This window comes from Siniperca chuatsi, linkage group LG5 (genome assembly GCF_020085105.1).
Source record: "Siniperca chuatsi isolate FFG_IHB_CAS linkage group LG5, ASM2008510v1, whole genome shotgun sequence".
Classification (NCBI taxonomy): domain Eukaryota; kingdom Metazoa; phylum Chordata; class Actinopteri; order Centrarchiformes; family Sinipercidae; genus Siniperca; species Siniperca chuatsi.
The window spans coordinates 18,221,175-19,261,174 of NC_058046.1; the positions used below are offsets into that span (position 1 = coordinate 18,221,175).

Consider the following 1,040,000-nt stretch of genomic DNA (forward strand, 5'->3'; position numbering starts at 1 on the left):
ATGCATAGGTGATCAGATACAAACATGTCCCTGGTTTCCACAGATGGGGTTTTCAGGCCCAAAGTAAAGACTAGGTCTAAGGTGTGGCCAATGGAATGAGTTTGGCCAGACACATGTTGTTGTAAGTTGAAAGAGTTAGTGATATTTAAAAATCAGCAGCAAGGGCATTAGAGGAGTCATCAACGTGAATATTAAAGTCACCACAAAGAACAATTCTATCATAATTTAACACAAGACTGGATAAAAACTCAGGGAGTTCCAACAAGAAGGAGCCAGCTGGTTTAGGGGGGCGATATATAATAGCAAATATGACTGGGAGGGGGCCACCAAGTTTAAACATGAGCACTTCAAAGGAGGAAAAATCATTGCAAGCTATGAGGTCACACTTAAAATGCTTCCTATAGACAGTAACAAGGCCCCCACCTCGACCACAGACCCTAGGGCAACTAAAGCAGTCATAATCATAATCATAATCATGATATGTGTGTATGTATATCCATTCACAGTTGTAAGGCAAACTATACAATAATGTGTTTGAAAAAAGATTTTAAAGTGAAGCTTTAAGTCACTACTATTCTATTTAAGTACATCTCTGCACGTTGATTTTCCTAATGTACTGTAAAGAAATGGAAACCAATAATTGCCTGGATAGGATATAGTAGACAACAAACTATGGTATGCATTGGAAAATGAAAGTAATGTAAAATATACATAAAATATGCATACATGTATATTGAAGAGGTCTGACCAGTTAACCACCCTGTGTTCTCTGCTCCATTACAGGTGGCTCTTGCTGTGAGTTTGAACCTGAGAACATATTTACGGTTGAAAGCCACCACTACTGGCAATGTTTGCATCAACCTCCCAAATATTGACACATTCTGCTGCTGGGACCTGTCTGAACTGAAGCAGTGTGTTTCTTATTCCTGTGGTAAGGGATAATGCAGCACTGTGGACCATTAGCACCTACATATGCTGCATTTTTTACTGTTGTATCTGCATCATGCATCCCATAGTCCAGTACATAGCCTACAGTACAGGGACATTTCAGTGTTGAGACATTTTGCATCATATATATGTGAATTACTACATTTTGCAGTAGTTTTCATTATATACACTATATGTATATTTTTCATACACTTATAGATCAAAGTGTACGCTGTTGGAATATTATTTTAGAGATTTTGATGGTTGTTGTATCTTGTAACTCATGTTAACAGGTAAGAGGGAGGAGGTGAAACGTCTTGATGCTGAACTTGTGAGGAGATTGCATGAATTTGTTGGTGTAACCAATGGAAACGTGGATACTTGCAACATGGCCACCATAGCCTTCCTCTACATCTACATCTCACTGTTTGGATCAGGGTGAGATAGTGCTACTATTTCTTCCCAGCATTTGTTTATTTTATTATTGCAGCCAGTTGGCTCAGACGACCACAAAAATCACATTACACATTGCAGATATTTGTATGGAAAACCAGAGACCAGGCCGAGCAAATATCGTCCAGTAGTGCCAGTTGTTTCAGTCCAATCTAGGGCACCGTTGGCAAGCAAAGTAAGTTGTAATGTAGACATGTTGATGTACTCCATCTACAGGCAATGGAAAGCAATAGCATCTGAAAATTTTACACTGCATATTTGGCATTTTTGAGTGTTGCAGCTGCAACTTTTTTTTATTTTTTATAGCTACTGATTGTATGTGTGAGAGAGTTTTAGGTGTAAAATACTACATTTTTGTCAGGTGGAGGTGGAAAGTGTGTCCTCTGCTCGTATCATCATGAGTCCTCTGCCCTCCAGGACTGTCCTCCTGTGACTGTGCTTTGGGGAGAGGAGGGGGGTCCTCACAAGATCTGAGACTCACTTGTCCCAGAAAATCTCAGAAACAACATAATGTTTTGCTACTGTAGAGGCATGGCGGTGCAATATGGCGGACTCTGTGGAAGGGGACCTGCTCCCTCTGTAGATATAAAGGGCTTTTTCTAAGGTAATGAAAGCACAACGATTCTTATTTTCAGGTGATTATACACTAATGAAAACATACTTACGCTGGGATTCCACCAGGCACGGCTCTATAACATCTGTGAGCCGGTTTTGTTCCCCAATGGGAGCGTTTCAGCAGCAGAGCAGTTTACCTACCAGACGTTGTTGACTTGTTGATTTGGTCGACTTTTGTGCTTCTACCATGGGCAAGTAGGCGATGTAATTAAATGGTTTCTTTTTTTTTTGGCTGTTTTTAGTTGTGTTTTTTGTTGATATATGATTGGGAGTCTGCACAGGGTGTTTTATTTTGAAAATTGTCTGGATTCTCTATGTCATTTCTGTGTCTTCGATCTGCTCTGTGCAGTTTAACGCGGCTTCTGTCAATTGTGTTATTGTACCGTACATACTTATCATCAACCAGTAAATCCACTTTGTACTTTACAGTTATTTTAATTTTATACTTGTATCCACTTTGTACTTAATTTATCTTACCTGTATTATAGTGTATTATATTCGATTTGCTTAGAACTTCTATCCCTGTGTCCACTGACGTGATAGTGAGCAGCTGTAACAAAAGAGTTTCCCCTCGGGGATCATTAAAGTATTTCTGATTCTGATTTGTGATTCTGATTCTGAAAAAGAGACTCGTCTCGTATTCACCGTGGAGCAGAGTGGAGAGCTGATCTTGGACGTGCTGCGGAGCATCTGTCCTCTGGAGGATTGCTTGACATAATGATGTTCCTATATGTTTCTATAAATTATTTTATTATAGCTAAAGGTGGTACGCATGTTCAATGTAAAACCTCAGAGATACACATTCAAAAAATACAGCTGTATAAAAGACAAAAAAACTTCAGCTCACTCATTGCCTGAAGGTGGCGCAGCTGTCAAAATTGCAGCAGCTATTACTTTCTGTGCCTGTAGGTGGCGCATGCAAAGTGTATAATTTATACACTGCACACTACATAATTTATAATTTGCTAATTTGCTTATTACATGTTATCCTTTCACTGTGACCATTGAAATTAAATTATACTGAATTGTTCAGCTTTTGTGTCAGCTAAATGCTGTAAATGTATCTGAAACTAGTAGAATATAACAAAGGTCCCAAGTAATGGTCTCCATCTGAAGGTTTATTACACTGATGTTTCTGCCTTACTGCCCTCATGCAGTCACACAGTTTTGAAAAAATAATAGACATTGGAAAGACCATCTCTTTTGGAAATGCTTTATTTGAAAAAATGTACTCACTGTTGATGTACAGTTGGATGTTCAGGGAGTTGAGGGCCATTTTCACTCGACTCCAGCAGCTGTGAACAGGGAAGATGCTCAGGAACATTAGAGCTGCAGGTTGCCTGGAGGTTTAATCTGCACTGACACGATGCTGCCGTGTCTGAGAGAGGTGATGGGTTCTGACAGGACGGCCGCTAATGAGAGTCTGGCACTGGTCCACACTGCAGCCTTTAACAAGTCTGGATGTGTTTTTACCTCAAGAGAAGAGCCGGACAATTAGTTTAGAGTATTCTCCCGTCTGCTCAAAAGCAACTTCCCTCACAGACAATGACAGCAATGCCAAGCAAGTTTTTGCTGCATATAGTTCTGTATATGTTTAAGTGTATGGATTACTATTTATTACACACTCCTTATAGTTACACTGTAACTGTACCAATTAATTGTTACTGTTACATTCAGCACAGTCCTCTGAAGTCAACTCCTAATAACAGTATTAAGTCATATGCACAGTATTTAAGTGTTTATATACAAACAGAAGCTCAGTTTTTATGTTTCTTTCTCAGTGAGCTGCCCAGCTTGACGGTGTCTGTGTGGTCGGAGCTGCCGACTGGAGCAGGACTGGGGTCAAGTGCTGCCTACTCTGTGTGTTTAGCTGCAGCTCTGCTTTGTGTGAGTGGAGCCATTCCCGCTCCTCTCAAAGAGTGGGATCACATTGCCAGGTAACATTATACTGAGGGAAGGTCTCTTTAATAAGCTCTGTATGCAGTTTGTGTATACTACTGTTTTGCGTAGACAGGATTATTTGGCCTGATGCTCTTAAAAGGGACCAAAGAGGGGATTTTACACTTGGTTTGACTTCCAAGAGCATTGTAGCCAAATGGCTGCATAATTATGTCACACAAAACAACACAAAATAACCTACAGAGAAATGAGAAGAATAAAGAAAAAAGGAAAGAACATAAAAACTTTCTCAGAAATGAATTAATTAAAATACTGCACTTTCCTATTTCAATCCTTTAACAGTCCATAATTTTGAAATTACATTCATTAGTCACTTGAAATAATTTAAACGTTTTTTTGGAGCTCATTTCAAGTACACAGAGCTGCCCACATGAATGCTCTTTTACTAAGTTCCGTATGAACCGTTGAAACCAACGAGAGCAGGGAGTCCTGACAGCTCTAGTATGTAAACTCTACTGTAATTTGTGAGCCCCTAGGTTGTGGTGTTTTTGTGTTGGATTGCATTATGTTGTAAGATGTTGATGGTGTTTTGTACCTACCAATTTGGATCCATTCACGACATTGTTTCTATCCTGGGTTGACAGGGGGCAGAAATTCAAATCACAACTACAAATTTCAATCAAATATCTAATGACAAAATCTTTTCAGGAAGCATCTGTATGATCATTTATTAAACATACATCCTCCCATATACCAGTGTTTGGTTAGGAGATGAAGAGGTAGTTAGAGGTTAGGGCTGAGAGGGTCTATTGGGCTGCAAAGTTCTCCTTTAGTTTATGAATAATTGCAGGTGGTGTCAGGAGGACCTGGAGCTGATCAACAGCTGGGCTTTCCAAGGGGAGATGATCATCCATGGTAATCCTTCAGGAGTGGACAACGCTGTAGGAACATGGGGTGAGGCCTGAAATGATCTGGTACAGTACATATGGTGTTATACCTCCCTCTATCTCCGTGGACACAGAACACTCTTCAATGGGATCACCGGAGTATTGTACCACCACTGTTCATTATCATTTGATAATTATCTATTTAATGATTTTGATTTCCCTGTATGCAGGTGGCATGCTGAGATTCTTGGCCGGGAAGATAATACCACTGAGCAGGTATTGGCACCGATTAACAATTTTGTAATTTGATTTCATTTAAAAAAGACTACACAGTGAATTAATAAGATCATAGTGTTTGTTTTTTTCTCAAAGAAAACAAATATTGTCTGGGTAAAATTAGTGCATCAGCAGAGCACCAGAATAATACATCTGCATGAACTCTCTGATCTGTCTGCTTTACTTCCAGGGTGCCGTTATTAAGAATCCTCCTCACTAACACCAAAGTACCGCGCAGCACCAAGGTACTTGTTGCCAGGGTGAAGGACAAGATTAACAAGGTACTAAATGGTTTCTTCCTCCCCCGTGCGTTACTTGCCGGCACTGTAATTAATATAATAGGCGGTGCTTTTGCATGGCAGATACTCCAGAGCCTGGCGTTGAGTGCCTTCATAAAATATTGAAATTAAACTCTTAGCCAGCACCCCTGTGTGCTGTTGCCTTGGTGACACCAGCAGGTGTGAAGATTTCTGCCTCAGACATATAGGCCTGGATGGTGTTGTGGCAGTGTTATGATCAGACTCGAGCACAACCAAAGTCAAACCTGCCATTTTACAATCTGTGTTTGTATACAGCCTATAAAACAGCTTTTTAAAGACACATAATCTGCAGTAATGACTTTGTGTAGAAATGCTGGGCACACATGATGTTGGGGATGTTGATTTCCTTTGTGTTTGTTTTCCTCTCCTGTAGTTTCCCTCTATCATGACCCCAGTGCTGGACTCAGTTGATGCCATTTCCTGCACTTGTGAGAAAGTCCTATCAGAGATGACCAGTGAGCCCATCACAGGAGAGCACTACAATATTCTAGAGGTACAAAATATTAGGCGTAAACCATCTTGCATCATAAACGTGTCATTGAGACGTTGCATTGCTAAAATGTAATTGTAATACTTAAAATACAATACCAAATTCCTTTTTTTAATGTAAAATGTCTTAAAGAGTCCATATTCACATCTACACGACTACTTCTCTGCCAATAGGTATTAACGACAGCTGTGTCATATCATTTGTAGGAGCTCATTGACATTAACCAGCACCATCTGAATGTGATGGGTGTGGGACACCCTGCCCTGGACACACTGTGCCGGGTCACACTGGCCAAAGGGCTCCACAGCAAGCTAACTGGCGCAGGGGGAGGAGGCTGTGGCATCACCCTTCTGAGACCAGGTACTGTAGGCCAATTGTTCTGCTGTGGTATTTTAAATGTTCGTATAAAGTCAAAAGTTTGTGGGGCTCAAAAGAAGGAAAAAAGTGACACACCATCAAAGCAAACAATGCCTGTAGAGCTTTACATTTTTATTAAAATACCATTGCTGACGTGTTTTGGCCATGGGCCTCCCTCAGCAAATCACGTATATATAAGACAATCAAGCAAATGACCTTATTCAACACAGGTGTGCAGCAGAGCACACCTGAAAGGGGTGTAAACACTCAGATAGCACCAAGAGGCAAGTGAAAGGTCAGAAACAGAGACCCAGGCTTAGTAACACAACTGCTGTGGCATGCAAAATTCAAACATTAAAAGAAAGATTTAAAAGTAAAACTGCCATTAAGGCCTGTGGGGACCATAGTGTTGTAAACCTGTCACTCCAAAACGTCTCTCTTTGGGAAAGACATTTTGGAATATCACCTCCTCTATTGAGACTTTAATTTAAATTTAAATGAATCTCTCATTTTGTCAAGGTTTCCTTCAATGGATTTGTCTTATAATGAATTCAATTTGATGAGGGAAGTTTGATGAGCCAAACTGTCAAGACTCCTGCTGACAACAAATGTTTTCCTCAAACGCTGCCTCACTCTTCCTCTCTGAAGCAACGATTTGAGTGGCAGGAAATGATGAGAAACCTTTGGTGTGTGGGTAATACTGTACAATTGGTTATAAGGAAACTTTGTATCATCCTCTCTTGAACAAAACAAACAAGCAAAGAACCTGTGAGTTCAGTCTTTGTTTATGCCTGCAGCCTGTAGCATGCTGAATTTTAACAAGTTTAAAATCCTCTAAATAGATTTCCAAATGCTCTTTATTTGTTTTCTTAGCAACCGTTTCCGTCTTAGTGAAACAGCCCTAGTATTTGTCTCCTCTAATGTTCTCAGATGTTTGGCAGGATCGCACTGATTGCAGAGTCCTTATTTTTCTACATCTATGAGATTATTGATTTAAGTGACAAGGTTTTCGTGTGGCTCCAGTGTTGTCCTTTTGCTGTTAGTGACAGAGACTTTACAGATTCACCCCTGAAAGCACCACTGTAGCCCATTTAGTCATATACACTAAATATCAGTCTTTACATTCAGCAACAGCTGTCCCATTAGATTGTACTACATTTTTATTATTTTTATGTATTATAGCCCACCTTGGCATGACTTAATTATAACTTGTTTAATTTGTAGAAACAGAGTCCTCTGTTGCCCAGGCTACAGTGCAGGACTTGAGAGACTGCGGCTTTGACTGCTGGGAAACGAGTATTGGCGGGCCGGGTATCCAGCAGCACTCTACTCTCTCTGTTAAGGAGGAAGTTCTGGAGATTTTAAACCGTTACTGACAACCACCGGTGACTGTAGCTGAACAAGAGGACAGTCTTTTTGTTGTTGTTCAACTAATGAAGTGAGCCAAGTGGACTAAGGAAGATTTCACACCGAGCAGAGCTGGACAGCTTCCTGAAGTGTTAATTATAGATTTTCCTGACTGAAAAACAATATAATCTTTTTAAAACTAACAACGAGGCAACTGTGTCTCTAACAAATTGCTGATATTCATTTTGAACTGTGAGAAAATTAAGTGGATTAAATTTTTTGGCGAAGCATCTCATGGAGTGTTTGCTCGTCAAACATATTCAAGGGTACAATTATATGTACTGAGCACTTTGTCCACTAGATGGCATCAGATTTGTACGAATGCCTTTTATGAAACAGGATTCATGGTAAGAGGCTCTGATAAATTGATTAATGTGTAAGTGAAGCACTGACATAATTAATTTATAGTTTCATCCAAATGTTTAAAGCGGTAGGGCTAACCTATCTTAATGGATTTGATGATCGTCAGTCATTAATTGCGCACTCCTGGCATTGTAACATGAAATGTTGGATAACAGCTAGACTGAAACTGTTCATTTGTAGAATTCATTTGACAGAAAATGATAACGGAGGAAAAGTTTGATAAATTAAATTGTTTTTTGTTTTGGTTCTTTAACAAAGCTCAAAGACTATTCAGTTTTTTTCCCCTTAATCTTCACAGTTCTACAAAGAGGTTTATGAAAGTGACTGTGCTTTAATATTTCTCTGCATCGTGAACAGCGTTGGTGAGAATATGTCTGAACAAGCTGAGACCAGGAAATGATAATGTCATTAATCTACTCTGAGGACCATTTGCATATAATGTAAAACTTACACTCATAAATTCTTATGATTAAGACAGATGAATGTTTCTTTGATGCTGCAATGCCCTTTTATTGTGCTCTACTTTTAACATGAAAGTGTTTTAAATGCAAAATGCTGAAACCAAAGACTTTTCTGTGATTTATTCATTTGAAATCTCTAAGAGAATAATATAAAATATCTATTACAGTTTGGCAAAGATTTTATTTCAAAATAATGCATGCCATGCATTGTTCATTTCCGCAGTTATAGGCTGTGTTGTTTTGCTAATGGAGGATGGGGAGAGGGGGACAACAGGAGTGTGTGGCCTCTCTGGAGCTTCTGGATTAGCGCCACTATAATGTGAATCAACAACATCCAGCGTCCTTCTGTGAGTCACACATTTGTGCTGACACATATGCACACACACACACACACCAGCTTTCCCAAATTCTTCACCACCTAATTGCTCATCCTCGTAAGCATTACAAAATATTCTGCGCATGCCGCAGATATAGAAGACGGATCTCTTTAGAATATCCCTGATTTGGGGAAAAGGTCATTGTGGGATTCAGTTGAGTCTGAATATCCATTTCATTTTCTGTTTTTTAAATGTCATGAAGATTGACTAGTACGAATTTGGCAGTGTACGTGAATAAACAACATTTGTCACCCTCCCTTCTTTTCCGCCTGGCCCCCTCTGTCCTCTTGAATTGTGTCATCTTTATGTCAGGGCAGCCCCCCGTCACTGCGCCGCACAGTTGCCCCTAACCCCTGCTGGAATTTAATTACCACTGCGCTTTTCAATTGAAATGGCATTGACGAGGGGGGACAAGAGGGAGACAACAGAGCCTGTTTCATTTGAAGCCCCTCTCTTTCTTTTCTGTCTCACTCCTTTTACCCCTGCAAGGCACAGATGTTTTTTTTTTTTTTTTTTATCAATGTCAGCGCCTGCTTCTTTCTGCTCTGATGAATAGAATCTAAAGAGGCCCTGAGATTATTTAAGATAACAGAGGGAGTGAGGAAAGGGGGTCAAGGATTGAGGGAGAATGTCAGAGTCGGAGAGGTACGGTGAAAACCGTTTGCTGTCCTAGCAGTGAGGAAGGAGACGTACAAATCATTTAATGTTTAGGGAGTTTTGTCTGGATGGATCAATGTGGGAGAATCAAGGATGTATAATTCATTTTGTCCAAGCAGGAGGAATGAAACGTTAAATGTGAATTTGCTGAGTGGTCATGCTCACTGTGACACATTCCCTCTGGTGCTTCAGTAGACTGGTGAAATGCTTGTCAGGAGCCATTAAGTTTGAATACAGAATTAGACCTGATTGACAAGATATCATGTTGCTGTTGGCCACTGGTTTTACTAACAGGGATTCAGTGTATGACTTCCCACAGTGAGTGTTTGCGTTTACATATAGAGGCCTCTGGATCACAACATGTTGTCAGTTGCTGTTGTGGAAAATGACGTGTGTATATTATAATTTATGTCATGACATTTATGTCGAAAGGGGATGTGCAATTGTCCACAGCAGGTAAGATTTGTGCAACCATCCTCTCCCAGCCTTCATTTTGGCACACTGACAGGGGCAACATCAACATCATGAGCTCCTCTCTGTCATGATGGACTGTATGATCCTCCTGGGGGTGTTTGCCCTTTTGGTAAGTCGGGTTGGTGGCTGACGGTGTTGTAGCAGTGGTCCAATTAAGACAGCAGGGTACAAGGGCGCTGTCAAAGAACAGGATTTAGTTTTTAGGGACAATAGTTGTGAAGAATGAATTTTCCCCCTTGTTTTATTGGATTCATTTTTAGAGGCCCGAAGTGGTAAAATTATCCAGTAATTCATATATTCATTAAAAGAAAAGTTAAAGGACTATCACAATTCATCCTGAGGAGCACATGAATGTCTGCAAAATGTCATGACAATCCATCCAATAGTCCAATAGACAGACACCTCGCGCTATAAGAAAAGCCAGGGGATCACAAAAAGTAAGTCATATCCATCCTCTGGGGACCATGAATGTCTGTACAGAATTTCCCAGTAATCCATCAAATAGTTGTTGAGATATTTCACGCTGGACCAAAGCGGTGGACTGACTGTCTGACAGACGGATTGCTAGCATTGCCACAAAAAAAGCAAATATTAGGTCTCAAAAAGTAAACCAGATTTTCTGTTGCAGACTTGTTTTTTTCTGCTTTCCTGTCCTGTTCATCATCTTGTGAGCCTTCAGTTATTTTTTTGTGACCCTTTATGGGGCTCCCGGCCTCAACCTTAGACAAAATATTTCAAATGAGGTTTCCACCTGGAGGATCTGTTTGGTCTAGAAGTGGGCTTCAGTCATGTTTATGGAATGGGCCCACAGACCTGCTTGAGCTGTATTATTGTAAACATCTGAAACGCATGACACTTAGTAAATCCCAGTCCACGTCCCATTTTCCATCATGGAATTGTATCATGTCGTTGTATCGATCCTGTAATTGATTCTGTGAAGTCGAGGGCACCTGCAACATACTCTGTCATTTCTCAGTGCCAGGAGCGCTCTTGTTTAATTGCAGGCTAAGGCGCTGGTTTTTCTTGTTGCCTTTGAAAAGCCTCATTGATTTTTATACCACCCTTCATCCTTGCTGTGCTCCGTTATAAGAGCAAATCCCTTGTGTCGAAGTTGCCCAGAATGTAAAAGTATGAAATCTGTCTGCGCTTTTCATAAGGCCACCAGGTGCAATCCAGACACATTAACACTGAAGTTAAAAAAGTCAGGCTTCTGTTTTTTTTTTATGTTTAAACAGAAGAAGGAAGAAGAGAGGCTGTGCTGCATGCTGCCAGTCTCTGTCTCATATGGGACCAATTGAATGTGAGTGTTAGAAACACCCTGATAAGACTGGGAGGGTCAAAGTTCATCACTTTAACTCTCTTTAACTCTCTCTTTTAAAATGAACTGATCTTGTGAGAAAAAAGGCATGTCCAGTATTCTGGGATAAATCAGAGGTTTAGCAGTATTTTTCTATGTTTTGGTATCCAGTTTAATGGTCTCTTTTTGTTCATGATGCGTATGCATATATGGCTCCTGCACAAGAAATACATTATACTTTGATAATACATTGAATTTATTAATCTGAAGCCACTAATCCAAACAGGAATTGTAATTTTGTCATGCTTTAAACCACAGTTTGGAAACTGGCACAGGAATATATTCAATGCATTAGGGTCTATATAGAACAAAAATATCCTAAATGAAATTTGATTTGCATTAATTTGAGAAGCAGCTTATCTTACATTCATACTTTGAACTTGCTTTGAATTAGAAATAGGTTCTCATCATTTTCCTGGGATTGCAGCCAATTTATTGGATTCAGTTTCTTTTTTTCTCAGAGGCTCGGAGAGGAGGATGATCTCAAACTGTTACCACATGACACCGTGTGATTGATGGACCATTAAAATGTCAGCCAGATGTACTTAAAACCACAGCTTTTAGGTTGATAAATCATGGCACAAATGGATACATAAAGCTGTTAGAAACAAATATTCCCATCTAGAGCTATCTGCAGTCAGATAGTAATGGATGTTCTATCTGCTGGTCTGTCTCTCTGTATGTTTCTTTCTTCATATTTTTCCCCTCTCCTAGTGTATCTCTCGACCACTGCAGTCATGTAATTACAATAGGACAGGTAGGAGTGTTCATATTTCATTTGCTGCATTCACGATAACATCTAATAATCCAAAAGCGTTGCAAAATTGGTATCTCATTGCTCATGCATTATGAATGAGTCACTGATTGCTTTTTTGCATAGATTAGCAATCATTTCACAGAAATCTTTCACATAAAAATGTGCCAGGAGGGTTCTATCTCTTTTTCTGAAGAGTTGAGGTGACACATCCCGCCGCTTTTTAAGATAAGACAGATCAGGTGATACCACTTCTCTCCCTTGCCCCACTACTCGTTCTCTCGCTCTCTGACTTATTTCTCTATGCATATCATCATGGGGGGGAGGGGGGGTAATTTCCAGCCCACTTTGCAACTGATTGCTCACTTAGTGAATATATTCAGCATCTGCAGTGTTATTGTGTTTGGAGCCAAGTGGCTAAGTACCACTGAGATTCTTTGGCATCAAAGTAAACATTTGCAGACTCCAGAAGTGCATGGAGACAAGCAAATCTTCTCCTTCAAAGCTCTGAGACTGTGCGCCCTCCATATGGATATCAGTGACCTCTGGTTGTCCTGACTTGTAGCCTCAGATTGGCATAACACACAAGCTCGTATGGTCTAGTGGTTAGGAAAATAGGCTGGTGACCAGGTCACGGTGTAAAGTCCCAGGTGAGGTTTACATACCACTTTTGTTTCCTGTCAGGCAAATAACCTGTTTCACAGTCGCAATGATCTACATCATCCAGTGACAAGTCAAATGTAATTCATAGAGCAACTATGCGTGTTTTAATGTTACTGAGAGCAGCATGTAGACTCAACATGAAACACAGTAGTTTTTAAACTCAAACGCTTTATTAGCACTTTTTATTACAGCTTTTGTTTGATGCTTTGATGTGTATGGACTCGAATTTAAGCTGTGCCTTGTTGCTGATTGAATTACGAAGGAAAAGTGTCAACAGCATGAGTGTGCATGGAATGTGTGGATGCCTGCGTTGCGTCTCCCATCGTAACCCCTGGCCTTTGCCCCCTCCCCCCAGATGGGCAGACTCTCAGCCAAGGCCCTGTGGAGGCTGGTGCCCTCTGCCTGACAGACTGTCACTGTGCTATGGTGGTGATTTTTTTTTTTCTGCAGGAGATGGTGTCTGATTGGGAGCAGTGTGTGAATAGCCCTGTCACACTCGATAAGCCAGCAAGACGACCTGTGACGGGGACATATGGCATGTTTGACAGGGAGAGAGGGTGCGAATCGCACTGAATGATAAAATGGTGTTTTTCCCCCTTTGGCAATGTCATGCTTTCAGGCAAGCGTGTGGACCATCGCTCACTCAAGCGGCTGACTCCGGCCTCCTTTTGACATCTCCTTCAAGGTCCTGGGTTTCTTTGCCTCGCACCAGGCCAATCTTGACACTGCAAGCCCTTGCTGCTCACAGCTGCTCCGTTAGCTTGTCGATGTGGGAAACATAATTGGATATCAGTTTAGTTTAGCGATGCAGACTGGGAAATTCATCTTAAGAGCCTGTTTGTCAGAGCTCCTCTTAAAGCTCTCTGGCAGTGCAGCCCTTCATCCTGTCTCTTTTCAGCCTGTCACACGCCTCACACTGTTGATTAATACACACTCACACACACACACACACAGTCTCATCAGATGACTGTAATTGATGGGTTCAGCCTCCTCAGGACCCTGATTTATTTAAAGGGCCATGAATGCTGAAGAAAGGGGAAGAAAGAGAAAGGAGGAAAGAGACAAACAGGCTTGGATTTAAGTGTGTCGGGGAAATTATTGAGTTGAACTGCACGCCTCTCATCCTTACTGTCAGCTGGGTCTTGACTTCTGGTGTTGCAGCCTCAACTCCTATCCTGTCAAGTGTCACATTGTCTGTGTTTGTGGCCGTGACAGACAGCCCAGGTGTCACACTCAGGCTTCAGTGCACCATCAGGCACCTCTGCTCCAGTCCCCAGTGGCTCACAGTCAGAGAGATAGCACAGTCCAATAACCCCTCTCAAACCCAGCATGTCTCGCTCCCCGGAGACTCCCCTGTGGAGTTTACTCTCTGTCCATTGGGCCAGAACTTAGAAACTCTGCCAACGGTCACGTCATCCTGCTTTCACTCTGAATGCTAATTATAAAACTCCAACTGCTACAGTGCTACTTCTGCCACTATTATCACCACTATTTCTGCTGCTTCTTTCTATAAGAAACAAAGAAGTAGGACATGTCTCTAAAATCAGTGATTGGTGTTGATGAGGGGGGTCAGAAGAATATTAACTACATTTCAACTTATGAGATTGGATCCTTTGCTGTAGATAAAACTACCCAACAGTTATAAATAAAGTATTTAAAATTGGTACCTCCTCAACTTTTTACATCATTGAAATGCTACCTACCTCTTGATGCATCAGAAATAATAATATAGTATAATAATATAACAGATTTTGCAGTAAAATTCACTTCAATACTTTTACCTTGTAATGGAGTACTTTTTACAATATGGTGTTGCTACTTGTACTTAAGTAAATAATATGAATACTTCGTTCACTGGCAGTGGAACATGGTTAGTAACAAAGTACATTTACTCAAGTCATTTTGTGATACTTGTCCTTTACTTAAGTATTTCTATTTTCTGAGAGTACAGTTCAAAAACTTAAAACATATTTGTGTATCAGAACTTTGTTTTTTTTTTTTCTTCTTTCCTCTCCCATTAACCATCTCACGACCCCTCAGATTTATCTTGTGGCCCTTTGGAGGGGCCCGACCCCTAGGTTGGGAACCACTGGACTACTAGCTAACTGTGTATAAAGTAGTTAGAACTAGCCCCACCTCAACCATCTACAACAGTAAAATTCTGCTCTAACATCGATGCATCAGTATTAACAATCTATTAATGCAATATACTGTATAATAATATGTCAGTCAAAGGTCATTTTACTGCAGAGCCAGTACTGTTACCTTTGATACTTTAAGTACATTTTACTGATGATTGCTGAGTATATATTTTTTTTGCTACTTTTACTTAAGAAAAGGATTTGAATACTTCCTCCACCACTGACAGTGGAACGTGGTTCATTTCATTGAATCAGTTTGATTATTATCCACATGTGATATTGCAAACATTTACCGTATTGTGGAAGGTATTTATATCAGAAAATATCTCTATTAATATTGTGGTAATGGTTTTAACTTTATTTCCCAGCCAGAGTCATCCAATAGAAAAAAAGCAAACATTGTTAGAGCTTTTTGTTGTCACTGAATTTGGGTTTGTGACTTCATAGCATAGAAATGATCGGTTATTTTAATTTTTTGTTCGATTGATTACTTATTTGATCAAAATTGTATTCCAAAGTTAAATGAGTCTGGCTTCCTGTGTGTGTTTACATATGTTTAGAGGGTGTTGTATAATTCAGTCACAGTTTGGCCTTCCGTCCTTGCATGTTCATAAATTGTGTTGACATTTTCTAATTTCTCAGAACTGCTGTCCGTGCGTGTGAGCACTTTGTGACAGCTGCTGTTCCACTGGACACAGTTTCAAGCTGAGCAGAGATAGGCCAGGACCTTCCCTCATTGACCCCGCATCAGATTTTTTTTGTTCTGGATTCCATCAATAAATCTTGAGTGGCAGGCTATCCTCTCACAGCCGCTCTGTTGAATGCTAAAGCAGACTTGGCCTTGCAGCAAGAGATGACATCAGTGCTGTGATCGTCCCGCTGCAGTGCCATCAGGAGACAAGAAGGGGTCTTTATCATCCGCTGCACATTAGTGGTGTGCTCTCTCTCTGTGTGATGATTGTTTATCAGCTGTTAGGGTCCTTGGTCGTCAGAGAAACTTACTCAAGTAGCCATTTTAAGGATTCCGTCATGTTTTATTTCATGCATTTTCCTAGAAGATTATAGGGATTGCTGGCACTACAACAATATTCATAAATATGCATTGGGCTTTGTTAAATGCTAGAAATACAAAAGTGGCCATTTTGCATGATTGCATTCACTTACAGGAGGATAATACTGTGGAGGGCGTGATTTTAAAGAATTGTGAAATAAAACGACTCTTTGATTAGCCAACAAAATCTGTGACTGAAGAAAGCACAGGGAACAAATGGAAGGAAACAAGACACTTTTTGATGCAGCAAATACAGCAGTGTAACTGAGGGAGGATGTTAATCAGTGTGGAGGATGGTTTTAATATAGTGTGTTCAGATTATAGTGTACAGATTATACACAAATAATGATGTGATTATAAAATGTTAATGACATGGTAGCAGGTAAAAAATCAGCAGGAGCTTTTCAAAATAACTGATCACCCTGTCCTTAAAGCAAGACTGCATTCTGATTGTGATCATATTAAATATCTTATTTAATTGCAATACATTATTCATTATCTTCGTATTGAATATCATATTAGATCACTTATAGGTATGTCTCAAAATGTCTTAAAATGGACTACATTTGAATGTCATATTTGCTATTTCTCTCCCTTTATTTCATTGCTATCTATTTTGCAGTCAAATTTATTAAGGAAGTGACAATGAATTCACTCTAACAGCTCAAGAGATTGTTACTGATTTCTGTTTTAAGCAGAAAATGATTCAACTCTTGCTGAACACATTTTAAAGTATCCTGTCCTTACCAATCATGTATTACATCCATATCAGGAATCCAGTGATTACTTTTCTCTGCCTGGACTGCTTTTCATGTACTTGTGATCTTTTCCATTAGATGTGTAGCAAGAAGACAGGGGGAAAAAAATCACAACCACTGAGGATGAACGCTAAAGTATTTAGTCCTCATCTGTAGTCATGAGGGCATCAGCGCTGATGAGCATGGTCAGGGTCACAGCACTTAACTCTCCAAAGGAGGACCAGTGCTTGTAATCACATAATATGCATAATCTCTCATTCAAGTGGAGCTGACATTCGGCAAATGCAAAAGGTTTCATGGTCCATGTAGCTGTGAGCTCTCTGCATGCTTGCTATGATGTACAGTATATACCCATTATGTAAAGCATGCCAAATGTAGGCTGTAATGCTCAGGTTGGAAGAATGATTGACATAATATTGACTATTATTTTTAGCACAGTGTGTGCACTTATGCTGCAGTAGATGTTCAATTTGCCTGCCTTCTGTAGTTCAGAAAGTGAACCCGAGGGGATCATGCAGGAGCTGCAGCCCCTCTCTGCGCTGTCTCTCCCCCTCTGTAATTAAGAACAACATTTTGTGTTAGATTATAGGGAGACCCATCGTGCCATTGAACTGGTCTGCCTGATTAATAAAAGGCAGCTAATTTCAGTGGAGGAAGGCAGCGCTCCAAAAATGGCTCCTAATTACACATTAGGAGTGTGAAAGGCTCCTGCCGCTCCGACCTCAATCCTCCACCCAACCCGCAACCCCTCCCCAGCTGGGGTGCATGTGCTGGCCCACCAGCACATTAACGCCGCTCCCAGGAGTGGCTAATTCCAGCCAACCCGTCGGCACAATCAGTGGCAGATGTCAGGAATCGAAGATGATGAATTATGAATATCCCGGAGATGTGGATAGGATACCAGCGTGGGGGGGGGGGATTCCTTTTTTTCTCTGTGCCATTTTGGGCAGCCAAATAAGCAGAGAGATTCAGGAGGAGTGTGCAGTGGTTGGAGTGATTGATTTCTATTTGTCATTATAAATGGGGTCTGGCTGAAATTGGATGTTTTAGTGAAGTCGTCAAGGACTTTATGAGTTGGAGGGGCTGTCTGGCAGTGTAGGGACTGTGCCTGACTGTGATAGCAGTAATGACTTCCTCTTCTCCCTCCCCTGGGTGGTCAACTCAAGGGCTCAGGCAGCTGGGAATGATGTCCCGGAGAGGGCAACATGAACCTCTCAGTGCACAGCATTTGCATGGCTACATGATTACAGCTGAAATGGAGGAGGTGTGGTGAGGGTCGGGCTGGGGGTGGAAGGTGGTGACAGTAACAGCTGCAGAGAAGAGGACAGGAAATGGAGAGCTGTTGTTTTTGTTGCCATTGAGCCACATCCACAGAGGCATGATGGAAATGTTTTGATGAAAATACAAAACTGATACCTCTGCACCAGTTTATAATAAAACTGGGCTTGATGTAATTACATTTTTCTCCTTATTAAGACTCAGACTTAATAAAGATTGAGTTGAACTGAGCTTCATTTTAGCAGATTGCTATCCAGCATAAGATCAAATGTGTTGCTTTTAAGCTGGAGGCAGGTGCAGGTGCTTAAACTATGCCTGACCTTTAAACATACCCTTTTCATATGAATGGAGGAGAAGCAGTGGACACTATCTGCTGTATCCTGGGACCTTGAGACATGCTGATGGAATCGGATTCCTTGTCAAAACAGATATCAAAATGATGCCGTGGTCTATTACTGACTGACCAGCCGACCGATGAGCTGGCTGCTGATATGTGAATGTACACCTGGACATCTGTGGGGGGTCACAACCATGCGGAGGTTCGAGCCTGGGGCAGGCTGCCAGGCCAGACTTCACCTTGCCACTTCCAATGAGCCCACAGCACATTTCCTCAGCCTTCCTGTCATTCATCACCACACCATGACAGGCAAATTCATCTGAGCAGGAAAGAGGAGCTAATCCTCTATATCTGAGACAGTGATAGACTTGCTGCTCCACAGGACCGATGAAATTAGGCTAAAACTGCTGTGGGGGTTCACAGGAAATTGGCCTTGCCAATCATTCGCAGCAATCCAGTGTTGTACCACAGGCCTCAAATTTTATGTCAATCTAGCCTGCATCTGTTCATTTACACTGCCCTATTTTCATAATGCAAATGTATCCATGTCTGACTTTGATTGCCCTCTCACTGAAAAGTTGCTACTTTCTCTAACATGATGAAGAGATTACTGCAAAAAATGTTTTGAATCCATAATTTCTGGGCATCAGAGGTAAACAGCAGCCCTATGTCCATAGTAGAGGATCAAGTATATATTATTTTAGATCTCTCCAACTCTCTATGTGGCTGTATTGATGTAATTTCAACCCATTTTCCTGATGAGTGCCTCAGTTCTGACGCCCACACAGCTTCTCATAATCGCAGCGGTCAGCATATAAGTGGGCTCTCCACCAGCAACTCAGCAATATTGAAAAGTGAAAATCTATTCATCAACATGTTTTTCTGTTAACTACATCTGAATGCAGAGTGGAAGTCCCAATAGGGTTGAGTCATTACTTTCAGTAAAATAACGCCATTAAATAAGAGCGAACACAAAGCTGTCCCCCACATGCAGCCTCTACTTTTCCCCTGAGCTGCAGTTCCTCCTGCTGTCTCCCAGAGCTCTGGGTTCAGAAACACTAATACTGTCTGCCAGTCCAGTTCTACATAGATTTGTGAGGAGACCAGGGGTGATCATTTCTTCCCCTCCCCTCAGGTGACACTCTGAAATATATTTTGTGTGCCCTTTCACTTCAGACGAGCTCAGTGTGGAGGAAGCCCAGAGGAGACTAATGAGAGAGTGCAGGGGTATGGCTCCGTCTGCCTCCATGCCTCATTTTTCTTGATTTCAGCTGCTCCAGTGTCGGCATGGGTTCCTGCTGGTCAGGTGATGGCGGTGCCAGCTGGTGCATCCAGCTCGGACGGACAGCGATTCATTTCCCCCAGCTGGTGATTTATGGCACGGCAAAGCAGAGAGAAGCTGGTGTGCATGGCACCAGGCCGCCTGAGTTAGTGCACTGTCCGGCCCCGTCATGCTTTACCACACAGCGGGCTGGACTGCCTAATTTACGCTGGCAGACAGTCACATATATCACACCCCGTCTGGCCAATGAAGATTGGTGGTGTTTGAAAGGGTCTGTATACACAGTCGATTTTACCCACATGTTACTCCCTGCCCAGCATTGCACCAAGGAATATTGTTTCTTTTCCTCTCCTTCTTTGTCTAATTGATCTTTCGTGCTTCATTTCTGCACCTCTTTTCATTCTCTCTCATCTCTATCTTTCTCTGTCGCCCCCCCCCTTCAGTGTGTGGACGTAATGTGAAGTGACTGTGTTGGAGGCCTCCCTCCTCTTTCACTGGACCGGCTCCTGAGGACTGTGCCCTTCTGTTCAGGAAAACTGGGGGAGGTCACAGTAGGTAGCTCCCTCGAGCCATGGCGTATTAATGCCTAGGCTGACCTCGGTGATAAGAAGGAAGCTTCGGGCGCATGTTTGATTCATGAGTCCATCCTCAGTGGGCCCTGGGGGGCTTTTTCCACTGCTGTCCTTTTACTGGCAGGGTGGAGGGTTGCTGCAAGGGAGATCAGTCCTGTCTGTCACAGAGAGGTTGGGGTGTGATAAAGGCACAGGGGCTGGGAGTGGGCCAGAGCACACAGATCGGCCCCTGTGTCGGGCACAAGCGATGACTTAATGGTGGGTGGTGATGCGACAGCCAAGTGTTGAGGGATATTAGAACGGATATCAGCGATGGGGCCTGACATCATGAGCACCCCACCTGCCTGGAGGAGGGTTTGTTCAGGAGTGGGATGAGAAAGTGAGTTGAAGGGCACTTGACAGCTCCACTTCTTCTCCACATTTTCTACCATTTCAAAATATTGGACGTGTCTGAGGGCTGGCAAAAAGGAGTTAGATGGCTCAGATGGGGTAGAAGACAGGGTTTTGTGGGAGTAAGCTGACACAGTTTCAGTTCCAGCACATATCTCCAAATTACATCCTCTGGAGTTTGGTTAGGGATTACTCCTGTCTAATCCTGACAAATGCTGCAGAGTGAGACACATCTCTGACAACAGAGCAACTACACAGCCTGCGATGACCATGGTGATCGGTTTAAATAAGTGCAGGGTACAGGACGTACTCCTGTGCCCTCACAAAATAAAAAGCTGCATGTGCTAGGATGAAAGTTCAGATGTCTTCATTAACAAAATAAAAATGGCCGAAAACAGAATCACAAACTTACATTTTAGACAAAATTAGAGTGTTTTTTGCTCACTAAATGGTCAGTGAAACATTAAGGTTGTGCAGAATGTGAGTATTCTGGCCATGGTTGCGTGCCTTCATAAGAAATGGTTTTCTAAAAGCCCAGATCTGGGTAATTACAGTGCACACAGAGAGAGAGGGAGGCAGATCCTTGAACAACAGTATCTTGCCAGACACTTCAGAGCTCCTAATGCCAGCTGTTTGAATGTGGCTATGTAATACATAATCCTGATTTGTGTTTCTTTCAGTCACCAAAAGATCTGTACATGCCTCAAAGAAACTTGTCAAGGCTTTTCAGCACACATTGCCTTCTCACAATCAAGTCGATGCTTGTCAACGCTACTGCTATCAAAATAGTCACAGTAGGGAGGGGCAATCCACTTTTCACATATCCCATTGCTGTCACCTCCTTCTGCCCGTCACTAATCTTTAAAAGCTATTTGCAGTTTTAATATAGATCTCAAATCCTGTTTCCCTTTCCCTCTTCCACTTGTGTACACACACACACACACACACACACACATGCACACTCTCATTGTTCTTCTTTTGTGGTTTGCTGGAGAGCTGGGTTTGTTGGGTTGATGCTAGCCTTCTCATTCCTCTATGTGTTCCCATGGTCGTGCTTTTGTTTTAGCTAAGCTGGTGCCCCCGGATTAAAGTGAAAATAATCCTTCTTTCATTGTTGTTTTTGTTTTCAAAACCTGCTGAAAAGCGATCTGTTGATTTTTCTCTCATCTTTCACAGATTAAGTTTAAATTGACCAATGAAAAGAGAATTTGCTGGTAAGCGGTAACGTTGACTTTGTTTTTTCTGGTGATTCCGTTTGAACACGGTTAAGTGAAGGAGCTCTACAACCTTTTCCAATTTTATAATCTGTAATGCACATTTGCTGTGAAATGTACTGTATGTTTAATTCATCCAATCTCTGATTCATATCCACTTGAATTATTGTCTGGCCTCGCGAGCCAAGCTACCCATTTGTGTCAGATGGTAGACTAATGGTGATATTAATGAAGTCATTGCTTCAGTCAGAAAATCAATAGTCACTCGAAATAGTCAATGCAAGCGAGAAGGCTTGAATGGTGACCTAGTTCCCATGTAATGGCAGCTCGTAACCCATTCTGTATTGTTTCATGCGCACAACATCTGCTACCATACTGCCATACCATCATATGTATGCAACAAAACAAAGTAGAATACAATGCACAGCAGCGCAGTGTATATTAGGAGAAAATTGGGGCAGCTGTAATGTCTTTGTTTGTATGAGGCAATCAACACTGCCAAGCAAAAATGAATTTGCAGATGCTTCACAAAACTAGCAATACCAGTATTATTCCACATCAATAGCTGTGAACAAATAGCTCCAAGAAACATCAACCTAGTCTTCTCTTGGCCACAGAAGGCAGGGGCCAACTGGGGCCAAGAGGTTAACCTGGGTTTGGCATTAAACAACCCGGCTGTTATTGTTGGGCCTTCTGAGTCTGTAAAAGACCCAGCAGCGTTAGCGTTGGAGTGGGGCCACGCTGAGGTCAGCAGGCCTCGTGGTCAACTAAGCAATGAGGAGAAGGTGAGGAGGGCCTGTCTACCAGCTCTGGTTCCTGCTTACAGAAGCAGCCCTGCGCCTCACTGACATCAGTCAAAACTCATGACTGTGTTATTACTGTGTTCTGTTGTGCGCTCGGAGATGAATAGGCTCTGCATTCAGTCTAACAAAAAGCCTTGGCATGCATACAGGAGCAGGAAGTGGGAATTCTAATGCTGCTTTATCATGGGCAGTAAAAGAAGACAATACGAGCTGTCCCCTCTGAACTGGTTTAGTGAACACTCAAATCCCTATCTTCTGTAGAGAGACACTCCCTGCAAGTCATTTCACAGAAAGGACATTTTTTATTCTTTTTCCAAAATGGCTTGCAATGGCATGAGTGCATACTTGTTTCAGTGCTGCCAGCTCCATTGGGAATCAGTCACCATACCTGTAGTAGTATCAAGTTTTATGTTATCCCTGAGGTTACCATACAACAGTCACACTTTTCTTAACAAGACAATTATCTCTTTACACTCACATAACAATTACTTACTTACTGTTAAATGTTGTGGTAAATGGTTCTAAATGTCAACTTTGATTTCATTATTTTTTCTTTTTCCACATATGCATAGTTTTTATGAAAGCAGTAGAAAATATATGTAGCCACTCATAAGGGCATGTCTGTCACTACCACCAATGTCAATACTCAACTTAATATATTATCAACTTATCCAAATGACAATGGATGGCGACGCTCTCTCAAACGTCAGTCCCAAATCTCCCATAGATCTGGTGACTGCAAAGGTCATAATATATAATTCACATTATTTTCACACTCATCAAACCATTCAGTGACCCCTCATGCTCTGTATGGAAGCATGCAACATGTGAAACGTGCATGGAGTCTCACACAGACTGGAGCACTTATACTGATGTGAGCCAACCCAGTGGCTCTGTGTAAACTGTATCTATTATATGTATTTAAAACAGTGGACAATGCAAAAGTATAAAAAAGGAATCTCTAACTCAACACAAAATTTGATACAAAATTAAAGTGTTTATCTGCTCTCTGTTAAAATATCTCTCTGCTGTGACCTTTTACGCCACAGCGCTGCCTTATAGTACGTTTCCTTACAAATAAACTGTATATAGTTTATCAGTGTCTCATTTCATATATATACATAAATATGGCTTATGTATATATAGCCATACTGTGTGAAATACAGTAAACATTGTTGCTCAAAACATAATTTGCACTGTAACAACACTGAGGTTAAAATGCGAAGAGCTTAATAACAATGATTGTTTGTGCACAAAGAGCCATAATCTGTGTCTGTGGGGCTAAGTGAGGAACTGCGATGCGAGTCAGCGTATCCTCAGTGGGCTGCAGAGCAGATGCAACTAAAATGCTGTTACCAGAGACAGCCTAGTCCTCGGGCTAAGCTCAAATACCCAAATGCCAACCCCCCATCCACACCCCCTCACCCCCTTCAGCAAAACTTCCACATTTTAATCCAATAGTGTGCATAGAGCTCAGGGAAATGATATTTAGGAGACAATGAGTGCCCTGCAGAGAAAAGGAAGGGAGGGGGGATTAGAGTGTGTCTCTGAAGTGGCTTTGACTCTCCTACTGATGGAGAGTAATTAAAGCAGCCTACCGTGTTGTCGATGTAGCTAAAGGGGGATAATAATGAAACATCACAGCTCATAGAGTTCAGGCCTGCAGCACCTTACTTTGGCCTAAATCCCTGATTAGGAGCACAGTCACTATGTAGGTTGTTCCTAGACTCAACACTTAAAACTTCAAGCATACACTAACATGCTACTGCTTTCAAATGTTAGGTCTTGTTAGGTAAGCTAGGTATAATTAAAAAAAAAAAAATTAAATTACTTTTTAGCAAATGTTAATGAAGTGATCACAGGCTCCTGTTCTGTCTTGTATTCTCATGAAATTTACATTTTTTATCAGATGATACATCAGTCAAAAGCGCAGACTGTCTGGGCAATTACATCTGAGCTGAGACATCAGTAAAAATGAACGTTAACTATCAGTTATCCAAGGTCACTATTTTCTCACAGGCCAGTTACACACAAAACTGTGTAAAGTCTGTGACTCATCCTCATTGCGTGACTCCTCTTATCTTCCTTTAAGATAATCTGGCAAGCCCCAAATGCCACTACCTGCATCTTGAAACATGTCAGTGAGCTCAACAAAGTGTATCTTTGATACAGCCTGGAGTAAAACGGATGACTGACTTACACATAATGTCCAGACTCCGAGCTCTGGTGTCAACCAAACACCTGTGCTCTCCTGTCTCCTCTGCAGGTTTCTGAGGGTCACATCAGCTGTGGGTCCTCCTTTGAAATTTTTACCGAAACCCATAAAAACATTACAGCCATCACACACCTGACTGAAGTGACCCTTTAGGTGAAAGTGGAATGTGTTGTTCCCTTCTTTATAAATAGGCAAATAACACAACAGATAGGAGTCCTACCTGTTGTCTATAGTAAATCATGGTTTAATTGCTGTAATTTAACTGAAGTCAGCAACATTTAATTTCATTTGAATTGAGGACAATATTACGATTCAGAGTTTGGAATCCACATAAAATGTATTCAATACATTTATTCAAATGTATTCAGCCTTAGTGGTGTTTTTTTTGTGTGTTTTGGCTGGCGTCAGAGAGAAAATCCTTTCATTCCATATTCATCAGGATCAAACACTGATCACGTCTGTACTTTTGATTCTTGGTACTGATTGTATCATATAGAGCAAACTATTGTAAAAAAAAATTAAAAAGCATTTCTTTCAAGATGAAAGCAAATATTCATAATCACAGAGTTGTCTCTAATTAGCATGTCTAATTTTGGACATTGTTTTCCATTTGTGCCATGACTACATTTTTTGTAGTGTATCATTAAGTCACATTAGTCTGATCCTTTCTCCTGTACTACACCCCCTGACTTGTTTATCATTTAGTTAGATAAAGGGTTAAATACAACATCTGAGGAGGAGGAGACTTATTTCCCATTATGTTTCCTCAGTCTGTATAAAACATCTTTAGAAGATGATACCACACTTTATTGCACATGCTTAGTTGTTCCTTAAGGCATCTACTGTACGTATATGAATGACAGATTCTAGTGGTAGAGGCAGACTCAGCCAACAGTGCAGTTCGGTGTGGAAAAGGGGATTGCAGGTAAGAGACAATGGTAGGTTTCACCTAGTCTACTTTTGTCAAGATCAACAGTTGCCTTCTCATCACGAGCGGTTTGGTTTGGAGACAGTTCAGAGTGTATTAAAGCAGAGATCGCAGCTACAGAATAAAACGGCTTGGATGGAGCTCACTCTGCCGACACATGTGGATAATGGATCATTTTCATTCCAACTCCCATGTGTTTGCGCAAGTTAGCAGGGGTGGAGGAGTCAGCAGATGTTAAATTAAGCATGGAGTGAATACATAATGAGCAATTAAGGCAGGAAAACATGTCCTAAATACGGTGGTATTTTGCACACAGATCTCAAATGGTCAAAGGACTCTATCTCAAAGCCTCACCCCCTGCGGTGGTCCTGGCAGGGGAGAGGATATGGGGAGGATGGATTTTGAGGAGGGCATTTCTGGTGCTTTTAGAATTTCATCATTTAGGTCAAACTTTACCTCAGGTCTTGCAACCATCTGTTCCTGGGATGCAGGCCAAGGCCACAGGGCAGGCTTCTGGTGGCAAGGAGGAGGCCCGGCACCATCTCAGGCTCTATAAAGAGGCCCTATAGAGCTCTGCATATCCCTGTGATGTGCCCTCTCCCTACCCTGTGTTTCAGGTGTTCTCCCTTTTTAGCTGCATCCTCCAGGGAGCCAGCTTTAAAATGGATGATTGCCTGCGACCGTCGCATTAAAAGCATTAATCCCGCTCTTATCAAGCAGGGAATGATGAATTAGGAGCGTCAGCTCTGGGCTCACCTTTGTTGTCATTTGAACAGAATCAAAGCTTTAAATCACAGGGCTGCACCTGGTAATGGGAGGGGGGGATGGCGTTCTAATACTGTGTGTGACAGAGCTGCACTGCTTCCAGCTGATTTAATAAGTCCAGAAGGAAGGGGTGGCGCTGGGCTAAATGAAAATTTTAGCAAGGTTTTAAAATATATGATTGCAGGATGAAATGGCAGTTGCCCTCATTTCTCTTTGGTTCCCTTTCCTTGCTGTGTGATACAAGTCAGCTAAATTTGAGCTATCATTCAGTCATTGTCAGGACAGTTTTGATAAGGTTTGTAACAAAGCAGCACTGTGTGTGCAAAGAGTACGATACTTGCTTTCCCTTTTCCTGCTTTGGCCGATGGGAATTCAAGTCCTCTTTGAAAGATCATACTGACTTGTTGATGTTTTTGACAAGTCTCTACCGGGGAAGGCCTTGTTATAATCAAGGTAATTTGTTTAGAGGTAGAGTATGTGTCAGTACAGGAGCAGAGAATATGCTCTACCAGACAGTCACTCCTAGTAGTGCTGAGCTGCTGCAACATTATTTGCAATTCATAACAATAGCAGGTCATACTGCTCTTATAACACAAACTACTGATCTGATACAAAATGTCCATGTGGTGTAAATTTTACTGACTACATTTTATATCAAGGAGAGTGCAGCAATTGAACATGACAAAACATAGCCTAGTTGTTTTATGTGTACATGTTTGCATATTTTAATACAATTAATTTGTTTATGAGCAACATTTAAGCAGCTAACCTCTCTTGTTTATGAAGTGCTGCCGTGTATTTATGATAAAAACACACATGGAATTAAGTAACTACTTTAATGAGAAAATACAATGTAACTCTATTATTAAAATTATTTTACCACGTTCATTTCTGTAAATTCCCACATCAAAGCAGCTCATTACATTTTGTTAATTAAACCTAGAATAATTGAACCTTACTTCAAAATGCAGGAATACGAGAGCAGATTTCTGTACTTCATTGAAATATGGATTGGACTTCAATAACCTAGTTTCCAGCAACATCTGAGGCAGCTGAAGGTGATTTTCCACATTCTAAATTATATTATTATTCCCCTGTCCCCATCTTCTATACTCTTCCTGTTTTTTCTCTTTTCTCTGGCTCTGTCATTTCTTTCCTGAACACCCACAAGGTCTGAGTAAAGCACTCAGCCAGCTCAATCCATACCCTTCAAGAAGCATGGAGACCACTCTCCTTTGAGTCTGTAAATGCTGCAGAGAAATATGTGTTACGTTGTAGTGAATATTAATGGCTCTTTGAGTGCTTGCTCCCTGGTAAACAGAAGGATTGAGTTGACATGTAGCCAAAGACATAATTTAAATCTGGGGAGGTCACAGGAAACATTAGCAAATTATCTACCCAATGCCTTCGAAGATCTCCTGGCAGATAATGGAAAAGCCAATCTATTTGGCTGATCGGTATCTTATCGGCATACGCTGAGAAAAGCTCACAGTAATTTCACTTGAAATGATAGAAGATTTCCCTTCACTTTGAGATTAGGTTTGCCTCAGGGGTCTGTGCTATAATTGTAAGCTTCTAACAAGGTGAAACATTGTTGGAATTCACAACTATATTTCATATAAAACATACAGAGAGAGGGCGGCACTGTGCATGTCGGAGTAAACATGCATGTCCTGTGGTTAATACTGAAGCAGGTCTTGGATAAAGTAGGGTGATTATTGTCAATATGTTTCATTTCATGCAATGTAACAATTCATTTTTGATACTGTCCAAGTCTAAGATTTGTAATGATGTATGCTAATTATTTTTGTAATTTTAGTGTTTACTCTTAAGATTTAGACACAACATAAAAGCTATTGTGACTTTTCCTTAGTTATGATTATATGCAGTAAATAAAATAAATATAATAATTTACCAAACATAGATTTTACATATACAGTATTGTTCAAAATAATAGCAGTACAATGTGACTAACCAGAATAATCAAGGTTTTTAGTATATTTTTTATTGCTACGTGGCAAACAAGTTACCAGTAGGTTCAGTAGATTCTCAGAAAACAAACAAGACCCAGCATTCATGATATGCACGCTCTTAAGGCTGTGCAATTGGGGTATTAGTTGAAAGGGGTGTGTTCAAAAAAATAGCAGTGTCTACCTTTGACTGTACAAACTCAAAACTATTTTGTACAAAAAAATTTTTTCTGGGATTTAGCAATCCTGTGAATCACTAAACTAATATTTAGTTGTATGACCACAGTTTTTAAAACTGCTTGACATCTGTGTGGCATGGAGTCAACCAACTTGTGGCACCTCTCAGCTGTTATTCCACTCCATGATTCTTTAACAACATTCCACAATTCATTCACATTTCTTGGTTTTGCTTCAGAAACAGCATTTTTGATATCACCCCACAAGTTCTCAATTGGATTAAGGTCTGGAGATTGGGCTGGCCACTCCATAACATTAATTTTGTTGGTTTGGAACCAAGACTTTGCCCGTTTACTAGTGTGTTTTGGGTCATTGTCTTGTTGAAACAACCATTTCAAGGGCATGTCCTCTTCAGCATAGGGCAACATGACCTCTTCAAGTATTTTAACATATGCAAACTGATCCATGATCCCTGGTATGCGATAAATAGGCCCAACACCATAGTAGGAGAAACATGCCCATATCATGATGCTTGCACCTCCATGCTTCACTGTCTTCACTGTGTACTGTGGCTTGAATTCAGAGTTTGGGGGTCGTCTCACAAACTGCCTGTGGCCCTTGGACCCAAAAAGAACTATTTTGCTCTCATCAGTCCACAAAATGTTCCTCCATTTCTCTTTAGGCCAGTTGATGTGTTCTTTGGCAAATTGTAACCTCTTCTGCACATGCCTTTTTTTAACAGAGGGACTTTATGGGGATTCTTGAAAATAGATTAGCTTCACACAGACGTCTTCTAACTGTCACAGTACTTACAGGTAACTCCAGACTGTCTTTGATCATCCTGGAGGTGATCATTGGCTGAGCCTTTGCCATTCTGGTTATTCTTCTATCCATTTTGATGGTTGTCTTCCGTTTTCTTCCACGTCTCTCTGGTTTTGCTCTCCATTTTAAGGCATTGGAGATCATTTTAGCTGAACAGCCTATCATTTTTGCACCTCTTTATAGGTTTTCCCTCTCCAATCAACTTTTTAATCAAAGTACGCTGTTCTTCTGAACAATGTCTTGAACGACCCATTTTCCTCAGCTTTCAAATGCATGTTCAACAAGTGTTGGCTTCATCCTTAAATAGGGGCCACCTGATTCACACCTGTTTCTTCACAAAATTGATGACCTCAGTGATTGAATGCCACACTGCTATTTTTTTGAACACACCCCTTTCAACTAATACCCCAATTGCACAGCCTTAAGAGCGTGCATATCATGAATGCTGGGTCTTGTTTGTTTTCTGAGAATCTACTGAACCTACTGGTAACTTGTTTGCCACGTAGCAATAAAAAATATACTAAAAACCTTGATTATTCTGGTTAGTCACATTGTACTGCTATTATTTTGAACAATACTGTACATTACAGAAACATATAGTTTACTGAAAATAAGTTTGGCTCTTATATCAGCCATAAAAAGCTGTATAAAACCATGTATAAAAAAATAATTTACAGCCATGTTAGCTTTGAGCTAAATGCTAACATAAGCATGCTAACATGCTCACAATGACAATGCTAACATGCTTATGTTTAGCAGCTATAATATTACACTGTCACCATCTTAGTTTAGCGTATTAGCATGCTAAAATGTGCTAATTAGAATTAAAATACAGCTGAGGCTGATGGGAATATCATTAGTTTTGCAAATATTTAGTCATAAACCCAAGTTATTTGGACAAATTGAAATTCTGACCTGATGATGGTGCTAGATGAAAAGTCAGGGGGTCACCAAAGTCATATGGATTCATCCTCTGGGGAACATGGATATCTGTACCAAATTTCATGGCAATCCATCCAATAGTTGTTGAGATATTTCCATCTGGACCAAAGTGATGGACCAATTGACTGACAGACTGACATTGCCATCTATAGAGCCACGCAGCTAGCGTGGCTAAAAAATTAAAATCCAAAACAGATGAATGAATAGATGGATGGATAAGAGGAGGGATGAATCATTCATTTAATCACAATGTTATCCTTAGTGTGGCCCAAATATCATACCATTCTGTATAAATTATGTTTTACTACCATTGTGGGGTCATACATGTTTGCACTTGCTGTTGGTGAAGCTTTTGTCTGTGACCTTAAAGATGTGCAAATGAGCCATCGGTGAACTTGAAGCCATCTGTTGCACATCTGCACACTGTAGATCTGTCCACTGCCAGAGGAAGAGTGGGGAAGAGAGGTAGACATAGGGGAATCTTACCTTAATCTCCTGTCTATCCAGTCAGATTCCATCAGAGTAGTTTCTGCCCCATATCGCTCTGCCCTCTAAGGTTTTGTTTTTGTTAAGCCCAGCTGAGCTACCTTCAGAAACGGTGGTCCACCTTGACGGGAATGAGCTCTGACAGCTGTGGCTATAAAGTGGAAACAGATCCAAGGCCCTCTGTATAGCCTCTGGAATTCCACAGCTCTCTGGAGCCAAATCACCTGTCCTTTACACCTATTGATCCAAGACCATTGATTCCTCTGCCGATTAAATTTGCTTTCTGGTGTCTGATTAGTAAAGATTTACAGAGCCCTTTGCCCTCCATGCAAAACCTTAAAACAATCCTCTTGATGAATCATCTATTTTTTCTGTGCCCTTTCATGTATGAACTTTAAAAATTCATAGGTTATGACCCCACCCATCAGAGAGGAGCATGTTCTACCCTCTGGTGATCAGTGGGAATTGGAGGAGCTTGTTTTCACCTCACCACAGTAAATCTAGTGGCAGAAGTCATCAGCTAAAGAGACACTCTCCTGCAAAGACAGGCTGACAGGTTTCTGCTGTTGGCCCACTAAACTACTGACAACTGCATTGGCTTAAAATGTTGGTTTATAAATATCTATATTGACTATTTCTATTAGTATATATATTAAGCATTCCTTGATAAAAGCAATCGGTAATATTATTAACTGAAAACCACTCATGGTAGATTGCTTCTAGATGATCTCTTTCTAGTTATTACTGTATGATTAGCTATGGCACTGCATTTAAATGAAAGGAGTTGCCAAAGCTTCAGTAGATATTTCATTAGAATTATATGAAAAGAAATAGTCCTAGTTCTCGTGGCAATTATTTGAATTTTGACTGGTGGTTGGTTCTTTAATGTTTTTTTTAATTCTTTAATTGGTTTAATGGTTCTTAATGGTATGAAATTACATGCACATGTTTCTAATTGAGCATTTTACCAAAAGGAGGCATAAAGATCCCTAAAAAATATGTAGCAATATTTACACATCCAGCATTCGCAGATCAACATGAGCATCCTATTGGAGCTGGTGTTTGTCACCACCTGATGAATGTTAGTCCAATATTCACTCACTGTTTAGCCTCAGGTTTGTACTCCAACTCCACCAAAAACACATCAATGAGAGCCACTCCAGTCAACAATGAGTAGTGAACTAAAATAATGAGCTAAAAGTGACTAAAAGCTGCAGAGTTGGGTGTTGATCCTCAGTGGGATCAGCAGTGCCAGCAACCCTTTCAAGGATTTATTTAATTCAGTGTTTTGTTTTATTGTATTTTTTGTCATTTATACAGCAGTCACAATGAATTGGAAAATATACATCATAATGTATATAAATACGGTGTAGAAAAAGGAAAAGAAAACTATATATACTTACAGTATGTATGGTATATACATATATTTTCTTTACACACATATGTGAGGGGAAATGTTTCTCTTAACATTCCAAAAAGCAATAACAAAAGTACATGCACATGATGTCTATGATGTTGACAAGTCCCATAATTTAAACTTTAATTGGTTTCAGTAACATTAGAGAATCATATCAGGGACAGTTCTGAAAAATGCAGAGGCTGAGAGTATCAAGAGTGAACATACAAAAATAGCCTACTTTACAGAAACCAACCCTGCATGCCATGCTCTCTACTTGGTGTAACCTCCCACCATGCGGTGCAGAAAGAGCTCTGAGGTCACAGCTGCAGCGTGCGGGGGATGTCAGGGCAGGCCGTGTGGAAACCTGGGCCTGAGAGGTTTGGTTGAAGGGAAGATTTAGAGAGTCTCTCCTGCTGTCAGGATGTAGGGCAGGAAGTGAAACTTGTACCAAAGCTTCACAGCTGGAGCCCCCCTCTCTGCCTCCCCCATCGTGGCCCAGTCACTCTGTGGTGTTTACAGCCCAGTGATAAAACATCAGAACAACTTGCATGAGCAACAAAATATTACCATGAAAATGAAGAAGCCAAAAGTTCTGCACTACTAAGAGAAGCTTTTACAGTAACCATGTAAGCATAATGGCTGACAATTCAGGAACATCTTGCAAGTATAATATTTTCAACTTGCTTTACAATACTGAACAGTGTATTTATAGGTTACTTGATAAAGAAGTCACATATTATTAGAGATTAGTAGATCCAGATAAAGAAATACAGTCATATGTCTGTGCATGTAGACTTGGAGTCAGGAGGTGGTTGGCCTAGCATGGAGATAGGGGGAAACAGCCTACCAACACTTCTCCCCGTAAGAACACAAATTCTCATTTTTGAAATTTATGTTTGTGTAAGAATTGAACAAACAAGATATGTATTAATTTGTGAGCTTTTGAGGTGCTGGCAGGCTTATTTTTTTAACTGAATAGATCCATGCTAGCTGTTTTCCCTGCTTCTGTCTTTATGCTAACTAAATATCAAACTAAAGGAATAGTTCAACAGTCTGGGAAATACGTTTATTTGATTTCTTGCTGAGAGGTAGATGAGAAGATCAACACCACCGTCATGCATGTTTAATATATCTTAGCTTAGTTTAGCATAGAGACTGGATGCAGCGGGAAACAGGCTCCGTCCAAAGGTATAAAAAAATCCACCTACCAGAGGACAACTTAAATCTCAGTTCTTTAATTCTTACAAAAACAAAGTCATGAGGACGACACAGTGCTTGTACAATACATTCCCCTGCCTGCTGGCCCTATTTTCATAGTTAATGCACCAACAGTTGTATCAATCTTCTCACCTAAGTCTTGGAAAGAAGGCAAATAAGAATATATTTACCAAAATATCAAATTATTTCTTTAACAGCCTCCAGGCCCGTATTGCAATAATTGTTTTATTGGCCACTTGTGGAAACAAGTTGTGAACACAACACTGACATATCATCACCTGCAAACTTGTTAGCAAACAGTTTCACATTTACATGTCCTGCAGTTACAGAGCAACATTATCATTCATTTGAGGTCGTGTTTGTGTCCACCTGTCTAATATTCAATCTCTTTTAGCTCTGTTTTTGGTTTCTACCAACTATTGAGTGAAATATCTGACTCTTTAGCTGCTAAATGCTCCACTATGTTCACCAGCTAGTCGCTGATTGTGTCTGTCTGTCGTTTGGTTTTGAGCAGGTAGCGTACAGAGGGGTTTTAGAGCTTTTTTACTTAAAACAGCTGCCTGTGGTGACTGAAACCGATGATATGAGAGTGGTAAGAGTGAACCAAAACAGTAAAGTAATGGGCCGGACAGATTAACAATGAGCTTAAATTCTCTGTAAAGCTCCATAAAGCAGAGGGGTGCTGCAGATTCGGGTGATAATTCTCTGTTCATCACTACAAGCGACCCCTTTCACATTGTCACGTTGTTTTCACATTGTCATTTGATACATGCAGCTTTAAAGCGCAGACATGATATTGATATCAAGATTCTCAACTCGCTAATAAGCATGTTTCCCAAAAAGTAGAGCTGTTTTCTTTAACAAACAAGGACAAGCTTGTGTCATTTCATAAATTAGCATGATGAAATCCTCATATAATGATGTACAATAACAAAATACAGATACATATTGTGCAATTTTAAAAAGGCAGAAAAGCTGATATGAGATGAGATGAGATACACTAAGAATGATCAATATAATGCACAATTTCATATGAATTGACTATAAACAGTTTTTTACAATTCATTCTTTTAATCAAATAATCTAATATTAATTATCAAACTTGCCGTACTTTACAATTACAATTACTATGCCAGCCACTTAACAAAGCCCTATCTCTAAACATCAACATCACCTTAACAGTAAACTCAATATAGTCAGATAATATTGGGTTGAGTGTCAATATTTTTTTTAAACGATACTAAGGAAAGTATTAACATTGACCTAAAAACCAAGCTGGTTTAATTTGATATTCACTGGATTGTACAAAAAAACCTGAATGTTTGAATTTTATTCATATTTATTGTAATGATATCACCAACGCAGTTTGTAAATCAGAGCTGACAGTGCTTTAACTACCAGTATGTAAGAGTCAGATTTCCATATGGAGTACTCCTGATGTGAAATAAAGGAAAGGCACGTAACCTCTGGTGTCTAAATCTGAATGTTTGCCCCGAGTCATTTGCCTGCCAACAGACATGAAGACCCGGGGGGAAATGAGGTGTGACATACGGGCCCACACACGCCAGGTTGTGGCAGTTGTTGCTTTGATGCTCCTGCGAGCTTATGGGTCTCCAGGTGAAGCGCAACTCCTTGTCCCAGACGTTGACTGTAAATATCCTACTGTTGTCTACACCACACAAGTAGGGTTTGACTTTCCCTTCATGCCCTTTCATGTTATTTCACCTTATTCACAGTCTTCCTGAGAACTTTCCTGATTTGTTGCATTACAAAGCAACAGCTCAGTAGATTATTATCTTCTGTTTGGTGCGTTATGGACTGTCTGTGTGGAACAATAGGAGGAGATCGTCTCTGATTATTTGGAGGCTGCTGATAATTGATTATGATATTTGAGCTTTGTCTGCAGCAGCCTAGTAGACTACAAGTTCGGTTGCGAAACCGGCTTCACAATAACCCCACACTTGGCCTGATGGGAGATAGAAACAAAAGGAGCCTTGATCAGCTCAAGATATCTCAGCTTACAATAATCAGAAGCACCACAGTCTAACAGTTGGGAAAAACAAACTTCTTAGAGATGAAAGCAGTCTGTGTTCGTGTATACTCAAAAATCAAAGACCACCTATGCCTCTTGGTATGTAAGATCATGTGAGGTGACATTGGTAATAATAAAACCAATTTGTTTTCAATCAGAAAGAACATCTTGTGCCGAGATTCCTGTGTGTTTTCAGAATCAGGCCTTGATTATTGTTCTGCCCTTGCCTTCAAAGTAAGCTTCAATAACACTGCCTCACTCGCAGGTGTCAAAAGTACAAGGCCTCCGAATACACACTGTCACATTCTCTCTTTCTGTCAAATGTTTCCTCTCTGTCTTTGCATTTTGTTTGCCATCAAAAAACATCAAGCAGGGGCCCGCGTGTTGTTTCCAGGCTTTCTGTTTGTGTTTGTATATGCGATTGTGTGAGTGCATGCGTTTTATGTGCACAGTGGGTGTGCACTCAAACACATAGTATGCTGATGATGGCTTGTGACGGCCCGATTGATTTCCGTCAAAAATAAAGCAAGCCGAAGATGTACTGAGACAGCAGGTGGAGATTTCTGTTAATGGCAGAGCGGCCCGGCCAGACTCCACTGGGACACCTGGAGTGAGTGTGGTGCTCTTAAGGTCAGGGAACAAGTGTGTGTATGTGTGTATTCTGCATGCTGAACACACACTAACAAACAGAATTACTAGCATAATGTTTGATACAGGATGTGTTTTTTTATTCACATTAATTGAATAAAAGATAAATGATCGTTCACTAAACTCCTCCTCTCAACAGCGATTGTCCACGCATAATCTAGAAAGCATAAATAGGCACGGCAGGTCTGTCAAGCGTCTAATTTCTCCACTTGCTGAAGCAGTGTGCATGGGCCTGTAGAAAGAGAGAGACTAAGTATATAAAGAGTTTGGACGGCGGTGTCTTTTTCCAACCTTTCCCAAACTAAAAATACAGGAGCAGAAGTGTAAGGAATGGATTAAACAGTATGTTTGTATTCGTTGACGTAAGCTGCAAATGTTAGAATGTCCAGCTAACTAGCTTACTCTGTACAGTAGTACCAAGCCTTATTTCCAATGCCAGTCATTACCTAACTGCATTTGGTGGGCTTTCAGGTTATGTTTAAAAAAAGCTCCATTCACGATATCCACTGTGTAATATTTTCCCACTATGTGGCAGCCGGTCCAGTTTAGGCTAACGCTAGTGTAGCTGCCGTCAGAGGCAACACTCATATATTGTAGTTCATAATATGCACTTTATAGTTAAAAGGACAATAAATAGTTAAAATCTTCAAAATAATCATAAGAATAAGTAAGTAATATATTTTTTGTTAACACATGTCAATTCATTTCATATTATTCAGCTAAAACTATAGAAAAAGGGGGAACCTATTTCCTTTTGTTCCGCTAGGGAATTATTTAATTGCTGCTATCAGGATATTTTGTTCCGGTGCACTACATGTAGAAGAGCACACGAGGTGCTGTACGCATGACATGTCTGCAAGCATTATGCCTATAAGAAGTGCTAAGAAGTTATATTGTCTTTTTGTTTAAAGAAGAAGAAACTGTAACCCTCCAAGTTTATTCCTCTTGAGTTAGAGAGGTCAATGAGGTATGTATTTTATCGTGTTAATTGCTTTGCCGTATGTGACCGTGTGTTAATGTATAATTAGTCAATTAAGTGTATTTTCTTATGTGTTGAATGTGCATTTTATTTATTCATTTTGTATGTATTTTTCGTTTGTTATTATGTGTAAAACACCACATTTAGAGGGTTAATTTAAGTTTTACTTATTTCCTTTCATAGTTCTGACGGCATTGTTGGGACATAAAAGGGCTGTAAGACTAACATGTACAAGACATGTTGAAGACTCGTGTCCGAATAAATGTCTGTTAAAAATCAAGAACGACCTGAGCCTTTGCTTCAACTCGAGGGGAGTAATAGCTAGCGCCTCTGTCCTACTTTTTATTGGATTTGGGAATATTTACACTCCAGCAACCCCAGCCAAAGAGGTTATCTGAGACTGTTACATTTGCCAATTGGTTAGTCTTCATCCTAAAAGCCTTTTCTCTTGTAACATTAAAATTGAAACATACTGTTTGAAAACAATAAAGCACAAGTCTAGTCTAAGTTTGTAAGAAAAGCAGCTAAACAGAATGAAATAAAAGCCTAGTCTCACATTTTCCCTTATACTTACAGTCTAATATTAGGACCAACTAGATTTACAAAGACAATGGTCTTTTCTTTATTTCCATGTCTTCTTTATTAACTGGTGAGGATGCTGACTTTTTTGCCTGGAACATGCAGCTCTAGCCTTAGCGTTTTACCACAATATCATGTATGTAGCCATTAAGTTCATAATCTAACAGGGTTCTCATTTTAAAACAAGTCTGCTAGGATATTTGGAAAAAATTAGCCAGAAACAGCGGAGAGGCCATTTTCAACTAACTTATGAAGCTAATGTTAGCGTAATTAGTGAGCTAGCTACAGCTGATAAAAGCCAGCGACAGTTATCAATTCAGCCAACAAAATCGACACCAGCTACAAATGAGAAACCTGCTTTTGTCCACCCCTGTCTGAAATCAATCAAAAATAATTTTTTAGTGGTAAATCTGCCACTGTTATCGTAGTAAACTGTATGTGCCTTGCGAAAACAGAAAGCTTGACAAGCATAGCAACAGTAACTAAGGGGGCGGTCTTAGTGAGAGGTCAATTGTCTCTAAGAAGAACCCTTTATGTCGTGTCTGGGTGCTGTGAAAGTGCTACCTGCCTCCATCCACACTTTTCTCTTCTTTTTTTCCATTTTCCTCTCCTTTGCCATGGTTGTGGTTGGGTGTCCTCTCACCTCTCCACCCCAGAGGGCCCTCTCACTTATTCAGTTCCCCCTTATCTGCTACATCAAAGGATCTCATTACGAGCTGTGACACCATCCCCACCCTGAGCCAACCTGTTCCTACCATCACATTTAAATAACATCACATTGTATTCATAATGGGTAATGTCATGCACTGCGGCCTCTGATGTCTCGCAGATCCTGCTTTCCTTTCCTTTCCTTTTCTACTTCTCTCTCCCTATTTCAACCCCACATGCCCGACAGACGCCCCTCTATAAAATTCTCTTTTATTTATAGCTTGTTTGCTTTTTATAAGGCAGCTGTGTAGACCAAAGTCGCTCGTCTTGTTTGATGTGCACATCTCTCATCTGTGATTACCAAGTGAATCTTAAAAAAAAAAAGGACAGGCTGTTAAATGAAACGACTGGAGTGGAGCCTTCTTAGTGAAGATAATTCTGCACGCATTTTATTTGCCTTTTCTCTGTCGACAGCACATAATTTGTGTCTGAAATCCTTTCTAAAGACCCCCAGCACCTTTTCCAGCAAACAGAGGGGCCTGATTTGGCTGGAAACTTCAGTATCCCAGACCCTACCTGTTAGCTCAGGAGTCCCAGAGCTGCAGCCAAGGCAGTAATTAACAGGAGTGGGGTCCCACTTTTGTCGCTTGCCGCCCTCATTTACCCATTTAATTTATTTACTAAACAGAGCATTGGCTCAGCTCCGCTCATGTTCCCGGTAACGCTTTCCACACCGGCAGGGGTGTTAAAGAACAGAGCAGAGCTTTCCTTGTGTGTCGTAAATAATCTCCGTGGCAGACTTTACTGGGGCCACTGAGCACAGCCAGAAATGAATCTGATTGTAATAGCGGATGGGGAGCTTTCGCGAGCTGCATTTATCATGACCAACGTGAAGACAATTGCATCCGGCAGGAATGATCGATCTTTAACTTTGTCTCCTCTTTGTGCTTACTAGTTTGACAGATATCATTCATTCCCCACCTACAGGCAGCCAATTAGTCAATCAGTATACAGTCTAACTTAGATGCTCTCACTTGACTGACCCAGCTACAGTACGCAGGTGTGTGCATGTACGCGGTGTGTGTAGTGTATTGGTGGGGGAGAGGGCACATGCAGAGTTTAGGTAGAGAAAGCACAACTGCAAGGACAACTTCTCCATCTCTTCCAGACATTTATCTGACACTTGAGAGTAATAGATGAAGGTTGCAGCATTTTTGGAAGGAGATGCCGGAGTTTTATTTCACAGGATGTTTTGTTTTTCCCGTAGAGGATTTATTTTGGCAGGGCTGTTACTCAGAAGTGCTGCTCTTTCCTCCCTCCTCTCTTCCTCTCTATCTATCTCTGTCCTCTCTTCATCTCCATCCTTTATTTCTCTCTGAGGCACTGTCTCTTTCTTACAGCCTCCCCTCCGTTTGATAAACTTTTGAGATTTTGTATAACAAAGCACACAAGAAACAGCAGCCACAAGAAAAAAAAGGACAATCACACTGTCAAGGTGCTTTGAAGAGCAGAGCACTGCAGCAGCAGATTAATGTCCTCATAAAGCGAGGGAGCTGATTTTGATGGAGGACTTTATAGATTTTGTAGGTGGACCACCTCCTTTGGGTGATATTTCTTTTCTCTTTTGTTCTACATACTTGAGGTAAAAGAGAGAAAGAGTGGAGAAATGTAAGAGTGGGAGCGCACACAGGGGTTGATGGTGAAAGTGACAATAACCAGATCAGCTACACAGTCAGTCATGTATATGAAAATCTCCACCTTGTGGGAGAATGACGTACTGTTTCAATGACTATTACCTCTCAGGAACAATAGACAATATGTATCCCCTTTAGCCTTGTCCTCCTAACACACACACACACACACACAGTTTTCAGACAGCTGAACACTGCTAGTGATATTGCACCATTAAGAGGCAATTGTCCAAGACACTAGTTACTATGGAAATGGAGTCAAAAAGAAAACAGCAGTGGCTATGGACGTGGGCAGGTAATGAAATGATAATACCCCGCAGATGGAACGGTTGTCAAGGAGTCGCTGACCTTGATTCCTCCCAGAGTCCCTTTCTGTTCCCTCTGCTTAGGGTTGATAAGAGCAAACAAGAAACGTGCAGCATCAAAAGATCTGTCAGATCAACACTTTTGTCTCACTTCACATTTAAAATGTAACACATATGAGAAATATTTCAGAATTTTACCTATACCAAGCAATGTGTATCTGTGTTTGATGATAAACAAAAGTGAGGGTCTATCCTCTGCTGGTGAGTAAAGACTGCTGGAGTGATAACTCAGATGGTGTTTGCTTTTTATAAAATCAAAAGCAAACAGCAGCCCTTCCTGAACATTAACTATATGTGATTGCATATTTGTCTGGAGGGCAAATGGAGAGTCTGTGGAATACAAAAGCCTTATGCTATATATCTTTCCCTTTTTGTTGCGATTTTTTGATGAAATTCAATTTGATGGCCCAAATAGCAGAAAAAAAGAGAGGCTTGATAGAGGAGAGTTGAGCCTGAGCTACGCAAGCCAGGGTAAAGAGACCTCCCTCTGGGCCTGGCAGCCCAATCCAGTTTATTGATTTTCTGTCCTCTCCTTCAACATCTGGAATGCGCCATACCCAATAGATTATGACAAACGTGCTCGCCAGAGACCAACGATCCTCTAATTGAACTTGATGGAGTACAGTTGAGGATCAAAGGTTTGGAAAATTCGGTGACATAGCAGGTTTCTCTACTCCGCCCAAAGACACTCCTTCAAAGTCTATAAAACAGACAGGGGTCTCAGGGAAAAAAGGTGTGTCTGACATCCAACAGTCTCTCCTCTCTTGCCTTCTCTGTGGCCGTGGACAGCTAGACTTTCACCGCACCACTGAGCACAATGGAGTCAGTGCTTTACAATAACAACCTCCTACCAAAAGCACAAAAAACAAGGCAGGAGAAAAGCTCAGTGCTCTATTTTGATGAAAGTAACAAGCACAGCTTGTTGTAAATAGGCTTTCTGAAGCCTGAGGCAGCTTTTCTCCCCAGGGGACATGCTTTCTGCATCTCTCCCAGGGTTGCTGTCGCCAAAGGTTCTCTCTGTAAGGGAAAAGGAGGCACAAACAAGAAGTTGCTTCAGCTCTTCTGGCAAGAGGAAGTCATCCCTCAGTTAGGCACACTATCTGGGATTTACCATCCATTCAGATTAGGAATAAGATGTTTGGGTTACAATACATGATTGTGTATGGACCTTTTTGTTAGCTGCATTGTTAGGATTACAGTCCAGGTGCACACAGAGACACATTGTTAGCTGAGTGTGTCGAGGTGTTGAGCTACTGAGGAAAGAGGTAGCGCCCTGTCTGCCTGTGAGCTCTTCCTCCTGATCCCTGATAACTCGGATGTGTGCTTATTCAAATGGGTTTTGCTCCGGGCACCCTCTTGCAAATCAGGTGCCATCCGCACTGGCATTGTCACACAAATTAGAAACGGATGTTTTGGGCAGAGCAGAGGTGCAAAGTCTGTGGACAGAGTTAGCCCTGCTTTGACGTGTTAGTGTCTCTCTCCACACCTCCACAGGAAGCTCAACCACGGGACCAAGTCTCTCTCACCTCCTTCACCCTTTAAGAGGGAAAAGGGACGTAAAAGATTATTGTCTCCAACCTGCCACCCACATTTGAGAGTATTTTTTTTCTTTTAATAAATCTCTTCAAACCTCTCTCTTCAGTTACCTTTCTCCCCAATGCCTAAGCCCCTCTGATCCTTTCCAATAATAATGGCATTGCCAGCCAATCTCTCTGAAAATGGGTTCAGTGCATACCTAATCCCATTTAATTACTTAGACACACAGGGCTCAGGACACACTCCTCAGGCGGCGGTCCCCCCTCTGTAAGCATGCCCTGTTTGCACCCCATCCACCTCTTCTCATGAATTATGGATCCCTGGCTGCAAGGCGAGGGGTGATCATTCTGCCTGCTCTGTCATAAGGCTCAGGGAGAGCCTTAGCTCAGTGTAAATATGGTGCCTGTCTGGGGTTGAGGTGCCCTATTGTGCACGGTATTAAAAGCTCACCACTCTCCCTCTCAGTCCCTCCATTGCTGCAGTGCTCGCAGCAGGGGGGCAGAGGTAATCGCACAGGCCTTCCAGCACTCTGCTCAACTGCAGCCGGGCTCACGCTGACCGGCATTATGGCTGACAGTCATCATACCTGAGAGGAGGGGAGAAATGAAAAGGAGATGGAAGCTGAAAACTGGAGAAATGGGCTGAATCAGCCCTGTTTTACTGTTGATTTGTCAGCACAAATGCCGGTTTACACAGTGAGAAAACATCAACACTTTCAGTGTGATCGAATGTCAAAGTCCGCCCGACCCTGTGCTCTGGGTGATGTAATGGTGATATGACTTGAACAGACAGTCCCTGAACGATAAGGGTTTTTGAATGCCAAGCAGTGGCTGTTTGCAGCTTTAACAGGGATATCTGTATGCTATCTGAACACTCTGAGTTGCTGCTGTTGATTCCAGTTGCTGCCACAACGTTAGCAGCTGAGTAGAGCAGAGGAGCACACTGGATAAATCATGTTGTCCACTCCTCATGTGCTCGGCTGACAGGATCAGACCTCTCCTTTCCAGCTGCTATCAGATGCTTCAACAGCACACACTTCTGGGCATGATATACCATTGTCTACCTGGTTGGAAAAACAATGACAAATTTATTGAGAAGAAATGTCGACAAGAGCCTTCATCAGGATTGTATACATTCGCAGAAACAGCTAAATAAAGAACAAGACGGCCACCTAAGGAGTCTATAATTGGCAATGTCACAGTCCTCCCCTTGCCCTAGGAAAAGAAAAGAAAGATGATGTCTGTGTCAGCTCTGAGATGGTTCGATGCTGTCTGTCAGGGCCCTGAGCACATTTCCCTGAGCTTGATACAGACAGGGCTTGTCTCGCTGCCCTCAGCAGCAGACAGACGTCTCATCTTTATCTCTCCAGATTTCTACCTAATCTTTTTCGCTCCCCTTGGCCTCTCTTCATGAATCTGTCATAAATCATTTTTGGATTCTGGCCCTGTTTGCACAGACGGTTTCATAAAGGGAGAGGAATGGGCATCAGATATCCAGACTAAATAGCGATCAAATTACATGGGATATGAAATGCTGTAGTTTGGAATCCATTATACTACTCAATAAGAGTCTTCTCACTGTAATATGTCAGCTCTGGCCCTGAAGGGACAAAAGCACAGATGGTACTGTATATGTGCAATATGCATATGACTGAACAGTCTAATAACTATGGTTGACAGCTGAGTGAACAACATACAAGCTTAGTGCACACAACTTTTTCAAAATACAAGCCTGCCTCTGTATTAGTATTACCGTATGTACATTAAAATTTGCCTGATTGAAACAAATTTTGTATATTATACAAAGAAGCTAAAAAACACAATAAAACAGTTGGGGACCTTGGAAATGAGTTTGTGGTTGCTTTCAAACTGCCCACACCAGGTGCTCTTATCCACAGATGAGGGTTCATATAATGCTTAGCCTTCTTTACTGGTTACATTGATTCTGCAAGTTAATTACAATGGGGTTTTTTGTTGCTATTTTTTTCATTTGAAGGTTCACATGAAAACAACTAACTACATTCAATAACAAACTAAAGTGATGATCGCACTAAATGGACTGGACCTATCTTCCTCCATCTGTTAAAACCTCTGCTTTTTTTTTAAAGGGCTCTTCATTTTGACAAGTATCATTGAAAAATTCCGTCGCCATGGCAACGACAACGACAGACTCATTACATTTAAACCACTAATTGCTAACTAGCTCCACAATTGGCTGTAATTGCTTTGGGGACACAGTTAACCCCTTGGTTGGTATGCAGAGCAACGCTACTTCTGCCAGCATCGGACAAAGGCCAGAAATGAAAGATGGTGCAGTGGAAACTCCGCCCATGAAATCCAACAAACCCCCCCAAAGACAAAAAAATCTGTGCACACTCCGTCCTTATCATCCAAACATTCCTAAATCTCCTAGCGTAATATTAATTAATGGGGATGGTTGCCATGGTGATTGATCACCATATTCTCTGTCAGCAGTATTTAGTCAAATGGGCCCTAATGTTTGTTTGTTAATGGAGCAGTAAACAATACTGCTGGAAGTCTTTTATTACCTCCTCAGCAGCTCTGCTAGCACCTGGGCCATTCAACAGCACTCTGTACACCCAACATCAAAAGAAAGAGAGGAAATCTACTCACTCAGATAAATAAATTCTTTTGGCTCTTATGGTTAGTGAGATTGGGAAACAGAGACTGACAGCGACCTAACATGATGATATTGTAATAGGTCCTACAATACTGAAGCTATTACAAATCCCTGCCACATGTAAAGACTTGAAAAAAGCAAGCTACATTATGAAGGACATTCAGAGACTCAAACAAAGGATTCTTTTATACGATCAGTAATCTTTCTCGTTATTTAGGTAGTATCTTTGACTGTATCTGTGTCATCGTTAAAACTAGTCACACAAACACCTATGTGATGATGAAAACATATAGGGTGACCAATGTGAAAACTGCTTTAAGGTTAGTGTGTGTGTGTGTGTGTGTGTGTGTGTGTGTGTGTGTGGTGTTAGAGTATGTTTTTGTGTGTGTGTACAGTATATGAGTCAGGGCACTGAACAAACCCAGACCCCTTTGAAGAGTGAAAGGCTCAAAGGATGGAGAGGCAATCCGAGGACTTCACAGACGCAGAGGGGAAATTGCCTTGAACCTTGAGGTGTATGAAAGTGCAATTTGTGTCCCATCTGTTCTGCTTCCCTTCCATTAGGAGGAAGGGTGCTCTAAGGCCACCGAGGAGAAAATGCCCCTGTGAGGGTCTGTGGCTACACAGAGGCTCTCATAGATTTAATTTGCCAGACTAGTCATTCCCTTTTCCTCTCTGTACTATTTTGGCTTTGAATGTTATTACCTCGGTCCTCTTTCAAATTAAAAAAAAAAAAAAATGAAAGAACAATGCATTTTGCTTTTGGAAAATTTTGAATGTACCTGACAAAATTAGCTTTTCGATTCATGTCTCTGTTTGAGCCAGTAAGCAATTTGGACTGTAAAATTTCCACGCCATACTGACCATCTTTTCCAGAAGAGATGGGAACATTGGAGAAGAGAGAATGAAAATGAGAGCGAAGCAACCCCGCAGCTCTATTGAGAGAGGAGTCTCTCCACCTTCACTGAATCCTGTCTCTGTCACACCACTCTGCAAAGTGGCTGGATCGGCTTCCTTAACTTTTTGCCCTTTCTTCAGAGGGATTTGCATGACAGAAACCAGGAGAGAAGTTAGTTACCCGGGCAACGGATTGCCTCCATTTGCAGTTGGAGCAGAGGTGGAGGAGTTGAAAACCATGGCATCAGAGATTAGATTAGAAGGATACATGTTTGTCAGAGCTAAGGTAGTAGAGTGCATTACTGGCACCAGAAAGAGCCACTATCATCGATTCACATTTTAAATATAGCTTTGGAGGAGGAAATCTTTGAAGTATTACTGGTGCATTAGGTCAACTGTTGACCATTTTAGCTTGCAGGGATCAGCATATACATTTACATTTGAATAGCTGTGTCGACACCTTTTTTTTGCAGATTATTTATGCAAAATCTGTGACATGAAATTTTAGTAAATGCAATTATTTAATACTATTAGTCTTATAAAGAAATTAAAAATGGCTGTGTCTAAATGTAGGAATGATTGTTTTAGGAATTGTATGCATAATGATCAGGTATTCCTACAAGGCCAGTTCTCTCTTTTGGTCTTGAAGTGGCCTTAATTGGCCCTTTAGTAATATTATTTATTTTCTATTTCATTTTAGTCTATTCTATGTTTTTCCTGAGCAGCTATAGCGTGACCGAGGTGGGATTGTATACTGTATATTGATTAACATGTATACCTGATAAGAAAACAAGACAAAGTTGTACTTCCTGAGTTTGGATTTATGTTTAATAATGACATGTATATACATTTTCTCTGTGAAAATTGTGAAAGTAAACCTTCATAAAGAGTAAACCAACCCTCATTATATATGGATGTGTGTATTGCCTCTGTTTTATGTATTCTATTTCTTTATTTTGTTGTTTTAATATTCTATTAAAAGCAATAAAGTAAAGTTTTTAAGAACGGTCATGTCAATTTACATCTTTCTGTACATCATCCAGAAAACGTCAGCAAGGTGTGTTCCATCCTCAGGAACCCATTTAAAAGGAGTAAGTAAGGTCGTGGGTGCAGACACCTCAACCCCTTCCTGTCTTGATATTGCGAATCCTAATGGCACCTTTCAGTGAAACGCTCGTCTCGACAAATTGATTTCCATGTGTGAAACAGAGAGTTGTCCCCGGAGACAACAGCTCCTAAAACCCTCTTCACACGTATATGCTGCTAATTTAGAGAAAAGGGCAGAAAATGAATGAGAAATGGGGTTGCATTGCGAGGGAACATTAACAGTCGAATAGGCGAGGGGGTGCGTGCAGTTGGTGATTAGAACCACAGTTTATATAGAGGAGAATGCACACGCTCCCAATCGCCAACTGTGAAACAAATGGCATCTAAATTGAATAATTCAGTCTGGGGGAGAAAGACGTGGGATTTGCACACAAAGACTGACTGACAGATAGAGTGAGAGGAGAGACAGCCAACCTTTAACAGAGCTGGAGAGAAAAGACAAGACAAGTAAATGGCAAGTTAGATTAATAGATTGGCAAGGTCTCACAGAAGATGGGATGATAATTCACCAAGCAAAAGAAAGGTGGCTTTTTTTGAGGTCAGAGTTGAGTGAAGAGGAATTATGAAGATGGAAATTTGAATATTGAATAATGCAGTCAAGATCCTTCCTTGAAACAAAAGGGGGATTAAGAGTGGCAGGAAGAGTCAAGGGTTAGAAGCAGTTGTTCAGAAAGATAGAAATGCGTCAGATGGGAGTAGAAGAAAAATCTGTGAAGGAACTAAAGTGCAGTGGAGACCGAACAGCTGGAGAAAGAAGAGTGTGCGGTGCTAGAAAGAGGTCATGGTGTTATTATAATCCACATCCAGCATCCACCATCTAGCATGAGCATCCACCTGTCTGTGCACCTTTTTAACCAGCGGCTGACATACAGACATGAAGCAGCAAACGAACATGTAAATGAACACCTGGATTTCTGAGGGCTTCTTTGGATCCAGTTTCTTAGTCAGAGTCAGAGAGTCTGAGTCATTTTAGCTGAACAAATACAAATCACTCCAAAAGTCACTGATGCCATGGTGAAATGGGAAATGTACTATGTAATTTTTACAAAGCAACCTCGAACTCCGGCTAATTGCGTGCAGCTTATTTCAGCTGGTTTCTCTTCCCATGTGAGGTGACTGCATGTTTCTATCCTGCTCTGGCTCTCTGCTCCCAGCACCTCAGTTTTAGATTTTTCTCTGATCTCATTCATTCTTTGTGCTTTGAGCTAAGATGTCCTGCTGGGATTGTTAACCAGCTTCCAAGAGAGACTTTTAACCTGCTCTCTCATTCATGGTTAGGTCAAACCCTTTTTATATTCTGCCATATATTCTTTGTCTGCTTATTTTTGTGTCTGTGAAGCAGCCCCTTAACACAATTTCACTGTGAAATCTTTAACTTTAAAGCTTTAATCAATATGTTTATATTACCAATGGATCATATGACTACTTGTATGTGAAAGGTGTCGCTTGTAGAGCTGAACCCACGTTATCACCAGACTCTGCAGTTCCTGTTAACTGTACAGGGCTTTTTTAGGATCTTTCATCTCATTGTTTTGATTTTCTGGCCCACAGCTGTATTGTTTTGGCTCACTTTCACAGTTCTCATAGCATTGTTTTCAGTGAAAAAAGCTCTAAAAAAAAAAACACTGCACGCCACTTGCCCAGCACCAAACTACAGACAGACACAGTTAGCGACTAGCTGGTGAACATAGTGGAGCATTTAGCTGCTAAAGAGCCAGATATTTCCCTCAGGAGTTGGTAGAGACCACAAACAGAGCTAAAAGAGAGTGAATGGTGGCCAGAAACACAACTCCAAATGATTACTAATGTCGTATCTGCTTTGGCTGTTTTCACTGCCAAAACATCAGATATCATCGGTTTAAAGTGAGATAATGTACAGCAGCCACTGTGGCCACAAGTGACAATATTGGGGTAATCTTAAATGCTAGATCAAACTGTAACATTAGCAGATAAGAAAGATCATAAAGTCACCCACTGACTCAGTAATGCCAGCAATATCTATCTTAAGTTTGCTAATATTAAATAACATTAGCCACCATATCTACTGGTCATACCAGACCTCTGAGTGTATCAAATTAAGCTAAACTGTGTTTCACGGCTTATAAACTCAACTTCATTTGATCATTTGTTAGAGGAAGACCATGTAATTTCTTCTCACTCAAAAGCTACATCCACACTAATATGTTTTTATTTTAAAACAGCTTTTAAAACCAAAAAGATCTCCATACACACAAGCATTTTAGCACCATTTCAGAAATAATCTCCATCCATACTAACATGCCTGAAAACGCATATCACATGACCATTCAGGTACACTGGTCATGTGCCGGTCTAAACAGGAAGCAGATTGTCTACTCTGCGGTTGGTTGCTTAGTTGCAGAAAATACTACAAACGAAGAACAACAATGGCGAAAATTAAGACCAGAGATTTCTTTGTTTGCTAAAATGCAGAATTTAACTGAACAACAGCGGCTAGCATAGACAACAAGATCAACAACGCTTGTAATTTGTTATCCATGTTGAATTAACCGTTAGTAGTTAAGGCTGATATTGTTTGTTTCCTTCCGGAAAAGGGTCATGTGATAGTATGTGACGAATCAGGGAAGGGCAGACTAAAATCCCAGAGTTTTCAAACTAAAACGGGGTCAGTATTGCTCCATTTTAGAGGTTTGAATACCGGAGTAGTGTGGACGCTAGGCGTAAACGTAGCAAAAGTTATGCGTTTTAAAACAAAAATGTTTTAGTGTTAATGTAGCCTAAGTAATAATAATGTATTTGTAGCATCTTTTCTATAATTGATTTTTCCCATGAGAAACTGTCAGGACAAAAATAAATGGCAAATGCATTCGTAAAGGCTAAAAATAACAAGCTAGCAAAGCTTAACATCGTCATGATCATTATTATCATTATTGTAATGATTGTCATTATCATCATGTTTTTGCCTCCTGTAGTTAAAACTTCTCAATTTATAGCATAAAGGTCTTTGTAATAATTTCGGCTTCACAATTCAGTCGCATCGAGGACGATTTGTATGGACTTAAGTAATTGGACCTAGAATGAGACAGTTTCAGGGTGGTGATTGCTTCCAGGAGACAGCGGTGCTCAAGTGTTGTGGAGAGGTTGTCTCTAATGTGATTAGCTGTCTGTTTCAAATTAAACACAAGCCAATAATGAAACAAGGGACAAAGTATCTCATTGTCCTTAGCATCCCTACAGATATCCTCACTTCTTTGTTTCTTTCTTTACTTTGACAGCTTTTGTTCCGCCTTTCATTTCCAGCCCTTGTCCTTTTAAGAGACAGACAGTAGAGAAGAGGTGAATGTGTGTGTGTGTGTGTATGTGTGTGTGATTGTGTACGTGTGTTTTGGGGGTGCAGGATGGGTGAAAGGAGGGAGCACTCAAATCCCAGTGGCTCTGGGGAGCTGTCAGAATTGATAGTGCTCTATCACTTGCGAACGGAGGTGCAAAATTGAGCAGAGCTGAGCACTGCGCAAAGCAGAGGATGATGGTCCCTCTGTCCACTGGAGCCTGACTGACTGATATGGAGAGACATGGAAAGTGTTCAACCAGCTGCCTCACAACTTGAAATGAACAAGCCCAAGCAATTCAAAATGCAACACAAGGAATTTTGAATACAGTAACTGGCAACTGAGATTACAAAATCCTGATGTTTCTGATGTTTTATCCATAATGCAAATGGCCGAATGCAGAAAAGGCTATTGTTTTTAAGAGACGGTGAACTCTGCTCCTTTACAGTACCTATAACATTAAAGCAATACTTCAACATTTTGTGAAATACGCTTACTCTCTTTCTTGCTGAGAGTTAGATAAGAAGATCAATACCACTCTCATATCTGTACGGTAAATACTGTATGTAGTTAGAGCTAGGAGATGGTTAGCTTAGCATAGCATTAAGACTGGAATCCAAAGGTAAAAAGAAAGTCCGCCTACCAGCACTAATAAAGTTTACTAATTAACATGTTATATTTTGTTTGTTTAAACCATACAAAAAGTGTAACCAGAAAGCGATTCCAGGAAGTTACTGCACCCGGCCAAGAAATAGTCTGGCACATAATTCCCTGTAAAAACACAAATTGTCGTTTTTACAATTTAGTGTAAACAAACAAGATACAGCGTATTAATTAGTGGGCATTAGAGGTGCTGGTAGTCAGATTTTGTTACCTTTGGATAGAGCCAGGCCAGCTGTTTTCCCGTTTCTAGTTTTTATGCTAAGCTAAACTAAACTAACCATCTCCCTGCTCCAGCTTCAAAATGAACGGACAAACATGAGAGTGTTACAGATACTCTTCTAACTCTCGTCAAGAAAGCATATAAGCGTATTTCCCAAAAGGTCAAACAATTCCTTTAAATAATTTTGTAAATGGGAATTCAGTAATCAAGACAAACTACAATAACAAACTAATACTATACAGAGTATATACTACAGCATCTACTATCTTCATAGTAGTATACTGTTTTCACAGTTTGTATAAAACACAAGAAAGTACTAACTGGAAATGATATAACACGAACATTAAACTATAACTGGAACTTAACAAAGAGGAGGCAAAATAATTTTTATAAAATGACGATAAAGAGCATGTGATAAGGTTAAAAACATTGGTAAAAGCTATTAATTGGTCTTTGAGTTGGCATTGTTTTGTCAAACTACTATTTTCAAGGTCAAGAATCAACTTTCAAAAGCGCTATGGATGAAATCTTAACAGCTACTGATCTCACGTCAGCAAATGTATCTACAAGACAACTAAGTAAACTCCATGCACGTATGAAGACCATTTAATACGATTGAAAACTCTGAAAAAGGCTAGTAAGTGGTTTTGTCAAACTATTTTCCCAAAATTTTAATATGTTTTAGTTTTTCGAGATGCTCTTGCTGCTCTCTAACGGCCATTCGCAATTTGTTTTTGTTTTTTTCCAGCTGTGACCAGCTCCTCCAGATTTGTTTTGCATTACATTGTGGGACAATAGCGTCCTTCAACACCACACTCAAAAATCAAGTAATTCAATATTTTCTGAATATACTTAATTTTGTCACTTTTCCAGAATGAACACACTACATGCTTGAAACCGGGTTAGAATAAGTACATCGTATGAAGCTGGGACACAGTGAAGTGAACTTCTATTGAAATTACAGTCACATTTTCATAAGATTAAGGTATCTAATTAGTGCAGAGATCATCACAATCCTTCTTCGCTACACAGAGGGGGAATATAAATCGAGTGCATGGGTGGAAATCTGTGATTTAAAATAGACTTTCTTTTATGTTGTATGTATGTCTTACACACAATAATTATATGTGAATGGTTGTGTTTTAGCTGTTCTCCAGGGTGCATTTCATTAAAGTAGGTCTTAACTAAAACAAAGTGCATTTAGTGGCCCCCTCACCTGTCACACACACCAGTGCTGAGCTGACTCTGCATTGTGTGGAGAGAGGGGAGATACAACATGTGAAGCTCTCAAACAACAGGCAGAATAGCTGTGTTCTTGGCAGACCTGCCTTAACCAGCTGCTGTTCGGAGGAAAAGCATCAGCGTAAATACACAATGTGTGTGTTTGTGTGTGTGTGGTCATATGATGACATCCTTGATAGACCGCAGCATCAATCAAGTTGTTAATATTTGGTACTTCAGGTTTTGTAGGATGGTGAAATTTCATATTCTGATATCACTATGCAATCACTTTAACTTGGTGTAAAATATTATTTATATGTAGCACATTTTTTATTTATTACTTAATAAATAAAAGAATATAGGCAAGTGTGTCTATGTTTTAATGGCATAAAGGTGCTGACAAACACTAGGAACAGGTGTTAAAAAAGTGTTTTATTTTCTTACAGTATAGTGACAGCTATGCTGCTTCGAAGCTTTCCAATTAATGGAACCTAACTTCCTACATTAGATGTTGCAAATTCAAATAGTTTGGGCGTCTTGAGATTTAACAGGCCCAGGTGTGACAGAGGTCGCACTGTGCCTGACCTCCCTCCACTCAAGCTCTTTTATGCTTCTGTTAAATGGAGACATATAAAGACCTGGCAATGTGAAATAAACATTTCATCTTCGATCATCTGCATGTTTTGTCTGAATTAAGTTTTATATTAGAAATGTGAAAATGAATGTTGCTGTTTCTTGTTTCCAGTTCAGTTTCTCACCCCCTTATGCTATTGCAGTAATTTGATTTGGCTGTAAATGAAATATGGGCCCTGTGAAGAGCAAGAACAGTCACCACCCAAAAGCACACTCATCCCAAACATAAAGGGCACATAACCTCATCTCAGCCTGTCGGCAAACAGTTTCCTGTGTGTATGTTGAGGCTCCGGGTGGTGTCTCATGAAGACATCTCTGACTGGTCACACACAGGAAACCAGATGCTTTTGAGGGTTGAACCAAAACAGTGTTCAAGAAAACAGCCTTCTAAGACATAAACATGTGACAATCCTTGTGTCAAATCAAGTCAGCTTCACTTAAACCGCACCTTGAATAAAAAACAAGGTTACAAAGCACTTCACAGAGAATCACTCTCAGCCAAAACTGTTAGGGAACACCTTGTCCTTTTAAAAAACACAAACAAGTGACAGACTTTATGTCAAGTCAACTACATTCGAATTATGCCTTTAACACAAAACTACTTTAGAAAACCCCCCACAAAAAATAGACCAAACTTAGAAAAGGATTTCAAAATATCACCATCTTCAAAAGGCATAGGAAAGCATGTGTCTTACTGTTTTTTTTAAATTACCAACCAAATACTTTTCTGAAGGTTGCAAGGGGCCGCAATAGCAAACATAGTTCTCCCTTTATATTCAGTGTAGCCGTGAGATTGCCAACAGCCACAGAGGAGACTGACAGAGGCGTGATGTTGTAAAAATACCAAGTTCAGGAGTAACACTTCTTCGTCTGGGTCTGTGTGGCTGCTCTGGCCTCTGATCTCTGTCCTGGCTTCCCCTCATCTCAACAACATTTGGCTGTCAGTATAAAGTCTCTGGGGAAACATTGATTTGCCAATTGCTGAGACTTAAGATATTGCAAAAGATGCTTGTCTTGTCAAGCACTTGCAACAGTGGGATTTGATATATGCTTACTCATACAGAATTATTGTAGCCAACAGCCTTTGACTTCACACTGAATCAACTGAAGTTGGCCTACTGTTGCGCTGATAACTGCTGAAATACGGGTTATATTCATTTAAGATGTTGATACTGTCAACAGGACAGCGAAGTCTTGGTTTTAACTGGTGTCTTGAGTTATGTTTTAGCTTCAGGCCTTTTTCTTTTACACTCAGCTCTCCACTTTCATGTTGATCTCTTCTCGCTTCTGTCAAAGACATTTAAGGCAACACTACAGAGACTCAACGCCACGTATTGGTGGTGTCATCCTCGCAACATTATCCCCGCTTATCAAGCCTTTCGTCTACTGCCTTTTTCTGTTTGATACTACATGCCCTTGCTCCCTCTCTAGTCTACTCTTCCTCCCCTGCCACCTCTGGCTGCCCCGATCTCATCCTCCACCTCTGTGTCCTCTAACCACTTGACACCTTTTCAGATTCATCCCCATCAGTTGGCAGACAGCGTGCATTTCACCCGCAGGGCACAATGCAGCAATCCTTGTGAATCAATGGCAGATAAATCAATGCTATCTCTTTTTTCCATGCCTCTGCTGCCATCGATTTTTTTTTCTGTTACTTTGCTGTTTGTGGAGACTTAAACTTTGCTCAATTAAACTGAGTTCACTTTCAGGAACAAATTGTAACAGCGTAAGGCTTTCAGCCCAGAGACAGACACTAATGTTAGCTCTGGATGGGGCGTACAAGAGGTTTATTTATGACATGCCCAATTCGAACAGAAGCTGCAGTGGTTTTTACTGAAGCTGAACCTGGATTTATTGGTATTGTGAACCATCTTTCAGATTAGGCATGCTAAAGGCTTCTCTTGATAGTGAGGTCTTTCATTTTGAACCATAGCTAATACCTAAAACAGAGACAAAGCAAATATCCTTTGATCATATTTACTAAGACGAGAAGGAGGTGCAATTAGCATGTGAATAACCCTTGCTTTCGTGTTTTAGTGAGACGATCATAGATCTCTTGACAGGGAGATATCTAATGTGATTTCATATCCAATCTCCAGGCTCTAGATCCTGTCATTGGGAATGATTTCTGGGAAATGCACAGACTCAGACATATTATTTTGAAAACTGCATTTAATATAGCCCACAGAAAATTATCTACTGTGATATTTCACTAGTCTCCCCCATAAATAATTCATTGTTTTTATGTGCCCTCATGCTGCCTTGGGGATTGGAACAGCTGAGTGTTTTCACAACGTATTTGTGTCCAATCTTCTGCGTATTGGGCGCACTCTAATCAAACCACAGTAAACATGCCTTGAATGTTTGTTGAGTCATCTGCTTATCAAATGGCTTATTTGCCTGCCTGCCTGCCTCAGTGGAGCACAACACAGCCCTGGTTGAATATTTTTCAATTAATTGTTCATCTGTTTGATTGACTATGCAGCCGCACGGTGTAGGTGATATGATTGAACTCCACAGGCTTTAATGTATGCTCTATAGGTCCACTGCAGAAATGAGGGGGAGATGTGAGATGTTTACTTTGTGTCATGTAGCTGTAAGACCACATAAAAGACCCCATATGTACATGCAGTATATATCTATTTTTCTGTGAAAGAACTAGCATGAAAGTGCAAGTCATAGAGAGAATTTCAAAGGCAGAAGCCAGGACAGCGACATGGAGCTGCCAGGGATTGGTGAGCAATCAGATAGGGCAGAATTGATGACCTGGCTCAGGATGGATTTCTTGGAGCGGGCTGCCAGACCGAGGTAATACTTTCAGGCTCTTATCAGCACTGGCATAAGCTGAGTGCTGCATCACCCACTTCCCAGCGTCAGCTTATTATGAGAGTCCATGATGTGTGATTGCTTGTGCTGCCTTTGTGTGTCCCGGGGTCTGTGTGCACCGGACACAGTTGGCAAGAAGAAGAAGAAGAATACTAAGGACCTCTGTCAAAGTAAACCCTCCGCTGCCTTACTGTTGTAATGACATTTTGCAAAAAATAGGTGTTTTGCAAGGTTTCCTGTGACTCATATAAGTTGGAGGTGTCAGTGAAGGAATTCTGCAAAGTTAAGTAGACAGTCCCACATACTGTTTGTCATACTTTTTAAAAGATTGTCTTGCTGAAATACTGTATATTGAGGTAATTTAACATTTTGCGACAGTCAGTGGATTTAAAGTACACACTGTTTATGCATGAGTGACCCTATGTATTCTTATAAGAGTTGTTGCAAGAAAGGATTTGTGTTCAGGAACATTATAAGTGCATGCGATGCATCCTACAGTATAGATCACTTAATAAATCTGAGCTCATAAAGGGCAGAGGTTGAGCCTGGATGATCACACAGCGGCCAAACCTTCAAACTTTTGACATTATAAACTGATTATTGCAAGGATTAGTATCTGTATGAAATATTTGTCCTGCAGGAGTTTCAAACCAATTAAGTTAAATAGCATTTTACAGTCACCAATTCATAAACAGTGGATTGATTTTGCATGCTAATCCCATTTAATTGTGTTCTGGTTGCATAATAATACTTTATTTCTCCCTGTAGACCAGCCACAGAGCAACATTCTTGCAGCTTGAAGTGATTCAGTGTCTTGCTCAAGGGCACGTCTGCAGAGCAGATGCCTGCAGATTTGAGCCCAGGTCTTCCCATTAAGGAATGGTGGCTTTAACCTTTAACTAGGCTGCTGATAAGGATAAAAGAGTGATTAAAGATCTCAGTCTGCATCCTGCCACAGCAATTTATATCAGACGCTTTATTTCTTTTTCCGCGAATAAACAACGTGGTTTCAGACGCTTGGACGCCGAGCATCTCTATGGTAACAGTCCTCAATTACCCATGATTGGCCAACCCGTGGGAATGTTTCTATTCCCTCAGTACAGTGATTGGTCGGTGGGCGGTCTGTGCAGCCTGACAGTCTGCAGCGTTCCGGGTTATTGTCAGTCTCGGCAGCTCGGCTCAAGGGTAGGACCGCATCCCGGAGCTGCCTGAAGCAGCTAGCTCTTTATTCAGACGTAACCATATCTTATTTGGTTAATACACCAAAGAGAGCATCTCGGAGCATTGCTATTGAGATTACTTCACAGTCTCAGCTGGAAATCTGAGTGTGAATCGGGAGGCAAGACATCTCAGAGAGGCTGCCGACACCACGGAGAAAGTGACGGACAGAGCAGAGCCTGATCACCGGGATTTTACATCGCATCAGTTTAGGATATTTCAGGCAGCTGCTTTGGCCCAGCCTTGATTTCTTTGAGGGTACCTTCACACAATATTGCCTAATAGATAATATTACTTACAATAAACATTTGCACGATACATTTCACCTAAGGTCGTCTATAGTGAGCAGGCGGACCACTTTAAACCCATGCGTAACAGCGGTGGATTTTGGAATACTGCGTAGCAGTTCAACCATCCAGTCTTTCGATCATCACTTCTGTTATTTGGAGATATCAACAATCGAGAAGAAGAACAACCAGGACCGCTTTACTTTGTTCCCGGAGGCTAAACATTGAAAACCCGAAGCGCACTTGGTGCGCAATCCTTCCGAGGACGCTCGTCGACCTGCGCTTTTGCTCTCGACAAAAATTGGCAGCCGAGTCGAGAAAAAGGGAAAGCTTATTAACTTTGCATGCTAGAGGCGATTGTGGAATCTAATTCGCAGGGTTACCGGTATATTTGCATACAATCGGAAGAGGAGGATAAACTTAATCAACATTTGACATCGACAAAGCGGCTGCTGGATTTTGGAGAACAGAATGAATCTTTTTTAATTTGGACCACAGAAGTATGAGGCAGATTGCTCGGTGAATCTGCATGGAGTTCTAGTCTGCACTACGGAGCAATTTATGGTAAATATATATTAAAAAATATCTATTTTCTACAAGTCTGGCAGATTCAGAATGGGTCTGGTCGTTCTTTGTAATCATTAACGTAGTTCCTGTCAGAGCCTCGCTGAACAGCAGAAAATAACGAATGTTTGTAAATGCTCCCTTTTCCCAGGATGCTGCTCACATAACGTTGTCTCACATTTAAACCCTTTGTTTCCATTCGTGACCCACAATAAAGGAAGTGTTGTAAAAATCGACTTGTTAGAGAGCCGCTCCCGAATGGCTTTAGGAACTGCTTTGATGTGTAATATTGGTCTTTTCAAGTACGGGTAGCAATTAAGTGTATTGTCGAGGGGTATTGCACCGCAGGCACCACAAGCAGGAATATGTGGCACTAGAGGAGTTGCGGCTCAGAGCAAAAGGTGCGAATTTTTCATCTGTACGCCCCCGTGCGTCAGTGCGTGCGGGGAGGGTGACTTTAGTGTCTGCTGCAATTAGTGATTTTTCACCCCGGAGTGTTAATGATATACAATCTGTTTTATAGCGTGCCTTCATATTGTGACAGGCTTAAGAACTCATAAAATTCACGGAGATGTGTGCGTAACACTGTAAAACTTTTCACTTTGTGCTCGGCGACATGGATGATGCTCTTGTGCTGCATTGAGGTCTGGAGGTAATTTGTCATTGTCCTGTGAATTCTTCAGCAAATTACTCCTGTGCAGCCCAGGCCTTGAATGCAAATAGAAAAGTCTGATTATCTTGAATGTAACTGAAGTCCATTTCATTTTAATATGAATGTTGGCTGCTAAAAGTTTAGGCTGCTCCAACTCTTTGAGCCTTATGGGTTGCTGAGGTTGCTTTGCAATATTTAGCTTCACTGCTCACACTGCACATAAATGAGCCTGCACATTATGCTGACTGTGCAGTGAAAAAGCTGCACACAGTATGTTTTATCATTAGACTACAAGCATCCTCAAAATTTATCTTCCTCACTGGCTCCAGTCATTCTCTCTCCAGCAGCCCTGCAGACAGGCAGTTCGCTGAATGTAATATGGGCCCCTACAGCAGGGCAGGCGCCCCCACAGTCAGGGCACCTGCCATAGAGCCTTCCTGGTTGTATTGAATAAAACATCCAGTGATGTATGAGGCAGGGGCTGCACCCGAGGGGGCAGAACTGCCTCATTTACTTCCTCCACTCTGCGCCTGTGACCTGCTGAGCAAATTGTGCTCATATTAGCTCTGCGGCTGCTCCTCACCTAAACAAATAGTCTTCCCAGCATAATGCTTGCCTTAACTCAACTTGATGGTTGGACAAGGCAGGGGAGAACAAAATGGCAGAAAAGCTTTAATATCTAGGTCACTGAATTACCTTTTGGAGTTTGTAGCTCTTGTTTTGCCTCTTTATTTTCTGGCTTGCTGTCAGATTTCTTTTTAAAAAATCTGTAACACTGGACCTTCAAGTGCCCTGCTGCAAAACTTTGCTCACATTTCATCTTCCTCTGGCTTTTACCATGTTTCGTGTTGCTCTCTACTTTCAACTGTCTGTTTAAACTTAAAAAATGATTAGCACTTTGTAGGTTGAAAACCAGCAATTTATTCTATTCTGCTTTACTTGCTGATGATATTATGAAAACCTGAATTACTAAAGTCAAATCTGATCTGCTATACTCATTTATGTTGGCAACAGTTGGAAGGTGGAGAACATATTTTGGCATCGTATTAATAAAAGTAAGTAAAGTAAGGTTAAGAAGCCTGGCATTTTATATCAGTTTGCAACTCAAATTGCATATCAGTTTGGTTGATTGATAGCTTTTGGGTTCCTTACTGTATTCTTTGCTTATTAAAGTGCTTGCCTGAAGTGAATAAGTGAGCTCCACTCATGAATATCGTTAAAGTCGCTGAAGTTTAATTTCCTGCACTGTGTATTAATCTTTTTTAATCCCTGCATGGTTTGATTGTCTCAACACCTACCCAGAGGCAGCAAAACTCATTTTGGCACTTAAGATGACTAAAATAGTAGATACAGATGTGTGTGTGTGAGTGAGAGAGAGGGGGGTGGGTGTGTGTGTGTGTGTGTGTGTGTGTGGGGGGGGGGGTTACTAAAGATCTACCCACCCCTGAAGTCTCTAAGCTAAGCATGTCCATTCTTGTGTGGACTGCATTAATGAAAGTGCTTCTTTTTAGTAACACAAATGAAATAGCTTTTTTTAAAACAGACTTACTGTCCACAAACTCCATTTATAGAAAAATCTATACTGTAGATGTAAATAACCATGAAAAAACATATTCCTCTCCTGTCAAAGAAAAGAAAAGACAACCGTTCCTTGATATCGTAGAGCTTCTTACTTGGAAATATCATCAGACACTTTAAGGAACATGAACGTTTTCTCTCAAAGCCATGTCAACAGCAGCTCATTAGATACCCGATCAAAGTGTTTCATTTCAGGAAAAGTCTATAACAGTCTGTGTTTTAACACTTTTCATGTGCAGGCAAACAAAAGAGACATGCCCTTTCTTGTACTTCACAATATTACATTTAATATAAACTCAATTGTCCTGGCAACGAGATTTGTCTCGCACATCAGTACTCAGGATGTGGAAAAGCAACATAAAACAAAAGCATTACACACAAATGATTGTGGAGAAACAAACACACGCTTCAGCAAGTCAGAGTGAATGAATGTGAAATGATGTGAGTGACGTTCAGTTTCCAGCACAGATGATACTGCTGATGGGACTTGACATTAAATGTACAGGCAGGATTAGCAGGGATGGTTCTGTTTGAGCATTTGCCATCAGTGTTTGTGGGTAGCACTACAAGTTCCTTATGCTTATTATATAGTTAGCTGCTATAATACATCAAACTGCACACTATATCTATTTTACTGCTGGATGATTGACCTTCAGTCTTATTAGCTGTACTGAGTAAGTCAGACGAGCAGCTTTCATTTTCTTCCCGGTCTGTTTCCACAATGTCAGGGTCAGATAATCAAACCCAGACTCTTTTACACGGTTCAGGGTCACTACTGGCAAAGGACCGGTTCTCAGTTTTCAAATCAGCTATATATGATACATCTGTAAACCAGCTGTCCCCACGTAATTGACCTTGTCCCAGTGAGTAATATATATCATGGCACTTTACATCTAATTTCATGAATGACATGACATGAGATTCTACATATAGAGTGAAATACCTAAAGATCATATCACACAAAGTAAAACGTACAAAACTGGCTACAAAACTGGCTAAAAAGTACAAAAATCTTCAGTTAATTGATGTGTCAGTATTTGTCTACAACTTTAAATACAGTGCAGGCATCTTGTTTTCATAAACAGCATCAAACAAAAACATGCTTGACTTGAAATGCTTAAGCTCCTAAGTAGCTACACAAAAAATAGACTACTGGCATGTGATTGCATACATGCACCCCTGCAGTGTTTCTGATGAGTAGTGCATGTTAGCGAGACGCTGTGTGGCTCTCTGCTCGTTACTCCACCGATAATTTCCGTTGTTTTGGCTGTAGTAAAAGGTTTATCTGACCACTGCTCTGCTCATGTGATCTGATCTGCTGTGATGGTAGATGTTGGCAGCTCTTCATCGGGGGTTATCTGCAGCCACTTAGCGCATGACGGACAGCGATGATCCTCCGACCTTCTGCCTCCCTTCCCCTCTCACCCCCTGTCAGACTGAATGGAAGTCACGTCTCACCAGGCCCCCGAGGTTAATGTATAGCCTTTAATTTGGAGAGGTTAGGGCGGTTAGTCTTTTTTTTTTTTTTGTTTGAAAATGCTCTTGGGCATGTGAATTACAGTCAACAGGAACTGTGCAGTTTATATGTGGTTAATGAGTACGCTAGTATAGAGAGGCTGAGTGCTGTGGAGTTTATAGTTTGCTTCATAACCCAGCCAGAAATGTGAGGGGAGGCATGCTCCTTCCAAAGTGTTCTTGGGGGAAGAAAGAGAATAAAGCAAATCTGACAAGCTCTCCAACAGCGAATTTGCTCTCCTTAAAAACAATGCCGCTCTTGCCTTCCTCATGGTCACATTGATTTGTTCTGGGTGACAGTGCAGGCTGCTGTGAAATCACCCCAGCGCCATTGATCTCAGGGAGAGGAGGAGGAGAGGGAATGAGAGCCTGGCGACAGTGAGCAACATGGGAAAATCCTCAGTGTGCCCTCTTCAACCTTAACTAGTAGTAAAATGAAGGCCTTGGTTACTATCAGATCAGCCCTGGTTGTACTTCTTCAGCCACTGTATTGCAGTCTAGTCAGCGCTTTGATTTGTTTTGGAGGCCCGTACATGCTGTTTGATTTGCTATTGTGCCTCGCCATGTTTCACATTATCAGCTGAACTCTTTATTGCCATTGTTTTCCATGCCAGAAGCAAGGCTGTTTTTATCTCATGCAGGCCTCTGATTAATCTCTCCCTCTATGCTGGTGTACTTGAATGGTAGATATCTGATTCTCCTCGGCTATTGAGGAAGATCAAACTTTAATGGAACAAGGAACTGCACATCATCCTAATCTCCATCTCCCTGCATTTTGGTTGACTGCTCTCCCTCGGGCTTTGTAGCTTTCTGCAGAAGCAGGAAATACATCAGACAGATAAGGTGTTTTCTCTTCATGCTTTGGTAATTTATTCCCTGTTGACAATGGCCACCACTTTACATCTCTGCTTTTTGATTACCTGGCTGAAGGAACAGTGGGTAAAAAGCAAGGGAATTGATTGACACTTACAAATGGCTATCTTGTATGACCTAAACTTGTGAAACTTTTCCAGAAGCTTTAATTGGGGTTTCTTCACAGTTCAGTCTTTCCACAGGAAACGTGCTTCCCCTCTCTCTATTTATTGACATGCAAGTGATGGGGAGAGTTACGTCATCTGTCTATAATAGCCTGGGGAGAGATACGTACAACTGCATGGATGTATTAAGGTTCAATATGTTTGATTACACTACAGCCAATCCAGGAATTACCTATTGACTGCTATGTTCTCCATTAATTTCCTCCATATCACTGAATAACGGTGCACATTATGCTGACCAGCATCCGGACTGTTACCGGCTAGATGCATATTGTTGCAAATGGTTAACACTTATGGGGTGTCACACCTCCCACAGACGGTTTGTGTCTGTGACAAAAAAGAGGCTATTACCCAATTCTAACGCGGTTGCTGTAAGGTAATGAAATTTCCACTGACTGGAGAAAACAATGTTGTCTGGTCCGGATTGTAATTGCAGAAGCCACCTAACCATTTTCCTGAGTTCAGCGTGAATGCAACACGATTTAATAAAACTCTGGAGATTTTTATCATTTATTGCCAGGCCTGGCAGCCGCATCAGGGACAGTCAGCCGAGGCTTGCACAGATAAAACTCATTCAATTTACTTGTTGAATTTTAACCAAGCCAGAGACCATTTACAAGAGAGCCGGCATGTGACCCATAGGGAAACGTTCATGTGTTTGTATAGGGCTGGTGCAGGTCAGCTGTATTGTCATAAAGCCACAATTTCCTTAATCTAAAAGGAGGAGTAGCCTGGAATTTCCGTCATTTTCTCCTATGTTATTATTTGTGTCAAGAAAGGGTTGAAAATCTGTGGGATATTAGGCCCTGAAGCCAAAGGGCTTCTGTGTGCCTGCCTCCACTCACATACAAAAACATAGGAACATTGACATGAGGACATGTATGGACACACACACACACTCTCTCACACACACACACACACTCCTAGCCCTGTTTTATTACCTCCTGCCTGCTGCTGGAATTGCTTTCCTCCCTCGAGTGAGCCAGGCAAAGCCGGCTTTATTGTGTTAACCTATTTGTGTGTCAAGAGCGATTGCAGCGTTCTTTATCTCTGTTTGTATTCGGACGGGGAGACGGCAGAGAGGGAGAGAGAACAAGGAAGAGGGAGAGAGAGTGGTGGAGGAAAAGGAGGGGGAAGGGGGGTTTGCACAGGAGCCAGGCAAGCCACCGGAGTTAGACGGATGGCCGGTCACCTCGCTCCACTCTGGAGGATAATGACTGGTTGCTTAGCAATAACCCACCCCCACCCACTTCCAGACTTGCATCCAGAGTAATCACTTTTTTCCTCTAAAAGATTTTATATATAATTATAAGCCCACTGCCAGCCTTTGAAATCTGCCTAATGGGTCTTTTCCTTTATTTAGTAGAGTGGGTTGAGGGTGCGAATTGGAATTGGAGATGCTGGTGTGGGGGGTTACTTATCAACTCCTGGTTATTGTAGGTTACAGAATTGTGTGTGTGTGTTTGTCAGCATGTGTTTATATATCTGCTTTGTGTTGAGCAGTTGGTGGAGTTTGACCAGGATTACGACTAGGCCAAAGCTATATTTCCTGGTAGATAGCTGCTGCTGTACAACCTTTGACCTATGTAATGCTGCAGTGACAGCATTGCATTCAAATAGATGCATCCACACAAGTACACACATTCACATATTCATGTTATTTGATGGCCGACCAGAGGCTATGAGTGCTTCTTCTTGTGAGCTCTTAGTTTTATTAACATTTTTATTGAGTTGAACAAATTGCTGACCTTTTGCGGCATAATGAATAGCCCAGGCTGCTTAGGAAAAATGAGAGTTTTGGCAGAAATGACTGGCGTCAATCCAAGCTGTTTAACTCATGATTTGCAGTGTGTTTATTCAGCAGGTGACAAGATTTAATACTGCTGAGTGTTTTCCAACATTTTAATTCTTTTTCAACTGCTTTTTTCAAATCTTACTCCTCAGTCAGGAGTTAATCTATAGGCTGTCGTTAATGTGCACTGTTCTCTAGCAGGTCTCAATAATTTTAAGTAAGTGTGTTTTTAAGTGGCAGGATAAAGGTATAATATCTGAACATGACCCCAATTTAAACTGTCTTTCATCACCAGCAGCCACCAATGTTGGCATAAAGTCCAGAGTTGATTTAATGCTCAGCCAATTATCCTTGAAAATAGATTTTTTTCCTCCCTTCTTTTATGAAGAAGTAAAAAAATTAATTAATTTGAAATTCCCTCTGAAGTTCATATTAAACTTTTACTTGTTTATGATGATAAAAAAATGTCACGGCTGCGCAAACAGACCTCGTAGATCAAATTAAGTGTTTTGACTTATGCCAGTGTAGCCAGTTGGTATTGCATTAGACTGTTCATTTATGGTTAGACAAATTACAATTTACAAAAAAAAATCTTTTTTTGGTATTGGAGCTTCTTCAAATAATGTCAGCCGTGTCTGATAGTTACCCATCTGTGCTTTCTCTCCTGTTAAGTGCCATCTTTCCTTATCCAGGCTCATGCACCATTGCTAAAACTGACAGCTATGCACGTCCTGGGAACTTGATACAGATAAACTAAACATACAGCACTATCCCCCACCCCCATCCCCGTGGCATGCTTCTGTGGCTGCGTCTATAGGAACAGCTGTCCAGCTGTCACCGCAGCCAGCCAGTCAGCCGTTCTCTAAGGCAACATCTGTAGAGACTGAACGCACAAGGGCAGCCTGCCGTTCTCTGCTCGTCCCCAAAGACCATGGAAGTGTGTCAAGCCTTTCGGCTGCACATTACCACTGACCACATCAACTGTATCACTGGGTTTTGAGTGAACATTATCTGCTCCTGTGCCACTTAAATAAGCTCTGTGAGGCATCAAACTATTTTATAACTATTTTTTGTCACCAGCTTACAGTGATCTGTTACTGAAGTGATTCATATTATCACAACTGTTAAAAACAAAACATGTGACTGTACAGCCAAAAAAACCCCCATCACATTATCGTATCCATTAATAGTCATCTGCCTCAGTATGGATATGTGTGTGTGTTTGCACGTGTGTGTGTGTGTGTAAACAAACTCCCAGCGAGCAAGGTGCAATGGCCTGGAACTGACGAGAACCCACTGGGAGAGTCTCTCCTTGATGTAGCCCCCCCCCCCTCCGGCAGCTGAGTGACGGGGGGCATGTGAGTGGGGAGATGAACAGAGCTGCGGTCCTTTCTGTCAGCCACAAACTAGGATCAGGGAGATCGCATGGGACTCTCTCCTAGGATGAGCAAAGGGAAGTAGGGACAAAGCAGCTGTTCTGTGTTTTTCGCTTACTTCTTCACCAGCTCACTTGTGTTTTTTTTACCCTCTCTGTCGTCTTCTCTGAGGCTGTCATTAGCTTCTGTCATGCTCTTTTTTGGCGGGCTTGTCTATAGAAGGAAACATTTTGAGTACTGCTGTAGACCTGGACGAGATGAAAGTCTGCTCTTTAAAAGTGTCATAATCATTCCTGTGCCGTTTCTCGTTGTTTTAAGGAACTTTTAAAGGACTTGATTTCTTCATCAGTTTTCTTGGTAACTGATGGCCTCTCAGGCATACTGTGCCTCTCCCCACAGACAGTTGCAGACTCATACAGGCTCTGGGCGAAGTTTGATGGATACTGTTTACTGGAGCTGAGAGAATGCCTGGGTATCTCAAATTAAGTGTCACTTAAAGCTTGTCTTTTAGTCAGCTTTCCATTTTGTTCCCCCATCTCTAGTGACAGCACTGTGCTGCCAATTGTAACAGGGATTGAGAGGAAGACATTTGGTGATTACACATTCTGTCATGATTGAGGGGTGAAGCCAGCAACTCGAGGCAAAACCAAATTCCATATGGCTGCAGTGAAATCTCTCCACCCATAGTGAGTTACACTCAAACCGCCCCTGTCCTGATGACAGGGAAATCGCCTGCTCATGACTTATCGTTTTATCATTCAAATTTACCCCATTGATGCTTGCTGCTGTGATTGACAGCTGGGCTTGAAAGCCACAGCTATCTCAATTGAGCTGCAGCAACCAGTTGGTAACCGTGACAATGGTCTCTCCTCTTTGCCTTGTTTTCACACTTTTTCTGCTGTCACAGAAACCTCAGTGATTGCTTCTCTGTCAAGACAGCATCCTATTAATCTTTTAAATAAGGGCCGCAGCCCAGCAGTATTGTTTGCAGAAAACCGAGAGGACCTCGTGAGACCACACTGAAAAGGAAAAGGGGGCAACTGGGGCTGAAGCCGTCTCATTGTGGCAGGAAAGCCGAGCCTCCTTAAAACCAACAATATTAGAAATCTAATAGCTGCTGTGGAGATAGATGGTGCCGAGGTCTGAATATAGCCAGCGCTCTCTGGCCCCACCTCATAACTCTGTGGGCTCTCTTGTCTTCTGCCTCTCTCTGCTTTGCTCTCCAGGTGCATTCTGTGCTTTCATCTGCATTGTGGGACTCTGAATGAAAGCCTCTGTGTTTATGGCCGTTTTCTTTTTTCTATGCACTTATTGATTATTTTCAGCATGGTTGGAATAGGCTCTATTTTTTCAATTCTGGGCTCAAACCGCATAACAGCGGCATATTCTGAAATGGCAAACCATTGATGTATTGTGATGTGACCTAGGGATGGAAGAATAGCAGCTCAACCCTTTGTCTCTCTGTGCTTAGCTGACAAATTGCTTGAGGGAGACACAAACATGAACGAAATAACGTTGTCCTTGCACAAACTTATGCTTCTTACAACCCAGAAAAGCCTCTATCATGAAAAGGCTTTCTGCACTCTGGTTTCATGGACTAGGCGTTAGGTGTGATCTGTGAACAATTCTCAAATGGTAGGAATTCTTTTTTTTTTGCATCTCTGTACTTTCTTGTCAAGTGGTTGTTAATGGAGAATCGCTGCAATGCTCCTGACACCTCCTGCTTTATAATGAGTGCATTCCTATGCAAAATAGCCCCATAAACCAAACCTTTCAAGTATAAGGAACATGTGGCTGCAGAATTTAGCATCTCAGTAGTTGGGATGTTTACGCCATATAAAGATACTGAAATTATGGGATCATTGTATACCTTCCTCCTGTCTTTGTCTCTGGCCATGGAAACCCAGTGAGGCAGGGCAACTTAGATGACTAATTGACTCCCGGGTCAGAGCCACATGATAGCAAGACTACTGGTCAATGGAAACTGATATACTTTCCCCTACAGGGAGCTATGACTGCTTTGTGATCATCTGTGTGATGACGCACTATGCATGCACACATGCATGAGCATTTGAGCATTTCATAGTTGTTCATCCTCTGTGGCTCAGTTGCTCCTCCACTTTGAAAACGCAGCAAATGAATCCATTAATAATGACTTCATATTTATATAGGCTTTAGTCTGGCACTTCCCTGTAATCTCACATGATGCTGCTGGGAGAATATTTGAGAATTGAAACAATGAGGAATGGGTGAAGTGAAACATTTGTTTTTTAATTATGTGCTTTTATAACTAGAAAGAATTGTGGCCTGGTTGTGTAATATTTGACACCAGTTTTAAGCGTATCCACTTCAAGTATTGCATGAAAAAATGTCCTCAGGGCACTGCAAGTGTTTCGCAGTGGTAAAGGTTTCCTCTACTCTGTGTATGTAGCCTCACTGCAGTGCTTCAACAATGAAGTTTTCTGTGCTTACGTGCAGCTTTTTGTACACAAAGATGAGCGAGTATCTGTAACAGTTGGTCCTTGAAATGTGCGTTAAACCACAAGTCTGCGTTTCCTCTGAACATGCCAATGTATGCACGCAGGGATGTCTTTTTGTTCTTGTTTGCAGGTTAAACACAAACACTGCTGTCCCAGATTCACACACAAGCCCCCTCCACCTGAGTTTGATCCCCGGCAACCAGCCCGAGCGCCTCACACATAGCCTCAAACCTCCTCCCCTCCGCCCGTCATCCAAAAAAGATTCTCTCAGCTCCTCCAGTTTCAAAGAGCTTGCATAGCTTGGCTGTGTTGAAGCATGCCCCTCCTCCCTGACCCCACCTCCTGGAGACGGCACTCTTGACCTGCTGCCCCATTGTTTCCAGTGGGGATTGATGAGGAGCTGCCTCTGCCGGCGCGATCCTTCACTCAATAGCCGCTCCATCTGTTGACTGCGTGACTCTGGGTTACAAGTGGGGATTTTGTTCCGTCTGTGCAGGGTGCGAAAGGAGTTATCTCAGGGGGCTTCCTGAATAGGATTTTAAAGCTGCAGTAGCAGGGTGTTGTGATGCCCCTCACACCCCACCCCACCCCTCTCCCCTCCACCCGTCATCAGCCCAACACAGCCGGCTGGGTGTGTGCAGGATGAGAGGCCTTCATTGTGCCTGTTCACAGGCCCCTAGGCAACAGGGTCACCTTGTCCCCAAACAAATGCTGCCCTCAGTGGGATCGTTGGCACTGTGTTTCTGTGTGTGTGTGTGTGTGTGTGTGTGTGTGTGTGTGTGTGTGTGTGTGTGCGTGTGTAAAGGGGGAGTGGGTATTTGAGTATAAGAATGCATCATCAGGAAGAGGGCAGAGGCCTTGGCTGGGAGGACATTTATCTAACATCTCTGCCTTTCACATCAAGGCCTATTCAGTGCAAAGCGTCTGCGTCAGGCTTTCAAAGGACATCACAGATAGAGAAACACTCTATGAGAGGGATGCTTTACAGGTCAAACTGCTCCCTGAGCATTTAGACCAACAAAGCTGCTGATGTTATTTTCTATTTCTCTTGTATATTCAGCTTAAAAGGAAAAAAAAACATTTTGAAAACATTAGCTGTGTTTTGTCTCTCATGAATTTGTGACCCTATCTCTTGAAACAGTGGAAGAGCGCTGCTTATGCTTTTGAGGCTGGTCGGTTCTGTGGTCCGTCCACTTTAACAGAAAGCATTTGTGAACAAAAACCAAATCTGTGGCTATTTTGACTGCTGGTTCACCTTCAGTAATTAATGTTGAAATTGCAGTCTGCCAGACATTTGTGCTGAGGTCCTCTATCTATCTGCGTGGGAGTTGTTATTTGGCAATTCTTCTTAAGTGAAAATAAGCAGGATCCTGCCCTCTGGGATCCCTTTCTTTCTCCTGAATAAAATTCCCATCAACTAAAAGAAAAACCTGTTTGGGATGATTTTGTCTTTGGAAATGCATTCTTTTATTACAATACTTATCCAAATAGTTGTACATATTTATCGTGTCTAGGCTTTTATAAACTTTTTTCTTTCTTCTATGTCTTAACTTGCCTTTGACAGTGTAAATAAATCATTTGCTGTTTAATACAGTTCTTTTTATTTCTGTCTAATGGGGTGGTCCTCTTGGTTTGTCTCTTCTTGCCAGGAGCTTAATCCTAAAGAGGCACAGCCAAGCACCCTGATCTGCCTTCCTGTTCTTTTCCTGTTCTTTTTCTTTATCGCTATCGGCCACAGCTTCACCACTCGGGCCCAGACCCCTCAGCTATCACAGGATGTCCCAAACATACCTTTACCTCAGTCAAGATGATTAAAGTAGCAGCATCTGCTCTCCTCATGTCTTTTGCACATGTGATTCACCTCCACCTTTCTCCTCAGGCTGAGAAAAGACAAAGTGAGCAACAATATCAGACAGAGAAGCAGGCAGTTGGTTCAGGCGTGGAGCCCCCTCACCAGACGAGACACAGTTAAAGGAGGAGGGGGTTGTTGAGTGGAATGAGTGGAGGTAGAAAACTGCAGTGACAGCAGAATGAATAAATTGAAAAACTCTCTCATTGTAAATTGTCTATCGCTCGTGACAAACGATCTGATAGGCGAGCGGCCCGGGTTTCCGACGCATCCGTCCCAATAGAGCTGTGAATAACTGGTCTATCTCCACACTGCTTAGCACTGGCCCCGCACTTAATAATTCATACAGTGTGAAATATTTTCCCCGGTACAGATATGCCAAAGAGCTGCCGCCAGCAGGCGGGGGCGGTGAGGGGGTGTCCCTGCGGTGCTAATTTGGGGGATGGTGACGTGCATAGATTTCTAAGGGGGCTCTAGTTTAGAGGAGATGCCTCAGACACATTTGCTCTCCTGTATGCTCTCTCTGTTTTTGGAAAGAGCTGAGATGCAGAGAATGAGAGTGAGAGAGTGCAGATGACATTTAACTCATGGCTGATCTTCCTGGAACTGGGAACAGAGAAGGGAAATATGTTTCCATTTAAACTGACTGAACACAGTTATCAGCGACTGTGGGGACAAAGGGAGGCTGTAAACCTGCTAAGTAGTTTTTGCTGTTTGCCCCAGTGAGCATTGTGGTCATGGTTGACATCAGTGGCAGCAGGTGTCTGTGGACACCTGGTTTATGTCTTCTGTTTCCATCAGGTGACTCCTCCTGCCTCAGGCTCCTGCAGGAGCTCAGCAGCCAAAAGCAGCTCTCATGGTCCCTGACCTTATTGTCCCCTTCATTCACAGTGCTGAACTCACACCACCTTATTCTCCACAGCAATGAACCCAAAGCTATAATGGCATTGCTCGCATGTGCGTGCATGAGAGTGTGCAGATGTGCTTGTCTGTGATAGTGTCATGCCATGTGTGTCATTTTTGTGCAACGATGCTGTGTGGTTTTGTCTGGCTCGTTCCGCAGCGCAGTCCTGTACAAACTGGGTTTTTATGGTTCGCATTCAGGCCCTGATACCAATTATGCAAACTATTAAAAATTTAAGGAGGACAGTCTTTTATAATTTAATCCTAAAGTAATAGATTCTATTAAAAATGCATGAGAGGAGCTTTATAGATGGAGCTAGAATTAGTGTCTATCAAAGAGTCCAGTCAAGGATGCAGGGGGAATGGGCGGCAGGAGTGGTGGTATTGCCTCATTATTCAAATAGAATATGATTACCATAGAGCAGGACTCCCTCAGAGCTGAAGCAGAGCTCGCTGGCCACTGTCACAAACAGGAGGAGTGTAGCTAGGCTTCTCAGAGGGAGCGCTCCCTTTTTCTGTTGAAATGAAACTGGTTTTAGATTTCCTGTTTTAACTTGGGATTCGAAGTGACGTGTCATTTGTTGTGGTTTCTGTCGTTGAAATGCTCTTAGTCTTCTTGGGTTTCTCCTCCCTGGTGTTATACTCGAGATTGTTTAGTCTTGTCCGTGCTGAAAGCTTGTAGAAGGTGTTCAAGCATGAAAACAGGAAGCCTGCAGTGTTGTAACTTAATGGCTCATGCAGCAAGCGAACAGCAGACCTTTTACTGGCCTCTGTACTCCCTGGTTTACCCCACAGAGCTTCCTGGACAGGTGGAAAGCAGAGTGAAGACTTCCCACAGTGTATGCACTGTTTTCCTTTTAAACTTTTCAGTCATTTTATCGTACTCTGGCAGGAGAGCGAGCTAAACAGTTTTTCTGCATCACAGGTTTTATGGAGTGCAGATAGCAGTTGAATTTCACTCTACTGTCATTGTGACTTGCTTCAATAATTACAGGTAGAGAACTGCAATGATTCAGATACCAAAACAGCCTCTGAAAAGACTTGGTGCTTATTAATGTGCTGCAAGAAGTGGATTGAAAAAGCCAATAAAAATTGGAACCCTCATGAAGCTTATATGGATTTTAAGTTCTGCCTCAGAGGTAAATTCCTTGCCTTTTTGATGTAATGGTTGCCTGTTTATGGAATAAATCCAAGGGGCTTAATCGATCATCTCCGTGAAAAGGTCAGGAGGAGAAGCTCTGGTGTTTGAAGTGCTTATCCCATGGAGGAGTGCCAGAAATGTGACACCTCCTTATGAGTGGGCGGCAGCGGGCAGATTAGTGACGGACAGGGTGGCCCAGGGGGATGATTTAGGGAGATTCAGCTCTAAATACTCGGTGTATATTGGAGAGAGAGAAAAAATTATAAGCTGCCTTCCCACAATCCCTATTTTCAACAGAAAAGCATATTAGTAGATTAAAAAGAAATTTTCCAAAAAAAAGAAGAGGAAAAAGAAAAAAAGGGTCACAGCTGGTGGTGAAAGGTGAACAAAAGTTTATTGGTTTTAACCTCCTGTCCACGCTTTCTGTTTAATGTTGCTTGAAGTTACTGGTTGGTTTCATCCCTCCGCAGTCTAATCTAATCTGGAGTGGGTGGCTGTGGGCAGCATCTGTGCTCCGAGTTGAAATAGGGCTTTCTCTCTGCCTAATCCTCTATCCAGGGATCACTCAGTAGGGTGAAGACAATTACCAGCCTGCTTTCTCATGCTAATGGAATCTCTAACTAGATCTTACAGAAAGAGGAAAAAATAGATAGAGTAAGAAGAGAAGCAGGGACAATGGCGCAGAAAGATGACCTAACTAAAATGGGTTTTTAGATTACCATTTAATTATTGATAGAGACCCAGTTGTGAGGCCTAAGGTCAGGATTTGGAGAGCATTTTCTGAGAAAGGAGATAGATTATCAGGTTATTTTGGTGTGTGTGTGTGTATGTGTGTGTGTGTGTGTGTGTGTGTGTGTGTGTGTTGGGGTGTCGTGTCAGGAAGTTGCTGAGACAGGACTGATGTCACCGACATATCAGCAGCTGTGAGCCAGGTAGTCTGCCTTTCACCTTTTTATCACCTGCCTCCAGCAAGGTGTCTGGAGTGGTTTTAAATTGCATTAATATGCAGGAATTTATAGATTGCCTCCCTTGGCATTTCTGCAGGGAGGGGAAGAGAGTATTACAGTCTCCATCTGCACTAATTACTGGGTCTTGGCAGTGTTACCTGTCTCTTGTGAAGGACAAACCAAGGCACCGAGCAGTAACACACAGAGCAGAAGGAGCTCATCTGCTGGGGAGTCTTCAAGAAGAGGGCTGTCTCCAGGGCATTTTTACTCTGATATGTTTGATGTGTTGGCAGCCTTGACTACCATAAAAATCTCTGCTAGCAACATCAATAAACTAAATGACTTCGTCCAAATTCCTTCATCTACTGTAGAGCACAGACAGAAAAGCGGGCTTTGCACCTGATTTCAGTGACAGTTGCACGTTCGCTCAAACTTTTGTAGTTAAATGTATCAGCATATATCTTCTGTTAATCCTGGTGGAAACTTAAATTGACTGTCTCCAGTGTGTCAGAATATTTAAACTCATGGCAGCTCAAGAGTAAATCTTAACAGGTGTACACCAACCGTGTTCTCCTTGAAGTGTAGTTCTGAGGCCTGAAACAGAAAGCAAGTCTTTGGTCTACCAAATAAATCACAGGAGCAACGAAATGTATCAAAAATCCTTGAGAGGGAAGAGATAATCAGTCTGCACATATGCTGTTATCTTCGTGATGACCTCGCTTCTCAATTCTCTCCGTGGCTGGTCAAACTCGCTGATAACAGGAGCCCTTATCAGGTTGCTTTTGTCATGGAAAGCATCTACCATTTTAAATCATTACAACCTGCCCACTTTTTCACTTTCCCCAATCATTGAGCAGTGACACCAAGACCTTGCCTGTGTAAACAAGAGATCGATGCTTTAACTCTTTGCACTTCAGGTAGCTCACCAGCTGCTGGGTTTCTGCATCAGATCTGCATGCAGTAATTCCTCAGCTCACTGTAGGTTTCTCAGGTTTCTGTGTTTGTCTGTCAGCCTGTCAGAAAGACTTCTTGGATGGCTGCTGCATGAACATCTTGCTGGTGTTTGTGCCATCTGTGCCTTTAGCCAGCAGGTGATTACCAACCGCAGCCTCACCTCCCACTCTGTCCAATTGGATTCTCTCTGCTGGCATGGTCAGGGCCGGCTTTCAGAGGTAGAAGGATGACAACAGCTGGATAGCACACATTTTGGAATAAAGGGGAAAGGCTGCTGAGTCTCAGCGATGGAAACTGCAATGAGGAGAAAATGTGTGGAGAAAAATGCCTGCTTCCTCTCCCATCTAGCTTAGCTGTGAGCACTTGTGTCATCCTCTCTTTTATAGTCCTTAATATCCAGCAGAGCAAAAATGGTTTTGTCACACTTCAAATATATCAAATTAGATCAATGTCAACATTTCAACGGTGCACTATTTGATTGCCTTATGGGCTTCACAACACACTAATGTTATGCATGACTGACTATTGGATCTATGACACCCTCCAGTGAAAGACGGTGGAGTTGTTTGACCCATGGGAATTGGGGTCACCTTAGGCCCTGCAGAGAGCAAAGTTTGGAGTCAGGCTTCAGCAAGTGAGAGAAGAAATCACATTGTTTGAATTTAATTATATTCCATTGATTTATTGAACAGCCATTAATAAGCATACATTTCGAGGGAGGGCCATTTTGTGTGAAGGTTTTCTCCCTCTCTCTCTCTCCCTCTTTTCTCTTGCCTGCTCACTCCATTTCATCATAAATTGACATAAGCCTTTCTTTGAAGTTCAGGAGCCAAGCTGAGGAATGACAGCACAACAAACAATGAACAAAACACAAAAAGACAATGAGCACTGTTTGAATATTCAAGTGAGCCACCGTAGGATGGGTAGAGGGAAAAAAAGAACCCTTGTTTTATTGTTGTTGTGTTAAGCTGTGAATGGACCTGTCTGGGACAATAAAGGATTGTGTCACATTGTGATAAGAAATGTTGCAATATCAACAATGCTTTACAAATGGTGTGTAATAAGGTTTACTGAGAAAAATTAAATCCTAGCATGGAAACCAAGAAAGCACTGCTCATTTTTCACATTTGGTGGAAGTTAGTTTGGAGGGTTTGTGATTTATGTTTGAAAGTTCTGCCTGGTGAGGTTGCAACTGCAGCAAAAATCTTTAAAATAATCAGTTTTTTTAGAGGCATATTTAGTTTTTAATGCAGCCAGATTTATGTTCAATTAACAGCAGTCCTCTGGTGTATCTGTGATCAACAGTTCAGTACAATCTCCACAGCTACTCTCTACATCTGTTCAAAATGTCACAACATTCATAGGGTTTCTGTGTGAAAGTGGTATTAGATGACAACTGATGCTGCTGCCTTACAAAACAATACAACAAAGGCTGAGGCAATAAGAGGAAAAGAGGATGTGTTTCCCCTGTGGTTTGTCTGACAATCTTAAGCCACGCTCTCATCGCTCAAAGTCCCTTGCTGGCATCAGCAGGAGTACAGAGGCTCAGTCATGTTGTAAGAGCACCTTGGTTGCACTGTGCTGGAAACGAACAGATTTTACTGAGGGGACTCTCCCAGCATGGGATCGCAGGCATGTGCTGGGTTTCAGACTGGTGATTACTTTTTAAAATGTATGAGTCAGTTAAGACTTGTGGATTTTGTTTGTTGCAGTTGTGTTTTACATCTCATTGCTCTTTGCTGAATTTAAATTTTGATAAACTCCAGAAAATGTTTGCTGCTTTTTAAACCTACAAATGAAAAAACATTTTTTTATCACACACTATGTATTTAGACTCTATTCTCACTGCCATTTTCCTCCTCCGTCAAGTATGTACTATAATACATAAAATGTTTGTCCATTGTTGCTATGGCCTTGAATTAGCTCTTCAAGAAAAAGCAAAAAAAGAATATATAAAATACTCAGTTTGCTACATGGTGGACTTGCATTTCCTTGCACTGCCACATAATCCATATATGCTCAGGGTACTTGTTTGTAAACTTCACATGTGATCAACTGGTCAAGGTCAAGCTAATCAGGGCTTTGCTTACTGTATGCCCCGGTTCACTTCTCACCTATAGTGTAGGTGTAAAAAGAGCAGCATGCACCGGCTCACATAACTGATCTCTTCGTAAATCTGACATAAAGCTGCACATGTAACACTCCAGAGAATTGCCGTCTCTGGTCATTTCCTAGGATCACATTGGAAGATGTCTTGTTTTCTTCTGTAGCTTGGGTAGCCATGGTAGTCGAGGTACAAGCCTGCTACAATGTTTCAATCATGTGGAGATAAAATCAAACAAGGAAGCAGAGTATGTCATGAATCCCTGGTGCATGGGCAGGTGCCAAGAGCGGACAGAACCATGTGAGCTGGACCACAATGGGGATCCTGTCTTGCTCACTAGAATTGACAGACCCTACTAAACCAAACAAAGAGCCCAATCCGCCATAACCACCTGTAGGCTAGTATCTAACAAAACTATTCGATTAGTGGACTCTCCGCACTAAATGATTCGCTGCACTAAGTAAGTATTACCTGACGGGCTTAAATTTTACGCTCAGAATGCTGCTCAGGTAGTGGCTGAAAATACACAGTTGAATTCAATATAATATCATACATTTTTCATAGGACCTTCAACACTCCTCACCCCAGTATTTGTAACACATCCTCCCAACCTGAGTTTGGTTTGCAGGTTCTACCTCAGAACTTTCTCTGTATGAATATAAATTTCATTCATCTTAATTTAGTTCAGCTCTTTGCATTTTCTATATTTTGAATGTGGTTGCCACATAATCATCATGGCTCACTGCTGTCTGAGCCCATTATTTACCATTAATGAAACCTAGCCCAGCACAAAGATGCAGCAGTTGGCTGTGAAGTCAATTAGTCCTCATTGCTATTACAGGGTTGACATTAGTCTAGGCAGGCGTGTTTTGATTAGAGATGACAGACGACTCGCTGCTATTGGATTGCCAGACATTCCTCACCCTTCGTCCCATGGGTAAAACTATTGAAGCTGACTAGAATATGGAAAGCTAACAGCTGAGTGTTTTTGCTAACATGCCCTTCATCTGCAGAGAAACCTCTCATAAATACGACTGCGTGGCATACGAGGCTGTATAATCCCCAATAACAGTGACATGCTGGATCGTATATATAAGAATCAGCTGCCAATATGTTATTCCAACACTGTATATCATGGCAATAAGGCCTAAACTGTAGGCTTTTACACACAATGGCCTTTTGTTGTGCAGGTTATTTATTGTGCTGGTGTGAGGTTGTGCAGAGCTGGTGGGTGAGTGCATCCAGGGGCTTGTATTGTTAGAGAATCAGTGGCTCTTGTTTGTGGAGCTGGGAGGGTTTGTTAACAATGCCTTTTTTATGTCCCAGAGTGCGTGCCTGTCGGCAAACGTCCCCTCAGAATTTTTGTTTGTGTGTTGTTTTGGTGTTGGTGTGTTTGTGGATCAGGGTCGGCGAACATAACCCTCATTGTGTGCCGTGTCCAAACAGACCAGTTATATCAGGCACATGTGAGCATTAGTATGTGTGTGTGTGTTTTGAATATACAGTATGAGTGCAAATTATTTAGTGCGGGTGTGTGGAAAGTGCCGAGCTGAAGGGGTTTACTGCCAGTCCTTCCTAATGGAGCCTTTCACTCTCCCTCCATTCATGTGACGGTATGGTGACGGAGAAGGGGGAGCCGGGGATTAAGCTGGTAGAGGCAGTGCCTTGTTAAAGAAAAAGAAAGGGTTTGAGTGTGGCGATTGGATTAACTTGTTTGGGCTTATTAAGAGGGGAGACACAGCAGCTTGTTAAAAGCACTGCATGGGGCGTCCCACAGTGAGACGGCAGGGTCACCATTCAATTAGGCTGAAGCCCCGCCCCCGCTCATTGTGGCGGCTGTCTGCCAGGCTCCCGGACCAAGACTGGTCCTAAATTGGGAGGGGGAGTTTCACTGGAGACACTTTAACTAAGGCAGTCAAACCTCTATAGATGCGTGATGATTGGTTTTCTATAAAAATCACTGAGGGATAATATTATCCAGGGCTGGAAATTTTGGTACTAATGCTGATACAATGAATTATACCATCTTTGATACCTTACTTTGAAAAATATTAGTATGTTTGTAGATTAGATTAGATTCAACTTTATTGTCATTATACATGTACAAGTACAAGGCAGCAAAATGCAGTTTAGGTCTAACCAAAAGTGCTATTAGCAAGTGCAGTATATAAAGTATGTGCATAAATGCAGGATAGAGCAATATTATGAGTGGTACAATGGACATTATAAATAGATGGCATTACTATAAACAGAAGTATACTGATGGATATGTACAATAATGAACTGGACTGGGCAGAACAGTAGTGCAAGACCCCGCCAGACAAGATTCTGCAGGTTGTAATGGGAGGTGAACTCCAGTTTCCTGTATTTCAGTCAGGCATGCTACATGTCCATCTACCACACCAACCTCCACACCTTAGCTTTCAGCCTTGTTACAAAGAGGGCACGCTACTTCCTGCATTAGCACTGAATGTTGGAACTGGACATAAATCATGAGGTGCAGATACGTCTAATACAGATACATAATTCCTAGGATACTAGGCTTTTCCCCCCCTACAAAACCCAATTTTCATTTGACAAAAGAAGCCAAAGTTCACAAATGTTAAATGCTGTCTAAACACAAGCAGCCATACAAGAACTTTGCCTAAATAAAATAGTGTAAAACTGGCAAAATATTGTTTTAAATCAGGAACCATCTCATCAAAGAATAAGCAAACAAGACTATGAATCTTACCAAACATTCAATGCCATCTTTTGGTACTTAAAGAGTAAGATGACTTACTGACTCATGTTTCCACCGTTGTCTTCCTTCAACAACTCACCTCTCGTGAGATTTCAGAGCGAGACTTCTACTTCAGTGAGACTTCTGTTTCTGGTTAAACAAAAATCTTACTCAATCTGAGCCTGTCAGTGGCAAAAACAAACACTTTTAGTGGAAGTAATTTTGCCTGCAAGGATTACGTTGCAGCCATTGCAGCCTGGTTTTTGTACCTATTATTCATTTAGACCCCCAAATATGTAAAAATAGGGCCCAGGTTTAAAAATACCAGAATTACCCTTTAACAGTTTTTATACTCAGACACATGTCAGCCCATACCACAAAGTATTGAGGTTCAATACCCAGCTCTAGTATCAGCTGCCTCACTCTTTCTTTCACCTGAAACGTGTAGCTCAAAACACACACATACACTCCATTTATTCACCCATGACCACCCTGTTACACCCCGCACTTGGCAGGATGCTTATCTGGGCAGACAGCTTTGGTCGTGGGGAGCCATCTCCTCTGATCTCCTCTGCAGTTTAAGAACCTTTTAACTTAGAAATAGCCCTCTGCCAAGCCCACTGCCTCTTGATTCCGGCTTATTCCCTCATCTCATGGGGCTGATCTTCCGCCCCCATTGCAAACCCTGCAGCAGCGTTAGCAGAACGGCAAAAAGCCGATAGACATCCAGCCTTTTGAGATATCCCCATACTGGTGTAATAGGAGACCTGTGAGTGGATTTGATGAGTGAGTGAAGTGCAGGTGGTTTTTCGAGTGGCGCATAGGGCAGTGTGTGTGTGCTCACACACATTCTCCAGCAACTTCACGGGGATTGACCTGGGCATGACAGGCTATTTTAGGGTAGCTGGATGATGGGTCACAGGGTTTTGGTTTGGAGATAATTTCCTGCCACTGATAGACATCTGCTAAGTAGTACAATAACCTAATAGGAGGAGATGAGGGGAAAGGAGGACATGACAAACAAGCCAAAGACTTGCTCCTTCTGCCTCGCTCTTAAAGGCAATAATAGGAGAAAATTGGTTCTTGAAATTGAATTGGAAAAAAGTGGGTCTCTTTCAGCGAAGTATAATGCCTCAGAATACATTTGGTGAGCAGCAAATAGAGAAAAATGGTGGGTAGTTACACGATTGTCTTTCATTTCAGAGAGGGGGAAAACTGTGGAGGTATCCCCCGTTAAGACTAGCTTTTAGTCTCAATCTACACCATGTGTCCCTTTCCACTCTCCCAACCACTATCTTTTAACAAATGGGCTGTGAGGATAGGCTCGTTGTGAAATTAGTATCCTCACAGAAAAGAGACAGAGAAAGGATTATGTGAATAGCCAGTAATGAGCTCAAAGTGCCAGTGTGTTTGGGCCAGGCTTGCCTGTGTGTGAGAGGAAATGGCACTGCAAGCGACCTTTTTGCTCAAGCACCTGGCGAGAAATAGAGTGGCCCCTCTCTCCCATCTGCAATGTGTGTGTTTGTGTTTAAGCGTTTGTGTGTGTGTGTGTGTGTGTGTGAGAGAGAGAGAGAGAGAGAGAGAGAGAGAGAGAGAGAGAGAGAGAGAGAGAGAGAGAGAGAGAGAGAGAGAGAGAGAGAGAGAGAGAGAGAGAGAGAGAGAGAGAGAGAGAGAGAGAGAGAGAGAGAGAGAGAGAGAGAGAGAGAGAGAGAGAGAGAGAGGGGGAGGAATTAACAAGAAATTCTGAGTCTAAAGACTTAATTTACTTGCATGTGTTAGCGAGAAGCATTTTTCATACCGTCAGGTTTGTGCTAAAAGTGTTGTTTTGTGCTGCTTCTGACAAGTTATAAAAAATACACATTTGACTTAAAGTGTGAAGTGCGTTATACAAGCCTCAGGGTCTGAGGTCAAATTTAATGTCTTGTGTAAAATGTTTTATTGAAAAATGTTTTTTATGAGAAAGATCACTGAATTCTTTGCAGGGATGATGCATTTTTTCCTGTAACCCCTGCTTCTAATCTACTATTGAAACCAGGAAAGTCATTCAACCTTAATTATAGGCAGTAAATTGTGTGTCAACCATGTAACTCTTCTTTTCAAAGCAAAGACTGTATTGTATTCAATTTCCAGAAGATTTGTTGTTCAAGGTCAGATGTTTTAGCATGGTCTGAAAAGTAGGCTGTAAATTCAATTTTATAAAATCAAAATAACAATCAACTTAAAAAGATGTGAATTCTTTGATTCTATTAAACATTTTCAGCACTAACATACTATTAAATACTTAAATACTGTATATGTTATATTTTTATGGTTCATGGTTTCACCTTGATCAAATATTGCAGAAATATTTTGTCATTTGTAAAGGTTGGTTTGACAGAATGCTTCTATTAGTGGTTTAATACTTTGATGTTTTTCACTGGTGATCTATATTTTGCTTTATTCCTTAAATGAGCAAGAACAGGAGCTGGCACTTTATGTACTGCCATTAATTTATCTCGCAATCATTGTAATTGCTTTCTTTCATATTAAAATGATAATCTATATGACTAAGTAATGGACTGATGGCAGGTGGCTAAATGTTCATTTAGTGATTCACTGAGAAAATAAATAACAGGGGACAAGCCTGTGACAGGCGCATGAGAAATCATTTTTCAATAATCTGCCACGCATCATGGCAGGAGACGCAGGCGCTGACAGCGTAGATGAAATATTTGCCTCTGTTCTTTGTTTTAATATGTGAGGAGACCGGCCCAGATAGAAATGATAGTGTTTTATATCGATGCATTTTGGACAAGAGACTCAAGAAACACATTTAGAGCTAAGATTAAGGCCACAATGGCTTCTGGGCTTCTGCAGTGTTATACTCAGTACAGTAAGAGCACATTTTTCCTGGAAGCCAAAGAATATCCGCTAAGTGACCTATAGAGGAGTGAATCTCGATCCTTATCATATAAAAACACTTTCGAACTTAAATGGTTTGCTTTTGGCTATTCTCATCTGGCACATAATCCAAGTACAAGACTTTGTAATCAGTCATCATTGTGTTATGTGACACTGGTATGTTGCTGATGAATGATACCCTCCATGCTACTTGATAGAACTCGATGGTTCTTAGTGAGGGAGCTGTGGGTTTTCTGTATACAATTTTATATATATATATATATTTTACTGTGTCCTGTGTTTCCACTGGGGCTGTGATGGGCTTTTTGAGAGGAAACTAGCAGCAACTGCCTCCCTGTTCCTGAGTGAAGGTGGCTGTGGGGAAAAGGGGGAGTGTAGAGCTGGAGATTTATGGCCTAGAGGGAGATTGATTAGTGCCGTCACTAGCCCTGATGTATGGTTGGCAGTCTCCCCCGCCCAACCCATCGCATTTGCTCACACACACAAACATGCAACCATACGGTTCAACACACAGCTACACATACATCCAGACACCGCTCAGTCCCCCAGGCCTTTTCCTGACAGTCCCCCAGAGCTGTTGCATGTTAAGTTGTAGCAGACAGACTGCTGTTTTCTCAGAATTACCATTTTTTTGCTGTCCATAGATAACGCCATCAATCACCACATACACACTGCCCTGGAAGGAATGTGCCTGAGTGTTGCTACTTTCTGTGTGTGCCTGTGTGTTTGTTTTGAGGACGGTTTCATAGACAGGAGATGCGGTTGAATGGCTGTGTGGATGTGCTGTTTGAAGCTGCAGAGTGACTGGCCTGGACTGTGCTCTGAACCTGTGTCAACCGTGCTGCCCCAGTGCAGGTGTGTGTTTATTATTCAGCACACAGAGCTGAAAGGCAGGCAGCTGTAGTCATGCTTTCCCAATTAAATCCTGGGTGAGAAATCTAGCTCAGAGCCAGCTCCTGCCAGCTTACTGGACACAGCCATAGAGCTTTGACCTCGAATCATCTTCCTTAACTCACTCAATGTTCGCTCTCTTTCTCTTTTTCTTGCTCTTTGTCTGCTCCAGGTTGGCCGCAGAACTCCCCCGGCTGTAGTACTGTGCCCACCTCGCCATGCTGGCCTGTCTGCAGAGGAGGCAAAACCCTCCACCCCAACACCCGGTGTGTGCCAGCAAGACCCTGGAGCCCCCGCAAGCCCTTGGACGGAAATGTGAGTTCACAGAGTGACAGGGAGCAATGGAGGTCAGCAGTTCAGCTCGCCCAAAGCTAAGAAATGAAAGAGGCTTGTGTTTGTCATTTGTAATTAATCTATCGGTCATGGTGAATGATGGAAACGGGTAGTTAACCCTGACTGCGAATAAGTGAAGGAAAATAGGCTTTCCGGTTTCTGTTGTTTGTCACTGTGCTCCCTCACTACTCTGAGGAATTCCTAACAGTTTCATTCACTCTGCACTTAGACCTTGGATTGCCATGTTGTTTGGCTACTCATTGTGAAGGGGGCTGTTTAGCTGTGCTGATTGTGCAGTCGTGGCAACAGGGCTGAACAGACAGTGTTTAACGTGCCTCACTGGCCCCGGGTGACCCTGAGGGTCTGTAAACATTTACAGTGTCTGGCCCTGGCTGTGCCGGCCGCCTGTAAAGCATGACAGCTGCTCTGTTTGCTCCCCGAGCACCACCCTCTGTCCACTCACAAAATGGTGTAAAGGGACAGAGATGAGCCAGGGCTGAAAACTGTTACAGAGCTGGCAAAACTAGTTCTAACCAGTTTGGGATTAGGGAGAGCTGCGACAGTCAGGCATCTGGAAGGTGAATTTCTCCCTAATTTTGCTGAAGCTTTTGGATAAGCTTTTTACAGTGATAGTCTGTTTTCTGATGAGGGCAAGGAAAGGTCTTTCCTCCTCATTGAATGCTCCTAGAGTCTTTAGTGGCCTTTGTTTACATGGCAGGCCTACGAGCTACCTCAAGCCGATTAAAAGGACTGGCGGATGGAGAGCAGGGGAGCACTAACCTACCAGTTTTTACCTCAGCTTAGAGAGGCTTAGTGGGAATAGCAGGTTCTGTGCTTCTTCATCAGTGGGACATTGTATCAGGCCTGTAACCAGTCCAGTGAAAAGGCTTTAAAGAGGCTTTGATTGGCTCTGGGCGAAGACATGAAGCACAGCCTGTGTTCTTTCTCAGCTCCTCACTGGCCAATTAGCTACTTCTCAGCTCAACATAACACTCCTACAGAGGAGAGGAGAGTCACAAAGAACAAGGTGACTGGGTGCTACCTCTGTCCTCTTTTCGCTGGTCTGTATGGATGTTTCATATGGAACTGTATAGGTGTGTGTGAAACAAATAGGGAACGAGAGCAATAAACAGAGCTCCGGGTGCGTTTGAAAGGGGCAGCTCTTCAGCTGAGTGGGGTTCAACCGGGCTCACTAATGAGGTTTCAGAGAGAGGTGAAGTGAAGGGAAGAACAAAAGAGAAACTGCACAAAATAGAATTAGAGAAAGTAAAGATGGAGAGGAAGGGAGAGAAATGGAGGGAGTCCTCAACAGTCGTCTTAATCGATTCCCTCCTTCCAATTTCGCAGGATTAGCCCACTTCCTCTCAGGGTCCTTTATTGAAGAGCAGCCAGTGGGAGTCAGGACTCAAATCAATAGAGAAAAAGAACAGTCTCCAGTCTTCTCTTTGCCCTCCCTCTTACTGACCCTCTCTGTCTGACTCTCCCTCTCCCTCTCTTTCTCCACCTGTTAAACCCTTTGATTGAAAGACTATCACAGTGACTGACTTGAGGTTCATAATGAGGATGTTTGAACATAATAGCCTCCTTTCTGTCCTTGGAGGGGGAGGGGGGAGCAAGTGTTGGATTTCCACCACTGTGCAGCTCTTGGCCTCAATAAGGCAATTGTTCGTCCAGGCCCAGAAGGGGTGCAGAAAGGCAGACAGTGGGTCTGGCTGAAGAAGTGGGCACACTCAGGTCACCATGCTGAGCAGGTCCCCATTATTGATTGTTCGTGGCCCAGTTTGTGGCAACATGGAAGGGGGTTGTGGGTAAGGTGACCTGGGCTCTCAACAGGAGGCTGAATACCAGAATACACCCCTCAAAGAGACAGAGTGAGTGAGAGCACAGGAAGGGGATTACCTGGCAGTGAGATAGAGGTGAGCTGTGTCATTTGCATCTGCTGTCCTTTACACAAAAGTAATGTGTGTGTGTGAGGACTGGGCAGAGCAGTTGGGATGAGAGGGCGAGGAGGGTTTTAGAAAAAGCTCCTGCATGCAGATGCCGAGTGGCTGCACAGTTCATTGATGCGACTCCCATTAAAAATCCCTCATACCCTCAATAAAAAAGGACTTAACTGGCTCTACCATCAGCTGGAAGCGTTCAGATCGGCTCGCCAGACAATCAATTTCCCCCAAGCGCACAGAGCTTAGCGGGAGAAACGGGAGGCGGAGAGCGGGATGTTTCCATTATCACAGCCTGCTCTGTGTCTGGACTCGGGGGGGTGGGGTGGGGGTTTGGGGAGGGGAGGTGGGGGTTGAGGTACTATAGAGCCGGGAGTGCAGAGGAGAGAAAGGAGGGAGCGGCAGAGGGAGGTGGGGAAAGACAGACAAGTGGAGAAGAGAGACAGAGAAGCAGAAAGGGAGACAGAGAAGCTGGCTTTTCAAAAAGCCATTGACCGCCTGCCCTTAAAAATATCATATTGGATTAGCCTCACAGAGACGGCCTTTTGATATTTTTTTCTTTGGCCGTAGAATTAAAAGGAGTGCAGAGCATTACTTGAATTATAAATCATAGGCACTTGCTTTCACTGCGCCCAAATTCCGCGCATATGTGGCTGCACTCTCCAGCGCCAGCGCCTGTCATTTTTAATTAAATCCCCCCTTATGGGTGACATTTGTAGCTTGCCCCCTCCTTCGTCCTCCACATCTCTCTACCACTGCCCTAGATGGAGACATGAAAGGCAGAGACGGCAGCGGAGCCAGGGCCTCTCATCGTGTTGTGCCCCAGAGAGAGGGCACCCATCTAGACAGATGAGAGAGAAAGGCCCTGCAAGGGGAGAGGGGTGAATGGATGTCACTGACCCTAGCCACCCTCGGCCAGGGGCGATCTCTCTCACTACCCATCCCTCTCCTTGATCGTTGTCCTTCACTGTGGGTCTGAAAGTCCAGAGAGCAGGGGTAAGCCTAACAGCCCTGCTCCTGGAGGGGAGAGGGAGGTGCACCTGTCCAGTGATGAGTAACACAGAGATGGCTGGACAGGAGGCCCAGCAGCCCCCACCACTACCCTGCCTCCTCCCTGGCCCAGACAGCAATTACTCTGCCACATGTCAGCTAAAGAATAACAGGTCCAGAATCCCTCAGTTGACTGGCTGATGGGATGATATTTCTGCCTGGCTATTTTCCATAATATTGTCTCAGATTTCAGCAGGTTTTCATTTGTTTATTCATTACTTAGCAGTTACATTTGTACCAGGCATGACATTTTCTAAGAATGCCATTGTCACACTGGGTGTGCACGTTTGTGATCTTTATCCAGGTCTGCTGCAGGTTCTGCCCTCGTTAACTACACAGCTCACTGCCACTCCTATATTTGTCCTGTGATTGGATCAGACTTAGGGCTAAACCTGGGTGTTCCCTCATGTGTCTAACCTCAGCAGGGCCTGGCTGCAACTCATACGCACACACACACACACACACACACACAGTGATCTAGCATACTTTTGGTCACATTGCAATGACTTATGTAACCTTAATTAAGACATAAATTATTTCACATCCTTGTGAATGCAGCTGCAGTAAAACCAAACTTTTTGTACCCAGTTGAATGTCTCCAATCAACTGGTGTGAATCTCCAAATGTGACTTGTAACAGAGACGTGCACACATATACATACACATACACATGAGCACACCTGCAGCCATAACCCTCTGTGACACCACCCAGGAGGCCTGAGGTGCCAATCAGCCAAGTGTAGATGAAAAGTTCCCAGAAGGCCAGATATCCCAGGTTCATGTCAGGCCAGGTTCAGTCCTTTTCCAGCTTGATCGACAGAGACAACCTGGTCATGCCACACACAGCCTTAGGACATGACATAGAGGTTCACCTGGGGATTGTAGTTTTCCTAATAGCCCTATGCCTCTGCAGGCAGCGCTGTCAGAGCCATTAGTTTGCTTTGCTTTTAGCAGCTTCTTACTAAGCCACATTTCCAGTGAGAAGGAATATGCTCAGGTAATGACCTCCAGCCACCTCTTCTCCACTGTTGTCTGAGGCGGTGTGAGACATAACAGGGGAATTACCTGGCCATATCAAATTGCAGCACATTACTCCAACGGCTGTTATGTGGGGAAAAAACAGTGGGAGCAGTTTTCAGTTGAATATTTAAAAGTGGTCACGAGCAGCAGCAGAAATAACAACCTTTTCCGTGATTGCCTCAGTACCCTGGAGGTGGGGGGCATAAAGTGGAACTGGGGGAAAAGGAATGGAGAAAGAGCGAAGGAGAGATAATCTGCATGCACTTGACCTTTTCCCACTGATTGAACTACCTTGTTTCTAACTCCCATTTGGAATTCCACAGAGTGCCCACAGAAACTGTCATTATTCCACAGTCTGCAGCAGGGAAGCAGAGGTCATGAGGTATTTTTTATAGTGAAAGGTGATTGACAGCTATCTATGGCTTGCCTACTTATGCAATATAATTTTGGGGATCACTGGCTTAGCGTAGCCGCATGAAATGTGTCGTTCACACTTTCATCACATTGCTATATTGCAAAATCCAGAGCATTAATAGAATTTCACTTTATTTTAGAGGGACAGCCATGTGCTATTGGTTGTACTAGTCTTACCTCACGCATACTACAGACTCTTCTGTCATGTTGGTGTCTCAGCGCTGGCACACAGAGGATCATTTCCGGCTGGTGGTGTCCCACAGAGCTATGCCTTCCCTCTGCCCTCTACCTTCTGCTGTGAACACGGGGGGCGAAGCAATCTTATTGCCTCGGGAGGTGAGCTTGAGGAAGAGGGGCTCTGCTTTAGTTTTTGTCACAGCGGGACTTGGGTTGAAAAACAGGTTCCTGGTTCCAAAGCCTCCGAGCTGGCATTTGGGCGTCCCAGGTGCAAGGCATCGACACCCTCTGTCTTCGCCTGCCAGAGAGTGGGGGTGGGTTGGGGGATGTGAACAAGGGTACAGAGAGTGTCCGCAGTCCCTTACTGTCCCACAGGAAATGGCACACAGCCTGTGCCATCTCAGAGTTGAGCCCACCACTGACTGAACATGAGAGGCATTCAGGAGGTGTTGCACGCTCCTGGCATGCTCCGTGTGTTTTTGAGTGGTCTCTTCATTACAAAACCCAAAATAAAATGTAGTTTTGGTCCAACATTTGGACTTACAAAGAGTCTAAGTAGGAGGAAAAGTTTCATTTCTTTTTAACTAGATTTCCAGCCTTTAATTACTCTATTTCTGTCTAGTCATTTTATCCAAATCATCAGGAAATTACAGGACATTTAAAAGTATGAATCAAAATTTTATTATATTTATATATCTGCTAAACAAATATTGTATAATGTTATGTTGTTTCACAAGTATACAAAAAAGTCTTTACTGTGTGGTCACACTGGGTTACTTACTCGCAAGCAGTTTTTTGTTACATAAATTACATCTACCATAGCTGTATCTGTTCATTTTCAATTTAGTAAATTGGCCCATACATTATAACCTCTCGGTCATGATTGAATTCACAGCAGGTAAATATTGATCAGTATGTTGTTGTTAAGGATTTACCTGTAAAGACTGCCATTTCACTGAGAAGTGTAATGGAATCCTAAGAAATGTTGTGTGAACAAATTAAAACTACAGAGCAGACAGTGGTAGAGTTTGGTGTTTTGGTCCGACCAGTCATGAACTTGAACCAAATTTTAATACCATCCCTGGCTGTGGTTTTTCAGTCTACTCTAATAGTGTAGATGGTTTGGCAGAGAAAGCATGTGAGTGCAAAGTGACCACAGCACAATGTTGAAATCTTCGCTCCTGTGGGACATTTTATCACTGTTTCTGTGGTTTGCTCGTCAGGCTCATTCTCATGAAGGCCATCTTCACATGCATTGATTGCATCATTATTTTAGGTTTGAGAAATGATTAATCAAATTTGCTCTGTTATAGGTTCAGGGTTCATTTCCACTGGACCTCTCGGCCTTTTAACAAATTTCCAACAACCTCTTTTCACTAACCCTAACTCTGGCCGGGCTTGTATCTGTATCATGGAGCCTCAAGTGTCTAATTTTCAAACTTGCTTTTATTTTAGTGTTGTTGCTAGGTAGTGAAAATGTTGACCTACCAGGTAACATGAAAGCAAAAGTATTACTTAATGAACCGATTAAAGCTGCCAGGTGTGACCCCACAAATTTTCTCAGTGGCAGAATCTGGAGAGCAGCTTCACACAATAAATGTTCAATTTTTATTTTTCACCACAGTCCAACAGATAGATAAAATGTAAATATATTAATTAAGAAACATTACAGATTTCAGCTTTAAGCAATACTTAAAATAAAACATATTGCTTCTGTTAAATCCCTGCCTGCACAACTCCATTGACATTAAATCTTTCAAAATCTTTTTTCATCTTACTGAAAATTTAGCCATTTATGTATCCCTTTCCCTGATCTGTTCATACCCCTCATCTCTCCTCTCCTCTTGTTGGCATGTATACTGCAGCCGAGTGCCTTGTTGTCTGTGCAGTGTTAAATATTAATTGGGAATCAGTGGAGGACTTGTCTCCTAAATGATAGAACAGAAGGGCCTAGGCTTGCCTCAGGCAGCCTGCAGGCGCCTTTCTTCTTCCATTTACCTGCAGGCCTGCGCACCAGCACTTCCTCCAGTCTGACAGGCCTGCCCAGGCGCCTCTAGCCTCCCCTCATCTCTGCTTCTCTCTCCCACTCTCTCCTGTTTTTTCTCCTTCTGTGTTCTCTGCACTGGTTCCTTTTCTTATCTCTTTATGTGCTTACAGTCTCTACCTCTGGGGTCCTTTACTCCAAACCTGTGTGTGTGTGTGTGTGTGTTGTTACTGTGTCCATTTGAGTTTGTGCATGCTGCTTGCTCTTGGCTGTACATGTAGCCCTTTGAGGAAATAGTGTCACAGCGTGGCATATTCTCTTAAAGACAGGACAGGGAGGGCACGACATAAATCTTTCAGGTCAGGATTTTAGCTTGTTGTATTTTTTTCATGGCTCTGTGTCCTGCGCTGCTCTCTGCCTCATCACTGAATGGTTTAATCTCTGTTTCTTCTTCCTAAAGTTTCCCCATAACTGGCCTCAGAGTTTCTCTTTTTTTCTTCTGTGAGCCTTCCTTTGTTCCTCTCTATCATCCTTGTCATCTGGAGAGGTGTACCAAGACAAAACAACTGGCACCGGCTGCTTCTTGGTGCTCTGGCTAGCTCTAACTTGTGGATGACCCTTCTGGACTGAGTTAATTAAGCTGCAGAGATTTGTTTTGGAAGTCAAACCAGTCTAACCTGTTCTTGTGTTTTGACTCTGTATCTGTTTGCACTGGAGCACAGCTTTCCACAAGGTTCAGTGAGGGTATATGTTGAACAGGCAGGGCTGAATGGAAAATGGAAAACCTAGAGGAGGAGGAGAGGGCAGCAGAGGGGCAGGGATATAACTGGAGGAGAGTGGGGGAAGGGTTGACTTTGATGCCATAGGAATGAGTTCACAGGCTCATGAGCAGAGGCCTAATCGCACATGACAATATCGGCTGGTGTGCCAGTCGCAACGCATAACCACCCTGCTGCTTGTGCTGACTCGGGGTATTTGCTGATAAAGCTCTGCTTTCTAGACCATGCTGTATGCACAATGAGGGTGGCCCAGGCAGGCCTGAGGGCTGGCTCATCACAGGCAGCCCCCAAACCGGGGGCTACGTCCCCCCCATCTATACAGTACCGTGCACTCCGCTAAGCCCTTTGGCCAGACTTGATTATTAGACAGAGAGCAGTTTTGTGATGAATATAGTTATTTTTTCCATTTATAATCTATTATGTTGCCCATCCAGGCCCATAAATGATTGCAAATGGAAAGAGCCTGGCGAAACTCCAAACATGGAGCGCGTTCTTTTTGTTTGGCCATTTTGTTTATGCAGTGCAGTGTGTAGTGTGAAGTAAACATGTTGCCCCAGTTTCTGTGTTTGTCTGGTGCACGGGTGTCCGACAAAAGGTCTGACATGGCTGCTGCTGGCCTGCATTCCTTTGTGGCTCAAAGAGGACATAATACCCACTGGTGTTTTTTTTTTTTTTGCTGGACAGTCAGCTATATCATCAGTAATTAACACGTGCAGTGATCTCCTTTTAATTAAAGGGGGATCCTGTGTTTAGTTCTCTTTCATGCATGCTATGATTTCTTGCATTAAACATCAAGGCCAAGACTGTAAGATGTCTGCCTAAATGTCTTTTTATCTTTTCAAATGCTATCTTCACAAAGGTTAGTGCTGATAATTATGTTTGTAATTCCTGAGAGAGGCTGTATGTCTGCTCTGGTGGTGCCAGTGGTGTTAATGGGGCAGGAATGCAGGACGAGTGCTTTCCCACGCTGTTAGTTTTCTTCTGCCAGGCGCGTTTGAGACGAGGCTCTGGGCCGGCTAGGCTCTGCTAATGCAACTGGAGTGCAGACAAATGGAAAGTGACACTTGTGTGTGTAGAATGGTATTTGTGGTGACGCTTTGACTACAGATAATAAAGTGTTCGCCCTGAGGTGATTTCGCCCGGCAAGCACCCCAGATGAAACTCACTTACTCAGAGAGGGAGACGGAAGAGACAGAGAGGGGGGGATGAAGAGAGAGAAGAGACAAAGAAAATATAGAGAGGAGGTAAAGAGGATGAAGAAGAGAGAAAGCAGCAAAAAGATCAAGAGACATTTGTAATTTCAGTGCTTTATGGGTCAGAGATTTGTCCCTTTGACTCCACCTGGTTCTAATAGTGTTATTCACCTGATTTTATAAATACAAAAATAAAAAACCTGTATGGAGCTTATTTTGATGTATAGATTATGATGATTAATGGTTATCGATGTGGTAGCTTCTAAAGAGAAAGGATGTCAGGTTCAACTGGAGGTTAAAATGTTTGGATCAGCTGTTGTTAGCAGGATCTGTGAGTGTGTCTGTCTGTCTGTCTGGCTGTCTGGCAGGCCATGTGTACAGAGGAGTCCTTCAGGATCAATCAATTCTTAGTAATTTCCCCTACAGCCTATAAAAGCCAGGTCTGTCTGGAAGGAGCATGAGGTTGCCACATCAAACCAGCTAATTAATTTTCATGGCTGATTCAGTAACATCTGGCTTTAGAGATAAATTCTAACGAGAAAATGTAAACATGACAGTGTCCTGGTGGTATAATATTTCTTTTGAGGAAACCTTTATGAAACCTAATTAGCTGTTTTTATATGACACATTGTCCACCATCACGTTATACACATATGTGAAACTGTAAAAGGATTATAATGTTAATAGACAAATGTGCAGAAAGTGAAAATGGATCTTGTTTTTCTTCTAGTCCTTCCTAGTGTTATCTGTACCTGTGGATCATATCCGTGTCTCAGTGCACTGTATTAACCGCACACGTGTACCTGTAACTAAATTACCTCATGCTGCAGTCTGTGTGAGGAGGAAACCCAAATTAGGCTCTCAATTTGGTATTTCTTCCATCTGCTTGTGCAGGAAATAGATAGATTAAATCTTAGATGAGATTGGCTGTAATGAAAGATTAGATTTGGGAGGTTTGTCCAAGTTTTTTAAAATCTCTTTTAATGATTAAATCCATTTTTGACATTGTGCCATGTCTGTGTGTCTGTGAAGGATCAGTATGCAGATTGCTTTAACATTCTCATTATCCTCTTTGCTATTTGTGAAACATGTTGGCAGGTTAAAAGCTCAATCTGTGATTGCAGTGTGGCACCCCCTGTTGAAAAATGTTGTCCAACTACAGATTTTATTTACATGGTGATTCATTCGATTAAATTATTTTCTTGTTATTTAGTATCTGACATTTGATTCAAAAGTAGCAGTATGTGACTGTGAAATATAAGGTTTGTTTACTTTGTAAAATGCAGTTTTGATATAAAAAGTTACGTTAAAAATTACAATCGATAAGTCAACTTCCTCAAAAACAAGAGAAGACAGAGAGGAGTTTGATGAAGACCACATTTTCATTTCCACTGTCTTACAATATGCATTTGTTTGATGATTATGATGACACAAGCAGCTGTGAATTCAGACAGCTCTATCCTCTGAGAAATCATTGCAGTTTGATTTTTATCTTTGCAATTATAGATAGCAAAGGCCTGACAAGTAATTGCCTTGATTTTTTTCTCTCTGTGTTGTTGCACAGAAAATCAACCTCGAGATCAACAGAGAAAGATGAGTGTTCCTAAAAATGGCTTTTCTGATATCAAGCAAGCAGCAGGGTTCCCTTTCCCCTAACGTGCACTTGAATTGATTAGTACTCTGGCTGAGGGCATATTCGACATGTCTGCCCCCTGCAAGGCTGCTCTACCCTGTTGATCACTGGCTCATACATGTGCTTCCTCTGCTCTCTCGCTCCTCAGGAAGCTCCTGTGGGGCACTGAGGCTTTGATTGACTGGCGGCTGAGTCCACAGGACGCCTCTGTTATTATCATCTCTACCTCTGCAGAGGGACTATGGGGCTATGTCCAGGGGGTCTGGCCGACAGCCCCTGCTTTGTGTGCCCGATAGTCAATTAGAGGCAGCGCATTGCCGGAGACGAGTGGGATGCAGGGTTAATTGCAGAGGACCAAACAGCTGGCTCTATCAGGGCCCATTGTGTTTGCAGCAGTTGTCACGGCAATTGAGGCCTGGCTGTAATCGCTGACTAATCAGCCCTGTGCCAGATGACACCTCCATTAGCACAAGGCAGGTATTGTTCAGGACGCGAAGCTGCCTCTGGCTTCTCCCCGCCTGCCCATCCTTTTACAGCAGACTAACAGAGGTTGGTAGAGGATGTCATAGACCCTGATCCTATCTGCTAAAAGCTAAACAATAGCCGCAGGTCAAGGGTTTCTCCATGGAACAATGCTGTTGAATCTGCCCTTTCTAGGCTGCCACACATTCAACTTTTTCCAAGCTGAAGGATTCTGACGTGAAGGACTTGAAGACTGTTTTAGCCATGAATTATTAATTTGAATAACTTCATTACAATGAGGTCAAAGTGTCTAATAGTGGTGGAATGTGGTACAAGACTGGAAAAAAAGGGGCGCTTACCACATAATTGTACATATCTGCATGTTGGTTGAAAGGACAGCAGCTAATGTCCTCTCTTGGCTCACATACATTTAACAGGGACTGTTCCTCTCAGGGGGGATGGAAATGGCTCCCAGTGAACTTGGTTGATGTTGGACCGAAGCTGACCCCATGTTCTCTTTCATCTTTCTGGTTAATCTCTGCTCCTGTTATTTGCCCTAACCTCATCACAGACAGCTCTGTTTGTTTGGCCAACGTTAATGTGTACTATGCACTCGTTGATCTGTGAAAACTTAATTGCAGTTCAACCAAACGCTGCTTTCCCTTCATTTAAACGAGCACTTTTTTTCCCCCACTGCTCACCAATGTACATGGTCAGAGGGGATCAAAGCGCGTGGTAAGTAGGGATTCAGGCTTGCAGGAGTGAGTGAGAAACCGCCAAGGGCTTTTTGATTTGTTGGAGCGTTTGCTCCACTAATAAGAAGAGACTTCTCCAACCTGCTCATAATTTTAGAACACTTGGAACACTAATAAATGGGAGCAAGGGCATTTCAGGCAGTTCTCTCAGACTTTTTCCTCTGCTTATTCATTTAAACCTCTAATTAAAATGCAAAGCATTCTCATGGTCCTCTGGATTTGGTGCTGCACTCTTGCACAGCCTCTGACTCCCTATCTCCTCTGCCTTTTTCTCAACTCCCCTGCTGCACCCCCCTACCCCCCTCTCTTTCCACCTCACCTAACTCCCTGCTCTCATACTCTCTCTGTCTGCCTTTGCTTCTTGTGATCAACACAATTTGACCTCTCACTTGGAAGAAGTGCACAGAATTTAATGGATTTTTTACAGTCTAATCTAACCAGTTCCCTCTTTATTGCTGTTTTGTACCCAGTGGACCTCATCTTTACCAGGCCCCCCTCCCCTCCACCCTTGCACAAGAAAATTAGTTCATCAGAATTCAAAATGTACTGCTGGCTAATTAAAGGAGTGTTAATTGAGTGTTCAGAATTGGGTACCCCCTTCACCAAACGCACATAGATACACATACACATACACACACACACACATGCATGCATACACACAAGCACACATGCAATCACAGTGACAGCACGGGGTACACCAAGGACGTTGCGCTTGGGGAGTTTCATGCCAATCAAAAACGGAGAGAAAGGAGAGTCCATCCTCCAAGTGAAATGGGATTTTTAGATCATATCATGGCCTACTGCAGCTCAGTCCTGCTCTGTGCTGCCATGTTATCCTATCCCAGCCTTGCTATCTCTGTCTGACCGCTGGAGAGTGTAGCACTGCACAGATAGCCTCTCTCACTGCGTGCATCGTGCTAATGAGGGGTGGCATTTAGAGATGTGCTGCTCTGACACATGGGCATTGTGTGCCAGGCACTGGGTGATTAAGGACGAAGGTCAGCCCATTAATTGCCTCCCTGCCATCTCTGCTCCCCGGCGCGTGATCTCTCAGAACTAATGCATATGTTTGCCTGAGCTTTTATCTCATCTCCAATGCAGTTCAATCATATGCTTGGTTTGTTTACATTCCTTTCATGTGAAAGTTTTTTTCTTACTTACTGTAGCTAGCTCAGGTTTCCCTGTTCATGTACTATAAGCTGTTTCATGTGCTTGTGAGTGCACATAGCCTCCTGCTCTCAGGAAGGGAAAAAGTATATTCTTCCATCCCCAGGGGAAATAATTAATCCTTACAAGGCTGTCGCATGTCGAAATGAAGCGAGTGTGAAGCATTTAGCCCAGGAGGCATTGCAGGCTGTCGCCCGCACAGGCACCTGTTGTTGTCCCTGCCCTACATTTCATGAGAGAGCGCTGAGCAGAGGATAACAACATGCTCCACTGATGGCAAATGAGACACACAACTGCAGATGCAGGTTTGTGTGTGTATGCATGTGTGACTGTATGTTTTTGCCTTTTTTTCCCCCTGTTATCATGCATTGTGTTTGCATGCACGACCACACTGGAGAGTGTGCGCAGGTGCAGGAAACCAGCTACCTTATGAGGAGGTGAGGGCTCACACAAAGGAGGCAGTGTTGGCTGCCTCAGAGGGTGTTTATCAACCAGCACCATCTGTATGCTGCTGCTCATAGCTATGATCTACTGCAGCCTAAACCAATAAGTCACAGAGTACCAGCCTAAAAAAAGACTCTCTCCTTTAACCTCCATGTCCTCACTTATAGACTTGGATCTGGAGGAGAGAGATGTGGAGACCCTGCACATCAAACACACAGTGTGTATAACAGCATGTATATGAGAGTGAAATTACACCCCTGGTCTGTGGCCGTACTTACTGTAATCAACTTTGCTATAAAATTTATACCATGGAACTTTTTAAAGAGGAAGCTGGAATCAGAAGCATCCAGATGCTCATTTGCCTCCTTCTCCTCTTCTTCCTTTATGCCTGTGGGTTCTAATAACTGGAAGCCTTTGTGGAGCTGAGATGGGTTTTGTAGGCCTGAAAGGCCTCTAATCCCTGTGGCCTGTGAAGTGTGAAACCCTTTGATGCCAGGTTGGTGTGCCAAAGGCTCTGCCTATTGACAAACAAGGGCCAAGCTGGGAAAAGACGGAGGGAGAAGGCTTTCTCGTCTCTCTCAGAAGAAATGCAGGCTCAGGCATGGAAAATATGGACTCAGTCAGTGAGAAGGAATAGAATTAGCCACCCTTTAATGAATTTCCTGGCTGTTTTTATAGTTTTTTTCCTCATGTGGCAGTAATTAGGTGGAATGATGGGCATATTGCAGCTGGGGGCTTGTAGGGGGCGGCAGGGCACAGGCCCTTGATATGCCTGAAAGCCAAGTATCTTTCCTCATTTAGACCATGTGATGATCAAAGATGGGGTTTTTTGCCCTCATGTAAAAAAGATCAGAAAAAATGCTGCCATTCCATTTGCATGTGGATCAGCAATGTGCTTTGAAATGAGCATGTTTTTCTCTTCTGAGCAAATGAAATAAGTCTTCTGTCAGTTTTCCACTGCAAGTCAGAACATCAAAGCAAATGACACTGCTGTCACCAGGGAAGCAGAGCTTTGCCTCAGTAAGGTTGGTTAGATCTTAGATAGGCCGGCCTGGCACACTCAGCCTAGCCCATCAGGATGGCACCAGATTCTCAAACTCTGATTGAAACAAAGTCATTAAAACCATGCAATTTTTTTTTTTTTTTTTTTTTTTTTTTTACAAATTCTAATTCTAATTTGAAGTATAGTGTTTTTGATTTGGCTTGGAATGTTCACAGTCTCTCCCCTCTGCTGTTAAATTCCCAGTTTATTTCTTTTATGATATGGATCTTGTAGATTTAATCATTTTCACAGTTGGAGACCCATAGGGTTGTTGAAATGAACTCCCCATGCTATCTGTAATGGGAGCAAAGAAATGAGAATTGTGACTGCTTGGCTGTGGAGTCTCTTTAAAATGATTTTGCAATCGGAAAGGAAATGGAGTGAATCCTAGTCACAGCCTGCACCCTGCAGACTCCTTAGGTCGCCAGGACATTTGCTGACGGCACAGTTATGGCAGTTAATTTTTTGTGCGTTTTGTTAGCTTTTGCATAAAAATGTCATTTTTGAAGGGGTTGCAAGTCATTTGTGGCAGCTGATACATTGCTTGTAAATTGAGTTCTTTTCCCACCACCACCCTTTTTGTTACACTGAGCTAAGTAGCCATGAAATTGCCTGAATAATGTCGTTTAAATCCAATCTCACCGCGGCCCCTCACCTCCATGCCCAGCCCCCAAACAATGACACATGGTGGGGTTTTTAGAAATTGCCATTTTCCTGTTTGCCACCTCAATTCACAATGGCCAAGCCTTGGCTCATTGAGCGAGTCTCACTCGGCGCGTTCACTGCTGAATTGAATTTTGGGATTGGATTGGTTTCATATGGCAAACAGCACAGAGCATTTACATGTACATTTATAGCTAAGTACCTGCTTTTTGTCTGTTCTGTCATGTATTATTCTGTAAATATAAAATCATCTGTCATGTATTATTCTGTAAATATAAAATAAAGACATGTAATAACAATCTATATTACATGAACACAAAAGCCATCTTTTTGCAGCTCTATGTTCATCAGAAATATTTCATAGTCACAGAAGGGCAAACCATTGGTTTGATTTATTTGATCTCATTAATGATGTGTTTCTGTCTTTAAATGCTTTTCAGCATGTGCTCATCTACAAACCAATTTTTCAGTTTTATCCTTGACCAAGTTTGCAAATCGCAGCACTCCAGCATTCTTGACTTGGCACTGGTCTGATATAGTTCACCTTAACCTGGCTAGTAATTCCCCATAGATGTTTAATTGGTTTTTGTGAGGGCCTCTTCACGTACTCCTGGACTGAATAAATGTGGAAATTCTCTGGCCAAGGGTAAGACCCAGTAAGTGATACCACTTATAAATCTCAAATGTGCCACTGCAATTAAACAAGCTTTTATCCCCTCCCCTTCGTCCCTCCTTGCCTGGTATCCAAAGCTAACCCAATTCAATACTAAAGAGAGTCCGAATTAATTTCACAATGGACTGATTTAACAGCGCCTAAGGTACCAGGCTTTGACAGAATGAGTTTTTAAAAAGATCCATTTGTCTAGGGATGAACTTCCACAGGAGGGTGTGAAAATGAGATGGAAAGAAAGCTCAAATGGAGGAGGGGAGTGATGGAACATAAATGAATGTCAGCCCTGATTTACAGTTTGCAAGCTCTGTTTGGGTTGTTCTGCTGTGTGTCTGCTGTTTGCACCTGATTTTATTCACCTGCTCTTGTAGAACAGTGACATTTTCCAGTCTGCTTTAGATGTAGTAACTGTAATTCTGCCAGTTTTTACTGTTGCCGCAGAGTAGTGGTTATTGCAATTGATTGATTGATCTGACTTTGTGGCTGCCATTGCTCTTGGCTTCTTCAATATTTCTAGTAATCACCCTTGGTCTGCTGTTCTGTTCTTCTACACATGCAGCCATCTGTGTTTTTTCTCAATCACTCATTTCACTCATACTTTTCTTCCTCTCTTTGCTTTGCAGGTGAGCTGGTGGTGCCCACACATTCCCCACGCTACCCCACCGCGGCAGAACTTGATGCCTATGCTCAGAAGACGGCCAACAGCCCTCTGTCCATCAAGATCTTCCCCACCAACATCAGGGTTCCCCAGCACAAGCACCTTAACCGGACTGTGAATGGATATGACACAACAGGGCAACGCTATAGTCCCTACCCACATCTCCACACAGGGGGATACCATGGCCTGCTTGCCATTGTCAAGGCTTCCTCCTCATCGTCATCATCATCAACATCCACCTTTGTCCCTTCAAAAGGTGTTCTCAAGAACCACGAAGGCAGACGGACTAAGCTCTCTCCAGCCCACATAGCTGTTGCCCCATACCCACCCCCTAGTAGTAGCACTTTAGCCAGTGGCCATGGCCAAATGGTATACCACACTGGGCCCTCAAAGCCTCCAGAAGGCCCTGGACTGTCAGTTCCCCCAAATGTCACTGTAGCTGGCTCAGTGATCCCTGTAACAGGGGGCCGAGGCCTGGCCCTGCCCACACAGTCCAACCTCCCCTCCATCCAGAGCATCATCTACCAGATCAACCAGCATTGCCAGGCCCAGGCTCTGCAGCAGGTGTGCCAAGGGGCTGCCACTGCACCGTCAAATTCCAGCCCCTCCAAGCAGGGCACAACTGTAATGGGGCTCTCTTCTAGCTCCTCAGGTGGAGGCTACGTGGTAGGAATGGGTCCCCAGGCTAATATGGTGTACACAGGGCCTGGCCTGCCGGCTCAAAATGCAGAGGCGATGAAGACTGGTGTGTACGCAGATGGTATGGACTATATCCTTTGGCAGAAGCAGCAACAACAACAACAACAACAACAACAACAACAACAGGCTGTGCTCCGCATGTACAGCGGAGGTAGCGGGGGAGGGGGCGCTATCAGCAAGTCCCCCGAAACTTGTGTTCCAGTGGGAGGGATTATGGCAGCCCAAGTGTCCTCCTCTTCCTCCAGACCTTACCACCTGACAGCGAGTGCCAGTGGAGGAGGCGGGATGGACAAAGTCAGCTCTTCCCCTTTGAACTGTGTGGGTATGCATGGAAATTTCTCAGTGGGTCAATACTTTGCCCCGCCATGGAACAGTGTGCTGGTGACACCTGACAGTGACTGCTACAACCCCCAGGAGCTTTTGGGCACCTCTACAGGAGGGCCAGCCACAGGGCACAGAGAGATGGGCTATCCCCACCACCATCACCTCTACCACCACCACCACCACCATCATCATCACCACCCTGCGATAGACAGCGGGGGAGGTTTGTGCTGCAGCCTACCGACCAAGAGCTTGTGCAACACGTCGGTGCTGAGCAGCAGCTTGCAGTCTCTGGAGTACCTGATCAACGACATCCACCCACCCTGCATCAAGGAGCAGATGCTTGGCAAAGGCTACGAGACTGTGTCTGTGCCACGTCTGTTAGACCACCAGCATGCACACATCCGCCTCCCTGTTTACAGATAGAGGGGGAAGAAGAGGAGGAAGAGAATCAAGATTTGTGAATTTGTGAAAAAAATCAAATTTAAAGAAGATAGATGTTTTCCTGGGTACATATTGTTGAGAGTGGCACTGCTTTAACTAGTGTGGGAGCTTAGAGAAGAGCAGTTGTTGTGCTGTGCGACCCAAGGTTTGATGGTTTCAAGGCAGGCTGTGGAAATCTCAAATATGAAAGGTGGTAGTGATTGCCAGTGGGAGAGAAAAGGGATTTCAAGATTCTCCAGATGTTCCATTGTGTGGTTTGCCAATAGGAATTTTGGAGTGATTTATTTTTTTCTTCTGTTTTTTGTTGTTTTATTTGCCTGAACTTTTTTGATGAGAATCATAGGTTGACATGAAGTGCATACGCCACTTGTATCCCCCTTCCAAATACTAAGGATGAAGCTACTGTGTAGGTTGTCACTGAAATGGTCTTAAAACGGCCAAAGTTTAGGGCTGCTCTCAAAATCCAAAACTCAGACACACATAAACACACACATCGACAAACACATACAGATACACAAATGTACTGATACATGAGGAGACTAAAATGATAGGTAGTACTCGGGTGGGTATGTACAAGGATCATAAGGTTGAATTAAAAGGATAGTACAATATTAGTTATTATTGCTGTTATAATTGATACATAAATTGCACTGCTTGAATCTTGTTGACTTTGAAGTTTGGAATTGGGTAGTTTGGATATGATATATTTAAGAAACTTGAAAAACTTGAACCTATTTTTTGTTGTTTTATATATTTGTAGGTATATTATATGCATCGGCTGCTATGGGGAAAAGTGTCTCAAATGCTTTTTTTATTTTATTTTTTTCCACTTTTGTTTTTATGATTTAATAATTCCTCCTCAAGGTGATGTGCAGTTTCTTATGTCCTGGTGTGAGGCACAGTCACTGCGTTGGTTCTGTAAGAACCTGGTCAGAGAGCTCTTTTTCCTAACCAACACTGGAATCTACAAATAATCTTGAAATACTTATTTAAAAAGAAATTGTTGCAAAAAAATACAAGAAAAAGAAATGTTACAATGAAGAATGTGATTGGGAGGTTATCTATATAACCTTACGTGTATGTTTATGCGTGTATGTGGCTGAGTGCATGCGCGTGTGTGCATTTTAGTTTGTGTTCTTCAAAATCCTCAGACTTTTTTTTTTTCAATTGTGTCATTACAAGATTTCTACCACCAAGACTGAAAAACTGATTCACCAGTTCGATAAACATCAGAGTAATGTACAGGAGATATTTTGAAAATCTTTCTCCCTTTTATTGGAGGCTTTAGATATTCTCTGGAGCTAGAGTAGAGATCAAGTTCTCACATGACTCCTGTAGTTACACTGCTACATCCCCTTACTTCTGTCCAATGTTATCATAATGACAGAACGAGGTGGAAACAAATGGAACTCCTATATTGGGGGTACTATTCACCTCTAATCCTGCAAACAAAAACAAAATGAAAACAATCATACCCTGTCCTCTGGCATCAGATGAAATGAGACGAAGCTCACTGCTTTTCCTTGTCCATTTCAGCCCCTGGTTGGGATGCATTTAGCACGGGCCAGTCTTAACTTGATGATTCAGAGCAGTGAAATATTTATTATGACTGTGAGATTCCCTTGAATGTAGTGCACTTAAATTACTGCAATGTTTTATTGCTTGTGGGCAAGTGAAAGAAAAATTGGATGAGTGCAGCAGTCCTCTGGTTTTAAATTAGCATTTCTTTTGTCCGTCAAATTTCAATAGTAAATTGAATTTAGCAACTGGAGAGAGAGAGCCGGAGCTTTGTTGTGGTGAAATACTGGCATCAGTCTAGATTTATGAAGTGCAATTATTATGACTGTATTAACATTTTTCTCTGAGCTTACACCAAAAAATGTAAACTACAGTTGTCAATACATTCCCAATGTACCACATCCCTGATCCCTATCCTTTTTTGTTTTGAGGTGTAAAATAAATTTCTTTAAGAATATATTCAGAAGCCACATTTTGGCTTTGAAGTCTGTCATTATTTTTTAACGTATGTCCTCTAGAAGTCAGTGGGAAATTGGGCCCTTGTTTCAGCAGCTCTGTGAGATCCAGAGTGGAGTGTGATGTAGATCCTTTATGGTACTGTAGCGATAACCTCTCCATTGAGAAAACCTATCATATTTAATTGATGATCTTTTAAATGTTTACACTTTGGCCATCCAAAGATAAAGGACAGAAAGTATTGTTGAAAAAATAAATGATTTATTCATGAATACTGACAACAGGAAATAATGTTTCTTTGATCATTTGCACTCCATAAATAGACCTGTTTTTCCCTTAAGATAACCCTTGCTTAATTGTAACTATGAGCCTTAAATTTTGAGCTAATGGTGTTTGTAGACACGCTACTGTCTTTGAAGGCTGACAAAGATTTCAGTCAAAAGAATACCAAGCCCCTTGGCTTAAATTTGCACAGTAAGCCTCCTTAACATTCCAGTGAAATTTTTTCATGTTGTTTCAACAGCTTAATACCCCAGCCACAGTGTGATTCCAGCATATTTTCTGTCTTGTAGAAATATTTTGACAGATTTACAGATACATCTCGTCCCTAAATCCCCTCCGTTTGGCTTCTGCATCCAAGCATTAAACCCTGTCACATGATGTTGAAGTGAAGAGGAGACACTTGAGGCAGTGGAGTTTCTCGTGTCTGGCCTTTCCCACCAGTGGAGGTCGGAGGCACCAGACCTCGCTGCTAATGGGAATATTGGGTGACGCCTGGCTGCTGGACACTGCTAGTGGAGAGTATTCATTCGCTCAAAGGGTTGAAATCAAACCCTTTTCAAATAACAAGGGATTTCCTATTAGGTACTGAGAGGAATCTGGCCATTTTGAGCCAAGTTCAACTGAGTAAAACAGGGAAAATGTCTCAAAATAAAGCAATTTTCATTTTTTTTGCAGAAATGTTTAAGTCAGTTCCCATGCTATATTAAATATAAGGTGGTATTTAGCTACTTTTACCATCTTTTTTTACTGTACAGGCTCCAAACTGTCTGTCCATGGGACCTTTACACATATAAATGAGCACCTATTGATGGGATGCATCTTACCCTTGCAAGTCTGGTCCATTCCACAATTCCTGATTTGGACAATTGACGCTTAGCCCATATTAGGATAATAGAATTAAATTTCAAATAAATTTGTGCCTGAGCTGATCCATGCATGGCTCACTCAGCTGCAGAGGTAGAGTGGCATATGGCATGTCATTATCTAAGCCCACCCTCCCCCTGTCCGGGGCCAACAGGGTTCAGCAGTGCTTAAACAAACTGAAGGTTAGGACTGGCTGGCTGGCGTTGAAGGGGAGGACAGCAGGGTTTGGGGGGGGGGGGGGTAGCTAAATCACAGCCTCACAGCGTCTCAGAGGGCCTCAGCACCACACCATGGCGCCTGGGCTCAGAGGCCTGCTTTAAAAGCTGGTCTGTGTTTGATCGAGGGGATTTGTTTTCTGTTGGATTATACATGGTTGCTCCCTGCCTGGCTGAGGGGCCCTGTGCAATGTGACAGATCTCAGCAAAAAAGACAGAAAGAGGGAGAGAGATACAGGGAGGGATTTTGGGGTCAGAGAAGCCTCGAAGCATCAGTAATCAGGATAATTGCCATGTTCCTGGTACTGGTTTCAGGCTCCCCTCTTTGGCTCTGCGGCCTCATATTCAAATTCAAGCTCTAAGGAAATCACATACCTCACTGAAAGACTTATTGTGCCTCAATTTACTAAATTCTAGTAGTAAAATCTTCATTTGTAATTGAGTTTTTAATGCTTGGAAAAAATATCAAGTTATGTTGCCCAGGAAATTATGAATTATACCATCAAAACACCATCTGAATGAGGACATTTAGATCTATAACTTATCTCTGTGGCTATAGACTATTGACTGTTAACACGTTTTCAAGGGCAATGAAACGCTCACGAGGGTGGCCTGAGGACAAAGTGGAGGAGAATTGACTTATGCTGGTTGTAAAAATCCCTTAGTAAATCCCAATAAGTCCATGAAGACCTTTACCCAGCGCAAAGGTCTAGAAGTATTTTTTGCACCTTAAATAGTGCTGAGAAGGAAGGAGAGCAGACGGACCCGTTCAAAGCAGGGTCAGCTCTTTCACTCTCACAACAGAGGGGATTGGAGAGTAGGGAGGGATAGAGAAAATAAAGGCAGCTGCTCGCTCTGTAGAGTCTTGGCGCTGCTTCTCTAACCTACAGATGACAGAGGGGGGTAGGTGGGGGGCTGACGTCCCCTCCACACCGCTTTGGTCAACCTCAGTCATGTCCCCTGGCTGCCCTTGGGCCCCTGGGGCTCTCATCTCAGAGTCCTTCCCAGCATCCTTCCTTAACATCAGCAAAAGATAAAGTCATGAGGCCAGTCCTCTCCATTTGGCTGCTACCTAGCAAGAAAATACTTCAATCAATAATACAGATGGTCCTGAGGAGGCTTGTATAGTTGACCCACCAGCCTTATAGCTGTATTGCACAATATCATAAAAAGGATTTGCTGTGTTTTCCACAGAGTTAGAGCACATTGTCATCTCTTTAGTGCTGCTGAATGAAACTGGATGGGTCGCACGTGAGCACCATACAATTTAAATGTTGTTTTAAGCATTTATTAAATACAACACAAAGGTAAAAATCAGCACAGATCATGAAGTAAATCAGGATCTTTTTCCAAAGGCACAGCCCCAGAGCCCTTTTCTAAAAGGCACCGCAGCAGGTTGTAATTCCAGGAGCTTACAGCGTTTTATTTCTTCAGCTTCACAACTATGTATGTTCAGCTGAAAAAGCTTATGGCCTCCAAATATTCATCTAGTTTATGTGGTGGGTATATTGCTGTATCCAATCCAAACACAAAAGTCTGGGGATTTTGCTTTTTTTCTTCCTGTTTCCTTTTACTGTTTGTGTGGCTCTCAGAATGTTCCTGTGGACAAACAGGGCTGTTTTTCCCGAATGATCTCAAAATGCACCAAAGCTGCCAAAGTCTGAGGGTGCCGCAACCTTGAGAAAATCATATATATGGAAATGGGAAATCTATAAAGCATCTCTCTTATTGTTCTCCCTGCAGTGTTGTATTTATGTTTAAAAAATGATTTTGTCTCCTCAGGATGAAAAAATGTAAAGAATACCTTGCTTTTTTTGAAAAAAATAATATATGAGTCTTAGATTTCGAAGTAAGAAGTCTGAATATAAAAAAAGCTGTAAAATCCTTTAGTCGTGGGGTTTTCAACTTTTGAATGTGCCTACAGCCAAGCATCCCAGTGATTGCTTACCTTCTACCCCCTCTCCAGTTCTGCAATCTCCCCCTAATCTTCCCACAACCATCATCTTCAATTTGCTGAAACTGCCACTGTCCCCCCTTCCATCCCAACGACCACAGTAGATATTTTGTCTGTTCCCTGCTTTTTGTCAATCTCAGGACTGAAATTTCTTTATTTTGATGTAGATGGTTGTTTTTCATTTGACCTCTCCTCTCTTATGTATTATTGTTTGACATAAGTAAATAAAGCAGATGACTTCTATGCCTGTCTTGTTGCTATACTCATCCGTAGTTTTTCTGTCTTCCTCTCTTGCTGTAAACATCTTCTTAAATAAGACTCTGGACGAGAGACCTCACTGTAAGGAAGGTAAGCATATTAGTCTTAGGATTCACTTTGCACATCACCGCCATATGTTGGCCTCTTACAATCCTGTTGTTCACTTGACCTTTTTCACCTTTGCAGCAGTATATTGTGGCATCACTAAGGCCTCGCAGTTTATGAAAAACGTGTCCTTTCTGCTATCATTGGAGAACAACCTCACCTTGGGTAATCAATCAATCAAAAAAGAAAGAAAAAAGGGGACAGTAGCCTTTTATACTGTGGGAATGATGACATTTTTCCTAGATAAGGACTTGGAGAAACTGCTCTTCAGCAGAGGCAAAGGCATCCTAAGTCTCTAAGTGGCCAGGACATGGTGTCCTCCTCTGAAGCCTGCACATTCAAGCCATATAATAAGGGAATATCAGCTGTCTCAAACAACCGTTTTTATGAATTGATTCATAAATTTGTTACAAATCAAAGCACAGCCACTGATTTTTGTCTCTTGTGGCAGCTCACACACCTTTGCTTCCTACGCCTCCTCCAAAAACACACCAACATGACAAACAAACTACATTAGTGCTTTAGTTCTGCATTATATTTTAATTTCATCATTGATAGTCTATATTCTAATGTCAAGCTGTCAAAAGAAATTGTATTTATGTTAAAAATTAATTATTATAATTATTTTATTAGCAGGACTTTGCCAGTACAACATGAAGATAAAGAAGACAACATGCACTCAATCTAAATGTTTAACACCACAGGTACCTTCAAGAACTCAATATTGATGCTTTTTTCCCTCCTTTCTCTCCACACTCCCAATCTCTCCACCCACCTAAAACATCAGAAGCCGCAGACTGATGAGCCAGCCGCCTCCACCAGAGCGTGTGGTACTGGGAGACTGCACACTGATTTCATACACGCTCGCTCAAACAGAAAAAGAGCTCTGTGGAGCAGATATGCTTCTCTTATTAGCAAAACTCATTCACCTGCATGCCACATTGAGTCCATGGCAATTTCACAATAAATCATGAGAGATGCCTATAGAGGCCGGGCAGCAGGCTGACGCTCTGTCGCGGCCGTGCCCTCGCCTGTCAGTTTAGACACTCTGAATCATTTCGGGTTCAGCAGCCTCATTTCATCTTAGATGAACTGAAAGGTCATCTCACATGCCACCTAACCAATATGTCTCTGGCTCCTCATCTCCCAGTGCATCCAGTGATTGCTCGTTCCATTACCACACCTTGGTGAAATATTTCACTGTGGATTATGGAAGGAATTTCAAGGAATTATTTCAAGGCAGAAAATTAGCACTGACTTAAAACTGTGAGAAACCTGCTCCTGGAGTTGTCTTTTTGGTCCTAACCTGACTTTATCTTTTAGCCTAGAGAATGGATCAGTGATAATCCGTCCTCCTCTTGTGCAATATTAGTTGGTGAAATTATTAGTGAGAGTGTGACCAATATATAGGGATGTTTCCCCCTCTTTATCAGGCTGCTGGACCTCAAGCAGACAATGAATGCTGCACTTGAAGCCATCAGACAGTCTGGAGTGTTGTTTAGTGAATAAAGAATGAGTTGGCCGAAGTCCAGTGCAGTATCCGCTTGAGACTCATCAGCCTAAACACCTTAAAGCTTAACTGGCTGGACAATAGCCGAACAGTTTGTACTGCCAATATCTAAGCTAGTTAGTTTACTTAAGACCTTTGGTTGACTCTGTCAACTTTCCCTTATGTGCAGTTACTAAATGAGGGCTGTTACAACACGATCCTGCTTGGCCGTCACTTGGTTTGTTGAGACACATTTGTGGCAGGGAGCACACACATGCTGCAAGCAAGTGAGCCATTTTGTTAACAGCTCACACTTCCTGTGCAAGTGTGCGGTTCCAGAGTTGCTGACAGTGACACTTGCAGGACCGAGCCCTGCCCTACTTAACAGGCTGCAGGAAGGAGGGCAGGCCAAGTTGTCAGCAGCGCTAGGTGCTCACTGCTTAGATAAACCTGGAGGATTAGTGGCCCAGTTAAAGTTGGGGCAAAGAGGATTAGCCTCTTCTCTGAGGTGGTGAGAGATTCCCTGTGTCCTTCAGCGCTGCCGGCCTCAAAGAGGGGAGAGAGGAGGAGGATGAGGATGGGAGGTGAGGGGTGAGGCCCTAGTTATCATGAGTGGAAATCACCACTGTAACATAAAGAGGAAAAGGAAAGGTGAGGTGTAATGATAAAAGGTGAAAGGAAATGAAGCAGTTCATAAATTGTTGCCAGCTTGTGGTTTCATTAGGAAGGCAAAAGCCCATAATTACAGGCCGGATGTTACAGCAAGGTCAACGAGACCTGAGATCCACAGGAAAAAATACTTCATAAGTGGACTGCATTCTACAAACTACAACCTATTATAGTAATAACAGTTAGCACTGACAATATTGCAATATTTACAGCTATAATTTAAAAAAATATTTGTGCCGACAGTAACTGCATGAGTAGACAGGCTAACACTTGTCTGCCTCAGCTGGGATCGCTACATGCAACACAGCAGAGGAATTTAGACCTCTGCAGCCATCAGCAGGCCAGAGAAGGAACTGCAAATTCTAATTAACACATGAAGACCAAACAGAACTCAAAATCCTTGTAATGAGTTTTGGAGAATTAGGTTTAATGTGGAGTGTAATGCACATTTTGTAAGAAATGCACTGCATGTCAAGAACATCTTTTTTACACCTGTAGTGTCATCAAAACCCTCTGGGAAAAGCTCATATAGATGGATAGCCACCAAACATTTAATTCTTGACTTTTAGTATGGTAATATAAAATTTGGGTTTTCCATGCAAAGTATGCCAGTATTGTGATAATAGTGAGATTCTATGAACATAAATGTAGATATTTAAAGATTTGTCCAACTATACTAATATCTCTTGTTAAAACATAAATGGAAACAAAATACTAAACCAGATTAAAAACCACAAAATGTTCCATATTTAACTATTCTTTCTTTCTTTCTTTTAATGGGTAATGTTTTCAGTACTTCTCCAAATGTGTTTATCATTTTACCTTCCTTCACAAATTCAAAAGGGACATTGGTGTCTATTCACAGAGCTTCAATATCTTTTTGATTAAATAATACAATTACATTAATACAAAATTAGATGATTTCTGGCTGATGCTGATTAGTAGCAAATATCCTATGATAAAAAAATCATTCAGGAACTGATTGAAAAACATATTCAGAAAAAAATGATCTCATATCTATGCAAGAAGTGGAAGACAGACTAATATATGGTTTACAAAATAAATTCAGTGTTCATTGTTCTGCAGTAATGTACAAGCAATACAAAAATGCATAGACATTGTCTCTTTATAAAGGCAATGTATATATAGTGAACAATGACCTGTGACCTTCAACAGTAATGAATTAGTTAAAATGAATTGTATGGTCTATCTGCTCTTAATCAGACCTTGTCATGAAGTATAATAACACAAATACATGCATACATACAGAGGTTGCACATAAACAAGATGCTATATAGGCCAAGGAGCCAATTGTAATGAAAACACAGTAGCAAATAGCGGGAAGCACATAATGGCAAGGCCTGAGAGTTGATTATGCAAATACCCCAGCTGCAAAGGAACAATAACTCTGGAAATTCAAAGACAAACCATAACACGGAAGGCTATTGTCTCGCATTTGCATATTTGCTTGACAACTATAACCTGCTCAACATGCCCATCTTGTTCAGAACAATGTCTTTGTGTTCATATAATAATGCACACATCAGAAATTGGCATAGCGCATTGTTTCAGTTCAAATGAAAGCTGTGCTGCCTGAGCTGGCAGTCCAGGCCTGAGACTTTCATAGTTTTAAAACTATTTGATTAATACAGGATAGAAAATGGTGAGAACATATACTTTATAAAATACATATATCCTGTTTCTACACACTGAACAACAATTAGCATATACAATATAATCTTTATGATACATCATATAGGGACCTCTTAAATATAAAACAAGCCAAAAAGCGTCTCTATTCTTTCTATTCTATAAGTCTATCAATATTTATTACAATGTTTTCTTAAGGAAATATCTCTAATTGTGATTATATCTGATGGCATTTCCATCAAAGCTTTTGTTTACACTGCTAATGCAATAATACAGTAATTATGCTTCTGCTAGCTATTAGAGAACCAATGATTCTGTAACACTATAATGAGACTGGAAATGCTAAAATATTTTGACTCTTAAATCCCTGAGTGATCAGCCACTGATAACTGAAATGCAGAGGTACATTACATTTTTATAATAAGTCTACTAATGTGACAAGTAAATAAACAAATCAACAAAGCTACTGTGTCATTCATTTTTATCCCCATGGTTAGTGTTTTTAACTCTATTTAGTGTTTTTTAGATCGGTGATTCTTAAAGACATTGTACATCCAGCGTCTCTGTGTGCTCAGTCCTCTGTCTTATTGTAATATTTACTATATTTTCTCTGAACAAAAAGCACATGAGATCTGTGCAAATTAGTACACTTATTAGCCAAATCGTCCCCTGCAGACTGATCTCACTGATGCTGATGGCTCTCTGCTGTCTCTTTATAAGAAGTCATCTGCAGGCGTCAGTGCCTGTGCGTCAGCGACTCCATCTCTATCACCAGATCACGAGGCCGCGGACCCTTACTTAACTCCACCACCCGCGGCACCACTGTGGACCAGCGGTCTGGAGGGGGATAAAAAGAAGAAGCATTTTCTTTTATCTGTATGAATAAGAGCGTGGTCCACATGAATATATACTTTTGTGTCAATGCATTTATTCATGAGAGTATAGTGAGAATCTCACCTCTCCTCAAGCCTCTTATGCTCTGCTGCAACCCAGTGGCTTGGCAGGTCTCATTCTTGCCTGGATCCTCGTTGATTATCGCCAGGTTCTGATTCCAGTGGCACCAGTTCACCTCATCCACCCTGATAAAACAAGACACCGTTGGGGCCGTTTTTTTTTAAGTGGCATTGGCGCTGGTAAGTGATTATGACTCATGCAAAATACCTGAAGCACCAGCGTCGATCAGGTGTGCCATCACAGTTCTTCCCCACAGTCACCATCTCCCCGGCTCGAAAAGACTTGCGAAGGCAGACTGGGAAAGAGCGCTCGATGTCCAAGATGGTCGTTGCCCACTGTGAGTATTCATTACGTAAACATGTTTAATTAGAGTATTTAAGCCACTCAAATAACAAAAACACATTTCCTTAGCACTGATTAAACCTCTGAAATAAAAAACGACTTTCAACAACTTCTGGATGGATTGCCATGAAATTGGCTACAGATATCCACAGTGCCTAGAGGATGAATCCTGATGACTTTGGTGATCACCTAACTTTTCCTTTAGCACCACCTTGAGGTTGACATCTGTGCTTTCACGCTAAACTGAGGTGGTTAACATGGTAAATATTAGATCTGCTAACATCAGTATGTTAGCATTGTTCTTGTGAGCAAGTTAGCATGCTGATTGTTAGCATTTAGCTCGAAGGAAGCTTCAGTACAGCCTCACAGAGCCGCTAGCTAGCTGCAGGAAAATGTAGGCCTAATTTTTCAAAATTGTAAGCGTCATAAACAAAATTTGTTTTACCTCCTATGTGTTGGGGTGGACACAGTCATCTCTGAGATGGATATCTCAAAACTGGATAAAATGTAACCAAAACTATCTGCACGGCTAGATAGAGGTAATGAGACAATATGAGTTTTCATAATTTGGGAGAACCGATCCTTTAGATCATATTTCACTGACACTGCCCACCACAAACAGTTACTTCCAGTTCACCTGAAGCTTCCAGATCTTCTTGCTCTCCTTCGACACCTGTCCCACCGTCTCCCCCATCAAAGCAATCAACATGTTCAGCAGCAGCACAAAGGTAAGGATGATGTAGGTAACCAACAGGATGAGGAAGACTGCAGGATACTGTGCACTGTGGATCATGTCCAGTTCTCCCATCCCAATTGTCAGCTTAAAGAGGTCCAGTAGGAAAGTACTGAAGGTATCTGGGTCCCTGCAATTGGGGTAGGTAGGGCAGACCCCGTCACACTCTGTGTCCGGTGGAGGACATACTGTCAGGAGGGACACCAGGGCTATGAGGTGGAAACAGAGGAGGTTAAGGTTATTTGTCTCTGAGCACTTAAAGGTAATAGTTCAACATTTTGGGAAATACGCTTATTTGCTTTTTTGCCGAAAGTTAGATGAGGAGATCAATACCACTCTCATGTCTGTTCGTTAAATATGAAGCCACAACCAAGAGACTGTTAGCTTAGCATAAATACTGGAAGCAGGTTGAAATTGTCAGGCACATAAACACCCGTAAAACCACAACTTGACAGTTTTACACTACGTTTTTTGTATGGATCAACATAAATAACATGTTAAGTAGTAAACTTTAGAGGTATTGGTAGGAAGATGTTTTTTACCTTTGGACAGAGCAAGACTAGGAGCCATGGTACAGTTAGCTTAGCATAGCATAACGACTGGAAACAGGGGAAAACACCCTGTTAGCTTTAAGTTAACAGACATTTATCTTAGCATTAAAACTGGAAATTGCTTTACTGGAAATTTAGCATTAAAACTGGAAATTGCTTTTAGCTAAGCTAAGCTAACCATCTCCTGGCTGTAGCTTTATATTTACGTTAATGGACAAATATGCTATCGATATATCTCCTAATCTAACTCTTGGCAAATGAGCAAATGAAAGTATTTCCCAAAATGTTGAATTATCCCTTTAAGTAATGCTGACATACACCTGTAAAGTTAGGTGACCATAAGCCTACCTGATGCATATCCAATCATGAAGAGCACATATACCAGCAGAAATCTGAAAAGGTCTTTGAAAAGAATCTGAGAACCAAAAATAAAAGTGTTACGACACATATATGGTGATGTTTAAGGTTCATGAATTTTCTCCATTATCTAACCTTCTGTATCATGATGCTGTATGTGCCAGTGAGCTTCAGGCCTCTGGTGAAGTAAAGAGTGTTCATCCAGCCCAGGACAAGTGCAAACACCATCACAGACACATAGGCCTCAGTGCCAGACAGGTAGAGAGCAGCGGTGACTATAATCAGTACAGAGTAGATGAAGCTAGAGAGGACAGAGAGAAAGTTTGTCAAGGAACTAGTTCCAATGCTAAAGTCTGTGATACTGAAGTGATACACGAAGGCAGGAAGACATGATTGCTGGTATTTAGCATTTTTAACAGAATGTAGACATCACATCCATGTTGCTAATAATTTAAATCAACACAGTTCAGAAAGGTGCTCGACATTCTCTGCTCTTTGTTTGTATCATGGGTCTAATTAAAGATGCAAACTATAAAAACATGCCAGGGAGGAGGTTGAGGAATTAATTAGATGACTCAATTAAGAGGATGCAAATTTTGCCTCGGGTAAGTCAGCAAGAGCTACGGCAGAGGTGAGGAAGAGCGGAGGATGGAGACTTACTACAGCAGTTGAAAGGATCCATCAATAAATAAAGACTTCACCCCGGGGCACTTCTTCAAGAAGAGGTCCTTAATCTGCAAAGAGCAGGAGAAACAGTTCCATAATGACAACAACATTACAGGTTACATGTTTGACTTTGATGCAACAGACCGGGAGACAGCAGTGGGCAGCCATTGATCAAACCATAAAGAGACGTTAGAGTGTTTTGACTCACATTGGTGAGGAAGAAGAAGATTCCTGATGCCAAGGTGACAATCTCTCCTGCCATACGCAGGTAGTCAGTGGATGTTGTGTAGGGGTACGGAGGCTGGAATAAAGGAAGACGATGACATCTAGATTCAACTCAATCTGAACTTCTTGGCAATAAAAAATAATATAAAGCCTACACAAAATACACCAAATGGAGAAATATGATAAGACCAAATTTTGGGAACTAAGCCTATTCGCTGTCTTGCCAAGATTTAGATGAGAAGATTGTTATCAATCAAATATCTGTCCATTAACAATAAAGCTAGAGCCAGCAGCTGGTTAGCTTAGCTTAAGCATGTAACCCCCCGTAAAACCACAATTTGTCGTTTTTACATTTCGGTTTGTGTGCACATTAAACCAATAATGTATAATGTGTTAATTAGAAAAAAATAGAGGTGCTAAGCTAACCAGCTGCTGGCTGTAGCTTCATATTTAGGGTACAGATTTGAGAGTGGTATCAATCTTCTCATCTACCTCTTGGCAAGAAAGCAGATACGTATATTTCCAAAAAAAAATGTAATATTCCTTAAATACAATGCACACCTAATGGTCACTTGGTGCAGAATTGGTACAAATTCAGACTACAAATTTGCTGCTCTGGTACATGATGCATTAACATTTCATGTGCATAATTAAGCTATCTAATGTACATGTGGCTTACATAAAAACACAGAATATATATACAAAATAAGCAAAAAGTTAAATACCTGCTATGGTAAACATATGTTCATGTGGTGACCTGAAAATTCAGTGCTGCATGGGCAGAGTCAACAATCTTCCATCATGAATCATTGATCAATTCCAATGCAATCTGGCCACGCTGTGAAAACGTCTACATTTTCAGTAGTTTCACACCCACCGTTCCCTGTGTTGGGTGGTAATAAGCCACTAGGGTGAAGATGATCATGGTGATGAGGTAGGAAACCACGCTGATGTAAAAGGTGACAGCAGCAAACTTCTGCCATTTGGCTCTCAACAGCTCATTGATGGGCTCCACTGCCAGCATCTCATGGCGGTTCTAACAATAGGACCAGAAACATGACATTAATATATAATGTAATAAAATAAAGACATGTTTGTACACACACAAAATCTTTTATTGCACTCAGTTTTTTGATGCAGCCATACACGTTTTATGCTATGCCTGGTGTTTTGTTGCTCTTACTGCTCTGATCTTGAGAGAAACAATATTTAATTTCAGCTGTATTTCTTATAGTGGGAATGACAAATAAACTTTGTAAACAACATTTTCATATTCACCTCATTGCGATTGTTGTAGACAAGGATCTCCAGCACAGACGGTTCCTCTCCACATGTATCCAGTGAAGACAGATCATAGAGGGAGGAGTACACTGGCCCATAAGCCCAGTCCTTAAATTTACGTGACAGATGACGAACTTCCTCATCTTTGATCTCACGTCGGATAATGTGCTGAAAAACCTGGAGGAATATGGAGAAGCTTTGACTTGGACTTATAATATTACAGCCTGTAGAAATGTGATGATGTGATTTCTTTTATTATACTGATGCTGCTTGACACACTGATATATCATTATCCCTACCCCTATCTTGCCCAGCTTGGCAGCCATCATGAGAGGGGACATGCCATCGTTGTTGAGCACTGTCTCCAGGCTGCAGTCTGGGTACAGCTTGGCACTCTTGATTAGCAGCTTGTCATACATCTTTGTGAGGAAACGTGTGTTGTCCTTGGTGTTGTCCGCGATGTGCACTAGGGCATGCAGCACCGTGTTGCCACGTGAATCCTGGCGCCGCAGGTCAGCCTTCTTGTGTGGATTCTCAGTCAGGTAGTGCACTATGTCAGGCTGGTTAGTGCATGCAGCCAGTGAGAGAGGCAGCTCACCTGGGCAAACATAGAGAGAGAGAGAGAGAGAGAGAGAGAGAGAGAGAGAGCACTCACTTCAAAATGAATTCCCAGGAGATTAAAGGAACTGTGTTTCAGATTAAAAATAAGCAAATCAACAGGAGGGTTAATTAAGAACTGTAGCTGGCGTCTGTATGTTTTTGCAAAGCACACTAAACATGGATCAAAGATTTGACTTAAATCCCTGCTATGAAAACAGCACAATTAGCAGTTGTTTTAGGGAGGGGCGCAAAGGGGCCAGAGTGCCAAAAGCAGCTGCTGAAAATGAGCCGTTGCCATGGGTGACAGATTACTTTGTCACCTCACATAGAAACGCTCCTCTTCATGGATTTGCACGGGTGCATGCAGAGTGTTAGCGTGAGTCTAAATCCCATTACCCATCAGCCCTGCCAGGTTCCTGTTCACCTCACTGCAAAGCTCCGCAACAAATTACTCACACTGTGCCTGGACACGCTGGGATTTGGGAATGACAACCGTGCTAAGTGCAAATAGAAATCATCTCCTCTGTGATGAGTGAGGAATATAACACATGAATGTAATCAAATAAACAGTTCTTAAAATTGGGTTGAGTAAAAAATAAAACAGAGTCCATAACAAGCCATTTTTACCTTTCGTTCAGTGTTTTTGGATGATAACATTAAAATCAATTATATATGCTATAATTATCATCAGAAGGACACACCTTATAAATAAAAACATAATTATTTTCTGGGTGCCATACTATGATGTAGGAGGATGGGCCTTAGCAGATGCCAGCAGAGGGCAGTGTTGAGTTTAGTTTGCAGGCTCTGATTTATTTTGTCCTCTCTTACAGGTCAGTCCGTCAGCAGAGGATGTTTACTTTTCTTGACTGCAGAACACAGATACCTTTTCACTAGACAACCTCTTGAACATATGACATAATGCTTGTCTTTTTATGTGTTTTTGGAGCACCACTAATGACGGTTTCTCGTATGATACTTCAAAAAACATCTGGGTTTAAGGTGGACTTCACCTCTGGCAGTATCCTGTCTGCGTTTGCTCACCCAAAACTTGCAACGTTAAAAAGTGAAAGGGTGGGGTCTAATATCACTTAATTTCTCCATGGCAACGGAGGTTTCTTTGCCAGGACCATGTACCATACATTAACTATTTTATCTTGGCAGCTGCTGTAGTACACATCGCAAAACTTTGATGTCAACTCTGCGTTGTAAAAGACAGAATAACTACTTGTGAGTAAAACTGAAACTCAGAGGCAGTGTGGACATTGAAGGAGTGACCAGTGAAATCATAGAAACCACAGACACACCACATCATTACCACTGTATGAGGCAGAAAATACAGTAAGTACAGACAGAGTTTTCCAGAACTCGTCTGCCTACAGTGTACTATCACCTAAGGATAGAGTATAAGGTTTGTTAAAAGCAGAAACACATAAGCACATTGAACTATATTGTTTCCAGACTAGATTTATATGCTGTCAAGGGTCATTACCAAAGTAGAAGTAGCCCCCCTCGTCTCTGGGCTGGAAGAAGCGTCCCCTCGCCTGGGCGTGAACATCAGCTCCCTGCTCCACCAGCAGCTCCACATACTGCTTGCAGCGTCGTTCTATAGCAATGTGGAGCGCCGTCTGGCCTGACAATGCAAAAAAACACAACGATACACAAATATTTTAACTATAATAAGTATTCCAAACTGTTGCTTTGTGTGCTGTGTTCAATTACAAAACCTCAGCTGAAAGGATATGTTTTCCAAGAGGTAATTACTAAAATGAGGTCTATGGAGTTAATTATGTTGACAGGCATTCTGTAAGCAAGAAAGCACAGTTACACAAGAGTGTTGACTCTACAGGATTTTTTCTTTTGAGAAACTGGCGCCCAATTATGAGCTTGAGGGTAGAGGTCATAAAAAAACGGACTGAAAGTCATGAGGGGTCGGGGTTACATTTATGTGTAGGTTGTTTCTATGGGTTCAAACCCCATAGAAACCGAGTCCTTAAACATTTTTATGTTGCCACTTAAAGTGTTTCCTGCATGAGCAAAAGTTGATGTTTTGACTACCATACATGTGAAAGGTACACAGAGCAGGTAAATAGGCAAATCAAACAATCATGAAGAAAACAATGAAGAGCAGCACTGCATTTTGTGTTACAAGGTGTTCTTGAAATCTTGTTTTTGCAAAGGTGAAAAGGCTTCCTTCACTGTTTCGTCGCAACAATATAAGGGAAGAAAACCAAACAATGAGGCCTGGATCTTCTCATTTACTGAGCTGTACATAGTCTCTGTACCCATACATACTGTAAATACAGTCCTGTTACCTATAACTGGGCCTCAACCACCAGTCAGGCAAGTTACAGTAACTCTCAAGAAAAAACTCTTTAACTCAGTGAATATGAAGAGATCAACATCTTTTATAAAACTGCAAAATTCTAATTAGACGCTTATTTCTTTAAACAACTTTTAAATCACAAATCAGCTTTATGTAACTGCATGTTATTATTATTGGGTTATTTCCATACCTCTGTAGTAGACATCCCTGAAAGGCGTATTTATGAACTCTCTGAGGTTTCCGGTCTTCTCTGCTATGTCCACCAGCAGTGGGATGGTGACGTTCTGCCCACCGTAAAGGTTCAACAGGGCTTTAGGCAGACATGTCTTACCCGTGGATGGCTCTGGTAGAAAAATGAAATTTAAACGAAGAATGTTTTTAATATAAGTACACCTATTTATTTAAGTACACCTTCATCAACACTACCAGTCATGTTCCAAATGTGTTCATTTGAATTACTTTTAAATTGGATGTTATGTAACGGTTTAACTATATAAAAAGGAGGTTGGTTACTAATTGCAGAAGCTGACATAACTTTTAGCTACTATTTCAAGTGCTTATCCGTTACATTTAACTCTAGCTAATGCTCACTGTTTTATCCATTTATGTATATGTATACGTTTAGCTATGTAACATTTACGTTTAGCTATCTATTTCAACTGTGTGTTCTGGTGTTTCAGATGACTCAGTATGAGGATATATATATATTTTTTAATCAAATCATAATTTCTGTTTGTTTTAATTAGTTGAGGTACTCCGCAATCTTTCCACATACCCCCTGGGGCAGAGGAACCCCTGGTTGGGAATCTACTGTCATATAAAATGTAACTTCCTGGTGTGTCCCTGTTTAACTCTCTGAAGGAGTTGACAGTTTGCTGTGATTTATCTCTGCTTCTTGTTATAAGCCTGAAAAAACAAAGAGAGCAACTTCACTCCACCATTGCCCTCTCACATCCTCTCAGCCAAAAACAGCAAAGAGAGAGGAGCAGGGGAATACAAAAGGTCAAAGGTAAAACCAGCACTAGATAAAGATGAGCCTTCCTTAGTCTGACTTTTCAGTGGTTGGGTTTAGACAGGCAAAAAAGCAAAATGCAGATATCTGATGTAAGTGACAGCCTTTAGTCTCACCTCTGAACTCCTCATCAGTTAACCTCTTTTCGTGACTTTGCAGGTACTCCAACAGGCCCTCGAGGGCCTCGGAGTCTGCACGTGACACACAGTCAAAGAGGAGAGAGCGGTTGAATATTTTCATCACTTTTGGTGGGTCTGAACTTTGACTGTCATCACAGGACATCTCAGTTTTACTAAGGAGACACAAAAACATGACGTGATGTCACACATTCACTGTAAGATGCAAACTGATTACAGCAAAATCTGGAATTCCTTTTGAATCCATGGTTTCTTTATACGTTTCATTGACAGAAAATCAAGAATTGAATGAGTGTTTGATGCACAAACCATCTTTTAAGCAATCATCCACACCCTCGAGTGCTCCAATAAATAGACCTCTGTGTGTACGGGACAGGTAGTGCAGCCAGGAACAGGCAGCAGCCTAAATATTACCTCAACTGCTGCAAAGGGACCAACAACATGTTCTCTGTTAGATCAGTGAATGGGCTGAATGAGGGACTGCTTGGCCTGTAGTGTGTATGCATGTGTGTTTGTGTGTGTGTGTGTGTGTGTGTGTGTGTGTACATACTCCCTCATGTGGCACACCTCTGTCTACAGAGTGGCAGTTATAGGAGGTTTTCGTTTTTATGACATTTTTCCAAACCAGCCCTTTTGTCCATGGAGAAAAATCCAGTCTAGATTCATGTAAATCTCTAAACTAAGAAGTCTAAAGGAACACACAACTATTAAATCCTAAAAACACAAGTGAATTGTAGTTTAGAGACAGTGAGGCCCCTTCTCACCCTCTTGGGAGCTTCTTCCTGCGTCTCTTCTGGTTGCTAGTGTTCCTGTAGGTACCATAGTCAAAAAGCGAGTCCATGGGTGCTTTCTTGGGGCCTGGAACCACATTTGACTCATATATGGTAGATTCCAGTAGGTCCATAGGGTTAGAAATGCCCTTCTTGAAAGCACCCTGGAACTTCATCCGCAGGTTCTGTCTGCTGTCCGCGGGTTGAACCGGCTCCAGGGCTGAATCCTGACTCGTGTCCTGAGTTGACGGGGAGCCATCCTCCTTCTCAAACAGATCTGACAGCTCGGATAGGGGGAATGCAGCATCACTCTCAGGCTGAGTGGCCCCGCCATCGCCCGAGTCCACAGAGAGAGAAGCTCCAGCTGGAACAGAGCCGAGGGTGTCGGCCTTGGACAAGACAAGGTGGCACCTTCTGAGGAGAGCAGAGCGGCCCTGGAATAAACACCATGACAAAATGTTCTGAGTGAGCTGCATGGCCTTTAGGTGGTCAGCAAAAGAAGTCTCACAGGTGCCCTGTGGAGTTTTCTTGTAAACAAACAAAAGTTATGTTTACATTCAGTGTTACTCACCAAAACACATCCAGTCTGAGGTCTGAGGTCTAACAAATGTGTGGAATGTATTTCCTTCCAACATTTACAAAGATATTTTTTAAGCATTTTAAATCCAGAATTGTTTACATTCATGTTTACTAGCGAACAGTCTTCTTCTTCCCTGTCTTTGCTGGCGCATCGCGTGATATCGCCACCTGCTGATAAGTGAAATAGTGTGTGACACCATTGGTAAGGCTGTGTAATAAAGAAAACGGGGACCTACTCATAGAAAAACAGCTCCATAGCGTTACTAGAGGTCAAAACTCCCCAGGGAAACCTTTAATGTGTTCAAATTCAATCAGACTCATCTCGTTTATATAATTTGTATACTTTCTTTCCTCAGTTGTATGTTTTTCTTGCTTATTCAAGCAGCATTAAGAGGATTCAGATGTCCTTAATGATGGTGGACATGATCAAGTTCCAGGTCACATGAGGAAGGAGGATGTACAAATAAGATAACTGAGATGCAACCGGCAGTAATCGGCAATAGGCCAAATTGCATACTGAAGGGTAGGCCCTCAGGAAAGTATGAAAAACTATGGTACCTTTTTTACTCTGATTTTAGATGAGATTTTCAAAAAGAAGTACAAGCCAAAGCAAATTGTTCAGCTGAGGTGGTAAACCACCCAGATCCTGATGCACATCGTCTCATGATCACTGTAGTTGGATGCCAGCCTTAAAAACATCAAATATATGGCTTTTGCTGTATAAAATAGTGCAAATGTATTCATTTTTAGGCTGTTAGAAGGGGTGGTCTTTGCTACAGACGAGGTCCACCTCCACTACTGCAGGAAACCCTGAAATAGCAACCGTGACATAGGTTTTTGTACGCCAGCCATTATGATAAGATCAAATTGGACAAAATAATGAAACAATTAAACTAATGAGAAAGAAAAGAGTACAATTACCAAAGGGACCCTGGAAATGCCCACTTGAAGTTTGAAGTAGATTTTAAAGTATACATTTGACATTTAACCCCTCTGTACCTCATTCATCCCTTTTATCACAATGATGTGCCAAATTCCTCTTCAGTGGAAACTGGAAATGATGCTGAAGCATGTGGGCGTCCTGTAGAAACAAAAAAGAGCAATCATCATATGAATAACGGACACAGAAGTACAGGCAAAAAAAATCTGTAGGTCCTGATTGACATCAAAAGAGCTCTGTCTGTTTGGGGTTGGGATATATGGAAAAAGGAGGAAAGGACCAATGCCAACACCAATAACATGGCTGTAAGTCCGGCCTCTCATTGGTCAGAAAGATATGTTTTCTCTAGCAAGCATAATCACACCACCTGTCTGTTTAACACAGGACACACGTAAACACTAAATCAATGCCCTACAGATTTACTCATTACAATTTGTGTATATCTTACATCTCACAGCTTCTCTGCACACACAAACACACACTTCACTGCGCAGTGTGGGAATTTGTACAACATGACATCTCACATGTCCCTCCACAGCTTCCTTTCCAATAGTACGCTTTCCTGAGTTTGTTCATGACATTGACAACCTATCTAAGCCAGACTGTGCTGCAAAGGAGCAACACAAACAGCTGGGGTCCCACTAAGGGGGAGGCATGACTCACAGCCCTGTCTGACACTCTGGATTATCATGCCTTTACACTTCAGTGGATGGTAAAAAGACGGAGGAACAAAGAGAGGCTGCCCTTGATAAACTATTATAACATGACTAAGAGTAAAGGATTACGTTGTTTAGTGGAGGTGTGTGGAGGCAGAGAGGACCCCATTGTGTATTAAACCTGTCAGAGTGATAGAACATGATCATAAAATATCAAGACCCAAAGCTCACACATTATCCACTTATTGGGTCAGAAAGTGGAAATCCACTTGGGAAAGTTTCTAAATGTGAGTGACTCTAATGTATCCTCAAAGATGCTTCCTGCTCTGTCTCTTATCCAGAGCAAGAGAGGCTGGAGGCTCTGCCTGGAGCCAAATGGCTGCTGGGGTCTAATGTTGTAAAACTAATAGATTTTAAGGTTTTAAAGGCCATATCATAGTTTTTTTTTAAACAAGCCACAAACATATAACTGGGCATAAATAAAAAGAAGCAAAAAAAATACACATACAAATAAGTAATAAGTAATAAATAATGACATTCAACACAAAATCTGTTAAAATGTTAAATTATAGCAACATGTGGAACGTGAGGAATCATTAAAAGTTAACTTTCTATCAACCAATGTCTCACAACTTATTAAACTAATAAGGTCAGTTAAATATTTGTCCCTCACACAAATTGGTTACATCTAATCAATTTATGTGACTATGCCTTCGAAGGCATCTAATGAAGAATAAGGATCAGAGTTGTTGCTTACCTTGATTTAATCTGTTGATCTTATTGTGTGTGTCTAAACTACTCCGCAGCTTTTTCCCATAGTTTTAAAGCTCCCAAACTTAATTTTTCTCGAGTGTTGAGCGCTCCTCTGCTGCCTCTTGCTGTGACTTCTGCCAGATGACACAAAATACTTTAACTAAATTACAGTATCCCTCTGATTCATGCGTCCGACCGCCGGTAAAGTCCACTAGAACAACGGATGCTTTCACATAGATTTTGGGTGGGACAAAGTGGAAGGTAGAGCCGACGCGGAAGTGTGACATGCAGTACCAGCGATGGCCGCCAGGTGTTGGCTTCATAAACGCCTCAGGCTGCATCGGCTTTTTTGAAGCCTCTCGCTTATTCCTGGAAATACAAAGACAAGTTTGTACAGTTTATATGTCATCACAAGACATTATCGTCTAAGCAGGAAGTTTCTCTTTCTTTTATGAGTGTGTTGGTAAAGTAATTTTAAAAACTGTTGCTCCATTGAATAGTTGACATGAAACTGTTCAAATATCCATTTTTTCTGAGCACTTTGAAGACTTCTCTGTTCAGCCGAGAGTGAAAGTTATCCCAGTGTGCCCTTTATAGGTGGCTTCACTGCTGAATAAACATGACTGCTGGGAGCAATATTTCACAAATACTGACCCATTTCTTAAGTATTCAATCACACAATGAAGTGGAGTACAGTTTAATAAATCTCGGGAAGGACGGTGTGGTGAGCTGCACACAAAAGAAAAATATGAACCTCTGTTCTAACAGTGACCAACTCCAGGGAGCAATTTATTTCCTTGTGTTTATTTATAACTTTTAAAGCTTTTTCATAGTAAAATATAAACTTTTTTTTTAACCTGTGTTGCAGTTGACCCCTAAGAAAGCATAAACACACAAGACCAAGTATGGAGATCACTCACTTAAGTAAAAGTATAAATACCTCTTTGTTAAAAGTCGAGCTTTCATTATTCAAGCAGAAGTACAGAAGTATTAGCAGCAGGTATCCAAAGTAAAAGTGCTCATTAGACAGCAGAATGGCCCCTCAGGGTGTTACATTATATTACTGGATTATTATTAACATGAAAAGAGCATTTTAATGTTGCAGCTGGTGGAAGTAAAGCTAATTTTAACAATTTTATATACTTTTGGGTAGTTTAATTTATTACAATGCATCATATTTTATGAGATGACCATATGATTTATATATAGAAAATGCTGATCTTCAAAGTAATAAGTAACTATAGCTGTCAAAGAATTGTAGTGTAGTAAAAGGTACAATATTTCCCAATTAATGTAATGGAGTAAAAATATACATGTAATGTGGCAAACAAATGAATGTACTCAAAATTGTACTTAAGTATAGAACTGGAGTAAATGTACTTATTTACTTTCCACCACTGCCGATTACATATTTATGATGCACAAGAAGTATTTCAAGACAGAAAGTGAAGAAGGAAAAAAAAGAAAATCACTTGAATTATTGCACATATTTTTAATGCCAATTATGGTTTACATATGCTGAAAATACAAGATTTTGTTATTTTTCACTATACACACACTGCAACATAGTTTCAGGCACAAAAGACATCAGACGAGCATTTTAGAACACAAACTCAAAAGAGTATTGATTAACTAAGGGCCACCAACATGACCTCTATTCAAGGTCAGTATGTTGCCAAAATATCACATTTGACATCTAACCTAGCTTTGCCAAGCATCTGAAATGTCCCATCTATCTATCAACTGCGTAGAAGGAAAAAGGTCTTTATGCAACACTTTATATCCCCTCAGCAATGAGGTCTAAAGAAAATACACATTCAGTTTTACGTAAGCACCTTAGAGCAGAGTGGATAGAAAAGCACTTGCTTTGGAAGAATAGTAAAGATACGTATTCAAGTCCTGCATAGCTTAGAAGTATTAAAGAAGCAGACCACACCTTCAGTAATAATTAACATTTAGCTTAATTAACCTGCCTGGTTTACACAAAGTGACAAGTATAAAAATATAAAGGACTAAAGGCAGAAAAGCTGACATGGTTACTTAATGCTCCGTGCCTCCATCTTAAGGCACAAACAGGTGTGTGCAATAGTAGAAGCTGTTTACAACAGTGTACATACATCTTCTTGTATTTCGTGAGCTTTTCAAAAATGATGCCAGCAGAATATTCTAGACATGATGCAGTGGAACAAGTCAAAGACGTGACGGTAATGGATAAACTGGTTATGTTTTGTATAACTTGTAATAAATAACTTGGGGCAATGTAATAACTTAGAAGTAAAATTGTTCATTAAAAAGTAAAAACTACACTCCAATCCCCAGAAAACATGGACAACTATAGATTATTTAAAAACATACTTTTCCAAAGTATTTGTAAATCGCGTTAATTATGTGTTTTGGATTCTGATTATTTCACTTCAAAATTTAAGCCACAGCCATACCACAGTTTTAATTGTTGCTTTGTAATTTTAAACATTTTTGTATGATTACAAATAAATGCAGCCCTTATTTTGTTCAAAACTTTAAAAAATCACTATAAAAAGGTACAAATGATTATAACAAAGACTACATGTTTGTATTACATTCAGTTTTGATAGTGATCTGGCTCACTGAATCTGTCAACATCAGACACCACTCAAAAACATTTGTTGAGTAAGTAGCACATGGTCCTTGTGACCATGCACATAAATATCTGGCAATGCTATTGCATTTAAACATAACATTTTTTCCTGTGAAGAAACATGACTCTTCATAGAGAACAGTTTACAGTTTAAATCTGCTGCTGCTTTGCCCCAGACTCAAACAACAGTGAGGAAAAGGCATACTGAGAAAGCCAGAACAGGCACACAGATGACTAAAGGTGCACAAACATTTGATGTGTAACAGCAGAGAGTATTATAAACACACTCCCACAGATGATCTGAAGGGAGCCGTGTCAAGATGTAGACTGCAGAACTGTAGACTGTTTATTGTAAATGAATATGTAAACTAAGTGAATCACCGGAGGAAAGGGGAAGGTCCTGCAGTCACACTGTGTAATCAAGATCAGCATTCATCTTATTATACATTTCATAAACGGCATCAACAGTGGCAGAGAAGTTGATGAGGAATTTTCTGATTTTTTCCAAGCATTCCTCTTCCTTGACATCCCGACCCTTGGAGAGGGACTTCAGGAAATCTGATTTATACGGAGCAGCGAAAAGAGCTGCCTAAAAGAACAAATACAAATGCCAAATTTATACACGACTATTCATTTTATATGATCAGTGGGACATTTCTTCACAAATAACACAGACAAAGTCATACATCTGCTCTCTTACGTACGTATCTCTCATAAAAGACTCTGCACTCACCTTGAAGAGCTGTTGCACCAACCAGCCATGATACCTTTTCAGGGCTATTTCATAGGCTTTGGTGATATTGACTCGAATGAGATTCGGGTTGCTGTCATCCTTTTCACCGTCCACCAGGCTCTGAAGGAAGACTTGAATAAACCGTAGACCCCTGGTTAATAAAGAAGACATGCACAGTGATTATGGGTGCAGACCTTGCTCAAATCTAACGAACACACACAACCCAACAAATCTATAAAACCTGAAATGTTTAATTTCTCAAACCTTTTTAGCCACATGAGAGCCAACGTTGCTCCGACTTTGGGCCATTGTGCCCCATGCATTTCCTTCTCTGCCTCCACAATCTGCTGGAGTGTCTTGAACCGTCCTGGGTTGGTATCATAAACTGCCTTGATTTTCTATTAGGTATAACAGTACATCTTACTGTATTATAACGTTAATGAGAAAAGTGAGAGTAGAGTGACATATTTAACTCATACTTACTGTGATGTTACCAGATATGTCAGCCTTTATGGGTGCAAAAATAGTAGATCCAAGGCAGTCTGAGGAGGAATATTCACACAGAGTATGACTGAGAATTTACACATATGACATGTAAACAGAAACTATTTAGCCTACATGAGAATATCATTCTTTAGAGCTTCTCGTGGGGACCACCAACTTCTATCAACTAACACAGAAGTTCAAAAGGTAACTGTGGAAACCAGACTTGATTGCAGGTCTGTATACATGGCTTTTTGTTGGATATTATCAGAAATTGTTTCAATTGCTTTTATAAATTTACAATCTTGACAAACTTTTTTTTAAAGCGCCACTGACTGACTATAGCTTGTCAATGTAATTGTCATGTATAAATGAACTATTATATGCAGAAAACTTCATTTCAAAAATAATCACTATTAAATTACTACCTTGACATTTCCAGCCTCACAAACTCTTTGGTAGTTTGGTCTAGTAAAAAATCTTGTTGCACCACACGCAAGTCAAAATCCCAGACATCTAAAATGTCAGGGTTAATTAAAGGGACAATATGTATAAAATGATGCATTCAAAGTTTTTCAAATTGATGAAATTCTGCAGTTATTAAATGGCGTCCTGGATCCTGCATTATGCATGATATAGCTTTAGTTAAGTGCTGGACCAATCAGATAGGAAAATACTGTATATGTAATATTGCCATACATTGTGTAAACAACATTTCACCTACATTTTAACCAACACAAGGCAAACTTTAAAGAGTAACTTGACACCAGGATGAAAAGCTGTGTTTTGCTGGCCTCTCTGGTTGAAAATTTCAGGCCTGTTTCATCACTGATGGCTGTGGTTAGTGTTGGTCAGAAATGTGCTCTGTTGTACTTGTAACCACACCCAACAGTGATGTCACAGGATCCTGGCGTACACCTGTACATCACTGCAGCGAGGTGAGAAGTTAAACTCCTGGAGTTCAGCAAAAACAAGACTTTCAGGGGGTGTTATGTGGAATACTGGGAACAAACACTATTGTGGCCTACAATAACACAATGCTGGAAGGTAAAACAAATCCACCTGGATTAGGCCTCCAGCATCTGCTGTTTTCACAGACATCATTGCAGTATTATCATTACATGTCCATTAATTAGACTACTAGAGGACTATTTGGTGATGGGATAGTGAACAATGAGACATCCACACGCAGCTGCTGGTTGACCCACTGACACAACAGACAGCTTTCAGCTCCTGAGCTGTTAGAGGAAGCTACTCATGACAAAGTCCGCTCCATTGTGCTGATATGATGCATCGCCACAACACTGATGGCAACATATCTTGTTTTGGAGAAATCCTCATCCTCTTGTATAGCTCTCTCTATATTTTACAATTCTCTTTACAAGATTGCTGTGACAAATACACAGTGCCTCTGAAAACAATAGGCAATTAAACAACTCTCTGAAAAGTGAATGTAGAATCTATCTAACAAAAACACTGAAATAAAACTAAGTCCTTGAATATTTTGTATTAACAAACAGCGTCATTTGTTTAGTTCTTGGCTCGTTAAGCATACACAGGTGTTAATTATTCTGGCTAATTAGACCTCTTCTCAGGTTGAAGTTGGACAGGGTCACATTGGGAGTTTACTGAGTTCACTTAACTACTTCAAAAGATTCATAAAAATACCTGCTAAAACAGGTGCAAACCTAACAGGAGAGTCAGGAAGTACCGTTCACACAGTCCTGAAGAAGAGGTCTAATTAGGTAAAATAATTTAAAACACTTGTGTGAATTTACTATGAGAGTGTGCAGGACTTTAATAGCTTGTAGGAAATTTGGCCAAGAAATTTCTAGGTCAGGAAAAACAATGGTGACAAGGAGGAAAGAGCTTAATATTGACATCAGACTTGGTTCCTCTCAAGGGTTTCACATGGCAAATTCAATAAGAGAACCTTTGGCATATTAATACAGAATGAAGTCAGCACAAAGATGCCCTGGTGCACCATGCCGCTGGTGAATGGGCAAGGGGAACTCAACACCGTACTAATCAATTTTCACAACTTAAAATCCAGGCCAGTGGATTAAATTATGCATGTTAAAGGATTGTGGACAGCTTGATGGAGAGAAACACGATCCAAAAAAGATTATCATTTGAAAAGAGTGAGATTGTTTCATTAGGCTTGATAGAAGAGTTGTGACAGATTTCCCTCGCAACATGTTTTGTGTTTATTAATCAAAGTTGGACAAATCCCACATGAAAAATGTATGATGGAGGAAAAAGGTCCATTGCAGGGGACTTCTGTCAGATAAAACCCTGCATTTATGTGCATGTTCAATTTAACACTCAGTAGGCTTAAATTATACAGCACTATCAATCTACATGCTTAAAGCTAATCAATATCACTTAGTCAGTGCCTTCAATCTGGCCTATACTGTAACTGTACATCTCTGATAATTCAACCATTATAATAAGCTGTATAGAGCTGTCTCTTTTCTCTGCAGCCACTAACATCTGAGAATTCGTTTTTCACATTTATTTCCACATAATTTGATATCCAGGAATGTCAGTGGTACCTACATACTTTGTCACACTGTGAAGTCCACTTACCAAAGAACGGTGGAAGGTATGACACAGCCTCCAGAAACGGTCTTGTTTCCACCTGTCTGTCAGCTGGCAGCTGTCTGAACTGGTGCTCCATTAACAGAGCCATCTCTTGTAGTCCGGACACACTCTTACCTCTGAAATAATGGCAACAGGCTGTCAACCCTCTACTGCAGATTTACTGTGACACCTGAAGAAGCTCTCTCTCTCTGTGTGTGTGTGTGTGTGTGTATGTGTGTGTACCATACCCCACCCCGAGAGAACCAACACACACAAGTCACCTACGTTGAACCCAGGTGGTAGAATATATCCAGCCGGCGGCTCCTGTGATCGACTTGTTACTGATATATCCGGGTCATCGCCACCTGTCGGGTAAAAGGGCCGATAAACAGCGCTTGGACAGAAGTGCAGAACAGACACAAGAACGGCAGCTGATGTGCACAAATCAGCTGACACTAGTCCTCCTCTGCTTTAATCACATTATGCTGCTTTACTGCCAACTAATGGAGTTTTGTGGAACATCTCAATATGTACAGTTAGATTGGTGGTAGCCTATAATCAGACTGAATTGCCATTTCGTTCCGCTTCATTATTTAATTGATTTATCAAATATTAATAATTTAATTTATTTTATCCCTGACCAAATGTAGGCGATGATTAAAAGGTCTGGAACCAGATTATATAGGTCTATTAGTGGTCTCATGTTGTGTAATTCTTAACAACAACACACAAAGAAATACTACTACTACTCCTCATAATAATAATAATAATAATAATATAATTATTAGTATAATATTTTGGTTAATAATAATATTAATAAGTAATATTACCACCGTTTATATTTTCTGCATTTAAAGAGCTGAGAGAGAAATCAGTGGATCACAAATAAAAGACCAGATACATTATAAATACTCATTATTGGTACTGTATATGGAGTGGTGGAAGAAGTACTCAGATCTTTTATTTAAGTAAAGTAGTAGTGTAAAAATACTCTGCTACAAGTAAAAGTCATGCATTGAAAATCTTATTTAAGTAAACGTACATAAGTATTAGCATCAAACTATACTTAAAGTAACCAAAAGTAAAAGTAGCCTACTCATTATGCGGAAGAGCCCATTTCAGAATAATATATATGATATCACTAGATTATTGATGCATTAATGTGTTCATCACTTTAATGTTGCAGCTGGTAAAGGTTTATAACTTGTAATTTATTAGTTGAGTTTGTATCGATATTCTGAATCTGGAAAGTAACTAGTAACGAAAGTTATCAAATAAATGTAGTGAAGTAAAAAGTACAGTATTGGATTCCAAAATGTGGTGGAGTAGAAGTATAAAGTGGCATACTCAAGTAAAGTACAAGTACCTCAAAATTGTATAGTAGCCTACTTAATTAGCCTACATTCCACCATTGTGTATATGGATATCATTACTGCTATATTTTCCTCTAGACGAGTACCTTTTGCTTTAATGTCACGGAAATAAAAGCTATATAAGCCATTGAACACGTTATTTATCATAATAGAGAATAGGATTTATGATGCTCCGTAAAATGAAACAAAACTTTTTTGTACACCGATTTTTGAAAGAAATACGCTTCGCGTTTTCACCCAGTAAGTAATTTTGACCTTTTACTTCATCCCGTAGCGTGGGAGTAACTAGGAAGTGTTTCGGTAACTAAGGAGGACTGGAGGGTTGAATACAGTGTAGAAATACAAAACGTCGACTAATTTTAACAAATATCAAGAGAAGGCAATCCATTTTACCACCGAAAGGGTAAGTACGTATTATTTATCGAGCAATAAAGGTCCTTAACTGCGGTAGTATGAAGTGTAGCTAACATTAACGCTTTGTTCATATTGTTTTGATTTCCCTCTCTTTATTGCCCTTAAATAATAAACGCTACATGGCCAGCAACACATATAATATTACCAAAGACATAAAGGTAACTGGATTATTTCTGTTTTTGTGTGAATGAGTGGCCTTTAGCGTCGACTTAACACACACAAATAGTGTTTGGTATAGACAGTTAAGTTGGCCAGGTAACTAATCAATTATAAAACAAGCAACGTTAGTTAGGATTAGGTTGAGGTAATTACTGCAGATGATGTCTGTTAATTATAATTCAGGTCTATGGCTCTACCGACCTTCTCGGCCCATGTGCCCAGTCGGTCCCGGGTGCTGGCCGGACAGCTGGCCCGGCAGCGGGAGCAGGAGGCCCGGTGGCGGCAGCAGTGGGAGCGGCATGCTCAGTACTTTAGAGAGCAGAATGTCTGCAGCCAGAGACAGGCGGTTTGGAGCTCCCGTCACTCCTACCAGCAGAGGTAACTTCATCCACCATAGCTGGACTGACTCGGTTACCACATGACTTCACCAACAACTTGAGGAACTTCCATCTTCATGTTCATAATTAATATAATTGGTAGGGGGCTTCTACACTATTTTTGTACCGTTTCTCTTTCACTGCCCTTCCTTAGATGGCTCAGTAAGTAATCATCCTTTATATACAAGGTCTCTGTATTACAATTTTAAAAGAGGCAGTGATTCACAAAGTAATGCTCCCAATAAATTATAACATATTCAGCCAACACTTCAGGCTCTCAAGGGGTCTTTGTTTAGAGCAAAAAAAATCAGTCTGTTAAATTTTTCCCTCATGCCAAACAAATCACAAAAAGGGCGACTTTCAGGTTTTTTGCCATACACAAATACTTATACAGTATACAGTATGTGGTGAGAGACACTAAATACATATAATCAGCAAAAAATTATATATTTTTAGAAATACAGTTCATGCTCAGTTCATAAGGTATGGTTTCTCAGCCTTTTAGGTATATCAATAGGGCTGCCCAATACAGCCAGTCTCTTGCTGTTACGTCTACTAACAAGAAAGAGAAAACATTCATAAGTATCGACAAAATGTACACTACATTCATTGATTATCTTCCCACTAATTCATATCTTAAATGCAGTAATAATAATAATCATAATACAGTTAATTATATACTGAAAGTAATAATAATACTAATAAACTTTATTAGCATTTTTCAAAACACAGTTACAAAGTGCTTTACAAAACAAAATAGTGTGCAAGTCACTGCCTCTTTTTCAGCATTTAGTTGCTTGTTGATTATACTGTAGGTGTGCAGAATATCAGTGTATCTTCTCTTAAATCTATGTATTGTCCATAAATGTGCGGTGATATAATGTGTGTGAAAAACGAAAAGACACCATGAAAGCATAAGCTTGTAGTACTTTGTCTCTAGTGCGTTTTCTGTTTTTCAGTTTTTTTCAGTTTCATCAGAAGACAAATAGCAGACAAAGATGCCACAGAAAGACAACCCATGATTTTTTTCCCCACTGTTTTGTCAGTATGTCAGCATATCATAAACAGAGACTGGAAGAGGAAAAGAAGGCCAGCCTAGAGCAGCGCAAGAATCGACTCAGGGCCATGCTTCAAGAGGAGCAAGACCGGCTGGAGGCAGAGCTCAGGGAAGTGGTCCCTGACAGGAGCACATTGGCAAGTCAGCTGGTGCAAAAAACTGACGAGCTTCGTACAGCGAAGGAGGAAAGAAGAAAAAAGGTTGTTGTATTGTATCGATCTACTGTATATCATTTTTGTATATAATGTTTGTTTCTGTGAGTAGCAGGAAAGGGAACTGCAGCTAAATCTCGTTTTGCACCCCTGTGTTGTACAATGTTAAATAAATCAACCTTGTAATTAGTCGGATATTTCCCTTCCAGTACGGCATCATGGTGCTCTACTGTCAGTGGTCAGTGTATAACATTTATTGTTTCTCTTTTTTTATCCCTAGCTTGCACAAGAGCTGCTGAGGGAACACTGGAAGAAAAACAACCCAGAGTTGCGAGAGGTAACTAAGTTTAAACTGTTAATGCAAAAGTGACAAGTTGCCAAACCTGTTACCTCAAAGTGACTGCTGATGAAGTGATAAATGGCCTCCGGAATCTTGTGACCATCCTGTGCGTCTGAAGAGCTATGCAAGTAGAGAAAACTGACACTTTTTGTCCAGACATCCACTTGATCTGGAAACTAATAGGGCTTGTGATGTGGATATTCCATGACTTTCTGTTAACCTGAGTCCAGTGTTGACTTAAGAGAATAAAATATTCTGGTATCCCTTCCGCTAAGGGTCAAGTATCTCTGTCTCGTCTATGTCACTACTCGCTCTTTTAATCTGTCCGCAGGTCGAGTCGGCATTACATAAAGATCATGTTGTCAGCCAATGGCAGGAGCAGATATCTAAGAGGAAACAGGTATTCATCACAGCTGTCAGACAAAACAGTTCAGTTTTCTGATCATTCAAGTGTTTTAATAACCATCTAAGGATAATAAGTGTTTTTGACCTGTAGTCCTGGTCCTTGTTGTGAGTTTGTGTACAATACTCAATTTTATTCAAACCAAATTGTGGGGAAATTGCCCTCCAGTACTTTAAAGTATCACCTCCGTTAAGCCAGGGATGACACATTGGACCCACAAGTTGTTAAACTTTGTCATTATCCTTTTACGTGACTAATTATTTATGTAACAAATTAATTTTTAATTAAACGGTGTTCATGTCATCTGTGAGCACAGTATCGAGTCTGAAATCTACTCAGGTCAATCCCTTCAGCATAGTACATAATTGAGAAAGTTTAGACACCTACTGTAAGTGACCCATCTCTCTAAACATGTAGCAAGAAGTGGCTGAACAGGAGGAGAAGAGACGCTTTGAAAATGAGTATGAGAGGACCCGAAAAGAGGCTCTGGAGAGAATGAAGCAAGCGGAGGAGAAAAAGAACACAGAGGAGCGGAAGAGAGTGGAAGAACTTCGCAAACAGATGGAAGAACTGAAGCTGAGGGAAGAGGAGGTATTTAGAACTCCCGACAAAGTATTTCTACTTTGAAAAATGATATTGCGGATGTGTTTTTTAAAGCATTTTTTCTCTCAGGCAACTCGTCTAAAGAAGGAGCAAGAGGCTCTGCTGGTCAAGCAATGGGAGCTGGAGAAGATAGAGGAGGAAAGGAGAGAGGTGGAGGAAAGGCGAAAAAAGTCTGAGATGGGGTAAGGGAAGCTCTTTCTGCAGATAACTGATTACATGAGAGAAGATAATTCACTCTGGTGAGGCATTGGGTTCACTGGATACATATGTTCCACCAGGCATTTCTTGATCCGTCAATATCGTGCTCAGCTGAAGAGGAGAGCCCAGCAAGTGCAGGAGGAACTGGTTAGTCTACTTCACCTTTTTTTGATACAGTATAGTTTTCTGCATGTGATCCAACTTGCCTGTTGGTAACACCTTACTTGAATTCCTGTGTGCCCACCAGGAGGCCGACCGTAAGATCCTGGCAGCCTTGCTGGAAGGACAGCAGGAGGACAGGAGGATGGAGACTGCACGAAGGGAAAGGGCCATCGCTGACGCTGCCTGGATGAAACGTGTGATTGAAGAGCAGCTTCAGTTGGAGCGGGAGAGGGAGGCTGAGTTTGACATCCTACACAGGTGAGCACCAAGATTCAGTAAACTCTGACCCTGCAGGAAGGGACTCCTGCTACTCCTCAAATACAAACCATTGTATCTCATTCATTTTAGAGAGGAAGCTCAACACGTGTGGGAGAAACGCGAAGCGCAGTGGGAGAAGGAGAGGAAAGCCAGAGAACGACTCATGCAAGAGGTGAATTGGTTCCAAATCAAAATTAAACTTTATTTGAGTGTAATTCAAAAGATATGACTACTAAACAACAGCGCTCCTTTCTTCTTGGAAAGGTGCTTGCTGGGAGACAACAGCAACTGGAGCTGAAGGTGCAGAAGAACCGCGAGGCTCAGGAGGAGTCCCTGAGGAGACGAGAAGAGCTGATCCAGGAGCTGGAGATGGAGAGGGAGATCAGACGACGGGAGATGGTGCAAGAAGAGGGCCGTAGGACAGCACGGATGCAAGAGATAAATGCTCAGGTTAGCACATATTGCAGTGGTGTGTGTTTTAATAGCCCTTTTTTGCCACATGCCAAAGTTACTCATTGAGAATTTAAAGAAACCCAGTTCGAGTCTCTAACAATGATGCCACAATAGCAGCTTACTTCTGTACATTTGAGACCTAAAGTTGTTTGTGTGTGTATACTGCAGGTGGAGCAGCAGCGCCAAGAGCGGTGGGAGGAGCAATGCAGGACAGAGCAGGAGGAGGAGGAGGACAGGGAGGCTCTTCGAATCCAGGAGGAAGAGCTGAGGCTGGAAATGCAGAGGATGGCCAAGAAAGGGCACCAGGAAAAGGTAAAAGATTAAAGTCAAGCTGCAGGAAACTGTACCTAAATGTTCATATTCCAAGTTCCAACAGCTCTTTAATGTTAAAATATGCTTGAAACGGTCTCTTTCAGATTCACAGCAGACCTCGAACAGCCTGGACATGAGCAATCTGCAGGACTGAAATCAAAACAGAATTGTGAGATGTATATTTTCTACATGCAATTAGCTTTAAAGGATAGTTTCACATTGTTTCAAGTGTGTCTTAAAACAACACGCACGTCTATATGTAAAGTGTAACATTTAGTGGTCACTGCAGTTGATCCCTTCCTGACATGATTGCAATGTAATAGATGGGAATTAAAATGCACCGTCCTTGTTCCATGTAACAATGTATTCTAAAGTTCAGCCAAAGCTAATATGTGGCATCAGCTGTCTTTTTTTTTTTTTTGTGCGCAAAATTGTCTATTTTGTTTTCTCTGATAGTGTTTTCTTGCAATGGAGGGACAGTAACAAAAAGAGAATTTCTTACTAAAAAGAGAAAAGTAGATACCCACTCGATTTGAATAACTCAGACTCCTGAAGCCACCTCTGAAACTATCCTTTAATGTCTTTAAAGACTGAAGCATTCATGTAGATTATATTGTGCCATCTTTGTTAATAATTTAATGCTGGTTGTTTGCATATGTAGAAAATAATTGATTTTTGCACTTGTAGAGCTGTATATTTTCTATCTTGAACTTGTAGACTGTTTTTAATAAAACTATCCCAATAAAAATCGATTCAGTATTTTGTGTTAAGGCAATGAAAAGTGAAACATGATAAATACAAAATCTGGCAAACCACAAAAGGCTATAATTATAAATTAAGTTTATTTAGAAAATAATTATTTTGCAAAGTGCAACTGAACAGCTGCATCACATACAGTACATCCCTGCACTCCATTCAGATACAGAGAGGGACATTATCTTGATCAGATTTCAAAATACGAACTCTGAAACATTTGGTGAGGATGAACGCTGGGTTGCACAATTATACAGGAGACTTCTAGAGTTCTATCCCATATGTTGCACATTAAATACAAAACTAGCAGCAACAGAACAGAGCACAAAACACATGGACATACACACAGTATGGCTATTAGCTGCAATGGCACACAAGACCGCAGAATACAATGCAGTGTGGAGCCTGTTAGAAACACACCAAATCATTTTAACTTAATACATCATCATCTTGGTGCTGGTGAAGAATATAACTTTGCCCCTGAACAAGTGTTATTTGCATTCACCGACTTCACAAATAGGCATTCGTAAATAGCTGCAATAAGTGCACTGCAGACTGGATTACACTTGGACAGGGGACAAACCATATAAATAGCTTTTTCGATGGAGAAACATTAGCATTGCAGAGCTACAAAGTGTGCATAAATGAAGTTCCCAACATTAAATTTAAGTTAACTAAATGGTCAATTTGTTTTTGAAGATTAAACTTTACAGTATGATGATGCTTGCACAGTGCAATTAATGAGAGGAAGTTACTTTAGCTATAAGCGTGTTAGCAATAGCATTCAATGACTCATTTATGGCTTTTCAGCATCCATGTCTGGCTTTGGACTGATAACATTAACCAATATCATCATGTGGATTTATTGTACTGTGCTTAATTCTTTCTCTCAATAAAAGGTATTTACATTATGGACTGATTCAAGATTATTTGTAAGTAAGAGTGAGTTTTACTCTAATTGTTAAAGAGTTATCTAGAAACCATTACCGTTCCAAGGCCTGCTAGCTAAACATGATTTGTGGTTATTATTTTACCTCAAGAGAAATTGTGCTATTACAACAGCTGGGTATCCCTAAGTAAAGCTGCTGACCTTTTCCCTTAACACTCAGATTTTGTTCAGAGTTGGCTTTAAATATTGTCAATATTTATTCATAAATTAAAAAAAACAACGCATGCATATACCACAAATACAAAAAACAACAAAATCATTAAAAATATATATAAGAACAAATCTGAGATGCCGATGGCTTTCCAGCCATGTAAGTGCTGTTAGTTGGTATTCTCCTTTGTGGTGATGGTGACAAGCTGCTTGGCTGCCTTGGCAATGTCATAAGCACATTGGATGACCTGCTGGGTGACCAGCTGCATGTCCGGTCCTGGGCAGCCCTCTGAAGGCACCGCCTTCCTGCACTCACTCTGAAGCCGGTACGCACTGGAGGTCAACAAGCGCAGAGAGCCTCTCACAGTCTCTGAGCGTGGCTTCTGCAAAGGAAGGTTAAAATATCTTAATACTAATACTCTCTTTTCTTTTAACACACTTAAGAACATGTATATTCAACACAAGAATATATACTGTACATTTAGGAGAAATTCATTGCTTTTTAATTTGAGTACAGAAAAAAGTAAAATAATACATCAGGAATTGGCACAACTGAAAATATTGCTGCATTTGGACCTTGAAACTCAGGTTTTTATGCTTGTAATATCTCCAAAATAACAAATTAAAAAAAAACTACCTGGCTGAATATATACAAACTCGCTTCCATACCTTTGGAAAGAGGGCAGCCATTTCTGTTACAGCCACATGTATTCTTTCTGAGCAGGGTATGAAGCTGTGAGGAGAAGAAATTTGATGATGAGTTCAACATATTGATGTCACATTCATACATATCTCAAAATTATAGAACAAATATTGATAAAATATCAATTAACCAAAAGCTCTTACATGCAAGTCAACTTACAGAGTATGATACTATATAGTATTCACAACACACCGTGCACTATCATCTTCGACTTCAGGTTAACATCAGAACATGCTATTTAACAGACACTTTTAGCATTGTTAAGTACAAGGCATTTTTATTCTATAACACTTTTAATTAAACAAAAATTATGGCTACAAAGCAGAAACAACATCAACCTGAAAAATGTTTTGCTGTCACCTAAATATCAAAAGCAAATCACTACATAGATGTAACTATGTGCTTGAAGAGAAAAAGATAAATGAAGTCAAGTTTCAAGCATTCAGCAGCACATCAAAGAAAAAGAGATAGCTTGTTAGCACGTGAGACAGAAGAAAAAGGGTGAGGCAGATACTGTGTGAGGGAGAGGAAAATAAAATTGTGCCTGGGAGGCAGGGACAGAGGCCAGAGTACCAGGAGGTGGGGTCAGGGGACCGGAGGCTTAGCGGCTGAAGGGGAGTGGGGGCCTTCTCGGCCCAGGGCACCAGAGTGCTGAAACATCCCAGGCTGTGCCTGAGCCGACGCACACCTTCGCGCTCACATGGTCTGCTCACAGGGGTGAGGGACGGGGACACCGCAACACCAAAACAACATCATAACAGCGGAGCAGAGTGGAAATACAATGAGGGGGAAGAATGAAGATAACAGACAAAAAGGGGAAATGACAGGAGATAAACGCAACTACACATAAAACAGAATAATGAATGTAAGAGGAACTTAGGGTTTAAAATGGAAGCAAGGAAATGAAAGCTATAAAACAGATGCTACATTGATAAAGATCCTTTTCTCTTCAAATTCTGACCTGTCATGTTTATTCTCCTGAGCAGCTCGCAACAGCTCTTGGATATTCTTGGTGATCTGCTCGGTTTTGCGGATGACGTCCTCTGTGCTGGGAAGTGCAGGGTCTGACTCCATCTCCAGATCATCCAGCTCAGGGATAGAGCTGCCCTCCCCCAGCCAGCCACTGCTCCTCAGCCTCAATCTCCTGCACAAACTGCAGAGGGAAATTCAGAAGAAAATCCCTGATTATTGCTTTTACGCTAAAGAAAAACAGCACTTTATTTTACTTGAAAACCCTTTTTAAACTGTCTTTAGGAGTCAGAAAACTGTCTTATTGTCTTTCCCACATCACTTAGTACAAACCACCAGTCTGGATGATGCTCTTACCCTGAATCATCCATATCAGAGTCATTGAATGTGTTGTCATAGTCACTTTCCGGCATGCTGCTTTGCTTCTCTAACTTCGTGGCCTAGAAGAAAGAGAGAGGGCAAAAAATGATAATGTGTCTTGTGCAAGACATCCCACGTCTCTGACAATATAAACTAGAAACAGCTGTGGTGAAGTCCCAGTTTCAATGCTACATGTCAAATTCATCGATATACAGTAAATATACCCTTTCTTGTTTGTTGTATGTCAAATTGAAATATAAACAAGTGAAAGCGATGCTGATGACTGAATGAAACAAGCCAATAAAGCTGTGAAGCAAGAGCACATAATCAATTTAAAGCATTCATTATAGGATTAGTAAAACAGATTATGAAGAGTTCAGCTAGTTTATTCACATCAGTATGACATAATCACTGATGCTGACATGCTTGAAATTGACCTGATCTTCTTGGATCAAATTGGATCATTCCAGCGACTATGATCATCATCAAATGTGACAATATGTTCATTTGTGTATGAAACCTTTAGAACTCCTGGAGTAAGGATTGAGTCATGGCTGACAATTAACAAAACAGTCAAACAAAAAGCCAATACTAATAATCAGGTGGCTAGAAACATTACATCAAAACCACGACACACAGGCTTTACTCTTTCTCCAAATCCAAAGGGAGGTAGACCCCAGAGGGTCATTGTTTGAGGATGGGAAGTCAAGGTTCAGATGAGTTCATAAATAAAACTAAATCACACGCAACACAACTAAATGTATCACACAAAATAGGAATGCCTTATCTTCACACCAGACAGGGTTCACTGTGATCTTAAGAGCTACATTTATAAACAGGAAGCAGAGACAAACAAGTGCACTCAAGCAAACACAGGACCTACCGCACAACACGTTCACGCCCTTTCAATCTATGTCCAAGAATCTAAACAAAATCCTCCTCTTGTATGCGGGACAAAATGCAACACAGCACACATAAGCTAGCCTTGGGAAATACGATTAGCCCATACATGTTTAGATAAATCTCTGTTCTGCCTTAACAGAGGATTTTATACAGTAAACAACTCCTTGATCACCACAGTGTTCTGTGTGTTACTGGAGGAAGTGAGAACATGCTGTTGGAAGCTCACTGTGCAAAATGGCCAAGCAAGAGTGTTTGAAATGAAAAACATTATGAGTTTAACAACTCAAAAAAGGTATAAAATATACATACTACTAACAAACTTTGTACTATCAAACTTTTTCAACATCATCTGCTACACAGGTTTCTGGAGCGAAGAAAGCAAGCATTAAAATAAATAAATTAGAATAATTAAAATTAAAGCAGGTGCTGCATCGCAAGGGCAACTTTCTGCTCAATGTTCAGCAGTCAGGAAGAGTTTTTGCCTTTACAAAACCACACAATTCAGTTGTTTAGCCGCGCAATGAGTATGATATTGATGAAGGCTGGTATCTGACGGTGATGGCAGCTGGTGGCGGGGTGGCTCATGCAGCAGGGAAGATAGAAAGCAGCATATGGAAGACAGAGAAAGATGAGGGAGGGGGAAGAGGTAGAAATGGTAAAAGGCTCCAAGTGGATTTGCTGCATCCCACAAGATGTGGGCCAAGTGAGGATGTACTTAACCTTTTGAACACTTTCGTCCTTCGACCAAGACAAGGTGGATGGAAATGAGGGGAGGGATGAAGAGGTGGTCACAAAAGCGCCCCTTTCCGTCTAAAGACAGGGTTCAAATCACATTTTAAGGACAGAGATTCCTTAAATTAAAAGATAAATGTTATTACAAACTAAAAGTGAGATGAATGAGATTATTATCCCAAAAGGCTCTTTAAACCAGTGGTGGGTTAATAGGATAATGTATATTGAGAATGGAGTTGATGGAAAACTGTATCTGTGCAATAACCATGACCATTAAGCTCAGGATTAGAAAATTCTATCAGCTGAGCGCAAGATAAATCAATGCTATGTAGACAACTTAAAAGAGCTTAGCTGTTTTTACAGATCATCATTTATTCCCTGAGCTCATAAACATTTCATCCATCAAGAGAAAAGTACCAGAAAACTATTATTCATAAGCTCAAATATAACTGCATAAATACTGTATTTGAATCAAAGAGAGAATCCAAACAGATGAGAAGATAAAGTGAGTTTGTGAAATTATCATGCATTACAAAAACACAGAGTATTTGTATGGTAGTTTTAATGCTTCATCAACATAAAACACAGTACAAACCTTCAAAGTATATCGTAATAACACCATCTCCTTGCATGTACAAATAAGTTTTGTCTGACAAACAAGCAGCACTTCAGTAAACAACAGATATATGCAGGATAATGGTCATAATGAATATGTATATGGACATGATGAGGTGTGATTTTCTGTGTCTAAACGCACGCCATTGTGCTTTTTGATGACTGTTTTTGATGCTGAAAAAAAACCACCCAGTGGCAAATGAGGAAGGAAAAACTTTTTTTTTTTTTTTTTTTTTTAAAGGCAGAGAGAAAGGTTTGCAGGACAGGGTGAAGACATGAGGGAAAGTGGTAGAAACAGGGCAGTGGAGAGGAAATGGCAAGGGAGAGCAGGGAACAGGTCTTACTTACATGAGGTGGGAAGGGTTGCAGGGTGGGGATACCTTCCTCTGGGTAGGGAGTTTCTCCTTTAGGGAGATAGGGCTTCAGGCCTGAGCCGGTCTCATACATAGACATGGGCCGACTGGCCCGTGCAGACTGCCGGCGTTTCAGGGCTGAGGGGCTGGAGGGGTCGGGGTAGTCTGAGCCGCTGGGGATCTGATAGATATTGGTTGTGACCTGCCGCCTGAGAGAGGTGTTCTCGCTTTGCAGAGAGTGCAGCTGGAAGAGACGGTCAGCAACATACTAAGAGGTGCTCTCAGCAAAGCAAGCTTTGTTCCCTGTTCTGATCCTCTTATCTTTACAGCATAACATTTCAGTTTTCATGCCATTGTTCCTCAAAATATTTGTATTATACTTTGACAGTCTGCTACTGCATGCTTAAAGTCATTTAACTCTGCCAAGGTTTTCATTTGGCAGAATAAAACATATCTTTGTGGGTATCATATTAAAAAAATTCTACCCTTTGAATCTTTGTTATTCCCATGATATAGAAAGTTCAGTCAATATTTTGGATACTGCTCACACAAAAATAGAAGTTTCTGATGATGTCACCAATATACAAAACCCGATGCTGCTTCAATGACAGTGACTTGCAGAGAAACTCTTGTCTCATGGTTATGAGCTTACAGAACGTTTACTAGAGATCAAGTATTAGCATGGCTGCAAACATTTTCCCATAAAAATCATCTTATGTTCTTCTTCAATATCCATCAAGTTGACCATCAATGTGATTGTTACTGAACATCCTAAAATCATAGGAATAACATGATTTTTTGCTTTGGGAGGGATTTTCTCTTGGTCTAAAAAAATGCAAAGCAAGTGATAAGCAAGCAAAAGATTGTTGCATAGATAAGCAACACAGCATCAAGCATCAAAGATATAGCCACAGTTCAGATGGATTGACTCAAGAATTATGAGAGAATAAGAGGCATCCAAGAACGAACAAAATCAAGAAGATTTTGTCAAGGATATAACAGTTTGGGTGAAAAAAAAACGGCCTTAAGTAATGCAACTACTTGCATTTAGTTAAAGAAAATGGCAGATCTTGTGTACTGGTCAGAAAAAGGAGTATAGTTCAGTTACTAACCTCTGCCATAATGACTGACTGATAATGTTTGGTAAAGGCTGTGATTCCAATTAAAGCTGAAAGAAAACTACATTCACAATATGGTGTGCACGTCCTTTGAAAGACTACTACAACATGTCATCACAAGCCACATGTCCTGTTTTCTGCTTAACATCTCTATCTGAATATGGTCTTTTTGAGAATCTGTTCAACTATAACCTTACCCAACACCAAATCACATCATCAAAAACAGTACAGTACGCTACAGTGCAGTATGTCTACTGCAGGGGAGTGTCACAATGACCTTGTGTGCAACCGAGAGTCACACAAACAGAATTAAGGGAGACAAATGATCTGCATGCTCCATCCAAACAGCCAAATTAAAGCAATTTTAATGTAAGAAAAAAAAAAAAAAATTCAACCTCACTAACAGGGGTTCATTTTAACAAAATAAGAAGCTGTAACATGCTTTGAACATCTGTGGCCAAAAATGATAATTTTCAAAAGAGTTTGGATTTAGCAAGATATACATTGCTAAGTTGAAGCACATTGCATACATTTGTGCAGACTCTCAAACTTAACAGTGTCACGTCTATAAACAGCAGTTTGATTTAAGAGGGTAACAATATTCCAGGTTTGTATGCTTTCTATGAAATGTGACCACTTAGTAAACTTGTCAAACAATAAATCCACATGTACTAAAGAAAATCATCCAAAAACAGTCTATGCAGTTAACACAGTATATGTGATGAAGCAAGGCACACACATACAATTTCAGTTAGTCACTATGTACTATGAAGGGATTAAAAACAACTGTCAATTACTACATGCTTTTTCTTGAAACATGCTGGTTAGTAACATTAAACAGCTTTAACTCTACTTTATTTATTACAAAAAGGGGAACTAAACTGTTTTTGTTATTAACTGGAGTAAGGGTGTGTGTTTGAAATCCACAAAACAAACACACACCAAAAAAAAGTCACAGTTTACATTCAAGCACTGAAATTGAACATGCTGGCCAAAACAGAGGGTGGACCAGCAGGGTGTCACAGCAGCCTTATCTTGCAACAGAGCATTCCTATTCAGATAGCCCAGCCCTCATTGCAACCCACAGGCTGGCCCTTCCACACCAGAGAGCGGTCGCACTGGGCAGGAGAAGAGCTCTGCTGACCACTGTGGCCCCCCCTCAGTCCGGCCCCCGGTGTTAGTGAGCTTATTGGTGGGTCACGGTGGATACCTTTTTCTGCATCAGCCTCAGCTCATCACTCAGGTTGTTGTTGGCTTTCATGAGGTGCTGGATCTTGGCTTCAGAGGCAGAGAGCGCATTTTTCACCTCCAAGTATTCTTGCATAGTAATGGGGCCATCTGAGACGTCAGAATCCACACTCTGTTGGAGAGAGGGGTTAAAACAAAACGGTAAAGGTAACTAGAGAGTGTCTGTCAGGGTTTTAATTTGTGAATGTGATGCCACAATACCTTGGTCCTATATCCTTTGCTCGAGAGGAGCTCTTGATCTGTATCCTCATCAGACGCCACACTGTCGTAGTCAGGCTGGTCATTGTCCTGGCTACAGTGCCTGACAGCCACACTCTTCAGTATAAACTCAACATTGTCTGGAATGGACACAAATAATTACTGTATATCTGCGCTACACTTGAGTGTCATTAAGATCTTGGAATAAAGTAACAATAAGATGCTGACCTTTGGGACTGGCTATTGAATTCCCCTGTTGTCTGCGCTTTGCATCACTTAATATGTCAATCACAAGAGTTGCAAATTCATGTGCATTAAATCTTGCGAGCTTCTGTCGTCCCTAAATAAGAAAAACAAAGTCGCATTAGCAGTATAAAATCTAACTTCAGAGGAAATACGTGCCGATGGAAACAAGAAAGCATTTGCGTGGGAGTTCTGTAAAGCTGACTCGCCTGGTTTCGTGTTGATGAATACTCTGGATTCACAGGAAGGAAAGGCACCACAGTTGTCTCTGTCACAAGGGTGCTGTGATTCTGTGTAGCCAACCACACTATAAATAATAGGATGAGAATGAGATCAATGGTGTCCGTTTAAGAGGTGTGAGTATAGCTGCTCAGTGTGAGGAGAGATGCCACTACAAATGTCTTCTCTGGACACAAGACAACACAGCTTTTACTGGATAATTTCACTTTACCTGCATCAGTCTCTCGTCTGTCCACCTCATCATACACATCCATGGCCAGCTCCTCGAATAAATGATTACTGAGCTGCATGAAAATTAGGAAATTACACTTAGTCAGAGTTAAGTAAAGGGAGAAAAGAGAGCTCAGTACAGTGAAACTCAATCACTGCAAACATACTTACAGACTGCAGTTTCTTCTTTGCTGTCTTGGCCAGTTCTGATAAATCTAAACTGCTGAAAACAGAAAATAACTTTCATAAACATATGCTGATGAATTGTTAGGTCGACACAGTGCACACTTCATTCTGAGTAATACTTACATGTTCCTTATCCATCAAAAGAGAGCAATGAAAAAGATCAAATGTATGATTTATAATGGGCACATTGATTGTCTACAGTGGCTGCTCTGCTTGTTTGGAATTAAGAGTTAGAGTTTGGAATAACATTTTAATTATTTGCAGCAATTACAGAGTTTTTGGGTATGTCAACTATTTCGCTGGGTCTGTTTCCTCTAACACAGATAACAGATGCTGCAGTGATCTCAATGACGTGTCCGAACAGGCCTCAGAGAAAAACCATAAACAACTGCCTCGCTGTACTCACTTTGTTGGCTGGATTGAAGTTAAACCCATTTGCTTAAGACACATGTTAATTTAAAGACAAATCACTTAATATCGACTTACATTATGTTGACTTACAGCTTATGTATTCTTACCTGTCGGCCATTTGTGGAACAATGAAGTGCTGGCCGTTTTTATGATCTGACAAGAAACAACAAGAATGTTTTGGATGACTGCCAACAACATCATCGATACTTATGGGAAATGTAAACACTTTCTATTAAGCATGATTTAGATATAGTACATAATCGGTATTCACAAAGCTAATTAAATAACATGAGCATTTGTTTTTATCTGCTTGAAGTGCCACATGGGTGAAATCAATACCAACTAGTGTCCTGTGTGCCAAGTCAAAACATCTTTCACTCCAACCACACATGCACATATTCTTTGACCCATTTCTTTTCAAACACATAGTCTTTTCAATAGTGGAACTCTCTCACTGCATACCTGGCTTTCTCCCACACAGGTAGAACGCCAGTCGATCCGTTAGTTCATACTGAACCTCCACCAATCTATCTGCCAGGTCATGGTAGCCAGCTTCCCTACAAAGGCACATGTTAAAAAACACTACATCATACTTCAAAGGGTGAAATTACAGGGCCATAACGTATTGTGTTTGAATTACAAAAAGATTATTGAAAATAACTAACCTTGCATAGTCAATGGGAGTTTTACCATTGCTGTCAGGGGCTCCAGGATCTGCCCCATAAACAGTTAATAGTTCAGCCTGAGATACTTGTCCTGCCTTTGCAGCTACATGCAAGGGAGTGTTTCCTTTTTCCTAGAGGAGGTTGATTACCATGACAAACCATTATGATCTAAAAATCAACAGAAAAGTAAATGCAAAGATGAAAATTCTGATTTTAAATACAGCGGGTGAATCTTACGGGGTGAAAAAAATTTGCTTGTGCTCCCAGGGATAGCAACCTCAAACAAGTCTCGAGGTTCCCGGTGCGTACACTTGAGTGAAGTTGCTGGAAAAAAACAAAACAACAACCATTACTAGGAATTGATTGATAAATCCTAGCAATAAACAAAAACATGTTTTAGTTTTCTTCTAACCACTGTGAGCAGATATTTCTCCTCACCTTGCTTAAATCCTTGGCTGTCAAGCTGTCATCCTCCCGGCAAGGCATGCGATGGACAAATGCCAGCATTTGATATTTGGCTTTTATAAACTCTGATTTGTTTGGGCTTTTGGGGCAACATGGAGGTTCAAACAGAAAGAAAGAGGCAATCATTGAGTCAGTGGCACATGTTAAACTTGGAAGTTTAACAATCACATTTTTTGTTTATTAAATTAACATCTTGTGAGCAAAAAATACACTGTAATTATTTTCAAACAATAATGACTCACTGCAGTTTGTCCTGAGGGTTGGCCTTGCGTTTTCCACTCATCACAGATGCAGGGTCCAGAAGAGAGTGCTCCCATATTGAATTTGCACCATTGCTGTATAATGTATGAACCATCTAGGGTGAAATGAAAATGAAAACCTGTAAAATGTGCCCCATTGATTTAGACTGTAGGTTGCTGACTGGCTGTTAACAGTTCCCCTCCTGAACAAACATTTTCTATATTTGGACAAAATCAATACACCTCAGTGGGATCTGATGCACAACTGTTGTCCACAGTTATCTTGAGCAAAGATACAGGCCTGCTGAATTTAAAACTGCAGTAATACAGATTGTGTGCAAAGGATAATGTGATCTCAAGGCATTTCAGGAGAGACAATTCAGCGTCTGAGCACTCAAACTACAAAAAAGAAAACAACTTCACAGCTGAAAGTATAAATATATGTAGCTTTACACAGGTGAATATAAATATAACATTTTCCTGAGTGGGGTTATTACCTGTAACTGCGTAGGAGGCCATGGTGTGTGCGTCAGGTGGCGGACTTGGGAGCTGTGTCTGCCCAGGCTTCGATGAACGCTGCAGCACTCGTCACAAATCAGCACGCCCCTGTTCACCGAGGCCCAGCGAGGTTCTGAGAGGGAAGAGAAAACCACAAAGTGAAAATCATGACACTCGCAGTGATCTAATCGATGAATCACGACTTAAAGATTACAGATGTCATTTAAAGGAGTATCTAAAAGTGCAATACTGTATCCTCCAGCTCTTATGGGTTTGCAGTGATTGCGCTAGAGATAGTTTAAGCTGAGTCAGTAACAAACGTATCACAAGTCATCTCCTCTCTTCACATTCAGCACGATATTCAAATCACTGACTGATGCTACTGTAGGTTGTAGCACGCCCCAGACAAACTCTTACTTATGGTGTCAAAACTATTACAGACAGGTACTTAAAGGATATGGCTGGTGAAACTCTACATTGTTCTTAACAAATCCCAGAAAAAGACCAAAACTAACAATTAATAGATTCTACTAACAAGTTTTGTCAGTGTAGCCAAAGCTTAATACAACTTATTGTTCTGTGCCAGCCATAGACTCTTAAAAACACATCAGTGAGCTACATTGTTGTACTAGGTGTACTATCATTAGATGAACTTGGGTAGTGGTTGTTAATTTTGAGTCAATCCCACATACACCATCCTGCTGACGGAAATACTCAGAAGAGCACCAAATGTGTATTAATGCATGGCTGAAAGTAGTCCCTAACAAATACACTATTTACTCCTGCTCCACTTTCAGACCAAATGCCAACAAACACAATCCAACTAGATGAAAGAAAGACAAGGAAAAAGCCAAACCCCAGTGGGCAGTAATAAGTAATAAGCATTTAAGGCCTTTTTGACCCTAGATTTAGGAGAAGCCATGCATTGTGTAAAAAGGAAGTGAAGACTAGCGATTGTAGGTTGAAGCACCTCAACCATATTGTTGAGCAATAGAGCAGCTTCCTCTTTCAAAACATTGTTAAAACACACACACACACACACACACACACACACACACACACACACACACAGAAATGCCAGACAAGTGTTGCATATTCTGGAAATGCATAATGTTAGAACTCGAGGCAGAGTGCACTTACAAGATACAGTAGACGTTGTGACCAAAATAAATGTGTTTATTTAACCTAGACTTATTTACCACACTTCATCTAATACAAATGTCAGAGTTATGCCGTCTGCTGTTTATACAGAGACTCTTCTGACAGCAAACATCTCGAGACCAAAAATACTGTAAATTCAAATGACACTCCGATAGCCAATAAACTGTTAAGCAGATTGAGTGTCTGGTTCTGTGACAGGACAGACAGTGAAGACTGTAAGGGTCTTAGCAGCAGCTGAGGTGAACAGCTGCAGGGGTTGCTGGTCAGATTCTGGCACCTGGTCCCCAGTTTTCAGAGTCTCCGCCTAACTTTACTCTCCACCAAGACCTGCGAGTTGGTGCTGACATGCCTCTTTTAAGGCCTCAACAAGTGTAAATTTAATACCACATCTTGAAACTCTAAAAATATGCACACCCAACAACTGGTAACAGTTGTTTGGGAGGGCAATCCAGGCCAGCAACTGTGGAGACCTGAGGGGTTTAACTAGTTTGAATGACATGATGAGAGACAAGGTACTAAAACTTGAATAACACTGAATATTTAGCATTCTTGTCATTGTTTTTCTTGATCTTTATTATGCAACAGACAAGTAAGCAGTGCACAGACTTTTTATATTGGTTAACTATTTCTAAATAAAATGCATTTCTAAAAACAATGTTCTACTCTTACAGTACATCACATTTAAAATACATTGTGGTGCCACAATAGAAAAAAAAATCTTCTGCATTAAAAGCATGCAGTCAATTCACTCAGCATCCTGTTTTGCTTCCTGTGCCTGCTGAAAAACATCACGTCATTTCTATATAAATGGGACTTCTGAAAGTACCTCAGACACAATGCAACTATTACTTGTTCAGCTTTCACAGAAATGTTTGACTGTAAAAGCTTAATACCATTATTCTCTCATGCCTAATACTATTTAGAACAAACAAATCTCTGTTAGAAGATGTTGGTATTGATCAGATGTCATATAATGGACACAAGTATTCATCTTCAGTATTTCATCAGCACTAATAAATCTGCTTCCAATCACTGCAGATACCATAGTACAGTGACTGGTTCAATCTGTCACTGTACTATGACAGACTGAACCATCTTTAGGATGTAAAAATGTATTTACTACTACTTTATTGACTTATTTACTTTTCACCCATCAATATTTTAAAAAACATACTTATTCTTTTTCCATATCACAGTTTGGATCAGTGGAGGAAAGAACCATACCATTAAGAGTCCTTTCAGTCAGTCATTCCTCATCAACACAATTGGTTGAATTAAATCACACATTGTCAACATGGGTTAGGCTTCTCTTTTACTACCAATATCCCTGTGTGGTGTACAAGAAGCATCATGACAGGAGACCACTGTGCCCACTGACTTTTTATGAATGATGCAGTCATCCTAGTTGTACTTCAGACATGACAGAGAGCTCACAGAGCAGTTTCCTGCTCATGTAGAATGAGATTTCATAATGGATGATTACATTTCAAATTTGCTGGAAACGTCTGCATGTTACAGACATTATTTAAAATATACATATTGTTTGTTGCCTGTGACAAACCTGCGTAAAACTGTGCAATTATGACACACATCAAAAATGCCTGCCTGATTATTTAAAGCAAGTAACACCGGATGGAAACAGTTAAAAAGACAGCTGCTTCAGGTCTAATGCATCCTCAGCATATAATGTTAGATACCCGTCAAGCACACTAACAACTCGCCCTGTCTCAACAGTACACTGCATATCTAACTTTACTTACTGTAAAGAAGAAAGCAGCGTGGGCCAGCACTGATAATCCGATTTAAGACAGAAGCGTGAAGTGCAAGGCTTTGGTTTATCGTTACAGAGCTTGAAGGACCAAACGTCAGTGAATAAATAAAGGCTAACAGCTAAACACTGCAGAGATGGTCTGAGTGTGCTTACCTGGACCACTGCAATCAGCGCAGAGCTCAGAGTTTCGCAGGCGTTTAGACATTCTTAACTCAGGAAGAAATGCCTTTTTAAAATGAGCAGTTATGTCCGTTACGTTGTGCTAACCATTGATTACTGTGTGTGGATGCCTTCCGCGTTAGCCACCTAGCTAATTAAAAACAATCCAAACAACGACCTGCTACTTCATTTAACTGTTGCTAGCCTTTTCGTTTTGGCTAGCGTTTGCGTTACAACCATTATAACGTTACCCCACAGGAGTAATGTACAATGCTGCTTGCCTGGAAGTTAGCTGACCTAGCACCTGATTAGCTAACTAGCCTGTTTGGTAGTTCACTCTTCAGTGTGCGGTAGACTACACGGAGCGAGAGCTCCCAGTGGCAGCTGCGCCTGTGACCTAATGTGTCTGGGGCAGTGCGCCCAGGGGTTAGACTCTCAGGAAATTCACTTCCTGCATAGAAATAATGCCTCCTTGCCTTTTTCTCTTGAATGAGCAAATCCCAATCGTGGCCGTGATTTTAATAGCTACAGTTCAGTTAACACCTAAATACAACACGATGTTTGGTTGAGTTTGCTGTGGGTTTGGAGGTACATAACCTGAGAGACCCAACTGAGGGCATTTAAATACACAGGGCTAACACTATACACAGGAGGTTAGTTTGATCTAATCACCTTCGTGACACGGTACACAAAGAGTACGTTTTTTAAAACTAATTATGGGACGACGCTTACTGGATTTCCATCCTTTGAAACATATTACAGGACTCTTCGCACATTAATATCACTACTGCAGTTTTACTTTAAATAACGAGAAAACAATAAATCAATATTATTACACAACTGAGGTCAGCCTTGAAACAGGATGATCAACAGATCCATGTTTGTGTTAAAAACTATGTATCCGCAGAACAGCAACAGGCATCACGCCCGCATACATTAGTAGAGTTAATAGAGCCACAGGTTATATAATATCACCTGTGATTAACATAGTTTAAGACTAAAAAGTGTCGTTTTGTACATCTCTTACACAGTAGTATGCTGGCGGTAAAGTTTCAGATTTTCACCCTCCCAGTCTCTCCACGAAACGTAAAAGCGCCGATCTCATTTCGACGTTGTAGGCATAACAGTCAGTTTATTGTCAGGATACAACATTTACAGTTATTCATTATTATTTTTAATTTTTTAACATATAGAATGCATACAAGTGTGACACGGAATCAGGTTTATATAGGAAATATATTTTGTTTGCATGTTTCGCACCCCCCATGCCGCTGTGTTGAATGGTTCCGTCCAACTGGAAGTGACTATCTTTTTTTTCGAAAGCGATGGTTTTATTTACCAATTATGTTTCTGTCGTGTATTGACCAAATAAAAAATGCTATTACACAAAAAATAGTTATATTTTAAAAGAGGTTTGGAAATCTGTCTTGATTAGATGGTATTAATTAGAGTGTGAGTCTATTTCTATATAGGACACCCCTGTCATTATTGGGTACTACTCCTGGCACTTCCTTGATCAAAAGTTTTATTTAGGGGAAGGCTTCGGGGAAAGTTGGACACCGGTTTGGATATTTCGACGTTGTATGTTGTCGAATACTAAGGGCATGGATCATATTTATGGTACATTTTGGCATAACTAGCGTGTAGGTATCGCATTTTCCCCATGGCTGTACTTATTAGAGGCTGGCTAACGTTGCACTGAGCGGCTCCACAAAGAGGAAGATGTCCACGGCTAACGTTAGCGAAGACATCAGAGGGAAGTTTCCCCTGCATTCCGCAGTGTGGGAGAATGATTACAGGAAACTGGAAGAACAAATAACGTTACTACAGGTTGGTAAAAAACACGGAATATGTTGCAAACCTTCACAATAAAGCTTGTTAGCTAGATGAAGCCAGGAGTGAGCTGTTCATTATATTATCCGTAGCCACCCCGTTAAAGTAGGCCAGTCGTGTTGACAGACGCTCCGTACTGTCACACACAGATAACGTTTGAGGACATAGACATTTAGGCTATTCACCGATCAACAGGTTTGGAAGTTTACTTTAGAAAAATGTATTCCGGATCGATTTCCTGTTTCCAGTTGCTAGTTTAGGCTGCTAACCCGATTCATTTGAATACTCAAACACAGAGTATAAGCTGACTAGATATGATAACATAAGAACTGCTTTGCCAAATACAGTAAATGTATATGTAATATACATTTGTAATTGTGTGTGGTGAATTGCGCACCTGGCAATTAACAGGCTACCATATTGTGCTATTATTATTCTAAAGAGTTACTTTATAGTGGTGATTATATCATCTTTATAGTGTCATTCCTGTCAAACATGCAGATGACTAATCTAACAAGTAACAACTAAGTATTACAAATGTTTCAAAAGCATCTCTAATCTCCTTGTGTTTTTCCTCACAGTAACTCATCGCAGTTAATACTGTGTATTGTTGCAATGTAATTACTATGATCCAGTCACTATGATTGTTTCTACCCAGCAATGCTGATCAATAACACATTTACCTCAGTAGCATGACTCATAGGAGCACCAGACATGATGCTCAGTCCTGTCAGTGTACTGACTACCGCAGTCCTATATCATTATCAGTGATGACCTAAATTATTCGGTGTAAAACTATGACTCTATGAGTTATAATACGAAGGCCCTCAGGTACAAGTGAAGCAATATTACAAGGCCAACTCTTTTGTTCATATAACAGTGTGTCATGTCAGTACTGCAGTATTTAGTCTAACCGGGTGCCTAGATTTTATTACACAAATAAAGGTGCAGGGGAAACGCATGTGTGGGTTTCTCCTTGATTTTCTCAGAATGACATCGAGGCTGTAGATCCCAGAGGTCGGACACCACTGCACCTCGCTGTCTCGCTCGGGCACCTGGAGTCAGTGAGAGTCCTTCTGAGACACGGTGCTGAAGTGACTAAAGAAAACAGCATGAATTGGACAGGTTAGTTATAAAACTGGATGCTATGATACCATGAATGTTTCCTTCACTTGTCTTGCAGATATGCTTTTTGAGGATTTGTGGGTTGTTTGATCTCTTAGAGCCCTTCTCACATTAACCTACACATCACATGCTGTTGACGGGGTTTCTGGTAACAATGCATATCCACTCCTCCGACTGCAGTAAAACACTTTCACTTTCCTTGGTTATTACCGTCATTGTTGAGGTTTTTTAATGGACAGTTGCTACTCCTGGGGAACAGATGCTGTTACCTTAAAAGGTTTAGTGGTTTGTTGATACGTGTCTTTCTCTGTGTAGTACTGCAGGAGGCAGTCAGCACCGGAGATCCAGAGATGGTCCAGTTAGTGCTTCAACGCAGAGACTACCTCAAAGCCTCCACTGCTCTTGGAGGAGTGCCTGAGCTGCTGTCAAAGATTCGAGAGGTTCTACTTTATTAATTTTCCCATTGTCATGTCATCCATCTGCTCATGTGCCTGGAAATATTTACTGGCAAAGGAAATAATTGCTCTGTCTATCATTTCATCCACAGTCTCCAGACTTCTATATGGAAATGAAATGGGAATTCACCAGTTGGAGTAAGTTATTGTGGTGTGTGTGTGTGCGTGTGTGTATGGATATATATCATAAAAGTAAAGTAGACTGTGTGTGCATGGTAACCTGATCATGTAGTACAGGATGGTTATCAGCAATTCAGTATGCAAAAGAAGAGGATATCTACAAGTGCTTTCTAGTACTGTGTCCTGCATTTAAATATCTACACAAAATACATCATCTTTGCCAGCTAAGAATTTTCCTCAGGTTATACAGGAAAAACTACATACCTGCCTCATGCTAGTTGCAGCATTTGTTTTGGCTTAGTAATGAGTCACATTGTTTTTCATGTGCAGATTCATTTATTTCCATTGTGGGACAATCATGTGCTGTTGCTTCACAGTCCCTCTTCTGTCCCGGGTTTGTCCAAGTGATGTTTGTCGCATTTGGAAAAGTGGCGCCAGCCTGCGAGTGGATGCCACTCTTCTAGGCTTTGAAAACATGACCTGGATCAGAGGGCGTAGAAGCTACATCTTCAGAGGAGATGGTGTGTGTGTGTGTGTGTGTGTGTTTTAACTCTCTTGCACACAAAAAAAATTCTGAGTTCTCTATGATTTGTACTGTTTCTGTAAAATGATTTTAAGTCTATCCCTGACTTTTTTTTTTACAGATTCACATGCAGAGTTGATGGAGGTGAACCATGATGATGAAGTAGTGGACACTGAACGCTTTAACATATCCCAAGAAATGGAGGATGTCACACTAGAGTCAATGCAGCCAGCTGAACAGGAAGTTGCCAAAAGGTTGACTACTCCTATTGTCAACACCTACCTGGACACCAAGGATATTGCTTTTGAGAGGCAAGAGTCACATCTTTTTCTGTTGTCCTTTTTCTCACAACATGCATAGATTTAACTGCCTTTGATCAGCCAAGAACAGACATTTCATGGCATTTTCACACTTGTTTTAATGTCATTACTCCCTGAGTGAGGTTACTCTCTAAACAGTGATTCCATTATGCTGATTAATCATCATTTTGCACTGACCTCTGGATGATATTTCCAGTATCAATCTAGCATCTAATTCTCTAAAATGCAATATTTACACTGACTTATTCATTCAAAGGTTGTCTTACCATCAATGCTCACTTTTAAGTGTGTAACCCTACAAACCAACAACCTCAAGTTACAATAGATATTAATAATGTGAGCAAATTTAACTAAGCGTTTTAGTCAATGGCATGAGGTAATATATTGTCATCATATTATCTTGCTAATCTTCGTCCGGATAACTTCCTCAAACACAGGTGACGATTCACACTTGACAGACAACTGTTGTCCTATAGTTGTCTTGGATAATGGGCCTCTCTTACAGTGGACATTACGACTTGTCAAACACAGGTGTAACTAATAACATTAATAATGGCTGCACTCCATACAGGTACTCGGTGCCGCAGCCTTGATATTCTGTATAGTGGCACACCTGAATGGAACTGAGCCATCATTAATGTTACTAATTACAGCTGTGCTTTTCTTGCTCAGGTCAAAATGTCTCACAAGATGTGGACCTGTCACCATGGCTGATGAGAGAATATCTTTCTTACTGAAGATGAGAAATAGCTAATTGAGGTTATGAGGAACATATCTAAAAACAAAACTTAACTATTGAATGCAACATTGCTAAAGCCTCTAAAATGAGAGAACAATCACAGATTAGTGCAAATAATTTGAATGCATTAACAGTCTACTTAAAATATCCCATATCTATATCTTGTATTGCATTGTCGTATTCTCTGTGTTGTGGAAGTTATTCCAAACTGAAGGATATGATGGTGGATTTTGCCTGTAAATGGTGCTTTTCTTTTCACAGGAGCAAGTCTGGGATTTGGGGCTGGAGAGCTGACAAAACTGAAGTGGTCAATGGATTTGAAGCAAAGGTACGCAGAAGTTATACATTTTCTTTATATAATAACTAAAGTGTAATGCTACTGAAATCTGTGGAGCCCATTATGATCGTATATGACATTAGATTCTGGTTGTTCTTACAGGTTTTCAGTGTGAACAATGTAAATGTGGTAATCAGGACGAGGACAGAGCATCTTACAGACGAGGAGAAAGCCCGGATAAAAAGTAGGCGGAAAGTATTCTTCATGTATTACTTTTTTGTTTTTTATATATATATAATATAACTTTTTTTTAAATTATGTAAATGGTAGATTTTGATCCAAATGAATAACAAACCTACATTTGACTGAAACTGTGTGATCAGTGAGAGTATCAGCAAGAATGAAAGGAAAGGTGTTCAAGACGGTGGCGAGACCAGCGATGTTGTACAGCTTAGAGACAGTGGCACTAAAGAAAAGACAAGAGGCAGAGCTGGAGCTAGCAGAGCTTAAGATGCTGAGGTTCTCTTTGGGAGTGACCATCAGAGGGACAGCTCATGTTAGACGTTTCGGAGATAAAGTCAGAGAGGCCAGATTGAGGTGGTTTGGACATGTTCAGAGGAGAGACTGTGAATATATTGGTAGAAGGATGCTGAGGCTGGAGCTGCCAGGAGGTCTAGAGGAAGACCAAAGAGGAGATTTATGGATGTAGTGAGAGAGGACATGAAGTTAATTGGTGTGAGTGAAGAGGATGCAGAGGGGTTAGATGGAGGCACATGATTCGCTGTGGCGAGCCCTGAAAGGGAACAGCCGAAAGTAAAAGAAGAAGAGGATTTGACTGAAACTGAGTGAGAGTACTGAAGTTAGACTTTTTTGTTCAAAGGTGAAAGGAACATCTTGGAGTCTCTGCTGGGGACTGTGGAGCAGCACATAAGTGCACAAGGGGTAAGACGTTCATTAAATAAATTACATTAAAATGATATATTTTATTCCCACCTGGCAGCTGATTTGATAAGAGTGCTCGGCTTTTTAGGACCTGACTCTTGAGTATGCAACTGCCACCAATCCCACTGCCATCACTCCAGAGGAATATTTTGATCCTGACTTTGAACTGGGGGACAGAGACATTGGACGTCCCATTGAACTGAGCATTCGAACACAGAAGTAAGAAACGCAGCTTTACGGCTATAGAAACATCCAACTTTATTCCTCAAAGCTGCGGGTTATCTATGTCAAGAAATTAAGTTGTGTGCACATCTTCTCTCGCGCAGGTTCAAAGGTACATTGTGGATGAGCGAGGAACATCCTCTGTCACTGGTGGAGCAGGTGACCCCCATTATTGATCTCATGGCTCGGACCAGTTCCCATTTTGCGCGGCTACGAGACTTTGTAACCCTGAAGTTTCCTCCTGGATTTCCTGTTAAAATAGGTATGTGACATTCCTATCAAATTTTAGAAACAAGCACATAAAGCTTTAGTCTCATTCCCCCCTCTGAAGTCTGTTTTCCTCTCTTGCAGAGATCCCCCTGTTTCATGTGCTGAATGCCAGGATTACATTTGGTAATGTCAATAAATGCAGTACTGAAGAGGAGGCGAACACAACGCCAGCAGCCACACCAACATCCTCGGGAGAAGAGGAAGAAGCTGCAGGTTGGAATGCAGCCAGTTTAACCATTAAATGTGACACTATATTAAAATAGTTGCACATCTGCAATTCCTAAACCGCTTTTCTTTTGGTCTTCCTCTATCCAGCACTGCCTCCGTTTCAAGTGTGTCCTTCAGTGTTTGAGGTGCCTGTCAGTTACCACCGTCGAGGAGGCAGCCGACACACACCCGTATCCAACAACGACGAGGAGCTTTTGCAGTACGCCATCCACCAGAGTCTCCTGGAGTCTCGCAGAGTCCCGGGCCAGGTCAGAACAATCATCACTTCATCAGCTCACCACACAAATCTGTTCCTATCATTTTCCCAATGCTCTCCTTGATTTTGCAATTCACTACATCCTTTAAATGCTCCTGATGTGTCACTGTAGGAGGGGATTTGGGATGATGCTGATGAATTCACTGATGTAATGCCCAGCAGCCAGAGTGACAGGTAGGAACACAGGTTAAGGTTGCTGGCATAGCAATTACATAATTACAAGTGGTAAAAGGAACAGTCCTTGCTGCTTGCTTGTCCTACGGGGATTTAGATGACGCTATATATCTGTTCACCTCTTGTATGTGTCAGTAAAAGCCACAGAACGGAGCTGGATCTCACTTTACCCTGTCAATGTCAATCTAGGAGTATCCCAGAGGGGGTGCTAGTGGAATATGAAGACACCCCCAGCCATGCCAGCTCCCCCTCCGCCTCTAGCCCCGACTCAGAGCTTCGACTGGCCATGGAGCTCTCTGCACGAGCTCAAGCGGAAGAGGAGAGGATGAGGAAGCAGGAGGAAGAGGAGCTGGAGAGGATACTGCAGCTGTCGCTCACTGAGAAGTAAAAGGAATAAGAGGGAATATTAATACAACTTTTCCAGATCCAGAAGCAACCACCACACCTCAATTTTCCTTCCTAAACACTGTAGTCATCTATGCAACCGCAGATTTCTTTCTGTAACAGATCATTCTTGCACAGGCAATATCAATCTCTCAGTATCCAATATTTTCCGAAAGGTATTTTTGGTAAGAACCTTTATATATTTCTATCTCCATCCTCAAGCTTAATACATGGACTCTTTGAGAAAATATCGGGTCGATTCTGCTTTTTATTTCTTTCTTTTCTTTTCCAAATCAAACTCACAGCAGCAACCCACGTGTGTTGATCGTATTGTTGTCCGGAGTGAGGTCAAATCAGTGTAATTAAGGTTCTGTGAACAAAAATACTCAAGGTGACTTCATGTAGTGCTGGCACTCAAATGTGGTACTTAAGGTCCAGAGCACTGTTGTTTTTCACTATTTTCAGTGTCTGAATTTTAGAAAGCCAGATTGAAAACAGCTTAGCACAGTAGAAAGTTTCTAGTACTGCAGAGCTAAAGGATAGATAGATTTGAGTGTTTTCACTGTGAAGTCTTCCTACAGAGTCACTTTGTTGGGGACCATGGGCTTACTGAATAACAAAAATCTCAGGGTTCCAATTTTACACATTTTCCCTTCACTTTGGAATTAGTTTGTTAATCAGTTGTAAAACTATTGGAAATTGTAGCCTGGTAAATGTTTCTTTGGTGTGAAATTATATTACTTTTGCATATTTGCCATGTCAATATTAATTCATAAAGTTGGGTTAATTGAGTCAAAAATTCATAAGTAAATGCATTTTCTTGTACTTTGTGAATGTACACTCTACAGATGGGTAAACAAAAGCATGTTGCTGTGAGAGAAACTTTAAATCAGATGCATGGCAAAGTCATATCTTGCTGCAACAAGGTTGGGGGTTAAACTTTCCTGGCCCGTTTTTTTTATTATTATTATTTTTGAACATTGTCTCAGATTTCATGGTGACAAATGACAACATATTTTTGTTAACTGTCACTGAGCAACTTCAAGCATTATCACCTCAGTTCAAAAATGCAATAGCAGAGACCAGTCTGTCTGTGGATGCATAGCTGTCATGCAGTTAAGAAGCAGTCACACAACCAGTGCTGCAGAGATTATTCAGATTCCTAAAGGCAGTCTGTTAGCCTTTTGTAGCCACGAACAACTCTAGACCTCTGAGCAGAAGAAAAGACAGCACAGACTCAAAGATCAAGCATGCCGCCATACATAGGATTAGTTTCTTCAGCATGTGCCAACGGATTGCATTGCTCTGACAGCGCTTTGTCTGGTCAAGAGGTGGTGATGATTTTATGTGGTGCCACTCAGACTAAACTTTTGAACAATTTTGTACAAATATTTGTAACTTAATAACAAGATGAAGAGGTTTCAGTTGTAGCAGGGTGATGCTGAGTAACATGCATTAACCACTATAGTTGATTTCACTGACAACCAACCACTTTTCAAAGGTCTCTCTGCGTTGCTGTGTCTGACTTTCAGGGGCTTCAGCTGAAAAACGACTAATTATAAAGATCAAATTTCCAAACTGACTGAACAGTCAACTTTAAAAAGGCTAGCTTTGGTTTATTTAATGCAGAATTTTTGTAATGTGCCGTTCCAGCTGCAAAGTTGTTGTTTTTTTTATGTTAAAATTTTAAGAAAATGTGTCTGTTTCAAAATGTTGTTTCTAAAATAAAAGCACTTTATTTCTATGAGGATTAAACGTGACATTGTTCATGTGCTTTATTTACAAAAACCCAGCTGATAACAAAGGAGACAACCTTATGTACTTTTCTATCATGTAATGAGTTTGATATGTCCATATTTAACACCAGTGGGTTTCTTTACACTGTCAGGTCAAGTGTTAACCTCTTAAAGACAACATAAGGTTTACATGCTTTACAGTATCTGCAGTGAATAGAGTTTGTTTGGCTAGCTGCTAAATATGGTCATAGTTATTCCAGTCCTAACATCTGTATTCTGGATATAGCAATTAACCAAAGTATACTGGTGGATAATTGGATTGTGCTGCATACAAAGCTACCATGTAGAAAGAGTCAGTTCTTAAAATATAAAAGATGTTATTGTTGTAATTTAGAATGTGAGTCAATTTCAAGTTTAGTCCAACTGCCTCCATCTAATTTAATTGTGTATTATTATTGTTCTTGTTTGTTCAATCAACCCAGCTCTCTGCTGGCAGTTGATTTGTAGAGCTCCTTTTTATCACAAAATCAAGTACAAAGCAGGAAATTGGCCACCTTCATCTGACTCATCAATCCCACTGTCATTTGTTTAATGCTTGCAGGACTCCATGCTTGTTAACACATTTCCTTTTTAAAAAGGTCAATAAGATAAGAACAAAATACACATACTTACAACGTTTCCTTTGGATTTTAAGTTTGTATGTGTCACACAATCAAATAAACAGTTAATTTCAGAAAATTGATGCGCAGATTTCCTCCTTTAAGATTTAGAGAAGACAATCTGAGAAAACTCTGGTTTAACTGATGTAGATTTAGGCAATGACAGCTCTCACTGTGTAATCCTATTAGTTTATTTATTGGTTATTTATTTGGTTGCAGGCCTCCAGGCTTATTGACTAAAAAGGGCTAATAAGACAAACACATGGCCTTAAAAGCAAACTAAATACACCCACTAACAGCATTTCCTTAAGATGTGAAGTCCAAATAAATAAAAACTAAATAAAAACAATCAAATACAATGTGACGCATATGTAATAGCTGAGATTATTGGGAGTAAAATTAGGAAAATAATATACAGATGGGTGACAAATTAAAGGAAAAACCAACCTAAAGTGTCTTAGTAAGGTGTGCCATCAGAACAGCTTCAGTGCACCTTGACATTGATTCTACAAGTCTCTGGATCTCTACTGGAGGGATGAACCCCATTCTTCCAAAAGATATTCCCTCATTTGGTGTTTTGATGATGGTAATACTTTGGTCCAAAATCTCCCATAGGTATTCCATTGGGTTGAGATTTAGTAACTGCGAAGGCGATATGATTCACATCATTTTCATACTCATCAAACACCAGACCGCTCATGCCTTACGGATTGGGGCATCGTCATCCTGGAAGAGACCACTCCCATCAGGATAGAAATGTTTCCTAAAAGGTGATCACTCAGAACAACTTTGTATTGATTTGCAGTGACACTTCCCTCTAATGGGACCCAAACCATGCCAGCAAAATGCCCCCCACAGCATGGCAGCGCCACCGGATCCCCTCACTGTAGGGGTCAAGCATTCAGGCCTGTACCATTCTCTTAGTGTACGCCACACATGTACTCGCCCACTTGTCGATAATATGGTATGGATAATAAGGTATCACTTTTTTTCCACATCTCTGTAGACCAGTGCCTATGGTTTTTGCGCTACTTAACTCTCAAATGTGCATTCATCTTTTTAATGAGGGGTTTATGCCCTGCAACCCTACTATAATATCCCTCTCGATGTAAATGTCGACGGACTGTTCTCGCTGACAGTCTGATCACGTCCTGCATTGACATTCTCAGTCACCTGAGGAAGAGTTGTTCTTCTGTTTATCCTTACATATCGCACTAATGCACGAGCATCACTGTCATCAAATGTGCTCTGTCGACCACAATTTCCGAGCCTATTTACTGATGTCTTTCCCATAGATCTAAATGCAGATGTCAATTTAGTCCCTGTTCCTATTAAAACATTAGCCAGTTGAGCAGTCTGTGACTGAATCTCCTGCCATCCGTGCCCCAATAATGAACCCTCTTTCAAAGTCACTTAGATCTTTTCCTCTTGCCATCTTGATACAACATCAGAATGAACTGGGCATGCTCAGTATTTTATACATGCCACAGAGCATGATTGGATGTTAATTGCTTAACTGTACCATGCAGTGCACCTGTGTGGAAGCATCTGCAGTCGTTATGTTTCTCCACTCATTTATTCAGGTTTTTCCTTTAATTTGTATATAGGCCTATATTATATCAATGTCCCTCATAGCAAATCAAGTAAAGAAATTACAGCATATCAAAATAGGTAGGTGTAACAGTCTTAATTGACCTGATTTCATGACAAATGAGACCCCAGTTAATAGGCTATATAATTGTGCATTCTGGGTGTTTTTCGTTATTGATATATAAGGGCAGACTCGGGCCTGGTCCCGTCGGGAGCTGGTTGTGGTACCGGGGCTGAGCTCCTCGGTGCAGGTGTCACTTTGCACCGGGCGGGCAGCAGGTTCGCTCTTTATTTCCTCCAAGAGACAGTTTCATCGACGAGACAGCGGTTTGTAGACACATACAGCCATGATAATCATCAGCACCAGCAGCACTGCGAGGACACTCCCGAGCGTGACTGAGGACAAAAACACGAGCCGATAGCAACACATAAACAGGCTGTCTGAAGTGATGGATTAACTGCTGTTATTGGTTTTCTATTCTCCGATTTCATTAGCAAGTAGTTGACACTGTAGAATAAAGACAAAAAGACAATATAACCTACTATAAACACCTTACAAGAGCCTGTAGGCCAATGAGACTGAGAGGCCTTATATTAGTCTCCACAGTCTAACATCAAAACTTACCTAAATTCTGCTTCTGTAAAACCACATAAGCTCTCTCGGTCAGTCTGGAGTCCTCGAGTTGCCCGTTAACTAACATACTAAAACACATTATTAGAGCGGGTGGGATGAGATGCAGCATCATAGCGGTGGAGGCTGGAGGAGGAGGAGAATGGTGGTGATGATGATGAGAGTGAACAGTTTCTTCTTCCGCTGTAGGATCTGGGTCCTAAGGCCGTTGAGTTGTTGTACGGATTCTTAGAGCTGATTTTTTGCGTCGTCAATATTTTTTAAGCAAAAGCCCCACAAAATTCCTACTTCTAAAATGTGAATATTTATTCAGCAAATAGTCATATTTGAGAAGTCAGAACCAATTAATATTTTTGACATTTTTGCTTAAGAAAAAATGTATACAATTATTCGATAATCAAAATTGTTGCAGATTATTTTTTACTTTACCTTCATCCTATATAGAACTTAAAACACAAACACTTATTGCTTTTAATTATATGCCAGAGAAGCTTAATGAGCATTAGGAAATGTCAGTCAAGGTGGCCTGAAATTAAAACTGGAGGCTTCCTGGATAAATTCACCACAGCAACATTTCATTATATTATCTGTTCCTGTTGATTCATCAATGGATTTGAACATTGTCATGACAGCAGATATAAGGGAGCATTACATAATCACAGTCATTACATCATGTCACACAAATAATTGTTGCACATTGTTTCATCTACAGCACACTGAACTCCAAGGTGTTTATTAACACAACAGTAACTGGGATGTTCAGTCAACTGAGACAAATCAGTTTTCCAAATTGCATGTAAATAATTTGAGTTCTGTGGTTGTGATGCGTTTGCAGTTTTATGACATGAAGGGAAACAGGTTTTTGTCCAAAGAAAACTGTGCATGTCTTAAGTCACCCTCCTGGAACAGATGAAGTCAGAGGTTGTCCTCTCAGAGGTGGAGAGTCCTCTGATAATTTTGTTTCCTTCCATCATGCACATTTGGTGCTCCAAGGTGTGAATATGAGCATATTCTACACTGAGTTTGTACTATATTTTGGGAGGTTGATATCAATATTTTAGAGTTTTAAAAAATCTAATAATGATATATTGGCCATGAACATGAACAAGCAATCTTGATTCAAATCCAAAGAATTGTGACCGAGATGCAATGAGCGGGATATTTTACAGTTGAAAAATCAAGTTGTCATTGCTCTCTGGTGGACAAACTATGTAATGGAAACACTGTTTCTAAATGACCTCAAACCTAGTTTTGCATTTGCAATTTCTCATTTCTTACTGGCCGACATACACCCCCATACTGATGTATCTCCAATAAGCTTATGTTGGCCGATTTATCAATCTAACTCTAGTTTGCACTAGGGGTAGGTGATATAGACAAAATCCTCTATCATGGTAGATGAAATTTTATATCACAATACAAATCAGTCAGCAGGACTGAGCAACATTTGATCTTTATATAATTTTTGCATGATTTTGACAGTTTGTCAGGTTATTTAATTTGCTGTTTTAGCCATTAGACATTATCTATAAACAGTTAGGATGGTTTAATTTTACGATATAATAATGGTCTAAGGGAGAGATGTCATGGTACAAGTTATTTTGTCTCATGGTGTAAGGTATATCATCATATGTGTGTAACAGACTAGCAACCAAAAACCACAACTGGCAACCTGTGTGCAAACTGAAGCCTGAATGTGAATAAGAGGGTTCAAGAAAAAACTATAATAAACAGGTCTTCCTGTGCATTTAGATTTTTTATCTCTGGTGTGAGTGGATTTCACAGGAGTAAATAATCATTCATATGCAGAGTATACTCTGTTGTACTTACTTATAGCTTCTGCACTATGTATTGTTGGATTAGTGAATGCACTGCAGCAGATTCAGTCATAACATATACAGTAGTAGCAGTAGCAGTAATTCTTTCCTTAATGTACTGTTCGTCAAGCTGCTTTTGTCAGGTAGAGAAGAAACCATCTATTTAGCAGTGTCTCTTTTATGTGTCTCCTGTGCTTGCCTGTTCTCTACTTCAATAGCAAGTGACACAAAAGGGCTTTGATCTGCACGTCCATCAACCAGCAGCTCAATGGGGAATCATATGTTCCAAACCACTTTCTACTGTGTGTGTGTGTGTGTGAGAGAGAGGGGGATTTGGGGAGCATTTGAAGGTAGATTCTGCTCTATTCCCTTGTATGTTGATGGATTCTGGATATTGCAAATTAGCTTGTTAATTAAAATATCTAATAGAGGTGAGCAGCAACAGCCAACAGCCATTACAGAGACATGAAGATTTACATGAGCAAATCTCTTATGTGGTCTCCTACATATTTACAATTCAGAAAAAAAACAAACACCATACCTGTTTTAATATAGAGAGTGGAATTTAACTGCCTAAAATATTTGTTCATATTCATGTTTAACCTCCAGGAATGAAAAGAAGCACAGATATTAAATATGTAATGTATACTATAATTAATTCATACACATCTGACTACTACATAAACCAGGATGAAAAGGACTGAAAATCACACAACAATCAACACCTTGCTCATCACATTTTTCTCTGAATAGAAATTAAGTATAAAGAGCTTTTAGATAAGTTTAACACATGTGGCAAAGACACAAGTCATATTATGCTGTGTGTCTGCAAAAACATTTGAACAGTCTTAAATCAGAGAGTGAAAACATTGGAGAGGCACAATATCAATACAACCTTTACAATTTTTGTACATACAGTGTAATATTTAGGCAGATTAAGGCAAAACAGGCTATCTGGAGTTAAATGAAGCCATCAGATGAAGACCAAAGCGTTCATTTTGAAATTGAAGATCCAAAGATTTGTACATACTGTACTGTATCTCCAGAAAGTACACAGGCTCCACTTTCTATAATGCCAATACTAAAACAATACATCAAATTCTAAGATTTAAAAACAATTTAAAAAGATATGTTTTCAGAAAACATAAACACTGATGTCTTTGTCTGAGTGCCTCACTTATCTCCATTACAAATACTTGTAGGGAAAAACTAAACATTTTTAGCAGATATATCCAGCAGCTGGCATGAAATCCTATACAAGCACTGTATTACAGATCTACTGATAAATATTAAATACAGCACTAGCAAAAATAAAGAAGGGACTGTAATTTACTGTCAAACTAAGTTAGGTTTGGTCCCATTTCATCTCTCTCCTCGTGGGCTGAGAGGTTAAAAAAAAGTGTTTAAACTTAAGTCCAACACAAACCACATGCAGTATCTGTTACAATTGCCACAAAAAATACAGCAGAGCTGTTAACACTTGGTGTGAAAAACATTATCTGACAAACTGTAGAGTATGTTGTCCACTGATTTAATAAACAGCCCACTAACCTAGTGGTGAAAAACTATGTTAACCTCTATGTTGCTCCAAGCACTGGTGTTTCCACTGCTGAGCATGCAGAACTGATTTCATCTAACTTTCACAAACTACAGAAAATATAGAACGTGAACGAGAGAAAACGGCCCCATGCAATAGAAATGATTTGCTGAGTGTTACATATAGAAATACATGTTTTTATTTTCCTTGGCATATTGTTCCTGTGAGATAAAGACAGCTGATTAAGGGAAAAGGCAGACCATTATATAAATATGACTCCTACAACCACAGAAATGCAACACTTGAAAATGGCAGCATGTGAAAGCTACATACTGTCCTGGTGATGCAGGTAGATCTGAATACACACAGACCATACAGTGAGGTTTGAGTATTGCTATCTCAGCTACTCTTGGAATTACAAATTTAGCAGCATTTACCATTTTACAGAGTGTACATGTGCAGTAAAAGTTGACATGTTCAACATCATAAGCAGGTAACAGTCATGATGTCAGATAATGTTCAGGTTCGGTCACAAATAACTTAAAACTGTGGTTTGAATAAAAAACTACAAGCAGGGGACAAGTGTATTTTCCATGTGTTAAGGTGCTTTTTTTTTCTATGGCACGGTAGCCATGTTGAGGCTGTCAGTGTGGATGTTTGGTATGGTCCTCTCTGGTCTAAGACACACCGCCAACCTCTGCAGAAAAATGGGACAGTCAGAGGTCAATTTAAAGGAAAATATGTAAGAAAGTTCATTTTTTCAGCATTTTGCACACCTTTTGTCTCCCTCTCTTCATCCACTGACCTGTTTGAGAGATCCAGGAGTCCACACCAGCTTGTAGACCATGTAGATGGGGATCCACATGAAGGATGAGAAGCCAATGATGTATCCCACTGTGATGCTCCAGTCAGGGTACTTATAGTCAAACAGCGTGAGGGGCGGCGCTTTCAGGAAGGAGCTCACTATAATGTACTGAGAAGAGTTGGGATACATAACATTTCCATATTTAACATTTCCATATATGTTAATGTAACTTTTATATTCTTGCATAAGACATAACATTGGGGAAGGTTAATATATCTGTCACACTTAAATAAATAAATAAATAAATAAAGGAAGCCACAGTGTAATAATGCAAAATGTCAACAGGAAGAGAACCAGAGAGATGGATACAAATAAGAGACAAGGATATTAAACTGTATGTAGGGAAACTGACATTTGCCCAAGTGTTATACATTATGTAGAAAAGGTTTTGAGGAAGATATTTCATGTAGATGAGGGTTTACTCTACAGAGACGGGGTCAGCTGTTAGGTGACTGCGGCCTTCAAAGGCCAATGGTCCAGTTGTCTTTTGATCTTACACTGAGCTTTCACTCATGTCTTAGTCTGTTACTGCCTACTGATGTCTGGATTACTTGAAATTGATGATGCTTATTTGATCTTTTTAAAGGTGTACATGTTAAAATGTTGTAAAATTGACAAAAAAGATATTGTGTTTTTTGTATAATCTAAATAACTCTTAGCATTAAAGACATTTAGATTCACTTGTTGTAAATGTAGGTCAGAATATTTCATATCTTACCGCTAGAAATGCTGGACTGATGGCAACCCAGCACACCCTCCAGAATAATCCTGGAGCTTTGCCCAGCATGGCCTGAACATCACTGCTAAATCTTTTGATACCTAAAAGCAACAAAATAAACACGAGATACCGTCACTTAATTTACATTGCAGATAAAAGAAACTGAATACCAGTCAGTCGAAAATAATCTCTTGTTTACCGTAGAACCAGGAAACCGCAATGGCTTCAAGGAAACCCACAGCAATAATGGAGCATCCTACTCCGAATTCCTCCAGCAGCTTCACCACATAGGCACCACCCTGTCAATAACATTTTACACTGACTAATAACATCATCCATCATCACGCACTTTCCTCCATGTGAGCAACAGACTTCAGTTTTTAATTCGCTACAATGTATCCAGAACTACCTAAACCTTACAGTAAATGTGATCAAAGATAACTGAACTAACGAGGGGTTGAATTTTTCTTCTCTTTGGTTAACCAATTTAAAATGTGAAAAACTTACATTTGTAAGGGTGCTTAGAGAGCCCAAAAAGCAGACGACTACCAAGCCCAGAACAAAGAGTTCACGTCTGTGAGAGAAATAATCTGGGTATTCATCCAACACAGCAGTGATGATCGCCTCCAGTCCACCAAACTGAAACACACAGAGAAAGTTGAAAATATACAGTATTATGTTGTAGCCTGTACATATTTCAATCTGCATAAGCCATTTAATTAATTTGGATGCTTTATGTTAGGTAAAAATGTACATTTCATTGATATTAACATCAGAATCAGAAATGCTTTATTGATCCCCGAGGGGAAAATATTTTTTCATCACTAAAGCACTGCATCCAGGTTTACATTTGCTTATTTGAAGTTAATGAAGAAATGAGAATAAAATGTTTGTTTTGTACAAATTAAACTGAAATGCAATAAATGCTGGAAAACAAGCAAACAGGTTTCTTTTACTGCTGAAGCTGTTAAGAGCATTACATTTGGTCATGACAGACTTTATAGTAGCCTATTTACGTAATAGTGTCTAAAGTAAACTGATATTTAACTTATAAATCTGACAATTAAAGTATCAAAAGTACAGGTATTTAAACAGATATGTTGTTTAATTGCCTTCATAATGATAAATAAAGTGATATATAAAGTGACCCTGTGGCCTTCATGTACTCAAAGTGTCCAGAGTTCACAGTTCATACCGTGCTGTCCAGTCCCAGCGTGATCATCATCACAAAAAAGATGATAGCAAAAAAGGTTGAGCCCATCATGTTTGCAATGGCTTCTGGGTACGTGATGAAGAGTAAACTCGGTCCTGAAAGCATGAAAATATTGAATATGAAGAGATCAGGGTGAATCTTTTCATGATTTTAAATGTAAAACTTGCTGACCTTTATCCCGGGCTACATCCTCAACCTCCACCTTCCTCATCTCTGCCATGTAGCCCAGCACCGTGAAGATGACGAACCCCGACACAAAGCTGGTCAGACAGTTCACCAAACTGGTCACAATGGCGTCACTTGTGAGGAAGATATGAAACCCTGTTCAAGTACATGCTGCATAATAAATGTCATTCATATTTCTTGTAATTTTTCATTACGGTTCTGAAGTATTGCTGTCTGAGGTGAAAGCAGATCCTTCTGTCCTTAGTTTAATGGGTTCCTTTATATTTTCACGTCAGCTTTGTGTCTGACACATGAGGATACTCCTTGCAACAATACTAATGAAGAATACTCTACTGAAGGATGTATGTTGTGTGTTCTGTAGAGATATAAAACCAAACTTCTATCAAATGTAAACAGTCTTGGAGTAATTACGTGTTAACTGTCAGTCAGCAGAATGCTTTTAGTAACAGAAAATCTTCTATTTCCAGGAAGGCCCCATTAATGGTTTTAAATACATAAACATCTGTGTTAAAACTCAAGCACATTCTCCCAAAGGACGTCCAACACCATCATTTGTTCCTATTTCTTCTTTTTTACATTAAGAAATATAATGTTTTGAGCCAGAACTGGCAGTTTGTCAGATACGTTACACTTGAAATGTTGTAGTTTTCTAATGTAATAAAGAAGAAAATGTAATTGTAAAAAATACATGTACTATATATTTGTTCTATCAAAAAAAATCGCTCAATAATAACTTAAAAACCAATAAGGCACGTATCTGGAGTCCCATGACTGTATTGAAAACCATCATTATCACATTGAGGAGTATGTGTTTTTGGAATATGTTTGATGGGTCTCACAGTCAGCAACAGAAAAAGGCAGCATCCAGTTTCATTCATGATGTGTGTGTTTACTACTGTTTCCTCACATGTCACTCTGCTCTACTAATAACATCAGCCGCACACACTATTAGTCATACTGGGAGTGTACAATTTAATTTGTCCTGTGTACAGCTTGGCATTTATACCCACCATGTAGTATTCACCACTCCTGCCTCTCATATCATTGTCTCGACCACACCATCTTATTTAATGCATAAGCAATAAATCACACAGCTGCTCCTAGAGTTTTGACCACATACTGTGCACTAAATTCATTAAACTCAATCCTTAAATTCAACAGGAGGTGTGATTTGCAGAATGCAAAGAGTGTACAAGGGTTTTAGCCTTTTATTTGGACCCTCTGCCTCTACTTGTAAAGCTGTGTTCAAGCCACAGATGTAGTTCAGTTTCAGTTCTTACCGATAGCAGTTATTTGTGAAAGGGTTGTAGCTGGAGAGAGCCAGGAGCACCCCGAATCCGGGCCCCAGAGAGAAGAATATCTGAGCTGCAGCATCCACCCACACCTAGAAAAGACAGGAAGAGAGACAGAAAGAGACATTACACTATCTGGGACTTAACTGTACAAGTTCTGGTATGCTATAGGTTGCTATGAGCATTTAACAACATAAAAATACACTACTTCTTATACAGATTAGAACCAATTTCCTTTCAGTGATTTAATATCCCCCCCCAATTTAGATGAACAGGATTTTCTTATTTGTGTTCTGATTCCTCAGTATTTAATTTACTGAGCAGAGAGGTGTTTTGTCACTCGTATAGAAATCTAGCTGCCGCACAGCTGTACGCAGGGAGATCTGAAGAGGAGCATGCATTCGACATTAAAAAGAAGAGGGTAGCGTTGGATATTGGTGAGTGAGACAGAAAGGGAGGCCTTTGTTAATGGGCAGAAAATCTAAACCAATTATGCATCTTATTATCCTGCTCTGTGGCTTATTTATGCATCTCATTTCATCTCATCCATATTCCCTTCCAACCAAAGCACTCACACATGTTTAGCAAACAAGCACAGTGAGCCAGAGAGGAAGACAGGGACATTTCATAGATCTAAAAGAAATATAGGCAGATTCTCAAGGGACTAGTGGGTATAAATAAATGAAGGTAAATATAAACTAATGCCTCTCATACTTGGAAGGTCCAGATGTGTTATTTCATTACAGCAGTGCAGCAAGTTAAATACAAATCAGGAACTCAACATGTGGAGAAACATATGCCCATCTTAGTCACATCCTCTGGTCTTGCCCAGAGTTAAAGTCCTTTTGGGAAATTAAGTTATACACAATGAAATAGACCATATCATTCGATTTTCATTTCGCATTACATTTGTAACCAAAAAAGTTGAGTATCTGTTAAGAATATTAAAATGAACTGTTCTGACATTAATTACTAGGACAAGACTGCAAAAAACAATCTCCACATGTCAAAATAGATAAGAATAATGGGTCAAATTCAACATATGGAAAAAAAACATCCAAACTAAGAAATATCATTTCTTTGTTGTTAGATCAACATGCAGTGATGAATTATTTCTCATTACCTGTTTATTCATATCTGTATGTGTATATGTATTTGGATAAGCTTTTTTATTATTATTATTATTTATTGTCTTTCTTCTTATTCTTTATATTCGTTTTTTTCTACACATCAGGTGGAGCACCTTTCACTCACTGAAAAACGATTCTGTAAGTAGACAATTGCTTTTAAAGTGACGATATGGATCATTTAAATTAAGAGTATGAGGTAATACCAAACATATGAGGTTCGACCATGTTTTTCTTGTTAGAAATCAGTGAACTGTATCCTTTTCTGACAAACCAGCTGACCAACCAACTTTGTACAACTCACACTGGTCTCCAGCAGCTTCCCCCACTGGGGTTTTAGGTAAAACACCACACCTCTCCAGGCTCCTGGCAGAGTGGCGCCTCGAATTAGCAGGATGAAAAGCACTATGTAGGGTAAGGTGGCGGTCACCCACACAACCTGGTGTGGAAGAAAGAAAGAAATCAGGAAGAGAAACAGGGAGATTGGGGAACTAGAGCTCATAGACGTGTGAGTGAAGTAAAGAGGAGTCACAATAATCTTCTATATTGTAATGTGTTACCTTCCCTGAAGTCTTCACGCCCTTCCAGAGGCTGAAGTAAACAATGGTGAAAATGAGAAAAAGGCAGAGCATCAACTGCCAGCGAACACCCCCGACGTTTTTCAGCCCAGACGACTTGTGGATCTCAAGAACATTCCTCCTGTAACGATAAATCATCCCATTTTCAGCACAAAAGACAACATTTCCCGTACAAAATCTATTGGTGTAGAGTTTTACTGTAAAGCTATTTATATATGTGGTTTCTGTTACTCACACTTACATGCACTTACGTATAAAATTCCTCTGCCGGAGACCTGGAGGAATTCGTCCAGGTAACATTGTCAATGCCAAAATAGTTGGTGCAGTCGGGGGTATTCCACACATTGTCGCAGTTTGTCCAAGGCAAGATGCTGGAGAAAGAGGAGTAGAAGTAGAAGAGTGCCCAGGCGATGATGGTGTTGTAGTAGAAGGACACATACAGAGCAATGATACAAATGGCATATCCTATGCCTGAAACAGAAGAGGAAGATATGTAGAAGATCAAAATGAGTAAAATCCTCTCACTGTATTGAGATGATTTTGAGTCACAGATTTCCCACAGTAACTAGATTTCATGTGAATATCTGGTACTGGGCAGCCTTACCTTTGAAAATGGGACAGATGTGTTTCCAAATGGATATGGCTCCGGTCCTGTGAAACTGTCCCAGGGCCAGCTCCATGTAAAAGAGCGGCACACCACCAAAGATGGCCATCAGAATGTAGGGAATAAGGAAAGCACCTACACAGAGATGCATGAGGGTACATCATGTTATGTATGGCTTTTACATGGAGCTCATGATGACTGCTAGTGCTGTTTCATGTGCAATGACAAAGTGAGGACATTCACAAACTCAAGAATGAGGACTGAAGAGGGTTTGAATCTGAGTGAAAATATGAAAATGAGACATCTCATCTGCCTCATTGTTAGTTAAGCTACTGTGTAAATTGTGGTTTACATTATTTTTCAGCTCAAGGGGGGATTTAGAAGAATCAAAATCTTTATTTGATAAAACCTTGACAAAAACATACCATTAGGGCTAAAAAACCGACATGCACTCACTTCTGAAACACAAAATTATAAAATGAAATGTCCTCTGTTTTTTCAGTTTTTTAATCTTCTATTTATGCTTTTTCAATACTTTTTTCAATCATGTTTTTATAATTGTCTTTTGTTTCTTTTAAATCTCGTCTTAATACCTTTTTATGTTTTATGTGCAGCACTTTGAATTGCCTTGTGTTCTACAAATGAACTTGTCTTGCCTTGTAACCCCATTGGCAGCTGTAATATAACCGACCCTTATTTGTTGATGTAAAAGTATTGCGTAAAGCACAACCTATTCCCATCAAAATAAATAATGACTTAACCAATCTATGCAGAAAAAGAAAGGTATAGATATTCACTTAAAATAAAATAAAAATCCTGTCATAAAAACGCTTGTCCTGATAGGGATTTGTCAAGCTCCTGCATTGTGAAAATTATTAGTAAAAAAGTGACCAAAGGAAAATAGATAGATGTCATAGGAAACGTGTAAAAACTTTTTAATTGACTTTTTAGTAACGTGAAGGCTAAAAATGCGCACTTCAGCACCATGGACAGTTTCTGCTGCCAGATGCGTAGCTTCAGCCTGGTTTCTGAATAATTTAAAGCCAATTCGAGCACAAATTCGGAGATTTAGTCGATTTGAAGTCTCTTAAAATATACTAAGTGTATCCAGTGGCTCCACACATGAGAGTTCAAGTTACACAAATCCAAACTTATGAAATCAAGCTGAATGGCCTGGTTTAAAATATCTAAACCACTTACCGCCACCGTTTTGATAACATATGTACGGGAATCTCCAAACATTTCCCAGGTCCACCGCAAAGCCAATGACAGACAAGAGAAAATCCATCTTTTTGCTCCATTTGTCCCTGGAGTCCGTCTGTGTGATGACCGGCACCGGGACAGCGTTGTTGGAGCTGTAGCCGGGGTTCGGGGAGCCGTGGTGGGTCAGACTGCCAGCCATGACTGCTGAGTCCTGTCGAGGCATCGGACTGTGAAAAGTCAGTCAGAGGACCAGCTCCACAGAAACGAGGATGTTTCTCCTGTAATGATGACAGGGCCGAGTGGGAGGAGTTGGTGGAGCTGCACCACACCTCGGGATACCTGTTAGTGCAGAAAGATAACACAGAGGTCGTTTGATTTTTACTGACAGCAGCTTTGAACACACTTTCAACTTAAAAAGCTCAAGCTGATTTAGAGGTCCCAGGTGTTATTGTTGATCAATAACATTGATCACTTTGATGTAGCTCTCAGTAGCATATTGAATAGTTTGACATTTTCACTACAAACCAGTGAGTTAAACAGTAGCTTAGATTCAAAGCTTTTATCTCTGCTGTTCATCATCCTTCAATAACAATGACATGAGGTGTAGAGCTCACAAAATCACAACAATGATTACAGTCGAGAAAGCAATCTCACCACAAGGTCCATTTATTAGCTGTTCTGGAGCTTTCAATCATATCACATGATTTTCATCAGCAGATGGAGTTGCCCAGTCATGGAATTGTAAATGTCTGAGCATTTTTATTTCTCTCATCCATGTTGGTTTAAAAGCTTAGGTTCATTGAAGCTCATTCTTGACGTTGAAAACAGCAGTTGAGAAAACAATCTCACCACAAGGTCCATTTAGTGGCTGTTCTGGAGCTTTTGAGCATGATCTTTTGCTGCTTCTACACGCTGCCAAAAAGTAAAATAGTTTGGGTTTTTTTAAATATTCAAGACCCTGTTCAAACCAATGAGCAGGCAGTCCATTTGAACCTCCAAAAGTTTGATACAGAAAGCTATAAATAGCACCTTGAGCCATCTTGACTTCCTGATCCTATGTTAATATAGTTTGGTGAAGACAGCAGAATAGAATCACAGCAGCTTAACTGCACTCATTAGGAAAAACCTAATAAAAAGACTTTGTAATCAAATCCACCGCTTTTAGCATTGAGCACTTTGAAAAGGCTGCTAACTGGATCTTCAGAGAGCAACGGTAACGCAGGTCTGCGAGCGGAGAGAGTGCATCAAATGGAGTTACTTTGGGAAATGGATATGACACACAGATAGGATAAGAGACATCCAGCGCCATCATAAAATTGTCACTTAAAAACCAAGTGGCAGCCAAACTGTCTGGCCTGGTGTCACATGACTTGTTGTCTGGCTGCGTCACCTGAAGCTGGGAAATGGTGAAATGTGCATCAAAAGAGATGCAAATACCTTTTAATTTTTCTTTCTGTCTCCACACAAACCTCTAGATAGATAGATAGATAGATAGATAGATAGATAGATAGATAGATAGATAGATAGATAGATAGATAGATAGATAGATAGATAGATAGATAGATAGATAGATAGATAGATAGATAGATAGATAGATAGATAGATAGATAGATAGTTGATTGTTGTTGTTGATGTTTTCACTGTTCAGATTCCTTCAGATTCAACATGTCTTCTCATTGCCAGAGTCAGGATGGAGAAGAGTAAACAATCAGCCGGTGGAAAAAGGCTGTGGTTGCTCAGCCGAGGTGGGGCGGTCCCTGAGGGCCAAAAGCCTAACAACATAACAACAAAACATATAGCAGTGGCCTTCTCTAACATACAATCCTGTCAATCTGCATTGGCACACATGGGCAGAAGAACATCAGACTGACAGGAGCCTCTATCTCATGCCCTGGTGCCTGTTAGAGCACGTCGACTCTAATCACACATGGACATGTGCATGTTGGCCCTGCCCAGAGACTCTGCTGACAGGCAAACAGACATGGTTATGACACAGCATTGTTATTTCAAAAATGTTGGTTTTGATTTTGTTTTGATGTTGACTCATTGTAAATTCTTCTCATCTCTATTGTCTCCTGATCATCATAAAAGTGAGTAACTTTCCTTTTCATTGGAGTTTGGATTTTCTGATCATCTGCTGAAATGTGACAACTTTACGTCACATAGTCATGTCCAAGTTTCTGGAGAATATCGATTTGACTCTTTACTGTGAATAAATGTTGTTGTGTGTTTGTGGTTTGTGAGTGTTGAACTGACAAATGCATACTATTAAATACAGTTGTTTTCCCATTGACAAGTAAGCAAAGGCAGGCTGGAGAGGAGCTCTGGTGTACTGTTTACTCAGGCAGAAGTCCTGGTATGGCATTTAACAAGACGTGCTATTACCTCATATTATCTAAAGCCACTGCAAGGTGTGAGTCATCCCACTGAGGGAATCCTGGGTTGAAGAGCATTTTTATGAGATAAAAAAAACAAATGGGACTAAAGCACAGTCGTATCAGTGAAGCCACTGCAGGAAGAAGGCTCCTTCCTCTCAGCCAAGGACACATAAACTGCTACTCTGTATTTTAAATTAATATTTTTAAAATTATAGTAAATCACTCTTGAATCTCTGAATAGTGTAATTATTGTTGTTTGATCTGGTATTATCATGTAAAATTGTAAGATTACAGGTCTCAACATGTGATCAGCGTTTTGGACCAGGACAAGGGACCCACATAATCTTGACATGTTCATCCACAGAAGGAACCCATGGTTTTGTTGGTTCTGAAACTATGAAGGGAGCTTGTCCAACCCTGCTCCTCTCAGTCTGTCATCCTGTGTTATCCCTCCATCCTTTCACCACCCGATCTACCTGACAGCTCAGTCCTGCAGGCAGAACTGGACTTATGGCCCAAAGGAAGCCACACTCCAGTGCACTGAAGCCCACCAACCCCCTCTGCTCGTATTCTGACTCAGATGGTGGTTTTCCTGAACATATTCTCACCCATACACATACACACTTAAATGTGGAAATTGCTGCTAGATAGTGCTGCTGCTAATTCTTATTTAAATCAGAGCTGAAAAATCTGTGAAAAATGACACAGTCGCCATCTTCTGGACAATATGCGATATAGCTTTTTTTATAACCATGATTTAGGAATAAGTGGAATTAAGCATATCATTAAAGGAATAATAATGCCTTTGTGGAATTTCTTGGTACATTCAAAGGTGTTTCTTTAACAAAGGTGTTGACTTAAAGTTACCAAGTGTCTCAACATCAACATTTATTCTATTTTAATGTATAGGAAGCATAATAACTAAAGCAATAGGCTAAATAAACTTTCTATGACTTCAAACAAAGATTAACAATGTTTTGTTTATCCTCATTGTTGAACTCCAGGTTTTTTAATGTATCCAGCAACAGGTGCTCTGCAGGTGGAGCAGGGGAGCACTTTTGCTTTAAAATGCCGTGTATCCAATATCTGGCACATCATAGATAGCTAGATTTCACGCACACTGAGCCCAGTAAGTGTTGAATGCGTTTTTAAAAGATCTGTGTGATTTGCAGATACATTATCTGGCTCATTGTAAGATTTTGTCTCCCAGTCTTTCCATAACGTGGCCACAAGATGGCGTGATGACAAAATGTTTCCATGTCAGGGAAATTTACAACAAGAACATAACTCCGAGCTCCATTTATTATGTGTCCCTGTTTGTTTTTAGTTCGGGGTTGTATTTCTTATCTATTTGCATTGAATGCCTTGATAAAATTATTTCTGTGGAAAGATAACATTACAATAAGGAGAGCACAGCACTATGTCTCATTCAGTGAAACTTATATCGAAGTTTAGTTCTATGCTAGAAAGCCGTCTTTACGTTTATTATAAGCCTGTTCTATTGATGCTTGGCCGCCCAATAGAAGCACTGCGTGTGTCTTTAAGAGGCGTGTGTGAGAGGAGGTGGAGTCGTGAGCCACATCGCAGTGTACAAGCAGCACTCAGCTGATGGGAGGGGTGCCGCTTGCAGACAGGAGACAGGATCCATGGCAACAATCATGGCAGGTGGGAGCAAAAAAAAGATAGGCCTAAATATTTCTAAATTGTATTTGTGTTCTTATGAGAATATAGAAGAAGTTCAGTTGTGGCAAACTGTACTAATGTCCTGTGTGGGACTGTTTTTGCTGTGTTTTTAGAGGCAGAGACCCGACAGAGACTGCTGCGCACCGTCAAGAAGGAGGTGGGTGTTTTCAGCTCAGCAGTTATCGAGTCGGAAAAACAAACACTTGGTTTGTATGAAGCTGTGTAGTTCACCCTGGCTTCTCAGGTGATCTCTAACAAAGCCTGGACAGACACTTCTGTGTCTGTACTTAATGTCCTGTCTTCTCCTCATGATGACACCGGGGATAGATGGCTTGGATGCTCATCTGAATCGCAACCTCTTTGAAAAAATTAGTAAACAAGCCTTTATGAAATATTAAAATACCAATAGTGGTCTTTAAAGTGTTTTCTTTCAAGTCTATATTTCTTATTCAGTGTTCGTGCCGCAGTTCAGTAATTATTCGGGTGGAGAAGCAGCACGAAGGAAACAGATTGTCTGTAGTCAGTGTTTGTGGTGTTTATGGCAGAGCACACCATCAGCCTTCTGTCAAGCCATTTGGTGGTTTCAGTTAGACACAACTGTGTGTGTGTGTGTGTGTGTGTGTGTGTGTGTGTGTGTGTGTGTGTGTGTGTGTGTGTGTGTAATGCATCTAATGAGTTATATGGGGATGAGTGGAAACAGATATGGAAGCAGCTCTGGTGGTTTGTTCAGCTGGTTTTCAACCCTTTAGTCACTCATCATCATTTGAGGTTACTGCAGTAACACAGAAGACCAGAGTTCAGCAGAGATGAAATGAAATGTCACTACCATTTAGACTGTCTGACATTCAACACTTGATCGAGGTTTCTTCTCAGAGGTCCCACACGTTGGGAAAAGGACATGGAATTAATGAATGGCATGTTATTGACTGTTTAGAAATGTCACATAAAGCCTGTCATCATTTCTTATGGAAGCAAATATCGCTGAGGCTGAGATGCAAAGCTCAAGCTGCACAAGCATCCATTTGGAGGAAGAAAAATGAGGATTTGTTAACTTCTTCTAATGTCTGTTTTTATTGGGGTTTTTTGCTCAAGATCATTAAAGTTAAAAGCAGAGACACACCAGATAAATAACTCTTTTCTGGACCTGCTTATTTTGTCTTAATATTATCACATGTTAGGGCCTGCTGTGCTTAATCTTATTCTGGTGAAACTGACCTACAGCGTTCATCTGATTTGAAGGCTTGAAGTCCAGTAGATACTTTTGGATTGTAGCTGTCAAAATTACAAACATAGCCAAGTAGGCTATTCATGAGTTTTTATTCTTGGTTTATTTACTGCATTTAGACCACAGGAATGGGTTGCACCAGCTAATAGTAAATCCATTACTTAGTTTGTGGGTCAAGTCCTTCATAAATTATTACAACTGTCTGCAAACTAGTGGTTTACTAAATCAGATTGCACCATTAAAACCTAAGAAATGCCTTAGCAATGGCTTTACAGTAATGTGTAAATGTAAATCGGTTGCTAAGAGACGTCTCTAGCGCCGTCGGAAAAAAGCAATCAATTAGGCAAACGGGAAGTCACTGTAGCATCACTAGCTGTAAGATAAACGTTTAGGAGGCCGTGAGATATATTAAACTTACCAGACAATCCTTTTGTAAATGTAGGAATGAATGTGTTTTGCTTACATAAGCATACATGTAAACATATACTGTATGTGTTAATTAGTATAGACTGATAAGGAACTATCAGCTAACCTAACCGACGTTATTTGGTGATTTTAGGCTAACGTTATTAGCATAATGTTAGCCTAAATTGTAATTTGAGGTAACGTTAGGGTTACTACATTGTGTTGTTTTTGCGAAGTGAAATTTGATTAAAGTTTACATCATTATTTAACGGCATTTTGTCAGGTCAGATATGTCGACCATACTTATTTTATTCTTCTAACGTTACCTGAACTGGCTAACTATTTTACTGTATATTAGCAAGCTAACGTTAGCTTTGTCAGTTGGTAACGTTAACGCTACCCAACAGTTACACCTGGCCCTTACTGCATGTAAATATTTAGTAATCACTTCTATGTAAGAACTAGCGTTAGTTTGTGGTGAAACCTGTTTTAATTTCGGATGCTTATCGTTAAATCTCCACTTAGTAAAGAATTTTGTCATACCTAGATTAACCTTGAATTTAGGAACAGCTGCTGTAAATGGCAGGAAACTCAAACTCTCCACTGAAACCCACAATTATAATAATAGAAACATATTCAAATATTCAGAGCAATGTGATTAAATATTTATAGCTGAACCAATTCAGCCTCAAACAAACTATCTAGAATACAGCCACTGTATGGGAGATAGATGATTTATTTATTTTTTTAATGAAAGCTGAATATAATTTTGGAAAACTGTGTGCGTCACTCCACTGTGTCTCCATTGTCCTACAGTGATGTGTACTTTGCGGTTGCTCCTGTTGAGGTTTTTGTTTCCCTGTTTGTTCAGGGAAGGTTTTCTCAAAATCACCAACACCTCACTTAACATTTACACATTTACAGTAAACACCTTTAACACTGAGAACTTCCCAACATAACCTTTACTCTTTTACTATTGTTGGTTTTGTTCGCTAAAAAAACTCAACTGAAGCAGAGGAACATTAACATTAGTTTTATTAGAGTAGATTTACCCAAGTCCACACCACCTTTTTAGCCTCCTTCTCTTAACAATTGATGGTTTTACTTAATTAGTTTCATCTCAGATTGCCTCATAAATTACAAGACTTTATTTCTGCCAAACAAAAAATCACATCCTGGATCTTGTGAAAGGAAGAATGCAGAGACTTTGGTCTTTGTTTTCCACAGAGTCCTGTTTGCAGGCTTATCAGTGGAGACCAGACCCTTCCCATGATTAAACCTGCCTCCTGTGTGCTGATACGTCCTCACTGAGATTCATTCACAGTGGCTCTTTCACTGTTTACTACAAATGCAGCCTAATGGAGTCTGTGGATTGACCAACAACACAGTATGATAGCTTACTTTAATCACAGATAGCACTTCATGAAAATAAGCATTCATCTAGATGAGTTAACAAAGAACTTAAATTTATTTGTAGGTGCTTTTCAGATATATCTGTCCCCTTAAAGGAAAGATGGATGTTGTTGTTTGTACCATTCCCCATTAGTTTATGATTATTATTACTCTGTGTGGGCTATACCATATGGTGTCTCTATGCTGTGTGTTCTCACGCTCTCCTCGTCCAGCTGGTTATGTGCCACCAGACTGCTCAAATATACCTGGATGTGGGCCATTATCCAGAGAGTGCAAGACGTCTGTGGCAGCAGAATTACCTTCTGGAACAAAATTGGTTTGAATGACATATCTTATTAGCTTTGATACAGAATCCCTCTCAGTCTGTCCTTGTCTCTATCTTGCACTGATCGTGCCTCTGAATTGTGCTTCTCCCTCTGTCTTTTTGTGTATCACACGTGCACAGAAACACAAATACACACCTGTGTTTACTAAAGGAGAGAGAGGGGGGGAGAGAGACTATTAGAAAACTGGCCATAGAGATATGCACCATTTACTTTCCTGTTTCGCTTTTTTTAAGGCTGAGTACTTACTCAGGATGAGGTTTCAGGCAGCGGAGTGTAAGATAATCCACCAGTCTTGTTCTGTGTTTTCTGCTTAATAGAGATTTTTATGATTCCTGGTAGCATGTTGATAGAACACATTCAGGATTGATTCATACTGCAGGAACAAACTGCAGGGAAATCATCAAATATTATTGTTGTCATAGATACTGATAGAGATTATTACACTACTCAGAAGTGCAGCTCTCTATACATGGATTAACATGCATAGCCAATGATGATTTTCCTTGTTTTTTTCCCGTTGTGTGCTCCCCTCATTCATCAGTGGCCACAGAGACGATGAATAATGAAGGATGGATGTTAATGGATGGGGCTTTCTCTCTGGCTCTTATTTCTTGGCTCTGCTGTCGCAGGAGTTAATTGGAATACTCTGAAGATCTTTTATCACTCTGGCGGATGCCTTCAAGCTACAGTGATTAGTTAGAGCAGATTCATCAGGCTTTGTTGCTATAACAGAGCCGTTTAATCAGTGTTGTCACGTCACGCACATTGTTATATCTGTAAATTCTAGTGAAAATATATTTTTAGGTGGCATTAGGTGGCACTACTCTAAATGGTAAATCTTGGGTAGATTTGTGCTTTATTGATGCCCAATGAACACACTAGGAATATAGGTGGCTGGATATTATGTGAAATGACGGCAGCACAGTACATTTAGATATTATTAGTTACTGTAGTTGGGGAGCTGCAGTCATTTTTGTTTACTTTAGAGATGAATGAATGCTGTTGACGCATCTTCTTAGGCGGAAATGATCAACTGTGCGACACGTGCCGTCTCCATAGAAACCTGCAAGTTGTTTGTGCTTAGACACTTCACCATATTAAATTCCTCAGAGGCCTGATCTGTAGCCCAGATGAGAGAGATGAGAAAACACGAGGAGGAGTCTGCGTCAAGTTGGCAAATCAATCAGCTTTCTGTATGTGAGGTGCACTCAGAAAGAAAACTGGTGCATATAAGTCCCATGTGTTTTATGTGTGTGTTTGTGTGTGTGCATGTAGGCTTTTATATAAGAGTGATCATGAGTGGAGCGGGTGTGCATCACATCAGACTGGCACTGTCTCTGTTGTGTTGGCAGCATGAATCATTTCTGTTGATGCTGAAGATAACAATGCTACTGATGCAAACGGCCCAAATTTGCGTAATGACTGCTGTCTAATTAGTGAAGGGTTTTTATAAATATATATATATATATATATATATATATATATATATATATATATATATATAAATGTTTTCAGGGGACAGAGTTCTGGGCGCGTTTGTTGTCCAAGTGTTTTATAAATTTCTCTAGTTTTTTCACAAGTGAGAGATTAGTCAGTTTCAGGTCCTCATCTTGCATTAACAGTCAGGGTGCAATCAGTGCTCAGTGGGCAGATTTTTCTCAGCACCATCACGGAAAAACAAGTTGTTTTGTGTCTCACACTTAAATCTGAAATCTTGGTCTTGATGGTTTTTGATGGCTCTCCCTTTATTCAGGTGTTGCTTTTTTAAACTCTTTTGAAATTAACTCCATATGGACTGATCGATGTGTATGCATTTACATATGGGTGTTTAGTCTATTAATTTTAGATTTACAAGTAGGGTTGGGCAATATGACGGTACAGTATATACTGTGAGATGATAGACATTTGTTAACTGTCAGAGATTGTTCTATACTATTTATACTGAGGTACAGTATCTACCATTTCAAAATCTTTTACAGGGTTTTAGTATCACTTTCATGAAGTTGCTTGTTTTTTGTTTTTGAGGTTTTTTAACTGGATTATTTGGACATTCACATTTGGTAATTAATGTAATAATTCAATTTTCTGAAAACGTACTACATCATGATATATCGATATCATGATATAAAGTTACCAGTGGTGGAAAGTAACTTTATACTTCCACTTCTCTACATTTCTAAGAGAAACTTTGTACTTTTTACTTTTGACAGCTATTGCTACTAATTACTTTGAGATCAAGATTTTACATACAAAACACGTGATTAGCTTGTGAAAGATGATGCAATGTCTTGCAATTAAATTAGCCGACAGTATATACAGTAAAAAAAAAAAGGTTAAATTACCTCCAACTACAACATTGAAATGCAGCATAGCAATTCATCAGTAATAATCCTCTAATTGTAACATAATAGTCTGACAGGGGCCATTTATCTAACTAATGACTTTTACATTTTAGTACATTTTACTGCTAATGCTTTCTTCTGCTTAAGTAAAATTATGAATGCTTAATGAATGACAATGGAGACAATGAAAGTGGAGATTTTTTACATTTAATTATTACTACTTTACTTACATAAAAGATCATAATACATCTTCCACCACTGAAAGTTACAGGTATTATAATCCGTCTGTGTACAGCAATTACACTAGATTAAAATTATTGGTCCACGAAATTGTGCCGTAGTGGAAAATCTAACCTGAGGATAGAACTTTATCTCCCGGGAAATTTTATGATCAAGCAGTAAATATCAAACCATGAAAACTAATATTGTAAGACAGCTGGCTGCTTCACGACCACTGAACTGCCTCTCAGAGAAAAGATTTGCTTACGCCACCAATGGATTGAATCAATGTGTAGATTGAAAAAAAAGGTTATAGAGCAGAGGAAACCTCAACCACAGGAGCGAATAGCTGTGTCTGTGTGTGTGTGTGTGTGTGTGCGTGCGTGTGTGTGTGTGTGTGTGTCAGCGAGTGTATGTCTGTTCGTGTAGAAGGTGAATTTGGCAGTGTAATGTGGTCTTTGTGGACAGACTCATTTCAACAGGAAATTACCAGCTATCAGTGTGGCTGTGTCCGGAGGCTGATATTCCCCATGCAGATTGCAGAGCGGTGCACACACAGGGTGACGTCTCCATAGCCACCGGAGGGATTGATTTATCAGTCGTCTCAACTATTGGTCTCTAGCTGTTGTCAGGTCAGCGGGGAGAAGGGCATATCGTCGTGACAACAAAATCGAACTAATGAGCGTTACCTTGTGAGCATGTGCAGTTGACCTTCTGCATCTTTCTGAAAAGAAGTTGGGTTTGCATGAATAGGATGTCATTAGCCTTTGACGCAACAGAATCAATTGTTCGCACTGAGAATTAGAAAGTGTTCAGAAAAGGGGGTCTGTGCTGGATGAACGCCCCTCCCCTCCTTTTATTCTCCCCCCACTCCCAAATGTACCGCTTCCATTTCCCAGTAGAGGTCCTTGGGATGAGAGCTGGTGACTCATCCACCAACTTAACATGCACCGTTCCCACAGTGTTTTTCTTCCTCTTAACTGTTCAACCCCAGTTCACCCCTGAGCCCTACACTCTCCTCCCATCATTTTACCCTCTTGCATTAGTTCTATAAATTCTCATAATTATTCTCTGATATATTTTTATATATCAGTCAAACTCACACCAACAAGCTCCTCATAGACGTGTTCCAGTTGTGGCATGTTAATGAATGAGTCATCCAGCATCTGCTATGTCATTGACAGGTGAAGCAGATTATGGAGGAAGCCGTTACCAGGAAATTTGTTCACGAAGACAGCAGCCATATTGTGTCCTTTTGTGGTGAGTAACCAAACATACAAATTAATCACACAGTTGAACAATTCTGCAACACTGAAAAGAGCCTGAGTGGGTTGTTTTTTTTATTGCAATCATTCCTGATGTCTGTTTTATTTTATTTAAGTTACTGTGACATTTTGCAAGCTTTATCTTTAGTTACTTGTGTCACCTTTATGTTGTAGTCTTGGAACTGTTACCATAAAATATGCCACTATTTGTAGGTTTTATCTGAGGTGAAATATTTTCTGATTCATTTTAACCTGATGATTTTCTTGACATGAATTACTTTCTTTAACTTTACATGAATTACTTTACTTTCTGTTGATCTCTTTCATTAATTTCTATCTATTTAGCCTTGGTCCGAAATGACTTTACACAAAACACACCTACCTATATCCAACTAGTCATTTATTGGTCACAGGACAAAATTAAATACATGATGAAACAAAGTAATACATACAAATGCAATTTAGCATAACAAAACTGTAATGGCACATTTAAGTTCTTTAAGTTACTTGGTTAGCACACATTAGTTAGTTTTGACACACTTGTCTTTCTTACAATTCCACTATGCAGCCATCTTAAAAATAGAAGGTTACTCACAAATTCACTTAGTGTCCTTAGATATTCTTAGCGTCCAATATAAAGTTAGAGGTTTTACTTAACTGGTTATAACTATCTCTCATAGAACAAGAATTATTCACAATTACCAACAATCAAAGTATATTCAAACAACCATTTGTCCATTACAAAGCCAGCCGACAGTTATTTACATGCAGTTATCTACGTTACGAGGCAACACCAATCTTACTTCATCAGAGAAGAAAATTGGTGGTCCTTATAATTTTATATATATATAATATTATATTATTTTTCCTATAATAAGGATATTTGTCCAACAACAAGAATATATTTGCTTTATAAAACTTTAATAGGAAGGGAAGTTAACTGCCACGTGAAGGGCCACGTCATCGACATAACTTTTGTAAGTGTATAATTAGTGTTAAATAGAAGTAAAGGACATTTAAAGTTCAATATTTCACCAAATGTTATTGTTTTTGCCTCCACATGGCACTAATAGAGTGAGAAACACACTGCCCACATGCAGGCGCTCACACTCGTCAAATGTCTGGCTCAGTCCAGAGCTGTAATCAGTAACAAGATATATTTGGAGATTTCAGTGGGAATAAAATGACTCTCAGCTTGCAGAAAATGTGATATTTTTACTATTTGGAAGCCATGTGTGCAGACAAAGACTGTTCTTTACTCACATGATGAGACTCTCGGAAAGCCATTGAAATGTAGGAAAATGTATTTATAGTATAAACAAGTGAAAAGTGACGAAACCTTCCCTTGACAGACTCTGACTACCATGTAGAAAAAGAGTGTGAATAAATATCATGTGATCTTCATTGCATCGCAGGGTAAATATGTGTGAGGAGATGCGCCAACGAAAATATGGAGAAACTGTTGGGTCCCAACATTGCTACGTCTGCTCTATATTGGTGTGAAAACGTAACTGCACACATGTGGTGGCTGTGTGCCGATGGGCAACACCACTATATTAAGTAACAAATAGTGAGAAAGGAAAGTTAAAATCTGCGTTAGTATGAGACACAGCTGTGGTCAGAACTACGTTTCAAGATAGTTACCACACACACACATACAAATATACACTACAGTCACAGTGACCCGTAACTTAATATCATCATTTCACACACATATGAGCTCAATAAAGTAAAACAAAAACAAACAAAAAAATGAGAAGGTGAAACTAAATATTGTGAAGAGGCAGAAGAAGTTCAAAGTGAGTGTCAAATTTCTTGCTGCAATCAAGGTTATGTAGAATACACAATCAATTTTGTGTGCTTCTTGGGTCCTTAGTGGTACGATCACTACCTCATGATGTCCAAGTATAGCTAACTTGGATTTCATAGTGTGAAAGGAATTTGCAGCACAGCTTGAAAACTTGTAAACCAGCATAAGCAAATTATGTTGGACATCCTTCCCACCCAGTAATCAGCTTAGTCCAAATCTCTTTTTTTATAGTTTTATTTTTCTCTTGGAGGGTTATGAAACTAATTTGTCACAGAACATAGATTTTTATTACAATGTAATGAAAAGGCTTTTTTTATATACATGTCACTGTTGTGGGCATTGTATGTGCTTTATGTGTTTTCATTAGTGCTTTCATGTCCGCATGTCATCAGTTTTCTTGACCTGCGGTGTGGACCTTATCCATTGGATCATCTCATAGCCTGTTTTAATAGCTGCTGGTCAGTCTGGTCAGTCTTTGTTCTATTACTATCATACGTCCCAGTGGACACGTAGCAGCTCAGGATGACCCTCTCACCCCCCTGTTTTGTTGTCAGCCAGATTCCTCCTCCTCCTGACTCCTCCTGTGATCCTTATAGTGGCTCCTATTACCGCACGTCCTCTTTCAGCTGTGGTCTCTTTAGAGATGAGAGTGAGCAGAGGATGGGAGCGGAGCTCGGCCAGCTCACCAGGGAGCAATCAGCTTCCATCATCATGGCTACTTTGATGAGCTGTCCAGGCAGAGTCTGAAATGTAGATGCTGCGGAGGGAATGTGTGTCAAAATACCACTGTTGACTGAGTTAGGACGCGATCAAATGTAACACAACAAAGCTAAAAACAACCACAGTTTTATTGCTAGATTAGAAGCTCTGTTTATTTCCTTTTTTTATTGTTAATCCATAGTTTACTTTTCATTTACAAATCACACTTTAATTTTTTCTCCCTCCAATACTGTGTGTTAAAGTCCTCGCTTCTTACAGTATATCAATCATGACTGGTCAAAACTATTCTTATAAATGGCGCAGTCACTCTGACTAATTCGATAGCAGTGAACAGATGTGAATCACTTCGTTTGATTCCGCCTTTACAAATGCACCCTGAAGTCACAGCAACCTTATCAAAAAGTCACCTCCACTTTTGCCTGATGGTGGCGCTAGAAGTATTGATGTAAAATTGCAAACTTGTGTATCAATTTTGCAGTTTTGATGATGGTCAGGAAAGTATGTGTCTTTTTCTGTCGCAGCTAAATGGCTTGAAGAATCAATTAACCACTGTGCCAAAAACTTTAAACTATGGTTTTCCAAAGATGCTAATATTTAAATGTGATGAAGATTTTATCAACTTTGTAGACAAAGAAAGCAAAAACATGACTAAAGTTAGATCGGCAGCCAAATCAGTTGAAATTAACCTGACTATAGTTGTAATTTAGACTAATGGTAGTAAGACAGGCAAGATAATCTTGTTACGTGTTCATAATATCTATTAAAACCAATTTATCTCCAATTTAATACCAGTTAAATAATTTTTTGTATATTCCTATTATATGAACACATACTATGAGTGTGATCACAACAAGGTGCCAACGCTCACGCGATCTATACGTCCAACATGCAGTAGCTTTTAGATTTTCTACAGTATGTACAGCTGTTTTTGACATTTCCAGAATAATCAAAGACTTTCATTCTGCTTGTCACAAAGTACAACACTGTTCCTTCAACCAAAGAGTGGAAATAACATGTTGTCTTGTACGACATGATGAAAATCAACATTTTGCTCTATTTGAATATAATAAAATCTATCTACAAAAATATTAAATAATAGAAAGTAAGATTATTGTATGTGAATGTGAATTAAGCTGGTGGTGAGGCATCATACATATTTTGGTCTGCAGCTATGGCTGTTTTTATTGTTGATTAATCGAGCTATAATTTTAGCAATAAACTGACATTCTGTATATGAAATGTCAAATAACAATAATGAACTCCACAGGCACTAGAGCCTAAAGTGATGTCCAAAAATGCCTTCTTTTGTCAGAACTACAGTCAAAACTCCCCAAAGCCATTCAGTACACAATGAAATTAAACTAAGCTCCAAAATGATAAGTTGATCAAAAACATCATAAGATTATGTTCTGTGGATCCAAGTACTGACTTATTGATTAATCATTTCAGCACTGTCCATATTATGACCTTGTGTTGGTGCCTTTGGCTGCTCTGAGTGAAGTGTTGGTCAGCTGTGTGTCCCTGTCCAAGAGCCTTTTAATGCACTCAGTTGCCACAGATACAGGATGATTAGTGCAATTTACTGTGTTAACTGTTTTTAGCAGGAGGGACTGCACAAAGGACTGATCCTACTGACATGGTGCTCATTTTCTTCATAGCACATTTAAGTTATTTAATTTTACTAAATAAGTTGACATTCTTGAATGTGAAAAAGACACATGTCGATCTCTCTGCCTTGTGTCTCATACTGAACCCTTTATGGTTTTATTTATATGTGCTCTACAGTGATAAACAAATTTCCGAAGTGTGGGATAAACAAAGTGTTGTTTGTAACACTGCCACTGATGCCGTTGTTCATTTCAGAAAAGTTTGTCGCTGCAGAGACAGTGGCACACTGGGGATTTTCTCTGTAGCTTAGTGGATAGACAGTAGCTCTCAAAAAGTGTAAAGGTTTGGGAGTTACTTTCTTTGCACTTTTGCCATCTACTAGTTAGCAGAAATGATGAGAGAGTAAGGAGGATGAACAATATTTGGAGACCTTTTAATGATATGCTTTGTTCTGACATTTAGCTTCCTGCCCTTATAATGATGTGGAGGGGAAAAAAGCAGCACAGAGAGATAAAGAGCAAAATGCAGGAAGAGAGGGAGAAGAGCTGACGATGGGGACATATTTTAATATAATATGAAAAAACAGGAAGTTGATGACATTTTTATTGCCTAGGTTTAGGTTTGTTGTTTGTAGTGTGTAGTAACAGCAGTAACAGAGAAAGTGACAGATTTACAGAGTGACAGGATGGAGGCAGGAGAGAAGCTGTGTTTGAAGGAGTGGGGATAATGAAATCAGAGATTGCGATGCTGATAAGTTGTTGCTGCCCCTCCCTCTGTTCGTCTCTCCCAGAGCTCGATCGTTCCATCAACAGGGGTTGCCATGGTAACCCCAACCTTCCCCCTGACCCCATGTGAACAGAGCCACAGGATTAATCCTGAAAGAGAAACCAAATGTCAACACAGCTCCAGGCGCTGCCACGTAGGCCTGAGAGAGTCGAGGGCTGTCTGTTTTTTTGCACAGTCGAGTGATACAAGACACATTTTCAAAATATGTAAAGAAGTGTATATGGCACCAGTTGCCACACGCTTCATTTCATATTGAAATGTACAGTGTGAAATGATATGCATGTACACATATATACACTTCATAAAACAATATTAAACACATAAATACAGTAGTGATGAAACTTTTTTTTGTTTTCCTGTTAGCAGCAAAATCCTGAGCAAAATATCTCAACAACATTTTATGACACTTTTTGTGTTTTTTGCTCACATAATACAAAAAAATTAAACTTGTATTTTGTGCCACAGAAGGCTTTTTTTGCAACAAAATGCGGCTGTTGTTTTTTCTTTATGCTTAGGCAATTCATTATTATTTGTTATTTTGATGGGTTCTCATTTTGATGGGTATTGTTATTCTGTTCTGGCACTTTAGTAGAGAGTATATTTTCTTTTTTCCAACCATGTGTTTGTATCCACACAGCTGCTGTGGAGGCATGTGTTCTGCATGGGCTGAAACGGCGAGCAGCAGGCTTTCTGCGTAGCAACAAGATAGCAGCACTCTTCATGAAGGTGGGGAAGAGCTTCGCTCCAGCTGAGGAGCTGTGTAGGAAGGCCCAGGAGCTCGAGCAGGTCATCGAGACAAAGTGAGAGACGCACACGTCACGACTCGTTCTCACACATCATAGCAGACTTCAAAGCGTACATCAAAGCCTTGTGCAAGCGAAAGCACTGAAAACAAACGGCTGTCTGCTTACTTGAAGGGCTATTTTTTATTATGAAAAGCTTCTAAATAATTCATGTGTATAAGCTTTTATGAATCATGAATCACTGATGCCATTAGCTTCATGCAGATGCAGTTTTACTTAATGGAATTTTTAAAACGTGTTTTGTTAAAATTAAAACTTGTGACTCTCTCCATCTGCAGACGAAGTCAAAGCTTGCAAAGTCAAGACAGCCTTCGCAAGATGCCCCGACTGCCCAGCCTCACCCCACAGGGAGTCAAGAACCTGTGGATCCGGACGGCTCTATTTGAGAAGGTGCTGGATAAGATTGTCCTCTACCTAGTGGAGAACAGCTGGTAAGCTGAGATGGGCCAATGTCTGTTCAACTGTTTGTTACTGTAACTCTATGTCACCTCAAACTTCCCCTTTTCACGTTTTTCCAGTAAGTACTATGAGAGAGAGGCTGTTCTAATGGACCTTGTGGACGGACCTATCCTTGCCTCTTTGTTAGGTAATTATATGTGACTTTGTAAGCATTTGTGTCTTTTAATGTAATCATCTAGTTTGTACGGAAGCCCTGAGAGACAAGTGAGTCTGATCTGAAAAAAAAAGTTTTGCCAGGTGAAAAACAAAGCTGTGCCAATGTCATTTTTCTAAGTTACTTTTTTTATCTATGAAAACAAGTGTTTGTTTTTGTTATACTCATTTCGACCACAAGAGGCTGAAGTGCACCACTTTAGATTAGCACCAATTAAAATACATTTCTAGCCAAAAGAAAAACATGACAGTAATGTTACATAACTTGCTAACACACAATATATGTACCTTGTGTTTAGAGTGCATGGAGAAGTTAAAACTCACCTGAAAGAAAACATGAATGCTTTTAGTCCTATTTAGAACATGGGGAAGTGGTACACCTTAGCCTCTCGTGGCCGAAATTAATACCCTATACAAGGACATTATGGTACCTTTTGTTTTTTCAAATTTTCTCCCAATTTGTACAAATAGCAAGTTCCCCCTGTGGTGCAGTCTGTGTTGCTGCTACCTTCAACTCTTGACCAGAGGAGGTTGTAGATTGAAGCAAATAGAGCTGACAAGCTAACCAGTAGAACCTTGTTCTGCAGCAACAGGGACATGATCCCTCACTGGCTTCTCACCAATGAACACTGACTTTTTTCAATCGGGCTGAGCCAGAAGCACTGCTGCTGGGGACTGGATTTGGGTCTCAACAGGCACTGTGCTAGTATCTGTACCTTTTAGATAAGGCTGTCTTGGTATAATTTTGTACCCTAAAGCTGTGGTTCCCAACCAAGAGAGTCACAACATAAATCTGAGGGGTCGCGAGTTGATTAACAAGACAGGAAAGCAGAAAAAACATATTTGGTGTATTAAGATAATATTGTTGTTTAAGATAATCCGATGCGGATCATTGGTTAACAGAATCATATAGCAAGTGTCTGCACTATGTAACTGTTCACCTTCATTGTGACAGTTGGACCTTGTGCTTTGGAGTACACAAAGATGAAGACAGCCGACCACTTCTGGACAGACCCGTCTGCTGACGAGTTGGTGCAAAGACATCGCATCCATGGTGGCCACTGCAGACAGGATTCCCCCACTAAGAGGCCTGCACTGTGTGTAAGTATTAAAACTGGTAATAAAGTAGATTATCATGCAGAATTAGTGCCAGGCTCCGTTTATTTTATCACATATGTCTATCGTATGTATTTATTCTGGTATGTTAGCAGGCAGTCAGTGTTTTAATAGTGTATCTGATCAGTTACATTCCCCTTTGACATGCTGTCTGTCTGATTAAAGAGGAACTGCTAAAATTACTGCATGAAGTGAAGCACAGCACATCCCAAGAGAAAGAATAGAGTGTATCTGAGACCTTCACACTTATTCAGTCTTCAAGTTATCAGTGAACCAGGTCAATTCAGCCTATTACAACACCACAATACTCTTTACTGTTGCGTGGTGCTGTGTATTTGTATGTGTATATTCCAAGCAAAAGTAGGCTGGTCTTTGGCATCACGAACAAGGGAGGATGCATTGGTGCACATGAATGAATGTTCTATTTTTCATTTTTATTCATGGCAAATGGCTATACTGTGACTGGCCAGCTGTAATTCATTCTGCATAGATAGACATCACTTTAGCGCTGGGTTACGATGTTTGTTATTTGATTTGATATTCTTTGTGTCTGTTTTGTGCAGTTCCAGAAGCGGCACTCCAGCAGCAGCATGGATGAACGCCCCTCCCCCTCACCATCAGCTCGTGACTATGTGGAGTCCCTGCATCAAAACAGCAGGGTGACCCTACTGTTTGGAAAAAACAATGTGCTTGTACAACCGGTAACTGTCTGATTCCTCTTCATCACTCATAGATATATAGCTATGAAATACTATCTCAATTTTAGACATTTAAAGTTTAAAAAGAAGATAAAAAAGATTGTTCTGCACTATTCAAAGTCTGCAGCAGAAACATTTAATTAACACACTGACAACATTTTACAGTAATGTCACAGCTAAATAAGAGGAATTATTAGAGGAAGATTTCATGGCAAACTAAAGCCCTGAACAAAATGGTAGTCTGCATATTGTGACACTGTATAACAGCCTAATATGCCCTCTGGTTAATAAGACCAAAATCCTACCAGCAACAATTGGTCCAGACAGAATATTTTCTGATCTAGAAAATTCACAAGTACGCTTCAGTAACTGTAATGTATGTCCAAAAGCCTGTAAGAGATACTTTCAGCCTTAAATAACCCAAACTTCACCTGCCAGCTATAAAATAGCAGTACAAGGATGTGTGGTGAATGCATATATCCTGAAAATCTTCTTTTTCTTTCTTCTTCTCTTTTTCACACAACAAGTTATTTCTTTGTTTATGTGTGTTATCATTTATATAAATGCACTGACAAGACTGCCTCTTCCACCAACAATAGTCTTCTTCAGGCTTATACATACAGACATATCCTTCGTTATTGCATCAAATGAAAACACCCATCCTGATGGTTGTTTCAGAGGGATGACATGGAGGCTATCCCGGGTTACCTCTCTCTGCACCAGAATGCTGACATCATGACCCTGAAGTGGACACCCAATCAGCTCATGAACGGGTCTGTTGGAGACCTGGACTATGAACGCAGGTGCAAAATTGCTATTACAGTGATTATATTTGTCTACAAAGGCTGTATTTGATAATATTAGTAATCCTTCTCCTATTAAGAATGTGTAATGTGCTTCCTTAAAGACATGTAGACACTCTGCATTATTTCTTTACTTGTTCTCTCTGCTGTTTGTGTAGTACTCGGCTGTTGAATTTGAATAATGCAGTGTGTTTGTGTGTGGCTCAGGGTCTCAGGATGAAGCTGATGAGGCTTATTTTCAGCACACCAGCAGCCAGCTGATGATGTATTGACTGAGACACTGTCAGACATCTCTCAAACTAGCAAACAGTGTTATGTTCCTGTGCATGGTTTCCCTCACCAAAATAATTGATTATTGCATTAGCCAACTCTGCTCCTGCTCTTCTGTGTGCACACTCCTGACTACTACCTTGACATTTTGTCAGATAATATGTAAACATTACCTATGGATTTGTTTTTCACTGTTAGCTGGTGAGCCACCCGGTGTGCTAAGACTAGTCTGGGTTGTTATTTTACATACTATGTATTTGATTTAATGCTTTTCAGTGTATACTGGGACTATGCCATGACGATCCCTTTAGAGGAGATAGTGTACTTGCACTGTCATCAACAAGGTGGGTCCACACAAACCTTCTTTACTGTTAAACCACACTTTTACCTCAGTGTTTGCGTTCATCAATGTCTGCAATTAAACACAACTGTCAAATAAAATGTCAAAATGAATTATTTAACAAAGAAATCATGCCCCTATGTCCCCTGTAGTTGACAGTGGGGGGACGGTGGTGCTAGTCAGTCAGGATGGGATCCAAAGACCTCCACTTCGCTTCCCCAGAGGAGGCCACTTGCTCCAGTTCCTCTCCTGCCTGGAGAATGGCCTGCTTCCCCATGGCCAGCTGGACCCTCCACTCTGGTCCCAGAGGGGAAAGGTCAGCACAGGAGGTCTTTCTTTGGGGTTGCTCCCTGGCTTCAGATCCAGAACACAAATTACACATAGCCATTCTTCTAGACAAAGAGCACCAAAATGCTAAATCAGCTTTATCTAATCAATAAATCAATAACATAGCCATTTGGATTTGGAACTAGATTAACTGCCTGGTTGTAATATTGGTTGGAGTAATACTAATGAATGTGTGGCTTAATGTTTTCTCTGCACCACCACACAGGAAGTGTCTAATGAATGGATGTTTTTGTTGGACTGTGAGTAGCATTGTATTTGCAGCTAAACTGAATAATGAAAAACACACAGCCACTATTAATAGGCTTAAGCACACAGACACTCATTATCTTTAATTCACATGAATGGTTTAGCAGGGATCTAATGGCTGAGATTTTTTTGTTGTTGGTATTAGTTTAAAAACACTTATGTTCTAATCGCAGGGAAAGGTGTTTCCTAAGCTGCGGAACAGGGTTCCTCAGGGATCTGGATTCTCAGACTTGGTCTCAGATAAGGAGGAGGACGAGGCCACAGACTATGTCTTCCGCATCCTCTTTCCAAACAGCCAGTCAGAGTTTGGTGAGATGCCCTCCAGAGAAGCAAATTAATATGAGTAGCGCCCTCAGGCCTCTCGAGATTGTTGCACTTTTGTGAGAATGTTACTTGTTGTTTGTTACAGTGACTGTAACCCATCCTCCCCATCTGACCTCCTCCCTCTCCCTTCAACTGAGTGGACAGTCCCCCTCCAAAACAGGGACTCTGGTTGTACCCAAGAGGTCCCGCAGCTGTCCTGAGGAATCCCCCTCACTCACAGGAAGAAGCTGTAACACTGTCACACCTCGGCTCGTCTGTCCGTCTGTCAGCTTGCCTTGCTTTAATTCCCAGCATCTAATATCCTCCTGGCCTGTCCCGAGCCTCTAGCAAAGTTTATTGATGTGTCCCATTATTAAAGCCCCTCCCACTCCCCGCCACCTTGTCACACCTTTTTTCACTGCATTCCAGCGCAGTAACCTTTTAACAGCTGATGGGTGGACAACTGATTTATCAAATATGGCTCCTGAACTGAGAAAGGCTCTTGCTCAATTCATCTTTCTCTCTATAATAATTTAATTAAATACGGTGGCTTCATGCTTTCAAATTGTACATCATTTCCAGATTGCATAAATGTTTGTTGTTAATATGCTTTATCTTTGCTCTAACAGGAATCAAATATAAACATATTGAGCTCTGAAGTGCTTTCAGCAGATCACAATTGATCAGCATAATTCTGCTTATGCGAAAGGTTTCCAGCTGTGTTTAAATCATCAAAGTGCAAATGTAATTGTTCTGGAAAGCCTGAGCAGCATAATGCCTCTTAAGTGACACTGATGATGTGTGTGTGCATGTTGCAGTGACTCCAGACTTGATGGATCAGGGAGCTACAATGTGGCATCCCACTCTCAGGAAGTCCTCGTGTTCCTCTTGTTCTCAGGGGAGCTTCTCTGATGGGGCGACACCCAAGGGCTGTAACCATGAGAGGTGAGAGATAAACACACTTTAAGCTAGACTGAGTTGTGTTAGATCATGACAGGGAGACTGCTGAAGGCTGCACAAACAGACACACAAACTCACCTGACATCCCTTAGTGTCAACCAGAAATCCTCAACAGTACAGACGAAACTGGGAAAGGAACAAAAATACAAGAACATAACAATTACCCAGACAATTATGTGACATTGGCATGAGAAAGTGTTGGGAAAATGAGGTGATAAGCAAGGCAGATAAAATGGTTGAAGGCTATGAAAAAAGGCAAGCCGTTGGCTAATTTATTCCATATAGGTTATCATTTAAATGATAAAAGGTTAGCGCCAACACTGTAATAATCACTACATTAGATACAGTATCTCATACACTCAGGACAATACGAATAACTTCTCATGTACTAAATGATTAGTTTAATGATAGTCTTATAGAGAACAGAATAGTTATATAATGTCTAAGTGTTTCCTCCACATAAGTGAAATGCTCTGTGCTGTATCTTCCTGCAGGGCTCCTCTGAAGCTGCTGTGCGACAACATGAAGAATCAGATCATCTCTCGGGCGTTTTATGGCTGTATGTGATTGCTTATTGTGTACACTGAAAAGCCTTAAATATTAGTATCTAGTCACATTCACTATGAAAATGTCAGGAAATAGTACATAATTTCCTAATTTTAATTATCACTAACGTCTGCAGAGGCATTAAGTAATTAACTGTATTGTCAACCAGGGTTGGCATACTGCCGTCACCTGTCCACTGTGCGTACACACCTCTCTGCTCTCGTCAATCACACCATTGTGGCGCCCGACGTGCCGCAAGATGCCTACAAAGGGCTCACCACAGACGTGTGGCAGACATTCCTCCAGGACTGCACAGTAAGCACCGCTTGTGTCATGGCACTGCAACATAAACTTGATATGCTGCATACACACACGCATGCATGTCCACTCCCAGGCTCTCTCTTTCAGTCTGTCACTCTTCTGTCTCATCCATATTCATCTTCTGCTAATCATGTGGCTCACACCATTAGTCTCACAACATGAGACTCCATGAAGCATGACTAATGGACCAGTCAGTCTCAAAGTCCACATCGACAGTTTATTTGGACATTTGTTACATTTACCTGGAGCCATGGAGAGTTGAGACCTGAACATTTAAAAAAAAAATTTTAGATGCAAATAGTTTTTCTTGAAACTGGTTTGTTTTTTGTGAATAGTATCAATATAATACTTGATTATTATTATTGGGGTAGCCGCAATTACTGAGAAAACAGTTCATTCTTGACTGTGGAAACAGCAGTTTGACCAAAATAAAAGGTCTACTTACTAGCTTTTTCCTGAACTTAGAACTGCATCCCATGATTAGCGGATAGAGTTTGAGACCTAGGGCCTAAAATATAAGTGGTTGAATTTAAAAGAATTACTTTTTTTACTTTGTTTAAACAAATTACTCTATTAATTTATTTACTTTTTGAGTTACCTTATAAAACCCATAGAAACCTTTATTAAAATGGAATATATATGGAGAGACACAAATTAACACTTGTGTTGTGTTGTGTTTAATGAAGCAATAGATTACTGGTTGAGTAACAGCTGTGGACAGATGTTTTTGATCTGTGCTTAACTTATAGATGAAGGTGATTTTTATTTATCTTCCTGTGAAGTAAATTCAAAATTATGAGCACATACATACTGTACAGTGACAGGAGATGCACCAGTGCCTGTAGTCCTCCCCATCTGCCACCCTCTTGGATGCATTAATCATTACCTGCATTGACAGAATGAAAGCTACTATGATGTCTTTGTCTACAGGCTGCCGTGTTGTTAATGCTGCTGTTATGAAGCACTACTGAAAACACACAGTGAGAGATAATTGTCATTTTAAATGAAGGGGAAAATCCAAAGATTGACCAAAAAGCAATTACTGAGTTGACTGAAGGTATGTCTGTTTTCAGGCATACGAGGAGAAGGAGCTGCTTCGTCTGGTGTACTTCGGCGGTGTGGATGCTTCGCTGCGTAAAGAGGTGTGGCCTTTCCTGCTGGGTCATTATCAGTTTGGAATGTCAGAAGCCGACAGGAAGGAGGTTTGCTGTTCCCACGATTATGGCTTTACTTCCAAAGCATCGTCCACCTGAACCACTAACCCTTGATCCCTTACCCCTCACCCCAGGTGGATGAACAGGTCCGAGTGTGCTACCAACAGACCATGCGCGAGTGGCTCGGCTGCGAGGAGATTGTCCGCCAGCGGGAGAAGGAGCAGCATGCTGCAGCATTAGCAAAGTGCTCCTCTGGAGCGAGCATGGACAGTCCCAGTCAGAAGATGATCCACCATGACTCCACCGTCAGCAATGAGGTGAAGTAGTAATACACACGTATTTAGAGTTAGACACTGTGCACACATGTAGCCTGACACTCTCAAAGAGAATCAGCTGTTTATGTTGTTATGTTGTGTCCTCAAACAATATGTTATATTTGTTATATGTATATATGTTATAACTTAATATAAAGTTATATTAAGTATATTAAGATAAATGTGGCAAATTGTATTAGTTGTGAGCAGCATTTCTCAGCTTGTTAAAACAGTTGTATAACTTATGTAGCTCTGGAGGGATCGTTCTATTTTATAATCTATATTATAAAAGACACATCTAAAGACCATGGGTATTTTCTAGGCTTAGAAGGTCTGAAGAAAAGCTACTGGTTGCATTATGGGAAATGTAGAATCCAATATTTTTAGGGCTTGACTCGTGCTAGGAACTTCAATTTTGACCTTTCTTTTTTTAAATCACCCTTTATTGTGAGCACAGCACATGAGCCTGTGTACAATAAGACTGTATATCAATAAAAAATATACTTATAATGTAATAATATAAATATACTAATAATATCTTCCAGTCCCAGTCCTCCCAGAGCTCAGACAGGCAGAGTCTGGCTCGCCTACAGAGTGATTCCAGCAGCAGCACACAGGTATCAAAAACTCAATATTCTGTAGCCTGTGTAGATGGTCTTTTAAAAATGGTCTTTCAGACAAACTAAACAGCACTTCTGTTGTAGTTTTTAAAACGCTAACATCCTGATCCTGATCCTGATTTTATGTCTCAATATATGACTAAAGTAATGGCATGTGCATGTGATCTCTACTTTTTGAACCAGTATTCCTCATCCCTGCATTCTCTCTCCTGCTAGTTCTTCACATCCTCCCATCCCTTCCCCTGGAGTAGCCTGCTTCCCTTTGGCTTGTTCTTTCAGGTGTTTGAATCCGTAGAGGAGGTGGACCAGATCGAGACGGAGCCCAAGAATGAAGAGGCCAAACAGGTGCCAAAAATGCCCAATGGAGCTCTGCAGGATGGGACGAGCTCCCCTGACTCTGGACACCCCTCCTCCCGCAACTTCTCTGTCACCTCCGGCCTGTCGGACGGCTCTCTAAGCACAGAGGACAGCGCTGCACCTGATACAGCCCCGAGATCTGTAGCTGTTCCTCAGAGCCTCGTCAAACCTGCAGGGGTAGAGAGCGAAGGTCTGACAGAGGAAATGGACAGCCAGGTGAAAGGTGAAGTGAGAGACAAAGAGGAGGACGAGGAGAAAGCAACCGATGTGACCAAAACTGCAGAAAATACCAAGACTGAGGTGACAGGTGACAACATGATCCAACCAATGGAGGAGGGGCTGGTGAAGGCCAAAATAGAGACAAGTCTGCAACCCAAAACACAAGAAACTGTTGAGTCTGGAGCAATTAAAACAGAGGGGCCCAAGTGTGAAGATAAAGACCTGGATGCACTGGCAGACATTAAAGGAATGAAATCTTTAGAGTCAGGGGAAACAGAAAAGGAAGTGTCCGATGAGGATACTATGATGACATCAGCAGCTGCTACAGAATCCAAACTCGCTGAGCAAAGTCTTAAAAAAGAAGTAGAAGTGAGTATTGAGGGAACATCAAAGCTCAAGAAAACTGCAGAAACAAATGTGGAAAAGACGAAGGAAATGGACAAATCAAAGACAAGTAAACCGCAAGAGATTTCATTGGCGGAAAGGAAAGAAAATGTATCCGTAGATCCCGTGGCTCCTGCAGTTGAAAAGAACCTTGTTTTCTCAGCGGACACCGAGGTTCAGAGAGCAAGAGAAGCCTACTCAGAAACCTCTCAGAAAGACGAGGCTCAGACAGAATCTGATGAGTCTCCCTCAGCCATAGAAATGGAGGAGATCCCCAAAGCCAAAGTTTCCATGGTGCCTTGGAGCAGGAAGGGACGTTGTGAAGCATCGTCTTTCTCTGAGGACTCAGCCCCTCACGTGGAGCTCAGGCAGGAGGAGGAGCAGGGAAAGCCCAGTCCAGAGGGCACCGAGTCCATCCTGTCTGAGGAGCCGGAGATGGAGAGCCTTTACCCTAACTTTGACTCTCTGGCCAGGTCTGAGAACACCAAGAATGAAGTGACCTCTCAAGAATCAGCTGGGAGTACCTTCTCTGTATGCACACTTTTTTTTCAAATTAATTCATCCTTAGGCAAATCAACCCTATAATGAGCTTGTTTTATTTATTTGTTTTATTTATTTATTCATTGTTTTTTTTGTTTCAGCAAGAGCTTTTGGACTTGTACACATTAAATCTGCACCGCATTGAAAAGGATGTCCAGCGCTGTGACAGAAACTATTGGTACTTCACTCCTGCCAATCTGGAGAAACTGCGCAACATCATGTGCAGGTAAACACTGACAGCATCAGGGCTGTGATAAAGAGTGTAAACGTGTTTATTTTACCCATCTTTATACATACGGAAAATGGCTTACCTACCTTTTCAAGGTTTTCAAAAGTATTATATTTACACCTTACAGAAGCCTGATTATGTAAAAATGAATCATAATTATAGATCTTTGCACTTCAAAAGTAGTTGCCTTGATAAGTGGTAAATATTGTTTTGAAAAATGTATCTTCAGCATTAAAGAAAAAGTGGAATTACCTCTAAATCTGGACAGCAGCGTGTGACTCAGATTGGCAGATGAAAACAGCTGAGTTCGGTCAAGTTCACTTCTCTTGGTTGCATATTTTCAGCTATATCTGGAGGCACCTCGACATCGGTTACGTACAGGGCATGTGTGATCTGCTGGCTCCACTTCTAGTCATTCTGGATGATGGTGAGTCAACACTTCACAACACTTCTTATTTTCCCTCTTCTCTTACATTTGGTGTATTTTTACAGTTATTGATGGAACAACAGAGGAGAGTTTGCCCACTCACTTTCTCACTCCGGCTTTCTCTCTCTTGTTTCCTCCTTTCAGAGGCCCTGGCCTTCAGCTGTTTCACTGAGCTCATGAAGAGAATGAATCAAAACTTTCCACATGGAGGAACTATGGACACTCACTTTGCCAACATGCGCTCTCTAATCCAGGTGACACAGCACCAGTAAAGTCTTTACACATACTGTAGCAGTCAGTAGCACTAAAACCATTCATTACCCACAAACGGTCCACATTTTCACACTTTTCCTCCACAACCAGTCTCATTATATGTTTTCCTGAATCTCCTCTGATTCCCTCTCTGTATAGATCCTGGATTCTGAGCTGTTTGAGCTAATGCACCAGAATGGAGACTACACCCACTTCTACTTCTGCTACCGCTGGTTTCTCCTAGACTTCAAGCGAGGTAAAGTGGTGCAAAAGAGTTTGTGCCAATTAGAGGAGTAGGAGATTCACTCGTCTTTAAGCCTTGTTTGTGGATAAAATGCCAAACCACTTGGCAGCTTGCTAACGAGACATGAAGTTATTAAGGCTTGGAAAGGATTTAGAAGTCAGTTATATTTTGGGAAACCATTCCTGGAAGTTGCTTATAAAATAATTATCATGAACTGCCGCTGCCTGGATAGGTTTTATATTTAATTACTGAAGATTCAACTATAGGCCATCTTGTTTTCTATAAACTTTCTCACTAGGGTATCTCAGTAGATCCTCTCTCTCAGCCCAGCAAACACCTGCTTCCACTCTTATCTCTCTCCACTGTTAACGCCGCTTCCTACAAACTCACCTCCCATCCGAGCCCTCAAACACTGACGTGGTTCAACTCCCGTTCCTTTATGTGCTTTGTCTTCCAGAGCTGGTGTATGATGACGTGTTTGCAGTCTGGGAAGCCATCTGGGCGGCCAAGTATGTCTCTTCTAGTCACTTTGTCCTCTTCATTGCCCTGGCGCTGGTGGAGATCTACAGGGACATCATCCTGGAGAACAACATGGACTTCACTGACATCATTAAGTTCTTCAATGGTAAAACATGCCGCTTTACAGCTGACGTTCACATACATATCCTCTCATCCCTGTTAAAGGGGCACTCCACTGATTTTACACATTAAAGATCAGTTTACTCGTCGTGGGGAGTACTATTAGGCCTGCCAAAACAGTTGCATAATGTTGTCTGTGGCTCTGAAGGAGTTTCGTCACGTCTGAGTTATACATTTATAACGGAAAAGCCTGCAATGCAAACTTGTAGCAGGGAATTTGAAAGACTATTACCATTGAAAATTTAACGTACATGTTTCTTTGTCTTTCAGAAATGGCTGAGCACCACAACATAAAGCAGATTTTGACCCTGGCCAGAGATCTGGTGTGCAAGGTGCAGATGCTGATAGAGAACAAGTGATTGTGCTGTTTGTCTTCTTTTCCTTCCAAGTAAAGTGTGAACGGCTGTAGCAGCACGAGAGTTAAATACATGAGCACACACGCTCTCACACACACTACACAAAGCCTTTACAATCAGTTTGCTGCTATGAGCCTTATTGACTGTATCCATGATGTTGTTTGTGTTGTCAACAGGTATATGAGAATATTACGCTTCATATTTGTCAGTAAGTTTAAGTGAAAACAAATGTATCTGAAAAACTATTTCTTTAATTTCTAAATATTTTTGTCAGAAATCCTTTAAGTGTCAATCTTAATCCGAGTGCACTTAATATTTTGAGATAAGGATGGGTTTTAGTTGCACATTTCAAACCAAAATGCAGAGCTGAATTCAACCAGAGACTATATTTATGAGAAAAATACATTGTGATAATAGTTTATAATAATTATTTTAATAGTCAAAGTCTTCAAGATTAAACTTGAAATATATCAGCAAGTTATCCCCGTATTCCTATCCCTTAATGAAGGAAAGAATGTCAGCAGACTTTTCATTTTCTTTAAATACACCCCAAAATCAAATTCACTGATGACTGACTCAAAACACTGGCTTGTCGTCCAAAATGTATCTCCAGTTATGTTTAATATTAAGAATAATTTAGCTTTTAGCACCATGTCCGTGATTTAGCATCCAACAGTGTTTTTAATGTCCTTGAACTGCCTTGTCTGCCAAATATTATGTCTTTACTTGTTTTGTGTGAATTGTACTGTACTGAGAGAAAAATGTGCTCAACTTTTGAGGATTATATTATGTTAACACTTGTAAAATCATAACCTAATATTTAAGTGACTCATGGATGTCTGGGCAGAGATTTATAAAAAGCAACAAGCCTGATTTGATAGTGTTTTTAAGTTATTTTTCATTATCCTGTGAACCACTGCATATTTTGTAAATTGTGCAGTTTGCTCACCTTGATTTTGGTCTTGTATTGTCTGGCGCCTGTTTGTTGAATCAAATGTTAATTTTAGCTTGAATATGATTACGAATAGGGAAGATCAGATGAGACAGATAATATTTAGATACAGTGACCAAAGGAAAAGTTTTGTGGTTCCACATGTTATTCAGATTCTTTAGTGTGAGAGTGACTTAAACAGAGATGGGAAAATGAAAGGGACAGTATGGCAACATTTTAAAATGGATTTCGAATGACCTGATTTTAATGGGGAAACTGTTTTGATGTTTTGGCAGATTTGAGGCTTGTGAGGACACACAATATATATGCTTTAAATCCCTTCAATCAATACTAATGTTGGGCTCAGTTAATAGCATTCATGCTTGTCATTCATTGCCAAAAACTTCACTCAGTTGGTCTTCAAGTGTTGTTTCATGAACGTGGTAATATGAATTGCTTTTAATATTGGTGTTTCTTTGTGAATGCTAACTGCTGTCAGAAAACCTATTTTAATTTATTGTAACATTTATTTGCCAAAGTATTTATTTATTTATTTATTCATTCATTCATTTTCTCATTCAGATGCTGCTTTGTTTGTAAAGCTGATATTTTTATTTTGTGGCCAGTTCTAAATGTGTATTGTAAAACAATACAATTCTATACTAAGAGCTCATATATATATATATATATATATATATATATATATATATATATATATATATATATATATATATATATATATATATATATATATATATATTAAATGGTATATGTTCTTATAATAAAAATAAAAATGGAATCATCATTATTTTTCCAAAACATGTTGTAATGTGCATTTTACTCAATTTAATCAAACTGAGGTGAGAGTCAGAAATATATCATAAAGGCAGAAGGTTGATAATCATCAAGAGATCAGTAGATACATTAGTTTGACAAAGGCTGCTCACTGAAAACTAGTTTAGAATAGTGCAAAGTAGCTTTATCTCATTAAGAAACACATAAATGTATGGGATGGCAACATGAGGGTGTTACAGTAATATTATGGTTATGCATTTTTCTATGAGGACAGCCAAATATCTAGCTATTGGCACCCATAACGCTGTAATAAATATTGACTGTATGTGTAAGGTTATCAACATACATTGTGACATGTACATTGTTATACATTGATAGATAACTAATATTAATATAAACAGGTAAAAACAATGCAAAACTCTACAAGTCAGTGAAGAGATGGCCTGTTAAGAAACAGTGAGCTAGCTAATACAGAGTACTACAAACTATTAAAAAAAAACCTAAATGTAACCCCTGAGTTATAGTCATTTCTTCTCTACAATAAATAAGTTTTAACTAGCTAGCTAGCTAGCTAGGGGTGGGGGAGCTAGGGATCAACCATAGGCTGTATAAACAACCTATCAGCCAGGTCAACATGTCTTTGCCAGCTCAGTAAAAATGGAAAAGCTCAACGGTGATTGGTTGCAAGAACCAATGGTCTCACCACCGTCTTGAACACAGTATGGAGGGACCTCTATTAAACGCAAAACATCTATCGCCCGAACAGGGACTTGAACCCTGGACCCTCAGATTAAAAGTCTGATGCTCTACCGACTGAGCTATCCGGGCGCTCTGAGGTCCTGGAACACCATTATCAATTATAAATTAGATATATGCTATATGAAGCATATGTTTGGGACGGTGAATGTAACGCTACACTTCGCCCCCTACTAATTTGTACAATAACCACTATCACGTATTACAAAAGTACGCCTGCGCCAACGGCAGCATTCAACACAGAAAACGCCAGTCTCACAATACTATCAGTGTCTTTCAAAAAATTTTACTAAGGAAAGGTTGACTATTTAATAGAATAATATTCCTCCACATTCAAGACGCCCTCGACGCATTTGAAATAAAACGTTTCAGTCAGGTGTCTGCCTGGGACATAAGCGAAGAAGGAAGGAAGTGGAAGTTAAACCTCTCGCTTCCCCTCGTCCTGCCTCCTTTGGGCTAGCTACGGCATGTCGTTAGCTACATCCATGTGAAGCTAGTTCCGACTTTTAACCTCGAGGAAGGAGGGGGTGAAGGGAGGGTAAAGGACACTTTACTAGATCCAAAGGTCTCTCTTTACCCAAGCTCTCATCAAGTGTTGAGAATATGTCAAATGTTACTTAATAAGTGATAGAAATATGAGAGTGGCTTGTAATTCTAACGTGTATTTTCAACTAGAATGTATCAAAGAAATAAATTATTTCTGATTATTATTGTACATTTTGATTTTTTTTTTCCTTTAGAAACAGACCAAATCCCTGAATAAAATATAATTCACACTGAATGGAATAGCCTAAGTATTGAAAGCAACAATGTAACTGTGTTCTCTGAATGCAGTTTGCAATATTGTTCTGTTGATTTAAAATAAATAAAATCTGATCATTTTATTGTTATCTGCATAGGTTTACAAAAAGTTCAGCTTGGCTTGACTCCTGTTTTTACGGATATTTATGGTAGAAATCATTCAAAATTACTGCTGTAGAAATATAGTATAAGACTCCCTCACTTCACCAACTCCACCGTACCTTAATTTTCTCACATACACTCGTAACCAGAACACACACACAAGGAAATTAATAAAGGAATGATATAAAATAAAAATGTTAAAATGTTAAAATAAATAAAGCTAGGAAACACAGCTCTACTAGTAAAACAAGTCATAAGGGGGGTTGTAAAAAAACACAACAACAAAAATCAACACATTTTGCCAGGCTCACACATGTGTCAATATACTACACCCGTTATATGGCATGCAAATTAATAATAATCACAACAATGAACCAATAGAACCAGACTGAGATATAACAAGCAGTTTTTGGTCTTTTAAAATTATTTACACTATCTACACACTAAGAGACAAACGATGGCAGAGACACGAATCTATCTTATCTGCCCTCTTCCTCCACATATCCTCCATCCACTGGTCAAATGGCATACCACCTTTCCGGGGACAGTATAAGTAGCCATAATACTGTCTGTTGAGTACAACAGGCAAAGGGGCAGAGGTAGGTGGAGGAGCCTGCTTAGGGAACAGACAGCAGAGCTGCACACTTCCTCTTGACCGCTGCCTGCCCCGCTGTACTTTGAGTACTGATGTTGGGGGCCGGGCTGTGGGGGGTGCAGCAGTGGGTCGTTCCTGTACAGGTGGAGAGGTACAGGAGTAATAGTTGTATTGTAGACTACTTTTGCATGTAATCTAGGATTTTACAGTTAAAAATATTTACCTTTTTTGTGGAGTCCATTTTTAGGAAACTGCCAAAGGTGGGCATTATTATGCTGGCTTTGATGCGGCCCAGCCCGCTCAGAATGTCACGGCTACAAACAGCCCACATCCACCTGTGAGTAGGGAGAGCGACTGGCTCAGGCGGCGCCTGGAACATGACAGGGAGCAGGCTTGGCCGGCCAGCAAAGTCCGAGACAAACATTTGAGACACAGGGTAAATAATCTCAGCATACTCACTTTTGAGTCAGCCGCCGGACCGTGGCTTTGTAAACTGACCACAACAACAAAAAGTAACCTTAAGTGGTGCCTTGTGCATTTTACCTGGCCAGGTGTTGCTGCGGGTGATGTGGAGAGGATGCTGATAAGAGTCCTGGTTGTGGTGTCACTGCAGATGACACAGGGACCCCACAGTTAAATGTCTGTGTCCCTCAAACATTTTCCCGTCAGCTGCATCGAACATTTCTCCTTCTGTAATATTGTTTGACAGTGAATCAAAAGAATGTGCCCCCTTTTAATTTGACTTAGCTTTATGTTTAATGACTGTCCACATTGTCCAGATTAACTTTCAAATACAGATCATGCCACTTTTTCAGGCGTGGTGCCGGTCTGTTTCCTGCCTCAGAGGGCCAGACCCTCAGGCAGCTGACCTACTCAGGCTGGACATCCACTCCTCATCACCTATAGCTCAGTGCTTCTTTTGTTTGACAGCCATCTGCCATTAATATAGTGGCTAGCAGGAAAAAGCAGTAGCCCTATCATATTATCACAAGGACGTTCAAATTAACGTGCTAGGTTCTCACAGCACAGTATGGAGGGACATCTTCTTCTTTTCCTTTCAGCTGTTCCCTTTCAGGGGTCGCCACAGCGAATCATGTGCCTCCATCTAACCCTGTCCTCTGCATCCTCTTCACTCACACCAATTAACTTCATGTCCTCTCTCACTACATCCACAAATCTCCTCTTTGGTCTTCCTCTAGACCTCCTGGCAGCTCCAGCCTCAGCATCCTTCTACCAATATATTCACAGTCTCTCCTCTGAACATGTCCAAACCACCTCAATCTGGCCTCTCTGACTTTATCTCCGAAAAGTCTAACATGAGCTGTCCCTCTGATGGTCACTCCCAAAGAGAACCTCAGCATCTTAAGCTCTGCTACATCCAGCTCTGCCTCTTGTCTTTTCTTCAGTGCCACTGTCTCTAAGCTGTACAACATCGCTGGTCTCACCACCGTCTTGAACACAGTATGGAGGGACCTCTATTAAACGCAAAACATCTATCGCCCGAACAGGGACTTGAACCCTGGACCCTCAGATTAAAAGTCTGATGCTCTACCGACTGAGCTATCCGGGCGCTCTGAGGTCCTGGAACACCATTATCAATTATAAATTAGATATATGCTATATGAAGCATATGTTTGGGACGGTGAATGTAACGCTACACTTCGCCCCCTACTAATTTGTACAATAACCACTATCACGTATTACAAAAGTACGCCTGCGCCAACGGCAGCATTCAACACAGAAAACGCCAGTCTCACAATACTATCAGTGTCTTTCAAAAAATTTTACTAAGGAAAGGTTGACTATTTAATAGAATAATATTCCTCCACATTCAAGACGCCCTCGACGCATTTGAAATAAAACGTTTCAGTCAGGTGTCTGCCTGGGACATAAGCGAAGAAGGAAGGAAGTGGAAGTTAAACCTCTCGCTTCCCCTCGTCCTGCCTCCTTTGGGCTAGCTACATCCATGTGAAGCTAGTTTAGAGCCCTGCTCTAAGAAAAAGTGATACTATTTTTATACAACTCGGACACAGCTGGCTCGCTAATTGTGCTGAAAATGTCAGTGTTTAGCCTCGCTGTTAAACGGACATGCCGCGGCGTATCACAGAAAATCATTCGGCCTTCATTTAATCTGTTAACAAACGATGGTTACTCAGCAACAAACATGGAGAACTTCCGCAGAAGAAGAAACAGCTGCTCGCGGAGCCACATCACAAATGTAACGCGTCTGTTGAGCTCTCAACCTCATAACCCCAAGGTAAATTCAAGGACAATGGTTATTATTTGAGTTGCAGTCGGTTTAACTTGTCAGTCTTGTTACCTGGGTTTCTCTTCTGATAGGTACCAGAGGTTGCAACATGGGAACCAGTATCAGAGGACCAACTTCCCCCGGTAATATCTTCATGACTGGGTGTGACCACAATACTTGCATGGTGTTAAGTAATGCTTGGTGACCCAATGCCTTGAAATTCATGTTAGATTGTAACAAAAGATATTAATTTGAAAGCCCTGTATTAGTATGTGAAAGCATAAATGGTGCATGTAAGTGTATGTGCAGTGAGGAGGAGTCAGCAGCCAGTGAGGTAGAGACAATCAGTGCAAATTTTCAGTCTGGAGGAAGGTGTGGGGGTCCGGGGTGGAGGGAGAAAGAATATCTGCCAAAGTTACAGTGTTTTTAGTACCAAATTCCCTCTTTGTGTTTCCACAGTGTTTCCTTGTTGAACTGCAACAGAGGATTAATAACACAAAGGGGGAATTTCTTACTAAAAAGACTTTGTTTTTTGTTTCGAAGGACATCTAGACAACACCACATAATAAAGGTCAACAATACAAAACAACAGAGATTACCAAAGAGCAAAGGTCAAAACATGAAGGGCCACGAGTCATGACAGTGTTCGGTGATTAGAAGTTATTAATGGATGTAATGACTTTATTCAATGGATACTTATTACAGTTACAAACATTCTTAAAGGTTATATTGATAACATTTTTATGTAGACGAATATTTAAAAAAAAAAAACATCCACAGAGCTTTTAGAAAGGTGCAGAATAAAAGTATAATTTTTCCTTTAAAAAAAATTATGATTGTGACTTAATCATTTTAAACATTTTGACGGGTCCAAAATGAATGTTTTGTTTATCTCTGTGTGAGATGTCTGACGTTTGGTTCCTGCTTCTAACGAGGCTTGTGAGCCAATAGTATAACCACGTTGGTATCACGTGGTATAGTTTGTCAGTTAGTGTGGGGAAAAAACGGACACTGACGTTAGAATATGTCCGAACAACAATAACCCATAAATTTACAGTTCTGCATATTTAAACAAAATAAACAACAACAGTCACAGTCCTCAAAACCTTAACTAATGTGTTGTCACCGGTTAGATTAGAAAAATTAGAAAAACAACAGCTTTAACCCCTGAGAAGCCACGTTAGCATTAGTGACGGTTGCATCCAGTTACCTAACGTTATTGTTCCCTCAAACAATGTAACGTTATAACGAAGATGCGTATCAGAGGGGATTTAGAAGTGGGCCAGGGTCCGACATAACCAATGGCCCGGGGCCAGTACAAGTTTATGCAGGGCAAGTTGATTGTGGCGGACTGGTCCGCTTATGAAAAGACGGTCGCTCTTCTTTAGGAATGGAGGGGACGTGGGATCCCAATATATTACCAATGTGTCATGTCGAAGGTAAATTAAAGTTCAGAACTATTGTAAATCTGCTCATTATAGTGTTTAGACCGAAAATGGGACTTTTATTGAGGGTGTCATCTCATATAGCAGTCTAATGTTATCCCTCATAGCCAGCTGTGTTACTCACGTTAATATAAAAATCTGAAAATACTGACAGAATCATACAGTCATCCTTTCTCCCTGTAGCCATTGTTGCTGTGTGGCGCTCAGCTGTTTGTTTTTTTATAATCCAATATGAGATTTGTTTTCAACAAGGAAACTCTTTGATTAATGTAAGGTCAACACCACGCTAACACTAATGCTAGCTAACATCAACTTTTACTGTAACGTTAGCTGTCTGTCTAATGTGGAACGCTGTGGGTTTTAATAGCATCCCTACAATGTACTGTACTGTACTCTTTGATTTGGATTAAAATGTAAATATTTACCTAATGTCTTATAGTGTAAGGATGATCGAAATGTAATTTTACTGTAAGTGTTGCACTATAGGGCCCCTGTAATTATTAAATGATGGGGAGAAAAGGGTTACCTAAAGCTAGCTAGCCAGATCCTAAGATTACCATAGATACCGTTACATGAAACAACACCTCACAAAGTAACCAAAATCTATAGATAAAATATATATTACAAAATGAATGAATGAGTCTCACTCCACTCGACCATGAAATATGCAGGTTGTGCAACAAACTGGAAACCACAGGAATGAAATGGGAGGGGGAGGGGGAGTGCGTCATCTAGTGGCTGGATGTTATCAATAGCATCTTTAAGTGACACACATGCCACACATACATTTCTAAGCAACACACCATTGATTTTACAGCCTGCCCAAATCCCTGCTGACCTGGTGGACAAACTAGAGCGACTGGCCTTGGTTGATTTCCGCACCAAACAGGGAGTGGCCTGTTTGGAGAAAGCTGTACGATTTGTAGATCAGCTTCATGTTGTTGACACGTCGGGGGTTGAACCGATGGATTCAGTTCTAGAGGACAGGTACGGTTCAGACAGGTATTATATAACAAATGGGCAACAACTGTAGCTCAATTTTAAACTCTTATTGTATGAATGTGTTTATGTGTCATCTATGCACATTCAGGGCATTAAACCTGAGGGACGATGCCGTGGTGGAGGGGGACTGTGCTGAAGAACTGCTTCAGCTCTCCAGAAACACAGTGGAAGAATACTTCGTGGCTCCACCAGGTAACAAAAAAAACTAAATTTATTTTTGTGTTTATTTTATGATTGGTTGTACATTATTGAGATGTTAAGTGAATACAATTTAAGATGGTGGGGTACCTTTTTCATTGTGAGGATCCCTAACTAATATTTATTTTCTTACCACAGGAAATATTCCTCTACCGAAGAGGGAGGAGAGGGCCGCCATGCTGAAACACTCAGAGTTCTGATGTTTATGACTTTGTCCTCTATTTATTACTAATTTTCCATTTGGGAAGTTGTGTAAAATAAAAACCTGCTTATTTTTCAGTTTCATTTGACACCTGTGGTTAAATCTTGTTTCAGTATCATTTTATTGAATTGTGATGTGTTATGAGGACATTCAGCGCAATGGCAGTACACAGTTTTCATGTGTTATTTATGATCTTCATGTGTCTAGTGTTGTTTAACTTTAAACAACCTTAATCTCTCTTTCTGTTTTGTTTCCCTAGAAGACATGTTTTTGTTTGGCTAAAATACCCTGTGACGTGTTAGCCTCATTTCTTCTGATGAAATGATTTGGCCTTTCCTTGTTAGAACTACAATGTCCTGATTTGACCTCATGCCATCCAAAAGTCCCCTGTTAATCTAAAGTTACCTGTAATTAATTTACACTAAGAGCTGTTCCTCCACTGCCCCACAGTACTCTTTATTGCATTATTACTTATTACTTATTTTATTACATTGTATTATACTGTACTATACTTATCAACTGGTAAATCCACTTTACACTTAGCTTTATAATTTATATCCACTTTTGTACTTAATTTAAATTTGCTGTATTATAGTGTATCATATTTTGATTTGCACATCTCTTATTTCTTACTAGAAATAAATGTCTCTGCGGAATTATTTTATTATTATTTCTATTTCTACTCCTGTGTGCACTGACGTGATAGTGATCAGCTGTAAGCCTCCATATACCCGAGTCATATGTTCGGAGAATAGAAATTGAAAGTTATGAAGGCAGGAACGGAAAACGAATGTGAAGTAAAGGGGGCGGCGTCGACCAGCGAGGCAGCCTGTTTATAAGCTGCGGGGAGCTGAAGCCTCTGACAGCTGCTGCTGAGCATCGCGTGTTCACCTGTCGCCGTCTGAAGACTCCAAGTTTTCCGGAGGAGTTTGCTAACGTGATCAAAAGGTAGGACGCTCTCTTTATCAACGCTGAAATCCATCGATGCTTTCTTTAAAAGAGTGTTTCCACACTAAATGTATTGAATGATCTTTCAGGCCACTTTCATCATGGATATTACCATTGTTATGCTGGATGGGACGTCCCACACCCTGACGGTGCACCCACAGGACACAGTGGGCTCTCTGAAAACACGCATCCAGGAGAAACTCGGAGTCCCCGCACAGAGGCAGAAGCTGGTGTTTGTCAACGGCCAGAGGACACCTCTCAGCGACGACCTGAAGCCTGTCAGCGGCTACGGCTTGCGGCCTGGTTCCCAGGTGTCTCTGCTGGTGACACAGCCGGCCACCATCCAGGTGCTCCTCAGAAACGAGAAGGGGCAGGTGAGCACCTATGATATCAAACCCGACGAGACTGTGAGCGACTTCAAGAGCAAGGTCCAATGCAGAGAGGGGGTCCCGGTGACCCAGCAGAGGCTCATTTACCAAGGCAGGGAGATGATGAATGGTAAACTTGCGGACTACAACGTCGAAGCGCTGAGCACCATCGACCTGACGTTCCGTCTGAGAGGAGGCTGAGGACACTTCATATATCAGAAAGTGAATAATTTGTACATAGTTTTTTTCAATATAAATGAAGTATTTCTTATTTATTTGTATTTCCATTTCTAAAAAAAAATCAGTGCATTCCTCTGTGTAATTCTGTCATGTCTTAAAACTTGTTTTGGCTTAATATATTAATTTGTTTTGACAATAAAAATATGTCATACACACAACCCAGCATGTTGTCATTTTATTTTTATTCTGTTGACTGGGCACTGCTTTAAAAATAAAAAGTAATAAAAAAAAAAATTAAGCCCCAAATGTGAAGTTGCATGTCTTTACATTTCCTGCACTATTTCTTCAGCTCAGGCGTGGAGCTGCACCCTGTGCAGACCACAACCACAAGTAATTAAAAAGACACACATTAAAATTGACATTTATTCCAGTATTTAAAAGAGACTGTCTCTGTCATGTAATTTGAGGTTTTCTATTACATCTTACCAGATTATGGCAGTGCTCTGTAGATAATGCATTTATTATGTTCGCTTATTACAAATACAGTAATGTATCCAAAATATCATAGCAGCATGTTATAATGGCTTGAACTCATTTTACAGGTTTGTTAGGAGTTAATTAGAAGAGCTACTGTATGTGAGAATTATTGCCCAGATTAGGAACAGGTATATAGTAGTAGTACAGTAAACACCCTAATGTTAAAGGGACAGTTCACCCCAAAATCAAAAATGCAGTGGCTTGCAAAAGTATTCATACCCCTTGAACTTTTCCACATTTTTCATGTTACAACCACAAACAAATGTATTTTATTGGGATTTCATGTGATAGACCAACACAAAGTGATGCATAATTGTGAAGTGGAAGGAAAATTATACATGGTTTTCAAAGTTTTTTACAAATAAAACTCTGAAAAGTGTGGCGTGCAAGAGTATTCAGCCCCCTTTACTCTGATACCCCTAAATAAAATCCAGTGCAACCAACTGCCTTCAGAAGTCACCAAATTAGTAAATAGAGTCCACTTGTGTGTAATCTAATCTCAGTCTACATACAGCTGTTGTGTGAAGGCCTCAGAGGTTTGTTAGAGAACATTAGTGAACGAACAGCACCATGAAGCTCAAGGAACACACCAGACAGGTCAGGGATGAAGTTGTGGAGAAGTTTAAAGCAGGGTTAGGTTATAAAAAATATCCCAAGCTTTGAACAACTCACGGAGAACTGTTCAATCCATTGTACGAAAACGTAAAGAGCATGGCACAACTGCAAACCTACCAAGAAATGGCCGTCCACCTAAACTTACAGGCCGGGCCAGGAGAGCATTGATCAGAGAAGCAGCCAAGAGGCCCATGGTCACTCTGGAGGAGCTGCAGAGATCCACAGCTCAGGTGGGAGAATCTGTCCACAGGACAACTATTAGGCGTGCACTCCACAAATCCGACCTTTGCCCGAGTGGCAAGAAGAAAGCCATAGTTGGGGGAAAAAAAGCCATGTGGGGACACAGCAAACATGTGGAAGAAGGTGCTGTGGTCAGATGAGACGAAAATTGAAGTTTTTGGCCTAAAAGCAAGACGCTATTTGTGGTGGAAAAATAACACTGCACATCGCCTGAACACATCATCCCCACTGTAAAACATGGGCGTGGCAGCATCATGCTGTGGGGATGCTTTTCTTCAGCAGGGACAGGGAAGCTGGTCAGAGTTGATGGGAAGATGGATGGAGCCAAATACAGGGCAATCTTGGAAGAAAACCTGTTAGAGTCAGCAAAAGACTTGAGACTGGGGCGGAGGTTCACCTTCCAGCTGGACAATGACCCTAAACATACAGCCAGAGCTAACATGGAATGGTTTAGATCAAAGCATATTCATGTGTTAGACTGGCCCAGTCAAAGTCCACACCTAAATCCCACTGAGAATCTGTGGCAAGACTTGAAAATTGCTGTTCGCAGATGCTCTCCGTCCAATCTGACTGAGCTTGAGTTATTTTGCAAAGAAGAATGGGCAAAATTTCAGTCTCTAGATGTGCAACGCTGGTAGAGACATACCCCAAAAGACTTGCAGCTGTAATTGCAGCGCAAGGTGGTTCTACAAAGTATTGACTCAGGGGGCTGAATACTTTTGCACGCCACACTTTTCAGAGCTTTATTTGTGAAAAAACTTTGAAAACCATGTATAATTTTCCTTCCACTTCACAATTATGCGCCACTTGGTGTCGGTCTATCACAGGAAATCCCAATAAAATACATCTACGTTTGTGGTTGTAACATGAAAAAATTTGGAAAAGTTCAAGGGGTATGAATACTTTTGCAAGCCACTGTACATATTTGTCCTCTTACCCATAGTGCTATTTATCCATCCTTGTTGGGAGCAGTTTCATGTTGGATTATGGGTAGAAAGAAAATAGTGCCATTTAGTTCCATTCTATTCAAGAAAGGCAGACATTTCTACTGCCAATATCTCCAAAACTCGGCAACACACTAAAACAATCGAGATGGATAAAGAGCACTACAGGTAAGAGGACAAATGTGTGCCCTCTTTCTGATTTCTTATTTTTTGCATGTTTGTCACACTTAAATATTTCAGATCAAACTAATTTAAATATTAGTCAAAGAAAACACAAGTAAACACAAAATGCAGTTTTTAAATGAAGGTTGTTATTATTAAGGGAAAACAAAATCCAAACCTACTTGGCCCTGTATGAAATAGTGATTGTCCCCTAAACCTAATAACTGGTTGGGCCACCCTTAGCAGCAACAACTGCAATCAAGCGTTTGCGATAACAAAAATGGCCTGCATGGCTGAGTTCCAAGACGATGATCTGAAACATTTAAGTGTGACAAACATGCAAAAAATAAGAAATCAGGAACACTTTTTCACACCACTGTATGTACTTTTGATTTTGGGGTGAACTGTCCCTTTAAGGCAACAAGCCACTACCTGTGGAGGGACAATATAAACTAATTCAGACTTTTCTTGAGTGTAGTTGCAATGAACAGTGGTGCCAGTTGGCCCCCAAAATGCTGTTGTGTTTACAGATTGTTTTGTGATGAATATTAGATGTTTTGTTTTTTTATTTTACAATTAGCCTACTGTATTTTCACCACTATTTTTCATGAAATTCAGATCACTGTTACTAATCTTTGTCACTATTATTTATTTAGCCTACTACTATTTGCCTATTCTAATTGCTCTGATTCATATGACATTTGTCCGTCAAAAGTGTGGTGTCATGTGCATATCAAGGTACGAGTTAGTAACAAGCTGTTCCTCCACTGCCCCACCTGTTTGATACAACTGGACTATTAGGTGGTAAACTCGTAAGCGTGCCTTGGGGCAGTGTTAGTAAAGACCAAAACATCACAAGCCCTCTCTATGACCGAGTCATATGTTCGGAGAATAGAAATTGAAAGTTATGAAGGCAGGAACGGAAAACGAATGTGAAGTAAAGGGGGCGGCGTCGACCAGCGAGGCAGCCTGTTTATAAGCTGCGGGGAGCTGAAGCCTCTGACAGCTGCTGCTGAGCATCGCGTGTTCACCTGTCGCCGTCTGAAGACTCCAAGTTTTCCGGAGGAGTTTGCTAACGTGATCAAAAGGTAGGACGCTCTCTTTATCAACGCTGAAATCCATCGATGCTTTCTTTAAAAGAGTGTTTCCACACTAAATGTATTGAATGATCTTTCAGGCCACTTTCATCATGGATATTACCATTGTTATGCTGGATGGGACGTCCCACACCCTGACGGTGCACCCACAGGACACAGTGGGCTCTCTGAAAACACGCATCCAGGAGAAACTCGGAGTCCCCGCACAGAGGCAGAAGCTGGTGTTTGTCAACGGCCAGAGGACACCTCTCAGCGACGACCTGAAGCCTGTCAGCGGCTACGGCTTGCGGCCTGGTTCCCAGGTGTCTCTGCTGGTGACACAGCCGGCCACCATCCAGGTGCTCCTCAGAAACGAGAAGGGGCAGGTGAGCACCTATGATATCAAACCCGACGAGACTGTGAGCGACTTCAAGAGCAAGGTCCAATGCAGAGAGGGGGTCCCGGTGACCCAGCAGAGGCTCATTTACCAAGGCAGGGAGATGATGAATGGTAAACTTGCGGACTACAACGTCGAAGCGCTGAGCACCATCGACCTGACGTTCCGTCTGAGAGGAGGCTGAGGACACTTCATATATCAGAAAGTGAATAATTTGTACATAGTTTTTTTCAATATAAATGAAGTATTTCTTATTTATTTGTATTTCCATTTCTAAAAAAAAATCAGTGCATTCCTCTGTGTAATTCTGTCATGTCTTAAAACTTGTTTTGGCTTAATATATTAATTTGTTTTGACAATAAAAATATGTCATACACACAACCCAGCATGTTGTCATTTTATTTTTATTCTGTTGACTGGGCACTGCTTTAAAAATAAAAAGTAATAAAAAAAAATTAAGCCCCAAATGTGAAGTTGCATGTCTTTACATTTCCTGCACTATTTCTTCAGCTCAGGCGTGGAGCTGCACCCTGTGCAGACCACAACCACAAGTAATTAAAAAGACACACATTAAAATTGACATTTATTCCAGTATTTAAAAGAGACTGTCTCTGTCATGTAATTTGAGGTTTACTATTACATCTTACCAGATTATGGCAGTGCTCTGTAGATAATGCATTTATTATGTTCGCTTATTACAAATACAGTAATGTATCCAAAATATCATAGCAGCATGTTATAATGGCTTGAACTCATTTTACAGGTTTGTTAGGAGTTAATTAGAAGAGCTACTGTATGTGAGAATTATTGCCCAGATTAGGAACAGGTATATAGTAGTAGTACAGTAAACACCCTAATGTTAAAGGGACAGTTCACCCCAAAATCAAAAATGCAGTGGCTTGCAAAAGTATTCATACCCCTTGAACTTTTCCACATTTTTCATGTTACAACCACAAACAAATGTATTTTATTGGGATTTCATGTGATAGACCAACACAAAGTGATGCATAATTGTGAAGTGGAAGGAAAATTATACATGGTTTTCAAAGTTTTTTACAAATAAAACTCTGAAAAGTGTGGCGTGCAAGAGTATTCAGCCCCCTTTACTCTGATACCCCTAAATAAAATCCAGTGCAACCAACTGCCTTCAGAAGTCACCAAATTAGTAAATAGAGTCCACTTGTGTGTAATCTAATCTCAGTCTACATACAGCTGTTGTGTGAAGGCCTCAGAGGTTTGTTAGAGAACATTAGTGAACGAACAGCACCATGAAGCTCAAGGAACACACCAGACAGGTCAGGGATGAAGTTGTGGAGAAGTTTAAAGCAGGGTTAGGTTATAAAAAAATATCCCAAGCTTTGAACAACTCACGGAGAACTGTTCAATCCATTGTACGAAAACGTAAAGAGCATGGCACAACTGCAAACCTACCAAGAAATGGCCGTCCACCTAAACTTACAGGCCGGGCCAGGAGAGCATTGATCAGAGAAGCAGCCAAGAGGCCCATGGTCACTCTGGAGGAGCTGCAGAGATCCACAGCTCAGGTGGGAGAATCTGTCCACAGGACAACTATTAGGCGTGCACTCCACAAATCCGACCTTTGCCCGAGTGGCAAGAAGAAAGCCATAGTTGGGGGGAAAAAAAGCCATGTGGGGGACACAGCAAACATGTGGAAGAAGGTGCTGTGGTCAGATGAGACGAAAATTGAAGTTTTTGGCCTAAAAGCAAGACGCTATTTGTGGTGGAAAAATAACACTGCACATCGCCCTGAACACATCATCCCCACTGTAAAACATGGGCGTGGCAGCATCATGCTGTGGGGATGCTTTTCTTCAGCAGGGACAGGGAAGCTGGTCAGAGTTGATGGGAAGATGGATGGAGCCAAATACAGGGCAATCTTGGAAGAAAACCTGTTAGAGTCAGCAAAAGACTTGAGACTGGGGCGGAGGTTCACCTTCCAGCTGGACAATGACCCTAAACATACAGCCAGAGCTAACATGGAATGGTTTAGATCAAAGCATATTCATGTGTTAGACTGGCCCAGTCAAAGTCCACACCTAAATCCCACTGAGAATCTGTGGCAAGACTTGAAAATTGCTGTTCGCAGATGCTCTCCGTCCAATCTGACTGAGCTTGAGTTATTTTGCAAAGAAGAATGGGCAAAATTTCAGTCTCTAGATGTGCAACGCTGGTAGAGACATACCCCAAAAGACTTGCAGCTGTAATTGCAGCGCAAGGTGGTTCTACAAAGTATTGACTCAGGGGGCTGAATACTTTTGCACGCCACACTTTTCAGAGCTTTATTTGTGAAAAAACTTTGAAAACCATGTATAATTTTCCTTCCACTTCACAATTATGCGCCACTTGGTGTCGGTCTATCACAGGAAATCCCAATAAAATACATCTACGTTTGTGGTTGTAACATGAAAAAATTTGGAAAAGTTCAAGGGGTATGAATACTTTTGCAAGCCACTGTACATATTTGTCCTCTTACCCATAGTGCTATTTATCCATCCTTGTTGGGAGCAGTTTCATGTTGGATTATGGGTAGAAAGAAAATAGTGCCATTTAGTTCCATTCTATTCAAGAAAGGCAGACATTTCTACTGCCAATATCTCCAAAACTCGGCAACACACTAAAACAATCGAGATGGATAAAGAGCACTACAGGTAAGAGGACAAATGTGTGCCCTCTTTCTGATTTCTTATTTTTTGCATGTTTGTCACACTTAAATATTTCAGATCAAACTAATTTAAATATTAGTCAAAGAAAACACAAGTAAACACAAAATGCAGTTTTTAAATGAAGGTTGTTATTATTAAGGGAAAACAAAATCCAAACCTACTTGGCCCTGTATGAAATAGTGATTGTCCCCTAAACCTAATAACTGGTTGGGCCACCCTTAGCAGCAACAACTGCAATCAAGCGTTTGCGATAACAAAAATGGCCTGCATGGCTGAGTTCCAAGACGATGATCTGAAACATTTAAGTGTGACAAACATGCAAAAAATAAGAAATCAGGAACACTTTTTCACACCACTGTATGTACTTTTGATTTTGGGGTGAACTGTCCCTTTAAGGCAACAAGCCACTACCTGTGGAGGGACAATATAAACTAATTCAGACTTTTCTTGAGTGTAGTTGCAATGAACAGTGGTGCCAGTTGGCCCCCAAAATGCTGTTGTGTTTACAGATTGTTTTGTGATGAATATTAGATTTTTTTTTTTTATTTTACAATTAGCCTACTGTATTTTCACCACTATTTTTCATGAAATTCAGATCACTGTTACTAATCTTTGTCACTATTATTTATTTAGCCTACTACTATTTGCCTATTCTAATTGCTCTGATTCATATGACATTTGTCCGTCAAAAGTGTGGTGTCATGTGCATATCAAGGTACGAGTTAGTAACAAGCTGTTCCTCCACTGCCCCACCTGTTTGATACAACTGGACTATTAGGTGGTAAACTCGTAAGCGTGCCTTGGGGCAGTGTTAGTAAAGACCAAAACATCACAAGCCCTCTCTATGACCGAGTCATATGTTCGGAGAATAGAAATTGAAAGTTATGAAGGCAGGAACGGAAAACGAATGTGAAGTAAAGGGGGCGGCGTCGACCAGCGAGGCAGCCTGTTTATAAGCTGCGGGAGCTGAAGCCTCTGACAGCTGCTGCTGAGCATCGCGTGTTCACCTGTCGCCGTCTGAAGACTCCAAGTTTTCCGGAGGAGTTTGCTAACGTGATCAAAAGGTAGGTCGCTCTCTTTATCAACGCTGAAATCCATCGATGCTTTCTTTAAAAGAGTGTTTCCACACTAAATGTATTGAATGATCTTTCAGGCCACTTTCATCATGGATATTACCATTGTTATGCTGGATGGGACGTCCCACACCCTGACGGTGCACCCACAGGACACAGTGGGCTCTCTGAAAACACGCATCCAGGAGAAACTCGGAGTCCCCGCACAGAGGCAGAAGCTGGTGTTTGTCAACGGCCAGAGGACACCTCTCAGCGACGACCTGAAGCCTGTCAGCGGCTACGGCTTGCGGCCTGGTTCCCAGGTGTCTCTGCTGGTGACACAGCCGGCCACCATCCAGGTGCTCCTCAGAAACGAGAAGGGGCAGGTGAGCACCTATGATATCAAACCCGACGAGACTGTGAGCGACTTCAAGAGCAAGGTCCAATGCAGAGAGGGGGTCCCGGTGACCCAGCAGAGGCTCATTTACCAAGGCAGGGAGATGATGAATGGTAAACTTGCGGACTACAACGTCGAAGCGCTGAGCACCATCGACCTGACGTTCCGTCTGAGAGGAGGCTGAGGACACTTCATATATCAGAAAGTGAATAATTTGTACATAGTTTTTTTCAATATAAATGAAGTATTTCTTATTTATTTGTATTTCCATTTCTAAAAAAAAATCAGTGCATTCCTCTGTGTAATTCTGTCATGTCTTAAAACTTGTTTTGGCTTAATATATTAATTTGTTTTGACAATAAAAATATGTCATACACACAACCCAGCATGTTGTCATTTTATTTTTATTCTGTTGACTGGGCACTGCTTTAAAAATAAAAAGTAATAAAAAAAAATTAAGCCCCAAATGTGAAGTTGCATGTCTTTACATTTCCTGCACTATTTCTTCAGCTCAGGCGTGGAGCTGCACCCTGTGCAGACCACAACCACAAGTAATTAAAAAGACACACATTAAAATTGACATTTATTCCAGTATTTAAAAGAGACTGTCTCTGTCATGTAATTTGAGGTTTTCTATTACATCTTACCAGATTATGGCAGTGCTCTGTAGATAATGCATTTATTATGTTCGCTTATTACAAATACAGTAATGTATCCAAAATATCATAGCAGCATGTTATAATGGCTTGAACTCATTTTACAGGTTTGTTAGGAGTTAATTAGAAGAGCTACTGTATGTGAGAATTATTGCCCAGATTAGGAACAGGTATATAGTAGTAGTACAGTAAACACCCTAATGTTAAAGCCACTGTGAAGAAGCCGTTTTCTGTGAGTACATTTAGGGAAGCTTCATTTCCTCACAGATGCAAGGTAGGCGTACCAAAATAAGGCGATCATGTTGGCAAACAGCACTCGGAACTGAAAGTGAAAAAACAGACACAGGAGCACGTACAAGAGAAAAACATTAGTGGTGTCAGTATGTGACTCATCATTTGTTCGTTGACAGGATGCCAGTGAAATACATACCTGAACAGGCACAAAGATGATATTGATGAACTGGAAGGGGGTCCAAACTTTCCAATTCATCTTTAAAGCAGTCCAGTAACTTCCTTTCATCTTCTTCTCAAAGTCTCCCCACCCTTTGGCCTGAAAATTGATTTGAATGACTATATATTTACATTTATTTTGCAATTTTGCACTTTCGTAGAAAAGGTTTCAATCATAGTCATCTGGACACTGTTTTCAGAATCAAGACGTTTCGGCTCCCATCCGGAAGTCATTCTCAATTGTGAAAAATGGTCTGAGAACTCAGAAATTTAAGCTACTCGGTGTTGCTTAAGCCCTGCCCTCTGGAAGGAGTCTACCTGAGTGTCTGCTATTTACCCTGCCTAGTTTCACCTGAAACTGCCCTTCTTTTGTTTCCATGATGGCCCAGTAATCAGTAATCAGGCCTATTGTTTTCTGGCTGCACCTCCCTCATCACTGTTAAGTACCTGATTAGCATATGATTGGCTTGACCAAAGTGTTAATACACTCTGGTAAACGGTTGGCAAGTTTAATCTCAGACCACCATTTCTGTTCAAACAAAACCAAAATAGCTTCCTTGACGCCCCGTTCAAACCAACTCTTCTCTCTACTTAGAATCTTCACCTCGCTGTCTTCAAATGTGTGGTTTGTAGCTTTTAGGTGCAAATGCACGGCGCTCTGTAATCCCGAGTTAGTGTGTCGTCTGTGCTGATAAAGTCTTTTGTGAAGTGGCTGTTTGGTCTCGCCTATGTACCGTTCTTTGCTGTTTTCCTCACTGCATTGAATGGAGTAGACTACATTGCTCTGTTTTTGTGTGGGCATCTTGTCCTTAGGGTGAATGAGTTTCTGTCTTAAAGTGTTGCCTGGTTTAAAGAAAACAGGAACATTGTGCTGTCTAAAGATCCTTTGTAGTTTTTCAGACAGTCCAGATACATAAGGGATGGAGACACCGTTCCTTCTTGGTTCCGTTTCCTCTTTGTTGAGAGCCCAAGTAGGATACCTACAAGCTGAAAGTGCATTCTGAACATGCCTTTCCTCTTTCTTCTTACCCTCTGAGCCGGTGGGCACTTCTTGGGCTCTATGTTGTAATGTCCGGATTACACCCAGTTTGTGCTGTAATGGATGCTGGAAACCTTTTCTACGATGGAACATTCCTGGACGAATGAGGGACTACACCGTCTTAATTTTGCACTTTATCCTTCATGTCTATATAAGAAACAACTTTATAGCATGTGTTTAATATTACATATAATACGTGAAGACAGTTGACTAAATACTATGGTAAATATCCAGGTTGAAACATTACATGAGTGGCAGTAAATCAGAATTAAAGGGGCAGCCCGCCAATTTTACACATCAAAACTAGTCATAGAGAGTACTGCTAAACCTGTAAAATACAAACCAGTGTTAAAAACTGGGGGCATGGAGTTTGAAAGACATGGGCATTTATCAGGCAGGGAGGGTCTAATGAAATATACTATCGAGTTGCATTATGGGAAGTGTAGGATCCTGCATTCCTTTAGCTTCACCCATACTTTGGGCTAAAATTCAGAATATATCTCGGCCTCTGTTGCAGAACTTTTGACCATGTTTTGTTTTTTTTAAATCTGTCCCCCAACTTTGTGCCAGTGCAATATATCTAAATCACTGGAGCGCCCCCTTAATGAGATTATTAGGAGGGAGAGTTTCTGAGATGACCCACCTCCAGGATGTTCATAACAAAGTAGAAGAGGAGCAGAAAGCCAGGGGCAAAAACAAGCCGATCCAGCAGCAGACGTTTGACTATACAGTACGGGTCTGTGCTGGGCATCCACACTTCCATCAGCTGGTAAAAGTAATGGCTCACCGGTCCTGTAATAAACAACCTGAAATAGGCAACAAAGCATAATATAACTACCAACAGAAAAATAAATAAACACACAGATGTAAGAAGGGAGTTCAATTTTAAGATACAAAGATTTTAACAGGGAACACTATGTTCTCTCTGCGGATACTTTGCTATCAGTGACAGTAATTATGTTACACTGTAGTTGACGTATTTTACACTGTGTTTTACCCTCTAGTCTAACTGGAGCACACCATTACATTCATTTTCTTGTTGTAAATAAGCCACGAAAAGCATGTCAACCCTCAGTTTTGTTTCTGTGTACAGTCTCACCCATAAATGGCATAGCGTGTAGCTCCAGCTGCGTCAATCTCATTGACCGGGACTCCATTTTTGGCCTTTTTTCTTGCCTCCACAATCTGAGACAGAAGATTCCCTAAAGCTGAGAGGATGCCACTGAAAATATGAAGGACACAAACACAACTCTATCAAAAGCAACAGGTACATTCATAATAACATACTCTGATAAAATAAAATTAGTGTCATAAGGGGAGGTTTTCCTGGCAGATTCTGATTGGCTAGTGCTGACATGAAAGGGAAGTCTGAAGTCAGTGCAAAGTGGTCTAAAAGATAGCGACACTTTGAAGTCATCAACAATCAAGAACAGCTAACCAATGCAAACAGTAACTTAACTTAAATGTAATGGTTTGACTTTGTCAGCGCTTTAGTAAATGACTGTTAAACTGAGGAAACACGGCAGAAAATAAGCACCAGGCTGCAGAACATGAACAAACCAGTCAGTGAATAACCAAAGCTTCTGACCTCGTTACAGATTTAGTGAGGATGGGGTATTTCTTCAGAAGAACCACATACTGCTGTAGTAAACGGACATGAATAGACAAATCCCGGACTGGCAGGCTCTCCACAGGCATTGTCAATTGTTTAACAGTGCAAACATTACCACTACAGAACTGACAGGGGCGAAGTTGAAAAGCAACTGTGCCAGATTCTTCCTGTCGACGTGATTTCGTCACTGGTTGAGCCACGCCTTCACGTCGTTGACGTCCAAAACAGCCAATTTTACTAGGCCTGTATCACGAGCAGTTTACAGTTCTTACATGTCGAACAGCACTAAAAAGAATAATAATAGTATTAGAGGTGGTGAAATGCACAAGACTGAATAACGCACTGCTTATTTTTTTAAACATTACTACCTTAACAGGACTATTAAAGTAACAAAATGAAGAAATGTCCTTTCAGCAGTTCAAATTGTACAATAGCCAAAAATACTGTTGGGTAAACACAAACCATAATAGTGACAGCTGCTAAACAACTTTAATATCTTATTTTAATCTGCTTGTTTAAATGCTTTTATTCAGAGGGCATAAACATGGGAGGTTATCAACTTGAGTTCCGTTTTAATCACAGTATGTGAAACGTGTTATATTTCATTAGTACCTTTCAAAACGTAACATAGCTGCTTTCCAGATTGGCACTGAAAACATCGTTTTTAGTTATATATAAAAATTAAAAGTTTTATATAAGGCACCGAACTTCCCTGCAACAAGATGATTTTATTGTAATAAGTGAATTTGAATGTGAATTTACGTTTAACTTTATCTACTTGTTTTAAGGTTTTGCAGCAAAGTTAACTTTTTTTTTTTAGTCTAGCTTTTAGATGCAGACCTGAAAGTGTGGTCACATACCAAAAGTATATTTGTATTTCTGTTCTTCAGGCCACTCCTGGTGGCGTGACACAGTGACTTATAATACAATTACGAACCTTTCTCATGGCGGACATTTTGACTTGTTATAGCCGAAAAAGAACAGGTGAAACTAACAACATTAATAATCACTTCACTTCCTTTAGGTGTGCCACTGAACCTAAATGGAATGCAGCCATTATTAATGTTACTAATCACACAAGTAAAAATGTCCATCATGAGAAAGGTTTATTGGATACAGTAATTCATATAAACACTAAAGAGGTCATCAAACAAACCAACAATAATTGTATCAGAGACACGTTTTGGAAAAAGTGCATGCATCTTGGTCAGAAGCCAAAATATTTTAAATAATAAGTAATCCTGCACATCAAAGCTTACAGTTCAATGGGAGTGATGTTTTACACCAAATAAAACATACAGTAACAAAGGATTTCTAAGGTTAGGCTCTTAAAGTCTGAAATAAAGATCAGTTACAGTAAGAGAGGATGAGAAATCAGGCAGAAAGTAACTTGTGTATAGAAACGTACTAAAAGACACCAGGCTCTGCTGGTGAAAAGGCAGGATATGTCATGTTACACAAGATCTTAAACTCACCCTTTAAGTGATAGCTTAAGTCACTGTCCTGCCTCCATAGGAAGTGAGCATATTTTAGATTAGACTGCACTTAGAAAATTTAGAGACATTAATATACAACATCCACTTTTTGGAACCACTTTAATAGAACCAATATTTCAATAAAAAGAGAAAACAAACATATTTACAATGTTGAAACTAACAAGTGCAGATGATACAATATGTATCGCAACAGTTTAAGAAAAAGGCTTTTGTGAAAATTCAGTGTTTAGCACAAAACTGTAAAGTGTAAACTGCCAACATGAAATCTTTCATACAGACACCTTTGCACATGCTATTGCTAAAACAGGAAACTGAGAAAGCTTATGGGTGTTTTGGTCTGTAGTTAACCAACATACATGTTAGAAAAGCTGCATGCATAACAACTTAAAGTGCCTTCCAGTTTATGGGAGACTTTCCAGATTTCTGTAACAGCTCGTTGGCCTTAGAGAAATGCCTGCACCCAAAAAATCCTCGATGAGCAGACAAGGGAGAAGGATGCACAGCCTGTAGGACGTGGTGGCGTTTCTACAAACCGAGAGAACACAAACTTTGATGCATTAACGTAATTAAAAGCTTTGGTTTAAAGTGCCTGTATTAAAACAACAGTGTAGACCCACCCTGTTAATAGCGGCTCCTTTCTTCTGAGCATAAGATCCCCACAGCATGAAGACGAGGCCTTCCAGGTCGTTGCTGAGCCACTGCACCACAGCGTCAGTGAAGGCCTCCCAGCCTCTGTCTTTGTGGGAGTTGGCCTGGTGCGCTCGGACGGTCAACACAGCGTTGAGCAACAACACACCTGGTGAGCGAGGTCACAGATGGAGAAGATGGCAGGTCTGTTAATGACCAACAGCTCCCTTGTTGTGTAACTGTGCGTGAGCATTAAAATAAATAAATGTGTGTGGGTTTTGTTTTGTTTTTTTTGTTTTTTTTTAAAAACCTTGTTTGGCCCATCCGGTCAGATCTCCGTGTCCAGGGTGCTGAAAGCCTTTGATGTCGGAGACCAGTTCTTTGTACATGTTCTCCAAACTGGAAATGAAAAGGATCAAAAGGTGTGAGATATATGTATATATAAAATAGATTTGAAGTAAGGAGTTTGCAGCCAAGAGTTTAAAAAAAGTAGTGAAAGACACTGAGAAGGGTTTAACCTGGGTGGAGGATGCACTGGTCTTTTGACACTGAAACACAATCCATGGGCTTGGTTAGGACCATGATATGGATCCTGGCCAAGAATCACCACTTTGACCTGGAATTAGAGACGGATCTTAAAGTGAGGCAATATTTAATGCCAGACTAAGGGACTCTTCAGATAATACACTTAACTTCCATTTTTTAAAGAAAAGTAACCACACAGCAAATAATTATTTGCACAGGGCTTTACTCAAAGAAAGAATGAATATTGAAACTGTAACAGGTTTCGCCATTTTAATGAAGTTTAATGAAAAATCTGCATGCTAATTCAGAGCAGGAAGACTTTTGTAATTGTTACTGTTTGACTCAGGAACAGCCTCCTGCAAAGTCTCCGAAAAGCCAAATCAGTGCAAATCTTAAAATGCACTTCTTGATTTTATACCTTTTTATTTTGTGGTTTGTACACCCTATTGCTCCTTGATTTTATGTAGTGTCTTCTGTTTCTTGTGTTCTTTTCCCGTAAAGCACTTTGCATATATATATATATATAACTTCGAATAGTTCAACGTGAATAAAATTAGCTTGCTTATGCCATAGCTGATCGATATTAAATGCTTTATAGTTTGGTGTCAGACATTGTCGCAGGTCAGGGAAAGTGCTAGTGCAGTTAAACTTACATCCCGGACGTCACACATCTGCGTCCAGGTGAAGACATGTTCAGCAGGTGGGTACACAGTGTGGCGTTTCCTCTCTTCAGAAACAAAATGCATCAACTGTGGCAAAGATATGCAGTTATTTAAAGTGTTCAAAACAACAGAGACAACATGTGCAGTGTGATGACTTGTCCTCTCACTTGTTTAAAATAAGGCTTTCCAAACTCTGCCGACAGTCCGTTTCTCCAGCTGTCTCCAAACCCTGGAGGTGTTTGAGCGGAAGCGAGTTTCTCCAACGCTGCTCTCTTGTTGCGGGCGATCCTGTCTAGCTGCTCCGGGGACAGAGGAGCAGGAGGAGGGCTGGACGGCTCTGGCTCCACCGCCGAGGACTTCGGCTTCTTCTGCACAATCTTAGTGTATTGAGCAAAACACAGAGCTGGTGAGGAGCGTGCAGCTGGAGGTGAAACTGGCTTTAGAAACCGTCGACAGAGTAGTACAAACATCGTGCTGTGATGGCTGTGAGCGCCACTTTGAGTAACAAACAAGAACACAGACAGTGGCGCTCGTGAACGCAGCTTGGATTATGCTGAACGTGTCGCGGGAAACGACAAATCCTTTACTGTGAAAAACTCCTACAAGTACACTGTAAGTGGTGTTTAAATATTAATAACGTTATGTTTTAACATTAGACGGTAGACATGTGGGTAATGTTAGCTGACAAACTGATGCAGAAGTGACTCTCACCGGGTCTTTAGCATCCTCCTCGGCTCCATTTAAATCCTTAGAAGTTCTCTTTTTCGAGACAGGCGTAAAAAACGAGTTAATAGTTTTCTGTCCAATCATTTTGTTGAAAAACACCTTGGCTGTAAGCTGCCGTAAACTAATTAACTGCACTTATTAACTAATGTGGGAGAAAAACAGCGGTGGGCTCCTCGGAAAACCAACTCTCTTTCAATGGGATCAAAGTAATTCGCGCCAAAACAAAGTGACGAAAGCAGAGTTATGATAATGAGCCGCGCGCTGTTCAAGACAAACTGCTGCTAAGTGTTCTCTACAGTTTGTGTAGGTAAAGCACCTGGCATTCATCTGAGAGAAATATACGTTTTCTATTACTATTTTTAATAATTAGGTGATGATTTATTATTTTATTATTTTAAAGGCATACTGTCAAGGTCGTTGCTGTTGTTTACACAGCTTTGTAGAGCTAAAATAAATCGGTCGATTAATCGAGGAGCCAGTCAATAGAAATCAAACAGTTTTGCTAATCGATAAATCATCTGAGTCATTTCTCTTCAAATTTGTTGGTTCCGTGTTCTTAAATGTGAGGATTTGCTGCGTTTCTTATGATAGTTAATTAAATATCTTTACGTTTTGAACTGTTTCTAATATATCACATTGGGCTTAGGGAAATTGTGATGGTCATTTTCACTATTCTTTAACATTTTATAGACAAAATGATTAATTGATTAATCGAGAAAATAGTTAACAGGTTAACTGATAATCAAAATAATGATTAGTTGCAGCCCAACCTTTTATTAAAAGACAAAATATCAATACACTCAACTCAAAAAGTTAAAGTATTGGGAGAAATACGGTATGATAAACCAGTCCACTCAACGCAGGCCCAAATTGATGATGCTTTTTTTCACGTTTATTGAAATCTCAGAATCAGTGTTAATGTTTCATTCTTCTTTTTATTATCCAGGTCCTAAAAAATCCTAAAATTAAGCTACTCAGAGCGCCGCAGACAACAGGTTGCTGCAATGGAAAAGTTTGTGGTTCAAGGACAAAATAAACGGTCCTGCGTCAGTGATGCAAGAAGTCCACAGAAGAAGATCAAACTGGAGAGTGATGAGAGGATGAAGCAGCAGGAGGAGGAGGATGATGAGGAAGATGAACATGCCGCTTTAGCAGAGTTCTCTCAACCTGTTCCCTGGCAAAAAATAGAGGCAGAGGGACTAGACTGTGATTACGCTCTGCTGTTCTCCAAAGAGGAAGCAGACCACCTTTTTAAACAGCTGGAGGAGGAGGTGGTGTACTCAACAGGTACAACATCAAACCCTTTTCTGCAGTTATGAGCAGAAGTTGCAGTGTAGTTGAAACGATTGTGGCTGTTTTTGTTCCAGGGGAAGAAGCAAAGGTCCGGGTGTTTGGAAAGGTGTACAATATACCAAGAAAGCAGGCCACATATGGAGACGCAAGTCTAGCCTACACTTACTCTCGGGTGACACGTTTAGCCTGCCCGTGGACTCCAACCTTGGAATATATTCGGGATGCTGTCACAAAAACAACTGGACAAATATTTAACTTTGTTTTGGTCAACAGGTGAGAAATTACTGAAGTTGTAAAGGTCACAGTTAGATATTTGTCTCCCCGCTGAAAGTGTTCTTCTCTCCATCAGGTACAAAGACGGGCAGGATCACATGGGTGAGCATCGGGATGACGAGAAGGAGCTGGACCCCCTCTGTCCCATCGCCTCTGTCTCTCTGGGAGCAGCACGAGACTTTATCTTCCGGCATAGAGATGCTCGGGGAAAACAGAGACGCCGACAGATTGAACCTGTGAAGTTGGAGCTCGCTCATGGAAGCCTGCTCCTCATGAACCCACCGACCAACACTCTCTGGTATCATAGCCTTCCTGCTCGCAAGAAGATTTTCGTACCTCGTATCAACCTCACCTTTAGACGCATCCTACTGGACAGAAAGAAATGACCAAGCTTGTATTATCAACCGGGCCAATGGGGCCAGTGCCTAAGAAACATTTGACTAAGGGGCCCCAATTTAGGTTGAATGGAGGACAAGCCCTACTTGCTGTCCTTGGAGAAAAAATAAAAATATCACAAATCTAAAATGTGTCTGTTAACGTAGCAGCTGAATCTGAGTGACTAAATGACAGCACAAGGTGAAATAGGTGATGACTGCCAACTGGGACACTGGAGAATAAGCACATTTTACAGTGAATCAAAACTCTGACTGACTCAAGTTCAAACTACCACTTCAGCTGCATTTCAAAAAGTCCTTTGAGCATCAAAGTTCATTCTTGACCATGGAAATATGTTTGACCAAAAAAAAAAAAAACCTTAACTCAAGGTCAGTTTACTAGATTTTTCCAAAGCTTTAAACCCCATCTCAAGGTCTTTATAAATTGAAATTATGTAATTTATTTATTCTTGTGAAACATGTATCTCTTATCTCTATAGAAGAGTTAGTTTAGTTTGAAACCCTTCAGTGAGAACCGCACGCTTGGTCAGCTTACAGAAAATTCTTAGATCTGGTAGAGATTCAGTGTTTTGGACACTTCAGGAAGTGGGTGCTTGATTTTAGGAATGTCTACCGGCACACAATCTCAAAAGTAGCAAATATTTATCTTGCTCTAAAAAAATAAAACTCTAAAGTGCACATATTTTTCATATTTTAATACCTGAAAACAATCACCTTTACAGATTGCACACGAATAAACACAATCTCACATGAATATACATTAGTGCAAATCGCAAACATTAACAAGGACTTTTGCACCAGGCCATTTCTTGATTTGACTTGGTTTGAGCAAAACGGCAGTTATCTGTAACACAGAATTTAAAATATTCATGATAACTTGCCCAAAAACCTGCAGTCTTACTGTGGCTTTATCAACAGAGAGCAGAACATTATTAATCTGTTAAACTGTTACGTCAATACCATGCCAAATGGCTCTGATGCATCATATTGTATGTTCACATTAGTAGCACACGTGTTTCATGTGTTAAAAATCTCGAGCATTGAAGACAACATGGCACTTTAACCTTAACTGTGCAGCTCTGCAAATCATGATTATTGGAAACATAGAAAAATATCAAATTCAACTGCTTATGAACTATGTCAATTGAAACATTATTTCCACTACAGTTGACGTACATCGCTGGGAAAGATTAGGCAGATTAGATTAGACGATAGGTAGACTTTTCCTTAACTCTGGTTCTCTATTTGACTTTTGATAAACAACAACCTCTAAGTAACATCTCCAAGAATTCCTAATCAGCTACTTCTGTCTGTGTCTGTAATGTACAGGCAGTGGACAAAATAACAGGAACACCTTAAATTATATTGCGCTCCAATTTAACACCAACAACTAGAGCATCATAAAAATGCCACAGAATTGAGTCTCTGACAGTCTCACAAGTGCACTATATTGTCAGGTGTTCCTGTTTTTTTGTCCCATAGAAGCCAACATGTAACATGACAGAAATTGTTACACCTCAAAGAAAAGTAGTTTATATGATCAAAGAAATCTGACTAAAAATCCTGCAGGTCCATAATCTTTGGGATTGAGAACCTCCAACTCTGGATCAGAGAAAGAGTCCACTCGTGGATTTAAGGTCAGAACACACAGAACGACCTTCAACGTGTTGCTGTGATCCATGATGCAAAGTTATCTCTACAATAACTCTAGGATGGCTTTCCTCTCTGGTCTCATTGTCACAAATCCACCTGTTGGTAACTGCGTTGTGACTGGCACGTACAGCTGTGACAGTTTGACTGGAAAGGCAGAAGTCAGTCAGGCTGTGAGGTTGTAAGTGTCTGGGTTACTCCTCTGATGAGTGCACAGCGAGGTTCAGTCTTCGGACTCTCTCGTAGAAGAGCATGTAAGCGTTGGAAGACAGAACCTCGTGCAGGCTGGCTTTTCGTACCGAGTCGTCTGACACCCAAAGCCACTGGGAGCTGAAGGGTGAAGGGATGCGAGGGGAGGAAGGGCTGCGGCGGTATGTGACGAAATGTCCTGAGTGCATGTCACCGTGGTGAATCAGCACAGCCGTGAGCTGGAAAAGGTACTCTGTAGAACTGTAAGGAAAGACACCATGATTAAAAGACATTTACAGATAAAAAGGAAAAACAACCAAGTTTCTAGTAAGGTGTTGGGCCAACATGAGCCAGCAGAAAAGCTTCAATACTCTTGGGTGTAGTTTATCCATGTCTCTGAACTTTACTGGAGGGATAAACACCATTTTTCCAAAAGATATGACCTAATTTGGTATTTTGATGGTGGTGGTGGTGAACACTGTCTAATACATCAGTCTAAAATCTCTGACTGTGAAGGCCACAGCATATCATTCACATCATTTTCATACTAATCAAACCATTCAGTCACCCCTCGTACCATGTGTGGAACCTTCAGCACTTTAACAGATAGATGAAGCCAGCAATGTTACGTATTCAATGTCTGAAAAAGGCTTTTGATTACCACCACTGCATTGAATAGCTTGATATGCATGAGTTATTTGTATTGTTCCACCTTGTTGATATTGAGTTTACCTGTAGTCATATGTGAGGCCGAGCTGTGGGTTCACACCAGGAGAGCGAAGAAATACAGACGAACAGGTTCCATTAGAAAAAGGGTTGTTGTTGTTGTTACGGTGCTCTGCATCTGGCAAACAAAACACAACACATGTGTGTGACAAAAAACAAACTGAATGTGAACCGGAATGATATTACAGACTTGACAAATCCAACGTACCAGTGCCATTAGTAGTGGGCTTCTCCATGGAATCATCAGAGTTTTCTGCCTTTATGGGCTTTGGAGCACATTTGACCCGCTGACTTCTCTGTGTGGAAGCATTGTGTTTGTAGCAGTCCATCGATAGATACTCTGTGAACAGCACATGCTCCTGTCTTTTGATGGGGGTTCCTTCACTGGACCACGTCAGTCTTTGTAAATGGATGCAGAGGCACTGGGGGAGCTAGCAGAGGGAGGAAAATATTAGACTGAAATTTTGTTAAAAGTACAAAAAAGTACATCAAATGTTAGAACATCTGTTATAAAGAAATAAGGGGAAGTTTTGATCTACCTAACATTTTACTGTTGTACTAACTAGTGGTTAACGTCGTAGGCTATTCATATTTAGCTAATAGTGACATGACAAATACAAATGACAGTTACCTTTCCCAGTTTTAGCTGTTTAACAAATGTTGTCCTCTGGCTTTCCAAAACTTGCCCATTTACTGTTGTCCCTTGTTGAAGCTAAGGAGAAATGATCCACAACAGAAATGAAACAAAATCAGCAAAATACGGCTTTGTAAAGAATCACGTAGGCCTTTCTAGTGTAAAATATAACGTGAATGCAAATGGAAGTACCTTGATAGTAGTTTTGTCACAAGGGTTTCCTGTCTATGGTTTTCAGTGAATCACATATTTAACAAAATGATCACCAGAATTTTGCAAGACACTGATACAGTAGTGAATGTACCTTGGTGCAGTTTTCACACTCCACTTCTTTGATGGTTTCTGAGGAGATGAAATGCTGAAGACACTGATCTAGAGAGATAGGTCGACCCTGAGGACAAAAACAGAACAACAAAAAGGTATAATTAAATAGTGATAATATAATAACTTTAAATATTTATGTGTTCCTGACATTATTGCTTACCCAGTGAGGTAAAGGGATGGACAGGGAGAGGCTCTCAAATGAGTCATACCGCACCGGACTCTAAACAGAAGCAAAGCAGATCTATAAATCACTTCGAGAAAGTAAAAATTCAAACAGCACAAACTAACTTTCTATTCACTTCTTGGCAAAAAACAAACTCACTTGTTGTTCGCAGCGCTTGCATGACATGTTGCTTGTTAAACGACCATGAAAAGGATGTTGAAACTTCCAAGGACTTGGTATTGGATGAAGAGGAGCTGCAAAACAAAAAATGAATACAGATGAAACATATTTCTTTGTGGTTTGATATTCTAGGATGCATAATTTCTTTGTCTCCTTACCTCGACTTCTGCAGGTCATAGTTTTCTCATCTTGATCAGGGAGACTCTAGTATAAAACCAACACATACACAAACAATAACTGGGAGTGCCGTGCCAGATTTGTCATTTTTGACATTTCTACAGCAGTGCCTACAGTTAAAAGGTACATGAGTTTGGGTGAGTTTGGGTTAAAATGGCGCAAAAACTTCCCTCCAGACTACGCGTGTGCTGAACTGAACTGCAGAGCATACTGGAGACATCTGCATGCTAGAAATATTTGTGTGCAGTTTTAGGGACAAGCAAGTAGGGAGATGACAACTTGCCTCGAGCGACTGCATGTCAAACAAGTGAGTGACTTTGGGTTGATGATCCCGCTCCTCCTCCAGAGAAGACGTAAGGACATGAAAAAGTTCATGTGCATCCTGAGAGGGGATGGACCAACACAAACAGACGACTGTTAAGACTTTAATAAAACACTGCACCATACATTATATATACAGAAATATATTTTTTTTAAAAACACTCAACAGCATTATTGACTAACCTGCTCTTCAAATGAACTGATGTGCCACCGGTACAGTCTGAGAACATCCAGGAGACATCCGGCATCAAGTACATCTTCGTCCCCAGGCTCCTCACTGGACAGAGCTGTCAGTGCAGAAACAGACACATCAACCATGTCAAAATATGAATGAACACTGTATGTTCACTATGCTCTAGTGACTTATACCACAGACTGGTTTTATATACCTTTGAGAAGCTGAAGCAGTGTCGTAGACAGCTGGTTGTCTTTGGCTGACTGGACTGGAGGCGAACCTGAAAACTTCTCCAGCCACCTGATGAAGGACGGACATGCTGCCAAGCCCTGAAGCAAAGAGTTCAGGAAGCAGGTGTTGCCTAAGTTCAACAGGCCAGGAACCATACCTGAAAGATACCACGAGTCATTTTAAGTTACTGCTTTACAACCCTACATATAATCTGTGTATTACACTGTCATACTGTTTCTTACCTCTCTTTCTCTTCTTTCGCTCAGTAATTGGGCCCCACAAAACGTATACTCCAGCTGCAATCGCAGCAGCTATCCCACCAATGACACCCCAGTTTTTCATCATCTTGTTTCTGAAAAGACAAAAACATGTTAATGAAGTACAATGGATGACTTTGGATGGAGGAGAGTAAAAGAGAAAAGATACAGGTAAATATATACACATTCATACATCACTTCTGTTGATGCTGATACAATAATGATACTGACGTGTTTTTGTTTATTCACCGTGTGGAACACCTGTATCTGGGCACTATAACTGACAACACATTGATTTTTGGCAGTAATACCAACATGATATGTAATAAAAAGCCAGCAGCGTCTTTTTTGTGTGAGGACGATGGCTTGACAGGTTCCTGGTGACAATGTTTTATAGATCTTTTATTGAGTTTATATTTTCTTATATCTGTTGGTATGCTTCCCTAACTGTCAAACTGAAAAAGTGTACTAAGATGGTCATGGTCTGCAGCAAAATCACTGGAGTACTTCACTAGAAGTAAATTGTACGATAAAAAGCTAAATAAAGGCTAAAGAGTCTATTCTGTGTGACATCCTATTCATCATACCTTCAGACCTTGCCTTCAAGTTCCCATTTTAGAGTCCCTTTAGCCACAACCAACACATAAAAATGCTTTCAGAGAGGTGTTGACACAACGTTATGGTCAGTTCGGAGGCGGTAGTTTGTAGTGATCATATAGTCTACGGTAGTGATGTTGAACTGTATTGTGTTATACTGAGATTGGGTCAACCCTCATGATATAAATGGTGTGGACAAAATGTAAGATAAAACCCTCAATATAATGCAATACATACAATTCAACAACACAAAACTACAGCCTCGAAAATGACCTAAAACAGTTCCAACAAAAACTGAACATTATAATCTTCGTGAAAGAAGGATTTGTTGCAGGGCTGTTGTATTAAAGACTGCATTTTAGCTTAGTGTGTACCCAACAAACTGGCAGCTATGTTGTATTTTCGCGCCTTTGTGTTCCGCATTTGTTGTTTCACTGCTGCTGACTTATTTAATCAACAGGCGAAGCAGTGTTGCACAGCCCTGTCTTTCTCAGTGAAGCATGTAGGCTAGTAGGAGGTTATAAACGGACTTGGGGCTTTTACGGAACCCTTATCATTGCGTTTTCTTCTTTTATTTACTAGAGTACTGATTTATTGTGATTGCATGCTCTCTCCCCTTAAGACACAGACAAAATAAGGCGTCAAGTAATGCAAACTAATGCATTAGTAATGTGATCCATTAACCTTTGAGCCGTTTATCTGTGGTAAAAACAAACCTGACGCAACTTCAGATCAAGCAAAGCCTCTTCCAACTTAGCCTCGACTGCTAGTGCCACAGTTAGCAAGCTGTAAAACGTTATTATGCTATTTTGCAGCCTCTGCATTATCTAGACATGATCTAGTTAGCCAGTAACGATACTAACCACCCCCACCTCAACAATGTGTCACCACGAACCAGCTCACACTGTCATTAGCATGCTCATTAGCATACGGTAGAGGGGCTAGCTTTAGCGTTCAGACTAACTTACCGACAACACCGAGGTCAGGCTGCCCTCGGCGTACTATGTCGCCTCCATAAATACACATCCAAGCTACTATTTTGAAATATAGGCAAAAATGATCATCACACGTATCTATGACAGCAAGTTTTGTAATTATAACATTAAGCCGGACTCGGTGTCTGTCTGTCGTCCTGTCTGCGCATGTTAACAGTTACACTTTGGGTCCAACGTAACGTCACGGCGGTGTCGTGACCCGCTTTCCTCCTGTCCCACTAAAAATAAGCTGTTAGTTTAGTTGTTGTTTGCCAGGGAGAGAGGTTTTACCTGACTATGGGTCCGGTGCCAAGGAACTCCCCAATAAGCTTATCAGAGCTTTCTGGTCTGCACCACAGCATCCTGCTTTCATTGCGGAACTCCTGCCTTTGGTGGTGTGTTTCAGGACGGACCCATGCAAGAGCGTACCGATGTGTTCACAGTTTACCTTCCGTCCACGAAAATGTTTGTTGCGCACATTTCTGAAGTCATGCGAGTTATCTGCTACGAGGTTTCTTCAAAGCAAACACTGCTACATTTATTCTGGTTTTGCTCTTATTCAAGGAAAGTTTGGCGAGATATTTTTAAATGTGTTAATATTGTCGTGATTTCTGTTTAAATCAACAATCCCACATAACAGTTTTTATTTTTACTGTTTAAATAATTGTCATGGACTATTGGCTTTAGATTTGTTTCTCTTAAATTTGTATTTCTGTTTTTTTTTTAACTTCTAATGCACAATTTGTTGTGGTCATGCTTTACAGACTGGTAGCAGACAACGAAACGGTAGCCCAAAACAACATGAGGATAAACAGATTTTAAAAAACAGTAATAATTTTCTGATAATTCCAATACACAATACCAAGTTCTGGTTAACAGTTTAACTTCCATCAAAAATAAACCTTATACAACATGTTAGAGTTAGTCCATTATTATTATTTAATATTTATCTCATTTTATTCTATTTCAATTGATTTATTTAATTGTGTGGTTAAATGTTGTTCTTATGCATTCCGTCACCTTATATAAAGCACTTTGAATTGCCTCTGTGTTTGAAAGGCGCTACACAACTTACCATGCAGTTTTAATAAGAAAAAAATAGCAATATAAATTGAATTGATCATCTGAAATCTGGTTATGGATAACAGACATCAAACGAACAGGACTGGATTGGTGTTCACACGGTCTCTGTGTTGATAAGTCGTGTGTAGGACCACAGTAATTAGCAGTCATGTAGTGTCAGATCCTCCTGAGCTCAGCCTATCCACTCTCCCTCTCTGTGCGTCTCGTGCTGTGACTCGCGCAGGGCGGCCTCTCATTGGCTGTCGGCGGACACCCGGAGCAGGTCGCTCTCCTCGGTGCTGAAATCGCTGCACGTCGTGATAATGTAAACGGCGATGAGGCCAAACAGAGCGTCAGTCAGTAAACACCAAAATGGACGATGATCTGTTCCAACTGAGACAGTTGCCGTGAGTAGACTACAATCTGCAAATGAACGCCTTTTGGTTTTATTCAATCTGTGTTCAACCGTGACAGCATGTTTGGCCGACGCGTCGCCCTCTGACAGCTTCGCATCGTATTTGTTTGATTAGCTCGCTGGACCACAAATAGCTTGACATTCCTTAAAAGCTGCAGTCATTTAATAACAACATGTATTCATTTATTTTACCTAGAAATGTACCTAGATTAAGGAAAATATAAAAACAATTTAGCATGTTTAGACGATGCTGGTGGTGCAGTTTGTTTACAGTCGCAGCAATTTCCTAAGAAGACTGTTTTGGTCTTATTTATTCATAGGAAGCAGGTTTGCTGTTATTTCTAAGCTGATCAGTTTCCCATCTTAACTTGTAATTGAGTTCGTCTTCATGACTCAGTACCTAACGTGATTTATTTCAATCCTGCTGTATATACATTAAGATACAGGAACATTTCTCAAAGACATACAGTAAAATAATAAAATAAATATAATTTTTAAAATGAAATATTTGTTAATCAAACGGTAAAAAACATGGATTTGGAATAAGCACTTACAAATCTATTCCAGTTAGTAAAATAAAAGAAAAGATGGCTGTTTTAAGGGGTTGCAGTATTGCTGGATGTATTCATTTATTTCTTTATAAAGAGCTTGAAAATGAAAATTATAGTGGCTGGACATCTCACGAAGTCATCTGCAGCACTGATACTTCACATTGCAATAAGGCTATGTTATGTAATTACAGTGATTAAGACATCACTGGCACTTTCCAAGTTCTCTTATAGTGTTTCATCCTTGATGAACCATCTATTATCTACATTTGGGAGAAGATTATACCTTCCATCTGTAGAAAACATGCATGTTTCTGGGTATTTAGGCTTTATAAGCTTGCCAAGCAGTAAAGAGCAGTGTGCAGAGCTGTCAGCTGGCTTGACATGGTTTGCCCATAGGAAGATATTACCACCCATTCACAAAATCACAGCCAGAAAAGGCTCATATCACCTAGGCAACTGACTCTCACTTGTACTCAGCTTTGCCCTGGCACTAGTCTTCTGAAACTCCCCCGGCCGGACATATTGCAGATGTGTTAATTCTCCTGGGCTTTTAAAAAAATAATTCACATTTTTTGTTGTAGTGTTATCCGCTTCCGTCGCACAGGTGAGAGCACACGCTCCGAGGATGATGGCGAGACTAGAGAACAGGTTGTCAAGATTGCAGAGCAGACTGATTCAGAGTCTGTGGCACTTACAGATGGAGCTCCAGTTCCTCGGGAGTTTGCCAATCCAACTGATGGTACAGTATGGCAGGGCTCCATTTTACACACAAAACTTCCTTAACTTCCCTGTCCCTACTTCCCTACACTTTCATAATACACTCATACTCCCTAAAGTAACATGATTTCAGTCAAGTAATATCAATTATATCTGTTTCCAAGGTCAAGAAAACTTTCAATCTCAAAAGTAATATCTTGTATGAAAGAACAGTTCTCCAAAAAATGACAGTGGCATATTTGTTGTTTCAAGCTTGAGGATTTACTTTAAAACTGTCATCAGAAGCACGTAGATGATGATGTCACAGGCCTAACCTGTTTGTAAGCAATAAATACATACCAACACCCAGAGCGCTCAACCTCAGTTATACAACTGCTGTTCCTTATAGAAGCTCTCAGACCACTGTTCAGAGAAGGTTTGTATCTGCTAATTTAAATATCTTCACGTTGCTTATTCCCTCAGACACATTCATGGTAGAAGATGCCGTAGAGGCCATAGGCTTCGGGACATTTCAGTGGAAACTCTCCATCCTCACTGGTCTGTCCTGGGTAAGAACTGCTCTTTACTGAAAATACACCATTCCAGATACTGTGTATGTGCGTGCATGTTTTTCAGTAAACACTAGGATATTGTGTTTCTCTGGGTTTTCTGTTTACTCAGATGGCTGATGCTATGGAGATGATGATCCTCAGCATCTTAGCCCCACAGCTCCACTGTGAATGGAGGCTGCCCAGCCTTGAGGTGGCACTGCTTACATCGGTAATGGCCCTCTAATGTCTGTAAAGTGCTCTTGCTTGCAGTGCTATATGACTGTCCTGATAGTTATTGATTCAGTGCTTAGGGATTGTTTTGAAATGAGAGCTTGTATTGAACAGTGACAACCACATGGAAAAGAGTAAAGCCCCTAATGCTTTTTAATGTCATTAGATGTGTTGCAATATTTTGATTTGAATCACTATCAAAAGCATGTTTACTTTTCTGAGTATTATATAAAACAACATGCAAACAGGGGAGCTACACTAGATTTTACTAATGCTATTGCATAAAGAGGCATGCAAACAGTGCATATTTTTAATGATGTCACGTAATTGAGTTGTAATAATACATTCACTGTTCATGAGAAGATAATCAAATTAAAATTTCACATTCAGTGACTTTTAGTGGCTCACACCAAAACAGAAAGCTACAGTACTGTCTACAGTTTGAAAATATGTATGACAGGATGTGCATAATATCAGCTTATCATTCTTTTTTTATTTCATTGATGCAGGCAGTGTTTATCGGGATGATGATCAGCTCCTCTCTTTGGGGAAACATATCTGACAGATACGGCAGAAAGACAGTAAGTTCTAATTAAAACCACTGATTGACATGGAGATTAATTATATTTCTGTTTTCTGTAAGTTTAATTTATAGGTGTTAGAAGTTTAGGTTTTCAGTTTCTGAATGAAAGAAAGTGATCGATATCAGACGCTGTACTGTATGCTCTCCTGAAGAGCCTTATTAGATCACCATAATTTATTGAGCAGCTTGTTGTGTTTTGATCGTATTCACACACAGGGTCTCAAGATGAGTGTGCTGTGGACTATGTTCTATGGCCTGATGAGTGCATTTGCACCTGTGTATGGATGGATCCTTTTCCTCCGTGCACTGGTGGGCTTTGGCATTGGAGGAGCCCCACAGTCGTGAGTAACCCTCATTTGTCTCTCTAAAAACAACACTGTTATTAATTTGAGTTAGGATTAACAGTAAAATGTTCCTCCTCATAAGGGTGACACTGTATGCTGAATTTCTGCCTATGAAGTCCAGAGCCACATGCATCTTGCTGATTGAGGTAAGGACTACCCTATACTACTATCTCACTCATCTATCATCCTTCTATTCATAGTGTTAATGACATCCAGAAATGACAAAACATGTAGCCATAACTGCACAGGATTTTATATAATTTAGATTTTGCCTTGCAGATATTTTGGGCACTGGGCACAGTGTTTGAGGTCCTCTTAGCGATCCTGGTGATGCCCACTCTGGGCTGGCGTTGGCTGCTAGGCCTCTCTACCATTCCTCTCTTTATCTTTGCCATCCTATGTTTTGTGAGTATGATGTTACAAGTCTTGTTCTACAATATGTTAGCATAACAAATGACAGCTTTATCAATTTTTGTGGGGGTGGTGGTGGGAGCAGTGGCTACCAGAGAGTGCTCGATACGACGTGCTGACAGGGAACCAGGAAAAAGCTCTGGCCACACTGAAGCGCATTGCTACAGAGAACGGAGCACCCATGCCACTGGGGAAACTTATCGCTGCCAGACAGGTAAAAGACATTGGATATTTTTCATGTATGCAACTTAAATGTTGTTATTTTTACATTCATGTTTTTTTAATGTCTGTTCTTTTAATTAGGAGGATCGTGGAAAGATTCAAGACTTATTTTCATCGCAGTTTCGCTGGACCACAGTTCTGCTGTGGTTTATTTGGTAAGTGGAGTGAATGAGAATGCCACCCAGTCATACCTCAGTCATTACTCACTGATTTTCTTTTCTTTCTTACTCTCCAAGCGCACAGACGAATTAATTTGTGCGTCTCACTTCATGTAAACCACCATTGTTTCATCCTGCGTCTCTGTCTCCTCAGGTTCGCAAATGCCTTCTCTTACTACGGACTGGTGCTGCTCACTACAGAGCTGTTTCAGGAGGGAGGTGCATGTGGAAGTGAGTCACTGCTCCAACAACTAACAGACGCCCTCACACATTCAGGGACACACACACGCATTTTAATTTGGTAGACTGATAAAAGAGACAATGTAGTTCAGTGACTTGTGTGTTGAACGCCCCAGGAGATAAATGTAGTATACATTTCAACTACAAAAACAGGGAATTAAGTTAGCAGTTTATATATTTCGAATGAATAAACATCTAATAAATCATGCTTCTGAGTGTCAGTGAAAGAATCAACCCTTTTCAAGACGCACATGGTCTTAGCAGGAAAAGCACAGGTGTAATTGATAACACCATTGTTAATGTTATTAGTTACACCTGTGCTTTTCTTACTCTGACAAGTCAAAATGTCTGCCATGAAAAAGGTCTATGTGCTTATACAGTGCGTTTTTGCAAAGGCAACACAGAGCCAGTGCTGAACTATCCTGTTGTTTTATACCGCCCTCTAGTGTCCAAAGGTAATAAGAGAGAGCCCCGGTGCAACTTGGAGTGTAAATATCTGAACTCCGACGACTACAAAGACCTGTTGTGGACCACCTTATCTGAATTCCCAGGTACACATCAGTTAAATATCTATGTCTTCACAAAGTCAGTCAATATACCATAATTACTTTATATTTACTAGAAAACTAAACATTGGTACAAAAAAAAGGTTATTACAGGTTTAGTACTCTGATATTATGTTGTGAATGGTGCATTGATTTACTGCTGTTTATGTAATTTTTAGTAATTACTTATACAAAAATGTATGTTGTATATTGTATGTTTTTTTTTTTGCAATACTCACTACAAGTTCTTTATACAAGTAATTACTGGATAATTATCTAGTAAATACTTATTAGTTGCTGCACCTATTGCTATGTTGGTATAGCTTGGTACTAAAAATGTCATCATAATAATCCTAAATGCTATGTAATTAATTAATACACCTGTTACTACATTACTTCAGGGTATTTCAGGGACAAATCAGTAAAACAGAAAGATCATTTAATAAGTTATAAATAATCATCTGAATAATAATTTCGATTGAGCTTTCTCATGGAGGACACTTTGGCAAGGTTGTAATAATTGCATTAATGATGACTGCATTCCATCATTAATGTTATTAGTTACACCTCTGATTTTCCTGCAATGACATGTCAAGAGGTCTAACATGAGAAAGATTTGTGTGCAGATAGTAATAAATAAAAGCAGAAATGAATAACTATTATATTTTACAAACATGGAATTTTGCATTTTCCATTGTTACATAGGACTGCTGGTGACACTGTGGGCTATTGATCGACTGGGAAGGAGGAAGACCATGGCATTGTGTTTCTTCATCTTCTCTATGTGCATTATTCCCCTCTATGGTTGTGTTGGCAGGTAAGGTGGATACTAGTAGTGAGAATGTTAAACATCAAATTGTGGATCCATCATTTATCCAGCATTGCTGGTTTGTCTGTTGCAGAGCATCCATGACAGTGTTGATATTCATCGCCAGAGCTTTCATCGCAGGAGGATTTCAGGCTGCCTATGTGTACACTCCAGAGGTAAGATATCCAACCAGAGTGCAGGTTTTCGCTTGCAAACAGTGATTAGTACGGCTCTGCTCAAATCAATAGCTGAGTAAAGTGAGCCAACATCAAGGCAGCCTCCTCAGTATTTTCTGATACTCTGCAGGTGTACCCAACAGCGACCAGGGCTTTAGGTCTGGGAACAAGCAGTGGGATGGCCAGAGTTGGTGCCCTTATTACACCTTTTGTTGCACAGGTAACACCCTTCTATCAGTTTTCTCCTTTAAATACATAACACAAGAAAGTGGTGATCATTTGCGTTCGTCCCTGGGCTTCATCCTGCAGGTGATGTTGGAGTCATCTGTGTACCTGGCTCTCTCCGTGTACTGCTGCTGCTGCCTCCTAGCTGCCGTCGCCTCCTGTGCACTGCCAATTGAGACAACAGGCCGGGGCCTGCAGGAGTCCAGCCACCGCGAGTGGGGGCAGGAGATGGTGGGCCGGGCCTCCTCCCACAGCCCAGAGAGAATCCCTCAGTCCAGCTCCGGCTCCCAGGGCTGAGGACCCGTCGGCTGGAGTACAACCGAGAGAGGTGACCACGGTGAGGAAAAGAGGCAAGGAGAGGCAAAAGAAGCTAGACCAGCTTTCTGTGTCCATCTCCAGTCCCATCCTATGACTCTTCAGTTTAGGCACCACAGTGGTTTCAGAGAGCCAGGCAGCACAATATTATGTATTATTATTATATAGTCTTCAGCCACCATTGCTGTCACAATTTTGCCACTGACTAACAGCACACGGGGTGACTGCAAAAGACCAAATGACCTACACGAGTGCAAGATTGAGAAAATGAAGGGTGGACGACATGTGAAACATTCTTAAAGAAGTGAGAATTCAAATACTTTGAGTAAAGTATTTGAATTCAAATACTTTGAGTAAAGTATTTGAATTCAAATACTTTGAGTAAAGTATTTGAATTCAAATACTTTGAGTAAAGTATTTGAATTCAAATACTTTGAGTAAAGTATTTGAATTCTGCTTTTCTCAAGCAAAGGAGAATAAAGAGGGTGCAACTGTTAGCTTCAAATAACCATCTTCTTTTCAAAGAGCCTTAAATCTATTCTGTTTGTGTTTAAGAGACCTACTCTTAACCCTATGAAAAAGACATAGATGCGTAGATAAGAAAGAGCATTATTTTGTGCACACAAATTGCCTGTTAAAATACACTAATTACAAACTCAGCTTTATACAAAGCGCATTGCTGGAGTGAAGAACAGTTCCACATCATCAAATAAACAGACCATTAGATTAAATAAGGTCTGTGATTACTTCATCTAAGATTCATTTCTGTCAAGGCAGTGAAAGGAAATACTGCACAGTAAGTCCCTGATTTTCTCGTATACAGTAAGCATCCTTTTAAAATCCTATGTTCTTTTTTTTCGTGTCAGTATTGTTTCACATTTTAACATGGATGATTTTCTGTTAAATACATGAGGAAAAGGCAGGTATTACTCTAGTAATAATGAAAATACCACCTCATCTCTTGATCATTATGTGATCATTTTATTTACAACAAGCTGACAAATCTGCCGAAGCCTTCATCAGAGCATAATGAGCATAATCAGTGACATCATACAGTTGACAATATTTCCTAATTATATCACAGCTGGTCCACAGATCCTAGACTGCATTTGAAGACCACATTATGTAAGTTAACGTATTGAAGTATTAGGAAATTAAAATCTGAGTATTTTCATCACCCAAAGCTGACTCAACCTAGTTAGTAAAAATCCCATGATTTTAAAAAAATGACATTAACATGAGTATATGGTGTTACGATGTATAAACCATGCTGCATCTCTTGCACACATGGACCTACACATGCAAACACAACCATTTAGCAGGATGTTACATTCTGTCTTTCTGTAAATGTATCAAAACCTGGTTTAGTTGTTGTCTTTGCTTTTGTTTGTAACAAAGGTGATGTGGAGACGGACTTTGCCCAGTCTGATTCTACGAGTAACACACTGAGCAAAGTTTTGTTAAAAAAAAACAAAAAAAAAAACGAAAAAGAGATTAACTAGTACAGGTCCAGCAAGCTGACTCTTACCTGCCAGTGTTTAAGATATAGTGCTGCATTAAGTGTCTGTGTGCACAGATTCTTGTCAATGCACTGGATGTAAATGTGTATGATACTATAGTAAATAATCTTTCAAAAAGAGCAGTGGATTCATGTTGTTATTTATTACTAAACAGTGTGATGAGTGATTTTATTAGTTATAATCTACATTTACTGAGAACATTGTCAACACTTAAAATTACCCAAACCTCATACGGATTTAAGTATGATTTTGTTACACATGAATGAGCCATCTCTTAGTGGACGAGAACAACGACATGAGTGTCTCCTCTTTCACGATACATATACATTACCTCAAACATACTGTGTATGATAATGAATATCTCTTCTCTTTAAATGTTAATCATAGTCAACAACAGTTTGTGCAGTATGGGATACAAGGCACTGACATTGAAATTTGAAAAAGGAGTGCACTAATCATTACTGCCAGACACAAATTTACAAGTGAGCTTTTGGACATTTGCCTTTTTGCTCCACAACCTGACCGAAGAGCCTCGCTGCCTCCTGGGCGCAGCCTCTGTGAATGGTGAGTCCGAAACCTCCATGGCCATAGTTGTGTATCACCTGAATGAGAGCCAGGATATTTTAGAAGTTGAATGACCAAAATTAATATCTAAAGTACTACTTAGCTGTTAACGTTTACCTCTATTGTAGCTGCGCCACACTGTATGGCCTCCCTCTCCAGTCGGACTTTGCTGCGAACAGGCCTGAGGCCGGCCCAGTCCTCTACTATCCGGGCATGCTGAGGTTAGAGAACAACAAGACATAATGTTTCTCAAACTTGAAATTTTGCGAGACTAAAGACAGCTACATCCAGATTTGGGTGTTTTGCCACCAACTTGTTACTTGTCACTAACATGTTTGAGGACTGATTTATAGAATATATTCTAAATATATCAAATGCAAAATGTTAAATACTTAGCTCTACAGAAGACTCATTGTAAATAATTCATTACAGCATACATACTTTTTATGGCCTCTTACACAAACAGCATTTTGATATAATCTCACTTTGAGACTTGGCTCAAGTTGGCAAGCATCTTCCCAGATTTTCTTATGGTCGGTGGAGTTGTTCTGTTCACTCCAGTTTCCTAACTGGAAAATCCCACCGACTGTCACGAGACGACTCCTGCAGACACAGATGTTCTGTTCGCTCATGAAAAAACAACTTTGGCTTTCTGGCTACAAAACTCTGTCCTCCCAAGTTACAAGTGCTCTGACAGAAAGCAACGCCATGGCAACTGGACAACACAGTATAACCACTGCTAAATAGCTAAATTTCATATTTAGCATATAGAAACTAAAACTGCACAGCAACATGAATTATGTGTATGATACCGTAAATCCAAAAGTATCATATGTGCTAGAACTACCCTGGAATGATGTATGGTGAATTGTAGACTCCTGTTGTAAAATTGTGGGTAAGAATCCAATGCTTCAGCCATGGAGCATCCACCTGAAAGACAAAGAAATAACAAGGTTCAGCTGCTATTTCCATGGTACTTTTATAGCTGGTTATATAAACTATTTACAGACATTTGAACCTGTTCCCTCTCACCTTCACTATCTGACCCCGGCCTGGTTTGAGCTCAGGGTCTGGCTGGAGCTCTCCTGATCTTATCCCAGTGCAGTTTATTACCACGTCTGCCCCAGTTTCTGCCAGCTAAATTCAGGGAAGCATGATAAGAGATAACAAATATGACAAGTGATAACATTTTGTGAGTCCTTCTGAGGTAAATAGGAAATTACAACATTCTGCCTGTTGAAAAGCCTTCACTAACCTCCTTGAAGGACTCTATTTTCCTGTGATAAAATTTTACACCCCTTCTTTGCAACCTATGAATGACACAAAACCAGATGTTTATTATGAGCACTAGAAATCCACTCCTGAAAAATCTACTTTTTGACTTCTACTCAAGATTAAGAACCAGTTATCCTAAACAACACCTGAGGACATCTGGTAGGCTGTGTCTGAAATTATTCACTCATTTACTATTCATACACAGCCTATAGGGAATTATGTTGAGGACAATGTAGTGTGTCAGATGGAAAACATTTCAGACACTAATCAGGTCATTCCCATCTGGCAGCTGTCTAAACGTGCCTTTTTCCCTGGCCTGCACAACGCATGGTAGCAGTTAGCTCTCAGTTAGCGACCACAGACTGTATATAATTTTTTCCTTTGCACTGTCAGATAATTTTAGTCCACTATATAGACTATATATAGCATATCTTTTTTTATTGGGTAGTAAATGATGTTGCAAACAGGTGCTACACCAGGATGAACTGCGTTCAACTCAGGACTCAGGGGGAAAAAATGCTGATACGATAAGTTAATTACTCACCAGTCCATCAGCCAAGGTAAATATGTTTTACCTTCCACCATAAGAGAAGTGTTGAACCACCCATAACTGGACATATTAGAAGAGACAGATTGTGAGAGCTGGTGACACAGAATTATCCATCCAATCATAAATATTTGTATCTTTTTTTGGGAACCACATAAAAGATAGTAAGAAAAAAACAGAAATAGGAAGTTAGTGTAAGAAGTTTCTTTCTTTCTTTCTTTCAAAGCATTTGTCACCTGAAATTTTATAGATGTATATATATTTGTATGATTTATGGGTGGTTTTTTTTTGGCTTTTTAGATATTTTATTGGAAGGCCTGCTGTAATCTTGACGTTTGATATACAGCAGTGTCTTGCAATCCCATGTGGGTCAAATGTTTGGCATGACATGGAAATAAATAACTACCTAAAAGCTGTATGTGTGATACCTTTTTAGCTTTGGATATTCATCATTGGAGATAACTACCTAACTAACTAACTAACTAACTAACTATTTGCATCTCTGCTTTATGTTCTTTCAGTGTTTTGCTTTCAGCAGGAACCTACTTGTATCCAGGGAACATCTGCAGTTCTCGCTCTGTGAGCTTTCTGAAGCCTAGGACAATATCGTTAAATGAGGGATCCTGCAATCAAAAACAAGTCACTTAGTATGAGATCACATCATTTATGTCCTAAACACATCTTGGCTGTGTTAAATTGGCGCTAATCCCTGAGTCTGAGTTTAAACCCAACCTTTGGTGAATCCTCTCTGTTATTGTTTTCCAACCACTGCAGGCACCCATCTTTGTGCGGCTGAACAAAGCTCTACTTTCAGTCAGGCTAAATACTACTGGACTACAACTGGTTATAGTTTAACTATATCTATACTTTTAATTGCACAGTTCCTTTGTTCTGGGTTGTAAAAGGCTTCCTAAAGAAGGTAAAATCTTATCTTAGAGGTCACTGTGCAGAACAACGCACTACTCACTGGGACTGGTTCAGTGCAGAGATTGTAGCCAGACTGAAGGAATACACCCATTTTTATGGACTCTGGTGAACTGAGGCAGCTCAGCAAGTAGTCAAATGTCTCTTTATTCCATTTTCTAAATGTGAGGACAAACACAGCATTACAATGGTTGCCACTTTTTTTGCAGATAAAGTGGAGACTCAAAAGAGAGAATGCACTCACGTCTCCTGGATGTTGCCCTTATCGTAGAGATATGGTTGCCAGAGGCCAGCAGCTCCATCACTAGTGGTCAGTGGAGTGAAGCGGTCTGCATACACCTCAATGGTCAGTTGACTGACAATTGAGTGATACTGCTCATAGATGCTCTGAGCTGTTGACAGGCCGCTGACTCCAGCTCCAATCACTGCCACCCGCATGTCTGGATTAACATGAGAGACAAAACACAGTTACATCTGAGACTCACTCACCCACAAAGGCATCCTATATGAAAACAGACCAACATGACAGTCTGGATCTCTACTGTATTGTATTCTAAAATAGGGGAATCAGAAAATGATTATTATATTATTATTAAACAATGTATTACTTAAAATTATGTATTAGTAGTAGTAGTTGTAGTCTTGTTAGTACTCTTATTATTATTATTATTATAGATCTATTGAGTAGAAAAAAGAATAACAAAACCACAAAAAGTCGCAAACAGTCAATCGCTGTAAAAGAAATGCAGAAGTTTGCAAAGTCTTGATGACATCTAAAATATTATCCACTGTGCAAACCTGTTGGACAGCTATCTTAGATGGATTAGTGCCTACATGGTTGGCTGAATCACGCACTACATCTAAGTAAAACATTTGCAATCTAGACAGTTTAGAATAGGACAGTAGTATATTATGTAACAGAGAGGGCAACATGTCGGATAATTATACACCTTAGTTTAGCGAGACAGCATTTCAGAGCAAATCGTTGAGGAGGAAAACTTAAGACTTATGTAAATACTGCATAATAGAGCAGATCGGATACAAATATTGTGCAGATACTCCACTCACAACTGGATCTGTATGATTTCCTAAAAGTTTTGCTTTACCTTCAGACTAGTGTTCCGCCACCACTGCAGGAGTTGTTGAAGTCTTTCACGACTGACAACCACCCACTGGTTCAGCTGTCACATGGGCGAGGGGCGGAGACAGCAGCTACTCTGCACTTGCTCAACTTTTAAACCAAGATGTGTAAATGCCTCTGGGTGGATTGTACAGGTTAAGAATTATTCTATTTTTCAAAAATGTAAATAGCTTGATGCCTAGCTGTCTCCATGGAGAAACAAATTCGGGATATTTCCCACATGCAAATTTTTATGTGTATATTATATTACTACAACTTGGTCAAACAAGGATAAACACAGTGAGTGATTTTTGCAATTATTATTAATAATAATAATAACACTGTGCTTATTATGTTAGGCAACATGGCTGCCATGAAAAAGGCCACAGTACCCATTGTAATTGTAATCCTCATAATAATCTCCAGTTATACCACTGCACCTCCTCTTTTTGTCACAGCTCATTCTCCCACATATATGAAGCCCTTACATCCCACAACCACACAGGTGTCACTGACATCATTAATGAATCCTGGATCCCATATAAATGTCCCAGGTCTGTCTAAGGTCCACGCTGGCTCCTCTCACAAGGCCCTTTTCATGTCAGCCTCTCCAAGCAGGATATATCACACAGCAGCTTTAAGGCAGCACAACAGAGATGATACTAATAACATGAATGATGCCTGTCATAATGGCCAATTAACCTCTACATGCATACTGTTACAATGCTAACATTCATAAGACTGCCTGCAATGATAGGACTATCACTGCCTTCAATACTACAAGTACAAGTACACGTTTGACTGCTACTATCACATACAGCGACCCAGGCAAACACCCAGAGTCAAAACACAGATTTCCTGGGACACACACCAAGCAGCAGCCACACTTTAGGTTTATTCAGAAATTATCTAGTACTACTACTACTAATACTACTACTACTACTACTACTACTAATAATAATAATAATAATAATTATTATTATTATATTACATATTCATATCTTGCATTGCATTATAACTGCATTTATATTTTTTATTTTTCTTCTAAAATAAAATTACTTTATCTTATTTTATTTTGTTAAATCCTACTTATATGTGTGTGTTCCCCTCTATCTTGTCCTAATGGTCTTTTAAGTCCTATATAAAGCCCTTTGAATTGCCTTATCTAAAGGTGGAATACAAATGAACTTGCACTGCCATATTATTGTTGTTGTTTAGAAATTATTGTATACATACAATCGTACTACATACGTACAGAAGGAATATGCCATCAGGATGGACGGGGCTATGAAGGCAGCACTTCCTGCTCAGACAGCCCTAATAATACTCCCTCCCTCCATCCATCCGTCCATCCATCACTTGTATGTATCGTTAGCCCAGCAGCTAGCAGCTCACCAGGCCCAGCGGCCGGCCGGTGCATCTTCAGCTTCCAGCCATGGCGTTGGTTACTCTGCAGCGGTCCCCGACACCGAGCGCCGCATCCACCGCCAGCACAGCAACCACGACTGCAGGGGAGGTCAGTTTGATCCTGGGTGAACAATAACAATGCTCCGGTGTGCTGAGGTGGTGGTTGAAGGGCTAAGGATGTGGGAGATGTTGCCGGAGAAAGGCCCGCTGATTGAAGCTATATTAGCATCGTTAGTTAACGCGTTATGCTAGCTAGGTCTTTAGCTAACGGTAGCTAGAAAACGTCTTCGTGACTGATAACCAGATATTGCCGGCCACCACATATGCCTATACGGCTGCTGGATTTGTCATTTGAAAATGTAAATGGATTTTTTTAATCTTCACACCTGCTAAATTTGGCGTTAATTTGAAAGAGCTTGACAAGTGCCTGATGGATGGTATAGTTAAGCTGTAGCTAACGTTAGCAGTTTATGATGTGACAGGCTGACATTGAAAATAATTTTTTTTTCTTGAACATGAGGAAAATGTTAGACACACATCATCAGCACAACTAACAGTGCACACAAGACGCTGCTGCAGTCAATGCACTGTTAAATTCACATTAATATACTAATATTAAATCTGAGATTTTGATGTTTTAGTCTGGTGGCTTGATTTAATTATATTCTCTTTAGCAGACAACAAATCAGAGACAGTCACTCAACTACACAGGATATTTCCATGTCAGTTTTCATTGTGCTGTCCTGTTGGTCCTTCCTGTAAGTATAGGAAAGTATGTGATTTCCAGACTGGTAAACAGCTATATGGGAAAATGACTAAACTTTAAGGTTTGCTTATAGTTCTCTATAATAGTAGAGAGTCACAGTTTGAGCTTTCTTGTTTTCTGTGAACTTACAAAAACAAAAAGGTGATTGTCTTTGCCACAAAACTACAATCATTCAAAGATAACTTCCTTTGCTATTTTCAAGTACAGACATTTTCTTCGTCTTCACTGCCAGAGGAGGGCGCTAACTACCAGCTATAAACAGGAAAAATCATCTTATTCTGCTCTGTATGACCACATCAGAGGAAACAGACTTGACATCTATAGCTGGGTTTATTTCAAAGCATGTTCGAAACCATGCAGCACTTCAAATGTCATACATAGTTGTTACTTATTTCAAATAGATTGCTCCTTTTAAGGGAATTCATTCTGCTGATTTTACTGGGTTTCGTCCCTGTACCTCAGGGTCTTGCTGGAGCGGTTGGTGTAGTCCAGCAGCGTGTTAAGGTGTGACAGATAAAGCTGGCAGGAAGCTGCTGCAGCTATGATGTCATCTACTCGTGAGGGGTGGGTGGGGTGGTGGAGTACTACAGTAGGGAAGGGAGGAAGGGAGAACAGAGGTAAACAGATTTAATGAGGCAGTTAACGTGTGAGATTATTTCACCTAATACACAATAATGGAAAATTAGTTAAGCAGTGTTACATGCACCATACCATTATAAATGAAGCATTGTGATGCTACAGACATGCCCCAGCCTACAAATCGTATTTTCCAGATGAAAGGGAACATGCTTGTTTGGTACAGACCCCCCAAAATCACATCATCATCATTTTTATATATTTTTTTCAGTGAAAATGAAATGCAAAAATTACCATGAGTGAGTTTTAGAACCATAATTAATCAGACATGGATCGGGGTCTCTCTGTAAAAATCAAGCAAAATCAGAAATCTGTACCTGCTGTATTCGGGTGCTAAACCACTAGACAAAGCAAACCTCTTAACATGCTCCTGCATTCTCCGTCGAGAGGCTGGCAATATGCCCTAAATTATATTAAACGTGGTGTGTTTTCTTCAGGCAAAAAGGCAGATCTGTGACCCAACTGAAGCAATGCTGCTGAGTCTGATTGCTGCAGTGTGTGCTGGCTGCTGGTCCGCTGAACTTGTATGTTCACACAGCCTTGTTCGTCAGCCCTCATTATACCCTTGCCATGTAATTGCTTGTCATGTAATTTGTTGCGGCCCGTGCTTTCATCTCTCTATGCTAGTTTTAGTATGCTCACTTCTTATGTTGAGGAACTTTCAAGTCATGTCTGCTCCCTCTGCATTTTGCATGCTCCTCCAGGTGGTGTGGATGCTATTAAATGCATATAACACACGCATGCATTTGTAGTGACTACACTGGTATTTGCTCACAGCACCGTATTTGACAGCAGTCTGAGAACAAAAGACAAGATAGAGTTTGACTGGAGTGTACTGCCAGACTATACTCTTCTGTGCCTACAATCCCCCTGTGATGAAACATTAGCGAGCCCATTTTCACTACATAGAGCAGTTCACTTCTGGTGAACACATGAGGGTTTATATCGCTGTCATAACACAATTATACAGCTTTCTTTTGAACACGAATACACCGTATGTTTAGCATCTCTGTTGTGGGTTACCTGGGTAGCTTCTGTTCAAGTGGCAGTCTTATAATGTTTGTTAATAATGCCAAAATGGGTTTGATGTGGTATTAATCTTTTCCCTTATCTGCTTTGCAGGATTTTGGGAGTGAAGATGAACGGCGAATAAATCAGAGGTAAGTTTACTCTAAGGTTAGTTTAGCCCCTCTGTTGCATGGTACATGGCAAAGCTGGTCAAAATTTTATGCACAGGTGTTGTTGACTGATTGGCTGCATCTGTCTTTGAGTCATTTTGTGAAATCTGGCCTGGTGGCAGACTAGCTGGCATCAACAAATTAGGACAACTAAGCGTCAGTGTAATGAATAACCCGTCTGTCTGTCTTGTTGGCAGAGTCATCAATCCTCAATAGCCAACTGTAGTCTGTCAAGTCATATGTTGACAGGTGTGTCCGCATGTTTATCAGCACTTAGATTGATGAACTTCTTCTTGAGCTGTATATTATCAGTTGAGTCACTTGGCTTTTTTGTTTAGCTTTTCCACAGAGTGCATGTACTGCACTGTATTGACAGAAAGCTGGTTATAATCTTGGTACTTGATTGTTTTAGTCATTTACTGAGTAAAAACACCAAATAGTTGCTGATTATAGCTTCAAAAGTGAAAATTTACAATTTTCTCAACTCTGTTTCCTCCAGTCAGATGAATACATTGAATATTTTGTCTCCCAACAAAAGATGAAGTGTTGCACTATGCACTATATTTAGACTTTGGTGACAGTAAGCAGAAAGACAGAGAAATTATAAAGCAGCACCAGAGTGTTCCCACTATAAACCTTTTTCACCCTGCAAGTTCTTGCAAGACAGCTATTGTTTCACTCGATATAGACATAAAATGTTCACTTTTATATCTACAAGGATAAATCAAATAAGTCACAATATTTTCTTATTCCTCTGCCAGCTGTGTATGTAGCTACCATGGCTATGCAGTCAGTGCACGACAGCCTTGATGTTCAAATCAAAGCTTTTTCAGTCAAAAGCTTTTGTTGTTGTTTTGTGTTCCTGATATTGTGACAAGACTAAGAATACATTTAAAGTAATTGATTTCAAGAAACCTCTTAGCTTCATTAACTTGGTGGTGGTTTGCACATTTGATTATGGAAATAGTCGCAGCCCTAGTATGTATGGTTTTGTTATCTTTGGATAACAGATTAGTGCTTTACAAATTGTGACTCAGTGACTCAGCCAGGTTAAAACCTGATGAAGTCAGTTTTCTGTCCAAAGCTATAGCTTTGTCCCTGGGGCAGTTTAAAAGTTACAAGATCTTTTTCAAACAGAAAGAACTGGCATTTTGTACTTTTATTACATAACTTCATGTAGTAACAGCAATATAAATGTATGTTTTGGGTAGTTCGAACTTAATATGATGGAAATATGTCTCACAGATATAGAAAAGTTGTTCACCAAGCCAAATGTTTTTTGCAAACTAAAAGGTTTTTTTTCTGGATGTTATCTTCCAATAACCATCCATAATGTATAGACTTAGATTAACCCACTGAAACTCTGGTGTGGAAAAGCACCCACAAGTGCTGCTTCTTTGTTATGCCTCTGCTCTGCTGGTGTCTGACTGTTCTTAAATATTCTGCTTTGGAAACATGCATTCCTAAAATTGATCTGAACTGTGCTGCATGAATTTGATAGCAAGCATCTTATTGTAATTGCAGTGAAGTTGTTGACTGGAGAGATTTAATTTCTGTTCAGATCAGATCAATACAGCAGCTTTTGTAATAGCCTACATGTTTTTTGGTCCCACATATAATATCGACTTGTCAAGACGGTGACAGTGATGACAGTGTAGGTCTTTATGTGTCATTCATATTGACAGAATCCTAATTTTGTTCTGATGTGAATGTGCAGTCACATTATGAATTTGTGAATTTTCACATTTTTATTGCTGAAAAGTTCACTTTGGATAATCTGTGAACTAGAGGAATGTTTGAAGAAGATTAGATTAGAGTCAACTTTATTCTCATAACACATGTACAAGTACAAGGCAACAAATGCAGTTTAGGTCAATGCATCATTGTGAGAGTTCAGTTTCTTTCCAGTTATGCAACAGCCTATGCAATGTCCCAAAGCAATGCATGTGTGTGAGAATGATCTATGCATGATGCGAGTCCTGTCTTGCCTCAAGATTGCTTCCATTTTTTTAATGGGACTGTTAAGCCACGTTATGCAATGAAATTGCCAGTAAATTCATGTTTTATAACATTGGCATATCAAGTTGTCTTTTATTTGACGGACGTATTTCTCTTTAGATCAGGGTGTTCTGATCTAGTACACTAGATAGATAGCTACATCTGTTGATGGACAGCTGTACGACTGCCAAGTGGGAGTATTTGCGCTCGCTGTTCCCAACTGAGCTTGATAACAATGACAGGCCCAAGAGGTTGATGGAGGCCAACGTAAACATCATGCAGGTGTCTGTGGCGCTGACCCAAGGAATGATTTCATCTTACCACCTTGTACACAGCAGAGTTGGGCAAGAAGCACAACTGGAGCAAAAATGTGTCTTAATACGTGTGTGTGTGTGTGTGTGTTTGTGTGCAGATATGGGGTGCAGTGTTTGGAATGGGAAGGAGGGATTCAGCACGGAGGGTAGGACGAAGGATCGGCAGATTATTAGCTCCACAGAAAAATATACGAGAATGGTAGGGATTTAAATGCCTTAATAGGTTTGCCTCTGGGTTTGATTGTAGAATATGTGTGGATAGGAGAAACATAGGTAGACAAACTGCAGCAGAAGCACCGTCTCTAGATCTTTAATATAGGTTAATCTTTCCTCAGTAACATGATGATGTCATTTGTTTCCCACTCAGGCCCTCCATGTCTTCACTGACACCTTAGGAGGTTTGTTCCTCCCTGTCATGCCCCTCCTTCTCTCTGTCTACCCCCTTTCAGTGGTGTAAATGAGGAAAATGTCAGCATTATGCAACTGGCAGCCCCAAGAGGAGGCTTTTTTTCCTCTTTTTGCTGGTGTGACCATGAATAAACCAGCCTGGTTACTGCCTCTGTGTAGTCTTTTTGTAGTGAGTCCTCGGTGTAATCCAGTGCACCTCTCTCACATACCGGCACACCTGGTGATTCAGAGCAGTGGCTTAGAGGACATGTGGTCTTGTTTGGCCCCAGGGTCCATCTGGCTACTGCTGCAGCAACAAACTATATCTTAACTCTGTAACATGCCATCATTCCTGCCTGCTGTTTCTAAAGCTTGACCTTATATGCACAGGAAGTCCCTGTATCCAATCAGGTCCCTCAACTTCTACATGCACCTGACACACTGAGCTGTCCAAGTTTCCATCAGGAACATGACTGAACCTGCGTCAGCTTGTAGAGTTCAGTATCTGCTAGCGACCGGGTGTTACAGACGTTGTCCTATTGTCGAGGAGAATAACAGGGCTATCTTGTTATCTGTCTTGCAGCTATTGTTAATGTCTTTCAGCAAATCCTCCCAGATTATCGTGCCACTTCATTGTGTATGTGTGGGGGTTTGAATGCTTAGTGAGAGAGAGAAAGTGAGGAAGAAAGTTATAGCCTATATTAGCTTTCAACCCCCAAACAGAGACTATCTGCAGGCTCAGTTTCAACTTTCTTTTGGACTGCCATTGCATGATTATTTTTCATTTCAGTTCTGTATTATACTTTCCCTCCATGCATCTAAAAAGAATATTCACTGTTGCAGATGCATTAGACATAAAGGATTTCCTTCTTAACCTATCGTTGTACTCTAATAATAATCTAACACATATTGGTTTGTGTGCGGTACATCTGAGTGAGTGACAGCCAGTGCAGGCCACTTGAAGAAGAGAGACAAGATAATCCCTCCTTTATAAGCCTGGGTGTAATGAGATTTGGGAGTTTTGGGAGCTTGCCAGTTCTCACTGCCCTTTCCACCAATGCTTGGCCCATGTGTTAAGCTCCCTGGAGGCACTACCTTGGATTCTGTTGACCCTTATGGCACCCTTATGAAATGCACAAGGAGACATCCCATTAGGAAGTTTTGGCCTTGTGGTCTTGCTTTTCCCCAGAAGACAGAGAGAGAAAACGTCGCTCTCAGTTGGTTTTGGAGAGGTAGTTTCTGTTGGACAGCAACACAAGATCCTGGAAGTGGACATGTTTTGCATTGGCTAAAGAGGAAACCTCTTGTTCACTGTACGGAGTCAGACCTGATGGATGAGGAAAGTAAAGAATCAAAAAGTTCTTGCTGAAGGAAGGGGAAATCCATCTCTTGAATTCTACTGGATTCATTGTCCTCTGTAACCTTCTGGCTCTTTGCTCATGTGTTTCTTGAAAAGCAAACGAAAGCATGTTATTGACTTTGTGTCTCTTTAGGAAAGCATGCAAGTGCTTATCATGAATGAAAGAGTGACATTTACTCTTACTTACTTTCTTACGGATGTGAATGTGTAACCTACAGTAAACTGTAAAAGAGTGTGACACGGACGTAACAGACTGAGGGCCGGATGAGACGAGCACAGTTGTCTGCGCCTGAGGGTGGAGACTGCTGTACATCCCTCCAGGCAGGAGTCTGACTCGCTCTCACATACAGAGACGCTCAGAAGAGGGAGGAGGAGGAAACCAGAGGGAGTGGCATCTGAACAGACGGCACATTTTCACTGAGCAGCACAGATGAGTGCAGACTGTCAGTCAGTCTGTCACTCAAAAGCCGTGGGCCAAGATCTGAAATCGTCATTCTTCTTCTTTTGCACTTTGCTCCTTCACTGTTTCTGGAGGCTGATGAAGAGGAGGTAGCTCGTGGCAGAGAGGCCTGGGTGTCGTACCGGTCTACAGGATGCATCTGGTTGTAGAACCCATTCAGGAGGCCGTGATGAAGATGCTACCGTATTTTGTGGAGAACGCTGTGTTGACCCAGAGTGAGATAAACCGCATGTGAGTTAAGTTTATCCTCTAAAATGGGGTTTAAACTAGTGGGAACAAGGTCCTTCACTGATGATAGTTGAGTTCAAACACTTGACTAAGGTTTGGACTTCTTGCTCTAAGCTCAGTGGTTATGTTTTTGAACAGTTTTGAAACATTTAAAATCATTTGCTGTTATATTGTTGTAACTTTTAACTTATTAGTTCAGTGTAAGAGTTTGAATGTTGGCTGGGTCATTTTGCAACAGACACTGTGGTGTCATTTCAGGCCAGTAGACTGAATCAATGTCCAGCTGATATGAGATAATTGACTGCAGTCAAAATAAGTTATCCTGCAGTGGTAGCTGAGATTCAGTGGTGCACAAAAAGCGTTCATCCGTATTACCTGATGTGTTGATGTGAAGGAGGTATAGGTACTGAAGGTTGTAATGATGTGGAATCACTGAGGCTATCTGGCGAGCTTTTCTGTCATAGTCTTTGTTTGCTTTGATACTAGATGTATTTTTAGCCCAAGAGTTTGCGGAGAAGCTGATAGCAGGGTGCCGCAGGGCAAGAGACAGTAGAGCTGAGGCTGTTTAATTAGAATGTCTGTCTGAATACAGCCTGTAAAGCAGTGGGACAGCTCTTGAGTTACACATAAGGACAAGTTTCACACATCCTCTTCCAAAGTGTACCTTTAGATGTTTGTTTGTTTTTTTCTGGGAAGTTAACAGGTATCACAGGCTAAGACCTGTGGACTTAAAGTCAGGTTACTAGTTGAAGCAGCAGGGATTTGTACACAGTCCTGAGCAGTAATGAGGCTATAGCCCTCATCTTGCTCTTGCCACTTTTTCCTCATATTATCCATCATTCCCTGACAGTAGACCCCCCTGACAACCTCATAAATCTCAAACAGAGAACAGACTGAAACAAAAATCCACCAAAGTGAGACAAAAGCTCTTGTTGAGAGGTGTCCACCCCCATGCTTTTTCACTGTGGAACTTTTTTTCTGTGGTTCTGGGGGCGGAGAGAATTTATCGTGAGGTGAACAAAACGAAGTCCATTGTTCCCACAAAATCATCTGTTTGGTCCTGGCCTGCTCTTCTGTATGGGGGTTTTGAAAGTCTGATCAGAGACAGCTGAGAGAGAGAACGGTTTCAGAGCTAGATATAAAAATGTGTTGGTGAAAGTTGTAGTCGCTGATGTAAAGACCAAAGGCATTTGGTCAATGAATTGTGTGTTTGTTGAGATGTAGGGGATGTATCCATATAAAAAGTTTGAAATTTTCCGAAGCCGATTTAGTACTAGAGTAGTAGTACAAACTGCAGATGCAAAACAGGTTAGGCTTTTTCTGACATGTCAATCTACAGGTAACATCAATCAAAATAATATTGGACTGATACCAGTATTGCTCTTTTAAGCTGACATTAGCTAATAATACTGACACTATACCAATACATTGATGTTGTTGCTGTACTTAAAGACAGGTTTGTCTTTAGTACCTGTTTTGTTTTGTTCCCATCACTCATCACTTTTGTACTTTCCTAATGATGTCCTGATTTGCCAGACTGCACCCACAGAATACACGGTGCATGTGTTCCACCCTGCTGCCAGGTAGATTTATGAATGTGCTCACATTGTTTTTCAGTCGAATGGAATGATTGAATTCAGCCTGAAGGAAACACCTCACTTCTTTTTTTATTGCAGTTCCTTACTAATGTCATCTGTTGATAGCTCCAAAGGCTAACCTAAAGAAGTCAGGATTTTTACAGGTATTGTACGTGTGAACTGGTAATTGCTGCTTTTGGGTCATTGTGAAAGCGTCACAAACAACTGCAGTTAAGTCAGTTATTCAGGTCTGTGTTGCATTAGACCAAGCCAGAAGAGACCTGACAAGTCAAATGTGAGTGGAGCCCATGCAGCAGAAAAAAGACAGATAAGCATTCAGGATCAAAGCTTGATTCATGGCTGCTGCAGACCTGAGGTCTGCTTCTGTAACGTGGCAGCTGGGCTTTTCCACTCAGCTGTTAATCACTGGCAGCAGGCAACCATGATTTATGCTCATCTCTTTGGCTGTGTCTGCTGAACTGAAGTGTCCTGTTAAAACTGAATATTTCATTTCACTTGTGTCCCACTTCTCATCCTCGCTGTCCAACGAACAAGCTGAAATGATTGTGCTGAGCTGTGGCTCTGCAGCGTGGTGTCTGATGTATAACGTCTATGTTTCAATGCTTTTAACTCCTCTGTCCCATTTGTTTTGCAGCCTGAGTGAGAGCTTCTTCATGGTGAAGGGTGCTGCTCTCTTCCTGCAGCAGGGAAGCAGTCAGCAGGGCCAGAAATCACATCCTCCCCACAAACATGCAGGTGAGAACCACAAGGCACGACACCCAAAAAGCACACGCTGTTAGCCACATCATTCACCCACACTGCTGTTTTTATTATTTGATCTCATCAATCTCCTCGTCAGACTTCTCATCCAGGTCATGTAGTGCGTTTGAGCGATGAGTTAATGTGCTGCACTCCCTAACACTGCAACAGATGTTTGTAGCTGAGGTGAGGTGGATGGAGGCTACCTCGTTGATAAGCATGTTCCAGACGTATAGCTTAGGCAGATTAGTGCTTAAATCCAACGGTCGGTAGCACTGTGAGCAAAACTTCTGTTGACAATTAAAGGAGGCCCTTATTGTTTGTTTTACCTTGTGTGTCCTCTGTTTTCCTCACTGTGCTAACTTTACTAAGTAAAGGGTACATAAGTTAAATGTAAATGACTATTTTCAGTATACCCTCTATGACTTGACATAACAACTGACATTTAGGAGTAATTTTTAAAGGAAATTGAGTTTGAGGGTGGAACAGTTTTTGGCATCATGTAAATGAATTGCACAGGAACAGGACCACATTGATATTAGGTAGTTGGCCTTACAGTTTTGTGTTTATTGTAGAGAAAGTAACAGTGGCCACATTACTCACAGTGTTCGTACTATGAGTGTCCCAGTTGATGGTTGTTCTACTGTAATGGCCAGTTGGAAGCTGATGACCACAAAAACTTTTGCTCTCCTAAATGAGGCCAACTTTAACCTGGTGACATGTAGAAAATTAATAGATGTGTAGTGGCTTGTTTATTTTATGAATAGAAGTCTGAGGGTCACATGACAAGTTGGACTGAACAATGAACCGGCCGGTGTCTTTAATCAAAGGCTGTTTTTGAAATGTCACCATTGAAAGCTGCAGTTATTGCTTTAAAGACATAAGGCTGACCTGACAGTCCACTGGCATGATGGGAAATCAGCGCCAGCCAACAGCCAAAATGCTGCCAAGCCATTTGGCAAGTCATGGCTGTGGTTGGCAGCTCTGTCCACTCTACCAGCCACTTTGTCAGGTAACCCACATATTTGCTGGGCCTGCTTTGTTCTCAAAAAACATTTGGCTGGGGAAATAGTTGTATCATTTCCCAGTAACTGTGACCTTAGTGATAGTGAGGTAACTTGTGCAAAGTGCTTGATAAAGGTGTTCCTGCTCTATTAACTGGATTCATATATCTTCTGGTTTCATCAGGCAGTTTTGTGGAAATCTACAGAGTTTAAAAAATACAAAAAACCCTGATCTGTGAAGCCATACTTCTGTGTGCTGACCAGAGCTATGACATTTTATGTTATAAACAAGGAGACTGACTTTGTGGATGTATCTGAATGTCAGTCTTCTTTTACATACAGGTGAGCTGTTTCATTGTGGGGGAATCAGCAAATTCATACTAATACAGACTTAAACTGTAGCTTATTTCTAAGCTGAAGGTCAGTGGTGTCGGTTGAGGCTGTCAGTTGAACCAGTTTAAACCTCTCACATCAACATGGACACATGATACATAATTGTCCGTAGATATATTTATGTTTCTGTGTATGACTCACGTATCTTGCAGCTGTTATTATTCAGAACAGATACCAACTTGGCTGCCGCAAAGCCATGAACTCACTTGACTTCTAAACAGTTTAATCTACTTGGATCCATCAAAACCATCAAAAACACACATAAGGCATTTTTACCAGATTTCTTTTAGCAGTTATGGACAGTGAATTTATAGTGTTCATGTCATTCATCAAATAATGGCAAAATAGGTTTTTAGCAAGCCAACATGTTCAAACAATAACTCTTGAAAATATGTAGGCTTATATAGTTTTTAAAATCTTATCTTCTTTAATTATATTTTGTTGGTTCATGTACAATGTTTGCAATTAGTAGGAAATGTTCTTTATGGCATCAGTAAGCAGGGAATGATTCATATAGATTTCAACTGTGTTAATGTCATCCTTATTGAAAGTACTGCAGTAGTTGCTTCGTGAATGGTAACACCTTGAAAACTCTGATGCAGAATCTTTTATATTTAATCTTAAAGGACAATTTTGGCACAATTTGAGTTTGTCAATATTTTTTACATTTTTCCGTTCCGTCATGACACTTTCTACATGCATGTGCCCCAATTAAAGATATCTTTTAATCAGCCAAATGTCTTGGTCTTTTTGTCAAGTTCATCTACTGTGAACATAAGGTTATACATTTTGAAGTTTTGTCAGAACAATAATCATCAGGCTGTACATTTTTAACAAAAAGTTTCAATATGAATATGCATGTTTTGGAGCAACAAACTCCATCACCTGTGCAGCAGCATTTCCTTCTTAATAAAGTTTTAATTGTATTTTCCAGTTTTTTTTCAAGTTAGTCAAGGAACATATCTAGAGCATCATTTAATGTTTTGTCAGAATAAATATGTCTGTTTTATCACTGACATTAAAATTAGCGCTTGTGCTGCAAGAATTTCGTTTTCATGTGTTTTATAAGTTTGACATAAAATTTATATACTTTCCAAACCTTTGTCCAAAAAACTAAAACAGACGCATTATGTTAAAACATTGACTCAGATATGAGACAAGTGATCAATGGTATATTGTGGAGAAACTAACATAATGTCACTTTAAACATGTTATCACTGTGATTTTACTAAAGAGACATGCGGCTGTAAATCATTAGATACAAAGAGTTCGTGACCAGGCAGAGAGTTTGGCACTTCCTGTTTCATGCCAGTAGCTGTAATTAAAACCAGTCAACAACATGATTTGTGTACCTGTTGTGACATATTTCAACATAGTTGGAATAGCTGCTACTTTGCGTTGTAGCTTCACTGACATGTCTTACCTCGGGCCTGGCACAGGGAGCACTGAGGGATGTTAAATGAACAAAGACAGGCTCTTGTATTGTGGTTTTGTAGCTGATAAATGTGCTCATGTGAAGATGGAAAATTTGTTTGTCAATTAATGACTCTTCAATGAACACGTCAGCTGATAAAAAATTGGTGAACAGGTTATATGTTGTTGTCTCCAATAGGAGAAGTTTTAGTGTTAAACACTAGGGAGCAGTGTAACTTCGCGTACCCCATCTTTAGACTAAATATATAAGCACATTATGTCCCCAGCATGCATTATTTTCTCATTAATATTCTTTATCAGTGTTGTCAAAGTGAAACAGGCTTTATCATCTTTGGATCTTCTCTTTCAAGTCAAAATGTGTCAGTATGTATGACGAGGCAGATTTATAATCACTGACACTAAACAGCTACTGCTCCTCATGGATCAGTGTTCTTTATGATCTTCTTCAACAGGCGACTTACCTCAGCACTTGCAGGTGATGATAAACATTCTTCGCTCGGAGGACAGAATCAAACTGGTGAGAGACTACAACTATAATATGCATGTATCCAAACAAAATCATGCACAAACACACACATACAGGTCAGTGACTAAAGACCTGGCATAGCAAACCCTCCAGAATGCATTTTATTGTGTACTTAAGATGCTTACTTGTTCACTGTAATTACTAGCTCATGAGAGCAGGTTTGAACACACTCAGGAGAGCATTACCAAATGTTTCCATGGTGTGTGTGTGTGTGTGTGTGTGTGTGTGTGTGTGTGTGTGTGTGTGCATTAGTGTTAAGCTGAGTTATTTCATTTTATGTCTACCAGCTCTGCGTTCTCACACATCCTGAGGACTCGGTTACCCTATAACATCAAATTTGTATTCCAGTTTTCTTCACACATCCAGCTGCAACACTTTGTTGGACACAGATTTAAGCAGAAGGGTCAGTACATTGACCATTTTAGCTTCTCTAGGGCATTTGCTCTTGTGTACAGTCACAGTGTTGTGAACCATGAAGCACAAACCTACCACACTACATTTATTTGAATAAAGTTTTGAGTTTTAAGGGTGATACTGATTGACTGATATTATCAGTTGTGTATTTAACATACATAACATAAACCCTTTTTTTTTTTTTTTTTTTTTTTTTTTGCCAAACGTAATTCAATTTCAGACAAACCTTGAATACCACATTAATTAAATGTATTTTGCTTGGCACTATTACAAAAACAGGATTTCTTACTCTTAGCCAAAAAGTTATGCCTTTGAATTTGTGGTAAATTTGTCCTGTCCAGGCAGTGCGGCTGGAGAGTGCATGGTCAGATCGTGTGCGGTACATGGTGGTGGTGTATACCAGTGGGCGACAAGACACAGAGGAGAACATCCTACTGGGAATCGACTTTACCAACAAAGACTGGTGAGAGTAAGCCCTCTTTGTGTGAGGGGTTTTGTGATCGTTGTTTGCCAGACAGACAGCCATCTGTTAGAGCTCCATGTATGGAATGATGTTTTCATTTACTTTGTCTTACAAGTAGACATGATATATGAAAAGACAAATCTATATTCATGAATGTGAACAACCCTCACCCACAGAGCTCTGCCTCAAACTGCGGCTATACAAGCACTAAATGGCACAAGGATTGTTGTTTTTGCACAGTCAGAAAATGAGCTACAGTACTGTCAACTCTAGAAAATACTCACTTGTGTCCAGTAAACATGATTTATTCCCTGCAGGGCTGGTCAAGACTGTATACTGTACCTAAAAACAATAAACATTTCTTGTTTGCCAATGAATTGATTAGATTAACAGATAGTCATTGAGTTTTCCCAGAATGTAGCAATTGTAGCTACAGAGGTTTTTAATATGGAAAATCACTTTTATGTTATCAACTTTGCACACGCGCCATTTCAAAGAAAAGTAGATATTTTTTCTATTTGCCTGGTATTCAATTTTCTCTTCTGCCAGCAAAAGCTGTTCGATCGGCATGGTGCTACCTCTGTGGAGTGACACAAAGATCCATCTGGATGGAGACGGGTGAGTTTTGTCTGTCAGTGCTGTATGGACCGGGAACCTTGTGATATTTCCCTACTGTTTACCCAGCACTGCCTCTACACCTGACACTTTGGGTTAACATGATACACACAGCTACATGGTGCTCAGGGAATGACCATCTGTTTTGTTTGCTCCTCAGGGGCTTTACTGTGAACACGGCAGGTCGGACTCATGTCTTCAAGCCTGTGTCGGTGCAGGCTATGTGGTGAGTAATAAACAACCTCTGGAGCCAGAGTGGCTGTTTAGAAAAACATGTGCCACTCTGCTGCAGTGAGGCAGTGCTGATTCATTCTGCCACCTGCTGACATGAAGATGCATGTGCAGAGATTTGCCTAGACCCTTTAACAGATTATTTTTCTATCTCAAATCAGACTTACTTTACTCATCTACAACTATGACCTTTTTCTTTCCAAACAATCACAATCTAGGTCAGCCCTGCAGGTGCTGCACAAAGTATGTGAGGTGTCACGCAGGTATAACTACTTCCCTGGAGGCATGGCTCTCACCTGGATGGGCTACTATGAGAGCTGCATTGCTTCGGAACAGAGCTGCATCAACGAGTGGAACGCCATGAAGGACTTGGAGACCACACGGCCAGACTCACCCACCATGTTTGTCGACAAGTCAGTAAACATAGATCGGGTTCCTTATGTAAAGACTGAAACCAATCACTGCTATACCTGTTGTTGAAATAGCTTGACATTTCAGGAGCGACTGCTAGTGCTGAGATTTTTACGACACTTAATCTTTGGTAGGCCTTCAGAGAGAGAGAGGACGGGGTGCCTTATTAAAGCCAAACTCAGAAGCATCATGATGTGCCAGGACCTCGAGAACGTCACCTGCAAACAGGTAAATAAACAGTAGCAAGCACACTGTGAAATAAACCACTGCTCTGCATTTCTTTCTCATGGTTTCATTTTCAGTGGCTGCATTTACATTTAATTGTCTAAAGATGGAGACAATTTAATTCTCTTACTCTTTTTCAAATTGACCTTGGAGTTGAATTTTATGGAAGTTACTCTGCGGATGTTTCTTGGATAAGATTTTATAGTTTCTAATTACAGGAATCTGATTTATGCTAGTGTATACTGTAAACGATTCTATGTCTATAATGTACTATCAACGTGTCAACATTGTTTGATAGCCACAAACAGAAACTTAAAAAAATATTACCCACCCAAACTGTTGTGTTTCAGTCTTCTTTGATATTCGGTCTTTTAACAGTTCCATAACATTGTATAGTTTTTAGGGAAAGAATTTAGAGTAAACTTATCCCAGTGATTGTGACATAGTACTTTACAACAACACAAAAAACCCTCCACGCTCAAATCAACTATACTGAATTTTTTTTTTTTTTTTTGTCAGATCCGTACAGAGTTGGAACAACACATGAACTGTAACCTGAAGGAGTACAAAGAGTTCATTGACAATGAGATGCTGCTGATCCTGGGCCAGATGGACAAAGCCACTCTCATCTTTGACCACGTCTACCTGGTGGGACAACTGATACTGTCTCTTACATTCTCCAAAACATCTGTTACATCTGTTGTTTCCTGTGAATAACTGTGAGATAAAACCTTTCCTTTCCATCCCAAAGGAAGACTGCTTCCCTGTGAAATGATTGTTTTAGGAGAAAGAACAAGCTTTGATTTGAAAATATACTGAGTCTAAACAGTATTTTCCCTCATTTGTTTGTAGGGATCCGAATGGAATGCATCTAATTTGGAGGAGCTGCAAGAGACAGGGTGATTTATTTGATATTATGGAGGAGCTAAGAGATAACCACACAAAAAAATAAAATTTTCATTATGATTTGAGCCAGAAGGAATGTTGTTGATGAGTTAACATTATCTTTCCTCCCCAGGGTGGGCTATATCCTCAACGTTACCAGGGAGATAGACAACTTCTTTCCAGGCACATTCAGTTATCACAACATACGTGTCTATGATGAAGACGCCACTGACCTGCTGGCTCACTGGAATGACACCTACAATTTCATTGTTAAAGCAAAGTGAGTCCTGAGTGGAACAGAAAACATGTAGCTCATGTATGTATCAGTTTATAAAGACATCTCGTCATCACAGGAGACTCACTTGTCAAATTATTAAACTCTCAATTCACACATTTACTTATTATGTATTTGCATTTGGGGGATCAGATTACTTTTCTACATGTAGTCATAAAGAGAATTATGATAATTTCTCTGACTGAATGAGGGCTCTATTTCCTCACATCTCATAAGTCTTTGATTTAATGCATTTTATTTGTAATATGATATAACTTTATTTATTAGACTTAATAAAGTCCAGAGAGAGATTAAAAAGGGAATAATATACCTAATAATAATATCTTGTGTTTTTATTGAGCATGAACGTTCATTCTTGACTTTGGAAGCAGTAGTTTTAAATAAAAAGTCTTAACTCGAGGCCCACTTACCAGGAGTTTTCAACCACATGCCCCCCACCACCCATGTAAAACCTCTTGTTACCACTTACTTAGGCCATTTGAAAACTGAGTTATCTCCATGACATCTGAACAAGCTTCATCAACTGAGAAAGACCATGAGATGTAGTTGGAATCTCTAGAAAAAGCTATATTTATGATTTTGTTTTAAATCCTCCCCCATAGAAAGAACCACTCCAAGTGTCTAGTTCACTGCAAGATGGGTGTCAGTCGGTCCGCCTCAACCGTCATTGCTTACGCTATGAAGGAGTTCGGCTGGTCGCTAGAGAAAGCTTACAACTTTGTCAAGCAAAAGAGGAGCATCACACGACCCAACCCAGGTTTCATGAGACAGCTGGCCGAGTATGAGGGCATCCTGGATGCTAGGTACAGCCCTTTGTGTGTGTGTGCAGTGTTGTTTTCTAGTTGTCTTTTCTCAGTGGACCTGTTTTTTGACTTCTGTATTTGTATATTTCCAGTAAACAGCGTCACAACAAGCTGTGGCATCCAGACGCAGACTGCGAGATGGCAGAGGGGCAGCAGGGGTTGGCTCAGTGTTGTGGAAGGGAGGAGGGAGGCCACCTGACTCCAGAGCCAGGGATGTCTCCCTGCTGTGAGGAGGCTCTGTCTGATAAGGGGGCTGCATGTCCCTCCCCCTGCAGGACTGTTTCACTGGAGATTGACCCCGCCTACAACAACTACTATTTCCGCCGGCTCTCTGACTCAGCGCTGGACAGTGAACCATCAACGCCCGTGCGTGGCCCTCCCCTTCTCGGCATGGAAAAAGTCTTTATAGAAATTGAGGATGTAGAGCGGGACGCTCTGCTGGATGATGAGGCCTTTGATGGGCGTGAAGGCCTGCCACTCCCCCACTTTGGGCCTTCAGCAGAGGGAACTGCTGCCCAGACATGCTCACGGGGCCCTGAGCCCCTGGAGGAGCTGCGTCTGAGGCTGGAGTTCAGCACAGTGGAGGAGGAGGATGAGGAGGAGGTGCAAAAGGAGGAGGCAGAGATGGAGGTACTCATGCAACCAGATGATGGAGGGGGTGGGGAAGGAGGCGGAGGAGAGGAAACGCAAGAAGGGGATACAGAGGGTAATGGGATGGACCTGGCAACCCTAAATGAAAACTCCAACAATAACAACCATTTGAGCACTCCACTCAATGTAAGTATGAGTTATATGATTAACCTACATTTTAGAATGAAAATGCTGTTATTCATTTCATGAATCCATTTTGAAAAAATTAACACATTCCCTCCGACATTTTTTTTCTTTCTTCTCTTTATTTAGGAAAAAGCTTCCTCCATCTCTCCAGTTTATGCTTCTACACTGTCTCGGTCAGATTCTAAGTCCAAGCAGAAAGAAGACTCTCCACCCCTGGTTTCTAAGCTTTGCCTTAACCCCAGTCCTCCTGAAGTCCCAAGTGCTTCATTCTCACTGTCCCATACCTCTTCTGAAGGCCTCACATCTTCAGTGGTACTGCTGCGCCCCTGTGGCTCTCTGTGTGACTGTGCCAACTGTGCTGCCTCCCCACCCACAGCTCCACTTGACAGAGATGAGCAACCAGGAGACTCATTGCACTTACCGGAGCTGAAGGATGATGGTGATTTATTGGAAGTGAAGACTGAGAGTCAGAAAAGTAAATCTGCAGCTTCCTCAGATGCTCTCCCCGAGCTGATGAGAATGGATTTGGAGGAAGAGAAGCCTGCAGTGGCGTGCTACATTGGCCAACAACAGGAGACCCTTTTGCAGCTGCAGAGGTCTGGGCTGGTCCGCCGGCGTGCAGAGAGACTAGAGAAACTTTCAGGTTTATCCCAGGAGAGCCTGCACTCCCTGAAGCCTTTGCATGCATGCCAAGGGTCCAAAAAGAGCCCCCTTAACGCTGAGGAGGAAGAGGAGTTCTCCGGCATCACCGGGGACTTCCCTAACTCTTCTACACCATGCCAAGTGCGGATAGAGCCACTGGTGGTGCCACTGACCAATGAAGCCTTGTTGGGGGTGGTGGGGTCTGGGTTGCTCACACCCACCTCCTCGCCTCATGGCTCTACCCTGACACGCAGCTCCAGCACTGACAGTCTGCGCAGCGTGAGGGGGAAACCTGGCCTTGTGCGTCAGAGGGCTCAAGAGATCGAGACCCGCATGCGTCTGGCAGGCCTAACCGTGCCCTCGAGGCTGAAGCGGTCCAACTCGCTGGCCAAGTTGGATAGCCTCAACTTCTCCTCGGAGGACCTGTGTTCAGCCTGCTCCTCAGATGCAGGAACACTACTGCTCCTCTCGCTGTCCCCAGACCCAGACCCTGGCCTGGAGTGGGACTCCCCTACCACGTCTGCTCTGTTCCGGCCCTGCAAGGACCTATATACTCCAAAGAGAGCACTACCAGGTGAGCCCAGGAGCTGACGCATCAAGTGGAGGTTATATACACTCCACCCATCCCCTCATCCGTCACCCTGTGGGGTTGGAGTGCTGAGTCTAACAAAACAAATGAAAACAAAAAAACAATGCCAACTGTTGTTATAAGGAGTCTCTCCTTTGCCACATTGTTTCTCAAACTGCTGTTCACAATGATGAAAGTCATATTGCTGTATCTGACAAATGTGTAAAGCCATCAGTTCACCAGTAACTTGGTTTGATTCACGGACAAACAAGTGCCTTACCTATGAGACCAGAGGCACAGAGCTGTGTGTTAGACTGCAGGATGAGACGGTACAAAACACTCTATAACCTTTTAACTCCACAGCTGTTAGTACCTGTTATGTATCAAATTATGGTATCCATTAGCACTTAGATAATTTTTACCTGTCTGGTACAAAGTGGTAGCCTACATTGATGAACTTGAGTCCCTCAATGGAGCTTTACAGAAAGCAAAGTGTTAATAAATGTAGAGTTGTTTACTGCACAGTTTATGTTTTAGATGCTAGAGGGTTGTAAAATTAATGGTTACCTCATGTTGCATTCATGGAGCTCTTTCTCAGATGAACATCAGGCTAGAGTTTAATTCAATTCATTTTGCTGATGTCGAATTAAAGTGAGGAAATCAGTTTTGAACTCATTTTAGTACAGAGGTTGTGTGTGTTAATGCACTAATGCGTAACTATGTGAATCTGAGTGAGTGAATGGGATGAAAGTGAAGAGAGAGGTTGTGACTTTGTCGGGAGCTTGCTCACTGTTCAACAAACAAAACAAAAACATTTCTGAGTTTGTTGTTCCTTTGCACTGCTTTTTTATTGAGTGAATACTGGTACACAGCAAGCTATCTTCCAAAATAACATTAGAGTAATGTTATTGACCTCATAATTCCCTACAGAGCAGAGTGAGGAGTCACGCTACATGGCTTGAAATCATAATACAAACGCCTAGTGTGACAGGAACTGAGGATTTATGGCAGTCAAATCATATAATGTGTGTGAGGGTCTTTCCCATGCTAAACTTATCTGAACATTTTTGTTGTTTTTGTTTTGATATGAAGACAAAACATTAAACATTTTACATCCAAACTTTCTTTACCTTAAATGAGCTCATCCTTTGATGGTTGCCAACATTTTAAACTCATTTGTGCTCTTTGAAATGTGAAAGACCAAAGTTCTTTGGCTGTCTCGACAAATTGGAAACGCCATTGAAGCTGTACAAAATATGTGAACCATAATGTCAATCATGTACGTATTTAAATGCTGTCACGTCTTTTTGCACCTTTTGGGAGAAACGAAAGAGACTCAGTGGAGTCATCAGGCTCAAAGCTGTTAAGCTTTTATGCTCATATCATCAATGAGTTTGAAAGCTTTTGTCACACTGACGTGACAACGATCACAATAGGTTACTTCACAGTTTTGTAACCATTTTCTTTTTATATTTAAGTATGCAGTAACTTTTGTACTGTACGTTGCTGTAGTTTGAATGCATATTGCACTTTTTATGTTGGTCAAAATAATGTACTGTATGTGTTCATTATGGAAATAAACATTTCTTTTACATAAAATACCATGGATATTGTGTTGTTTTCTTTTGAACACAGTTCATTCAAAACTAATAGTATTGGTTATTTGAAATGATTTGCTAATTGAGACTCAAACAACTAGATATAGGGAGGTTTTCAATTGGGATACACAATGAGAGCTCCTGCAAATATTTACACCTATTGTAATATTTATTTTCAGGATTATATACTGTATCACCCTAAATGTTATGGATGCTGTCTTTAAGACCTTCCTGAATGGGAAGACTATCATAGGCATAACTAAATAACTGTGCAGTGACTCAACTGTGATGGTGTGTGTCCTGACATTACATCATTGTGCCCCCATCTCTATGCTTTGGCAGGAGAGCCCTTTTCTAACAGCCAGGTTATATAACATTTGGCTTCCCGTCACTGTTTGCATGACATCAGTGAATTACTTAAGTTACATACTGTTGTTCCTCCTTTATGACTGTGTGTGTCTGTATAATGAATGGTAGGCCCTGTGTACGGTGTAGCATGTGGTGGGGCATTGAGGCGGCAAACATGTTATTTAGTGTTGTATATGTGTGAATTGACACTAGTATAAAACATTTTAACTTCTGTTTTTCCAGAAATGGAAAACTAATAGTGTGTCTGACTACTGTGAACTTGTAAACATTTAAATGACAGAGGGACTAAATAAGAAGCTTTGTAAAACTCACCATTAGTGTGCCAAGAACCCTGTGGAGTAAATTAATGATGATCTTAAATTAGAAACATATTGGCTTTTGTCTAGACAAGATTGAGAGTGACCTGTAACTCTTTTCAAACACAAAAACATAGGTTGAGAACACGAGGACCGCTAGCCTTCAGTCTATAGTCTGGGTGTGGGCCGGCACCTCTTCCCCTTCTTCTACCGGTGAATTCTTGGCTGCCGTACCTCCACTTTTGTTTTATTATCTGAGGACGTATCCTGTTTTGGACGTTACTGTAGAGACCAAGAGAAACAAAAGAAAAAGGTCTGAGCTATTTTTCAGATGATTTCCCACACTCCTGGCTACTTATCCCAGACGTAAGCACTCTTTTACCATCTCTTACTTATCTTAACTAAGTTCCTGGAGTGCAGTAGTATCTATGCAGCCCATGACAGCGGTATGCAAAGAGTGTTGGGTAAGGGAAACAGAACAAATTAGGACATTCCTTATATTCACACTTAGTGCCAGGATCTGCACTTTTCATTGACCATAACATCCAGTTTTATAACCCTGTACTCCAGTTGGATACGGGGTGAAAAGGTTATCACTTATGTATCTAAAATCTCAGCTCAGGATCAAAACACATTCTCCATGAATCTGAATCCACACAAGCAAACAAAGAGATGGAGATATTTAAGATTACTTCTCCAAGCAAAAAGTAAAGCTACAAGTCTGAGTTTCCCCCTGATTGTGTTAGTCAAATGTGCTGTGACATCACATGGATGTCATATAAGGCTCCCATTGCTTGTGCATTTGAGGGAGGACTGAACATCACCAAACAACCAACAAAGAGCACTCTGTCGGTCCTGAGAAAGAGAGAGAGAGAGAAAGAGAAAGAGAGAGAGAGCGTTCCACTCAGCTACGACGTCTAACTGGTAAGTGTCAGCCGCAACATATGATAAGAGATCAATATTATATGCATCTCATTGTAAGAGCAGTGAACTGTCATGAGCCAGGCCCGTGCCCACCTTGTTGTATTGTACTTATCAGAGCTGATAAGTTGTCTATTTTCCATATGCTGAAACTTGCGAGAGGTTCCTGGTTCTTTGGTTTTGAATTCCTGTATGTGTGAATATGTTGAGGCAGCAGAGCACATGGTGATCAAGTGATCAGCTTTGGGTGTTCAGGGAGGATAAGATAGGATAATAGAGCCGTTGTTAACAGGGATAGACTGCCTCAAGGGAAGGGGTTCCCCACTCTGACTGATAGAGTAGGTGGAGGATAATCAATGAATGCAAATTCCACTGAGCTCTACTGTGGATTTAACCTGACAAGTCCACATGAGTCCACAGGGAGGAGAAAAGGCAGTTCTGTAACTTGTACTGATGTCCTCACACTTATGTGTTATTTTGTCATGAATTTCTGCTCTCTCTCAATATCACAACATATTTTTATCTTCTCACACAGTTGTGCCACCATTGTAGGGTGATAACATTAGCTCCCTTAGCCATGCGTCTGGCCAGTGTGCAGGCCTGTCAGATGATAAGACAACAGCAGTCATATGTTGTCACACAGACGGGGGATGAGGCCATAGACAGGAAACAGACTCATGGTCCAGACCATTGTTCTTTGTGCCTCACTATTTTCTTACTGCTGCAGTTTAGTGGCTGAAAACCTATTAAACAATTTGACAATTTTATGGAAAAGTTTGTCTCTGCAACAAGATAATTTAGGTTTTACCTCATGTTCTGCTTTCTTGTTAATATCAACTACTATCATTCCACCTCCTCCTACTGCTACTACTAATAATCACATACTTGACCATTAATCATCATCAGTACCATAATCATCGACAATTATTTATGAGAGCAATAACTACAGTCAACAGCAGGGGATAATATTCCTCAGAGAAGCCTAATTAAATACAAAACATATCCAAAGTTAGATTAATACGATGCAGGGCTTTTATTTCATTCCTGAATGCAATACTTCCATTAACAGAGTTCTTGAAATGCTAACATCATGTCTTCCTCATACATGTCACATGTGGGAACACAAAAAGACTGGACTGACTAGCACCTAATCAATGAATTGGGTCACATGAAACCAAATCAGCAAAAACTTCTGATGACAAGTGTGACAAAACAAGCTGGCTCTAAAAAGGCAGAGTGGGAAAAAGATTTGCTGACAGACAGTCATCAGACTTTGTGAACCTTCAATACTAATAGAGAGGGATTAATCAGTCAGGCAGACTCAGTGCTCCTATTGTGCCTATGATGTGCTGTGATGCTGATTATCCCAAAACATTGATCACAGATTTTACATATGTTATACTAAGGATGAGGCTTTATATCTAAATTAAAATCATCCATTCAATTTGCATGAGAAAAAATACTACATTACATACAGTGTAAGAAAATAATGCTGCAGTGATATTGCTGAATCACTTAACAGTCCAAAAAAAGGATTAAAATTCACAAGTGAGATTGCTGCAAAATCTTGTGACTGTAATTTGCCTTAAAGTTGAGCTACTGTGGACATTGCAAGTGCATGAGTAACCCAACAGAGGGTATACTATAGCAGTTAAAGTCATAAGATACTCCTATTCTATTCACCACAACACGCTCCTGTGTTACTATGAGTTGTCCGCTACATGCTACATGGTCTCTTAATCCCAGGTGTCTGGTCCTCTTCTGTTTCAGCAGCTTCCAGATTTAAGTGTATTATTCAAACAGGAAATATGAGCGTAGATGCTCAGAATAACAGAGGCTTTGGTAGAGCACAGATCAGTCATGGTCAGCAGGCAAAAGAAAATACTTCTGTTCTGGCATTCCTAATACATGGCATGATTTGGGAGGATTGGTCTTTCGTTGTGAGGTTAACACCATGTCTTTCTCCACAGACCAGTATGGGACAGAACCAGGATAAACTGGAAGGGGGAGAACAGGCCCTCAGTGAGGGGTCGGAGGAGACGAGACATGTCATGGAGAGAGGAAGCTCCTGTGAGGAGGAGGCTAGTAACACCGGGGAAAATTCAGGGGAGCCAGACGCTCAGGATATGGACGGGAGCCCCGGCCAGGAGCCAACAACACCTTCTAGTGAGAAGCACATAAATTTGTGGGAAAGTCCTTTTGCTGCAAGGGAGGTGAGACAGGGAGGGGCTGCAGGAAAGGAGGGAGGAGAAGGAGGCAGGACCGTGCCGCTGGTTCCACAGGAGACGGACAAGAACCAAAAGAGCAGTGCAAGGCTTGAGGAAAGAGCCAGAGCACACAAGCTGTACAATCAAATCAAAAGAGAGGAGAAGAAGACTGAGGAGGAGCTTCACACATCCTCCAGGATCAAGATGGAGTATCAGGATGAGGGAACCGTCCCGCACGAGGAGATCCAAGATGAAAACTTCTCAGCTGAAGTTTCATATGAAAAGTATGGCCTTGCTGTTACCTCAGAGGATGCAAACTCACTTGAAAACACTGAAGAGGAGTCTGTGATGGTGAAGATGAGCAGATGTGGAGCTCATGCAGGAAATGAGTTGTTACTCTCTGTTCACCAAGATCAGAATGACACCATCATGGCTGAAGTTGCGGATGAAGATATTAAATTCTGTGCAGGAACAGTGGGCCGCTTGAGCGAGAGGAAGGGACCGCCTACAGCTCAACCCCAACATCCTTTGAAAAACAGTCTGCAGAAAGAGTCTCTATCAGACATGAGTGATACCATTCACTGTAGACCTCGAAAAGAGAGAACAGAGAATAATACAAAAGAGGAAACGCTAACATGTGAGGTGAAGCCAGTTTTGAGTGACTACTCTTCAGCTAAGCCAAAGGTCATTAAAACTGATGACCAAAGGGAGTCAGTGAGGCCTTATCTACAAATGGACACAACTGAAACAACCACAAACCAAAATATTGACTCAAATTCAGCATCAAATCCCACCTTACCGGTTGAACCCAGTTCTATTTTGGAGAAGCTACTGAAGAGAAATAGAAAGGAGACAACCCAAACTCTTTCAGAAATAAAAGACGTTGACACAAACAACAAGGACACCACAGATGTTACTGTGGGGGTTCACGCAAAGAGGATCCTTGACAGTGCAGCAACAGAGCTATCCACTGATAGAATCGATCAATCAGATGTAAAAACACCTTCGTCAGTATGTGACATGGAGGGGTTGAAAGAGAAGCCACCTAAGGAAAACCTTCAAACCAAAGATCATCACATTAAGAAGCTGGACGTGAAAAAGACAGGTACTGCTGACAGTATGACCTCAGGTGTACTTTGTTTTCAGCCCAGAGTGACTGGGAATACTATGTGTAAGAGCACACTGACAAAATCACATTATTCCAAAGCTGATTGTCAGCGTTCAGAGAAGAACATCAACTCAACACATGCTTCCATCAAGGAGGGTATGAATATAAAGCCAGATAGCTCCTCTAAAAACCTGCCCTCAGACAACTCACAATCAGCTGTTTCACATGAAAGAACGTCATGTGAAGTGAGTGTATTGATTGCTGAGGAATCTGCACTTTCCTCAATGCCTGATGCAAAGGCTCCAACTACAAACAGTGATGGGCAAATTGCAGACTCATGTCATTTACTTACTGCTGAGAAGACAGACACCAGTGCTGAAAGATCACCTCTACAAATAAAGAGTGACAGTGAGAGCAAAGCTGATCCGCAGTTATCTGGCTCTGTATGCTCAGATGCTCAATCTGTAAGAAGGAAGAAGGTGAAGGACTCTACTGAGGACACTGCTGCACCAGCTGTGGATGCTGGCTCACTTTTGGTTGCAGCCGGCACAGCCATCTCAGGGGAAAGCCACCAGGTCACAGCAGACATGAAGCAGGATCTTCATATGGCACTTAACACAGAAGATATGATGTCAGACCAACCTGATAAAAAACTTGGCAAAGAGAGAGAGGACAATGTCTCAGAGAGAGATACATCCCAAAGCACTCCCAAACCCAGGCCTGTCTCAGAACTCATAAAGGAGACCATTCAACTGCATGAAAAGCTGCAGCACCAGGACCGGCCAAAGCCAGCTGAAGTCAAGTCTGATGAGCAGGGCCAGTCTGTGAAGGTGGCACAGATGAAGGCGGCTTTCGACTCAGCTCAGAAATCCCCAGACAAGGCAATCGAGAGGAAGCCGTCAGTAAGAAAAGGTAAGGGTAAAATCTAGACTACTGCAAAATACATACTATAGTATCAAATGAGTAGAAACTGCGGATAGTGCAGAACACTCTGGGGATAACAGGTAAATTAATCACTGAGTCATTTGTTATTGAAAAGATAGTTAACCAATGAAGTCTACTTTCCTGGTCCATGAACCATGAGAACTTGGGCTGCCAGATTCACCACAAACACTTGCATCAACCCTCATCTACAAGACTGAAGGAGGGTGAAGAAAAATAAATTAGATGATGGAATACAGCTGTTTCTGCTTCTGTCAAAAGTCTGCACCACTCTGGATTTGTGAAATAATGCCATCTTGTGGTGCTGTAATACACTTGTAGTACATTGTGTTCTTCGGGAGAATTTAAATATATTTTTAATATCACAAAATTATATGTAGAACAGTAATATGCCTATCACAAACTGTATATTATAGTTTTTATTAATGGACATCAGCAGTAGCCTGCATAAAAACTCTAAGTGGATCAAGGAATTACTTTCTCACATAGAACTAGACATATACACTTGTGTTTATATCTTCATATTTAGTATCCATAAATTTAACCCCACTCACTCACAATGGCACATACACACATAAACACACTCTACCTACCCAATTATTATTGCCTCACCCTGAATGTTGTTTTTTAATATTATGGGTCTTTTTGGCTCATTTAGTTGCTCCTAAATGTTAGATAAGTAAGTAGGATGCACTTGTCTACCATTCCAAAGAAGAACTACATAAATCCTATTAATTGATCAATTCATGCTTTGCAAATGCTTTTCTAAATTATATGATTCTAATATAATAGGGAGATAATGATAAATAGATGGTAAATAGATTTAAAAACGATAAGAGGAATATCATAATAATACCACAGGAGATTTAAACGCAATAAAGCCATTACAAAAAAACAATTGATGGTGATTTTCGCTAACTGGGAACCTGAAAACCCGAGGCATGGGTTCTGTTACCTGTCAAAAAGCCACTCTGATTGGCTGTTGGAGCTGTTCGTCAAAGGCCGCTGATCCACACAGGGTTCGCCAAGCCAAATGAGGGGGCGGGACTAGCGGCCGAGAGGGGAAAGAGCACACAGAGCGAGTGGTGTCAGCACAGCAGAGGCTCCGGCTGAGGGAGGAATCAAGTGGGATACACGGCTGTGTTATATCATTCAGCTTTCCGGAATATTTTCATTTTCCTCTCAGAAGGTAGGTTACAGATTATGTGGATTGTATAGAATCTACCTGGTTGCCCCCTTAAATAGGTTTTTAACGGTCTTTCGTTTGTCCACCTACAGCCATCCAGACAGGAAAGTGCATGCGCTAGCTAAAATGAATCGGGATAGGCTGTAGGATGTGTACAGTTTTTAGCTAGCACTAGCCTTCAACGGCGGTTAACTGACAATGCCAAAAACTTTCTAACCGATAACCAAATAAATTGCTGTTTTCAAGCAAGGTTTTTGTTCCTTCGGGTGTTGAGTGGGTTTCGTGGATAATTCACGACATGAAATGTGCTATTGTGCGTTATTGAGCGGGGTGGGGTAGCTAACCATAGTGCGGCAGGAAAACTTATCTCCGAAACGATAGATCCTCATACATACACGGAGGTGCAGGCAGATCAACCGCGCCCTGGCCCCTGGCATCCTGGCTGTTAATATAGACTCTTCAAACTGAACAATGGGCTCAAAACACAAGAATATCCAAGAGTTAACTCTCATTTACAGAGACAATTTAATTTTTTGTCATATTTTCCCTCTTTGATTTAAAGCCAATATCCGCAATATTCATCCAGATGCCAGGTTCAGATTTGACCCACTAACACACTGGTATGGAAGATAAACGGAAAAGAGTCACAGCGTAGGAGCGGCCGCTTCTTCCATGCTAGCAACTACAAATGTTAACGTTACCCAAATGCATAATCACAGTGTCCTCCACCTGCTCTCTGCCTGATTGGCCATAACACGTGGAGAATCGTTAGTATAAAATTATGCAGAATCTGTGCAAGATAGGTTAACTACCTCAACCTTCTTTAATAGTTATAGTCAATGAGGGCAGACAATATGGTGTTACTGCACCTGAGTCCATCAGTATTATGGTGACAGCAGTTTTAAATTATACTCATTTTACAGCAAAACAAGGGTTTGGTTTAATTATGTTCAAGCCAAATTAACTGGGTACATTATTTACTAGTAACTGTTGCTTGTATTCAAAGGCACTTTATTGCCTTATTATTCTGATCTACCTAAATAGTTTATATAAAGTTTCCACAACTGGACCACACACTGTATGTTGTAGTTAAATTGAGTTAGCACATTAATGAATACAAGATTAAATTTCCCTTTCAAAACAATGTGTCATAAGTAGGGCTGCCACTAAAGATTGTTTTCATTATTGATTGATCTGTCCATTATTTTTTTAGATTCTGATCTGTTTGGCCATCAGCCCAAAGCCCATACATATTTAGTTAACAATTATACAGAACAAAGAAAATCATCAAATCGTCATATTTGAGCAGTTGGAACCAGAGAGAATTTGGCAGATTTGGTTGATACAATGACTGAAACAATCAATTAGTTAATTTTCTGCCCCTCAGCTAATCAATGAATTGTCTAAATAGTTTCAGCCCTGGTCACAAGTGTTATGAATTAGCCTCACCCTTAAAATTTGACTTGGTTCTGCCTTGGAGCTGTGAGTAATGTGATTCTCAAATACCTATTCCGTGCTGGGAAAGCAGTATATTGAAAATTGATCCAAAACTGAAGGTTGTAGGAAGATCATTAATGACCTGATCTGCTCACATGGCAGTCGTAAATAGTCTCTCCAGTCTAGCCCTAGTGGCTGGGTGTTGTCCCAAGTAGTCCTTTGTGTGACCCCTCTGTCTGTATGCCACCACCGGCTCATTTGCTTTCTCATGACAATAGGGCAGTTTGATTTGTAATGACCGTGGTTAGTGTGCCAAAAGGGCAGCATGATTTGCATATTTGGCCCCTGTTTTGAACTAGGTTACTCAGCTTCCATGTGTAATCAGCTTTTGAGTTGCAGGAGTTTCCCCTCACCGAGACTTGCTGTGGGATGCAGAGCAGGCGAAGGCTGACAGAGCGACCCCAGGGTTGACAGTCAACAGTACTACAGCTGTGTTTGGACTTGTTAACCATTCCAGATGCATCAAGCTCTGCTGGTTGTGCTGCAGTACAAGGTCTTTGCGTAAGGCAGGCCTTTCTAAGGCAGGGCTGAGAGAGGAAGTGGGTCAGGAAGCAGAGGGAAATTAAGCATGAGATGTGAGGGGCTATTGGTTCCTATCAACTGCAGCAAGGAATGCAGGTGTGGGCTGTAGTGAAGTCATGAGTGCATTTTTAACATTTTGAATTGGTTTCAGGGAGATTATAAAGATTTATATCTGTTATCCAACAAATCCATTACATTGATGTCATCAGTGTTGATGGAGGTCTGGCTAAGTCCAGCTGTTCCCTGCTGGCCATCTCAAGTCACTGTTCATAATGGTGCTGAAATTGTTAAGAAATAGTGGTTCAGGCTTGGGCTTTGTTTTGTAGGCTACAGAATGTGTACATTTATATAGGAAGTAGCTCAGTAGTAGTTTGATATATCTCCTGTTGGTTAGTTCTCATATCAGTCTGCAGGAAAAATCAGCATCCTGTGGAAAGAAGCTAAATATTCGGTCAACAGATTGGCCTCGGCATCTCAGTTGGACTCAAAGATTGCATTCTTTTAACATGTCTGACACATACCTCAGTTTGTGTCCAGTCCTGCCTGTGCGAGATGTTATCTCAGTCCACACTTTCAAGAGGACTTCCTGCCAGAAACTTTCCCAATGACATGCCACAACTTGAAAATTCACCAGATTTTTTTTATTTATATTATGTGCTACCAATTTATTTTTTCCAGACAAGATGTCCGGGTTTTTTTTCTTTGGACAGGTGAGAAGAAACATCTCATTAATCAACCACCTGCTTAGCATATTACTGTGTTTGTTTGTTTGGATCAGCCTTGTGATGAAGAGGATCACATGTCTAAATCTGTGCCGTTAATTGCCTACATAGTAGAACACAGACACACAGCAAACCGACAGTGGATGTTTTTCGTATGAAGATACTCAAATAAGAAAGGGGACAATAGAATTATAACTAAAATTGTTTAAGAAAACAAGCCATTACTCTTGGTTTAATAAGCCACAATTAAGTATGTTAAATATATAAATCTAAATAGTTGTCTTGTAACTAGGCTATATTATAGGGTTTTCAGAAATAAGTTTGCTTGTTTTGCTTGGAATCTCAATCAAAGATGCCCTCAGATGCCCTCTCTCCTGTTTTGACGAACCTCCTCTTCAGCAATTCCAGCAGCTGCACACAGCCTAATACTATTTCTTCCATTGGTCTTTCCCACCACAGCTGACATCTGTTGAAATGGAGCAGTGGTTTGTGCATTGCTCATTGGGGGAGGGGTAAGTAGCTGATCAGGAAGAGGAAGGCACATGCTTTGTATTCTCAGTATATTGTATAGGAGTTGACTTTTTTTTTTTACATTGAACAATAGGCAGGGGTTTTGCATTTGTCCTCTTGTTGTGTTGATCACCTGACAGCAGGTGAAAACTTAGGTTATATGTTCAGGTTGTGTTAATACAAAAGTAACCCTACACACAAACACTCATAAAAACCAGAGGTCTTCCTGTGTTTTATAGGATTTTAAAGTGGTCTCTTTTTAAATCTTGACTTTTAAGTAGGATAAGAAGTTTAGGAGTTAGTCTTTTAAGTCTCACAGCTCAGAAATTGATAGAGAGTTGGGAAGGCAGTTTGTGCTGGAGTACAGTTTAAGGCATGGTCAAAGTCGCACTAAACATACAGATATTTTTGGACACATTCATGTTTCCTATGTCTGAATCTAAGGAGTTTTCCTGTTTTGGAATGAGGAAGTTGGCAAAAACTCATTTCCTCTGGTGTTGAAATCTTTTTATCTGTAAATGTCTGACACACTTCATGCTATTGATAAATGTACATAACCTTTACCTACTTCAAGGAATTTGATTTTAATCTAGTCTATCTACAAAGTGTAAAAGAATACAATAGCATTCCTTGAAACACATCAAGTGCATCAAGTATTGTGATCCAGTAGTATTTAAGTTGAGCAGAGCACAGACTGCATGCTGACTTGGGGTTGGAGAGAGGTGAAAAAACAGCACCTTATCTCATTGTTGCCAAAAGCACTGGAATGTAGCTGGAATCTGATTACAATAGTGGTCCATGGCCTTGGTTACAGGAAGGGGATTTAGGTGGCGTCTCATGCGGTCTTGGTGACAAAAGGCAGCCAGTGTATGGGGAGCACTGAGGCGAAATCACTGGTGTGTGTGTGTGTTGGCGACAAGGGGTGGCATGGGTAGCAAAGTGTGGGAAAGAAAAGTCTGTGACCATTTAATGTCTGTTAAGTCTTAAGTTATAGTAACAATAACTTTCTAATAATAAAATACCAGTACTGTAGAATGTGTATACATTGATCACATGCTACTTCCCCCCTGTATTGTAGGTGTATTAGCCTACAGTTTTGTTGGAGGCATGTACGTTATAGTATATGCATGTCGGGTTGTGATAAACGTGTCAAATGAGAGAACAAACGGACACAGGAATACACTTCTGCTTTGCAGTCAAAAGATGTATTATTGCACATGAAGCAGCCACTATGTTTGTTTCAACACTAGTTAAATATACAGTCTGTTGATTAATTCATTAGTCAAACAATTATTCTGAAAATCAGTGGTTTCAGCCAATTACCAAAGTAAGATACCAACATTTCTTTTTACAGCCTCAAAGTTCTTTTTTGTTTTGTTTTTTACTTAATTTCTGGTGCAAAGTGTTGTTGTCTTTGGCTGCACCTTAAATCTGCGAGAGGACTAGTGAGTTTTTGCTGCCTAGTCAAGCTCAACCTGTTGCAAGAAACAGGTCTATTTTCTGTCAACATTGCAGTCAATACCTCTTCAGAGTAACAACCTCAGGAAGAACCATTTCAGAGATATTTATAGTGGGCATGTTTTAATGATTAAAGCTTCTGGAACAGTAATGGAGATAAGTTCACGCACATACAGTATACAGTATTTTTCTAAAATAACTGTGTTGTGGATACTGTTTAGGCGTTGTCATAATTCTGCTCTAATTCTGCTGCCCCTCCTTCTCTCCCACATCAGCTCATCCTGATTTGTGGCTGGGATTTTCATGTTATGTCACATCTCACTCACCATGCACACTATGAAACACAGAGCATCAGGGACAGTTTTGCACTCCAACAACAAGGTGGTGAAAAGATATAAAGGCTGTCTGAACATTGTCCACTCTCGTTTTGCATTGCCCATTGTCCAGAATAAGCCATTATCTTTTGGTTTCAAACAGCCGTATTAGGCAGTGAGTTTTAATCCTGGTTAGGCTGGTTATCTGCCATAGTGGGGATCTTATTGTCTAAGTGTTGTAGCTAAGCAGTTTGTCTGTAAACAATTTCTTTCCTACCGCTGTGTCTTTATTTTCAAGGTGGGGCAAATAATGTTAAAATTGTCTATAAACACTGTCGATGAGAAACCAGTTGGAGTACAAATAGCTGTTGACAGAATGAGGTTGCCCCGTGTTTTAATTGGAATGTGTGAACATAACTGAATGTGGCAGGGATAGGCGGCATTAAATGTCTCCTGTCTTACGCGTTTATGCCCATGCTCCAAAATCTGTAACACAGTTGCTTTCCAACGTGTGGATATCCCAGTTGTAGGGACCTGTGATGACTGAGTAGCAAAATTTAGATTTTCCTGGACGATGGTCACCTGCAAGTGTTTCATTGATCTTTACTGAGTTACTGAGATGCCTCTCGGATCAAGTGACAGAAAATGTTTGTTCTTTAAGTAATAACACATTTTATAGGAATGACATTGTGGCACACAGACCAAACATGAGCCCTCACTAAACTTTCTATTTATTTTATTTATTTAACTCGTTTCCTCTCTGTAGCTGTTTTGCAGTCTTATGTCAGAACAAAATAATTTCCCCTTGGTTTAATGGAAGGCAGCATTCTGTACTGTGACTGTGAGGTAGAGATGAGAGGAAAACCCTCCATGGCCTAACACACTGAGCTCAGCGGCAAGCATGAAGGGCCTAAATTCTTCCATTATCACCCTCCTTTTCATACCATTTCCTAACTGTGTTCCTAAAGTGTAGGATTATCTGTTATTTGATACTACATGACAAGTCTGCCATTTAGTGATATGATAGTGAGGAGAAGCACAACCACATTATTTGTGTTTGGTTATTCTGACCAAACTTTAAGACAACAATGAAAGTAAACTCAATTTTCCATAAGACCCACATTTCCTCAGCAGTATTGTCAGATGTAAATGGAGTTGAGGAATGCAGTAAAGGATGCTAAAAACTGTGTCACACTTGTCCCATTTCCTGTTGGTCATTTCCTCAGGCTGTGGGGTCCCCCTGTCTCTGCACATCAGGGTCAGCTCTGCTGGGGCTGGATCAGTGAGCTGTAAATCTCAGGAGAGTGTCACTGAGTAGCATAGCATCCCCCCAAGGTGTGTCTCTATCTCTCTCTGGCGTATGTCTGGCTGTCAGACTGGTGCCAACCCTTTACTGCCTCAGCACACCCCCCTACAGACATTGCTGCATGCAAATGTCAGCCATGACAACGTATGACGTTCATGTTTGGGAAAGGGGCTGGGTCATAAAAACAGAATAATAAATAATTGATTTACAAGATTCAGTGTTGACTCTTAAATGTAGCTCCTGCAGTTTGGAGGTCTTTCTGTTGTCTGAATATGGTTTGTCATTTTGACAAATAAAAATGTCACTTTATCATTCAGTTTTCATTTTAACTTATTCATTACTGTGTGCTCCACTGGATGAGGGAAAACAGTGTTCTATTGGTTGTTCTTTCTAGATATTTCCTTTTGTGTTGAGAATGACTGTGTTCAGTATTAGTTCCTGATCTTTCTTTGGTAGCCACAGAAGTCTAACAGGAAGTTGACCGTTTGGATAAGGCCTTTGCTAGTTTTGAGCAGAATAACCCTGCCTCTCTGGTTCCTGTGTGCTGCTCTTTAAATCCTGCCTGTTACCACAAAAAGTCAAACTAAGTGCTCCTCAACCAATCCAAAGTATGTTTAGGATAGTATAATGGTACCAAGTTTCATATTGATATTGATTATGAATAATTAAACGTAAGAGTATTATGTTTGCTAATTTGTGTTGCCTCATTTTATTGGACGGGTTATAGTCTAGAACCGCACAGAAACATGTAGATGCAAACACATTTTTTCAAACAGAAGCGACATATTTAATGCTTTGATTTTGACTGCACAATCAGATCACTTCTGCTGAGGTGATTCACTTCAGCTGTGGTAATACAGCTGTACACAAAGCTTGGTCCAGCTGCCGCTTTGCTTCACTAAAATCAAAGACAGCATTAGTTTCAGGACATCTAAGCTTGTCAAGTTTTGAGCAATTTTACGCATTACTGGCAACTAAATAGTCTACATTAACAAGTAGAAATTGGTGCTCATCCACCATAAGCAGGCCACACAAGCATTTACCTTAATTTTCTGCTGTCCCTGGGCTTACTTGTTTCAGGCTCAGCTCACCAGGTGCGGGTGAGGGATAATGATGATCTTACATAAGAGTCCCGCTGGATAAGGGAGGTTTTGGTTTGGCATTTGCCCATGGTGGGGTTAGGATCTGTCATTCCTAGTGAAGGTGGTGAGATTTGTTTGAAACCTTGGAGGAAGTTCTGCCTGGGAGGCTCAACACAAGTCCTGTCATGTGTACATCTAAGGTCTCAGGTGATTTGAGACCTGAGTGTTAAAATTATTTTTGTTGAATCTGAAGTTATCAGCATTTCAGCTTGAGTCTGATTTGAGTCCTAGTCCAGGACTTGAGCAGTATAGTAATTGGTTTATGTGCAGGTGCAATGCTCCTGACATATGGGAAATTCCCCAGCTTGTGAAAGTAAATAACTTTCCTGCAAAAATTAACTCTAATGTTATTTTTTTCTTTCTTCTATCAGCGGGAATGGCTGCTAACCAAGGTGAGCATCCAGTGACTAAGAAATGGTGATATCTTCTTGAAAAGGATTGTCAGGATACATCATTACCACACAACAAGGCTTACTCACCAAGACCCAGTGTTGCATAATCAGCTGCAACCCCACCCAGTCTGCTCTGACCTACGCTGATATAGCCCAACCCTCTCTCCATAAAGGTTTCATATGCAGTGTCTGTAATCTAGTTTATCCAAGATGACTTTTACATGTTGTACACAAGCACAGACAGTGATAAGTCAATCTGGTGAATATTGATTGAACATTAGGATTAAGTAATTTTTCTAAAATATTTTAAACTTTTGTGAAAACTGTCTTTTCTTCTGTGACTATATTATAGGTCACATTTAGGTATCATCTTGGGCATATTGGGACAGATGTAGCCCTGATTTGTTGTCTTCAGATTGGTTGTTACAACAGTAACATGATATTGAACATTTCCTGCCGTTTGTAGAGCTAAAGGAAACGTGTGCCTGGGGATCTTTGTGCAAGCCTAGACTGACCTCAAGAATGCAGTGATTGTTTTGTCTGGGCTAGTCACACTATTGTGATTTTAAAAAAACAAAACAAAAAAAAAAACACATCTTATAAAGCTGTCCTGCATAAAACAATGTACTACTCTGCTGCAAATTAACAGAGCAGCAGGATAGTTTCACTGCTCACTCTGTATTAAGAATGAGTTACGGGTGTCATCAATTGAAATCCCCTGTATATGATTGGATCAGCTTTTATCCAACAAACGGATAATTGAAAAGTGCTCTCTTTAGCGGCAGCATCATGAAACTAAACTGCACCTGACTTGATAGGTTGCTCTTGGGTTTTGCCACCATGGAAAGACATGGTGCCTGTTTGACACATTTCACTTAAATAGTCAGCCAAAATTAGTTTTACATTTCAGGTGAGAAATAGGCCGTGCAGTCATGCTTAATTTTATATTTACAATGCCTAAGTAATTCTTCACAAGGTTCAGTGGTTGAGAGGCAGCGCTTCATTGCTCAGTAAAAAATCCAAATACATCTCTGATGGTTCCCATCTTCTAAACCTCTTCCAATAGTTGCCAGAGTCCATTGTCAATGGATGTTTTCCAGACTAAAATCGCATATATATATATATATATATATATATATATATATATATATATATATATATATATATATATATATATATATATATATATATATATATATATATATATATATATATATATATATATATATATATATATATATACCTAAAGAGTTAAGGAAGTGAAATTCACAGGGGAGGTATAGACTAGTGAACACCCTCAGACACCAAAAATGAGCTGCATCTCAAGATATAGGCCACGCCCATTACTGCCCCCCCTTTTTTTTTTCCTTTGAAATATGCAAAAACCTGCTTTTTCGAACTACTCCTAGGCCGTGAGTCCAATCTGCACGAAATTTTGCACGTGGTATCTATGGACCCTCATAATCAAAAAACTCACACATTATAAAGCAAAAACATCCTGTGGTTTTGCAGTCAAAACAGGAAGTGATGTCATATCTCCACATAGCTCTGTCCGATTTACGTGAAACCAGTAGTTTCCCATCCCCACCAAGGCTCTATATGAAATTTGCCGCCAGTCGGCCACTAGGTGGCACTTTTGTTACAAAATCATAAAATATGCGTAAATTATTTTTCCACACTATTGTCTTGAACTTCCAATCTCTTTGCTGATCGCCACCTGCAACTTGCATCGCACTATTTATTTCATTTTTGCTTTGGTAAAAGTGGTACTGCAGCCTACATCGTAAGAGTTATGCAAGTGAAATTCACAGGGGAGGTATAGACTGGTGAACACACCTCAGACACCAAAAATGACACATGTCCACCAGCAGGTGGTGCTATAATCAAGGGAAATGCATTTTGGCCAGTAACTCCTCAGATGCACGCGTTCCCTGAATTGAACTGCATCTTGTGATATAGACCACGCCCATTTCCGCCTATATTTTTTTCGCAATATTGTAAAATATGCAAAACCTACTTTTTCGAACTCCTCCTAGGTCTTGAGTCCAATCGGCATGAAATTTTGCACTTGGAATCTATGGACCCTCATGATAAAAATGTATTAAAATAATTTTTATACTCCAAAAATTGTGCAATTTATAAAGGAATAACTTCCTGTATGTTGCAGTAAAACAGGAAGTGATGTCAAATCTCCACAAAGGTTTGTCTGATTAACACGAAACTTAGGCCAGTACTTTCCCACACCCCTCTGAGGCTCTGTGCAAAAGTTGGCACCAATTGACCAGTAGGTGGCACTACAAATGCAAAAAGTTTATATCTCATAATTGACTCCATGGATTCGTACAAAATTTGGTTTGCACGATCTAGGGTCATGACTCAGTTGATGCATAAAACTCGATTGATTTAAAGTGGCCGTTGCTTATTACAACACATTTCACATTCCAAACTTCAAAAAAATCAGTCCTACAGAGCAGATTTGTCTTCAGCACATCCACTGATGTATGACAAAAGTTTGCCTCGCTGCAACCTATGGTCAGTTCAGAAGTCCGTCACTATATTTTTCAAAATATGAAAAAATCATCTATTTCCACACAGATCTGTCCGAATTTAAATTAAACTTGGCTCAGTAATTTCTTATGCCCCACTGAGGCTTTGTGCAAAATTTGGTGCCAATCAGCCACTGGGTGGCACTTTTATTGCAAAATCGTGAAATATGCGAACATACTTTTTAAGAACTCCTCCTAGGCCGAGTCCGATCTACATGAAACTGTGCACATAGAATCTATGGAAGCATATGATAATAAGTTATTAAAAGAATTTTAATACTCCAAAAATGCACAAGTTATAAAGCAAAAATGTCATATCTCCATGTAGCTCTGTCCGATTAACACAAAAGTTGGGCCAGTAGTTTCCCTTGCCACACTGAGGCCCTGTGCAAAATTTGGCCCCAATCAGCCACTAGGTCGCGCTTTTGTAGCAAAATCATAAAATATGCTAAAATTATTTTTCCACGCTACTGTCTTTAAATTAAATCTTTTCCAATGATGATGTTGCTAAACATGTCTGGGAGACATATTGCAGCCAACCAAACACCCATGCAATTGCCAGTGGCATAAAGTGAATTTTTGCTCTTTTTTTTTTTTTTTTTTTTTTTTTTTTCCTTTGACACAACTGTTCGTCTCTTGTTGCTGCAGGTTTAATTTACTTTCGCCCTCACATGTTGCAGACAAGACTAAGCATAATACCCAACATAAAAAGCAGCATGCATAAGAGAGCAGTCATTAGTTATTTTCAGTGATGCAGACTGTCTGGGAGAGGAATTGTAAGGTGCTCAGCCCCCTGATGGATACCCAGAGGTTAGTGTTGAGTCACCATATTCATTATGTATACTGGCCCATTGTCACATCCTTAGTCTATCTCATCAAGTTATGTAATTCTAAATAATTGTTGAGTAACTTTGTCAGAAACACATTTTCACATCTGAGCCCAAATTCAATGTAGCTATAACATACCTGAGAGGAGAAATTATCATGACAGATTACCTTTCTTTCTTCTGCCTTCTAAATTGGCGATGAACTGGCAATGGCCTCATAAGTCAGTTATTGCTTTGCTCCCCATTTTTTCACTCCTTCCCTTTTTTAGGAAAGAGCACTCACTCCAGCCAAGAGAGCATATGGTTCCATTAGACAACCAGTATGGACTAGCTCTTATTTACCACTTGCGGTGGCCAACAATTAGCCTGTCAAACACTCAATAATCATTTAATTTAAGATATATGCCGATTTCAACTCTTCCAATCCCATGAAATATTTTTCCCCTATATCATATTTTAAAGGATTTTTATCCCGTCTTTGCTTAACTGAATCATGAAAAGAAATGAGAGATGAGGGAGGTGAGCTGAACAGTCACCCTCATGGTGCTGCAAGTCTTTGACCAGTATTTTCCAGACAGAGCATGGACCAAATAAATAATGGCGTAGTTGCTTCATAACCTTTTAAGGTAAATTTCCACTGTGTGAAATTTCTATCCCTGATTGTAACTAAAAATTTGCTCTATAACGGAAAATACAATATAGACTCAGGTAAGACCTGGAGTTTTAAACTGTTCTTACAGTGTTCCTACGGTGCATTAATTGCTCTCTGATGACCACAGAGTTACATAATTATATATTAATTGCTCTTTGACAACGCATTGTTTAAAACAATGTCAGCAGAATGAGGGAAAATGGGGGGTAATCAACCAAGTTGTTCAGCACACTGAAAGACACAAGAAGCCAAATTTGAATTCTTCTGGGTGGTGTCTAACAAGACTGTGGCAAGCTGACTCAAGTCCCAATCTGTAACTAGAGTTATACATTTGCCAGGAGAATCAATAGATTGTTCAAATAGCCTAGGGATTTTCACGACTGCATCAGTTTATACACAAGCGCATCAGCATATTGTGTAGAGGGGAATGTAAAGAGGGAAATGTCTACCTGAGGGCAGACGCACCATTACGTCTAACCTGTCTAATGTAAATGGTACACACGCTCATTTAGGATTGCTGGTACTTTCTACTGATACAGTACATACCTGACAGTCAACACTGATGCACCTATGCTGTGGAAAGCTGCCTTCTGTATGTCAATAGGACAGTTATATAAGAGGAAAGTCTTAAAAATGATTATGTACATATTGTAAATATTCACTATATTACCTGTAAATAATAGTCATGGTCAATCCACAGAGTAAAAAAACCTGGAAACCTCCAATAACAGTAAGCAGCAGTTTGTGCTCAGTGTGCAAAGTTTTGGGGAGTTTTTTGACACGGTTACTAAATCTCCCACTAGACAGGTAGCTGATTTAGGTGTCTCTTCACATGTAGTTTCTATTCCAATCAGATTGATAGATGTGACAAATCTACAGCTCACTTCTCATGACAAAGTGGTCCTTGTTGAGTGTTGCCCCACACTACCAACACATTACTATGAGAAAGAACAGCTCTTTTTTCCCCATTTTTGACATACTTGAAAAGTAATTGTTACTGATTATGTAAGGTTTAAGTATCCATTTCTTCCACTCAAAATGAATGTCTTTTTTTTTTTTAACTATAATGTATCTACCAGGATTTCTTTGTCAGTCTTTCCCATAGCAATCCAATTCATTTTCCTAGACAAATCGCTTCTGATCCAGATAAATATAGGGGAGGATTTATTGAATCTTATGTAACTCAGTGAAAACTGTAAAAGCCTCAATTTAATGAAGATTAACACTTAAAGCTAGGGTAGGTAATGTATTTCAGAAGCATTTTTTGATATATTTGTTGAAATTCTCTTTACATCCCGACAGCAATCAATAAATTACAAAAAAATGCTCTGGCGGGAAAAAAAAGAAGAAAAGAATCCAGTCATTTGATTTGGCCTGAATGAAATGATTGGTCTTTAAGTGTCATTAACTGTTTTATCTAATTTGAAAAAATATATCTTTTAGCCCACTGTCAGTTGTAAATAGTTGTAATGACTCACGTGTTTTACAGAAGAGTTGGACTGTTAGGACACTCCCACATCCCTACAGGAAGAACTTCCTGCTTGTGTTGTGATCGTTGTCCTGTCGGAAACATGCCATACAAGTGTTTCTCGCTCAAGCTCATTCTTTCCCTCTTGCTCTTGTCTCACTCTCGCTCTTTTACTTACTTACTTACACACACACACACACACACAATGGAAAACCACCTCCAAAACATATCCCACATCCTGTACTGTGATTTTATCATGTTGGTGATTCAGCCTGGAAAACTGTTACCATGTGCTGTGTCAAAAAATAAAAGATTTGAGGAGCTTCACAAAACCAAGACCACTCAAGAGTTTTTGTCTTTCTTTAGGTTGTAGGTTAGATTGGACCTTGGTTCTGGTCGTTTATCTGAAACTGGCCAGCTTTCCATTATCTTTGGAAGTGGTCTGTTATTGTAAGCACAGCACTAGCTTTTGAATGGGCTTGTTTTCCAAAGCTCTCTTGTCTGCCAGCAGATTCTTGTCTTGGTGAAGATTTTAGCTGAACCAGCTACAAAGTCTGTTTTTGTTTGGATTGGGTATGTCCTATTTTCCTTTGGAAGTGGCTCCTTCTAAGTGTGCCACATAAAGCGTGTTAGTATTTCAGATGTTTAATATTTGGCACAACTGAAGATGAAAGGAAACAAGTTTTGAAAAGAGTTTGAAGTCATGAAATATCATCAAGCATGTTTGTTTAGTTTATTATTCATATGCTGTATCTTTGTGAAATCGGAAAATGATAAACCCCTTTTGAATATTACAGTTAATGCAGTTTTGATGGTTAGTAATGAGTGAATTTGTACCACTTCTCTAGGGGATCAATATCTTGTTAGAGGTGCTCACCAGAAAATATAGTCTCATACAATAATAAATGTTGCTAGTGAACTGTGGTGTATTGCTGCTTGTAAGTTATGATTGAAGGAAGTCTAAATGCTTGCTGTGTGATCACAGGTGTGAGGAGAACCCACATTGTGGAGAGTAGATAAAAGTGAGTGATTGTTAGGGGGAGTGGCTCATTTTTGCCTTGAAATGATCTCATTCCCCTATTCTTGCCCAACAGAGGAATTAAGGTCAGCAAAACAAAATGTAGAAAGGTCTGTTTAAGAGTAGCGGGACTCCTTAATGAAACAATGAAGCTGCATCATCATATTAGACATCTTCATCCCCCTTCCAAACGTGGATGTTAAATTCATATTTGCAAGCTACAACATGTGTTGGTAATACTCTTCTTTGAAAGTGTCGGCACCATGATGCCCAGAAATTCCAGGGAGACCCTTGGAAGTAGGGAGTAGTAATGAGAGAGAGAGAGAGAGAGCTGCCTGCCAAGGGCACGTGTTGTGGAAAAAAGTAGTAGCTCTAGTAATCTATATATGTGTTGGTTCATATTGCAGTTCTCTATCCTGTATGCTTGTTACTGTGATTTTAAACCTATTCACCTAATTTTAACACTGTATGTCTTTGAATTAATTTTCTAACTAGCATATGTTAAATCTTCCTCTCTTGCGCTGTTTGCACAGATATGAGACGAGTTGTACGGCAGAGCAAATTCCGTCACGTCTTTGGCCAGGCGGTGAAGAATGACCAATGCTACGATGATATCCGGGTGTCAAGGGTCACATGGGACAGCTCCTTCTGTGCAGTCAACCCCAAGTTTGTTGCCATAATTATAGAGGCCAGTGGTGGTGGAGCTTTCCTGGTTCTCCCTCTTCACAAGGTAAGTTTATGGTTTATCATGTAGTAATTAATGCCAAAGTGGATAAACGCTGTATTGTGTGCTTGGACAGAGCACACCAGTCACTGTGCATTGGTTAGGCTAATCAATGTTTTTAGGTAGTTTTTATTACTTGCTTACTTGGTGAAATCTGCTACTTTGTTTGGCTTACATTGGTGCTTTATTGACACTTTTTTTGGTCAGAGATAGCTATATGTTCAATACATGTTCATGCCCCTTTTTTCCCCTTTTTTTCTTTTTATTGATCAGTAACAGGGCAAACTGCACATTTAACCCTAATAGTGGTAAGGCTCTAAGAAGGCCACATTTATCTGTATGGTGCCTGCTCTATCCAAAACTTTAGGTTTGTGGGGTGAAATGAACATCTATGTTGAATAACAAATTTTTGAGTTTATATTCTTCACATAAAATCTTTGTACATATTGGCCACCAGTCACACATGATTAATGGTGTCCATCTTAATGATCTTGCTTTTTGATGGTTATGTTTACCAACAGGCCGATCACCTTAAATGTTCTGATAGAAAAGCGGTTTGAGGGTAATCTGTTTCTCCCCTATTCTGAGAAAAGGGGTGCATTGAAATGGTGTAATACTTTTTTAAGGCATTGTGTGTCTTTTGAGTGTGGTTATGCATGTGATGTTTTTGTTACAGATGATTTAAGTAGATCAAATTATGTGGGGGGGGGGGATCTTTATCTGAAGGGCAGAAAAGCCATGCTCTCTGAGGGATCATAATTGGACTTAAAAGCTAGAGAGTTGAACTAAAAAGTCTTGATTCCTCTCCTTTATTTTTTTAGATTAACAGCCTATTTCCCATGTTTTGTGTACAGTAAATAAATCACACTTTACCGCTTACAAGCAGGACTGCTGACTCTTCATGTCAGTGTACTTTGGGATTAATGTTTACCAGTGGCCTGTTTCACACACCCGCATGTGTACAACTGAAACTACTCCAAAGCCCTGGAGGGGACAGTCTCCTGATCCTTGCCTCCATATAAGGAATCGCTCCACTCCAAGTAGAATTACTTTTGGGTTGGGCAAGACAGCATTTGAAGAGTGTTTAGCCATAAACAATTTAGCTGGATGAATACATCCCTCCCTTTTTGTTTTAACCCTGCAGTCATAATTGGGCTAATTAAGGTGCAATAGAGGTCAGACTGAATCCAACAGGGGGCTCTGGCATGACCCCCAGAGAGCCCTTGGGTACTATTATGGTTGATAGTGGTGAATTTCTGGCTGCTGGTGTTTGTGTTTGGCAGCTCCAAGCAATGGCCAAGTGGCAGGTCCTGACACTGTGAGTGACATAAGTACTGCAATACTGTTGACAGATCTAACCTGGGCCTGTAATTAGTGTACACAGTACACTACCATGTCATCTGAGAAGGCTCTGGTGTAGGGGACCGGATCCTTAGGCCTATCATCACACAGCTTACACCTCTCAGCACCTCATTCAATACAGAGCTTGTACTGGAGGAGGGATGCGAGCTCGACCGGTTTCACACTCCTCCTGCCCTCCTCTCTGTGTCTGTGTTTGAATGAGCTGCCCTCTGCATGCCTGTCCCAGTACTGTAATGGTGTTTCTACTGAACAAAGTCTACTTTCACTACTGCACTAAGAAGTTGTAAGAGACTGAGGTCTTTTATGTGCCGAGCAAACCTCGGGCAATTTCCTCAAGTGAGAGATTAAAAAAACTCTTGATTTTTAGGCCTTCCCACATACAAGCTGGCAGGGGTGACACTGACTAATCCTTCAGATAAAGTGTGTTCCTCAGAATAATTGTTAAGATATAGTATTTTCCTCATTTCAACAGGCCATACATTAAGACACTGGAGCTGAAAGGGGAATGCCATGTTATTTAAGCATTATAGTATTTTGTGTATGTATGTTATACATTGGACAAACCAGTTTTACAGTGGGCATTCCTCTTTTTAAAATTTATTAGTGTTTTTTCTTTTTACATCTATTTTTGGCATTCATCACCATAGTATTCTCAAATGATTTTTTTTTTTTTTTCTGACAAAGCAGGTCCATCTGGAAATCTCAGTATAGCCTCAGCTGGCAATGCAGGTCTTAAAAGTGGGGCGAGTCTGTTCTTGCAAACACTATGACTAGACTGCACTGAATCAGTAATAGACAGTTGCTCTCAGCACCTGAGCTCATTTCTAATAAACTGAATTGATAAGTATCATGTTACCTCTTATTTAAAAAATGGTTAAACTAATTTGTATGCTTTCCCATTTGTTATTGTGCCGACTGTACAAAGCGCCTGTTTTACTTTGTGCTTCTGTCAGACACAGCTCTGCTTAAAACTATGTACCTGATTGAAGAACACTTGCAGTTTGAATCACCTGGGTCTAATTTCATTTTTGTTTCAAGGGCAGACATCCCCTAAATGCCCCCACCACCACCCCATCCCCTCACGTCCCATCCCATCCCTAATGTGAGAGTGCATCTGTCCGGCTAACCCATCTGCCTATGCTGTGTTGCTCCCAGTCTCTGTGGGCAGCCAGCTGCTCAGGGCCTTTGTCCTATGCTTATTCCCAACACAGCCCTTTGTCATTACCACACTTCAGATGGGGGGAGGCTGAAGTGTGATGATGCTCCTTCCCCCTTCACAATTAAGCCATATGCAACTGTGCACCGTCTTTGTTGTAGTGAAGCAATAACGGTAGGAGAATGAATTACTGAAATTATGAGCCATCAATAAAAAGCATTGTACTCCCTCATAGTCATCATTTTATGTACCTGGCAGTGGATGGAAAACCATTGCTTGGAGTTCAGAGGTTGATGTTGTGGATCTGTGACCTGACCTGAGTCTCATTTTGAGTAGTCAACCAATGGAGCCATCTCTTTGTGTGACTCAGAAGGATGAGGCTAGTGCGGCAGGCCGCCTTGACTCAGCACAGCCATGAGTATTGTTGCTTCCTTCTGTCAGAACACAGGGATTTATAGAGAGGTCATCAGATGTCCAGCTCAACACGTTATTCCCTTGCCTCATGCTTTCAATCTCCCCCTTTCTCTTTCTTAGCAGGATGCCTGTTAATTTATTCCCTGATTTCCATATGAAGGAAGCTGTGGGAGTGAATGCAGCAGCTAGCAAGTGTTCAGTGAAAAATTCCTGATAATTCCTCTCTGTCTGCTCAGCGTAAGAGAACGGAAGTCTCAGTAAATCATTACAGTAGTTGTGATTTATATCCCTTATTTGATTATCCAAGCATGCCATTGATAAAAAAGAAATCCATGCTGTCTATCCTGTTTTAGCCATCAGCATCTTTATTTTCCATGCTTACTGTGTGTTAGTCACTTTGTCAATTGTTAGCATCTTTGCTTTCCTCTTTTGTCTTTCTTTTTAAGATTGACCTAAGCTACAGCCACAACACCACATAGTACATTGCTTAATGTAGACGGCATGTTCCACGTTAGTGCTTCAAACACTGCCTCTGTGTAGAAAGAATGATCAGATGTGGAGTGCGTGTTTGATTTGCATTCAATCCCTCAATGCACCATTCATCCAGAGCTCAACCTTTGCTGTTAGTAATCCCTGGGTGTGTGCAGTGACACATTATTTCTGTTCTGTTTCACATACACCAGTTTGGCTGCTAACTAAGCTACGCTCTGTCTACACACACAAAATACATTGGGTGTGCATAATATCCATGGTCTTTCCCCATACTTTGGTCAGTTTGTGTTCCAAGACCTCTATACTGCTCAGTTAGCTCTGCCTTTGCCGCTTCTGCTGCTCAGTCCTGCTGACTGCAGATTTTACCATATATGGTCATTCACTGCTCCCTGCCTGACAGCCTTCCAAGACCATTTCCTCTCTGCCCTGCCATTGGCTGCTTCATGCAGTGTCGGTACACATGTGAATTCTGGGATAGGCCGAAATATGAAGAGCGGCCATGAAAGAACTGGGTTGAAGTCAGATGTTGCCTCTGTCACTGAGTCGCTCACTGTATGCAAGCGCCATATTAAAATAATAATTTTAATGTGATAATCAGCATGACTGCTGGATTACTGAATAATATTTATTAATATAGAGCTGTAAGCTTTAAATAAGCTTTAAATAAATCAGTTGTTTGTTTTTTTTTGTTTGTTTTTTTTACTGCAAAGCTATCTTACTTTTCAATAAGAGATGATGTGTACCATGCCATTTTTCTGTCATTTAATGCATTAAAAGTCTGTTGCAAAAGAGCAATTAATTCACAAACTTACTACGTTTGCACATGAATGCACCTATCAGGCAGACAAAATCAGTCTTTTTGGGGTGTGCTGCCTTTCATATGTTCCAAGTTCTTTCTAAAAATATCTTTTCATTCATACGTTGTCTATTTTTCCAGTTGATCATTTTTCGGTGCACAGGTGCTGGACTGTATCACAGCATGCACTGGGGAGATAGTAGGACAATGTGTAAAGACAAATGGCCATCATTCCCAGGGAATACAATATCTACTTTGTGCAGTCCCATTAAGGAGATGACAGAACTTAATGACCCTTCGGATATTAATTAGATGTCTTGTCTTAGATGTCTTTAAAATTACTTGTGTCAACCTAATCATTACGGCTGTAGACATAATGAAACACTGATCCCCCTGCCTTTTAGACTGAGTAAATACATTTTGTGTTAAGTGGCCTGAGTGTGGCCTCTTGTGTTGCAGGAGTACTAGTGGTTCAAAATTTGAGCTGCCCCAAATACTTCCAAATTGGCAATAGAGCAACCAGTCTCAAATGTTTTCAGAAATAGTGGACTTGTCTTAGATGCTATCGGGAATAAATCTTATGACCTAGATTCACTAGCCATGTACCAGAAATATACAGTACTGCAGTAATATCTATGGTACATCTCTCTATAGGTATGTCTACTTTATCTCTTCAGCTATGTATAGCTCAGGTTTCTAGTCAGTCTGTAGTGTTCTGCACTGTATTGTTCCTGCCCTATCATACAGATGCAGAGACTTGTAAAAGTGGAAATTTCCATGGGGCTCTGAGCAGCACTGGACAGCATGCAGACCCTTTAGTGGTGTGCATGTGTGAATCACATGTTGAGCTGCAAGAAAAGGAAGTGTGCAGGCCTCTTGTGTGAATGAAAAGAATGTCCTCTCTTGCCTTGAGGGAATGTTCATCCATTTTTTTTTTTGTGTTTCAATGTTGTGCTTTGTATCTATCGCTGTGTGATTCACTCTCATTTTCTGCAGTCTTACTTGTTGCTATGCAACTGGTTGTTTTCTAGGCATCAGACATTCCTCTCCAAGGATACAAATGTCTGTAGCGTAGTTATGGACATGTTAGGTATTCGACTGCTGAGTTTAGACCATTGCTGTTGGTGTGGGTGGGTGTTTTTTATGCTGGTGCAGTTGATTTTATTTATTTATTTATTTATTTATTTATTTATTTATTTATGTGTTTCATTTTTCTTGTTCTGGACATCAGTTGAAAGTCTTGCTTAGCACACTTCCTATACCTGTAGGCTGGTTGCCTTGGAGATGATTTTCTTACTTGGTTGGTTAGGGCTCTTTTTTTTTTTTTTTTTTATTTATTATTTTTTTTTTAGCAGTGATGTGAAAGTGTGATGTCACTGACAGTCCTATGTAACTGTTCACCTACCAGCCAAGGTGTGAGAGCTTGATAGAGCTTGCAAATACCTTAGTGCTTTGATTTGTCTTCTGGAGAAGATTCCTCCAGTATTGTAATTGGACCTAATTAAAAGGAATATTTATGACAGATTAAATATGCTCAATTGGAGGTGATTTTCATGTAAACTAGATTGGTTTCTTATTTAGTCAAATAATTTGACAAGAATTGACACCAGGACTTGATCAACAGACACTTTTAAGGAGAATCAGAATTGATTGAAATCTTAATACCTGCACCCATCCCTCTTGCTGTTAGCTGGCTTCACTGTAGTTAGCTGGTTGATTGTCAGTTTTCTCTTCCTCTTAATATAACCATTGGATGTTTTCCTGCACTGTAATTAGAGGAGCCGTCAGCAGCAGCTGATTCTGCCCAGGTGTGGAACTACTTGCTGTCAAATAGCTATAGGACAAGATAACTCTAAATTTATGTTCAGACTCTTATGTTATGACCCTGCTATTCAATAGCATTAAGATATTTAAATATGTTTCTCCCTCAAATAAAACTCGTTTTATCAAGATCAAAGTAGGTGGAGTTGAGAAACAATGCTGGTGCAAATTGTCTAAATGAGTGGAAGTTGCTTCCAGACTTTCGTTGGTGAATCTATGGCCATTTGACACTAAAAGATCTTTTTATATTGGGAACTCATGACACGCTCTACTGAAAATGTACAACCTGCATTTCAATGCATATGAGACTCCTATCACAAGTCCCTGGTCATCACTTTTCAGAGTTTGAGTCTGCAAATATAGTTCCTTAAACATCACTGCTAAACCACTGAATTACATTCAACTGAATTACATAAAATACGTATTACGTTTTAGTTTATTTTGGTTTGACACCTCTCGCGTGTGCTGTTTCTTTTATTTCACAATTTTCTTTAGTCTGAATAGGTGGTTACATAAATTTTGTTTTGATATGTCCGTAACATTAAACAAGATTTCCATCCCTAATTGAAATGTCTAACAGAGCAGAGTATTGTCCAACATGTGTTTGACTCAGTGTGAAATGGGTATAAGTAGGTCTGTCAAGACTGGTTCCAACCAATTCAGTTATATGTAATACATTTTCTAGAGCTCCAAACTGGTCTTGGGTTCAGACATTAATCTGTTCACACTAAAGCAAAATTTGAGCATCATTTGTGTTATGAGCTATCTTGTGTGCAGCTTTGTTTTTTGTTTTCAGTTGAACCAACAGTTACAGTGATTTAACTCCATGCAAACTGCGTTCCAGCCTTGTGTATCATGTTATCATAATATTGTGTTTGCGCTTTGGACCCTGGAATTCCTAATCATGTATATCAGACAAAAACACCATTAACACCTCAAAGGGTGCTATATTTGACACCCTTGCTCTCATTAGTCATACCCGTGCCAGAGCTGCCTGAGGCAGAGGTGTGGAATGTGAAGAACGCCTGGCTCTCTGGTCGAACTGTCAGTCTCCTCTGCCCTGCCCGGCTTAATCAGGGGGACGAGCTCCAGAGCTTAGCTCAAGTGTAACAGGGACTTCATGGTTCATTGCTACAAGTCAACTGTCAATGCTTTGTCTTTCCTTAGTGATCAAAATGTGTTGATGGGAAAACTGAGACTAATGTAAGACGTCATGTAGGAGTCTTTTGTAGCATGTCTGAACTGGAGTTAACATGCAGGATGTTGGGCTCTGTCGACCTGGTTTCTGCCAGGACAGTCATAAAACATGAATGTATGCTTATCAGAAATGTTTTGTTTGCACAATTCCAGTTAAACCCACCCTTCGTCAGTAATAAAGTCAAACTCTTCACACACCGCATAGTTTGCGTACAGTCAGTTCTGTATTTCTGAGGCTCAGTATTATTACTGCTAACTAAAATGTACAGTAAAACTCATTTATCTAACATGCCCAGGTCACAGTCTCTACTCCCTTTTAGTCTTTATACATAAACCGGAAGATCTGTTGACATTATCCAGCACTGGTGTGTATGTCTGTTTAAAGACTAGTAGCAGACAAGTGAACATAAAACCACAGCGTTTCATTAAGTGTTTGTGCATAGTATAACATCCACCCGTCTAGATAATGTACCATAGTAGTACACAGACGCACCATAGCAGCACAGCACCAACTGATGTTGAAACACTATGGACAGTTTTACATGACAGAACTGGTTTGACAATGTTAATACTTAGAGTAATGCTTGGTTTTTGTAGCAAAATTTTGAACTAGACTCAACATGATCCATATTACTTTGGGCATGTTAATGTTGTGAAAACAGTGTGAATTAATTACTGTAAAAATGGTAGCATTATTAAAGAAAAAGTACAATGGCTGTGAATTTTGAACTTTAAATTGTTGGCTTGTCTGTTCTCCGCAATCAGTTTGTTGTTTGTCAGACTTGTTTATGCTGTTCCTATTACTACACCTGGTCGTCAGTCTGTGTCCTTCCTGCTTTACTTCTTGTTCCTGCTGTCTTCAAGTAATCATGCAGGAAAAGTTGAGTGAACTAAGCTCTAATATACATCTCTACTGTATGACATGAAGTGAATATGCACAGATATCATGTCTATCTTGTGATGTAAATATTTCGTGTTTTGTACTCAACTAAATGAAAGTGGAATTTTAAAGTAGACTCAGCTGCAGAGGGAGGTCACCGGTCTCATATTTAATAGTAATGTTAGCTGATACTGGATGGTTGCTCATAGATCCCTATTGCCAGCAGTGTCAAAGTCTGCTTTCTTTACACTCAGGGTGTGTTCAGCAGTCAGGGTGAGGTTTAGACAAGATCTTGTGATTTTCAAAAACTACACGTACACACACCCAGACAGAGTTCGTTCTCACATACACTGGACTTTGATCACTAAACTTGGAGTTGGAGTATGTGTCACAGTGTCAGGTGACTGCATGGTTACAGCCCTAATATTTTCATACCGTAGAGTCACTTACTGTGTACTTGTATAGATGTCCAGCCATTATAGTTCTGTACTGACCCAGTAAACTTATGTATCTGTTCAGTCTCTCTGAATATGAACAGACCTCTGAGATATGAATCATGTTACTGATATCAGCTACACCACTGTGGATGTGCACTATAATAGCAGCTGGCTTGAAGTTCCCTCTGTTAGGCTGCATTATCTGCTATAGCAGAGGCAGGGAAATGTCTTAAGAGCAGGAATGACTGAGCAACATGAAACTCATATTCTGGACTGGACTGCCCCTAAAAGGCCCTTACCACCATCCTCTGCTTGCCTCTAGTTTTTTGTTTCTCATTGTTTTGTACCAAAATTAAAACTTATTTGATGAAGTCATCCTGTCAGAAATGTGCATTTAACAACCACACATCATGCTAGTTTAATCCAAACTTTCTCCAATTAACACAGTTGATGTGAACAGGATCTGTTTGCTAAAAAACTGGATAAACTCTATATTTTTTGCTCTTTAGTCATAGTGCGCATTGAACAGTGAATGGCATTAAGAGACTAAAAGGCCATTATTTACTCTCCCGTATTTATCTGACAGTTCTGTCCTTTTGAAAGCTTTAAGTCGCATGAAATTCTTTGACTATAAAAGCCATAATGTACAATTTGGGGTGAGCTTGGTCTCTTTGGAACTTTGAGACTGTCACTCTACTCTCACCAGTAGCCCTGCTGTTTGTAGCCAGGGCTTGCTGACTAAAGTAACATGCAGTTCTTGGTAGTTCATCCCACCATTGTTTTACTGATGGAATTAACTTTGGCACGACTCAGAAGTACCTTTTTTTTTTTTTTTAAACCGTAATTGACTGAAAAACTGTTAAGGGTGGTGAAAAATGTTGGGTAAAAATTAAACTCATCTGGCCAGTCTGCACACACTGGAACAACTGATGTCCAATGTAGTGCTTCATTTTGGTTTAAAAAAACAAGACGTTTTTGCTTATGTGAACTTCAAATGTGTTTGTGTCATTGTAAATCCTTTGAACACTGTTTGGCTATTTAGTACATCATGCATGGTATGAGAGTTTACATCTATTGTTTGAATTAACATTAGTAATTGCTTCAAGTTATGTTCTCATGGGGTTTAAGTCTAGTTTGGGTTGTACCACTTACTCATTACTGAATATACAGTTCTTAGATTTAGTAACTCTTCAGCCATTATTGTTGCTATTCCCATTATAATGGCAGAATAGCTGTAGGCAGTCAAGGATTCTTTTCTTTTTTTGTATTAGGGAAGCCATCATGCTTTAAATAGGGCTGCAGCAGCAGGACTCTTTCCACAGTAAGTGACATCATCTCTCCGGCCCTGCGGTGGTACTTGGATTCAACACAGACTAGGGTGTGTCTCAGACACCCATCCACTACAGCATGGGTTTGCTAAGTCACCTCGCCATGTAGAGGGAGCACCTGGTTCTCCTGGCTCATAGGGTCCAGAGGTCAAATCCACCTTCAGGCTGATTTTAGGAGGATAGAGGAAGATGCAGTATAATTGAAGGTTCTTCATGTCTGTGTTTGTGTGCATCAGAATTTAATTTGTAACTTGCCATCCAGTCCATTTGTTGTATAAGTAGGTTATGTAAAAGGCACAGTTTAGTGTTTGATTCAGGTCTACCATTTTAAAGTAAGGAGATGCTGTGGAAAACTAAGCATCTGTTGGCATGCGTCTACTGTATAATGACGTAATCACTAATAACTTTCCTTAATTACTGTGGGTGGTCCAATAGGGGCTAAATCTAATCTCAGTTGGCTTCTATGTAGCACCAATAAAACCCTAGCTTCTTTTTTTGGCTGAGTGATGGAGTGACAAAACCAAGGCTGGTGATTCTCTGTTCGTTCACAGTAAGGTTTTTTCTTCTCTGTACTTATAATTTATTAATGACCTTTCTGACCCCACACAGATCTTAATCATAAAGTGCTCTCACCCAACTGTGGGATAGATGTGGGTTAAATGTGTTATGTGTTGTGTAATCAAATCCAAAAACAGCTCATGTCCAGTATAATATAATAATTTTAAACTGTTTGTACATGGGGTTTGTTCTGATTTCTTTAAATCCACAAGGTTTATCAAAGTGACTTCCCAATCCTCAAATCCAAAAATTATTTGCATATTAAATTCAATAGAAGGGTTTTGCAACATTATTTATTTTATTTTTTTATTTATTTCAATGCATTTTGATGGACTTGCAGTGAGGTCTCCCTCAGTTCTGGTTCTCTGCTCAGGCTGCGTCACTAACATGTAATTTAATTTTCACTGTAGAATGAATCCGTTAAAGCTCCTTTTCTTAGATTTTGTGTGTGTGTGTGTGTGTGTGTGAGCTTAATTTTGCAGGTGGGATTTAGGATTATACTGTAATTGTCCTGTTTCAAAACATGCTCACTCCTACAGCATGGACAATGTTCTCTAAGCAGGACCGGACTAAGACTAATCTCATTAATCTGTGTCGTTTATCTTTGTCTTTACAGACGGGACGCATTGACAAATCCTACCCCACAGTGTGTGGTCACACAGGCCCAGTGTTAGACATTGACTGGTGTCCCCACAATGATCAGGTCATTGCCAGCGGTTCTGAGGACTGCACAGTGATGGTAAGGTTTGCCTCACCCTTTACACCTGAACTCTTTAACTGGGGGGAAAAACAGCGCACATTCTTGAGCTAATAAGTGACAAGAGACTACATGCTTTTATTGCAAAAGACCGGGCTGTTATAACTCAGGGATGGGTGCTGACCTCACCCTCTGGATTAGATTAGGCTCAAATATGTGTTGTAGGAATCAGAGCTGGGGAATGATTTAGCTGTTTATTGAGCTGAGGTCACCGACTTTTTTGAGACTGTAGTTGTACTTTCCTCCATATGTCCTTATTTGGACGGTGAAAGGCTCAGATTAGTGTGCTGTCTGTTTGCTGCTACCACTTCCTCACCTGAAAGTCCTGACTTCCTGTTAAACCCACTCTGAATCACTGCCGTATTTATTTCATGTTTGCAGAAGTATAAGCCATGCTATGAAGAGAGGAACCAGCAATGGCATTTGACCTTTTTCAAGGGAAAGTTCACAGCCTAAATAGGCTCTTGGTGATGTTTAGTTTAAATTAAGTGGGAGTGGGCGGTGTAACTGGTGTATACAGCAGACTGGTAGAGATAAGTACCATGATGTGGACATGGTTACACCATGTGTTTTTTATTTATTTATTTTTTATAATAACGAATGGATTTTAATTTTCACATCACCAAAAGTGCATGACAGACATTAGCACGACTCAATGCATGTTAACCAGTGCTGCGGTTAACGTGTCACTGATTGCCTTTTTTAAAACGTGAGCATACAGTACATTTTTTTCATACGCTGAAACAACTATTAGCATGCTAAGAAAGGTAGTTAAATGAATGGAGACAAATGTTACAGAGGTAGTGCTAAACAATGAAAAAAGGATGCTTCAGTCATAATTTGGACATGGTTTGGTGTGACATCGAGCAGAAAATGTTTAGCAATAGAAAATGCAAGTGACAGTTGTTGCCAAATATTTTATCCAAAGCAAAATCCTGTTGTACAGCAGCTGTCTTGAGAACACAACACACACACAGTGTCAGCTGTTTGGGGTGTTACGCTCCTAACTTCCACCATGTGTGAGTGGTCAAGCAGACCAGACCAAGGACCAGTATTGTACTACTTATTGTGATAATTACAAACCTTGTAACCTGTATTTTGCTAAATTTGACTGTAGATCCCATCTGTCACAAAATCAGATGCTGTTTCTGACAACTGAACTCTTAGCCACTGCTGCCCCCTCTGGTTCTTTTTGGTAACTACCATTTATTGGTGTCTGTGTACAGCAGGCTTCACTGCCTGTTCTGTTCCTGACTTCTGTCCTTGTTCGTGTCCTCCACAGGTGTGGCAGATTCCTGAGAATGGCCTTGTCACTCCCATGTCTGAGCCAGTAGTGGTACTGGAGGGCCACTCCAAGCGTGTTGGCATCATCACATGGCACCCAACAGCACGCAATGTCCTTCTTAGTGCAGGTGTCCTTAAATCTACTAAACAATGCTGCTGAAATCCAGCTGTCCTCAGAGTTAGCCTTCAAAATTTGCTGAAATTCAATTTGAATACAAATATCCAAGCTGTAACACATCATCGTGGTGGCAGCTGCCTCAAAGACAAAATATTGTGTGTGTGACTTGAGTGTGCTGCTGTCCTGCTCACCTTTTACCTCACTGTCATCAGGTTGTGACAACCAGGTCATCATCTGGAACGTGGGCACAGGAGAGGCTATGATCAACCTGGAGGACATGCACCCTGATGTCATTTACAATGTGTGCTGGAACCGCAGTGGTAGCCTTATCTGCACCTCCTGCAAGGACAAGTCCATCCGTGTTATCGACCCACGCAAGGAGACGATTATTGCTGTAAGCAAAGATTTCTTTGTTGTGACATTTTCTCTTTTTATATTCCATTGTATCCGCAGCATTTGAGAGGTAGATATTAATCTAGGTGCAGTGAAATGGGGTTGCAAGTAGGGAGACTGCTTCAGCTGGAAGGCCTGGGCTCCCTTAAAATTGTCCTTGAGTGTGACACTGAATTATCACTGGATTTGGGTTCATTGCTGTGTAGCTGACTGACCTTCAGAAGGAAACAAGTGAAAAGTTTAATCTGAATAATATGCTTTGTGATGCCACTTATCTAAAAGTAGAGCTTACACTGTGATAGACAGACATCAGAACAGGAACAGTCATATATTAAGACCTCAGCACAGGAATTACAAGATACAAATTGACCAGGAGTGTAGGATTAGCAATAAGAAACGAAACAACAAAAGTAAAAGTGGACGTAATAAACTGTTCAGGAAATAGTGACTTGGGCACACAAGTGTTGTGTTGACCTGTAAACTATACTTCACAGGAGAAGGAGAAGGCACATGAGGGTGCTCGACCCATGAGGGCCATTTTCCTTTCTGATGGCAACATCCTCACCACGGGTTTCAGTCGCATGAGTGAGAGACAGCTAGCCCTCTGGAACATGGTAAGCTACTCAGTTCAGTGATTACTGGTCCTTCATTTCACACTGTTATAATATTCAAATTTATAGTTGCCTTAAGAATTTGCAATACTTGATTTCCGCCACTCTTTAGATTGTTCAGAGAGCAAGTTTTTCATTTAAGTCAACAGTATGAATGAAACCGTGCACGCATGTTAAGAATAAACATATTCACAACTTTACCTTTTCCTAGGCCCTACATTTCTGTACTCGTAGGCTCTTTAACAGAACTCATCATTTATCATTATGCTTGAATTTTTTTTTTTTTTTTTTTTTAGCAAAACATGGAGGAGCCAATGACTGTTAATGAGATGGACACCAGCAACGGAGTGCTCTTGCCCTTCTATGACCCAGACACCAGTGTTGTTTACCTCTGTGGGAAGGTAAGTTCCCTTTACTCTATAGCAAAATCAAGCATTATTATAATAGCACAAAATTGGATGTCTAAATTTGATTTCCACTTAGCTGAATACAGAAATCAAACCCTTCTTTATTTCTTGACAGGGTGACAGCAGCATCCGTTACTTTGAAATCACAGATGAGGCTCCATATGTTCACTTCCTCAGCACCTTTGCCACCAAGGAGCCCCAGAGGGGCATGGGCTACATGCCCAAGAGGGGCCTTGATGTCAATAAATGCGAAATTGCGAGGTAAGCTAAGCTCGATGGCTAATCATCATCTCTGACACCAGAATTCGTTTTGAGTTTTGATTTTAGTCAACCAGATCTAATGTGGAGTTCCTAGCTTCACCACTGGGAGGCAGTATGTAATCGTGACATAATCACTAATGTCTCTCAGGACAGTCCACAGTAAACTGTTCTAAGACACTATTGCCTTTGTTGTTGAGTAATGCATTGAATTGCAGGTAATTGGTTTGAATTTGTATGTTGCCAGGTTCTATAAACTGCATGAAAGGAAGTGTGAGCCTATCGTGATGACTGTACCTAGAAAGGTGAGTCCTCATCCAGTGGCCACTTTGCAAAGTTACTAGACCACTAATCTGCTTGTTGAATCACAGGCAGCCTAGTGAGGCCTTGTCTTATAATGTGCTGGTGTGGAGTTTTCCTCACAGCTTGTCACTCTTTCCTTCTCCTTCAGTCCGACCTGTTCCAGGACGACTTGTACCCAGACACAGCTGGACCCGACCCTGCCCTGGAGGCTGAGGAGTGGTTTGATGGCAAGAATGGAGACCCCATCCTCATTTCCCTCAAGAACGGCTACGTCCCAGGCAAGAACCGTGAATTCAAGGTGGTCAAAAAGAACATTTTGGACAACAAGGGGACCAAGAACTCAGAGAAATCAAGCCATGCCAACAAGTCTGCCTCCCCAACTCCATCAATTGTGAGTATTTGCCTTTTGTGATAAATGTGGGCCAGAATTACAATATGGGACAACAGATTTTCTGATGATATGGATCACACTATCTGTTAAGAAAATTGATGAGGAAATTTACTCTGGACTGCATTATGGCTGCAACAAAAAAAAATCTTCTTCTTCTTTCTTCTTCCTTATTCTTTCTTCTTTCTTCTTCTTCCTTCTTCTTCTTTCCTCCTCCTCCTCCTCCTCCTCCTCCTCCTCCTCTGCCAACTAACTTGAATTATCATTTGGTCTATAAAATGTCAGGAAATAATGAAAATGCCCATTACAATTTCCCCAAAGCCAAAGGTGACGTCTTGATATAGTCCGACATTCCAAAACCCAAAGATATCAGTTTACTATCGCATGAGACAAAGAAAAGCAGCAAATCCCTCCAATTGTGAAGCTGGAGCTAGGGAATGTGTGTTATTTTTGCTTGAAAAATTACTTAAACGATTAATCGATCAAATTGTTGAAGCAATTGATAATTTTTTTTGTAAAAAAAAACCAAAACTAATTGTTTCAATTCTAGACTGCATGGTATTGAGAAGTCTAAGTGAACATGTCTGTTTTTTTTCAGCTATGTTTTTAATACCTTGTAACGTTTCTTTAGATAAATATTGTCTTAAGAACAAGTTTTGTCTAACTCAATTCCTCACCTGATTAGGATGATGGGCAATAATCAGTTAATACTAATATATTTCCATGCCTTAACACTATGTAAACATCATTAGACATCAGCCTCACTACTGGCTTCATCTCTCTGGGGCTCCCAGTGTTAAGCAGACAAATTGTATGTGTTTGACGCAGGGCAGATTGCTGTCTGTCTTCATGAGGTGGTTTGTAGATGTTATTCAACCCACTCTCTGACCCACAAACTGAGGGGTCTGCTGCTGCTTTGGGCGCCTGCCGCTGGGCGTCCTGCCGCACCTCGCCCACAACACAGCCACCCGCCTGGGACCCAGCCCATGTGTGTCTCTGCAGTTCTGCTCTGTAATCACAGCCCACTGGGCTCCAGTGCTGGCGAAACATGTTAACCCCCAGAGTACCAGACCCTGCCACCTGGCATATACAGTCCAAGACTGTAGGTAGCGGCATTGAGACAGTAAAAGTCTTGTACACTATTGTGACATACCTTTAAGTTTGACGTTGGTTCAAATGTCAGTTGTAGTTGTGTGTTTCACAGTGGGGTGGTTGTAGCAGTATTGTGATAGAAATGGGTAAAAACATACCAAAAAGTCTCACTCGTCTCTTGTGTCTCCCCACAGAAATCTGAAGCCAAGCTGGAGGAGATCTTGAAAGAAGTCAAATCCCTCAAGGACCTGGTCAGCAGTCAGGAGAAGCGAATCGTCAAACTTGAAGAGCAAATGTCCAAAATTGCCATTTAGGGACCCTTTACCCAACCCGCTACAATTCAGGACGTTCTATTGGCTGGGGGGAGGGCAGGACCAGTCACTGCCTATCTCAATGACAGTGTTTTGTCTGAGGCCTGCCTAGCAATGATCCCTAGCAACATTCCAGATGAACTTTTTCTTAGCCAGCCCCCAACCCTCACTTTAACACAGGTGGAATAAGGACGTGTGGAAAATTTAGCAGAAAATACTCTTACTGCGTTTTGGTGACAAAGGACTCTATTCCTTTTATTGTGTGGCAGTCATTTTTTATTTTACATATTCCTTTGCATTTTAGAAATATGACCAAGAAAATCCCAGTGTCAAGTCCCTTTTTATCATTGCATACCCAAATATTTTTTTAAGTAGCTATCAATGTTTCATGTTACCATACCCCAAAATTACAATGTTGCCAAATTAGAAATTTTGTTTACGCCTCCTTAACAGTATTTCTTTCTCTCTTTGTGGGAAGATTCAAACAGTGACGCTCAGTGCTGTAGACTGGTTATGTAAGGAAGAATTTACTATGAAATTTAAAATTAATTTAAATAAATTGGATAGTTATGCAAGGAAGATTGACATCTCAAACTCTGTAATTAGGAGGAAATAAATTCTGATTGAAGACACATTTAGCTGCCACAGTCTACACCAAGCACACACATTTCAAAAATGACAAGTCTTGCTGTCTGTGTTGAAGCTGCACAAATTAACACCTGCTTTCTGCCATTTCTTCTCATTTCTGCTGCTTCCCATCATTCTGACTGTGGACAATAGTCCATGTAAACACACATTCCTTTCTATCTTGCTTCATTAACATGCACTGTGTGCTTATTGGAGAAAATGACAAACACATTCCACAAATCTCATTGGCAGTTCTTGATGCGGGGGAAAAAATACTTCTATAAAGTTCCTCTTTCTGTAAACACTCTCACGCTGTAGTGACTCGGTTACACTGGTTGGTTGTTATTGTGACATTTACGTGCTGCCCATGAAAAGACCAACTTTGTGGATTTTCAACCTCAGCTCTTCTTTGTTTTTGAGAGTTTCAGTGACCAACCTCAGTGTTAGGTATCCACAGGTTTTGCTCAACACACAAGTGCAGTCAAGTGTAGTGGGATTACTTTTTGTCACTGTTCCTTTGCATTGTATGCCATCTCACATATCTATTTTCTGTACAAACAAAACAGGAATAGATATGAAATGACACCAAGTAATCACACATTGACTTGACCTTTTTAAAACCATCTGGTGATAAAACTGGAGACTGCTACAGAAACTGTTCATGATAGACCTTAAAGGCCTAGATTGTGTGAATATGTGCCTCATGTCTTTGGTCTTTTGGGTACCTGTCACTATGGATGTTCCTGCTCAATTTCTTATTGGGGGTGGGGGGTTATTAAATGGACTCAAAGTAGAACCAATTTTTTTCCAAGACTTGCCTCTAACTTGGATGAATTGAATAGTTGGGTTATTGCTTCTCTGTTAATTTTAGCCTGTTTCTTGTTCCAGCTGTGCTTATATCCCTCTTAGCACTTCCACTAATTGTTTTTTTTTTTTTATGGTTATTTCTCAGATGCCCCAATTCAGTATAGTAATTACAAAATCAAGGAACCATTGACTTGTCTAGTCTGAGCTGTTTTGATCAGACAGCTATGATAAAAGCTTCCTGATGTTTCAGATTAGTTTCCCAGTGGGAAGCTGAGACGGGTGATGGTTCAGTCTGTTGTTTTCCTTCAATATTTGTTACCACTGTAAAGACCTGAAAGTGCCATAGCGGTGGCCATGGAAGTGTTTGTAGGGGACTGTTGCGTGAGTAGATTTGTGTAGTAAATGGAAGAGTTGATAGGTGCCCACATTTACAACCACTTTGAGGTGCTATACTTAGTGCAAACGCTATGTTCAAAGGACCCTGTTCCTCAAGTGCTGTATGTCAGCCCCCTGGATGACATCATGAAGTCCTGCCAATCCATCCCACAAATACACCAGGCAGCACTACTGCTCGGGGTATGTTAGAAGCATTGTGCCCCTGACATTTTGACACTTTCCACCTCGGTACGGGTATTCAAAACATCTTAAAAAATGATGTCAAACCGAGAATCTGTCGGCTGAACGCGCAGCCTTTTGAGTCATCATGGCTTCAAGATGTGTTTTGAGCAGTGAGTCGTGGAATATTAGTGACAGGAAATCTTCGGAGTGCTACAGAAATGTTGGTCTGACACAAATTATACTGCCCTATCTTGTATATCAGACTGCCACTCTATGGATTCTTTACAGCACTGTTGGCACGAGAGCTAAGTTTTGAGGAGTAGTAGTGAATAGCGATCCAAAGGGACACTGTAGGTTGGAGAATGTGAACTTGAAAGATAGATGTATGTTTGTAATTAAGGTCTAGGAAAATGAGTGAAAACTGTGTAAATAACGTGACCATATTTTCTGTATTTTTTTTATTTCATTTTTGATTTGTGGTTGTGCTGAAGAGGGTATTTTGTATGGGGGGGGGGTTTTAAATGTTTCCCCTTGTCTGTGTTCCCTGCACCTTGCCATAATGCATCATGAGAAAGGCAGAACCTCTGTTATGTTGGAGATCGTATGAATATCAAGAATGAAAATCAGACTAAAACGAACCAAGATGACACCTCATGTGGAGGTCTGCTCAGCATTTTTGTTCATTATTCTTGCTTCAAGTATCAAACATTGATTATAAGAAAAATTAATAAAGAATTTTTAAAATGGGCTCATTGTACAGTTTTGAATTAGCAAATGGACCGATTTGTTGTATCTTTTGCGTTCAGTCATTACCGTCTTTGGATGTGTTTCCTTTACTGAACGGTTTTTAACAAAGATTTGAGTCATTGAATGCAAGTTCAGAATCAGAAATACTTTATTGATCCCTGAGGGGAAAGTCTTTTGTTACAGCAGCTCACTATCACGTCAGTACACACAGGAATAGAAGTACTAAGCAAAAAAATATAATACACTTTAATACAGAAAATAAATTAAGTACTAAGTGGGTATAAGTATATAATTAAAATAAGTGTGAAGTACAAAGTGGGTTTGCCGGTGGTTGATAATAATACGGTATAAGGTAATAGTGCATGAACTGCCAAGTTAAGTGCAGCTTATTAAGATTATGAGACGGAGGATATTGCACAGCAGTAATAGAGGTATGAATAAATATCAATAAATAGGGAATTTTAAACTGAAAAGAGTATATTGCACAGGAGTATTAACACAGAATATTGCACAATTGTGTTAAGTATTGCAGAGTTAAACAGCCACAGTTTGAGTACAACAAATCTGAATTTGCACTTTGGTTTAATTCACTGAAACCAAGAGGAAGACATTACAGAGAAAAACCTCAGTCAAATTTTCAAAAGTGGCTCCGTAGTTTCCCTAAACCTGTAGTTTTTAGGAAATGTTAAAAGGAGAAAATAGTGCATTTGTTGGGGACTACTTTCAAAGTTAAAATCAATTAAAATTGTTTTCTGTAGTTTGCAGTACACAAACACAATTCATAATATAAATGTGAGCAGACATTTTATCCCCCACTCTAGTTTTCTTTAGTGCAACCTGTATCTGGAAAATTGCTACCTTGTTCACACGTCAACTCTCAGCTATGATATCAACATCTCACACCAGCTGTCAAAATAACTGAATGAAATAAGAAAGGAGGCATGAGCAGCCCTTAAATAGATGCCCTGCATATTTAGAGACGTATCCAGAGATAAGTGCCCCTAAATGACCATGAAGTTTATATGTTCGCTCTGTACATGTGTTTCGGGATGAAAGGGGTGCTTTCTCTCTGTACTGGTCTTGTATGCCCTGTAGAGACAGGCTGTAATCAACGGGGCCAAAATTAGAGAGGACTCAGTGGGAGGCAGAGGAATCTTGGGACTCGCCCCACCAAGTACAGAAATATCCATTTCCCTAAAACATGGGACTGATGTACTAACTGCAACGTCTTTGCAGTGAGTTTTAAAGCAGAAACTTTGAATGAATCAACACACATTGTGGCAAATTACACTTTTATACAAAGTGAAGACCCTCTCTAGAGACAGTTTAGCATTACTCCATGTATGAGAAAATATTATGTACAGAATCATTTCTATATGGCTATTCTCTCTACAATAATTCAGACAAAATGCACATTAAAGGAAGTTCAATCCCAAATGTACGCCCCCATAAGTGCAGGAGGATGACGGCTGGGAGGTTGAGAAAGAGGGAGGAGAAGCTGAAAATAGAGGGATGGAAATCATTTTGCAGTGAGTGGACTTTTTGGAGCTTAGTAAAAAAAAACAGTCAGTACAACTTAGCAGGGAGAGCGAATGCTCTGAAACTCTCTCACTCTTAGTTTCCTCTCGTCACTTTGTCTCCCCTTTATTTCCCTCTCTGTCTTCTGCACTGCGTTGTGCTCTTCAGAAGATAAACCCAGGATAATACATTCTGTAAGTATGCATTTATATTTGTTGTGAATTTAAAGTGGGTGTTATCAAGAAAGAAAAAAGTATAGCCAAAGATTTCAGTTATTTCAGAGCATCAGTGTGTATCCAAACTGACAACATGTTGAGTAAAGTTAAAATTTTTATGATCCATTTGGTTCATATTATTTGAAGTTTTCTAAAATGTTGCTACTAACATGTAGTGGTGGAATGTAACTAAGTACATTTACTCAAGTGCTGCACTCCCGTGCAATTTTAAGGTACTTGTACTTCACTTACTATTTCCATTCTATGCTACTTTATACTTCTACTCCACAACATTTCAGAGATTAATATTGTACTTTGTACTCCAATACATTTATTTAATAGCTACAGTTACTTTACAAATTCATTTTACACACAAAACATGTGATCAATGTATAAAATATGGTGCATTTTTACAGATTAAATTACCCAACAGTATATAAAGTAGTTAAAATTACCTTCAACTCCACAATCAAAATAATAGCAATCAAATATTAAATAATTTAACACTCACAGGGCAATTTTTCTACATAATGAGTACTTTTACTTTTAATACTTTCAATTCTTAGTTTTACTTTTTACAATTTATAATGCAGGGCTTTTACTTGTAATGTAATATTCTCACATTGTTGTATTGCTATTTTTACTTAAGTAAAAGATCTGAATGCTTCTTTCACCCCTACTGACATCAAAGTTTTTCTTTAATTCTATTATAATTATCAATGATGTAGCTGATGTTTATCCTGTGGGACTGATCTCCAGTGTTTTATTAACTCTCAATGCCAAGACCTGGAGACATTGATAATGTTTTATGTAAGAATATGCTTTGAGATGGTCTAACCTCTGCCAGTGGCACCATCTTTGCAAATTTGTGTTGTCTGGGCAAGCATTGTTAAAACTTGCTGACTTTTATTTTAATTTTATGGCCAAGACTCCACATATGTCCTAAATGATGGCCAAGACATCTAGGACATTTGTATTTGATGTAAAAGTGCAGCCTTAAAACATGGTGGCTTTGAATATTTTACACAGTACAAGCTTTACTGAACAAGCAAATATCTGATACTATCATACAGTGTGGTGAAAGCATTTTGTATTTATAATTAATATAATTTAAAGAAACTGAACGGGAAATTCAGAGGAAAATCTTGAGTTTGAGACATTAAGTACTCAAATGTGATGAAATGGATTAATTGCATATCTAGTGTCTGGTGGTCTTGAATTGCAGGTAATATGGACCCACCAGTGAAATAGGGAATGTAATTATGGCTGTAATTATGAGGATTCAGCGCTGTCCTATAGCTGCACATCCAAGGATGAAGACCCAGCCTATCTGATCCAGCAGAGTACATACTGCATGTTCGACCACACAGGGAGGGGGGTTTCACACTGTACAGTGTAAACCAGAGTAGCAGCAGGTTCACTATAGTATGATGCTGATTAGTGATTACAGTTAGCACTGTGTAATTACATCCTGTGTTAAGAGTTAAACAGGTTTTAAATGGTAACAGACTGAGCCCTGCACCACTGGTTGCAGATTTCTTTGGTAAAGTTGGACCTTGCATTGAGAAGGATGTAGAGACAATAATGGAAGAAAGGTAATACTGGGTTAGGAAGTTTATTCAGTCAGTTGTAGTGTCAGTAAATACAGGTTTTCCTGGAAGCAGAAATATCTTCATCAGGTCGTGCTGCTGTGGGCTGGTGTACAGCAGCTGCTGCCCAGTGTAAATATAGAGGCCACAGCCACAGGTCTCCCACGCCTCTGTGCTCCCTCTGGAATATAGCTTCTTCCTGGCTTTGGTGTGGTGGATGGGTGGCCTCCCTCTACTTTACAAATTATAAGGCCTTCAGCGCCAAACTCGCTGTCTCCACCCCAAATAAGTAATGGCTGCTCTGCTGCTTGCTAAAATAGATCTGGTGCAAGATGGGAAATGGCAGAAAATCTACAAAATCCAAGATGGATACTGGAGTTATATTTCAGATGGAAACAGCCCTTAAAAACATTGTTTTATTTTCTCAGTATGTGTCTGTTATGTGAAAAAATGCTCAACACTAATTAATATAGTGGTTCCCAACCCCATCAACTAGTCCACCAGCACCTTTAAAGCTGGAGTATTTTTATCACCTTGAGGTTGCGAGGTAACCAGCAGACTCCAGGAAGTCACTGCACCAGGCTGCTGGTCGCCAGGTCGCCTGGTTACTGCACGCAACTCTCCATAAAACTTTGTTGTTTGTGTGTGGATTAAAGAAACTAGATACAACGTGTTAATTTGTGAGTTTTAGAGGTGCTGGTAGATTTTGTTACCTTTGGATACAGCCAGGCTGTTTCCCTGTGTATTCAGTCTTTTGCTAAGCTAAGCTAACCCCCTCCTGGCCCTAGCTTCATAGTTCATGCACAGATATGAGAGTGGTATCCATCTTCTTTTCTAACTCTTGGCAAGAAAGTGAATAGTGAAGAAGTGTTTTTCGCACAATGTCAAACTGTTCCTTTAAGGGGTCTCAAGCCTCCGTGTTAGCGGATCCCTACAAGATTAGATTTGACAATATTTCCTCTTTTGAATTCAAGATAGCCATTGTTGTTGTTGCAGGACTCAGAAGAGAAGATGAAGTCCCGCTGGGGTTTTCTCATCACCTGTGTGACCCTGCTTTCACAGTGGTGTAATGTCTGTCACACCACTCCACTGCTCTACAACATTTCCATGGACGGCAGTGGTGATGAAGCGGAGCTGGAACTCCTTTTTCCAACCTCTTTCTCCACTCGAGCACCTGTTCTCATCACAGCTGCTACTGGAGCTCCCACCCTCACCAACACCATCACCACCACCATGATCCGCCTGAAGGACTTCGTCCTGACCCGAGTAGTGGACTTCCTGCAGGAGAATCTGCTCATCATCATCGTTGTGACCTCTCTTCTCATTGTCATGGTCTTCATCATCTGCTGTGCCTCTGCCATGAGTCATAAGCGCAAGCTGGAGGCCTACAAACCTCCTCCTAATCCACCCAGGAAGTATGCGGCTGATAAAACAGGCGGACGCAAGAATTCAAGCGAGCTCCAGGAGCGGCCGTACACTGTCGACCACGTCAAGAGGGTCCAGACTCAGAGCATGGCCTCCCCCAAGAACCTGCGCACACCCTCCAAGGCTCTGGTGGGAGAGAAGGGGAGAGACGTCAGGTCGTCGCCTCGCCAGGAGGTCAGAAAGGTCAGGGAGGCAGAGGAGGTGGAAAAGCGGAGGGAGGAGCCCAAGCACAAAGAGCAGCCCAAGCACAGGGAGGAGGTGCAGCAGAGCTCCAGCCCCAGCACCAGCTCCAGTCAGCCAACCTGCACCTGCCATCTGAAAAAGGCCCACCACTAGGGCATGTTCAAGGCTGATGTTGGCATAAGAGGTGAAATGTTGCGACCATGACATAAAAACGAGATCAGACAGGTTGGTTATGCCACACATATGGAAATAGAAATATAAATGCATTGTGATTCAAATCAGAAATACCTTTTTACAACTGCCAGCAAGAAATGTATTTGTGAGGCTCATGACCTTATATGAAAAAACATCCATCGTTTAAATACTTTAATCTAAATGAAATGAAAATATGAACTATCACCTGATGTTTTATCTAAAGTAAAAATGAAAACCAGCAGGATAGAAGCTATGTGACTAGAAATCAAAATACTCAAGTGTGGTGCTGCATAAATCATGTCTATAAATGTTGCATCTCAAAGTTTTTGATTCATACAAAGATTAAAAAGCCAACACTTGATAGGGGGGTGTGGAAAAATATATGGCTGATTTCTTTGAATGCAGCAGCCTTTCAAATTCAAAGTAGCTCAGTGGTTTGTTAGTCGTCATGTACTGCAAAGACCTTAGTCCTCCAGTGGTCAACCAGTGTGTTTCATCAGTGATTACCACCAAGTCTCAACCTCCCAATATATCACTGTGCTGTTGAAGTAACATCACTTGAAACGGTAAAATAAAAAGTTTTTCTTATGGATAAGATTTTTTTGGAGGAGAAAGACAAGAAAAAGAATGGGCAGCCTATAATTTTCCATGCTTTCCAAATAGAAATGAGAAAAATAGTAAGTATCCATGTGTTTTTGATACAGCGATGTATTACTCCCTATGCCTGCCAAGACAGAGGAATCTCTTCAGTATGTCCTGCTGTACACCATGGCATCTTTTTTAGCAGTTAAGAGCTTTAGCTGAACCAGTCTGTCATTTAGAGCAAAATCTTTGCTGCATATAAAGCAAAGATTTTGACAATAAAGCAAAGTGAGATGCCAGTAAACTTGATAAGTAACAGAACGTTCTCTTTATATTTACATTCATATTTACTTAATTTTGTTTGCTTACTGTTATTTTATGTCATTTCATATCATATTGTATTTTATTTTAAGAAACCTAATTCACAAAGCTTTACACCAAAAAGCACAATTTACAACTGTTATTTCTGGGAAGCTGAAGTAAAAACACACATATCTACTATCTGTCTACATATTTATTTGGTTGATAATTTTTTTCTGCCTTCAACTGTCTAACATTAAAAGCAGGCTTTTTTGGTATAAAAACTTTGTGAATCAGAGTTTGAGTTAAAAACAAAGTACTACTTATGTATAAGATAAATTGTTTTGTTTTAAATATAATAATTTGTAACGAGTCAAAAACTTGAGCATAGGAATAGATAGTTGGCCTGTTTTGCTGGTGTAATAGGTTTAACTGACTTATGGTGGCTAAAAAAGTACTTAAAAATCAAAAGATGAGAAGTGTATATTTGTCTTATTCATCTGATTTTATTTGATTAAAAATTCAGATTACACTGGAGCAGATCATTTGTAAAAACTCTCCAACTCACTGTCCCATTACTCAAGTTAATGACTCTGAACGACTAAACCAAGTGTGTGATGTTCAGTTTGTACGATTTATGGGCCAGAAGTTTTTCATGTTTAAATACTCTTTTCCGTTGAACCTCAGATCGTTTTCCTCAGATGTTTCCAGACAGATGCTTCCTCTGTAAGTGACTGTAAGTTATTGTTTACAAAATGACAGTTTTGTTTGGCTTATGTTTAATAAAATTGTTGATAATGATGTTTCTGTCATTATTGAAAAACTAACAGTGGAAACAGTTTCATGATGAAAGACAAATGCAGCCCTGAGGAAACCTCAGATTAGAATAGGCGAGGGTTATGTTCAACTCGGGAATCTGTAATTTTGAGCTGCGTCCACTCAAGATTGGCCTTGGTGAGGCAGCTGGCACCATCACACCCAAACACAGGACTGCAGAAGGTATTAGAGCCTGCAGATGACGAGAGGCCCCCTTTGTCCTTCACTGGCTACTGTTCAAGATTGTTTAAATATTTCAACAGCAGCAAACCAGATACATACAGAGCCCTTTGCTCCAAAACAAGAGCTCATGCATTGTCTATACAAATCTTGGTGACACTGATTTGTTCCAGTGAAGTTCAAACAAAAAGTCAAATAAATAATGTGCATATTTTAAATGAGCAATAAAATACTGCCCTCATGTGAACATAACAAGTATTGATTTATCAGTTATATAAATGTTAATGCATTTATTTTTACATTATATCTACCATCTTTGATATACATTCTGATCACATCTGAAATCTATTATTAAAATCCATTACAAATGTATTAAAATGTGATTAAATATTGCTTAAGCACAAACCATTTTTGAATAAAGTTCAAGTTCATCAAGTTCAAAAGAATCATATGTGGGTCAACTTGCCAAAGATTGAACCTCAAAGATGACAGCACAGCAGCTCAAAAGCAGGCGTAACCCTGTGGCGGCTGAAACCTGAGCCCTGACAGAGCCTCGCACCAGGGTCAGATTCCCCGCTCTTTTGTCAATGAGGTGCTAAATAATTCGAGAAAATACTACCCCTTCACTTTCACTCTTCCCACCAGGTGACGGGAAGACACACGGCCACAGGACCACCCAGCATCGCTCTCTGACCGAGGCCTGTTTGCCAGATTCACTGTCTGAGTTGTAGGAACCTCGACCTTTGGTAACCCCATAAGGGAATATTTGGGACACCTGTGTGGTTTCTTTTTTTCCTTTTCTTTTTTTACATAATGTCTATTGCTGAACTTCTTGCTCTATATATTTTGACCCTTTTCACTGTCTGCCACTGACAAACAATAGCACCTCTCAATTAATCTGAATGGTGAAGAGGATCCAGAATAGGTAATACAGCACCTTAAGGCTGTCATTAAACTTTGATGAGCATCTGCCTGGAATTCTCAACAGCAGCAACAATAGTTATCTTTAGATCATATAAGGACCATGAGGTGACAAGCCTGCCTGTCTCCTCGGAGGAGCAGATAATACACGAATAGAAAAATGGTAAGTGCATGGGCCTTTATTTCTTTCTTTATTTTTTGGTACCGCATTCTAATAAGTCACCTTTTATAAGCATTTATAAGTTGTTAATAATGGCTTTATAAATGGTTAATACATCATTTAATGATGTGAAAAATCTGTGAAATATCTTTCTAGCTGGTGAGTCACTAAAAGGCAAGTCATTGCTCGTTTCTCACTTTCTAATATGCCATTAACCCAGTTAATGGCTTATTCATTAATAAAGGCTCACAGGCTTCTCATGCCTAATAAGCCAACAGCAAAAGGTGGTAATTCATCTGTAATTATAAATGTTAAATTATCATTAATAGGTGGTTCTTATAATAACCCATCAAGTCTGAGGTTGTAAATGTTAATACGTTGTTAATATATGGATTTTCATCAAGCAGCTCTCTTTTAAAAAGGTCAGAGGTCAAACAGTCCATCAGATCAGTCTACCTGGTGAATTCAAGAGGTAAAAAGACAAATGTGTCATGCTGGAGGAGGACTAACACTCGGCAGATGTTTTTCACAACCTCTTGTTAATGTCTCATATCTGGTCCATAAAACATTATTTATTAACCATTAATAAAGCCATTAATTACAACTTACAAACCTTAAAAAGGGATGCCTTATTATAAAGTGGGCCCCCTTTTTTTGTTTAAGTAAGTGAGAATGTTTCCTGACATCGTTTACTCTGTATGTATCTGATGTGGTCGTCTCTCCTCCATTATTCCTCGCAGTGAGTCATGCTTTGGTGCAGATGTGGTGTCCTACTGGTGCTCTGCATCTGTCCTCCAGCCTGCCTCACAATGTCTCCCTGTCCTCCCGGCTGCTGCTGTTCTCGCCCAGGATTTTTGGTTTTGTGCGAGTCTCTGGGTCTCAGGTCACTTCCTCGCTCTGTCCCTCTCAGTACCTCAGCTCTATCCGTAGCCAGAAACCAGCTATGTAACGTGGACCACCTGCTCCGGCCCTTCTCTGGCCTGCAAGAGCTCAGCCTCAGTCACAATCTGCTAGCCCGCTTCCCTCGCGGCCTGCCTCCCAGCCTGGAGTCCCTACTACTGCAAGAAAACCGCATCACTTATATCACCTCAGGCGCCCTGCGGCAACTGGGGAACCTCACTCGCCTGGATCTGGAGGACAACCGCATACGTGCCATCCAACCCGGGGCACTTCAGGGTCTTAACAAGCTGCAGGTCTTGACACTGAAGGGGAACAAGCTTACAAGCCTCCCTCTGAATCTTCCTCCATCACTGACCCATTTAGACCTTTCAGCAAACTGCATCTCTGTCCTGGACCTTCCCTCGCTGTCCGCCCTCATCAACCTGCAGGTCCTGAAGATCAACAGCAACTGCCTGCGTTCAGTCCCAGAGAGAGCCTTCGACGGACTGCCACGTCTTAAATCTGTGGACCTCAACAACAACCTGTGGGTGTGCGAGTGTGACATTTTGTATCTTTACCGTTGGTTGCTGAGTGGTAGGCTGAAGATGGCCACAGACCTGGTGTGCACCGAGCCTGTCCATCTCGCTCACAGTCTGCTTCTGAACCTCTCCGTCATGGCGATCTGTCCTCATGTCCTGAAGCCACATGAGGGGACACGCCAACTGGAGCTCAACTTTGCACTGGAGAGAAAGCTGGAGACGCTGACAGTGAAGCCCATGGGACCAAACTCATTTGAGAACAAGAGGTATTTGGGAAACTTGTCAGAGCAAATATCACAAAGAAACACTGTTGGATTCCTTTCCAAAGATGCTCCCAAGACTCGTGTATTACTTGAACACTACTCTTTAGAGACGTTTACCTATGAGACGTGTTTGTCCCTAAATAAAACACAATCAGTCAGCCCACCCCATTTAGAAACCACTACTTCTCTCCCTGATAAGGAACAGAAATGCAGAGACATCACAGGTCGGTACCCTCAGATTAATGCAACCTCTGCTGAAGGGACACGATCTTTGCTTTCCACAAACAGAGATGCACCCTGGCCCACTCCCAACCCACGACCTTTCACACAACCAGATTCTGCAGTGTTCATCTCACTGCTCGCTATATTATGTGTATTAGTATCTCTCCTAATACTGGCAGTGCTACTTGTACTGAAAAAGGTACTTCTGCGCCAACAGAGGGTGGCTCCGCTTAATGTAGGATCTGGTGGATGACATCAGCAAAGACACACTGAAAATGTTTTTACTAATTTAATTGACAACAAGCACACAGTCTCATACAATAATCTGTATTATGTTTTTGTATGTATACTTTAGCTGATGACCTAACTGCATTTTCATACTGAATCCTCCGCGAGAGACCAGTGATCTTTTACAATCAAGCCAATTAAAGCCCAAATGCCAAAAAATATACAAAACAAAAACACACCTGGGCCTATAGATTCTGATTTATGACGTATCTTGTTTGTGTTCTGTGTAGAAAAGTGCTGCAGAGTAACAACAATGTTGAGCTCCCTTGTTTAAATTTAGGGATCAGTTATCTTAAATTATTCATCATGAACTTTCGACTCCAAAATCAATTAGGAAACAATTTCTGATTTTCTGATGAAAAACAAATAAACACCATAAACACCTGGCACTTGAACAATATGGGAATCTTAGCTTGAATTCAAGAGAGTGACCCCACAACCCTTGCACATGGAGATTTTTAAGGGTATAAAACTCCCAGAAGGGTGCAAAACCTGATGTAGTATTACGGTAACCAACCTTTCAAACAGCACTGCAGTGAAACATTACAGGGCCCATAATTGATAGTTAATAACAACATATTAACTGGTGGCTTGTACACATTCCTCCTTCTTGTCCTGTTGTTTTAGTCTGTAGTCTGACAGCGCTGCTTTTATGGCATCTTCTGCAAGCACTGAAAGAAAAGGAGTGAGGTTTTAGAAACACTTTGAGCATGCAATGTATCCCAGAAATAGCTTTTCCCCCTGTTTTGACCAAGAAATATACAGCCAGGTAACAAATTATAGGAAAAACCTGAAGAAATTAGTTGAGCAACGTCAAACTGAATAGTTTAAAATGTACGAAAAACACCAAATGAGGGAATATATTTTGGGATAATGGTGTTCATTCCTCCAGTTGAGATTCAGAAATTTGTAGAATTTATTTCACGGCGCATTGAAGGTGTTGTGGTGGCTCGTTGTGTCTTACTGAGACACTTTGCTTTTGGCTTTTCCTTTAATTTGTCATCCATCTTTATGTTTATTAAGTTTTTTTTTTTTTTTTTTTTTATAAATTGTATTGCTTTGAACTCACTAGAGCAATGAAGCTTGACTGGAGGAAGGCAGAGTTCTTTGGCAATGTCTGTGTTCTTGATCTTCAGAGCTTCATTAACCTACAGGATGACAGCAGATCTTCAACAAAAAAGCAGGACGTAAAACCATTGTTCTCCTGTAATTTCTTTTCATCTGTTGTTATACCAACTCACCGACTTCCCCTTCACCCACTCCGTTACTAGAGAACTGGAGGCAATGGCTGAGCCGCAGCCAAATGTCTTAAATCTTGCATCGACAATCTTGCCGTTTTCGTCCACCTGGATCTGGAAACGGCATAGAGTCAAACACCTAGTACAAAAGGAAGTTGGAAGTCGTGACAGCTGTAGTGAATCCCTGCTCTTGACCTCCAACTTACCTGAAGTTTCATTACATCACCACAGGCTGGTGCACCCACCAATCCAGTCCCCACATTCTTGTTGTTTTTGTCTAAAGAGCCCACATTTCTTGGGTTTTCGTAGTGGTCCACCACCTTGAGGAACGTCACAAAGAGAAAATGATATATCGTTGCTCTGTTGTTTTGAGTCATGTGTTAAAAAGATAGGACAAGGCTGGTAAAGTTAGCTAACTGTTACACCTACTGTCAGACAACACACACGGAGCTAAGTTATGCTAACTGTCAATGAAACTCTTGTGACATGGGTTGGTTACAATTATGAGTTAATAGTTTAAAAACACATTTAATTTGTTACCTTTTCGTGATATGAACAGAGAGCATTCAGCTGCGGGTTGAACAATCTTCTGCTAAACAACAACAGCGAGGACGCAGAGCTTCGTAAGGAAACGATCGCCATGTTCATATACCGATGATGAACGGAAATCAACGAGTGCGCACGAGTGAAAACGACCACTTATGTTGACAAGTGAACAAGGAAGGTTTCACTGATGAAGGAGCCCCCACTAGAGGCTAACAGTAGCCGTTACACGTTAGGGGATCCTCGGTGAGTTCAGTGTCAGGCTCCACCTCTCACGATACTCCTGGCTTGTTAGCTTGTTACCTTGTTACCAGGCAGACAGCATTTCCAACATGGCAGCACCAAGCAACGCAGAGCAAACGCAGTTGCAAGATATGGAGGAGGAACACGCAGGGATGGAGGAGAGGGCGATGGAATCGGACGAAGAGGAGGAGGAGGGCATGGGAGTAGAAAATTCAGAAGACGAAGTGGACGATTCGTCGGAAGATGAGAAAGAAAATGAAGCCGAAATCCAGCGGTTGGAGGAGCAGGTAATTAGCCAACAACCAAGCCAAGCTTAGTTAACTAGCGCTAGCCGACGAGCTAATGAGAATGAATGGATGGTAAACACAGTCCACTACAATAAGTCCGCAGCTTTAAATTTAAAGTTAGCTGCTCTGGTTTAATAGAAACTGAAAATATAGCTACTTATGTTAGCTGCTGCTGTCCAAAACAATTAAATGAGCGCGTATGATACGACGTCATTCACATAGCTGTCGTGATTAGCTAGCTGCCCTGCTAATGTGTGATGCTAATGGCTTGTCTCGTGTCACACGCGCCTTTTTTTTACTATCTGAGACTGAGACATGTATGACACTACAGCTTCCAGTGTAGTTAGAGAGAAAGTACATGTGCAAATATAAAGTACACACCGTCCTAACTTTGAGTGTCACCTGTAAAGTGTTAAATCAGATGGATTGATAACGTCTCATAACATTTTTCATAATTGAAAACACAATAAATGCTGTAGTCTGTGCTTCCACTATTACAGCAGAGAGAAAACAAAGTTTATAACGTTACTGCTGCATTACTTTACGTTACACTCAGTTTATCATTTTAATAGGTACACCTAGCTAAAACTAATACAACAGCCCTGCAACAAATCCCATCTTCATGACTGTTATAACGGTAAAGTTTTGTTTAAAGCTATTTTAAAGAGGTGTTGCTTCAACTTTATGATGATTTTGGAGGCTGCAGTTTGTGGTGCTGGTGAATTGCATTGCTTTATATTGTACTGAGAAGTGAAACGTAATATTTAGTCTACCCTCTCTAGGATGAATTAACAAAATATTAGAAACACCTCTCTGTAAAACCAAACTACAACCTCCAAAATGACCATAAAGTTGAATCAACACCTTTCTAACTGAACATTATAAGATTCATAAAGGTAGAATATGCTAGACTAGTCAGATTAGTATTAGCTAGGTATACCTAATAAATTAGCAACTGCATGTCTGAGTATTGTATATATTGCACCAACCCGTTTGTGTGTCATTGTGTAAATTGTTAAACATGTTAGATTGATAATGTCATGATTTAATCTGTGTGACATAAATGAGATATATGTGGTACTAAATCACTGCTAAATAAATACAGAAGTAGCACAAGTTAATTAGGATATATTTAATTGTATTGTTCAATGTCTTAGCCCGTTTCATCTTCGTGTGATTTTCCAGCTGTCAATCAATGCTTTCGACTACAACTGCCATGTGGATCTCATCAAACTACTGAAGCAGGAGGGAGAGCTTTTCCGTCTGCGAAAGGCAAGGCAGAAGATGAGTGAACTGTTCCCACTCACTGAAGGTTGGTGTATGTCTGAATACAGCTTTGGGGTCAGAAGAATCATTTGACAGCAGCTCTGCATTATTTGCAATTTAAACCACATTTTGTTGAATGCTGCAGAGATCTGGCTAGACTGGCTCAAGGATGAGATCCGTCTGAATGAGGAGGAGCCAAACCGGGAGAAAGTATATGAACTTTTTGAGAGAGCTGTAAAGGACTATATCTGTGAGTGCATCGCACAATTGTTACTGCCTTTTGATATGACATTCAGTCCTTACACGATCTTAATATATAATTCTGTGTCATTTATACCCAGGTCCAGATATCTGGCTTGAATATGCTCAGTATTCAATTGGTGGCATGGGCTCACCCGGTGGCATAGACAAGGTGAGATCCATCTTTGAGAGAGCTGTGACAGCTGTGGGGCTTCACATGATTAAGGGACAGACGGTGTGGGAGGCGTACAGAGAGTTTGAGAACGCCATTCTGTCCACAGTACAGGTTAGTGTTTCCATCACTAGGAGAGATATTATCAGTGGTCAAACACATGCTCAGTTTTTGTTGCTGTTTGATTGCATGTATATGAGAGAGAGAGAGAGAGAGATTTATTTTGAACAATGGATTTTTAAAAACAGTATTAGACAAGATAGACACTTGTTAAATTTAAAAACATTTTACTCTAGTACAGTATTTAAGTATAGTATGGTATTAATCAATGCTTTTGAATGATAATCCACTCCCTTAACTCAGAATAAATACAAATACGTTTAAATGCTGAATTGAATTCCTTTGATGTTAGACTAAATGGGCTTTTGCTAAATTTGACACCATTTTCTCTACTGCATTTCCTCTCAGCCTCCCCCTGGCAGGATTCCCAGCCGCGAGGAGCAGGAGCTGCTCAACGCTCAGCTTGAGCGAATCCATACACTGTTTCGCCGGCAGCTGGCCATCCCCTTAATGGGTAAGCAAGACGCCTTTCTTTCCAGACGTGCTGCTGTAAAATGGGCAAGATTCCTGTTGTTAGGGCTGTGTGTCATGGCCCATCTGAAAAACTGTGAAATACCCCATTTAAAAAGATAATGCTACCTTGTGGGATAAGTTGAGTGTAGCGCGGTTGTGACGTGGCTTTTGAAATGCCATTTAGATTCAGAAAGAGAGCACTCCTTTCCAGGCCATGACCATGCTTTCAGTTTATTTCAGGAGTGGACTAGAGATAGCCAGATGGTCCAGTATTGTGTTGTTGTTTTCTGGCCCAGCTGAATGGAGACCAGCAACATTTCTGAAATGTGTAAAACCCTTTCTTTCTTCAGAACTTCTCACTTGTTGTATTGCTCACTAAAGTTGTATTGCTCACTAAAGTATGCGACCGAGATTAGGCAGTATACGATAAAACGCAAATTTACATTCCTGCAACACACTAACTCAAAGACGCCATATTATGCACATTTTCAGGTTCATCATTTTATTTGGGTGGTCTACTAGAATAGCTTTACATGCCTTAATTTTCAAAAAACACATTTTTCTCATACTGTACATTGCTGCAGCACCGCTTTTCAGCCTCTGTCTGAAATATTCCGTTTTAGCTCCTCTCTCTTTAAGGCCCCCCTCCCGAAAATCCCAGTCTGCCCTGATTGGTCTGCTCCCACAGGCTTGAGCAGGCACCGCCAAACCAACCTCTGCATCTGCTCCGCTGATCACTGTAACCGAGTTTAGCTGCACTTCTACCGTGAATATCACTGCAATAACCGCTTCTAAACCAAAAACTCCACCACTGCACATGTTCGATCTGGAATCTGATCCGAAATCGGGAAGAAATGAAAAACATCAGCAATCAAGATTAAAATTTTCCGTGATGTTTTCCTCAGGTAAATACTGCTAAAGTTATTTATATCTCTGTCACATAATGTTAAGTTTGTATTTATGCCTAAACTCTCTAAACATACACTCTGTTTTACGTTTGTTTTTACAGGGACATTTGTGAGAAGTGACCTACAGAGCCCAGTGAAGTACAAAGTATTTGTTGTGAGGCTCTACGGGGTAACGTGTTAGCATATGCACGTAGCACAGTATGTAATGTAAACACTTACATTATCTGCCAGGATGTGGGGATCGAAAGTATGGTATGAAACAACAGATAATGTGAAACATTAGTCAAGCGATTATTTCTGGTAAAATGAAAACTAATAAACCCACTAAAGTAATCAATAGTGTAGTAAGTCCTGTCCCAGTGCATTATCCTGACTACACATTAGTCAGACCAGTGACACCATAATGAAGCAGCGACCTGCCTGGAATAGACTTTATCCTGTAAGTTACCATGTCAACATAACTGAAGGAATTGCTGATCTTATAAAGTAACTTGCTGCTTTAGTTGAAAAACTGCTCAGTAACCGAAGTATCTGCAGCTGCTTTGAGAACTGTACTGTGTCCATGTTTCAGAGTAACTTCCATATTTATGTTTTAAAATGTTCATCAGCTAGAGATTATGTTTGATACCTTTTTGAAATGATGTAGAGAATATTGTATAACTTGTCTTGTGATCTGTCAACACTGTAATAAAGTTTGACTGAAACAGAGAAATGTCTTGTGTTGCTTCCAGTCATTATATAATACCTGTAGTAAAGGATTACTAGCAAAACTCTTTCACGTCTTCATAGTCAGGGTGTTAAATGAACCAGGTTTTTTGACTCTCCTAAATGCAAGTTTTTCATATCACCTGTTTAAACTGTGAAATTACATAAAACCTTTGTGAAGGAACATGGTATATTTCTCTAATACCACAGGACCCTTACTACTAAATTTTAAAAATGACCAAAACTGTCCTTTGGGCTTTCTTACTTTGCAGACGTTTTATATGCACCAAAAAGCTATGTAACACACTAAAGGAAAGGGAAACCCCCAAAAAGCTTAATATGGCCTCTTTAAAATGTATACTTCTCAATGTTACACTTGTACGTTTTGTAAATACTGTATGTGGTGTATGTATCCTTATTGATAATGTTGAAAAAAGGAAAAGTGCCCTTAAACTTTAAGACAATTGTCCTCTGTTGCTTTGTAGACATGGAAGCCACCTATGCAGAGTATGAGGAGTGGTCTGAACATGGGGTGCCTGAGACGGTCATATATCAGTACAAAAAGGCTTTGGAGCAGATGGAGAAGTGCAGATCTTTTGAAGAGTCACTGGTAACTGATTTGCATCGATTTTCTAACCTCTTAAATAATGTGCATTTTTTGCAATGTATAACATCTGCATGCTGTTGCAGCTGGTAGCAGAACCTCCTAAACTGGCCGAGTATCAGGCCTACATCGACTTTGAACTAAAGGAGGGCGACCCAGCAAGGATCCAGATAACCTTCGAGCGAACTCTGGCAGAGAACTGCCTGGTACCAGACATGTGGGCAAAATGCACCACCTATCTTGTGAGTATTGGTCAGTGTTTGGCATTTTGCTGTCTTTTTAAAGGGCTCCCAGTCAGACTGTAATGTTTGCTGTGTAGAGTTAGGACTCGTTTCACATGCCATTACCTCCCAGTCTGACTGCTCTTAATCAGCGCCTAAAACTTGCCAACTCCATCGTCTGCCAGCAAGGGCTAAACAACTATGATCACAATGTTGCACTGACTTATCTTGATAAATCACAGCCAGTGAAGAGCTCCTCTTGAAATTGATTAATGGGTCTGACAATGACCATCCGGTTGATAATCATTTTACTCATCTGAAAAAGCAAAATGATTCCATTTAAAATGGTTCTTATTTTATTGTATTATTGGATTTCCTTGTTGCCACAGTATCGTTAGAATAGCCAAGTTTTTTTCAAAAAAGTGTCCAGATCCCTATTATGTTAAATAATACACTCACATTTCAATGTTAATGGTTTGGCTGGTTTCCTTAGTGTTTAGCAGCGAGTAAAAACAACCAGCGTATATTAATATACTTTATGGTAATGAAGGAAGATCTGGTGGGATGTTAGAAAAAATTGCTTATTAAAGTGACTCTTCAAATCTTCAGTAAACAAATCTTTTATATTGTTTAAGATTATTTGAATCATTTTGTTTGTTTCCTCTGGGCTCTACAGGATCGTCAGCTGAAGATCAAAGACTTGGTTCTTTCCACTCATGAACGTGCCGTCAGGAACTGCCCCTGGGCCATGGGTCTGTGGAAGAGCTACCTGCAAGCTCTGGAGAGGCATGGAGCTGACCATCAGACTGTCTCAGGTAACAGAGTGCAGTGTGAAGCTGTTGAGAGGATGACTCTTTTGCTGTTTTGACAGTTTCTGTGTTTTTATTTATTTATTTTTGAAGTTATTTATGAATTTGTGAGTCTGACTATGAAAGATGCAGAACTATGAGAATGTTGGGAAGCCATGACTATCTTGAATATGTTTTAAATACTAGTGCTCGTATGGGGAAATATCCCAGACCCTTATTTTGGTATATTGGAACTTGCTTGGCCTTATCATGTAGTTTATTTGTCTTCTTCACAGATGTTTTTGAAAAGGCGCTGAATGCAGGTTTCATTCAAGCGACAGATTATGTGGAGATTTGGCAGGCGTACCTTGACTACCTGAGGAGACGTGTGGATTTCAGCAAAGGTGAGAGCAGTTGTCTGAATTTGTCTTTGTGTTTGGAAACTATTTAATTCACTCGTTGTTCCCTTGCTAATGGTGTTTCCTTTATTGCAGAATCAAGTAAAGAGTTAGAGGAATTACGAGGAGCTTTCTCTCGGTCTCTAGACTACATGAAACAAGATGTTGAAGAAAGTAGGTGGATTTGAGTCCGACTGAGATTTATTTTTGTGGTATTCTTGGTTTTGTTTTCATATAATTCATTGTCTTGTTTAACTGTAGGGTTTGGTGAAAGTGGAGATCCGTCTTGTATGATAATGCAGATCTGGGCAAGGATAGAGGTAAGCAGTGTTACTATGACAACCATTTTCAAGAGTTGGATTTCTGTTACAGTATGTTGAATTGTGTTTAACCCTGTACTTAATCTTTTTTTGTTATTTTGACCTATAATATTTATTGTTGTCTTAATTTTGTGTTTGTTTTTTAAAGTAAAATTTCCTTATTGTGTAGCTGCTGACCTAAATATAGAATCATAGGATAAAGGCAATGATCTTGTCCATTTTAAACTTAATAATAGCTCAAGTGTGTACATCTACTTGATTTACTAACCTTGAAGCATAATGATATCACTACTAAAGGCACACTGAGATACATGGTAAAGGACTAAAAAGCTAAATTAAATTTACTTTTCCCAAAATGTGATAGTTCTAGATGAATTATACTATTAAAGATACAAATTAACTTCACAAATGAACTAATTTTTTTTTCTCCCTACCAGGCCCTCCACTGCAAGAACATACAAAAAGCCAGAGAACTGTGGGACAGTATCATGACAAAAGGGAATGCCAAATATGCCAACATGTGGCTGGAGTACTATAACCTTGAAAGGTCTGTCAATCCATGTCTGATGCCTGTGTGACTAATCATTTAGCCAAAACTTGTATATGGTGACCTTGATTCTTTACTTTATCCGTAGGTCTTATGGAGACCCTGTTCACTGTCGGAAAGCTCTCCACAGAGCAGTTCAGTGCACCTCAGACTACCCTGAACATGTGAGTGAAGTCCTGCTCACCTTCGAGAGGGTGGAAGGTGAGTCCCAATATAAAGATAATATAAAACTCAAAGTGAACATAAAAATAAAGATTTTCATGAATTACAGTGCGTCTCTGTATTTTGCATCCTCACGTACAGGTTCTCTGGAGGACTGGGATGTGGCAGTGCAGAAGACAGAGACCCGGCTGAACAGGATTAATGAGCAACGGGCAAAGGTAGGAGCACATATCAGCGTTGTACTGGACAGGTGTATCATTTAGCTGCTTTTGGCTAATGTTACCATGTTCTGCCCATCTGTTAGGTGGCTGAGAAAGAAGCCAACATGGCTCGCCAAGAGGAGGAGAGAGCTGATCAGCGGCGGAAGGCAAAGACAGACAAGAAGGCTCCGAAGAAGGGTTTCCAGAAGGGAACTCGAGCTGGGGAGAAGAGGAAAGCAGACCACAATGATTATCGGGATGAGTGGACTGAGGACGCAGGTAAATAAAAATAGTTTGTATGATAAACCTTTTAATTTTTAAGCAAAAATTACACAAATTATGCGTTTCCTAATCTTTCTTTCCCTCTGTGACTGAACAAGCTCCTAAAAGGCACAGAGGAAACGGGAACCAAACCACAGAGGAGTACATGGAGACCGAGACAGGACTCTTTGGGAGGAACGCTCCCCCTGGCTATAAGGCTGCTCCACCTGGCACTAAAAAAGCCCAGCACGGAGTTGTGGCTGCTGCCCAGAGGCAGAACGATGACAAGCCAGAGCTACGCAACGATAACAGCAGCGTTTTCATCAGCAACCTGGCATACACCCTGGAGGAGCCAGAGGCAAAGCTCAGGACGCTGTTTGAGATCTGTGGTCCCATCAAACAGGTTCGCCCTGTCTTCAGCAACAAAGGGAACTTCAAAGGCTACGGCTATGTACAGTTTGAATCCCCAGTGTCTGTCCCTGAAGCCCTGAAGCTGGACAGACGGGAGGTGGAGGGCAGGCCCATGTTTGTGTCACCCTGTGTAGACAAAAACAAAAATCCTGACTTTAAGGTAAAAATGAACACAAGTAGACATTTTAAATATATATATATATATAACCAGAGTGTCTATAGGTCTTAAAAGTCATTGAATCATTTTCTTCAAAATAGGCTTTAGAAGGTATTAAACAAATTCTTAAATATTGAACTTGTATAAATAAATCATTTTAATTGGTTAATCCATCAGTCTATTTTATGCCACTTATCCAGGTCGCATTGATTTAATTATGTCATTAGGAATTATTGTTATATACTGCTGAGAGGTACTGAAAAAATGTGATGTAATAATCAATATAAATGTAGGTCATATTGTCCCCACTGGTTTTCCATCATACTTTGGCCGGTATGACTGTAAACAGGTTTTTGTTTTTAAATTGAATTCTATGTGGTATTAAAAAGGTCTTAAAGTCTTAAATTTAACTTTGTGAACCCTGCAGGAACCCTGATAACGTGCAATACAAGTGACCACTTCACATTAATGTCCCCATAGGTGTTTAAATACAACACATCCATGGAGAAGCAAAAAATCTTCATCTCTGGGCTGCCGTTCTCCTGCACTAAAGAGCAACTGGAGGAAATGTGCAAAAGCCATGGCACCATCAAAGATGTTCGTCTGGTCACGTATCGCTCAGGAAAACCTAAGGTGAGGCATGAAGAGGAGGACAGTGTCCCGATGTTTGGCTTGAAATAGTCATCCTGATTGAGCTAATGATTGCCAACTATGACCATGTAGATGCTGAGCAAGGTCAAGGTGTATAGAGTCTGTTGTTGATGTAATAACTCGCTGTGTGGCTCTGCAGGGTCTGGCATATGTTGAGTTTGCAGATGAAGCCCAGGCTTCTCAGGCAGTTCTGAAAATGGACGGCACGGATATAGAGGGCAACAAAATCTCTGTTTCTATAAGTAACCCTCCTCGCAGAAACATGATGGATAAACCTGGTTCCAACAGGCCCACGACAGACATGATGCCTCGCCAGGCCTATGGATCGTAAGTTTATTGACTCGCTTCTCTGTCACACCAACTGAAATGTTCTGAAAGTCTGCCATTCTCAGATCTGTAACTGTACCAAAACAGCTGTTTTGTTTTTTTGTTTTTCCAGGAGAGGGAGAGGACGCACCCAGCTCTCATTACTCCCTCGTTCCCTGCACCGACAAAGTGGGTCTGCAAGTAAAGTCGAGAACGGGACTGCACCTGAGCAGGTGCCAGCAACAGCCAGTGGAGCAGTGAATGCTGCTGGAGAGACTAAACCTTTGACAAATTCAGACTTTGCCAGGATGCTTCTCAGTAAGTGAGAAGATGAGCAAACGAAGTACGACCGCCTTCACACTGAAAGCCATCTTGTGTCCTTACAGATTATAGTGTTGGTTATTTTTCTGTAATTGGTTACCTGGCTTCCCTTTAATCTCAGTCTTGTTCTCATCATCCGGTCTTTGAGAATGCCTTAATCGCCGTGCTCCTGCCCTCCATGACAAACCTTTTCAACCAAGACTTTTCACCAGTGTGACAGATTGTTTTCGTTTTGGTCTGTTTGAAGGTGGCTGTCAAGCTATTTTATAAAAAAGTGTATCATATTTGTGTGTAAATATACTGTCTCTAAAATTGTACGCCTCATGTTGCAAAGTATCTTCTTTTGTCATGTAATGTGAAAGGGATCTGAGATAAAGATATGGGAGAGTATTTTTTTAAATATTCAAAACAGCCAAACTTGTGAAAGTTGTTTTAAAAAGGTTATATGCAAAAGTTCAGATGTGGTGTAATATAGTTGGTGTGTGTGTACATAAGTTGGATGTGTTACAGTGATAAAGACATATTCTCCAGATGTTTTTAGGAAACCTAGGATTTTTGTTGTGTAACTTATTTTGACTGCTGAGGACACCGCTAACAAGGCTAGCAGTGCTTTATTCTGACTGTATAGAACTGTATATTGGCTTTATCTTGGTATGAGGGCATGTTATTACAGTATGAAAACTGCCCTAATATCATGTCACACTTCTGACGCTTGATATCAGTTATAGTATTTACAGAACTGCTCTAAGTATATGGTCATGATTTCTCTATTTTCATCACTTTCATCACTGTTAATGTGACTTGTCTGTTCAAGGTTAAAACCTCCATCATCAAATCACAGATGTTGTTTTAGATAGGAGTCTGACTTGATGTGCTGTGGACCGAAAGAGAGATTCATATTCCCTTCATCTTGTAAAATTCAAAGAGTGCACATGTAAGCAGGGTGTTGATACTGAAGAAATGTGTCTAATTGGCAGCTTGGGTGGCTGGACATCGCTGACTAATGCGTCTGTTCTTTAGTTTGGTTTATAAAAAAGTGTTTCTAACAGTTTAGAGCTGCAGCAATTAGTCAGTTGACAGAAAATTGTTTGTCACGTTTTCAAACTATTTGCTATTTCCAGCGTCTCAGACGTTAGAATTGTTTGCTTTTTCTTACATTATAAGAGAAGACATGAATTAGTTTAAGGTGTTAAAAAGAGTTAGAAGATAATAAATGCTACAAAGTACATGTGTGTACACTGTTAGTCCTGAGAAAGTTACAAAGTGAAACCTAAGTAGTTTTATAAATGTGGTTTGGACCTGGTTTTCTTTCTGTGTTGAGTAGAGTTGAATTCACCCTCTGAATGAACACAGTTAGCTGACAGCTCTTCAGTATTCTGGGTAAAGAGGCTGTTTCTGTCATCGACACATTATTTAGGTCTGCAGCTCTATCGACACACGAGAAGAGAATCTATGCAGTTTTTCCATTTCTGTTTTCCCATGTTAGGAGTTGACCATTTGTCCACTTGTCTTGTTTGGATATTAACAATTCTGTACATAATGTTCAGTATACTATTTCAAAAAGGTCACCATAGTTTGTAATAAATATAAATCTAAGTTTTCAGAACAGATGGAATACAAGCTATATGTATTACTCTCACCACAGTGGCCTAATCTTAAAAAAAAAAATCTAAATATGGTCTCTAGAAATCACCTGTTTTATGTTCAGTACTAAAAGGTGGTATGTGTGCATTGCTGTTTTGTATAATTTCTATAGTCAATGTTTTGAATTTGGTATAGAGAAATAATAAATGGCTACTTTTAGTTTTATTTGTTCAATCACTATTTATTTTCCAGCTTGTCATTATATAGCCTTGTGTTTTTGGATCCCGTAAAAAAGAAAATTCATGTCATGTATTTTTTTTCTGGACTAAAACTTGTTCTAATAAAATCATGTAAATCATCTTTGATCACAGCATGACACTCGCAGCTTTGTTCATTCTAAAAGAAGTTTAAAGATATAATGAAAGTTAATAAAACACTTTTATTTTAAAATAAAATAAATAATCAGATACATGAAAGTGCTTTACAGTGTTATGAGACATCATCTGTACCCCACTATGTAGCAAGTACAAGCACACACACGTTTGTTTCACTATCCCTGTGAGGGACAGCCAGTGACATAATGCTTTCCCTAGCCCCTTACCCTAAGCTTAACCTAATTGTAACCTGTACCTTAAGGCTAGGTCTTAACCCTCAAAAAGCAGTCTCTACCGATGGGGACCTCAATTTTTGTCCCCACAGTGACACAAGTCCCCATGGGTTAGTGTGCATTCAATTTAAAGTCCCCACCGGGATATGAGAACATGACATGACACACACACACACACACACAGAGTGGAAATCACTGAAGTATCTCAAGTCAAAAGACATGATAAGAAAGCTTTTTTTCCTCCTCACATCACCAGTAGTCAGATTTCAGATTGTATTCTGATGGGAATTAAAATGCATTAAGACTCCTATGGGAACATGGTTACAAACAAAGTGGGGAAAATGTTTCTTTTCATTGTGCAGGGAAAAGATTTATATGAAAGCAAATCTAAACACAGCAAAATCTGATTTCAAGTCAACATCCTGCAGCAGTTTCAATGAATTCAGCAGGTAAACTGAAGTAAGGGGACGATAAGGTAGGATATGGCCAAGGGACGAGGCAATTCAACACATGAAAGGAAAGGATTGTTATTAAAGAGCTTTTAAATTAATCAAAATCTCTCTGCATGCTAACGTCTCATGCTCCCTTTCTCCTCCCGTCTTCAGCTCAGTTGTGGATCGGGATGGTCTGTTTGCAGTCGAGACAGGCCTGGTCCTGGCCGGCTGCCGGCAGCCCCACAGCGTGCTCTGTTGTAGAAATCAACAACGTGTCCAATGTCATCTCTGTACATTTGGCTATAAAGCGAATGAAGGGCCGTACATCACCCTCATTGGCTGTGTCTAGAGCTCCATAATACTCTGCCCTTTGTTCTTTGCGAATAGTGATCGGTGGGTATCGCGCTTGCATGAGCACAAGGTTCATGAGCAGTCGTGATGTGCGTCCGTTGCCGTCTACAAATGGATGCACATACACCAGTTTGTAGTGGGCAAGAGCTGCATACTCCACGGGGTGCAGCTGCAGGGCCTCCTCGGAGTTGAGCCACTGAACCAGCTCCTGCATGTGTCTCTGCAGGTCTTGAGGATGGGGGGGGATGTGGTGGCCCACAAACACCTGGCTGGTGCGCAGCCTCCCTCCCTCCACAGGGTCTACATAGCCGAGCACCCGCCGGTGAATCTCCAGGATGTCACTGACAGTCATGGCTCCTGTTCTGGACAACAGCGTGGTGTTGATGTACTTCATGGCTGCATCTACGCCGATGGCCTCATTCTGCTCCAGCAGGCTCTTCCCGGGGACGGCGTAACGCGTCTCGATGATGTGACGGATCTCAGATAGAGTGAGCGTGCTGCCTTCAATGGCCACCGTGTGGTAGATGTGGTGATAGTAGGTTTCCTCCATCACTCTGCGAAGTGCAGAGTTGCCTTTAGGAATGGACATGAGCCGGCGCACTTTACTGTCAATTATGCCAAAGTAACGCTGGTCAATCTCTTCCACCAAGGGAAGAGTTCGGTCTCGGCTGACCAGAGCTCTCTCATTACATGGCGAGATGGCCAAGGCTTTGGTGTAGAGGTGGTCTGCCTGGACGACATCCTTCTCCTCCTCCAGAATGGTCCCCAGCTCCGTTAGGGCATCCACAAAGTCTGGATTCATACTGAGTGCATGCACCAGCAGCTTGTGAGCCTTCTCCCTCTTCCCCAGTTTCTTCATCTCCAGAGCCTGCAGCAGCGCTGCTTTGGCCTCCAGCTTCATCTCTGCAATCAGAACATGATGGACAATGTCAACTCCAACACAGGTGAAACAGTATAGAGGCAATAATACAACAGGTCTGTTCAACAACAGGGCTGGGCAATATTGAAAATAAATCATGATGGCCTTATTCCATTAGTGATTATTTTTACATATATCACTGACTCACAATACAAAGACATAGTAGAACTGGCATTTTCAAAAACTTCAGAAATCATTAAAAAAAAAAAAACGAATATTTAACATCCCAAAATAAGATTACCTTGACAGATGATAAATTATACAAGGGCTGCAATTTACGATTATTCTCACTATCAATTAACCTATTGCTTTTTTTTTGCGATTTACTGAAAATTCGTTTGTACTATAACATGTCAGAAAATTGTGTGAAAATGGCACCCACAATTTCCAGGAGCCCGAGGAGAAGTCTTCAAATTGCAGTCAGAAACCGTTAAATATGCAATTTACAAATTGTATGAAACAGAAAAGCAGGAAATCCTCATATTTAAGAACCTGGAAGCAGTGAGTGTTTTTCCTTTATAAATGACTAATTAAGCTAGTCTTAAGAGTGAAAACACATTGAAAATGGACATGAATCCTCACGACTGTCATGTCTTTAACATATGGTCTTGAGTTGAACTGAATTTAGTGAATCAGTACACCTTTTCTTGTTTGTACCTTTGCTCGGCTTGGCCCTCTGAGGCAGCAGATCAAGGGCAGTAAAGGGGACAGTGAGGCTGGTGGACTGCACAGCTGGAGGCGGCTGAGAGCTTCCCCACAGCTGGCAACGGAGCTGAGCGATGCCCTTCAGGGCGGCGCAGCATTGGTCCTCCACCCCCACCAGAGGCAACAGGAGGGCCACCAGAGAGCCGAGGAGGACACACAGCAGCGGGCCCCATCCTCCAAGGACACGGCCGCTGGTGTAACGCCACACCGTCACAGCAACCATGATGATCCGAGGTTAAATCCTCCATCTTCTAGTGATACGGTCCCCCATGTATATCCACCCCAGCTAGGAGAGTCGAAGGGCGGCTGACAGGAGGGAAAACACGGTCAACATGACAGCTGGGAGTCAGCAACACTGCCGAGGAAATTTAGCTCAGTAACCCAACTTTACAACTCGTACGTTAGCTAGCTAGCTAGCGCTCTGTCGCATTTATGTGACTCTAAACCGAAACTCTAAAACACCGACTAAATTCACGATTAGACTGCGGTGGACTTGTTTTCGGCGTCGGTACATTTGTACACAAAATACACATCATCGACTTTCTCGGTCCGAACGTGTGAACATCCTGGAATATAACTGGTCAGTATTATATTGAAGGGTTGCGCCGATTGGCTGAAAACGCAGCAATACGACAGATGGTTCGTAACCGTTTCTGATTGGGCACCGTTTCTGATTATGGAACATTTCCGCCCTAAGTTTCTCCTTTCAGGCAACACTTACTGCACAGTGTACAACAGCAGCAGCATAATCGGACCCTTCAGGAAAAGCATCCAAAACATCCCTAATTTTGGGTAAAATGATATGCATTACCAAGTGGTAGATATTATTAATTATATTAGTTTCCTGTTTGTAATGCAATTATAAAACGTTTAAAATTGTGTGTATATATATATATATATATATATTTTTTTTTTAAATTAACTTACTGTAATTATCTCTGTTTGTATGTAATTATCAGTTTAACATTTTTTCATTTGATTTTCATTTGTCATTTTTACTTTTTAGAAGGTTTTTTCAGCATCCCCACACTTTTGTTGCTGTTGTAATTTGCTCTGGCAATCAAATGGTTATCTTTGGGTCAAGTTGGGGTTGGGCCTGAGACTGTGTCAGTAGCCTGTCAGAAGGAGGTGAGATTTGTCCATAGTTCATTGGAAGGATTACCTGAGAGGTTACTCAGGGCAAAAAGTCTCAATTTAAGTGGCAACACAGCTGAAATATTAAAATGGACACTTTGTTGGGTTGTTCTCATGATAAACAGGCGTTTCCAATGCAATTCATTTGGCATAAACAGGTGGTGCAATACTTAAGGAGCTGGTCTGGTCTGATATGGCTAATATTTACTTTAACCCCACAGTTTTTGTAGGTTAGCCAATGGTTTTGTCAAAACCTATCATTCTGACACTTCTTGCACTGCAATTGATCATTACAGGAAGATACTCATTCCCACCTCCCATGATCACAAACAGGGAGTGATTGACTATAGAAATTAATAGATCAGTATTCAATTTGGCCTATCACAGTTTTCTTGCCATTCATTATTAAAGGAAACGAGAAAATCAACATTAGAATAGTTATTGAGCCTTGATGGCATTGTCCGCCAACGGTATTCACTTTCTGGGAGTGTGAAGTTAAAACAATAGAGCGTTTGATCTGCTTTTACATAATTTGTATTAAGGAACTGAATACAAAGTTGTTTTTGATATGATATTTGATACTTTTAATTACTGAGTTTTGTTGTTTTGTTGTTGTTGTTTTTTTTTGATTAAGCAGCTACAGGCAGCTCCAGCTTTGCTACCAGTTGTCCTTCATTTTAATGCAAATGTACTAACATACAGAAGAGGGCAGCATTGCTCTGTTATGCAAACATCACAGTCATAGTACAGGATATCAGTAGACTGCAGTAGCACTCTTGGCCTCAAAATCAGTATAATCAAGATGTATTATTCTGCTGTCAAGTTTTTGAATGCAACAAAAAGGAATCTGTATTTGTATGAAGCAAGATTAATATCTTCCTCATCATTGTGTTACCTCTTTCTATTAATATTTTGTAATCTTTCAGTTCTATTTATACGTGTCCTTCCTGTCAGTGGTAGTCAGTTTTGTTAGGTTTTATGTATTTTTGTTAAAAGCTTTTATACTTCTATATGCGTCATCTATTTATAGTAAAATTGCCTTTAGAGAAATTACCACCAGCTGGGAACAGCCTGTGGTGATGAGGATTGATTCCTGGCTGCGTGCCAAAGCCTACACTATTAGACATATCTTCAGCAGATGGCTGACTGTCAGCTCTAAATAGCTGATATTCACCCAAAAGCCTGAGACTCTGCAGCAACATGCTGTCATCACAGACAGTGCAGAGAAAGTTTTGAATGAACACCATGTAGATGATTTTGTGTGCAGAGATTTAGTAGGTCCGTCTGAAATTTGGGGTTTTGAATTTGCCAAGTTATGTTGCACAGTGTCCTCACAGTGAGCTCTGGAGCTGCACACTAACATCATTTACCACCACAGAGTCCCTCTGTGCTGCTCTGAGCCACAGCAATTTCACCTTGGAGGATAATGGAGCAGCCTGTTCGAGTGGGCTTGAGCTGCATTATTTCTTTACTCTTGTTATTCATGCACTCTATCACACACTTCTCAAAACAAAGAGGAGGCTGTGGGAAGTTATAGTGGCCAAGAGTATGTTTACATTGATTTTTCATTCTCTGAAAGGGTGACAAAAAGAAAGAAATGAAAAGAAACCTTGGGGGAAATCAAATAATAATTAATCAATAATTAATCAACATGCTGCCAATGACTAACTGTGATTGGGGGAAGGACGACTAACTGCTGTCTGTGGGATACAGGCTCTACATTTTTTGTATCTGTGGCTCAAATCACAATCAGTACTGTATAGTTTTGCCACTGCACCAAGACACTTTTATTATTACTCTTTGGCTTGGCAGCAGCTTACACTCCATAATCCATAAAACCAGGCCTGTAGCTGGTTGAAATGAGAAGAAAAAAGAAGAAAAAGCCTTAACAGGTTTGAACCAAAAGGTCTTCTAGATCTTCCACTTCCTAAAGACTATTTAAGATGCCCCTTAATGGCTCAATACCCACTGTCACTACCAAATTGCTGATTATTTTTCCACATAATAGAATGACAAATGTGCACCAAAAGTACCAATACCACAAAAGAAATAAGAATAAAAGTTAAAATAAAGGATAAAAGGTAACACTTTATGTGGATAGTCTGCCTACAGATAGTTTATAGAGCATTTATAACATTTCAACTGTTTGGCTTTGTCAGTAGATGTTTAACAGATTATCAATAGAGTATATGTGACAGTTTATGAACATACCCTAACCAAGATGTTTTTTGTGTCTAAAGCTAACCAAACCTTATTTGTGAAACAGCTCAATTGTTGAATCTCAATTAACAAGCAGTTGAAATTTTACAAATACTCAAATAAACTATCTGTAGGCAGACTATTTAAGTAATTTGTAGCCAGATAAAATGGTTCTCAGTGGGTTGAGAGAAACAACAAACTTGTAAATGGTAGCGGAACAAAACCAAATCTGTTTTTCTTAGTTCCTGAGAAGTTTATGGTTTGTGGCACAATGTGGCAGCAGTGCACAGTGTCTGGGCATCACTGAAAACAAACACATACATCTTTATAAAATATCACATTTTCAATGCAGATAACATACTCAATATGAGTATGTGTGACTACTAGAGATTTTAACGATCATGGATAAAGAAAAAAATGTAAGAAAAGTAACTAAGAAAACTAAAAAGACTAAACTAAAAGAAACCTGCCTCCCTTCAACAGTGGTGACGAAGCTGCAGAGGACATACACTGTGGATAAGTGCACAAAATAATGGTATTATCTATTAATATGAGAACATACCTCATGTCAAGAAACTAATTCAGTCCTCCTTCAGACACTGAATCCTGAGATGTCTCCAGTGAGACTATTACTCATGATGAAAGACTCCACTTCTCTGGGGCATGGAGTTATCATACACTTCAAACTCTGGTCTCCTGAAACTCACAGAAAGGGTTAGTATCGTGTATCTTAGATCAGGTATCTGGGGAGCCTACCAAGGCTTCTGGCTTCAATTTGCTGTTCAGCGTGGATGTGAGCATTAGTATCTTATTCTATAGCAGCATCATGCAGAAAATGTGTTAATTGTAATAATTCTTCACATCATTGTTTGTTGGCCTTGATCTTGTGGTCAGTAACAGTCCTGTAAGGTATTCCTCCACCACTTTACATTTGGAGCAACAGTTTCTCTTTACCGATGTACATATTTGGCCTGATTTGTCGGACTTGACATTTAAAGGCATACTCAGTTTACTCAGCATACTCAGATTTTACATGTCAAAGTCAGTTTACTCCACTACAAGGCCTGTAAAAAAGCAGTATAAACAGACATCTCGAGGTTTGTGATCAAGTATCTTGAAGACAACTTTTTTCCACCGGATATTTGAGACAAACCTTCCACAGTAATGGATTACATATGGAATGGTGAGAACATCTTTCTGAAAGAGGGATCTGATCCTTCTGATGAAAAACACATTTTTCCTACTATGGTGTCATTCAAAGTTAAAGGATAAGGAAAAAGAGGGGGTTCTTGTTACCCTTAAATAACATCAATCCACCTTTAGGAATGGCAGGGATATTATAATTGTTAAACTAATTCGGAAAAAATATAGATTTGTTTTTTAATGCTATGTCATTGTTATTCCAAATGAGATTTTATGAAGAGAAAAAACGTGCTTGAAAATAAGAGACCAAGCTAAAAACATTAGTTTGGTGGTAATTTTTCAATATTGTAGTTGGATATCAGCAAAAAAGGAAAATAGATAATATGTAATTTGGAATAAAGTTCCAAATGGATTCTGGGTTACAGAGATATAATAAGTTTTGTTTTTATTTGAGGCAGGGAGGGTCTAATGACAAGGTTTGTTGCATTGTGGGAAATGTAGGATCCAGTGTTTTTGGACTTTAGCCCATACTATGGGCCTCTTCTGCTTCTATTTTGACCATTTATTTTCAGTCTGGCTCTGGTGAATCACCTAATTTAAGGAAGTGCAAAACCATTGTTGGAGGGCTCCTTAAAAAAAGAAAAGTGGCAATTTTAGTGAGTGATGTATCAGGCTGGGACTTTTAGATTTTTATTTTATTTGCGTCATGTTTTAAAAAAGTTGTGATTTAGTTTAGCCCCCTTGGCCTCAAAACAGTAGTGAGGAGGAAATTAAGATATTTCTTCCTAAAAATGATGGTTAACTGAATAAGTGGCTGCTAAACTAGTGTGAGACATCAATTTAGCTCCTTTCTAGGACTCTGTTATCTGGCCGTCGTCCAGTTGCTTACACCGCAGATGGGCATCAAAGCGACATCTTGGCCACTTCTCCATATAAGGCTCCACAACAATTGATAGACTCTGCTTTGGTTGAAAAGCAAGGACAAATATGGAAGAATGGGCGACTGATGAAGGAGAAATGATGGCATGAAATGAATGGCCCTCAGGTCATATTGTGGACTAATTCTATGCCCATCTGGCATATGCCCACATGAGCTAAAACTCCCTCAGCTGTGGAAAAAGATAAAACCACGAGTCTGAAGTTAAAATCATTGATGAGTGCTAATTCTGTTTTCGCTGTGTCGATGCAATTAAATGCCTCATGGCACTTTGGGATTATTATCAGAATGGAACAATCTCATGAAAAGTTAGGCGTCTGTTATCTTTAATGCATTCCTACAGTATGCTTTTATCTCCTGTATCAGTGTTATGAAATGACTGTGATGCATGGAACATGAATTACAGGCTTTCTCATTCATCTGTGTGAAAAATAACTGTTGTTTCCATGCATCAGCATAATCCTCACACCGGCTGACATGTTAACTTGAAGCACACTCCAGAGATGACCTGTCACAGACTATTAAAATAACACCCTGTCTTTTCACTACTTGCTGGAACTGTGCTTCAAGAGGTAGAAAATCCATCTGCCCACCTGGAAAAAAAGCGACCTGTCAGGGCAGGAAATAAATCCCTCTGGCACAGACGCCTTGCCTCCTCCCCTACCGCCTCACGCTTCTCTCTGTGGAGCAGTCAGCCTGCTTTCCTTTCTGTCTGAGGAGAGGCTTTGTTCTGGGTGACAGAGCTGGGTGTCACAGATAGAGGATCTCGTTAGACAGTCAGAGAGAGAGGGATGGTGGCTCTCTTTTCACTCTATGTATGTATGGAGTATGGATGGCTCAGAAAGCAGGGATGAGGGGGCCGTAAAATGGATGACAAGAGTGAAGGAGAGCTGCACTGGGAACAACAACTGTCCTCATCTGTCAGCATCCAAAATACCTATCTAAATGGAGGGTTTGCTCCAAAATGCGAGATCCACACACCCATTGGCAGACTGACAAGTGCTGTTACAAGACGATTTGGGAGGTCAGGACTTGTTTTTGTTCTCTGGTGACAAGAGGACAGAGGGATGTCTTTGGCTGACCTCTGCCTGTTCAGGAGCTGCAACAAAATAGCCAGTTTACAAGCTCCAAACTTCACTGTTTGACAACAACAGTAATCTGATGTTTCCTCCATCTCCCTCCAATCCAGCAGCCTGGTGAGCCTCACAGTGCATGCTGAGACTCCCCTCTGCTGTCCCTGTTTAAAGGAGCTCAGAGTAGGTCAGAGGAAAGCAAAAAAGATGTTACTGCCTCCCCCCGGTGTCAAACAGGTAATTACTGGAGCTCTGTCCCTACAGTTTTCCTGCACCGGGAGAAGGGCCACCCTCCACGACACAGTCACGGTGGGATGCTGAAGTTTCTTCTGTTGGCTCTTGAGAAGGGAATGAAACAAATGCTGGTGCTTTTTAAAACTTAGCAGGTAATTGGTTCATTGTTTATTGTTCATGTGGATCCCCATTAGTTGTTACCATGGCTACAACTATGGTTCCAGGGGTCAATATTTAAATATTCAGTATAATCAACAAATGTTTGCCTACACTATACACAGTGAATAAAACTGTTACTGAATCACTTCTACATCAATCTAATATAATAAATCAAAACCAAAAATATGGCATACAAACATTAAGTTGAAAGATTGACAGTAAAATATAAAAATAAAAACAAATCTCACATTTTTGCACATCAATAATAAAGTTAAGTAATATCTATTTAGTAAAAAATAATCATTGTTGTTTCTTAAAACGTTTTTTACTAGATTCTTGAGATAAAAATGATGGCAGACTATTTCATTGAGATGTGGCTCCATACATACATTTAGTTTTTTTGCATTGGTTGAGGTAGTGTAATGGCTGGAGGTCCATCGCTGAAAAAATGTGACACTTCAGCATCCTGAAGCCTCATCCATATTAGGTAGAATTATGTATTTTGGGATTTTTTCTTAGTTAAGTCTTACACATATTTAAACTCTGAAAAAGAAAACACTTCATACACACTACTGTGTATATTCAGATACCTTCTACAATGGCTTATTACTTGCTTTGCTGTAATCCACAGCCTCATCCTTACATATGAAAAGACTACTGGAATGCATCCGTCTGTCCCTGATCTCTGGTGTTTAATACATCAATGTCTGCGAGGTTGTTCAGGCAGACAACTCAAGTTGGGATTGAGAGTACGCTACAGGCCACAACACACAATATATCCAACACAGCCTTTAGAGTCAGGTTGCCTATTTAAGCTGTTAGTTCTCCGCCCCAAGCCTTTTGCTCAGTTCCTTTGTGAACTCTGCTGCAAAACACTGCAAATACTTGCTGCTACCACTCATATGTCTCATCTGGCATTTCCTAAATAAGCTGTCCTTCCAACAGTCTGTCATGTCCACGAGCTTCATGAAGACTGTAGAGGAATATACCTGAGTTGGCTGACTGAACGAACATCTTACAGAGTCCATAAAATGCAGCGAGACATAAACCAGGGGGATCATGGATAATTAATTTTACTGAATGATTTTGCAGTCAATGCATCAACAGTGAGGAAGGTAGTGTGGATACTTTTTTGCCTAAAGCCTGGAGAGACTGGAGATGATTTATTTAATTCATGCTCCTATCTGTCTGTCCTCTTTCTCATTGTCACAAGCCCCTAAAGGGAGCCATTTCACATAGAAACACCCTTTATGAATGACTGAACAAAGACAATGATTCGTGTCTGTGTGTGAGGGAAATATTTGTTTTGGGGCAGTACAATAGACAGGCAGGTTTTTGTATCTGCTCTTTGGTCTTGGTGATAGGCTTGATGTGGTCAACATTGTCATATTTGCTTGTTTGTCAGTTGGAGCATATACCCTCAGATTAGACGCCGTCCCTCAGGCCCAGTCTCACGTGCTCGGTCAGATGCTTCAGGCTGGTCACCTGCTTGAGGGCCTACAGGTGAGTAAATTATCTGGTGGAAAGACAGGAGACAGAAATAATTAGGTCTCCGCTGAGGGGCAGCCATTACCAGGGACCTCCCTCAGGCGCTTCTTGATGTTTCACTTACTATCTCACTTCCACACTGGCCTGTGTCGCTCAGCGAAGTGGGTGTGCAAGCCGCCAGCTCTGTCAAATGTACCAATTCCAACACTAACAGGCATATCTTACAGCACACAGCGATGACTCAGCAACTGTGGGCAGCTCATTATTTTCTTCACCCACCAAGAGATGACTCGCTGGTTGGTTTCTTTAGTAACGTACAGGGGGGAGTACAAAATAAAATTATAGCACTTTATAACACGATTAAATACAACACAATACTAACGGGTGACGATTTTTGCTTATGATGGCTCCCCGAAACTGCTCGCCTTTAGCTGTTTTGTAACTTGTTTATGAGACTTTGCAAATGCAGGCTGATGATTTTGTGGCAGGGGAAACTAATCACAGCGTCTGAGTGGAACTGCTCTCATAGCTCCAGTTTGGATTGTTTGTTAAACACACACTTACAATATTATAATAGTCAGTCATATTGTCTGCATCAAATGCCTGCTGCCTTAAAAGTCACAAATCAATCATCATTGTGCTTTTTAGAGTGTGTACAACTTTTCTTCCAGCGCCACCAGTACTTTGTTTTATGACTAAATACCTTCAAAACTAATGATATTCCCATCAGCCTCAGCTTTACTTTATGTTCAATCGGCAAATGTTAGCATGCTAACACACTTAAAGAAGATGGTGAACATTATGCCTGCTAAACAACAGCATGTTAGCATTGTGATTGTAAGCATGTTAGCATGCTGATGTTAGCATTTAGCTCAAAGCAATGCTTTTTACAGCCTCACAGAGCAGAGTGTGAACATTTTCATTTCTCATTTGTTCGCAGCTGTGAATTTTCTTGACATTTTCAAAAAGTAAGTCCCGCGTTCACTCAGGTTTTATTGTCACTTTGAAGTGGAATTTTCACATCTTAAAGTAAGGAAAGAATTACACAAAAAAAAGATCTTTTATGAAAACCAACATGCTTCCTCACATGACAGCATGATCAGTGTATGCTGCTGGCAGGTGGTATTTGTGCTCCACAGGCATCCAACTCTAGCAACATCTGATTAATTATTGTGGGCCCATATGGTAATCATACAAGGACCCCATCTGGAGGCTGACTTCAACAAAAACAAATAGCCAGTGGCACCTTCCTTTCCATCTTTTCCCTCCAGCTTCACATTTGCAAGTCCTGCATGTCAGAATGTGGATGCCAGAGCTTCGTTATCTGCTGCATGCTTCAGAGGACAGAGGCCTCGACCCAGCTGCGAACTGAAGAAAGTTGCTAAAACCACTTGCTAAAACTTCTTCCAGATGATTATTTTAAACATAATAGCATTTAAGAGTCCTGTTATTACTCTGATTTATATGATGTCAACTGATATACAATGTGGAGTCACAACCTAATGTTGTGGCACTGTGATTACAGGCAGAAATCCCATGATCATAAGCCTGGGTCACTTTGAGAACTATAGTTGTCTGATCACTAACAGGATTTAGATGGTTAAAAGCGACACATATGATCACATAAAACCACACATCCAGGGCCATATTGGATCATAGCTGCATAATTTGACATTTCTGCTCTATCCTATTATCTTAATTTCCTTAATCTAAAAGCTAGTTTTCTAACAAATGCTTCAATGTAGAATATTTATTTTGGGGTACATGTGGTAATCTGCAGCAATACTTAAAACAGTAAATGTGGATGTGCTGCATTTTAGTAAAGGCAGAACATTTTTCTTATCCTGTCTTATTTTTTTAATATACTATATGTACTATACACATTTACAGGCAGATTTTCCAAACAGTGATATATTTTTCCACCATCAAAAAGCAAAGGGAGTGTTAATAAATTAACAAGCCACTATTACATGTTTAGTAAACAAAGAAAGGTGATATCATGCAGTCACTGTTTTCCTGATAGAGTAACAATAAAAAAAACATCCAACAAGAAAGAGGTGAAAAGAGAGATGAAAGAAAGGAAGAGAGAAAGGGAGAATGAACATTTACAGAGTTGTTTCATCAGCAATGAATACAAGGCTGGCTTCGTAAACAGATGCAAAACTGTTTTACATCTGGCTTTGTTCTAGCCGTAGGCTCTGTATTTTGCACGTTCCATCAGTGGTCACCAATACAGACTGAGCTGTCATTTGGCATCAGCTCTGCTTCAAAGTTGTATTCTTCTTTAAAAGCAAAGAGGTCAAAGGCACCAGGTCAGTGAAGCAGTCAGACTCTTTTCTAGCCTTTCAAGCTCTTAAGTTTTCTCTAAAGTGTTTTCTCCTCAGCTACTCCTGTGTCACATGACCTCCACTCCTGTAGGGGAGTTCACAGGCAGTTGACCTGTCAGTTTCTTGTACTTCATACATTTCTAGTTTGTCACAATAACAGAATAATAAGACTTGCAATATGGAAAAAACATTAAGTTCTTAATGTCAGGGATGATAATGCAGTGCAGGTCCTACTCTCTCTTGTCTGAATGAGAGGCAGATGTATCTTTGAACTCTTCTCCTCCCTCTGTGGTCTGGATGGATTAAAGCCTGTTAATTTAAAAGATGTAACATAGAGCCATGTTGGTCCATCTGTGCATATTACTGTTGGCATACAGCCAGCTCTCATCCTCCTGAGTATAGAGTGTGTATGTATGTACGCTTACATATGTCAATGCATGTGTGTGTCCTCTTCTGTCTCTTTTTCCCTCTCTTCCCTGCCTACATAAAATCACATTAAAAAGACAAATAAACTCATTCATGACTGGAGCCTCTTTTGATCTCAACTCAATTTTCTGAAAGTATATAATTTCCTCCTTCGTGACTGGATGATTGGATCCATTGTAGATATATAATACAGAAATCAAAGTATCAAGGGATTTACTGGGATTCATCACATCAATTTAAATGATACAAAAAAACAAAACAAGGTACAGCTTCTAATGGGAAATCAAGTAGCTAAACTTATTTGTTGATTACTCTTCTTCACTCTCATGCAGTGTCACTACTGCACAGTACTCAATATTATTTTACTGTATAGTAATATTTTTATAATATTAATAATTAGAGGGAGAAGAAAGTCTTCTTCTGTTTCTATAGCACAATTCATGCGTATAGTGCAAACAAGTGCTTCACACAACAGCAAATAATCATAAACATTTACTATTAAAAAGTATACATGCAGTGTAAAAGGATGAATTTGAATAAAAGAAAAGACAAGATAAAATAATTTGTAGATTTAAAACATAGTTTAGGGGCATAACAAACAAAATCTGCCTCCCCATGCCTTTTAGTTCAAGCTTGAAGAACAATCTAAAGGCTTGAAAGACCGCACAGGGACAGGTCTCTTAATTATAGTGGAGAGATAAGATGGGGTAAGGCAAATTAGTGTTTTAAAAACAAACTAAATAATCTTACCTGTCTGTTACAGACAGGCCAGACTGTCCTCACCAACGTCTATATAGCTCGTTTACACAAGCAGCTTATTACGACCCGTGTTTACGCTTATTGTAGGATGCGTGGTAATTACGACAGGCACAAACCAGGAAGTCAGGTGACGTAATATGAAGAGCTAAAAAGTCCGCTTACGGAAGTAGTGGCGTGGATGGACTGCACAATCATTTGAAGGACTTTCACCCCAAAGGTCGGCGTTCGTGTCCTGTATAAACAAAAGTCAACATTGAGCTATTTAAAGTTTTAAGTGCTTTACGTAATATACTTAATTTACGTTAGTTGCGTAATTTACGTAACGTATTTTAACTCAAACCATGATCTTTTCCTGTCCAATCAAATTTGTGACAGTTCCACGCGTGTTTAACGTCACGTGATTTACGTAAGGTATGCTTGCAGCCCGTCCTCAACTGCCGCCGGTAGGGGCGTTAATTTAGGAAACGCCCCTGTGGGTCGTATTAGAGGGTAGGAACAAACGACCTATGTGGTCGTGTGGGTTGGCGGACTTGTTGCTACAGGCTACTGGTGCAAAAGTTTTAAACTGCCAAAGCACAACAGGAAACTACCAGCCTATTTCAAAGAAGCACGGCTGCTGTCGATGACGCTCATGTCACATTTTGAGGAAATTAATAATATTGCAGTCAGTGGTGCGCTAGGATCCGGTGATTGACTTGCAGCTGTGTTGATGACAGGCTCTAATTAGCCACTGGGGCAGTCAGTGTGGCATGAGTGCAATAATATATGTATGCAAATAAATCTTGACGTTTGTTTATCCCCACTTGGTGTAACAGAAACGAAGGATCGGGGGAATTCAGATACCGTCACTACCAAAAAAAAATTACTTTAAGAAACTTTCCTGAGTCTCTAAATTCTCTGTCACTCCTTACACTTATAAGGAGGCCAAAACTAGCCATAGTATTTGTAGAAACTATTTTTACTCACACCTGTTCTTAATGTCTAACCTGTTGCTGGAGTGGCTGTTATTTGACTTATGCCATAGTCCTACTGCTGTTCAGTGGGCGTCCTGTATGAGATGAAAGCGTGATGAGGATGATCTCTCTTACATTTAATCTCTACTGTGTTCAATAGACCCTTTTCACGTCAGACATTTTGACTTGTCATAGCCAGAAAAGCACAAGTGTAACTAATAACATTAACGAAGACTCAGTTCCCTCAAGTGTCCCAGTAAGCCATGACAGTGAGCCAGCATGCACAATAACGGGAACCTGGAACTGGCTCACCTAAATGGAATTAAGTTGTTTTTAAATGTTATCAATTACACCTGTGCTTTTCCTGCTAGGATGAGCCAAAATGTCTGCTGTGAAAAAGGTCTATTATAGCCCAACTGCTTTACACATTCAAATATGCAGCTTGAATATTTGCCTCACACAAAAAGTCTGCAAAATCATTGCGGTTCTAATAATAACCGGCATATGATTTGAGATGTATGAAGTTACAACACTTCCTGAGGTTAATGCCACAGCTTTATTCCACAGATCGTTTCAACACAATTACTATCTATTTCTGATATTGTGACTCAAAAACTCAGTCTATTTTAATCCTCATTGTGGAGGTGGATTTTAGGTAAACAGATTTATGCTGTTGACTGGTGCATCTCTGCTGCACTCTAATCTATATAATGGGTTTCAGGCAGAAGACACTAATGTTGCGATAATGCTCAAGTTACTTTAGAGAACAATTCAAACGGCACACTGGCTGGCAGGAGTGGAACCTGATACAGTACGAAGGAGGTCCCTCCATCCAACTGCAGGGGAGGAGGGGGAGAGCAGTGCTGATTGCAGGAATAAATATAAGTGTTCAATTGCTTGTTGCAGGGTTTGAAAGCTTGAAAAACACAGTGGCTGATTGTTACCCAGACGTATTTCACACAGGAAAGTTTCATAAATGAGGATACATCTACATGAGGTCATTCTTGTATATGTTGTGGCTGTCATGGCCAAGCTTGAGGACAAATCATTTAAAGCATAGAACTGTATACATTCATCGGTGGAGCTGAGTAAATGAATTGGTATTAGTATTATTATAAACCATGATCATGAGGACGCCATGGAAACAGCAGATTTAAAGTCATGATGTCAGAGGTTGTAAAAATAGAAATAGTCATTTTCATTTCCTGAAAATGTTTAAAGCCAACATTCATCGTTTTATTCCTGCAATCAAAGCCCCTTAAGGCAAATTTGTGATATTGGGCTATATAAATAAAATTGACAATCAAGAAAGACTGACCTCATATTCTGTAGAAAAACAGGCCACACACCAGCACGTAGAACCACATGGAACCAGGGTTCTTAGGCAACTATTCTGCAACCCATTAGGGAAAGCTGAAAAGTGAATGATTTGGTCCCATAATAAAATATTTCACCATTATGAACCTGGCAAACAATATAGTAGGCTCCAATAAAGAGCAGTTGCATTTTCTTTCCACCTGTTTCAAGTTTAGACACCACCATTCTGCTTCATCACTGGTCTCTGACTCCTAAATGACCAGAGGACATTGTGACAGGCACGTAAAGAGCACAAAATGAACATAATCTATGAAAGATTGATAGGACTATTGATCAACTCACTTGTTTCAGTTACTTTTCATGGAAGAAAATTCTAGTTGTGGCTTACTGCAGAGAATGAACATCACCAGCTTGCTCCCACATCAGTCACATGTGTATCCTGTCAAAGTTTCAGTGAGTAAGGAAGTGGTTTCCCAAAGACAACATGACAACATCAGCGACACTCAGTGTTCAAATATCTTTTTAGAACCATGCATGTATTTCACAAAACATGAGAGGTACAGTGACTTACAAAAATGTATATTGCAATGCATTTGAATGAGTGTATATATAATATATATTTAAGCCCTAACATTTATTTTAGACATGTAACTCATTCAATTCCTGTAACACAAGTTTTGTATACAACAAAAAATGACTAGTGCAAAATCTTTAGTACCATTATTATCTGTATGGGAAAGTAGACAAATAACAATAATGATAATAAACAGTATGAAACAGTTAAGAAGATTAAAAACATGGGTGAAGGAGATTTGTACAGTATATGCTGTTAAACACTTGCTCTGTTTTACAAAATTTGCTATAAAAATACACAAAATAGGTTATAAGACAACCTAATGTTACAGTATGTTTGGATTCTCTCAAGATACACATTTGTTAGCACGTTCAACAAGACTCTGTGCTCAAGGATAAAGGAATCAAATATATATATATTTGATTCATTTATCCTTGATATATTCTTGATATATATAATCTGTATTCTGAATCTTCATCTTTTTGTACAACCCATTTAAAATCTGAAAAATCTTCCAGCACATTGTGGCCCCATGTGATACTGAATGATAACAAGTTTATGCTTATTCCAGTACCCAGCTTTGCCCCCAACTTTACACTAAAACTCTGCAGGAATACTGCAAATAATCTAATTAAAGATAATAAAGTTCTTTTTATTTTATCCTCATAGGGCAGCTACCCTCCTCTATAGAGAAGTCAGAGTGCAGCGCAGCTTGAGTTTCTCAAGGACGCTCCATCAGGATACAGAAGGTGCTTGAACTGAAGTCATCTGCTGAAGGATGGCCTCCTTCGTTTTTACTGTGCCACCCTGCTGAACCTCGGGTGTCACGGTGATGTATTAGCTTAGATACACTGGACAAAAAGCTCTTTGTGTGTATGTTATAATGCAGAATGGATGAAGGATACAGGTGAATTTAATGCCAGCATGGATTTACACTCCACTGAACCTCAAGAGTAATATTTTTGAAACCAACAGCACATGTAGTGCTAAATAATCTCTTAACTCCCTAAAAACTAAATATTTTTCGGTATTTTGAGTAGAAGCAGGAAATAAAATCACTTGCAGTTCTTTATCAAAGTGTGAAGCATCTTCTGAAATGTAAAGCATGAATCTAGATTTCCTCACTAGGGCTTTCAGTGGATTTCCCAGAGAAACACTACACCTGGTTATTCTGTGTGTTTGATTATTTATAACCACAACCTTCATGAGGAAATCTAATCTGCAGGACGCCAGCAGGTCTGTGTGTCCTCTGCAGTGAAAGTGATTTTGCTGAAATGGATCTAAATAGGTCACGTAGGCATGCTGTAAGCAATTAAAACAATAATTTACCAAAGAGCTGTGTGTGTTTTCGGGATTTTCATGCATAAACTAGTTTTCCCCAAACGAGAAATTTGCACATGAGGAAAACGCTCAAAAGAAATGTTTTCAATTTTTTTCCACTGAACATGCAAGGTGCAACAAGGGGTTTCGTTAGCTTCACAAAGAATTATATTCTCCTTTAACATGTGTTTTTGTGTGTAGAAAATCAATTTCTGTAGAATCTAATTGAAAAAACAAGTACAAGTTATATTTATACACTTCATAGAGGAGTAAAACTGTAATTAGCCTGCTAATTTCAACAAAGTAAACTGCAGTACTACAGTTGGAGATGAACTGAATTCTAAAGTCTGTATGGATGACATTGTGTGATGTTTAATCTGGTCTTGTTGGAGACACTAAATTCACTGGATATGTTAAAAATACACAGAGCATTGCTGGGAGCTGTATGTACAGTAGCAGTATTTAGTTTGTTTCTCGGGCAGCACACAAACATGAACAGTTTAGCAAATCTTATATTTATTTCAGAGAGCCAAAATAAACCTCTTGATTCTGTTTGAGTTTGTAGCTGCCACTTCCTAAATTAGATTTACAGCTTTCCTTTGTTTCAATGTTTCAAAAGACACTAATATAAGGAAAACACAAGAGGAGAACATATGAAGTTAAAATTGAATGGGAGGTGAAAGATGCCAAACTGTCCATTAAAATATGTTTTCACTGATTCCCGTTGATTAGACCTCTGCTCAGGTTGAAAGTGGGTGGCGCTATTCCGTAAATTATGAGATGTGAGATCCCCTGACTCCATCTACTAATAAGAATGATGAAAGCTGTCCCTGCCTACCAGGTGCATCAAAGCTAACAGGAGAATCCAGGAAATTTCAAGCACAGTCTGTACAGGCCTACACAGTCCTAAGAAGAGGTCTAATCAGCCAAATTCATTAAAATCACCTGTGTGCGTTTACAATGGGTGTGCAGGGCTTTTAATACAGTAGCTCTGGAGTGTGCAGGACTTTAGGCAATTTAGGATTATTAAGCAGGTAAGAGCTCAGGGTTTAGTTTCAAACACATCTCAGACTGTTGTAACATGTTTGGCAATTTCCCATCTACCATATTATTCTCTCCACACAAAGCTAATGTGGGGGATGGTGGGACATCGAATTGTCTAATTGTTTTTTTAAATGGTTATGGTTTAAAATCGTATAAACAGTAAATAGTCCAAGTAAAATTATTACAAGTAAAAGATAAAAAATATTATTATAAAGACTATAATTGTATATGATTATAGAAATACTGGTAATGTCTTTTTTGATCTCTTTCGATATCTGAGGTCTTTTTTCATGTAGATGTTTGCCATATAGAATCAAAACAAAACTAAAACCAACACATTCACCTCAAATCATACTAAAAAAGAAAGTGAAGGCTTTCTTCAATTTCACCATAAAGGTTCAAACAAATTCTTCATTTCTGGATATTTCTGTTTTTTTAAATATATTATAATTTCTGTCTCTGAGAGTGACTCTTCATCAGTTTATTATCTTCCAGAAATGTGGGAGTTTCAGATGAAATCAGGAACCCAGTGTTATGTTTGAGAACGTTACTGTCCACCTCACTCATTATAACATTTTCCAAACTGAGCAACTTTGACATCTGCGGTTCTTCTTGCTGCTGCTTTCTTGTGTTCAGGAGAAACACAGAACATTGTGGATGGATGCATCTGCCTCGATGATTATGGCTCCACGAAGCAGGACAACCATAGAGAGCTGACTCAGTCAGAAATGATGGCAGCGATGTTCTGTGGCCTGTATTTACAACAGCTGCTTTTTGTGTGTGTCATTAGAAACATCTGCATCAAAAGCTGGGGCTGAAATATCAAATTAAAATCAGTGTGTTTATTGCCTGAGAACGTCATTTCACCCAATGCTTTCTGGTTTAATTATATGCCTTCCTCCTCTGACTACTTTGAACAGTTACATCTGGCCAGTAACATGCATCTGGCAGAGGAAAGGGAAACATCAGAGCCATATCACAAAACTCTGACAGAGGGGAGTATATGTACGTGTGCTCATTAAGATACTTCTCTTTTTCACAGGCCAGAGGAAAAACATTAAGGTTAAATACTATAGTATTAATATAATTTAAAGCCTTACTTGTAACCAATAACAGTACGTACTAATACCACACTGTAAAAATACTCTGGTACAGGTAAAAGTATTACATTTAAAATGTTACTTAAGTAAAAGTATGTAAGAATAATCAGGAAAATGTACTTAGATTATTATTATTACTCATGCATTAATGCAAAATCAGGAACATATGGTTGAGGTGAAGCTAATTTTAACTATTTTGTATAGGACTGCAACTAATGATTATTTTCATCATGGATTCATCTGCTGATTATTTTCTCAATTAATCGATTGATTGGTTTGTAAAAATCAAAATAATTAAAACAATTAAAAGGAAAAGCAGTAAATCCTCACATTTGAGAAGCTGGAACCGCTAAATGTTTGGCATCTTCTGCATTAAAAGTGACTTTTGATTGACAATTATCAAAATAGTTGCCAATTAATTTTCTGTCAATCGACTAATCAACAAACTGTTTCAGCTTTACTTGTATATACTGTTGGATAGTTTAATTTATAACACAGCATCGTATTATACATGCTCTTCTTAGTTTGTAAAGTAACAAGTATCTGAAGCTGTCAAATAATTGCAATGAAGTAAAAGTACAATATTTATCTGAAATGTAGTGGAAGTAGAAGTAGAAAGTGGCATGAAAATAGTCAACTAAAGTACAAGTATCTCAAATTTAAGTACTTGAGTGAATGTTATAAAACAAATTACACAATTAGTCAGAGTCCTTTAAGACCTCAAAATGCAGTACTGAAAGTATTTAGGGAATGGAAGTGTTGAGAAACCACAGTCAGCTGATTGCTAAGCAGATGGGTTGTGGTGTTTCCAACACATTTAAATGAAACAGCACAGCTCAGTTGACACTAAGCTCTGGACACCATCAAGTCAACAGCAGTGGAAGGTCTGTGCTGCAGGTATGGCATTGTTCAATGATCTGAATATTATACAGGAGTTAATTTAGATTCAAACACATTTTCATTTACTAAGCTTTGTTGAAAAATTATGTAAAATTTGATCAAATGCTGGTCATTTTCAATGTTTTCCCTTTTTTCACAGAAATCTCTAAGACAGTTCTTCAAGGCAAAATGGATTATTCAGATGATTATCAATATATTCTAGACTATAACTACAGTTACGAAAACAATATCACTCCACATGAGGAGCTAGTTTTTCAGCACAAATCATCGTGTTTAAATGAAGCTCTGTGTGTGTGTTTGCTCGTGGTCAGCGTGGTAATTTTTCTGCTGGGCTTCTTCGGAAATGCTTTGGTCATTTGGATTTCTGGCTTCAAGATGAAGAAGACAGTCAACACCACCTGGTACCTGAGCCTTGCGATCTCTGACTTTGTCTTCTGCACCTTCCTCCCTTTCAACATCACCAACACGGCAATGGAGGAATGGATCTTTGGCGCCTTCATGTGTAAATTCGTCTCCTCAGTCATGTTCCTCAACATGTTCAGCAGCGTCTTCCTCCTGGTCGTCATCAGTGTCGATCGCTGTGTGTCAGTCGTGTTTCCGGTTTGGGCCCAGAATCATCGCACTGTCAAAAAGGCATCGATTGTTGTTTTACTGGCCTGGCTTCTCGCCATCGCACTGAGCTTTCCCTCTGTGATCTTTCGGGATGTTGGCACTCACCTGGGTAGGACCATTTGCTTCAACAATTATACGTTTAACCAACACAGTCACAAGATAGTTGCAGTGAGCCGCTTCCTTGCAGGGTTTTTTGTCCCTTTCACCACCATCATCATCTGCTACGCTATAATCATCCTCAGACTTCGAACCAACAGGATGACCAAGTCCACCAAACCCCTCAAAGTCATGACTGCACTCGTCGCTGCTTTCTTCATCTGCTGGCTGCCCTACCACGTGTTCATCCTGCTTGAGCTGGACCACCAAAACTACCATCACAACATTTTACGCATCGGACTCACAGTAGGCACTTCTTTGGCAGCAGCGAACAGCTTCCTCAACCCAGTGTTGTATGTTTTCATGGGCAATGACTTCAAGCAGAAGTTCAGGAGCTCTGTGCTCTCAAAGATGGAGAATGCGATGGCAGATGAAGGCCGCACCACCAGCCGATACCTGTCCAGGTCCAGCTCCATTGACACCAGAGTTTCTACACACATCTAGAGGTGTCACTCCAAAACTGTTTCACTCAGTGCACACACAAAAATACTTCAAATATGCAATTAATTACTGTAACACAAGATGTGAAATATATATGAATCAAGTCTGTATAGATTCACAGTACAAATGAGCCTCTTTGTTGCATTTTTCTACTTTTGGCAGCAAAGAGAAAGTTGTTGCCATTTTAGGCTCACAAACACATAATGAAGTTGAAGAATCTGCAAGCTTGAGACGTACTTAGCTCATTTTGCATTACAGGGTGGGTGACATCAATCTCATCCAGCAGAAGAGTTTTCAAAGCAATATTTGTGAAAAGTTTTGTAGGCAATTATATAACTGTAAATTTAGTTGTAAAATACGAGGACTGTAAAATATGAGGTATATTTTCTGATAATACAGTTGTAAAATACGAGGACTGTAAAATATGAGGTATATTTACTGATAATACATATATAAAAAATGTATCATCACTATATTAAGCATTGTCTGTAATTACATTAAGCAAAAGGAACACTTGAGCGGCTCCTTTCACAAGAGCAATTTTGCATGTATTTACAATCACAAATGGTGGCAGCGCCACGTTTCACAAATGTTGTGTTGAATGCAAATTGCAGATACATTTGCGAGTTTTGCAGGGCTCTTGCATGGATTGCAAGTATGGTATTTGTTCTGATTAATGAAACACGTCCAAATTTAGGAAAATAATCTTATGTGGCAAATCTCAGCTTGTATGTTGCAAATTTGTTGTTCATTTGCTGTAGAGTTGACTGTTGTAAAGATTTCATTGGCTTCCTTGACCTTCCTTGAACTAAAATGATAAGCACAAAGCCAGAGACTGGAAATACACAGAAGATAATGAAGAACAATCGGAAAAGAGCAAAGAGTTGATTACTGGCATTTCTTTTTCAGGCGCATACAACCTCAGTTGTTGCATCACCCCAAAAAGCAATGTTCTGAGGTTTCATTTACTGACATCACAGTACGCAACTATTTTTGTGTTGCAGACACAATGTGCAAATGCTTGGAGGTTTGCCGCTGAGATATGCACAGTGTAGTTAGTTCTACTGCTCTGCATACTATAATCTGTTTTGGACAGTTTATTGTGTGAGATTAATGTATCTCTGTAACAACTCAGTATAGCAATCATGATGCAGTACAAATACACACACACACAGCTGTTGTTAAAAACAACTTGTTGAATGGACCTTTATTTATGTTATTTCATGTGTGAAAGCTGTACTGTGAATGTGGTTTGTGCAGATGCTTGAATGTTTTTTTTTTCTCTTTGTTTCCATTTTCTGAAATAAAGCACTAACTATTACAATCAGCTCTTTGATGTATTAATATCTCAATATCTTGATTCATTTATAATTTATCCACGGTCATGATAGTATGATCACTTTCAGATGAGAACTTTGATATAAGTTAAAAGACTTAAGTTAGATTGGAAGAATTAGAATATTGTATCTGTAGTTCTTTGCAGTCAGAAAGTGCCAACATTCCTCGCATTTTCATATTGCAACATCTCCAGGGTAAAAATTAGTCTTCCCCTGGAGGTGTAAACAGCACAAAAAGACATGATTAATGTGTTTCTGCTATGAACAGAGAACCTCTGAACATAATATCTGTAAAGTAATTCACTTCTTCCTCAGTTACAACATATGAGGAATGATAACAAGAAGAAGAGTGTCTAGTGTTTTTTTTTATGTTGAAACAGTGGAAGGAAGGGGGAAGCCCCAGACTGCAAAGGTTACAAGGTCCAAAGTTTCATTGCCAGTGTGTCAGGAAATGAAACTTTGGACTGGTTACCTTTAAAGCTGCATTAATCAGTCTTTTTTATAGTAACAATTGGATCATCTATAAATGTTAAAGTGCCCACTTGAAGCCACAAGCCCACAGATAATCAGCTCTGCATTTCCCCTCAGCTCTACAAAGCGTTTTTCTTTGTTCTTAGCTGTGTTAGCGAAAGAGCAGCACCAAATGGCAGACAGACAAAGGTACAGTGAACACAGTGGAGCATTTGCTGGCTAAAGAGTCAGATATTTATATCAGTAGTTGGTGGAGACCAAAACAAAGCTAAAAGGAGAATGAATATTGGACTTGCATTCGCTCAGGTAGTCAGAAACACGACTCCAAATCAATACTAATCTTGCTCCGTATCTGGTGGATGTGTAAATAGGCAACTGCGTGCTAACATGTTCACTATATCAACTTTTAAGATGCTGTGTTTACAGCTTGTTTCACTGCCCTTGAATTCAAAAATCTATTAATGCTGCTTTAAGCCCACATTAGAGGTTCCGATAGTTTTTTTTTATAATTGACCATTGCATGGTTGTCATGTTTGCAGATGATCTCCCAAAAGATACCAAAAAATAGAAATCCTAAACTTCTGTAGTAACCCTACATACAATGATTTTCCTTTCAGTTTCCTTTATAGACACCTGAAACTTTATGGAGAATGTAAATAAAATACAGATTAAATTATTTTTTAAACCTGAAAAATGTAGTGTGCAGTGCCCTTTTTCAGCCCTGAGTAATGTCTGCAAAAAAAAGACCCTGCTTGCACTACTCACTGCTGCTAGTTAAGCTCATTGATCTGAGGGCATGCTAATAACTAAGGCAACTAAGATGAAAATATCACGACTTTAATCAACTCAGATCTTCTCTCATCTGGACAATCATGGCTGGACAATAAGAGAAAAATCTTCAGAGATTTTAGTAAGAAAACTAACCTGAAATATTAAAAGTGAGAGGGACAAAAATGATTATCTGGCTGCCTGGTGTTGTCTGTGTTTTACAGGAAATCTTAGTCGGGCACACTGGACCATACTGCATGTAGTTGTAATTTTACTTGTAATTGAGTATATTTACATATGTTTGGGTATATTAAGTATTATAAAAAGTATACTAAGTACTACTTTTATTCACTCTATGGCTTAATAGCCTAATGGAGGAGCCTAGCGAGACTGTAGAGAGATCCATTTACAATACATTTTGTTTGTGAAAACACATCACCTTTTTACTAGTCATCTTAATTCCAACGTTTCTTCAGAAATTTTTTGTAAAAACAGTCGACCATAGAAAATAATTTTATGTACTCATTTATTGGGCCTTATCACATTACATTCAGTCCATAGAAAATACATTCAAATGTGACACCTTTGTTTATAAAGTGTCAGCTTGTCAATGAAAGCAAGAGCCAATAAAGTTTAAAGCATGTGTTAAAAATAGAAACAACTTCTCAAGTTTGCTTGTTGAAATACAAATATTGTTGTGTGTGTCAGCACACACTATAAAAATATAGTTATATCATACTGAAAATGGAAGTCAGTTCATGTTTTCTGGCTCTGTCACCAGTGTTTTATTTATTTATATATCTATCTATGTATTTATTTATATATTTGTTTATTTTTAAGCATATGGCATAGCACATCGAGTACTGTTAGACGTGCTGCTTATAAAATCTGAGCAGAATTTTCACACTTTTGTGGAGATTTCTTTTAATTACGAAGAGCAAAATTGTCAACAGCTTTAACTGTTTACATAGTTCTTCTTACAACAATGCAATAAAAAAACCTAATGTAATGCCTAATTCCTCAGTGATCTTTGGGGCAAGCATTGCACAGCGAAGTGCTTTTTTGGATTTCTGCATCGAGTCCAGTGTTAATAAAAACATATTCACAACTAATTTAGTCAACATGTGCACACCAGAGATAAATAAATGCTGTCGAGATAAATCCTCTTCTCTCCTTGAGTCAGTGCCTTCAAGAGGAATTATTCATCTTCTTGAATATGAGCTGAGAGTTCTTTACCTTTTCATCATCGAAAACATGATTCCTCTTACATACAGTAAGTTGATTAACTTACAAAAGCTTGGAAACACACAGTATCGTCATCAGGTAGTTATAGCCTGCATATTGCATTTTTCCCTCTGACAAAGGGCTAAATGTTTTAAAGTTTTCAGTAATGTTCATGTAGAAAATATTATTGGTTTGTAACTGTGATAGCAGCAGAAGATTTATATATTTTAATATTTTGATTTCTCATAATTGTTATTTCTCTTTTGCACAAAATAAGCGCATACCACACGCTTTGCAGTATTGTATAACATCTTTTGGGTCAAATGTTTTTTTCACTGGTACCAAATCACCCAGCACAGTCAGACAAGCCTCTCTGTAGTCACAGCCATTGTACCTTCTCCGTGATAAGGCATGTGCACATGCCTACACAGCACATGTGCATAGAGCAGGATAAGAAGTGCTTTTCATTCAGACAAAGAGAAAAACAAGCCTCCCCAGGTAAAACTGCCTCTTCTATGAATGCACGAAGCTGCTGAAGTTCAACAGAAAATGAAATAAGACGAATAAAAAGTGAAAATAGGAGAATAAAAAGACTTTCTTCTTACTACAGCTTCAACCTATGTGACTTCACAGGGATAAAAAATATTTAAGTCATGTAATCCTACAAAATATGGTGCAGAGTCTGTTGACAGAACAGTCCAATTAAAGGAGGAAATAAAAGGAAACGAGGGGATCACATTTATCATCTTGGCATATATTCCTCTGGAACTCCGGACATCTTCCTTTTCTTCAAGGCAGTGTCTACTGTTCTGATCAGTTCATTGATGTTCGCTCGCATTTCAGGAGTGTAGGGGTCATATTCAAGCTTTCGTAGCCCTGATCGCTTGAAGTTTCCATCCTTCTGGCCCTCAACGCAAAGCAGGCGGTCCTCAGAAACCTTCAAATCCAGAAACTGGACCATCCCCTTCAGCTTGGAGAACAGGTCCCTCTTCAGATCCTCAAAGTGGACTACCTTGACGTTCTTCCCATAATTCAGCCAGTCCAACGTGTGGGACGCCCACCAAGGGGCATAGTTCCTCACAAACTCGGGCCACTCTACAGGACAAATGAGAGGACAGAAAATAAATGAACATGGACTTGAAGGTACCAATGTACTAGCTAAAGTCCATCATATTATGCAAACTGAAGCATGGGAGACAGAACAACCACTCAGCTCATCTTACTGAAGAAATCAGGACCCTTGTTTCTCAAACATTTAAAAATTATAAATTGCTCTAAAGAGCCAGTAAAAAGTTATTCACTAAAACTGAAGAATAAGGCACATTTATCAAGCAGCTAACTACATATTACAGTGAAGTGTAAGAGTAATGTTTAAGAGTAGCTCTCAAGTGGTCACAATTAATCACATGTATGCTCAGAGCAGGAATAGCCAATCTGACATCTACCATATTGTTTTGTGGTTGTTTTATTGTTCATTATTTTATATGTGTCAAATATTTAATATTGGCTAGCAATTAATATGTGAAATTAATAACAATCTAGTAAATTTATAATAGGGATGAAATAATAGGAAATTGGCTGAAATGTAGACAAAAAAAAATCAAAACTGGAACAGGAAAGAAATCCTGCCGCTGGCAGACACTGATAAATCAATATAAGCTTTATTCTTGTTGTCTGCACCTCTCATAAATGAAAAAAGTGATGAAACATCCTATCAAATGTGTGTTTGCACACAAGAAAGCAGCAACTGTAAAGGTGAGTATTTCGTAAGTTGTACGAAATTTGTTAAATAGCTATTATTCTTAAGTAGGAGTAAAAGTGACAGATTAATTCATTTATTATTATTATTATTATTATTTTAAAGCAGCTGCAAAATACAAAAATGACAGGAAAATAACACTTTAAAAGTCAATGTGGGTGCTGAATAAAGAGGAAGTGAGAGTCATGATATGTGCAAAACACGGATGTCATTTAGCTGAGAGGTCTGTTGCGTTTCATGGCAGGGTACAATAAGTCATTTCTAAAATGTTTGGAATATATAGTGGACATTCTTGGTTGTCAGTCAAACTGCAGGGGTACTCTTGCAAAATCCTTTGCTTGCAACTTTTACTCATTGATAATCTACTGGCCCATAAAAGCAGCGGCTGGCAGGAGCCGTGCTGCATTAGCAATGTATCTTTACTGTTAGGAGAGGTTGTCGTTAAAGTTTAAAGCCTGCTGAGTTTGGAATGCTGTCTCAGAAACCAATGAGAGAGGCAACTTTAGTACCACAGTGGACAGAATATTATATACTGCATCTAAAAACACAACCAGCTGTATAGAAACACTGAGGAACTGCATCTCTGATCACACTGGGTCTGTTCTCTTTCCTATCAGACTTTCAAAAGAAACCAGAGCTTAAAATAATTGCAGCCCTCCCCCTAAACATCCTGTTCTGCTAATGATGCTAAGATATTAATGTTCTTATTAGGAGATGTTTGAGTTCAAAAACCCAAATGAAGGGGTTTATGTAAAAGCCTTTAACTAAATCCAGCAGATAACACTGAAAAATAACAGACTGTGCTTTGTAAAATGAAATGCCCTCCAAAATAAGTTAAATTTGGCCCTGAGTTTACTTTATGGGGCCACACCGGAAGGCATCAGTGTCTGTAACATCATCTGAGCCCCACAGTCTCCCTCCCGCTGCAGAGGTGAGTGCATCACATCGTACACGTGACCCCCCCAAACACAATGTCACACTGACTCTTAAACTGGATCCTCTCTCTGTATTCAAAGTGGCAGCTGTCAGAAAGCCTTTCTCTTTACTGATGTCACTGCATCATTTCCCCCACCAACACTAGGAATAAACAGTCATTGGAAATGGCAGGCCAAATGTGCTGATGTTTTCACAAAGAGAGACAACTGCTGGGTCAGCAAGTCTCCATCCTCGGGAAAATCGATTAAACCTAGCAGACATTCAGAGAGACAATACACGGACAAGACAAAACCAGTTTCCATGGTTACCAGGACACACTTTGGTGGGTGAATGCACTGAGAAAAGCAGAATATGCATGAAATATAAGGATATCTTGGCACAGGGCATAACATTTTATAGACAAAGAGTTACTGGACCCAAAAGTTTCATTTCTTTAATCACGCCATGAACAATGACCTTTTTAATAATCCTTAATCATCAAGTGGAATTTAGCTGGACTAAATTGTGCTGATTAAATGGCTGTACAATGCAGGGTGACACACTCGATGTAAGACAAAATGTAATGGTCAAAAAGGGACAAATTAAGTCTGTAAAAGTACTCTGTCTTAATATGATATATTATCAACATATCAACAACATTATAATCTATATTATATATCAAGCAGCTAATTATTACAGAAACCGTAAGATGATTTGTTTTTACTTGAGCATAATCTTAGAGGAAGTTACTTGGATACATATATACGCTGTAACATAAAGGATTGATGCACAAGGCTTAAAAATGTTCTGTTCCTTCATGCCAACAGCTTTCTTAAAGGAATAGTTCGACATTTTGGGAAATAAGCTTATTCACTTTCTGGTGAAGAGTTAGATAAGAAGATTGATTTCCCCTCTCATGTCTGTCCATTAAATATGACGCTACAGCCAGCAGCCCATTATATTAGCTTAGCACAAAGACTGGAAACAAGGGGAAGTAGCTAGCCTAGTCCACCTACCAGCACCTCTAAAGCTAACTAATTAAAATGTTATATCTCGTTTGTTTAATTCATACAAAAACCGAGGTGTAAACACAACAACCCGTTGTTTTTTGAGGGGTTATGTGCCGGACTATTTCTTGGCTGGGGGCAGTCTCCGCTGGATGCCTAACTCAGAGCCAAATGAGATATAATGTGTTTATTAGTGAGCTTTAGAGGTGCTGACAGGTGGATTTTGTTACCTTTGGAAAAACAGGCTAGCTATTTCCCCGTTTCCAGTCTTTGTGCTAAGCTAAGCTAACTAGATGTTGGCTGTAGCTTCATATTGAACAAACAGATATGAGACTGGTATCAATCTTCTCATCTAACTCTCCCACAGAAAGCAAACAAATGTATTTCCCAAAATTTCGACCTATTGCTTTAAGTGTCTAATCATCACAACTGGGAAGAATTTCTGTGAAGAATGTACACATTTTCTATACACACAGTCCATACGTATACATTTCCTAATGAAATCTAGCACAAGTCTAAAGAACAAGCTGGTTCCACCTGATGACATAACTCACTAACCAGAGTGCCTGTGGTTGTGGTTGGTTGGCTACTTGTTTCATTTCTCTTTTCTGAAAACAGACAGATTGTTCCTGATATCACGTTTGAAATGGTTTTGAAACATCTTCAATTCACAAACTTTGTGCTGAGCCACATTGGTTTATAAGGTCAAAAGCATCCTAGGTTTATTGCTCATTTCATCCACTTCCTTACCAGCCTACGTCACCATACACCCAGTTCGTTAATTATTACTACATACTCCCAGTGACATTGATGACAAATTTTCCATTAAATTTGATTAAGCAGGAGGAAGTGTTTGAAGCAATAAATTCCTCAGTGTGTGCTGTATTGACCGAGTAAGCAGAGTTCTCCTGCTTGCTGAAGTAGCCTGTAGTTCCTCCTTGCCTCCAACTATGTCACTGTCACATCAAATGACGGCACTGGATACACAAAGAACTACTTGGCGAACTCCGCTTTTTCAATACAGCACGCACTGAGCATGTCTTCAGTTGTTTAGTTTAAAAAAAAGTTATTTCTGTTTGTTTACATTAGTATGCAGGATGCATTGTTATAAATACTGTACAATATTGTGGCTACAGCAGCTCACCTTTCCCTCTCCAATGGGCCTGGGAGGCAAATCCAATGTGGCCGCCATATTTTCTGTTAAATTCTGCCATGAGGGCTTTGTAGGGGTTTCTGATCATGAGGATGCTGGAGTCAAACGCTTCGATCTCCTTCCTGCCACTCTCATGTGTCTTAATGCAGATCGTCCTCCCACTCCGCCAGTGGTCCCGCTCCCCTTTAAATCCTGTGAAACAATGACATCCCACAGTGAATGTATTTAATCAACAGAGGTGTATTCATGAATGGATATGTTTGCGAATCACGTCAGATAAAATGTTGAAGCCTACCTTTATTGTAAAGGGAGCCATCAAAGTAATAGCTGCCGGTGTAGAAGCCAGTGGCGAGCTCTATGAGGTGGCGAGCCCAGGTGTTGCCAGCTCCGGGGAAACTGGCGAGAGCCACCAGCTGCTTGGCACGAGTGGGGAGGAAGTGCCGGTCCATGCAGCGGTTGTCTGACAAAACACCAAGACCAATAGGCTGTATTACTGATTTGTTGTATGTATAAAATTACTGTTTACTACAGTGATAAACATGGGCATGATCTGTGACAGTGCTTCCATATGTGGCGTGAAAGACAGTGGTCTATGACTTTTAAGCTTCAAATAGATACTGAAAGTTAGTTACTTCCTGATTATTTTAGCATAGTTCTGTAATAACATGGGCTAAAGAAATAAAACATTGTTATGTTTTATCATTTAACATCATTAGAGAAAATGAAAGGTCTAAATACAGGGATATAGACACATTATGAAGTTATTTTTTGTTGTGCGTGGATTAGCTTGATTCCACTTCATCAAAAATATCCTAATAGTTTCCAGTTACTGATGTTAATGTGTTGGTTAAGATGTTTGGTCAGTTAAAAAAAATTCTAGAGTAAAATAGACAATAGGTGCAGATTTCACTTTCTGCTGCAGCTTGTTTTTGTTTTGTTTTTTTGCTTCGCAGCATCCTTTTTTGTTTACTGAGCTCTGTGTTTTTGCTGATCCAAGCCACAGCTGTCCAGTGTGTTGAGGAAACACTGTCTACAACAACGCATATGCCAGAGCAGACTGATACTAGACTTTTGGGTTTGATAAAGACATTTGGGAATAATAAAAAACTTTTAATATATATTAGTCAATATCTGTTTTATATTATTTTCTTTTTTCACATAAACAAAAACAAAGTTGTTTTTTTAAAATTTGGTTATTAAAGTGTTGTGATAAAGGTATGTCTTATTATTATCAAAGATGGCAGTAACAGTAAATATTTGATGACAGTACATTTTTAAAGTGAATTTTATTGGAAACTAAATTACTGTAAGTGCTTAAAAAACAAAACAAAAGGTAAGACAGAAAAGGAATGCAGAATAAGGCATTAATAAGTGCTTTATAATGACTAATAAGAAGCCAATATGCTACTAATATGCATGCTAACAGGCAACTAGTTAATGGTGAATATGTGTACCTTAATATAAAGTGCTACCATTAATATATTATATAGATGATATACTGTATACCTGCTCTAGTACACACAGAGGTATGAAAAAAGAAACATGGGGTAGAGTCATGTATTTACTAGTTTACATGAACTCAGCAGTTGGACTTTTTCACACTCGATACATCACTGTATGACTGTGCTGTCAATATGCATGCATGTGTTTCCTGCTGTGACTTACACTTGAGTTTCCTGCCTGTCATTTGAACGTGCCCTTATTATACTGTTGTGACTGTGCTGCCAGGCGTGAGCCACCAAACTTTACCTTGAACCTGTGTCTGGTATACCACAAAGTACTCGTCGTCCCCGCAGCTCTCAAACTCTTCCCCGTGGCAGCGGTGGTGACACATGTCCTCATTCTCCAGCTCATGAAGGGAGAAGAGAGGAGTTGGGAAGCCGCAGTAACATCGATCTCCAGCTAGGACGGCCAGTGATTTCTCCTGAAATACAGCAGCCATTACACACTGAAGACACATGCAGAAATGTACAATGCATGAATACACACATCCACTCACCCTCTCTGTGCACATGTCCACACACTTGTCCACAGACATGTTTTGGATGACCGAGCTGAAAGGAAGTGCCAGAGTGATGTTTTCTGGCCTGTGGAAACACCCTTTGAAAATAGCGCTGCCATCTGAAACAGACAGAACCAAAATGTTATTCACTAATAGGAAAAAAGAACCACAATATACTCCAGTTTTATGGTTACTGAGCACAGCTTCCATTAGCTTGGCCTCTATTCACTGACCCCTAATGAAGAGATCCCACCGGAACCCTCCCTGAGTCTACTGAGGCCCTGACCTGCCAGCAGACTCAACCAATAGCAGCATTTACATCCCTGCAGTGTGTTGATGACCTTTAACCTCAAATCCTCACTCTGGTCTGATGGATAGACCATATCACAACAGCAGGGAAGAGCTGCTTCTTTTATTTCAGAGGAAGGTGTTGGTTTATCTGTAAGAAGATGCTTCTTGCTTCTGCACTTACATCTTAGCTTACTTACAGAATGATTGAACAATTATTCATTCAGCCTCAAGACTGTTTAGAATGATTAATCAAACAAAACAACCTGAAAAGGGAAAGTGGTTTTAAATCACGGTTAAACTGTTTATTGTATGCAGCCTGTGGCAGGAAGGTTGTGAGCAGCATCACTTCGTTAGAGATTGAAAACCACTGTTTTAAGTCACTGCTGAAGAAAATCTAGCCATGTGTGTGTATCTAATGTTTTATTCATTTTTGACCTTTTTCTCTCTTAAAGTTGGATTTTTAATGTCATGTCCAAGTTCTCTTTATTCCCCTGCAGTATATCTTCAGTGCGTCCTCTTTCTTTTTCTGTGGCATAGTTTTTTAGATCAAACTGAAATGCTTTTTTTGCGATCTGTTGACTCACACACATGCAGCATCCAAACATATATTACAAACAAGGTCTTGAGAAGCAAATAATAGAACATTGATGCTAACACACAGCTACGGATGGGCTGTATAACAACGAGGCAAAGGAAATAAATGCAGAATAATATCTGTGCACTGTGCAGGATTATCATAGCAGTTAACTTTTACTGTAAACACTCAATCATGTGTCTCTAAGTGGCAAAAACTGAAAAACAGCCACCTCAACACATTTCCTGCATTTCCTCTCTGATGTTCTGAGCAGGGCTCACATGATGATTGGGGTCAGAGGTGAAAACACAAATATGAAGAGCTTATTCAGCAGTCTGATATATGGCAAACAGAGGGGTAAAAAAGCAGAAACGAAAATAACAATAAACAAACTGAACTGGACCAGGAAAGTAAGATTTAGATTCAGTTGCATAAATATTCACCATAGATGTATATACTAACTCTCTCCTTTCATCAGGAGATTATTTCTAAGAAGTAGTAGGCAGATGAGAATAAAGGAAGAGCAACGGGGAAGAAAGAGAAAAGTTACCTCACCATGTGGCCGGGACTTTTTAAAATCTCAAAGCAAAAAGTACCAAAGAAAGGAACATACACTGTCTTGCAACAATTTTTTAACAAACTACCTCAACACAGATATTTTTCACTTCTGATAATCAGCCCTTCCTTCACTTCACTTCAGTTTTCCAGCAGCAGGCAGCAAGTGTTTAAGATGCAGACCACGACTGGCTGGGCTATGTAGGTAGCACAGCTCTCCAGGGAAAGAGGTAAACACAACAGAGCAGCCTGCTCCCAAATGTGGCATTAATCCAAAATAAAACAAATATTTTCCCTCAAAACAGCCAGGCTCGTTATCATTTCTGAATCAAAATAGAATCTTTGTCCCTCAGTGGATCATTTATACAGTATACTCAGGTCTGCTCATGTCTTTCTCAGCACATGGACATCACTTCCAATATTCACATTTTTTCAATATCAAATAAAAATGTTTAGGACCAAATTTCGATTAAAGTTATTGAAAGAAATTATTCAAATTTCAAACATGACAGTGCGCTGTTGTGTGTACTTGATAGCCCCGTGTGGAGTTTTTTTGTTGCTGCAGAGCATCAGACTCACAGCGGCGCGCTGACTCCTGGCTCAGCTCCAGCCTATAGATGGACAGTCGGTTGGCTCCTCCGCACTGGTTGCTCTTCTCCCCTTTGCACTCCATATTGCATTCACTCTCTGAAGCATTGGGCGCCTGGATTTTGTGCCCACAGTAGCACTCTGCTCCGAACTCCAGACCCGCGTACATGTAACCTCTGGAGGAAAGCGAAAGGAAAAAGGATTAGTATCGTTAGTAAAGGAAGACAGAGAGGTTCAAGTGATTGTTCTGAGCCTTCATTATGTGCCTTAATCCTTCACAGGCCAATACAGATTATCATTTAGAGCAACTGGATAAGCAGAACCAAACAAATGATGCACAGAGGTAAAGATGAGAACACATCCAAACATTACAACTGGAATAACATCTCTCTGGTGAAGATGAGAGAAATCACACTTGCTGTGAGGCAAAGCCAATTATAAATATACTTGAAAACTGAATCCATCACACAAGGTCTCTTCTCTCCTTTTTGTTGCTTCATGGAGGATCTGACTCCCAAGAGGCCTTTCGGATGCAATTAGATGTCTAACACACCCCTCACACAGGACAAATCCCCTGGGCTGTCAATCAAACCCAAACCTCTGTGTGCTGCTATGTGCTGTTGCCCCTCATTTGTTTGTCTGTTTTTATTAACTCGCTGCTCTGTGAGAGGAGCCGGGTAGGCTGCGAGGAGCAAGAAGCAAGAAGATGCTGAAAACAAGCATTTCTTTCTCTGCTCCTATTCTCCACTCTTTGAATCAGTGATGGGTGTAATTCAATGCATTCGATAGAGCCGTCCCCGTTATTCCTCAGGGAGAAAAAAAATAGGTGAGAGAAAGACGGTGAGGGAGCAGTCAGAGGGAGACAGGATGTGAGGAAACAGGAGACAAATGGAGGAGAGGAGCAGAGAGGTAAATGCTTTGAAAACTGGAGCATACATAACTGTTTTCCCATGTTTTAACCCCATGCAAACACCCAGAATCGACAAATACAGATATTAGATATTATTATCAGCTGATGTTTTTTTATGTACATATGCATACCTTAAATTGAATGAACAAAATTTTCATCAGGTCTCCCTCCAATTTAGTTACAAAAATTGTACAAGGGTGTTGTATGTGACCAAATGTATGCGGACACCTGGGCATTACATCCATATGTGACTGTTGAATGTGTCGTTGAAAAACCATATGCTCATATAACAACCTCAACCCTTTCTGGGAAGGCAAGACACAAGATTTTTGGAACCTGGCTGCAGGTATTTGCTCCCATTCAGCCACAAGAGCATAACTGAGGTTGAGCACTGATGTTGGGCGATAAGACCTGACTCGCAGTCGGCTCTCCAATTCATCCCAAAGGTTTTGGATGCAAGGCTGGATTATCAACCTAGCACAGCGGTTAATTACCACAGGGCCAAATAATTGTAAAAGGTGCTCTTGAATCCAGGCTTTTCAAAAGATATAATATATAATAAAAAAACAGTCGCATTTTATAGACAAATTGCCTGCACGCTGACAAAAAAAGTCAGAGGCTCCTGAGATGCAAAAATAATCAATTTATTATTCCATCTGCAAAGGTTCTTTTTGCATCTCAAGAGCCTCTTCTGCTTTTTTTGCCAGTGTGCAAGACATTTTTCTATGAAATGAAACTACCACAGGGCCCCAGAAGTCCAGGGGCCAAACTCCAGGCTCAAGGCTTACTGTGTGTTAACTGGTTTGTTCTAATTTAATCAAACATATGTTTAGGAATATGCAACACTAAAGCACAATATCACCCGACATGATATAGGTCTTAAAATGGGTCCTCCTTTATTACAGAACTCTGAGGCCCTGTCTTGAACAGAGTCTTGGACGGCGTCAATGTAGCATTAAAACCTTCATTATTTCAGTTTTGTGCTCTCATGTCGCATATTCCAACATTAATGTGTTTAATCAAGTTATGACAGAAAATCTGGGGCCAGGTAGTATTCCAGCACAGAAAAACTGGTCACGGTGCATAGACAGCGGGGGAAACTGGGGCTTAATAGTGATCTAGCAGCTAATTTTTTCTCCCTAACAGGTTGATCTGGTGGGATGGGGTTTAGGCAGGGGCTCTGCAGTCAAGTTCCTCCACACAAAATACTTCTTTATGGACCACGGGGGCATTGTCATGTCGAAACATGAATAGGGCCTTCCCCAAACTGTTGGAAACACATGTTCAAATATTATTGTATGCTGTAGCAGTAAGATTTCCCTTAATTGATACAAAGGGGACAAGCCCAAACCAAGAAAAACAGCTCCAGTCCAAAAGTACACAAGTGGCAGGGGTGTCTACATACTTTTGGCTGTTAGTATATTTTGGTTGGACAGCAATGTTATTCTTCAGTGTAGTGTTCTCAACTATGATAAAACTATGAAAAAACTATCATGAAACGGATGACTGACATAACAATCTCAGCTCAAGGTCCATTTAATAGCTGTCCTGAAGCTTTTGATCATATCACATGATCTTCATCAGCTGATGCATTCTGCCCAGTTGTCATGGTAATGTACATACATGTTCAAATAGCATTTTGTCAGGGCACTTCTAGTCAAATTTTGTCAAATGCGGTAAAAAAATTTACTTTGAAACTAGTGGATAAGTGTTTTTTGTTGTTTGCTGCTGTCATACCTTTCTGCACAGTTGTCCTGGCAGCGGAATACAGTCATTTTTTTGTAGTCAAAAAAGGAAATTCCTCTCAACGCTCTTTTCTGTGTGTCATCAATGTAGCAGCCAATATACTTTGCTGAAAAAGAAGAACAAATATTAGTTAGGTAAGCATACAGAAAGACAGACGTTTTAAAATAAATTACATAGATATATACAGTATATGATGTTTCTAGCTTAAGAATTGACTTCAGCTACTGTACAACACAGTCAAAATAATTTGTGAGTTGTTTGACCATAAAGTGAGTACTATCCACAAAAGCCTCTTCTTCATATGCCTACACAGTGTAGTAACAGAGCACATGAGGAGTCCAAACTGGGGCAGAATCTTTATTTATTTATAAAGACACACATCCCCTTCTAGTGGCCTGTAACTGTAGTGGCAGTCATCTCTCTCTACATTTTTCAGCAAGTGTGTGGGGGTTGGGCTTCAGTGAACCTCTGCAGAGGGATACAGCAACCCTTCAACAGCTTCTTCACTCCCATTAAATCACTGCTCCTGTTGCTCTACTGTACCTTTAACAAACAAGCCGCTCACCATCTGTGCTGTGCCATTACCTCTCTGAGCCTCTGTTAATAGCTAAATGGGGGAAGCATAGAGTCCTAGTCTCCTGCATTACTTTAATTGTTATGGTCTAAAGGCCTGAATTTGAGCAGCTTGTGATGTGCTGCAGGACTCAGCTGTAATCTTCCTCCTGACTATTGTTCAGCTGGAAAATAATCTGCTTTATGACGAAGGGAAACGCTTATTTAAATGAACCTGGAACCTCATTTTGGATAGTATATTCCTGCTTAGTATGATATGAGGGTAAAGGATAAAACAGCAGATCCATATTATTATTAGCTAGTCTGTTTTGTACTTTCAATATACAAATGTTGCACAATAACCTCCCTGTACCTGGTGGATCACATTAACTAATGTCAACAGCGTTTCAGCTATAATCTTTCTCAAATCTACTCCTGTTTTTCCTTCAGTACAGTATAAGTCCCCTGCACCACAGAGTGCAAATGCGTTTATATGCAGCAATCTGCATCTTATGGTGCAATATTACGTCTAAATGAAATTCAGAGCCAGTGAGAATGAGTGCATTTGCAGTGAGAGGAGAGGAAAGAAAGAAAAATGTCTCTTAACCCAAACATAACAGGTTTCTAAAGATGGTTCAGACTGCAGAGTAAAGAGTGGTGCTGGATGTATGAGAGCAAACGAACGCTTTGAAGCTACTAATTACTCTATTATCACTTTCAGCTGCAATCCTGTGAGGTTAGTGTTTCAGAGAAGGGAAGGATGGGAGGAGGAGGACTAAGCCAGACTGAGAGACCTTCATTTGATCAGCTTGAATTTACACTGTAAACATGTTTGTTTTGCTGGGCTTGAATAGGAAAAAAATAGCTCGACACTGTACTAGAAAAACATTGTTTAATATTCTACACTCTAATGCACAGCAGGGTACTGTACTGTATTGTGACTCAGAGTTTTTGTAATAGAATCACTTATTTATTTTCTCTTCAGGCTCAGAGAGGTTGGAGTCAGTCCCGGAGCAGAGTGAGTTAAAAAATCAGGACACATTTTGTCATAGCACTAACACAGACAGAGCAGCAGTCACTCACACTTATATTTCATATTTATGGGCAGTTTAGATTCCCCACCTGCCTGTACTGCACTCTGGAGGGAAACAAGAAACCCACATAACAACAATGGAGTTATTGTAAAATCCTGGAGTTATTTATGGCTATTCAGCATCTAGTTTAAGATGTTATTATGGATATGAATACATAGAAACACCCAAATAACATGTGCTGGTTTCCAGTGAAGTCGTCTCCCTGTCAGTCGAGTCGTATCTGGACCAGATGTTTGCAACTGCTGAACTGAATGTTTCTCACTGGTCACTTAACTACAATTTTGAGATACTTGTCTTTTTATGCTACTTTATATTTCTATTCTTCTACATATCAGGGAGAAGTATTGTACATTTCACTCCACAACATTTATCTCACAGCTATAGTTACTAATTACTTTGCAGATTAAAACTTTACGTACAAAACACATGATCAATTTATAATATGAGACTGCCCAATAGTATGTAAAATAGTTACAATACAATATTAAAATGCTGCTTACATGTCAATGCATCAGTAATAATAATCCAACATTATATTATATATAGTATTTTACTCTGATAGGAGCTATCCTGCATTACTTTAAGTACAATTTGATCAGGATACTTAAGTATGTTTACTTGTAACAGAGTATTTTAACAGTGTGGTGTTACTGCTTTTACTTATTTAAAGGATCTGAGCATTGTTTCCACAACTGCTGAACACAATTTTCTATTGTGTTTTCTTTATGAAGAGAGGAGTAGTGGGCTAGCACTACTATCACAGGAAGGTTTGGGCGGACAATCGGGTGTTTTCTTGAATACATGTTGGAGATGTTGGCTTGTTTTTTATAATTTGTACTTTATCCAAAAGTGTTTGACAGGGTAAGAAAAGCAGAGAGGAGGAAGAGAGAAGTGAGCCAAGTGAGTAAATGATATCCTCTAATCAGCTCATTTGATCGTGTTTCATTTGGAAAGGGATAAGTATGCAGGATATTTGTGCCATCCAAGGTCAGAGATATCGGCTCTGGACAGCCACTTCCCGTCCTCACGCCGGTGTTTTCAAAACGTTGTGTGATTTGATAGGATGTCGCATGTCAGTCAGGAGTTTATATGTAAACCTTTTCTGAGAGGATTGTGAAGTTTTATACACAGGATTGTGTATAAAAAGACATAGAGAAGATAAAAGTGTAAATCCTCTGACCATGGAATCATTTAGATGTTGCTCTGACGTGGCTGAACATGTGCCGAGCAGCACAAAGCGAAGCTGCAGCTGAAGCACTGTGGGTGAGACCCTTGAAGGATTCACTCTGAGACAAGACAGAGGACTTAATCATAATCATAATCTCTCTCCACTCTCAAGAGATTTCCTACAGGACCAATTACAACTAGAAATTCTGAGTCAATAAGATGGTGCAGTTTGTAATCAGAGACTAATTTGGATCAATTTCATATTAACATGAAGTGTTGGAGGGACAAATGCTGCCTGTGTGTTTGCCAGTGGATGTGCATTATAAATCAGCCTGTAATGAAAAATTCTTACAATTTGCTAATATTCTAATTAGCAACTATGACAAAAACAATGGGAGGTTATTATAATAATTTTTCTAATATGTTTTTATATGATATTGCTTTTACTGTTATTGTCTTGTAAAGTGCCTTTGAGTACCTTTTAAAGCGCTATTCAAATAAAATGTATTATTATTGTTAATAAAATTTTACACAAGAATCCAGTCATAGACACTGAATAGTCATAAATGTTGCAACACTGCAATTATTTTTGCAATTGTTGGCACATATTGTGATCATTCCCTCATTTAAAATTAATTTAGTCCCAATAAATGCCCTGCACAAGTGAGCACTGCACTGAATTATTGTATTTCTTTTAATGTTTTTTTATGTGGGAGAAGTCAAATAACCCAAAGTCAAATCTCATCTTTTTTAATTTACCAACACATTTTGAATTTTGGGATGTGGGAGAAGATCTGACGAGGATCGGGTGATGAATTTGGAAAACTGCCAAACTAAAAACAATATCACTGCGACAGTATGGTAAAGTATAATACTCTTGGTATAACCCACCTCTTCCATCGTCCATGTCTTTGGCATTGCGTCCTTTAAGTGCACGGTTCCAGTTTCTGGTGTTGTCTCCCGCCCTGTGCACCGTCTCCTGGCCCTCTTGTCTGGTCTTTTTCATCCACGGAGGGCCATACCTCCGTCCAGACCTGCGTGTCTCCTTAAACACTCTACTCATGATGCCAAGCCCCCGAGTGTCTGACAACGAAGTCCGGCTGCCCATCTCTGAAGCTACCACTGGGTCCCGGCCCCCTCTGGCTGCGGGGCTGCTGTCCCCGACAAAGCCAGAGTGCAGGAAGACGAGGCTCCCAGCGGTCAGGTAGAGGAGGATGAGGGAAAAAAATCGGACAGGTTTCCTGCGGAAATAGCGCTGTATCTTCAGCAGAGGCTTGGCCATGCTGGCTCGCCCTGCAGCTCAGATACACTCTCCCAGTGATGAAAACTCATAAAGCAGAAGAATCAACACCAGCTCTCCCTGTTCCCACCACACAGCCCCACTGGGCCCCGGCTAAAATGAAGAAAACGTCAGTTAGTGTCTTAATCCTGTTTGAAGGTCATCCAAACAATAGCATGACTTTTCCCTCACGTATGCCTCTTCAGTCTCATGAGGAAGATGCTTTACACATATAAACTGTGCAGCTCTGCCAATTGTGTCCACGTGAGAGTCTCTCTGCGTTCCCGCTGACAGTCCAGTCCTGAGAGCTGGCTCAGGGGCCACAGCATGAAAGGTGAGTGGCTCAGAGTGAAAGATGATCACTCAACACTGCTTTCACTCCAATTATCAGCCTACAGAGATTCCACACCAGCACAGCAGTGGCACTTTCTCCCACGCTGTGCAGAAGGAAGAGGGTTTTATTTAGCGGCTGAGCTGAGATCCTTTCTCCTTTATGCAGCCGGCTATTCACTGAGGCGATCCGGGAGAGAGAGGGCGTGACTCACCATCTGCAATAAAGACACACACAAAAAAAGGAAGAATAAGTGTACACCTGAGTAAGCTTTATCACAGGTGGAAAAGGAGAAATAACATGAACAGGTTACAAAAAAGATGCAGTTAGTGCATCACCTGAAAGGAAATGCATCTCAAACTTTTCAACATTATCTTGAATAAATTAGGGGAAGCCAAAAGGGGAAAAACAGAAACTAAGCTCTACCCTGCGGCATTTTCACTGATGTCTTTGGGAACTAATGTGTGTGAGAACTGAAGGAAATAAAAACACTATTCAAGATGATCTAAGGTGATGATTATTTGTGTGAATGTGTGACAGGAACGCAGAGGTTAAAAAACTGGTAAGTTAAGCCTGCTCATCCATTAAATCTAGAGCTTACACTGTAATGGATTTTCTTTTTCTTATCATAATTCTGTTTAAGATTTTACACTGATAACTGCATTTTTCTGGGATGGTTGAATCCCGACTTCCCAAATTCTCGGCAGCCTCTCTCAAAGGAGTCTCTGTTCTGAGACGAGCCAGGGAGGCTACAATTGGATGGTGTAACGCAACACTCCTCAGGGTCAGGGAATTTTCCAGAACATTCGAGGGGACACTCGCCCTTGTGGCTCTCTGTCTGCCCCGGGACAAATCCGCAGAATACTCGTCACCTGAAACCTCAATGGCATCGAAGACCCCCGCCCCCCTTCACTTTCCACCCATCTTACTTTCCCTTTGGTAGTCTGAGAAGAGTCTGGGACCCTCAAGGAGAAATGGATCACATTCTGCTTATGTGCATCTGGGCACAAAGACAATCCACATCCTCTCCGACTGCTCAAAACTTTGCCTCTTGTTCTGTTACTTCTAAATAACTGCATGGACAGGTTTCATAACAGATGTCTGCATGCATTTTAATTATTGAGTATTTTGTTAATTTTAAGATCAAACCTCTCTTTACCAAGTTCAATTACGTTCCAATATGACAAACACTAAACGTTCTGAGGGATAAATGAAGGGCATTGCAGCTGATCAGTCAATGTTAATATAAAACAAATGATATTAGTAGGGTTCACACTTAGGACTTAAAAGAGATAAAAGAGTCTCATTTGTCTCACAGTCTCACAGTTTCAGAAATAAATCTGTTATGGTGTCTAATTGTTGGAATAGGATACAAGCTTATAAATTACCCACTACATTTCAGAACATGCACAAATAAATCTGCTATATTTTGAAGGAACTGTTCAACATTTTGGGAAATATGAGAGTTCAATGAGAAGATTGATATCACTTTCATGTGTGTACACTAAATAGAAAGCTAAAGCCAGCAGCCAGTTAGCTAGCTTAGCACAAAGACTGGAATCAGAGGGAAACAGCTAGCCTTGCTGTGTCCTAAAAAATACCTTTGTGATTTTATAGGGTGTTATATACCTATACCCTATATTTCTTGTCAGCTTTTATGCCGAGTTAAGCTAATCAGCTGCTGGCTCTAGCTTCATATTTAGTGGACAGACACAAGAGTGGTATCGACCTTATCATCTAACTCTCTGCAACAAAGCAAATAAGCATATTTCTCAAACTTTTGTGTCTGAAACGTAATGACTTTCAGCTATCCTTTCATTCCCATGAATAGCTGTTATGCCAAAGGTATTCACATAAATGCAGTTACACAGTATAATTATTCCTCATATTCATTTCTACAGCTCAACTACTTTCTACAGCAGCATAAACAATATCGAAAATTGACTCCTACACTCTCTGTAACCATGACGATTTTTCCGTCCTGTGTCAGTATGTTGCTCCTTGTCGATGGAGAAATTATTCATATTTCAGGACGAACAAAATGCACTGACTCTCGCACAAGCCAGTCTTTGTATCAAACTGAATAATTTGTTTGCCTCGGAGAAATTTAATCATATCTAGGTTAGGTTCCCTACAGGGTTACAAAGTCTAAATAGAAAAATAAAACTGCATATTTCAACATGCCTCGTACTCCTAACTCATTGTGGAGGGAAACAGTATCCTGAAAATGTGTAGTGGTCTCTTGGTGGGATTGAAGTCCTGTAAGCAAAGATGCACAAGAGAGCATTGTGTTATAGCTGTGTGTGCACAGGCCATGTTATGGTGCCTATAGCTAAAAGTAGCAAGGCGCTTCTGTTCAGTAAACAGGTTTATGACGGTGAACAGATGGAGAGAATTGCATAAGGATACAGTGCATGTGAAACCTACCCACTCTGCCTCTCACTTATGCAACAGGGCCACACAGGTTAATTACTGGTGGTAATAATTCATATCTACAAAAATGAAATTGAACTTGTGGCTAATCTGCAGGTTCAAATGACAGTAACAAGAGCGTGGATGGATTCTTGCTGCAACTGTATATAATGTTTAACATGAGCATGCTAATATTTGTTAATTAGCATTACACAAAGTACAGCTGAGGCTGATGGGAATGTCATTAGCTTCAAGGGTATTTGGTCATAAACCAAAGTATTGGAGGAATTAAAATGTTCACTTGATGATGACACTAGATGAAAAGTTACGAGATTACCAAAATTAACCAACAGTTCATCATGTATTCATCCTGAATTTCATGGCAGGGGGGCATAGGGGATTATCAAAGTTATTTGGATTCATTGTCTGGGGACCATGAATGTTTGTACAAAATTTAATGGTAATTCATTGAATAGTTATTGAGATTTTTCAGTCTGGACCAAAGAGGTGGACAGAGTGACTGACAGACCAACATTGCCACCCCTAATGTCATGCCACTAACGTAGTCAGGTCCTTACATTACAGTTTCCCATACTGAAAGTTTGTGCTATTAAGAGCCACTGCAGGTGAACTTCTCATTTACAGCTTAAAACAGGACTAGTGGATAAAAATCAGGTGTGACACTTGTAAACAAACAGACAGAGGAAAAGGAAATGCAACAGACGCGATGGGAGGTGCCGCAGAGGTCTTTTTGCCAAATCATGGCAATTACTCAAGTGGAGCGGACATGAACCCGCTGACTGACCATTAATTCCCATTCATATTAAATGAGCCAGCAAATATTTAATCAGAGCGGATTTAGGAGAGGAAACGTCAAAGGTAATCTTTGGTGAGCAGGCCGACAGCAAGCTCAGCTTGTGCTGCAGGCAAATGGCTCCAAAAGTCAATCCATAAATATACTTCATATCTGTCCTGGGACTCATTGACCAGGGGCAGGGTTGAGCAAGACAGAGCTGTGGTCAGCTCTGTGACACCTCTCGAGTTCAGACACAACACTTAACTGTCAGCCAGCTGGTGGGTTCAACAAACAAAGAGTCACCTTACTGTAAGAACACCTTGAACACAACTGTGTTACGACAGAGATGATACCAGCATGATACCAGCAGTAAAAAGTTTCTAACAGTGATTATGCATTGTTTTGTTTTTTTGGTTTGAAGGAAAGAAACTGCCAAGAAACAGACAAACTGATAATGTGATATGGGGTAATCAAAAGGGAAAATTATGCAAGATGTAAAAGACAATAGATACATGTTTCTGATTTTTATATCCTCAAAAAAAATAATATTTGAACTCTGAAGAGGTTGGATATTTAGGAGTTGGATATTTTGTCATGATAGAAGCAGATGAAATATTCTGTTTTGTTACTTGGTTCTGCAGATGTAATCAATTTCCATTCCACTGTCTCTCGGTTGCCAAAAAGCATTCTTTTCACTCGAACGTGGGTGAGGCTTTTTAACTGCTAGAGCCGCAAAATCTTCAGTGCAAATCACCACCAGCTGAATTAAATTAGCTGTGATATCCTTGCATAGTTTCAAATGGGTTTTGCTTGCTGTGTTTTCACAGCATTAAACGTTAGAAAAATACAGGAAAACGACTGTATGGTGAAATGTCAGTGAGGTTATGTTTGGTCCACAGTAAAACCAACACTGATAGTCATTAACAGTGGGCTTCTAGAGGGAAGAAATACATTGTTGTGATAGAAACGGTCAGTATTAACAGTGGCAGGAAGAAGAGGTTATCCGGTGCACTGGCACCAGAATTAGTGGGAAAGGAAACCATTTGTGTCTTTTCTCACTGTCATTTCTAACTCCCTGTTTGTATTATGTGCACACACAGTCAACTTTAAGTCCCATCCTGTAAAAGTACTGTGCTGTAACATGTAGGATGTCTTCGGTTCTTCAGCAGCAGAAGGGTTAACAGTGTTAGCAGCAGCAGCCCTGACCCTCCCATCACCCTGGGGCCTGTCTTTCCGCTCTCCTAGTGTGTTTGGCCTGCCAGTGCGCATTAGCTGTGTATGTCAAATCAAATCAAACTAAAGATCACATTCCTCCCCCGGTGATAACACTGGTCATGCTTGCGTTCAAGTTTACAGAGATTATTCCACACCGTCCTATTTGCAAAGTTGTCTGATGCCTCATTACAGGTTCAGGAGAAAGCTCTAGACCACTAGAAAGCAGCAAGACTGTTGAGACCATCTCTGAATGAGGATTGAAGACATAACATGTCTTTAATACGTAAGCATAAAACAATCAAATGTATTCTGACACCAAATGAATGTAAATAGCGGTGCAGGTGTAGCAATAAGAAAACTTTTTTGAAGATATTTGCAGTATAGAAAAAGACTGCAGTTCACATGTAAAACTGAGAAAGCTCAAATAAACCAGTTAGATGCCAAACTTTTGCTGCTCTGCAGAACAGATTCAAGCGGCTCGCTCAGCGCAGATGGCAACTCTTAGGAGCGCATGACCCCTGAAAACTGGAGTGTGAACATGACTGCTTCCAATAACAACAGGATCACACTGCCAAGGCAGTTTTCTTTGCTTAGTGTTTGGCAAAAGTTACCACGGTATGCGCTACAGTTTTGGCATCCCATTTTTGTTTCAGCCATTTTAATTAAACCTGTCTTTGATCTCAGTGTGTGCCCGCATTAGTGATTGGCTTAATGCCCAAAACACTTAATTACTGGTGGCCACTCAAAAGGAAGCTCATCAGCAAAGATGTTTGCAACAATCTCTGTACAGTGACAGATTATATGAAGGGAAGCAGCAAGAAACCAACAAGACAACTATGAACCATTTGCTACAGACAACATCCACCTCTGCTACAGTGTTGAATGCCACTTCACATACCCTGTGATAACGTTTCTAAAAATAGTTTTCCATTATACATAGTATTGTTATTTATCAGTAGGTTATCTATTACTAGAAACTCTGTCTATAAAAGTAAAAAATCTTTGCTGTAATGATTGTAGACAAGCTGCAGATCAGTGGCAAATAAGATATCCAGTGCCCCCACTCTCCTTTCTTTAACCTCTCATTAATGGCCTGCTGAGAGGTTAATGATGCAACATATTAATGAAGTCTTACTTTTCATTTTAGATTTATTTGACATTACCTGCATGGTTTCATTTTATGGGATCCCTCTAGCTTGGCCACCAAACTGTTGACCAAAACTTATAACGTATAATTTAAATTTACATAATACAACTAAACAGTAGTTTGTATGCACATTAGCAAACAAAGTGGCAGTTGTACTGTGAAGCTCTATTTTAACTGCCTAAGTATAAATCCTGCCAGTTCTCTGGACAGAAAAGAAAGGAAAATTAGCCCTACAACCGACTGTAAAAAACAAAGCACACAGAAGCGAATGGTCTGACAGTAGACGTTTATATGTAAATTGTAAAACATGGGGTTTTTAAGACCCCAATTCCTCAAAGGCTTTCAGCACCTTTTCCACTACAGTCAAAACATTGGGTTGGTTTGTTGGTTCTACATATTTTCAATTCCTTCAGCAGCTGAGGAACCAATCATTACTTTAGGACGAGATGGGAAAGCAGAATGGATCGGAGAACTTGAATAATGTCCATAAGACGCCCACACACACTGCTGGAACACTACATATCTGCATTCATCTCTTGACGTATGTAGTAAGGGAGTACCCAGGTGGTCCTTTATATATTGACTTTAGAAAAGGTCAGCACACACCGACAGCGTTCAACACATTTTCTAAGGAACAGCAAAGTCAGGATTTGCCACTGTCGTATTTCACAGCGTCATCAACACCTCAACTCTTCAGGAAAGCAGCAATTTTATCACATTCATTCCCCAGATCAGCACATCTCAGCTACCATACCTGGAGAAAACTAGATCTCGACCAAAACATCAGTAAGGTCGATTTTATTGGTGTATTAGCACAGATATATCAGTATCAGTGTATATGTGTCAAATGAGCACTGACAAGTTTATTTTTCAACTCTAAAAAACCTGAATTGTACTTAACATGTACAGAATAGCAGAATAGAGCATGCAGCTTACATATCAACAAGAAGTAGGTGGAGTTTTTGGCCAGAAGGTCCAAATCAGCAGTGATTGTACAGTGACTGCACAGTAAACCAACCTTTTCTCAGATCCTGTCTGACAGAAATCACGAGATTTGACCCTTGTGTTGTGTGCTTGACTGGCTTTGCATTTCCTGTTTTTCGCAAATTTTGAAACAGGCACTTACTGAAGAGATTGATATAAACGGTCTATTGCTGTCATGATATGATTGCTGTGTTTAACTCTGTTGGTTACACCCTCCCAAAGCCTCGGGGGAATTAGAAATGCCAGTGCATTTGGCATTGGAGAGGTTGAACAGACCAATCACTGGAAGAGTTTTTAAGCACACCCTATGAAGCTTAAAAATTAAGCCCAGAATGGCAGGGAAAAAGCTCATTGTAATCCTGATAATACTCAATGGTCCATTAAGCTCAGTGGTGACCTTTTACTCTGAAAGAGAAGAGGTAAATTAAAGGGTCTAAAAATAATGTAATCCTCTTCTTTGACTGGTGCACAGTAACGTTAAGCTACAGCATTGTAATTGAGTGACTGATGATCATGGACATTTCCACCAGTATACCGTGATAAGCAACTGACACAGTCAAAGAGAAAATGGGAGTGAAGAAATAATGGCTCCATTGTGATTGTGGCCACAAAGCAGCAGAGTTCAATTAGGCATGAGCCAAAACCAAAAAAGGAATAAATCATTTACACAAAATCTGGATTAGCACTAATTCTTCTACTTGTAGACAAGCAGTGTGGAGCCTGTTTGTAAATCTGAAGGAATGACGCAAAGAATGGGGAGAGAAGTGCTGTAAGAAAACCTTGGATGCCAATTGGGGAGATAGTCCTGGCACTAACGATGTGTCACAAAGCTCCAAACAGAGAAAAATATCCCAGGTTCCTGGTTTCACCCAGTGGCTGCCACTCCCAGATCCCAGTTGGCCACATAGATGGACATTTGAGAAACAATCACTTGAATCGGTCCTCTCTAATGGCTTCATAAAAGAAGTAATTATTCTGCAGCAGGGAGGCGCTGTCAATGGGAGATCAAATGATGTCTTCCACTATCCAACCCTAACAAAGCTCTTCATTCAGGGCCTTACACAATATCTGCAGTTCAGCTTTTCAGTTTTTCAAAGAGGAAAAGAGCTTTCCTCTTTTTCTTCTCCCACCTTCAATAAGCACAGAAGATCTCTCTGCTTTAATTAGAAGTGAATTCTGCAGCTCAGTTCGGCTGTGAACCTCTCTGCTTGTATAGACTTAAGAGGGGATTGCAGAGGGTTTCAGCAAACGTTTAGCTGGTGAGGAGGAGGAGGAGTGATGGGAGAAATAGGAAATGCCTCTATATGGAACTTGAGGCAATTTTCAACAACACATTATTAAGTTAAACTGTGAAAGCACAACACATCTTCACAATATGCAGCAAAGAAATACAGTTATTTATTAACTGGGAAAAAGGCACTTTCTTTTTCCATGCTGAACAACGAGAAAACCTACATTTTACTAAAAAGAAGTGTTCTCAACAGCACCAAAGAGTGGGTGTTCGGCTCAGTTATATTTGGAACCACTTGCTATTAAATATTTTTAATGTTAATGTGACTCAGTATTTACTATTTGTGAGCTTTAACAACTGTTCTGTAAAACAAGAGGCCAGAAAAACATAACTTAAATTTGGGATGTCAATGTGAGACTTGATAATGTCAGTCCAAATCTAAAAATGTTAAATTATACACACAGAACCATGGACGCAACCCATCCCTATCTCCTAGAAAATATTTTTATATACTTCTAATTTGTTTTGCAAATTACGTTTTGAGGAGAAATGTAATTGCTGCCTGGATTATTATGTTCTCTGACAATGTTTCCTTTAGTATAGGAAGTGCTACATTATGTACCACTAGTCATTGGGAGTGGATGGAGAGTGTACGAAACTCAGGACATCTCCGGAGACTGGGGTTCACATCCTCAGTCATTTTTTGTAACATGTAACTTTCCCCTAAAATCATAAATGGTTGTTTTTACATTTCTGTTTTGTGGACAGATTGAACTAATGACATACAATATGTTAATTAGTAAACGTTTGATGTTTTGGTAGCATATGTATGTCTGAACTTCGGAGAGAGCCAGGCTGTTTCCCCATGCCGCCAGTCTTTATGCTAAGCTAAGTTAACCACGTCCTCACTCTAGATCTGTTCTTAACCCACAGACATGAGATTAATATCGATCTTCTCATCTCACTCCCTGAAATAACGCGAAAAAGCACATTTTCCAAAATGTTGAATTATTCCTTTAAACTGCATTAACTGATTTAAGGTAAGTGGAAACAATCATCACCTTTAAAGTTGTTATGGCAAACTTGTTAGCAAACAGTTGCTCATTTACACATCCAGCATTTATAGAGCAACATTATCATTCATTTGGAGTTGTGTTTCTGGCCAACTGGTGAATGTAAGTCCAATATTCTCTCTTTTAACTGTGTTTTCGGTCTCCACCAACTCCTGAGGAAATACTAGGCTTTTTAGCTGCTAAATGATCCACTATGTTCACCAGCTAGTCACTAACTGTGTCTGTCTGCTGTTTGGTGCTGAGCAGGTGGTGTACAGTGAGTTTTTAGAGCTTTTTCTCTGAAAACAGCTGCATGCTGTGGCTGGAAAGCAGTAATGAGAGCAGTAAGAGTGAACCAAACGGTACATTTACGGGGCATAGAACCCAAACCAAGGAGCTGATGTTAAAAAGTTTTGTTTAGCTGTTGGGAACTGCAGTCGGGTGATAATTCTCTGTAGGTTCATCACTACTAGCAACAACTCTTACATTACACAAAGACATTTGATTCATTGTTGATATAAAGTATTGATTAGAGCAGCTTTAAATCCTTATGCCACAAAAAAGGTTACTCTAGTTTTTTGGTCAACACAAAAATGAATACAGCAGTGTCCTACAGTAGTGTAGACTGTAGACTGTAGTGTTGAGGGAACTTAGTCACAGAGGAAGTTACAATTGTCCTTCTGTATCACACAGCTTCTTCTCCGTTGGACAGTGTAAGAACAGAAAAACAGCCGGGTGCTCAGCAGTGCAGTGAGAAGGGAGACAGACCTTCTACTGTAGGACACACATTAAAGCTCCTGTGTCAACAAGCACCCACTCTGCTGAAGTGTCCTTAAGCAAGAAGCTGAATCCTCCAGCACTGTTTTCTACAGCTAACCCTTTCCTCTGACCTCCTGCGGTGAGAGTGAAATAAAAAGAGAATTTTGTTTTTACTTTTAAAGCAATGTAAAGAATTACGGTTCAGGCTGAAATTACTTTTCCAAAGGTACTGACCATTACAGTAAATGTGTGCTACAGAAGCTCTGAAGACAGCTGGGGTGAAATCAGAAGGTGCCAGGTTGAGGCTGGTTGCAAGTGATCAGTATTGACAAAAACTCACTTCCCCTTTGCTGAAGTCCTCTTCTTCCTTTTAGAAAACCACAGTGAGGTCTCCCAGACTAATCCTACACAACTGAATCCATTTTCAACTAGAAAAATCATTGCATTTACACTTTGCCCTGTTGATCCATTGAGTTTTTCAGCTCACTGTCAACAAATGTAACATTTACATTTTGACCTATGTATATCCATGAGAGCCAGATAAGTCTACAAGATTCAAAGCTGGGGAAAGAGGATTAGAGAGGCTACTAAAGATGCTGTCTGGAGTAAAGGGGTGATCCTTCCCACAGCACCACATGCTGGGATCACTTCAGACAATACAAGCTGCTGCCTCAGCATGAAGCACAGTTAACAGTAGGTATTCAGTAAAACCGTCAAGTAGTTTGTATTTTCCAGGAAAACAGACAGGTAATCAAATGTATCCACTTGATACTGCCACTGTATGTGTGTGAAAAAATCTACTTTTCATGGTCTTCAAAGAGAATAAAAAGTACAGAGTCGTCCTAGTGGCCTAGTGGTTTAAGACAGCTACCATACAACTACTGATTCTAGTCAAGGTTTATGCATTATATTATATTATCATACATATCATATTATTGCATTTAAATGTTGCAGCTGGTTAATGTGGAGCTAATTTTAAACTACTTCACATTCTGTTGCGTATAATCTATAAAAATGCATAAGATGCATAAGTTAAATGTAGGGGAATAAAACAATACAATATTTCCCTCTGAAATGTAGAGGAGTAGATGTATAAAGTAGCATAAAATGGAAATATTCAAGTTAAAGTGGTCATATTATGCTAATTTTCAGATTCATAATTTTATTTTGGGGTTGTACCATAATAGGTTTACATGGTTTATTTTTTATAAAACACCATATTTTTCCCATACTGCACATTGCTGCAGCACCTCATTTCACCCTGTGTCTTGAACGCTCCGTTTTAGCTACCGAGTGACGCATCTCACTTCTTTTTGATCTTTGTTGGGAGTTGCACATGCCAGTACCTAGGTAAGGACTACTAGCCAATCAGAAGCAGAGTAAGGCGGGTCCTGACGAGCAAGGTAGTATGATCCAAAACAAAGCCGCCTCAGCCGCTTCAGCCGTACAACCCGAACCAGCTTCACATCCGAGACTGGAGCAAGACGTTTCAGAGTGGTAAGTTTTCCATTTGTAACTAATTTATCTTTCACACGTAACGTTTTAACTGTGCACAGTCTCTACATCACAGCAACAACTTTATGCCCATGACTGCCTGGAGGGTATCTAACGTTATTTGAATGTCATATTTAGGTCATATTGTGGAAACTGCTCAATTCATGCATTATGACATGTGCTACATAGTGAAGTAGATAGTTGTGGAAGTAAAGGCTGGACTACAGTGGAGCTGTTTTCAGGCAGTTCAGGAGCAGTGTTTTCTGTGGAGAGGTTAACTCCCTTTGGGGTGGACTTTGGGCTTTTTCACTTTGCAAATCTATTACATGCACAAAAAAGATATATAAACAATAAAGGAAAAGGAGAAAGTCAAAAAGCATAATATGATCACTTCAAGTGCAAGACTCTCAAAACTGTCCTAACCACTGACTATAGATCACTGTACCCAACTGGAATCCATATTTATATATTATAAACGCTTACTGCAAATGTGAAGTGGATCTTTGGTTCTTTTTTGGTTTAGTGAAGCTTGGGGATAATTGCAAAACTACAGAATTTAATAACAAACATTTTAAGCCTATTTCTTCATTTAATGATAGTTGACAGTTACGAGGAGAAATCAACCACAAAAACAGAACAGAGTATAATGCAGCCAAAACGTGTTTTGAATCGATAGAAATTTTTGCTCCACTGGAAAAACACTCTCTTGCCATTAGTATGCAGTCTATATTGCTTTCACTACCTACACATATAACCCACAGCAGAATCGAAAGTGTTTGACGCCCATGCATGTGGAGTTTGGGAAATTAACACTAATTGAAGTGAAGGAAGATGAGACAAGCTGGAGGAAAGTAGGCACAACAGACAGCATCTGAATTGAATTGAAAATCATCACAGATACTTTCTGACTTTATGTTCTTTTAATAAAAAGAGACTGAAAGGATAGCACGAGAACAGGCAGCTCATTTGTCACTCTGAGTGTTGTTGTACACAAGCTATTTATCTGTTTTTGATGAGCTGTTTAATGTGCACAGTCAGACAGGATGCAGTGGTCTGGATGCATTCATCTGAGTGTATGTGGTAGAGTGCTCTGTAAGCATGCCTTGCTAAATGTGTACTGAAGCATGGGCCTCTTCAGCATCACGCAAATCTGCCTGTAAAGGTCGAGCAACACCAGAGGCCTGCTGTCAGCATATCCTGTCCAATTAAATATGAACATCATTAGAGGCCTTGTTGCTCATACATCCTATTTTTAGTCAACTGTTGTTGTTGTTATTGATGTCATTATGTCCTTGTTGTTGGTCTCATCACCTCCATATGAAATGACAATTCAATAACTGGGTAAATTAACATGTTAAAGTCTGTACTGCTCTACTTACAACTTGAGATAGATTCTTATTTAGAAAGATGGACCTCTGTAATAATGTACTTTAAGTCTGGACAAAAACTAGGTGAGTTTAATGTATGTTTAAGCCAAATCTTGAAGTAACGAGAGTACAGCTTGATTCTCTTGGGGGAATTGAAATGTATATATATTTAAGTCTACAAATGAGGTAATGATGATGGGCTCCATCTGACAGTGTATATATGTATGTGTATATGAGTTTATAATATATGTGTATATTTGTTATGTAGGTTGTATCTATTTAAGATGATGTATTTTATTTATTTATTTTAATCAATAACATTTTATACATTCTCTTTATATTCTCACTTGATTCACTTATACTTTTGTTTATAACTTGCCATCACTTCCTTCTTCAGCCTATGTTTTTGTTTGTTTTTTAAGCCACAATGTGTCTGACTTAGGTAACGGATAAAATCAAGTATCAGTAGACATTGCGAATACTATTGTTGATAATGTACTCACAGCAGGGATTAAGAGAAATGCTTTGTTCTCTAATACGTTCTGTTTTCCAGAATCGGACCATTCAAAACTGTTGTCATCAGTTACCACATGAACCTAAAATCAAAAGGAACTTGCGAAAGGGTCACTTCTGCAATGATGGAAATGTGACATGTATATGTGTACACAGGGTAGCACTGAGATATGCGATTAAATGTGCCTACTTGTGTGTGTGTGTGTAGAAGTAGAAATGGGTAAAGTATCTGGGGATTCAGGCTTTCTGACAACTGCCTCCTTTGGGCTCACAGGAAGGAGAGAGCCTCAGTGCTGCAGCCTCTCCTAAGATGAATAAAATATGACGAGCATGCAGTAGTGTTTCACTGTTGCTCTGATGCAACATGGACAACATCTCTGAAGCAATGGTAGAAAGTGCAGGACTGTGCGTGCGTGTGTGACTGTGAGTGTTTATGACGAAATCTCTGAAACAACAGAGCCAGAACGTGAGTGAGGTGCTCGATTGTTTTCATAAAAGAACACTTGCACTTCAGTCCCAAAAACATATTTTCTCACCTCCCTCTAGTTGCATCTTGCCATGCAGATAGTTTTGGTTTTATGTGCCCAGGTTTTGAATATCTGCCTCTGAAGCTCTTTCTTCAGTAGAAGTAGTAGTAGTTCCAAAGAAAACATTTCTCAGTGAGCTCTGTGGATTTTCCTGAGTAACTGGGACATTATTTATGGAAACACGCTAATGCAGACTTTTTCAACGCTGTGAGCACCACAAACAAAATTCCCTACACCTCAATTATATTGGAGTGGAGGAAGATATCTCAAAGCACAGTAGATAAAACTGAAACTATCTATCACAGTAATTGTAAGTGGAAAAATATGTCTTTTTGTGAATTGGCTGAACTGACCGTTTAAGCTTCAGTTAACACAGAATTCACAAAAATGTTAGAGGCAATAGAAAGAGTTTAGCTCCTCTGATGATGATCTTCAGTATAGTTATTGTCATAATTAGCAGAAACCTTCCAGCTATGACACCCCTCCCAGCAACCAGTCAGATGTAACACCTGAGTATCACAAGCAAATGAGCAGAAAAGCCAAAATGAACAGCTATGGTGTGGTATGAATGCAAACTTGACAGAAAAAGCTTAATCATCATCAACTCCAGGATGTCCTTTACAGATCCACAACAGTCTCTCTGTGTTTTCTTTGTGGTGAAACATTATCAAACAACAAAGCTTCCACAAAGCCATCCCATCTATTGTACAATGAAGGGGTGCTTAAGCCCATCTGACAGTACTGCAATCAGACAAAAAAAATGTTGTGAACCACTACATTCAACAGCAAAGAATGCAGCCTCTGTTTTGGCCTCAACGGTTCAGCGTGTTTAGGTTGCCGCGGTTGACTGAGGAGAGGGCTGAACTGGGAGTCAGTGAAGCACAGAGTGGGAGCTCGAGTTGAGTCATCCCACCTTCAAGCAACCTGGGAAAAACATCTGCACAGTCACAGAGAGCGCGGAGATGATGAGGTTTGCAAGGCATGGCAGTGGGCTCGTGGCTGACCAGGCATGCTTCATTTACTGCATGTGATAGTTCCTAACATCACAGCCAACCTGGGCAGCTCTACTGACAGATGGAGAATATTAGCGCTGCAGAGGAGCTCGTGTGTGCTCTGCTTACTGCCAGAATCAGAAAAGTAGCTGATAAGGGGGATAGGCTTAGGTGCTCATCCTGCTTGCTGCTGGAAATTAATGGAACAACATGTAAGGCTGAGTGTAAAAATAATAAGCTCTTACTTTAAGTGCGTATAAATAGACGAGGCTTGGTTACTGTTGCACATCTTTCAGTTGAAATCCCAGTAGATGCAATTACTGAGCACAAAACTATCATGAGAATTTGCTACTGTTTACCCTATAATGACATATTCCCAACAGGAAATAAGCAATAGTAGTTTATCCGTTTAAAAGCTTGAGTATCCTGTTATTCCATGATAATCACAGCCGTAGAGGGGTGGTTTGGGGAAGAACAGAGGGATGCACATCTTGATTTTGAAGTAGTTCATTTCACAGCAACCTGACAAATTTCTCAAGCAAGTGTGAGAGCTCAATTAGTGCCCAGCATGCTGAAAGAAGATCTGATGTCACGGCTGACACTGACTGCACAGGCTGACAGACCCAGAGGGGGCTTCACTCCGTCTGATTCTTTATCACACGGGGGCTCCTGCTGCTGTATTGCAGTATTGTTATTGTTACAGTATTGTTATCAAATTAATTATTCTGACATCCTCTTTAAAGAAAAAGCCTGTCTAATTTTTCACAGTGCAGTCTGGATGAGGATGGATGTGTTTTCACAGATCGACTAACACTGCTTGAAGTGATGTTCTCAAAGCTGAGAAAACACCACAGGGCTACTCGCTAATATGGATATAATATCTACTTTATCAACCTAATAGAGCTTAAAAAAGACTTTTTTTATATGTTTGCTGTCAACATCCTTAAAATCAGTGGAAACAAATTATGACTTGTTATCTTTATTCCTACATTATTCAGGGTTCTTTTACCAATTAGGATATAAATAACTTTGATGTGGGAACTCATGTAGGAGTATAAATGGTGCTTTAGTTTGAGGTCCAGCATGATCCAAAGATAAATGCCTCTCAGACTAACACACAGGCAGCACCATTTTGTCCTCCAGTTTCCTAAAAGTGGAGTTCGTAAACTAAATTTCTCTATTTAAAGGCTTGGCTGTTGCCAGGTTGGAGCTCTGTTGGTGCAGCAGGTTCAGAAAACAGAGCCCAGCAGTTTGACACCAACAAAGGCCTTTTTGTGAAGCAGGGATCAAGTAAGAAAGGACAAGGAGGTCTGCTACTCGAGGTGAGCTATTACAGTGGTGATGTGCTAATCTTGGCGACTGGCACCGTCTCAAGGTCGGCCATGGACCACGGAGAATGTGGCTTTTATATTCACTGTTTTCTCCTTATCTTCTGTTCCTCATCTTTTTTCATTTTCTCAATTGCTCTCACACTCTCTTCCTCTCTCTTCATTCTCTCTCACACACACAATGTCAAGCCTTCTGCCTCCCCTGAGCGCTTAGTGTTGGACGTTCACACAGTTGTGAGTCAGTGTGACGGTGCGGAGGGCAAACAGAGACTCTGGGTCAGACCATAGACTGGTCAGACTGAGGGGAGCCAGAGTTGATGCCGCATCTGAGACCCCGACTGACCTCCTGATAAATGGTAAATGTTGTGATAATCCACGTTTGGGGACAAAGTTTTTTTAGGGAATTAATTTATCTGGTTAAATTAATCTGATGAATGAAGGAACAATAACCAAAGTCTCATGCAAGCAAAGCTATCGAGATTCAGGCTAGTAAAAACTTAAAATGTAACTTTAGTTTTAGCATTTTCCATTAAAGATTAATATGCATAAAAAATAAAATGCAGTTCAGGTTCTAGATAATGTTATTTCAATGAAATTCAACTTAGCTCTTTCAAGCACGCAACCTTGCACACTGACTCTAACAGATACACAAACACACACACACACACACACACACACACACACACACACACACACACACACACACACAAACACACACCATCTCTCACCTCATATTAGCCTTGGTTGGATTAAAACACATCCATGTCCTCAGTAGGGTGCCTGTCTCTGTCTGAGAGAAAAGTCTGAACAGCAGGTCAAAAATATAATTGGCTATTTAGCCTTATTTAGTAGCTAACTGCTTGTGAGCAGTCTGAAAAGTGATCTTTACATACCGCCCATTAGGATGGAAAACAAAGAACAGTAAGACTTAATACTAAAACTTAATGGTTTTAGGTTTACAAAGTAGATGCACTTTAATACAATATATTTTGTTGGCTGTTTTGTCTAAAATTTATTTTCAAAGTTATTGGTTTGTTTTCGTCACACTTTAGTTTGAGTCTGAGTTTGAGTCTATCAACAAAACCCATAGGCTTGAGCCAAAGTTTAGGTTTTGGGTTTTCCCAGCTCTGTCTGATGTCTACCACCCAGTATTTCCTTACCACCTGTCTAGGCAGTGATTATCTGGATACGTCTTAGGGAAGAGGTCCGGTGTTGTGAATAATCCTCCTATAAGCTGAAAATCTGTCTGAGATGTGCATGCAGCCAGGCTGACCCATTCCTTGGATCTGTGTAACCGGAACACAGTTTTAAAGATGATCCTCTCTCTAATATCATCTTTTCTTTCGAGGAAAAGGAAAATAAGCTATTGCAAAATATAATAAATTAAGACATATCCTTTGTGTTTTGAATTCACACTAATAAAAATAGAATTTGAAGCCACTAAGTGTGAAACTTTTGTTTTGCTTTTGAACGTCAGACACTATAAACAGTCTGAAACTTTCAGCACGTCTTTGGCAAAGATGGCAAAGTATTTAATGCCACGCTATTTCTGTTGGAGCTCTAATGAAGAGCTTGACATTTTCTTGATGGTGATATATCAGGAGCGAGTACACCACCCAACCTACACACAGATCGCACTGCACCACTGTTATTATCTGTAATGGCTAGCGCAAGCATGCAAACTGTAATTCCTGTCAGTTCCTTTGGCGATCTTCAAAGCCTGCAGCCATTGGATATGATCCATGGCACGTCCCTGAAAGGGTCGCCAAGAGGATGAAGAGATAAGCTCTGGAGGAATTCAAAGCCTTCTCACTCTGCTGCCGGCCACCCCATCGCTACACAAAGGCTTTCATATCTGAGTCACTTTCAAGTTCTCCTCTGCAGCCACAACCAAGCTTTCGTGTGGAAAACTCTGAAATTCAACATCAAATTTACAAAAAAACATTTCTGTCTTTCAGGATTCAATCTTTACGGTGCAATCATAAGGCTGATGGCTGATGCAAAATGCTGCGACTTTGACCCTGATTGATTATTCACTAAATCAGCAGCAGTGGGAACAGCACCCTCTCGTTCTCGAGTGCACAAATATGAATTTCAGTTGTTGCCATAGTTTTCTGACGTCTGCTCACTTCTGCCTCAGGGAGGACTGAGCTCACGGGACAGCACAGCCACTGTTAGCAACAATAAAATCTATGTGGTTTAATTTTTTAAATGAGTGTCCACAGATTTCTGCCATGTGCAGCTGAAATCACATTACAATATAATGTGGTAGAAACTCCCATTACAAGAGGGTTATATTAGAATTAGGAGGAAGGGGAGGTTTAATTTTCTATTTTACAGTGACGTTCATGGTATTGATCAGTTCTGCTTGGTTTAAAATCAGGAGCTATGAACCGAGTTCTCCCGCTGCCGTAACAAGAGGTCTGTCATGTTCTATGCTTTTAATTCACTGTCATTCCAAGTGCTGAAACAGCAGCAGCCTGAGCAATTAGTGCCATTCAGCAATTGATTTTAGCAGCATTGTGATCAATCTTAACAACCATTATATTCTTCTTCCTCTACTTCGACACTTCACACTGAGCAGCTGGTTCAATACAGTGATCTACAGTACACCGAGGTCCTCAGAGACAATGATGGGAGAGGAGGCTCCTGAATTTGCATAATTTCATTAAAATCATTTAAAGTTGTCTTGTAAGTAATATGCTTGCACAGCTGAGGATAAATAATTTAATGATTATTTGCATTATCAATTAATCTGCATCTTATGTAATCGATTAATTGTTTTTTTTTTCTATAAAATAGTGAAAGATGCCATTTATAATTTCTCAGAGACCATGGTGACATATTCAAATATCTTGTTTTGTCTAACCAACAGTTTAAAACCCAAAGATATTAAATTTACAGTGATACAAAAACAGAGAAAAGCAGCAAATCCTCGCATTTGAAAAGCTGGAACCAGAGATTACTTTTCTGCTTAAAAGCGACAGAAACGATTATTCGATTCTAAAAATAAAAGACAAACACTCTGTCAGAGAGTAGCTGAACTCTTGTTCTAAAACATTAATAAATAAATAAGCTCAGAGAACAAAGTTCTGTACAGAGGTGACTTTAAATTCATAAAAATCTCCTAAACTAAAGAAGCAAATGAGGGGAGGAAATGCAGGTTGGCTTGTGCCTGTTTTATGAGTCTGATTTGTGGCTCTGGTTAAAAATTAGCAGGAGTGCTCTAATGAAAGTCCACTGACTTCACACATTGTGGGAAATGATTCAGTCTGTGGGCCACCAACCATGCACCAAGTTAGAGACTAATGCATCTTTACTGCCCACTGAGCATGATAATGTACTGAGTAGAGAGCAGCGACATCTTAACTTCTGTCAGACAACAGCATACAAACACTACAGGTGACAATATTATAGAAAAATATTAAGATGAACCTCTCGACTGGGTTAGCCAACTACTGTAGGAGTCAAATAAATAGAATAATAAATTGGATTGTACTGTGTTGTGAATAGAAACAAGACAAGGCTGATTAAGGCACTACCTCTACTTCAGTCCTATATTTATCACCTGAGGCTCAGACTAATCAAAAACATATGACCTTTATATGGACAAAGCCTCCTGCAGATACAGTCTTTCCTTTACCTATTCGTATTCAAAACTAGACAACTGATTTCTGGGTTTGTGGATCTACTTTAGGGATGTTAGCCAGCAGTGTTCATAGCAGTGCAGCTTGACCGTGAGTCCATACAGACTTCTGTAATACCACAAAAATAACCAACCTCTGCGCACGTTTTACATGACTGATAAAGGTTTCCTCCTGGGTTTTTATCAGATCAAATGTAATATATTTATAGTGACTTCGCCTTACCTTAAACACGAGTCAAGAGAAGGCTTCAGCAGATGGTTTGATGTTGCAGTCCACAGGACGAAACTCAGCTGAGGTTGGTCATCTCTCAGGCTCAGGCATCTCCACGGTCATTCAGCCAGATATGAACAGCAGCATACTCTCTAATAAGCTGGGTTATATTTATTTTTTTATTGTGCTTTCACCCACAGACAAGTAACGTTAGTTTATCAATCTAATTAGCTCGTATAGTCTCTCGGTGCTGTTCAATAATCTACTGTACAGTACCGCAGATAAACCGCTACGCACTTCCAGCTTTCAGTCGGAGAAGGAGGGAGTAATGTTAATGGCCCTGTATGCTCTGCAGTCTACATCAGCCCCGCTGAGACAGTCCCCTCTTCGTTTCACTCGCTCCAGTCAGCTGTTCAGGTCAAAGCGTGGATGTGATGCAGGCGGTGGGTCGACCTGTTTGTTCTGTCGCCTGCCCGACGTGAAGGCTGTTTGACGCTGCGGAGAGGCAGCGCCGCACCGTGCACCCTGCGCTCCCACACGGACCAACAGCACTGCCTGCTGTACTTAAAGAGACACGGCAGAGCACACGGAGGCGCAGTGGCCGCCGCACTCCGATCTGCGCTCTCCTTTCTGGGCCAAGCAGGACAGGTTTGGCGCGGTACACACTGATGGCCCAATTCGAGTTTGACTTCGTGTGAGGACTTCAGTCCGAATCAACATCTAAATGGTTAGTTTTGCGCATGCAAGCATTTTGCCTGGGTTGATTGCTCCCATAGATCTCTTTAAACTACAAATCATCACAAAATGTTTCTGAAGCACTCAAATACTGTTGATTTGAAAAAGAAAGTTGAACCAAAATGAAGTCTTCTTCTCAGTGTATATGGCTCTCTGCTGGAACCGGCTGATTGCAGTAACGGCAAGCAATGGAAAATGGAAATAAAAACAGATATACTGCAGCAATAATAGTGATATTAATAATTATAGCAGCTCATGGTCAGTTTCGAGTGCAGCTGGCCCTCGGTTGTAATTTTTGTCTGTATAGAGAAAAGGCATACTGTCAGCAGCATTTCCATCTAATGAAGCACCTTGTCATACATATACAAGACAATATACAATAGACTTAGTTACACTTACCATGTACAGAATATTACTATGTACTATCATGTAAATATTTAATGCCAAAGTTTGGTCCTAGTTTTTAGTTTTAGTTCAGTTTCTAGTTCAAATGTTATATTGTGTATGTCTTTATGGTTTTATAAACCTTTATATACTTTTGAGGGTCCTCACACACTAAAAATCACTGGGTCAATATAGCACCAATGCAATACTGGGTTAACTTTACCCAGTAAAGGGTCAATTCTGACAGCAAAATGTATCTGTCTTTACTGTGTGTGAGATATGTGGGATTGTGTGTGTGTGTGTGTGTTAATAGTATCCAAAGCTTTCCATGACTACATGATTCCAAGAGCTGCGGGAGGGAACTGCGCAGAAATAAATACATGGACACAAACTCACCCTTTCCTGCCTCTCTATGAGCCAATCATTACAAGCTGATATACAACACCACTGTCACATTTAGATTAACACTGAGAGTGTTTTTTCCTGATCTGCATTCTGATTTCAATCGTGATTTTCCGTTTCTGCTTCACCCCTCTCAGACCCACCTCCAGATGTTCAGCTGCTGTATGTGTCCCCGCTTCACGCAGGATTTCTAGCGTCAGATCAGGGTGATCATTCTGTTTAACTGCAAATCTCCATGTGTGTAAACTATGCACATCAATCAGTTTTATCGTTCTGTCCCTGACAGTCACGGCTGTTAAAGCAGTGGCTTAGAGCAAACTGCATTACACAGATCTTTAAAGGGCATGTACACTAATAGACATTCACATGCACACATAAGAACACAGGTGGATAGTCTACAGGGAGTTTAGAGTCTCCAATCCACCTGGCTGGTGTGTTTTTGGAAAATGGGAGAACATCAAACTAAAAGATTAAGTTTTAATGAAAGAGTAGGCTTATGGGTTTGTCTCACCTGTGGGCTTAGTCAAAGCCTCCTTAGTCCCTTCTAGCTCCAGCACCTGCAGTCAGAATAAGCCACTCAGTTATTACAAGCTTAACACTGGTCTGTCCCTAAGGGATGGTGTGCTGACACAACAGAGATGACTCTGCATATTTCAGCGGCATCAATTCATGGGTTGGTTGCTGTCTGCGCTGTCGCCCATAGCGTTGTCACCTACAATTACTCTCCTCTACGCGGTGACTCAGCGACGGACTCCAACTTAGAGGGCCACTCTTGAAATCACCAGTGTGCAGTGTGTGATATTACTCATGCTGAATCAGGGAGACAAGACAGGACAGCGGCCAAACAACAGAATCCTATAACTCTCAGGCTGATGTTTGAAGAAGGCAAATGGATTTTGCGGGTTTGTTTAGATAAACTGTACTGCAGAGTGCTGCGGATAGAGGCAAAACATCTCTCCTATTTTTATGTCTTTTTTCAAGGGCACATACACATGCATGCATTGTTAGAGGTCACAAGTGGGGAGTAAAACATGCGGTGCAGGAGATAAAACTCCAGGCTGGCCAACACAACGTCAAACCCTCGTACAACTGCATCACAAGCCATCAGTTGCTGTATTGTGTGCATTGTGCGTTGGCCTGTGTGTGACCGCCACTGGTTTATCTACCCTTCAGATGCTGAAGACAGAAGTAAATAGACGATAATGGGCTCATTGTGTAAAATTTCGGCTCTCTCATAGGGACACATAGGCGGCGGTATGAAAGGGGAATGGAGAGAATATTCATCTTCATTTTCAGATTGTGATCGGTTAAATGGTTCTTCTGATGGTCCTGTTTCATGTCACGATCTGACAAATGGGTTTTGTGAGCACAGATAGCACATACTCCAAAGAATAACCTGTGCTGTTGGATTTCTCCCTCTTTCTTTCCCACATATATCAAGCCAAAGTCTATCAAAGATCATTTTATGCATAATCCCATACATCACCTTTTTGTATTCATAGGGAGGTTTCACCCAAGAGACAAATCTAGCTTTTGTGCTGCAAACAGAGCCTCATCAGAAACCCACTGGCGCTACAGGAAAGAATTTCAATATTGTCCGTTTTTTTAAATGAGAAATAGGGTCGCTACTCATTTGCCACACGTCTTTGCAATTTGACAGGGGTAAAATGAAAGACATTCAAACTCTTACATGCTGCTAAAAGAATGAAAGATATTCCTTTTAGGTTAGCAGTCAGCATAACATCCACAGACCTTGTACTGATGTCAGAAGCCAACATGTGCCTCATTGTTGCTGATGATCATTCAGTTTCAGGTTTCTGGGCACATAACAAAAATCAAAACACCCACAGCTTTCAAAAACACTATTGTCAGAGAACCATTGTGCCTGTTTTGAAGTGTTAAGACTCTATTAAATGTCACATGAGATCAGGACCAGGTAAAGTGCACTTGCAAACGTCAGTGTCACCTCCAGCACATCGGGAACAATGAAACGTTCTGAAGTTCTGAAACTCTAGCTCATCATCCAGAGAGCAAAGTTGACATCAGCACTGCATGTAAACATCCTTTTATGGAGGTATTTACATATTACATGTGTGAAGTTGTTTCCCACATCTAAACTGTGTTCTCTGATCACAACTACACATGAGATGGACATTATCTTTTCACTGTCATAATCTACTTTTCTCGAGTAATCAATTATTCGTCAGAGTCCAAGGGGACGTCTTTAAATTCCAAATTCCAAGTTTTGTCCAACCAAGAGTTCAAAACCCAAAGATTTACAATAATGTAAAACAGAGAAAAGCAGCTAATACTTAAATCTGAGAGGCTGGAAGCAGCAATTGCTTGACATTTATGCTTGAACAAGAGTGTACAGCCATGTTAGCAGCTTTGAGCTGAATGCTAACATCAGCATGCTAACATGCTCACAATGAAAATGCTACCATGCTGATGGTAAGCAGGTATAATGTTCACCATGTTTGTCATCTTACTTTTGTGTGTTAGCATGCTAACATTTGCTAATGAGCACTGTACACAACATTCAGCTGATGGAAATGCAAATACTGTATTAATAAAACAAAGTATTCAAAACATTTAAAGTTTGACCCTATGGTGGCTCTAGAGGAAAAGATGGAGGATCACCAAAGTCATTAGGATTAATCCTCTGGGGAACATGTATACAAAACTTCATACCAATTCTTCCAATAGTTGAAATATTTCAGTCTGGATGAAGTGGATCAACACAACCGACTTAAATTGTTGCAGATTACAGTCATTTTCTGTCAGTCAACTAACTGATAAATCAACTAATTGTTTCAGCTTTACACCGCTGTTAATAATGTATTATTAGCAGGCCTGTATTAAACTGTTGCCACAGACAAGAAGCACACCTCATTTAGCTTTCCTTTACTCATTTTCTATTGAGATATTGCTGATTGTGCTATTTTCTCATGTCAGTCAGATGATAATCATGTGTCATGTTTATGGATCTGCATAGTGATTCATTATCTGCCTGGTGGCCACACAACCATCGGAACAATTGGTGATTTTCGATGGGATCAACAGGGAAACCTCCCCAGTCTGACACGTTAAAAAAGACCTCACTCCACACATGTTTAGGTTTTTCTGCACTGATAATCATCTCTAGCTGATTAGAAACCTTGCCATTCCTTTCTGGAATAGTTTTCATTGATTTGACACAGCAATAACACAATCAATAAGTGTAGTTGCTGTGCACTTTGTTTGACCTTTAAACCAATAAACACTTGCTTCCCACTCGGCAGGCAGCTTTTTGGCAACAGTTGCAATTACATAAGCGAGTTTTACAGCTTTATGTTGTGCGTTTCAGTGTTTTTAACATGTTACATAAACATCCGTCTGTGATTTAAGGACAAGAACATTTTTCTTGTATGGCTTTGGAAGGATCTTACTGCTGAAAAAAATGTATGCTGAATTCCTCTTTAACAATTTACAAACCTAAAAATATAATCTATTTCTCTTTCACTTCCTTCTGGCAACAAGGAATATACACGGCTGCAATTCATTGTTCTTACCTTGGTGTTGCCCCCTTGGGGATTAAGACACGCAGCACAGAACCATAAAATGCTGTTCCAACTCCCAGATTGTTTTCCTGATGACCAAAAAGTGACATTATCATTGCAAAGCACTTTTACTCATTAGCCACATGATGAGTGATAAGGCGACACTGCTGCTGCTGTTGCAGCTTCTGCTGGTAATGACTGTTCTCTTATGATATGCCTGCTAACAGTTTCATTATCATCTCCGGTTTGAGCAACTCATCTGATGAGATGGCTCAGAGGTTTCACACATACACTTCCTCCAAGCTTCCTGTCTCCATAATAAATAGCACAATAATCAGGTTGCACCTGCAGAAAGCTATAGATACAGTTTAAGTCAATAAATATTTGTCATGTAGTGAAGTGAGTAGCTGGTTGCATCATGATTGTATCCATCTGCACTACTACATCACTGTCATTCCATATTCTGTGTGTTGATAGTGATAGTCTGGATAAACTGTAATGCTGTGACTGACTGGAAGTCGTACATCAAGTTCCAGTGACAGACAGCGACACACTTATTTTCTGTGCCCTTCAGAGAAGCTGTGTGGGCCAGGACTGGACTGATAAGCTGTCCTAGGCTCCATTAACACAAACAAAAGTCCTTGTGATTGTTGCATAAAGATTTTATCTTAATCACAACTGTGATTGTTCTGTGATTGTGAGTATGTTCTGTTCAAAAGGAAGTGCATTGTCCCTTCTCTGAAAGATGTTTGTTTTCAACACTAGACTTCAGTTAACATATGCGGCACTGTGAAACCTGATTAGGGCTCTTTCAGACAGCACATGGCAGCAGCATGACATACTGGGTTGTAGTATAACAAATGGTGATGAAACAGTCTCAGATACAGATAATGTAGTAGACGAGGGTGTCAAAGAAAGCAGGTTCCGGCTGGCCTGTTTCTCATGAAGGCCGAGAGGAAGGAGCAGGTGTAGCAGGATTTACTGAGGCAGCAGTCCTCTATTAAACCGGGTGATGGATGCTGGCATTAATAATTCAGCTGTCTCTCTGAAAACTACCAAAAAATATATCCTGCATTATTTAAAGGGCACACTGAATTAATTAGAAATATGAATTAATGATGAGATTATCTTGAGCATTCAACTTAAATCCCAGGCAGTAGCACTCCAGCAATCAACGGACGAATCCGTTTTTTACTGTAGATTTTACACACACAAAAAAATGTTCTGCTTGAAAGACTGAGGCTGTGAAATCAGCCACACACTGTAATTGCTATTCAGGCAGTGTCTCAATGTCGTTGCTGCAGCCCGGGGTAGTATTACCAGAGACATACAACTTTCAGTCACCATAAAAAATAATGATTCTTTCAGTTTCATTTGATCCTTTTGACTCTGCTGTCTGTCATATCTCACACACATCTGACACAACGTGGTATGTTTTGGTCAGTAGTTTCCTTGGCAGTGCTATCAGTGTCACACATAAACGCAATCACACTCATCCACACACACATCCTTATGTTGTGTTTTTGATGATAGTTGTATATTCTGTATTCATTTATAAGCGGTGTGAAACTTCTTGGCTGGCAATAAGGACCTGTATTCAATACAGATGTGCTTGTGTTATTAAAGCCTCTGTACACTATTAAAAGCAGGGTGTGCAGATGTTAATAACAATAGCTGTCACATCTAAGCTACTTTCACCAACCAGTATTATGAGATACCTCCTTCTGTTCAAAGACCAAAACCATAAAAAAATGGGGAAAAATTGTAGACATTTATAAATGACTAAGATGTGACCCATGCTTTCAAGTGGCTTAGTTGCCGTCCTTCATATCTGCCTAACTGTCTGAAAGCTCCACCTCTTCTCTTATGTCTGCAGTGACTCTTGTCTTGTATTATTAATGACTGCAGTGTGAATGAGGAGTGACAACGAAGACAAAGAAGAGCTGTAGAGAAGGTTGTGTGTGTGTGTGTATTTGGGACTGAAAGAGAGATAGCAGGGTATATTCTATTCAGTTTATCATTTTTAGAAATATTACAGCTATAAAACTGGAGGATTAGAGAAAGTTTTAAAAATAGAAAAATATTACTACAACTACTCAGTAAATGAGCTGAGTATGTTTGGATTCCCAAACTTTTAGGAATTCATCTGAGAATTAATCTAAGATAGGTTACCTTGCACATTCTGACATTTAAAAATACCCGCTTTAACCTTCCTCATAAGTAAAGTTGAGCAATCGTGTCATAACCACTTAAGTGAACACTGTTACAAAACACTGCTGAAAGAAAAATAAGAAGGTTAGAAAAAATTTTATTTCTTCATGTGTAGTGAAAACTCATTGTGATGATGCTTTCCGATCCAAAAAATGTATTGACTTTAACACATTTGCCAATCCCTGACCTACAGTGCATTAACCTACTTCACAGAGAAGAATTTTCTTTCTGTGTTCATTGAAGCGTTTGTTTGTTTTTTTATGCAGTGTAACAAAAACTCATTCTGGTAATTGGAGTTTGTATCTCTTTAGGAAATGGCAGGCAGTCAAATTGTTTAGCCAGGCCCAGAACACCAGCCCTTTGCTGATAAGTGTACATCACTGAAAATCATTCACACACACACACTCACCCATATACAGACATGCTCAAACTCATGGCATTAAACACACACACACACACACACACACACAATGATCCCGGGTGTCTAATTACCAACTTTCAATTTGTCACATAAATCTTTTTAAATTGCTTTTACTAACTGGTAAATGTCAAGTGCTTTTGTTCAGAGCATTCACATCCCAGTGTCTATGTTTTCTTAGACTGAATGAGAAAAACATAGATTTCAAAGCAGCTGTCAAATGGCAGCTCAGTTGTGTCACCATCATCCATTCTAAGCATGCCCAGGAGAGTTGACCCACTTCATGGTGCAATTCGTCTCAGTGAGATCCTCCTTCACTTCTGTCTTTTCCTGCCACTGTCACCATAAATAAATTCAGATGACCTCAAAAAGGAAGGAAAGTTCATTTCTGTGTTTTTCTGTCCATGTTGACACAGTAAAAATCAATAAGGATCAACAGGAAACCATGCCGCTGTTTGTTTGACACAGTTAATGGGTAGCACATCCCTGGCTCAAGCTCTATTTTGTCTGCTACAGCATACATATCTGCTCTGTAAGTCACTTGTCACTTTTGCATTAATTCAACAGAATACCCTTCCTCTATCTGTCTACGTGGATAAATAAAGCAGTAATGTCAGCGCTCTACCATAGGCAGAGCATGTAAACATACTTGCACAAACAGTTACAGTTAGATGCTGGTGTACTCTTCAATACCACTAACATACATGACATAGGCTACAGCACAAGCTGGCTTACTTTGTCTCTCGTTCTCTACTGCGGTGTAATACCAGCACTCTGGCAGCCTGCCAGCTGCTGTCAATCAAACACAGACTTCGACATGCCCCTCCAGCGGGGCTATTTCTTTAGTATATAGAGTACATTTCTGATACTTCCTCAAAGACTTTTTTCTTCCTTAATGATAATAATAATAATAATAATAATAATAATAATAATAATAATAATACATTATTAACAATACATTTCAGTTGGACTTCAGACGCCTGCACAGATTCTGAATAGACTGACTGCACTACTTGACTTGAACACTGCAGAGACTGGTATCAATGATGATGCTCTTAAATGACCTGTTCACACACCTGTTTGATCATCAACACATTACAAGTACTTCTGTTGAAGGATACTGACCCCTTTACTTGTCCGTCATCCTGTAGGACATCTAGAAATGTATATATATATATATATATATATTAAATATAATATCAAAATCAACTAGACAAATTGCTTTGTTAGCCTAGAGGCTTGAGTAGTTAGATCTTTTCTTGAGGTGTCCCCCAGGGATCTATGCTTGGACCCTTACTGCTTTTACTTTATGTTATCGTGACTTCAGAGTTGTGTTCCAAAAGTGGAGATTACCAGTAGAAGATGACAGTCATGCTCACAGTAAGTGGCGGAACAAGCTGAGTGTGGGTTTTCGTGTGAGATTAGATGTCCTTGCATAAATCATTTAATCTCTATTAAATTAAACAAAAGATAATCTCAGGTACAAGTATAATGTTGATTTCCATTTATACTAATAGTCATCCAGTACAAGCATATTTATGACTGATGTGAGTGATAAAAATTAATTAATTAATTGTTCTTCCATTTGAAGAAAAATAAATCACAAGAAAGAGGTTAACAATACTGTGCGAACATGGGGACCATATTTGGGGAAATTGTAGGGGAATAAGAACAAGACAGATTGAACTAGGATAGTGTTTTACAAAAATCCATTTAAATTGAATGAAGGCACACACAACACCATCAAGTCGAAAGGGGTGCAAATGTAGAAAGGCATGCAGAAGATTAATCAACCTCAGGGCCAAATTCAATTCTTTGCCATCTTTATGAAAATAGACTAGATATATTGAAATTTCTGTGCGACCTCATTACGTTAGCATGGTAGAAGCAGTTTATTCCTGCATCCAAAGAGGCAAAGAAAAAAGATTGTCTTTATTGTGGTGATACACAGAAAACATATCAGACATTTGAGGAAATGAGAGACATACTTTCCTCATACACATGCCTACACTTACGACATCTATTCCAGCCTCATTCAAAATCCAATGAAATTCTTCACAGGAAGTTCCTTTGAGTGAGCAACAGCACTGCTGTTTTTTATACCGTCCTTCAGGATGCATAAAGCAAGACTCCCTCACTGTATAGAAGTCATTATATGGAAAGCTATCAGTTCTGAGCTGTGTAGTCTAGGCATAGTCAATGAGATCTGCACAGACCCCGCATGACTCCAAACTCGGCCACATTCAGCCTTGAGCTCAGTCATGGGACTTTTTGAAGACATACTCTATCTATTATGCCTGTATATATATAAATAAGCCAATTCCCCAATATGGTATGGTAAAACAACATCTGCCACAAGTTTGGTTTCAAATATTTCTGTCAAGTATTTCATATCTAAAATACATGTCCACAACACAGTGAAATCTTGCTGATCTACCAGTTAGTTTGCAGGTACAATGTGGCGACTGTTTCACTCAGTGGAAACCTTTGGATAGTGACAATAAATTGCCAGAAAGCGATGTGAACACACCGTCCTCACTGTTTCTTGAAAAGAAAACTGACTTTCCATAAGTGTTTAACAGCAGTTCATATTTGGGAGAAAGGCCAACTAATGCTGTGAGCTGTGGCCTCATTACCAGCAGGAGGTGAGCTCTGTTTAGGGGCAGACTTGTTATGTATGCACATCCCAAACAGCCTGAAAGAAAGCTACCAAAAGAATCCTCATTAAACAAAGGTAACTGGTGCAGCAGCGGCGCACTGTAGCATCCAAGCCTCAAAAGCTCTTATCTGCATATGAGTAGTTGGCAAGATATACTCATTAGCATTTTAATGGGTTGAAATGGAAAACATAAATAAACAAATATGCTTATTCAGACATACTGGACAAATCCTGTATGCATAAATATGAATACTGCCATGTTAAACCTTTGAATAGGCTGAGGTTGAAATAGAGGTTGAATTAATTTAAAACCAGTGGGATTCAAGCCACCAGCAGTTTACGTTCTCATCCTCTGCACTGTATATACAAAGCTTTGAAACTTTGTTTTACATCTTTTTCTATGCTGATTGCGCTGCCTCGCTATAGGTAACTGCCACCACACACTGCCAAGATGTGTCAGTTCTGTCTGGAGACTGTGCAGCTAAATGCAAATCAAATAAACCACAACAGAGAGAACAAATCTATAGTGAGCAGTGAAGTCCAATAAGCATTTACATTTAATGCATCTGAAAAGACAGGAGAGATGTATGTGTTCTTATACATACAAGCTTATACTGTATATACATACAAATCTGTGTGATGTCTGAATCACATAAATACACATCCATTCATCTACATGTACCTGTATGTGTATAACATTTAAAAGCTTATTGAGATGTTGCAGGAACTCGTAGTATATTTACTTTGTAAATTTGGTTTATTCATACTGTAATTTTGATATCAAAACTGTTAATCTTTGTTTGACAGCCACATTGCGTGCTTGACCATTATAAAAATGCAAACCACTTACTGATACCTTTTCCAAGGTTTCATCTGGGTTTTTTGTGGGAGGTTTTTGTCTTTAATAATGTGGCCTTTTTGAAGTTCTTTACGACTTTTACTAAGACTTTTAAATAAAATTTATTCCAGTTTCACTTTTTTATTAAACCCCCCCCCACACACATAGGGGTTTGAAGAGCATAAAAAGGCCACTAAAAATACTTATTTTCTGTTACTGCAAATTAAGATGTATTTTATTTTATCTATCATCAGAATCAGAATCAAAATCAGAAATACTTTATTGATCCCCGTAGGGAAACTCTTTGTTACAGTAGCTCGTCTTTACGTCAGTGCACACAGGAGAAAGTACTAGAAAACGATATGATACACTATAAACACTATAAAACAGGTCAGAAATAAATTAAGTATCGTGTCGGTATAAGATAAACTAAGTGTCGAGTACCAAGTGGGTTTACTGGTTGATGATGAAAGTACAGTCTAAAATACAATGTAACTAATTATGTAATAAATAATATTAATAAGCGGAGGTGCATGTACTGTCAAAGAGTAATTGAGGTATATAGTATCAGTAGCAATAAATAAGAAAAAACTAACAAGGGAAAACTAATATTGCACGGAAGTAGTACACAGAATATTGCACAATTATGAATTATGGCGGAGATGTAATGCTCAATGTCCAGTTTAGTGACCTAGGGTCAAACAGACTAACCCTTAGAGGGAGGAGTTAAATAGTTTGATGGCCACAGGCAGGAATGACTTCCTGTGGTGGTCTGTGGTGCTTTTTGGTGGGATGAGTCTTCCGCAGAAGGTGCTCCTTTGCTTGACCAGCACGTCATGGAGCGGGTGGGAGACACTGTCCAAGATGGCATGTAGTTTGGCCATGCTATGTATGTGAAAATATTCATATGTGCTGTGCTGTTATTACACACTCGGGATTCTGTATGTATGTGTAGCAGTGATGATCAGATACACTAGTGGATTTCCTGGAACAAACCAAGAGTTTGCTTCCTCTCAAGAAAGGTCAAACAAGATCTGAAACAGCTCCAACATGAGGCTCAGCTGCTGGTTTAACTCTTTGTCTGGCACAGACAAACATCTTCACACCCCAGAACAGGAGTTAGACAGTGACCCATCTCCCCCTTCATTGCCCATTCAGGCCCTCAAACACTTCCCCTCTGCCATGTATAACCATTAATGTACTGCCCCTTGGGCTGCACTGTCTATGGCTATTGATCAAACAGCGCTCCCAGCGCTAATTTAGTGCCCATGATACATTCTGTCATGAGGGAAGCAGGAAGGGAGTATTGATTCACGTACAGTTTTGCTAAGGGCGCTGCTGCAGCACCACTCTACGACAAGGGTCTAATTAACTTCCAAACCTCTTAGAGCACTGCATTCAGATTTGTCCTGGCTCTGCTCTCTTTTACACTTGCAGTGTTTCTGCAGCTTAGTGTGTTACCAGTAACACCAGTTGATGTGGTTCAGCTCCAAGTGCGGTCATCCATTCTGAAAATACTGTATATATATTGATGGTGCTGGTAGGCAGTTTACGTAAATATTTGTATTAAGCCAAAGAAGGCTATGCATACAGTATATTGTTGTGTCAATGCTCATTTTCATTTATATTAAAGAATAAAGAAATATAAATATTTAACTTAAATAAAAACTGACAAAGAAATAAACGGGTACATACTAAATAAAGGAGACATAAAATAAATAATAATCTATATAAAATAAAAGTCTAAGACATAACATAGGAACATAACTCAGATAAGGCAGTCTTAATTTCCTGCCTTTATCTTCCCCCTTAGTCTTCCTTATCTTCCTAAACCTCTCCTCTTTCCCGGTCCCCTACCCTTCTTTCACTCATTTACTCATTAAATAAAATGAAATAGTGTATAAGTATAGGCTACAACTCAGGAACGTCTATGTGCAAGGTGTGATATGAGGGGTTGCCAAATTGCATTATATTGTGGGAGTCTGCCCTTTAAAACATATCTTATCCTTTCCAAATGTAATGTACTGGTTAGATCTCATAGCCACATTTTAGAGGTAGGAACTGTTGTTTCTTTCCAGGACATAAGCAGTGGGGTTTTTTTTGTTTTGTTTTTTGCTGTGATCAGGCAATAAGAGAGGAATTGTTGGTGGGCTGTGGTGAGTCTTCTTAATGCTTCAGATACCAAGAATAATTAATTAATTAAAACACCAAGACTAATTAATAAAGGTTCTGGGTCTAGTGAAGTATTAATAACTTCTGATATGTTGATATATGCTGTGTATTTTTACCTTGGAGTAATGGAGTCTATGTAGCATTTTAAATTGCACAAGACAGTGTCTGGCATTGTTTGAGTATGTGTTCGAGACTGTCTGCCCATATGTTGTCTGGTATTACGTTACGATAACATGTATGGAGGCACCAATAATGTTGTTCTTAACAATTCTGAAAAGTTGTGTTCAATGTTGTACACATTAAAATAAAATTAAAAGAACAAACCACCAGAGTTAAAATAGGATGAATAAAGCAATAGACAGGGCTGGAAAGTGTTTTTTGCTGTCAGCATGTCAGCATATCAACCATAAGTGTGAGTCCTAAATTCTCCCCTTGCTGAAATATTTTGTGATCAAATCATTGAAAATGATTGAAATAACTGATTTCAGATATATGTGGCACAAGAGTCCAACTGATAAAGCAGTTTTGATAGTTACGTGGAAAGAGTGAAGCACTATGCTATGCTGCCACCAAGTGACTCTCTGAGGTAATAATCCAGATGACACTGTTTGCCAAGTTATTCACTGACACCAGAGCAAAAGTGATTTTTATTTAACAAAATGTTAGACACCACAAATCACAACACAGTTCAAAATATGATAAAAAATAGTAAGAAACATACATTGATATGAAAAATCAACATTCAATTTGGTAAAAAGACAGTAGATTAGAACAAACACAAACATGAAACATGAGAAAACACATTTGAGTCTTGAAATAAAATAAATGTCTCCCCTTACAAATATATGGTTGTTTTGCATAAAGTCTGAATAAGCATGTTGCCTGTTACAGTGTGTGAATGTGAGAACACTGCAGGTTTGTGGTCACTTAATTACAGTGCAATAGCATGAACCTGTAACAAATTACATAACAGTATTGAGTCACAAATGTGAAATGTGCTCATGTGTTATGAAACTAATCTGTGAAATCAGAAGGTGTGCTATTTGGTTGAGATGAAAACCGACATTGTTAGCACATCATGGTACATAACCCAGACTTTGTACATTTCTAAACAAGGTGATCACTGAAGATGTTTTAAAAGCATAATTATGTTAATAGCCCATTACAATTTGTATTTGGTTCATATTAAAAGTCCAAATACTAAAAAGAATAAACAGCGACCTATTATGTTGTAAAGGTTTTTCTAAATCAACCCACGCACTTTAAACAGCAGATACAATTCATGATAAAGCAAAATAATGCAGCGTACAAAAACAACATATACAGTATGCCACATCCTAAATAGATGTTTTGTTTGTCTAATTAAATATATATTATCTAAAAATAAAACATATTCATGAAAGGCACTTGAGGCAGGTAACATTAAGTTCCATGACACAGATTCTTCTCGTGAAATTTTCAAAAAAAGCCCCGGATTTATTATTTTCCTAAACTACAGTTTAGTTTCTTGCACAAATATGTTGCATGTTGACCTTTAAATAGTGATAAGTTGTAAAATGCATGCATCATTAATGAGAAATATCTTAAATTGTTCCTTGCGTCATTTTAAAATCATGTTTAGATGTTTTGAGCTTTTTTTTTTTTTTTTTTAAATCAGAGCATGTTTTCAGTACTTTGGATAAAAGGCACTCCAAAATGAGGGTTTGTAAGACTGAAAAGGTCAAGTGCGCACTGTAGGGCACACCATTTTACACAATCTTGCATGAAAGTGTGACTTTCCCATTTACACATATGTCCAGTTGAGGCAGTTCATAATACATTAACCCAACGCTTATAGTTCCAACACTGACTGAACCCTTTTCTCCCCGTGTTAGACAGAATGTAGACTTTCAAAGATCTGGTACAATCTAACTATAAACTCATCCTGCTCTCAGAGGCAGGAGGGTCAATCATTAAAAAAAAACATTACTTAACATTGTACCATCTCAAAGTTAAAGCTTGAGTTAAAATAAATGATGTTTCCACAAAAGTGAATTTTTTGGCTTCCTTCTCTGTTAAGAAGTGTGGGATGAAACAGTAAGTGATTAACTGCAGGTTTTGGGTCAATAAAATATGGAGCACCGAATGGAGGGTTACCAGATTACCAGAAAAGTGTTGCCCTCCTAAAGATTATCTGCCCTCATTAGCCCAATCCAATTATAGAGATAGATAGAACAAAGGTACCACCACCTCCAAAATAGTTGAAAAATAATGTCAAATGCATTACTGAATAATAAAATTAACTCATTCCTCAAACTGCAGAGATCAGACAGAATCCAAGCACTGATTCACCCTCATTTGATCTCAGGACACATGGGTATAACATTAACCTGCTGCCCTGATCACATGAAGTGAACACTAGTGATGGTCAAATGAGTCTTTCTGAAGCTTTGCAGCAAATTGTATTGGGAAAAAAAACACTTTGAAATCATAACACAGCACATTTGAGAGCGTAATGTTATATGTAATGGTTCTGTTCATGCTTTTTTAAAATTTATTTGAACACCTTATGCACCTTATGCTTATGTGTGTGTCAAGGTTTTTACCATTACGTTAATGTTGTTCAAGCACTGGAAAGTTATGCAAATCACATGTTAATATATTTCTGAACACAAACATTTAAATGTCATTGTCTGCATCTCCTCTTCTATTCAGGCTCAGGCACAAGCTGTGCCCACATTTGCAGGTCACCTTTTTGGGTCCTGAACTTGGTCCTCCTACCAAAATAAGACTATGTCTAGCCTTTCAGAGGTCAAAACTAATGATGCATTCAGGCAGTCCACGTCAACAGCATAAAGTCAAACATTTCTAAATTTGCACCCAGGCAGCTGCCCTCAAATGACAATTGATGTGTAAATACCAGAAAGAAACTAGATCAAGTTTCATAACAACTGAGTTTAGATAGCTCCAACTAGCCAACAGGGGTAAAGGGTAATGGTAAATATATCTATTTAACTTCTCTTTTTCTGTTATGTCTTGGGATTAACATCACAGCCAGGCTGCTATCAAGAATAACAGTGCAGAGGTTATGTCTAGCTTCTATTATTTACACTTTGCAGTGTTTTTTTAATTGGTCTATTCCAGGTGTTGGCCACCAGAACCAAAACACCTGGCAAATATGATAAGGTCATTTGACGTTTCTCAACTTCACAAGTAGATGAGGATTGTCTGAGTGCTACATTAAACAACAGAACAGCAAAGTGTAGCACAGGTTTAAGGGCCACAAAGATAACACTGGTTGTGGCCAAAGAAGGCTGCATTTCCCTGCTGAATTTGGAGGAGACTTTCAAATGGGACAGGCCTCTTCAGCCCCTTTGTGATTTATTTGATCAAGAAATGAAGCCTTTAAAGGACTCAGTCAAAGTTAATAAGCTCCCGATTGCCTCTGCCATAGATGAGTAATGCACTCTTACACCACATGAACTCACTGACATTTATCACATTGCAAGAGAAAACGTCACTGCATACACCAGGCATTTTTTACTGATTAATAAACCAAAGGGGAGGAAATAATAATTTAAATCCTTGGTTGGAATGAACACCTGTATAGACAGGGCACATGATTACATCATAGTTAATTTAATTAAATTAACCTTTAGTTGGTGGACAAAATCTTAGATCATTATACACGTTGTACAAGGTAAAGGGGTGTTTTCATGCTGCTGAAATCAACTGCAAAGATTAAGTGTCTAGCTTTTAAAGTAAATGTACAGTGGGCTTAAGGGTCTGGCCTTTGGTAGAACAAGTAGGATAGAAATATAATTTTATGACAGAAACTTAAAGACTGTGTATCTCAGGGTAAATACAGTTCTTTACATCACTAAACAGCACCATTCATTAAACACCCTATCACAGGGTTTGGTATGTAGAGACGCACCGACATGGCTTTGGCTGTATTCCTGGTCATGCCACTGAAGTAAACAAGGTTTCAGATGCCGGGTTGTCTAGGTTTCGTTTTTCCGGCAGGGAATCCTCAGCATCCAGGTCTATTTTGGAAATCAAAGCTGTTTTAAGTCTCTGAGGGTTGGAGAAGGCAAAGGTTTAGAAACAAACAAAGAGAAAAAGGGAACAATTAGTAAAATGGACTACTCTGTAATACCCAATGGCAAAGACAGAAAGTACAAATCAGCTAACTTATTTCTTATCTCCGAATATTAGCCATGTCCCCGACTCTGCAAATAGCTCTCTAATATCTCTTGTAAGATCTGCCAGTGGCTTGACTGTATGGATGGCAATGTCAGTCTATTAGTCCACCACTTTGGTCCAGACTAAAATATCTCATCAACTATTGGATGGATTGCCATGAAATTTTGTACAGACATTCATGTTCCCAAGAGGATGAAGTCTGCTGACGTTGATGATCCCCTGACCTTTCACCTAGGTCACCATCACATTTGTAAATGGATTGCCATTAAGTTTGGTACAGATATACATGGGGCCCAGATGAAGAATCCTAAAGGTGTTCCACTGACTTTTTTACATAGCACCACCAGCATGTCAAAGTTCTCACTTATCCTGTAAAATATCTCAACATCTACATGTTGGATTGGCACATTTTGTACAGACATTCAGATTCCCAGATGATGTATTTTAATGACTTAGGTGATCCCCTGACGTTTCCTCTTGTACCACCATGAAGTTGACATTTTTGGTTTTTAGTGAAATGTCTCAACAACTATAGGATGGATTGTCATGAAATTTGGTACACACATTCATGTTCCCTTCAGGATGAATTGTAGTAACTTTTCCTGTATACCTGCACAACTATGACATTCCCATCAGCCTCAGCTATATATACCTTGTGTTTTGTGCTAATTAACAGATGTTGCATGCTAACACTCAAAACTAAGATGATAAACTTTATACCTGCTAAACATCAGTATGTTAGCATTGTAGCTGGGTAGTGTGCTCTCAGATGATAAAAAGCAAATAAAAACCACTAAAAACGCCTTTTGCCCGATTTCCACAGTCATTTGTCTGAATCATGAGTCTTGTACTCACCTGAAGAAGTGAGCCTTTGTTGTTATAGATCTCTTGAATGGCTCCAAGTGGGATCCACACTATGGAGACCAGTGAGATGCCCCAGCCTGCCCATTCAGCCCACACTGGGTAAGTGTACTTCCCATAGTGAACAGGAGTGTACTGGACAATGCTGAAGATCAATATACACTGTGTAGAGAGAAGGATAGTTTTAAAACTATGTTAAATAACCATCATTATTAATATTATTGTACTGATAATGCTAGGGGATGATTAAGAGGAAATTTTATACAGACAATTTAAACCTCACCAGCACCAACATAGGACAGAGCAGCAGCCAACAGAGACGAAAGTAGATGTTTGGAGTTTTTCCTAGCATCCTCTTGACCATGAAGGAGATTCTTGGGACACCTGATGGAAAACACACAGTAAACACTTGGAATAACCATTAACAGCTAATACAGATTTCCTTATGATGTGGATATGCAAGATGTTTAGAATTCAGTTTGATAAATAACCAGCCACATCAAATCCTGGTGGCTTAGACATCTAAAGCATTTACCACAAACATCTGGGTTTGTACGTATGAACTTTATGTGGATCTTACCAAAGATCCAGCAGACAGCTACGACTTCAAAGAAAGCCAGGAACATGAGGGAAACCACAGCGGTGTAGTGGTCCATCAGCTGAAACACGTAGATACCTCCCTGTGCAGGAAGGAGAAGAGAGAGAGGAAGAAAAAGACCAAAATGATAAAACAACTGTCACTAGTGATACAACTGTTACCACATGTAGGCTACCAAATATCCTCAAATATTTTATTTATAGTTTCTCTTAGAAGTAAAAGAGTTTTGCTGTTACATACTGTACCTTGGTAACATGAGGAATCCCCAGCATAAAACAAAAGACGCACACAGCCAGGGCCAGCAACTCTTCTCTCTTTAGGAAGCGCAGAACGTTGGGGCCAAATTCATCTTTTATGAACGTTATAGCGACCTCAACTGTGGCAAACTGTGGCACACACAAAACATTTACTGTGTTTATATTAGTAATCCCATTTGCTGTGTAAATGATAAATGGTTCCCTCTTGATTTCTTATGACTTTGTAACATTTTTGTATCTTTGTTTGAGGTGCAATTATGAGGCTTTGCAAACAGCTGAGTAACCATGACTACAGAGATGGGTGTGAAAGGAGTTAAAACACATATTGGTTGTCAGCCAACAGCAAGAGCTGTTTAGTCATATTATGAAATGAGTGGGTTTAAATATGAATGTTTAGTATACAGATGGACAGCAGATTTTGACCATCATCAAAATTTTTATGTGTCCATAGGCCTACTTTGTTTTATGACCAACTGCCTGAAATTACAGTTTTTATTTAGTTATGATTTGCAAATGTTAGCATGCTAACACGCTAAACTAAGATGGTGAACATGGTGTTTTACCTGCTAAACATGAGCAAGCTAGCATTGTCATTGTGAGTATGTTAGCATGTTACGTTAAGCACCTCTGTGCATAAGTACAGGCTCACAGAGGTGTTAGCATGGCTGTAGACGCTTGTTATTTAGCCTTGTTGGAGGGTGTGTTCATCTGTTAGCAAAGAGCAAAATGAATGAGTTATCAATCACCAAAACTCACCTAGATTATACTATAACTTAACAACTTTTGTACCAATATTTAGCCGGACCATTTTAGTGAGCAGTGAGAGCATAAACTTATCAGCTATTTGAGTTATCAGCTCTTCAGACTTACCCGTGGCATGTAAAATAGTTTAATATATCAGTAAAAATACAGGGGGGAAAAATTTAAGGTCGTAATCACAGTAATTCTGATGCACATTTGTACATGTATGCTAGTTGGAGTCTGACAGTCAGTTACGGTTAGCGGCACTTCATTTATTTTGACCACACAAACCTCCTAAATTGTATGTAAGTAATCATTTCCATATCCATGGCCAAAAGATGTACGCAGTTAGGTAAACAGTTACAGAGAAACAATCAGCCTGAATGTGCACAGTTGTGGTAAGCGGCAAGAAATCTTCTGTAATTGTTTTGTCTGCATTAGCTGAGTAATGAAGCATCCGCTTTGCCAGTTTTATTGATAGTATGAATGTTTCCAACAAATACAAATTCAAATGTGCAAGAGCTCAAATTTGTTGCTAAAAATACAAATTCAAATGAACAATGCCCCAGTGCATTCATCTTTACAATATTCCCTATTTATATGAGTGTTAGAGATGTTTACCTGGCTGTCCAGGCCCAGACACAGCAGCATAAAGAAGAACAGAGGGGCCCACAGTTGAAAGACAGGCATGGTGGAGAGGACTTCCGGGTACACAACAAACACCAAACCAGGACCTGAAACATGATACAGTAAAGGTGTTATTAGTACAATAAGATGTAAATGTACACAAATGTAGACAATTCAGACTGTTGCACTTCTATTAACCGAGCTGCAATTTAAACCTGTGTTGTGTGGAACAGATTATATGTTCCACACAGTGATAGTGATAGTTCAACATTTTAGAAAATAGGCTTATTTGCTTTCTTGCATAGTGTTAAATCACAAGATTGATACAGCTCTCATATCTGTACAGTAAATATGAAGCTGGAGCCAGCAGCCAGTTATTTTAGATTATTTTAGCATAAAGACTGGAAACAGGTGGAGACAGCTAGCCTGGCTTTGTTCAAAAAGGTAACAAAATCCACCTATTAGCAACTCTGAAGCTTAAAATGATTAAAAGATTAAAATGTTATATCTCATTTGTTTAATCCGTACAAAAACCGAAGTGTAAAAACGAAAATTCATAATTTTAGGGGGGTTATGTGCCAGACTATTACTTGGTCGGGAGCCCTCCCCACTACTGCCTGTCAACTACCAAGAACTGCACTTCGGTTTTTGTACAGATTAAACAAATTTGATAATACGTGTTTATGAGTGAGCTTTAGAGGTGCTGGTAGGCTCTCTTTGTTGTCCCCCCCAGTTTTCATGCTAAGCTAATCTAACCGGCTGCTGGCTTTAGCTAAATATTTATCATACGAGGATATTTCCCATATTTCTTAAAACCCAACTGCTACTGTACACCCAAAAGAACCTGCAGTTTAAATAGTTAAATTTAGTCTGGGGATCACTATTTTTTTCTATTTTAGTCTAAACCCAGGTTTTGTTTTCTAGAAATAAACTGAAAAAAATGCCACTAGAGGTCACTATATGTGGAGTTTAACTAAAGATTGTATAAAACAATGGGTTTTGCAAAGTGATGATCGTGACCATTTGCTGAGGGAAATGAGAAAACTAAACCTACTTCATCAAATACACAATCACTACATGACATCCCTTTAAATCACGTGTTGCTGACATCATAGTACATTTAACTTCAGGTTACTGAAGCCAAACAGTTTAGCTGAACCTTTTCTAAACAGCTAAATCGGTGAAATATCACTAACACAATAACAGCCCCATGTAGTTTGTTTTCACAGCCACTAGTTTTTCCAATTACTGGTTGAATAGGCTACTGAGATATTGCAAGACCAGTTCAGGTTCAGGTTTAGGCTTAGTGCCAGACATGAGGTGTTAAAGAGCACCATGTGATACGATTTCATGCCTCTCCCTGGCCGAAGAAAGCAAAAAGCGACAGGTGGTGCCTTTGTTCAAATTGCTCATTCGGACAGAGGTGTGCTGGAGACCTTCAGGATCTCGAAGATAAACTGGAAAAGACCACCAAGACCAGCAGGGCGAAGAGTTCAGATGACCATTGAGTGAGTATTTTTGTCACCTAACACTATGTTTTGGCCAACAAAGTAATAACTAATATTATAGGCTAGGGGGGTAACTTATTCCCACAGACTGGGCGATGTTGGACTAATGTTGTAATGCCAAGGGACAGTCAAGAGAAACTGTGTGAATGTTAAGCCTAATTTGATACCAACTAAATAACGAGAGTAGTAGGTTGGATGCCAGTGTTCTGTCGATATATTATATCTATCGAGATGTGCTACTTAACGGTTCTGCGCATACACATGACCCACAATCTCCCTGAAATTTTAAATAGAGATGTTATAATATAGTATTTCAACATTCTCCCCATATTCTTACAGTATACATGGAGTGAGTAGTGGTGCAATATAAAATAATTCTGAAGTGGGAGCATTATTTGAAAGGGGATATTGGTATAATGAAATATGCTACCCCTGAAATCTTAAAGATATTATAATAGAGTATCAAAATATGCTCCCCATATTCTTACAGTACACTTAACACTGTTTGTAAAAAACATAAATAAAGATGTCATAATACTGTTGTTACGGACAGAACAGACCAGAGACACAGTGAAGACACAGGGATCGTTTATTGATACACGAAGAGTATGAATGGGTGAAATGGTACTGATACCGTCCCTTTACTGGAGGTAGCGGAGCTCTGGGCTAATGCTGATGCACACAGGAGAATGAAGAAACACGAGACCGGAAACGGGAGCGATACACACGGGAGACTGGAGACATACAGAACCAGGAGCTGGAGTGACACACACGGGAGACTGGAGAAGACAGGAGCCGGGGTAGAAGTACCGGATACGAATAGGTAAGTCCGTGACGTAGAGGATACAGGAGAAAGGTGTTCTGTCTAAATCCTAACGAGACCAGACCCTGACTGTGGTGAGGAGCTGGGTTTTATAGGTGAGTGTAGTGCTAATTGATTGCAGGTGTGTACGAGGTGACAGGTGCTTGGCATTAGTACTCAGGTGAGGGAGTGCAGAGTGAAGGGGAGTGGCTGGAGAGAACATAACAGACTGTGACAACTGTGAGAATTATACCTTTATGGAATATACAAAACTGGAAATGGAAACACATAAGGTAGCATTTTTTGACAAGGCAGCATAAATCATCAACACCGGTAACTGTTTTTTCATGTTGCTTTTTGTGGAACTTTATACTGCACCTCAGTTGGTTTTAGCTTTGTTGTTATATGGAAGCCAGCCACCAGTATGTGTGTGTGTGTATATGTGTTGCTGCTGTATGTAAATTTACTTGATAGACATGACCTGAAGGTAACAATATAGCTATGTGAAAAAGAAATGGTCAAATTCAGGAATTAGTTTACTTAGCATCGGCTCAGAGATGTAGTGGCCCACTGGGTGGGCGTCAGAAGCTCGCACACAATGCATCCTGGTACATGTAGGCTCTGCCGGCATGGCTCTGTGAGCAGAAGAACTTTGCATACTTGGTCAATAAAGCACGCACTAAGGAATTAATTGCTTCAATTGACTACATTTACCATCAACACTGACTGGACATTCACGTAAAAGGTGCTGAATTTTCCCTTTAAGCTCTATGGTCAACAAAGAATGAATGAGTTATGTCTAGTGGTGGAAGATGGTACTGGATGGTTTTACCTTGTAAATAATTTATCCGGTGCGGACAACAGAGTTTGGGATCTATTTGTATGTCCATCTTTATTTCTGTAACACCCTGTCATCATTTTATTCATCACATCAAGTCTACAATTCTGTCTTCTTGTTTAGTTGCTTAAAATAAAACAAAGCTAAGAGATTGTGGTGTGATTGTCTTTCCAGGCTTGATACTTACCATCTGTAGCTATGTTGTCCACTGGGAGGTTATGTATATGAGCCATGTAGCCAATAGCTGAGAAGATCACAAAGCCAGCCAGAATACTCGTGAATGAGTTGGTAAATGACACAATTAAAGCATCCCTGGGAGAGAAGGAGGTGTCAAAACAAAGGTACTAGATTATGAAGCAGCCATTTGATCATCAAGACAGCTGTTTTCAGTTGTTCTACTAAATCAACAAGCTCTCAGTTTATTAGAAATTATTGTAAAAATTGGAAATGAAAGTAAAAAGTGTATCTGGCAGGTAAATAATGTAGGGTAGTTGAGGGTTTCTGGTCTGTTTTCTGCATCCCACAGAGAAGCTGAGGCCTACTATCATGGTTTGATGGTTTATGGTTATTTCCTGTTTTATTTTGAAAGACTCTCCTTCCCTCATGTGTCTGGTAGTGTTGCTTCCTGTCTGTTTGCTTTTCCCACCAGTTCTGATTGTTTGCTCTGCCCTGATTAGTCTCACCTGTGTCTCCTTGTCACACTTCACCTGAGTGTATTTAGTCTGTGTGCTTCGCTTGTCTCTTTGTACATTGTGTCAAGCATCCTGGCTGTTGTTTCCTGTGTATCATTGAACTGTGTTTGTTTACCTGGATCTCATCTACTTTTCTGGTTATTGGACTTACTGTGTGTTTCTTTGGACTTGGGATTGTTTGCCTGCTCCTTATGGATTTGTTTCCTGTGTTTATGGACTGCCATAAACACAGGTTTTGATCTCTAGATGTCCATGTAAGCCCTTTTGTTTCTATTAAATCATTGAACTGTACCTGCTCAGCCTAAGTATCTGCATTTTGGGTACTATTCCCTTGTGTTCCCTGTTTCCCTGCTTTGCAAACCACAACACCTACATAGGTACATATATTTTAACACCCCTCATCTCTAGTTCTAAGTAATGAAACAAGTATTTCTTAATTTCCTGTCAAACTTTCTCCATTTCCTCCTGGTCGGCTATATGGGTGGCAATGAGTTTAGCTGACGATTCGTTTCAGTTCTCTGCAGAATGGGAGTAACCTTTCTAGAGAGCAGCTGAAGCGTATAGCCACACAGTAAACAGAAAATGTAGCTTCTTCCATAAACAATTTGTCCTCTTTATTTGGAAGCTGCTCTTACAACACAAAGCACTGCTGTTCAACTCACAGCACATTGTCAAGTTTATAGTGGAGGGTCTTTTGTGGTAAAGAGTCAATATAATGTATTTTTAGTCAAGTGAATCAGTTGCATTTTTGGAAGTCTGTGATTGTGCCCTAATGTACACTGAGGGAACTAATAAGAAATCAACATTGTTGGTTAGTTAATTGATAAGATTATTTCCCTATTTTTTTTTTTCTTCATCTTGTTACAAAATGACTGCTGCCAACATGTTTGGGCTATGCAGTTTAATATCCCTTTCAGACTCTCCCAGTTGATCCAGAATGCTGCGGCACGTGTACTGACAAGAACTAGAAAAATAGATCATATTTCTCATATTAGCTTGTCTGCACTGGCTCCCTGCAAAACAGTAGAAAATCCTTCTCTTCACCTACAAAGCTCTTAATGGTCAGGCACCATCGTATCTTAAAGATCTCATAGTACCTTATTACCCGACTAGAACACTGCGCTTCCAGAATACCGGGTTACTTGTGGTTCCTAGAGTCTCCAAAAGTAGAATGAGAGCCAGCTATCAAGCTCCTCTCCTGTGGAATCAGGTCCCAGTCTCCACATTTAAGAGTAGACTTAAGACTTTCCTCTTTGATAAAGCTTATAGTTATCGCTGGCTCAGGTGAGTCCTGAACCATCCCTTAGTTATGCTGCTATAGACCTAGACTGCCGGGAGACTTCCCATGATGCACCTCTCCATCTGTATGCATTCTTATCCCATTAATGTATGTTACTAACTCAACATTTTCTTGCTCCTGTAGTTTTGTGCTTTCTTGTCTCTCTCCTCTCCTGTTGCTTTCAGCAGGTATTTCTGCCTCCGGAGCTGCAGAGTCTAGATCTATGATTTCAGGCCACCTACTGCCCCCATGTTCCTGCTCAACACCAGCTGCTACAATTATTAATCTTATTATTATTCCTATCTTTATAACTATTTTTATTACTACCACTACCATTCTATTACTTTAGAGAGTACAGTCTAGACCTGCTCTTTATGGGATAACTTGAGATAACTTCTGTAATGATTTGGCACTATATAAATAAAATTGAATATAATAAATAAAAACATACAACAAAAACTAAACCACATTCTGCTACACAGTCAAAGACACAGTACAGCTTTTCCAAACAGAGAATATGAAATCTACCTGAGAATGTTGTTGTTGAACTTGTTGTAACTAGCCATTGAAATCATGGAGCCAAATGCTATTCCAATAGAGTTAAACACCTGGGCAGCTGCATTAACCCAAACCTATGATGGAGATAAAGAAGAGTATGAAGATTAACTTTAGTATAGTTTCATTTAATTTAGTTTTAAAGGCCCCCGGAAACTTATTTTTTTCAATCAGGTTTTTACTCTGAATAATGCGGTCCTCCAAGAACAAAACATTTTCCGCCAAAGTTGTCTTGGTTCATTCACATTTCTGTATCTGTTTTTAATGTGGCTCTTCTTACTGGTTTGAAGTGGATGAGACGTAACACGTGATGTCACGCGTCTCTGTGCACCAATCATGATTAAGCAACATTTAAATCATAATGTCATGACAGTTGTGGAGTTGTTTGCTGATGTTGCTTGCACTGTCAGTCAAATCTTCTGAAACTACACCCTAACAGTTGGATTTTAGAGTGTTTTAGCAGTGGGTTTTTTTTTTTGGTACACATTTTGTATAGAGATGTACCAAAAGATCTGAAATCATGCTTTAAATGTATGTGTTCTTTTTCAATGTGCAGGATCACTAATGTTTACATTTACAGTACTAAACCTAAGTTAGACTATTCTCACCTCAGTAAGTATCCATCTTACTTGTTCTTGTGCTATTAAGGAGTCAAGAAAGACCCAGCTGTAGCCGGACCAGACTATTCTGGGAGATTTGAAGTTCCTGCTCTGGATCAGTGGGAAACTATCAGTTTAGTTTAGCTTTCTGTCCTGAAATTCTATTTTCCTATAATCTTCAAAGCCAAACTTTTCACTTACTAAGGTGTCCTGAGTACATCCTAAGTGATTTATTGAGTTCATTGCTGCATGACATCTCTCCCTCTTTCCTCTTGCAGTACTGGCTTTTGTTGAGTTTGAAGCTTGAGCAAACACAAGATAAAAGCCTATACTCTAAAAAGAGAGGCTTAAATCTAAGAAAGTAAATGATATTTGCATCCAATTCCTTGCTCTCTGACATATACAGACAAGTTAAATATAAAAGTGATACCATTTATCATTCTCTACTGTATGAGATAATATATTTGATTTCAACATCTAAAAGTTGGTTTCAACTCTCTGTGCTAACATGTAACTGAATTCTTAGCCTACTTTTTGATGTTATTTATTTATTAACAGAGTCTCACCTTCACTTGAAACAGTTTGCTCCAGACAGGTGTCACAAAGTAGAGGATACCATTCTTGGCTCCAGGAAGCTGCACATTATTAATGAGCAGGGCAAACAGGATGAAGTATGGAAATACAGCGGTGAAATACACAACCTGTGTGACACAAACAGTGAAAAGCAGAAACGGATCAATGTGTGGGTTTGTTATGTAGGTGAGGTTGCCACAGAGTTGAGTTGTGGCCTTTTTTAGTGACACCAGTGAGGATGATTTCTGTTTTGCTTCCATCCTTTTACTTCATCAAGGAAATATCTCAATTTGGCCAAGTCAGGTGAAATTTCCAGTTGATGAATTACTGTAGACTATATCACATACAACTGTATAAAGAACCATGCATTTTTGCAGGAAACCCAATCTGCCTCCTTGCCTATAAACCTCCTTGTCTTTATCTCTGACATTGCTGAATTATAAACATTATTACTGTGACAAAATGTCACAGGACAGAAAGTTTTCAAACAATGAACAATTAAATTAAAGAATGGGACTGACACAACATTAATTATAATCGGCACTATGCATAAACACATCTTGCAGAAAAACAGCCATTATTCTGACCTTGCCAGTGGATTTGACTCCTTTAAAGATGCATAAGTACACGATGACCCAGGAAATAAGGAGACAGCCAAAGAGTTCCCAGCGAAGGCCACCAGCTTCTTCAATGCCACTGGTTTTCTCTAGAAGCCTGTGACTGGAAAAATGGAAAAGGAAGTGTGAAATATACAAACAGCAAGTGATTCGCCTTATTGTATCCTTAAAGCCCCTGAAGACTTTGTTTCAAATCTTAAGGATTTCTCCTTAATATCAAATACCCATGACTAAATGAGCAACAATTTAAGTTTAAATCAGGAAAAAAAAAAGATTAGGTTTTATTAATTAAGAGTTTAACACTCAAAAACTCAGCTAATCTGCTTCATCAGGATTGTGCAGATGAGGTTTGATCAGATTTACTTGACATTGGCTTTATCATAAATGCACAACCCTACAACTGTCAACAAATTTGTTAAACCCTGATTGGTGTACAAAAGTACATGACTTTTTCCAGCTTAGCCCCACACACTTCCAACCAGTGAGAGGAACACAGACAAAAACAACTACAGAAATCTCTGTAACATTTTATAATATGGCCCGCAACGTACAGCGTAATTCTTCGCAATTTTTGTTATGGAGTACAGTAAGAAGATGAAGTTTCTTCAGTAAATATAGCTGAACTGAAAACCAGGAGTGTCCATCACACAGTCAAGGCAGCTGTAGAAGCTGATCAATTTTATTCTGTTCTGTCCCAGTGCATGACCTGTGTGGCTCTCAAGGTTGGTTACGCTCATGTACCCTGTAATATTAGAATAGGTACCCAGTAGTTAAAAATAACTACAGCACAAGTTCTCATTAGGTTCCTCCCAAATGCCAGATTGTTGTTCAGTAGGTCATACTGTACCCTGTAATAATACAATAAGTACCTGTTAGTTAAAAAATACCTACAGTATAAATTCCCAGATTGTTACCCCCTTATTCCCTAACTTTACATCTTTCTCCCTTATACCTACATGTATATATCGGTACTTACTCTACTGGCACACTGTTAGTACAAATAATTACACTGTAATTTGGGAAGCATTATGCTGTACGTTGCGGGCTGTATCATAAAGTGTTACCAAAATCTCTCATGTGAAATAACCAAAACTTGTGCATAAAAGTGTGTGTTCATGTAAGACCCACATAGCTCCATAGTAAGAAGATGATAAAGAAAATAGGTTTTCAGGGCCTTTAAGAAAAACACCACCTGATTTTAGTGAGGGCTGCTTCCTCCAGTAAATGTAAAGAGAAAAAAAGAGAAAAAACAGTATACAGAGTACTGCCATAAATAGTGTAAAAATATAGATACAGTATATTTTCTGCAGATGAAAATGCAGTGAACTACTCTCACTCAAAGAACTGTTGGCTGGCAGACTGGAGGTGGGTGGTGTTGCCAGGGAAACCAGCTGAACAGTTTCCGACAGCATTCCAGGTGTTGTTGCAGGACTTCCAGGGGAGGGTCACGCCGAACGAGTTGAAGAGATAGAAAAGTGCCCAGCTCATGAGCACATTGTAGTACGTGGAGAACACAAAGGAGATAACAACTGTGGCCAGACCAACACCTGCAGAGTGACAGGTAGGGAGGGGACACACAAAGTGAGAGACGACTCTACAAAAATGATGCCATCTGTGGGAAACTCTTTACATCTTAAAACTGTTATAAAATCACTCTCAAAATCCATATTTGCAGTGAAGTGTCAATTATTTAGGCCCAGGATTATAATTATGGGTATGGTCTATATCTCACATGAAGATAGACAACAGAGAAGAGCCAGTATCACGGGGTAATCTCTGGTCAATGGTGGCCAAGATGAAGTCAAGCAAACTCGGCCACAGATAAAAGGCATTCCTGGAGCTAAGGATTAAAAATTCCACTGTGTTACGTGGCCTGTGAAAATAATATCTTTTGACCACCTGAATAGAAGTGAGATCAAAGTCCTCCAACAGATGTAAATTATTCAGTCTTTTAACACCTGTGGTTCTTAGCTGTGTTATCTGATTTCAGGTTGGGGTTTCACCTGTCTCCTCCTCAGAGAATGACTCAGCTAAAGAGCTTGGTCTCTGTAGAGCAGGTAGGGTCATTATTTTGCTCAAGGACACTTCACTGGGCTGGACAGGGAGGATTAAACCTGAACAATTTTAAATACAGGAAAGTATCCTCGATAAGACATTTTTCACTGTTTCTTTCTTCTGTATAATATGTTATGTGTTATTTCTGGAAAAACAACACAACTTTTTGTACTATCTGACACAACAAAAAGAACTGCAAACCACTTTATATTCTGATATCAATACTTTAAAACACTAGTTTGACATTTTGAGAAACATGCTTATTCACTGATTTGCTGAGAGTTAAATGAGAAGCTCGTTACCACTCTCATGTGTACGGTAAATATGTAGCTGGAGCTAGCAGACAGTTAGCTTAGCTAAGCACAAAGACCGGAAACAGGGGGAAACAGCTAGCCTGGCTCTGGTAACAAAGCCAAAGGTAACAAAATCCGAATACCAGCACCTTAAAAGCTCACTAATCAACATGTTACATCTCGTTTGTTTAATCTGTACACAAAGGGAAATATAAAAAAGACAATTTGCTGTTTTACGAGGTATATGTGCCAGACAATTTCTATTTCAGAACCAAATTTCCTGGAGTCTCAACTGTTTGCCAGGCAACTGTTCAACCAGGCCAAGAAATAGTTCCGCACATAACCCCCTGTAATGGCGAATGGTCATTTTTACACTTCATGTTTGTACGAAGCCAAGCTAGCTGTTTCCCCCCGTTTCCAGTCTTTATGCTAACCTAAGCTGACTGGCTCCAACAACATATTTACCATACTGGTTAATCAAGTGATATCGATCTTCTCATCTAATTCTCGGCAAGAGAGCAAATAAGCGCATTTCCAAATGTGGAACTACTCCTTTTTCTATAAATATTCCTGATCTTTTGATTCATGCTATCATTGCCATCTTTGTTATCTTTGTCATTTGAGAATGATAAATGTTTTATGACTAATGGCAACAAAAACACTGTCTTTGAATTAAATGGCTCTCTGTTTTTCAGTAGTATATAAAAACTTCTCCTCCTGAAAACATTTTTTTATACTTGACTGGAATGCCATGCTCCACTGGATTCAGTGTCACTATCTGGTAAAATGGAAGGACTGAAGGGCTGAAAAACAGCTCTGTGTCATCATAATGACAGAACCAAAGGAAACCCTCTCTGAGCTGCCGGATCAGCTAGAACCACTGTGTATGATCCACACTAAGCGCTCCTTCCTTTGTGATTGCCTGTTTGCCTCTTTCACTCTACAAATCTAGCTGACATGGTTGACTGCTCCACTGGTACACCAGACACACTCCAAGTGGGAAGATGATGCATCATTTCAAACTACCAAAACATTACAGACTGCTGGACTCAAAAACAAGGCAGAGCAGACAAAGATGGAGGGAATCAGTCCTGTCTCTTCTTTAGTAGTTTATTATACCTCACCTGTCTACTAGATGCCCTCACTGAGACAAGTGAGACAGTCAACAAAGTCCTGAATTTAACCCTGCTGTGATTAAGCATACTGCAGTAAATTAAACATGAGCACATTTGATGATTTGTGATAGATATTTGTGGGCATCTAAATCACAGACCACAGGTACATCACAGCAAACTGCACTGAGTTGTTGCACAGGGAAATCATTCAAAAGAACATACAGAAAAAACTACCTGCTTTTGGACCTTGTTTAGCACAGAGCATTAACCAGGAAGAAATGAGCGATAAATCAAGTGAAGGACCCATACGTTTTGACCGGGAAGATAATCTCTGTCTTTAAGGAGATAAGAAAACTATGGAGAAAAAGCTGAAGTTAGAACAAGACAGGCAGCATTTTCAATTTACACCCATAAGTACTGATTGTTGATGGCTGGGCTCTTGTTTGATTTGGACAGGAATCAGTTTGATGAGCTGCCAGGTGACTGCCAGTGCTCTCTGAGTCTACACATTTCAGTTCATTCATACGTTTGATTTACAATTTTTAAACAAACAGTCCTTTCTACTAATGTTTACAATGTGTTTAAAGAACTAATATAGACTGTGAGAGCACATCTTCAGTCACCCATATTTGACTTAGTCATCTTTAAAATAAATACAATTTATGGATATTCAGTTCGTGGTTCAGTTGATTTTAGTTGATTTTTTGATTTCTTTCTTAATGATATGAATTTTGTTCATTCAATTCCAGGGAATGTACAAATTCAATAAAATTCAAGATAAATAAGTCAAAAAAGACCGATTGAAATGTTTGGTTAACAAGTTCTCACCCATCAACATCTGAAAACAATCAGACAGAAAAGGGCTCCAACATGCAGCACATACATCTAAACTGATCATTTTAATAATAGAAAATGTAACAATATGTAGTCTGGATTTGGATTTTTCATTTAATTAAGTGCAGTAAGTTCATGAGAAAATTGTGAAAATGTTCATGCCCTATCTCATTGGCAGACATAAAATGATACAATCACCTACAGGTGTCAAACTGCACACATATTATGATTTATGAAAAGTATACTCACTGGCTAGTAAATATCAAACTACTGACGCAGCCCATCCAAGTCTGAAATGAGTGAATTGTTGTAATGGTGATTGTGCAGATTTGTTACAACCTGAATGAAGATTTGTCCTTCTCTAAAGCTTTTTTCTTTAGGTGAGACACACCAGTAAACTGTGAGCCCAGGATGACACAACAGAAATGCGACTTTACTTGAACAATGTAAATTAGAGGTATATTTTAATTTGCTGTATAGATGAAACCACGCCCACTTCTGTATGATGAAAGCCTTGACAGCTGCACTTTTTTCATGGAAACCGCACTCTTTTATTCCTATAAAACACAAGATGGGTGCATAGTTTATGTGAATAGTTTAAATTCCCCAGACAGTCTCGATGACTGAACAATGACTTTGACAGCATTGGAGAACCTGTACTTGATGAGCAGTAAGATTGACACACATACTGAATTACTTCCCTTCAGTTGCCCTCATGCCAATAAGTTTTTGTGTGATTTTTTTTCGGGCATTTTTGCCTTTATTGGACAGCTGCAGAGAGAGACAGGAAAGGCGAGAGAGAGAGAAAGAGAGAAAGAGAGAGAGAGAGCGAGAGAGAGAGGATGACATGCAGCAAAGGGCCCCAGGCTGGAATAGAACCCGAGCCATTGCGGTAACCATAACATTGCCTCATGGCCTTTGAACTGACTGCATTCCAGTTAGCTAAGAAAGGAGGCCACTTCCTCTCACTTTAATATTTAGCCATATAGGCTAAAGTTATTATTATCATGAAGAAATGTCTCAACTGCCAGTTATAACTTTCTAAATGATAAGCTAATAATGCACATAATACAGCCTCTATGCTTGACAATAAACTGTTAACTTGTAGTACTAAACACCAGACACTCACTGAACATATAGTTAGGAAATAGCACACTAGCTAGCTAATTCTTGTCTCATTTGTGGTCTGGTAAACAGTAAATTCATCAAATTCAGTGCCCTATATCGCTATTTTCTAAGCTACTGTAGCTGTCACATTTTGCTGGACCTGCGTGAGCGCGGTTTCCATGGGAACGCAGCCGTCGAGGCTTTCGTCATAGGGAAGTGGGTGTGGTTTCATCTAAAGTTGGTTTGAAAAACGATAAACGCGTGCTCGACACAGCAACTTTAAACTATACATGACTACTGAATGCCCCCTCAACTGAAGAGTTGGGCTTCATGGCTGGAGACAAGGAGGACATAGCAAAGAGGAGGAGTATAATGTTTGGTAGGACAAACGAGTTGTCCTTGTTTTTCAGTGTACAACCAGCCAACTCCTGAGGGGATAGAAGTGCGTCTGCACTGGCTTTTGAGCAAGACTGTGCAAGATTTAATTGCATTCCTTCCTTTAGAGAAAAATGTTTGTTTGATTTTTCTTTATGCACCTCTGAAACAGCACATATGTCATGTTTGCTATTCTTTTTTCTGACAACCAGGTGTTAATGGGAACAGCAAATACACATGGGTTTTTGTACAACTACCAGTAACTATCACCAGTGTCATGTTTATGACTGAAACCCAAACATGTGAAAAAATGGAGTAAAATTCATCAGATGTTCATCCCTGTCACATGAGAGACTTCAGCCTGGAGAGTCACTCACCTTTTAACAAGGGACAGATTTTGGCGAGAGCATGCACAGGCCCTAAACGAGTGTACTGCCCTATAGCAAACTCCATGAAGAGCAGAGGAATGCCACACAGGATCACCATGACGAGATAAGGGATCATGAAAGCACCTGAATCAGAAGAACAGAGAGGAACAATGGGTGGCTGTTACTGATAATGGTGCCTCGAGAGATACATACAATGTGGTAGCTGCTGTGTCATTGTTTAGACAAAGCACTGTATAACAGGTTTCCACGTGGTTGCTAATGACTTTATTATTGGTTGATACATTATTAATGCTTGACAACTCACTAATAATGTTGCATAGTCTGTTACCTGTTGCTGATGCATGTGTAAAACACATTTTACTTTGTCTTTATCAATCATTCAAACTTTATTTGTATAGCACCTTTTATACAGATTAGTGCAGTTCAAAGTGCTTCACACATGACTGACAACATGATAATAAGAGTTAATAATAAGTTTTAGATAAAAAATTTCAACACTTTACAGATCGATGAGTCTTTTAATCCCAAAACACATCCCATAGACTGCATAAGGAAAGGACTCATCCCAAAATAATACATTTTAAATAGGACAGTCAGAATAGTAGGTAACATAGCCTAGTTTTCCCCCAGACGTCCTTTTTTGTGTGCCTTTTCATGAACTTAATGTCATTCTTGGACATATTATTGGTAAATTACATCATTATTCATAAAGTACTGTTTTAACATACACTCAGTGTCCACTTTATTAGGTACACATGTACAATCTATAGCAATTCAATACAATATAATGCAATCCAGTACTAATAGTACTAATAATTACTGGACTGCATCATATGATTATCATATGAATTTTGGTGGCTATAACTTCATCATTGGGAACACGTTTGCATAATATTTGTATCAGTGACAAAACATTTCAACCTAATCCACCTCTGCTGAAGGTTATTTTGCAAATCAGGATTGTTACAACGGTTCAGCCAACATCCTTGACCTCGACAGTCTTACCTCCACCGCTGCTGTAGCACAGGTAGGGAAACCTCCAGACATTGCCCAGTCCCACCGCGTACCCCACCGATGCTAGGACGAACTCCAGCCGCCCACTCCATGTGGGTCTCTGCACTTGTGCTTCCGCAGTCCTCTCGGCGAGCACTTTGAGACCCAAGGGCTTCAGAGCATATTCTCTCTCATCAGAGGGTATCTTTGAATTTTCGGCACCGACCTCCATTGTAGTTTATTACCCATGCGAGTAAAGTGACGGTTTTTGTTGTCACAGTCAGACGGTGCATACATCCGAAAAATAACAAACCCGGTTGAATTTAGACTAAACCAGTCGCATCGATTCCGTTCAAATGAGTCATGCCGAGTAAATTATCTTGAGGTATAAAGCTTCTGATTCTCTAATCAGATCCACAGTTAACTTCCTCAACGTCTGTTACTTAATAGTGATTCACGATTTTCAATGAAAGCCTATATTTTGTCATTAAGACAGTACGGAGAGCCTACAACCCAATGACCGGCAAAACGCATACATGCAAAGCCCACCACGTCTGTTCCCCATTCTGTCAACTCAGTCTTGTGTAATGTGACATGAGCGCAGGTGTCCTTTCCCAATTCTCACTGCGCCGGCTTCCGTCAAGCTGGAGAGGTTTAGGTACGCCTCTTTCCAAAATAAAAGCCGAGCTGAACTTGTTATGCAAAACAGACGTGTCACAAGGATGAACTTCCAAAATGTCCAGTGTTTGCGTTGGAGGCAACAAAAATATAAATTTTGTCCATGACTGCGCTTTTTACACGGGTGAGATAGTGACTTTTTGTTTAGCACCATCAACCCTTAAATCACAGCACTTTGTGTGTGGAGTTGGCATGTTCATCACATAGGAATCTAGGTATGATGGTTTTCGAAGAAGACATACATATAGGCCAACCTCAAAATGTGCAAATTAAGCCTGTCGTAGAAAAGGTTTCAGTCATAGTCATCTGGACACTGTTTTCAGAATCATAGATAACATAGATAGAACACTCCTGGAATGAGGGACTACACCGCCAAATTAAGCCTGGATTACAAAGTGGGTAAAATGGGCCCCCAGGGGTCCCTATACCCCAGCAAACAGGTAACCTTCAGGGAACGTTCTCTTAAGGTTTCCTTAAGGTTATTTTGAAAAAACATTTAGGGAACATTGCCTGAAGGTTTTCTAAAGTTCTCTGAAGTTTATGTAAATTTTAAAAAACCTCTAGAATTGAACACTTATCTGTATCTCACACATCTGGTGACCAACAGGTTTTTGATGTAAACAGATGTAAACTTCAGGGTTACTAAACAATTCCAAAGTTGAGCTTTTCTGGCATCAGTGCTTAAGCTTCTCCAGAAAGATTGGGATTGTGCTGTAAATATTTACAGTAGATGTCAGCAGAAGACACATCATTACAGACAGGTTGTTGACAGACTCACTAAAGTTGGAGAGAACCTCACTAGGAAATAAGTAAGGATCTCACACACAGTGAAAAATCAAAATACTGTTTGTTTTTTCCATCAGTCAGATGTGTAATATTTCCATCTCTCTCTCTCTCTATGGTTCCTCCTCGTGGACTGAAGGAAGAACTGAAGTAGTGCAAGTTGGCCCAAAGATGGCACTCACACCAAAATAATTATGTCACCGTTACCTGCAGCCACCCTGATGTGAACTAAACAAAAACTGCTCTTAACAAAATAAAATCCCTTTTCCAAATGAAGTTTCATGAACAATCAGCACCATCTGTAACAAGACAGAAACAGTCACAATTGTTTGAATGTTAGGTGTTTGATATGATATTTGTCTGATAGCTTCTGTGGAAATGTGTCCCAGTTCCATTCAATACTAAAATAAACTCATAAACTAATGTGGAGAGTGCACTATTTTTGCAGTTCATATATAACAGGAACTCACAGTTAGCTCACAAGACCCATCAGCCTCGTCGTCACACACAATTTGGCCTTGGAAAGAACCTCCAAAAAAACCTGTGGAGGGAAAAAATAAATAAATGTCAAGTGTTGGAAGAGCTGTAGAACAAAGACACCACTGAACAGCCAGTCAGCATCAGAGGAACCAACCTAGAACGCCTACAATAACTTTTAGAGGGAGAGGTGTGTTGTGTGCCTCATCTTCCAGCCTCGCTTACCTTATGTTCTTATGTAGCCTCCCACAGACTCCAGTGCTAAATCAACACATTTACGGATGACCTTGCATCCCTCCAGCCCAAGAAAACAAGCTCTTAATGTCTGCTGGCCAGCCAGTCTTCGTCTTGACTGAACTAAACAGAGCAATCTAAGTTGCCAACAACTGGACTAAACAAACTACCTGTATATAAAGAAGTTAAACTATCTCCACCATGACCAACTAAAACAGGAAAATGCTGCTTACACATTGATGCAGGAGTATTAACAATCTAATAATAATATATTGTCACAGAATGCAGGACTTTTACTTGTAATGATGTATTTTAACATTGTGGTATTGGTCATTTTACTCAAGTGAAGGATCTGAGTACTTCTTCCACTACTGCATTACTCTCTTTAGTCTTTTCTCTAATTCGCAACTGCCAATAACATAGAGACACATTATGTTAACAGACCTCTATCCACCATTTTGTGTTGTGGAAAGGAAAAGGGATACCAGATCACCTGGCAAGGACTGGAACACCAAAGAAAATCACAACAGATCTTCTACCAGATGTCACAGTAGCAGCTGACATGTATGAAAACTGTATTTCAGTTGTTTTGGACAATGCTGTCAAATACAACTATTCACCATTCAAAGAGGCCTTGATTTACTTCATTGATGTAACAAAGAGATCTTCCTAATTTCATGTGCGTTGTGTACAGAGAGAATAATGACGGACAAATCATCAGCACGATACTGCTTTTTTAAATTGAAGCAGAGGTTATTCAGATGTCAGACAGTATCGCAAAAAGCATCCTCGAGGTGTAGTTGAGCCTATGTATAGCATAAGCAAGGTGCGCTTTGAGCAAAAGCTCATTACCACTACACCATGTACCTCATACAGTGGCATTTGACTTGGAACTGAGCTCTGCCTTTTTGATTGTATGAACTGTAAGAATTCAGTTGGTAGAAAAAAAGTATTCATAATTGGTATGGCAAATACAAAGACTGCTGATTACTATGATTTCTAAGCTAATAAATAAGGATGTCTTCTTCGTGCCAATCATCTACATCAGCAGCTATCACTACGAGAAATCTTTTTGTTGGAGTTACAAAGCAGATTTTGATTGTGTTTGACGTGCACATAGAGGGTAGCAAGCAGAGAAGAAAAATAAAGGGGAGGAGAAGCAAGGCAGGCAAAACTAGAAAATATTAATTTGACTATGGTGTTGGTCAGGGTGACATTTGTATATTACTGAAAAGAAGTTAATTGGTAATGGAGTCAAAAAGCCTAACAGCTGTGGTATGTAGACAGACTCTGTGGCAGCAACGTATAATCCCTCAAAATACAAACTAACCCAGGCATTGAGGCAAAAAGTGTCAAAATCACAGCTGACAGAGCTTTTAAAAGAGGAAAATGCATTTTACTGCAAGAAGTGCCTCAACACTGGTATTACAGTTTGTCAGGCTATGTTTAAGGTAGAGTCAGAGAGAGGTCAAATGTGGGATCATGACTATTTATTTCAGTTAATACACTGTACCAACAAATCCCTCTTAATATCAAATATATACAGTATTGTTCTTTGTCAAAAGAAGAGACCATCTGTGCTTCATGAAAGGGCGTTCTCACACTCTCTCCACAAACAAGGAAAAAAAGATTATAACACACTTATCAAGAATATCCTCCTGATTACAGTTTAACTGTAGACTGCTCTGTTTACTCTCTCCCATTATTAGAATGTATTGTCAGAAACCAAAAAAAATCCTCACTTAAAAACAACAACAAGCTTCTTCTAAAATATGTTAGACTGTCTGTTTAATACTTCATATTTTACCAGGGTTCAAAAGCAAACATATGACTCCACAAAGCAACTTTGACAATCTGGCAGAGTAGAAGAAATTAACCGGTATATGTACTACTGGGCTGATTTGGGGAAATGGGAAGCAGGTGAGTGAGTAGGCGGGGAAGGTAAGGCAATTGCAGGAGGGGGTGGCTGGATGTGGCCGTGAGTTGACTGGGACAAGAGAAAAAGTCAGAGGGTATCTCCTGGACAGGAAGAGAATGGCAATGAATGGCTTTGAGAAAGTGGGAATGTGGCTGGAGGGAGCGACAGAGAGGCAGAATGTGACAGATTATGGTGGACCTTCTATGTCTAACAACTGAATCAACTATATCTGCTTCCATTTTTAACACACAATAAGTGATACATACTTTATACTGATCATGGAGTCAAATCAGCATCTCCAGGAGAAATATTCTCATACAGTGAATGAGCTGAAACTGTAAAAACATTTTTCTCTTAAATGGGAAAATTTTTTGTGGGCAGAAGACTCTCTGCTGATTTATGGGACAACCCTAACCCCTTTTAAATTTGACCACTTTAAGGCCAACAAATAGACACATTAATAAAGAATAATTGCCTCACCAGAATTTTATTCCTTGCAGTTTAAAAAAGGTTTTAAAAACATAATTTAGACATTCATGTTGGGAAATTTACAGATAATATAACCAAACAGTTAACTGAATAATAATAATTAAAAACATTTTGAGACTTTTTTGTGTGTGGACAAAATGTTCTGTGTAGAGGACATTTGTTATCATGACCTCAGTGTTTCTGAAATTCTGACTTTGGCTCTGCTCACTGTGGCACACTGTTTCTGGGGAAAGGCTCTAACACACCGTAGTTAGAGTTTTATGTATTTGCACACATTAAAATCAAACAAATCACATAGCAGAGGAAATGAATGTGCTGAAAAAAAAACAATTGATCACCTCTTCATAAATAATATAAAACAATATTCACACCATTAAAGATGTTATGACAAAAGAAAACAGTTATTTAAATGTGCTCTGTAGGACCTTAAGGAGCATATAATTTTAACCACATAAGAGCTCCATGTGAGTTCCCCTTTATGTTATTACTAGCCATTTAGACTACTGTAATTCACTTTTTACTGGATCACCCAAAACGTCTATAAGAAAACTGCAGCTAGTTCAGAATGCTGCGGCCAGAGTCTTAACTAAAACAAAGAAAATGGATCATATCACCCCAGTACTTAAGACACTGCACTGGCTACCTGCATCTTTTAGAATGATTTTAAAGTTGCTTGTTTATAAAGTTTGTTTTTAAATGAGCGATTTAGCTCACTGCTCCCTACATTTGAGACTTTCTCTCATTTTATGTTCCAGCCAGATTACTAAGGTCCTCCACCGCTTTTTTTTTTTTTTAATGTTCCTTATGTGTCCCATAAAAGAATTGGTGAAAGTGCCCTCTATTTTTTTTTTGTATTCTACTGAGTTTTATGTATTGACTTTTAACACTTTGTTTTATTGTTGTAAATTTTAGTCTTGCAAAATGTGTTTTGTTGTTTTAGTTTTGCTATGTAAAGCAATTTGGGCTACATGTTGGTATGAAAGGTGCAACATAAACAAAGCTGAGCTGAGTTGAGTTGAATGTAGTCTACTACAGTGAATGTGCAGTGCGGTCATTCTGGCAGTAGGTGGCGCCACTGTTATTCCCTTCCAGTTTGGGGGCCCAACCTCAGTTTTCTCCTGCTTCCAGGTGCTGCTGTTGAGCCCTTCCGCTCTCCGTACAGGAATTTGTAGACTGCATTACGTCAGTTATCCTGTCAGCGGCAAGAAAGTAGCTCCGTCCAGAAGGAGTGTGGTTTCTTTTTTTCTGTGGAGAATTCAAGGGATTTGTGTGTTTTTTCCTGTCGTATTCAGAGTCGGGAGTCCTGGGTTCCTGGGACGGAGAGGAATGAAACTTTGAAGCGGCGCATCACAGCTTCAGTATGAACAGTTTGTAAAGGAATTTGAGTATCGACGACACTCGGAAAGTAGATGGAGGAATCAGAAGGTGAGGAATCTTTCAGGTTGTAACTGAGGAGAGGTTACACTGTTTCCTTTTAGCAAAACGCTGTAGTCTTCTCGTTTTACATGCTGAGTTGATACTTTTTTACAGTTTCAGTGTAACGTCGAACATACCTGTTGTTGACTCACTTCACTCAGTTTGACCAGTTTTACACATTTTATCCGGAATTTTAAGCCAACAGTGCTACTCTAGTTTTAAGTGAAGGCTCTCATTTCTTGCAGGTACAGGTGATTGTTACTGTGCGGGATGTGGGGGAAAAATCCAGGACTCGTTTCACATGAAAGTCCTCCACGACACCTGGCACAACGCCTGCTTTCAGTAAGTGTTCCACTTTGTGATTTTTAACACGCCTGCATGCACCCACTGTACTGTAATGAGCGTAGTTTTGTCAGTCATACTCTGATAAGTGAATGCTTTGTTTTCATAGAAAGAAGAGGGGGAACAGTTTGCATTGACATTGACACAATTGTTGTTGTTTTTCTGTTGCAACATGCTGGCTGCTTTCTCTGTTTTGGGTGTACTTACAAATGGCCTTGTGGATAATCCCAGAAGCTTCTGTCTTGTAGCCTAAACATGGGCTTAGATCTGTTTTTAACAATTCACCATAGTTTTTGTGCCTCTCTGCACAAAATGCACCATATAGGATGTCATTCCTGCTGCTTTCACAGCTGACTTCTGCACCTCTGACATACAGATTGGTCAGTGAAATGGTCCTGCTCTCCTGGAGGACTTTGCCCAGGCTCTGTGCCTCTGCTCTGAGGCTTAATGATTGCCACACTAGAATTAATGTGAGGTATCTCTGTGTGGGGCAGTGAACCTGTGGCTGGATGCCAACTTGCTGTACATACCAACGTGATATAACACTCATAGGGTTTTCCCCCATGGTGAACAGTAACATTCGCTTGTTCTCATGGGAGATAACATGGCTCAGATTAAAGTTAACAACAACAAAACAAACCGATGACACTTCTCAATCAAACTGTCCAATGAGGTTTGAACTGACCGCATGATCACATCTCTTTAATGAAAAGAGAATGTGTTCAATAGTCACCGTGCCTAATTTGACACTAACATTATAAAACAGATGATTAAGAACTGGGTGCCTGAATCTGTGAATGTAGCTGATTGCAGCACAGCTTTTTCTCAGAAGCCACATACTGTAGAGTATATCCAAAAATCCTTTGGTTTTATGACTGGAGTCTGGCTCTGGAGGACTTCTGGCATGTCCAGAAAGCCTTAAGAATAGAATAAATTTAATGGTGACTGCGTTGTCTGTTTCTGACAAATGAAATAGCTCTCTTGAAGTTTTCAGTACGTAGCAGCTCATTGTCCTTACGTAACCCCAGGACTCAATCTTGCCAAACACTGACTCCTCAATAACGCATACAGCGCCATGTATCACCTCAGAGGCAAAGTTACCGACACAGCTGTGTTACTGATCCTCTCCCTCCCTTTGTACTTTTATACTCCCTCACAATTTTTGGCGTCCTCCTTCATAGCGACGTCTTTGTATGAAACACATTTAGTTACACTCTTTAAAAATTGGAGATATTAGATATTTTGCATGCGTGTGGGAAGCCAGACTGCAGTATCATTGTCAGTCATCTAAATGGGCTGCAGATTGTCCCTCTGAGGTTTGACTCCTGGGTTCAAAATTGTCTTTTTCATTATAAAGGTTGAGATATCGCCACACTGCAGTAATTTGACACTCTAGTCACAGCTCACATTTTTTTTTGCAATACAATTATGTTGCTTAAAGAGATAAATCTCTGAACTGTTTAAGGAAATTGTACAGCAAAAATGTCCTTGTTAATGTGATACCCCCTGTGGTGTTCCTATTGTCTATTATCCACATGCTGCCATTCTGCCCCCTATGTACCTCCACCTTGTGTAACATTCTTGCAAGCTGACGTCACTCTTGTTCCACTAACCCTGGCAGTGTTATTGAGGCCTATAGGTAATGGCAAGTTCCACTCTGCTGTGTTCTGCATTCCTAGACGACGATTCAGAGATGTGAGTCCGCTGTCTCAGACACTGACTGCAGAATCCTTTGGGGGGTGGGGTTCAAAGAAAGCTGGATATATCTTATCTTGCACTTCACTAGAAGTGTATAGAGTTGCAGATGTTATCTTCATACTCCACAAAAAGTAAAAGATTGTATTTCATATCTTTTTACAATACAGGATGGGTTGATATTTATTATCCTTAATCTTCCCTCATTTTTCTGCTGTAAAATATGCAATTGCAAATACATGCAAATACATGAGAAACAGAAACGGAATCCTCAGAGACAATTTATTTTTTATTGCCTCCTTTACCTTTTGGTGCCACCTCTTACGACCTGTGTATCCTAAATCTTAAATCATATGTAGTACAGAACCAAGGAGTTGATTCATTGATAAATTAATCTACAGCTGTTCTGATAGTCAATGATAGTTAACTGAATATTTTGGGTTTTGAACTGTGAGTGTGATAAAACAAGCAGTTTTGATACATTGAATTTCATCTTGGGCTCTGGGAAATTATGGTGGCCATTTGAACTTCTTTCTGACCTTTTAGTAGACAAACAATTAATCAAATAATTGAGAAAATAATCTGCAGATGAATCGATAATGAAAATAATTGTTAGTTGCAGCTCTAGTGCCATAGTTCTTTATCGTGACAAAAATCAGCAGGTATTATATATATATATATATTTTTTTTTTTACACATGTTGATGGAAATCAGAGGTGACTACTGGCATATAACCTAAGCCTAATTACATTAATAACACACGTCATCGTAATGTGAATGGAGAAATAACTGTCTGTCACTCTCCATTCCTTGGAAAGAGGTTGTTGTGGAGAACATTTTGAACACATACTCCCATTAAAGGTCCCATTAAAAGTGAAACACTCCCTCTTCAGTTCTTCAAGGACACAACTTAAGGTCTCTCTCTTACTATCTCCACTCCATACTCCAACAAAGGAATACACTCCGGCAGGAATGTGGATTTAGGGAAATGAGTAATGTTTACTTTTTAGTGTGTGTGCAGGCAGGACCATTGCATTGTTCATTGAAGTACCACCTGAGCCCGCCCCCTATTCACCAGTTCACATAGAAGGAAGTAAGGTGTTTTCATAAGCACCCTTACATCACTTTATCTTTATATATTAAATGGACATAATGGACAATAATTGTGGTTTATCAGCTGGTCTTGTCCAGGAATGCTTTTTGTTCAGAGCAAGGCGGAAGTTTTTGTTTTTCCTGCCACACCTGGACAGATTCTGAATGTCACACCAGTTGAAATACCACATTTTTCACAAGTCTTTCTCTTCCTTGTGCAATGGTATAACCAGGCAATATTGATATTGATACTGACCTTACCAGTACTGTGTTGTGTATTCTGTAGCTTGATTTTTGAGGCTGAGGCTGATAGCAATGTTTGAGAGTTTAAAAATCTAATCTAATAATGATATTTTGGCCAATATACCATATTGCAATATTGCAAACATACTGTATTTTTTTCGATACTGCAATTTCTTGTTACTTTTCGGCTGACATATACGCCAGTAATGATATGCGATAATGATAAGGTAATATCCAAGACAGATTTTTTGGTTGCTCTGTAATGTTGTGTAGAATTTCACAAAGCTTTACACGTTATTTAAGTGACTAGGGTCCCATTTAAAAAGTTTCATAATCAGAAACTAGAATTTTGTCTAATTCTGCATCCAGACTGTGTGACATATTTCACACACAAATCAGACATGTTGCCTTTAGTGCAGCTGTGGCCACAGCAGCACAGCTACCATTACTCATGCAATCTTTACCTCAGCAAACTTTCAGCTCTGCCTCCCCTCATCATGTCACAATGTGATGAATCAGGCTGAAGTCATTATCACACCAACCTCATGTTCATTCTTAGTATTTGTTGGTTTCATCTCAGAAGAACAGACTGTTTGTTTGTTTGTTTCCCCTTATTATTTGTTATAAGGGCATTAACGTGGATGTAAAGTAAAGATGGAACCTTGGCCCTGCATCACAATAACCAGTGCTTCCCCCTCTCTTCACTTTTCTCTGCACAAACATGTGGTCTTCCCTCTATAAGACGACTCCTTCATAACTAATGCCAGAAAACTTTGAAATATGTGGAATTTTTGCCAAAGTCAATAAGCCTGGATCAACTCTACCTGCAGTGCAGAGAGCAACATGATGCACGAGGCTCAGCAGAAGGCTGCTGCCAGCACTGCAAAGATTAAAAATGCATACAAACCACATTCCCACTCAAAGTAATATTTCGGACTTGTCATTTCGTCTTCCGTACTTGAAATGGTTGCATAAGACGTAAATGTGATATTCTTAATATCATCATACACATAAGCATGTGAGCAATCAGGGAGCATTTTCCAGAAAGGCAAAAGCATCTCAGTCATGTTGGGTAAGACCATAGCCCTGAATTAGAAATAGTTGATAATCAGGAAGTCAGTAGAGTGTCAGTTGAAAGTTTATTATTGTAATCATTCCTGAAAGCAACTTGTGTATTGCATCACACCTGCTGTTACTCTTATTTTCAATCTGAAGTTCAAGAGAAATCAGTCCTGTGAACAGTTTTGCACACCCACTCAGTTGCAAAATAATATCCAAACAGTAATGTCATTTATTGTGATTAATTTGTCTGCACTTTCAGTCTTTTTCAGCATCCTTGCTCAAATTACTTAAAAACCAAAACAAAAAGGTTAAGAAACAGTCAGAGTATTTGCAAAGTCTGAATGCAGCAAAAACACACAAAAAAACAACCTAGGACTGCAGACATTTCAGTAACCTAATCTCTGACAGAGCGGTTCATCCTTGATTGTGCTCTGGCAGTCGAACCTGCTGCCACCATTTTGCATAACCAGTGCAGCTTGTTCAAGAAACGCTCATAGCCTGCAGGTGCTTTCCAGTCGGCTAGCAACTGTAGCATTCCTCACTCTGAACAGTTTGTCCCGAAGTCGCAGCCAGAAATGTCCCCTTTATTTGCCAATCATCTTCTGAGGTTACAGCTTGGATCGATCAGCTGTTGGAGTGTTATTATACAATAAGATGGAATTATGTATGACAAGTTCCCAATATTTACCCTTTTTAAACTGTTATTTTTGTAGTATTTCACCTTAATTAGACAATTTGACAGTAGATAGTGACTGAAAATATGGGGAGAGAGATTATCATACAATGTGATCATAGTCCCTGACTGAACCCAGGATGTTAGTTATATGGTTTCCACCTTTGACTGCAAGGCTAACAGGATGCCTTGTTATTATTTACATTGACCTAGATAAGAAAGTGCACGATGAGAAGTTTAAGCAATTGTAAGCAAAAACTGCACAATAAGTAACCAGATGATCCGAGGACATCTGTTTTAACAGGCTCTATAGGTTGTTGTCAAAGTAGTAATGCAGTTTTCCCTCAAACACCTGGATCTTATAAAGGACCTGGAGAGCCTGGCAGCCATACTGGTAGTGTGCAGAGGCTAATAACCAAACGTTCTTTGTATCCACCATTTGCAAAGGCTTGCCAGATTCTCCTTTCTCAAAAGTAGAGCAACTCTTTGTGCTGTCTGTTTTTCTTACACTATAACACTGCACAAATAACAACACACATGCAAGATCCAGCCCATCTCAGGAACGAGGTATTTACTGTGCCCTACAACTTGTTAAGAGAAAAGTACATGTTGTTGTCGTCATCGGGAACTTGCCCCCAGCTAATGTTCCTGTCCTATCCAACCTCGGAGTTGAAAGTGTTGTGTTCAACAGTATGATTTATAGTTTCCAGATGAGCTGTCTTTTATTATTTAACTCCATTCACTGGTATGTAATGTACTGTATGTAATATTGGGAGTGGGTTTAGAAAAAAAATTACAGATGGGTTACCTAGTTTGGGTGATTCAGAGTCAGTCTTTTTTTTTTCTTCTCAGCGCTTGTGTGGCTCTCAGCTCTTATCTAATTCTGTCTAACAGTGCTGAAATAATTTAAATTAATAATTCAGACCAATTCATTAATTTTCTGACAATTCGTAATTTGATCAAAACAAATAATTGATGTTTATTGGGAATTTGAAGTCGAGTAAAACACTAAACATTCCTTGGTTACAGCTTATCAAATGTAATGATTTGCTGCTTTTCTGTGATTTATTTCATTGTAAAGTCAAAACAAGCTATTTGAAGGCATTACTGCTGAGCTCTGGCACTTGTGATGACTAAACACAATGTTTTTATACACTAAAAGATTAATTGATTAATCAACAATATAATAGATTCATTGATAATGAAAACGATTTTGTTGCAGCACTGCTGTCTTGCTTTACATGCAAGTTGCTCATGTTAATGTTAATCTGTACGAGACAGAGTGGAGACACAGAGTACCTGTTGTATGAGAGCAGTAGAATCAGTGCTTCATGACCCATATACCTTTTGAAATTATCAACAGGTCTTTGAAATAATACGCCAGGCTTTAGAGTCTCTGCCATATTGCCTCGAAGCAACATTTGAAAAAGCCCCCACTGAAAGCCCTCATCTCTTAATTCTTCTCTCTTCCTCCTCTTTGTTCTCTGCAAACGTGATCAAGACTGTTTTTGTCCTCTCAGGTGTTCTGTGTGCTGCGACCACCTGACTAACTGGTACTATGAGAAAGATGGGAAGCTGTACTGTCGCAAACACTACTGGGAGAAGTTTGGAGAGCTCTGTCATGGTTGCTCTCTGCTCATGACTGGACCTACCATGGTAAGTCTGCTGCACTTATTGTTTATCACTTTTTACCCTCTGTCAAGAGATTTATAGGCTCTGTCGGTCCAAAATATTGGACTATTAACATAAAATTAACATAAAAGTTTATAAGTTTATAAAGCAAATTCCATTTGAACCAAAACCTAATCAACTTCAATGATACTTTAAGATTAAACTACTGAGTTTACATGTCAAAATGCCACCCAGCCTGTGCATAATACCTTTGGGACTTTTTTGGCTTGGAGAACACATATTTATAACAGAAAGTCCAAGTTACAAACTGGGGGGCATGTGAAAGATGTGGGCATTTACCAGGCAGTGAGGATGTAACAGAAGCATAGGAACAGAAGGCACTATCAAGTTGCATTGTGGGAAGTGTAGGATCCAGGGTTTTTGAAACCTTACCCATACAAGGGACTAAAAGTCAGCATATCTTCGACTATCTTTGATATCGAAATTCAAATATTACCATTCGTCTCTCACAAGTCCCCCAACTTTATGGAAGTGCTATACTAAATTGCTGAAGTACTTTTTTAATGGTAACATGGCATGCTAAGCTATGGCACTTGCTCTGATACCCCCCTCAGGCCAAACTTTAAGTTGTGCTTTTTTGCCACACTAGTGTTGAAGATCTAAAAATACCAGAGTTGTCTGTGTAGTTTCCTTCTTTTTAAATTTTTTTCCTGGTATATAATGAGCATTATAACCTACCGGGCTGTTAGCCCGGCTGTATTCTTTTAGACTTTCAGTTGGGTTTTTTTTTTTTTTAGTTTGCATGAAGCTTCAGTCTAATAAAGCCCAACACTGGGTCAAGACTATTAGACCACTGCTATATGTGATTGCCAGGCTTTCAAAGTCTGCCTTGCCATGATCGTATAACAACAATTGCCAACAATTTCCTCCTCTACTTAAATAATACCAGAACGCCCACAGAGCGTGTCAATGCTCTCTGTGTTCCAGTTTCTCCCCCCTGCTTCAGATTAATACTAACATGCATTAAAAGGCAGGGGGGTTGTTTTTGTGGCGATTATTACATTTACAGATGAGTGATACTTTACATTGGCTGCTGCTGAACATAGCATACTGGGCTCTAGACCTCACTTGTGAATTCCCCCTTGAGGCCCCATTATGTTCCCTCTCTGTACAGAAGTTCTCCACAGTTCACGTCCCCAAGTACACAGAGGATCTAGTGGGAAGACGCTAGAACATGAGGTGGTTTTGGAGCCCATCATGTTTAGTCCTCTGTGGTGAGGTGGCTCTGTAGATATTACTCATCATCTGTTGTTGAAGCAATACTATGTAAGTTTGAATGAAGAAATAACACATTCTTCCCTCTACAAATTAAAAGTTTGATTAATAAAAAATAAAAAAATTCAATACTGTCAGGGGTTTTGCTGCTACAGCCTTACTTGGTCTGGTATGAGCAGTAGCTTATCAGCTAATGTTAGTAAACTTTAAGCTAGATATTGTAACTGACATTACTAAGTTAGTTCACTGACTTTATGACTCTTCTACTGCTAATGTTACTCTATGTTTGAGCATTTACCATTATGCCATACCTGCCATTTGTGGCCATAGTTCATGTAGTCTTGCTATAAATGAAATACCTGTTTTTACTTTTTTATTTCCATCATCTTACCTTTGTTTTAGTCAAGTTCTTGTTTGATAAAAAGACTGCTGTATCTTTGTATGTTAAGTGTAATTTTATGTACCTAGATGCAAATCCTACTACTAATGTATAAAAGAATGGTTAAGTCTTTTAACTTTCAGTTTACATTTATTGGCTTCAGACTGACACATGCTATCAATTCAATTTTCTAAAGAAAATAGGATTCAGTCAAATGTAGAGGGCAATGTACCTTTGAACCAAATCTCATAATGTAACAATTATGCTCTGTGTCAATGTAGATTTAAATTAACCCAGAAATAACAGAAAAAGTCAAATCTGGCACCAGAGAAACTGTTGTATGCTGAATTGAATCCAAATGTCAGCCAGCTTTGATTTAGTATCTATCTGAAACATGAAATTCAGAGTGGCAGCAGCTCTCGCTGCTCACAACCGGGGTCACTTGTCTAACATGGAGCCAGACTGAAGTTTTTCTTTTTGCCACCAAGCAACACACACAATGGGCTCTTCTCTTTAGTATTGGCATCCTGCTTCATCAGCTCGTGAAGCCAAGTGTTTTTGGCAGAGCTGATTTGGCACTGCAGCCTCTCGGCCAGAAAGAGAATCATTGTGGGCCATCAGCAGAGGAGGGTCATGCAGAGCTGCTGCTGTTTGTTAGGCATTGAAGTCCAGAACACTATTGTTTTTGTCCTGGTTTTAATCATTTGTGAGTTTATTGATTGATTATAGATGGTTGTTATATTTTAAGGCACTGTTTTTGATGAGCATTTCATGTAATTCATCTGCTTTTGCTGCCCAGTTTCACAGTTTCTACCCCTCCAAAATGAGACCTATTATCTTGTTTTGCCAAGTTTGTACAGCTCCATCTTGTTGTTGAAGCTCGAGGCAGGTTGTGGTGGTGGTTAATTTCTTGGCTCGAAGGCAGGGAGTTACAGACAGACTCCTGAGATGTCACAATGATTTGGTTGACATCACTCTAATTTCTCTATAGCAGCAGGGAACCCTTTCCCGGCATTGACTCAGAGATGTGGCAAATGTGGGGAAAAAAAATACTGGTTCCAACTTTTAATGTCCTTAAATTGCAGATAACTAAACAGTGATTCTATAGCTGTGTCCCATACTACATACTAATTCTAAGCAGGTTTTGAGTAAGTTGTGTATTCACACTAGAAAACTGACAAAATAAAGTATACTAAATGACAACTAAAAAACCCTTGTGGTTGTTGATTGACATTATTCTCCCACGATGCAATGCAAAAGGGTAATGAAATAGGAGCTGAGTGGTAGTGAAACAGCCTCAGGAACATCGCAGAAAACAATCCATTTTGCTTTCACTTTGTGAAGTTTAATTGGCAGTGGCATTCTAAAGTGCAACTGTACACATATTATATAATTTCCTGTAAAGATTAGTATATTCTCAACTCAATGCAGTTGCAATCTCTAATGAAGAAAACCTTCTTGTAATTATGTATTTTTACCAGTTTGGGTTAAACTTAAATTTTTTTCTGCCTCACTTCATCTCCACATCGCCCAGGTGCACATGTAGATTATCCACTGAGCCACATTTAAAATGTAGTCTTAATACTTCGCAGTTCATATTTGAACCTGAAATCAACACTTTTTTTGGCTCAGGTATGTGCACAATTAGATGACCTGTTTGCTGAAGGGCAGACACATTATCTCATCTTGCATGAGAGAGAGAAGTAAAAAGCCAGATGAAATGGCAGTGTAACATGAATTTCAGAAAGGGAAATCAGTCATGCAGTGTTAATGAGAGAGAAAGCATATGACAGACTCTAAGCTGGTTTCAGAGGGTTCAAAGTGAGGACGTCAGCGAGACGAGTGCCTCAGACCTGTAGAGGGAGGTGACATCATAGCAGATTCCAGACAGTATGAGAGTAAAGCAGGTGTTACGACTGTGTCACCGCTCACAGTAGGAGGCTAGAAAGCAACACACAGCACAACACACTCATCTCATGATGAGCAAAGTACAGCAGAGCAGAACCAGACGTCAGTTTCGCCATCAGCATATTGCTTCTCTCTTCTTCGAGTTGTGTGAATGTTTTAAAGATCAGCACATTTTGTTTGTGATTCCAGGTGGCCGGAGAACACAAGTATCACCCTGAGTGCTTTGTGTGTCTGAGCTGCAAGGTGGTGATTGAGGACAGGGATACCTACGCCTTAGTCGAGCGATCAAAACTCTACTGGTAAGACACCTGCACATGACTTTTTAAAGCTATTTTCACTGTTGACACTATTTGCTTTGGAGGAGTTGGGAACAAATGCAGCTGGCAGTTTTTGTTGTAACATTTTTGGGGTTAACATCCTCAATATGTAGGCTAATTATATAGTGTGGAAGTAAAGGTTGTGAATTTGTTGATACACCGTAATAGTAAACATTTCCCTTTTAGTAGAGTTCTAGTTTGTGCTTGTTACAGGAACCATATTGTTATATGGAGGCATGAATGACGTTTAGTTGAAAAAGAATAGTGGCGTCCGCACTGTTCTTACTCTTATTTTGAATGTGTATTTTTTTCAGCTAACATGTGACTTTATTATTGATGTGTCCTCAAGTTAATGTTCAGCCATAAGTGTTCATTATTAGTTAGTCATTAATCCATGACTCCTTCAGTTTTTGAACAGTAACTTAACAACAAGCACATGTCCACACATGCAATGATTCAGCCCCTTTTTTCCCTGTTGTGTGCAGTGGAAAGTGCTACAAGCAGGTGGTCCTTACACCCATGTTGGAAAAGCGCTCACACGACTCAGTCCTAGACTCCCTGCCCCACACAGTGACCCTCATCTCAATGCCCTCTGCAGCCAACGGCAAGAGGGGCCTTTCCGTCTCAGTGTTGAGGGACGTCAACGGCTCGGCGAGTGTTCAAGTCAAAGAGTAAGTGGGACTTGATGGAGGCTGATCTCCTTACCCGCCTTGCTGTTCTGTGGGGACAGCATGAGTAATGCTTTACGTGGGACTGATTATAGGTTTGCTAAAGGTGTGTGCGTGTGTGTGTGTCTAAGTGTGTGTGCCACTGCGAGAAAAGGTGGTTATTAATAGTTTAATATGATGTAAGAGTGTGACCTAGTTCTCCTTAACCTACTGTCTTTAAATCAGTACATTTCTTCTATAGAGCTAATACTCACATATAAGTTTTGGTACTGTGTTGTTCCAGAGTCAGAGGGATGCTTATTAGTCCAGAGGTGCGAAATGCCATCCATGTTGGGGACAGGATCCTGGAGATCAATGGCCTTCCTGTCGGGACATTGCTGGAGGAGGAGGTGGGTTTATACCTCGCACACATCTCTGACACTCATGGAGTGATATGTGATCGGAAATTGAAATGGAGCTAATTAGTGTCGCTATTAAGGGTGTGATTTTTGGCATTCCTCACATACCTCGATCATTTATACATTCTGCAGCTGGGAGAGGACGGTATGTGGAATGACTGCACTTAAAGGCTCATTCCCACAAACTCACCCTCACACGATTACATTCATACCAACTCTGTCATCAATCACTGCTTTGATTTTTTTTTATTATTTTGTTTCCATCTACAGTATCCTATTTCCCCTATAACACATTTCAATATGATTTCACACTCTGAAAGGTTGCATTACATTTGCTGCAACCAAGTCATGGTTTCTAATTAGTTTTGACTGTTAATCTGATTAAAAGTCCCATTGTTTGTGGAAATCATGTCCTGCTAACTAATCAAATTTTTCTACTCTCTGTGTCGTAGGAGTACAATCAGATGCCAGTTTATTAGGTACACCTAGCTAAAACTAATGCAGTCTAATACAACTTTCCCACAACAAATCCTACCTTCGTGAAGGATATAATATTTTGTTGAAGTTGAAGTTGTTTTAGAGATGTGTTGATTCAACTGTATGGTCATTGTGGATGATGTAGATTGTGATGCTGTTGAATTATATTGCGAAAATAAACATAATTTGTTTATCCATTTAGATTGTTTTGGTGTGAGTTACAGAGTTTTGGAGATATCGGCCAGAGAGATGTCTGCATTTCTTGAATATAATGAAACTATGTGGCTTTCAGCTTGTGGTGCTCAAAGCGCCAAAAAAATAAATTTGAAAAACTCAACAGCAATGTCTCTTTCCAGAAATCATGACCCGGTTACTCAAGATAATCCACAGACCTTGTTTTGAGCAGTTACATGTAGGAACTATTGGTAGAAACAAGATAGTTCCTACATGAAACTGCTGTTAAAATCAAATTGTATTTCTGGAGAGATATCAGGGGAATCCCAGGAAGAGTGTGATATATTCCCAGGAACTAAACCCTAACTCTCGTCGGTTTGTTTAGGTGGACGATCTTATTCACCGCACCAGTCACACGCTGCAGCTGCTTATAGAGTATGACCCAGTCAGACAGCGTTTAGACCGGCTCAGGCTGGGATCACCAAGAACCCGGCTGGGAGTCCCAGCTACCTCCCGCATGCGTCTGTCCTCACCTTCTGATGCGGTCCTGGAGAGAACCGACGTGGTTGATGACGGCACACTGAAAAGGAGGTCTTTGAGGTTTGTTAGAGCAGTCAAACACCATACAGCTTACATATTGTGGGTCTGTAATAGACAATTGTAATTTTTAATCAACCATATTCTCTCTATTCCAGGCGTAGTAACAGCATATGTAAGTCACCTGGGCCAACTTCTCCTAAAGAGCCGTCTTTTATTATACGAGACATTGGGCGCTCTGAATCCTTGAGATCCTACAGTAGCTGCTCTCATCGCATCTTCCGGCCATGTGACCTCATCCATGGCGAGATCTTAGGAAAAGGCTTCTTCGGACAGGCTATCAAGGTCGGCCTTCAACTGCCATCAGTTCTTCACCATGTATTTTACTTCTACAATTCAGGACTTTTTTGGTTCCTCATGCAATGGGCTTCAAGTAATACATATGTTGCTTTTGACCTACTGACAGGTGACACATAAAGCCACAGGAGAGGTGATGGTGATGAAGGAGCTGATCCGTTGTGATGAGGAGACCCAGAAAACTTTCCTAAAGGAGGTTGGTAATCTGCAGCAGGAGACCTGCGCTTCCTCACAGACAAAATAGACCTCTGGCTCTGCATGGAGCTGTTATTTATTATACTCACAACTGAAAGCATGCCACACGCTCCCACAATTACCTCTTTGTACCTTGTTATTTTGAGCTTTCTGCCCCAGTCTTGAGGAAAAACATTAGTCTGATTTTTATTTTTATTTATTTTTTTTTTTTTCATGGGTTAAATTTCTGCTATGTGGAAACTGAAGAGATTATCAGCTCGCAATCATAATAGTCGACTTCTCTTTTACTCTACCTCTGTTTCTGCCTAATCTTCAGGTCAAAGTAATGCGAAGCCTTGATCATCCCCATGTTTTGAGGTTCATCGGTGTGCTATATAAGGATAAGAGGCTCAATTTGATAACTGAGTTTATTGAGGGAGGCACCCTGAAGGATTTCATCAGAGACATGGTGAGTTAAACTAGTTGATTCACTTAACACTCTTGCTTTCCTCTTCCACAGTAGAGCACAAAAAACTCTTCAGTGGCCACAGAAAGAGCTGTTTGCAGTGTGGGAGGCAGCTGACCTGAAGTAAACTCTGCACTGATAGAGGGCTGGCTGGCATGTCAACTGGCCAGGACGTGGAATGAGAAAAGTTGTAGAAAGTGTTCCCAGGTGAAATCTAAAGCGCTGTGTTCCCCTTCTCCCACAGCTGGCTGTTTTTGAGGAGCAGTTCAGCTCAACACACGGCCCAGTGAGGAGAGGGAGAGTGTTTGTTTTTTTGCCTCTAATTATGTTTAAAGTATGTGGGGGAGGGCCAGTTTTGAATTTCATTCGTAGAAGTTTAATTTTGTTTACTGTTACTGTTGAATACTGTTTTCATGTCTCTACCTTGGTGCAAAATCATATTGTATTCACCACTGTTATGCATTATGGCCTCTGAGGGAGCTTCTATTCATTTCTCTCGTTTTTTGTTTTTTTTTGTTTGTTTGTTTCTTTACTCTGGACTAACAGGACCCGTTTCCATGGGAGCAAAGGGTGAGCTTTGCAAAAAGCATTGCTTCTGGCATGGTGAGTTGGCCTCTTGCAAAGACATTACTATTAGTGACATCTTTGGCTGCTATCTTCAGCTGCCTAAATGTGTGTGAATGTGCTCTATGGCACATAGGACACACAGGACCCCTTGTGGGCATTGGGATTACCACAAGGAGTCCTGTGCTGTTGATTGTTGATTTTTGATTTTTCTCTAATTTAGTTTGTTAAATACTACCTCTTTAGGCCACTAAAATGATTCAAATAAAATTAATCTGAGTGGGGGAAAAATTGACATGGATTTGTATTAAGGGGTCACAACCAAACAAGTTTGGGAACCACTGCCGTAGAGTACCATCATGCATTGCAGAGATCTGATGAGATCTGAAGCCACAAATTTTACCTCATAGAGGGGAAGGATTAAAGATGGCGTCAGTCATGGAAGATGTGTGGCTAGTGCTGAAAAGTTTTACTTTATAAAAGTGAATTTTCTTGTATGTGTGAATTTTACCCTTCTTGACTTTCCTTTGTTTCAGGCCTACCTTCACACAATGAGCATCATACACAGAGACCTCAATTCTCACAACTGCCTGGTTAAACTGGTAGGTGACATGGCATCTTACCAGCTATGACACTACATACATACATACATACAAAATTTTAACAATGAGAATGAATGGTGGGAACAGTGTGTGTGTGTGTGTGAGTAAAAGTTGGCATGCATTCTGTTGTGAGTAAAAATTGTTCCCAGCCTCGTGATTTGACATTATTATTATTATTGCATTATTTAAGTAGATTCCAATAGAGCATCCAAGATTTTTTACTATATTTATGATTCCCTGACATTATAGAGCATTTATTCTTCTTCCATCAGTAACCAAAAATCCTACTTATTTTTAACCCAATATTTTATCATTCTGTCTACCAGTCCTTGTTAAACAACTTTTGCTTAGTTATATATGAAAGGTATGCATTTTTAAAGTAATGTGGCTCTAAATCAAGTTCAAAGTGAATCATTACGTGTCATCTTTCAACAGGACAACACTGTGGTCGTTGCTGACTTTGGACTGTCCCGACTCATAGTAGAGGACAAAGTTAAGCCTCCACCTGAAAAACCTTCCACCAAGAAGAGGGTGTTCAGACGCATTGACCGAAAGAAGCGGTACACTGTCGTGGGAAACCCTTACTGGATGGCTCCAGAGATGCTAAATGGTAAGCCACTGACAAAAAATGAATTCCCAACTTGCTTAACAAAGGATAATAATTCATTCTTTGGGTCAATGAGTGCATTTACTTATTACTTGATTTTTATTTCAGGTAAACGTTATGATGAGAAGGTGGATATTTTCTCCTTTGGAATTGTGCTTTGTGAGGTAAGAACATGATGGTTTTTCCCAGTTTATCTGCTTAGATTTTCTAATAACATAGCTTGTGATTACAATGCTTTTTGGCAGAATCCTGGATGTGGGAGCCTTCAGAAAAACACCAGTAATAGTTTTCAAAACAGCTTCTCCTCCCAGCTGCATTATCAGATCATGACAACACAACTTTGACAAAATATTGAATTACCAATCAAGTTTCAAGTCTCTACAGATCTAAAATGCAATTGTATTTGTTAGAAAATGCTAGGACGTCATGCAAAGTCGACACCCTTGTAGTGAATGGGCTGAAACATGTTATGGTGTAAGGTTTACTCACCCTGATATTTTATAAAGTGTGTGTCTATCTATTAATGGATTGACGCTTACCTCCTTCCCCTGTCTTATGATCCAGATCATTGGAAAAGTCTATGCGGACCCAGAGTGCCTCCCCCGGACTCAGGACTTTGGCCTGAATGTTGGGAAGTTTGTGGAGAAGTTCCTCCCTGAAGACTGTCCACCAGCTTTCTTTCCACTGGCTGTGGCCTGCTGTGGCCTCACACCAGACAACCGGTGAGCACCTGCTGTTATTGTAATGTATATAGCTGACACTTTATTTTTTATGAAAAGTAACATTTTTTACAGAGTTGCTGACCAGTAGAATACTGCTTCTTAATAACCTGAACAAGGCAAAATCAAGAGATATGCAACAGCTGCATAGCAAACATTTTAAAGAGGGACTAATAGTGTTTATCACTCACTCAAATGGCCACATGAGAAATGTGTCTGCCTTCACCTTGAGAGACAGCCAGTTATTTGATCTCAAGAGTCTGTAGAAGCAGTGGGGGGAAAAACAACTACTTTCAGATGCCATCTCGACCTGCCTGCACAGGGGCACGCCTTTGCTGCCAGATTGCTTCCTTATGTTTTCTCTCAACCTTGTCAGTCTGGTTTTAACCTCAAACCCCTCTGTGTGCCCTCCCTGCTCCTTCCTCCTCCTCCCCTCAGTCCACCTTTCCAGAAGCTGGAAGACTGGTTTGAAGCTCTGTCCCTCAACCAGGAGCTGGGGATCCCCCTGCCAGCCGAATTGGATGAATTGCATCAGAGTCTGAGTCAACTCCACTGGCCTAAAGACGGCTCCCCAGCCCAGAGCACAGATCAGTCATCAACCCCAACAGCGTGCTCTCCAGACTCTTCCAGCATGACAGACAATGGCACCTAGGACCTGTGCCTCTCTGTTTTGACCCCTCTGAACTGCTATACTAATGCTGTGGATGAGAAAAAAAGAGGAAAATTGCATTGAACCCGAGCCATATTAGAACTGGATAACCTGAGGTAGCTGGACCAATATCCTTGTGTGGAACCTTAACTCTTGAGAGTGCCAGTGAACTGCAATGTGAATGGAAAGACACATTTCAAAAAGACAAGTGTTAGTTATAAAAATGTTTTTATTTTATTTTTTTACCCTACTCGGCCCCCACTAAACACACGTAGGGTTGTACTAATATTTACTGTGTATAAAGGCAATATTCAACTTTCTTTGGTCCTTTCCCTGACAGAAGACGAGCATCTTTCTAAGGTGGAAGAACTCGATGAGGTCACATATGACGTCAGTTTTGTTTTTCTGGTTCTGAGGTTGTTGTTTGCTATGTGTGGAATACACAGACCAGTCCTTGCCCAAAAGTGGACTCACTTCACTGCAGCAGCAAAGAAAACAAAGATGCTTAACAGTCTGGGTGATTGACATGTCCAAGTAAACAGAGGACAGGGCTTGAAGAAGTGCGACTTAAGGCAGCAGTTGAAGCAGAACACACACTGACCCCGAATAGTTTCATCACTCTGAGATTTGGCACAATATGGCGAAAATGTTTTGATTTTTTTGCATGTAAGCACCACTGATCTAATTTTTGAGGAGATGGTACAGGTACGGTTCTGTACTTTGTAGTCTAATGATTTGAATTCATTTCTTAGAATTTTGAATGAACGCTATTTAGATGTTTCATGTTTACCACACTTAACATTTTGTTCCAAGTATCAAACACCTGATGCCTTTTTTTTTTTTTTAATGGGGCTGAAGCTCTTTTGGAAAGTAGGGCTGTTATTAATAATTGTCAGATATAATCATGCAAGAGTTGACCATAAAAAGTTGCTTTGTACAGAACTGGATTTTTTTTTCTTAAGCAGTGTATATAAATATGTACATATTATGCCTCTAATTGGATGTCATTTTCTAATGGGAACTCGGGATTTGTAGATTTTTAGACATTTCGTCAATGATGGATGTTTTTGCCTTTTTGCTATCATCATACAAGGTACAGACGACCAGTTGTAACCACTATTATTTATATCACTGTAGTGTTTCATAAATAAACCTTCTGAAAGTTCTTTAATTTTGCATGTCAGTAAAACTTTTGCTAAGAATACACTCTTCTGTTATAATTCAGTATCACAGTTAAAATCATTTGTTGATCTGTGTTTGCCTTAAAACACACTGCAGGGCACTGGTCATCAGACATTAAAGGAACAGAGTTTCCTTTTTTTTTTCCTACAAGGAATCGGTTCATAGCAAAAAATGACAAACTGAAATGATCATATTTTATAATTCATCAGGGAATTAATTTATTTCTTGCTTTTGTCTCTTTCATCACATTAAATACTTTTATTTTTGACTGTTGGTCAGATAAAAGTAGATTTAAGACTTTTAACCCTAGTAATGAGCATTTGCCATTCATCACATTTTATAAAGTAAATGATAAATAGGCTAAATGACATATTTTAATAATTATTACTTGCAGCCTTAAAAATGATTATCATTGATTGGATCATCAAATAACAATGAATATTGTCTATTGTGGTTTTTTGCTTCAAAGTTACTGTCTCATAATGCATTCAAAATAATCTGAAAGAAATCAAAAGGGTCACTATGGAAGTGTATGTGTTGAATAACATCCACAGATCCAAACTCTCTTGTAATAGGTTGGTTTTTAAAGAGTTCATTTGTTTTTACAAGCCTCCTCAAATCTCTTTGTCCCACTTGTACCATATTATCTTAACCTACTTTCTTAGGGGACTCCAATGACTAAAGTAATTAAGAGTTGCCAACAGAGGGAGCTGGTGCAAAAAGTTCCTACTGTGAACAAACATTGAATAACAAGACAGTCCTCTCACTTCTACTGTATTATGTTGTTCCAGTGGGGAAAATTTCCTTATATATAATTTTAAATGTACAAATAACATCACATCATAGTGTCTGTTTGATGTTTTATTTCAGTCAGCAGTAAAAATCTACAATCATACAAGTACTAAATTCAAATGCTCAACAACAGTATTTTGAACACGTTGCTTATATGAAGAAAATAATAATTACAACCAACACACAGATGCTTGAAATAATGGAACAGCAGTAATACCAGTAATGTGGATCCAGCAATAACCACAAAACAAGATCATCTGGACTGATGGAGAGATAACAAACTGACAATACACTGAGAATGAATCGTGTAACAAACAAAAAATCTTCTGTGTACGATGATTTCTATTTTCAGGCAGGTATTTTCTAAATGTCTTATTCAATCAGTAGTTCTACTTTTTAAGATGCAAAGAAATGGCCCCTGAATACAAGCATACAGCAGGTAACCATGTGCATGCATTCATGTTTTTGAATGTTTCTGAATGAACAACACCAAACTTTGGACTGTTTCTATTCTACTCCATTCCTGTCTCTACCCTGAAGCATCAAGTGCATAACTCAAATATCTGAATCTAATCTAGGGATCAGGCTTCTTCAGCACTTCAACACACTCACTGTCCTGCTCTGCAAAGGCAGACTTCAGGCTTTTTCTTTTTCTGATGCCATCTGTTCTATGTTGTGGCAGTGCTATTTTATCCTGAGAACTAACTACTGTCTCTCATGCTTCCTGAGAGCATTTCCTGTCACTCCTTAACCTGTGGAAGAAAAGGGCAAGTCCTTTTTCATGTCTGCCAATGACCGCCATCATGCTTTGCAACTGCATTAGCCCTTTCAGTCGAGTACAAAGAGAAAAAAATCATCTGGGAAACGATAAACAAATACATTCAGAAGTATCATGCTAAGGCAATTTCCCTTGTCTTTAGTGGGCCTGTTTTACCTCATGTTCCCTCATCCTGTCTCAGAGGAGGATGACTATTTTTGGACACTCACATCTTTGTCACACGTGTGTCTCCAAGATAAAGCAGTCTTTATACATACACGTTTCTTGTCCGCATCTCCCTCGGCACAGCCAGTGGGTCAATACAAAAAAATCAATCACATAATCATCATGTAACCACACACCTCCTATGGAGAGCATCTTCTCCACATGGAAACATACTGAAAAACAAAAGGTTATAAACATTCCCCACATTCAAAACACCATCTCTCTATGAAGAATTGGTTTCATCACACACCATTATAAACACTGACTAGTCAACTTTCATTTGACTAGAGATTCATACTGTTATTTAAGGGGGGGCAGCCCATAACCTTATTTTCTTGGCTATCAAATGTATCAAATATGAATATTAAAGACCTCATGACATTATCAACAGATTCACCTTAATGGTTTCTAGTTGTTAAGACTGTGTCCATGGTGTGTCAGCTTATCTTGTTTGTGCCTCAGATGTATAAAAACCACAGGAAAGGGGACACAAAGCACACAGCATTCAGTTCAAGTGTTTGGAACCAAGAGTGCTCCCATACTCCTTTTAAAACCGAAGTTACTCGGGGAGGCAGAGAGGAGAAACGAAGACGGGAGTGTTTTGGTCCACAAAAACATATCACAGTCCTGTTGGAGGACTACACGCCTACTCATGCTCCGGGGGTACCGGCTTGGTGGCCCATGAGAGGGTCCCTGCCCTCCACGCCCTCCTGGACAGGCGTCGTCTCGTGCTCTGCTGTGATAACGATGGTGTTCTCATCTACCAGCTCACAGGTGGGGTTGGAGAAAGCTGACAGGGGCAGGGTGATTCTCTGCATCTCGCGCTCATACACTCGCTGCTCATGCTGCTTCTTTAAGTCCTGACCCCTAAAGACAAACAGAACAGAGATTCATTATTATGTTGTTACAAATCTCGAGTTAGCCCTCAAAAGTTTCAACCTCCAATAACTGATTATTTTTGGCCACTTTGGGGCAGTGGAAACAATGGCAAACTTGTAAGCACACAGTTAAAGTTGCCTAATGACACATCTAGCAGTTACAAAGCAACATTATCATTATCATGCATTTGGAGTTTCTGACCACATGGCTCCACTAACTCCTGAGGGAAATGTCAGGCTCTTTAGCTGCGAAATCCTCCACTATGTTCACCAGCCAGTCGCTAACTACGTCTGTCTGCTGTTTGGAGCTGGCAGGTAGCACACAGAGGGTTTCTCAGAGATACTGAAAACAGCTGTGGTGGAAAATGATGTTATGAGAGCAGTGAGACTGAACCAAAACAATGACCTGAAAGAAGCTAAAACGCTCTGTAGAGCTGAGGGGAGCTGCAGAATCAGGTGATAATTATCTGCGTGTTCATCAATACGAGTGACTCCTCACAAGTAGTCATGTGATCCAAAGTTAATAAAATAATATTGATTACAGCTGCTTTAATTATTCCTCCAAAGCTATCATGCGAATTAGCAATCAGTGTCAAGTCTTATTTTGCTGTTATTGTAATAAAAATATTACATTATAGTGATGCCTTAAGTAGTCTTGTAGCTGATACTATGTACTGCTTCATTTTTAGGGGCCACCCAAGCTAAATATTCATGATAAGGAGCTTCAGATAACATACTGTATGTAGATAAGAGAGCCTGTTACAAGTGCCTGGTCTGCATCAAACACAAGGGACAGATGGTGAAAGGGAACAGAGAACTGACAAGCTGGGAAGGAGTTTATCTATTCCAAGGCAACACAGTGATGGGAAGCAGCATGAGGCTGCTTTCTACTGATCTGGAGCCAAAACTGGGCAATATACTCTTGGAAAACACTTCCTACCTGTCTGCCTCAGTGCAGCATATTGTGCAACTCTGCTCCACTCAGAAACACTGTATATCACCACCTATTCTTTACACTTATGTGTGTGGTTCATTTTAGTTTAAAGCATATCTGGGGTTTTTCAACCTCTGCTTTTTCACATTTCCCAGAAATGTTTGTGCTTTCTTGCAGAGAATTAGTTGAGAAGATCAACACCACTCTCATGTCTGTACAGTATGTAGCAAGAACCAGCAGCTAGTTAGCTTAGCACAAAGACTGGAAACAGGTAGAAATGGCTAGCTGGGCTCTGTCCTAAGGTAACCTAATCTGCCTATCAGCACCTCTAAAGCTCACTAATTCAAATGTTGTATCTTGTTTGCTTAATTTGTACAAAACCACAGTGTAAAAACCACAACTTGCTATTTTACATGGGGTTACGTGCCAGACTATTTCTTGACCGAGATCAGAAACTTCCTGGAGCTGGTTGCCTGGCTAGCGGTTTCTCCCTGATTCCAGTCTTTGTGATAAGCTAACTGTTGCTGTTTACCGCTACATATTTCACAGACAGATATCAATCTGACAATCTGATATAATATATTTTTAACATAATGAAGCAGTGCATTATTGGGGACATCCAAATGGCATAGAGTCAAAACACTTGCCCATCACTGCAGAACCTCAGGTTTTTCAGGGTGCTAGTTGCAGTGCTTGTGGGTGGGAAGCCTGCTAGGGATCAGTGTCCTTGTCAGTACACTACCTACTCCTACTGATTGGTGGAGAGCCTGTTCAAAATGGGGGTATAGTATGAACCTCTGAGTGCATTACACCTGGACTGGAGAAGTCTAGAGTGAAAAGAGTCATCTTAATATATATCGTAATTGACAGCCACTCCTGGCCAGTGAAGGGGCAGTTGAATTGCAAAGAATATGGGCATGCTTGCCACACAACTATGACATTACGGAAGGTGATGTCACTGTACACTGAGGGCAGGTATAAACCCTCTGACATAATATGCTGCTCCTCCTTATTAATAATCACCTCCTAAAAATAGAAAACAAAGACAGGGGCACTGCTAATCAGATTTGAGTGCCAAAGACAGATTTGTAAGGGCATTTTGTGCAGTGCAAAGGGAAATCAGAGTCCCCTCTTTCATGACATTGGGGCCATCATTTTGCATATTACATAACTGCAGCGAATGTGCAGGCTTCTCTATCCAATCCAACCCCACCTCCACGCTCTCTTCTCTTTTAAGAATTCAAAATAAGAATGCTTAAAATAGATAGCAGGCGTTTAATTTCCTGCCATGCTCCTACTCATGTTCTGTTGTGGTTGCCGTGATTAAGGCATTAAAATGGCTGCATTACATCAAAGTGAAACAATAGAGAGCATCGTTGGGTGAATAACAGCTGATGCCCTAAACTCAAGAGACCATTAACACGCATGCTATCACATGTGTTTAACTAATCATACTGGCATTTCTCTCCTGCGCATCTTAAAGTTATCAACAACACTAACATGTGTCAGTAGAAACAGGAAGACACAAGAAGGCTCTGAAGCATGACATTTAGGCCTCATGTTACAGTAGATGCACACAATGTAATAATGACATCCTGGAAACAAATTAAATGCTTCTTCAAAGAGAGAAAAATAAGTAAATTCTCTACATTGGGTTCATAAAATTCATCTAATACTGAACCAAATGATTGACGTGTGATGTTATTTAGATACTGACCTCTTATAGAAGTAGCCAAACGTGATGCCTACTCCAAGGATGATTATAATCGCCATCATGAGGATGCCAAGGACGTAGCCTGAATAACAAAAGAAGAATGTTAAGAATTGAACATACAAATACATCACAAATCTATTTAGTTCATGTAGCAATGCATAACTTAGAACTAAGATGAATTCAAACTGTAGGTTAGTGTGTACCACCAACATCATACATGTTTTCAGAGTAATAACAACTACAACATACCGAGCGTGCCAAGGTCTTTCTTTTTTTTGGGTCCTGTGCGCACTCGCTGGCTAATTCCCATCACTGGCTGCACAGCAGCAACTTCCCCCGGCTGAAAGCTCTCTGTGGAGGGAGCGGCTCCTGTTGGGTTGAGGAATTCGGCCTCTGCTGGCACAGTAGAGGCTTGTTCTAAAGACACAATAAACAATGCCAGTGTTAAACAACAGTGTTAAATGACTTTTAATTAGAGATGCTCTGAGCTGTGCTACTGTTAGTGTACTGTCAATGGAAGCTAAATCATATCAAAGTAAAATATGTGCATGCGATACAGGTAATATACATTCTTTTTCTGATAAAGAACAGTGACTGGAGTAAGTATAACTTTTCAATTCTCTGGTCCACCTCATTCAGCCACCAAAAGCATTCCTCCTGAGCAGGATACTCCCTCCACACCTGTAACCACTACTAGACAATTTTACTACACAGAGTTGGGCGAAGTGAAGAATATAACAGGCAGACATAACATCATCAGAGATTTTGCAATATTATTTGTACAGTCTCTCCCTTTAATATATCAGGGTGTACTTGGCCATCATCATTGGGCAGGACCACTTTATGGCTGCTTTATTTTTGGATTTTCATATAAAGTACCTTTATTTGTCAGTTGTTGAATTTGCTGAATTAGCCAGAAAGGTTGTGTATGTCAGGTTATTTTGTCCATAAACAGTTTATCAATTGATTTTCCGGAAAATGTACTTCATCACAACACATATCGATATCACAATATAAAATTACATATGCCGTTGTGTTATTAAATTCAAGCACTGCTCTATAAAGCATTAACACGAACAGTTTACCTCTCAGATATCTTTATATTTATATGCATAGTACTTTATTTGATTTATCTTTATCTGTCTTTTAGTGTTTTAGTACTGTTGTTTTATTGTATAGTGTTTGGAGACACTTGTTGTAATAATACACTAAAAATACACTTTGACTTGATGTGACTTGACTACAAGTGCATCATCTGGACTGTGTGGTTTCCAATTACTGCTGGTCCATTAACATTACCACTGATGCAACAACCTCCTCAACAGCAGGAAGAAAGCCCTGACACTGTTCTCACTCTGATTCAGGAAACAGGAAGGTTCAGCTGCACGTCAACATCTGCTCTTTAACTCTTTTTCCTCCATACAAGTTGTTGTTTACAACTCTGCTGGAGTTAAAGGGCATGAAGTCATAAATTGAAGCAGCCAATTAGCTGCTGTCTCCAAGGGAAGGCTGTTTCTCTCTGCCAATGAGCTCAGGTTTGGGCGTGGTCAACGTCTTTCTTGAAACTTTCTGACATGTGACTGCAGGGCTTTGTTTCTGTGTGACTTGGGTTGGCTTCCCAGACAAGAAGGAAACAAAGGGCAAAGTAGACGAGACTTCTCACAGTGGTTTAACCCTGACCTGCTACAAACTTAATACTCTTAAATGGGAAAAAGTGAATTGTCAGGAATCCATCTCTCAACAATGACTTACACTTGGTTTATTTGTGTTAAAACTACGCCAAGAAGAACCTCTGTAAAAACATTTTGGTTGACCCATCAAAAATTTGGCTGTATCCTCTCTCATCAATCTTTTTTGTGTTGTCTAATTAGAACATTTGCATAGCTACAAACATTTCACCTCATTATTTTTCCCTAGCATAGCCCACTTTTTCAAATAATGAGAGCTTTACAGGGAAGAGAGTAATTGCCGGCAGCATCGAGAGAACATAGTCTGAAAACTCTCACAGAGCATTCTGAGAGAAAAGCTGCCATTTCATGGTTGTTTTATTATTAATTTGGAATATGCTATTTATCTTTGACAGGTTGGACTTTTGCAGCTGTTGTTCTGGCTGTTTTTCTCTTGTGCAAATGCCAACTACACTATCCATACAACTCTCGATGATCATTGTTGTGTACAGTGTTTACCTACCTTTGCATGTGTCAATTGCACAGAACTGTCTCTGGACCGTCCCATCTGGACCAGCAATGTAGCACCAAGGCCTCTCAGAGGAGTCTGGGTTTCGGCAGTAATTGTGATCTCCCACACCTACAGGAGGAATGATAAAAACAGCACATATCTGTTACTGATGCCTCATGGGCATATAGACCTGTCTCTGTCTGTCTGTCCTGCTGTGTGGGTAAACCACTGGATTCATGAATCATTAACACGACTTCATCACACGACAATGAACAGGCCACCATGAGCACAAAGGAAGGAAATGGCAGCTACTGCAGAAAAGAAGCCATTTAACACCATAACTAGACAAATCAGTGGCGCAGTAGCTGAAGTGTGGGCTTTAAATATCGTCCCTGTGTTCATTTCTCTGCATGTTTGTAAGATTACCTGCAATCCTGTGTGAAGCTGTATTATTACACTGTATTAACATCTCAACAAGAATGTTTGTTATCCTGTAAGTAAAGTGTTGTTCCTTATCAACATCAGTAACATTTCTGTCTTCAGCAGGAATCCAACAGTCAAAAATAGGAGAGGAATCACAACTTTATCCTTCATTTAATGGGACATTCACTGCTTTCTGCATTAAAAGACACATCAACAGAAGTTGTTTACCTGTCTGTGAATCACGATGGATGTTAACATCATAGTCTCTAGTAGTATTGGTCCAGTTTAGACAGTTCAGACCTGAGGAGGAGCTCTGTTGTTCCCCTCTGTACTCCACACCACTGGATCTCATGCAGTCTGAGAATAACAACAACATAACATGTGAGGACAACACAATACTGTATATGTGCAATCAAAAAGAAGAGAATTATAAATATTATTATGCATGTAATTTGAAAAAAACAGGCTGCACTGTATACAACAAATGATTAATTAAATACAAAAAATATAGTCAATAATGTATAATTTTACCTTTTTGATTTGCATTTGATGCACTGCTCTCCACTATGGCGATGCTCAGGAAAACAACGTGCAAAGAGAAAAACATTTTGCAGAGCTGACAGGCTGAATTCACCGAGAACAAAAAAAACAACAACCACCACCCAAAAATTAAAAACAATATACAAAATGGACGAAGGGCCTGTGCTGAATGTGGTTCAGACACACTGCTCCTACCACTGGAGTTCCAGCCCTTGTTTTTGCAAGAAGAGCTCTGCTTTCTTCGTAAACAGCCTTCAGTGGGAGGAGGAGGAGCTGCCCTTTGCAGTACAAACCTCAAGGTCCTAAAGCCTCACCAGGTTTTCACACAAACACACGCGCGCGCAGGAAAGCAGCTGAAAAATTGTCTGGCAACTTATAATATGCATTCAGCCTTGTGAAACACTTCGTCAAAACAGTCGGCACGGAAAACCAACGAAGTTCGTTCACATTTTAGTTCAAGCTGCAAAAAAAATGATTTTTGGTTACTTCTATAATCCATCCTCAAAGTTTTTATTTTTCCTTTTCCCATAATAATTTCCATGCTTTTTACATTTTCTGTGGTTGCCTATAAATAGCTGCTCTGATTTCCATTTTAAAACACAGGGAGTCATTACTTTCCATTTATAATCCCCATCCAACTGCATCTGGCTCTCAGTGGTTGGTGTATCTGTCCAACCCCAGTCTTCCTGCTTCCCAGGCTTCCTCTCCACCCCATGAGGCCTGTTTTTCTGCTGGCCTTGGTCAGAAGAGGACTCCACAGAGGCTGATAAAGGACAGCTGCCAATAGTATTTGCCTCTATCTGCCTGTGTATACTTGCAGCAGAGAGGCCCTGTGTGTCATTGTTGGCTGACTGGTAAAGAGGGCAGCCAACGTGTGAGTCAGTCAATGTTCACTAAGCCACTTTTCAAATAGATGCTTACCCAGTTTTCAGGCAATTACTAGAGCAAACACACAGCATCTGTCCAGCACTCTCCATCACACTCTGCTCATTCATGGTTACGGGGTGCAGGAGCCTTTCCCAGCATGCTCTGGGTGAAACCAATTTCCACCACAAAAAGAAAGAAAAAAACTGGATGAAATGGTAGTTATGGTAAAAAATAAAAATGCTCATGGTAAGTTTTTGTAGTTTAAAATTATGCGAGTCAAAATTTAGACACACTAGGTCAAAATTATGAGATAAAATGTATTTTATTTATTAAGTTTATTATTGCTAACTTTTCATGTTTTTTTCTTTTCCTGGCATAAATTGACCTCCATAACTACGTAAACTGAGCTGAAGTCGATTGATTAAGTGAAGTCGCTGACGACTAGAGCTGCGCAATTTTTCAACAATTTGATTTGAGACTTTTTGTCAGGAGTGGAAGCAACTGCTAAAATCTGTGATACAGCTGAGAATTATTTTTATATATTCAAAATAAACCATAATACACTAAAAGCCAAATGCTATGTTATCACAGGCTTCACATTGTATAAGGCTCATTATTTACAGTGTCCACTACTTCAAGTGAGCAATGCTTGTAGGGAGTGGTTATTATTATTATTATTATTATTATTATTATATTTCTTTGTAATATGCTTTACTGGAGATTTCCAGTTTTGAAAAATGAAACTAAGTAGCACTGACCATATGGAAGACAAACATTTTTGCAACACCCTCAATAGTTCACTTTATTATATTCAGCATAGCAAAGGTTTAAAAATCAAAATACACCGTTAAACTGACAAAACCCTTCTTTTGAGAAGCATTTCATTCATTAAGATTGTTACTTTAATTCCATTTGAAGAATAAAAAACACTTGACTGATGGTTTTTTAACCTGACAAGCTAGGACCCGCTGGCTACTTGTGATACAACAGTGGAAAAACACTCTTTCATGCTCCAAATGGTGCACACATGTCTGTATGCATGTACACACATACACACACCCAATAAAAGTGGTTGTTCTTACTTGGCCTTGTTTCCTGTTGCCATAGTTAATCATTTAATTAGCAGGACGCAGGCTTACTGAGAGACTCAGCACTCTCAGTAACGATAGCAAACGCTTTTATTAAGCCAGATGGTTATTTTCCAGTTTTATACACACTTTGCCTTCAGGAAATTTCCAACCTTGCTTTTAAACTCACTTTTCAAACTTTGTTTTCAAGGTTGAGGCAGAAGATATAATATTGCACACATTGATCAAGGAGAGTCTGATAGATGAATAAAAAGTAAAATTATTGTGTTTTCATCAGAATTGTGCCTGTTTTCAGGCATATTGACAAGCTGTCAAGAGCTCAAGCCACATTTTTTTTGCCTTTGTCTTGAAGTAGAGCAAAGTTCAAGCATCAATTTGTATTTTAAACAGTCTGTGCTATTATATGATGTTTTTGTCTGGTAACAGCCATACAGTCACCAGCAGTTTCATCAATAAATGCATACTGCAAGTGTCATCAAGTGTGGCACAGTTCAAACTTTGGGAGAATTCTTGATAAGATAATTCAAGGTTTGTCCAAAAATGTTGATGTCAGTTTATCCCTACAACTTTCATGATCTAGCATTAGCTTGTTTGAGAATTTAATCACCTCTGACAATACCGTATCAAAAGGAAATAAAAGTTGTCCATTTAATTAACATGGACAACCATTTCATGTCAGTGTTTGTCTAATACCGAGAGCCGCCCATCTCAAACAAAAGCAGTGGGCTATCTGATGATGTAAGACTGCTTTAGTGTGGTCCGTTGCGGAGCAACTGCCAGCTCTCTATCAGATCCAGTCAATCATCTTCAGCCCTCATGTGGTTGGAAAATGGACACTTATCCAGGCAGAAGGCCTCTAATGGAGCATTAAAACATACACTATATTCCCCTGCTGGGCACAAAGCAGCCCATTTCTCCAGATGCTGTTGCATTACATCACTGCATCAGTCTGAGCACTTGCTGCTGAAACATGGCAAACATACAACTTAGAAGAGAGGAAAGGAGCACTGCTCTGGATGGTGATCAAAAAGACTGACCTGGGGCTATTCTGCTGGCTGTATCTCTGCATAAAAAAGCTTTATTTTAAAAATGAATAAAGCTTCAGAAAATGTAATGTTATAAACTCTTATTTAAAAGCGTTGTAGCAAAAACAGGCCTCTAGAACTTCAGAGGAACAACTACTTTGCTACACCGTCCTCCTCATGTGCACATGGGACCTAATGCCCAGTGGGTCTCTTCTCTGTATAGGTAATATGATGATGGATACAACTGACTGAAGCCACTGAGCTCTTACATAACTTAGTCAGCCTGGTGTACTGCAGCATCAGCAGTTGCAATACTTGTTCAAGACTAAGGCTGCACATTTAGATGGCATAAGCATTCCTGAAATCTCCACAGGTAATTTCATCCCAGGCCTCAACGGCCAAAAGGCTTTGCTCATTGAGTGTACAGAAAAAAGCCCTGCACTCACTGTCATAGTGGCAGCTCTCCAGCCACAGCAGCTGTCACAGCAGAGGGAAAGTGGACACCGTTCTGACTGAGAAGGCTACAAACTTCCTGTAAACTAATGTACAGGGATGAAGGATCACAAAGGTGTCGTACATCATCAGATGTTTTCAACAGCCGGAGGAGAAAGGCAGCCCTGGTGAACAGGCCACACAGGGTGCTGTGATGACGGGGGTCCGTGAGGAGAGCCAGCCAGGCCGGGGTCAAAGTCTCAGCTAGAGAGAGAATATATAATCACCTTATAAAATTTACATAATTCACATAGTCATTTATCAAACACATTCTTATATTCAGACTGACAAGCTAATGTGGTACCTGGCTGCAGCTCTTTGCAGACTGCAAGGCTGTCTATCACCTGTGCAGCACTCGCCTCTGCCCATGCACTCAGGCTTTGTGCCAAAGCAGAGGATTCAGAGTATTTTCCAGCCATCTGCAGCAGGTAAGGCAGCACATGTGCAGACATTACAGAAAGCTCTGCAAACACATTGGCCTCATCCTGCTCATACAGACTGGAACACCTGAATAAGAGAGCAATAACAACAGTTAAGCAACACTCAGTCAAGGCTGCTCTGTTTGTACAAGTGTATTGATTCAGTGAGGTAACATACCCAGTCTCGAAAGCCTCTCTCAGCACAGATCTGAGGTCAGGCGGAGGCAGGTTACACAGCAGCACCTCCAATGTGCCTGGAGTATCCCAGCATTCCTCCAGCAGCAGGTCCAGCAGGAGTGGCAGAGCCTGGTTGACCTGCATAAGGTAGACGCTCCTCTGGCTTTTTCCTCTTCTTGCATGGTGCAGCATGGAGGTAAAACAGGCCGCTTTCATCCTCACCTGCTGGCTTTGGTCCTGCAGCAAGTGCAGACCTGTGTTGATCAACCTCAAAAGAGAAAGATTCAACATTTTTATTTCTGTTAATCCGAGTGTATCATTCTATTGACAACACTATTTGATTTCCTTCATACCTGATCATGATGGCAGGCAGAGTGCTGTGTTCTCTCAGGCTCAGTAGTGGAACTCCACCAACACACAGAGCTTCAGCACACGCCATCCTGAGCACTTCAGGGGCATCTGGGGACCGCTGGCACTCCAAGACGCTACACCAGCGCTGGAACATGGATATCTTTAGACTTGGATTTAGATTTGCACAAAGATAGGAAGAAAGTCAGAGATGCAGGTAGAAGTGTTCCAGTATGTGACTCTATACTGAAGTAAAAAAATAAATAAATGAATAAAAAAAAGGACTATAAAACATGTAAAACCTGGAGTCTGACCACTGGGAAAGCAGCAGACTAGCAGCATACAGAGCCTGGGACAGAAACTCTGGCCCGCCTCGCTGGTCCTCCAGGTCTCCAAGCAATAAATTCAGACACTCAGGCAGAACCTGATCCTCCAGTGGGGCTGACTGAGGAAGATGTGGTAAAGTAGAATCACCTCCGGCCATCACTGCTACCAGGGCTGCGAGGTAGGCTCTGCGGTACTCCACGCTGTGGCTCAACAATGCCTCCCTCAGGTTTGACTGGAGATAGAGAGCAAGAGTATAGTCCTTTGATCTACTTGTCAAATGATCGATGTTCTTTTAAAACCAGCTGTACACCGACTGGCTCTCACTAGGCATCATTCAAAAGATGTAGAATGTATTTCCAACATCACTGCTTATCACAAAAAACAAGAAAAATCTAATACATATGGAATACAATTTTAGATTCTTTTATTTGCTTTTATCACACACTATTGTAAAGAAAGACATTTTTTGAAAATATAAACAACAACAACAACAACAACACGTACAATACTATTTCAGTGGTTTCCATTAGTTCAGTTCTTCAAATAATCTAAACACCTTGTTTAAAATGTATGTTCAGACAGATCCTGTTTTCCTAGTTTAAATGATAATCCCATAACCTGTTGTCTTAGTATTCACTACTTACAACTTACAGTGCCCAGTGGCAGTGTAGTATTTCTAATGGTTTCCTCAACAAAAAATTAACAACTTTACAATCACCATTATTATAATAAAACTAAATCAGAGACATAAAAACAGAGTCCCCTATTAAATAACATAATATGGGTAAACAAGTGCTGTAAAATAAATGACTAGGCCATATGAACAGTAGTCCCTATCTTTGTCTGTAGATATGCAGTGTCACATCTTATCAAGCTTATTTTAAAGAGAGTCAATTAAACACTAAACAGGACATAAGGCTCAACTGGCTGGTCTAGATAATGTAACATGCTGGAGAGTTCATCTAAATGACCTACATGAACAGGAAATAATAAAAGGACAGATATCCTCAGCCTGACTGTACTGAAATCTCCTTGATTACATAATATAATAGCTTATAGACACACCCTGTCTATGTTATGTTGGAGGGAAAAAAGATCTCCAGACAGATTTCAGCCTCAGATGGCATTATATTTAAGCCTATCTTTGCTTCCCCAATTTCCTCACATTGTGCTCTAAGAAGGTCATTATACTGAAAGCTGTTAGACAGGTTTTTGGAAAGGTTGTTTTCTTCAAGCTGAAATCTGGGGAGCAGATCATGTCTCACCTGCAACACCCTCTGGATCACCTGTTTCAAACTGGTCTGCTGCGAACCCTGCCCATCCACCACCCACGTAACCAATGAGAGCCTCAGATCAGGGCTCACTGCAGAGAAGTTGTCCCAGATTTGACATGCCCACTTTAGATCTGCACATAGAAAGTGGATGGCTTGTTGGTGGAGGGATGACAACCCAACCTGTGGAGATGACATAGATAAAGCATTAGAAAAAATATCTGTTAGGGGATCCTGGTAGCCTTGTGATTAGAAGCCCCTGAAAACTTGGCTAAAGGCCCTAAAAATGAATTTTCTTAATCAGCTTCTTATTATGAGGGCTGGGGTCTTACATGAATGCACTATTTTCTGACAAAGTTAGAACAGTTTTGTATGGAGCCCCCGAAGGGTCACGGCCACTTAGAACCAGTGAGAAGAGCACAGACAAAACCGCACAGGCAGAAACTCATGTGAAATAACCTGTTCAAACTTGTTGGCAAAATGTTGGCATGTGTGTCACGCACCTGAAGCTCCTGTTGAGGTGTTTGCAGGTCATGCATGAGTGCGTCACTGAGCTTTGACAGGTAGGTCTCACAACAGAATCTTCTTAGGGAGTGTGCCACCCTGACATAGGCCGCTCTCACTAGGGGGCAGCGTTGAGCTTCAGTCCCCAACCACAGCGAGGCACCTACCCTGCTCAGCACCTCACACAGGTCAGCTGAAGGGGCACTGGGAATAGAAACGCCACGGCATTTCAAAGCCTGAGAGTGTCTGATGAATAAATAAACAGCTGTTTTGAAGTCTCACCTGTCTGTGCAGAGAGCTCTCTCTAGAATAGCTTTGATCTGCAGCAGTTGTCCGTGGAGCCCGTTGTGACAACAGCGCTCCTGTGGACTGGGCAGTTGAGCCGTCAGTTTGATGAGGATGTTCATGTACTCTGAGGGGGGAGTCATGGCAACCAAAGCCTTAGAGGCCATCACTCTCACACTGTAAATAGGACTGGCAGACAGCTGGAGTAAAGGAGGCAGGAAGTCTGACAAAGTTCTGGCAGAGGAAAACCAGAGAAGACATTCACTTGGTCAAATAATATTCAGCATGAAGTTTCATAAGGTAGTTCTAGCTACATATTTACTGTACAGACATAAGAGTGGTATTGATTTTCTTATCTTACTCTTGGCAAGGTAGCAAATAAACTTATTTCCCAAAATGGCAAACTATTCCTTTAACCAGTGGTCCTCAGTCACACATTTTAATTCTAATCAAACACCAAAACAGCTAATTTCTTTGTTAAGCTCCTTCTTCACTGGTAAAGGTGAGCAAATTATTGAATACATAGGCATAACATTTGGTTAGAATAAAAACCTACATACTTTAGGCCTGGATGAAAACCACTGCTATAAAGAATTATAATAGTTAACCTGACCAAACTGTCTAGTGATAAGTGAACAGTAATCACTCTGTTGAGTCTTGGACACCGGGCTGTAGTTGGGCTAACAGAGTGAGGACAGGGTAGAGCGAGGGTTGGAGGTGTAGCTTGGCCTCATTAGATGGACCCTGGAGGTCTTGTGCTGCCCCTCTGAGCTCGCCCAGGAGGAAGGGCTGCAGCGCAGGGTAGTGGAAGAAGAAAGCAAGGGGGGACATGCCATGCTGGGTAGGGCCACCCTCTTCACTGCTGGGCCGCTGGCCGAGCATTCGCGAGCACAGAGAACCTGGAAACAGATTTGAATTACTGTAGTATCAGGGGTAATAATTAGAGTTACACCAAATAGTCGATTAATTGATTATTCAAAAGACAGAAAAGTGTTATTATTTTTCAGCAATTATTCTGATAATCGACTGATCGACCAATCGTTTTTTAAGCAAAAATGCCAAAAATTCACTGGTTCCAGTATTTGCTAGATTTCTTTATCTTCTATGGTAGTAAACTGATTATCTGAATGAATAATAACCAAATATTTAGGTTTTGGTCTGTCAGTCAGACAAAACGTGCCATTTGAATTAGATTCAAAGTTCATCTGGCCAAATACAGACTAAAAGTAAAGCTCTAAATGTGCCCTGTCTTACTGTAAAGTTGCAGAGCTGCATTCCTCATGGCCCAGCAGGGAGAACTAAGCAGAGTGAGTGACAACATGGCAACAGCAGGAGCAAACTGAAGGACAGCTACTCCCAGACCTGAACCACGCACCAGGGCCTGCAGAGTGTGAACCGCACACACCTGTAAGGGAAAGGACAATTATGTGACTGCATCTGTCTTTGTGGTTATAAAGACCAATATCCTCATTCTTGTTGCTGTGTCTGCGAACCTGTGGCAGGTCTAGTGTTTGGTCCCAGTTCTCAGGTAGAGGGGTTTTGGCTGTCTCCAGTAAGGTTTGCATACTGTGGGCTAACAGCGGTCTTGCTTTACTGGCCTCCCCTGCTGACACGACACACAGGATGAGCATAGGCAACCCTGCAGCCCGCCGGGTCACGGATGTAGATCGAGGGGACTGCACAACCTGCAATCCCTAGAAAGAGACAGGAGAAGAATACATCTATAAGCCAGGAGTTCAGCATCTCCATTTATTAATGAAAAATACATTCAAGCATGTATAACCACTCACTTGTTTCAGCATGTGGGCCGGGATATCCCTAAGATCTGGATCATTGCTGTTCAATAGAGAGGCACAGAACTTGGTGAAGCCTATACAGCATCCCTCTACTGCCCCCTGGTGAAGAGATATATGTTTTTCAGAGAAGAACATGAGCATTGTGGTGATTCAGACTTAATGCCTCTAAATGGATTTATAGAACTTACCCAGTGACGGCATTTGAGAAGAATATTCTTGAATATTTTTGATGCTTTCATTAGATCCCCTTTTTTTAGAAGGCACTTGCTGGGTTTGGATTCGGTGAGAATTTTCTCCACCAGTGAACCTAAAAAGACTCCTATTTCCTAATAAGAAAACATGAAAGCAAGTAATGTTGAGAAAAAATACACATGCAGCAAATACGCTAAGCTAAAATGCCAGTCTTTTGCCATCTTCCTAAATGTACATCTGGTTTTACCTTGAGGGAGACCCAGCAGCAGGTGAGAACGAGGCTGTGCTCTTCAGATAGCAGGACACACTCCTCTCCATCCCCTTGGTCTCCTCCAGACGCTTGGGCTATTAGAGAGCTGATGGCGTTTCCCATATCACAAAAAGAAGGGGGGGCATCTAAGACAGAAGAGAGCAATTTACTGTTTGGTGTCATAAATAAATCTGAAATGTTGTGTACTTCATCCCCAAATCAGTATTTTTTCTGTAGATTGCTCCATTACCCTTTTCAGTGGCACAAGCATCCCGGTCTCCATACAGAACACCCAGCAGCAGCAGAGAGATATTCTCTAGCAGGCCCAGCACCAATGTGGTCAGACTGTGGTCAAGTGTGTCATAAACACTGCTGGGTGCCTCAAGCAAACACCTCTGAAGAGCACTTACAACACCTGGAACATAATTCGTGACAGGATTTAAAGAACAGGACAATGTTTTCTAAACATCATTTATGGTAGATGTCAGTGTTGTAGATCTCACCGTGTATGGGCTTGGTCCTGGCAGCAAGCATCATGTCAGCCTTGGCTGTCAGGTAGTGCTCCTCCAGCTCCTTCAACAGGAATTTGAGCATGCAGGAGGCCTTTGGTTTACTTCCACTGCTGACAGTAATGTTGCTGTTCAGCCTGCAGTCCTCATGCTGGTCTTGTGATCTACAGGTAGAACAACAACTGATAACTGCTTATCCTTCGTATCTAAAGCAGGCATAATTCTGTATGTATGTAGTAGGCATGGCTTACTTCTGAAGGAGGACCTTTATCATCAGTGCTCCCATCTGAGCCTCCTGTACCCGAGGACTGCACAGAAGCTGTTTGGTTCGCGTGAGCAGCACTGCAGCGAGATCATCTGGAAAACTGGGTGGGAAAAATCTCAACAACAACCCAGCTGAGAGCTCCCGAATCTGTAAAAGACCAAAAAAAAATCCTTTATCTATTCTAAAATATTCTACCCCCACCTATGAGGCAAGTTAAGGCAGCTCTACCTCATTTGTAGAATCTTCTAAACAGCTGATAAGGACCAGCTGTTTTGTCCTGCAGACGAAATCCCACTGCCCTCTTTGTCTGGCACAGTTAATAAGAGACCTCATATTCGCTGCAAAATTGATTTAATGAAGCTCATTAAAATTCCAAGCCAAAATAATATAAAACTATTATTTACGCATAGAACCAAATACTAGCATCATATAGTAGTATAAAGAATAAATTTGTTTTTGGGGTTTTTTTGGCCTACATTTTGCAATCACTGGTTTTCCCAAACTGACCTGGAGGTTGCCCCTTCTTTTTGTCTGGGCTCCAGGTGTCTGTGCAGGTCTCCAGCACTGCAGACAGCAACAGCAACGCAGTCTTCTTCCTCTGATAACTGTGTCCTGGTGCCAGATAGCTGTATGGAAGTTGACCCAACCATTCAACAAACCCTATATGATATAAAAAAACAGAAAATAGACAAAAGAATGGAAAGATTTACTGAAAAAAGAGAGAACTTTTAAATTACAAACAATGCAACAAAGGCAAATAATATTAGGCTGGATGCCAAGTGGCCTTATTTGTTATCCGTGTCCTGATTCTTGAGACTGTTCCCCTTGACATTAAATATTTTATAATTTTAGTGCAATTTCAATTTGGGTATAGATGATTAAGCCTCCTTGGAGATCTGTTGTTTCATTTTGCTTTAAAGACTCAAATATATATTTGCTAATTGCAGGTTTCTGCAATGTGTGTGTCACTGTAATTAAGTCTTTTTCCACAAAATGTTGGGTATTCCCTGTAGGTAGCCTATCTATTTTTGATCAATGTTAAGAGTCATGTTGGCAAGTAGCATCAGTCTGTGAACAACAGCTGTACCAGAAACTTGTAATTTAGTGAGCATTAGTAAGGAATATAGGAATGTATACCTTCAGTTGAAACATTCAGTATAGACGTATAAAGTTAACCACAAAATATAGTATGATAAATGTTTATCAGTCTGTACAGTAGAACAGTTTATTGTTGTGAATATAAAACAGCAGCTGTCAGTAAATCTCACCTATTCCCTGCTCCAGTATATCCTGTGCCCTCTCTGAATGGGTGGCATCTCCTTTCTTTTTGCCCTTCTGTCCTCTAACATGTGCCAAGCAGCCGTCTCTGATACGAACCAGAAACTTCTTCACTCCAGCCTGAAAATGCTGGCGAAAAGGCGAGGACTCACAGTTTAGGTTCTGAGGAATAAACATCCTCATTATTGACATCTCCTCGGTGATTGGAGTGTCTTTGGTCTTTGGGCTGCAGCAGAGGAGGTTGAGAGCAGCAAGACGGACTTTGTCATCTGCAGATCCGAGAGCTAGCTGGAGGGTTTCAAGGGTTGAGCTCCCCTGCAGAGCCCAGGGAGAGCCTCCAGTCACGGCTCGATAGGAGCTCATAATGCAGGCCCAGGCGTGGAGGTGGCCAGGGGCGAAGGGGTCCAGAGAGGCCAGCAGAGGATGCACAGCAGAGGGGAAGACGTGAAAGGTGCAGGGTAATAAGTGTGTTGAGCTGTTGTTCTGTAGAAGAGTCACATCAGACGTCAGCGCCTCATGAAGCACGGGCCGCCAACGCCTCGCCCACTGATTGGCCAGATCCAGCTCAGGGGGTGAAGCAGACTTTTGTGAGCCATCACACAGCTCTCGCCTCTGCTGCTGGATCAGACACTTGTAAAGCTCTGATCCACATGGCGACAGGTGATTGGTTGACAAGCACTTCAGGAGATGATTGGGTATTTCAGCATATTGATCCAGCACCTGATTGATTAATGAAACATCAAAGTCATCATGACCACTACTGACTACATTATAACATTATTAACACTGTAATAACCGTTAATCCTCACCATATCAGTACCCAGATATGGCAGTAGGGCACAAAGGCGATGATATTTGGCTTTGGCTTCCCAAGGTAGTTTGATTATTCGCTGAAGTAGAGTAAAAAAAAGAGTCTTCTTTGTGTCACAAAACTGCTCACAGTCCATCTCATAGATGTCCAGCAGCAAACAAAAGGCACTGCGCACAAAGTCTGACACACCTTCCACCTGCCAATGCACAGTAAGACAGATATCACTGAGCCATCCTGGCAGTAATATGTCTTTAAATTATTTTAGAAGCTAACAAGCTAATGTTAATAAAGCTAAAACTGTATTGTTTAGTAATGGAACATGGTCAGATTAGAATAATCCAAAGGTTCTTAGCATGCTGTATACTATATACTGCAATATTTAGACTGTTGAGTTTACAAAGTCAAATAATGCCCTTTTACATCAATGTTTTTTTTCAGGTTTTGGAATTGCAATAATATAATTTTGTTAATTTCACTCACTGGGCTTTCTGCATTGGTCCAGATAATGAGAATGAGCTCTTGCTGCAGGTTGCTGTTGTCAGGCAGAAGGCGAACGCCTGTCATCTTCCAGATATCAGCCAGGCATTCTTTAACTTTCTTCAGCCATAGTGTTAATACTGTAACAACATGTCATATTCGAACAGGTGATATTACCATTAAAGCACATAAATAAGCAACCTGGACATTACTCACCTTCGAAGGCAAAGTAGTGACAATCCAGCTTCTCCTCACACAAAGCATAGACCAGAGGAAACAAACCTTTCAGCAGTAAACACATCTGAAAAGAAGGAGATGACGGATTTGGTAATGAAAGCAAGCACAACAAAAGTAAAGCATGTTTTTATATGAGCTTTAACTAGATTTACTTCTGTGGCATCCACGTGTGAACTGAGCATGATGTGAGGTCGACAGCAGGTCAGGAGGCCCCTGCTCACAGCCAGCCTGTCCACTCTGTCCTTCCTTGTAGGGTTGCACTGTACCTGGAGAGCACCAACTGTCAGCAGCCAGGGCTCTGAGAAATAAGGCTATACTGTCAGGAATCTCTAGGCATTCACACTCAGTTGTGGAATTTGTAGTATATAGCTTTTATACTTTTTTGGATCTGGTGCAACAGCAAAAGAAATGGGATACAAAGACTAAATCTCTTTACATTTTACCCACATGGACACATAACTGGGTGAAATTCCAAAATGTGATTTGCTCATGCTATTTGTCCAGCAGTGTTGGTGGTTACCTACCTAAGTGAGAGACCTGTAGCAGACTCCAGGCAGCAGCTTCTCCAGCTCTGCTCTCTGGTGCTGTGTTGATTAGCATGGCCACAGCAGTGCCTGCCAAAAGACGAGTGTCCCTGTTGTAGCACTGCAAGACAGGACACACAGACTGATAGGACGAAACAAAGGTAACGACTGAACAGATGTCTATCTTTTGAATAAGTGACTCTGAACTAATGAATTAATAAGAAACCTGTCCAAGTATAATGTCCATAAGAGCCTGCAGGATCGTCTGCACTGTTGGTCCCCCGTGCTCCTTGTCCCACACTAGAGGAGCAACTTCACTGGACAACAGCTGAAATATTTGCAAACACACCTGCAGAGATCACAGTTCTCTGGTCAGTAACAAAGATTACACAACAAGTCTGTGATGAATGCAATGGACTGATTCATGAAGCACACTGCTCTTCGTGTACCTTGACAGCAATGTAACACAGCGGCCCGTCTCTCAGGGATTCTTGTTTCAATACAACAGGGAATAACTCGGAGACTTTCATCAGCAAAGACAGGTATGACTCCCGCCACACTTCACGACCAACAGTGCTGTCTTCCAGGAACATGCAGGCTAAAAAAGGTTAAAAAAACCCAACAACAATAAGTTGATTAAAAAAAACTTACATATGAAATTAGTGACATATTGGACATCATCTTTAGCCAGCACCAACCTCTCTGCAGATCCTCAAAAGACAATATCTGAAAAGAAGACAAGGTAAAAGTGATCTGCAGTGCCTTTATGCAAATATATGACAAACGCAAGTGAAGTGAGAGCTCTGTACCTGGTCAGATTGGACTATGGTGTGCAAACAGCGATGGGTTTCTCTAAAAACCAATGAGTGGTCCACCTTTGCCAAATGTTGCAACATCTGTCAAGCAAATATGAAGTTTCAATGAGATTCCGTTTTGTTTTAAGCATCGTACAGTGAACAGATACTGTAGGGCTGACCTGGTCCACTTTGCGACAGGCTGTGGAGATGTTGACCATCTGCAGCTGCATGGAGATGAAGAATCTGACAAGGAGCAGGAGATGGCTCTCCTCTAAAACATGAAGCTGTGCCTCTGGAATATGTCTCAGCAACTGGAAAGCCTCCTCTAAACATCGCTCCTTACATCTTTTCACAGTACTCCTGTTCATGCAAGCAAAATTATTCAGTCATTATCACACCCTATTTTTAAAAATGTGACAAATACAGTGTTTAGCAAGTTGTTTTCAAACATGCTGAGATTATAGGTACCAACCTGGAGGATTCAGACAGTTTATCAATAAAGAGCCTGAGTGTTTGGCTAACATTTTCAGGGGCTTGATCCTCGGTGATCACACAGTCTTGCAAACTTGTCATCAGGTCTTCAAACGACAACATTGTTTTATTAACTCCACTGTACAGACTTTTGATATTGTCTGACACATTGGCAGCACGCTGGTACGCTGGTCACGTGACATAACTCTAATTCTACCATTCTTAGACCAGTGGTCATCGTAGAATTACAGCGACATGTTGCCACCTAGAGGCAGGTCTTCAGTTTGTTTTTTCAAATTAAAATGTATTTTATTTGTAAAGTATCAGACACGTCATAAACCACAACACATTCAAGATGCAAGTGTCAGTAAAGTAGAAGGTATTTTAATGCATTTTTAAGTAATTAAATCAGATAATAAAAACATATTAAGAACTTCACATTCTATTAGTGAATACTATCTAGCAGCCATTGTTTAGCCTTTGCTTTACAGGCAGAAGGATTTGACTCCTTAAATAAAAGGAGGTAGCTTATGAATGTGTATGCCTATTATGTGAATCTATAGAGTCACTGGCTCTGGTGTTATGATTATGGATCCCCCCACCTTCTTAAAATAATTGTAAAAGCAGATAGGAGCACTTACATGTAAATTTCTATAAACAATATTTAATTGAATATGACGTGCTCTGTCCTCCATCAGTAACCATTTTTTGTGCGACTTGAAGTTTCTAAATGATGTTCTTTTCACTCAAACCAATGTCAGACTGTAGCTACATGTATCTACCACTCCAGGCCAAATGAGGTCGCTCTTGTGCTCTTGTGTTAAGTATAATTTTGTTTCTCCTGTTTCCCCAGAACAAGACCTTTTCTAGGATGTGATTCGTTAAAGATCTGCGTTGCCAAGACATCACTAACAGTTTACAAATATGTCGATTTTATAATCTGAAGTTAACCAAATGGCTCACGTGGTTGATCTATTCTTTCCTCCGTCCATTTCACCGCAGGTTTCATGTGTTTTACTGTTAATTTCCTTGGCTCACACTCAAAACATTGTCGGTAAGACATTACGTTAATATTTATATTAAAATAGTTAACGTTACCTAAGCAAACCTAGCTAAGTTAACCTTAAAGAACTATAGCTAGCCAAGAGCTAGTTAGAAGACAACCGTGCTACGTCAGTTGAATTACTTTTGTAATAATGTAATTTTGTAAATTTGTATGAAGCTGATACGTGGAACAGTAAACAGAAATGTTAACGTTACCATCATGTTGTACAGTTTTCCAGCCGTCATATCTCACTGCAACTGGACCAATGGTCACCGCACTTTTGCTCGGAAACACGTCAGACATCTCTCTGAGTCTGAGGACGGTATTTCCATCCAATACAACAGGTAAAAGCTATAAAAACTTCCCGTTCCCGATGCTCTGCCTGATTTCTAGCAGATTCCCATGTTTGTTTGCCAGTTAAGCTATGTTTTCAGCTACGTTTCTTGCTCTAATATCTAGTTACCAGAATATCACCTGATTAATTTGTGATGCTTTTTATTGGTGTTTGGAAATATTTAGTTTCCAGAATATACCATTCTCCAGTTTAGTGGCTCACAAAAAGAGAGAAGAAAGGCAACAATGTGGCTACTTTGTGATTGTGTAGTCTGTTGTCATTTTGGACAGATTTGGTGGTTGGTGATGGCTTGCTTTCTTTTACAGGAAGCATTGGTTCTCCATCATGTGTAGCTGAGGTTACACAGTGGGTGCTCACAAGGGAGCAGGTGGGAAAGGTAAGAAACCAGTCTTAAAGTGAACAGTAATTTTCATCATATTTACAGATAGTGTTGAAATAATGCTGAAGTTAGAGGCAATTAGACAGGGTTTATAGTAATAAAAACCTCCCACAATTAATTTAATATTTGATATTATAGTATGAACATACATTTTTATTCATGTCTCATGTTGTATGTATGTTTGTTTCATTTGGTGCCCCAGACTGCAGTTCAAGTTCAGCTGAGACTGGATAAGAGTCTGCGTTTGTGTGGTGAGAATGAGACGGACACAGACTGCTGTCCAAAGCCACTGTGTGTCCTGGAGACCCTTCAGGTGTCTGCCTGTGTGGGCGGCATACCTCAGGCATCACTGCTGATCCAGGCCAAGATACATGCCCTGTTGGTTCCTGCTAATGTTGGATCTGGTAATTCAAATAAAACATGTCATCTCTCATCTTAATGGGCCTTCATGCTAAGGATGTGAGCACTTAGAGGGGGCCACATTTCTAATGGATATAAATCTCCTATCCATTTCAGATAATAAAACAGTCATTCCAAACCAAGTGTACCAACCACTGGGCTCTTGTCCCTGTGATCTCACATATAAAGCATGTGATGTACGCTGCTGCTGTGACAAGGTATTTACATATCTCTCATTATTACATTCTTTTAACAAGAGTGCGTTTTTAGGAAAATGTATTTCCTCCTTTATTAATCAACAATGACTTATTTGTCTTTCACTCTAACAGGACTGTTCCATTGAAGATTTGAAGCTGTTTGTGTCCCACTGTCTCCCAGGGCCTTTTGGTGGACAGGTCTCTCCTGCTTCAGATTATCAGTGCTCCGTTCAGTCCTCTGATGACTCCCCGGATTGGTTTCCATTTTTATGTGTCAATTCTCCACCTGAAAACAACCCTTACCTTGGACTCTTTTACCAGGGAGACACAATGTGAGAAATATATATATTTTTTAAATTGTGATTCATTTATTCATTTTTGTGTCATGTTTTCATTATTTATCTTTTGCCCTTTAACTTGTCTAGTACATCAAAGCCTGGCCCATCCTTCCAAAGGCCTGTTTTGTCCGCTCCAGTGCCAGTTAATGTTTATATTCAAGGAAGTCCCATTTTTACATTAAATGACCAGTACTTCACTATTCCCCAGGTTAGTTGTGTGTATGTTGTTTTAAAAAAAAAAAAGTTTTTAGATTATATTTTGTATCGCATGTGTTGCTAAAGCTGTAACAACTAATGCCTTGTATATTTCTGTTCCACAGGAGGTGCTCGGGCGGTGTGTGAACAGTGCTCCTGTAGCATTTTTGAAAAATTTCAAAGTCAAGTGTGTAACTCTGCTACGTTCCTGTCCAACTGGATCTCCCTTACAAACACTACCAACAGATTTGAGGATTAAAGTGAAGAATGGGCAAGGGGGTATGTTTTACCTGCTAAACATACTGTAGCAATGCTTCGATACATTCTGGAGCTGGAGTCTTTAATTTTCGGTTTATTTTTTTTTTTATGTATTCCAGGTGATGTTGTAGTGGATGTAATTGATGAAGTGGCCATTAACTTGAGTCAGTTTATTTCAAGCACAGATGCTGTTGCCTCTTCAGGTATGGAGATTATAACATCATTACTAAAAGAACTTAAACTGACAATTAACCTTAATGTTGAAGTTTGTTAATATTTCTCTGAAGATGAAAGGCTGGAATGTGAGAATGTGACATTAGCACTGGATTACAAATTCTACTGGAAAGGAAATGGCATTACAAGTGTCACACTGACGCACACTGTTGGGACCATCACTTTAAGTAGTAGTGGTAAGTGCCCATAAAGCTTGCTCATGATTTGGCTTATCACCAGTCATAGTTGATAGATATGTTTGATGTAGTTTGGGCTCATTTTTGCTATTCTGTCTCCTAAACAGTGGCGTTAACTACAAGGTATTCTGCCGTGTTTCTAAATGGAGAATTCATGGGCGAGCCCGACTCAGGGAACCCAGGTGAGAGCAAGACAAAATACTTTGTCCTGAGAATGGTTGTGGAAGTTAAATGTTTTACAGAAAATAGTTCACAGTAGCTCTTACAGTGGGTAACACACAAACATTTTTAATGACAGGTTATCAGGTGGGAAGGCCTGTTATTGCTGGAATTTTGGACACTTTGGACAATAATACAGGCTCAATACAGAGGACGTCAATCAATCTTTGGAAACCAGGTAAAACCCATCCCAAAAACCCAAACTCATGTTGTTGATTACTGGCTCACTGCATGTAGCAAAATAGTGAATTACGTACAGTATATTTCAGTCAAAACAAGTTGCCTAAAAGACACAACACAACTTTCTGATCTTGCTTAAAAGTGAGTGATGGATTCTGTTCCACTGCTGAGAAGAAACCAGTTCTGTTTGGGGAGAATTCAACATCAGGATGTCTGCTACCTGTCAGCCGACAGAATCTGACTCAGTGTAATCTCCTGAGGTCAGTAGCTCAGCACAAGTTCATGTTTAATCTATATCTCTATGTATTTGTGCTGAAGTAAAATATAATGTGTTTTCTCCTTTTAGAGAGACGGTTTCTTCTCTTCAGGCAGCGTTGATTACAGCCACATATGTGGCAAAGAGTGGAAACCCAGATCCTCTAACTATGACAGACTGGGTGAACATAAGCTGTAAGTAGATGGTGCAAAGAAACAATTCATGCAAAGTTTTCTTTTTTCCATGTATGTTTATGTAATGAGATCATGCATTTTTTGCTATACTTTTATTTTAACTTGTAAGGCAGCATTCTGCCAAATTATTTTTCATTTTGTTCTAACTAAATGTTACACACAACATATAAATTCCAGTTGTGACACTGAACTCAGCTATGGAAGACACCACAAGTTCATGCTATGGGATTCCATCCCACCAGCATGTCCATGTTTGGAGTCTTATCACTGGCATGGTAGATGGCATACCTCAAAGGGATATCCGTGCTCTGCAAGTCAGGTGTGTATCAGGTGTATACTCATTGCAATGCACAGTGTAAATTGTATTCTCAATTCAAGAGGAGCTGTTAATCTTTATAAGTCACCATGTGTCCTAATTCACATTAGTATTATAAGTCATTGCGAATCAAGAATCTTATTTGGGTCATTTTTAGCTACAGTCTGTCCACCTGGGCACTGGATTGTGGAGGAGGTGATGTCTCTCCGTGTGTGGACCCAGTGGAGACTCAGTTGTTCCCCATCACTTCCTCGGTCACTTTTACTGACATTCTTATCAACACAGGACCACCAAAAACCAGGTGCTTCCTCAAATAGCAAGACTGCCCTCATAAAGAGGGTTGTTAACTTGAGCCAAATAAGTTACTTTATGTATGAGCTGCCTGACTGATTGTAACCTAGATTGTGACTTTTTCCCCCCAGGTTTCAGATCAACTTCACAGAGTATGACTGTAGCAGGAATGATGTGTGTTGGCCTGAGCTCGCCTTCCCCATCACCAAATATTACACAGGTGGGAATTTATCTATTCCAGGGAAATCTGTCCAGTATTTTATTGTTTCCTTTAGTTGATCAATAAATTGGAAATTGTTGTCATGCTAAGAAAATCAAATTACTGAGAAAATCCATCATTTGAGTTTAACACTGAGTCGAGATAATTATATCCATCATTCCATCATCAGAGCTGACGGCCTTACGGATTTGTTAAATAAGAACGACACAACGTCTAAATTACATCAGTATTCGATGTGATTGTACTGTGGTTGATTCTACACCATAATGTGCCTTTGAATGCAACAGTGAGTGCAATTGATCCCAGAGTTGACCCTTGAATTAAAAAGAAAAAGCCACAGCTGTGAAACATTTCACAACACTGTTTATTTAACTTATTTGACAATGGATACTGATAATACTATTACAGACTTATTTTACCTTTACCCTCCCCAGGTGAGCCATATTCTCAGTCACTGGCTAAAGGCCTTATCTTGGTTTTCTTCTTTATCACTGCCTCGATTCTTGGGACTCAATGGAGACAAATCCAACAGGCGTGGAACTGTGCCGCTCTCTAAAACTCTGAGAAAAATGTAGAGGAAGACACACAGACTGAGGGATAATGGAGAGTGAGAGGCTGAACAAGATGATGTATTTAAATGTCACTGAAATGTAACTACACCTTTTTCCATTAGACATTCTTTATAATAATATAGTTTTTACATGGTTATAATATGTTTGTGGGAATGTAAATAGTTGTGTTGGTGCACCATTTTGTAATAAAGATGTTTTTTCAATTACTTTTTTTAGGCTCAAGCCCTCAACTTACATTCATACATTTCATCACTACTTTCTTATTGATAGGTTTGAAAAGTGGGTAGGTTCTTCTTGTGCAATCCTCTATCTGATTTCAGTCCCACCTATCAGTTTGTTTTTTATTGAGTGCCGTCTTCTGGGTCAATGTTTGTTCAGGTTTTAGATGTTCCCACAAGGAGTCAATATCCACAAGCTTAGTATTTTTTCAGAATCATGCAGACACCAAACATAATATAGCTGCTGCTCCTTCTGATTCTAGACCCATTTCCTGCCTCACTGTATGGATGAGCCAATATTTCATCCAACTGAATCAGGTCAAAGGTGCTAGCTATTGTTCCAGAAGACAGAGGAACTAACATGTAGCTCGTTTGCATTTTTATTTCTAAGTGCCTGCAAGAAACAACGTGTTTTCAGAGTCTGCACATTTTTTTGCCCTGGGCAAAACAGGTTGTAACCCTAACAGGTTAATCCGGCCATGGTATTATAAGGGTTTATTCTTGCAGAGTAACAGAATAATATTTACAGAATAAACACTGCGTGGTTGATGTCACCACCCCAGAGAAGATGATTGCACTATTCTATTTCTTCTCAAATATTCCAGATACTTGTGCAGAGTGTTTGTTTGTAGGATTTTGGTAAGAAGTTAGCGTACCATGAAGACTTTTTTTTTGTAATACAAACTGGTAGGCCCGTTAAGCTCTGACAGTCTACTTATAGAAAAATGTAAAAAGTGGATACTTTGTGTATGAGTGCATGTGCGTACATTCGCCTTCAGACAGCGTTGAGGGCTTAAAGGCAAAAGGTTTAAGAGAGTGTGTGGTGCGCAGACTCCAGGAGGCGGTGATCATTGGTCAAAGGTGCATTCACTGCTGTGGAAGTTGATCGTATTCAACAGTGTGGAGTGACGTGTAGTACTATGGATATTGCAAGCTGACGTCTGCTAAAACTTCATAAACTATGAGAAGAGTTGCGACCACGTCTTTGGATATGCTGCGTTAGCGGTCTTAATACGGTTGCCTCACAATTTCAGGTTCAACTTTGATCAAACAAGTTTTTCATCCAATAATTAACAACACGGCGCTCACCGGCTAGCCCATTAGCTAACACAGGAACAGCTTCTGCTGTAACAATAACCATCTAAAGTGTCCGTAATGCTAGTCAAATATTGTACTAACGCCGGAGCCAAAACATGAAAAGCACTAAGAAGGACTTGACTGACCGCCGTTGACGTCTAATTTACAGAAACCACACTAGTTAGCTTGCTAATATTAGTCTGTCGTCTGAGCAAGCAAATATCGGCGAACTGTCAAAATGCGCTCTCTGCTCCGAGGTGAAGAGATGTGTCTGGCCCAACTGTTTCTACAGGCTGGGTCAGCATACGACTGCATCAGTGAACTTGGAGAACTGGGGCTTGTGGAGTTCAGAGACGTAAGTCCCGAAATAGACTGGTTATAGTCTTCATGAAACACAGTAATGTCTCACTTTGAACGTTAGTGCTGAGTTTGCTAACATCGAAAGCACTCGACAAAGTGCTCTTTGTTTATCGTACGTACAATCCGAGCTTCCGTAACATTTGTCATTGACTTTATATCAAAGCAGACGTGGCAATTGTTCTTAGAATTTACAGAAAGAAGTCCTCGGTATCCCATAAATCATAGCTGTAAAATACTGCTGTAAAGTGGTCCGTACAGGTAACGTTACTTGATTTATGATGGTTTGTCCTGAAGATAGTGGTATGTTCCACACTGTCACAGTTATGAGTGGGGATGAGGATTGTTAATCATTCAATTCTTGACTGAATATGTCTCTTGCACCTGTTTCAGCTCAATCCCAGTGTTAACGCTTTCCAGCGAAAACATGTGAATGAGATCAAAAAATGTGAAGAGATGGAGAGGATCCTTGGTAAGGATATATTGATCTTTAATATACAATTTACCAGTAAGACTTCCGATCTATTCATTGAGTTGTAGTCGAGTTTTGGTCAGGAAATACAATTATTTTGCCCAAGACAGGGTTAAGGCAAAGATGTGATGGGGCCGTATAAGCAAAGCAGAAATACATGAAGCCACAGAGGGCCTTCTCACTGAATTGGAGAGCCAACGGCCCTCAGTCATGGGAAATGTCATCTGGTTGTAGATTTAGTTGAATTAAATGCCATCCTTGGTTAACTAACCTGTATTATTAGATTAAGAGAACAGAATAACATACTGTCAGAATCCAGTGTTAATGAAAGGTATTTGGAAGCTTTGAAACATTTTTTCAACAGTTTTTTGTGTCTTTGAAATGATTGCTCTTTATTTCTAACAGGATACCTTCTGAGGGAAGTCAAGAAAGCAGACATTTCACTGCCAGAAGGAGACGTGAACCCAGTGGCCCCTTTACCCAAGCACGTCATGGCTATAATGGTTAGTTACTTGCTAATGTATCATCATTTATCATTTTTGATTGTAAGATGTTGATGGTGAGACGGTGTAGTCCCTCATTCGTCCAGGAGTGTTCTATTGTAGAAAAGGTTTCAATCACAGTCATCTGGACACTGTTTTCAGAATCAAGACGTTTGGCTCCCATCCCGAAGTCATTCTCAATTGTGGGGAGTTCCTGTCCCTTTTTTTTTTTTTTTTTCACAATTGAGAATGACTTCCGGATGGGAGCCGAAACGTCTTGATTCTGAAAACAGTGTCCAGATGACTACGACTGAAACCTTTTCTACAATATGTTGATGGTGGTATTCCTGTACAGTGCTGAGTTAATGCTACTGCAACTAAATGAATGTAGTGGAGTATTTTCTCAATGTAGAACACTGGATCTTACTTTGTTCTGCTCTAGTCTGTTTAAAATTGGTAAATTACATCCAAAATGTTTTTTTCAAACCTTATAAATAAAATTATATTATCATTATATCACTGGGTCTCTGTGTGTGTGTTCACAGGAGCAGCTGCAGAGGCTTGAAGTGGAGTTAGGGGAAGTCACCAGGAATAAAGAGAAGCTGCAGAGGAATCTGCTGGAGCTGACAGAGTACAAACACATGCTGCGCGTTACCCGCAACTTTGTAATGAGAACTGCTGAGGTTAGTGTGTCATCCTGTAATGTAGCTGGGTTCTTTAAACCCACATTTTCATGGGTGTTGTCTTGCAAATAATTATTTTCACAATATGGCACTTAGAGTCTGCTCTTCGATTTGATTTTGATTTTGATTTTCTTCTTTACCCGCCTGCATCTTGTCTTTACTTTTAGCGAGAGCCCCTTCAAGTGCAATATGAGGAGTTTCCCTTCCTAGAAAAAGAAACAATGATGGACTACAGCAGCATGCAGCGGCTAGGAGCCAAACTGGGGTGAGGGATGGAAATTCTGCTAGCCAAATCAGCATCAGTTTATCTTAGTGTTTGGACTTGTAGTTGGATTTATTTTAGAATAGACAGTAGACACTAGGTCTGTCACGGTTTACCAGTTCTCACAATTGTCATGATATTTTAAAAATGAAATAGTAATATGTTCTGATTTTCAAGCCACAATGATATCATGAAGAAAAAGTAAATGGGTTGCACAATTGCTGCTACACATTTAAAGAAAGTTTAAAATGAGGCAAGCTGCACTTTTATTTTCCTCATAAATAGTTTTCTGTGTCCTCTCTGTCTCCCATTACCCTTCTCACTTACAGACGCACTTTATATACAGTTCACAAACAAACAGGCAAGAAATTCACACGTTGCAATAACTGAAATGCAGCTCTGGATCTTTGCCAACCACACGTTGCTCATACGAAACCTTATTCTTAGATTTTATACTCTTCCAAAACACTTAACTCAGTGGTGTGGGAATACTTTGGACACTGTATAAAGGACAAAGACTTAGTTGAATGTGAATTGTGAATGTGCATTAAAATTAACATGTCGCACAATTCTTCTCCAGTACACCATGCTTTATTCACCAAACGGTTTTGGCTATCTTACCTTCATATGGAGTATTGTGACTGTGCAGCAACAGTGACAGCTCAAAGGAAAGACCGCTTGTGAATGTTCTCCTCATTCTCTTGCAGTTTCATTTCTGGGCTCATTCAGAGGGTGAAGATCGAGGCCTTTGAGCGGATGCTTTGGAGAGTGTGTAAAGGCTACACCATCCTCAGCTATGCTGAGGTCGAAGAGTATCTGGAAGATCCTGACACAGTAAGTGTTCTCAAAGCTAACTATGTCCACGATTTGTGCTAAAGTTGAGTTACGTTTGTTATGTCTTCCCTACATTACAGTTGAGATTAAAATATCAACAGGGAAGGAAGAAGAAACATTTGCATGAATTACGTATTTTGTCTGTATCTCATTTCCTAAGTTGGGTTCTTGTCTAGATGCAAGGTACTTAATTTGGTTTGCTTTTAAGGACAGATTGGATGTTGACTTCTATGTCTGCACATGATAAGGACTTTTCTGGGACTAATTAATATTCTCTATTCCATCATTTTTGACATTGCAAAGAAACATTCTAATTATTATTATTATTTTGTTTTTATTTTATCATAATTATAATTATTTTTGCTATAGCATAGAATAAAAAAAGAACAACATATTTGCTTGATATTATGTGGTGTATGGTGTGAAATAGCACTAAAAATATCCTTGTCACTTCCTTTGTGTAGCATTGCCACACTGGAGTTTAAGAAACCATGCAGAGGACAGAGTATTGAAAATGACACTGGTGAAGCTGTTGTGAAGTCTGTTCTAGTCCTTCGTGCTGTTCTCATAAACAATTAATGCTGCAATCTTGTCTATTCAGTTTGAGGGACAGCACTAATCCACTTTTCCATGTCCTCTTACAAGCAATGTTAACATGTTGCTGAATCGTGGGAAAAGAGGAGACTTGACATTACACTAAAAATGCTTTTTCAAAAATCAGGCAGAGAAAGCAGTACTTTTCAGCTGCTGTTTCCAAGGTCAAGAATGAACTTTCAATCTCAAGTACTTTTCAGTTTTATTTTGGTAATGAATAGCTTGATTTTACAAACAAATAGAAATACATATTTTTGGTTCATTTTTATGAAATATAGAGATTTTAAACAAAGTGTAACCAGCACTCGAAAACCTACTCTGGGCCCAAAATGACACTTTTCTTTTTATTATTGATGGAGTATCTGGGTCTTATCATTGATATACAACACTTCCTCTTATTTCCTATCTGCAGGGTGAGCCTACAAAAAGCGTGGTGTTCCTGATCTCTTACTGGGGAGACCAAATTGGCCAGAAAGTGAAGAAGATCTGTGACTGGTAATTATTCCACAATACGTTATCCTATGGTTGCTCTATTAATGTCAGAAAAAAGGGCTTATATCCGTTTGTTTAGGTTTCTTTCTTTGAGTTGTGAATAACATACTTTTCCCCTCTCCATAGCTACCACTGTCACTTGTATCCCTATCCCAGTAGCAATGAGGAGAGGAATGATGTTGTGGAAGGACTAAGAACTCGCATTCAGGACCTGCACACAGTATGTCTTAGTCTTTATTATTTATTTTTTTAAGTATCTAATTATGCAGATGTTTAATTAGTGACAGAAAGAGTAGTTATTCTGTGTGTCATTCACTAAAGGTTTACTTGTACATGTGTTTGCTCTCATCTCCCTGTTAAAATATAAGCTAGAGCATTTAAAATATGAGCTTTTTCTGGTGATGGGTTTAGGAAGATAAAGGAATACAATATTTTCCAAAACAAGCTTGCCGAAAATCTTGTGTTCAGTGAATCACATTACATCCAGTAAGGATTTCTATTCTGAACCGGTCTTTTATGGTCAAAGAAGAAAGAGCTAAAGAACTAAATTAAATGGCTGATTTATTTTCTAAAAGATTAACCTAATTTTTTCTTCTTGTGACCCATTCCTGGCAGTTAGATGGTCAGTTAAGTTTCTGTCTGAGGCATTTCACCATGAATCATTTGGTAGCTTTAACCCACTGTAACTGAAAAATAGAATTGCACTCACCCCCTGTAGCACATGATCAGCATGAGGCCTCAGCTGAAAGTTGAACAGTTTTTTTCTCTTTCATGCATGCTTTTTTTCATCCCTCCCCTTTCTTTACTGTTTCTCTTGTCTGCATCTTAATCACACACAGAAACACTCACAAATGCCTCGTTTAAAATGTAAATGTTGATTTCTGATGCCATACATAATCATCAAGTCACATTTTGTAAACTTTACCCTTTTCTGAATATATTTTAATATGATGTACCACACTAAGAGTCCTGTTTATCTCTTGCTGTGTCCAGGTACTTCATAGGACAGAGGACTACCTGAGACAGGTCCTGATTAAGGCTTCAGAATCTGTCTACACCTGGGTCATCCAGGTCAAGAAGATGAAGGCCATCTACTATATTCTGAACCTGTGTAGTTTTGATGTTACTAACAAGTGTCTGATCGCTGAGGTGTGGTGTCCTGTCAATGACATTCCCGCCCTGCGGAGGGCCCTAGAAGAAGGATCGGTGAGAAAACTCTTTTACAGAGTTTCTCTGCTTTTGACTTTGGCCTCACTGCAGGCTTTGTTTTTCTGTTTATTTAACACGGGTAGTTGCTTCATGAACTGGGGTATTGTTATCATATAAGCATGTACTGTCAAGGCATTGCGCTTTTTTTTGGACTCTTTAGTTTAAGAAAAGTTTAGTTAGTTTAGTTTGTGCTGCCTACTTTTTTGCAGTGAAATGTTTCAATACATTATGGTGAAATAAGTTTATGGCAAAATGCTGACATTTTGATTTGAAATTAATATTTCAGAGAAAAAGTGGAGCAACAGTTCCTTCCTTTGTCAATCGTATCCCCACCAACGACACTCCCCCCACCCTGATAAGGACCAACAAATTTACCTCTGGCTTCCAGAACATTGTGGATGCCTATGGAGTGGGCAGTTACAGGGAGGTTAACCCTGGTGAGTGGGATCCTTTGTTTTGTTTTTTAAATTAACGATCATTTTATTGTAATTGTGTAATACTGCTTCCTGTGATAACACATGCATAATGTAACAAAAAATTGAATCCAGAACTAAGGTGATGGGAACATGCCGCCATTATAGCTTGTAAGACTTAGCCATGAGTTACTCTGCAGAAAATGAGTTACATTCAAACTCAGTCTATGTTTTTTTTAACAGACTATCTGAAGAGCTCAGGCTAACTGCTTCACATTTCCTTTTATGGAAAGAGCTTTCTATAATTCTTTCTATAATAGTACATATTATTTAACTTTCCTGGTTTTAATTCAGATTTGTATTTTATCTTTTTCTGTTTCAACTTATGCTAACTTGTCAATTACATTTCTTTTTGTGGGTTTTTGTTGTTGTTTCTGTGTCTAGATTTTAATATCCTGTTGTCTTTATATCTTGGATATTTTATTTTTAGAAGTGCTACAGTATTAAGTATCTTTTAACGTTCACTAGCTTTGATTTATTTATTTTTCTCTTTCTCTTTCTTTAGCTCCTTTCACAATCATCACTTTCCCATTCCTGTTTGCGGTGATGTTTGGGGACCTGGGTCATGGAGTTATCATGGCTGTGTTTGCTTTCTGGATGGTGCTGTACGAGAACAACCGCAAACTTAAAAACACAAGGAATGAGGTGAGTGAGTACCGTAAAGCTGTCTTTTTTACCTTTATACAAATTTTCAGGCTCAATCAAGTAACCTAACGAATGCCAGTTTGTGGCATTCAGTGTGTCTCAAGTGTAACTGAGTGATTCGGTGTGTATGTGCAGATCTGGAACACATTCTTTGAGGGGCGTTATATAATCCTGATGATGGGCCTGTTCTCCATCTACACTGGCCTGATATACAATGACTGTTTCTCAAAGTCGCTTAACATCTTTGGTTCTGGATGGAGTGTGAAGGCCATGTTCACAGGGAAGGTGTGGAAGTGAGTACTTCATGAGAAGAAGGACTTCATTGTAACAGTAAAAACAGCTGAACAGGCCCAGAAGTGCATAAGTATTATTTTTACTGTTAAGAAATTGAATGAACAACCTATTATACGTGTTCGTTGATGTTTGTGGATATGTTTCATAATGACATACATGTAACACACACTTGTGGTTTTATTTGTGCCTAATAGTGACGAAGATATCCGTGGGAATCATTTTCTTAGCCTGGATCCAAATGTTACAGGAGTTTTCAAAGGACCGTACCCTCTGGGAATTGACCCGGTGAGTAGAGAATATTGAAGACTAGTCATTATGAATGGCATGATTTGTCATGTAATACCTCCATATACATAGATTTTATCATTGCGTCTCATCATTGTGGTGGTTTTAAAGAGCGTTCATCATACTCACAATCACAATAAAAAGCACTCTGAAATGTATTATGTCACCAGGACGTGTGCACTTCAAGTTATCCATGTATACATATGCAAGCATACTTTTGTGTGCGTACAACAATAAAACAGAAAACAATAAAAATGCTTATTAGCTTCATGATTACCACAATAGTTGGCACTTTATCAGTGATGTGCAATGAGAACAACTTAGGTTTACATGAATTGCAGAAATGGCATATCAAGATTCTGAAATGCACTTACCACACATTAAAGTATTTCTAATTATGTAAGAGCATTTTATATACTACTACAATTCAAGGTACACATCTATAGATGCATCGGCTCCACCTTTCCTCCCCTGATACTGATTCCCAAACAGTGCAGTTTAAAGTCTTTGTACATCACTGTGTGGAACTGATTAGGATTGTCTATGTGCAAGGCAACATGGGTGTAATTTAAAGGGGAGAGACTTTCATACCATAATGTTCATTATAGGCTTGTGAAATTTTAATCATATAGTTCGAGAAGGTATAATATTATTATGTTTGTATCTTAACAAGGAGTATGAAACAGCCATTAATGTGGTGCATTTTTGCATCCCTGCAAAAATAGGTTATTTGCTCAATTAGTGGTAATGTTACTCATACAGGGTACGCACATTGTGTGGTAAGAATAAATTCTTGGAATGGGTAAAAATAACATTATTACTGTAGATCCCCTCCAGAAACAATAATGCCTTCCTTACATGGCTTAATCGATGAACAAAACACAACTATACTTTATGGGAATAGCATTGCTGGAGGTATTCTTTTACCAATCAAAACTACCCACTGTATAATACAGTATATGTCATCTTTCCGTTGTAAAGATTTGGAACTTGGCATCCAACCGCCTTACATTTCTGAACTCCTATAAGATGAAGATGTCAGTGATATTGGGCATCATACACATGAGTTTCGGGGTCATCCTCAGCACTTATAATCACTTGTAAGTACCACTTTTTTGTTTTTGCCTTGTAAAGCCCTTAATGTTAGATGTTATAGTTTTTAATACCCTGCCTTATTTTTGTCAACAAAAACAGGCACTTCAGGAAGAAGTACAACCTGTACTTGGTATTTCTCCCTGAGCTCCTGTTCCTGCTGTGCCTGTTTGGCTACCTGGTGTTCATGATAATGTACAAGTGGCTGGTCTTCTCTGTTAAGGACTCCAGACAGGCCCCGAGCATCCTCATTCACTTCATAAACATGTTCCTCATGCAGGGTGATGCAGTGCAGCCCCTCTACCCAGGACAGGTGAGAAGCTAATATAAAGCTCCATTCCTGATTCAGTGTAGCAAAATCTAATGTCGTTCAAAATACACCACAGATGTCACTGAGACAGTTCATAACAATGTAATGCAACTTTGTTTTGCTTCTTCCAGACTGGCTTCCAGGTATTTCTGGTGGTCATTGCTGTTCTCTCAGTGCCTGTCTTACTCCTGGGGAAACCCGTTTACCTTTATTGGCTTCACAATGGAAGCCAAGGTCTAGGAATGTACAGGGTGAGGGTTTGAAATGCACGTCTGCCTGTGAATGTGTGCATAGATGTGAAACATTTCTGCAAATATTTGTTCTCTGACTGTAAATATGCAAATCTGATGAGTTTCTCTGTGTGTTCTCAGGGATATGAGCGAGTGCGGCGTAACAGTGAAGAGGAGCTCTACCTGATGAGGGCTCATGACATGGAGGAGGGCAGCAGTCACAGTGATCTCTCCACTAGCGGAGAGCGCCAGACAGAGGAGGTCAGCACAGCAAAACAATTGGATTGTTACCCATTAATCTTAAACCTCCTTATAAGCAACCATTGTTATTTTTTGCTGGTGTCTGTGATGCTGAGTTTTGTTTTGTTGTTGTAATAGTTCGACTTTGCAGATGAGTTCTTACATCAGGCCATCCACACTATAGAGTATTGCTTGGGTTGCATCTCCAACACAGCCTCCTACCTAAGGCTCTGGGCTCTGAGCCTGGCACATGCCCGTGAGTATGATGATTTGTAGTGCAACACACAGGTAGTTTGTCCCTCCTTCAAACCTGTACAAGCACACATTTAACGCAAAGTGAGATTATAAAATTATTACTGAAGAGTAGCTTATTTAGATAGTTTTGTTCCAAATCAAACAGCCAGTACTTAACTCTGTAGATCCCCAATACATTTTCTCATAAAATCATTATTTCCTAGATTTCTGCTACCTATTTTATACAATCCAAGTGTTCAAAAAAAAAAAAAAATAGCATTAGGTTGTGGCCCCTTTTTCAGTTCATTCATTTGCTTACATGTTCTATGTATAGAGCAGTTCTCTGGATTCTCAACCTGTAAGAATTGATATAAAAAATTTAGGTGGATAATTAAGTAATAAGTAATTTTCATGTTGTTGTTTTTTTTCTTTCTTTTGCTGCACTGCAAGGGCAAAAATGTTCAGTGAAAGCGCATTTTGACCCAATGTGAGAACATGTAATGAAATTTGCTCATGCACAGTATTTCATGGTTTATTAAACTGATTTTAATTAATTTTGCATAACAAAATAATTAATTGAAAAATTAATTACAGGGCTGTCTTAAGAAGGCAGAACCAAATGGCCATTTAATATCTCTAATATGTGTATATAACCTTGTGTGTGTGCTGTAGCCATTCTGTTAATGACTTCCAATCATAATTGAGCCGTGATGGAAGTGTTGCAGAAATCGTAAAAGATCATATCTAGTCAGATTACTGGCATGACTTATACAGAAAAAACTACTCAATGCTCCTTTCAGACATAACTCGGACATGTAAAATTGATAACAAATTTTGGAGTGCAGTGTGTGTCTGAAAGGGCCTGAAGAGTTGGTCAGTCCCTCAAAACAAATTTAACCCTTAAGTCATGATGATACCAAACCTATTCAAACCATTTTGCAACCTTGGTCATGACAAGGGACTTTAATAGGAGTCTAGATCGAGGCCAACAAATGTAGACCAATGACAGGCCTGAGATCTGCCTGAATATTAGTAACTGGCATATACCCTTTGTCTCTGTTATTTGTTATTCCCTAAATGGATGGTGCACATGCTCTCTGCTTTAACAGAGCTATCGGAGGTGCTGTGGACCATGGTGATGCGAGTAGGACTACGAATGGACACCAGTCTCGGGGTTTTATTCCTGGTGCCTGTGTTTGGCCTGTTTGCCGTTCTCACAGTGTCCATCCTCCTGGTAATGGAGGGTCTGTCTGCATTCCTTCATGCCCTCCGGCTGCACTGGTAAGATAACTATTACTTGTGTCATTGACAGGGCCGAAGTTATTTATTTATCTCAGTGTTTTATATTCATAGCAGCTGTTTGTTTCTTCCTCAGGGTGGAGTTTCAGAATAAATTCTACAGTGGGACTGGAGTCAAGTTTTGCCCCTTTTCCTTCTCTCTCCTCCTCTCCAGCTTTGAGCATGATGGCATACTGTGAAGTGACTGTGATCTGCTAAAACTGTTAGGTGGTAAAACAGAGCCAAAACAAGCCAGCAAAGGTTAAAGACATATTCTAGAGATGTCATGAAGTGATTTAGATTTTTTCTTTTCATCTTTTAACAATTTGTTATGTAAAGAAATTGTATGTTGAGCTTCACAGACTTTGGACTGAAATACACTGCCCTCCTAACAGTTCAAAAACACAGACAGTACAGAGTGCACTGTTAAGAAATTACTGTTTTTCTTATTGCAAATGTATTCATCAACTGGTATTTTGTACCAGAATCAGTATGTTTCACTGCAGAACATTTTGTGAGGTTTAAGTATGAGGCTCAAATTTAAAATGTAACTCCTATACTTAAAGCAATCAATTTTCTCATGATGCATTATTGGTAACAGTTGTTGATGTCACTTGTATGGAGAACCACATCTTCCAAACTTAAAATAAATAAGTTAAAAAAAAAAAAAAGATCTATGACTTTAGCATGTGATAACTTAACAGTATTAAGAAAATGGATAGCCCCACATTTTGGCTACACAGACAACACTTTGTTGCTAGTTTAGGTCTTTTCATGAGATTTGCTGATAAAATAAGATGAAAGATAATAAATAACATCCACCTTTTCTTTTAAAAATAATTTATTAATTTCTGTTTTCTTCCATTGCTTCTCTTCTGTGTCTAATTATTTTTGTTGTTAATTTTGGCATATTTGTGTATATTCATGCAGTTATTTTGACTGTTTCTCACTGAGTTTCAGTTTTGGCAGGTCTGGTTTCCATACATAGGGTAGTGAGCCACCTTTCGGTTACATAGTTCTTGCTCAACTTTTTGTTGCACTGACTGCCTTACAGAAGTACAACCAAATGACAATATACTGTATAATTCTTCAGTTTCCCTTGTATAAACACTGCGAAGGATCTTTGACATTTTCCTTATTGAAAAGTGCTTGGGCAGGTGTGTGATGAGATGTATATACTTTTACAGAATTATTTTTTAATCTATTTTAAAATGTATCAGAATTAAAGATGAATGTTAATGGGATATGTTTTTTACTTTTATGCATTCACAGTGTTGCCTATGCGTCTTCCACTACAATTTAACATTCCATGCATGGAAAACTTAAATCATTAATTTGTTGAATCAGCTCTGCTGGTTGGGAGCCCATTATTTTGAAAGATCTTATATCCATATTCACCACAGTGGTTAGGCTGTATTACATCTTATTAGGAGAAGATTGAATTACGTACTGATATGAGGCATTAGTAGTATTTGCTAATTTTGTGAATTTGTTAGTATTGTATGGAATTGGTATAAGGGAAGGAGACTTATTGAGATGTCTACACTTTTTCACTGGCAACACAATTTGCTACAGTAAGATACTGCCACACATTTTTGAAAGTCACGACATTGTATATCAGGTTTTAACAGTGAAACAATATGGTGTCAAATCTTGATGATATACGTGTCAGTCACTGTTATATTTGGGCGAGTGATGTTTGATTAGCAATTATTGGTTGAACGGGTATTGTAATTTCTTCTAATGCAGCCCTAATCTTGCCTTTGATTTTAATACTAAGAATTGTTATTATTATTATTATTGCCTTATTTTCATAGACAAACACTTCATTCTCTACTTATTCTGAAAAAAAAATCATCCTCTTGTCAATAATAAATTGTATTTGTTTGTGTTTTTTTCCCCTCAAAGCCCATAACTGGATTTCTTATTGTATCTGGGTTTAGACAAGCTACATGGAAGTCAACACCAAGACGTTTGACCCACTTCATGTAGCAACATTTTACATTTTAAATATGTTGGAGGACTTACATCACAGAATCAGGACATTCACTAACTTAAATATTGTGTGTAGTAACTCTTTTTAAGGGGTGTAATTCTGGAAAGTGGAAAGTAAAGCATAAAGGTCACTTTCCAGTGTAATTCTGGAAAGTGACCTTTATGCTTCTTTTTAAACATTGCTTTAATTTGATGGGATTTGAAATTAAATGTACATACACACACTTTGACTACATATGAAAGCTTTGGTGCAGTATACTGGAGAGGGTGTGCTAGAAAAGATACATTTTGTATAATTTTTATCAAATCAGTTTCCTGAAAAAGTTACTTATCTATTTGTACATTTCTGATTCATTAACTGATCATTGATATGTCAATTAAACCAGCTGATCAAGTGACTTGTAATTTGATTTATCAGTTTTTGATTAATTACTTAAATAGCACTCTATTAATAGCAGTCTCTGTATTGATATAACATAATGAAGAGAATAAAATAAATCTAAACAATTATTATTTTGTTTTAAGATGGGCTCAGTGTGATGTCTTCACACACTTTTGGTGAGTTTAAAAAGCTAAAAGATAGAAAAAAAGTAGCATATAATAAGAAATGTACTACATAAATCAATTGACAAATCAAAAATATAGTTAGTATAACAAAATTATAGAGATTATATATTCATTATCATGTATGAATCTCCTAAACATTTTACCAATTGTTTTTATTGTGTAAACTCATTTTGATTAGCAAAATTGTTGACAAGCTAATTGGCTTGGTAGTCAATAATTTGCAGCCACAGTGCCATCATGATATTTAAAATACAGAATTTTAGATTTACTGAAATGTAGGCTAGTTCCCACATGAGGTTTCCAATTTACTAAAAGTATCAAGGATTTCAGATCCTTGACCAAAGCTCTCTTCAGGTTAAGAGATAACTGGCACAGATAGTTGCCTTCCAGTCAAAACTCTGGGAACACATTTCCCACTTCCTGTCTCCCAACTACAGTAGTAGTAAGCTGTATGAGCGAGACGTTTGATGGTTGCCAGGCAACGTGAAACCGCTAAACTACAACGCAATTGCTTGGATCGTTGTTAAAGCTACTGGCAACCGCAAACTATTGTTGACAAAGTTTCAAATGGCCTCAGGTTAACCAGGACGTAGTTAAGGTTTTTAATTATCCAAATGTTAACTAAAAGTAATTGACAAATATGGTCCACGACGATTTACGAGTGGAGTGGATCCGACAGCGCGTATCTGCCGGTTTCAATTTACCGGACTGTCCTAACTGTTTCGACGAACTTCTCAGTCGGAGAGATGGAGAAGAAGAAGAGAAAATTATCCGTTATTTGAACATTGTCTCTGAGGAAGACTCGCCATCATGTCTTGTGTTTTTCAAAACTATCAGAGAGGAAGAAATTGAAGTTGAAATTCCAGTCGGTAAGTTGGCCAAGGTGTAACTTAGCCCCAGTCTGTGCCTCTAGCTAACGTTATTAGCATACTTTCGGGTGACAGAAGTAACCGTCCGTGTCTCTTAAAAGATATAACTGAACTTAACCGGCGATGTTAAAACCCGAGAAGGTCGTTTAAAAACACTTGCCGTTGTTCTGAAAGTATTTCCAGATCTCCAAATACCCTTCTAACCATCTGGATGAAAAAATATTCCGTCCGCTGCACGACTAAAACTTTTTTTTACTCAATTTCCCAAGTTGCGACTCTTTTGGCTTTTTCAAACATCGCCGGTTAATTAACATGTAGAGAAACCGTTTATCTCAGTGACCCAAATGTATGCTAATACACGAGAGGCACAACCGAAGGTGTAGAAAGTGAGCAGAAACTGTGTTAATATGTGGACAATAAGACTGCATCTAACTCCAACGTTTATAACCTCAGACAGTAGGAAAGATGGAGACTCTTCGGATCCTGACAAGAATTCCTGGACCCAAAGTGGAGCAGAGATAGCCTCAGACTCTGAGGAGACAAATGAACAAAGTCCCAGCCATGTAACATCAAATTTAATTCTTAATTGCTTTCAAATTGTAGCTGTGTTTGAAATCATTTATTAGTGTATTATTGATGGAGAGGATAGAGATAATAAAAATGTTTAAACTCATGTTTGGTGTTTTCAGAGGATTGAGATTCAAGTGGTCTATCACATTGAGCTTCATGTTGCAGTAAACGAATACCCAGAGAGATTTTTGAAATCCCCTGTCTTCTACTTTCTCAGGAACACAAAGGGTGAGAGGACAGTTCAGTATCATTACAATATGTTCAAGCCTCTATTGCACATAAAAATAATTAACCAAGAGATTATTTGTGTTTTAAATAGAGACCATTGTTGAACCACTGGACATGAATGAGGCCAGTGTCCTGATGCCCAGGCTATTTGACACTGGCCTGCATAATGGACACCCCCTTCTTGTGCTGCGGAACAAACTTGCCCAAGTAAGTAAAATGAAAAACATTTCACAAACAACCAACAGCACCCACTAACAGTCAGACAAAAACTTAATGTAACAGCAGCAGAAAAACTGTCAACATCAACCATGTATATCAAAAATTTCAGATTTTCTGAATAAAGAATACAGGATGCATATTTTCACTGTGTCTCTTGTCAGGTGTATATACCCTTGCTCACTGCCCACCAGATGAAGATAACTGGTGCAGGTTATCAAAGCGGGAGAGTTTCTCCTCAGGAGGAGACCAGAGAGGGTGAAGCGGAGAGTCCAGTGAAGTCAAGTGGACAATTCCCAATTCGTGATGAGTTGCTCAACAGGACGCACAAGTTTTTGGGATTGATCAACACAACTCTCCAACACCTTCAGATTCAAGGTTTGTTTTATTAGATATACCAAGGGCTTATTATTTTTAATTTCATGAGTTTATCAGTATTTCACTACTAAAAAACAAGTAGAAATTTTATTTTAAGCATATTTTGAGCTGTCTCTGCCAGGAGAGGACTTTGTTTACTGTTGCTAAAATTGCTTGGGGGTTTTTAAAAGCCTCAAATATATTGCTCACACTTATTGCCAATGGTGATTTCACAACATTTCATAATAAACAGTACAATCTAAAGATCAGTCTTTTTGTCACAGATGAGATTACGCTGCACATCCCTGAGCTTGACCTGGAGCCTGAGGTGGATGTACTGCTCTCTAATCCAGAGATGCTAGAGAAGTTGGAGCAGTGTGTGATGAACTGGCAGACTCAGATTACCATTGTTATTGAGGAGCAGAAAAACAAAAAGCCACAGGTTTGTGACTCTCCTTATTTTCTGAATTTCAAACAATACAGGCTTAGTGGTGTCACAGTTAAAGAACTTAAACTTCAGCTGAAGGACTTGGGGTCAAGCCCAGCATTCACATGTGTAGTTGCTGCAGAAATGTCTGAAACATTAGCAAGAAATTAAATCTCTGTCAGCTTAAAATGAAATTATTGGGTACAAGAAAGCATGAAGCATACACAGTGATATCCATAGACCAATGTGAAACATTCACTTTCCGTTTTCCCCCAGGCACCTGGCCCTTTGGCTGAGATAGTTTTTTGGCAGGAGCGTACATCCATCCTGAGTGCCCTGAGTGAGCAACTTAAACAGCCTGTGGTAAAGAAGATCTTGGAGGTGATGACCAAAGCAGATGCAGGCATTATTCAGACCCTGGAAGGAACGGTTGCTGAACTTACTAAATACCGTGTGGAGTCAGATGATAATTTACGCTTCCTCAGCACACTGGAAAGACACTTTATGGTGAACTTTTTATAAATGCATTATTGTTGAATATTCTTTACATTGACTAACTCTTTTATCTGTTAACAATGAACAGTGTAATTACCAAGACCTCACTGTTACAGAAACGCACTTAATAATAATAATAAGTGTAATAATAATATAATTTTTAATTTAAGAATAAAAAAAAATAATAATTTAAATAGTGACTCCAGAATTGGTCTGCTATCCTCATCTTCACTTCAATCAAAGTTACATTGTCTGTTGTAGAATCTGGCTACTGGAGCAGATTTTGGTGTGATCCTGGAGACCATCCCTCCTCTGATGAACAGCCTTCAAATTGTGTGGATAATCTCTTGCCACTATAACACAAATGAGCGCATGGTCCCTCTAATGGAGCGTATTGCCTGGCAGCTGTGTGAACGTGTGGATCAAGTAATTGATGTCCACACGCTATTCAAGTATGTGTGGATACATTTAAATTTTACATTGGAGGTTCAGATTTTAGATAGAGTTTAAATTTAACTATATTTTATAATGCCAATATTGGTCAGTAATCAGTCAGAATCCTTTATTCGTATAGGTTGTTTTGTGTTTTCAGTATAACTTAACAATGTGCTCTGCCTTGGACAGAGATAAGAGGGAAGTGGCCAAATCCAAGGTGCATGACGCTAAGCAGGTTCTGGACCAGTGGAAGTCCTCCTACTTTGAGGTGCGTGCTGAAATTGAAGAATCAGACAGGGATCCACGCTGGGAATTTGACCGTAAGAGACTGTTTGAGAGGACTGATTACATGGCTTCCGTCTGCCAGGACTTGTACAATGTTTTGCAGGTCAGTATACATACACTTCATAAATACTGACTCAATAACTGAACATGCGAATGTATAAAAAGAAACTCCCAGGTTTTCCTGGATTTGTGTTGTGCAGATTTTGGAGGAGTTCTATAACATCTTTGGTCCAGAGCTAAAAGGTGTGACTGGTGACCCAAAACACATTGATGAAGTGCTGTGCAGAGTGGATAATCTGGTTTTGCCTATTGAGGATGTCAGTTTTAATCCTTTCAACATCTGTAAAATGAGCAGCTGGAAAATGATCATGCAAGACTTCGACACTACAGTTCAGGTGAGTTTAGGACATCTAGCATGCAGAAGTTGTGAAAATGTTTAATTGAACATGGTAGTATCAATGTACTTCTCAGTTTGCAACAATACAATTGCATACATTTCTGTGTGCTGTACCTTATCAAGCTGATTCACTTCTTACATTTGTCTGCTCAGGCTGTTGAGGGAGAGGCCATCAACTTCATTGATCAGTCTTTTAAGACACTGCGCTCTTCAGCTGCTGCCTTTGACATGCTCCTGAAATTCAAACACATCCGCTCCAGAGAGGCTGTTAACAACCATTTGATGAGAAAGTTTAATGACATCCTGACTCAGTATTGTAAAGAGGTACTGTACTGCAAAATCAAGAAAAAGTACTGGTTGATATTTGACTTTGCAGTTACAGTAAATTTTAATTACTATTAAATTATATGATAATATCAGATCAATACAAAGCTTCAGTTTGAGCAACAGTGAGTCCATGCATGTGTTTTGCAATGTGATTTACATTGTACTGTAAATAAGGATATAAACCTTTGCAACTAACTAAATTTAGTAACCTCTGGCACTTATTTCATATACCTTTGATAGATCAAGGTTCAGATTATTAATCCATATAAAACCTGTTTACATTGCACGTACCTTCATCATTCAACACTCTTGTATATTAAATAAATATACAACTAAACAATATTTCATGTTGTGCTGCTGTACCAGTTTATAATTAGGATTTTGAATAGAATGAACATGGTCTGCCACAAGCACTTTAGAATACCTAAGTCTCTTTGTCTTTGTTGTAGGTGGACAGCATAAATGAAATCTTTGAAGCAAACAAGGAAAAACCGCCGCTAAATAAGTATGAGCCTCCTGTAGCAGGATCCATCGGATGGGTCCGATCCCTTTTCCACCGCATCAAACACACCATCCTTCCTTTCCTGAAAGAGCCGGAGATGCTGGAGAGTGAACAGAGCAAAGCTGTGAGTTATTTCACTGTTGCACTGCTGTATAGGTCAAATGTAGATATTAAACTGTTCAGACATCAAAATGTTATTAAAAGCATGTGACTTTTTGTTGCATTCTGCTCAGGCCAAGGACAAGTATGTTGAAATGGCAGTGCAGATCAGAGACTATGAGGTGAAGAAGTATATGTACTGGATGGCTGAGACAGAACGCAAATTGCCATTGCTAATGAAAAAACCCCTGTTGGCCTCGATTACCAGTGAAAACCTAATCCAAACAGAACTGGTATGTATCTCTTGCTATTTACTTACTTATAGCTGTTACTCAATCTTCTTCTTTTCCTTTCAGCTGTTCCCTTTCAGGGGTCACCACAGCGAATCATGTGCCTCCATCTAACCCTGTCCTCTGCATCCTCTTCACTCACACCAATTAACTTCATGTCCTCTCTCACTACATCCACAAATCTCCTCTTTGGTCTTCCTCTAGACCTCCTGGCAGCTCCAGCCTCAGCATCCTTCTACCAATATATTCACAGTCTCTCCTCTGAACATGTCCAAACCACCTCAATCTGGCCTCTCTGACTTTATCTCCAAAACGTCTAACATGAGCTGTCCTTCTGATGGTCACTCCCAAAGAGAACCTCAGCATCTTAAGCTCTGCTACATCCAGCTCTGCCTCTTGTCTTTTCTTCAGTGCCACTGTCTCTAAGCTGTACAACATCGCTGGTCTCACCACCGTCTTGAACACCTTTCCTTTCATTCTTGCTGATACTCTCACTGATCACACAACACACCCGACACTTTTCTCCACCCGTTCCAACCTGCTTGCACTCACCTCTTTTCCACAGTCTCCATTGCTCTGAACCGTTGACCCTAAGTACTTGAAGTGCTGCAACTTCTTCACCTCTGCTCCCTGTAACCTCACCGTTCCACCTGGGTCCCTCTCATTGACACACACATATTCTGTCTTACTGCGGCTAAGCTTCATTCCTCTGTTTTCCAGAGCAGACCTCCATCTCTCTAGATTTTCCTCCACCTGCTCCCTGCTCTCACTACAAATCACAATGTCATCTGCAAACATCATAGTCCATGGAGATTCCTGTCTAACCTCATCTGTCAGCCTGTCCATCACCAGAGCAAACAAGAAGGGGCTCAGAGCCGATCCTTGATGCAGACCCACCTCCACCTTGAACTCCTCTGTCACACCTACAGCACACCTCACCACGGTCTTACAGCTCTCATACATGTCCTGCACCACTCTAACATACTTCTCTGCCACTCCAGACTTCCTCATACAATACCACAGCACCTCTCTCGACACCCTGTCATACGCTTTCTCTAAATCTACAAAGACACAATGCAACTCCCTATGACCTTACTATGACCTACTTCTCCATCAGCATCCTCAAAGCAAATACTGCATCTGTTGTACTCTTTCTAGGCATGAAACCATATTGCTGCTCACAAATGCTCACCTCTGCCCTTAGCCTAGCTTCCACTACTCTTTCCCACAACTTCATTGTATGGCTCATCAGCTTTATTCCTCTGTAGTTGCCACAGCTCTGCACATCTCCCTTGTTCTTAAAAATTGGCACCAGTACACGTCTCCTCCATTCCTCGGGCATCCTCTCACTCTCCAAGATCTTGTTAAACAAACTAGTCAGAAACACTGCCTTTCCACTCTTTATCCTCTTCTATGTCCTCCTCACTTCACTCTTGCTAATCTTTGATACTTCCTGCTCCACACCAGCCACTCTTCTACTCTTCGTTCCCTTTCATTTTCCTCATTCATCAACTCTTTAAAGTACTCCTTCCATCTTCCCATCACACTCCTGGCACCTGTCAATACATTTCCATCCTTATCTTTAATCACCCTAACCTGCTGCACATCCTTCCCATCTCTATCTCTTTATCTGGCCAACCTGTACAAATCCACCTCTCCCTCTTTAGTGTCCAACCTAGCATACAAGTCCTCATATGCTCTTTGTTTTGCCTTTGCCACCTCTACCTTCACCTTACGCTGCATCTCCCTGTACTCCTGTCTACTCTCTTCAGTCCTCTCAGTGTCCCACTTCTTCTTAGCTAACCTCTTTCTCTGTATACACTCCTGCACATCCTCGTTCCACCACCAAGTCTCCTTGTCTGCTTTCCTCTTTCCAGATGACACACCGAGTACCCCTCTACCTGTCTCCCTGATTACATTAGCTGTAGTGGTCCAGTCATCTGGGAGCACTTCCTGACCACCCAGAGTCTGTCTCAGCTCCTCCCTGAAAACTACACGACATTCTTCCTTTTTCAACTTCCACCACTTCGTCCTCTGCTCTGTCTTTGTCCTCTTCATCTTCCTCACCACCAGAGTCATTTTACACACTACCATCCTGTGTTGTCTGGCTACACTCTCCCCTACCACTACTTTACAGTCACTGGTCTCTTTCAGATTACAACGTCTACACAAGATGTAGTCCACCTGAGTGCTTCTACCTCCGCTCTTATATGTCACCCTATGCTCTGCATCACTTCATCTAACTCACTCCAGAATTTCTCCTTCTCTTCTAACTCACATCCTACCTGTGGGGCATAACCACTCACAACATTGAACATCACCCCTTCAATTTCCAGCTTCAGACTCATCAACCTGTCTGATACTCTTTTCACCTCTAAAACATTCCTCACAAACTACTCTTTCAGGATAACTCCTACTCCGTTTCTCTTCCTATCTGACCCATGGTAGAACAACTTGAACCCTGCTCCTAAGCTTCTAGCCTTGCTACCTTTCCACCTGGTCTCCTGGACACACAGTATGTCCACCTTCCTTCTCTGCATCATGTCAATCAACTCTCTAGCCTTCCCTGTTATAGTCCCAACATTCAAAGTCCCTACTATCAGTCCTACATTCTTAGCTTTCCTCTTCTCTCTCTGCCTACGAACACACCTTCCTCCTCTCCTTCTTCGTCTTTGACCAACAGTAGTCCAATTTCCACCGGTACCCTGTAGGTCAACAGCACCGGTGGCGGTCGTTGTTAACCCGGGCCCCGACCGATCCGGTATGGAAGTCATTTTCACGATTCGTATTTTTAATTTGGCATGTGTTTTACGTCGGATGCCCTTCCTGACACAACCCTCTGCATTTATCCAGACTTGGGAATGGCACAAGAAGACACTGGCTTGTGCCCCCTTGTGGTTGTGGTTGCATTATAGCTGTTACTCAATATTGTGCAAAATACAGATACAGTAATTATTCTTATTCCCTCAAATTCCCTGCATTTGTTTTGATTTTTCTCATTTTAAGGATGTCCCACCAACTGAAAGCAGCCTACAGAGGGGTGTGCGATACATTGTGAATTTTGCTCCAGAGATCAAGGAAATAATTTCTGAGACAAACCACCTTGTGTCACTGGGCTACGCTGTGCCGTATCTGGCTCAAAATATAGCTCTACAGGAGCACAAATTCATCAGGTAATGATACTCACCAGTAACTGAATACAGAGTTTATACCAAACCACAAAACCACTGATTGATGTAATCTCTGGCCTGACCTTGGTTTTAGGTATGTTGATGATCTGCACAAACTTGTCAAGTGCTACCACTCTGTAATGGACAGCCTGAGTGAGGCAAAGTTCATTATGCTGGCTCAACAGATCAAAGCGGTCAATAAAGAGATGCATTTTGGATGCACAAGACTCAACTGGAATTCCTTGGGTATGATGCACGCAGAGGCTGAAATGTCATTGTAATCTGATTTATGCACATGATTAAATTTATATTGTCTGTAAAACTGAAATCAGATAATATGTGTTTGGTTTTAGGTATTGCCGAGTTCATCAACCGAGGCATTCAGGCTGTCTCTAAGTTTGAGTCAGTTGTTAATCAGATTCAGAAGAATGAGAGAGATATTGATTCCAAGTTGCAATCCATGGTGATGGCCAACTTACTGAAGTTTCCAGTCCCAGATAAATCAAACGACTTACCAGGTAGAATTAATAGAAGGATATTATTTATTGGATATAATAATTATATTCTAACAATTCAAACTTATTTTCATTGACTGGAATGCAATTGTTTTCAAGGTGTCAAGGAGTTTTGTGAACGTATTGAGCGAGAGCGCGCCAAGACTGTGAATTTGCTAAGCAGGAAGTATGCCGACATTGGACCCCTCATCACTAAGACAGAACATTTAGTCATGAAAACCAGCAGTGGCAAAGCCAAATGTATGGCAGATTATTACATATACTGGGAGCGCAAGGTGCTGGACTCACTTATAAAGATGGTGCTGAGGTAATTACATGATGTTAATGTTTTTGAAGTTATCTACTTTGTGAGCAATGATAATCACTGGTCCTTCGAAATGCAGCACAATATATGTCTCAACCATTGTAACATCCCACTTGTTGACTTTGATATTTAGGAACATTCAGGCCTTCAACATGGCGTTGATGGGACGTAACGCTCTTTTCCAAATTCATGCCATCCTTTCTGCCCCTAAGATTGTGTTGCAGCCCCAAAGCAATGAGATCTACTGGCTGATCATGCAGTGTATCAGAGACTGTGTAGAGAGCACCAAGGTGGGATCATCATGAGTCTCTTATTTATCACTGCATTTAAAAAAAATAATTACTTGTAATAAGACGGTGTAGTCCCTCATTCGTCCAGGAGTGTTCTATCGTAGAAAAGGTTTCAGTTGTAGTTATCTGGACACTGTTTTCAGAATCAAGACGTTTCAGGTGAAACTAGGCAGAGTAATCAGCAGATACTCAGGAAGACTCCTTCCTGAGGGCAGGGCCTAAGCAACACAGAGTCGCCTAAATTTCTGAGTTCCTGGTCCATTTTTCACAATTGAGAATGACTTCCAGATAGGAGCCGAAACATCTTGATTCTGAAAACAGTGTCCAGATGACTACGACTGAAACCTTTTCTATGATTACTTGTAATCTAACACAGACGATGTCACTTGATTCTGCCCATATTTTTGCGTTTCAGCAATTTGTGCGTTGGATGCATGGGACCTGCATTGAGTGCCCTCCACAACGTGTGGGTGGTGAAGAGAAGTTGGTGACATTTAGCTTCTACAGTGATGTGTGGCAGCATCCTCAGATAAACGAGAGTGCCATGACAGTGTCCCAGAACATCCAGCTGCTGCTCCTCTCTGTGGATCGGTACCTTAACCACTGGAAACGCTATCGGCCCCTTTGGGAAAGGAACAAAACCATTGTCAATGAAAAGTTTGCTGCAAGAAAACCATCCTGTGTCATGTATGATGATAAGCTGCAGTTCCTTTCTCGTATCAATCAAGAGGTGATGCTGGAGTCTCTGTTTAAGAATGAGCGCATCATCCATCTAAACCTGGAGCCTCTGGCTCACACAGTGCGGGAGACCGCTGAGTCCTGGATCAGTTCACTAGGCAGCCTGCTCAACCAGCCTACCAAAGAGGATCTCTTCAACTTGAGAGATGAACTCATGGTATTGAATCTTGCTACACTGTTTGTTTATTGTTTTTATAGTAAATATTCTTATATGTGACTTATCCTTGTGGTTATTTTAACAGCAACTCTCTACAAAGCTGAAACAGAGCCCTGACACTTTTGAAGAGCTAAAGTCTATCCTTAGCACTATCTCAGACATCAGGGATATGTCTCTAGATGTGGAGATGAGATTCATTGATATCCAGGAAAGATACAGAACACTGGCCATGTACAAAATTGAGGTACTGTGTGTTAAATTATTGTCCCTTGAAAGCATAAGTTTATGTTGTTTCCCATGTTGTTGAACTTCTTGTGCTTTATTTTCTATGTGTAGGTTGGAGAGGATGAACTGGAGCTGGTGTCCAATATTGGCCAGATGTGGAGTGACCTGTTTACAGAATCCAGACAAGTGGATCGAAGTCTGACAGATGTCAAGAAATCATTTACTGAGGTAAGACACCAAACCCACAAAATCTGCTTAAACAGAAAATGAAATGTACAGGGTTTTTTTTAGAAATGTACATTTACAGTTCTCTTCCTATTCTCCCTCCATTACACCCAAAGATTACAAAAGAGAAAACCAAAGAGTTTAAGCAGGAGTTGTCTATCTTTGCTGAAAGCTTCAACATGCATGGTCCTGGAGCTGTGGGAGATGATTTAGAGAAAGGTACTTGTGCACTTGAACCCTGCCTTTAGTTGTTACATCCAGAACAATAACATATGGTGTTAAATCTTGAAATGCAGTGAAGGGACCAGTCTTTCTCATTTGTTCTTTGCAGGAATGACCATTATCGGAACATATGAGGCAGACCTTGCCAAGGTACTGGCAAGACGGCAGGAGCTAGCTAATGCTGAGAAGCTGTTGGACCTACCAGTCACCGTGTACCCAGATGTTATCAGCATACAGAAGGACATGAAGGGCTTGAGACAGATATATGATGTCTATAAAGCTCAGAAGGTCAGATGTGGTGGCTGTCAGTTAAAAATTTAAATGACATATTGGGACACATTACACATAATTCTGGTCAACATGCTTTTCAAGTATTTCATGTGTTTGTCCTTTACATCTTTTAGGATGCAAAGACAGAGTGGTCTCAGACCTTGTGGGTGGATTTAGACATCCAGCTGCTACAGGAGGGTATTGAGGGTTTCATCAAAAGCTTGAGGCAGCTGCCCAAAGATGTGCGGGCGTTACCTGTGGCCTTCTTCCTAGAAGGACGCATGAAGGAGTTCAAAGAGTCTCTGCCTCTTCTGCTGGACCTGAAGAATGAAGCCCTCCGAGACAGGTCAGTCTGCAGATTGACACCAGAATCTAACTGAAATAAATCTGATACCCAAAACAAAATGACGATTAATAACTGAGTATCAAATATTGAAAATGTACGTTGGCCAGGCTATAAATATATAAATATGATCAGTATGACAAGATCAAATGAAACACTAAATACAAATTAATGTGTTTTTATATTTCGGACCCGCAGACACTGGAAGGAACTGATGGAAAGGACCGGCACTAGCTTTGAGATGAACCCTGACAGCTTCACTCTGGAGAACATGTTTGCTATGGAGTTGCACAAATATGCAAATGTCATAGGTGACACTGTCACCTCTGCTGTAAAAGAGCTCAGTATTGAGAAGGTAAGATTCCGTCATTGTGAATTATCTCAAACTGGAGTTAGGAATCAGTTGCATCAGTTTATCAGTGACATCATAAATACTATCTGTGTGTGTGCTTCCAGGGAGTGAAGGAGGTGGTGGAGACCTGGGAAAACATGAAATTCAGTGTGTTGCCCTATTTTAAAGGCACCCAGGAACGTGGTTTTATTCTGGGTGCAGTGGATGAGATCCTGCTGAATGTGGACAACGATGCCATGAACTTACAGAGCATGGCGGGCAGCCGTTTTGTTGGACCATTCCTTGGCACCATACAGCAATGGGAAAAAGACCTGTCCCTTATCAGTGAGACCATAGAGGTCAGTAAGAGCGGCCAAATCTCCCATCACACTTAAGCTGATCCATAAAATCCATATTGAAAAAATATTTCTTGCACAGGTATGGTTGCTGGTACAACGAAAATGGATGTACCTGGAGAGCATATTCATTGGTGGAGACATCAGCTCGCAGTTACCTGAGGAAGCCAAGAAATTTGATAACATTGACAAAAAGTTTAAAGAAGTGAGTATTAATATACACTTACAAACATAATATTAGCCTGATGAAATCAAAGTACTCTCAATCTCACAATAATATCGTCTCCTTCATTTTTTTGTCTAGATAATGAGTGACACAGTGAAGGGTCCTAACATTAAGAGGTGCTGTCTGGTTCCCAACCGGCTAACAGACCTGCAGGCCCTGAGTGATGGTCTAGAGAGGTGCCAGAAGAGTCTTAATGACTACCTGGACTCCAAGCGGAACGTGTTTCCTCGCTTCTTCTTCATCTCTGATGATGAACTGCTCAGCATTCTGGGTAGTAGTGACCCTGTCTGTGTCCAGGAGCACATGATCAAGGTATCAGGGATGAGGAGGATCACTGCTTGCCATGTGTGTGAAACATTTTCCTAGATATCTTTCTTTTCTTTGTTCCACAAGATGTATGACAACATAGCATCTCTGAGGTTTGATGTGGAAACCAATGGGGAGACAGTAGCTGCAGCCATGGTGTCTGCTGAGGGTGAGGTGATGGAGCTAAAGAAGCCCATCCCAGTGGAGGGCAGGGTGGAGGAGTGGATGATGGGAGTACTACTGGAGATGAGGAGGACTAATAGACTCATCACCAAGGAAGCAGTCTTCCGCTACTGTGAAGACAGGAGCAGGTGTGTGTAGATACTAAATGTGTCTGAGCAATTTTGCAAGTGACTGTGTGTACAAATGAGCCACAGTAAATTTGTCATTTCCATGTCTCTCAGGGTGGATTGGATGCTGCTGTACCAGGGCATGGTGGTGCTTGCTGCAAATCAGGTGTGGTGGACCTGGGAGGTAGAGGATGTCTTCAAAAATGTGGAGAAGGGAGAGAAGTACGCATTGAAGAACTATGCTAAGAAAATGCACCAGCAGATTGATGAGCTGGTAACACGCATTACACAACCTATGAAGACAAATGACAGGCGAAAGATAAACACTGTGCTTATCATCGATGTCCATGCAAGAGATATTGTAGACAACTTTGTACTAAACAGGTAAACTTAACCGTTGCCAGTTTCAGCTTTTTTCATCACACATGACAGTGTAACTTGTGTTTGAAGGTGAATAAAAATGTTATTATCTTTTTAGTATAATGGACGCACGAGAGTTTGAGTGGGAAAGCCAACTAAGATTCTACTGGATCCGGGAACATGACAACCTATTTGTGCATCAGTGCAGTGCTTCATTCTCTTACGGCTATGAATACATGGGGTTGAACGGTCGATTGGTTATAACCCCACTGACAGACCGGATCTACCTCACCCTCACTCAGGTCTGAGAAGTTTTGCAAATTTGTATTAACCAAACAAATTAATAAAACACCCAAGCAGACGCATGTAAATTGTTCTATCAGCTTGTTTTGAAAACAGGATGTCAGTATGTGGATTTGTATTTGTGATGCAGGCCCTCTCCATGTACCTGGGTGGAGCTCCTGCTGGACCGGCTGGTACAGGAAAGACAGAGTCAACTAAAGATCTGGCCAAGGCTTTAGGCCTGCTCTGTGTGGTTACAAACTGCGGTGAGGGCATGGACTACATGGTAAGAAGCCTACACTTGAAGAGCCAACAGCTACTGAAAAATATCTTAGTACCTTAAGCCTGTTGTGTGACGTTTTCCTGAAAAGGGGCATCAGTTCACATTTAAGATATTACTGTATGTTGTTTTTGCCCAAATGATAAATACAAAACAAATGTTTTTAGAAGTACATTTTTTGGCTCCGATGTATATGTCACAGATAAAAACTGCAACCATAACCCCTTAAATAATAGAGGGTGGGTGCAATCATCAGGCATGTGTGCTTATTGTATGTTCACGCACTTCTGTGGCCATGCTGGAAAAATACAGTGTATACACATATAACAAATTGTTTCCTTGCTGCCCATGTGCTCACTTGCATCAGTCTCAAAAGTGATGGCCAAAAGTTGCACTAATCATTTGTATGGAGTGTGCAAACTTTACTCTGTTGCACTTACTCAGTTGGACAGTAGCCACGCTTTTCTGTAATTTTCATTTGCCACTAGCTTTTTTCTTTGATGTCTTTTTCTCTTTGTGTGCAGGCTGTTGGCAAGATCTTCTCTGGCCTTGCCCAGTGTGGAGCTTGGGGCTGCTTTGATGAGTTCAATCGTATCGAGGCCTCAGTATTGTCAGTTATCTCCTCCCAAATCCAGACTATCCGCAATGCTCTCATTCTGCACCTGAAAAGGTTTCATGTAAGTCTGTTGTAGTTATGCAGAACTAATTTAATGACTACCTCAAAAATCATTCCAGTTTTCATATACATTTAAAGATATTTCACGAAGATTGAAGGTTATTTCACTTGTGATCATTTAAGTTGATAGTTTAGTTAGTTAGTAGCTTTTTTAGCCTAGAGTTGTTGACCTTTATTCCCCCTAAACCACCTCCTTCTCACTATGCACATCAGTTTGAAGGGCAAGAGATCAGCCTGGACGACCGCATGGGGATTTTCATCACCATGAACCCAGGTTATGCAGGACGCACAGAGCTGCCAGAATCAGTCAAAGCCCTCTTCAGGCCTGTTGTGGTCATTGTGCCTGACCTGCAGCAGATTTGTGAGATCATGCTCTTCTCTGAGGGCTTCCTAATGGCCAAGGTGAGGGACGCTGATGATGCTCTCCTCCTGAGCAATGTATAACGAACCATATATATGCAATATTACTATAATGTACAAGATTTTAATTGGTGTTCTCAGGTAATTCAGAAATGTCAGGATCATGTATAATGAATTACTTTGAATTACAATTGTCTGATATTATTTAAGCTTGGAACGACAGCTTTTCATATAAACAGGGAAAAAACTGTAACTCTACACTGGAAACTGCTTACCGCTTACCTACACATGTTCATTTCTTATTGAGGATTTTATCACTTCACTTTTGTTCAATTCAGGTCCTGGCAAAGAAGATGACAGTACTGTATAAGCTGGCTCGTGAGCAGCTGTCCAAGCAGTCTCATTATGACTTTGGGCTGAGAGCTCTGAAGTCTGTCCTAGTAATGGCAGGAGAGCTGAAGAGAGGCTCACCACACCTCAGTGAGGTAGAGACCAAAGAACATTTTTTATGTTTCATTTTCATATAGTGAATAGAAAACTTCTCCTTTTTGCTCACATTCAATATGGAACTAAGGAGTTATTTATTTGTGATCGCTCAGGTATAGACTGAAGCTTGATAGCTGTTGGGAAAATGTTGGGAATTTGTTTCGATTGCCCAATTCAAGATTTAGATGAGGTCTTATGACAAAGATTCAGATCTTACAACAAGAAATTTTGCAGATGCCAGAGAGAATATGAGAAAGAAACACTTTTAAATCTGGTCTTATAGAACTTCATTGCAGGTTTCACTGCTCCTTGTCACTTTATTTGAAGTCAGGGCTGCAGTCTAGCTTAAACTGTCTAGTAAAATTACCTTCACGCAGACCCATGTTGAAAAGCACTAGGTTTAAGAAACATTAAAAGAGAAAAACTAGTGAGAGGTTACACAGATCTAAAATTGGAATTGGGTGATTTTTGCTGAAAAAAGTAGAGGTTTATTTGATATGACAGAGTTTCAATCTTAATAATATATAATATTTCCACTTTAAGCCTAGTGAACATATTAATTCTGATCTTGAAAGATTTTGTAATGCTTTGTGGTCTCTTGTCACTTATTTCCGTCTTTCCTCTTCACAGGATGTGGTGTTGATGCGTGCTCTCAGGGACATGAACCTGCCAAAGTTTGTGTTTGAGGACGTGCCTCTGTTCCTCGGGCTGATCTCAGACCTGTTTCCTGGGCTGGACTGCCCTCGTGTTCGCTATCCCAACTTCAATGATGCTGTGGAACAGATTCTGCAAGAGAACAATTATGTCATACTGTCTAACCAGGTGTCTCATCTGGGTTCTTAGATTTGATTCTTTGAGATACAGGCTTTCATACACAACTTAAAGATTGTTGGGTTTCAGTGGCAAAGATTTTGTTTCAGCATGTGAGTGTGTAGATGATGATACATCGTATTCTTTATGCTGTTTGTGGTTTCAGGTGGACAAAGTAGTGCAAATGTATGAGACAATGATGACCAGACACACTACTATGGTTGTGGGCCCAACAGGTGGAGGGAAATCGGTTGTGATCAGCACATTATGTCAAGCTCAGACCAAGTCAGTGTCACATGTTTATATCACCTAGATTTACACCACCTTTCTGATCTTTTGTGCAGACAATAGAAACCTTTATTTTATCTCATCATTAGATTGGGATTGCAAACCAAGATGTATCCTCTGAACCCTAAAGCCATGAGTGTCATTGAACTTTACGGTGTTCTGGACCCTGACACTCGAGACTGGACTGATGGGATCTTATCCAATATCTTCCGTGACATCAACAAGCCTACTGATAAAAAAGAGCGGAGGTAAAAAAATTTAAAAAACAACAAAAAACTTAAGGGAGGCATTTAATCAGTCAGTTGATTAAGATGTGCAATATGCCAGTGATGTCATTCATTCTTTCCTACATTGAGAAAAAGAAGAAAGAATTTCTGTGGAATACTACATGAAGATATGAACTTTGACTCACAGGTACATCCTGTTTGATGGGGATGTGGATGCTCTGTGGGTCGAGAATATGAACTCAGTGATGGATGACAACAAGCTCCTCACTCTAGCTAATGGGGAACGGATTCGTTTACAGAATCACTGTGCCCTGCTGTTCGAGGTTTGTCTGAATTTCAAGATTGCTGTCAGCTTTTCTGCAAAGCAACTTTGAGAGAATAATGTAAGGAAACTTCACCGTCACAGGTTGGAGATCTGCAGTATGCTTCCCCCGCTACTGTTTCCCGCTGTGGGATGGTTTTTGTTGATCCCAAAAACCTGCGATACACCCCATACTGGCAGAGATGGCTGAACAACAGACCTGACAGGGTATGAGAAAATACATATACACTATATAACAATTGTATTTGCTTATAATTGATAACATCTCAACACTGTATTTGTTTATTTCTAGGAACACGAAGTTCTCAACAAACTGTTTGAGAAATACGTGCACAGCTCTATTGACATGATTGTGGATGGTATTGTTGATGGCAAACAGGGCCAGAAACTTAAGACTGTTGTCCCTCAGACAGATCTGAACATGGTAGGTTAATCTCATCCATCTCAAATGTACTCCACTACTGTTATTGTTGTATTTATGCATGAAGAATTGAATGAAGATAAGTATAGCCCCATATTTAGACTACTTGGATGAATTGTGCATGTGTTGGCTGTGTGTTCAGGTGACTCAGCTGTGCTTGACACTGGATGCGCTGCTTGAGAGTGAGAGCAGCAGTGCTGAAGTCCTGGAGTGTTACTTCCTGGAAGCTCTGTACTGCTCACTAGGGGCCACATTGCTGGAGAGTGGCAGGACCAAGTTTGATGAGTTTATCAAAAGGCTTTCCTGCTTAACCTCAGTGCACAATGAAAAAGCCCTGGCTGGACCTGGTGAGATCCCAGGTAAAAAGCAAGAATTTGTACTTTATTTTGTATGATTATGAAATTAGCATGTGTTATCAAGATTATGCATTTATTATTATTCCTTTGTAGGTACAGTTTGATTGTGGGTAACATTTAATATTATATACTAGATCAGGGTTGACAGATATAACTATATATAATATGAGATTATAAAAAAATTGGCCGTCCATCATTGCTGACACTGTTGAAAATCAATGAACAGGATTGCTTTATGGTTTAAGGATGAATGAATATGTGCAAGTGCATTATTATGTCAGTTTTCTATCTTATTATTGATAAGGAAATGTCTGCATTCATACAGGATACCTCTCGACTCTGTATGATTTCCATTTTGATGGAACACAGGAGAAGTGGGTTCCCTGGAGTTCCCTGGTCACTAAATACATCCACAACCCTGAATTGAAGTTTGCTGACATTCTAGGTAAAGGTCAATTCTGTGAGCTGAGAGATGAGGACAAATCAAGTGTCCTGTATACATACATATGGATTATAAATTTTTGGCCCTCCCAAGCTCTTTCTTCCACTTTGATTCCCTCATCCTCCATCTTTGCTTTAGTGCCAACTATCGACACCACAAGAGCCAGCTGGATCCTGGAACAGATGGTGAAGATAAAGAGGCCAGTGCTTCTGGTTGGAGAGTCTGGCACCTCCAAGACTGCCACCATTCATAACTTCCTGAAGAACCTCAATGCAGATACAACGGTGAGTTTACCATCTAACCATGTATATGTACATTTGTCACTTCAATTTGAATTCTTTAAATTTCTTCCGATCTGTTTCTAGATTACACTGATCATCAACTTCTCATCCAGAACGACTTCAATGGACTTGCAGAGGAACCTGGAGGCCAATGTGGAGAAAAGAACCAAAGAGACCTACGGGCCTCCTATGGGGAAAAGACTGCTGGTCTTTATGGATGACATGAATATGCCTAAGGTACCTGCTCCAAGCTCTCAACCAAGTCTCTTATCTCCTTTACTGTGGTGAGTGACAATATTGTAATATACTGTTTGCTCGTCCAGGTGGATAATTACGGCACACAACAGCCTATTGCTCTTCTGAAGCTGTTGTTGGACCGAGGAGGCATATATGACAGAGGGAAGGAGCTTAATTGCAAAATCCTCAAAGACCTTGGCTTTATTGCTGCAATGGGAAAGGCAGGAGGTGGGAGGAACGAGGTGGATCCCCGCTTTGTCTCTCTCTTCAGTGTCTTCAGCATCCCCTTCCCTGCAGTGGAGTCTCTCCACCTTATCTATGCTTCCATTATCAAAGGCCACACCAGAGTGAGTATTTCTTTTCCACATAAATCTATATAAATCAGAATCTCAGTCATCCGTATCACTCAGATTTAATAAACTTGATATTTTAGCCATTTGAGGACATCATACAGAAGGTTTGTGATAAAGTCACCTTCTGCACTTTGGAACTGTACAACAACATCATCAAAGATCTGCCACCCACTCCCTCCAAGTTCCACTACATCTTTAACCTGAGGGACCTGTCAAGAGTCTACAATGGACTGACCCTCACTAAACCTGACAGGTCTGATCAAGCACAGTCACTCTATTAACAGATTAACAGAGACTTTGCAGTTAGAGGTCTATGTTTCTAAATGTCTTTGCTTCACTTGATTTTCGCAGGTTTTTGACTGTCACCCAATTTGTGCGTGTCTGGAGAAATGAGTGCCTGAGAATCTTCCATGACAGACTCATTGATGAAACTGACAAAGCCTTGGTAATGATTATTAATAATAGTAGCAGATATTTACTGTAGATTATCCTTTGTATTGACTGCAGGGACAAATACAATATGTGTAATTGTTCCTCCTACAATTACAAATGTAGGCTCAAAATCTACTGTATACTAAATAGTTTTGTAGTGTTTCAGTTTTCAGATGTACCCAATGTGTTTTTTGCCACCAGGTCCAAGGCCACATAAAGAACCTGACTGAGGAGCATTTCAAGTCAGACATGGAGGCAGTCATGAGGGATCCAATTCTTTTTGGAGACTACAGGACAGCCCTCAGTGAGACTGAACCGAGGGTCTACGAGGACATACAGGACTATGATGCTTCAAAAGCCCTGTTTCAGGTACTGTCAAGTTATTAATTGCGTTATTAACTGTGCCTGTTGCCTCAGTCTAATGTTCTTTTTGGAATAAAATAGTATAATAATAAACGACAATAGTTTTTGACATTTGTTACAATTATTTACTGTCCTATTCTGTCTTTAAATATACTGAAAGACCACTGTGTTTTTGCATTCTGCAGGAAATTCTAGAGGAATACAATGAGATCAAGTCGAGGATGAACCTAGTACTGTTTGATGATGCTCTGGAACATTTGACCCGGGTGCACCGCATCATCCGCATTGATCGTGGCCATGCACTGCTCGTCGGTGTGGGGGGCTCTGGCAAGCAGTCGCTCACCAAGCTCGCTGCCTTCACTGCTAACTGTGAGGTTGTAAAACACAAGAAGATACAGTATATCCTACAATTAGGCAGAGAAATAAACTTCCAAGACACCAAATGTAGTATACCAAATATGTACACATAAGAATGTAGCATCTTAGTTTTGAATATTTGACTCAGTACAATCACAGCTTCAGTGAAGCTTTGGAACAAGACGATTTGGAATATAGTATGGGTCTTCCAATGTGGAAACTTAACTAACTTTAAAACTGCTAAAGGAGAAATTGAAAGGGAAAATAAGGGTTTGAGAAGTTAAGCAGCATTAAACTATACCTTCATAGTGATCTTTTTAGAAGTGGTCAAACTTCACATATGTTCAGCATCTAGTAATGGAATCTGCTTTTCCCAGGTGTTTGAGATAACACTAAGCAGAGGATACAGTGAGTCAAACCTCCGTGAAGACCTGAAAACACTGTACTTGAAGCTTGGCATTGAAAATAAGAAGACAGTGTTCCTCTTTACTGATGCCCATGTTGCTGAGGAAGGCTTCTTGGAACTCATTAACAACATGCTCACCTCAGGTTGGATATCACTCTAACCTCCTGGCTCACACTACATTTATCTTTATTAAATGCTACAGCTGTGGCACTCTGATCGAACTCTGTCTTTGTAGGCATTGTTCCTGCATTGTTCCCTGATGATGAGAGGGAGTCAGTTCTCAACCAGCTTCGCGATGAGGCTCTTAAGATGGGAGCAGGCCCTTCTAAAGAGAGTGTGTGGCAGTACTTTGTCAACAAGAGTGCCAACAATCTACACATTGTTTTAGGCATGTCTCCAGTGGGAGAAACCCTGAGGACGCGTTGCAGGAACTTCCCAGGTGAAATACAGTGTCAGGCTTCACTTGATTTTAATATCATTTCTGATTTTATTTTACTAACTGTGTGTACTTTTTTCTCAGGACTGATGAACAACACTGTGATAGACTGGTTCCTGCCGTGGCCTCCACAGGCATTACTTGCAGTGGCTCAGTCTTTCCTCGGTGTGTAATTACACACATTTTTTTTAAAATGTATTTGTTATTGAAAAGTTTGTTTTCAGCCATTCAAGGGCTTTCTTTACTTTATTTAGCTGTGATGAGACCTACAACTAGAATATTATCTTAAGAGAAAGTTTTGTTTTTCATTTTTGTTTTTCTTTAGGTGAAAGTCCAATGATTCCTGAGGCACACTCTACAGCAGTGATAGCTCATGTATGTATAGTCCATCGCTCTGTGAGTGACTACAGCAAGCTGTTCCAGCAGAAACTCAGGCGTTGTAACTATGTTACTCCAAAGAACTACTTGGACTTCATTAGCACCTATTCTAACCTCTTGGAGGAAAAAGACCAATATATCCTGGGTGAGAAGATGGAACATGTTATAAATTTGGTGCCTCTGTGGGAAGGGTTAGACTGGTGCCACGCGGCTACTGTGCATTAGTATGTTTGGGATGATTTGAGAGACTTTGTTTTGTTAACTTGTTCTCTCCTGTTCCAGCTCTGTGCAAGCGTCTAGAGGGAGGTTTAGATAAACTGAAGGAGGCCAGTGAGCAGCTGGCTGAGCTGAATGTCAAGCTAGCAGAGCAGAAGGTGGTCCTCGCTGAAAAGTCCACAGCTTGTGAGGCCCTGCTGGATGAGATTACCACAAACACGACTGTAGGTCAGTGAGTACCTGCAGTGTGCTGTAGGCTTCTGAAACTAAACACAGCTGTTACAAACCACTTATCAATAACTTTTCCTTCTAGCTGAGGAGAAAAAGACTTTGGCAGAAGACAAAGCCAAAGAGATTGAAGAGCAGAACAAAGTGATAGCTGTTGAAAAGAAAGAAGCTGAAAGTTCTCTGGCTGAGGCTCTGCCGGCATTAGAGGCAGCCCGTAAAGCCCTGCAAGACCTGGAAAAATCTGATGTCACGGAGATCCGGTAAACTCTCCTCCTTACTCAGAGCATCATTTTCATTCTGTTGTTGAAAAAGCTAGCGATGATGGCCAAATTCATCAGGATGAATGAATAGATAAACAGTGACGTCAGTAATGCTGACACCTATACTAAACTTCTGTAAAGAAAACAGATGATAACCCAAAACATACTGGATAGGGGGTTGATTAATATTCTAGAATGTTTAATCGAACACTGATCAATCATGCAAAACCAGTACTTAACATACCTGACCAAAAAAGCAAACTTATGCCATCTGTTAATCTATCCTTTCCCTCTATCTGCCTTGTTCTGCTGGTCCATTGTGCAGATCCTTTGCCAAGCCACCCAAACAGGTGCAGGTGATTTGTGAGTGCATTCTGGTGATGCGTGGATACAGGGAGATCAGTTGGCAGTCAGCCAAGGGGATGATGTCAGAGGCTAACTTCCTGCGCTCGCTGATGGAGATGGACTGTGATTCCATAAATAACAACCAGGTCAGGACTGTCAAAGGTAAGTCAGCTTCATGATCCATCAAAACCTAAAATGCAAATGATACTACTGAATGACAAATTATGTACTATATATGTTAGCGTAAATTGCGTTTGCCAAGTATGCCACAGTTATTTTCTTTGCACTTTCCCCATGGCTAGGCTTTCTAAAGAACCTCCAGACGACCTTTGAGGAGATGCAAGCCATCAGTAAGGCTGGCTCAGGAATGCTCAAATTTGTTGAGGCTATCATGGGTTACTGTGATGTTGCCAGGGAGATAAAACCCAAAAGAGAGAAGGTAATTTAAGGTTTGTAAGTGCTATGCTCTATAAGAAGGAACAGAGATTAAACAACCATATTTCCAATATTTTTTTAGGTGGCACGCCTAGAGAAGAACTTCTTTCAGAGTAAGCGGGAGCTGGAACGCATTCAGAGCGAGCTTAGCGATATCCAGAAAGAGTTGCACGCTCTTGGAGAGAAGTACCAAGCTGCCATCGAAGAGAAACAGCTGCTACAAGAGGAGGCTGAGCTCATGGAGAGGAGGCTGATTGCTGCTGACAAACTCATCTCTGGCCTGAGCTCTGAGAATGAACGGTGAGACTGTAAAAAATGCAACACATGGAGTCACAACACTTGCAACTATGAGCCTAACCAACCCTGTTAAGAGTTGCTTATTTGTTTCTTTTTAATCTCATTTTATTCATTCTCTCTCTCTTTACTACTCCCTCTTTTCAACTATTCCTATTCAGGTGGACACAAGATTTAGAGGAGTTGAAGCAGCGGCGTGTGCGTCTCCTGGGTGACTGTCTGATCTCTGCTGCTTTCCTGAGCTACGTAGGGGCCTTCAGCTGGGACTTCAGGAATGAAATGGTATACCAAATATGGGTTAAGGATGTGCAGGAGAGAGGCATCCCCTTGAGCCAGCCTTACAAAATGGAAAACCTTCTGACTGATGAAGTAGAAATCAGCAGGTGAGAAGGAGTGTGTGCTCACGACAGATTTTGACACTTGAAACACGAGAAGACAATATACAATATGAATTTGTCCTATAAAATTATAGGAATGAGGTGTTGTTGTAGCAGGCCAGGTGCTTGGTGCAAATATGTGGATTTGTCTTTATTTCGACTGCACTCAACACTGACTATGGGGCTAATGATGTGTCAAATGAACCCTGTGTGATAGATGGGGCTCAGAAGGCTTGCCTCCGGATGAGCTGTCAGTGCAGAATGGAATCCTCACAACCCGAGGGAGTCGATTTCCCATGTGTATTGACCCTCAACAGCAAGCCCTCAACTGGATTAAGAAGAAGGAAGAAAACAATAACCTCAAGGTACAAAAAACTCGTACAAGTTATGTGTCATTACTGCTCACAAGTCCCAGAATGACTGCTTTAGTCAGCTTCCCTCTGCTGACAGCCCCAGAATCAGCACTTTGGAAAGAGTCACGACATGCAGTCCTGAAAGTGTGATCATCCTTTTTTCCCCAGATCTCATCTTTCAATGATCCAGACTTCCTGAAGCAGCTAGAGATGGCCATCAAATATGGCTACCCATTCCTTTTCCAAGATGTGGATGAGTACATCGACCCTGTGATTGATAATGTCCTGGAGAAGAATGTAAAAGGAGCAGAAGGCAGACAGGTCATCATGCTGGGTGATAAGGAGGTTGACTATGATCCCAACTTTAAACTGTACCTCAACACCAAACTGGCTAACCCCAAATATTCCCCTTCAGTGTTTGGAAAAGCCATGGTCATTAACTATACTGGTAAGATCCTTTGGCATGGCAACCATAGTTTTTGTCTGTAACATTTGAACAGCATGTACTAAATGCTTTGTCTGTCTGTGTCTGTCCATTTATTGTACCTATGTTACATGTAGTGACCCTTAAGGGTCTGGAGGACCAGCTGCTGAGTGTTATCATGGGCTTTGAGAAGAAGGAGCTGGAGGAGCAGCGTGAGCGTTTGATCCAGGAGACAAGCAACAATAAGAAGCTGCTGAAGAACCTCGGGGACTCCCTGCTCAGAGAGCTTGCTACATCTTCAGGCAACATGTTGGACAACACAGAGCTGGTTCACACATTAGAGGAAACAAAGTCAAAAGCCAGTGAGGTCAGTTTGGCTACAGCAAACATCAGTGAAACTCATGGAAGAATAAAAAAAATCACTGAAGTAATTAATGCTAGTTTTTTTGTTTGATGTTGTGATCATCAGGTATTTGAGAAACTAATGTTGGCTGAGAAGACATCGGTGGACATTGATAAACTCAGAGATGGCTACCGACCTGCTGCCAAGCGTGGTGCTATCCTGTTCTTTGTACTGACAGAAATGGCTCTGGTGAACAGCATGTACCAGTACTCTCTAGCCTCCTACCTGGACGTGTTTGACTTTTCACTGCGCAAATCTCTGCCTGACTCTGTTCTGCTCCAAAGACTGAAGAACATCATGAACACTCTGACATACAGTGTTTATAACTATGGCTGCACAGGTAAAGTAATAAAGACTGAATAATGGAATAGATGGAAAAAGGTAAATTTCTTAAGATAAAGCACAGTATTTATGATTACTTTGTAGATGTTATAACCTGAACTGTCTGCATATCCTTAGGTCTGTTTGAGAGACACAAGCTGCTCTTTTCCTTTAACATGACCATCAAGATTGAGCAGGCAGAAGGGAGGGCACCTCAAGAGGAGTTGGAGTTCTTTATCAAGGGTGAGATATCCAGAGGAGTTGAACTCCTCTGAAATATTCAAGTAGATTACAGTGATCACAAATGTGTGTATGCACACAATGTTAAAAGTAAATTTTATTATTTTTCTACCTCATGTGTAAAGGTAATCTATCCCTGGAAAAGAGCAAGCGCAAAAAGCCTTGTGACTGGCTTCCAGACCAAGGCTGGGAGGACATAGTGAAACTCGCAGAGCTCTTTCCTGAGCAGTTTAGCTCTCTGCCTGATGACGTGGAGAAAAATTCCACTGACTGGAAGTCTGTAAGTGACCGCAGTGACAGGAATCACCATAGGCACTTAGTCAATCAATCAATCAATCAAACTTTATTTCTATAGCACCTTCCAACAACCGAAACTGAACCAAAGTGCTGTACAACTTTAAAAAAAATAAAAATAATAGTCGGTTGAGAATTTAACCCTCATTCTTTTTCTCCTCAGTGGTATGACTTAGATGGACCAGAACAGGCTCCATTCCCCATGAAATATGAGGAGAACCTCTCAGCCTTTCAGAAGCTGCTGTTGCTGCGCTGCTTCCGTGTTGATAGAGTCTACAGAGCTGTGACAGACTACGTCACTGTCACCATGGGCGAGAAGTGAGACTGTTTCTATTGCAACATTGCAGTTTATATATATATATATATATATATATATACTGTATATATACTGTATATATATATACGTGTATATATATGAATGTGTGTGTATATATATATATGTGTGTGTGTATGTATAAACTGTCACTGTGTATATAGTATATACAGTTTATGTATATACACCACTGTGGTGCAGGTTAGGTTGACAGAGAGAAAGTTTACAGAAGATATAATTATTTAAACAGAGAAATCAAGCCCTGATTTTCCACGTTTTCTTGTATTTCTGCTCAGATATGTACAACCCCCTGTGATCAGCTTTGATGCAATTTATGAGCAGAGCACACCTTCCTCCCCCATTGTCTTCATCCTGAGCCCCGGCTCTGACCCAGGCAGTGACCTTATGAAACTAGCAGAGAGGTCAGGCTTTGGAGGCAACAAGTTCAAGTTCCTCGCTATGGGCCAAGGCCAAGAGAAGGTACTGAATACTTCTTTTCCATATCAGAGCTATGAAGGTTTGAGTGTGGTCAAGTGAAATTTGTATAGGGATCACTAAGTAGTCACTAAGTAATCACACTAAATAATAAAAAGTAAAGAACTTGAGATTAATTGTCTTCTGTACCTGTGATAAAGGTGGCACTGCAGTTGCTGGAGAGGGCGGTGTCCCGTGGTCAGTGGTTGATGCTACAGAACTGCCACCTGCTGGTAAAGTGGCTAAAGGAACTGGAGAAGTCCTTAGAGAGGGTTACCAAGCCCAACCCCAACTTCCGCTTGTGGGTCACCACCAACCCCATTACGGATTTCCCCATTGGCATACTACAAAAGTCTTTAAAGGTGAAACACTTTTTGCCTTTACCTTCAGCAGTGTTTTCTTTAGATTTTTTGTAGACTTTTTTGTAGGCTACTATATAAATATAGCAGTGCAACATGGCAACCTCCTTAGAAGGGGACCCGCTCCCTCTGTAGATAAAAACGGTTTATTCTAAGGTAATGAAAACACAATGATTCTTATTTTCAGGCGATTCTACACTAATGAAAACATACTTATGAATATTATATTCCATTTCTGCCAATAGCGCCTCCTAAGTTTTACATACCGGACCTTTAACATAAAAAATCTCAAAACAAAGGAAACTGCACTAAGAACATTTTAGTGTACGAGTTATCTTTATCCATATTTTTGTTATTTAGTCTGAATATCAGATTAAACAACTCGTTAAGACTTTTGCCAAGAAGCTACAATAATAATAGAGACAGGATTCAAAAATTGTCAGTGTGTTAACATGTACTTTAATATTGTGTGCAGGTAGTGACGGAGCCTCCAAATGGTCTCAAGCTGAACATGAGAGCCACGTACTCTAAAATCTCCCATGAGACCTTGACTGCATGCCCACACCCTGCCTTCCGCAGCCTGGTGTATGTGCTGGCCTTCTTCCATGCTGTGGTGCAAGAGAGACGCAAGTACGGCAAGATTGGCTGGAATGTCCCCTATGACTTCAACGAGTCTGACTTCTTTGTAAGTGGCACGGGAGTCATTTACACTATGTTGGAAATAATTGATTTTGTTAGATTTGTAGTCTCTATTTAACTGGTATAATATCAGTTATATTTCACTTTTCAGTGGTTTAAACAATGTGACTGTGCTCAACAGGTGTGCATGGAGATCCTGGACACGTACCTGACCAAAGCTCACAACCAAGGAGACAGCAATCTTCCCTGGGGAAGTCTTAAATACCTTATTGGGGAGGTTAGACTCAATTCATTGTATTTAAGTAAATTGTATATCCATTATCTTGCTAGCTGATGCTGTAAGTTTAGTATGTCTGTATAATGTTTTATAGGTGATGTATGGTGGGCGAGCTATAGATAGCTTTGACCGCAGGATCCTGACTGTCTACATGGATGAATACCTTGGAGACTTCCTCTTCTACAACTTTCGGCGCTTCCACTTCTTCAGCAATAAAGATGTAGATTACAAGGTCCCTCCAAATGGCCCCAAGAATATATATGTTGGTCAGTTATTATTTTCATTACTTTACATACTCTTACTTAAAAAGAAAAAGTACATTTTCTGTCATCACTCACAGCTTTACCCTGTTATCTGGTATAGATGAGATTGAGACCCTGCCACTGGCAAACACACCAGAGGTAATGGGTCTTCATTCCAACGCAGAGATAGGATACTACACACAGGCAGCTAAAGACATGTGGACTCACCTAATAGACCTGCAGCCTCAGACAGGTATGATTTTCTTTCATCTCTCTTGCCTCTTTGTTAATCTCAAAAGGAGAAATTCTACCGTTGGTTGCCCGCCTCCACATTGAGTTTTGAGAGCCGAAGAGCATCCCCAGAAATAATATTTACTATTTTTAAAAGGAGAAGCTGTTCCATACTGTTGAAGGATGTTTACCTTACTCTTTTTGCCACCATGCTGCCAAGTGCTTCCTCTCTTATGGCCTTTACACACTCTCTCTTGCCTCAGGTGAATCTGGTGGAAGCATCAGTAGGGATGAGTACATCAGCCAGGTGGCCCAGGACATTCAGAACAAGCTGCCCAAGTTATTCGACGTGGACATGATCCATAAAAAGTTTGGCACGGACATTTCCCCGACCTCAGTGGTGCTGCTTCAAGAACTGGAGCGTTTCAACAAACTTATAGTCCGCATGCAGCGCTCTCTGGCTGAGCTGCAGAGGGTGAGAAGGATTGGTAGAGGGTAACAAGATATTGGGTGGAAAAAACAGACAAATGTTGCGTTGTTGCTTTGTGCTTCACACAGGGTTCGATTTGTTCTGATTCTCTTGTGTTCCCTAGGCTTTGGCTGGTGAGGTGGGTATGAGCAGTGAGTTGGATGAGGTCGCTCGGGCCCTTTTTAATGGTCACATCCCTGCCATTTGGAAGAAGTTGGCACCTGACACTCTGAAATCCCTCGGGAACTGGATGAGCCACTTCAAGAGGCGTTATGATCAGTATAATTGCTGGGTGAGGACGGACATACACTATCACAGATAACCTCTTATATGTAGCTTTCTGCATTATTCTTCCATTACAAAATAGTTTACACACAAGTTGAGAATATATTTTTATGTCTGATGTATCTGTGTATCTTGTGTCCACCAGGTGGATGAAGGAGAGCCAAAGGTTATGTGGCTATCAGGACTCCATATTCCAGAGTCCTACCTGACTGCCCTGGTCCAAGCCGCATGCAGGAGAAACGGTTGGCCTCTGGATCTTTCCACACTGTACACACAGGTGACTCAGTACCGCAGTGAGGACGAAGTCAGTGACAGACCTGGACAGGGTAATGAAATGACACTCACCATTTGCAGCATGATTAGTGATGAGTCATAAAGACTGATAGTCTTTTTCCCTGCAGGCTGCTTTGTGTCTGGCCTGTATCTAGAGGGAGCAGACTGGGACATGGAGAAGGGCTGCCTAGTGAGGAGTAAGCCAAAAGCTCTGGTTGTTGAACTGCCCATTCTCAAAGTCATCCCCATAGAGGCACGCCAGCTCAGGTTACAGGTGTGGACCACAGGCACTACAGACCTCCATACAATACTTTAGTTCACTAGTTTGATGTTTTTTTTAACTGTTATGTGTATTTTCGTGTGTTTTGTACTGCAGAATACTCTGCGGACACCAGTGTACACCACGTCCTTGCGGAGGAATGCAATGGGTGTGGGATTGGTGTTTGAGGCAGACTTGTTCACCACCATGCACATCTCCCACTGGGTGCTCCAGGGAGTCTGTTTATGCCTCAACGCTGACTAAAGACAGCACTCACTGAGCTGGTTTGCTTTCACACAGTCTGTTCCGTCATGTTAATGATGCCTGATATCTACTTTTTTTAGAGAAAAAACTTTTGATACCTCTGATTTATGGGCAGATTACAGAGAAACAAATTATGATCAAAGATTGTACATGTTTTGAAAAATTAAATTGATAGAGACACATAAGAGAAGTAGATGGGATTTTTGAGTCATTATCTACTTCATAGCTTTCATTATTTTCTCACTAGATGGCAGCACACAACAGTACTGAGCTCTTCACCCTGGGCAGTAGCTCCAGGGGTTTCTCTTTAGTGTTACAAGTGCCAATAGGCTACAGTGGGTCAGAATCTTTCAGGCCTAAAAGTCTATTACTGTTTATTAATGAATAAATGTTTGTAATTGTTTATTTTTTCTCTTTCTTTAACAAAATATTTCAGAATACTGTCCATTCTTAAAAATGACAGTAGATGCTGAATATTTCTGCTGAGGTTGTAATCTGCTGCATACAGTGGAAAATGTACCAATGACCAAAGGCTGCTAAAGTTTTCCACTTTACCCAAGTAGCTTTTCAGCTGTTCTCTGCAGTATCAGTAGCAGTGTGTGCTTTATTGTAGCTTTTAATGAACAGATCTAGTGCAGCGCTGAGTAATGGAGGCTGCTGAGGTCAGCATGCCAAAGCAGGTGAAGTAAAAATCAGACCGCCCTGGAGGATGGTGCGGCAGTGAGGTCACAGAAACACAGAAATAAAAACTGCAGTTTTGAGTCTGTGCAACATATTTAACGTAGCCTGAGTTGTGAGAGTACAGCTGTAATCAGAAATGTGCTGGTTAAACTGTGACTAACTGTAGGCAGGAATCATCATAAAGCAAACCATCAACATGAAAATATGGCACATATCCTTAAGTCTCTTTCCTTAAAAGTCCTTACCCTCACATGAGCTCACTGCCATGCTTCTCACAACTGTATTGTGTAGCCTAAAAGGGCCCCCTCTGAATGGCAGAGGGTAAAGGTTAGACAGGCCCCTTCTCAGCTTCAACTGGTACGACTACCGTAAAGAGTGAAGATCAGGACATGTTTATGACCAAACACAGGAAGGGAGGAACGTGTGTTTCCCTGTTGAAAAGAGGGAAAGAATGGTGTGTTGTTTAATGAACCTACACTTCATATGAGTGAGCAGATCTTCAGTGAATGCACACCTACAAAGACAATAGGTGATGCAGCTCTTTCTGTTTGCATCGTAAAGGGGAAGGACATTATGAAAGCAGTAGAGTAACTACTCTAGAAATTAGAAGGAAAAAAATCCTCTCAATGGAACCGACCCCCGCCTATGTCCTCAGAGGTCAAAATTATTTTCAGCTGCTCGTGACTGGAGGGATTTACATTAACCCTAATCTGCTCCAGTTCCTGCTTGGCACCATTGCCTGCGCCTCGTAAAATGCCAAGGGTGCCCTGAAACAAAAAACTCTGACACATAATTTTCCAGCCCTACCTCAACCCCCCAATCCCAAACAGTTTCCTTTGTTGTGATTGAGAGCATGTGGGCTTACCCAGTCCCATTCAAGTGCATGCACTGTTTGCCACTTTCTCCCTGTAGTATAAGGGGTGATTAGTGCCAGCCTGAATGCTCCTCAGTGAGTGTCATAGTGTTAACACCATCTCTCATTAGCTGAGAACGTCACCAAAATTACAGTGCACTAGCCAGTTGCATAAGTGCTCTGCAGTCTGCAGCATCTTTTGCAGCTGGTGAGACTTGTAGCTCAGCCCATGGGGCCTGAGAGGTGTAGTCACCCCAACCACAGATATACATCTTGGGCTCCAGTTTTTGGTTAGAGTGCCAGGTGTTTAGTTTGGAGCAGGACTGCAGCCCTGTGGTTACTGGCTGTTTGCACTGTAGCCCTACATGTCCCACATGCATGGGCTGAGGGAGGTTACAGTAATCTCAGCTGTTCTACTGCCACTGTCCGCCTGGGCACAGAGAGCCTACAGACAACAACTGCTAAAGGCAACTGTATGACAAAAACATCTTAGATAGATATCTTAATATTGTGTTAATGTTCATTTTACTGTTATTGTGTGCTGGCCAAATATTTGGACAAATTATATTTTGATGCTTTGGCAATATTGTTTTTTGAAACTTTCATGCCAATAAAGCTCTTTTAATCGAATTGATAGATAGATAGCTTACTGTAAATGTTGAAAAATATATGGTGGTAACAATACAGAGATGAACCTTACTTTATGGGCTTTTAAATATAACTTTTCAAATCTATCAGGGCCAGAACTTAGCCATAATTTGTTTTATATCCAGTTGTGTTCACCAAAAAAACAATTACTCATCCCCGGCACAGCTCCAGTGATTTCAGAGGAACCTCGGAGAAGCAGCAGCCCATAATTCATTTAGAACAAATACAATGCGTAATGTGCCGCCTCCTTGAGCGCGCATTGTCCTCTGTGAGAGGTTGAAATGGGGCAGGGTAAAAAAGACCCAGCAGGCTGTGCACTTAAAACACCCGAGGAGACTATAAAAGTGGTTTCATGCCCGCTGCAGTAAAGGCTCGGCTCGATATGCGCACAGACAGACGGAGGTAGGCAGAGCAAATAGAGAAAGGAAGACAACACACACTTAACAACACACACCCACCCACACACACACATAGTATTCAAGGTTTATTTTCAAATGTCGGCTCTCTGTAGGTAGAGACAAATGAGAAGCGGGAGTTTATGGGGCGGCATTTTTCTTTAGTTCACTTAGGATTTTAAGACAGGCTATTTTACAAATAAACGAGTGTAAGACATCGTTTTTGTAGTCTACAGAAGTCCATGTTTGCTACTTTAGTGAATAGGATGCGTGTCTTCTCCAGCCGACCCGGTGCTGTTTGACACCCCCCTCACTACCCGGTCTGCTTTCTAACCGGGGGAAGTTGGGCTCATTTAAAACTTTTCTGGCCGTTCTTTTGATGCCACGGAAATGGGACCGCGCCAACGGGAGAGCGTGTCCGCGCTTTGCAGAGAAAGTTTGCTTTGGACTGTGCTGATACTCTGGCTGACCACGTTTGTTGACGGGACCTGGAAGACGGGACTTTACAAAACCTACTCAGCCGGGACGCAGCTGACAGCAGCCTCTCACACTTCAGTCTATCAGAAAAGGTAAGGCAAGCATCCACGTTATAGTCACTTTATATTATTACAGAAACATACTGTACTATATATAATCCTCAACTGTGTCTTGTTATAATAACCTCTTTTTTGCCTCAGTCTATTTTTAATCCTTATAGCCTCACTTTTTGTATCTTCTTGTCAATGCATGAATCCGCAGAGCAACTCCCATCTCCATCCATCTACCAGGTCCTATTGTCTTCCTGACAGTTGGTTCCTTTTTCCTGTGCTGGCAGCACACATTGCTCTGCTGACTTCCATCCTCATTGTTGTCCTATCTCTCCCACCTTCACTCCTGAGAGCAGCTCCACTGTCTCTGAGGTGTGTTGTGTGCTCTTTGTCCCTGCAGCGGGAGATGTAAGCGCAGCAACAACATCTGCTCCTTCTCAGCTGTCAGGGTGCTCTTCAAAGCACCATCTTTAGTCCTCAGATCTGTCCACATAAAACCTGCTCCTATACTGTGGATCCCAGTGGTGAAGACAGGATGCATCTTAAATGAGTGTTACTGACAGTGAATGAGGGAGAGATTATTTTTATGTCTGTAATAAACTGCACAAGATTGATAGCTTAAGAAAAGGTCACTGAATGAAAAGGGGCATGAGATGGTCTCATGATTGAGTTGTTGACGAGGGCGTTTCTGAAGGAGAGTCACTAGACTAAACACACAGGCAAGAGCGCTAACCAGCTCTGCTTCCCTCCTGGACAGAGACAAAGTTTAGCTCGGAGACTAGCCAGTGCTTAATGATGAGAGGACGTTTCCCGCCTTACAAATATTTATGCTGTCAGGTTGCGAGTGTGTGTGTGGGCTGAAGGTGGCCGGAGGCTGAAACCCCTTCTCCCCGAAGAGGCCATTTCCTCTGGGTGTGTCCAGGTGGCTCTCAGCTTCGCTTCACTGGCTCACCTCTCTGCTCAGCTCCCCTGTCACTCATGGCCAGAGGTTTGTGGACATGTTTACTAAACACATGCAGCTGGGACTCCACCACATCTGGGCTGGGTTGTGGGAAAGGGGGGAGGTGCGTTTACAGTCGGTTTGCTGCTGTTTGTAAGTGGCGGTGGAGGGATGGCTAGATAGACAGAGAGGAAGCTGCCGTTGGTGTGTTTCAGCCACCGGCGAGAGGTCAGTGGGCTTGAGGTGACACAAGAGGAGCTGAAAGTCTCAGTCCACCTGCTGTCTGGCCTGATCTGTGAAAGCAGCAGTTTATGGTGTGTCAACAAAGCCAAACAGTGGCAGTGGGATTTCAGAGAGCAGAGGGATCTCTCATGGCCATTAGCAACTTGACATTCAATGACAGAAAGTTGTCGTTGGGGTTCAGGAACTTAAAAGGAAGTAAATATTAATTTTAGACTGGGAAAGGATTCTGTCACAGGAAAACCTTCACTAAGAATGTCTTCCTGTGCCTGTCCTGTCTTCACACAGTGATTACCCAAATCAAAGGGGATTAACAACTCTTGAGTAATTTCTTGACTGGTGTGGTTGCTCTGTAGAGGAGCTGATAAAGTGTTCACTCACCCTTGTCGTTCTTAACAACTATATGAGCTCAGTACACTGAGGGGTTACGGAAGTAGCCGCTTCTTTATTTCTTGTCTCGCCCATTTCTTTATCCTCCCTCGGAGGACTTGTCATGGTCTGACAGGCAGTCTGAACCCTGTGGCTGCCCTCATTCCTCACCCATCTTAACCATATCCACGTTTTTCTTTAATCATGGGAATGAAGATGACAGAGATCCCAGTAGGCTTAGCCCTGTGTGGCTTAAAGCAGAATGGCTTTAGATTTCACCATTCAAAGAACTTCAAATAATGTATGTGCTCAAGGAACATTTTTCATGGATATTAGGAAGCAGTCACCAACTGCACAGCTCCATTAATCAGGATTATTTTCAGGGAATGAGACTATATACCAGTGTAGAGCTGCAACGATTAGTCGATTATCAACTAAAAATGAATCTGCAACTATTTGGATAATCGATTAATTGTTTATGTCAGTTTCTAAGCAAAAAGTGGTTCCATCTTCTCCAATGTGAGGATTTGCTGCTTTTTTCTGTTTTATTATCATTGTAAACTAAATATCTTTGGTTTTTGGACTAGTGGCTGGACAAAATAAGCCATCTTAAGACAATGCCATGGACTCTTGGTAAACTGTGGTGGGCATTTTTCACTATTTTCTGATGTTTTATAGACCAAACAATTAATCAAAGAAATACTCAACAGTCTAATTGATTATGAAAATAATCGTTAGTTGCAGCCCTACATTTTTTAAGGAAAAAAATCTAAATATCAAAATAATCTTGTTCCAGCTTCTCAAATGTGAATATTAGCTTGTTTCCTTAGTCTTCTACGATTGTAAACTGAATCTCTTTCAGTTTTTGACAAAACAAGACATTTGAAGACACCTTGGGCTTTGGGAAATTGTGATGGCCATTTTTCACCATTTTATAAACTAAACAATTAATCAATTAATTAAAAAAATAATTGACAGATTAATCGACAATGGGGAAAAAAAAACCTATACCAGTGCCCTAATTACATACTGTACACTGCAGATGACCAGTCCACAATGTCAGTGTCTCGTTCGTGGGAGCAGCTCAGCTCTACATGATGGTACATTCGTGACTTGTAAACAGGCTGTATGGAGCCATAGCTGTGATATAAGTGAATTTGTCAGTTGAGTGGAATTCCCTGTTTACTTCCAGCCTCAAACACTTAAAGATGCACTCACCCGTTATACACAGAGACACGCTCAAAGCTCGCAGGTGTCCAGGCCTGAAAGCTCTAAACAGACAAAGACAAATGAGAGTTTTCCTTGTTTCTCTGAGGCTACTGTGAAGAGTCACTTAACAACCTTCAAGGCCACACTGTGGTGCTTTGATGATCTTCACTGTCCTCTGCACATGGAAAACGCACAGCAGCATTGAACCTGCAATATGAAAGCCCTCCAGCCCTGATACTCTCTGTTAACTTAATCATTTTATAATTCTTCAAATGCAAACTGATCATAACTCTTGTCTCTGTTTTTCCCAGAAGCTGCAAATTATGACTCCAGGAATGTTGTATTTCTCTCGCTTCATTAATGTCACTGTGACTGTACTCTCTATTTCTCTCTCCGTCATGTGTTGTTGCACCACATTTATCTTATGCCTCTTCTATATCCCGTGGGACCAACAGTGCTTCATAATTGTCTTTCCTTCCACTTCCCTGTTCCCATCGGAAGCTCCCTTGTGTGACCCTTATGATAAAATGACCTTTGTCTCCTCTCCTCTTCTCTCCTCTGTCTGGCTGTTTGCCACATCTGTCTTTTGTCCTTTGTTCTCACCAAGTATTTTTCCCACAGACAGAAATCTAGAGAAATTCCTTCAGATTTCTATCTATGCTGTATTTCAAACATATCTTTGAGCGTTCAGCCCACCTCCTCCCACCGTACGTGAATGGATGGGTGGATGGAGAGGGAGTTACTGAGAAGTTCTCACCAAAGTCTCACCAGCATTTTTGCCTTACCAACCCTCTTGTCAGTTCACACGGCTGAACTCCCAGCTTCTTCCTCCCCACTCAGTCTGCTGCAGAGAGTGCACTAACTCAGTAGTGTGATCATGAAAGATGTAGGCTGCATAGCGTACGAGGCGAAATGAGGACACACACAGCAACTACAATACAGCATATAAGCTTTATTGACAAGTTCATAAGCTCTTTGTCAGCATTTGCATTCATTTAGGGTTCAGTACGTTTTTGTTTCCCTCCGATGTTTTACTGTATTGGCATCTGTAGCACTGAGGAACAGGGCCAAAGCTGTGATTTTTCTGTCCCTTATAGAATTTCTTTCTCTTTTTTGGCTGTGGCTGTGAGAGATGGTTTATGATTTATTTAGCTTGGGCCCAGCATTCAGAGTGTGCCATGTGTGCATAGAGACCTGATACTCACTGAGGGCCTGCTTGGTGCTTTTGCCAGTGAAACAGCATGGTGCTGGTGGGTTTCACACTTCATAGCACATGGGCGCCTCCAGTAAGAGGAAGGTGTTGACTATGAAACATTTTAGAGTGAAAGACTGAGTGCACCAAGCACCTGTGTCCCTTTATGAATAAAGCCAGAAAAAAGTCAATGGACCATTGTATAGTAGCAACAAAATGAGGACATTTGTTATAGGGCTTGTAAGTAAGACTTCATCTTTAGTCTTTTACATCCCAGAGGAGATAATGATGTTACCCGTACCCAGTTAATACAATTATCTTTAGGCATCAAAGGACTATATCATCATATCTCCATCCTCTCTGCAGTGGAGAAAGTAGGGTTCTTGCTGCCTTGTTCTTATTATGTATTGTGTGAATCCATTTTAGCAAGTTATGTGTGTAATGCAGGTATTGGTTTCAAGCCATTTGGGAAATTGTAAACTCTGTTATGCCAACTGCTTGTGTTATTTCATTCACTGAAGCAGCAACGGTTGGCATTTCCTCTTTGGTAATTGCATAAGTGTAATGCAAAGAGAGAAGGGGAGATCATAAAACCCACCCCCACTTCCCTCCTCGTACCCCCTGGTGACAATCTTAGCTGTTACCAGGTGAAACCTCCTCTCAGCCTGGGAAACTTAGATGTTTATCTGTTGGGTCTGGAGGATAAGTGGTGGGGAGGAGTTAGGGTTAGTACCCCCTCCCCTTACTCCTGGCTCTACCTGACCACAGCTCCTTCAATGTCAGAAATTTTCCACCGATGATTAGAGCAATTTTTTCTGGACAAGGGAAAGCAATCATGGGGTAATCATATAGATCCATGTTCATTTTTGTAGCCTCACGGCTGATGGATACACTAAGATACATGAAGGGTGGGCCTGTACTTAAATAACATGTGTGGCAGATGAATTCCCTACTCGCATTACTTGAGAAGTTTAGGATGAATTCAAACTATGTCTTACTTTTCCACAGTTCCTTTTATTTTTTAATAGGCCCTGGAATATGTTGTCTCAGACTTGAACATTTTACATTTGTAACTTAATCTGGCAAAGTAACTTTTTTTTAAATACACCAAAGAATAAAAAATTATTATCATTATTCTATAGGCTAAATGAGTATTACATGAATGGAAAAATAATCCAGACAAAAATATAGCTATAGCAGAGCCATAGTCATATCAAAAAGAAATATCTCTGAAGTTCTACAGTAGAGGTGCCTCTGCTCGCTGGCTCAGGTCTGTGTGTGCGGCCACCACAACATGTGGGGATTGTTAATGGGAGCTGGTTCAGGGCTGCTTCGCATCCTCCGCCTTTGGCAGTTTCCTTTTGCGTAAACTGTCTCTCGCGCACACAAACATATGGTCTCACATATTGACAAACAGACTTTGGTGGGAACACCCTCCCACTCTTGCAAACACATTGGCAGCAGAACACACAAAGTGTAGTTTTGTGCTACAAGCCACACAGTCTCCTTTGTGGTTTCTACATAGAGCCCCCTTTCTATACATCTATTGATTGTGTAAACACAGGCTATAGTAATTGTTTTCCTTGTTTCTCCTCCAGCTGTAGCCGTATGAAGGTAATCAGGGTATTTCATTGTTAATAAAATAAAGTAACATATGGTAGCTCAAACAGCCTCAGTGTGTTTTCCATACATTAAAGCGAAATAACCACCCTTCAGTGTTTTCTTGATTTGGTAGGTAGTGGGATGAGATGAAACTGGCCTCTCCAGCTAAACTTTTCTCATTGCCCCTGCGCTATCAGGAACAGATATCTACTCCTGTTAGAAGGGTAATTGAGCTAGGATTCAACCAAACCAATTACCTCAAATAAATCATCCTTTACGTAATTTGGTGCTTTTAGTCTAATGGTGGCATTGAGCGCTATAACTGTGCTATATAACTTTTACTGTGTAAAAATATAAAATTTTGCTTCTGGAGGCCTAAGAAATAATGTGGAGGTGAAGGTAAGCGAGTCTACTTGACTCTTACAGCTTTAAGTAAACATATCCTCCCTATCAGATCTTAACCTTTGACCTTTACATAAGCTTTTTTCCCCCCTTGCAGGTCAGTTTCTTAACAGCCTCAGTGAATCCTGATAATGTCTTACGAAGCCTCTTTGGAAAGGGAGTGGACTTGTGACCCAGGATTAACCCGTGTTGAAAAACTCTAATCTCAGTATGGGACCTCGTCCTTTATTCCCTCCCGAGGGACTTTACCTCCTCTGAGAGCCGAATGCAAACGGATGTGTATTGATAAAGGAGAGGCTGCAGTGTAAATATACCCCACAATGCACTCCTGCAAATCTCGTGGCTGATTAAAACCGTGTAAACACCATAAAGAAGTTTCAAAACAAAAGGTTGGGGGAAGGGAGGGAAAAATCTAAACCTGCAGGAAGACAACAGCGCATTGACTGTGACTGCATGGCTAATTTCCTTTTGTGAGCGAGCTTTAGTCTGAGTGCACTTGTTTGAAGATGTTTTGAAAAAATACACTGTTCCTCCTTGAAACATTTACTTTGAAAATGTGATTTTTTTCCGTATTTAAAAATAACAACATTGTTTTGCACTCTGCATTTCTGACTCTCACTCTTTTTCTCCCTTCAGGAACTGGTGTCCTCATACGGTCACTAAGACAGTGACTTGCCAGGTGCAGAATGGGACAGTCCTCCAGCGGGTCTACCAGACATGCCGCTGGCCGCAGGGATGTACAGGGGGCAGGTGAGAAGGCGAGGCGACCTTACCACTACTGCTACTGCTGTACCACTGAGAGTTGAACCCTTTAAAGAGAAGAACTCACCTTAAAATACTTAAAACAACTACTGTGGAAGTACTGTTTTTGTTATTTGATATTTTGTTCATTTTCTAGACTAACTATAGTGGAGTTTAATAGCAGAAAAAGTCTCCTCTTTCTCAAAATCAATGTTTTATAGTCATTCTTGTTCTTTGACTCACATAGGTTTTTTTTGCTTCACCATTTGTTACTGCAGTTCATGCCATGTTGAAGTCATTGTTTAGACCTTACTTAAACATCAACCCCCGAATTTTGAGTCGTAGATACCAGGAATTTCTGCCAGTTACAATATCTCCCTCTTAGCTAAAAAAAACTACAAATCTGTCAGCAAAATGCCTGCTGGGCCACCATCACTGGCAGTTACATCTTGATTCATTTAATTTAAAAGGAGCGATACAGGTTGTTTGTATCTGGTTTATCTTGTTAATTCCAAATACATAACACTGTAAAAGTAGCTAATTTAGGCTATTTTAATGATGTGACTACAAGGCTAGCAATTGGGGTAACCATGCTTGAACACTACCGTGTTGGAATAACTGCAGGTTTTCTTGTTCATTCTGCCAACAGCGAGTGAATGCAATTCACACAACAAGTTCACACCTGGGGGTAGACAAAATGCATTCTGGGAAATGAAGGAAATAAAAAACTTAATGAGGCGAGTTCAGCAGATCCACCTAGAAATCAATTTACACTAGTTCCAAAATAAAAAATACAACATCATCAAAAATAACTCGAGCAACTCAGTGAATAACACAGAGTAATATCTCACTCTATTATATATCACTATAAATATCTATTTCCTTTCATTTTGCTTCACAAAGCTGCCAGATCACATGCCAAAGAGAAAAGTGGGTTATCACAGTCAGTGCATACGCAGACAGCTGTTGTTATCTGTGTGTATGTGATGGCTTTAGATTTTGTGTGTTTTGCAGCTACAGGACCGTGGTCAGACCTTCCTATAAAGTGGTGTACCGCACTGTGACCTCTCTGGAGTGGAAATGCTGTCCAGGATTCAGCGGTGCTGCCTGTGAAGAAGGTAAGTCAAGACAGTCAAACAGTTAGGGCTCTCGGAGGGGGCCAACATCGCAAACTAGGACTGAGAAATGGTTTAGAGCAACAGGTTCCCTTCACAAGTTTGATTCTGTCTTCTCTGTTTCCTCTTTTTATCATTCTTTATCTCATCACCATCTGCATCCCTCTGTTTTGCATTGCTGCCTTGTAGCCTGCATGTGTGCCTTCCAACACACAAGTAATACTTTAAAACAGGAGTGATTTCCATTAGGCTTACATAAGGCTGCTTCTGTCTTCTAAATGAAGTTAAGAAATAAGATCCCTCAGTCTCTTCAGGCTGAGTCAGATACTTCCACTTTATTAATCAGTTTTAATGTGTTCAATCTAGGAGTCATTGTACTACGTAAGGGTTGATTCTTTTGTGTGGTTTTGAGTTTTATGGTCCAGCTGGAACTAAGTCTTCATCCTCTTAAAGTGCCATGCTAGCACTGCTGTTTCCATTTTTCGACTTCAGTAGCTGCCCACCACACACACACACACACACACACACACTCCCAGTGTATAATGACGTCCCCTGGCACTGGCCCCTGTGTCTCTGCAGTCTGGGGAGAAGGGTGGAGTCTGTTTATACCGGCACCCAGGACTTGACTGGTTGTAACATAAATTGTCAGGCTTTGTGACACAAAGGACAATAAATGTTTACAGTGGTTAAAGTGTTCTTTTTTGGTGCTGAAAGCAGAGGCTGTTTCTCTTTCATGCTCCCACTCCCAGGTGAGCTAAGAGCAACTCTCAGCCCTCCTGGTGGCCTGTAGTCTGCTGCAGTGTGGCTTCAACTGGAGACATTTCCTCACTTTTCCTGCTTGCTTACACATGGCATACATCAAATGTTGTGCTTGTTTTAGACCTTCCCTGCTCTGAAAGTCAAAAAACACACTTGCACTCAACCCAGACAAGACAACCTAGACATTACTTAACAAAAGCAGAGGAATACACAGTCAAACAGGGAGGAAATTATCCAATTAAGTTGTCGCTGGAGGAGATTCCCCTCCGGTTGTCATGGCAGTAGGGGGCTGTCGAGCCAGCAGGGATGCTGGGATTAGCCACTTATCTGTGCGTCGTTCCGGGTGACTCAGATCACAGGCTGCGCTGAGTGGAAGTGACAGGTCCCATTCACAGGGCCTTTACTCTCCATCACCACTGATGCTATCCAGGGCCACCGGCGCTTTGTTCTGCTCCTGCCGCGTGAGCAGAACCTCTTGCCAGTGCAGAACCTGAAACCCTGCTGCTGTCTGCCTCATTCGCCGCTTTAAGGAGAAATAAAAGCTTGCCACACGGGCAACACTGGAGACCGGATTGTGCTAAAATCTGTTGCCATAGTGTTGCCAAGAGAAGTTAAAGCTGCACTCGTAGTTCAGTGGGTGCAAGTTTCAAATCCAGGCTCTTAATACCTGTGTGTGGCTCCATCTGCAAATATCCACACATTTCTTTGTGGATTTCCAGACGGCTGATAGTACTTGTTTGACCTTGAGTTAGCCGGAATTTAAAAGGCTCAGTAAACGAATCACCGCTGTTATATAAAAGAATAAACAACTGCCATCCTACTGCACTTTTCAAAATCTACTGTCTAGGGCAGACATTAATAACATATTCCTTTTGATCTCATAAATCTCTTAAATAGCTAACACCAGATACATATATCTTTAAAGACCTTCCAGTGTTGGTTATATACCTTTGCCCCCATCGTCCCTTTTCCTCTGCTTGTCTGCTTTTCACAGACTGTGGAAAATGTATATGATCCGCTCATTTACTCACGCTGGCCTGCTTTTAACTTCCATCGTTCTCTCACCAGGCCATCCCAAAAGCCCCAGGCCACGTCTGATTCCCAAGACTGGTCTGCATTACAGCAGATCTCAACAATGTCCATACCAGCAGGACTCTAGGACCGGAGCTGCTTTAAGGTGCAAGAGAGGAAAGGAAGTGCAATATATGCTGAGAGCATGGCCATTGATATGGTTATATTTCAAATGGAGATGAGAGAGTTGTTTTCTCTTGTGTCCCTCCGTTCTCACCCCTCTGCCTGCCAGCCAATTGGTCAACATATGTAAATCAACAGGTCCAGTCTGAAGTAAAGATAACGTGTCTCTGTTAAAGTTTTGGATTGTGCGTTTCCAAAAACAAAGCAGCAGAGCACAGAGATAATGAGAGAACAATATGAGAAGAGTTCACGCCATGCTGTCATCCAGTCATACACAGGATTGTGAGCATATTTTGCCTATCACGTTCAAACTGAGGGCTCCAAAGGCAAAACATTACATCACACCCAGGATGATAAACAAACTTACTCCATCAGAGTCCAAGCAGCGTAAGACAACACTGCATCAGACAGGCACCTTTCACATTTGCGCTCTTTTTCTTATTTCCTCACCCCATCCTCAGGACTTGGCTGGAATTCCAGGGCAGTGGTGTAATTACTGAGTCCTAATTGTTTTCTATGAGGTTTGGGAGATATTGTCTTACTTCTGGACCTGGAACACAATGGTCTCTATCTCTGATTGAGCCTGAGAAAAAAAAAGGCTAAGTATTTGCAGATGGAGACACTTTCATAGCCTGCCAGAAACAGGGATTTAATGTATGCCTGGTTGGCTTTGGCATTCCAAGTAAGTAAATGCTTGTTTTCAGATGGGGATATCCCAACTTATGATACATCAAACACAAATATCAAAATTATACCTCATTTAGAGGCAATTTTGTGATACGAGGAATATCAAATGTAGCCTATAAAAGCAACATTATTACATTAGAGCTGGCTCTCAAATATTCTACACATACAGGTTGCATCAGCCTCAACACAGTACAGCAATGAAGAATGATTCCACTGGGAGGTGGAAACCTGTACAATTCCTAGGTATTTTGGACTTTTGCCCTCTATCTGCTCATTTTGATGGAGCCTTAAAAGTGTGAAGATGACACTAAGAGACAGCAGTTGATATCTTGGACCTGATTTAATTTATGGAGGACAGCACTTATATGTGGAAATATGGCTGCAGCTTATTGCAGGAGGGGGCTGCCGTGCAGGAAAACATATGGGGGAATGTAGACTTGAATTAGCACGGCTGTCAAAACTCTGCCGCGGGGGTCCCCATCAAGCTGTATCTCTCAGCCAAGCGGAGGCTGTGGTTTTTGGGTCGCAATTACGGTATGGCTGGGAGGCAGAGGCGCGCTGTCTGTAATAAGCCGCAGAAATGTAATCTGTGTTTTCACAGCTCAGTGCAGCTTATCACAGGCCTACACGCTAAACCCTGCGCTTTAAACATCAGTCGGCTGCAGCTTGCCATTAGCAAAGGAAGAGGGGGAGTGTGCGTGGACGCTGGTATATGTGTCTGTCTGACTGCCAGAGTGAATGTGTGGGTGGGAGAGAGCAAGGTGTTGAGGATTTGTACAGTGAGGGATGCAGCTGTTCAGCGTGATTAGCTGCTTTAATGGCAGCAGGCTTTAGTAGCTGTGAGTGGAGCGACCCCAGCCTGAGGTCAGAGGGGAGGGAGCTGAACAAGAGCAGGTGACCTCCACTCCCACTCCTCTTAGACCACACAGAGCAGCACTATAAGTCATTACGCTGACAAAACAGAGTCACCTTTTCATTCAGCCCTCCTCTTTTCTTTAAGTAACATTCCTGGATTCCCCTCTATTTACACTAGCAGGTGTTAAATATGTTATTCTCTTTAGCTCCAATTAATTCACAGAAAACTGATTTGATGTCAGCTGCATTCACACCCACATCCAGAGCATTTATGCAATCATGAGAAGAGATCTGCAAGGACACATAAATCACATACATACAGGGAGGCAGGCTGCAGCCAGTGTGCAGGCCACAGCAGCTGATATTCATGGTTATGTAAATGGCCAGCGCAGCACAAGTGCTGAGCCCAAATTGGAAGCAGCTGAAGTGAAGGCAAACTGGGCTGAGGGCCCCAGATGAGATTAGACATGGGAGCGTCCAGCCCTGTCAGCCAATGCTGCTCTGCTCAGGGGAATTGTCATTATAGTCATTAATTAACAAATAACACCACTGAAAATACCGAGCAGCCAACCTAAAAGTAACTACACCAAAACAGTGGAGGGGAGTTTTTTCTCTTCTCCTGTCTGCATTTCTTTCCATACTGTCTTCTTCTTATGTAAGTGTGTGCTGGTATGTGCATCAGGTTTATGAAAGATCCCAAAATTATACTTAGAGAGGGGTTCAGGTATTTAAATAGGAATATACAGTGTACTAATAATTATGATGATAGTATTATGACATTATTTTGAAATACTCCATGTAAACCACAGACAGAGCGCACATTGTACAGCACAAACCTTGCAGGCTGTGGATTTTATTTATTTGATATCCAGTCTATACATGAAGAACCACATTTAGTTTAATGCTTTACGCTCCATTTGTTTACCTGCATCTTCTTCTGTTCGTCTGTTCTTAAATCTAAAATAAATGGCAGTGAAGTTCAAGAAATACAGATGCACAGCAGATTAATCTTTTTTAAGTTTCATACATACTTAGCCTTGATTCTGAGTTAAGTTTTATGTATCTGGCTCCTGGACTGGAAATGCCTCTTCTGCTTACTGATTTATTTATTATTTCCCAAGACTTCCCTCGGGAGTGCATTGAAAACTGTTTTTCCTGCAGTCAGAAAAAAATAAAGTGGGCCGAGTCAGCAGTGCAAAATAACTTTTAGGGATGAAAATAGACACACACACAAATACACACACATGCCATAGCAGCTGGAGTATTCTTCTGTCCCCAATAAAGCAGAGGCATTTCCCCTCACCCAGTAGTTTAAGTGGACTGGTGTGCTGACTGAGTGACCCACAAACAGACAGGCTCTTTACAGTCTGACAGCTCACGCAATCGGCAGCAGAGAGAAGAAAGACACTCTCTTGCTGGCCAAGATAAGGCCAAGTAAACTGGTAACAGGGCTTTTATCAAGTAAAGATAAAGAAAAGACAAAACCTTTAAAATCATGTCCCTTTTTAAGTCCTCCTCACAGGTAGAGGTGTCGGCTCTACCTTCTCTCATCCCTGATCCACTCAGCGACTGATGTCATTAAAGCTGCATTAACCCCGTCTGCTCCCTGCCCTTCAAGATATCGCCATCTCTCAGCTTGCAGGTACAGAGTGGCACGATATAGGTACTGTAAAAACACAGCGCTACTGTCTTTAGGTAGGCTCTGAGAAGGTAATGAAGCATATTTGGCGTTTTGACATCAGTGCTGAGACAATGGCACCATTGATGGAGGGGGTACGCTCGGGGTCCTGTTGGTTCCAAACAGCTGTGATGAGTTCAGTGGACCCAATTGCTGCCTGCAGCCCAATGGGAGGGCTGATAATCTCTTTCACAACCCCAGACACATTGCAAATCACCATCTCTCGACCAATTTGTCAGAATTCCAGTACCTGTCTTAATCTTCCTTCTCCCTCTTTATTTAGCTTCATAAAGCTATACAGTACATTTTTCTTTATCTACTTTTGCTTTTGCTTTTACTTTTGCTTTTACATAGGGCTGCAGCTACAGATTATTTTCATAATTTTTAACCTGATGACTATTTTTTTGTTTAAGCAATTGATCAGTTGATTGATTGAATTTATTTGATGATTAAAAAGACAGAATAACTGCACAGCAGTAGTTACAATCATCGAGTATTAAAACACAATTTGAAAATGCGCTCGATGTGATCAAGTTTAGGCTTGAAGGAAGATTATTCCATTAATCATTTGGTCAATGAAATGTCAGAAAATAGTGAAAAATGCTTAAGGTGATGTATTCAAATTGCTTGTTTTGTGCGACCAAACATCCAAACCCCAAAGATATTCAATTTAGTTTCATATAAAACAAAAACAGCAAATCTTCACATTTGAGAAGCAAATGTAAACAATTCATCGATCATCAATTGTTGCCGATTGATTTTCTCTTAATTGACTAATCGTTTAAATTCTACACATATTCACTCTTTCATTCTCTTGCTCCTGTTTTTTTCACGTGAATCCCTGTAAAATCCAGTGATGTCTTCTTCTTACCGCTGTCTCACTCCCACCCCCCAGTTAAATCCACATTCTGGACCACAAAAACATAAAAATACAATGAAGTTGCTTTTAGATTAGATATTCTTCTCTTACACTATATCATCTGTGGTTTTTGTACACTCCCAGTAGTCCTAATGACCTAGCTGCTCATTTGTCACTGTTATGAGTTCATAAACATATACAACACCACATAAGAGAGGCTCAAGTGTTGTGGCTCAGTGGGTGGGGATTTTATGAAGCCGACCTTCAAACCTCCTCCACTCACATGTATAATAAACCACAAACAGACCACCACATCACAGAGATCTCGCTGTGGTGTGTTGTGGTGACATCATTTATGGCCTCTCGTATCACAGACCTCCCAAACCCCCCCCCTCTGCTTCGGTCTCAGTTTCCCAGCCACTAAACGCTGCACTCTTGGATAACGTGTAGAATTTAAAAGTCATTGCCCCCGTCTGACTATTGAGCTCTATTTTGAGCTGGTCTTTGCATATATTTCCATTTGCTCATGTGGTTGATACAGTGCTCAGCAGGGATGAGGGGAGTGGTGCTGATGGTTGTGATTAGTTCTGGACTGAAAACAAGAGTGGAGAGGAGGTTTGGATGAACTGCAGTTTTGCCTAATTAGAGACATTTCTGGTTGGCTCTCAGAGCTCAAACCTGACAGAGGAGCAGGCATTCCCCTCGAGGAGCCAATCGTCATGACCAAAGAGAAATGACCTCACTTGATTGGCTAGAAGAGGAAAAACTAGAGGATAATAGAACTTGCCTCTAGAGATCAAATGTCTGATATATAAAGCTGAAGCTATTCACGGACAGCAAAATGGGACTTTACAGTAAGCTGTATTGGTTTTACAGTCACATCTGAATGTCGAAATTATCGTACAAATACAATAATTATTGTACACCTGGCAACATTGAGGCAAGAGATCATGTAGATCTTAGTTTATCCTTGACCAAGTCAAAACTGGTTTAAAACTTTCAACTAAATCACAAGCATTGATCATTATCCACCTTGCACTTACATCCTGAGCTCCTTTCTATAAATGTGATATGTGGTTAAATGTCTCATGTGGTATTTCTTCTTTAATGTTTTTAATGCATATTATAAAGCGCATTGAATTGCCTTTGTGTATAAAAAATGTGCTATTTAAAATAAACTTGCTTTGCCACATGTTACACTTCAGCCGTCTTCAGTGCGCAGTGTTTCACAGAAAGCGTGTATATTCTATGCATGCAGAGCGCTGTTTACCCTGCACTAATAGAGCATGTAAGACATGCATCATTTAAGAAAGTGCTTGTATCTGCATTGTCTAGGGTCACGTCTCAGGGGCTTCTCTTAATATCCACACACATATGGTCCTGCACACACATTCAGACATGTTTGTTCTACAGCGCTGCACAGAAAATTTCAACATGGCACGGCACTTCCTCTTACTGTCTTCTTGTTCACTTGGAGACACACATCTTGTTGAGATCATCTCAGGGGCACAGAGTGATCTGCACATTGTTCTGTAAGTGTGGTATGCTTCAGTGGTCCAGGTCCAGTCTTTGTGGCAGGAGGAAGAGGTAGTGGCAGTGTTGGTGGGGCAGCGTCAGTGGCTCAGAGCCAGAGAGGCCCAGCGAGGTGAGCTCATTAACAACAGGACGTACCCCTGAACCTCTAAACCCAGGCCCGCATTCTGCCCGTTCCACTGCCCCCTGGGACTCATCCAGGGGGCTTTAACAGCCCCAGTGTTTTGGTTGGAGTCTCGCCACAGCCAGAGCCAAGCTGTGCATGACGACTCCCCCCGCCTCAACCAGGACCATAAATACACTCCAGAGAGGGCGTCTGTGTGTTCCTGCTTCCTCAGGTGTTTATGGCTCTCTCACTCATTCATGCTCAGCTCACAGCCAGAGCCTGGCAGCAAACAAACACTCACATGCAGACATGTTTAGAGCACCAAAAACACCTGCTCTCACAAGCACAGACATATATATCAGGTTTGTATGTACAGACAGACTCGTGACTCGGGCCAAATTAAACGTACATTTTTACACCACAGATGACTCGGGGTCACATAAACTGAACTGAACTGAGTTGCTGTAATCAATAAACTTGATACAGGACACAGACACACGCGCTCGCTGTTTCTGCACGCATACACGCTATATATCAGTTGCATGTGTGCCTTATGACAGATAGACTGACAGGGCAGTAAATCAGTGCTACTGTGCCAGAGTTAGAGCTCTATCTGCTGCTATCATTGACTATGGGTTGAGGGACAGAGGATTATGTCATGGCCCTTTTATTTTTTGTTGGCTGCCCTAATTTAAGCAATTCTTCAAGCAAACAATACTAAACATTCCCAAGTTCCAGCTTTTCACGTGTGAGGTTTTGCTGTTTTTCATTGTTTATGTGGTAGTAAATGGATCATTTTTGGCTTTTGATCTGTTGATTGGACAAGACAAGCTATTTGAAGACATTAGCTTGGGCTTTAGGATTTTAAAAGGCATTGTACCAGGCATTCTCACTATTTTCTGACATATTATTGACCAAACAATTAATCGATTTATCAAGAAGATAACTGGCAGGTTAATTAATGATGTAAATAATTGTTAGTTGCAGCCCTGTAGGAGAAAACATGTTAGCTACAGTGTAGCTACAGAGGCTACATGCATAGGCTCTGTTGCTACTCTGTAACTCCTTAACATTGAACAATGAATCTGGCTTTAGAGGTTCAAGTCTCATTGGGGCAATTAATGCTGAAATGTGTGCATGCATGAGACTGTAAGCTAGTTTGGATAAAAACATGACATATGCTTCTCATTTTACACCTTACAGAACTAAAGCACATGAGAAGGAAAAGTACAGGTTTAGTTTCACTGTGAACATTCTTCAGATGCTCACAGTGGTTACATATTTGTAGTTTTTCTCACATGTGTATATTGCCCGACTACTTAAATCAGTATCTATCTGAAATTAGGTAAATGCTGATACTGATCTGTCAGAAACCACAGTTTGTACAACTGTGGTTTCTGACAGAACTGTGTGTACTGAGACTCTGCCTGCACACAAATTGGCCTCTCTGAGCCTTTTCAAAATGGTTACCCTCTTTGGGCATCCCCCATCATTACATCCTATTTACAAAAGACCAAAAGGATTATTCTCAGTTAATGCGTTTTATATGAACCCTTCACTTTGCCTGTGTAAACCTAGCTACTCGAGTAAACTGATCCCTACTGAAGCAGAGTTACTAAATCTGCGGCCAGATGGGTCCTCGACCCCGAGACAAAGTGGAGAACTACAGTTTGTCCTGAAAGTCTGAGCCCAGCTCTCACCCCTCTCTTTTCTTTCTGGCCTCGCTCAGAGGGGGGAATATCTATTCCCTGTCTCCTAGATGGAGAAAGAGATGAGTGTGTAAAACGAGAATGGCTGTACTAGTGGCAGGGTGGCACGGCTCCAGTGGGACACGTTTCTCCAAGTGCTGCCAGGTAGAAAAGGCAACACAAGCAAATGGAAAATAGGATGTTTTTTTCCTCCTCTCTTGTTGTCACAAGCTGACACTGTCAGTAGGAAACATGATGTGAACAAAGGTCTCCCATGTCAAAGTCACATGCTTTGTTACCCCAATCATCCACACCAACCCTACAAGTTTTTGTGGCACTTTAACAACGTCACGTGTGACAGAAAGAAATGGGATGGCACTGTTGTTTTAAGCAAGAAGAAGGAAAATATTATAAGGGACATGAAGAGAGGGGGAAATGAAGGGGTTTTCTTAACTGGAAAGGCCTGTTCATGTTACTGTTAAAAGGACAAAGAACAGACTGAAGTAATAACCACGATGAGCATCATTCATACTTTCTCTACGAGCCATAACCACAATGTTCCTTTGAGGTAATTTATCTTTTCATAATGTAAGTGAACTTTAGAAAGTAAAATTTGATTTGAGGCTCCCTTGTCTTTGTATGCTCTGTCTGACCCTCTCACAGTCCATGCACCGCTACACCCTGGGTGTGGGAGGGTAGTCTTAGAGACGCCAAAGGGGTGAAAGGGCAGGGAATTTAAGGGTGCAGGGTTTGTGCTTTCCTGCGGAATAATGGCAAGTATTGTTCCTTAAGTGGCAACACGCTATCGAGACTATCACAGGAAATTTCTTAGTGTCAGCCTTAAATTTCTGAGACACTTCAGAGCTGTATGTTGTGAGATGGTCATGCTAAGGGAGTACAATGTGTCCCTTTTAGCGCCTGAGTATCAGCAAATCAAAAGAATGATTAAAGCCAAAGAGAGTACTGTACAAGTGCTTCAACATTTAGGAAGATGATTGACTGAGATAGCCAGGGAGAACTTAGTGCACTTTGTATTACATTCTTTTTTCTTTAGTGTTTGTTCCCCTGTTTTCTCTTTGGCCAGCATAGATACCTGCCAGAGATACAGAGACTCCAGAGGTCATTATGAGTGACATTTAGGTCTCAGCCACAGACACTTTCACTGTGGATGTGTAATTGTGGTGGAGGCCTCACACACTTCCTGATCTCCATAGGGACAGGAGATGGCACGCTGGGAGATGAATTACAAACAATGCTCAGGATCATTCATCCGTCAGAGCAGCTTTTTTTTTTTTTTTTTTTTTTTGCCAAGCTGGAATTCCTTTCCCCTGGCTGCACCTGACAGTGCAGAAACCTTAGCCCAAGCTACCGCCAGTTCACTTTTTGTTCCAAAAGTGCAGCTGAGTTTGCTGGAGCTTTTCAGGAGGTTCTCCGTCAAGACCGAGGCAGCTTCTGTCAGCAGCAAGCAGCCGCCCTCCTCTCTGGAAGTGCCTGAAGGACCGATCTGAGAGGCTGTGCAGTAGACGGGTGGAGAATGGGTGCCTGTCACCAGCAGTTTGACTGTGCATAGGGTAAGTAAATGGGGATGCTTATTGGCCAAGGAATGGGCAGCTATTTTACAGGACAAGGTTCAAACCTTGTGTTTTGATGAACACCAGAAAGTCATCCTTGACACCCCCCAGTCACAAAATCTAAACATCACTGAACCTGTTTGGAAAGTTGTGGAGCACAAAGTGTATATATGTCTGCGTCATCTCTTTTGCAGAATGTTATAGAATCCCACATTCAGTTTAGGACTTGTATGAGAGGGAGGGAAAGGGCTGCCGTAATGTAATTGTTTGACACTTTATGCTCAAAACTTGCTGGTAGTCCACTGCTTCAGACGGGCTATTACAATTATTCATACAGTGGCCATTTTGAACCCTGAAGTTTGAAAATTAGCTACTGTTTTGTACCATCAGTTTTCCTCATTGTCATGTCACTGATTCCTCACAGAAAAAGTATGACTGGATCTTAATACATTTGTTTAATTGTACTCTACATGCTTTAATACAATTTGGATATTGTTGCTACCAGAGTCTGTTCTAGGCTGGTCACTAAGTTCATCATTGTGGATGTAGTTCTAAGATTGGATTTGGATGCATTGCAAAATTACGTTCAAATTCATTCATGTTTGCAATATCGGTGAACTGACCCTTCAGGACTGTCCTCACAAGAAAAATTACAGCATTGGATTGTTTGTTCAAATTACGAAAGATACTTATGCTTACTTATACGTGACTAAGGACCTTTAGTGGCCGTATGTGACTCTTATCTGTCTGGAACAAAGGCAGAACTAGTGTGACGTTGTTAAAGTGCCACAAAAACTTGTAGGGTGGGTGTGGATGATTGGGGTAACAAAGCATGTGACTTTGACATGGGAGACTTTTGTTCACATCATGTTTCCTACTGACAGTGAATCATTTTTCTAGTATTTATCTGTTTTTGGTGGCACAAAGAAACAATGTTGTCCTGTCGTCTGTCCGACATCAGATCAGAAAACGCGGTTGTGTTGGAAGGCATTGACAAATGACATATTTTCTTTAAAGGTCTGCCTAAGTACTATTCACCTATCTCACCAATTCTCCAAGTTTTACCTACACAGAAGTGTAGTCTGCATGACTCAGTCAGTGCACAGATACAAGAATTATCACTGAACTTTTTCACTAAGAAATCAGCCCTGAAGCTCAACGGCTGTATCTCATGTATGAATTATGATCTCTCTTTGCACTCTTTGAGCTTTCACCCTCATAACCGCACATAAACAGGGAGGAGGACTTAAGTGCTAAAACAGTATAAAATTACTTTCATTTTCCACTTCTGTTGAGTCTTATCATCTCACCGCCAAGTGATGTCATGTGTAATTCATAAAGCTTTGAACTGAAATACTTTTTTTATTTTATACAGCGGTATGGTGTATATTTTTATGTAGATGGGTGTATAATGAGTTTTAAAGGTTAGTTTGCCCTAAATTGCCACTTGTGATTTTTACAGCTTTTATAAATGGTTTAACACTCTGCAAATGAAACAGAAACAGCCCACTGAGTCAGCACAGCCTTTATGTTTCGTGTGTAGATGGTGAAACTTAATCTCTCAATAGTGAATTTCATGTATCAATTAAAATGCGATAAATAGCAGAGGATAGAGGGTGAGTAAGAGGATTAAGGGCTCACGAGAGGTGCCGTTGATGGAATTGGTTGACCAGTGAATCTTGAAATTCTTAATAAGCAGCCACTCTGTACTTTAACCTGTCGGTGTTTGACTACTGTGAGAGGAGGTGATGAAGAAGGAGCACTTGTTTTCCTCACAAACACTCTTTCCATATCTTGGAGTGTCACAGTTTCATATTCGTCAGATATTTGTGGGCTCGGAGTCTGCCTAAGTACTAAGACAGTGGGACACATCCATCCATTTTTACTGCAGCACCAAACGCCTGGGGAGTTCAGGTCATTGTGAGCCAAGACCTCCAGGTCTGGTCCATAGCACAACTCACACTGCCAGATATCAGTGATGAAGAGGGGAGGACAAAGAGGATACACACATCATGTTTGGACTACACACACATATACAGACACTGCAAACATACACACACACGGGAGAAATATTTAGTCAAGACAGGCCAGATGTTTTATCTCAGTATGTATGTGTCAGAGTGCTCCGCTCTCTCTGACGGAGGAGTGTTAATCTCTATTGCTGGGAGCTCGGCACGCCGCCACGGCTGCTGGGACCAGGGCCGCACTGATAAATTACACCATGCTGACCACGGGGGTCTCGCCTGTACATGATTTACACCTGAAAAACAACAAAAGACCCCGTACACCATAAGTCTTTGACAGACCTAGTGTGACTTCTCCCTTGTGACTCGCTTTCTGAAACTCGATAATGAAACTTTATCTTCACCTCACTGACTGTCTCAATATGACCACTCATCTCTAAATTACTTTTATTCTGGTGTAACGATGATATAGTTTCTGAAATAACAAAATGATGTTCATATGATGATTAATACTGTGCTGCCAAACAGATCGAATTCATCATTTTACTCTACATGTAGTTTAGTGATGCTGTCAACACCTAAACATCCTTTTAGTCTTAATCAAGACTTTTAAGTGTCACAACATGTGACCTGCTATATGATGCTGTAATTTGGGATTTGTGACCTGCACACGCTAGCTCAAATCCCAAAACAGCAATCACCACATCTCAGCTCCTACTACTGCTATTTGCATCCTACACCTGTATAAGTTTTCTTATGCTAGTACTTAAAGACCTCTAATAAGCATTATCTGTCATTTTGTAATATGTCTCCATGCATTTTTCTAGTGCTGAAAGGGTTAGTTGATTAATTGATTAATTGTTCGACCAAAATGAATGAATAAATAAAAGTAAATATAAATATAGTTGATGATTAATCTGTTCGTTTATCAAGCAAAAATTCCAAACATTCTCTGGTTACAGCTTCTCAAATGTGAGGATTTGCTGCTTTCCTTTGTTTTATAGCATCATAAATTGAATATCTTTGAGTTCTGGACTTTTGGTTGGACAAAAACACCATCTGAATAATTGGGATCGACATTTTTCACTATTTTCTGGCATGTCATAGATGAAGGGAATTGGTTATTCCAAAAAATAACTGACCAGTAGTCAATCTCGTTAGTTGCAGCCCTATCTTCATGATTTGAATAAGATTGGTTCTTTGGGTGTTATTTCTAAATGTTTCATTTTATATACGGCTGAACCTTTCTGTCGATTAGCTTAGCGATCAAAATAAACAGTTTTGATTATAGATTAATCATAATTTGCAAGCAAAAAATTTACTGGTACCAGCTTCTCAGATGTGAATATGAGTAGACTTCTAAGACAGCAAAGTGAATAACTGTGAGTTTTGGACTGTTGATCAGACAAAACAAGGAATGTGAAAATGCTTGGGCTCAGGAAAATTCTGATGGATATTTTTTACTATTTTCATTTTATAGACCAAACAATTATCGATTATTCACTAATGAAAAATAAATATTTGCAGCCATACTTTTCTAGAGGCACTACTACAGTACATATTGATGTTACTAAACCGTCTACTGTGGAGTTTGTCTTGAAGTTTCTTCTTTTCCTCGATCAGCAGTTTCTCACAGTGTGAGTGTGAGGGAGTGCAGGGAAGGCTGTTGTTGAAAAACTTTGTGAATGCCAGCAGGGAGGAGTTTGAAGGGGAGCTTGTGTTCCTTTGTAATGTGGTGCTGAGATAAGAGCAGCATCCACCACGTCAGCCCCTGGTGGAGCACCACAGGGTCGGCAGACCCCTGTTGACCTGAAACTGTGATCACATAGTCTGTTTTATTAGCTGACAGGAGCAACGTGATTGATGGCTCGGCATTGTTCGCTTCTCACTGGGCCTGTTGTTTCTCTCTGCTGTAAAGACGGTGGCTCTGCGAGGTTTTGATCTGTGTTTCCCTGCTCCTCTGATCCTGTAATCTGCTTCCACTCCCCCTGCATGGGAGCCTCTCCTCTGTATGTGTGTGTGCTTTCATCCTTGCGTGCATGTCTTCACACAGTCAGCTCTGTCTGTGGGCATGTTGTGTTGCAGTGCTTTTTAGAGATAAGACCCTCATTCTGGTATGATGGCAGAAGGGTAGAAGATGAAGGGAGTGAGAACACTGTGAAAAGAAGCATCCCATCTTCCACCCTTTATCTCCTTTTTTCTTCTGCTCTCTTATCTTTAACTCCTTTTTCATTTTTTCCCCCAGCAGTTTTCTAATTTCTCTCTCAGTGATCTGTAGCAGAGGCAGTAAATTGCAGTGCACTTGCAAACTGTGGGAGAGTTTCTGTGTCCTCGTCACAGTCTCTAGCCTGAGAGCGACAGAGAATGGATGTCACATTAACACTGGAGCACTCCATCACTTAGCAGCATCTCTGCCTTGGCAAATCGAGGCAGAGTTGGACATAAAATAATACTGAGGGAGGATTAGTGCATCACTGAGAGCTTTCCTAGAGTGAATCATCCAGCGGCCCCCACTGGTGTGTCTTAGCCAAAAACTGAGCAAAAAACCCAAATCCCTCATTCTACTGTTAATAAATCTGTCTTTGAAGCATAAAATACCCTACTGTTGATTTTAATGTTTGCACTCATATATATATATATTATCTGTAACTGCTGTACGTAGTTCATAGTAGAATTTGGGGCAGAAACATTTTAATTATGGCTGGTATGAACGCTTGTTGATGGAGGTAAACAGTTAAAAGTCTGTAAAATGATTTTTTATTAACACACAGTGTATGGCAAGTCAAACTATTTTGTTCATATTGAACTATTAAACCAAGAAATAGCAGCAGTGCTTGTATTTAAAAAATGGTTGTGAATGTCATTTAGATTTTTCATGTCTTAGATTTTTAGATGAAAACAGAAGTCACACACAAAACTTCAGCAACACACTTTCACTGAGTACAGTATATGTAGCACTTTGGGGAAAAGACCTCCTCTATACCAGCTTGGTTACATCCACTTCTCCTGTTTATGGACCAAATATGGTGTCACCCATATCCATCATTAGGCACACCCCTTATCTCTCACCAGTTTAGGAATATGATTGGCATTAAACCACATGAACATATACCATTCTTACATATTCATGTGTGAATGCAACATTGTCAGGTATGTATATGTATACATATACTTTTCTATTTATTTAACATTTTTTTCACGCTCATCCTATTTCAATCTCTGCGACGGCCACAAATGGAAATGTATTGGTCTCGCAATAAAGTTGTTCTTTAAGTTTTGACCTCTTCAGACTTTTTCCCTTCTGCATGCACCTTGGAAGTAGGTGAAATTGTGCCAGAAATTCCTACTCAACATAATTCACACACACACACACACACACACACACACACACAGGTGTGACAACAAACAGCCCCTCCCCTTTCTCACTTTTCCTTGTTTTTTTGTCTTGTCTTTTCTTGTTTCATCTCGTCTCATCTTTTGTTTTCTCTTGCTCCCATGCCCAGACACTCCAGGGCCCTGATCTGGAAAACACTCGCTGTCCCCTCTGACTGTATTTTTGTCCTCTGCTCTGCTCAGCTCTGGATGCCCCTCTTTAGCTTATCATCCCTTTGTAGAACACACAGAGCATGTATACTTATCTCCAATGGTGCAAATCACAAACAAACCGAAGCTCCTCACATATTTGAGGGCTCACTTTATTTCCATCTGTCAGAGGAAGCAGATATGAGATAGAACCACATGTTGGAGTAACACTGCCCAGACCTGAGGTGTCATCACTGGGTTTGGGTGGGTGGGGGATACGGTTGGTGTTACTCCAGACAGAGCAGAAATAGAACGTGTAGATGCAAGAAGACACATGTGCAGGGGACACATGAGGCGCACAATGGGCCTTCATGAGTAATAATCTTCCATCTGTGCTGATGAAATGAAGAGCAGGAATATAACATCACGATATTTTACTGCAGCTTAAGTGACGTGCGCACACAATCAACTGTTTGTTTGCCAGACCATGTCTGTCATGATTATGCTTATCTGCAGGGTGCTGAAATGCTCTAAAGGTTATTTTATTTACTTCCTAGGGAGTTTCCAAAGCATGCTGTATGTAAGTGTTTGTCAGCAGGATTGAGATGCTACAGATAGCTCCAGCTATACGTGGATTAGCCTTTGAAATGCCTACATCCACTAATTAGTGTCATCCACTGCATGCACTGCATGTGTCTGCTTTTGGTGTGGGTTTTCTCCCTGAATACTGCACATGCACAAACACACTAATTCACCATTAATATTTGAGTATATTTGAGGATATTTTAGGATTTATTTTCGGTATGCCGAGAGGGTGTAACTATGTTAGCCTTGTTAATCCTCCTGTTGTATCTCTGACAGAAGACCAGACCTCAGAGCTCTTTCCCATCTCTGTGTACTTATCTTGCTCTGGACTATTTTAGTAATTCACATATTTTACACATTGTAGTGTCACAATGAATACTTCCTCTATTTCTTCTATGTTGTCTCAAATGGATTAAAGAAAACCTCCTGTTTTTTCTGCCAGGGTAAAAGTCTGAGGTCACTGAAGATCAGTCATCATGTTTGTTTTGTTTGTCTTCTGTTTTGCTGGATGTAATTTAGCCGTTCTAAAGCCTGCGGTGCAGTGTGAGGCAATCAGGAGAATGAGGTCCAGATTCTGTCACATACATGTTCATTTATGTCTTCATCATGAAAGGCGCCTTATACTGTTCAAACTGTACACATGATGGAAGAGAGCCATGATTAAAATCTCCCTCGATTGTGATTTGCGTTTTGTGTTTGTGTAACCTCAGCGAGCCGAGGTCCGGCATTACTGCATTAGTGCTGGAGTTAAAGCCTTACCTCCTGCAGGCCGGCCATCAATCAGCACAGTGCCGGTTAGCGCTGTGCTGGATTAGCGCAGGTTTGAGCCCCACCAGGTGTGTGCGACCTGTGTCACTGTCTCACGTCTCGGCTGCGGTGTCATGTTCTCCGGTGCCTCCCTGCGAGTCTACCTGAGTAGAGGCTCACTGTTCCACACGCTATCACCCTGAACCCAAAAATCCCAATCAGCTTTGATCCCACCCTGCGGCCCCTGGAAGTAAGTGGGGTCTAATCCCCAAAAAGCCTTAGAAAGACACAGAGGAATGCCTGGCACACAGCACACCATTCACCCAGGGATTAAACTGAGAGGAGCTCAGCTTTACACAGTCATTTACTCCACCCACTCTGTGTGAGGATATACATGTGGGTTTGTGGTGTGTGCGTGCATATGTACGCAAATTCTGCATGCATGCACACGGGTTGGACAAAATAATCAAAAAACCTCAAGAGGACTTTGCTAACACTGCCAGAAAGCCAGGTCATATTAGGTTGAATGCTAATTAGCAGCATTTGTCGGTAATAAAAGAGGTTTGGCGATCAGCTCTTTGATACTTTAGGCCTATGTGAGTTTTCAAAGCAGCAGGATTATCTGTGCCAAGGCTAAGGGTGCGCTGGTCCAAAAAAAGAAATGATTTAGTGTGTCAAGTGAAACCCGCTTCCAAACATATATATATATATATGTATATATAAAAGTCAGTAGATATGATGTTAATAAGATTATTTTTCCAATATCAATATAAAGACAGTCCCAACACTTTACAAATACACTTTTTTCCTATAATTTTTCACCCATCTGTAGCTCACAATATGACAAATGTATCCAAAATCATACATAAAATAATCAAATTGATGTTCAGTAGAATCAACTGTCAACACATGTAAAACAAAACCTTCAATTACTAATTTGTTAGTTTATAACTCATTCACAACTCATCATTCATTTGTGAAACAGAATTTTGTAAAGTGATCCATCGTAATACAAGACCACTGAAAGCCAATAAATTATGTTACTGAATTATAACCCAGGCTTATTGCAAATGCTGTCGATATAAGCCAAACACTTACAAGGAAAAACAAGGGCACTCCTTATGTCTGAGGTTAATCCCTGTTTCCTCAGTAATGAAACAACTGTCTGTTCATTTGTCACCTTAAGCAGTAAACATCTGTAACCCAGAAATCAACAACAGTTATCAGCTAATGGTCAACAGCTAACCATCCAGTTTGATCACACCAACACTCGACTGAACAGGGTTTTTTGATAGCTGAAAACGCGAACCTGCTGCCTTTAAATATAATTTCATTTTCTGCAGCAGCAGGATTACGTGTGTCCACAAGAAACAATGAGTGGAAGCCCTGTCTGTCAGCACAATTAGTGGAGGGATGCAGCAGTATCAGGTGGATGACTGTGTTATTCAAACTCATGTCACAGATGCACAGTATCGTGGTCAGTCTCAGTCCTGTGTGTGTGTTTTAACAGGTGCACAGTTGCACAGAAATGTATAATGATGTAAAGAGTGATGCTCAGATTTGGCGTTAAGTTGATGGTTGAAGACAGTGAGGCAGCAGTGTGCAGCAGACTCATCAATCTTACGCTGAACCAGGAGTGTGGAGGGAGTGATGTTGATCCTGGCACTCTGCCACTGCTTTTAGAGCTTAGCCATATGTGCCTGTTTGTATGCAATAGAGCGATGGAGCATCAGTAGGTGGATTTCATACAAACTAATGGAAGAGATGTGTGTCTGATGTCAGTTTAGTTTATGATTTCTTCTACTCTCTTACCTAGGAGTATTCTTAAGCGCTCGTTCCTGTGGTTTTCTGAGATTTTACTGTTGTTCTACAATCTCATTGAAGTTTTTATTTGAGGAGAGAATATGAGCCATCTAAATCAGGGGTTTTGAGACCCTGCTGTTTAGTCAGGCCTGTGTCTACACTAATAGACTGTATGTGACTCAGCCAGGTCCACAACAAAGGACTTCTTCAAATATTCAGCATGTCAGGCACACAGACACAGCCAGCTGTGCTTTTATCAGCCAGACTTCCATGTCTGCTTTCCTTTCATGCATGAACATGTATCTGCTGTCAGGGAAACTATTATGGTCCTGAATACTCAAAGTACAGATATGGTACAGTGTCTCTGTGGTGATACATCACAGTATGCTTAAAACACCTTGCCGAATGCTGCGTTAAAGAATTGCTGAGTTATTAACATTCACTTTTTCTCACCATAACATATTGTATGTATCCTTACGGTCTAACAAACTTGTTGAATGTTTTCAACACATTTGCAAGGCAGATTTTTAAAATATTTTGGAACCAGCATTGTTTATATTAATGTTTGCTTGCTTGCAGTCTTCTTCTTTTGTACTTTTTGCTGCAGCATTGCTACGTTTCTTAGTGTGTTACTGCCACCAACTGTTGATCTGTGGAATAGTGAGAAAACGTCAGCTGGAATGTGTATGACGTCGCCCACATACATACTTGAATGTGCGTCCTTGTCCATGTGCATGAGATACAAAACAAAACAGGGACCCGCTCTTAAAGACATTGCTCCAGAGCGCAACTAGTGATCAAAAACTCCACAGGGTTCCTTTAAATGTTAACGTTTGTTGCAATGTTGGTTTCAACATCACATAGGTGTGGGGGTTTCAGACACTGTTCGATGATCTGACATGCACCTGGTTTGAAGCATACTGAGGCCTTAAATTTTTGTGGGTTTCATGGTTACATGAAAGGGTTATATGGTTTGGAGAATTTTATTTCCCCACTGAGTTTCTGAAATGGTTACAAAATCCCATCATAGAGAACATGATTTCATGCAATTCCTTCGTATTAACAACAGTTGAAATAAACGGGTCATTCTTGAAACTGCAACACTCAGAGTTTTTACTCAACAGTTTATGTTTCAACAAACTGTTTATATTGGCAGTCAAGCATGTTTACAATGACGAGGGGAATATCTGATGAGAAGACGTTGCAAATAAAATTTCTTCTCACCGACTCTTCTGTCCCATTTAAAAGTGTGGTGAAACAGTGGTCTTTAGCTATTTCAGTATGTTACATCCAACATTTTTAACTGAGCAGGGCCGAATACCTCCACAGTAAAATGATCCAAGCTTATGAAGGCAAAATGGAGATTAGGGTGTTATATGAGATGTCCCAAAGGAAACTGACAAATCAAATGATTTGTTATGGTGGAGGAAATGGACAATGCTCTCCGAGAGAAGCTGAATCATGAGGAAAATTGAAACAATAGTGAAGAAAGATTTGGCCTACTTCTTTTACCACACATGTCTGCTGCTCTCAATTCATTTATAGCCCTGCAGAGTGAGGCAGGTTTATAGTTTGCTATTGAAGCAGAATATCATCCTAAGGGGACTTGGAATGACTACAGTCTGGCAATCATGTCTTGGCTCTGGATGGACGAGTGCAGTCACTATCACACAGTCCTTGTGTTCAAGCTTTTCTGTTTGGTTGTCATGGATCCTGCTGCATGGTTGTCAGATGGGACTCGATTGTTTTTATTGTTTACATGGGTGGTTAAGGAAAAGTATAGGTTACTGAAACCTTTTTCTTAACAAGAATTGCTCTCGTATGTGCTCACACACAAATCATACCACAGGAGGGAAATTACATGTGGTTGGTGTGCCAACAGGCCTCTAAGCTGTAATAAGTGAGCGTTCAGACCAACCTTGGACAAATAAACTGTGTGTTTGAGTGGACGTGTCCTTCAAACACTCAGGGCAAAGGATTCACTCATCCAGCGCTGAGTGTGTATAGCAGAGGACACGGGACAGGATGTTTAGCTGAAGGTTTGTGGATTGGCCTGCACGCTGCTTGGCTGCAGCTGTGGGCAGAGAGCTGGAGCGCTTGTCAATCTCTGTATGGTAATGAACAGGGTCAGAGTAAAGGGTCTGCTGGCCAGGAATTCAGCAGCATGTTTTTGCAGGGAGCAGCAGTGTGTAAACTCTACTTCTCTACTGCTGTTCCTGTTGCACTTAGTCGATTCACCATCTTTTTATTGCGTAGTCTTTGCAACCTATGGTTTGGATATTTTTCATCCCCCAAAACTTTCTTTCTGTAACATCTCATCTTCTATTTTATTACAGCTTGAATGTTATTCAGCGCAGGGCAGGAACGCAGTACAAGTTACAGTTACTCTAAAAAAAAAAACGATTAAGGGATTACAATTTGAAATTCAGCGATTAGAGGTCGGCTTGTTGTCTTAACAGGAGTTGGATAGAGGGTGCGTTCACTGGAGAAATTGGTCTGGGGCATGTTAGCTTGGTGCAGTGGCTCGAAGTTGGGAGAGGCAGTTAGCCTCCTCCAAAAGACAGAGAGATACAAATGTTGTCTTCTTCACATGTTGGGTCTTGAACTTGGCTACATTGCTAAAAGGAACTCTGACTGGGCAAGAACGAGCAGTCAGGTGATTATACATATTTTAAACAAACAAAATGGTTAAGTTAAAGCTAACGGGAAAATTATTACTCAGCTATGATGTACCATACTCCTTGAAGTTGTTCCTGTTGAGTCTTGTTTAGGAATTATTGCTGACATTTTGGGTGCACTCTTTTTGTTTTTACCTTCAAATAAAGTGGGTTCTGTAATCTAGCTTTACTATTGGCATCTTTAACAGGTTGTCTGCTTTTGTTTCTTGCCCCATCAGACTTTATTGTGTTACAATGTTGTCGTGTTCTCAGATCTCAGCAGTGACTTTGGTGAGTACAATGATGTCATAGCTGATAGAAACGATGGCCAAATACTGTAAGATCTGAGTTGTAATAAAGTGGAATTATCCTTTAAAGGAAAACCAGCTTCACATAATGTTGATGGGGTTTGCTTATTTTAGTCACAAAGACTTATGAAGTGTTCAACAGCTCAGTGCAGCGTGCGTGATATTTAAAGCTTGTGTAGTCAACCGCAATAACTTGCATTTAATGTGTTACAGTACATTAGTGTGTGTGTGTGTGGAGGTCTAATTCTGGTCCCAGTTGTTTTTAGAGCTGTTGTTTGTCAGCCACTTGCGGCAGTGTTTTGGCTGAGAGGAGTGGGGTTTAATTACTGCGGTGTGTAGGGAGTGTTTTATATGGAGAGGTCAAAGACAAGACGGATCCCTCCCTGCCACACTAAAGCAGCAGCAGAGGAGCATGTGGTTTGGTCATGTCCTGGTCTGCAGAAAATCTTGTTTTCACTGGTTTCTGTGGTGACCACAGGAGAGACAGAGATGGAGAAATGGGGAAAAAGGTTGCACATCATTGGATTAGATGTTAACCGAGGTCATAGAAAGGGAGAGTGACGCCAAGGAAAAGTTTACAGAGCAGCTTTTATTTGGGTCAACCAGGGTCATGAGGGAGGAGCCGGGTTGCGTCGGGCTTCTGTGTTATTGTGTCTCTCTTATTAAAAGTGAAGGGTGTGAGCTGGGTCGGCAGCCTCTGCCACACGCTTTTATTAGACATCTGCTGCTTTCAAATGGAGGAAATGTTTAAAGACTGGTCCCGACCACATACTATCTCAAATCAGCACGCTGCAGTTCGACAGATGTGCCCACCACTAATTTTAGCCACTTTACACAGACCACAGCATTGTTTGCTTTCATGGCACTGAGACAATTGTCTCCATTTTGCCACATGCTTAAGTTTTTTGTTGGATACTACTGGGACAACAGCAAATTCAGGTTATTCCATTTTTAAATTCACTTAAAATTCTTGGGGTTTTATTCTCTCAAGTTTGTGTAAACACCAGATTCTTTTTCTGTTTTGTGGCTCTCTCTATGAACACAAACTGCCTCTCCTGCTGTTGTGGACATTCAGGCAGCATGTTGCCCACTGAGAACAACAGTTACTCATGCTTTTGATAAAAGGACAGAACACCACCACACTGCCACACTCCAAAACAAGTGGTTAACAAACAGTGTAGGCAGGTCTGCTCTGCTCAGTCATTAGAGGCAAAAACGGTGAGTGATTGTGAAACAAAGCTCAATTTTCCTGTAATTAGTATCTACGAGTACCTTGCAGGTATTCTTGACAGTCTGGACCAAACCTGTGGGGTAGATAGTTGTGCGTCTCACATGGTGAAACCTTCTGGAAAATACAATAAGCAGGAAGCCTGACAGGAGGGAGGGAGGGGAGGTTATGGAAGGTGAGTGCTGCATCCTGTGCAGAGAGGTCTACCCCACAGCTGTCTATGCCCAGTGAGGCCAGTCTCCTGTCCCAGAATGCCAATGGGAGCACATGTCTTTAGGCCAGACAAACACCTCTGTCAACAGACCGCAGTCATCCCACCAGTCAGACCATTCAGCCCGGCACTGCTCTGTAATTACACACCACCGCCTGCTGTGGAGGGGGCGGGAGGGGCAGCCAGACTGAGACACAGACCCCATCACTGCCATCAGAATCACTACAGGCATGTGCTGGAAAAATAGAGAGTGAGAGAGATAGGGAGAGTGAGTGAGAAGGAAGGTGAAGGTAAAGACAGCCATGTTTGGGACAGAGAGGTGGGAGGAGAAGCAGGAGACCCTCCTCCTTCCTGTGAAAGATTAGAAGCTGTGTGCACATCTGGATGGGCTGGAAGAGCTGAAAGGACTGAAGGATGTGAGAATTGGCTGAGCCAAAGCCAAACTGAAGACGATTAGCGAAACAACGCTGCTGGTCACACTGAACTGGCCTCTGTGCACCAGGCCTGTAAATTATAGAAATATCTGTACATACATGCTCTTAAAATACACTAGTTAACAGCTGCAGTAGTTATCTGATCATAGACCTTATTGTCAGGTTCTGACAGCTCCAAGTGGCTCGAAATACAACAATGTCCTTCTCAAGTGGAAGTGCTGTTACTTATTTATAAACTGTATATTTTATACAAGTAGAAGTCAAAGTAGTACAGATTTGCAAAGCAGTATAGATTAGCATTACCTTTTGCAACTGTACAACTGGACTTTACGAGTTTGCTCTTCTTCTGCACAGCAAACTCTTATTGTAGAGTTTTGTAATTGTTTATTTACAAATAAAAGTATTTTATGTATTTTTTCTGCATGTCAATCAGAAAAGATGGCAAAGTAAGATCTTTAAATGCAGTCTAACTTATTCTCTGTGCATATGACAATAAAGCTTTGAATCTTGCATCTGTTTGCTGTGTGTGTTTTATCTATGACAGAAACAAATCAAATCAAGTAAATTTCAAAAATAGGTTACAGTTCTAATTTTGTTAAGCTATTTTAACAAAGTAAAATCAGAAAGCTGACAATATTCATACTCAATATAAGGGTTGTAATTTCTTTTGAAGTATACTACCTTAATAAAAAATAAAATTACTGACTTTAAAACTACTCCAAAGTACATAAACCATCTCCTCTGGTGCAGTTACCAGACTTAAACTAATTCATTATTTTCACCCTTTGTAGTGACTGATGGAAGTCTAGCTGTGGTGTAGCGAATGTGCGCTGCCCTGCACTGCTTTGGCTTAAGTGTCTGTGCTGATTGATGAGGTGAGATGTGTGTGCATGAGGTGAGAACCTCTCTGACCCTGCGCGCTCTCACCTCAGGGTCCTGGAGGCCATAGTATGGTTTCATTTGGAGCAGGTCTTTGCAACACCTCACCTAGACTTGTAAACCAGAGCAGATGTAGACCTCAGTGCACTTGTTTTCAACCTAAACACAGTGTGGAGGTGAGGATTCAGTCTCGCTTAGCTCACCTTTTCCTCTGGGATCAATTATCTGACCAATTGTTATAGCAAGGCCGCACTTCCTTCTCCTCTATAATTACAGTTGAACCTGTCCAGTGTGTGGGCTGCTCCGGTCTCAGGCTGAGAGATGGGAAGAGGCAGAGTGGCAATTCCAAAGGAAGGAAATGATGAAGTGTGTCCCACCCCTTAAGTCAATCACCTAATAAAAGAAACCTGCGACCCTGGGAAAGCGCAGTAAACACTGGGGTTCACATGCAGGTTTGCGCTGGGCAGAGCACCAAGCCCTGATGACTGAGACCCGTCAGCTGTATGGGAGGTGGTGCCCCTCATCCAGCAACCTGTGCAGAAGAGAGGGATGCATCCATCCATCTTTCTTTCTCCCAATACCAGTGGAAATACCTCAACTCATCTGCTGATACATAGCACTGATCCGATACCAGTGCTCTCCCCAAATTTAAACTCTGTATTAAATTGACTACACTAAAGGCTTTGATCCAGCTGTGAGATCTGTTCCCTTTCAGACAGATCAAAACACACCTAAACCACCTGCACTAAACTACTAAGCAGGGACAGTATCAAAACAACTGCTCATATCTCTTTTTTATTTTAAATTGCTTCACTTTGTTTCTAAAGTGATTTAATTACAAAAGTAAACTTCTGTGTGCACACGAATTGATAACTGAATGGTTATCATATTGCTGTCTTGACATCTGTACTTTACATAATGGAGCATTTCTGCATGAAATAATAGAATTTGCATACTACCTCTTTCTTGAGTTGCATTATGCAACAATGTACAGAAGTAATTCTTAAAATATAGAATAACTGGGGTTCATACAGTTCTTTTTTGTAAAATGAGTATTAGACAAGGACAGAGAGAGAGAAAATGAGAGGGAGGAAAGCAGAATGAAACAATCCCAGGATCACATCACCTCAGTTTGTCTCTTTTGGATTCAATAATAGACAAGGAACAAAGGAACCGCTCGCTCAGCAAACATACAGTATGTTCTGAGTAGCCACCTTGTACAGCTTTGCTTATTTTAAGGAGTACAGTGTTCTCTATGAGTAGACTGTGTGTGTGTGTGTTGATCTAAAGGCAGCAGCAGCAGTCTTCAGTCTGTCCGGTGCAGAAACAGAGACAAACGCATCCCCTGGTTGGCTGTCAGCACCTGGTCACTAATGATACTGCAGCGCTGAGCTCAGCTAATTGACCAGACAGAGATGGATCAGGACCTTGCACTCTGCTGTGTTTGCTTGTTGTGGCGTGTGTGCGTGTGTGTTTTGAAATCTGCATTCACTGCTGCTGCCAGGCCCTGTACTGTATCTCCCCACAGGAACTTCAAACACAGTTAGAGTCAAGGAAGCAGCACAGACAAGCCTTTATGGGCTGTGCAACACAGTTTCTGCTTCATCCATGTCTTCATATGTTCATCCACCTTCTGCTGCAGACCATATGAGAGGACAACTCACTCGTACATTCATGAAGCTCCTTAGGGCCTGTCTGTCTGCAAGCTGCTGAGTCTTTCTGCAGAAGCAGAGAACAAATAAACCACAGTAGGTGATGAGCTTGGAGGATCAGGCAGTCAGTGCAGCTGAGTGTGAGATGTGTGTTTAAGCGCTCTGGTTGGCAGCGCTAACTGGGCTCTTAGCATGAGGGCTCTGGTTTATTTTCACTGGGAGAGTATCACTGAAGGAATGACCTTGGCCCATTAATAATACAGCCAGTGTGTGTGCGTATATGTGTGTTTGTCACACCTGCACTTTCTCACACACACACACACAAAACCCTACACGAGAGCACATGCACACACACTTTAGTTTGTAGAGCGAGCGGTGCAGCTGCAGTCCTGGTCATTGTGCCCTTGGCTGTCTCTCTCTGGTGGTACCAGCAGATCTCCAAGTGGGTTTTTAAGGCCAATAATAATAGCTTTGGTAGCTGCCATAATGATTATATAATGATGCAACAGCAGGTTGTTCATGCTTTTGTGGAGTCCAAATCAAAAATGTTGCATTCACTTGAGAGCAGTCAGTTCAGATTGAGGGCTTCCCCCCCGTCGGCACAGTTCACACTTGGCATAAATGTGTCTGAGGTGTTGGCTCACAAACACGGTCTGTTACCAAGGCAAGCTACTATTCACTCTCTTTCTGTCTTCACTATCGTGTCTCACCTTTCAAACTCATGTTTTTTATTTGAAGTTTTAGTGAAGTGAAGAGTGAAGATACACCCTGCATAATATTGATGAGTTACACAATGAATATTTCTTTTAAACAAACGTATATCCAATATATTGTAGTTGAATTACACTGACAAGTCAATATTTTCTTTTCATTTGACAGGCTAGTGTTTAGTTTACTCACCTTCAGTGTTTTTCATTTATTCAAGCAGCGAGTGATGTGCAGCAGGGGAAACACAGGAGAGAAAGTCCTGTCAGGGTTTCATCTGAGGTCCTCGGGGCTACATGTGTGGCTTGGCAGACCTATTGCTCAGATTTCAATAAACAATTTCAGTGGTCTGTCTAACCTTAGCCCCCAGCTACAGGTTTAGAAAGACAGTATGCTGTAAGAGCTCTCCTTAACTTTTGGATGGCTTCAGTGCTCCATAATAAACTTTCATTTAGATCAGTTCAGTCTGAAATAAATGTTCTGCTTTTTAGAGGCTTCTCGTCACTGCCAGGGTCCTAACGCCTTTTCCTGCTGCTACAAAATACCTTTATACACAATATACAGTGCATATCATCATGTGATTGAGCATAAACAATCCCACAGGCCATCATTCATAACCGCCTGAATAGACACACTCAATATGAAATATGAAAAGATAACCTTCTCGCTTTGACCTTCGCTCATATCTTCTTCCTTTTCCTATGAGATTATTGCACCAGCGGGGGCAAATATTATTCAAAGAGTGTTGGTAAACAAATGACTAAACTCTGTATGTGTGTGTGTGTGAGAGAGAAAAATAGGACAAGAGACAGAGCTGATAGGAGGCCTCTGGCCCACTGAACTCTCTGTGGGGGGATTCCTCTAATGAAGAGCTCTGACTCAGTCACTGATAAGGGCCCAGTGCAACATGGGGGCAAAAGGTCAAATACATTCACACATTTTTTTGACACACACACACACACACACGCACACACACACCCGGAAGAAATTAGCCCACTGAGAACAAAGAGTGGATACAATGAGCCATGTCCATCAGGGGGCATTCATTAACTGTGATGATGTTATTGTTGGCAGAGAGAGCGATGGATCCAAGTCATCCTCTTTCTTCAGGCCTTGTAGTTAACAGACACTGTCACAGGCGATGCAGAAGAAAAGAGGGGTCTTTCAAGATTTTAAATTAAGTTGTTGCAAGACAGAGAGAGGGAGAAAGTGTGTAAGAGGTGTGTGTGGGAGACAGTTGTCCTCTAGCCAAATCCAGCTTAATGCTTCATACAATAGCACGAGTGTGGGTGAGGGGATCTTGACGCTCGCATGTTCTTTACTCTAGAGGGAAAAGAGGTGCTGTTTGGGGCGCGAGCTAGATTTCCTATCCAGAGCCCCTTTTGTAATTGAATGCAGCCATCTACATGAGCCGAGCTCCAGAGAAAACGTCCCCGGCATGTGCATGTACATGTACACGCACACGCACAGCTCTCTTTGTCTCTGCAGTCTTCCCCATGTGGATTGAACAGCGGTGCAGACGAGTAAAGAGCAGATCAAAGTGTATGTTCTCCTGGTCTCTGTGCAAGGTTTATATTGTTATCGAAAATGTGGAAGAGTTTTCTGCAATTTAGAGGACATGCCATAACATTTCAGTCTCAAGTCTTACATGGTTTAAATCCATCTACACTTGTAATCCTCTGAGAAATACCCAGAACCCAAAACAGTGAAATCATGAGCACAGAGGTTGAGGAGGGGGAATTATTGGAGCGGTCTCAGTTTACCCTAAACCATGTGTTCTGTGTACTTTTCATACTCCCCCTTTGCCCTCACTCTCCCTCCTCTTTGGGTAATCACTAAACCCGTTATGCTTTCCTGTCTTAAGTTCCCAAATGTTTATTTTTCTTCATGACAATAAGCTCTCCGTTTTCCTTTCCTGGGTCTCCAGTGGATGGAGACAGATCATCATCATCAATAAGTGAGGCTGTTTAAGAAGAGTACCGTTCTCCTGCCCCAGCTCGGTGCTGCAGGTGCTATTTCATGGCTTCTTTTAGTAAAGCACTTGGCGTTGACTGTTGCTGCTGGCCACTGAATGGCAAAGACGTGCTTCCTGGTGGCTAATGAGGTGCTGAACCCAGCCTCTTGTTTGTATCAGGAGCACCTGGGCCGACCAGAGCCAGACCAGGCCAGACAAAGGAGTCAGTCTAGCATTTCCACAAAGGTCTGCCCATTCAAAACATCCAGAACCCAGGGACACAAACTCCCACACTTCATAAAATGAAGGCAAGACAGAATGCGAGCCGAGACTACCCATTCTCTCTTCACAAGGAAACTATTGTTTGTCTGTACACGCCCTCTCTCACAGGCTTTGCGATTTTATACTCCATAAAGAAAAAAGGCAAAAGGAAAGCAACTTGGCACAGATGTAGCGTGCACACTGTTTGTCTCTTGGAAATGTAATGGAGACAGAAAGCTGCAACTGTCTCTGGTGATTTCCATTTCTGTCTTCTCTACACCCCGTTAACTTTTTGTCAGCTCTTTCTGGCTGATAGTAAGAAGCTCACCTGGAGGATAGCAACCCACAGCATGGAGGTGATTTCTGATATCTCCTATTGTGAAACATCTTCACACAACTCACAGCACAGTCTGTGTAACTTCCATATCATTCAACTGATGACATTACATTAAACACAAAATGACATATTGACACCTGCAGCCTATTAATGAGTATTTGGAAGTTGGGGATCGGAGACAAACATTTTTCTTATCTCTTTTTCTTTGAGACTCTTTTTCTGTTGTTGTCTGGCCAGTACTAAATTCTGGATTTCGTTCATTCATTGATTTATAAAATAGTGAAAAATGGCCACTATAATTTCCCAGAACCCAGAATGACATCTTCAGAAGTCTTGTTTGTCCGACCAACAGTCCAAAACCCAAAGATGTTCAATTTTCAATGATATAAAATAGAGAAAAGTAGCACATCCTCACATTTGAGTAGCTAAAGCCAGAGAATCTTTGGTGTTTTTGCTTAAAGAATGATTTGATAAATCAACTAATCCACTCAGCTCTAATGTCAGCAGCATATTGCAAAAAACATTTGAAGTGATTTCCATTAAATTTTGTTTACAGATAGCTATTGGGACGTCAAACAAATGACTAGATCTTGGTGAGAATTTGGACCTGTGATTCCCACCATTTGATTCCCATATTGCGTTTGAAAGGAAACAAAAACTTCCAAATCTAAAGATTATGTTTTCAAGGTCAAGAAGTCACTATAACTTCAAATCCAAGCCACACAGATGACATTTTTCTGTCTCTTTATCTTCTGTTACAGAAGCAGGGAACCAGCTTGTAACTCAAGAGGCAGTAAGAAAACCATCCACGCTACGCCGCCCGCCTGCACGCACAGGAGAGCCAATCTCTAGTAAGAACTGTGAACATGTTACTACTTTGACTATAAAACACAGTGGCAAAGGTATGCTACATGTTCAAGTGTTTGATTCTAGAAGGTAAAGAAAGCAATTTTCTGCAATTTTTTTAGATTGTCTCAACTGCAGTCGAATCACAGCTTTGAATGACAGGCTGAGCTCCCTGGAGGCGAAGGTATAGACTGTACTCATTCAGCCACAATATGATAGGCCTACATTAAACAAGCATATTGTTTAATTGCCCACACTTGTTTTACGTCTTCCTGTGCTAGGTCCAATTACTCACTGCCCCGGCCTCCGTATCACATCGCCACCTTCAGGGTAGAGGAGGAACTGCACCAGAGGCCTCATTACTGATGGGGGCTGTGCCCGCTCAGGGAGCCCCTGGTGAGCAGGGACCTGCAGGTAGGTGTATCACGCTGTCATGCAGTATTACATTTTAAGTTTAAAAAAATACTGCATATTTCCATTAAGTGGAGTCCAGGCTTTTGTGTTTTGATAATTCAGTCAGAAATCACTCCTTGCAGCTTTTCTCTGCAAGCTGCAACTCTTTTTTTTCCTTGCCCTCTACCTGCTCACCTCTGCTCATATCCTATTTCCTCCACTGCACACACACTCATTTCCTTTAGCAAAAGTAAGAGCCCAGTGGTCTGTGCTGCTCACTTCCAGTTCTCTGTGGCTGTGTGGAAAGCGAACACTTCAGAGCATTCAGGAGACGACTTCTCCTCTCATGGAGTCGAGCCCAGCACTGGCTGCAGCTAAAAACACAGAGTTCACTAACCCTGCTGCACTGTCAGAAGAAGTTTAGAAAGTGTATCAGTTATAATAAAATGTGTTTAGCCAAACGTTGTACCCAGTTATAGCCACGTGAAGGAATTTTATGTGATTATAGAATCTTTCAAATTACTCTGATGGCATAAGTTTTCATTTGTAGAAAAATGAGACAATCCTGGTGAAAATGGGAGCTGTCTATGGCTGTGTCCAAAATCACACCCTCATTCACTCATTCAGTTGCACTCACACTTGCTTTGTCATTTTCCCTCATGACTGAAAGGTGGCGAGTCGCACAACAGACATTGTTGCATCTGTAAAATGCAACTGCTCTATATAGTGAATACGATTCAAACTGAGATTTCGAACACTCAAATAAAATGTCGGACTGTAAATATAGTGCACTATGTACAGGAGGGAATATTCTACCACAGCCTAACAATGACATAGGGTTTTTACTCAATCACTTAGACAGAATTTAGAGAGTTTCACATCATCCCTCAGTGGATTTTACAATACCTCTTCTCCAGGTGGTTTGAGCCCAGATTTTTTCACAGAGCTACACCTCTCAATTAAGCCACCTCTCTGTTTTCATTACAGGTCCTCAGGGTGAAAAGGGGAGAGATGGGCTTCCTGGCAGGGATGGTAAATTGTAACCATAGTTGCCTTCCAGTGGATCTAAAACCATTTAAGGTGTGAACCAGTTAAGGCTTCGTGATTACTCATGACTGTTTCCTCCTCTTAGGGAAGCCAGGGTCTCGAGGGCTGCCAGGTCCCAGTGGGCCTAGGGGGGATGCTGGGACAAGGGGCCCATCTGGAACCCCTGGATCAAAGGGATCCTCAGGACCTGCAGGTAAGAGAGGACTGAAAGTAGAAATACACAGCTCATTGTTAGCAGACAGTTGTGAGCTGACAGAAACAAATTAACCTTGTCTTAGTAGATGTTGACGCAGTTTGTCAATAAGCATGTTGTAAAGATTTGTGTGTGTCATTGCGAGAGATGGAGGATATTGCAGGGCAGTTGTATACTTGCCTGTCCACTTAACCTATTGCCTGTAGATCAAGACATTTGAATGGCTCACCATTGACCAAAGACCTGTGGAAACAACAGTGGAAAAATCAGAGAGATTTCCAACAAAAGACTGACCCGTGATGTCCTGCTCCAGAGTATTTGTCTCTCTCTTAAACCACTCTGTCAGCCCGCAGTCCCTCCAGCGATAAATGTCGGTGCGTTCCATCGGCCCCTGAGGCCTGCTTGGAACTTGCTGGAATTTGGGCATTTTGTTGGTCGGCTATTAAAATCATATGTTTCTAAAAGCAAGAGCATTTGTTTTCACACTACATATGAACTGCTGCTCATGTTCACCAACCAGAACAGACACTGAATCATACATCTGCTCTATGAATTCAGAGCAATTATGTACAGATAATAAATGACCTGTTGGAAAAATTAAATCCACAGGCATCTGTGACCTGAATGATAATAAAGTAAATGGCGGTGTAAGTGTGTCACAACATCTGCTCTTGCTATAGGCTGTTATTTCTCTGCTCTGGATCATGAAGGGAGTGCCTCTCCTTTCAGGCTAACATATGACCCCAGCTCTGTGCCTGCTGCTGGGTAAAGATGAAATTTAGAGCAAAAGTTAAACTTCAATCCCACTTTCCGAGAAGCGCCATGTGACTTCAATCTGAAATGAACATGAGCTATATATACACAAATCCCAGGCCCTTATGATTTCCATATGCCTGTGGTGTTATTGTTTTTTCTGTCTCCATTACTTCATAAGTACCCAAAACCAGTGCTGTGTCTTGCATCCGAAGCTGTGTTTTCCTTATTGTGCTGATTTTTTTCATTTTAAAGAGAAAGATAAACACAGGGCTGGAATGTGTCCAATGTCATGGAAAATGTAGACAAATATGTTTCTGAGCCGGAGGTTATGGGAAAGATGGGAGAAAAGTGAACTTGAGTTGTTGGGAGAAGTGATATTGTACATTATGATAAGTCCTGATAAGTTACAGGAGAGTTGTATTGCAAACGTTGACTCATATTTGACGCAGCTTCCCCTGGCTGCTCTAGGGAACCATTATTCTGCAGGAAAAATTTAAATTGTTTTCCCCAATATGTCACATATACTCTAGAGGGCCACTTTGATTGGACATTTGAACCACTATGCTGCAGGTTGTAGTTTATAGTCGCCCTGGTGCTGCAAAAACACAGCCAGTCATGCTGCAGTGTTTACCAAGGCTAAATGAAAACGGCCCACAGGGGTGTCAAATCAGAGCTGTAATAACATCACCTTGCAAAGCAGTAATTAGTGGACTGTCATTGTCAGTTGCATCAGTACATAAACAGAGAGGTGGTGAGTCTGGGTCTGTTAGAGGGCAAGAGGCGGTGTTTAGGGGGCAGCATTACCTCAGGAAAGTCCAAACAATGAGGTCAGATGTAGTTGTGGTGGTGCTTTTTTTCCAACTTCAAATAAATGACTGGAGGAGGAGGAGGGACACTTTTACTGACCGGCCCGAATGGGCCAGCTACAGGCTGTTACTGATACATACACATGTACAAAAGCTAGCGGTGTGTATGCAAGGAACATTTCATTTACTATGAACCAGTGCCAGTAACACTTTGCAGAGTTTAATGGTGTTTATTTGAGTTTTCCCATATCCCTGAGTAAGTTCCCAGCACCAGACCATTGAACACCCTCCTTCTTTTAATTACAGGCCAGTTCATACACTTCTCCTCTGTCCAGTTGCTGATTTTACTCCACATATGCACATGCACAGATATAAAGGCACACACTCCTGCAAGACACTATTATTGTATCATTCAGCACTTTATCTAATCTATTTCCTCTCTGGTCGTTGTCAGTTTATCCTCCTATCATCACATTACCCACAATCAATTATCATTACTATGCCTCTCCAAAAGAAACTTTTAAGATCATATTTTGCTATGACATACCTCATGTCTGTCACCACAGTGATGTCTCTGTCATCCCTCCTCTCAGGTCCCCGTGGTCCACCAGGACTCCCAGGAGAGAGGGGTCTACCAGGCCCGCCTGGCCCTCCAGGGCCTCCAGCGCCGGCCAGTGCCCACATCCCAGAACCAGACCACAGTAAGACCCTGGACAACTAATAGACAGTCACCATGACACAAATTCCACACCAAGTAGTTAAAAGTACTCTTTGTATTTATTATAAATACAAGTCTTAAAAGAGTAGTCCACCGATTTTTATTACACACATTCATCTTCCTTGTCAAAACTTGTGCCTACATTACCCACAATGCAACTCGACTGTCGACAGTTCGGTCAGAGATTTAGGTGTGTTATGCTGGTAGTGGCTAATGTAACCTCGAGCTGCTAGCCTCAAGCAGAGAAGAGGAGTGGGCTACAGAGGTCTGGGAAGCTCCCTTCTTTCTAACTCCACAACGCCAGATTTTTTTCTTTTTCAAATTTGTAGTGTTCAGCCTCAACCGATGCTGACAAGTGACATCACTTGAGGCAATTTATCAGACTTTGCGCAGCTGTGTCTGGAGTCACACTAGGCTTTATACATGTTTTTTTCACATATGCAATGGACCTGTAAACAGACTTTGATGTGTAAAATCAGCGCACTTCCCCTTTAATTGCTGTATATTTCATTTTAACAAAATCAGTTTGCCATGAACCCAGCACGAGTTCAATCAAAGCATTTGTCCTCAGGCAGGGTGATGTAGATTTTACAGTTTTGAGCCTTCAAACTGTTGATATTCCTGTGTCTTTTGCAGCCACACAGACATATTCTCTCCTGCTGTGTGAGAGGTCTCGCAGATTTTAGGACTAATGATAAACAAAAGAATGAGAAAAAGACAATATGGTGGTAATCATTTAACTGCTACTTGCTCCTTATTGTCTACCAGCCAAGTAGAACAGAATCAAAGAGGATTAAATGGAGGCAGAGACAGTTTGAGGTTGACACAGACTTCACATGCTGGGATGAGAACCTGTCCATCACTGATGTCACTCAACAACTTCCAGATGTAGGCTCTTTCAAGGTCAACGTATCTGCAGGTTTTGTGTGTGGATTCAGTGGTAAAACAAAGTATGCAGCATACTGATTTGTAAGCTCTGGGTTCCTGTGTGGAGAAAGCTGTGGGTACGTTGAGGTTGGCATGATGATTTCCGAGACTGTGAGCCATTTCTTTCACATCAAAGTAACAGTAGGGAACATGCTGACCTTCCTTTGGAAAACACTGGTTTATTTGGCTTTTACATCTGCAACAGAAGGTTGGAATTCCCTTCTGCAGAACAGGAGCGGGTTCCTAAAACAGCAGCAGAACGTGAAGTAGTGAAGGGGAGGACTGTTGTTTAAAAATCTGATTTCAGTGTTTGTAAGTGGCTCCCGCATGTTTGTATGTCACATGAAGCCACAGATCCCAGTGCAGTCTTTGAAGGAAATGAAGAAAGTGGGTAGAAATAGGCAGAAAGAGAATGGTGGATGTCACCTCTGGTCGTGATCTGTTAGCGGTGTGCAACGTTCTGGCAGCTGGAGGATGTTTCTGGCTGTCAGCCCTCATCCTCCTCCTCCTCCTCCTCTCTGTATCTCCTGAAGTCTCATGCTGTGATTGGATCTGTGTTTCCTGTCAGTATAAAATGACCCAATGACTGCACACTTCCTCTATCGCTCACACGTTCACCACCCTCTTCCTCTTGTGCATTCTCTGTAAACTCATTTAGTTAAAGATGTCCAGTCAGTGGATATGGAAAGTTTTTTATGCAATATTACCTAACTTTTTTAATGAATGTGAAACACTGATCTACTACTGACAGCACTTTTGAACACATTTTAGTGTATTTTACTAGCCTGTTGAAGTCATTAGTTGAGGTTTGAGTATTTGTTGGAAAACATTGCCCTCTGGAGGTTACTCTCATGTAATAAAGAGGGCCTTCGTTGCCCTGAGTTGAACTTCTCAGGAAGGCATCAACACAGTACGACAACAAAAACAGAAGTTAAACATCACACAGTGAAATGCTTGCATCACTATTCTTCACAAGCTCATATTTATTAAACTGTGCGAACTGTGGAAAGTAAGGTTTGAGTCCCAATCATTCCCATAAAGGCAAAATAAAATCAACAAGATAACTGATAAAAATAATACAGACATAATACAGTAATACACACCTCGTACAGTAATAAAAACTATGCTATGTAAAGGTGTGACGGATTATTATTGCAGATATTTTAATCAGCTTGTTCCTGTTTGTGAATACTGTCCTCAGCCAGGAAAGTAGCTCATTTTGTTTCAACTCCAGATCGTGGAAAAGACCTCTTCTTCACCAACACTTTCCAACACTCACGAGGGTTGCCTGTTCCAGGACCTCAGGGTCCCCCTGGGCCTCTCGGTAAGTGTTTATCACTATCCATATTGTGTTTATACCTGTACTGAACAGAGTGTGTTTGTGTTGTGTTTGTGAAACTCTGCTACGCTGAAAGATGCAAATATTTCAAATGCATTTACATACAAAAATACAGTAGATGCACACTGTAGATTGTCTGAATCTAGGTATATCTACTGGATACTATTTTTCTAACACACACTTGTAATAAAGTAATAATAATAATAATAATATCAATTTCATTCAACTTTCCCAATCAGACATTATTTGGTCTTCAATCTGAGGGATGTTGGTTCAATTTTTGTGATTTTATATGAAAAAATGTTTATTCTTAACCAGGTGACCAAACACAAAACATCCCTCAAAGTTGAGTCCACACATTGAAAGCTGCTCTCAAGTTATATAGTCATTAACACCTACAGGTGCTGTACATATGTCAGGTTGAGCAGCACCAAGTCCTCCCAGAGGGTAAAGGTACTTGGTGCTCATATGAATTTTTCGATCTATGACGCAGGTCCCCCAGGTCCCAAAGGCCCAGTAGGACCTCCTGGTCCGTCAGGACAGAACGTAAGCTCGCTCACAGCCTAGTGCTGCACCGCAGTCGCAAACTCAGTTTCACACTGTCAGATTGGTTTCAGTACAAATGTATCATTGTCATTTTGAATTTCCTTTCTGACTCAATACAGGGGAAACCTGGAGCCCCTGGAACGCAGGGCCCTGTGGGGCCAAAGGGAGAACGTGGGGAGAGAGTGAGTACACTCAGAGCTTGATAGTATTCAGTAGGTTTTCCTCATTTACTCTACATCTGCATCCTTAAACTCTCTCTGACATACCTGTGGTTTTTCAGGGTCCTTTAGGTTACCCAGGAGAGAGGGGCTTCAGAGGCGAGCCGGTAAGCCACCTCCACCCTGCTGCCTTGAGGATTATGGCCTGAGTGAATGGGGGGAAACATCAACACATGTCTTAGCTGGTTATATTACTGTAAACTACACTAACCAGCAGCACTACAAACCATACTGACCAGTGACAACACCGTCTCAGAGAGAATGAGCTCTTTCTTTTGAAGTAAACTGCTCCAACTCTTTTATTAATGTTTTGAAGTCCGACTCATTTTTCTCTGGTGTTAATATTTCTTCACAGGGAACACCGGGTCCCAAGGGAGAGCCCGGAGAGAAGGGCTTGCCGGTAAGAAAGTAGTTAGTGGTAGTTCACCATTCACATGGTGACACAGGGCCTTGACAGGAGGGTTTTGCCTTTAGTTGGAAGATTGAAAAAAAAGTTTTAAGATTCCTTTGCTGAGCATTAAATATTTTCTCTGTGTCTGTCTAACCCTTATTTTTCTTTTACCTCTTTCTCATTTTACAAGAGCAATCTAAATGTAAGATATTTTTATTTATGTCATCACGTGTTCACTTTGCAATGTATCTATTCAGTAACCTAAATTACGTCTAACCATGACCCACATCTTAGGTTATGATTATAATCTTTTTACACTTACCATGTTTGTGGCTGGGATCAGCTGCATCTCTTTTTCTCTCAAGTCCATACTTTCGCCCCTGTTGATAGTCATCAAGTGTCTGTTTAACATTGTTGTTTTTGTTTGAGTATATATGGTTTTAGCTGTTGATCAGTTTGATTATGTGTGTGAAATCTTTTTGTTTTTGCTGGTCCTTGGGGTGTGCTCTGGACTGCTGTCCCCTGTCACGACACTGTCCTCTTGACCCTAAAGCTGTCTGACTCCCTCTGCAAGCTACTGTCTCCATGGCTACCTCTCACAGTCACCTTTTCAGCAACTGACTTTGGCATATACATATAAATATACAAAATACAATAAGCAGTGTCAGTCTCGTAACAACACCATGCACCAGCTCTGACTGAGTGAAAGAATGAAGAATATAGTAAAATCCTTATGGAAGCAAATTTATAATCATTTTATTTTAATTCAACTGTGCTGTCTTACATCTAATCATGTTTTAATTTACAGACTCCAAAATGTTTCAATGAACCACAAAGAAAATGAAATGTATATGCCAAATCACTCCATATGTGTCAGTGGTGGGTCCTGTTGGGTTTAGAGGTGTTGTGCTCTGATGTGAGTGGAGTGGATACAGCTATCCTCTTTTATCCCACAATGCAATCTTGCATGATTTCATCTTTACATCAACTTTCTTTTCTGGATGTGAAAATGAACTGTTAAAATGTATCTAATGGGTGAAATAACACGGTGCCAATAAAACAGAAAAAAGGCAAAGTAGCTCCTTTATTTGAGAGTTCTACAGCCATGCTATTGGCTCTGTGAGGCTGTACTGTAACGTCACCATGCTAACATGTTCACATTGACAATGTTAACTTGCTGATGTTTAGGAGATATGTTTACCACGTTCACCATCTTAGTTGAGCGTGTTAGCATGCTAACATTGGCTAATTAGCACTGAACACAAAGTACAGCTGAGGCTGATGGGAATGTCTTTAGTTTTGCAGGCATTTGGTCATAAACCAAAGACTTAGATAAATTCAAATTTTGACCTGATGATGGCATTAGATGAAAAGTCAGAGGAGATATTTCAGCAAAAGTCACAAACGTCAACCTCTTGGTGGTGCTAGCCGCTATTGTGGCTAAAAATAAAATGCAGTCAGTAATTGTATGACTCAGTAAAACTTTGCCTTTTTTCTTTTCTTACTTAAAGTATGTCCTTGGTTTGTCTTACTAATCAGAGCATTTCATAGTGGGAATCACTCACTGGGGCACCAAAAGCTTTTCTCTGCATGACTTCTTTTGTGATGGTCTCTGTCTGCTTTACACCTCTTGTTTAACTACTTTTGTTATTTTTAACAACTTTTACTCACGAAGCCATTGCCTTATCCTTTAACAAAAGACAAATAAATTAGATTTTAAAGTAAATCTATACTGGCTTCATTATGTCAGGTAACAGTAACTTTTGTGACCACAGCGTTAAGAATGAAAGCTGCGGTGCTGAAAATACTCGCCTGGCTTAACTGCTGCCCAGTTAAAGGAATGCAGATGGCATGATCAAATCTAAATCTTGGGAGAGTGTAATCCAGCTGTCTGTAATGTGCATGCTGATGTTGCCCAGCCCAGCATGGCAGAGACTGACTTCATATAGCAGCATGGCCAGAGAAAAGGGAGATACAGAAAAATACAGGGACCAGATATGTCTGAGAGTGCTGGGCAGATATGTGGACTGTTTTAACCTTCTAACTGCTGAACTGTATTGATAGAGAGAAAATGACTTGCATCTTGGCGAGCAGTTCTTTGGCTTATGCTCCTTACCTTGACGGCTGTATCTATCTTCACAGGGGGACGGAATACATCAGATCAGAGAGGCGCTGAAGATCTTAGCCGAGAGGGTTTTAATCCTTGAGACTATGATCGGTATTCATGGTGAGTAGGAGGCCTGAGGCAGGGTCAGCTTTAGGCAGGGGTTAAAGGTGGGGGGGGGGGGCTCAAACTCCCACTGCACCTCACTGCTGGGACAGGGAGTGGGAACAGTCGCGAGCAGCCCCAGGACCCAGGAGGCTGGTGTTTCCACCCCTCACACAGTTCCCCTGTCACTGCTCTCCGATAGGACATTAGCTTGCAGCTGTTCCACGACTTGCAGGCAGACCTTGAGCTTCTGGCTCGCAGGGTGACGCTGCTGGAGGCTATCATCTGGCCAGGTAACGCTGAGACATCCTCACCCACAGCTCTGCCGGCCCTCACTGACCCTTTTTGACAAGATCTAGAAAGTGTTGATCGAGTGTTAGATGCATAAAATTTGGGATTACCACTTGTTACTGAACTGCTGAATGTTGATCTAATCACTGAAGAGTAGAAATGTATTTGTATATATGAATTCTTTTGGTTGTGACGATCCTATAATGAATGGCAGCACAGATATTACTTTAAAGGCCCTGAAAACATATTTAGTCAATCAGCTTCTTACTATGAGAGATGTGATCCCACATGAACACTCAGTTTTAACATTTGTGGTTATTTCCCATGAGATATTTCTCTATTTGTGCATTTTTCTGTGCTCGTCTTCGGTTTAAAGTGGGCGGGGCTCAGTTGGAAAAAGATGATGTCACATATTTCCAAGCACCATTTAGGATTAAGCAACATTTGAATCAAAGTCAGATGACAGTTTACTTGTTTGGTTGCTGATGTCGCCACTGTCAATCAAATCTGATCAAACCACACTCACACAGTCCTGCTGAAGCAGAATAGCTGAGTTTTTGAGTGTTAAACAGTTAATATACTCAACTCATTACATAAAATATACCTAAGGTTGTTTTTTAACTTTAATTGTGATTGTTGTTATTTAGTCATGAACGTTATTAAGAAAAACTACGATTTGAAACCAAGTTTTCAGGGGCTTTAATGGTTTGTATAATAATGGTGCTTCGTAGGTCAATGTGTACCAATGGATGTAAAGTATGTAAGTCTAGCCAGTAGTGCTGCAATGATTAGTCAAGAAAACGATTAGTCAAATGACAGAAAATAAATCAACTGCAGTTTTGATAGTTGATTCGTTGTTTAAGTAATTTATCAAGCAAAAATGCCAAACAAGCGCTGGTTTTGGCTTCTCAAAAGTGAGGAATTGCTGCTTTGTATCCTTGAAATTGCATATTGTTGGGTTCTGAACGGTTAGTTTGATAAACAGTCAATTTGAAGGCATTTTTTGCTATTTTTCAACATTTTATAAACAAGACAACTAATCAATAGTAAAAAAAAAAATAGACAGATTTATTGATAACGAAAATAATTGTTGCAGCCCTACTAGCCAGATGCACCTCCTTTACAGCAGAATCAAGCTATGGAGGATTTGACAAATCCCTTGAACGTTCCGACTAGTGAGTTGATTAATAATTTTAATGTAAAAACTGGCCAACTGGTGTCTAGTCAAAATAAGAACCCACGCATGACACCTGCAGGTTAGCAGCTACATCAGAGTAGACTTGGATTAGGACCACAGAGTGCACATGTCCGCACACACTGATGGACAGGGAGGCCCCGTTCCAACTGCTGTCTTTCTTCAACAGAGCCTGATCTAGGGTCTGGGGATGGACCGTTTGGCACAGCCTCCCCTAGTTTCTACAGAGATAAGCGAGCAGGTGCGCTTCCATATCGACTTGCTTCTCCTCTGTCCTCCGACACCAAGGTTCGAGGGAAGTAGCCTCCCCTCCCCACTGCTCACCCTGAGGATCACAGGCTGGGTTGACTCCCCCTCCTATAGGTCTCATCGGCCCTCAACAGATTTAGACCTTATCTGATACCCTCTCTGGGCTTTACCGTCAGATTTAGGATGGGGTGCTCCTCAGGGAACTCCACTGATACTCCACAATGCCCTCCTCCATCAGGAACCTGAGAACTAGTTTGACCCCCACCCATCTCCATAACCAAACACTTATCTTTACATAATACACCCAGCAGCTCCTTCTGTGTCTCATTTCTTTGGCTACAGAACTAAAGCCTCAGAATAAAGATGTTCATGTTTGAAAAAAGGAAAATCTGAATCTTCTGTGGTGCTCCTCGAGCTACAAACAGTTCTGGACAATAAGGGTAATTTAGAGTAATCAGTTATAGGAGGAATCAGATGTGAGGAAACAGACTGGATTTGAGTTTGTATTGCTTTCACAATGTAACTGCAATCTGAAGAGATTCCACTATTTAAGTATATTGCGCATGTACAGTTTACAGGACACAAGTACACAATCAAACCTCTTCTAGTATTCATTTTGTTATACTTCTATCATATTGTTAAACTCAATGTTATGTAGTGCACTAAAAAGATGAATTCATCTCCACTCTGATATGTGTTGCTAACAGTGATTTGTAGTTTTCTGCTGTGTGTTTTTCCCCATTAAAGTACTGATAAAGTGATTTAATATACAATAGTATTTTAATTTGTTTTGCATTTAATTTGTGCAAAAAAAAAAGCACAAACATTTGCCTTTGGGTTTGGTTGCATATCAATAGAATCGGTCATAGGTTATACAAAACATATGAAATAAATACAAAACAAAACATACTGAAATGAAAACAACTGCAAACGCTGTTCATTTCAAGATCTTTAAAACACACACACACACACACACAGGAAATAGCAAAACTGTTAATGGAACTTGAACATATTTTTACCACTGTTGGTAAACTTAGACTGTTTAAACTGTCATGATGAAAAGACTTGATAATTGTTTTTTCATCTTATATCAAACTTATTGTGAAACTATTTAAAATGATCAATTGTAGTTTATTTTGTATGCTGTTGTGTAACCATTTCATATTTCAAACCTTTTTTTCTTGCAAATGTGTTATTGTGTTAAGATAATCCTGTCTAGATGATTGTTGTAATAAAATGATGTTCATTGTCTTTTTTAACATGTCACCTCTCTTTATTTGTGTTATTCATTCATTAAACATGATTACAGCGAAAATAATTGACATCCGCTGTATTTTATGATACAGAAATTGTCTCAAAAGCAGTCAAGTTTGCATCTACACTTGATTAAACTCACAGTTGTGGAAAAACTCAGGCTTTCGTTTCACTTTTCCACAGGAATTCTGACCATTAAAATAGTTCTACAAGTAGCCCGCAGGGGAAATCTAATATTGAAGCTCAGCAAAACCCAAGCATAATCTATGTCCAGTTTACTGCACAAGAGCAAACACTGTTTCAGTCCAGGAGTGTGAGGTTGTCTAGGTGCTCTGCGGTGGCAAAGGGCTCTTCCCTTTTGATACCACCACAGCCTCTTCTCCGACACTGTCATCAATGAGCAGAGAAATGGCGCCATCTAGCTGTTTTGAAGCTGCTAATGCCACTACAGCCTTCTCTGTGGGGAAGCCCATCTTCTCCAGCTGCTGGAGTCTGAGAGAAAACATTTGTCTTTTAGTAAACTGTGACTGATTACTTGAAATCACATAAATAAAACTGTGTTTGAGAAATATTGTGAAGAGTTTTTAGTAAAAAAACAAACAAATAAACCAAAAACAACATATCCATCCATTCACAGAAAATGCAACATGATATACATGATGATATTAAATTACTAACCGCAGAGAGGAGACTGAGGATTTGGGCACCTCCACTTTTGCATCAGGGTCGTCAGCAGCATCCTGTAATGAGGCCAGTATCCCTGCCCTTAGCATCTGCTCATCCAACACCTCGGCCTCAGACTGCACAGCAGACTCTTTCATTATCCAGGCAGGCATTGGATCCACCCATGGGTGGTGGTTGAAAACAGATGGATCCCTCATGGGGGGAGCATCTGCCTGATCTACAGGCATCTTCTGAGAAAGTGATCTAGATCTGTGACAACAAATGAAGTTAAAATGATGATGATGTTTATATTATATCACTTTTGATGCAAACGAGATGAATCGCACCTCTGTGAGGTAGTGTAGATGGGCAATCTGAACCTGGCTGAAGTGGGAACAAATGCCCAATGAGGAATTAAGTCCAAGACCCTGGCCTCCTCCAGCTCCTGTAACATCCCAATAAAGGGCTGATGATCTGAGAGGTATATTAAGTATCATAAAAAAAGACTTGAGAGGGAGACATTGTGTTATTCATATGGAAATATGCTTCATTATAGATTTGATGGGGGAGGGCACACTTCATCTCAAACCCTCAGCAACAAAGCACACGCCTATACTATGGGTCATCTAGAGGATAAAACAAATCTCTAAAACCGCTGCTCCAAGCAAACATGGAGACAATATAAAACATTTAAATTTGTTATCAAATGCCTTTTAATGGCCATGCACACTTGCACACACAGGTGTTCTCAATTACTGTGGCTGATTAGACCTCTGCTCAGATTGAAGTTGGGCAGCTGATTTCACCAATTTCTATGTACTAATAAGAATGAAAAAGTCTCAAGTTCAACTAAACTAACAGGAAAGGGAGTAAGATGTCAATAAAGCACAGTCTGCACACTTACAGTCATCAGTAGAGGTCTAATAAGTAAAAACCCCTGTGTGGGTTTACCATGAGGGGCTTTAAGGCATCCATCAAAACCAAGGGAAGGGACAAACAATCGCATTTGCTTTGGTGAAAGTTAACTGTACCTCTATAAACCAGAATATGTGTTTGTTGGGGAATATATTTTTGTATGTGTGCATCAAATGACTGCAGAAACAGGAAAGGATACAGTTGTGTCCGATGAATATTGTGCAGAAGTGAAGCAGGGCAGGTGTCCCGGGCAGCAGCAGCAGACCAATCAGCAGAAGAAGCCAGGGGAGAAACCAGACAGGCAAACACCTCAGCAGCCTCCTCTGTGACACCTGACGACACTGCGCTGTAAACAGAGCCAGCTGGATGGCAGAGTAACCACAGATCCGACTTGCCTCCCCCCCACCGACAAAGAGGACCAGGGTGTAAAGAAGAGGTAATATGGCCATTGTCAGGATAGACAGGGCGAGGAAGGCAAATGTTCCCCAGCGGCGCTCCTGACACCGTCCAACCAACAGCAGGAGAACAACACTGACCAGCAGAGAGGGCAGCTCATCGTGACTGAAAGCATACAGGAACACATCTGAGGAGGAGTAAAGGAGTTGGGGGAGAAATTTGCATTATATGCTTTAAATTTCACCAACGCTAAAATATCTGATTTGCATGTAAACCCATGAAGCCGGGTCATTATAGACACAGTTACCTCTGACCCTTGGGAAGTCTCCACCTGGACCTAAGCTGAGACTTGCCTGGATGCCCCCAGCATACATCAGCAGCATGAGTGCTATCGATAAAGATGTTCCCAGACAGAATCCAGGGCGATCTGATCCAAACCAAAACCATGCTGATAATATACGATCAAGCATGATTTAGGCTTAGCTGTAGTTTCTCCACTCACTTGTCCTTTTGTGGCATAATTCTGGTAAACAAGCATATGTTTGTGCTCACAACAAGCACAACGTATTGCACAAATGAAATAGGTAAAGAAATATAACCCTATTTATTTTCTCACAATATTGAGAGTGGGAGCTGGAGTCGAATAATGACGGTATAAATCCACAACTATTTATCTTCAGTAAATCCTCTCTGCCACCGACAAGGAATACTTTTTACTCACACGACGAGCCTACGAGTTTAACTGCTATTCTATAATAACTATAGCCTTTATACGTGAGTAATAAATGTTTTTAAATAAGAAGGCTTCATCCATGGGGCTAAGTGGATGCCAACTTCCGCACTACATTACATCTTTTTTGTTTTTTGTTTTATTGGCAAACAACGAAGTGGTGCATTACCGCCACCTACTGGTATGGAGTGTGGACCAGACTAGTATACATTATTCAAAAACAAAAAAATACGAAACAAAAACTCATATCCTCTCAATCATTTAAGATACTGAAATAGGATTAGATTTGTTTCCGGAGTTCTTTTGGAGAATGTCAATGGTCTTGTATCCTCTATCCACTGCACTGCTAACAATATTGCAAGCATTTCTCCCTTTTTTGAGATGAAACTCTGGAACAATAAATGCTACTCCTATTTTATTAACTAAACTCTTTGTTGAATCTGTGTGGATCTGGATGTAACTGTGGTAACTATCGATATATGCCTGTATGGTATGTGAATTAAAAACAAACTCCCTATCCTTGTTCTTTTTTTCTAATAATGTAAAATCTACTGTGGTGTTAGGAAGTATCCAAGGTTGTATCGCTGGCAATGGTACTGTTGGACTGAAGTTTAATTTGGCTACTTTAAGTTCTGTTGCTTTTTGTGTCACTGTCCATCTAAAGCTTTTTGTTTCCCTCCTTTCCTTTTCCCAACAAGGTTTTAAAGTGTCTTGTGTTGGGTGATCTCGACTACTGCCCTGTAAATGTACCCAGTAATTCAATGATAGCTGTATCCTTTCTCCCATTTCCACCTGTAACGCTGTGGTTGGGGTTTTAAATGCTCCTGTGCATAATCTCAGAGCCCGATACTGAATATCCTCTAACTTTTTGAAAGATGTGCTTTCTGCCAATCCATCCACACAGCCATAATCTAATATTGATCTAATTACTCCACTGTATATGGCCTTCAAAGCAGTTCTGTCTGCTCCCCATTCGCTTCCAACTAAACACCTTCTTAGATTTATTACTTTCTTACATTTGTCCACTACTTTCTGAAAATTTACAGCCCATGTAATTCCTTCATCAAACCATAACCCTAAAAACTTTGTGTTTCACTCTCTCCAATTCTTGATTATATGATTTTAGTTTTACCTCACTACCAATTCTTTTCCTTGTAAAGAACATTGTCTTTGTCTTATCAACTGAACATTTTAAACCCCATTTATATGACCACTCTTCAGCCCCCTGCAGTTTCTTTACAATGAATTCCAAATTTCTTCCCCTCTTCCAAATTGCCCCAAAAAGCGAAAACCCCTTCGCATTCTCTATTTCCATAAATACATCATTTATCATTATGGAGAATAATAAAGAGCTTACTATGCTTCCTTGAGGTGTTCCATTTTCAACAACACCTTTCCTGAATAGTTCTTTCCTATTCAGACTTGTATTGATCTTCCTAGTAAAAAGTCCTTAATCCATCTGTATATTCAACCTTTTTTTAGGCTAATTTACAAAGTCTGATTAATAATCCTTCTCTCCACATCATATTGTATACCTTCTCTATATCAAAAAAGACAGCCATTACACTTCCTCTGTTTATCTGTGCTTTTCTAATTTCATGTTCTAAACATACAGCTGGATCCATAGTATTTCTTCCTTTCCTAAAGCCACTCTGGTATTTGGATATATATCCTTTATGTTGTATATGATATATTAACCTTTCATTTGTCATTTTCTCCATTATTTTGGAGATGTTGGATGTTAAAGCAATTGCTCTATAATTCCCTGGGTTTGGGCAATCTTTTCCTGGTTTGCATATAGGAACTACAACAGCCTCCTTATAACTTTGTGGCAATTTTCCGTCCTCCCAAACTTTTCTATATGGTTCCAGTAATATATTTATCATTAAATAACAAATCGCCTGCTGCTGACATCTTGGTTTTCTTGAGAGACCGGTTCAGTTCTGTCTTTGTAAATTGCTTATTTAGTATCCCATTCTTGTCTTTCTCGTGTTGTAGGCCTACTAGCTTTAAGGTTTTTTGCCAGCATCGCTGCTTTCTCCTCATCTCTCACTGCTGTTGTTTCGCCATAATTTAAGACTGGATACCCATACTCTTTTTTAATCCCATTCATTCTTTTTATCATTCTCCAAACTTTATCAATTTCTGTCTGCCTTCCTAGTATCCTCCAAAAGTCCTTCTTTGCGTTTTTATGAATCTTCTTACATTTGCTTGCAACTTTTTATATTCAATAAGATTCTAAAAACTGTGATTCCTTTTTAACATTTTAAAAGCTTTATTTCGATGCTTTATCACATTCCTTTGTCCACCATGATACAATTTTCTTACTGTGCTTTCCTCCCTTCTTCTGCGTCACGTCGTCTTCTTCTTCTTTGTGTTTTCTGGCAGTTGGCAAACCACAGCAAAGGTACATTACCGCCACCTACTGGACACACTGCCAATAGGTTTGCAGAAAAAAACAACCAAATTCACACTGCAAACAGAAAATTAATTGCCAACAGTTTTGATAATAGATTGTCAATTATCAAAAAAATTACACATATTCTCTGGATCGAGCTTCTCAAATGTGAGGATTTGCTGTTTTTGTCTGTTTTATGTGATAGTAGGCTAAATTGAGTATCTTTGGCTTTGGGACTGTTGGACAGACAAAAAATAATAAATAAATTGGAGGGGTTGTGAGATGATTGATGGGGTAGGAAAGAAGAAGAAATAAAACTCTGATACACAAGTTTGCATTATTTTTGTGTCTCTAATATTAGCTTTTTGTGAAATTGTGGATAATTTGACGTCTTTGGGTCACTTAATGTCACGACGTGAAAATGATTATTCAGGGCCTCCGTCACTGCTCAAGCAAGGGCACGTATATCTCGCGAGATTGTGTGGCTCCTGCGTAAACAAGTACATTTATCCCGAAGCCAGCTCCGTCCAGTCGTCTACACACAGGCACACGAAAATGGCGTCGGCTCCGGGTGAGTGGAGAATTATGATCTTTAATACTAATTTTGAAGAAATTGTGTTAGTTCATTTAAACAGCTTAGTGGTAGGACTTATTTTAAAAGAGATTACGTAGTTACTATCCGTCTTTTTGGTTTATATCATGTCGAATATCGTTTAGCGTTAGCTAGCGCTAGGCTCAAGGCCTAGTCTTGTTAGCTCATCTAACGTTAGTCGTTGCGGTACGTTAATTATTACCGGGTGAATTTTTATTTTATTTCGGCAATCCGACGTTGATAATGGACGCGAGATTACCAATTACCAAAGTAGTTTTTTGTATGTATATGCCGATAATTCCTACCTGCCTTAATTAGTTTTGAAGCATTGTCTTGTTTAATGAATGGCTTATGCTAGTGCACGTTGTCTGTGTAGTTGAATGGCGACCTAACGACGGGTCTGTAAAGTGCTGCTAGCATTAGCAGCACTTTTTGCGCGCAAACAATGTTTTATTAGCTCAGTCGTTAGCTAACCAACTTGTAACTTTTCTTTAGCAGATTACAGCACCTACAGTCAGACCACTGCTCAGCAGGGGTAAGAGTCTAAAATTATTTTACAAAATTATTAAATAATGTTTTTGTGTGTGTATGTGTGCATGAGTTTTTTTTGTTTTGTTTTTTTAATGAGTATCGAATGAGTTCATGGCCTCACTTCAGTGTTACCGTTGGGAAAAGGAAATCAAGCTGTGGTTGCTGAGAAAGTACTATGTAAATGTACTAGTGTTAATTTAGGGAATATGATAGAAACAAATTGTTTAGTAACGTTATATGCGACACATGGAAAAGTACATTTATTAAGTTGTTTAATTCCGAGAATTCGAGAAACTCGCGTAAATAAATAAAGAGTGCATAGTATGTCCATGTTTAAGGGGGGCCCTATATCTTCTGATGCTAAAACTGATTTGTGTGTTTTACAGGTATGCCTCTTATGCTGCCCAACCCTCACAAACTTATGGACAGTCTGCACAGGTGAGATTTAACATAGCGCTGTAGTTGTTTGACTATTGTGGTTTGCTCTGTGCCGGGCCAGTGATTTATTAAGATTGTAATACTTGACATTACAACTTTATGGATAATTTTAAAGGAACACTTCATCCCAAAATCATAATCACGTATTTATCCATCTAGATTGTTCTGGTATGAGTTGCCTAGTTTTGGAGATATCGGGCCATAGAGATGTCTGCCTTCACTCGAATCTTGAATATAATGGAACTATATGGCACTTGGCTTGTGGAGCTCAAAGCGCCAAAGCGTTTCATGTAGGAACCATTTTCTTTCCTCTGTTCATATACACACACGATAGATAGATAGATAGATAGATATGAGAGAGAGAGATCACAACATGTAAGAGAAAAAATTGTATTTTTGGTTTTGGGGTGAACTGTCGTTTTTTTGTTGTTGTTTTAAAGATTGGTTTGTTAATTCAAATATAAATGGAAGCACACATTGTGCTTGTAAAATTTATAATGAGTAAACTGGAAACAGGAAGTCATTGAAAGTCGAATCCAAACATAACTGGTAGCCCACTACAGGAAATCTTGTGATGTTGGTCTGATTAAGACAGTTCAGTAAGTATGGGTAAAATTATCAATATTGTTGATTAATGTCCTTTTTAAACATAAAATAGTTACTCAAAACTAAGTTTTGTGATGACTTGGTCAATGTCTATTCTACCTAGCAGCTAAAGCATGCTCTCTTCTTTCAGCAGACCTATGGTCAACAGACTTATGGATCATATGCCCAACCTGCTGCTGCTGACGGCACTTACACCCAGGCAACACCTGCTGCTGGAAGCTACCCCCAGCAGCAACAACAGTATGGGTCTTCGTATGGCCAGCCAGCAGCAGGTCAGTTATTAAAATAGGAGTATATGACTTATTTTGATGTGGTTCTGCTTGGAACTACATGCAATGGGTTGGACAGAATGAAATCTGGTTGACACACTGCCCTCACTCATTTGAACAGAATGTTAATTTTATGAAACGCTGAAATGGCACAATTTGTAGAACACACAGATTTGTGCTCCACATTTGATTTTTGATAGTTTATCAAGTCTAGATAGCAAAAAAATGCATCGAAAGTGGTGAGATGTAAATCATGAGTTATATTCATAGGCCTTTTTGGAAATCTGATACAGGTGCCTTTAAGTCTGGCTGCCTAAATCAGATTTCAAACAGTTGTGTACTTGCAACGTGTCAGTCATTTATATAGTGTATCTAGGTAATGATGCCTGAACATGTATTCTGACCTGTTCACTTGTAAAGAAATAAATATGGACATTGATTTCTAAAGATTGGAATTTACAGGTTTGTCTGCAGCCTGGAGAGTCTTTGTTTCAAAGACGTACCCTTCGAGGTCCAGTGTGTAACATTTACGGGAAGCTACTGGCAGAAATGGATTAAAGTATTTCTAAGTATGTTTAATTAGTGTATAATCACCTGAAAATAAGAGTTTTACCGCCATGTTTCTACAGTAGCCCAGATCGGACAAACTAAACACTGACTCTAGATAGGGCCGTTGACGTTTTTCGTGGCCACCATAGTTTCTCCTACACGCTTGGAAGGGCAGGGTAATGTGAGTGCTATTGCAAACTGCAATTTCACCACTAGAGGCCACTAAATCCTACACACTGGACCCTTTAAGTCTAATTGATCAGTGTTAATTCAGAAATGCTGTTTATGTTTTCCACAGCTGGCTATCCTGCTGCCCAGTCTACCACTCATAGCTACTCCCAGTCAACCCAGGGTTATGGAGCCAGTGGTTATGACAGTACTCCTGCTGCTGCTGCACCAGCTGCCTCCCAGTCTTACGGCTCTCAGCCAGGGTATACTGCCCAGTCTGCCTATCCTGGTTATGGCCAGCAGGCTGCTCCCACTGCACCACAGAGGTATGTGCCCCTCTGCTAGGAGCCAAATAACAAGTGAAATCACAAGAACGTACTTATCTTTTCTTCTTTTTTTTTTTTTAACTTTATGCTCTGTCTTGCTTTGTCTCTATCAGTTACAATGCTAACAGCCAGCCGGCTAGTTACAACCAAAATAGCTACTCTCAGCCGGCAGCATATGGCCAGCAACAGCCTGGCTACCAGGCCCAGCAGGCAAGCTACGGCCAGCAGGGGTACCAGCAGCCGGCCCAGCAGGCCCAACAGGCTCCCCCTGCTTACCCTCCCCAGGCTGCTGGGTCCTATGGGCAGGCTTCAGCCAACCAGTACGGCCAGCAAGGTGGACCTCCCAGTTACAACCAATCCAACCATTACAGTAAGCTTTGCTTTTCATCCTTGCCTAGCTGCTGTTTTCTAATCCTCATTGATACAGTTCAGTTTAATGTCACTGTAAATATACTTTGATGACTGTATGTCATCTGTATTTGATGCATTTGTGCTCTTTTGTAGATAATTACAGACAGGATGGCCAGGGTGGAGGTTCTGGTTACTCTGGCTCTGATTCTGCAAGGTACCCTGGGGCAGGGGAGAGCAGGGGCCCTGGCAGGGACAGCTTTGATCGAGGTGGAATGATGCATCGTGGGCGTGGAGGCATGGGCCGTGGCATGGGGTAAGTGTCTTTCCTTAGCACTTAACCTCACATGTGTTTTGACTCTACAGGTGCTGTGGCCGCTTGGCAGGGCTGAGGCAAGTCCCCATCAAAAACAGCAGGAATGACCCAAAGTAATATACCGTCAATTTTTGCAACTTTTTTTCTTAAGCATTATAGAAAAACTCATAATTTATCAGCATCGATTGCTGATAAATTCTGACCGTCCCATATTATGAGTACATGCTAACATTGGCAGAAGTTATAGCTATTCTCAGCCCTGCCTCTCATTTGGCCAAAGGTAAGAAAAAGGTTTGTCCCTTTTTTTTCTTTTTTCTAAGTTTATTTTGATCAGAGACCTGTGCATAAACATTTAGGCTGAGCAGCTTATATCCTAAAACATCACATGATTATGATCTAATATCAGAAAGTTTTAGGATGACTACTGAGAAGTTACATATTTCATGGTTGGTCAGGGAATGTGATAGAATTGTATTACAAGAATATCTTACATACATATTATCAAAACTATAATGGGTTTCCTCAAGGAAGGTTCAAACACTCACTATCTCAGCAGCACCCTTTTTTTTTTTTTTTTTAACAAAAAACAATCAGTTTCTCACTATGGTGCATCATTCCCTGTAGGGTGACACTTACAATTGCTCCAAGAAGAATGCAATTAGAAGTTGCAGGAATCCTGCAGATTTTTGTTGCCAATTATTGTGATCCTAGTCCTTAACTAAAATTTAGTGTCCTGCAAGACCTTACAACATAACAAATATTTTAGTAAATGCAGTACATTCTGTTGCATTTCAAATACATATTTATCCATACTCAGGTGCAATATGTGGGTCAATACATTTCCTCTTACGGTTTTTCCCTTTTTACTTACAAATACATTCACTGGTGCTATCAGTTTATGGTTGTTTTTTACAAGGCTGTCGCTGGCAATAAGTATTTGTCCTCATTTGATTGGCCCGAAGAAGTAATACGAAAATAGCAGAAAAGATGCTAATGGTACTGCAAGACCTCAGTAATATATTTCATCAACTACAGAGAAAAAGAAAACGAGAAACTATTTTCTCTCAAATTTCTCAGCCAGTTTTCCCCATGTAGCTCCAACATTGGTTCTAAAAGATGATCACAATTTATCACTTGATGTCATCTATTGTACTAAAAGAAGTTGTTAAATGGGTTGTTTTGGTCAATGTTTCAATATCCATCCAAGCTAAAATTCATCAGTGAAAACTTATTATGGTCAAAAAATACTAAGAGCAAATTTGATACAAGTCACACTTAGTTTTAGAACACACCCAATATTTTTATTTGCCAGCCATGTACTAGCAGAGTTTTCTGGTGTCACACCTCCTTGACAAAGTTAGAGGGGAAAAAGACTTAGGTCTAGGGATTTTACAAGGCATGGAGACACAAAGGGCTTATTAGTGTTTGAGGGACTGTCTCAGTGCAGATACATTCAGTCCATTGATTTTGGTGTAGTGGGATCCAGTCTAATCTCAGCCTGGCTACAAAAACTGGTATTCAGGTGTATTATGTTTTTTTTTTTTTTTTTTTTTTTTTTTTTAATTAAAAAAAAACATTTTTGGTATTGTATGTCTAATGTAGATGTGTATCCCTCATGATAGTGAAATTGGAACTGAATTGAGCTGGTTCTTAATACATTTTACTCTGGTACCCTCATTGAAATGCCATCCCATTTGTTCTTTATACAGACTGGGCATTTGAACAGTTGGTTCCCTGTTAGTGCACATTGTCTACTATTCTCTGTAGCCGGAAATGGTTTGACCCAACCCCCAAATCAGATTAACTGACATTCAGCTCCCTTGAAAAGGAATTGAAAGGGTAAACCAAGAGAGAGGCCAGGGGTATTAAGGTGAACAGAGGTTATACTGTATATTGTTTTGGGTTAGATTGGTTACCACTGCTGTAAAACTAAGATGAAAAACATTTTTAAGCAGCATATTTGGTTTCTCAAATACTACACAGGCACTCCTTGATATAAATCTTGATAGCATGACAGGTTTTCATTTTTAGGATTTGGTTTTAGGAACGATATCTATCTATATATATATATATATATATATATATATATATATATATATATATATATATATATATATATATATATATATATATATATATATATATATATATATATATATATATATATATATATATATACTAAATAAATAAATAAATTTCTTCAGCTCTTGAATAATGTCAGAAATGGCACGAGAATCATCAGCTGTTATTTCAGGTGGGTTTTTTTGTTTTTTTAAGGTGTATAGTTTTTTGTTTTTTACAATTTCATCTTTCGTCTGGTTTACACCAGTGTAAACTATTTTAAAATAATAGAGTTCTGCATGACTTGTTTCTTCTGGTTTTTGGTGCAGCAAATACACACACACACAAACACAGTTTTTAGACATTTCGGTGAATTTTATACAATACAGGACGCTAATCAAGCAGCTCTGCAGTGTTACCAAATTAGTGGTAAATAAGAAAACATAGAAACAAATAAATAGGAATGCAACCCTAAATACATTTTTATACTCAGATGTAGCCTATATGTTTTTATAGGTAAATTTAATTTTAGCTTTGCACAGGTATATTTGTGTGTTCTGGGGGGAGGTGGGGGGTGGGTGCACATTATGTCATTTTGAAATGTTTGAAATTGTTTTTGTGGTTTGGAATACAAATGTTTGATCACATTCTTTTGAGCACTTTTTAACATGCTTTGTCACGTTTATACCGTACAGGTAACAGTGAGAGCCATTTAAAACCATCTTTTCTCTAAAAAGTATCTGTACTCAGTACAGAGCCGCCAGCTTAAGCAGCAGGAGGGAGCTTAAACAAAGATTCTGGGTCTGCCTTTTTTCAAGAACTGAGGATGGTGGTGTTTATAAGCATGATGGGTTTATTAATTGACCAAGTCTTTGTATTTTATTAAACGTAACCCTGGTAAACACTGTAAAGTTATCTTTTTGGTGTTTTTGTCTTGAACAATGTATAATTGTATTTATTATTTTATTACCTGGTGAATGTGATCACCTGACCATCTTGTGACATTTCAGATGCACTGTGTCTGTTTTTTACACTTGTACACATCTGATTCAGCTGTAACTTTTGTTAGAACTAATGTTATTGGGGTTTCTGGGTAAAACTATTTATATGCCACCAATGCATCTGAAATCTTTCTACCTGTGTACAAATGTTTGGGTTTGTTCACATTTTGAAAGGCAGTGAAAATGTGTTAGTCATTCATATTTTGCACAAATGTATCCACTACTGAAAACTGTCACTGAAGTTGTACTCAGCTAAGGAATGGCACATAGTTAATACTCTTATCCCCTCGATTCGATTGTGTATTTATAATTTTGGGGAGTTTTTAGTTGCTGTTCGGCCAGTTGGAATGTTTTGATTACTCCCTCAATCAAGCCACTTTGCTCGAGCCATGGAAGTGGCTGTAAAAGGGAAATCGCCTTCATATCTCCATTTATTCCCCCATAGCAGCGCTGGAGAGAGAGGTGGCTTCAGTAAGCCTGGTGGTAAGTTAACGAGTATTACACTGGTTAGTCCTTTCAAAGCCTTAAACCTTTTGAGCAAATATGCTTCGAGTATTGATGTGTCTTACATTGTGGTATGCACAATTTTATTTACATGAACACATCTGAAAATATTGGGAAATTTTTTTTCAATGCCTGAGACCATTTTCTCTGGGGTACTTGGTATAATTCAGTCTCTGCTTACGGTTTTACAAGGAGTTTTTGACAGGTTAATGAGAAATTTCCACTCAAATGTGTGTTGTTTTTTTTTAAACAAATATCCTGAGCTGAATTCCTGGGTTTTTTTGAGGATTTCTTACTGGTCTTAGAGGCTTTAACACAATTATTTGCCTAAGGGTCTGAGGTGTTCTATTTTCAATTCAATATATCACTTGTGAGAATTGTGGTGTACCATAAGGTGCCATTTTCAACTTCCCTATATGGCTGACAGTGTTTATAAAGGAGTGTCTGGATTATCTTTTGTAGTACTCCTCAGGTGTTGTACACTGAACTTCATTTGCACAGACTGACTTTTCTCAATCTATTGCTCTCTCCCTCGACTGATGGACTACAGGACCTATGGGCGGTGACGAGCGTGATATGGGTGAGTAGAGTGACACTAGACCCCTCATTACTCCTTAAAATTGGTTGATCATATACTGAATACTTTTCTTTAAGTGTTATTAGGAAAGATTGTAATTTTTTGTACTGCATATTTACATTTTTATGTATTTGTTGTAGGGCGTCCTGAAGAGCAGGATGACTCTGAGAACAGCACGATCTACATCACAGGGTTGACTGAGAAGGCTAACCTGGAGGAGATGGCTGAATTCTTTAAACACGTTGGCCCAATCAGAGTAAGAATAGCTCTAAACTCCTTAAATGTTGGTGTAAGCAGAACTAATGTGGAAACTAAACAACATTAATTCTCTTTGTATCTCAAGATTAACCGCAGACTTGGTCAGCCTGCCATTAACATATACACAGACAAGGACTCAGGGAAGCCCAAGGGAGATGCAACCCTGTCCTATGAGGAGCCAATCTGTGCCAAAGCAGCTGTGGAGCATTTTGATGGTACTATTTATTTACTGCACATCAGACCTCAACACAATCACATAAATAAAACAAATCTAAAAGCATCTGTTAAATTCATCCAATTAATATAACTTGTGAATGGCTGTTACATTTTCATCTTTATATTTTTAACTGTAGGGAAGGAGTTCCAAGGCCGAAGGCTTAAGGTGTCCATGGCACGCCGCAAGCCCATGATGGGTGGAATGAGAGGTGGCATGCCCATGCGAGATGGCATGATGGGCCGTGGAGGTAAATGTCATCAGTGTTTGTTAGTTAGACTATTTAAGGGCATGTTCACACTATTCTTCACTGTCAGGTGCTTACGTGATTTGGAACCCCCCCACCTTTCCTCCAACTTTAGTCTCAGTAAAATGTCTAGCTTTTGGCTCCACAAGAAACCACTTGTCAAAGATGTTGAAATATTGGCTGCTCAGTCTCTGGCTTCAGATGACAAACTTGCAGTTGGACCCTATAGCATATTGAAGCTGTCCTGCAGTCGAAGATGCCAGTGAACTGCATCCTAGTTGCTGGACACAGCTGGAAAAAATATAAAAAATAGTGGGAACAGTCATATTAAAGGGTTATAATTGCCCTATCTTAACAGGTATGATGGGCCGTGGAGGAGACCGTGGTGGGTTTGGCCCACGAGGTGGTCCACGTGGTATGGGCAGAGGTGGACCCACAGGAGGCAACATGCAGCAGAGAGCTGGCGACTGGGAGTGTCCTAACCCGTATGTATTACTTCATAGTGCAGTGTCTTCTTGGATGCCTTTTTTTTTTTTTTTTTGTATCAAAAATTAGCTTGTAATTTATTTAATGGTCTGTGTTCCCAGGGGTTGTGGTAACCAGAACTTTGCCTGGAGGATGGAGTGTAACCAGTGCAAAGCCCCCAAACCAGAAGGGTTAGGTGGTGGCCCTCCGTTTCCCCCTGGAGGTGACCGAGGCAGAGGTGGCATGGGAATGCGTGGAGGCAGAGGTATGGACCGTGGTGGGCCTGCGGGAGCTGGAGGCCCAGGTGGCCCTGGAGGTTTCCGTGGAGGCTGGGGAGGCGACCGTGGTGGATTCAGAGGACGTGGTGGAATGGATAGGGGAGGTTTCCGTGGGGCCGGGCGTGGAGGACCACCCATGGACCGAATGGGTGGCAGAGGTGGAAGAGGAATGGGCCCACCAGGTGGCAAGATGGATATGAGGTAGGATTAAGACTCCTCTCCCAAATAGATGTTTTAATGCTCTTGTTTTGAGTAATTCCGGCACTGCTGACCATAATTATAAATTGTTGTAATTTTAATGCCATTGAAAAAAGCAAATGAATGCGAACCAGACGCTGTGGATATAGAGATCTCACTACTTTTATGTTCTCTTGCTCTTTTTAAGGGACCATCGCCAGGAGCGCAGAGACCGACCCTACTGAACTTGACTGTTCCTCTTGTGGAAATTGATTTTAAGACAAGAATTTTTTAATTTATGATTCCGTATTTCGATGGTTATAGAACTGCTTTCAAACATCCAGTGCAGTTTCATTCAACTCGTGTTTCCATTTTTTTAATTTTAGTTTACTCATGTTTATGCTACATCTTGTATTTTGCATGTTTTTGTTTTTTTTGTTTTTTAATATGCAGATTAGGTTTGACGTTGTATTGTAAAATGCAATTTTTTTTCATTTAACGCAATTGCTTCCCCTTTCCCATAACTACAATTGTAATGTCACATTTGGGAAATAAAATTTTACTGATTTGATGTTTTTGAGTTCAAGGCCTTTAATCAACTTTCCAAAATTGAAGTCCTATAGAGAAAGCTCTAACACATATGAATGCAGTCTCTTTGAGTTGGGAGTTCACAGTGGTTGTTTGTGTCCAATGGCAACATATCTGATATGTTGCTGCTGAAGGCATATTTGGTAGGTGGTTCTTAAAGGAAATGTGGTCATACATCTACAATTAATAATTAAGTCAAATCAGACTTTTAAATAATGCAACTTTTGGTTGATGTCAAAAGATAAATGAAAAGATTGGGTGTATAACAAAATAAACAGTGTTTGATCATGGTAAAGCAGTGTAAAGCTTCTAATTGCATCTCAAGTGATTTGGTGTTGGTACAACCAGACAGGAAAGTTCAAAGATGAAAGTAGTCACCTCCCTGTCACATTACTTGATCAGTTGAATACTTGTTCACCACAGATAATAATTTAGCTCTGTTAAAGCCATGCTCCCCCTATCTGTGGTGAATTGACATGAACATCTCTGCCTGGAGGACCAAGTGTAGGACACATTAGAGTGCCTCAATAAGACTTGTGCCAGAGTGTTCTTTGGACTGCCACCTACAAGATTATGGATTTCTTAAATCCTATTACATATTCTGAAGAGCACTTCAGAGTGTTAATATTTTTTGAGTGCATCAGCTATTTGCTATTTTTAGACCCAGACTAGTGCACTACTTTTTTTGGGAGGGGGTGATTTCTACCATTCATTTCTTGTATGTAGATGTACATACAAGAAATGAGTGCCTGTTGCTGTTACTCTTGTTGCCAATAGGGGGTGCAGGTTGGCCTGAAACTTCTCTTGCTGCAGTTCTGACTCAGGATACTGGCTGGACCTGGTTTCTGGTGCTTTGCATCAATGATATTATGTCTCCTTGTACACACAAAAGACTGAAGGGTCTGACCTGACAAAACAACATACAGGACTTCAAGCCTTTCCTTATAAGTTATTTAATTCAATTTTACCCTTCAGATTGAAGTAGCAGTCTTATCAAATTGGCAGTAACTTATGTTGTGCCTTCCATGACTTACTGTTGCCATGCAGAGCTATAGAATTGTAACCTGATATAACACGAGACAAAATCAACTCGGAACCGGAGAAATGACCTCTGTTGTTTGGAAATCACAAATACCTAGAACGTTTCTCTCTTCTTTTTTTTGTCTCATAGTTTCCCATTTTAACTGCATTCACACTTGGGTCTCATTACTGTATTTTCTAAATGGAGCAGTATTCCCTATAAGGCAATCAAGTTGAATTAAGCGCTATTATTAATCACAGATGTGAATCCTTGGCACATTTTATTTTAACATCTGGCAAACATACGGCTATTAAGACCATCCTCCAGCTCTTTGATGTTTTATTTTCATACATCTATTGGGTTACAACTTGATAATCCTGCCTGAAGGATTGTCAAAGTCATTTGGTGAGACAGTATGTTACATCCTATGCAAAATTTTCTATTTAACAGTTTGTCTACAAATTGCCTCAGTCGAACACTTCAACTTCCACAGTAAACAGACCTGTATGTTTATGTACCTGTCATAAAAAACATTGTGAATACAGCAGCTGGCTTTCTTTCAGAGCCCCCAAGTTTAGAGCGGGACACAAAATCTTTTCCACTTCCAGGACTGCTGTGCTGTTTCTAATCCTGACCTGTGATCTCCCTGTGGAGGGGAAAAAACAAGAATCTAATACTTTTTTCTTGATTATAAATAGCCGACAGGTCATTCTATTTCTAACAGCTCACAGCTTTGTACATTAGAAGTGGTCTGACCTCACAAGCTTGTTACTGATGAGAGTAATCAAGGCTCGGCCCTCTGTTATCCCTCGGGGAAACCCTGTCCCAGCTGACATCTTGAAGTGCTTCTCATTTTCAGTGTCCAGTTGTTCATGTGGATTAATAGAGCTGAATTCTCTCCCTCTATCCCTCTCTCCCTCTTTACTGACAGAAAAGCTGATTCATCCAGGCCCAGAAAATGATCTCATCAACCCCCACCTTCTCCCGCCCTCTCCCTCTCTCTCTATCTCTCTTCCGACCCCTCCCTTCCTTCCTTTCTTTCTTTCTTAAACAGACACATCCCTCTTTTTAAATGAAAACAAGCCCTTCTTTTTTGCAGTGGGCTTTACTTAAATTCAAACAATCACACATTAGGAGAGTAGCTACATGAGCCGCTCCAGAGGAGAGCCCACAATTTTAAAAAGGGTGGAAAGGATTTTTAAAGGTCCAGACAGACGTTTTTAAACATACAAAGTCCTGGTATATTTACAAACAAGGGAAGTGTTGAATTTATAGATGAAAAATAAGGGTTTCTGTGTATCCCAACAACTTTCAGAATTAGAGCCCATATACATAATTAACTGTTGAGGTTTTCAACAGCATCAGAAAACATTAACAACTTTAGTTGAGTTTGTATTAAGAGACCCCTTAGGATTCATAGCAGTTTCTAATCGTGCTTCAAATATTGGTGGTAATGCTACACTTTTGTTTCCAGTCAGATCACAGACGGTGTTATTAAAGCCCTAAGCAAGTTTTCCTGATGTTTTCAAAATTTTAACATACCATTAAAACCTGAAAATCAGGTCTCTTGCACCGCAGTTTGACCCAAGTTTCAAACCTTACGTTTGAGCTGTAAACCCATCAGTCGACATTATCACAGTTGTTTTTTTTTTTTGTCACTTGTTGATCTTTCATTCTCATATCTAGATATATAGATGATATAAAAGGAGAGAACTCTAACATGTTTTCCTGAGTTAACGTAACACTAGAGTTGACTTTACTATCTAAGGGCCCCCAAAAAGTAGTCCACTAACAGCAGCCCTGTTATCACGTGCAGTATATGACACACACACATTTTCTATCATGCACACAGTAGATCATGTGCTCCTGAACTGTCTACTGTTTACAGCTTGCTTGACTAGACTGGATAACACTGTCCACCTACTGTATATCTCTCACTATCTCCCTTCATAATCCCAAATCTCCTGCTGTCTCAGGGTTTACAGGCTCCGTCCTCCCAGGTGTGACATCTTTGATTCGTGCAGTGCCTCCTCCTACAAACCAACAATCATTACAAAACATACAAGAGGTTTAGACAAGACTGTTAAAGCTTAACTAACAGCTGAGTTTTCCTCTTCATCATATCCTTGTAATCGCTGGTAAGATTATACAGTTGGAAGGGAATTTCTTGCGCTAAGCAGAGTTGGTGTCTCATGATGCTGAGATGTAAGCTTTATTGGCCTTTATCACTTGAGGCTATTTGGTAAAGAGACCACACAAAGACTTCATTATTGAGAGACAAGCATGTGGAGTGGGCAAAACACCTGATGCAAACAATGCAACACCATAGAGTCTCCACAGAAACGGACTGAAATAAGATTCAAAAATAGGGCTAAATGCCTGGCATTTGCAGCAAGTATTTGACTTACAAATACAATTTCGAGGTATTTGTAGCGTACTGAGGGAAACATTGTACTTTTCACTCTGCTACATTTATTTGACAGCTGTAATTAATAGCCTAGTTACTTTACAGATTCAGACTTTTCATACTAACATATGATCAACAAACAAAGCATTGTAATAGATGAAACCACCACTATATAAAGAAGTCACCATGGAGAAAGAGTGTATGCGTTGGTGAGTTGGTGAACATGGGGTTAAGTTTTCCTCCTCTGCCGGGCGTTGATCTCTCATAATGGGATGTGCCACCGAGTCGCTCTGCTGGTCTAAGCTACAGCAGGTCAACATATTGAGTGCGAGAGGCGGGCCTATGTGCTGAAGATGAGCTGTGGACTCGGCGCTGCTCAGTGGTCGTGATTTCATCGATGAGGAGCTGAGTCGACAGACCGCTTCAGACACACACAGACATGGTGACACGTGGATTTTTGTGGGTGAGAGGACCCACCGGCCACCGGGTGGATTAACTGGTCGTCGCATGGGTGTGTATCGGCGTCCCGGACTGCTTCGATCTCATTCTCACTCCGGGATCCGGCGATGCGTTCTTTAAAGGAAACGGGTTTTGCAGAGACATCCGGAAAACGCATCCATGCGCCACGGCCACTCCGCATCCCGATATGTCTCTGACAACACAAAGCCTGGTTTCAAGGAGCTCCGATAAGAAACCGCACATGCAAATCGGCATGGGTGCGTCAACACGGTTATTTCGCTATGTTTTTATGCCGATGAGGCTTTGGAGCGCAGTTGTGCAATGAGATATTGGGGAATTATCAAGTAGACTTTATTGATAGGCTACATAATCAGACAATATGGCTGATCAGAGCAACATTCAGTCCGCCGCCTCCAAGAGTATCCGGCCTTTTAAATCCAGCGAAGAATACCTGTATGCCATGAAGGAGGATCTGGCTGAATGGCTGAACACCCTGTACGACCTAGATATCACCGCGGACACCTTTATGGACGGGCTGGGGACGGGCTGTGCCCTCTGTCGGCACGCCAACAACGTGAACCGCGCCGCGCTGGACTTCCAGTTGGAATATCCGGAGGCTGCACAGTCCATGAAGGTGCCATGTAAAGATGTTGGCTTTCAGTCGCGCAACGTCGTCCCCGGCTCGTTCGTGGCGCGGGATAACGTGTCAAATTTCATCACCTGGTGCAGACAGGAGCTTTGGATCAAGGACGTCCTCATGTTTGAGACCAACGACTTGGTGGAGAGATGCAACGAGAAGAATTTTGTTCTGTGTCTGCTTGAGGTGGCACGACGTGGGTCCAAGTTTGGCATGTTGGCCCCCATGCTGATCCAGCTGGAGGAGGAGATCGAGGAGGAGATCCGGGACCAGGAGAGCCTGCGGATCGATGTAGGGGAGCCAGCTGAGCAGAGCCCGCCCAGCAGGTGTTTCAGTCGGAAGGAGAGCAGTCAGAGTGTGGAGGATGAAGATGAACCTGATCCGGAGCCGTTCATCTGGCAGCAGAAGAGAGTTTTATGTGACATGCGAAATTTGGATGAGTTGGTGAGTTGCAAAGATAAAAGCACAAGCCACCATATATTAGTATCCCGATTTTACTACTCTGAATTACCCTAGTTGACTCTGTAGAAACCCAAAATGTGTCATAACTGTATTATGATTCATGCAAGTCGTCACAGACTAGTGTAACGTCTTACAGTTCAAGTTTCACTCAATTTAAATCATCACTACTCATAACATAAGTGTGAAATACAGTCACCCCCCCTCAGCCTTGGTCAGACGTAAATATCCAGTGTGTTTTGTCTGGTGCTAAACAGTTTGAAGCAGCTGGTAGAAGACCTATCTCTCCCACAGTAAAACACAGAAATGTGTCAAAAGTGAAGCGCCCTTTCTGAAAATATCATGTCAGTGCTATGAAGATGGCAGGCGCCTTATATATTCCCTGTTGTGTGGGTGTGTGCATGGATCTATGCATAACTTTGTCTTAGACTGCTGTTAAATTCCCACTCACCTGTAGAGGGTCAGTGTGTGTTTGACACCTGAAATTCTTGCTTTTTCCCACAGGGAAGCTCTGAAAAGTCACAGGTCAACTGTGACATTTCTCCTGCATTCTTGTAGAAATGTCAGCTCTGCCTCTACAAGAGGTTGCCAGAGATTGAAATTTTTTTTTTCCATGTTGAAGATCATCTACGGCCTCTTTCATTTAGCTTCAAGAATAACTGATACAACGTCCTGCAGGCGAGGAAGATTTTTAATCGTGTACGACTTCTGCAGCTCCTTCACCTACATTTCTTAAAATGTCCCTTTTGGCAGTTTAGTTCCAATACATTTCCTGTCCTGTGGAATTCAAACCATTGACTCTTGTCACTTGTTCTGTTGAACTAGCTGACCTTTGCCATGGCCTGCCGCACATGAGCACATGAGCGAGGGAAAGATCTTGTTAGGGCAAAGCTAATGAGCTGACAGACCAGCGGAACATGCTCGGGCTATGAGTGGGGGAGGAGTTAATGTTTTCACGTTGGTGAGAAGAACAGTGTCCGTCTTTGGCATCAAAAGATGTGAGGGACAGCAGAGGGGGAGGAGGGGAGACAGTGGACAGTCACACTCATGCTGGTCAGGCAGCGGAGCAGAGCGGCTCTAGTGTGACCTCCACAGACAGAAATAGGAGAGCATGTGGAGGAGGATGTGCGCTTTTCTTATTCCAGACTGTCTGCAGACTCGCTCATATGACTGAGTGCTGAGGATTATACAAACCGACTACATTTCAGGACAAAAAGATCACAGGAAAGCTACAGAGCATATGCCTGTCTTTCCTTTTCTGTCATCCAACTGACACATCCATCAGCACACATACACACACACACACTGTGCACAGTCTTATCTGTTGGACAGTGACATTTGACTGATTTGGGAGGTGGCATACAGAGTCGTCTCTTCCACCCTCCTTAGAAAATTGCTTGCAATGCCCACATCAGCAACAGGAGGCTCTTCAAACGAGAGACCACAGGGATACTCAGGTGGGTAGATAGGCTGCAATATTAAATAGCACAGTATTATCAAGGGTACTTTACAGTGTTTGCTAAGTTGTACTTACACATCCTGTCTAATGACTTCAGCTGCCTTTAGTCAGTGTCTCATTTTGAGGCTAAGACTTTGTGTGAGACATATTTCCACTGAATATCTCTTAATTTCCTGGACTGTAGTATATTTACCAGGAAACTGTCAAAATGAAATCCACATTTTTCTTTAAATAGTTCGATCGATATCTGCTCATTCAGCTACCCACTCAGTTCTTGCTGCAAGGCATTAGGCCTCTCTGTCCTCCATAGCATCAGTCACAAGTTTGTCCTGCAGAATACTGGTGCACTTTTCTTTGTATTTCTGTCTGATGTAGTGGCCTTACAAGACATTAGTGTCTCGTTATTACTGGAAACCTCATTGCTAGTAGGCATGAGTATCTGACAGGCAGGGAGAGGAAGAAAGTTAAAGGGCTTAGTTTCATTGGTCCACAGATGTGACACCAGACTGTGTGTCTGCTACCGTCGGTCTTGCAGACAGAGGCGACTCTCCTGCATCATCCAAGATGGATTGTATTTCACAGGACGGTTTGGCTGTCTTTTTAATGACCGTTGGTGTCAGTTTTATATACAGATTTTTTTCTGTAAATTTGAGCTACTATTCATGATAATTTTATTTTGGAGCTGCTTTTTTTTTAAAATACATAATTTATCAACCTATTCATGAACTGCCGCCCTATTCATATCCAATAACATTATCGATGAAATGTCATCCATTTATTACCAGGCCATTAACTCCCACAGAGATGTGCACAGCAGCCTTAGATCTGTGTGCAAACTGAAATACTACAAATGCTTAGCCTCCATTTTAGTTATCATAGTTTCTTTACAAACACCTTAATGTGAGCCCACAGATGTTGGGGTTGGGGGGGGGCATCTACCTACGATCACTGTTTGTACATGAACCCAGGATGTTGTCATTACATGTATGCGCCACCATGATGGCTTAATCCAATTAAATCTCCAGCAGAAAATGTGAGCTTTAAAGTGTATGCATGACCACCAAGTATTTTATACCTGTATTTATAGTAGAGCGGCTCCGAATGAGACAGGATCGTATTTATTTATTATTCAGTTATAAAAAAAATAAATAAAATAGAATCACTATCAAGACCAACTTTAAATTCTGGTGTACTCTTTTCTAAAAGTTTGGCATTTGTTTCTCATGCAGCTCATAGCATCTAAATGAGATTTGTACATTTGGCAGCTGTTTATCCTTTTATATGTTGTGTGGTAGTTGGATGATCAAACTAATCTTCTTGTTGAGTTCAACAAGACAATTCAAGTGTGGTGATAATAGGATTACAGGTCATTATTCTAACGCGTGTAACAGTCTGCATACAAACAGCAGTATCATTTTAAGTACAAGTCCCTTTGAGGACATCTGGTTATTCAGTAATCACAGTGAAAATGTATCACCAGATATCACCAGTTATGGTTTGTTCTCTATACACTCGGCTTATGTAACAATAAAGTGACTCAGTAAACTCCTGACTCTTAATGCAAACAGTTGATGTGTCACATCATCTACCTACTGGATACAATAGGTATTTAATCTTAAGAAAGCTGTTGTCTATCCGGTTTACTTTCCGGGTTACAGCATGCCATCATGTAAATACTCACCACCCCTGTCTCCCACTGATCTGCCTCTGCGTATGTTATTACTCATCTCACCGTGGGACGGCTTTCCACTCTAAAGTTGAGGAAGTGACCGACGTCTCATTTCCTTCACCATACTTTGAGTCAGTGATACTTGTGAGTCTAAATGTTCCTTTTTCCTCCTTCTGGAGACGTTTTTTGTTTTCAGTAATGGTACAGACAGCAGCTGGTTTACATTGCTATATGTCCACATAAAGTTTATCCTTTGCATTAGGGGATTCTCTTCTAGATAAGAATTATGACGGCAATATATATGCTATATGCTGCAAGCAGCTTAAGGTAAAGAAACATGATCATCTACCTACAAAAAAATGACCTTTTTGTATATTTTCTAGGTCGTGCAATTAAGCCCTGGGCTTAGTTTTGAGATGCAAACTGACATACATGTAATACTTTAAGTTACTCCTACTGAACCCTTAATGCACACTCTAATTGTGCACATGTTTACTCCATGCATAGGCATCTATACAGTACAATATTTGAGCTTATATACAACAGACCAAAGGACCGTCACAGCCTTTGTCGCTGTGGTGGAGAGGAATTTAGCATTGCTTCATTCGCATCTTTCCTTCTTCTTGCTCACTCATATAAACTGGTTCATGTCTCTTCTCACTCCAGGCTTCAACATTCAACCCTTGTTTAGTTCATATATGTGCGAGCCCCCCGTTCCCATCCCCCACCCCCATCTCTGCTAGAGATGATAAAGCAAAGAGCACAACAGTATGTCTTGTTCATGGCATTGAAGAGGAGATGTGAATAGACAGCTGCTGCTGTTGACAGCGAGGTAATCAAAGGCTGACATCTCAATCAAAGACTTTTGATGGAGACACCAGTAGAGCAAAGGGTAAGGGCAATAAAGAGAGGAAATGCCTGTGTTATGCCTGTATGGACCGTCTGCTCCATTAACCTTATGGTCCAATTGGTGCATTCAGGGAATAAAAAGAGGGAGTAGACAACAGATAATGTGCCTAGAGTGACTTTACTGTACACTCTGTTAAACCTGACTGGATTGGATGTTACTCTGGGAGGGAGAGCTACAGTAGAGAGGGAGCCAGAGTGAAAGAGAAAAGTAGGTCATCATGCTTTCCAGTGGGTCACACTCATGCGCTTTGCTGAGAGAGTGTGGCATCCTTCAGTGTTTCTCCCTCCTGTGTCACATGGGTTCATGTTTTTAGGGATTTCGTATTTTAAAGTTTTTTACCCTCTAGAGTTTGCACAGTTAGAGTACAGGCCAGATCTCACTCCTCCTCCCTATTTTCCATGCAACAGGGTGCATGTGGAAACAGCTGACTCTACACTTTGCATATTGCCTGCTTTATGTCTATTGCAGCGTTTGATGCTATCACCTGATCGTTTGCATGATTATCATTTAATTGGGCGTTTATCAGAATAGGTTTCTGTCTGTGTGAGTAGTCTGGTTATTTTCTGCACCTGCCTGCAGCCTCCTCATGCTGGTTTCAGGTGGAGACTGTCAGAAAGAGTCCTCAGTAGGACATCAGTCCCTCTAGCCTCGGCTGCCACAAGGAGAAGCGCTGAGTGTTCTTGAGCCTCATCAAAACAAACCGGCAAATGACTTAGACACTGGCCTGATATTTAACTTCCTGCACTGGGCGATTACACTGCTGTCTGCCTGAAGCAGATGAACAATAGAGTTATTCACCTTGCAGCACTTGACGTCCATTAGATTGCTATATCCTCCCAGTCCCGAATGGGCAGTTTGTCATGTGGCCAGAAGATAGGCATCGATTTTCAGAGAATGGTTTCCATGAAGCGGTGGATAAGGCCTGCCCTGGAGCAAGTATGATTACATTTGTCAATCTGATCAAACACACGACACAGGTTATAAAATATATAAAGGCACATTGTTATTATTATTGTAACAGCTAAAGGAATAGTTAGACATTTTGTGAAATATTCTTATTTGCTTTCTTGCGGGGAGTTAGATGAGAAGCTTGATACCACTCTCACGTCTGTACAGTAGATATGAAGCTACAGCCAACAGCTTAGCTTAGTTTAGCATTAAGACTGGAAATGTCTAGCCTGGCTCTGGCTAAAAACTAAATCTGCTTACTAGCACCACTAAAACTCACAAATTAACACGTTATATCTCATTTAAAAAAAAGACAGTACACTGTTTTATTAGACATGATTTGCTGGACTATGTCTTGTCCGGGAGCGGAACATACCTGGAGTCTCCGCTGGTTGCTTTGCACTTTCTCCTGGAAAATAAATAGTCTGGCACTATATATATATATATATATATATATATATATATATATATATATATATATATATGTGTGTGTATATATATATATATATATATATATATATATATATATATATATATATATATATATATATATATATATGTATATATATATATATGTATATATAATATTTGTTTTCAAACAAGGTAGAATGTGTTAATAAGTGAGCTGTAGATTTGCTGGTAGGTGGATTTTGTTCCCTTCAACAGAGCTTGGTTAGCTGTTTCCCCTATATCCAGTCTTTGTGCTAAGCTAAGCTAACCGGCTGCTGATTGTATCCTTATATCGATCTTCTCATTTAACTCTCAGCCAGGAAGAAAATAAGCTGATTTTTCCAAAATGTTGAGCTATTGCTTTAATGAATTCTTTGTTTGCATTCAATGCCAAACACATAACCATAACTTACTATATTATTCTGTCTATTCTCTCTGTGGAAGCTTACTGGCATTACCTGACCCTGAGGTGTTTATCCAACTCTGTTTTTCCATCTCATCTCTGCTGGTCTGGCCTGTTGGACCAGCATGCTAACCGTCTCTAAATACATGTATTTTCATGATCTCTCCAGTTTGTCCCCTGAAGCTACAGGTCCAACATCATTATCATGTATGCAGTTATATGTCACCTCCCTGCAGCCCCCAGGTTGTTTAAAGAGATAATTTGTGCAAAGGAGGCTGTTCCATGTTTATGAGATGTTGCATGGTTGTCCACAGAGGAGTCATTTATACAGACTCTCAGGCCAGTGGTTTAATAGAGGATAGACTCTGATATGTAGCTGTTTTCAGTGTGCATTCACAGGATTTAGGAATGCTTACTGTGGGGTGGTGGAGCAATAATCCCTCAAGTTTAAAAAAATCTCCCTGCTGCCAAACAGACGCCCCCATTGGCATAGTTTTCTTGTTGCTCTGTGCTTATCTGATGGGGAAGTTTCTAGTCATGACAGGAGATCCTCAGGGGAAGAAGATAAGCTAAGAGAAGAGTCTTGTTGTCATTTTTTAAATTCACCTTGAAAGTACTGTATGTGTTGTGCCATTTAATCTTTTAACCCAATTTTCTTTACCTTTTGAAAGTACTATGTTTTATTTTTTAAACCCCCCAATGTGCAACTGTCTCTCCAGCGGCACAGAAGTCAGATCTTGGAAACACCCTAGTGTAAATTCCTGCAGAGTGAGTTGTTGTGATCAGTTTTTATTGTTGGAGTTTGGCAGTAATTATCCTTCTCATAGCAATCATAAAAGGAGCTAGTTACAGCAGGCCAGCACACCTATTTTTGATGACTGTACTAGAGCAAACCGTGTGGTTGTAGATTGTTTGTTGACTCATGAGGAGAACTGACAAATATTCGAATGGATATGTGGCTTCTTAGAATACATTAATGACATTTGGATCTCAGTCTGAAAACCTGAACCACAAAACCAAAACTATATTTGTGTGTTCACATAATAGTAACCAATAAATTCAAATCACATGGCAGCTAATATACATATTAGAGTAGAACAATATTGGCATTAGCATGTTAGTCCACATTTCAAATCAGTAAAGAAAATGGGGGCTAAAACCTAAACACCTTTATCTCCCCCCTTCCATTTCCTCTCTTCATCCCCAGGGTTTGCTCAGCCCTCAGTCTCAGCCTATCTCTTCCATGAATGGCCCTTCAGATGTTTGCAGGTCAGGAAGGAAAGGAATGAAGTGATTGTTGACTCACACTGAGCAGATATGATGCGATCTGAGCAGTGGGATAATTAAAGGAATATGTACTGTACATGTTCTTTACATTAAACTGCTTGGAGACAAACCCGGCTGCTCAATTCAAAGAGAATCCCACAGCAGTCTCTTAATAATGAAAAACTTTCTCTGTTCATGCCAAAAACATCTCTGCATTCCTATCTTAAGATAGATACAGCAGATTCCCAGTATAGGGGCGTGCTGTGGATTGTTCAGTCACTTTTTGATTTTTCTCTCTTTTCCTTCTCAAACATCTGCAGCCCTTGCTGAAAGCGCCTCTCTTGCGACCAGCATGCATCCATAATTCATTCTTCAATTTTTTGCACTGTTCCAGCTCCACTTCCGCATGTTTCCTGCGTGACCTTGTCTCTCTCCTCCCCTTCTGTCTCACTCCGGTGTGTGCGTGTGAGATAGCATGTGTGTTTTGGTTTCAGTGTGTCTGAGTGTACCCATTGTTGACACAGCAAAGACATGGGAAGTGCACACATTTTATGCCAAAGGTTCCACAGAGTAAATAGTGTCAGTGCTGCTATTGATTAGGTTATTATTAAAACACTTGTTTGACTATGTATCCTGCTCAGTGTTTCATAGGAGACACAGTCCTGCGAGTCCTTCACCTTCTCTCTGGAGGGAAAATTATGACCTCAGCTGAACAGCTCTGGGGGAGGTTTTGGGGCAAGAGAAAGGCTTTACTATAGCAAGAATGAAAAGAAAGAAAGAAGGCAAACTGTACAGTAATAAAAGGGAAGGGTAAGGCTATGTGTGTGTCTGTTGCCATAGCAATATTTCCATTAACTCACTGGCTGGGATTTTTCCAAACAGAGCTCCTCCACCTACTGACTGAATGAAAGACAGAGTAAGTGACAGAGCGGAGAGAAAGAGAGGAAGCCAGCAGATGTAGAAATGTAAGCAAAACAAAGAAAGCAAAGACAAATAGGTCGGGTCAACTAGTGCACAAGCTAAAAATAAAGGCTGATTGACAACAAAGTGGAAAAGAGGGAAAGACAGAAGCAGGTAAGAGGGAGAACAGAGGGGCAGGTGAGATGCTGAGGCTTAGTTCTAATTCCACCCTCTTTAATTAGCATGGGGAAGAAAGAAGGGTGTTGTTTCAAGAAAATAACAAGGTGCCTCCTTAATCTTCTGAATACACCATAATGTAGGTGTTATAGGCCAACCTGCCATATTCCTTCAGCCCTGTATACAGCATGAAAGGTACTATAAACAGCCAAAGGGTGGGAGCTCACAACCTGAAATTTTCCTCTAACACATTTGATCTGTCAAATATCAATAAATTACACTCCTCTCTTTTGTAATGGCTGCCCTTGCACGCACAATTATGGAGCACTTATTCTTCTCTTCCCATGCTTTCCTCCGTCCACTTCGCTGCTTTACTTTCTCTCCCTCGTGGTCGACAAGTACGCCTTTTGTCTAAGAGAGACGCCAAGAAAAACATCAAAGTTGGCCAATCCTGCAAGAGCCCAGGCCTGTGCAACACAGGCGGATCTCGCTCCACCCTGCAGTTGTGTCTGACTCCAGTTGCCTAATAAGCACCCCCGACCACAGCAAGGGCACCGGCTCTGACTCTCTCAATTCAAAACCCAGCTGGCAGCACAGTCCTGCTGACATCATCACCACCAGTCTGGTTTTCAGGCTTTCTCTCCTCAGTTTATGATGTCACAACCAGAAACATTGTCATGTAACTGTCGAGAGAAGGAGAGTATTCATTAGCATGTCCTCATATGTATTTTTGTGCTTTTGTGACACTTTGCGGTGGACTAAATTACCAAAATGTTCTGGAGAGATGAGCTTTTTAATGTGGTAAGAGTGCAGGGCGGGGCACCCAGTAGGTGCTTGGAGAGAAAGGTTGGCAGGAAGATGAAACACACACACATTCCACACCAGGCAGCCAAGACTGCTCACTTCTCACACCATAGAACACAGTTGTTGTGTTGTTGACACATAGTGCTCAGGACCAGCGGCACTTTGGTTACAGATATGTGACTAAAGATGATCTAATGTGGGGGCACTGACCTAAAGAACAGGAAGGGATCATTGTTAGGTTCCTCTACGATGTGTGTGTCATGTTTTTCTGCTGTGGGTGTTAAACTGCTCTGTTTTGTACTCCTCAGGTGCGTGAGATTCTGGGCCGGTGTTCCTGTCCAGCTCAGTTTCCCATGATCAAAGTGTCGGAGGGGAAGTACAAAGTGGGAGATTCCAGTGCATTGATCTTCATAAGGGTAGGCCCTCACCACCATACACAGAATTATCTGTCACTGTGGACCATGAGACATGTCTTTGTGTTTTATAGATTAAGGTACAGTTCAGTAGACAGGGAAATAACTGTGCATTATACTGTCAGTGAAAATGTTGCATTCAAGATGTTTTGATCACCTGTATGGCTGCTTTGAATGTCAAGCACAACCACAAAAGTTAATTACTTTCATTAACTAAATTCCAGTCTTTAAAACGTGTTCCTCCTGATGATCGCCTGGTTCAACTTTAACCATTTGTATTTTCCATAATTGTGAGCACACACAGTTTTCTTGTGCTATGAGGTATTATTACCAACATTTCTGGTGTTCTCACTTTTGATTTTACCTCCAGATAAAGTGGTTCATCTGTCTAAACAGTCTGATTTATGTGACCGCTTGGGTTTCTTACCCTCTTGTTGTAGCAATGTTGCCATGTTGTCAGATCTCAGCAATCACTTTTGTGAGTTCAAGATTATCAAAACCAATAGAAACAACGACCAAAACTACAAAAATGTAGGCCTAGGTTGGCCTAAACCTGAATTATCCTTTAAGTCAGTTTTACACTACATGTTCAGCTGAATATATATAAGCTACTTTGGCACATAGCACAGAACAGAAGACTGTGAGGTAATTGCATGGAACCATATGGTGTTGGCATATGGCATCATATGTTGTTTCAAGGAGAACAAGGTTATGTAGCAACAGATAAACCACTCAGCTGCTTGGCTGCATCAAAGCTCAGAGAACTGGACAGTGTATGTAACAGCATTGTGATTTCTCTGTCTCATGTGAGTGTTTACAAGCTGTCCTTATCTGGCCCACTCCCAGGACTGTACTTTTTCCACTGAGACACAATTAGAGCTTTAGGTCATTTCCTGAGCTGGCCTCTATCTTGGCTGTAGCCTGTTTCTGCTGGACTGTTTGTCTCAGTTTCAGTTTAAGAGCTGTACCCACACCAGGCCTCACAGGACTGGGCAGGAAGGCTGGTGGATACCATGGATTGACCATGGATTTGGTCTCACTTACCTGAAATGTACCCCGGCCAGATTAATGGACTCTTTGAATGGCATTCCAAGTTCTCTGCATTTGCATTATAGGTGTGTCTGACTGTCAGTAATGTCAATATTTCTTCACTGTCTGCGGCACCACTTAGTCCATACAGGGGGATGCGATATACACTGTGTGATGAAATCTTTGCCACACCCCTATCTGGGAAATAACTTTTTCTACGTTCATAGTGAGCTGTACATTTACTCAAGAATCTACGTTGTCAAAGGTGCCATGTGTACTGAATTTACTAACTGTTTGCGGTTTTCAAATGCAAAACCATTTGCATACCACTCGCATCACCCGCCCCTTCCAAGCATGTAGGAGAAACTACGGTGGTTTGTCCGTTCTGGGAAACATGGTGGTGCAGCATGGCGACATCCGTGGAAGGGGACCCGTTCCCTCTGTAGATATAATGGGGCTTATTCTAAGGTAACGAAAACACAGCGATTCTTATTTTCAGGTGATTATACACTAATGAAAACATGCTTATAAATATTATATTACATTTCTGCCAATAGCTCCTCCTAAATATTACACACTGGACCTTTAATAGTGTAAATTATAGTACTGAGTTGGTACAAATCGTTTCACCATGAATAACTAAAAGAGGCGAAACATAAAGAATTTAAGATTGTGTAATCTAATTTAAAACTTATAACATGACTTACATTATATTAATAGAATGATAATTTCACAATAGCCACAAATGTACACATTAGAAGTGGAATTAGCAATTTCCAAATTTATGGAAAACATAACAAAATTATTAATATTGCAGCCACTGAGTTTCAAAGACTTTATAAAGGCTGAATTTCTAATTTAGGCCAACTTTATATGACACAATTAACTGATTTTACTTTCTGTTATGACGCAGACTAAAATGGTTGACGGTGATAAATGAAGTCCTGAAACAGAAACAGGACTGTTCTCCTCTGCATTTTCCATGTGTGTCATAAACGCACATCTATGACACATTATGCAATAATCAATCCTGCAAGGGAAGGCATAAAGGTATAAATATGGGGTGAGACAGAAAGACCTATTTGCTACTCTCCCAAAAAAAAATCAGACCTCCCTCCCTTCAGCAAAAATAAAAATACACAACCCTCCCCCTTTTCTGACCTCTCCTCCCTCCTAATAATTTTCTTACAGTCCTTAAGATGGAGTGTGAAGTCTATGGATCTATGGATGCTCTTGTTTGCCTGTTGGAACAGCCATTTTAATGTGACAGACATATTTAAATGTGCCTGTTTGCGATGTGTGTGAGCCGTTGACTTGTCAGATTAGCCCTCTTCACACTGTCTCCGCCCTCTCCTGATTCCTCAATGAGGATGACAGTGATTATGCACATGCCCAAGCAGCTACAAGTGCAGCCAGCACACTTCCCTTATTCTTCTGAGGGGAGGAAGCGGGCAGCGGCTTTGAAAGCCAACAAACCCCTATTCAGCTGCCAAAGCTCTGACAAGGATCTCGGGCTGAACGAGGGGATGAAGTGGAGAAAGTGTCATATGAACAGAGGGGGGAGTTAATAAGGCGTCTTTGTCCCCAGGGAGGTTGCTCCCTAGAGGGAGGAGATGCCTTCAGTCGTGGGGCACAACAGCTGAAATGAACTATGGGCTTAATTTTTTAAACTCACCAGCAAGATTTAAGAAGAAATTGGTTCAACACGCCCCCACAATAATGACAAGAAGTCTCTCTGTTAGCTGTTGCCATAGAAACAGGGATTGGGTCTCTCTACGGTGGTGAAGACTGTGATACCCCTTCAGTGGTTGGGAGATTAGGCAGCTAAGCCACAGATCCAAAGTGGAACATGGTCCCAAAACATCTATTTAGCCTCACCACACTCCTCAGTGGTGCTGCAGCATTATGTAAAACATATGAAGTGCATAATAAGCTTGTTGGATATGGAAACAAGTGATAAAAAAAAAGATTTAGTCATACAAGTGTTTATACTGTAATTGTGATCATTTACTTTCTGATTGTGCTGCAAGTTTAGACCCACAAATAAGTAGGTTGTGATAGCTGTATAATGTAACATACATCTGCTTTTGTCTTTTTGTCACCTGACCTTGGTCAACAATGTTTAATATTTATGTCGCTTTCTTCTGTCTCTGTGTTAGATGACTACTAAACTATGAAGAAAGTTCATTTATGAGCTGACAGTTTGGAAATTAGTATTGTGCAATTAGCATTTTAAGACCCATAATAATTCTCTTTATAGTCATGCAATTATCCCACTCCAGTTACACAAAGATATTTGTTTATTTGGATTCCCAGTAGCTGTTACCGTCATGACAGCTACTCCTCCTCCACAGTTAAAAAACAATAACAGATTCATTATATAGAGATATGAAGCCATGTCTATATATGTTACAACAGCACCTCTATTATAGTATACTGTACACACTATGTAAAAACTAAAATAGATCTTCTGATCTCAGAGAGAGTCAGAAGTGACAGCAGATCTATTAGACAAAGCAAAAGTATGTCTGCTGTGTTAAAAAAAGGTCTATTCATCCTGTTCCTGTTGCAACTTCTTTACAGTATGTGGATCTCTGTTAGTGGACCTTTTATGATGTTTTTATTGTGGAAATGTATATCAGTGGTGATGAAAACTTGATATGAAACTCGTGCAGCCTTGCTTTTCACTGCTGTCGCATGATGGTCACGCAGCATCACACAAACAGTAAACCTGTTACTGACATAAGGCCAGAGCAGTGGAGAGTAAACAGTTTATACTCTCAGGTCTGATAGACATAAGCAGATCAGCTGTTTTGACGGATTTGATGTAGTAGGGGAGCAAGGCCGATGAAAAGACTTGTAGTGGATTGGCAGGGATTGTGTTAGAGAGAAGGTGGGGTCAGACTTTGGTGCACATGCCATGTCTGTGGCCCCTCTCAGACCACGGTCAGGGACCTGGTAATGAGGCGCTGTGCCACGTGTGATTTGGTGGAAATAAACCCTGTGCCAGTCCACACAGATGTACCATTATGGCTTTGCCTTGCCTGCCCTCTGAGACACGGGTACAGCCTTTAAAACATGTGGCTGGCAGACTGTGTTACACAACCCAAGGCAGGGGGATGCATCCATGGGGCTCGCGCATCAGTCAAATTGTGTTGCTTCAGTGAAGGCAGCTTCTGCCTGGAGGGAGTGAGACTCTTTGGTCTGATCTTGTGGCTGTGTGTGCCTCAAAGAGCAGAGGAGAGTAGGAAGTGACATATCCACCAACCCCCCTCTGTCTGTCCATGCCCCCTCTCCTCTCTGCTCCTCTCCCCGATAACTGAAATCTCAGCGGAGGAGCAGAGAGGACAGCAGGGGGGTGAGTTGTTACCATGCTAATTTACCCTGCTAACCCTCTGAAAACACGGGAAAGCCAGCTGAGAGGCATGAGAGAGAGAGGCTCTTTATTATCCTACCATACTTGGTTTAATTGTGAGTTGGCATGGCAATGAACAGCCCTCATAATGGCAGCAGCTGGGGGTGATATGGGAGAAAGAGGAGGTGTGGGGGAGGGAAAGGCAGGGGCACAGGCAGGGGTGCATCTAGATGTTACGTAACACTGAAGGCCAGCCAGCCTTCAGCAAGCTGCCCCACTTGTGGAATTTGCATATTTGTTGACTTGTGCAGTGTGTGTGGTAGTGCAGTATATCTAAAGGTTTAACCATTTTATTTGTGCATGAATGAATGTGTATATTACTTTCTGTTTATCTATTGAAGCCTTGATTTCTCTCTTTCTCCCTCAGGTCCTTCGTACTCATGTGATGGTGCGTGTTGGAGGGGGCTGGGACACATTAGAGCACTATTTGGACAAGCATGACCCGTGTCGCTGTGCTGCTTTTGGTGAGGTCACTTCCTATTCCCCGTCAGCCCCTTACACACTTCATTGTTGTGTCTCGTGTGTTACATCGAAGATTATAAACAAATCATTCGCATCTGATGAACTATGTGTTAGACTAGACATAATAAACTATAATTTCTGCAATTCTAAAGTAATTTCACATATTCTTATTTTTGCTGTTGACTGATTTGTTATATCGCCCAACCACAATCTGTCTGTTTCATACTGAAACCGGACGAAAATTACTTCCAGCCATGAAATTTAGGTCTGCAAAATGATGCACGTTTGTAATGGAAAATGTGCAGTCACTCTGACTCTGTAATTCCTCTACTGTTACCTAATCCCACAACACATCTGTGTAGCATCTCATCAACACAATGACTTTTTTTGCCTATAAACTGGACACCCGTCCTAACCATTCCATGTTTACACTAACTTTGATTAGCAGCACAGAGCACAGTGATGCATGCCCATAACTATGCTGGGTGAGACCATCCTTCCTTATCCGTGCGTCCAAACTGCTGCTAAAGTGGTGATGTCAAGGGCCGAGCGTCTGGCCTGGACAGCTGACACTAGCTGATATCATAATTGCTGTTACAGAAGAGGCCATGTTGAAGATCATAGAGTATTAAATGATTACAGAAATAGGCCTTTTGTGTTCTATAAATGTTCTCCCTAAATGGTGAGATCATCAGCATTTCTCTGGTCGGCTAGTTTCACAAGTAAGGGTCTATTTCTCTAGTTCAGGGAAGCATACAGCATGTTATCTACTGCTGCTATCTAAGAGCTTGATGACACTGATGTGGTTAGCTATGATATATTTCTGGACCTCTAAATTACTTTTATCCTTGGTGACTGTACAGTCTTAAAATGTTGGTTTGAGGTCTGTCTTAAACACTTGTTATCAATCTGTCTCCCCAGCCCATCGCTACCACCAGGCTAAAGCCAGTGGCCAAGGTCAGGGAGCCCATAGCAAGTCCTCGAGTGCCCACTCCTCCCGCTCCACTAGCCCAGGTCCACACTGGCGAAATGATGGCATCGCACCGTACAAACCTCCTGACAGGCGCTCCTTAGAGCCCCCCTCTGCTCCATGTGCCGCTTCCTCCTCCACACGGCCCGGCCGCTCTCAGCACCCTTCTGGCTCCACCGAGCTCGACTCTGGTGCAGCACGTACTCTACTCCCACGGCCGCCACGAGACCGCTCAGAACCCCGCCACTTTAATCCTCTCAGGTGAGTGTGTGTGTCTACGCAAGTGTACGGATAAGTGTTGGGATAAGTGTGTTACCATGATAACAAATTAATCTCTCTCAAGTAGCGTGGCAGGCCACACTCAGATTTTGCTGCTTGCTCTTTTGTGCCTACAGACGAGCAGGCAGACAGAAAGACAAACACACACACACACACACACACACACACACACACACACACACACACACACACACACACACAAAGAACTGGGAATATACACCACAAATACACATACCAGGAAACCACAGATTAGACCAGAGCAGATTTGTCTAATCTCAGGTGACATAGCTCAGATAAATTTGCCTCACACAGACACCCTATAGCACCTCCTAGTGGCTAGAAGGTAGACACCAAACATGTTCAATCAGCTCTCCTTTCTCCCCACTCTTCTCTCTTCTACTCTCATTCAGTTAATTAGACCATCGACTGCCTAAAGATGGCTGTGATTCTGTGCGAGCTGTTGCTCAAGCCTTTCTTCTCCTGCCATGGCAAACAGATGGTCTGAATTAGTATGAAACCAGTGACAAATGAAACCACACATCAGTTTGATGCTTCTGAAGTGACATCAGTGATAAAGAAGTGACCAGGCTGGTGGCATCTGAGCCAGAGTAGTGGCATGTTAAACTGCCGTTAAACATGGCTCTTTCTATGGGATATAGAGACCATAAGATCTGCTTATGCTCTGGTTGAAGGTTTAGTTGGTCACATACCTTCCCTATATGTCAGAGTGTGAAGGCGCCATTGTTTAACACAATTTTGAGCTGAATGGTGGTTTACTTTGGCTTCTAGCCAATGTGTGGCTCATTTCTGTGCTGAGCGATGGCTCAGACCAGGCGTCAAGCCAACAGCTTATTTGAATTAACCCTGTGTGGATGGGGCATCCTCTTTCAAGTGCGGCAGACTAGCTGAAGACTAATCTGACAACTATCCCTAGACAACTGGTCATAGCTAACTGGAGAAGTAGGTCAACAGGTGGGCTCCATGCAGGCAAATTACCATGCCTGAGTATATACAAACCTAATTTCTGAGGATAACTTTAGAAGTCCGGTGTAATAAAACACCAATTAAAGGCAAAACCTGTGGGCATGCTAGTTTCTTACCTACATACAAATTTATATATGTGAGATTGCAGGTGTAAATTTCATAGTCAAGCAAATAACACAGCCTCTACAGGCTCTTTAAATATCCAACTTAAGTACACATATCTAGGTTTATTCTTCCTGTAAGTGAGTTCACTCCAGGTGCTGATTACAGTTAAATCTAATGCTACTGGTGCATGACAGTGGAGAGGTGTCTTGGCTGAAAAAGGGCAGTGCTAAGTGTTTGGCGTAGAAAATCTACAAGACCAAGTATGTGATATTATTATAAATATAAATGACTCTTTGTCTCCTCCCTACATTGTAGGAATAAGGAGACAAAGTTGCCAGTGACAAGACGTCTGTCTGGAGACAGTGACTCCTCTACAGCCTCCTCTAAAGGTGGAGGAGGAGGAGGAGGGGGGCGGTACTCTCTTGGTGGTGTCTCGCGGCGCTCTGGTGAAGAGGTAGTTCTGCTTGTCAGTCGCAAGGAGGGGAAGCATATGATTGAGAGGCCTGGAGCTGGAAATCAGACCCCATCCCTGCGTCCCTTACTGCCCCGTGCTCGCAGCCAGTCTCGGGAACGTCCTGCAATCGCTCCAATACTCAAACCCAACCCACCACAAGGATCCTCTGATGGATCACGAACATCCCGCACAGAGAGGGGCCGCTCCCTCGGAAATGAGGGCCCGAGGAGGCTCCATGCTCCACGTTCCCACAGCCAGAGTAAGTTACAAATCCGTACACGCTCAAGTGATGCCAGCCCGGGACCCGCTTCCTGCTACAGAGACCCTCAGCCCCCACCCCCCGACAGACGAGAGGACCTTCGGGCCAAACAAGTGCCCCCATCCTCTCCCAGATTAGGTGGTGGGTTCACCAAGAGGCAGTCATCCTCATGCTCGAACTCACCTATTAAAGGGGTCCAGAACAACAACAGCAGCCCCGGCAAGAAGACTATTACTACTCCCAGACCTCCTGCCCCTCGCTCACCCTCCATAGGAAAAGGCAGACTACTGCCACCAGTCACCTCAGGAGGTCGACGTTCACCACACTCATCTCCCCGCAACTCTCACCATCATCCTTCCCGCTCCCCTCGGACGTTACAGGGCCCTCGCTCTGCTGGGCGAGGCCACCATAGGAACTGGTCTGGCCTGGAGCACCAGGAGCCCGAGGAGGAAGGACTGGGCCTTGGCTTCCAGATGCTGCCAACACTAGATCCCCAGAGGGAGCAGGACTTGTATCGCAGCTTTGAGGCTGAGTTTCTGGCTAATACACAGCAGGCCAGAGGACTGTCTAGTAGAGCCCCAGGAGGAGTGACCCTGCAGGGAGCTGGGACACATTCAGTGCCAGCACCCACTGATCCTAATGTCACTGACTCTGCCTATTCCTCTTCTAACTCCTCCACCTCCTCCCTGAATGTGGGGGCAAAGATAGGAACTCTGCCTGACCTCAGGGAATCCAAGAGAACTAATCCCCGTCACTTCCCACTGGAGGACCCCATAAATTTACTTTATGGACAAAATTTTGGAGGACCACACAGCTTTGGTCAAGGAGAGTCTGAGCACTGGGGGGAGCGTGGAGGGGGTCTCAAGAAGCTCCCAGCCATCTCTAGCTCCATAGAGGAGAGGGAACTTCCATCTTCCCTGCCTGGTCTTGGAGACACAGAGTCGGACAGATTGATGAATCAGGTCCCGTCACAACCTGCTTTCCACTGTAGGAATATGAATGGAGACCATGGAGGTTTTCCTCCTACAGGGGGGATGACAGGTCAGCAGGGTCAGCTTGGCTGGGACACAGGGCCTGAAGGAGATGTTCCTCTGGAGAATCACCAGCCAAACTTACCTTATGACCTAGAAAATGATGACGGCACTGATGACCTCCCGCCACCAGAGGCTTGTCCGTCACCTGTGCCTCTTCTCCCCTCTGAGGACTGCTCCTTCCAGGATTCCTCTAGTGAAAACTCTTCCATGTGCTTCAGCCTGAGCGAATCCCGCTCTGAATCCCCCCCACCATCTTCACCCCTGGCCAACGGGGACGCCGATGGAGTGCTGCAGACTAAGAAAGGGCAAAAGAAGTCAGACAGGTTAGCCACTATCTCAAAGCACAAACTGAGAGGCAGGATCAGGCCTCGCACCGACAACAGGCCAGAAAACAGCCCCTCACGTATCCCCACCCCGGTCAGCTACCGAGATCTGCAGGCTCACGATACGCTTTCCCCATGCCACACCCCACCGCTGTCCCCTCAGAGCTCGCACTCTACTAGTCGTCCAGCCACATGCAAGAGCCTGCACCAGGCCTTCGCAGATATGATCCATCCTCAACCACGTTCCCCATCCATGGGCAACAAAGATTGCTCCTACCCTGGACAGTCAGGGAGCCTGGAAACTGAAGCTTGGATGTAGCACAAATGACACAGGGTTGTTGTCATGAACTTTGACTACTGTGTAAAAAAGAAAAAAGACTTAAGACTGGGCTATAGACTGTTTTCACTGCATGTCTCCAACGCTCCTTTTTCACTTAGTTTCACATTGCTTTTATTTTGCACTCAAGCCAAATTATTTATTACCAAAGGAATGGTCTTTAATATTACTTTTACTGTAATTTTAATGTGTGCATGGGGATGCTTTTGCCAATCATAAGGTGTTTTTTTTTGCAAGACACTTGTGAAATTCTCATGGTTGATAGAGAGAGATAGAGAGAGAGCATATGTGCTGCCATGTGCCCCACTGACGGGCATGGTAAAGTTCCAGGGATTTAAAGCTGCAACTCTATAAACAGCATAAACACTAAACCTTTAGTCAGATGGATTGGCTCCCTCTTGTGGTTTGCCACAGCATCTCTGCTTGCCTTGATAGTCAAAATACTGGTATGACTGTGATATTTTCAGTCTCTCCACATTAGTGGTCTTCATATATGGCTCATTATACTCATATTCACAATATACTAATAGGTAACATAGACAAAGGTACCCCATCATTCTTCTGACTTTATGAACACTACATGCACTACCAATCTCTGTACAGTTGTCTGCTGTTATTAATGTCTGATGTCACCTTTTCACAACAATTGATGTAGTCTATATAGATAATATTTGTTTTTAAATGCTTAATGTGTTACAGGTTTTTAAGATTATGTTTGATGCAGTAAAACATTTTAACTATATTTCAACTTTTAAGTGGATTAAGTGTAAAAATATGAGGAGCAGTGAAGGTTGTATTACTTTGTGTCATTGTCACTGAAACAGAAATGTTGAGAGCTCTTCCTCTGACCAAACTGTACTCTGGAATACAATGCTACATATATACATGTGCAAGAGTCAAATGCTTTGGAGAATGGATGTGTAAATATATGTTGATGTGCTCATTAATAGATGTGGGTATTTTGTATATAAAAAGGCATTGACTATACAGTTTAATGTACATATTCACTGTAATCAGTTCTGTGCTGCCTTAGCTATGCAATATTGGTATTGGAAATGCCTTGACTATTCCCTTTGCCTTAAAATGTATTCGCAGGTTAGTTTTTGAATGTTTTTGCTCAACATCACTAAGATCTATTCGGTAACACTACATTGCCATCATTAACTGTTAGATGATAATAGAAATGGGAGAGTTTGAGTATGAATGTGGGAAAAAGTGAGGAACATTGCCAATTTTAATTATAAATTATACTTGATGTAGGTGTACAATTCATGATAAAGATATATAATTTATTGCCTCTGAATCCAATTAGTTGTTTTGAAACACAAGAAGCTACTTAGCAGATGGATTTCAAAGACATGGCACGATCTATGGTGACATCTAGTGGCTAAAGAAAGTCATGTTTTATTGACAGTAAAAACTGTTTTCCTGAAACAGTGCCCTTTCTTCCATTCTTCTGGTGCTGATTAGAGCCAATAATAATGGTATTATAAGGTGAAGTTTGATGGATGAAGAATGATTTTGACTTGAATGTCTACATGTGTGCAACAGTGCATGCATAATAGATACTGTAACTGGATATTAGGGTTCTCTTGTGAAGCTCTTGCACAGTTGTCAGGAGTATGAGAGGCCAGACCTCAGCTACAGTACTTCTGTTTTTGGTATTTAACAGGTGTGGACTTTGTAAAATATATTTGAAAGTGGAAAAGTGGGAATTGTAGTGTCAGTGCCCTGCAGAAACCCCATAACTCCCCCCCCCCAAAAAAGAAAAACATCTTGTTGTCAATTAAGAGAAGTTGGTGGACATTTGCTTTTGATGTGGTTACAATTGTTTTGATAAATCTCTCCCAGAGAGATTATGGAGACAATGTCAGTAAAAATGAAAGACACAACATTTGTGAATAACATCTTTTTGCTGGGCACTGACACGGTGAATATGCTAGAAAAAGAAGAGTGTGCATATATTTGTGTACATACTGTATGAGAATATGTACAGAGTTGGAGTGAAGAGGAGAGTGATGTTGGTCTAATTTATTTATTTATGAAATTAAGTCTCATTGGGCTCAAGTGACATCTGTGTCCCAGGTACTGTTAAGTGAGCTGTAAGTGTTTAGGGTAAATCCAGACAAGGTGGGGCCCAACATGTAGAAACATCATGCATTTTTTTTCTCAACAGTATACTATAAAGAGACATAATCTGTTAGAAATGTTGGCAGTTTAAAAACATGGCATGACCCTACAGACAAACTAAACATATTTGGGCTGTTTTGCAATATTCAGAGATAAAGTAATTTGATTTATGACTCCTCATTGCTACAAATAATTTATGATGTATCAGTATTGTTAGAGCTACATTGATCCCATATGTAGCTGGTTATCAGTTTCCCCTGTATAAACACATTCTAACATGTATTCTAATTATTTTCAGTTTAAATTTGTTTTGTCTTATTTGAAGACGTTTGCATTTTGATCAGCTGGTGTTTAAAATATACCAGTTATGTGAACTGTGACTTCCTACAAACATGCCATTACATTTGGTTATCAATCACAAAAAGAGTGATTGTTACATAATCTGCTCTTTGTCCTGCACAACTTTGCAAATTTCATGAAACTCTCTCTCCTTCTCTCTATCCCTAATCAGCGAAATCTGAATGTTCATGATCAGACAATTTCTTGTTTGCTAATGTTATTTTCACTAAAACTTCAGTTAAATGTACAGATTGCTTGACATTGTGGAATTTGTATGTATGAAATAGCAATACTGCAACATTTCACTGTTTTTTGAAGTTGAAAATGCTGTCAAGTTGTTCTTGTAATAAATATTTTCCTCTGAAGTTTATGAATCTGCGCTGATCAATTTTTCATGTAGAGCTTTGGTCACAGCAGCGTGCAGAACAGATTGGGTTTGTATTTGGGGGAAGTCCTGCAGTTTCAGAAAAGCCAAAATGTAAATGTGAATAATGATGATATTTTTTATACACAATGTGATTTACTAACTTCTTGTACTTGTTGCATAAGATGTGTGTAATCATCTCATTCGTCCCATTGACTGATATCTGAAGATCTCTTTGTGCAGATTTAGCAGTCTGGAAATACTGACGTTGTTTCCCTTTAAAACTGTCTTCTACCCATGAATTTGGAAGATAATGCAATTTTTGCAATTTGACCCACACCTAGTCAGTTTATTTGGTAAAATAAAGCTAGCTAAAATTAATATACCTTTCTGAAGGTTATAGTGTTCAATTTTTGTTGAAACCGCTTTAGAGGGGCGTTGATTTAACGTTATGGTCATTTTAGAGGCTGTAGTTCTTAGTGCTGTTGAGTATTGTCTTATACTCAGAGGTGTTTCTAAAATTTAGTCTACCCTTTTTAAATAGATTGACAAAACATAAGAAACACCTGTACTTTTAACACAGTGTAAAGTGATATACAAGGCATGGACAAAATATTAGAAACACCTCTCAGTATAACAATTAATCTTTGCAGGGTGTAGAGTGCCTTACCAAATAAACTGCCAACTGAGTATATTACCACGTATTTATAGAGCCTAATTACTTTGTTATTTCAGTAACTGTATCGGATAACTCTTTCATAGTTTTGTATTCACATTACTACTCTTTATGTTGTTCAGTGGATCTGTTGCCTGTCCTACTACATCCAAGCGTTAATCTTAAGAAATTGTCGACAATTTCTGGAAAGTGCCGACAATAACATATTGTTGACAGAGCTGTTGAACCGCTTTAGCTCCAGTAATTATGAGCAAGCCTCTCTGAATGAAAGCTGACGTTGCTTGTCTGTTTGCAAACGTTATTTTGTTGAAAGACGGAAGTAAATCAAGTGGGAGGGGACGAAGGCCATCACAGCTCCTACTACGCCTGTCACGGTAAGGTGTTTGTGGAGATTGTCTCTCCAAATTCATTGTGTGCCGAGTCTAATTTTAACTCCAGAAGGTACGCTGATTCGCTGGGTAAGGTTTAAACCAGTCCGATAGATTAAGAGCTTAACTATCCCGGCAAAGGCTTCCTTAAGCCTGTACTTAGAAGGTCATGTCTCAGCTGTGCAAGCTAGAAAAGTGGCCAGCCGCTAGCTGACACTGACAGGCACACTGCACCAGACAGCTAGCTTTTAGCACCAGTTTCATTCAGCTAACTACTGCAAACATGCAGGAATGGGCGAATCAGTTATGCGTGAGTAATTGATCGATCGTTAATTGCCGAACCGTCTGCGCTAATCTAACTAACTTTACGTTACCGTTACATAGGCCTGTTTTAGTTTTCTTCCAGCTGAATTATACACACTCGAGCCTGCTATGCTAACGTTAACGTCTTGATAGCCTGATGCTAGCAAGCTAGCGAACCTTTCCTCTACTTTTTGGCTAGGTTAGCAGTATAGTACTCATATTGTTAGTCTGGAAACTATTTAAGAGTACGCTATTAGTTCAGTGTGAGTATGGCCTGGTAGCAGTGAGAATTGTCGTACAAACATACCGTAGTCAGCTAGCTAGCTAGCTAGTTAAGTTATTTCGTCTTGCTAGCTACGTCGTCAGTTGTATTAACGCATCGTATTTGATTATCTTGTGGCTAACAGCCTGTCTGATGTTGACAGCTACCTGAAGCTCAATGAATAACGAAACTCCTAAGTTACAATGAATGAAACACTGTAATTTGTCGACGCAGTTCATTGTCACTAATAGCAAGTTAACGTTAATCACTGATAGGCCTCTGCTATTAATTTAGACTTGTTACCAAATGACTCACTCATCACTCTCCACTAGCATCATTGTGAAGTTTCATTCAATTAAAAGTAATTTAAAGTACAGTTAATAGCTGTATTATTGTTATATCCAGACGTATAATGACAGTGTTCATTATTATTATTGTTAAAACATTTCGTGTTACATAAGGGTATCGATTATGATCAAGATAAATTCCTATCTGACAAAGAGCTAAGTTATCTACAATAATATCTGATGGAATAGGAAGTCAGTCGAATTAATGAAAGGCTAATGACATGATTAGCCATAATAATTTTGAGTGACTACATCAATATTTGTATTATGGTAATGAAGTATCATAATCATTATATACATGTATATTCATAACAATACATGATGACCCCCAGTAAAAAAAAAGCATCACAATTCTCAGCAATATTAGTGTGTTGTTTTGAGAAAAACATGGTTTTATTTTCCCTATAGCAGCAGGAGCATGTTTCACTTTCTAATCTGAATGTCTGTTCCTTTTTTGGGTCAAACTGAGCAGCATTTCCATATAACTTGAACACTATTGCTCAAATTTTATTGCTGGAAGTATAGTTGTGTAAATGGGAGAAGATCTTTCGCAAAGAGGTGCTGGGTCAAGAGTGGAAATCAACAACAAGAAATACATATACAGTGGTGTGAAAAAGTGTTTGCCCCCTTCTTGATTTCTTATTTTTTTTGCATGTTTGTCACACTTAAATGTTTCAGATCATCAAACAAATTTAAATATTAGTCAAAGATAACACAAGTAAACACAAAATGCAGTTTTTAAATGAAGGTTGTTATTATTAAGGGAAAACAAAAGCCAAACCTACATGGCCCTGTGTAAAAAACTGATTGCCCCCTAAACCTAATAACTGGTTGGGCCACCCTTAGCAGCAACAACTGCAATCAAGCATTTGCGATAACTTGCACCGAGTCTTTTTCAGTACTGTGGAGGAATTTTGGCCCACTCATCTTTGCAGAATTGTTGTAATTCAGACACATTGGAGGGTTTTCGAGCATGAACTGCCTTTTTAAGATCATGCCACAGCGTCTCAATAGGATTCAGGTCAGGACTTTGACTAGGCCACTCCAAAGTCTTCATTTTGTTCTTCTTCACACCACTGTAGTTATATGCGACAGAAAACATTTGAAGTTGACTCAGTAAAAGAGATATTGTTGGCCACATACATGCTGACCAAGACCATTTATGTTTAAAGAGGAGATATTAGTCTGTTTTCTTAGCAAAATCCATTGTTTTCTTTTCTGATAGGTCACTGCCATTTGTTCAGGAGAAGACAGGAATTCCCTTTATTTTCCTGGGCTTGCACTTTTAGTATTTCCTGTTGCTCTTTTCATGCTCCAAGTTTCCACTCAGGAAAAGATTTCACAATAATCTTTCTTACCCTTTTGCAGGAGAATCGACAATTTGGATCCAAGATGACGGACTCCAAGTACTTCACCACTACCAAGAAAGGTCTGATAGCTTACTATTAATTCATAAGCTAGCATCCATGCATTGTTTTTAAGCAAGTGCTTTGTGGATTTTGTGGCATAGTCAGCTGGGTGTTGCTGAATTATTATCTCTGCAAAGGGAGACCTGAACTTGTATTTTAGTTTGTTAACGTAGTCCAATTAACTTGAAGCTGTTCAGTGGTTTCAGAAAAATGCAATTGGATATAGTCACAGCAACATGGTGCGTTACATATTCATCAGTGTTCAGTCTATGAAGCCAAAGATGCTTACTCGGTTTAAGATTTTACAGGTCCTCAAGACATGAATGCATAGCATACTACGTTAGAGTTTGAGTTGTTTAATGTATTTACACTTTACCAATACTTGAAAAAAATTGATCCGAAGATGTTATCTCCCTGCTTTGAATCAACGTTGTTGCCTAGAACCGAACAAGTCTGGTTATTATAAATCAGATTAGACATATTGAGCGTTAGCATTCAGAGATTTAACTATCCTGCTGTGCCTCCTGTTGTGTTTGTATGGCTCTTCTCACACAACCCAGAACTGTGTATGTTCCCACACACAGGGCTTAGAACATGCAAACAGATGCTTGTGAGTGATAGTGTATAGACCCCTTATGTTTGTTAGGATTGCTTGAGACATAAGAGCATGTTTCCTTCAGTATCTGCTTTTTCTGTGCATCTGCCCGATGTTGCTGTTTGCTGTCTGTTGCTAACATCTTGAAGGAGATTGGCAGTGATTAGCGGTTTACAGTGCCTGGGAAACTCTTTAAGTAGGTAGACTCAAAGTTAAGCCCAAAATTGACAGTGTACTGAGAGTGTATGTTTTTATAGTGTATTTTAGGCAGATAGGCACGCCAGCGATACTGCACTGAAATGTAAACTAAATAAAGTCAAGTCTCTTTCAGTTTTGTACAAAGCAACAAAAAAGAACTAATTTCTCATCCTTCATGAGAGGTTCACATGATGACATGATGCTTTACTCAGTACCTACACTCACATGTAGGAACAAACACATTATTAAATGTTAGCAATACCTCTGCAATAATTCAATTTGTAGTATTTTAAGATAAAACTAGGTAGAAATATTTTTGTGTCTCAATGCTTAGAAAATGATTGCCATCTCCACGTGTATGTATGTATATATATATATATATATATATAAATAAAGGTATCCAAAATTTCAGCTACTAATAATGCCAAACGATAACATCCTGCTGCAGCTTTATGATAAAAGCTTTCTATCACTGTTCCACTGGAAGGCTTTTAGGGTGGAGCAGCTATTGGAAGTGTCTCCTTAGTCACCAAAGCTAACTCATTGTTAAATAAAAACATCAAGATATGGACAAGTTTCTGTTTTAGATAAAAAATTAAAAAAAAACATCACTTGTGCACTCTGATCAAGATGGCTGCTTTCAGCATGTGCACCCTGACAACCAATACCACCCTCCAGTATCAGAAACTGCTGTGGATGTCAATGTCCCAATTCTGTACATATGAGGGGTTCTGATAAATAAGGGAACGCATTGTATGTCAGTGTATCTACTTTCTAGTTTGCACGTTGTGATTTGTGAAAAGAGGGCAATGCTGCACAGTCCTCCTTTCTACGCTCTACATCACAAATGGATTACATGATGTGTGATTCCCTTTTGTCTTTTGTGTGTACAGGGGAGATCTTTGAGCTCAAGGCAGAGCTAAACAGTGATAAGAAAGAGAAGAAGAAGGAGGCTGTGAAGAAGGTCATTGCATCTATGACAGTTGGCAAGGATGTCAGGTGAGCCAGGGAAAATAATATCAGAAACATCCACATTGGAATAATGTACTGTAACACATCACCTTCCATTTAAGTCAACAGTCACATAGCACCTTGTCCTTCCTTCAGCGCTCTGTTCCCAGATGTTGTGAACTGCATGCAGACGGACAACCTGGAGCTGAAAAAGCTGGTCTACCTCTACCTGATGAATTATGCCAAGAGTCAGCCAGACATGGCTATAATGGCTGTTAACACCTTTGTAAAGGTAAAGCTCAATTGGTCATAAATATGTAAAAAACCATATTGAATTATCTATTCACAATATATCATTCAAGTGCAGTAATCACTGCAATTAGCGCTTGCTTGGTACAGTGCTATAAAAAGGTACGTGGAGTCCTTCTTATTGTGCCAAAAATGTATTTTAGATTAAATAAAAGTATTAAAAAAGAGGGAAAAAACATAAATGTTCTATTAGAATTTCACCATTGGGACTAACTCTTGGTACCAGGAAGTTTCGGACTGTGCTCATGATATATACAGGTGTATAGACATTTTTGCATAGCACTGTATGATTGGGAAGATAAATACTCTCATGCTAATTTTAACCTACTCGTGCATGCTGTTTAGGGCAACACTCGTCTGTACAACTGAGTAAAGTGACTTGCCATTATTTTGCTTTTGAATCTCTCTGACTTTACTGAGATAATCACCAAACCTCAAGGTATCAATTTAGGTTAAATACAGCCATCAGTGTCCTTTGAAGATCTATTTTTCCTTCTTCCCTTTTATCATACTACAATTGCAGTGAGACTCCGGTATATGCTAATTACATTCTTTACAGAACACTAATGCAGACAAATGTTTGATACATTTAAAATGTCTCCCAGATAATGCAGTATGATATATAAATAAATCAAAAGTTGTGACAAAACTTATGACCTCTCTGAACCACCCATCTAGGACTGTGAAGACCCTAACCCTCTAATCCGGGCCCTTGCTGTTCGTACCATGGGCTGCATTCGTGTGGATAAGATCACTGAGTACCTCTGTGAGCCACTGAGGAAATGTCTGAAGGACGAAGACCCATATGTGAGGAAGACGGCTGCTGTGTGTGTAGCAAAGCTCCATGATATCAACGCACAGTTGGTGGAGGACCAAGGCTTCCTGGACACCCTTAAAGACCTCATCTCTGACTCCAACCCCATGGTACGACTCCTTCTGGCAGCCTTCTAGCTGGCTATTGAGCCAGCCAGATGTTTCACTCAGGATAACACAGCTGGCTACCAGCCCCTGCTCTACTTTTAACCGATAAGCCCTGTTCTGGCATACATAATTGTGTTAGTACAATGACCTCTCTTTTTATATCTTAATATAGCTGGTGGCTACTATTTTTATGTCAGCATTTATCTGTACTCTTGTCTTCATCCTTAGGTTGTAGCAAACGCAGTGGCAGCGCTCTCTGAGATAGCAGAGTCTCACCCCAACAGTAATCTACTGGACCTGAATCCTCAGACCATCAACAAGTTGCTGACAGCTTTAAATGAGTGTACAGAATGGGGGCAGATATTCATTCTTGACTGCCTGGCCAATTACACACCTCGTGATGACCGTGAGTCCCAAAGGTAACAGAAAGCACTTCCTTCATTAAAACTGCATGTCAATCAGCACATGCTCCCAGTAAACACTGTGTGAGTTGGCTGATATATATAATTTTATTTTATTTATTGTTTGCTCTTTCTCTCCCAATATCATCAACATCTGCTAGCATCTGTGAGCGTGTGACCCCACGGCTCTCGCATGCCAACTCTGCAGTGGTGTTGTCAGCAGTGAAAGTTTTAATGAAGTTCATGGAGATGCTGCCCAAAGACTTGGACTACTATGGCACCCTGCTGAAGAAGCTCGCCCCTCCACTGGTCACTTTGCTTTCTGCTGAGCCCGAGTTGCAATATGTGGCCCTTAGAAACATCAACCTCATCGTACAGAGACGGTAAATGTGGGGACATGCCCTGGGGAGGTGTCTTTACTATTCTTTATACTTTGGGAATAGCAGGCCCTAATAAAAGCTGCATTTACTGTAGCACAGTACATTTCAATTGGATTCCTTTTACTTTATTATATGTTGTGTTACAGTCTAAATCAATTGCCACAAATAACAAGAAATGTTGATGTTCCTTTTTTAGCCCAGAGATCCTGAAACACGAGATGAAGGTTTTCTTTGTAAAGTACAATGACCCAATCTATGTCAAACTCGAGAAGCTGGACATCATGATTCGCCTAGCATCTCAAGCCAACATCGCCCAGGTAACATACCCACAGCTATAATACATCATTGTGTTGGAAAAGTTGCTTTTAAGAAAGCAAAAATATTGTTCACAGGATCATCTGAGTGCCACTATATGTTTGTCTGTTTTGCTGTAGGTCCTGGCTGAGCTGAAGGAGTACGCCACTGAGGTGGATGTGGACTTTGTCCGTAAAGCGGTCAGAGCCATTGGCCGTTGTGCCATCAAAGTAGAGGTGGGTGGAAATGATGTCATACTGTCACCAGATGCTTTGTTGTTCAGATCCTTGTGTCATCTATGTAGTTCAATGATAAAGTATGTTCATATTTACTGGTACTCAATCAGATTACAACACTGTAAATGATAAAAGGCCACCAGTCATGCACAGTTGCAGTGTTTTTATAATGAATACAAGGTAGCTCTGTCATCAAGACTGCAAGGTGCTGTGTGTTAGTTCCTAAAACAAATTATACTACTGGTTGTTTCGGTTTCCATTTTGGACACGTAAAAGTATACAGTACATCATGATATTTTTCTCTCATAGTTTTAATAGAACATACTTAAAAGGAACACAAGACTGTCTACGGTTGATTCCTGGCCATGTGGGACTATTTAAGCCTTACCTAAATATATAAAGCCAATCTGTAATTTCTAGTAATTTACATATAAGAATCTAAAGAAGAATATTTCAAATCCTCCAAGTTTTCATTTTTAAGTGACATCCTGAACAAAATTCCACTTTTTTTTCCTGATGACCTACAGATGAAAAAACACCCAAAAAACTAGTTCCATATTGTAGCATATATATTTTTATGCACACATTTTATATTTATTTGTCTATACTGTTTTTAATCTGCAGTCCTATCATGACAGATTTCTTTCTTCTCTCCATTCATTAGCAATCAGCAGAGCGCTGTGTCAGCACACTGCTAGACCTCATCCAAACCAAGGTCAACTACGTGGTGCAGGAGGCCATTGTGGTCATCAAGGACATATTTCGCAAGTACCCCAACAAGTAGGTTTATTATTCAGATTCAACCTTAACAGTTGAGGAATGCAGAATGATGTGTCTGTGATTTATACTTTATGTATGATGCATTAATCAGAACTGGGCACTTGTAGAAGCTGATTTTGCTGTGAGGCTGCTGTTTAGTATCATTCTTCAAACAGATATATAAGGCACTTCACCCTTATCAAAGTTTGACTAGACACACAGTTTATAGGCTGGCCATTCAAATTGAGACATATTTGGATGTGTGATGTTGTATGACCTATTATATGCTTTGTATTGTTGTCTGAGCTATAGTATTTACTCACAAGCACCTGGACTGTTCCACTTCACTGACCCTCAGATTAAAAAAAAAGCTCATTACACAGACAAAAAGTCTTTTCAGATTGGCATTTATCCCAGAAGACATGCAAAAGAGCTTTCAGACACGAAAATTGTCCCCAGTAACACAGAGAATGTTTGTAGTGGACGGCACTTAACACCCTGCCTTGATTGCACCTGATCAAAGGTCAGGCAGATTCGGCTGGAGTATGACTTCTGCTGTGGGTCCAACAGCATGGATTCATGTGCCAGACAGAAATCTCTCCCACACAGCAGTAGGCCATCACCGTGGAGTCGTGAGTCTCCATGGGAGCAGCTTTGCAAAGCTTCCAGCTCGGCATGGCTCAAGCCTTTAGCTGTATGAGTCACTACCCACTCAAACTTCTGCCCTTTCTATTAATTTTACATCAACTAAATCTTTCTGCCTTGGCATATTTTGTAATAAAGGCATTATGCAAATATAATTGGTAATTATCAAGCATTATATATCTGCATTTTATGCAGATCAGATATACCTCAATCACAGGAATGCATCATCATCACTGCAGAAAACATTGGTTGATTGAGCATCTAGCAAGTGAAAGACCCAAAGGACGGTGAATATTGGATTTAAATTTGTCAGGCTGCTAGAACACATGACTCCAATGTGATGCTAATGTTGCTCAGTGTCTGCTGGGTGTGAAAGTTTGTTTTGTTTTGTTTTTCTGTCTCATGAATAGATTAAAGCAGTTTTAAGTAAATTAAACTACTTTGCTGTAAATGAGTGTTACGTTTTTTGTCTCTCCTAATACATTTGCAACATTTGAGTGCATGTAATGTTGTTTTGTATGACTGTTTCCAGGTATGAGAGTGTGATTGCCACTCTTTGTGAAAACCTGGACTCCCTGGATGAGCCGGAGGCACGTGCCGCCATGATCTGGATTGTGGGAGAATATGCTGAGCGCATTGACAACGCTGATGAGCTGCTGGAGAGCTTTTTGGAGGGTTTCCATGATGAAAGCACTCAGGTGTGTTAGTGCGGGGAGGTTGTTATTAAAAAAAAATCAAGTCCATTTTTAATGGTAATGGCACCAATTATTTGCAGTCAGTGCTGGCAGTAAGTAACCACACTTTGCTTTCTGTAGTTGATAAAAATTACAGCCATTGATTAGCTGCTGCAAATCACTGAAAATTGAGGTAACATGCCATATGTAATGAAGAAGTATTACAGAGAACTGGTCTTATTTAACTGACAAAATTTGCGGTAACTGTGAGAGAAATGAAAGAATTCTAGATGGGTAAAAGACTAACCATGTTTAATACGAAGACACTACAATAATGAGAGCATTTTTTATATCTGGCTCAGACACACATTTTATGGAGATGCCAGCCTTCACTCTGAAGAGTATTCTGCCACAGTTTGTTGTGTGCTTACACCAGTCTTTACTTGCTTAGACAGCTCCCCCTAGTAATAGATCAGTTCCCATATTATAGCCTTGGAGAGACTTTTATGATTAAATTAAGTGATTTTGTGAGTAGAAAGAAATGCTTTATGGATGAAATGTTATCTTTTGTGCTGTTGTTTGGTAACAGCAGATTAAACTAGTAGTTTGACTATTTACTGTTTAGCAGGGTGTGGCATCCATGGGAAACTTAAGCCCTGAGAAGTGAAAATAGTTTAAACTTTGTTTATTTATTATGTGTTTACCGTGGTTCAATACAAGTCATTGTTAAAAGATCATCATTAAGATGCACCTTGTCAATGTATTGCAGTTTTAGGCAAGTTATAATTACACTAGCTGCGTTAAGTAGTATGTGAGCAGCTGTAACATACTGTATGTGTTCACTATGTCCTCTAGGTGCAGCTGCAGCTACTGACGGCAATCGTCAAGTTGTTCCTGAAAAAGCCTACCGAAACCCAGGTGCTAGTGCAGCAAGTGTTGAGCCTAGCCACACAGGTGAGGAAAAAAACACACACAGAGTTTGGCACATGTTCCTGCCATCATCTCTGTCTACAGATTTTTGACAATTCTCAACATGCTGTCTACTACTCTGAACTATCCATGTCTTCCCACTCTAGTTTGTATAATTTGTTTTCATCAGACATGGCTTTTGACTTTGCTTCTTAGCTCTTATTTGACTTTGCTCCTTAGCTCTTATTATTGTATCTTTTCCATTAGTTCTCCATTACTTAATCATTCTAGGTACACTGGAGAATTGTAATGGCAATATGGATCTGAGCCTTGCACTTCCCTCAGTAATGACTACAGTGCTTAATCTGCTCTTGCACTAATTGTATTTTAATGGTTTTAGGTAGAGAGTTGATTAAAAAAATTAAAACAAACATTCATAGGAAGTTCTATTTAGTATTATTTTAGCCAAAATTATGAGTATCAGGAATCATGTCAAAATGTACCTAAATGATGATCCACCCATTTGTAGTATAACCCTAATACAGATATAAAAACTAGCTATAGCATCTGCACATTGTAAGTGTGTTAATGTTTGAAGGCGTAAATAAAACGTCTCTGACACAGTTTCAACAAAAACTGAACATTGTAAGCTTCACAAAGATGAAATTTATTACACGGCTGGGTACTGTGTTACATTAGTTTCTAAAGATTTATCTACAGCAATAAACTGGTAACTCTGTATGTGTACAACAACACACTGCACTAGGCAGGCAGAAAGCAGCAAAGGGGACAAAATGTACCTCTTAACTTAAAAAAACCTTATAACAAAATATATTTTTTATTCTTTCAATTAAAATATTAAACACAGTGCACATATGTGCATTTTTGAAAATGTTACTGCATACATAAAATTAGTTGGGGTTTTTTAAGTTTATTTGATTTAGTTGAAACCCTGAGAACATTCTACTTTTTCCGCAGTATTAAAATGTACAGTGTCCTAGCACTATCAAGGCTGACTTTTTGATATCTTTGAATCACTGCCCAGTCTCTCATATCGGAGCCAAGACCGAAAAGAGTCTAACATTAAGTATTTATTAAACAAGCTCCATGAATAATAATCCTTCCTCATGCCTCTATCTCGTTCTGCAGGACTCTGATAACCCAGACCTCAGGGACCGCGGCTACATCTACTGGCGTCTTCTCTCCACAGACCCTGTGGCTGCTAAGGAGGTGGTTCTGGCTGAGAAGCCCCTGATCTCTGAGGAGACAGATCTGATAGAGCCCACACTGCTGGAGGAGCTCATCTGCCACATTGGTACTCTGGCCTCTGTCTACCACAAGCCTCCCAGTGCCTTTGTTGAGGGCAGCCGGGGTGTTCAGCACAGGAGACTCCCTGGCAGTGCTGGATCGTGAGTCATGCACTTATTTTTATTTTTTTTTTAAACACTGCAGCCAAAGGGGTTTGTTTACTTAAGTGGACCTAGCTTCTTGATTCTGCCATTATGTTTTCCTTTGAATCTGCTGAGTAACGCACTTTCCAGGAGTGTCAAGCTTTTGAATACAACCTTTTACATTTACTTGTCATTGTTCTCAGTGGACTAGATGGAGTTATATCTGGAGTTTAATGACAAATTAGGCTTACAGTTTGTTTGAAAATCACCAAGAATATCTAGTTTGCAAAATAGTTATCAAATAAATGACATAGAATGCATAACCTAAATTGTTTTATTTCTACTAGTGGGGAGAGTGTTGAGAGCCCAGACACAAGTTCTGCTGCTGGAGTTTCTGAGGCGCCCCCTGCTGTCATCCCATCCCAGGGAGACCTCCTGGGAGATCTGCTTAATCTGGACCTGACACCTCCTACCACCACTGGACCAACACCACCCCCCTCCTCTGGTATGCAGATGGGTGCTATGGACCTTCTTGGGGGAGGACTGGACAGCCTGGTAGGTCTTCTACACACCACTGTTTGAGTGAAGCTGTAAGGCTCTGAAAGGCTGGCATAACACATCTTAGTTGATTTCAGTAATAGGCTTAATGTCAATGACCTAGTGGCGGTAATGTATCTTTGTATTTTGTCTTTTTTTCCCCCTTCCTTTTGGTGCTTTTTCTTCTCTTTTTTTTTTTTTTTTTTTTCTTTTGACCCCTGTGTGTTTTCCTTTCTTTGTTCAATGCTGCACCTGCAGATGGGGGATGAGTCTGAGCCGGTAACTACATGGAGGGAGAGGGCACGCCATTTATAAACTATGTCAGGCTATGTTAGAGGATTCATTTAATCACTGCTGTTTTACTGTAGTTCTCTTGCATCGGTCTGACATTTTCATTCATCATTTATCATCTTTTATTATGGTGATATCTACAGTAAGCATGCTGTTAAATCCTTGAGTCCATCTCTTTTCTTATCTCTGGGCTTTGCGATGTGTTCCATGTTTCAATCAGCCGCCCATTCCCCTGCGGACGGACACTCCTCAGTCCCCTCAGCTCCCTCATCAGTCCCCATCGCCCCCAGATTACAGCCCCACTGAGGTTGGTCCGGGGGACCACGCTGGACCAATAAAGGCCAGCACCAGCCTAGAACCCCCTCTTGTCCCCTTTTGTACCACTGTGTCCTCTAAATAGTCCTCCCCAGCAGTCATATGTGCCTGTTTTTGCACTTTGTATTACATTGTTTGTTTCCCTCTCCGTTTAAGTGAGATTTTAGTAAATCTTGCCCATGTTTTTTGTCAAAATGATGTCTTCCATACCTAGTAGTTTAGCTTTGTCACTGTGTGTAATCACTGTTTTTTTGCACTACCAGTTTTGTTCACTGACCCCCAACCTTTTCATCACCACAATAGACACATTTAGTGAGTAGCATTTGAACAAAACCAATTGGATTTCAATAGCCACTCAGCTGAACTTGTGTGCACAGTAAAAGGTCAGTTACATAAGATGACAAATCCTCCCGTACTGGTCCTCCTTGCTGTTACTTGTTAATAATTTAAACCTCATAGCTGTCATTAATCACGGAAAGACATTTCTTAGACCCTCACACCCCTCCATCCATCCTTTTCAAATCCTTCAGAATATTATTTAATGTATTTAATGTTGCACCAATAGATAACCAGAATTTTTTTTGTGCCCCCCCCCAGCTTGGTGGAGACCTTGGAGGAAGTCCTGCTGTAAGTAATTTGTCTGAGTTTCTGTTGGGCTCTGATTGCTTAATACAGGGTGACATTGAACGTGTTAAGGTAACGTGTTGCTTTGTGACCCACAGATGGGGGCTGCTTTTGGTGCTCCTCCAGCTGTAATGCCAGCCTCTTTCAATGCCCCTGTTAGCGGGGGTCTGGATGACCTGTTTGATCTCGGAGGTGGAGTTGGTATGCCTATGGGAGCATACAGTCCCCCTAAAACAGTGAGTTTTGATAAGCTGGGATGAGACATACTATAGAATGATGTAACAGCTGTGGTGGGATCCCTAATAAAATATCTGATCTTGTCTCTGTTCAGGTTTGGCTTCCAGCCATGAAGGCCAAGGGTCTGGAGATATCAGGCACTTTTGCCCGCCGTGCTGGGGTCATCCAAATGGAGATGACCCTCAGTAATAAAGCTATGAGTGTCATGACTGATTTCGCCATCCAGTTTAACAGAAACAGGTAACTACCTAACCTACTAAGCAATGTGCTGAGATTTGTGTATATTTTCACTTTTTGTGAGATTTTTTCCCTCCGTGTTCCTCTGTAGCTTTGGTCTCGCTCCGGCTGGTCCACTCCAGGTTCTGACTCCTCTTAACCCAAACCAGAGTATTGAAGTGGCTCTTCCCCTCAGTACTGTGGGACCTGTCATGAAGATGGAGCCTCTCAGCAACCTGCAGGTAACACCTTCACAATATTTATTTCCCCTGAATTGAATGTGACAGTGATGGTTTTTGTTTTGGTTGAACAGTAGCGTTCTTCCAGGGCCTTGAACATCGTGACAGCACTCTGTCAGAGATGCATTGTAATGTAAACAGAGTAAGTAGACATGGCTCCTAACACAGCCAGTAAGTAATACCATTACTTTCCTTAATCTGTCAAATTCCAAATTAAAGTTTGTGATTTTTCAACTTCTTAGTCCTTAATCTTTATACATCCAAAGTTTACAGAACGAAAACATCAATATGCTTCATAGTTAAAATATTCATGCACCTGACTAAGTTTTGTCCTCAAAATAGAACTGTGTCTAAACCGATTAGTAATGCATCCTCACTGTTGTTCAGCTATACTGTCAAATTCCCATGTTGTGAATAAAACAGAATTAAAACATAAAACAGCCTTTAGAAGGGTTGTGATAAGTTCTAAATAAAAGGAGCGGCAGAGGCTGGCTCGTTTTTTGATCAGGGTGGTTCTTTTAACTGGGCAGAATGGTGGACGGGTGCTGTTTGCAGCTGGAGAGAGAAGATAAGAGTGTCGAGGGGGATGATAAAGATGTGGGTGGCCATTAGTGGTCACTCAGCACATGGCTCCTTTGTTTCTCCTGGCCTCAGTAACCATGCTAACCTTTCTACTCTGCTGCCCCTAGGCCTTGCTTTGATGGGTATTATTGTCTGTTTTGACAATTTCTCAGATATTTTGTTCTGTGTTGTTTTTGTTCTCCCATCATAAAAACATAAGACACAAGCACATTTTGCTGTATTGACAGTTCATTACTGTCCCCCTTTTAGATTTGAAGATTGTATTATTAGCCTACTACTGTTACTTTCCTGTTCATTTGGTTTATTTTCCAGCTGACGTGAACATGTACAAGCTGGATTGCAAACTGAACCTTCTCGACCTTTAGCTAACTACCTTCCTTCTCACATTAAATGCCCGCAGCATTGTCTTGAAGCACCTGTTAAAGAATAGCCTTACTTTCCTTAATATTAATGTTACTTGTTCAAATGGCGCAACAACAAACATTAGCCAACAGACTGTAGCTAGCTAAGACATTAGCTAATATGCAAATTAAGTAACTCTGGGATGCATACACAGCTGTCTTAATGTATCTAGTTAATTACGATGTAAAACTTTACTGGCATGTTCCGTGCTAATTAACCCACCTGTATCCCAGAAGAGTTCGCCTCAGCCTCCTCCATGTTGACTCCAGCGTACTACAGATTGACAGTAACCAGAACATGCAAGAAACAGTTTGGCCCTGTTTTAACACCTGTGCTGACTAGCCAATCAGCACGTTGCCCACTGACCATCCAATCAGAGCAAGTCAGAATTCGTGCTTGTAGCTTGAAACTTCAGTGTGACATACAAAGATAGGACATTTGTGTGTCCGTCTCTCAGACTGTGTAAAACCTCACTGTTGAAAATCTTCCTATGGATATTTTAATTACACATACACAAAATATTTCTACAGCTGCAAAACCTTCACCCATTTAGATACATGCAAATTTGTTTAACATGCACACAAAAGGTGATATACAACTGACAGCTGTGAAATTATTTGTGAACATCATTTCACAAGCTCAAAATATTAATGACCCTAATTTGCTTCCATACTTATTCAGTAGTAAAGAAATTCCAAAAAGCAGTCTAGTACAGTGGTTTCTAAATTGAAGAAGGCTGAATAAATGCTTTGGTACTACAGCAAAGAACTGAGAATTTTGTGAAAGGTCTGTCAAGTAAACATACAATGTGATTGATCAATCAATAAATCCCTGTCACCTGCTGAACCTAATCAGACAGATCACCTTGTCTCGCTGCGTGATACAGCACCTTTTCTCTTCGTCCTTGAAGCTTAATGTTAAATAAAAATATTATCATTTCTTCTGGTGTTAGTGTGATGGTCTTAAATTATTCTGTCGATGACTAATCTTTTCAGCTTTGGTTCAAAGTTCATTGTGAGAACTACTAGCCTATTTAGGACAAATAATGCCACTCAAAATGTGAACAATACTTCAGAAAGGGTATGCTGTCCCAGCTAGAAAGAGTATTGGGGAGCCATTAGTCTAGTAGATTAAGTCAGTACAGCACACAAGACCTGAAATGATATATCAAAAATTATATCATGCAGTATCCTTTATAGTTGGATTTGGTGTCTGACCTCCACTTATACTTTGTAAACTGAAAGAGCTCTATTATAAACATACAGAATGTAGTGCAGTTTGTGTATGACTCGCCGTGTTACTGGCAGTCCTGCATTGCACCCAGGAATAAGACGCCCTAATGAATTATTCACAAGTCCTTCATCTGCTATCCTCTGGCTGAGCTCACTGTCCTTCTCTCAGTACTTCTTTATTGAGCAGCCTGATCAATTTCACAGGCTGCCCCTTGTTACTACAGGTGCCTCCATTATACCACTGTTGTTCTCGTGTCACAGTGTCTTGTACTTTTGCCACCAGGGCCCATAGACTGTGAACGGGTCCTGCCTGAGGAGCTTAGGCTAATAAATTGATTCTTTTTTTAAAATATAGACCTGCTCTTATGTGCTATTTTTGTTCTCTCTCACTTGTCAGTCTTGTTTGTGTCTTTATCTTTTATTTTTGGTATTTTATTTTTAACCACTATCTGCTATTCTTATCTCCTTATATTTTCATCTTTATTTCTATCCTCTTGTAAAGCAATTTCTAAAGGCTGTTTGTAGAAAGTTATTTTTGATATATTTAGCTTGTTAAGTAATGTTTGCTGCTAATATTCTTTGGCAAATAGAAGCCTCATGCTTACTGTGAGATACAGTATGATGGGAGGCCAGTAAAGAACATGGATATCATTGATGATATTGTAGGATATAGTATTGCCTATGTGAGAGTGAGATTCCCAAAGGACTGTAGCCTCTTCAGTAAACAGCACACAGACCAGCAATGCCCATTCTTGAAGGGCACTTGAAAAGTAATTACCCACATATTGCTTCTTGTTTCTCCTCCTGTCGTCCTCCTCTACCCCTTCTTCGGATGTAATCACTCTCGCAGGTGGCTGTTAAGAACAACATTGACGTATTCTACTTCAGCTGCCAGTACCCCATAAGCATGCTGTTTGTAGAGGACGGGAAGATGGGTGAGTGTCTCTTGGCTAAATCTCTTCACTCAAAAGCTCGTTGACGTCAACAACATACACAGACGTCAGTCTTTCAGTGTGGACACATTATGAGCATGTGAAGAAGTGTGTGACGTAGATGTGTGTGAGACTGTCCACCTGCCTGGACTCGTTCACCTCTCGGGGCTGCACAGTTACTACTAGATTGTACGCCAGTGCCATTTTTGGGCCCTTTTTTGTGTGTTGCTTTTTGATTTATTCTGTGAAAACATGTTGGCATTTCTCCCTGTGGAGCCTCCTGATGGGGCTAGCAGCAGGACTGCTGCCAGAGGCTGCAAGCTAAGCTGCAGCAGGAAACCTTGTGTCTTATTTTCACTGCAGTGTGTACGTTTACCTTTACCGCAAATCGTATTGTTATTCTCATACCGTGTACATTTCAATGTGTGCTCTCGTCTTTTGACTCATCCAGTGATTGTGTCTCTTCATCCACAGAGCGACAGGTGTTCCTCGCCACATGGAAAGACATTCCTAATGACAATGAGTCCCAGTTTCAGATCAAAGACTGCCATCTCAACTCTGGTGAGAAGGATGAAAAAAGAACAGAGAGTGCACTACCTGAAGAATACTACACTGTGGAGCCATATCCTGCAGCTTCTTTATATGTGAAAATAGCCCGACAGCAGTGGCGATCTCAAATTCACGTCCTCGCTAATGTACCAAATTGTATTTGATGAGAACTCATCAGCAGCAGTCCCTATTTACGTGTGACAATTTACAATCACAAGTGTGAGAGCAGCTGAACTGGAGAAGAATTCCTAATGATAGCTTAATGGAGATTTCCTCCCACAGATTAAATTTCTTCTTCATGAACAAAGAGAGGGTTTCGCATCCTACTGGGGCACAGCAGCAAGACAGAGGCCGAGGAGAAAAGATTATTCTGAATTAGTGACTGTATCTTTGCTGCACAGACAGCCAATGAAATTTTAGGGGATGATGAGGGGAAAAAGAAATCCTGCACGGTCTAGTACATTTAATGACTGAAACTGAATACTAAAAATGAGCAGTTGCTTCTTCAGATAGTTAAGGCAGTAGACCGTTACAATGTTGACTGTATTGTGTTTAATTTTTTATTTGTTTCCTCAACAGATGCAGCTTCCAACAAACTGCAGGGTAGCAACGTCTTCACCATAGCCAAACGTACAGTGGAGGGTCAGGACATGCTGTATCAGTCGATGAAACTCACCAATGGCATCTGGGTGCTGGCTGAGCTGAGGGTGCAGGCAGGAATCCCAAACTACACGGTGAGTACTGTTGTAGTTGTATTAGCTGAATTCACGAGTTTGAGTCATATCACTGTTGTGCTGGTGCAAAAGAAAAAGCTGGTGAGAGGTGCCATTTAAAAAAAAACAAACAAAAAAAAAAAAAACCTAGTACCGTATATTGTTAAACTACTGTAATAAATGTCAGGATTAAGGGGAGTTAAGTTTGCTCACCGGTAAAGAGAGATTTGACATGGCAACATTTGTTGTATGTACACGTATGTATATACAATTTGTTAACATTATCATTGTTGACAACATTATTTTACCTGCCACATAATCAGGAACAACTTTTTCTGTTGAAGATGTGGAATTTGACTTGGTAAAATGCCCAAATTGATCAGAAAATGATTATTATATCATAAAATGACTGAGAGGTTTATCTGTAGAATAATGTTTATTTTTATAATTCCATTTCACCAGGATTTTTGTATTAGTGAAAGTTCATCCATTCATTGTTTATCTTCTTTGCCTTTTAATAAACATGTATGAATTCCCAGACTTTTCTAATACAAACCAAAGATAATTAGCCCTACTTTTTTTCTTTTGACATGTAGTATTTCAGTATTAAAGGAGTAGATAATATTAAAAGACATGGGGCAGGAAATACAATACAATAATTAAATAAATTAAAATAAGTTCTCTTTACAAAAGGTTCTTGTCTGCTTGAAATCTAATCAGGCCCTCCAAACTACCTTTTTTATCCACTGTGTTTAGACTGATGCTGTCTGTATCTCTACCATTGCATTTACCCAAAATGTTCAAATCTGGAGCCTTAGCTTTTTTAGGAGGCTGTAATCATACCCACCATAACAACTAAAAACACATTTTGATATGTTTGGTATGGGAGATCTGTCCCATAATAAATATAAATCAGGAATCAAAATTTACTGAACCGAACCATCCACCCACGACTTCCATAACTTTGATTCAGAATAGTCTCGCTACATTCCCATATACATTGTAGGAAAGTTTCCACTTCCACAAAAGTGCACATGAGCCAACGTGCATGCTGACTGTTGCCGTTGCTCCGTCTCATCGTCTTATTTTTTCCAACTTTTAGCTTTCCCTTTTCTTTAAAACTTGAGTAACTTTTGTTAAAATGAGAGTAGAGAGTGTTTTGGTGTTTTTGTTTTTTTTGGGGGGGGTTTTCTGCCGTGAAACTTCTTCTCCTGCTACTCGGTTGGCTGCAGAACAGCTGTTTGCCCTCATTGTTTACACCAGGGAACAGCTCATCACGCTGCAGCCGAGCGGCATGGCACCCAGGACAACCAATGTCCCCACTGAGATCTGGAGGACACACCGAGGATGCAGAGGTGGAATGAAGTGGCGAGGGAAGAGCGTTAGCTCGGAGTCAGATGGAGTTCCGTGAGTGTAGTTTGATGTGCTTCTCAGAGACATGGCTACGCCAGGATATCCCGGACCATAACGTTTCCATCGACGGCTTTCAGACTGTTCAGGCCAACAGGGATCACACCGGGAGCGGTAAGCGGAAAGGCGGCGGGCTTGCTGTTCTGGTCAACAACAGATCTGGTAACCATGGTCACGTTACTATCAAGCAGAGTATCTGTAGCCCGGACATTGAACTGTTAGCTGTGGGACGCCATATTATTTGCCACGTGAATTCTCACATTCCATTGTTGTGGCTGTTTACATCCCCCCCTCTACTAACCCGGCATTGGCGTGCAACGGCATTCACACCGCCATAGCACAACTCCAGACTCAACACCCGAATGCATTCATATTTATCTCGGGTGACTTCAACCATGTTAGTGTTTCAACAACACTGACTAATTTCACCCAGTATGTGAGTTGTCCTACTAGAGAGGAGAGGACACTGGACCTGCTGTATGCTAACGTTAAGGACGCATACCGCTCTTCCCCCCTCCCTCCCTTGGGTAGGTCAGACCACAACCTGGTTCACCTCAAACCCTGCTATGTGCCTTTGATTAAAAGGCAGCCTGCGACCACAAGGACAGTGAGGAGATGGTCAGAGGAGGCCTATGAGACACTTCAGGGATGTTTTGAGGTGACAAACTGGGATGCACTCTGTGAGCCTCATGGAGAGGACATTGACAGGCTTACTGAGTGCATCACTGGCTACATTAACTTCTGTGTAGACTGCATTGTCCCACTGAAGATGGTCCATTGTTATCCAAATAACAAACCGTGGGTAACAAAGGACATCAAAGACATCCTGAATGCCAAGAGGAGGGCCTTTACCGATGGTAATAGGGAGGAGGTGAGGGAAATCCAGGCTGACCTGAAGGTGAAGATCAGGGAGGCCAAGGAGAAGTACAGGAAGAAGAACAGAACAACATGAGAGAGGTCTGGAGTGGCATGAAGAGCATCACTGGCTTCAGACCAACTGGCAGCAGAGGAGTTGAAGGCAGCTTGGACAGGGCCAACAAACTTAATCTGTTATTTTACAGATTCGACACACTGGCTCCTGCTCATCCCCCCTCTAACTCAACTCTAACTCCACACTGACGACTCTCCCCGCCTGCAACCTCTGCTGTGTGCCTGACTACTGCCTAGGTGAGAGGACAGCTGATGAAACTCCACTCAAACAAGGCTGCAGGCCCCGATGGCGTTTGCCCCAGGGTGCTAAAAGCCTGTGCCCCCTAGCTATGTGGAATCCTTCACCATGTCTTCAACATGAGCCTGAGTCTTCAAAGGGTCCCTGTTCTGTGGAAAACATCTTGGCTCGTTCCTGTGCCGAAGACGCCGTGTCCCAGTGGCTCCAAGGACTACAGACCACTGACCTCCCACATAATGAAGACCCTGGAGAGACTGGTGCTGGAAGAGCTGCGGCCCATGGTCAGACCCCTCCTGGACCCCCTTCAGTTCGCCTAACAGCCCCGGCTGGGAGTTGAGGACGCCATCATCTTCCTGCTGAAACTACACCCACCTGGACAAGCCGGCAAGCACAATGAGGATCATGTTTTTTGACTTGTCCAGTGCTTTCAACACCATCTGGCCAGCCCTGCTGGGGGAGAAGCTGGTAGCGATGCAGGTGGATGCCCCCCTCGTGTCCTGAATTGTTGACTACCTGACTAGCAGACCACAGCATGTGTGTCTGCAGCACTGTGTGTCGGACAGCGTGGTCAGCAACACTTTTGCCCCTCACGGGACTGTCCTCTCCCCCTTCCTCTTCACCATCTACACCACAGACCCCACACAGAGTCCTGGCACCTCCAGAAGATTTCTGATGACTCTGCTGTGGTGGGATGTATCAGCCGTGGTGATGAGACTGAGTACAGGGCTGTGGTAGGTAACTTTGTCTCATGGTGTGAGCAGAACCATCTGCAGCTCAATGCGACAAAGTCTAAGGAGCTGGTTGTAGACCTACCAAGGGCCAAGGCACCAGTGACCCCGGTTTCCATCCAGGGGGTCAGTGTGGACATTGTAGAGGATTACAAGTACCTGGGAGTACACATGGACAATAAACTGGACTGTGCTAAGAACACTCAAGCTCTTTACAGGAAGGGTCAGAGCCGCCTCTGTTTTCTGAGGAGGCTGAGGTCCTTCAACATCTGCTAGACAATACTGAGGATGTTTTATGAGTCTGTGGTGGCCAGTGCTATCCTGTATGCTGTTGCATGTTGGGGCAGCAGGGTAGCGGACACTAACAGGCTCAACAAACTGATCCGTAAGGCCAGTGACATTGAGGGGGTGGAGCTGGACTCTGTCAGTGGTGTCAGAGAAGATGATGCTGGCCAAACTACATGCCATCTTGGACAATGTCTCCCACCCACTCCATGACGTGCTCGTCAAACAAAGGAGTACCTTCAGCGAAAGACTCGTCTCCCCAAAATGCGCCACAGGAAGTCACTTACAGTTACATTGTATTATACCGTACATACTTATCAACCTGTAAATCCACTTTTGTACATACTTATTTTAGTTTTTATACTTTATATCCACTTTGTACTTTATAATACAGCTAATATAAATTGTGTATTATATTTTGATTTGCTTAGTACTTCAATTCCTGTGTGCATTGATGTGATAGTGAGCAGCTGTAATGAAAGAGTTTCCCCTCGGGGATCAATAAAGTATTTCTGATTCTGATTCTGTACTTCAGCACAAAAGTAGAGCCTGACTTGTTGAACAAAGTCAGTATGAAGTCAACAAGGAGTTAACAAAATACTGTCATCACTGCACGTCATGAATCGAGACAAATGACATAGCCGAGGCTGATCTGAACAAGCAGAGACATGACTGAGATTGATGTGCAGTAATGAGTGGTGAGATTGCTGAAGGGGGGAGGCTGGTTGATTGTGCAGTGATTGGAGTGTGTCGTTAGTATTGGTGACTCATCTGTGTTTGTGTGCGCACATGTATTTGTTTGTGTTCTCCATTGTGTTGTTGCATGTCTCTGCTTTGTCAGCGTGCCACGGTCTCTGCTCTTGATGGATTGTGTTTGGCTTAGAAATTCTGCATGACTAGTCCAGAACGATGACCTTGGTGTGACTCCCCACCCCCCGCTCATCACTCAGTCTGCTTTCAGGTCATGTTTTTATTTATAAGGTGCCATTAACTGTCTTTGTCTTTTCTTGTCTAGACTGGTCAATTTTTCAGTCACCCAGCTCTCGCTCATCAAATCTTCAGAATTTTAAATTTGTTTACACACCTTACTCAGTTTAGTACGTCACCATGTACATGGGCATGAAATATGATTTTAAGGAGCATTTCCTTGAGATGAAGTATGAGATGAATTGACTGAATGAAAGCTGATTTTTACTTAATTACTTGTAGAGTATTTATTGCGTGTCATTTGTTTCTGCTGGAGGCAGTGTGCGTTTTTCATTTTCTCTCTCTTGATTAGTTGTATTTTTATTTCCACTTCCATTTTTGGTGTGACCTCATTAATTCAGGAAGTTTTTCTCATCCACCTTCAACAGTTTCTGTTCTGTACTCCTGTATCATTTTGATTTCATGTTCATTTCAAAGTTCAAATTGTTCCTCAGTGGGGCTGGAAAGGCTACTCTGTGTTTTGCAGATGGATCATAAATTGTTTACTGAAGAGAAGACTAGACTTTCAAGTTAACTGTGCTGCATGTACAGTGTGTACTCTGATGCTCGTCTCTCTGAGCTGCTGGCTGCTGCATGGTCCCTGCGCTCTCTTGGCACGGCACATTAAAGCCAAGCCGCTAAAGCCTTTTGTCAGCAGCTATTTTTAGACCTGAAGAAGTAAAGCCTTGCCACTGCGTGTTTTCTGGATTTGTATTGCGCTTCTGAAGATAATACATAAAAACAATTACAATTCATGGCCATGACTGGAGACGTATAGTAGCATGTTTGATTTTTGCTGCTTTTTGCCTATGCTGTTTTAAGGCTTTTCTGATATCTCAAAACTCGATTGGCTTCAGCTCTCCCATGATGCCTCACTACTTATAGCTGTGTCCCAGTTACACACTCCATACTGATTCTAGCTGGGTTTGACTATGTAGTGCAGCAATGGTGTTAATGTACACTATTGCCCCACAATGCAATGCACAACGAAAATAGCTCACAGTTGGAAAATTAAATTATGGTGGACAGTAGTAAGACAGCTCATGGAAGAAACAAAATATTACTTCTTTGAAAAACCTTTTGCTTTCTCTTTAAACATGCAATTTTGACCAATTGGAGGCAACAGAAACAAATTGTGAACACAAGATTGACATTTGACTTTTAAGTTGATATGGAGAACTTGTCGTCGTTTGTGTCCACCTGATGAATTTAAGTCTAATATTCACTCTCTGTTTGCTCTGTTTTTGGTCTCTACCAACGAGGGGGAAATATCTGACTCTTTAGCTGCTAAATGCTCCACTATGTTCACCAGCTAATCGCTAACTGTGTTTGGTGCTGAGCAGGTAGTGTGCAGTGGGTTTTTCGAGCTTTTTTGGCAAAAAAACAACAATGCTGTTTGTATAATTTATTATATTTGGAAAGGGACCATGTATAATATTAAACATAAATGTTACCTTTTGATGTATTGTACTAGAGTTAGCTTAAAGCTAATTTTCTTCTGCAGTCCCTTGACAGGTCTATGAGAGTGGTGAGAGCGGAACCAAAACAGTAAAGTTGTGGGCGGACAGCTAAACAACGAGCTGAAACTCGCTATAAAGCTCTGTAAAGTTGAGGAGAGCTGCGAATGCGGGTGATAATTCTCTGTATTTTGATACATTGTTGTTATAAAAATATCAATTTTAGCTGCTTTAAGTTTCCTAATTTGAAATTGTCAGTAGCTCTACACTTCCATCGGAGCTCATGTATACTTTATAGTTTTTATAGTGGAGAATTGGGACACTGCTTATCTTTTTGACATGAAGCTTGGTGTTCTCATCTGCCATCTCCTGTCCCCATGGCAACTATGTGACTGCTGATGTTGGCTGATTTTCTCTCCCCACCTCTTCAGCTGGTAATTCGGGGGGTTTTGGTTAAAGTGAGTTTCAACACAGAAATGGACACTGAAGTATCACCCTACACATAAATATATCTGCCGTCCTCCTACACAAGCAAAGGGTTACTGTTTTCTCACAAGTCTCTGTTTTTGGGTTAAAAGTAGGAACATAAATTTGTCTTCCTTCAGAGATTTTGCAATATAATTACACCATTGTATCGATCCCTTTAATATCTCAAAATTAGACCTTTGTACAGTATTGTTCAAAATAATAGCAGTACAATGTGACTAACCAGAATAATCAAGGTTTTTAGTATATTTTTTATTGCTACGTGGCAAACAAGTTACCAGTAGGTTCAGTAGATTCTCAGAAAACAAACAAGACCCAGCATTCATGATATGCACGCTCTTAAGGCTGTGCAATTGGGGTATTAGTTGAAAGGGGTGTGTTCAAAAAAATAGCAGTGTCTACCTTTGACTGTACAAACTCAAAACTATTTTGTACAAAAAAATTTTTCTGGGATTTAGCAATCCTGTGAATCACTAAACTAATATTTAGTTGTATGACCACAGTTTTTAAAACTGCTTGACATCTGTGTGGCATGGAGTCAACCAACTTGTGGCACCTCTCAGCTGTTATTCCACTCCATGATTCTTTAACAACATTCCACAATTCATTCACATTTCTTGGTTTTGCTTCAGAAACAGCATTTTTGATATCACCCCACAAGTTCTCAATTGGATTAAGGTCTGGAGATTGGGCTGGCCACTCCATAACATTAATTTTGTTGGTTTGGAACCAAGACTTTGCCCGTTTACTAGTGTGTTTTGGGTCATTGTCTTGTTGAAACAACCATTTCAAGGGCATGTCCTCTTCAGCATAGGGCAACATGACCTCTTCAAGTATTTTAACATATGCAAACTGATCCATGATCCCTGGTATGCGATAAATAGGCCCAACACCATAGTAGGAGAAACATGCCCATATCATGATGCTTGCACCTCCATGCTTCACTGTCTTCACTGTGTACTGTGGCTTGAATTCAGAGTTTGGGGGTCGTCTCACAAACTGCCTGTGGCCCTTGGACCCAAAAAGAACTATTTTGCTCTCATCAGTCCACAAAATGTTCCTCCATTTCTCTTTAGGCCAGTTGATGTGTTCTTTGGCAAATTGTAACCTCTTCTGCACATTTTTTTTTTAACAGAGGGACTTTTTGGGGGATTCTTGAAAATAGATTAGCTTCACACAGACGTCTTCTAACTGTCACAGTACTTACAGGTAACTCCAGACTGTCTTTGATCATCCTGGAGGTGATCATTGGCTGAGCCTTTGCCATTCTGGTTATTCTTCTATCCATTTTGATGGTTGTCTTCCGTTTTCTTCCACGTCTCTCTGGTTTTGCTCTCCATTTTAAGGCATTGGAGATCATTTTAGCTGAACAGCCTATCATTTTTGCACCTCTTTATAGGTTTTCCCCTCTCCAATCAACTTTTTAATCAAAGTACGCTGTTCTTCTGAACAATGTCTTGAACGACCCATTTTCCTCAGCTTTCAAATGCATGTTCAACAAGTGTTGGCTTCATCCTTAAATAGGGGCCACCTGATTCACACCTGTTTCTTCACAAAATTGATGACCTCAGTGATTGAATGCCACACTGCTATTTTTTTGAACACACCCCTTTCAACTAATTCAACTAATACCCCAATTGCACAGCCTTAAGAGCGTGCATATCATGAATGCTGGGTCTCATTTGTTTTCTGAGAATCTACTGAACCTACTGGTAACTTGTTTGCCACGTAGCAATAAAAAATATACTAAAAACCTTGATTATTCTGGTTAGTCACATTGTACTGCTATTATTTTGAACAATACTGTAGGTAGTACAGTACAAATTAGTGAGGACTGCTGTATGCCATTACTGGGCAAAAATATGATGAAGTACCTTTATTTCTCCAGTATCAAATTAACTGAACCAAAAACACAGCTATCATGTTATTTCAGCCATAAAAACATTTAATTGATTATCTAGAAAATGTACTATATCACAATATACAGTATATCAATATACAGTTACATACACCATGGGCAGAGGATTTTATACATATTGCCCACCCCTAGTTAACACATACAGTTGACATGCTAAAGGATAAATCTAAAGGTTTAAACCATTAGACTCAATTCTGACTTGAACAACTTTTGCCCAGTTGTGTTTAAGTATATCAAATGTTAGCATTACAATACATATCACTCTTATCGAACCATGATCATGTATTGACTAATCATCTTTCTTTGCTTTGTCCTATTGCGGTGCTGCATTGCTGCATCAGAGACCTGCAGTGGCTCCAGGTCCCCATTTATGCAGGTTTTTCCAAAGACTCCTGCAGTGTTTCCAGGCTGGTTAATTGCTTGCGTTTTTATCAGCAGTATGAATCCACGTGTCTGTCTCTCATTGGAGGGTTTTGGTTCTGCATTTCCTCATATCTCTTACCCCATGCTGACAGAAGAGCGGCTTCCTAAATGTTACTAGCAGCAGCATGCATTAGTAAAGAGCCCCGAGTACACAGAGGCAACACTTAAGGAGCTGTGCAGTATTACTGCCTTATTCCACTGCAGCTCTGTGGTATCCACAACACATTCCATTGTTTGATCTTAATATCCATCGAGCTGAGGAGGGGCCTGGTGTGAAATTCTCGGCAGTAGCTCACCAAATCAAATAACTGATCACTGTAATAATGGTGCCAGTCTCAAAGAGTAAATATTAGTGTTATCAAAATACTGGAATTTCAAATTTAGACACTGTACGTCATTTTCAGAACTAAAGGAAACAACAGACATTTGAAAGCTTAAAAACAAACATGACTGAAAGCAGTACTTTGTTATTGTCATAAGGTAGTGCTGAGGAGGAATACTGAAATATAATAAGCAAAAACCCCAAAATCACAAATTCAAGAAAATATAGAATAAAGTGAACACGAACACAAAATGAACAGTCGGAGAAATAAAAGTCATTCTGGTAACCTAGGGGCTCTAAGGCGTTGATCATGTTATCACAGCGTCTCTGGTTCGAGTCCAGCTGGATACATTTGTTGCATGTCATTCCCCATCTCTCTCCCTGTCAGTTGCCCGCAGTCTGCTGTTTAATAAAGGACATACAGTGCCCAACAATTAAAGATAAATCATTCAAACCAAAATGCAGATTTTTAAAACACAGCAGGGCGTTCCCTGGACATGGGAAGTTAGTTTCTTATCTTTCTGCATTGTTTGCTGCTGTCTCTGTTCTTACTATATGTAGCAAACTTACACTGTGACCCCCCTCTCAAACTGTTTTCCGGTGGAACAAATGCTATTCTAAGAAATGACCGTGATGAAAGAACAACAGTGTGAGTGAGAGGCGGAGCTGCTCCATGTGGACAGAGATGGATGCATTGTGTGTGTGTGTGTGTGTGTGTGTGTGTGCGTGTGTGTGTTTGTGTTTGTCAAGGCAAGAAAAATGCAGGTTCTTCTTTTCCCACCTCACAGAGATATGCGGGTTATTAAGGCTTCCATTTGTCAAAGGAGAAAGCACAGCTGGTTTTAATTGTGCAGCAATTAGTGAAACATTTTGAAATATTCAGCATCACTGCTTTTTGTATTTATTAATTAGTGTTTACTGCAACATCATGACAGTATCTGTCCTGATACAATTATTCCAAAGCTCCAGCTGCCTTGTGTTTCCTGTAAAGAGTGTGTTTCTGGGTCTGAGGAAATAACATCTGCAGTATGATTGCTGATGGGGGGGAGACTCACTTTGTCAGGCTGTATCAAATCCTAAACCTGCTCCCAGCTGAGACTAACATCAAAGAGTGGAGAGGCTGCCTCTATTTTCTCTGGTGTGTTTATCTATCTATATTTCTGTCTGTATGTCTGTCTGTGTCTGATGAGACTGAATTAGGGAGCGTTTCAATCCATAGCCTCTTTTTTTTTTCTCTCCCTCATCTGAAAAATAATGAATTTTGTTCCCTGGAAAAAAGACCAGGAAACTTCTGCTTATTCTGCTTTGCTGCGGTCTCATTTGTACCCATAAGCTCGTGAAACTTTTTTTTTTTTTTTTTTTTTGCTGCAAAGTTAAGGTCCCTTTTCCTTTGTTTGAAGTTGTGCAATTTATCTTAAAGATTTGGATAAAAAAATAAAGATTAAAAATGAAGTTGCTACATCAGCTTAGCCTGTTATTACTCCATTGTACTGACACTAACTTGGTTCTGCTTCACATTTCTCTTAATTTTGCAATGTCATTAAAACAACTACTGTGTCTCCACATGAACATACATGAACAAATTCAATATGAGTTTTTTTGGTGTATCTTGTTGCTAAAGGTTTATGTGACTTGTTGTTGCCTGTGGTAACTTCCGATCTTATAAGTCAAATCACATTCAACCCTGCTCGACTCTTCTCTACCTCAGGTCTCTCTGAAGTGCAGAGCTCCAGAGGTTTCCCAGTGTGTGTTCCAGAGCTATGAGGCGATGCTGAAGAACTGAAAAACACCCCCACATCGACCCAGCCGTTGCCCTCACAGACTCCTGGCACCTTCTCCTGCTCTCCCTCACCTCACCCACAACCTTGCGCTGTGCAGGAGCTACTTCCTGCTGTGTTGGGCCTGGAGGCTGCGCTCTGTATGTCATCCAGCTGTTTAATTAGGATGGTTAATAATGATATTTGGCCCATGATATATATATATATTTTTTTTTTTTCTTAAGACTGCAGACATTTGTTTTTTGTTAGTTTTTTTTTTCCATTTCTTGGCTGTCATGTCCAGTCTTTGTATGTTTGTTAAAACACATTTCAGTTCGTTCCCTACCTGAGCCATCATGTGATGACCTTCATTCTTTTGGAGACAGACAGCTGTATGACTTGCATTCCTGTTTTCTCTGCATGAGGCTCTTTAATCATTATCTAGCCCCACTTCTCTGCAAATTAGAGTCTATTTTTAGCGTCTGCAATCAGCAGGTGAATTGTCACTGTCGGCATATTTATTTGGGGTACTTTCAGTTAAAATGCGGCAGAATAAGGCTTGAACTCTCCTTACTCCTCCACCTGTGTGAAGTGGAAGGTGGCTGCCTGGGCCTTAGAGACATAAATACTTACAAACTACATTATTGTCTTTGTCTTTTTGTAGAGTTTTCTTTAGTGTCTGTGTTTAGCAGTGGGATCAGATCCTCTGCTGTCCCTTAAAGCAGACTGTCTGATGTGTGCTGTGCGCATGGAAACTGTTTGTTGGTCTGTTTCTTTAATTTTTACATCAGTTTCTGGACATTTTATAGACTAGCAGCAGTTGTCCACTGCCTGCTCTCTTACGTAGTCATTCCATGGTTTAATTTTTGTTTGTAGTCTTGTTGGTGTACATGTGGCAAACTGGGAGAGAGCCTCAGGTGTTGCGGATTTTGTACTTGCTGCTTTCCCCTGCGTCAGTGACGGCCACCCGGGCTCTCTCTGCCACTTGGCTTTCTCTGTATCCTCAATGCAGCTTTTCGAGTACCATGGCCACCTGAGATGAAGGCGCAGGTGAGATAACTCTAAACTTATGTTGTCATGGTTTGTAACACTTCTGAGTAATCATGTACTCTGTCTTAGCCGACAGAAAGCTAGAACAGCACCCAGTGTCCCTGTTTTACCTGCATACTCGACTAGATTCATTGGATTCCTTTTTCCGAGTCGTTACGCTGAAGCCCTTTTTATCGGCTCTACAGGATGTATGCACTTACGCTAATACCTTGTAAAGATTACAACAGAGGTGGCTTTGTATTCTGAGTGTGTCTTTGTGTGTGGTGATGGCTGATTCATATGAAATGCTGTATAAAAAAAAAAAAACAATAAAAAAAACCCCCCAACAACAAATCAAATGTTTAATCAGATGCTTTTGATTGACATGATTTTGTTCATTGTGTGTACATCATTTGAAAGAGAACTATTAAAAGTCTTGATAAATTCACATGTTCAGTCTTTTCTACCGTATTTAGACAGTGACAAAATGACAAAGTAAAAAATGCAGTGCAAAGACAATTTGTTTTGTGGCACAGTCTGCCAGTGCCAAAGTCCCAGTGTCACAGGATGCAAAACGTTATCTCAGTTTCATTTGTTTGGCAAAGTTCACATTCCCAAAGTCCCTGGAAGCCAGCGTGCATTGTTTTCACACACCATACTTTACAATCATTAATGACCACTGAGGTGTCTCTTCTCATGGGCTGCTCAGCTCTGCTCCAGTGTTACAGACTAGGCAGCCCTCACAGCTTTGCATACAAAATCTCTCAGTTCAACTTTGAGCCATGAGTGAAGTCTGAGGTTTATCCACAGCCGAGTGCATTTTCAAGGCAGAGCAGCTTCTCTGAAGCGGTGACAGGGTCTTTTAAAGTGCGAGCTGCCTGGGAAAGCTTAACCAGGATTTCAACTGCATCGCCTAATTGGGAAGACAAACACCTCTGGTCTCAGATCTGTTCCTCTGTGAATGATAAAGGTCAGCTGTATTCAAGGAGTCTCTTCTTTTAATGAATGATCTATATCAATCCTATGTGATGAATGCATTCCAATAGGGGGCGCCACTGCACTGCATTTTGGTAAAGTCTCAGTCCGTATAAAGGTTATTGACTTCTGACAAAGTTAATACTAAGAAAGTGATCATTGTATTTCTACACAGTAAAACAGATTTACAATAGTGTAACCAGGGCCATGGCCAGGGTTTAGAAAATACAGAGGCCAGAAAAGGCCATACATTTTTTTATTTGGATTTCCATATTTCAGTTATTCAATTATATGTGCAGTTTATTTCTCAACATGAAGGGCTAAATATAAAGTGTTACTAAACTTAGTCTAAAATATACTGGAACCATCCTTTCAATTATCCACCAAACCTGGTTATTAAAACCCCAAAGTTTCAAAGTGTTACTAGGACATGACGTCAGTGTCCTTTATATTAGCCATGACCCTGAGTGTAAAACAGAGCACAGTTCATTTTATATGCATGTTTGACTTCTGAAGGTTGAAAAGATTAACTACTATTTATGATCTACATGACATTATCCAAACTCATGCATGAAAGAACACACATAAGAACTGAGTGCTTTTATAAAACATAAATACCATAAACATGCACATATCTGGGAGTAAATCTATACATCCACATCATACTTCAACTTTGTATGACAACATAAGAAATCAATGACATTTTCTTGCTTTGACACATTCAAAATGTCCATGACTTGGCTTTTCATGCCTCTCCAATGCAAACAGGCCCACGTGAAATAAGGCACCCTTTATAAAGGGTTTATAAGTTTAACAGACTTAATGAATTGTTGCAAAAACTTTATTAATGTCTTGCTTACATTTATAACTGCAGACCTGACAGCTTATTAGAAAGTGAGAACCCAATGTTCACTGAGTGGATTTGTGGCCATTGTGTCACTGCTGCCATCCACCAGTGATTGATGGGACTCATCCCCCCTGCCCTGCCCGAGGACCCTCTCCAATAATAAGTCGTGTACTGTTCTGTCTTGCGCCGCTTCTCCATGACCCTCACGCTGAGATGATGTATAGTGCGTAGCCTATTCCTATGCCATTTATGTGCAGCGTATAGGAGCTCAAAGCCTTCCACACGCCTTGCGCACGACATGATCCTATTGGATGAGGAGGGCAGGGGATAGAGAGAGAGAGAGAGAGAGCAGTCTTCACCAGCTCCTGTCTCTCCAACGGCCGACACACAATGCTCGTTAATAGGCTCCAGATGCCTTTACAGAAAACGCACGTCTGCAGGCTGTGTGGATTGCCTCTTCTCTTTTGAATCACATACATGCAAATCTATCCCTCTGTCATCGACAAACGAAGAAGATTATGGGATTGTACGCAATTTCAGAACACGTGGGAAGCTTATTTGCTAGGCTGGCGGCTGTGCGCCCGTCCTCCCTGTGATGGAGGAGCGCGGTGGTGGTGCATCGGTGGAAATGAGTGAGAGGTGCAGAGGAGATAATCAATGAAGACACCGAGGGCTCCTGTGCGTTTGGACAAGGTCAGAGTCTAGCCTGGATGAGATTATGTCCATGTGGAGACAACAAGGACGGACTTTTACGCTTCCTCTCGGGGGACGAGTTCACCTGGGGATGTCCCCTGAAAACCAAGAGTTTCTCTCTCTGTGTTGGATTGCAGAGGCAGCGAAAATCCCTCCATCTGAATGATCATGGTTGAGCTTTGTTTTTGACAACCTCCGAGCTGCATGGCTCCTGTCTTCTCACCCTCAGCCTGGAGATAAAGTTTCTTCGCTCTGCTCGACGGCTGGATGATTCGTTCGGCCATTGGTTCGTTTAATTGCACGCAGTTGAGCCCGGTTAGGGTGATTTAGAGGCGGCTGGTTAAAGGGGCAGCGGTGGATTGAATTCCATCAGAGCAGCAACCAAACAGCGGCGGCCAGCTGTGTCTCTGGACGGTCACATCTGTCGTTGTTGTCGTCGCTGTCCATGGTGCTGAACTCGTGCTCCAGGAATGGTGGAGACGCTGAGTATCGCAGTCATCGGTGCTCCCGGAGTGGGGAAAACTTCTATAATCCGCCAGTTCATCTATAACGATTTCTCGGAGGTGTACACGCCGACCAGGACCAGATATGTGTACAGACCCTCCGTCATACTGAACGGCATCATGTATGAGCTGAAGATTTTGGACGTCCCGCCAATCTCCTCCTTTCCATCAAGCTCCAGTCAGGTATAATGTCTCTGTCTGAGGACGTAGATAGACGCTCCCCCAAAAGATTTAACTTTACTAGAGGAGGATTTAGCCTATACAAGCGCTGGTGAACCATTCTCAGATTGCCTCAATTCACATCTCATTTATTAAACCTCTACTTAATTTTACAAGTGACCATCTGTTCACAGCCAACGGCATTTCTCAAAGACAAGAGCACCAATTTTATTTATTCTCCTATCACTATCAGATGTCCCTAGTCTACTAGTTGCTATGGAGACCCGACTGACTTAAAGCCTTGGAGAGCTTCACTTTGACGTTGTAAACATACTCTCTCTCTCTCAACCCCCCTCATGAGGAAGGAATGCCAGCTTGCATGTTGTTGTTTATTAATCATAACATTTCTACTACAGACTCCTCAGGAAGAGCAGCGTTCAAATATATTCAGATGAGTTGATAACACTCTAATGCTGGATGTGGTGGTTGGGTTAAACCTGGCTTGTATGCACAGAAAATGATAGCAGGGTTGTGCTGCAGGCATCGCCACAGCACCTGGTTAAACTCCCAATTTAAAAATAGAACAGACTGCCCTTTTATTCATGGCCGCAGGTCATATGCAACGCCTCATTAGGTTGGAGAGACATCTGATTGCAGGATCATAGCAAAAATGCACTGTAGCTCCATATGCCCAATGGTTTGTAGTCACTTTGCAAAGCAGATTTGTAGCTTTGTCGTTTTCCATGCCAATAACTGGGGATTTTTAGGAATTATCTCAGGTTTTCTTGTAGTTTTTCATCAAGTTGTTTATTTTAAGGATAGGTTCATATTTGTTAAACTCCATCTTAAAACAATACCTAAATGTTTATATGTACATTAAAAGCATTAGTGAAAGCTATAATTGTTTCTCTCGTCCATACTGACCTTGAAGAGATCCCTTAAAGCAATTGTAATTTAACTGATGGGGGACAAAATCCACAGTCCTCGTTCTGTGTAGCTATGTATAGTTCAACAGTGTGAGTTAGTCTTATTAAGTGGATATCGTTTAAACTTACAGTCTTTTTAGTCCGAAATTCCCTCTTTGTGTTGCTGTCCCTGCACCGCAGCTCAGCAGTGAAACACTGTGGAAACACAAAGAGGGATTTTGGTACAAAAAAGGCTGTAACTTTGGAAGAGATGATTTGGTAACTCAGACGGCTGAATCCTCATATTAGCTCCAGCTGAACTTGTACATTTTTACACAAAACGAGGACGGTGGATTTTGTCCCCTATCACTTACACTGACATCGCTGTAGGAAGGGATCTCTTCACAGCCAGAAAGGAGGCACACTTACAGCAACCAAAACTTGTTTCAATGTGCATATGTGCATATGAGTGTCAAGACAGAGTTGAAAAAAATGTGATCCTATGCTTGAAGACAAAAACGCCTCTTCTCTTTACCAGCCAAACAAGTAAAAAAAATATGGATTTGGTGTGTGTGTCTCTGTATATGAGTGTGAAAGGTCCTTGGGTATTGAAACAACGTGCGCCACTCCAACCCTCTGTTGACTTAAGGTGTGTGTTTGACTCCTGTCCATTGTGGCCTCGGTGGAGAGGCTGTGACGCTTTCAAGATAGAAATCTCCAAGGTCACCACACCTTACTCTGCTGCTGCTGAGAGTTTTCCTACTTCTCTCCCCTTCGGTGTCACACATTTAGTCCTCCCAAGAACAGTTGTGGTTATCTACACAGACGAGGTGCCACCGAGAAAATGAGATCAGGCCAAGGAGGAGGCAAAAAAGAGCAGCTCAAACTAGAGGCCTCCCAAAGCGTTGGTTTGCTGTGTGCTCAGAAAGCCCAGCATTAACACAGAAAACATCTGACAGGCAGGCTGAGAGGCCAGAGTGATCATCTTGTCAGGCTGCTGCAGAATTACATGTTGCTGTTCTACTAGATTTAACATTTTGTTAGAGAGTGTTAAGAGGTCTGCAGAGTGCTTCATTGTTTCCTGCCCACAGAGACCCTCTGTAAAGACTGATCGAGTTTCTTCTTTCTTCTGCTAAATGGTGCTTAACCCCCATTAGGGAACAAGTTGGTAGGTGTGAAGCAGGAATAAGATGGAATGAGTCTTATGAGTAAATGCGTGGGAGTGTTAGTGTGTGTCCCAAAGGTTGAGTCACATGAGAAAGCTTTTAAGCATACGCAGCTCTCATCATTTGATATCATGTTGTATAGTGTGAACATTTCAGAGTGTAGTGCAGTGAGAAGGCACCTGTTTGGCAGGCTCTTTGTGGAAGGTATACAGGCAGAGAAAACCATTAGCTGAGTGCTGCCACAACATTTCTATCAGACAGATTTATGGTTACTCATTTGCTGAGGAACGACCCTGCGTGGCCTGCTGTACTTTTTCTTCTCCGCTCCTGTCATGTCCGGCTTGTTGTGAAGCCCGCTCTCTTGCTTTGTCTGGTGACGTGCTCTATTCACAGCGAGAGCAGCGATGAGACACAGGGCTTTTTTTTTACTCCGCCCTTCTCTGTATTTACCCCGTGGGCAGAGAAATGTAACCTGGGTCAGGGCCGGTGGACACAATGAGCGGCAGGTAGTGCCAGCACAAAGAAACCTGATTGAAATTTACTTGCAGTACAGAGCAGATTGAATTAAAGCACAGTTCCCTGCTGGGAATAAAAGATCAACAGCGGAGACAGTAGGAATTTGATGCAGTCAATTAGAAAGGTTGCACAGAGTTTAATGGACACCGTCGAGGTAAGGGTTACCAAATGAGGTTTTATAATGTCCTCTGAAATTTGTGATGAATAAGCTGCAGAATGGAGTGAGTCAGTACGCCTCCATACTTATGCAGCGTGGCAGTTTCTCATCAGTTCAGATTATGTTTGAAAGAAGAACAGTAATGTTCTGGCGGGCTACTTGGGTGACCCCATTTTAACCACGTAGACAGCTGCTTTTATCCTTTCCCATGCTGGAGACAGGCAAGATATCTATTATCTTACTGTGAGGCTGAGATGGTGTAATGATTTGTTTGCTTTACGGTATGTCTGTCTGTTGCTGATAGCATTGTGTTTAGAGAGCATCTGTCACAGTGTGTCAATAGGATGTGATGGCAGATGGATTTAAGCCTAACAGCGGATTCAGCAATGATTTTTCTTGTTCTTTTTTTTGTTGTTGTACTTGCCATCGTGTATCTCCATGACTTCCTCCCACACAAAATGCTCCCTCTCCCGTTCCTGCTCTTTCTGGACATTTTTCTCACTTATCTCTGTCGATAGTGTCTATGATAACAAGGTGAAAATGATTACACATTGTGTAATTTTGACTCGCACAGACACGGTAGAAAAATGAGGTGTACAAACCATTTAAGCTTTTGCTTACATGAGTTGAACATTTTGGTGGTGTCTTTTAAACAAACTAAATACAAATTAGACAATTTACTGTAAGTAAAATGAATAATTGTGTTCTTAGAATAGAAACAGTTGAATGAATTATAAACTATGTACAGCTCAGTGAATAGTGCCAACATTGTTACATACAAGCATGATTAAAGGAATAATCTGACATTTTACAAAATAAGCTCATTTACCTTCTTGCTGAGAGTAAGATGAGAGGATTGATTCCACTCTCGTGTCTGCACACTAAATATGAAAGTACATTTTTACAGGGTCATTTTTACACTTTGTACTTTTTGTACGGATTAAACAGATGAGACATAACATGTCAATTAGTGAGCTGTAGAGGTGCTGGCAGGTGGATTTTGTTACCTTCGTACAGAGCCAGGCTAGCTGTTTCCCCGTTTCCAGTCTTTATGCGAAGCTAAGCTAACCGGCTGCAGCTTCATATTTACCTTACAGATATGAAAGTGGTATCATTCTTCTCATCAAACTCATGCGTATTTCTGAAAATGTTGAACTATTATAAAACTGTCGTGTAAAATCTTTGTTAGCTCCTGTTTTAAAATCAACAATTCATGACTATATTTCCCAAGTTTAGCCATAGTTTAACCAGCAACAGACCATCCTCTCCACATCATCTCAAACAAAGTGAATTACTCAAACGGACAATCAAACATACAAATTTTAATGGTTGCCTGGTATATGTCACCATTGAGTAATGGGAATTTTATCCCCCATAGATTTGAATTAGAAATCGGCCAGCGTGGCCTATGTGTGACATATCTCTAATTGCTCAGCACACTTCCCCCACCAGGTTACACTGACCTTCCTCGTGTGCTTGAGTATTGATCCATCACAACCACTCATTACAGTTAAGCTGCATCCATTACTGTCAGGAGACATGAAAGCTTTGTCATAGCCTGCTAAAAACTGACTATGGCCTGCGGTTGTCAGGGAAACATGTTCTGTTTGGCTCTTGAGGAGCGAATGATGAGATGCTCTTTTTGAGCGCCGTGTTAAGAAGGCCGACTGGAGGATACAGACAGTGGCACCACACTTCACATTCACGCTCCCACAACCACACACAAATAAACATGCCCACACATGCATTTTAAACGCATTTGATTTCAGTTTATCAGTCATGTATTGCTGCACCGTCCTATCTTCCCAACTCTTGTTCTTCATTTATTTATTTTGACTCTTGTTTGGGTTTGGAGTAGTGGTGTCGCTGTTTCCAGCCCCTCCTCCACATGTAACAGGACTTGGATGACAAAGAGATATGAGATGAAAACACAAGCTGCTATTTTTAGCCCCACAAGGATGTGAGGCTGCAACTGAAGCCACTGTGTGCATCTCACTTCGTCAATTGCCTCAATTATCAGAAAAGGGTGAGCTGTGATTATATGCTGTGTTATGACGGGGAATGTGTCTTGTTTGCCTGGCAAGAATAGGGGAATATTTTCTGAGGTGTTTGCCTGCCTGACACGGCTTTGGATTTAAAAATTGTATTGGACACTCTACAATAGAAGTGACAAGAAGAAATGACTGTAGACAACCTGGAGAGAGAAAATAATCACATTTATACCAGTTTTCACAACACAGTGATGCCCTTACTTCCTCTGCCTTCTCTTTCACTTTTGATGGCAGCGATCCTCATGCCACATGTTTGTCTCTGTGCCTGATTGGCCTCATTATCTCACCTAGACACAAACCCACAAACACCTTTTTCCAAATTGAATGAAGGCAAATTATTCCTTGGTGGCACAGATGTGTTAGCGTTATAGTCATTAGAAGTTACACTGATCATTGCCTACTCCCTTAGACTGTACAGATTGCCTGTACAGTGTGTTGATTTGAAAAGCTTATTTTCCTCTCCTCTCCCCATGCTTTCCCTTAGCTCACCCCATCCACCTTATAGACTTCTTCCCAGTCTCTCTCTCACACACACACGTTCCTTTGACTAAACTTTAATTGCCTGTATTCATTGTTTTGTTTTCATCGTGTTGTCCTGTCAAAGTTCTGTCTTTTGTCTTGCAATAAAAAGAAAAGAAATAAATGAAAAGCATATTTTCTCCAACCTTGAAAGCAATGTAATTAGATTCAAGTTGCAGGAGATAAAAGAAATAATGTAAACTACACATGGAAAAATACTTCCATCAAATCAATCATCATTGCTACAAATAAGGGTCGTATTAGCTTGATGCTAATTAAAAGCATAAAAATAAAAAAGAGGTTTGATAATCAGCACTTTGATATCTGAGTTTTCAAAGTGACATGATGCAACAAACAGAACTCCAAAGAGGCCAAATCATCTGTGCCCGAGGTGCAGGTGCATCAGTCAAAAAAAACACAAAGCCAAATAATTTACTACGTCAAGCAGGACAGCTTTGACAATCATAACATATGAAAAAAATAAACCGCTTCAGCAGTGCTCAGAAATTAGACACAAATACAATGCCATAGGCACAAGGTGAAACAAACCTACTTACTCCAGCTTCATATTTAGTGTATAGATATGAGAGTGGTATTGATCTTATCTAACTCTCTGCAACGAAAGTGAATAATCCCATTTCCCAAAATGTCAAACTACTCCTGTAAGATCCTCTGATGAAATTATTACGCTCTTATGTCTAACCGCTTTATTTCTCAAAAATGCCCCCATATAGTTTGTGCATTACAGCAGTTAGAATTGAATAAGTCATACGTTATTGTTTCTTGTACAGAGTGTAGTATGCATTGTTTGCCTGCTAAATTGAATTGAACTGCGCAGAGTTCCTGACAGTCTGTCTCCAGACCCTTCATTAGCAGTGTGCGTGCATCCCAGAGGTTATGTTGACACCCTGTCTGCTCATCCCTTGATCCACTACTGCTTTTTTCATCTTTTCGACATTCTCTCAGGGCTGCGTTTGTTTTCTCATTTCCCTCCCTCAGCAGATCTTTTTTTCCCCACCCCCTGAAGTTCCTCTATTTTCCTCTCTTCCTCTTATCAGATCAAATGCTTATAAATTCATTGCATGCTGTTAGAGGCGGCGACGGAGGTGGTGGTGGGTTGGTGAGAGCTCTGGGAAACAGCATGAATAGAAGAATGGGTCACTGTGTTTCTGTTGAAGCAACGGTCCCTCAGTAAGGTGCAAATGTACCCACTTGTGCCATGTGTTTTAACTACAGTTTGAAACTCATTACCATCAAACAAATGCCGCTGTTTGATCCACTGCATGTGCACTGCATCACAAAGCTTGGCCACACAGCAAGAAGTTAAACAGTATGTTTTCCTTCTCCTGACAGAAGGCTCCGTATATACACACTTATCTCTTATAAGTTGGCGAACTATGACTTTGAGCCAAAGTGCTTTAGAATAATGATAGAAATACATGCTGTTCTGCTTGCGGCTCTGTACTGTTATTGTATTCTGTAAGTATGTGCATTATAGGCTGGCGGATCTATGAGGCTGTTTTAGGAACAGTGGTGCTTTGAGCTAAATGGTAACATCAGCATGTTAACATGCACACATTGACTCTCATTGTGTCAAACTAAACGCTAACATGATGCTCAGCAGGCAACATTTACATCTTAGTTGTGTGTTACCATGGTAACATTTGCTAATTAGCACTAAATACAACATACAGCTGAGGTTAATGGGAAAGTCATCAATTTTGTATTGGACAAATTAAAATTTTAACATGATGGTGGCACTAGATGAGAAGTCAGAGGCTCAGCAAAATCATTAGAATTTGTCCTGAGGTGGACATGAATGCCATAAGATTTGGTACGCGCAGTCTTTCCAATACTTGTCAAGACATTTCACTCAAAACCACAGATGTCAACCTCATGGTGGCACTAAAGGAAAAGACAGGGGATCACCAAAGCCTGTAGGATACATCCTCTGGGTACCACGTGTATCTGTACCAAATAGCAAATATGCCAAGCAGGAGGAATAGGGGGGAGAGCCCAAAATGCAGACACTAAAACGGAGCAGGTGCAGTTTGATTTTTAAAAACCCCAGAAAACTTATAAAGGATACTGGCAGGCAGAGAATAAAAGTAGTACAGACAAATCCAAACGAGAAAGCAAAACAACTAAAGGCAGCTGAGGAGTCCAAGTAACATTCAACCCAGAATTAATTCCAATAAAAGAAGTCCAAACAAAGAATAATCCAAAAGAGTGCAGGGAGCAGTACAGAGACATTGGCAACCACGCATGCCTGGGGAACAAACGCAGGGCATTTGGTACGACGACAATCTGACACTTAACAAAGAAAACACAGAGACTTTAATACACTCAGGTAGGGGAGACAACGAGACACAGGTGAAACCAATCACAGCAATCAAAGACAGGAAGCTAAACTACCAGACACAAGAGGAGGGAGAATATTACTAAATAAAACAGGAAATAACAGAACAAAAGTCCCCAAACCATGACAAATCCATCCAATAGCATGGCAAAAAATTCTCTAGGAAAAACTGTATATCTATTTGTTTGTATATTTATGTGTTTCTCTCTGTGTGTCTGTCCTTTAGGAGTGGCTGGATTTGCGCTGCAGAGGCGTTCGCAATGCCAACGCCTACATCCTGGTGTACGACATCTGCTGCGTGGAGAGCTTTGAATACGTCAAGATGATCAGACAGCAGATAGTGGAGCACAGGTACAGTATGGTCAACCGCACGCTCTCAGCTGGCCAGACAGTAAATGAACATACAACCACTGACGTAAAAGCTTGTTATCCCTCACTGATGACTTTTAATGACATCACCATGTCACCCATCTGGAGACAGCATGCAATTTCACAGCCCTGCCACAAAGCTGTACAATTACACGTTTGTGACAGTGTGACAGTGATAAATAGTCTGCTTGTGGTGATATCTTCTATTCCTATCCTGACAGTTTAGGAATGACATTTGATTCTGGCATTGCTGCATGAGAGCAGCCTGAGACGTCATCAGCAGTTTAAAGATTATTTTTAGGACAGAGTACAGCAGCAACATATAGGTGGCTTGAGAACCAGAGGGAGATACAATAAAGGTCTCCTGGCTGGGTTTGAATCAATACAAGAGCCAAAAGGACCCAACAATAGACCAATGAAAAGGCATCACCTGCTCTATCATCCTCGCTGTTGGCATACCTGCATATATTTGCATATTGAAAGGTGTGATAAGTGGCCTCATTTGTCCTGCTATGTTGCACATGTCCAAACTGCCACTGCACAGGTCATCCCCACCTTCTTGTGGCTCCAAATGTGTTACCATGAATGTTTATGGCCCATGACAGAAAACCATTATCACCAGCAGCTGGAGAAGGAAGGGTGAATGCAAGAGGAATGGAAAACAGGAGAAATGTGTAATCATACAGCAGGACAAAGATCTAAGGTCAGACTGGAGGAGGGAAGGAAAGAGAGGAGATGGGACAGATAGTATATTTACTGAAATCATTAATAATGGAGGCTGTTGCAGCACAAGGTGGCTGCACTGTCAATGTCAACTATAAAGAATTAATCTGTTTATTTTACTTTACTTTAAAATATATGCTTAATAAAAGTTCTGCTGACAAAACCCATTCAAAACCAGAATAACCTTGTTTTTTCTACTCTATTTTTCTACGCCCTCTAGAATGAAGCCTCCCTTCAGTTCAGTGAAGACCATGACAATGTTGGGTTTATTTCTCCTGTATAGTTTCCCCCAATTTTCACACACAGATGCATGCACACAACCTCACACACATACAGTACATCTCGTTCTACTAAAATACTCAAGCTGGAGCGGATATGCAAGGAGATATTTTTAAGTCTGTTATGTGAGCACAAACTGTGAAAAGGAGAAAAGTGAGATGATTGCTGCAATGTGTTTTTCAACCCTACATCTTTAAGAACTTCGCCTCAGGCCTTGAAAATTATCCTGTACATTTCTCTGAGTGTGTGTGTATGTGTGTGTGTGTGTCTTCCTCTCTGTCGAGCTATCTGTCCATCTGTCAAGGCAGACACGCAAATATGCATAAGTATGCAAGTCCTTGTCAGAAGATGAGGCACAGTGTAACAAAAGAAACCTTCTCATTCATTGTAAGAGGAAGAGATCAAGTGGTAACACAGCAGCTTTAACAATTTAGACCTCAGCTGACATTGAGCTTAGGAAGTCAGCAGGTGTCTTGTGCTTACACACATCACTGCTCCTTCAAGTTTCATAATGTACCTGATATAATAGTCCTCAGTGAATTCAACTTGACCTACTATAGTATTTATAATGTTATTATTTTTCATGGAAAACAATAATTAAATCTTTCTGCTCCACTGACTTTGGCACCCAATCAAACAGAAAGCCTTTGATGTAAACATTTATCAGATTGTCAGAAATCTGATTTCTATAATCAGCCTTCTTTTCTTCATAGTATTTGCTCTACAATCTAATCCAGGATTTCCTCTAGTAACTACTTTTTTCTACATTGTTCTCTCCTTTTTAAGTAGAGCGTCAGATTGGATTTCCAACCCACCACCAATCAGGTGGTTGGACTTGATGACGTCCTCCTGGATGATGAGGTTTTTCATTAACACTGTAGGACGAAGCATACAAACACAAGTCTTGAATCACTAATTTATGCCTACCTCTGGCTTGCCATACAGTTTCACAATGCTGTAAACCAGTCGCTGCAGAGTGTGGTGGGAGGCCCCTTGAGCCTGTGAGCTGTAATCCTCTAGTCCGCCCCCGCACACCTCAGAAGGAAGGAAAACTGCACACAGAGATCTTGCACACGCCCAAACAACCAGTGACAAACACCCAGATGATAACTGTGCTTTTTGAAATGAACCTTTTCTTTTTTTTTACCTTTCACATGCTCCTGCAGGGAAGGCAGCAGCAGCGAGGTGCCAATCCTGGTGGTGGGCAACAAGAGAGATCTGCAGCGGCAGCGCTTCATGCCTCGCAGGGCGGTGTCAGTCCTGGTGAAGAAGACCTGGAAGTGCGGCTATGTGGAGTGCTCTGCCAAGTTTAACTGGCACGTAGTCCTGCTCTTCAAAGAGCTGCTGGGCATCGCTGTGGCACGGGGCATGCGCCAGAACCACACCTCCATCCGTCTGCAGGGGGCGCTACAGAGGAATCATTGCACCATCATGTGACCCTGAGAGCTCCCTCCACCCCTCAAGAGTGGAGCGGCAGTGGAGAAATGGACTTTTTATCTAAATGGCTGGAAAAATACCCTGTGGCCTCCTGCTTTACTGAGCTGATTTTTCATAATGAGGTTTATTAGACGCTTGCGCTGTAAAAGACACTAAAATTTCACACATGGTCATCCAACCACTTCCTAGTCAAATTCTGCCAAATGTGTAGATGCAGGGAAGGGGGTAGAAGAAGAGGAAGCAGGGGAAAACCAATACGACTAGCATAAGCACAGTTCTTTTTCTTCACATCAACTAGACAGTTACATATTTGAGGCTGTGCGTCCCATTTTACACAGCAGCATGTGTTATTGAGGGTTGTCTTGTGGCTGTAGCTAGGCCTGACAGGATGGAAGCTGTGTTTGTGAGACTCAAAACGGAGAGGCAGCAATATCATCGAGTCTTCCTTTTGAATTTGTCATATTCAGTAAGGTCAACAGCAGACACTCATACCAGACATATTTGGATTTCTTTGAGGGTGTGCGATTAATGGTCACTTCATTTCTGGGGAGATTATCTCGTAACAGAGATAATACAGATACGATTAGATGGTGTTTCATTTTCAGTTCTGAGAAGTAGCCTGCATTTTTTTCCTTTCCCTGTCCCTGTTTCAAACTTGGCCTATGGTAAAAGCTTTTTGTTCAGACGAAGGGTGTTTAAAGGTTGTCTTGCAGCAGAAAATACTGCAGTCCCTATCATGATGTACTGTAGGGCTTTAATCTGCTCCCTCCCCTCACTCAGTGTCTGTTTCTGATGAATACATTAAATCAAGGGAACTGGGGACCTGCAGGAGGCTGCAGAGTCTGAAAGGAGAACCTGTGCATGCAGTGTGGATGTTTGTGTGTGTGTGTGTGTGTGTGTGTGTGTGCGTGAGAGAGAGAGAGAGAGAGAGAGAGAGAGAGAGAGAGAGAGAGGGAGAGGTAGACAGAGAGAGGCAGGTTTGATAGCTGACATTCAGGCAAGCAAAGGACAGACACAGCAAGATAAGAGACAGATGTTGAAGCTTTGGATTAGGAGGGAGCAATACAATCCCACAGGGATGTCCTGACTATATATGGCCCATCGTATTATATTTAAAATGCCTCACATACAATAGAAATGAGGAGCTCAATGACTTCCACAAAACACCCCATGAATGCATCACAGACACACAGGGAACCTTAATAAAGCTTTCATATCAGTATCTGAATAGTATCTAATTGGTAATGTTGTGAGATTAACAGTTGCTTTTTCATTTGATTAGGCCTATAGGTAGTTTGTGAATATGGCTGCACTGAAAGTAAGCAGACCTATTGTATATAAGAGTGATGATTCATAGAGTAATTGACTTGCATGCTTTTGTTGGTAGAGCCAACGGGTCAGGGGTTTAATTGCACTGATGTGAAAATTTGATATTGTGTTTAATTTTTGTAATACACGGTTTTCTGACACTGTAATGAGCAGCTGAGTGGAGTGAATGTCATCGTTTTTCACTGGCATGTGAGAGCACAAGCTCGCGATTCTCTCCAAGATGTTGTGTTGAACCCTTCAATCAGGGCAGATGGCTGTGTGTTTTGTGTGTGTGTGTTTTTCTAGTAAAAAAAAGAAATATGTAGCAGAGATACACTAGAAAGCAACTGTGTGTAGCATGAGTTCTCATCGGTTTGTCTGCTGCACGTTTCCAAATAAAAAGGGCTACAGTTTTTTTATCAGAAACATTACTTGTATTTATTTTTACTGTGTTAGTACTGTGAGTAATTGTGTTTTTTTTTGACACATGATGAATTATTAAATGTATTTGAGAACAGCAACCTTACTCTGGTCACATTTCAATCTTGTGCAACAATTACACCACATTGAGATCACTTTGCCAACATTGCCACCTTGTGGTAAAGTTATGTTATCAGGAGCCAAATCAGAGGCAGACAAGGATCAGGCATCACACACTGAACCCCCTTCCAGTTATTGGATTTTTGCTTAAAATGTATACTTGATTGTATTCAACAAAAACTAGATGATCATCTGCCCAATGTAACAACTGACCTACTTTCATTTAAGGTGGCAGTGTGATAATAGTCAGTATATAAACTAATTAATTAATTAATTGAGTAATTATCTCATCACTGTCCATGGTACTAACTGATGCTTGGCTGATGGTGGTTCAAAACACAATGGTTCTTAGGACCCCCCACTTTCCCTGTGGGCAACATGGCCACATTAACCTGTCATTGAGCAAAGGGGCAAGTTTGTTGTTGGAGCATATTATTATTACAGCCCTGTGCATTGTGCACGTACCCTGTCGCCTCCAAATTCCAGATTAAGTACACAAGTGTCCCAAATTTTATTTGGGAATATGCACCATTCGAGCACAATATAAACTAAAATAATGACGTCCTTAACATATTCTGACATAGGATCCCCTGTTCAAGACAGAGCAATAATGGAGGAAACTACCAAAAATCTTCAAGCTCATCATTACTGTGCACTGTTATCAATGAGTGCATTTATTATTTCTATGTACGTACAATTTAAGCGTCTCTCCTACACCTGTCTACTCACCTGAAGAGTATCAGTTCTGAAATCAGCCGCCACACCGCATGTCAAATGTTTAGATAACAACATCACGTGGTGAAGGTCTGAATCATAGACTTGAATTGATAGAGCGGCCATTTCCATTCATATCCACATTTAATAAATGGCCAGGTCAGCAGCCGCTCCCTTCTAAAATTACTGCTATAAACTGTCTGGCACTGTCGTCATGGAAATCATTGTTGATATGGTGACAGCCTTATCTGAGTATATGGAGGCCATGTAAGGAATTTCGTTTCTATCAGGTCCAGCTCTGTGCTCTGAATCCTCTGCAGTCTGCATCAGCAAAGTGTCTTGGCATCACTTCTCGTCCTTCCTTCGTTGTCTTTTTCCGGCGTCATGTGAAAGGGGCTCACGGTGGTCTCTCTCGCCCTAGACCCGGACCCTCCTCCGTCGAGCTCATTCCTCGGTGCTGACGTCCTCGTTCGGGTAGACCTGGTGGGGTAGTGTCCCTGTCCCCGCTGTCCCCGGTTTATACTGCATCCTTCGGCTTGCGGCGGAGCGGAGGATGAGCGAGCAAGGGAAGGGCTCGGCATCTGCCTCTGCCGCGGCCCCGGCACCAGGATCGGATACTTACAAAGGCTGGCTTTTTAAATGGACCAACTATTTGAAAGGGTACCAGCGGCGATGGTTTGTCCTCAGCAATGGCCTGCTTTCATATTACAGGTAAATTTTTCAGACGCAGTGTGTAAAATTTCTCAACATAAACGGTAATTGGGCGCACAGCGTATTTCTGTGTCAGCGCATCATTACAGCTGGCTGCCTCAGCTGGCTAGCAGCAGGCTAAAGCTAGCTGTCAAATGGACAGTCAGCTATCTATTGACTTCAAGTTGACAGTGACAAAAACGTAGACGTTTTACTTTGTCTGACTGTATGTCGCACAGAGACACCAACACAGACAGACATACACACAGCAGCAATAGCAGCAATGTTCCTAACTCAATAAAGTGTCAGAAATGTAGCTACAGTAAGTACCGACGTTAGCTAGCAAGCTAAGCTAGCTCGCTAGCCTCAGTCTGTGCGCTCATGACAGTTGAAGATCCAGCTGTCCGCTCCTCACTGATACTAACTGGTCTTTAAACGTGTAAGTTAGTTAGTAAAGTCGATGTCCTAATTATGTCTTTTTATGTTAATGTCACTGTTCATATGTTTTATTCCTTATGAACGTCATATCATTTTGCGAAATTAATTAACTAATTTCATTAGCTAACGTTACCGATCCAAGCTACTTAGTATGATCACTGTAACGAGATACGTTGCAAGAGATGGTCGCTATCATTATCATTCTGTCTTCACTCTCATCACGCAGTTGCTAGGTGTGAGCTAACATTAGCTATACAATAGCTTAACACCTGTGGCTCAGGTGCTTCTTGCAAGGGAGTCATGTTTCAACAGGTGTGTGTGTTTGGAGGCACAACGAATGGATCATAAAGCACGTCAGCCTGCAGTCAAATATTTAGTCTCTCTGACAGCACTTTACACATTCAACTTGCTTCAACACAAAAGAGTCCTGTGTATGAAGGTCTGATTAGACATAAGAGCAATTTGAATAACTTGAGTTCAACATAAAGCTGAGTATTTAAATATGTCTTTTTGATTGAATGGCTAAAACAAATCCTAACTCAACAACAACGTATTCATTGTCAGTCTAATGTTAATACAACCTTACTAGAAGATAAATTAACTGTCACATGGTGAAACAGTATGTGTGACAAAATAGTCTCAAATTCAAGGTCCACTTTCTAGCATTTCCATAGCTTCATTTGCTGATGAAGATAGTGAGATGCGGTTGAAAGCTCTTAAAAAAAGCTATAAGTGGACCTCTGAGTTGTGATTATTTTGTCATACAAGAGCTTGATACTTTTCATTGCTTTCATTGCTGGGCTCTTGCATGTTTAACCAGCTTGCTTGCTACCACTTGACTGCTTTTGTCAACATTCAAATACTCTGCTGTATCGCCTTCTAGGTCACACTGCCCTTGATACACTAATAAGGTTTTACCAGTTTAAACTAAATATTTATTGCTAAATTCATGAGTAGACCCAGCATTTGGACCTTTTACACTATGGGATGGGTATGAAGCAATTAAATGATGCCACACCAGGAAGCCCTGAACCACCTTTGTACGTGCATGGTTCTCATAAAAGTAGAGATGGAGTACTTGTTGCAACAGTTGTTCACCCTGTTTAAACCAATTTTCCTAATTATATGGTTAATAGCAGAATGAATGTGCATCCACTGATGTTAATTTTCCTCTGCTAACAGTACTATTAGTCGATATTAGTTAAAGCTGTGAAGTTTAAATGCCTTAAAAAATCAGAAATTATTTTTAAAAAAAACCTGCTTAAATAAAGATAATTAATGTGACACAAAGCTGATCCCTCCGGGATAATTGTCTTTTCAAATGTCATCTTTCACTGGGAGGTTGGAGTGCAAAATCGGCTATGAAGCAGGAAGGGCTTCACTGCTCTGTTTAAAGGCTCTTCTGGAGAGTGAATTCTGGTCAGTATGGGGCTTTGTGTCTGGGTCCTCTGACTGCAAGGCAAAGTTTTGACTCACGATGCTTCCCTGCAGCTCCAACAGTCATAAATGCAATCTTCAAAAATATGAATCTTCAGATTGGATGGAGAACATTCTCTATTGATTGTGCTTGCAGAAAAATCTGATCAAAACCAAATTTGGAGCCCATTTCATCATATGCTACAGATACAACACCCTAGTGCCACACTTTCCCAAGCAGCCTGATTGTCTTTTGCTGTTAGCACTGTTATTTGACACAGAGGTAGGGTAGCCAAAGCCCCCACTCCTGCCTGCTCGTGGTGAAAGGAAAAACTCCTGTTGCCTCTACCCTCTATTAATAGTCCATTATGTTGTAAGGTGACTGCTGTCCCTGAAGTAAAGGTAGCCTGTCGACATCTGAGCACAGAGGCAGTGAAGCGCACGAGTTGTCTCCTCCACTGATGTCTTCCTGGCAGACCACATTGTGTGTGTCTGACTTCAGGCTTTGTATGCCTCTGTCTGTGCCTTCTCTGGCTGACTATCTGCCCTTCTATTGTGAGTGAAGTAAAAGGGAAACAGTCAGACAAATGTGACAACATGTTAATTAAAGTGTCTTCACTGTGTGTCATGTGATAATTGTGTTGGATCTCAGATGTACACTTTGTGCTGAACATTTTTGTTCTTGTCCTACAATTATGAGAAGAATACACAGAAATATGCCAGTTGGAAATAGCCTTATACTATTGCCACTCACTATTTTAATAACACTTAAGTTTACAGTTGCTGCTTTTACTCCAATATCGTCAGTAACTGTTTTGTCTTTGAAGTGGAAGCACTGTAATAAACACGAAGCCCCCCATTTTAAGGATTTAATGATGTCACTTTGGATAAGTGTATGATACGATTTGGTAGATAGACATTTCGTAATGGATTACACTCTGTCATGAGAGGATGCACTTTAAAGCCCAAGAGACTCACATCCCATCAGATGTAGCCCAACATGCATTGATCAGTTGATTTTCAGTGTTCAATATTTGTTTGCCCTTTTTAAAAAGCCAGTTGATATTTAAATCAATAGTGACACTTTGCAACTGCCAATTAGAGGTCTAGCCAATAACCTGAGGGATCGCTTTCATTCCCGAGGCTTGTTGTTGTCAAAGCAAAGGCGTAGTTCTCTAACTTGTAGCTGAGAAGCCAAAGGGCAATGGAGGACCATAATCAATGCTTTCACTCACGGACTAACACACTCAGCACTTGTGCCTGTTAAACTGTAATGACTTTTATAGAGATTCAACATTTCACTTGTTATTGATTCATTTTGGCTCTGACACTGCAAGGCTGGCTGTCTTTTATTCCACATCAGCCTTGTCGTTTTTAGTTTAAATCACAGAAAGAGCCTCATTTTGCCATTCTCACCAAGACATGTGACAAGATCTTTGTCCTCCCTCTCTCACTGTGCTTCTTTCATTTGGAATTTCTTAATTGACTTTTCCTCCCAGTTTTAATACTCTCAACACTACTTGCTCACCTCTTAAAGAAAATCTGGCTTGGTGCTTTAGGGAAGATTACAGGGCATTAAAGCTTTAAGTGCTATTGGAGCTTCCATATCAGTGAATTCGGCCTTGTCTTTCACACTAGAGCAGGCCTGCCGCGTTTCCTCCTCTGCTGCAGGAGAGTAACTAGATAGTAAAGCAATTTAAATGCTCAGTGGGGGTTCGACACCATTCACGTCCCTTTAGAGAGTCAGGTTATGGTGTTACTGCTGGCACACTCCTGGGTGCAGGGAGGCGTGGAGGGACAGTGGTGAGCTAGCCAACCTTGGGCCCAGCTGTAGGTTAGAGGCTGGCCTGAACCCTGTTTACTAGTCTGCCACATCAGCAGAGTGACTGGAGCAAGAGATGGATGCTGTGATCTAATCTTGTTAATGGGCTCCTTGTTGGTCTTAGCACTAGGTTACTGTGTGTGTGTGTGTGTGTGTGTGTGTGTGTGTGTGTGTGTGTGTGTGTGCGCGTGAGAAAGTGTCTCTGTGTGCGAGTCTGTCCGGGTGGTCTTTGTGTTTTTATGTGAAGGTGAGAGCAGTAGAGTGACGTTAAAGAGAGCAGGGAGTCTGGCCACATTCTCACCATCTCTTTGTTTCAGCCTTTCAGTAGGTCATGTCATGCTGTCCATGTTGCAGTAACATTGCTTTGGTTTTCTTGTTTTATGTTTCCTTTCTGTCTTCAGCACGACACGTTCCCCAGCGTTTCTCTGGCTCTCTCCTTCCATGTCTTGTGATATTTCAGCCCCCAGCCACAACAAAACCTATCTACATTCTCATGCTCTGGGTACTGCGTCCTATTTCCTCTGCCTGTCTTTGTATCTCTCCTCATGCTTATGGCCGCCTGTTCTGTGTTGTTCACTAGTTGTTGTTCTGTCATTACATGCTCCAGATCGGTGGATTTGTGTTTTATGAGGATATGTGCACAGGGGACTGACAGGTAAAACACCGCAATTCTCTCCTGGCTCAGCGCAACATGCAGGACCCTCTCTTATGCCCTCAGCTGCCCCCACTCACCTTTGCCCCCTCCCCCTACTAATGCCTTAATGCCCCTGTAGTCCTTATTTCTCTTTCCCAGCTTTTGTAGTTTTCCTGACTGTATAATTTCATGGCCTTTGCATGGCCTCGCCTCCCCACAGGGCAGAAGCGATCAGCGGGGATCTCCTCTTACTCATCAGCAGCACACTCAGTTTGTTGACCCACTTATAGCCAGAACTCTGCAGCTGAGCTCGGCTGGAAACTGGGCTGTTCAGGATCCCTGCCTGCCCTCTACACAGCTTCGCATGGCCCCAGTGCGGTCTTGTCTGCACAACTGATGTGCACCGAGTGCCAGCAGAAGAGCGGTACACTGAAGCGCTTGTTCTGGTTTGGCATTATAACAAGACTTGACTTCAGGCTGTAGATGCAGTGTTAGGGAAATCACTGCCTAGCAGAACTTATAAATACACTTGAACCTCTGGCTTAATAAGGCGGCAGCCACCTTGTCAGTGTCAACTGAGACTGGAGCTGGAGTAGAGCTTAGTGCTGCTGAGAGGCAGCTGCTCGTGGCAGTGAGGGCTCACTGAGGATGGATGAATGGATGTTAGCACCCACAGACAAATACAGATGCATATACATGATTGCATGGCTGCATTCTTCAAAGTGGCTGTTTCCAAGAGTATGGATGGGCAATCATGTGACACTGAGGGTTGAGGATATGTTTGTTTAAACAACCACGACAGCATGTGATTTCGCTGATTAATTTCTGCTCTCTGGTTGAGGGTGTTAATCAGCAAAATCATCTGTCTGTGGCTGGAGTTAAGACCTGCATACACTCAGCTCTCTGAGGGACATGATGGTCCATCCCTGCAGCTTAGCTTGTTTAACCATGACAGAATGACAGGCAGCCAGCTTTCCACCATAGAACTGTGTTTCTCTTGAATTTTCTTTTTTTCAGTTAATAATATTAGTTGTAGTAACTCCGTTCTAAAAAGGACCTAATTTAAAAACTTGTAGAATAACTGTCTCATAATCAAGCTACTTAATAAATTCTACAGTATTTCAGTTTTGGATGAGGTACAACAGTATCAACATTTTTGATGCAGTTGTGTACACTGTCAGGCTATGCAGCCATTGTTTTATTGAATTTATTTGGAAACATACAGCCTGTACATTTGGCTTAGACTTGCACGGTGCGCATACATACAACACTCTTGCCTTTGCTCTTTGTTCTAATCTCTTGCTCTGCTGCTTTGGCTCTTTCCCCTGCTATCTCTCTATTTTTTTTACCAGCTCTCACACTCTGTTCTCTCTTTGTTCGCGCTGTTATTCATTGTTTGGTTTTGTTCACTACAGAGGCTTTGAGCCAGACAATGGCCGTGTTATCTAGACTACTGTGGCCCACTGAATGTGCAACAGTTGGTCTTAGTGGAGGCTACACAGAATACACACAATTCAACACACTCACAGCAGGGCAGGCAGGTCATGCTAAGTGAATTAGAAGTTCAAACTCTCCCATTTGTTTAACATTAGCTAATGCAGGTTTAGGTTTCATGAATGTGCTACAGAGAAGGTGTGTGTTTAGTGAAATAACCCAGTACTTCCATTGCTGCTTGGCTTTCAAAATGAATCCTGTAATCTGTGGCAGTTCTCTGTCCCTCCTCCCCTCCCTGCGTGTGCTTTTTGGCCATAGGAATGTCAATTGTACCATCCTAACTGCAATGATGACAAATGAGGTCCTAGACCAGTGTCTTCAGCTCTCTCTTGTGTCTGCTTGACTTTCTCTCTCTCTGTCTTTTTCTGTCTCCTTTTCTATCTGGTATTTTGTTGCAGGACGCAGGCAGAGATGGCCCATACATGTCGTGGAACAATCAACTTGGCCACGGCACACATCGATACAGAGGATGCCTGCAATATTGTCCTGAGCAGTGGCGGCCGCACTTACCACCTGAAGGCTAGCACAGAAGTTGAGCGGCAGAGATGGGTCACAGCACTAGAGTTGGCCAAAGCTAAAGCCATCCGCATGATGAACGATCAGTCTGGTAAGGGCAGCTGGAACAAGCAGCTACTTATATGGAACATTTAAGCTGCATGGCATGTTGTTTATAGTCTCTCAGGTGCAAGCTGTAAGAGCGTAATTAGAGCCTGACCGATATGGGCCTATCACAGATATATCGATATCGGCATATATGTTTTCCGATATGCACTGATATGGAAACTTTTTTTATAGAACATATATGCAGAAAACGATGCTTGGGGTGATTTAGAAATGGTGTCATCACATAGTTTGTCCAGCAGAGCACGCTCCGACTCCATTGTTTGCAATATTCAGTCAGCACTGTCTGCAGCACATGTAGCAGAGTGCATCACAGCTGAGCAGAGGGTGGTGCAGACGGAGTCAAGCGGTGTCTTCACGGTAAGTTGCTAACTAGTTTGTGAAATACTTTAACATATATCATATATATGTTATAAATATTTAACATGTTAAAGAATATATTTGTTTAAGAAAGCAGCCTTCTGAGTACCTTTGCATAGTCATATCGGTGCACTATCCACATAGATAAGGTCTATTTTAATTCCAGCTCAAAAATTCAATGTATTGGCCACCATATCAGTAATCTTTGAATTTTTCCCTTTTTGTGTCAGTATCAGTCTCAAAAATCCCGGTCTGGCTCTACACCCATGAGGCACTGATGCAAGACGTTAATGGTCAGACTTTAACCTGGATAAATAAAGGCTGGGCTGATACAGTCTTGGGCAAACACACAAGAGTGTGTATTTACTTAGTTAGTTCAGTTATTAAGTAAGATCCCTGTAAAGTAAAAGGTGTGGTCAACACTGGGTCAGCATGTACAGCATAGTCCTCAAGCCAACCTAGATATTTGTATATATTTGATTCACCAGTGTCCCCTAGCATTTCATATTCAGCACAGCTGGTGTTTCAGCTCACATCCTCATTCTTTAATGTAATTCAGATTCCAGTTTTTTCTTCACATTTCACCCTGGCATCATCCCAAAGTCTCTCTGCCCCAGTCTTTTATAGACAGGGTCTACAGAGACTGAGACAGGCTATATATTCCTCTGGCCTCTATTTGAAAGTCAGATCACTAAATATAGACTGGGAAAGAATATGAGTGCTTTTTAGCTTGCCACTTCCAGTAAGCAGGAGAGAAATGTTGGTGTATTTTCTGCAGCCTGGTCTGTTGTCAAGTACAAATACAGTATGCTAATATCCAGCTACGGTACAGTTTTGATGTCAGGCAACCTGTTCTCAGACCAAATATGATATGATAGCAATTGTAAGCTGTTGCTATGAAAATTTTGCAATTATCTAAGGCTTTATACTAAAGTTTTTTTTCATCCCAAAATTTTTAGCAAACTTTTGACACTTCAATGTGGATTGTAGATTTTAACACTCATTCAGAACCTCTTTAACTGTTTGCTAAATACTTTGTTTAAAACACAAAACTTTAAATCTCTAGTAATTATTGCATTAGTGCTATAATTTCCTGCCCGGCATTAGACTTTTATTTTATGAAGCAGTACATTGTTTGTACTTTGTTGAAGCTTTGACTCAGTAACTGCTTTAAAGCTTAGAGAAAGAGTATGTGTGTGTCTTTGTGTTTTTTTAACACTTTCTTTCACAGCTAATCTATCTGTGGGAAGAGGATGTAAGAGAATGTGAGAAAGGGGACACAAAAAATGAAGTATCTGTTAATGCAACTGCTACTGAGAGTATTGCTTTAATACCACAGTGCATAACTATATACAGTACGTTCTCAGTGCTTATCAAAATGTAATTTATGGATAGTTTTGTCATTAGGCTCTTACATTCATTAACCTGCCCTCCCCTCTCTGTTGGTGGAACAGAGCTCCTATCAATCTTTCCAGGAGAGCACAGTGCAAACCCTGGGCACGTCATGTGTGTAAATAGAGACCAGTTATAACTTATACCTTGACGTGGCTTGTTTCATTACCATCTTTGATTGTGCTTTTATCTTTTTTTTATCTTAGCCTGAGAAGGTTTTAAAATCTAAAATCCATTAATACCTTGTAAGACTCCTGTCTCAACTTGAAGCTTACTGAAGCTGTTAAACTGCCTGCAGTCTGAGCCATACATTCAGCAGGTGGCAGTGTTTCCTCTCACTTCAACATGACCTCACTTCTGGGTTCGCCTGCCTTGTTTTTGCCACTGCATGTGAAAGTGGGATCGCAGCACGCTGAATCACTTGTTCCCGTGGTGGCTTGAATTTGCGAGCCTAACATGCACTCCTATTTAAATTTCACACAAGTGAAAATGTGCTTAGATGGTGAATTTTTAGTCTATACTGGAAAGATTTAGTTGAAGTTGGTGGAAAAATTGAGAAATTCCTAGATGCTGGAACCAGTCATCCAATCAGAGGTTTCTGTTGGTCTAGCTGAGTTCAGACAGATGCAGCTAAAGTAGGCAGGAAAGTAATAGCAGCAGCTACAGATCCGCAGTAGAGGCTGTCCTCCTGCACCTGACCCTGATGCTCCCAGCATGCAAACTGATGTGTATATTGAGTTCTCGAACAACAGTGCATTGTCTGCATCAGCATTTGATCAATAAGTGAATCTGACAGTCCTTACTTAAACTGACTCTAGTTACTCTGGTGTGTGAGGAAACTGGTAGTCACATGATTTACTTGTAGGGGTTCAGTTAACACAGACATTTATCCTCTTGCTTGTGTTATTTTTCTCTTAAAATGTTTTCTTTTACTCTTTTATTGCACAACCTAGCTGCTGCTCTCCTTTTACAGGAAAAGGTAGTGCTCTGTCCATGGTCCTGAAACAGTGGGGCTATCGAATGCGAAGATGTGAGGACAGATTAGGAGTGCCTTCTTAAACAAGCCTCATTTGTTGTTTTCTCCATCCCTCCATCTCTCTCCCTATCTCCTGACTGTCTCCCTGTTTTTTCTCTCCACCATTCGCTCCGGCACTCGCTCTTCCTCTCTCTTCCAGTCACCCTCTCACTCGGTTTTCCTGTCCCCTCCCTCTTTCTCTCTCTCCTCCTCTCTCTCTCAGTAAGCCGTGTACTCTGCTTTTTATCCAGTGGGGTTTAGTCCTGAATGGAATGACCCTCTGGTTTCTCCAACTCTCCCTTTTTCACTCGTTGTTTTGCTTAAAACATTGCTATTGTCCTGCAAAGTCTGGGGAAAAATAAAAAGGCACCCTTTCTCTCTTGTAAGTATGCTGCTTTTCTTTAATTTACATTTTGCTCAGGAATGTGTGTGTATGTGTTTGTGTGCATATGTGTATCTGGTTAAGATGATTAGATGCAGCTGTGTGTAAATATTGTAGCTTATATTACAGTATATTGGTGAATATATTGGCTGATTTGTGTTGGTTAAATCAAGGATATCTGTAATTTCCATTGTTAGCTGTATATAGTATATAGACATATATAGACATCTGTCCCAGAAATTATTCGAGCTCATTCAGGAGACAAACTCCACTTTGAAATTGGAAAACGTTGTAGAATTATTGAAGAAGTAAGTAAGTAGCATGTTTCTCCATTAACAGTGAATTGAAAACAGTGATGAAGAATTTATTTAATTTATTGTTTTGCTCTTTTGTATAAATTTTCCCATTGTGAAAGGGCAGGAGACTCAAGTTGTAGGACTGAGTGTATGCTGCATTCGTTTTACTACACCAGTCTACATGGCAATAAATTCTGACAGAAAATTTATAAAGTAATAGTTGCATCCTTTCCACGAATCAAATGCGTCAGTAAATTTGTGACTGAAAATTATTTTAATGATTTTCTAATAAAGTGACAAATGTTTTGTGGTGACAGATCTATAAAATAAAGTCTGTTGCGCTCTCTCTAGACTGTGTTTTAAAACTGTGTTTTAAAATACTGCATTTTATCACCTGCAATACTTTCTGAGCTCATGAAAGTATGTTATGAAATGACAGATGGCATGCTTATCATCCTCACCAATTAGTTCTGCAGCGGCTGTGTATCGAATGGCTTGTCCTTGTTTGTCTTTGATGTAAAAGCGCGTGCCGGCAGAGGTCGATTTGCTAGATCAGCTCAGTCCCCAATGACGAGGGAGATGGAGACAAAGAGATCAGAGTCAGATTCAACATAACAAATATCACTGCCAGATGAAGCCAAGCTCTTCACAGAGATCACAAACACTCTGGCTGTCCAAGTAGTCAACAAGCCAAAAATCATCCTCTGGGTGCTTTTCTTTCTCCTTTTTTCCCCTTCCTGCTTTTTGGCCATATTTAACTTCTTTCTCCCTTTTCTGTCTCTTAAATCTGTTGTGAATGTAACAGCCAGGTGTCCCCGTGAAATCAAACCATTGCTGTCTCATAATGGATTTGACCTCTCTGAACTCACACTCCCTCCATAAACTGCATGTCCCCCCCACCACTCTTGGCCATGCCTACATTGATCTTGGAGTTACATGCCACCCGCTTCCTCTCCCACTGATCTCACTTGCTCTTTGAAACTCCATTGTGTCTAGGTTGTTGTTGTTTTTCTTAGAGTATATTCTAAAACAAGTGAAACTAATCAAACCCATTGTCCTTGTCCTGTTGTCTTTACTCTTGTATTTCTTTTGAAGCCACACAGGGCAAACAGTGCATTTTTAGCATGGAGAATGGAGTACTGTCTGGACAGAATAGGGATGGCACTTCCCTCTTATCTTACCATGCTAAGACCAAACACACTGCACTGGGTCTACTGCTGTGGTTAAATCACAAACAAGCACATGTGTTGGTTTCTGCATGTTAGAGCTGCAGAACTGGTTTGAGAAATGATGGTGGATGTTTTGACCACAGCCCCTGTTCTCTGTATTTCTCAAAATTTAGATCAGGGTTGATTGGACCAAATCTATGAGAATGTAGTTGTAAATAACTGGAATTATCCTTTAAAGACAGGCCACATGTCTAAGAACAAAAGATTATGATAAATATGTTTTCCTTTCTGCTTGATAATGTACTGTGTGTGTGTGTGTGTGTGTCTTCATATGATTTTGTGTGTGGGAGTCAAAGCTAGATAATTAGGTTTGAATATTGTGCTTGTGTTTCTCTCGCATTTTATCTCTTACATGGGTGTTTTGGTATTATTCTGTTTAATGGATCTATAAATTATGTTAATCTTGACTCCATACTGTCAGTGGACAGTGCTATTGAAGTACTGCATTGTTACAGAATCCACACTACATCTCTGGTACTATTGTGCTGTCTTTTGTTGTATTGGGATTTGTCTACTCTGTATGGCTTCAGTGTGTCCAATGACCGGCTGTATGCTGCATGAAACCTGAATTCATTATTAAGCTCACATTGTGTCCCAGTCGACACCCACATTTTCTCTCTGTCGTACACTCTGTAGCTTTTCTGCTTTATCAGCAGCGAGGAGAAGTTGAGAAATTGAGAACGCTGATACAGGCAGGTCATTAAAATATGGATTGCTTGACCATTTTGCAAGGCGGTCAACTAGGACAATAGTGGTTCAGTATTCAGGTTCAGTTTTCCATTTCCCTCCTTTTTCATCCTCTCAGTGGATTTCTGTGATGTGACATCTTTTTTCACTGATCAGGTGTTGCTCTTTATGCCACCTTGTGCTCTTTTCCCCATAGTCGGCTAAAAGTGTTTTTCCCACAGAATTGCAATCTGCCAGAGTGGGCTGGATATTGTTTTGTTGTTGTTGAAAGGCCACCACTGTTGGAAGCTCCATTCTCTGTGGACAATATTAGTTTCAACTTTCCGTCTGGCATTTCATGCTAAGTACCGTGAGAGATGAAAAGAAAAATCATTATTTTTTTTAAGGAAGTATTCCTTTCACCCAAGTGTTTGGTTCTGCATCAGTGATGGAATTGGAAAAGAATATTCTTTTTTTTGTCACAAATGTAACATTGTCCATAAGTGGGTGATTTATAAAACAACATTGTTATTTGTGAGCACAGGAATGCCACTGGAGTTTGTGACATGTTTGACCTGATAATGAAGAATGTAGGAGTGATTGAGAAGATGCCACTCTGGTGGGTGAGGACAGGTGATGTGAAGGAGGTTTGTAGATTATTCTGTTTATTCAATTCACAAAACAATACTTGGTACATGCTTCAATATTATCACAATATTTTGAGCAAAGTCTGAATAGATGGAATTGATGAGGACTCTAACTTAACTTTTTTCACTCCCATCCCGAAATACAATTTAAACTGTCCCAAAGTAAATGCTGGTCATCCCAATTATAAAATGGCTGTTTTTCTACAATGATGGGCGCATAAATAAAACGGAAAACCATGGAAATGATTAGATTATAAATTAGCTTACATTTTATTAAAACATTTCTTTATCTCTGCGGTACATTTTGCTTGTGTGGCCGCCATTGACACCAGAAAGCGCAAAATCCCAACAGCGCTTCGGGGCGCCATTGTAACTGCCTGAGAGCAGCGACAGCTACACTGCTTTCAGATGTCACTGTTGCAGTTCATCTTCTTGCTGAGTGTGCACGTGTCAGTGTGTGTGTGTGTGTGTGTGTGTGAGATACTGCATGCGCACTCTTGAATTGTGTTGATCAGTTGTTTTTTTCGTACCCGGGATGGTGGGACACCCTTAAAGGGACAGTTTACCCCCAAATCAAAAATACATACTTTTCCTCTTACCTGTAGTGCTATTTATCCATCTAGATTGTTTAGATGTGAGTTGCCAAGTTTTGGAGATGTCGGTCGTAGAGATATCTGCACTTTTTTTAATACAATGGGACTATATGGCACTTGGCTTGTGGTGCTCAAAGGGCCAAAAAAATACATTTGAAAAACTCTACAGCAATGTCTCTTTCCAGAAATCATGACCCGGTTACTCAAGATAATCCACAGACCTGTTGTGAGCAGTTTCATGTAGGAACTATCGGTAGAAAGAAAATAGTACCAACATGAAACTGCTCACAACATATCTGTGGATTATCCTGAATCTTAGGAGAGGTTAGGTCTCATAATGTGTTAATGACTTACACACAGCACAGAAATGTCTTCCACAGCAGGTTTTACTGCTGAAATGTTGCTACAGTATCTGGAAAGTCCTGACCTTCAGCCTATTAAACTGTACATGCAAGACATCCCACAAATATCACTGAACTGAAACTATTCTTTAATGAGGAATTAAGGCACTTCTCAAGAGTTTTATATTTTTAACTTACCATTACTTCTACGTGCTTTAAGACACGTGCAAGGATATTTTTGAGCCCTCAAACATCAAAATTTTAAAGACACAACTCACAGAGGTACTTAGAGTGCCAACACCAACAGCTGCCATGCAAAGATGCTATCTGGACTGGAGTTCATTTGTCAGTGATGACTAAGAAGATGCAGGGCTGGATGATTCATTGCCCCAGCGTATTGAGAGTCAGCTGTAATTTCACTCTGCTGCGTGCGGCATTGATATGAAGTGTCTGTTTGTGATTACTAAATCATAAAGTTGATGCATATTTTCTCTACTATGAGCCAGTGCAGGCTGACGCAGGAAGCAATTACTCTGAACTCTTACATTTGTGGTTAATTAAAGATCTTACACCTCCTTTGATAAGCAAGTTATTATCACCACAGGAGGAGCGTCAGTCCATTAGGAGCCCTCAGTTTCAGGCTTGTATTTCACTGCAGTCGATTTTAGTCTTTCTGGTTCTTACAAGCAAGTTGTCTTCTGTTACCTCAGTGACAGTGAGGCAGCACAGTGTCTGGCATAATGTGGTCTTTTGGCATGGATCAAAAGCATTTATATGGCTACTGCTGCTGGAACTGACACAGCCTAATGTTTTAAATGGTCTCTCAAACTCAGAATGTGACTTCTAAAGTGTAATTTTCCTGTTAAAATTAGTTATTTCCCACGATGAAACAGTTTTCTTGAACTGAGCTGTTTGAACTGGTTTTAATGAGCTCAGTGCTTGTGCATTCAGGCTGTGCTGACTGTTTGGGTTCCTGGATCTTAATGCAGTAATTAGCTTAATGAGACTGTAACTCATGCTCTTTAAAAACCCTCTTTTAGTCTTTAGTTTGTCTTTCAGATGATTTGGCCTTCAACTGTCTCTCCTCCCTCCAGTAAATAAACAGGGATATGTGGGGTTAAATTTCTGCTTAACTTTGGGATTTCAAAAATAATAATATGTGATATTTGGAGCAACTTCACTCCTTAGAGTCCAGAGCATTTTTAAAACTTGATCCCTCTCATGGAGATGATATTGATAGATTGGAGTCATCTATATTTGGAAATCAGGGTGCAGTATTTGTTTTAATCTTTCAATCTCTAAAATGAAAATGGCGTAAAAATGATTTAGATGTCATTTCTATTTATCTATACACATGTACTGTATGTGTATAAGTGTTGGTACCTGAAAGCACTGTGTATGTATATATACTGTATAATTATGACATTTAGTAGTTTACAATGTGAAATCCAATACCGTAGCTTGAGAAAATACTCACTTTTAAAGATTATATTTCAGTTCTCTTAACAGGCCATTGACTATACAGTAACTATATTTATCTCAGTTTAATCCACAGATAATAATGATAATAATGAACTTTCATACACAGAATGCAGCTCAAAGTGCTTTACATTAAAGGTGGGGTATGCGATTAGTAAACTGTCCCTACAGTTGCTGCAGCGACGTTAACATCCAGAGAGGACAAGACGGTTTCTCTCTCCTCTCTCCTGCTACTGTAGCTAACATCACACCAACAGCATATCTTGGCAAACTAAAAAGTAAGCTGAATGTCCGTGGGCAAGTTATTTAACGTTTACTGACACACAACTTATGGCTGGAATAGTGTTGTGTGGCCTGGTCCGAGCCACTTTGTTTATTTCCCATTTACAGAGCCAGAGCTGTGTACAAACACCGGATTTTTTTTCAGCGCACACAGAACGGACAGCTAGCGGACCGTGAGGAGATATTGGCTGATTTTGACAAAAAGATGTGTATTGGATTAGAATCACATACCCCACCTTTAAGAGTAACGAGTGAAAACAAAATAGAAGAAAGAGCAGACTGTAAAATGCACCCAAAAAGATGATGTATTTTAAAGGCCGTTGATAAAATGAGCAGATACACCACACAAAGCCAGCTGTTCTCACTAGTCAGGTTTGGCTCTCTTTCATGGTTAAACTTAACTGTACTGTAGAAAAAGAAATGATGATGGTCAAGTATGAAATTGATTGAGGTTTCATGCTTCAGCGCACCCTTGAACATGCCCCGGGACCTTTAGGGGATGTTATTTATTTACAGTCCAACAATCTTTCCCTGTCAGCACTTCCCTCACCTCACTTACAGTCAACAGAAGCCCTTGCCTGTTACCTGTTTCTGCTGTTAGCAGATATTTTACAGAATCACTGCAACAGGGATATTACAGAAGACAAGCTTCATGCAATACTGTAGCAGTGTTTTCAATCAAGGGAGGAACTACTCAGTATACTGCTGGCCTAATTTGCACAGCTGTTTTCATGCATTTTATCCATACTGTTACCCTTGGAAGAAGGAATTGGTGTTGTATCATGAAACAGTAACAGCCTATGCTTTTCTTGAAGCCATGGCCCAGAGATATTCATAGCATTACTGATACATGTAAGCTGTTTACAGTGTAAAAATAGATTTGCAATGAGGCAGAGGCTGCCTTCCTTTCCCTAATCACACATTTATGTGTGATGTTGCATCCAAGGTGTAGGGTGTCCTAGCCAACTAAAATATACTTATTATTATCAATAACACCCTAAGGAATGTGTACTCTGAACGATGGCAATGGCCTTAACATAATTTAAAAATGTCCCCCGGAGGCCATGTTTACATAGCTAAGTATTTCACTAGAGGTAATTAAAACCAAAACTAGGCACTTTGAATATTTTTCTGTCCATGGCTGTTATCAAACACACTTAACAGAAATCACTTACAACAAGGTCTGGGTAGAGCTGAATGATATTATCTGAAACGATTTAAAACAATAAAATAAATAAATAAACTGTCACATTTATGTCAATGTCGATAAATGCAACTATAAGTATTTTTTAAATACCTCAGTACATGACATTTCCTTTCTTGTGCTGGTTTACTTTCTATATGGTTGTCTGCATTAATTACAGTATGACCAAGATTTTGGACTTCCAGAGTTTGAGCTGATTTGCTGGTTGGTTGGTTGGACGTACAATTAGATGTCATTGGTTGTTGTAGCTATTCTCAGTATAGTATATGGGATTCAGACTCTATGAAAACTAAAATGAAAGTATATTTAGGTTGGCAAGAGGTTCACAATGCTAGTAATTTAATAAATTTGGTTTATCATCCAGCCTTAAGTCTGGGTGATATGCTTGAAATTGTTATCATGATAATATTAAGGATATTTTCAGATATCGATACATCACAATCACAATATCATACAATCACATACATTATAAAATAATCAACAGCAGATAAAACTCTTCATACTGTATGTGTAAAATAAAAAGTTAAATAACTAATTTTGATACTTTTTTTTATTATAGCTTGCTCTGAATCATTAGTTTGACTAGCAGAAATTTGTGAAACAATAACAGTATATGGTCATACTGTACTTCATGATGTGATTGCAGTGAAAGTAAATAAATGATATATTGAATAATTATTGGCCAGCCCTACCTAGAAATGTTGTAATGTGTGTTCAAAGAAACCCGCATTTAACTCGGTTCAGGTGGCCAAGGTGACCTTGAGTTACAGTACAGTGTGATATGTACACTGGCAGTGAGGCTTGTTATTGCAGCTCAGGAATAACTACAGTATGAATTGTGTTGTATTGGTACAGTGACACTGACCTCTCTGTGGGAGCTCAGATTTGAAGTGGTCCATCAGCGGCTGGTGATCAGCACTATAAAGAGATTCTGATAGAGGACAGCAGAGGAGGGACACATCAATCAGTAGAAGGCGAAATGGACATTTTATTGAAGGATGTTTTATTTGACCTTTTGCCTTTGGTTGTTGTATCTTAATCTGAACATTTTCATCCCTCATGTCTCATCATACATTAGCTAATCGTGGCATCATTTTGGAAGCAACATAGCCTTTACATAATACCATCTCTGCTATTTAGCTTTCCTGAAATAGTCGACTTTTTCTGTCAAGCTGCGAAAGCAGCAGACTTGGGGGGGGGCAATGCATTCTGGTCTTAGTTGTGTGACTGCTGGCTGCTGAGTCTTATCTCCTCTCTGCTTCACTCCCTCCCTCCCTCCCTCCCTCTCCAATCTGCACTGCACTGAGAGAAGTATGTGGAGGAATTGTAAATGTACCGAGCTTCGTGAATGTGTGTGTCCCAAGTGCGTGTGTGTTTCCAGAAGAAAGGGAAGCAATGCAGGAGAGGACATAGGAATTACCAGAGGGAGCGCCTGTATCGCTCCCCTGTCTTTGTACTGTATGTATGTGTGTGAGTGTGCAAGTATGTGTGTGCACGCTGCAATGCTGAATAGGGCAAGTTGCTGCCTCAGCCCCCCCTTCGCTGGAATTATGTAGTGGCCCAGGGCAGCGTTGCGTCTCAGGGAGCGTGGAGTGGGATCAGGCCTGCAGAGAGTGGGATGAAGGGCCGGAGCTGCTGGGAGCCGGGGATGGTCCGCTCCCTCTGCAACTCGGGCTGCCTGAGTAAACTCAACCAGGGTCAGTACAGCTATGGCTAAAGCTATAACACAGGAGCACGGAGCTGTCACACTCCTCTCCATCTGTCCAACGACAAAACCTTCCTCATCCTGCTATATCCTCCTCATTGTATGTCTGTATGAGAGATAGCTGTCATTCCTCCATCCATCTTCCTCTCTCATCTGTCGCCATGGATGCCCACATTTCTGCTGCCTTCCTCTGCAATGTAGCGCCTCATGCTGAAAAAAGAGCAGTCTGTCCTCTCCCCTGCACTCTTCACTGCATGCAGTCTACTTCCCTCTTTCCCTTCTTTCTCCCGTGCTGTTCTCACTCACACTCATTTCCTCTCTTTTCTTTGCGCCTGCTCCACCTCACATTTGCATATGGATGAGTCGGAGCCTGCCAGGCCTACGTGTTGTGTTGGCAACATTCATCTGTGTTCACATATTAGTGTGAAGAGATCATTGCGTCATCAGAAACTGTAAAATGCGACATGATGTATATCCCAGGGTCCTAGAACCTGTCCCTGAGTGCAACAGGACATTTCATATAAATGTAGTAGTAGTAAGGACTACAGATTAATAGGATTGCACTGTGTCCACTCACAAGCAGCACTAGCCTGCATAGCATGTTGTCCAAATGGTAAAGGCTTTTGCACAGAACAAATCAATATTCTATTACTGTTCATGGCAGGTTAATAGCATCCTATACAGTGTGCTTCATGGTGTCTGTATATGATTATGTTGTTACCTTTTGAAGGAACAATGAAGAAATGTGTTAGCTATCACATTGTCCCCTCACTGTCTCATCCTATTCTTTCCACCTCTCTCACTTCATCTATGGTTTTCTTGCCTATGGCAGAGTTGGACAATGTTGAGTTGAACAGCTGTGCTCTTAAGCTCCAGGCTCTCTGTCTCCTCACTTTGCCTGTTTGTTCACTGAAATGAGTTTGGCATAGGTGGTATATGCCATGTTGTTTTAAGATTTTTCATAGTAGGCTTCTGCACACTGTCCTCAGTATGAATGTTGGGATGTGATTAAGTTACACAAAGAAACGAGTGAGTCAGAACCAACACATCACATCTCTCTTGATCCAATAGTCTGAAATCCTCCAAGGACAATACCTTGAGTTTGACAAATTGAAATTTGAAACATTGATACAGAAAATACATTTACATGTAGACATGCTACATATGTGGATTTAAGATATTTTAACATGTGAGTTTGGGACATTGACATTTGATAGATGTTTTTTTTTTAAATGGCTCAATCAGCTGGTTTGGATTGGAGGTGAGTGTTTTATTACATGTGAATAAATGTGACTAGAAATATAAGACATGAGTAGCTCTTGACCCCCGTTTCAAAACAATGGACATATAATCATTCTTACTTGGCCCTTTTGTGGGATATTAATGAAATGAAAATCAGGTTCTGGTGTTGGCCAATAATTTGTAATGTAAAAATTTCTAAATAGCTTTTTTCTAGATCCACTTATTCATTTTGTCTGTAAACAACTAGGTAATTTAGCTGTCAGTACAACTTACAAATAAATTAACTAATAAAGATCAACTCTAAACTAAACAAACATTAACTATATGAGTTTAAATCAGAGCCCGCTGTCCTTATCAAGCAGCTAAATCAAAATAAAGACCAGTTTTTGGTAGAACATAGTTTTAATGTAATTTACAGAGTTCAGTAACAATAGTTTACCACTTTAGCTCAGTAAATTGGAGAGCTCATTGTTCCAACTGGGCCACTGTTAAAAAAGTAACAAATAAAACAGCCTGAATAATAAGATGCTTTAGAATGTCGCAACTCCCCATGATAGAGAACTCTGGGAGGCATGCACATGCCAAACAATGATATCTGGTTGAAAGCCATGTCATTGTCACTGTCACGAAGGCAGCGCTCCAGTAGGCAGGAATTGGGATTTGTGAAAAATAGAGGCGGAAAGCAGCATAAGAAAGCTACCAGAGAGACAGTACAGTTGTTACTTTATGCAAGGATGAATTCTTAATGCTAACAAACCTGATTGCAATCTGACAAGCCTCTGAAACATTTTGTGATTTCTGTCTAATTAAATTTAAGTTGTCATGTTGTGGAAGTCCTATGGGCATATATCTGCTATATTCTTGTAACGTAAATGAGCAAAGCACAAATAAAGCACCCACAGAGAATGCCTGCCTCGTGTACTGTGTTGATTCCAGAAAGTGTGTACACTTTTTGCCTTGTACCATATTTTGTAGGTCTGACCTGGCCATTGACATCACTCCATTCCTATCTATTTTTACTGGAAGCATTTGTCCCTGTGCGTGAAAAAATTGTATTTATGAAATTGGAAGTTGAGCCATTGATAATCAGTGCTATCTGTAGTCTGACAATCAAATGTACTCTCACCCAGCATACTTGTGCTGCTATGATGAACAGAATTATTTTGAGTGGTTTGTAAAACCTCTTTTGGAGCTGCACTACCATGTGCCATCACTTTGATAATCAATTCTCAGTGAAATATGTCTGTGTTTCTGAGAACATGAAAACTTTGTCAGTGTGCAGTTGACATTTTACTTTCATCCCTCCCTAGTTACAAATACATCTAGTATCTACCTATACTGTAAGCATTTTAGAGGTTAGAGAGCAAGGTCAGCCCCTTGAGCTGCTGCTATGCGCTCATCATTTTTAATTATTAATGCACATAACTTAAGAGTACTTTAGAGACATCTCTACTACTGCTCTGTGACGGCAATCCCCTCTTTTCTGGTTTGATGGCTACTTTTATGGTCATTATCTTGCAGCGCTGGCACCTGGACTGTTATCATGATGGATCACGATCTTGCTGTGTTACGAGGTTACTGACTCATGAAGCACGATTTTGCTAAATCTTTCTACATTATTAGGGTGTTCAATGAGATACAGTTACAGTAGCTCAACAGTGAGTTCTCATCAATAGCATGAATTGGTGATATGGATAAAATACTCATAAAATGTCTGTATTTGCTAAGCCAGTGATTTAAATATTTGACCAACATTAGTGCTTAGATGAATATATTCGAGTAGGAGTCATTAAAGTCTATCATTAAAGTTGTAATCCTTAAGATCTCAGTCCAATCTAGGGGGTTACAATTACAAAAGGTAATGCTGGTTTGCACGTATGGATCATTTCCTGTGAATCCCACGTGCATGTGAAGGCAGTTTGAATCCAGCATAGGAATGGGAAAAAACAAACTATTATATACAGAGGTCATTACAGAATGTAAATACATTGAATGGTTATTTCAGAAAAAGCGGCAACCGTATGTAATATCAAAAATAGGCTTTGATTTCATTATAAAATTTAAAGATTATAACTTTAAGCACAATAATACTGCATCTCAAACATTCTTACTGTATTATGTTTGTGTGCATTTGTGAGTGCAGTTAATGAGTGGCTACTTTAAAATTGCGAATCACAAGCAAATAATTTAAGACTAGAAAATGTGCAGTATGTTGTGGAATTGCACCTGATATACTGTACCTCTGTTAATAAGACCAGTCTGTCAAAAGCATTAATATTTTTTTCTTTTATAATTTTTTATATTCCAGCCCTGTTTTACATGAACCAAGGCTGCTGTCAACAGACCCTCCTCCTCTCATAGCCTGAGCAGCTGTTTGCATGCATGTAAAGGATTTATGTGTGTCAGTTAATGTATGCTTACGGTCTTGTGTACATGGGTTTTAATTAAGCTCTTTGCCTTTCAATGATGAAAACTCTTTGATAAATATAGTGTACATCAGACAATGAAGAGATCACTGCAGACTGTTTCAAATGGTAAACACAGGCTTCACATTTTGCTTGTGATTCATTGTCTCACTAGAGAAGCAAACTCTTTTATTACTGCAGTAAAATCCTGGAAATCCTGTCACAGTGACCAGACTTGTGCAGATGCATACTCAGTTAGTATTCTGAGGTTGTAGGATAATTAATGACCTCAACCTTCAGACTGTAAGAGTTATGCAGCAAGCAAGAGCCATTTTCCTCTTACAGGTTTGATGCACCAGCTGGGAATTTATAAAATTTACTCAGCATACCAGAATATAAATCTACAATTTAGTAGTCAGCAGATTGATCATTTTTCTTTTTGTCTATCTTAGCACATTATAAAATGGTTCTGAATTAAAACTTTGCTGCAGTTTTGTTAATCTTTTCTTTTGTTGTTTGCTGCTTTCTGAGAATGTTCGATTGGATACACAGCCAGAGCTGTACTGCAGAGCTTTGGGGACAGTGATGAGTTGCACAGCACAGTTTCTCATTTGCTTGTGAAGAGCTGAGCGCTGTGTTACTGGGTTTAACCTGCTGTCTCCTATGTTTGTCTCCTTGTGATGTATCTCAGGGGAGGTATGGAGCCAGTTAGCAATTACTGGCCAGGATTACACTCCCCTCCCCTGGGACGCATCCTCGCTCTTCATCTAGCTTCTTCTCGCTTCTGTTTCTGATATACTTCTCATATATTCTCTTTCTCTTGCACACTCCATCAAAGCAGTCAGCTGCAAAACAGTCATCTCCCTCTCTCTTTGCTGTCAGTGCTGAAAGAAATCTTTTCCAACGATAGGTACAAACTCTTCTCTGCGCTAAAAACACAGTGGTCCTCAGATTGCATGTGTATTAAGACTGGCTAATTGGAATCAATATCTAATAATCATGATTAATTTAATACTGATATACTGTATATCACAGTATGAATGCAAAAACAAAAATCTGGACAAACAGCATCACAAACTGCAACCTCCAAAATGATGAATGAAATGATGAATAAAGTTGAATCAACACCTCTTTAAAACAGTCAACAAAAACTAAACATTATGAAAGTAGAATTTATAAAACTCTGGCTCACCTTATTTACAACTAATTTACAGGAGAAAATAAGTTTTGGAGGTAGCGTAATACCACCTAAATCCTTTTTTTTATCACCATAAACTTTGTTAATTAATGAATCTGGCAAATCACACAATGTTGATTAAAATGTCAATGAATTTCATTTGTTTTCCTACAATATCCGCCCTTTTTAGGGTTATGTTTAGGCACTCGCAGCACTTGGTTAAGGTTAGGGAAAGATTGTGGTCTTGGTTTAATACAGAAAAAGGCCACAGTGACTTGGAGGATGAGACACAACGTGTGTACGTTATTACCCTTTAACCTAAACCACAATTATTCCCCAAGCTTACCTTTAGTGCCATTGTTGCTTAAACTAAAACTCACGTGATGTGACCCTGGACTCTGGTCACAAAGTTCTGTCCTTTGTACGCCCACCATCCTTTTGACTTTTGTGTGGTACATAAATGTAGCACTTCCTAGAAAAAACATGCCTGTGAATATTACATTTGTCACCAAAACATAACTGGAAATACAAATTAGTACTATATAAATGTAATTTCTTGGAGACAGTGAAGGATTTATTGCAGGGCTGTTGTATTAGACTGCATTATTTTTAGCTAGGTGTACCTAATAAACTGGCAAGAGTGTATACAATATGCATTGTCTTGAATCAAAATGACCTGTTTGGATCACCATTCATCTCTAAAACACGGTGGTCTATGCACACCAACAAAGGTGACATGTGCTTGCTTGTGTGCAAGAGATTTAGTAATAAAATAAAAATTTCGTTTACACAGAACAGGCACATATTTATAGAAATGATGTTGTAAACCATGACAAAGTTTGACTACACTCAGATACAGTATAACTGCCTCACGGCTATGTTGCTGGCATGTTAATTTGCTTTACAGTCCACAGCACCATGGTGACACTGATCTGTAAAAATTAACTGTAATAACCATTAGAAATTAAAGTAACAATCTGAATTTTCTGACACTAGTTTCTCCTCTGATTAGGCCTTTCAGTATCTTTTAATACCATCTTTAATCCAGTGGGGCAGTACATTTCTCCAGTGTGCTTGGCTTCTCAACACGCACATCTTTCTGCCACAGGGTGACGTCTTGTCTGCCAGAGGCCTGGCTCCACTGATCTGACAGCCTGTCCTCAGGGACGAGCAGAAAGATGATCCCTGACGGTGGGACAGCGGAGAAAATACTACTCTCCCAATTACATTCTCCTGCATCCTATTCTCCTGCTTTCTCTCTCTCTCCCTCTCTCTTTTGTGCTCAACACTGAGATGGACAATAAGGAAAGAGTGAAGTGAAGATATTTGCTTAAATTATATCATCATGTTCTGAGGAGGATGGTTCAGTAGAGACACGGTGGGAACTGGAAACGGACTTGCATTTGTGTCGATGCAGGGTCTTCTCTGAGGTGGTAGGCTGTGGGGGAAGGTAGTCCGCCCTTGAGGCATGACTGGTGTGGTAATGGGCTCCTGGCTTTGCCTCGCTGGTGTCGTCTTCTCTACGGAGAGCCATCCACCCACATCTGTTGTTGGGAAGGGAGCTAGGCGGTGACTCTGATGCACAGACAGCATAGATTGGCTATTTATTAACACAGGTTTAGTGTAAAACCCAGTCTTCACTTTTTATTCCAGGTCTGAGTGATTCACAGGTGATAAAATATGTTTAGGGCATCTTAAAGGGGTTTTCATCTCCAGTATTCAAACTTGTCCGGTAGTGCTTGACATTTTATCAAAGCTATATGGATCTGGCTCAGTGAACCAAAAGGACATTGCAGAAAGGGCATTTCTGATGTACTTGTGGAGGCTTGATTTTAGATTGAAGAAAGCTTTGTGCCCTGGTTTCTCCTTGTCGTTGAAGGGTGTCTATACAGTAGAACCAACGGCCAAAATGTGTGTTCTTGCAGCACACAACTTGTTTTGTATGTTTTGGAAAGAGAATTAGTTTAGCAGGCGACGTGCTGTAAGCAGAGTCTCTTCTAAACAAATATGCCTTGGTACATGTGACAGTTTATTTTTAAGTGGCTTCGCTTAGAGCTGCTGAACTCATTGGCAGAATGAGGGTGAATAATTAGAGCAAGGCTTCACTGCAGTGCTGCAAATTAATTTACTTAGTCATGTATTTTAGTTTACTCTTAAATGTCCCTGCTGTACATATTATTTAACATTGGAAAAAATCATTAGCTTGAACCAGTCCACTTTAAAATGTATTCAGTGCTCTCCATAGGAACAGATTCTACCATAGCTCCCCATGAGCTTCTTGTTTTTTCCTCACAGTAACTCTGAAATGTCTAAACACCACCATGTGTCCCTCCAACAGTACACTGCATATTATCCTAATATTATCCATACCCTACTCTGTAATTTTCACATTTCAAATGTGGACTTGATGTAGAGCACTTGGTTTGAGTTTACTGTAGCTCAGTCGGTGGTGACTTTGCCATTCAGTAACCTTGGTTTTCCATCAGAACATAAAAAAGTCTCATGTTTTTGTTTGATGTCATTGAGGGGGTTATGATGGATCATCTCCAATGTTCAATTGTTTTGTTCATCTGCTCCATACTGATACACAACTTACAAGATTTTGGAATAACTTCAGGGCGGGAAACATTATGCCCTGCCTTTAACCGCGGTCCTTGCACCTTTCACACTTTTAACAAACCCAACCTTGGTCCATGAAATACCCACTCTAACTTTAACCACTACTACCATGACAATGACCTGTTGTGTATAGATAGGCCTGTTTTACAAGAGGTTTGCAACCTGCAAAGAATCCCACTTGCTGGTTTCTGGCATTTCAGATTTACTGTACGCTGATTAGTTGTTTGTTCATGTGTGATACACAATCTCCTGCTAACACATTAGGTCTTGAGGAAACTTCGTGCTTCCAAGTCTGCATATGATGTAATGTCCTTACCAATATTTTGTGAGGACAGAATTGTCCCTAGCAATGTTGAGACTAAACCTAAGCCCTGGGTGCTTCTCACCACTTTCGCCTATCAAAAGTTGTACTAATTTGACAAGTACAGATCAAAGTTAATTGTAATAACTTGTCATCTCCAGTGCTGCTAATTAGATAAATTAAAATTAGATACAATTTAAGTTCACATATCCAGTTATCCTTCTTCTACAAATCTACCTTCAGGGCAGATGGTGGTTGTTATTTGACACCATTTTTAGTATCTCCTTGTGTTAATTTTTCTTTTTTATATAAATATTCCTCTTTTCTCTTCCTATAGAGTGTTAAAATATTTTTTAAGACTCATTTTGAACTCGGGAATGTATACATAAATTTGTCCAATCAAATGTGATTTGGAGCAGGCTTATTGTTGCCTCGTGGGAGGAAGTTCAAAACTACACCAATTAGCCAACTAACTTATCTGTTTAAAGCTGCCATAATCACACTTTTCCAATTTAAGACTTATTTCATTATTTTCTCCAACTCTCTCTGAACTTGCTCTCTCTCACTCTTTTACTGTCTCTTGCTTTCCTTTTTACTGCAACTGCCCGTCTATCGACACACACTCCGGGCAATTTTCTGACTTTAGGTCGTTAGCCTTTTTCTCTTCTTTACCTGCCTTTCTCTGCAGTGACTTTATTGAAATTCACTGTAATTTGATTCCTACTCTGGGTGGATGCTTGTGTCGTTTTCTGATCCATGTAGGTTTTATTGTCACTGTAGGGCTGCTGGATTGACCTTTGGCTGGACTGTTTTGCTTTTGTCTCTAATGGCCAAACAGTTATGTCTGAAAGCCTATTCAGCATGTTCACACATTACCTCTGAGGCTAGAGCTCAGTAGCCTGTGTGTGCTGCTTTTTCCTGGATGAACTTGGGTTACCTTTGTGTGAAAATGGATGCCCAGGAATGCAAACATGGTGAGAGATTTTTTTCTTCCCTTCTCTTTCACCCCCTTGCTCACCCTCCCCTGGTTTCATTTCTTTCTACCCTCGCTCCTCTTGGTTCTTGGTTGGTAGTTTCATAAACTAAACTATTGGACAAATTTTGACCTGATGATGGTGCTAGATTAAAAAGTCAGAGGAACAACAAAGTTTTTACAATTTATCCTGAGGAGGGACATGACTGTCTGAACCATATTTCATGGCAATCCATCCAATAGTTGTGGCGACATTTTACAAAACACAAAACAAATGTCAACCACATGGTGGCACAAGAAAGTAAGGGGATCACCACCAAAGTTAGGGTTCATTCTCAGTGGCCCATGAATGAATGTTTCAAATTTCATAGCAATCCATCCAGTAGTTGTTGAGACAGTCTGGATCCAAGTGGTGGACAGACTAACCGACTTTGCCATCCCTAAAGCCGCTAGCATGGCTAAAAATCATTGCGAAGTTTTCACAAGGGATCCTCCTCCAAAATGTTAATGTTATATGTTTGTGTTAAACAATGAATATCAAACGATATATCATTATCATTATTATAACTCTCAAATATTTATATTGGTTTTGGCCTCAAAATGGAGTATCCATTCTTTTTGCTGTTACATGATGTAGTCCTGAGATTGCCACGCTACCAGCATCCCCCAGGCGAAGATCCATGTTATACTTGAATGATGTAAATAGACTTGGCAGAGAGATAGTCTGACTCTGTTCCACTGCGAGGTCACAGCCAGCTGCCATGTTCTTAGGAGAAAGTGTTGCCTCTCACCAAGACTGTGACAGTCTCTCCTATCAGCTGCATAATAGACTTTTTCAGTGTTTCAAAGCATACTCTGTATGGTGTAGTGTAGAAGACAGCAGAACAGCAGTTTCTGGACATTAGAGCATTAGAGGGTCAGCAGGTTGGATTGGAGGCTGGAGAGACTTTCTTTCTGCACTCAAACCTTTAACCTTGCTATTACAGAAATATATTTTCCTTGTTGAGATAAACCGTGTCCTCCTGCTTGTCCTCCCCCTTCTTCGTCTGTCATCTGTTTTCTTAGTTTTAGCAGTAGCAGTACTTCTGTACGTCACTTCTCTAGTGGGATTGTTGGCATATTACTGCTTTTGAGCATGCCAGAATGTGTCAAGAGTAAGGACGCCAGCATTGAAGCTGGTTCTTTTAATTTATCACAGCCGTATGGGTTTGTTTTGTTAGCTTGATTTATTAAAACAGAAACACAGATGCTTTTATGTTGGAAATATTCTTCGGTGTGAATATAGATTTGATACACAGGTGTGCAAATATTTCTTCAGTTCTAAATCCAACATGCAAGTTCCCTGGTGTTTTGCTAGAGAAAGGCCTTTATAATATAATTTATTCTTCTAGAAAGATTGTGTGTGTACATCTGCTTTAGTTCAGAAAATCAGGAGTTCTGTTTTCTTTTTGGATTTGGATTTTTACGATGTCACCAGGCTGTTTATGGACCTTGGTCTTACCCTTGGTATATTTCTGTCTTTCTGTGTGTGTGCTTGTGCTTGCAGTGTTCGTGTGTGTATATTGTATTTGTGTGTGTAATGTAGGGCTGACGCGGCAACACTGTTCTCGTATGTTCTGTTTAAGCTTGAGTAACCTCTCTTTAATGACATCATAGTGAAAGGCAGCTGCAACCGCAAAGGCGCATGGGTATGGACGAGCTGTCTGTATTCAGATGCCCTGATACAGCTACATTTACATTTGATAAGCTTCTAAGGACTTCTGCGGTCAGTCAGATTTGTCGTTGTCTAATGTGTGTATTTATGTGAAATCTTCTGTAAAATCGGCTGTCCAATTAACACCAATTTCATCAGTGGTACTAATTTGTCTTTTTATCAGCTTCATTATTTAACAAACAACACTTAACCAAAACATAGAAATGAGTAAACAACACTTTTTTTCTCATTATGGCTGCCTATCTTCACCGATTTAACACTATCCTTGTTTCTCCATTTTTAAGTCTACAATGAGTTATCTCTGATTTAGTCAGTGGAGGTCACTGAGCAATGGAGGTGTTGGATATGTGTTTGCCATGATAGCTTGGAAAGTCAGCATATCTCTAATGGGAAATATCTGTATCATAAAAAGGAGGGTTTGTACATATTTTGTGATTCAGCAGCTATGCGGTTAGATATGTTGCACAAAAAAAAGGAAAACCTTTCTAAATTGTCTGTTAATCTTCTCTTTTATGATTGCTGTACTCACAAGTCCCAATAATCTTCTCTTGTTCAAGGTGTGGTGTATATGTGATCTTTGACCTCTCCTTTCCAGATGACTCGGGGGACGAGGAGCCTACATCCCAGTCGGACCGCAGTGAGATTCAGGGCACCCTGAAGATACTTGTCAGCAAGCTCGATGACCTCAGCACATGTAATGACCTGATCGCCAAGCATGGGGCGGCCCTGCAGCGTTCCCTAAGTGAACTCGAGGGTCTGAAAGTCCCTGTGGAGGGAGGGGAGAAGATCAAGGCAGTCAATGAGCGAGCCACCCTCTTTCGCATCACTTCCAATGCTATGATCAATGTAAGTAGCTGGGACAGACCAGGCTACAAGACGCCGCAACAGTGAGCAGAGAGCAGTGGTGGAGGAAGTATTCAGATCCTTTACTTAAAGGTAGAATAAGTAGGATTTGTCGGTTGCTGTTTGTAGACAAACAATTCAAAGAGAGAAACAGCTAGTGAATGAATGGAGAGAGAGAGTGGCATTAGCGATAACAAAGCACTGAATCGGAGAAATAAAACTTTATTTTCTGATTGTTTCACGGCAGTTACGTTCTAAAGCACAAATAAGATTGCCCACAGCTCCGCAGAACCCTGCGTGAAGGAGCCAGCTTCATCCTGTCCGCTGCTCTCTGCGCTGCGTGTGTGTGTAGCTCAGGAAAATGTACTTAAAGTATCAAAAGTATCAAGTATCAAACTCAATGCAGTAAAATGTCCCCTGTGACTGTTATACTATTATATATTATATCATTATATTATTATTATTCATGCATTAATGTAAAAGCAGGATTTTACTGTTGTAGTTGGTTAAGGGGGAGCTGCACTAATGATTATTTTCATTATCGATTGATTGTTTGGTTTGTAAAAGGTCCAAACCTCAATCATTAAAAATAAATAAAAATTAAAGGAAAACCAGCAAATTTTCACATTTCAGAAGCTGGAAACATGAAATGTTTTTGCCTAAAAAATGACTTAAACGATTATCAAAACAGTTGCCAATAAATTTTCTGTCAATCGACTAATTGATTAATTGCCTAATCGTTTCAGCTGTACTTGTATAAACTGTTGGGTAGTTTTATTTATAACAAACATATTTTATAAGCTCTTCATATGTTTTGTATACAAAAACATACAATAAAGTAGCTAGTAACTAAAGCTGTCAGATAAATGTAGTGAAGTAAAAGTACAATATTTCCCTCTGAGATGTAGTGGAATAGAAGTAGAAAGTAGCATGAAAATAAAAGACTCAAGTAAAGTACAAGTACCTCAAATTTGTACTTAAGTAAAGTACTTGAGTAAATGTATTTAGTTAGTAGTTCCACCACTGGCAGAGAGGGCCCTGCGTCCCGCATGCTTCAGCATGATCAATGTGACAGGAATGTCAGTGATCTATAATGCCCCAGTTAGGGAGTGATGAGAGATGAGATCACTTCACAGTGTGGCATGTTACACAAGAGTCAGCGAGCTACAGGCTCAGAGGCCGCAGGTTTAGGGAAGCAGTTCCAGACCCTACCAGATCCAGTTGAACCTACTTAAACATGCCCATCTCTGACTTATTGTTTAAATATTATAGTCAGTAATTCAGTGCAGAGGTGATGGTGGTTCCTTGTTCTTGCATCTTAATAAAATTTAAACTTAATAAGAATACCAACATCTCATGTGTCTCATGCTGTTGTTATAATATGTCAAGTAAAGTCAGTTTTTTGTAGCCCAAAATCACAAATTGACAATTTTTCCTCAAAGAGGTTTACAATCTGTACATCATAAGTGAAACTCTTATCCTTATATTTTTGATTTGATAAGTAAAATCTCCTAAGGGGGGGGGGGGGGTGTGCGTAAAAATGAGAGAAACATCAGGAAGAGCAACAGAAAGACCCTCTTCCAAAATAACTTATTGCAGTTTAGCCAAAATATTCACCTTATCAGCTACATTTAATAAAACAGAACAACAAACATTACCAGGTTTTTAGTTCCCACTATCTGTTGGATCTGATTACCAGCATCTGTCTAAGAAATGCTCTACTGTATCTGGCCCTGTTGCATTCTTCTCAATGGTAGATACCATGGGCTTTACATTACGTTAGTAGTGGACGAGAGTTCAGGGAGAGTTGAGGTCCTGAAGGAGTGATACTAGATATGATAGTGGGTGGGAGGGGGACAGGAATAGCCCCTGCTCCCCCCTCTCAAACCCTCTTCCCTCCCTGCCTGGTGAGGAATGTCAGAGCCTTCTAGACTACAGTTAGACAGACAGACCTCTGACTAAAGCCAGAAAATCACACAAGGTTTGTCTTTCTTCCTGCTTCTGTAGGTGGCTTTGTTGATAGCAATGTTTATTCTTGTGGGAGTGGATGTTTATTTTTACTATAATGCATGTCTGACTGATTTTTCTGTGAAATGTCTGGCTGTTGGGGGTAAAATAATTTCGTATAATGATTTCACTCGGTGTTAAACTGCAGGTATTTTGACCTTAAGATTACGTTTGAAATCAGAATCAGAAATACTTGATCCCCGGGGGGAAACTCTTTAAAATCAGGCAGTAGGAAATTATTACTCCTCATATGCTGAAGTATGTGTTAATACAGCTTGTTAAGACAAAAGAAAGTAAAATCTAGAATGTGCTTTAATTATGTGAAAGGCTGTTAGCCAAAATGATGAGCCTCTTGTTTCTCTCTGTCATCCATTTTGTTTTATTAATTGGTATGGGAAATTGAAACTTACTGGACAAGCAATAAAATAGACCCCCTTGGATTGCCTAACTCATTAAAATGCCATTAAGTTTGCCAAGAATGTGCTTCTAATGAGAAAAAGTGCTGCCACAAACTCCCTGTAATGATTTTTGTTCTTGTAAATGGCTCTCTTCAAGCAGAGAGCAGTGCAGGATGTGGGTATTTGGATCTCTGCAGCCATGTTTCGGCCAGTGTTAAGACATTTACTTTGCTCTAAAATATAACTGTAGTTTTTATTTGCTTTTCCCAAAGAAATTGGGCTATGCATGCAAGGAGGGAATAAAGGAGAGAGGAGGGGTTGAGGAAAGAAGGAGGCCATAATGGCAAGACACAACTGCATGCTCTCTGTGATCTGACCCCGGCCCGAGGAGAGGGTTGCACTAGTTCATTTAGTGGTGATGTAACTTCTCACATGTGGCATTGAATCAGGCTCTTGCCCGCTTGTGTGTGCATGCATTTACACACCCACAACTTTGGGTTTGTATGGTTTAATCACATTAAACTTTACTCAAGTTCATTGTATTCTTTGCCACGCCACTTATTCTGCAAAGTGCATCAGGACTGACATCTGCTGATGCCACCTCTTACTTATGTATCACCTTCTGCATGCCCATTCACTTTTTTTTAGCCTTTATAAACCCTGTCTTTCCCCAACGGAAGTCACATGCAGTCTGCATTTGTACCGGAGACTCAGCATAAAAAAAGTGGAACTATCATACTTTTTTAAGTGGGTGTTGAGTTTCATATCATGGTTATGTCTGAGGAAGTGGACCACAACATCACATGCACTAATAACATTTAAACTGAGGCTCAGACATTGATTTTTAGACACTTGATGCAAGTCTGCTGAAGGTAAGAGATTGGTTGGATGATTTTACTATTAGCTATTATGTGATTTCCAAACATTGTTTTTAGCAAAATAGAGTTTCAGTCAAAATAGAGTTATATTCTAAAACACCTAAGCCTTTGAAATGTAACCTTTGTAAAGGGTAAGGATGTATGATATTTCAGTACTTTCAGCATATAATGAAATTACACATACATTTGATTTTAAAATGGTTGTGTTATAACCATTAAAATCCCTTCTGTACATATCAGTTGCTTGTTTAAGTAGCAACAAGATGAGCATAAATCACTTTCCCATTGTTTTGGTTTCCTTAATTGGCCAGCCTGAACACATGGAATCATTCTAAACTTTTCAATAGTGGTGTGATGACTCTGTGTTCAGGATCAGAAAATCCAGGCTCACACATGTAAGGATCAGTGAATGGTCATAGCAACTACGTGTACAGCATGAAATATTAATACTATAGTCATATAGTTAATACTATAATACTAAATCATACAGTGTTTATCTTAAGTTGAAGTTTTAGCTATCAGTTTGTATTGTTTGTGTTCCCGGTTTCCCCTCTCTTTCTGTTTTGGTATATAGAAATATCAATGATGATGTGAAGACAACAAGTAAACTTAGTATGGTAATATATATTAACTATGTTAAAAGTAAATAAAACCAAAATAATAAATAGTATCCGTTACGGTAAAATGGTACAACAACACATTTTTATATTTAAAGCATTACTTTAGTAACTTGGTAAGATTAAAGACACATTTAATATATTATCATAATGTGTGAGAGAGAGAGAGAGAGAGAGAGAGAGAGAGAGAGAGAGAGAGAGAGAGAGAGAGAGAGAATTTGGACTAGGGCTGAAAAGCAGTTTTTCAACAGACAGATAGGTATCCTGCTTTCTGGAAACAAATCAAGGAATGAGTCAGGTGTTACACATCCTTGTTTCTCTTCCTGCTGCCTAAAAGTGATACTGCACATCCTGACTGCACTCTCACCAGCCAGAGAACAGTGATTATTTGAGCTGTGTGACACATTCGCCCCTCCAGCTTGCTGCCTACAGCCATAACTTTATCTAAGTGGTTCAAGCTAACTCTCAACAGCCCCTCTGCCTCTGGGACCAAAGAAACATTTGCTGCAATAACTGAGTGGACCATATGTAGTCATGTGCTGCTCCGCTCATATGGGAAGAACAATGACTAGCCCCCACAAAATGCTACAAAATGCTATAAAAATGCTCGATTGCAGTAAAGCAGTTTTAAAATGATTATTCAGAAACCCTCCTCTGAGGCCCACTATGCTTTTTCATTGTGCATGTTGTCAGCTGTGAGGTGTTATATAGGTTCATTGACCTTTGAGCTCACTTTGAGGCGAGGCTGTGAGACATATGATGCAGTGCCAACAAATGCTGACATGTAATATATATGTTTGATATGAAGTAACCTCTTTCTCTCAGCAGTAAAATCAAGGCAGCAACAATGACTCAAATATAGTCTGCTATGTAATCAGAGGTTTAACCTCTAACTCATCACTCACTGACGTTTTCTATGTTTACGCTGTGCTCCGAGGCACATTTGACACAGCAGGGAGACCCAGTAAATGCTTGGCAGACAGCTAATTAACATATTGATGATTGCTTGAAACAGTGATAATAAATAGCCTTGATTACAATGATTGACATTATGTTTTCCATCCCAATGTTCTCTCTCATATTTTTGTTATTAACAGGATATAATGAAAAATTATATAAAAAATACTTTTTCAGTATAGTTGACTTTCTGTTGATAAATAAATGCGCTTTCATAAAGGTTTTATGATTTTAATGGTTTTGTTTTAAAGAAGATGTTACCTTGACGTGAACAGGAACCAAAAGAAGTCACTGTTTGTCACTGTGTTGTAAAGCCATGAGAAGAGTTATTTAGGACACTGTAGTATTCTTAATGCAAAAATCTGAGTTGTTAGTCATAGCAAGTGGAAATTAACTTGTACCTTGTTAAAAATTATGAACAACAATTTTTTTTCCCGGCTGTATATTATAGAAATTAAACTTTCAGTGCTGTCTGCGTGTTTATGTACTTATGTGCATGTGTTCCCCCAGGCGTGTCGAGACTTCTTGGACCTAGCAGAGACTCACAGTAGGAGATGGCAGCGGGCGCTGCAGTATGAGCGAGAGCAGCGTACCCACCTAGAGGAGACCATTGAGCAGCTAGCCAAGCAGCATAACAGCCTGGAGCGAGCGTGGAGAGAAGCACCCACGCTTGCTTCCACCACACCCAGTGCCCCTACCACCAACAAGGGTGAGACTGACTGACTGTGTGTTATTTACGCCTGTGGGCCTCAGTGTACCGGCTAAAAGTCATGTGTGACCTCAGGCTCAATATTATAGACAGTCCTCATGTGGAGGAAGGAGATTTTAAGTTGTGTCAGAAGGTTTGGATTGTATTATTGTTAAGTTAAAGATGGTAAATTACCTTCCCCAAGGACTGCAGGTCATGTGGTCTCTTCTGTCGGTCTGTCCATCCATTTGTTTATGTTCTTGTTTGTTTACCTATAACCAACATATCTTGAAAACAAACTGCCAGGCTGGTATGAAATTTGCTGTGTACATGCATCGTCCAAGAGGAAGAAACTTATTGATTTTGGTGACCCTATGACCTTTCCTCTAATGCTATTTTTTCAGTTTCAAATCTCCTGACCGTTCGTCTCAAACATACATGTGTTTATGCCTTCAACGAGGACAAACCCATTGATTTTAGTGACCCCATGAATTTAACTTTAGTGTGAAACTGTCCTCTCCAGAAAAATGACAGCAGCTAGTGCTGTTATTTGTACAAATAGCTCAAAACAACATTCAATACCAAAAACCGGAAGTAGTGCTACACTTTATAGTATTCTGTCATTTGAATGCTGGCTGTAAAGGTAATGGCTTACCAGAGAGATAGTCTTAGTTGGAGTGTTGAAAAATATACATTTTGTGTGTTCATGACCAGGATGCAGTGGAGGTTATCATCTTCTCTCAATCTAGTTTTTATTTGTTTTTATAACCCATGCCTTTAAGCTGATACAAATCTATTGAATAAATTAATTGTATGCATCAAACTAAGTAGTATTAAATAGAAGCTGGTTTTAAAAGAACATTATTAAATACAAGTATTTTGTGAAAATACAGTACATTTTGTTCATATTGGTGGTTGTTTGTTTGTTTGGTCACTTTTTATTAGAAAGCACTCTGATGCCCTGATATAAGGATTTGTGTCTCTCTGTTGGAAGCTCTAGTTTATACACAAAACGGATCACTGAACATACTGAATATTGAATGTTGGATACTAAATATTAGAAGCACACCCTGAGGGACGCGCATCATTCAGGCTAGTGAACCAGCAGGAACGTTGCCAATTTTACTAAGCTGATTATTCCTTGATTAATCGCCATGGGTACGTGATTATATGCTGCTCTCTCCTGAACTCTGTAGAATACAGACTCAAACTGATGGTTCTGCTAGTTTTGAATGCATTTACTCACAAATGTATGTGTCCTGACAGAAGGGAGTGAGAGGCTGCGCAAAGAAGAGGCAAGTGATGAAGATGAGGATACTGAGTACTTTGATGCCATGGAGGATTCCCCTGCATTTATCACAGTGACTGCCACTGACAACACACAGCACAGGTTAGTCGCACACAGGAATCCATATTTTTTTATTTGGAGAAACTGCAGGACAACTGACATATACAAGGATGAAGGTTCAGTTGAGTTTTAATATATAATCTGCATGTGTACATGTGTAACCACAATAAGCCATTTCTGCGCATGCTCTAATTTGTCATAATACTGAATTTGACTCTGGCTTCTGATGATGGCTCATGGTGTGACAACCTACACGCACACAAATCACAGAGTAGTGTGCCCTTCACATTTTAAATAAAAATAACACTCTCACCCATGTCTGTTTTCCTGCAGCAAAATAAACCAATTTCAGTTTTTCTTTTGCTCTCTCAGTACATTCCTATAGCATATTTGTTTGCTGCATTGGAGTCTTCTTTTTGCAGAGCTTGTGCTGTCTTTCATTACTTTTTAAAAAAATGTCTTGAATAGTGTTTTCTTCCTCATCATTGTTATGCCTCATCTCTCACCATTAAAAATGATGGAAACTGTTGCACAGCGTTCATCTGTAATACCCAGCAATCTGTTTGCTCTCTTGTGTATCTTGAGTTTGTGTTTGATGTGTGTGTGTGTGAAAGTGGGAAGTGAGAGAGAGGGACACTGAGTGTGTTTATATGTCCAGTGCTCATTGTAGAAAACAATTTCATTCTGTTTCAGGCGATCTCAGAGTAATCTGAGCGGCGCGAGCGGAGGTCAGCTCAATGACTGGAACCAGGACGACCATGTAAGTGTCTGGCCTCCTAACTAGTCTGTCTAATAAGACATTTTTGAACACTGCTGACATTTGTAATCTAAGTATAGATTCACTTGGGCTGCTGCTGCACAGCTCATTGATTTATTTATATAACCGTCTTCACTTGCTGTTTTCACAGTTCACCTTTTCTACCCTACATTCATCCCATGCTCACACACACACACACACACACACACATACACACTCAGCCTTTGTCTTTGTTTCCTACAGTCTCGTTGTCACCCCTGTGGTGCCAAAGATACACAGCTGCTTCATTCCACTAAATCTTAATTACCAGTCAAACATCTGCTCTTCTCTCCCCTCAACTCTCCCTTGCTCCTTCTTCTCTCTAACACACATCTGTGTCTTTCACTCGCTCTGTCATTCTGTCTCCACTTGCTGATATGCTGCCAAGCTGTCCATGAAGTTGAAAGTATTTCTCAAACTTGTATATATCGAATATTCTTTTCATCCACCCCTTCCCCTTCCACCTAATCCCAGATATCTACAAGCTGTAATGATGTGTCAGGGAAGGAGCTGCAGCCCCGCAGACAGAGGCGGACTCATGTCCCAGACAAGCCCAACTACTCCCTCAATTTGTGGAGCATCATGAAGAACTGCATTGGCAAGGAGCTGTCCAAAATTCCCATGCCTGTAAGTGTATGAGGCATGGCCCTCCCTCTTGCTGACAGGCTAACATAAATCTGTGTGAATCTGCGTGTGTCTCACGCCTTCTTGATCCTCCCATTCAGGTAAACTTCAACGAACCTCTGTCGATGCTGCAGCGTCTCACAGAGGACCTGGAGTATCACGAGCTTCTGGACAAGGCGGCGCGCTGCGACTCCTCCCTGGAGCAGATGTGCCTGGTCGCTGCCTTCTCCGTCTCGTCCTACTCCACCACAGTCCACCGGACAGCCAAGCCCTTCAACCCCCTCCTGGGTGAGACCTACGAGCTTGATCGCATGGAGGAGTTTGGCTACCGTTCGCTGTGTGAGCAGGTAACAGGAGTTACATGGAGTTTTTGTTTACAGACTCACACACAACACATAAATGTACATAAAAGTACACAAGGTCAGCCCGTGTTCTCTAAACCCGTTGTTAAGCGTTTGCTGCTTATATGAACACATATTTACTATATTCTACTTTACCTTTATGTCTATTTTTCTTCTAAGGTGAGCCATCACCCCCCTGCAGCTGCACATCATGTGATTTCCCAACGAGGCTGGACCCTGTGGCAGGAAATCACCATTGCCAGCAAGTTCCGTGGCAAATACCTCTCCATAATGCCTCTGGGTGAGACATTCCATATTCAGTGTGGAAGCAAACAAACTATATGTGTAAATAAAGGTTCCATCATGCAAATTTAACAGCTGCACCAGGCAGAGTTTAGTTAAGAAGGAGTAGTAGACCACTGTGCTGCCTCCCACACAATCTAAAGCCATAGCAAAGGGTGTGAGAATTAATCAGGAGGGTTTTATGACCCTTCTGACACATACATAAAGTATGGGTATAAAGGGAGCTCTCTATTGCACTGGGATGGCAGAGAGCAGGGGTCTGTTTGCTCAGATAAATGAGAGATTTGATGGATGCAGTGGTATTTATCTGACTTCTTGCACTTTCTGTTATATGCGAGGTGCCATGTGAGCATTTATGGCCAAATACATGTTCTCTTCCAGGGTTAGATCAAACTGGAAATAGGTGGAAATGTATTTCCTGTGCACAGAGTATAAATGTGTTCGATGACATGTTTTTCAGCTGCTGCAGGTAGAATTGATCAGGTTTACAAACAGATTTGAATCAGAAAAGCAAACCCACAATCTAACACATCCCTTTCAGGTCTGCAAATGCAGATTGGTAACAAAGCAGCTGTGATATTTCTTTTCTCTTATAGCTTTTTGTCCCTGTCCCTCCCCAGGTGCCATTCACCTGCATTTCCACTCCAGCGGGAACCACTATGTATGGAGAAAGGTCACCTCCACAGTGCACAACATCATTGTGGGCAAGCTGTGGATTGACCAGGTCTGTTTGTGAGCACTTCTCATTGGTAACCATTTATCCACTGCTCCAAACCCACAACCCTGCCTGAATACCTCTGATCTTCCAGAGTAGCCTCTAGATGTTTTTCTGCCTGTGTTGCAGTAGTGTGTTATACAGAATCTTACAGCACATGCATAAGGAGCTTCACAATCTCTAGGGATTTATCTTTAGTTTTGATCTCTAATAACACCCTAAAATAACAGCCTCTTCTTTCTATGAGATGGCCCAGTTATATAGGGGGAGGGGTGGTGGGAGAGGCAGCCTTCACATCTGCATGTCTGTCTGTCTGCCTTCCTGTGCAGAATTGTGTCTGTTTGTTTAGAAGTGTAATTCTTGTCTCCAGTATTTCCCCAGTAATTCTATCCAGTATTTCCTGGATATTTCTGGCATTTCTTTGACAGAGTTTATGCTGATGTATGTGATTAAAGGTACCCTGTGGAGTTTTGTGTATATTCAGCATTTCACAGCTAAACACAATGTGTGTCTTCTTAAGGCCTGACAAATGCGTTGAATGCATTTCTTACCTCGTGCAAAAATTGCAAAGCCTTTTTTTTATGTTTTGAAACCTCCATTGTTTACATTTTGTGATCACATTGGATTGTGGTCTTCTTCTAAATGTATCGGAATGTACATTTGAGATACTAGTCTAGCAAAAACAATACCACTTTCGCATTGATACAAATTCCTCTCTCCAACTTCAGTTTGTCCACTAAGAAAAAGTCTCACCAACATTTACACATTTTTTACTCTTTATTGTTTTGCTTTCTCTATTCAATACTTGTGCCTTCTCGCACCGCCTCCATGCATCACTCTGCCACTCTGCTGCCCTCTGGTGCAGAACGGGGTTAGCCAAAAAACTCCATATCAATCTTTGGAAACTATTCTGCTACTGCCAGCCAGTGTAACGGCAGACAGTGCTGTCAGGAGCACGGCAGGTGAAGCCAGAGAGGGTGATATATACGGCATCGGAATATTATCACTTTTTATTTTGTTTGACAGTGTGACAATCCTTAAGATTTAAATTTTATGACTGTTAGATGCTGCAAAAGACAAACATGAAAGGACTTGAAAGGTATGGCCCTCAGCAGTGGCCAGAAATGTTTATCATGCCACCCCCTATGTGTGTGTGACCTCATGCACATGCTGGTAGAACACATACAGCACAAACAATATGGGGACCTGCTCATCAAAACATTACTCTACATCACCACTAGTTGTCAAAAACTCCATATGGTACCTTTAAAGCACCTGAAAACTTGGTTTCAAAGTATTTCTCTATATCATAAAATATTTGTGACTAAGTGCGCAACAATCAAATATAAACTTACCTAGTTATAAATTGAGTAACACTCTAACGCTAATCTGCTTTGTCAGCACTGTGTGGGTGTGGTTTCATCAGATTTGATTAACTATGGTGTCTCCCCTTTAACATTAGCAAGCAACCCAACAACTGTCCTGTTTCTTGCATAGTTAAATTCTGATTGGCCTATTAAAATATGTGATGCCACATATTTACAACCCAGCCTCGTCCACCCATCCAACCAGTAAGGAAAAACACAGAGAAGACACAATACAGAAAATCTCATGAACAGTATGGGCCGACTTTAACAGATCGCTTGTTCACGTAGGTACTTAATCGCTTATAATAAAAATGATTAACAAAATAGGTTTTCAGGGGCCTTTGAGATAGAACTCAGCAAAGTAAAACAAGACTAAGTACACATTTTCGCTATTGATGGACCCCATCAAACCAACCAACCAAGTTTTCAATTTGATGACCTGTCATGTTGTTTGCCATTTTCATCTCAGGATACTTTTCTGTCTTTACTGTACACACACTGTGAATTAATAGTCTTTGTATGTTTGTGTCTGTATTTGTGCAGTCGGGGGACATTGAGATTGTGAATCACAGGACCAAGGAGACCTGCCAACTCAAGTTTTCTCCCTACAGTTATTTTTCCAGGGACGTTCCACGGAAGGTAAATTCCTTTCCACACTGATACCCATCCTTAGCATGATGTCATACGATGAGGGGTTACTTTGTGTGATGCTGCCTCCTGCTGGACAATACCAACAAATATATTAATACTTACAGTAGTTTAATATAGAAGAAGCTCACTGTATGAAGTCACATTGCAGTGAGGTAACCTCTTTTGGAGTCGTACCAATTACCTAAAAATGGGCCACAATGCTGCCTTCCTTGCTAGTGACTGATTTGGGAGAGGCTAATGGAAATTTACTGGTGTCCTACCTAGGGGACTGTGCATTTAAGTACTTAACATTAGGAGGAAAGGACATTGTGATACAGAAAGATAGCTTGTTTTAGTTTCTTCATTCCCTATAGTATCTATGCAATAACTATTTTCTGATATCCTTTTTCTCTTTCCAGGTGACAGGTGTGGTGGCAGACAGTGGGGGCCAGGCTCACTACATCCTCTCTGGTACGTGGGATGATAAAATGGAGAGTGCCAAGATCATTCAGAGCAGCCGAGGGGGCAGTGGATTGGAGGGCAAGCAGAAGACCGTCTATCAGACGTTGTCCCCCAAACTGCTGTGGAAGAAATACCCTCTCCCGTAAGTGCTCGTCTCATCAGCCTCATCTGTTGTATAACAGCTGCTACGTTCAGTCAATATTATTGATTGTAGAGCATCACACCGTGTAATGCCCATAAATTTCCTCTTACTCTCTCAGGGAGAACGCTGAGAACATGTACTACTTCTCAGCGCTGGCACTGACCCTGAATGAGCAGGAGGAAGGAGTGGGACTGACCGACAGCCGTCTGAGACCAGACCAGAGGCTGATGGAGGAAGGGCGATGGGATGAGGCAAACTCAGAAAAACAGAGGCTAGAGGAGAAACAAAGAGCCGTGAGGAGGAGGAGGGAAGCGGAGGCCTCAGACGCTCTGGATGACGGTAAGAAACGGAGACCAGGAAGTATGGTGTCTGATAGGCAAAGATGTGCTGAGTAAAAGACAGAGACAGGCAGGGATGATAAAGAATGAAGAATGAAGGGAGGGGAAGGGAGTAGGTTTGTGAAGTGGGAGGAATTTTTGGGGGGGCATCTAGGGTTCCTGTAGTAATAGTCCCCATTTATTTTCTGCTTTGACAATGTTAGGTGACAGTTGGACCACTATTAAATCATCAGAACAAAGCAACTGAATTAGAAAATACCATTTTTTAAATTAAAAAGCCAAAGATAAAAGACTCTGTACATAAACACAAGGAGAGAAGTTAACTAGGACCCAGAGGAGCATTTCTGTTGGGTGGAAGCAAAAGTTTAAGCTTTGTAGTGACCTTACATTTAGCAGTTTTAATCAGTTCACTTTCAGATTCTGGGTCAATTTTGGATGAATTCTGCAACCATGGTTCAGTGTTTGGTTCCCAATTGCAAAAACAAAGCATTTTTGATCTGCCACAGCTTTGAGCTACCTCTAGCTAGCTCCTTTTCCATAGCAATGGCAGCCGAGGCTGATGGGTATTGTAGTATTTAGAGCTATCTGCCCTACCAAACTGACATGATTTCTCAGAAAATAAGTTGAAATAATTAAAACTGAAGACAGCAAGATACATCTATAGTATTGTTAAACTAGCTGGCAGACTGTGTTGAAGAACATTGACAATATCATAAAAAGAAAACTTTGAAATGGGAATTTCTAGTGGGGAAAAATACTTCCAGAACCAGCTGGTCCTCCCCCAGTACCAAAAGTAAATGCAGAATGAATCATTATGCAGAATGGCCCATTTCAGAATAATGTATATTATATTATTGGTTTATAATCATTGATAGATTAACGTACATATCACTATAGTGTTACAGCTGATGGGGCTAATTTGAATAACTTTATATTCTGCTGTGTATCTTAATGAATATTCATATATCATGTATTATTTGTTGATTATATTTTGTATTAATAATCAGAATCTGTAAAGTAACTATATATATATATATATATATATATTCAAGTAAAGTACAAATACCTTCAAATTGTAGGTACAGTAAGTTAGTACAGTACAGTATGCTATATTTAACATTAGAGGCAGTTTACAGCTACACATCAAGACACTTAGTAATGGGACAAACAACCAAGACAGACCTAATTAATAAGTTAAAGAAATTATTTCTTTCAATATTATGGATGATTTCTTAAGGTCTCCTGATCTTAATGGTTAGGATTCAAGAAGTAGTACTTTACGGAGAACTCAGCAGAAACGTTTAATCCTGGTGGCATTCCTGTGTGTATGTTGTGCGTAGGCTAGATTGTATTTGATGTACCCATGACTTGTCTTTCTTTTCCTCCCTCTATTGGTGGTCAGAGTGTGATTATGACTCTGGTGAGTGGGGGTTGCCCTGTGCCACTCTGTTGTGCATCACTCCCACACACACGCACACTCACTCACTCACTCCCACACACACACACACACACACACACACACACACTTACTCACTTCCAACACACACACACCATCCTCTGTGTGTCCTCTGTGTGGTCTGCCTCTGTGTGGGAACTGCATGATACCCCTCTCATGTCAACTTCTTCAGATAAATTACTCAGGGAAAAAAACCTTTTTCCTGCATACATGTGACATTGCCATTTAATATTGACCTCAGTGATATGTTACATGAAATAGCAGATACAACTCTAAAATCTTCAAGTATTCTCAGTGTGCTATGGTGAAGCCACATTAGCAAGTTATAAATTTTCACTGCATTGTCATGCCTGTCTATTTGATTGCTTGTGGGCACTTTTCTGGTGCACTGACACAACAGCACAACAGTAAACAAGTTACTTTATGCTTTTTTCAAGTTAAATCTACATTATGTTTTTATAAAGGGAACAACAACATGAGCTGTTTGCTTTATCTCCCTTTTTTGACTGGGTTTCTGTATGAAGAAAGAGATGGATTATTCAGTTCAGGGAGTTGCAAAACTGTGATTATAATTTTCCCCATCACCATATATTGATCCAGGTTTTTGCAACGCACATATCATGCTAATTTGTATTTTATTGGCACTTTTGAGTTAAACTTGTTCCCCGTTACTTGAGCTCTGTTCACATTCGGAGCTCTCCCAAATGCAGTGCACAGCGATTGATTGCTTCCCATATATATGCATATGTATGAAGGCGAATTGATCACTCAGCGAATTGCCTGCAAGTGTGGCTTCTCCACTAGAGTTTGATTAAATGACAGTGACTGAATGACACCTGTGCTTCCTCCCGCAGGTAGAGAATACGAAGGTTACCAGCCGTTGTGGTTTTACCAGAGGAGGGACTCAGTCACTGGAGAGACAAACTTTGTGTACAAGGGAGGTTACTGGGAGGCGAAGGAGAGACAGGACTGGAGCATGTGTCCTGACATCTTCTAACCCAGGAACTCACCCCGGATCACTCCTAACCTCATCGGACAGGGAACTGCTCTGCCTCTGGTCCTTAAGCAATGGGGCGTAGCTGGCTTATGAGCACCATGTGGACCTTTGTGAGCACGAGAATGTGTACATTTCACACACTCTCGGATTACACTGTACCTCCAAATGTGCACTCTCATTCTGTTTTTACTATGGGGGAAAAGAAGGGGCGTTCCCTGAGTACTCCTCTTTGACACTAATGATGTGTGGATGTGAGGTGGTGTTGGAGTTTTAACACTGCACAATAAAGGCACCTGCACGCTCCTGAAATCAGGTGCACTTTTCTGTGTTCATCCATTTAAGAGTTCTACCAATTGGATAGAAGCCCATATCAAAGCAGCTCACGATTATAGACTGACAACTACAGGGAACATGTCGGGCACATGTAAACAGAACAGTGTTGAAGGTTACAAGAAAAGTGTCCTCATCCTCCGTTTTATTCAACACATTTGAGATGATGCTAGACCTACTTTATAAATCTTAAATTAGTTCCCCTTTTTCTTCACAGGAATGACTTCAAGTGCTCATTATTTGCCCCTTTTTAAGAAAGAGGCTAAGGCCTGAAAATGGTGTCTGGAAATGTATTGACACAAAGTGTTCAAAATTAATTCAATTAAAATAAAATTTAAATTGTATAAATAACTACAGACAAAATAGGTAACATAACCATTCTATTCTATCATCTATTGTTATTTAATTTCATAATGCGTTTTTTTTTTTTTTTTTATGACTGGCCTCAATTTGAATGAGCTGAAAGTGGCATTATGAAGTAAAATTACATTGTGATGTAATCCAATACATTTTTAAAACACGAACTGTCCTTTTTCCAAAGTGTGTATTTCTTTCACAATTTTATGGTTATATTATATATTTTGTCTGTACTTATTAATATGATTGTTTTCTGCATACATGTCTTATTTACTTATTTAATTTAACACTTAACAGCTAATTGATTGGGCAAATAATCTCTTTCTTACACAGTAGAGGCTGGTTTATCTCAACTGATGAAGTATGCACCAGTGCAGAAATATATTTATTTGGAGTGAATGTTGGAGTTTCCCTCTAGATACATGAAATTACAGTCTGTTAAGTAGTCAATTAGACTATAGTCCATGTAGAGATAATAATATTCATTTCATATTTTAAATATAAACTGCCTCTATGCTTCAGTACATTTTAGTCAACATGCTTCAGACATCTTCCATTTGTGATTATGATTAGTAAAAATCTGCAGTAGTTAGTCCATTAGTTGTAACACATTAGTGCAAATGTACAACATTGAACATCAATATCACTCTAATAGGAATTTCCATCAAAGAAGTGAATAAGCACTTTTCACTGTGGTTGACAATAGGTTAGTACATATCTCTGTGTTGATGTTACATGTACTTTACCTTGTCCTCTGGTGCTCTCCCATAGCAACACATACCGTATCCTTGGTGACCATTTTCAGTGATGACATTCTCAGTGATCACACAAAGCACCAAATCACTGAGACACTCAGTAATTACCACCCAGTACTTCCAGGAACATGTTGGTTTCTGTAGTGTGCATTGCACTAGCTCCACAGCCTCCATCAGTCACTAGTTCGTAGCTCAGACGTTTCCAGTAGGACTAACTGTACATGAGTCTGGATCGGTGTCTCTGAGGAGTCCAGAGTGGCTTCAGCTGACAGGAGGTCAGAAGTTATAGAAGCAGACAGGGCTGGTTCCTGTAGCACACCACTGTGTAGTCAGCCACACAGGACTCCCCCAGCTGCCGTTTCAGGCTCAACACAGCTCACATGTGTAGTCCTTTCAATCTGTGTTTGTGGACATACTGATCTGGGATCAGCTCACGAAGGTACCCTCAGTCTTTTGCCTTTAATTGACTGAACAAGGGAAAGAGTCCCCTGACCTGTGCACTACACATCTCCGGAGAAAAATGTTTTGAAAACCAGTTGGTATTTTTTGTAATTATTGTTAGGAATGTAGAATTCAAGGCTGGAGGGATTGTATCTACCGTCTAGTCTATTTGTGTGAATATTTTGTGATAAACGAATGATATTGTAAAATGAAGAGTAATTATACTAATCTGAATATTACGTTATCTGTACAGCATTGTTCAAAACTGAAAAAAAATTGACTGACTTAGCCTGAAGGATTTGCTGTAATTTTAACTTTTAATCCTGATTGTTTCTGCAAAGATGGATGTTAACTCTGATGCACCCTCAATTTGGCTGCAGATTTCTTGTTTTATATTTCCAAAAACTGTCTTAACACACTGAAAATATTTTTTTTTATAGATTCCTTGATACTAGCACATTAGTAACCGTGGTTCAGTGATGATTTCATAGATCAACATATCTGGCAGTTCCTCTGATGCGCAGGCCATAAATATGTATAAAATGCACTGGAAAAGAAATACATTCACATAGAATATTCACATAGAGTGAAGGAGATTTTCAGCATGATAAAATGAGCTGGTAAAATGTAAAATGTTTATCTGTGAATTCATGATTTGATAATGAAATTAATGATAATTGATATTTTTTTTGCACAAAAGATGCTTCTTCTCAAAAAGGTTTTAATGCATTTTTGATTTGTGGTTGTCATGAGCACAGTTTGATCAATCACTCAAGCTCTTAAATGCTTAAAGGAATAATTCAACATTTTTTGGAAACACGCTTATTTCATTTTGCAAAAAGTTAGATGAGAAGATCAATACCTCTCATGTCTTTACATTAAATATAAAGCAAGAGCCAGCAGCTGGTTAGCTTAATTTAGCATAAAGACTGGGAACAGAGGGAAACAGCTAGCCTGGCTTTGTCCAAAGGTAACAAAAACCGCCTACCAGGACCTTTAAAGTTAATTAATCAACACATTATATCTTGGTTGTTTAATCTTCAGGAAGTCACTGCTCCCGGCCTAGAAATAGTCTCGCACATAACACACCCTAAAAACCACAAGTTGTCGTTTTTACACTTTGGGTTTTGTGTAAATTACACAAACAGGATATAACATGTTAATTAGTTTAGATGTCATGGTAGCTGGAATTATTTACCTTCAGGAAAAACCAGGCTAGCTGTTTTCGCCTGCTTCCAGTCTTTATGCTAAGCTAAGATAACCAGCTGCTGTGTTGAACAGACAGACATGAGAGTGATATCAATTTTGTTATTTAACTTTTGGCAGACGGTGTAGTCCCTCATAACTTTTGGCACACAAAAAGAAGCAAATAAGTGTATTTCCCAATATGTCAAACTATTCCTTTAATTTTTACTAATTACTGCTTTGGTTCTCCTCTTGTCTATGCTCTTCACACAGACTCACGTACAAAGATACGAGCTATTGATAAAGGTTGTGTACACTTAAAATCATATCAAAGGTGTCACGTATAAGGATGGACACTGTTGCAGCAAGATAATTTTTGCTATCTTGAAAACTGGCATTGTACACTTAATTTTGTATCATGACATCTACAAACAGAAAGTTAATCTAGTCAGGTTACAAGAGATTTACTTTAATATATTGTTTTTGAGATGATTTTATATTTGAAAATACATGTTATATTTTGAATGATAGTGGAGAGCTGATCATATGTTTTAATCAATGTATTTCCAAATGACGTGACCTCAGTCCTTGCCTACTGAAGTTGCCCCAGTGAGGGCCTGTACAGTATCAGACAGCTGTAGCAATAACGCAGTGAGGCGTAGATTTGTTAGTTCATGGCTGTTGTTGCTTCAAAGAGAACAGTTGTCTGCTTAATGCAGAAAGGGGAAAAAACAACCAAAGCGTATGTGGAGAGTGTACTGTAGACTAAAAAAACCCTCTTCATTTGCCTTCCCTAAATCGGAGGGTTCTAATGTAAACCCCCTCACATCGTTTCTTTCATTTCATCTCACCCAACCCTTAATTAACTATGGAGTGATTTTTAGCTTTAATTTTCATGCTTTTATTTTCTGTTCTAATTTCTACCTTCTCACAGGTGCCATTATTCTTATGTTGGTGTTTTCATACTGTTTTTATGCATAATGAGCTTGAATTGTGTGCATGTGTGGCACACGTTTCCTTCTCATTCCATGCTGCTCAGTTTTGAGGCAGAAGTAAACTAATGAAGATGGAGAGATTTGTCTTGCCTTGTCTAACTGAACCCTGCTTCTCCTTGGACTGTGACTCACGGCTTTGTGGTGAGATGGCGGTGATAATAATAATCTGTACGATGATGAAAGTTATGAGACGCATCACAACAGCGGCCTGGTACAGGAGGTCAAAGGTGATTGACCTGCCTTGACTACTGCTCTTACTCCCCAAATACGCGTAGGTGTATTCAGGTGTAACTGCGGATTCAACTGAGGTTCCTTTTCTTTTTTTTTTTATTGTGTATTTTCTCCCTTAATTTATACTTGTATAACATGATCTTTAAACAACAAAGACACAATAATGAAAAAAATAAGATAATAAAGTTGTTATTGTTGACACTGGAAATCTGTCTGCTTTATTTTCTCCCTCCGCAACAGCTTGAAGATGGGATGGGTTTAAATCACATATTTGAGATTGTTTGCCAGTTTTAGTACAAAAAAGTGTCTCTCATTTAAATTAATAACAACCCTTATGAAAAAACTGACAACCCTAAATAGTTTTTGTGAGAATTAAGAGGATCAAAACTGCAGCAGTAATACTGTACCATTACTACTTAAGGTAGTATAGTAAGCCTAGACCTAGTAGGAAGCTACACAATGTAGCGCAGAACAGTTTTATTAGGTGGACAAAATAATAAATACAGAAAATGACAAAAGCCCTGCATGAGTTTGTCATTGAGGTTGTTACAGGTGAACCTAAGCTTCATTCCTGACGCTGTATACTTTGCATCCTGTTAAGTGCAGTAGTGTGCCCAGGCCATTTTTAATATGTTGACCACCAGGCAGAGAAAAGTACTCAGACTCAGGACAGAAGGGTGTTTAGAGGTTTAAATATTGGCATATTTGCTGTGGCTGTACATTGTATCAAAAAGCCTGAAGTGCGACACTGTATGAATGAGATACAATGCAAATGATCAAACCCCTGACATTTTGATTAATCAATCAAATCTCATGTGACTCATGATGTTGTTTTCTTTGGACACTATGAGGGTCCAACCATATTTCCTACTTTAAGAACCACTATTGTAAAGTAAAATTATCAGGGCCATAGCTACCACTGAGGATACTGAGGTCATGCATTTGTCAGGCCCTGAAAGGAGAGTTAACTTTCTACAACTGAATCTTACACATGTTGGGTATTTAACCAGCTGGTCCACAATATATCTAATTTGTATTACCTTTATAGGCCAACACAAACAAATCATGAATCAATTACTTCTCCACAAAGACCTTATTTCTGTCACTTTGGAGAAGGCTTTGAAACTGCTTTTAGACCTTCATGTTAGGAAAAATAATACAGACAATATAATTGTACAGGTATTTGCATAAATATAGGCCTATGTGAAAAATCCAAATATTTAGACCATTTTACAGACTTTTTTTTTTTTTGGTGTCTGCTGGTCAATATTTTTTTAAGGGGGACTCATGACTTCAGTATTTCTAAAATCTTGGCCCTACCAACTCTCTTCTGGGCTTTCTCTGGCGCTAATATTGCCGCCGTGCGCGCGGCAGTGCTCCTCCGGACAGGTGACTGGTGCGCACAGTCCTGTGACCCACGAGCTGTTACACCGTTTCCAGGGCAACCAACTGACGCTCCTGTCAGTCAAGACAGTGCAGCGGCTGTGTAGCTAAACCTACTTCACTGAAGAAGTTCAGCATCGATTTAAAGTCTCTCGTTTGTCCACTGAAAGTAAGTACGTATGGATGTTTGAGGCAGTACAATGGTGGTGGAATGATTTAGGAATTTCAAACTTGATATTTTTGTGTCTTTATATAACCTAGTTCCATGTAAATGAAATCATTAGGGAGTTTCAGACAGACTAGCTTCTGTGATTCAAGTAAACCGTCTGTTTTTCGGTCATATGGCATGTTAGTGGTGTTAAATAACTTTGCTATCTGCGCAGTTTTATAATCTAAAATCCACTAATGGTAAAGGCTTAATAATAATAATAATAATAAGCTAAACATTTGAGCGGAAAATCCTGCATTACAGTGGACTAACTTTTAAAGCTCGTACTTAATGTTCATTGTGGGGAGTGGGAGAGACAGGAAGGCACAGGAATTTATAGTCTTCTTAGTGAAAAGAAGTCATTTTGGCTTGCTGTAGCTAAATTGTCTTTGGTTTCCTGGACAACTGAGCAACATAAACCCCCCACTCCTCATGACTGCCCAGCCTTAACCATTGGTGGATACTAGGGATTTTGTGTTTCTATAGTATTGCTGAGTGTCTGCATATTTGTCTTTAGGACATGGCTGACAGAGGCCATGATGGAGCAGAAAGAGATGCAGTGGGCACAGATGAGCTTCTTTACACTGGTCTGAGATTTTATAAGCAGTGCATCTATATCATGTATGTCTCACTGTCTTGGGAGTTTGCACCTACTCGCACACTTGTTAACCCTTTTGTCTGCCCTCACAGATTTCGATGACAACAGCAGTGTGTTTGAACTGGATTCTCAGTCTCTCAAACTGGACCACTGTGACTTTCTCCTGGATGCTATCGATGCTCAGCTTGGTCAGCTGCAGGTCTGTGATTTTCATTCTGTCTGTCTGCCTGTCTGTGTCTCAGTGGTGGAATGTAACTTAGTACATTTACTCAACTACTATACTTCAGTACAATTTTAAGGTACTTGTACTTGAGTATTTCCATTTTATGCCACTTTTTACTTCTACTTCACTACATTTGTGAGGCAAATATTGTACTTTTTACTCCACTACATTTATTTGATAACTTAAGTTACTTTACAGATTTAGACTATCAATATAACATATAAATCAACTAATACATTATTATATATTATTATAGGTTAAGCTACCCTTCAGTATATGAAGTAATTAAACTTAGTCCCACTTTTACCAGCTGCAACATTGCAGTGATGAACTCATTAATGCATCAAAAATTATAATTCAACAATATAATATATATGATTCTGAAATGGGCCATTCTGCATAATGAGTACTTTTACTTTTACTACTTCAAGTATATTTTGATGCTAATACTTTTGTACTTTTACATAAATATGATTTTAAATGCAGGACTTTTACTTGTAACAGAGTATTTTTACACTGTAGTATTGCTACTTTTACTTAAGTAAATTATCCAAATGCCTCTTCCTCCACTGCTGTCTGTCTACTTGTATGTATGTGTAATAGGGACTACATTTTTTAAGCAGTAAGTGTGATTAATGTACGCAGGTCCAGCCCCAAAAACGTCAGGCAATTTCCAGAGAGTGTGATTGCAGCGATGCAGGTAATTTATGTCATAACACACACCTAATACCAAATTTGGAGATTTTTGTTTTTTCAAGTGATAATCTGTGCTTTGGATTTTTTTCTAGCTCCTTTTGGGTGGAGTGAATCTCTAAGCAAAGACACAGGCCTTGGAAGTACAACCCAAACAAATGACACTCCCATGTCTTATCTTGATTTGATACACACTCCAACAATGAAGCAAACATCAGGTAACATTTGAATATCAGTATCAGTTTGTTTTAAGCCAAAGCCATGTCCTTGTATAGGCTGTTAAGGGAAATAACTTGCAGTAATAGAAATAGCAAGTACCTTAAGGGCCACAGGTTTTTTGTCAACATAACGTAAGCCAGGTATCTTAATTGCTTAACTGGGTAACATCTGTTTATATGAAAGTGTTGCCTCCAAAGTGCAACAGTACAGCAGGACCAAGCTTTTTCTTCACACAAAAGCAGCCCATCTCTCCTCTGCTCTTTCCCCAGAGAAGACCTCAGGCTGCTGGGAAGGTCCTGTCTCTCATGCGGAAACTAAACAGTTCGACAGAAAAACAAGAGACAAAGAGGAAATAGAGTCTCAGAGGGAGCAGGTCATCTGGAGGCTCGAGAGACTGCTTGGAGACACCTGTTACGAGGGAAGGATGGCAGGAGCATCCCACCCTCCTTCAGACAGCATCTGCACTGAGGACTTTGTCGGACGCTTCAGAGACGAGATGGTGGAAATGGCATTGCCAGAGAGTAATATGCAGCAACTAGACAAAGAAGAAGAGGCTGAGAGGACAGAGATATCTGACTGTGACACTTGTCAGAGTGAACAAAAGGGACAAAATGTTCTTAATGTCGACAGAAGAGGAGCAGCAACGACTGAGAAAAGCGGTGAAGACACAGAGCCTGCTCACTATTGCCAGTCAAACAAGTCATGTCAAAGAAAGGAACTGGAGAAATGTCTTTCTGACAGCTATGGAGTAAATACATCACATGTTAGTGAGAAAGCAAGAGCTGGAGAGAGATACAACACACCACAGATGCTTGGTGATGATGACAGCAGTGAGTACTCTCTTTACAAACTCTTGAGAAACAAAGAGCTGTCAAACATGCACATAATTTTCATTATTGCTCTTAGTTTCAACACATGAAGATTAAGAAAAAAGTTATCCTTCTGTCTCTGTCCGTCTGTGTGTCCACTTCGGAGCAGGTTATCTCCATAAATACTTGACAGGTTGCCATTTAATTTGTTATGGATATTCATGCTCCCCTGAGGATTATTCCTAATGATTTTAAAGACCTTTCTTCTGGAACCAAAGTCGCATCAATTTATCGTCAGATATTTAGAGTGCCCAGAGGATTAAATCTAACACCCAGAACTTTCCTTGAAATTATTGCCTTGAAATTGACAGAGCCCATTCATTACCTTCAGAGGATGAAACCTTTCCATTTTGGACGTGTGCTTTTGCAGTACCCTTAGGCCAAAATGTCCACTTTACACACATAACCTAATTAAACATTCATGCTCGCAAGGGGATGAACCCTTTTAATTTGAAGTGGCACCCAAAGGAAAAACTTACATCTTCATCCCCAAGAATAGTACAATGAGTATATTGTTTGTAACAGCAATTTTGTTTTGTGAGTTGTAGTTTACATTGCAGCCTCTACAGCACGCTAGCCTGCCTCTAGACTTTTATTCCTTTTCCTTTTATGGGTCCTGTACTCTTTTGTTTTGTCTCTCTCCACTTTCAGTCTCTCTCAGAACAGAGGTTGTAACAGAACATGAAACCCCACGGCAGAACAACAGCCGTTCTCCTAAGGCCAGGTGCTTGGCAGGTACCACACACAGATTACACTGCATCTGCAAGCACAGTCCAGCTAATCCTCCTGGAAATTCATTCACTACAAACAGGGAATGTAGGCTGCTTGTTTCTTTTATAGGAGTACCTGTGTGGAGTTTTGACACCGTGTCCATTGACAGTGACCTTGACTCAGTTTGTACAGAGCAAGTCAGGCAGCATATTCACAGGCGGCCAGGTGAGAGAATGCAGAAAATTGTGAAGCAATTCTCATTTAAAAATGACAAAACATGTTTATATATAAGATACCACCACTTGAAATATAGCCACTAACAAAACAGTTAACAGCACAAACTGAAACATTTAAGGGATAATGAAAGATTAAAATCAAGAAATGCTTGGAAACAAACTATTTAAATGTAGAAAATAGTACTAACAGGACTAATACAGTTAACATCATTTGTGTGACCCCTTCACAGGATGGCGCTCTCTCATTCAATCTGTCACAGGCATGGATGACTACTGTACCAACCAGAGTGACTATGACACACCCACACAGGAAGAGAGTGAACCTCAATCTACATCAGGTAAAGCAAGATCTGACTGTGGATTCCTTTATTGGTCCACAGTAATATAAGAACATTTGAATCTCTAAATGTCTCAGAATTTGCCTTTCTTTGTTTACAAAGGCCAGAGATCCTCTTATGGAAATGTACGAAACAGAAGTCCTTCTGCCCGTAAAGCACAGCGTAATAAGAGAGAAACTTACAGGTAAAGCAAATGGAAGAACATTTAAAAACTTACTAAATATTTTGGTCTTCTCTTCAGTGTTGTGTACAATTTTAAAATGCTTATTTTGCATATATTTCTGACTTACACACTGTGCATGTTTGTGTTTTACAGACTTGTGTGTTCTTTGGGTGACAATGACAAGGACACAGATGAAGAAATGACTCACTGGAGCAGGAGATGCAGGCCTGAAAGGACATCAGAGAAGATGCAGTCTGATTGGGCCAAGATGAAACATCAGCTCTCTACACTCCGACAAGTGAGAATGAGTCTCCCAGAGTATTTTATTATCATATTTAGTATAAATTGAGAAATGTTTTTATGTTAACTGTATGAATTCTCCTGCGCATTTGTGTATGAGACTTCGCTTATTTGGTTTGTGTGTCTGGTTTAGAAATGTGAGAAAGAGGAGGAGACACTACAGTTGAAGAAGACACAGTTAAAAAATGTTGAGGTCTCCCTCTCTGAACTTCAACAGAGAAGAAAGGTAAAGTATAGCATCTTATATACGGTAGTTTATCAGAACACTGTACAGAAGTCTCACTAATACTCACAGTTTATGGTACATGTCTCAGCATGCCTTGCAGGAATTAGAGCGACTGACTGTAGAGACAGCAAAGATGGAGAAGGAGAAGAGGACTCTGGAGTTCATTCTGAGAGACAGCAGGGCAGGGAAGGACTCTATTAGGTATAAAACCAAACTCCTACTAATTGAATTATATACAAAGCCGCATGTATCAACATGGTAAGATCACATTGCATCAACATAATCCTGTTCTGTATAAAGGATAGTTCTGTAAAATTAGTAATACGACAATGAATGTGTTGTAGTTGCCAGCTGCATGAGCTGCAGAGGCAGAGAGAGTCCTGTATCCTTGAGGTAAGAGACATGGAAGAAGAACTCGCAACTCTGAGTCAATGTAAACAGACTGTAAAGGATGGAGTCTTCACGGAGAGGGTAATGAAACCTGAATCAAGCAATTTGTCTTTCACATTCTTGGTTGTGCTCAGTCATTCACATGTTTTAACATGTCAGGTTTTTTCTTAATACTAAACTTTTTTGTATCTCTGCTGTTCCACAAACAGCCCAGTGTCATCATGTCAGTGCTGGAGAGGGAGGACATGGACAGACAGCTGGATAGTGCCAAAACAGAACTGTTTGCTGAACAGCGACGTGGAAGAGAGAAGCTAGAGTCCATGCAAGAAGTACTGTGTTAAGACCTGTTTATATCTATAACTATCATGACAATAACAAGATTAAAATAATTTAAAGTAATTACAACAGTGTTCACACTATAAAAGTCAAATTCTAAATAATATAACATAATGAAACATACAAAATTATAACTACAACATTATTTTAGATGATGAAATAACAACAAAACATTTTCAGCCATTCAAATCATAGGGTAGTAATGGGTTTGTTGTGCAGTAGCACTTCAATCAGCAATTTTTTACTATATTAAATATTAAAGGTAAATTCTCTTATGTATTCAAAGACTTTTACTTAATGAAGAAAATAGGTATGTTGTGTTTTATATGAGGCCAAAAGGTCATAACAAAAAATATGGCCTATTTTACTGTTAATAATGTAAACAAACATTTTACAGCATCAAAAAACATTGCTAAGCTTTCACCTTAGTCTTTGTATTAAAAACCAGCAGTAACCCTTTTGTTGATATTTGGATCACAGATTATTTATTGAACACGTTGACAAGTATTTCTAGATTCTATATGTATCATTTTATTTATGTTGTTTTTTTATAGTTATTGTTTCTCACTTTGAGTAAAGCTACAGGGAGAAGGTACTGGGTTTTGTGTGAAAGACAGATTTATTTTCTGTGTTTTAAAATATCTCTGGTTATGTGTATGATCTTGGAGCAGAAGTTGGAGGAGACTCGTGAGGAGCTCCAGAGAGTCACAGAGGCAGAAAGCTTACTGAGGAACAGGTGTGCTCATCTGGAGGAGAAACGGAGGCAGAAAAAGGATCAGATAAAGGTGGCACCTAATGACAATGACATACACGAAGCAAATGACACACTGTCAACATCCACTTTTTGTTTATTTGTTATTTTTTGACTGTCCCAACTGTTTTTGGTGTATCTCTTTCTGTCAGGCAGTAGAGGTTCAGGTGGGCGAGCTGCAGGGTGAACTGGGAGAATGCAAGGTCAGAGTGGGTACTCTGGAGAAGATGTTGGCACAGAAGGAACTGAAGCTACTAGATTTACAGAAACAATGTGGGGCCTTACAAGCAGAAAGAGATGGACTGAAGGGGGAGCTACAACACCTGAAAACCCAGCACTGCAATGCACTGAAAGAAGCCCAGGAGCAAGCCCATAGAATGATGGTAAGTGCTGAGGCAAACGGAGGCTGTCTGAGGTTTTCTAAGTCTACAAGTCATGTTTTTTTCTAATGTAACATTAAGTAACAAGTAATTAGGGTTCCTCATTTTTTAATGCAGGAAGCAGCGTTGAAGCAGCAAAAGAAAGATTTGACTTTGGCTCATGAACAGCAAATCCAAAAGGTGACAGACATGTCTGCAAAACAAAAAATATTGATTCTTCAAATTACGTCATCACAGTTTAACTGTAGCAATCCTTCTGGCTGTTGTGTCCTCAGGTTAATAAGCAGACTGAAGAGGAGAAGGCAGACGCTTTGAAAGAACAAGCTCTGACTCTCATACGACACATTGAGTCCTTAAAAAGTTCCATTCAGGTCAGTTTTTCCTGAATATGTTAAATCCACTGTCTCAATCTAAACTATTTGGTGAACTGTTTTATCCAAAGTACCTTACATGTACTGTATGTATTGTATGTAAGTGTATTGTAAGTATGGGTGCCACTAGTCACACACTTGTCTATGTTCTTTTCATGATTATTACACTATACACTATATATACAGTAAGTAAAACACTCCACAGGGTTACTTTTCAAGATGTGATCCTCTCCCATTCTGGCAGCTAAAAGAAGAAGAGGCAAAGAAGCTGAGGAATTCTCTGGAGCAGCAGAAGGAGGAGGCAAAGGACCGCGAAGAGGAGCTGCATGTAGAAGCCTTGGAAAAGGTATTCTGATAATCCCCTGCCTAAAATATGCAATCTTTTTCAATTGATTGCTTGATATGCACAGTATGCTCCCATTCAGGTACACAAAGCAATAGAGGAGGAGAGGAGGAAGTGGGAGGCAGAAAAAGTGGAAGCTGTGCAGGTGCATTGTGGGATACTGGAAGAGCAGAACAGAAAGAGCCTGGAAAGCATGAGGAGTGAGATGCAGCGAGAGAAGAGTAAAGCACTGGCTCTTCAACATAAAGTGGTGGAACTAAAAACAGTAAGATGACTCGCTCACCCAGGACGTGTAACATTGCCATCTTAAATAAGTCAGAGTAAATTTTCATTCTGTCTTTGCATGATTTTCTTTTTATATGTAAGAGAGTGCAGGAGTTGGAGAGTGAAAGCTGTGCGCAGCAGAGAGAGCATGAGTCTTTGCTGGCTGTTATTTGCAAATCACTGAAAGAGGAGCACCAAGCTGAGCTGCAGAAGTTGCAGAGACAGATGGCACAGGTGATAAGAAAACCACAGAAAGCAATCATTTGCAGGCACATAAAGAGATATGGTGATATAGAAAAGCTGACATGGTGTGGTCTGTGGTCACAGGAGAGTCAGAGGGCAGTGCTACAGCTGGAGCAGGCTGTTCAGCTGGCAGAGAAAGAGGCTGCCAGGCTGCAGGTGATGCTAGAAGAAAGAGAGGGCACCCATAACCAAATCACAGCTGAGCTGGAACAGCAGTGGGCCCAGGAGGTGGGAGCAGAGTGCCAGCAGCTACACCTCTTAGTGGAGCAGAGTGGAGCCAAACAAAGTTCTGTGCAACTACCTCCCAGGTCTAACTTCCTGCTCTTACATACATATCTAGTTTAGAAAGAAGTGAATACTTTGTAGACAACATGGCGTGTTTAATGATTAGCTTCTAATTGTGATGCCTTTGTATTGTGCAGCCCTACAGTAGCTGAGGCTCTTACAAACCTGAGAACACTAAGAGAGCAGTTGAAACACTTGATTAGCCATCTACACCAGGAGCTTGATTCACACGAACAAACTACTGAGCAGCTGAGAAAAGACAAGGTATAGTTTACATGCTGCACGGTGCCTGGTGTTTGCAAATAGAGCATATTAAATGTACACATGAATACATGTCTACAAGTTCATATTTTTTCAGGAGCGAGAATTGAGCATCCAGAGGCAGCAGCTGAGGATGGAGAGAGACCAAGCCTTGGATTCTCTAAAGGAACGTCTCATTCAGGTATGAACTTAACACACTTTGTATAGCTCATGTCTGTGCATATAGACACAAAAACGTCATAACTTATTGTTGTGCCACATCATATTTCTGCAGGAGCACATTGAGGAGTTAAGCAGTCTGAACTGGGCTCATATGTGTGATGGAGGAGCTGAGGGAGGAGGAGTGACAGCATCTCTTCGCAAACAGCTGAAAGCCAAAGACCTGGAGCTCAGGCAGGTTCAGAGGAGCATGGGTCAGTGGAAGGAACAGACTGCAGCTCGTCTGGCATGCAAGTTTGAAGAAGAGCTGACAGCTGAACTGGAAAGGTGAACAAACTAAGTGAAAATACAGGCATATTCATTTTGTTCTTTTCCCAGTATTAATCAGTGATCTCCCATACTATTTGGAAATGTAAAACAAATTTGCTCCTCTCTCAAATATGGCCCAGAATACAAGAAATGTGATCAAATCAAATCAAAAAATGTTTTTCCATATTTAAATTTTGCTCTAATTTTTGCTATCCCACAGGTGCAAGACAAAGTTGTTAAGGGGCAGGTAACTGGTTTCTGTGTCTGTGGGAAATAGATGACATACTAACCAGCTGTCTATCCTAACAAGAGCACAATCTCACCTCAGCTCACTACGATATGCATTTTATACCATAGATGTAACACTAACTATACATTCAAACCCATAACTCCTTCATGCAGTTATGTAAATTATTCACAACTTAAACAACCTTTCAAATGCAACGTTTGTTTTCCAGAAAAACATCAAAGACTCGAGATGAGAGGCAGAGAAAGCCTGAGAGGCTTGAAGGAAAGATGACGCTTGGTGCAAAGGTAAATGTTTTACTGTTCCTGTGTGGGCATGAAGACCAAGCTCTTACAGATATGTAACTTAAAGATATCTAATATTCATTTGTTTATTGACAAAAACCTCTATCGCTCTGTGTCTTTCCCCCCATCAGGAAGCTCAGAATTCAGTTTGCTCTCCCTCCCTCCATGTTGCTGCCTCCCACAGCCCCTCAGACGTGGCTTCATTTAAGCTTCTACGTTACCTCCAGAGCAGAGTCAAGCAGCTCCGTGTAGAAAACCAGGCCAACACCTGGAGCCCATCGCCTTCAAATACAATCCCTTTAGATTTGTCAGGATCCTATCTTACAACAGTGAGTACATTGTTTTAATAGTAGGTTACAGCTGATTATTGACTTATAACTCTTTCAGTCTAACCACTAGCTGCATGTACAGTGGTGATAAACAAGTATACTGCAAATATTAGACTTGTAATTTACGTTTGGGCCAGGTGAACTATTTCTATTAAGGTTTTTATATGTTTAATCATCTAAGAAGTGTATGTGGGAAGAAACCCACAAAATTATAATCATACATCTTCACAGATCATCATTTGTTTATCTTGAACATGACAAAAAAAGTGTTCACAGCTGCTCATCGCAAAATGTGCTTTCTAAAGATGTTCGAGTCTTAGTGATAAGTTTGTGGGGAATATTGCAAGCAATACATTATTACAACTGAAAAGACACAGGCAACATTAACAATTTTTTAAGAATATTTTCAGCGTCGGATGCTTAAACTCGATGCACTCACATTCTCACAAGGATTGTGTAATTAATGGATAAAGCATTACTTTTGCATTTACTACATTTACAATACTGCATTTCGGCACGGCACTTATGGACCTGATCTGAAATGCTTTCTTTCCGTTATAGATCACTCAAGGTCAAGACATTGCTGGGATTCAGAGCCACTGATCAATCAGGACAGTCTCAAGTTAAGGACATGAAACCTTACTCTGTGTGTGTTATACACACCAATGATATAATGTTCTCTAAATCTGAGTCTCAGGCATTTCATTTGTGGCCACAGAAATGAATCATTTACTGTTACATATGCTTAACAGAGCAGATTAACAATCAGGTCACAGTGACAAATGTCACAGCCGAAGACTTGGTCATCAATTTCACATTGCTCTGTGTGAAGGCAGTCAAATTTTATGGCTTATGGTTACAGTGAACTGTGAATGAATGATGAACTGACATTTCAGTGAAGATCATGTGAGTTATGTCAGAGCTTTATGTCAGAAAGCTGACAGTTCTGCGGGAAACCCTTGTATAATCTTAAATGTTACATGATTTTTAATTTATACAATAAAAAAGTTCTGTAGATTTGTGGCAAGTTCAAACAGAATGGTTTGATTAGCATTTAATATGCCTTTATCAACTTTGATAAACTTTTATCAAAATTTGTAATCTTAAATCGTAAAATAATCTACTGGGACTGGTGCCAGATTTTTAAAAGATGGTTTCCCTATAAATCACTTCAGCTACCACGCATGCAGTATGTTATTTTCAATTTGTCAGCCATGCTTCTGTTTCCAAGGTGTTAAAGCAGGCTGGAGTAGTTGTGTTGTCAGTTCTTCCTGTGGTATCAAAAATGTCAAAAAGGAGAATGTAGGACCAATGCCAATGTATTGTCCCTATTTATAAACATTATCATTAGCATCAGTCTTGGTACAGGAAACCATCTTCTGCAGAGGTGACCCCAACAAGGATTGCTTTCACAAAATTCAAGCAAAATTTCATTAAATGAAAACCAACTATGCCATGCAGAATCTCTACATGGACAAGAGTTTATTTAAAAACAAATAAAAAGTAATAACACTCGATGGCTGATGATGTACATATGAAAATACAATCAAATCATAAAAAGGTGCAGTTCCATGACTTCTTATAAATTCCTCAAAGCTCACAGATGGTGTACTTGCTAAGCACTAAAGGAAGATAATCTTTCTACCACAACAAGTACAGCTGCAAGCAGGAAGTCGTGCTGTGAGCAAATGTGAACACACAGGAACATTTTTTGTCTCCTGTTAACGAGCCCCAGGAGCTGAACATAAAAACTGCAAAATTCAGATGCTGCACACTGATGTTTAACAAAGAATAGTGTCAGTGTGTTGTTGGCCAGACTTTGGCAAAATTATGTACAAATTGTCTTATTTCTAAAGGCAAAGGTTCATTCTGTAAGTTCTATAAAATTGGTTATGCAAGGCTGTCTATAGAACTTTTCAAAGTCTTGAGATCAGTTACCTTGGAGATTTACATTAATAAAACTGATTAGTTAGGTCAGCGTTATTGTTACATCTTACATATAGAAGCCTGTGACTATAGTCAGAAAACCTAAACTGAGTGACTGTAAAGCAAAAGATGTGTTGCACAAACTGTCCAAAACAGCACAATATTCATGTAAAGTCAAAATGCCTCGCCAAACTGATCAACTTCAAGTGGTTCTGAGTCCTTTATAGTCTTTTGTGTGACTACATGTTCAGTCTTTGGCATGGCTTTTCAAGTCATCAAGCACTATTACATTTCCATGTCCTCCACTCCAGAGTTGTGGGCCACAGGAAAACTGTACATAGAAGAGTGTGTGTCTGAAGGTGGACTGTGAGGGGTGGGAGATGGACACGGTGTCGGGGGTTGTCGCGATACTGTCTGTTGTTTACGCTGTTTCTGTAATGAGCCCTTTCGCTTCCGACAGAAGGGATCGTCCAATGGCCGCCACAACACCAACTCCATGCAGGAATGGCTCCTAAAAGTATGAGGAAGAAGCAGGTGAGACTTTAAAAACAAAACAAAAAAAACACAAGTGGTACGCGAGTCACGTTACTTCATTCAACATTAAACTTTCCAATAACAAAACAAGCAGAACATACACGGACTGGGCTACTGTGTGGGGTAGGATGTCGCTGATGCCGCGCTGTAGACCCTCCTTCAAACTGTCAGAGATCACCAGCACTGGCCGTCTTGGGGCTGGCTCTACATCCAAATCTTCATCCTCATCGTCATCCTCCAGCGTTATTCTGTGATACATCAATACCACAGTATTCACTTAAAGGAATAGAGGGTACAGTACCCCCAAACCTATCACCACCACTGAATGGCAAAACAAACTCACTGTGGCTAATATAAATGGGGAGAGCTGCAATACTAGGAGGGAAACCAGCAAATATCCTGACAATGTATCGGCGATTGCAACTGAAAATACTGGACAGTCTGTAGACTGTATTTCAAATTAGGCAGAAACAGAGTTTCCTTACATACACAGTATATGTATATACAGGAGTGGGTGATATGGACAAATTAATGACAAGATAATTATCACAGCAAGACATCAGTAACTTGATATTGGTAAGTGATGAAAGTTACTTAAGCATTCAAAGTCATGAATCAAGTATTTCTTGACCTTATAATTAAAACATTTTCTCTAATTCTTAAGATCTGCAAATTTTGATAAATCTGAACGTGTTCTCATTTATTTAGACACACACCCACAATATCTTAATCTAATAATTTTGTCACAAAACAATAATATGGCAAGACAATATATTATAATATTGAATAATCACCCATTTATACAGCTCCTCACCAGGGAAGCAATGTTACACTAAACAAATCCTTAAAGCATATGAGAGCCTAGACACCTGGTTCTATTTTAAAGCAGGATTTGTCAGCCTAATCAAAGTCACTTCAGTGGATATTCTGATCTGTAGCAGATTCTCTCACCAAATGCATTTTAAAATAAACTCAAGCCTCCCGTTCTTTCTGAATCCATTTGAGCATTCAGTTGCAGAACAGCACTTTACCATTTTAGCAGTGCCTTGTGTGTTTCTCTTTCCATGTAAGTGCATTAATGGCAGATACTGAATGTTTGTGTTTGCCACTCGGGAGGAGTGACTGCAACAACTTGTGTGTACAGTGATGCCACATGTGTACCCTCTATTCACGCAGGGTGTCTAAAATGTCTGGAATTCCAGGGGCAAATAACACTATATATTTATTTCTTTTCACACTTGTTTTACCTGTAAACAACAGATTCCAGGATGGCTAATTGGAGGTAGGATTTTTGGTCATGAGGTGTCGATGTGAAGTCTAATTCTGACAAGCAAGCAGTCAGATAGTTGGCAGTTTTTGCAACTTTTTGCATGTCCCGCATATTGCATACCTGTCTTCAATCTCCTGAAGTCTCCTCTGAGCTGCCTCTATCTCCATGCAGGAGCTCTCTGTCTCGGGTCGGGAAAGAGCAGAGGAGGGCTGAGCCAAAGTCAAGTTCTGAGGCGCTGGGCAGGGCTGTGGAAGTGCAGGGCTGGCTTGCTCCGCAGGCAGAGGAGGGCAGCTGTTTGCTGTAGGCCAGTCATGACGAGTGCTAGTGTTTGAGTTCTCTGAAATGTCCACTTCTGCCTCTAACATTAACCTCCTCCTTTTGGCACTGCATCCCCTGAGAAAACATTAAGATATGTATTATAACACTCATATGTCACTATTCCATACATTGTCAAATGTTAAGACTGCCTCTTCTGTGCATCTTTCACTTACTCATCATCAACTCTTCTCCTGTGCTTCCTGAGGCATCGTGTCTCCCAGCTGCTGAGGGACAGAGAGACAAGTGTGTCAAAACATGTCATGTTAAGATTGAAAAGATATTTCAAGTGTTGCCAGTGTATTTATGAGAAATGTATGGAGGGAATTTACAACCCCCTAATCATCAGCTACATACTTGTTAGAGAGTGTTGCTCTCTGTAGGTGGCCAGGCGTACTTGCAGACGCAAGGTCAAATTCAGGTAGGCTTGTGGGGCCTGAAAATGAATACATGGCTGGCATGTATTCACTGCTTGAGGGAGTAGAGTGATGCACGGTGGTCAAGTCGCTGATTTGAAGAAGAAGACAGACTTTATTAATCCCTCTAGGGGGAAATTCAAGTTTTTTCACTATGTTGTTATTTTACACACACACAGGCCCGAAATACACACATGCATAATGTATGGAGAGATGTCAGAGCGAGGGGGCTGCCACATAGGCGCCCCAAGCAGTTAGGGGTTCGGTGCCTTGCTCAAGGGGACCTCGGCAGTGCCCAGGAGGTGAACTAAATCTATTTTAGTGATGTCTGTGTTTGTCTCTGATGCTATTTGTCATTTTGTTATGTCTGACTATGTTTGCTTTTCTTTCTATCTGCTGTACTCAGGTCTCTCTAGCAAAAGAGATCTTGATCTCAATGAAATTGCCTGATTAAATAAAGGTTGTATATATAAATGAGAGAATATCTTTTGGAGGAATAGTGTTCGTCCCTCCAACAGAGTTCCAAAGACTTGGCAAGGAGCACTGAAGCTGTTCCGGAGACTCCATACTAAGACACTTCATGCTGGTTTTTCCTCTCATTTGTCACTCATCTGTATGTCTACAAGAGGACAGGTGGCTGGTTACAAAGCTAGCTACAATGTCATTGTTGCATGTTACCGTCAGTATGACGCTACGGATAAAACTGGCTATTACTATAACGTGACACCGTGATACACAATGACAGCTTCATCCCTGTGCTGAATAACAACTTCGCATAAGTTAACCAGAAACATATAGCGTTACAGACCGACCTGTGCAGCTGCCCTGCCCCTTGGTGTTTTTGTTGATGTTTTGCTAGCTAGTCTCGCATGTCAGTTCGCATTGTTTTCCTCTGGAATAACCCCATTAGCACACAGCAACAGGCTCTGCATGCTCAAGTCTTACTAACCTACTATTATGATACCGCCTGCAAACAGACACAGACCCCTTAATTCGCGGACCCTGTGGTGTGAACTGCTTGAAAGGAAGGCTGGGTTAAGCTGACGTTAGCTAACGTTAGCTATTCTGAAAAAGTGAGTCGCAGTAGAATCGTCAAGGTTCTAGAAAGTGCGCAAGTTACGTTAGGTGAATTGTGGGAATTGTAGTTGTGGACAAACAGCTCACTACAAAGTCTTTTTTGTGCAGAACAAAGAAGCAAAGTAAACTAAGTGAAGTTTTTGTTGATGCGTTAACATCAGTAGTAGCAGCTACTTAGGTTAGTTAAAATGTCAGTTTGACTCTGAGTCCGGCCAAGTCAGCGACCGGAAGTCGATATGTGTAAAGTAAGATAGACATCTGCCTCTCGTTTTGTGTGTTCGTATTACCAAAGAGTATATGTGATTGACAAGATAATTTTCTCCAACTTCCTATACATGCGCCGACCCACAGCTGGTGTTTAAAGGGACCGTCTTCCTTTTTTCATCGCTTTGTCATCTCAAATGACGAGTCATGTGACAGTGAAATACTAGAAGCTGTTGTCTCTGCCTGCGACTTTACTCAGCTCTGATTCTTCACACTGGAGTGACTGTGAGGAGGTAAGACACTGCCGTTTACTGAAGAATTTAAAACGCTCACAGACTAATTACTAAACTGCCGTGATAATATTATCATAACGATCTTAGAATATTTACCAAACATCGCTGAATAGACTCTTATGTATCTAATCCAAAGGTAGCCTATATTACAATTAATTTCAGATTTTTGTTTGACATTAGTGAACCTGCCTTTCTCAAATGCGTGAAAACCTCCATAGCCTACTAAGAGGAGTTTTTTGAGCTCCCCATTTTATAGTGTATCTGTGTTGTTACTTTAACGTTTTAGGCAAATATATTGATTTATTTCCACCGTTTGTGTTATCCAGCAGGTTGTCCAGAATGCTGTCTTTGGTGATAATCACAGGCCTACTGGCTTTTGCCTCTGGCAAACCATGTGGTAAGTATTTTTTATAAATCCAGTTATCACCAATCATCAAAAACCCTAACTACCCTTACTGAATCAGTTCGAGCTCTGGATATAAACCAGTTTACAAATACAGTGACTAACTGGTCAGGAAATTCACTGATTTTGCAATTACCTACTTCATGGATTTGAATGGCCTTCACATTGCTTGATCATTGACAGAAGTTGTACAATTATCAAATTACAGAAAATGTTGGCACATTTTTGCTCTTCAGTATAATATCAAGGAGAAACATTAAGATATTTGGAACTTGAACACAGCAATGACATTACTATTACATTTTTAAGTCTCCATAGTCTTTGTTTTCTCTTGTTGTGACTGCTGATGCTGCAGTTCTGGTTTTACAATGCTTCGAAAGTTCATGTTGATGTCAGCAAGAGAGAGAAATATTTGTGTATTTTATGACTGTCTGTCAAAATTTCTGCGAAACGTTTTTTTTCTTTTAATATTTAAATCCAGAGACTGAAGGATCCAACAGTGAGCTGCTCCTGTCATTCAATAAGAATCTCCTTCGCTCTCTGGAGACGCAGGAAGGACTCCCCAATCCCAGTGTCCACCTGGCATTACGGCTTTCCGATCACCACAACCTGGCCAAGGAGAGCGAACACCTGAATAGACTGAAAAATAATTTGCACAATGACATTCAAAGGTATTGCACCGTTTACAAATGCCCTCATACTTCAGTGTTGCTTATTATTGTGACACGACAAATGTCTTGCCATTTAAAATCTGTATGTCTGTAATTTATCTTTTTCCATGATGTTCTCCCGTGAACCTTTAGTCTCCCGTGTCTTCCTCAGCTCTCTCTCTAACAGCCAGTCTGTGGTGGGCCTCTTGGCGCTGTATACTCTGGCTTTGAAGTCCTCCTGCTATGACCTCAACACAATCACCTTCACCGTCAGTGAGAAGAGTGAGACGCTGCTGACGCACCTGAAGAAGCAGATGGAACAAGAAAAAGAGCATATTGCCTGTAAGTTTTCCTTTGACCATTTGGAGTCCAACGGTTGTCAAAATGTTTTACATTGTGCTACGAAATGAGTTCACGGGTTTATTTAGTGCGGATATTTCTTCAGAAAGGAAATCCAAGAAAATTTATGTAAAAGTGTAAAATCTCGACAAAAGGAAAATCCATTTTGGAACACTTTAGGCTGAATTAGCTGAATAAAAATGAACCAGTTTAACATTTCATAATTTATATGTTTAGTATTTATGTTAATTGGCAAACATTGTCAGGACGTCTTATTTTCATAATGGCTCTACATTATATTTATAGCTGTGATGTCTCAATATTAGTATTTAGGTTGTACTTTGTCTAAGAATTTCAGTTTTGAGGGAAGAGCAACTATTGATTAATTCCATCCAAACTGAAATAAAAAGTGTAGTGGCATTGGAGAAAATAAAGTACCTTTTTAATTTCTTGAACATTACTGTGAAGTCATGTTTTAATATAATTTGGTTTCTTTTATTTGTTCTCTCTTTTTACGCAGTCAGCCACCGCCCTTTGACCAACTATTACCAGTACTCTCTGGGTGTGCTCGCTCTTTGCGTGAGCAGCATCAGGGTTAACAACCATGTCAGCAACAAGCTCATCAAGGCAGTAGAACATGAGCACTTCAAACATGGAGACTCTGAGAGCATTGGTGAGTGAAACCTCAATGATGTGCAGGTAATATGCAGGCAGGGATGCATCGCAGTTCTTATGATATACATTGCCTTATAGATGTATGGTAGTCTACGTACCACTCACAACTGTTTACAATAAATTTAGGATAATAAATTATACCCAAAACAAAAGATGGATTATTTCTTTCAGGTTTCACACACACAAGATGGACATGACAATAGCTTGGAGACAGTAGCATCTGGAGTTGTAAAACGACTGAGCTCTATACTATGGACAAAGATGTAGGGTTGCAAACGGTCTATGGTGGAGTGAGATAGTATGAAAGATAAAACCAGTGCTGTTTTGTTGCATTACATTTAGCGTCATATTTCAGGTGGGTCAATTCAATAAAGTTACCTGAGATTAATTTTACTAGTGGGTCATCTCACAGAAGTTTGCTAGAATAAAGGTTTAGGGTGGGAAAGTTCTGTTAACACCACCACAGTGTTTATATGTGAGAGGAATCCAGTAACCCCACTTGGTAACAGCTCAGTTTCTTGTTTTGTTTTCCTTGTGCTTCAAGTTAAACTCTCTGTGAAATATGGATTTTTTTATTCTACCTTCTCTCCCTAGATACCTATGCCATGGCTGGAATGGCACTCCAGTGTGTGAAGGACGCTGGTTCTCATGTGCAAAATGCTGCTGAGCTTAGCACAGCCCTTAGCAAGATAAAGCAGAAGCTCTTGGCCTCTCGTAGGACTGATGGTCATATTGGCAATGAGTTCAGCACAGGCCTTGCAGTTCAAGTGAGGATCTTTTTCCTTTTTTTTTGTGAAGTCCCCCTTGTCTCTTTCACTGCATAAAACCTCCATTAGAATGAAATCATTGTAGCTTAAATGTACGTATGTGTTGTGTTCAAGGCCTTATTGGCAATGGGCACCCAAGTTGCAGAGTGTGCTGCCTCAATGGAGGCCATGAGGACAGACGCCAGAAGCAACACATACCACAACCCCATGGCCATATCGCAGATCCTGCCAGCTCTCCACCAGAAATCCTACCTGACAGTTAAAAGCAAGGAGTGCCTCAATGAGGATGGTATGTGCAGCAGTATTTCTACCCCCTGTGGTCACTGTGATTTCAGGTAGTGTCTGTATTGTCACTGTTTTTTGTCATGGTGTGTGCCTTCCTACAGACACTCTGGTGCTGGAGCCCATAGAACCTGTGGTGGTTTTACCAAGTGAGACCAAAGTGACTGTGATGGTGGAAGTGGTGACGTCCAGCGGAGCAGCTGCTGTTTACTCTGTGGATGCGCCCAAGGGGAGCTCTCTGTTGGAGGCCCTTGAACTTCTCAAGAGTAAAAATGTTGGCTTCACGTGAGTTCATATGATGCACCTACAGCTTTTCATAGCATTTTTTTTTTTAAAGATTGCCTACATTGAGTAATATCTGATGCTATTTCGCAGGTTTGAGAAGGAGTCCAGCCTGTGGGGACCTTTCTTAAGTGCGGTGAACGAAGAGCAGGCCAGACAGAGCGACCGCAGATACTGGCACCTCTCCTCTGATGGCACTGCGCTCAGTCAGGGTGAGGACACACACACACACACACACACACACACACACACACAATCAATACACTGTGATTCACTAATAGAGCATCCTCTTTATTTCTTTGATCTGCTGCTTTAATTTCACTTTGCTAAAAAAAAAATTTAAAAAAATGCCTGTTTGCTCCCTCAGGTGTCAGTGATTTCAAGATTGAGGCGGCTCAAAAGATCATCATCAAAAACACAAGCTACTGAAGGTCAGTCACTGCTGATGCAACAGTGACTGATGAGGATCAAAAGCAGTTCAATCTTGAGTTTTTTCTATCCTTTGTTGTTTTAACCAGTGATTACACTTAAATTGTCTATTGCCACCATATCTGAATGAATAAATGGTCGTAGTAGTTTCACAGAACTTTTGCATTTCAAGTAGGTTTAAAGCTTGAATAAAAGTGCAATTTAGAACTAACTGAACAGACTTTGCTTTGAATATTCTAACTTTAGTATGTAAATTGTAAAGCCTTTTATGATGGATTGTTAAATGAGCTTGAAATGTTTATTCAGATGTCTTACAAAGTTTGATTGTGCTTTTTTAATCAAATTAAAAATGGGTTTTTAAAATGAAGAGTTTCTCTAGGTTTGTGTTTTCGATACAAACAAAACATTAATTATAAGCAAGTGTTATTGTAAGCAGTTGATTAAATTATTAGATCATATTAGATTTCTTTACAAAGTAACATGACTAATCAAAACCACGCAATTTGGGTGTAATTTTTGTTGTATTTATGTAGTGCCGTTACTATGTATTATGAATGTTAATTGACAATGTCACACATACAGTAATGTAAAACAAACTGGGGCCAATGGAGATCCAAACATACAGTACTTTATCGTTTGTTTGATGTTGATATTTCTTATAGCTGACATTTTCATGCAGATTGTTACAGTTTGAAAAGTTGCAAGATCAAATCCTGGAAATAAAACACTGGATGTCTTCAAAGTCACATGGTTGGGGAAAAGAACATTTTGTGACACAAGTAACTATCCCACATTTGATTAAATGTCTGATGCTGAGGTTGAATATGGTTGACAATGGTGCCAACATCCTTAAATGTCACACCAATGCCACATCAAAGGAAATTTCTTTTTGTGAAAATCATCAGCTAAAAGGGAACTTGTTTATTTATCAAAGATAAGTTTAGGTACCACAATATAGTGGAGATCGTATGTGTGCTATTGCTGTACCTTAAATGTCATAAAAGATAATGAAAGTTGAAAATTATTAGATTCGATAATAAGTTGTTAGCTGCTTGATCTCTTGTCAATAAAGAGACTTGATCCAAATGCATCCGTGACTAGATTAAACAGGCATTATCCTGAGGCACACACTCAATAAATAAACAGCTGAAATTGTACAGGTTGAAATTTTACAAACATTATTACGTGAAAAATAAAATATTTTAAGGGTTTATGATTTTCTGTACAAACAGAATCAAGCAACTGAAATCTAAAAGCACATGTACTTCCGGGTTTATGACCAAACTCTCATGTACTGTCACCACTTCAAACTGTGCTGTATTTACACACGGCCATTGTGTGGTCATTATACATCTTCGTAGATCTGTTAGCTGGACGTATGAAATGAAAAAAACTATGGAAATGTGTCGTTTGCCATCGATCCTGTGGGATATGGGCTGATGTACAGAACCGGAAGTGCCGGTTCTCCGTGGCTCAGCGGAAATGTTTACTCACTAACATTAGCAAGCACCAAGTGACACGCATATAAATGTGATAATAATCCGTATGTAGCTGTACTTCTGCCGGTCATAATGTCTGCCCTGTATCTATGCGTTCTGTTCAACCGTGTTTCCAAATTCAACAAACAAACAGGTTTGATGCAGGTCATGAGATTTGGCTATAAACAGGGGATGACATCTGACAGCGTCATGCGAGTTGGAAACACAGCCACAACACACACAGCAACTAACTTCAGTACTATGGCTAATAAGTCGGGGAAGCTCAGTTTTCCTTCTTCAACTTCAGCTAAGGATGGAACAGCTCGAGTGAAGAGAGTTTCTATCGAGGGCAACATTGGTAAGTATATTTACAGTATTTCAAAATAAGATAAAACATTTGGTGCCAAACTATGAGTGTTGGTAATATGTGATCTCCTGTATTATGTCGTCTCAAATATAAGCTGTTGGAAAGTCGACCTTTGCAAGACTCTTGCAGTCAGCTTGTCCAGACTGGGAGGTGGTGACGGAACCTGTCAGCAAGTGGCAGAACATTGAAAGTGGGACCTCAAAGGTGTGCACTTTTCCTGACCTCTATATCGTTTTCCCAACAAAGAGGCCAAGCTTACCATCACTTGTATGTTTGGCAGGGGACAGACGCGTCCTCTCAGGCGACAGTCAGCAACCTGCTGCAGATGATGTACCAGGACCCTCAGCGCTGGTCGTACACGTTTCAGACGTATTCCTGTATGAGCCGGATGAGAACGCAGCTGCAGCCTCCTCCAGCTCGCCTGCTCAGCTCAGAGGGAACACCTGTCCAGGTGTATGAGCGCTCAGTCTACAGCGACAGGTGAGTGAGTCAGGACAGAGGAAAGTGAAAATGAAATTCTGTCAGGGGAACCCCCTTTTTTGTCCTCTAACCAGAAGACCCGTTATCATTTCATATGGGCGAGAGGGTGTTGATGTCTTCTTAACCAAAACTATTTCAACCAGAATGAGGTAGGGAGCTGTAGACTTACACCACTATCCATATATTCACAGATTATCACTGTGTTGTTGTTGTTAATAAATTATGTTAAGAATGTAATTAGTATGAAATGGATATATATTCTTGTGCAAATGCATGGTCCTTTATTTTGTTTGCATAAATTTATACTTGACTCTCCGTCCTGTCAGATACATCTTTGCCCTGAACATGTTTGAGCTGGGTTGTATCAACTCTACAGAGTGGAGTGTCTACCAGGACTGGCACTCCTTCCTGGTGGAGCAGTTTGGACACCAGGTGGAGCTGGAGGGCATCATTTACCTCAGAGCCCCACCAAAGGTATGAACACCAGCAAGGTCATGTTAGGCATTCAAGAGAGACAGTTAATCCAACAATAACTCATAAGGAGAAAACATGTTTGCAGCACATACTTTTAGCTTGTGGTACTTGTTAATATCTGTATAATTGTTACTGTAACATTACATCATTGACATTTACTGTATTTCATCATAAGAAAGACACAAAGACGTACTTTTGCTATCTGTCAGAAATGTATGGAGCGTCTGGAGCGTCGGGGAAGGGCAGAAGAGAAGGGAGTGAAACTGGACTATCTGGATAAGCTGCACGTTCAACATGAGAGGTGGCTGGTTGAGAAGAGCACTGAGTGAGTGCTAATGAGATTATGTCTGTAAAAATGTATGTGAAAATGACATGACCATTGAAGTGTAAAGTCACACTCTTCTCAGCAGTTATGAAGGCTACACCTAGCTGATAGAACATTTTTGAAGCACTTTTATAATCAAGTGGCTACTCTCAATGCAGGCCTGATGTGCACAGTGTAAAAAAAACAAAAAACATTTAAAATTGGTCTTAATTAGTCAGAATCTGGTATGAAATGTTAACATGACTGTACAGCCATTATATTACAGGACTCCTGTTTGACAATCACCATTTCAAATGCCTTTCCTCGCAGCTGTTCGTTGCTCAGCTGTGAACAGATGACGGTCAGCAGTGTGTGGCTTGGGGACGGTTAATGTAATGCAGAGCGTAATACAGCTTGGCTCTCTCTTTCCAGAATACATTTTGAGAAGTTGAAACAGATACCTGTGTTACAACTCGATGCCAGTGTGGAGTTTCATAGTGACCCAGAGGTGCAGGAGCAATATATAAAAAAGGTATGTTTATTTATTGCATTTTGACACAATAGCTGCTACGCCAGGGATAACCACACGAGGGCCCCGTCCTAATGTTTGAGACCTCATTTGTCATCCTCACAGTCTTGAGAATTATTGCACTGGCACATTCCTGTTTTCTGATCTGATGTTTGATGTGTTTCATCTTTCGGATCCATTGTGATCCTAAAGTACCTTTTCATACACAGGTGAAGAACTTCTTCAATGCTTTATGAGAAGACAGTCGTCAGCTGCCATCAGCAGTGGGAAACAGATGAGAGCAGTTAGACATCAGTCAGACAAGTGTGTTAACTGACATGTAACTACATACGAACCTCTCACAGAGGGAAGGGAATATAAAGTAATATAAAAGGTTTTCTCTTTTTGATAAGCTCCAGTCTCTGCAGGACCGTAGCCTCATGAAACACACAGTTTGAGTTTTGTCTGTATATGAATGTGTTGCTTTTAAAGAACCTTTTACATTACTGCACTTTTTTTTGCTTGTTTAGAGATTCACTAAGTGACTTCTTGTACCGTACTATTTATTCCACTTGAAACTATTTCTCTCTCTAACACAATTATTCACATATCTGAGCGATTGAAGCACAGTGATTTTAGAGCTTGTGTAAATTATAAGCTAACTCACTACTGTGACAATTTGGAAACACGTTTTACTGAACATCATACAGTTTTTGTGTAGATTATTGTTTTATACATTTCTGACTGGCTGGAACAAACAACTAAGACAAGTATTGTATTGTTTGGTTGTTCATAAATAAACACCTATTTGTGTTTTTTAAAAACATTTTTAGTGATGTTGTTTCTTAAATTTTGTCTTTTGTTCTTAGTTTCTGGATTTGTGAAATGTTGCATTACTTTTGCCACTATAACTAAACAGAAAGGTGCTAATGGCTGTACAGCATTTAACTTGTTATTTGTTAATGGATTTTTACATTTCTAAAGCTTAGGCTCTGAATGAATATAAAAGGCCAGGCAGTTTGACAGGACAATGACCTTGGCTAAATGTTTTCTTTTTTTCTGCTTCTCTGATGTGGTCTGATGATCAGAGGGGCTGTTCAGATGCCTTGAGTGGTCAGGGGTCATCAAAGGGCAGCTGTCCACTATAAAGGGGCCTGTCTGGAGCTCCGTCTGCACATAGCATCATTTCAGCTTGAGACCAGCTGGAGGAAGGAGGGAGATCTTTGCCTCTCTCTCATTATTGCTGGAGCAGATTTAGTGAGTTTCAGTTGAAATGGAAGTCCTCACAGTTTTCTGCACATTCCTCCTCTGCTCTTTTGGAGTTGTTTTCTCCACTCAGGGGCACAGATATCACACAAGCCCCGAGGCCAGTTTAGCATTCAAAAATCTCTCAGTAAATCATCGCAGCAGATACCCTCTGTACATGATGCAGCTGTACCGCTCCTTCAGGACTGCCGATTCCTCATGGTCAGTAGCTGTCAACACCATTCAGACACAAGGTGGCAACCCGTCAGCGCGCAGTTCTGACTCCGTCCTGAGTCTGATGGCCAGAGGTGAGTAAACAGTTTAATTATTATGTTGTTGTTGTTTTTTACATTGCTTATATACATCACTGGATATAAAGCATGTAATATACTTTGTGAGTTAGTTTCTCCGCAGTGTACTCTATCCTCCAGCAGCTCTTTGGTTGGTGCATTATCTGTTTAACAGACGCTCCCTTTTTACAACCCAGCAAGTGTCAAAATGCTTATTCGACTTTAAAGGCTTTCTCTGTTTTATGTGAGAGGGTGTGTATATTAGCCCTCAGACGTCCTTGCACAGGGGGGTTCAATACACATCCTGTCCTGTTAACCCTCCCACCCCAGTGTTTTGACATTTGCCCAGAATCATCCAGACTGCTGTGTGCCGTGTGTGAATTTGAGTTCTCGTTTACATGCTCTGTCTCATTTTTAGGTTGTGATCAAGTTGGTGACCGATGGACAGTCACGTTTGACATGTCATCCATCTCTACTAGTGAACTTATCCAGCTGGCAGAACTTCGGATCAGACTACCAGCTTTCTCTAGTTCTAAGCGTGCCACTGTGGATATATATCACTCCAGAAAGCAGAGCTGTGATACGGACAGCACATCGTGCCAGGATGAGCACCTTTTCCTGGGGAGCTTCGGCACATCACCCAGCAGCACCAAGTCTTCCTGGAAGGTTTTCAATGTGACTGATTTGTTAAAATACTGGCTGTATCAGGGAGATGGAGTGTTGAGCCAAGAGGCCTCAGGAGAACCTGAGATGGACCATGGGAGCGGTGCTGGGGATGAAGAGGCGACAACTGCCAAGTCTCTCTTCAAGAATTTTGGATTGAGGCAAAGAAAAATACACCATCCAACCACGAACCGGGTCATGATGGTCATCTTCTCCAAACATAATCTCCCCCGGGAAGGCCATACAGCATACAGTCTCATTCATACTGTGGAGAACTCCAAGTATGTGACCATGGACAGAGTCAGCGGTGACAGTCAAAGTCGACGCCACAAAAGGAACAGAATGGAGAGGATGAGGGTGGCTGATGGAGCTTCACCTACTGCTGCACCAGCAGCAGAGCCGGCTCAGAGGCCGCTGTGTCGGAAGGTGGACATGTGGGTGGACTTTGACCACATCGGCTGGGACGAGTGGATTGTGCACCCTAAACGCTACAATGCGTATCGCTGTGAGGGAGAGTGTCCTACACCACTGGATGAGTCCTTCCGTCCCACCAACCATGCATACATGCAGGTAAGATGACAACTTGATTTTTAATCCTATTTCACTCTGTAGAATCTTAAACAATCACAAGTTTTGTATAGTTGCTGGTTTATTCATGTGAGTTATTGATATGTTTTTCAGAGCCTCTTGCGACATCACCATCCAGAAAGAGGGTCTTGCCCGTCCTGCGTGCCGACGCGCCTCAGCCCGCTCTCCATGCTGTACTACGAGAACGATGACTTGGCCCTGCGGCATCATGAGGACATGATCGTTGAAGAGTGTGGCTGTCACTGAAGGCTAGCCCGTCACAGCTTTCAGCAGTAACAAGAGCAACTACTGATGGAGCATAATCTTGAACTTTAGGTCAACTGTTTCTTTATCATCTTCATGTAAACATTAATGTTCAAATATTAAATGGAGAGTTCTTAGTCATGGTCTTTTACAATAAATGACAGGATATGACTGTTAAGTTTGAATGAATATATTTCATCCATACTGGGTGGTACATAATAGTATAAATAGTATATATGTTTAGTAAGGAGAAAGCTCCATTATGCAAATGTTGTATGTATTATCTATTTATACATTATAATGTATATTTTGTACATAATATATGAAAAAATATATTAAAACATGTTATTTTGACATGATTGTGATGTTTCGTGTTTTTTGGTCACTGCCACTTAATTTGAGCAATTTGAATATAGTTTTTGATTATTGGGTATTTATAAACCCTAAAAATATATATACTGGATATAAAGTTTTTGAAATTGCACAGCTTGAAACTGACCACTGAAAATATAAATAAGGCAAGTCAGACCACATAAACTCACTTTTCAAAGTAAAATATTTCAGTGCTATTTAAATTTCCACTTAAATTACACAATAAGGTATTCATTTGCTTATAAGATTATATTATTATATTATAAGATAAGTCTTCATGGCTATTATTTGCTTCCATGCATAACATTTTAAATGTTTTTTTAAAATCTACAGGACTTGAGAGTTTGTGTCAGTTTTTATTTAGATTTAATTTGTAGTGATTTCCATTGAATCTCTCAGCAGTAGCTATTATACAGATTGAAATACACAAAAACCTGTTATACACAATCTCTATGACCTTAAGAAAAAGCACTTCTCAGAGGCTCAACCTGCTCATAGATACTCATCTCCATCTTAATCCCACTTGTCCTCTGTGACTTGTGACCAGCTAACATCTTGGTGTATTTGCCTTCCTCGTCTCCAATCCACATCACAGTGCACACATCATCAGAGGTCATTAGTGTCTTTTCTAGCCAGGCTTCTTTTGTTGATTGTGATCAAACAGGCAGGCTGAGTGAAACAACACAAAAAGTATATTGAAGGATGGAGCAATGGGGGAGAGAAAAGCAGTAGCATTTGTTTACTTTGGTGGGGGAGGGGTGTCAGGAAGCAAAGGTGACAAGGGGAGATTTAGACCTCAAACAGACAGCAATGTGAGGGAATGGAGAGAGTCAACGTCTGGATGCTGAAGCTACTGTGGAGGGAGGACAGGGTGGACTGGAACTTATCAGCTGAAACGGTTCAATCCACACCTCCACCCAAGACAAGACCAGACTTAGTTCTCTCATAACTTCCAGTTTTATTCAACTGATGTTATTTTTCTTAAAATTGTCGGTAATATGTGCTTTTTTTTGCTCAATTAAACAACAGTGAAGTATCCAATATATTGTTTATGCCTCTATGAGCTATACAATGACCATGTTCAGGGCATTTGCAATAGTGACGCTGATGTGGAACCTTGACAGTGTTTGTCCAGAAAACACAACACACACTAGCAGGAGCTTAATGTCATCACCTCCAAATCATGTGTCAGTTCTCACACATCTACTCCATCCTGAACAAACCTTTCTGTTTGGTCGTCAGGCAATTCCACTCTTACTTTACCAGAAATAATTATAAATTCATGCTGATGTAATAGGCCCTGCCAAAAATTTATTTTATATTCCTCAAAATATTAATACTTTTGTCAGTTCAAATTAGTGGACCTACAGTATGTATTCCTTTCTGCTACACAAGGTCCTGTTATGCATTTATTCAGTAGACCAATGAACAGGTACTTTTAACATCTTCTACCTACGTGCCATAGTTATGGTTTACAGAACTCCCTCTTTATTCCTATTCAGTATTAAGGTGAGCTGGAGCATATCTCAGCATGCGTTTGTAAACTTGGACAGGTCAGTCTATCGCATACTGAACACAACTATTCAGTTCATATCTGCTAATTGTCCAATTCCACCTGACTTTGCACATCTTTGGAAACTTGGAGAACAAACAGAGGAACACACTAACAGCACGGCAATACTGAATAGTTTAGTGCAATAATGCTTGAGATGTCCTGGGACATCCCTTTCATCCATTATTTGGAAGCATTATGTAACACACTGAAAGGGAAAGCCTAGTAAGCCACTTCAGAATGAACCCAGTAAAACCTGGGCACAGTGACGCAAGGTGCCAGCAACAGAAGTGGAATAGAAAGGTAGAGTTTCTCCCAGCTATGTATAGTTGTATATTGACCTCTCTTTATACAGTCCACTGACTGAGGTTATCAGTTGCCAGTGAGAGTCTTGAGGAATTCCTCTGATATGACTTGTGCTGAATCAGGGGAGCACAGGAAGTGCTAAGGGCTGTTAAGCAACATGTCATAGACAAGAGTTATCATTTCAAAATGTGTATTGGCTCTTCACTAATTTACTAAATCAGGAGAAATTTGAACTGCAAATAACTCAGTTGTGGTCATCAGATCTTTACTTTTCATTTTATCACGGAAATAAGAATAAACTTTTATGGGTTCTGGGTCTTTAAGATGACACAGTCCACGAGAAATGTGTATTCAGATCAGTGAACCGATGAACACGAAGACATTACTCCAATTATTGTAAAAGTACAATCCACTGACTTCACAGAACAAGAGTACACAATTAATGCACACTGTTAAATACATGACAAAAATGTGTTGTTTGTTTTAATGGTGTTTGCTTTAATGCCTTGTCACCCTACAAACCTTGTGAAAATCAGTTTCAAAATTTCATCAACAAAATTGGTTTACATTCTCTGTATGACACTTCAGATGAAAAACTTGTTTTTTTAAGAGCACGATCGCAAAATTATACAGTATCTTGAACATTTCAAGGCAATATCTGAAGAGAGGTGTCAGGAAATGTGTGGAAATAAAAGCACACCAAGTGACAAACCCTTCTGGAATGGTTATAAATTCAGCTAATTTCAATTATTCTTTTCCCCAATTGATCTTAATTTTCATTCATCTATCTCAGTTCTAAGGGATTGTTGAGGCGTTGTTGGTGTTGAGTACTTCTCAGTGTTTATTTTAAACTTGTAGCCACTACAGGAAGGCACACTGTGTCACACATAAATCAGGTTTAAGCCTTGAGGCAGACAGAAAAAAAAAGTTTCATTACAGATTTGTTCTGGGCAAAACAAGCAAATGGGATTGATACAGCCAGACTTTAAAACACTAAGACGCTGGAGATACTGAAGGCGAACCTCCATCCTCATGGAATGGATGATGGGAAGAGAGAAGGTTCTCCTGAGCCTCTCTTCACAGCATCTTCTTGGTAAGTCTGACATCTTTATACTCGTTCCAGGACCACCTAGATGTCCATTTCAAACTGTGAGTCATCACCTTAAAAAGAAGAAGAAGAAGAAGAAAAAAAAAGGCATTTCATAAACTAAATGTTTTGCTACATTAGGATTAATCTTTAACAGTCTCATACTATATTTAACTCCCAGTAATATTTCAGGAAGCCTGGAGGATATTATATAATTAGCTGGTAAAACATTGTTAATTAAATAACATCGGGCAGTGACCGTAGCAAAAGGTCACCACAGGGTGAATGATACCCAAAGAAGAAACTAAATTAAATTAAGTTAATCAAAGAATCAACCATTAATATGTTTTTTAACAGTTATCTAACTTGAAATACCTTCAAATAGGTTTCTGTCCTTTGATTACAAAAAACTCAAATGCATATGAATACATTTAAAATGAATGTTTAGTTCTGGCAGACTGCAACTTCTTGTGTAAGTACTCAATCCATTCAAGAATTAAAAAACCCATAAATTAATAAGAAAACATATTAGGTCTTCGCTGCACATATCTTAAATTTTGTTCAGCGATTAAAATAGTCTAAAATGTGTCTAGTGTTGTGCTCATTCATGGCTGTGTCCCCACTCAGAAACAGCCAAGTCAATCATTAAGCAGAGTTAAGAATGGATAAGCCATCTTCTTGTGCCACAGCAGGAAAAATGGCGACAGAAAAAATGACAAGCGTAGATGAGAGTGACGCAGCTGTTCCGGTTGCTGCAAGTTGACTAACAACTCTAAAATCGATGTATTTCTGCCATCGGCATGAAAAATGTTAACTGCTCCTTGCAACCGCGAACGCAGCTCCTGTGTCAGCTGAACGTGATGCTGACATGTGGATACGTCACTAGCTACTGATTGGTTAGGGCAAAATTACAAAATAACAAAGTCCTCCTCAACAGGTTTCAGCTAACACGAACACAATCTCAGGCTGAACAATAAAGTGAAATGAAATGGCACAAATGACCTCCTTTCAGCTTGTGTTCAAACCGCAAACTGGCTTCTATTATCCATGAAAGACAGAGAATGGCAGCTGATGGCTGATACACGTCACATAATTGAGGTGAAGGATTCATCAGAGGTTCTAATCAGCGCTGTAGTTTTCAGTGACTACATGAATTTACATTTGAATCTAAGACTGAATCCTTCACTCTAAATGCTAGGGCCTCCCTGTGATGCTTGTCTGAGGTATGAACATACCAGTGTTGCTATTATCAGGTGCAGTGATGTTGTTATTCAGTAGTTCTCCATTGTGGGCCTTCTCATCGGCGTCCTTGGTGGGAGGACTGGTCACCCCTGGAATGTTGGGCAGACCTCGTGGAGGAGTCTTGGCCACCGGAGAGCTGCGACACCCCAGCAGGAACTTTCGGTCGTAGATGATCCTGGTACCTTTTGTGTGAAGAGGTAGGAAAAGAGATGGACGACCATCAGAAATTCTGAAAGTCTGTTTCAATCATGCTCGACCATCAGTGGCTCAGTCATCATCCATCATATTCATGCAGGTGTGCAGCGTTTCCATTTTAACACTTCTCACCACTACTCTGCTGATTTGCTCATGCCAATGCTGTTTGCTGCTGCAGCTTCCTCCACCACCCCTACCTCCTCCTTATGTGATAAGATGTTGGTATTGTTGATATAACTAAACTGTAATGGCCATGTATGTGTTTATTATGGGAGGTTAGTTGTCTCTGCAGCATCCCCCTTGCTGCTCAGAGTTATTAGAGCTCCCTCAGTGAGTAGAGCCTTTTCTGTCAACTTTAACTGTATAACCACTTAGAAATGGTCAATTCCTTGATGTAAGCATCTTCTGACTATCTGGCTATCAAACGCTAAATATACAAATAAGAAGTGTTTGCACAAAAGGGAGACATTGTATTTTTTAACATCCACCCTTATATTTTGCCAAGTTTATAACCTTGTTAATATTTACCGGTAATAGCAGTGGTAAAAGTTTAAATGAAATGCATCCCAAAATCGATTAAGATAATAAAAATCTGTTGGGTCTCAGCTGTGCATACATACATACATAACACACACAATCCACGAGGGAGGAGCTAATGACGCCACATGATCAATGAGAACCAATCCAAAGATGGCAAGGTATTACTGGTTAGACCTTATGTTTATCACGATTTGATGTCCTACAGATAAAACGTCAACTTAAAACGTCTTCAACAATTAAGACAAAACATTAAAACAAACAAAAGTTAACCAACCACAAATTGAGTTAGCTCACACTGGAAAGAACCAATCACAGCTTTAGCTGTCGATTACGTATCGCCACGACGCGCATCATTAGCAGCGGCACATACAGTAGGTGTCGCTAACGTTTCATGATCAGCTGATAAAACCCACAATAAAAACCGAAAACACATCTCATTTCATGAGAAAGCAGAGGTGCGGGTATATACACCAACCACATGACTAGTATCACAGGTATTTTACTGCTTCAGAGGCAGTAATCTCTTCTCTGTTCAGCCGAACACTTGGTAGCTAGCGTTAGCAGTTAGCTAAAGCAGAGCTAGCAGCTGGTTCTGCACAGTGGCGTTTGACAGCAACCGACCTCATGGAGTTAGCCTGTGCATTCCCTGCACATACAGCTGTTGAGTGGATAACAGTATAAATCATGCATGCCCGTGGGTAACAGCACTTCTCTTCGGCACATACAAGTAAACACGATGTATAACAACAGTTCGTACCACCCGGGGTCGTGCTGAACAGGGTCCCTCCGGGAGTAGTGGAGTAGTCGTGGGGCATGTGCGCCGCGTCGTTGATGGTCACCCTCCTGGTCGACGGGATGGCCTTGGCAGTGGTCTTCTGGCAGTCAGTGGACATCTTCGCTCAACTATAATAAACTAAAACTAGCTAACGAAATAACATGAAACTGGCAGAAAGTCTTGGTTTGACAAAACAACAAAGCCACACCGCGCTTGTTTCAGATACTGCTTTGGCTCAACAGAATGGCTACTTTCGGATAAATAAAAAGTAAATCCCTCTTTTTCATAAGTGCAAATGATGAAAGGTAGTATCTAAACAATTACACACATTACAACAAGCAGTCTCTCTCACACAAAGTGTCCAGGTTCTTTGTTAAAAGGACCTGAGCACACGTTCCTCCGCTTCCACTCTGCTCTCTACATGCACACAAAACAACACACAGACAGACAGACAGACAGCAGTCAAGCTGCAGGGGGAAATACTGCGAGGTGGACAAAATTAACTTATTCCGCCCCCTACTGGCACATAATGCCTGTGAAATGGCTGTACAGAGTTCAAACATTAAACCTGGTTTGCTGAGAAACTACCACCAATTTAATAATAGCTTTAACCTATGGCAAACGCAAGCAATAGCTGCTGGTTTTTGTATTTATTTCATCGATACTATAAATTGATAAATTACTCGTCTTACTGTTTTTTTGTGTGCAAACAAATGGATTCTAGTCACTGGTGCATTAATTTGTCTATTTATGTGTGCTTTTGTAGAGTTTCAAACAGTAGCTCTGCTTGAGGCCGTTATGTTAAACATCTGGTACTTTGTTGAGTGTGAAGTGTAATAAGATGTAATCATCTTCATAAGACTGCTCAGCAGTATGCACAGGACAAGTCCTGGGGCAAGTCCTGGGGCAATTCAGTTCAGCATGTTTATAACAGTTTGTTCAAAACTGCTGTATGATCATCAGTAGTTGGATGCACGTGGATTAAGTGTCTCACACAAAAGCATACACGCTATACACAAAGATATTTCATTTCTTTATTAATTTTGTAAATGTTGAGCTGGTGTACAGAGTAAATTGTCAATAGATGTCCTCGGATTTGATTGGATTAAAAGGCTTACATTTATATTTTAATTTCATGTTTGACTCTCCATAACAATAAAAAAAAGCAAACAAAACAGGTTAAAATACCCACAAGACCCCTATTTATCCCCAGGTTGCAGGCATTACCCAGAACTCAACAGTCTCTTGGTAGCTACAGCTGTATGATGCTAAAAGTACATCCATAACATAACTAGAATCCCATTTGACAAGTAAGGGTGCATAGCATTCTAAGTAAATATATATATTTATATTTTCATATATTTCATATATATAGCCTTTTATGTTAAAAACATTTTCTGTGCATGTGCGCAGTTGCATTCCTTAGTATTGAGTAATATGCTATTGCGTTAATAATGTCTTCAATCCATTCTAAAGGAATATACATGTGTTCTCTAGTTTTTGCAACAGTTAATATTTTTGCATGAACTTGGTGCATGGCATCATCTCAGTGGTCCCTCAGTGCAGGGCTTTCCATTATTCATTTTTCTCATGTAACCACTTCTCCCTCTGCTTGCACTTAGTTGGACTTGTCCCTTCAAACTGTCACCATGTGGAAGCCTTAGAATTGGCTCAGTCTAATATTTGGTAAGGGGGTAGAAATAGATTAGGAGTGGGTTGTGTTGAGGAAAAATGCTTGTCATCTTGAAAGACTAGCCGTTGGAGCCACCAAGCCTCCCCACAAGCCTTCCATCTAACTTCAAAGCGCTCCCCTAATTGTCTTCTCATCAGACCCCCCCCCAACCCTGACATCAGCAGTGGATTTATAAACAGCCCCTGCTTCAGAAACATACCCAAGCATATCATAATTATGAGCCCTTAGAGAGCAAACCGTATGCTATAACATAAGGGGTAATACACCATTACACTGCTGTGTAATCTTTATTGACATCTAACTTTTTGTGGTTATTAAAAAAGATAATAAAATAGAAATAATATCTGATGAAGGGCTATTTGATAAAGTGTCCAAAACCCATTTGAGGCTTCTATCTTTAAATATCTCCTCCAAAATGATTTGTATGTATGTTTGTCATGAATGTTGATGATCAACAGCAGATACTGAGTCGAAACAACAGAGTGAATACCCTATCATCTACTAAAGTACAGAGCCAACACAGATGACTACTTTATAACAAGACTTACAGCATAATAAGACCTTACATTCATCATCTCTGGCTGTGAAGCCGTACTGAACACTTGATGGGTGATTATTGCAACGTTTTTGTGACTTACATATTTTTCCATAATAAAGCATTCAATGTCTGACATAATGTTTGAAATAAATGCATGTAAGGTGATTGATATCATGTGAGATGGCACACTTATTGAGGTAAATCAACTTTAAAAAATATGTGAATTAGAATTACACATGTAATCTGAGAGCCTCTGCTCTTTGTCCATTTGCAATATTACTTCCTGTGATATTATCACAACTCTGACAATGTCCCAATATCCAGGATTGAATACGTGATATTAAAATCACACACACATACACACATACAATAGGATTTCTTTCAAGGTTTTAAAACTATGACTGAACACACCTACATTCCCTGATGAGTCACAAAAACAGACACTGGGCACTTTGCAGATGGGATGCCTGATATGAAGTCATACCAATATTCGTCCAATCTCAGTGTAAAACTTAATAATTTTCTTTTTTAGCGAAGCAGAGTGATAAAATGTGAGATACTAATGTACTGACATCATTTCTGAGTGGAGTGATGAGTAGCCTAAAGCTGTGATTAACAGACTGAAAGTCTGAGCTTAGGAAGAACATGAACTATGATCCTAAAATCCTCTCTCTCTCTCTGTCACACTCAAACACACACTCAAACACACTCACGCAAACAATCCTTTCCTTTTGTAAGCAGTTATTGCTTCTTCTGAAGTACAGTTAAAAAAAAGACGTAACACTAAAGAAAGGAGTGAAACAAGAGACACACTTCGGCAAGGGTCAGGCTCACAGTTGCGGGTCAGTATTACAGTTTCTCTTCACAGTGATTGGTGACTGACTATCTTTGCTACACTCCAAAGAATTACCAAGGAGACAAACATCAAAGCTCAACACGTCCTCGACCCTCGACACGATACTTTCCTTTCTCCAGCTGACTCTTCATCTTTTACCCAGTCAAACCAGTGCTACATTATTACCAGCATTTCAGCTAATTTACCTTCATCAAGTGACATCTTCTGGTGGTGGTGAGATGGTCTATAAGTGCACCTCAAGTGTGAGGTCAAACAGATACTGCTGAAGGTGGGATCCTGCCCCCTGCTGGAGGTGGTCAGGACTGCTACATCTACTCTGAGAGGCTGACTGGAGGGGTGAGGGGGGTGAGAGGTGGAGGTAGGGCGATAAGGGCCAATATTGAGGGAGAAGACGGGTATTTGGATTTTGGCTCAGACAGACATCTGATTAACACAAAACCCCACAAGGATACAGCACGCTGGGGACAAGAAAAGGCGGAGGAGTGGGGTGGTAGAGAGGTTAATCACTCATGATAATCTGTCACTCACCATGTATCTCAATGTCAACCTCCCCACAAGGCAAACCACTCTGAGGGAAGGTCGGGGAGGCAGGTTCACTGCAGAAACCCGCCTCCCAAAGCTCAAAAACCCCAAAGTACAGTAAATGACTTACAGTATGTCTTCCCTCTACAGTTTGACATGTCAAAAGCAAAGGGTGAAAGCACATGAAAAGCACAAAGAAACAAACAACCCGACACACAAAAATCCAACGTTTAAAACAGGCAGAGCAACACAACATTTGTATGTTCTTGTACCCACAAAGATCTCAAGATATATAGAATAATATATAGGCTCAGACCAAACGAACCAAACGAGAAAAACAGGGGAGGGAATTCTTATGTACCTGAAACAGCAGCATCAGTGGCATCGCATAGGGATCTTAGAACATAAACAGCACACGTAATGCACAGTCACGTAGAGCATTTTAGTGCATACGATATTATGTACAACACCGATATCCTTGGGTGATAATTGTAGCTTTACTGGAGAGCACTGGGACAGGTTTAAAACTAGTTGGTGATGCTCTTAGATGGAAGAGTGTGGCAGGGAGGAGGGCGAGTAACCTGTTGTCTAGAGATTATGTAATTCTCAGTATTTTAGTCTCCCTTTTTTGACTGATAAACTTTCCCCTGTTGGTTTAGAAAATGGGCCAGTGATTGACCATACCCCACATTGCATGCCTGTCCCACACAGCAGTGTCTCCTCCCCATCCCTCCCCACCCTTTTACCCTCCCTTGTATTCCCTAGGTATTTGTAGTTAAAGACAGGCCATGCGGCAGCAGTCACTCATGCTGATACAGATAACAGGAAGCACGTTTTGGTTGCTAGTTTTTTTTGTTTGTGTTTGGTTTTTGTTTTATACGAAATCATGCTTCTAGCCTAGTAGTAGATGTGTTTTTTTCTCCACGGTTTCTTAAAAAAAAAGGTAATAAAAACTACAAGTAAATCCGTATCCTTCTCTTCGTGCTGATAGTCGGCAGAGCCACTGTAGTTGTCATGGCGTTGGTGTCTGTTGCCCTTCATTTCGGTCTGTCTGCCTTTTCATATATGTTCTTCCTCCTGTCAGCTGCTGCTGGTCATGTGTCCATGTAGGATGGTTTTGGTGAAGGGGTTGAATCCTGCGGAGAACTCTGTGGAGAGAGGGAAACACGCTGATGTAGGACAAGCCACACGTTTGTCTTGCTACATCCGACTAGAGCAAAAACTCATCAGTGATCTACAGAGCAAATGACATGCAAGCTGCAGTAGGTCAATGCAAATGTGAGTGTTTTTGAATCCAATATATGTATACTGATAAATGCAGCCTTTAAAATGGCCTTGGCAAAATTGTTTCTTTGAAATTCCCTTCAATTGATGCTCATAAATCACCCTCTTATTTTAATCAGTCACTATAAAACAACACATTAGCTCTGCAGAAGCATTCAAGCAAAAATGGTTGGCATAAGTGGTTTAATATTCAGTAGTCGTTTGAAATCAGTAATCTCTGGAATGTCATGGCCTTTATGTTAGAAAGGGCAAGTCACACACACGCACACACACACACACACACACACACACCACAGTGGCTCCAGATAGCAAGGACACAGGACAACTGGCCTTGCAGCTTTGAACTTAAGAGCACTTTACTTTTTTTTTGGTTAGTTGTTTTGCTGAGTGCACATTGTGCCAACCCTTTTCCAGCTTGTCACAACATGCATGAAGAAATAAACTGGCCTGACATAATTTATTGCGAAGCAATAGTGATCTATTTGCATCAAACTTGTGTTGTCTGTATGGCATTATATTGAGTGCACAATGGGACATTTGGAACACAGAAATGTATTTTTTGCACGTAGATAAATTACATAATGTAGAGAAATTATTATCATGCAAAGAATGATTTAATTTAAACATACAAAAATCAATTCTGTGCCCAGTACATTTAGTTGCCTGTTTGCTATTTATTCACAAATAAAAGTCCATACATCTGATATTAACATGACAAAGCGTTTGCCAGAAGGCAAGCAGCCTGAATTTCTATTGTTCAGGTTGTAAAAACTGGAAGAACTTACATACTCTCTAAAATTAAAAATGAAAATTACTGGGGAATTATGTATCATCTCAGGTTTATATGGATGTGTCTTACCACTGATACTCCAAATCACCTGCATTAATACATTCTATCTTAGACAAACTTATGTTAGACAAAAAAAATGTTTGTCATGGAATGTCTCCATTTCCTGATGATACTTTTATTATATTTTTGTACTTTGTGGGCAAAAAATAATTAAGAATGACAGGCATCTTTTTTTTGTGTGTGTAATTCATATTTTAACCATTTGTTAAATTGAAGATTCAAGTCTCATTACATATCATTAGTACTGAATTAAAGGTACATTTAATCCAGAGAGACTGGATTAAATGGTCTAGCAAACAGGTCAGACGAGGCACTGTGGGTCAGTCCCGTACCTGCGGGGACGCAGCACTCAGTCTGCCTCACTGCTTAACTCTCCGCAGACTGGCGCATTTCACTATCTGAGCACCTTTCTTCACATCCACAGTATCGGGCTACATCAGGGGGGAGGGGATTGGCGGCAGACGAGGTGCAAGGATTGAGAAGAGGTGGGATGACAGGAGCAGAACAAGAGGTTGACGGAACGTTAGTAAGGGGAGAGTGAAATAAAGGTGACGTGACAGGAAGAAAAAGATGAGGGAGAAAAAAAGAAATGGAACAACAGAGGAAGGAAATAGTGCCACAAGGAAAGAGGGGACAGAAAAACAGGAAAAACAACAGATGAGATGTAATTGAGAGAGACAAATAAGTAAAGGGAGAGGAAAGAGGGGGGAAAAAAGAAAGAAATTATGTATAAACAGTCAAGCAAAGACAGAAGTGATGGGTGGCAGAAAGACAGTTGAAGATAAGAGGGCATCAGAAACATCTGCAGTCTTTGAGATTCAGAGTAGACCTGTGTCAAATAATATTTGCAAATTCTTTTTTTTTTACTGATTTCTTGATATTTAGATGGATGGGATCTGACCACATAGGTCAATACACAAAGTGCAAGAAAGTTTACACAATCAAAGGAATGTTTATTTTATTTTATGGATACCCTAATATTCTGAATTGTCTTGATGTGTTAAACCCCAATCCTCTGCTACTTCCTGCAGGTAAATTAAAAAACAAAAGTTGAAAGATTGTAAATAATATTTGACCCAGCTCTGATGCAGAGAGCCTTGCAGGTTTGAGTGATACAGCACAGTCGCATTTGAAGGACTATAAACTTTAATGAAGGACAGAAGAGTCAGTCATTGAGATAACTGACGGGGGCAGAATGGAAAATATAGCCACTGCAAGGAGCCATGATCAATTCATTCAGTCATTAATGTGCAAGAAACAAACATAAGTGTAGGTGCAGCTTAGTGATGACTAAAATGATGAACTGTGAGTACTTCACCCAAAGCAATAACAGCACCAGAGCAAAGTGGACTCATTAGGTCCTCTTGCATGCAGAAGATGAACATGAGGTAATAATATTTGGGTGGAGATTAATGTAACAGAAAGTCAGCAATCAAACAATTACCCAACCAAACTTTGCACTCAATCTTCGCTAGTGATTTAGGTCTGACACATAATAGAACAGGACTATTGCTTTTAAGATTACGACACCACACATACAAACTGTGTTCTCAGCCTATGTTACTGAAGCTCATGCAGGTTAAGCTACTCAAGGACTGTCGGAATACGCCTGGGAAACCACGATGAGATGAGACTTTCAAGCTCACTGCTGCGCAGAGTCCCCTGTTCACTATAAATGAGCTAGTACATGGATTTAAATCAAACAAAACCTCATCAGATGGTGTTCAGCTGTTATCATCTGATCTGATTCAGTCCATTTGGGCTCTAAGTGCTCCCTGCACATCCTAGCTAATAACGGGAGCCTCAGGTGTTGCAACAGAGAGCTGTCTGCAGATCAGAAGCCCACCTTGCTGCTGTCCTGGCCCAGGATGGCGTAGCTCATGAACTGCTCAGCATCAACCTCCAGCTCGTTGGCGTCCTGCAGAGAGCCCTCCATGCTCACCTCCTGAACCCCCTCCTCACCTGAACCCTTCCCTCTGCGCACAACCTTACGCACAATCTATCACAAACACACACAGAAGGGTGGGAGAGAGTGATGGATGGAAGCAGAGAGTGGGAATAAGACAGTGAAAAGACAGAGTTGGTGAAATATAAAAAAATGGTTATGGAGAAAATACTCATCGTCTTTTTAAAAGAACAAAATTAAGTCTATTTTTGGGGGACATACAGTATATCTATAGTGTAATGTTGTATGTGATGAATGCTGATGAGTACTGTGCCAGTGACATAAGGGAAACAATTACTGGACCCCAGTTTAAGAATACAGTATAAAACCATGTTGAAATGGCTGACCTTTTTTGTGACAATGTTTCCATGTTCATCCGTGAACTGTTCCTCGCTTACTTGCTCCCCAGGAAGATCTTCAACCTCGTCGCCCTGTGAACAGAAACGCATTTGTACCCTTAAAAATTTGTTTCTGAAGAAACCATAAACAGTACTTCCTTCCTCTTGAAAGTGCTGGACTTACATTTTAGTGTAACTGTTACAAGATACAATCTCCCAAAGTATAAAAAGTTCAGAAAACTCAGGATGGTGTAGAAACAATTAGCACCCAGTAAATTATGGACTTAAAGCATGTTTTAAAATAGCTGTCACTGCAGTAATTATTTGCATGCCATAAACCCCTCCACTAATTGGAAACACAAAGAGGCAGATGAACGACAGATAGGTGAGGGGTTAGAGGGTTGTTTGTGGAAGTATGTAAATCCAGCAGTTGGGATCGATGGAGTTCATTAATGTCTCTTAGCGACACTTATAATTACAGTTCATGAGGTTCATGACAATGCTGTTATAGCCTCTAATAATTTGCAGCGTGTCTAAGCAGCTATTTATAAGATAATAGAAATTCTTATAGCCGGAGAAGCGAGAACAAGGGCCAGTCTAGTCTGTGGAGACCTGAATAAAACATGTCAACATTTGTGTTAGCGTTGACACAGTCTGAGATTTAGTAGGAAGAAAATGCCATAAGGCTTTTTAATAGAACTGGAGCCCAAACTTGTTGAGCCCAAGACAATCTATTTACATCCGTAACAGCAGAAGATAAATTTAGCCACATCCGTACAGTAATTTGATGCTAATTTAACAAAATTTCAATTAATGGATGATGAATTATTATTATTGTATTGATTCGATTCAGTTTTTGTTATTGTCATATACAACATTTCCTTATGTACACAGTGTCCTTAGTAAAGCCTGACAGCCATTTTTGTCACACCCACTCCACTCAAGTGCAGTAAACCCTGTCAAATCATTTACCCTTAATACCACAAACCTATCCTGCATCACTCCTGCATTTGATCAAATACACTGCATCCTTCAGCCTTTCACCAAACAGTATTTTCTCCTTATCCTGTGATTGTTGTTTTCCTGCCTCTAAATCCTTTCTCCAAATTTGTGCTCGACCGTCCTCTGTCCCTCTCTTTGTACCTTGAGGATGACTCTGCGGCGGACCACTCTGGTGGTGACGTTCTCCTCTTCATCAGCCACTCCCTCGACCTCACCGAGCTCACGGTCCAGCTGAGCATGTATGTAGGTGAGCACGGACCTCACAGAGCCGCTGGCTATGTGGAGGACATTCTGACAGCTGATAACCAGGAAAGCCAGCAGCACGAAGCTGAAGAGGAGCTCTGTCACCAGGGCCCACATCACCCCACTTTGATCCCCAGCAAATCAACACAGCCCACACACGACAATACACTCCCTCAGCCTTTGCTTTCCCACGCAGCCCTTCTCTCAGCTGAGAGAAAAGGTAACAGCTGCAGCCTGCCGCCTTCTGTTGCTGGTTCAGTCGCAGTTTAGTTGTTTGTCTTTCCGTTCATATCTGTCCTCCATTAGCTGGGGCAGTGGGCCCTTTCCTCAGGTCTCTATTCTGTCTCCTTCTCACTGTCAGGTCAGATGTACCCACTCAATGACATAAAATCCAAGCAAAAGCAACTTTGGGAGGCTTCTAATCCCACCTCTCTCTCTTTCTGACCATGTGAGCTGTGGGCTTTAAATACCTCTGGCTACTCCAGTGTGGCCCTGTATGCTGTGGTAAGAGCACTAAGAAACTCGTCCCCTGACTTCCTTCAGGTACTCATTACTTTAATTACAAACAATTTCTCATCCACACAGTCTAGTGGGTACATTTCCTCAAAAAGCACACCACTATTATGCAGCACTGCAACACACTGAATCCTAATGCTACAAAAGCCAAGATGCGACTAAGCCAAGCTAAAGGGCTCTTTCTTCACCAGTATGACCCACATACAAAAGCAAGACCACCAAGGCCCTAAAAGCAACAGTCTATTTCTGCTCTCACACACTTTCACGGCTGAGATTGTCCTTTACAGTGTGATGTGGTGGTGGTGTGCCAGGAAGTTAACACGTGGAAATGATTGGGGTGGGGATCATGTAACATGAGCAGGACAGTAAGAATGCTTGCTATATTTGGCCGGACATGCTGTTTGTGCCCATTTTGGGCCCTAGACTCCGTGTGCATGGGTATGTGTGTGTGTGTGTATGAATGTTTGTTTGCTGTATGTTTCTACAATTTAACATGAATCATCTAATGCTGATTTGAACTTTAGGTCTGACTTAAACTTGTGACTTCTAGGTTAGAAGAAGTTAGAAACTAAGACTACTGACAAAATGCACCAGACTTCTACTTCTTGTATGATCTGTTTTTACTATACGTCACAGCATTTCTCTGCTAAAGGCAGGTTGAATCTATGGTACATTGTCGTTAAAGTCCATGTATAGAATTCACAGTGGTTTTTGGCCATGCTAGCGGCATGGTTCTAGGGATGGCAATGTCGGTCTTTTGGTCGTTCCACCACTTTGGTCCAGATATATCAAACAACTTTTTGATGGATTACCATGAAAATTTGTACATTTGACATTTATGGTCCCAACAGGATGAATCCTACTGACTTTGGCGATCACCTGGCGATCACCTGACTTTTCAGACAGCAATGTCTGTATAACTGATTACTTGGACAAACATCCCTCTTATTTTGCATGGGAGGAGCAACACACTCACCTGGCCCTTCAGGCGCATGTCATCCCAGGCCCTCAGGTCTGGTACCCTGTGTGGGAAGCCCAAACCCTTCTCAAATGGCTGGGTACCTCTGAAGTGCCCTCGTAAGATCTCCGAGTGCCCCATGTCCCTCACAGGCTGAAGCAAGGCCTCCTGAGACACGTGGGACTGGTCTCCGTCCACAGCGTTACATACTGATGATATCATGGTGTCCATGGCCTGCTTGGGTTTAGGCTGACTGCCCACCCAGGCCTGTGTAGGGTCGGTGACAGGGATCCACCCCGGGCCTGTCTGTTCCTGCAGGTAGGAAAGGAAAGAGCCTCCACCACCTCCGTTTCCACCATTACCTGACCTGAAAGGAAAGAACGGATCAATGTGGAGGTGGTACACATACTGTCCATGCTTACTCCAAGTAAAGTAAAACAACTTATCATAACCCCTTAGTGTCACTTCCTCTGCAAGAAATTTTCAAGAAAACTCCAGATCACCATTGACATTCACTGACATGCAATAAGGATATGATGTTAGCACAGATCTATTGTTTTGTTGCCGTGATTTTGACTTTGTCACCTGATAGGCAGACAGAGGTCTGACTCACCTGTCTCCATTCCGATCTGCAACACAGCTCAGTCCAGGTGACTCACTCAGCCGAGCATACACCCTTTGCTGTCCTGCAACAGAAAGCCCTTCCACTGAGCCCGTCCCTCCTCCTCCTCCTCCTCCTGCTCCATCTCCACCAGTCATACTGGTGAATGCTGATGCCTCCGAACTTGCCTCTGACCCCTGACCATTGTTCAGCCCGTTAAGATTGATCCCAGCGATGGTGCCCCCAAGCGAGGCTGGCGTGGCAGTGCTGAGCGAGTCAACGCCCATCTCTGAATCGTCTTCGGGTAGCTCAATGGAGCCACTCAGCACCCCACCCCCTCCGCTGGCTGCACTGGCCTGACTAGCGGGCCGACCCAGACTTCCATATGGCAGCCCCAGCAGACCTTCTGAGTCGTCAGCATTGCTGCACTCCAGCGAGGAGTCCTCCACAGGCACCAGGGAGGGGCTGTTGCCTGACGGCCACACCTGCACATCAGACATCTCCATGAGGGTGTCTTCTTCTGTGGTGGCAATGGGTGCACAGTCCAGGCTGGATACTTCCTGCCAGTAAGGCTCAGCACCCAGCGGGGAGGGCAGGCTGTACTGCATGGAGGCCGGTGAGAGAAGCTCTTCCTGCACGAGCCCATAACCTGGAGCGAGACAGAGAGAGGCACACTGACACCCGGCCCCCCGCCTCGCTCCCCACCTTACCCCCATAACACCGGGACCCCGGGAGGGGGTTAGTGCCCCTGCCCAGGAGCTGGGGATCTAGGGGAGGAGTAGAGGAGGCTGAAGGGACAAATGGGAGAGGAGTGGGGAAGGGGGGGTGGGGGGCAAGACAATAGGAGCTAGAATAAAGGTGCAAGAAGCTTAGGACAAAAGAGCAAGGGCAGGTTTTAGAAGAGGGTTTGTCAAGCTCGATCAGCCAGCGCTGACGGTGAGAGCAGCAGCGGCAGCAGCAACAGACACAGCCAGACGGACTGAGAGAGACTGGCACTGAGGTTCGGACCCAGCAGTGACTGATGCTGCTCTGCTGGCTGCCACCTGCAGGGAGACGGACAGGAATTACTGCCTCTGCCCCCAACCTGGGGCTGGGACACACACCTGTGCGGCAAGGGCACACACTTTGACACACATTCACATGCCATAAACACACTCTCTCACTCGCTGTCTCATCCTGTCACACACATACACTCACACTCAGATATGCATGCATTCAAACCCACTCAAAAAACAGGCAGGTTAATATTGTTGTCAGGCTGAAAAGCATGCATGCAGGCAATCTCATTCTCTCCTCACACACAAGTACACACACACACATCAGCTCACTCCACACAGCTGCTTGCACTCTCATTGACACATTTATTAATATGCATTCAATATAACACAGCTATTTAAACATATAACCTATAGTATTGCTGATATTTATGCAAACATATATACAGTAGACTTGATTTTCCTTCTGTTGTGAAAGTCACATGGTTGCTGCCTCAAACATAAATTCTAATTAGTATTTCAAGTGCAAGTATATCAATTAATAAAACTGCATGTTCTTAATGTGGTGTGGACTCAGGTCACTCCTACAACTGTCTTGAACACTCTTTGTAACAATGTATTTTCATTTTTGGAAAGGCAGACCTTGCATGGTAGAGCACCGTGTCACAGCAGCAGGAATTATTTTTTTATTTGAGATAATAACTGCATATTGCACAAAAAGAAAGAAAAATCCAGTTAAAGGCTATAAAGAGTCTGCAGATATACATAGAATCTGTCTTGTATCCGTCTTGTAAGCTGATCATACTGAATGAACTACCCAGGAAATTAGAATAGTTTATGTAAACATTTGGATGAATGACAATGGTAAAGCAAAGTGGGAGTGGTACTGTGACTGTAACACTACAGGACATGTTACCAGGAAGTACATTAACCAGAGGATGAAATAGGAGATGCAGTGCAGGGCACACAGTATGTAGATAAGAGCAAGAAGAGGAGGTGACTCCTCCTCTGTGTGTGCATGCAGACAGAGAGACAGACAGAGAGAGCGACTATATGTGTATACTGTATAGTGAAACTGTGCAGAGCGTAGGGTGTAACTTGATTCATGGTTGGCAGTACTGCTGTTGAATACTGCTGAGAGTGCAGGAGATATTTGTGACACCAAGCAGCCAGAAAGACCTCTCGTCCTACTTTCTGCTCTCTCTCTCAGCCTCTCAACTGCTGTCTGTTGTCTATAGACATATATATATATATAATCATAAATATATATAGTCTTTGTTTAGTGCTTTGTCTTATGAAGTTAAAAGACAAAAATCTGCTGTAAAAACAGCACTGACTTTGACTCTGGACTCTTTTGATGTCTATTGTTGATGGGATTTAAATGCTCCATGATATCTGTCAGTACACTGGGAGTTTAAATCTGAGTAATATAAGCTGCAGCAAATACAGTTGTAGCTTTAATATCATTAAAATCTAATAACAACAATTTCTAAATTCAACTGAAATTGAAACTGATCTCCTGTTTTTCCTCCGAGTCCTTATACAAGCCTCTTCACCATATTATGGATTACTTCCAGATAAACATGTGAGTCATTTAACCTCTGTATGACTATTTTTGAATATCTGACGAACAAGACAACGTCTATTTTGGAAGGAAAACCAAAAAGGTTTATGACTGTGGTAAGTACCTGCACACATTTCTCTTGCAAGTAAATGAGGTGTGAGATCATTTGTGTATTGGAAATATGGATTTGGTGTTAGTCTGTGTGTTTATGAAATTTACTATATATCAGGACCTGAAGCCACGATTATTGTGTTTGAATCTGCTTTTTGGTGACACTACAAAATATAACATGAGACATTTTTGTTTGCCATGAATAATGAATGAGTTTGTCAGTCCTCTGTTTCCATGCTAGTAGATGAGGCCATGATGGTGAAAGAAAGAATATATAAATGAGGGGAATGGGCGAGTGTGAAATATGAAAAATGTGGCTGCCTGACCCCTCTGATTGAAAGACATAAATACAGAAAAAGAAAGCAGTGAAGCTCACGTAAAGGAAATATACTCATTTTGCCCATACACTTAAACACTGATACACTGGGCCCACATGTATATGGAAGACACAAAACACTTACAGTATACAAATTAAAACACACATATAGACACTCACACTGATACACTCACACAAACTGATTGATCAGTTCACATTAAACAAAGAGCACATTTACAATAAGGAGAGGAACAATATCAAACTGACCCTCGTACAACACTCACAAAGACATCAAAAACATATATTTCACACAAAATAACCAATCAGATGGACAAAGTTTACACATAGAATCAGTGACATACAAAACGACGACAACATTCATACATGAACGGAGCAATCACAAGTCAGAGTTCACAAAAAAGGTTTATGGCCTTTTGAACCCCCCATGGGACAGATCACTGAGGAGGAACAAAGACAGACTGTAGGGTCATTCTCAGTATGCATGCCATGCAAAGATATATGTCTGTTGGTCAGGCAGCATTAGGTGCAAATGCAATGTTTAAGTCGTCATTTCCAACAAGCCAGCTTTACTCCTTCCCCTCATTCCAGTGTCTCCATGCAAACACATGGGGAGATGAGTGATGAAAGTCTGTCTCGTGCACATGCAGACAGGCAGGAGGGCAGGAAAAGAAGGGATGGGAAAGAGGGAAAGAACAGAGTGGGAAAAAGAGAAAAGAAGGGGAGCAAGAGAGGAAGAGGTATATAAAATAGGGTGATGATCACAGACAGAAACAGCGAGAGAGAGCGAGGGTCACCTCCCCCCTCCCAGTGGGTGCTGAGTACACAGTCTGCGTGAGGGGAATCGGTCACAGAGCGGACACTTAAAAAGGTGGGGTTTTCAAGAGCACAAAAATAAAGAAAAATGCACGACTATTTGCAAAAAAAGAAAAAGATAAAGATGTGGGTCAGAGGTCAACATGAGGTCGGCATGAGGTCAGAGTTCGGAGAGGAGTGAGAAGGAGGAAGAGTAGGACGGCTAGGCTGCAGATGACATGTCCAGAGAAACACAGAGAGAGGGACAGATTCACAAGGAATGAAAACAGGGCTCCCAAAAGGACATTCAGTGCACCAACATTAACCCTAAAGAGACTCAAACTACTCCCCATGCAACCACAGGCAGAGATAATTTAAATGTTTAAAGGTCTCTTACTCTATCATGATCTAGTTTATTTTTGCTTGAAATTATCTTGAATATGCCTTACCTAGAAGAGATACAATAGAGGTGCACTAGAACTATGAAGTAAAATCCTATAGACATTGTTTTGAGAAAAGAGGGAAAGACAGGTAAAGATAGAGATTCCTCTACTCGAGCAAATATTCTTTCAGCTTTTCTGTAAATCTTCTGGAGAAAAGAACACTATTTCGCTAATAATGAGAACTAGGCTTCTTTTATATGGAGGACTGGACCTGACTTAAAGGAACAGTTCGACATTTTAGGAAATAAGCTTATTTGCTTTGGTTGCAGAGGGTTAGATGAGAAGATTAATGCCACTGTCATATTTGCACGGTAAATATGAAGCTACCACCAGCAGCTGGTGGGCTTAGCTTAGCATAAAGATTGGAAACAGGCTCTGTCCAAAGGTTAAAAAATTCACTTACTATACCAGCACCTCTAAAGCTCATTAATTAACACTTTGCACATCTGCTTTATTTAATCCATATAAAAACAGAAGCGTAAAAACAATTCCAAAAACACAGCCTGGACAGGCCAGGCTAGCTGTTTCTCCCTGTCTTATGTCTTTATGCTAAGCTAAGCTAACCAGCTGCTTACTGTAGCTTCATATTTACCGTATAGGCTTGAGAGTGGTATTGAACTTCACAATTTAACTTTTGGCAAGAAAGCAAATTAGCATATTTTCCAAAATGTCAAAGTATTCCTTTAATATGAAATTAATAAATTAACTTGTAAAACAAATTGTGAAATAAATTAACTTGAAGGAAATTGAAAAAATAATTATGTATTTTGTCCTTCACTGTCCACCACAATATATATTTTAAGGGTGTGGCATGATGGTTAATTTAAATTTCTTTGAGCATTTATAGATTTATTTTTCATTTGTTTTATTAATTTATTGGATTATTTCTCGATTCATCTGACCATTTTATTCCTTGACTCATTTTATTTATTGCCTAAAAAGTCAGGTTTGGTCCTCCACTTGGTCACTGTGCCTTTAGGACACACTTAATCCGGACAGTAAATCATAATCCTCTTGAAACCCGTCACCGTGATCATTGTGAGATTAGCAGACGACACAATATCCAAGTATTCAAAGCGCCACCACATTTTTACGCCAAACGTCAAAGCAGGAACAGCCTTTGGGAGACAGGTAGCCAGACAGATAGACAAGACAGATAAACGGTTATCAGATTCACTGCAGTTGTGATCTGAATGTCTCCCTTTTCACCCTTTGACCCTCATGGTCGTATCTCTATGCATTGTTACATCTGTGAGTATTGCTCCAGTTTTCACAGAATAGGACCTGTCACCTGTCGGACTGACTCATCGTCTGCACTGGATGCAGAGAAGAGAAGCCAGTCCAGTAAGAAGGGGAGCTCACACCAGTCCAGAGGTGAAAATGGAGTCAATAAGATGTAGGTTATGCATGTGTGAAGGAAACCATGAGGAAAAGGAGTAAAAGACTGAGGACTGACAACTGGTAAGGAGTCTAGTTAAGCTAGGCTATACTTACAGTATGATCTATGTGTACTGATCATGTATGACAATCTGTTGTTTTAAAGACAAAATATCACACTAAAATGTAGTCCCTTCTAAATGAATAATGGGCAATAAAAACTCTAAATATAATAAAATACTGACTGATCTAATTCTTTGACATGAGAACACAAAATAACAACAATGATAACAATAATAACACTATCGTAGAAAAGGTTTCAGTCGTAGTCATCTGGACACTTTTTTCAGAATCAAGACGTTTCGGCTCCCATCCGGAAGTCATTGTCAATTGTGAAAATGGTCTGAGAACTCAGAAATTTAAGCTACTCTGTGTTGCTTAAGCCCTGCCCTCAGGGAGGAGTCTTCCTGAGTGTCTGCTGTTTACCCTGCCTAGTTTCACCTGAAACTGACCTTCTTGATTCTGAAAACAGTGTCCAGATGACTATGACTGAAACCTTTTCTACAATGGAACACTCCTGGACGAATGAGGGACTACACCGTCTTAATAATAACACTAATAAAATTAAAAATAACTATTCATGATAGGATACTTTACTTATCTCTATGTGTTTTGCTCAAATGCTATTCCATCGGGGGAATCTTGCAAACTCTGGAGCATTCAATCATACTTTTTTGTATACTTCACTCTGCTTTTCATCAAATTGAATGAATACATAGAGAACTGGATAACCAAAGGCACTACAGAGGTTGTAGTACAGTAGGAGTGTCCTGAGTCCCTCTGCATGGTGCTCGGGTAAAGTCCTGCAAAAGTTTGACGTTTGTGGCAGCTTTCATACACAACAGCATCACAGGGAATAAATAAGAAAGACACTGGGACAACAGAGAGAATTCAGAGGGAAACAAACTTCACTTTGCCTTCAGGGGATTTTAGAGAAGGTATGTTTATTGGAAAGATGGCTCAGGGTCAAGGCAAAATGAACATGGGGAAGGGGCTGCATTGTGGGATCTGGGAAGGGGAACTTACCATTGGTCATACCAGGGGAGAGGTGCTCTCTCTCGTTGTTTCGGCGTCTGCTGAAATCACGGGAGCCTCGTCTCGCAGGCTGAGGCGGCTGGCCCTCCAACATGTTGACTATGTCCATACGGTCAATACTCTTCAGAGCTGTGTACAAGCTCTCCACTGCAGTGAAGACGCGTGAAGGAGAGACACAAGCAGGGGTTCCCAGGACAAACAGCAATAACCATTACAACACCAAACTGACTTTAACTGGGTTAAAGAGGCAGAAATTAGTGTAAATAAAGACAAGAGGGGATGAGAGAAGTCCACAGCAATCTCAGATTCTCATATACTCACTCTTGGCCCTCTTGCCCTCGCGGGTGGCCCACAGGTTGAGCAGTGCAGAGCTCTGCTCCAGCAGCGAGTTGGGATTCTCCACACGGATCTTATTGATGTCATCCACGCTGAGTTGAAGCTCGCGCGCCAACTCTATGTAGAAAATGAGTCAGAGAGGATCAAGCAAGTGATGGAAATATTTATATCATTTCATCTATGAGCCATGCCGTTATAGTGTACATAGTCTTGTTCCTGAAATGGCACACAGCTTCACAGAAGCTCTATCCACAAGAGGCAGAATAGTCTGTCTGTCAAACAGCTATGGCTCTTGGCAGGAAAACAGAAAATAATTAGTTTCATTGGCTGGTTGCCATGTTATAACTTTGTTTAATCAGCAGCGAGCTAGGCAAGCTTGTTAAACATAAGGTAAACATGGAAGGTTTACAGCACAAACAAACAGATTTAGTATATTCTCGTTCACTTACCAGCCCAGCTCAGTCCCAACTGTTCTGCAATGACAGCCATCTTCAGCTCTGTCCTCTCCATGGCACTCATTGATGCTGCACAAACCAGACCAGAACTGACAATTTAAAATCTGCCTCTGTTAAATGTCAAGTTAAGATTATTCCTGCATTGCAACACTCATTGATTCTGTATGTGGAAGACTGCTGCAGATGAAGTAGTATGATGAAAAAAATGCAACTTTTGCAAAAAATAGAAATGCCATCACACTGTGCCTTATATTATTATACTGTAGAAAAGTTTTCAATCGTAGTCATCTGGACACTGTTTTCAGAATCAAGACGTTTCGGCTCCCATTCAGAAGTCATTCTCAATTGTGAAAAAATGGGACGGGAACTAGAAATTTAAGCTACTCAGGTAGATTCCTTCCTGAGGGCAGGGCTTATGTAACACAGAGTAGCTTAAATTTCTAGTTCCCGTCCCATTTTTTCACAATTGAGAATGACTTCTGAATGGGAGCCGAAACGTCTTGATTCTGAAAACAGTGTCCAGATGACTACGACTGAAGCCTTTTCTATGATAGAACACTCCTGGACGAATGAGGGACTACACTGTCTTATATTATTATATCATCATGAAAAAATAAGCAGGTATAATCATTTACAAGTGGGAGAGTGAAAGGCTCATACCCATAGCAGGTTCATTTAGGGCGCTGTATCTTTCTCTCAAAGCAAGCGGGGTCAGTGTTCGTCTCCGGTCTTCACTCCCAACAACCTGCCAGTGACAAGCAAACAACATTGAAGTCTGTCATCTCAGGGAAAATTACTGTAATTAAATGCACCTTATGTGTCTTGTTAATGTAACCTACTGCAACTTCAGGAGCTTTACCTTGATACACGGAGGCATGGTAATGTTGAGGTTACAGAGCACATGTTGGCTGTCCTCATACTTGGTGGACTTGCGCAGGAAAGACAGAAATCCAGTGGGCTCTTTACTGCTGTCTCTCACCTTAGACAAACAGACACAAGGAAAGCAATGAAGACACAAACATATGCAGAGCGGGGATAGAGCTGGTGGAGTAACGGAGAGATACAAAGAATAAAAAACTGAAGAAAGATTTGTAAGAGAAAGCCAAATGGTGATACCTTAACAGAGACAGGAAGTCGGTTATCTCTGAAGGCCTGGAAGCTGAAGCAGCGAGGCTGCTGGGTTGCCTTCCTCACTGGCACGAGATTCCCTGAACACTCCAGGTGAAGCGGCATTCCCTCCATCACCTGCAAGACGTGACACAGGCATTAGCCAAAGTGAAAAGAACGTCCCCATCAGAACCTGTGCTCCCTATCGTTATATACAACAAACTTCAAGTAATGAGTCTAAATTGTTTGACTGTAGTTTTGGATACTTAAAGTAGAAATACTCGACACAAAACTAACATTTTTCCACATCAGTATGATGCACTGCCCTTGTCTCTGAACTGACCTCTATGTCTCTGCTGCGAGCCACTTCTGTGAAGTTCTCATGTTGTTCCAGGGTTTTATCCATCTTATCGTCGGTCATGCAGTAGCAGCGCAGGCGGCCCTCACGCAGCTCATTCATCTTTGCAAACACCACAAACTTGGCCATGTAGGGTACAGCTGACAGCTCTCTGTAGAGCAGGTTGGCAAAGGAGACGGCCTCAGCTGTCCGAGGACAGTCTGCGAGCCAGAATCTGAGAGGAAACAATGACATGTAATCACAGTATGTTCTTTGTGTTCTATAATCACAGTCGAGCTGCTTGCTAGAATGATGGCAAAGACATTAAACTTAGTTTTATGGTATGGCTGATATATTGTGTGTTGCCATCTGAACTTACCGTGCTGAAACATTGGTTGTGAAACTGGCACACTCTTTAGCATACATAAGCTTGGTGGTGCCAGTAATGTCTTCCCATTGGGCTGGGGCTGTGCCACCTGGGAATCAGACAGGATGAGAGAGGCCAAACTGGTTAATCTAGCTTTAGCAAAGGCCATAAAGAAGAAGTCTCATGGTGACAGTGTTTGTACAAAAGAAGAACAAAAACTTTTTTATCCAGCTATGGCACTGACATCTTTCACCACTGCAAATCAGCAGTGGCATCTTTCCTTGCCATGGAAGGAAACCGCTCCTGTTGACACAAACGCACACACACTTACTCACCCACCCACACAACTCCCAGTCGTGGCATGCAGTACCTATGACGGAGCAAAGCAGACGCAGACTGGTGGTGTCGCCCTCCCCAGAGTCTCTGGGGCTCTCCTTCCAGGACGGCGGCAGAGGTATACGCAGGCCGATGGGTCGGTGAAACTTGCGCCGCCGAGGCTCCACAGTGACCACAGGGCTAAAGTTTGCCTGATTACCCAGCAGCTTTGCAACCAGCTCATCTGGAACTGGCTGAGCCTGAGGTCGAAAGTAAATGATGGGGGGTAATGAAGGGGTATGTAACACGGGCACAGGTTTGATGATATGGAAGAAAAAAGGGAAATTAGACAAAAGAGAGAAACATATGAACAGGCAGATGTGCAAAGTGTTAAAAAGATGTTGGGATAACAGGATAGCAGGTAGAATGAGATGCCATCATGGTGGATGATGGGGCAATGGATGAGGAAAAAAAGGGTAAAAGAGAGGACAACCGAATAGGGAAAAATTAAAGATGAAGAGAAAGAGAGAGAAGTCCAAAGTGAATAAAATACCTCATGGTTTAAACAATACATTTGGAAAGACAATAGCAACACAAATTGGTTGTAGGACTTAATAACTTTTTTATTGTAAAATGTAACAATGTGTGTTAACATGAAGCTTTTACAATCATTAGTACAAAATGGATATCAAAGAAAAAGGCACTGTGGTTTTTCACAAGGCCATTCATGACATGATTACTACAGCAACATTTTAATTAAATAGATATGTTCCTAAAAATGATGAAATTGTTAAAATAAAAAGTGTATAAGGAAACACTGAAAATGTCTATTTTACTTACATTCAGTTACATTCACTATTTTCTGCTTATATGTTATATCATGTGTGATAGCATGTTAGTTTACAAGATATATTTATCCTATTATAAATTAATTAATATGTCTAAAGGACAGCTGTTGAACTAAAACACGCAGTCGAAGGTCCATTCATACTGTATTTAACTTTAACTTTGGTTTATTGAAAAATATTCTGACACTGGAATTACAAGTTTCCATCTGATAATTAAAATTTGCTGACCTTTATATTCATAAAGGAGTTTGTTAAAAATAGGAATAAATGTAATCGCAGTCTTGAACTGGAATAAAATCTTGTCAGGAGAAAGAACACACTGCAAACAGAGGGTATATTTAACCTGTCAAAATGAAATCACAGGCAAATAGGACCTTGAAGTCAGCAAGTCAGCAAATCTGAGAAAATGGTATTTATATACAAACATATCCACTGCCAAAAATTATGAAGCAAGAAAATATTACATTGAATGTACTTTTCATTTAGAAACTTTAATAAATGTTTGAAATTATTGGAAAGGGATATTGTTCAAAATGAAAAATATCACTGTGCCAAAATAAATCAGATCATATAATTGATGACTGCTTTTAGAGAGTGTGATCTGCTATTTAACCATATTAAAAAATCCCATCCCGAAATGTTCTGATTTTGATTTTACAGCTAACAGTCCAATAAAATGGTATCATTGATTCTTTGATTTGATGTTTCCTTTCGAAACAGGATGTTGGTGCACGACATTAGGTAGTGAGGGCTAAACCATAAGTGGATGCATGTGTGAAAAAACCCCAAAACGGTTTGATTTGATAATACAGGGAGAAAGGTGAGATTGTTTCATAGGATCCTTATAAATATATCCTCTTAAAAACAAGTATTTACTGTATAACGGAGCGTGGTAAAGTAGGTAAAAGGTAAAAATAATTTATCTTGTCTTTGGTGTATATGCTTGAGAAAACTTGACCTGAAAAGTACAGTCGTACACACAAAAGTGGGCTAAAAGCTTCAACAAACAGTGATATAACTGAGATTAAAAGGTTTAAAGATCAGGTGCTCAGGTGTCACTCCTTTTAGTGTAGGGAAACACGTCTGTTCTTCTAAAAAGGCCTTTTAGCACATTTTCCAAACATTCATGATACCAAACCACTGGACAATAAGTAGAAACTCAAACACAGTCTTTCCTGGCTACAGCAAGAATACAGAAGATTTCCCATCAGGTTATCTTTGACTAATTGTAAGGTATCTCAAATAAATGTGTTAAATACACTAAATACTGGCTTTTGTCAGTGACATAAATACATTAGTGCGAACGACATCACTGAAGATAAAACAAACACTAACATATCAGCACTACATGAGCAGTCCACAGTTGTATAAAGGTGCCATGTGCATGCACTGTGTGAAATAAAAGACATCCTCTAAGAATGTGAAAAGCAAAATAAACCAACAGAAAACTAAATCAGGAAAACTTGGCACAAGAGCTGATATGATCAGGTCATTCCAAGATCATTCAAAGTACATACAACATGCTTTTTTTCAGGCAACACAGGCATTAACGATTCTGTCTTTCTTCTCCTTCCTTCTCCTCATCGTCCCATCTCACCTGCAGCCCCAGACGGACTCGTTTGGTGACTGCTGTCTCAGGAAACGTGGCCTGGACCAATGGCACCAGTTTACTTGTCAGCGAACCTCCCTCTGGTCCAATCAGGTCGCTCTCTTGCTGGACCCGTGATACAACAGCAAAGTAAAGGGGGAAGTCGGTGGAGATGATGCGACGGATTCTCTTCTTCCCGAGCTCCTCTTGACTTTCTAAGTCTGAGAAGATGAGAGAAGGTTCAATTCTCAAGACGTGATACCACCCAGTGACATGTCTGAGTGTCAGTCTGAGATCGAGCATGACGCATTTAAACTCTTACCCTCATCCATCCCGTTGAGAATTGTTTCTAGCACCTCGTCACCGTAGCGATTGCGATGTTCTTTCCAGACTGAGCCGTTCTCGCTCCTCAGCACCACAAGCTCTCGGTCACCACGACCCAGAGCGGCAAAATGGGGTATCTCCACTATCACTGGTCTGCCACACAACACACATGGAATTACACATGTACAAATGTAAATTATTTACTAGAAATATTGCTTTTATCAGTGTGCAGGCTGGATATTCTATTGTTGTTGAGCCTGTAGGAACTTATATAAAAACTAGAAAAAACTTCACAGTAATTAGCTTAATATGAAACACAATGTTTTGTAGATGATACAATAAATCATAACACCATCCTTGGTATTATAATATTTATAATATATATTTCATTCATTTAATAACCTTAAGTCAAATGTAATAACAGGAAGCAAAAAATCTTGTTTTTTTCCAGTTTCAGTTGCTTCCTCACCCCAGGAACTGCATGCTGGCTGGACCCAGGGAGATGATCCTGCTGGCCAGCCCCTCTCCCTCCACCAGCGGAGGGGGGCTGGTCAGCTTCTGCGGCTTCACCAGGCGGCAGGTTATGCGGGTGGGTGCCGCACAGGTCCGCGGAGGTATGATGACACGCAGACCGTTATGCCTGCTGCCTCGCATTGAGCCGCCCCGAGCATCTACCATAAAACTGACCAGGAACCTGTTATTGGACAAAGATTGTGACAATTTAGCTGCCAGCTCAGTTATCAAATAGAGATTAAGTGAAATGAAATGTTTTCTTTTGTGTTATTGCTGTGCTGACCCTGTGTGTATGGGACTGGCAACTGGGCTGACGTTGTCTGACGTCTCGGTCGCTGGGCTGCTGGGAATCAGCGAGTCCTCGTCATATTCTTTGGGCAGTGGAAGTGGAGTGTGTTGCTACAACAGACAGAAAGACAAGCTGTTCATGACATTCAAAAAGAACACTGTTTAGTATAATGTTTTATATGAACCCAAAAGTGTATTACTTACACTATCATCTGTTTAATGGAGAGGCTATGGAGAGGGCTATGATGAAAGACTATGCCTATGTACTCATTTTTAATGCTCCATTTTACAGTGGAAATGGAGAAGATACATCATTAACCTTCAAAAGACTGCTGAGAAGGGATTTTCATTTACAATATCATGTTACAAAAAGGGAAACTAAAATAACTGCATCATGTTACATGCTTTCAGAGAAAGTCACCTAAATATATAATTTTATAATATTGATAAAATTGCACAAACAAACAAATTACTTGTTCATTCATGACTTTGGAAATAGTTGACTAAACTGACTTGACTTTAACTCAAGGTCCACTTACTAGCTTTTCCCCAGAGCTTTCAACTGCATCTTACAGTCTTCATCAGCAGATGGAGGTTGCTCAGTTGTCCAAGCAAACTTTATTCCGCTGATGACAACTGTGAGTAAAAGAACTAGAAAGTGGACCTTGAGTAAAAGGGCACTCCACCAATTTTCTCAAGTAACATCATTTGAGTCATTTCAGCTTGGGCCTGGAGACTACAAATTTCTAACCATGCATTGCAAACTGGGGACATCAAGTTTGAAAGACGTTTATATATACCAGTTAAGAAACGCCTAATGAAAGAAGCTATTATGTTGCATTATGTTGGTGAATCCCTTTTGACCATCTGTCTCTTGCGAGTCCCCCAGCTTTATGGAAGTGCAATACTAAATTGCTGGAGTAACCCCGCAGTATCTTACTCGTGCTGGTCTGTACAGTACCTGATCTATCTCGTGTTCTTTCAGGATAACGGTCTCCGGAGAGACTCGAGGGATCCTGGGAATGGCTGGTGAGTAATTCCTGTTGTATGAAAAGAGAAAAACACAAGTCAGATTGAAGACGTTTCTTTGCATCTCCTCCCAAGTGCTCATCCCTGGTGTTTAGTGAGTGTCTATGGTGCATCCCCCTCTATCCATCCACCTATTAGCTTGTGGCTACCAGCTTGGCTCTCTCCCCTGCATCCCCGCCCAGCCCCCCTTACGCTGTGCCCAGCCCTCTCTCGTACTCCAGTGATTTCTTGGGGGAGAGGAAATCGTCATCATGGTCTTTCATGTCATCCATCCTCATGTACCTGGCCCCTTCTGTCCCCAAGAGCTCCTCTCCTTCAGAGAACAACATGCCAAAGAGAGCGAACAGACCGAGGTCAGGTTGGTGAAACAGCACAAGAGAAAGAGAGAAAGAAAAGAACAAGGATGTTAACCAGAAGGGTTGGACAACATGATAACCCAGGATTTAGGAGATAGCTCTGTGGATTAGGGGTTAGACTGGTGAGATGATACATTAGTACACTGACATTCTTACTGCTAGTCTATGATAGTCAAACACTTAGAAAATAGGGTATGAGGACAGGAACAACACAGCTGTAGTCTCAGGCTGTTGAGTCCAACACTTTTGATTCAGAACCCTTAAACATTACTACATTGAAACAAGAGAGGACACCTTATAAATGTAGTCTGGAGTTTTCAAAAACCCATAAAATCTCAGTAAAAGACATTAGCATTATAGATGTGCACAGTGCACTATCTCTGGGGGAGAGCATGCATCAGCATAATCTCATTCCAAAAATTGTTATCTAGTGAATTAACAGTTATTGAATTGGAGGTTTTAGACATCAACTGCCTCAGAGAGCGATGTATAAGGGGATTTGCTCTAAAACACATGAATACAAACACAGAGACATTCAGAACAGCATCAGCCCACTACAACACACATGAGTGTACAAAAGTACAAGCTGTTCTCTACTCTCCTTTCAACATATAGTGTATCTTTATGTGAGCAGAGGTGGGTTTTGGTTACTTACCCCCGAAAAACACACGATAACTTTCGAGAATTCACCAGCAACAAAAATGAGTCTTCCCCGTGTGTATTAATTTGTGTATCAGCACAGCTTGTGTGAGTGTGTGAGTGGGAGTCTGTATGCGGTCCAGAGCCAAAGTGATGTCGTAGGTGTCATTACGCTATGTTTGAGTGTGAGTGCACCCCCAGGTTCATATGAGAAAGCTCATGTCCTGGATATATTCTATCTTGTGTACCATGCATGTGTGCCAAATCGTGTAGGCAAAGTGTTATCACATGTGAGCGTGTGCATCTGATAACCTGCCAATATCATTTTGCCATTCCGGATACGAGATGTGTCTTTAAGACGGCGACTCAGCTACGTTCTATATTTAGAGCAAAGGTGACAATCTGTCAGTTAAATTATCAGGGGACTAAAAATATCAAGACATAATGTCCTCTGACATCACTGTCAGTGGTGTTGTAAACCAGGCATTAAAAGTTAAACCTGCAATAAGTTATTTTTTTGGCCACTTGGGGGCAGCAGACACAAGCTGTGAACTGTGAGCTGACATATCGGTTTTAAGCTGATATGGAACTTGTTAGCAAACAGTTGCTTATTTACACATGCAGCAGATACAGAGTATTTATTTTTTTTGTTTCTGTCCACCTCATGAAGCCAAACATTCACTCTCTTTTTAGCTCTGTTTTTGCTCTACACTAACTCCTGAGGGAAATATCTGTCTCCTTATCTGCTAAATGCTACATGATGTTCACCAGCTAGTTGCTAACTGTTTCAGTCTACTGTTTGGGGCTGGGAAGGTAGCGTCCAGTGAGTTTTGAGAGGTTTATTGCTAAAAATAGCTGCCTGTTGCGGCCGAAACGCTATGAGAGCGGTGAGAGTGAACCAAAAAAGTAATGTCACGTGATCCAACGCTAATACAAAAATGTTGATTATAGCCACTCTGCATTTTTTTAAACCACGATTCCCCTCCGGCTCCTGACCCAACAACCTCCCAGTCAACAAACACAGTTCACGCCAGGAACACAATTCAGCTAAAAATGATGCAGTATATGATCGACACCACAATGCAGACAGATTTAAATGCAGACACAACTGTAGACACGCACATTTCAAAGCCATGACTTTTCCACTATGAACTGCTAAAGTTCACAGAGCAGGTTTTACATGTTTTTTTAACCAAAGATTTCTTACATTTGATTTTATATTAGTAATAATGGGTGATCTATGTGTGTTGGCTATGACTGTAAAAACGAGGACTGCTGTTATAACATGGGGGAAAAAAGACACCAGGAGAGTTAGAGAATGAGGGTGTTATTGAGGGGACATATAAAGGTTACAGACATGGGTGCTACGGGTGCATGCCAATGAGAAACCAGAGCCACCATCACAGTGAGCACCACTACAGTGGGAACGAGAGAGAGAGAGAGAGGCAGGGAGATAAAGATGGAGAGTGAGCTTGAAATGGAGCCACACACTTTATTACAACGACCTATGAATGTCGCACAAAGAAAGAAAGAGACATTCATACCTAATGTTAGCTGTGCAATTCCTAAAAAAAGGCAAAAGGCAAAAAAGGAATTGGAAAAAATGAATATTTAAGTGACCAGCTCAAACATCGCAAAATCTGCCTTGTAAACAGGAAATAATATGTAGATAACATCAACATAGTTGATTACACATAGAGTCCTACTGTTTTATAATAATTGTAGTGCTCTACCTTCATCCTCAGACACGTCTAGTATCTCATCCACTGTTTCTGGGAAACTCATGCGATGTTTCTCTGTGGTCGTCTGCAGGGCACAGAAGGAAGAGGAAGAACCAATTACAGATACAACAGCGAGTTTTTAAAGGTTTTAAACTTTAATAGTATTTACATGTGATCATCATGGTTACATAATGCCAGTGCTGTATCCGGAGGGCATGGTAGCGTTTCTAAACTTCTCACCATGGAAACTGTCTCCTCAGTGACGAGCTTTAGGACGTCAATCACAGAGATGTAGCCCAACCTCTTAGCAATGGCCAGGGCTGAAGTACCATTCTAACAGACAGAGAGGAGCAGATTGGATTATATCTCTGAAGAACAAACTTTATGAATCATTTTGAGGAAGACAAAGTGTGTTCATGCTCACTGTTGTTATCTCGTTGGGCTGAGCTCCGTGCTTCAGCAACAGTGTCACAATGTCTGTGTGTCCCTGCTGGGCCGCCTGGTGCAGAGGAGTGTAACCAAGCTGGAGGAGAGAGAAACACTCCAATAATAAATATATTCTTACTCATTTGATGTATAAAAAACATCTACATGTAAATAACATCTTCTTTTTTTCTGAATTATTCCTGAATTACATAGAGCAGCTGGTACTTGTCATCCAAGTTTAAAAACATCAATTTATTTCCTTAAAATGCACATAAGCAGTGTTCATTTATGTCAAACTTCTGGCAGAAGCACATCACATCAAGCCAACTGCATATCAAGAAAACTGTCAGTACAATGGACAGTTGTCATCTGACTAGAGCTGACACGATGAGTTGATTAGTAGAAAATTAATCAGCAACAATTCAAATAATTGGTTAATAGTTTAAGTCAGTTTTTAATTAAAGTAAAAAATGCCAAAAAATCCACTGGTTCCATTTCCTCAAATGTCAATATTTTCTTGTCTTCTATGATGATAAACATAATATCTTTGTGTTTTGGACCCTCAGTCAGACAAAGAAAGCTATTTGAATATGTCAGCTTGGTCTCTGGGAACTTGTGATGGAAAATTTTACTATTGTCTGACATTACAGGCTAAAAGTTAAATTAAGTAATCAAGAAAACCGCTGATAATAAGGAAAGTAATCATGAGTTGTAGTGCTACATCTAACCTTGCACAGTCAACTTTTCTAGAACAAACAACTGTATTTCTAATTACAACACTGTCTAATTACAAATCTGTGCATATATCATGATATGAGTGTAAATTAACAAGCACCGGTTTTAAACTGCAACAATTACTGGAACTGTTCCTGCAATCAACAGCAAATCATGTTTTCACAGAGTGCAGTTACTGGCATCTTCTACAGGTAACTCTGCATCTCAGACTTGAAAGTGAAATACCTCCAGTCTCTCCAAAGCTTGTACAGCACATTACAGTTTAGAGAGGTAAAATGCCCTCATTCCTTGTTATATAAAAAGGCCGGTGTTAAGAGCTTTCATTTAGGAGAACCCTGCTACAGCCACGACTTGTACTTTTAACTGTGCAATGCACTGTAATTGTATTTCCTGATGAATGAGACAGAGACAGTAGACATGGTGTAGCTGCGTGACTCATTCCCTGGCTAATTTTGTTGTAGTTTTATCTAAAACCAGAGGGAGGCACTCACCCTTGTTTTGCTGTTGACATTGGCCTGTTGCTGCAGGAGGAACTTCACCATCTTGATGTTGCCATAGTGACACGCTACATGGAGAGGGGTGTAACCCATCTGACAGTGTGAGAAAAAAATAAGTCTTAAACACAAACTCACAGCAGTCGCATAACTTTAGTGTCTTAATGACCTTTTAATTTGAATACATCATGTGGATTTGAGCCTATTTGGAGTTGAATGGTTCATGAATATTTCATAAACTAATGGTTCAAATCCACACTGTAAAATTTGGAGAACAGAGCAGAGTTGCATTCAGGCTGCAATTTAGGAATAAACAAAAGAGGATGCAATTATTTCTTGTGTACGGGATGGGAACAATAACGATAATACCAATGATAACACCATGACATTATAATCAATTCCAGCACAAGAGCCCCACAACAAATGCTACCACCTATGTGAAGCCTAAATGCTCTAATCTTGTCAAAATTGTGTTAAAAAGGTGTTAATTCAGCTTTATGTTAATTCTTGAGGCTTTGGTTTGCAGTGTTGCTGTATTGACCACAGTATATAATTCTACACATAACACATAATTATTATCTGTATTAATTGGACACAACTCCATGTCAAAACACTGCTGCAGAGCTGCTCTAAGCACAAAAGGTCTATGGGATATGAACCCTTCAAGGGCTGGCAATGTATTGATGGTAACATAACCCTCTGCTATGAGATCATCAGGCTATTTATGCTACAGCACTTAGACACTATCAGCTATGGCACAAGTAGTTTCTACACTGCTTTGATAACCCTGCAACAGTTCAAGATGAAGTTCTCTAGTAGTTCAAACTATTGTTTTTTTCTGACTATAGGTTTGGCATGAGACTGAAAAGGTTTTACCCGCGTGGCAGCGTAGACTGAGGCCCCTTGCTTCACCAAGATATCTGCGATGCCAACATGTCCTTCCTGTGCCACCAGATGCAGTGGGGTTAATCCACTCTGGGGGCAACCAGATTCAGAAGACAATGGTCAAATACATCAAACACAGAACAAATCAAGCCCAAGTCACATATTTCTTTTAAGTTTTAGTTTAAATGGACCAAATAAACTTCCTGCCCCATGACAGTCATCCTTTAATCATCTATGTGTTTCTTGCCTTGTTTCCTAGGTTGACGTTGGCCTGTTTGGAGATGAGCAGGGAGACCATGTCGGGCCTTCCTTCCTGCGAGGCCAGATGGAGAGGTGTGACCCCCTGCAGTGACTCAGCATTGGCTGAAGCGCCGTACTGGAGCAGGCTGTTAGCCACTTCCACCTGGTTCTGCTTGGATGCTATGTGGAGGGCAGTGTAGCCATTCTGGAGCACACAGACATGAATTGTGGTTAGAAAAAATATGTGCATGATGCTGGGCCATTCAGCATGAACTATGTGTGGACTTGTGTGTATCTCTTTTTTTATTTACCCTGGCTGCACTATGTGGCGACCCTCCCTTGCTAACAAGCAAGTTAACAACATCCAGGTTGTTGTGATGTACAGCAACATGCAGTGGAGTCAGACCATTCTGCAAAAACAGAATCAAAAGTTCTGTTGTAGATCAAACAAAGCTTTATTCATCTTTTGACTCAGTCTTCCATACAGCCAGGCCCTTTATGTTTGTCTTACCTTCCCAGCAGCATTAGGGTTGGCTCCTCTCTCCAACAACAGCTCTGCTACATCCACCTTGCCGTACTTGGAGGCCACATGGAGCGGAGTGAAGCCTTTCTACAGAGGTACCAACAAGGATGTGGACACAATATCAGGTTGGGGAACACAGCTGTGTGGGTTGGGAGTTTCAAGACAGCCAAGCTTTACAGCAGAATGCAGCGCTGGGTAAGCTTTACCTTGGTCATCTTGGTCTGCTGAGCTTCCATGTCCAGTAGGATGCGTACGGTTTGTACATGACCTTCCCGGGCAGCGATGTGTAGGGGCGTGTGGCCTGCTGTGGTGGTGGAGTTGGGGTTGGCTTTGTGCTCTAGTAGCAGCTTCACTAGCTCCTTGTGGCCCATCCGAGCGGCACAGTGCAGAGGTGTTTGGTCATCCTGGCCATGGACGGGAGAGTAATTATGAAGTGTAAGGTACTGCATGAAACTCCAGCTGTAAAATGTCTTCTCTAGTGACTTAATCATCCTGTTTTGATTCTTCAGCTTCTCTACTATGATCTCCACTTGTTACATTAACAGTACAATGAGGCTGTGGTGTGTAGAAGGGAAATTAACATGTGGGTACAAAGATCTGTTTGCTTTAACTGCCAGGAATTAGTTGCTGAACCAACTTTCTAAATGAATGCTTGTATCACATAAAGAATGACGCGTTCAGAGTATTTAATCTGTCTAATATGAGGAATTGTTTTGCATGAGTACATGGGTATGTGGATTGTGTTGTAGTGTGTGAAATCTCTACCTTGGCCTTGGCGTCCACTGGTGCTGTGTTCTGCAGTAAAAACTCTGCCACCTCATAGTGTCCTGCCCGAGATGCCATATGGAGAGGAGTCTCCACTTTCTACTCACCCACAGAAAGACAAACCACACACTCAGATGTATCACTATTACAACAACAACATCACCAGTACAGAGGTGAGTTAGTTATCTGTGCTGGTCTTGAGATTTCAGAAATAAACTCACCACATTGGAGGCACTGGGGGATGCTCCTTTCTGCAGCAGGATCTTCACAATGTTGAGATGACCCATAAATGACGCCACATGCAATGGGGTCAGGCCAGACTGTTCAGAAGAGGAGAAGAATATTACAAATGCATGCCAGTCAGATTCAATATAATGATGAGCTGTTATTCTATTTCCTGTTCCCTCACCTCTGTCACAGCCTCTAATGATGCCGAGTGTTTAAGAAGGAGATCCATCACACGCATGTGGTTCTTTTTACAAGCAATATGCAAAGGAGTAAAGCCATTCTGTAAAAAACAAAGGAACAATTATGATCACTACAAAGATTAAAAGCAAGTTCGCTTTGTCTGAATTGATACATTGACTGTGTGTGTGTGTTCATGTTAGTGTGTGTTTGTCACTGACCAATGCCCGAGAGTTGGGTTTGGCCCCTTTGTCCAACAGTACTTTGGCCATGCGGTGGTGGCCACAGTGTGCTGCCACATGCAGAGGGGTAAGGTGGTCCAGTGTGATGTCATCAATCTCTGCGTTGTACTGCAGAAGCTGCTTGATGCAGTCCATGTGGTCTCCCTGTGCTGCCATGTGAATTGGAGACAGGCCATTCTGCAAAAAGAGAATAATGTGTTGACTCTCATCCCTTACAAAACAGGAAGCAACTTGTCTTGTAGTGAAAAGAAACAATCGGAGCAAGAAGCAGCAGCAAGAGGAATCTATGGTTGTGTTTGGCTGATGGATCACAAACTTTCATTTTCATTTACTTTAAAACAACTCACTGATTTGCACTCATTACCAAACCAGATGGAGTTCAGTTCATTTTTAAGAGTGAAGTATTGTTAAGTGAAGAATTTTCTTTACTTGTATCTAGGTGGATTACCTTGGTCTTTGCCTGGATGGGGGCTCCATGGTCCAGCAGGATCTCTATAATCCTGACATGACCATTTCTGGCTGCACAGTGCAGAGGAGTCAGCTCATCCTGGAGAGAGAGAATTCTTACTGATGCGTCAAATTAAAAACAAAGACAGTAAGGGCATCAAAGATTTTGTGAAATGGTAAGACAGATGTCTGCTGCACCTTTGTCTTGGCATCAATCTGTGCCCCCCTGTCAAGCAGAAGCCGGACCATGATCACATTTCCCCGTCTGGATGCAATGTGCAGAGGAGTGATACCATTCTGTGGAGAGTAACAGATGCACTTAGACAGGCACAATACAAGGAGAACAGACAGCAACGATGGAGATTAACCTTCCAACATCAGCTATTCCCTACCTTTGGGGTGAAGTTGACATTGGCTCCTCTATTGAGCAGCAGTTGAGCTACGTTCAAGTTTTCATAGTGTGCAGCAATGTGGAGGGGTGTGAATCCAGTCTGCAGGGGGAGTACATGTTACTCTCATTACCTTTGGACACCAAACACAGATGTCTGTGTACTGTACATGTACTGTACATGTGTACAATCATATCTGCAGCCATCCACACACACACACCTTGCTGAGGACATCAGGATTGGGGTCATTCTGCAAAAGCACTGCGGCTGTGCGTGTGTCGTCGTTGCGTGCTGCAATGTGCAGCGCAGGGAGGCGGACCTTTCCCTTGGTGCCATAGTTGATGAGCAGGGCTACGACATTCTCATGTCCCTGCTGAAGGGCCACGGCGAGAGGAGTGAATCCATCCTGCAGCACACAGGAGAGAGTTAGAAGACTTGACTCATGGAGAGAAAATGAGAGAGATCTGAGGAGAGAGGCTTATGAGAACGAAACAGAATGGAAACACAGCGAGTCTGGATGGGGAATGAGGAATTTGGGAGATTCGTCTTTGAAAACTTCTCTCAGTTCTTCAGTACCTCAGTTGGAATGCTTTGATTGGCTCCGTTCTCCAGAAGAAACTTCACAACCTCTAGATGGTTTTCTTGTGCAGCCATGTAGAGTGGAGTGAAACCCTTCTGTCTCAGAGAGACGCACGACAGACACATACACACACACACACACACACACACACACACACACAGCAGCAGAGAAGACACAAGCACAGCAACAGAAAGATAGGAAGACAGTCAAAGATGCACACACAAGGATGTACACAGAGAGGAAACACCAACACACAGAAATATAGGAACAAAGACATGTGTTAACAGATGGAATCGCAATAGTTACTACAATGGTTTTACAGTAAAGTTCACACAGTGTGTCCTGTGACCACCGCAGTGAGAGCAGCACTGAGTCTCACCTGAGACTGAGCGTTGACATCAGCCCCGTAGTTTACCAGCTCTGTGACCACCTGCTCCTGCCCTGCCAGGGCTGCAATGTGCAGGGCTGTGTTCCCTTTCTGTTTAAACATAGACACGTGAGAACAAGAGCAAAACTATTCAAAGAGTATGTGGTTTTTGGACGTTAGGTGTCATATGCAGACAGATCTTTCATGCCTGTCATTACATAGATCTAGATGAATAGTGCTTTATTTACATGTGACCACTTTTAACTGGTCAAACAAATCATAGTATCATAGTGGTGTAGTATAGTAGTGTTGATGCTAGTTTTGGTGGCAACACCAAAATTATGATTTAAATCAGGAACTATATAAGAATAAGTAAAGAAAAGTACATATTTGAGTAAGCAACTTTGAATATTTTTGATTCACATTTTGATTGTTACCAAGTTTGATTCCCAGCCCCAGTAAAAACCTTAATTTCTTATTAAAAGAAATATTAAAGGAATAGTTCAATATTTTGTGAAATAAGCTTATTTGCTTTGTCGCCGAGGATAAGATAAGATTAATACCACTCTCATGTTTAAATGCTAAATATGAAGCTACAGCCAGCAGCCAGTTAGCTTAGCTTAGCATAAAGACTGCAAACAGGGGGAAACAGCTAGCCTTGCCCAGTCCAAAGGTAACAAAATCCACCTACCAGCACCTCTAAAACTCACTACTCTATACGTTATATCTCATTTATCTAATCCGTACACAAACCGAAACACTGTGGTTTTACGGGGGGGTTATGTTCAGGACTATTTATTGCTTGGGCTAGTGAGAGGAAGTGAGATCTGTGATTTTCTGAGGAGTTAAAATTGTAGGACTTTTTTGCAAAGGGTTTTACCTTTGTGGTGGTCTCCAGTACGATTCCATTGTGGAGTAGCTCCAGCACCATTTTGACGTGGCCCTCTTTTGAGGCCAGATGCAGCCCGTTGAGCCCATTCTGAGTGAGAGAGCAGAGTAGACCTCATACTGAAGGATCCTTAACACACTACAAACTCAAATATTTCCTAATCTAAAAGAAATAACCCCACATATACACACAAACACATGTAGGCCATTCCAACTGAAACAACTGAAACCGTTTTTTATCACAGTGACTGAAGCACTCACAGGCAGGCAAATACTTACACTGGACACCATGCATGCAGTACTCTCAGAATCAAAGGGGTCATTAGCGAAAACAATGTCTACAGGGATGAAAATCAGGAAGTGAACATTTTCATTTGATTAATGATGGTGAAAGGGGGTGGGGGGTGGGGGTGGGGGACGGGAGGGGATGGCAGGCCGCTGGTCTCGTGGCTGGGAAGAATACGAGCCGTGTGGGATAGGTCTGACCTCACACAGCCTTCCTTCAGCCGCACAGGACATGTGAGGTTGGACCTTTCCCACACCACTGATATTATTCCTCTGAGTGGGGAGACCACAGCACACCATCACTCTACTGCAGACAGAGGAGAGAGGGAGTGAGGGAGGCAACAGGCGAGGAAAAAGCAAGAAAAAAGGAAGGTGAGTTAGAAAACAGTACACAAACAGGAGGAGAGACGGTAGTGGAGAAGTTGTTAGGTTGAGAGGGATAGAAGAGGAGGGAAAACAAGGGCAGGGCAGGAGTGAGGCAGTGTGCTGGTGAGCGAACCATGGCAGAGGTATCCACTCAGACAAGGAAACACAACTGCCACAGTCAAGCCTCCACCTGGCCAAACTCCCATCAGACTGTACATACAGCATCAGGACTAACAGTCACACAACCAGAACAACAGTACTCTCACTGTTGTAGTTTAAGTGACAATCCACAACTTTAAAAAAACAAATCAAGTGACTCTGTATCACTGTACAAATTTATGACACAGTAGAGATTCACCTGAGACCTGTGTTAATAATAAATATAAGAATGTGAATACATTTAAGAGGCTGCAGTCTACATTTGGTGTCTTAATAATTATTGCATTAAGCCTGAGCAACATTAAAGCCACTATGTGTAGAATTTGAAAATTCCTAACTTTGCTTTGGTGGTAGTATAAAGCAACACCTACCACCTATTTTTCTATAAACAAAAAAACCCCCACCAGACTAATTTGAAAGATGCAATAATCACAATTTCACATATAGGGGCTTTAAGTGCAAAACTGCAAAGCAATGTGTGTGCAAAGGTGTTGCCTAATTCAAGTGAAATGAGAATGTTGTAGCTTATCACTTTAACTCAAACACAATCAACACCAAACAGTGAAAATAACACAATATCATATGACGAATATAAAAAAACAATGAAATGAAATTATGTAATTCATGAGAATTCATGTTGCAAGTCACAAACTTTCTGGTATCAGATGGTATTTCTGTATGTAATTATATCTTTAATCCATGGGGTGTCTCCCTTCATCATTGTGAAGGAGTCTGCCAGTAATGGCCACTGTATAGTATCACGTTACATGAATAAATCTGTTGTTATGTGGGGTCTGTTACGGGGCCTAAAAAATAAGCCTCATAGAAACCCTGACAGAAGCATTACCAGCAATAATTACAAAATGTTGAGGACATCATAAGTGAATGGAAGGGAAACCATGACTAAGTTAGATTAATGACCCAGAGGAATCTCTCTCTCACACAAACACACACACACACACACACACACACACACACACACACACACACTATTTTGGCCAAGTTTCAGTAGCCCGAGGGCAGTAGTCCTAGCCCACTAACGCTGCCTCATCCTGGACACTCTGGGAACAACTGTCAGAGTAAAGGAGGCAGGATGGAAGAGACAGGGCGTAGGAGGAGCCCCTGCCCCGTTTATCACCTTCCCTGGAGACCATGGAAACTCTACCTGCCACCTTCAGCCACTGATTAACAGTCTACCTGAGCATGCACATACAGTACAGTGCATGACTGAATGCACAGGCAGACGAACGGGCACATAACAGCACAGTAATCAAATCAGACACACCATGCACAAGGGACACTCAAAACACATTTATATAGAAAAATAATACAACAAATGGTAGTATAGATGTGCATAACATAATGCAAAACCATTATGAATTAGATCTCAAATGAAACAGTATATTTCTTATATAAATTATACTTTTCTGTGTTAACAGTAGGAAAAAAGTACTGCAGGTCATTTTTCTGTTTAGATCTGATCAGGATTGATGAAAAATGACTAATCATTTCACTGCTTGTAAATGCCATTAGCAAAATTGTATTGCCTTTTCCATTCACACATCGCTGTTCTTTTTTTTGAATGAGAGCCACCTCCCGAATTTAAATTTAATCAGTCAGAAAGCAGATACGGAGACAGAAGACTAAATCCTGGCAGGATTCGACTGTGGGCAATCGGTGGCATTAATTCTCATAAATACTCAAATATTTCAGTTTTTATTCTTGTGAAGCACTATAAGTACAACTGAGTATCAGTTTTGCAGATAAGCAAAATCACCTGACGTGAATAAAAAGCCAAGAATGGCAAGTGCAGTATAAATAAAAATCCCTGGTTTCTCGTTAGATGAGTTTGTCACTCAGAAGCTATAGATTTGACCAATTCAATCTGGGGAATGTGAAGCTCTCTCACCTGATTGGCTGTGTTTATATCGATGCCATTTTTAATATGTTCCAGGGCCTTGTCCAGGTTGCCAGAACGGGCCGCTCGGAGAAAACTGTTGCCAGCATCTGCCTGCAAGCAGAACAGAGAGAGGGAAAGAGGATGGGGATAAGGGGTATAAGAGAAAGTGAGAGACACATAAAGTAGAGGAGTGGAGAAGGAAAATGGAGAGGGAGACAGAGTTTGGTTAATTTCTCTTTAGAGGCATTTTAAGGACTGAAACCGTTTAGTAGTAATCCATCAGTTTTCCTCTCATGTCACTCCGCCCTTGAGATTTTGAACAGTGCAGTTTGAAAATCTGCATCTGCACCTTGAAAATGTGTGTGTTAGAGGGTGTGGTGGGCACGCAGGTGAAGTAGTGGAGTACACGAACTCCCAAACAAAACCTCTAAAAATTTGTCCACACGTCTGTCCGCTGCTCTGTACTGTGATAAGGCGAGTGTGATAATACTGACAGCAGACTGTTGGCTCTTTGTCTGGACTCTTAATTTATGTGTGTGTGTGTGTATGTGTGACTGAAAGAGACACAACGTGAATAGAGAAAGGAGAGAGAGAGAGTTTGGTGAGTTCTGGCTCACGGGCCGTCACATGGCACGTATAGTGTTTTTGTCTGTGTTTTGTTTGTGTCTGAGGGCCTTCATGCCTCTCCCAGGCAGGCAGGGGTGCTGCTGAAACAGGATCACTCATGCGGCATGGGGGGAGAGTGACGGAGAGGAGAGGAGGAGAAGCAGGAGCGACTGAGGGAGAACCACAGGGAGAAACTCGACTGCGGCAAACCCTGCACTTTTTCATTTCATTTACATAATCTCCTCTCTCCCCTATGCCCCATCCCCTCCCTACATCTAACTGCTATCTCAACATGCTGGTCAGGAAAACAATCAGCCATCCAATCATTCGGTGTGTGTTTTCACACAAATGCAGGGAATAATTTCATATATAAACCTCACACAGTAGTAGTTTCTGATCCAAAAGAAAAACACCAAATGCTGTCATCACGCACATCAAAGAAACTGCTTTTCTCAACTTCATAACACACACATAAGCTGTGTTGTCTATTGTTGTGACAGGGTTGGGTTGTTGGTCCCCTTTTGACAGAGAGGGAGTGAGCCTGAGTAAAAAAGAGAAAGGATCCACATGCCTGAAGTAGAGGCATAGCAACAAATGACACAACACAACCTCAGCATGACACCAATGGCACTGTGCAAAGAGAGAGGTCACTAAAAAAAAAGGTAAGGGCAATGGCAGGGAAACAGAAAACTTGCTTCCATCTGATTGAAGTAGCAAAACATTATCTATCAGTTTGTGATTCTTGTTTCTCATATCTGATATAGAAATATAATTTATATAGTGGCAAAATCTCTACTTATCAAATGAACTTCATACAGCATGCAGTATCCTGTGAGTAAAGTAATAAATCCTGGGCTTTTGTGTGAGTACACTGACTCATGCGGAGCGCCACTTGCCTCTGAGTCATTGTCATTCTCTCCAATAAATGTTTCTGTTTTTTGCTTTTGCTCAAAGACAATTGAGAGGAACTACTCTGCAGTACAAAGCCTCTGAGTCACACTCACACACACATGCTGCCAGGCAAAACATTGATTAGACATTCCCACACACAAAAAAGAAAACAAAACATTGGGTGTACTGTAAAGCAAAAAACTAGATTTATAAATCTACTATATGATATTTAGAATATTATTTTAATATGAAGATACAGTAAACACTCAAAAAAGGTATAAAAACATCAAAGCGCATTTCAGCACATATTGTAAAGTCTCTAGACTACTGTCTGTAGTTTGATCTGTTCAGTGTCTCAGTTAACAGTTTTATTTTACTCACAGTTGCCAAGCTGTCCATGTTCTCCCTCTCCCATAGACTCTCTCATTCACTTTCACTTTGAAGAAGATGAAACCCCACAAACCTCCTCCCTCTAGACTACTGCAGAACAACAAACTGACCCCCAGTACATCCTTGCACAGACACACACACACACACACCTGTCACTGGAGTTACGATCACCATACTGAGATACACCATCCCAAAACAGCACTGTTTCCACAAACAAATCTTTGTGAATGTGTATGGCTGGACACATGTGCTGTGTCTGTACGTGTGTGTGTGTGTGTTTGAGAATCCATTTAGCATTCAAAATAAGAAACAATGTGGTACAGAGTTACACAAGATCTATACAGTTTTTCAGTCAGGCTATTTGCAAGTGGCCAATCCAATGGCAAGTATGTTATATAAGAGGTTTTTACAAAAATATTCTATGAATGTGATTCATCAATTCATAGTAAGTTTGATAATTGAAAAGAACCACTTTATTACTGTTAAACTTAAAGGTATTATACTCTATATACAGGAGAAAAAAAATAAAAATGATTAAAGGAAGACATGACAATTTGTATCTTTTTATACAGGTATATACTTTCTGTTGCATGAACTGTTTGCAGACTCTGCCATGGTGACACAAGAAAAATCCTTCCATCAAAGTAGGCGCAAATACAGCTGATGCAAAGACACATACAACTTAACACAATATACATGGTTCCACAGAAAATGGTGGCATGGTAACACCATGGTGACCCTGACTGAGGCCCCTCTGCTGGATTCCCACCCCCTGGACTCAGTTCACTGCCCCCCCCAGAAACAAGCCTGCAGAAGTTTACAACACTACAGAGACTAGAATCAAAGACTTGCTGGTTACAGCAAATTTACTTTCCTAGTGGTCAGTCCTGCATTTTTATGTGTGTGTATCTGTATGTTTCTGTGTGTATCTGCTTGCGTCAAGAAGTGAGTGTGTGGTGTAGTGAGATAAGGATGTAGGGGGGCCACACCCATCCACTAACTCAGGCATAAACAGGTGCAGTGCACATGTCACAGTCTAAAAATGTTCTGCGGTGATTCCTCTGCTACGTCTTGCTGGATTCCAGTATGTTATAGATGAATGTGGGTCTCTCTGATTATTCCCTTAGAGAGCGGACAGGCTTCAGGCTCTGGGGCCTATCAAAAAGGAGCGAGCACATTAATCATCCTGTTTGGAGCAAAAGAAAGACACAATAATGTTCTCAGCAGCTCCACAGTTAACATTAGCAATATCAACACACACTGTCGTGCAATGTGCGTGCAGTGAACAGTCCTCAGGCTGAGACAGCACAAGGCTCCTCATAATGAAGCTCAAAATTACCAAGTAAAATTATTCCCCTATCTCATCACAGAAAATCCTCTGCCCTGAAACTCCCCTCTCCTCGTCTTTATCTCAGCTTTTCTTTCCTGTTGCCTTCCTTCCCTTCTCTATGCTTTGCTTCCTACATTTCTCTCTCTCTCTCTCTCTCTCCCTCCTCGCTTGCCTCCTCTGCTGGCGCTGCAGCAGACAGAATGACATCACCACCCTCGCTGGTGAACTGCAGTGTGCAACTCAATGTATAGGCTATGTATGTGTACGTATGCATGAGGAGGCATGCCGGAAATCAACATCCCGGCCACTGAGATCCTCTGTAACGGACGACTGCACCTGAAGAATCATTTTCACAAGAGATCAACTGCGTGTGTGTGTGTGTGTGTGTGTGTTTGTGACGTTTCTGAATGGATTCGGATTGACTGTGTGTGTCTGTGTGTGAGGGGGAGAAATAAAACAATATGAATGGGAAGGCAGCAATACTGGAGAGTAGAAAGTAGACTCTCGCGGTCTTAAAACTGTGTTTGTGATCTAGTTGTAAAGATCAGGTTCTGAGAACACGCTGTTGTGTGTCCACATAGGGCTTGCAAATGGCTGCTATATCTTCTGTATGCTATCTCTTCATCTGAATTAAATCTTTGTGTAAACTGTTCCCTTTCTCTCTCTTTCTGCAGTGGCTGTTTGCACACTGTTGCAGGATTACTTACAGATCCTGTAATGCTGTATTGCAATCACAGTAACTTCTTTCACATCTGCTATTGTTCTAATAGCAAGGTGGAAATTAACCTGACTTAATCAGATAATCACTAGAGTCACTGCACCTCAGCAAGAGAACTGTAGTAGACAAATTTTAAAGGGGGGATTTTAGCAAAGGATGGACAGCATCTGACTCTAAAGGCCATTTCCAGCTCACTGAATTGCTGCTTTACATATATCTAGACATATTTAATTAGAACTACTATTACTATTTTCCTATAGTTTAAGCAGAAATAGGCTTGTTGCCCAATTGCAGCTATACTTTTTGTTTAAGTTGTCACTCCTTTAAATGAAGCAATATCTCCTTGTAATGCCTCACCACAGGTTAGAGCCTTAATGTGGCTGTAATATATGAGCACTTCAACCAAAGGACAATATTTCCTTCTCAGATTGTTTCATTTGAAGGATTTTTAGAGGTGTGAAGATGTGACAGTATTCAAGCCCAAAAAATAATAATAATAAATAATAATAAATAAAATAAAATATACAGAAATATATATAATTTTTCTTTTCTCATCCCTTTAATGATCTTTTGACCCATCAGTCCTTCCAAACAGTCTAGAGAGGTTAGTCTACGTCTGAACAGGTCTCATTGCTACGGAGCCAAGACAGTTTTTGCTAATACAATCAAGAGACAAATCCTGGAGCTCTTCCACTGAATTTCAATGAGAGAATCTCTCTGCCAAAGATCCAGGGTGATTTTACTTGGATAAGGAACTACTATCTGCTTCAGAGAATCTTAGCATTTCTAATAAAACTAACATAAACTTCACAATATACAGACAGTCTCTCTCTCTCTCTCTTTCTCTCTCACACACACACACACACACACACACACAACAACATGAATTTACTGACACAGCACCAGGTGCAAATCATAAATATTTTAAGTGCCACCACAGCTATTTTACACCCAGCAGAAAGGTGAAAATAAGGTGCATACATATGTTCAGCATGTCACAAGTCCTACTTTACTTGCAATATTATTTCCTGAACTTTAAACAACATCAATTGTGCAAGCACACCAAACTCTGGATAATGTGTGCTATTTTCTCCCTGCTAAACTCGATATCTCCATGTATTTAAACTAACTGTGTGACTGGACGGTTTCTATACATTTTAGGGGAACACTTAACAGCGGATATGGAAATTACTGCAGAGTGCTTAAACAGCCATTTCATCACCATTTTCTGCTGACTTGCATTTGTTGTAGAAATTGATTTTTTTTTTCTCTCTGTCCTTTATGTCTCGGGCCTCCATCTTTCAGGCTGCTTGAAGAGGTTGAGCAGGCAGCAGGCTGTTTCCGGCTACAGAGATGTTTTAAGTGTAGAGTCAGTCAGATTGAGACCCATGGGAGCGTTCAGCTATGGACACACTTACAGGAAGCAAGCGAGCGGGTCACTGGGGATGAATCTGTTACATTCCCCCACTCAACACTGTCTGTCTGTATGGAAATCTGGCTGTCTGTCTACTTCTACTCCCTGTATGTGGCGAAGCCTCTTGTCCCATTTTTACTATTTATTTTCTCACACTCCCAGCCTCCCCCTCTCTGTATCCCACTGTTTGTCCCTGCCGCACTCATTGATTGTCTCTTTAAATCTGGCCCTGCTGCAGCCTCTGCGCTTGACGATGAGATTGTCATGGTTTTTGTGATCTTTTGTGGGGGTGACAAAGAGGGTGAAAGCCATAGGGAGGAGATAGGGTTCGGAACCTCTGGAGGATAGGTAGATATGATAAACATCCTATGTTTTAGTTCACATTAACACAACAGTAATTATACAGAATAACTGTAACTATAACTGTTTGGAGTGAAAGAAGAATATAATATATAAGAATATATGTAACTTCAGTCCAAATATTGGACTGATCTAATACTGTAAAACTAAACATTTAAACTTCATATAACCATAAATAAAGTTATTAATTAATAACATAACTGATGTGTAACTGACATATTTGCACTGTTAATTGAATGTCTAGTATTGCATCTGCTTAAACAGCTACAGAAAATCCAGTGAATGCTCAGTGATGTTGTGAGCATTTTCTTTTACAGTGGTGGAAAATAACTAAGTATATTTATTCAAGTACTGCACTTAAGTAAGAGTTTGAGGTACTTGTACTGTGATTGAGTGTTTCTATTTTATGATACTTTACTACTCCACTACATTTTAGTGTGAAATAGTGTACTTTTCACTGCACTACATTTACATGACTGCTATAGTGACTATTTATTCAGACTGAGATTTTACCAACAAAATATGTGATGAGTTTATAAAATGTTTTGTTATTGATTAAACTACCCAACAGTATATAAAAGTAGTCAAAATTAGCTCTATGTTGACCACCTACAACATTAAAATGCTGCTTACATGTTAATGCATCATCAGTAATAATAATCCAATCACATAATGCATATAATAACACTCATTCTGAATAATGAGTACTGTTACTTTTAATACTTTAAGTACTTTAAGTATAATACTTCTGAACTTTTACAGAAAATTTTGAATGCAGGACTTTAACTTGTAACAGAGTATTTTGCTGTATTGCTACTTTCACTCAAGTAAAGGATGCAAATACTTCTTCCATTACTGCTCACTGTTATTCTCAGATACACAAGGGTGTTTTGGCTGTTTAAATTAACCATTGCCCACTTTCCTTTTACTTTTACTTTTGGCCAGTTGGTCTGGTTACTTGCAAATATCTCATATTATTGGGAGGAACTAAATGCTACTAAGTGAAAAAACACAACAACTACTAACAGTATTGTAAAACTGACTGCAGTTCATCCTCAGACAGATAAACTATGAACACAACAGGCACATTACTTCAAGTTGCATCATCCACAGTAAAATGTCACAACCTCTTCTCCTATTACCCCAGGTAAACTGTGTTTGACACTAAATTAGCACTCAGACATCCAGGCAGCAAGGCCTTGTGAGTGTGTGCCCTATGTGTTACCATTACCTCTGCTGGCTCAGTGGATTAAATAGTCTATAGTCTTCAGTGAAGCCACGCTGAAAGAATCTCATTAATTGACCCGCTAATCAGTTTACTGACCTCTAGTTTACTTACCACAGCTAATCCTGGTTGACATCTGAACATCAAACAGAGGAGCAAATTAAGTCAAAAACAAGATTAAGGAGGAAAACAGAACATGATACACACCCACACATATACGCACTTATACTAATCTTGGACGCACATGCATCACAACTCCTAAAGATACTCCAGCTCCCTCCCATGTTGCTATGGGAGGCTGAGTCTTATGAGTTTGATCAGAACAGGTTATGTTTGGGTCTGTAAGCAATGACTTACTATGTGTTTTTAACGCTCCGTCACTTCTTTAGAGCTTTGATAAAAACCATAACAAGTCTGTATTTCACAAGTGACATATCACTTTCTTATTAAGCAGGACCAATGTTTACATTTCCATGGCTTGCCTCTCTCTTTCTGTCTCTTTCGGTCTCTCATTTTTCTTTGACATTGTCATTACAAAAGACGAGGTCATATTCAGGACTGCAAACAAGAAGAAACGGTCAGAGTGGAGCCAGCGAGAAGTTTCCAAAACAGTTCATGTGGACGGACGAACGGACGAGAACAAGAATGGTACTTAGCAAACAGAGAACAAACGCAGAGAGGCATGTGCTGAATTAAAAAAATTAGCTTGAACAAAATGGACAAAGAGTAAATAGCAATACATCAATATTCATGTGTTAGAGACAAAGTAAATATGAAAGAAACGGATTTAAAACTGGGAGCAAAGCCAGTGACAAGAGTATTGGCCCATTACTGTCTGATGTGAAAGAATAAAGACAGGGATCGTTGGCAGGTGCATTACATCTGAGAAAATGCAACCAAGGATTTTATAACAGAACAAAACATTGCAAAAGAGACAGCAATAAAATAAGAGTAGTAGAGACGAGTACAGGTAGAGAGAGATAATATGAAGAGACAAGAGAGAGTGGCAGGAAAAGAGACGAAGTGAGAGTGTAAAAGAAGGAAGGTGGAAGAGGAGACGGAGAGCAGCAGAGATGGTGGTACTCACTCCAAAAGTGACGGTCTTGACTGGCATGCCTGTTGGCCCTCCACGCTCTCTTTCTTAAGTTTTCTGTTTCTCTCAAACACACAGCTGTCTTTTCTGTTGCCCCCTGCAAGTACTGTGGTACAGGGCACGCAGACCCCCGTCCGATGTAAACACGAACACACACACACACGCGCACCCGCCCAGACACACACACACACTTGAGTAAGCATGGTGGGTGGAGAGACTGGGGAGGGTGGGGGTTGAGGGGACGGGGGCCCAGGGGTTTATCTCTGGAGGAATGCTGCCTGTATCTAAAGACACACATTTCACACGCAGCCAAAAACAAATGGACACCCCACACTCTCACCATACCTACATCCTTTTTCCATTTTCTCTAACTTAATTTGTCCAACTATCTCACTTTCTTTTTGCCTCAAACTCCTTTTATTTTTTCATTTCCATCTTTTTCTCACCCTTCTTCTATCCTCCTTCACACTCTATGTTCTGCTCTCCACCTCATCCATCCTCTCCACCTTTAAGGTTTTGTTGCACCCCAACACTCTGTGTCACCCCAACTTTATCCCTTCTTTCACCTGTCCCTTCTTCCCCACACGTCACGCCCATCTCTGTGTCTCCTGTATGTTTTGTGACAGCCAGACAATCGTTTCAATCGTTCACGGGACAGGCAATACCAGAGTAGCGTAGAGTTACTGTGGAGAATGGGTGTGTTTTTTCAGAGCGGGTCTGTTTCGGTCTGTGAGGTGACTTACAGTGACAAAGCGCCTGGCGGTGGGGGTTGCTGCCACCGCCCCGTGACAATGGGCCAGACACACGGGGTGGGGGGAGAACGGAGGGGCCAGTCTCTCAAAAGGCCCTGCCTCTTTTAATAAAGCGTCCGTCATTCCCTGCTTGAAAAGGCCTCCTTTTCTCTACCTCTCCCCTCCTCTCTCCCTCTCCTGGCTAAATGCTGGGAAAAGCACATCGCTGCCAAAACCATGCAGAGAGATAAATGCTTGTAGGAGAGGAGAAGGAGGGGGCAATGTAGAAAGAAGGCTACGCACTACTCAGTGCCACTGGACCGTGACCTGGGCAAAAACATCACGTGGGATGTCTCTCCTGTCCACAGTATTGAGTTTGGACAGTGATGAGAGCTCCACTGCCAAAGAATGTGGGGCAGGGGACTACGGATACTAATATCCATGAAGACACGACAAATTATCCTGTGGTCTTCCACGAAAAAGGGGACTGCAACGCTTCCCTTCTGGCAGAAACCTCGTTTGGCTCAGCCTGCAGAGAGTAACTCAACGCATCTGAGGAGACGAATGATTATGTATCAGGTTGTAATTGATAAGACCTCCTTAAGGTGTGGCAACATTAAGTGAGTGATGACAGAGGTTTTCTCTGGAGGTGTTCATATAAATAATAATAATACATAAATTTGAGTTTAACACCAATCTTGGTCCAATATACAACTTAAAGAAGTGTGATATGGAAGCGTCCAGTGCACAAACACTGAGAATGGACTTTTCAATGAAGTAGGAGACATCTTGTGTCCAGTAGTCAAACTTTTGAAATTAAAAATATTTGATTATTCATAGATTTTTCAATGAGAGAGAAGATGTAATTTCAAGAATTTTTAACTAGTTAGCAAACCCAATCATACACAAATTATTATTCAAAGCAGATTGTTTTTATGTCTTAAAACATGTCTGGGGGGGATCTTTATGTTCTGAAATATCAAAAACTAAATTGGTATCTGATCCAAAACTCAAGTGATATTTTTGTTTTACTTGAGAAAATATTTGGGCGAGACAAGGAACACGACACAAAGAAAGTCATCAGGCCTGCATTGTGGTATACTATGGCAAACTCAGGCAGGCAGGAGTCTCACTGACCGTCAGAGTATGTGGTTCAGGGAGGTTGCAGGTCATTATAAAGCATAGGCCACACTCCGGTTTTGTAACAGGGTTGATTTAGGTTTGGGATAGAAGTACCCTCTGCACGCTGTGTCAAGCCCCTCTTGTTGGCAGCATAAAGGGCTACAGCTGTCCACGTGTGCTGCTTGTGGTGGTTTATTGCCCGTGTCCTGATGTCTCAGAGAACAGAGACTAGAGTTGAAAAGGTGGGGGAGGAATCAACATAAACACTGATAGTCTGTCAGCTGTCTTTCTTCAACCTGTCACACTCTTGGCCCTTGTCTGGCCCCTATTCTCACTGCCTCTCACACACTAACATGCTGCACACAGATGAGAACCGGTAGGAATTCATAATTTAAGAATTAAAAAAATAGGGACATCGAGGTGGCACAGACAAAAATCACTCGTCTAACACCTCCATCTCACAGTTTTCTGCAGGTCTGGCCCAGAGTTGCAATGCTTCCGGCTTGACAAAGTTCCTGTGTGGGAAGCCAGCTAGGGATTGTGTCTATGTTGCTGCAATATTGACGCAGGTTGACTTTTCGGGAGGAAAGCATGAAACTTCTTGTCCATTTCACCCTGCTGGACAAGGTCCTTACTGCCAGGTGAAAAGAAGTGGCTGGAGACATATGAATTATAGAGAGCAAATGGTCGTCTACACAATCTCCAGGCCAACAGAGGGAGTGGTAGCCAAGCAGCGTCAGGGACTGTAGTCACATTAATTTGGAGAAAGAAAGACAGCCCCAGGACAAAAATTATTGTGTATTCATATTTATAGCTATTCTGAAGACCCTGATTTCCAAGGAGACCAGGGGTAGGATTATGAATTAAAAATAAAATATGCTGTATGCTTCTATGTGACCTTGTACTATTTCAATTTGGCATAATGGCCCTCTAGTGGCCGTGTGATGCTCTGCAGCATCGGCCTGCAGCAGCTTCAAAGAGAGTATGGGCTGGGTCGGGCTGATTACTGCAGCCCTGGCACAAAACTCATACTCACACATAAATACACACACACACACACACACACACACACACACACACACACACACTTTCAACTCCTTATCCTGTGCTTCGACTCCTCCTCACAAGCTACATTCAGCTTGCCTGGCCTCTGAACTGACAGAGCAGCGGTTTAACTCTGCATTAACAGCAGCGGGTGTTAAAACTGTCTTCATGCTGCAGGCAGGTTACATATCACATGTCTGAGCACACGTACTGGCTCATTTCCATATATATACATCATCATACATACAGTACAAAGAGACGCCTCAGGCACACGCGCCTCAACGTGACAAAGCCAGACTGACCTGTGGAAGACAAAAACAGGGAGTTATAAATACTCAGTCGAAGAAGGAGAGCAGAAAACATGAAAGCAATAGAGAAGAATGACAGCAGTAATATGTCAGCGCAGGGCCAGGCTCTAGTTAATCTTCATAAGTGGAGAGATAGCGAAGGGGAAATACAGAGTTAAGATGTGCAGGAGGAGAGAGAAAGAGCCTCACTGTGGACAGAATCTGTCCTCACAACTCTCCACGTCTCCCTCTCTTGTATGTGCATAGTATCTGAGCACTCGCTAAGAACACACGCGCCATAATTTAAAACAAAGGCTCTAACCAACAGTCACAACTGGCCTTGAGTCAGCATCAGACAGGATCTGAGCGGCCAGAACATAATTCAATGCATCTGGTTAATAGATGCAGAGCTGAAGTGGCCCAAGTTTTCAGACTCTATTCAGACCTAATGTACTCTCCTGAAACTACGAGATACAAACTCCACCTGCCACTGTCAACATGACTCTGTTAAAGAGGTACATAATGCAACTCTATCAAAAGTCCCACGATGATATAACTGCACTCTGTCCTTTGAGGAAGAAGTGCAGCAAAAAGAAAAATGTCACCCTACTGTTTTACTGTTACAAATCATGTCTGCGATGTCTAATGCTAAAGGGTTACCTCGTCTAGTTTTTATTTCCGTTAACAATTTCTTGCATTTCATCTGACATCTGTGCCAAATGGGGAGTCTAGAAAGAAACCCCTTCCCTTTGAATGTAAGAGACAAACTAAAGAGCGTCTTAGTACTTACTACTTTACTTTAAACTTAATTTTTTTTTATAGATTTTCTTCAACTATACTGTACAAACTATACTGAACTATAATAAACATTAAAGCAATTGTTATGTGGGCAAGCCTGTATTTTGACCTTTAAATCATCATAGTTAAAAAAGTCTGTTAACGATGATCATCTTCATTTATCAATCATTTATTCTTCATTTACCAGGACTTGTTTCTGTGAATGTGATACAAGCTACAAGAAAGCTTTTTATCAGCAGATTGCCTTTAATAAAAAGGCATTTCTGTACTGAATTCCTTGTTACTTATCAGCCCAGATATATCCAATATAGATATATAAGTAATAAGCTAAAATCTTCAAAAAATATTGCCATGGCTGATGTATTGGTTGGGCTCTTCCTCAGATATCTCAATGTAATATCCTATTAACAGCTGTAATCTGTGGGAAGAAAAAATAATCATCAATATCTTGACAAGAAACTGTTTTTCACCCACAAACCTTTTGGGTGACTCTATATGGCACCCTATGGGTCCTTTACCTTTCCGCATCATGTTGTTCTCAGTGCACTAAGTTTGAAATATGTCTAAATGTCCACTTACAGTATGTCATTACCATTTTACCAGCTTGCCTCAGTGCAGCACCAGCCTTATTTCTCACCATAAAGAGTGTGAGTGGTGAGGGAACAGGAATGGAAAGATGAAAGAAGAGATGGATGGAAAGAGCAAAGAGATAAACAGCACAGCCGAAAGAAGGGAGGATGTCTTCGGCACGGTGGCAACTGTGATGATAAATAAATGCGTCTAGGGAGCTTTACTGAACGTATCCCACAGTGGACGTGCATACATTATCTTCCTCCACAGTTGTATTGACAGAATGATGGCATCTTCATCTGCGCAACTTTGCTGAGTCAGACCCTGATTTCCCCCCTTCCCCGTCTCTCACACACACCATCCATCATGTTGTCTACACTGAAGCGGCAGAGTGGCTGCCTGCTGCATATATATGTACCATGCTGCTTTACACTTGAACACATGGTTCCCACACCTTCTTAAACATCAAATTCAAGGACACAACATGGCATAGTTTGAGACACAGATCAAGGTTAATTACTGTAACAACACTGAGAATTTTTAGAATGAGAACTAGCAGGCATTACAGAAGATCACAGAAAACAATTAAAAGAGAGGCTTCTCAACTGTGCTGCTGTTACAGTGATAAGTTACAAAAAATATCAAAATATATAAACTATATAAAGCACTACATAAAGCACTTTCAATGACCCATGTCTATTTATGTCTATTTTCAAAAACTTTCAAGGCCTTGATAATTTGTCCTCAAATTGACAAACTTTCAAAGATTTCAGCAACCTGTGGGAACCCTGACAACAGTTGATTTCTGCTGCCTCAGGGGCCAGATACTGAGCTCCCTGGTGTATCTGAGATTGATGTGTTAATAAATATTAAATATAAGTAATTAAGGGAGATTATAAAACTGATATCAATTACTCCACTGCCTAATGCTGCTTCACATACACTCACAGATACAGACACACTCATGTACGCATCAACATACGAACACACGCATAGTACATGCAGGTGTATAACACACGCGCTCACTTACATTCAACACACACAGATGCAACTCACAGCAGCCTTCCATATGCAGGCATTAAACTGGGACTGAACAAGGTCGTGCAACTCGTCGTCCAACCATGTGGGGTAAAATGTGATGGTGCGAGAAGCCGGCCGTCATAGTGAGGTGGTTAGATTATGAGCCAGAGGTGGATACTGGAAGAAGAGATCAGTTGTAGAGGTCTGCAGCTCAGTCCAAGCCTGACAGGGCCCTAATAAGGGTTCAGGTTGAGGTGGGCCTAAAACATACATATTACTATAACAAATAAAATTACAATTATACATTATTTACAATGCATACTTATCATTTTGTCCTTGTCTTATACATCCACCACTTTGCAGCAGAATCACTTTGAATCCCACACTAGGAATCTGTGACTTCAGATCTCACTGTTTTGTTTCAAAATGAGCTGTTTATATCACATTTTACTTTGTCTCAACTCTTAACTTGATTTCTTGTTTATTATTATATACATAAAACATATAAAAATTACATAATATTACAGGTACAGGAAGCGTAGATATTTGTCTTTCCTGTTCTGGTCTGAGTGGAACACCAGCTGTGCAGGTTTAGCTCTGAAATGTCGAGCAGAGAGTCTGTCTGTGAAACATTGAGCAGATGTGTCCTGGCCTTTGTTCAGATTTTTTTCTTGATTTCAGTCATACTCTCCATTCTCATGCAGTCTTTATAACTGCTAATGTCAACAGGGTGGAAGAAGGAATGTCAGGAAATTTGTGGAGGACTTGGACCCGTGCACATTTTTACACCAACTGTACATACACCTAGCCAATCTCGGCAGAAAGTGGGCATATAAGATTGTCCATCGCAAAGGAGTTTTCTACAGCTTTCACTTTTCGACCAGCACATCTTTTGGAGTATATTTGCACCTTTACCATGCACTCTGCACATTCAGCTAAAACACATGCACATGCACTCATGCACGCACATTGATGGTTGCTCAGTCTCTCTCTCTCTCTCTCTCTCTCTCTCTCTCTCTCCTTTTGTCAAGTAAAAATACACACACAAACTCAAACTACTGATGACGAAGGTGTTTAAGATTAGAATAGAAAAAAACAAAACAAATGGTGCTGTTTAAAAGGTCAACCAAAGTAAAAACTGTTCGAAGTGGGTAAAGTCATGACTTAAAGGCAAATAACGCAAAGCTGAATTAATATAAATAAAATACATTAGAAGAGTAAAATAAGTTAGTGAGTAGGGTTGAGTTTAGGAAGGGTCACGGGAAAAAACAGGTTTAATCAGATTTTGAAAAAGTCTTGACATGGCTTCCTTGAGTCCTTGTGCGTAACAAGCTAAATATTCAATGTATCTTCACATTGCTTTGAGACAAAATAAGTACATCATCATCTTCTGTTCAGTTTCAACTGCTATTAACCATATTTCATGATCCAGTGACCTGCATATGACAAAAGCATCACATTTTTCATTTCAGCCTTATGTTTATCCTGTTGAGATGAAGTCAGATTTGTACATTTATTCGTGTACTAGTGTAAAATGTCTTGTGCAGATTTGTGACATGTGCTGGGGGATAGAGTTGTGGACCAGAATATATAAGTTTGCAGCACTTACAGTATCATAACTGTGTTCACTTACTGTTTATAAAGAAAATGTTGCCACCTGCAATGCAACATGAACTCTTACAAATTTTTTCAACCCTGTATAGTGAACCTGTTCTGTTGGTGTGGTCTGCATTTATAAAGCCATTTAGGTTATAGTTATTTGGGATGGCTGCATTGAAAGTTTACTTTGTAGGCTAGATTGTTCCCATGAGGCATCTCACTGTTGCAAAAAGCCGGGAAAGATCAGTTCTTAATGGGTCAGCAAGACCAGGAGAGAGAATCCTTCTTTCGTGGCTTCTTCCCAAAGTTGGTATCTGGCCAACTGAGACATTATTACACAATTTCTGCAGCTATGTACAAAGCCCCCTCTACCTTTAATCTGAATTCGGTGAAGCTGGTATCAATAACCCTGGGACAAAAATGAGAGTTACAATATTTGAATATGCCACGGCCTTTCACATGTAAATTAAACTCTGCCCCCCTAGCCGAAACAAATTACAGCCAACTGCTGGTGGCTGGACATGAATGGGCTTCCTAATGTAGTCTGCATCTACAGTGGGCTGGGGAGCAGCTGGAAAAAAGAAACTGAGACGGGTGAGAATTTATGTCACAGTGCAGAGTGTGACAGTTTGCTTTTTTTTCATATTGTGTCTGCCATGCAGCCGTACTGTGACGAATGGGGCTTGGCTCCCTGAGCATCTGTCTCCAAGGACTCACTGAGGGGTAATTAGAGCTGTGGGATGATAAGGGATATTCTCCAGGCCCACTAAATATTAATGGTGCCAAAGGGGACGGGGCCTTTACACAGACCTCTAAACATCTCACAATTCGGTCGTACAGGAGGGGGTGGAGTGGGACGGGGCGTTTGATGAAGCGTTAGATTTTGGTGTGAATTAAATCAGCCCTCAGGGAGAGAGTCATGGTTTGTGAGACCAGTTTGAGGGTTGCTGAGAGCTTTATATCACAAAGCTGCTGACTGACCAATCTGCATGTTTCTAAATGCTTTTGGACTTACTCGGTTCTGACAGCTGAGAACAATAAAATTAAGCAGGGGGGAACTTTAAAGGAAAACTGTGGTCTATTACTCATTGGGTTTTATTTTCCTTGCTTCGGTTATAATAAGATTGTTTTCACCATATTACTTGCTGACATCTCAGAGCACAGCAACTTTGCTAAAACTAGGTCCAACAGGGTAACAAACACGGTGAGAACGGTCAGACAACCAGGATGTAAACAAATCTCCAGGTTGGTCAAATTGATTTGAAAAAAGGAAGAAGTGAAAAAAAAAGTAAAATTATTACCCAAACTGTTTTCTGTGAACATCCATCACAGTTTACCATGAATCTATCATATGAACTGGATATTAGACTCCAAGATGGCACCCATTCATTGACTGAAAATTGTTCGCCTAGCGCATGAGCCAAAATAGTTTTTTGTCTTCCTGGTTTGCATTGGGATGACATCACACACATTCAAAAAATCTTTTTTCTCGGCTATGAGAAAGTTTTACAAATATAAAACGCATCATGGATTAAAAATTCAGAATACAAAGAGTAGTAACTAAACTTGATCGTAGTTGGTTTTACAGATGTCTTTTTTATAATGGTGCTTTACAGGGAAAATGCTTTATCCGCAGAGGATATTTTGGTTGCAGTGCCGTGGTTGGCCACTGGGACAAACTGGCAGCAAGGCTGACTGGCTGATAGATTGAACCGATGGCTGGAGCTAAAAAAATTTAAATTTAAAAGTTGTAATAAACTGTAGTTTTCCTTTTCCACTGTATCACTCTCAAGTAAACACTAACTGAGGAATCAGACACCCTGTTGCAGGGATTTGGTTTATGCTGCTGCTGTTTTTCACTGCTTCTGGGTTGGCTAAGGGCCAATTAGCAGGACTGGGCTCTTCAGGACGATCTATCACTGCACCAATCTTTCTCTCTGTGTCTGTACCCAAGTATGTATCCACTGTATTCTATATTGTACTCCCTCTCCTCACTTATTGTCATTTATATTATTTGCAAACAATCAGTGGGTCCCACTTGCTTACCAGGTTGGTACTGTTTGGAAACCTGAAGAACATTAAACTGGGTCTATAGTCCCAGGTGCATTGAGTCTTTAGCTCTAACAGGATGGTGTACATAGTCCTAATTGACAGATAAAGACAAACAAATAATATCTTCTTTCACTCATTTACACAAAAGGTAAAAGAAAATTCAAAAGAAAAAAGGAAAAATACAATTGCCCAATGCACACGCATCACAGAGGGAAAGATAACACTCCATATTATTGTGTGTTCGCCAATGGCCAGGGGAAACTGTGATAATATACATACTTATCCACTTGCCTTCTATGTGTTACCTTCAGTCTGTGTTAAATATGTTCACCCCATCTTTTTTAGCCATTTGTTCTTATGTCTCTGCACTTCAAAATGGTTTACTTTGTCAGCTGAAAATGATTTAGGTTCAGTGATGCTCCAGAGTGTTTGGGAGCAATAGGTTAAGGAATTTGACATGAGAGCAACGGGGCAGCTAGGATTCGAGGGAAAAACATCATGGCCAAGAGTCGTCTGGAACAAGTTTCCCAGCAGCATTATTGCACTCAGATGATCTCTCCTCCACAGAGTAGAAATGGATTCAAGATCATCTACAGGTACTAGAGTGGTGCAATAAAACCTTTGGCAAACGTATCCCCGACTGTTTAAACAGTTAAAACCAGACAAAACACAGGCACAGCACATGACAAACAGTGACACGGGAAATACACAACAGCCACAATACACAAACACGACACTGGCACATCAAAGGCACGGGTTATAGGCAGGCACAACCACAACATCTAAAGCAGAAGACACCACAATGAAAAATACACAAACACAGACTGAAGCACAGACACAACACAGACGGAGATGCAGACGGACATTCATAACAGATCTAATACTAATACACAGACTGAAGCCACGCACAGATGGAAATAAAGCATGCACACAAACACACTGATAAGAATAAAGGGCTTAACCCCCAAAACACACATATCCCTCACACACTTCCTGTTTCCCTGTCACTCACTCACACATACACACACACACACACACACACACCTTGATTTAACCCTAAACATGAACACAGTGGTACAAATGACACAAGCATATTTTATAAATCAGAAGAACCCACAGGAAAAATACTTGGACTGTTATCTATTATCACTACTGTGAACCTGTGTTGTGTGGAGTACTTTGTGTAGAAGCCTACGCAGACGTGCTAAAACTTGTATCGAGTCGATAGGAAATATATCAAATCTATATTTTGCCCGTGGACTCTTGCCATGTAATATGCTCTGCTTGAGAACATTAACTTCAGAGAAATCACAGACACTGATATAGATGTCAATATAGATACAGATACACACTCATGTTATATTTAAAAATGTGGAACTAAAAAGAAAAAACGCAAAAGAAAAACAACCAAATTAAAACTAAAGAATCAGCAAGTTAGTACAATACGTCAAGCAAGGACAGGAATAAAGAAAAAGCTCCAGCCTGATCCCACGACACCTGACTGAATCAGCTCACAGCACAACAGCAACACTAGAAATTCAAAGGAACCAGAACTACAATACCATAAGCAACACACAACAAAAACAAGAGAGATAAAGATAAAAACAACAACAACAGCAGAGCAACAATAGTGACACACACTTTAAGTGACAGGTACAAGATGGTCATAAATACAGAATATATAAACATATAGATATATAGAAATAGGAAAATCCAGATATACGTGTTGCAGATATTTACTTCATCATCATAGTGCCATACTCCTTGGCCATCCGGCATCTCAGAGCTCACACTACTGTCCTGATCGATTAGCCAGCGATGCACGGCGTGGGCCTAAAAGAACACACGACATAAAGACAGAGCCCAGTTAATCGCAACAGTGAGAAGCAGAGAGACGGAAAGACAGGAAAGAAGAGGGTAGGGAGAGGTGGGGGAGAGGAGAGGAGCAGAACGGACAGAAAACAATGGCAAGGAAATGAAAAGATTCAAAGAGGAACACAGGTGAACATTGTATTGAGACACAGGTAGAAAACAAGGTGGGGGAGGGAGGGAGAGGAGGAAGAGAGCAGGAAGAGGAACAGCCCCACCCTATCCCATCCCACCCCTGCTTGTCCAACCCCTCCCTCCCCATAAAACATTCTCCCTGTGGGAAACAGGTCAGGTTAGGAATGAGTGGTATGAGCGTGAGGGCATGATGCGGCACGACACAAGGACATCACACATACAGTGATGAGCGCTGGGCAACGCCACACTGATGGCAATGGAGAAGGATCTGGTGTTGATGGTTTGTGGCTCACAGATGGATCAGCTGTGTCGATGTGGAAAGCTGCAAACCTACTGTACGTAAACACCGGAGTGATTCCTTTATGTCACGCTTGTGCAAGTGGCATCTGGACACAGAATGTAGTGTACTTACTCAGAATTCACAAATAGAAATGTGCAATCACGTATGTGCAGTACAAAACACACCAAATAAAATATCTTTAACACAATAACACACAGAGAAAAAAAAACATACAGTAAGGCCGAGTCTGGCCTCTGAATGAGATGCACAGAGAAACAGTGTATGTACTACTATATTTCAGCATTGTCTTATAGCAAAGAAACTTTCTTCATGTGACCAGTAATAAATATACAAAAGCAAGAATGGTTGAAACAACAGTAATTCATGAAAAGTTGAAAAAAGTCTGTGAGCTCCAGACAACAACCAGATAACTGTTTTTCCCAGAAAGGCACCAAGACTGTCTGCTCCTCTCAGTGAATCAGACAGACAGACAGACAGAGAGACAGACAGAGGGGAGGTTTCAGATCAGATCTGCTCACACTCCCTCTGTTGAGATTCAGATCAAACACATGCTGTAACCAGCTCTAGTCCTGGTCACCCTGAAACACGCACACACAACAAACCCCATCTGTTACTCTTGACTGTTGTCGTGTCAGCACCAAAAACAACCGAACACAGCTCCTTTTGTGACGCTCGCCGCCCCTGTGCGGCAGAAATACTTGTCAAGATTTGCAATGGGGTGAAATCGCAGAATCCAGGGATTAATTACCCTGTCATGGCTGCTACTGCACATTTACTATTTACTTTACGCCAGCAATTTTACAGTACTTGTGTTTTTGAGATGCAGTGATGCGGGCTGTCATACCATGAAACTGCAAGACAACATTTATTTTAGACTGAAGGGCCATTTAGCACACAAACTGTTGACTGAAGGAGAAAACTGTAGATTGGCTTCTTTAACACAGAACATGACAAGAGAAAGTGAGGATTTTACATGTGCACATGTACAGAAATACAACCATTCACACACACATTTATGTATTGCTGTACTTGAGATCCTACTACATGCCCATCCTTAGCGTAGGGACAACACATCTCAGAACTAGCTTGTAAGAGGTATTCATATAAATTCTCAAGAAAAGTGTCAGAAATATATGTGTCAAGAATGAAAAAGAGAGCTAGAGAGATCTCCTTTCTCACCTCTGCACAGGCCAATTATGGCGTGAAGTGGGAGATGTCAGCAAGGTGTGGGGGATGGGTTTTCTGAAAATATTCAACCATCCGACAAGCAGTTCTGATGAAGTATACTGGCCCCTTTAAACTTTATCCTTATGTAAACCTTACCCAAACTTAAATTGTAACCCCAAACCAAAGTCCTAATCCTGCACTAACATGACTTGTATCTTCTACTGTAACCTGAAGTTAATCGTGATTCTAATTTTAAGTGTAAACCAAAGTCCCAACCTGAAAAAATCCTTTTAAAGAGAAGAGGAATGGACAAAATGTCCTCTTCCCTGAGGATTTTCCTCATCTTTCTACGCTTGTGAGGACATGCGATCCCCATAAGGACAGAGATACAAGAAACACACACACACACAAAGAGGGAGCAGGACCTTCTGTGTCAAGTGGTGTGTCCGTGAAGACAGATGCTTTAGCTGCTAAACACATAGCAGGGAAATGGAGGACAACACACAGAAACAGACGGAGTCACCTCAAGGGTACAGTGAATCAGAGGGTGACAGCAGAGGCCAAAGCCTCTGTTAGGACACCTGAAAATAGACAGAACAAGCAGAAAGGGGCAACTACAACGTACAACCAGAAAGCAGTGTAGTACATGTGCTATATTTGATCCTCTTTTTTTTCTTTTTCTTTTTTCATTTCTAAGCATGAATGAGCACTTTGCATGACGTGAAATATTTGCAGTAATAGTGCTCAGTAACACTGTCTGTGTATGTCGCTGTGTGTGTGGTGGGGATTGTGTGTGTGTATGTGCACATGGGCATCATCCGTAGAGTTTGTGGTGAGTTACAGAGCGTGTCAGCTTAAACGAATAATTGGATTAAGTAGCAGACGGCTAGTGATGACAGGGAGAGAGGGGTGAAGGGGTGGAGGAGGAAGAGGAGGAAGAGGAGGAGGGGGGAGACAGAGTGAGGCAGAGGGGGAGAGAGGTGTTGATAAGAGTAACAGGCCATTTGCTGTGGAGGCTCTGGGAGCCTCAGGGCAGCGAACACGCAGAGCGAACTTAAACCGTTGTAACGCTGTAGATTAGAGGGATAAAGGGATAACACTTGTAGTCTCTGGACAACTAACTAGCAGCCTTTTGGCATTTGGGTATACTTTACATTAAACTCCAAAACAAGCATAAGACAACCAGTATGAGTCATGTGCAGCAGAAAATAAAAAGGACACATAATTTTGTCTCTGTTGCTTTATGTGCTTTTAAACCGTCCTGATGGCCTTCTGAGTAGAGCCACTATGGAGGATGTTACCTCTCCACATTTGCAGCTTATCCTTCATAGTGTCAGCTGCAGAGGAGAACATAAACCTGAGGACAGGAATCGAAAGAGAGACGAGTGCAAGTCAGAGGAAGGCGCATGTTAAAGAAAGAGAAATGTGTGTGAGAGAGAAGTGGAAGAACGATTAGAGAAAGGGGCACTGATGATGCTTTCATCATTTATTGCGCATTGACACAGATGACCTCAGGCGGAGCAGAGAAATGGACCAGGGTCTGAGAAACACTTTCACACAATAATGTATTAGAACATATAAGAAAATGTGCTTCTACTGGATGAAACCACAGAAACAGTAAAGAGGCAAAAATGTGAAATTAAAATACATATTTGTCATGTATACCCAGCCAGGTCCCCCACTTTTTTGCAGACGACAGTCAAACTGTATCAAATGAGTTTTTGCATAAAATTTGAAATTTACATGTTTTGTTTGTTAAATAGGTGCAGGTTGGGTTAAAAATGGCATACTGTATATTATTGCTATATGACAATATGATCTATTTTCTCTTCTCTTTCTTCATCAGTCACACAAAAAGACACTGTTGCATCTACATGAAGTTGTAGACTACGACTGCTAAACTGTGGCTGCAGACAACAGCTGCCCTACATGATTTCAAATATACTACACATACTGTTATACTGACAGTCAACATAACTTGCTGTGGTAAATTTACAACAGGCACACCAGAGATGATCCCAGTCCACCTCAGATCAGCAAATCTGATTTAAAGTCACACACAAGAAATATGCACAGATGAAACAGTGCGATACAAAAGCAGCCCACAACAATATCACATAAAACACATCACGCATGTCCAGATTAATTAGCCTTCCTGCAGTTACCCATACAGACAAAAGTTTACTTTACAATATGAAAAGCTGTTTCTTATAGTGGCACCATCTGGGAGACTGAGAGACATTTGATAACAACAAAAATGTGCAAAATGATGCTGTCTTATGAGGTCTTAAGTGATCTATGTGAAGTGTGCAGGGCTGTGACACTACAGGCTATGTATATACAATATGCCACCCTGAAATGTTTTAAATCATCACATGACTGTAATGGACTAAAACAATATCACAAGTAAAATCTCAGAAATCTGCATAAAAAGACATTTGGCAACAGCTGGGTGCTTCCTGTACTTGGCAGAGGTGACAAAAAACAAAGAATTCATGATTTGTGAATATACATTTTGAAGTATCAAATGAAATCATGAAACAATAGTTACATAACATAATTTTGTTAGTTTGTAGTAGTGTTGGAGTTTTTAAGGTTTAATCCTTTTTTTCCCCCAATTTTTTGCTTTAAGGCATGGTCTCAAACCTCTAGATATTTTTTTTAGTGAAAAATAGACAAAAAACCTTTGCAGTATATGGGCATGAGCTAGGAATGGCCTGAACTAATACTTAAAGGAAGCTTTTGATTTTACTAATTGATCATTTCCTAAATAATAAATTGTCCTGTAGGTTGTCCACTCTTTTTTCATATTAAATAAAAGTCTTTTCATAACTGAAATCAATACAAAGCCATAAATATATCAAAATCAGCATAAAGACATTGTTAAAACTCGTGGCAGGGTTGATTAATATACACGGAGTATTGTTTAACTGGTTGAGCTGCTGGGTTTCAAAAAACTGACTGTGCGCACATAGCTTTCATTAGAATAAGCGCTCCACAGGGAGAGACCAGCTCTCTGCTGCTCAATGGACCTGCACCTCCTCAATAACTCACATTCCCTCTGTGAGAACAGTGAGAACAATAAGGTACAGAGGAGCTGTGATATACAAATGACCATAGCATTAAGAACCTTTCTCAAAACACCTATTCATCAGTCCGGCTTGTTTTAGCCCTGCAGTGCATCAGCTTCTCTCTTGATCGTCCACCTTCCTGTCCGTTATCCTCAAGTGCAGGATATACATGAAGTGATCAAGCTCTAATGCCATGAGTCAAAGTAGGCCAATGCCTGGCTAGGTCCTTGTGAAACGCTGACACAGTATCTAAACTAAATGGACCCTTACTAAATTATTCAACTCCTGAGAAAAAAAAATCAAGTGGAGTTATAACAAGACAGCATCACCACTGAGGTGCTGGACAGTTAAGAGCTCCTCTCAGAATCCCATAAGGTACCTGATTTATCTCGTTCTTATTAGAACATGACTTTAGTGAACACATCACGGGAAGTGTAGACTGTAAGAGGACAGTACACATAGGTTACATGAATGTGGTGTCTATTAGCTCAACAGGAGCTTAGAAAAGTGCATTAAAATACAAACTAGGAAGGTTAAGGAGGTATAGAATCTATTGACACTAGGGCTGGGTATTGTTTGACAGTTTTCAAAACTAGTGCTGATATCACTCCTGAGTTTCGGTTAGCACTTTACAATACTTCACTTACAAATGTGTGTAAAAAAATTCTCAAACCTAAAGCTGGGCGATAAGTCAATACCATTTATCAACTTTCAGTGGAATCAAACAGTGATTATATGATTGAGTGCATGAATGATTCCATGCAAACTGCAATTAAAAACTAATAAAATACATTATTAAAGTTGTTGTTTTACTTGAGTGAAAGGCGTTTGTGAATACATTTGCCATTTCATGATAATCATACTGTATATTCGTACTGGAAAAATATTCTTATCAGTATTGTGACACTGATTTGAGCCATACTGTGCAGCTTTACTCAAGACTGGAAATGGTATAAAGTACAAAAGTGTTGGCAGCTTTTATAGTATCAAAAAGTATACTTTTTAAGTATCAAAACAACAATTAGACTTCTGATATAAGTATTACATAATTAGAAGTGATACAGCAATTGTAAATTTGGCAGGGTTGTTCCATATAGAATGAAAAAAAATGATGGTCATCCAAATACATTATTGATTTCAAACTCACTGGGGCTCTGAGTGCATCATGTAGCTTACCTATGATTTGATGATTGGACTGCCCACAGCACTGTGGGTGCTTTTAGTATCAAGATTAGCTGCATCTTTCTTACTAGCAAATACATGAGTGACAATGTGTCAAATGGATTCAGAGCCCAAAATACTAATAAAAAAACAAAAGTGGTCTTGATATATGGACTCACAGCGCATGCTACAAAACTCCTAGTATATGTTATGATATTATTATGGAACAAGTTAATCCCTGTGTGGAGAGATACTCAGCTAAATAAGTAAGACACACTTTGCTGCATTATAAAAAAAGACTCTACCCCCACCCCACCCCAAAAAAACAAATACATAAAACATCACTGCTCGAAACACCTGAAATGGGTGAGAGGTTATATATGTAAGTAGGTTAAATGAGTTCAGATATAGAGGAGGAAACTTCCAAAGTGACAGAGAGTTAAGAGACAGAGTGAGAATGAGCAGGAGAGCTCTGCAGATCTCAGCCTGATAAATAATTCATGACAGAGAGCTGCCAGCTCTGTGTCCAGCAGAAACCACCCGGAGCTCCATCAGCAGAGGAGAGGTGGTTTCTGGAGGGGCACAGGTAGAACTGCCAGGTGGGATGAAAGGGAAAGATGGTGCAGTCACCTCCACCTATCACCTCTATGCTCTTTTTTTCTCTCTATCTAACTCTCCATCTGGGTTCACGTTCACTCTCTACCTGTTCAGTACAAGCTTGTGTATGAGCATGTGCAGTCATCCTCTTCATCCTTCACAACATGATAAAGAATGATAACTTTAAAGCAAATAATCCCCAATTACAAATGTAGCTACACAAATAATAAAGTAATGTCTCACATGTCACAAAAATCATGAAGACAAACACTGACTGAAAAACACTTCACTGGATATTTGCCTAACGAGACCAGCCTCAAAAATTACAATAGCAGACCTAATGCATTATGCAGTATAATAAGGTGTTTCTGTTATTTTGTCCACCCTGTCTGATTCCTCCTGGTCCCACCCTCTGCTCTGAGCATGTAAAGGTCAGAGGTCATTTGAGCAGAAAGATTAACATCACAGCACACAGAAGACAGACCGCTTTGATGTTCTTTGCAGTGGAGATAAAGTACAACCTCTTCTGATCTTCAGCTCTGTTTGTACCTTTTTTGTCTTCCTCAGAGAATACTTATCTTGAGATTGTTGAGGCGGTGAGTGGAGGAGTCTTTTTTTTTACAAAAGAACCTTTTGAGAGCCTGGGTATGAGCACCTACGGACACCAGTATACTTAATGTAAATATTTAAAGGGCTGCAGCAAAACCTGTTAGTGTCAGTAACCTGGAGTCATCTTTTGTTACTTTTCTTTAATAGTGGAAGATTCATAAAAAACACCAGATAAAAGAGAAGAAACTCAGACAAACCAACAAAGGACTATTTAATTCCAGGCAGCTACAATTAAATTTCAATTATGTACAGTGTTTACTGTAGTTGGAGCACTCTGAAGCTGAACTGTGACAGAGTGAACAATGTTTTCATGTTTTGTGTCTGGGACTTGTTAGGTTTGGACTGAAGCTTTGTAAAAGAAAGAAGAGATGAAAAGAAAGAGAAGACACAGAAATGGACGGTATGAGGGAGAGAGAAGCCAGTTTAAATTTCTTTATAAATTTTATCAATGACATTTAGCTGCACCCCTGGCTCTCCCTCCTATTTTTCTGCTCTTTCCATTGAAAACCGTTGCTCTTCCATCCCAGACTATTTTTATCCAGCATTTCATTACCATAATAAAACACATGCATGAAAAAAAGATAAACTCAAAGAGACAGCGCAGCCAAAAACTTGGATTTGGGGGGCTTATTTTCATCTTTCTTTCTTGTCTTCTATTCTTTTATGTTGCTCTTTTCTTTTTGCTCAGAGAAATGGAAAGAGACATGTCTTTTCTTTCAGCCTGTGCCTCATTATGGTGCTTTTCAGGTCTGCTCTTTTGTATGGGGCCAGCCCAGAGCCGTGCACAGGCATAGCGGAGCAGCCGGTGGATTACCCAGATTCACGTCAACACTTCGACAGAACCACCAACCACTCCAGCAAACGCCCCTGCCAAGTGTAGCATGAACGTTACATGCTTTAATACGTGTAGCCAAAGGGCCTTGCCAAGACTAAACCAATAGGAACAGCTGCTGTACCGCAGACATCAGCGTGAACAATACATCTAGGTCTTTAAACCAGGGCACGGCTATCGTGATACTGGACAGAATGTATCGCTGCCCACTGATAATCAGCATGCAGTGTGTAGTCTAGCCACACAGCATCACGTCTCAAACTGAACGCCAATAAGATTAGATATTCAGAAGTGAGAGAAGTAATTTTTTTGTCACTGAAAAGCCTGTGGTCATCGTCTGCTTTTGAAACAGAAACACAACATGCGCCGTATCTTTGCTTAACATTTGGCCTATAATAATATGTTCTCAAATAATACATGTTAAAATAAATGCATTATGTTTAAGTACTGTATAAGATAACCCGATAAATACTGGATACATACATCTGCTGAGGTCAAAATTGCTATATAATGCTTACCTATAAAATTAAAGGAAGAAATTATTCGCAATTATTATTATTATTGTATCACTTTAACACATAATCTCAACTTTATTTGTGTCTATGTTTTTTATGACAATTATAATATAAGCTATCTTTACACCCAGAATGTGGTATTTGTTGGAGGCAAAGAGATCTCATCACACACATCCATATATTAAAGCTGTTCTAATCAATATTTTAACATTTACAATGGATTTAATGACTATGTGAAATGTGAAAGGTGTCGCATGAAATGACAAACCCACAGATAATTAACACCAGTTCCTCTCAGCTCTACGACTCCTTGTAGCTTATTGTTAACTCATTGTTTTGGATTTATGAGACACATATTTCCCCTAAAAGTTGGCGGAAACCAAAAATTTAGATAAAAGGAGAGTGAATATTGGACTTACATTCATCAGGTGGACATAAACACAACTCCAAATTAATGCTAATGTTGTTCCGTATCTGATGAATATGTAAATATGCAAATGCTTGCTAAAAAATTCGTCATATCAACTTTATGAAGTGATATGTCGATGTTTACAGCGAGTTTCTGCTGACCCCAAGTGGCCAAAAAGTCAGTTAATGCAGGTTTAATAACACAAAATAACACACATTTGAGTTTCACACACACACACACACACACACACACACACACACACACACACGCTAGACAATGAAGATGTCCTAGGCTGCATTTTATGTGTATTTGTGTGTGTGCTTGTTCATGTGAGCATATACTGAACTGTATATGTGTGTATGTGTGTGCTCAGCAGTTGAGAGAGTGGAGCTGGACGTTCAGGTGGTCATCTATGAGAGATGTACTCTCACCTTCTCCAGCTCCCTCTTGGGACAGAAAGACGGATGCCACCTCTGTCACTGCTACATGTAGCACTCATTAAGCCCCTCTGCTGTGGTAAGTCACTGTTTGTAAACTCACACCTGTGAGGTGATTTACAGCAGCTTCGACCAGGACTCTGACTCTGGGGACGACGAAGACACAGCGGGTTCAGGTGGGTACGGAAGAGGCATCAAGTGGGAGAGGAGCACACCTCTCCGAGCTGGAACTACCTGAGCTATACGGACTATCGCCTCTTGAGGCACAAGTGGTATTACAACAGGACGGGCCGGGGCTAACAGCTTAGCACGCTAATTTCAGTAGATATCTCTGCAACACAATACATAGACGTCTTTGAAATGATGTCAGCACTGTTACTTCTTCACATTTTGTTGATATGGTTAGTTAATTTTTTGAATGTTTTAAAATAAAATTCTGGCCATATCTTACATATTGCCCCTTTAAGGAATTTCATATTTGAAGTGTTTCTCTCAAGCATTATATTCAGACTCACAACTTTAAATGTACCTGAAGATGTACATGCTCACCCAATATCTCTGGAATTTCCAAGAAGCAGTCCTGAGACTGTTCACACTGCGGTGGCATAATGTGGATAGGCAATAAAATCCCATAGATAAGACAAAACTTTATTGCAAGTATCCTTGATTAGATTCACAGTGGGGAAATTTAATCTGAAGGGTAATATTCTCAGGAGGGGAAGGGACAAAAACAGCAGCCAGCGAGCTGTGAGGCTGAGAGACAAAGCATTAAGCCCATCCAAAAAATCCTAAAAAATGGATTTGTCTTCCTAACTTTTAAAAAGAGAAAGGCTCCGAAAAGCCTACAGAGTGGGCTCTTACACCGGGAAGCTATGATGAGGAGAGGTAATTACATCTGGAGAGCTTTAATGTAACACCTACAAGCATGGTGTGAAGGTTTGCACCATTACCACCGTAGCAGTCTTTTGTTTGATTCACTCACAAGATACTGAAATATATTTATCTGGGGATACTGCACCCTCACAAATACACCTGCTAGCAGCATTAGCTCATCAACAGTATACTTTTACTCACAAAAACTACATAAGATTCAAAGAAAGCTGATGACTATGCTAAAGAGACTACAGTACATGTTAATGTTAGCAGCATGTATTCTAAAAGAGGACAAAAGAGGAGGCAGCAAGCTGTCTTGTACCACACTTGTCATAAAACACATGCAGATAGGGTCAAGAAAAATAGTATTATGATTGGCTGATTTGTGTTATTTAGCTGGCAAGGAAAGGAGAAAAAGCTGGTTTAGTTGATGTTAAGAGCTTGAGATGAAATTCCTCCCTCTCTTTCTTTCTTTCCCTTCTGTTGTTGATGACTCAGCCCTCAGGGAGACTTTTCTATGAGGCCAGCCCCGGCTTGGTTTCAGTGGGGCTGGAAGCGTACTGCTTCTGATGGCAAAGGTTTGTGTGTGAGTATGCACACTACACGTAAAGTAAATCTACTGTAATGCTACAAGATAATGTAATAAAATGTACATACACATTTACAGAAGATGTTTTATCAAGATAGAATATAGCGTGAGAGGAGGGAGAGAAGGAGGATGTCAATATGAACTTATCGCATCAACATCTTAGCCATTCATCATACCACCATTCATTTCTACAACTCACTCAGACAGGACAGTGCTACAGCTGTGACAGCCCTTGCAACAAGTTATAATTTCAAAGGCCAAAAAAGCGTTTAGCATTATCGGAGGAGCTCCCTACCGGGGCGGCCGAGTGGGTTTAGTGCCACCACCCCATGAATCTGACAGCCGCGGTCACACTGGCGGAGGATTACCTTGCGGTACACCCCCGAAGCCAGACACCGCAGGACCGCCCCCTGGAGGCTGCCCAGCCAACACCCGCACTGCGGAGAAGGGGCATTGGGCCGCTGCAAGTGCCACCTTCACGTCCCAGCCCCTTACCACGCTCTAACCCTCTCTCTTCTCTCTCTCTCTCCCTCCCAGGGTCCAGCTGCTACAGGCACTGCTCACGACCTGCAGGGAGCTCCTCGAACGCTGGGGCAGGAGTGCTGGAGGTGTGGGCAGCCCGGATACTGCCGATGTGACTGACCACTCAAGGAGGTCGGACAAGTGATTCGGCTTGCCGGCTCTCCGACACCTTCCCCCAGCCCAGGGGTGACATACCGCGTTCCGGTAAGAATCCAAGGGAGTATACACCAGGCAATGGTGGACTCGGGCTGTACGCAGTCCATTATTCACCAGAACCTGGTTCGACCCAGGGCTTTGGTGGAGGCTTGCTGGGTATGGGGATGTTCAAAGATACCCTGTAGTGCCGTTGGAAATTAGGGACAAAATTTAGTGTTAAGGCAGCAGTTAGTACCCACCTGACGCACCCCCTGATTTTGGGTTTGATAGGCTAGTGAGGCACTGTGTGGGGGTGTGTGCACAACCATCAGGGACATGGGATGTGTGTGCTGTGCTTAGTGGCAATGCAAGGTTGTCCGATGCTACAGATGGGGAGGGAGAAGGATATCGCTTTGTGCTTCTGTTGTGGACTACGCAACCCAATATCCCGAAGCAGTGCCATTGTGCATCATCTCTGCAAAGAGAGTGGCGCAGGCACTGTTTCAGGTCATCTCCTGAGTCGGGATCCCGAAAGAGATCCTGACTGACCAGGGCATCTCATTCATGTCACGCACACTGAGAGAACTTAACGGATTATTGGGCATCAAGTCGATTAGAACCAGTGTATACCACCCTCAGACCGACGGAAGAATTAAAGGCCATATGGTTCTGTGTGAAAGTGAATGATGTGTCACGATTTGATGCCTATCCAATGCCTCGGGTCAACGTGCTCCTGGATCGGTTAGACTCGTTTTTTCACAACGCTGGATTTGACCAAGAGCTACTGGCAGATTCCCTTGTCTCCAGAGTCTAAGGGAAAGACGGCCTTCTCCACTCCATATGGGTTGTATCAATTTACCACACTTCCGTTCGGGTTGTTTGGGGCGCCGACCACCTTCCAATGCCTAATGGACAGAGTGCTGCATCCGCATGCTGCATATGCGGCCGCCTACCTAGATGACGTTATCATCCACAGTGACAGCTGGGCGGAGCATATGCAGCGTGTGGCTGCGGTGCTCAGGTCATTGAGGGTGGCCGGTCTCACTGCCAACCCGAAGAAGTGTGCGGTTGGACGGAGGGAGGCACAGTATCTGGGGTACCATTTGGGCAGAGGGCAGGTGCGCCCCCAGGTAGACAAGACGGCTGCGATTGCCACCTGCCCGAAGCCCAAGTCAAAAAAAGAGGTATGGCGGTTCCTGGGGCTGGCCGGCTATTACCGGCAGTTCATTCCAAACTTCGCAGAGCTGACCGGTTCCTTGACCGATCTCACCCGGAAGGGTGCCTCAGATCCAGTCCAGTGGACAGAGCGGTGCCAACTGGCGTTCGAGAGGGTAAAACAAGCCCTCTGTGGGGAGCCTCTCCTCCACACACCTACCTTTTCTCTCCCTTTTGTTCTGCAGACTGATGCGTCGAACAGAGGAGTGGGGGCCGTTTTGTCCCAGCAGGTGCAGGGTGTCGACCGGCCGGTCGTATACATCATCCGGAAGCTGTCAGAGAGGGAGGCCAGGTACAGTACAATCGAAAAAGAGTGCCTCGGCCAACCGGTGGGCGGTCGAGGCCCTGCGGTATTACCTGCTGGGGCGCCCATTCACCCCCTGTTCGGGCCATGCCCCCCTCCAGTGGCTCCACCGCATGAAGGATGCCAACGCCCGGATCACACGGTGGTATCTGGCTCTCCAGCCTTTTAATTTCAAAGGCTCCCTGGCCTAAGTCGGGCGGTGGAGGTATGTGGAGGTGGGTATGGGTAGCTGTCAGCTGCAGAGGGAGAGGTGGTGGAGTTGCTCAGGTGAGCAGCATCAAGGAGAGGTAATTGGCACAGCTGAACCCGGTTAGCTAATTATGCTTGTAATAAGTGTTTGCACTAATTACAAGACAAAATGATTGGAGATGAGTTTGAGAAGGAAGGCAACATAAATATGTTTGGGATTCACATGTGGTTGGGCACTAAAACCTGTGTATTTTCATTACTAATACTCTGTTGAATATTCTTCTGGTTATTCAATTAATCATTTAATCCAAAAACTCTCCATCACAATTTCACAATTTCACCAGATCTTCATACTGCTTCTTCAGCAGAACAGCCTAGAACCATAAAATATATTACATTTACACTGATATAAAACTAAAACTGAGAAATCCATACAATGCTGTTTGGCATTTTTGGTTGATAAATGACTTACACGATTACTCAAGGAAAATGGTGATACTGTAGATATAGCTCGCTTCTATTTGTCTCAAAACATAGGACATTTACACATCTCTCTTTCACTGTCTTTCACACACACAGCCCTGCAGTCCTTTTACACTTTCATCTATCTGCCTTATTGACACACACAACACTTAATCACACCTTAATCACTAAACACACGCGCACACACACAGCTGTTGAAAAGCCATTTTCTGTGTGTTCATGAAGAGGGCACGTTGAGTTCCTCACTGCAGCTCTTTCCTGATTCTGTAGTCAGCACTAATGGCACGTGGCTTAAACCTACACCCATGTGCACACTAGGACAGGAGATACACATACACACACACACCCTTGGACATACCTTCACACACACCCTTGCATTAATACAGCTCTACTGCACATATGACCTGTACATACACAAAGAGGTCCATGTAAAGAAATGTTCATTTGCTCATACACAGTCATACAAAGCAGGCAAGCCGAATGCATCTAAAAATAGCACCCTATTGGCACCCCCACTGTCATCATTATTCCTTTCATCGTCCTTATCAGCAGTGGGGGGCTCATTCAGTTGGTGGACAGTCAAGCTGCTTTCATGGAGCTTTCCTCGCCTCTCCATCGCCACTGACATCACCATACCCTCCTCATACCCTCTTTTCAATTCTTGTCCTCCGTCTCTCCTCTCTAATATTTACATCTTGCATCCCTAGGTCCCTTCCCCTCTCTTCCTCCCCCTCCCTTTCTTTCTCTTTCTCTGCCTGCTTATTGGGAAGCACTGATGAGTGACACCCACCACAGTGTGGAGAGAAAGAGATGAAGGGGGACAGGAGAGCACATCCCAGAGGAGAACCTTTATCTTGGCAGAATAGACCCACTGATACAGAAGATGTAATGACGTCAACCATACCATAACAACAGATGAAACAAGGCAACAGGGGGAAAAAAGGGGAGGGATGAGATGATGAAACAACACAGAGAAGAACAATAGAGGTGAATGTGTTACATCGTAGATGGAGGAGAATTGCCACAGTGCTCAGTCTTTACAGGTTGCAGTCTAACCCTCTGCAGTAGATATTACACGTAGCTAGCTTTCATTTCTGTAGTTTCACCAAGAAAAGGGGCTCCTATAGGAAAAAGCTACTTAATCAGGTAATATCTGTATCTATTAACAGTAACCTGAGTAGAGCTGCAAGTATCAATAATTTCCAATGTCAATTAATCTGCTGATTATTGTCACTTATTATAATTGTGCCTGAAAAATGACTTAAACAATTAATCGATTATAAAAATAGTTGCTGATTAATTTTCTGTCAAATTGACTAATTGTTTCAACTCTAAAGCTAAGAATAAAGCACCTAAGCAAATAAGCAATAAACAAAACAGAACAGTCCTAGGACTAGTATGTGACTTGTTGGGATGACATTTTGATACACTGCTTGGCTTCAAAATGATCATAAATAAGATTTATAGAATATTTGCTTATTACATGGGTTCTATAGTTTATTAAACGTGGGTTATAATGATTATAGATACACACGCATATATACATGGAAGGAAGAAGTTTTATTCACTTGTAATATCCAGAAATGATGCATGGTGCTGGCTCTGGATGTGAATGGGCTCTAAAAGTAGGTTAATAAACCTAATGTTGAAAAATGATCTGACAAAAAACTAATTGGCTGACAGTGTTCTTTTGAAGAAGTTTACTTCCACAAAAATGGAGAGCATCCATTTTATGCTGTCAGAGCACCAGTCTGGAAGGTCTGAGGGTAGTCTGGGTGGATGAAATGTTCTAGCAAACTGTTTGCAAACACAGTTTATGAACACTGTCTTTTTCTGACATCTTGATTCATTTTTCTCTGTAGTGTCCAAGTTCGTTTCTCTGTTTTTAAACACTTTGTCTATATACCTGCAGGAACATGTCCTTGAAAAACATGCAAGCTAAGATCCCTATTTTTGGGACACTCAAACAGTTAATCTGTATGAAGATTGCAGTTCCTTTTCTTTGTGGTATATTACAGACTGTGAGTTGGGGTAAAACCTTACAGACTCTCAACCCCCACTGCACTCTACATCTAAATTAACTTTCCTCTCGCATTATTCGAGCAAGAGGAGGCATATACAATAGGAACTCCCCACCACTGCACACCTGTGGCCTGAGAAAAACACACTTCTGTTCACACAAAACATGTATTCCCCCTCAAAATGGGACACATACCAACTGCAGAGAAATCCCTAACCCTCAGCAAAGCCCTCTGAAACAGGAAGAGAGCACTTGAATCTGGATTTGATGGAGAAGAGTGGCTCAATGTGGTTGTCAAAGCTGAGAACATATAAAGAAGCACACATGGAGAGGCTGGGGTCAGTTCAAGGACTAAAAAGAGAGAAAAGCAGAGGAGAGTAAAGAAATGTGAGCGTCTTGAAAACTAGAGAGCTGGATGGAAACAGAGAAAAGAAGTACAAAAGAGAGCCGAGAGGTGAGAGCGGAAAGGTTTGAATGTGATGAGAGCGAACATTGTAACTGAAGCTGTACACGATGAGAGGTGTCAAGAGAGAGAAAAAAAGCGAAAAGTGAAAAGGTGATACACTGTTGGCCCTACTGAAGGAACATATTTGTACTGGGAGCCACAATGTGTGGGAAAAGACTTTGAAAAATTGAGAATAAATTATCATCAGTGAGAGGTGGGCTACTAAGTACAAATAGTGTGGATCAAAGCAAGAAGGACTGATAAATCAACAATTTGTTCAGTAGTTTGAAGTGAGGGAGGACATGGCACGCTCTGAAAAAAGCACAGAAACATCTAAGAAAGAGAACAAAACAAACATCACTTATGTGCAATAATCTAAGCAAAATTGCTTCAATAGTGCTGAAAGTATACAACAGCCTCAGAAAATAGCCTTATCAGCAGGTAAAAAACAAAGTCTATAACCAGAAGCAATGTCTCAAAATAGGTCCAACCTTAGACAGCACACTGGATTCCATTTTGAATAAATGGAGCATGAAAGAGGGATGAACAGCCAAACTAGATACCCACCACCCTACACCCTCCTCAATCTGCTAAAAACACACACATCTTTCCCCCCTCCCTCTGTCTTTGTGTATATTTCTTTCTCATATTCAAATGCTCGCTCTGTTATGCTCGGTGTTATTAATCTCTGTCAAACTCATCCTTCTGCCACTGATGCCGGACATGTGTTCTCACGCAGGTACTCTTCAGCTCTGACAAAGGTGTCCTTCATGTTTCAATAGCCCTGTTGTCTGTGTGACATAGATGGCATGTACATAAAAAATGCTCTGCATATGTTAACCACAATGCCATCCAAGCACCATTACCTTTAAAGGACAAAAATATATATTGAATTCATATATATAAAATCAACTCTGGTGATATTCTATATTTTTTCTTACTGTCAACAAATCCCACGAACAGACCAAAGCCAACAATGACTTGATCCTATAAGTATTGTATTGTTACAATGAACAAAGTACAATGTAATTTATTTTGAGTAAATAAACAATCCTGCAGCCGGAAACTACAGCACCAAATGTGTATTAATCCATGACTGAAAACAGTCCCTAACAAATGCAGTATTTATTCCTGTTTGAGTAACGTTTGCTAAACGCTACAATACTTAGCTGTTTTAGGAAATTATTTAGCTAATATAGAGTTAATGTTTGTGACCTGTTTTTGGAGATTTACGTCTTCAATAGGAACAAATGGGCTTGGGGCTGAGAACCACATACATGTACAGGCTGGGGAAGTCTGAAAGTACTGAGTTACAGGACTAATGCAATGTTGGTTTTGGTCTTTTCATGAAAATAACAAAAAAATATTCAACATTACCAGCCTTATCCTTTAATTTTCACAGTAATTGTCAAATTCCAATGCTATGCACAAAACAGATGTCTTGCAAACAGAAACAGATCAATACGATGAAAAAATGTATCCATGTGGAGGTGTGAGCAAAAAAGTACATGAGTACTGAACACTGAACAGTGTCCAGAGACATAACCTGTAAGCAGGCAGTGTGGTAATTCAGGCTCAATCTATATTTTTCAATCCCTCAGTTGAATGTTAATTATTTTGTGTGAGGATGATTCTCTTTGCAATTTAGTACAATTTGGATTTGCATTTGGAAGCACATTTAACTGTTGCTGTGACCTTTCAAACCTGTATCACTGAAAAACTTAGAGAAAGAAGAAAAAACAGAAACACCAGGAATGAAAACAATAGAATGATGGAAATGAAGACAATGAGGAGGAAAAAAGGAGGAGTAGAAAAGATGTTTTTAACCTTTGGATCTTTAGTGAGAAGACAAACTGGAATTAACATAATCTTTTAGTAAGTGGAATAAAAGACACATGAATAAAGCTGTCTTGATGAATGTATATGATGACCATGCTCACTGGCTGCAGTCCAACAACAGCCTGACTGTAATGTGGTATGTTGGAGCAGTATTACAACACACACAGTGAAATATGACACTATTCTCACATAACCATCATATAAGAAGTATGTGTGGTTTGTGGTGGTATGTGTATTTCTGTAACATACTACTTAAAAAAGTGGGCCTGCAAATCCTCCTCCTCTTCTGTATTTGAAACTTACATAAGGCTACACTGAAAATGTGCAAGGTTAACATCGACACAGGATTGTAGGAGTGAACTCCTCTCTTTTGATAAACTGTAGCAGCAGTACCGTTTGTGGAGCTACATATTAACACATCAAAATATAACCCAAAGAAACCCAATTTATTCAGAATATCGATACAAAAGTTGGCTCGATCATGAAAATGAATCACTTCTGCGGGTCGTAAATGCCTGTGTGCATCTTGAGGGCTGGAGGACGGAGCTCACCTCTCCTGCCATTAAATCATTCATGACCTTGCAGTGCTGTGGACCACACAGTGCCAGACCTGCCTCCACTAATCTGTGTCTCCACTCTGACGGTAAGCACACACACCACCAGACTCACCATTTTAAGCCCTGCACTAAAATCAGTCTCCGCAGACAGCAATTACAACTGCTCATCCAAGCAGGCACACACATTCACAAACTCTCAGACAGTCAGTATTTATTTGTGTCTCCTTGCTCCTGCCCCATACACCTGTATCCTCTGTTACCCTCAGTGGCAGCATCAATCTATAAAATGTGTCTAAATCTCCTCCTCGCTGTGATAGTCTCTTTCTCTGCACAGCACTCCCCACATCATCGATCAGCCTTGTGTCCATATTCATGAGCTCTGCAGAGGGTCTGGCAGGGCCCGTTGGATACCCATCCTTGGCCGAGGGGATTCCCTAAGACATCGTCCTCCCTCTCCTTACAGGTTGTCCTCCCATGACCAAAATGTTCCTGCACTTATTAAGAGCAAATTAACCTCTAAATCCCTCTCTGTCCTCAAATATCTTTTTGACAACTTTATTGAATTTTGTCCTTGGGCAAACAGCAGCCAGACTGGGAATCAGGGAACTTTCACTGTAACTTTTACTTTAAGGGTGCATGACTTACTGCATTTCTACCTCTCACTGAGGAAGATGTCTCCAAACTTCTGCTCTTGGGTCGACCCACCACTCCTATTCCCTCCAAGCTCTTTAAAGCCATTTATCATATGCGTAATCACAACCATGCCTGTGATTACGCATATGATAAATGCTTTTCTGCCTCCAGGTACATTCCCCACAATGTTTAAGCAGGCCCAAGTTGAAAAAGCCAACCCTAAATCCATCTCAAGTTGAAAACTTGCAGGCAGGTCTCACTACTACACTTCCTATCCAAGGTTCTAGAGCAAGTTTTCACCCAAGTCTCAGACTTCCTCTCTCAGAGCAATCCAAACCAGTCTGGTTTCAAGAGCAGTCATTCCACTGAAACTGCAGTGCTGTCAGTGATAGAAACCCTGCGGTCAGCGAGACAGAATACCAAGTCATCCATTCTTGTCTTGCTGGACCTGTTGGCAGCCTTTGACACGGTGAACCACTAAATCCTCCTGTCCACCTTATACGAACTAAGCCTCTCCGGTACAGCACTACTCTGGTTTGAGTCCTTCCTCACAGAGTCCTACCTCTCCAACCCCACTTTGAATTTGAGAAGAAGAGTCCAAGCATTACTTTCTTTCCACTGGGATACCGCAAGGATCTGTGCTTGGTCCCCTTCTCATCTCAATATGCACCACCTTTCTTGGTCCGATTATCCGCTCACACTGTTTTTCTTACCACTGCTATGCTGATGATACCCAGCTCTATCTGTCCTCACTGACGACCTCACTGTCTCAGCACGGATCTCAGCCTGTCTCAGTGATATCCCAAAATGGATGATGGAACACCACCTTCAACACAATCTCTCTAAGACTGAACACCTGGTGATCCCAGCCATCCCTTCTGTTCAGCACAACATTTGCATCCAGCTCAGCTCTGCCTCACTCGCACCAACAAAGTCTGCTCGAAATCTAGGCATCGTGACAACTAACTTTCACTGAGCATGTTGCATCCATCACTGTGTCATGTCACTTCGCACTATACAACATCAGAAAGATCAGGTCCTATCTGACTGAGCATTGTCACCTTGATTACTGTAACACCCTTCTGACAGGGCTTCCAGAATGAACAGTGAAACCTCTGCAAATGGCCCAAAATGCTCAGCACATCTGGTCTTCAACCAGCCAAAGACAGCTCATGTCACTCTCCACTGGCTCCCTGTTGCTGCTTGCATTAAGTTCAAGTCACTAATGCTCACCTACAGAGTGGCCACTGGCACATCAACCACCTACCTTCTTGCTCACTACGATCTGCAAATGAACGACAACTAGGCCTACCGTTACTGCGAGGCAGGAAATCTCAATCCAAACTCTTTGGTGGTCCCTCCTGAACTCGATTTGGTCAGCAGAATCCCTTTCTGTCTTCAAAAATCTTTTGAAGACAAATCTCTTCCAAGAGTACTTACTCACCTAACATGTTCTTTCTCTCTATATATATTCTTCTCTAGCTCTTTCTCCAAAAAAACAAACAAAAAACAAATAAAAAATGTAATTTGCTCTGCACCTGCAAGACTTGTGGCACTTGTGTCAGGTGGAACGTCGAACTGTGTTGAGACACTTCTCTACTCTACTGATCTACTGTGGCTTGGATTGTACCTCACTATATGTCGCTTTGGACAAAAGCGTCTATCAAATGAACAAATGTAAATGTACTTCAGTTTGTGTTGCATCACAAATAATATACTGTGCTGCTGTGGTTATTTATAGGAGCCACCAAAGTTATCTATGCAGAGAAGATGGAGCGATATGTTGGGTTTCTGAGGCAGGCGCCAATGCTTTATTGGCAGCGAGATAGATTTTTCCCAAATGACAAATAAATCAGATGGTATGGATCATATGTTGCACCATTATCTACCCACACTGATCTAAGGTTATAAAAAACAGATACCTAAGGATAATATTAGTACAATCAATAGCATTACTAGTTTTTATAGAGTAATTGACTAAATATAGTTTTACTGAGGTTTTTGTAAAATTATATCAATCTTTAACCTCTTCCCCCTTGAATTCCATCTCTCTGTCTATCAAGCCCATGGCTGAACAAGTGCAGAACTCCTTAATGAATAATTGATGACTCTGCATAACGGCTTTACTGAACAGCGTTGAATTGCTGCACTGGATCAAAGGGAGAGGCGAGTGTGAACATAGCTTGTGTGTTTACTGCATGCTTGGCTGGTATCTGGGGCAATGTGTGACTGTGTGTGTCGGGTAAAGATGGAGTCTGTGTGTCGGATAAACACAACCCAACAGATTCCTTGTGAGGGCAGTGCAGTGCCAGGTCCTTCACACTTCCTGTCCTCTCTCCTCTGACTCTTTTCAGGACATGCCCAAGTCTTGTGGATGATCTTTGATTCAACTGTCAGCCTACAGATTGCATTATGCTGTGCTGTCAACCTGCTCAGATGCTGACCAAGTCACAGTGAAGTTGAATGTGAATGAGATCTGACCCTGCTTCGACCAGCAGAGGGAGCTAAGACCAGCTAATCCTTCATCCGATCTCTGTTATCAATCCATCTTTAAGGAATGAAATACATCAAACCTGATATTCCACAACACATCTTTAGACACAATTTCTGTTTTTAAGATATCAAATCTATCTATCAAGAGCAAATGTCTGGTTGGCTTGCCAGTCTCTTAAAGGACAGTTTTGTTTTGACCCCACATTTGTCTCCATACACTTCTCTTTCCAACTTCTGTTGTTCTCACCCTCATCCATGCTATAATTTCTGGCTGTGTAGCTTTTTTTGCATTTCTCATTAATCTTCACATTGAAGGAAACAGATATCTGGATAACTGACATATGCATGCTTACACATATGCATGCCTACTCACAGCTACACAGAATATACTGAACCTAAAATATCTTTTTCACACCTAATTTAATTTTCTACATCAGTTCCAGTTTGCATATTTAGGTATTGAGGGCAGGGATGCCACATAAATCTGAGTCAGAACAAATGTCATGTACTAAAGACACAGTACTGGCTTCAAATGAACCTTTCTAATTTTTAAGTTAAAAAAAGTCTTAAACATTAAACCACTCAAAGAAGAAAACAGCTTAATAGTTTTAACCTTGTGGTGGGTTCATGTATATGATAAACTTTGCAGTAAACAAGGCTTCTCTGTCTGGAATATACTATATATCATTAAGTTCTGCAAAGTTTAGAGAAATAATGGGCAAAAAAGAGAAAGATTATAGAGTGCAGGATCTATGACGTGTCAGCAGACAACTCAAAATGACAAACACAGCTATGCTTAACCTAGCACTTATTTTAAAATGAAAACTGTTAAAGCCAAATAGAAAGGATTTTCACTCAACAGAATGGCTTGCTGGACACACGAGCCAGCTTTTCACACTCAAGCATACACCTCTGCTCAATACTGAGATATTCTGAGCACATTACATAACAACAGAGCTGAAGTTCAAGGATACTACAATGAGTGTGAAACATATGAAACATAAAATAAAACCTAATAAATGAATTAAAACTACGCATATACTGTAAACATGGCAAAATACTGACCCAACAACAATAAAATCTACAATTAAATGAAATTAAAATACATTTCAGACTTTTGGAAATAGATGTAAATGTATGTATTAGGCCTAAGTTTAAACAGCAAGAGAAAATAAACACTGAATTAAATTGCAAAGTAAACATTAAACTGGTGTGGTGAACTGTATGTAGAGAAGGTTTTAACATTATGACATTAACGTTAACATTAAACATAATATATGTTACATTTACATTTAAATTAATCCTGCTGAATATGACCAGGTTATCAAGATGAAGATGATTTAAAAGACTTAGAGAGAATATGGACAAAGTGAGCATGAGGGGCCACAGAATGGGGTGAGAATAAAAAAAACAAACTGATTAAGTGGTGAAGTGGATTCAGTTTCATCAACTCAGCAGGAAGCAAGAATGCAAAAACGACAAGAATAGAGTGACAGAAGGGGATGTGGGATAAGAAAACTGATGAATGAGGAAAAAACTGTCTTTTAAGGAAGTTGCTTTATGATGACCTTCAGCCTACTGACCAAGGACAAACACAAGAGAGGGACAAAACAAGAGGGGGACATGGATGGTACTGTCCTTACATTTTAAAGTATTTCACTGGCGAAAAATAACATGGCTGAGCTGAGGCCATTTTCATAAAGGATTATAAAATGCAAAGCGCAAGTGATTTTATTTTTTCTTTGGGATACAGAAAGAAGATTGAGACAGAGCATTTAACAGAAAGGCATTAACAGGTCTAAGGCTGCGACTAATGATTATTTTCATTATCAATTCATCTCCCAAATATTTTGTTTAGTCTATAAAATGTTAAAATAATAGATAAAATAGTGAAAAATGTCCATCACATGTTCCCAGAGACCAAGATGATGTCTTCAAATGTCTTGTTTTGTCCAACCAACTGTCCCAAACTCAAAGATATCATGTTAACTATCTTAGAAGAATCAGGGCTTGACACCAACAGTTGGCAACCATTTTGAGAAATTGTCAACCAATTCTTGGCCTTTAGTTGCCCTCAGTGGCAACCACTTTTTAACATATAAAAAATAGGGACAGCAAAAAGCAAAACGTGCACCTCAATATATATATATATATATTTAAAATATTTGCTGTAGGGCTTGGCGAATATCAGTTAATGTGCGATATAGCAGATGACCAGTTACGTTACTTTAGTCATAAAGTATGTAGTCTACTCTTCACAGCAGCGCTCAGGTCCAGACCATGAAAAGCTTGCTAGTTAGCAACTATGTGATCAACCATCTGATCACTCTGCTTACTCTACCCACGGCTTCCAGCTCCGAAATGTATTTGGGAAACCTCTGGTTTTAGGTTATTTTAATTTACTTCAGCCTGACTCGTAGCTGCTAACTAGCTAGCTGTTCATAGACTGGACCAACTCCGCTGTGAAGAGTACAAGAAGATGCTGTAGTAACGTTATATAAACGACTATAAATGACTTTTTATTTATTTTCTGAGGCAGCAAACACACAGCTTTTCAGTAACTACCACACTGCAACCTGAGCTCATCGCCACACTCCACAGCTGACCAAAGTAACGTAACTACCCCTCAGACACCGGGAAAGACACACAGGTTACCCACAAGGCCACCTTCCTTAAATGGGGAGGCTCGGCTTCTCTTTATACATCTATGCTGGTTAACACACAGGTGGAATTAGGCTGTGGGTGTGCTAACCAGAGGTGGAAGACATAGTCAGATCCATTACTTAAACAAAAGTACTAGTACCAACCCCACTTTGAAAATACTTCACTACAAATAACAGTTCTGCATTCTGAACCTTACTAAGGTAAAAGTATGTAAGTATTATAGCAAAAGTACTCATTGCGCAGTAAAATGGTCCCTGTCAGTGTATACTATATACTGTATATATGATGTTTTTGGATTAGTATTACTGCTGCATTAATGTGTATGTTGCATTTTATTGTTGTAGGTAAGTAAGTTGTAAGTAATTCTTAGATGTTTAAGCTTGAGCTAATTTGAACTACTTTATATATTGTTGGGTAGTTCTGCATCAGTGCATCATTTTCTACAAGATCATCATATGGTGATAATTTACAGTATGTTATTTTAGAGAAAATGTGTATATCGAGATATATATTGTATATCATGCCATAGCCATATTGCTTGTAAAAATATTGAGATATTATTTATAAGCCATATTGCCCAGCCCTAATTTGTTCCATTACTGATATTTTAATATTCCTGTTACAGTCTGAAACAATACTGTTGTCAGACAACACTGCACGTGCTACTTACATGCGCGCAGACATCTGTTTTAGAGACAATGGCGAAGCAAATTAAGTTGTTTGACTGTGAGGTGAAAACTTCAACTAACCAGTCAACATCACAAACAAATGTACATTATACATGTGATTGGATTCATTTCTGAGGGATCTGTGAAGAACATGACAACAGCTGCACTACTGGTATTTTGTATACCAGGAATTGGGGGTAGACATCTTAACTGACTTCAGATTCAAATTCTGTAAAATATCAGATAAAACACAAATAATCTATAATAATAACTACTATAATAAAGCTTTTAAACATTCTTTTATGTCACATTTTCATTATTAAGCTGATGTATAATAGTATCTTAATTACTCAAAATATAAGGTGACTAAAAATGGCAACCATATTTTCAGTTTTGTGAATCAAAAGCTGATGCCTGGTTGCCAGCCTGGCAACCACTTTTAAAAGTTAGAGTTTAGGCCTGAGAATACTAAAACACCAAGTATTCACATTGCAAGACTGGAACTTGTGAGTTTGTGCCATTTTTGCTTTAAAAAATGAATTAATTGATTATCAAAACTGTTGCCGATTCATTTTCTGTCGATCGACTAATGGATGAATCGTTTCAGCTCTAAACAGGACTGCTCTTGTGAAATGGCTGCAGTTCTTTTTTATTACACGATGACAAATGTGTATTTATACACAACATACAGAGTAAAGCTGAAATACCAGACTGTTTGCACACTTCTTAACTCCTTAAAACCAAAGTTTACAAAGACCTGTCCCTGACAGGTTCGTCCAACTATTATATGACTGAACTTAGGTCCAAAATCTTTTAAACATTTAGAAGTGCAGAAACCACAGCATAGTTATCTACTGTAAATCTGTTTTCTTTTAAATGAAGAGGAAAGGGACACAGGCAAAATATTGATCCAGGAGTTATTTTAGTCACACAGAACCGAGACAAATATGGTCATACAAAGAGGAAGCCACAATGAGCACACACATATACAGTACATACTCTCTCTCTCACACATACTTGCGTCAGATGCAGAACCGTTCCACCAGTGTATAGGCAATTAAAGGTCTGTGCCTAAGGGGGTGCTGAGGCCAAAGTCACAGTGCTCTATGCTTTGACAAATATTTTCTCCATTACCAGCAGACTAACTGTTCTTCACCGCCTCAAGCTCTGCTATATATTCTCCTTCACTTAGACTCTGCAGGGAGAAAGCAGGGGGAAATGGGTGAAAAGAAGAGTGGCCACAGGAGCGAGGGAAAAGGGGTGGAGGAAGTGCTACTGTATGAGTAGGCTAGAAAAGGAGCAGAAAAAAGAGATGAATGTAGCCAAATGCAGAGTAGTCAGGATCTACCTCCAGGCATCAATAAAAATGAATAATTAAGACATGCCAGATAATCTTTCTGAATCTGTCAGTCTCTCTTTGTCCCTTTGACCAAACTGGGATGGAAAAGACAAAAACAAAGAGGACACAGTACTTAACTGTGGTGATGGTTAAGATGAATTTCTAGAGCAGCATGTGGTTGTACAGGAAATGAAATATGGATGTGTGTGTAAGAGCATATACTGTTAGTGTGTACATTTAAAGGACAGCGTTTCTATGTTTCTGAGGGAGATATGTGTAATAGTAGTGGCAGAGACAGGAATTACGTAGGAGTCCTGAAAGCTGAGTATTTGACTGGAGGAGAGAAACGAGAAAATAAGAGAATAAATGAGATGATGTCAGTGTTCATATAGTGATTGGAAAGTCCTCTGTGTAAACACTAGGTGGCGGCATCCAACTTTCTCACAGAGCAGCCAACACTGTGCTGACTAAGGGCTGGCTGACAGTGCATGTGCGTGTGCCAAGTCTACATACATGTGCTTACATGTGATCATGTGCGAGGTGCGGTTGACCTTGTAAAGCTGCTACATACACGCAGATTCTCCTTCATCCTGTGCCGATACCGCTACAGTCCCAGAGGACCTACCCCCTCCTCTTCGATCCAAACTGATTTAATACGGCAGGGGGAAAACGCAGCTAAGACATTAGCTCAACAAATGCCTGTTTACTACATCAAAAGTTTTATATATGTGTGTGGTGGAAGTTGATTATTCCATATCTACCTACACAGCACTCCTGTTTTTTTTTGTGCTGCCTACCAAAAACATTAGGCTGCCGCAACAGCTAAAATGACTGATGTTCCATCCCCCTCCTGCCTCTCTGCTCACTTCTCTCATCTCATCTCAACATCTCTCGTTTCTTTCTCTCTAAATGTGGATCCATAGTGTTTAGTGCAAATTCAGGGGCTGAGAGAGAAGAGAGGGAGGTGTTAAGAATCGAAAGCATCATCTTGCAGTGTTGCAATGTGCCGCAAGTAACTGCGGCAGAGAGAAGGAGAGAGGGAAGCAGTTGTAGTCCATATTGAAGCAGGAGAATTGATTATGGGAGGGATGGAGGAATGTACTCTTGGAGGGAGGGTGGAAGGGAAGGGGGTGGGAACCTGGCTCTGCATCTGCTCGTGAAAAATCTCTGGGGTCAGCCAATTAGAGGCTGGGTGACACCACTATCCTCCCAGCTAGCTAGTAAATCCTGCGCCACAAGACAACCCACGTGCCTCTGTTCAATGAACGTGTGAGCTCATACACAGACACACGAACAAGCACGAAGACACACAGAAAATAAATTTAAGTACACAGTACTTAAGAGATCGGACAGTTGGCAGATGTGTCTAAGAGATAAACTGTTCATTTTTCATTATTGGAATGACAAGAGAGCCACCCAAATCCACCCGATCCTGCCTGACCCCAATGGATCATTGCAACACTATGTGTAGGGTCGGGATTCCATAGCATACACATTGTTTTTAAAACCTTTTAACACCTGTGTAGGTTTAGTTATCAACAATTGTAAGTAACAAATGCTATAAATAGTGCATACAGACATACTATATTGGTATTATAAAGTATTTTATACAATAGTACATTTCTTTCGATAAACAATGTTCCTGTTACTCTGGATAATCCACAATAGGTGGTGTGAACAGTTTTCTTTGGAACTACTTTCTACCAAAGAAATATTCCCTCAGATACAAATATCTAAAAACCTCATCACAAGGTCCACTCAGTATCTGTTTTTGAAGCTTTCCACTATATCACATGATCTTCCTCAGCAGATAGAGTTGCTCAATTGTCATTACATTTTCAAATTTCTATTTTTTTCTAAGCACTTAAAGCATGTATCAGTGAGATTGAAAGGTCATTCTTGACCTTAAAAACCACTGGAACTATGAAAATGGAAATTTGAATTACGTTTTCATGACAGCTGAGGAAACTCCATCTGCTGAGGAAGATCATGTGATGCGATCAAAGGCTCAGGGACAGCTACTGAATGGACCTTGTGTTGAGATAACTTTTTTAACTGCCATTTCCAAGGTCAAGAATGAAATTTCAATCTCGAAACCCGATTCGGGTGAACTGAATCATTAATATCTGGCAAAACTTTTTCAGCTGTGCTAGATGTTTGCTATTTAGCTGAATGACTTGTACATTGCACCTTGCTAATGACAAAGAGAGAGGAAATAAAAGGTTCAATAAGAGATTTATTAGATTCAGAGCTAAATAAAAATGGAACCTGCTATCAAAACTAACTTCATGTGTGTGAGTGATGCAACAGGGTTTTATTGAGGATCATTTTAAAAAAGGTGCTACTGTACTTGTAGCATTTTAACATCAACAAATCATTATCACTTTTCCACAGTTTGAGACTTGAGTATAATTAGTGAAAACAAATGATGCCCTTGCAGAAAAGATTGACTGTGCCTATACACTGTATTTTGCAGTGGGAACACAATTGTGAACTAAAATATTTTTTAGTTACAGACTTGGTAAACAAGCAGCACAATATTTCAGGTAATGAAATAACAGTGTTTACTGCTGCTATAGCATGTTCAACACAGTCATGGATGCATGAATATCCACATTTTATTGGCCATCCTCCTGGAGAGCAGAGCATCACTGTGTATGCTGGGTGGGATGAGAAGTGAAGAGGATCAAATCAAAGTGACACCACCTCTCCCTCCAGGGGATTTAGATGAAGAGGTTTATCAAATGGCTAAGCTTTTAATAACAGGTCCATGATGCTATGACACTATGATGACACTTGACATAAGGATTAGATGACTCAAGAAATCTGCACTCCACTAAGTAAGATTCGTCATCAGGGAGCAGTGATACTCCAAGGCACCAACCAAGGCCGAGTCCTGGTCTGGTAATGTCATCATCCATTACCCAAAAGGACTGTTCTACTCATAAAAACTAGATCTAAATCCCTTCCTTAAAAGCCCTACTAAGCTGCTGTAGGTATCTATACTGTATTTCAAGATGCCACTTTGGAGTATGCAGGTTTAATTCAGTCAGGAAATTCAGACTCCAATCATGAACTCAATCTTCTCCTGCCCATCGCAAATAAATGAATCAGACGTTCTCTATTGTCTTCACTCAGAGAACTGGAACTGAGAATTACAGCCGGGAAGCTGTGCTGCTGTAATGACTTACTGTACTGCTGGGTTTTAAAATGAATTATTCCTCTTCCCTCTGGTAGAAAAAAAGGGAGCATCATGTCAATCAGGTAAATAAGACACCCGTCATTCAATACAGAGGAAAAGGGCACAGAGTCACCCTGGGGTCACCCACACTCCTCTGATATTTCACTCCTTTTTGCTTTCACTCTCCTCTTCTATGGCTCTACCCCTGGGCTATATTCCTTCAGTCTGAGCGCTCATCTTCACACCAAACACTCACAATCACTAATACATAAGGTGCTTCCCACACACATACAAATGCAGTCCTACACTGGCATGCTCGCCAAAAACACACACAAACTTGCAAAATACATGCTCTAAAATGTAGACTTTTTCAGTAGTATTAAAGTGCTAATTCCTCTGTATTTTGCCACCTAAGATAAAAAAGACTAAGAGTCTACAGCCATGCTAGCAGCTCTGTGAGGCTGTACTTAGACACAACGATGCTTTGAGATAAATGCTAACGTCAGCATGCTCTCAATAACAATTCTAAAATGCTGATGCTAACCTGAGGGGTGTACTACGAAGCAAGTTCGACATAACCAGGAAACTCTGAACATAACCTCCTCCGAAGCAGGTTAGGTGTGCAGCATAAGTTACCATGGTGATCTAGCCAGGTTAAAAGAGAGCCACCTTCGTGACATTGAAAACTCTGGCTTTGGGCTCAACATACCTCGCTAACCCATTAATCTCGCTTCGTAGTATGCCCCTCAGGTATAATGTTTAACATGTTCACCATCTTAGTTTAGCGTGTTAGCATGCTAACATTTTCTAATTAGACAGTGTAGTCCCTCATTCATCCAGGAGTGTTCTATCGTAGAAAAGGTTTCAGTCGTAGTCATCTGGACACTGTTTTCAGAATCAAGACGTTTCGGCTCCCATCCAGAAGTCATTCTCAATTGTGAAAAAGTTCCCGGTCCATTTTTCACAATTGAGAATGACTTCTGGATGGGAGCCGAAACATCTTGATTCTGAAAACAATGTCCAGATGACTACGACTGAAACCTTTTCTACGATTTTCTAATTAGAACTAAATATAATCATTAGTTTCGCAGGTATTTTGTCATAAACTAAAAGTGTTGGACAAACTGAAATCTTGACCTCATGGTGCCACTAGAGGAGATCATCAAAGTCAGTAGGATGCAGCCTCTGAGGACCATGGATGTCTATAAAAAAAACCCCCACAGCAATCCATCAAATAGTTGTTTGGATTTTTCAGTATGGACCAAAGTCTGGACCAAAGTGGTGGACTGACAGACCGACATTGCCATCCCTAGCGCCATGCAGCTAGCAAGGCTAAAAACAGCAAAGGTCTCTGCAAACCCAACGTCATCATCACTCATACTAATCTACTCATTTAATCTCTTTTTGTGTGCTGAAGCATGAATGAAAAAGAAAGACAGTGACAAAATTATAAGGTCAGTAAAAGGTGGATGGGGATAGAAAAACACATCAAATTGCACCAACCACCTACTGTACAAGTTATATGCCCAGTTGTTTAAAGCACACAGGACAAACAAAATACTTCTCTACCGAGCAGATCAATACAATAAGTGGTAAGTTGCACATCGCAGAGGCTCCTAGCTATTGTACATATCAGTCCAAGAGATGCTGCAGAGTCTGAGCATATCAAGGCAGGACTCAAGAGTACCTGGACATCAAACCACACTAAGCTCCCTATCCTACCTACTATCCTTTCCTCTCTCCTCTCTCTATTCAGCCAGAAGGAGCTTAAAGGGAAAGAGCTCAGGTTGGGTAACAGACACCAAAAGCTTTCCTTTTTTCACAACAAGCCGTCCAGCAATGACCTATCAAATTCCTCTACGAAGATACCGCCTCATTCTTTCTCCTTCTCTTTCTCTCCCTCTCTCTTTTATTTGGGCATGATGAGGATCCATTTCAATAACCCTGATCTCTCAATTCCTGTTTCAGGGAGTTACGTAACAGCTGCACTATTAGAATAACAATTGGGAGGAGAGATTAGTGCAATCAGCCAAGGAGAGAGATAGAGAGGAAGATGAAGGGAGGGAGGGAGGCACTAGCTGGGAAATCTAAGGAAGCCCCTCACAATATGACACATCATTTCACGTGCTGTCTCACAAATGAATAGATTTAACCGTGCAGTGGGAGGACGAACACAAACAGATGCTGCGATTGTTAATATTTTTTATATATAAAGGTTTATACAAGACTGTGTTGGACACTAATGCTTTGCTGAAAGCACTGCAGTCCTATGTGTCAGTTCAGCTTCATTTACAATCATCAGCTGGGAAACACACCAATAAATGTCTAAAGTCTGCAGGCTTTCTGTTATTACAGAGATAACACAAAATAAGCAGGCGCTGATGCTTGAGGCTTTAGCCTTAAAATCAAAGAATGAATCACTGCAGTGAGGACGAAACTGAAAACATGGTGAGAAATCTATCCTCAGGCTTTGGAGTTTTGGGGGAAGCCAAACACCTGCAGGGAGGGAGTGCCTGCTGGATGCTTGATGTTATTTTGCTCGTGTTTATTTAATTTTTTTCCTATTCTTACAAAGATTGGAGAGCACCTTTTTGAGTGGGGGTCCTCGTCTCATCTCTCTAATCAAATAAACCTAAATGGGTGTGGTGGGGTATCTGCTTTGAAAACACTAGTCTCTGCTAGCTCATAAATAAAGACCCGCGACCTCGCCCTGGTAAAGTGAGGAGGGGGGAGGAGAGAGATGGGGTTGGTGAATTGGCCTCACGTGCGCCTTCTATTCCTGCTTTAATTAAAGGAGAGTAGGCTGCAGCTCCCGGCCAACCTGCCCCAGCAGCACTTACTGTAGAGCTGGACTCACTCATTCCCAGGCTCCATCAACATGAGTGAGTGCCTCGGCCAGGCCTGCTGAGTCATTTGTCTGAGGGGTTCCACAGGGCCACCTGGGCCGCACACACACACACACACACACACACACACACACACACACACACACTAACGTATGATATGGGATTCATTAACATACACATAACTGTGGAGTTTGAGCAAAGAGAAGTGAGATGAATAGAGTTCTGGTTGTTGATGTCTTATGATGCATTTGTGTCCTTATGAAGACTAAGCATAATCTTAACTCTAATACTAATCTTAAACCCAAGATCTTTGTGGAAGCGTCGTAAAATGCAGCTGCTACCTACTGGCTCCAGAAAACCCTAACTGCAGAGGAGTGAAAGGGAAAATATCCAATTTCTCTCTCAGAATAGAAAGTAAATACAATTTTCACACAAGAGTTTAGACCAGGGGTAACTGTGACCAGACTGAGTCTACTTTAAAAGATCTTCTCCAGACAAGTTTTAAAACATAAAAATAATCACAATTTCTGTCTGATAAGGGTTTTCCCACATTGTTCCCCCTCATTCAAAAATCCAGAATCTATGAATATGTGTTGGACACAAGATGTCTTCTACTTCAACGGAAAGTCCATTCTCAGTATATGAGCCCTGGAGGCTTTTAGTTTCCACATCACACTTTACGGTTAATTTTAAGGTGAGCACAGAGACACTGTTCCCCTTCAGCAGATGAATGTGAAAACAAACTCTGCACATAGCCTACATCATTCTGCACAGTGAAACATTCAGGTGAATTAACAAAAAAACAAAAACAAATTTTGGCTGGAGAGGGACTTAAGTTGTCAAAATAAAAAAAGAAAAGTTAAAAATAGGTTCATTCATTTAATTCTACTTCAAAAGTAAGCTGATTCCTTTTTTAGCTTAGTGTTTTGTGGATGGATCATCGGTTCTTCATCATCAATATCTTTGCAGACCGGTGATGAAAATAGTGTGACATTTTAGGAAATACACTTAGATACCTAGATATCGGTTAGCTTAGCTTACCACAAACACTAGAAACTGGCCAGAAAGCTAGCCTGGCTCTTTCCAAATGTAACAATATCCACCAACCAGCACCTCTAAAGTTCACTAATTAATAAATTATATCTTGTTTGTTTAATTAGTACAAAAAACAAAGTGTAAAAACGTCAAGTTGCAGTTGTATGTATTGTCAACACCTGATGCTGACAGCATCAGGTGTTCAGGTTTGGGATTGTTGGTCAAACAAAACAAGCAATGTCTGATTTTCTGACATTTGATAGCCCAAACAATTAATCGGAAAATGTATTGTCCTAGTTGGGAGGACCAGCCAATATCCCTCTAATGACACTCCGCAGAGGTGAAGTAAGAGGCCACTGTTTATTTGTCTTGAGCCTGAAACAGATATTGACTGAAGCAAAGTTACAGGCGAGAGACAAAGAAACTATTTACGTGTTGTAGCAGTCATTCACTAGCAAGGACCACACCATCACAGATGCGTTTAAATGATTTATTAACAAATGCAAAAGATTCTTAAAAGATTATAAGATTTGGTGGGGAATCTGCCGGAATCTGTGCTGGGGCACAACGGACCCCTCCAGGATCCTACGGCGAGTAGGAAGGAGGGGAAAAATAGGAGAAAGAAAGGGGTGGGAGGGAGGTATGCAGAATACTAGAGCGAAAGAGGAGATGGGTTAGGTGGGTATTTATGGGAATGCCGGAAGTGGCATGATTGGGGTGCGGTCCTGCTCCTGAAACTCTAAATAGCTCAGAATAATTAAATTGATTACCATCTACCAATGGTGTGACCTGAAGAAATGGACAATTTAAAATTCATCACTTTGATCACAGTAGCCAGTGAGGGTACAGGTAAGCAGACAGGTGCTAGAGTTGGCTGTGATGGGCTTAGTCACTGCTGCAGAACCCCTAATCCACTGCACCAAACCAGAACACACATACACACACACACACAATCATACATACACAAAAACACAGCATCAACACTTAGACAGCACTACAGTACCAATCTGTCTCAGACATTGACACATTAACCTCAATGAAGGCTCTGCTTCCTGTTCAAGCAGGGAGGGTAAGAGATTTTGGAGGGCAGACAGAGACGAGGTTGGAATGCTGATCCACTGCTGCCACCTCTGCTTTATATGAAGATGGAGATAGCACTTAGATACTACTTTCACCGTTGCAATGTTCGCTGGCAGCCATATTAGCTGCACAGTCGTTTAGGAACCTGAGAGTCTATGCGGCTGATTTTTACCTTTAAGATGCCTGATGGGCTGTGATATACATCTGCAGCCAACACCTCTTGAGTGCCAGACAATATACAGCAACAAAGGAGCCATAGTGCATCCTGACCAGACTTATTGTATTGATGAGTACCAGCGCCACTAATGGGTCAGTCCTCAGCTGCCACAACTCTATCTCTGCACTTCACTGCCTTGCAAGACAAGTTACAGACAAGCTTAACTAAAGAGAAACCGTATGTGCACACAAATGATGACCTTTCAGCTACATGAAACACAGACTTTTATCAATTAATCAGCAACTGTTTTGATCAATTGTCATTTTTCAAGCAAAACTGCCAAACATTTGACGATTCCAACTTCTCAAATGTGAGAATTTGCCTACGTTTTCTTGTCTTATATGACAGTAAATTACAGTAAATTTAATATTTTTGAGTTTTGGACTGTTGGTTGGACAAAACATGACATTTAATGACATCACCTTGGGCTCTAGGAAATTGTGACGGCCTTTTCACAATTTTTTGATGTTTTATAGACCAAACAATTAATCAATTAATCAACAAAAAAGAAAACAATTGTCAGATTAATTGATAATAGATACCATTGTTAGTTGCAGTTCTACAGCATTTCATATAACAAGTAGTCACTAGAGAGTAACAACTTTAATTTTAACTTGTGTTTTGAAAGAAGCAGCTTTTGTCCCAGCATGCTACAGTGTTACATTTGCTGCAGAAAAAGCTGCAAATCTACATTCAGAAGTTGACATGGATTGCAATTTGTGTTGCTTTGGAGATATTTGAATGGTTTGTCCAAAATCAAAACTAGAGCTGAAACAATTAATGGATTAGTCAATCAAAAAATAATAATTTTTTGATAAATTGATTATTTGTTGAAGTCAAAATTCACTGATTCCAGTTTCTCAAATGTAAATATTTGCTGGTATTTAGTCTTCTATGATAGTAAACTAAATTAACTGCTTTTGACAACATAAGCAATTTTAAAAAAGTCAGGTTGATTGATAAATGAACATAATTGCTAATGGAAGCCCTAATCACAACAATAACAATTAGAATAGGTGCATGTAAAGAGATTAACATATGCATTCCCACGTCACAAGATTGTTCCCAGATTAATATTCACTGAAACACAAAACTCATGCTCCAACCAAATGAGCAAAAGGCAAATGATACCGGAGAGAAATCCATATTATTGCACACAGAAATACTGCTCTGAACATACATCCTGAATGGGACTGTTGGATTTATTAAACACCCTGCAGGCTCACCAAATACTGATCACATACTGTAACACTAAAACAACTGGTAATGGGAGGAAGCAGATCTCTAAATGGTCATAAAGAATCCAACTGAAATAATTTTATGGTTTTTACTATAAGCTCACAAGACAAATTGAGTTTATTGTTTTGTTAAGAATTTGCAATTAGATGTTAAATTTGAACTTGCATTATTTTCTAACTTGCATTTGTCATGAAGAGAAACTTCATCGTGATTCTATCGTTGAACTCTTAGTACTGTTTGGGGTTCACAATACTTCTTGTCTTTCCACATTTGTATTTAAATCAGTGATAAAAATAACTGCAATGTTTGAAAAAGATTTTATTCGCCAACTACCAAAATTAAGCAGCCAATATGTTAAGAACTAAAAGACAAACAAAAATATGTGGCCATGTACATATTTTCAATCTTCAAACAGCCTGTTTAGAAATAAATGTCAGGTGTACATTTCCCATGACCTTGGAATAATCCTGAATCTTTAAAAAAGTAAAAAGCCTTAAATTGAAATCCCCCTCCCCCTTTATTGGTCATGCCGATATGAGACAAACAATGCAAACACAGCAAAGCACTGATTCATACTTCAGGCCCATTCTCACCAGGTCAACCACTGCACACTAAGGCAGCTTTAGATGTAGACACAAACGCACATAGAGAATGAGGTGAAAATAGGTGCTGACTAGGACAATAGGGCTTTGTTCACATCCTGACAATGCTCATTTTTCAAGAGGGGCAAACTCATCAATAAAAGTAATTTGAGGACAACATTATCCACTGCTCAGCATCTGACCTGAGCTGTACAATACCACTACAGCATGAAGCCAATTAAAATGACACCTTCACCCTTTGATGACAAATTGTTAGCTTTTTGACTCTGGACATTCATCAGCGGACACAGATTTGTGTCCCCACAGGGATGGAAATAATCACGTAAAACACCACCATACATTAGCCACAAACAGTAGATTAAAGGGGTTAAAACCATGAAGAAGATAAATAAAAGGGTGAGCAATCAAATAATGTCTTTAAAATATGCTAAATTAAAATGCATTACTAGAAAATAAATCAGGCTTTTGACTCAAAAAGCCCAGCTAGCATCCCCTAGAGGCTATAACCAGAACCAGGTGACGGTCTAAGTAACCAGCTGACTGAGTGACACTGTCATCCCTTCAGAGTCCTGCGCTCCTGCTATTGTGCCTAAAAATACCTGAGCAACAATAAATCTACCACAATAAGTTGAAACTATTGAATGTACAAGACATATAAAGATCCATAAAGAAGCTGTGAGTGATTCTTCATATAATAACTCAAAATACATCAATTGTGCAGGATAATTGAAAGGCCTCCTGTGAAGAAGGAAACTGACGCTTGCATAACAAAAGCCTGGTTTGCTGGTAACAAAATTATACAGAAAGAAAACTGGTAAATGTGTCTGTGTGTTAGTATGTGTGTGAGCAAAATGTATAGGGTGATTAAATAAAAAATGTGGTTCTGTCACAGAGAAAGTGTTGACCTTGCCTGCACCGCGAGGATAGGGACAATCCCGAAGTGCAGGTCGATACACAAGACAGCTGATGAAACAACTACTGAAAAACAGGTGTCGAGTGGCAAACAAAGAAAACAGCCAACTGCAGCGGTGGTTTTGTTAACCACCATGCAATATAGGGAAACACAATCAGTCAACTTATGAATTATTGTAGAATCTGACTACGTAGCTGCAGGCAGCAGAGAGGAAACAAAGCAGGGCACTGGAGAGAAAACGAGAGAAAGAGAGAGAATTCCCCCAGTATTAACATCTGCTCCAGAAACCAGGAATGGCTGTAAGCCGGTGTTAAAAAAAGGAAGAGAGGTTGGGAGGGGGAGCTGGAGGGGAGTCAGGAAGCTTATTTGAAAGACTTAAGCTGCATAGTTACATAAGTGATATGGGATCCTCTGAAACCAAACACTTTTAGTCAAAGTTGGGCTGCATTTCACCAGAAATCTCATCCTTGCTTCATCCATACTGTTAGAGCTGCAGGATCTCCCTTCTTGAATCTCATCATGCCAGACATGCACATTTTGCACTTCCACACATGCACAATACACACGCACACAAGCATCTCTGTACCGGCTTTGTGTAATGAAAGGGTTGGGTCTGACTCCAAAAAAAAGGAGCAAACCCTTACTGAGAGACATCTACCCCAGGTGTATCTGAGTCATACCACCTTTCTCTCTCTTCTCTCTTTCTTTTCTTCCCTTGATTTTGCTCAAATACACCTTCCAACCCCCTGTCACCGTACTTTGTACAAGCACAACCACAAGAAAAATCTAATCCCTATACCAGCCTTTCAGCCCTGCCGCCCCTCTCTGGGAAAGTGGAAGCTTGTCATACTAACATTATGACTATAACATTGTCACTACTGCATCAGCATCATATTGGTTTACAGCCAGCCTGGCACGGTGCAGGCTCACAGGGCGGCTGGACTCATACTCATGCTGATGACCAATTTGCCACCAATACACAACAGCACAATCTGCGGACGACTCATTTTCATTAATGAGTTTGAGTGAAATCTGACTAGAGGCCAGAGGAATAAAGTAGACTCGGCAGCTTGATGATACGTCTCTGCAGTTGGTGACTGGCGGAGCAGAGATTTATTATTTACAACGAGCCCTGCCAGCTCTGCCTGGGACTTCTCAGTCAGACAGAAGCCTGCAGGTTTTGCTCTGCGGTCATTACAATGCCACAAAGAGGAAAAGCTAAGAGCAGAACAGAACGGACTGTTGCGGAAACTGACAAGCTCACTGTCCTCATGGACGCTAGTGCGAGGTGCTGTAGTGAAATTCCGCTCACTGACACCATACCGCAGTGTGAAAACAAAGAAAGAGAGGAGACAGAGAGAAGGGACGAGACAGAGATGTGAAGAGGGACAGAGACACAGTGAGAGGTAGAGTACTACACTGCCTTATCAGACAGCTCAGACAGGACATTCAATAAAGCAGGTATAAAGCAGTCGAGAGGAGTAGGAAAGCATGCAGTGTGTTGTACCGTTTCCCCGTGTCTGTATGCACAGGACATACATGTGTGCCAGGGAGACTGTGTGTACACACAGTAGAAACACACTCATTACTGAGTTTCCATGTGTGCCCTGGCACCCCTGACCACAGCTTAGCATGACAGAGAAAGAATGGGGGGGGGGGGCGTCTCAACCTTCCTGCCCCCCTCTCCAGCCACCCCTCCCTCCACACTCTACCCCCATCACTCCACCCCTGACTACCCCACCTGTGAATAGTCCCAGTACCTTGCGCTTTTTATCCCGTGAGCGACTCCTCTTTTTGACCCTCTCCTCCTCCTTCTCTTTGCGCTCCTGCTCTAACTGGGCTTCTAAATCCTTGTTCTTGCGGAGATGTTTGGCTGCTTGTGCCATGGCGTTGGTAGTGGGGGTCTGGGCGGTGTTGGCGGGTCCAGATCCTGCGGCGGTGGTCTGCGGGGCGAAGGCGCTGGGACTTCTACCTGGTGCCGGCCAACACTAGCGCTGCCACTGCTGATGTGTGTTCCTCTATGGCCCTGCAGAGTCTGCGAGCGTGCTCACCCTCTGCCTCCTCCTCCTCCTCCTCTTCAGCAGTGCAGTCACACACACACCGGCAGTCCTTAGCCGTCTGCTGTGGGATGCTACTGCAGCGCAGCTCTCTCTCCCTCTCTCTCTCTCCACTGCTCGCACATGCTCCCTCTCTCAATTGCTCACGTACACTTCCCTCGTTCAGTTTTTCTGCTGCCTTCCTCTCTGGTCTCCCTCTTTCTCTGTGCAGAAGAAAAAAGGTAAATAACAGGGAACAAACAGGTTTTCCTCCTATTTCACTTGTTTTCCTTCTCTACCTCTCTCTCCCCTTCACTGATTTGACATTATGTGAAACTGCTTCGACACCCCCCCCCCCAACCAACAAAGATTAAAGAGGGATGAACTGACAGTCAGTTGAGGAATAGCTGGAGCAGCTTTAAATCAAAGTCAGCTCTCTCTTCTCACATTGCATTGATTTTGTTTCCTTTTCCTGTATTTAATTTCTCAGTATCTCATAGTCTTGCTGTGTGTCCATCTGTGGAGGATCGCTAAGCTGCACAGGGAACCCGTCATCACCACAGCCAATCAAGCAATCACACACACACACACACACACACACACACACACACACACACACACACCGGGATACCAGAGGAAATAAAAAAATTTAAAACATGCACAAGGGGGGATAAAACTGCCTCTTACTCGTTTACTCCCCCCGCTGCTCCCTTCTCCCTCTCCACTGTTTAGGGGGTGCAGCAGGATTGGTTCCTGTGCAAGGATGTTGGTGCAGTGTGCTTGGGTATATTAGAGTGAGGCTGTGAGCAAGAAAAAGCTATTCCATATCACTCCCTGACCGTCTATTGTAAAGTATGATACAGTAACATAATAAAAGGCTTTGCTTCTTGACTTCTTTGTCTGGGTTCTTCCTTTTTCTCCTCTTTCCCTGATCTTCTGTTATAGTTCTGCATACAATAAAAGACAAAGGGTGGTATAAATATATGTATTAAAGTATAAATGGCTTCTGTGTCCAGTGCTCATGTACAATGCATGTGTGGATATGTGCGCAGTGAGAAAGAGGTGCATCGGGCGAGAGGTGCTGATGGAGCCAGCACCTGTTTACTGGTATTGCTCTGCCTCTCTCTCTTTCTCCCTCTCCCCTCCCCTCTCTCCTCCTCCCTGCGATCCTGCTGACGCAGGCAAAAAATATCCTTTAACATCTCTCTTTGCCCGGCTCACTATACATCACACGTACAGTTCACATTGATACTGTATTAACACAAACACACAGTCCACACGCATGCCAACACACGTGCTTCAGTGCATACACACCCACACACACACAAAGAGGGACAGCTGGTGAATGGCTGTTATTAGAGTATTCTGCAGCCTTTTTCTTTCCTTCATTGGCTCGCATTGAAAATATATAAAATATATAAAAACACTCCCTGTGCAATTGTCTCAATCTATAATTTAATTTCCTATTCTTAGTAATTCTTCAGTAATTATCATGTCTTTTCTGATAGTTATCAGTTGAATTACTCATGATATTGAGCCCAATTTGAATGAAAAGTGCTGTTAAGAAAATTTAATTAGGCTATATCTTGGCTGTATTAGTTAATGCCAAAATTATGTTAACAAAATAAAGATTGTAACCATCTTTTTCAGCTATTCCTCATATATTTCACTCATTATCTGCTGCTGCTTAGTGTCCATATCTCTGTACTTATGTCTTTCTCTCTCTGTTTTCCCATTGCTCTCCTGTCAAGGCTTCCCCTGATCTGATAGCAGCTCTCTCTCTATACTGCAGCATACTAATGAATAGGACTGGTGATATGTCTGCAATGCTACTACGCAAATCACTCGCTCACGTGGCTTAGCTATGACACAAACAAACACAAATACTGACAGGCTGACAGTTCTGTGGCAAGAGATCCATCACAATATTGAACTCCTGGGGAATGTGCCTAAATGAATCACCAGCGGGACTGACTGCACTGGTAATAAGGACGTTTTAGCCAACCAGATTGGTCTTGTTCAGCTACACTCTTGCTGAGCTAATGGAGGGGCAGTTTTACAGTGGATTTTAACACAGCCAGTGAGACCAGTTTTAGCAGGTGGATAATCTCAGACTAAACTTGGCGAAAGCATGTGGAGAAGAGGCTGTCCGACACCCATCACATACTGACAAACTTACTGTCTCTCTAAAGGCTTAAGCAACAGGGTAGCTTAATAGTCAGAGGTTCAAACACCTGTTTCAATACCTTTTTAATGCAGTGCTTTTCAGCAGCCTACCCTCAAACCTGACATGAGTTTCTTTGGATAAAAGGATTCAAAGTAAAAAGTACAGCTTGCAACTGCACTACCGTGTATCACTAACGGAACTTATGTTAATTGTGGTATAAGTCACTGTTCCATACTGAAATTTAATGGAAACCAATGGCTAGTAAATCAACCTAACAACGTATAGTCTGCTTTGGTAATATAAAGTACACCTAGACAATACATTTACACATCTTGGAATTTTCAATAATTGACAAAATCTACAACAACCAATGACATCTAACCAGATGATCAACCAACCAATCAGCCAGCAGCCCAGTGTATTTAACTTGTTATACTGTAATTAAACAGGACAAGCATATCAGACGTGAGCCAACACGAGAAAAGAAATACTGATCTGAAGTTCAAAATTCATTATTGAACTTGGAAATAAAAGTTGAGAAAAAGTCTCACCACAAGGTCTATCTCGTAGCTGTTCTGGGGTCTGTTTCACCTGTTTGCAAACTGATTTGCAAAACAAGATCAATTCCTCTCCTGTTCATTTTGACATGTTTCACTAATCAAAACAAATGCCAAACATGCGACCACTTACTAGAACCCTGTTGGACTCACGAATTTATTAGCAATTTGTGAAACATGACATTGCCACCATTAGAGATCTGCTACCAAACAGTGCTGAGAAATCGCTGAAATGGGCCTCTGAAGCTTTTGATGATATCACATGATCTTTATTCAGCAGATTGAGGTTAAAATTTCCATTTTTTACTTTAAGAACATAAGGCATAAAACTGTTTTTTCTAAAGTCAAGAATGAACTTTTTGTTTTGTCACATTTTTGTTTAGAATATAGTAGGCTTAAACATGCAAAACCACTGGAATGGACCTTAAAAACCACATATAAGCCTATTCTTGTGTTTCAGTGTGCACCCAGTATATATAGACTGTCCCTGGGGTGGTCCTGCCTGGGACACAAAGGGACAGGTTGTGTGGACCTGGGGGGAGAACGAAACACACAGCTACTGCCCAAGCTCTCTTCAGTGTGATGGCCAGCACCCGCCAGCACATTAGCTGCTCCAGTGCTCCTCTAAAAACAGTGGACAGGACATGACAGAGCCACACACACACACACACACATCATCACACACCCACATGCAAATTCACTACAGTGAAAAGAGACAGTAGAGACAGCCTATTCAACACATGGAAGCATACTGTATGTAACCTCACTATCAAATCCAGACCCTTTGGATAGAAACACAATCATGTAACTGTTCAAGTGTATAAAGCTAAATACTTGGTGGTAAATCAACTCTGATTAACACTAAAATGAACACTGGCCCAGTGTTTATATAGGTCCACACTCGTGGACTCATAGTGTCATTCACAACACCAGACAATGTGATTTTAACACTACACTGACACATCTATTTTCCCCGTTAAGTGTTAAATATTCAACACTAATAGTGTCATTTTTTAACACCATAGTGTGTTTTTGTCACTGCATAGACATTTATTTTGACCAAAAGTGTAAGTGTAGTGACAGTTAACAGCACTACTGGTGTTAACCCCGGATTTCCCATTTACACCCCGATTGTAAACATGCACTGAATATGTTCCCACTTAGCCCCAAGAGTTAAATTACGCTCTTTTTTTTAATCCTGCAAAGCTGACTGTAATAAATCATTCAAGACCAAAATTTTAGCAAAATAACTTTGCAGTTAGCTTAATTGGAAATGGTTTTATTCAAATTCCAGTCCAAATTCAGTGTGTTTTAATGGTGATGTTTCCCTGTGATAAGCTATGGTAAGCTTAAATGAGTTAAACTGGCTGCTCACATGCAAGGCCTGACAAATGAAACACCTAAACATCCTGCAAGTCACATCCCTTAGTTCAGAAAGTAGAGAAAATTGAAAACTGACAAACTTGTGCCCAAATAAGCGTCAAACTTGAGCTGAGATTGAAAGTTCCTAACTGAGATACCAGTGACTGGCTGCTCATATACAAGGCCTGACAAATAAAACACCAATGCATCCTGGAATTCACATCCCTTACTTCTAGTGGAGAAGTTTTGCCCACAGTTCACAAACTCTAGGGGTCTCAGTTGTTGCTCCAACATCAGTGTTACAAACAGCTGCACAAAGGCGTACATCTAGGCCAGGACGAAGTGGGATTTAAAGAGTTCTTCAAAGGCAGCTAGCGAGCTGGTTCCCTGGCAGAGGATGAGCCGTTTGTCCACAATGATATAGTGTCACTCCTGTTCTTTGTTCTGCCTACAGCAAGGAGGTACAGCTGCTGACCCTCTCTTCTCCATTAAGTGGTCATCAATGCTGCAGCACGACTGCAAAGGAAAAAAAATATAATAACTGAGACAGTAACGAGACATTTCATAGGAGTGGGGTAAAAACGTTTGACGAAAGCATGCCATGATTGCTTACATAAAAAAAGTTTACTACTTTTGCTAACAAACAGAGGTTTCTGTTCAATGTGTGTTCAATGCATACCTTTAAAAACACCAAATTATATTATAGAGCATAAAAATATCTAGTTAGTCCTTGTTATCCCCAGGATGTGGAGACAGTTTTAGTTTTGAGTCCCAATAGCTGAGACATAAAAAGCTCAGAATCAGAATCAGCTTTATTGTCAAGTAGGTTTACAAGGAATTTGCGTTGGTATTTTGGTGCACAAAAATCAACATAGTTTGCTTGAGTGTATTGTTTTATTTCACAGTTTCTAGTACCATGAAGTTTTTGAAAGACAGAGAGCATGAATGGACACAGTCTGGCGTAAAAACTTAACAACCACAGTTCCACTCTCAGCTTACATGTACAGTATATCCTAAACTGTCATGATATTGTCTAGAATACAAGCCAGAACCAGTTTTCCCTCCTCCATATCTCAAGAAGTTGAGACACCTCAAGAACTTCCTAATCTTTATGACTAGACAGCCTGAACATCCTCACATGTCAAAGAGGGAAGGTCGCTGTGGCCCCTTTTGGTTGTCCAAGGATGACTTAACCATGATTCAGTAGTTACACATACATTTCTTATACATTTAAGCACATTTTCTATCACAGAGGTCATGTTACTATCTCAGTCTGACAAAATAAAGGAGACAATGTAAAAAAAGAACATGAATTTTAAAGTTACACGTGTATCCTTACTGGTTTCAGCGACATTATCTGGGCGCTTTACAGCTGCTTTCACAAGGGAGCAAAACCTCAGCTGATGAAGTCAAGTGTTTTGGAAAATTTGCTGTGAGATTCAGTGACATGTCTCAGCTTGAAACTGAAACAGAAATGGTTTGCTAGAAGCAGGTGACTAGTTTCCATGTCTTGAAATACCACATTCTGAAGTGTGTGTTAACAAGTGCAAAGTACACAGTCCTTGGACTGGACTTTCTAGCCAGTCATTCTTGAAAGTAAATTTACACCCACGCCACAGGTGAAACTCTTGGGACAATATTCTCATTTCCTGCTCTAATTTAGTCATCCTCCTCATCAGGGACAGATCACATGGGCGCACAGGTCTGGAGAATATTTCTCAAACAAACACTTCATTAAGTCAGAGTTAGTCATAACAACAGGAAAGCTAATAATGCATCTTATTGCTTCACATCAGTCATGTTCACACATCATCAGCAGCAGTAGCTCATGCACAGATACAGCCAACTGTGGTGCTGGTTTTTACTATGCTGCTCATGTTGAAGCCAATTCAATATTTCAGAGAGTCTCTACTGTGTTTGCTGGCAGAGGTCCACGGCCTACAGTGAGATACAGTATTCTGCAGGCCTGTGCCATCCTCTGCACCATCAACTGTGGCTTATAGCTGAGTTATTTTAGCAACAGTGTTAGTCACTATCAGCCAAAATGAGATGATGGGATGAGCAAAAACCCTTGCTGTATTTGTACTACTACAGTATGGATGAACAGTGTGGACCATTTTGTGATTTTAAGTGGATCAAAGGATCATAATACTGCCCTTTTAACCACGTGAAACAGATTATGGTTGGTCGTCACAGAAGATCAATTGGAATGGCAAGAAACATCAAGCAGGCAAGAAAAGAGGTCAGACAGCACCCCCTATTGATTAATATGGGGTACTGCGACAAAGAGGGAACATTGGCTGCATGGATCTATAGTCAAACATGATGGGTCTTAGTAATAACCTGCTGTTGAAATGTGCTCATTTAGGAGCCGTTAATCAAACAACATAATAGTACAATTACAACAACAGTTAGTACAGTTACAACAACCAGCGTCAGTGAAATCTTACAGGACAAGAATTACAGTACTACTAACAGGACAAAGACAACAAGTGTGGTAGGATCAGGACTAATCTATAATACTGATTACACCATGGATCACAGTGCCCCCTGTAGACACCTCTCGCAGTACTGTGAGTGAGTGTACACGCACAGCAGAGCTCAGCACTGCACTGCAGCACATAGCCAACCCAGAACAACATCACAGGACTGCACAGCTCAGTGCTGCTCTGATAAGAGAACACTCGCAACCGCTCAGATATTATCACATGTCCAAATGACCAGGATGAAACTGATTCTATGTGAACATCAGCGCTGAAATTTGTATTTAATTAGTACTGAAATTACATATAGAATCAAGAGTCAATGGACAGAAAACTGTTTTAATAAGCAACTAATCATGCGAGTTATTTATGAAGCAAAAATGACAAACATTCCCTGGTTCCAGCTTGTCAAATGTATAGATTTATTTCTTATATCCGGTTTATTTCATTATAAATGGAACATTTTTGGGTTGTGTACTGTATAGGTCTTGATAAGCAGGCATTATAACAACAAACATCTATTAATTAATCCAACAGAACAACACCACAAACTACAGCCTCAGAAATTATCATAAAGTCAAATCAACACATCTCTGACAAAGACTCAACTTAATAAAGTTCACTAAACTAATATTTGTTGCTGGTCGACTACTCAATCATACTGTATTTTCAGGTTTTCTTGTTATTTTGCACACCATCAGTAAATGTGATGTCTGGCGGACATTTTGCTGTCCCTCTTCCCCTTCTGACATTTGGCTAGTGGAGCATGAAGGGACGATAAAGCAGGTTAGCTCAGAGACCTTTAATGCTCCTTTAGTAAGATCTTTCTCTGTCTCTCTCTCTCTCTCTCTGTGTCTCTCTCCCCCTCGCTGCTGGCACTGCACCAGCAGAGAGAGCACTGATTGGGAAAGCCATATGGCAGGTAACAAACCAAGGGCAGGCTTCATGTCCACATTGTGTTGTGGCTCAGGCATCCTGCCACCTCATCTAATGGGCTCATCTGATTTGTCTCTGTATTCTAGGGAAGTATGTAGACCAGAGCTCAGTGTAAATATGCCATGACTGTTACTGACACTGCACCATCACCAGCTCGGTGGTATGAACAGCAGCTCAAAGTAGTCTTATAGCCGCAGAGTCAGCACCATCACACCGACTGGGAATGGCAATGGCCTTTGGCAGCTTGACAATCACGGCTGTTATGTACAGTGGATCTGTCAAAGCACAGCACAGCAGTGTGTAGGTAAAGCAATACTTTGTTCTCTATAGGCTGTTTAAAGGGGGCTTGTCTAGTGATTGTAACAACTACATAACTGCCACTATGCTTTTACTTTAAGGGAGCGATGTAATGAGTCTGCAGCATTTCTAAAACGAAGAAAAAAGAAGCTGTAATGTGTAGTGTGTAATGCCCAAAATACTAACTGGAGCATTTTTCCACATAATGCCTGACCAATTAATGAACATTCAGAAGATAAAAGATGAGGAGGAAGCTGAGTGTGGCATTCAAAAACATGAAGCTACAGCAGCTGTATATCCAGTTTACTTCTGCCATCTAGTGGTGTCATAGTGCACATGACAAAGCTATGGTTAATTGATAACACTGAGTTGCAGAGTTATGCTGTCTGAACCTCTCTGATTGATAGTCAACTGGTAGAAATACTACAAAGGCGTTAATGGAATTAAAGCATTTGTTACGACCCAACTGTCTCCTCATATCTTCTTTTGTCTTTTCTTGTCAGTGGTCGTCTATCTAGACTGTATTTCCTACAAAAAACACTTTGCTGGTCTTCGGCTCTACTCTACTACTACTACTGGTTTAATGTTTTTATGGTAAGAAACGCAGTGACATATTTTGGAACCTCTATTTCTTCCAGCTAATCAATTAAAATAGCCTGAGATGTTATAATTTAAAGTCAATAGTGTAGAGAACTAGTGTTTTTCACAGCACTGAACCTAAAATTTCCAGACTGAAACACATGGGGTATGGGATGTGAGGATCGAGGAACGTTATGAGGAAGGTGAAAAGAGGACAGGAGGGTAAAAAGATTTACTACCTCAATGCTTAGCTAGCACAAACAGGGGGAGACGGTGTGAACAGGAAAGTTGTCTGATCAGGGAACAGAATCACTGCAGATTTCAGATAGACACTTTTATGCATACTGGATGGCCAGTGTTAGTGCTAAATCACTGTCAATCTAATACATTCAATGGACCTTTTAAAATCCAAACAATAAGACTACCTTTGCTTTGTTGAATGAACCATACTGGTGGATGTTTTAATCTGTTTACTAAAAATTACTTTACATTACATTTACATGAAGTTTTCTCAAAAGCACACGTGTTAGACAGGTGACTTGCCTTCCAGACAGCCACTGCATTTAATTTGTGCAGGTATGGTGTGAAAGTCAACTTATAACATTAACGTAACTTTGACAATAAATATATAAAATGTGACTAAATGTTCAGTTTTATGTCTCTGCAATTGGACTTTTAAAAAGCAATGGCTCCCAGGAAGTTAGGACATAAAAACAAACTTAATGCTTCAGGAAATGGTCAACAGTAATGTGAAGCTTTATTTATAAGCTACAGACAAGATTTAATAGTTTCTGGGCTAAAACATGCAAAATCATGATCATATACTATTTGATCATAATGAATCATCTTGGCTTTTTTTCCTCTTAGCCTTTTGAATTAATAGAATTTAACTGACCAGGCCCTAACACTGGTGGTGTGTGCATGTAGGTGTAGGACCTTAATGACCTTAATGAAGAAAAAAGGTAAGACTGACAAGAGTGAAAAAGGGCAAAGAGGGAGCATTAAGAGAGAGGAAAGGAAATGAAACAGGAAGTGCAGGGGATGAGGAGGAGGCCGGAGGCTGGTGTCAGTCCCCCTGAGTCCCATTCCCTTCCCCTCGCTCCTCCCTCCTTTCATTCCTCATCTTCTCTCCTGCCATGTCTCTTTTCCTCTGTGTATTTGTCTTCCCATGATTCCTTACAGATGGCTTCCTCTGCCCCCCTTCATTAAAAGAATTATTTCATCCTCATCTCAGCCCCATTCATCTTTTCCTCACAGGTGGCCAAACCAACATTACAAAACTTTCCCATGCACACACCCTGTGGTCAGGGTTACCATGCCTCTGAAACTTGTTGGTATTAATCCGTCACTTTCTGACATATCTGATTCCGTTTAGTTACATTAAAGCAAAGCACAAGAACATCTGGCAATATTGTTTCAAACCCTGAAACCTGAGAATACTAGAAGTCCCTCTGTCGACCGTTAGAGTAATTACTGGTTATCTTTTACAAGGTATAACCAGAGCCAAAACAGACAGCGACTCCCCTCGTGACACCCAGCGAGTCCTCACTTTGTCCCAATCTGTTCCTTTAGATGTACAGCACGCCTCCTTTCCACCTGTCTCCTATTCTTCCTTTCTAATCAGGCGTCCCTGCCAATCAATTTGATCGCCATGACAACATTTCGCATGAAGCCCCTCCAAACACAGCCACCACTGCCACCACCCACCCCTATAAACAAAAACATTTTTTTTTAAAGAAAAAAGAAGCTGAATTCCGACAGCTCAGGATTGATGATGGGGAGTCCTGTCAAAGGCCAGAGATTAGATTAGGACTGAAGCACACACACACAAACCACAACACAGCTCAGAGGCAGCAGGTGCTTTTGGTTAAACCTTAATTACATGATCTCTGATTTCTCTAATTGATATGGTAATGACTATGTAATTAATGCAAAAGCAGAAATACCAGCAGCTCTCCTAATGAATGGATTTATTTGATTAGATATCCTCCTGCATATTTATGCATGCTGGCATACAGAGAGGACAGTGAGACTTATAAAACGGTTGTTTGTGGTTGTTGTCACAGTGTTGCTACCACTCGCATGCCACAACTACAAAGCTGGATGTGACAGAATTTAACATACGGATGCACATATGAACACAAAGGAAGCTGCTTGCAAACAAATCATGTAGAGAAAACTGTAAACTGTAACTAAAGAGATGCTGTACGTGTTCCGCTTCTTATAGCGCAAATGATTTAAGGGAAGAACACAGGAGTTTAAGGGAAAGGAAAAATTACTCTTTCACAGGTAGGTGGCGCTATGGGGCTGCCTCACATAAGGCCACAGTTTGCATGAATGAAGATGATCATGAACAGTCCTGGTGCACCCTCTGAAATTTGAAAAGTTGCTGTTATAAGACTGAAGATATATTTTGGTTTGAAGACAACTCACATCTGTTTAGAGCAGCAATAAAAAAGCTGAAACCCCACTACATCGACGCTCACACACACACACACACACAGATCTAACTTCATTGGCAAAGGGTCAGCTGTGACAATTAGATGTGACCCAGCTGCAATTACTCTCTGCCTCTGCAACACTCGCAGGGAGGGAGGAGGTCGGACTTTTGGGGAGAGACTGTATGTATGACAAGTCACCTTCTGGGGATGAGAAATCATTTCTCCTAGCTTAAAACAAAACGCCCTCACTGCTTGCTGACTCTAATATGTGCCTCCATATGTCTTCTCCTCTTCCCTTGTGAGATATCTGGAGGTATGTTTCGTGGGGAAGTCAAGTGAAAGCACATGTGGACGCTGACCAGGAGTGAAGAGCAGAGACCTCAGGCCTCTCCATCTTTCACTTAGCCATAACTACACCACCCAGACATTTCTCTGACAGCTGATCTGGACCCTGTCTCTCCTATTTAGTCTAATAGGTTTGCAAAAGAGAGAAAATAAACCAAAAACACTGAAAAGACTGACAGTTAGCACACAGGCTGATGTGCAGTAACTGTTTCAGTAACCGGTGAGAAAAAGATTTTTATGGTTACTCAACAGAATTTTCAGCAGTCCATCAGAAAAAGTGGTTATTTGTCACATTGGTAAGATCAGTTGTTGTTTTTTTACTATAACCTAGGTATGTTTTGATAGGGCACACCGCCTACATCTCATGACAAGGGTACAGTAGGCCTACTTGGGTTTCTCTCTCAAGTGGATGTCCATTGAAAGAAAGATTTCTCCACTTTGGGGAGGAAATAAGGACTTCCCTGCTGTCCAGACTATTGTACACAAAGTGAGTTAAATAATTGCGGAGTTGAAAATCTGCCGCAGAAGTGATTTTTTAGGCGTAAATAATTGCCTCTATTAAAAGAATAAAAAATACTGCACTGGCATCAATGCAGGCTCATGTCGCTCGCTTAAAAAGTGTGGGGTAACGTTAAATGATTTTCATCCTATAAACTAGCTAGTTGATGTTCCAACAACATGAGACATGACTCAATATGGGTGTGTTTCCTCAAGGCCTACCTGCCTTAGCTGCAGTGCTTCAAGGCCAAAAGGGGCGTAAGTTATGAAAATATAAATCAAAACTACTATGAAACCCAAAATAAAACTTTCCACAAGCTTGATTTTGGATATGCTTCCTACTAATTTCATTTGGTGAGCCGCACATTTGACGACGCTCTGGCTTGCAGAGACAGACAGGAGAGGAGCTAATACCATTAATGAATGGCGGAGCGCTAGTTGGTTAACTAACTTACCTATGAATAATGTGTTTCTTACGGGGCCACTCGGGCCACGGTTGATGGATGGCCTTACAGAAGCGGGTCAATTAGCCAGGCTGGGTTTCCCTCCAAGTCGGCTGCAGACAGCACCGGGAAAGCTCCCACCTCTGTCACGCGGCCAGGCTGTAATTAATCACCAGTGTGGGGCCTTCTCACCTCACACCGCCGCGCGCACAGACAGCCAATACATGCGGTTGGCCCAAATTACATCCCCACTCCTGTAATCTGGCTAATTGTCAATATTATACCTTGAGGAGTAGAAAGATCGTGACATAAAGAGTCTTACCTACCGACAAAAGATCTAAAAAAATATCGAGTATAGTATGCATACTGCATATTTTATAGACAGAATCCTTTTACTGTTACTAACAAGGCAGACCTAAGAAATAACCTAAATAAAAAGTGAAACCATAGACAGTCAGTAAAATTATAAAAGTATAAATTAACAATTGGGTGCCACAGCCTGAGCTTAGGCCTATTTTACTATTTCCACAAAAGTCCACAGTTAACTAATGCATCTACATTTTACCTAGCTAATTAGCTGAAGGCACCAGTCTGTAATGCAAATGTAAACACAAGGGTAGCCCCCACCACCAAAAGCCAAAACGCAGGTTTGGACACTGGTATCACTCCAAAATGCAATGGCAGGTCTTTTAAAAACAAGTCTAACACCAGACAACAGCTACATCTAAGTGCATAATGTTTTCTAATGCTGTTAATGGTTTGTTTATTGTAAATGTTGCGTATGCATACAAGAGTAAAACCAGTCTATTTGTTAAATTATGATCAGAAACACGCAAAATACAGAATTTCGACTGATGGACCTTTAAATCTAGCTAAATAATAAAGAATTCATACATTTAACATTATAGTTTGATAAAGTTTTTAGTGCAAGATCAGAAACAGGACGTGAGCATTATGTCTCACCCCATGCAGCAGCTACTTAGCAGTTCTATCTCTCTCTCACATACACACACACATACACACACACACAGGTACACAGAGCACAGATTGAGAGGCAGGGACAGAGATGTCACTCTGTGTTCACAGAACATACTGCTGTGGTCTGGACAAAAGCAGCAGGCTGACAGATGAGGTTTGTGTCTGGGGGCAGGGAAGCTATGTGTTGCTGCTGCTGTGCTGAGTGCGTGTGTGTGTGTGTGTTGTACTTATGCATATGTGCATGCATGCATGTCTCAGTGTGTGTGCACCTATATGTGTATGTGCTTGTGTGTGTGTGTTTACATGTGTGTATATGTGTGTGTGTATTTTGCTGGGGGGGTGGTCTCATGGGGCAGCTCTGTGTCTGTCCCATCTGCCACCCCACTCTACTGACACCCAAGGGAATGGCAGAAAGGGTGGGGGATTCATTTTGGAAAAAGGAATCGGGGTCCAGTGGTCTAATGGGCAACAATGCAGGTTTTACTGATGGTCCGAAGGCAAAGGACACCGGCTGGGTGTGTGGAAGCCAATCTACCTATCTATTTGACAAAACAGTGGGCCACCCCTGTCAAGCTCTGCCTCAGTCTGCCTAATAAGGCACGCACACCCCTGAAATTATGCCTCAAATGAGAAAGGGGTGGACTGTATTTTCACACACACACACACAGACATTACATACACCCGGGGCTAATGTCAGCCTAATGCATGGCCATGCTGTGGCCAGAGGGCTAATTGGGTATATAAACACAAACACATCCCTTGAGAGGCAAGAGGGGAAGGGTGTATTTTGTGCTATATGCTCCCTGTATTGTTAGAACGACAATTCTGTAACTTAAAGCTAATCAGTACTTTAGCAGTATCGATAATGAAAGATGACATGGTTTTTGCTCTCATACACCCAGCAGCTAGATGCTCTTTTGAAGCTGTGCATACAGTGTGATGTGTAATGACTTGGTGGCAGGTGGCATCTCATGCTGTCTTTATCCAAACTGTGATCAGAAGACAGTAAATGGCGCCGCCGCAGCTACAACAGCAACAAACATAACAGTCATGTGGAAGAGAAGCATATGGCTCTTGCACCACTGGGCAGAAGGAGCACTCAGCAAGATGAATGCTGAGGTGCTGGCAACAAAGCTGACTTTAACTTGTCAAATTAACAGCATATCAAAAGAGAGAGAGAGGAGGAGGAGGAAGAAGCAGCAGCCTGAGCTTTTTTGACAAGTGCCACTTGATGGTGACAAAGACAGCACAGAGAGAAACAGTGACTTGCTGTTGAGGTCAGATCACAGACAGTGTCAGTAGCCGAAGTCCTCGTGTCTCTCACTGTCACTGAGCTGAGTTGTTGATGCACTCATGTTTGACCATACATGTATCATATAAACACACACACACAGACATGCATCCACTCGGTGCTACCCTGCCCCCTCACTGCTTTGAGCGCTATGTTAATGAAACAGTTGCTTCTTTCCTGGCATAACATTAATTACTCGATCAAAATAGAGTGGGTAATTAACTGCCCTCCTTTACCAGTGCTAATTACATTAGTAGAGAAGGGCCATTTCAGGGGAGCAAAAGAGAGGAGAGAAAGAAAGACGGGATGAAGCAGTACCAAACAAAGACTTAGTGAGGCACATGCCTAGATGTGTGTGTGTGTGTGTGTGTGTGTGTGTGTGTGTTTTGAGAGAGAAAGAGACAGAGAGGAGGAGGCCACGTTGCAGGGAGACTCGTGGTTTTCACTCAGGCCCCCAGAGGCTTGGTCCTCAGAGGAAAGCAGGCTTATTGAAGAGGAGAGAGATGGGGGGGTGTTGTTGTTTATCTTGACATGCTCTACTCAGTCTTTAACGCTCGCATCACAATTAAGATGCTGCGGCTCATCAGCTATGTATACAAAACAGTGTAGCAAGCTGCACGAGCACACAGGTGATGGGCACAGTAAAAAATAGGTCCAGCGCAACCTTGAGATGTGGAGCTTATAGGAAAATCTTAATGTCCAGGAACTTGTCAGACAATCCAGTATGTGTGAAAATACTTACTGTGTTTCTGCACACTTGTAAGAACCAGCAAGACAATTCACAGTTTAATGCTATGTAAGAACTAAAACAACCAGCATCAGTGACTTTTTTCTCATTTGTTTTATTTGGAGCACAAAATATAATTACACCTTGAGATATACAAATCACATTTGCACCATTTTTTGTACCGTTTCAAAGAAAGATGGCTTCAAAAAGCATAATATTAAATTGCTAATAATTTTTAAATAAATAAAATTAACCAAACTCTAAAAACAAATTTGCAAATGTCATCTACTCTTTGTGTTTTCTCGTCCTGAGAATGAAGTTTGTGTTGCGATGACAAAAATCAATGAGTAAGAACAGCATGATATGGGTTAATGAACACCTAATACGCCCTGTTCTTTTCTACTGAGCATTTTGTGCTTTCGTTTACTGTACTGCATAGTGACTAGAAACCTGTACTGGGTTGAGACGTTTAAAATTAAACTGTAAAATCTATAAGTTATAATCATATAAATTCAAATTTGCAATGTGGAATGAAATAATATCAGGACATTGGTGTGACAAAGCATGCATTATAAGTGAAATTAAAAAGGATAAGGCTAACTAACATTTTTCCTTTACACAAGGCCAATAATCTTCTTTAGATTTGGGCATAACATTAAGATTTTGCTATGCAAGAACCTGAAAGCTGGGGTTGTTTTATTCCAAAAAAGAGTTTATCTTCTCCACCAAAACATCAATTCCCTATGATCATTTTGCTAATTAATCAGCAATTGTTAAGATAATTTAATTTCAGTAACAGTTGGAAAAGGACCACTTTATAAAAACATGTTTATATTATTCCCTAAACTAACTATAATAAGTTAAATTGCTTGTTCTTAAATAAATCAATATATGAATTCCTTTAGTAATAACCCTTGAGACAAAGAGTTCTCCCTTGTAAAACCGTAGAGATCAGAACAAAAAATAAAGGGTCTGTTTTTCTGGAATGTAAATTGTCTTCAAAAAGTCTACTACAAAAAAACCTCTCGCTAACTCACAGACAGTGTACACACATGCCATTTAAGGTGTCCATACACAGACAAATAGCACCCTGCTTCTTAGAGCTGCAACATTATATGAGAGTTGTCCATCATCCAAAAACATTCAGTGCTTTCGCAGCGCATCCTGTACGTCTCTGGCCAAGGTTTGGGCAGGCGTTGGAAGAACCAGATACTGCATGTGATAGTAGGTCAGAGGTAAATACAGATGTTTTTGAAGCTTGGGGTGAAATTAGGACCAGTTTTCCTTTTGTTTCCTTTCAAAATGCAGACGCTTCATGACACACACAGCAGTATATGGTCCAGTCTGGTGCTGTTAGCTAAGGAGCATTGTCTGTCTGTAGCTGTGGGTGAAATAATCTGCTCTGCCTCTGGAGTATTTGGCTGGTCTTTGGACATTTTCACACCCCATCCTGTTCATCCACCTGGATGAAAAAGGGACTAAGAAATGGAGGGGGCTCAGGAAGGTTAAAGTTATACATGGTCACTAGTGATCAATTTTCCATTCTCCCTGCCCTCTTAATGCCAAAAGAGGGGCTAAGTGAAGCAGTGGTCTGGGGTAGATTGGGGTGGGTGCTTTGCTACATCGGGGGAACAACCAGGCCCGTCATCGCTGGAGAGAAAAAAATATACAAAATCTATGATTCTAATCAATCAGGTCTTGCATTATTGTACATCCAGCAACTTTTTTCTGTCTTGTTCAGTCAAAGCTTTCGAGTGGTTAGTATAAGGGGTTAGACTGCATTCGTGAGTTCGGACAGGGGGGTCAGATAATGAGTTGGATGGCTACCTCTGAAGCTGTTCCCCCCTGAGGCGGGGCATGCAGGGGAGGGAGAGCCCTGGGGCCTGAGGACAGGAGCAAAAGCACTCTTCTGTTTAGCAGCAGATGGGAAGGAAGAGAAAGGCAAGAGAGACGATGAAGAGCTGGAGCTTCCTGGTATAGTGGGGCTGGAGGGCATTACTGTGGAAGAGAGGGCAACAGTCAGTCTCAAGGCTAAATATTACAACAAACTCAGAAATGTGAGGTTAATTAACACACACATTATAGACAAATATAAGGTCTTACTGTAGGGAGAGCCTGTTGGGGAGGCACTGCTGAAACCAGGAGATCCAGGTACTCCTAGACTGGTCATGGGAACCGTCCCATAGCCTCCAGTCATCCCTCCGCTGCCCCCGTAGCTTGACTGCTGAGGAGTGGAGGCTGACGGGTAACCCCTTGGAGACAAACTGCTGGAATTCCGAATGTAACCTGGAGGGAAAATGAAAACGTTGAGTCAGTTCTAGGTTTCATTAGTGGAAAAATAACTTAAGTAGTGATTTAAGGATTGGTTTATGTCTCATTCTGCACACCTTGGCTGCTCTGTCCAGGCTCCCCGATGCTGACGCCTAACTGAGAAGGATAGGAGCCCAGGCCCATGACACTGCCATGGGCTGGTGAGCTGGGAAGCGCCTGCAGCTGACTGTGAGGACGGGGAACACTGTAGAGCGCCTCTGCAATGTCGGCTGCACGTTTCAGCAGCATGTCCTACAGGAGATACAGTGAGAGTGTCACAGATACAGAAAAAGGCCAGGTGATGCACTTTTAGGCTGTCAAGATGTTACCCACGTAAACTCACTTATCTATAGCCTGATAGTAAACAGGTAAGCATAAAAAAACCCAAAAGCTGAGTATGTCTGAGATGTGTCCGCTTTTTGGCAGAGTCAAATCTCAGATGTTTAAGCTTCCTGACACACTAACACTGAGGAACTTATCGAACAGTCCCTGCTCTGAACAGTATTATCATGCAATCATAATTTGACAAAAAAATAAAGCCCTCTGAATATACACTTTGATGGATTACCTATCTCAAGCAGGTTTCAAACCTCTGCAAGTTAATTACGGAAATGAATGGAAAACGCAGTGGCTGCCTCAAAAGTAGGAAGCCAGTTATGCTTGCTTTGGAAAATGGTTAGCAATAATGTAGAATACACACAATTAATATTTAATGGGCCGAATCATGCAAAATCACTGGTGTAGTCTTTTAAATATCTGCATCTGTTCTGTGTATACCAATATGTCAAAGCTGCTGCTGTTTACCTGATTACTGTGTGGATTTCCGTACAGAGCCTCCACAAGATCTGCTGCTCTCTTCAGGAGGATCTCCTGCAAAGAACAGAATTCATTACATTAACATCTTAATAAGAGCGTAGCATGCACAGTTCCTTGAAAAATAATCATGAGCATGGTAAAGTCTTTTATTTAGGAGTCTCTAACCTTGGCTAGTTTCTCTGGGTCACCAGGATGTCGAGGAATGACCTTCTGAAGGCGCTGGAAACCATAGTCTATAGTTGGCTCATTTAGGGCTGAAATTAAATAAAAAAGAAACATATATTGCACATCAAATATTGGTTCAAGTTCATTAAAATCTCATGTTTAAAAACGCTCAGCTGTTGAAAACCTGTATACCATTGCAAAGTCTTAAAAGAGCACAATGTGTTGTCTAAATACCTGTGTAGATGAAGCGTCCAGGTGCTCCCTTGCAGAATTGTTTAGATTTATAAGACAGTGTGACCTCCACGACCCCAGGGATGTGTCGAGGAGGTGTCTGGACACGGATAGCGTGCGGTGTGATCAGCTGAGGAACAGGACAAAAATCATGTCACAAAACAGCAACAAATTATTCTCCCTATGCCTTGTAAATATTTAGGCTAACACAATACTGCGGAAAGATTAATTTGTGTAGACTGCCCATAAATCATCTAAATAATGAGACAAGCCATATGCTAAATATATCATTTCAAAATATGCTTCAGACTGTACCATCATTAGTGAGATGTTGTGGAGACAATTCCTACCTCACTCCACACCAGCATGCTGCCAAACACCACCTGCAGCCCGTCAAAGAAGTTCTCCCCAATGACGATGACCATGGCCCCTCCGGTGGTCCAGCCCTCACTGGGGCTGATGGCTTTGATACACGGGGTGGCTGCACAGGAGAGCAAAGCAGGAGTTACTCTGAGGGTTTCAATGCAGTATGTACACCAAGTGAAACAAGAGCAGATAGAGCGTGCTTCAAATCTGTTTCAGGGAGGAATGTGTTGAAAGTGCTCTTTAGTTTAGGATTGTTCTATTGTCAGGCAGAGTTAGAATTAAAAGCTAACATTATTTCATGGCTTCTTAATTCTATCCAGGTGGCTTTTATCCATGAGTAACACCACAAACTGCATGAAGAACAGGGTGATATGGATCTTTCCATATCACCCCATTTGATATGGAAAGATCCATATCAAATGTAGATCAAAAAGTCACATGACCTGAATGCATTGAAATCATATACAACAGTAAAAAAGCTGGTTAAATATAGAATACATAGACACACGCACAGTGGTGTATTCAGTAAAGTATTCAGATCCTTTACTTAAGTAAAAGCAGCAATAGAGCAGTGTAAAAACACTCAGTTACAAGTAAAGTTCTGCATTTAAATCTAAAACCATGGGAATATTATCAGCAAAATGTACTTAAAGTATTAAAAGTAAAAGTAATAACATGCAAGAAAATGGACCCTGTGAGCGTTGTGTTATTATTGGATTATATTTACTGATACATAAATGTGTAAGGGGTATTTTAATGTTGAAGGTGGCTGGTGTTGAACTGCTTAGATACTACTGGGTGCTACAGAATAACATATATATTTGTTATGATATGTATATCATATGTTTGGTGTGTAAAATATGTATCAAAAAAGTAACTAGTAACCACAGCTGTCAGATGAATGTAGTGTGGTAAAAAAGTACCACATTTCTCTATAAAATTAAGTATAAAATAGTAAATACTCAAGTACAACTACATAAAAACGGCACCTACGTACAGTGCTTGAGTAAATGTACTTAGTTATTGTCCACCCCTACACAGGCAAATGTAATGTGTGTTTCGAGATAAATATGGGCTGCTGACTTACCCTATATTAAATTGTGACAAGTATTTAATTAATGCATTAATTAGTAGCACCACTGGTTATGTTTGAAATATCGAGGTGATTATAATTGGACATTAAGCAACTCAAGTACCTGCTGTTACAGTTTGTTCCTTGGATCAGTGTGTACAATGTTTCTGAGTGTGAATGATGAAGTAGACATGTAATAAAATAAAATAAAAAGATAAATGGGGTGTGACATCTTAGTGTTGTAGTGTCAGTGTCCTACCATATTCCATACTATTCTCAACAGACTCGCCGGGCTCCAGTCTGCGAGCTCTCCGACCGTGTTTTGAGTTATTGTGGACGAACATGTTGTCAGACACTGCTAGGACGTGGCCATCTACACTCACAGTGCTGGACAAGACCACCTGAAAGGATGGAAGAGAGGAAAAGAGCCGAGAGGAAGATACATGAGTGTATGTGCACAACTTAGACAACACGCTGTGAGTCACAATCTCCGGTTACAAGAGCAAAATCCCTGAGCAACAATTTGTTTTGACGTACAGGTGATAGTAATATTTCTCAATAGGTAATGTGACATCCCTGGGATCTTCATAATGTGTCTGCATTCTGGTGATGACACACCCCTCCCCTCCATCAGGTCTCCATATGGCCTCTCCACTGCCTCTTGCCTAACTTTTTGATTCATACAGCATGCAGCAGGCTCATCGTTGTCTTCTCCTGATCCTTCAATGACACCAAACATATGGACCAAATCTCCCATTTTTGCCGGCCGTTAAAGTAGTGGATGATATATAGAGGCCCTAATTTGATTTTCTGGCCGCAGCATGTGTGTGTCCCTTCCCACATCTGCCTCGCATGGATGACACACATATAATTAATGAGAGGATACTTGTAGGTTTTATTCTTTGGATATTTATGAGTGTTGGTGTGATACTATTTCTGAAAATGATAATGAGCTTGAGTGTGTGTTTAAGAACATGTTTTTGAAAGTTAGAGGGAGTGATTCAGTGAGGAAAAAGACATTTTCAATTAAATAGTAAACGATTAATATTTTATAAAACGCATTTTTAGAAAATCAGACACCAAAGATAAAACCTTGAACTCCCTTTCGAAATAAACACATGGCAGTAATTTTGCAGGTGGAGGAACATAAGAAAGAAAAGGAGAAAAAGCACATGTGCTATAGGTGGTAGAAAGGGAGGGGAACCTAGAGGAAAATAACTGTAAATTATCGATCAAGCAGCAGACTCCTGTCCAGCTCTGATCACCTTTTAACCCAGAGATGAGAGTCTTGGAGTGCCTGTGTGCTCATAACTTCTCAGCATGTGTCACATTGCAGGAGTTAAAGCAAACATGGTGGAAGACAGAGGGAGCACAAAGAAGGGGAAGGGACAGAGGGTTTGCTAGGAGAAGGAGAATGCCAGACGGGGGCTGCTGGTGCTGAAAGACGGCAGAGGAAGTGAGGCGGGAGTGTCCCCTGTGACCACTTCCTGGGTCACGGAGCATGACCTCCTCCATCTGGAGCCAATCACTCAATTCTTGACAACTTCCTGAAACACCTCAACCTATTTCCTGCACCCCAGCACCCCAACAACCAAGTCTCCCACATATCTAACTCCTTTCGTTTGTCTTTCTGTCTCTCTGACTCCTTATTGATTTTTAACTTTCACCTCTAACTCCCTCCTCTATGTCTTCCATTGGAAAAAAAACTTTTCCAGAGCTTTACTATGTAAAAGTTTGTGACATAAACTCTACTTAGAACAGACTGGACAACAAATTAATTATTAAATCGTTCTATTAGGATGGAGAGGCATGAAGGGGGTATGTTTTGTGCATGACTGTAAAATCTTTTTTTTTATAATTTGGTTCCCATATTCAGTCAGCTCACACACAAGCACACACATACATTTTTTTCGTACCTGAAATCTCCTCATATCCCTCGGGTTTCCTGCTGTCTTCAGACAATTCTGGTTACATTTCAGGAAAAACTTCAAGAAAAACCTGCAAAGGTAAATAAGAGGACACATGTTTGTACATCAGCAACTAAGAAATCACATGAAAGAATCATGTAAATGATTATTTACTACCCTGCAACACACTAACAGTCAAAAGAGACATTCATTATTTTTCAGAGATAGGTCTTGTGAATGGTGTGTGTGTCTGCGAACATCTATATGATTACAGCTCCGACATCAATCCCAGCTGTTTAGCTTAGTATTAAAGTCAATGTTATTACACTTTAAATCAAGTGATGAGAATTTGAAGCACAGTCCAGTGAAAAGCGCTGCTGTGTTTCAAAGTAAAGTGGAGACAGTGATGTATGCCAGGGGACTCAGGGGGCCGTGGTATCCTGCAATGCTGTATTTGAACCCCCACATGGGAATGGAGAGGGAACGAAGTAGAGACAACTACAGAGAAAGTGAAATGAGGAGGTGGAAATAGGAAGGTAGTGACAGAGGCACAGGCGCTGGTATGGACATGAATTTTGTTTTCAAGTATATGTGTCTCATTTCGTATGTGAGTGTACTTTTGAGAGTGACAGGCTGTGGAGACTGAGAGAAGCAGAGAGAGAGAGAGGGGTGCTGATAGCCTATGCTACACCAAAGAAAACCTGAGAGGAAGGTGGAATAAATAGGAGAGAGGGAGACTACGGAGAGAGACTCCAAATCCCAGGTGTACGCAGTTCGGCAACACGGCCCGCTGCCATGGCAACACAGCTCTGCCGCAATCCCAAAGTCCCCATGCTGAGAGGCAAAGACAGCACTGGGAAAGAGAAGGCAACAACAATTCCATCACTAAAATACAGCGAGGAGGGAGGAGAGAGACTTGGCAAGGTGAGATACAGGAAAGTATATAAAGAGTGCAGGTGCAGACAAGGCTGAGAACATCCACACAAATCTCATGGTGAAGAGAAATTAAGCAGAGGATGTGTGTTAAAACAAAAGGGGGGGAAAAGCGAGCCTGGAAGTGATGTGGCGTTGTAATTGTGGCAATTGGCAAATATATAGCCCTCAAACCCGATGTCCACTTCACTCTCTTTCCTATGAAAAACACATCCATTAATGTTCCAATTAAACAAACAACAACAGTGTAGAAGACAAATGCTGCAGAGGGAGGCAGTGGTTTTGGGCTACATGGTTAGCTCCAATCCCACCCACACTGAGCTCTCTGCAAATATAAGTCATCTTAATGGAGAGTGGTTATTTGGAGAGGAACTTCATATTGGCCTCACAGCCCTGAACCCTCCCATCGAATACTAATCTCTCCCTCATTCTGTCAGCTTTTACTCGCTATTCTTCCATCACTTGCTCCAGCTTCCTCCCTTGTGGACAGGACCTGGCTTGAAACTAGCTCTCAGTTCCAACAGTGTGTCCAATATTTCTTGATTTGAGCTATTTCGTCGGAGGACAATCAATATTGTTGTTGGCAGAGGGTGATTATAATTTATCAGCGAGAGCTCGGACCTCCAACCTCAAGGCTGCACTAGACCTCATTTTTGGGTGGAAACATGTAAAAGGGCACATCTTCGCCTCTCCCACTACCTTCTTCCATTTCCTTCCTCCTTCACTCTTCCTCCTTTCCTCATCAGTGTCTGACTTTGTCATCCTTCCTTACATGTGCCTGTTGGATACCAGTATCAGTTTAACATGATTTAAAATGACTATATTCACAAAGAAAAGTTATAGTTTGTTTCCTGACTCTGAAAAGGGACCATAATCAAAAGTGTTCAGTTTCATTTTACTGCCTCCTTTGAGGGTTATGCTGTATGTATCCTTTATCCTGGGCAATGATTCTTACATTATGGCTCGTTTTTAAAGGCTATAGCAGCCATTTATAGGGAGGTAAGTCAGCACAGGGACCACATTTTTGGTTTTAATAACCATGTCCATGGTCTGGCTGTGGTTTAGCCATAATAGTTTCCTTGTCACTTGCTTGTTGGCCACTTAATGTTCATTTTAGCAGCAGTCATCATTCATTTGACTGACTGACATGATAAAACTTGAGGTGATGCCTCAGATAGCAAAATCACAACCCCAATTGAGAGGTTGTCTATATCCATCTCAGGCTTTGTGCACTTTCTGAGGGTTCTTGACCCTGTTTGTTGACTTCTTCTCATCATTCCCTGTTTGTTTGACACCAGATGCCTCACACACATAGAAACACACATTCACATGCATGCATGCACACTCTAATACACCGACACCCCCACCTTTGCCCCCCTCCCAAAAACCCATTGAGTCAACTTTTCACCCCCCTCAGTTCGGACGCACACAGCTGCAAATGCTGAAATTAAAGCGAGACATTGACGCATATATTAGCATGCATTAGCCGCTTCCCCCTGCCCACTTAACATGCAAATCTCCCAGCCCCGTCGCCTCGCACCTTCTGCCACACATTCATTTGCTGAATTATAATTAGACTAATCTTGCATAATTAATAAGAAGTCGAGGACCCTCTGTTTTTTATCCCCTCCTCTATTGTGGTTGCAAAAGTTTAATATTGCTGTTGTTTGTTTTTGTTTTGGTAATGTAATACACCCACACACCTCCCCATCCAGAGGGAAGAGATGAGGAGAACATGCAAAGAATTGGAGGTGATTTTCATGTCACAGGGAAATTGCAGAGAAAAGCTATTTTCAAAGAACTTCACAAGTTTAAGTGTGTTTATATTTAATGTGCGCCTTGTTCTTTACATTCACAGAATATTCTATTCCATAAAGCAGGTGTAAAATTATGATTCTGTTTGTTTAAAATACAAGTGAGTAACATAGTGCAAACAAAGCTAATGGGATGCTTTTAAACTGTTATACATGTCTGTAATGATGAACAATTTTGTTTTCAATTGCTAACAAGTCAATTTTATAAAGCTGAACAGAGTGTAAGCACCTTCCTGCTGCACTAGATTACTAATGAAAGTTTACTGTGGCCAGCAATAGAAACCAAGTCCACAACATCTACCCTCCACAGACACACTTAAAGCAGGAAACACAAACAAAACATAGACCCAGGTCTTAAACCTTAGGATCATTTTCCACTGTGGCACCGCAGGGAGTCTGTTTTTTCTTTTCTGTCTTCACTTCTGCATCTCTGTCAAGGCCTGGAATCCCTTTTGTCTGCATCTGCTTCAGTTCCCAAGACTAAACACAAGCCTCGCAGCATGAGGCGACCATCCCAATGGTGACAACTTGCTTACCTAAATCTAGTTCAGTGACCAACCAGTAAGTCATGACACTTAAAACAATAGCAGAAATGCAGTTTTTGTAAATATTTCACTCCTCAGTGTGGACCCTCTGTTTCACGTTTCTCAGTCCACTGGGGCATCTGTTACACATAAGTGTTACACACTATGCTTTACATATGGCCTTAATCATGCAACGAGCACCTAAGCAGCACAGGACCCCTAACAAAAATTTTCATAGGCATTCATCAGCACTAATCACTGTTGACATAAACTGCCTTTTCACATAGACATAAAACACATCGCCCCGTGTGCTCATTGTAAATTAAGGTTTACTGGTAGCAGCAGCTCTTGAAGCATGTGATGCAAAAGGTTTTAATGCAGAGTCCAAGTTAGTTATCAGCATGGCTAGAAAACTTTCTCCACTCGTCTCTTTTTCTGGGTTTAGCTTTGGCCCTTCAATGTTGGGTTACTACACCAAAGATGACAAATTTATGCTTTCATACAAAAATATGGGAGGGGAAATTTAAGGAAAAGAATGAGGAGGAGGACATTGTCATCATTTTTGTTCAGCAGACGTAGATGCCTTGGTGCTCAGACCTCAGCAAAGAAGAGTAGAGGAATGAGGACAAAGAGGTCAAGACTGCTCCTCTTCTTCCTCTTCATTCATGTGACCCTGACCCCCTCCACATTGTTCAATAGCTATTGATTGTAAGAAGAGAGAGAGCGAGCAACAGAGGAACAGAAAAATGAAGAAGAGGAGAGGTAAAAGCAGAGGAAGAGAGGGAGAATGTTGATGTCCTGTATTCAGGGCCATCACTCATCAGACATCCCCTCCATCACCCCCCCTCCCCACCCTGAAAAAACAAAACAGTGTCCTGACATCGCAGTGGAGGGGAGTTGAGGGGAGGGCAGGGAGGGAAGAGAGGAAAATTAGGAAACCAGATGTGAAGCATTAAAACATACTGACATGCTGAGGGCCTTCCTCTGCCACACTCACACACTGAGAGCACTAACTCATACAGCAGGCCCAGATGCATGCGCGTATGCATGCATATGTCACACACTGGCTGGACAAAGCACATACGCATTCATGCATGAGTTCACGGAGAAATACACAAAGACAAATACTGACTTGCAAGCAACCATGTGTGCACAATCAATCATGCAAAATTATACACATTAGCAAAAATGATGCCTTAAAACAAATGTCAAAGGTTTGTACATGCTAGCTGATTTTTCATAAAACATGTAAGTAATGGGCCAAAAACAAGCTGCAGTTCTTGGCTATGCGCTAGGATTTGAATACCTGAGAATATTTCACGGCAAGGCACAAATCTATAGATGGGTCGTCATGCATCATTGTATGGATATGCAGCCAATTAGTACATGTACTCGGGCTGAGGAATGGCTGGGGGGGTAGAGGGATGGAGGTGTTTTGTTTTCCTCCATGGGGAGAGGCTAGAACTGTGTTTGGGGGATGGAGCAAGGAGGTGAGCGGGGGTAGTAATAAATACCCCTGGACCAGGGTCCCCTGGCAGACTGGAAGCTAGACTGGTCACCAGGGTTAACACCCGGGGCACATGACCTTTGACACTGCTAATGGGGCACAGAAAACCCTCCATGAACTGATACCCCCTCTGTTGCATACCACCACAGGACCTTTCACACCAACCTCCCAGTCCAATCCCCCTCACCCTCCTCCTCCTAAAACATACAGGGATATCTGTGGCTTCAGCTTCATCAGTGAAACTGACTCCATCGTGTTTTCTCCCTTTTTTGCAACAGCTTTTATAATGCACATCCCTCCAGTCATCAATAAAACAGCTGTAGCTTTTTTTTCATTTTTACAAGATCGTTACAGTTAAAACCTCTATCCACTATCTACCTATTAGAAAAAGACTGGCCACCACATTACCCTGATGTCTAATAGTCTCTCAGTGACATCAGTACTTGTACTCTTACTCCTGTAAGAGTTGGGAGAGTTTAAACAACATCTGCACCAACATGCTGACATGCACCTCAAACCAGCCAAGTGAAATACAGTGGTGGAGGAAGTATTCAGATCTTTTTACGCAAGTAAACTCAAGTACTACTGGTCAACTCAAGTAGACTATGTAACAATACTCTTGCACGTGAAAATCCTGCATTCACAATCTCACTCAAGCAAAATTACAGAAGTATTATCAGCTAAATGTACTCAAAGTACTGAAAGCAAAACCACTCGTTATGCAGCTGAAAGGCAGTGTTATATTATTATGCACTTTATTATGGGATTATCATGACGGATACATAAATGTGTAAGAAGGATTTTCATGTTGTAGCTAAGGTTGAGCTCATACTGTTGGGTATTTTAATCTATTAAAAATGCTAATATTTTATTGATATTAAGTTGATAGTGTGTTTGGGTGTAAAAATCTTAGTCTTCAGTAAGTAGTAGTAACATGTAATTATAGCTGTCAAATAAATGTAGAGTGAAGAGTAAAACAAAAGGAGTGAAAGTATAAAGTAGCAGAAAATGGAAACACTCAAGTAAAGTACAAGTACCTCAAAATTGTACTTAAGTACAGTAGTTGAGTACATGTACTTAGTTACTTTCCACCACTGGTGAAATACCAGTTCATTTGATCAGAAGGGCTGGGTACTGACTGTAGCACTTAGTGTCGAAAACTATAAACTACCGAAATTGGAACAGAATGTCAGTTCAGATTCATAGTCTTTACTCATTCTTTAATCAGATAATTACTTATTAATAATACTCACTTTGCCTATTTTAGATAATGTTAGGCAAGGTTCTTGTCTGGCTGTTTGTGAGTAGACAATATATAACATTTGAGAAGTTTCTTTTGTTAAATAAAATAAGAATTTGTAGAAAAACATGTTTACATTCCTCAAAGTAAGGGATCGGAAAAAATATTGTTTTGATACTGGTAAACTCAGCTAAAATAACTGCACTATATCAAAAAGAGAATCAGTGAGTAAATCAACTCCAGGTAGTCTCAGGCAGACAGCGAGCACATGGAGGAGCTCTTTATACATTTGCCTGGTGGATTGGCTGTGCCCCTCTTGGCCTCTTCTCCGTTGCCTCCCAGGCTGGCTTCACCCCTGCAACCTCAGACCCAGCCCACCCCACCTCTAAACTTGAGAACTGTGACAAAGCCAAACATTTAAACCACTAGTGCTGATTTATAGAGCTTGGTAGTGCTGTAAAACCTTCAGGCTTGCCACCGCAAAAGTGACTGAGGCACGGCGGAGCTGAGAGGAAAAGTGGGCTGAGAGGAGGAAAGTGGAATAATGGGAAGGGTACACAAGAGGCACTCGAGTGTTTCAACAAGGTTTCTCCTGGGTGCTAAAGTGTTTTACTGCATAACCTCTCGCTGGCTGCTAAATGTGCATTTCAAGAATTTAAAATGAATTAATGTTTCAGTCTCCCAAGCTTAGCCAAAAGCATAGATTGCATACAAAGCTTGGCCACATGGGACTGTGGTCAGCCTGCCAAATAGACGGATATGGATAGATATTCATAGTCTAGAGAACATGAATTCACAACCAGGACAGGGAATAGAACTCCCATCAGTGGCCTCACCTCTCCCAGCATGCTTGGTGTGTCCTGAGGGACAAGGATTCAAAATATACTCTCAACTGTCAAATGGAGACACAGAGCACCCTCTGCAGCTGAATAGATTACAAACATACCAGAAGGTCATCTGCAATACACCAACGCTAATCTTGCTTTGTCAATACCCTTTAAATCAATCAGCCACTAATCAGATTTACCAATAACATGTGTATATCAAAGCTCAACCTGAACCTTTCTCAGAGAAGAACAATGAATCTGGGATGGATGCCACCGAGAGGGAGAGGAGAGGAAAGAGAAGCAACAACAGAAGGAGAAGAGATGTCTTCTTAATTAGCCAGTAATGATAAGATCTGACAAACAACATCTGTTTCCAAGAAAGAGAGAGAAGGGGGGGGGGCAAAGAAGAGGAGGGAAGGAGAGGGTGGGAGAGAGGGATAGGAACGAGAGAGAGGGAGAGAGAAGCAGCTGAGAAACCTGTGAAGCCTAGACAACAGGGACCTGCTTGTAAGAAAGTAAAGGGGGAGCGGAGGGGATGTGTAAGGGAGGGAGCGCTGTGTAGCGTGACACAATAGAAGAACGGAGGATGAGAAGTATAACAGAAGTGAAAGAAAGACAGAAAGGGGAGAGAAATCTGACAGGGTTGAGGGAGCTGAAGAGCCTGGACGAATATGACAGACAGAAGGAGGAAAACAGATCAAAATGAGAGAAAAGGAGGGAGACAGACAGACGCAGAGAAGGTGAGCTGGATAATTGTGTTGCAGGGAGAAAGGAGGAACGTGTGAAGCGATGGGAATGGAATCACTCAGGGGGTCCAGGGTTCTGTAATTTACTGTCCGTGGCTAATACACAGCAAATGTGTGGAGCCGAGGACTGGGAGAGGAGAAGGGGAGCCGGGTGGTGGTGGGGGGGCTGAAGGGAGGGCACGCTGACTGTTAGGGCTCTCAGCATGCCTGCTGGGAGCCTGTCAGCAGTCACATCACCCCCTGCCCTCAGCCCTGACAGATTCATCAGGACCATTAAACAAACACACACACACACACACAGATGCACACACACATATGTATGCATCCAAAAGATTATAGTGACATTGCAATTGTTAAAGTGCTGTTCCTGTTTTCCTTTAACTTATATTGTTCCTCCATGGTGAGGAAAACACAACATCTGTTGCATTAATGATTCAGACAGCAAAACACAAAAGAGCCAGCGATGATTTCTGCTTTGCGTTAACTTTATATACTGAAATTCAGTGCACAAATCTATACACACTCCACTCCATATTCTTTTGTTAGCATGGTGTAATTAAAGTGCCTGTAGAAGTTTCTAAAAATGTAGATCTATTGTGTGAAAACTGTATCTTCACAATATCTTTGCCTTGTTGCTATTTGTCCCACAGGAGGAACAACTATTGCCCCAAGCATAAGTCAATAGAGATTCTAAAGAGTCAAATTCTATTTAAGAAATACTGCAGATGTGTAAATATTAGTGTTAGGAAATGTTTTCAAAAAGTGAAAGGGTGGAGAGATTTTAGAGAAATCCAACTCCTGGGAGAAATATAGTCTGTCCAGATTCAGGATAAACAGACAAACAAACAAACAAGGTGGCTAGCGGGGCCGGCCCAGCACCAGGGGGCATTGTTAGAGTCATTAGTGAAATTTAAGACCTTAACAGAGGAGGATGGCCGATCCCCATCACACACACACACACACCCTCACAGTTCCACCCACAGCAGCAGCATCCAGCCAAAGAAAACAGCCCTTGTTCATAAATACCACTGCTAACTGGCCTCTGACTCCAGACCCACCCACACACACATATACATACACACGCACACACACACGAAATCCTGATTATACTGATGCAAGATCACTTTACAAAATAAATGGCAAATGCAGGACATTTCACTTGAAAAATAAACCCACAGACAACCAAATCCAAAGTCGAACACACACACATAACCACTGTTGCTTGCGATCTGAAGTACCTCTAAATCACACTAATCTGCCCCCTTCTGATCCTCTGAGTGGCCCTACTTAATCTCTATACTGCTCAACCAAAGGTGAAGCCTATTAGTGACCAGACAAATGGTAGGGTTTGCCCCAGCTACTCTGGGAGAGCGAGGCCTTTCAGAGTGCCATTGAGCTGCAACTCAAAACTTCCCCCAATCCTTTCTGCATCCCACCCACTCTAAGTCCCCCTGCTGTTCCTTCACATTAGCCCATTGGTCCATTCCCATTTCCTGTCAAAACATTTCTCCACTGCTCTCTGTTTCCGACTGCCCCTCTGTAGGCTCTCTTAAAGAAAACAAACCAGGCCTACTCCTTGTGTCAGGGTTCAAGCCACAACAGCTAACACTATGGCCGAAGCAGAGCAAAGGTGACCAAACACAAACTCGGCCCATAACCTACTACTCATTATACACTTCCTGTGCACAGTGGAGCCCAGCATCTTCCCAGTTCACATGAGACCACATGTGAACGCAGAAAGCTCGAGCCCCACAAAATGTCCCTGAACTCATTTTCACCAGTCTCAACTCTGAGCGATGCTCTCGCTGTTTGAAGCAGTACCTGTCAGTGAATTTGATATTCTAGACGTTGCGTCGTCTCTCCCTGTCTGTCTTTGTGTCATTCTCCCCCTTGCATTGCCCCAAGGGAAGAACCATCCCTACGGTCCTGTGCCAGCTGCTCAGTGGTCCAGCCTGTGTGCTGCTCCGCTGTGTGAGGCGGTGTGCACTGGAGCCTCAGGGCCCTGTCGCCACGCTGCCTGGCCCCCTGCCTGAGGGGCTTGCTGACAGGGGGTCTGGAGGGACTGGACAGTACTAGTCCATCAGGGAGAGACCTGTGACAGCGAACTGAGGGGACCACTGTGTCTGACTTTGTCTCTGTGTATGTGTGACAGAGAAGGTAATTTATGCATACATATTAATAACTCCATTAGTGAGCAGGCAATCCAGCAACACTACGACCTGATCAGTCTGTGGAGTGAATTCCAACAACTGTAAAGCTGAGTTTACTGGTACTGATACTAGTTTCTGATTGGCTGGAAGATGTGTATTAAAACTATAAATTCACAATATGAAACAACATCATCTTTATACTAAAACCACATGCAGCAGCACTCAAAAAGGGGTCAAATCACAAACAACTGAGATTAAAGAAAAAAACAAAAACCTAAAACTATCCCTCTTTTGGTCTAGTGTCAAAAAGTTTTTTGAAATGTGAAATTCTATCAAAATGGGATCATAGAATAGGAGGTACCCCTCCAACTGACCAACCCGTCCCAACATAGAAACTCCATGGATCTAACATGCTAACCATCACTAGCAGCAATAACCATAGTTGAAGGTGGGTCTGTAAGTGTCAGTTTGCAACAGCTTTGCCAACATCATCTGCAGTTCTGTCTGCAGCCAGATGCTCGAATGGCGGATAATAAAAATGCGCCTCCTCCACATCCTCTGTAAGTTGGATGATAGAGGAGCAGAGTGATCCACAACAGTAATTGTCAGAGACCATTTTTCAGCCTTTTTCTCAGCTGCTTCTTATGACATAAAGTCATTCTCACATAAAGTCCTCCTTACTGATGATTTGTCCTGCCCCAACATCCTGTTTCAGAGTAAAATATATGAAACCAGGAGAAAAATTAGAAACTCAAATCCATTTCACTGGATTTTCATTATTTCTTGGCTACAAGATTGGATAGTTCACACCAATCATTGTGCTGCCCCTCAGGATTTTCACCTCTTAAAAGACTTTTAGACAAGTCATCTTTAAGAAAATGTGATAGAAAAGGTAATAGCAGTACAGGTACAGCTTGCCAGTATCAACAGAAAAAGCTTCAGTCTGAGTTCCACTGTACAGCTAAGGGATAATCTTATACTGGGAGTATGAGAAACAATTTTCTAAAAGGACATTGTTGTCTCACACATAAAACTCTCAAGTGCATATATGATGACCTAACAGGGCAACTTGGCGGCAGTGCATGAGTATGCATCTGGGAAAGGGGAAGAATTCGACCCCTGACACAGTCCAACAAATGTTGCTGCATTTATTCTTTGGCTGATAGTTTAATGTTCTTTTCCCAAAGAGCTTCTATTTTCTTTTTGGTTGAAGCTGAAGAATGAGGAGGCCTGAGTTCCCCACCATTAGTAGTACAAGGAGAAACTATCTGGCCTGCTGTAAGAGCAGGTAGATGGCAGTGAAAAATGCCATTCAGAAGCACAGAGGGAAGTGACACGCATCATCATCTACTGTATTTTTTTAAATTTAAAAGACAGACAGGCAAAAGCAGGTGGATGGACTAACATCGAAACAGATGGTCAGACTGCCTCTCTGAGACAGCACATTGGTTGAGACCAGACGTTTACATACACCAACAAATGATATCTGAATAGTTTATTGTCAAACTGTCCAGACAGTGTTAATCCGTAAAGAACTATAAAAAAAAAAAGCTATACAGTTTTACTGCACTGCACAATTGAGACTCTGTGTGCATGTGTGTCTGTACGTTACCGTACTGTAAGATGCAGGAAAAATAGGTTTGAGAATTAATATCAGCATAAGGATTAACAAATAATAACTGCATATAAAACATTCAAGTAGGCAATTGTGAAATTAAGCTGGAACTAAAGGTATCTAATGCAAATCGCTTAGGACTGAAAAAAACAAAACCCTGCACTGACCAGTTGAAAACAAAGCTGTGTTACATGCACATAACTAGAACCAAGACTAAAAACAGATCAATACAACCCACAACCTAAGATTAAGAGTAATGGATTCCTCTTAGAGCCGAGCATCTGAAGTCAAGCCATCGCCCGGTCAACTAATCATTGTTCATTGTTATCAACTCAGAAAGCAAAATTAACTGTTCCAGATGGAGGTTTTGTTTTTTAGGTCTGATATGCACGTGAATGTGGGAGTCTGTATGAGCTCATTTTGAGTGTAGGGGAGGGAAGAGCCATATTGACAACATTGGAAAATTCCTATTGATTATTCTTCTTTTCTCTGAGCACCGGCTTGTTAAAAAAGACCCTCTTGGAAACACGATCAATTAGTGAGATAGTGCTTGCCATTGATCACCCCCTCTGCACCCCCTCACAAGGCTCTTGGCTTACGATGGATCCCTCCACACACTCCTTATGACCAACTATTGATCTCAGCTTCTCTGCCAAATATAAAAGCACGCACTCATGACCCCTCCCATACAAAGTACACCGTCTAATACTAATACTGACATCTGCCAGTCTCTATTGTAAACCCATGGTTCACTCATAAATACAGAGGCCAGCTTTGGCCCAGAACCAATATAGTTTCTCAGAGGTCAGAGGTCAGCATGGCAATAATCCAGACATTAACAGATCTGCCTGGGATAATACTGAGAACTTCTTAGAGTAGAGAAGCTTCACGGATTGAATACTGGGGAAAAATACCAGTATTATACATAGGGCTGATTATATTTTTCATTTGATTGATATGTTGATTATTGATTGGGTTAATCGATTAAAACTCGTTACTTTAAAACTTTAGCTTTTTTGCTTGATAAATGACACACAATCAATCAATTATCACAATTGTTTTCAATTAATTTTCAACAGACAATCGACTAAACAATTGATCAACTATTTGTTTCAGCACTAATTGTGAAAAAAAAACTGCCACACAATACAAAAATATTATGGCCAAATATAAAAATGCTACTCCAAAAATACAAAAGTAGTAAAAACATTGACTGCATGGGCTTGAATTAGTGAAGATTTATGGTGATGAGCCCAGAGGAATCAATCGATCTATCTGTCTATTGATCAATCATCTAACCAATCAGTGAATAAGCCAATCCATCAGTCAAAGATAAGACTCTCCAAACAAGTCACATCAGGACAGTGAGTATAGCAGTTCACCAATGTTAAGATTAGACAATTGTAAAACTATTAGACACAGCAGGCAGTGCGGCATTAGATAATTCTTTCCCATAGGCAACTTAAGAGTCATCTCTTTGTCAACGACTGCCCTTGCCCTCTTCATCCCTCGGTCCCACCACCCTCTATCCCTTCACCCCTCCCTATGGATCAGCTGTGATCTCCTCTCTCTCTTTTCACTCAAATCAGGATTAAGGAGAAGAGGAGGCGGGGGGCAGCAGGAGAAGGGGAGAGAAAACTGAAACAATATGGAAAGGAGATTAGAAAAGAGGGGGTTTGGGCTGTTTGGGGAATTGCAAACTCCCTTGTGCTTGGGTAGGTGTCCTAATGACACTGCCTAATTATGGCAAAATTAGACAGGCTAAAGGGAGGGGGTGGGGTGGGGGTTCAGGAGATGGTAACATGAAGGAAAAAGAAGTGGATCAAGGGAATTAAGCAATTGGGAGTGAAGACGTAAGTGCACAGTTGGAGCGAACGGAAAAGAGCATGGGGGTGTGCAGTACAGATACGAGGCTCAGCGGGGAGGAAGGGAGCATGGGTCTGAGTCTGAGAGAGAAAAGAGAAAAGGAGGAAGAAAATGGGTAGAAAGCAGTGGCTGGGCAATAGGAGCGAGTGGGCCCCAGCACGCTGCATGTTAATTGGAGAACAGGTGTTGGGGCTGGGAGCAGGAGGCTGATTACTGGAGCCACAGAAACAGACCGTCTCCTCCACACACACACACACACACACACACACACAACTGCAGACACACACATGCACATAGGCTGCACACACATATGAATAATTTAAGACCCAAGCAGTGACTAGGGAAAAAAGGTCAAAGTAGGGGTCACAAAGACACATACACAATCGTACATACATCCATATACATACATAAATAAACGTGCAAGAATCCCCACATACACATGAAAATAAACATCCTTTTCTGTGCACAGAAACAGCATATACATGCTCTGAACATACACACACACACACACACACACATCATGCCCTGTCATCTTTTTACTTTTTCAGTGTGCGGTGTACATACATAAAGTCGAATGAGAAAGTGCACATAAGGTGGGATAAAAGGGCACAGGGCCAACTCAGAATTCCATTGGCTTATCAGAAATTAACTGGCTGCTAATAGGCTGCTCCCTGAGGAGAGGCCAGTCAAGAGAGAGAAGCCCCCATCAGGACGGGATATGCCCAGTGTGATTAGAGAGTACAGTAGGTCAATGATTCCATTTAAATAAGTCCTCACCGCTGCACACACACACACACACAAGGAGTCACAAAGATATAGATCGCTCTTTCCTCACCAGCCCACTGCCGAGCTACTCACAAACAAATTTGGAAGAGGTTTAGCCATGTTAGGAGGAAGTATAAAAGGGGTGCTGAGGGGGTTATTGCAAGAGTAATGTGCTACAGTAAATGGGAAAAGCAGCTGCTCCAAGGTATTCTGGGAAAATTCAAAAGACAACAGCCCGATTTTTCCGTTATATGAAAACTATCTTCAGCAGACATCCTTTGAGACACACTGTCAACAGCCAGCCAGCTTGAACTGAGGAGGGGAAAGAAAAGGGTCCTTGACGTATATGAAGTGAGTGTTTTCTAGACAGACAAGTTGAGGGAAGGAGAGAAAGAAGGAGAGAGAAGAGGAGGGATTGAGGGGTAGGAGAGGAGATGAAGGTTGCGTCTATGACATCACAGAGAAAGTATTTCACATGCGGTCTGCTTATGAGCATTCATCACACTGGTTAATGCCAGGCAGACAGCGCGAGACCTCCGAAATCCCTCAGACGTGAAGGCCCTCACACATGCTGTTGACGGCGGTGGTCATCTGCCTTTCAGCCTGATAACTGGTTGTCAGGGTCAACATTTACTACATATGTGAGCCAGTCTGGTGGTGTGAAAGATCCACATGCTTCTGATAAAAGGAAATCTACACTTTTGGCAGGTTTCAGGTGCAATGTCGGCTGTTGAACGCAACGAGTGACCAAATTAAACAGATCCCAGCAGGCTGAAGATAGATCAACAGATAAACAGAAAGCTGAAGAGAGAGAAACACATGGGAGACAGACATGGACACAGATACTGTATATTACCGCTTGCTTGCATTGATGCAGTGTAAGCTGACTACTGTGAATTCTTATCCTTATGTTGTAAACATGATATTGTATGTAATATTTATATGTGATGTGTGCATGCACCTATTAATATTTATATGTGAAATACACACACAAACGTTAACACTGCTGTGGAAATGCATCCAGCCCATACATGCATATGTTGTAACTGGGGCTTCTACTGTGCTATGTAGCTACCCTTCTCACCTATCTATAAATGCAACAGCTCATTGGTGAGATCTCAGCACAAGAACCTTCACATCAAACCATGATCTCTCTCTCTCTCTTTCTTTGTGACTGTGTAGGTGCATATCTACAAAGAAAGGAAAACTTTAACATTTAATATGAAGAGGTGCTTGTTTGAGGTGTTGGACACTGTGTGGGAAGTGGTTTGATCTTATTACCTGTCAATGATGACCGGGTCAGAGGGCGTCTCATTTCGGTTGCCGCAACTTTTCTTCTCACAACAGCGGCTGAGTGGGCAGTTAAAGAGACAGAAAAAGAGGAAAACGTCAGGGGAGGGGAAAAAAACAAATTAAACAGGAGGAGCCATCATTTGTCTGGCCCATCTACATCCACAGGCCCAGACTACTCTCCCCGCAATCGGCCAAGATCCAGGCGCACACAAAGGAGGCATGAGAGGGGAGGGGAAGAATAGACAAAAGAATAAAAGAGGAAGAAAAGGTACAACAACACACCCTACAAACAGTGAGAGACCATTCAAAAGTGAAAAGCCAGCCAGGCAATCTGTCACATTGATTTCAAAATCAAACTCAACCCCCATGCAGCCTCATTGCACACACACACACCGTCCCACAACATCCTACCAGTCGTCAGCAGTCCTGTCCGAGGAGCCTGCTGGCCACCCAGCACCCCCTCCCAAAGTCCCCTTCACTGCATAACAAAAGTGCCCCCACCCCTAACCATCTGCCACCCCTACACCTCGCCTCACCCCTCTCGTGTCCCAGCTTGGCCCTGCCCTGCCCCCCTCCGCCCCCCTGTCAGACGGCCTCACTCCCCAGCTGTGACGCTTGCCCTCTGCCTCTTCGTCTCTGTTATTAGCCAGCTGTGAGTCACATTCGGGCATCTGCTGGCTACACAATGGCAAACCCCACTCCGTCTTAGCCCCTCTCCCCATGTCCCAGCCCCCTATCCTTCCCCCTGCTGCCCTCAAATCCTGGGTCACTGCCCCACTTCCAGACCACTCTCAGCTTCTTCTCCATCCATAACCCCATGTTCACCTATTTTCTTTATTCACCAAATAATAACCAAAACCATCTGGCCCCTAAGCCATGACTAGACTCTTTAAATTTGCACTGCTTTATAACAACTCTCTGACGATGGCTGTAACACTGAGAATATACCACTACACTTGTCATCACATGTTGACGAAGTTCAAACGTGATGTGTTGGCTAAACAGAAGTGCTGAAGTTACATTTCAATGAGGGAAAGGTGGATTGTTCCCCTAAAGTGTGTCTACTGCTGTCAGCTGTGATCTGGCTGCAAAACTTCAGGCCAGAGAGAGAAGAGTTTCAGGAAGAAACAGGAGCTGGCCGGGGACATGCTGCGTTACAGCAGAAAGCAGCAGGGGGTTACCACTGTAACAAGGATGATGACAGACAGGCTAGACTTATAGTTCAACCACAGTCTAGTTTTCAAAAAAGTAGAGCCCCAAGCGTCTTCCCAAAACCGCATTTCAAGCTGACTGAGACAAAGCAGAGTGAAGGAGAGTAATGGATATTTGGATTTCGTCCCTGCGGGTGAAGGTTTGAATGAGCGTGTGTGTGTTTTTGCATGTCCAAAGACTCACCTGCACATAACCTCGTGTGTGAGCAGAACCCTGCACATTTCTGGATTCTTGTTTTGTCCCTCATATGCAATGGGCTAAGAAGAGGAAATAAGGAGCAATAGGACAGATTCAGTTTCATGTAGAATCAATTAAACTCTTACTTACATAGCTGAGGGTTAAATCGCCTTTGAGAAGACTTAAGGAAAGTTTACCAACCTGTTTAGTGACGGAGTCAATAAGTCGTGCGTAAAGATCCTGCTCCGTGCGAACCCCTGCAAAAAGAAAACAGAAATTGAAGAAAACACAGAAATTGGTTGTTGTCAATAACTTTAACAACTTATTTTAGGCATGAGAGAGATTTTACTAAAGTGAGACAAATTTTCCAAAGAAACGGAATGTATGACCGCTTGCCCTCAGTGCTTCAATTAAATGGAAACCGGAAGAGGAAGAGACATCAAGCTAGAAACAGACATTTTTTATTGTGCAGATGACCTCCACATCACTGTATAAATAAAAAATGAAGGCTGATTCAGTCAACCCTAATTGCAAAATACTACATAACCATAAATGAAGCAACTGAAAATGCACTTAAACTCCTAAACCTGCTCTAACCAGTCGATAAAAAAGTACATATTGCTGAGGATTCTCAAAATAAAATGGAAACATTTATGACATTAATCTTTTTTATCTCAAACTCTGGACAAGCTCTCAGAAAAAGCATTGAACTCTGTCCAGCCAACATGGAGGAATAAGATTGGCATGCAGTTCATATTTTCTCTCTGATGGTTTCTGAGGGGATTGAGAGTTATTTGATGTTTGATGATTATGAGTCATGTTCTGCTTCAAGGCCAGAATTTACAACGATATTCTCACGATTTGTCTGGCTGTTCTTTTTTTGGTTATTTCTCAGTTAACTTTTGATTTATTCCCAAGTTCACTTGACTGACTGGAGATTAGAGTTAAACACCAACATGTAAAATTGTACCTGATCAGTTTGTTAAGGGGTTTAATTGAAGAGCAAATGTATTTTTAACGTTGTTTCTCACTTCTATGTAATCAGGTGTGTCTCTGAGTGAGATTTCCAGAAACACCTGAACCTCTGGATGCTTCAAAACCTGCACTGTAAATCACACAAGATAGGGAAACAACGTATAATGAATTGCTTCTTTGGGAGAAGAACGCATTACCCGATTTTTTTATAGAGACTTTGGAGAGTATTGCTTTTAAAATGTGTTCCTCTCATCAAAGTCTCGATTGAGATGCCTTTGATATCGCTTGGGGGAAGGGGATGAGAGGAGGGGATGTAGAGGAAGTGCTTTTGGTGTGCTTGTATGAACATGTGTGTGTGTGTGTGTGCCTGTGTGTGCGTGTGGAGGGTGTATAAGGGGGCTGCTGTAGAACATGTCTTTTATCTTCTCTCCCATGGGTGCCACTGCGATGGCAGAGTAGGGGCAGCAGTGGCTCATGGGAACCGAATTTCTCTGAATCTCCTGATCTGATGTGGAAGCACCATGGGGTTGGAGTTGGGGGGGTGTTGCGGGGTGTGTCGGGGGTGGGGTGGGGTGGGGTGGGGTTGGGGGTGGAGGGGGTAGGCAACATGTAACTCATTTCCTCATACATGTGCCCAGAAGTGGCTCCTCGCAGAGCTGAACGTTAAATTGTACAAACCCAGTGATTAGACGATGAGCGGAAGGTAATTTATGAGAGGAGAGGCGAGGTAAGGCAGGGGAGGAAGATTGCTTAAGTGGAAAGGTGTGTGTCATGTTAGCACGCTGGTGTCACCGGTGACCTTTTTCAACTCCTTTTACATGCAGGGCTCAGAGCTGTCGTCTAAATGATCGAATTAGACACCTCAAAGGGCAAAGAATCAGCCCATAATCTGAGAACTCGTGTTTGACTCCACTCACCGTTGCTGTAGAGGAGCTGTAACTTGTAGTGAGTGCCGTTGTTGGTCTTTTCTCCCGTCTGCTCCTTGGAATGAGAGGACAGACACACAGACAAATGCAGGGCATGCAGTTAAGCACATTTGGGGCACAGATAAGTACAGCTGAGCATCAGTGAGTCTCTCCTAATCCTGCAGCTCGCCCTTCCCTGCGAGCAGCATCGAGATCAGAGGGTTGTAGGCTCAAAGCCCACGTGGGACCATTCGTTGTACTCAAGAGCTGAGTGCTTAACCTTGAGTTGGATGTTCTTTGTAGAGGTTGAACTATCATGTCTGATGCAAACTCCTAAAACCTTACGATCAAATGTAGTGGCCCGCCTCGCAAAGAGGTATGTGCATGTATGTGTGTGCAAAGTGGGTTTCAGCGAGTGGAAAGTACTGTATGTGAGACTGAGCAGCAGTCGACCTTGACAGAAAAACTTCCTTTCTGCAATCCCTCCTTCCCCCCAGGCTCTTCACTAGCCTCTCACTCCCCCCATTCTCTATCTCCTGTTCCTTCTCTTTCTTTCTCTTCCTCTACCTCTACTGGTCTTTCTAAGTGGTCTCAAAGGAATGCTCTCTGGTCCAATAACCCAGGAGGCTGGCATCACAGAGACAAGAGCGAGAGACGAGGAGAGAGAACAAGGAGGTTGAGGAAGTAGAGAAACTGGGAGAAAGAGACGGTTGTAAGGAGGGAAGAAGAACTGCAGGGGAATTAAGATGCATGAAGTATAAGTTGGAAAGTAACAGAGCTCAAAACTTAATATCAATAGTGAGATTGAGGCAACATCAGGGGATAGATGGATGCCTGGCTTCATAAGTTTTATAAATATACACAGAGGAACATTTATTTTGCCATGCCATCGCTCTATCTCTCCATAATTACAAAGCAAAAACAGATGCCAGGGTAACCATGCAGAAAATGAACTCCTCCACTGCCGTCATATTACTCCACGCTGGCCTGTGTGGCACGAAGGGGAGCACACTGACAGCTTTCAGCCCTGGCATTAGCACTGCCGCCCGCCCTCTCCCTCCCTCCCTGGCCATGAAATTCATAGTAAAACTATGTTTGAACTTCAGCTGACAGGACGGTGTCCTCTTGTCTCTCTCACAGGGGAGAGCTGTTGCCAGTTTAGGAGATTCTTGCTCCCCTTACCACAAGGCAGAAACATCCATCAACACTGGGCATAAGGCAGTCTCCCCTCTCAAGTCTCTTTCTAACTGTCTCCACACCGCACCCTTCCTTATTTTGGTCTTGTCCAACCTGAGGAATCCGTAGCTCCCCCACAGCAGTATTTAGAGTATGGGAGGGGGGCATGAAGGAAAAGAGACTTTGATGATTAGTTCACTGTATAACTTAACAGGAGCAAGCATAATTTGCATTTTAAAAAGTAGTGATGTCCTCCTAATGAGGCAAGCTGCTAATTAGTCATTAGATATTCTTTTTCAATCCCACATCATCAGCTCATTGAGGGTAAAGCTTGTGTAAACATGTAGCCGTCAGCTGTTCAATATGCTTGGCTTTGCTGGGGATGGGGAAGTTGAGCACCTGGTTACAGCTGAAATACAGTATATAACTGATACATTTTGCTGCTGTAATTGTTATTCACAGTTTTTCAGCTGATATTGCTTTAGATTTGTGGTTTTAGGTGTTAAAGATTTCCCTGAAAGAACTGCAAAAAACTACATAGTGAATTAATGACATCCTCAAATAAAGATAGACAGGCATTCAGAAACACTCACACACCTTATCATGCTCAACAAAGTCCACAAACGCAGTCCTCTCCACCTCCACAGGTTGGCCATGTCTGTCATAGAGCGCCAGGACAAAGTGGAAGAAGTTGGACTTGCGGAGATTTGAGGGCGGCTGCTTCTCAAAGTGAGCTCTTGACAAAGCTACTCCACTGAGGACACAACAGGAAGAGACAGTCAGCTCACACATACTGTCATGATATTAAAGACATTCATAAATAAACTGATTTATACTGCCAAATATAATATAATATTTTTAATTAAATTCCAATATAACAATATATCAATATATAATGCACTTGTGGTTGAAAATATTTCTCAAAGAAATCCAACTAAAACTAAAACTAAAGACCAGACACTTTTCTCTGCTTGCTGTAAATCATGAAAACTAAATTAATATGCATCTCAAATATGTTTGATTTACTGGCATTTTAAAGGCAGTTATTCAAAATTGTTTATATTATTAATTGTTTATTAATCCTTTTTAAAAGTATTTAATTTCCCATTGGCTACAAAGTTTTTTATTCTCCAGTTGTTTAGGTCTTCACTTTATCCATACAATAATTATCAATAATTTGCACAAAAAAACTACTTTTAAAAATAGAGGTAATTTTTTCCCACAACTTGAAGGCCCTTTTACCTGTCTATAGGAACCTAATATGGCCCTGAAAATTACACAAAAACCAAGACAGAAAAGAAAGACAGGAAAAGCAAAACTTGTTGAAGCTATTATTTTAGCTTGAAAACTGAAATGTCACAATAGAATCAGCACTTTTGACTAGAACTGATGGCGATGCATCTTGTTTAAAAATGTACATCATACTGTTGACTTTTAATAAATTAAAGATTTAGGCAAAGTCCTTCAAAAGAGTCTCAAAAGAGTCTCCATTTCTTTTATTCCCCAGCCGTAAACGTTTCTTCAAAGAATTAAAAAAAAAAAAAACCCGAGGAAAATTTGCCCATGACGAGTTTTTGTTTTTCTTTACAATCGAGATATTTAAAATTACATTTTAACTATCAATAAAATACTTCATGATATTAAATAAAATACAGTAAAATAGCGCCATTGTTGTATCGCATACTAATTGTTATTTATATTAAGATATGTATTATACAAATTAACTTGTTGCCTACTTGTTTTTCTTGATAACGCTGCTGCGCTTGTATGAGTCTGTTTATATTGCTTTCTAAACTTTATCAGTTTGGAACATGAGAACACTGATGTGTGTTGGTAAAAAAAATGACAAACGTGAGGAGGATGACTGAACATCTGAGGGAATGTGGAAAACAGTCTGGGACAAGTAGAAGAATGACTCACCAATAGACAAATAGTTACTTGTGTTAATGAAAAATCCTAAATGTAAAGTGTGAGTTCGGTGAGGATTAAAGTGTTTTTCAGCTGCCAGATCAGCTAAAATAGCTGCTCTGGGAAAATTATATTTAGCTTCAGTCACATACAGGTATTGAGAATTTATCTCAAATGTAATTGTGTAAACATGTCAGTTGACTTTTTGCACAAGAGTAAATTCTCTGATAAAATGCTCCTTGTGTGACTATATGTTAAAGTCTAATGGTTCTGATTTTTAGTTTTACCTTTTGGCACCCTTTTGAACTTTGCTTTTATTACTTATAATAAATAATAATTATGTCAAGTGTTGTTCTTTTATCATATTTAAAGTATTTTTACGAGTTTTGGAAAGATGCGTTTTAAAGGGGACTCGTGTCAGCTTTTGCAACAAGTAGTTTGCAGCTCTTGTCTGAAAGCACGCCTGTTCTTATGTTAAATATTCACACATTATAAACTATATTGTGCTCATGATGCTGATCATGAAAATTAATTCTGTCACGTTGCTAACGAGCCAGAGCGCAGCTGATGAAAAGAACAGATCAGAAGGTAATGTCAATAGATCAGCTGGGTTTGTACTGTACCTTTGCGCCGCTACGTTCGCATCCACAACGCCGACATTACGCACCCACGACCGGACTGGATCCATCTCCTCTCCAAGACTTCTCTCTTTTAATCCGCTCACTTCTCGTATCAGATGCTCCTGGATCCCGAACATTTAAGCCCTGTTCTGCTCGTTTCGGTGCACTTTTTTGAACTTAAGAAAAAACTGAGTTGAAGAGCTAAAGCACTTTGGCAAACAACAGAAGGTCCACCCCAACTCGCTGCGCTCCTCCAGAGCGCCGCAAGAAAACTGAGCTTTCACAGAGCTTTGAAAAATAAATGACCGACGCTGTGTGATGTTGGAGAAGGCGTCTCGGTAAAAATCCACTCACACTTTCTTTTAAGGCTGAAACGATGATAATAGATATATCCCCACACTATGTGCAAGCATTGTCCAAGCCCAAATTTCCAGCGTCAGTTCAAGCGCTAATGATCACCTGCTCGGCTTGTTCAACTCCTCAGAGAGTTCAGAGCGAGTCCGTCTCAGAATATTCTTAAAAATACGTGTGTGCGGAAAGTCTTCCTTTGTCAAAAGGCCAGATCGGATCAAAACAGTTGATCCGAGGGCCTGGAAGCTCGCAGTGAACCGCTGTCTTGAAGCATGAATGAGACCCTCTGCCGGGATAGAGCATGGAGGAGGGGCCTTAGTGCCATATGGGGGACCGATTGTTGAAATGGATGCTCTCATTGGTGTAAAGTGCATCCGTTGTTTGGACTTCTGCCAGATTCAGCATCCAACCAGTGCCTCTTGCAGCAAACTTTACGCACATTAAGTTCGACCAGGGTGGTAATACGAGGAAAACACAACATTTTACACATTTTAAAGCAGAAACGATACGCCTCTGTAAGGTTTTTAAGCAAGAAATATGTTTTTGCTGTGTAATTGAAATGAAAGGTCCTCTTTGTGTGTGCATGGGTGAAGGGGGCTTTTCAATCTATATTATTCACATTATTCAACCTCGAAATTGTGTACAAATGTTAACAAAATCTTACTTCCAATTGGTTTATATTTATATGTATTAATCTCGGAATGTTTTATAAAAGGCACTTGTTAAAATGTGGGTTTAAATTCTCATGTACACGCTGGGCTACTGCCCTGAATAGTCTGTACAGCAAATCTTGTTTGGTCTATTCATTCAAGTCAGAATTTAACACAAGTGCGCTCTCGACAGGGCGTATTCAGCAGCTCGACCGTCTGCTCCTTTGAACGCAGTGATTCCGCTGAGGAGGCATCGCATCAGTGTCAGCCGCAACAATGGCAGTCTGGTTGGTCCATCAATCTCCGCCAGCAGGGACAGGGCTGCGATCTGATTGGCGTTTGGACCGCTGCCTGACAGTGCCCGAAATTAGTTCTTAATCAATACAACATACTGTCTAATCAAATCCAAACATGAAATCCGTTGGAAATAACGCTGATAAAACGTTATTTGGCTATAGAAAATAATGCGACGCGTGGATATAGGCTAAAAGCAATACCTAATTTTGGATGCAGTCTGACAAAGTTTATTTAGCTGCTGATTTGTATCATTTCATGGCTTAGAAGTCTCTTGTAAAACTGGGCACGGTGCTGCAATAAACCCAAAAAGTGTTCAAGCCCAAAGACAATTTCTGCTGTTTTCAACAATGTAAATGCATGAGCTCTACAATTTATAATAATATTTACGTGCATATCTTTATTTAACTGATTTCAAAATGGATCTGTGTTTTGTGTTTAGGCCCAATAAAACGAAGATGTATCATATTTTGGAACATTTTTTGCAGACTAAAAATTAATTTCCGCTCCTGTTTATCTGGCGCTGAAAAGGGAAGGTTTTTTTTCAGCCCGGTCCCTTTCCCCTTACAGATACTATTGTCTCTGTGTGGAGTTTGTGCGCCTGGACAATGGATGTAAATCTCCCCCCTTGGATCCCGCCTCAACCCACCATCTGCCAGCGCGGGACAAAGTCAGATGTTCCCCCAATTATGAGAGCAGTCTTGGGGAATCCTGCTGCCGAGTCTCCGCCCTGTCGCCGTGTCCCTCACACACTTCCCCTAAAATGATTGACAGCTCTACTTAACCATGAAAAATCCATATATGATGACACACTTTAATAAAATTCCTCCACTCGTTGCAAAACTTCCAGGCGGATGTTTTGAAACATGTTGCTTGTGTGGATTTATTGGTTCTTTGAATGTTCAGTATAAGAGAAGCGCCGCGTGAACATTGCAGCCAGTGCGGACGCAGCGTTGGTTTCAGTGCGTTGCTCAAAAACTCAGCTAATCGACCCAGAATGGTTGAATGTGTGCAGGAAATCAAAGCTCCCGATGCTTCCTCTGCAAACTAAAAGTAATCCAAAGAGAACATAATCATTTCAAACGTTGGAATTTGAATTTACTGCACTACAATGGTAAAACCCTGAAGCCTTTCACTTGAGCAGCAGTCATCAGCATACTTTATAGGCTAGTGGAAATCATCTGAGTCATGGCAACAGTTTCAGTTGACGTGAGTCATTACGCTAATCAAACAGGTTTCTGAGAGAATGAGAATGTTTGGTGTCATTAAGAGGTAAAATAGGCACCTTCAATTTTATAAAATGTAATTATGTATTCATTTCAGAAGACAATTAAATCTATTTTGCAAAAAAAATCACAATTATTAATGGCGAGTGTATTGTTTAAGTTTTCTGTTAATATCTCACAATCTTCACCTATATACTTTTAGCTCATATTGCTTTATATCAATCGATATTACATTAATATTTAATTGTTAAGACCAGGCTTGCTGAAAGTTGTACATTTTAGCAGAGAAACCGATCACGTGGATATAGAATTAAAATAAAATTTGCAGTTGACTTCATGTTGCGGACCAGCTTGTCTCCTCTTCAGCCCCACAGGTGCGAGAGGCTCGGCCGTGATTATCACATCCCGCAAGACTTACTATCTAAATGTGTGGCTTTTCTAATTTGGTGAAGCGGAGAGCCGGGGCGAAAATGGGGGATTAGTCAAACCACAAACGTCTTTCTAATCAATTTAACCCGCTGAGACGGTCAGCCCGTGTGTTGCAGGGAGGAGGTGAGGCGAGGGGTGGGGGATCAGTGACTGCTAAACCAAACAATGGGGTATCGTGTGCCGCTCGTCCTCTCCAGCATTCCCCTGCTCCCACGGGACACCCAGAGCCACTCTCTGTGGATGGCACTGTGTCCACGGAGGTCAGGAGGGGCGTGTGTGTGTGTGTGTGTGTGTGTGTGTGTGTGTGTGTGTGTGTGTGTGGGGTCTGGAGACGCAGCAGCTGGTTCCCGTCCCTCCTCTCCACTGTGTAGAAAACAACAGAGCTAATGCGAACCACCACGTCTCCTATCGATCGCCATACATTGCACACTCGTTTTTTGTTGTTTACTTATTTAGGCAAAGATGCAGATCCCCTGGGGAGTGTCGGAATCCGTAATTAAGGCGGCATGACCGCCTTTAGTCTCATTTCTTAATATCAAAAACCATCATCTGCTAACCTTTTAACAAACATTTGGATTGTATACAAGGCCTGTTGTGATTTGGAGTTAAAGCATTTCCTTAAAGGAAAATAAATGTAGTGTGATCAATTTTAGAAGGATATAATGCAACTAGAGAGGCTTAGAATATCTATGGTCCGAAATACATATAGAACATCTTGTAAGGGTCATTGATGGAGTAAAACTGTCACAGAAGAGTTAGTTCTGAATATCATAACATACCCGTGAGCCTCCGCATCACTGTTACAGCCTGTTGTCCATTGTCAGTTGCATGAACATTTTTGGTTTTCTGGTGAAATGGATCTATAATGTCAATATAGTTTACCTTTAACATCTGCTCAGCACATTGCACCAGACTTTGCATTACACTCAACCTTTCAGCTTCATTGCAGATATTTTGACTTGTCATGGAATAAAAAGCATGGCATTTATGATGCTTCCTTTTCATTTAAGTGTCCCAGTTCGCTGGTTAGTTATGTTATATTATTTATTGTCGTGCACATACAAGTGCCCAGCCCACATGGACTTAAAAGATACAAAAACCACTGCTGTGAAGTGGTTAAACATTTGTCAGACACAAACAGAGCTTCTTACATATAACATTGTGTTACAAACAAATAACTTTGGCTTCTGTCCCAGCAAAGTGACAGTGAGCCAGCAATGCACAATACCGAGACGCAAAAACTGACACAAATCGAAATGAAATGCAGCTATCATTAATTAATGTTAGTAATTACGCCTGCAGTTTTCCTGCTATGACATGTCACAATGTCTGATGTGGAAAAAGTCTACTTGGTGAGTGTTACAAGTTCTTTTAAACGATTAAAAATGAACAGTTATTTGGTACGCAGTGATAACTCTTGCAGCCCTTTTCCAGATATCACAATGAAGCTCATCCTGGCATCCAGGAGTCTGTAGTTTGCATTTAACAACTGTACTATGAAACTTAGAATTGACTTGTAGGGTGAAAACAACATTTGTCCTTCTACAAAGAGGATGTCTCACCTCCAAGTGATGAAGAGCTGAGCATGAATTCGATACCACATAATGACACATATTGCATCGCAGCTTGGAGCAACACAGATGTACTGCAGGTAAAACCCACCCAAACTCAGTTCATCATTGTATCTATTTGTTAAACTTTTTATCTGTTTTCAGGCTGACATCTTTATGGCATACTATAAATCCTTTGTACAGTGAAACCTTTGTTCCCAGAGATCACTGAATGATGATGAGGATTTGTTATTACTCTAACAGAAACTTTGCTTTAGAGAAAGGGATTGCATTGCACTCCTGCTGAGGAGAAATAACTCACCAGCTCCTGAACTGAGTTTCTCCCAACTGGGTCTTTCCAATTGATATGAAGAGGTTCAGGAGAAACAAAGTTCTTAAATTAAGATATTGTAGATACAACATAAATAAATATCCCTTCTGAACACTCTTTCTCTTGTTCTAAGTGATCAACTTATTTTGATTCTCTGCTTTGCTTTAACTGAAACTATTACAAAGTTTAAGACTGCACGTGTTTAAAGCGAAGATTATGATTTATGTTTTAGATTTATGTTTTATTTAGATTTTTTTTGCATGATACCAGTATAGGCTACATCTACAAATCAACAGTTCAACTTGAGAACCAGCATTAAGTCCTGTATGCAGTGCAGTAACTAATTCATTCAAATAGGGTTGTGGCTGCCATCCTGTCCTTAAAAAATTGTACATCAGTGTCATCTACTGGTCTGGTTAAGAACATCATCAACTGTGGTTTTCTGTGTCTGCAAACAAATATGTTCATCTTCTGAAATGTTGTTCTATATCATCATAGATTTCATTCAGAGGCAGAGGTTGGTCTGTACAACAGTCATTTATTAATGTCAAACTTCAACTGACTTACACTTACACTGTAGTGTACTGTATTGTATGCTTTTCAGAAAAGAGGTAACGACAATTTAAAAAGACATGAAAATGATTAATTCAAAAGAAAATTAGAAAAATATCATATCAAGTCAGGTAGTGCTCATGGTTTTCACATTGTTATTCAGTAGTTGTAGTTAATTAAACAAAATAATATGTAGAATAAGCCTTTTACATTACTACTGCAGGTATCACTGCATTATGAACATTCCTTCATTCAAACAGAGCTTTTAAACAGTCAAATAATGCCACAGGTTTTTAAACATCGTGCTTTTCTGTCACCAAGGTCCACTACAAAACAATGTCCATTTTAAGATGTTATTTTGTCTTTAATTACCTTAGAGAGGGGCAACATCCCCATTTATTCTTATTAGTGCATAGAGATTGGGGACTCTCAGCATAGCTCTGCTGAACTTCCACCTTAGTAAAGGTACTAGTGCAGCAAACTGTGGAAAGTGGGATTATCTCCTATTATTATCTCCTATAATCCTATTGGCAGCATTTAAGGGGTGCTTATTAGACTAAATAACTGGTCAAAACAAGGTTTTTTTTGCAGTTTTGTGGATGCAGCTATATCAAGAGCAGTCTCCAACCAGTGAATAGCAGAGTGCCCTGAGAAGAAGCTGTCACTGGTCAGCCTGTTGCCACCGTGGTTTGCCACCAGCCAGATCTTCTCTCCCCTCTTAAGCTTAATGTATGTGCTGCCGGTACCTGTTATGTAACCGTTCTGCTGGGTGGTGAATGAGTGCAGAATCAGCTCTCTGTTAGCATCAGATCCAAACTGGCAGCATTCTGGTTGATGGTACAGTGGAATTGGAACTCATAAACACCTGGATGCTCACAGGTAAAATGCAGCAGCTGTGTGAAAACATGCAAGACATGCATACAATTATGCCAACAGAACCTTCCCATTACAGCATTTTTAAAGTAATACTTTCTGTAATCAATTCAAGTTTTTATGGCTAATAGTACAGGAAGTGGTAGATTTACCTGGTGGTCCTGCGGGTCCACGTGAGTCTTGTCCTAGAGAAAATTAAAGGGAAAAACCAGTAATTCCAAAATACTCTAATGCTGGTACTGATTGTCTTTCATCAATTGTGTCAGAGAGGATTTCAGGACATCAACTCACCATCCTCCCTCCAGGTACTGAGGTCAAAGACCTTCGAGGCCGGTACTGGAAGGGTTTTTCCAGTACTTCAGAGATACCAGTGTTGTCACATATGATGGAAGCAAGTGATGTTTCCCTCAGGGCCTCCTTCTGGGCCTTAGTGAAGACTCCCTTGTTCTCCCACCGAAGTCTGAAAATGATGTTTGTTAATGTTTAAAAGTTTGGCTAACATGGCTATTTCCACATCTTTAGTACATGTCAGTCGATAATGTCATTTCAGGTCTGCATCCTGTCTGCTTACCGGTCTCCCTGACGGATCTTCTGGAACTGAGTGGCAATCAGGCAGCCAAACAGGGGTCCCACTCTTCCTCCATGGACAAACGGCTCAGCCACTCCACTGGGGTAATCAGGGTGCTCCTTGTACTGTTCATTAAGACGAAACATGAAAGGCTGAACCATCGGATGGGCAAATCAGTAGGCAGCGAACACATTGGAGATGCTGGGGTCCATGTCTTGATCATAACCAGGGTAGGCGGACAGCTGCTTGGCAACGAAGTCTGGACCAACGATATGGAGTAAGTAGTCTCTCAAACTGAGAACCTGAAAGACAAAAAATAAAGTTAACTGAACCATGCGAGAACAAACCATCCAAGATTTATAGAATCCTATAGAAGTATCCTCCAGAGCACATGCCACACAGTTGTGTTCATGCATAAACAGCGTGTGTAGAGGTCTGACCACTGTTCATGTTGGTGCGCTCGTCACCTTAAAGTCACATAAAATGAGGAAAAAAGTGCTGTCAGCCCTGTGCGATGCTTGGAATGTATGTAACACTTTTAAGGATTGTACGTCAGTGTTTTTGCTGCCACTCACCAGCCAGAAAACTGGGCACCTCCTCTGCATTACTGTCATTAGTAATGCGAGCTCGGGTGACACACATGTTGGAACCCATGTTGGTGAAGGGCAGGAGGCCGTTGTCATCATACTGTGTGTTGACCTTCAACAGGCCATCATCTGAGGTGAGGTCCCAAAGGACGCGAGGGTCTTGCCTGGGAATCTGTTCAGATGACAAGAAGCAGTTAGCATTCAGTATGTGAGTGTGTGCGTGTGTGTGTGTGTGTGTGTGTGTGTGTGTTTGGGCTTTAGATATATTCATGTCTTTTCTTGTGTAATGCAATGACACTGACCTCAATGGGAAAGTAGGGCTCTGTGCGTTCACAGCTCTTGTCACATACCATTGCTGAATGAGCGGATGACAGGAGAGTGAGGCATGAAGGTCAGGTCGTGGTCAGTCCACTGGCCAAAGATTGTCACCAGGTGAGTGTAGAGTGGGCCGTCCTCCACATCAGAGTTTGTTGTGCGCAGAATACGGCTGGACACTTGTCTTACCTGAGGAAAGGATGCAGACAATGAGCACCTTGGTGAAAAGGATTTGAACTACAAATGTAATTTTTTTCAATGGTCATTTGCAGTGCAGCCAGTAAAGATGATATTCTGAAGCATATTACTAAGGGGAGAATTTGACTGTTGACACTCTGCTTAGGGCCCCAGCCTTTGGACAGAGAGATTTCATCGAGTGAAAGGTGTGTTGGAGGATCCCATGCGGGTGCTTTGTCTATAGGCGAGAAAAATAAATCCATTATTGAACTCTGTTCATCTTCTCTGTTATTAAGATTACTTTCATGGCACTTTGCATTTATTTAATGTTTTTTATTGAGCAAAGCGAAATATAGGGGAAAGGGTAGAGGGAAAACACGCAACAAAAGTCCCAAGCCAAACCCAAAATCAGGGACATCATAATTTGTACCAATCAAGGATTTGATTTGTTCTAAATGAAAGTTATCTGTGAATGTGTCCACACCTATTTTCAGTTTCTTTGTGAAATGAAAATAGATCAGTAGCCTGTCAGATCAGCAATGACCTGCAGATCCTCCTCAGAGATCAGAGCTAATTAGCAAAGGCAAGGAATACACATCTTAGCTGTGATTTGAAGCCACCTGCACCAGCAAAAAAAACAAACATATTTTGTTTAATATACATTCTGGTTGACTCTTAATACCGGTGTCTTTGGTCTATGCATTTCTGACATGATCATTTTTAGGTTTCAATCATGCCACACAATTACAGCATTTCACACTTATTGTAACATAACTGAAAAACAAAACATAAACTCGTACATTTCTCTGAGATCTGATAAGTTTAATACAAAAATAAAAGAATTGTAGTAGGATGAGATTATTTTAAACCAACTAGATGATTAATGTATCTAAAGCTATTTGTAGCTATTGTAAGGAAGATGATAGAGGCAGTACTCACCAGCATTCACCTGGCATTGCAAGCACAGGTAAGGACTGGCAGCTATCAGGCACAGAAACAGATTCATCTCTGCAAAAAGGACAAATATTCTCCAGTCATATACACTAGTCAAATTATTTAAACTAATATAATATCTCCAAAAAAAATTTCAAAACAAATACTTGGAAATATAATGCAAAAGCAAATACAATCCAATCTAATACATTATTATTGATTATAGCACATTAACTGTATCCACTGTGTAAAAATAAATAGCATATGGAAAGTTAAACATTAGGAAAGTAACCTGTGAAAAACTAAAGCCCCTGTTCTCTGAAGAAGCTTCCAGCTTGAACTTCCAGCTGCTTTAAGAGGCCATTGCTTTTCTGATGAAGGAATTTTTTTCAGACAATTAATAATTTTTTTTCTTCCTAGTGCCTCATAACTAGCATCCCTGTTGAGCGACTTCTCACAAGTGTAGGCTACTTATTAGGAAACAGAGGCTGTCGCGGTGAGGAACAAACAACAACTAAAGGTTAATGTCGATACAAAGTCGAAGGTTTTATATGGTTAAATTCTTTTCTCGTCTTATCTAGTTTATTCATAGTTATAAAGAGAAAATTATATAATGAAAATAGATGGAAGAATAATGCATCACACTGAACGACATTTTGTGGAACCCAAGGGAAAAAAGTTTCTCCAATAGTGACACATTTTGCGTTATAATTTTGGTTGTTTTATTTTTCGTCATGCATTTTTGTCTTTGTTTGTTTGCTTGTCAATTACAATATTTTTGTAAATTCTGCATTTCTGTACAAAAAAGATTATTCCTGATATATAAAATGTAATAATAATTACAGAGGTTTCTTATACCATCTCGGGCCTGACAGCCAGATGCAAGTGCTGGGCTGGGTGATCACGTCTGGTGCATCATGGCTGCAGCGATACAGGAAGTCACTCTTTTCTTCCACATAGCCTACTATTTATGAATAGCCTATAGATTTTGTACAACACAAAGTTAAATCCTGTTATCATCTGTTATTTCATTATCTCAATTTTTCATTTTAGCTTTTACTGTATTTTTTAAGTGTCGCGCATTTTCCTCAACGGTTCTTGTTCCTGAGTGTTTTGATTGATGATCGCGATTGATTTTCCTTTTGTAATCGGCTCATTTTAAAAACGCTGTGGGCTATGGAAATAGGCCTACTGTACCTTTAAGAGGATTCCATCTTTATAATCAACGAAAAGCAAGTTTATTGGATTCTAAACAAATACATGAATACCCCTTACATGATTAAATACAGTAAAACATAAAAAAAATCCCCTTTCTCGATGCAACCGCATTTGATGTCCCATAACATTTCCAAACAAAAAGCAAACCTATGCATTTCTAAGCGAAAAGAGAATTTATATTTTATTTGTATTTGCATCTAATCGAATATTGTACTTTTTACTTCACTACATTTATCTGGCTGGAGTTATCTGCTGGAGTTACTAGTTACTTTACAAATGAAGATTTTTGCACACAAAACATACGAAGAGCTTATAAAATATGATGCTTTGTTATAAATTAAACTGCACTAACACTTTATAAAAGTGCAGCTGAAATTACTAGTTGATTGATCTATTAATCAATTGATTAAAATCAACTATTTTGATAATTGTTTGTCATTTTTCATGTGAAAACATTTCATGGTTCCAGCTTCACAAATGTGAGGATTTGCTGCTTTTCCTTTTAATTAGCCTGTTTTAATAATTTTGAATTCATTTTTAATAATTTTGAATTTTGAACTGTTGGCTGGACAAAACAAAGCATTGTGAAGTTGTCACTTTGGGCTGTGGGTAATTATGACGCCATTTATCATTATTTTCAGAATTTTTACAAACTAAACAATTAATCGATTAATGGAGAAAATAATCAGCAGATTAATCCACAATGAAAATAATCATTAATTGCAGTCCTAAAGAAAATAGTTCAAAATGAGCCCCACCCAAACCAACTACAACAGTAAAGTCCTGCTTTTACTTTATTACATGAGCAATAATAATCTAATGATATAATATATTCAGATACTTTAGTATAACTGAGTTTAACAGTCACAGGGGACATTTTACTGCATTGAGTACTTTTACTTTTAATACTTTAAGTACATTTTCCTGACTTTTACTTGTAACAGATTTTACAGAGTGATATTAGTACTTTTACTTCACCACTGGTGTGTGCGATCGTGTAATTGTGCATGCTGGCTCACTGTCACACTGCCGTGGCTTAGAACTGAACCATCGTTAATGTTATTAGTAGCCTACCACCTGTGCTTTTCTGGCTATGACAAGTTAAAATGTCTTCTGTGAAAATGGCCTATCTACTCTGATCTTAAAAACAGCCACAGCCATCCATCAACCTGTGCACACAAGTCTTTGTTTTGCGCGCGAATCAAGTTTCAATTGGACAGAATTTTAGCGCATTAAAATGTACCTGATTAACTGAAAGCAGGGGAGGTTACATCTCAGACTGACAATTTGTGTGATTTATATTAGCGAGCTAGACAGAATCCGTGTTCCTTCACCAAGCTGTGAGATCGTGACGCGATTGTATTCAATCTTTCAGCTTTTGCAGGAACTTTGCCTCTTTCTTAAGAAAGCACGATCCGTCTGTTTCGGATCGAATCCGTCCTCGTTCAAGAAAAGGTTTCACCGAGGCATCGGAATTAATAGGTAGCCGACTGCGTGACAAGCATCAGGGTGGTGGACGCGAAAGCCATTATTAAACATAATTCCAGCTTTGAAGAGACATCATGAATAAAAATGATTTATTTAGTATGCAATGTTGACGTGCAGCACCAGGCATTGCCACGCTGGTTTCTAATTTTAGATCAAATGCTACAGACCTATGCTTTTTTTTTTTTTTTTTTTACATATATGGTTCAATTTCTAGTTTATGTGCTCCAAAATAATGCCATGATGTTGGAGGTTAAATCTCATTGTCTTTGTGTAGATATTACTGTGCCTTTCCTTTATATAATGTTTGGTTTCTTACAGAAAGCCAACATTTGAAGGCCCACATTTCCAAGCTGTAGGATATGTCCTACTGGGTGGCCTTTTTGGCCTTTTGAATCCTTCTCCACGTTTAAGTTAAATGAAGTCCACAATGCCTTTTCATGTCATGTCAGGTTATGAAGAATGTCTGAAAGAATCTGACCAGATGTAAATTTATTTGTGGGTGGGGTTTGTGTAACCTGGCAGTCACTATAAACAGGGAAACAGTCTTAAAAAGTGTAAAACAGAGGAGAATATCTTGTTAACATTACTTGGTTACTGGATCTTCTGTGACCCACACATTGTCCTTATTTATAGACATTTTATTAAGGATACAGCTTTTCAACCATCCTACACTGATTATGTATTTAGTTTGTGCTGAAGATAATGTATAAGAAGTTATTAAAACAGCAATCCACCTGTGCTCTTTCTCAAAACCTGCCTCAGTAGGTGTACAATAGTCTTCTAGCGTAAGTAAACCTGCACAAACACCAGTGGAAAAGTGTTTTTAGCCAGGCTGTATTTCATCTCATAACATCTGCTTATAATTAATTATATAATCTACAAAGTGATGATCTGTTGAGCAAAAGACAACCCAAACGCTTTATGTTTCTGAAAGATGAAACCGATTGTTTCTCATGTAAAATGTGAATAATGTGGATTAAAGGAATAGTTTGACATTTTGGAAAATACACTTTCTTGAGAGGTGAGAAGATCGATACCACTCCCATGTCTGTCCAAATATGAAGCCACTGCCAGCAGCCGGTTAGCTTAGCTTAGCTTAGCACAAAAACTGGAAACGGGGAAACAGCAAGCCTGCTGTCCAAAGGTAACAAAATTCACCTACCATCACCTCTAAAGCTAGCTGTTTCCCCCTGTTTCCAGCCTTTATGCTAAGCTAAGCTAAATGGTTGGTGGCTCCAGCTGCAGATGTGGAAGTGGTATTGATATTCTTATCCAACTCTAACAAGAAAACGAATGTGCATATTTCCCAAAATGTCGAATGTTTCCTTTAACAAATCAAAATCACTGCTCTAAAAAAAGGCAGCCACATGGGGATTGTTCTCTATATATGTTTTCATATTTCATCATTTCAGCCGGTAACAATTATGACAAATGTTTTCGCACACTATAAAGTCTTATTAAAGTCAAAAACTACTGACTGTGAAAGTAAGAAAAATAAAGTGAGTAAGTGATGTGTGGGATTCTCTGGTTTCTTAACATGCAACATCTGCCATAATTTTGCATATACCCAAATAGAAAGTCTAAATATTCTTCTTTGATCTGCAGCCTTTGATATTAGGCAACACATTTTAAATAACTGTCTCAGAGATTTTGAGTGAATCACAAACTCTGTTTTAGCTGGTTTACATACAGTATATCGCTCAGACTGGCTGAGTTTATCAGTAAATGCTCCTCCGCCTCAGCGTTCAGTCTTGGTCCAGTTATTCACTCAGTCTGTTTGGACCTGTAACAAAGTATACTAGCTGCAACTGGAGCTATGTTGGGGCTTTGTGTCAGACATACATGGTACAATTGTCTGCCTGTCTGCCTTGTGTGGATGTTTACTGTTAGTGTAGCGTGTGTGTGTGTGTGTGTGTGTGTGTGTGCACTAAGTGACAGTACTAATACTAACAATGCTAACACAGCTTTCCTAAATATTTGAAAACTTTGCTGTCAACAATCTTTAAAAAAATATTGTGTAAAAACATTTTTTTTATAAAACTGAAGCACACATTCATGTGTTACTGTACTGATTTGGTATCGGTACACATAAAATTGCTTTTGATCTGATGGAAAATGTGTGGAATAAAATTTTTGTTTATTTCTCTTACAGAAAACATGGGAGTGTCATCTGTTTACATGCTGCTTCATTTACTCTCTTTGACACCCTTATAACAACCTGGACGACATATGTGCAGGTTGGAAAAGGCAGTTTTAATTCTTTCTCCCCTTCTTACTTGAGAACAAATCCTCACTGCTCACAAATGGTGAAATTTACTCCATATTTCTAAGGACAAATTTATGGGGCTAACACTTTCCTTACACTTACCATTTGGGGAAAAGGAGTAGCAGACAAATGATACATGATGATGATAGAAACAATGCACTTTCCAATTTCAGTGCAGCCCAAGAAGTATTGAATGCCTGCTTGCAGTTAACTACATTTAGATTAGGAGATTAATGTTTCCATGGGGACTTTCACCTGAACACCAAACTGTCATGAAGTTATTAAGACACGAGGTTAGAAGGTAAAGATGCAAAAACAAAGAAAGAAAAACAAGGGAGAAAGCTACGTGAATCTGACAGTGACAAAGTACATGCTCCAGATGCACAGGTAGGCAACCAGTGTTCACAATAGAGAAGATTTGTTTAAATATATAAGTTTAAAAGCCTTTATTATTGTGGCTACATTATTCAAAAACCTGTTTGTGGTCTTGTGGACAAGAAGTTAGAGGGTTTCATGCCTGCATTTTCAATTAATATAAATATAAATGACAGATAAATCTTCAATAAGATTTGGAGATGATTTTGCCATGCTGTGTGTATTTCAGCCATGAAGGACTATGTCATTATATCATATTGTATAATTTCAAAGTCGTCTAACATAACTAGTGCATGCTGCTGATGGGTTTTTTCATTATTGTGTGTGTGTGTGTGTGTGTGTGTGTGTGTGTGTGTGTGTGTGTGTGTGTGTGTGTGTGTGTGTGTAGAATCTGTTTACACAGTCACACTGTGGGGACTTGCCTTCCTTTTGGGGACAAAATGCAAAGTCCCCATAACGTAAATTATAAAAGTCTAGGGAAGTCTTGATTTATGGTTAGGGTAAGTCTCCAGGAAATGAATGTAAGTCACTGTGTGTGTGTGTGTGTGTGTGTGTGTGTGTGTGTGTGTGTGTGTGTGTGTGTGTGTGTGTTTCATGTTCTTATATCCCAGTGGGGACTTTAATTTGAATGCACACATGCAACCTATAACTATTTTGCATTGGACTGCAATTAATGAGTATTTTCATTGTGGATTAATCTGCTGATTATTTTCTGCATTAATCGATTGATTGTTTGGTTTGTAAAAATTCTGAAAATAGTGAGAAATGCCATCACAATTACCCAGAGCCCAAAGTGACAACTTCACAATGTTTTGTTTTGTCCAACCAACGGTCCAAACCTCAAAATTATTTAAAATACATTAAAATTATTAAAAGTAAAAGCAGCAAGTACTCACATTTGTGAGGCTGGAACCATGACATTTTTTTACATGAAAAATGACAAACAGTTAATAACTAATCATTTCAGCAGTACTTGTACATTTTCATATGTTTTGTATGCAGAAATCTTAATTTGTAAAGTAACAAGCAACTTAAGCTGTCAGATAAATGTAGTGAAGTAAAAAGTACAATATTTCCCTCTGAGATGTAGTGGAATAGAAGTAGAAAGTGGCGTGAAAAGAAAAGTAAAGTACAAGTACCTCAAATTTGTACTTAAGTAAAGTACTTGAGTACATGTACGTAGTTACATGCCACCATTGATGCAGAGCCTGTCAGAGAAGGATGTGTCTTTATAAATTGTGTAAACACACAGTATATGATAATGTAAACAGATTTTTATGCTAGTTCTGCATGTTGCATGCTTTGGATGACATTTTGAAGTAATGATTCATCCTATTAAGTGATATCCTGTTACCCCAAACCTCTGCACTGCCAGAGATTCTGTTTTATTTGCGCAAAGGCACAATAGGCAAGAGGACAAATTAATGTGTGTGAACATGTTTAATTAGTTTCCGAATAGCTCTTTAAAATGTCTAAGGATAGGACTGTTGATTATAGAAAGACATTTTGCAGTTAATTGATTTAATTTAAAACATTGCTGAAAATTTGGACAAACATGCATCATCATCTTTTAAAAAGGGAATCAGGACGAGGCTTAAACCCTTGTAACCCTTATAACCCTCCTCGGGAGCATGCAGAAATTAGACAGGGAAATTTAGATTTATTTGCTACGTATGCCTGTGGTTTTGCTTTTGTTTAAGTAGCTACAGCTGCAATAATACACTGGAATTTTTGTAAACAATGAAGTGCAGGAAACGTGTAAAACCGTAATTACACAGGCCCCATTGAATAATAAGCTGCACACTCTCATACTTTAAGCATTTTGTTATGCGTATATCTATGGTTGAAATGTGTTTCAAGCAACGTATAAACAGACAAAAGCAGCAGGTCTCAGTACTGATAATGAGCTGACAGTTTAATTAGCCAACCAAATGAATTTAATAACAGAGACATATGCAGTGCAAATATAAACTAGGCTCTCCGGAAAGTATCACGTCACAGAGAATTGAATATAGGTCATCGTTTACATAACATTATGACATTTACTTGCTGCTGCAAGAACCCAATCTGAAATGATCATTGCCTGCATGAGAAGTGATAGACTGTTTTTTTTATTATTATTATTTTTAATAATAATAATATATTTAATAATACATCCAACATGGAGAAAGGAAGGCTGTGCACACTAATATCCGACCTGAAATATATATGCTTGCACATTGCTTCATGAGGATAAATGCTTGATAAAAGGAAATCTCATGGATTATAATGACATCAAATAGAGCGCACCTGTGCCTTTTCATGCAAGTACGCATGGAAAATGCAGTTCAGCATTGTAGGTCCCAAACACATAGGATGCTCCACAGATACAACACATCATAAAAACTAAAGACAAATCAGAACATAAAGCAACAAAACTATTAGAAACATATCACATCATTCATTAATAGATGCAAGGTTGTGTACTCAGCTCCTTGCTGCACTCCCTGTACACACATGACTGTGTGGTCAGGAACTCCATCATCAGGTTTGCTGATGACACAGTTGTGATGAGCCAGAAACCCAACAAGAGGAGACCTGCCTGGAAGAGGTGGGGAACTTGTTGCTATGGTGCAAGGCCAGCAACCTCTTACTGAACGTCAGTAAAACCAAGGAGCTGGTTGTGGATTTATGGAGGAAGAAGCAGACGAACAAGGGTTCTTTCCTCAGGCCATCAGGAAGGTGAACACTGTCCTCTGACCCTGAGCCTTGTATGTCCTCAGTGAATCTTTTGCATTGACCTGCACATTGCATATTTTTCACCTGTGCATCAACACAATTTTATTGTACAGTGTGCCTACAATTGTGACATATGTACATTTTACATTTTGTCATGTGTTTATAATTCTTTATCTTTTCATTTTTATCCCATATATTGTTTATTTTTATTTTTAAGCCTTAATGAGTTTGCCACATTGCATTTGAGAACACATATTTCTTGTGTATGTGACAAATAAAACCCTCAGTCTTTGAGTGCTTGAATCTAAAGTCATGTGTCACGTAGAGCTGTACTTATATATGTATATTTCCTCTGCTCTGCTGACAACTATTGGTCCATTCAGAAACCTTCATGAGCTGTTATTTTCAACGTGAGTTGTGGACTTTATTTCAGTAAAAGAACTACAAATTAATTCAGGCATATTACTCTTTGTTTAGACCATAGACTACATAGGCTACAGTCTGTGGTTTAGACATTCAAACTCCAGATATGTGCAGCAGGGAGTCAAACACCCAGCCAAGGCTAAATCTCAGTAAATATTTGATCTAAACATACATAGCCCTCATAAAAAGTGCACTAGTGTACTAGGGTTAGGGTTAGGGTTAGAGAAAGAAAAATCATACATTTAGTATAGTGGGCCTTTATATGATCACAGATTGGAGGTCAGTTTATCCACTTGTAGCCTATATTTATTTAATAGTGCAGTGGAGGTATAAGTAGGAAGTTCTTCTTCTTCGTAAAGTTTTATGGCGGTTGGCAATCAACATTATGGTGCATTACCGCCATCAACTGGAATGGAGTGTGGCTCGGGACTCTAACTATACATTCACTAATGATTAAATAAAAGAAAATAGGCTGAGAAAAATCAATTTAAAAAAATAAACACACCATAGTTATTTTCTCTTTATCAAATTTGTTCTCCCAAGATAATGAAACAACAATAGACAGACTTCTGTCTAGAATTTCTTTGTAGACGATAATGTAAATAAAATCTCATCTTTATTTCTTTAAAGTTCAGTGTCAGTTCTCTTCTCTCAGCATCATATTTTGGACAGTAAATCATAACATGTTCTAAAGTTTCTTCTTGATCACAAAATGCACATCTTCCTGTATTATGTTTTCCTATTTTACATAATGCACTGTTTAATCCTGTGTGACCAAAACGTAGCCTGGATATTATTGTTTCTTCTTTCCTGGTTCTCCACATTTTCCTCCTCACACCTACTTTTCTTTGAATGTTGTATAACCACCTTCCTGTTCTCTCTTCTTCCCACCACTTTTGCCACCTTTCTTACTTATCCTTAACTATGGTTTTCATTTCCGTTTTACTAAGGGCTACTGTAATGTCATTGTGATTCGTTTTTGTGGCTTCTTTTGCACACTTGTCAGCTATTTCATTTCCTTTGATTCCTATATGTGCTGGTATCCATACAAATGTCATACTTAGCCTCAGCATTAGAATTCTATATAGTGTTTGTTGTTTCTCTATTAAGACATCTGGTCTGCTGTCTGAATGGTTGTGTTTCAAGTTGATTAATAATGAGCTGGAATCAGAGCATATTACTGCTCTCAAAGGTCTTGCATCTTCTACCCATTGCAATGCTAACAAAATTGCCAGCATCTCCCCAGTATACACCGACACGTCATCACTGATTTGTTTGCCAATTTTAATGTTGAAATCTGGAACTATGAATGAAATACCAATTTTGTTAGCTGTGTTCTTTGAAGCATCTGTATAAATTTGAACATTGGTGTCGTAGATACTTTCTATATAGTTCTGTATTATCTGTGGATGTAAAATAAGCTCCTTATCTTTGTTCGTTTTTAGTGCATCTAGTGTTGGATGATCTTCATTATGTCCTTTTAAATTAACCCAGTAGTTTAAAGATAGCTGTATTCTCCTTAATTTCAGTGGCATTTCTCCCATTGCCACTTGTAATGCTGATATTGGGGTTGTTCTGATGGCACCTGAACATAGTCTTAAAGCCTGATGTTGAATGTTGTCTAACTTTCTGAGAGATGTACTTGCTGCAGATCCAAACGCTACACACCCATGATCTTATTAATCCTATGTAGATGGTTTTCAATGCTCATCTCTCTGCCCCCCATTCACTTCCCACCAGACATCTCACTACATGTAATATTTTTTTACACTTGTCAGTTACCTTCTGAATATGTACTGCCCACGTGATTCTTTCATCAAACCACAACCCTAGAAATTTAAATTGTTTCACTCTCCAATTTTTGATTATATAATTTTAAAGTAGGAAGTTTAGAGATTTAGAGCCTTTAATAGCTGATATTTTTGTTTCTTTAAATGAGTTGCTCCACAGCGCATGCGCACTACGTCTGTCGTTCTGACTGGGTGCGACTATCAACCTGCATTTCCGGTGCGATCCAAATGATAGCACTGATGTTATTATAGACCAAATCATTTTCGCTTCATATCATTTCACACAATGTCGGCATCTGGCTTTCTCCTGGTGATCCTCGCGGTGTCTCTGTGGCCCGGTAAGATGAAGATTTACTGACAACGTCTTTAATGTTAATAGTGCGCTGATTGTAAGCATCACTGTTACCTAGTCGCCATTAATTCTGTTGTCAAAGGTCATAATATTGTTATCATGGGATTCATGACAGCTTACAATCAGCGCACTATTAACATTTTTTGCATCTTTTAAAATGTCCTCTTGCTCTCTATTTCTCTCCCCATCCCTGTCTGAATCATTTCTCGTTCTGTCTGGGGGTTTAAAGGAGACTCCAGGTTCATCATAGACCCTTTGTCATTCATCAACCAGAAATATCTGGTAAGCCTGACTTTTATTTCCTATATTATTAGTTTGTCAAATGTTTCAAAGGCCAACACACCAATATATGGAACTTTATTCACTTCAAAATAATACACACACATAGACCTACTGTACATAATTCACATCTTATTTTTGCATGTGTGTGTGTGTGTGTTTAAAATAGTAAAATAATCAATGCATTTATTAATTTGATGTTTTGCCACCTATGCTCATTGGGCTTTTCCTTACATTAACTCTTAAAAAGTGCACATAATGAGCTTTCAATCAGCACAGTAAAGAAAAAAACTGACAACTCTTGCTTTATGTTTTAAATTAAATTTTGTGGACATGAATGTCTTCAGGCCTGACTGAGTATCTCACTGTGGCTTCTCCTTATTAGATGGATAGCTGTTCAGAATGCAGCCAGATCGTCCAGCTGTCCACCAACATGATTTCCAGCAGAGATACTAAGGTACGGATGTTGGTGACTCACTCACTGCACTACTTTCACTTCACTTTACTTTACCACAAAGTAAAGTGAAGTGGGTTTGTAGAATTGGTTGATAAGGAAACTAGCAGCTATGCCCAGCAGCTGGGATCCCTGTAATGTCTTAAACCCTAAAATGGACGTTTTTAAGGAGATGGTTGCCCATTGTAAGCAAATTCCAATATTTAAATGTCAGGGTGTCGCAAACGTTTAGGTTTGTCAATATATTTTGCTTGCTTTGGACTTTGCAGATAAATAGATAAAATGGGTGTCTATTTGTGTAGAAAAACACCCAGTATTCTTGGCACAACAAAAGCAATGCATTAACTACTATGATTTTGCAGGAGACTGTATATGAAACCTTGCATGCTCTGTGCCAACTCCTCCCAGGAGAGCAGGCATCAGAGTGTGATTCACAAGTGAAGCTGTATTTGCCAAAAGTCCTGCAGCAAACACCTGGTCACCTGGTGAGTTTAGCCTCTATTTATGCTTCTTTATGAGAATAAACACTTTGGTCTTCAATGATTAATTTTAATGCAAGATAATATGTTTATGTAGAAACCAAGAGAGACCTGTATGGTATTTGGACTATGTGCTGCCCTCAAGCCGATGGAACGGCTGAAACTTCCCCACCATGGCAGCAACGAAGACATATCCAGCTCTGCACTCGGCACAGTCACCAGCACCCATGTGAGTATGCGAAAGCAGAAGTCAATGTTAAAATGGAAGTTGAAATGAAACTTCTGTTTTTTATTATACTATAAATGTATTTTATCAGTCAATCCTCCCTCTAGGAGCAGTTCAACCCAGCTTGCACCCTGTGTTTGTTTATTATCAAGAAACTGGAGACCCTGTTGCCCCAAAATATGACTGAGGTGACTTTTTTTGGTATCACTCTGTATTACTTCAGACACATATCCCTCACTGTACATCACATCATGTTAATGTCACTATTTTCTCTTTTTTGCCCTGCAGGATGCTTTGATGAAGCTCATGGGAGAGGTCTGCAGTCTTGTACCACAGAGCTATAAGAAGCGATGTGATGATTTTGTCGACAAATATGGCACGCAGATAGTCGAATTCCTCTTATCGTCTGCTGCACCTCACACAATATGCACTCTTTTGCACCTCTGTTTGTTCAAGGAGCAACTTGTTCCAGGTCAGTCACATGTTTATAAAGAATACATTTGGCCATCGTCTGTTTATTGGTTTGACCTGAACCTCACATTTCCACCACCAAGTTAACACTCTGCTGATTACCCAGAGGTCTCCCTCCCCTCGGACTGTGAGTCGTGCCGCACGCTGGCTGTGTTGAGCAGACTTCACCAGGGTCCCAACTCCACCGAACCTCAGACTTCCTCTTTCCTCCAGTCTGTGTGTGTCCATCACCCCAATGCCATCCCCAAGGTCTGACCCTCGGCTCCTACTAACATTAAATATCCCTCAGTGCTCCCAACTAACAAAATCCTTCACAAATCGCTGTGACTTTAAAATACTAAGTTTAAACTAGCCAACATATTTTGTCTGTGTCCGAAAGTCAAGTGATTTTAAGCAGTTTTTAATCACGTAGACTAAGAAAAGATGAAAAACTGTTAAGTAACTTTCATGCTGTTTTCAGTGTGAGGCTTTCACCAAAATCTATGGCTCCCGACTGCAGAAGGTTTTGGGAAACCAGATGGACGTTCCACATGCTTGTGAAGTAAGAATAAGCTCTTTTAAAAAAACACATGCATGAGAACAATGACCTATCTCATTGAAGGGACAAAGAGGAAACTTTCATATCCACAAGTCTTCACACAGTATACAGAGGATTTGTCTGCAGTAAATGTTATAGGCGCACTGACATGACTTTTACCATCACCTGCAGCAGCACACTTCTTTTGGTGACTAAAAAAATTTTGCAAACATTAGTTGATTTACTAACATAATTTACAACAGTATGACGGGCTCTAGTCCACATAACACCAATCATGAACACAGTGGAGCCACTTGAATACTCATGAACACATATTATTCTTTGGTCTGGTTTTTTTGTCTCATCTGTCCTGCAGAGAGCTGATCTGTGCGTTGCCTCGAAGAAGTTGGAGCTGCTGGGAAAGAATCATTGTACTTGGGGACCAAGCTACTGGTGCAAGGACATTCAAACTGCTCAGAAGTGCGGTGTAAGTTAAATTCAGTCAATTATTGCCAGTTTAGCTGATAAGAGTGATGCACAAGTCAGTCTCATCATCTGTAAATTAGTGTACAAAATGCGTAATGTTTTTCAATGAAACCTTTTTTTTCCCCATTAGCAGCAATGGCTATGCAAATAATTTTACAACAATCAAACCAGACTAAGGCTTTACTCATTTACAGGAATTTATAAACTCCCGCCCACCTTAATCGCTGCTCTTCCTCCTATTTTGAGTCCATTGTATCCAGCTTCTCTTTTGGAGAGATTTTAGGCTATTGATTCATTGCTTTTGACCTGCACCCTACTACTTTGGATTCGATTCGATACAACTTTGTTTGTAGAAGTACTGAGACAATGAAATGCAGTTTAGCATCTAAACGCAATTTAAAGTACCAATAATTTCAATTTCAAATCCTTTTTTGTTTTTATCTGCAGAACCAGGCCTTCTGTGAGAAATACATGTGGAAGGAGTGAAACTGTCAGCCTGCAGCTCTGAAAATAGCTGCACACAAAGAACTACTTGCACTTACACTGATCAACTCAACAAATTTTATAAATGTAATGCACTGATCCTTTTTTTTTTTTCTTTTTTTTTTTACTTTTTGGGGAAATTACTGAGGCTGGGATTCAGTCTGAAAAATCAGTTTCTGCAGGAACAGTTTTGTGAACATGTTAGTACATTGCTATATGTATGTTATTATGAATGTGGAAAAGTTAAAAAACATTGTTCATCATTACATAAGATGAGTTCTCAGTATGTATTAAAGACTACTTGCACAACTGGTTACTCAACAAAGCTGCAGAGCTGCTTCTTCTGTTATTGTTGCTGTTCTATGAACCCTGGTGCAAATAACCACAGTCACAAGACAAACTCCTAAAACTAAATTAAAATCAAAGGTTTATCATTAAAATTCAACATACGGACAGAGACACATGTCCTGAAGCTTGTTTATTTAGAAACTTCCACATATTAAAAAACAACACATACATTTACATTTATTTTCTTTTTTGTGGCTATAAAGAAGTCGTCCTGATGCTCTCTCGCCACTCTCATTCTATATTCTGCTGTTTTTTCCAATCACTTAATACCCAGTTCATTTCCAAAATGGTGACATTTTCACACTGAGGAAAAGTCCTGCCTCACTTACACCCCCTGTGGTTGTTTGTGTCATTGTCACTCTCTTGTCTCTTCCAGATCTAGGAGAGAAAAAAAACATGTTACCAAAATAAGCACTATGCAAATCTATAAGTCCTTTTTAGGTTCAAAGACCATTTTTACTTTACAATAATTTCAAACCACATTCTGGTATGAAATAAGATTCAGCTGATACAGTGTTTTGAAAGCTGCTGACAATATCTTTATACTGAAACTCTTAATACCTAATACTGGCAGAGGGGAAAAATGACCACTGATAGACCAGATTAATTAAATTCTCTTTAGCACATCTTCAGGGAGGTGTAAGCTAGTTCTTCATTGGATAGTAAAGAAAATGTATTTACATTACTCCTTCATATGAATATATTTGGTAAAGAGGCCATCACACAACAGCTAAGTTCATATGTAAAGAATAAAAATTATTTGCAGATTTGATATGTATCTATGATCCGAGAGGAACCTGCATGTTGTAAAGAGTAATATTGGCCTTTCTATTTATTTATTTCATAATCACTACTATTGCTTCCAAGCATTAGAGGTTAATTACATCCTAAATAGTCGATGCCATAATCAGAAGCTGCAACTGCCTGTTTTGCTGTAGATTTGCCTTTAAAAATTGACATACAGAGACATGGAAGCGTGCTGTGAATGCCATCAGATGAAAGGTGATGAATGGAAAAAGTATGGAGCCATGGCAACATTTACATTTTCCCCAACATGCACAGAATGAGTGGGAGGACTTGCCTGGATGTAGGCCTCCGACAGTGTAATCATCTGGGGGAGAATGTCAGTCACCTGCAGGTCCTGCATCTCGTACCACTTCCCAGTTCCCTGATTAAACACAGAGATATTATGATTGATGATCTCAGTGACATCATTTGAACCCATAACAACACAACACTACCTTTGTCAAAACAGTACTTAATGCCTTTGTTAAGGTTGTTCGTAGTACTGTCACCAGAAATTTCAAATTTTAGAAATATCTGGCTGCAACCTACATGATGCAGAACATGTATTCTGTACGCTCCCTCAGTGGGTTTCCCATCATGCACTACGTTGGCGACAAGGTCATAAGTTGTGTTCTTCTCTGTAACTTGAGCTTCTTCTGTCAAGTACTCACGAAGGTCTACATTCCTGTTGAAGCAAATAGAAAGTGCACTTCATGGTTCCGTCAGGCACTTCCATCAAGGTTACGTATTTCGTCTTACGGTATATGAACGGCACTTACGTGATAGGGAAGTTGACAATTGTGGGATTCTTTTCCACAAAGAAGTTGTTCTTGGTGAATCTTTTGATGCAAAAGACAAGGTACGGAGGCAGTTTCATCAGCTGGAACCTTTTGAGAAAATTCTCTTTGTAGGTTTTGTATTCCTGAATGTAACGGAGACAGGAAAGTGTGTACAGATATTTAGTGCTCAATAATCTGCAAAATGCTGTTGTAGTAATTACACATTTTGTTTTAGGTGCGACTATTTCAAAAAGTAATCCAGTTTTAGGCCAAAAAAATCTTTATCAACACCAAAGCTTTTCTGTAAAGATTACTGCATTGCAACATTGAGTCATTTTTACCAACTTTTATTTTGCACGTTATATTTAAGACAAGAAGATGCAAATGAATCGGTACCTTCTCTGTGTTGCCATTGAACTTGCCCAGGATGTTGAAGAGAGGGACCTGCGGGATTATAAGTTGCTCCTTCTCATCCTTGTACAATGGAGCTGTTGGGAGGTCAAGGGTCAGAAACAGGAAGGTAGACTCTGACATCTGCTCCTGGTACTCCTCTGTCACAAGCAATGCCTCTTTCTCCTCTGGTGGCTGGAGGGAAAAAAATAAGGAAAAAAAAACGCACCACGTGGATTCTGTCAAAGAACAGGGATTCAACAAGTGTTGAGTCGATTTGAGGGCATGTGGAAATAGAGAATATTCTTTCTGCCCTTTGCCTTGAACAACATAACCTCCTCAGTCACTTAGGCCACTTCTATTCCTCCTGATATTGCGTTTCATCTGGGATGCTTCAAACTTTAGTTCCAAGTATTTAACATTGTCTCAGATAAACTAAATGCTCAAAATCAAGCGTAATCAGAGAAAGTCTTCTGTATGTTAAATAATGTGCACAAATCAGCTTTGATTTAACTTTCATTTTGACAAGAAAATTAATTTGGAAGGAATTTTGTTTTTTAAATGTATCACTATCTACAAATCTTTCGTCAGATAATTTTAAAGTGAATTAATCTATTGATTATAGTATTCTATTAGTAAAATTATTCATATTACAGATGTCAATTAATGATCTCAGAACACAAGCACAAAACTCACTAAATCTGGGTGTGGAAGTTTCTTGGAGAAGATCCGCATGGAGCCTTGAAATGCTTTTGTAATGATTGCTATGAGGGCAGAAAGACAAATGAGGACAGAGGTTTATTCACATTTTTCTAACTATCAATAATATATGAAATATTTTAAATGCTCAAAATGCTAACTTAATATAAAACTGTATCCATGTTTTTCTTTTGGCTCTGACACATATACCATTAATGTGCTAAATACCCATCTGAATATCACATTAAAGACTGCATATATTTTGACCTAACAATTAGGGACCAAACCCCTTTGTTTCTCCTCTTACTCACAGGGTTTTTTCTTTGTGCCTCCAAGAGCTCCATGCAGAGCATTCAAAAACCATGTCATGAAGTCGACAGCATCTCCTGCAGAACAGAAAATAATCAATCAGCACCACAACCTAATCTCCATAGGGCTGCATGTCTTAAAAAGCCTACTTGAGCTCTGCAGTACTACATTTTCTGGAAACTAAAGCATTACCTTGCTTGGTAATTTGGAAATTCTTCTTGCTGCACAGCACCACAGCCTGCAGCATCTCATGGGGAGACACATGGGCTTTGAAGTTTCTCGGATTCCAGAGTTTGCGCATCAGCTCACCAAACCTCTGCACCAAGAGGAACATGATGTCCCCCGGTGGTCTGCGGATTCCCCTGTAGTTTTCCTCCTCCAGGAAGTAGTTTCGCAAAGGTGGAACATTGGAAAAAGCCTAAGAGGCAAATATGAAATGGTTGGGGTTATTTATAAAGAAAAAGAAAAAAAGATGACCAAGTCCAGATAAGGTCCACTGTGGCAGTTATTCATACCTGTAACACCACATTAGCATAGTCATTGGCTTTGATGTTGTTGAGCCCTACAATGCCTGGTAGGTAGGTTGTACCATCGTAGGCTCGGTACAGTTTACCCTGCTTGTCCAGTCCTGCAATGTGCTGCTTGGTGAAAGTTGGCTTCAGCACATACTGTAAAGAAAGTTCCAACAAATTACGCTTATGCTGTTAATGCATGATGTAGTCTTATCCTATGCCTGTGATGCAACCTTTAAGACCAGGATCAGATGACATTTAAGCTATAACTTGATTTAACAATAACCAGATTCCAAAATGTATAGTTTTATAACACAATGTCAGTATTATGTTGATTATTTACCTCTTAGTTCTACCCATAACAACATTCAGAGTGGGATTTAAGTTTGCTTTTCAAACATGAAAAGGAATTCAACCTTTGCTATCAAATGTATAATAATAACATGCCATCAGTCTGTAGCACCACGACTTTACTTACTGTGATGTCTTCTAATGAAGAGTCAATGATCTCATAGTTGTCCGGCAGACAGTAAAACTTGAGAGTGTGCAGATTCAGGAACACATGATGGGTAAACTGCACACTATGAGTGTAAGCATGGGACTTCAGACCTCTACCTACAAGGAGGCAAGTATACATGAGTAAATCAGTCCAAGCACAACAAGGGGTTTGATTCCTGGTTAAATGTTAGATATTTCACCTACCTTGAAAGTATTTCCCACATATAAGGCAGGCATAGACATTGATGTGGGAGAGAGAGATGGAGCAGAGTTTCTCAAAGTCAAAGTCCAGCACACTCCTGATGGATAAACAAACAAACTGGGAGTCAGCTGCAGAGCTATAGACGACAGGGCTAACTAGCATTTAGCCCTAACATTAGCTATGAATATTCAACTTTATCTTGCCTGTTTATGGTGTCAAGGTAAGGACAGTGACGGCTTCTCCGGTCTTCTACTACACGTCCTCGGCCTATTTTGGCTGCCACTGCAGCATTAAGTGAAAGAAAACGAACAGAGTCAAAGCAGATTATGTTCAATCAGTTGAATGTAAGATAGCTAACATGCTAGCTAACCTAGCGTTTAGGTTGTTAGGAGATGATGGGTTTGATACAGAGAGAATTGGAAGGAAGGTACATTTGTTTTAGCCAGTTAAAACTACACAGTGGTGATACTTGTTGACCCGTCTGTATGTGACTTGACCGACCCGTGAACAAAATCGAATGCACTTTCATCTGGCTTCTAGTAACGTTAACATTAACGTTAGCTACAGGCTAACCAAACGTAGGACAGACGTTATAAATAAATAAACGTACCTCTGTCTTCGTTGTCATCATCGTCCACTTCAGCCTCTCTTTCTCGTTTCAGAGAAACCATCCCAGCAGTGAGCTTGCGAGTTTAATGCCAAAACAACAGAGACGGTACAACTTTATTTGAAAGAAGTGACCGCTTCAAGCACCGTGCGCGTCGAAACTCGCGGTGGTTGTACGTCGCAACTATAGCGGTCTAAAAACCTAACCCGGAGTTTGAAGCTAGCTACATCGATCCTTGAGCTGCTCAGTGCCAAAACAACGTGATAACTTGCTAGTTTTGAGACAGCATAACCTGATGTTTTGTATTGAATGTTTTTGCCATTTTCTGTTCTGGAGTGCTTTATACATTTTCTCTTTTAAAACAATGCGTATCTTTAAGCTATTATTCATTTGTAAACTCCGGGAGTGTTACAATTGAACAACAATTTACCATTAGCTAGCATGTAGCTTTTTGTCATTGTCTGTGTCTATGGTTCTGACTGAGACTTGTTACAATCATTAGCTCACACATACTGTCACCGTATTGGAACTGTTTGTTGAAATGGATATTTTAAGAGACGATGAAGTGCATGACCTGAAATACAAACCTGGGGGCCGTTTGGATATGAGCCACGGCTTCCTGCACCATATCCGGAGGAACCAGATTGCTAGGTGATTTCCTCAACTAGCGTTGGCTAATGCTAGTAGCTAGCATACTAGCTAGTTCACAATATCTAGAGCCGCAACCACACTCTTTTTTAATAGAAGTTGATCTGATGGTGAAGGAAGGTTCATTGGTAGGTCGGGTAATGACTAATACACATTATTTTACGTTCAAAGTGAAAATGTAAGGAAAGGTCGCACAGGCCTATTGGCCAAAGTTATCCTTGGTTGAGGAGACTGGAAGCAAAACAGCATGTAACTGTTTATTGCAAACAAATCTAACTTACAGTTTTGTTTCAGTATTGTCACGGGGTGAACCATTGTAGCATACTGTTATCAGATGTAGCGTTAGCTATCAAATAACAGGCGAAGGGATTATGCTGGACATGTTTTTCAGACAACCTCCATGAGATACACTGATGCAGAAATAAACAGTACAAAACACCTTTTACCTCCTCATATTCTGGTACTAAACAATTAGCCAGATATTTCTTCTATTTTTGTTGCTAGCCATTGACACAGTGTAGCTAAATGAAAAGGGAAAATGCATTTCAGAATGCCAAAATTCATTTGTCTCTGAAATGCATTTCACTAAAGCAAATTCATAGAAAATCTATAATTATTTTACTTTTACTATACTTTTTTTCAAGGTAGAAAAGAATAGAGTTGGAATGAATAAGCTTATACTCAACCTTAGGCTTATTAGTATATTATGTAGAACAATTTTTGTTAGTTTGTTTTAGGGAAACAGTATTGCAACTTATTATCATTATGCAAACGACTGTAAAACAAGAACAAGATTACCTTATTGCTGTTGTTTAACTAGTTAAAAGGCCAGAGATATGCTGTAACGCATACGGTGTATTGTACATTTCCAAGCAATAACAAAGTGTTGATTTCTCATCTCTTCAAGAGATGACTATGATAAAGAGGTGAAGCAAGCCAAAGAGCTTCAGCGGCGGAGGCACACCACAACCCCTAGACGACCCCGTCGACCTGATATCCAAGTGTACCATCCCCGACGCAGACGTGAGTTTGATGTGCTTTTTCTTAATGTTTTTTTGCCAACAGAAATCCACTAAATCCAGTAAAGAGAATATGCATGTGTGTGCTCATTTTCCAGATGGATCAGAGCCAGGGGCCGGTGCTGAGGCAGAAGAGTGGAACGAGAGCGGGTCAAGCACAGAGACGGAGACCCATGGAACTGAACTCTTCTGGCTCGACTATCAGGCGGATTCGGGTACCATTACCTCCTTCCTTGTGCACAAGGTTAATGCACATCCCTTTGACTGATGTTTCTGGCTCTTTGATCTATTTTACTTTGGTTTGGTAATAATTCCCTCATGTTCTTTCTGTTTCTAAAGGAGGATAAGCCTGAGAAGGTGGTGGAACGTGTTGCAGAGAAGAACATCCTGGATTCATCCATGAGGGCAGCTCTAGAGGCTCGAATTCGAAAGGAAATGGACAAAAGACGAGACAAAAGCTGAGTGATATTCTCGAACAGTAGATTATGATGACAAAGGGGCTACAGGCAAAGAGAAGCAATTCTTCATTTGCAGTTCTGTGCTCCTCCAAAGCATTAACGCTGTTGACAGTGTTGGTGGCATAATGAGGACTCTGGGATCATGTACAGTGACTGTCAGCAGAGATCCAACTTGATGATCCACAATCAAGCCATCTTCTGTTTTCCAAGGAGAAGAAACAGCACTCATCATAGAAAGTATGGTTGGGAGTTGACTGTCAGGTTCATGTTCACTACATTTTGCTCACCTTGGACTGTTACCTCATACCCAGATTCATAACTTTAGGGACACTTTGTTCACCAGTTGACTGGACCTATAAAATTATGTTGTGGCTTTCTAACAGTTCAATTCAGAAAGGAGTAGGTACTCTTTGGCATGGAGCACAGTTCTTCCGTTGAACATGTCCTGTGTTTACAAAGATCTAGTTTTTATAAACAAGATTTATACTTTTTCAGTAAAATGCTGTGAACATCAGTCTATCAGCGATCTTATGTTAAGAAATGTGAGAATTTAGTTTTGTGACTTTTTGAGATGGAGAGTTTAATGGATATAGCCACGATAATGTGTTTGTGTGGCAACTGTGTTGCATTGTTTTCAGTATTATAATTTATTTTTGGGTTGTTGAAATACTCTTATTTTTGATACTGTAATATTTTTTGAGGACACAACTCTTTACATATAAAATGACATATACATAAAAGCCATTTATTACTGTCCAAATGTGTCTGGATATGCAATTGAACAGCCATAAAATATGAATGTTTTTTCTAAGCATCTTGATATGTTGTAAAAACACTCAAATCTGTGGGGAAAAAATAACAGATCGGCACTTTTGTCGACTTTGATCCATTCTATCCTGAAATATACGCTGGTGGGAATACATATAGGATTGGAATACAGCAAGTGTTTCGCATCATGTCCTCAGCAGGTGGCAGTATGAATCAACGTTTCAACTCTGCAGGCCTATCTTTTATGTGTCTCAACTTTAGTTTTAATAAGTCAAATGAGTGCTTAGTAAGACAAATGGCCAAACAGTATCATTTTCTATACATAAGACATTATGAGTTATTGTCAATCATTCTGAAATGTCACATTGGTTCCTCTGTGGGCGAGGACTGTTCAGGTAATATTTGTTGAAACTGCACCATATTTTACTCAGATGGTAGAAACGAGTGCTAAACCTTGAATTTGCAGAGCCACTGTATACTATTGGGTACTGCTTGTCTGATAATGAGCAGTTCTTTGACTCTATACACAAGATAAGAAGTTACAGTTTTTTGTGTCTTAAGCCAGCGCAAACTCTCACATAGCAGTCCAGTTCAGAGAGAGATAAGAGACATGCTACCATGTAAATATGTTCTATTACAAATGAGGTTTACATTTTGCCCAAAACTTGTTTGCAGTGCTACATATATGAACTTCGTGACCTGTTTTGGTATTAGCCATTGTTTCATTTCTTTTACAACACTCCAACGTGGAGGACTAGTTTGCTGTTGTTAGCCTGTTTTCCCACCTGGGACAAACCCAACAAGTTAGAACCAGCCAGGGGCGTACTACACCCTCTACTACTAAACTAACTCAAATTCTCAGGATCTCTGAAACACACCTAAAACAAGGTTGATGTAAAGGAGAGGTATGTGTAGCTGTGGATCTCAAACATTTGATTGAACAGCCCTGGAAAACAGAAATAAGAAAAGGTTAGTTCTTAAGAAGGGTAGCATTGCCCTTTAAAACTTAGATACCAGCAGTAGTGCACAAGTAAAATGTGTCGGTGTCTCATTTAACAGCATACAATCTTTTTCCAACCCTGTGCTGAAAAGTGGAAACAGAAAGTTCCTCTACCACCCTGGCTGCGGGAAAAAACAAAGTTGACATTTGGACAGACAAGCCGTTGATCCACACCATAGTAGGAGATCAATTCATCATTTTCATTAATGCATGAAAATATGCAAACTTCATCCTCTGATCACATGGGGGGCCAAGTGTTATGCAAAGCCTTGTCAAGGAGGAGTGGTCTCTGCTATGCTATTGGTGGAACAGAGACTCCCCCCTATAGATTGTCAACGCCCTTCTCCAGCTCACTTTGTCATTCTGCAGTCAGCATGTGACTGACGTTATGAGAGGGGAGCCACATTCCTGTGCCACCTACTCTGGTGCTCACTAAATAATCTCCAGTTTCACCATTACTCAATTGGCTAAAAATTACCCAATCACAACTCACACCTTCACTCACACCTCACAGCCTTAGTGTAGCTTTACATTAATATTATATAACGCACAAGCTGTGGTTTTGTAATTTGCCCACAGGAAACACCGGCCAAATGTTTTGAAAGCATGACAATATGCAATTTACTGAAGGGCCTGTTGTGAAAGGCAGGGTGGTGGTTATGTATTAGAAATATTTGCATATTGCCTAATATGTTACTTATAATATATAGTATACTTCCAATTCTATTTAATTAGACATCATTGTCTACATTATACTCTTTTGTACTCATTTCTGACCTACTGCAATATTATCTAGAAAAACAAAGATAACCAAATAGCCACCTTGAACCATATGTTTCTTGTTTAAAACAATTTGTAGGTTTGCATTAACTATTGTTTCAATTACAGTAGATGTTCGAATGCATACATCGACCCAATGCCCTCACCAAAATCTCTTCTTCAACAATAGATACTCAGAGAGCTTCAGCTTCAGTCTTATCATGGCCTACATAACATTGTTAGTTTTAATTTATTTATTGAGGTACTAAACTTTTCAATAGTTATGAAAATGTTGTAAACAAAGCTCCATTGTTTTACACAAAAGTACACAACATTTGCCATCCCTCTCTCTGTTTGCTCAGCTTGGTTAATGGAGTTATGTTTATTTTGTAGGCCGAATAGGTATATTTACATCCTGTTATTCTCTCTTATTTGTTTATGTTCATTAAAATGGTGACACCCCAGGCTAAGGGCCCAGTCTTCCCGCATTATCTAGCATTGCCACTTGAAGTTTATCACTTGCTTGTTTTGTTTTTTTTAAATAAATGGTCGTGATACTCTAGTGTAACAAAACACACATTTTGGAGTTTGCAATAGGATCAACATGTCTACCTTATATTCTTATTTTTGACCGTTTTTGTAAGTGGCTCTTAAACGTTTCTCAACTGAATGAAGTAATCACAGAGACAGATGTAATATAACATACTGCAGAATGCAGAATTTAGACTGGGTTGGGTACAATGACAAATTCAGTCTAATGCCACTTTAATAGCAGTTAAGACACGATTTTGGAATGTCTCCACAACTACTGAAAACATGGTTGCATAACTGTGGAGTTGACAATGACGCAGGTTGATTTAACATGTGTATGCATGTGTAATCGGATATGCCTTTGTAATTTTCATCAACACAGGAGATTTGCTTGATTATAAGGTGTTATTATTCAACACACCCAAAACAAATGCCATACACAGTCTTAAGAAACTGGCTGCACATACTTACTAACAGATTTAATTCAATTCAATTTTATTTATTAAGCGCCAGATTATAACAGAAGTTATCTCTGGGCACTTTTTATATAGAGCAGGTCTAGACCATACTCTTTATATTATTATTTACAGACACCCAACAATTCCCACCACGAGCAAGCACAGAACCTAGGCTCAAAGTGGGCCTTTCATCTGCCTTGACCAGTGGCACATAGATAGATTGTTCATAATGTTTTGTTGGATATTAATATACCCTTTATACCCAATGTAAAAACCATTACGAATTGCAAAAAGACAAGCTGTCTTAACAAACAGTTAAGAAAACATTGTGAGTTCCCTTCTATTTGGTGCTGAATCGGGAAAAAGCACTGAAAAGTCTGCCAAAGTCAAAAATTGCTGAACCAACATCAATTTTAAGTGCACCAATGTTATCAATTTGAAATGAAACTAAGACTAAAAGAGCAGTGTGGGACTTTAATTTCACTTTCCTGTAAAAGTACAGTAGAACAACAGCAAGCTCATACAGATATTGCATCAGCTGTCACCCAAACCCACTGACATCAACCAAACAGCTGACCTGCTTCTGCCCTTCTCACTGTGTCAACTCTCTACACTGCGCTGCATGTGAGTGTGTATTGGCTGTGAGAAAATGAAAGGCACCTAAAGACATTATCTTTCAGTCCACAGCAATATTTGGTCTCAACATCATGTTCTGTTTTGTTGTCCATAGTGCTTTGTTTGGTCTCATATGCGAGCAGAGCACAGGTGCTGCACTCTGAGCTCTTTGCTGTGGGAAGAATTCCCTGTGTTCTTTCTTGTCATGGAGAAACAAAGATATAATACTGTAAACCTGTATCAAACCTCTATGTGCCACAAAAGGGTAGCTTTATAACATCAGTCCAAAAGACTGTAATGGTGCAGTGTTGGTGCTCATCACCAAATGAAAATGAATGAATTGAAGCTTCATCAGAACACAGTTGCCTCAGTGTAGTTGAGTGTAGTGTAAGTGTAATGTTCTTGAGGAACAATTTGCCAGACTTTTATTATTACAGCGCGGTGCATTTCAGCTGCAGCAGCCTCTGTCAGTGCTGCGATGCTGGCACAGTGCTGAGTGATCTTGCCCATTGAAGGCTGTGGAAGTGTAACCCCACCACAACCTCCCACCATTCAGAGCTAAATATAGTCGTTTGACTGAGCCAGTGTCGTGGTGGAAATGCACAGCTGCTGCAATTAAACTGCAAGCAGAACTCGGGGTCTGAATTTGATGATGTTACTTAAGCATGAATACTTCTCATAGCTTGATATACTGTAACTGTAGTGATGTACTTTGTAAAATGAGCTGGGCCAGCTTTCAGAGACAAGGAGTACTTCCAGACAGATTATTTAAGGTCATAAAATGTCAGCTATTTAATCCACGAGGGAGAGATTTTGAAAAGTAAACTCTTTTCATGGTATAATAATTCAGGAGATGTGATAGTATGTATGTTAAATGAACCCTGACAGAGCACATGGGGCAGGGAAGGTTCTTCATGCATAGCTGTATTTAGAGTTTGTAATTCAACCTCTGAAAAACACTTTTATATACCATAACATTTATGCGTATGTATGAAAATAAGACGTTACAAAAAATAATGGTATAAATCAATGCAAAATTCCACATGAACTAGGTAAAACAAATGGACACTGCCTTCCATTAACTTCCTTTCATAAGGATTAATACAATCAAACCTTAGTACGAATGTTTCATCCTATCCAAGTCTTTGGTGTTGCCATGGGAGGCAAAAATACCTGAAATGTAAGCATGCAGGTCTCCAGACATGGTTATGACATGCTTATGGTGCAGCAACCACATATGCAGACCACAAAATCCACTCATTAATTTACAAAGCTGGCAGGATTTGGGTGGCACGGTAACAAAGCTAATTATAGAGGAAAAGCTCATTGGATTGCCAGTTTAGCGCTGAAAAGGCTCCAGAGATCCTTTGCTAGAACAGGATTTGATGCTAAAATCTCTCTGACTGAATGGGTTTCAGTCAGGATGTGAAATAAACAAATGGAAGCAGGAAGGGAAAAATTAGTTTAAATATAATACATTTGTTGGTACCAGAAACAAAACAGACCACAACCCTTCCCTTGACATTACAGTATAACATTTTTTTCATTTCTCCTCTAATTGTATTTTCCTTTAGTCTTATGTGTAGGTTAGATTACTCAACACAACTATCTTTGCTACACCCTTAAGGCGCTGACTAGAGAGCACTGCCCAAACTTGTCTGGGCTGGCTGGAGATGAACAGACGTTGTTGTATTCATTTGATATGAATCTTGTTATGTCATATGTATGTGTGTTAAGCTTTCTTATATCTAAAAGTTGTGTACACTATCCACACACATTCTAGATTAGTTTCATATTTTTTTGCCCGCTAATAGAGAAAGTTGTTTGGCATCACAACATGTGAGAAAAGTATTAAAAAGCAATGCAACACGTGTCGACATAGAAAGCAGACAGTCAGAAACACATATACCACAGAATAGTGAATAATTGGTGAATCCTGGAGTGTGCTGAGTGGATGTTACCAACTGTATAATTTTGCACGTGCTTTCATTACTGCTGAGTGAGACTGCATTTTACAAATGTATATTACAATTGGTTAAGACTCCTAAATGTCATCAGTCATTGTTTAAACTGCTCTGCGCGTAGCTTCAAATTCTGTTGGAAGAATAACCAAACCAGTTGCAAATTACCTGAGCTTAGAAAGATTTACCTAAGCTTTAATGCCGTACAAGTATGTCAGAAATGCATTTTGGGGTTGAGAAGGGGTGTAACATGTTCATCTTTGTTAAAGCTCAAGCAGCAGTATTTTGAATTAGCTGCTGGGTTTTAATGGTTTGTTTATGTAAAGCAGAATACCACGCAGTATTACCTTGTCTTTACTTTATCTGTGAATTCAGTTTTTCAGTGTCTCTGTACCAGCTGTATTGGGAGACCATCTCAGCTATTCTAATTATTTAAGTATTTCCATTGTTTTTTCAAGAATGTGTTCATTGTATCGTGATGTTACGCAAAGCTTCAAAATGTGTGTTTAACTGTAAAATAAGAGCATTGTGTGAGTGGTGCCACAGGTAAAACAGATAAAGGGCTAAAATGACTTTATCCACAGCATTATTATGATGAAACACATTTAGCCCAAATTCAATATAAATTGTCAAAGGCTGTTTGAGGTCAATAATATTATATTTGTAGATCTCAATGTGTCAGGCTGAGGTTGAATAATACATAACACATATTCAGCACTAATGGACACATAATGGGATAATTTGTTTTATTAACAGTGGAAGTAAGTAGGTTGTAGTTTTAGTGTAATTACAGAGTAATTTAGTAGCATGTTGCTGAAAAATAGCCTACTGGCATCAGATGTCCCCATTGTTCATTCTGCACTGCTAGACATATCAAATGTAGCATCTGTCACGAACACGGTGAGCCATTTTCTCTTTATTCTCTCATATCAAGTGGTGATAAACCAGCAACACAAACATTCATTGTACGAAAAAATGTTGGATTATAAAGCACAAAAACCAACTTGATCCACAGTGTCCTAATTTCTGAGGCCAAGTACATGGCTATATTGCTGATGGTATCATCATATTCCCAACTCCTTTTCCACTAAACTCCATCTGCTTTACACTTTCTCGGTTTAGTGTGTAACTTGAGACACCTTGCCAAGATCCCTTTGTACTTAGGTTACAATACTTAAGTGTCAGATGTGCTTGCTGACGTAGTGTGAGCTGCAAATGGCCACAGAGTCATGGAGTAAGCATTTCTGTCCTGTTGTGTCTAACCTCTGTTATCAATTCAAGGTTCACTTTGACACATGTGAATTCCTCTGGTAGTCGAAACAAAGGTCATTCAAGAATCCTGTCAATCCTGTCCTCATTGTCAACAGGACAAGCTGTCAGAATGTTTTGCATTAAGTCAAATAGTTAAATGAATACACTTTTAAAGAAATGAGAAAAAGTTGATATCTTTAATAAAGAACTTAACAAAGACTAAACTACAAATAGTCACACAAATGGCCAACAAAATCTACATGTATTTTGGATTATATCATCATTCTTTATTGACTATAAGTCATTCTGTGAAACGGGTATCTTTTGGACAGCATGATGTCTTCTTCAAAGCAGTCAGCTAAAACTCCTTATTAAAGTCCTTTTAAAAATGTGATCAGATAAAACATTTATATTACAGGAAAAACATGCTGGTTCAACTCAGGAATCTAAATACTGTCAATTATAAATACACAAACCACATGTTAACCCTGTTATCAACAGCTGTTTGAAAATGATTTCAGTGCATGTTGCCATTTCTATTTGTATATCACTAATATTATACTAATATTTGAATAGAAACAGTGCGTAATGGGACAAAAAGAAGATAAAAATATGTAATCATGTAATCAATGTATGTTTTGAAAGCTGGCCATGTGATTGCATAAAGAGCAGAAATGAGCTCTTCCCTTTCGCAATGCAGGTTGCATAAGACTCATTCGGTGGAAGCAGTGTCTTGGCCTTGTCTCATCTCAGAAGGTGGATATTGAATTGAAAAGGGCTATTGGTAGTAGAGGCAATAATAAATTCTGCTCAGAACACCTATGCCTCAGTGTTCACAATACAAATACCATAAAAACAGTGGATTTACCTGCTTTGAGAGCTGAGGCAGCTGGCTGCGTCATTAAGCTCCAAGAGCTATTATACCTGTCACACTAAAAGTATACTGACCTTTTCACTAGCTACAGGCAGCTGAGGCCAATTAGAAGGGGTTTGGCTTGGGGTTGAACTCTGTGGTGTACCGTGTCCAGGTGCAAGATGCTTACCCTACCTACAACCCTGAAACCTGCTTCAAACTGTTTCCCTCTGACAAGACACACACAGGCCTCCACAGGGACCCAGTTGATGAATGCAAAATAACTGTCAAACAAACCCATTTTTAGGACTGTTAAGTTCTAGTTAATACATCATGGACCTGAGTGTAGTGCTTGTTGGCTGCAAATACAAAATTCACACCTTTCTGAAACACATAGCTTTCTGGTTATATGTTGTTCAAAAGACCTGGGCCCTGTTCTTCAAATGAGGCTTAATATATTCCGCCTAACATGCAGTTATCAGGCTAGAATAATCCTGTTCATTCTCATCCAGTTCTTTGAATGCAGTTTGAGGACTGATTTGTTAATTCTGGATGAAGTTATCTTGAGTAGCAGTGTTAGCACTTATTTTGAAACAAAGGCAAAATGAGTTGAGAAGAGTAGAAACCATGATCAGCATTCATATGACTGGTTGAGTGCTGATCATTTGCTTGCAGTTAATTGAGGTAGTTGTGTTGGGAACCTTCCCAGCATGCACTGGGGCAATAGATTCATTCATAAGTTGCATTTTATGTGTGCACCTTTTTTTTGTTTAACATTTTGCTGCACGGTGTTTCCACACTTTGATCACTGTTAAACATTAGATATTACCGGAGTATGTGGTCAGACAAGTGACGTTGGTGCATGGTTGGTGAGGTTTTCTCCGATGGACATGCAGACTTAATTATAACGTGAATGAAACGTTACTGAAATCTCTTTTAAAAGCAGCTTTAATTGCATTAAACATGTAAGTAAAGTGTGTTCTGCAGTTAATCATTAAATAAGTTTCAGTGTTCAAATGACAAATTTTAATTTAAAATTACATGCCACACGTTCTGGCTCCTTTGGTCTTTAAACAATATTTATGTTGAGTTTTTGCTCACAGTATGTCAAACTACATTCGGATTGGTTTTTTTTTTTAATGTACAGACTTTTATTTTGTTGTATATTTGATCAAGTATAGGTAACTCATTATGAAAATGATCAATTCTCCAGACTTTATGGCTGCCTTTCATCGTGGACTTTTAACAAACATTTTTTATGACTGCCATAATGGCGAAACTGTGAATGGGGATTTTCCAGTGTTTCATCTTATAGACAAATCAGTATCCTGAAGGCAAGGTACAAGATAGATTTAGTGATCATTTTACAACACAGGGTTGTATAATGACATCTTATTTTGTTGTTCCCTCTATGCTACTCAACAAAAAAAGATTATACACAGTAGATTAGTAAATAATGTCAGAAATTAAAACTATTTTACATGGTGGAGTGCTGAGGATGAATTTAGGAGTCTCTCAGCCCGAGGGAAGAAGCTGCTCTATAGTCTGGTGGTAAGACAACGAATGTGTCTGTATAAGACGGTGTAGTCCCTCATTCGCCCAGGAGTGTTCTATCGTAGAAAAGGTTTCAGTCGTAGTCATCTGGACACTGTTTTCAGAATGAAGACGTTTCGGCTCCCATCCGGAAGTCATTCTCAAATGCGAAAAAATGGACCGGGAATTCAGAAATTTATATTTATGTCTCTGTATCTCTTGCCAGACAGCAGCAGGGTGAACAGGCAGTGGCTGGGGTGGGTACTGTCCTTTAGTATCCTTTGAATGCCTAAGACCAAATTATTTATTGGTCCCATTTACTCTTCAGTGGAAACCACACTACCTTTTGAAGTGCAGAGCATGTAAATTAATGTTTTAAAATGTTAGCTTTTTAGAGCCTACAATTTTGCTTAAACCAGGAAACCATTGTAATCAGAGTAAATTAATGGGACTCTCAGACAATGCCAAGTAAATTGGGAGATCGGTAACTTAAAATAGATGCCAATGCAGTTTTCATGTGAATTACTTACCTTACTGAAATCTAAAGCCAATTTTAAAATAAAAAGGGGGAAACTAACCTACAGTACCAGCTATAATCTATTTCTCTGTTTGAGTAGTAAGCCAATCAGGAAGTAGACAGGTCAAGTTTTATGCTAACATTTCATTACTTTTGCCGAATAGGTTTCTTCACTAGATTTGACTTAACATAGGACAAGCACAGGTGTTAATACTTGCTGGTATAAGTAACGAGGAGTATTACAACCCTACTTCCTCATTATGACAAGTTTGTTTTACATTAAAATACTGACTACATTCTACTTTATGTGCAATATCAATGAACATACAAGAAAATTCACGACAGTCATTTGAAAGGAGTAGTTGTTTATTACAGAGCATAAGGAAACTACCCAGTCTAGACATGAAGCATAATACAGTATGAGCTACTTGTTCCTCTGGAAGTTTAAAGCATGTTGGCAGGAAAGGGGGTAAAAGCAAATGGGTAGTAGAGGAAATAGAAAAGGCACTCTTACACTTACTGTAACCAACAGGATGACCTCGAGTGGTAAAATGGAACAAAACCAAAAATTTGAAAACTATCCCACACATGGGATGGCCTTGTAAACAAGATTGGTTTCTCTGTACTACACCAACCAAATGTTGCCATTCCATTAATGGGGATAGGTAAGCGCCAAAGAATTGCACCAGGCATTTTAATGGGATTTTAAAACTAAACACACAGCCCCCCCCCAAAAAAATAAGATCTACAGTCAAGAGGGAAAAAAATAAAATAAAAAAAGTTGTAAAATAGTCATTAACAGTAGTCAGTTGAGGCAGACCAAAGCTTTTCTGTACAACACTCTGGAGCCTTAAGCCAAACACTAAAAAAATGATCAAGTCAAAAGGAATTCAAGATTCAATAACCGAGTGTGTTTAAAGCTGCCTTCTGAAACATTGGCTTCTCTGTATCCACGCCGAGTTTCAGAGAACAAATAAATAGTGTTGAGGTTTGAGTCCTAGCCAATACGACTCTGTGGCAACGACCACACTCCTTTGAGGATAAAGATGGGAACCAGGTTTCTCTGTAGCTACACCTGCAATCAATATACTTAAGGAGTAAAAGGGCCTTTAGTCACTTCAAACCATAAAAAAGAGAGTTAAACTACATTTAAAAAGGACTCCTATAAAAAACTGAATTTAAATGCATAAACAATCCAATTTTTCCATCGCTATCAAGTATAACCGACACCTCTGCAGACCAGAGCAGTGACATAGCAGCTTCTGACTTTTCTGTATTACGTCAGAAAACAGCAAAGGTCTGTAGGGGTATCTGAGGCTTTATGCTCATTTGAGAGCATGAATAATTAGGATTTTGCTCACCCCTTAGCCTGCAATGCATAGCATTTTTGTGAAAACAGCAATGCTTAATTTTGCCATTCTAGCATCCTCCAAAAAGACAAGGGAATAAAGATAACCAAAAAAAAAAAAAGATAAAGAACACTGGGTCAGGGAATAGTTGTACCAGATTGACAGGAGGAATGTTTAGATAGAAGCTAAACTTGTTTGGGAAGGTGCCAGATCAGAGGACCCTCCAACTATCAAATTATGCTTCTAAATGGACTTGAAAGTGTTCTTATGTTGCACAGACTCCTTACATCAGTAGCACCAGTAAATTAAGAGGGGTATCGCATATAGCCTAATATGCTACCGCCATTACACTGAATACAAGACTGACGATATTGACGAGTGTGGAATGCCAAAAGGAGAACAACTGAACGCAGCTACACACGGTCTATCACAACGAGAAGCAGGGGAACTTTAAGCTATGGGAGAACATGAAGTACTATGGTGCATGAGTTCATGGAACCCATCCAATTCTTTAAACATCAAGTTTCTGAGGCATGCTGCCTATGACCCAGTATGATACTGCAACCAGCAGAAAACATTAACAAAACAAAGGAGGGAGATGGAGTGAGGAAGGGAGTCATGTGTTAAATGATACCATTATTATGAGAGCTATAAGGGCATTTCACCACCCGGAACCTTGGAGGCTTCTCTGTAGTATACACCAACAAGCCTGGGGGGAAAAGCTTAACATGTTTAGTATTTGAGCTTTTTGGGCACCTCCCATGGGAAGGAGTCTCGGCCAAAGTGGCCATAGGCTGCGGTCCTCTGATACAAGGGCTTCTTCAGATCCAGCTCCCTGGAATACATAATCAACATATTTAGCAGCAGTCACAGCCAGTGACCTCAAATGCACACATTCATACTCACACAGGCATAACACTCACATTGGCCGGTGGGGAGTGCCGAGAGCCACAAAAATGAATTTAAAAAATCTGACGTTTGTTAGACCAGCTGGTGAAGAGGGAAACACGTGAAGCTTTGACACTTACCCTGCCAACCAAACTCATCCCTGATCAGTGTTTTGACTGCAGCTTGCCGACAGAAACCACACATCAATTTACAAAAACCACGCTTATCTAACTGTGAGCTACTAGGCTTCATTACGCCAGACATCAAAATCTGTCTACCCTAACAAATGAGGCTCTTGCTCCCACGTGTAACCGTCGACACTATGCCATGTAATTAAGTATAAAGAGATATGGCAAACTCAGCTTTCCATCACAGAAGCCAAACAAAATGCCAGCTGCAGCGAAGGGAAAATGGTATTGGCTCTGCAGAGTTTCACAGCACATTAATAGATTAAATTAACTAAATCCTGGGCAGGGCAACTAAAAAAAACAAAAAACAACAAAAAAAAAAACCCAACAAAACTAAGGCACAGGAATCAGGAAGGAGCCAGGAACTGCTGTTTCATTGAGTAGCAGGTGGCTTCAGTGGTTATACGTTACCTGACAATGACTCCAGGACGAAGATCAAAGTTCCTCTTCACAATGTCAAGCAGCTCTCTCTCACTCTTGTGGGAGGTCCCGTAGTGGAAGATAGAAATTGAGAGGGGATGGGCAACTCCGATAGCATAGGACACCTAATACAAACACATTTTATCAAGCATAAATTAAAATTTTTTTTTATTATATATATATATATATATATATATATATATATATATATATATATATATATATATATATATATATATAAAAACACAAATGTTCATGTAGGAACCTCTTGCAGCCCCGCCCTCTAAAATGAAGTTTTTTTTGTTTGTTTGTTTGTTTTTTGTTTTTTTAAATACACACTATCACTCACCTGGACCAACACTCTCCTGCAGAGCTCAGCCTTCACCAGAGATTTGGCCACCCAGCGTGCAGCATAAGCAGCAGAGCGGTCCACCTTTGTGTAATCCTTCCCAGAGAAGGCACCACCACCATGGGCTCCCCAGCCTCCATAAGTGTCAACGATGATTTTACGCCCTGTCAGGCCAGCATCACCCTATGAAGAAGAACAGGTTACACAGGTTGGGAACTCATAGGCAAATTAGCTTCTGAAAGCCACACCCTCCGACATTTACCTGTGGGCCTCCGATAACAAATCTCCCGCTGGGCTGCAGGTGGTAGATGGTGTCATCATCCAAATAGATGCAGGGAACAACAGCCTTGATGACTTTCTCCTTCAGGGCATCTCTCATCTCCTCCAGGCAAATATCCTCGTCATGCTGAACAGAGATGACAATTGTGTGCACACGCACTGGAAGCATGGCACCACGGTCCTGGCGGTACTGGACAGTAACCTGCGAAGAAGGAGAAAATATAAATGAACTAAATCCCACTAACAAAAACACATTTATAGTCATTAATAATAGCAAGTACGAGAGCTGTACCTGTGTCTTGGAGTCTGGCCGGAGCCATGGAAGGGTGCCATTGCGACGCAACTCAGCCATCTTAGCATTCAGCTTGTGGGCAAGGACAATTGTGAGAGGCATACACTCCTCTGTCTCATCAGTGGCATATCCAAACATCAAGCCCTGCAGAGAAAGAGACATTTACTCAGTGTTCAAAGAGAACAAGTCTCATTTAAGGACAATAAAAGACCAGCAATCTGTAACTTCAGAACACACATGGCAGACCAAAATGTTGATGGCCACTACTGACCTGGTCCCCTGCTCCAATGTCCTCCTCATTGCGGTCAATGTGAACACCCTGAGCAATGTCAGGAGACTGCTGCTCCAAGGCCACAAGGACATTGCAGGTCTTATAGTCAAAGCCTGCGCAGGAGATAGATAGCAGCAGATCAAGACACCATTCTTAAAATAAAATAATACCACAGACAACTCAATGAAAAGCACAAACGCAACAATATGCCACACCTTTGCAGGAATCGTCGTATCCAATTTGGCGGATGGTGTCCCGAACAACTTTCTGGTAGTCCACTGTGGCATGAGATGTCACCTCACCAGCCAACAGGATCATCCCAGTCTTGGCAACAGTCTCTGCAAGGTGCAAGAAAATAACTAACATTCAATACTCTGTCAATACACTGTCAATATAAACATCTGATTTGAGCCAACAGAAATAAAAAATATATTTTCTTACCACATGCAACTTTGGCATCAGGATCCTGCTTGAGATGGGCGTCTAGAACTGCATCACTGATCTGATCACAGATCTTGTCTGAAAAACAATAACAATGGAACTTAACACCGGAAACACCAGACTGCAGCAAAACCAGATCACGCGGTCTGAATGTAAACTGTGGCACGTCAGCACCACCGGCCCGGATCGTGCTCAGTGGGAGTGGCTCTGAGCGTCTTAACAGTCGCCATTTCAGCATGTGCACACATGTGGTAAGGAAGGGAGCGCGCGCAACTAACCGGGTACCGAAAGGCAAGATTGATAAACTTTTAAGCATTTAACTAATAACATCTGCTGTGGATATAACAACACACACACACACACACACACTATGGTTTAGTCCAACAGATAACGTTACTAGTCATTGTGCCCCGCGTGCCTCGGGAATAGCCCCGGACGATTCGGCACGTTCAGGAAACCGTTAACCAATTAACAAATTCCATTTTAATGCTCTTCTCATTCCAATACCATTTACAGTGAATGTCTGATACGAACACTGGTGACGTTTTGATTGTTGTCGGTGGATCGGACACGCGACAGCATCACCTATTCAGCAAAGATTAGCTAGCTAACATTAGCTAGTAGCGCGTGTTCTTGAAACCGGCCCAGCTACATTCGAGTAATTAGCGGAACAGGCCGTAACGCTAACGTAATTTAAATTTTGTCTATTCCAGTTTTTCTTATTAAAGTGAAAATGGAAATTGTACAGTACGAGGGGCAAACAAAGTCGTAAATACAGTTATACAGCTAGCTAATTTCATCACACAAACTGATAAAAGGATGGTGTCTCGGGTCTTACCGGGGTGTCCTTCTCCGACAGACTCTGAGGTGAACAAGAAGCAGTCCTCGTCAATGAGGGAGTTATGGAAACCATTCATTTGTCCGTTCATCGTCGTTAACGGCGGCTGCTGGTACGAAATGTAAAAATGTTACGACGTTAATATCAAGCTAACTGTATTTATTCTCACTAGCGGTGCCTCTGTGTTTCCCCTGCTCTCAAGGACAGCCCCGGTCTCTCTATGTATTGATCCTTAAGCTAAAGCCTCATGGCGCAGAGCGCCACTATTTATCCTATGAAGTCAGACGCTCTGACGTCAAGAGGAGGTGGACCATACCATTGAGCCTATCGAGGGGTCGGAGCCTGCAACCAGGAATGCGTTGCAGAATGGCAACTAGACAGCGATCATGTGCTGTCAAAATGGTACAGTGACATGAGAGAGGCTTGCTCAGTCAGCACATGTTACCTTAGTAATCACTTAATCACACCTAAAGTTCGTGTTTATGTGTCAGATTCATAACCATCTCCACCAACATGCACCCGCACACATCCTTGTTGTATTTCTTCATCCCCCAGTCACCATCAGTTGATACCATCAGTGCTACATACTGTATATCAGTCATTACCCAAACACAAACTTAATCTTACCTAAAATAGCTTTTTTGAAAAGTTAGGATTGGCCAATATGTATATGGTATAGGATTGTGATTGACTCCTGTGTAGATATAAGGATGTGGCCAGAATGTTTGACACTTGATGCTCCTCAGGCTGACCATCCTTCCCACTTCATGTCCTGTTGTATTTTAAACAGGTGAAAGTCATTGTGCATACAGGAACATTCACTTGTTTAGCAGTGCAGTGTTTGTTGCAGTGACAGTTATATTTTTTATGAATTTTACGATCAGTTTAAAAGCGTATATTTAATCAACAAGTTATAAACACTTAAAAGGCCTAATAAAAGTTCAGATGTCAGACATTATTTGTTTTGTGAATTGACATCCATAAGATGTGATTGCTATTTTTTATGACGTCTTGTATAAAACTCCTGCTCTCTTTATGTGTGATGTATTTTATCATAGGCCTAAGTGTACCAGACAACAAGAAACCATTATTAGAGTATGGTATAAATCAACACTGATATAATTAATCTGATAAGTTTTACTTTCATTTTAACTATCACAAGAACATCAAAACATGTGCTTCCCTGGTGAAACAACCAGATTAACTTGGAAATACATTTGCAACAAAGTGAAAACTGGACAGTGGAGAGAAGAGCAGAGGCTAACTTGATTATACTTTACTTAAAAAGGTCTCATCTCCCTCTTACCCTTCAGGCCATATTGTATAATATAATCAAAAGCTCTGATTGTGAACATGTTCTGCCTTTGTGGGAAACAGATGGGTTTAATTAATGAAGGACTGGTTTACCATGGTTTTTGCTCCAAGGAAAAGGACCATTTTGTTTATTTGAGAAGACCAAAGGTCTGAAACTTAGATGAGTATCTCTAGTTTCAGTTGGGGAACATTGCATTCACCAATAGCAAGTAATTTTAAATTTTAAATAAACATTTAGGTCCCTGTGTTTTAGCCAAAAAGGAGCTGGGTCATTGTGGTTTTAAAATTTGGGACTCAGACCACTGGTCCATCAAGACAGCTCATGTACATCTTTTCTGCTTGTCATTGTGAATATCTAACATCCTGCATCGATTTATCAACCCATTTTCACAATATCTTTTAATATGAATACATGGCTTGTCACAGTGACAAAGCATTTATGAAGGTGTGGAGCAAACAAACACAGTGGTGTTACAATCAAAGCCCAGTGTTACATCATGAAGCAGAGAACCCTGATGTTCTATCTGATCTTCAGTGAGGAGATATAAAATGTTCATCATGCTCCAACTGTCAGTCACTGTGGAGGTGAGATAACTTAGTGGCTGTTGGGTCATTTTTTATTATCACCGTGTGAGATAAAGAATAAAGGTAGCATTGATGTCCTACATTATCATATACAGTGGCTCATATCACCAGAGGTCATAAAAGGTCAAAAATCAAAGGTTGCCTTCAGCACACACACACCCTCTTATTTATCTCCTGGTGGTGGAATCCAAAGAAACGCCAAAATTAGACATTTCAATTTTGCAATTTTGATGGAAAGTCCAGCAAAAACAACAAGACCCTTCACACTCAGGACATCACAGGGTCATTAGTATTGTCAGCCTGTACCCTTTTATTCTATTAATTATGTTACTTGGGCTTATGGTGTTTAGTGTCACTAAACCAAGCAACTCAATCCCTGACCAGTGTTGCATCAGAACGGTACAGTCATTTGTCACCATGAATTTGCAGGGTGGACACTTTCTTTTCAGAGGGCAAGAGCATGATGCAAGATGCACCTGCTGTTGCCTTCTGCAGGATGTGTTGTCTGTCGCCCACATTTATTCAGGAAGTCTAAAATAGCAAGCAGTTTCCACCGGTAACAATAATAAATCACAAAGAGCTGATTGGTTGTCCAAAGATAAATATTAATAGACTGGAGGTCCACTCTAATATTTGTAATCATTGAATGAAGTCCAATTATTTTACATAACTGAAGATAATGCATGTACAGTACATCAGACTGCATTCCCACTTCCTACTTCCCACTGTATTTCAGACGGTTGGTCCAGATATTTTAGCCAACTGCTCTTTGTTTATTGGCATTTTCCCCTCCAATTTTAAACATGCCACTGTTTACCCCCTCTTAAAGAAGCCCTCTCTGGATCCCTCTGTTTTAAGTCATTATAGACTCATCTCTAAGCTGCCATTTTTATCAAAGATTGTAGAAAAAATTGTCTCCACTCAACAATCACATTTTTGGAAAAACATTAAATCTGGTTTTCACATTCAGCACAGCACTGAGACTGAGACTGCTCTGGTCAAGGTTTAATTCTCTTTGACCTCAGCTCAGCCTTTTACACAGTGGGCCACAATGTCTTAATCATCCGTCTGAAAAACTATGTTGACATCAGTGATTGGCTCTGTATCGGTTCATTTCAAAAGCTTGTGTTTCTTCTCTGTTATGCCTGGAGATGCCTGCCCCTCTCGTGCTCCTCTCTTTTGTGAGGTCCCCCAGGGGTCTATTCTGAGTCCCCTCTTATTTACTATATACATGCTACTCCAGGGGTAAATCATGCCAATTTTCATTGCTATGCGGATGACACGCAACTGTATGTCAAGATAAAGCCTGGTACCACCAATGTATCCTGTATTATGTTCTGCCACGCTGAAAGTAAGAATTGGATGTCCAATTCCTGCAGTTGAATGACTCCAAATCAGAAATAGTTACAGTTACCCCCTCCAGCTCCAGCACTAGCAGCATTAACAATCTCTAGTCTGGGTGCCTTAACAAATAATGTTAAAAAAGAAACCTGTAACCTAGGTGTACATTTTGACTTTTCTGATATTCAAGTGACTAAAGTGGCGCAGTCCTGCTGTGTCCCACTGAGACATTTAAATAAGATCAGGTCATTCCTTTCCTCTTCAGATCCTGAAAAGGTCATCCATGCTTTTATCTCCTCCAGACTTGACTATTCACACTTTATTCTGGTATCAGCAGGTGAAACATCAAAAGATTGTAGCTGATACAAAACGCTGCTGCCAGGCTTTTAACATGTACTAAGAGAAGCAACCGCATCACACCAATCCTTGCTGCCCTTCACTGGTTACCTGTGAGTTTGAGAATTGATTTTAAGATTTTACTGCTTGTTTTTAAAACCTTGAATGGCTCCTGCCTATATCTGTGATCTGCTGATCACCCTACCCTTTGGCAGGGCCCTACTAATGGTCCAAACATCTCCACTTGTCAATAAAGGTGACCGGACCTCTCAGCTGTGGAACTCCAGGAAAACTCAGTGTTCTCTTTTAAATCTCTTCTTAAAACTCACTTTTATCTAATGGCTTTTTCTTATCTGGTATTTGTTGTAATTATAATATGTTTTATATCTTATCGTTTTGGAATTTATTTACTTTTACCTTTTATTGTTTTTATTGTAAAGCACTTTGTAACTTTGTGTATTGAAAGGTGCTATTTAAATAAAGTTATTAATGTTATTATCTCTTATCTTCAATCCCCCCCACCCCCCCACCCTACACACACAAACACGCACAAACACACACACGCACACTTTTCAGCAGAAAAAATAATTTTTAACTTTTCAGTATATCATATATTTCACTTATTCTGATATATAAAACAATCACAAGAAACAACAGATTATACTGTAATTACCCTTTTTCAAGCAATGGCAATAAATATGAAGAGACTCAGGAATCAGACAGACAGCACAATTTGAAGGGGAATATATTATTTCTTTGGACAGTGTTGCACTAGTTTTTGGGTTGGAGAACAAAGCAAGCAATCTTCTCACCTCACTGATCAGATGATTTCACAGAGATAAACCATTCTCATATGCCAACAATCAATGCTTCACAGGCTTGCTATATTTCTTTTGTCAATTTCATTCACAATTATACAAAGACCTGTAGACTAAACAATCTACACTTCAGACAATAAAAGCAACATTTGATCTGAATTTACTAAAATGGAAACTGGAGAAATCAGACTCCTAATAGAAAAAGAAAATAATTATCAATATTCTTTAATATCATTTTGACATTTCCATTGAAATAATTCTCCCTCACTGGCCAGCAGAATTCAGGTGCATTTAACGGTTAAATAAGAAAATAAATACATAATTTAAGTAAAATAATCTTTGTGGCATAGATTGTCTCTTATTTTGTGTTTTCTACTATAATTAATATTTGTCCTTTACATACATATCTCTTTTATTTCATCCACTTAAAAACAATAACATTCTGTAGACAGAGCATTTTTTTCATTAACATTTCACAATAGATAGTCACTGGTCATGGCTGCAGAACTGATCATACTTATCTAAATTACCTAAAGTAGGAAAAAGTCATACAATCTTAATCTTTTTTTAAACATGTTTCTCTACACAGAGGTCCAATAGATTTTTCATTTCAAAATCAAGAAAATACATGAATGCACTATGAAATGATTCAAACAGATTTTAGATTTATGCAAGCTTAGCTGCCCTGCATTTTCTTCACCTAACATTTACACTGAAGTAAATTTTTTATACTGTCCTCACCATGTTTTTCTAACAATTTTTACAGTCACAATTATCACAAAGAGGAGTCAAAAACAGCACTTTACGGCACAAAAAAATCACAGTACCGGAATGTACAGTATGTCCAGCAGCAAACCATGCAAACACAGTCACACTCCATTCACTACCACAGCTAGCTACACACACACACACACACGTTTTCTCACTATCCCCTTGAGGGACAGTTATTGACATAATGCTTTCCCTAGCCCGGGCCCTTACCCTAACCTTAACCAACACAACTAAATGCCTAACCTTAACCCTTACCCTAACCTTAACCTAATTGTAACCTGTACCCTAAAACCAAGTCTTAACCCTCGAAAAGCAGTCTCTACCCATGGGGACCTCAATTTCCCCATCGGTTAGTGCGCATTCAGGTTAAAGTCCCCACCGGGATATAAGAACATGAAACACACATACCCTCCACCATCCAAAACACACACACATACACGTCTATAAAAATACACAAAAACTGATTAGAAGACATACACACTGAGGTTACAGCTACAACAGTATACACTGTGCTACGCTAACAGCCCAAAAGTACAGTGTCTAAGATGGTGCATCAGAGGTCACACGGTAACAATGCAACACGACTATTGTGACTATTGTCACTGTCAGCTAATCACCAGGATCAGTAAGGGAAGATCTGAGCAAGAAAAACACAAAAACAAACACAGGAACAGTGAACTGAAAAAAGAAAGCAAACGTCAAAAGTCAAAATCATCCAATAATGCATTAGATAGGAACATTTCATTTATTTGAAATATCACATTACCATTGTGATATTTCCCAATAGTGGAACATGTCAGCTTTGTATTATACTACTTACAGTATAATGCAAAGCCCTGTAGTAGCTCTACACAGTAGAGTTCTTGCTCACATTTGAGTTTTACTTACTTAAGTTTTAATACGTATTTAAAAAATTTAATCAAAACAAATGTGTGTGATGTGATTTGTTTTCTGGCGCATTAACTCACAGAAAGGTTTGTGTGTCAAAGCAATATACTGCATGTTTCCTGGGTCAGATATTGCTGTAGTTGTTAACACTCTAGCTGGCCAACAACTAGTGAACTAGTTCTGGCAAGACAGCTATGCTATGTCAGCTGATAGGCCTCCCCCACCCACCACATCCCACTGCACTGATTTGATGGTCTATTTAAAAGCCTTTACGCTCACATTCACTCTCTACACTGACATGTGCTGTGCTGATGCCATGGTTAGTGGCTGAGCCCCCCGAACCCCAGTCTCCACCTACTTTAGTTCTGCTCTGTTTTTATGCACCCTGGAGGGACTTTATTCCCATTGGTGGATCATTTGAAATACTACCTGGGTGATATGTATTATGTTCCTGTGTAATGCATGCTGAATTTCCAAAACAGGGGATATCCACAAAAGTAGAACCACATCACCAAGTCGAATTGCATGGCTATCTCCATTTGCAGATTTGCAGAAACTAACGTGCTTGATTGTTGACAGAGCTGGGGATGCTTTACTAGGATGTTTTGGAATAAAATGCATTTTTCACTATGTCTCTATGGTCCTCTTGGTCTGAGCAGATTTGTTTCATATTAGACATATGTTCCACAACTAAAACATTTATGTTATTTATGAGCAATGTCTGTGTCAAGTACGTCATACTCCTTGTCTCAAAAGCATTTTCTGTCGCTTGTATGCAGTCTGCTGACATGACTGCTAGGTACGTTAGTGCAGAGGTTCAAACCATTGTCGGAATATGAGGATGATGGTTTCTAAAAAGTATTAAGTAACCACTCTTTTACTCTGCGTGACCATAAATCCTTGAGTATTTCCTAATGCAAGGTGTCAGCTCCCTGTACTGTCCACACCTGAGAACGGACAAAGATAGAAGAAACATAGGACAGAGTGAAAGGTTTACAAATAAAAAATATACAATGTGCACAGCTTAATAGAACAACTCAAGGCAAAGTAAGCCCTCTGGACAAACCAGATGGCTGTTCCTGAAAAGGATGGCATCAGAAACTGTATATTTTCATGTCAGAAAACATACAGTCTAGTGGATGTATTTAATAAAAGACACAACAGTTAACTATGTGACCTGTGACTACAGCAGGACTCGGTTGTGCATCACAGCCCTGAATCCCCTGTGTCCTTTTCTTTCTCCCCAGGAGCAGACACCTGGCTGCTGCTGCCCTCTTCTGGACGTCCTCTGGACTCACTCTCAGCTGTTGTTGTGGTGCTGGATGGAGAACCATCGGTGACGTTGAGCTCTTTCATTTTGACCTGTGCAGGGCTGCCAGAGCGGCTGTGACTGCGGCTGTGGCTGTGGCTGTGGCTGCCACTACGATGGCTGCGGTGCTTGCTCTTGCGTGGACTGGGACTGCGGGACCTCGTCTTCATGAGGACAACAGTGCTGTCATCTTCTGAGCTGAAGTCAGAGCTGTCTGAAGAACTGTTGTCAAGACCTGAAGTGGGAAGCTGGATCTGAAGATAGATGAAAAAGAGGATAAGAGTGGGATGGAGGAGGTAGAATGTGAAGAAAGAGCAGAAAAATGTCAGTATAGGTAATGAAAAAAGATGCAGATGGGAACATCAGCAGTAATAGCATACAACATGTAAAGCCACTCTATAAGAGATTATGCATTTCATTGTTGCGACCTCAAATAGCAGTACCAGAGTTATGATTACCTGAAATGGCTCTGTTACGCCCACAATGGTGCCCATGTTGTTGCCATAGTAACCCAAGATATAGTCCCCTGAGCCTTTGGGCAATTCCTCCTCAGTAAAGGTTACCTGGAGAACAGTTAGTCAGACATCTATTAAATGTGAAAGAAAATTCTTTTTATAAGAAAATTTAGCATCCATCCAGATTACCTGATGTTCTTGTCGGTAAAAGTCAGCTTCCTCTTGCTTGGCCCACACATATCCCACATAGTCCTTATGGTGTTTGAAACCCACCTACGGGGGCAGCAGCACAATCACAAATGGTAACTACTTCAAATTCAATTTGGTAATGCACAGAAATATTTGTTATGCTAGTCCTGATGATTTGTTGACATGAATTCTTCCAACGTTACACGTTATTTGGCCAGTGGAGGTAAGACTATATTTACCTTGTACAGTCCGATCCAGTCCCAGGAGCTGCGAGAGAAGTTGGGCGCCAGTTTGAATTTTGCTGTGGCATCAGCAATACTATTCCACTCATCCTCCACTATGAGTGTGACCAGGGGAATATCCACCTTGTACGGGAACTACAGAGAACATTTACCATAAACATTTATACAGTGCAAAAATACTGTAAAGTTTCTAAGATAATCTTAAATGTTAATGAGGGCTGAGTGTGTTATTTGTCTTGTTAGTCTTGTGTAGGTAATATTTGAGCAGATATTTTATGATTTAACTATAACTTAGACTTGTATAAGTTTAGACTGTATTTTACTTAGGCAAAGTTCCTGTACAGCAGTTTGAGTTTAGACAACATTAAATATTGTTGTTTGATTCTCAAACTAAGGTGTTGAAAATAGCATTGTTTTATTACCAAAACTAAGTATTGTAGTATCACATTAGCACCAGTATCGAAAATTTTCAAAGAAGCACGCCCTAAGTCATCTTTACAATGTACCCTGATGTGTCTCACCTGCAGGGTAAAGATGGAGGAGACTGGTTTGTGGTCACTGACAGTGTATTCCATGTGACTTCGGTAGCAGTGCTGTGTCACTTTGGTCCCGCTGGTCAGCCCTGAAATGGAGCCACGCTTACCTGCGCTGAGAGCAGCGGCAGTAGGTGCGGTGGCTCTCAGGCGCCACAGGATCCGGTCGGTCCAAGCTGGTTTACGCTTCTTCCCACTGGGTGGGGGACAGAAAGAGAGAGATGGAGCAAGAGAAAAAATACCATCTTGTTTAAAAAAAAGAAAAAAGAGGCACTTTCATGCCTCCCCCAGGCTAGTGAGGACCTTTCAGAGAGGAGAGTATAAGTATTACTGAGCCAGGCTCAGTGATATCTGGTCAGTGGCCTAGAATTCATAACAGCACCCCTGGTAGCACCAACCTTGTGTCGTATGTATTTGTTCCAACGTCAAACTTGTAGGTGGGAGAGAATTTCAGTGGCCCCTCTTGGAAACCCTCCAACACAGTCTCACTGTCTTTGGCCATATTGAGCTGCAACAATGAGAATTAGTAAACATCACTCACTGAGGATTTCTGTTTGGCACAAACTGACAGCTCTTTTAAGAAGATAGTGTGTTTCTCTATTGCCCTCTAGTGGCATTACCTACACAGTGCATAGTCCACCAGACAATCATGTACTTCCTGACTTTCTAGTGTAATTTCAGCTTGTGAAATGACATGTCTTCACAAGCATTCTGATCTACAGTTTTAGATCAGATCAGATCTAAGGTTTTAGAGTGAGCAGCTTTTTGGAAAACAAGTTTGGATAAAATGTTTACTTTTCTTCTTTAGTAAATTAAAAAGACGGTAGTCCCTCATTCGTCCAGGAGTGTTCTATCGTAGAAAAGGTTTCAGTCATAGTCATCTGGACACTGTTTTCAGAATCAAGACGTTTCGGCTCCCATCCAGAAGTCATTCTCAATTGGGAATGACTTCCGAAACGTCTTGATTCTGAAAACAGTGTCTGACTACGACTTTTCTACGATAGTAAATTAAAGAGTTAACCTGACCAGCTGATATGAATACAGATGAGCTATGGGGCAAGCTGCATTCAGTGCTTTTCAGGAAGACCACATGCAGAGGAGTTAAATTCATTTTTACAGTATTCTATATATATACAGCCTTTATTTTTACCTGATCCTTTTCCCACAACATTGGAAACTTGTTGTTATCGATGGCTGATTTTACCACTTGCATATCCAGGTCATCAATGCGGAAATTAAGATCCCCAAACCAGAACACCACACTGTGAAAAACACAAGTACTTTTGCAATGCTGATTGTGACACCATTTCCTTCGTACAACATGAATATGGAGAAAACAAGTCTGGGATTGTTTGTCACAGATATATCAGAGTGCAAAGGTTCCATCAGATTTTTTTACTGACTTACTCATGGTCAAGAACCCCAGTAGCAGCCTGACCCTCAAACTGCTGCTGCTGCAGGATGCTCTCAAAGTCCTCCATACGCTGATCTGAGTTTTCCATGTGAGCCGGCAGGTGGCAGTTGAGGAAGCAGATGGTGTGGCCGAACACCGACATGCGGGCGCTCACGCCACCTTTATTCCCCTGTTACACAGACAAGCAGAGGGGAAGTTAAATAATATTTAAGAGAGGAAGACACACGCTGTTGAAAGAGGGAGAAGGCTTTTGTATTCGTTTACATTCATTTCTCTGGAAGCAAAATTAAATTAATGGATGAATGAAAGTAATATGGTCAGTGATGGAAAAGTGCCTATAGAGAGTGATCGGTATGTCAGTGTTTTCACTGTATTGGGCAGTGTGTGTGTCTGCCACAGAGAAACAGGACGTTTACTCATTAAGGACCAGTGAAGTACATCATCAATACTTAATGGTTACAGTAAAGTGCACAGTGGGGGGACAGGATGAGTCTGCAGGTTTCTTCCCACTGTTCTCCCAACTGCTCAGACCCAGTAAAACACAAAAGATGTTTCAGTATAAAATCTGCAGAATGTGCTGATGCCTTTCTAAGTTCATACAGGGAGGATTTCACTTAAAACTAAGTAAGTAAGTACTACATAACTTTTTAGAAATCTATTAGAGCCTTCAGTGATGAGGACAATACAGACAGACATCCACTGTGATCTTAGTTCTGTCTTAGAGCATGCCATTGTCTTTTAGTAACATATTGCAGCAAACATCTTTTTTTACTCAGTGCTTGTAAATAAAATTCCTATGGACTGGTTGCTTGTTTGTTATAGTTCTGTCTAATTTTCATACCAGTTAAAATACTTTAAAAATGACTAGTTTGCCCTTGGTTAATTTTTATTCTGCATGGCTTTCCAGGCATTAATAACTGCTGGCTGTGAGATACCAACACCTACCTCTTTAATCTCATAAAACTGGATGGAAATGCATTTGACTAACACGTAACAAGTCTTGATAATATGGTTGGTGTGCAGTTGCTCCAGCTTTTCGTGTATATGTCATTTGCACTAGATTACCAACATAAGCTCAGCAGACATAAAACCCACAACTTCCTCACCAGTTCTGGATAAAGCAAACAATCCGCGCTGTTTACAAACCAGGCAGCAGAAGTGTGTAGAAACTGTAGTGGAAAACTAGTCTCTCAGATCTCTATCAGGGTATCAGTGACAGCGATGCAAGCTTAAACCTAGTCACTCCTCCAGAGATGTCGTCCTATGTACAGCTAAGCTTCCATGTGTGATGTTTCCATAACACAGTGCTGATCACAGAATGGTGTCAGTAGCCGTCTCACCCAGTAACCCCCCAGGCCAGTGCGTGTGGTCTCAGTCTGGACTCCGCGGAGGAAGGGCAGATGGAAGTACTTGGCAAAGACCAGCAGTAACAACCCCTGCATCCGCTGGGAGGTCACCTGAGGGATAGAGAGACAGGTAAGGAAAAACAGACAGGAGGACAAAGACAGACACACATGAAGAACAAAATAAGATAACATGAATAGGTAAACAGCAAGAGTTATGAGGAGGCACTTTGCATAATTCTGAAAAGAGAGCAGTGATAAAGTTGAGGGACACTGTATAAATATCTTTTTAACTTGCACTAAAATTTCAATAAACAAATTGAGCTGAGTCCAGCTTTGCTGCTCTGCTTCACTTTCTCTTCCCCTTCTCTCTCTCTACCCCCTTGCATTTCCATTTCACCCTGCAGGAGCATGTGGCCCAGCTCTCTCACTACTTTACACAAAGCAGTGCACATTAAGGAGGCCATAGCTTGTGGTCTACCCTCACTGTAGCAACAAGCCTCTGTGTAGAGGAAACGTGATGTACACACTGCAGGCACTTGATGGTCAGACCTCTCCTTTCTCCAAGCCCTCCACCATCATCTCAAGCACTTGCTTCTTGTTATGCTACATAATGATATGCAGATTTTGACATTTGTGCGCTACTTGTATAAAAAAGAAGTGTACATATTTTTGTACTGTACAAGTGGGGCAGGAATATGACACGTGCATTTGTTAAGTGGAACAAGATGAGGTATTTTCATGCTATGTCCTCCTTCCTCCAGTGGTCCACACATCCCAACCCCCAACTCCAAGCCCAAGAAGCATGATCACACTGCGCCTGAAATGCCCTGTGGGCAGTAATGGAGGCACACATCTCCACGTGACATAAGACCCTTCGCTTGTATACTAACTGGATATTTGAACAACTTTGTTGCGTGATGGATTCAACTGAACCGTAAAGTGGACCAATTTTATTTGTGGTATGTGTGTGGACACAGACAATGAATGTGTGTGTGTCTGTGTGTGTGAAGTCTGAGAGAATCAACCTCTGACTGCATGTACTGTGGTTGAAAAGCATTTCTTATCAACATCAGTGAACATCGGAAGAGCTCCTGAAGGCTGCCATGCTACATTTTGGCTTAGAACAAAAAAGACATTTAAGCCCAAAGACAACTGTGTGTGTGTGTGAGTGAGTGAGTGAGTGAGTGAGTGAGTGAGTGAGTGAGTGAGTGAGTGAGTGAGTGAGTGAGTGAGTGAGTGAGTGAGTGAGTGCATGTGTGCAGTGGTGAATGTTTGGCCTTGTACATCACACACATGACTGAAGAAGTGAGATGTGAATAACAAGTGTGATGTTAGCAGGGCAGCCTGAGAATTTGGAAGAAGTTCAGTGCAAAATAACGGCTTCTCATTCCAGTCTCTAATACTGACAACCACAGAAACATCAACATGTTCTTCACTGTGCATTACACAGTATGTACGTTACATCATTTGCTGGCTGTCTGAAGAAACTTCAGATGTTAAATAGATTTAATGGCATATGTGCTTAACAAGTGAGTCTATAAAATCTCAAATCTCAAATCTATAAAATATGATCTAACCTAAACATAAATCATACATGTTATAAAACTATTCAATTTTACAGCCTTAAAGTATTTAAAATGCTTCATAGTGTAATGGGGAAAATGCTCAGTCAACAATTTTTTGAGAAAAGGCCAATCCAATAAATCACACTGCATACAAAATGTCTTACTGCAACACATTCAATAGTGTGCCATGTTGCAATTAGAGATTAGGGTCTTTGCTAATTTGTGCATCTAAATTGTAGCTTAGTCAAACAAAAATTATGGTGACGATCAGCAACTATGTGGGAATAGCCTGAAAAAATGTCTCATAGGCTGTGTGTTTCTGCAGTGAAGGGCTGATTTGAGTAAGCTCTCTTTCTCACAGCAGTTAGAGTTTGAACCTGACAATGAGTCTTGGTGAGCAGACTATCTCAGAGTGGAAAGAACTGATAGCGTGTCTTGTTACTTCGTGTCTGTCCACCATGTCATAACTAGACAGATTCCTCTACTCAAGACAACTCCAACTAACACATCCCCTTAACCTGCTCACAGCATTAATATCCTCATGAAGTACAGAAAAAGGTCACAATGAGATGATTTTAATGAGGTTTAAACTAACGTAGCAGACCATGGTATAGCTGGAGGACAGCATCAGTCTCACTGTCAGAGGCTCATCAACACTGACAACAACGTGATCCAAAAATAAAACAGCATCCTGGGAGACATTTGTCTAGCTCATTCAGCTCGACAGCTGATTCACACTCTCTGGCTCACCATGCCAGCAGAGCCAAGTATCGTTTCAGATGCAGCCAGTCGAACACCAACCACAGCTATGGTTTGTGCCCTTAAAAAATATAAAACATGGAAGATACCAACACACCAGACAGATGTTGAGAAAATATATAAAAATATTTGAAACAGTGATTTCTAAATAAATGTTTCAACTTGGACATTTTACATAAATATGCCCATGCCTTTACTGTCTTATTTGATATAATGTATGGAATTTATATTAGGAAGTATTTGCTACATCCCTTTCAATATGTGCATTGCATGAAACCTATTGCATTTCTTAGTATACTACCTTCCTGCAGTGGGTATGTGTAGGCATTATGAAATAGAAAGATAGAGGAAAAAGAGGCAGGTTTGCAGGCATAAAGGCACACAGAGGGAGACCAAGAGACAGTGAGAGCTTGACTTTGCATTATGAGCTTGGCAGACAGCAGAAGATAGCAGATACGCTGACATTACACGCTTGTTATGAATTATCACCCCATCCGTTGGAACAAAATGAGCCAAAACAGCAGCAGGAAGCAGAGATCTCATCAGCAATTGCGTAATGCATACAGTATGAATCTAAGCAGTTTACCATTTTACTATGAGAGTGTGCATATGTGTTGATAATAAAAGTTATTACTGACCAGCACATAACCAAAGGGGCTGAGTCTCTCCATGCAGACCTCGCTCCACTGGTCTGTGAAGAGGACATCTTTCAGTCTTTTGTTAATCATTGAGTTCACTTCCTGCAGCCTTGAAGAAAAATGACACACAACACACTAAGGTCAACAGCAGACAGAGATGTAAGAGGAGCTGCAGAGTGGGAGCTTTGATAATGTAATGGTGGATTAATAAACGAAAGAAAACCATAGCCATAAGGGGAGAAACATCACTGTGGTTCAGAACTGAGCTCATTAGTGGCATTGTCTGCAGTGTTGATGTGGGACAAGTGAACATAAATGGACACTTCAGCTTTTATGTGGAAGAAACCGGATGACTACTGCACCACAAGACACTCACCCGATAATGTACATGTCTGTGTTTCCATCCCCCACATTCAGCCCCAGCAAGGAAGTGATGTCATCAGGTGGCATGGCCGAACCCACGTTCCAAGTGATGATGTGCACCCTGTTGGAAAATGGGGTTATATAATATCGCTTATTTCTCTCCACACCTCAGTGTGCTAACCTACAGACTCTGAGGGAAACAGCAGAACCCTTGTATTAATATATCCCAATGGATCGTATCTGTCCTGATAACACTGACATAATCCTTTATCTTACCACAATATGTGAGGTCTTGACTGTATACTTGATTTGTCTTTTTGACATCTTGTCAGTGACAATTGTATCATCAAGTATCTACACATCAATTACACTATGCAAAATGATTATAATGTAATTAATCCAGTCATTCTGATTCATATGCAGAGGAAATTCTATAAAATTACTGAAGAAATATTAATATTAAGTAAAAACAACAAACATTACAAAACTGAGTACAAATGGATGATGTTGATTTCCAGCATCCAAGACATGCAAGTTAGTATAATTAGAAAATCTAAATCGCGCATATATGTAAATGTGAACGTGAGGGTGTGTTTGTCTGTATAAATACAGTATGTTAGCTCTCTGATAGACTGGTGACCTGCCTGGTATACCTTGCCTCTCACCCAATGTGTACACTGGAACAGGCTCCAGCCACCTACAATCCTGAACAGGACAAGCAGCTTACAAAATGGATGGAATGAAATTCTGCACAGCCCAACCTCCTTACTGTATATGTTACACATGTTTAAAGAACTAGATTTAATGCAGTATTTGTGTGAATGAACACGCAGCTCTTCTCTGTTTACTGGCCAAATTGAGGTAGTGGATAGGACATTTAGGGGCCATCAAGAGCCAATGCGACAGTTGTTCCAGGGCGCTTGAGGTTCAGCTCCCAAGAAAATTCCAAAAATGTTCTATAAAAAGCAGTGAGCTCACTATGCTTGCAGTGTTATCATTAAACTTTCCAACAGACCCAGCTGTGTTTTCTGTGCTGCGACACTTCTGTGGAAAAGGTTCCCTCGAGAACAAAACCTAGGTGTTGTTATGACCAAATATGTTAAACAGTTTGTAGATATTATTTCTTTCTTTTACATTTTACCAAACTTTACTTAACTTGTTCATTGATGCAGCAACCTAATCAGTTCCAGAAATCCAGTTTCCTGTACAGTGATTCACTACCTACTGAACCAGGGAGTGGTTAGATACACACCCATAGAAAAGAAGGAACCTCCAGTGTGAAAGAAAGACACAAACCTTTCACAGGCCATTTAAGTGAAAATATGTCACCCTTTTGAGGCTTAACATGGAAATGTTATTATGTAATTTAGAAATACATTAAATGTATCTTGACAAAATTTGGGATATTGATATTATTAAGAGAAATTGTTTATTTCAATAAGACTTATTTGGTTTTGGAATTTGTAAAAAAGCAGAAGAAATAAATGTTTGCTGACACAGAAACAAATAACTGTGTAATTATGGTCACACTATTTCACAAAAATCACAGCAATTTGGCTACATGTTTACTATAATCATATAGCCTTGCAGTGTTGATTGTCATTGTACATAAATAAATGCTACGTGTGCCAGGCTTATCTTTCTCAGCTGTCTGGGAATGAAAGGCAATGTGGAGACATGAATGTCGGGTAACACACAGATGAGGGAACTTGCCTGAAGTCTTCCACAGTCTGGGCCTGAGTGTCAGCTGTACCTGCTACAGAGAGGGCTCTCTGTGCATGAGGGTTCAGGTGAGGAGGCACAGGCCTGCTGGCAGGTGGGTGGGGCACTGAGGCAGCCCTAACCGGGTGGTGGCCTGGACCTTTAGGACCAGCCTTAATGCTGGGCCCAGTGCGCTCTCCTAAGGGTTTGACTGCTGCAGCACGAAAGGGTTTGGGATGACTTGCCACAGTGCCATCAGTGCACTCATCCTGGTTAGCCACTGGAGTGGGCTCAGCTTTGGGCTCGGCTTTGGGTTCGGAGATGTCTACAGAACCCTCTACTCTGGCGCCTCTCTGGGGCCGTCGAGGCCTGGCAGGAGCTGCAGACTGGGCAGCAGTGGAATCAGTGGCTAGAGCTGGAGTTGTTGTAAAAGCTTCTTCTGCTCCATTTGGGTTGTCTTCTTGCATCTGGCTTTGGCTCAGATTATCTTGGTCCATTTCTTAAGATTTCTGTGACAAAGACAACAACAGGATGCACATAATGTTTGCATTTTAGGCCCAAGTGCAGTCTGTGGATTTATATAAATATATAAAATAAATTAAAAAAGGAGCTAAGAAGGTACAAAGAGGATTTCTACCACTGAAACACAGGATAGCACAACATGCAGCTTCTTTCACAAATGACAAGTCAATTCAGCTGATGAGTCATGAGACCAATTATTCAGGCTCCCATCGTGACTGTTCGATTACCTGCCTTCCCATGGCCTTGAAAACAGATGAATACAGCTGCACATATTGATAGAAGACATTTGAAAAAACAAAATACATCAAAAAGACAGCTAGAGAGCAGGAAGAGACATATCCTCCTGCTGTCCTAACCTCCTAAAGCTTTTGGATGGGAGATTTGGAGAAAAAAAACAGCCTGGACAGTTTATCATCCTCTCTACTTGCGCCTAAGCTGCCTGTCAGTCCTCCAGTAACCAGGGAGATGCTCAGTCAGTTCATATCAGCTCAGAGCACCTGCCACACACTAACATGAGGAACCGCTGCATGGTCCAGAACCGCAAAAGTCAACAGCACGGAATAAACAACAACACAGAGAGAGGGAGCTGCAGAGAGATCAGACAGACACAGGGAGCAGAGCAGAGCAGCAAAGTAACAATCCATTCAATTATTGTGTGAATAAATGTCTGCTTTGCTTTTCTCTATTGCCGAGTGATATAGCACAACAGTAATTTAAGCTACTGTACACCCAGTTTAGAAAAGATTTTACAATTTCTGATTTAAATGCAAAATACGTGAAGCATTTTACATCAGAGGCAACTGCTTCAATGAACTGATGGAAAGGTAATTACGGTGATATCTAACATGGCTGAAGACAAAAGAGTGCCACTTGTAGAAAATCAAACTTCCATGGAAAATTAAAGGAAAAAAGATATTAGCCACGCTGTAGTCCATAAATTGTTCATCACCAAAGATGATACCAAAATAAAAACACGCTCAGGATTTCTAAGATATTAAATCCCTAAAACAAAATATTATGACACATAGTTGTGAACATGGTCTTGTGTTTGTGGACACGTCTGAGCATTAAAAAGAGCTGATTTGGGCACAACACGGTGGCCGCCCAACCCAGATCCATCAGTCAGCGGTGGTGAAACGCGTGAGAGTGCACCAATGAATGTCTGTGTCATATCTTTTACACCTAACCTTTCATTATCAGGTACACAGCCAAATCATGGCAGACATTAACCCATCATATTCTCTAGATCGTGTCCTGTACATTATAGACATATTCTTAGGGAGAGAGAGAGGTTATCTGCTTTGGGACGGAGTAACAACAGAGCTCTCTCATAATTATTCACATGACCTTGAAGAGACGGAGGCCATGACTTTCATGCAGAGACGAGGGCTGCCTCTGTACTCAAAATGCGCCCAGAAACATGCTGGTCTTTCAGTCCACCAATAGTCTGGCTGGGCATAATGTATTCCTATGGTCCATGTATGGCATTTAGTGGGGGGGTGGAGAAGGGTGGAAGGGCGATTGGGCACACGTGGGAGTGGGTGGGTGCAAAACGAGCCGAGGGAAGCAAGAGGGAGAGCCGAGCGAGACAGCCCATTCAGTGACAACACTGTGTCTCTTTGCAGGATGTCTCTAAATTGATCCTCTCACACTTCCCTCTGGCACTGTCTATTTTTCCAAGCCTTAATCCCCCTCCTCTCTCTCTTATCATCCCATTTCTCTAATCCTTCCTCTCTCCCTATCTTCTCCACCACTCTGTTGTTCCCTCATACCCACCTTCACAGCACTGAATCGCTCACCCCACCAATTTAGTTTTTCCCCATCCTATATTTTTCCTTTCACATCACATTCATTCCTTTCCTCTCTTCTTCCCCCTGCACTCTGAGGTGACACTTGTGCTCCTCCAGCGACATGCTCTGCATTGTTTCCTTCAGCCAACCACCTCACAGTCACTATCAATGACGTCAACATGCAACAGTCCCAGCGGCCACCATCACAACAACTGGACATAGATCATAATCAGCGGTAATGTGCATGCAATGTGGAAAAAACTGGACAAAGAGAGAGAAGGTGACCATGGGAATGAGAGCATGTTCAAACCATGTATGAGATATTGCACAAAAATAGCTGGGAACAGGGTGGTACCGTATGTAGGACTTTGTGGAAGTGATAATGAAAGAAGGAAATACTAAAACGTGAGATATGGACACTGATTAAGGTGGAAATAGCACATGCAGAGGCTTTGTATTGTATTTAGGAAAACACACACACACACAAAATCATTTTCTTTATGTATGACAGAGCAAGAGCCAAATATTTGCCTTTCTGGGAACAGTCATGACAGACTACCACTTCTTATTCCCCTCACGTTCACCGAGGAGAGAGTGGAATGATTTGATAATAACAAATGTGTCATGGTGTTTACATGCACCTTCCTGAGGGGGTGAGAGCTGAGAGAGCCAGGAAGGATGTAGTGTAACCCAAACAGCAGGCTTTAGCCAGCCTTCTTGGCTCCTCTGATGGGATTATTTGACAACACAGATATTTTTGGATGACCGAGTCAGTCGAATGGTCAGAAGCCATATTCCATGTCTTTCTTCTTTGGGGGTTAGTATAAAGGAAGTCGTCTACATCCTCACATTGAATTATCTTTAATCTTAAATCTTCAGCTCTGCATTGTTGCCTTATATTGACACAGTGATTCCAACCATAATATTCATCACATTTTGCCCACCTCTTTCTTCAATGTTTCATGTTGAAATTACAGCCAAGCAGAGTGTTGGTGTTCAGGGCCTCCAGGGCCATATGCCCCTGTGACAGGGATACTAATGATGACCCGGACAGAGATGACACCGGCAGCTGCTGCCACAGCTGTAAATGGCTCCTCCAGGTCCTAGTGCCACTGAGTATCACTCCCCTGTATCCAGGGGGCCTCATCTTTCTGATCAGGTCACAGCCAAGGCTGCAGGATGTCAAAATGATTTTGCTTACAGTCTAACACCGAAGACATCTGCTGACAACCCACAGCATAATGTCTGCCCTGCAATTTTATATTCTAAGTTGCAATTTCAGATTCTGTTAACTAACAATTATAGAAATCAGCCAAATGGAAACATTTACTTAGGCTTCATTCTTCTTAAAAGGCTCTCTGTAGAAGAAACCAGTCACCCATTGTGGTATCAGATGCAAAAGCAGCATCTGGTTTACCAAATAATTGACATGCATACATTGCATAACGTCAAGTAACTGGGATAAACATTTCCATCCAGTACAACATAATCTGTCTGTGAAGGAACCTACGGAATAAAAGTCAATGACAAAAACTCATTAGGGCGAATAAAAATAAATCCTCTGTGCATGGATTGGCAAGTGAAACAATGTGTGTGTACTAATGTCTGCGTGTGCATGATATTAAATCACTGTCTTACAGAGAATCCGGTTCATTGCTCACATGTTCCTTCCTGCCCAGTTACTGGTTTTTAAATAAGACTGAAGAAATACATGCAAACTGACTTTCCAAAAGCTGTAACAGCAGCTTCACAGTACAGTAGTCTCTGTTCCAGTAGCTACTGAGAAAATCTGTTAGGTGAGTGGTAATCATTGCATTTGGACAAAAATTAAATGCATCGTTTTGGAATCCAATGTAGTTACAGCTCCCTCAGTAGATCTGTCACATTAAATTATTGTATGCGAAAGTAGAAACTGCAATCTGAATACTACCGAGCACTGAAATGTATTGCAGTGTAAGGGAAAAGCATATATGGTTTATGTGACACTAAGTTAGTAGAGCACAATGAGCATAAAGTTATCTGAAACAGCTCTGAACGCACATAAATATGCAAATATACCTGACAACCAAGAGAAGGCTTTTTGAACAGGATGTCATTTGATATCTGGTATACCATGTTATGCAAACACTCGAACACAAGTTCTACATCATACACTTTCAGGGTAGCGGACACTAGTATTTGGCCCGTGGTAGATGTACATATTTACATACTGAGGCAGAAATGACTGATGTCTCTGCTGAAAGAGGACAGTAGCAGACACAGTATCTGGCCTAATTACACTCCTGCCTCAAGGACAATTTTTCAGGCTGAAAAAGAGGACGAAGGTCATTTTAATTCAGTGTTTTGCCATCAGATATTATCTCAGACGACGGAGATGAGGGAGGAAAATATCAGAGCCAGAGGCTGTGTTACTACCTGATGATGATTCATCAGCATGATCTCTAGCATTGAAAAGGTGAAAGAAGGGTGAATTTGGATAGGTTCATTCTTAATTATCATGGTTTTACTTGACAAACAAATGCCTTAACACACAACTGTGGCCACTGTATCAATATCGCTTCTCATGTAGACACATCCACAGCATGAGTGTGTTATTTACAGGTGATGTAAGGATGAAACAAAAGTAAACAACAATATTTCCTGTCTTGGTGATTGGTGTTTTTGCTGCCACTGGTGATTAATAGATCAATGTCCTATTACATTAATTAATGATTAATCATCACCTTTACCTGTTCTGCTGTGCTGAGGGTTTTAACAGCTGATGGCTAATCTTGAGTAAACCGTTTCTGCAAATGTAGATCTCGGTCAGTCCGGAGCCTCGGTGGACGATGTGAATTTACAAGAATTAGCTACAAGAAGAAGAAGAAGAAGAAGTGAAACGTTAACCAAAAACACGCTGAACTTTCCTTTCCAGTCGCCTCCCAGATGAAACCATCGGCATCCCAACCCCTTCCTTCCTTGCTTCCTCGGCGGGGAGATGAGCAGGAGCAGGTGGGTTTGGAGCGATGCTCGCGACAGATTTTTTCAGGCAGACTACATCTCAGAAACAAATGTCTCCTCCTGCGTTTAAAGACACAGGCTGCAGCAGCACGCACACGCCTGTCTCCTGTGCCTTTCCCCGTGCCCTTCAAATTAAAGCAGACGTCCGGGACAGCACGAGAGAGAGAGAGAGAGAGAGAGAGAGAGAGAGCGCTTCCGTATACGAGCAGCCGCTGCCTGCCAAAGATGTTCGGCAGATGATTACAGTAAAGTCCGACTCTGAAGCGCATAGAACTACAGCAGGTAGAAAGGAAATATCATGGCAATTACGCCTACAAACATGGCTTCCGTTTGCGAGCTGAACGGACAATTGTGTCTGTGTGTTTCTGGTAATGGTGGTGGCGATGTTGTGTGTGTTGATGTTGTTGTTGTTGGTGTGTGTGGCTGTGTATTTAGCTCTTACATTAGACCCTCCATCACACAGGGAGTATCAGTATCAGTTTAGGAGCAAGGAATTATTCAAAATGATCAAATAATAAAAGTAGTTGAAGTATTTACAGAATTATAATCAACTAAATTATATATAGCAACATATATATAATCTGGTTATGATAGAAAAATGTATTAAATTATTTTCAAATCAAATAATATGTCAGGTTGACAATTCTCTCTCTATATATGACACGCTCGTGCACCGACTCGACACTGGTTACCATGACAACATTATCAAACCATCACTATGTTAGGGCGCGAGCCAAATTATTATTCAACAGTGTAGATTCGTAAGGGCCGGTCTATGTCGTCAAAGTCTATGATGAAGCGCTACTGCCGCCTAGTGGTTGGTATGACGAAGTGCGTGGCATAATTACAGAGCAGCAGTTACCTTCCAGTTAAATAGAAGCACCTGCATATTTCAAATGGCGCTTTGTATTAATGCTTTGTCAGAAAAAAACCCCAACTGAGATTATTTTTGTTGGTGAATATGAAGATTTGGTGCAGTTAAGCTTAGATTTGATCAGTTTTTAAAATGGAAGCGCAAGAGCGACATGTTGGGTCAAGGGTCAAGGTTAGATTTGCTGGATATCGTTTTAGCATAACTTTTTACTATTAACTTAACTTATCTAACTTGTTAGGGGGGCATTGGGCAAACAATTGCTGTTGGGCCCCCGCTAAGCCCCCACTGAGCCCTGCCTTCATCGCTTAAAGACATGCTTTATGCCAAAACGTTATTAAAACCACCCTTTTAAACGGCTCATATTTGAAGCGTGCTCCAGATCTTCTTTTTCTACATCCTGCCTCAGTTGTCCTGTCTGTTGAGGCAGCGGTTTGAGCTCCGTATAGACTGATGCAGAGATTCATTCAACCTCTTCAAACAACATGTTGACACAGTGTCCCTCTACATGGCCACACAATTAGCTATTATTTCAGGACCCGCTTTAGTTAATAATGTACTTTAATGGTGCATTGACATGCATAAAGTTTTTTCTTTCATTTTCAATTCAAAGTATTATTTAACTTATACTGTCACCGACGCACACTGTTGTAGCTAAGGATATTGATAACAAAGATCAGACCAGCCGAGTGAAAGGAATTAACTATTCCCATGGTAAAGTCTGTAACTGAATGAGTTGCGTGCATGCGCACAAAGAGTGGCGTGCTGTGACGTCGATCATCCTCCAGCAGGGGACTTTATACACTACGTATTTCTATGCTTGTAATTTGAAACATTTGTAACACAGATAAAACTTTTTGTAATTATTATTTTTTTTTTACAAAGTAACATAGTAACAGATTTACCTCTAATTCAGTACAATGATGCACCTTTGTGTAAAGTTTATTCATTGTTTGTAATTTGGAACATTGTAACTGGTACTCTGCACCTTCATTTGTACTTTGCACCACCTTTATTTCAATTTCACTACTTTTACTTTTATTATATTTTATTCTATGTTAATAAGTATGTATATTTTACTTTACTCTGTATGTACATGTATACTATTCATTTATTTCACTATGTAATTAGAGCATCTTTGGCACAAAAAAGGTTCTAGCTTATCTTATCCCATTGTTTTACTGCTTATATTTCTGCTGTCTTATAGCTTGTCACTCACCTGTAAAGTTTTGTGAACTGCAGTTACCTGTATGTCAAGTTAGTTTTATTTGTATAGCTCAAAATCACAAATTAGCCCCAAAGAACTTTACATGACAACAGATATTACTTAGACCCTTGATTCAGACAAGCTCCCCCCAAATAAACCCTTTAAAGAAAAAGAAAAAGGAAGAAACCTCTGGAAGAGCAACAGAGAAGGGATCCCTCTTCCAGGACAAACAAACATGCAATAAATCATATTTACCACCAGATTTGAGTGAGCTGAGCAGTAGGGCTTTGTATTCTTGCAGAGATCTCTTCAATGTTACAGTCACAGTTTTGGCAATGAGAGGAGATCAAACTTTTTTCAAACTTAATGAGCACAAAATCAGAATTGTGCACAAAACTCAAGAATATGTCCCTGTTTCACTGTAATTAAATTAACTTTCACTCAGACAAACAGCAGCTTTGTTTGTTTCTCCCTCCATCAGAAAAGTTTAATGGCTGATTATTTATAACCCAAAATATTATTATATTTACAACACATAGAAATGTCTAAATAAAAACTTAACAGGTACGCCTACAGCCGTATAACCATTAAAATGTTTGTGTTTTGACACCAGTTTACTTCTAAGAAGCTAAAACACCTCTATACTGAGCCAAAGCATGGGATAAGATGTTGCCATGGCAACACCTGAGGGTACCTCATCAGTCTCCATGACATCTTAAATGCCTGTGGTCTTTATACGATTAATGAGTCAAAAGCTGTATCCTAGTGTGTGTGTAAGGCCAAAGCTTGTTGGGGAAAGCTGTGCAGTACAGTAAATGTGGTGAAGATGACCTGAAGCTACTGATGGTACGCAGAAGTACATTAAATAATGTTCTCATATACTGTATCCTCGTATGATGGAAAATAACTTATAGCATGTCTACATATAGTACTCAACAGAGATGCAACATTGACCTTAACACACTGCAGTTTATGGTTTTAGTTTCTTCCTTTATAATAATAGGGTAGAATGGAGGTATTTCCAACACTTCTGTATCATAAAAAGTGATTCATTTCTGTGCATACTCGAGGTTGTTAGGAATTTATAGAAAGTATTGAGTATATAGTACATAATTGCATAAGTACAAACATCAAAAAACGCTCTAGTCTTTTGGCCTAATTACCACAGAGTAGAAGTAAGTTGAGGATTATTGGGTACAATATTAAAACCTTAATTTTTTGTCTTTTTTCATCCTTTCAATGGGCTTATTCTAGTATGGACCAGCAGTGCTTGAATGAATCACACTGAAAACAACACAGGTTTTTGTGCAGCATATAGGTCAGTGTGCGTGCGTCAGAACCTGTGATCATGGTAACTTATTCTTTGCTGCTTTCCTCATTGTATCCCTTCAGTGTTCCTCTAACAATCCTTCCCCCTCTAATGTTTCCTGAACTGCTTTTGAAATCTTCCACTTCCAAGACGGCTCAAATCCTGTCTCATGGAGTAACATTTAGAAGATTAGAAAAATACCCCCTAAGCACATCATATGGTGGACGCAATAATAGAAATACTGGTACAATATGATATAATCCTGAAGCTCTGCAGTAAACACGGCCTCTGTAAAACGTCCAGTGTTTGTAGAAACTGAGTCAGAGGTATTAGTTCAGTTTGGTGGTAATTTATGAAGCTTGTGGTGTTGCATTACACTGAAATGTTTAAACTGGAATTCAGTTGTGCACAGCCACCATGTATGTGTTTGACATAAACAGAATATAGATTTGAATATGATCGCGTAGGCTTTAACTGAGAAATGTGGTCAACAATTGCTTCAAAGTTAGCAACACTAACATAATAATCATTTTGACAAATGTACTTCAACTCAGCTCAGGTCCCCATGTTTTATGCCAAACACAAATATGTTAAATAGATCTGCTTCTATATGCTATTGGTAAAATCACTTAACATGGCAAAGATCACATTTCTTGAAGGCACTCTTTTTATCACAGATAACAGCTGTCTCATTACCCTCAAGATTAATTTACTACATTCTACCCCAACATGTAGGGATGTGTAATTATGCATTAATGTTTGTATAACATCTGTATTACAGTAGCTATCATCATTGTTTGTTTCTAAATATAAAACAGCCCATCTGCCATCTTCTTTTTGTGAGGCATACAATAACTGGAGAATAAGCAATATTACAGCTTGTTTATGGTTTTATAAAGTGATCTATTTCCTTTTAACATTTGCGAGGATTAACCATAGATTGCACATCAAATCTATGGGATTAACTGTATCTTGATGGTGATCTCGCAGATAACCAAGGAGCGCCCTCTCCACGCCTCTCTCAGTTTTTCATCCTCTGGGAGAAATATTTGACGTGGCAAGAGGTCCGGACGTGACATAGCTGCGCATCATCTCTCCTCCTCTCTTCGGCTTAGTTACCTTACAGACATCTGCAGGTACTGGTCCCGGAGCAGCAGAGCAGAGTCCTGGTCCACGATCTGAACCAGGGGAAAGAAATGTGGCTGATCGTGTTGTGTGCCAGTTTACTTCACTACGCCTCGGCCTACGATGTGGATCTGAAGAAACTGGACGGGCTGGCGAAAGCGAGGGTGGAGGTACAGTAACAGTAGCAGTCTTCATGATACTACGCTTCATACGTGAAAGTAGGCTGAACATTTACATTTACAGTGACGGTGGGCCGAGGCTGTGAGTACATGTTGTGAGTGTGATTTGGGTTAATGTGTGAATGGATGCGTTTTATTCCTTAAATTTCCGTGCTGGGCGCATTCGTTAGTGCTTCATCTAGGGGAGTAGGATGAGCTGAGCTGTAGTAAAATGGATGGAATTCCATGCGTTTACACAACACTTCCCAATTAAGGCTGTGTAGACAATATTATGTGTTTTAATAACCGTAATAATCCTAAAAATCTGCAACAACGTGACTTTTTAGCTGAAAAGGGCCTGAGAGTGTATGACTGGAGGTTGGATTCCTGCATAAAAGTTTATGTAACTCTACCCCTCTTTTTGTGAGAAACCATGCACTTTTCCCCCAGGGTGTCACCAAATTACCAGCCTGCCAGCATCACTGAAGAAAAGCCTGTTATCTGCTATTGTTGTTAGTCACACCTGCTACTCAGTACCTGAGGCTCAAATTTCCACAAAAATGGGTTAGGCATTCTTCCCAGAAGCCTATCTAAATATGTGCTCTGTACAAAGGATTCAACGCTGCAGTGATACCAGAACATTAGAGAGACTTACTGACGTGTTTTTCAGCAAGGAAAATATGTATAAAGACACATTTCAGAGGCCGAACTATGCCAGTTATTTTGTTCCTAATCCAAGTGATGTCCAAAGTATGAGAGCTGCTTGTTACCATTTCTGGTATTTCATGTTCTGTCTCCTTCCAGACGTGTGGTGGATGACAGCTGAACAGGCTCAGGGAGGTAAGTTACCCTCTATTATGTCATCAACAGGAACAAAACGGACAACACACTGAGTGTCAGAGGCAGACTGAAGCCTAATCTCTGCCTAAAAGTGTTTGCTCAATGAAAAACATTTGGCCTTTCACATCTAGGGTTTCACATAAGCCCCCACAGATCTGTTACTGAAACTAGCCCTGTGTGAAAAACATTAATCTCCACCTCTGTCTGCAGGTCAAAGCCTTTGTGATCCAGGACATTCCTCTTTAGTATCCTTTTACTCAAATACACCGCTGTTACTTGTTCTTAAATATGTCTGTTCATAAGTTGCACACTGAAAATATTCCAGCATTTCTCTGTGCCAATCCTTGACCATCACTGCCTCAGCCACAACCTGGTGATGAAGCACATTCCTGGGGCCGACCCAGAGCTTGTCCTCCTGAACCACTATTACGAAGAGCTGGATGTAAGTCTTTGTTTTGCAGTGCATTTATATTAGCATTGTACTTGTTTTACAATATATTAAAGCCCCTATATGTAGAATTTGAATGTGATTATAGCAGCTATAATATGATATGACAATTACCTAAATCAGCGTCTATGTTGTTTTCAGCCCATCGAGGGGTTAGATCTGTGGAAGTGAGGGGGACAGGGTCCTACTAAACCAGTTACTACAGTTTTAAAATCCTACACACAGGGGCTTTAAGCATAATTTTAAAACAGCTTTTTTTAATTTATATACACACATATACATACATACACACAAAAGTGAAATAAAGGCATTTTTTGGCCACTTGGGGGCAGAACTCTACACCAAAACCCACATCTGACATCACAAAGCTGTTTTGGCAAATTTCCTAGAAAACAGCTGCCAATTACCACATCCAGCAGACACGGAGCAACATTAGCGTTAATGTGGAGTCGTGTTTTGGGCCACCTAATGTCCAGTATTCACTCCTTATCTTGCTTAACCAACCCCTGAAAATATAACTGGCTCTTTAGCTGGATGCTTCAAAATATTCACCAGTGAGTCAGTCTCAGCTCAACTATTAACTGTCCAATAAAGTCAAATCTTTAGTTTTAAACACGTCAATATTCATCTCTCATTCTTTTTTAAATGCATTTAAACAGCTCATAATCACATGTTGCTGGACTGACAATCTATCATGGTGAACAACATGTGTAATGCAGTTTTTCATGCAGCATTAACAGTGACAGAAAAGTAAATTTACCCTGGAATTATCATTTAACCCGCGTGTGTCCTCCATAGCGGATCGCCCTGTCTGATATGACCCGCTCTGAGATCAACGAGCTGCTGGAGAAGCTGGGCTTCTACAAGAAGGCTCAACCTGAAGACAAGGTGCCAGAGGAGTTCCGCTTCTCTCCTGCCAAAGACAGCCCGTTTAAAGACGAGCTGGCGTACAAACCCTCCACTTCCTCTCTTGCCACAGAAAACACCTCCTCAGAGCCCAACGCAGAAATCAAGCATACTGATCTATAACCTGTCAGAGTGGAGAAAAGTAGGAATCTCACAGTACCACTCTGCCCCATAGCTGCTCCACGACCAGCTGGTTACTGCAGTCGATCACATAAATGCTTGTCATTTCAAAATAAGGCCAGCAGATCATGGATCAGCCCTTGGGCAAAGACAAAATCTTAGCATCAGCAAAAGGCCTTTTAAAAGGTCCACTGAATTTGCACATATTGTTGTTTGTTCTTTGTTTTGGCAGCGATAATAACTCAACAGGCTGCTTTGTGAGTGCTTTTCTACTCCCCACACAAAGACTGGAAGTGTGTATGTTTTATTTTGTGTTTTGGTCCATCATGCGTCAGCTGACTTCAGGATCTTCACCTCACTTGAGCTCTCTTGTGTGTCTGATTGCTTCCTACCTACTGTGAAACTAAATGAAGCCTCAGGCTGAAAACCGTCTGACTGGCCGGAGGTTGATGCTACATGTTCTGGTGGGTTGGGCTGATACACACAAGAGGATTCAAGTGGAAGGGTTGTAAAAGAGGAAAATAATAAAATATTTTAAACAAATAATCTCGTCCCTGGTCTTTGCTGTGTTGAATATTCATGCAGTGGCGTTTTGGCAGATCGCAGACTCTAAATTGGCTGAAGGTAGAGTATGAATGTAAGCACGTCTGACACTCGACAGGAATAATCTGGTGTGGAAAATGAAAATGTTAAGTGTTTTATTAAATGATTCAGAGAAATAATCCCCTTGAAACGCAATCATTTCTCAAATTGGTTTAATTTTAATTCACATTTAACTGTGGTGCACAGAAACATGAAATTATAAGGTGTTTAAGCTCTTATGTACAGCATTCACTGCTTCGTGGAAGGTATTCGATTTTCAGTTGGCAGCAGCGGAATAATTCTCAAATAATTTCTCTAAATCTACTAAAACAGAGCTTTAAGAAATATGTTTCATTAAGAAATATGTTTCATTAAAAATCTTCATTTAAAAATTTTCTTTAGCTTCATGTCGTAAAATATACAATTGGCAGTTATGTTCAGTCATGATTACTCATGCTTGCACAACAGAAAGCCGGCTTTCATCAGGCCCATTACCTTAACCAAAAAGTGACCCCTATTTGTTTCACAAAACATTGTGGTAGCTTGAGCTTATTGACTCACTTTAAACAAAACTTTTAGAAGCATAATGTACACACTAACAAAATACAAAACAATATATTTTTAAAAAGTCTACTCAAGCATAAATAAGGAGCCCTCTAAAAGAGCTGTGTGTGAGTGTGTTTGGCAGGGCAAGGCAGTGATGCTGTGAGGTTTTCTGCACATATGCTGTCAGCCAAGTGGTAAGAAACATCAAGTAATGATACAACTCAGCTGTATGACATCAGACTGCAACCAACTCCTCTTGTTTTCTTTATACCTGAATAAAAAACGTGCTGGACTGCAGGCATTTTGCCTGTTAGAATAATAGTATGATGATACAGTAATACAGGAGGGGTAAAATGTTAAAGACATCTGAAACATGTTCTCAGTAGCACTGTAGACTTCAGAAAGGTGAGATTACTCAGCACTGGACTGCAACAATAACAATGTTGCCTCCATTTGAACAATGAAGAAAGAACATCCCTGTGCTCAATTATTAAATAGTATTATGCTAACTGATTAGAAATTGATAGAAAGATAATTAGATTATCAACATGAGAATAATAACTTAACTAAAATAGTTCAAGCAGCGGAGTTTGGTCAATATTAAAAAGTACCGAAATGAAATCCAAATAATGCATCATATTTTTCTTCTTCAGTGGAATTACCAACAGCAATGCTAGCAAATTACAATAATTACAAAAGTGTAGCAGAGAAAAATGTCGGTATAAATAACTTAAAAAGGAGAAATACTATAAAAATATTTCTCTCTTGATGTGTTTTTCAGTACACTAGCGTGATGACACAGCCACTGCATGTTAAATATTACCTGGTACAAAGCTGAGTTTGAGTACAAAAAAGACGTCAAATTTTAAAGCTTAAAAGGTAGTAGTTATAAAAACTTTGGCGCTGTCTTGCTGGAGAAAGGTGGACTTTGTGTTAACAATGTAAGTTCAGAGGAGAACTGAAATAATGAATACACATCACCACTGCCAACAAAGATAATAAGCAAACTGACACACAAACACACACACACACACACACATACAATCCCCAACTTGTCCATCAGAGATGTACAACTCTGTGACGCAGCCTGTCAGTGTGGAGGCGGTCATCAGGTGAAGATGGAGCCGGGGAGGGGTCAGGGCTGTCAGGTCAGAGGTCACAGGGCCGACCCATGGACATCTCGTATCTGCGCAGGTGGTTGACCAGAGACTGTACGTAGGTGAAGACACATTTGGAGTCTGGTTTATTACCCATGATCATCATGTCCTCCACTTCCAGCAGAGGCATGCAGTTGGCGTAGGTCCTGAGGAACAGGCACACAAGAGACAGTGTGTATGAGAAAGAGGAGGATGAACCGACAGGATGGGAGAGGACCAGAGACAGAGTAGGGAGGAGGATAATCTCTTCAGATTTCATATTTAATCAACCGTCAGGTGCTTTCTCATGTTCACTAACCAAACTGGTGGAACAGCAATGGTTGAAAAAAGCTAGTGCTACACACACACACACACACACACACACACACACACACAAACTCCTTTTTGTGGTTACGCTCTACTTCTTTTTTTTTCTTCTCTATTCTTTTTTTTAAATCTTTTTTGTCTCTTTTCTCTAATCAACTGTGCAGAAAACCCTTTAAAGGCGCTCTATAAATAAACTTCAGTAATACAGTGTGTTTCAATAAACAGTTTCAGGAACAAAGACCTCAAGTGTGAGCTATACAGAGAGTGAACACAGGGTGGCATTGTCTCCACATACTGTAAACCATCTGAGACATGAGACATCCTACACAAACAAAGAGTAGAGTAACAGGAACAGCACAAGGCTAACTCTCTTGCATGAGAAAATTCATGTCAACAACATAAAATCTGTTGTGTTATTTAAGGAACTGTAGACATAGGTCATTCTGCACTTTACTATTACACTATCTTTAAAAAGCTTTACAAGCCAAGTGCATAAACACCAGTAAACTCACACTTGATAAAGAGTCAGTGGACAACACAGCCTTTCTGTTCTCTGCTTTGTTTCTAAACTCCTCAGTTTAAAACATTGTGATACAGCAGTTCCTTTTAAAGTGTTGAGCTGCAGATGGTCCTGGCTCTCTGCCTGGGCCATAGTCTGGCTATGTAGAAATGCACACATGGACACACACGCACACGTGCACGTGCATACCATGTTTGGTACTTTGGAACTCAGTAGCTTCAGATTAACATGAAGGATCAAATATCCAAAAGCAGCCAATAAAGGAGTTTTCTGAACCACCATGTTTGATATAAATCAGCTGCTTAAAACATGCAGATACACACACTCATAAACATTCCCTACATCCCATTAAGTCTGTCATAACCAAAGTGAGGTTCCTTCATAGGCTCACCCCCCTCTCTCACCATAGGTTCAGTTTTAGGTGGTTTCTAGGAGGAGTTTTTGGTTTTAACCAGGCCCTTCGTCACCAGACCCCTGTAGAACTCCTGCAGGTACGTATACACACACTTCCAATCCGGCTCGCGCATCTTCACCATGTCGTCCACATCCAACAGCTGGGGACAGTCCACTAGTTTCCTGTGCCCGCACCCGGCGAGAGGGTGGAGGACGGAGAGGAAGGAAAGGCAGAAACAAAGTAGAGAACGAGGAGGACCAGGATGAAGTACAGATAAGATAAAGAGAGAAGGAACATGACAGAGATAGTGGACAAAGTGTGGAAAAGAGAGGAAGGAGGAGGAGAAAAAAACAGATAAAGCAGTGAACAGCCAAATGAAAAAGATTCAGGGTGAAAAGACAGAAGGAGAGAGAAAGGACACAAAAAGAAACAATAATATTACATTCTCTGTGTTCACAAATATATCCATGAGTTGACATGCTTCATGAACATCATGATACGTACAGTATGTGGCAAACACACACACATACATACATAAGACAAAACAAAATGTCTAATGAGCGTCAGGCGATGCTCATTTAGTCTTTTTGTTTGTTGTTGTTTTTTTCTGTGCACAGAGACTTTTGATCATTTCAATACAGCTATGTTCTGTCGGAAATACAAGACACAATGAAAAAAACAACAAGGATTCTGCAAAAATAACAACACAAAGATACAACCATATGGTGACTCTAAAAACAAACTGGTGCATAGGATGGTGTGTGTGAGAGTGTGGGTTGGGATTCCAGATAACAGCAAACCGCTGTGAGGGGGTGGAGTGCCCAGGAGGAAGCGAGTGATAGTGCAACACAAAGGTGGAAAGACAGGGGCTGTGGTTGGGTGACAGTCCAAGAGTATAAATAATTAATAATCAGCATGGACATTATCCTACTGGGAGCATGTGAACACACACATACACACACAGGTGGGTGGGTCGGGGGCATCACAAGTGAGAATGGTGTGATGCAAGAGGGATGAGAAAGAGAGAGGAAAAGGAGAGGAGAGAGTTTAGGAGTAAAAAGGAGGGAATATATTGGAGGCATAGCCGAGAGCTCGTCCGTTTTATTTAACCTGGTGGTTGTTTGGGGAGGGTTTGCTCATGGGTCTCTGGTTTAGAGCAGATGGAGGGTGTCACAGCAGTTACTCATAGGAGAGGACAGATGGAGAGTGGAGGATTAGAGGTGGAGTAATTAGAGTAGTAGCAGTAATGGGGCTCGCTCAGCCTTGAGGTGGTTCGATACACCTGGGAGAGACAGGGAAAGTTAACACCGCGACAATCAGTCGAGAAGCTTCCACGTTTTCGGTCCATCTCTGTGCTTCCGGCTCAAGTAAATGTGGGCAAAGAGCAACACTGAATAAAAGCTTAAAGTGTATTTTACAGAGGAATGAGGGGAGGATGTGAAAAGAAAAATCTGTATAATGCAAAGAAAGGGAAATGTGTTGGTTTGGGCTGGGAGCAGCACAGAAAAACTGGCTTGGATTGTTTGATTTTCATTGTGTATTCACTCCACGACTGCCTTGGGTGGAAGATAATGTCTATATCTTTAACTTTAAGCTTAAGGGGAAAGCTAAGCCTGCAGTAGCTTCTTCTGCTGGTTAATCCACATATTCTACACATTTTCTCTGTCAAGCTTAACAAAAAAAACTAAGGTTCACTGCAGTTGATGTGGTTTCTCCAACAAAGTCGGCTGATGCTGTCGCTTGCAGTCAAAACAGAACTGATGTGGTTAGTGGACATGTTACTTGAACTAATGTGTTGTTTGTGTGTACTCACTCTGCATTGCTGAAGGCCACCTCAAAGTTTTGCCTGCGGTTGCTGGGGCTCAGGGAGCTATAGTCAAAGGCTTCAGGGAAAAAATTGTGCACCAGGGCACAAAATGCCATGCCATTGCTCCAGCTGGATGAAAAATTCTGAATATCCACATGCTGAGGGAGAAGACAAACAGAATAAATATGGAGACAGTGATAGATAACTGATACAAACGTTCCCAAAGAAGGAAAATGTTATCTCAGCCTATCTTGTCTTAATCATCAGGTTCAGCTACATCTTCCCTGGCTGACAACAAAGATGAGCACTGAGCACACAGTGAGTTGCTGCGGCTCACCTCATATGAGCGGGTCTTGGCACGGCACCAGTCGAGCAGCATCTGCTTGATGGAGTTTGCGTTGGGTACACCAAAGCTGGTGGAACGCTGAACCTTGTTTACCTTGGCGACTGCCTGATTTCCAGGGCTAAAAAGAAAAATCAGGTTTGTGTTAATATTTACATCCTTTGACCAGCTCCTTTTCTTTCTTTGGTAGTAATACCTCTCTGTTTATCCTTACCCGCCTCCCTCCTTCTCCAGCTTCTCTATCATGGCTTTGCGGGCCTGCATGGCAGAGGTCTTCGGCAGAGTCTGAGCCCTCATCAGCTCCTTGCGCCTCTCCGCCTGCCTTCGCTCCACGGCGGCCAACCCGCCGCTGCCGCTGCGAGATGACATGTCATCCTCGCGATCAAACACACTGAGGTGGGGACATGAATAGCAAGTTTATTCTATTTAAGTATTTTAAATTTAGTGTAATTACTGTGCTAATGTTTCATAACCTACCTGCCCACTTTTTTGCTTGCGTTAGAGGAGGAGGAGGATGTGGAAGAGGTGAAGCTGTATGATTTTGACTGGACTGTCCCTCCTGAAATAATAAACAAACATACACAGAGACACACAGACATATGAATTATATTGGTGATGAGACTGTAATGACTATATACAGTATTGTAAGAAAAAGCGAAATAAAGTAATGACTCACTGTCTGTTTTCTGCAAATAACTGGCCTCAACGACAGTGCTGCGTGATGATCGGCTCCCATTATCTAAACATACAAATAAACACTTTAAATTATTAATATATTGGACAGATTCCATTTCATTTCAGTGTCCTTATAATTTGTTTTCCATCCGCTTTCACTGTTTATTATGTTTTGCTCCCCTGTTTGTCCCTTTTTCCTTCTAAGATGCCTTTTGTGTCTTGTTTCTTTGTTGACTTGCACAAGAAAAGAAAAAACTACCAGACTGGGCAAAGCGGTCTGTCTTGGTGACTTGGCTGAGGCTGGAGCCATCCGCTGACTTCTCCATCTTCCTCATGACCACCTCTTGTGCTCCGACCCCAGCCTTCTGTGTTCGCTCTTCTCTCTGCTGCCGGAGCTCCTGCAGACGGGTCTCGCGCTCCTTTTCTCTCTGGTCTGGGGTAGAGGAGAAGAGAGGAGAGGCGAGGAGAGGAGAGATGGAGAGGTGGTGGGGAAGGTGGAGAGATGATGTCAGTGGAAAAAGAGGAGGAGGAGGACAAGAGGTCCTAAACAAACTGCCAGCACCTCATTTGACTGCCACAAAGACGGATTAAAACAGGGCTTCCAAATTTGAGGCGATACATTTCAGGATTCTTTCCACAGTACCGTAAAATTCCTCTGAACACACAAACACCCACAGGTGGGAGGCTGGCAGCCGAGCCAAAGCTGTCAAGTAATATGTACTGCACAAACATCATAGATCAAAAAGAGCAAACACACTCCGATCATCCCCTGCTGAAGGCTGCGCCAAGTTCAGCAATGTCAAGAATACTGATACCTTAACACCTGCACTGCTACCTCCAGCTTTTACCTGAGTGTGTTCATATATTTAAACATACTGTGCAATGTTTAATCTTAGACATGTATTCTTAAACTCTCTATTTAGTTCTGTCTGATATTTTTTTTCTATATCTACAGAGGTAAAGGCACACAAGGGAAGACTTGGTCCCTTAGTATACTCGATGCTACTGAGTGCAGTGAACTTTTCCAGATTTGTCTAGCGTAGACTCAGATCTGGGAATCCAATTAGGTTCAACTGTCAGCTCAATGCAAGCAGACGCCTGGGGAAACCATATGGTGAGTGCTCACTGCAAAACAGAGAATACACTAAATGTGGGAGACGTTTCAGTAACAATGTTGCAGCACACTCAGGTGAGTGTGAACCAGGATTCATGCATTAACAAAACCGTCAACATATCCTTCATCATCCACCACAGAGATCTGAGAGATAAACTGTTTAAAAATTGTAGTGGTCTGACAATGACAGGATGGTGCACACAAAAAGTCAAACGCAGGCAAGCACTTGTTAAATACACACTGCACACCAACCTGCCCTACCTATTTCCTCTTGAGTACATCCCAGCATGGCCTCTGAGGGCAGAATGGATAGAAATAATGTGGAAATGGCAAGTATGTTTAAAATTTGTAAAGACAAAAATACTGATAATCACAAGAATATTTTCTTAAATTAAACATCATCAGGCTTGATTATAATGAGGCAGTGCGTCTACCTTTGATGATTTGAAAGAAAGCAGTAGCCATGGAAAAAATTAATGGAGCAAAGACTTTCATGTGGTTGGAGTAATAGATAAAAATTGTTTTTTCTTTATGCTGCTACCTCTCTTTCTCTTGCGAAGGTCTCTCATAGCTGCACGGATCATCTTCCTCTCCTCAAAGTCTTTTGACTCATCGAGCTGTGGAAGGAAAACAAAACATGGAAAGAATGAGAGATCATTCTTCACAAAAAGCCAAAGTGGCATGGCTCTATTTATGCATGCAGTTCTAACAAAGCACTGAGCATACACATAACACTGGGCTGTGACATTTCCAAATATACTCTCACATAGCTGGCAAGATTTACTGTTAATACACAAACTTTCTGCATGACTGAAGCTGCTGTATTCGTTACAAAGTGGTGCTTTAAAATCTAAATCATCCAGAATTATAACTTGGGTGTGAAGTACCATTTTGTCAAGGAGCTCTTCATCCTCGATAGCAGCCAGCTGTTCAGCAGTCAGCTTTCCGGAGCGCTCGTCGGGTTTGGCCTGAGTGCTGGAGCCGTTGGGGATGGCCGGGACGTGACACGCCAGCTGGACAGATGGTCCAGCTGAAAACACCGGCTCAGAGGCCACAACAGGCTCTGTCTCCATCTGCACAAGATACATAACACAAACACACATAGCATGAGCAAGAGCACATACACAGACATGCAAAAGGACGCACGATTACATTAATTCACAGAATTCTCAGATTGCAGAGTTTGGAGGTATTGTCTATACTCATTTTAAAAAAGAAATTTTGACCTTAGTTGGAAAAGTGGAAAAGTGCATTGCTATCTGAGAACTCCTGAAAGCAGAATCCCCTAACCTGGAGCTCTGGTTGTACACTTATGAAAGCAGGATGAGGGTTTAAAAAAATAAATAACTGAAGCTTGCTGATATTTAGGACGTAATAAGCACAAGAGAGACACACTGCAGCCATAATAGGCCTGAGTGTGTGAAGTAAGCTCCCTCTAATAATCTCTTTTTGTAGCAAGACTGTCCACTCACCATATCTCATCATTTCTTCCATCCCCTCTACCTTCCAGGCATGCCAGAGAGGGTGACAGTAAGCACAAGAGAGCAAGAGCCAACTCAGCCAAGTTACTGAGAATGTAGTTCATGGAGTGTGACTGACACAGTGAGTGTCTAAATGATACTGAGCTGCTGTGAACCAAGAGTTTATGTAACAGTACAGTACACCACTATGGCTGGAAGATGGGAACAATGCATTAGCAGATATAAACTCTGAGGAAAAACATCCAAAGTCATCCTTTCTTGTATGTGCACCACAGGAGGAGTGGTGAGCGTAGGAGAAAAAGTATAGAGTGAAGGAGCATGCCGAAGAGGAAGTAGAGCAGCATGAGAACAAACATAACATTATAGGTTGTTAAGGTAATCCTGGCTGTCTACTAGCATATTCTGAGTGAACATAAATCCTACAGAAAACACCCCCTAAAATTTCATATGGTGTTGAATGCCTGTGGTGACTATGGGCTCTAGCTGTGGCTTGAATGCTTTTGTTGTAACTGAGTCCAGCTCCAGATATAGCTCAGACAGCTGGCCCCCTGTCCCTATCCACAGCAGTCCGGCCCTCCTCCCCACGGGCCTCTGCCAGGCCAGGTCTCACCAGGGAGGGACAATGCCCAGCACAGCCACAGTGCTCTGTGATCACAGGGGGTCACTGGTTTTTTAGACTTTTCTGGACATGGGACAGACTGGACTGAGAGGCACTTGACCGACAAGGAATGTTTTGGGACACAACACAGCCAAACAAGGGCTCTGAGTCAGGCGATGAGGGAATGTGTGTGGGGTGAGAAAATCCCAGAACACCTTAGTGCTCGAGTCATGTTTAATTCAGCTTCAGGATACTCTTCAGCATCTGAGTCACCATGGCATAAAAATGCTCTTTTTGTTTAGTTTTTCTCTAACGGGAGAATGGCTACAATACTTTAGAAAACATCTTGATTCACCGTTTAGACCTACAATACAGTCTTCAACAAGCAGAATTATGAATAGCTAACATTGTAGAAATAGCTGATATTGCACAAAGGCATAGGGATAAGGTCATCCCTCATTATCATAATCATCTGTCTGCTGAAGTGAGTAACATTTAAGAGAAGTCCATCACCTTTACTGGAGCAGTTGATTGGCAGACCCAGCTGTCTTTGCAGGATCAGAAAGGAATATGAACACTGGCCGGTTGAATAACAGAAGATAATGCCACAAATACTCAATGTCCCTCAAAATGTCACCAGTGCACACACAAACACACACACACACACCACAGGGTTTGTTATGGGATTTCAAGAGCACGTAGAGCAAACAAGGCTAAAGTTGAGCCAGTCAGTCATGAAACTGTGCATAAATCACTATAATGGGAATGTAAATCCCAGTCTTTTTTATCTGAAGCCAGATGAGTAAAATCTTTTCATTTATGGCTCCTTTTTGAAAAGCATCTAATGTTAAGTTCATGTTCCTGCCAAAGTGTACAATATGGAAGATTTGAAGATGGCAAACTATAGGCCAGGACCACTGCTACTGTTAAAACGTGATTGTTTTTGCCTACACCAGGAAGTGTATCCACTCAACAGAACTCTTGCATGCAGACACACGAGTGCTAGCCAAGACATGATCACAAACACATGGTGTTGGAGGATTGGAATACCTCCATGACAGATTGCAATGAAGTCCTCCACATAAACACAATCTGTCAAAACTGACTGACAGCTGAGATGGTGAGGACATAATGTAAGATTAAAACCAATGGAAAGCTAAGAGAGGTGGAACAGTAGGTCAACAAGTACGTGAGCAGAACAGAGAGTGTGACTGGAGTGGCACGTAAAACTCATGGCCAGCTGATCCACAGGTATTGTCAACACTGGAACAAAAGACATTCCCATTCTTAAAGCAGCTTATCTGAATTAAAAGGGGTCATAATCAGAACCATTAACAGAGAGCAGTACCGTGCTGTTGTTGCAAGAAATGTCTGCCATCAAAGAGGGAGCAGAGAGGGAGCGGCGGGTTGCAAAGGTTGGCGGGTGAGGGACAGGTGAAGGCTCTGAATTCTGAGGTGTGTTTATCTCAGTAGATACAGAGTCTGAATCCTGGGGGTGTGATATAGGTTCCTGGGGTACGCTTGATGGAGTATCCAGAAGAGTGCTAGCTGGAGTATCCTGGGGTGCACTGGATGGAGACTCTTGGAGAGTGCAGGATGAAGAATCATGTGGTGCTTCAAGTGCAGTGTCCTGGGATGTGCACGCTGGAGGATCACTGGATGAAGTTGGAGAATCATTGGATGGAGTTTTGGTTTCACATGGAATTGAAGGTGAGCTTTCCTTGCTGGGCAATACATGTAGTAAGGGATCAGGTAGCCCCATTACTTGGCACAGGGCCTCCACTTGTCTCACCAGCCTTTCTTGTTGAATCCTCAGCCTCAGGTTCTCCCTCTGCAGCCTGGCAAGGGCCTCTGCCAAAGGAGCCACCTGTGCTGCTGCCTCCTCCAGACGGGCATCCACTCGCTTCCCAAAGACCTGCAGGTCACTATGGATCTCCCCCACTGCACACTGTAATGTTAATTCAAATTTCCTCTTGCAAATCTGCTCCTCTTCATCTTCTACCTCCTCCTGAGCAAGCAGATCACCGATCACTTCCTCCAAGCCAGACTCGGCACAAACACTATCTGGGCTGCCCAAAGCCTCTGGAGCCTCTGAGGCTGGGAGGAAGTCCAGGTTCACTCCAGGCATGGCCAGACCAGCTGCATTCAATGTTACACTGGCCAAAGACCTTTTAGTTTAAATCCACTTAAGTGTCCCAAAAACTTAAGTTGGCTTGTAAGATCAGAGAAATCAAAAAGTTGTGGCCTTTGCCTCAGATGTGAGGGTAGAAGGTGTCCTCTCTGTCCGTCGGTCTACAGAGACTTTCCAAAACAATGCACGTTCTTTATACCCCCAGCAAATCTCCCCTCTTTACCGGCCAACACCCTGACAGCCTATGAGCATGCAAGGAATCCCGTTTCCCCGGCAGCAGTAGCCCCACCCCCTTATTTCCAGGTGCCGTGGACATGTCTATTTATCTCCTGCCCTGCCATTATTCCACTGAGCCAGTCAGTCCTAGTGGAGGCCAGAGGGGGAATGGTAGAGGCAACAAGTTAGAAAACTCACTCCTCCCTCTTTCAACTTTCCTTTTATTTAGAGCCCTTGTCCTTCACACCTCGATTGGCAGGCAATGAGGGTTTAGATGTGGCTCTAGGCCTGGGCTGAGTAGAGTTATACATTAGTGTTTCACTCCTCTTAAAATTGCTTTCTGACAAAAAGCAGTCGTGACTAATCAGGTCAGTTGTGTTGCAGGACTGTGATTCAAGGCAGACCTCCAGAGGGAAGATCAGTACATGAAGGACAAAGTGTTTTGGGCCATGACAGAGCAGACTGGGAGACCAGTGAGGGTGAGCCGGGCCCCAGTTCTCCACGGCTCTGGGCAAGGATGTTGGGAAGGACATCACAGCCCTTCCAAGATTTTGTTTTAGGCTGACTGACAAAGCAGCAGGGGCCCAGCTGCTGCTCACGTGGATGCTTCAAGTGCTTTTTGTGTTAAATTAAGAGCTCTCCAAGAACGCTGACAGACATCTGTGTGTGTACGTTGTTCATAGTGTAAGATGCTCAAGTACATCTTTTAAATGCCTACTGAAGAGTTATTGGCATATTGCGGTCCATGCAGGGAAATTAAATGGCACAATACATACTATATCTCTGAATGCATTCTGATTAGAAGCATAAGGCTTCACATGACAAAATGTTATAAACTTGTAATTCTTGATATGCCAATACACCACAAGCATTAAGCTCATTTTAAAAAGACTGTGACTGTATAACCAATATTTTTAATTTATCTAAACACATAACAACAGTGCATGAATCATCTAAGATCAAAATAATTAGGACTGGCATTCAGTGGAGAGTAATGTGAGAAAGGGCAACAGTGGTCTCTCCTGGGATTTACAGGTAAGCAAAACTGTTCCCAGGAAGAATCTGGCCTCGAGGGAGAGGTGGAGAGAAATGTGAGTGGCAGCAGGGAAAGTGGGTCAAAACCCAAGAAGGACATGGCTCTAGTCTTACCATGCATCAAAGCACTGAAGCACCCACAGAAAAGCAAAGTGATGTAGAAGCACAAGGAGCACGACAAATAAAGACTAGACAGTACATTCACATACACTACAAATTTCTACATGTATATAGGTCTGTATTTCTGATTATTATGGCAAAAACTGATGTAGTAGTGTGAGCTGGATCTCTTCTCACTCGCTATTGTGAACCCTCTGCTGCTATTTACTTTCCAAAAATTATGTCGTGTAGCTTCCAACAGCACTCAAAAATAAAGCAATGCAGAGATTTCAGTTTAACGAAGAACCAACATAGCAATGAGGGAAAAAATCTTTTAAAGGAAATCTAAATCTAAGCTGGCAATAAACATTCAGGAATGAAATACAGTGGTTTTGAAATCAGAGTAAATTTACATTAGATCCTCTCACACCTTTTCTCCCCAGTTTCCACCCGCTCTGTAGACCATGCTTAAATCTGTGACACATGTGAACTGGTTGGGTAACCAGCATGTGTCATGGATCAACAGTATGTTAACAATGGTGTCCTTATCCCTCTGTGTGACAGTGAGACAATCTGTCACTGACTGTGGGCCTGTTTGTCCATTTTCACGCAGAAGCACTTTACCAGTGTGATCCAGAGCTTGGCAGTAATCTCTATGACTGCAGGAAAGAGACTGACTGAGACTGACTCATCACACTGGCTATAAAGCTAAGACATTATCTATATTTGTGTTCAAGGCAAGTGGTCGGCATGGTCAGCTGCCAGTCTCACCTGTCTGAAATGAACTCTCATCACTGCACTGAAATACTACAAGCATCTTGACCTTGCCATTAACTTGGTCTTAGTCTTGCTTTTATAATAAATAACAAGGAGCAGCTCTATCTATTTTACTCACATTTGTTCCTCATTGTTTTCGAGTCTATTATTTATTTTATCCAAAATGTTTCTCTCTGTTGACTCTCAAATAGATTGTAATTTATAGGCAATCCACTGCAAGAGCTGATGCTATCAGCATCAACATGTTTTATTGGAATTAAAAAAATACCACTAAGGAAATAGTGGAGGTTGTGAGTGCTGAAGTCAGACCACCAAGGAGAAGCCCAGACCACCCAAACAGATCAGTGTCGCAGTCACAGTGGATCCAGACAGGAACTACTGTGGTCAATAAACAACAATCAACAACACTAAACACGACAAGCTTATTAAAACTCATGCTACACCGCATATCGTAGTTTGAGATCTTTGGGCAGGGGTCTCCTGTCTGTTCCTGAGTCCAGGATGAAAACTAAGGGGGACAGAGCTTTTGCTATCAGGGCCCCGAGGCTCTGGAACAACTTGCCCGAAGAAATTAGGTTGTCTGAGTCAGTGTCTTCGTTTAAGTCTCGTCTCAAAACACATTTTTATCTGAAAGCATATCCTGATTTTACCTGAACTGGCTGTTTATTTTACTGTTTATTTTATTGCTTTTCTGTATTTCATGTGTTTTATTTCTTTATATTTCGTCATTCACTGTGTTATTTTATTTTTCTTGTTGTGAAGCACTTTGTACTTTGTTTTGATAAGTGCTCTATAAATAAAGTTTTATTTATTTATTTATTTATATTGCCTTGATATCTGCACACTCTTCTTGCTATAATGAACATACACTAATGTGACAAGAGTACTTATATAAGCTACTTTAATATGAATCCTCCCCTGACATGTCACCTCCTCCCCCACAACCTTGAACTTCGACTAAACCAGGGAAAGTCAGAGAACAGGCAGTCTCTGGATCAGTCTGAAGGTAACCATGCTGCCTCCCCCCTGGTTTATACTAACCAACAGTGTCTGCTGCTGTTTTTACAATCTCATTAGCCAAGTCACTCAGCAAATCCAGCAGAAGCAGGAAATATCTCAGTGACGAAAAGAGAGAAAGACTTACTTATTGTCATATCCTTGTGATTTATCAATGAGGGCATTCATGTTGAGCCTATACAATGATGATGCAGTTGTTTGGATAACCATGTATGTGAACCACAGCCTAGTGGTGCTAGCATGTGGTCATGCCTGGTGTGTTACATTTTGCAGCCAGTGTTAAGGCCTATGGCTCCCCAACAGTTATGAATAACAAGAGTTAACAGGACAGTCACAATTTAAGGTTAAACTAATGACTGGTGAGTGACAAATAAAAAAACAGATTTTGTGATGCAGGTTCTTCAACTAAATTTTTTTTAACCATAATTTAAAATACATCATGTTTAGTAATATCGTTCACATGTTAGTACTCACACAAAGATGTTACCTGCATGCCGTTATGATAATCTTGTAACAGCACTCAGCTCAGACAAGTATAATCCTCATCTCCTGCAGAATCTTTGTCCTCTTCCTGCAAAACCTCTTTTCTACAAGACTCCGGTGTGGTATCTTAGTTCGTACCTGCCTCTGTGTTTGTGCGTCTCAACAACGGCCTAACTGATGGAGACAGTCTCATTCCAACACCTTAAATCCACCCTGCAGCCTTGTGGAGCCTCCTCCCAGCCCTAATTAACCAGCTCCCTGATTCTGTAACCAGATTACCACTGCGCTTGACACAGGGGGTGGAATACACAGCCATTAAAGAGTAAACAGGACATCACTTCTCTCCTCACCCTCTCGATCCCCGACTCTCCATTCATGAGGACATTTCCATTCATGGAGGAGCAAAGAGGTTAAGGAATGAAGCAAATGGGAGTTTAGCTTCTTCCTAACCCCAGAGGTCAGTGCGAGACGGGAGGGGATTGGTTTGTACTCCCTGCTCATTCGGACAGTGGCCACTTTCCACCATCAGAAGAAGACCGGCCTATTAGAGTGCGCAAATTAAGAGGCGAGAGTCGCACCTTTGGGTTTTATCCCCCTAAGAAAATGTGTCAGCATGTGTTTTAATGCAGCTGGACAGTAATGCATGAAGACAGACAGGTGTGATTTAGGAAACATTTCTCAGATAAATCTCAGTGGGCATGGTCTGCCGAGAGAAAACGAGGAATGCCCGGAGCACCTCCCTCTCTCCCCTTCACATACCCTACAAGGACAGATGACTGGCTACCCACTCTGTGTTTGGTAAACACTGTTCTTCCCTCCTCACCCTCCTTTTCTCACACTCTGTCTTTCACTGTCCCGGCTCACTTGCTTTTCAGGCCTTTATAGGTGATTACTGCGACAGGGATGCAGCAAAAACACAGTGGAATTCAATTGAGTCAGTTAGGAATGAAATAGTAGATGAAAACAAAATGTTAATCTTTAATTGGAAGAAACTGGGAATGTGTTTTTAACGTATGTTTGACAGGTTCTGTCAAGATTCTGTGGAGCATGAATGTTTCGATGAATTCCCAAAAATAATTTGCAAAGGCAGACTGTACCTTGATGGAGGATCCGGAGGAGAGGCTGGATGAGGAGATCTTGAATGGGGTCGCTCTGAGGCCAAGTGTCAACTCTGAAACAGACACAAATTTACATGGATTTTAGGTAGAAAACATTTAAATTCAGGTAGATGTAGTCCACAGCTATGGGTTGATTATGAACAAACTCCAGAAGGTCAAGAAAGGTCCTGGCACCCATATGCATGTGTAAAGCTGAGATGTGTGCATGGTCTTGCACTGTGTTGGTGGTAGCCATTAGTCAGTTACATAAGCTGCCATAGTGTCATAAACAACACGGACTCATGTCTAATGAGAGACAATCGAGAAAACGTAGATGACGCCACCTTTAACATGAACATAAACAGCCCTCTTCATTCGCCTGCAAGAGTATGCACATGTATATCCACACACACACACATACGTTGTTTCACTATCCCCGTGGGGGACAGTCATTGACACAATGCTTACAGGATTTATGCACACCAGCACAGCATAGTGTACATTTAAGACTCTTGGTAGGTGCTTTGGACAGAAATCAGTGACACGATCCCAGCCTGCCTTTAGTCAGTGAGAGACAGGCAGGTTCCCAAAAAAGGAGCCCAAAACCATTAAAGCAAATTGAGCTGAAAAGAAACTGTGTGACCCTCATGACAAAGCCCAATGGGGCTGCCAGAAATTGTGCTGGGGGGGTTGTAAGAGGTGAGGAGGCTGTAATTACACAGGTCCAGCTTGAGTCTTAAATAAACTGTTTTGGGAAGAGCTGAAACTTAAGAAGTCTTGCTTGGACAGACAGTAACAGCAGCTGTAGCAGCTTTGCTTCTGAAACAGACTGAGATTCATGCTATTCATGTTTTTGTTTCATGCAATTAATGAATCCCTGCTAGTACTAGTTGCACTCTGAGTATGTACTGGGCTGAGTATGTAAATTACATTACAGGAACACTGTTTTAAGGAATCTGGCCCCCTGCTAAACATGCCTATTAATGATTTGACAACTCACACCTTCTAAGTATGTACCCCTACAAAATGCTACATATTTTAGTAATTAAAAGTTGCAAGTAGATTTTTTTGTTGTGACGTGACATGAAGATTCACTAATTTAAGAGAAATCTGATACTGTTAGCTCAGTACAGCTGATAAGGCCAGGTGAGCAACCATGTTTTCATCTGCTGCACAGTAATATCTATATATTTCTTCTTCCATCAGCCACCGTGTTCACTACTTAGAAAAAAGGGAAAACTGTTTTGTTATTTTTTTCCGTTAAAAGTTATATTTGCCCTGGTGACCTAGAGGTCAAGGCGCTAATTATGGACTACATCATACCTGGTTTCGCATCTGGCCCGGGGACCTTGATAGTTTGACAGTAGAGAGAGACAGGAAACATGACGATAAAAGAAGGCAATAACCCGCGACAAAGGTCTTCAGCCACGTTCAAACTGAGGACATCACGTTGTTTAAAACTGCTGGGCCACCACTGGTTAACTCTTAACTTTGGTTTCTATGTTCTCATCTCTTCTCAGGCAAAGTGCTCAAAGGACTGGCTTCCCGAAAAAATCTTTCTCATTCAAATGAACGCTCAAATGAATGATGGAAGTAAGAGTGTGTCGTTTTAGACAAAGTGGGGACAGACAATATCTACATATCTACATGTAACAAACAAAACACTGTACTGTGTGTGCCAGCAGGCTTATTCAATTGTATCTGAATAACACTGTACTTGGAATTGCACTGTAACAGTATTACTATTCAGTCTGGTCTGACACAGCCATTTGTTGTTTCCTTTGTCCCAATATACTCTGTGCTACTACTGACCTCACCCCCTCCACTCCGCAGCCAGATGCCCACTCTATAACAAATACCCTTCAGTACACCCATGCTGTTTCATATTCAGCCCTAACATCTATCCCCAATCATCCATGGGCTTTGCTTGTTTAGCCTCACAAAAACCATTGTCATCATCCCACTTGTGACCGATTCCTTGGTGCCGGTCGGCTCCCACAGCGAGTGGGATTCCATTGTGATCTAAGGGTTGATATTAGCAAGGAAAGACTGGCTGCAGCTTTGCATACTGTACCAACTCCATAGAGAGCTTTAAAAGGCCAATATAATCACGTTTCACCTAAAAAAGCAAGGTCCATTAGGTGGTTGAACAAACAAAAAAAAAAGTGCTCCCTGTTGTCATTTTGATCCTGAACCAATACTTGAAATACTGCATCATGTTAAGCGAGATATTTGAGCACTGACTGAGCCAGAGTATGAGCGCTGTTGCTGTAAGGTTGATGCTCCTACCTGCTCTCTGTCCCAGAGTATTGGTGGTGATGCGTGGGGTCATGTTGGTGATAGGTACGATGTTGCCCCTAGGGGAGGATGTAGAGGAGGTGGTGGTGCGGCCATCCTTGATCTCGATGGTGAGGAAAGTCTTCATGTCCGGGTCTGCCTCTCCCTGGGTGACCTGCTGTCCAGCTGCTCTCCCTGGGGTTCTGTCTTCCTTTGAGTTACTGGAGGCGTGCACATCTTTTTCAGCTGGATGCCTCGTCCCACCCATGGAGTTCTGCCATTGGCTAGCTGAAGACAGAGGTTTGTTAGCCACACCTCTTGGCTGAGGTGTGGCCTGACTCTCGGATGCGGCTGAGGTGTGAGAGTCTACATGTGGCCTTGCTGGCCTCTCTCCAGATGTGCTGAGGGATGCTGCTGTGTGTGTAAACAGCTCAGTAGCTCTGGAGAGATTTGTCTGTCCGGTGCTGCTGGAGGTGGTCCCATTCTTCAGAGGAGCTTTCTTCAAAGCTGAGACATTTGGGCTCTGGCTGGGCTCTGTGAACTTGCGCATTCGGTCACGTACAGAGTTGGTGCGGTTGAATTGTTCCAATATAACATCTTTCTTCTCAGGTACTGTAAAGACATAATGCAGAAGGGGAGTTGAAATCACAGAAATACACTCAAACTCAATACAGCTGACACAGAGCCTAGATCCCTTCCACTATTCAGGCTGAATTTAGCACACTTACTCTCTTGCTCTCATCATCTCCTCCTCCACATCAAAAGCCCTCTACAAATCCCAATCCTCTTTTCCTCCTCTCTCTAGGTTTTGTTCCAGCCCCTTTATTTTGCTTGACTTAACCTCCCCCGTTTCACCGCCTTTCAGTTCCTATTTTGTGGACTCTTCAAGACATGTTTCTTCCACTCATGGATATTCTTTCTTTCTCTGATCCTAAATAATGTCAGATAATGTGTACAAAGCTCATCATTTGGCACAGATCCTCCAATGGAAAAGGTTGGATGTGATTAGAGGAGAAGCTATTCACTGAGCTCATCCTAGCAAAGGAAAAAAAGATGTGCTGCTTTGGAGGAAAACCACAGTTTATAGTACAGTGGACACAGCAATGGGCACTTTCTGGTAGGAGGAGAGAAGATATAAGAATGTGTATATTATAACATTCAGCCCTCTCCTGTGTTTGGCCCTATACAGTCACACTAATGGCTGTGATTGTATCCATATACTGGAGTCCTACAGGCAATGAACCATCTGGTGTGATATCACAAACTTCAAAGTTCCCCTGATGAAGACGACAAATTCAATGAGCAGTCCATAAACCAAATAAATCTGTGGATATAGGGTTTAGAGCTGCAACTTATTGGTATTTTCATTATCAATAAATCAGTTGATTATTTATTAGTATTATTAAAAAAGTGAAAAATGCCCATCACAATTTTACATAACCCAGAATATTAAAAATTTCATATTATATTAAATAATATTAAAAACAGTACTGAACCCAATGATTAACAATGATTTTTAAAAAGAGATGCAGCCACATTTGAGAGGCTGAAAATTATGAATCTTTGGAATTTTTCCTTGATGACTTAAAAGATTATCAAAATTGATGCTGATTGACTTTCTATTGATTAATCAGTTAGGACTAAGAGCTGGACTAGTTTCTTACCAGAATCCTTTGCTTTGCCATGAGTGAGGGGCAGATCGCTGTTAATTGTCATCTAAAAAGGGAAAAAACAAAGAAACACGACAGAACAATCAGTAAAGGAGGTAGAAGAGATTGAGGGTTAACCTACACTGTGCCTGGATTGACAACCACAGAGCTGCTATTCTGAACAGCTCTACGTTTAACAAGGCAGCATTCATGAGGGGCTAGTCTGCATGGATGGCTGTGGTGACAACTACACACACACACACACACACACACACACACAGACCTACACAATCCTAAATACAGAATCGACCGGTGGTGTTTTCATTATGTAACATTTGTGTTTGGAGTGAAGCAGTGGGCCTCTGTTCTTTTTTTGGCAGTGGGGCCATGACGGGCCCCAGAGTGTTTACATTACTCTCAGGAGACTGAGCATCAGTGTACAATGAAGGGAACAATAAAAGAAGTCCGGGGCCAGCCTTGGGTAAACACATTTATAGGAGCAACACAATGGCGTCCTGGTGACCTGAGCCCCCAAGATGGGAAATGTTGTTTAACAGTTGTCAGTGCAGAAGCAGCAGCTCTGTGTGTTTCTGTGATATGTGTACTGTGGGATGAAGAGAGACAGAACCTCTGGCGTGTAATACTGTCTATCCCTCTCTGATAGCAGGTGAGGACGCACAGCTGAGGTGAAGCAGAGACATCAGGTGCACAGTTTGTTTGTGTAGCCAAGTAACAAAAGTTAAACAGCACCTAACAGGAGCTCAGCATGGTGTGTTTATGGATGCCAATGTGACCTGGGTGTCACTGAAGAATGGAGTGTTGGGGTTTCTTGTCGTCAGGGATAATAATGAAATGGAAAGAAAGAAAGAAAGAAAGAAAGAAAGAAAGAAAGGGAGAGCTTGGACTGTTGGTGCATGTGACAGTGGCTATGTAGCTCAACACCCCACCCTAGTGGTGCAGTTATGATAAACACTGTGTGTCGTGGCTATTCAGCTGGCTCAAACTGTTCTGAGATACAGATGGGTGACAATGAAAAGAAAAGGCAACATGAAGTGTCTTAGTAAGCCTCCAGAACAGCTACAATGCCCCTTAGCATAGACTCTACAAGTCTCTGTAATTCTACTGGAGGGATGAACACTGTTCTTCCAAAAGATATTCCCTCATTTGGTGTTTTGATAATGGCAGTGGAAAGAGCTGTCTAACAGATGTGTCCAGGATCTCTTAAAGTCCAACTGAAGTCACATTTAGTCATCCATTTTTAGAGTCAAAAATAATGTCAGCATGTTTATAAATGTATTGTTAATAGTTTTTTATTATTAAAAAGGGAAGAAAAAAGGTATTTGAGGAAATATCAGAAATGCTCCATTTCCTTTCAGCGGGCTGGAGGGGCCTGTCGAAGTCTGTTTGATTGACAGCAGCTGGCAGGCTGCCAGACTGTCGGTGTTACACCGTAGAGAACGAGACACAAAGTAAACCAACTTGTGCTATATATGTCATTGGCAGACAGCGTGTTGTTAGTGGTGTTGAAAAGTACTGTAAGGACCACACCAGCATTTAACCGGAAGTGACATTTGCAGCTGTGTTTACACACAAGACCAGTGATTTACAGAGCAGATATGTATGCTGTAGCAGACAACAACAAAAAAAAACACAATTTTATTTCAGTTGGACTTTAAAGGTTTTTCGTTTGGTTCAGATATGGTGACTGTGAAGCCTTGATCATTTTCATACTCATCAAACCAGTCAGTAACCCCTCCTGCCCTGTATGGAAGCTGCATCTGTTATGTTTCTCCACTCTTTTATTCAGGTTTTCCTTTAATTTGTCACCTGTCTGTATATTCCAGACCCAAAGACAACAGGCATTCATTTTATACAAAGACTGTATACTCTACCTTTTGTTTCTGGAAGTCGATTTTTCCCTTGGCATTGCTGTTGAGCAGGCCATTTGCAGGATCTCTCTGAGATAATACAGCCCCATCAGGCTGCTCCTGGTCAGTGATGTCTGTCTGGAGGCTAACTGGATCTTGGCTTCGGCCCTCGGTCTCTGAATCTGTGCTGTAAGTTGAACCACTCGTGGCTACCTCCACCTCCTCCGCTGGACCCCTCTCCTCAGAGGACATACTCACACTCTGGTCAGATGTCCCTGAGTCAGTCCGTTTCCTTGACAACAGACCAATGCTGTCTGAAGCCCCAGAGCCAAATCGGGGTCTGACGCCAGAATCAGAGACATCTGAGCCCAGTCTCTGTCTGACAAATGACTGGGAGCTGATGCTTCGATCTGATGCCCCAGAGTCTAGCCGACCACGCTGGGAGGGACTCTGGCTCCTGTCTGAGGCTCCAGAGTCCAGCCGGGCTCTGTAGGCTGAGCCCAGACTCTTCTCTGAGGCAACAGAATCCAGATTGGACCTGGAACGCACCAAGGTCACACTGCGGTCTGAAGCTGCAGAGTCGGACCTTTGCCGATGAGACAGGACCAGGTCAGGCTCTGCGGTCACAGCTTCTCTCGGAGGCTGGATCAGCAGAGGTCCAGAGCCATCATCCTTCGCCAGATGATCCAGAATCAACACCATGCCTGAGTGAAACGAAAGATGAGCAATAAATGCCTTTCTGTACCTTGTGGCTTTTCTGATTTTGTAAAAACTGATTTCCGTGTTACTTCTATTCTTTCTCTCACATCAGTAGTAAGCTAAAGTGGGTGTGACTGTGTGTGAACAAAGTAAGCTGTAGGTGGTGAAGCTGGAGATTGAAATGATGGAAATGAAATAGTTCTGCAGCACCGGGGTCAGGCTAGAAAATATCACTCGGGATCACAGAGGAGGCACGTGGAGACATGAGGGGATATAGGCATTTCCTCCAGACTGGGATCAGTTCCTGAGCAAGATTTGTGAGATTGTGTCGGTGGATGTGCGTAAAAGAGAAGGAGTGGTCACAACTGAAGAGAGGGAGCATGTGGCACAACCATAGGTGGTAAGCAAGTACAAGGAGGAAGTGGGGGTGAAATAGAGACTAAGTACTTCCCCTCCCTCTGTCCAAGCTCCTTCACTGCTCCTATTCTCCTCAGGAAACCACACTCCAAATAACACGGTGGTGCCCACATCCTCCTCCTGTGATAGTCTCTAACACCCCATGGTGCTTCTAGTGATGGAATATTTGAGGTTGCGTACATACCGCAGATAAGGAAAACAGAGAAAACCAAGAGTTCAGATTCCCACATCCCATGTACACACCAAGGCATTAAAACACTTCTGTATGACCTGTGTTTGTACCAACTCTGCAACCAGATGGGGTTCACCAAGTATGTATGACTGTCATTTACAAACCAAATCAAAGAGGGAACTCCAGTCTGACCGGCAGCCGCAGCAATCTCTTTCAACTTTCGATAAGACAGGATCAAAGTGGACATTCACAGCAATTTAAAGCAGCTGATTTTTTTATTGTATAACACCTACCCTAAAAAGATGATAGCTAAATTGTGCACAATCATTTTATAAATGGCAGGAAGTTGTTGATTCAACAGACCAGATGATTATGTAATACGGTCTGACTAGAAAACGTGATTATGATACACAATTAGGACAATAAATGGCTGCCATTCTCACATGTGACACTATGAATGGTCCACTTGACAAGAGTGTCTATATCTAATGATGCACTCAACCCAAACTCAATTACTGCTCAACTGTAACTAAAGTGAGAGCCAAAACACACTGCTTCTTCTACGAACTCTCACGTTATTGTTCATGTTTTTGCCACTGAGAAGCTGTCATGTCCATTGTGTAGTGATTTCTGGGAAAATCCCCACTGCTGCTGGGTAATGAGAGGTTTGCTTTTTTTTTTTTTCACACTGAAGCAATGACCCGAGGAAAGCTCATGTTTGTCGTTGTTGTGAACGGGTCAACACAGCTTTTCGACTCTGACTCACCTGCTGATGACCTGGGTTTAACATGGGCGCATCACACCTCTGCTTTGGTGTAACAGGTAGAAGACAGGTTTCTATAGTAAATTTACTGTTACTGTGACTTGTAGCTCAAGATCATGCGTCTCATTCAAATTGTTGCATAATGCATAAAGAAAAAAGAAAAAAAAACATTGCAGCAAACATTTAATGACATCAACAAATGAGAGTCTGGTTAAGCAAATTATTTTTAGAATTACACTTATATGCCAGTGGTTCCCAACTTTTTTGGCTTGTGACTCTTTTTAGTGAAGCAATGGCTACTCTTGACCATTTATTACAAGTTGCATATGTCTCTGAGCTGTGAGTAGTTCAAGCAACAGTATGTTCCCTGATCAGATTGCTTCATTTTAATAGTTTGTAGAGTCTCAAAGGTGTAAAATTCTCCAGATTTTCAGATGAAGAAAAAATGTCAGAATACAATTTACATAATTTTGAGTGTTCTCTTTTTTTCCTATCCTGTTAAACCTCTCACAACCCCTCAGATTTATCGCATGACCGTTTTGGGGTCTATGATTTAGCAGTGACACTTGTATGGTGCTACAGTTGCAGACCAAGGTCTTGTGAGAATGACAATGACCTGATATATATGCATGACTAGTGGCAGTGGTAATAATGGTAATACACAAGATGCTCCTGGGCTCAGGCCTCCATGTCCTTCACAGGGTTTTTGTGTGAAATTGGCAGTAGTGTCAAACTTGCTTGAAATTTCTCTCTTTTGGGAACTTGAGGCACACATCACATTCCACTGAGAGTCTCTGGAAACATTTCATTTCCTAAATCACAGCCTTACCAGTTTGCACTAAAATGCAGTACAGCTGGACACATGGTCATTGAGGTAAAGCTTGTAAATATAAGCTTTTTTGTCTGAGAGGTAGAGGTATGTGTTTGTGCGGTGTTCAAAGACCAAAAAGAAGCAGCCACTGATTGTCCAAGTCAATCTCTTATTTTCTGCCACTTTCATTCTGCTGAAAAGACAACCACCCCTTCAAGAACCACCAGCCCACCCTGGCTACACTGTCCTTTCCCAACCACAAACTTCCGTGTATTTGTTGATTGGTGTCCACTTTAAAAGGAGTCTTCCTCCTTTGCTTTTCTATGGTGGTCTTTTTTTTGTTCACCCTAGCTTCACCCTGGTTTAAATTGTAAGGCAGGGATAAATCAGGAACAGTGGGGAGTTTCTCCGCCAAGTCAACTAGGCCTTAGTTCTGTTCTGGTATCAGCTTTATTTAGCAGAGGTGTGGCTGTTCCTCTTTTGCTTCCCATAATCCCACCACCAACCCCAGGGCCATGAGAAGGACACTGGGAGCCAAGTCCAGGGCAGACCAGGCCACACAGAATGACAGTATTATGGCCGTCAGCCTCAGACCAACTTCAGGTCAGCCAATAAAAGAAGAAAAACAGTTTCATCTTCAGCCAAGGAGGATCAAAGTTCAATTTGGTGTCCTATATGAAGGGTATTGTCCAATTAATAGTTTTTCCTGAGGTGTTTAAATTGGACAAGCTAGAGGTTGATTTGTAACAACATCTATGATTTGTCAACGATGCACTTTTGACGTTTTACAAGCTATTCATCGTCAGCTCTGTGCCTGCTAAGCTTCAAGGATTGAGGTGAACGAAGCACATTCATTCCCTCCTGAAGGCTTGCATTCATACCACTTTATTAATCGTTTGGCTAACAGAGAGGTTAATGAAATTACTTCACACTTAAGAAGCCAAAGTCATTAAGCCTATTGCTGTGAGTGACTCCAAACAGTTAATAAAGTTAGATGAAGGAGCTTAAAGAGCCTGAACTAATATGACCTCCTGACCGCCACCTCAGGAGAATGGCTCCTTCAGCTGACTATTTTAACAGGCAGTGAAGAGGAAATTGCATCAAGATGGATGTATGGAGTCACATGTACACGCAACAGAGGTGGTCAGTGTTGGCTTCCCAAACTTGACTTTTAGGTGAATGTTTACAGCATATAAAATATTTAGTGTTTCAACGATTCCAGAAGTGTGGCATGGCTACACATGATGTAAGTGTGTATAGCGTGCAGACAATATGTGTTAGGCAGTCGGTCTAAAGAACAAGAACAAACAGGTCACAAGCAGTGTGGTACTGAACGAGTGTTTCTCACCTATTCTCTGCAGCTCTCTGCTTTGTTGTGTCTGCTGGTCGCGTAACTCCCGGATCTGAGATCTGATACGTTCTCGCTCACTGTGAGTCTCCCGCTCTGTCTCCTGTACAAAAAGAAATGTGAAAGAAAAGAATCACACGTGCTCAGTGCATTTCAATAAAGCTCCAAAAATATCATGCTCTTTCATTTCTCAGGTCACAACATCTTCAGGTTTTTCTAAGGGACAAACTGCCAACCAATTCATCCGACAATCATTTGTTTGAGGTCAGCTGGTGATCACAACAGTCTTTTGTTGGAGGTTGAGGTCAAATGCTCAAGCCATGTTGAGCAACATGCTTGGCCGGCTGGAGAAGTAAAGATCTGTTTTATTTTCAATTGTATATGCCTGAGATAGAGAGAGAGAGCAAGAGAGAGCGAGAGAGAGAGAGAGAGAGAGAGAGAGAGAGAGAGAGAGAGAGAGAGAGAGAGAGAGAGAGAGAGAGAGAGAGAGAGAGAGAGAGAGAGAGAGAGAGGTAGCGGTAGCAGTAGGGAGATCTCAGAGGAGAGGCAGCAGTATTTTAGCATATGGAGAGGAAACAGGAGAGGTGTGGAGGGGAGGAAGTAGGGGGAAGGATGAAGATGCCAGCACTACTGTTAGGCCTCTGGTGCCTGACCTTGAGCTACTCCACAGGAGAATCAGCTGCACAAATAAGGCTCCTTTGAGCACATGTGCACAGTCACACACACTCTTTAAATCACTCCCACACATATCCCAAATCCACAGCACTCCAAGTATTTGCAAGTTTTTCTATTACAGGGCATAAAGCTCTTGTGTGTGGAGCTTCAGGTAGTATGCATCATTCTGTAGCACATATGAAATGATGAACTATGTCACAACACATCATCTCCTTAAAGGTGTTTTACGAGAGGCATCTGGGTTAAGAATAGTCCAACAAAAGTTTGGGTGGATCCTGAAAAAAATACACAGGACATGACCTTACATACTGAAAATATAATACTTACAGATTTACAGCCTACAATTACTTCAATACGCTTCTGAAAACACATTCACAAGCTTTCAAGCAAGAAAAGAAAGCACACACACCCAACCACAAAATCACACGCCACAATCAGTTTTCCATGTGTAAACAATGTTATCCTACGCAAGAGAGACCGTGAGAATCTTATAAATAAATGTGTTTTAAAAGGCTTTTAATCAATGCAGTGTGTGATCAGAGAAAGGCTATGAGTTAACGTGGTGACCGAACACAAAGCCCGCTCAAATCTAAACACAAGTGAGAGGCAGAGGTGAGAAAGGACTGGAGGCTTTCTGCTCTGTTGACTGTGACCTTCTCCACCTTAAGCAGATTACAGGGCAGAGCGGCTCAATCACTGAGGAGAAAATGTAATCAGACACTGTTGCAGGCAGCACAAACAGGAAAGGTTAATCTGGAATGGCACTGTTCAGGTTATATTAATTGTGTTATAAACTTTGTTTATAACACAATTAAATGTATCAAATAATATAATATAGTCTGAAAAGATTAAAAAAAAAATAAAAAAATAGGTCAAAGTTCAGTTTTGTTGCTAAAATCATACAGGAGGAAAAACGTTCTTCAAAAGAAGCTAGAAAATTGAAATACTACATGTGACATCATAGCAATGTAAATCTACATAGAAGGTGCTCCAATGTCACTTTTTCCATGCCTTCCAGTTTTTTTCCATATGGAGTAAAAAACCTAAGTAGAAGCACAGATTTTGGGGCATAAAAAAGTATTCTCAGCTTTTCAAGACAACGGTAAATGTTGCTCATGCAGACTGGGATGCTGCAATTTAGTGGAATGCTCATTTAATGAGTCATTACAGTGTCTGATGAGTTTGGAGGACGCAAACCCTCTTCTGCAACAAACACAACAGACGGAAGGCACTACAGTGTAATAACGCGAGAGGTCACACACAAAGGGCACTCTCCCTCTGAGTGGAGTCATTCAATCAATGAGTCACTGGGGGAGATAATTGCGTTTGAGCCATAAACACGATTAGAGAGGACAAGTCTCTCCTCACCCGCCCCTCCTCTCCCTCTCCTGCTTCTACCAGGAGTCAGACAGACAGCCATCATTTCACAGCTCCCACTAAACCACAGGGAACATATTTCTCACAGACAGTGAGGCAGAAGGGAAAAAAGGGAAGATAAAGTGGAACTGGAGACGCAGACCAGAACTCGGGACCTGCTGCCAGCCACTGTGCTGTCATTAGCGGCTTCACTCTGGCCCCAATACTCAAGACCTGACAGAGTGGAATCAACACTGACACTGGCCCACTCATCCCATCTGGCCTCAGGAGCCTGTTTGTGTTGGACTATAATGCTCAAACCGGTAAACACAAAAACAACTGTCCTCTCTTGTGACCACAACAAGGCGTGGGCCATCTGGATTCCTGTGAACCCTCAACTCCACAAAAAATAACAACAACATTGAGGCTGAGGCTGAGGCACACACCTCCTTCTCCAACAGACAGCTGAGATTAACTACAGATTAACACACTGGCTTTCAATGCTCCAGTTTTCCACAAAAGTTAAATCTATTACTACACTGGTAAGGTCAGACCATCTGAGGGTCTTCCATGCCTCCATGTGGAAGAGAGAAGAAACCTGGCAGCTCATTTTCCATTACTGCAGCCTGAGGAACCACACACTCGGCTCACCTCCAATAACTGAAATACAGTAGCTGGAATGAAGTAGCAATCATCTCAATATCACACACACTCAGTCTGGAGTGAGGCAACCCACAAAAAACTCAGCCCTGAGCCTCATTCCCATTTTTACTTACTGCACATCATCACATGCCAATCTAAGCTTACTTTCTGGTCTTCTTTCAAAGTTATCCACTGTGCTTTTTTTCCTCCATCTCATGTCCAAAGACCGCTAAACCCTCTCTATCGCAAATGCTGGGCCCTGCTTAAGACAGTCAAGCTACTCTTTCTTCAGGTCTCTTCTTGCAACATGTTTATGTTGAGATCAGAGAGCAAACAAAACTCTGTCTGGAGCTGTAACACCCGCCTACCCAACAGTCTACCTGAGCTCTCCCAACACACCTAGACAGCATGCAAGCCTGTAGACAACTTACAGGGTTAAATTACTAAATACCTTTAAAGTACAAGTATTAAATATTCGAGATTTGTCTTTAATTTGTTGTAGAATCCTTATCAAGTTATTTTGTTGCATTAATTTCACAATTCTGCATGTGTCAATGACCCAGTTTCATCTGACGCATCATTAAGGTGTCATCTACATCCTCATACAGTTAAACTGTCAACTTAAGTGAAGAAAAATGATCTAAGCAATAAACCATTAGGTACACAAACCTGAAAGGTAAACAGAGAGGCAGATACGTCCCATACTTCAGTCAGACAGAAACAAGTGCTGATCAATGAGGAAAGATGTTTAGCCTTTTAGTACAAAAAAAAAGATAAAGAAAGAAAGTCAGAGAGGAGCGTTTGGTCTGTGACACACAACAGCAGAAAAATCAGAATGACATTTACCTTCTCCTCACTGAACCGACTGCCTCTCTCTCAGCAGTAACCCTCTTGGAGTCAAGACGCCCGCTATTCTGCCGCTCTACTCCCTCAGCCACATCACACACACACACTCACACAAACATGCACACCACCACCACCACACACACACACACACACACACACACACACACACATACCAACAAGCCACTCCCTTGACTTCCCCTCCCTCCCTTTCTGTCTCTACAGGGATCTGACCCCCACCACACACACACACACTTTTCTTACAGGTTAAAGGATTGCCTGGTTGACACATTAACTTAACACACAACGCCTTTGTTTTGACCTCTTTTTTAAATTTCTCTAACGGCTGTATTAGTTGAGATATGTTAGTGTAACAAAACCTCCTTTAAATTATTGCATATTTGGCACTTTCTTTATGTTACAATAATTAATAAAAATCCTTTTTCCTACTGGCATTTTCTTTTTTGCTACATACATATAATTAAAGTTTTTTATAAGCTGTTACAGTATGGTTTCTCCCAAATGAGCAAAAGGAAACTTTTACTGTACGTCAGCTATCCCTGCATGTCAACCATGCACATTAAAAACAGTGATTAACTTCTAATGGGTGTTGGATTCTGGTAAAATTAACAACTACATTAATCCACTGATTAAACACGCATATACTGCATATATTTTCCATCTTAAGCTTTTATTACTTGAGTTCTTGAGCTGGTGTTTGTTTCAAGCTGCTGGCAGTGTACACATATTGCGTGTGTGTTTATGTGTGTGTTTGGCTGCTGTGGAGGCCTATCTAAGACCTCCATCTGCCATGGGACAATTGCACGCAGCTCAAAGAGATCCGCTGCTGTGATGTGAGTGGAAGGAGCCCTGCTGCTGCTGGTTAATGTTGTTTTTGGCCATGTCCCCATTCCAGCGCAGACTACACTACTGAGGCACAGCTGGTGGGCTGCCTGTCTGTCTGTCCAAACCCCCATCCAGACCTCCAACCCCCCTCCCCCCTCATCAATCACACCACCTGTAGCTCACAACCCCACCGTCGTACCTCTGTCTCACAGGAAGTGACGTAAAAAGGCTTGAATGTTAGTGCATCCTGTGACGCCAACATTCTATCATCACTTCCTATCTGAGGACAATACACACACACACACACACACACACACACACACATACACACACAGGAATGCATACAAGCAAAGCACAGGCTGTAACAGACAATGGGACTGATGCTAACAGCCTTTAATTTCTCCCCCTTATATCACTGTGGCGGGAAAAATGGTTGCTTTCACATGAACCACCAGAACTCTGATAATGATAACGACTGATTGTACTTTCCTTTTAAGCGTAGATACTTTAGTTGTTCCTCCACTTCCATCACTCAAAAGGCTCGAGTTGAACAACAGTGAACGCATACAGTAAGAATTAACTTGGTTTTCCTCCACAGAAATCTCATCCAGTATTCATCAAGAAACTGTGATCAAACACTGCAGATAAGATAACATCTGGCTCCTGGCAGACTCTCCCAAACAGTTAAAGCCTCATGTCTTCACATCATGTTCGTTGCAACAACCACATAATTCAATCTGTTACACTGAAAAAGTTTAGTTCAACTCTGAAAACACAGTCCATTACCTTCCACTAGAGGGCCAGTCAGCTGAGAGAGACGTCTAAGAGGAAACTGGAGTTTTACTGACTGAAGAGGGATTCAGAAACGTGATGGAGTTAAAGGCCATTAAAATGCAATAACGCCATTTAATCAAATCAGATAAAATTGAATTAAACGTTTTTAAATTCTTTGAACTTGTCTCTCTCACACGCCCTCACTCCAAACTTTTAATTTCAGTGTGCAACTGTCTCAAAGTGTGAAAAGCTGCACAGACAGATGAGTGCAAAATGACGGTGGCTGTCAAAAAGAATTTACTGCCTTCACTAAACACCAGGCTCAAAGGAAATTTTATCTTTCTCCTCATACTTGGCCAAACCTGAAGGAGGACATAAAAAACAAAAAACACATTCCTTACTCCGTGGCAGCCAAAGCATGTGTTTTGTGTGTGTGCGTGTGGTGTAGCCACATTCATGACATAGTGTGTGACTCGAGTCACAATGCCTGTTGTTGTTTGCTCAGAGAATCCTCAGTGGTCACTGTTGCCAAGCAAACAAACTCAGCACCCGCAAATTGGTCTGTGCTCGGTCCATTTTTGCAAATGGAAGCTGACATGAGTGAGTATTAGACTTGAGACCGTTCACTCATTAGTTGTAATCGGACGTTCAGACTATATCAGGGTAAAAATGTGACATTTAATCGTTTCTCCTCCCATAAATGACACTGTTCCCTCTATTAACGCTGCTGTACTCACCCCAGTTCCCATGCTGCTCTGGGGCTCCACCCTCTCAGGCTCTAGGCAGTGACCAGGAGCTTTACCCCGCTCCACAGTCCCTAAAAAAGACACACACACAGCAGTAGCACAATAATTAGAACAAAGTAGATGAGTAGATTAGCCCATATGATGTCAAACTTCTAGTCCTTTGTGAAATTAGGAGAAGAGCAAAACACAGATGGGATACAAGCTGAGATGGCAGAGGACAAGATTATCTGAGGTGTCCTGACGTGGCCACATAGGATGAGGCTGGGCGGTCTGTATGCATCACAGTGTTTCAGAGTGACAGGGGCCTCACACAGGCCAGACAGCGCTAAGGAATGACAGGAATCCACTATTTGATCCAGCATCATAGGTAGATCTGCCACGTAACTATGGCGACCACAGACAGCCCGCTATCTCTCCCAGATGAATTATGCATACAAACTCATTAACAATATGTATTTACCCCCCAGGTTTCTTAAAAAATTATTAAAATTTACTAAATTTAAATTAAACTGGCAGCTAAGGAGTTTTACCTGTAATTTCAGCACCCTCATCAGTGCCTTCCTTTTTTAACTGCCAGAATTTGGCGCCAAAACACATAAGTTTCATCAATATTGGAGCAGTGGTGTCTAGAATATGATATCATATTTAGAATATTGAGTTAAAAGTTTTGTAAAATTTGTAATAAGTGTCCTAATTAAACAAATGAATGCCCTTTGCAAGGTGTGATAGATGTGTATCACAAGTTTTTTGTCAACCAGAACATAATTATGGCCTTTCAAAAATTCATTCAGACTAATCAGTTCAAGTGTTTAAGCTACCAGAACACAGTGACAAAATGCGTCATCTGCTTAAATGTTTTGTTACAATCACACAACACAAGGTGTCACCTTTGAGTTTATACATTTTCCTCTAATCAGTGAAAAGATGCATCTTTCTAAGTTTCATTTTAACCATACGAGTGGTATCATATTTAACAGACACAGCTTGACTTGACTTTTTTTTTTTTTTTTTAAATCAAACAGCTGGACTCACCTTGCTGCTGTTCATCTCGGATTTGTCGGATGGCTGCTCTGATCATCTTCCTCTCCTCATACTCGCTGGTGGCACGGAGCTTCACGCAAACACACACACAAAATCTCAGTGCACGCAGGACAAGCATGCAGTGTCACGATATTTCCTGAGTTTTGTCTGGTAATACTCACCATTTTCGTGAGCTCATCGATGTCCTGGATTGTTTGCAGTTTTCGTGACAGGACATCCAAGTTGTCACTGGATTCTGACCTGAGAGAGAGAGAGCGAGAGAGCAAGAGAGCGAGAGAGCGAGAGAGAGAGAGAGAGAGAGAGACAGTGAAGTGGTTATAATGGATGTCATTATGACTGACTTGCAGCAAGTGACAAACTGGAAATCATAGTATCTTAAAACAACAAAATACAAAGTCTGGGCTTCACTGACTCTATCCTGAGGCCGCTCTGTGCATGTGAAAGGCAGCAGAAGACAATTCCAAGATAACACACACTTTTCCCAATAGAGGAAACACTCCCAAATCAAGCATGGAAAAAGTGATACTCTGGCATAACAGACAGCAATGACACAAAAAAGGCTGCTCTCATCCTCCCTCTTTTCAGCCTCACATTTCTCCATTTCACTGTTCGCTTTTATGTCAGTTTCTATTACTCATACGCTCCTCCAGTTCTCTCATTATCTTCGCTTTCCTCCAGTCGTTGGTATTAAAAGATGTGTGGCACATTGAAGTGGAATATTTCACATTCCACCAGTGAGAGGCACTGGATAATGCAACTTTCAGACGAGTTTTGTGTGTGTGTGTGTGTGTGTGTGTGTGTGTGTGTGTGTAGGTGTGTATATGTCTGACTTAGCACGTGTGTGCATTTGCTACAGTAGGTATGCTTCCTCTAGTAGCTTCAGTGAGGCACCTCCTTCTTTATTGTAACCAAGTCTTCTGAGAGCAGCAGTGAATGGAAGTGATTAAATACGGCCACTGGTCTTAATAGTGACAGAGAAAGAGAACGACAGCAGAAGGTTGTGTATCCTCTTTGCTGTGCTTCAGACCAGACATTACCATTAATTAACACCTATAACAAGATTTAGTCCAACCTGGTCTGCAGAGCTCAGGATTTCATCCACACAGAGAAAAAAAACTTCAGACCGTTAAAGTTTTAAGTTCCCATAATATTAGTTTTTTGTGATTTTGTGGTCAGATATACAATGGCTAAGGAGAGCAATAGGTGCTTCATGATGTTTTGGTATGATGCTGATTGGCTAACAGCACGTGTGTGTGCATGTGTGTGTGTGGTCTTACCTGTGCTGGTTCTCCTTGTCCTCCTGCTGTTTGAGGCGTGTGGGACGAAATCTCTTGCTGGCCAGAGCGGCCTCCATGTCCTCTATCTCCCTCCTCCTCAACTCCCGGATGGCTGAACGGATGAGGCGCCTCTCGTCCAGATCTACGGTTCCATCCAGCTGCACGTACAACACAAAAAGAGGCCATGAAGACGAATGCAAGTGTTAAAAGTGTGCACAACACAGCAGGACATTTGGCTTGCAAAATTAGCCTCTTGTCACGGTTATATTTGCATCTGTGAGTGAGTACGCCACAGAAACGTGGTGAGGAAATGGCCACACAGTTATGTAAGAATCCACTGCGACAGTAAAGGGTCACAGGCTTGTTCTCAGTCTAAGTACAGGGCACATAGCATAGAGTCGTAGCTCTAACTTCTTTCAGTTGCCGTCTCTTGCCCTCTGTAATTAACCCTGCCAAATAAGGACAATAATGCACTTGTTTACAAGATGGGGCAGACTTTGAGCCAATCTGCCATAACACAAAGCTGTGCAGCCAGAGAGACAGAGTTTCCTAAAAAGTTTAGGAATCCACCTTCAAGGGAATTTGTGATTTTTAGCCATGCTAGTGGCTAGCAATGTTGGTCGGTCGATTGGTCAGTCCACCACTTTGGTCCAGACTGAAATATCTAACAACTGTTGGATGGATAGCCATGAAATTTTGCACAGACATTCGTGGTCCCCAGAGGATTATTCCTACTGACTTTGGTGATCCCCTGACTGATCCCCTTTGAGCATTTAGCTCAAAGTAATGCTGTGCTGAAGTTCAGCCTCATAGAGCTGCTAGCATGGCTGTAGACTGTTAGTCTTGTTAACAACAGCACCCTAATCAATGACTCATAGCTGACAGATAATAAATATAAGTATCATTAAGATGTTAAGTGACTTCTAGACAGTATTAGACTAAACATTACTGGCACTGTTCACGGGAGTTACGGGGTCAGCAGGGCCGATGAACGGCTTATAGATTGGTTATGACAAGTGATCTGACTTCACTAATGTGAAAAGACAGGACCACCTGAGCAAGGAGCAGAGGGTGGGAAACAGGCACGCCAACAGCTGGTGCTCGGCTATAAGAAAGAAGTGCGATCAACTTTCCGGATCGACCCATCACCCAGGTATCTTCTTCTCTAGCTTTAATTCATCTTGGTTGAACAGTAGCCAGGTTGCATGGGGCCCCAGAGACTCAGATGTTGAAGAGGCTCACTCAAAACACTCACTGAGCCATTTCATCATCAGAGTTACTATTAGCTAAAGAGTTTATTTTTCAAGCAAAAGAGGAGTAATTAAGGTGTGCAAGTGTGCGTATAAAAGCACGCCTGCAGTCAGTGAGCTGGATGCTTTCATGTTAGCGACAGCCGTGAGCATGGGAGGGTAGAGGGAGCCCTCTCCTGTCATATGAGAGACAGATCTCTCTTATGGTGGGCAGTGGGAACCTGTCAACACATGCAGAGATGAGCAGCTCCTGATTTCTGACACACTTCACGTACAAACACACACTTTAAGGTTTCCTGCTGCACCAGTTAAAACCTGCAGAGTTGAGACACAAACTGTTGCATGCCAACTGGTTTCTACTAGAGGGAGCTGGATGTGGTTGTTAAGCTAAGCCTTACACCCTGATGGGTTGAAAAGGGGGTTGATGTGCCCCCCCCGCTGGGCCCGGAGGAGGACGGAAGAGGGGGGGAAGCTCACAAGAGATGAAGAGGGCCAGTGGTTTTGAGGTCTCGCTGTGGTTTGACAAAGTATGCAGCCCGAGCTGCACTAGCTCAGAGGGGCTCTCCTATATACTGTAATTTGCGGAAATTTAAAGTGCTGAGCTGACTGAAAATAATGGGTAAGAGGAGAAAGTGCTCAGAAAAGAGGAAAGGACATGAGAAAAGAGGAGAAGGATAAGAGGGGAAGTAAAGCGGTTAACAGGGAGAAAGCATGACAAAGTGAAAAAGAGAAAAATGAAAGAGTAGCTGGATTTGGGTATGCCTAAAAATGGGCAGATAAGGCTGGGTGGGAAAGGGCCAGGCTTCGTACAGGTCATTCCTCACATTCCTGCTGACTCACAAGGAAAGAGATGGTAGTGAAATCTGTCGATCAGGAACTTTTGATTGTGAAGCAAATAAATCACAAGAGGAGAGAGGAAATGAAAACACTTGCTCATTTCTGTCATTGTCCAGTGTCTCTCTCCCATGCCTACACACACACACACACACACACACACACACACACACACACACACACACACACACTAACCAAACACTCGAGGGAGCTGTCTGTTACCACACTGTCGAGCTTACTGCTGAATAAATGTCATGATGTGATTATACAGCCAGTACGCTGCCAAGTTTTAGGACTGAGTGATTTATTTATTCATTATTGAGATATAATAGAACAGCCTCAAGCCTGGGCCTCTACTCAAAAACAGTAACTTCTGCTTGGCATTTCAAAACAGGCTGAATTTTTGGCCTATATGCTGTGCATATCACTTTAAACATAAAGCAAAATCATGTAAGAAAATGTTCAACAAACATAAAAAAGGCCAAGGACGACCCCCAAACTCAGAGCATGTGTTAGACTACAGACCTGTCCAAATCAGTTACAGTAATCTTTCTAAATACAAACACAGCAAGGGGAATTAAAGTCATGTTGATAAGAGAAGAAAAAAATCCCTACATGCGCACATCAGCACTTTGACCTGCTTTAACATAAGAAGTTTTAAATGGACCAATCAGTGCACAGATGGATGTATGTTGAGTCAGTTTGGATTGGTTGCAACATGTATTCACTAAATTCAACTGGCCACTCCAGCTGGCACAAGGCCAGCGGGTGTAACTGACTTTTCCTTTGCGTATTAGAAAAGAGGAAAATAAAAGAAGTCGACCAATAAATTCCCTGCACAGGAAGGTAATGAGTGGGCATAACCCAAGCAAATAAAAACACCTTATACTTGGGTGCCTGCCAAAGAAAACAGAATAGCCGTTAAAGTACCAGAGACGGAAACACGCACACGTGTAGAAAGTGAGTCCATATGACAAAACCTCCACATGACACTGGTCTTTACAGAGAGTGATCTGTGTAGTGGGAGGGGAGCTGGGGGGGGGGGGAAATCTATCCAGTTACACAGTGACAGGCAGCACGTTACACCATTGACCATCCACAAAGGCATTTTTCAAACCAAGCCACAGACCTCTGGGTAACCAACTGTCACTGTGGCTCAAAACAACAACAACACTGTGGCCCAAAGAGCAGCCGTTATACCCAGACAGAAAGCTTTTCACGCTTTTCACTGCTAACGTACGTATGAGTCAGAAATAACACATAACAAATAGGTCATACACAAATATGTTTTAATGAAAATAATGCAGTCATCAAGATGTCACTGAGCTGTTAGCACCTTTAATGACGGGGTGGTGGGGGTGGGGGTGGGGGTTAGTCATGTTACAGTCTGCTGTACTTACTGAAGACTTCTTAACGGCTCTCAGGAAACTGCTGTCACACGTGTTGGCCTCGCGCCTGACTCAGCCGGTTAGATACAATGTTAGGAACAGGATGGAGGAGGTGTTTATGACTGATGGTGTGACGAGAGAAAAGACTATCCTGTAGAAACTGGGACAACTGCTCCAAGGCAATGCTATTCCCAAGTCCTTTTGTTCAAATGCACTTACTCACTGATATAAACCAGAAAATGATTACCTTATTTGGCAGGAATCATACTGTGGTGAGGAACAAGATACAAAAAATAAAAAGTTTTAATGTTTTACAAGCAGGCCTGCTAAGGCTTGTACTGTAGGTCGCTTTGAGTCACTTCCTGCCGAGCAGCAGCTTTCTATGGAGTCAAAACCTCAAACCTATTCAAAGATATCCGACTGAAGCAGCTCAATCAATCACGACCAATTAGAAAGCGTTCATGGTTTAGCCGTAATCCCAACCAGCTGGTGACACACTCCTGAGGACAGAAACACCCTCTGAACTCATCTGCTACACATGAGGGAAACCAATTTAAATATGATTTTTAAGTTTGTGAGGTTGGTTTAATTTATTGCGCCACACTCAGAAGTGGTCAAATATGGGAAGAACTCAAGGTTCTGCAGGTAGTTAAAATATACTGAGCTACTATTTAGTGGGTCTGCTGTCCAGAGCTGAGCTAAACACATACACGCTAACAACTACCTGTGGGCGCAGCACTGAAACAGGATTAAGTTAAACCTGTATGAATGAAAAGAGTCAGACCACTCAGCTAAATTACTGTGCAAGTAGAAGGCAAATATTGCACAAGTTCAGATTTGTCTTAATTACACCACTCTATTCTTCTTCATTAGAATATTTAGTCATAGCAACTGAAACATGGATTAATGTTCATCAACCACTTATGACATCTAAGCTAAGATACAGATGAGTGACAAATTAAAGGAAAAACCAACATGAAGTGTCTTAGTATGGAGTCAGGCCACCAGGAGCCTCCAGAACAGAAACTGGGTTGCGATCTGGTATTTATAAAGGCCGTAGCATTTTATTCACATCATTTTCATACTCACCAAACCATTCAGTGAGCCCTGGTGCACAGAAGCATCTACATTTGAGGTTTCTACACTCTTTTATTCAGGTTTTTTCTTTAATTTGTCCCCATCTCTTTGTGTCTCTGTACACTGGGCTGAAGGTTAGTTTACATACTTTTAGGGCTGGGTATATTATAATACATACTTTTCTGGTAGCAATGAAAATGTGTCTGCAGCACCGAGTATCAAACCTGAAAGTATAGAAAGTTGGCATTGAAAGCCTGGTCAGATTTGCAGTTTACAGATATTTTTGGATTTAAATAATCATTTTTCCTGTATTGCCATATTTCTGTTTCTTCTACAGCTGCGTGTATTTAGACAGATTTTTGTAGAAAATCTGGGGGAAAAAAAGTGAATGTTCCTCAAAGAAAGGTACAGAAAAGAGTCTCATTTTGGTATAGATACTAAAACTACTACTACCATATATGTGTGTCTCTCTAGTTGTGTTGTGTGCTGTGGTTTACAAAGGTCAGGTCAAACATCACAGCCCGGTGTGTGGACGACATCTATCTTCACATTCCCACACACACACACCCACCCAGCCCTGTCTGGGAGCACAACGACCCCTCAAACCATGTCCCGACCTTTTGACTCCCAGTGGGTGTGCACGTGCTTGGCTGTTTTTGTACTTAACACTTTCTTCTTTGTGAACTATGATATGTTGAGTACATTCCCTAACGCAAAAGTATGTATACTTTCTGCAAGAGAAGTGTGTGTGTGCGCACACTTGTGAGTCCACGTGCATGGGTATGAATGAGAGGTAGGGGGGTACTGTGTGTTGAAATGAGGGCTACAGTAATAATTTCCAGAGCAGGCTGAGGTTAGAGTGCAGCCAGGCAGCAGATCGGATCAGTGCTTTAAACTCACTTGTGTCAAGCCCCAAGTGAGTTTGCCCTTATATGGACACACGGGACACTCCTGGTAGCAAAGCTGAAGTGGTTTACCAGCTGCCACCCTGGAAGCCGGACTGGTACAGACATTGAGACAGACACAAATAAACAACCGAGAACAACTGAAACAGTGAGAAAGATTGTTATGACCCATGAATCGCTTTATTGCCTTGCTTTGGGGCAAAACTCCAAGATCAGGTGGAAGCCTATAAATCATTTCTCAACGCCTCAGGAAAACAATGCATGCGTACAGTTGGCCTGCGCTCACACACCCCACAGCTACTGAAAAATGGGAATATAATCAGGATAGATGAGAGCCCTGCAAGGCATGGGACTCCTGGTTTTTTATTAGAGGGAGTTTCAGTCACCTCTTGGCTAAAAAATTTACAAAGAAACAAACCAGATTCAAGGTTGAAACTCATTGTGCTACAGTGCACACTGAGCCTTCACTGTCTACAGTCAAAAAAAAAAAAGAGGGAGTACCTGTGAAATAACAAGCCAGGGGGACAGAAAGATTACAGCACATGTGGCAACGTGCTCTTTGTGAGTGCACCTACACGTGTGGGAAGGCTTAACTTTTATTAATAACTGGATGGTACAATAGAGACCCAGAGCAAACCTGGGAAAACAGTGTCCCTTTTACACTTGAGGTAGCAGGCATAAAGAACGGACGCATGGAGAAACGCATTTGGGTGGGGGGGGGGGACAGGCATCAATGATGTTATATAGGACTGTAATGATACACTGAAGACAGAGCTGAACTCACATGTTGTTACTGACTCGTGCTCATAGTACACAGTCTTACATTAGTGCAGTGGACTTCACATGCTGATGGATTAATCAGCGTACACTTGATTGTGCACACATGACCAATGCTCTGATCTAAACAGCACAATACTGACCGTTCAGCTCTGTGCAGGACCTCAAAGTAATTTCCATTCTTGCAGCACTGTTGCATATCTGACGGCTCTAACTTATAATCGGCCACATTAGAACATTTTTCTTGAGCTTGATAGAGAGAGGGATCCAGGTCAGTTACAGCCTGGGCGGGACAACTGTGCCCCACATTTGGAAGCTGGCCTCATCAAAGGGTTTCATATCAGCCAACATAGGCAAAAAGCGGTCTCATTATTCTGCTACAAACTGCCAGAGATGTACAATATATTATTACCTACATACACGGTACATGCAGACCAAGTGTGAGCATTACTGGAGCATCCATTCACTTTGACAACAGGATTTGTTTGTGGGCATTTCACTCTGTGATCTTGGGTCATATGTTGGGTTTGATTGAAAATGTTATGTAGATTCATCTTTTTTATTCCTCACATTCTTCTTCCTTGTCAAAACTGGCGCCTACATTACCCACAATGCAGCTCAACTGACGACAGTTCAGTCAGAGATTCGGGTGTGTTAAAGTAGTAAAGTGGCAGCTAATGTAGCTTCGAGCCACCAGGCTGTAGATGAGGAGTGGGCTACAGACGTCTGGTAAGCTCACTTCTTTCTAACTCCACACTCCTAGATTTTCAAACTTGTAGTCTTCAGACCCAACTGCTGACTCAAGTGACATCACTTGAGGTAATGTATCAGTACTACCTAAGACGTGTAAAATGGGTGCAGTTCCCTGTAATTATTAGGTTAGAAAAGTGGAGAGCTGGATCTTTGAAACCATTGCCTGACAGCTACATCCAAAGCACAACTATTTATCTAACAGACCTGGATTGCTCTTTCCCAGAATTTTCTTTTTCCCCAAAACTCTCTCCACATAGTCGAAAAATACCAACCACTGACCACATGGAGGGCAATATTCTACAAATAAAGCAAAATATGTACCTACGGACTATTTCCCTGTCAAATTATATTGTATAATCCATGTGTTTGGATACCAAGATCTTCACTTTCTGTGCCATTATATTGAATCTTCAATGCCACTGAATTGGTTTAGCTTGCTCCAAAATCACACCAGAACATCTTCCTCAAAAGCAGGATCTTCTTTTCTTTTCACACTTTCGTTTTGACATCATCTTACCCAATCATAGGAAACCAACAGAGTAAGGGCGCTGTCCACAGTTTGTTATTGCAGTATATTGGTATCTTCCCAGGGGTCATAAGCAGAAGATTTGGTACAGTATGACAGATTCCAGCAGGAAGGAGCCTTCATAAATAAAGCGATAAGAACGACTGCATTGGATCCTGCACTTCAGCTGGCCTTGTCCTGTGAGCAGACCCAGGTCACAGCAGGAGCTAGAGCATGATGAATCTTCTCCAAATATGGGACATCGCTGGCCCGACGTGACCAGCTCTTTTGGTTTAATGAGGGAAGAGCACTTTGGGAGGCTGCAGAGCACAAACAGTTTGTTCTAATAGATCCATGAGAGCCAGCCATGCTGACTCTGAAAATCCACAGTAACTATTACAACGGGAGTGAGAGTCGCACACTGACAGACAGACAAAGCCAAATTAAATTTAAAAGATCTGCTGTTACATCTCAAGAATGCCACAACATTAACAACAGTGGGCTAGAAAGCAAAACATCAACATCCGTTGGATGATTTCTAGTGCATCTCAGGAAATGGCTCTTTCCTGGGGGAGACAATATAGACAAGGCCAAAACCACAATGTTTCTACATTTCTATCTGCTCTCTGTCTTTCATCTGTTTTATTTTCCATTTAAAAAGTACCATCCTCTCCTAAACTGGTGAAATGTGATAGATTTAACTTTTTTTCTACTGGTTTAATTCAGTATGTGACTTGGCAGAAAACGCAAAAACTTTCTGATCCTGCAGAGTGCTGCATGCTGTTTCCTGCATGCTAGTTTTCTCTATAAACAGAGCCACACCTTAGTATTCAATGTAAAGCCAAAGACTGCTGAAACTGTACCAAAGCCCTGCTATGGCACCTTACAACTGAGAATCTGTGTTTGTGTAAAGCAAATGGGTGAATATCAAATGCATCTTAATCTTCTGGTGGTGCATCTCGGCAATGACGAGAGGCACAATTTTCTCTTCCTTATTTCATCTAAAAGTAGACATTAATGAAGTTTCAGGTGAAAATGTCATAATTTTGCAGACATTAAACACATAGAATTTTCAATTTGATGAGGTCTTACAATAGCGGAAAAACAGTGAAAAAAGTCTGCTCATATTAGGACATTATAGATGGAAACCACTGAAACAGTAGCCACAAAGCAGATTGAACACATCTGGCAAGTGTTTCCTCTGGGTCTGAAACACCTGAAAAACAGGCTAAACAAAGCCTGGAGTGTTTGTCACAAAAATCTTCTGAGCACCTAAAGCATTAAAAATAGAAAGCACGCCGTCAATCCCTTATCCAGACCTTTTCCATTTGGCAGAATGATGATCCAGACAGATGGAGATCAGTCACAGAAACCCTCTCTGCTGGATCACTCACCACACAGCAGCTCTGACAGAGTCTGTCAAATATCAAATGCTTACAAAAATTGGTTCACCCTTCAGTTGACATCCCTATTTATCAAGACAAAATATACTGCATTAATCTATTGTGTCTATACTGCACAGATCATATGATTGAGGTGAGATTTCTACAGTGGTAGCAGCTGGTGTCGCCTCTGTTTGTCAAGCTGTAACTCTTTGGCCTTCCTCTGTAACCACAGGCTGGTTCTGCTGTTTCTTCCCTCTATCGTGCTCAATATCTCACCACTGACTGCATTTTGACTAAACTTTACCCTGTGGAGTTGCAATGCAATTCACATCCTGCCGCTGGTTTCACGCAATTCTGCTGATTGACAGTCCAAGGTGGTAAAGTGCCAAGAAACATAGAAATACACCAACAAAGTCAGTGAAGAAGATGCAAGCTAGCAAACATGGATGTAAACATTGCATGATTTATAGGTTAAAAATTTGCAAATGTTTTGTGAGGAAGGAAATGCACTCGACACAACGCCTTTTGGTGAAATGTACACCCTGAATGTAAACATAACTTTGGTTTGTATGCCCAAAAAAAACTTTAAAGGAATGGTGCATCCCATTTCCCCTTTTGAGCATCAGTAAAATTATAGTGACCTGGCTATAGGGGGCGCTACCTTTGTAAGTGGTCACTGTCATGTATTATATCTTTGATCTTTGATTGCCAATGGTTGATTTTCATAAAACAGCAGGGAATTATGCATCTCATTGGCCTAAGGGAGTGTTAACACATGTGTTCAATTGTCTACATCACAAATAATGAGGTATGATATTTTCAATGTATTCCCTCACTACAGAACTCCATAATTCATAGACAAGGAGCATACGCAGTAATATATATGGTTTACACCCTGAAACACATGCTCATGCACAGTCAAACTGTTAATTCACTTACTGTAAGAATGTAATCACATTACCTCACTGACACAAGTTGAATCAACTTCGTTGTGGTTTGTTTATTACACTGTAGTGTGTTAAACTGCCACATTATTCTTTTATGACATTTTAAAACAGCGACTGGTATCTTGTTTATTAACGAAGTACTGTTCCTCATATTCAAATGCCAGCTTTCTAAAGTATCCCATATTTCAAAATGACAAAACAATACTGAGTGCCCTCTTCAATAAGGAAATAAGACACACTGAACTCATTTTCAACTTTAAACGTGGAGTAAATATTTGCTGAAATACATTTTAAAGTGTGCTCCATTTACTCAGAATTATTGTTCCAGAGCAACAAACTGCTTAAAGGCCACATACCAAAAATAGACTTTGGTGGAGTTCATATGCACATCATCTCATAGTCCACTGCTTTTCTTTTCTCATCCTTTCAGAGCCAAAAATGGCAGGCTATTTATAGCAGTATCCAGTAACAAAAGTTTCCTGTTTTATCAAACAAACAAGTGACTTCTTATCTCTCTGCTCCCTGGCCGTGTATTTCACTGTCAGAGGCTGAAGTCTGCAGGCTTTTACTCAACTGTTGTTGTTATTGCGATGGACTGTCACTGCAGCAGTGGAGATAACTCAGTTTCTAAAGTGTCAGTTTAGAAGGAAAAACTTCCCTGAATGATTAACTGCTCACAGCCCATTTCTGCATTACCTCCTCGCTGACACCTTTGAAACTTGATCATACGGGAAATGCTTTGTGGAAATGTGAAGGGAGAAAATATGTGTAAAAATGATGACAGGCTCAGCAGAAAAGAATCAGGTGTGCACTGTGAACGCTTGTAGTTTAGAGCCTGAATGACTTCACTCCAGAGAAGAGAAACACTTACAAAAAACACCCACTGAGGTCAAAGGCAGTTATGTTCACCAACTGCCAGCATAAACACAGCAGCAGTTGTTATCAATGGTCAGGAGCATAAAACACTTAAGACTCTTTTCCCTCTTCTTGTGTGTGTGTGTGTGTGTGTGTGTGTGTGTGTGTGTGTGTGTGTGTGTGTGTGTGTGTGGGGCAAGGAGTGGGGGAGCTGTATTCAAAGGGAGATCTGTTGCATGCAACAGCTTGCATCCGAAACATTCTATTAAATTACTCTTTATAATATTATTTACAGAGACCCAACAAATCCCACCATGAGCAAGCATTTGGCGACAGTGGCAAGAAAAAAAAAAAACTTGAAACCTTGAACAGAACCAGGCCATCCACCGCTGCCGTGTTTTTGAGAGAGAGAGAGGTTTTTTTGGGGGCACAGTGCCACCTAGAATTATTAAAATAGTACAAATGTAATTGTAGTGTTAATAGTGTAAATAGTGAAAAGCGCCCTTTATAATTTTCCACAGCCCAAGGTAACGTTTTCAAATGTTTTGTTTTGTCTGACCAACTGTCCAAAACCCAAACATATTAAGTACTATCATGTATGACAAAGAAAAGCCTCAAATCTTCAGCAAATGTTTGGCATTTTTGCCAAATTATTCCATTATTATAATAGTTGCCAATTAATTTTCTATCGACTAATTGTTGCAGCTGTATTTTACTTTAACAAAATACGATCAAAATGAAAAATGACTTTAAACAAATACTGCCCCTGATAACATTTGCTTAAGACAACATAAAAAAAAACACACAGCACATATATCCTTAGAATGTCGCAGACAGTTATATAATGCAGCGTAATTTTTCCGATTTATTCGTTCCTAATGATGAGGCTGACATTTTGGACCATGTCTCCAGGGGCTAAGGAGAAGCTGGGACTGTACCGAGAGCCTACAAAACAAACCCATTCTTCCTCTCCGACTGTAACCGTTGAGCCCTTGTCAACACACAAAGGGTCCAGAGAGCCATAAAACTAAAGCCCAGGGGTCCCATATATCAACCGAGGCCAGACCACAGAGTGAAATTGCCCTATTTTAAACATGTGTGAATGCTTCTTGCTCACCAGGGAGAAAGGACGGTCACAGGGCTGGAAAGACTAGTTACAAATCATTATGTGAGACATGCAGCATGTGAAATCAGCCCAGCAGGCGCCACAGGCGGAAAAGTCTCCAAGCGGTCGTGTCAATTCAAAAAGGAAAAGACAGACTTGTGCATTAACAGACCACAAACTGTAAAAGACAATAAGACAACAGGATTTCTGGCATATATTGAAATTTAGACTTTTCCTGCAAACTTCCGAGGATGCAGCGGGGAGGGGGTTCAGAGATAATTAGAAGGGAGATCATGGTGTGGCTGACAGATGCTTAAGTCAAACCGTATTCTTAGCCAAGTAGGCAGGTGCACAAGTGCCACATAAACAGACACCTGCAGACCTGGCTCGTCCTGCAGGTTTGACACATTCACACAGGAAACTACTGCCACACAGCAGATCAGATTCAGGGGTGTAACAACTGATAATCATCACACTCCAAACTGGCAATCAGCTGATAAAATCTATTTTTAAGTGATAGTGGTTGGAGTGGTTTGGCTGGAAAGAGCTTTTCTTCGACTGGCCTCGGCAGGTTTTGTCTTTTTGTGTCCACAGATCTTGAGCACCATTCAGACAGATGACCCGCAACAAACGTCCTCTCCCAAAGAAACTGGGACACCAACTGATTATTTTTGTGGATATTTAAATAATTGTGGTGGCCAAGAGAAAAGAAAAATGCTTTGCCTGGTCGTCATGGAGGGGATTAAATGAGCAATATAAAAGGCAGCCTGGGTTTTGAATAGAAGTGTAGAGATGGGATTAGTGGCGTTAGAGAAGCCGCCATATGACCTTCTGACTGTTTAGTTCATTAAGTACAACACAGGCCTGGAGTATGTGTTCGTTATCCAACTGTTGTTTAATAGAAGCTCCTCCACCCGGCTTTACTACCAGTTTAATTAAGCCTGGGCATCTCTGAGTGTCCATCATCTTTTACTAGTGTCCTGAAAAACAATTCTTAATTCACAAACTTCTCAACTGAATATAAAACACCACATAATAGGGTGTTCGATTTCATAAAAACTAAACACAAAAGGCTCCATTCATGTCCCTGTGGAGCAGAATTTAAAATTTCATCACAACCCCATATGAAGTTTAATCAGAGTTTGTTTCCTTTGAGACCAAGTTGAATGTGGAAAACCCTGACACTCGAGTCACCACAAACACCATCAGTGAAAATGTGGGATCTTGGTGACCTTACGGCTGGTGGTCACATCTGAGGGAGGGAAGCTGTGAGGAAGACACTCAGCACTAAGAAGAGGAGGCATTTCAAATCCACCTCAGTAATGTGTTGCGCATCACATGATGATAAACCCCATGAGTTCCACCGTCTGCATGATGCATGTTTTATTCTGCTGCTGCAGCTCTCTAGACAATGCCAGCATTTTTACAGCGAGCTCAGAATACGGGCCATACAGGAAGATTCAGACAAAGCTTGATTTCTCTAACAACAATGAGCTGAGGTCTAATGTAATGCAATTATTGCAAAAACATCTCTGAAATAAAATATTACTGAGATAAAAAGCAGATGGAAGGGAGTCCTCTGACTCACATACACCTGTAAATCTGGAGCTCTACTCATTAAAAGATAAAACTACAACAAACACAGTATTAGAAAAATAAAGAGGTCCAGCAAAAAGCTTGAGATGTCTTTATTCTTTCCACTGCAAAAATCTGTAGTAACCATTTTTAGTCTTTCCTGCTTTATATTCATTTCAACTCTATATGTCCTGCTTTGTTCCTCTATAAATAAACTCATAAACTTACTGATCAAAGCAACCAATACCCTAGTTAAAAGTAAATCATTATGCTGAAAGATGAATATTATTTCCTTGATATATTCCTGATCTCCCACTATTATAATGTCACTTGTGATAAACGTTTGGCATTTAAGTGATTTATGTGAAAAAAAGCTCTTGGCCAAACGATTCCAGACTTTGGGGAAATAAAAGGCCGGCGGTCTTTATACGGTTTAAATAGTCTCAGACAGGTCAACAAAACATTACATTTATACCCCGCCTTGTTCCAAAGTAAACAGCCTTTCCTTGTCAGGTTTACTGATCTTTAAGAACAGAAATCAAAATGTTTTTTCTGAGATGGCCTCTTCTTAAAGCGAGGAATGCAACTGGTCAGGATAATGACTTTAGAAGTCAGTTTAAACACTGTAGTTCAATCTGACAGATGGTCAACAACACCACTGTATTTCACCACTAACTCATCCCAACTTAAATGACACAAACCTCTTGTTCATTATATATTCAGGTTAGTTATTATTCCAGAATGAAAAACCATAGTAAGGACAGTGTTGCCCAGATGTTTCAGATGTACTGTTGCGTACATGTAAGTGTGATTCAGACAAACCCAGTGTAACTATGTCTAAACAAGGACAGGCTGACTCATGCGTCCTTGTAAACGTGTCTGTGTTACAGGTATCATGATATATGTCAGACAGACAAATGTCTCACCTTTCTCTGATTCAGGAAATAACTAGGACATGACTAATGTGACTGTGAACCAGGAAGTCTTCTTTTTTGTACATGTTCACTCAATACGGATTTGCTGCTCACACTTGTGACATAATGTCTACTTCAGAAAACGTAATATATCACTGTGAATCACTACAAGAGAAATTAGCGTTACTTTCTTCCACCATTTTGTAATAGAGATATGTCTGCTGTGTGTCATCAATAAGGAATCACATGAAAACATTTAATTGAGTCAGTTCCTGTCTTTGTAGATTAAGATTTGGGCTAAAACTAACTATTATTTTCTTCATGGATCAATCTGTCAGTTACTTATTTGATTAATTGATCAATCATTTAGTGTCAGAAAATTGTAAAAATTTGCATCAAAATGTCCCAGAGTTCAGTGACATCTCTAAATTGCTTGTTTTTTTACCCAAATCTCCAGTCCAGAACCCAGAGAGTTTAAATGCACAGTGATATAAAACAGAGAAAAACAACAAATCCTCACATTTGAGAAGCTAGAACGAGCAAGTGTCTGTGCATTTTTGCTTGACAGTTGACTTAAACGGTTAATCGATTATCAAAATTGCTGACATTATGACTAATCGATTAATCAACTTATGGTTTTAAAACTAGTTTACGCTCCTAAAAACACCAAACAAGTATCTGTTAATAGCTGCATGTACCGCCCATCGCACTTCTGACAGTCAGACACACTTCATTACATTTGCAACTAACAATAATTTTCATTATCCTTTGATTATTTTCTCAGTTAATCGATCATTTATTCTATCAAATGTCAAAAAATTGTGAAAAAGCCCATTACAATTCCTCAAACCCAAGGTGACCCCTTCAGATGTCTTATTTTGTCTGATTGACAGTCAAAAACCCAAAATATTAAACAATAATTGACTAATTGTTTCAGTTTCACACTGAGGATGAACTGTGGTCTGTAAAAGGCACACAGAGCTACAAGAAACACTGTATGTGTGCAGACCATCTGTCAGAATAATCCTGTCATGTATGAATGATCAAAGGAGAGATGCCATGAAAATAACAGTAATGTCAAAAAAGGATGTTATACTATGTTATAGTATTATGGCCCTTAAATCAAGGTACCATGGTGTAGTAACAGTATAGACCTATACCAATATATTGAGAAATTAATTCACATTACAAGACTTCATCCCCATATAAAGGAATTAACCAGTGTGATACAACTTCATATGATGTACAGAAAGCAAACTAAAGATAATGACGATAAACTGAGTTACATCAGAATGTTATTATTAATTTAAAACCATCCCAGGCAGGTAGCAGCTCAGTTCAGAGCATCTCCCTTCTTCTACTCACCAAGGCTCGGAGAGAGGACTCATCCAGCGCCGAATAACTCTCCATGGACATTTTAATCTTTTTCGTCAGGCTCAGGTGAGACGAGGTCTGGATGGTGAGTCTCTTGGTGTGATCTGGTTCCCCGGTCAACGTGTGGTCTGCCACCTGTACGACTTGTGGCTTGTATTGTGTCTTCTTTTTTCTCAGTGCAGTCTGTCTCAAGCTTCAGCGCAGTTAAAGTCAGAAACTTCTTCTGGGTCAACGAAAATAAACCCGTGTCCCACTTACGCAGAGCATATTTCGGTCCCCTTTTGTCGTCTCTTGAGTTGCAGTGGAAGCAGAAACAGGCCCACACTCTCTTACAAGGGGACGTTGGCAGCTTTTTGAAACGAGGATTCCCACTGAAAGGTAAGCCCGCCCCTCTCTGTCCCCGGCTTCTCCCGGCGCTCATTCAAAGCGCGCCGCTCTGTGGGAAGACGCAATATAGCCTCCATGTATGGGGGGTGATTAGAGCCACTGAAGCGCTGTGTGTGTGGAGGCTCAAATATAGGCATTATAATCCTTAAGATTTTCATGAAATCAGAGCCTGTTTTTAATAATTTTGTTGTTATTTTTTCAGCAATTGTATTCACTGTACTTCCATTCTGTAATTGTCTTTATATAGTAGTTTTCATTGTTAGTGTTGTATTGTGAGTTACAGTTCACCTTATACTATATCTTATGTCCCATACTATACTATACTATGTTAATGTCTTATACTGTCTAATCACATTATATAGTCCGATTATATTCTATTTCTATACTAATACAGACATACAGTACGTATCATTACTTAGATATTAGTCTGGTGTACACTGTTTACATATACTAGACTTGCTAACTCTGCTGCTATTTATCACACCACTGTCACCACTTTGTCTTTAATTGCTCTTGTATAGTACTTTTTTTTACTTCTATTCTTATTTTAGTTTTATCTACCAATTATTAGAATTTTTTTTTACTTTCTCTATCTGTGCTTATTCTGTCCTGGTGCTGCTGCAAAGGCTTATCTTATCTTAGTGGCGTCCACTACTCAGACACCAATTACTTAAAAAACACAACTCAACAAACTAAATAACTAATTTCTCTTCTCTAATTTCCCTATAATTAGTACCAATTAGTATTACGGAGTTCATTTCAGGAAACTTCCTGGGAAAAGTGTAAGGAAATTACAAACCTGGAAAAGAAAGCAATAGGATTTTTATCTCCCCATAAAAAGGTCTAAATTCTGTTTCAAATCCAGGAGGCCAGGAATTCAATTCTGGTGGAGAAATACTGAATACTTTATTTAATTGTCATAAGTGTGACAATACTGGAATTGACCTAAAAAAATACCCAATGTGTACATTTTTAAATTCCCAGAAAAAACGACCTCAGTATCCTCAATGGTAGCTACTGCCCTGTCTAATGTATTTCATGAAAACATATTCAAAGGAAAATTCACTTGCTGTTTGGTTATGAAGACATGATCATGTGGACGACTTCAGATGTCCACCACTTTAAATGCATCAAGGCAATATAACCTTGATTCCCTTATTTCCCTTTCTGAGGCAGCTTATTTATAAGCAAAAAAGTCCCTCAATAACAATAAAGATGTTGGCTATTTTTCACTACCAGAGGTTCAAAAAAGTGGTCCTGATTCAGTCAATAAATATCAAACACGAATCGTACTTTAAGGTTGATTTTCCCTTTAATGACCAGACAGTGAAGTGTATTTATTTCAACATTTACATTACAATAGGTACAATTTTCTCCAGCAGTCCTCTTCAGGTTTATATTATATTCACTTATTGTAACAGATTGGTCTTCTGATAAATGAAAAAAATCTCAAGAGAACTGCTGTATTTCTTCCCATCCAAGGTTTTACATCAGTGTAGATTGTTCACTGTAGACTGTTTTGAAAGTAAACTAAATACTAAGGTCTAAGGTGCTACTCTTATGGAAAATCATGCTTCATTCCCTCATTATGTGACACTGGCAGTGACAGAAATACAATGTGATCTGAAACATCTAATGGAGCTTTTCATGTATGATTAATGTTCATTAAGATTCAGGTTTTTCCAAACTTCTTCATATTCAGTCATGTAAAGTTGTAATAGTCACAACAAACATTTGCTCGATCTTGGTGTGACTGAAAAACTGTCTATACTATGATGCCACTCAAATACATTCAAAACAGCAGCATTGTTGTCAAAGCTTGTTCTGCTCCTCTAATGCATTTATCACCCCTCACAAAAGGGCACCCACAAGATATGATAGTTAACAAGGCATAAAACAAATGATAAGGTGGTTAAGTGGCTGTTGGAAATCTGGAAATTAAAAAACAGATCTTTTAGCCTTACTTCTGAACTGAGGTGAGCTAGACGTATAAAGGAGGTATGAAACAACACTGACAGAATACAAAGTGAAACCATGAATGTCCTCATTAAACATTTAATAGCCGCACAAGACAAAGAGCATCAAGACAGTTGTTCTTCAAACAGGAATAGCGAGCCATGTGCTATGAGTGCCTGAATTCCAACCAAACACCACACCAGGTGATTTCACTGATTATTTCCTCCTCACTAGTTGAGCTTGTTGATTAGATGTTAATCAGGAAACTGCTCTGGCGTTCTCAAGACTCTTAACCTCTGAGGCACAAGGTTGCCTATTTTATATGTATTTCTAAAGTGGACCCTATGCTACACACAAAATACTTCTCATCAATCTTAAATCCTATTCGGAGGAGCAGCACACAACACTATTCACACTACTTAAAAGAAGACTGGACAGGAGACACTGCTTCAAAAGCCATCTCATCATAACACCACATATATAGTTCTATAGTTATGACTTAAAAAAAATCTAAAGATTATTGAAGAGTAATAAAGACAAAAGTTCGACAGTATAAAAAGACAAGTGTTCGATAATACAGTTATTTTTTTTCTTGGTCAAAGATGCATAAATTGATCAAATCTGTTCCTCAAGCCCTTTTTAACAAAATAATCTATCAAAGTGCTTTAGGTTACATAAAGTTGCAGAAATCAGGAAGGAACTGGCAAACAGGTGAAAACAAAATGTCCTTGGCTGGAATAACAAGGTCAAGATTAAGTTAGACAAATGCACACTGACAAAGTCATGTGTTTGATGTTCTCAGTGTTCTTAATGAGCCATGCCACTACTTGTACAGTTAAAATAAAAAACAAAAAACTAAGCGAAAATTCCATTTTATAATTTATCTGTTAAGGCTAGATGTTAGACATACAAACGTTTGAAACAAATCTTGAAATAAAGCAGAATATGCATGAATAAACCAAATTACCTGCTTAGACATTAATAGTAAAATTCATCAAAATATAAACTGCAAGATACTAATACTCACACAGGCACTTATCAGATAGGTATATGCTTCATTTTCAAGTGTGCAAAAAGATAAATGAAAAGCAGGGTAGGAGATTTGGTTTTTCTACTTCTCCAGATGTTCCTGCTCTCACTCTTCCTGCTGCTCTTCATTCTGCTTCTTGGGCAACTGCAAATGGAAAAAATACAATTGAAAGTCTTTTTACAGACGCAAAGTTATTTTAAGTGGCCTTAAACGGAAAATCCACCCTTAAGCAGAATTTACACTGTCTAGGTCTAGGTAAACCTTTTGCAGTGGCTGTATGCTGATATAAAACTTCTCTCAAAAATGTGGTTCAGAGGGAAAAAAACACCTAGAAAAATCAGAGTATCTCAAGAAACACTTGAGATACGTGTGCCTTTAATTTTCTCACCTTCCTAGCTTGAATGCACAGAGGTTGGTAATGTGTTTCCACTTGGACCACATACAAACAAAGCATTGACATCAACCCTACAGACAATGCATTCATTGTACTGTCCATCATGTACAGTAAACAACAGAATGTGATAGAGATAAGAAACCTGAGGTGTACCTTTGTCATTGGATTCCTTATGTTCCCTCTCCCTTCTTTATTTTCTGGTAGATGTACTCTGGTGGACAAATTCATTCAAATCAGAATATTAATAATACAATTTTAAAAAAGTACAAATCATTATTTATTGAAGAAATTCTGAATGGGTCAAGTAGAGCTAAAGTAATTCAAATTAAGTTCAAAAATGAGTTTCCAAGGACTTGATCGTTGCTTTTACCCCTTTAGAGATGCAGAACCAGACTTCTCAGTGTCACAGAAAGACGACTGAGCCCCTTCTGCTTCTCTGCCATACTGAGGTCTGTTTGATACAGATGCATCACAGTTGGACGTCTTCCTTTGACTTGGTAGTCCAATGTAGCCTCTCGGCCATTCCCTTGGGTTTTGTCCTGGTGGTGTGTCTCTGTCAAATCCAAAGTCCTCCTCCAAGAAGTCACCTAATTGTGGAACAAGACACACAATATGTGTAAATAAACACACAAACACATAGTGACCAGAGAAAAACTCCTGTACACATCAACAAAACCTCCAAAATATAATGCGATCAAATAAAATAGCCATACAAACTAGTTTTGTATGTGTAATGTTTGTTCATACTGTCAGAAAGATGTTTTGTAATTTCATGCTATAGTTGGTGGTGTTGAATTGAATGCTAAATACTTAACCCCATTTACATACATGTGGAAGTAACATTTTTTAAAAAATGTTTCATTATAATGCAATCTAATACAAAACCACCACACTACCCTGAAACACTTAAAGTTTTATCAACACCTCTTTAAAGAGAAAATTAACTTGCAAGTTTCAAAAAAGTAGCATTTTAAATTTAGTGCTTTTTTCGGGTTTTGTTCTTATACATCATAAAGTTTTGGTTTTCTATTGCGAGAGGACACTGTTCACTCATTTTACAGTAAACAGGGTTGTCACATAAAAATAAATGAATCTATAATAAAGACACTACAGCATGTTTGTACTGCAAATTGTATTATCAGATTTTCTGTAGATTTTCTGCGTTATTGATTTGCTTTCATCTAATTTGTATCTGTTTTTTAATATTTAATATATTTAAAAGTAAATTCTATACATTACCTTGGTGGTTTACTGTCCTTTGAAAATCTGGAGACATCCCGCCAAAGGTGTCTTTACCAGGGCTCAGTGGTTTTTTGACAGATGTTCTTGTTAGATTATTCAGTGGATGGGCAGTCTGAGGACGCATATCACATTTGTCCTAGATATAAAAACACACAAAAAATAAAATATCACACAACATTAGAACAAATATATCCATTTTATTTATTTTTACAGGGACAATATAAGGTCATAATGTGGAAATCTCTATGTATCTCACGGTATATATCTAACTTGATTGGTGACATACCTGATGGTGAAAGACAACAGCCTCCTCTAGAGCAATGCCACAGAATTCACATGGAATAACCACATCGCCCTCTAGTGGACTGGCTGGAGGACTGTAGGAGGCAGGGGAGACTGACCGAGGGAAAGTGGGGATGTTTGAAGCAAGTGTGTCAGGGAGGTTGCTCATCAGCCCTGAAGCATTCCTGCTCATCCTGTCCTCTTTAGGTGGAGACGTGGGCTGCTTGCTGAAAGACGCAAAGGCGGAGGCGGGGCTGCACCCAGTCTGAAAGGTATACAAAAGGTTGAAATCTATGTCAAACCTGCTTAAAATCAAGTCATCATGTCCCTACTAGATGGAGATGAGGGCCACGTGTTCAAACAGGCAAAGGCTGTGACCGGACTGTGAACTGTCTGAAACAAAGATAAAGAAGGGTATGCAAATGTTTGCATGCTATGTGATATCTGACTGGATCTGAGCATTTTACAGATTAGATGTGTGCATACACAGATTCATTTCTCAACATTTTGACAATGCAGAATCCTAGAGGGAAGGGGGGCAGCCTGTGGTCAGGTTTCAGAAGAAAAACAGAATGCACCATGATAAAATATGTTGGTCACAAGTTTTTCCAACACTATGGTAACTTAAACTGGAAGTGGGTGTGGAATCAGGTTCAAATATTTCAGAACATCAGCAAGTACTGGATTCAGTAGGCAGAATGAAAAGGGTCTGTTAGGCTGGTTATATCTGTCAGTCAGGTTCTGGTTGTATTTTTCGCTTTTGCCACTTCGTCATGCATGCAGATATAGAGCTGGAATTAAAAACTGCCCTCCTTTTCTCATGTGTTGTACTGTAGAGTACTTCAGCAGTTTTTTCCTCCAACATTATCTGTATATTTTCAGAATCAGAAATACTTTACTTGAATATGGACATGAATTCAGAACTAGCATTTGATTATGATGTTAGTGTGTCACTGCTCACAGGCTCAGAAGCCCGGAAAACAAAAATGTCTATCAGTTACCAGGCTAAAAACATTAACTAGATGATGGACAGATAATATCACATAAACAACAAAGAAAAGCTAATGAATCTGCAACTAAAATATGCACACTATCTCTTTACATACAAGCTTTTGGTTATTGGTCTTCAGTCATATTGAAAAAAAGAGAATGAAAGAGTACTTAAATGTATATAAAGACAATTCAGTTACTTTAATTACTCTTGAGGATGATCAGCAGCTCATTTGTGTTTTCTCTCTGTTTTTTTAATTCACTTTCTATTGCCTAAGTATCTTCTGAGCTGCCCTCACTACAAGAAAACCTAGTTTTCTGTAAACTAGGATGAACCATGTCTCCTTACAGCCGGAAGCACAACAGCCTTAGGAAACATGGGGACATGACATCTAGGTGACGATGAAAATCAGCAAAAAGTTAAACTAAAGAGCTTTATTATCAGTGAAAGCCAAGATTTTACAAGTCTATAAATGTAACACATGGCAGTCTTTTTTAGGCCACTTCTCAATGTATTGTGAACATAGTGCTTTTGTCCATATCAGGATTCTGTGAGCACAGTGACCCTGTTTGGTGTGTAGGCGTGCTGTTAATATGTTTAGATCCCACCATGCCTTAGGCACGATTTAATCCCCAAATTTAAAAATGTTTGTCTAAATCAATATCAGATATTCAGCACTTTTTGCATCATGAGTCGACCCCCTGAGCAATGGGGTGTAACAGTGTAACCAAAAGAATATAATCACATCTCTAACCTGATGCAAAATGAGGTCCTCTTCAGGAAACAGCTCTTCGCAAAACTCACAAGGCAGCATGGTATCTATAAAAACAATTTAAAATCATTAACAAAGAACAGAATGACAACAGAATAACTTGAAGTATTTTAATCAACACTAACTTACCTGTTTGATCATGGTCCTGAACTGCACTTGTGCTTGTAGTGAAGTTTGGGTAGTTGTTGTTGGGCGGAGAGAGTGGAGAGTTTACAGAGGTGTTCGACGTTTTTCCAATCTTGTGGTCCCAGATACCACTCCACAGGTTGCCCTCTACACCTCCAGCCACTGATTCTCCATCACTCTGCAGGCTGAGAGCCAACATGTAGTCCAGGCCTGATGAATCCTCATCCAGTGTGAGCTCACTAGGTGGCCATGTACTATTGCTGCTGCTGCTAGTCAGAAAATCACTCTGCCCCAGCACTACAAGAAAAAAATTATACAGTTATTTCAAGAAACAAGTTATAATATGGCTGCAAGCAGCAGCACGGCAACTTAGTTCTAGTCTATCGGTACAGTAATGGGAGAAAAAGATATTTCAATGTTTTAAGATTTGTTCCATTTAATTTGTTAATGTTAAACCCATAATTTGTTTTTACCACTCTGGTGATAAAAAGTTCCTTATTGCTGGTCAGGCAAACCTCAAAATTTGAATACACACAATCAAATCAAGGATAGCAACATATGCAATGTGTTCTTTGGCCCTCTGTTTGGGACCACATTAGCATTATGATGAGCCAGCAAAATCTCTGAATTGATTTTGATGAAAGATATTTTCCAGGGGCATCTACTGCAAATCCTCTGCCTTCATAAAAAAAAAAATAATAATTAAAAAATTGACAGTAACACTTACAGTCACATATTTGTGTGTTACAGACTCACTTTTGAGTGATTTTCAACAAGATGTAAAATTTATGTGAAGCAAATTTGGTGATACTATAGAAGAATTGAAAGTTTAAAAAGGTAACCTGTGGGCACTAGTAGTGCTGTGAGCAAAATCTTTACAAGTGGGTCCCCTTTTTGTTTGTATAGTGCACACTTGAGGACACAAGCGACGCAACAGACATTCTTGCCGCTGGTTTCACGCTATTTCGCCGATTGACAGTTAGTGGCAGTAACACAAAGAAGCGTAACAATGCGCCCTCAAAAGCAATAAAGAAGAAGACAGCTAGCAACAAAAGATTTATGTAAACAATGCACGCTTCAAAATATTCATTTAAAATTGGCTTTACAAATTTTTTATGGGGAAGAAATGCATTTGACATGTCTGTTACACCTCATGGATACACACAATGTGTTTTGGTAAGAAACACTGGATGTAAACATAACTTTTGTTTGTTTACAAGAAACTCCACACGGCAACTTTAAATTGCTTTTACAGATATTTAAAGCTATATTGGTAAATATTTTGTCCAATGCATAATTAAGCCTGGTGGGCACTTTTTTCCCCCACAGGAAATTTAATATTCAATAAGTCATTGATAAACTCACAGTGGCTAAATGTATTTCTCGGGGCAGAATTCTTCCAGTCTCCTGAGCCTTGAGGTCCCCTTGAAGTGTTATAAACTCTGTGATCAAATGGCCGGGGAAAGGCCTGTTGTTCTGCTGCACTGATGTTATTATTTTTTGGGCCTCTCTCTTGGGCCCTTAGGAGGTTTCGGATGGAGTGGGCTTCAAACCATGGTCCTGGAGCCTGTGGTTCTACTGGACTGCGACTTGTCCGGCTGTTGTTCCTCTCTTGGGGCGGTGTAAGGCTGCCACATAAGACCGGATGCAAAGCTTGTTCCCTCAACATTACATTGCACTTGCAGTGTGAGCAGGGCTCAGTGCGTGTACCGCAATAATCCTCATGTTCTTTGGACTGAGTGAAAACAATCTCCAGTTCACAGTATTGGCACGGGACCAGCCGCTGACAACATTCAGAGCTCTGAAAGAGACAACAATCGTGAAGAAGCACAATTTGAGGCTTTAATCAAGATAGTTCAATGTTAGAGTTATAAACAGGGAAGAAAAACGTAATTCAGAAATACCTGATGCACATCAATATGATTTTTTTCAATCTTCAAACCGCACTTGCATGTGATCTGAAATAAAAGTGAACACAAAATGGCTTTTTTACTCTTGAGACATAAAAATCACAAATGTCAGAGGCTCAATTCACAGTTTCCTGGGTTTGGATTAACTAATGTTCACACATATTGATTAGCTGTTCCAGGCTATGCAGATAACACACATTTTTCTACTTTTTGGTATTAAGCCTGCCCTTAAAAGCAGCACACATCTATTGCAGGAGTTATGTTAAAGTCTCCGGTATTGTTGTTCAGATTTTACCTGTGTATGCTCCTGCTGTTTGTGCTCCTGCAGATCTGACCGTGGCACTGGCTCCTGGCATACATCACATAGTGCAATGTTTCTTCGACAGTGGATCTCATGGGTAGTAAAATTAGCCTCTGGAATATCATGTTTGCTAAAAATGTAAAGAAAATTAGGAGAACCTGTTTTCACCACAATATCAAATTGAATGATCACTTAATGTACCTTAATCATACTTACCAATTGCCACAGAACTGTGTATTTTCATCTGCCATGGCTTTACCAAAGCCTGTGGACAAAGTGTAACGTTAGTTATTAATGACACAAACCAGCCTGGCTGACATGCCAGGAGAAAGTGACACTTGACCTAGCTCTGTTTTGGTGAACTTTAGTAATGTTTATAACAGGTAAACATGAATTGTTTGTAGCTATTGAAAAGAATTTATGATTAATTAGTTCAACAAGTGGTATTTGAGTTGGGTTGGCGTCTAGTTAATTGAACTGGAGCCAATATCGGCTTACTGAGCTCATTTAAAAATGGCCGTATTAATAATATGAGCTAATGGAAAGACTACAGGTTGCTACCATTGTCGTTAGCAAAATAAACTGGTTGACAGTTCTTTCGGTTTGCTCACCCAGTGTTTCCAGACGGGTAGCTAACGTTAGCTGACAACGATGGCCTGGATTAACAGGGAGATTTCCCGTCAACCTTAATCAACAAGCATCTTGAACCACCTCAAAAAAGTTGCCCAATGTTAGCCGTGTTGCCTTTAGCTAGCTACGTAGCTTAACATTAAATACGCTGTTAGCAACCACCACGTAGCGTTAATTTAGCTAACTAACTTTATATGCTCTTTGTGAAGAAGCCAGGGAGCTAATGTAACGTCGGGTTTTGGGCTCCTGCTGCCCGGTCCTAGCAAAACGACGACATGCGTTGTAAGGTTACCGTTTGTCAATTAATTCACCGCTGAAAAAAGTGTTGTTAACCAAATGGAAATCAGTAGACGACAGCTGACTAGCTACTTGATGATAGCCTGTAAAAAAAAAAACAGTTCGTTATTTCCTCATTGACGTCGATATAACCCCCGAGTAAGGCCTCGCAGGGTGTCTACGTACATATCCACTCCACCTCCTTTAACATTGGCACAACCAGACTAAATCCTACCTTAACAATTTATAATATCGCACCTGGTCTAAACGCACTAAACAGAATGGTGATCTGAATTTGTAAGGGGCGTAAATATTATATTGGTTAAGGGTTAAAGCAGAGACGGTTTAGAAAGAGCATCTTTGGTTAAAGCTAACTGTAAGTCACTCTTCAGGGCAAAATACCTCTGTAGCTCTCCAGGCTTGAATTTGATTGGTTGAGTAAACACCGCTAGTTAACGTCTCGGGTGATACTACTGCTTTCAATTTCGATCCGATATCTGATATTACCAACAAAACGTCTTCTAAAAGTGTGATAAAGGTGTCAAAAATATATACATTATTTACCTATGCGTTCCAGCAAGCAAGTGCTCCGACTCCGTAACTTTGTCTTTTACTTCCTGTCTACACCGGAAGTGGGAATGTGTCCGTTGTGTAGTTTGACAGTTGTTGCTTGTCCCTTGTGACTACATTTTAGCAAATATCAGAACTAGCTTCATGAAATTACACACAGCGTGAACAACGGTATTGGTATTTGTGTTTTATTGTGTGTTTATAAAAAAGATGATATCATAACAGAAGTTGTCCGAGTGGCCGTTCTAAACCTAATACAATACATTTTAATCAAAACCATGGACAGTACACAGTGGAGACTCATTTGGTTTGTTACACTTTTACATTCAGTCCAGTTTATCAATGACATGGGCTTATAATTGAGTAACAAGCTAATTACTCCAAATTGTATTATCAATAAAATATATATTACATATATACAATGACCCCAGCCATTAAACCCCACCTTAATATTTTGAGTTTCCAGTCAAACTGGCATGTCAGACCATAGTCACACACCTATTAAGGCTGAATAACCAGTCCAGTTGAGTAGGTATGCCTATACAGTTCGATAGACCAAGTAGGCCTGCTGTCATTTCACTCACAAATCACAAGACAAGGAAATAATGGATTAAATCCTCCCAAGGCGGTGTATGACTCTAGACTATGGTAATATTTGTGTTCACTGAAAATCACCCAGGCAGACAGTACACCAGTTACTGATACATAATGTGACTGACTAGGAATAGAACTGTAAAAGCAAACATATAATGAACTTGACAAATCGACTCCAACACATACCTGTATAGCAGCATACCACCACAGTGATGCATTGGTGGTGCGCAGATCGCAGTTATGATCGGGCGGGCCTGGTCATAAAAATTTACATGAAATACATGACTCATCTTCCCATTAAGAGAGATGCTGTGCGCATTTACCCATGAGGCACAGCAGCATAACTTCATTAATTATTTAAATCTCCCAACATGCCGACAGGATCGGTCAGGATCTACTGTAATGTTAATTAATGTTCTGTGTTCTTCTTCTTCTTCTTCTTCAAGTTTATAACGAGAGTTTTTTGTTTTTCTGCTTAAATGTCCCACGATATTTGCTGTGACATTACTGTGCATGGAAGCGTTTTAAATGACTGACAGCAGCCTCTCTGATCATTAAATAAAATTGTTGAACACTCATACATCAGTACAACACACAATAAATAAATCACCTAGAAAGCTCACGCTTGACATCATTTAAAAGGCAATGGCACCGGTATAGGTGGAGAGAAATGTCCATGCGGGTGGGGTCACAGCAAATAATTCCTTCGGATTCGGGTGGGTGGCGGGTGGATGATTTATGTGTACATGCTGATTCCTTAGAGCCGATCTGCGCATCACTAACAGCAAATTAACTCATCCATTTTTTAGTAACCAAGAACAAGGTTACTAAAAAATTGCGCTCGAGACTGTGACTTACCAATTGAGCTATCCAGCCGCTATATATATATAGTTATATATATATAGTTATATATATATATATAGTTATATAGTTATATATATATATATATATATGCAGGCTATATATATAGTTATATATATATATATATATATATATATATATATATATATATATAGTTATATATAACTATATATATATATATAGTTATATATATATATATGCAGGCTATATACATATATACATATGTATACATATGGGCTACTGGAACAAGACGGCGATGGGCGAGATGCGATAATAAGGCTCTGTTGGAATGCTACTACTCCAGTAACCCTAGTCAGAGGGGTTACATGCACAGGATGTGGGATGAATGGTTACTTCGAAACCCACAATCAAGGCTTATGGCGAAGCAACTAGTAGCTCAGTATTCCAACATCCACAAGCGGCA

The 1,040,000-nt window shown here is 40.6% G+C and overlaps 57 protein-coding genes, 5 long non-coding RNA genes, 2 other non-coding genes and 1 pseudogene across 179 annotated transcripts in view; 35 read left to right on the plus strand and 30 right to left on the minus strand.

The window, feature by feature from the left end:
* Window positions 1-8,560, plus strand: part of mvk (mevalonate kinase) — a 16,027-nt gene extending 7,467 nt beyond the window's left edge. For 2 of the 5 annotated variants that reach the window (XM_044196881.1, XM_044196882.1), the window contains 9 exons: window positions 784-931; window positions 1,221-1,365; window positions 3,777-3,932; window positions 4,745-4,848; window positions 5,012-5,057; window positions 5,248-5,338; window positions 5,751-5,870; window positions 6,074-6,227; window positions 7,449-8,560. In XM_044196881.1, coding sequence (XP_044052816.1) covers window positions 784-931; window positions 1,221-1,365; window positions 3,777-3,932; window positions 4,745-4,848; window positions 5,012-5,057; window positions 5,248-5,338; window positions 5,751-5,870; window positions 6,074-6,227; window positions 7,449-7,600 — 1,116 coding nt within the window. In that variant the 3' untranslated portion in view covers window positions 7,601-8,560. Of the gene's footprint in view, window positions 1-418; window positions 676-783; window positions 932-1,220; window positions 1,366-3,776; window positions 3,933-4,744; window positions 4,849-5,011; window positions 5,058-5,247; window positions 5,339-5,750; window positions 5,871-6,073; window positions 6,228-6,524; window positions 6,560-7,448 lie in introns of those variants that run through there. The other 3 variants (XM_044196884.1, XM_044196883.1, XM_044196885.1) reach the window with 3 other exon arrangements.
* Window positions 8,561-56,627: 48,067 nt separating this feature from the next.
* fam222a (family with sequence similarity 222 member A) lies at window positions 56,628-105,768 on the plus strand. Of its 2 annotated transcripts, none has more exons than XM_044196887.1 (3): window positions 56,628-57,547; window positions 82,562-82,704; window positions 98,738-105,768. In XM_044196887.1, the coding sequence occupies exons 2-3, from the start codon at window positions 82,608-82,610 to the stop codon at window positions 100,216-100,218; spliced, it is 1,578 nt and encodes a 525-aa protein (XP_044052822.1). In that variant the 5' UTR covers window positions 56,628-57,547; window positions 82,562-82,607; the 3' UTR covers window positions 100,219-105,768. The 2 variants fall into 2 exon arrangements, with proteins under 2 accessions (XP_044052822.1, XP_044052823.1); XM_044196888.1 differs by lacking the exon at window positions 56,628-57,547 and adding an exon at window positions 82,201-82,353.
* A 2,684-nt stretch (window positions 105,769-108,452) lies between these two features.
* Window positions 108,453-122,842, minus strand: trpv4 (transient receptor potential cation channel, subfamily V, member 4). The gene is made up of 17 exons (XM_044196889.1): window positions 122,583-122,842; window positions 121,229-121,310; window positions 119,645-120,084; window positions 118,860-119,035; window positions 117,922-118,074; window positions 116,898-117,038; window positions 115,105-115,403; window positions 114,803-114,982; window positions 114,402-114,560; window positions 113,508-113,600; window positions 113,294-113,367; window positions 112,769-112,934; window positions 112,625-112,691; window positions 111,630-111,934; window positions 110,858-110,985; window positions 110,654-110,775; window positions 108,453-110,533 (listed from the first exon to the last, which is right to left on the minus strand). The coding sequence occupies exons 2-17, from the start codon at window positions 121,235-121,237 to the stop codon at window positions 110,433-110,435; spliced, it is 2,613 nt and encodes an 870-aa protein (XP_044052824.1). The 5' UTR covers window positions 121,238-121,310; window positions 122,583-122,842; the 3' UTR covers window positions 108,453-110,432.
* A 1,208-nt stretch (window positions 122,843-124,050) lies between these two features.
* Window positions 124,051-129,476, minus strand: gltpa (glycolipid transfer protein a). Of its 4 annotated transcripts, none has more exons than XM_044196921.1 (6): window positions 129,280-129,476; window positions 129,001-129,131; window positions 126,412-126,470; window positions 126,193-126,326; window positions 125,929-126,079; window positions 124,051-125,784 (listed from the first exon to the last, which is right to left on the minus strand). In XM_044196921.1, the coding sequence occupies exons 2-6, from the start codon at window positions 129,101-129,103 to the stop codon at window positions 125,602-125,604; spliced, it is 630 nt and encodes a 209-aa protein (XP_044052856.1). In that variant the 5' UTR covers window positions 129,104-129,131; window positions 129,280-129,476; the 3' UTR covers window positions 124,051-125,601. The 4 variants fall into 4 exon arrangements, with proteins under 4 accessions (XP_044052856.1, XP_044052855.1, XP_044052854.1 ...); XM_044196920.1 differs by having other exon boundaries at window positions 129,269-129,476; XM_044196919.1 differs by having other exon boundaries at window positions 129,248-129,476.
* On the plus strand, window positions 127,987-136,007 carry LOC122876492 (trichoplein, keratin filament binding). Of its 4 annotated transcripts, none has more exons than XM_044196915.1 (13): window positions 127,987-128,156; window positions 131,124-131,318; window positions 132,277-132,574; window positions 132,807-132,863; window positions 133,198-133,266; window positions 133,687-133,860; window positions 133,942-134,054; window positions 134,151-134,217; window positions 134,318-134,490; window positions 134,581-134,662; window positions 134,755-134,940; window positions 135,112-135,255; window positions 135,360-136,007. In XM_044196915.1, the coding sequence occupies exons 2-13, from the start codon at window positions 131,128-131,130 to the stop codon at window positions 135,390-135,392; spliced, it is 1,587 nt and encodes a 528-aa protein (XP_044052850.1). In that variant the 5' UTR covers window positions 127,987-128,156; window positions 131,124-131,127; the 3' UTR covers window positions 135,393-136,007. The 4 variants fall into 4 exon arrangements, with proteins under 4 accessions (XP_044052850.1, XP_044052849.1, XP_044052851.1 ...); XM_044196914.1 differs by lacking the exon at window positions 127,987-128,156 and adding an exon at window positions 130,621-130,770; XM_044196916.1 differs by lacking the exon at window positions 127,987-128,156 and adding an exon at window positions 130,621-130,770 and having other exon boundaries at window positions 132,364-132,574.
* Window positions 136,008-136,078: 71 nt separating this feature from the next.
* Window positions 136,079-151,144, minus strand: git2a (G protein-coupled receptor kinase interacting ArfGAP 2a). Of its 12 annotated transcripts, none has more exons than XM_044196896.1 (22): window positions 150,549-151,142; window positions 147,463-147,596; window positions 146,969-147,081; window positions 146,700-146,805; window positions 146,499-146,585; window positions 146,262-146,392; window positions 146,059-146,153; window positions 145,704-145,749; window positions 145,309-145,314; window positions 145,171-145,219; window positions 145,001-145,073; window positions 144,759-144,856; window positions 144,535-144,646; window positions 144,310-144,446; window positions 144,071-144,220; window positions 141,738-141,986; window positions 140,763-140,852; window positions 139,137-139,219; window positions 138,772-138,963; window positions 138,384-138,515; window positions 137,777-137,840; window positions 136,079-137,490 (listed from the first exon to the last, which is right to left on the minus strand). In XM_044196896.1, the coding sequence occupies exons 1-22, from the start codon at window positions 150,598-150,600 to the stop codon at window positions 137,278-137,280; spliced, it is 2,412 nt and encodes an 803-aa protein (XP_044052831.1). In that variant the 5' UTR covers window positions 150,601-151,142; the 3' UTR covers window positions 136,079-137,277. The 12 variants fall into 12 exon arrangements, with proteins under 12 accessions (XP_044052831.1, XP_044052830.1, XP_044052840.1 ...); XM_044196895.1 differs by having other exon boundaries at window positions 145,171-145,222; XM_044196905.1 differs by lacking the exon at window positions 141,738-141,986 and having other exon boundaries at window positions 145,171-145,222; window positions 150,549-151,144.
* A 740-nt stretch (window positions 151,145-151,884) lies between these two features.
* Window positions 151,885-160,182, plus strand: ankrd13a (ankyrin repeat domain 13A). Of its 2 annotated transcripts, XM_044196908.1 has the most exons (15): window positions 151,885-152,384; window positions 153,377-153,512; window positions 153,828-153,952; window positions 154,060-154,105; window positions 154,465-154,608; window positions 154,732-154,921; window positions 155,931-155,997; window positions 156,109-156,190; window positions 156,827-156,888; window positions 156,977-157,107; window positions 157,215-157,372; window positions 157,462-157,593; window positions 157,696-157,856; window positions 157,977-158,038; window positions 158,228-160,182. In XM_044196908.1, the coding sequence occupies exons 1-15, from the start codon at window positions 152,277-152,279 to the stop codon at window positions 158,424-158,426; spliced, it is 1,803 nt and encodes a 600-aa protein (XP_044052843.1). In that variant the 5' UTR covers window positions 151,885-152,276; the 3' UTR covers window positions 158,427-160,182. The 2 variants fall into 2 exon arrangements, with proteins under 2 accessions (XP_044052843.1, XP_044052844.1); XM_044196909.1 differs by lacking the exons at window positions 151,885-152,384; window positions 153,377-153,512 and having other exon boundaries at window positions 154,418-154,608.
* Window positions 160,183-160,986: 804 nt separating this feature from the next.
* On the minus strand, window positions 160,987-163,201 carry LOC122876499. The gene is made up of 2 exons (XR_006378075.1): window positions 163,033-163,201; window positions 160,987-162,803 (listed from the first exon to the last, which is right to left on the minus strand). It is a non-coding gene; the product is annotated as an uncharacterized LOC122876499 (long non-coding RNA).
* Window positions 163,202-165,478: 2,277 nt separating this feature from the next.
* slc6a4b (solute carrier family 6 member 4b) lies at window positions 165,479-174,442 on the minus strand. 2 transcript variants are annotated; one of them, XM_044196911.1, is made up of 13 exons: window positions 174,176-174,442; window positions 172,976-173,110; window positions 172,613-172,742; window positions 172,354-172,492; window positions 172,098-172,232; window positions 170,655-170,758; window positions 169,360-169,487; window positions 169,171-169,283; window positions 168,483-168,614; window positions 168,175-168,274; window positions 167,976-168,076; window positions 167,198-167,365; window positions 165,479-167,089 (listed from the first exon to the last, which is right to left on the minus strand). In XM_044196911.1, the coding sequence occupies exons 1-13, from the start codon at window positions 174,399-174,401 to the stop codon at window positions 167,009-167,011; spliced, it is 1,692 nt and encodes a 563-aa protein (XP_044052846.1). In that variant the 5' UTR covers window positions 174,402-174,442; the 3' UTR covers window positions 165,479-167,008. The 2 variants fall into 2 exon arrangements, with proteins under 2 accessions (XP_044052846.1, XP_044052845.1); XM_044196910.1 differs by having other exon boundaries at window positions 172,623-172,842; window positions 174,176-174,441.
* Window positions 174,443-178,113: 3,671 nt separating this feature from the next.
* Window positions 178,114-204,968, plus strand: sgsm1a (small G protein signaling modulator 1a). 4 transcript variants are annotated; one of them, XM_044196890.1, is made up of 26 exons: window positions 178,114-178,221; window positions 178,353-178,396; window positions 185,354-185,429; window positions 190,996-191,158; window positions 191,440-191,592; window positions 191,680-191,747; window positions 192,729-192,874; window positions 193,453-193,590; window positions 194,266-194,390; window positions 194,937-195,004; window positions 195,153-195,316; window positions 195,768-195,903; window positions 196,004-196,147; window positions 196,716-196,842; window positions 197,352-197,416; window positions 197,573-197,718; window positions 198,798-198,926; window positions 199,013-199,195; window positions 199,738-199,809; window positions 200,029-201,303; window positions 201,414-201,538; window positions 201,886-201,968; window positions 202,113-202,222; window positions 202,380-202,476; window positions 202,922-203,089; window positions 203,374-204,968. In XM_044196890.1, the coding sequence occupies exons 1-26, from the start codon at window positions 178,203-178,205 to the stop codon at window positions 203,460-203,462; spliced, it is 4,113 nt and encodes a 1,370-aa protein (XP_044052825.1). In that variant the 5' UTR covers window positions 178,114-178,202; the 3' UTR covers window positions 203,463-204,968. The 4 variants fall into 4 exon arrangements, with proteins under 4 accessions (XP_044052825.1, XP_044052826.1, XP_044052828.1 ...); XM_044196891.1 differs by having other exon boundaries at window positions 200,092-201,303; XM_044196893.1 differs by lacking the exon at window positions 196,004-196,147.
* Window positions 204,969-205,195: 227 nt separating this feature from the next.
* LOC122876500 lies at window positions 205,196-209,843 on the minus strand. Of its 2 annotated transcripts, none has more exons than XR_006378077.1 (4): window positions 209,760-209,843; window positions 207,983-208,129; window positions 207,663-207,831; window positions 205,196-207,574 (listed from the first exon to the last, which is right to left on the minus strand). It is a non-coding gene; the product is annotated as an uncharacterized LOC122876500 (long non-coding RNA). The 2 variants fall into 2 exon arrangements; XR_006378076.1 differs by having other exon boundaries at window positions 207,983-208,046; window positions 209,760-209,841.
* Window positions 205,941-206,013, minus strand: trnak-uuu. Its single transcript has one exon. It is a non-coding gene; the product is annotated as a tRNA-Lys (tRNA).
* trnak-uuu lies at window positions 208,937-209,009 on the minus strand. Its single transcript has one exon. It is a non-coding gene; the product is annotated as a tRNA-Lys (tRNA).
* On the plus strand, window positions 209,198-214,248 carry gatc (glutamyl-tRNA amidotransferase subunit C). Its single transcript, XM_044196924.1, has 6 exons — window positions 209,198-209,696; window positions 209,780-209,830; window positions 211,950-212,119; window positions 212,223-212,326; window positions 212,471-213,482; window positions 213,572-214,248. The coding sequence occupies exons 1-5, from the start codon at window positions 209,496-209,498 to the stop codon at window positions 212,530-212,532; spliced, it is 588 nt and encodes a 195-aa protein (XP_044052859.1). The 5' UTR covers window positions 209,198-209,495; the 3' UTR covers window positions 212,533-213,482; window positions 213,572-214,248.
* Window positions 213,584-214,248, plus strand: LOC122876497 (polyubiquitin-like). Its single transcript, XM_044196926.1, has one exon. The coding sequence runs from the start codon at window positions 213,584-213,586 to the stop codon at window positions 214,049-214,051; it is 468 nt and encodes a 155-aa protein (XP_044052861.1). The 3' UTR covers window positions 214,052-214,248.
* Window positions 214,249-217,455: 3,207 nt separating this feature from the next.
* LOC122876496 (polyubiquitin-like) lies at window positions 217,456-218,382 on the plus strand. The gene is made up of 2 exons (XM_044196925.1): window positions 217,456-217,616; window positions 217,706-218,382. Exon 2 carries the CDS (start codon window positions 217,718-217,720, stop codon window positions 218,183-218,185), a length of 468 nt encoding a protein of 155 aa, XP_044052860.1. The 5' UTR covers window positions 217,456-217,616; window positions 217,706-217,717; the 3' UTR covers window positions 218,186-218,382.
* On the minus strand, window positions 218,282-226,065 carry pxmp2 (peroxisomal membrane protein 2). 2 transcript variants are annotated; one of them, XR_006378074.1, is made up of 6 exons: window positions 225,868-226,065; window positions 225,379-225,501; window positions 224,923-225,085; window positions 223,221-223,340; window positions 222,993-223,112; window positions 218,282-218,859 (listed from the first exon to the last, which is right to left on the minus strand). XR_006378074.1 is itself a non-coding variant. In XM_044196922.1 (5 exons), the coding sequence occupies exons 1-5, from the start codon at window positions 225,975-225,977 to the stop codon at window positions 223,044-223,046; spliced, it is 585 nt and encodes a 194-aa protein (XP_044052857.1). In that variant the 5' UTR covers window positions 225,978-226,064; the 3' UTR covers window positions 222,415-223,043. The 2 variants fall into 2 exon arrangements, 1 of the variants encoding a protein (XP_044052857.1); XM_044196922.1 differs by lacking the exon at window positions 218,282-218,859 and having other exon boundaries at window positions 222,415-223,112; window positions 225,868-226,064.
* On the plus strand, window positions 221,647-222,515 carry LOC122876498 (polyubiquitin-like). Its single transcript, XM_044196927.1, has 2 exons — window positions 221,647-221,749; window positions 221,839-222,515. The coding sequence occupies exon 2, from the start codon at window positions 221,851-221,853 to the stop codon at window positions 222,316-222,318; it is 468 nt and encodes a 155-aa protein (XP_044052862.1). The 5' UTR covers window positions 221,647-221,749; window positions 221,839-221,850; the 3' UTR covers window positions 222,319-222,515.
* Window positions 226,066-227,469: 1,404 nt separating the features above from the next.
* On the minus strand, window positions 227,470-230,048 carry unga (uracil DNA glycosylase a). Its single transcript, XM_044196088.1, has 7 exons — window positions 229,913-230,048; window positions 229,369-229,578; window positions 229,193-229,288; window positions 228,533-228,630; window positions 228,325-228,413; window positions 228,005-228,183; window positions 227,470-227,912 (listed from the first exon to the last, which is right to left on the minus strand). The coding sequence occupies exons 1-7, from the start codon at window positions 230,009-230,011 to the stop codon at window positions 227,772-227,774; spliced, it is 912 nt and encodes a 303-aa protein (XP_044052023.1). The 5' UTR covers window positions 230,012-230,048; the 3' UTR covers window positions 227,470-227,771.
* alkbh2 (alkB homolog 2, alpha-ketoglutarate dependent dioxygenase) lies at window positions 229,585-232,566 on the plus strand. Of its 2 annotated transcripts, none has more exons than XM_044196089.1 (4): window positions 229,585-229,813; window positions 230,874-231,214; window positions 231,295-231,493; window positions 231,570-232,566. In XM_044196089.1, the coding sequence occupies exons 2-4, from the start codon at window positions 230,932-230,934 to the stop codon at window positions 231,877-231,879; spliced, it is 792 nt and encodes a 263-aa protein (XP_044052024.1). In that variant the 5' UTR covers window positions 229,585-229,813; window positions 230,874-230,931; the 3' UTR covers window positions 231,880-232,566. The 2 variants fall into 2 exon arrangements, with proteins under 2 accessions (XP_044052024.1, XP_044052025.1); XM_044196090.1 differs by lacking the exon at window positions 229,585-229,813 and adding an exon at window positions 230,119-230,230.
* Window positions 232,567-232,568: 2 nt separating this feature from the next.
* usp30 (ubiquitin specific peptidase 30) lies at window positions 232,569-238,983 on the minus strand. Of its 2 annotated transcripts, none has more exons than XM_044196083.1 (13): window positions 238,778-238,983; window positions 236,901-237,010; window positions 236,642-236,815; window positions 236,436-236,539; window positions 236,215-236,313; window positions 235,913-235,958; window positions 235,734-235,828; window positions 235,572-235,631; window positions 235,392-235,478; window positions 235,085-235,165; window positions 234,662-234,884; window positions 234,460-234,571; window positions 232,569-233,988 (listed from the first exon to the last, which is right to left on the minus strand). In XM_044196083.1, the coding sequence occupies exons 1-13, from the start codon at window positions 238,846-238,848 to the stop codon at window positions 233,733-233,735; spliced, it is 1,518 nt and encodes a 505-aa protein (XP_044052018.1). In that variant the 5' UTR covers window positions 238,849-238,983; the 3' UTR covers window positions 232,569-233,732. The 2 variants fall into 2 exon arrangements, with proteins under 2 accessions (XP_044052018.1, XP_044052020.1); XM_044196085.1 differs by lacking the exon at window positions 238,778-238,983 and adding an exon at window positions 238,481-238,724.
* Window positions 238,984-239,277: 294 nt separating this feature from the next.
* On the plus strand, window positions 239,278-246,972 carry svopa (SV2 related protein a). Its single transcript, XM_044196082.1, has 16 exons — window positions 239,278-239,955; window positions 241,096-241,253; window positions 241,694-241,779; window positions 241,892-241,990; window positions 242,502-242,573; window positions 242,792-242,916; window positions 243,002-243,065; window positions 243,199-243,324; window positions 243,416-243,544; window positions 243,634-243,707; window positions 243,865-243,941; window positions 244,397-244,501; window positions 245,201-245,312; window positions 245,398-245,479; window positions 245,610-245,699; window positions 245,789-246,972. Exons 1-16 carry the CDS (start codon window positions 239,921-239,923, stop codon window positions 245,999-246,001), a joined length of 1,647 nt encoding a protein of 548 aa, XP_044052017.1. The 5' UTR covers window positions 239,278-239,920; the 3' UTR covers window positions 246,002-246,972.
* A 6-nt stretch (window positions 246,973-246,978) lies between these two features.
* On the minus strand, window positions 246,979-252,077 carry LOC122876127 (D-amino-acid oxidase-like). Of its 2 annotated transcripts, XM_044196086.1 has the most exons (11): window positions 251,956-252,077; window positions 251,094-251,289; window positions 250,893-251,007; window positions 250,472-250,548; window positions 249,923-249,988; window positions 249,359-249,413; window positions 249,136-249,240; window positions 248,951-249,033; window positions 248,589-248,706; window positions 248,221-248,319; window positions 246,979-248,141 (listed from the first exon to the last, which is right to left on the minus strand). In XM_044196086.1, the coding sequence occupies exons 2-11, from the start codon at window positions 251,285-251,287 to the stop codon at window positions 248,016-248,018; spliced, it is 1,038 nt and encodes a 345-aa protein (XP_044052021.1). In that variant the 5' UTR covers window positions 251,288-251,289; window positions 251,956-252,077; the 3' UTR covers window positions 246,979-248,015. The 2 variants fall into 2 exon arrangements, with proteins under 2 accessions (XP_044052021.1, XP_044052022.1); XM_044196087.1 differs by lacking the exon at window positions 249,923-249,988.
* Window positions 252,078-253,295: 1,218 nt separating this feature from the next.
* On the plus strand, window positions 253,296-274,326 carry ssh1a (slingshot protein phosphatase 1a). Of its 3 annotated transcripts, XM_044195267.1 has the most exons (15): window positions 253,296-253,485; window positions 255,901-255,938; window positions 262,936-263,036; window positions 266,323-266,387; window positions 267,152-267,273; window positions 267,823-267,891; window positions 268,049-268,114; window positions 268,338-268,532; window positions 268,665-268,758; window positions 269,275-269,403; window positions 269,608-269,654; window positions 269,774-269,920; window positions 270,538-270,738; window positions 270,831-271,515; window positions 271,642-274,326. In XM_044195267.1, the coding sequence occupies exons 1-15, from the start codon at window positions 253,405-253,407 to the stop codon at window positions 272,746-272,748; spliced, it is 3,147 nt and encodes a 1,048-aa protein (XP_044051202.1). In that variant the 5' UTR covers window positions 253,296-253,404; the 3' UTR covers window positions 272,749-274,326. The 3 variants fall into 3 exon arrangements, with proteins under 3 accessions (XP_044051202.1, XP_044051205.1, XP_044051204.1); XM_044195270.1 differs by lacking the exons at window positions 253,296-253,485; window positions 255,901-255,938 and adding an exon at window positions 258,367-258,467; XM_044195269.1 differs by lacking the exons at window positions 253,296-253,485; window positions 255,901-255,938 and adding an exon at window positions 260,415-260,706.
* Window positions 274,327-279,578: 5,252 nt separating this feature from the next.
* LOC122875775 (coronin-1C-A) lies at window positions 279,579-315,552 on the plus strand. Of its 3 annotated transcripts, XM_044195272.1 has the most exons (12): window positions 281,217-281,355; window positions 289,195-289,215; window positions 296,260-296,456; window positions 307,508-307,630; window positions 308,931-309,060; window positions 309,263-309,444; window positions 309,938-310,057; window positions 310,351-310,455; window positions 310,577-310,722; window positions 310,967-311,024; window positions 311,171-311,413; window positions 312,697-315,552. In XM_044195272.1, the coding sequence occupies exons 2-12, from the start codon at window positions 289,200-289,202 to the stop codon at window positions 312,814-312,816; spliced, it is 1,440 nt and encodes a 479-aa protein (XP_044051207.1). In that variant the 5' UTR covers window positions 281,217-281,355; window positions 289,195-289,199; the 3' UTR covers window positions 312,817-315,552. The 3 variants fall into 3 exon arrangements, with proteins under 3 accessions (XP_044051206.1, XP_044051208.1, XP_044051207.1); XM_044195271.1 differs by lacking the exons at window positions 281,217-281,355; window positions 289,195-289,215 and adding an exon at window positions 279,579-280,136; XM_044195273.1 differs by lacking the exon at window positions 289,195-289,215 and having other exon boundaries at window positions 281,200-281,355.
* A 396-nt stretch (window positions 315,553-315,948) lies between these two features.
* On the plus strand, window positions 315,949-322,360 carry tmem119a (transmembrane protein 119a). The gene is made up of 2 exons (XM_044195555.1): window positions 315,949-317,264; window positions 319,871-322,360. Exon 2 carries the CDS (start codon window positions 319,886-319,888, stop codon window positions 320,633-320,635), a length of 750 nt encoding a protein of 249 aa, XP_044051490.1. The 5' UTR covers window positions 315,949-317,264; window positions 319,871-319,885; the 3' UTR covers window positions 320,636-322,360.
* Window positions 322,361-325,815: 3,455 nt separating this feature from the next.
* iscu (iron-sulfur cluster assembly enzyme) lies at window positions 325,816-327,741 on the minus strand. Its single transcript, XM_044195556.1, has 5 exons — window positions 327,606-327,741; window positions 327,272-327,385; window positions 327,069-327,179; window positions 326,897-326,975; window positions 325,816-326,498 (listed from the first exon to the last, which is right to left on the minus strand). The coding sequence occupies exons 1-5, from the start codon at window positions 327,711-327,713 to the stop codon at window positions 326,407-326,409; spliced, it is 504 nt and encodes a 167-aa protein (XP_044051491.1). The 5' UTR covers window positions 327,714-327,741; the 3' UTR covers window positions 325,816-326,406.
* A 174-nt stretch (window positions 327,742-327,915) lies between these two features.
* sart3 (spliceosome associated factor 3, U4/U6 recycling protein) lies at window positions 327,916-339,298 on the plus strand. 2 transcript variants are annotated; one of them, XM_044195552.1, is made up of 19 exons: window positions 327,916-328,138; window positions 329,324-329,450; window positions 329,550-329,654; window positions 329,746-329,930; window positions 330,285-330,390; window positions 332,488-332,612; window positions 332,693-332,848; window positions 333,504-333,642; window positions 333,912-334,019; window positions 334,110-334,187; window positions 334,275-334,333; window positions 334,771-334,880; window positions 334,969-335,081; window positions 335,184-335,260; window positions 335,347-335,521; window positions 335,617-336,074; window positions 336,552-336,704; window positions 336,862-337,049; window positions 337,162-339,298. In XM_044195552.1, the coding sequence occupies exons 1-19, from the start codon at window positions 327,941-327,943 to the stop codon at window positions 337,352-337,354; spliced, it is 2,853 nt and encodes a 950-aa protein (XP_044051487.1). In that variant the 5' UTR covers window positions 327,916-327,940; the 3' UTR covers window positions 337,355-339,298. The 2 variants fall into 2 exon arrangements, with proteins under 2 accessions (XP_044051487.1, XP_044051488.1); XM_044195553.1 differs by having other exon boundaries at window positions 335,623-336,074.
* Window positions 339,299-339,352: 54 nt separating this feature from the next.
* On the minus strand, window positions 339,353-345,889 carry ficd (FIC domain protein adenylyltransferase). Its single transcript, XM_044195554.1, has 3 exons — window positions 345,845-345,889; window positions 341,902-342,255; window positions 339,353-341,228 (listed from the first exon to the last, which is right to left on the minus strand). The coding sequence occupies exons 2-3, from the start codon at window positions 342,170-342,172 to the stop codon at window positions 340,147-340,149; spliced, it is 1,353 nt and encodes a 450-aa protein (XP_044051489.1). The 5' UTR covers window positions 342,173-342,255; window positions 345,845-345,889; the 3' UTR covers window positions 339,353-340,146.
* A 5,303-nt stretch (window positions 345,890-351,192) lies between these two features.
* On the minus strand, window positions 351,193-353,937 carry LOC122875903. Its single transcript, XR_006377937.1, has 3 exons — window positions 353,820-353,937; window positions 353,069-353,123; window positions 351,193-352,952 (listed from the first exon to the last, which is right to left on the minus strand). It is a non-coding gene; the product is annotated as an uncharacterized LOC122875903 (long non-coding RNA).
* A 16-nt stretch (window positions 353,938-353,953) lies between these two features.
* LOC122875905 lies at window positions 353,954-359,902 on the plus strand. Of its 2 annotated transcripts, XR_006377939.1 has the most exons (3): window positions 353,954-354,045; window positions 357,342-357,421; window positions 359,673-359,902. It is a non-coding gene; the product is annotated as an uncharacterized LOC122875905 (long non-coding RNA). The 2 variants fall into 2 exon arrangements; XR_006377938.1 differs by having other exon boundaries at window positions 357,342-359,902.
* Window positions 359,903-360,877: 975 nt separating this feature from the next.
* cmklr1 (chemokine-like receptor 1) lies at window positions 360,878-363,572 on the plus strand. Its single transcript, XM_044196287.1, has 2 exons — window positions 360,878-361,033; window positions 361,176-363,572. The coding sequence occupies exons 1-2, from the start codon at window positions 360,958-360,960 to the stop codon at window positions 362,246-362,248; spliced, it is 1,149 nt and encodes a 382-aa protein (XP_044052222.1). The 5' UTR covers window positions 360,878-360,957; the 3' UTR covers window positions 362,249-363,572.
* Window positions 363,573-365,330: 1,758 nt separating this feature from the next.
* Window positions 365,331-406,893, minus strand: wscd2 (WSC domain containing 2). 2 transcript variants are annotated; one of them, XM_044196286.1, is made up of 9 exons: window positions 406,715-406,893; window positions 381,250-382,185; window positions 377,537-377,651; window positions 374,881-375,065; window positions 372,879-373,000; window positions 372,629-372,803; window positions 371,175-371,339; window positions 370,871-371,071; window positions 365,331-367,140 (listed from the first exon to the last, which is right to left on the minus strand). In XM_044196286.1, the coding sequence occupies exons 2-9, from the start codon at window positions 381,638-381,640 to the stop codon at window positions 366,788-366,790; spliced, it is 1,707 nt and encodes a 568-aa protein (XP_044052221.1). In that variant the 5' UTR covers window positions 381,641-382,185; window positions 406,715-406,893; the 3' UTR covers window positions 365,331-366,787. The 2 variants fall into 2 exon arrangements, with proteins under 2 accessions (XP_044052221.1, XP_044052220.1); XM_044196285.1 differs by lacking the exon at window positions 406,715-406,893 and adding an exon at window positions 401,655-402,174.
* Window positions 406,894-415,607: 8,714 nt separating this feature from the next.
* si:ch211-225b11.1 (uncharacterized protein LOC561694 homolog) lies at window positions 415,608-437,507 on the minus strand. Of its 6 annotated transcripts, XM_044196430.1 has the most exons (14): window positions 435,889-435,987; window positions 434,279-434,319; window positions 433,430-433,549; window positions 431,069-431,279; window positions 429,703-429,835; window positions 429,109-429,243; window positions 427,917-428,020; window positions 425,605-425,729; window positions 422,264-422,376; window positions 420,890-421,030; window positions 420,627-420,726; window positions 420,330-420,430; window positions 420,041-420,208; window positions 415,608-419,056 (listed from the first exon to the last, which is right to left on the minus strand). In XM_044196430.1, exons 3-14 carry the CDS (start codon window positions 433,500-433,502, stop codon window positions 418,943-418,945), a joined length of 1,518 nt encoding a protein of 505 aa, XP_044052365.1. In that variant the 5' UTR covers window positions 433,503-433,549; window positions 434,279-434,319; window positions 435,889-435,987; the 3' UTR covers window positions 415,608-418,942. The 6 variants fall into 6 exon arrangements, with proteins under 6 accessions (XP_044052365.1, XP_044052362.1, XP_044052361.1 ...); XM_044196427.1 differs by lacking the exons at window positions 433,430-433,549; window positions 434,279-434,319 and adding an exon at window positions 436,906-437,506 and having other exon boundaries at window positions 415,608-419,025; window positions 435,889-436,023; XM_044196426.1 differs by lacking the exons at window positions 433,430-433,549; window positions 434,279-434,319 and adding an exon at window positions 436,906-437,505 and having other exon boundaries at window positions 435,889-436,023.
* A 5,096-nt stretch (window positions 437,508-442,603) lies between these two features.
* On the plus strand, window positions 442,604-461,064 carry limk2 (LIM domain kinase 2). The gene is made up of 16 exons (XM_044195493.1): window positions 442,604-442,897; window positions 443,134-443,230; window positions 449,516-449,651; window positions 453,379-453,488; window positions 453,992-454,177; window positions 454,458-454,563; window positions 455,609-455,823; window positions 455,919-456,105; window positions 456,227-456,313; window positions 456,629-456,760; window positions 457,304-457,360; window positions 457,858-457,923; window positions 458,359-458,533; window positions 458,639-458,694; window positions 459,095-459,252; window positions 459,688-461,064. Exons 1-16 carry the CDS (start codon window positions 442,882-442,884, stop codon window positions 459,899-459,901), a joined length of 1,998 nt encoding a protein of 665 aa, XP_044051428.1. The 5' UTR covers window positions 442,604-442,881; the 3' UTR covers window positions 459,902-461,064.
* Window positions 461,065-461,928: 864 nt separating this feature from the next.
* Window positions 461,929-469,750, minus strand: pik3ip1 (phosphoinositide-3-kinase interacting protein 1). Its single transcript, XM_044195494.1, has 6 exons — window positions 469,513-469,750; window positions 469,210-469,338; window positions 468,571-468,687; window positions 466,630-466,797; window positions 466,384-466,462; window positions 461,929-463,721 (listed from the first exon to the last, which is right to left on the minus strand). The coding sequence occupies exons 1-6, from the start codon at window positions 469,586-469,588 to the stop codon at window positions 463,505-463,507; spliced, it is 786 nt and encodes a 261-aa protein (XP_044051429.1). The 5' UTR covers window positions 469,589-469,750; the 3' UTR covers window positions 461,929-463,504.
* A 15-nt stretch (window positions 469,751-469,765) lies between these two features.
* si:ch211-225b11.4 (thyroid adenoma-associated protein homolog) lies at window positions 469,766-484,153 on the minus strand. Of its 3 annotated transcripts, XM_044195491.1 has the most exons (32): window positions 483,933-484,153; window positions 483,640-483,820; window positions 483,473-483,559; window positions 483,362-483,389; window positions 483,113-483,261; window positions 482,890-483,012; window positions 482,664-482,784; window positions 482,292-482,437; window positions 482,119-482,203; window positions 481,906-482,042; window positions 481,424-481,621; window positions 480,605-481,334; window positions 479,844-479,996; window positions 479,565-479,674; window positions 479,323-479,483; window positions 479,066-479,235; window positions 478,813-478,977; window positions 478,560-478,708; window positions 478,309-478,446; window positions 478,115-478,219; window positions 477,818-478,018; window positions 477,579-477,729; window positions 476,971-477,223; window positions 476,322-476,558; window positions 476,039-476,243; window positions 475,530-475,718; window positions 474,240-474,496; window positions 473,943-474,107; window positions 473,591-473,857; window positions 473,298-473,500; window positions 472,948-473,197; window positions 469,766-470,550 (listed from the first exon to the last, which is right to left on the minus strand). In XM_044195491.1, the coding sequence occupies exons 1-31, from the start codon at window positions 484,052-484,054 to the stop codon at window positions 472,950-472,952; spliced, it is 5,634 nt and encodes a 1,877-aa protein (XP_044051426.1). In that variant the 5' UTR covers window positions 484,055-484,153; the 3' UTR covers window positions 469,766-470,550; window positions 472,948-472,949. The 3 variants fall into 3 exon arrangements, with proteins under 3 accessions (XP_044051426.1, XP_044051427.1, XP_044051425.1); XM_044195492.1 differs by lacking the exon at window positions 469,766-470,550 and having other exon boundaries at window positions 471,164-473,197; window positions 474,252-474,496; XM_044195490.1 differs by lacking the exon at window positions 469,766-470,550 and having other exon boundaries at window positions 471,164-473,197.
* A 635-nt stretch (window positions 484,154-484,788) lies between these two features.
* On the plus strand, window positions 484,789-489,961 carry tctn2 (tectonic family member 2). Of its 2 annotated transcripts, none has more exons than XM_044196316.1 (18): window positions 484,789-484,985; window positions 485,207-485,320; window positions 485,637-485,707; window positions 485,913-486,114; window positions 486,227-486,327; window positions 486,439-486,638; window positions 486,732-486,852; window positions 486,965-487,118; window positions 487,217-487,300; window positions 487,385-487,507; window positions 487,615-487,689; window positions 487,806-487,904; window positions 488,049-488,166; window positions 488,253-488,356; window positions 488,534-488,675; window positions 488,836-488,973; window positions 489,095-489,183; window positions 489,618-489,961. In XM_044196316.1, exons 1-18 carry the CDS (start codon window positions 484,886-484,888, stop codon window positions 489,737-489,739), a joined length of 2,157 nt encoding a protein of 718 aa, XP_044052251.1. In that variant the 5' UTR covers window positions 484,789-484,885; the 3' UTR covers window positions 489,740-489,961. The 2 variants fall into 2 exon arrangements, with proteins under 2 accessions (XP_044052251.1, XP_044052250.1); XM_044196315.1 differs by having other exon boundaries at window positions 484,790-484,985; window positions 488,830-488,973.
* An 854-nt stretch (window positions 489,962-490,815) lies between these two features.
* Window positions 490,816-503,909, plus strand: atp6v0a2b (ATPase H+ transporting V0 subunit a2b). Of its 2 annotated transcripts, none has more exons than XM_044196314.1 (20): window positions 490,816-491,405; window positions 491,801-491,879; window positions 492,285-492,382; window positions 492,907-493,044; window positions 493,212-493,309; window positions 494,014-494,140; window positions 495,147-495,229; window positions 495,353-495,446; window positions 496,220-496,432; window positions 496,722-496,872; window positions 497,414-497,553; window positions 497,689-497,846; window positions 498,042-498,132; window positions 499,114-499,232; window positions 499,327-499,537; window positions 499,666-499,785; window positions 499,906-500,025; window positions 500,143-500,260; window positions 501,348-501,519; window positions 501,595-503,909. In XM_044196314.1, the coding sequence occupies exons 1-20, from the start codon at window positions 491,289-491,291 to the stop codon at window positions 501,629-501,631; spliced, it is 2,484 nt and encodes an 827-aa protein (XP_044052249.1). In that variant the 5' UTR covers window positions 490,816-491,288; the 3' UTR covers window positions 501,632-503,909. The 2 variants fall into 2 exon arrangements, with proteins under 2 accessions (XP_044052249.1, XP_044052248.1); XM_044196313.1 differs by having other exon boundaries at window positions 490,817-491,405; window positions 501,614-503,909.
* Window positions 503,910-504,561: 652 nt separating this feature from the next.
* On the plus strand, window positions 504,562-534,774 carry dnah10 (dynein axonemal heavy chain 10). Of its 2 annotated transcripts, XM_044197591.1 has the most exons (78): window positions 504,562-504,947; window positions 505,401-505,510; window positions 505,637-505,745; window positions 505,837-505,952; window positions 506,126-506,339; window positions 506,603-506,760; window positions 507,022-507,252; window positions 507,502-507,692; window positions 507,865-508,063; window positions 508,161-508,355; window positions 508,511-508,681; window positions 509,134-509,310; window positions 509,420-509,578; window positions 512,582-512,748; window positions 512,840-512,991; window positions 513,099-513,263; window positions 513,360-513,567; window positions 513,698-513,854; window positions 514,270-514,749; window positions 514,835-514,993; window positions 515,086-515,202; window positions 515,316-515,418; window positions 515,531-515,709; window positions 515,826-516,037; window positions 516,233-516,389; window positions 516,491-516,724; window positions 516,804-516,926; window positions 517,026-517,259; window positions 517,341-517,564; window positions 517,658-517,927; window positions 518,022-518,205; window positions 518,337-518,471; window positions 518,990-519,142; window positions 519,355-519,543; window positions 519,840-519,986; window positions 520,618-520,809; window positions 520,964-521,082; window positions 521,175-521,333; window positions 521,500-521,635; window positions 521,719-521,841; window positions 521,927-522,058; window positions 522,198-522,414; window positions 522,737-522,856; window positions 522,992-523,137; window positions 523,219-523,371; window positions 523,458-523,718; window positions 523,805-523,977; window positions 524,076-524,169; window positions 524,358-524,525; window positions 524,705-524,893; window positions 525,254-525,425; window positions 525,518-525,721; window positions 525,803-525,883; window positions 526,044-526,241; window positions 526,379-526,540; window positions 526,626-526,800; window positions 527,126-527,307; window positions 527,448-527,584; window positions 527,663-527,880; window positions 528,036-528,257; window positions 528,469-528,616; window positions 528,773-529,052; window positions 529,166-529,395; window positions 529,498-529,771; window positions 529,891-529,995; window positions 530,118-530,272; window positions 530,450-530,604; window positions 530,896-531,079; window positions 531,235-531,435; window positions 531,908-532,117; window positions 532,253-532,348; window positions 532,443-532,614; window positions 532,712-532,843; window positions 533,085-533,296; window positions 533,415-533,582; window positions 533,721-533,901; window positions 533,977-534,122; window positions 534,225-534,774. In XM_044197591.1, exons 1-78 carry the CDS (start codon window positions 504,719-504,721, stop codon window positions 534,369-534,371), a joined length of 13,737 nt encoding a protein of 4,578 aa, XP_044053526.1. In that variant the 5' UTR covers window positions 504,562-504,718; the 3' UTR covers window positions 534,372-534,774. The 2 variants fall into 2 exon arrangements, with proteins under 2 accessions (XP_044053526.1, XP_044053527.1); XM_044197592.1 differs by lacking the exons at window positions 504,562-504,947; window positions 505,401-505,510; window positions 505,637-505,745; ... (2 more) ...; window positions 506,603-506,760; window positions 507,022-507,252 and having other exon boundaries at window positions 507,540-507,692; window positions 508,136-508,355.
* A 1,949-nt stretch (window positions 534,775-536,723) lies between these two features.
* Window positions 536,724-588,847, plus strand: emid1 (EMI domain containing 1). Of its 5 annotated transcripts, none has more exons than XM_044197601.1 (17): window positions 536,736-537,517; window positions 544,066-544,179; window positions 545,185-545,288; window positions 576,224-576,313; window positions 576,431-576,492; window positions 576,590-576,722; window positions 577,689-577,733; window positions 577,834-577,941; window positions 580,097-580,204; window positions 582,350-582,472; window positions 582,981-583,033; window positions 583,153-583,215; window positions 583,314-583,358; window positions 583,607-583,651; window positions 583,833-583,844; window positions 585,785-585,869; window positions 587,507-588,847. In XM_044197601.1, the coding sequence occupies exons 1-17, from the start codon at window positions 537,339-537,341 to the stop codon at window positions 587,638-587,640; spliced, it is 1,503 nt and encodes a 500-aa protein (XP_044053536.1). In that variant the 5' UTR covers window positions 536,736-537,338; the 3' UTR covers window positions 587,641-588,847. The 5 variants fall into 5 exon arrangements, with proteins under 5 accessions (XP_044053537.1, XP_044053536.1, XP_044053538.1 ...); XM_044197604.1 differs by having other exon boundaries at window positions 536,763-537,517; window positions 582,383-582,472; XM_044197602.1 differs by lacking the exons at window positions 583,833-583,844; window positions 585,785-585,869 and adding an exon at window positions 586,054-586,144 and having other exon boundaries at window positions 536,724-537,517.
* Window positions 588,838-606,417, minus strand: rhbdd3 (rhomboid domain containing 3). 8 transcript variants are annotated; one of them, XM_044197612.1, is made up of 7 exons: window positions 606,233-606,384; window positions 605,995-606,122; window positions 593,873-593,966; window positions 590,618-590,979; window positions 589,851-589,977; window positions 589,519-589,773; window positions 588,838-589,332 (listed from the first exon to the last, which is right to left on the minus strand). In XM_044197612.1, the coding sequence occupies exons 2-7, from the start codon at window positions 606,008-606,010 to the stop codon at window positions 589,164-589,166; spliced, it is 1,023 nt and encodes a 340-aa protein (XP_044053547.1). In that variant the 5' UTR covers window positions 606,011-606,122; window positions 606,233-606,384; the 3' UTR covers window positions 588,838-589,163. The 8 variants fall into 8 exon arrangements, with proteins under 8 accessions (XP_044053547.1, XP_044053546.1, XP_044053543.1 ...); XM_044197611.1 differs by having other exon boundaries at window positions 593,873-593,978; XM_044197608.1 differs by lacking the exons at window positions 593,873-593,966; window positions 605,995-606,122 and adding an exon at window positions 591,122-591,337 and having other exon boundaries at window positions 590,618-591,001; window positions 606,233-606,351.
* On the plus strand, window positions 594,446-604,438 carry ewsr1b (EWS RNA-binding protein 1b). Of its 6 annotated transcripts, none has more exons than XM_044197595.1 (15): window positions 594,446-594,513; window positions 595,030-595,069; window positions 595,452-595,503; window positions 596,240-596,381; window positions 597,226-597,421; window positions 597,535-597,791; window positions 597,926-598,085; window positions 601,596-601,630; window positions 602,202-602,231; window positions 602,369-602,484; window positions 602,572-602,701; window positions 602,840-602,950; window positions 603,306-603,432; window positions 603,535-603,891; window positions 604,076-604,438. In XM_044197595.1, exons 1-15 carry the CDS (start codon window positions 594,498-594,500, stop codon window positions 604,110-604,112), a joined length of 1,806 nt encoding a protein of 601 aa, XP_044053530.1. In that variant the 5' UTR covers window positions 594,446-594,497; the 3' UTR covers window positions 604,113-604,438. The 6 variants fall into 6 exon arrangements, with proteins under 6 accessions (XP_044053530.1, XP_044053531.1, XP_044053529.1 ...); XM_044197596.1 differs by having other exon boundaries at window positions 594,448-594,513; window positions 596,243-596,381; window positions 601,593-601,630; XM_044197594.1 differs by having other exon boundaries at window positions 594,475-594,513; window positions 601,593-601,630.
* Window positions 606,418-607,147: 730 nt separating the features above from the next.
* gas2l1 (growth arrest-specific 2 like 1) lies at window positions 607,148-631,327 on the plus strand. Its single transcript, XM_044197593.1, has 5 exons — window positions 607,148-609,423; window positions 618,733-618,840; window positions 623,649-623,745; window positions 624,665-624,974; window positions 626,397-631,327. The coding sequence occupies exons 1-5, from the start codon at window positions 608,722-608,724 to the stop codon at window positions 628,468-628,470; spliced, it is 3,291 nt and encodes a 1,096-aa protein (XP_044053528.1). The 5' UTR covers window positions 607,148-608,721; the 3' UTR covers window positions 628,471-631,327.
* A 951-nt stretch (window positions 631,328-632,278) lies between these two features.
* ap1b1 (adaptor related protein complex 1 subunit beta 1) lies at window positions 632,279-662,615 on the plus strand. 6 transcript variants are annotated; one of them, XM_044195430.1, is made up of 24 exons: window positions 632,279-632,371; window positions 634,646-634,706; window positions 636,373-636,478; window positions 636,587-636,722; window positions 637,418-637,663; window positions 637,889-638,079; window positions 638,223-638,444; window positions 638,638-638,758; window positions 638,876-638,971; window positions 639,636-639,751; window positions 640,908-641,073; window positions 641,905-642,003; window positions 643,108-643,367; window positions 643,697-643,904; window positions 644,145-644,165; window positions 644,398-644,484; window positions 645,090-645,119; window positions 645,215-645,352; window positions 645,448-645,593; window positions 645,682-645,811; window positions 648,875-648,959; window positions 649,431-649,517; window positions 650,085-650,239; window positions 661,090-662,615. In XM_044195430.1, exons 2-24 carry the CDS (start codon window positions 634,670-634,672, stop codon window positions 661,162-661,164), a joined length of 2,958 nt encoding a protein of 985 aa, XP_044051365.1. In that variant the 5' UTR covers window positions 632,279-632,371; window positions 634,646-634,669; the 3' UTR covers window positions 661,165-662,615. The 6 variants fall into 6 exon arrangements, with proteins under 6 accessions (XP_044051365.1, XP_044051366.1, XP_044051370.1 ...); XM_044195431.1 differs by having other exon boundaries at window positions 632,363-632,455; XM_044195429.1 differs by lacking the exon at window positions 632,279-632,371 and adding an exon at window positions 632,531-632,675.
* Window positions 662,616-662,752: 137 nt separating this feature from the next.
* Window positions 662,753-677,539, plus strand: rasl10a (RAS-like, family 10, member A). The gene is made up of 3 exons (XM_044195441.1): window positions 662,753-665,368; window positions 673,244-673,368; window positions 675,555-677,539. The coding sequence occupies exons 1-3, from the start codon at window positions 665,153-665,155 to the stop codon at window positions 675,823-675,825; spliced, it is 612 nt and encodes a 203-aa protein (XP_044051376.1). The 5' UTR covers window positions 662,753-665,152; the 3' UTR covers window positions 675,826-677,539.
* Window positions 677,540-678,348: 809 nt separating this feature from the next.
* Window positions 678,349-727,933, plus strand: osbp2b (oxysterol binding protein 2b). Of its 5 annotated transcripts, XM_044195440.1 has the most exons (15): window positions 678,354-679,098; window positions 685,280-685,488; window positions 708,120-708,370; window positions 713,735-713,933; window positions 715,182-715,302; window positions 715,954-716,020; window positions 716,531-716,683; window positions 716,782-717,027; window positions 717,202-717,322; window positions 717,945-718,048; window positions 719,950-720,045; window positions 720,456-720,640; window positions 720,759-720,979; window positions 722,381-722,398; window positions 723,289-727,933. In XM_044195440.1, the coding sequence occupies exons 1-15, from the start codon at window positions 678,941-678,943 to the stop codon at window positions 723,429-723,431; spliced, it is 2,292 nt and encodes a 763-aa protein (XP_044051375.1). In that variant the 5' UTR covers window positions 678,354-678,940; the 3' UTR covers window positions 723,432-727,933. The 5 variants fall into 5 exon arrangements, with proteins under 5 accessions (XP_044051372.1, XP_044051375.1, XP_044051371.1 ...); XM_044195437.1 differs by lacking the exon at window positions 723,289-727,933 and having other exon boundaries at window positions 678,349-679,098; window positions 722,381-723,260; XM_044195436.1 differs by lacking the exon at window positions 723,289-727,933 and having other exon boundaries at window positions 678,358-679,098; window positions 715,179-715,302; window positions 722,381-723,257.
* A 1,222-nt stretch (window positions 727,934-729,155) lies between these two features.
* si:ch211-102c2.8 (trichohyalin) lies at window positions 729,156-739,861 on the plus strand. Of its 3 annotated transcripts, none has more exons than XM_044197116.1 (30): window positions 729,156-729,277; window positions 729,834-729,903; window positions 730,007-730,113; window positions 730,783-730,837; window positions 730,926-731,048; window positions 731,319-731,879; window positions 732,570-732,653; window positions 732,759-732,854; window positions 733,096-733,203; window positions 733,306-733,387; window positions 733,520-733,664; window positions 733,800-733,892; window positions 733,981-734,093; window positions 734,237-734,363; window positions 734,492-734,611; window positions 735,290-735,403; window positions 735,522-735,752; window positions 735,867-735,929; window positions 736,025-736,120; window positions 736,365-736,466; window positions 736,546-736,728; window positions 736,830-736,961; window positions 737,055-737,278; window positions 737,393-737,519; window positions 737,614-737,697; window positions 737,791-738,002; window positions 738,205-738,231; window positions 738,443-738,518; window positions 738,647-738,844; window positions 739,406-739,861. In XM_044197116.1, the coding sequence occupies exons 2-30, from the start codon at window positions 729,837-729,839 to the stop codon at window positions 739,445-739,447; spliced, it is 3,792 nt and encodes a 1,263-aa protein (XP_044053051.1). In that variant the 5' UTR covers window positions 729,156-729,277; window positions 729,834-729,836; the 3' UTR covers window positions 739,448-739,861. The 3 variants fall into 3 exon arrangements, with proteins under 3 accessions (XP_044053051.1, XP_044053053.1, XP_044053052.1); XM_044197118.1 differs by having other exon boundaries at window positions 733,126-733,203; XM_044197117.1 differs by lacking the exon at window positions 738,205-738,231.
* Window positions 739,862-740,282: 421 nt separating this feature from the next.
* Window positions 740,283-745,764, minus strand: ccdc117 (coiled-coil domain containing 117). 8 transcript variants are annotated; one of them, XM_044197128.1, is made up of 6 exons: window positions 745,583-745,764; window positions 743,247-743,396; window positions 743,066-743,116; window positions 742,695-742,967; window positions 741,406-741,552; window positions 740,283-741,281 (listed from the first exon to the last, which is right to left on the minus strand). In XM_044197128.1, the coding sequence occupies exons 2-6, from the start codon at window positions 743,348-743,350 to the stop codon at window positions 741,056-741,058; spliced, it is 801 nt and encodes a 266-aa protein (XP_044053063.1). In that variant the 5' UTR covers window positions 743,351-743,396; window positions 745,583-745,764; the 3' UTR covers window positions 740,283-741,055. The 8 variants fall into 8 exon arrangements, with proteins under 8 accessions (XP_044053063.1, XP_044053065.1, XP_044053067.1 ...); XM_044197130.1 differs by lacking the exon at window positions 745,583-745,764 and adding an exon at window positions 744,291-744,591; XM_044197132.1 differs by lacking the exon at window positions 745,583-745,764 and adding an exon at window positions 744,255-744,591 and having other exon boundaries at window positions 743,066-743,113.
* Window positions 744,738-749,073, plus strand: tcn2 (transcobalamin II). Of its 2 annotated transcripts, none has more exons than XM_044197119.1 (10): window positions 744,738-744,879; window positions 745,206-745,276; window positions 745,764-745,953; window positions 746,105-746,274; window positions 746,792-746,944; window positions 747,541-747,713; window positions 747,828-748,002; window positions 748,100-748,280; window positions 748,371-748,489; window positions 748,645-749,073. In XM_044197119.1, the coding sequence occupies exons 2-10, from the start codon at window positions 745,219-745,221 to the stop codon at window positions 748,704-748,706; spliced, it is 1,281 nt and encodes a 426-aa protein (XP_044053054.1). In that variant the 5' UTR covers window positions 744,738-744,879; window positions 745,206-745,218; the 3' UTR covers window positions 748,707-749,073. The 2 variants fall into 2 exon arrangements, with proteins under 2 accessions (XP_044053054.1, XP_044053055.1); XM_044197120.1 differs by having other exon boundaries at window positions 744,797-744,879; window positions 745,209-745,276.
* A 988-nt stretch (window positions 749,074-750,061) lies between these two features.
* On the plus strand, window positions 750,062-753,143 carry dguok (deoxyguanosine kinase). Of its 2 annotated transcripts, XM_044197123.1 has the most exons (8): window positions 750,062-750,542; window positions 750,646-750,755; window positions 750,832-751,031; window positions 751,175-751,180; window positions 751,358-751,505; window positions 751,715-751,830; window positions 752,242-752,341; window positions 752,548-753,143. In XM_044197123.1, exons 1-8 carry the CDS (start codon window positions 750,278-750,280, stop codon window positions 752,572-752,574), a joined length of 972 nt encoding a protein of 323 aa, XP_044053058.1. In that variant the 5' UTR covers window positions 750,062-750,277; the 3' UTR covers window positions 752,575-753,143. The 2 variants fall into 2 exon arrangements, with proteins under 2 accessions (XP_044053058.1, XP_044053059.1); XM_044197124.1 differs by lacking the exon at window positions 751,175-751,180 and having other exon boundaries at window positions 750,072-750,542.
* Window positions 753,144-753,292: 149 nt separating this feature from the next.
* Window positions 753,293-755,692, plus strand: spaw (southpaw). The gene is made up of 3 exons (XM_044197121.1): window positions 753,293-753,870; window positions 754,271-755,085; window positions 755,197-755,692. The coding sequence occupies exons 1-3, from the start codon at window positions 753,591-753,593 to the stop codon at window positions 755,347-755,349; spliced, it is 1,248 nt and encodes a 415-aa protein (XP_044053056.1). The 5' UTR covers window positions 753,293-753,590; the 3' UTR covers window positions 755,350-755,692.
* Window positions 755,693-758,053: 2,361 nt separating this feature from the next.
* eif4ebp1 (eukaryotic translation initiation factor 4E binding protein 1) lies at window positions 758,054-761,908 on the minus strand. The gene is made up of 3 exons (XM_044197133.1): window positions 761,398-761,908; window positions 759,899-760,087; window positions 758,054-758,737 (listed from the first exon to the last, which is right to left on the minus strand). The coding sequence occupies exons 1-3, from the start codon at window positions 761,531-761,533 to the stop codon at window positions 758,706-758,708; spliced, it is 357 nt and encodes a 118-aa protein (XP_044053068.1). The 5' UTR covers window positions 761,534-761,908; the 3' UTR covers window positions 758,054-758,705.
* Window positions 761,909-762,435: 527 nt separating this feature from the next.
* ank1a (ankyrin 1, erythrocytic a) lies at window positions 762,436-858,306 on the minus strand. Of its 18 annotated transcripts, none has more exons than XM_044197115.1 (45): window positions 857,989-858,306; window positions 818,785-818,877; window positions 799,804-799,905; window positions 797,077-797,175; window positions 796,209-796,307; window positions 795,826-795,924; window positions 795,470-795,655; window positions 795,253-795,351; window positions 795,059-795,157; window positions 794,862-794,960; window positions 794,393-794,590; window positions 794,176-794,274; window positions 793,988-794,086; window positions 793,767-793,865; window positions 793,208-793,405; window positions 792,990-793,088; window positions 792,790-792,888; window positions 792,486-792,683; window positions 792,230-792,328; window positions 791,351-791,449; window positions 790,123-790,221; window positions 789,939-790,031; window positions 789,711-789,783; window positions 789,522-789,542; window positions 787,199-787,295; window positions 786,915-786,993; window positions 785,949-786,064; window positions 785,622-785,846; window positions 785,151-785,305; window positions 784,838-785,049; window positions 782,448-782,652; window positions 782,090-782,186; window positions 781,717-781,945; window positions 781,383-781,511; window positions 781,126-781,245; window positions 780,927-781,011; window positions 780,261-780,335; window positions 779,797-779,928; window positions 779,467-779,622; window positions 772,774-773,410; window positions 772,179-772,527; window positions 769,451-769,534; window positions 769,005-769,157; window positions 767,491-767,589; window positions 762,436-766,172 (listed from the first exon to the last, which is right to left on the minus strand). In XM_044197115.1, the coding sequence occupies exons 1-44, from the start codon at window positions 858,112-858,114 to the stop codon at window positions 767,518-767,520; spliced, it is 6,081 nt and encodes a 2,026-aa protein (XP_044053050.1). In that variant the 5' UTR covers window positions 858,115-858,306; the 3' UTR covers window positions 762,436-766,172; window positions 767,491-767,517. The 18 variants fall into 18 exon arrangements, with proteins under 18 accessions (XP_044053050.1, XP_044053033.1, XP_044053038.1 ...); XM_044197098.1 differs by having other exon boundaries at window positions 787,175-787,295; window positions 857,989-858,304; XM_044197103.1 differs by lacking the exons at window positions 818,785-818,877; window positions 857,989-858,306 and adding exons at window positions 806,843-806,864; window positions 807,816-808,570 and having other exon boundaries at window positions 787,265-787,295.
* Window positions 808,582-834,129, plus strand: LOC122876593. Its single transcript, XR_006378097.1, has 3 exons — window positions 808,582-809,131; window positions 830,147-830,335; window positions 831,243-834,129. It is a non-coding gene; the product is annotated as an uncharacterized LOC122876593 (long non-coding RNA).
* A 15,157-nt stretch (window positions 858,307-873,463) lies between the features above and the next one.
* Window positions 873,464-903,148, minus strand: ebf2 (EBF transcription factor 2). 4 transcript variants are annotated; one of them, XM_044197005.1, is made up of 16 exons: window positions 902,492-903,148; window positions 900,558-900,714; window positions 898,797-898,860; window positions 897,106-897,161; window positions 896,911-896,984; window positions 895,504-895,572; window positions 880,245-880,326; window positions 878,588-878,729; window positions 877,241-877,371; window positions 876,894-877,020; window positions 876,660-876,748; window positions 876,483-876,548; window positions 875,756-875,930; window positions 875,472-875,654; window positions 875,196-875,366; window positions 873,464-875,018 (listed from the first exon to the last, which is right to left on the minus strand). In XM_044197005.1, exons 1-16 carry the CDS (start codon window positions 902,623-902,625, stop codon window positions 874,987-874,989), a joined length of 1,752 nt encoding a protein of 583 aa, XP_044052940.1. In that variant the 5' UTR covers window positions 902,626-903,148; the 3' UTR covers window positions 873,464-874,986. The 4 variants fall into 4 exon arrangements, with proteins under 4 accessions (XP_044052940.1, XP_044052941.1, XP_044052937.1 ...); XM_044197006.1 differs by having other exon boundaries at window positions 898,797-898,854; window positions 902,492-903,147; XM_044197002.1 differs by having other exon boundaries at window positions 873,464-875,366.
* A 5,403-nt stretch (window positions 903,149-908,551) lies between these two features.
* On the minus strand, window positions 908,552-911,363 carry LOC122876349 (annotated as a pseudogene).
* A 10,417-nt stretch (window positions 911,364-921,780) lies between these two features.
* On the plus strand, window positions 921,781-925,670 carry sftpbb (surfactant protein Bb). Its single transcript, XM_044197371.1, has 11 exons — window positions 921,781-921,940; window positions 922,184-922,236; window positions 922,619-922,690; window positions 923,050-923,172; window positions 923,264-923,395; window positions 923,500-923,580; window positions 923,681-923,864; window positions 923,970-924,112; window positions 924,324-924,404; window positions 924,757-924,867; window positions 925,314-925,670. Exons 1-11 carry the CDS (start codon window positions 921,889-921,891, stop codon window positions 925,350-925,352), a joined length of 1,071 nt encoding a protein of 356 aa, XP_044053306.1. The 5' UTR covers window positions 921,781-921,888; the 3' UTR covers window positions 925,353-925,670.
* Window positions 925,671-925,814: 144 nt separating this feature from the next.
* usp39 (ubiquitin specific peptidase 39) lies at window positions 925,815-930,675 on the minus strand. The gene is made up of 13 exons (XM_044197369.1): window positions 930,483-930,675; window positions 930,076-930,154; window positions 929,875-929,969; window positions 929,651-929,787; window positions 929,176-929,328; window positions 928,853-929,078; window positions 928,663-928,737; window positions 928,349-928,416; window positions 927,659-927,847; window positions 927,263-927,405; window positions 927,033-927,168; window positions 926,779-926,865; window positions 925,815-926,075 (listed from the first exon to the last, which is right to left on the minus strand). Exons 1-13 carry the CDS (start codon window positions 930,541-930,543, stop codon window positions 926,019-926,021), a joined length of 1,506 nt encoding a protein of 501 aa, XP_044053304.1. The 5' UTR covers window positions 930,544-930,675; the 3' UTR covers window positions 925,815-926,018.
* Window positions 930,676-930,753: 78 nt separating this feature from the next.
* Window positions 930,754-933,360, plus strand: lg5h2orf68 (linkage group 5 C2orf68 homolog). The gene is made up of 4 exons (XM_044197372.1): window positions 930,754-931,130; window positions 932,035-932,150; window positions 932,245-932,390; window positions 932,486-933,360. Exons 1-4 carry the CDS (start codon window positions 931,021-931,023, stop codon window positions 932,606-932,608), a joined length of 495 nt encoding a protein of 164 aa, XP_044053307.1. The 5' UTR covers window positions 930,754-931,020; the 3' UTR covers window positions 932,609-933,360.
* A 9,838-nt stretch (window positions 933,361-943,198) lies between these two features.
* On the minus strand, window positions 943,199-948,768 carry mat2ab (methionine adenosyltransferase II, alpha b). The gene is made up of 9 exons (XM_044197370.1): window positions 948,166-948,768; window positions 947,328-947,405; window positions 947,102-947,224; window positions 946,887-946,999; window positions 946,616-946,759; window positions 946,307-946,525; window positions 946,045-946,227; window positions 945,687-945,820; window positions 943,199-945,034 (listed from the first exon to the last, which is right to left on the minus strand). Exons 1-9 carry the CDS (start codon window positions 948,254-948,256, stop codon window positions 944,932-944,934), a joined length of 1,188 nt encoding a protein of 395 aa, XP_044053305.1. The 5' UTR covers window positions 948,257-948,768; the 3' UTR covers window positions 943,199-944,931.
* Window positions 948,769-952,469: 3,701 nt separating this feature from the next.
* inpp5jb (inositol polyphosphate-5-phosphatase Jb) lies at window positions 952,470-970,304 on the minus strand. The gene is made up of 13 exons (XM_044197368.1): window positions 969,774-970,304; window positions 964,745-965,241; window positions 963,045-963,152; window positions 962,669-962,777; window positions 959,701-959,817; window positions 958,354-958,529; window positions 958,097-958,208; window positions 957,345-957,454; window positions 956,935-957,142; window positions 956,411-956,548; window positions 956,172-956,255; window positions 955,986-956,090; window positions 952,470-955,781 (listed from the first exon to the last, which is right to left on the minus strand). The coding sequence occupies exons 2-13, from the start codon at window positions 965,227-965,229 to the stop codon at window positions 955,425-955,427; spliced, it is 2,109 nt and encodes a 702-aa protein (XP_044053303.1). The 5' UTR covers window positions 965,230-965,241; window positions 969,774-970,304; the 3' UTR covers window positions 952,470-955,424.
* A 4,190-nt stretch (window positions 970,305-974,494) lies between these two features.
* Window positions 974,495-977,571, plus strand: selenom (selenoprotein M). The gene is made up of 5 exons (XM_044197373.1): window positions 974,495-974,726; window positions 975,519-975,554; window positions 975,765-975,799; window positions 975,918-975,996; window positions 976,801-977,571. The coding sequence occupies exons 1-5, from the start codon at window positions 974,628-974,630 to the stop codon at window positions 977,029-977,031; spliced, it is 480 nt and encodes a 159-aa protein (XP_044053308.1). The 5' UTR covers window positions 974,495-974,627; the 3' UTR covers window positions 977,032-977,571.
* A 195-nt stretch (window positions 977,572-977,766) lies between these two features.
* Window positions 977,767-1,027,684, minus strand: smtnb (smoothelin b). Of its 7 annotated transcripts, XR_006378123.1 has the most exons (21): window positions 1,027,246-1,027,684; window positions 1,011,611-1,011,768; window positions 1,010,495-1,010,573; window positions 1,010,325-1,010,403; window positions 1,009,284-1,009,363; window positions 1,003,411-1,003,513; window positions 999,225-999,904; window positions 997,348-997,399; window positions 995,696-996,295; window positions 993,407-993,480; window positions 985,360-985,545; window positions 985,014-985,089; window positions 984,725-984,766; window positions 983,618-983,791; window positions 983,360-983,422; window positions 983,161-983,242; window positions 982,898-983,074; window positions 982,678-982,804; window positions 982,347-982,498; window positions 981,644-981,815; window positions 980,565-980,715 (listed from the first exon to the last, which is right to left on the minus strand). XR_006378123.1 is itself a non-coding variant. In XM_044197363.1 (20 exons), the coding sequence occupies exons 1-20, from the start codon at window positions 1,027,294-1,027,296 to the stop codon at window positions 979,306-979,308; spliced, it is 3,180 nt and encodes a 1,059-aa protein (XP_044053298.1). In that variant the 5' UTR covers window positions 1,027,297-1,027,684; the 3' UTR covers window positions 977,767-979,305. The 7 variants fall into 7 exon arrangements, 6 of the variants coding, with proteins under 6 accessions (XP_044053298.1, XP_044053296.1, XP_044053300.1 ...); XM_044197363.1 differs by lacking the exons at window positions 980,565-980,715; window positions 981,644-981,815 and adding an exon at window positions 977,767-979,459 and having other exon boundaries at window positions 984,734-984,766; XM_044197361.1 differs by lacking the exons at window positions 980,565-980,715; window positions 981,644-981,815 and adding an exon at window positions 977,767-979,459.
* Window positions 1,027,685-1,029,680: 1,996 nt separating this feature from the next.
* Window positions 1,029,681-1,038,218, minus strand: trafd1 (TRAF-type zinc finger domain containing 1). 5 transcript variants are annotated; one of them, XM_044196519.1, is made up of 12 exons: window positions 1,038,116-1,038,218; window positions 1,036,862-1,036,910; window positions 1,036,640-1,036,775; window positions 1,036,339-1,036,392; window positions 1,035,800-1,036,235; window positions 1,034,438-1,034,731; window positions 1,034,291-1,034,355; window positions 1,032,550-1,032,810; window positions 1,032,261-1,032,399; window positions 1,031,392-1,031,608; window positions 1,031,175-1,031,232; window positions 1,029,681-1,030,771 (listed from the first exon to the last, which is right to left on the minus strand). In XM_044196519.1, the coding sequence occupies exons 2-12, from the start codon at window positions 1,036,894-1,036,896 to the stop codon at window positions 1,030,733-1,030,735; spliced, it is 1,734 nt and encodes a 577-aa protein (XP_044052454.1). In that variant the 5' UTR covers window positions 1,036,897-1,036,910; window positions 1,038,116-1,038,218; the 3' UTR covers window positions 1,029,681-1,030,732. The 5 variants fall into 5 exon arrangements, with proteins under 5 accessions (XP_044052454.1, XP_044052456.1, XP_044052453.1 ...); XM_044196521.1 differs by lacking the exon at window positions 1,038,116-1,038,218 and adding an exon at window positions 1,037,954-1,038,053; XM_044196518.1 differs by lacking the exon at window positions 1,038,116-1,038,218 and adding an exon at window positions 1,037,568-1,037,899.
* Between the last annotated feature and the right edge of the window lie 1,782 nt (window positions 1,038,219-1,040,000).

Bases quoted from the DNA above. Each gene is read 5' to 3' on its own strand.
- fam222a (XM_044196887.1), top strand. From the start codon at position 82,608: ATGCTGGCCTGTCTGCAGAGGAGGCAAAACCCTCCACCCCAACACCCG. The intron at 82,705-98,737 runs GTGAGTTCACAG...TTTGCTTTGCAG, and splicing joins GCAAGCCCTTGGACGGAAAT to GTGAGCTGGTGGTGCCCACA.
- trpv4 (XM_044196889.1), bottom strand. The intron at 117,039-117,921 runs GTATGGAAATAA...TTGCATTGTCAG, and splicing joins CAGGGATGTCTACTACAGAG to GCCAGACGGCGCTCCACATT. The intron at 113,368-113,507 runs GTGAGTCAAAAC...TGCTCTTTGCAG, and splicing joins TCTTCTTCTTCCTCACCAAT to ATTAAGGACCTCTTCTTGAA.
- gltpa (XM_044196921.1), bottom strand. From the start codon at position 129,103: ATGGCTCTGTTAATGGAGCACCAGTTCAGACAGCTGCCAGCTGACAGA. The intron at 126,471-129,000 runs GTAAGTGGACTT...ATTCCTCCTCAG, and splicing joins ATACCTTCCACCGTTCTTTG to ACTGCCTTGGATCTACTATT. The intron at 126,327-126,411 runs GTAAGTATGAGT...TATACCTAATAG, and splicing joins ACATATCTGGTAACATCACA to AAAATCAAGGCAGTTTATGA.
- LOC122876492 (XM_044196915.1), top strand. From the start codon at position 131,128: ATGGCTCTACCGACCTTCTCGGCCCATGTGCCCAGTCGGTCCCGGGTG. The intron at 131,319-132,276 runs GTAACTTCATCC...TCTGTTTTTCAG, and splicing joins CGTCACTCCTACCAGCAGAG to TTTTTTTCAGTTTCATCAGA. The intron at 132,864-133,197 runs GTAACTAAGTTT...ATCTGTCCGCAG, and splicing joins ACAACCCAGAGTTGCGAGAG to GTCGAGTCGGCATTACATAA.
- git2a (XM_044196895.1), bottom strand. From the start codon at position 150,600: ATGTCTAAACGCCTGCGAAACTCTGAGCTCTGCGCTGATTGCAGTGGT. The intron at 146,586-146,699 runs GTGAGGAGAAAT...GTTTTTTTCCAG, and splicing joins CAGCCAAGGATTTAAGCAAG to CAACTTCACTCAAGTGTACG. The intron at 144,857-145,000 runs GTAAAGTGAAAT...TATTATTTATAG, and splicing joins CAGACGAGAGACTGATGCAG to TGTGGTTGGCTACACAGAAT.
- ankrd13a (XM_044196908.1), top strand. From the start codon at position 152,277: ATGTCCACGGCTAACGTTAGCGAAGACATCAGAGGGAAGTTTCCCCTG. The intron at 157,108-157,214 runs GTAAGAAACGCA...TCTCTCGCGCAG, and splicing joins CTGAGCATTCGAACACAGAA to GTTCAAAGGTACATTGTGGA. The intron at 157,373-157,461 runs GTATGTGACATT...CCTCTCTTGCAG, and splicing joins TGGATTTCCTGTTAAAATAG to AGATCCCCCTGTTTCATGTG.
- slc6a4b (XM_044196910.1), bottom strand. From the start codon at position 174,401: ATGCCTCGACAGGACTCAGCAGTCATGGCTGGCAGTCTGACCCACCAC. The intron at 172,233-172,353 runs GTAACACATTAC...CTTCCACACCAG, and splicing joins GCGTGAAGACTTCAGGGAAG to GTTGTGTGGGTGACCGCCAC. The intron at 169,284-169,359 runs GTCAGCAAGTTT...TCATGCTTTCAG, and splicing joins GGATGTAGCCCGGGATAAAG to GACCGAGTTTACTCTTCATC.
- sgsm1a (XM_044196890.1), top strand. The intron at 185,430-190,995 runs GTGAGTAACCAA...GTATCCACACAG, and splicing joins CCATATTGTGTCCTTTTGTG to CTGCTGTGGAGGCATGTGTT. The intron at 194,391-194,936 runs GTGCAAAATTGC...AATGCTTTTCAG, and splicing joins GACCTGGACTATGAACGCAG to TGTATACTGGGACTATGCCA.
- gatc (XM_044196924.1), top strand. From the start codon at position 209,496: ATGTCAGTGTTTAGCCTCGCTGTTAAACGGACATGCCGCGGCGTATCA. The intron at 212,120-212,222 runs GTACGGTTCAGA...ATGCACATTCAG, and splicing joins GATTCAGTTCTAGAGGACAG to GGCATTAAACCTGAGGGACG. The intron at 212,327-212,470 runs GTAACAAAAAAA...TTCTTACCACAG, and splicing joins ATACTTCGTGGCTCCACCAG to GAAATATTCCTCTACCGAAG.
- LOC122876497 (XM_044196926.1), top strand. From the start codon at position 213,584: ATGGATATTACCATTGTTATGCTGGATGGGACGTCCCACACCCTGACG.
- LOC122876496 (XM_044196925.1), top strand. From the start codon at position 217,718: ATGGATATTACCATTGTTATGCTGGATGGGACGTCCCACACCCTGACG.
- LOC122876498 (XM_044196927.1), top strand. From the start codon at position 221,851: ATGGATATTACCATTGTTATGCTGGATGGGACGTCCCACACCCTGACG.
- pxmp2 (XM_044196922.1), bottom strand. From the start codon at position 225,977: ATGCCTGTGGAGAGCCTGCCAGTCCGGGATTTGTCTATTCATGTCCGT. The intron at 225,086-225,378 runs GTGAGACTGTAC...TGCCTATTTCAG, and splicing joins ACACGCTATGCCATTTATGG to GTTGTTTATTACAGGACCGG. The intron at 223,341-224,922 runs GTGGGTCATCTC...ATCAATTTTCAG, and splicing joins TTGTTATGAACATCCTGGAG to GCCAAAGGGTGGGGAGACTT.
- unga (XM_044196088.1), bottom strand. From the start codon at position 230,011: ATGATTGGACAGAAAACTATTAACTCGTTTTTTACGCCTGTCTCGAAA. The intron at 229,579-229,912 runs GTGAGAGTCACT...CAATACACTAAG, and splicing joins AGGAGGATGCTAAAGACCCG to ATTGTGCAGAAGAAGCCGAA. The intron at 228,631-229,192 runs GTAAGTTTAACT...CTCTAATTCCAG, and splicing joins AGATGTGTGACGTCCGGGAT to GTCAAAGTGGTGATTCTTGG.
- alkbh2 (XM_044196089.1), top strand. From the start codon at position 230,932: ATGGAAAAGTTTGTGGTTCAAGGACAAAATAAACGGTCCTGCGTCAGT. The intron at 231,215-231,294 runs GTACAACATCAA...TTTTTGTTCCAG, and splicing joins GGAGGTGGTGTACTCAACAG to GGGAAGAAGCAAAGGTCCGG. The intron at 231,494-231,569 runs GTGAGAAATTAC...TCTCTCCATCAG, and splicing joins AACTTTGTTTTGGTCAACAG to GTACAAAGACGGGCAGGATC.
- usp30 (XM_044196083.1), bottom strand. From the start codon at position 238,848: ATGCTGTGGTGCAGACCAGAAAGCTCTGATAAGCTTATTGGGGAGTTC. The intron at 236,314-236,435 runs GTTAGTCAATAA...ATCCCCTCTCAG, and splicing joins TCAGTTCATTTGAAGAGCAG to GATGCACATGAACTTTTTCA. The intron at 235,959-236,214 runs GCAAGTTGTCAT...GTTTTATACTAG, and splicing joins TTGACATGCAGTCGCTCGAG to AGTCTCCCTGATCAAGATGA.
- svopa (XM_044196082.1), top strand. From the start codon at position 239,921: ATGGACGATGATCTGTTCCAACTGAGACAGTTGCC. The intron at 239,956-241,095 runs GTGAGTAGACTA...TTTTTGTTGTAG, and splicing joins TTCCAACTGAGACAGTTGCC to TGTTATCCGCTTCCGTCGCA. The intron at 241,991-242,501 runs GTAATGGCCCTC...TCATTGATGCAG, and splicing joins AGGTGGCACTGCTTACATCG to GCAGTGTTTATCGGGATGAT.
- LOC122876127 (XM_044196086.1), bottom strand. From the start codon at position 251,287: ATGCGGGTGGCAGTGATTGGAGCTGGAGTCAGCGGCCTGTCAACAGCT. The intron at 249,414-249,922 runs GTGAGTAATTAA...TGTCATTCATAG, and splicing joins TTACCTTGGCTGATGGACTG to GTTGCAAAGAAGGGGTGTAA. The intron at 249,034-249,135 runs GTGAGAGGGAAC...TTTGTCTTTCAG, and splicing joins GCCGGGGTCAGATAGTGAAG to GTGGATGCTCCATGGCTGAA.
- ssh1a (XM_044195267.1), top strand. From the start codon at position 253,405: ATGGCGTTGGTTACTCTGCAGCGGTCCCCGACACCGAGCGCCGCATCC. The intron at 269,404-269,607 runs GTGGGACAACTG...ATTTGTTTGTAG, and splicing joins TCTTTGACCACGTCTACCTG to GGATCCGAATGGAATGCATC. The intron at 269,655-269,773 runs GTGATTTATTTG...TTTCCTCCCCAG, and splicing joins GAGGAGCTGCAAGAGACAGG to GGTGGGCTATATCCTCAACG.
- LOC122875775 (XM_044195271.1), top strand. From the start codon at position 279,812: ATGAAGCAGGATCTTCATATGGCACTTAACACAGAAGATATGATGTCA. The intron at 310,058-310,350 runs GTAAGCTACTCA...TTTTTTTTTTAG, and splicing joins AGCTAGCCCTCTGGAACATG to CAAAACATGGAGGAGCCAAT. The intron at 311,025-311,170 runs GTGAGTCCTCAT...CTTCTCCTTCAG, and splicing joins TGATGACTGTACCTAGAAAG to TCCGACCTGTTCCAGGACGA.
- tmem119a (XM_044195555.1), top strand. From the start codon at position 319,886: ATGAAGTCCCGCTGGGGTTTTCTCATCACCTGTGTGACCCTGCTTTCA.
- iscu (XM_044195556.1), bottom strand. From the start codon at position 327,713: ATGAACATGGCGATCGTTTCCTTACGAAGCTCTGCGTCCTCGCTGTTG. The intron at 327,386-327,605 runs GTAACAAATTAA...ACGTTCCTCAAG, and splicing joins TCTGTTCATATCACGAAAAG to GTGGTGGACCACTACGAAAA. The intron at 326,976-327,068 runs GTGAGTTGGTAT...GTCATCCTGTAG, and splicing joins AGTGGGTGAAGGGGAAGTCG to GTTAATGAAGCTCTGAAGAT.
- sart3 (XM_044195552.1), top strand. From the start codon at position 327,941: ATGGCAGCACCAAGCAACGCAGAGCAAACGCAGTTGCAAGATATGGAG. The intron at 335,522-335,616 runs GTAAATAAAAAT...CCTCTGTGACTG, and splicing joins TGAGTGGACTGAGGACGCAG to AACAAGCTCCTAAAAGGCAC. The intron at 336,705-336,861 runs GTGAGGCATGAA...GTGGCTCTGCAG, and splicing joins ATCGCTCAGGAAAACCTAAG to GGTCTGGCATATGTTGAGTT.
- ficd (XM_044195554.1), bottom strand. From the start codon at position 342,172: ATGGTTGCTGTGACGGTGTGGCGTTACACCAGCGGCCGTGTCCTTGGA. The intron at 341,229-341,901 runs GTACAAACAAGA...TTCTGATTGCAG, and splicing joins GAGGGCCAAGCCGAGCAAAG to AGATGAAGCTGGAGGCCAAA.
- cmklr1 (XM_044196287.1), top strand. From the start codon at position 360,958: ATGAAACAGCACAGCTCAGTTGACACTAAGCTCTGGACACCATCAAGT. The intron at 361,034-361,175 runs GTATGGCATTGT...CTTTTTTCACAG, and splicing joins GTGGAAGGTCTGTGCTGCAG to AAATCTCTAAGACAGTTCTT.
- wscd2 (XM_044196286.1), bottom strand. From the start codon at position 381,640: ATGGCCAAGCCTCTGCTGAAGATACAGCGCTATTTCCGCAGGAAACCT. The intron at 373,001-374,880 runs GTGAGTCTGATG...TGTCTGTTTCAG, and splicing joins CCAGGAGTCAGCGCGCCGCT to ATGGCAGCGCTATTTTCAAA. The intron at 372,804-372,878 runs GTGAGTGGATGT...GCTGTATTTCAG, and splicing joins TGGACATGTGCACAGAGAGG to GAGAAATCACTGGCCGTCCT.
- si:ch211-225b11.1 (XM_044196426.1), bottom strand. From the start codon at position 437,125: ATGGAGGTCGGTGCCGAAAATTCAAAGATACCCTCTGATGAGAGAGAA. The intron at 425,730-427,916 runs GTAGATTTCATA...CTTCTCTCCCAG, and splicing joins TTCAACAACAACATTCTCAG to GGATGCTTTAATTGTGTCAT. The intron at 421,031-422,263 runs GTAAACATCTCT...TGTGTGCCACAG, and splicing joins GTCTGGGCCTGGACAGCCAG to TTTGCCACAGTTGAGGTCGC.
- limk2 (XM_044195493.1), top strand. The intron at 455,824-455,918 runs GTTTGTTAGAGC...TCTCTATTCCAG, and splicing joins CTGAAAAGGAGGTCTTTGAG to GCGTAGTAACAGCATATGTA. The intron at 456,761-457,303 runs GTGAGTTAAACT...CTGGACTAACAG, and splicing joins AGGATTTCATCAGAGACATG to GACCCGTTTCCATGGGAGCA.
- pik3ip1 (XM_044195494.1), bottom strand. From the start codon at position 469,588: ATGTTTTTCTCTTTGCACGTTGTTTTCCTGAGCATCGCCATAGTGGAG. The intron at 469,339-469,512 runs GTAAAATTATAC...TGTTATTCTCAG, and splicing joins ATCAAATGCAAATCAAAAAG to ACTGCATGAGATCCAGTGGT. The intron at 466,463-466,629 runs GTATGTTGTAGT...TTTGTTATTCAG, and splicing joins GAAAGACCTTGGCACGCTCG to GCTACGTCCTTGGCATCCTC.
- si:ch211-225b11.4 (XM_044195491.1), bottom strand. From the start codon at position 484,054: ATGTTGTCGTTTGAAGACCTGATGACAAGTTTGCAAGACTGTGTGATC. The intron at 483,560-483,639 runs GTCAGCCCTACA...TTTGCTTGACAG, and splicing joins CCTGTCGCAAAGTGGACCAG to ATGTTGCAACATTTGGCAAA. The intron at 483,013-483,112 runs GTACACGAAGAG...TGATCTCTGCAG, and splicing joins TGTGTTACATTGCTGTCAAG to GTGTGTTTGCAAATATTTCA.
- tctn2 (XM_044196315.1), top strand. From the start codon at position 484,886: ATGGCTCACGTGGTTGATCTATTCTTTCCTCCGTCCATTTCACCGCAG. The intron at 486,853-486,964 runs GTTAGTTGTGTG...TCTGTTCCACAG, and splicing joins AGTACTTCACTATTCCCCAG to GAGGTGCTCGGGCGGTGTGT. The intron at 488,357-488,533 runs GTAAGTAGATGG...TATAAATTCCAG, and splicing joins AGACTGGGTGAACATAAGCT to TTGTGACACTGAACTCAGCT.
- atp6v0a2b (XM_044196313.1), top strand. From the start codon at position 491,289: ATGCGCTCTCTGCTCCGAGGTGAAGAGATGTGTCTGGCCCAACTGTTT. The intron at 492,383-492,906 runs GTTAGTTACTTG...GTGTGTTCACAG, and splicing joins AGCACGTCATGGCTATAATG to GAGCAGCTGCAGAGGCTTGA. The intron at 493,310-494,013 runs GTGAGGGATGGA...ATTCTCTTGCAG, and splicing joins CGGCTAGGAGCCAAACTGGG to TTTCATTTCTGGGCTCATTC.
- dnah10 (XM_044197591.1), top strand. From the start codon at position 504,719: ATGGTCCACGACGATTTACGAGTGGAGTGGATCCGACAGCGCGTATCT. The intron at 514,994-515,085 runs GTACTGTGTGTT...TTCTATGTGTAG, and splicing joins TGGCCATGTACAAAATTGAG to GTTGGAGAGGATGAACTGGA. The intron at 533,297-533,414 runs GTGAGAAGGATT...TGTGTTCCCTAG, and splicing joins CTCTGGCTGAGCTGCAGAGG to GCTTTGGCTGGTGAGGTGGG.
- emid1 (XM_044197601.1), top strand. From the start codon at position 537,339: ATGGGACCGCGCCAACGGGAGAGCGTGTCCGCGCTTTGCAGAGAAAGT. The intron at 583,034-583,152 runs GTAAGCTCGCTC...GACTCAATACAG, and splicing joins CTGGTCCGTCAGGACAGAAC to GGGAAACCTGGAGCCCCTGG. The intron at 585,870-587,506 runs GTGAGTAGGAGG...TTTCTTCAACAG, and splicing joins GACTATGATCGGTATTCATG to AGCCTGATCTAGGGTCTGGG.
- rhbdd3 (XM_044197608.1), bottom strand. From the start codon at position 591,284: ATGCTTGATCGTATATTATCAGCATGGTTTTGGTTTGGATCAGATCGC. The intron at 591,002-591,121 runs GTAACTGTGTCT...ACTCCTCCTCAG, and splicing joins AGACTTCCCAAGGGTCAGAG to ATGTGTTCCTGTATGCTTTC. The intron at 589,333-589,518 runs GTTAGTAATTTA...GTTTTCTCTCAG, and splicing joins TCCTCAGTCTCCTCTCTGCG to ACTCCAGCAGCTGGAGAAGA.
- ewsr1b (XM_044197594.1), top strand. The intron at 601,631-602,201 runs GTAAGTTAACGA...GATGGACTACAG, and splicing joins TGGCTTCAGTAAGCCTGGTG to GACCTATGGGCGGTGACGAG. The intron at 603,892-604,075 runs GTAGGATTAAGA...GCTCTTTTTAAG, and splicing joins GGTGGCAAGATGGATATGAG to GGACCATCGCCAGGAGCGCA.
- gas2l1 (XM_044197593.1), top strand. From the start codon at position 608,722: ATGGCTGATCAGAGCAACATTCAGTCCGCCGCCTCCAAGAGTATCCGG. The intron at 618,841-623,648 runs GTAGGCCCTCAC...TTTCTCCCTCAG, and splicing joins GTGCATTGATCTTCATAAGG to GTCCTTCGTACTCATGTGAT. The intron at 623,746-624,664 runs GTGAGGTCACTT...CTGTCTCCCCAG, and splicing joins GTGTCGCTGTGCTGCTTTTG to CCCATCGCTACCACCAGGCT.
- ap1b1 (XM_044195429.1), top strand. From the start codon at position 632,649: ATGCAGGAATGGGCGAATCAGTTATGC. The intron at 636,723-637,417 runs GTAAAGCTCAAT...CCACCCATCTAG, and splicing joins CTGTTAACACCTTTGTAAAG to GACTGTGAAGACCCTAACCC. The intron at 638,759-638,875 runs GTAACATACCCA...GTTTTGCTGTAG, and splicing joins CTCAAGCCAACATCGCCCAG to GTCCTGGCTGAGCTGAAGGA.
- rasl10a (XM_044195441.1), top strand. From the start codon at position 665,153: ATGGTGGAGACGCTGAGTATCGCAGTCATCGGTGCTCCCGGAGTGGGG. The intron at 665,369-673,243 runs GTATAATGTCTC...TCTGTCCTTTAG, and splicing joins TTCCATCAAGCTCCAGTCAG to GAGTGGCTGGATTTGCGCTG. The intron at 673,369-675,554 runs GTACAGTATGGT...ATGCTCCTGCAG, and splicing joins CAGCAGATAGTGGAGCACAG to GGAAGGCAGCAGCAGCGAGG.
- osbp2b (XM_044195436.1), top strand. From the start codon at position 678,941: ATGAGCGAGCAAGGGAAGGGCTCGGCATCTGCCTCTGCCGCGGCCCCG. The intron at 679,099-685,279 runs GTAAATTTTTCA...ATTTTGTTGCAG, and splicing joins GGCCTGCTTTCATATTACAG to GACGCAGGCAGAGATGGCCC. The intron at 718,049-719,949 runs GTCTGTTTGTGA...GTATTTGTGCAG, and splicing joins GCAAGCTGTGGATTGACCAG to TCGGGGGACATTGAGATTGT.
- si:ch211-102c2.8 (XM_044197116.1), top strand. From the start codon at position 729,837: ATGGCTGACAGAGGCCATGATGGAGCAGAAAGAGATGCAGTGGGCACA. The intron at 730,838-730,925 runs GTAATTTATGTC...ATTTTTTTCTAG, and splicing joins GTGTGATTGCAGCGATGCAG to CTCCTTTTGGGTGGAGTGAA. The intron at 734,612-735,289 runs GTACTGTGTTAA...ATCTTGGAGCAG, and splicing joins AGCTAGAGTCCATGCAAGAA to AAGTTGGAGGAGACTCGTGA.
- ccdc117 (XM_044197128.1), bottom strand. From the start codon at position 743,350: ATGCCAGCCATGTATTCATTTTCAGGCCCCACAAGCCTACCTGAATTT. The intron at 743,117-743,246 runs GTATGTAGCTGA...TCTGTCCCTCAG, and splicing joins AGAGCAACACTCTCTAACAA to CAGCTGGGAGACACGATGCC. The intron at 741,553-742,694 runs GTATGCAATATG...GATGTATCACAG, and splicing joins CTTCAGGAGATTGAAGACAG to AATAACGCTGGAGGATGACG.
- tcn2 (XM_044197119.1), top strand. From the start codon at position 745,219: ATGCTGTCTTTGGTGATAATCACAGGCCTACTGGCTTTTGCCTCTGGC. The intron at 746,275-746,791 runs GTAAGTTTTCCT...CTTTTTACGCAG, and splicing joins AGAAAAAGAGCATATTGCCT to TCAGCCACCGCCCTTTGACC. The intron at 748,003-748,099 runs GTATGTGCAGCA...GCCTTCCTACAG, and splicing joins GGAGTGCCTCAATGAGGATG to ACACTCTGGTGCTGGAGCCC.
- dguok (XM_044197123.1), top strand. From the start codon at position 750,278: ATGTCTGCCCTGTATCTATGCGTTCTGTTCAACCGTGTTTCCAAATTC. The intron at 751,831-752,241 runs GTGAGTGCTAAT...CTCTCTTTCCAG, and splicing joins CTGGTTGAGAAGAGCACTGA to AATACATTTTGAGAAGTTGA. The intron at 752,342-752,547 runs GTATGTTTATTT...TTTCATACACAG, and splicing joins AGGAGCAATATATAAAAAAG to GTGAAGAACTTCTTCAATGC.
- spaw (XM_044197121.1), top strand. From the start codon at position 753,591: ATGGAAGTCCTCACAGTTTTCTGCACATTCCTCCTCTGCTCTTTTGGA. The intron at 753,871-754,270 runs GTGAGTAAACAG...TCTCATTTTTAG, and splicing joins CCTGAGTCTGATGGCCAGAG to GTTGTGATCAAGTTGGTGAC. The intron at 755,086-755,196 runs GTAAGATGACAA...TATGTTTTTCAG, and splicing joins CCAACCATGCATACATGCAG to AGCCTCTTGCGACATCACCA.
- eif4ebp1 (XM_044197133.1), bottom strand. From the start codon at position 761,533: ATGTCCACTGACTGCCAGAAGACCACTGCCAAGGCCATCCCGTCGACC. The intron at 760,088-761,397 runs GTACGAACTGTT...TTCACACAAAAG, and splicing joins GTTCAGCACGACCCCGGGTG to GTACCAGGATCATCTACGAC. The intron at 758,738-759,898 runs GTATGTTCATAC...CTTCTTTTTAAG, and splicing joins ACCTGATAATAGCAACACTG to GTGATGACTCACAGTTTGAA.
- ank1a (XM_044197097.1), bottom strand. From the start codon at position 808,024: ATGCTTACTCAAGTGTGTGTGTGTGTCTGGGCGGGTGCGCGTGTGTGT. The intron at 806,865-807,815 runs GTGAGTACCACC...TTTGATGTTCAG, and splicing joins TCAAGACCGTCACTTTTGGA to ATGTCAACCAGGATTAGCTG. The intron at 792,329-792,485 runs GCAAGAAACACA...GGTTGCCCCCAG, and splicing joins ACGTCAACCTAGGAAACAAG to AGTGGATTAACCCCACTGCA.
- ebf2 (XM_044197002.1), bottom strand. From the start codon at position 902,625: ATGTTCGGGATCCAGGAGCATCTGATACGAGAAGTGAGCGGATTAAAA. The intron at 900,715-902,491 runs GTACAGTACAAA...TTGTGTCCTCAG, and splicing joins GCGAACGTAGCGGCGCAAAG to TGGAGTAGCTTTGTCAAGAG. The intron at 876,549-876,659 runs GTTAGAGACTCC...TGTTCTTTGCAG, and splicing joins ACCCAGAGAAACTAGCCAAG to GAGATCCTCCTGAAGAGAGC.
- sftpbb (XM_044197371.1), top strand. From the start codon at position 921,889: ATGTCGGCATCTGGCTTTCTCCTGGTGATCCTCGCGGTGTCTCTGTGG. The intron at 923,396-923,499 runs GTGAGTATGCGA...TCCTCCCTCTAG, and splicing joins GCACAGTCACCAGCACCCAT to GAGCAGTTCAACCCAGCTTG. The intron at 924,405-924,756 runs GTAAGAATAAGC...TCTGTCCTGCAG, and splicing joins ACGTTCCACATGCTTGTGAA to AGAGCTGATCTGTGCGTTGC.
- usp39 (XM_044197369.1), bottom strand. From the start codon at position 930,543: ATGGTTTCTCTGAAACGAGAAAGAGAGGCTGAAGTGGACGATGATGAC. The intron at 927,406-927,658 runs GTACCGATTCAT...CGTTACATTCAG, and splicing joins TCAATGGCAACACAGAGAAG to GAATACAAAACCTACAAAGA. The intron at 926,866-927,032 runs GTAGGTTGCAGC...GTGTTTAATCAG, and splicing joins GAATACATGTTCTGCATCAT to GGAACTGGGAAGTGGTACGA.
- lg5h2orf68 (XM_044197372.1), top strand. From the start codon at position 931,021: ATGGATATTTTAAGAGACGATGAAGTGCATGACCTGAAATACAAACCT. The intron at 931,131-932,034 runs GTGATTTCCTCA...CATCTCTTCAAG, and splicing joins CGGAGGAACCAGATTGCTAG to AGATGACTATGATAAAGAGG. The intron at 932,391-932,485 runs GTTAATGCACAT...CTGTTTCTAAAG, and splicing joins CCTCCTTCCTTGTGCACAAG to GAGGATAAGCCTGAGAAGGT.
- mat2ab (XM_044197370.1), bottom strand. From the start codon at position 948,256: ATGAACGGACAAATGAATGGTTTCCATAACTCCCTCATTGACGAGGAC. The intron at 947,406-948,165 runs GTAAGACCCGAG...ATTGTTTTTCAG, and splicing joins TGTCGGAGAAGGACACCCCG to ACAAGATCTGTGATCAGATC. The intron at 946,526-946,615 runs GTACAGCTCTCG...CCTTCTTCGCAG, and splicing joins GGCCAGACTCCAAGACACAG to GTTACTGTCCAGTACCGCCA.
- inpp5jb (XM_044197368.1), bottom strand. From the start codon at position 965,229: ATGGACCAAGATAATCTGAGCCAAAGCCAGATGCAAGAAGACAACCCA. The intron at 963,153-964,744 runs GCAAGTTCCCTC...ATTTTCCAACAG, and splicing joins CAGACTGTGGAAGACTTCAG to GGTGCACATCATCACTTGGA. The intron at 955,782-955,985 runs GTAATCATAACT...ATCTATCTTCAG, and splicing joins GCGTAACAGAGCCATTTCAG to ATCCAGCTTCCCACTTCAGG.
- smtnb (XM_044197361.1), bottom strand. From the start codon at position 1,027,296: ATGTCCATGGAGAGTTATTCGGCGCTGGATGAGTCCTCTCTCCGAGCC. The intron at 1,011,769-1,027,245 runs GTGAGTAGAAGA...TTGTACGTGCAG, and splicing joins AGTCCTCTCTCCGAGCCTTG to CTGGATGGAACCGTAGATCT. The intron at 999,905-1,003,410 runs GTGAGAAACACT...CGTTTCACTCAG, and splicing joins CAGAGAGCTGCAGAGAATAG to GCATGGTGTTGATTCTGGAT.
- trafd1 (XM_044196519.1), bottom strand. From the start codon at position 1,036,896: ATGGCAGATGAAAATACACAGTTCTGTGGCAATTG. The intron at 1,036,776-1,036,861 runs GTAAGTATGATT...TTACATTTTTAG, and splicing joins ACACAGTTCTGTGGCAATTG to CAAACATGATATTCCAGAGG. The intron at 1,034,356-1,034,437 runs GTAAGTTAGTGT...TTGTTTTTATAG, and splicing joins TCAGGACCATGATCAAACAG to ATACCATGCTGCCTTGTGAG.